Raw genomic sequence first — 1,153,433 nt, forward strand, 5'->3', positions numbered from 1 at the left:
AATGTATATTAAGAAATAATAAGCTGTCATTCCTGTTGGACAACATTTCCCACCCCATGCAGGAGACTCACAGCACAGAGCAGCTTCTTCAGTGGCAGGTTGCAGCACCCACGATGTGGGACAGAGAGATTTCACAGGGCTTTCCTTCCAGCTGCTGTCAGACTCTGCAGATGATCACACAGGTGCAGACAGACACACACGCACATCCCATACAGAATTGTAACTGTCTCCCTGATGTGCAGTATTACCAAGTGCAATTTTTTCCTACTATAACAGAGCATTTTATTCTATTTTGTACAGTATTTTATTCTATTGTATATAGTATTTATTAGTATTTAAATAGTATTAGTATTTACTCGTGTTTTATAGTATGTTATTCTGTTTTATCGTACCCTATTCTATTGTGTTTTTCTTAACTTTTACTGCTTTTAAACTTGTACTTTGTGCCGTGACCAAAACCAAAAAATTTCCTACGTGTGAGACTAATAAAGTCTTATCTTATCTTATTTTATCTTATAAAATTATAAAATAATGGAAGCACCAAGTGTCAGCTTGATGGTTTTGTCAATATAGAGAAAAATCAGTGGGAGGTTGTGTCCTATAAAAAACACTGTGTCCCAAATGCAGTGATTCAAAACTAGTAGCTCGCTGCTAAGTGTGATTTTTCATATACTAAAAAGCAAACATGTGGCAGAGCACTGCTTCATTTAAATGGAAGTGGAGTTGGATGGCACTATGAACGGTAAAGAGGTTATCATGCAAGAGGAAAACAAAATCAGAAAGTTATAATAGCTGCCTTGTTTTCCTAAATAAGGAGGCTTGTGTTCATTAACAGAAAAGCAATGATCAGGAGACAACTAGACAGTGGTCTTTTGGAGTGTTTTGGATATGTTTCCCTTTCAAAGGTAAAGAAATTACTGGAGCTCTAAAAAACAAACAAGCAAACAAACAAACAAAAACTATGAACATATGGGGAAAAGTTCTTTGTCTTCGTAAAATACAAAAACAACTTTGATATAATGATGGAAAGAACTGTTCAGAGTGAACTCATGTCTTGCATGTCATTATTATTTACCCACTTGCTGAGCATGACATGTGCAGATATGAAAGGGAATTCTGTGTACTAAAAATTAGACAAAAGCATCACATTTCACTGGATGATGGATCAGTAATAAACATATCGATACAAGAAACAGTCAAAGCTACCAAAGAGCTTTTGATGTTTAAAAAGGTAAAATAGGTTTTAAATGACTGCAGCAAACATCTGATTTCATTCTCACTGAGTTGCATTTCACTTACTGGGCACCAGTCTATAGCCAGTGGGACCACAAAATAAGTAAAAAGAAGCATGTCTGTACAAAGCAGATGGTTATCTCCAGTTACATCTGTAAGTGTTTAGACAAAGATTTTTTTCTTTGTGTAATTTTGTCTCTCTACAACACCACAGTGGATTTTAAATCAAATAATCAATGCATGATTAAAGTGCAGATTTTCTCATTTTTAAAAGGTATTCCATTGAGTGTTTAGGAATTACAGCAGATTAATACATAGTAAACATGATTGTTTGTGAGTCTCACTGCCTGCAGTTATGTCTACAGTAACGGAAAAGAATGTGCTATTGAAATAAGATCAGGTCATTGGGCTGGCTATTGTATCATATTTCTTTGCCTTGAGTAACTCTTGTGTTTGCAGTATGCTTTAGCTCATTATCTATTAACCCAACCCTGGTTTCTAAATCCTTTTTCTACTCATGTGAATGTCTCTTGATTGTAGATCTCACCTCCTTAGGAGTGTTTCTGACTTGGTTATGTTGCAAAGGGGTTTTTCTTAACCAAGCAAAGATTTCGCAAGGTCTGTGGTCTTTCAGACCTTTTGGTGTTGCTGAGTATTCCTTCTTTTGAGGACTGTAGCAGATTGTTTTTGCTGTCTCTCTTATAGATTTATTTGGTTTAGTCAGTCATGATGGCCTCTTTCACCTGCACTGACATCTTTTTGGAGTTGTTAAGAGTTCAAGTGAAAAGTTCAGTACTTGGAATCTACTCTGGATTTTTTATCTACTTACCTGGCCATAAACGTCTTGTCTGTAAATTGTTCCAAGTGCTTCTGAGCCTTTAATGCATAAAAAGGGCTTTTGTTCCTAAACACTTAATGCAATAATTTTGTTGAATCCCTGTACTTAAAGCTAAAAGTCTTCACTTCAAATATATATTGATTTAAAATCCTTGTGGCCATGTATGGAGGCAAAATTACAAAAACTGTACATTGTACATACAGTGGGGCAAAAAAGTATTTAGTCAGCCACCGATTGTGCAAGTTCCCCCACTTAAAATGATGACAGAGGTCAGTAATTTGCACCAGAGGTACACTTCAACTGTGAGAGACAGAATGTGAAAAAAAAATCCATGAATTCACATGGTAGGATTTGTAAAGAATTTATTTGTAAATTAGGGTGGAAAATAAGTATTTGGTCACCTCAAACAAGGAAAATCTCTGGCTCTCACAGACCTGTAACGTCTTCTGTAAGAAGCTTTTCTGTCCCCCACTCGTTACCTGTATGAATGGCACCTGTTTGAACTCATCATCTGTATAAAAGACACCTGTCCACAGCCTCAAACAGTCAGACTCCAAACTCCGCCATGGCCAAGACCAAAGAGCTTTCGAAGGACACCAGGAAAAGTATTGTAGACCTGCACCAGACTGGGAAGAGTGAATCTACAATAGGCAAGCAGCTTGGTGTGAAAAAATCAACTGTGGGAGCAATCATCAGAAAATGGAAGACATACAAGACCACTGATAATCTCCCTCGATCTGGGGCTCCACACAAGATCTCATCCCGTGGGGTCAAAATGATCATGAGAACGGTGAGCAAAGATCCCAGAACCACACGGGGGGACCTGGTGAATGACCTGCAGAGAGCTGGGACCAAAGTAACAAAGGTCACCATCAGTAACACACTACAACGGCAGGGAATCAAATCCCGCAGTGCCAGACGTGTTCCGCTGCTGAAGCCAGTGCATGTCCAGGCCCGTCTGAAGTTTGCCAGAGAGCACATGGATGATACAGCAGAGGATTGGGAGAATGTCATGTGGTCAGATGAAACCAAAGTAGAACTTTTTGGTATAGACTCAACTCGTCGTGTTTGGAGGAAGAAGAATACTGAGTTGCATCCCAAGAACACCATACCTACTGTGAAGCATGGGGGTGGAAACATCATGCTATGGGGCTGTTTTTCTGCCAAGGGGACAGGACGACTGATCCGTGTTAAGGACAGAATGAATGGGGCCATGTATCGTGAGATTGTGAGCCAAAACCTTCTTCCATCAGTGAGAACTTTGAAGATGAAACGAGGCTGGGTCTTCCAACATGACAATGATCCAAAACACACCACCCGGGCAACAAAGGAGTGGCTCCGTAAGAAGCATTTGAAAGTCCTGGAGTGGCCTAGCCAGTCTCCAGACCTCAACCCCATAGAAAATCTGTGGCGGGAGTTGAAAGTCCGTGTTGCTCGGCGACAGCCCCAAAACATCACTGCTCTCGAGAAGATCTGCATGGAGGAATGGGCCAAAATACCAGCTACTGTGTGTGCAAACCTGGTAAAGACCTATAGTAAACGTTTGACCTCTGTTATTGCCAACAAAGGTTATGTTACAAAGTATTGAGTTGTATTTTTGTTATTGACCAAATACTTATTTTCCACCCTGATTTACGAATAAATTCTTTACAAATCCTACCATGTGAATTCATGGATTTTTTTTTCACATTCTGTCTCTCACAGTTGAAGTGTACCTCTGGTGCAAATTACTGACCTCTGTCATCGTTTTAAGTGGGGGAACTTGCACAATCGATGGCTGACTAAATACTTTTTTGCCCCACTGTATAATTATGCAAATATCCAAGAAAACCTGACAGTTATATAATTTCACAAAACAAAAAGCAGTGAAATTTAATGAATCACAATTAATCCAGTACAATCTAAGGTATTCTGCTACTTCACTTAAGTACTTTTACTCCAGGCTTCTTGAAATACAAATATAATGAAATTTTAAAGTAGTCTGTAGAGGTAATAGACTTAATAAGTTATTACCTTAACAAATGATCTTGTTAGGGGCTGATACTTTTGATGCTTTAAATACGTTAATTAAAAAACACATATTAAACAGAATCAAATGCAGAGCCTTTAGTGGGAAGTAATTTTTACATAGCTGCATATTTAATTTGTGGATTAAGGTCTCGTCTATGTGGAACTAACTACAGCTTGAAAATTTAAAACTGTTATTTTGGGTCTTTAAACTGCCAAACTTCTGTCCTTTACCTGTAAAAATCCCTGGCAACAATTCCTTTGCATAGTGTAAGTTGTTAAATTCATTACAAAAATAAATAAGCCTTGTATTTTTAATTAGCATTCTTCCTCTGTGCCTGGATGAGAACAAATAGAAAGAGCATCACGCAACTTTAAAAAGCCTTCGCTGAATGAAACAATCAAATCGCCTTCGTGGAGCCCATAAATTATACATTCTTAGGAAAATAACCTCTGGATAATGATGGCTTGCCAGCAGACCATGCCACTCGTTCTCAGTAAAAGTCACTGACACGTCTGACTGCATATTGTCCTTACCTGGAAATACCAGCAGAGAGCAGCAATAGTATGCTCTGCTGCACAGTAATAGAGAAGGATCGTTGCAGCAATCATCCACTGTACAGTCAAAAGGGGAAGGAAGCCCACATTAAAGGTTAAACCAGCAGGTGGCAGTCTATATCTACAGAAGACAGGGCCACAGGCTACATGGAGGATGAATGACAATGAGATGTGTGCAGGGTCAAGTGGGTTGTAGCATTTTATTCTGATAAATCCAAGCGTTTTGAGGTCCTTCCCAGCTAATCTGCTTATCTGTGTGGCTTTCTTAGTTTGAACAGTATAAGGTGCTATTAATTCCTGAGGCACAAAATGAAAAAGGTATAATTGAAAATTAATGAAAGGATAAAAAAATGTATATATATGATTCTTATTTTTCTTCTTGCTCTTCTGTTCCTCTTGAGCTCACACACACTCACCTCTGTTCCATTGTGTTTGCTGTTTCTTGCATACTGATGCTATGCCCATCAACACCATTATATGAGGTTGTTTCACGCTATAATTAGACCTCTTTTGACAGAGTAAACATTCCTATTGACTAAATTGAACTAAATTGCTACCATTTCAATGTCAGAGCCGCACAGTTGTCAAAGTCTATTTAATGGTTGTATGTCTCTGTGCATTTAATGGTGTTGAGTGACTTTATCAGGGTCCTGGCATGAAGTTCTGATTAGGTGTGATTCGGAGTTTGTCATGAATTATTCATGCACAAGAACAGTAATACAACACACATGCATACACATCCACACTCGCACTGCTCACTTTACGGCATGGATTCATACTTTCAGCCACCTGAAAGGCTTTATTTGAAGCCGCTAAATTAAATGATAGATTACATAAGATTCTGAGATCTGAAAGAAACTCCACAAAATTTTTGGCCATGCAGCATCCAAATTATAGATTAACATTTGATCCTTTGGCGATTGCTCTGCAGCACACCGAGAGACACGCATTTAGACGTAGCCACTAGCAATGACTCAGTGTGGCCTGATGTGGGTTATGCAACCCCTCCAGCAGTGCAGATGGAGTTGCAGATTACTGGTCCCTCATATATTTATTAGTAATCTCTCTGTCTCTGATATTTGCAGCTATCATTATATAACACCATGTTGAGTTCAGTGACCCTCTTCCTTCTCAGCTACAACTGGAAGATGGAGGGAATTTGCTGCTGTGTGATGCAGCATGGTGAGAGTGATGCAGAGTTCAGTGGCTATCTTCAATCTCAACTCGATGAACTCACAGTAAGCACCAAATCTGAGATTAATGAATCAGTGTAAGTATGACAGTCAGGAGATGGATGACTGGATGGACGATTAGTGAATGCCTTTGCTTATTGATAATAAGCATTGTCAGTTATAGTAGTGAATGCCTTCAATGGTCTTGAAGAGAAAATCACATTTAAAAACATCAGTGCAGTGGTTCAGACACTGTGAGTCAGACTGTGCTGACCTTCATCATCCAAGCAGCTCACTGTGGGGTAGATCGCTGGATCTTTTCTGGCCAGTTTGCCGAACTTTGGCATTTGTCTCGTTAGATGGGAAACAAATAAGGGAAAGCCTGCCAAAGAGACAGCGATAGAGAGGGAAATTGGCAGGCAGATAAATAGGAGTGAAGCAGATAAACACTGCACAGCTGACGAGCGGCTTCAAGTCATCAGCCCATCTGCCTCACATGTGCTATAAACCAATGTATTTACACATGTGCACACATGTAATCGCAGCTTTTGTCTCTCAAGCACGCACACGCTAATCTGACATTTAGTTAATATATAGAGAGATTTTTAATCTCTTCTCAGAAGATCTGACAAATGCATGACTCTTTTTAATCTTGTTAGTTCTTCGACTTTAAAGAGCCACAAAAACAAAAAAATCAGCAAAAATCAGTGTAAAAGCACCATGACTATAATTATTCCAGTAGAAATTCAGCATCCAGTTTTACATATGTAACAAAAAAGTACTCAGTATGGCATATAGGAAGAATGAACTACATTACTGATACAAAGGATCCTCTAACATCTTTAGTGTGTCTGTTTAATGCTGAAAATGGAAAAGGTGGACTGGCTCATGATTATTTTATATATAGTTGGCTTAATCGACAACAATTTAGCCTATTAAATTTCCTTATGCCCGTTTGTTGTTTCTTCAGTTTACGGTGGAGCAGAAGATTCTAAATATTGCACATAGCATGAGTACAGTATTTTGGTAAGGCAACGTAGTTTTTTTTCTGCTCGTGCCCTTTAGTGTGCTGAAGCCATACGGAGAAAAATAATGACCAAAATATAAGAAACACCATATAATGATGTTAACTGTCACTCAAAGAAAAATGTATCCATAGTAAGCACTCGCAAGTTCCCCAACCCCACGGCCGTTATAATGATGCTGGATTGTGGTTACAAGATAAGAATTACACACTTGTAGTTCACTAACAACAGGATGTGGGTCACTGCTGAGGTCAGTGTGTTCCACATTGATTACTTCAGTGCAGGAGGTTGAAGTCAATTGTTATTTTAATTCAAGCACTAATGTTTAAATAATTTGGAGGGAAAATGATGGTGATACACACTGAAAGGGCAGAGCAACACTGATTGCAGACCACATTAGTTAGAAACAAGAGTAAATGAGTTTATTGTTGATACAAAATAGACTGTCAAGATTGCATGGCATGGAGGACAATAGCATTAATCTGTAAGGCAGCAACAAATGATTAATTTCAAGATCAGCTATTCTTTTGAATGTTGTTTGAGTGATCATTTAGTTCATTACAAAAAAAGAAAAAGAAAAAAAGAAGCATATTCAGTACCAAAGATAACTTAATCTCATCGTGTGGCAAACATAAAACAAAGCTGCTTAGTTCACAATGATGCTGAATGATACTGCGATTGCTTTTTTGTCCATGTCTCATTTTCCTTAAGTACCTATCCAGCAGGGATTGCTGGAGCCTACCTCAGCTGTCATAGGGAATCTGGGTACACCCTGAACAGGTCACCAGTTTCACTTTCACACCTTTGGAAACTTTAGAATGAACCAAATGTTGGTGTATTTGGAAGCCAAGCAAAGCTGTGACACTCAGTTCAAGGGCAATCACATGAAATATAAAAATCTTCACATATAAGAAGCTGCATTATAATTTGAATTTATATGATTCAGAAATATTCCAGAATTTAGCCACTAATAATCAATCCAGCAAGTGTAACAGCATCAGCATTATCATTTGTACAAGTATCCTCTTTAAAGTAAGTAGAACACAAAAGACAAAATCATATATGTATTAAGTTAACCTGAGATCCTAAACTACAAAATGAAAGCATTAAAACACAGAGCCCTCTCAATAGTTGAAACAAAATCTATTGTGTGCATACATATATGCATATACGTTTTGTCATTTTGCCAGTCAGTCTGTTGGCTCTTATCTCTCTTCCATCCGCAACATAATCTTTATATCACACAGTTAACAGCTGGAGAACATCCACTACAATAAACACACTGCTCACTCCTGTTCTGTAAGTCGTGTCATTTCCGATGATGGCTGCTTATAAACATTTTGGAGAAACCCACAGAATGAAAGCGAGGCACACCAGGACACGAGTAACGCATTTTACTGTTACATTTAATCCCGTGGGAGTTGGATCAGTGGAAGCAGAGACTTGTGTGTCAAACAGGGAGACTATCAAACAGGGCCCTCGAGCTTTCTTTTCTGTCAACAACACATCAAAGGATCCCCTTTCCTATCCTTCCCTTGCACTTCATCAATCCCCACCAAATATAAACCAAACTTTATCTCTGTCTGTCTTGACTGACACACATCCTCCAGCTACACCTTTATTCTTTCTGCCTCGTTTAGGTTTTTAGTGTCTACCTGTCGTGTTTCTGCCGCTCTGTTGCTGGCATCATTAGTGTGCAGCTATGGGGAAAAAAATATCCCAGCTGCTGTTGCTTTTTCTCTTTACTACTAAAAATGTGATTTTATGTCTTCGTGCCTCTCGACCAACGTTGTCACCTCAGTTCCTCTCTCCCAGTTAACTTTGCTGTTCGTCCTCCACATCCGCTCTGTGGCTTCAGATGGAGGGTTGAAAAGGAACAGAGCAGAGGAGGAGATCATGGTGAATCTGTGCCGAGCAAAACCAAACTGACTGACAGATGGACAGTCCCCGCGATGCACAGCAGAGATAAGAGGATTGGGCCCGCTTGTTGTTGTTGGTCTTGCCACAACTCTTAATGCAGTTAGCTTACTCTGAGCTTCACTCACTGGCACAGTCAAGATGCAGAGATGTAAACAGTGATTTATGTAACACAAAAGGAGATACAGACGGAATGTAACGGCATGCATATATGATGTCCAGCTCCATTAGAGTTCATACCTATGGGTCTCGATTAGGCTGCAGTCAGCATATACTTCTGTTCATCCTTCTTCTGCTCCAGCTTTGCTGCAAAAGCAGGCACTTTCTCTTGGTGTGAAGGTACTTTGCAGGCCTTGTAGAGGATGACAAACAGGATGACGATGAGAAAGCCTACCACAGAGTTGCAAACAATGGCCACGATGCTCCATATAGACAGGCCATTTCTCAGTTCATGCTCCATGGTAGGTGGGACAGTGGTCTCCAAGATCCTGGTGGTCAGCCTGAGGTCTGTTAGATACCCCAGCTCCACAGATTATCCCTGAAAAGAAAGGAAATGCATAACATGAACACGGTCAATCCATATTTCATGCACTTTTGCCAGTACACACTCAAGCTGCGACACACTTGGCTGCAGTTAACCTGCCTATCATATGAGCATGCTGCTTCCATGAACGAGGTCAGCTCAGTACAGATTATTTCCTCTGACAACTTAGACTGTAGGCCAAGGTGCTTCATTCCTGCAGGTGTTATATATGGAACAACCTACATATGTATCAAACAGGCTTTTTTTTATGTTGAAAGTGTTATTTCAGTGTTAAATAAGGGATCTTACAGAATATTTTCATAAAGATACACAATGGAGTATTATTATTTCTTAGTGCTACTAATGTGAAGGAAAAGTGTCAGACAGATGCAGAGAAAAAGCATTGTAGGACCACTGTTAAATTTGAATAATCAGTGTGTAACAGGAGGGCATTACGGGACAAGAAACTCTCTTTGTGTGTCACAACATCCTTTTTTTATCAGTTTCCTTTATACTGGCAGAGAGCAAAGAGGTTATTAAGCTGATAAAGAAGGTGCGGGTAAGCACTTTTTCTTGCTGAATTATTGTGGATGAGTTTTAGCATTGATGTGTTTTCAGGAGGAATATGTGGGAATATAGTTGCCAGTTTTGTGGCTGATATTAAATGGGTCACTGAGGTGTACTGGTGTGTGTGTGAGAGAGAGAGAGACTGACAGAGTGAAAGGGGGGGAAAGAGAAGCCAGTTCAAGCATGAGATGGAGGGTGTGAATATTTTCCCTCTCAGAGTTTAACAGATAAAAACTTGAGCTCATCTCCCCACTTCTATACCTCTCTCCCTTCCCTCTAATGCATTTCTAATGAGACCACATATTTCCTCTTCTCCCCAACTGAGGGCAATACCACAACAGTCCAAGCCTACTGTTGAGAACTCATTTCAAAGTTATCCTTCCCTTTATAGGCATTTTATGACCAAGCCAAATAAAGATGGATAGCTACAAGATACAGTAGATGACAGTGATATATTTGATCTTCTTTCCAACACACAAAGCTGGTTTCACTTTGCACCAGATGGGTCCCTCTCAGGATGCTGGTGGGGCTACTGTGGGGAAAATTATCCTCATAATGACTAACTGGGACAACTGTCAATAAAACTGCCTGCACAGTTTTTCAGGATATTTCCAAAACAACCCGAGGAAGTAGGGCTGTGCGATATGTCCCATATGTCTCATATCCCGATATAAGAATTCTATTGTCTGATAATGATATAAATCACAAAAATGTAACATTTTCTGTAAATTCTGTGAATCTCGGGCAGCTCGTCTTGCGGGAAGTGTTTCCAGCTGTGCGTCATGTACCTGGAGTCGAGTGTTTTAACCGATGCATGAAACTACACATTTTTAGACATAAGTTGTAACAGCCGCCGTTTTCTTTGTGAGCATTTAATACACGGCGTGCTGCGGGGAAAAGCCTGTTCTAACGTTTGAGTCTAAGGTTTATTTTTTTAGCACCTGGCGGCTCTTTTTTTTACTTCTCATCCGTAAACAATCTGCTCTTTCACGTGATTCAGTTTATTTTGAAAAGTCTCAACAGGATCTTGAGCTTTATTGTGAAAGGTTTATGTGGAACATAAACAAGCGGACACGCGATGGTGTTACCTAGTTGTTGCTAAACACAATGCATAAAAACAGGCGCTTGACTGTCTGTAGTGTGGTTATATTAAATATAAGAGAAAGAGAGAACTTTAAGAAATTAATATAGCCACTACAGTGACCATAAAAACGATGAAAAAAAATATTGCTGTAAACAGTTTATTTTGTGACACCATGAAACAAACGATAGCATAAAATGAAACAATAGACGTTTTTATATCGTCACCCGATATATATCGTTATATCGAACAGCCCTACGAGGAAGGGTTTCTTTTTTCCCACAACAGTCACACTAAGTGTGACTACTGGGTTTACATTTCCAATCAGAGCCAAAGCGAGGAATTTGTAGGTTATTAGATAGCAGTGGAATGTGATGGGGAAGAGTCTGCATGTGTCTACTAGAGAGGGGGGGGAATCAAATGAGTGTAAGCAATATATTAGATCAGAACACTGCATGCTTATGTTAATTTCAGACAATCACTGGTGCATATAACAAGAGGAGTCATGTTGTTATTCATTATCACTAATATAACACATTTTCATAACTCATACTTCCCAGAGAAGGTAATTGTGGTCCACGTCTTACTAAATACAAGGGTAATTTGTTCTCATTAAAAAGATGAATACATTTTAATAGCAATGCTGGAAGAAAGCAAAGGCATTCAAAAATAAAAGAAATACATCTGAAAGTATTGACAGGCTGTGACCTTCGGGTCCTTAAATGACACTGCAATGCAAAGAGCCATCAGTAGGTTTTAGAAACACTTCTAAACAACACAAATTGTTGCTGCATCCTCACGTGAAAGTTGAAACTTTGACACATGAAAAGAAAAAACAATATAAACTAGGTTAAAATTTAGCTGACTTCTCTAGGTGCGAGCTCATTTTGGATTGACTGAGGCAAAGTGGAAAACTGTCCTCTGGTCGGCCAATCAAAACTTTAGAATTCTTGAAAAAAATACACATTGAGCTCCAGGCTGAATCACTCAGCTTACTTTCATCATACAGCTCAAAAGCCAGAGATTGTGAGACGATGAGGCTGCATTAGTGCACATGGTTTGGGTAACTTGGCCATCTGTAAGCCCCATTCACTTTTAAATACACAGCTTTTGGAGCAGCACATTTTGCCATTCAAGCTTTCTTGGGAAAGCATTGCTTATTTCAGCGAGACAGTCCCAAACCACATTCTGCATGTTGTACAGCAGGGGATGAGCTCTACTGCCCAAGAGTCTTGGTGCTAAGCTAGTGTTACAGAGTATAGCATGGTGGAAAAGGATGGAGAGAATCCCCACTAAGCTTTTGGGTTGGCATTTCTTTAGATTTTGTTTTGTATTAATTGCATGCTTTGGTGTTTTTTGTGTTTGATGTGAGGTGTGGGCCACACCCATGTGGGAGTGGAGATTCTACTCTAGTCCAGCTGCCAGCTATTTGGAGTTGAATACAGGGAGCAGCTGATTGGGGAGGATTGGAGCCCTTCTCTATAAAGGGGAGAGGAAACAGGAAGTAGGGGTTGTCCCTGTTTTTTTTTTGTAGGACACTGGTGAAGCAGGGAAGCTTCGAAGATCCAGGATGAAGTGTGCACATTTTAATGGAAAAGATTTTTAACCTGGCCTGGTTTTGCTTTTAAAATAAACTGAGGATGTTGGAGGGAGGACTCATTCTTATTGGGATGTGAGTGGATGTGCTGGAAGGCAGGAAAACAAACACTGGACTGGAGACTCTCTGTGCCCCTGACAAGGAAACTGGACCAGTTTTGGGGAAGTTCCAGCTCCCAGGATGTGATGTGGAGACCCAGCCTCGAACGAAGTCAGGCCTGAAAAGGTGGGTGGCAAGCCTTTTTGAGGAAGCTGCAGGATTGATACGTTTTGGCTGCTTGTTCTTCCAAGTGACCACCTTTCCCCTGTTTGTAACCAGGCTAACAACCCTGACCGCGGTGGCTTTGGGCCTTGGATTCCTGGCCAGAATTGTGTCTTCAGCCAGTAGTTTTACCCGGAGAAAGAACAAATAAATCTTGTGTAACCCATTACAGTGTGCGTGTGGTGGTTCGTTACTGGTCAATATTAGAGCTACTACTTTCTTGTACGGAGGCCATTTTGGGCCTTACGTAACATTAGCCTTCCTATTTTTCCCCACCAGTCAAAGACTGAAAAAGTCTGAGGTTTTATCAAGGTAATATAGGTCAAATGAGGCACCTAACTGTTAAGCATTTGGTATCCAATATCAATCAAGAATGGGAAAACATTTGTCTTTCAAAATTGATGTCTTAGGCTCTCTGGTTCTTACAGAAGAGGTGATGCAACACACTGATAAACATGGCAATAAAAACTTTGAAATTCTTTTTTTTTTTTTTTTTTAAATGGACTCTGCGCTCCAGGCTGAAGAGGAAAAAGGACCATGGCCTACTCCGCCAGAGGCATATTTACCAATCCAGTGGGCCAGCTTGTTTAAAACACATATTGCATCATCAAATTCAAAACGACCACATGTTTTTCGGATAGCCTTAATATTTAGAATTTTTTAAATCTAATTTTATTTTAATATATTTTAAAAAAAAAATTAAATATAGAACTCGAGAAAACATATAGATTTTAGGTTTAACATAAACGCGCACAATCAATATAAAGATAACTATAGTATGCAATGTCTCTGAGCTCAGTGACTCAGAAAAGAGTTAAGATTTAAGTCTGAAACCAGAGTAATTCAACAGTTCAATAGAGCCTCCAGGTTGTGTGTTCTCTGTGAATGGTGTCACATACAGGCCTTTTGCGGCAAAATGCAAATAATCTGATGCAAATGTATGAAAATATGGCATGCTTACAACATCAAACAAGAGGACAGTGTAGGCACGAACAAAAACAGACACCACATGGAAAACAGAAGATTACTTATGTATAATGCATCACCTGGCTGCAGACTAGCCGAATGAGCGACCCCCCACCCTCGTATCCTGTGACTGAAGTTCCTAAAAAAAAACCCAACAACAAAAAAAAAAACAAACAAAAAAAAAAAAAACACAATACAGCAGCCTACTTGACACTCCAATCGGAAGCCTCGAGTCCACGCATTTGTTGTCTTGGTGCGCACCCCAAGAGCAAAACGGATTATAAGGAATGACTTCCAAATCTTCAGCAAGTTCACCGCGACGTTTCTTTAAAAAAAAAAAAAAGGGAACTTTTACCCCGAAGTAGGTCACCAAACTGCGAGCCCGTGGGGCGTAGTTCAGCAGCAACCAGTGGGCCTGGTCACTAGCGGAGTTTCAGACTTGTAATCAAGTCGGTTAGTGACTGACTGCTGACAGGCGCAGGGCGACAGAGCGGAGATGCTTCTGTCATTGTGGCTGCTCATCATCCCCGCCTGCCCCTCCCCTTTCCTCCCCTCCCTCAGCCTGTTACTACAGACTATTTATAAAAACGCTCCTGGAACATCCCATCAAGGGCTTTCCCCCCGTCACAACGGTGAAGATCCAGTGTGTGCACAGTGCAAGAGGTTCAGCCTAAACATTCAGTGACAAGACAGTGCAATGCAATAAAAGAGATCTCGTCTTGATTAAATGGACAGAACTTTGGTCTAGCTGCTGGAACTTTGCAAAGAAGTTAGGACAGATTGAAAGAATCTTTTGACACAATCTGAGAGTGTTGTTAAAAATATGCTTTACTTATAGAAATACACAATAAAGCTGCAGCTATATTCTAATATTAATGTTTTTTACTGTATATGGTTAACTGGAGTCAGTCACAACTACCTACTAAAAAGCACGCAGCTGAGCAGAAGCCACACAGACCTTAAATTCGTTGACTCCATTTTCCTCATTGGTATTCAACACAACAGCAGGGTGTCCCTGGGGGATTCTGCTCTATTCTCTCGGTCTCCCTCTCATCCACGGTATGTGTGCAAACACTTGTCTGTCCTTCTTTTCTGGAATGAAGGACGTCTTTGAAAAAGTGAGGGCATTTTGGCCCAACAGTGCCGAGTATGTTAGGGTTCGGGTGATCATTTGGTAATTGTGACGGTTAGGGATAAAGGGTAAGGAGCAACAGGGAATGTCACTGTGTGTCCTCACAAAGACTGAAAGCCACGTGTGTGTGTGTGTGTGTGTGTGTGTGTGTGTGTGTGTGTGTGTGTGTGTGTGTGTGTGTGTGTGTGTGTGTGTGTGTGTGTGTGTGTGTGTGTGTGTGTGTGTGTGTGAAAGATGGGAGGGAGCTATCCTGACCCAGAGTTCAGACAGACACAAAGAAATCTTTTGTGGTCCCACGCTCACTCTCACTGCCGGTTGCACAGAGAAGTTTTTCAGGGGAACAAATCCAGACTGCAGTAGTTTAATCAGTGGCTCATACACTGCTGCACATTTAAGCTATATTTCAAGTACTGAACAGGGGATGGCAGTGTAATAACTGCTACAAGATCTAGTTGATAAATGGAATTAAAATGGAATTAAATACAGCAGCAAATGTGCTAAAGATGTGATTCATCCTGGAGCATCACATGCTACCTGTCATGTTTGAAAGTTTTTATTAATAATAGTCAAGATTTATTGCTTTCATCTAGTTGCTATTACATTTTTAGTCCATTCATGTCATGTCATGTGTAACTATCTATAGCTGATTTGATGTTGTGATATTCCTCCGCTACATTATCTTGATTATTACAATAATGAATAACAATTATATTTGTAATCTGTGGGTTTTAGTTGTAAACTGTATTAAAAAATCGGTATACCCTTAGAGTTGCCTTATCAGGTATATTTTTAAGGATCACTAAATTAGTGTAGGCTCAGCCTACATGGGACCTCGGAGGAAATAATTAGAATGGATCACAGGCTGATGCTTCATGTGAAAGCCCCAAAAGATGTGTGATTCATTACATCAGAGATGAGATCAAATACAGCCTGAGAATCATGGATATGCAGCAAAACAGTGCCTTCATGTCTGTGCTTCTGTCTGCTCTTTACACACACACACACACGACTTCATTATTACTCGCTCTTGCAGGACGTGTCATGTCTAATGAATGCGTCACAGGCGTTCACATTACCTCCATTAACCTGCCAAAGCTTATAAGTGTGCGCATATGTGTGTGTCTCGCCAATGTGGCAGAGAGAGGGAGAGAGAGAAAAGAAAGAAAGAGTGAAACAGAAAAGACAGTAGTGAGAAGCAATTAATTTTTTTTTAATCTTCCCCTCCCAACCCAATCCATCCCCATCTTTCTCTCATTACTGCTTCTATCATCTCATCACAGCATAAACAAAAGACAGAATCTTAACTTTTTTTTTCATTCTGGCCTTCTTCATTTTCAGAGCACTGTTTTTAATGAAGAAATTCCCAGCAGAGTATTGCGGTCCCCTGTGCTGAAAATACAGGATAGAGTATCAAACCAGGACAGGTTCTTGCAGGATAGTCTTTTTTCTTCTTCTTCACAACAAATATCAGTCACTTACTCTCAATATGAAAGTTGCTATTTAAAATATCACTGCATATTTATTTTTATGAATCACATGCTTGACTACAGTGAGCTATTTGAGGGAAATATCTTGTGTTTGCTGCGTTTGTTCCAGGCATAAACAATACACAGAATCCTGCTTTGGAAAGCTGTCAGAACCAATTTAACCTATCAAGAGTGTACGAGGACACCTGCTGGACGACGGGTGACATTGTTTCCATGCCTGGCAAACTTTTATGAACAGGGTAAAATAATTTGCTGTAGAGATGCCCAGTTTCTTTCTTTTATTTTTCTCTCTTTTTTTTAATGAAATTTGAATTCGAGTTTGTCAGACCTGAGTGTGCTTTAATGTGATGGGTATTGAAATAACACACAAAATACACGCAGCTCTCCAGGTCTTCTTTAAAAATGTATTTATTGCCATCTTCCTTAGTTGCTCATCATAACCTGCAAGAAGGAATGAGTCATTACTTAAAATAGGAAAAGAGGAAAGAGAATTAGAACAAGAGATGTTTGTTTACAAGCAGCTGTGGTTCTGGTTACCTGGTCAATCCAGTCGTTGAAGGCAGAGACTCTGGTGAAGACAGTGGGTTTCTTCTCATAGTTGCAGCCAAGGGCGGACACAAAGCTAGCAATACCGTGCACCTCCCAGACACCTTCAGCGTTCTGACAGTTCAGAGGGCCACCGGAGTCACCCTGGAGAAAGTAGGGAATAGACATAGAAGTAGATAGAGAAGATCTAATGTTTTGTGCATTTTATTAAAGTAGTGTATGGTATGGCAGAAAATAACTGCAATCAGGACTGTTGTTTGAAGTTATGATTGAAATTTAATTTTTTTAAAAAGTCAGTTCTTGTCAGCTTGAACATAAAATCTCTGAAAAATGTGATTACCTGTGTATATTTGTAGTTGAACACATTACATTCAAATTTGCTTTGAGTTTTCAACACACGATAGAAAACAGCTCTTCCCATGTACACAAACACACACAGTGCAAACTTACGTTGCATCCAGCCACAATTCCATCTCCGCCAGCACACACCATGGTGGTCCTTACAGCGATACCCCACCAGTCAGATTGGGAGCAGGTGGCATAGTCTGCCACAGGCATCAAAGCTTGCTGCAGCTTATCAGCTATGGGGCCTCCGGCTAAGACACACAGGCAGAGCCTACATCATCCACATACACCGGCCTGCAGTCAAAGCTGATTTACAGCATTTCTTAAAGCGTCAAATTCACTGTCTGACCCACATTTTTCAATTTAGGAATAATCCTCCTCCCTAAAACTTCCAGCAAAAAATATCATGCATTTGATTTTCATCTGAACTTTGGAGGTTACCCCAATTAGATATGCTTACTCACAGCTCGTTATAAATCCATGCATCTCACAGATGCACTAAATGCTCTAAAGGACAATAAAATATCCCGTAGATACCAAACTAAGAAAAAAACCAAAAACAAAGTAAATACCTCAACAGACACATAAACATAGCTCGGCCTTCTTTAAACAGCGACTTACTGTACAGTCTTCCCCATCCAGTGATGTAGCAGGGGTAGAGGTTGGACAAGACAGTGCCAGCAGGGGGGATACATGCCAACTGCACCTGGTCGCTCAAAGTCGCAGACTCTGACAGTTTGATCAAGGCGATATCGTTACTGCAAGAGAGACAGAGGGAGAGAGACTGTGTGAGGGGTTCGTACTGACAGGCAATTTAAAATCATCCTCCAGAGCAAAAAGCAAAGAGAGCGAAACACAGGCAGATAAGATAATGGGAAAGAGTACAGTCTGTATTCCTGCGTCCTTTCTGTTTGCTATTACTGTATGTCTAAAAATACTGAATAATTAATGTATTCAATTACAATCTTTACAATCTTTGAACTCTATTGCATGAAAAAGTCAACTTGTTTTTTTAAAGAAAATTAACCAATATAATAATATTTTTAAATGGTTCAGTCTTTTTTTCTCATTTACTCAGCAGATCTTTGACATGTATAAAAATGTCGACATTCTTCATGGATATGATTTAGACTGAAGCAAGTAAATGTAATTCGAGCCCTGTTCCCATACGCTATATTGATACACTTTTACAGAGATGATGATGTACTATATGTAGGAGACTGTCTTTGCTCTCAGTATTGTGAGGTGGTGATTGTGTTACCCGAAGGCCACAAAGATAGGGTTCCATTTCTCATGGACAATAATCTTCTCAGGCAGGATAGCCTTGGAGCCAGCCTCTTCCTCCACCAGGTTGTATTTGCCCACATACACCCTGTAGGACAACGCGGTACTGTGGGAGAGAGCAGAATGTCAAGGCTGGAGTCTACCAGACAGAGGAGTTTGTACAAATAGCTGAATAGTGCGGCGATTGGTTGAATTGAATTCCCACAGGATTTAATGTGGGGTTGGGGACCAGAATTTAATTTGTCCACTGGTGGTTGTGTTTTTGTGTTTTGTGTCTTTGTATTCCTCTGCTGCTCATACTTAATGCAGTGAGCAGCAGTCATGACCCAGTTGGCAGCAATCAGAGTTCCCCCACAAGTGTGCCTCCACTCGCCGTCCTTGTCATACTGCAGGGAGATCTGGAGGTGAAGAAAGGACAGCAAAAAGGACGGAGTATAAGCAGCAGGTTGCTGATGAATAGATGGACTGCACTGTGTGCAGATTAAATTCAAAAGCCACTCTTTTAATTAGAGGATTTCCAATAGCCACTGGGTATGACAACAAATAAGCCAGATGCTCTACCCATGAGGTTTGCCGGTAAGTATAAAAACACAGACAGATGTGTACATATTAGCCTACCTGCCAGGGCCAGCTGTGAGGCCTGGCATCGACTCCGTTGACCACACGGGAAGTCAGGGGCGGAATGGGTGGTGTACCACACCCAAGGGCTGGACGAAGAGGGGATAGAAGTGAGCTTTAGAGACACGGGAAAAACTTTTAAACTGCATCATTTTTCTTTTTGATAAAGGACCGCAGGGGGGCGAGCCCCCTGTGTGGTAATGAGCAGGCACGTATCCGCGCTTACATTACTTGCAAAACGGCAGAAACAATTACACACAGAATTAGAAAATGCCAGATGTTCTTACCGCCAGCAATGAGCACTGAGGCCAGCACAATGGGGATCATGTTGATTGATGCTTCTGCTGAGGGACAAGAGGACACACGTTCTCTTTTAAACTTTCCCCCACAGGCAACGCCTGCTCTGAATGCAGCAACACGTACTACCATTGGTTTGGCTGCACCTCTCTGGGATGAAGATGGACCAATGGCAAAGAGGGTCAGTGTTTGTCTGTGTGGCTGACGGATCACACAGGTGTGTTTTTAGGAACATTTCTCATGGCCTTCCTGTAGAATTACAATGGGTACAATGTACAGAAACCATGTATGCACAAGAGCGCCAAGAGTTTTCTCATTCATAAAAGGAAAGTGTGTTTAAGTTTGTAAATACTGAAGGTACATTCACCTCTGTAGCATTATGATTCTGCATTGAAATTCACCTTTACACTTTCTGTGATTAAAACCTTTTCCCTGAAAGCTGGAATTAAATGCTTGCATAACACCATGGGAAGCCGACATCTGGCACTAGCTTGTTTTCTCAGAATTGAAACACACACACATGCAAAAAAAAAAAAATCTAATTAAGAAGCATGAGTAAGGTAAAGGACAACAAAGTTATGAGAAACAGATGTTGTCATTGATGCAGAAAATATTGATGGCTGCGTTACAGTCTTTTCTTACACCACAAACAGCTCTAATGCAAATTCTGCAGCGTCAGAAACACAAGACACATTGGCCATATGTATGAGCATATATGTCAGCTCAGCATCTTTCAGGTTTGAACAGTCTTGCTATAGCTATGCTGTATATCAGCTGTTGTGAAGTTAAATGTACTGATGAAAACACCGACCCACCTCGTTACGATGACTTGAATGAATGGATAGAACCTGAATAAATTATGAGACTTGGAGGACACAGATACAACTTCTGAGATATGAAAGTGTCTGGGGTGACTCAGCAGGCAGACACACTAAATCTGTCTAGGTAGCTTTTACGTACTGTTATGTGGCACAAGAAAAAGTTTGGCGGTTGCTGCCAGTTTGCAGCAAAAAAAGTGTTGAGAAATAGAATCGAAATAGAAAATAGAAGCGTTCATATGCTTCTGATAAGAGAACCTGAAATAGATTCAAAAATTATTAAGGTTACAGGAGTCCTGTCTTACATTTGAGACTTCCTGAAGCAAACACTGTGCTGTAATCAAAATCAATGTCACACTACTTCAGATGGCAGACTGGACTTCCTGCTCATGAATCATTTAGTTTCCTGGTTCACCACTAGATGGGACAATTTATCTGCTTAGACACCAAACTGATCTATAGTCATTTATTTAAAAAAAAAAGAAAAAGAGGAAAGAAAGAAGATTAACAGAAAATCGCGCTGTACTTGATTATGTATGCATTTGTAATGTGAGTCATTCAGAAAATCAACTTCTGTGAAGTGGGTCTGAAAAAGAGGTCCGACAAGACTTGGAGACATATTTGTTCTCCACTGAGAACACCTTTGCCATGAACATGTGCAACTCGTAACAACACTTGAACCTACAGAAACAACTTTGCTTAAATGTTGGGTTACAGCTGCTCATTTAGAGTTTACAAAACAAGCAAATTCTCCATGGGAAGAAATAAAAAACACTTGAAAGGCAACTACAGCAAACAAGCTTAGACATCCACGGCTTATGTGTGCTTGTGTTTGCGTGCATGTCTGAGTGTGTTGGCGCGAGTGTAAGTGCACCTTAGTGTGTGTGTGTGTGTGTGTGTGTGTGTGTGTGAGAACTCCTCTACAGCTATCATATGTATTTATATATATAATTATTTGAAATCTAATTAAAATCAGTCTTCTAATTAAAAAAAAACATTGTTATACTTATTACAAGCCAGTGTCCAAAGCAGATGCCTCCTTTCCCCTTCCATTTTCTGATTAAACCTCCTGTATTCATTAATTTGATAGTGGCAAGATAATGAAGTGAGGTGGATGTTGAAGTGATACAGCTGTACAGAACGGGGGGGGGGTTGTTTCTGTAGGAAAACACATAGACCTGACCTAAACTCTTACCCGCCTTTTTATTTAGCCCAAAACCTCTGATTACCCAAATATACTCCCTACCACTAACTCCTGTTTATACGAAGTAGAAGGTAGCCTGTCGTGTGCTGAGACGAGGCTCACTGCTTTTATGGCTGAGGAAAGCACAACACCTCATTTACTGGAACCCTACCCACCCCCCCCTTTCCTCACCCCACTCCTGGGGGTTTGTAACAGATACAGTTCAGGCCGCTTCCCCCCATCAGAAGTGCAGCTGAACTCCGAATGACACCGAGTGCGAGGTTTATGGTTGGTTTGTGTCACACTGGGGCAGTAAACACTGCACTGGCCATTGCCGTTGTCAAGTGGCACAAACAAGAGACATTTTGCAGTAATGTCTAAATATTATTGTGTGCTTTTGGCTGCAGCCAGCTGTGTGGTTTTTGAACTAATTTTCTCTTGCATACCTCTGTCACTGGTATGTGGTATGCCTGTATGAGTGTGTCTTTTGGTTTGTAGCAATAGTTCAGCCCAGTCTGAACCCACTAATGTCCCAAATGTTTAGCTTTCTGCCTTTAAAAAAATACACAGCTGTACTTTCCAGTGGCTGCCTTAGTTGCCATAGGCAGAGTGCTTTGAGCCAGAGGGCTCAAGTAAATCTGTCGGCTGTCTGCTGCTGATTTGCTTTTATCTTTGATGCTGATTTTACCAGAAGCCCTTCCCTGCTTTCTCGTTTGGGTTGATTGTTGCATGTTTATTTTATTTCTGTGTCTTTGTTTACTGCGGGTATAAAATTCATTGCTAACTGTGCTTTAATACTCCCAGGACGGGGAATACTAATTTCATTAATTCTCGTGAGCACATCATGACCAAACTGGTCTTACAGGTCTTGCACATACTTGCCTGCTCTCTCATTTTCAGTGTTAGAATGAAGAGGAGTAGTGGGAATTGGTGCCGTCTATTAAGATCTGTTTACAGCGTTCATATGTTCTTCACCTAATTTTGCATTTGTGTCCAGTATGTTTATGTCACTACAGTTTACACTCACTGCTGCATAGCTTCTATCAAACATGGCATTTTAAACATGCTGCATATTCCCGCATAAAACATCTCCCAAAACATCTTTTGCACTCGTATCTGCACGTTAGTTCGGAGTAATTAATTTTTTGTGCCACTGAGTCTTTTTAGAGCAAGAGTGGAACATCGTACATGCAGCTACCACTGGAATTACACTAAAAATATTCCTCATCACCTTTGTTTATACACATACTTTTGCAGTCAGCACCAGTTCATTGCAATCTCTACTTTCATCAGTCCACATGAAAGAGATAACAAGCAGTGTAACCTACTGCTACGTATAATAACATTTACAGTAATTACAGACATTTTATATAATTTGATTTTAGTACAAATACACAGGGACCTTGACTGCATTGGAAAACACACATTATGTGAAGCTATGCAGAGCAGAACAGGATCAGATGAAAGCAGTAAACATGCTCTCACTGTGGGCAGTGGCACAGACATTTACATTATTAATAAAAAACCGGATCATAACGTTACATGGCTTTTTCAGTTCATGAGCTTATCCTTTTTGACTGATTTCACACCCAGAGCAGCTCATTTCATTTCATTCATTTGATTGTATGTAGGTAAATAGTGAAAATGTTTTTTGTCTGTTTGCTAAACTTAAGATATCAAGGCTAACATATTATGAAGATGGCCATGTTTTGCTTTTTTCCTGCTCCACTTGTTAATGATTTACTAGACTTGTATTCTGCTAGTACTGTATTGTTTAGTGCGTGGATTCAGTTACTTAACAAGGGTCCAAAGGTTGAAGGTTTTTCTCCCGCACTGCATAAATCCTGTGTATTTCTCTGCTCAAGCACAGACCAACAAGCCATGTCCAAGACCGCAGAGCCCCAAACACGCAGCTGTGAGTAGAAACCTCTTTCCGATAATGTAGCCAGAAGATGTGCACATATGCGTAAGAAGAATGAAATGGGACTGAACCCGTTCTTTTCCTGATATATTTTATTGCATTATAAAATATGTAATAGCTCTGCGTTTAGTAACTGGTGAATTGAGCTCACTCCAGCCTGTTTTCTACATAAACACTAAAACCTCGAAGCCCTTACAAGAGGCTGCTTTTTGTTACCCGTGACTAAGAACAGAAGTAAATCAAAATCTCAAGTACAATAAAAAAACAAATGTGTCGAGATATGTGGCGCTCTTAGACTTTGTTGCCTCCGCCTTTTACAAAAGAGAGGCAGTTTGATAGCATCAAATGTTAAAAAAAAAAGCCTTTCCATACGGTTCCACACAAAATATAGGTGTGCATTCAGTTAATGCAGTTAGGCCTGCTAGTCATAATGTTGCATTTCGAAATCAGAGCTGCAAGTTACAAAAAGACGTGCTGGCATTTTGTATTGTTCCTGCTCCAAGGACTGCTGAAGCAGAGCTGGTAAAGAATATGCACAATGTCTCATTAACAGCTTTTAGTCATTCTCAGCTGTTAACTCCAAGAGCGGCTGACAGGCCCCTACACAGTGACAAAAAAAAAGAAAAGAACTTAAATTAAAAAGATGTGCAGGATTATAGCAGCAAATTCTAACGAGGTCATTCATTTGTATCCTGACTGTACTGTTGGTGCTAGAAGGGAAACAATTCATTAAAGAAATAGCTGTTGCAAATAAGCTACTGTTGCATTTATCCCCCCCAAAAAAGAAAAAGAAATATATATTTAAAAAAAAGAAAAAGTAATACCTGAAGCTATTATCAACAACAGTTCTGGGCTTGCCAGTGCTGCTGTTTTGTTTTCAAGAAACTTAATTTTGAATGTAACAGTAGGAAGCTCAGAAAATAGCCTCCTAAAAATGACAGACACACATTTAGGCGTCATTTGCAATGCTGCTGTAATCACATTCGAAACCCACCCAAATCAACATAGTAAGAGATTGTTAAAGCCTACTGTGGTTATATCTCCCATCACACATTCCCATTTTTATTGCCTGTTGTATTCGTGTGACAGCAATGAGCGAAATTCTCGCTCTGCTGATTTGTCGCAATAACGTGGTCAGGAAAACTGCGATATTGTACGCTAAGCTCAGCATGGCGCCCCGTGCTGAACCCTGAGTGTTTTGCTTTTGCTAATCACGTCACTCTCATATATATTTTACAGTTCCCATTATGAGGAGAGATATGAGGTAGCGAACAGGAATGGGTTATTGAATAACAGATAAGACAGGCAGTGCAGGTGTCATTTGTAGTGCATGACCCCGGAGAGCCGTGTTTTCATACTAGCAGGAGCTGTTAAAGCACAAACCGTCTCCTATCAGAGATAATGAATGTTTCACAAAACCACTTCCCTTCACATGCAGAGTTTAAATGTTTGAATTGAGGATAACCAAACATCGGAAGAGCCAACAAAGGACATACAAGATGGAGTTGTTTACACAATTATCTCACAATAAATAAAGGTTTGCTAATTAGTCACATCCAAGGCCCCCAGTTAATGCCATCACATGGTTTATGGAAAGGATCTAACCTCACTTTCTCCTTCAGAGTCATTTAAGAAATGCAAGTGTGCAGCAACATGTTACCCACCAGTGAACCCCTATGTGCATACGACCAGTAATATAGAACACAGTGTATACTATAATGTGCTTTACCAGCCTTTCAGTGCTTCTTCTCTCCTCCCTCAGTATCCAGTAGGCAGAGATGTCCACAGGCCAGTGGACTCGAGTGCTTGGCGCCTCTGGTCCGTTCTGCAGAGGAAACCCCCGACCCCATCCCTACAACCATAGAGGGAACAATTCCACCTTGGATCAATGGGAGCTTTCTGAGAAATGGCCCTGGGAAATTTGAATTTGGAACAGACAGGTATTTAAGGAACACTATGAAAAAAAATACATGTATTATCATGGTAGATTGTAAACACATCCCTGTACTGTAGATAGAAAAGATAGTTTTCCCTCAGTGTTTGTTGAATAAGGCACCGATTCCTCAAATAATCCTTTTTTTCCACTCTCTTGTGTCTCATAATTCTCACAACATTCCCTCTACCTAGTCTTACATGAATATCCTGCCGGGAAATTAATTCTCTTTTTCGCTCTCAGATACACCCACTGGTTTGATGGCATGGCCATGATGCACAGGTTCCACATCCGTGAGGGCAATGTCACTTACAGCAGCCGCTTCCTTAGGAGTGACTCATTTGTCGAAAACTCAGAGAAGAACCGCATCGTGGTTTCAGAGTTTGGGACATTAGCCATGCCTGATCCCTGCAAGAACATCTTTGCACGCTTCTTGTCACGCTTTCAGACTCCGAGTACGTGCGTCTTCTTTACATATTGCATTTTCCCGTGTGTACTCTGCTTCTGCAGTGTTGTAGCACTAGCGCTGCCAAATACAGTGTTACACCATTTACTACATCAGGTTACCAGCACAAAGTAAAAATCAAACAAAAACATATGTGAGAAGAAAAGTATATATGGATATTCTGTCTTCAGCGCCCAGGTTCTTGACTCCACAGCAAAAGGCTTTTGCAGACAAATGAAAGCTGGGACATTACATTGTGTTTTTTATTGAGGTAAAAAGAACACAAGTCAATATTTGTGAGTTTGGATCTCGTCGTGTGTATGCTGTAAGGGAATGGGGATCAAAAGGATGGCATAAAGTGCTCTGCTAAAGAGCTGCATTTGATATGTTTTGTCTCCCAGAGCCAACAGATAATGCCAATGTGAACTTTGTCAAGTACAAGGGGGACTATTACGTGAGTACAGAAACCAAGTACATGAGGAGAGTAAATCCACAAAGCCTGGAGACAAAAGAGAAAGTGAGTCAGTGAGAAATGTGTCTTTTGACTGCATCTTCCAGCTTTTCTATAGCGAGGTCAATGACCAGAATGGTGTGTATGTTATTTTTTTTAATAAGGTGGACTGGAGTCAGTATATCGCTGTCAACTCAGCTTCAGCCCATCCACACTACGACCGCGATGGTTCCACGTACAACATGGGCAACTCATACAGCAGAAGTGGTAACCTGTCTTTGCTCTTTCCTTCTCAGTAGTTTACTATGTTGAGCTATGATTGGAATTTATATGATGTTCACACCCCAAAAGCCGCATTCCTGTAATGCATCTATATCCTCCTACTTGCCACACACACACGCACACGTTTATTTGCTTCCAACAGTGGTCCCACAATAATCTCCTGTTTGTAAGCTCCCTGTGGGTGTTATATACCAGGTATTAATAGGATAATCTCTGGTGACAACTTTACAAAGCCTTGTAAAGCCCTATTGACAACCATAAAATGCCATATCGGGTCCATTTTCTCTCCAACTTTCATCTTCTGAGTTCTCCAAAGCAATACTTTGCACCATCTGGTTTCAGGGTTCCTGCCATCAAAGTACTCAATCGCTTCAGTCGCCCCCTCCAAATATTTTCCTCTTACCCCTTCCTGCAGCAAACATCAACCGCTGCCCTTTAGGGAGTCACTTTGATTTCAACACGTGCATAGTTCCTCGGGGCCACTCATTCATTTTTCACTTGCTTTCACTTGCATCATCCCACACCCTTGCTTCTTGTTACAATCAACCTTGACAGCTTGTGTGACTCTGGCAATCCCCCCATGTCAGCATTAAATAGCATTTTCTTTTTGGGATCAACTGTCCCACAAACAGCAACATTCGACTCCACACAGAAGCTGCTACTTTTGCTGGTTTTGCTGGGTGTTATGGCAGAAGGTGGTTCTATGCTAAACAGCCTTTTACCTTCAGTCAAAATCAGCCTCAGCTCGACTTTATGCAATCTACTCAATAGTAATGCAGTCCTTCTATGAGGGCATGGATGGAAAGAAATCCATTCTCACTCATTCTGACAACTGTATTTAATATAATGATGACAGGTCAAAGCAGCTCCCACCTTTATGCTTTGTCTAACCACGCTACATTCAGAACATCTTCTCATTTCCATTTTCAGCCTGCTTTTTCCAGTTTTTGACATGTTTCTTCTTTTTCCATGCCGGTCTGCTCTTGTTAGTTAAAATGAGTACTGTAAAGTTTATCTGACCTGCATCATCATTATCTGCATCATTACCTCAGCGTCAAAAGCCTCTTTCAAGCGCTCACTGTCTCCAATTAACTTTTGATGTCCTCTTCATCTTCATCACACTCAGTTCAGAATATCCGCACAACCACCTGGCACATGCACGTCAATCCATTCGATCCAGGCCACCGTCTCTGTGCAACAGACCTTCACCACTGTGCTTACTTTCTCAGTTAAGGAGAGTTACACTGTCATAATATTAAGTAAAGGCAGTGGTTTGTTAAAGTTACTGCACTAATTGCTCAGAAGTCTCTCCAGTTTTCTAAATCTCAGTGCGCTTCACCTTTCAGGCTTCGTACTGACCCACCGTTCAGCCTGCCCAATTTGTCCATTTTTGTCAAGTCATCACTTTCGCTGGAATTAGTATTTTGGTATTTCTTTGCTGATTGGAACAACCACATCTGCTTCCCCTTCCAGATCACTTAATCAAGGGTTGCTGGTCTTCCGAAGCCTGCCAGTTATACTCTTGCACTCTATGAATCTGCCATGAACTGCCACTGATCCTCAAAGAGGACTTCAGGCTTGTTGACTCCAGTTCATCTGTCATCTTTAATATCAATATTTTTTGTTGCTGGTTTTTTGATGATGAAGATGATAGATGAAATAGGGGTGGTGTTTGGAGTGCTCCTTGCTTGTAAATTGTCTGTATGCCGGCTAAAGATAAACCTCAAGATCTTTAAAGTTCTGTCCTCAGGTTTGTCTCTATGTATCTTTGTGGGTTTACGCTTTGAAATAAAGTCAGCCTAATAACACAAGGTGATTTTGGACATTCTTTAGGATTTTTCTACAACATCATCCGTGTGCCTCCTCCTGAGGAGAAGGCAGCAATGGAGGACTCAGCCGACCTGAGTGGAGCCAACGTGATCTGCTCCATCCCTGCAGCTGATCCCAGGAAGCCTTCCTATTTCCACAGCTTTGGTGAGAAACACACTACAGCATAATAAAGAGTCCCCCACTCCGCACTTTTTAAAGTTGTCTGCATAAACTGAAGTGAAATTAATGAATTCTGGGAGAGTTTTTGCTTTTTTTCCAGCACTGGCTGGGTGAATCTACTTCAGTGAAACTTTTTAATGCTCTTATTAATCACTGATTTTAATTCCAGTCTCGCCCTCCTTTTTGTCATTCACAGTTCCTTTGTCTTTCCTTTCAGCTCTCTATATCTCTCCTCTTTTTAATTCTACCTCCAAGTTTCACACTTTTTTTCAGCGAAGTATTTACTGTAGTTTTTTCCACGGCTTAAATCTGACAGGACTGCTAACAAGACAGCTATAATTTGCATGTTAATGTTTCATTGTTTGTTGTCCAAATGTTATTCAGCTTCTGCTTGTCTACACACTCACCGGTGTCTTACTTACAACTAACTAGCGCCAGGCTGGACCCTCTTTGCCACCAGAACTGTCTGAATTCTTCATTGCATAGATTCAACAAGGTGCTGGTGTGGTGACCCACTAGAAGGCTCCACTCAGACCCAAGCCTGGAGGTGGGGTTCTGTTGTGTTTGGACGCGATATGCTGAGTTAATGTCTGGAGGTGAATAAAGTTGGAGTGGAAAACTAGACCTCCTGTGTCGTGTGTCCCATGCCTCCATACTGGAAACATTACTTAGAGGTTTTGCTACATATTGACATGGCAGCATCATACAGTTGCTGCAGATTTGTCAGCTGCACATCCATGATGTGAATCTCCCATTCCTCCACATCCTAAAGGGGCTCTACTGGATTGACATCTGGTGACAGTGGGTTTCATTTGAGGACAGTGAACTCATTACGATATTGAAGAAACCAGGTTGAGAGATGACAGAAATTTGTGAAAGCACCCATCAGAAGATGGGTACATTTGGTCCGCAATAATATGTCAGACAGGCATATTTGAACGATGCTCAGTTGGTACTAAGGGCTCCAATATGTGTGATGAAAATATTCCACAGCACTGACATCAGCCTGAATCATTCATGCAGACAAGCTGGACCTATGCGGTCATGCTGTTGCGCTCAACTCTGACCCTACGGTCCAAATGTTGCAGCAGAAATTGAGACTTTTGTCCAATTTCGGTAACCCTGTGCCAATTGTAGCCTCATCATGCTGTTCTTAGCTGACAGAAGCTTAATTAGATTTCTGATAAATCACTTGTTGCACATTTATATACTAGTTCTACAAGGAACCCTTGATCAGTAACAGGGCTTATAAGTGGTTATCTTAGTTACTGGTGCTTTCTTATGAGTTGGAAGCAGTCTGGTCATTCTCCACTGACCTCTGACATTTTCCCCAGAAAATCGCCACTATTTGGATGCTTGTGTGGGAAAGTCCCAGAAGATGAGAAGTTTCTGATAAAAAACAGGCCAGCCCGTCAATGACCATGTCACATTCAAAGTCACTTAAATCACCTTTCTTCCTAATTCTGATTTGAACTACTGAATGTTTTGCTGCCTTATGATTGGCTGATAAGTTAACAAGCAGTTGAACAGGCCAACCTAACTATGGGGCTGTGAGTGTAGATATCTGTAAAAGATCTATAAGAATACCGTTGACCATTTATGGAAAACCATATTTGGTGAAAATTGTGATGAGGGGTAGGATCTGCGGGGAGAACAAATTCCTCTCATAAACAAACACTGGATGTGAGTAAAGTCAATATCATAAAAAGCTTTGCATGCAATATGAAGGTTATTGTTGTGGAGGAAGGTTTAGCAGGCTAATGACTGTGTGAAAACGAGTTGGGTTAATATGACTACACAGACCATGATTAGATGTTAACAATCAGCTGAAGCAAACAGTTCATAAATAAGCTACTGTTAATTAAACTTAAGCTGACACTAGCTAATGAAAGCCTCATTCTTTGGTTGCTCTAACCCAGTCTTGCCCCACTTGGCTTTTACATTGCTTCAGTTCCCTGATTATATCTATGTCTATATTACTGGCAGCCCACCCATGTGCTGGCAGACTTTCAGACACCAAGAAGTCCCACAAGTGTGGGAACATTGTTCAGCAATCCAGGTTGCGCGCCACATCTCTTGGTAGAGTTGCTGGATGCTTATGTTTAGTTTTTATGTGCAAAAGCAAATGTCTTGGTGCTAGACTTGAACCTAATGTTCCGGTTACATGCAGGTACATGCTGATGGTTGATAAACTAAAGGGAAAACAGAACCCTTTAATACCTATTGATAGAAATCTGGTGGCTTTGTTATACCGTGTTTCCCAGCATGGTGTGGGTCCACTTGTCTTCTTAGAGTGAAAGGTAGCTTCAAATCTAAAACAAGTTGTTTTTAGGGCTCTTTACCTTTATCCTGTGAATAAACACTTCCATCTATATGGCAATAGTCTCTTCAAGGAACATATTAAAATTATGTGAATGTCATGGTCGGCTGTGTGGCAGGCAGGCAGGAGTGGTGGACCCAAAATGCAGGATTCTCAGGACACGAGGTTTAGACAGAAAATGCAGCTTTATTGCTGGAGCAGAACATCAAGATAAAATAAAACTCACAAAAGCAAACAAAACTCTAAACAGAGATGCAGGAGGACTGGAAATCCTAAACACGCAGCAAGTGAGGGTGAACAGACGTTAACGATGCAACACCGAGTAGGGGAAGACACAGACACTAAATACAAGAGGTGAACGGAGCAAAGAGGAAACAGCTGGGAGACACGGCTGACGTTGATTACACTGACGAGACAGGGAGAGCACAAAGCTGAACGCACTGACAAAGGACACAGACCTACAAAATAAGACAGGAAGCACACGCCAGACAGAAACAGACTCGTAAACAGGCACAATGACGTCATGGACAAACAGAGGGACATACGGGCAGAGAAGACCAAGCACAGGCAACCTAGACCAAACATAAGGGCAAGATAACAAAACCTAAACCAGACATAATCATCATCGTCATCAACATCATCATCAGATAACTAAAGAATCAGAATATAATTGTAATCAAAACAGTATCACCAGAGAATAACCAATCCATAATGCAAAAATAAACCAAAACATAAGAAACTCAAAATGCTGGGTCGACCCGACCCAGGACCGTGACAGTGAATGCTATTTTGTCCATGATTTTTGACAAAATGGTTGCGGTGGTGGTGCTTTTAAAAGAATTGTATCCTGTCACTCCAGTAGAGCACCACAGCAGTGGTAGAACCCATGCCAGGGAGCATTCAAGTTACCAATATGATTTTTGCTAGTTTTTCCTGTAATTTGTCACCAGTCTGTAAATAACTGCTGAAATAACGTGAGAGTTTTAGTCTTAGTTTCCCCAAAACAGCACTGATTAGTTACACTACACCTGCAACAACAGTAGAATTCATTGTTAAACCATGCACACGACACCAAGGTATATCTTTTATGTGTCTTTTAATGCAGCCACTTCTTACTGTGTGTGCCTCCCTCTCTAGTCATGTCGGAGAACTATATTGTGTTTGTCGAGCAGCCAATCAAGATAGATCTGCTGAAGTTCATGCTGTACAAAATACAGGGGAAGAGCTTTAGCAAAGTCATGACCTGGGAGCCTCAGCATGCAACAATCTTCCATCTGGTCAACAGACACACCGGAAAGGTGACATATATTATAACGCTTATTTACTGTATACAATCTAGGGTAAAACAGGAAACACACAATCACAACCAGCTGCCGAGGAGTCGGAACAGGAAAAAAAAGGAAAGCTGTAAGCTGATCTCTTCATGCACTATTACATTTTTTTCATATTTATTTTGATGAAACTACACTCTGATGGTGTAGCCTTTCCTCGTGTGTTGTTGCTCTCAATTTTTTCATCTCATTACACAGCATACCCATTAAGCATATAATAACAAACTTTCAAAATGATAAGGTGCAACTCAATAACATTCGTGCCAAGCAGGGAGCTTGTCTTCAATTGTGAAAAAACAGCACATCACCTCGTTTGTCTTTTTTTTTTTTTTTAACTTTGTCTTGTTTTCTTGATATTGTACGAATCTGAGTCCTCACTGGTTGATGTTTCTGGTCTGACAGAAGAGTGAAGTGAAGTACTATACAGGACCCATGTTTACGCTCCATCAAATCAACGCTTTTGAGGACAGTGAGTTCTTGGTTATGGACATGTGCTGTGGGGACGATGGCGAGCTCATTGGGGAGTTCACGCTGGAGAACCTCCGAAGAAATTCAGGAGAGGAAATAGACGAGGTAAATGCCTTGAGTTTGTTAGTTTGTTATCAGTGAACAGCTCAGATTGAAATGCTGGCTTTTACCAAAACAACAACACGAGTGACTTCCACATAATGGTGTTTTTGTATCCATCATTGTTCAGCTAGTATTTTGTTTTGCATTCATAACATTACCCTCATCCACCCTGAAACCTAAAATATGAATCAGCGAGGATTTGTGGAGGATTTGTCTGTTTCTTGGGCATAGACTGTTCAATTGCCTCTGATGTTTTCTTCTTTTTTTTCTTCCTCTTCTTCTTATTTGTCAGTTTCCAAAGAAATAGACTTTGGAAATATCTGTGATTTCAAATGTGGTGGAGTGTATTACTTTCATCAAAACATAGGAACATGGTTTTGTGACAGCACTTTGTATCTGTTTGGCTGTGATTGTTCTTGAGGTTGCATCGCACCTTTTATTCAAACACAGATAGTTGGGAGTCTGTTTTTTTCATATCCCTCTGATTTCTTTTGGCAGTTTTATAACTCATTGTGCAGAAACCTTCCAAGAAGATATGCCCTGCCTCTGTCCGTGGATGAACAAACTCCTGCAGATGAAAATCTTATCACTTTGCATAACTGCAAAGCCACGGCGAGGATGACAAAACCTGGAGAGGTAGGAGTCAATAGCATGAATTTCCTGCCTATAGTAGTAATATTTTTAACAGTACATTACTGGTTGTACTGGGAACAGGTGAAGATGGAGGCCTATAATCATGATGAATACAACCAATTTACTCCCACACATTCTCATCAATTATCCAGCGTGATGAAAGTTACTTTCTGCAAGAGAGTAATTTCATGAGTTACAGCAGATAAAAACGATGTGTCCACTATTCAGGTGAATAATTAGAGTTTAACGGCTTATGTATCCTCACACATACTCGCTCTCCAACGCTTTCTTACAGCGGAATAAAGCTGAAAGAAAAATGTGATCTTTTAGTTGTCATGACTACCTGTATGACACTGTCCTCCGTTGTTGTTGTGAGAGTGCATGCAGCAACTGAAACACATCTGTTAAAGTGCTCATGCGACCAGAGTCACAGAAAAAAAAAGATAGAAGAAAACTGAGAAAAATATTGCTTGCTCGTTGCACGTGACATTACATTTATTTCTAAAGTAAAATGAAGAGAAATTCATTTATTGTTAACTAATGGATGCTCTGGCCCTTTTGCGGGAATCCATTAATTTCCCTGTCAGAGAGAACAATGCTGTACTGATTTGCAGGACCAAGGAAATCATGTCTGTCACTATGTCTCAATTTTTGGCTAAAGTCTTTCACTGATTTGAGCAAAACCCTCATCCTGCAGGTTTACATGACCCACGAGGAGCTTCACAATGATGAGCTGCTGCAGTTCGGTGGCCTTGAGTTCCCTCAGATCAATTATCACCAGTTCAATGGCAGGCCTTACCGCTACTTCTACTCCTGTGGCTTTGGACACGTTTTCAGTGACTCCCTGCTCAAGATGGATGTCCACACCAAGGAGCTTAAGGTTTTCTATCAGTCAAAGGGTACACTTAGAGAAACCTCATTGTTAACTGAGCCGGGTATTACCACATCAAAGCTATTTCTACTTCTGTTTCTTTATCATAGCGAGGGCAGCAGTAGGTTGTGTGAGTTGGTTTTCTAACATGAAAAAGTTGAGAGTAAGGGGTATGTTTATGTGATCTTCTCCTGTCTAGGCGTGGCGTTATCCCGGCTTGTACCCGTCTGAGCCTGTCTTTGTTGCTTCGCCTAAAGCTACTGAGGAAGATGATGGAGTTGTCTTGTCTGTCATCATCACGCCCAGAGAAGTAATTGAAACCATTTATCTGAGAGAGATATTCACCTTTTATGGTATTTGTGCATCACTGTTACAGACAAAAAAGGCTAAAGTTAGTTTGTCAACACAATAAAAATGAGCAGACAACTGTGAAAATGTATGTGGCCCGGATATGGCCATTAGTATTTTCTTCTAGGCTAGCCTGACTGATCCAACCAGGGTCAGTGTGGGGCTAGATGCCATGTGCTTTACAATATTTTAAGAAACGCGTGGCCCACACAACATTTGACTGTGCCATAAACTTATCCAGAAGGGCCAAAAGTAGTCAAAATAATACCAAAATGTGCTACCTGAGTCCACACGGTGACGTCTATATAACTGTGAGTCATTTACCTTCATAGAGTGTTTCTTATTGTAATGCTTACTCTGAGTTTCTTTAATCTTGCCTGTGGCAATACTACACTAAACACTTTTAAACAATAAAAGCTAAATTGAAAAACCCATTGTGGAAACTAACTGGATCTAAACTGAATTTGAAAAGAAAACACACACATATAAAAAACTAATGAAGAATATAAACAGAAATTGGGTGTATACAATGAAATTTATAGAGGAAAAAATATACATAATAACAAACAGATTTGTTATACTCTTATTGCAACCTGAGCAGACATGTGTTTTTACTATGCATGGGAGAAGACAAATGCTTTGGTGCTCTCAGTATCATTATAGCAAGAAGGGAGATCTGTGACCTTTTTTTCCCCCTTCCAATAACATAATCTTCCTCCTCTGTATCTGTTTCCAGGAGAAAAGTACTTTCCTGCTTGTTCTGGATGCCAAGACCTTCTCTGAGCTGGGCAGAGCGGAGGTCCCTGTCAATATCCCATATGGGACCCATGGTGTGTTTAACGAGATGGGCTAGATTTGCCACTCTCTACAACTCTGTGGCAAATTGCTGAAATTGAACCAGCAACCAGCCACTTTATCCACAAAATAGAAAATCTCTGTCGATGTCGTTCCCTGTAAAACTCCTGAACTGTAAAAGACAGAAAGAAGTAAGAGCTTGGAAAAACTGCACACTCATGCCATTTGTTTGTGCCTCCTTGATGAGAATAGGTGCATGTCCCCACCGTGTGCTGCCATTACTGTTAGAAAGATGGCAATCTTAGGAGGCTAACAAGACAGAGAGCCCAGCATGGCATCGGAACACTGATATAGTTTGTCCTCTATGTGTCCTCGTGATCTCTTGTAAGAATTTAAAATTGTGCTTTCCTTTCAGTGCATACATTCAAATAAAATATGTTTCCTTTTTTTTTTCTCGGTTAAAGTGTTTTTGCATCATCATACCACTGGAAACGCTATACTCCCAGGGAGAACAGAACAGCACTTAGGATACATAAAAATGCATCAGAGGAAATTCAATTTCTGTCAAAGTAATGTGATAGAAATGGACAACGTCTGAAATGCCTGGAAAACAAATGGAACTAACTGGTCGATAGCCTCCAGAGAGTCTAGCGGAGGTCACATCAGAAATTTGGTGTTGTCCATCCAAAACAAAACCCCAAACAAAGTTGTCATACGCATAAACACTAACATTTAGGACTTTGCATAGAGTGGCTTGTTATTTCATTCTATTAAGCCACGAGCCGAACAGAACAGTGCCATACACAGACTCTACCCATTGTGTGAAGTGGCCTACTATAGCGGCACTTGTCTCGCCACAATTGACTTTAATGATACTTATTTCATTGGCAATTTTCCCTCTTACATTGATTTGAATGGGCTGATTTGAACTGAATTTAGGCTCTGCAGCTGGAAGCTGTGGCGTTTCAACTATATTATGAACTATACAAATTTTCCCTTTGACTAAAATCGACTTTTAGTCAAGAGTTTTGCAAAGGTAATTTGCAACAGCAGGTCCCAACCTTAAATAATTTATGGCTGTATGGTACACAAGCAGAGGTTTCATCTTCAGCGTCTCTTATTTCACCAAGTGGAATAAGATAGGATGGGATAAAGCCATAGTTTGCTGTTTGAAATAATTTAACACAGGGAATTGAAATCACTTACATTTTTGTCATGTTCCTCTGCTCAGCTGCAGCTGTGTCTTTTAATAAGCATGCTGTACATGTCTCCCAAGATACACATTAATTAGCCTATAATTCCTAATCTAATCAGTCATGCTTAACCTTTTCAAGTGCCTGCCTGTGTGCGTGCGTGCAAGTGTGAGCATAAGAGATGCTCAACTTTATTAGTACTCACACCACTGGCAGCGACCAGCAGAGAGTGATCCAGCGACCTTTGCACTCAAATGAATCTTGGGTTAAATGTTTCATTAACCAAAAACGCAGCTGAAGCAAATCTCCATCCAATTTACCAAATGACAAAGACAAAATCATCATCATGGCTCATTCAAGGTGCAATATAGATAACACTTTGGTGGCCAAATGGGCCAGATTCATGTGGGTAGAGCCCAACAGTCATTAGGAGAAAACTAAACATGATAAACAAACATGCTAGCATTCAAGTTTGTCTTCCCTGCTGTCAAGGTGACAGCTTTCAACTCTCTGAGCTCTTATTTGACCCACGAGAGTAAGCAGTAACTCACTCTGAACCCCCTTGCTGTCTCACTAAGCACAAGTTATTGCCTTAACTTTGAGTCTTATCTGTATCATTATTTCATATCCCATGAATTCATAACGATATCATCTATATTCACCATATTAGAGACACTTCTAAAAGACAGGGAGTGATTTCCCTCAGTAGTGAGAACCATGTCTACTATATCCAGATTTGTCATTCTCCATCTTCACGGTCTTGAGCCATGTTGTCGGAGCCCAGTTATTTGACATATAGATTACGCACATCTCTGCACGCATCTGTCTACATGCTCTCTCGCTCTGCACTGCATATAAGTATGAGCCTATTTATAAAAGATAGCACAATTATAGACGCATGCAATTGTGTAAAAAAAACCGCGATTAAATTGCAAATGCCTTATGAAGTCAGAATGGAGCAATTAAATACCCCTAGAGGAGCTGAATCATGCAACGTCAAGAAGAAGAAGAAAAAAAGAAAGCGAGGGGAGGATTTATCCACATTGCACTATTGTGGATAGACATAATATGAAGCCTCAATAAGACTTCACGTTTGTTTTTTTATTCAGTGCATCCACTGCTAATGTTTCTTTCTTGATTTCATGCCTTTTTTGTTTTATTATAAATGCCTTCATCCTCGCGAGCCTGCTACTCAAGCAACTGTAGCCTTCATCCAGTTTATGCATGCGATCTTCGGTGAGAAATCACTGCTAAAATAAATGGATGAAATTGCTCTGGTATTTGAAATAGATGCACGAAAGGCAAAAGGTTGCCATTTTCAGGTGAAATATACACTTCCACTTAAAAAACATTTGAGGAATAGTCTCCAGCAGCCACTGCAGCTCTAATTCAGGACAGTTTCTGGATACTCATGATGGTGGATGATGCTTTACAGTGTCCTCATAATGACAGCGACTTCATACTCGAGAAATGAGAATAAGCCTGGGCCGATATAGGCAGAATGAGGCTGATGTTGCCATTATAACGGCAAGCTGTTTTCCCTCTTGGATGAAAGCCTGGGCTGACAGTCAGACATCATTATGAGCCAGTGGCCTTGCAGTTTGTCACTGTCACAACCTCTAAATAGAGACTTTGTTTTCAAGATTTGTAAAGATTTATGACATTATGGGCACTATTTAGGCGATGATGCACAACAAAGTCATTTTATTTAATGTGAAGCCACTTTGTAAAATGGCAGATTCTGCTGCTTGTGCGCTTAGCTATTTCCTCAGAGCATGACTATAATACGAGACATTGTGGTTATTTTCCCTTTCAAATCTTTCTCCGGAAAAAACCCAGATATGGTGTGAAGTGTTGAAATGAATGGCGACATTCTCATCATCATTGCAGCGTCCACCCTTTGATCCCAAATCCTAAAAATCAGACCTCAAATTTCTGTGGTTTGTAGAACCCAAGCCTAGATGTCAGCCAAAAAAATTAATTGTCCTGGTGACCTTGCAAAAATTCTTGAATAAAGCATTCCCTGTGTGCTGGCTGCCTTACTGTGATTGAAAAAAGCCAAGGTATTTATTATTCCTTCATAATTCTTTCCTTGATCAGTTGCAGTTTTGGCCTCGCTTCCCTTCAGCTGCACATTGAACAGAACTGTAAAGAATCTCTTATGGAAAGAAGATGGTATTCATGTAAGAGGGATATTATGAAACACATTCATTGTTGCATTAAAAGCATACGCTTTTAAACACCGGGGCCTGTAGCACCACGTGGAATCAAAGACATACCACACAGCTCAGGTGAGGTCCCTATAATTTCACATACCGTGGACCAGAGGTTAAAGGAATATTGATGATTGCTCTGTGGGATAACATTAATTATGGTCCTCTATGACCGCGTGCCTTCCACTGAAATCACTCACCAGCAGCGCCCTCTGCTGGTCCACGGGAGCCCCCGCTTTATAAAGTGCTGCGATGCCTCGACACGCATGCAGTCAGTGGAAAAGAAGCGTTCCCTCCCTTCTTGAGCGCGCAGCTTTTTGAGGGAACCACCGGTGAGGGGGCAAAAAAAACCAGTCAGCGTTTTGTAGCACTTTCAGATGAGTTCTTCTGCCTCCTTAGAGATACTGACATAGCTATCACAGACCGCTTTGCGCCAGTTTAAGGACTGTTTTAGGGACAATTTGTCTACAAGGGCCAACTGGAGCGGGCAGCTCTTATAATGCGGAGAGATCAAGTCTCAGTAGTTTGTCGGTATGAACGCAGCGCAGACGGACCCTGAATAACTGCTCTTACGGATTGACTGCTTGTTTGATTGCCATTTGATCTTTTTTTCCCAGTGTCAAGGAATTCTTTCCTTTGTCGTGATTAGTTCATTATTAAGATATAAAATAAAATTGTGGATTACTTTTTGGGGGATTCGAGGATATTTTCGGAGCTGCATGTTTCTTTTAAAATTTGAATGAGGGTTTTTTACAGTTATCCTGCGCCTGGGTCACGGATCCGGAGAGGGGAGTTAATCCTTGAAAAGGTGGAAATATTCGTGTAATTCTAGCACAACTCATCCTTCTTGCGGCTGAGTCCAAAATGAAGTCTGTCACTGTGTGGATGTGCGTCTGCACCCTTGTTCTGCTCCCAGGTAAGAAGTTCCATTTGAGAATCACTCTCAGCCGTGCACATTAGGACATTAGTGATGATGTACACAACTGTGTTATTTTACCACTTTAAAAAAATATTAATAATGGAGTTGTTGTAGAATAGCAGGTAATCAACTCTTTAAAAATAAAAATAAAGATGAATTATGTATAGCTGGCATCTGATGGCTTTCTTCTTATATTGGGTTTGATTTTGATTAGACTATGTTCGATTTTCACCCAAAGCTACAAACCGAACTTGGTCTATGCGAGTGAGTCGTTTGCAGCCCACATAACACACTCAGAGCTTCCACAGTGAAAGAAGAGCTCATTATTGTAACGAGAAAACATAGCTTTCAGTCAGCCAAAAATATTGCACAAGATTAATATATATATATATATTATTTTTGCTAGTTGGTTGAACATGACGGAATCCACCACCACAAATCGTCATCGCCATCATTATGATCACATTAGCATTATCAGTATGTTCCCCCAAACGCATGCATTCGCATTTAAATGACATCCCTGACGGGCTGACTGACAGCCCCACAATAATTTAACGTTTAACTTTATGTATGTCTTTTCTGACCCGCTGCTCTCCGGCTGATGCTCTTCTTCTCCTGATCTAAATGCACAACATCCCCACAAGGGGTCTCTCTTGTCATTTCACCAGAACTCTGTGTACTTAGCTTCGTGTGTGAAGGTGCATTTCAATCTCAAACTCTTGTCAAATGGCAACACTGGAGTCTTGCTCTGTGGATTACTGTTTACTCTGTGTAAGCTCATTTTCTGCTCACCTAGATGCAAATTAAGCGTAGTCCTTGGCATGATATAATTAGATATTATTCAGTGATCGGATATACCTTTGGTTAGATTTAATAAGAATCTGAGTCTAGTTCTCTTTTGCTGCATTAAATGCACCAAAAACCTGTCTCGGTAAGCACCTAAATAACCCGCTATAAAGTAAACGAGACATAGCAAAACACTGCATAGAGGAGTGTATGAGCAATGTGCACCGGAGGAATAACTAACTGGCTTGCTAAAAGATGCCTGGGCAGGTATGGGCCTATAATAGGCTGCAAATCTGGTTTGTTCCCACATACAACTTGTTGCATAAATGGAACAGAGGATAAAGCATGAAGATAGACAGATACTAGCACACATAAAACACTAAACCCCCAAACATTAATTTGCAGTTTCTCAGTCACCATTCAGTTTTTACCACCACATATTTTTCTTTCTCTCCACATAGATGAGGCAGCAGGTTCCTGGGGTGTTCCCTCAGCTTTGCCCGTGTCTTTGGCTAACAGTGCTCCAGGATCTTCAAGCATCAAATCTGGGCCTGGAGCTCAGCCAGAATGGGTGAACTGCATCGAGGCAAGTGAAATGTGTAACCAGGACCCTCAGTGCAGCTCTTGGTACCGAGTTATGCGCCAGTGCCTTGTGGGTAAGGAGAAAGATGCCATGCTAGATAACAACAGGGAGTGCCAGGCTGCTCTGGAAGTGCTGCTGGTTAGCCCTCTGTATAACTGCCGTTGCAAGAGGTCCTTGAAGACGGAGCAGCAGTGTCTACAGATCTACTGGTCTATAAACATGGGACGCAATGAAGGTAGGAGGCAGGTGCTTTCAAGGTCTCACAAAATTCATGCTACCAAATTTTAACTGTACATTTTGTGAGCAATATAATAAAGGTCCACAGTGCCCCTCTTATCCCTCCTTCAGTTCTTTTGCGTGAGCTCTGTGGTCATGTACAGCAAGATGCAAGTAAAAGCAGCTGTTTATTATCCTTTGACAGATATGCAGCATACTTTCATTGATAGCTATATATGTGACTCACAGTCTAGAGGATTCTGACATGTATTTTTTTATGAATCTACTGACGTCGAGTACCAGTTAGTTTGTTTTCCGAGCAAAGACAAGAAGTAACCACACCCACTGTTGATGCCCTATTCCCCAGCGCCCTCTTACAGGGATACCCAGAAGCCCCTGATGAAAAATATATGCTTTCCTACTTTCCACACCCTCTCAGATGTAATGGAGCTATAATGGAATTACATTAGATGGACATGTTATGGTAGACTTATTGGTTTTCACCTAAAGTGTTCCATTTTACCTTGTAATTACTTTACAGTCATATAGCACAGTGGGCCTTATGTGTCCACTTTTGTGGGACATAAAATCACACTCAAAGGCTGATTTGTTGAAACCCTTTTTTAAGACAAGCTTCCTGTATTTTGATTTGAGATATCCTACACCTAAAGCTTTAAAGTTGTGATACACAGAAATAGAACATAGAAAAACAATCCACACCAGAATATAAAATCAGAGAGCCCTACCTACATCTTTCCCCTCTCAGGCCAACGCCAGTGTGATTGGACAAAATTTAAAAAAACATCACTTACATCACTTAAGACTCAAAGTACCAGAATGTCCTCCAGTTTACCCATTTTACTGCCATGCCTTAGTTCTTGTTTGGTCATTTTCCCTCTGTACAATACTTCAACAGATCTGATTTGAAGATTTCTGCAATTGACCAAAGTTTACATACAGAATTAATTTCTTAAAACATAAGAAAAGAGGCCGAACGCGTGCAGAAGCTTAATACCCTCTCAGATTATATCAGTTACCATATACTCAAAGTTTCGTATGTGCTTTTCTAGTCCAGTGTCACTAAAAGTGTGTTTCTCATTCCACATCAAGGGTAAAAACCACGCAAGCCTTATATTAGGACAAATCTGTCTGCTGGAGATGCACCACCCTAGAGATCACCCTAAAGGGGAACCCTAACCCAAGTGTGACATTTGTTAATACATGTGATCAAAGTCTATTTGGCAGATTCCAAGCGTCCATGTAAGCATGCAGCACATAATGTACTCAGCTGTTTTGACACGTGGGGTAATGATGGAGACATTTCAAAGTCTCCGAGCTTTGAGCATTTTGGGCTTTTGTGTGGTGATCTGTGAAGTGATTCGCCAGGCTGACTACTCATAGCGCCAGTTACACTTCATCAGACTTGTGGCAGCAGAAGGTCCCTGACATGAGTTCAAGGGAAATGTGATGACATGGATGTTCCTCAGGCCCTGTGTCTCGCTTCCTGTCTTCTTCTCTTTTTCTAAATGTAATGATCTTTCTGTTCTCCCACTGCGCCTCATTTATGCCCCCACCTTCTCCTTTCCCCAAAAAATAGCCGCACCAGTCAATGGGTTTGAATGCGTCATGTAAGTTGCCTGGGCTGTCAAGAATAGAGACCTCCCGTGCCTCCAGTGTGTCCTTCACAGAGCATGTGCATCTGAAGAATACTTTCAGCGGTGACCCATTTTGGTCCTGTCACCCTTAGAGATAAAACCTGCTTTAACACAAACAAAAAGCTCTTACAGTGCAGCTTTAATCTAATCACGATCCACTGTGCAGTCAAGCAGGCTTTTGTTAACTGGAAACAATCTGTGTACAACATCCATCTCTGGAAACAAACATGAAAAGCTGAATCCCAGCAGACCCTCATGAAGTGGTGCTAAACCACTTAAAAACTGTGTGGATAAAACAGGATGGTTTGTAGCTTTGGAAAATTTCTTTGCTGCATTAATACGGAGAGACAATTGGAGAAGAGAGAAACATCTGAATAGAAATGGACTTGGATTCAAAGAAATGTAGCCAGACAAGGTCAAAGGATATGAATGGCCAACAGGAAGAGAGATGAGATTTTTAAAGTGCTGTGTAATTTCTACTGATGTGACGAGCATGGATACGGCATAGAGAATGTGTTTAATACTTTGTCAATACACAAAGGTCAATATATATATCTCAGAAAGTGTAAGAATCGATAAAGAAATCTTATTGTAGCTAGAATTTGCTATGTTTTGCATGAACTGTGTTAGCCAGGGACATGAACTTGGCCTGCAGGCTTGAGAGCTAAACCACTTTGTCAGTGAAGAGAAAGCTGATGAGGACCAAGGATGGACTGGGATTGACACAACATCCTGCTCTCCTTTCACAAACCTCCCACAGATACTTCACTGCCTCAGGCAAGGTTAACCCACTATCCCAGCTTTCTGGGAGTAAAGACCTCTTGTCAATATATCATTGTAAATATATAAATATAATTATATATATATAATTTAAAATTAAATGTGTGGTCTTAAGTCACAAAAGACTGTTTCGTGATCCCAATACCTGACAGTGGTTTGATGCACAGCCTAGGATCTGTGACCCTCTACTTACTTTAGCCCTCCATACGAGTGTCTGTGAAGTAATTCCAGGGATGTATTTAGTTACATCTACAGTAAGTAACTGCTTTGAAAAGGTTAACTTAGAACAAAGAGTTTTTTTCCTCTACTGCTCACCAGAATAAAACATATTTGTAACCAAAAAGCTTTTTGTTCACTCTGTTGAGTCAGTTGCATTTTCTAATGCTTGTAAATGCCTTGAAAGGAAATGTTTTATCTTTGTACTTTATAGATCATAGCAGTATTATTGCTTATCAGCTATATGAGTGAGTTGGTCTACCTTACCAACAGGTTCTCTGATATGGAACTGCTTGGAAAATGGGAAATAGGTGCTGGGATTTATCGAAACATGCAGACATACTTGAAATACAGTGGCAAAAGCAGAGTTTTTACAATTCTAACAAGCTTGAAAGTCTATATTTGGTATGATGACCTTTATTTGTCAACACAGCCTGAACTCTCTTTGGCAAGCTTTTTTTTTGTCATTTATTTCTTTACGTAGTCTTCAAAAATAGATATCCTGGCTTCTTGAAGGACATTCACAGCTTTTTTGGATGCAGGTTGCATTTTGTTTCATTCTCTGTCAAGAGGATCCCATACTGCGTCAATAATGTTCAGATCCAGATTTTTGGGGAGGCCAATCCATGACTGATAGTGTTCACTTGTGAGTTTTCTTTTTCTTTCCAAGTATGTTTTTACTGCATTGACAGTATGTTTGGGATCTTTGACTGTCACTGTTGTAACTAACCCTAACCCGCACAACATGTCGATATATATGTCAGGTTTTTGGCTCTTTGGGAATCACTTTGTTGGTGTTAAAATACCAGAGCAATACCTACAAACCTGAGAGAATAGCTCAAAGAAGACATCGTTTGTGCAGAGATCGTGTCCTTGTGCCAGAGAGGCTGACCAGACAGCAATCAACACTCAGGCCCAGCAAAAGCATATTAGCCAGGAAGGGCTTTACTCACTGTCCATTATGGTTTGTTGCTAAAAGACTCCAAATTGGTCATCCCAATGGTCATGCCTGAGAAGCAGTATGGTGGCCAGGCATAGGCAGACAAATAGGTGAATTGGTGAGAAACAACATGTCTCAAAGAACGTGTGATCCTAGTAGAGCTACTGTTGCCCAGTGAGCTTCTAGGCAGGCCATGGCAGAAAGTGGCTGGAGATTTGTTCAACTTGAATGGCAGCAACTATTAATGAGCCCATATACCCACACTTTTGGAGTTTTGGTATTTCCTTGTAGACTTTATTTGAAATATCAAGCAAACTACCTGGTTTGCATTTGTCTTACATTCTTAAAATCTACTAAAAATTGTTTTGTTTCACTCTCAGCTGTCAGTTAGTCCTCAGGAAACCATAAACCACCAAATGCAAATTTCAGCATCAAAGTCACAGAACCACTAAACTTATTAAAATTTAGCCTCTACAACACATGAATGTGTGGACAAAACTTAAGCATACACACACAAACACACAAATCGCTGATATGTGAAAAACCTTTTTGATGTGTGTGGAAAATATCTGTGTGTGTGAGAGAAAACAGACCTCAAACCACTGAAAGAAGCATGTCTGCAGACATAAAGATAATGAAGAGATGCTGCTGCTGGGAAAGTGTACGAAATAGATAAAAATCATTTCATCCATGCATATGTGTGTTACTGAGATGAAGACACAAACATGTGAACGTCTCTTTCTAGAATGGCAGATTATGAAGTCAAAGAGAAAAAGACTTCAGCATGAAAACAGTGTGCCTGCCCAGCATCCACACTTTTGAAACTCTGTAATCTATTAAATGTGTGTGCTGCGACGTTATTTCGCAGGCAAAGACATACTTTTGAAATTGCACTTACATCTTAAAGCATTTTCATGCTTTTCATGTTTTGGTTATTAAATGTGACTGTTTACCTCTTTACTTTTAAAGAAAGATAGGCCATTGTAACACTTGAGATCAAAGCTGGGCTGTATGCAGCTACCTTGGATCTAAATGGACAGAGATCAGGTTAAAGAAGTCTGAATTCAATAGTCAGAAGATGCTTTGACTGAAATATATGAGGCCCAGTCATGCTTTATAATCTCATCTTTTTAGAAATCTCTTTAACTAGCAGCATATCTAGTCTTGTCCAAGATATGCTAATATGTAAGAATTTGTACCAATGTGAGACGAAATGGAGCTCAAACCACTGAAACCAACGTGTCTTCATACAGATAATGAAGACTAACGAAGAGATGATGAAAACATAACATAAGATAAAATGGTGCGTTTTTATCTGTCCAGATACTTATGGCCTAAACCAGCGGTCCCCAACCTTTTTTGCACCACGAACCAGTTTATGCCCGACAATATTTTCACGGACCTGCCTTTAAGGTGTCGCGGATAAATACAACAAAATAAAACTAGTACCGGTACCGAAAAAAAGAAGATTTATTCATAACACACGTGAAAAGACCCAGGAAAACCGAGTTAACGATAAAAACGATAACAAAATAACGCTGAAAACCGATAAAAACCCTGAAAACCATACATTTCACACCTGAGCCTCAACTCTCGCGGCCCGGTACCAAACGACTCACGGACCGGTACCGGTCCAAGGCCCGGGGGTTGGGGACCGCTGGCCTAAACTGTATTTTGTGTGGATGGTTTACACGTAGGTCTTAGATGGATTAACAATTGGTAGCTACCTGTTAAGTCAATTGTTGAAAACAATGTAAAAAAGAAAAAGTTGTGTGAGAGTGTGCGCAGTCACTCACACACACACACACACACACACACACACACACACGCGCGCGCGCGCACACACACAGACACACACACACACACACACACACACACACACACACACACAACAGACAAATATTCTGTTTTTTATTTGAGATTCCTGAGTTTAGACATTTAAAACACATAATTCCACTCTTCAAGTGGTTAAAGAATATGAGCTTTCAATATTCATTCAGATTTTTTGTCATTATTTTTGTCATTAGTCAGCTTTTTCTAATGTATGTTTAAAAGATATTCAGCTACTTTCCAGCTTTGAAACTTCTTCTTCTGTGTGAATTTTAACTTTCTAACTGTTAAGCACTTTGACTTTCAGGGGACTGATTCTGTGTATTTCAGCTTATTCTCTAATTTATTATGACTTTAGGTTGCCGGTCCGAGCCCCGGCTCAGACAGTCTCGGTCGTTGTGTCCTTGGGCAAGACACTTCACCTACCGCCTACTGGTGTTGGCCAGAGGGGCCGATGGCGCGATATGGCAGCCTCGCCTCTGTCAGTCTGCCCCAGGGCAGCTGTGGCTACAACTGTAGCTTGCCTCCACCAATGTGTGAATGTGAGAGTGAATGAATAGTGGTATTGTAAAGCGCTTTGAGGGCTCCCGAAAAGCTCTATATAAATGCAATCCATTATTATTATTTATTTTATTTTTATGGTGCACAGTGGCTGTGGTCCTTATGGCCAGTATTGGGTTACATCAAATGTAGTAGACTAATTTGCATTTAAGCTCATGATGCTTAGATTAATTCACTGAATTACACCCCTATGCCATCTGTATACAGTCTAGTGTAAAGATAATATACACTATACAGTGTAGGAAGTGGAAATCAGGCAAGACAGAATTTCTGTACTTTTGTAACCAAAATATAATTTTATGTCTGTTAAACTGTGTTATCTTTGACATTGATGTAGATTCGGGTAAAGAGATGGGAACAAACTGTGTGTTTTTGTGACAGGCTGCTAGTAATGAAGTGTCTAAAAACTGGTTCTTTGCTAAGTTATCTGTTGTGCGTAGACACAGCACTGCTTCATCGCATAAGTGAGGTGAGTTTTCTATGATTCATAGGTCAATGTCAAGTGGCTTAACAAACAAAAGAAAACAAATATGCCTCTAAAAGTGTGTGTGTGTTTGCACCTCCCTGAGAAATTAGTATTGGCATCAGCATAAAGAATGTAGACCTCATTAATTACAACAACAGCAAGCACTGATACATAGTGCTTATTTTCAACAAATCTCTTACAGTGCTGACAGTTTGGGGCTTTTACTGCCCTCTACATCTGGTTTCATAACTGCCTATCTCTTGTATTGAAGATTATTTTGTTTGACTACATTGGACTTTTCATTAAACTCAAAAATCTTGTACAGTAAAGCTGCTGCAGATTCAGATATTAGATTTGTGATACATATTTAATATGTCTGTGAAGGTTCTCAGTCATCCAGGTCATCGCAGTCAAAGGAGCTTGCAAAGAAAAGCGTCTGGACTTCTTTAAGTTAGTTGAAGACGTTTCACCTCTCATCCGAGAAGCTTCTTCAGTTCTAAGGTCAAATGGTGGGGAGTCCCAGATTTAAACCTAGTGGGAGTATCCCCCCACTAGGTGCGGCTCTGGATCGTGGCAGAAATCGTGGAAATCCAGATGGTAGCCAGTGATAGTACTTTTTGTCTAATAAGTGTTACTGTGGGTGATATTTGATGCTTCTCCTCTGTTGTTCAAACATTCAAAAAATATGTATCTGCGTGATGATGTGGGGGGATACTCCCACTAGGTTTAAATCTGGGACTCCCCACCATTTGACCTTAGAACTGAAGAGAGCTTCTCGGATGAGAGGTGAAACGTCTTCAAGTAACTTAAAGAAGTCCAGACGCTTTTCTTTGCAAGCTCCTTTGACTACATATTTAATAACTTCCAAGATTCATAGTGAAAGCGTGTTCACGACGGTTCCTAAAATTTTAGGAAATTTGAGAAATTTTAGGACTTTATTGTCAGTAATCATATCATATTTAGGGAATAGCATAACTGGTCCTCAAACTTGACACAGTAATGTTGTTTCTTGTGTTACCTAAGTCCTTCAGTTATCTGTAAAATGTGCAGAGGCAAAGCCATCAAAAGACCTTGGTTTGTGTGGGAGAAAACAAGCTTCTCAACGAAGGTCACGTTTTTCATCACTGACAGTTGAAGCCATCAAATGTTGGTGCGGCTCTGGATCGTGGCAGGAATCCTGGAAATCCAGATGGTAGCCAGTGATAGTACTTTTTGTCTAATAAGTGTTACTGTGGGTGATATTTGATGCTTCTCCTCTGTTGTTCAAACATTCAAAAATATGTATCTGCGTGATGATGTTTTTTTTCTATAATAACGATGTAGACTCGCTAACAAAGAAAAAAGAAAGAAAACACCAGCTGCTATGTGTTCACCTTGGATTCATTGAGGACAATAAGGGAATATTGGATGTTTTGGTTTGTTTTTTTAGTTAACCAGTAGCCAAGCAACAACAGTCAGTAAGTGTAATGTCTGGTTTGTGCTGCCACATATTTCAGACTGATGATGGGGTTCATGCTTTAGCCCTCAGTGTTAAACTGTGCGACATCCACCCTTTCGCACTTCTCTCACATAGCTCTGTCAGCCTTAAAACTGAAAATGTCAACGTATTTGACACTATACCCAGAGACTTTAAAGTTAAACATTGACCAAGTCAAACCCAGACTCACCATGAGATAGCCTGACGGAAAGGCCGTCAAGCTGAAGTATGTTCTGTGTCCATGAGATGTGACTGTAAATTACAATCCAAGTGAGTGTGACCAGTGTTTCAAAGTTGACAATGCGTGAGAAAAAAGTGTGCCGAGGCTGAGAAAACATACAAAGCGCCTCGACAAAGTGACAGCAGTATGATTCATAACCGTCATCTAGTGCTGCTTGATGTGTCTTCTTGAAATATCAGCAAGCTGACACATCTCAGCAGGTGTTTAACTACACTTCTGAAACATTTTACATTTCACACCATGTCCTTACCCTTGTGAATGTGGTGGAATAACAAGGCCATGAAGCTAGAATGTGGGGCCACATCTCCCATTATTCTAGTCTGCCTCCATTTGTCTTAAAATCTTGAAAATCTTTTTTCAGTGGTAGGGTAAATGGTGTCATGTTAATTGTGTTTTCTCACAGAAGATGGCAGCTGAATTCAATGCATCAGTGCAACTGTCCTTAATGGATAATGGATGGATTCTGCTCTGAATGGGCCCGTGTCAGTGCAAGGCGAGTGAATCTGTGCAGGACTCTTGAATCCATAAAAGAAGTAATTAAGAAAGAACTGTTGGCTGCTACACAGGGGAATATTGCATAGGTGGCTCTCAATTATGCTCCGGGGCTCGTGTGAATATTGCACAATTGAAGATTTAAACAATAAGTTCCATACCTCTAACATACACATTTTTTCCCCAGCCTCAGCTGTGAAATCACGCCCTGGCCCTCAAAGCAGGAGCCTTTGTGAATATCATTCATAGCAATTTAATTAGCTAACTTTCTCTTCAGTGAGAGGAAGGAGTGCTCCATTAGTTTGTTCCAGCTCATTGTGAGAGGAGTCTTTACATGAAATGACGAGAATGCCGCAATTTTGCGGAGTGATTTATTTTCTCCACTTTTATGAACGTCAGCATTGCAAAGGTCACTTGCTTAATATGTCGCTACATCATTCTAATGCCACAGGGCGGCCCCTAATGCTGCGGGACGTTACACGAAATGGACAGTGTGAGAATGCCGTGGACATCATGGTAGACTTCGGTGGTGAAGAGGAGTAATGGAGAGAGCAAGAGAAAAGACAGGAGGCGAGGGCAAGAAGCGAGGACGGGATGGTAGATAAATGATGAGGGGGCAAGGAAACTTAAGAGAGAAACGGAAAAGGAGTGAGAAGAAGAGAGAGAGCGTCATGGAGGGTGCTACAGGAGGAAGGGGGGTGGCGGTTGCAAAGGTACACAGTATTCCTGGGTGAAACCATCATTACTATGAGCAATGGTGGCAGTCACTGGCCATTACCTTAGCCATCCACTGTCATAAGCAGAACATTTTTCCAGCCTGCCCTGCATGTCAGGGTATACGGCGAGTAGGCTCTTGCATGCTGAATGTGTCCTCTTTGCTTTCTCCCTCCCTGAGCTGGAGACCCATACGGTACTCACTAGGTAGCCGCTTCATCATCAGAGGAAGGGACCTGTCAATAGATCCTGTGTGTGATCAATACGGTCTTTCACAGCTTCCCCTCCTTGTCCTTTTCATCCTTCCTTCTCCCCTAGCATCTTTCATCCCCAAATGTGAAAGGGATCAGTAAAATAGGATGACAAAACAGGCACTGTTTGTCCTGGTAAATCTGTCTAATGATTTTCTATACTGTAAGGTGAACTGGCCGAAAATTACTCCCATTCACTTTGAGCCTAGTATAGAGTGTGACAGTGCAGCTGAAATGAGGGCCGGGTAGTGGGGTTTAGATTAGCCTTTTATAGCGGAGTGAGTTCTCTAGGTTCTCTATCAGAGGCGGGAGTGAGTGGCGGGGCTTTCTGCTCTTTGAATACTGTCATGATGTGGGCATTAAGACTCACTCCTGCAGAAAGGTTCACAGAGGTGCTGAATGAATGCGCATCATAGAAGTCAACTACAAGGCCTCTTTTTCTCTCTATCGCTCGCCTTTAACTCTGCTCATAAAATAGCTACTTGCGTTTTTCCCTCTATTTTCCATATAGAGGAATTTAAAGCAGAAGAAACGAGTCGTATGTTTTATATAGCCATACCTTACTTAATAACCAGATTGTCTATACAGCAGCTCTAAATATCTTTACAGTAAGTATTTATGTTGCTTCATATTGAGTATTTAAGTCTTACTATTGTAAAATTGGAACTTGTATCACCTACAAAGTGTGTGAAAGGATTAGTCACTGTTTTTCCCTATCAATATTCAACATTTAGCACCTGGCGCCAAGCATAGGGATGATTTAGGTACGTGAGAGTGGAACGCTTTTTTTTTTTTTTTTTTAATCAACATTGCATTCACATAGCCAAAGGAAGGGCTGAAAAAACTCAACATTCATTTTTTTTCCTCTCCTTTTTTAGCTATATTTGCCCAACACGCCATGCTGGATTGAAATTGTGACTTGAAATATTATTCTGAGCTAATACCAATATTCTATTTGTATGGTTTGAAATTGAGTTTAAAATGTCAATATAACTTCAAAAGCTGAGCTGTTAACAGAATATACCCTTCAACTTTTGTTTTGTTAAGTGCAATTTTTAAAAAATGCGTTTGTGGTACAACTTGTCTTTGTCGAGATGAACACATAATAGGAGGAAATATTAATGCATTTTATTATAATGTGATTTAAAAAGGTGTTTTTTCTTATTAATTTATAAAAGTATTCTCTAAGATATGAAAGGAGCCCAGGCTGGCACGCCTAAACTCCACAGACAGCTCATTTACAAACTTTTCAAGCTCTGACAGCAGAGGCTTGGTTACATGCAAGCTGAGCATGTGCAGCAGCCTGCAGAGCTCTGCAGAAGACGTCCAGCTGTGCTCCAGGCCGTGCAATGAGTTTGCAATTAGTCTAAGATATCGTTTTGTTGCATATTCTTATTATATGAGTGGGAGATAATATGTGTGCAGTGTAAATGGGTGTTTCCTGCAACACAAACAGAGAACAAGGTGAAATGAATATTAAACTGATGGACAATAACTAAAGGGAAACCATTAAAAACAGATGGTGAACGACTTCTAGCTTCTGGCCATAAACCATTTGCCAAGAATGTCACGAAAAAACCATAGGCAAGGCAAGGCAAGGCAAGTTTATTTGTATAGCACAATTCAACAACAAGGTGATTCAAAGTGCTTTACAGAGACATTAGAAACAAGAACAAATAAAAAGCATGATTTAAAATTGATTAAAACAAGCAAATAAACTAACTAACTAATTAACAAACAAACAAACAACAGTATATAAAATCAAAACAGATAAAATCAGAATAGTAGATAAAATCAGTAGTTAAATGTAAGTTTTGAAATTTAAGCTTAAAGTGTGGATTTGGTGCTTTATTCAAATGCAGCTGAGAACAGGTGAGTCTTCAACCTGGATTTAAATAAACTGAGTGTTTCAGCTGATCTGAGGCTTTCTGGGAGTTTGTTCCAGATATAAGGAGCATAAAAGCTGAATGCAGCTTCTCCGTGTCTGGTTCTGACTCTGGGAACTGATAAAAGACCGGATCCAGATGACCTGAGGGATCTGGATGGTTCATACTGGGTCAGGAGGTCATTGATGTATTTTGGTCCTAAACCATTCAGAGCTTAATAGACCAGCATCAGAACTTTAAAGTCTATCCTCTGACGGACAGGCAGCCAGTGTAAAGACCTCAGAGCTGGACTGATGTGGTCCACTTTTTTGGTCTTAGTGAGGACTCGAGCAGCAGAGTTCTGAATGAGCTGTAGTTGTCTGACTGATTTTTTAGGTAGACCTGTAAAGATGCTGTTACAGTAATCAAGCCTACTAAAGATGAATGCATGGACTAGTTTTTCCAGGTCCTGTTGAGACATCAGATCTTTTATCCTTGATATATTCTTGAGGTGATAGTAAGCTGACTTTGTTATTGTCTTAATGTGTTTTTCTAAGTTTAGGTCTGCATCCATCACTACACCCAAATTTCTCGCCTGGTTTGTGGTTTTTAGATGTATAGATTGAAGTTCTCTGGTGACCTGTAATCGTTTTTCTTTGGCGCCAAAGACTATTACCTCAGTTTTGTTTTTGTTTAGCTGGAGAAAATTGTGGCACAACCAGTCATTGATTTCCTCAATGCATTTACCAAGAGCCTGTACAGGGCCTCGGTCTCCTGGTGACATTGTGATATATATTTGTGTGTCATCTGCATAGCTGTGATAGTTTATTTTGTTGTTGTTTATAATCTGTGCCAGTGGGAGCATGTAGATGTTAAACAGAAGGGGTCCCAAGATGGAACCTTGGGGAACTCCACATGTGATACTTGTCTGCTCAGATGTGAAGTTACCTATTGATACAAAGTATTTCCTGTTTTCTACGTATGTTTTGAACCAGTTTAGTACAGTTCCTGAAAGACCTGCCCAGTTCTCCAGTCGTTTGAGTAATATGTTGTGGTCAACTGTATCAAATGCTGCACTGAGATCCAGTAAAACTAGGACTGACATTTTTCCACTGTCTGTATTCAGACATATGTCATTAAACACTTTGGTCAGAGTGGTTTCAGTGCTGTGGTTCTGTCTAAAACCTGACTGGAAGGCATCGTAGCAATTATTCTGTTTTAAGAAGTAACTGAGCTGTTGAGAAACTGCTTTTTCAATGATCTTACTTAAAAACGGGAGATTTGAGATCGGCCTGTAGTTGTTCATTTGTGTCTTGTCAAGATTGTCCTTTTTCAGTATAGGTTTGATTACAGCAGTTTTTAGTGATTCTGGAAACACACCTGATAATAAAGAAAAGTTGACGATCTGTAACAGGTCTGACTCTAAAGTCTTTGAGACCTTTTTGAAAAAACTTGTTGGCATCTAAACAGCAGGAGGAGGAGTTCAGTTGACCTAAGATGTCCTCCAGGTCTTTGCTGTTAATAGGTTGAAACTGTTTCATGGTGTTTAAACAGTTTTTTGGTGGACACAGTACATATCCTGGATCTGCTGTTGATGTACCAATTGCTTGTCTAATTTTTTGGATTTTTTCAGTGAAGAATTTGGCAAAGTCATTGCAGGCCATGGTCGAATGAAGTTCAGCTGCCACTGACACAGGAGGGTTTGTTAGCCTGTCAACTGTAGAAAATAAGACCCGAGCATTATGGCTGTTTTTAGTGATGATGTCAGAGAAGTAGGACCTCCTTGCATTCCTCAGTTGTAAATTATAATTGTGAAGTTTCTCTTTATAAATGTCATAATGAACCTGGAGGTTTGTTTTTCTCCATCTGCGCTCAGCTTTCCTACACTCTCTTTTTTCATTTTTCACCAGTGTGGAGTTTCTCCATGGAGACTTTTTCCTTCCAGAGATAACCTTCACCTTAATGGGAGCAATAGTGTCCATTACATTTAACATGTTAGCATTGAAGCTATTGACGAGCTCATTGACTGACCCTCTGGACAGGTCAGGTGTTAATGGGAAGACCTGGTTAAAGATCTCACTACTGTGTTCAGTTATACACCGTTTTGTGATCACTGTTGTTGATATATTTGTGTGGGCTGAGATTTTACTTTCAAAGAAAACACAGTAATGATCAGACAGGCCCACATCAGACACAGTAACCTTTGAAATGCTCAGGCCTTTGGAGATCAGTAGGTCAAGAGTGTGTCCTCTATTATGTGTGGCCTCTGTTACATGCTGAGTCAGCCCAAAGTTGCCCAGAGTGTTACTCAGGTCTTTAGTCCCTTTGTCCTGAGGGTTGTCCACATGAATGTTAAAATCCCCAGCAATAATTACACAGTCAAAATCAACACAGATCACAGACAGCAGTTCACTGAGGTCATTAAAAAAGTCTGTGCAGTATTTGGGAGGCCTGTAAACATTAAGAAACACAACTTTGGATGGGGCCTTCAGCTGTAAAGCCACATATTCAAAAGACTGAAAACTTCCAGGAGATAGCTGCTTACATTGAAATGATTCATTAAATAAGACATAGGATAGTTTCCACCTCAAGAGTTCAACTTCATTGATAATGCATATGAAAAGAAAGAGTGATGGTACCTAATAGCTTTGTAAGACCCCTTATGGCAGCTAACAGCCCTGTGAACCCACCGGAAGGCATTATTTTTCTCATGCTGTAACTAGGGAAGGGCTGATTGTCTTTCATGCTCCATCCTGTCAGAGCAAATGAAGTCAAACGGAGGCTTAATTACAGCGATAACTTGTTGCCCTGCGGCTAAAAAACATCTGATCACTAAACAGCTGGGAGGAATTTTCTATTACTTGATGAATGCGTAATTGGGTCCAGGGTGACTGTCAAAGAGCAGTTTTCTTTAAGTACAACAAGGCCTCCTGCTGTGGGATTTCTCAGTCCTAAGGGTGTGTGTGAGATTATATTGTGTTTTGCAGTTTTATGATTTAGTACGGCTTGTACCATCCATTAGCTGCAGCTACTGTTGTGGGTTCACATTATTCTTCCACCAAGGCAAAAGCTGAGGTGGATGTATGCGATCAGAGCCATCTTTCTGTCTGTTTGTTCCTAGTAAGATTACACAAACCTGTCAAAGTGAATTTAATGAGCCATGAACGTAGAGCATAAGCCGAAGAGGATCCTACTAAATTTAGGCGTAGATTCAGATCGCTTTTAAAAATGCACAATAGGGTATTGACCTTGGTGGATCTTGATCTTTGTGAGTGCCCTTATAGGATCAGTACAGTACACACTGCACAGACACACTGTAAAATTTAACGTGCCTAAAATGGCTTGACTCTCGGCTGCCTGTGAAGCTTTCCTACAGTGTAAGAAGCTGCCTGAACAAAATAGTAAGCAACCTAATAACAAGTTGTTTGCTTGTGGCAAAAGATAGAACATGCCTTTTTCCATTTGGCTCTGTTCAGTGCAAAGCATTCGATTTTTCTGTACATTATTTCCTTCTTTTTTCTTCTTTTTTTTAAATGCACAATAGCGGTAGGTGCTGCTAAAAAAACATGGAAGGGTGGTAAAGGTGGTTGTTTGCTGTGTAGGTGGTAGTCTTGAACTCTTGAAAGGCTTCAGAGCATTATAGCTTTTGAAGGTAATTGTTGTAATTAGACATACTGCGAGATCTCAAGTTCTGGAACCTCCCGAGTCCTTCTGTCTTGATAGAAATGTAAGGACAAGCATGAACAGAGTTGTGAGTGATGCAACTGTGGATAAAAAACACAATACAGTACATCAGAAAGCAGAACTTAGATAGATAGATAACATGGAGATAGAGAAATCTATCTATCTATCTATCTATCTATCTATCTATCTATCTATCTATCTATCTATCTATCTATCTATCTATCTACCTACCTACCTACCTACCTACCTACCTACCTACCTACCTACCTACCTTCCTTTCTATCTTAGAGTGAATATGTGTTTCTGTATGGACACTTTGAGGATTTAGGTAGTTTAGTCTTTCAAAGGGTTTTCTGCCCCCAATTGTGCTGCTTCTTTCTTCCTCTGCAATTTTGTGCATCTTTTCTTTTCTATTCTTTGTGTGTGTCCCCCAGCACTTTTTTATTTCTCTCAAACAAATGTGAGATCCTGAACTGAGCAACATGTCAATAGCTGTGTGTGCTCAAAAAGTGGCCGGCTGAGCTACTCTTTTTTTCTTATGATTGCCAGTTCCGATGAAGAGGGGTCATGCAGACATATATAGAAAGCAGTGACTGCAGATATGCACTGGTCTGTGTCGGGGTGGTCTTTAATCTGCAGAAAAATGGAGGAAAAATCCCATTAGTAATTCAGCTTTTTCCTGTTATTAAAATTTAGCTAATCTGTGTGCATGTGCACATATTTTTGCTAAGGGGTGAGGGTTTAACAAATTTATCTTTCATGCCAATGGATATGATCACAAAGCCAATGTTATCATGGTTGTATTGCTGTCTGCTGATTATTATTATCCAACGATTCATACAGTTTCTTGACCATCAATCCATTCATTGTCTTCCACTTATCCAAGCGAGGGGTTTGGAGATTATCACAACTGTCACAGGGTTAGAGGTGGGTTTATGCCTTGGACAGGATGCCAGTCCATCACAGTGCTAACACAGAGAGAAAGACAACCGTTCACACTCACATTTACACCTACGGCCAATTTAAAATGTTGAAATTTGGACTAAATATCTACTCCAAAGACTCCAGAGTCCAGACAGGTCCAAGGCAGCTGGCAGGTTTGAGGAAAGGACCTTCTCACTGTGAGGCAACAGTGATAAACACTGTGTCACTTTACCTTCTGGTTACCATCATTTGAATTATTGCTTATTGCTTATTATAATTTGCTGTGCAAAGAATACATAAATACCTCAGTAATAGCAATAATATGGCATACAGGCATACACGCACACACACAGCTTTCTACAATAGTCTTACCTATTATCACAGCAGTTAGCTGAAAGTATTTTTTCAGATTGCATCACATTTTCCTGAAATGCTCGAAGAGCGTGCTGATAAACAAAATGCACCATATCTATTGATTGGATCTACTGATTGGTTGTCCTAGAAGCGTAGTCTTTTACCAACAGGTTACGGATTTTCTCATTTGTAGCAGCAGGCCCCCAAGCCTTCCTCATAACACCCTCACTGTGTTTCTGTTAGGATCCGAATGCAAAGCTATTACACACTGGAGGGTTTGTCTCAATCACACTGAATGGCTATGAATTTTAAATGTGGGATTAGGGCCTACAGAGAAGCAGGCACATGGGAGAGACTCAGTCAGTTGAGTGCTAATTTTATTTTTTATTCATTTATTTATTTATTTATTTTCATAAAAACAGCTCAGCCAACACATTGTTAACAGGAAAGATGCATTGCTTATGCTTTAGTCCTTCAGCTGTTCTCCCAAATCAAACCAAAGCAGGCACAAATGCTCCACAAGCAAAGAATGTGATGATGACAAACATTTCTTTTCCTGTCGTGGAGAATCAGAAAATATATTAAGTAAAAATTAAAACAGCAACAGATGCAATCTTGCAAGAGAAATGTCCTTTATTGCAGAGGAGCTGAAGCACTGAGCCACCCCCACAGGGGAATGACCAAAGATAAAGACCTTTTTTCTGTTATACAATATTCAAAACAAGTAAACATTCTTGGAGCTTGGAAGCAATTTGTCATTATCTTATGATATTTACTGCACATCAATTTTCCCTTATCTTAGAGATTCTCAGAAATGGAAACATGTTCTTGGCAGTTGGACGCAGTAACATTTCCTTTCATTAACTCTCTTTAAGCATAGTCCATTGAGTTGAAGTGACCGAGGAAGGAATATGCTCGTTTCCTGTTATTCCCCTAACTGCATTCCTTCCCCAAATTATTTTAGCACATCCACAAACAGAATATGAAAATATGACCATACATGGAAAAGATGAGTATTGAGAAACATAATCATTGTTGAGGATGAAAAACGTGTAAAACTGTTGTTGGTCAAAAATATATTGCTCAAGGATAATGCTACATTTAAATCAAAGTCATGCTTTCAAATATCTGTTAAATTCAAATCAAAAGAGTTTATTGTTAGTGGTTCTTTGTGTGAGTCAGTAAAGTTTGAGATATGGATTGAATCTTGCTTTATTTTGTGTATATTCTGTGATATTGGGGGTAAGATGAATTCCTATGTGTTGTATATTTTCTGATGATTCAGTTAATTGTAGAGCTGTGGTCTTTTTGAGCAATAACTAATCTTTTTTTTTTCATCCTTACTGTTGTTTTAGATGAAGACATGGAAGACTTATCTCCATATGAACCTGTTGCACCCAACTGGCACCCCGACACAAGCCGTTTGGCTTCCATCTCTTCAGGTATCACAACACTGATCTTAACAAAATGATGAATTTATAATAATGCCCAGATTTAAAATTTCTTAGGGGATTTTGATTTCCGATTTTTTTTCAGCGTTAACATGCCAGGTTTGTTGATTATGATTTTGATTATGATTATGATGATGGCATATGGCAACAAAAATCTACTTTTCTTTAACCCAAAATATTATTTTTTACATTAAAATAATTTACTAAACTAAACTAAACAGCTCCTGAAATGCCATAAGTTGCAGGATTTTCTCTTACTTAAACAACTGAAAACTGTACTATTGGAGTTTCTGTACACCCATCATTACCTAACAAAAGCAGTGTATATGCAATAGATATGTACAACAAAACTAATGTCAGCTACATTCACAGTTACATCATTTTCCAGTATGTTTCTAACTTCACCAGGCACACAATTCTTCTGTATTTACTCGTTTCTATAATTTTCCTTTTCCTTTTATTTGATCCTTGATCCTTTGCTCATACCGAGGCTGCTAGCTTCTGGCTGACTCTGAGCGCTGGATAGCTTTAGCCACTTTTCCTTTGTTAGCGTCTTTAAAATGTCCATTCTAGATCAGGTTGATTTAAGTCTTTTTAGGTTTGTTGTTACAAATGTTTTACTGGTGGTCTCTTCATAGTTTACTTGCTCACAAGTATTTGTTAGTGTAGGTGTGCATGTTGTACATGCAAGAAAGAGACTGGCTCATAACTGGACATACATGAGCCACCTGTCCTGGCTGAGAATGCAGAACACTGAATGATTGTGGTTCCTGATTGGTGTCTAATAATAATAATACTGGAAATGTTAGGTTAATAGCTGTTCTGGAGAGAATGCAATATAAGTTTAATAGGGCCTAAAAAATGTGCAGTGGGCTACTCGTTCCTCATTGGCCATCTACCAGTTATCTGTCCTTGCCTTTGGATAAATTGGGTGCTTATTGTTTAAGCTGTCCAGCATACAGTGGTTTTTTTGGCTGTGTGTGCTAAAGTATACACTTTCAGTGCACCACCCCACAGCTATTGATTGTGCGTTCAGTTTGATTTCCTCTTTGGTTTACTAATTAAACAGCCTGGCCCTCAACAGAAGAGCTTTAGCTTCTCTAATGCACTAGTTACTATGGCCACTCTATCAGTAATCAGTGCAGATCTTAAAAGACACCGATATAATAATAAATGCATTGCAGAGAAGCATGCATTAGTATAGATGTTACTTGACACAAAAGGATTTCTGTTTAATGCTGGAGCTATAGGCTACACTCACTTGAAAATTCAGTCATATTCTTTCATTCAGTTCTGACAGAAATTTCCAGATTATGTTCCTTTTCGGGGGGGTTTTCTTTTTAGCCAAAAGCTATCTACAAACACTGAAGACTGCACATTTTCCTTTTCTCTTTGCTGATGTATCTTCCTTTGTTTTATAACTGGGAGGTACAAGAAAGACACGCTTTTTGCATAATCCCCTTAGCTTTAAATCAGTAGTGCCTTACTTGTTTTTGAAAATAGGTTTGTTTGATATATTGAAAAAGCGAGACCAGAATATATAAAAGTGCTGGCTTTGATTAGTTTGGAGTTTTTAGAGATGATAGAAAACTGCCTTCCCTGTTTTAAGTACATCTAAAAAATTCTGAAAATGCATACTTCTGCCAAGGCTGCACAAATCTCAAAATTTGTTACTTTAATAGTAGAAAATGTGACTGAAACATGCACACATGTTTATGGTTATATGAAGTCATCCTGATTTATTATTGGTTTTAGTTTGGCTTTAGATTAAAAAAAATGAAATCAAGCTCATGACAGTTGAATTATGATATTTTCAGTTTATGTTGTTCTTGCACCTCCTATAGGCAAAATACCATTAAATATTAATTTCATCTATATAGCACACATTCACAACAGCAAGGTTGAGATGTTGCAATATTATACAAAGCTACCCAACAATTCTGTGCGAGTTCGTTGAAGAATGTTGCAAAACAAAATAATAACACTTGTCAGACTGGTGGGATCAATAATGGGAGATCAGAATCAGTTAAACATCAAAAAGTATACTAGTAATGCTGCAAGCCTTTGCTCAGGCTTGGCTTCACTTTCTGATGTAAAAAACATTAGAAAATTAAAGCTAAAAAGGTAATCATATTTATGATATCATAATGACAATAAAAAACTATGTCGATATGAGAGTCAAGAGTCAATCAATTACATGCAAAGAGTAATGCCATTTTGGTTCAAATTTAGTAATTAGAGTTTAAAAAGGGGAGGGTGTGAATAAGGGGTCTTTGCTTGTCTTTAGGTCACAACAGCATTAAATTTCACTAATCATGGTATGAAGTACAGAATAACTGAGAAGGGGGTATAACTTAAGAGGGAAATGGAATTTAAAAATACAAAGTGCTAGAACAACTCTAAAAAGTATGTCTATCACTATAGCAGGAATTAAATTCTGGATCAGTCTAACAGAAGAAATTAAAGAAAGTAACAACATAAACCAGTTTAAAATGAAATATAAAAAACACATTTTTAACAAATATAAGAATGAAGAAAACAGGGTTAACCCAGGGCGGTAATGTTGTTCGTAAAAGTGTTTTAGTTTGTTTGTCTCATAATTTGTGAATCTGCAAACGTTACCACTTTATTTGTTTTGTTTATTTGTTTGTTTGTTTTGTTTTGTCCTTGCTTTACTTTTGCTTCATATGTTGTTTGTTTAATTGAAGGCTAAAAGAAAATTATATCAATGAGAGGTAAGATTTGAGGAGGTAGGGACTAATAAGTGTTTACTTACAAACAAAAGAATGGAATGACATTTTGTAATGATTGTGAAGCCACATGCTTAAAATAAAATTGAACTGAACTGAACTTGAAAAATACCGCAAAGGAAAAAGTAACTGAAGAAAATTGCCATTAAAAAATGAAGTTTTAAATCACTGTAGTGCGTGTGTGTGTGTGTGTGTGTGTGTGTGTGTGTGTGTGTGTGTGTGTGTGTGTGTGTGTGTGTGTATGAAATACTATTCGGTTGAGTGATAATTAATGGAACTGCGTGTCAATTCCATTAATTAGCTTTTTGATTTACTTCCTCACTCATCCCACTGTTTGTCATTTTCCTCTTTATCATTACAAGGTACTTAATTTTGTTTACTTAAACATCATTCATTTAAAAACTGCCGACATGAGGAATCATGAAATTGAGTCTGATTGTGGTGTGAGTCTGTTAAAGCATGTGAATGTTTTTCATAAAAACATAAATAAGATATAAATAGAATATCAACATCCAGCATCAGCATAAACATGTGCTCTGTGAATGGGGTCAGCCTACTGGCTGACGCTACACATAGCTGTTACATGATGCTTTGCTTGAAGTCAAATGAAACTCAGAGTTTTGTTTGCTAAATAAAATAACTTTGTTTACCAAATGTTTATCATATCTAGTTCATTGTTCAAGCAAGAGGAGCCAAATATAAAAGCACGTAGACTGAAGAAAATGTTCAATTTTAATGAAAAATATAAATATATATAAAAAATTTGGAGGAATTACCTGAAAAGAGACATGCAGGGTGCATGCATACAAATTGGGAGATACACACAGGGAATCATAAAAGAGAAAAGAGAAAAACACAAAGAGGGTGAAAAAAAAAACCAGGCTCATGGCCATCACATTTCTGCCATCTTCCTAGTTGTTTAATATTCATGGTTCTGTTTTAATTAGCTTTATTATTATAATTTAGAAACCCACAATATTTGTTTGAGTCTATAATAATAACCAAGAAATCTGCCTCTGTGTTCATGTTTTTTGATTCAAGCTCAAAGAGTACACAGTGTTGTCATTCAAGTCATGTAGACTCATTACTAATTGTGATGTTAACCACAGTTGGAAGTAGAAATAACCAATCTCAGCTCACACCATGAAAACAGTGTGACTATAATACATATATAAATTATTATTAGCTTGAGAATTTCCCAGTTTAAACAACTTTATTGTCACTTATGGCTAATTAATAATAATATTGTACAATTAAATATACATTGATTCGTTTTTAATTATGACTTCTAACTAACTGATGAATTCTCATAAATTTAAAATTATTTCACTAGTGAGGAATGACTGCTGGTCTGTGGAAGCCATGATGTTGCCCTGCGATCTTGAATACAGTGGGGAAGATAGACATTGTTGTTCCACCTAATCGTGATTCATGTAAGTAGCTAGAGAAGATGGTACAAATTTCAATTTGTGTATGGACTTCAGATTTAGGATACGAAGGATCCTACCTATATTTTTTTAATCTTGGAAGGGGGTCCAAAAATACAAAAAAAGACAGCAGGTGAGGGAACTGACTGGAGTTAGTAAATAAAATCTTATCCTCTTCTTTTTTCCTCACTTAAAGCCTCATTTCCTGAACTGAATTCAGGGCTGTAATACTCAAAAACTTTTATAAACAGACTTATTTATTCCCAATATTATGACAATTACTTATTTTTGAGCAAATTAGACATTCGATCCTCACATCTGCCAGACTGCTGACAACAAGCTAGCTAAACAAACAACTGGTTATAAGCTCACATTATTCCAGCTAATGTTAGGCTCAGATATCCTAAAAATCTTATAAATAGTATGATCACATTCTCACATTGTATGAGAAAGTGTCAGAGTCCAACAATGTTAGTGCAACTTCAAAGAAAGTTTTACTAATGTCGGCTAACAGAGGCTAACAGCAGCTAACAGGGGAAAGAACAGCAGCACTTACCTATAGAAAAGTTCAAGATATCCTTAACAAATCACCTCAGTGTCACTGTTAGTGGACAAAAGTGAGATTCACTGACTCACTGACTCGTATTGGACTACTTCCACAAAGTTTTACAGCCTCGAGAGCAAATTGGCATAGACTCATATTGACAGCTGAGGTAAACTGCAGACTGACAGCCTCACTGCAGATGAACAACAGCCAGAGTTATCTGTCCTACAGCAGCTACCGTAGCAAGGATTATGCACCTGAATTGAGGGTAAAAAAAACTCTCATTTGACGGGTCTGCAAACCACTGACATCTAGTGGAGAGATTTTCCCGTAATGTACTTTTAAGAGTGATAACTTGTTGTGAGCTAATTCTTTTTTGTCAAAGACATAATAAAACACACAAGGTTACAAAAAAATGAATGAATAAAGAAAGAAAGAAAAGTTAACAGCTTAGAAGTCCAACTCCCTTCCTGAAAGAAAATACAGTACAATGCACCTAGATATATTAAGATACAACAGGGACTCATTACTCTATCCATTTTGCTTCAGCTGTTTCCTCTACTCGCTTCAAGGTGAAATATTGGATTTGCTCTCGAAAATCTGTTTAGCCGCAAGCTTTCCTCATTATTTATCATTTCTGAGGGCAGGGTAATTGATTGTGGCACTGACATAAAACCACAGGCAAACAGATAAGTAATTACACACTTCTTTTATGGAAATACTTCTCCCTTTGATTGCTAAACCAAACAAAAGTATTCATAATCATGTCTATAAATGTTCAACTATATAGAGACTTGGGGAATATATGATATCTGGTTAGGATTGTTCTCAGATGAGAACAGGGAAATCTACACCCTCCAAGAGGAAAGGTAGAAAATTGAAAAATAATCTCTGCTATTTTAAAAGTTTTTGTGTGGAAGGGAGATAAGGGACATAAGTGGTGCTAGAATAAAAGAAGAATTCTGTACTACTATATGCACTCACACTGAATTAAAATGAAACAGAACATATGGAGACTGTTTCTGCATTGCCCCGAGTGATACCTGGAAAACTATTTCACACAAGCTGCTCCTTTTAATGGGACTGTGTAGTCATAGCCTGATTTTGCATATCTTTGAATGCACATGCAGTTTGCTTGCATTGTACACACAGAGACAAAAAAGACAAAGAGCAAATAGCAAATTTAATCCTGTGGGATCTGTCCCTTGAAATAAGGTCAGTGACTATACTTTTGCGTGTCCATATTTCTTTTTCAGCAACAGTGATGACAATGTACTCGAGTATGGTTTCATCAGAAACACAGAGATGAATTGTGCTCTTCTTGCCCTGGCTTTGCTGGCACTGTGCACCTGCATCAGCAATGTTTCATCACCTTAGTGCTCAGCACAGTTGCATCTCGGGCTGAATAAAGTGTCCTTGTCAACACCAGTCTCTTTGCTGTGATGGCAGTATGGTGGCATTTACTAAATCCTCCTTTCCTCCGCTGCCATGCACCTTTCATCACAAAAGAGGGATGGTGATTATAGGTTAGTACTAATTTGTAACGTGACAGGCTATAAGCATGCCTCATCACAAAAAAGCATATTTTGACTTTGACAGTTTTTGCTGATACTTTAAGGTGGACATAATTATTGCGATGTCACATATCATGTACTGGAGCCCCCTCGAACAAAAGATGGTTGTCAGTCACAAGGTAGGGCAGCCAAGATGAAGCTTACCCTGCACGTTGTATTCAGAAAGACAACTGAGACCATAAACTCATCATGAAATCTTTATCTTTATCGCCAAGGGCGATCGTGGCTCAAAAGTTGGCAGTTTGTCTTGTAATCAGAAGGTTGCCGGTTCCAGCCCCGGCTCCAACAGTCTCAGCCGTTGTGTCCTTGGGCAAGACACTTCACCCGTTGCCTATTGGTGCACCCCAGGGCAGCTGTGGCTACAACGTAGCTTGCTATCACCAGCGTGTGAATGGGTGGATGATTGAACGTAGTGTAAAGCGCTTTGGGGTCCTTAGGGACTAAGTAAAGCATTATACAAATACAGGCCATTTACCATTTGAGGTTATAGATCAAGTGGGCAGAGGGGTAATTTTCCTGTAGACAACCATACAACTTAACTTCTTTGCAACCAGAGCAGTCTCCCCCTGGTGGGCATTTCTTAGACTACAGGCTTAAGTCACTTTGATGTTGGCTTTTGGCTGACAGTAAGCTTATTGTAAAAAATTATAGTGGGGGAAAAAAGACAGTATAGTGATCAAATTAATTAAAAATAATGCTTTTTAAATGTGCCAATGAGGAAATTAGGTTAGCAATAAAGTTCTTCCTTGACCTTATCACTGCTTTAAAGATACATCTAGTTATATTTAATGTGACACAGCATAGCTTGGCATAGTTTAACTTTCCTCATCCAGCTGATACAAACATGCTCCCTGTCACATCCATCAAGTTCAGTGTCAGATAGATTTTGCCACATTTTGGCGCAGAGACCAGGTCTGGCTCCTGCAGTCTGGTTTCTGTCACAAGGTATGATACCTCCCCCCTGCACACCTGTCCACATTAAGCTTAAACAGTCAGGTTATTGGCAGATATTTTTCACTCCTATGACTAATGACACAGGCAATGCTGTCAGTTCAGGGCAGAGGTTGTGGTTACCTCATGAAGGAGATGATATATTGAAAGGGAGCCAGGTTTGTATAGGGGAGCAGTGGAAGTGTTCCTTTGTGGAGCAGGAAAGCTATGGAAAGTATTTTCCTTCGGGAGTGCTTTCGACAGCTTCAGTGAATGCAGTATGGCCAGCATTCAAGTCTGGTGATGCTAAACTTGTATTCTTAACCTGCTTAGTTGGTAGAAACTCATAGTTGTGAAAATGTGTGAAAATTTGCAAAAAATAAAATAATTATCCGAGCAAAATGCTTTAAAGAGAAGTTAAAGAAGGAATATAAGTCCCCTACAGACATGCACTCTTCTGATGATTACTTTTCTATTAATCATCAAAAATTTCCTGCTTGATGTGGATGAATGTGCTTTTCTGGAAAAGGTTACACCACCTTAGCAACCCAGTATCGTGGGAAACCGTGTAATAGACACGCTGGTCTACCGGGTCCATTTCACGCTTTGCATCTCCAAAACGTGAAATGGACAGGCTTGCAGAGGTTGCATTACTATATGCCAAATTTGCATTACCAGCAGGGGGAGATAATATATTTAAAGCCGCAAAGTCGGTAGTGAGCAAAAAAAACTCATATTAAGTACATTCCAGTGTCCTTAATTGTCAGAATCGATTAAGGTATATACATATACATTTACATGTATATGTATATACATGTAAATGTGTTAAAAATTTCTGTTTAAACACTTTAAACACCGTGATTATTTTCATGCTGAAATAAAATATCTCCCTCTTCAGATTACTGTAACTTACTACAAATTCTGCATTTCTGAGGAAGCTGAGTAATCTTGTCCCAGTCATGTCTGATACGGGATTTAAGCTGTTCAACAGTTCTGGGTTGTTCTTTGTTGATGACAGAGATGCTGGCCTTTGAACTGAATGCTGATAACAACCTGGATCCTTTTACTTTGTAGTCTGGAGGAAAGTGTCCATGTTTTCCAAAAACAATTTTCACTTTTGGTTTTGTCTGGCCACCAAACCGTTTTACGCATCTCCCCAGTTCATTTTAAATGAGCCAAAAGAAGACAGCAGTGTTTCTGGATCATGTTCACATGTGGCCTCTTCTTTGCATGAAAGAGCTTTAACCTGCCTTTGTGGACAGCACAGTGAACTGTGTTCACAGACAGTAATTTCTGGAAGTGTTTCAGAGCCCAGGAAGTGATTTCCATGACAAAATGTACTTGTTTTTAATCCAGTGCTGTCCAAGGGCTCATGGACATCTAGTACTGATATCTGGCCTTCTCGTAGGGCAGATGTGTCTCCAGATTCTCTGAATCATTTGATGCTATTATGTCCTGTTAATGGTGAGATATTCAAAGTCCAGCTCAGTGAACCTTGGCTGATCTTTACTTCTGAGAAACTTTGCCTCTCTCAAACTCAATCATGCTACCGACCTGTTTCCAATTAACCTAATTGGCTGATAAATCTTGCTTCAGCTGTTTCATTTTTGTACAACTTACTTTTACAAGCCTTTTGTTCTGCCCTCAGCTTTTTTAAATGTGTCACTATCATCAAATTTAAAATGGCCAAGATTTTTATGGAAATACAAACATTTCTGAGTTTAAACATTTGATATATTTTCTATGTTACATTGTGTTTAAAATATGTGTTTATGAGCTTTGTAATTCATTGCATTCTGTTTTTCTTTACATTTTACAGTGACCCTGTGCACAGTGACCCTGTCACCTTTAGTATACCAGAAGGATGCATGATGAATGCATTAACAGCTAACTGGGCATGTCTCTCCTGCCATTGTTTTTGAAAATTCCCCCAAACCTAAGTTTCTCAAATTACAGCCCACAGTGGCCCTTTTTATTGACGTTATAACAATAAGAGAATTCATTTTCATGCATCCACAGTTCATGTCAAACTGTGACAGACGTGTTTGTATTAAATTTCATCTCTTTTGTCATTTGACATGTAACACTGAAAAATATGGCCGCTTTTAGGAAATGTTAACAGCCCAGTCAATAATGGTTAAACAGTTCTTTTTTTAATTATACTGCTGATAGAAGCAGTCAATTCCTCTGAAAAGACACATTTTCTAATTGAAAATCAAAATCTAACTTAAAGTTAGATGTACATTTTTGGCTTCATAAACTGGCACACCTTGCCCTAAATACTAATCTCACGGGAAGAAAGCATTTGCTATTAGACACCCAAATTTGCTTCTGTGAGAAAAAAAAAATCATAAGTATTGATATTTTTTTAACAGGAGCTGTAGTTAGTTTTTAGCTTCCAGCTGTTAACAGAAGTCTTTTTCGAGAGTGAGACAGCTGGGTGCATTCACACATTGTGGCACAAGAGCTGTAACACCATTAATTACTTCCTTAGTAATAAGAAGAATTTTTTTCTCAGAAACTGCATGGATTGGGATTTAAAAGTAACTGACAATGTGAACATCACTTCAGACAGGTGAGCTGGCATGCAAACCTCCAGTTTATAAGCTACAGTATCATAATTATAGTTTGATCTGTCAGTATGTGTCACACGATTCAGTGTCAGATTTTACGCATTGCGCAGAATATGATGCAAGTGTTGTAGCTCGTTCCTTCACTGTGGTCGGTGTGTCTGAATTAAGCTGTGAAGGACATTGAAGTAAGCATGAACCTCTGAATGACAGAATGTCCTCACTTTGCCAGCAATGATAGGGCTCTCAAAAGCCCTTTTGAGATATATCATCGTACCATAAGTTATGCAACATAATATATATTTCAGCTAATATTTAGAGTGGCTGAACAAGTCATTAGGCATGAGAGAAAGTGATTAATCAGTTGCAGCTCTGTTTTCTATGGCAGCATCTGAGCTGAAAACAATTTCTGTGACAGAAAAAAAAGCTTGTGCTACAAAATTAAAGGATGTATAAAGGATGCACTTCACAGATGCTATCAGGTCAACAACAACAAAAAGACTGAGTAAATATGCAAGATGTGTAATAACAATATTGTTTACGCATAATCATCTGCATAATAAACTAGTCATTATTCATCTTACACCTGCTCTGATTTTTTTGCTCATCTGCTCTAAATCTGACTTAAGACAGATTTAGTTTAGCACATCATGAGCAAATCAGTCAATGCTTTACACTTTTCAAACTTTTAATTTGAAGTCATAAATTGCCTTACTTGTAAAACATATTAACCGCATGATCTTTAGTAGAAAGCTTGGACACAAAGGTACATCGGGACTTACATGCACATAAACAGCAGTATGTGCATGCAGTGGGGTTTTTTTGTCCCTAGAAGGATCTTCATCATCAAATGATAGGGGAAGCTAAGTGAGTCTTACCCTGAGGAAATCTGTTGATAATCAGTTTTCCATCCAAATCCAATCCTCTTTGGGTCTCTAAGAGTTGAGTCCTAAGTAATAAGAAATGCATACTTTCCCTGTTCTAATCAAATTCTGCTTAGCACCACGGGGAATCTAGCAAATCAAAGAAAGAGGGGGGCAACAGGAAGACACTTTTTTATTTGTTTATCAACCCACACTTACCAGTAACAGACAAACAAATGCTCCAGCAAGTTCTGCTAGTTCAGAGTTGGAATCTGCTTCTGCCGATATAACTGTTTTAAGGACACTTACTGTACCTTTCAACCTGCTGATCACTATGCTGATTAAAGCTGCAACAGATAACGTTTTCTTTCCTATACCAATACAGGCTCTGTACATTGAACCAGAGTTGTGATCCATAACCTCTGTTTTCTCAGTTACAACTCCAAAGACCTGTCCTCAGATCAATAAGACACCAGGTGCGAAGGTGGGAGAGAGAATCTCCTCTCCAAAGCCCAGATGAATGGCGTATCACACACAGGATGCAAAGATATCATTGACCGTAACTGTTAATATGCTCCTTGTGAAATATATTCTGCTCTCAGTGACTCGGTGGTGAGTTAATTAACTTATTTGGAACAGAGGGTAGCAGCGAATCCTGCACTGAGAGGTTCCTGCAGGAATTAAGTTTAACATCCCTTAGTTAGACCTTGTAACTCTCTGCACTAAGCCTCTCACCTCTCGGCTCCGTGGGCCTACCATCCAATTAAATCCAGAAAGCTGTTTCTACAGCTGAGAAAAAGGGAACGGGGCAACAGTCCTGCTCAGCATGCTGTTGAAATGTTTGACATTTTCACATTGTCCTCATACACCCTATAACAATTACTATTAGATACACAAACACTAAGTAATGGTGGGTGAGGTGGGGGGTGTTAGAATGTATCTTTGCATGTGTTTGTTAGTGAAAGATTCGTTTTGTGCACGCTTGCTGTTGTGCCTCCATGCATATATATTACTTTGTTTATATGCTTCATTATTCTGTGTGGATTTTCTAATCAGTTCACCCTCAGTCCAGCCAGAGCTTGTCTCTCTCTGGGTCAGTAATGAGAGTTGTTGCAGGCACACTTATCAGATGCCCTTTTTAATAGTCAGCGTTTTATTAACAAGTCAGAAATAAATAACAGTAAACAGCAATGTTTCAGTTTGTTAGTAAGTTTTGTTATTGCCTCCTTGTGTGCTGGTAATGACGAGACAAGAAGATTCTTGATACAATATTGGCCAGGCTGACCTAAATACACTTTTGTTAGACTTGAACAAATTCTGCATCAGAGCCAGTGAAGACTACAGGAGGTAGACTCAAGGGTCACTGAGCGTTTTCATACTAGGAAACGTCACTTGAAGGCAACAGAAACATCTCAAGTATTTAGAAGTGTGTTTGCCATGATTTAGAGATCCTTTGGATATCACTTTCCCACCTCCACTCACACACATTTATTCTCACATAAAGGTAGGTAATCCTGCTTCTATGTGATTATACAAGATCTCCTCTTTTTAGCAATTTCTCCATGATACCTGGGGACATTCAGCTGATCCGTAAGAATGATGACATCTACACGTTTAACTTGGCTAAAAGGGCTTAGGGAGATGATGTTGTAGATTTGGTGCACCATCTTCCTCCATATAGAAAACCCCACTGCGACATGGAGAATAGAACTAATGACTGATGAGCCCTTTGACACAGAAATGCTTGACATGCTCCTCGGGGTCCAGACTAAAGACTTCCCTAACAAGCTCTCGCACGCTCACCCAGGGCTGTATTAAATCCAAACTTTGGCACCTTTCCTAATTACTGAGAACATACCCAGAGCCAAGAGCTTCTTGCTAACCTGGGCTGAACTTCCCTCTGCAGCGTAGTGTCCCTTGAGTATAGGATGATATATGAAATGCAGAATTCAAATTAGGCTGACGGAGAGCAATTACTGGGGAAAGAAGATCGCTTCCTCTTTGGGGAAGAAGTATCAAAATCGTGATACTGATTACACGAATGTTTTATCCACTTCCTTGCATTTATACAAGCTCTGTCCACTTCTTGTTCTCTCTCTCTTTTTATTATGCCCCTTTTTTCTTTATTTCTCACTGAACCAAAGGTCTTAAGTAATTTTGTTTCTCTCCATCTGTCTTCCTGTAGATGTCTCCTATCGCACATTTTATCCCCCTGCATCCTTCTCTTTAGTCTTTTTCTTATCTTTCCTTCTTTGCCCGCATGTGCTATACGTGCAGAAAGAATAGATGGTTGTTTCCACCACATTGCCATCAGTGGAGCCTTGTTTATGATGCCCACAGTGTAGAGATCCTTATTAAAAGCCCATTAACAGTCAAACAGCAAGATCGCAAAGTGACGACAGCGCTTTGAGAGTTTTTGACAGCAAACCGGAGCACGACGTCTGAGACACACGTTGTTTACGACACAAAACAGTCATTTAAAGACGATTTCAAACGTTTGCATCCCTCAGTTCAATTTAATACATGGCATTTGTCCTGCACTTGTGCGCTTAAAACATCCCCACAGACACGATCGTGCAGCCAGAAGGCAGCACAATATTTACGACTTGTTTTGTCCTTAATGACACTGATTGCATTTCTAGTATCTACAATAATAATCAGCCAGTGCAACCCATCCACTTGTCTGTCATTCAGTTGGCGTCCTCGCTCACTCATTAATGTATGGTACGACAACTAACAAGGTAAGTTAATAGATAGGTGTTGATTATTGTGATGGTGAGAGCTGTTGATTGCACTGCTGATGTGCTGGGTTAATTATTCTGAGCAAATGTCGCGCATCTCTTCTGAATCAGGATGACTTAATTGAAAGCTCTCCAGCCTGTCTCTGTAAGTGGCTGTCCAATCTGTTATTCTCTGTCCTCCCATTTCATCTTTCTATCTGTCATGATCAGCTCCTGTAATCAACTGCTCAAGCCTTCTCTTCCCTCTTAAAGCTTTTTCCATTTTTGTACGTCTCGTATCATTAGCTTATCAACATCTTTCGCCTCACATTATAGCAGAATGTGTTTGCTGAAAACTTCCATTGTAATGCACTTGGAAAATCAATTATGACTCTGTAGAACAACACCGAAACATTTCCCCTCCCATCTTCAACTCGATGCTTCCTTCCTCTTCTCCTCCCGCTCTTGCTATCATCCTGTTTGTGTGTAAGCACGTCAGAGCCATCAACTGGGCTTCGTATCTTATGTTCGCCCCAGGAGATCTTTTTGGGTTGTGCACTAAATTCAATCTCAGTTCCCCAATCAAAGGTAGTAAAAAAAAAAAAACAGCAACAAAAAAAAACCTTCCATTGCTACAGCCTCCAAAGCGGCTTCGGCCCTGCTTGGTCAGATAAATCTTAGGAGCTCATCCTTCTCCTATTTTCTTTTCATCCCGGACCCCCTCAGTGGCCTACATTAAAGCCTGGAGATGGCCAGGAGAGATTTAGCAGTTGTAAACTCCCAGTGTAATGTAGCCTGAACCACTAGAAAGCCACCCCGCTAACCTCTCCCCCACCCCCGCCCCTCAGGCCCTCTTTAGCCAAGCTTGGCTCAGCTCTTGTTTCATGTCTCAGTATATTCACAGATCAACTAAGTCACATAAGTAAACGATCGGAACACAACTCCGTCTGCCTTTCAGTCACTTAGACTAACAAATAGTGAGGGTGCTATGCTGTCTGACATCTGCTAAGGAGTGTTTATCCTCTCCCCTTTAGAGAGTGCAAAGATAAATAAGATGATTCAAGTATATTTTAATATCGGTTTGTCGGGTTAATGCTTTCAATATTTGAACAGAGAAGAAGAGCTTTCCCCCCGGTCTGTGACAAATACTGGAAAAGACAGCACTGCTCTGAACACCTACATCTCTTGAACTCAGGACATCTCTCTTAACACCCGGACCGTTTATCAGTGCGCCTGCTACATTAACCTTGATTCATCTAAATGAAAGCCCTGGTTAGCTGAAAGCTAGATTAAGCGTGCTTTTTTCTTTCTGTGATGAACCCCTGATATTCTACTTCTGTTATTCTTCAGTGGCTGTGAGTTTTGGTTTATCTGATGTGATCTGAAACGACAAAATCATTAATTTGGTGGGCCTGCTTATTTTTCCCCTGTGTCGCGATGTGATTCTATGTATCCCCATTTCTAGGATTGATAATGTGCGATGCACCACTTGGAAACAACACAAGTTCTGTAGCACACACCTCTAAAATAAATGGTCTTCTTCCTGCTCCTGGCTGTCTGATAGACACAGAGTGAGATTGGTTCTGCTGAATAAGAGATGAATCTCTCTGAGTGTCACCAAGCTGCCACGACCTCTGAAATATCATTATCTTCAGGGTAGGCAGGTTAACTTCTCTAATATACCCTGAATACAAGAGAGGGGTGCCACAAGTGAACATGAACCTGCTTTATTACTGTTATATCTCAGAAAAGCATGGTTTTTTGTTTTTTTTTACTGTAGCTGTGGTATATCTGAGGACATCCTCCTAACATAACTAATGATGTAATCTTTTTTCCATGTGTGTGCTGACCAGTGATTGCACTGTCTTAGTTTGTGATGACACTAGAAATAAATGAGGGGGCTCGATCTTAGATTAGTGGATTAAGCGTGAAGGGTTTACAGCAGTCATTTCAAGTGCTTGAGCTTACCATGTCTTGAGCAGATGCTACAGTATTTACTGCTATTTCCCATTTGCCAGCATTCACATAAATAAAAGCTCTTGTCAATATTTTCCCAGGGATGCCAGCTTGCTTTACATTTCTCCATTAAACTAATGAGTATGATAGAAGAGTCCTTGTTTGCTACATTTGTTAAATAACTTAAAATTGTAACTATTATTAGTGTTAAATTGAGGTAAATATTGTGATGTACTAATATGATGGTAATCGTGCCATGCTGTTATCTAGAAACAGATCATTTATCCATCCATTTGGAATCATATATTAATTTATTCATATTTCACTCAAGGTCTGAAACAGACTAAATCAATAATTCAGTTGGAGTGAATGGAGCTGGCTGCTAGTATCCCTCTGGTGGCTTACTGTTGGTAGGAGAAACAGAGGAACATATCAGAGATTCAAGGATTATTGTTTTGTTTGTTCATGGTACTTTGCAGCCAAGCCAAATCTAAACGATATCAGATTAATGATGTTGAGTCAGAGGCTCAGCGGAAAGATTTTTATTCCTCTCAGTTCTCGCACAGATGCTTGGTCAAGACAGGTAGCATACTGGGTAATGCTTTACGGCAACTGTGTCAGAGTACAAGTAAAATCTGAAAATGGGGACGTTTAATAAAGCATTTCTTTAAAACACAAAGATGATGGGAAGCCCGAGAAGCCTCGAGAAAAATAAGTACATCATCACCAGTGGGTTTCAGCTTTTCCACATCCAGTCACTCTGCTGTTATTATAACGAAATGCTACGGCCATAAAGCAGAGAAACACGTCAGCGTGGCTCCTTGGCTTAATCATCCTCAGTGTGTGGTGTTACGGACAATCGGTAATGTCTTTGTCAGTAAGAGTGCAGTAAAACTGATGATGATTCTGGCTCAGAAGAAATTAACAGTCACACTCACAACGGGATCCGTTCTTGAAGACTTCCAGCTCAAACCTTTCTTGACCCTGTTACAGAAACTCCAACAATTAGGCCCCTCCCACCCTTCAGAAATTTTAACAAATCCCATTGGATACAAAGCCGTCCAGTGGGATTGGACGCTTTGGCAGCCCAGTTATGCTTGACACCCTCACTTAAGATCAGTTTTTCAGCTGGCACGGTTGAAATCTTTCAATTCTCCACTGCTGTTCTTACTGTTTGCCATTTAACGTGTCATTGTGAGAGAGTGTGCGTTTACTAAAATATTACAATCTAAAGATAAGATGTATGTTTTTTGTTCATTTAGTTTGTAATGCATTTCACAAATGCATTTTTATTAATGTTGTGAGGATACCTTTGTGTAAATGTGGAGCTATAAAAAGGTGACGATTCTTTCAGTAAAATCATGTTTTACTAATAAAAATATTTTTTTATAAGTTTGCAGTGACATGACGTGAAGGCTTTTACTTCTTTTTAACTGAAATGTTTTCTACCCAAAGACAGGACATGTGACACTAATCATCGAAGTGTAAACGTTTTTTCTCTTTGGGCTTAATAAACTGACAGAGTTCTCTTTCTTGTATTTTTATGAACAGCAGCCGTCACAGTGACCCAGAAAGGTTTCCACTGTCCTGATACAGAGAGGGACTGCAACCCCTGCCTTGATGCAGCCAAAGCATGCAACTTAAATGGGAGCTGCAAGAGGCAACGTGCTTCTTACATCAACATATGCAGCAAAGCAGACTTCAAACCGGGAGAAACTTGCAGCAGGAAGCGCTGCCATAAGGCCCTGAGGGCTTTCTTAGACCGAGTGCCCAGTGAGTTCACCCACCGGCTGCTCTTCTGCCCCTGCCAGACTACAGGCTGCGCTGAGCGACGCAGGCAAACAATTGTGCCCGACTGCTCCTATAAAGATAAGGACAAACCCAACTGTCTGGAGCTACGGAAGGTCTGTCACCAGGACCCTCTGTGCAGGTGATGGAAACAGACAGGGTTGGGGTGGCGGGTTTGGGTATATATAATGGCCAGAAGAACATTTTTCTGTGCGGTATGTGGCTAGTGTTAGAAGTGCTGTGAAAAAGTATTTGCCCATTCCTGATCTTTTTTTCTTTTGTCACACTTAGATGTTTCAGATTATTAAACAAATTTTAATATTAGTCAAAGATAACCAGAGGAAATACAAAATTTTGTTTTTAAATAATGATTTTATTCATTAAAAAAAGCTTTCCAATCCTTCTGAGTCCTGTGTAAAAAAGTAATTACTTGTCTGAATCAAGAAATCATTTAAATAGAGCCTGTCTGACAAAGTGAAGCAGGCTAAAAGATCTCAGAAAGAAACACATCATGCCACGTTCTAAAGAAAGTGAGTCACTGACATCTATCAGTCTTGAAAGGGTTACAAAGTAATTTCTAAGCCTTTGGGACTGCAGTGAACCACAGTGAGAGTCATTATTCACAAATGGAGAAAACTGTGAAGCTTCCCAGCAGTGGACGGCCTTCCAAAATTTCTCCAAGACGACGATCGAAGATCAGTGACTCATCCAGAACCCAGACCAACATGTAAAGAACTGCGGGCCTAACTCGCCTCAGTTAAGGTCAGAGTTCATGATTCAAAAGTAAGATAGAGACTGGGCAAAAATGGCATCCATGGGAAAGTTTAAGGAGAAAACCACGGCTGACCAAAAACAACACAAAGCTCGTCTCACATATGCCAAAAATATTCTGATGAAAACATTCGGTGGACTGATGACACAAAAGATGAAGGGTTTTGGAAGGTCTGAGTCACATTACATCTGGTGTAAAACTAACAGCATTTCATAACAAATCATCATAGCAATAGTCAAACATGGTGGTGGTAGTGTGATGGTCGGAGGCTGCTTTGCTTCTCCATCACCAGGAAGATTTGTTCTCATTGAAGGAACCATGAACTCTGCTCTCTACCAGAAAATCCAGGATGTCTGGCCATCATGTTGTGCCCTGAAGCTCAAGCTCACTTAAGTTAGCGCAGCAAAGATACAAAACACAACAGCATGTCCACCTCTGAATAGCTTGGTTTAGGAGTGGCCTAGTCGACTGAGATTCTTTGGCATGAACTCAAACACATCGTTCATGCTTGAAAACCCTTCAGAAGAGAGCCAGTTATCGCAAATGCTTGATTGTAGTTCTTGGTACCAAGGGTGGCACAAACAGTTATATGGTTTAAGGGGCAAATAGTTTGTCACACAGGCCCAAGTAGGATTGGATAGCTTCTTTCCTTTAAAAAATTACATCATCATCATTTGAAAACTGCATTTCATATTTACTCAGTTTATCAAATATTAAGGTTTGTTTAATGATCTGAAACAATAAGAAATCAAGTAGCTCTGTGTATGGATGAGGATACATGCTTCTGTGTTAGCAAACCGGCTTTGGTTATTTGACTGAAAGATCTGGCTCATCTGGTTCATAATAATAGTAAATTAATTGACAAGTAAAAATGAAGCACTGAATTAGTGCATTGTTTTCGATGGCTTTTTCTGTCTTCCAATGTCATATCTTAAAGGTTTTTTTTGTTCTGCCCTACGTTTGCCAGTAACAGTAATTAGACTTTAAGGGAAGCTGTGGCTATTAGATGCAGGATGAAGATGTGAGGCAAAGTTGGAGGAACAGTGCTCAATTAAGCTGAACAAAACATTAGTGAATCACTCTGGCTGCGTGGGGCATCTATTGGATTCAGAGGCCAGATTCAATTCACTTCCACCCAGCCGTGGCATGTTTCTTTGTCTTAGTGCCACTGAAAGCAGGTGAAGCACAACAGTTGTTGCCAAATCAGCTGTCAAGCTCTTTTCGTTCTTTTTTTTTTTAACCTCCGTACCGTGTGCTACATCTGGCCATCAACAAGCTTCATGCCCAGCCAGTTGTAGAAGTACTCTGAATTCATTTGTCTAATAGAAAAAAAAATTCCAGTAATTTTAAGCATTTAAAAACTCATTTATGAGCCTAATGGGGTTCAACCAATCATTAGACCCTTGAAAGCTCACTGCTAAAAATAATACTCGTGATATGAAAATTAACAGAAGGGAAAACTTTTGGCTACTTTTTCATTTCCCAGTGTGACAAGTGATTAGGCAGCTGATAGAAGTCTCTTTCCAATTATATTACAAGTGAAAGTCGAAAATAACTGGTTTGTTATCTACTCAAGATCCCTGAAACTCAGAAACAGCCTCTTCTTTAAAAAAGTATTTTTTTTAAATAATTACTGTTTTAATTTTTGTGGTTTTTGTGTCCGAAACAAAAACCACAACATTGAAAAAAAATCACTTAAAGCATCTTTAAAAACCTCATCCGCTAATCTCCTTATTAAAAAACGTCGTAGGTGTGAAAGTCAAAGTGACACACTGTTTTTCTCACTTTTGGGAAATCTCGACACACGCACTTATATTCTTAAAAACAAGAATGATACCATTGCAAACACTGAAATTAGTCGAGCTAATGACGCACAGCATTTTTGGAGAGCAGCATTTCTCTGAACGTGCACTTCCAACCTTGTTCCTCAGAGGTGAGCAGCCTTCGAATCGAGTGTTAATGGCAAAAGCATAATTTCTCTCCACCAACACTAAATCCAATCGCACTGTTAAAGTAGTGAAAGTCTATCACCTCTCCTCCAATTTATGATTGTCTCGATAATTACCTGCTTGCCTGCTTTGTGTAATCTGTTTTCAGGCTGAGTTGCTTTCTTTGACCTTTAGACCCTGAGGTGTCTGTGCTGTGTGCCTCCTTATTGAGAAAGATGAAATAGAACGTTAAAGCTCATTATCTGTTGCTGCGTAATGCCCCACCGAGGTCAACAGCTCGATGAGCGCGTACGCACTCACACAGCGTGGAGGCACCTGTGTATCGACAGAGCAATTCAGGAGCTGCACATGCACACGCAGATCCTCGCGTACAACCAATTTGAGCTTGAACGTAATTCTGATAATCCACTGTTTGTGCATTCCCCTGCAGTGAATAAGTGCTGCCATGCAAGAGAATGTCACTACGATTCAATTACACCGGGCTGACACTGTTCTCAAATTGGTGCTCTTTTTTTTCGTGCTGTGGGATGCCTGTTATCACGCCGTCCTGCGACGTATTCCTCTGTCTGTTGCATGATGTCACACACTACAGGATCGCTATATGTCCTTAAAGATTGTGGAAACATTTAGCTTTTTTATTTGATCTGATAATTCACTAGAATATTAAGACATCACCCTCTTAATTAACACTTGTTCAGTCGCTCTCTAATTTACTATTATCGAGTATGCTGTATAAGCAGAATGATAAAATTACTTTGTCATGCTAATGAAGACGAAGTCCCCAGTTTGCGGTATATTTTGCGAAATCCTGGTGATAATCACAATGAACAGTCTTCGAAGGAGCCCTCTTTTTAAACACAGAACACAGCAGTGCCTCGGCAGAGGAAACTTTCATTGGCTCCCTTCTTCCCTCTCAGAGATTTGTTGATAAAACCAGCGGAAGATCACTCAAAGACAGGCCTGTGTTCCCCGGGGATGCCTGTCTGACGCCAAACAGGGGATGTGCAGCAAGCCCAAACCTATTTCGTTTTAACACAAGGGACAGTTTGAGTGAGGGAGGAGGGAGAGATAATGAGACGGAGAGAGGAGGAGGAGGAAGAGGAGGGTCTCAGAATCGATTTGGGCCGCACAACTATACTGCAGCAGGTTGGAGGTCAGTGGTTTGGTCACACGGCTGTGGATCTCTGCAGCAGACTCCACAGGCCATTTCAAATTCAAGCATAGCTCCCTGAAATATACTCTGCTAAAGAAGGGTCACAGCTCAAAACACACCCTCATCTATTTTATTATTTATTGTAAACTCTTAAAGACTGCAATTTCCTACTTTACACTAATAAAAAGCCCTCAGCTACTTTATTTTTGGAGTTTTACCTTGAGCGTGTTGGATGCCAAATTGGCGACGATTTTACCTTTGGGGACTATTCAGATCGCTGCAGGTGGAGCCTAGAGCTCAATCAAACAAAGACTAAATATTTGAAAAGATTTCAAATAGCTAATCTTGGCTTGGGCTTAGATGGCATATTGCTCTGGAAGATTTCCTTCTCTTCCTCGTCTCTGAGGAGGCAATTGTTGACATACCCTGGGGCTGTAGATGGACAGAGAACAAGCATTAAATGGAGCAGCTCTTATTTCTTACAGCTTGTTGTACTTCCACCACAGTTATTACATTATTACCTTCCATAATCCTGCGCAGGGAGACAAAAACAGATTTTTTTTCCCTATTTCCCTTGCTTCCTCTCCTCTCTACTTCTCCACCTTGTGGTATCGCAATCCTTCCTGTGGATCCAACAGCTATTCATTTGGGACTGCCGAGTCCTCAGAGTGACAATAGGCTATATTTGGATGCACTGTTTTGGGGTACTGTAGTGTGTGTGTGTGTAAGTATGTGTGCACATGTATTCATTCAGAGAAATTCCCTGTCCATTTCCATGTCACCTTATGCAACACAAGCTCAATGAAGCCCATCCCAAAGAGCACTGAGCTGTGTATGTGTACTGTATTGATTGTCTAGGCGATCAATGCAACACTTTTATCTTTGATTTATTTCCCCTGGTCTTCAGGCTCACTGGGTGCTCTTTGATTGAGTTCTTTGGCCACTGGGTTTCAAAGTGGGCAGCAGAGAGAGACAATCGATCCCTGTACAGGTAACCTGACCCAGTTTGAGAGAAATAGTGTTATCAGTCTACTTTTGCTTACAGAAAAAAAAAAAAACAGGGTATTGCATCCTCCCCCCTCTCACACATACACACAGAGCCCTGAATCAACAGTCTTCTCTGTTGCATCCAACAATTCAAGCCTCCACTGCGGGAGAACAGCGTAGGGGGAATGACTGCCCCACATGGCATTAACCTGAAGTTTCTGAGATGAAGCTGAAAGAAATCGCAATGCTGTTGCCCTTTTATCTGAAGTTTTGCTCTCACACATTCACTCACATACACCTTTGTTCTCTTGCACTTGTGAGGAACCTCACCATGATCCCTGGTCTCTAATCCTTAGCTTTCCAGTCACACGTAGGTCAGTTCTGCAGTTTTAATAAGCATCCAACACGTATATGCGTGGAAGCTGTTTTCTCTGAAAATGAAGTAATACAACATCTACAGGAACAGCGGCCACAGAGATATAATAACTATTTCTCAGGAAGATGACTACTACAGTGTGTGTGGGAATATGTATGTATGTATTAATCTGTTAAATGGTCCATTATGTTCACATTTATTTGGTAACGTAGCTTTCTCCTCCAGATGCTTTGAAGCTAAAACAATTAGCTGAAAAACATAAAATCCCTCTGAGGTAAGTGGAGCAAAGTCTGGTGATAATTCTCTGCTGCTTTATCACTACTCCCTACCTATTTACTCCAGCAGTTCTATGTAGTTAAAGCAGTAGCTTTCTAGAACATCAACCGGCATGATGTAGCTTTAATATTATTCTACTTTCTGGTCCACTTGGTGTCTACTTGTTAGACATTCAAACATGGTGGAGATATTGTGATGGTCTGAGGCTGTTATGTCACTTCAGGACCTGGATGACTATAACTGAAGGAATCATGACTTCGGCTCACGACAGAGATCTGAAATGCAGTTTCATTCACCTCTGAGTCTCTCAAAGAAAACAAAACGAAGTGGCCTAGTCCAGCGGTCCCCAACACACGAGCCACAGTGGTCCGTGAGTCGTTTGGTACCAGGCCACAAGAGTTGAGGCTCGGGTGTGAAATCTATGGTTTTCAGGTTTGTTTTTCTTATCTAAACTCATTTTCCCAGGGTCTTTTCCTGTGTTGTAGTTGTGTGTCTTATTTTGGAAGAAAGATTTACATGTAACCATAGCGACCAGAGAGCATTAAGGGGCAGAGAGGAGGATGTTACTCTCAATGTTGTTGGCGCATTTCAGGAGGACGCTGCTAATAAAGTTACACAATTACACAGTGAATTAGAATGCATTATTATATTTACAAAATACCACAGTTTGTGTCTTGGTTGTATCATTTTATTTTGTTGTATTTATCCGCAACACCTTAAAGGCCGATCCGTGAAAATATTGTCTGTGGTGCAAAAAAGGTTGGGGACCACTGGCCTAGTCAAAGTCTGGAGCTGAAGCCAACTCCAGTGTAGCTGAATTAAAATAATTCCCCAAAGAAGAGCAATGTGAAAATTTCACTGGTATCTCAAACACTTGAGTGCAGTTCTTGCTCCCAGGGGTGGCACAACCTTTTATTGGGTTTTTGATTTGAATAGATTTGAATAGCCATGAATAGATTTATTCCTTTAATAAATGAAATCATTGTTTAAAAACTGCATTTTGTATTTACTTGGATTACCCTTGCCTAATATTAAAATGAGTTTTTGTGATCTTAAATATATGCTGAACAATAAGAAATCAAGAAAGCAAATACTTTTTTCACAGCACTGTACCTTGTAGTGTAGGGGCAATAACAAGTTTGTGCAAAACAACAGAGGGTATGCAGATAAAATTGACATTTCTTTGACTGTGCTGGACTGTGGCCTACTTGCCACTATAGAAAGTTTAATACTTAAGTGTATACAGGATTGATTAGCTGTGCAGCAACAAACTAAACAAACTAAAATGGAAGAAGAAATACTTAATGAATGAAGCAAGGCAGCTAAAACACCTTCTATGTAAGTTTGTATTCTGTATCATTGTATCCAGTGTTAATATCTAATTATGACTTATATTGCAGATTTAAATCTAAATCCATTCTTACAGGTAAAACTAAGGTTAATCTCTTTAACACTACTGAAGAAGAAAGGACTGACTGAGCTGTCCTCGCTTTCCAGAATTTTTCCCACTCTCAACATCTGAGGACAGCGTATAAAAGCATACGCGTAGACAGAAGATCTTCCTTACTTATCCTCAAAAGTCTGGGCTCAAGGCAATACCTGGACTCTGTCTTTTTTCTGGTAACATTACAAGCCATCGAAGTGAATGTCTTTTCTGATAGTGTTAAGCTGGCTTTGCAAGCAAAGCGTGTGTCAATTGGCGACCTTTTCCTTGTGCATAGTACAGTTTGTGGCTTTAATCAGGCATCGGCTTCAGCGGATACGTGCTTAGCTTGCTGGATACACATGAGAGCACCACAAGGAGTGAAAGAGAAGTAAAAGAGAGTATAAAAGAGTAAGGGAGGTAGAGGGAGTGAGATGGGGGACTCAGTGGAACAAAAAGAGTTGCGCATTTCATTCCAATGTATGGATTAGTAAATGCATTTACTTTCCTAATTCTAATCTCGGAGGGAACATGGTATAACGGAAAGCTGTAGTGATTACTAAATGTTCTCGGACCAGAGAAACTTTCCATAGCTATAAGTACAGTCGGGGGAAGTAACCCTTTCTTGTGTATGAGCTGGAGATGATTATATTGCTTGCAACTTTGCTTTAAGGGTCCTTTTTAGTTCCTCTTTCAGCGTAGGTACTCCTTGAGTGTGCTCCAGTGGTACCATATCTATTATTAATGCCAACATTATCAATAGGGCTTCCGATTTATCTACTGTACGATCGCTGTGTGGTTTTGAATGTGTCAATTAAGGCCGACTCGTTCACCTCTTAATCACTGTTACTTTCAGATTCTCTTTATACTTACAGAGACTTGCTAAAAGCTGCTGCATGTAATGCTTTCTATAAACATTTCCACTGAATCATTTTGCATGTGGCTGATATTTAATTATTATTATTTAATTATTGGTAACAACAGTACGTCAGCATTTTGCTTTTTTTTTTTTAGGAAAAGTGAATCTACTTGTTTGATGTGTTCACTTTGACTGGTTCGTTTGTCTTTTGGAAACTCAAACAAGTACAACTTTAAACAAACGATTCACTTTTTATCAAAGCTCACACTGCTGGACAGCGTGTGCCATATATCAAACATCTTTCAAAATTCTATTTTGTTTTATTTATATATTGCTCGTTCACATCTCAAGACATTTTGCAATATGTTGTAAGTTAAATATGGGCTTCTACAATATTAGATAAGGAACCCCAACATTTCAGCTTTGCCCATTGAGGAAGCTCATGACAAACGGAGAGGAATGTCTCATTTTAAACAGAAAGAGATCTTTAGCAGAGCTAGACTCACAGAGGAAAAGCCATCTGTCACAACCATTTTGGGGCTGAGGGGAAAGCGAGCACAGAGCAGAGGAGAACAGAGCGAAGGAAACAAGAGGAGAAAACAGAGTGAAGAGAGTAGTTGAGAAGCACTCCTCAGTGCATCATGGGAAGTCTTCCAACATCCTGAGCCTTTAGCAGTTTAACTAAGGGGTGGTTCGGTGTCACCTGATCCAACCCTAACTATAAGCTTCACAAAAAAGGAAGGTTTTAAGCTGATTATTAAAAGTAGAGAAGGCGCCTGTCTCCTCAACCCGAGCTTGGAGCTGGTTCCACAGGAGAGGGGTCTGATAGTTGAAGGCTCTACATCCTATTGTACTTTTAGTCTGAGAGCAAAGTGCTCTGTTGGGATGATATGGTACTACAAGGTCTTTAATATGTAATGGGGCCTTATCAGAGAGGAGAAAGATCTTTTAATTGAATTCTGGATTTAACAGGAAGCCAATGAAGAGTACGTAGCTTTCTTGTCCCTGTCAATACTCTGCAGTGTTTTGGATTAACTGAAGTCTTTTTAGGAAGCTTTTAGGACAATGTGGTGATAATAAGGAATTACAGTATTTCAGGTTAGAAACAGCAAATCCATGGACTAGTTTTTCAGTATAATTCTGAGACAGGATGTTTGTAAATTTTTCAATATTAAGTTTCTTTTATATTCTTCAACTCACAACAACAGTCGTCTCAAGGTGCTTCATACTGTAAGGCAGCAGTCCCCAGCCTTTTTTGTGCCATGGACCAGTATATGTCCGACAATAATTTCACGGACCAGCCTTAAATGTGTTGGATAAATACAACAAAATAAAACCAGTACTGGTACAAAAAAGAAAGATTTATTCATAACACACGGGAAAAGACCCAGGGAAACCGAGTTAATGATAAAAACGATTAAAAAATAACGCTAAAAACCCTGAAAACCATAAATTTCACACCAGCAAACGACTCACAGACCAGTACCGGTCCGTGGCCCGGGGGTTGGGGACTGCTGCTGTAAGGTACACAACCTACAATATTAGAGGAAAAAGCAAGTATTACACAATCCCCTATGTGCAAGCACGTGGCAGCAGTGGAAAGGAAAAAGAGTTTAATAATTACTAATGATTAAATGCAATAGTGGTGTTTAAACACAGGGAGGGCGAAAAGAGAAGTAACGCTCAGTGCATCATGGGAAGCCCCCCGGCAACTTAAGTCTATTGCAGCATAACTAAGGGATGGTTCAAGGTTCCTTACAGTGGTGCCAAAGGCCGAGGTAAGAGGCCAGTGAAGTATGTGGTTAGTCACAGTGTGTCTCTGGTTTTTAGAGCTGAATACAATCATTTCAGTTTTGCCAAATTTATAACTTCCCTTAACTGATTGCACTTAACAGAGGCAACAAAACAGAAAACATATTGTCAGACTTCCCTTGATGTATTGTCAGAGTTATTACTCACCATGGAAGAAAGAAAACACACTTGATGGGAACTTGGTATGGGTCTTTAAATGAAGTCATAGTCGTTACTTTTCATAATAACAAAATCAAATCTAACGGTGACAAAGGTATTATTGAATTGAATATTACTCCTGCAGACTTACGCAGTAATTAATCTCTCTGTCACTGGGAGCAGATTGCTTTGTAATGTCACCGGTACAAAATGAGTTCACCAGCAGTGTTTGTACGTTCAATCAAAATCCAACTCTTTAAACTGAGCAAATGCAGAAGAAAATCAAATCTATCTTTGAAAATTCTGATATTGATTCTTCTTCATATGTTAAGATCCAATAACTCAGCACTGCTAGTTTACAGTTTTGTGACCTGTAAAATGACTTTGAATGCATGAGAAACTGAGGCGGTAAAATAAGCACTGATATTAAAGCCAGTTTCCTGGTCAACAGCATTACTATCGTCCATACGCTGCTCTCTTCAGATGGTCTATCAGATTTCAAATGGTTTTGATCTTGTAGTTAATAATGCAGGACAAACTGTGTCACCAGTCAGTTTTTGTTGGTTTCAATTCTCTGCTGAGTAAGGGGTTGAAAGGTTGTTTCATTTGACAGCTAAGCTAAACTGCCTTGCGCTTTGACTCAATGCCATCTGTGCACAGTTGGCCTTTTAAAGCATTGACTAGGAATCCCAGTGAGTACAGTAGAACTAAACGAGGCAGGCCTCTGTCCAGACACATTTTGGAGAAAATAGCAATGGGTGAAACAGACAGTCACCTCTGACTAGCGCCATCTCAGGGTCACCGGAAGAAGCGTAGGGAGAGAAAGCAGGAAAAGGAGACACTGCAAATTGTCTGTTAGTCGTAAGAAAAAATAACTCTGACAGATGTTATTCTATTTTAATCAAAATATATTCATAGCACTCCACTCACAAGGTAAGTGCTTCATTGTTAGGAGTTTCATAATAGTTTTTTGTCATGTATTGAGCGGTGCAGAATAAAAGAGTGTCAAAACGGTTTAATTGTGAAGAAGAAAAAAAACAACAACATTGCCGGGCCGCATTGTTTGCTTTGGCGTTTAACAGCTAGTGACAAAAGAACTGCTGAGTGCTGTCGACCGAACCACGGTAAAATTTACATGCCATGAATTTGCACATGAGCATCTCTAGCTCATGGCAATTGGTTTACACAAAAGTGACAACAGGACATTAATGAAGAAGGAGAAGAGAGGAGAAGCGAGGAGAAGATAAGGTCAGATGAAAAAAAAAGAAAGAGGCGAGGTAGCAGAGGGGAAACATCTTTTGTTTTTTTCTTATTTGCTTCATGTAAGAGATATTATGTTGGCAGCTATTGTGTCATGGTTATTGTTATGCTTTCTGTAGATGACTGAGCGATATGGTCTCTAAAGACTCTCTAGGCTAAAGACTGTGGGAAGCGATAAGAGTGAAAAGCCATAATTTCACATTTAACAGAAAGTATCAGCCGTAGAAAAAAACTCATAATTGTAGACAGAGCACAGAGGGGAAATTCTCCAAACCAGCCAGGACTCTCAATGAACTGTTGTTTTTCAAATGAAGCTATTAGACGACTTTGGAGTTTGATAACTGTTTTTCCTTGTTCCTCTCCTCCTTCGCAAGGAAATGGTTTCCAAGACTGACAGTCATCTGATTTAAGTCACATTGTTTGTCATGGGCATCGAGTGATAGGAATAAGAATCCATATAAAAAGCCATTAGTTTTCTATTACTGCCAAGCTGGATGGACAGGCACTCAGCGCTCAGCCGAATCACTGTGTTTAAAGTGTCAGGTTGGTTGAAAGAAGTCTACCTCTGTGGGGGCTCCCCCTGCCACTTCCCTGGGGGCTGAGTGGCTGAAATGACCATAAAACTCTGTTGAGCTAGACAGCCTGTAATTTCAGCAGTGAGAGGCGCTTTGCCGAGGTATAATGGAAAGCCCGTGGAAGCCATGAAATGCGCTGCATCCTGGTGTTGGAACACCATTGTCTGAACACTCAGGACACCTCTCTAAACTTTAAATTACTGTTTTTAAGCCATCATTGTCTGAAAGAGCTCTGCTTCTAAAAAGAAACACGGTGCTTGTTCAGTTTCTTTAATCTTCCGTGGTCTTTGCCATTCTTACAGAAATCTGACGTTCACATTCTGTATTAGTACAAAAGTAAAAGACCTTTTGCCCATAAGATACGGAAAAATGGTGCTTCGAAAGGTTGCTTTGTGTAGGCACAATAGAGTTGTTCTCTCTCCCCTCTGTCGTATCTTTTTTATCATCTGTACCTTGGTTGTGGGTACAAGTGCCTTTTTCACTCTGAATGGAAATGGTTGAGAGGGGCCTTCGAGTGAGGAGGACAAGTGCTGAGAGGGGTTGCTTTGCATTTGTCTGTGTATGTTCTTTTTTTATTATGAAGGCTACTTATGTATTGTGTGTCGCTATTCGATAGTGCGCGTTTCTGTGTCTACACTCGTCTCTGTGGCGATGGCGGCGCGAGCATAGCGTGGTCAGTTTACTGAAGCGAGGTTTCACATGTGATGTTAGCAGCATGTCATGTCGAGAGGCTCTCTGGGGTGATTTGTAAGGAGGGTGGATGGAGATGGAGTAATGAAGTGTGTCTGAGTGGGGTTTGCTGCTGGAAGTCCAAGCGCCTTTTACGCCACACTGGCTACATTTCTGCTATGATGACACAGACACACAAACAGACAGACAGACATGGGAAATTGTTATATCATTATCCCACATTTAATCTCAGCCAAATATGCTTCTCTCCTCTTTTGAAGACTAACATGACGGCATATTGGTTTTTAAATCACTGCAATAAAAGAAGACCTTTCTCTCTGATAGACTATGCTGTGTCCTTCACAGAAGACAATTTTTTCACAGAAGACTATGTTATTCACAAAAAATAAGATATTAAGTATCATTCCATCTTAGTTATTTCAGAAAAAGGTATAAAAATTATAAATATGTGATCAAATACCAATTCCACTCTAGAATATTTAAGTCTAGCAGTGTGTGAAGACAGAGCCATATGTATATTTTGTTTACATTAACATTGGCCCTTTGAAAACTATTGTGGTGAACAGTAGTTTGCACCATCAGCATATTGTTCTTGTTTTTTAAATGCATTGTATTCATGCATCCCTCGTGCATAAATACAATGCTATAAATGCATAACTCTAATTTTCTTACAGCGTAAGTACAGTATGTGTAACTATTCATAAATAATTTTAGAGTTTTGCTGTACAAAAGTCAAAATTCACATATCTTTTCATGCTTTTCTTTGAAGAAAACATGTCTAAGTTTATATTTTTGGAGGATTTTTATCTCAGACATTTTCAGGCAACTCAACAGGAAAAGACTTCATGTATTTTCCCTGAATGTAAATTTGAGGTAGCTTTATGGAGTCAAGAGGCAGTAAGAGGACAATGCTACTGGCACAAGTGGAGGTGCATTTTTACATCTTGTCAGCAGTGGTTGGACAGCAAAACAATAGGAGGGGGGAAAAGGAGCCACAGGAATAAACAGTAATGTGTCTGTTATGGAGAGCTGTGTCGGTCGTGTATACAGTGGCAAAGCTGTTCTCAGGCAAATGAAAGACACACTGAAACTTGTCTGACTCCAGCATAGACATATGCAAATGAAGAAACAAGCAAAAGAAAAAAAAGAAAAAAGAAAATCTTCATCTGAACAACCTGAATAAAAAACTTTAACTAATAAACAACTCAACTTCTTTCTTTTTTTATGACAACTATGAGGAGATCATTGTGCGGTCCTGTTACTTGTTGGATCTTTCTGTGGACTTTAAATCTTCCTGTAGCATCTCTCTCTCTCTCTCTCTCTCTCTCTCTCTCTCTCTCTCTCTCTCTCTCTCTCTCTCTCCGTGTGTTGCCAAAATTCTTCTTTGGAGTTCTGCCGTGAGTGTCTATGTTTCGCAGGAAAATTGACAAGACACAGCTGGTGGATTTTTGACCTCTGATAGATGGTCTTGTCTCTCCAGATGGTCTCATGTCTTGCTGTTGCGGCTGTGTACTATCCTTTCTAAAATTCCAGGGTTTGAGCCTTCATTGATATGTTGAAACCAAGATACTTTTTCCAGACTGCTGATTTTGATTTCAGAGTTGATGTCTTGTGGATTGTTAGGTATGAGCTTGGCCTTTCCTTTTTCTGATACCCATACTAAGAGCTGAGGCTTCTTTACCAAGAGGTTCCACCAAGCTTGGGAGTTTTCTTTCTTTCCCTTCAAAGACATGAATATAAAAATGTGGGCTGGTGATTGTTCTTCCTCCAGTGTTAACTGTGCCTTCATGCTGTTTCAAGGCATCTTTCATAATTCTCCAGGTGTATGTTGGAGAGGGTGGTTGAGAGTAGATACTTGATGATATTCCGACTGTAGTACCAGCTGCCCATGCTGTCACTCAAGAGAATAAGGCTTATATGCTTGTCATACAGGTGTTTGCTGATTCAGACCAGGTTGACGTTATCCACAAGGCTGCATGCCACATCCCATCAAAGACCTTCTTGAAAAAGAGCCCGTAGTGGCTGTGGAGCAGAAGGAACAGCAGGTTACAGTGGGGCAAAAAAGTATTTAGTCAGCCACCGATTGTGCAAGTTCCCCCACTTAAAATGATGACAGAGGTCAGTAATTTGCACCAGAGGTACACTTCAACTGTGAGAGACAGAATGTGAAAAAAAAATCCATGAATCCACATGGTAGGATTTGTAAAGAATTTATTCGTAAATCAGGGTGGAAAATAAGTATTTGGTCACCTCAAACAAGGAAAATCTCTGGCTCTCACAGACCTGTAACATCTCCTGTAAGAAGCTTTTCTGTCCCCCACTCGTTACCTGTATGAATGGCACCTGTTTGAACTCATCATCTGTATAAAAGACACCTGTCCACAGCCTCAAACAGTCAGACTCCAAACTCCGCCATGGCCAAGACCAAAGAGCTTTTGAAGGACACCAGGAAAAGTATTGTAGACCTGCACCAGACTGGGAAGAGTGAATCTACAATAGGCAAGCAGCTTGGTGTGAAAAAATCAACTGTGGGAGCAATCATCAGAAAATGGAAGACGTACAAGACCACTGATAATCTCCCTCGATCTGGGGCTCCACGCAAGATCTCATCCCGTGGGGTCAAAATGATCATGAGAACGGTGAGCAAAGATCCCAGAACCACACGGGGGGACCTGGTGAATGACCTGCAGAGAGCTGGGACCAAAGTAACAAAGGTCACCATCAGTAACACACTACAACGGCAGGGAATCAAATCCCGCAGTGCCAGACGTGTTCCGCTGCTGAAGCCAGTGCATGTCCAGGCCCGTCTGAAGTTTGCCAGAGAGCACATGGATGATACAGCAGAGGATTGGGAGAATGTCATGTGGTCAGATGAAACCAAAGTAGAACTTTTTGGTATAAACTCAACTCGTCGTGTTTGGAGGAAGAAGAATACTGAGTTGCATCCCAAGAACACCATACCTACTGTGAAGCATGGGGGTGGAAACATCATGCTATGGGGCTGTTTTTCTGCCAAGGGGACAGGACGACTGATCCGTGTTAAGGACAGAATGAATGGGGCCATGTATCGTGAGATTTTGAGCCAAAACCTCCTTCCATCAGTGAGAACTTTGAAGATGAAACGAGGCTGGGTCTTCCAACATGACAATGATCCAAAACACACCGCCCGGGCAACAAAGGAGTGGCTCCGTAAGAAGCATTTGAAAGTCCTGGAGTGGCCTAGCCAGTCTCCAGACCTCAACCCCATAGAAAATCTGTGGCGGGAGTTGAAAGTCCATGTTGCTCGGCGACAGCCCCAAAACATCACTGCTCTCGAGAAGATCTGCATGGAGGAATGGGCCAAAATACCAGCTACTGTGTGTGCAAACCTGGTAAAGACCTATAGTAAACGTTTGACCTCTGTTATTGCCAACAAAGGTTATGTTACAAAGTATTGAGTTGTATTTTTGTTATTGACCAAATACTTATTTTCCACCCTGATTTACGAATAAATTCTTTACAAATCCTACCATGTGGATTCATGGATTTTTTTTTTTTCACATTCTGTCTCTCACAGTTGAAGTGTACCTCTGGTGCAAATTACTGACCTCTGTCATCATTTTAAGTGGGGGAACTTGCACAATCGGTGGCTGACTAAATACTTTTTTGCCCCACTGTATATGCTGTTTGGAAGGTTGGTGGTTCGACCCTATGAGGAAGCACTTGGCGACAGTGGGAAGGAAAAAAACCCTTTTAACAGGAAGAAACCTGTGATAGAATCAGGCTTAGGCACAAGCAGCCAAGTGCCATGATGGGCGACAGGACCAAAGACACACTTTGGAAGAGGGCCCAGAGATTAAAAACAACTGATGATTAAATGCTTTGTTGTCTTTAAACTAAGAAATTATTAGCTTAGCTTAGCATTAGAATTGAGATAAAGTTTTTATTTCACCAAAATAATAATGAAACCCTTATCTAGAAATATATGTATGTTGTCTGAAAAAAATGCAAAAAGGGGCACATTCATGTGTGAGTCATCAGACATATAAAGCGTCTAATACATATAAATGTGCATATAAATAAAGCATAATCACTTTTTTCTGTTTCTTTTCTATATGAGGAAAAAGCGCTGTTAAGATAAAACCTCCAGGCGTTCTCATTGGTGTCTGAGTCCAAGTTCATTTCTTTATGTAATTCAAAATATGTCACAATTATGACAGTGATGTGCTTAAATATAATAAAACCCATAATATTTACTTTTGAAAGCCACCATGACATCTGACAATAAAAAAAACAGAAGAATGAGCTGCTGGCAACCATTAAGTTCCTTAGAAGGGAGTGGTTATCAGGTAGTGCTGGGTCACTAGCCTATCAACCATTCAACAACCCAGATAGCATATTTCATCAATACTAAACCTATTCTTCTGTATATATGTGTGTTTTTGTGTGTTCACTAGGACAACACAGCCCAAGGTAAATTAAGGTACCTTTGAACTTAAGGCCGAAAAAAGTGGTCAGACCAGGTCAGAGGGAATGAGTCATGCACAACTCGGAAAGAAGCAAAGAGGAAAAAGAGAAATGCAGTATGGATTGTGATTCACATTGTGGGCAGCTGTGATGTGAACAGTACAGACAGCGCAACTTTATTCACGCTACTCCCAATAAACCTACTTAAGTGGATTAGCAATGCCACCCTGGGGGCCTCCACAGACTTAAAGCTCTTATCACAAACACACCGAAACAAAACATACTATTTTTATCAGTCTCCTTGGTTTGTGGGGAAAGTGAGTTCGGGAGATGGTTAAGAGATCCAGGATAAGCACAGAAGCTATGGCCAAAAGAGCTGTATCATATCTTTTCTCATCTTTATACAAAAGCACTACGACTGGGTCTCTGCTGAATATTACTAATAGCTTGTTGGTTATGAGGCATAAGTGTTTGATATTCATGACACCTGTTGTAGAGGCCTGGGAACAGATGTTGTATATACTTTCCCAGTTTGACGCTGGTCATAATTGGCAGCTGCTCTGTAGAAAAAACTGTGCCAAAAATATTACGCCCAGCTTTTTGTATTTGTGTGTTTTCATCTTGTGCGTGGACTTTATGACTGAGCCTGTGCTTCTCATTCTTTGTCTGTGTTGTGCTTCATGTTTTTTGTGCAGGTCTAGGCTGGCTGATTACAAAGAGAACTGCGGGATGACTCCACACGCAGCGAGCACCTGTCCTAACCAAGACAATCACCAAGCCTGCTTGGCCTCCTTTGCAAGGCTCGTTGGTCAGTACATGGCTACGTTGTGAGAAGAAAATGACGGCAGTGAAATGTGTGGACACAGAAAGGCAGATTCAGAATGTCACTGTTTTTTTTCTACCTTTCACACACATAATGAAATAAAGAAAAATACTCCAAAAACATGAGACAGCGTGCCAGCAGTCCAGGCTGCTTTCATCATGAGGACCAGACAGCAGAGTTAAAACTGATATCTCCACCAGTACACTGGGCATTAGTTCACTACTAGAAGTAATTAGGGAGCAGAGGCACTGAGAGAGTTTTTATTTAATTAAAACACTTGATGAACATCTGTTTGCTTGCAATAAACGTTAAATAAACAATATGTACTGACTAGTAGATGCATATTTTTCAGTCTCAGCCAGCAGCAGCTAGGTAATGCTGTGGCAGTACCACAGAGCTTGCTAAAAAAATAAATCTAAAGGCAAATTTACACAAAAGGGCTTTTTCTGATGCTTAGTGGTTGCTGAAGTGTCCATATTTCAGTATCAGTCAGTGCTTCCCCACCATGTGTCATAAATCATGCAGTATGAAGTGATGATATTCCACGGTGGTTCCTGGATTTCTCTAGAAAATACGACACACAGAATGTACCAAACACTCATGACACCAGCTAAAAGCATTGACACATAGAAACATTTGGAAAGTAAAATGCTTTGGTACTGTAGTGCTTTATTCAAACAGGGCACACACTTCCTAAAGCAACTACTTTGCAAAATATTTATAACATAATGGCCACTTTCCATTTAAAATAAAGCATAACACAATTGTTCACCTCCCTGTAAACTCCAACAATGCAGTGCAAACTCATACCTGTGACTAACACCTTGTTGTGCATTTTGTATGCAATTTGCTGTAAATGTAATCCATTATTGTCCATTAGTGACACATAACTGTATTTCTGTGTGGATGCCCTCGCAGGGACGGACGTGACTCCCAACTACGTGGACAGCAGCTTCTCCAACTGGACCATCTCCCCATGGTGCACCTGCAAGGGCAGCGGAAACCAAGAGGAGGAATGTCAGAACTTCCTGCGGTACTTCACCAATAACGCATGCCTAAGTAAGCCGTCACAACTCATGAATTCTCTGAAATATGTTTTGTAACTGATAGAGGCCAAACAGGCATGTATTATTGATAAAAAGTACGAGCCTGCGATGCGGAACTTTCTCTTTCAGCCACGTAAGAGAAGCGAGAGCTGTGAACTTCAGTCTTATGCAACTTTAATGGTTTCATGTCAGATTCTGGTTTTCAGTGTCATTGAGCTCTTCAGCGAAATAACTGTGGATGTGATGTTTTTAAAGTGTGGATGTTGGCGGCATGACTGAATGTGGAAATAACAAGAGATGTGGTTAGAGGGTGTGGGTAATAGATAGCTTTTAGACATCTGAAAATCAAAACGTCTGCATGAAATGAGGTGCTTGAAAATTTTTGCAAATCACTTTTATTTCAAAGAAGAAGAAAAAAGTATTTTGTGTATTTAATAATGAAATAAGGCTAGAAGGATTGCATGTAAATATTTGTCAATGAAGGATTAATGCATGGCTGGATGGACTTGAAATCATTATATAAAATTGTCTGTTAGAGAATTGAATACAACCTGCAGATATCCCTTTATCCACAGATTAAGTTGGAATTAAACGTTCTTAGTTTCTCAGATGCAAGTAATTTCTTATCATTTCTCATCCCTCCTTTGGGCAAGATCTGCCCAGACTTTAATACAAAAGAAACCATTTGCATGTCATTTTCACATTCAATCTAAGAGAGTTAAAGGGCTTAGGGGAGAAAAATGTCATGAAAAGGAACAGACTAGTGCAAATGGAATAATAGGGAGAGCTAAAATACATATCATCTGTATATCTAATGCATAACATACAGGGTGCAGCGTGACAGAAGGGTTTCTTCAAATATCTTTATGCTTTTTCACTGAAAAGTAAAATATAGCAAGTTCCATCCTTGCTATGGTGTAGCGAGCAATGTCATCAGTACTACAAGACACCATTGCCTTTACCATGTTCTATTGTGTGGATAATGCTTTCAGACCATTTCAATAGATTGCTGGGTTACCGTTTTAGCTGAGTGTGCAGGATGAGGGATGAGGCTGGGAGCTGAGGAGGCGTCTCGAAAAATAACACAAAATGCAGCATCTCCTCTTTGCAGTCGAGGGGAACAGGCGATAAACTTCAACACACCGGGAGGTAGATATACACAAAGTCACAGTGCAGGAAGATGCATATTCAACCCCCTTAATCTGAAAGACATTTAAATAAAATTTCATTCAAGCAAAACAACATAACCATGGCAACTGCAGCATTAGTAAACAAAAATAAAAGTTAAATTTTTTTAAAAAGTTAAAGAACAAAAAGGGAAGGTGTGATGCAAAATTTGGTAATACATGTAAGGAAAAAGAAGAAGTTAAAAAGTAAAACTTCAATTCAATCACCAAGGTCAGTATTTAATATTAATATGATTGGTCTCTGATGTTTTCTCTCACATTATTTTAACCATTTCTAATTGTGCAGTAGCTTTAATGCCACCACTTCTTGCAGCATGTAGCATTTGATTAGCAGTGGCAAAAGCCGCTGCTGTGGCCACAAGTGTTAATTACAGATTCTGGTACATTCAATTCTTTTTGCCCCTACTGGCTATCAATAGGTGATTTTACTGTGTACAAAAACAATTTAGTGTTATTGGTGCTGAATAAATACAGCTGTTTGCATACTAATTGCAGCAGATGGAAACTCTTCCACAGTGTATATAACCCTGAGTTGGACAAGGAGAGGAAAAAATGGATGGGTGGATATTTTTATGGATGTCTTTCCATTAAAATTTCTAGGTAGTAGCTAAACATCCTTCAAACTGATGAGTTGACAACTTCAGAAACAGCTGAACATCAAGCAAGTGCAACAAATCCAGAGACAGCAGCTGTGATTTGACCTTAATATACTCCACTTCTGCTGAACAATGGTTTTTAATTAGAGAGAAATACTTGAGTCCAACTTCTCAGATTTTCCCAGACCGCGAGTCTCAGTCTGCTTGGAACATCTGCGCAGAAACGCTGTGTCTGGCAAGTTGTTAGTGAGCCAAGTTTTGGTCAGAACAAGGCAGAAAGTCCAAACGTTACTCTTTCTTTTTGTACACTCAGTCTTATCCAGATATCTAATTTAAAGTTGGCCAGAAAAGGGAGGAATCACAGACCCGAATGTGGTAGAGTTTTGGTTAATTAGCAGACTGGCCTGCTCGCTCCTCTTTAACTTCAATGCGCACCACTTCTGTTGAAAGAGCTTGCTCTAGCTAAGCATCTTGGCAACACTCTTTTTCTAGGAAACCACTTACTCTGCTCATATGTTGCCAGGACATGTGTTGGGGTAAAATTAGTGACCAAGACAAATCTGAAGCTGTTATTTAAAGGTAAAAAAAACTTTAATTATAACAATAATATGTCACTATATAGACTCTTCTTTTATCTTTGCCATGTATGCAAACTAGATTTATATCTGTTTACATCTTGAGCTAATTGTATTGCATCTTCATTACCAATTTAATTATGTAATTAAATTCTTACAGCTTTAACTGTGCTGTAGATCATGAGAAAATATTTAGTGTAAACCTTTAGATCTGCAGCAGAGTTCATTTTGATACCTCATCCATCACAGCATACTTCAAGTGAAATCAGAAAAACATGCTTTAGATGGTTCATTTACTGTCCTTGAACTGTTCCCAATTTTTCCTTACAAGCTCCAGCAAAAACAATGGTCCAACAGAAGACTAGATTAGAATTCCGATTTGTATAAAATATATGGGAGGCCAACAAAGAACATTCCAGCTTAGAGTTATTATGACAGTCAGACCCTGACTCCCCCTTCCCCTGTCTCTGCTTCTCTTGTTCTCTCCTTCCTTCTCATTTCATCTATCCCTGCAGGTGCGACAATACAGGCTGTGCCCAGGGGTTAAAGGAAAGCTTAATATGAGCCATTAAAAAATGGAATTGCTGTTGGCAATGAGCTTAATCACTCAGTGGAACATTTGGGTGCAGTAAAACATCCTGGGTGGAGGCCCCCCAGCCAACTAGTTTGATCTATGACTTTATTCACCCATTTCACATCTTTGAGGGGGATTGCTAACCATAGCTGACCCTGACAAACAGATGCTTAACATTACAGGTCTTAGCAGCACTCCACTAGCTCTTGACTGCTAGCATTGACATTGTTAAGCCTCGCCAGTGAACTCGATTTTTCTCTGAACCACTCTCCTGCTTTCTAGCAGAAGTCCAAATTGTCAGTGTCGACCAGCATAAAAAAATATGAAGTGTGCTCTTCTGTGTGTTTTGTGTGCAAGTGAATATGTGTACCTGGGTGAGTGTCTTTGCTGTTCAAATACTTGTGTGTGCGTGTGTCTGTGTGTAGGCGGACCAACAAATGTGACAGACAAATTTATGTGGCCAAGCACCGGTAGTACTAGGGACTGTGTAGCCATCTGATTATGCATGTGCATTCCACAACTATCTTATTTGTCCTTTGTGTGGTGGTGTGGAAATGCCATTTCTCCTTTGTTTGGGAATGTTTTGAATTTGATCAGTCACATAAATCTATTCAAAGTCATCTCTGCATGCTGACCTTATAATGGAGGTGGTTGCCAAGCAATTACATGCCTTGCCTTCTCTCTGGCTGAACAAAGAGAAACAAGCCTTGTGTTTTAAACGGATGAGCGGTGAAAAGGTACTCAGCGCCTATTTTTACCATATCTAGCTGGAAAGCTGACTGAACAGGGATTTATCACATTTCTACAGAGACACACACATGCACTTAGACACAAAATTAAACACATGTGTACAGCACATCTGCAGGCGCTGATATGCTAGGGCTCGTATTTATTCACATGCTGTCCTCTGTTTGAACTAGTTGATTTCCCTCTTTTAAAAGATTGTATTGCTTTTCATGCTAACAAACAAATTAGGACTCATCTTTGCAAGCGTGGTCATTTTAGCGCTATTTAGTCAGCTCGTAGCAGTTTGAGAATGGCTGTTGCATCGTAAGAGAGTTTTTTGTAATATGCATGAATCCAACATAAAGCAAAGTTGGTTGTATTTGATAAATATAATCTGTTGTGTCGCCGCAGGATTCGCTTGTAAAGGATCATAGAAAACGCAGATTAATTCGTGATCCAGTTCTTTCGTGACTTGCTCCTAATCGAAATGCTGTCACACTGCAAGACGATCATCTGTGATAGATCACAACATCTGTGTAAATGGAAACTTAAAAAAAAAATGCTCAAAAAGGCAAAAAGGAAAATGTATTTATTGACTTCATTTATAATGCATGAAATACAATTAATTAGCTCTCAGATGCTTGGCACAACTGTATCAATAATGTATCGCTAGAGGAAGTGATTCAATTTATTGCCTTATCAATATTTTGTGCCGCCGCTAATAAATAGCATAAATATGCGAGGCAGTCAAAAAGGAAGGCATAACTTACAAAATAAAACATAAGGCAGTGCTTAGTAATGACAGACAAAACTCGGATAGCAATTTGTGATTAGTTTGGCATATTTCTCTGAAGCTTACTGACAAAGCAAAAAGACTGGCTCTCTGTGCTCTTTCTGCTCCATCCTTCCTCAGTCTCACTCAGCCTTGCCTCATTCCTTTAGTTGCCAAAGATTGGGCAGGGTACCAAAAAGTTGACTTAGAGCTGTCTGTCTGCTAGCTGGCTTCTTGTTGGGATGGCAGTCAAACCCAAATGACTTTATGTCTCTGTTCCTGCAGGAAATGCCATTCAGGCCTTTGGTTATGGGATAGACAACACACAGAACAAAAGTGGGCCTGTCCCAGGCCCCTCAGCGACACCGAAGCCAGACCCTGTATCGACACAGGAGATCTCAGAAAATCTCCCAGTGACTATCCCAAAGGTAAAAGGTTCTCAATGTTTCATTACATGGGATGTTTTACATGTAGATGTTAAATGTGATGGCAAAATGTAATTTAGAGTTGTTATTTACTGCCTGTTTGGCAATCGGGTATGCTCTGCAGTTTGAAGGCTACTAATATGAAGCTTCTGTGTATGTTCAATAAGCAAGATCTGTAATCACTCATGTGCTTGCTTTCCCAGGGGTTCGACTGCTAGTCTATTCTTTACATTGCTCCCACTTTCCCACGCTGCCAGACTCAGTACTGTTCATTACAATCCATATTACAGTCATTACTGTAGACCAATAATCTTCTTGCCTGCCTTCTTTGAGCCAATCAGCCTCCACTCTGCATGCATTAAAACTCACTGCAATGTGCCTGATCATGCAACAGCTAACAATCATGTTTTGTTTTGTTTGTTTGTTTTTTTATTCTGTACCCTGTCACAGTAAGATCGCTGTTTTTTTGGGGAAGTTCTGTGCTAAATCTTATCAATGCTGGGGTTCCTTTCTGCCATGATGGCTCATCTTATCAGCAAATAGATCTCAAGAAATCATATTCAATTCTTTCAAATGCTCTCTCCTCATTGAACTTAGTTAATCGTGACACATTTAGGTCAACTCACTGTAAAAGTTAAATAGATGTGGATGTTGCTTTATTTTGTTTTTTGTCACATCAAAAATATACATTTTCATCTCTTTCCTGCTACTTCTCTGCATACATTTGATAAAATGGACCAACTGCAAGGAGAATCACAAAAATACTCCTCCGCTCTCTCTTTTGTACAGTGGCAAAATAATAAGACTCAACGTGCTGCACCGTTCACATTCGCATCACATACAATCTCTATGCTTGTTAAAGCAATTGGCACATCAAAACAGACGCTTTATGATAACACAGTTTATGCTACACACCCAAGATGATGACATGTGGTTGAAATATTATATTTTTCTTACAGACAAAGAAAGAGTGAAAGGAATGGGAGGTGGAGGCTTAATCTGGATTAGATGTTCTAAAATACTGGCCCAGGGCCTGTTCTCTGCTGAATGCTGTCTACTATGAAGACTGCAGTTAACTCAACTATAACTAGGTTCACTGTCTGGAGCAGAAAACATTACCACTTTTTTTAATGCTGTGCTGCACAAATGCATAGCTCTTTGTCTTTTAACATAACTCTTCTTCATTTTCTCTTCAAATAAGTGTAAAAATGACAGAATTAAGTTATTCACCAAAGAATCCTTCTTTTTATGAGTCTCTCTGCTACAGAAATATTTCACTTTACACTATAGGTCGAGAAGAGGCTTTTCTTTTTATCTAGCTGTTGAGTTGGATTAGTTTTCACAGTGAATTACGGCTGTGTTTTACAGATGTATTTTAGATGTTTTGTGCAGCTTTCTAAAGTAAGAGTAATGACGCTTTTCACCTTTGCAGGAGACCCATGTGCCCATGTTTGGCAGCGGTATAAAACTGTGCTTTATAAAATATTCTGCTGCTGATGTTGTTGTTCATGTCATTTTTCAGTGACTGTTACATATCCAAATCCAAGTAATGTGCACGGTTTAGGAATGCAAATTTGTGTTCTGAATGAACAACTACCATTAAGACATTTCGCATCAGAGCCGTTAAATGTTAAATGTGCAGTTTTGTGCTTTGCACACAAACCCTCGTTGATTGGAACACAGGAAATTAAAACCTTATGTCGTGATCACTGCGTTTGAGCCTTGTTTTCGGTCTTGAATTTTTAGTTAATATGTTAAAGTTTGAGTTTCTGCTTTGTTTCTCTTGTTATTTCTGTTTAGAAAGTTTAGATCTTTGTTTATTTTATTTTCCAAATCCATTTTTTTCCCTATTATTATTCCACTGCTGTGCCTTCTGTTGGATTGTTTTGGAGTTTGCATTATTGCATCAGCCTAATAAAACAACTCATTTTTTGTTCATTCGGTCTACCTTGTGCATGCCACTGCTGGGTCCCAGTTCTGCAAACCTTGGACCCAGCAGTAGAGTCTGAACAGCAGCAGGTGGCTTTCTCGTTTTTTGAGAAGAATTTTGGAACTGAATATGAGCCTATCTCCAGAGGGGCTTACCAAGGCAATGGGGGCCTCACCCAGTAGTTGTGCTCCTGAGGGAAGCCATACCTCAAGGCTACCAAGCCTGCAGGTCCAACTTCCACCAGAAGTCAAATTGGGTTAAGTGTGCAGCTAGATTGTCTGCCACCTGCTGTTGCTCCTGTCAACTACCCAAACCAGCATTTAAATCTCTGCCATCTTAAAAGAGCGACTGCAGCCCTTGGCAACACTGCCGATTGCAGCCTCAGCAGCCAATTCCTCCGCCTGAGTGTTTACCCAAACTCCATGCCCTGAGTTCCTTTTTTTTTTTAATTCTGGCTACCCCGTGACCATGTATACTGTGTCCAAACCAGTATCCCCTGTGAGACTGGGGTCCCTAAAACTCAGCCTGTGTGTCCTAACCTGTCCTAGCTGAGTGTCCTGTGGTGACAAAGCTGGTGCAACCCAAGAGTCCTGTGCCTAAGCAAATAGAGCTCACCAACACTCAACCACCTGAGGAACTTCATTGCCTCCACTGGACACCTGTCTCATTACCCTTCAGTTTCCACTTACCTGATTGCCCCCTTGTGCATAAATAGTCCTGCATCTGTTGTACTTACAAGTGCCCCTCCATTGTGTTCTCCTGTGATTCCGTTGGATTTCTTTTGGCTCATTTTTAGACTTTGTGTCTCTGCATCTGCAAGAAAACGGCTCACTTTCTGTTCATTTAGTCTTCCTTTTGTGTCTTTGGATTTCAATTCTGTAAAACCTGACACCCTAAAAATGTTGCAAAGAGGAAAATTAATGAATAAGCACAGCTGATAACATTAACAGTGTGTGTATTACCGAAAGGTAGAGAAAGAGAGAGGATAGCAGAGGGCGAATGGGTGGTGAAACCGCTTTCTCCAAAGGTTGTGTGTGTGTGTGTGTGTCAGTATTGATGCACTGCTCAGTGCCTGTCTCACTGCAGCATGGTGTTTAATTTATTGTAAAAATGGTAATTAGGAAACAATAAGACGTGTGATTACTCAAGCAGGAAGTTTATAATTAGAGAGGGAGCTGGTAGCGACATTTTGGGCGGCCCTGAGTTCTTAGACAACTATGCCTGGCAATTAAAACTTGTCAAACTTCCATGGCAGATAAATTGGGGGTGTGTTGTTATGGTATGAGTCCTCTTGGCAGAAGACTGACTGTCCAGAGCTGTAAATCTCACTGTGGCTCATTGAGTAAACATGTGGTCTGAAGCTTGGTCCTTTGAGCACTGTAAAGATGCATCCATATTTAGGTAGAACTGAGCAGTGCCATGCTCCCAACTCCAGTGGTGAGGTTACGCACGTGATATTTGTGTACCCAGTTTAAATGTGCATTACAACAAACTGATACAGTTTCTAAAGCAAACTAAGTCTGTTTTGAATGGCAGTTATCACTTGTTTACAGGGTCATGTCACCAGTATGCAAGGTCTTCCACCAACCATTTGGCCCTTAAAACCTCATGTGTTTGGAAGTTTTGTTGGCGTACTGATTATGTTCATTTGTACACACTGTTTGGTTGAGGCGCCAAAATTACTTCTCTGGGAAGGCACTAAATTCATTTGATTAGTCTTTGGAAACAAGATTTTAGTTTAGATTAAAACACACCATTTCACATCACTAAACACATATTACAAAGCTCAACATTCCAGGTGATGAATAAACATCAATCCAATATTTGTATCAGTTGTTATTCCTGTACTGCCTTAAAAAAGTTTCTTTTTTTTAAAGTGAGTGAGCAGCTCTGTGCAGCCGATCTGTTAAATTCAGGTCTGTGTTTTTAAATATTTATGTACTATGCCAGCAGTGTACTGGTGGCAAACAGTTCTAAGAGTTTATGGAAGGAGCTAACTGCAAACAGTTAGTGGTTTCAAGGTATTTCATGTCCGCTACATCAAATTTTCTTTGCAGGAGTTTGTGGATTGATGATGGGTGAAAAGCTCAGATGAGTTTTCCTTGTCAGCTTCTCTCGCTCTCAGTCTCACACTTGTTATGTTCATTATTTATTGGACCTGCTTTAACATACCAGGTTGTCCTCGGCTCCACTCTGTGCGTGAGGAGATGCACACATGTAAAACTGGGAGAAGACAAAGGCAGCAAAGTGCAGTATACTAAGGTGAAATTAAACAAATGGAAAAAGAATCACCGTTCATTTGCGTTATGCTGGTGCTGATTAAATTATTTCACTAATAAACACAATTTCAGTGAATAAGCTTGCAAATATTTATTAGCCATATTGTGCTTTATGAAGTTTGGAAAGTAATGTTTAAATTCAGCCCGACGTTGCCTTACACAAGATTATCTTATATCAGTACTGCAAATGAAAAAGTTGAACTGGTGCATCCCTGATCAACTGCAGATTTAACATGTACTTATTCCCACAACTGCGAAAAGCATCACTTGATCTGGATTACTTTCTGTTTATCGTGATTACTATCTTGTACCATCTTGGCTACAGGCAGGTACCAGGAGGGTGTCTACTAGTCATATCTATGGGACAGATTGCAAATTATAACTGGCCATTCAAAGGGCTGATAACAGTCAAAGTGGGTACTATCTTTTTGCTTCTATGTAGTAGCTCTAATATGAACTCAAAGGATTTGGCTAAAAATAGACCACTCTGCATAAAGCAGTTTAATACTTTAAGTCATTTATATATGACACAAACAACAATAATATATGTTAAATCACACAAGTCACCTGGAATCTCAGTGCGGGTGTACAGAAATCTGAATTTCCAAAATATTCGTGTATCTCAAAAGGATAAACCCTCATTTGATGCCAAGGACTCGGTTCCAATCTCAGCAGGAGATATTATATTATTGCTCTCTGCTGTAAGTAAATATGCATTTTTATTTAAATCTATTACTGTGTAAAAGGATATGACTTTAAGAAAGATAAGATATATATATAGTCAGTTATTTGAACATGTAGTGGTTAAAATTCTGTTGCAACATCAGGTAAGTTTGATTTAGACATCAAACAAGTTCACTGTGATTTTAGAGGGCTTTGAACCCAAATCAAGGGGAAAATGTTCAGTGGGAATGACATTTATCATAGATTGGATGGTTTTTGAAACCTTATTCAATAAACAATCAGTCAGGGATCTTTAAGTGGTGACCATTATATAAAAGCAACAGATAATTCACCATGACCATCACTGGCCACTTCATTAGGTACACTTGTTCAAATGCTTGTTAAGGAATATGTTCAATCAACTAGTCACATGGCGACAACTAAATACATTTAAGCATGTTCAAGAACTTCAAACCAAGCATAAGAATGAGGAAGAAAGGTGGCGTTGAACATGGCTTCGTTTTTGGTGCCAGATGAGTACTTTCTGAGACTCTACAGAGATTTTACTGGCATTTTCCCCAAACAACCATCTCTAGGATTTACAGAGAATGGTCTAAAAAAGAGAAAATATACAGTGAGCAGTCGTTGCCTTTGATGAAAATGCCTTGTTGATGGAGAAGGTCAGAGGAGAATGGCCATACTGCCTCAGGCTGATAGGAAGGCAACAGCAACTCAGATAACCACTCGTTACAGCCAGTTTATGCAGACGACCTTCTCCGAATACACGTCAAAGCTTGAAAGCTGGTGGGCTACAGCCGCAAAACACCAATCCAGTTGCCACTGTTGTCAGTTAACAGGAAACTGAGGCCAAAGCGCACCACATTCACACAGTTTCACCAAAATTGGAAAAGATTGGAAAGATGTTGTGAGTTGTTCTGAAATGTTATGAGTATGGACATTCAGATGGTAGGGTCAGAGTTTGTCATGAACAATATGAAAACATGGATCTGCCTTGTTTCAATAGTTCAGGCTGTTGGTGGTATAATGCAGTGAGGGATGCTTTCTGGGCATTTTTCCAGCTCTTTAACACAAATTGAGCATTGTTTAAATGCCACAGCTTACTTCGCCTTAGTTACTGACCATGTCCATCCCTGTATGGCCACATTGTATCCTTCTTCTGATGGTTGTGTTGGGATGTGGTGGAACAGGAGATTCACATCATGCATGTGCAGCAACTGCTTGATGCTATCAAGTCAATGTGGACCAGAATCTCTGAGGAATCTTTCCAACACCTTGTTGAATTTGTGCCATGAAGAATTAAAACAGCTCTGAAGACATTGTGGAACTGGCAAGGTGTAACTAATGAAGTGGCCGGTGAGTGTACGTTGACAACATAGCCTCATTAGCAGATTTTTGTACAGCTTGCCTTTTTCCCCACACCTTGTGCCTTCTTTCAAATGACTCAATGTTACTATGCGATGCCATTTCAAACCAATTACCTTCACATTTACCAAACTTGTGTTCAGGAAGTGCCTACTGATTCTACAGTTTTTGCAATGTGTTTCTTTGAAATGTTAAATTTTATTAAAAGCAACTCGTGCAAGTGATCAGTCTCCACGCCCACATTACACACACCCAAACACACACTCTGAGCTCGCAGGCAGCGGAAGGCTAGTGTTGTCTGTGCTCTCATGTAACCCTGTCACTGTTGATTTTCAGCTCAATTGAATGGAACTGACTGGTGGAAAAAGGCTACATAACTCAGGGTTACTCAATAAGTAGTTGCAGTTTCGCTGCAAATTTGACAGTGAATGAAAACAAGTGCTGTCTAGATGTGTGTTTACCACTTAAATGACAAGTCACGTGCATTTTTAACAGTTTAAATAAATGCTTTTGTTTCTCTCGCTCTCTCTGCCTGTAAACAAATAAGGACATTTCGACATTGTCTGTATTCTGTCATGTATATGCATGTGTTTGTGCTTTATCCCTTTGTTCATGTGTGTGCAGCTTATCACAAGCCTGAGTGTATGTGTGGATATTGGCTGCAGCTAGAGATCTGGACTCATGTCAACAGGCTGCTGCCACACATCACTGCCCTTGCTAATTAATTGGCTTTTAGTCGCGGATGTGTTTGGTGCATTGTCAGGCTACCCAGTGCTGCTCCTCCGCGCGTGCACCCCTCTTTTTTTGGCAACTGTCATTTCAATCATTTCTTTGTAAAGTGCAAATTCACAAACACAGGTACTGTGATAACTGAGGCTACTTGAAACACCCCCTTTGTCTCCCTCGTTCTCCCTCTTGCATCCTTCTTCACAGAAGCAAAAATATGGCTGTCTTGTTAAAATAACTCAACAATTTTCTCGTTTCATTGTTTATTTTCTCATTTATGTGTTGCCTCGTTCTGGTGGAAGACGAAGTGCTGGTAGATAACATCATAGTAAATCTTTTTCTTTTCTTTTTTTTTTTCCTGTGCACAGCGAAATGGGCGAATACATGGTGAAGATGAGGTGAGGGGAAGGTGGAGGAGGGGAAAGAGGAGGAGAAAATGTTTCATGTTCCTTATGATGTGCCTCTGTATTGCTGTGCAGGACTGAAAATGGTACCTTTGCAAATTGAGCAGGACTGCTTTAACTTGAAGGCAAATGGTTATGCTTTGTGTTACAGAAATCCGAGAAAATTGAAAAAGTATTCAAAATGCTAACAATTTTATGGAACGGCATATAATAAAACCCATTGTAGCGCGGGTATAACGGTGGAACTCTGGAGGCCACAGAATTTAATATCTGTGCTGATTCCCACTCGTCTCCGCCATAATGTGAACAGTGTGGGAAAATAAACTTCACAAGTTTATTCTCTCTTGTGCATAAGAATAAACACTGTAGCGTTTTGATTGTGCACACTCAAACAAGGGGTCTTGTTTTCTTGGGCCTCTACTTGCTGTAAGATTTGCCTCATGAAATATTGAAAAGAAATCCATAGCCGCCGCTGGCTTCTGTAGTGTGTGTTTGGCTTCGTGGCATGTTTTTCTTGTAAATAAAGTCTGTAATGATAGCTTTAAAAACTGTTTAGAGACTTGCTGGCACAGCCTAAAAGAGTTTTTGAGAAAAAAAAAAAGAAAAAGTGCACACAAGAAGCTTTCCTTTGTTGCCAACTTGTTTAAGAAGCAAGGAGCATACTAAGCAGCACGGGCTTGAAATATACTTCACATATCAAAACGTTTGGTGGATCAAACACTTAATGTTCATGCCAAAGTGGATGTACTGCGAATGTCATTTCTTGCTTTGACTTTCTGAATGATGTTTTCTCTTCTTCTCTTTAGCAGTGACCCTGTCCTCTCTCATTTCCCTCCTGTCCTGTCTGACCTCTCTCTTATCAAATGCCAGAACAGGAAAGCAGCATGAATTGTGAGTCATGTCTAACCTTTTGCGGATCTCTCTCTCCCTCTGTGTGTCCCTCTCTATCTGCCCAGTATCACCAACCAAGAGGTGGTGTCATGGACCTGGGAGAGGATCACTCTTCTTGTCTCTATGCCAGTGTCTGGGCTCTGCTTCCCAGCCTGGCTTTGGCTCTGGTCCTGGCCCAGCATGCCTTATAGAAGCGCCAGGAGGAGAAAAAAGAGGTCATCCACCCACAAGCTGATCCCAAATGCAGAAGGTGTTATTCCTGAGACTGATATTAAGAAGGCTGATTCTCTGGACAGTTGACATGGATGGCATTTACGAAAGAGAAAAACAAAAGGCCGAGAGAGGTGGAAATGACTGAAATTTTATAACTGTGAATTTGTTGTTCATTTATCGTATCATTCGGGCAGACCGCAACTGTGATGGAGCACATGGCTTTACAAAAGACCCTTGGTATGAGAGGCCATGAAGGCCGCTCTCTGACTGAGTCACGAAAAAAACCCAGAGGACTGAAGCTGCTCATGTCAAAGACTTCTGCACTTTTCTCACCAAAGGAGGGCGAGAGGGCGGGAATGAACAACACAATTAAAAGAAGGCAAGGCAGGATTGGCAGAAAAGAAATTGTTGCAAAGAGAAAAGGAGTGAGCTTGAAGTAAATGTCATATAGTGAGATGGGAAAAAAAGAAGGAATCGTTTTTATTTGCTTTGGGTCTTGGACTTAATCTTCTCTTGGATGAACAGATTGCACATTTAGAGGCATGGATGGGGGATGATTACGTTCTGTTTCTTCAAATCTAGTGTAAACTCTAAATTGTAAAGCCTACTCAATGTTCTAAGTGTTGGTATAGTATCTGTGACCATAATCAATCTACAGTACCGAGCTTTCATTTGGGTGCTACAGTGTACCTTTTAAGCAGGCAGCGAAAAGAGCTAAAGGCGGCCGTATTAAACAGTTAATGGTCTTATGGTCATTTAAGATGTTGTTGATAATTGTGGGTGTTCGCCATATGTCCACCCGCACACGTGTATATTTCTGTCTCTATGTATATAAACAACACTTTTTCTTTCATTCAGCCTAATGATATCTAGTACCTTTAAAGGACATTATTGTATGCACAGGTGGCTCTGTACTGGTACTGAAGGAAGGATTTCATTATCTGCATTTATATTTGTCTATTATGGTTTGATCACAAAGAATGTATACAGGGATAAAATTAAACGAGCTCCAACTGCTTGAAAAAGCCATAATGTGTGTGTGAATATTGTAATATTTGTTTACTGTGTGTGTCTGTCTATGTGTGTACAAACTCATTACAATGTGTGAATGGGTTTACAAGCAGGAGAAAAGTAGCTTGTGAGGAGCATTTTGAATTGCCCGTGTGGGGGTTCATTTTGCCCCGTCAGACAGCAGAGGTTATGATGCATATTGTAATTGGAGAGTAAAATCACCTTGCAGTTCTGGTAAGCGTTTTTGGGACCTTCCAGCTCTTTTGTTTCCAATTTTAAGAGTCTCTGAACTTTTTCTTCATTTAGTTTTTGTCCAGAGGAGCGGAGAAGAGTGATAACAGCCTCTCACTAACAGATTGGGCCCGTTTGAGTGTGTGTGACTGCCTCTTATTATTGATGATTATTATTAGTATTATTAACAGACATGTGAAAATGTCAGCCTGTCCTTTAAATGGCTTCCTTTTAATGGGAAATTGTTCCACACAAGCAAATTTGTTTTGACTCTTCAGAAGAGGAGCTGATGTCTTCAGCTGCTTGGTGTCCACTGTTAAAAGGACATGAAAGTCATTCTGTGTAACTTGGGCAAATCAGCAATCAACTTAGCCACAATCTTTTGACCGTAGCTATAAAAGAGCACATTTGCAAACAAGATGAGGCCGAATGCATGATGTTACACCCATAAGAATATCGTTTTGCCCATCCGTGCATTGTGTTTGTTTTTGAAACACACGCTCTGACAGATGCTGAAAGAACAACAAAAAAATCAAGACTTGCGCTGGCATCTTTGCAGATGAGAGACATTTTTTGTGTGTTCATGCTTTCATAATTTTCCACTGCTCTGAATGAATGTTACCAGTAGTTTCACCAAAAACAAGTTTTTATTTTCAAACAGCACATCAAGTGTAGTGTTGTGACACATTAATGCCTGCTATAGAACCAAACAGCTTTGTGTTAGCAGGCAGGGTTTAGAAAAGGTTTACTATCTGCCCGGATCATGAATGTTGCATGAAACTCAGCTCAGTGTGCTTTCACCACCACGGGCTGGTTCGGTCTGGCAGAAATTACAGTCATTTCCTAAACTGGTGAGTTTATTGCAGATTACTGCTGCAAAATGGCAAAAATCTCAGCACAATATTTGTCTTTGCCTTCCACATTCAACACATTTTCATAAAGCAACCACCATGTTTTTGGCTGTAGATATATAGATATCCATTATATATAGATATAAATATATACAAGTGAATTGTAAGGATTTTTAACCTGTAGCAAATAATCGCACAATAATCACACACTTTCAATATTAAACAAAGAAAAACGCATGTATTTTTAAAAGTAAGTCTATGAACTCGTGCATGTGAACAATTTCTCTTTTTTTTTTCCTGATATCACATAATGAATGTTGCAGTCCTTTCGAATTGTAATGTACTTCTGTCAGTGTTTTCAGACTGCGTTGAAAAACTTTCAAGGTCTCTAAATTGTTGGACAAAGACACAATGTTTGTAGTTTTGCCTCCACCAAAGAGGATTTTAAATCAAACAATCAAGATGTGATTGAAGCACAGACTCTTTAATTCAAGGGTTTTAACAAAAAAATCACATTAACTATTCAGGAATTCCAGCTATTTTACAAATAGTCCCCCATTTCAAGAGGCTCAAAATTAATTAAAATAATTTTAATAGTGTGTTTTATTATTTTGCTGTTTTTAATACTTGGATGAGAATCCTTTTCAAGTTACTGCCTGCAGTGTAGAACCCATGGTGTTTCCTCACTTTCCTTCAACCTTCAGTTGCTGCTTGTTTGTGGTTCTTTCTGCATTCAGTATTTGCATTTAATAACTGGATGCTTTACTGGACTGAGATCAGGGGACTGACTTAGCCATTAAATATTATCCCGTTGCTTTGACTTCAGAAATTGTTGGGTTGTTTTTGTGGTGTGCTTTGGGGCATTGTCTATTTACACCGTTAAGTGCTGCCTGATCGGTTTTGGAGCATTTGGCTGAATCTGAGTAGAGACTATAGCTCTGTATAAATCACAATTCACCCTGCTGCTTCTCTCATCAGTCTATACTAGTGTCAGGGATCCACTGGTAGCCATACATGCCCAGGCCATACCACCACTACAATGGCAAGTGGCACAACTTGCCATGTTTGACAGATGATCGGGTGTGCTTTGGATCATAAGCTGTTTCTCTTCTTTCTCTTTTTCACTTCTGGTACAAGTTTATCTTTATGTCATTTGTCTAAAAAGTTTTGGGGGATTTTTTGCAAAAAAGTGCAGAACCTTTAGATGTTTTCTAGCAAAGTCTTGTGTGTAACCAGTGCTTTGCCCCCTGTTGTAAACGCTCTGTATTTACACTCATGATTGTACACCTTGATAATGATGCACATACCTACTCAAGAGTGTTCTTGACTTAGTAAAATGTTGCGAAGCTGTTATTCTTTACCAAGTAATAACTCTGCAGTTATTGACTTCTGTGGTCTTCTGTGGTCATTTTGGTGTTGCTGAGCTGGTCCGTGCATTCCTTCTTTTGCAGGATGAACCAGATTCTTGATTTGGCCACTCTTAAAGTTTTCGCTATCACTCTGATAGATCCCTCACTTACACTGACATCTCTCTTTAAAATTTAAAATTACAGTGAAAAACTACAAAATACAAATTCAACACTCAACTTCAGATATTCTGCCTGCTTCACCTCTCATGAAATAATAAGCAAACTATCTACACATGGCCCTGAAACTACTTGTCAGTCAATAGTCTAGTTATTGAGTATAAACTCAAGCTCCATTTTTTAGAGGCATTTATTGCTAAACAAAATTTGTTTTAAAACCCTTGAATTAAAGCTGTAAGTCTGCACTTCAATTGCATATTTAATGTGTGATTTAAAATCCGCTGTGGTGGTGCACAGAAAAAAAAAACTACAAACATTGCACCTTTACCCATGAGATTAGGAACCTAACTGTATGCTGCCATGTGGACAAAGTAGTTAGGTCTAAACAAATCTATCTGATCATCTATTTAAAACATATCTGCAAAATCAAGTGAAAATATCAGGCTCAGTTTGCGAGATTCTAAAAACATTACAAGAGTTTCTCATCCTACATCAATATTACACAATTTTGGAGGGTAAAATCCATCAAAGATGAAGCGGAGCTGCCAATTCTCCAGCAAGAACAGCCTCAGTAGTCCATAATACAATATAGGCATAATATATTTTAGTCCAGACCCACTCATGGACACAACCCAGTGCTCTCCTCAACAAACCTGAGTCCTTTTTATATCAAGATAACCTTATTATTTTTATATGCTTACTTTTTCAGATTGAATTATCTCTAAATATAGCATGCAGCATTCGAGGTCTTTGTGACGAGGCGTGTGGGTCTAGTTTGACACTTGGTTCCTCCTTTTGCAGCCACTTACCCCTGTTTCGCTTTGCTCCTGAATAATTCAGAGCTCAGTGGAGTCTAAGGCAGGATTCATACTTGAAGAAGGTAAAATGCAAACAGTTTGTACTTGGATGATAGCAATGTTTAGGCGTTATAGAAATCACTGAGTGGCATTTCATGTTCCACCAATGTGACAACTTACATTTTTTTCTTTCAGTTTTTTCTTCCCTGTGCAGAAGGAAACAAAGCTCTTCACGTCTCTGCAGGATGCCGCAGAAGTAAATGAAAGCATTTACCTGTTCGGAGTATATCCTGTTTCATTAATGCAATTTGCATGTAAACTTCTGCCCTGCTGCGTTTATTTTAGAATGTTCACAATCAAAAGATTTACAGCTTAAATCTCTCCACACTTCCCTTTTGGGTAGCTGTCCCAAGAACAATATTGTCCATCCCACCCAGTCTATTAATCAAGTGTGCGTTTGGTCAGTTTGTTGCTTACTTTTCAGAAAAATTGATGAGGCACTGTGAGTGATTATACTGTCAGCGTCCCATATAGGCAATCAAAACAGGCAGATAAATTAAAGGTTTTGACATGTCAAAAATGCAAATATAGTCATAAAAATTCAAATCTCCCCTCCCTTTATATTCACCCCCTCCCTGTAGAGGGTCTGAGTTTGGGGTGAAAAAGACAGCTGATCAGCAGTTCTTACACAGCTTAAGAGAATGTATATGCAAGAGGTCTACAAATCACACTGCACAATTTTCGGAGATATTACCGGCGTAGAAGTGCAGCAGTGGGACAGTTTGAAAAGAGGCAGAATAAAGTGCTTTTGTAGGGGGGAAAGTGAACTGTGGCAGCTGGGACTGGATGCTGGATGTAAAGGCAAATGATAGAGTTATCTTCTGGATGTGCGTAATTTAAGCTGCTGTGATAGGGTAGAACGAAGTGCTCTTTAAACTAACTTTAAAGTGCTTCTTTTCTCTCGTATCCTTGCATTCCTGTGTTTAAACACTGAATGTGTGGTAACGCTTGTCTCTGTGTTCAAATACACGTGTAAACAGGGCTTTGTGCATGCGGCTATGACAGGGAACGGGAAAAATCTTGAAGCAGGAAATTTGCTAGAAGAGCAATATTCTCTTTTTTTTCCTATAGGGGATCCTTGTGGAGTCCAGCTTGTTTCTTCTTTCCACAGAAGACTGGAAGAGGAGAAGCAGAGGAGGCAGGTAGTGGAGAGGTTTTGGGGGCACGGGAATAAGAAAGCGGCAGGTAGCTGTACATTTCACAGTTGATTAATGAGTCACTGGGATGATGTCTCTTATCAACACTCTGCACATGGCAGAGAGAGAAGAAAGGTTTACCGAGGCTAGGAATTCTCCAATCAGAGATGGCTCCCATTGCTGTCCCATCATCCCTTTCTGCGCTCACCCACCTGTTTTTGTGAGGGCCCTCCTTCTCTTCTCTTCTCTTCTCTTCTCTTCTCTTCTCTTCTCTTCTCTTCTCTTCTCTTCAGCAGTTTGTAGCTGATGAAATTTAGCCCTTTAATGCCCTGTGTGAGCAAAGGATCCGGTGAGTTTTCTCTGAGAAATATGTATGACACCTGCTCCTATGGAGTTCACAGTGCGTCTTACGTTCTTTGTTCCAAAATTACCACAGGCTCTGATGTAAACGTTAGTAAGAAGTTGTTAATGTGGGTTATGTCATCATTGCAGAGGACTGGTTTCCTGCTGACAGCTGGGAGAGAAAAAAAGATGTGCCAGTAAAATATTTTGATAATAGATAGAGCTGTTCTTAAAATATATCCCTTTCACACTTGACAGAACTGGATGTTTGATATAAACCCCTGTTTATGAAGTTTGCTACGCACGCTGCTTGTGCTGATTTTTGATAAATATGTTTGGCATGCACTAATGACTCTCAAAACCAACGCGATACAAGCTGAGAACGCTAGTTCTTTTGATGCCTGAGCAGAAAAATCCCGGCCCCAGCATGTATTCCTAGCACTGTATTGTACTGTGACTATAATAACATAAATCACAGCGAGAAAATGAGAAAAGAAAGAGCAGCAGACAAATAAATTCAGTGTAATGGGGTGCTCTCATTGATGTGTGTGGTATACAGTATATTCTTGTAAGATTAAATATCACTTTAATGCCAGCAAAAAGACAAAAGAACAGAAAAAAAGAAGGGGAAAAAGATGTTTTTGTCATAAGCAGGAAGCCAAATTATTTTGCTTTGTGATTTCATTTGTTCTACTGAAGGTGTTAATATTTTACTATAATGTGATAAGTCCATTATGGCTGATCAAATAGCACAGTACAACATTAATGATCGTTGTAAAGCATTAAAGTGGTTAGAGAGAAACAGATGCAGCACCAGTGTGACGCGCCACAGTGCTCACCCACTGTGAAGAAGACTTTTCAACTTAGGTAAAACAGGAAAGGGAAACTTCAAATGATGGATGTGAAAACAATAACAGAAATAACTCAATTTCCAAAGTCCATCTAGAAGCAAGCCTTGCCAATCATCAGGCAGTTTTTATATCCCACCACCTGCAGTAATTATATCTTGCTAGCACCACATTGGACCCTTTTTACCTTTAGAGCTGTCTTAATTCTTCGTGGCATGGATTAAACAAATTGCTGGAAACATTCCTCGGAGATTGTGGTCCATATTGACACGACAGCATCACACAGTTGCTGCATATCTATGATGAAAATCTCACATCCTGCTCTACTGGATTGAGATTTGGTGACTCTAGAGGCCATCTGAGTACAGTGAACTCACCGTCATGTTCAAGAAACCACTTTGAGATGATTTAAACTTCGGGACATGGCGCATTATCCTGATACCCAGCAGATGGGTACACAGTGCTCATAAAGGGATGGACATGGCTAGTAACATTACTCAGGCAGGGAGTGTGGTGACTAAATGGTACTAAAGCGTGACAAGAAAACATGCTCATCATTGTTATACCACTGCCATCAGACTGCACTACTCTTGGCTCTACCTTCTGGATGTCAGAGTAGAAATAAGAACTCATCTGACCATGCGACATTACAGCAACCAGTCTATTAGAGGAGCATAGTAAATAACATTATATGTTATTAAATATAATTTATACACAATTTATATATAAATATTAATATGAACAATGGAATTCTGTGATCTAACTTTTTTTTACATTACACAACCAGTCTAAAAAGTGAATAAATTCAAAGAAATATTCACATCAAATCTAATAAAATGTGTTGGAGGTCAATAACGATGAAATGACAACATAATGACATTTAGTATCTCTTCAGTTTGTGAAGTGTTTGAAGGTCAAAGCGCTGTCATAGCCATGTTAGCAGTCCAGAAGGCCTGTGAATTCCCTATCACAAAATGAAGTTTGCTTTAAAAGAAGAAAAGCTGAAATCCTTCAGATTTTTTTTTATCATTAACAAATAATAATAAAATGGTTTAAAGAGTTTCAAGAAGGTTTTAGATTCAAACCTTCTCGTCTAGCAGACGTACACTGTTAATCCTTGGCAAAACCAATGATCATCTGACAATAACCATGCCAGTTTCCACAAAACACAGTTCAGACTGTTATGAAAACCACTTGTAGAAAATATCTTGATGGTCAAATATATATTCACAGGCAAAGCAAAAGACTCATCAACTAACAATTAGTAACAAGCTAATGGTAATACATGACGTCTGTTCAGTGGAAGAATGAACTGAACTGCTTATACTGTTTTTAAACTTTTTATCATGCCATTAGTACCCAGTTAGCTTAAAAGCAGTTATCCTTCTGCTGTCTTGTTAGCCATACAATCTGCTGGGTTTTGCTATTTTTCAAGGATTCATTAAGAAATTCAAAATTGACTTGCATTTTTTGTGGAGTTGCATGAATGTTTGCAAGTGTGGTGACGATGCTATGGCCAGGCACACAACTGGACTCAAGTATCCAATTCTCAGCAATACCTTGTTATTTATTTATTTTCCATGATTTAAGGGTCACGCAGGTTCTTTACGAGTCTTCAGGGTGGTGCTGCTCCCACAGCAGCCTTCCTTCCCATGGCCTTGGGCCTCATGCCTTTCTATGTTCTACAGAGTCTCACATTTTTCTCCAGGTTTCCTCCAACAGTGCAACGAAATGTATGTTAGGAAAATTCATAATTCTAAATTGTGGATGTGAGTGTGAATGGTTGGTTATATGTCTGTTTGAACCTTTTGGTGGACTGGCCAATCGCTCCTGGAGACTGTGATCCTTCCTCTGAACTTTCTTTATCTGGCGCATCAGAAACTTTCCTTGAACCTTTTTACAGACAAAGCCTCCACTCCTAGTCTCAGGAGTAGCCTGTTCCACATTTATGGGTGCTCTCTTCCTTGTATCTACTCAGCTAATCATTGCTGGTTAACACAAAAGACACTTTTTCTTAAATAAATTTTTCCTATATGTTTACACGGGGTTAGAGATGGCAGGGGTCATCAGCTCATACTCCTAGTGAAGCCTGGAAGCGATGATATGAATGAAGTTTGATCTGCAACTCACAGAACAAGAAATGGGATGCTGAAAATACTAAAAAATCATTTGAATGTCTTTTAGATACAACCAAACTCTGAAAAAGGATTAAACAGTGCCCATCTGTCACTGGAAGCAAACAAACTCTTAATAATGCTAAATTTAAGCCTTGGTACACACACACCCATTCCCTCTCACTATGCAGACACGCACACACACACACATTCATCATGCAAAAGGAAAATAGCTTTAAATACTGAAACTTCTATTTTTCGGTAAAAACATTTGTTATTGCAACATTGGATCTGTGAGGAATGATTTACCATTGGAGCCGCTTCAAGTGGTCACTTAAGGAACTGCTATCTTTGAAGGTCAGAGATTTCTTCTTGATTGCTTCTCATGTGCAAATCGAAGATTGTCACTACAGACTCCAGATCTGTTGATACATTTCAGTCAGAATTGTTTAAATGTAACACACCTGCATTTTCGTGGAAAGTTCCCACACTCCAACCTTAGTAATTAAACTTCTCACAAGATGCTTGTCAAATGAACATAATTTCAGTTGAAAGGAGTGAAAGTCTAAGACACAGAGAGAGACTGTAATGGAAATCAAAACTAAGGCAACATTTTTTTTAGCTAACATCTTACTTGCTCTGCGACAAGAGTGGACAGCAGTATTGAACCAGACCACTTGAGATGTAATTCCGTGCTCCATTGAAGAAAGACTGGACATTTCTATTGTCAAGACACATACACACATACAAAAAAAAATAAGTGAAGGTGAAAGGAAGAGAGGCAGCGGGAATGAAAGAGAGGCATCAGCAAGAACAAAGAAGCGCTGGCGAGAACGAAGCGGGGAGAGGACTCGAGCCAGTGGAACTGTGAAACAATCCGATATAGATTCTGCCATGGCTGTGTGACTTTGACTGCGTCATGCTCACCCCTCTGCCTCTCACATGTGGGGTGGTTATTGATGGAGCCGTCATATCCAAGCTGAACATCTGTTATGAAATTCTACTCATCTTATTGGATTTGGTGACGGGATCTCTGTCTCTCTCTCTCTTCCTCTCTCTCACAGCTGTAGTCTGGTCTTTATTGCACAGCCACAGCCATCCTGCATGGGGCACATACACAGACACACACAGTACAGAGTGTTGTTTGGAGTTCAGCACATAGGGATTATATTGCCTTTCACCACTGTTAGCTGTTGTTTGCCCTCCTTGGATTTGTCTGTCAACTCTGCGTTTTAATGTATTTTAATACTGTTTGTCATTCTCAGAAGAATGCTGGCAATTGGATCAGAGGTTAAATTTTGTAATATTTCTGCAAAGAAGAAACAGAGACAGAGGGGGCTGCGGAGGAGCAGGGGTGGAAACTACTGTAGAAGAAGAGTTTGTATCAACACCTGCTACAGGTAGCATCCAACAACATATGGTGGATGGCACGAGTCCTGCTAGTGGTATTATGGGGAGAGAACAGGAATAGGTGCAACAGAGGTGCACCATATTAAAATAGCTTATTGGGAATAATTCATCTGTAATAAACTATAATGAAATCAGAATATTACGGTGGACTCGTGCCCGTGAAAAGCCGTTGTGGCGTCGGGATGAGCTTTCATCTGAATTTCCAAAGGAAGGGGGAAAAAATGAAAGGCAAGAAAGCGAGAAAGAGGGACTGCACAAACAGAGCGAGGAGACAGAGTATAAAATTCACATGACAGGTCTGGTTATCTTGAATGCAAGAGCTGGCTGTGTGTTTGCTGGAGTGACACATTGGTTCTTTTATTGATAAATTAAGAAGCGCTATGCTATAATGCTACCAATATACTTTGCAGGAGCCTGGGTAAAGGACCCACTCAAAAGGCATAGATGATGACAGACTGTTTAGGGTGCTCCTCATTACTCTTGCACCTCCCAGTCCAATGTGTTTACATGTTTATGATGCACACATAGTGAGAGATTCATTATTCCTGCTGTCTGTGGTGATTTAAAATGGAATGGGTGGATTTTTGGATTACAGGAGCTTTAAAAAAAAGATCTGGTTTTTCCTCACTACTGAATTTGAATTTAAAGAGGATGACCCACCAAGATACATTTTTGCTGATAAAAAAAAAAAAAGGTTTTGTTTTTGTTACAAAAAAAATAAAAAACAACATGATTATAGCTTTTGCTAAATGCTTACTGGAAAAGATATTGCTAGTCAACAACTCTATTATGAATACATTTTTTATTTTCTATGTGATTTTCATGTGTTTTGGTTCCAGTTGACAATAACTTCATACAAACATCTGACAGAGGATGCTATTGCAAAAAGAAAAAGCATTATGTAAAAATATTCAATGCATACCTTAGCACTGAGGCGAACATATAGGAGCTGTGCATGTGCACACACTGCATAACCTCACCCAAATGTCTTCCAAACTTGGGACCACTCTTTCATATTTAAACTGCACATTCTTCAGCAGGAAAATGAAAGGAAAACATCTCTGCTGCAAAGCAAAGAATACAGCGCATACAGCCATTCAGTTTTTTATCATTAAACATTGAAAAACTCTGTTCATTCTACATCTTAAACAGAGTCATAATTCACTGCATTCTTCCCTTTTTTCTTTCTCCCTGATGAGCAAACGTTTCCCCTCAGTGATGATGCTGCAGGGCTGCACAACAACCTGCTACCCCTCGGCCAATTAGAAAATTGCTCAGCATATGAAATACTGTACACTGGTGCTTCATCAATTACTGTAAAACCGTGTATTTCGCTGCTCCAGCAAACCTGCTGCAAATGTGGCGGTGGTCTTATTTATTTCTTGGTGTTAACAGTTCTATCATTACCAACTGCAAATAATCTTAATCAATAATAAATATTTACTGTGTTGCACAACCACAGCAAGGGGGGATACTACTGTGGGCACCTGAGGGATTGAAGTAGATATTATGAAAGAGATTGGTCATCATGACTAAATGACCCAACTGCATGTCAGTGGTATTGATGAAAATCAGATGGATAATGCAAGAATTAGAAGCTATCAGATTAGACACTCAACCAATTATGTTTTCATCATCTGATAATTCAATTTGAATAAATGGGAGAAAGTAGAAAGGATTCTAAAATCTGAAACGTCTTAATGTCTGATTTATAATCCAGATAACAAAATGCATAAGGGAGATCACTTCTGATCAAAAGCTACAGTGAATGTGTGGACAGAGATTTATTAAGTGGAAGCAAAGTCAGAGTAAAGGTGAACGTTATACAGAGCTCAATGCAACTGCAGAGAACAGCTCTGGGAATCTCGGTTTGATATTGCGAGTGTGTGTGTGTGTGTGTGTGTGTGTGTGTGTGTGTGTGTGTGTGTGTGTGTGTGTGTGTGTGTGTGTGTGTGTGTGTGTGTGTGTGTGTGTGTGTGTGTGTGTGTGTGTGTGTGTGCAGCCTCAAACAAGGCTGAGCTGAAGCTTGTATGTTAGGTTTTCGCCCAGGGCTGTTGTACTACTCGAGTCTGTGTACTGTACGTATGCATCGAGGCATAGAGAGAGGTGGACAGAGAAAGGGGGTTGTGTGAGAGAGAGAAAATGAAGCAGGCCGATGCAAATGGAGGGAAAGAGAAGCAGTGTTGATCCACAGCTGTTACCCCTGTCCCTGTCTTCCTTCTTCAGAGGTGAGTTCCAGGTTTGTATTCTGAGTGAGTGCATTGGCTGGAGAACTGCACTACATGAGCAACAAGCCCCGACCGCAGAGGACCCCACAGGGCCTCCAGCAGCAGTGGATGGACGTGCTGAACAAACCCAATGTCAGGTCAAAACAGCTCCTCTTACAACACCACATCAGGCTGGCCCGCGATGGAGATGGAACACGGGAGAATATAAGAGAGAAGGGGGGGTGCGGAGAAAAGATGAAGGAAGAGATGTGGACACTGAGAAATAGTGAGAGAAGCAGAGGAAAAATAAAAGGTATGGTGGGGGAGGAGGTGATGTCCTTGCAATAGTGATGAGACGGTGGATGTGTGTGGTGTGGTTATATGTCTGAGTGGTTGGGGTGGTTGTGTGTGTTTTTTTTCTTCCTTTTTTTCCCCATCAAGTCAGTTTTCTTGACTACCTTTCTCCCAGTGCAGCAGTTTCTTGGTGAATTCTGATATGGCCCAGTTACGTAAAGAAGTCAACACATTGCAGCTACAACCGAAATTCTGAATATAGAGCTAAAACAGCTTGGCTTCAATTGTGCCTTTAATTTCAAATAAAAAAAAAACCATCCACCCACTGATTTTGTTTCTCTTATCCAAGTCAGGGTTCTTGGGAGGAGGTGGATGGAGCCCATCCCAACTGTCTTAGGGCAAGAGACAGGGCACACCCTGGACAGTTCGCCAGTCTGTTACAGGGCTAACACAGAGACCCTGACGACTGGTCGCGCTCACATTCACATCTACAGCCAATTTATAGTCTCCAGTTATCCTAATCCCATGCAAAGTCAGGAGGAAGCCGGAGTACCTGGAGCGCATGGCTAGAACATGCAAATTCCACACAGAAAAGCCCCAGCTTGGATTTAAACCCAGGGCACGCTGTGAGGCAATGCTGTTAACCAGCAATAACATTAAAAATAAAACATTACATAACAACATTTTTAAAAATGAATTGTAATTGTTAAAGACACAGTTTAACGTTTTAGCTTAGCAAAATGGGACTGAGATGTGGGAGAAAATGTGTAGCATGGTTCTGGTCTGTGGCTAAAATAAAACTCAGTCTGTCATCACTTTAAAGGTTCACAAACCAACACATGCCATCTAGTATTATCTAGCCACTAGTTTGAATTCTCAAAAAGAAAATGTCAGTTGGTAAATTGCAACTAAATTTCATCTTAGCACAAAGACTAGAAACAGTGGGAAGCCGCTAGTCTGAAGATAATCTAATCTGCTTTCCCAGGAACTTAGTCACTCCCCTCTGCACCCTACCAGAAGGGGCAAGCTGTCATTTCTTTTCTGTAGAAATAATATTTAACTATTGATCAAAGTCAGGCTAATTGCTTGCAGTTTTTCAAAATGAAAGGAAAGATATAGAAGTGGCATAGATCATTGGCATGATGACTTTTACAAAGGCACCACTAGAGACTCTTTAAGATGGAAAGGGAATATGCAGCATCACAGAGCTGGACAGAGAGGAAGAGGCTAAACATTTCATGGAAAAAGTAGGAGGAGGGGCGATTCATTGAGGAGGTCAAGTACACTGAAAGAGATGCTTACAGTTAATGGGAAAGACAATAAGACAATAATGGACAAATGCACAGCTGATGATTTATTCTCATAGAAATGGTGCTTCCAAATGCTTCCTGTCAACAGAAGAACTGTAGTGGTTATCTTGTGCTATGATCTCTAAGGGAGATTTCTGGTTAGATGACGGCAAGATTCCTTCTGTCTAACATCCGAGCACTTTCACAGCTCGTATAATGCAGCCGACATCATCCAAGGCCACGACATTTAAAAACCTTCCATACTCACTGTTGGCCTTCTGATCTCAGTGATTCATTTAAGTGACTAAACAGCCTTTAGAAGTGCTGGTACATTTTAATATAAAGCACAGCAAAGGTAAGGGTATAACTGACTGAAGCATAATAAGAACGCAAAAAGATGTTGGCTGAAATTGTCCTTTTTGCATACCTTTGCTTTAATCTTCAGCCAACTGGGACATGTAATCCACTGACACATGTATAATGATACATCTCTGAGAAAGGGACTGACACTGCAAGGAGGTGAGAGCGTGAAAAATCCAAGCATCTACCTGGTGTATTCAAGCGACAGTGTCTAGGTTTAGCTTTTTAGACAGAGCCAAAGATTTATTATGATGCTTATTCTCGGTCGCTGTCTCGTCTCACATCTCACCCTCACAACACCCACACCTACAGGCTACGATATTAAGAAAAACAGTAACTTTCTTTTAAAGTATGACTGTATTTTTCTTTTAATTAATAGAAATTATACATGTAGATTTCTACCGCTGTGCTAAAGGGGTCGACGGTTCCCACCTCACTCCCTGTGCAGCACTCAGGTCTAATGAGTTGAAACAAGAAAGAAAGCGACTGCTGACGTTAGTGGCTAAGCATTGGCTTGAACCAGGCCCCATGCAGACCCACTTATCTGCAAATCACCTGTGTTCTGCAGACCGCATGGCCAATTATACTGAACAGAACCAGTACTCCAGAAACAAATCAGAGCACACTGTTGTCATCCGTTTACTCCAGATCCAGGGAGAATTCCTCTTATTCTATTTAACCTTTATCTGCTTACAAGGCTAACCTTATTAGGATATAATGCATTTTTCAAAATTTTCCTTCTTTCCCCACTTGCCTGCTGGGTGGTCAATCTTGACTGCAACAGGGGAAGGAGAACGCTGTGTAGTATTTGTATCTGGGAGTTTATGAGTGAAGTTGCTCCAAGTCATTAATAATGTTCTTTTAGTCTTGTATGATTGGGTTTATTTGAGTTTAGTGCGCAGAACTGCTGGGCATCAATTAAAGGATTTCATTCCTCCACGTGATATGAGGTACACGGCAAAAAGAATTAGTTTTTGTGCAATTTTGTAATGCATATGAAGAAATTAAACTCAGGGAGGGTCAGCGTTACAGACCAAGTACGGGGTCTGTCTAAACTTTTAGCTTTGCCTAGAACTGCTGTAATGAAGTCGCTTCAAATGGGAAGAAATTGACCACAGTATTGATCTGCACATAAAAAGGTAGAGATAAGACTGACATGACGTTATGTCAAGAAATTTATCTTTTAACTTGTTAAAATGATTGGCAGTAGAAGGGGATTGTTATCACAGTTGGACAGCCAACCTATTCATCATTTTTTTAAGTCAGTGTATGAATAAAGATAAATGGACTCTTTGGGAAGCGTTTGGTATGGATTTAAATAAAAGAGAGAGACAATTTAAAACAACCCACCCACCACCACCACCACCACGAAAAAGCTACCTTTGAAACAAAAGAAAGTAATTACTGATGTCGGCTCAACAGTAAGTAAAACACATCACAGCCTTCACAGTGTATTTGCGTGTATGTTTTATGTGTATGCACCTGTGTTCGCTGGTTTGCTCGCATTTCTGTTTGTGTCCACTCTCCTGTTCTGCCTCAAATTACACACTCTATTATCTGGTCTCTCCAGCCAGCAAGCTCATTTGGAAATGAGATATAAAACAGCAATAAATATAGAATTATATAGGGGGGGGGGGGGGGGGGATTATTTTTTCAGGGGTTGGTCCAAATCACTACTGGGCTTTTTTTTTTTTGGCGGGGGGGGGGTAGAAAGACGTAATGACAGTGACTAAATGCTAGCCAGTGATTTTGAGCATTCAGGCCCCTGTGTTGAAAGCAGTATTTTCTCCACAGTTTGAAATCCTTTTCCCAGAATAATTATCCATTGTAGATGCCCATCCTCAGATAATGACTGCCTCGCCACTGAGCTGGGAAATTAACAGGGACCCAGTGTGCTGCGGGCACAATGGAGGGACTGCCCCCTGTATCAGCACTCCGCTAATTTTAACCAAGAAGAGAAACTGGGAAACTGTTGTTAATACTTCCCTCCTGCTCATGAGGAATAACATAATTTTGTTTCGTGCATGATATCATCGAAAAGGAAAATGAAAACTAATTCTTGAGAAGACCTGGATTCATGAAGTGAATGGCAACATTGCCCCCTTGTGAAACTGATAAGCAACTTCTCTGCATACAGTAACACCAAGGCTGGGGACTTGCACTGGTTCCAACTTTTTTTTTCTTCTCTTTAAGAAGCTTTTTTATTTTTTATTTTTGCATTTCAGCCTCTTGCTGTCATCACACCTTGGTGACTTTTAGCTATGTTAAAAAGGATAAAGTGATCAGGAAAGATCAGGAGGGGTAAAATGGCTGTGGGAAATGGGTTATGTGAAAGTGGGTTTATTTTAAGGTACCGGGGTTCATGAGCTGCTTGTGGCAAAAAAAAAAAAAAAAAAAGACTAGAATCACAAGCAGGTATTATGACTGCAGCACAATTTTTAGAGGTGCATTAGTGCAGCCGGGCCCCTGTTTTAATTGGTGTATTAACGCATTTGTTTAGCGCTGTGCCAGGATTCACAGCTGCTTGAATATTATTGAAATGTGGGGCCATTTTTCACGAGCTTGGTCTCTTTGCAAAGTAATAACTGCTGGCTTGCAGACCTCTATTTTCATGATTGATGTGAAACACTCATCGAGTGTGTCTCAATTGAATGTCAGCACTATCAAAATAATAAACTAAATAAAACTGTCTCCTCGACCCGGCATCACCTAATTGTTCTCTGAGAGACAAACGGGTTTTAGAGAGGCAAACTGTTTGGTGTATTCTTCTATTCTGTTCACGCTATTTGACTGTGCACCTCTCTGCAATTTATAGCCCAGTTACACTCCATATAATCCCTATTAGTGGATGCTTAAGACTTCTCAAAGCAGTTAACTGTTGTTAGCGTCTGAAGTGTTAACCAGAGGGAGAGATGGATGGCTTTATTTGTGAAATTTATACTATGCACACAACACCTGCAGGGCAAAACAAGTGGAGGATGGTGACTTCAGCGGTGATCCATCTGCACCGCATACGGGAAGAGGCACCGTGGAACTCTCTGTGCCCATACATCAAAAACTTAAATCATCAGCAACAGTTCTTTTACTAACCCCGCGACTTAATTGGATTATGTGCAAATGTAGTTTGAAAGGTAAAATGAGTGTGAAATAGCAACTGGAAGCTCCAAAGAAAGATTCACTGAGCGCCAGAGGCGTTCCTGTCCTACCGTTAACCTCTCTCGTGTGCACATTTCTGAAAGCTCGAGATGTATACTGATGAGGAGATCTGTGCGTGTTTTCGACCCAAACTTTTATCTGAAGTTAGTTAATCCCTTTTTGTCTGTGAAGACAATGCCCCGGCTCGGTGCCCGACACCTTCAACAGAGAGAGTATGTTGATGAATTAAAGTCTCATCAAATCGTGGCTTAGCGGAGTTAAGCAAGGCACATTAAATCAATACTAATAACCCCAGTATTTGCCTGCGTGAGTGTCTGAGTGACAACATCAGTATCTCTGTGTACTACTTTCTCAAAATGTGCCACTCATTGGGTGTGCAACTAGACAACTTTATTGTCCTCGTCTAACCTGACGGGCTGTTACTGTGCTCTCCGGCCACATGGTGCCAAGCTTATTTATATGCTACCGGTGCGCAAGATCTTGGGCAGAGCAAATTGCCTTCGCGCAGAGAGAGACAGCTATCGATGCTTTGATGTGCGGCCATCTGTGTGTGTATGTATGCGCACTTACTCTGACTTCATCTCTTGAAATGGGTGAAGTTGTACGTTTCTTTTTTTTTTTCACACCAGAGAGAAATACAAAAATATCTGTATGGGTTTTATTTATCGACGACTCGTTCGTGTATTTTTTGCCGGACAGCGGGAGTGGGAGATTAATGAAGTTTAGCTGGAAGCCATGTTCCTTCAGGTCAACGAGCAGGTGGAAGTCTCTTTTGTTTCTTTGGGTCGCGCCACCTCTCAGCGGAGTTGTGATGTACATGGCTCGGCGGGCTGCCCTGGCTCTGCTGTACCAGTAGCGTAAAACAAGGTCCCTGACTTGTGTCCCTTGCTGCTGCAGCAGCAGAGAATGAAGCAGCCATACATCATAGGCCAAGTGTGTCCCCTGGGCGGTGACAGACAAAGCCAACAGAATCAATAAAGCCTTAGCTCAAGCCCTACTTTTGTGCACTCAGACCTCACCTTGGCCTCTTTACCTCCTTTTCTTGCTCAAATTCCATCACTTTCTTTCTTCAATTCTTACATTTCTTGTCCAATTTTCTCTCCACTCCTTTCTTTCTTGGTGACATCATTTATCTTTGTCGGACTACGACTTCTGTCAATATTATCTCTATCTGCCCTTCGGCTCGGCCCCAAGTGAACATGCTGATGCACAGTGGAGCTGTCAGCCTTGACAGGAGATAAAAAAGAGAGAGAAAAGCACTTCAGAAAGGAGAAAAGACCAAGGCCTGAGGATTACCGAAGGCCATTGAGCTTGTTAGTGCAGAGGCACCTAACTCAGACGAATGCATGCCAAATTTTTTTTCACAGGTCTGAGTGATTCAAGTTCTGGAGGGTTGAATGTTTCCCAAATAGACAGTTTAAATGATGGAGGGCCTAGTGTGATAGCCACAAACTATTTTAGACAGCAGAGGAAATGCTATTAGAGAGACAGAAGGAGCACTGGGGAGTAGTTCGCAGTAATTAAACTGGAGCGTCAATGTTACTGCTACCTGTTTACAACCCAAAAGAGGGGCAGTTTCCTGTGACGAAGAGGTTTGGGTTTCATTTATTACTGTCGATTACTATTATGACGACCTCTCACGGTGAACACTGATTTTAGTGAAGGAAATGATACCTTAAGTATTTCACCAGAAAAGTGATTCCTGATAGAACATAGTTCCATAGAAGCTGTAAAGTATAAATAAAAGGGACCTGACCTAATTCTGCACCTTTATTTATTTGATCAACTTAAATTTAAGACTAATGTTTCAGCAAAAGGCAACATCAGAGATTATTTTGGAAAGCTAATCTTCACAGTAGCTTTACAACAATACTTACGCATCACGCAGCTACTGTACATGTTTGTTCAGAGTACAAGAGGATCATGACTTGACTACGACTATTTTATCTCCATACGGATTCACGCTGGATACACATTCAGCTGCCTACATCCACCAGTCTGCCAAAAGTATGTGGCAAGCACCGAGCACACTTACATAAGAAATTGGATTTTAAGCTCAGCTGTGTGTGTGTTTCTGTGTCCTTGTTTTTGCACCCTAACCCAAATCTCAAATGCTAGTGTGGGGTTACACGAACATGCACGAGGATGGTTTTATGTACGGAAGCATAGGTGCAACTTCTGTATGGCCATCTATGTGTTTTCACTTAGCTGTGTCCTTCCTCTGGCCACTGATTAGGGTCACTTGCTTGTGCCAGCTGGGTCAACAACATTATGCAGGGTCTTTAAATTCAGCGAGGTATTGATCTTCATCCATGCGCTTATTTGTGTCTGTGGGGGTGAGTGAAGATAAGCAGGAAGATAGGGCCAGGCCAAGAAAAGGAGGCGCGTTCTGGAAGAGTAAATTTGACATAAAAATCCAATCAGTTCCTGCAGCCCATTCACAACCTGACAGCCCGAGCTGCTTGTCAAAGTCCAGAAAACATAAAACTCACATGAGTAATCACGCTGCTTCTTTCACTTTTAGCTGAAAACACAAAACATCTTTTAATAGTTTTCCTGTATAACGCAATCTTTAGAGACTCACTAGAAGATTAATATGACAGTGAGTGTAAATACACGAAGAGCCTTATACGCACGCTAGACACAAACACGCATGAGTGCTGAGGTACACAAATAATAAATATTTTTAACAGCACCGCTCCTCATTTTACATCTTTGGACACACATACAAAAACAGACTGAATTTTATCATAGCAGCAGATTTGTCATCATCACACGCACATACACAGCAACCTGGGTATGTTTAGCAGGAGCAACAGGCAACAAACAATACAAAGGGGGAAATGATACTGTGAAGCACTGAAACGAGATTGGTCACGACTAAAATTACAGGCTTTTAACAATTGCCCCAAACACACTATTAAATATAGGCATGCCTATTTTGCCACCCATTGAGTATAAAGATGTATCTCTGACTGTGCTCCTGGCTGCTGATTACATATCATCGCCCAGACTCTAAAGCGCAGTGTCAGTTCAAGAAAATCTGGCACATCAGCAACACCGACAGAAGTCTTTGTATCTCCACCAAATATGCCCAGATGGCAATGAGCACTTATAGAACTTTTTATTCACAGCCAACAAAGGAGTTCAAACTTTATTTTACTGCATTAATCCTGAACGACGGAGAAGTTTAGATACTTCTAATTGTGATGCAGCAGTCTTTGAGGTTTCTGGGGCTGAAGATTAAGAATAACAAATGAGTTTAGACTATAAAGAAAGAAAGAGAAAGAAAAGGTGAAACAAACACCAAGAAGAAAGATATGCAGACAGGAACAGAGAAACATGACGGACACAGAAAGACGAAACGGGAGCTGAGGCACATCAAATGGGTATTCTGCCAAGACTACGCTGTGGGGTTATAACCTGCCATCCTGGTGATTTATTCAACTCATCTGTAACATAAATAAACCAAATCAGAGCTTCCTTTGTGTACGTGATAGAAGACAAAATCGGCTGATGCAGTGAAGCGGGTTAAATCTACAGCAGCGCAGCAAGGTGGGTAACAGTATGAGTCATCCGCCCCACAGCCACTCACTAACTTACCTGCTGGTGCACACATGCACACATACAGGTTCAAGTAATTACACTGTCACACATGGTCTCACAAGAAAAGAACACTATGGGATTCATTTTTGACACTGTACACTTTCAAGCACTGAGGTATTTTGACCGCTTTCGAAAACTGAGTGTGCCTTAGAGGTGTGGCGATGGATGATTTACGGTCTGTATGGATACAGAGGCAGTAAGTTATTGCCAGTGAAAGAGCAAAAAGACAGTGAGAGTAAAGAAGAAAAGTAGGAAGAGACAGGTGGAGCGATGTTTGCAGGGAACAAGAACGAGCATAAATCCCAAAGAAATAGTGGACAAATACAGATATATATAAGTATATATATAAGTAATATTTATCTAACATAACTAATAATGCTAAGAAAAATAACATTTTTTATTGAACGGTCCAAAAGGCTTTGAAAAAACAATAAAATATATATCAAAGCTGGAAGGGGGTGAGACAGAGTGGCAAATGTTAAGATTGAAGGAGAGAGTGGGAGGGAGTTCAGGGGAGAGGCAAGAAGGATACAGAGAGGGGAGGGGAGAGAGAGAGAGAGAGAGAGAAGTTTCTGAAGGAATGTAAGAGAGTATGGGAGACGGGACGGACTGAGTGTTCCAGGTATTGAAGAGGTTTGAGGAAAGGAACCTAAGAGACCTCAAACAACAAAAGCAGACATCACTTTTTTCCCCACACCGGCCCTGCCAGTGTTCGGCTAAGGATGGTTTGCTCATAGATCACAAAGCTTGGGGAGACAGGGCAAAAGCAGAAGTGACTGAGACTGTGGAGGCAAGGAATAATTGAGGTAAGTCACCACTACAGGTACTCAAAGACAGCATGGCTTTCTGACTAGATCTGAAATGATGGCAGAGACTTGTGCGAGGCTCAAAGCCTTGCAGTTCATGCAGGATACAAGCAGATTCCTCCTTATTTAAGTGTGCAATTTGCAAAGTTTAAGTAAGGTGAACTAGGATCACTTTATGATCATACCAAATTACAGCTAGCATTAATAATAATTCCAAAGTTTCTATGCATGGAAGCAGTCCAAGGCTTTTGCTTGTTAAATGCAAACTGAATTTTAAAATGAAATCATCTCTGTGCATGAGGACACACTGGCTATAAATGAAATGTCTGATTTCGACCCAGAAAACTGCCACTCGTGCTCTTTTCATTCAGCTCAGCCATTACTGGGCAAACCATTGTTTAAAAAAAAAAAAGCTTAAAATAATAGGGACCAGCATGAGGTTTGATTTGATATAAGCACAACAACTCCTGGGATATAAATACCCCTGAAGGCTAAGCTGGTAGTTATAGGTGTTTTCAACATGATTTTCAAGTGTATTCCCCACCCAGTGATTACCTAAAGTAACCCCCCACCAACCCACGGTTCCTAAATATTGCTCTGTTTCTTTTATACAATTAATTGTAACACATGAAGGAGAGCTGTTTCGCCAACTCCCAGTTTCTGTCACACTCGCGTACAGTGAGATATGTGTTGAGACCTGCTGAGAACATGAATTCTTGTACATTGTGCAGGTGACAAGGTGAGTGGGTAAGTATAGGGCACTTGTACAGGCATGTTCAGCTTTGTTTGTACCAAATTATTGTGTGGAGAAAAACACAGGGGAGGAATTGTACCAAGCAATGTGAGAGTAAAAAAGAAGTGGGAATAGACAGTTCCCTGTCATTTCACTGACTGAGATGTTTGTTTGTTTGTTTTCTATGTGCACAGCAGAGATCATTTTTTATGTAAATATCTTGAATTGACAGATGATTCTGTTTTGGGTTGTCTTTTGGCTTTTTTCAATAACTAATGCTTTGCTCATTACCGTGTGACAATCATTTGAAGCTGTCATGACCTGCTAGAGGAGATGCTTCTTAAAATAACTGTCCTAGATACCTATATACCAGCATCCACTCGTGAATGAAGGCTCTGCCAAAGAAGCACGGCAATCCAACATTCCAACATCCACAGCAGTCAACTTTTCAGGAATAAAACTGTTTCTGTTTAGAAGTAAACAGCAGATGAATGTCGACTTATGGCTCTTCCCAATTATCCCAAGTCAGACTGCTGAAAAAAAGTTTCCCTGTAACGAACAAAGTAGCAAAACAAGGTCAAGGGCCTTTATTTTGGAGCTGAGCACAGGTATCGCCTGCAGCAAATATCTCCAGCTGCTTTTGGGATGATATAGACCCCCATAAAGTGAGCTCATTGTGTCTTCCTCCTTACTTCCTCTTACTCCCACATTACACCATCCACACACACACGCACAGCCACAGAAGATTAGGAGGATGGGAGGCAGTTATGCTCAAGAATGACAATCTTATCATTGAGTATTCAGCTTTTGGGGGTCATCAGGCTTCAGTGCCAGGAAAGGCCTCATTCTTTTCTACCTACCTATACATGTTGTCCTTTCTTAAACGAAGATATATCATAATAAGTGTGTGTGACTATGTGAGAAATCCAAACGTCTATATACTGAAAGTTCTCATGCCCTATCATTGATACAAAATATAGCCCGATGAGGCGTTATAACACCTTTATAACACCAGTACAAACTAACTGATCTGACACTAGTAAAATGTATTAGCCGGTGTGACTTCTATATTTCTGACCATAACCATGAAGTCTTTTTCCGAATCCTCCGTTAATGTACAAACAGCATCGCAACAAAGCTTTTATGGCAATCGATCAAATTTGAGTTTTATAATAAAAAGGCTGTCATATCACACACGAATGGGACAGGGTGACAAGTAATGGAAAAAGTATATGTGCGAGTAATGGGTGAGCAATAATTCAGAACGTCTAAAAAAACGCTTCCATTTGTTACATTTTCAGTTGCTGTTTTTAGAGAGGAATAAAAGCCAGAGAAGTTAATATTTTATGACAGCTGAGCTGGACTTTGATAAGAGCTATCTAACAGAAGATGCATCCAAGTCTTTAAAACCTTTTTTGGACTGGTTCCATGGCACTGCGCATGTTTGAGGTATTACAACAAAAAGGTGCAGAAACGCATTGTAAGGTAATAACCAATCAAGTATGGGCGGATGCAGCTCAATAAGGAAATATAAAAGGACATTTGAGATATTTAATTTTAGGACTTCTTGAATTCATGAGCATTAGTTTCCATGCTTGTCGCGGCACTAAAGGTTCCCATTTAGACTCCATTAAAAATACATTTTCCCCTACACTCCAACTGCCAAGGTTATGCAAATGCACGCACTACAAGAGCAGTAGTTGGCCAGCCATACAGAGCCAATGAATAGTGCAGACGACCTCCTTATCTATTAAAACCCATGGAGGTTGATGGTTTGGTTGACCTAATGTCTCATTTGGATGCACATAATAGCATCTGAATGCAATCTAATTTCGGGCTGGGGGGTCTCACTAAAAGCTGAGCTCTAGTCAAAGTTGCCTGGTCTCAAAAGGAGACACTGAGATGACATTAATGTGCAAAAATTGTTTACTTTTATTATTCATAATTAAACCTCTTTCTGTATCCTGACCCTTATATCTCAAACAGAGGATACATGGGCTGTATGCTGGGCAATACAGTAGTTGTCAATGGATAATGCAATGTTAGCTGCACAGAATAAATACCCTTCTCTCACGCACACACAGTCCTTCCAAGTCAGTGTCTTTCTCTTTCTGCTTGTGCCTCTCTCTGTGCCTGGTATTCCATCTCCCTACTTCAGGGCAGTAATGAGTGTCTGGTATTCTGCACTTCAGCATTGAAGCCCTATTCATGCTCGATCTCCTTTACAATGCACTAAAAGGATTACCCAATTAGCTGCTATTGGATGTCATCGTGTGTGTGTGTGTGTGTGTGTGTGTGTGTGTGTGTGTGTGTGTGTGTGTGTGTGTGTGTGTGTGTGTGCTTGGTCAGTAGATAGATGTGTTAGCAGTGAAAGTGAAAGATAGATGACCGTCTCTGTTCCACACTTCATTCCCAGTTGATGTTCTGCTGGAGGCCACATTACTCATCCCCACAACTCAGTCTCGTGAGAAAGACACAAGATAGAGAAAGTGCGTGTGTGTGTGTGTGTGTGTGTGTGTGTGTGTGTGAGAGAGAGAGAGAGAGAGAGAGAGAGAGACGAGAGACTGAGGCCTTGACAGCCTTCAGAGAATGACAGAGAAAGAGTATTACTTTTCAATAATTCAACCTATGCACCGATTAGTCTCTGTGAAATACTCAGCTGTCATATGTAAACTGTGTCTTCTTCTCTTCGCACCGTAATTGGTGATTTTAATTTTCACTGTCATGTTGGGATAATAGGAATGTCCATTTCATTGTCTGTGAACCATTATTTACTTAGTGTGAGCCAAAGATTGATTCCAGTTATCTAATGCGTTACATCACACTGTGAGCAGCGCATTCATCATTTTGCATTCAGAGGATCGAACCGTAGGCTATAAAGATTCATTTAGACTGACGTGGCTGGAAGCAATAAAAGTGCAATCCACATTTTACAGGTAAAAAGTTGGGACACACTAATGCCTTTAGCATAATTCATTTATCATTTTACAGCTCCTCATGGGGAAACCTACAGTAAGCTCAGTGACATATACTGACTGTAAAATCACAGTCTGGTTTAATATACACTGATAAGCAGGCATGCATGCTGTGTAACAAATGAGTTTTTGCTAAAATAGTATGCGTTTGCATGCATCTCCATTTTTTTAATCAAAAGTTAAGATTAAAAATTATATGCATACAAATTTGAGCATAATAACTTTACTAGAGATGGCACGATACCACTTTTTAATGTCCGATACCGATTCCAATATCATAAATTTGGATGTCTGCCGATACCGATATGAATCCGATACAGTGTATTTTGTAATCAATAAAACTTCTTTTTATAAATATCTTACTGTATTTTGTATAAGTTCATACTCAAGTTTAAAAAAACAAGACACTGAAGCTATTCTGCTATACCTGTATGCAAAAAATACACTCCACCCAAAACATTTTATAGTTCAGCAACACTGATCAATTTAATAAATTTAAACCAACATCATCCTCCCTATTCTGGTATTTTAAAGAGTACTTAGTGGAAATATTAAGCAACCTAACTAATAGGGTTGCCAACTCCCAGCAAAAATTAGGGAACCACCCCCCTTCCCTTAATCGATGTAATCAACTTTAATTTAATGCAAGTGTAAAACAAATGCACAGAAATCAATTATTTTTCTACAATATTTAAATAGATTCAACATCTTGCTTCAACAGAATTGCAGACTGCACAGATGGTACCTTCCCAAAGGAAAAAGTACTATAGCTTACTAGGGTGTATATTAGACTTATTAGTTGCTATATACAATAATGGATTTCTATACATTTAATCAGGTGACCACTTTTGTTGTAAGATTCAGATAATTATTTATTCAAAGTTTTTAAATGACATAATAAAGAAAAATATTTCTTGGTGCCCCCCTTTTCCTGTTAATGCCCTACCCTGGCAAAACTTTGCTAGACCCGCCCCTGCACAGTTACCAGCCGTCAGCTACATAGAAAAGGATCCTGGTGTTATTTGTCTCATAACTTCCCTTCAACTCATTCATGTCACCTAAAGGGTAAACCTGTTTCTCCATCACCTGTTCAGCTCTGATGATTCAGTAAGGACATCTCCTGGTTTCATCTTCATGTTTCCCTCTCACCACATATCCAAACGGATATCATGACCAGCAAACATCAGCTGATACTAGAAAGTAATATTAAATAAATTTTAACAACAGCTTTTCACCCTTTAACGCGCTGCTGTTATTTATCCGCTGGTCTCCTGTTTCTAGCGCAAAGTGGGCGATAAACAAACAAGAAAGACGAGACTTGTGGCAGAAAAGCCGATCAGCTGATCATTGATCAGTTTCATGTTTGAAGTAATAACAGGAGAGGGAGGGGGAGTGAATGAAAGAAGTAGATGCAACTGAGCAGCAAAGACGGAATAATTCCAGCTTTGTGTTTATTTTTTAATTCTAGCTGAAGTACGGGACAAATCGCTTCCTTTTCACCTCAATATGGAACTCTGATGGTCAGTCCAGCTGTGGCTCAACATATCAGTTGTTAAGCTTAACGTGGAAATACTATGCAAACATTCAAGGATGAACTTACACACTTGCTTTACTTATCTGGGATAGTTTTCGCCGAGATGAAATGCTGCGGTTAGGAAGCATGTAGCGAGGCTCCAAATGCTCCAACAGACCGCCAACAGCCGCTCTATCACGTGACACATACTGCTCCGATGCGCCGAGCTGGGTTACGCCAAGTTTTATGAGTTTTGTGAGGTGATTTTGTGATACTTCAGATCGGACTACATATTTCTCTCCGATATCCGATCCAGTAATTTAGGTCAGTATCGGACCTATACCGATACGTAATATCGGTATCTTTACTGGTAGAGAACAACAACTGCAGATTTTGTACATTATTTAGTAATAATTTATATTCTGTGTAAATTGTTGTATAAATCTTCTGTTGTTCTTGATACTCTGTATGGTGTCCTTACATGTCTCCAAAAAAGTAGTGATGTAACATGAATAGAATAGAAATGCTGTATTTCAAACTGTAGCCTTTGTTCAGATGAGGGGTTTAAGATATTGTTGAGCATTGCATTCTGGGAAGTATTTTTGAATTGATAGTCATACAAATGACCAAATATCAAAATATCTCACCCTTTGACCACTTCATGTTTAATTCAATCATTTAAAAAAAACCACCTATAATTTAGGTAAGATAATACTTGTTTTGTTCAAATGTTCAAGTTAATTAAAGTTAGCTTAACTTACATTAAAAGCCTCAAACAACAAAAACTTAAATGAATTTTAGCCTTACGCAAAGCAAAACAGTAGTTAGAACTAGTAGCTTAAATTTTACTTTAAGTACGCTGGCCTCTGAAATGTAAGGAAAACAAATGAGATTGATGATGTTGAATGCACCAGAGAACAAAGAAGAATAAGCTGCCCAAGAATGACCTAAAAAAACATATAGTGAACCGGAGAGATTAGCCATGCATCTGTTAGAAATTACCATAAAAAGAGTGAGAATTAAAAAGATGCCATCTGGCACAGTGGCAGTGTAGAGGTACAGTGAGAACAGAGGAGAGTTTCATGGTCATTGTGAGACAGGTATAAATCCTGGATGTTTATAACACACTTACTGCTGCCTGCCATTGGCTGGGCTAATGGATTGGCTATGCTCTGTGAGTGTGTGTGTGTGTGTATGTATGTGTGAGTGTGTTTTCGGGTGGAGGAGTGGGGGGTGGGGAATAGGGGTGTGTAGTGTCAGCTGGTCCTGTGCGGGGTAGGGCTTTGTGTCAAGCAGGTCAGCTGGGGTTAGATGACACAGCGCCCACGCTCACACACACACACACATCATCCCCTGCCTGCACACAGAGACATACACAATAAGCGAGTGCACAACACTCTTTTGTGCAGACACTGAAAAACATGCAGGCAGTCAGATATGTGATTAGATATCTGCATGCATCCACACACACTCACTCTCCCCAGTCCCAACACACCAGAGGTCTTAAATCACGCTTTCCCCTCAAAGGCTGTGGAATCAACTGTTTACATTGCTTATTAAATTTTTCGAATGAAGGGGCAATGAAAAGATTTTCAAATTGCTATATTTGCGTCAAACAGACGTGAAATTGATCAGTTCTGAGTACCATGTCAGTAGTAACAAAAGTAAAATGTCAGGATCATTGTTCAGAAAGCAGGCTTCAGGGTCTGAACACGACTAACTGAGGAACAATGGCAGCAAGCTGAAAGCATGAGTGAATAGCCTCGCTGAAAAAAATTATGGCACATCAACAGAAATATTGTATATTATTACATAAAGAGCAAAAAGACTGTGAAAACACTTTATGGTGAAAGGTTTCAGACAGTATGATGCAATATGACTCACTTTTCTGCAATTCTGTCTGCACATCCAGAGCCCATAGTATAGAGCTTTGCTTCTTTGCACAGCACGCTATTAGTTCAATTTTAAACAAGTGATTTTTGTCACATTGATTTTTGTTTCACATTATCAGTATCAGTAAATCTGCTGTGTTCTGTCTAGATGCATGGCAAAGCACTCTGCTTCCTCACATTAACACAAAGTATATGTTTACTTGTGACAAAAATGGGTTGTAAGATTTAAACTTGTTTTGTCAGTTGCAGAGAAAGGCCATATCTTCTCCCCTGTTGTTGTTTTTTGTTATGTGGATCACAGTGCCTAGTATATTTTCCTGTTGCCGGGCTTGATTGTATTTCATCCACAAGGGTTTTTGTCAACAGTCTGGGCTCTGTGGGATGCTGAATGCTTTACTGCCTTAGAGAGAGCTGGACTCCAGCAATGACACTGTGAGAGAGAGTGTGTGCAATTTGTGTTGACACGCAAAGTTGTGTGTGAAAGAGTGGGTCTGTGGGTGTATGCCTGAACAAACAGCATAAAGGCAGAATGGTGGTAAATCGCTCTAAAACCGATGCTCTCCAGCGCTCTTATTTTGAGGACTAGTCATTTATTTAACAGTCAAATATGGTCCTGGGCTGTTTGGAGAGAATACATCAACTGGCACAGAAGAGTCCACACAAAGAAGGCACACTTCAACAGACAAAGAGCCAAAAGACAGAGGGCGAGCGCCTTTTTTTCTCCTTAAGATGAACTGTTGTTTATTCAGGGTGGGTGCAGGGCACCAAGTGGGACGGATGGATGAGGGAGGGACTGATGGAAAAAAAGGAGAGAGAGAAGGATGAATGGGCATAACACAGTTAGTGGATGCACAAACGGGGTGTCTGCGGGTGATTGTGCAGAGTGGAGGGAGGTGCACTGTGAAGGGGGGGAGTGTAAAAGATCTTTTGTGAAGGCTGAGAGTTAATCACTTGAGCGGCACACGCCAGTTCTATGGAGCACATGTTGTACACTGGATCCCCTGAGAGGAGTGGGAGGTCCAACAACACACATACACACACTTGAATTTACATGTCAGTTATGATGCAAAGCCGGTTACAGGCTGAAAAGAAAAGCAGGAAGATCCACCCCCTTCACAAACAGTTAGCAGACCCTGGCCGTGGTGATAGTGTTTGCATTTGCTGCTTGTTCGTTCATACACACACACACATGCACACACCCGCGCGCACAGAGACATACACATGTCTGCTTTTTTGTTTTCTTCGGTGACTGGATAGATGACTCTGCAGCGGCCTTGCTAGAGATGGATGTTTAGTTTGACCTGGCAGTAAGTAAAATCTATTGTTCATTACATCAGTCCCATGTCAGCGGTAGATGCTAATATCTGAGAGTGATGGTGAAGGCTAGAGTTTAGATTTAGCAGCAGTCATTCAGGGACAATAAAACAGCAGCAGACACAGGCATGTCAGAGACTCTTTACTACAGTGGTGCACAGGACTGCCTCGCTTTAGACTCTTGCGAGTACGAATTTACCATCATTAGCCATTATTCAACATTTTCAGTACATGTTTAGTTTGTAGAATATACTTAGAATTTTATCCTGAACAAAACTGAGAATCAAAACTGAAGCAGTGCTGAAGATGTCTCTTATTATTAGTGGTCTTTGTGTATTTCTGGGTGTGCTTTCCTTTCTTGTATTCATCTATACTGATCAAAAAATATTTCTTTTCTGCTAAAAGCCCAATATACTTTTATTCTTCTGTATGAATGCCACTCTATGTCAGTTGGTGTCTTGTTGATTTTAAAAACATTTTTTTAAATGTCTTAATTCCCTTACTTTTGTTTTAGGGTTGAATAAAAAGTCCCAGCCTTGATCAGCACTCCCTATGAGGCATCTCAGAAACAGTACAATGAGAGTTAGTTTCCTTACAAACACTGGAGGGCAACCATAAATTATGAATTAAACTCAAGCCAAATGCAATAGCTTAGATATATATAACTTATAGGAGGTCGTTAGTCACAGGCTTTGTTGCTGTGGCCATTATTAAATGCTTAAAAGCTCAGGACCATGTGGTTCTAGGAGCCCTTTATCTGCTGCCGAGGGGACTTTTCCCTTGTGGGTTAGAGAGCATGATAGCAACATCTGGGGTCTGGTTATCTTTGAAAGAAGGCGAGGAAAATGAGGACAACTGCACAGTCACACTCATTACGTGTGACTGTGCAAATAAATGTCCTTGTAGACTGTAATTAAAAATATTAACTACATAAATTCACACAGGTTCTGTGCACTTAATCTTTATTTCATAATTTCTGCCGGTCTATCTGTAATATGTTCCAAAACAATAGCAAATAGAAAATGATATTCAGATGGCAGCCCCAGCCAATTGTTGAGAAGGCAGTAAGTAGTCTAATTGCCAGTTTGTTTAGAGGAAGGGCACCCAAAGGGTTATTTGTCAAATTTAACAGCTGAGTCATAAATCTAAACATACACAGCCAGGCAGAGTGCCAAGATAGACACTTTTTTTCACTTTGTTTGCTTTGCAAATTTAAACACCTGCTTCAACACTGCACAATAGACTGAACAACAATTAAACAACAGTGATACGCATCAAAAGTAAACTATGAGTTGAGTAAACTAAAATAAGGCTGCATCCTTTCCATGGAACAAAAATCTTCTGTTTAATGATACTGTGCATCCTTTATGTTTATCCTTTTCTTGTTTCACAGATGAAGCCACTGACAGAACCTCCGTGGGGTCACGAGATGTACCTTTCCCTTACTTCAGTGTAACCTCACCATTTAGACTTTAGCTGCATCTCGCCCGTGCGCTTGCCTACAGGACCATGGGTAGCGTCAGCAGTGTCCTCAATGACAACAGCCTCGGCAGCAAACACTGCAAGGCATCTCAGCACAGGTTAAAGGAGGGAACAAGCAGCCACAGAAAGAGTGGAGGTTGCAACCTTGACGGGTTACTGAAGTGCGGCTTCACTCAGGGCTCCTCATCCTCCACTCATCCCTCCAAAGGCCTCTCCCACTCAAGGTCTGGAAGAAGCGAAGATTTTTTTTATATTAAGGTGAGATGACGTGTTTTTTGATGGCATGTGAGAATGAAAAAATTACAACATGCAACGGTGCTTTGGGGTAACAGATTTATTTTGTTTCACACAAGGTAAGCAATAAACCAAGGTCAACGCACCACAGAGAGAGATCAGCGGAGGGACAGGTAAACAGAAATGGGAAATCTGATGGGCAGATGCAACCAAAACTGCTGCTCATGTCTGGAAATGTGACTGAGAAGGTGAGCCTGGTGTTGTTGTTGTTTTCTTCCTCCATGCTTAATCGTGTTATTCTTAGAATATAAGACAAGATTTAAAAGGTTAAGCACAAAAAAATTAACCGATTTATTCCAGCTGTTTCTCATTACAGCTGTTGCTAGGCAATCAGACGCCTACAAGTTAGTGCTCAAGGCTACAAAAACAACAAAAAAACTGTAAATAAAGTAGCAGGTATAGCCCATGTTTATGAAAGGTGGGGCTAATTTAGGGAAAGATGTCCCTTGGGCTTGCATTTTTCATATGGCCAGCAGGTGGCAAAAAGAACCTGATGTAGAATTTAGCTTACGGTAATTTATTACCTCTGTTAACCTTTTTCTAATAGATGTATGGTTTCCTTGACTAGCTTCATGTTATAGGTCTTGCATTGTTTATTATAAAGAATAAAGCAGAGCTTGGCTACTGTAATGATTGATTTTCAGTCAGATTCGACCATCTTTCCTCTTCGGCTCCATCCTCTAATCCAAGGTGATCAATATATCCAAGACGATGGTGCCCACAGGCTTCACAGCCACTGCCCACAATCCACTTAATTGAAATTACAGCAGCTATCTCATTCTTTTATACAGTTTATACATCAGACACAGTCAGGCTGGCAGCTCCCTCCAGCATGACGCTAACTGGTTGCTAGCTGAGTTCTTTTTCACAGTCAGGTGAAAAAGAAAGTTTTCACAGGACTCTATGCAGTCCATGGAAAAACGGGGTAAACTGCGACTCAGTAGCTTGTAAAAAGACCTTTAACAGCAACAACTTGAAGTAATCATTTTCCACTTGTTGTGGAGGATTTCTGGTCCACTCTGCTTTTCAACATTGCTTCAGCTCATTCGTTTATGCACAGTTCTCTTAAGGTCCCGTCACAGCATTTCAATTAGGTTGAGGTCTGGACTTCTTTTCTTTTTCAGCCATTCTGTTGAAAAGTTGCTGTCGTGCTTGGGGTCATTTTCCTGTTGCATGCCCTCAATTACTGAAGAAAAAGAACAAAAGAAAGAAGCCCTAATAATGAGCCCTCCACCACTGTGTTTAACAGATCTTATGAGGTGTTTGGGCTGAAATGTTGTGTTCTGTTTTCAACAAACATAATGCTGTGCATTATGGCCAAACATTTTGACCTGGAGGTGGAAGATCCTCTCCTGTTCCTCCTCCTCCGCCCTGTTACGACCAACAGTTGTCCTGAATGTTTTGCACTTGTAAATAATCTTTCTCACTGTATAATGACAGACTTCAGATTGTGGCCTTATATCCATAGACCATATAACCATAAAGATGGGCAACAAAAATAGTTTTACTGAGATCATTGCTGATACTTGCTGTTCTGGAGCATTTACACTAAAAATTCTGCTTTTATAGAGGCACCCACACTTGAGCTGATGGTAAATTAACAGAGTATATTTCATTAGCATCACCTGACTGCTAATTACTCTCATAATTCCTACAGAAGCAGTAAGGGTTTACGTAGACTGCATAGAGTAATGTGAAAAACTTAATTTTATACATGACTGTATATGTCATAGGCTCCTGTGTGGAAGATGTATGGAGCCATTGTGATGTCAGTCTATGGTTTATCAAGTCCAAGCAGGCAACGTCACAAGCAAAGACTGGATTTGACTTTTGCCCAGTCTGCTTTTGTTTCTCAAAAAGAGACCCCCTTGCTGTTGGCCATCATAAAAAAGAATTAAACTCTAACACAGTTTCATATGTCTTTAGTTTCCAATCCTAGATGCTGCTGCGTTCATCTTTGACAACCCACAACATCAAGCAAATAAGTTTAAAGTAATACATTTAGATATTAATTGAGATCATGATGTACTGTATTTTCATGCCCTTATAAAAAATGTAGCTTCACTGTGCTTTCCTTAACTGGAACAGTTGCTATGGTTATCCTGACAACCATTAAGAAGTCATGCTGAGTAGCTGAAATAGACTTTAACAACCTCACAGCGAAGTGGAGGATAAAACATGCACAGCAGGTAGTTTAATAAGTAGCAGCTATTCCTCATAACCTGTGTAGGACCTTCCCAGCTTATTAATCACTCCCTCCCAGATTAATGACCTAAGGGTGCCTTGATCTTTTCAGAAAAGTCTTCTCTGTGCCAAGAATACCAAAGCAAACAGCATCGTCTTCTATAGGTTTTTAGGCCTCATGAACGGGGCTTGGCTACCTTGAGGAGGAGGAAGGGTGGGATTTAAGTAGACAGCACAGACTAAGGAAAAATAAAAAATAAAGCGAGGGATCAAGGGCCAAAGAGAATTTGAGAGATAGAAAGAAAAAAACATAAGGAAAGGCATCCCAGCCATGAAGTCAGTGTGAAAGAATGCTGAGTTCACAAGCTTTACCTCTTACACTTCAGCAATAGCTCATATTATTAATATCACTGAAAAGGGCTATTCATCTTCCCTCAGACAGCACATGGAGGAGAGATATGGGATGCAGAAGGAAGGAAAAGAGGACAGAAAGAAGCGAAGGTATGGCACTGCTTGTGACATTCTTGGACAGCCCAGATGGGGCATGTGGAGTATAAGTTCATCTTTGAAATGAGTTTTCCCTTTTTTGACAGTCTGGTGAATTTTACTTGCAACTACTGCTGTGTGTCTTTTAATACCGGCAGTTTGTAGAGAAGCAATTCTGCACGCTTCAGTGGTTCTATTTCTAATATGAAAAGACAGACACAAAAAAAATCTATCCCTTTCATTTGTACGGACTTCCAGCATGTGACAATATTTATCTATGTAAAGCCAGTCATTATGATTTTTAAGTTTAAGAATGTGACTCATCCTCTGCCCTTTATACTTCAGTGAAAAAGGACTTGCTTTTGGCTGTGATGTTAACTAAGAGGAACCCAGTGAATATAAATACAAAAGTAGGGAAGAAGAGCCCTGACTGTGTGCCATTTCACTCTTCTAGACTTCTGCTGAGAAGTCATCGGTCCGTTCCACTGCCTTCAAGTGCGTAAATCCCACAAGGACTTCATCCACAGAGACAGGCCACAACAGCCTGGACCACATCCTTTGTCCTCTGAAGAAAGCAAGCAATCCAAATATTAGAGACAAGCGGGACACTTCAGGTTTTCGTCTATATTTCACGCATGGATTGATGCTTTAAAATACATTTTGCTTGGGTTGAATGAAAAATTAAACGAACGTACCCGATGTTATCTCTTTCCCCTCAGGCACTCTGTCCGACTCTGGACGCAACTCCATGTCTAGCCTTCCCACCCACAGCACCAGCGGCAGCCTAAGTGCTTCCACAGGCCCTGTCAGTCACAGCGATGGCAGCTCCGCTCCTGCAAATAGCCTCAGCGAGGGAGTACAACCCAATTTCTCTCCATGGGTCAACGGGAATAGCGCTAACCTTGACTGTAGTTACGGTGCTGATTTAAACAGCAGTGGGTTGGTATCTAAGGCTAATGAGGACGCCGGCTCCCCACTCTCTGCAGATGAGCCAAGCGCTCTCTCTGAGACTGCAGGTGGGATTCGGTCTCCCATAACTACAGATGAGTCACTGATTGAACGCTTGGAACAAAAGCTGCTGGAGAGAGAAAGTGAACTACAGGAGCTGCAGGTACAGAACTGTCACGTGAACAAAAAGTAGAGGTTAATAAAAAATAAAAACCAGCATGTGCTCTTAATCACGATGAAAATGAACACTCCTTAGTAATTAGGCCTTTCACTTTGCAACAGGTGAGTTTTGAGGAGAAGGAAACAGACACCTGCCAGCTGTTTGAGGAAAGACAAAGGTACTGTGCTGAAGAGATGGAAGGGCTGAAGCAGCGATGCTCCACAAAGCTACGCCAAGCGTCCCAAATGGCTGCAAAAACACAGCAAGCACTCCAGCTGCAAGTCAGCCAGCTCCAGGTCAGCCCTCGTCTGCCTTTATTTAAAACCACGTATTCCTGGGTCATCTTTATCCTACCAACCATATTTCATGTAACACTTGACCACTTGAATAATTGAAAGGAAAAATAAATTCTCATGCAGGCAGAGAAGGAAAGGCTTCAGGAAGACTTCTCTAAGCTAACTCGGGAGAAGGAGCTTATTGAGCTCAGACTAAAGGCTTATGAGGCAGAGAGCACACAGCTAGCTCCGACCCTCGAGGAAACTCAGTGGGAGGTAAGTCATGGGTTATATATGTGATATACTGTAAGTTAGACATGAAAGCTTGTAGCATGAAAAACAGTGTAATACAATATAGAGCTGAAGTGGGATACCAGCTATCCTTCCATCACCAGAGAAAACATTTGAATATCTTCTATGTTTTATGCTTTTTCATTATCACTTATAAGAATTGACTTGAATTGAACTGAAAGCCACTTGCACTGCATTCAGTGTAGTGCATATTGATACGTTTATATTGTGAGTAGCTGCAAACTTAACTCCTAAGAATTTGGGAGAAATGCTGATTGATTTTCTATATATATGATCTATATATACAATCAAAGAGGCTGCCAAGGGAATTATCACCAACTCTGCAGCTCCCTTCAACTCCAACTCCAAGAAGCTTTTCAGCACCTTTCACCTCATTGTTTGGTTGCTGCACTAATCTGATTTAGTCTCGCCAGACCCCTCACTAACATTTATCAGCAGCAAGAATCTGCTCTGATAAACTAAGCTTAGAGAACACAGCTCTTGAACACAAGCCTTTAACAATTTAAGGTGAAGGAAAAAAATAGCTACAAGGAGTCCAGAATTTTATTAGCTTATTTATTAACTATCTATTTTACAGTTAATCTTTGGCACGTGAAAGTGTTGCTTTTCATGCGTACAATCATTCCTGGCAGAGAAATGTATTAATGTTTTTTTTCACGGTTTCTGTGCTAATTTTATAGATTTTTATAAGACTAATTGTAAAACAAAATTTACAGTTGAATCCGTAATGCTGTGGGTATATGCTATCTTGAGGCAAATACACCCACAAAAAGACACATTAAGGGGCAATTCAATATTAAAACAGCATGAGGCTAAGCAGTTGTTTACGTTTCCCTAACTGCCTACTTTACAGAGGATAATTCACAGTTTCATCTTCATAATTGTCTTTTGTCTGAATGTAGGTGTGCCAAAAGACAGGAGAGATCTCACTGTTGAAGCAGCAGCTAAGAGAGTGTCAAGCGGATGTCAGCCACAAGCTGAATGAGATAGTCGGCCTCAGGGCATTGCTGAAGGAAAAAACAGCAAAAATGGAGATTCTGGAGAAACAGAACAAAAACCACGAGGACAGTCTTCACTCCCGCACCATAGACATTGAGGTTAGTCTGCTGATTGCAGTTTACACCACTGCAGAGATGAGACACGGACATGTGCATAAAATGCTCACACAATGCTCATATGACAATAGCTTGGAAGGATCCCTGCAATCATGTGCTATATTTGACTGCTGCATGTTGAGTAAAGTGTTTTCAATTTCCATGTTTTAGCACACTTAATTACAGTCCTAAAAAGTGAGCTTATTTGGCACTTTGTATAATTAGAGCCTGTTACATCCCTCACAACAGTCTTATAATTGCTGCCTAGGTTCTGACCATTTTCCGTTTTTAATTCAGGTGTGCCAAAATGAACTCCAGCGCAAAAAGAATGAGGCAGATCTTCTGAGGGAGAAAGTGGGCAAACTGGAGAAAGACATTCAAGGAATGAAACAGGATCTAGTCACTGCCAAAGAGCAAAGGCTGCAGCACAGTTTGCAAGTCAGAACCCATTCCCCGTCTCAGACAGAAAGCCAAGGTTCAGAATCCACAGACCAGGGGCGAGAGGGAGAGAACAATGAGCACACCTCCACAGAATCCCTCCAAAGAGAGGTGGACAGACTTAAGCAGCAGCTACGGGAGGAGAAGATTGCTCAAAAGAGGCTAGCCAGCAGCTTTGAACAGGAGAGGCAGACGTGGAACAAGGAGAAAGACAGAGTTATAAGGTATCAGAAACAGCTCCAGATCAACTACCTGCAGATGCACAGGAAGAACCACGACCTGGAAAGGATCCTGAAGGAGCTGACAGCAGAACTGGAGAGCCGGACAGAGCTAAGCATGGATGTCGCCTACAGCTCAGGGTTACAAACTTATGACGATGTTATTGCCACAGAGATTTGAAAACTGACTGCTTTTTTCAGCCGTAGAAAATTATCTGTCTCTGTGTCTCAGGCAACGTCCCAACTGGAGTTCATTCACTGCTAATTAGTGTGCTTAAAGAGTTATTTGACGGAATAGCTTTTGGTGATGACAGTGTTATCACTTGTTTAAAAGTAAATACTAAATTATTTAATATTCAGGGGGGGGATTGTTTGTTTTTCTGTCTAACAGGATCACTTAATGTTCAGCTGACTTATTTCCTTCATGATTAATGTCTGATGGCAATGCACAATAAGCATGGTAGCTGCTTAACATCTGTCTCTCCCAGCATGACCAAATGACAAAGATATCATCTACTGTGAGTCTGGGCTTCTTCCTTTTAATTTGCTTAATTAATCCATCTCACTGTTATGCTCCCACATGTTGTATTCGTAATGGGATTGAGCATGGAATGTAGTTTAAGCATTTTTTATTAGTCATTTCAAAAACTATACACAATTATAAATCGTGGCTATTTTCTAGAGACACCGGTGTAACAAAAGAAATCCACAAAATACATAATGAAGTCATGTTAAGCTGCCATGCATTGTGAGTCTTCTGCAGTATAATGAGAGGTCTATATACAAACAGACAACAGTGGCACTAATACATCTAGCTCTTTAAAGTTCACTTGCGCGATTAGCAAATTTACACTGATAAACATTACTGAAAAGAAGTCAGAGTCCTGTTATCATGTATACATTAGTCCACTGAACACATATGTATTTTTAAATGTAATTGTTCAAATTTGTTTACTACAACCAATTCTACAAACACAAGCAGGGATTTAAAATGTTCACTGTGCATCTCTCTGATAAAAGAAGGACTGTGTATGTGTGTCTGTTCTTCATTATTTTCAGCCGCTGCTTATCTGGTCTTCTCATTTGCTGAGGGTATTTTTGTGGGCCAAAGGAAGCAGTGATGAGGGCTCCTGCTCCTTTAGTTAAAAGCTGCTTTTTGTTAGGCCTTGGGAGTTTCCTGTTAGGAAACAGGTAAGAGACCTACAACATTACCTCATATGTGGCAGCCACATGCACGGCAAATTACTACACCTTAAAGATCCAATGGATGATCTCCAGTGGCATCTCAGCCCGCACCCCACCCATATTTTTCCAGAACTTAATGAAGTACAATATAGACCTCTAACAGACACCAAGTGTAAACGTTGGCATCTATTTTGTGCTCTGTGAGAAGGAGACAGATTGAAGGGAGCTGGATAATCTACAATAAAAGCAAATATTTTAGAAGTTTAAAAAAGGGCGATTTTCCAGTAATGTTTATCTAAACCGTTCATCTAACTTTGCAAAAAAGTAAGCTGGCGATGCTCCCACTGGAGGCAAACAATCCTTCCTAGCTACAGTCCCAGCCATTTGGCTCTAATATTCTGGAGCTATTCCACTTCCCACAAGGGCAAAGTAGTTTGTGAAGCAAAAGTTTAACTATTCCACCAAGCTCAACACTAACATAGACAGACAGTGAGGCAGAATATATGATTCTACCTGCAGGTCAGGAAAGATTTGGAGGCAGACAGACTAAGTGGAATCTAAGCTGGGTGGCTGTAACCAGTAGGCACTCAATACAAAGTACTTACTTACTTACTCTAAGCCTAGGCACAGAAACTGGTGAAACAAGGAAAGTAACAAAAGGATGGTGGACATTGCAGCTATGATAATGGTTTTAAGAAGATGCTTGAAACCCCATTTTCAAAAATAAATCAATCAGCCAAAGAGCAACTTGCATATCATGGACAAAAATCTTTACTAACTCATCCTGGGTTAGTATGAACATAGCTGATTAGCAAAGAAAATCAAACATGTTGCAAATGGTTGCCTTTTGTGCATCACAACTTGTAATTTTGACAAAATTCTTGTGCTCTATTTTGAAATCAAGATTATTCAAAATTGACTTTTGCTTCTACAAAGATATTTCAGTGTTTCCAATGCTGTGAAATTGAAATAAAAACAGAACGGCAATATTTTCAACTGAACTAAACTAAAACGTTGGGAGAATCAGGTCTGATCATTGTTCTGAGTTGCCCTTTTTCAAATGTAGCAGACATGAAGACACGCCCTTGGTTTAGGCAAGGGTGACAGCTGGATAGAGCATGCAGGAGAAAAAGCGTACTTCCTTTGACTTTAACAGACATATACTACCTGCCTGATTCTCACGTAGAAGCATTAGGACCTTGCAGGTAAAAGACTGTTTAATCTTCAGTCTGACTGTGTTTTCTCGTGCTTTTTTGCTGTGTAATGTCTAGAAAAGTTCAGCACTCCAGTGCTTTTGTCTAAGCTGTTTCTATTTGGAAACTGAGGAGGCAAACTGATGTAGTGTTGAAAGCACAGGGTTTTTCCATTTAGGCTTTAGATCAATGAATTTCCTTGCTCAACAGTTTGGGAGCCTGGTTTATTGGCTTTTATTCCATAATGCACCAAATGTTTTTAGTGGCTGACTGTCTGGTTTGTAGACAGGCTAATTTAGCCCCTGTATTCTTTTACTATGGAGCCATGCTGTTGTAATACATGCAGAAAGGTTTAGCGCTGTCTCACAGATGTTGTCTGGCTGGCACCATGGAAGAGTTTAAACTGGATTTCTGGATGAAGCCACAATTGTGCTCACTGATGATGGTTTCTGGAATTGCTCTTTGTCCTTGTAGTAATTTTCTATTACAGAATTGTGTCCATATTCATGTCTGAAGATCATGGCCAGTAAATAGAGGTTTTCTTCCTGTTCCCGCGCTTACAAGCATTGATCCACCATCTCTGGAACTTTTAATCTGATACATTAATAATGTAGAAGTCTCATAAGGTCACAAAAACCTGTGGGTTTTCTTGGGTTTAAAGGGTTAAATTAACGCTTTAAATATGAAGCAGAAGTCCCACTGCCCCAATATTTATTATGTAACACATCTATAGTTTAGGCTGAAAATCCATGCTTTAAATATGATTCTGGTTTTTGACAGTAATTTATGAAGCCCTGCTACGTAGCAAAGGCACTGAGGAGCCACTCAATAAGCATGGTTGAGATGTCTGAGGAGTACTATGCTCGCTAGGTGCTTTCAGTGGCTAGCCCTGTATCTGACAGCTCTTCTTTTTCTCAGCCTGACAGCATGGAGACAGGTGGATCAGCATAGTGTACAAAAGCTTTTTCACACCCCCAGGCTGGTGTAGGGGTAAGGGACAGCCACTGCAAGGTCAGTAGGAGTTGCAGAGAGGCCCAATACTGCATTCTGGTTTGCATCACGACAGCACATTACATCAGATGTGAGCTGGATTTTTTCTTTCTTTCTTTGTTATACACACACTGGCTGCTTCTTTGGAAACCGGTTTAGTGAGACTAATTTTGCCAGAAAACAGATTAAAGAGCTTTCTCCATCTCCCAAAGAAGCAGCACCAATTCCCATTATGCCTGTTTTTAATCATTACTACAACTATCTTTTAATATGTTTCTCAACTGAATTGCATAAGGGTGGATTTGATGAGCAATTGCTAGAATTAAACTCGTAAATAAATATGAGTGTCAGTTCTTCACTATCATTCTCCATTCCTGTTGGACTTAAATAATAGGAAGATTGTTTCCCTCTCCCATCTAATCAGCTAATTTCGGCCTTTTGATACCACTTCCTTCCTTTCACAACAGCTCGTTGTGTCTCAGCTTCTGTCATAAATGAGCTGATGAGACCAAATCAGAACTGAAATCAAATTAAGGCCCATTGTCAGTGCGCGTGGCTTCGTCACCAACGTGAATGGAGGACCACACTGAAGAGATAACAAGAAACTCAGAGTCGCTGGTGAAAGAAAATAACAGAGCTGGGGTGGGTGGCGGATTTCTTCCTCAAAATAACCACATACAAAACATCAACTATATTTACACAATTGCAATAAAAAAATGCAATGTTTTTCCTGTGATTTTGAAACGTAGCCATTTTAATGTGTTTTAACTGATAATTAACTGAAAAATATATTGCATGCATACATATTTATTGTGGGCTTTTAATAATTTTACAAATATCGACCTCTGTCAGCTGTATCATCTACTGAACAGGGGTTTTCAGGGAGGATCCGATCTCTTTTTATAGACTCAGCTGAACATACAGAGTTCTGGTCTAGCAGATGTCTGAGTATGACTGAACAGCAGTTAGACAGCCATCAGTAGACTGGGTGATAATTTAGCCCTACCCTGCAGTGACATGATAATAATGCACTCATATCCTGCTGTGTTTCTTCTGATCGGCTGATAGTCAAGCACAAAAGGGCCTGAATTCATTAATAACACAGAGGAGCTTTTTCAGACCTGTTCAACATGCAAAGCGAGGCTCTTTGGTTACATTTTTAAAGCAAACATGTGAATTAAAATTCACACCTGAACTACCGAGGAGGGAAAAATGTACTCCTATGACTCTGAAGCACTGCATTTCACGGTCCAAACCTGACTTTCAAAAATATAATAAATATTCCATACTGGTAAATAATAGAAGAGTCAATAACACCGTATCAGTTTCTGCCTTGGCCTCATTACTCATTACACACTCACATACTCAAATGTGCTCCATCCGAACTATACCCCTAAGCAATTAGTTGCTCTAAACTATCAGGAGGCCAGTTATTCAGGCAACTATTTCATATTTTTATTGGTTTATTCAGGGGCCTGCATGCAGACCAAGCTATAACAAACACAGGCTCTGCAAATCCCCAAGCCTCGTGCAGTCAGAAAAGTAATTGGGGAGGGAGTCCCAAAGGGTCCTCACATACTGCTGAAGCCTTCGCTACCGACATGTTAAAATGGCAGCTGAGGTAGATAGGTTTATGAGTGTTTATGAGGAAGCGTTACTGTGTGTGTGTAAAGGATATATACAGTAAGTAGAAGAGGTGGCTTGAATATTTTGTGTGAACAGGCCTGGAGTCTTTAGACACTCACTCGTTGGCTGGGAAACCATCTGGTCCCCCAACCCCCCAGCAAGGTTGCCCATGGTTATAAATGTCTGTGGCAATGTCAAATTCTGTTCGTGAGGATGGGGGTGGGTGGTGGGCGGGCTGTATGGATTCCAATTTAAGCCCCTGCTGCTCAAAATTACTTAATTAATTCTATCTCTCACACAGAGAGAGAAACTTCCTTTGTAAGTAATTCTACCATTCATCACCATCCGGCTCTTTTATTCCAAGGCTTTGCCTATTATCAGCTTGTGAAATAGGCAGGAACAGTCGAATGGAGAATTTAAAATAAGGCCCATTAGTGAATCCATAACATTAAATAAGCAAAAACTGTGAAAATGAATTGACACAAATGTCCTAATCATAAGGCAGGCTTAAAAATGCATTCAAATGTTTTCTCTATCAAACGTATCCCAGGAAGATTCATAGTTCCCCAGCTATGTCAAATAATGCGTGTGTGTATGGTTTTGTTTTTATTATTGTTTAATTAAAAATGAAATACCACAAAGTCATGCAGTTAGGTCCATATATATTTGGCCACTGATACAAGTGTGGTTTTTTTACCCGTTTACAGAAACATATTCCAGTTATAGTTCTGTAATGGACACGGATATAATGTGGAGACTCTCCACCTTCATTTGAGGGTATCCACATTATCCACATGGAGATGTGGATAATGGCCCACAAACAAACAGCAACTGAAAGCTGCTGCAGTAAAGGACTGGCACAGTATTAAAAAGGAGGAAACCCAGCATCTGCTGATGTCCATGAGTTTAAGACTTCAAGCTGTCATTGTCAGCAAAGTATTAGAAATGAACCTTTTATTTTCAGTTATTTAATTTGACCAACGACTTTTGAGCCCCTGCTCACATTTTTAAGCAATGAATTAAAGCTGAAAGTCTGCACTTCAACTGCATCTGAGTATTTTCATTTAAAATTCATTGTGGTAATGTACACAATCACAATCAGAATAAAGTCATCTCTGTCCAAATATTTATGGACCTGACTGTATATGCTTATGAAAAAAAAATGGGTGTATTATTTTTATACATGTGATGAGCTCACAACGTTACACAACTCCCATGAAAATAAAAAGTATGCCTGATTTCACTTCAAATTTCAGTATCCATGACTTCAAGGTCATCTTTTTGTGCACTTCTGGATCTGAGCCAGCACTCAAGCAGTCAATGTGGAGTTCTATAACCAGAGGTGGGCTAGAATAGGTAAGGTGGAGTTCAACAGGAACAGGAGAAACCATGAAATAAACTTCAAAGATCAAAAACTACAGACAATCGGTGCAGCGGACACTTTTCACTGTTTTTAGAACTTTGCTCTTTTCCGCAGCTGGCTGACTGACCAACAACAACACAAGCAAGAGGGGCTTACAGACTGCCTGTACTACATACTTGACAACAGAGCTCGCCATCACCAGACTGCAAACGCACTACCTCTGCTGAAAAATAAATTCTGCTTTATACATTCTGTATCCACGAGTCCGCTAGGGTCCGAGTGACGTAAATTTTGTCATCAGATGGTTAGAGGGTCTGTCTGGATGTTTTAATGTCTGCCTTGTTTTTTTTATTCTTGTGACCACACAGACTTGTTAAAGAAGTATAACAGGAATAACTACTCAGCTCTTGGGTCTCCAGCTATCCAGGTTCCCAACTGAGTACATTCTAGGCTAAACCAAATGTGTAACCAAAATTAAATTCAAGTCAGGCCAAATTTAAATAAAGTATGGTTTTTGATTTTTATGGGTTCGCCGCATAACTTTATGATCACACCTCGTAAATGTTATACACACAATAATTTTAATTATGTGTGTTAATTTTTTACACTGACTCTGTGAACTGAGACAAAGTGATCATATCCCGCGGTGATGATGAAACGAAGGTGGGTGGCACTGCATCCATTTAGCTGAAAGAGAAAAATAAAGACAAGTCATGGCTTTATTAATTCTCATTAAACTTATTCATTCTACATTTACTTTACATTTCCATTTGAACCTACTGTTATAGCATTTGACTGAAGATGTCCCTCTGTACTTTCAAACTCTGCAAGGCAAAGAGTTTGTTAATACCAGTTAAAAACACTGTGAATGGTGCTTTGACTGGATGTCCTTATTACCTTTCTCTGCAACAGGCTCAAACTGAGAAGCATTTTGTGAGGTGTTTTTTTCTATTTTCAGGTGCTTCACTGCAAAACAATTAGAAAGAAATCAGCAGAAGATATTAAAAATTGGAAAGAAACCATGAAACAACACGAGATATAGATACAAACTTTAAAGAAAATAGATATGTCTAGAAAACAATATTTAACAATAAGCATTTTAAATATGGAACAATGTTACACCTCATCCTTGAGACGTTTCTCTTCCTTTAAATGACCCCCCAGTCATTTACTGTCCAGTGTTTGACAGATTAATCAGTTTCCTTTTTCTGAGCCACTTAATTACAGTTTTATTGACATATCGTGACAGGAACTTAAGGGGGGCTTGTTGAGGCCACGTAAAGCTCAGGAAGCCCAAGAAATTTTTCAAATAAACTGCAGAAACATCATGACTGCAAATGAGCTGCTGGAAGGTTTCATGAAGGGGTGATTATGTCTGCATGGAAGAGTCATCAGAAAGAACCCTAACCCCCAACCAATACCGCTGCCTGGTATTGAATATTAGCAGTGGAGAGATAAAACACATCACCTGAGTGTGAAGTACTGATTAAAACTTTGGGGGCTCCGAAGGAGCGGAAACAACAATGACAAGAATGGATTCATGCGTATATCGGCAAATTATAAATGGAAATATCCTGTAGTTGGCTGAAAAGAAAAGGTCAATTTCTACAATAACACCACTAAGAATTTGTTATCCCACACATTACTTTAAAAAGCATAACCTAAACCTTTGGGAAAGGTGCTCATAATTCCCTTGAAGAGCAGCTAATCTGCAATACTACGTGGCTACAAAAAGTGTTTTCAAGCCGTGCTACATAAAATCATTTTAATGCCTGTTTACTTCAGAGGGCTGCATACAATCCACACAAAATATAATCCCAATTTTAAACAAAGCTGGGATTGTGGAATGCTGTGTAAAATGTAAATAAAAGATGCATACACTGATTTGCAAATCTCATAAACCCTCATTTTTTTACAAAAGGACACAGATATTTAAACTGAGAAAAAAATAAGGTCATTTTGAATTTGATGGCAAAAATATATTTCAAAAAAAGTGGGGACGGAGCCAACAAAAGCTTGGAAAAGTAAGTGATACTAAAAAGAGACAGCTAGGGGAACATTTTGCAGCCAGTCAGGTTAACTGGCAACAGGTCAGTAACATGACTGGGTATAAAAAGAATATCTCTGTTTAAAAGATTCAGGAAATCTGAAGAAATCTCTGTGTGCAAGGGACAAATAAATACAGGCTAAAAATACATGGATACCCTTGATCTTTAGGCCCTCGGGCAGCACTGAAAAACAGGCATGATTATGCCATGGAAATCACTGCATGAGTTTAGGAACCTCTCCAGAAATCACTGTCTGTTACCACAATTCACTGTACCATCCATTCAACTTAGGTTAAAGCTCTATCACGCAAAGAAAATGCCATACATGAACACAATCCAGAAATGCCGCCGCCTTCTCTGGGCCAAGGCTCATTTAAAATTGACTGAGATAAGGTGGAAAAGTATTTGGAAAATTTTTTTGGAAGACATAAAGACTGCATAGTCCCAAGACTAGAGGACAGGGATCAACTGCTTTGTTATCAGCACTCAGTTCAAAACCTCTCTGATGGTATGGTAGCGCCTATTTAACTCACATCTTGTACATCTAGAAAGGCAACATCAGTGATCAAAAGTATATAGAGGTTTTAGAGCAACACATGCTCTTGTCTAGATGACGTCTTTTTCAGGGAAGACCGTGCATGTTTCAACAAGACAATGTTAAACTGTATACTGCACTTATTACGACAGCTTGACTTTATAATAGACAAGTCTAGGTGCTGAACTGGCCTTCCTGCAGTCCTAACTTTTCAATAGTTCAAAACACTTGGCTCATCATGAACTAAAAAAACCCAAAAAAAACAACAAAGACCCATGACTACTGAACAGCTAGAATGTCAGACAAGAAAAGTCCAGCAACTGGTCACTCAGTTTCCAGACATTTACAGACTGTTCTTAAAAGAAGAGGGGATACTACGCAGTGTAGTCACAGCCCTGACATTTTTTTGGGACGTACTGATACGACTGAATTAAAAATGAACCATTATTTTTTCTTAAAATTCTTTAATTTTCTATGTTCTATTGTGAATAAAATATGGGTTTATAAGATTTGCAAATTATTATATTCAGTTCATCAAATTTTACACATGGACCCAACGTTTTTAGAACTGGACATGTATGTTTGACCTAAGGTGCACACAGCCTCCATACCATTGTAGCTGTCCACTGTCACAGTGCCAATGTTTGTAGGTTCAGGGAAGTGAATGATGAACTCTTGAGGAAACATCCCAGTGGACATCCAAAACGTTTTAGTGTTTCTGAGTGATAAGAAAGACAGAAAATCATGACATTTTACCATTGATGAAACCTTTTTAGATCACATTTTGATATCAACTTTTGTTGTGTAGATATACAATATTGCACAAAAAAACCTTCATATTTTGCTGCCATGTAGCCAGACTTTCTTGAAATATTAAAAATGTTAGCTAAAGCAATAGTCCTACCGCTTTTCCAGTCATTTGCACAATCATGTGACTCATTCAAGCAAAAAATAAAGCCCCTAATTCAAGACACCCAAATTTCTCTCGCGCCATCCAACAAGCAAAGCATGCACATGCACATAAGATCCAGAGCCACTTCCACAACACAAAGGACTTTCACAGTTTATGGCAGGGCATTCAGGCCGTCACACAGTGCAAGCCTGCAACAGGCACCTGTGATGGAGATGCCACACTTCCTAAGGAGCTGAACAAGTTCTACGCACGGTTTGATGCCCTGAACAACACACAAGCAAAGAAAGCCACGCCCCCCACCACCGACCAGAACATCTCTCTGCCTGCAGCCGATGTGAGGAGATCTCTCACCAAGGTCAACCCACGGAAAGCTGCTGGACCAGACAACATCCCAGGTCGCGTGCTGAGAGGCTGCGCTGATCAGCTGGCCGATGTCTTCACAGACATCTTCTACTCATCACTGAGTCAGATGATCATCCCAGCGTGCTTCAAGTCCACCACCATCATCCCGGTGCCAAAGAAATCCTCTGTAATCTGCCTGAATGACTACTGTCCCATCGCCCTGGCCCCATCATTTTGAAGTGCTTCGAGAAACTTGTCGTGGTGCATGTGAAGAGCAACCTCCCCTGCTCACTGGACCCGCTGCAGTTTGCATACTGGCCAAACAGGTCGACCAAGGATGCCATTTCCACTGCACTTCACCTCTCCCACCTGGGCAAGAAAGACAACTATGTCAGAATGCTGTTCATAGACTCAGATAATTCAGCATTATCCCCCAAAAACTGTTCGACAAACTCAGCAAGTTGGGACTGAGCACCTCTCTCAGCAACTGGATACTAGATTTCCTGTCAGAGAGGCCTCAGTCCATCCGAATCGGCGACAACATCTCCAGCACAATCAGGCTGAGCACAGGAGCTCCTCAGGGCTATGTTCTCAGCCCTCTGTTGTTCACCCTCCTGACACACGACTGCACCGCCCTACACAGCTCTAACCACATCATCAAGTTCGCTGACGACACAACCGTGGTTGGACCCATCAGCAGCAACGACGAGTCAGAGTACAGAGATGCGGTTCAGTAGCTGGCGTTCTGGTGCAGTGAAAACAACCTGTCACTAAATATGGACAAAACCAAGGATATGATCGTCGACTTCAGGAAGACTCGCTCTACTCACACACCACTCAGCATCCACGGTTCCACAGTCGAGTCTGTTAACAGCACCAATTTCCTGGGAGTTCACATCTCAGACAACCTCACCTGGACCGCCAACACCACCTCCATCACCAAAAGGCCCAGCAGCGCCTCCACTTCCTGAGACGCCTGAAGCAGGCCAACCTCCCTCCTCCCACCCTCACCATGTTCTACAGGGGCATAATAGAGAGTGTTCTGACCAGCTGCATCCCCGTGTGGTTTGGAAACTGCAAAGTCGGTGACCTCAGCCAGCTACATCGGATCGTCAACGCAGCTGCAAAGATCATTGAAACATCTCTCCCTCTGCTACAGGACATTTTTCACAAACGCTGCATCAGTAAGACCTCCTGCATCGTGCGTGACCCGTCACACCCCTCACATGGACTCTTTTCCCTCCTCCCATCCGGCAGACGCTTCGCAGCATTGGGGCCCGATCCTCCAGACTGAGAGACAGCTTTTTCCCACAAGCTATCAGACTCCTGAACTCACTACCAGCTCCCCCCACCCAATACACCCACACAAACCACTAACTGACTCTACCGGACTCCACATACCACTGCCTTTGTAAATACAGATGCTGCTCTATGGAGAATCCTACTCTCAGGAATCATGGTCATTTTAAACCACTTCAAAGTCACCTTAAATCTAAATTGTAAATTTTAGACTGTTATTAACCCTTTTACCTCAAAGTGTATATTTACTCCCCTTACCTCAGTCTCAAAGTGTATATATATTTATTCTTTTTATTCTTACTCTTTATATATTTCTTGTTGTTCTTTTGCACTGTATGGAACTAGAGCCTCGTCGTCTCGTCTCTATATACTGAACTGTATTTAGCAGAGATGACAATAAAGTTTACTTTGAATTTGAAGGGACGAACCAGTGTTATGTCAACACAACAGACAGCTTAGCAAAGAAGCAATTTTAAGTTGCATCTTCAGGCGCCGTTAAGTAGCAGCTTGTAGCAAAATCACATAATTTGTTTCCTTTTGTTTAAATGAATATATGAAAATTGACAAAGATAAAATTGCTGAGATAATCACAGCTTAAAAACTAGCACTCACCCGTCGATAATGTTTTCTGGTGGGTGATTTTCATCGCTGGATGCAACGAGGACAACTTTCGCACCTAAAGAAGTTAAAGACGACTCAATCATCGCACAGAAAAGGTTATAGTCTCCGAGGCTTTCTGGTTTTTCTATAACAGAACACAACAAATGCTTTGTTTACAGATTCTTAAGGGGGGAAAGTCGTCAATTGCCGTTACCAAGCCAACCACTGCGTCGCAAGATATAGACGTCGCAATGCTGTACGTCACAATTTCCGACGCACGCTGCTAGTTAGATGTTTAGGAGTTAGCGGCTAGCACTGGATACAGCAATTGTTCACATGGCGAACGGATGCAAGGAAGTGCTTTTTACGCGCGGAACTGGACAGGCGAGTAATAATGCAGTATTACGCGGAGGAACATGACTTATATGACGCTTCTATGCTGTCTGTACAGTTGTTTGAGGCGGTGAGCTATATAGCTAAAAGCTAAACCAACGTTGAGTTAGGCTAAGTTAAGATATGAGAAAAGTAAAAAAAGAAGTCAAGCCGGAAATACACAATATACCAGATGTGCTTCAATAAACAAAACGTGGCTTTATTGGAATATACCATTGTGGATATGCGTTACAAAAATGCTTTACAAAGTAGTTTTAGGTTGAGTTGCAACAGTTCATAGGAGACAACGGTGTACTGTACAATAAGCCTAAAATCCTTTGCATCCTGCCTCTGTTTTTGCATGCACTGCTTGTAAGATGCTTCATTATAATTGTGGATTTAAGACAGATTTAAAAATAATAATAATAATTTAGCAACATTTAATGTGTTCGTCTTTTTGTATGCTGTTTATCCTGTTTTCTACGAAAGAAATTGATTAATTATTCATCATAAATTGTTTAAAGTCTTTCTGCTCTTCAGCACACCGTCTTTTACTATTTAGTGAATTATTTTGACACATCAAATAAATATTGGCTGTAAATGTCATCTGGTTTGCAGGTATTATTTATTATTTTTAAATCACGTAATGTTTAGCCATTATTTATTTATACCCATTAAAAACACATGTTTGTATTGTAAAGACTCCAAATTTGTTGTTCTCTTCCAGAGTGATGATTCAGACATCTGGGATGACACCGCACTGATAAAGGCTTATGACAAGGCAGTTGCATCTTTCAAGGTAACTTGGGATTATTGCAGTATGTGTGAATGTTAAATGTTGTTTGCTATTTTAAAGTCTCTTCTTGATTTGCGTGTTAGACTGCCCTTAAGGGTGAAGATGAGCCACAAATCTCAAAGAAAAACCAACCAGGAAAGAAACGCAAGAACAACAAGAAGAACCAGAGTAGGAAAAGAAACAATGCAGCACCAGAAAAAGAGGTGAGGAACTGGAACTAAAGCTACAGATACATTTGAAGGGGAAAAGGTTTAGAGTTAAATATTTACACATGATTTACAAAGTTGTCAGAGGTATCAAACTGGAGAGTACATTTTAACATAAGTCAGTTTAGATTCTGTGTTTCAAATCAGTGGTCGAAATGTGTCTTTCATTTACAGTTTCTACAGTTATGGTTAGAAGTTTAACTACACTTATCACAAGCATGATTGTCATCATAGTTTTAAGGATTTTAATGATTTCTTTGAACTGTTCTTTTTACTTTGTGGAGTGATTGCACAGCATACAGTGGGGCAAAAAAGTATTTAGTCAGCCACCGATTGTGCAAGTTCCCCCACTTAAAATGATGACAGAGGTCAGTAATTTGCACCAGAGGTACACTTCAACTGTGAGAGACAGAATGTGAAAAAAAAATCCATGAATCCACATGGTAGGATTTGTAAAGAATTTATTCGTAAATCAGGGTGGAAAATAAGTATTTGGTCACCTCGAACAAGGAAAATCTCTGGCTCTCACAGACCTGTAACGTCTTCTGTAAGAAGCTTTTCTGTCCCCCACTCGTTACCTGTATGAATGGCACCTGTTTGAACTCATCATCTGTATAAAAGACACCTGTCCACAGCCTCAAACAGTCAGACTCCAAACTCCGCCATGGCCAAGACCAAAGAGCTTTCGAAGGACACCAGGAAAAGTATTGTAGACCTGCACCAGACTGGGAAGAGTGAATCTACAATAGGCAAGCAGCTTGGTGTGAAAAAATCAACTGTGGGAGCAATCATCAGAAAATGGAAGACATACAAGACCACTGATAATCTCCCTCGATCTGGGGCTCCACGCAAGATCTCATCCCGTGGGGTCAAAATGATCATGAGAACGGTGAGCAAAGATCCCAGAACCACACGGGGGGACCTGGTGAATGACCTGCAGAGAGCTGGGACCAAAGTAACAAAGGTCACCATCAGTAACACACTACAACGGCAGGGAATCAAATCCCGCAGTGCCAGACGTGTTCCGCTGCTGAAGCCAGTGCATGTCCAGGCCCGTCTGAAGTTTGCCAGAGAGCACATGGATGATACAGCAGAGGATTGGGAGAATGTCATGTGGTCAGATGAAACCAAAGTAGAACTTTTTGGTATAAACTCAACTTGTCGTGTTTGGAGGAAGAAGAATACTGAGTTGCATCCCAAGAACACCATACCTACTGTGAAGCATGGGGCTGTTTTTCTGCCAAGGGGACAGGACGACTGATCCGTGTTAAGGACAGAATGAATGGGGCCATGTATCGTGAGATTTTGAGCCAAAACCTCCTTCCATCAGTGAGAACTTTGAAGATGAAACGAGGCTGGGTCTTCCAACATGACAATGATCCAAAACACACCGCCCGGGCAACAAAGGAGTGGCTCCGTAAGAAGCATTTGAAAGTCCTGGAGTGGCCTAGCCAGTCTCCAGACCTCAACCCCATAGAAAATCTGTGGCGGGAGTTGAAAGTCCGTGTTGCTCGGCGACAGCCCCAAAACATCACTGCTCTTGAGAAGATCTGCATGGAGGAATGGGCCAAAATACCAGCTACTGTGTGTGCAAACCTGGTAAAGACCTATAGTAAACGTTTGACCTCTGTTATTGCCAACAAAGGTTATGTTACAAAGTATTGAGTTGTATTTTTGTTATTGACCAAATACTTATTTTCCACCCTGATTTACGAATAAATTCTTTACAAATCCTACCATGTGGATTCATGGATTTTTTTTTTTCACATTCTGTCTCTCACAGTTGAAGTGTACCTCTGGTGCAAATTACTGACCTCTGTCATCATTTTAAGTGGGGGAACTTGCACAATCGGTGGCTGACTAAATACTTTTTTGCCCCACTGTACATCCTAAATGGGTTTTAAAATCAAGAATGTGGTGGACAACTCATTTTTGGGAGGTGGATTTTCTCTAATCCACACAGAGTGAAAAGTATAAATGCAGGCTTAAATATATACATACGTTCACTTAAATATTTTAGTAAGTGGTGCTGAAGGTTCAACAATGACTTAGAACTTGGCAAGGCCTATTAACTTGTCATTAGTGATCATGATTGACTAAAACAAATAGTTTCTCTGCCATCATAAATAGGATTTGCATGGCAGCAGTTATTGGATTGACCGGTGCTTGTTACAATAGGAAACTCCAGGCTATTCTATGAAGGTCTAAGAAGGAGATTCGTACATTTATACGAGTTGGGATGGTTTCGGAGCTGTCCCTAAACAACTTCAGATTTTAAGATAATCAGTTTAAACAATTGTAAGCAAGTAACAGTTACTTGGACACGTGACCTCTCATCCAAGGTCTCAAAGAAGACCCAATCTGTCACATTCTCAGATTAGATGAAATGTGTTAGGATGTCCAGGAACAACCCAGGAACTGCTGAGGCTCAAGTCTGCCATGAACTGGAAACTGCTGCAACATCAGTGTCACTGTACACAGTGAAGCAAGTTTTGCATCACTGTGACGTGGAAGGGTGCCAACCAAGAAAGAAGCACCTTCACCAAAAGATCTTCAAGCCTGCCTGAAATTTGCAGCAGCCCACATGGACAAGCCAAATGTCTTGTGTAGAAAAGCTTTATGATCAAACAAGACAAAGGTTGAGCTATTTGTCCACAATGACAAGAGGTCTGTTTGGAGCAGTAAAGTTTAAAAAAACTGGGAAAACTGGGTGTTCCAAAAGGACATTGATCCCAAACACACATCAAAACTGGATTTAGAATGGATAAAGCAGGCTAACATTAAGCTTTTGGAATTACCTTCCCAAAGCCCGACCGCACCCCCGTTGAAATTTGTGGACTTTGCTTAAAACCTGGGTTTGTGCAGGAAGCCAACAAATTTAAATGAACTCTAGTAGTTCTGCTGAGAAGAATGATCAAATATTTAACCAGAAATACACCAGAAGCTTGTTGATGGTTACCAAAAGCCATCTGGTGGAGATGCGACTTGCTCAGGGACATTTAACGCGTTATTCGGAGTATATGTATATTTGCCTTATGTATACTTTTGATCCCATAGAAATTTAATTTAAACTTGTGCACCTCTTCTGCACCATGTTACCATGACATTCATGCCCATGATGAGTATTTTTTTCTGACCACAACTGTATCCTGTTGGTAATTCAGAGACATTCAAAAACAGTGTTGTTTACACATGTTTACACTTTCACTTTAATTACAGTTTATGTTGTGTCACAGTGGCAGGTTGGGAATTCATGCAGTGCTTACTGGTCCGAGGATGGCCAGCTCTATGCAGCCACGATCGCCTCCATAGACAAGAAGAGAGGCACTTGTATAGTTGTTTATACAGGCTATGGCAACGAGGAGGAGCAGAATCTTGAAGACCTGCTGTCAGAGTTTTCGGAGGGTGATGAGGAATCAAATACCAAGGTAAACTAGTGCAAATAAATGCATTCACATAACAGCAGCACAATACAAATAACAATTCAGTTATTAGAAAATGGTAGTATTGTTCCCTGACACAATTTGCACATAGTTTTTACCTTCATTATTCACATCATTGCACATCATGAATGTTAAAATAGCAAAACTAATATTGTGACCAAATCAGGCTTAAATATTTTTTTACCATTTTATCAAATGGTGAGTCATGGAAATCACTGCCGATTAACAGATTGCTTTCTTAGTCTATTAAAACTTAGGACTAAGGATGGATAGATGGGTTAGCGCTTTCTGTTTTTGTCTGGATCATTTCTTACTGCTTCCCAAACAAATTCAGATATGTTTATGGATTTCTCTGTATTTGTTCCCAGTGGTGTGAAATTGGGGAGAAAGATCAAAGCAGTATGTCTTTGCTATCCATAGGTGCATGAAGCAGAATCTTCAACGGAGGAGAGTGACAGGTCAGCTACTCCAAACCAGCACAAACAGTCACCTAATAAGGGCCACAAGTCCAAGACCCACAAAGAATCACCTCCTATGTGGGCTCCTGGATTTCCTCCAATACCACCTCCCATGCATGCTTTCAGACAGGTAAGAAGAAAGGCTCTTTAGGGAGCTGATTCATTATTAGTCTGCCAACAAAATTACTTTCATGCTTATTTTTGTTTTTAAATTGTGATTAAATCATTTTCAGGTATTAATTAAATTCCCGATAGGAGGTTGAATGTTTGTTGTATTCAGAAAGAGGAAACGTGAGCAAAGTGTTTATAATCTGAACACTAAAGATAGAATATGAACATTTATTGCAGGACTGGATTGTAATAGGCCCAATTTCTTTATGTGGACCCAACTGTAAAGAGTAGAAAAGAAATAGTGTGTTTTAAAAAATATTGTACATTATCTTAAGCCTTCTTTGAGCCTCTACATGCTGACTGTTCAGTTTAAAAGCATACATACACTTATTATGGACATGAATTTGTGGCTTTTAGTGCTTTCCAGGAAATGTGGGGACTAATGCTTGTAATAATGATGGATATTAAAAACAAAAAAGTTTTAACTAATCTTTGACTTGAAATCAATTTTCAATTCAATTCAATTCAATTCAATTTTATTTATATAGCGCCAAATCACAACAAAAGTCGCCTCAAGGCGCTTCATAGATACAGAGAAAAACCCAACAATCATATGACCCCCTATGAGCAAGCACTTTGGCGACAGTGGGAAGGAAAAACTCCCTTTTAACAGGAAGAAACCTCCGGCAGAACCAGGCTCAGGGAGGGGCGGCCATCTGCTGCGACCGGTTGGGGTGAGAGAAGGAAGACAGGATAAAGACATGCTGTGGAAGAGAGACAGAGGTTAATAACAGATATGATTCAATGCAGAGAGGTCTATTAATACATAGTGAGTGAGAAAGGTGACTGGAAAGGAAAAACTCAATGCATCATGGGAATCCCCCGGCAGCCTACATCTATTGCAGCATAACAAAGGGAGGATTCAGGGTCACCTGGTCCAGCCCTAACTATATGCTTTAGAAAAAAGGAAAGTTTTAAGCCTAATCTTAAAAGTAGAGATAGTGTCTGTCTCCCGAATCCAAACTGGAAGCTGGTTCCACAGAAGAGGGGCCTGAAAACTGAAGGCTCTCCCTCCCATTCTACTTTTAAATACTCTAAGAACAACAAGTAGGCCTGCAGAGCGAGAGCGGAGCGCTCTAATAGGGTGATATGGTACTACAAGGTCATTAAGATAAGATGGGGCCTGATTATTTAAGACCTTGTATGTGAGGAGCAGGATTTTGAATTCAATTCTGGATTTAACAGGAAGCCAATGAAGGGAAGCCAAAACAGGAGAAATATGCTCTCTCTTTCTAGTCCCTGTCAGGACTCTTGCTGCAGCATTTTGGATTAGCTGAAGGCTTTTCAGTGAGTTTTTTGGACATCCTGATAATAATGAATTACAGTAGTCCAGCCTGGAAGTAATAAATGCATGAACTAGTTTTTCCGCGTCACTCTGAGACAGGATATTTCTAATTTTAGAGATGTTGCGCAAATGGAAGAAAGCAGTCTTACATATTTGTTTAATATGTGCGTTGAAGGACATGTCCTGGTCAAAAATGACTCCAAGGTTCCTCACCGCGTTACTGGAGGCCAAGTAACACCAAATCAAAAAGCATCAGAGTTATAAATACAAATCATCAACAAATTTGCTTAAATGTTCTTTTTTGTTTGTTTGTTTGCACCATGATATACATATTTTACCTCTTTTCTTGACAAAAGTTAAAATCTTAAATTTATGGTCTTCTGGCACAGCTCTTACTAAGCATATTTCACTTTTTTATATGGTTGTATTCAGCTATTGAATTTTATTTCAAATGCCTTATTTTTACACTGAGCTTTGTGTTTTATCCAACTTTAATGAGTGTTTGATCATCGTCCTGCAAAACGACACAACTGTTTCCAGGTTTCAAACATCTATCTGATGTTTTGAGCTTATGATGAAGAATTCTGGAAAGTCCTTCTCATTCATTAACTTATATTCAGAGGTGCACATAAGTGGTCCGCAGGTGCGCATTCACTGTCAAAATAAAAAAACGCGCACCAGATAAGAAGTTGCAACGCGCGTTTGCATACATATAAAAAGGCACTGTTTTTGTCCGCTAGAGTGGGATTTTCACAGCATATTCTGCACCACATCTCTGTGCATTCATCGTTTGTTTGAAGCCAGCTCACCTCCTCACCACTTTTCCGGGAATATGCGCTGCTTTTGCGGTTCGGACTCCTTCTGACATTTCTTTGGAGGTGGAGGAACACCAAAGTAATTGCTTAAAGGAGCTTCTTCGACATCTTTAAGAGTTCTAAACAAATGTCTGTCCTCCTCCAGAAAATCCTATGTACGCAAACGTGTTGCAACTTCTTATCTTGTGCGTGTCTGTTATTTTGACAGCAAATGCGCACCTGCGGACCACCTATGTGCACCCGTGCTTATATTAATTTAACTGGCAGTAGATTAGCCTCTCAGTATGATGCTGCCACCACCATGCGTAACAATCATGATGAGGTTTAAGTGTCTCAGCTTTTTTTTTTTTTTTTTTTAATTCTCATGTGGGAAGCAACAAACTTTATTTGAGCTCGAAAGTTTTGATTTTGGACACCAGCCACTTGGTCCAAAACCTCACTAACTTTGGACTGTGACAATGTTGTTTAAGCAGCTTCTGTTTCATGACAAGCCTGCACTTTGTGATTATCTTTGAATTTGCATTGGTGTAGAAATGCTTACAGTAATCATTCCTGTCTTGTCCGATGTTTCGTTGGTATTGATCAATCCAGTTAGTGTTGTTGAACTAACCTTCCTTGGCACAGAAAAGTTACCACTTAGGCAGACACTAACCAAAGCTAAAAGGCCATGCACCTTGCCCTTTTTTTCTAGACCTCTTGCATTAACAGTTGGAGTGGATTTGTTTTTTAATAATCCCTACCACCACCACATCACCTCTATCAGGCTGGTCTCAGCTCCCCAGGCTTAACAATGTGCAATCATTTTGCCTCACAGAGCAATTCAAAGATATCAATAAAAGCCTAATATTTCCATGATATTTATGTCCATGTTGAGAAGAAGTTATTTTGAGTAAAAGAATTGGAAGGCATCAGGCTGCGCTTACTTCAGTTTAGATAAGTTTCCCTAATGAAAATAGTTTCAAGCCTCTCTCGTTATCTTGGGTACTTTATGTGGTAATGATGTTACAAGCTGTTGATTTCCATCTTTGTGTCTTTTGTCTTGCACCAGGGGAGCAGCAAGCGATCTGGTAGTCATGGGCCTGTACCTCCTCCATGGCCTCCCATGATGCCTTTTGGTCCACCGGTGAGTTGGGATCAATTTTTACCCTTAGCAAAGCTAAAGGAGTGTGTTTACTCTACAGCAGGTAGATACAGTTTAGGATATAACATGTTAGGGTCTAACAAATGGCAACGTTAAACACCAACAACTGCATCCTGAACATTCGCTCTGCTGTTGATGCCTCCACCTTAGATGGTTCCTCCACCTCCACCAATGAGCCCTGACATGGTGGATGATGAAGCCTTGGGCAGCATGCTCATCTCCTGGTATATGAGTGGATATCACACAGGATACTATCTGGTACGTGCACAGAGCCCTGCTGGCTTCTTGGGAGGTTATAACATGGATTTGGAGCTTGTACATACCTCACCTTTTGTTATGCTGTAAATAGTAGTCAATTGTTTATGGTAATGTTGATGCTTTTCCTTTGCCTTTTTGGTTAAGTTGCTTTATTTTTCCTTTCAGATTTTTAGGAATATGTAAAAGTCATGGATTCATAAAATGAGTAATATTTTGGGGGTTATTGTGTTTTCGTAGGGGCTGAAACAAGGGCGCAAAGAAGCTTCCAACTGGACAAAACAGCATCACAAATGAAGCCCTGCTTGTTATGTCTGTCTGTTCATATGAAGTAATGGAAGAAAGTTTTGTATTCTTTGTAAATAGATGAAATAAAGACTATGAGAACACAGCGGGTACCTGTTCTTGGATATAGTTTCAATTATGCTAGAAAAGACTGTATACATTACTTTTTTGTACAGTGCAATTGCTTAATAAGATCCACTTTATCACTTTAAAAAAAAACAAAACATATTTTCTAATTGATTTTACAGAATGGCAAAAAAACCCCAAAGGATTACTGGATATTACTTGTGTGTATGCGATGAACTCAGTAGCATATGGTTGTAATGGCAAATATTGTCCAGTAGAAGTCAGACTGGTGTAATGTATTTATAGGAAAATGTGGCATGAATACATCATCAGCTGTTTTTTAAGTCCTGTTCAAAACAACGGCCGCACAAAGGAACATTTTATGCCACCATTAGTTTGTATACTGTACACTTGCCATCCTTAGAATTCGATTCCAACCCAGACTTCAGTCCTGTGTTTAGTCCCTCTGGTGATTTCCACACTGTTAATTCAGAGAGTCTTTCCAATATGTTCCTTGGATACGAGCTCCCCATTTTCCCTGAGGTATTCCCTCATCTGCTGCCCGATATAGAATCACATCCATCATAATCTTTTTCAGCTCGCATCACGTAGACGCATATTTCAGGCTGATAGAAGGCACAGTTTCAGCTACAGACAGTATTACAGTGAACTAGTCGTGCAGATAAAGATTGATTAGAGAAAAGTACTGAGACATTAGGACCACAGACAGATACAGACAAATGGAGGGAAAAACCTGTGGAGGCGTCACGGTGTGGATAAATATATATTAACATGCTACAGCCTTAACAATCACCCAATTAACGCCTTTGGAATATTTTGGACCTGTGGGCACTCTCCAACACAATCAACATCAAATGAGGGAATATTTAATAAAAGGCTTATGTTTCGAGGACTGAAGCAGTTCTAATGCAATTTCTCTGCCAATTTTTCTTTTTAATGTCTTTTGTACTTGACAAATTCTTTGGGAGATATTTCCAGTAGGAACACCTAGATTTCAAAACTCCATTTTGCCACAAATTAGGCATATTACTTTCTTGGCTCTAATATTTTGTATAATGACAACTCAGGGTCTGCTCGTGACTTTCTTTCCGATGTCCTGAAAACTATGCTGGAATGTTTGAGGTTTAATAGTGTAGGAACAGAGGAGGAAATGGGACGATGGTTGCAGATACTTTGTTCATTTTTATATTTAGAATATAGAAAACCACATGCAATTACAGTGGCAACAGCCACAATCATGCTGCTGAAGCTGTGCCACATTCATTTCATGAACATATTTCCTATATTTCCTCTACTTTATGCTCATTCTTCCTGAAGTGGTGAGCAATTTGTGTGTGAGAGCGAGAGAAGGTTGAACAGAATATGGTTTTGTGATAGGTTGTAACAGCATGATTGTCTCCTGGCTTTTTTTTGTTTTGTTTTGTTGTTTTTTTTTTTATACCATGTGATCTTCCTCCAGCTGCTCCATAGCCATTGCTTGACAGAAGAGCAGTCTCTTTGTTTGTGTACTGGCTGTGGTCGGCATTTTATTGCCCACTGTGACTGCCAGTGTTTACTGCTGTATTTGATTCTCACTGCAGCAGTCTTTTTGTTTTCTTTTTCTTTCTTTTTTTGCTGTTTTGTGTGCATGTGCGGGGGCAAAAGAGAGAGAACAGGAGAAGAAAGAGGGACGGTAACAGGAGAAAATGTAGTTTGTGGAATTTACAAATAGAATATGCACTATAAATGAGGGGTGATAAACCAGACATATCTTTTCCCCACAGATGGGTCTAAAATCTGCCACGGCGAGGCTTGCACATAAGCCCATTGCTTGCCTGACTCTGCAGCAAACTGAGCTGCCCAAAGGGCTCAGTGGAGCCCAGTGAGGAGTTGAAAGGGGGTCAGACCTTGCTTGGGAAAGCACCGCTCCCCTCTGTGACTGTCTACCCCCTACTGACCAGAACTACATGAAGCATGTAAACATAATCTGCATTTCACATAGATCCTTCTAGGAAACAGACAGACATCCAAGTGAGATCGCATTGCTGCATGAGTTACAGTGCCTTTAGCTATTTACCCAAGCTCCCAACATCAACAAACAACCTGCTTTTAGATAAGAGACTTTGGGGGATTTTTAGAGAAACAGGAGCTGTGCTAACCCCTTTTCCTTTTTCCACAAAGATAGAGCGCCAAACATTCACTGCAGTCAACATTACATCTTGAAAATAGTGGCACAAACACCATTAACACCAAACGCAACAAAATGTTTGTTGACACAGTTAAATATAAATTTGCACTATTAAGCAGAACTGGTAAAACTCAGCTCTATGTGTTAAATCACAGATTTAAAGTGTCGGTGAGGGCTGCGTACCAACCTGAGTAAAGTGGCTGCGACAGAGAATTTGAAAAGCAGCGCTATTTACATATTTACATACAAAGAAGTGCCAGCAAACAATCACAAAATTAATATTTAAATATTGGCAGACAGACAGCTGTTTATGATTCAGACAGAAGTCAACAAAACAAATAATAATTTTAAAAAACAGCAATATATGATACCAAGGTAATTACATATTATGTATGAAAGCAGTTAAAATAAATAATAAGATCATTACAGCCAGCATTGACTCACACTGATCCCTGTCTAAGACTTTATTTTGCTGAACTGATTTCCAGCCTAGGCTTTTTAACTTTTGTGTGTCTTTTTTGCATAAAGGAGTATTTGAAATATGGGATTGCAGTAAATGGATGGATAACTGACAAAGCCCAGACTTCTCTTTTGCCTTGAATAGTTGAAATATCACAAGTGAATTGCTCAATTTATCAAAGAAAGCAGATCTAGAAAAGGGTTTTTTGAATTTGAAGCATTCAGACAAGACGTGCAAAGTATCAGACATTTGTGCTGATGACCTGCAACAAAGGCAACCGGCTCATACAGTAACTTCAAGGGATGCGTATCTGATTTATTTTCTTATTTTCTTATGCTTTTGAACTGGATGAAGGCCTCTGTCTCTTTTCGTGGACGTGACCTCGGTGTCAACGAGAAAGAGCCTCGATTACCTTCTGACCCAGAAGCTCCAGCACAGTCACAAATTCTGATTCACGTTCTTGCTGGGTCGTCATGCTCTGTTGCAGATGCTCATAAATAAAACGTCTTACCATGAAAGTAAAGTCCATACCCCTATCTTTACAGCCCCGTAAAGTGGCTACATTATTGATATTAGGGAAAAGAGAATTCCAGAGGAGCACATAATGACTGTTATAAACATTATGTTTAAAAAGATCCTTATAGCCTCCTTTTATGAGTGGCTACGAAAGCCTTCAGCTGGCAGCTAAAGCTGCCGATAAAACCGATTTTCATTGTCATCCCAGTGATGTGAACACGAGCAATTAATACAACTGAGAAACTTTCGCTTATTAAAATATATATGGAAATGGAATTAAGAATAGCAATGTGTTACACTTTGACAATAATGCCTAGGAAACACTGGAAAAGCAGACAAGGCTCTCAAAATAAAGGCTAATTGGACTTTTTTCCCTTCTTATTTATTTATTTGCTTATATGTAATTTATTTCATGGTGCATACTACACCTTAATGCTTAAATAGTTTGTGTTGTGAAAGAGTTTCCAAGTAATCGCTTCAGTGAAAAAGAAAAAAGAAAGGAAAAAGAAAAAAAGTGGGCCTGCAACAGGGTTTTCGAAGTGCAATAGTGAGTCTCTGCCATTCATCACCAGTAGAGGTCTCTGGATGCAGAGCAGGGCAAAGTTAGGTCTCAGTCAGCTGTACCACATGGGGTGTCACTGTGTCACTGCTGGACGCACTCGGGACAGTGCTGTGAAAACTGGGAAACTGCTGACAAGGAAGGCCCTTCAATCGCTCTTTTCCTGCCAGAAGACCTGCTTCAGCCTCTCACATCAGAAGGAGCGCCGGTGTTTTGGGGTGGTTGCTTAAATTTTTGTGGGCTTTTTTGTTTTTTATGCCAACCTGGTTCTTGTGCGCTTTGGTTGTTCGGCAGTTTTCGAAGCGGCTTCTTACGCTTTGCGCTCCATTCAAGTTGAACTAAAACGCTCCACACGGGGCTTGCCCTGACTGAAGTTGCCAGAAAGCAGAAACGATGTTTTGCCGAAATCAAACAGCGAGAGCCACCGTTGCTCGCGGCTCTGCCCTTGAAATGGAGATACGGCGGGGGAAGTTCAGAAAGAGCGTTTTCCTGGACACATCCCAGGTAGACTCTGATTCTCCGATTGTCTTATCGCAGCCGTCTCAAACACACATACACACACAGAGAGAGAAGAGAAATGCTCTGTTTACAACTTCGACTGATCTCACTCCCTCTACAAACCAAAATATCTGGTAGACTTTTAATCTTGCTCCGAATGCGAGAGTGTAGCCTGCTTTGCTCGGCACACACACAAAAAAACTTAATTAAATTGCACAGGAGAGCTGCTGCTGCTGCTGCGCTCACGTCTTCAAATTAAACGTCTAATTGCAGCATTTCCAAACCGCTTTACCCGACTCTAAATAAAAACTAATAATGTACCCGCAGAGACTTTAACGTGTCTCTATGGTAACTTCCCCAGTGAGGTTGGCTTTAATATCCCCGAGAGGTTCAGCCTTGTATTGTGTAGTTTTGGTTATGATGCTTGAACCTTCAGATGCTTTTCTTTTTCTTTCATTAAATGTATTACATTATTAAATCATTACACATCTCTCTGACATTTTATCTGCAAACTTTCTCAAAGCAACTCACTTTTAATTCTTTTTAAATGTTTCACTTTTGACTGCTGGGCAATACATCCTCAACAATAAGTTGGGAACTAGGTCAAAGCTGTAGTCCTGTGTTTTCCCCCCTCAGCTGTTTGTCACTGGATTAGAACTGCAATTCTTCCTGCATGTTTTCCCTCTTCCTGCTTACAAATCGCCCATGTCAGCATCTGCTTCATATTAGCCACTGTTTGTCAGTAAAGCAGGCAGGCTTAGAAGTGACTTCCAAACTTACCTCTAATTATTTTTACTCACGATCCACTTTAATAGTGTTTGGGTGGAAGTCTTGCCTCTGTGCACCTCTCTTTGCACTCCCTTCCAGACATGCACACTTGCCTGTGAGCCCTCATTAGATTGCATGTTAATTTTAAACTGCTTTTAGTCAAAAGCACATCCTTGTTGTTTTTGGATCTGCTAAATTAAAAGTACGCTCACATATGAGATGTGTCTGCAGTTCTGGAAGCTGATGATTGGGATTTTGTTTTGCCAGACAGGAGTAAGACAAGGGGATGTGTACGTGTGAAACAGTGTGTGTGAGCAAAGAGACGGGGAGGCCCAGATGTAAGAGGATACATAAGGAATGTTAATGGTGCAATATAGCAAACGATCAAGGCAGGGTATTGATTTGCTCTCTCCTACATCCCTGAATCTCACTTGCTTTATAACCGTGTGCAGGCATAAACATTGTCAGGCAACTGTATGTTCACCTGTTGTTTATAATTCATGTCACAAGAAAACACTACTAACCCCTGGGAGGTGAGGCACACTCCATCGTATTGATCCGCAGTCAGATTTACTCGGATCCGGCGTCTGAGGAGCCTGTATATATCATATCTGGCACACAGGCCCGCACAGGCCAGTTACACTCACTAGATGTGCAGCGGTGTTAATGTGGTTAAGTCTGTACAGCTTCACAGACAGGAGGGGATGATCTCATGTCTTGTCTGGTTTCTATCAGGTGGTGCGAGCTGAAGATCAGACATTAAATAAAAAAAGGAGCTTACAAATTGCATAAACAAACATTCTCAAAGGCACTGTTATAAGAGAGATGAGGAAATAGCACAGTCTTTTTAGTGTGCAGAGCAGGAGTTATTAACCTTATTACATAGTAATCATTAATTTGGCCAGTGTGCTTTAGTGAAGGTTAGTGTTTACCTATTTTTGTACTGTTTTGTCTATTCTTTTGGAAAATTAAACCAAAAACAGTTGAAGTACTGATAAGAAATGACTAGCAACACCAGCCTCAAAGCTAGCTTCATAAATATTCCACCTCTAATTCTCATTACTTCCCCCCGGTCTCTGTATTAGTTATTTATCAGAGTAAAGACTTCCTTTCTTTTCACAACGACAACAATGATCACTTCCTTAACTCTGTAATCTGCTTTCCACTGGTTCTCATACAAGAGTAATTTGTGTCTCTGCCTTTGTTGCCAATGCTAATGATCCTCTTTCAGGAACTTGGGACCTTCCTCTGGCTCCCTGTGTTACGGGGCTCTCTCTGTGCCACCGTGGAACCAATCTGCAGCATTTCAATGAAGCGCTGTGAAAGCACCCTGTTTTCACAGTGCCAGGGAGTATCACGTTTGTGCGAATGTGCCAGCACTTGATTCTCTTATGTAAATGTGTGCGAGCGAAGGTGGCCTGTGTCGAATTTTTCTAAGTCAGTGACATGTTATCAACAAATGAAACGCACACACCATTTATCAAATCCAGGCCCTTATATTCCATCAGATATACAGGAGTGCAATTATGAATTTGCATTGCATATTTTTTATCCTTTAAATGGCGTTAAAAAAATCCAGTGGCAGACGTTGGTGATTTCCATAAATTGTTTAAGTAGTGCAATCAGTTATGCAAATAAAATATTCAAATGTTTAAAATATTGCCAGGCGCTGCTCGACATTTAGATATATTACATCCACGGCAAGCTTTTTTTATGCTGCTTGAATGTAATTCGAGTGTCTCTACATTATCGAAACATAAAGGTCCTGGCTGGCTGTCTTGCAGTGTTCTCTCTCTGCGTCTTCTGCGGCATAGAGCCGAGGCATTCTGCTGTTTTTGTATCACAAATTGACAGGGTGATATGGCCACAAGCTGGAAGAGTGAGAAAGCGAACAAGTGATTTGTACAGATGTCCACACAGCAGCCGTCTCGTCGATCCTTTGACTGCCTGCTCAGTGGGAGCGAAGAGCACATCTGCTTTTTCACTCTGATCCACAAGGCCACCAGTGTATCTGTACACAGTCTATACACACACAAAAACACAAACACACACACTGTCTCCATCCTCACCAGCTCTGTTCTTTCAGCTGAAGCCAGCCAGGCATGCGGTGGGAGATTGGGATAGTGCAGTTATTATGGAGGTGGTGGTGGAATGTCCACTATTTCATTGCTCTGCCGTCGTGCCATGTTTAATTCAAGGATGGACCACACTGGTCCACAGCGCTGTGGCTAATACCAGCTATAAAGGGCCAGGAAGTGGTTAGGTATACGCGATGGCGCGCCCATCCACCCACACTCTTTTCTCAGCCTGCAACAGTGTATGGCAAGGTCTGGGAGTGTGCCATTTCTGTTGGGAAAAAGCTTTAACAGTTTTGGGTTGTGGTTGGCTTTGGTGTCATGCTCTCCTCCACCCTGTGTAGCCACAGGCTCTCTAAAGGAAGTATCCAAAGTGAACATAGTTGTGGCTTTAGTGAAATTTTGGATACTAACTGTCTTTGCTTATCATTTGGCCATAAAAAGAACACGTTAGTCAGCTAGAGAAAGGTTTATTTGCTTTGTTTCGTTTTTACTAATTTATGACCTTTTATCAGTCGAAACTGTTGCACCTTGGTAATATTTGATCTACTTTGGAGTTACAAACCAGTATGTTTTCTCCAGATGTTTAAACGTGTGTTTTATAGTTCACAGAGGCAGCGGCCTCCAAGTGCCGCTTCTGGTGTTTCATGTGGCCTGGCAGAAGACTGTGACCTCTTTATGTAAGCATATATCTGCCTGAGAGCACACACGAAGGGAGAGAGGTCGCGTAGATGTTGTCGGGAAAAACACTTTTTGCCAACAAAGACAAAGCACCCCAAGCCGTGCATCCGCTGAGTGAAGACTCACTTTGAAGGAATGCTGAAAGTCTCACATTCAAGGCAGGCCTGTGTACCAAAACAAAAAACAATTGGCTTATTGCGCTGCACTGTAGCCAAAAACTAAACACTGTTCTGGGGCGTGAAATGCCTGGGAAGGGACTCAGAGGCCTGAGCTTTCTGAAGACTGGATGCACTCCGCTTTCCTGAATTCTTGAATAACTGCTTGAAGACTGCCCTACATAGAGATATGTGCGCGTGTGTGTGTGTGTGTGCGTGCATGCGCGTGTGTGTTTCACATGTGTACCCTCAGGGCTTTCTCGCATTTTTAACACTGCAGGGGTACAGGAGAGATGCCAGGGAAAAGTTTAGCCATTGTGAAACCTCTCTTCTTAAACAAAGCTTCGCCACTGGAGCTGTCTGCTGGGAGACTTTCTGGGTTTGATGTTTTAACCAGTAAATGTTTAACTTTTCTTTTCTTTTTTTTAATGGCGACGTCATTGCGGAGGACTTTTCCCACGCAGCGTCTGTGAGCTCGCACAAATTTTAAATTGTTTAATCTCGGTTTCATCGAGACTCGGGTAAAATTCAACCAATGGCCAGCCATTGTTCCCCGTGGTAATGGCTGGACTGTTTGCCTAATGTGTTTGGTGATAGTGAGAACAAAGCTTTATTCTTCAAATAAAGTATTAAATAGATTCTAACTTCTTTCACTGTTGAACTCAACCCACGTGCCAATTTCTATTATTTTCATGCAAGGCAAGGTTATGCTGTAGTTTATTATTTAACACAACGATCTGTTGTTTGGCATGAAAACTCACATCAACAATTCTTAATGTCTTAATAGTGATTTGAGTCTAATTTATTCATTTACTCAGTGAGTGAGCTATTCAAAGAAACAGCTGACAGTCACCTCGTAGTCTAGGTGTGTCTACAAAAGCCCTTAAGCTCTTGTATTGACAGTATAATATAAACTAAATTGCCATTGCAACACTGACTCAGTTGTTTGAATTTCATCATTGCTGTGAGTCTTTACATTTGCCAAGGGGAAAAATATTGTGTTACATATAAAACAAAATGTACAGTACACCTGTTTGTTGGGGTTTCTGTGACCCACAAACATGCACGCATCATTAGACTCAGAGATACAGAATGTCCTTGTGTGCTGGCAGCACTTTCCTCACAGCCTTATCTTATCTATAAGGCCCATTGGGTGGATAAAACTTTTAATGCTTGGGTTGCAGAGATGGTTAGTCTCATGATGGTAAAAGATAAAACTACATTTCAGGGTTATTGTGGGGACTTTTCATTTTTAGGCAATCAGTATTAGCGCACTACTTTCTTACCCTCTATTGTGGCTTTGTTACAGTATTCTAGTTCAGTGATCTACTTCCAGCTTCTTGCTGCTGTGAATGGAAAGTTAGGCTGCCTTTGTGTAAGGACATAAGTGTTCTTGTCTTGCTGTGTGGTTAGTGTCTCTATTTGGCAGCTGGTGTCAGGGTGCAGTTTAACAGCTGAGGGTCTGCTGCTTCTTATGTTGCAAGTAAACCCCACCCAAACACTGATATGCACTTTTGCACATTAAAGGGTTTTGTTGTGAACAAGGCGACAAGACCGATAGCAGAACAGGCATGTAAAATATACATATAGGCACATAGAGGAAGTGAGTCACACTTACAGCCAGTATCTAATTCACACATGTCTGTACATTGTGAAGTCCCTGCCTACCGTACCAACAAGTATTATGAATGAAAGCTTATGTTTTAAACTTGCTGTTAATCATTCATGTGATCATTCGGTCATCCCCTGCCTCATACGCATACACAGACACACACATACAGACAGTGACTAAGCACCAGTGTCTCTCTGAGTAAGGTCCATTGCATATTCTCCTTTGTTCACCCAGCATACGCTGTCCTGTGTAAGGCTGTCACTGGCAGTGATTCGGTTAACAGACAGACAGAGAGCTAAGTATTGAAGGCTTAATCACTGGATACTTTCCCACTCTCCCAGATGGGAAACTTCCTCCATGCATCATCAGAGCTGTCTCACTCAGTTACTACCTCAGTTAGTGAGGTGAATAAAGCTTTTGAGTCAGAGTAACCCAGACCTGTTGCCATACAAGTCCCTTCTTGTCTCCATCCTCTCGTAATATTGGGAAAGAGGGTAATGTTACAATGGAAGGATTTGTGTTCGTCCGTTGTTGTGAACTAAGCTCACGTATATGTGTATGAATGGCTGCGACATGGCATTAAAGAAATATGAAATGAACTAGAATAGGCTCTGAATAAGGTAGTAGAACAGCGCTGTGTGATTTCCTCTGGATTGTATGACAGAAATGGTAAATTTAATGGAATGTAGAGCAGGTAAACCCTTTGTTCTGTATCCGTTTGCCAGTCCTTGTTCTTCTAATTCTATCATTCCTAACACCTTCTTTCTCCCAAGAGCCATATTATGTGGGCCACTCCACTGCTTTCGGGCTCAGATCCCCTGATGAAACAGGGAAATGGGTCCATTTTGACACATACTTCAGGGCTAACCCACTTTACTGATCCAGATTCTTTACTTATGGAAAGCCACAGACGATTTGGTTTATGTTCCTTTAGTCTCTGTTTTTTAAATTAAATTTTTTTTTTTTTTATTATTCAGCCAACTTGTTCAGCCAAGCTCAAACACACTGCACAACATCATTTGACTGTCTTATGTTAGAAGTATCTTCTTCCTTCTAACACAAGACCCCCACTGAGTACAGCTTTGTTAAACATTGACAAAAAGGCACACATGCACACCCAAATTCCAACATGCGGTATCATTTACAGTCCGAGGCACTTGTCGTCAGCCCCTTTTATTACCGAGGGCTTAGAAACATGAGCGGCTTTGTCTCCATGAAGAAAAATGCCATTCTCTGACAAACATGCTGTGCTTGAAATAGAAATCTTTGTAGATGTTGGCGTTTGTATGTCGCGCTTGGAATTTGGGTTTATGAAATTATAAAACCCCCGAGGTTTGAGGTTTCCTACATCTTGTATGGCCCTAGAAGCCAAAGAGGGCAACAGTGAGGGGGAAAAAACTCGCTTTGCACGCTGTGTGGGTTCATTGCAACATTTCATATTCTAACTTTAGCCTGTAACTTCACCAGGGACAAGTCATTAACCTTCAATTCCACACATTCAATAAGGCTGAAGGATATGGGGCATGTCTATGTCAGCCCACTGTGCTACACCTTTTTCTACAGCTCTTTTTGTTCTGGTCTTGTCTTTCATTTCTTTTTCTGCACAAAGAGGCTTATAACCACCTAACATTAATATGAAATAGATAGAGTCAGGGCCTCTCTTTTATACAGGGGAACGCACAGTGAAAGGAATCAATACTGAGAAATGTTCAGAGGGGCAAGTGGGTGTGTTGTGCATGCCCGTTCCTGCACTGATCCAGGCTTTTGTTTTCATTTTGTGTAATCTCACTGAGATACAAAGTGATGTGTTCAAGGTAAATGACCGACTGCACCCTACGGTGAACGGCATGTAATAACCGATAAACTGTGGATGTTTCAGATGTAGGTATTGTGTTGCTCTTTGTACCAAATAATTTAGTGCGGCGTTGGTTCTGAATTCACAGCCGCATCTTAAATTTGTTGCAGCGCAGCCTAATGGGGAGTTCTCTGAATGTTACCGTGGAGAGGAGAGGGCAAAGGGGGCACAAGCGCCAGCGATGTTCTCTGTTTTGTTGATGCCAAGCAGGTGTTTGACTTTATGAGAGCAGATGGTTCTACTATGCATGTCTGCTTTCCCAGCATGCTGCACAGTGTACAAGTCCCTGCCAGCATGCCTGCGTCTTAATGTGTGTGTTTACTGGGCCCAGTGGCAGACGGTGCACTGTCACATATTGTAGTAAGGCTGGGTTTTTTGCTCATGTCTCAGCACTTATTTTCTGTGGTCTGTCCCTGTGTTTTTTCGTTATTGCCTACCTCAAGGAACGAAAGCGATCATTGTAGGTGTTCACTCATGCGGATTTTTGATGTTTAATTATGCATGCCGTCAGATATGAATGATACTCTGAATACCTTTGTGACTATACCATCAAATGTGAGCCGCATTTCGATGTGAAAAAGCACTTGTAGTGTCAATCATATTGCCAAAAAGATATTAGGTAGAGCAGATCGAATGCCAGTTTGCATCGTTTGACAGCAGTAAAATAGGATGGCCAATCAGGGCTTCAAAATGTCATAACAGCACAAAGGAAAAATCAGTCAAAAACTGCCTTAAAAGTATTTCACAGCATGCAGCCATCTGATACACCTTTATAGTAGTGTTCGTGGTTTTGTTGGACTTTTCTTGTACGTCACACTGAAATACACTGCAATCAATCAATCTTGTGATTAATTGTCTAGCCAGAAAATGAACTTTTCTGCTAATTACAGCTTCACAGATGCTATGATGTGCTGTTTTATGTTTCATAGTTAATTTAAGAAAATCAATTGGAGGCATTGTTTGAACAAAAGGGTAATTTGAAGAAGGCACTTAGAGTTTGAAGAATTCTTATGGAAGATTCTGCTACACTGCTCAAAAAAACAGTCAGTTAAACTTCATGGATATTGATCTGGTCAGTTAAGTAGCAGAGGGGGTTGTTAATCAGTTTCAGCTGCTTTGGTGTTATTGCAGTTAACGATGGGTGAAGTCGAACAACAATAGGGCAATCCCCAAAGCAGGAATTGTTTTACAGGTCAAGATTACTGGCATTTGTTCCTACCTCATCTTTTCATTTGACTAGTGTCAGTGTCACTACTTGTAGCATAAGGTGATACCTGGACCCTACAGAGGCTGCACACAATCCTCTAGGACAGAACATCAACATTTGTCATTGCCAGACGGTTTGCTGTGTCTCCCAGCACAATCTAAGAGCATGGAGGAGATTCCAGGAGAGACGGCAGTTGTTCTAGGAGAACTGGACAGGGCCGTAGAAGGTCTTTAACCCATCGGCGTGACTGGTGTCTGCGCCTTTGTGCCAGAAGGACCAGCATGAGCTCGGCCAGAGCTACAAAATAACCTTCAGCAGGCTACTGGTATGAATGTCTCTGACCAGACAATCAGAAACATAATTCATGAGGGTGGCCTGAGGACTAAGCATCCTTTAGTCTTCCCTGTGCTCAATGCCATAGAATACCATAATTGGCAGGTCCATCGCCGACCTCCTGTGCTTTTCACAGATGAGAGCAGATTTATCCTGAGCATATGTAGCAAATGTGAAAGGGCGTGGAGAAGCTGTGGAGAAAGCATCATGTCCAGCATATTTCTTTCCTTAGATTTCTGGCATGTCTTTAAATTCTGTAAGTTGAATGAACCTTTCCCTCAAATTATGTGACATCCTTTTCTTCTTAAAACATAACCCAGTTCATTTCAGTATAGATATCCGGCATGATTGTTTTCCCCATTGACATCTGATGTGCTTCTAAACAGTGTATTTGTTGAAGTTAGGTTAAATTAATACTTCACTAACTGAAGAAAAAGCGCAGTACAAAATCACCGATGTGTATAAAAAAAATTAAACCCAACATGTTGTTGGTTTTACATAAAGGGCACATTATGCATTATTATCTTTCTGTGCCTGTGTCCAAACTCAACCCTCACTGCATAATTCCCCCGAGTACAATGAGCCAGCCAGTCAGAAAACCTAAGAAATGCTAGTGGCTGCGAGATAAATCATTTGCACGGTGTCATGTGAATATGAAAGAAACATTTTTATCAAGAAGTTAATTCCAGTGCTGAAGATTATTTTTTGAATATTCTGAATCGAGGGGGGAATTTATAAACAACGAAGACCTTCAGTTCGTATAAGGTAATGCTGCCTTTCCATACCTTTTTGATTAAAATGCCACATTAGGTCCTCTCCCTCCTCGTTCCAAGCTGGCAAAAGTATTAAACCTAGCATAAAGATGCAGTGTTTGTTTGATTTGTAGTTTCCTGAATGTCTCCTCTGCAGGTGTTTAGTCTTGTATTGTTTCTGCAGATGTTTCAATTAGTGGCTCTTGCTTTGGTTTTTACCCACAAACAAACAGCGCCTTGGCATTAATCAGTGATAAAAATAAGTTTTATAGTCCAGCAGGCATGACCTCATGCCTAATAAAACTACAGGTTTTCAACCTTTTGTTTTTATAATCTTACTGTTTATATTTGGAAACATTGTCCTCTTCTTCTTCTTTTTGAACTTCTCGTGTCTGTGAAAGTCATCTTTGTCACGTCTGGTTTTAGTTGGAAACAAACAGGAGCTTTTTTTACATCCTTTTCCCTTTTTTTGTTGTTCTTGTTTTTTTTTTTACTTCCCCAGATTAGAGGCTTTTAAGTGCACCACACAGACATCAAAGCTTTTTCACTTCAGGCTGTGTGTAACCATTATTTCTCTGTGAAGTACTCTGTAACTTGCACTGTTAAACAGTGTTTCCCTCGGCGGCACATCTTGCTGTTGCAGCTGCTTAATCTGCAGGGGGAGCCATTGTTCCATTTCACATTGCACAGCTGCTGAGCCGCGTCTTTCCCTTCACAATTTTAAATGTTCACTTTATATTCATGTTACGGTCATGAATACTAATTTTAGAAAATCATTCACATTTTTAAAAAAAAACGTAAATGAATTGCCTTGGTGTACACATCCTCCCTGAGCCACACACATGTCCTTGTATATTGCACAGCCTGCACCCCCGAGGCAAGAAATCAATTGAGATGAATTTCCTAACGAGAGAGTTCCTCTTTCACTGAGATGTCTGGTCCTTCAGAGTGATGAGATGCTGCAGTCTCCTGTGACCAGCTGAGCTAGCGTTCCTGAAAGTCAGCAATGATTCTGGGGAGCAGCCAAACTGCCGCTGAACTGCTGAACTGTCTCTCTAGTCGTCTGTATTAGAGTCTGTTTTTCTTTCACAGCTATCAGTAAAATGGGTGATACTGAGAAATAAGATCAGCCCTCCAACTAAGCACTTAAAACACTCCCTGGCCTTCTACCCTGACTTAGGCAGCCTCCTCGCCCAGATCTTGTATGCTAACCCATGGGTTCGGGTGAAGGCATCTATTACAGTATGGGATTTCCAATGAAAGAAGAATATCTGTTGCGTGATTTGCAGCCGGATGTCTGACTTTTCATCTTCAGCGTTGCACACATCACCACAACATCCCCTTTACCTAACCTTAAAGTAGAAGCTCCATCATTTGGACAGATTTCTTATTAAGTGTATCACACTTCAAGCCGATACACCTAATAACAAGCTAGGCTGTTGTTGCGATTTACAATGTCATTACACCGTCTCTGCGCCTGAGTTATGACTCTGTGGCTGTCGCCGCAGGTTTTTCATGCTCTGTAACTGAGAACTGACCTCTGGAGGGGGTTTCCTTATGAAATGTCTGGTTTCACAGCTCATCACGCACGGCTCTCATCATGTTGAGCAGCGTCTGCCTTAAACTACCCTAACACTGCCAAGTAATTGAAGTCTTGTGATATTCCAGTCTGTTGAGTCAGATATTCTGTTTCTGTGCGCCTGTTCTTACTTTGATCAGAGCATTTTTTTTCCCTCACTGTGTGCAATCACAAAATATTTTAATTTTATCTTAATGTAAAACAAAAAAAAACTTCACCTTTGTGACTTTTTGTGTTAAATGTTGGTGTACAGCGGCTGATTTGGTGGTCTGGGAGGTCTTTTATTTTCTCTGTGTGACCAAAAATCTACTTGAACGTGTGAAAAACGTTTGTAACAATCCCGTTTCATTTTAACAACAGTATTTGCGAGCATGATCAAAGGCACTTGTCTAAATTTGGAGACCATTTTTGTTACAACTTGTTTATATCTATTTATGTCTAGATGTGCATTTGTGTATGTAAGCGTGGGTTGCTGTCTGTGTCCCTGTGTGTAATTTAAGCGAGTGGGAGTCGTGGTGGAGTTCAGATTTCAGATTTGGTTTTGATGATAGTCAGACTTCTTTGTTGTGGTTTGGGGCACGGCTGCCTGAGGCCCTCGTGTGGTTCCCTGCCCTGTTCTGCCGCCACACTGTGCCTCAGACCAAAGACAGCATTTAACTTTTTACACATATCGATTTACATAAAGAAATAATCCAGTTACTCATTAATGCTGATTAGAAGTTTAACATTACATTTGTTTGAAAATCACCAGTATGATTATTTTCTTTACACTCTTTTTTTTAATCTCCCTAATATTATTTTATATTTATGGATTGCTGGTCTAAACAATAGGAATACTCTGTGTTCAGATTTGTGGGATCTGCCGATGATGTTTTATTACAACATGTCTTTCTGCTTTTTGACATTTGAAAACATTTGATAAAGGATAGTTACTGAATTTTGGAAAATGTGACATTGTTGCTATTTAACAGACTCTCCCTTTGGACTCCAAGTGAAATTATTTGAGCAATCAGGCTTAACTGGTAAATCTGTTGATTAAAAACCTGTCTGATACACAGAATGCTACGTTTCCTGTGCCTGTAGTTTCCAAATTACTGTTGCAGAGAGGAAAGCATGCTAACATGCCATATTTGCTGATCATTTTGACCAAATGATGCGAAAGCAAAAGTGAAGGGACAGTGAAGGTGATAAAATTTAAAAAATGTGTATGAAAGTCTAAAATAAGGGTAAAAGGTCACTCCTGGGTGAAACCTGGGTGTTTTGAATTGTGCCACCAAACCCAGCCCTTTCTGTCATTTATGCATGTGGAAGGTTTTTAAAGATTAAAACAATAATAAATCCGTCTTTAAGCCAAAGTACTTTTTTTTCCAACGTATACATGCACACTGCCGTTTTTCATTGTTATGTTTTTCTAACATAACAAAGTGTCTCCAGTATGTCTGTCCAACACAATAACATCAACCTCTTGTTTCTTTTCTTTCTCGCTAAATTGAAAAGCACCTCTGACTTCAGATTTACAGATGGGTGTCATGTTAAAGTGGAGAAAAAGACTTGTCCAAGTTGCACAGTTAAATTCTAAAAGAACAGCCCCACCATTGTTGTTTCGGCTAGATTCATGTATGCTAACCCAAGCAGTTGTGTCCCGAGCAGTTGCAGTGCTGACGGACAGTTTCTGTATATTATACAGCCAAGCGCCCAATAAAACCAGTTTGTGTTACATGTTGATGTCTCTCTGCTGTCAGACAGCCGAACAAGTAAAAAACATTGGCTGAACCATGCCCATTAAAATGCCTGTTAACTAGCTCTCACCTACTGCCATTTTCCAAGCTGCTGCTCTTTTATTCTAAATCCTGATTTGAATCCTGTTTGCCAAGTCACCACTCACTAAAGTTAAAAACAACAGCTGTGCTGTGGTTTTGACTATATTTACACAATATGTTGGAAGCGACAGAATCTTTCATTCAGGTCTGTTTCCTCTGTGGTCATCTGAACGTGCTGCTGCTGTGCTCTGTCACTCACAGACGTGAAGCTGAATGGACCGTGGGCAGCAGCACTTCTGCTGGAATTAGAACTACAGACAGTGAAACAGCCTGTTTGGAGCAGAGCTAAAATCAGGTTTATTATAGGCCTGGCAGAATGAAGGATCTGTCTGGTATCCTGAGCTGAAACTTGAAGTGCACATTGTGGAGATATGTGGGGCAATCTTATAACTTGTTAAAGCAGGTATAACAGCTTTTCATCCATCCATCTTTCGGAATTGTTTTTCCAACGTGAGGTAAGAGGCTGGGCACATTCTGGACAGGCTGCTGGTCCATCACAGGGCACAGGGCAGGTATAATATTTCCTGTTTAATGTTGTTTGGCAGAGCACCACCAGGTCACTCTGTGCTTTGACTCCAGTGTGTTTTCCTCCAGCCGATTAGGTGTACAGACAGGAAGTTTTCCATATTCCTCCACACTTCCTTTCAGGAACAACAGAGGCACCGGGTATTGTCTTTAGAGAGGTTCAACCCTCTGTGATTCTATTATGCAAGGTTCAGTGTGTGTGTGTGTGTGTGTGTGTGTGTGTGTGTGTCTTCTCTGTTTTCATTAAACCTCAGAGTTGGTGAGGGATTAACTGGTTGTGTAATACATTGGCTCCCTCATAGCAGCCAATTAGCACATCTGGCCCTGCTTCAGTCAGAAGAACAGTCACTGCTAATGCAACAGTCAATCAGGTAACTGCTATTTAACATCGCAAAATCGGTCAGGCCCAAAGGTGTCAGGCTTCTACACATCCCTCTAATCAGCTGTCTCTGGCTAGCTGAGTTTGCCCTATTCTCAGTGGCTTCGGGCCAAGATGCAGTGTTTGAGCTGGTTAAACCGCCTGTCAGTATGCCCTGTCATTGAGATAATAGCTGTTTTCTGTCTGTTTTTGTTCAGCCTCTAGGCATTTGTCATAACATGTAAGTCTTTGTGGTTTACTGCAGGGAGATTTACCTGCAGCCAGTTCTGCCTCGGGGAACTGCTGCTGTTGTAATGGAGCTTAAGGACAAACTAAATAGATTAAGTGATATTGGAGTAGTTTATATATTTTATATTGATTTTATCTTTTGTTGTTTGTTCATTCTTTAAAAAAAACATAAAGATAAGATAAGCTGACTTATTAAGTTTGTTTCAGCCCAGGTTAGTACAGTAGTACAGAGTTCAGCATATTTCTGAGGTCTTGTTGGATTAACATTTTTCCATTTCAGCAGCATGCCAGGTCACCTTTCACAGAGGATCGGGTGCATGTGATTTTAGATTCTGAGTGATTTATGTATCCAGTCAGACGCACACACGCTCACACAAAGAGATGCCAAAAAGCACCTCTTTGCATTTTAACTCAACTATTTCTTTTTCCACCCCCAGAACAATAAATCTCCTGTCTTACTGCATATGTTGGTATCTGCAGCAGATTAGCCGGCTGATTTGAACTCTAAGGGTGGAGGCTTTTCTTGGGGAAATGACCTGGCTTACTGCTGGCGCCCCTGGCTCTGCCTCTTTGAGGTGAAAGGGCTTAATCAGCGCTTTTGTTTTCACTGTTTGCATGTGTTCACAAGTTTAGGAGACATGCTCCAGGGTGATGGAGTTCCATATGGACATGTGTGTAGAGAAGAGTCATCCCAAATATCTTGTAAAACTGAGGAATGTGGTGGGAAAACATCCTGTCACTATGTCATGTAACTTTGTTTTAAGGGGTGATCTGACTAATGATGAATCCTTTCTGGTGACCTCTGACTCACCTCAGTGTTAAAGAGCAGAAGAATTTGTGTCCTTTTAATTAATGTGTCTGAGTGAGTAAGTAGCCTGCAACGTAACGCCGGTTTCCTGTTGAGGGGTCGGCTTGTGGTTTGCTCAGCACAAGGAAGGATACACGCATCACAACAGCGCGGGCATGAGCGCACTGGAGAGGAGACTGGGGTGACTTTTGTTTTTTCTTCCACACCGTATTTTGTGTGGAGCAGATTCCGATTGACTGTAAACAGTTTTTCCCAGACATAAACGCAACCATCAGGGGAATTTGTGGCTGAAATTCACATGGAGTGAAACTTTGGGATTCTCTCTGTTGAGAACACAGGAAACTGCAGCCAGCTGTGATCTTTGGAAAGGAGACCGACTTCTGGCGTGGAAAGAAGCGCTTTATTTTCAAAGTAGGGAATATTCTCGCTTTGATAAGGACCCCCACACGCAAAAAAAATGACTTGAAGAACCAAAAATATTTGTTGGATATTTTAAGAATTTCCTGGAGAGTTAACAGTTGTCCACTGATACATGAAAGGTTTGCGCAGTCTGTTTTCAAAGCAGGTCTTTTTGAACTGTGCTCACGCGTGTGACCCTGATCTATGTATATTGAGCGACTCTTTTGGGATACGTGATATTTTTTTTAAAAAGTTAATCGTACAAAATGAGTCAAATATGAGTATTTCCACTGTTTAAATGTTTCCTGAAGCACCTCTTCTTGAATTAAGCCGGTTTTCTGTGATATTTCGGTGTACATTCCCACTCTTACTCCACTCTGACACTGTAATTCTCCATTTATTATCAGGCTATTAAGATGAACAAAGCTCTCCGCCCCGCTGTGCTTGCGTGCTGGTGCGGTATTTGCTTTATGTTTGTGTTTGCTTTATGGGCGTGAGTTCTGCTTTGGCAGTCTCTCTCTCTCTCTCTCTTTCTTATTTTTTAAGAGTTATTATCAACACCAGAGGCGCGTCGTAGGGGTTAATTTAGCGCCGAGTTGGGCAGCGTGAGGGCGCACACAGTGGAGTAGTTGTGCCTATCATTCCCGCAGAGGCGATGCCCTTTTGTGGAAAGGTCTCTTGTCAAAGAGGACAGACGGCGTTCACAGTCGGGACACAGAGACACAAAGAGAACAATTGCATTTTAAAAGCCTCCATTCTTTTCCAGCTGCCGCTGGGTGTTGACTGTGGGTGTTTGAGAGGATCGTTGTCGCCCGGAGAGAAAAAGTACAGAAGAAGAATACGCGCCGTGAACGAGTTGGGGGAATTTTATGGACAGGGTTGCTACAGTGCAGTCGATGCTGTCATGCACTCCACCTCTTGTCTGCTTTCCCGGTCCTACTAGGCTTGTTTTGGATGCGGAGAGGAACTTTTACGCGTTGTTTTACGCACTGATTTCTTTCTTAATCATTGACGACTGAACAGGACACTGCCATAATGAACTCAGTGTCCCCGGTTCCTGCGGGGTAGGGGTCTGAACTCAACAACTTCAAAAGGAAGTCAATCTTTTCGTTACCTGCCTAAAGGATGCCAGTTGATAAGCACGCAAACATGGAGGAAAAACTGTGGATACTGGAAGATCTCAATATGATGTACATTCGTCAGATTGCGCTCAGTTTGCAGGTAAAAGAGCAGATTTAATTTTGTTATGGGCAATCGCCTCTGTCTGACTTTTGCAAGCTTGTTTTATGTTTGTTGCTGGCATTGCTGTGTCTAGTTTACAGCATTTCAAAGTTGGGTATGTTAGCAAAAGTGTTTTGTTTTGGGGGTTTTTTAAATTAATTTTTGTGTCCCGATTGATCAACTGTGAGCACAACCAGTTTGGCCGATAAATGAAATTCTACTTTCAAATATGTGCTCCCCAAAGTACAGTGCATCCTCTGTCTGCAGTCTGCAGCTGTTGCAAAGTTTACAGAGGGGTTGTTTGAGGAATCTTTCTATGTGACAAACAAGTTGCACTGACGCTGGTGCGGGCTCTTCTTTTTACAGATGGCAAAGCTCTTACTGACAGCAAACAGAAAACAACACTGCATGCCATCCATCTCTCCCTCAGTGTCTCCCCTCCCAACTGGGGTTCACACACAGTCCACAGCTGCACATGTGGGCCTCACAAGTCCCTGTGGGAGTGTGCATGCATGTCTGTATGTGAGAAAGAGTGTGCTATTGTGCTCCGAGTAAGACACAGAAGGGAATCAATCCGTTTAATTTGACAAAAGCTTTATTGAGCATGCACTATCTAACCTCCGTCCTTTTGCAAATCACCACTGTCTTTGTTCCTCTTTCCTTTTTGGAGGAAATACCTGAAGAATGAGTGCTTCATTCAATAGAGTTAAAAGGCAGAAGAGACATATGGCCATTGGAAATGCTACAGGAATGTCAAAGAGATATTCTAATATTCTTTCTTTTCTGTCTGTATAAGCTGAAAAAAATATTGCCTGTCTGTGCTGCAGCTGTGTCAGAGGTTTCAAAAGCAGAGAGTTTGTTTCTCACCATGTCAACAGAACTCTAGTCCAAAAAGTCTTACACTGTGTGACATGGAAGCAATATAAGAGGTGATATTACTCATGCTGTGTTGTACCTGCAAGCATTTGGCATTGTTTTTGAATTTGAAGTGTTTCTTTGTTTGTGTACCCATGCCAAGTGCCACAGAGCATGCCAGGTGTCTGGCTTTTCATCACATAAGGGAAGAAGCTATGAAGTCATGGAGACTGCTGCCAACTCCAGGTTAAGTGAGGCCTGGTATATTCTTTTTTTCTAGGATGCTTTGGTTTTTCTGACTCTTGAACTGTCTTTGAATGTATCATTCAATTTGCTCAAGAATATCTTTATAGTATGTGTGCCTAAAAATAGCTACACAAGTTCTTAATGACAACGTGATCAAACACTAATCAGGGTGTTAGTTGCTGCTACAGAGGCTCTTTTGATGAAGAATGCTGTTTACTGCTTGGACATAGACCAGAAAATGGTGCGTTGTCTGAGTATTAAATCTAAGGCATTACTGTGGAATGTAGATAACGAGGAGTTTCTGTCTCAAGATCTTTGTGCTTGTAAGCATTGAGCCGTCTCGGTTCCAGTTTAATTTTTGTAAATGCAATTACAAGGGTAGACGTGTGCAATAACAAGATGATGGCCTCTAATTCAGTCATGTGGGAAAGTTTTCTTGTTGCTTCCCCTGCTTCACAGGGAGTTCAAAGGTGAAGTGTCAGCTGCAGAGAGGCTTTACTCTGCATTAACCTGTGGGAATTTCAGTGTGGTGGATGGCCTTGCTCCATACTTTTGACTGGTAAACACTCAGTTGTTTGCTCAAATGCTCATTCATTCACCCGCCCCCCTGCCACAATTTCTTCTGTGCCTGGGTGGTTTTATGAAACAAGGATTCTTTGACTGAGCTGCACTGCATGGCCCACACTGACTGCAATTTCAGCTAGCTATGGATGTTTTTTGCTCCAGGGTCTTTCATAAGTGTCCTTTAGGATCATCAGAGCTTGCAGTTATTACATGTGAGCCCTTTTCTCCTCCATGTGATTTTTTTTCTCCCCTGCGGCAACATAACTTATATGTACAACATATCTGAGGGATGTAGAGGTAGTCCTTCTTTGTTATAGATTTTCTTCACTGATTATTTCAGAAGAGAAGAGAGCATTTCAAAAGAAAAAATTAAGGAGATTGCACATAGGTGTACTGAGGCGCTGAGGCATTATTCAAGCATTTATAATTGTAGAGTTAGGAGGGAGGAAGGAACATTTATTTTCAAGCTCAGTAGGATGCAACATTTCTCCTCTTCATGTTTTTACAAGTCTGTTAGAGTAGCTGTTGCTACATTCGTGGTTCAGATGTTTTCAATATTCTGTTTCTTTTATGAGGCCGTACCATAGTTGTGGTAGTTTCTTCTTTAGCTCTACATACATGTTAAAAGCATTTGCATTGCAGGATGCAGGATTTACCCCAAAGGAGACATAGCTGATAGGAAAACAGGAAATGGTCATGAGTAGTTATTGTTTCCCACCAGGAGAGACAACATGATGTCATCGAACCCATTGACATTACTGGTCATATATCCCCCATACTAAGCCGGATATAACTTTTTTTTTCTTATTTACTTCATACTGATTGCTAGTTTCTGGTCTACTTCTTCTTCTGAGTTGCAGAGTTAAATGGTGACATTTGCAACTATTCTTCTGAGGTCTTGTTTTTTTGCTCAAGTTGCAAAATGAGGATTTGTGCACAGCGCTTTAGCCTGTAGGTCAGTCATTGTTTAGGAAAATACAATTCTTTCTCTGTGTTTGTTGTCTTCCTGCTGCTTTTCATGCCCGTGATGTCGTCTGATTAAAGAATAATGAGATTCTCTTTTTCTGGATTCTGCCACAGTTGTTAGATATGTTGATATGATGACCCAGCATCATTTGCTGAACATGAGGAGAGCACAAACTGGAAGCGTAGACAAGTAAAGTCAAAAACAGCTGCTGAAGAGCAGCAGTGACTTTAGTCATGCAGTCATGGTCAGTCATCTCTAACCCCGGTTAACTGTGAGCTCATATTGGGGGTGGTGGGGGGTCATATGGGAGTTTCTCTCTGCCTTACCCGAGAGTCGTATTCGATTGGTCACACGCTCCCAAAACCTAAACTTAGCTGAGGCCATGCCTCAGATATTTTTACAGATTCTGGACTCTGCCATAAATATCCGTCGACTCATATTCAGGTCTCTTCGTCTGTTCATCTGTCCCCTTGTGTGCATGTTGTCATGTGCTTGAGAACATGCTTCAGTTATATAACCACACACACAGACACACAAAGTGTGCGCTCCGGTAGCAGAAATTTCTTAGCTCCGAGCCCTTTAGACCCCACCAATGCCATTTCTAAATGGAGGCGGTGTTGGAGGGGCAAAGGCCAGACTGATAGCAGTTAATCCGTATCTGCCTTGGGACAGTAAACCAGTATCTTGGGCCCTGTAACTGGAGGGTTTGATGCGCCAATGACGAATGCGTAGCAAGAGCAAAGGTTAATCTTTTTTTCTTTTTTTTTTAATGGACAGAAATGGTGCAGATTTAGTCATTCCACTGGTGTCCCTAGACTATAGTTTTTGCTATTTAATGTTTTTTTTTCTGTTGTTATTCTCCTTCATCTTGTTGTTGTGTTTCTGATCTATATTCATTTTCACCATGAATTTAATCACTATATGTTTCATTCATCCTTTTGTCTAATGAATTTCAGCATTCAAGCCCACCATACCCCGCTAATGAAGCACCTAGTCAGTAGATGAAGTCTGCATGCGCGTGCATCTGTAGGTGCGCACGTCTGTTGGTTCAGCCGGGAGGCTCATAGCCTGTGTTACAGCAGACACAAGTGGAACGTATGCTAAAGCTAACAGCACTTGTTCACTTTTGATACAGGATACACAAGTCAAGTCTCAGCCAAAACACATTCCTCTGCAACAGACCACTTGATTGCGCTCCACTGCTTGCTGTGTGTGTATCTTTGTGCTTCTAAGAATGTGTGTAAGTAAATATTTGCAAAGAGTAATGATCCACTACTGTGAGCTATTTAATCTTTTATTTGATTAGAGACCTTTGGTTTAATGCCCTGGATTTCAGTGTCAGTGTAAGTTGTTATTTAGCTGTTTTCATTTGATCTGAATTAAGATGAAAGGTGTTGAAGCGATTTTCTACAACCTCAAATGGGTGGAAATAGCCGCACTTATTTACTTATAAGAATCATGTATATGTGTTTTAGCCTGATTGCTGTGTGTTTTTGACTTCTGTGCCATGGATTACTACAGTACCTTCCAGTTCTTTCAGTGCTGTATGCCAAAAGCAAGCACAGTGTGTAGGAGCTAGAGGAGAAAGGGGGCTTTGTATCACATCACACACACACACCCATTTCTTCCCACCGAGCCCTCTTCTTTCTTGGAACAGCACGTCTAGCTCCTTACTCACGGCCATCCAGCTAACGTCAATCCTGCTGACTGCAGTCCAAATCAGGTGGCTCCCCTCCTCACGCTTGCACCCCAACATTCCCTGTCCCCCATGGTTATTACCACAGTGCTGTGTACCTCAGTCCTCACCCCAGGCATCGCCCATTCAGCGGTTAGTAGGAACAGAACAGGTCTGAATAGGCGCTCTGTGCGAGCAGGAACCAGTTAGATGCTGGAGCCTGAGCCAGCTTCCTTTGAAAAACAGCAGGCGTGAGCCAGGAGAGTGAGAAGCAGAAAACAACATGCCAAAAGGTGTTGTTATTGGAACATCGACCTGCCTCCCTGCATCTTTCAAGCCTGCCTCATTTTGTCATTCACTTTCCTATCCCTGCTATTTGTCTCCGAAGCTATTGGATAGCCTCACTCTGTCTGCGCAACCGCCTCAGCTTATGTCGCTTTGTTTTCCCCCCACGTTGTGTTTTATCTAGCCCTCAAGCTTCACCTTTCTTTAATCCTCCAAAGAAAATTGGAGCTTCTTGAACTTGCCACTACAGGCATGATTCAAGCCTGCAGACTGGATTTGAATCTCTGCTTGACTTTTTGTGCATTCAAGCTCACAAGTCAGTGTCAAGCGTAGGAATTTAAAATGGTGTGTTCCATTTGTAAAATGTGAAATTAAAAACATCTGAGCGTGCCGGGGCTGGTGGCGCAGGCTGGTGGCGCAGGCTGGTTATCAGATGGTGGGAGCATACGTTGCGTTAAAAAAGAATATTTGGTTGTGTGTTTAATTAAGCCTGTAGATGTTGCTTTTGTGTTTGCATCCATATGGATACAATTTAAGCTTGCGAGACGAAGTCTGCATGGTGTAGAATTATTGTGTGGAAGTTTATGAGTCTTGCAGACCATTTATTTTATGTCTTTGATGAGGTTTATGTACTGTATGTGTGGGATCTTTGCAGTGTGGATGATTGTGTTCAGTTTATTTATCTCCATCGTGTGCATCGCTGTTTTTTGATCTTTGATTGTCTTAAAATTGCTTGCATGCAATAGGAGCTCCATCAAACAGGTGGAAGCTTAACGTGATGGAGAACAAGTATGAACAGTTACCCCCATTAAACCAATCCATTACCCAGTGTGAATTCCCCTGCAGAAAGCATGACTAGCATCACTAATATACAACCCTTAAAGATGTCTCTTCAGGAGCAGCATGAGTTTGTGTCCCTGTGTTTCTACAGCAGTCCAAAGTGCCTAATTGAATCACTACTAACTGCAGGATGCTTTGCCACTGAGTTGCAGCATGCTTCTGAAGCGGTGTCGCTGGTGGGTGTCTGTGTTTGGCAGGTGGAACAACTCTGTCAGCATTTGCAGAGCTGCTGTCTGACCATCTGACAGTTCTGTCTTCATCAAGGACAAGAGGGATCTATTTAGCACTCTGATTTTCACATCATCTGTGAGACCTAGTATAATAGATTGTGGCTTGGCTGCTTTATTGTTAATGTTTGACTCATACAAATGTAAAATGACAGAAAGCAACCTGGCCAGCTTGTGTTTTATGCAGCTTGTCTCGGTTCTGTGGGTAGACGATGAATGGCTCTGCTGTAAAGGGAAACCTAAAGGCATAGGGGAATTCCAGGGTTTGGAGGCGGGACACAGCAGAAGCTGGGGCTTAAGACTGAGGTAGATCTGAGGGCCAAGGCTGCTGAATGGGGCCTCTTGTTGTGGTAGAGGGGTGTTGATTGGCATGGCGGAACTGTATGCCTCCCCCAGCCACGTCCCACACAAACTCTACTAGATCAAAAAAAAAGCACAGTGTCTCATCATGATGATCTCACTGGAAGAAACTCTCCAGCTAGATGATGTCATGCTACTGTTTTGTAGTTGGGGTCAAAAGCTCAGGGTGATAATAGGAGGGTGTGTGTGTTGGATGGGTGTATATACTCCTGCTGGATGAATTTGACTGGAGCTGTTGTTCTAAAATCTTTGGTTTTAATCTCTTTCCTTCCTGCTTACACGTACACATATGCATACAGTTGTGATCAAAGCTTTACATCCGCTCATCATGGGCATGAATATCATGGTAATTTGGGGCTTTTAATGATTTCTTTCAACCGTTCTTGTTCTAGGGTGAATGATTGCACAGCATGCATTTTTAATGACTTTAAACCAAAATTGGGTGCACACGGTTGGATTTATTTGGGATTTTCTCTAATCTGCACAGGGTGAAATGTATACATACACTTGCACTAATATTTTGTTAAATGTCACTTAGCACGTCACACCTCGACCAGATGCTTTTGGTAGCCATCAGCAAGCTTCCATCATGCTACCACCACCATGCTTGACAGGTTGTACCACGGTACAGTGTTCCTCTTAGTTAACTGCGATGTTAAACTCACTTCACTGTGGACGGTGACACTGATGTCACAGGGACGGCTTTGATCACCAACTGCGAGGACATCAGCTGTGTGTGTTGTTATAGGCAGGTAATGAGTTTCCATATGTCACAATATCTGTTTCCAATCTTATCTTCTTTAGGAGATGAAAAGGTTAATCTAGCTTATCCTCACCAGGACTAAGAAGGTGGAGAGGGATTCTTATTGGCTCTGTAGAGGAGCATGTCTCAGTATTATTGGCTGAGACAGATAGTTAACTCTGCCGAAGACGCCGCCTAAACCAGTCCCCATGCACAGACGGCCACTGGGTTATTACACAACTACACGAGTCAGTTCACTGAGGCGCTATTTCAGGCCCATAACAACACACACAGCTGATGTCCTCACAGTTGGTGACCAAAGCTGTGAAATCCATGAAGATTGACAGCGAGTGTATATATAACTGAATGCGATCACTGTTGGTGCAACTTGCATAATATTCCAGGCAGCGTGTTTTATCACGCTGGCTGTTAGATTTCTGGTGTTTTAGTGATAATGAATGTCAGGGTCAATATTTTTATGTCTTTAGCAAAATAATAATTTAAATAACATTTTATATAACTCAGATTTACAGACTGCTGAAGCTCCACATAACTGTTACAGCTGTATTTAAGATACACAGTCATGAAAGATGAATAAATGCCACCTCTCATTTTATCTGTGTCTTTTGAAACTTCTGACAAATTAAGAAAAGGAAATGAAATATCAATTTGCATATATGCAGCTTTAATTTATATATATTTGGTCTACATCTGGCATTTATGTGAAAGCATATGTCTGACTCTATATATATCTATCAGGTTTTTCAGGAAAGAAAAATATCACACTGAACATGTAAAGGTCTCAAACTTTCATACAGCCATACAGTGCCTGAGGCAGCCTGACACTGGGAGCAGATCAATGACCCCGTTTGTCTCTAGAGGTTGTCGTGTTCTCTTAAGGCCAGCAGGGGTCTTGTAGGCTCACCATCTTGAAAACAGAAGTTGGTTAATTCCCTGCTATATTTAAAAAAAAAAAAAAGGTTTGGGATTCATTCATCATGCTTGATTTCTCTAATAAACTAAAACTTAACCTAATAAAGCTGTGATTTTGATTTAGGTAGAATAGAGCAAAAGCAGCAGTTTCTATTTCAAAGTTGTGTATGTGTAGCTTTAAAAAGCTACATATGCTACAGTTTAGTTTAAGTTACACGAACAGTAGTATTTGGGTAAATGATAGACTATAAGGACTGTGACACAGCAAAGCAAACAATCATCTAACTTACTAATAACTTAATTTTTTTTGTGACTACTGGTACTGTGCAATAAAGAAATCAGAGCTTATTCGTGGGGTTGGATGTTGTGGGTTAGTCTATGTAAAACTGCCTCAACCATCATTTAATATCCTTTTTTGTTTTTCATATACTATCCGTCCTTTAAGCCATGATTGTAATTAAGATTTCATTCTAGTTCAAGCTGATGAAAAGATTGCAAATCAATCTGAGAACGTCCAGAAAATTGCTCTATAATTAGATGCACGGCTATAAAAGGCTCTCGGCAGAAAGGAAAGGAGCTGAGGACATACAGTAACGGCAGAAAGGAAGGGAAATACTTGTTTGGGGATGAGGGCTGTTGTTATAGAGTCAATAGGAAGTGCTTGAATCACAGAGGGAGAGAGCTGAGGAGGCCAGTCTGGCTCGAGGAATTTCCTCTCATCCTGTGAAATGCAGCGTAATGACACAAATGCTATCATTCATTCGGCTGGTCCGTCTGAGTTATGCAACATTAAAAAGCTGAACCTGACCCTGTGAGCATCCTATCTTTTGCCATACTCAGTGTATGTACTGCCATTTGCTAAACATGCACAGTTTAACCTTTTTCTTAATTTTTTTTTTATGTGTTAAATCTTTGCATCATTGTTTTGGTGCTGGTACTCATGTTTGTTGTTCCCTTTCAACTGCGAGTGAAAATTTGCCCCAGACAGCAACTTTTAAGGCTGGCTCCTGCGCAGCTAGTTGCTGATTAAATCTTAATCTGATTAACTGTGGGATATTTACAGCTCTGAGTGTTACGCTATCAAGGCTCATCTTGTTTTTGTTGCACGAGACTAAACTCACAGAGAGATGAGAGGACTGGAGGCAAATTTTAAGTACAGTATGGGTATGGTCACATATTTGTTTGGTACGTGGTGCATTCGGCTTTTGTGGGGGTGTCCTCTGCTCCCACAGCAAATGTCCTCAGCTAGAGCTAAAGAGCTGTAGTCCCCCATCCAGATGCACAGATGCATCATTGCCCTGTTGGAATGGACTTTGTTGCTCTATTGCTATTAGCCAAGACTGCCCACAGACTGACTCTCTCTTCCTCCATCCCAATCCTCCTACATGTCATCTGCTGCATCTTCTGACTGCATGCCTCATTCCACTTCTCAGCCCTCCCACAAATAACACATAACAAAACAACTGCGTTTTTTTGTCTTCATTCCCCGAGACTGTATCCAATCCACTGCTCTGGCATCTCGGAAAATATTAAAACAAAACTAGGGCCACTTTTGATGATCTCTGTTTATTTCCTGCAGATATACAGTTTCATAATATCCTCCTTGTGTTTTAACAAATAAAAAACATCCTGAACGTTCTATTATTAGTTTAGCAGCGTGGATTTCCTGGAGCCTAACTCAGTAGTTAGCCGATGCACCCTCGCTTTATTCCCACACCTAATTCTTGCTGGACTCATCTGTGTTTTCCATTTCCGTCGGCCCACAAATCACTCTCATATATCATCAGCTGACAAGGTGATGCGCTCCGCTGCTCCACAACTTCCCAGAGTGCCTGCATGGGTTAAGCAATGAGCAAAGGCAGTGGCAGGCATGCAAAGACAAAATGCAGAGGGAGAACCATACTTGTTTTTTTTTTTAGTTTGTCCAAATTGATAAATTGCTCTGTCAGTGGAGTTACACATGCATGTCTGCTTGTGTTGGCTGCCAGCTAATGTTATTTTATCCACATTGTGATGCCTTTATTGAAAAATTCAAGCTACAGTTAAGATTAAGCAGCTCATTAGTGCAATAATTTATGGTATGCTAGTAGTAGAGTGTCTGTAGTACATTTTTTTTAATACTAAATAGTATTGCATAATGTTCTAATAGCATACATAAATGTGACTGTGCCTCTTATCAGAGAGTGACCTGCTGCATATAAGTGAAATTCATTCCATTTATATGCTGAACTAAAAAGGCTGCATTTGTCAGTATGTCTCAGCTCTGTGGAGGTTTTGCAGCAGCAGTTTCGTGCCCTCGAAATCTTTGCAAGCAGTTCATAAAATAAAACAAAGGATTTGTGTGACTTTTTCCTTTATTCTGCTTTCTTGAAAAATCTGTTATTAATGTATCCTGACTCTTATAACCACTCACTATTTGAATTGCTGAAGCAAGGACATGAGAGAAGATGGATGTTTTGTCTGTGCTGTGCAACAGTCCAAAACAGCATATTGACAGTGCTTGTGAAAAAAAAAAAAGTTGAGTCATAACTTAAAAGAGAAAAAATCTCTTTGCCACCGTGTAGGCGGTGCAGGCACAAAGCAGCCACGTTAGATTTTACGAACACACAACCCACTTTAACTTTTTGGCCAAATTTGGAGCTGCCAAAAAATCCTGCTCTTGTCAGTTAGTTCTAAATATTTTGTAAGATTTTGGAAGAGTCCCATTGGAAAAGAAATACGTGTCTGCGTAGAGGCCTCTGCATTTCATGACAACAAACTGCTGAACGGTTTTTTTAGAGATATGTCTGACAGATTTATTTAAATATTTTTTATTACAAGCCAACAGCTTATAGGCCAACAAGTAATTTATAATAATTGAAATTCCCGCAAACATTTATTTATTTATTTATTTATTTTTTGGTGGGGGCAAATACGCAAGTCGTTTTTTGTCATTACCCCATGGCAGTGTCCTTGTGATGCTGCTCCCAAGGGACCCGCGGAGGTTTAAAATGACAGTTCACTTTTCTCTGCGCGCAGCTACACACAGACACACACACACCCGCCTCCTCAGAAGCGGCTCTCGGTTGGTCCACCAGCCGGTCAGTCTTCATCCTTCCCTTGTGCTGGTGATGTTGTGTGTGTGTGTGTGCGAGTCCCGAGTGGAGCAGCGGAGCTACTCGGACAGCGACAATGAAGACGGTGACGGGAATGAAGACGGCGCAGACGGGCTCAAACATATGACCGCCATTCGTTCTCCCACCAAAACCAGCGAGCTTTGTGGTTTCTGCGCGGATCCTTAAAACTTCCAAAGCCAATTAGCGGTACCTATTTTCGGCTTTTCAGTGGATATTTCATCTTGCCCATAAATGGAGGTCCCTCAAAGGGAAAAACTGAGTTGAGGTCTTTCACGTTGTGCGTGTGCGAGACGCTGAACGGACCCTGCTGTTGCGTAAAGCCCCCGTGCTTCCAGTTTGGAGAGTTGGAGGAGAGCGGAGTGCTTCTCTTTGGTTAGGATGAATAACTCAAAGAATCAAAGGGTAAGGTTCGCTGTTTTGCTTACTGTGGAAAGGCTGACAGCGATTGCCTTGATGGAATTGAAATTGTTGTTTGTATAGCCCAGTTACACTCTGGCTTGACCCACATGACCGTACACGAGCCCTAAAGAAGAAGCCCGTGTTGATAACGTGATGCTTACTCTGCCAGAATGCCATCAGAATATCGAATGAGCCTATCTTGAATCAATAAGCTGTTCTTTTGTTAAAATCACAACTTTTCCAACATCGCTCTTTCTGGTGCCATGATTTTAAACGTGTTGAAGAATATTGAAATAATAAACACTGTATGTACCAAAGTAAACAGTGATTGGCAGTAAGTAGAAGTTTACAAATGATCATAAGATTGTGCTACAAGTCCATAACTGGTAGGCGTTCGGCCATGGGAACAGTTATTATTAAAATAACAACATTTCCCAAGGGCTCAATGACCTGTTCATTAGTAAAAGCAATACATCACTTGTTTTTATTTGGGGGGGTTTTTGTATAATGATACTGTGTGTACTATTACTAGGGCTGGCAACTCAATATATTATTGTGGCAACACAGTGGCATCACCCAGCCTCTCAGAGTGAGAGAAACATGACAACTGTGAGACTGACTGCAGTAATGACTTACTTCTCCCAGTCATCAACCTTTCCCTTCACTTGTGAACAAATCTTTCCTGAATGGCTCGAGTTGGCAGGACAGAATTAGCCACACTTATAAACTTAACATGGGCTTTGAGAATGCCCTCACATGTGAATGTTTTCACATCTCTGTAAAAAAAAGACTGGTGTGGACTCCATGCCATACACAGTGTGTATATATAGATATATATATATATATATTTTTCTGTTTTAGTTCACCATGCTTTCCACACAGACTAAGCCGTAGGGAAAATAAAATAACACATGGAGTATGAGTACCAAAAAAGCTTTTCTCAGTATCCTATACTTTAAGTACAGAGAGCCAGGCACACTCAGGCTGGTAAGACCACTTGATGTCAATGTATGCATCAACAAAACAGAGGCATTGTTCTCTCTTCATGGCCTCACTTTGGTTACGTGAAAAGTTGCTTCCTTTTGTCTGTGTGTGTGTGTGTGAGAGAGTGTGTGTTTAGATTTTCATTTCAAAGGTCACCTGCATCACTCATATCTGGATTGAAAGAACAAGACCGATGTGATCTTTCCACTCTTGACATCCTTCTGTGTGTGTCTGTGCACACACAGTGCATATAAAGCTCAAAGCAGTATGTGTTCATTTTGTCCTGACTACTGTTACAGCCACAGCCATCTCTGATCATTAGCACTGAAAAGGTCACAGATATGTCAGAGTTCTTCCTTAGTGCCCACGTGGCACCGTCAATGCACAGAGTTCATGCTGATTGTTTCATTATTGTTATTAATGTTGTAAATAATGTTGTTAATCTTTTATGGATGTTGCTATTTGATGTACAGTTTTATATGCTGATCTTAAACAGATTCTTCTTGCTTTGAAGTGCATATCGTGTTGTGCTTTTCAGCGCCTTTGCTCTTATACAAGGAGGAAAAAATTCAGCATCCTGTGCAATTTCCCTAGCCGAGGAATCTTTGGGCCCTTGTCTTACGATCAATAACCACTTACTGCAGAGGAGCTCTCTGCAGTCAAATCTCTGCCTGTCCACAGCCTTCTATATCTCCCTCTCTCGCTGTCTCTATCGAGATGTGAATCTCCAGTGTCTCTTCTGGTTGTATCTGCCTGCCTTTCCTTTTCCACTTCCCTCCCAGTCCTCATTCACCTTTGCAGTCACATGTTATTTCCTTGCTGGCCTGTCTCTGGATTGCTGTGCGCCTGCAGTAGAGGTCATTCGGTTTCCAGTGCTGATATTGTCCATTGCTTTTTCGCTATAGGAGGTGAGGCTGCAAGAGAGAAAAACAGGGGGGAACTGCAGTCCATTACTCTGTGTACTCCATAGTACGACAGCAGTTGTGGAGTAGTGTGTGTGTGTGTGTGTGTGTGTGTGTGTGTGTGTGTGTGAGAGAGAGAGAGAGTAAACCTCTCTCATTGAGCTTCTTGTCTAAGAAATTGTAAGAAAAATGAGCCACTTATACCGTACTCCACCACGATATTGCCTTGCCGCCCACCCAATTATAGATCTTTTAACTCCAACTCATTCATATACACCCTTTCTCTCTCTCCCGGGGTTTCTTACTTTCCCACAGTCTTCTTGCCAGCTTCAGTCCTCCTCTCTGGCTTTCGCATTCTGGCTTCATTGCCCAAACGAACGCTAAACAAAGCAACTTCTAAATCTGGCTCAACGTGCCATGGCAGCACTCTCTTAGTAAGTTTCATTCCAAATTTAATTGCTTCACAAGTGCCCCAGAATGAAAGAAGAAGAGGCAAACGCAAGAAAATAGATCAGACTAGATTGATCCACAGCCACATACCTGTGTAGTCTAAGAATCACATTGGAAGGCGTGTATTTTTGTTACACAATAGACAGGTGGTTCAGTGTGATCATGCAGATGAAGTAGATGAGGACAAGTGTGATGGACAATCATAAGTAAGGCAGGTAAACAAAGAGACAGACAATTAAGGAAGGGTGATAACCACACAATGCAGAAAGAGATTGTCAGGATTGATGGTCATTGAGGAAAGAGCTAAATCCCAGACAGCTCATCAGACAAGCTCATCAGACAAGTGGATCAGAGTCAGGCCCAATCCACGTCCATCTATCACGTCTGTCTAAGGAAACAGATGCTGATCTGTCAGCCGTTTACACATCCCTACCTGACAGGCCATCTTCTTCCTGCTACTAGAGGTAAACCAATGGATTTTCATATGCCAATATAATAACAGCTTGTAGCCAATTAATTGATCTTTTTTCCCCCTTAGAGTCTGAGAGAAGCTTGATATTCTGAGCAAACACAGCCTGTCTGTCTTTTATGCAGAGGCAGCATGTTTTCAGTAGAGCAGCTGTTTGCTTTCACCATTATAGCTCGCTAATGACATACCATAACCAGGTATAAATTATGTACCTGAAGGTGCAAAATGGCAGCTTACTGTGTACGGAGCCTCATTGCGAAATGGTGATGCTCACAGATACATGTACACAGAGGTCACATAACTAAGTTGAGAACGAGAGCTTGATAATTCATGGGAGAGGACGAGCTTGTCTTATCAGGTTTGTTTGTCTTCTTTTTTCTCTGCATCTACGCAGTCAGTCAACTCTTTGGTTATGTTTGCTCAGAGGAATTGCTCTTGTGGTGCTGATGGGGCTGCAAAATGAGCACAAGCATACACAATAGATATGTGGAGATCACATGCGATGGATAATCCATCTTTCATCCCGTTCCCATGAGCCTCTGATGAAATGCTAGCACGGCTGTATAGAATCGATAGTAATAATAATATGAAAGATTTAGACTCCCTCGCTCACAAAAAGTAAACACATTCTCCCCATACATCGTGCCGCTCACAAGATATTGCGAGCTACAATGAAATCTTGCAGACATGTTGTGTCTGTGTGCCTCACACGTGTGACAGAGGATAGAAAATATTGGATTTTGCTCAGCAAGTAATATGGAAAAAGGATGGGCACACATGCTTACTAATTTTGAAATGTCCTGCTACTATCAGCTGTGTAATGTATTTAAATGCATGTATTTGTCTCTCTGTACGAGGGTTTCTGTGGACTGGAGTAGAGCCTCCATAAATACTTTAGCCTTGAGCAGTGAGTGACCCGTGACCTCTGTCTTTTTACAGCTTAACCAGTTCTGATATTTTTAGATATACTGGGCCAATAGCCAACTATGTTCCCTAAGTTTGAATTATCAAGTTAATGTTTACGTTTCAGTGTTTAAAACCATATTTTACTCTAAACAAGACAGGAAACCTTTCTCAGATGGAGATCTGTGAGCAATTTACAGTTGAAACCAATTGCAGTGGTTACTAAGGAACTTCCATTACTTCTTCTTTAACTTGGATGAATACCAGCACAAGTGGCTGTCTGGTATTTTATCAAAGGTCTTTAAGCAGTGAGCGTGGCCACGTCCTCTTTTTCTGGCAGCTGTGGCTCATGATGTAGAGCAGGTTGTCCTCTGAGTAGTGGTCTGATCACCGGGTCATCATGTGTGTATAAGAATGTGTGACTGTACCTTGCAGCAGCATGCACTCTGTGATGTCAATAAGACTGGAAAAGCATCATTATTATCAGTTTCAAGTGAGCTAAAATGTTTCTGAATTGTCTGTGCACATTGAGAATAGTGCACCTAACCTTTCCAGATAAATGCCTGCTGACAGGATGTGAGGACAAATGGGATTCAACGTGAGCACTAATGTAGGAGCCTGGGAAACACAGTCCAGCCCGACTTGTGTGTGTGCGTTTCAGCGTGCGTTTACTTCCAGTAGATTTACATGTCAGCAGAAAAAGGCCGTACAATGTTCTGTTCAAGTTAAATAAATTGTCGAATTGTCTGTCTCCTTGTGGATTCTCTCTTTGAAGATAAATGGTTGAGTAAATGACTGAGTTTTTTCACTACTTTCGTGTGTATGGATGTAAATACGAACACCTCGCCACACCACTAGTCTGTTGAAGATGTTCTGTACGGCAGAGATAAGAAGCGCACGTGGACACGCGCGCATTTGCCGCGATTAATTATGCTCCTCGTGCTCTTGTTCTTTTCGCTTTTCAATCTCAGTTGCCCTTATCCGCCTTCTTGCCTTCCCGACTCATTTTCTCACTGTCTGTCACTAAACTGACACACATTTGTGTGCACACATGCACAGGGAGACTCCAAGGGTTAATGTGGACCATTAGAAACCAGAGCAGACTGTAAGTGCTGTAAAGTGGCGCACAGGCAGGCTCGTGGACTGTAAGTGGCTCTCACTTTACATGTGTTTCCCATGACACATGACATTGATATGACTTTCATTAATCAAGCCACTGAAACAAATACTGCTTTTACTATCTGTGATACCTCCCTTAGCGTTTGGATCTTGGAGTGTGGCTCTTTCAGAATGCTGTTAATTAAGGATACCTCGTAACCTATTTATTTATATATTACAGTAGATAGTAAAGGCAGGTAGATCATAGTGCCTCTTTTTATCATCTTAAAAGCTAGAGTCAGCCCCTGCACACTGACAAATGCACACACAGCTCCCAGCCTCATCTGTCCCCTTTTTTTGGTCATTTCACCCTCAGGGCAAAGAGCCAGGGTCAGTGTAGTGATATCTAGTTCTTCTCTAAGTCAGCTCAGTAATCCAGCAGCTTCATGAATATTATAATGAACTCATTTCAGAGCTCTTGCTCGTCGATAGTGGTTCACGGACACACATACACAAATACGGGAGGACACATTTGTTCTGCCTTGTTAGCACGTCTTCTTCTTTATCTTTCTAGTTTATAAAACCTACGTGGCGAATAAAAAGTATCACCTCCCCTACACCGGATCTCACATGGGCCAGGCGCATGAGGTTATATACACATGCAGGCATATAGTCTAAATAAGTAGAGGGCTAGAAGCATTCACTTTTCAGATTTACCCACATTAGTATGGTCTTGGCCCCGCATGCATAAAACTCAACTGAATCACCCCGTGCGTGTCTGCTGTACAGGAAAGAGAGCGCAAGACAACAGGGGGGAGTGTTTGTCAGGCTTAAATGCTAGTTAGGCCAGCTGAGCTAATTAGCCCAGATTTCCTCGTCCTGATTCAGAGAAGGAAAGCTCTGGATTACTGAGTGTGTATCTCCAAAAATGTGCAAGGCTGTTGAAACTCGAGGGATTTGCAAAAGTCAGCTAATGAGAGCTTCACAATTCACTTCGAGTGTTTTGATTGGTTTCTAATAGTGAGATAACTAGTCACCCCTCACCCACGCTGAGGATGAAAAGAAGCTTAATGGTATGGGACCCAGCAGGAGGTGCCTCTCTCTTTCAGTAACCTGCTACTGTGACCTCTCGGCCTTCTAAACTCTCCCTTTGTGCCTTTAAGCTGCTCCTCATTTGCCATTTGTCCCAGTGACCCCCACCCACCCCCAGATGAATACTCCATCCTGTGACCTCATAAACATTACAGCCATACAATATTTCCATCTCATGACAGACTGAAGGGCGTCGTAGAAAGGTTGAAAAAACGAAACACCCGATTCAAGTAAATCATGTAATACTGTTGACCAGACAAAGCACACGTGAAAAAAGAGGGCAAATATTTTAGCCTGTCAACCTGAAAATGTGAACATCACATCTAGGTCCTGTCCTTGCGTCCTCCTCCTTTTCTCACACCCATCCAGGGTGTGAGGTAATGTGTCATTCTGAGAGCCATCAGTCAGCATAACAAATGTGCACGCACACGCCAAAGTTCTTAGGAGATTCAGATGAATGTTTTTCAAGGGAAAGTGTTGTGTCACCTTCCTCGCTCAGGCCCTTCACAGCCATATATTAGCTTGAGCGCTAAGTAACACAGCCAACTTCCGTTCACAGACTAACGCTTCTCTTCAAACCTCAACTTCAGGTGATGGGAAACGAACAGGCTCTGAAAACACGTGAAAAATTCCTGCACGGTGCGGATTAAAATGTCACGTCGTTCTTTTTTTTTCTTCTTTTGCCTCATGTGGGTCTGTTAAAGGGATTAAATCCCTTTTCCTGTTTCACCCCACTTCGATATGTACTGGCAGAGGCCTCTCGTTGAAAGACACCAGAGTGGTCTTTGATCATTTGCTTAAAAAGACCTGCGTCAAACCAATTCCTCTTTCCAACCCCTTTTTTTCTCATTCTCTGCCCGGGTCTTTGGTTTACAGGAAAAGCCAGCTCGGTTAATAATAATGTGTCAACTTAATAGTCAGTGGCTGTTTCAACATGCAGTGCACAACACTTGCTGTGTTGATAAGGTGTCCCTGATGCAGTTACAATTTTTGCTGAGTGTGTGTGCTTTTTTGTAATTTGTTAACTGCTTCCTGCAGCTGCCAGACAGTTCAGTCAGCCAATTACTATCATTAGGGTTCCTCTGTGACTGTTTGATCGGAAAGAAGGCTTCTTGGTCTGTCCCCTAATTCTCCTAATTCTAAACATGCAGATTGTGTTTTCTTCATTTTATTGAAGCACTACCCAAGAATATGATTATTACCCTAACAACAGAAGTTTTTTCGTAATGTTTTTGTAGCACTGCTTTTAGATTTGGGCTTATGAATCTAAACGGATTTACAATCTGCTCATTTGTGTCGGGACATGGCATTATTTCGTGTTTTGAATGCGCCCCACTTTGTTCCCTCTGGTCCTGACGAAGTGAAATAGAAGAGAAGCAGGAGGGGGTGCTGCTGTTATTAGTGTTCTTGTGTTGCCGATATTCATAACAAAGTACCCCGCGTGATGAATGTATATCTGTTTTTCCAGCCCGCGGTTATTTACGAGTCTGGTCTGGAAACTGTGTGAGGTTTTTCACAAATCTATACTGTGCAGGCCTGTTACTTACATGCTGGGAGACCACACACACACGCATGCTGTAGATACACTGTCCGACATGCAGGTGCACATATATATCCAGCTGTTATCACCACCTATATGCTGACTTTTAAATAATGCAATCCCGGGTTTAGTGTGCACAGCCATGTAAGAGCAGTCGACCTCTAGAGTCTCTATAAATTGCTGAATGATCACTGCTTGGCAGACTCTGAGCTCCCTGCACTCTCTTGAACTTCCAAACAAATTTGTTTTATAGCCCAAAATTCACTCCAACGTTGTTCTCCTTAGGGCAGGTTGCCAAAAAAACAAGTACACTTGCAAGTACAGAATGCACCGATAGAACAAATACACACTGATGCGCCTGCATTTGGTTCTTTGCATACAAAGCAGGCATATGCCTGCAGCTTAAAACGTGATTTAGGACACAGGCGTATGCATATCATTTCTTTCTTTAGCACTTTCTTCTCTGGCTCCACCCAGTCTGCGCAGGGACCCAGCTGCAGTATAACATACTGCCTTTGTGTGAGAACAGCTGGCTGCAAAGTCACTTGGACACGGTCTCACATACAGACGCAGTGCTCACGCAGATACGCATGTAGTTTTGCGTGCGAGCAGAGATGAAACGGTCTCTGCTGTTTGGCAAATAATTGGATGCATAAGCTTTTGGGAAGAGAGGGAGTTCGTGGTGATTAAGCTATAAGAGCAACCCCATAACAAATCACCTCTGTGATGACATCAGCATGTTGGCACCTAGACCTGCATACACTGGCGCATTTTGCCTCAAGTGAGCGCCCAGGGAATGAGTAAGTGTTAAGTGCGTCCTGCCAATGGAACAGGCTTGGACTGCTTTGTAGCCAGCTTCACTGTCATAAAAGCAGCATACACTCCACCCATTTCTGCTTCTCTATCTTTCACGACCAGTGCCAAACCAGTTCCCTTCAGTGTTGTTGTGCTCTGGCTTCCCTGCACCAGCTGGACTCTGAAAGACTGTCTGATGAATGCAGTCATTGTTTTTCAGTGGTTTAGGTTTGGTTTTGGGATTGTTTTTTGGAGGGGTTTTTTTCCTGTCTGCTCCTAATCTTACTCCAGTCTACATGTTATGTAAACAGTCATACATATGTGCATGGGATGCATTTTTCATGTGCACTGGTATTTGTCTGTACACAAATATAACAGTGGAGTCTGCTATTACTGCCTTCTGGTTCCCTAACATCCCAACACACTTCCTTTTATGCATTTATCCACAGTCTAGCCATTCTGCTTCCTCAATTTTTTAAACTCCTTTCTCCCTATGTCTGTATCTTCCTTCTGAGTTTTCATTCTCTCAACTGATTTGCTATTGATTTTTTTTTTTTTACTTCTCTTCATTCATCTCTTACTTTTTTCTTCTTCTTTTTTTTAACCCTGTCAGCTGTCTCCATCCTTAGCATAGCTTACAGCCATGCTCTGGGTGTGGGAGAGGAAGAGGGTAAGCAAGAGGGAAAGTAGCGGAAGAGGGTGGAGAGGAAGGCGAGGCACATAGTTGTGGCTGGCTAATTGAAAGCCAGCAGTTTGGTCAGTAAAGTCCCAACGTATGGGAGTGGTCAGGAATTTGCTAGCCTGGGTTTTGTGTGGATGTGTGTGTGTGTGTGTAATAAATCCAGAGCACATTTGTGTCAGTATGAAAGTCTGTGGCCATAAAGATTGACAGATTGTGGGTGTTTTTGTGAGTGCCTGCACAATACCATTTCCCTGTTTGTGTGTGTGTTTCAGTCCTGCTGATGCTATTGTTCACAGTTATCATCACCACCTCTTTTAAATCTGCCTCTTTCCCTTTTCTGCTAACCTTTTTTTCTTTTTCCAGTCAGCTGTGGTGTTCGTTCACAAAGAGTTAAGAGTCAGCAAAGAAAGAAAAGGTGGTATGGTTCAGTGGTCTTAAGAGAAATCATTCTTTGTACTGGTGAAGGATACTCGTTCCATCCCAGTTTACACAATCGCCTTTGTGTACTCTTATCCCCTTACAGGGTGAGGCGAGCAGGAGGACAATATTTACTGCTGGTATCCTCGTTGATTTCTGTGGTATATACTACATGTTTCAGACATCCCACGCTTCACTGTGAACATGCTAGGGATGCAGTAATCTAACAAGACTACAGGGTCCACATTACAGCCACGCTGGCAGCTCTGTGAGTCTGCACGTGGGCAGAGCGGTCACTGAATATTAGCATTAGCGCTCTAACACACTGACAGTTAGATATGCTCAATATATGTGCATAGCGTTTTAGCATAATTAAGCAGAGGGATTCATGCTGTTACCTGTGAAAATTCTTCCCGACCTAGTATTAACTGTTCATCCTGCCCTGCGTGACTTTCACCCACAGGCTGTTTGAATTATTATGTAATAACCCTAACCCCTAGGTCTAATCCCACGCTTTAACTACGACCGTCTGGCCTGTGTAGAGATAGAGGTTAGAGGTCAAGGGTCAGCGATCTGAACAGGAAAGGCTATTCACGCAGAACAGCACATCGTAAACAAACCATTACACACCATCTGCAGGGGCGTCAAATCCCGGAGCAGCGCGTGTGTCTTTGCTTGTTTGTGTAGGTGTGCATGTTGGTGTCTCTGTGATCACACCCACAGACACGCAAGTGAGGATCAACACAGCCAGACGGGGACAGAGAGGTGACAGAAAGTGACCATCTGGTAGCCAGTGAGGCATCAAATTACCTTCTGAAAGGTTACATTAGCATTATGCATATACTGTGTGTGCCATAATGACACTTTTAAATAGTTCCATTATCGAACAATTATCTGCAACCCAGCAGAGTTACAATGTGAGGAAAAACAATTTGTGGTTTAAATGAAATATTTAGACAGGAAGGACGGCCATGAAATTTTCCACAGATGATTTGATGAACCCTGTAAACATCACTGATAACCAAATCTATCTACAAAGGGCTAGCAGCAGGTCACACTTTACTCTTACCTTTATTAAATGTCTTATCATCTGGAGGACAGATTAGCATATTCATGATGAATCCTGTTGTTTTGAACATGGAGTGTTTTCCTCTAATACCGCAATCAGATTGATTTCTGTGGTTTTGAGAAAAATGTGTCACCCACTAGAGCCAGCAGCTTTGTGTGGCTGGATACATAATTCTGGTGCGCATATTTATGTCTCCCTTGGGGTAATTTTTAATCACTCTGGTGATTCCCTTGATGTTTTGTCTGGTGTATAACAAGTAAAAATTCCTATTTATGTACTCAGGTTGACTAAATGCTACAACACTAAATGATTTCCCATCTGTTTCAGCTTTGCTTTGCATCAGGCTCTTTGTCTTTTCCTCTCCGCACATCAGCAAATATGAGCGTCTTAAACTGAGATGCATTACACAGCAAACTTTATGCTTTCTTAGGGTTGGCATGCTGGTAGCATTTAGCCCCGAGCACCACTAAACCTCACAGAGCTTCTAACATTGTTGCTACACATACCTTTACAACATCTAAATGGCCAACCTCTTAATTATGCGATTTTCTTCCTTTAACCATTAAGCTTTGAAAAGACTCTCATGTCTTCATTCATGTTTGTTCTTTTTTCCCTCTTCACCCCTGCTCATTCACAGAGCTTTCTGCTTAATTACATCTACAGCAGAGTTGTTATATAAACAAGCACCTTTTTCCTCTTGCCAAATCTTTGTCTCTTTAGCTGCCACTTTTGTTTTCCATCAACCCTTCAGTTTTTCATCATCTTCCTCACCGGGATCCTTTGTACCTAACCTTTTAAAAATATAATCACATTTTTTGTTACTTTTCTCAATTCTTGCAGTTCCCCTTCAAAGTTTCCTCTCCTCTCGTCCTCCACCCACACCTTTCACCCTGTCAACACATATCTCCTCCTTTTGTCTCTGTTCCTCTTTTCTGCTGTTTTCCTCAAGATTCTCCCTGTTTCCTCTGACGGCTCCGCTTCCCGTCTGTGTCTTTGCTTGATGCTCAGCATGCCCTGCATCCCTGTCGCCTAACCACCCTTCCTTCATCTTCGTTCTTTCTTCTGTCCGTCCTGCCATCATCACAGGCAGTCAGAAATGCCCACTGGTCTAACACCTGCCGCTCTGAACACACAGCGCATGTGAGCTTACGAGGTTGTGTTTGTCCACGCCTCTGAGTATTTATGAAAGATCATGAAAAGAAAATGTCGATTCGTTATGGCATGTGTGTATGCCTGTGTTGTTAAGTGTTGAACTCAGTCTGTTTTTTTGTACCCTACTGGCCTGACGTAGAGCCAGACTTCTGGATTAGACGTGGATCTAGGCTGCTTGAATTCTATTCTGAGATCCCCAGAAGGAAAAGCCTGTTAAATTAGCAGCTATAAATACAGGACTTCCTCCCAGCAGGTCACTCTAAGACCTACTGCACCGACATGGACAATTTCTTTGCTCCCTATGCATGTACAGAACTGAACCCCCCCCCCAAAAGCATGTTTACACTGAGTAGGAGATGCTCTGTATCTCATTGTACAACTGTATAGTGACAATAAAGGCATTCTATTCTATTCTATGTGTGAGTGTGTGTCTTTATGGGAGTGTATGCATTCTTGAGAGCTGTCCAGGCAAGCTTACGTCTAGTGCTGCATGTGTGGTTTGTGGCATTACTGCTAACAAGGACACTGGCCTTTCACTCTTTAAGAGTCACTCCAAATTTCTTTTTTCCTTTTTTTTGCTTTACCCATATAACATAAAAAAGATGCAGTAATTTTATCACTAACTTACTCATTGCCTGCATTCACATATAACCTGTAACCTATGATAAATAAGTGAAATGTCTACATTAGGCATCTCAAGCATCAAGAACACTTGGTATCATGGAAAGTTTGGCATAAAATGTCACATTTTACTGCAAATTCTTTTGTTTTTCACATGCATTTTAATGCCAAGTATAGTATTGTGCAAATGTCTTGAGCCACTCCCTTTTTAAAGTGGTCCTGGGCAATAGTTCCTTCAGCTATTTGTTTATTTTCAATCAATTTTCAATGTTAATATTTTGTTATATCTCTTCATGGGACAACACTGAAGATATGTAAAGTAGTCAGTGTACAGCTTGTATAACAGTGTAAATTTGCTGTCCCCTCTAAATAACTCAACACGCAGCCGTTATTGCCTAAACCGCTGCAAAGTAAATGCTCATGAAACAGTGCTTGACCTTGAAAATTAAAATTTCCTCTTGTACCTCATAGTCATCCAGTTGATAACTGTTATGTTTATACTGTTGTTATAATTTGATCACCTTGATTTTTCAAGAGTGCTGTAATTGTTTTTGGGGCAGTAAAAGCGTTCATTTAATGATGGAGGCTATTTGTTTAGCCACGTTGTGTTTAACAGCTGCAGTGTAGATTGTGCATGACTCTAGAGTGATCATTATCTCACTGCTGTGCCTGATAGTTCTTCTGTTAGAGTGTTTCTGTGGAGAAATCTCACATTCATCCCTTTTTAATGTGATATCCTGTTACTGTAGCAAGTAAGGAGAAAGTACTGCTGGAGCGCTTATGACAGACAGTGTTTTTGGTGGTTTCTTCTAGGCAAGGAGTTATTTAATTCATGTATGATTTATAATTTCTAGTATAGCTTTCACCACCATGCAGAAACAATGTGGTCATATCCTAAGAAGCATTTCTTTCAGTGCAGCGGTTAATCACACAAAACCTCAGGTTGTAGTGCAGTCCAGCGAGAATCTGCGTCCAAATGTAAACTTTCCCATTGAAATCAAATTCATTCCCCTCCTGCTGGCTCTCTGCTGAACAAAAGTGACTTATTCTTAAAGAGAGAAAGAGAGAGAGAGAGCCAGGTAGAAAGGAGAAAGAGCATGTGGAGGACAAGAAAGAAAAGCCGATTGAGGACGGTGGAGTGGAACGGATGGGGTCTAAGAGGAGGTGAATTATAAAAGCTTAAATGAAAAGAATAAAAAATTCATAGGAATCAGACAGAGAGAGAAGATAAATGAGTAATATTGGAGTAGCGGAGAAAGGACGAGGCATTTATCAGGCAGAGAGCGCTCGGAGCATTAGAGGTTATATTTGAGGACAGCGGATTCTTGTTAATGTATCGCCGGAGATGGCGAGCAGACACGCTCTCACACACGTGCTTCAGCAGTCAGGGAGAGGTTGAACACCATCTGCTCAACAATAAAAATAATAATAATAATAATAATGATAATAACAGATTGTTTTCAGTTTAAAGATAACCTTACTGTTCTATACTTCTTAACTGGAATTTACACAAATGCTTTTGCAGGCCGGGTGGATTAGCATGAACCCTTAAGCTTAGTCAAACTTTTCTTTTCCTTGAGCTTCGTTTGAATCCTGCGTTTATTTTTGTGTTTGTGAATACTTGTGAGTACTGTATATCTACATTGTGTTTTCATTTCTGAGCAAAGTTAAAGTTTGGGGGTTTATTTTGTTTTCGTTTTTTTACTACACCCATGTGACAGGTTTCTTAAAGCACATTGGCTAGATTTAGTTTGATAGCGCAGTGCTGTTTTTTCTTTAGGAAATCTGTTTGAAATCAGTTTAAAATTGCAAAGTACGCATGTGCACATTTGAGTATCTGGGGGTATCTTCGGGACACAGACTTTCAGCATTTGACGGCTTCATTCTTTATCTCCCAACTTGAGAGTTACCGCTCCGTCTGTGTGAGTGTATGCCAAGTGACTTTGCACTAAATGATTCAACATGGACGTGTCTGCTCAGCAGGGGTGTGGGCTCATTGTTAAGAGGGCTAAAGGCCATGCACACACATACACAAACTAATGCAAACTTTGCTTGAAGTTGTCATTTCTAACCCTTTTTGTGCCTTTATTTCTCCCAAAACATCATTTTTTAAAATGTCTTATCAGTGAGAAGTGAATCTATTGTGTACCTCACTTTCAAATGGGTCTTCATTACTCATAAATGCCTGTTGTCCCGCTCTCGTCTTTGCAGGACAGCGACATTCAGAAGAAGATTGATCATGAGATCCGAATGCGTGATGGAGCCTGCAAGCTGCTGGCTGCCTGCTCCCAAAAAGACCAGGCTTTGGAAGCGGCAAAGAGTCTACAGACATGCAGCACCCGTATCATGGCCTACATGTCAGAACTGCAGAGGATGAAGGAGGCTCAGGTCATGCAGAAAGTCACACGCAGATCATCAGATGCAGGGCCGATGGGCGACAGGCTCCCATGTAAAGGAAAAGTCGCCATCTCAGGTGAGAAATAGACAAAAGCGTTTATTTCTGAGAGAAAAGTGATAGGAGAAGGTTCAGGGCGGAAATTTTCCCAGCATTTTGGAAGATTTTGAGAAAGCTTTTAAAGTTATTTAATCATTTAAATGTGGCACTGTTGTTGCCAAGAGACTGTGACCAGCAGTAAAAGGAGGAAATGGATCAAATTTAAGCTTCCTCTTATTACTGTAATTTAATGCTGAGCTGCTCTCATCAGCCTTTAATAGCGGATGTTTCATTTTTAAATTACTTTGTACTTTCTGACTTGCTGCTGTCCACCACATTGATGAAAGCTCACTCTGGAGATCAAGACAGTCAGATCAAATTTTACTGTCATCTTGTCTACTTGTAGAATGCAATGTAAATAAACAAAGACATTTTGAAAAGCATTATTGTAATGATTTACACATTCACCCAGCAAGCGAATGATCCGTGGTTCGGTCACGGGATGTGGCACAAATGCCTTTGCAGTTGCATCAGGAAGGGTAAAAATCTGCCAAATTAAGCATGCGGTGCTACCTGCTATGGTGACGCTTTGTGAATAAGGGAGCAGCCAAAAGAAGCTTATTGAGATTCTTAAGAATAAAAATCCTCCATATTTTTACTCTTAAACTCTGTGACAATAAATTGCATTATTCCCAGTAAACCGGGTCTTCATGCAGCCCCTCGGTTCATCAGTTCAGTTCTGTCTGGAACAAGTTATTTTAGCTCCTGTCGCTTTAAGGCTCCCTGCCATAAAATTCCACATTATTCCAACTGGCAGTCCCTCATAAATTGAAGATTTGAACAGCAGGCGAACTTTCTGTGCACGTTTGGAGCTGTGAGATGACCGCATTAGCGACATCCTCTTTCTTTTAATTCATTTAGACCCAAAAACTTGTCTGAAGCTGAGCGCTTAGTGCAACCTGAAGTTTGCACTAGTGATTGGTGCCTTGTTTGCGACTTGGTTAATATGAGCATCCGTTGTTATTGCAGGATATTTACAGTCATGTGGCAAAGAAACTCCCATGATTCAGTAGCTTGTGGAATCACTTTTAGCAATCCTATTCTGTGTTATACAGCTATGTGTTTTTCTCCTGACAACACTTCCAAATGAGCTATACCTGTTCAGTCTTTCTCAAATTTTAAGGTTATGAACTTTGACATTTAAGATGTTAACTGTGGCCTGTAGAGTCTGAGATGCAGCTCTTAGGTATTTTCCAGTTTCTGTCATCATTGCATACTCTGACCTTGGGGTGAATTTGCTGGGACGTGCAGTCCTGGGAAGACAGTGGTTGTGTGTTAGCACACACCTGAAGGCTCCAGACCTGCAAACTGTCTAAACTTCTGTTTTCATAGAGGCATCTACACTTGCTGATGGTTAACTAATCAAGTGCATTTGATTAGTAGCACCTGACTGCTACTTATCCTCCTAATTCCTATGACAGCAGTAAGGCTATACTTTATTTTTCACGGGACTATTGAGGGTCCTGTGAAAGCTTTCTTTTTCACATGACTATAAAGAAAGGCACAATTGGTCCTCTGTTGTCTAATCTTCAGCCTGTTGTCTTTACAGATCTTCGGATCCCTCTCATGTGGAAAGACACGGAGTACTTCAAGAACAAAGGAGGTGAGAAGTCGTGTGTGTGTGTGTGAAGAAAGTCATTGATGACTTATGAATGATTTATACTTCCAGTATTTATTAATAATCAGCTTCTGTGGAAAGTAGCCCTCGGTTGCTTCCGCGGTTGTATCTGAAATCCTTGAAATAATGGGGCGGGGAGGTGTGAGATTCATTGAGACTCTAGAATGAAAATGACCTTTTATTTCTCGCTTCCGGGTGAAAACGCTTACATGGACGGATTGCGGTGTGACATTTTCTCTGCTCTGTACCCATTTTTACACCCCAGACTCCAGACAGTGTGGCAAAAATCCATCTGTACAAAGTTGCCCTTTCTCACATCCAGCACACAACAGGAGGCTCTGTGTCAGATGAATTCTCAGCACTAGAAATATGCTATTTGCTGCTTTACTCAGTGGGTTGGGTATGGACCACACACTCACTCACTGTGATTTCTCTAGTCAGTGATCTACCCAGTTCTCACATGGGCTCAATCAGACATTAATTACTAGACTACTTACTGGGGGAGTTCACACAGTGAAGGCTGTTTAATTTCCAATTCAACTGATTCATTTAATATTGCCTAGAAACATTCAGGGGTGCAATGCATGTGCAAAAACGACTTTAGTCGCAGCTGTTAGAAATGATCTTCACAGTCATTTGGAGCTTTTTTGTTTTTTTAGCTTTATCTCTCTACTTTACTCCTGGAAGCACAACTTGACCCACTGTCCTGTCTGGATTGCTTTGCCTGCTGGCTATTACAAAGAATCACGAAGGCAATGAAGCGCTTCATTCTTAGTAGTGATGGGAGAGCTGTAAGCCAAAAACAAATAAAATCTGTGGTGCGTTTAAGGATCCACTCTAGTTTTCTGTCTTATGGAATATTCCTGTGAACCTGCTCGTATTAAATTGTCTTTGTGATAAAATTCAATAGAGCGCTGAGAATCTAACAATGGAATTTTTTTTATATTGGCCATTTTCTATCCCACCTGCTCTAGATAAATTTAATGTATGTTAACCTCCATACCGTCATTATAATAGTCTCAGTGCTCAGCCTCTCCCTTGGCAACTCGAATGAATTAATCTGCGTGACCTGTGCATGGAAATGAACTCTTGAGACAGGTAGTAGTCTCTTAACAAAGCTTAATGAGGCTGTAAGTCAAGGTCATTAAGCACACAGAGACATAAACTGAGGCAAAGTGTGTTCCTTTCTCATTTGTCCAGTCAGATTTTAGTGAGGAGTGTTGATTTCATACTTGGAATAGTAATTGCGCAATGAAGTGTGGGACATTAGGTGTCAATGTGCCGTTTACATGGAAGCGCGAGTAGAACTTACCAGTGCCAGTTATAAAGTGTTTTATGAGGAAGAAATACAAGATTATCCCCAATATGAGGTTGTGGGGTGAAGGTGCGATCATAGGGTTCTGGGAATCTTGGGAAATTCAAATTTTCCAATCTTTTCTTTAATGTCAAGTCCTTGCTCACCTCTAGACCAATTTCAGTGCTGCTGCTATTTTTAAATTGTTTCGTGTAAGCTCGTTTTGTTCCCAGAGGCACTGGTGCCTCTTCGGTGCTCACTGGATCTCCTCTAGTGTGTAAGAGCGGCAACCCATCCACTTTTATTTTTGAAACGTGGACATCGCTCAGACGCCTCAATGGACACAGCCCTTAGGAATTTGACAAAAAAACCCCACTCATGTGCTACTCTTGAAATAATTCGGCACTTCTTTTCTTACAGAAAACTACTGTTTAGTCTCGCTGACCTTAGGCGATCATTCAAAACAACAAACTGTTCCGTCTCAAAATAGCGGCAACACTGAAATCAGTATATCAGTGTACAAGAAGGTGACCTTTAAGTGGAGATTGGTCAAATTTTGATTTTTATGGGTAGATTCCTGGAACTTTCTAATCAAACTGCTCGAGAAGAAGAGATTAGGCCTGTCTGCCCCGACTCTGTCTGCTCCATCTGTTGTAGTTTCTTTCATAATTTCTCACTGGTGTTATGGAAATGATGGTTTTCTTAGACACAAAGATTTCAGGGTTTATCTATAATCACAGTGAAACCTTCCCTAAAATATAATCTTCACAAACACAAAGATTCCTGTAGTTTACGGTAGTTTCAAAATACTGTTCACTATTTCCCATGAATTCTTAGCACAGCTGACCATTAAACTGAAACCAACAGTTTAATGTTTGCTGCATTGCCATTTTGGCTCTGATTTTTAAAGTGATGCAAGTAAATGAAAGCTGCTGAAGTGTTTCAAAAATGCACTGTTATGTAGAAGTGTTTCCTCTTCTTCTCTTCTGACTTTCTACATTTTCATTCGTAGAGCTTCATCGATGTGCGGTGTTCTGCCTGTTGCAGCTGGGAGAAGAAATCTTTGATACAGACATGGTGATAGTAGACCGGACACTCACCGATATTTGCTTTGACAACACTATCGTATTGTAAGTCACCTGTCAGTCCTATAACCGAACAGCCATATAATCTGTGACCATCACAGAAGACTGTAGTAAAACCAGTAGTTTAATATTGTATCAATATGGTTTTGTAATGTTGTACATCCAAAGTTGAACAATTAGTAAATGCACTGTTTGATACACTGTAAGTACCAATGAGAGGGCGATCTATAACACCTGATTGTTAAGCCAATTTTATGTTCGGTATTTAGAATTCAAATAAATTTAGTTGGCAAGTAACTGAAAGTGCAATACAGTACAAACTACAATCGTTTTGCCAGTTCAGTTTTATTTATGTAGTGTCAAATCACAATAACAGTTGCTTCATATTGTAGGATTATCCTACAATACCCTAGAGACCTAAAGACCCTACAATAATACAGAGAAAACCCCAATAATCAGATCTCCCCCTACGAGCAAGAACTTGGCAACGGTGGGAAGGAAAAACTGCCTTTTAACATGAAGAAACCTCCAGCAGAACCAGGCTCATGAATACTGTACAACATTTTTGCCCAAAATATTATACAAGAGAGGTATAAAAGAGCACACATGAAGCACATAGGTATGTGAAAGTAAGCACTGTACTCGAGTGGATGCACTTAGTTACTCTTTTAAAATGACCCTTAAAGAGATGGTGATGATGAGCATTTTCTCTTGCAGTAGTGAAGCCAGCCCAGGTTTCGAGCTACGGGTTGAGTTGTATAGCTGCTGCTCAGAGGATGACTATTCTGCAGGCAGCACACCAAGGAAACTGGCCAGCAAGCTGAGCTCTTCACTGGGTCGATCAGCTGGGAAGAAACTCCGGGCAGCCATGGAGCCTGGACCGTGTAGTCCCGTAAGCAACGGAGGGGGAGCCCCTCTCCTGCTGCCAGTTCCCTCTGTACCGTAAGTTTAGCTTCATATAATATCTATAGTTTTTATACAAAAACAGAAAATGGATTGGAAATAACTTGTAATTTCAGAGAGCAGATATTTATTGAGACCATCGCTCACTGCAAACATGCATACTCAAACACCAAATTAAATTCTTCTCTTCACTCTTGTGTGTTGACAGGGGCCCGAAGTACCACCTCTTAGCCCACACCACACTGTCACTGTCACACGTCCAGGACAGCTTTCGCACGCATGACCTCATCATTTCAGGCAACGGTGAGTGGCAGCCACCATCAATCTGTGTCCTCGCCATCTTTCTGCTTCCTCTGCCAAATCGGCCATCTGTCTATTTTTCGTCTTTCTCGTCACCGCCTCACTTCTTCGCCCGGCATTCTGATCATTTCTTTTACACCAGCATATGGCGCAGCTATGCCTCCTCCTCTTTTCCTCCTCTGTCCTCCCACTTTCTCTGACAGGCAGCCATTGTCAAGGTCACAGTAATAAAGGCTGCGCTAGTGAGGTGACTGCTGTGTAAAGCTGTAATGATGCTGGATAACAAGGGTCCAGACCCTAACACAGACAGGCCTCTAGTGTTTTATTCATTGGCCCTGCAGCCTGCTGTAAAGTTTCACTGCCAAACTGCATGACACTCCCTGCAGCTGCCATCCTTTTATACCCCAGTGTGTGCTAAAGGGGGGACGGTGTGACGTGAGGATGCAGTGTGTGTCGGTTTGTGTGTGTGGATGCATGTTTCTGTGTGGAATTTTAATGGCATGGGAATATTTTTATTTATTTATAAGTGTTTATTTTTTCCCCATCCATCTATTCCCTCCCTGCAGAAGAGTGTTCGTACTGGCTGCCACTCTATGGTAGTATGTGTTGCCGCCTCGCAGCTCAGCCTCACTGTATGACCCAACAGATGATGAGCGGGTGCTTGAAAGTTAAGGTAAGCTGGCAAGCCTGCAAATGTGCGTTGCTGCAAACTATTCCTCCAGGGGTTGTGCTAGATTTTTTGGCATATATCCACACTTTTTATTCTTTTTCTCCCCTACCACATTCCTGTTCTCTCAATCTCATGTTGTCGTCTCTCTTTGTGTGCGTATTTTTTGCTCCTTTTTTCCATTTTTTCTTTACCTAGCAGCAGTGTGGAGGTGACCCTCAGAGTTGGACAAAAGTTCACGCCGTTCTCAAAGGAACAAACCTTTTCTGCTACTACCGGCAAGAAGATGTGGAGGCTAACGTTGAGCCAGCTTTCACTATTGGCATCAACAAGGTCAGCAAAGAAATCTGAAAGGCAGTATATTATCTCTTTGAGCTCGATCCAGCCTTAGAGAAGCAGTAGCTGCATATTTTTGGTAACACCTTAGGCATCAGAATAGATGGTAAGAAAACAAGCTTGTGGATTACCACACGTTTAAATAACAAGCTCACTGGTAGACTCTGAGCCTAAAGAGAAAATTTAGCTCTTTTCTTTGCAGCGGTTCTCAAGGTTTATTTTAAAAAGCCACCTAGAGCTGTCAGAATCGAGCTCCATTGAGTTCATGAGTACCAAACTGCGGTTGTTACCTTTTGAGGTGTGACTATAGAAACGTTCATCAGGCCTGTAAAGGCACATTTCTACTGCTCAAAGCTTTGTATACACAGGAAGACCCCTCTATCCAATTGGAAGTCATAATTCTCTCTTGCCATCATTTTTCCCTGCATCAAATAAAGATCAGTCAGCTGGCCAGTCACACTCTGAATCATCTCATTTCCTGTGTCTTTAAGAGTCGATTCCTAGACTGCTTCACAATCTTTCTGTAGTGACGCACTCGGTCTTTTGTGTCCTCTGACCTTGAGCATGCTGATAACCTAAAGCCAAGTCAATCAGATCAGGTCTGTATAATCTTTTGTGCGGCTCACATTAGAGGAGACAGAAAGAGGGAGCGCAGCATGGCAAAGGCGTGAACAGGACAACACTGCCATCTAGTGGTCATAGTCATACCTAGCCATATTTAGAGTACAGCAAGTTATGGGAATTGGGAGTCAGAATCCTTTTGTTGGATAATTGCTGGAGGGAAATGGTTTGGAAGAGCACTAATTGGTGACTTTATTAATGAAGGCTTATTTTCAGTGGAGACTTATTCATTGAACCACACTGTACTTCCATTCGTTCCCTGTTGTAGACATTTTTGCGGTAGATGATTGTATTCTTTGCCACTCCTGTGTTTCAGGAGACCAGAATACGTGCATCAGAGAAAGACCCTCTCAGTAAAGTTCAGAATATCTGCATCAGCAACCATTACGGAGGGGAGGAGGTTACGCACACTGTGACCACAGACAGCCGCGAGGAGACACACCGCTGGATGGAAGCCTTTTGGCAACATTTCTACGATATGAGTAGGTCCTTATGTGTCATTTAAACCCGCAACATGTGGTCGTTTAACATATGTTTTAAAGGACAGCATATAGTGCCGTATATTCTCCATCTGCTGCTTGATTTGTTGATGGTGACGTTTGCCTCCAATGTACAGGCCAGTGGAAACAATGCTGTGATGACTTAATGAAAATTGAACTTCCATCGCCGCGAAAACCAGCTCCTATCACACCGAAACAAGGCTCTTTGTATCATGAAATGGGTAAGAATTCTCCTTGTGTCAAGGTGTTTTTTGGTCACTTATAACCTAATGTGAAAAATAAAGCACTGTGCCTGCATTGCATGTGGCTGTGTTGAATTTCTGTTTCTTGAGTGCACGTGCATCAAAGATGCTGTCAATTACGTTTTCCTATCCGATTTCTCAAACTCACTCTCTGCTTCACTTCTCTGTGCTCTAAATAGAAGGGTTCTTATCTCTGACGTGCTGACTAACTTGTCTTCTGTTTCTCTATTCCTCTTTTTCCTTTTCACGTTCCTTTGTATGTCATATCTATCCTTCCTCGCCATTTCCTGTTCCCCATTTCCCTTATTTCCGTGTGAAATAACGTAAAATTAATTTCATCACGCTTTTCATAAACTTTCACCGTTCATTGTAATGGTTGAATTATCTTGATGCATGAATGAAATCTTTCTTTGTTTTCCCATCACTCCTGTTTGAATGAGCGTGTATCCTTTTCCTTTTTTTGTCATGTCCATTAAAATTGCCAAACTACCAACTTTTCCCTCATCCCCGTCTCTGCTCTATCCCAACTCTCTCACCAACTTCCCTGTTGATTTTCCTAACCCTGGCAGCTCCTCTTGCCACACCCTCCTGTGAGGGTCTTCTGCTGCAGGATAACGCTGTGTCTGCTGAGATTCGTGCTCTGCTCTCATCCTATTACAACGACAGGTGAAGTAACAGGACTAGGACTCAACATGAATTGGTTTGTGGTAAATGTTGCAATCCCAAGAAGCTGGAGTCTGCATTCTGAATAGAATTATGCAGTATTGTAATCTGCATGAATTGGAAAGATGTCATGAATACACTCAAAATGTTAAAAATATCCTACAGTAATTGCTATCTTTAGCACTTGTTCTAAAGAAAAAACCCTGCAATTTAGATTTAATCCCAGGAAAAACTGATCAGTCTGTAAAACTGGTCTCAGGTTTACTCCATGGCGGCATACTAATAAGATTTGCCGCTTTTCTCTTGCAGTTATTGAGTCATCTGATGACCTCAGCAGCAACGTGTCAGACATCCTGGCTCGGAGAATGCAGGAGCTGGAGCTCCGTAGCCAGCTAGGCACCTCTCCCACCTGGATGTCTGCGTTTGAGGAGAGCAATGCCAGATGTACTGGCCGCTCTCGTCACTGTACTCGCATGTCTGGCCACAGCCCCTGCACCCCTCATCGACTGCCTCGGAGTCCTGTGAGTCCTCACCGCTGCCCACAGCTCGGCCTGCTGTCTTCAGACGCAAGTCTGACCTCAGATAGCGACAGCCACTGTAGCACCAGTCCCTGCTCTCACCACCACGGCTGGCCTGAACCTACTTCCAGCTACTCTCTTTTGTCATCTTCCCCCTCGCGTCTGAGGCCACGCACTCTTTCTTTGGATGCTAAGCTCAGCACCCTTCGAGGGAGAGGGTACGGAGGTGGAGGGACCTTCCAGTGTTCCTGCCAGCCGCCTCCCTCGTCCCTGCTTGCTCCTCTCCCCATCTCCAGTCGCTCCCCCCGGTCAAAGCACAGCACACAAACCACGCTATCCTGCTCCAGCTCCACCTCAAGCAACAGCTCCAGCAACAGTGAGGGCAGCCACAGCCCAGAGTCATCAGAGGGAGGCCCCTTCTCTAGGCCCTCCCCAGCTCGACGCAGCCTAAGAAACCTCAGGGCCAGACTTGATCCTCGCAACTGGCTCCAGAGTCAGGTGTAAACTTCATTTCTGACAGTGTTTTTTTTGGGGTTTTTTGCTTGCCTAAAGGCAACAGTGCTTATTAAACCATGGTTTAATTAGCTTAACACACGTGAACCAAACTCAGGCAATCTGCGATGCCACATGCACAGCCCTGAGAAGGATGCCTCCAGCCTGCCTCTTGGTGGAGGACGAGCCATGGAAGACCCTTCTTGGGCGAACTGGAATGTCTTCTAACACAAAAGACATGTGACAATCACTGCAGGAGTCTCTGACATTTGCTTGGTTGCCACAGTGTTTCAAAACAGTCCAAAAGTATTTGGGAGGTACTCTGCTTGCTTTGAGAATTGATGGTAATGCTGCTTGGAAGAAGTTGATGCTAACAGATAAGGGCATGCTCAAATTCATGCCACACTAGGTCTACTTTCTGTCTTTGAAAATCTGATTTTGAAACTGGAAAAAATAAAAACAAAGTAAAAAAAAAAACACACATTTTGAGTGGCCAGTGATCCTGGCCACTCAAACATGTCTGTTAATGCACTAGTCGTATTTTGACTGGATGTTTCCTGTTATGTTCAAAAAGTTTGCAGTGTTTGCAGTATAGAAGCCAGTTAGCATGAGGTAATATGAACACACCAGTCAAGATTTTTCCAATATTAGAGACTGCTATGTGTAGAGGTAAGGGTTATTTGTCGCCTGTACTGTGATACTTGTTTCAGTCTACTTATTATTCATGCTATTTGTGGGGTCTCCCAGAACGACTATGCACCATTTTTGTTTTCATGCATGTTTTGACTTGCAGTTAAAATATTTCTTCGTCAGATCATTTCAAATGATTCTGCAAGTGCTCATACTTACTGTACTAGTTACGACTGTGATCTCTTCAGGGTAAAAAATCTGTGCTCTCCTCTTATCTGCACACTATTGACAGGCTGCCATCAGACTAAGTAATAGATTTGTAATAGATAGTATTACATCACACAGTAATAGATCACACAGTGCAACTCCTAAGCAAACTGATTTTAACCAAAGCTCAATTATTATTGAAAACCCAAGCCATACTAATCTGCAGCATTGTTTGTTTTCAGTTTCCAATCCTGCCGTCCAGCGATTTATTATCACGCAACAAAGAAAGAAAACTGATTTAATCTTGGCGAAATTCTAAAAAAAACATTCTAAAAAAAAAAAAGTGTGCTTACATGAACTCTAGTCAGTCACCTTTTTAATGATTTCTTAACACTGCCGCCAACTTCTTGTTACATTTTTGCTAGTTAGACAGTCAGTGCAGTTTCTTCTTCTTACAGAAAACCTTATAGGAGGGTTGGTGTTGTCAGTGCAGTAAATCTTTGCCTCTTTTTTTCCCCGTTTCCGTGTTTATTGTGGACTCTGGAAGCCGTTGCCCTCTTGGGGACTCAGAACTCGAATCATTTTTACTAAGATCTGTCGTACGCTGAACGACAGCATTTGTTACTGTAAATTAATTTTTATAAGTTAACAAATAAACCTCCTGTATTTGTTTTTTTTTTTGTTACATTACTGAATTTGTTATAAATGCAGCTGTGTTGATATTTGATGATCATAATATTAGATAACGTGCAGATCTTTTAACTGTCACAGATAACATTGAATGTTATAACCTTGGCGGAGTTTCCCGTGTTGGCAGGCTTCGTGTTCTGCATGTATGCCATCCTCGGAGGTGAACTGAAAACGAGAGATGTGGAAATCTCGTGTTTAAATAATATAACATTAAATAAATGTTTTATGAATTAAAAATTGTCTTTTCTTATGTATCCAAATTAACATGTTCTGTGTATATTTTTATGGTGAAATTCTTTAGTAATGCACTGAACTTAAAAATAAAATCTGATATTTCTGTTAGAAGGTTAAATCACGCTACTTTTCTTAATTTTGTACACTAAAAGCCCCCCAAATTAAACCCTTTCCATGCATTGAGAGAGGTTTCCATCAGATCAGGAAATGACTTTAAGTTCTCTATCCTTTGAACATGTGTTGGATCATATTCCATCCACTTCTGTTCTGCCCCTTTTTCCCTCTCTTGCAACAAATCCCATTTGAGTTCCCCCTGGAGAAGCAAATCCACTTAGAAGCCGCCGCAATCTGTGCTGCAAAAGACTCAAAAAGTAGGTAGAACAGAGACTTTTATTGTCTATGTTTCGATAGCAAAGCCGCAGATTAGTCAATAGTACAAAGCACAATTACAAACATCGGAGGTAGTCGACACTGAGTCTTCACTGAGCATTGTAATATGCATAGAGAACACTATGGCCATAATGACTTTGTTTCAAATGTCTCAGAGGAAAACCCAAAGCGCCCTGTTCTGTTTGTAGTGCAGAGTTGTGCTATTGTTGTGCTATTGTAACTTCACGTATGCTTAAAGTATAAAAATCAAACACTGAATTATATTAACACCGACATATACATATTCATCAGCATATAAGACCAGTAAATATTTTTATAATAGGCTTCATATGGTGCTGATTATTCACTTCTGTAACCCAGTAGGGACATTTCACACAAAGTTTGGCAATTACTTGATTTTCAGCTGGATTACATAAGTAAATGGACAGCATTACGTTAAGTTGCAGATAAAACAGAGGTAACCCCGCCCCCAGTCTTCCATGTCCTCCATACTAAAACATCTCTCTTTGTGCACTTGCTTCCTGCAGCTCAATGACCCACTCTCATTAGCAGGCACACCGTGGGTTGCACACCCGCAGAGCCACCCCAGCCAGACTCCTCCAGGCAAACGTGGAGAACTTTGCAGGGCATGTTTCAGCCCTGCTGATGTACGTGGAGGCAAGCCGATGGAGCCGCTTCGCACCGAATGCGTTGTAGTGCCCTGGGAGGACTTGGTCGACCTGTTAAATCAATTTTAAAGCCAATAAACATGTATTTTATTTAACAAATAATGTTTAGTACATGTTAAATTATATTGTTTTAAGTATTAGCACAGAAAACACAGCTTGTATATGTAGGCTAATAGATACTGGTATGCCAAATTTCAGACATTTTCATTATAAATCTATGAAATGTTGATATACGGTGCTTTGGGATAAATACCCCTGGAAAAAAAGTGGAACTGTGTACTGAAATTGTGAGGCTGCTCTCTAGTGGGCCTTAGAGTTACCTGTTCGCTGTCCACCAGCCCAACCAGGCGCTCACAGCTGCTTATGTAGTCACTGACATGGCTGTAGGGCAGCCAGTCAATCATTGCGCCGTCATACACAACGTCGCCACTGAAAAGCAACTTATTGTCCCGGTCATGAAGGCAAATGCTTCCCCGAGAGTGTCCGGGCATGTGAAGCACAGTCAGCTGTCTATCACCAAGATTGATGACATCACCTAAGCAGGAGAAAGAGAGGTTGAGAAGGCATTAGGTTTTGATAATTATTCACACATACAAACATGGCATGAACCGTAATCACCGGCGACTATGCATTTAAAATCTTAGACTGTCATGTCACTGAGTCACACAGATTCTGTGACATTCAGTATATCATCGATTTGGTCGAGGCCAGTTATGAGTTGCACTGGCAAAAAGGGTGAAGTTGATACATCAGGGAATGAGATATACCAGCTGCACTGCAGTAGTGGCTCTGACACAGCAGAACAAGTTACTCTACAATACTGCATTTTGCATCAAACCCCAATGGATATAGTGGTTCAGCAAATACATTATTTATGATATAAGCTTTGTGTATTATTATGTGTGCTATTCTGGTGAATGTGTGCTTTACATAAAGACTCCAGTGACCAGTGCTTTCAAACAATGTATCCACTTTCACATTTATCAAGTAGGTTGATTCAGCTCGCCACCTGCTGATCTCTGACCCACTAATAATAATAATAATTTTTAATAATAATTTTTTAATTTTTAATTCTACAACTGTTTATAACTTGCATAGTTCACATTTCTGTATAGCTGTATATCTTATATTTCTGTATAGTTTTTCATATTTATATCCTGTTCATAGCCTGTACATAGCTTGTACTCACTACAACCTGTACATACTTATAGTTATAGAATATTCACAACATACTTCATACCGTGTACATTATAACATACCATAATAGACCCATTTCTGTAATATACTTACATATCTATATTATTGCTAATATATATTTGTAATAGATCTATATCATGGCTAAAGCACTTCTGGATGGATGCAAACTGCATTTCGTTGCCTTGTACCTGTAAGTTGTGCAATGACAATAAAGTTGAATTCTATTCTACTATAAAAAAATTGTTTAAGAAAAGAGAAGACTGTGTGGTTGTTACTCCGTGCAGAGGGATGCTTTCATTAAGTGTGACACCAGTCTCTGTATGCTCTTCTTCTTTCTTGGAAGCAAGAGAATACATCAAAGCCATCACACTGGCTTAAAATAGAACAGCTCTGCAGATATAGAGAATGAGCATATAGTTGCTACCAATAGAATTTTTTTGGTTGTTTTTTTTTTTAAAAGCATCCACTTCTAATAGGGAGAAATTGTCTGTACCTGCATTCCTTGGATAGAATATCCTGTTTTATGTAATGGGATAATTGCACCTGTGTAATCACCAGTCCTGGCCTCATGTTGCTGCATTGAACTGGTTCCTCTAGCCTACTTTGTAACTGTAAAAATTACTGGCAGACCGCCCCCCTTGTCCCATCCCCACTACCTCCATTACATATGTAATACGTTTCGATGTGTGAGCTAGCAAGTCATTGTTGGTCTTCTGCCAAATCGCTGTGCAGAATCTGAGGCTGGAAACGACTCTGTAGAGCGTACTGTGCTCACACTAGGCCTGGTGCATCCATCAAGCCCATTACTGTATCGATTATGGTCCTTGTCACTAAGTGAATGCTTTTAGACCACGCTGGTATTTGATCACAGATCCATCCCTCTAGCCTAAATCAAATCTACAAGGGCTGTATCTCCTACCTACCCTCCTGCAGTATGTGTGTGGGCTGCACAGCCTTGACTTTGTAGTGCCTTGCCCTCCATCCCGGGCTGGGAGCCTCGGCTATCTCCCTGTCGCTGAGCCAAGTGACCGTCTCGAAGTTGTCTCCGTTGGCCAGGGCATCGACCTCCGCGCTGTGGACGCCCACCTGTTGGAACTGATGCAGACCACCGGAGTGGTCGAAGTGGGCGTGGGTGGCGATGGCAAGCAACGGGTTCTTCCTCTGCGGGTCTTTTCCCAGCAGGCCTTTGGCGTCGATGTATTCAGGTAAGCTCCTTAAGCCCAGACCCGTGTCTATCACCACGTCCTGGTGTGTGCCGCGCAGCAACCAGATGTTGGCTCGGTTCTCCGACTGGTAGAATCGCTCCTGGATCCAGAAGATTCCGTCTCCGAGCGATTTGTGAGCGTACCAGTCGACTGCAGACATCCCAGTTCATTCGCTTGTCGAAGTAGGGTTCAGTATGGTGTCGTACTGTCAGGTGATTTATTGGGGGGAGAGGTGTAACTAGCCTACCAGCTACAGATGATATGTTTTCATTGAGGTTAATGCGATGGTGGCCGCAGACACACCCTTGTAGGAGGACACTAAGCTCACTGGGCAAACCGATAAACGACGGCAGCTTAACGTGGGTTGCAATTGGCTATACGCAAACCACGCCTCCTCTGTCGTCACGCAGAGGAGGAGCGAGTTAAAGCCACATTTACGCATGCTGACAGTGGCGTATGGCGTGTGCAGGTTTCCAAAGCCGGTGCTAGCTAAGCAGTATCTTCATTAGGTTCAGCTGAAATGTATGTGATTTTTAAGAAGTTGCCGAGGGACAGATAAAACCGGCCAGAGAGGTACATTAAAAAACTGAAACATGCGGATCCAGTAAGAGCTAAATATCGCTGTCCAGCTCTGAAGTAGACTGTGCTTTTTTTACATTAGGCGCAGTATACTAACAGGCTTCTAGTAAGTATTTCAACATACTATACACGCAGAGTGCGTCTCTGATGCTGACTAAAGCTTCATTGCTGGCAGAGTCACGCTAAAGGCGATGGAAGCTGTAGTACGTTAACTTTCATCAACACGTGTTGACTGGAGATATGTGGACGTGTGTGTGTGTGTGTGTGTGTGTGTGCAGGAACAGAGGAGACCTGCAGCCATGGCAGGCAAGGGTCGTGGAGTGGGTGCTTTTACCTTCAATATTGACGCTCTGGGCATCGGCAGGGGCAACATGCCAGAAGCCAGGGTGGGGCCCAGTCCTCTGTTTCCAGTAAGTACCGAACACAGTCTTTTACACACACACACAAGCGCACACACACACAAGCAGTATGTCAGATTGCATTTCAATATAACAAATTCACCTCTAATGCTCAAAAGGGTTGAGGTCAAACTTTACTGGAGTGACTTTAGGAGAGACCTTTTTGAGAGAGGTAGGTGAAATTTGCATGGAATTTGAATAGCAGACTATATACAGTAGACGTTTACTTATAATAAGTTAAGGTTTATTCTTTGTAATGAAATTTACAAAACATTTTACTGCATTTGTATTTAAATGAAGGCAGATGAAAGTATATTCATCGTGCTCATGGCCAACATGTGTTTAAGAGTTATGACCCAATGAGTGTCTCTCACAGTGTTCACAAATAAGCACAAAGGGGGTAAAGGGCAATAATGTATGTGCTTATGTAAAATTCATGGCCAGGTTTTCATTGGCCGTGTGTATTCCCCAAGAATATGGCAGATATTTACATTCCTCTTGGATTCTGCCAGGATGCTTTATGGGGATTTTTTTTCTTTTAAACACAGTTTGGACTATGCTATGCTTACAATGTAGTATATTTTGACTATTCATACTGAAAAAGTTGAACACCTTTACATGGCAGTCTGAATTTCAGTTAGATTTGAAATTTATTTGCACTTGAACATCATTAATATCGGCATTACATCATCCGTACTTCTCCAGAACACTGATTTTAAACCAGTTCCACTGAAAGCTGGTGAGGATGAGGACTACATGCTGGCCTTAAAACAAGAGATGAGGGGAACAATGCAACGGCTGCCACACAACATCAAACCTCAGTCCAATAAAGCAGGTGAGGAGAGCGGTGCATTAGAAGCCTGACATCAGCTGAAATGACGCTGTAAGACAGTTGTCTGCTGTTGGGGAAGATAATGCAGCTTTTAGGAACAAAGACTTTCAGTTAAGGTCATATCTGGGAAAGGGAGAGATGCAGATTAATGACAGAATATTGAGTTACAGATGTCTCATCTTGCGAAACCACAGATTTCTTTTGTCTGGATTACTGGCTTTTTAGAACTCTCCTGTTCCACAGTTAGCTAAATGTAACCATGTAAAGAAGTCAGTGTATTTTATAGGGGGAAGGGGGGGATTGCTTATTCAGCAGGGGGTCTGTGGTGAACATGACTATAGGGAAATTATCTATGAAAAGGAGGTGCACCCAGTTCTTCTGTGCAGAAGCAAATATACACACATCATGACCGATAAACAGAGAAGCAGCTGCTTCATATCTACAGCCTCTTCAGCAAGACTCTCATCCCACGGTTGGGCACTACTTCCACTGTCTTAGATAGCTGTTAGACATTGTACTCCATCCCAAACCTGCAGTAAAAAGAGAGCTGGTTGATGGGCTGTAGAGCAGAACAGATATTAAACGTCTTTTAGCTTGATGAGACCAAGGCCTATTAACTTCTCATCAGTGATCATCATTGAAAACAACTAGTCTGTCTTTGACAGGAAAAAAAGAAGGATTTGTTTGACAGGGCTCATTGTATTGACGCACAATGGGAGAGTTGAAGGAACTCTGTGAAGATCCAAGAAGGAGAATTGATAATTTACATAATTTGGGGAAAGTCTATTTGAGCTATTTTTAAACAATATCAGATTCCAAGTTTTCCATTTTCTGGAAGAAGATCCGAACTGTTACCCTCAGATAAGAGAAAATTGGTTAGGATGTTCACAACAACCCAAGAACAACCGGGTCACAAGTCTACCGTGAAATTGAAATTACTCAAAGACCAGCCGAGTTTTAGTTCTTTTGCCGACCACAAAAGAATACCCTGCTCCAAAATCAACAACTGAAATTTGCAGCTGCCTACATGGCCAAATTCTCGTCTGTAAAAAATCAACAACTTCAAATTCACCTTAAATCCACAGCTAGACGGTTGAAATTTTGGACACAACTGGGTGTTCAAACAGGACAGTGTTCCCAAATGCACATCAACATTGGTTTTGGATTGGATAAAGCAAGACCAACATTAAGATTCTGGCTTTCCCAAAACCACAGCCTCAACGTTATTGAAAATTTGTGGACTATGCTTAAAAGTCGGGTCCGTCTGGGTGGGCGCCATTTAGTGTTATCAATCCTTTCATCCTTCAAGGACTGCCAAAATTAATCCAAGCTTGTGTAACAAATTCTTTGGGGGTTTTTTTGTTTTGTTGTTAGAGGCATTAATGGTGCATGCTGTACAGTCCTTCCACTCTATAAAAATAAGAGTTCAAAGAAATCATTAAAGCCCCGAATTACCATCACATTCATGCCATTGACTGTATGCGAACTACTGACCATGACAATGTGGGGTGAGGATCACGAGTAACACTGCAGTTTGTGTTGACGCACAATAGAGTAAGTGTTTTTAAGAGTATGACCTTTCTTTTGTTTACATGAAAACAGAAGTGGAGAGATACACCGAGAGATACCTGAAGCAAAGCCAGATTGATGACAATGAATGGACTCCAGGTACGTATGTAACACATCATCATGGGGTTAGGTGGAACACAAAAAAAGAGGACGATGATAACATTTTTATTTTTTTAGACTGGAACCTTTTTCCAAAAGAACTGATGCCCAGAAGAAAACGACCTCGAGCTAAAACGGGTACATTAAACACAATATGTATGAAATGACATTTCTTTTTACTTTCTTTGTTACTATAAGAATAAAGACCCAATGTTTAACTCCAACAGGCACAAAGAAAAGTGCGAAGATATCACGCAAGGACGCAGAGAACATTCTGACCAAATTAGATGTAAGCTTCATTTAAATTTACTGTCAGTTCTCTCTCCACATCTTTGGTGTTTCTCGTGAGTAATTTGATATTAATGTCAGGAACTGGCAAACAAAGATGACCCTGAAAAATCAGATGAGGAGACTGAAAAGAAGCCAGGAAATAAGGATGAAGAAGAGGAAATTGAAGAGGAAGAATACGAAGAGGAGGATATTGAAGAGGTGCAAATTTCAAGATGTACTGAAAAATGTGTTACACATAATGATCAATATGTGCAAACTAGATCTGACATTGCTTTTTATTTGTCCCGTGTAGGAAAACGACTACATAGAAAGCTACTTCGACAACGGTGAAGATTTCGCCGCGGACAGTGACGATAATATGGATGCCGAAGCAACATACTGAGCGTCTCTCAAGCAAGGAAGTGCTGAAGTTAAACATAATGTGACTGCTTCTTTTGGTTAAATATTGCACATGAGTTGGGAAAGCTGTTCAGTAGAGTGGAGCAAATTCTTTTCTAATCAAGCTTTCGTTAAAGACTAATGTAAATAAGAAATACTGAAATATTTGCACATGGCAATAATTTATTCAAAATAGATTTATTTTTCATCCTCTAGTCAGGTTTCACAGGTTGAAAGGCACATACTGTTAAGAACACACAATGCTCTGTCATAGAATATCAACTGAACACAGTGATAAAATAAAAGGGCTACATAACAAGTCTAAAAATTGTACATAATTACAAATGCGTTATTGTGGGAATATTGTGCATTTTCCTCACCATGCTCTTATTTATATTTTTGATTTTTAATTGGGGAAAAAAAAAAAACCCCAGTTCTTTCAAGCAGGATGGAAATTCAAGAAAAAATCATTTTAACTCCAACTGAGGATCAATACTGGTAGTGTACGTAAAAACTGATGTTCAGTCTTCAAATAAATTAATTTTAATTACACACACAGTGGCAGCAATCCTAACTTTTCCAACAAGTACCATTGGAAAGTGCAATGTAACTAACATGGCAAAAGTTACAGCTCAAACATCTTTTATACAAATCCACAAACTCCCTGGGCAGCATTTGTGTGTAACCGGCTAAAAATTCTCCAGCACAGCTGACTGCAAAGACACCATCTCGAGTTTACAGGAGACACTCAGACCAACTATGAAATACAGTCACTTTTAAAAAGGTTGAAGCAGCACAGCATTGGTCTATCAAACCAGACGTAAATCTTGCAAAGAGTTGGACCCACATTCAGTCTGTCAACTGTATGCAAATGGAGAGACGCAAGTTATGATTGTGGCCACAACTTAATCTTTCAATCCTCCAAAGTTATTGTCTCCTGTATAGTTCAGCCAGATGGATTAGAGTGATGTTTTAAAAGTTATCTGTAAATGGGAACATCAGGATAGTTCTATTAGTTCTCTGAGTTAGCGACACATTTTAGGTGCTATGCTATGTTTTCTCATTTTCTCTATCTCCACCGTCTCCTGCTTTGTCCGCAACCCGTCCCTGCTGAGTTCCATTAACTGCAAGCCTATGTTGAGCATCTCCAGGAATGTCTTGACTCCCGATCGAACCGTTGCCTTGTTGAGACTCATGAGAGAAGCCTTTCTGAGTTTGTGTAGGCATACCATGATGGCTAACGTCAGCTTTCACAAGAACTTCATAGTACAACAGATAAAAGATGGGTGTGACGATGCCGACAAAAAGCATGATTGCCACAGCAGTCCACCATCCCATGCCCCAGTCTGCCCCATAATAAGGATCCTTCCTCTGTACTGGTTTATATCCAGCTTCTCCTAGTAATGGCTGCTGCTGCGTTAAAGAGGACACAACCTCACTGAGGCCGCTCCGAGATGGTCCTGTGGATTTCACCAGCCGCTCAATGTCCTTGTCCTTCTCCATCAGGAATCCTTCCACGCTGTCAGTGGAAGAACAGGAGTCCATGGAGGATTCAGAAGGGAGAGAAGTAATGTGCGAGACCTGAGGCGGGTGTCTAGTGCCTGTGGGCGAGGCAGATTTGAGAGTAGCAGCGTTATGAGTCTCAGTGAGGACACTAAAGCGCCTCACAGGAATCTTAACTGAACGCAGGGCAAAAAAGTCCTGCTCTGTCAAAAGGTTGTTCGCACGCTTGATGTCCGCCACCTGGGATTCACAGGGGGAAAAAAATTATAAGTAATTAATAAGCCACTTACAATTTGCTGTCTGTTAAACCTGTACTTGAACTCTTTACATGCATATATAAAAAAAACACTGATTATAATAAACTTTCCACAGATGTTTGTCAATCTCACATATCTTTTCTAAAAAAGTGCTGCTTTACATATAATAAGAAATCATTTTGAAACATTGTAGTGAAAACTACAATGTTTCAATCTGAAGGTGTTAGGTTGCTTCCAATTCTTTGTTTAGCAAGCAGTTTCAATTTCAGAAATTAATAACCACTATCATCATAAAATAAAGTGAGCAACAGCAGCTTACCTACCTACAACTCACCTGCTTTCCTAGACATATAAAGCAACAAAGCATGTTTCTGTACGTTTCCCACATAAAGAGAAAAGTGCAGGTGTACAAAAACAAACAAATGAGGATTTTAGTCCATGCTGCAAAGGAGAGGTAAGACAAACACACAAATCTAAGTAAACACATACTGAGCAATGGTACTGTAGGGCGATGCTGTTCAGAGTGTCTCCCTCCTGGATATCTCTGGTCAAATAGATAATGTCATCCATTCTCTCTTTAGAGGTGCTCCTCCGGAGTCTCTCTCTGCCACGAGGCCGAAGCTCATAGCTTTCCCCATCCTCTTCTGACATATCATTTTCTGAGCTGTTGTTTCCGAACAGATAGGCATGCCCGCCATTGGCAGGCTGCACCATGGTGGCTGACTGGAATCCATAGTGCTGGCTTCTGCTGGACATTTTTCTTCACTGTTTTAGGCAGAAGGAAACAATGGCTCAGAGCACAGGCTGATAGACTGAATCAAGAAAAAAAAAACTTATTAGAGTGTGCATCTTAAAATCTATGGGCTATCCAACTTACTTAACATGTGCTACTGTAGTTCAACAGAATAGGCATTAACATTTTGGCTGTATATACAGAAAACACATCAATCCTACTATGATCTGACAGATAAGACTGATTACACTGAATGTTTTAGTCTCAACCTATACCACTATGATCATGCTATATGATCAGGCTAGTCAGCTCTCAAAAAGGCTCAGTCAGATCAGATAAAGGTCCACCATATCACAATTGTGAAATAACTGCAAGGCAATACTATGTTATCAGTTTAAACAAGAAGCCGTCTATTTTTGAACCAATGTAAGGCCAGACAACGAGTGCTATGTAAGCAGCATCTAGTGCTGAATGGTTTAAACAACGGGCACACCAGCAATCATCTTCTTATTCAAGTACGCAAGCATGCGATTAACTAACCAAGCTCGTAAAGTGATATGGTGGCTAAAATTTAAGGTTAGCAACTATTTAGCTACGTTGTTGTCTACGAACAGCACAATGCTGCTACACTCTCGCTTTTCTCGTAAAACAACGGTGAGGTGTGGGACGATTATATTTCAGAAATAACTGCGTAAGTTAAGAAACACTTTCTTTAAGCCATTAAACAACTGTCTTAAACAGACTTTCCAGATCCTCTCCAACAAGAAGCGACCCATCTCCACGGGCTAGGCTAGTGCTAACTGGAGTCCACATTTATTATATCGCCACCGCTAATGAGCTTTGTGTCCCGTTGATCAGCAGTTGATTAAAATGTCTTTAGGAAATCGTTTACAACTACCTTTGCCTGATAAAGTGAATCCCGATCCCTCAATTGTTCTTTCTACTGTCCATACTTCCACTGGATTCTCCTTGGTCTCTCCCTGTAGTCTGTTTGTTACGTGCCTGCTAACCGCTATTGAACTGCTACCGCTCACGCCACGTCAACACAATATTTACGTAATGACGCTACCACACGCGACCGCAGCGCAACCTTTATTTTTTTGCCGCGAGGTGGCGCCCAACGTCAAGTAAAACTGCGTGTACGTGTCGGGAGTGAGAACGGGTTTCTCTTGGCTGGCCTGGAAACGCCTTGGTGTTCATATTCATATTAATATTCTTATTCTTCTATGACAAAAAAGTACAAGTGTTCATTTAAAGAAATAAACAGAGCAGTAAGAGATGTTTTTTTTTTTTTTTAATTTTCCTTAGCCGAAGGCCGTATCGTTTGTTTTCTGACCTGGGAGTTGGATAGTCCTGGCTCAGGGACTTTTTTGGACGCCCTGTGTCACTACTGCTTCTGGCCTCTTGTTGTCTTTTGGTGTGTTTGGTGTGTTTTCAGAGGTTTCACTCAAGGTCATATTGTTCATTTTCTTAACTAGGAGTCGGATAGTGCTTGGCGTCCAACTTTTTTGGCTGCTCTGTGTCACTGGTGCTTGTCCTGGCCTCTTGTTGTATTTCAGTGTGATTTCAGAGCTTTTGGTATCGCTCGAGGTCGTAACATCCATTTTCTCAACTTGGTCTTGGATAGACCTTGACAAAGAACTTTTTTGGCTCCTCTGTGTCACTGGTGCTTGTCCTGGCCTCTTGTTGTCTTTTGGTGTATTTTGAGAGTTTTTGGTATCACTCAAGTTCATATTGTTCTTTTTCTGAACTTGGAGTTGGATAGTCCTTGAAGAAGAACTTTTTTGGATGCTCCGAGTCACTGTTGTTTCTTTTTTTCTCAGTGTCTACTCTCATCCTCTTTCTCTCTGGAGAGTAGCTCTCAGAGTTGTTTTTGCTGCCTTTGGAAATCTGACTGTATTGTCTTTTCAACACAGTTTTTCTTCACAGGTTCGTCTGTTTTTCCTTCTTGGAGAGCAGCTGTCGTCACTTCTGCAATTCTGTGCAACATAATTCGGGTCTCGCTTCCTCTTGAGTGGAAGCTGGAAATTTGTTTCATAGAAATGATAAAGTTGTTTTATTTTCTCAGTTTACACCCATGTTCATATTCGCGGTAGCTGCGAGGTTAAACTAATGGCTTTGTTTATAAAAGTACAACAGTGTACTGTTGGCTGTGAACACCGAGCCTTTATGGGGGCTAAACCCTGCCAAACGTGTCTGTAAACAGCTAGATTAACCTTAAGCCAGATAGATTCCGTTTTGTCTTAACCTCTGTCACTATGAACAGGATATAGTTAATATAGTTTACTCTAATTAAATACAGAGTAAACTGTATTATTTATATTCTGAATTACGTGTCCGTTGGTTACCACTGCTGACCCTGGGATATACAGTATAGCTAAAAAATAGTCTAAGAGACTATGCATAAAGAAAAAGAAAAAAATTGCACAATTCTAATAAGTCTGAAAGTCAATATTTGGTATGACCACATTTCTTCAACATAGCCTGGACTCTCTTAGACAAGCTTTCTTGTAATTTCTTAAAGTAGGCTCCAGGAATAGTTATCTAAGATTCTTGAAAGACATTCAAAGCTCTTCTTTGGATGTTTTCTGTGTTTTTTCTGTTCCGGGTGTGAGTTTACTGCATGGGAAGTGTGTTTGGTATCATCGTCACACTAAAAAAATAAAGCCGGTGCCAGAAACACTCTTTCCGCACTCTTTCTGTGTTTCATGGTGCCTCAAATTCTGACAGCAGTTCATAACTCCATAAACTTTGCCAAGTTCCCCAACACCATGTGGCTTAAATGCAGCTCAAAAATAATGACAGAGCCTCCACTGTGTTTTACAGATGGCTGGACTCTGTACATACTGAAAATGATTTGAACCAAAAATCCGAACCAAAATGTTTGGAGTAATCACTCCGCAAGACCTGTTGCCACTGATTTTCAGTCTCGTTCTTGTGTAATTTGGCATACCTCAGCTTTTTCTCCTTGTTTTCCTTCCTCATGACTTCTTGACAGCCACCTTTTCCACAGACCATTTCTGATGAGGCTTTAGTAAACAGAAGATGGATCAATCTACGGGCCAGATCCATCTCGAATGTCCTATGTGACGTCTTTGCTGGATTTATTTGTCTATTTCTAAAGGATATGATTTTCAGATACTGTTCATCTGCTGTAGATCATTTTTTTAGCCTTGCCACTTGTTCATTTTCCTCAAATATTGGCTAAAGATAGAATTTGATGTATTTATTTTTATCCGTTACGTGTAAAGACAACACTGCTTCCTCATTTGAGTTAGTTGCCTGTTTTAACCTTGAATGATTCCTAAATCAGTATTAAATGGCTTATCAAATATACTTCCTAGAACATGGACAATGTACAAGGACTGGGCTGAAAATGGGTGGAAAAGCAGCCAATGCCCAGAGAAAAACTTTAGAAAAGCTGAAGAACTATTGCTCAAGAGTACTTAAAGTAATTAGTAATGTATAGCAATGAATGAATGGTTTCTATTATCATTACACATAGCGCAATGAAATTTGGTTTGGTTTGCTACTGAGAAAATAAATAAATGAACTAAATAAAAATACCTAAGTTAACCAGAATAAAGCGCATAAATTTAAAAAAAAAACGAGGTGTAGCTCAAGACTTTTGCACAGTACTGTATATATTATTGTATAAAATTGTGTGAACTGGGACCAGCTGTAAATGAAATTCCTCAGGTGCTAATTTGCAAAGTTTGTGGAGAGTATAAGTGGCAGACGACAGCGAAGAGGAGAGCGGCTCTCCATGCCTGCTCAGCTCACAAGGTGGAGCTGTCGGCCAGCACAGCGTGCGCACGGTAGTGTGCGCCCTTCAGAGACAAATGGGATTAAAACATCTTGTCTCATTAGCAGCGATCGGGAGACGAGCTCGAGTCTCGGAGTAGCTGTAAAGTAAGCTTTCTGCTCGGACAGCAGGCCGTGTTTGTACAGTAACAACAGCTACAGCTGCCACATGGCCGCAGGAGCCCGGAGTTGTGTGTAGAGAGGAGCAGGTTTCACAGAGCCGTGTCCGTCTCGGCTATTTCAGCCAGCTCCAGTCCCGTTACATGACAGACGCGCTTCTACCCACGTTGTTCACGGAGAGCTAAAAGCTGCCGAGTGGAAGGTTCGGTGTCAGATAACACGAAACGATGCAGTTACCGGCTGCTGTTTGAGAAGACGTGGAGCCGAAGATCTTCGGAGCGCACACTGATGTTATCCACAGAAATAAACATTATAGAGCACAATATTTTGGACTGAGAGGTCAAGCACGGTGTCAGGTAAGTTAACACGATTCGTGTTGTGTGCTTTTACTGAGATTTTTCTGTCTGTCAGTGTGATTTGTGAGTTAAGAACGAGGATGAGTGGCGACCAGCAAAACTTTACAAGATTCATTTCACAAAGAGCTGAAGATGCGTCCGATGTGGTTTCGTGACACTCTTGTATTACAGTCTGTCAGGACAATGCAGCCGTCTTGGATTTATTTCTCAGTAAGCCAGTGAGAAATGACTGGTTCCTCCAGCCGCTAGAGTCAGCGGTGGATTAATAGTGGGAAGGATAAAGGAAACAAATGAGTAGCGATACCCCTCATCAATTATGCCAGACAGCTCAAGCAGACGCATTGTGTAAGACTATAAGAAAACGATTAAAAGTGGTTGGCCGCTGCTAATTTCTTTTTGCCCTGTGCCAAAAATACCCCTCGGTGCAGCTAATAAAATTGAAAAGCTTAAATATTGATTCAGCGCAATCAGTAGATGAATGGCCGAGTAGCCCATTGAGGACGGAGACAAACGCTTCCATGGTTACATCCAGGATCTCCAGTGTGATTACTCCGCTTTGTGTGGGTTTTCTCTCTCCCACTGAAATAAAACAACAACTGCCACACATGGTGAGCCGGGGGACCTTCTCATAGACTGACTAATCTATAGGCTTACTCGGGCCATAAGTAATCTTGGCATACTTTGAGTTGCGCACATGTGCTGCTACTGTTAAAGAAACGAGCGGCGCCTTTAGCCCCATTGTGATACTGCTTCTTTTTTGGGGGTTATTTTACGCAGATGGCTCCATAATTTACACCATTTCGTGGGGTGGGGTTTGCAGACCTTAAATAATTGAACATCTCCTCCTGATCTCTAATTGATTTGACATGATGTCATCTTCGTGCGTCCTTTGCAAATCTCTTTTGTTGCCTCCTCTGTGGTGTGGCCAGCAGAGTTAAATCCTTTTTTCTCACTGGGGAGGAAGGGTGGGGAGCTGTTTCTGTATCCATTCAGCGTCTACACCTGCTCTCCATCAGCTGTTTCTTCTGTGAATCTTTGTAGAAATTAGTAAAATGATTTAATCAATTTTTTCCCTCTTTTTTACAAAAAAGCAGAAGTTGACAGGGGGTTCACAGTTGTATTGTTTTTAACCTCCTCTCTCCATTCTCATCATTAGAAAGTCATATGTCAGAGTGAGTTTGTTTTTGCAGATTGGGGTTCTCTAAGATCCTCACTTGCTCAGAGGTCAGGTCCTTTGTTTGTCGGTGTTTATGTCATTGCCTGGCAGGGGTCAGCCCCCATTCGCCTGTGCAAGGGGCTGAATGTGATTCACTGGGCGGAAACTGTTTTACTGCTCGCCTCTCTTTCCTTCTGTCTCACCTCCCTAATGGCTGCACGGTACAAAGGGGGGCAGTGCCATAAACAGACTATTCATTCATGAAAGGTGTTGGACGGTTGCACGATGCAGAAAGGATGAGACCGATATTTTGTGGGGATGAGAGGTACTCTCGTTTTAGTGTGTGGGGATAGAGCGAAAGAGTGGATGAAGGCACCATGCAACAGGCTACCCCCACCCCCACACACCCCCCATTGAATCACTTGCTTCACAAGATATGTGAAGCACATCTTTTATCTATCTCTCTTTGATTGAATGAAATTTGTGGAGTTTAATTAGAACAATGCATGACGTGAAGGCTACTATCTGTGAACAGATGCCTGTGATCTTTTTGTTTGCTTTTATAAGCAGACGGTATAAAAAAAAGTTATTTTGTTTTCATCCACAGTTTTGTGCTTTACTAAACCATCTTTTTGCATGGTAAAAACACAGGATAGTAAAGAAATGTGTAAAGAAAAAGAGTGGATTCAGTCAGTATAAGTTAAAACTATTGTTTTATGGTCAGGTTGTCATTTCATCACCTTGAAAGGGCACCGACTTTGAAATGATCACGTCTTTGAGGCAGATTCTTATTCTTCACATTGAACTTGGCGTTATGCAAGGATCTGGTGTGAAACATGAAAACAAATTCCTAAAACAGTTGTTAGAATAAATGTTTTTGGGTCAATTTAAAGCTAAAATGCGAAAGGTTTCTCCATACCTTTAGTATGGAAAATATCCAAAAGACATGCAGCTCAATTTAACAATGTTTCCACTAACAATCAAAGACATGACTTTTTGGATTTAAGCTTTTTCTGTTTTGTGTATAGTGACTGGATTACAGTAATGAATAGGGACAATTTCTGACCCTTTGGGGTGAATGTCCTCAAGCAGGAGTTTTTTCAAATTGAACTCTTTCAGTTTTTGATATTATTCCAGTGTGTTTCATATCGATTACACAACAGCTGACACTGTGTTGGGAAGATCGTTTTAATAGGATTTTCATCTCCCTTAGGAGACATTGAAAAGGTACAGAGAACATAAAATGCAGGACAGTATTTGATTAAAAAAAGTAAATAAAGTAATCTGTACCGTTCATATTTGATGTTGAGATCTTGTTGTATGTCCTTTTGTCTAATTAACATTCAGCATGCTCCTTCTGGCTCCTCAGCAACAAGTGAGACTGGAGCTATGCTAACTTCAAATGTCGCCCTGCTTTTTATCTGAACGTTGATCATTATGTCTAATACTTCATTGCCTGGTCTGGTGAAGCAAGCTTAAGATTTTCTAAACTGACGAATTCGAGCCATGAATAATTGTCCTAAAATGTTCTCTCTCTGTTTTACTGTTTTGTACTTTGTTTTTAAAAAGTAATTTGACAGTTGGTGCTTACACACGGGAAACAGGATCATGGTTTAGTAGCTGTTGTCTTTGGAGCAAAGACACAGGAAAGCGGTGGCCTTTCAGTGATGTCCAGCAATCCTGAGGTCTCTTTAGCGGGCCTAACCAACCACATATTGTTCCCAGTGAGAGGATTCTAGTACGGTCACTGCCGTGAGCTCTCAGCTGTGACCTCTACATCACATTTCACAACCACAAGCTCATTACATACACACAGACACATACACACACACACACACACACTTGTACTTTTAGAGATATTGTTATAGTGTCTTCTCTAGGAGCGAAAAGGAGACCTTGTACTTGTTCATCTGTTGACCATCTCCATTCCAGGACTAAACTTGAACCTGACCTTTTTGGTGGTAAATCAGATAGATTTCAGAGCCTTTACTACCTGCTGTTCTAACTCTGATGCATGACCAGTTCTTCTAAAATGTTACAGAATTATCAATACAAAATATCAGTTTCGTTTTGTAGCATTTACACTACATTCAATTTTAGCTACATTTCTGTCCTTGCAAGTTCAAGCTGGTCTGTTTCTTTTTATCTAGCAAACAGCATGGAAAATCTGTGCACAGCAAAATTTCCTCAGATATCAAAACATAGGGAAAAGTACAAGAACATTCTGGAAGGCTGTGTCCTTTGTTTCACATTAGCTTGGCTAGACTTTGTACAAGTTAAATGGCGTTTTAAAGAGTACTGAAAACATTTTCTTTTCACCGGTCATCGAATAATGTGTTATTCCAAAGCTCCACAGATTTATTTGATGATTACATCTTTGGTTGTTCATTATTGATTCCATTCTTTTAAACATGAAGACCCCACCTGGATCCCTTTGTCTGGCGATAAATCCACACATGTTAAAATCCACGTGGAGCCATGTGGAAAGCATCCTGTGGTGCCCTCCGCCCGTGGTGCAAGTCACAGCCTCACATTTGGCTGGAAGGACATCATGGATATCTAACCTTATACTGTTTCTTTTTTGTAACCATCATTTCTCCTTTCTAATGACTTTACTTGTGTTACGTGTGTCTGAGTCTGAAAGAGCGTGAAAAATAATGAGCTTCAGAAAAGCAGTGTCCTGTCCATATAAAACAAACCGATCGAAGTAGGTCACCAATGTTTTACATCTACAACTCCTGGAAAAACGTTTGGCATCACCGCTCTTAAGTTTTTTACTTTGAAGCACATACACAGACCACAGATATGATATAAAAACTACTTTTGTTTGATTGCTGAAGATTCTGGCTTCGTGAAATTCATGTAAAACAGGTCAGTTGTTTTTAAGATCAATGACATTTTTTCCAGATCAATCTGACAAAGAAATTATGCAAAATAATGTTGGCTGTTCCCAGTCACCCGTGTCTAAAATGTCTAAAAAGTATGGGAACATTATAAAAGGAAAATATACTAGTAGATGGAAGATGTCACAGCATCAGGAGAGAAAACTCAAAGCAATACTGTATGTCTTGAAAATGCACAAGTAAACTGATGAAAAGCAAATGGGGAGAAACATGTTTGTTTGTCATATACCTGAAATGGGCTGAATGAAATGGGATTTACATACAGAAAAGTGAAACTAAAACCAGCATTACCACCTAAACAGAAGAAAACAAGGTTACAGGGCTACAGGGAAGTGATCAAAGACTGCGTTTGATTGGTTTGGTTGAAGGCGATGTTTAGTTATGAATTACAGGTCTGCACTGGCCAAGGAGATTATGCTGGGACTTTAGTCTGGTGTCATTCCAGTGAAACATAACAATGACTGCCTGAGGAAAATAAGCAGACTTGTGTGTGAAATAAAAGACTAAGAGAGATACACATGCACACATTTTGGACACTTGTCTCATTCTGTCAATAGAAAACAGATTTGGTACATGGCACGCTTTAATCTGTCAAACAGTATCCGTGCTAGCTTGATACACAGTGTTGCTTTTCATTAATGAAGTACCTTTTTTTTTTTTTTTTTTTTGAATGAACATCCTTCAAGTGTGGTGATTCCATAGTTTTTTTTCTTTATTTATCCACTAACCCCCTAGTTTCTGTGTAAGACCCATCATTTTACATTTCATTTGCACAAACTTTCCTTCTTTGTTTATCTCTCACTGCTCTCATTGCGCCGCTGTTCATCAAGTCAGAGGAATTCCTCGTATGTTTGTGTGGTTGATCCAAGCGTGCCCGAGAATGTGGTGGGTGTGTTTCTTTACGTAAAAAAATGTGCACATCCACTTTCTCTCATTGTCTGGGTATATGTTTAAAAAAGGTTTTAAAAAAGCCAGAAAATTGTCATGTTTTGTTGTATGGACACTGGACAGGACCCACAAACATGAACACGTGCACCGTCTCAAATTCACTATTACATAATACGTTGGTTGTTTTGAATCACAACAAAGTTGATTAACAGCTTCATTTGAGCCATGATCACCATTTATTTTTACTGGTTTTGGTATTTTTCTCTAATAAATGAAATTTCTTGACCCGAGTCGTTCAGGAATTTGCTTCAGCCTCACCGTCTGGCCCTTAGTTTTCAAGAGGCTACAACAGCCTGAAAAAGGGGCTGTCCCACACCTACTGTAGTAAGGACGTGTATAGTGTGTGTGTCCTTATTTAAAAGTGATAGAGGAGAGCTGGGAGAATAGAAGGGAGTCTGAATGGGAAGATTTGGATTCTGCAGGAGAGGAGGCTAGCATGCCAAAAAGTGGGAGAAACCAAAAAAATAGAGAACTGTGGCAATGTCAGAAATGCACATAGAACACAAAAAGGAGCATGAGTGAACAAAAGCCTTGCTCCTTAAAATTGTGTGCTGGTCAGTGAATCGTAAAGTCCCGCTTCTTCTCCAATGAAAATACACCCCCGTTCTGGGTTGCCTCTCTGTTTTGTGAACTCTTTTGAAATGCAATTAGCATTTCATCCAGGCCCAACCGGTTACATGCAAGGAAGTAATACCCTTTCTAATTTGGCCCTTTGGTCTGTGAAGCTATGGAGAGCGCAACCTTGTTTAATCCTCTGAAAGTGTTTTTCTGTCTGCCTCCAGCACTGTCTGTCATACAGGCTAATCAGTCAGCCAATGCTCAAACTGGAAAGCCCACTAAACTGCTTGCACACTGGTCCCTACTCAATTGGAACCACTTTCTTTTTTTCTATATCCTTTCCTTCACACTAAGAAGAAGAAAAATCTCTTGTTTTTGGTTGGGGACGCAAGATGCCATTGGCTCCACTTAAGAGCAGCCGACCACGGCCATATAGACAATACCTCAGGAGATTTCTCCCTCTCTGTGTTTCCTTTTTCACAGCAAAATGCACTTGATTGGCAGTCTCTTGCCCCTGAAGGAGAAATGCCTGGTTTGAAAAGTATCGTCTGACAATAGCTGGAGGGCTGACCTCATGCATTTTTGTTCTTTAGAAAAGTATTCATTGAACAGTTTTCTAAGTCCTCTAATGTGGAATGGCATAATTTTGTTGCAAATCAGCCCATCCTGACTTCACAAAAAACACTTTCTCCATTCTTGTTGGACTAATTTTAAGTTTTCTGTTTTTCCCCCTTCAAATAAATAGGATTCTTTTTTTCTTTTGCGTAGAGCCCTCCAAAATAAGCCCAGTGAGTAATGCCGAGTTTTTGTTAGATTTAATGATGTATGTTTTAACTCTACTCGCTTATTAAGTTTCTTAATTTCCTCACCCCAACCTCTCCGTATGGCGAGAACATTCACTGATCTAAAAATACATGTAGAAAGTACATGTGAAGTGCAATTATGGGCTTGTGAGTTGACCGGGAATGACAGCCGCGGCTACGCTGGGCTGAGAATGGACGGTGGGTGGTTTCTGACATTCGGCCCGACACACACTGGCCTGGTGGCATCACTTAGTGTGGAGAACAACTCCAACAGAGACCAAACCAATAAACAGATCAGAGGAGACTCTATGGTTTGGGGCTAAATACATAACAAATGCAAACTAGCATTTTACAGCAGCTACTCTATTAAAAGGAATATCCTGCTTATGTATATGAATTAAATTAAATGGTGATATTATTAATAGGTTTTTTATTCTGTTTTTGGTTTGTTTCATTTTTTGTTAAATGTGGTAGCCTTATATGAATTTTGGCAGCTCATTTTTAACCCAACTCTGCTTATTAAAGCTTAAATTATGAGTTGCTTGTATTTTGCATAACCTCTGAATAATAAATTGCTCAATCTGTCCACAGGGCACTTCCACTTTCCAGTGTTTACAACACTGAATGGTTGGTTTAGCAGGCTATAAATAAAGAGCAGTACACATAAAGGCTTAACCCTTGTGTGGTGTTCGTATTTTTGTTACTCAGCCAGTGTTCATGGGTCTGGTGGACCCGCTAGAGTTTTGGCTTTCCAAATTAACACTATCAAACAATTTTATGTTAAATTACTCAACAGATGTTTACTTCATCCCAATTACAAGACATATGAACAGCAAACATGGTTAATTTTTTCCCTTTACCTTTGTTAGATCACATTTATGAATTAATGTGCTTCTCGTTTTTCTTTTATATAAAATGTTATAAATAAATCAGTTATAATTAAGTGGAGTGAGTGGAAAGACACAACACATTTACACGTGAAAAAATAATTAATTGTTTAATTTTTCTTTTGAAAAAAACTGAACACGGGTCTCACAGACCCGAACACCATACAAGGGTTAATATCAGCTCTTATGGTATGCCTCTTTTTCTGCCAAACCATCTGTCTGTTTGTCGCTGTTTACTTTATCTGTTTATCTTGATTAGTATCATTTATTCGGTCTATTTGCGTGGTCTGTCTTTAGTGTGAATTTTTACTGAGCAGACACACAAGCATTCCAGGAACACTGTTATATTAGTTGATGTTAATGACAGAGCAGTTTCTTTTTGTGGCCAGACTGACTCCAGATCACCAACCCGAGCTGTAAGATTGATGAATGAGATCCTACCACAGGCCTCCTTGTGTCAGAAATCTCTAGACGGCTTTGTGTTAGCATATGTGTGTGTATCCATGTGTGCGTTTAGTGAGCAGGCATATATATATATATATACAACCACATAGCCTTCACCATGTCACCATGGGCGTCTCAGGCTCAGGGAAGCCTCGGGGCAGGGATGCTGCATGGGAAAGCCCTTGATTAAAACTCTACAGACTGTTATCCCACAATATCCTCAACCAAAAAGGAAGTAAGGGTATTGCTTTCCACTTTTACAACTTGCAGTACTAAGTAGTCTCCTCTAAATGATGAGAGGAAAAGCAGAGCGCTTGATTGTGGTTTCAGAGGCTAGGATTTTTTCTTTACTAAGCTTCCAGTAGCGAAAAGGGTTGACAGATGCTGTCTTTGATAAGTCGAAAAAGACAAATTTCCTATATATGAACAGAAGAGAAAAATTTAACTCAGTCACTGTCAAACATTAGAGTCTGTAAGAACACTGAAAAACTATTTGAGTTGAAGCCTGCAAGCTTCATGTACCTTGTGTCAGATATCAAACACACCCTCCAAATTTGGCTGTTTGTTTCAGCTCCAGAATGTCCTATCTGACCCTCACTGCTGCCTGCTGGTTCAACCCCTCCACCTCCTGAACGCGTGCCTGTAGGGTCCAAGGGAAGGAATATTTTGGAGCCCAACTAATCTGCACTGCCCTAATAAACCATTGCAAACAGAAGTCATTTGACATAATATTTGACAGCATTTATTTCTTTAACTCAGTCACCTGACTTACTGCAGCTGACACATGGTGAATCTTGCACTGTCACGCTTACTACCGCTGTAAAGTCTTAGGCTTATAATGAATAATTGATGTTAAAGATTACAACGCTGAGGCCACTGTCAGGAGAAACTCTAGAGATATCAGCAACAAGCTCTGACCCCAGGAGCAGCCCTGCAACCAGACACCTCCTCAGCACCTCTGATAGGGATATCCAATAGATCAGTCAGTGTGTGTGTGTATGTGTGTGACTGCAAATGATCCGATGTAACAGTTTTTTACGAACTGGGCTCCTAACACCAGGTTGCCACCAGTTTTCCTTTTGGTTTTTTTGCAAGAAGGGCTGAGAGGTGTTGGGGCCAGAATACCACTTCCTATCACAGATATTGTAGCTGTGATTCATCATGGTGCTTTTTATGTTTGAGCGTGTTTATTTGGGTATCAGGTGATGATGTATGCATTACTGTGATAACTAAAACAAAGTTTGTCTCCATGAAAAATGAACTTATGAGATGAGTGAATACTGAGTGATTGGATAGTGAACTCATGCCCCGTATACAGTAGAGCATATGTGTGTTGTTCCATTTGCCTTTGATCTGAGCTTAACTTTTGAGTGCTAAGCAATGTTGTAGCTCAATGTCCACATACTGAGATACTTTCCTGGCAAATCCTGCTTATGTAAAAGTAATCTGGAAGTATTATGCACTGCTCAGAAATGATTACAGTGAACAACAGGTTTAGGAATTTTTATTTTTTTTAAAGAATTATTCTGCATTGTTCCAGGCCAAAGGTTAATTTTTTACTTTAGCTTATTAGTGCAAAATTGTGCTTTACTATTTAGAAAACACTACATACTGCAGCGCTACCTATTTACTAGGTGCAGTTTGTGTTCCAGGAAGTAATGTAATGCAGTAGGAAGGAAAGTAAGTGAGTAGACCGTAGTCAGGATCATGGGGTAAGTCAATAAAAGCAAATTTGGATGTTCACATTGTACGGCCTCTTTAGTTGTGGGGCTTTCTGTGGCTTTATCTGTCAGATTTAAGAGCCCTCAGCTCAGCTGTCATCTTTTCAGATTTGGGTCCAAGATATTTGTTGACAGTGTGTTTTCCCTCCCGTGTCCTGGACTGTCACCCAGTTAGCTATCTGAGCTTTCAGACCGAGCTTTATGGATGCATGCTGACTTAGGCTGCTCTGCCAAATACATCAATATATGAAAACTGGTTTGTGTGTGTGTGTGTGTGTGTGTGTGTGTGTGTGTGTGTGTGTGTGTGTGTGTGTGTGTGTGTGTGTGTGTGTGTGTGTGTGTGTGTGTGTGTGTGTGTGTTTGCAAGAAAGAAACTGTGTCTCTGCGCACCTCTCTACATGAACTGTGACTCCCAGTCTTATCAATGTCAAAGGTCTGCGCCAGGCACTCCATGCCGCCTTTAGCTGTGACAGACAGATCCTAGGGGCCCCTTAAACCCCTGGGGTCAGAATTGGCACAATGCGTGATGCCAGCACAAAAACTGCCCTGCTGCTTATAGAACAGACCTGTGCCATCCACACAGCATCTGCTTTGTATTAGGCCCTTTGAAGGAAGTGCGGCATCTGGGTCAGTGGATGTGAAAGGGCTGCCCTCTGTTTTGACGTGGGGTTGCTAGGAGGGTAGAGGGTTGGATGCTTGCTAACATCCATCAAAAATGATGGTTTAAATAATGTGAGGCAATCATTGGGAAGGTTGGAAATGAGGTTTTGGTACATAACGATTGAGCAAAGATGTGGGATCTCAGACTATTTGAGAACTGAAAGCAATATAACATTGGAAGACTGAGACTGACTACGGTATGTTGCATTCTCTACAATAACACTTTGAAGATTTTCTACAAAGTTTACAACCTGTGGCCAGACCAAACTAGACATTTGGTGACTTTACTGTCTCATATAACTTAATTAGGCAGGCAAGTGGATACAATTGCACACACACACACACACACACACACACACACACACACACACACACACACACACACACACACACACACTTACAAGTCAATTTCAGTGAGATGATACAACCAATAAGGTTTATGGTGTTTTACTCAAACTTTCGGTCAGTAATTCAATTGGTTTCCAACCCCAGGAACGAGAGCACGGCAAATAAGAGGATTTATTCAACCCGGGCCCCTCTTTGTCCAGCAACACACTCACCTCTGTTCCCCCTTAGCCTTACTCTCTGTTCCCCACTGTCCAGCTTTGTGACCCACCAGCTTTAAATCCCTTTTTGATGGATTTTCCAGCCATCTCTCCCTTCCTGGCATGTGTGTGATATATGCAACACCCCCCCGCACACAGACACAAAACACAAACTCTTAAAACGTGCAGTATTTGTTGTATTTGTCACAACATAAAATTTGCACCAGTTTATTCTGAGTGTATTCATCAGCCGATAACTTTTAATGCTGTTACAGTGATTTCTGCCATTGAAGTTGACATAATGACTGATCGATGGTCTCCATTTAAACATCCTCCCGTACTGAGAATTACTCAGATTGATTTAACAGTAATGGAACAAATGAAAAGTGGGGTATTTGCAATGCCCAACTTTCCCAAATGATTTCCGTGTATGAAAAAAAAAGAACCCAAACAGCATGACTTCATCCACTCTAGTTGCTGATGTTCTTTTTCAACCTTGTAATTAAGAGCAAATATTTTTTTAAAAGACCTTACGTGTTCATACTGTTAGCCAGGCTGTGTGGTGCAGATCATGAATGGGATGGGTAAAAGGCAACAAGGAGGACACAATCTGGCTTTAGGCTAGCTCCGCCCCACGCGTCATGCTGTGTTGTTTTGTTTTGTGAACCATGACAACTGTCTCAGCAGCTCCATCCAGCTTCTGGATTATTCTGCGTGTGAGAGCTAAGCAGGGGGTGACAGAGAAGAGAGATGAGAAAACATGACAAGATGAGAGAAGTGGAGAGCAGAGGGGTGTGGAGGACACAAACTAAGATGTGAGGATTGCTGGAGGAAGCAGGGGAGTCGCAAAATAATTAGAGAGAGGGAGAAAAGACAGAGGTGGTAATGCAGAATTGCACGGATTGCAGGGCATGACTTTTGATTCATGTGGTGAAGAACTGTAAACTCAAATGCAACTGCTTTAGCAGTTATGACAACATGAGGACAACAGGCATTGGACTTATGGGATACTGTTGTGAATCATTCAGACCACAATGACCAAAAAGCCTGCCAGGCTCCACATTATAAAAGGCAGCAGGCCTTCTGAACATCTGGCTATTCAGTATTGCCTATAGCACATAACAGTTGTAATGTGTGTATGTTTACATTTTAACATCAGTAATGTTTAATGTAAAAAATAGGTTTATTTTTGTAAACTCTGTATTTGTTTTTAGAGTTGTTTTTGTATATGAATAAGGATTTTTGATCTAAATAAACTTGTGTATTCTAAATAATTGTTTCCCCGATATGTGAATCACTTTCTCAGTAATGACAAATTTTGATGTGATGATTGTTTATTCAGAATTGGTCCTGTAGAGAACATATCAGCATTATGTACTAAATCTGAAGTATGTTTGTGTGTTATTAAGTATTATATTATTATTATTATTATTAACTTCTTTACATGTAAAACTCTTATTTCTTTCACTGCACATATTTTATCTGATTTGCTGCATTTTTCTCAATATTTTCTTCCATGTGCTGGCAGGAATGCTCCCTGCCTTCCTGCTAGCTGGGTTGATTCTGGCTCTGTCCATCCCTGGCACTACATCAGAGTCGGCCACGCTGCGGTTCCTGGGGCAGACTGACTTTGTTGTCAACGAGAGCAGCGCAGCTGTGGTCCGCCTGGTCATAGAGAGAGTGGGAGACCCAGTCAATGTGACAGCTTTGGTTCTGGTAGGATATGAAGCTATCATCTAGTGATATGTTTCTAATATGTGCATAGGTTAGCAACTGTTGGTGCTGTGAACTTACAAATAATATAGAAATTCACAACAGTTCACAGCAGTGAGTGAAAATTACTGAACAATTCTGCAGCCTGTTGAATCATTTAGCCTGTTCTGTCTGTACAGTTAAACATATAAGTGTCCTTATTCTGGGAAAGTTGACCTTCACATCAGGTGAACTTCAGAATCAGTAACTGTTTTGTCTATAACAAACAACGTTGATGATATAAAAGTCCCACTGTGTCAGCAGAAACTCAGTTGGAAATGAATGGATTTTGGCTTTACATCGTCTACATGTAGCCCAGTGTCAGCTGCTCACAGTTGGTGTCTGGAAATACGAACTGGCGGTGCGATGAAGAGTAGTTTTAGGGTTTTGTTTTGTGATTCTTGATATCTTTACCATATTTCTTGTTACATTAATTTTTATACCAAGAGCTGCATTGCTGGTTAAAATACCGTTTAATGTCAGACTTCCATCCAGCAACTAACAGAAATAGATGCTCAGGAAACTCTTGCTCAAGCAAGTCCAAGTATAAATGAATTTTCTGAACTGAGCCTGCAAGTTCAGGCCTGGAGTATGCTAGTGGCACACTTTGACATGAATATAAAAATATAGGTAAACTGAAAAAAAGTGAAGTTAAAATGTGTTGTCATGTTTCATTCAGCTAGAGGGAGTTGACACCGGGGACTTTGAAGCCATTAATGCTGCAGCCTTCCTGCTGTCCAGTGAGTCCAGTAAGACCATCTTTATTGCCGTGAAAGATGACGACTTGCCTGAAGCCGATGAGACGTTTACGTTCAACCTCATGTTACAGGTGAGAGCCCATTGCTTCTCTGCGAGTTGGTGTGTGTCACTTTCTTCTCGTCCCTCAGTACTGCGCTTCAGTGTGCTACTTAATTAATCTAAGATGAAAAATAAGGCGAACACATTGCCTAAAAAGCACGGCTACGTCAGTGTCAGATTTTGTGAAAGATGTGAAAATGATCTTAAATGGTACATATTACAAATCTTTTTCAAACCAATTGCCATCACAGTTCTGGATGACTTAAGCCTAGAGACTATCTCCATGGTTTCATGTATCCTTGATGGGCTGGCTTTGGCTGGTCTTGTTGTCTGCCCATCTTGTCCCTCACTTAGAGATAAAGGTCATTTGAATCCCCTGCGTTTGGCTGGTTGTGGGGGTGACTATCCCGCTTTTCCCTGTCGGCTCAGCTTTCTTTAAAAAAAAAAAAAAGACAAATCCTAAAAGAATTGTTATACCCTTTCATTTTAGATGGATTTATTATTGTTGGGCTACTCTTATTCCGTTTAACACAACAAGTTGTCTCATAAAGTTACCTTCCTTTTCTTTTCTCTGTGTATGGGAGTGAAACTAACACACATGCACGCACGCACGCGCACACACACACACACACACACACGCACGCACGCACGCACGCACGCGCACACACACACACACACACAGTAAAGCTGAGGGTAGAGACGCAACAATGGAAGCAAAGCACAGTAGAGATTCCTACATTGTTGTGAAATGCAATGAGTGTACACAAATATGCTGAAATAAGTTAATTCATTCATTCATTAATTGATCATTTATTCCATGTGGGTTTTTTTTCCTTTTGGCTCCCTCTCCTAAGGCAATTGTAGGGGAAACACCCCAGATTGTGAGACTGTAGTCTAAATTAAGAGAACAGCAACAATTCTAAACATCTGTCAGCAAGAGTGGCTTTCTTCACATCAGTCGTTCTCGATTTGACGCTTTTGTGACCTCTGGTTAACATTCGGTAGCAAAACTCAATTTTTAGCCTGCTACTAGAGTGAAAGACCAAATGAGGCGACCACTTTTAGCCCTTCTATTTACACTACAATGAGACAAAGCTTTGGCCAAATATAAGCCTGTCAGCTTACTGGAGTTATGTCTGGAGTACAAGTATGCGCCACAAAAGGTGTCATGGATTAAACACAAGAAAATAAAGGGAAAATCAGGGCCATAGTTATTATCACGCTTCAGTGTATAAAATCTGTTACATTGCTGGTTGACTATGACAGGAAAAGATTTGTTTTTACAGAAACAGTGTTGAGTCGTTGCAGATCAGAGCAGGTGCAGCCTAGCAGCACAGCACAAAATTACAGAAACACATAGCGGATCATGGCATAAAAGACTTGGCATGGTTGATTTACAGCGCCATACTTTCAACAGTGTTGTTTTTCAAAGTTTCTAAAGTGATTTTTTTCTTTACATGAGTGTGTCCACATAAGTGCGTGTGGATTTGTTGTCTGTGAGCTGACGTGCTACAAGGGCTCAGCATCAGAAAGAATGTTAGAGTCTAAAAAAGCCCCAAGAGACGAATGCAAGAGGCTTAAGTAGTTTTTTTTATTGTTTTTTTTATTTTATTTTTTTGCCTTGGCTTGCGCTCACCTTTACATGTGGAGACCGAAACATGTAGTGGTTTTGATAAGAAGTTTCAAATGCACTTTGTTTGGCTGAGAAAACTTAAAGAGATATAACACATGCTTTAGTGGAGAAATGTGTGTTTCTGTTTATAATACTATGACAAGAATGTAATATAGTTGGTCATTTTCCAAAATACCTGCAGTGAGTGCATATCCAGATGTTTGAAAGTTGTAAAGGGAATTTTGAAGTTTTGGTGGATGTCAGAACTGTTGGGTCTTGTAAAAACATATTTAAGCTCACTAATGGAAACCCTGGAAACACCATGTAAAAGTGTGTTGTTGTTGTTGTTTTCTTTTGAATCCTGTCTTGGAAAAAAATAAAACCTTGCAGATCATCAGTAAACACTTAGGCGTAAGCCCTGGTAACTCATGGTGTGATTTTAGGCCTGCTGGGATGTTAAGTCTTTCTGGTCTAGCACTGAATCAGAGAGAAGGGTACAAATCCTGAAAAGGTTTCCTGCAGAGAGCTAACCTGACAAATCAACTGGTCTGAAACCAGTACTTCCTGTCTTTGTGCCCTCTCACCAGTGCTTCTCGGTGGGAACACAGGAATGTAGTGTAGCCCGTAGATAAGGCAGTCGGTCTGGCTGTCCACATGAGGATCAGGATTACCTTTGGTAGGGGGGGAAGATAAAGGAGTGTTAATATAAATACGCTATAATCTTTGCTTTATCTAAACATTTCTATTCTCCTGACTTTTCAGAGTTCCTCAAATGGTGTTACAGTGGGGACACCAAAAAAGGCAACCATCACCATACTGTCCAATGATAACGCCTTTGGAATAATTGCCTTCAACTCAGTAAGAAACTTTCCATCCACCTTCATCCTGTCTTTGCTGGTTCACCAATTTACAAACTTAAAAAAACGTAAAAAAAAAAAACTGGAAACCAAAGGATTTAAGCACTTTAAATACAGTGACTTAATAAATTACTTGTTTGCTAATAAAAATAACGACAAGTATCTTAAAAAAAATAAAATAAAACAATATATATATATATAATACAGAAAAAAAAGAGTATGGATATCTCAAAATTAAATACAATAATTTAAATTAAATGTAAATGTTCTCTTGGTTATCTTGTTACATGTGTAAAGAGGCATTTTGCTCGCTTCCACTGCCAGATTGGGGTTCAGTTCAAATGAAATGTATTACCTGTTTTTGTTTGCTGCTGCAAATGTTACATTTCCATTTATTCTTAATTTGGATGGTTCTAATTGTCAATGAATGAAGTAGAATGTAAGCTGATTAAAGTTCTGTTTTGATGTTTTCTTTCTTTTTATCTCAGACTGAGGAGATCATAGTTGATGAACCCAGAGGAGGGAACCGTTACGTGCCTTTAACTCTAATTAGAGAAAAGGGAACATACGGTACTGTGACTGTAAATTTTGAGGTGAGATCATGTGAATAATATTAGCATACCTAAGGGACTTTTGTGTTTCAAGAACTAACAGTGTCTAACAAATCAGTGTTGCATGTAGCTTGTTAGATGCTTTTATAAATTAATCCCACTGCCTTAAAGACACTTGTGGATTCAAGAGTTTAGATTATTTAGATACAATGAGCAACATCTATGTTTAATAAATAATGCAACTGCTTTGTGTTTCATAGTAAGGATAAATTCACATTCATTTTGAGCTCATGGATTGTCAAAGTAGGAATATCACTGGGGTTATTCTCCTTCCTGTCTTCATAGATCGCTGATGGTCCCAACCCTGCCAGTGAGGATCTCAGTCCCGACAGTGGAAACATCACTATTCCTGTAGGCCAGGCTGTAGTGCACTTCACTGTACTTATTCGGGATGACCAGGTATTGAACTGATTGATTACACTGGACCAATTAAGTTTCTTAAAAATCTGTCTCTATAAATTTTTTTACTGCACTGGCAAAAGTTTGAAGTTTTGAAATTCTTTTAACTGTAAAATAAAGTGTACAGCATTTTTCCTCATCTTTTTTGCTACATACATGTTTAGAGTTTTGAATGGTATGTGTTTTGCTTTCTCTGTGTACCAGGTCCCAGAGGATGATGAAGTGTTTTCAGTAAGACTAACTGGTGTAGCAGGGGGAGCTCTCCTCAAGCCCAACGCCAGCAGTGTTCGGCTGAGAATCCTGCGTAATGACAGCCCTCTGCGGTTCTCCCACACTGTCATGGCAGTACCAGAGTCTGCGGCAGTCATTGCCCTCAATGTGACCAGAGGTCGATTGACTGAGGATGGACCACTCATTGGCTCTGTTGACACTGAGGTTGTGTTCTTTAAACCTAGTTTTTCATGTTTACATAGTCTTTTACTGCAAAAGCACTCATATACACACAATCAACAACTTATATGTAGAGAAAACAGAGAGCATTTGTCTAATTTGTATGAAACATCTGGACTCTACTGTCTTTAGGTTTCTGTAGATTACATGGTGGTGAGTGGTGAAGGCCTGGGCAGTGCCACACCAGCTGTGGATTTCTTCGATCTACAGCCAGTCAGAAGAGTTACATTCCCTCCATTTGTCTATAAAGCTAGCCTGCTGTTCAACATCAGTGATGATAATGTGCCAGAACTTGCAGAGTCCTTCCATCTGGTCCTCCTGGAGGACACGATCAGAGGAGATGCTGTGCTGGTATCGCCTAACTCTGTGCAGGTGACCATCGAGCCCAATGACAAACCTCATGGTGTCCTCTCAATCAGCAGCAGTGCACTGGTTCAGCCAATCAGCATCAATGAAGATCTGACACAGAGGTAGCATTGTTTTCTCTATAAATGGGTACTATAAAATTTGTTGTATAATCTAAATCAGGGATGTCAAACTCATCTTATATCGAGGGCCAAAAACAGCCCACTCTGACCTTAAGTGGGCTGGACCATTGAAGTGTAAAGAAGTTAAACTACGAATTTAATCCCTAAGATAGCTTAATATAAGAAAATAACTGCGGTTTCAGCAGTATGTCTTAGATTTTTCATGATACATATATGAATAGTGCTGTAAGAAAATCTTTTTAAGAAATGCATGTGTAAAATTACAGAAAAGAAATCTGGTAGCTTCTGTTAATTCACAGAAAATATCCAGTTTTTCTGGTCCCATTGTAGAAAAACAAAATAAATTTCTATAGTAAATTTTGAAAAAACACCTTTTTGTTATTAAATTGTTTATTAATCACTTAGTTAATCTTGTGTAGCATGAATGGCAATGAAGTAGATCTTTATCAGTAGGAAAAGCTGTAAAATGTTTTAAAATACATTTAAAAGTCTGAACGTCTATGCCCTCCTCTAGAATTTCCAAATCTATCCAGTGGGGCAGATTGTGCTGATTCTGGTCCCCGGGCCTTATGTTTGACATCCGTGATCTAACTCCTCTTGTGTTACATGCTAGCTAAATCTAAACGCTAATGTAAAAATAAAATCAACCATTTACATCCAAGATTATCACTCCTCCAGATATGATGGCATCGTTATTGTAAGAATCGGAGGCAGCTATGGTGAAGTGTCTGCCAACTGGTCCATCAGCAGAAACTCCAGTGATCGTTCACCAGTGTCAGATGATTTGAGGCCTGAGGTGGGGCAAGTAAGATTTGCTGCCGGTGACAAGACTGTTATTATTCCAATAAACATTGTAGCTGATGATCAACCTGAAGAAGCAGAGGCCTTCGTTTTCAAATTGCTGCCTAGTACAGTAACTGGAAATGCTGAGGTTGATGAACCCATGGAGGTGAGTTTAAAAGACGTATTTTTTCAAATCAATGAATTAATTAAATTTTTTAGGATTATGGATTATTTATATTATTATTTATTAGGATTATGTTGGGGTATGTAAGAAAAAATTAGCTGCACTTGTTAGGGAACGCATGTTGCATGTGTTTTGCATGTGTGTGACCTACTGTAAGGCACAGTGGCAAACTTGGCACATGCTGCAAAAGTCGACCCCTTAGTGTGTAACTTTGCTCTGTGGGTGTTCCCTTAATGTGGCTGAATCAAAACAAAGTCGAAACAGGCGGCACACTCTGAGTGGGGTGTTTCTGTGGGGGGGTTTTTTAAGCACGGATGAAATGGTGACAAGTTTTTATTGCTTCCATCTTTGTCCAAGCCTCTTGGCTACATGTGAAAGCAGTGGGCAGATCCAAGACTTGTTTATGTTCAAGGCATTAGATGGGACTATAGGGCCTGTTTGCCATGTGTGCAGAACAAGTTTGCTCAGAAGAATTTTCTCGATGCATAAGCAAACAAATATAAAAGAAAGTTCATGACTGCTGTCAGTGAAGTTGCAGATCCTGTATCACATTCCAAAAACGGAAATATGCACATCACACTGTGCTTTAAATCAGTGAGCGTGCCAAACAGTGCATCTGACAAGTATAGGTTCCATGACTGAACCACAGTTTAATGCTCGTGGAAACTACTCTTAACAGTCTTAGCACACTTAATTAAAGAGGATGCCCCTGCTAAAGTTAGCTCAGGGCTCTGTTTTACTACTCTCAGTCTTGCTTATTTTCTTCACTCTCTCTGTTCCTCACCTCTCTTTTTTATGATCAAGATACAATCTTAGTAACATAAAAACAGGATACTCCACAAAATCCTTCACTGTAATTGATGGTACACCCAGGCTTCATTGCTATTATTTGAGACCTGTTAGCTCGCTCCATACGGGGACTGTACAACCCTTGTTAGCAGTGAAACTATGAATAGAGGGGCAATTTGTGTTTTCTAAAAGACATCATTCCTTCATCATTCAAAATGTTCCATATGTCTCCTTCTTCTTTGCAATTTTTTTTCTCCCACAATTTCCTCAGATGGTTTTCTACATTCAGGACAGTGACGATGTCTACGGCCTTTTTCGGTTTGACCCAGCCAAAGAGCAGAACATCCAGAGCCAACCTGAGGGCCGTTTCCTGTCTCTGAATTTTCTGCGGAGTGGTGGTACACTGGGTAACGTGTCTATGGCCTTCGGTGCCCTCTACATTCCTGCGGGTCCCATAGACCCAGCACGGGCCCGTGACCACGTCCTGAATGTTAGCGGGACCATTAATGTGGTTTTTGCCCGTCAGCGGATGGTCCACATCATACTGCCGATCAGGAATGATGCCTTTCTGCAGAATGGAGCTCATTTCTTAATACAGGTAATACCACTGGAAACAAGGTAATTTAAGTTGTAATTCAGCTGCGACGTTTCACATTCACATCACCAAATGCATTCCTTCTGTTTCTGTCTGTACCTCTGGCCAAATTGGTACTATTCAAGGTTTAAGTGCCTCATTTGGATGTGTGAATGGTTTTACATTGGCACTCAAATCTGGCATGTTGCTATGGGATTTACCCAGCTGTCCAAACTAACAACATCACCTAACCCTTAAAGCTGGCAAAAAAGTACTAGAAAAGCCTTCTTCACATTCTGTAGATGCTTAATTACTTCACACACTTTCAGCTTCAATACAAACACATATGTGTACAAATATACATAGACTGAGGGGAGCATCAACAGGTCTTTCAATGCAACCTACAAACTGACAATACAGTCGTATTTGAGTGTAATTTGTTCTTTTCTGTCTGATGAATATGTATCTAGCCTTCTATTTTTCTGTTCTATTTTTTGTAGTTGAATACACTGGAACTGATCGACATAAGTCCCTCAATTCCGTCAAACAGCCCAAGGTTTGGAGGATCGCTAAACCTGACCTTGACTGTCACCCCTGACATTGCAAATGGGGAAATTGGCTTTACAAGCAACACCACAGTGGTGGTTTATGAACCAGAGGACAGCAATACCAGCACAGTAAGATATACAAAGACTATCAGTTTTGTGAAGCTTGCCTTTGTTCGCTTTCATAGTTCAGTGCTTCATAAACATTCAGTGAAAAAAGAAACAACAATGTTCGGAGTGTGAATAATTTATACAGACTGTGTCTAAGTGTAAGAGGCTGATTCTGATAATTGTCGTAGGTCAGCCTCCCTCTGCGGCGTGATGGGACGGACGGTCGGGCTGAAGTGTTCTGGAGTCTTAAGCCAACTGGAGCCAATCGTGGGGATGTTACTGCTAATGACCTGAAACCTTTTGGTGGTTCTGTCATCTTCGTCTCTGGGCAGAGCGATGCCTCCATCAATTTCACTATCCTGGCTGACAACATCCCAGAAGTCAACGAGACCTTACTACTCACTCTCGATAGGTAGGGCCATTAAAGTTAATTGACATTCATCGTTATATTTATTTTAAGTGTTTATTTTAGTCATTATCAAATCCGTCTTGGCATGCAATAACTATAATACATTCACTTTTTGAGGTTATCTGTAATGGTTTAAAGTCAGCTTATGCACCACTTGAGTCCAATAGGAAAGGAGGGGCTGACTAGGTCCTGATTCTTCCCGTTCTTCCTTAGCTTGTTTTGCGATGCATGTTTATTGGGGGTTAATCTGTTAGTCTACATTTGGATGAGAACGACAGCTTTCTCTCCCTCCCACTCGTCCCCTGCAGGGTGGAGACTGCACGCTTTATAGTGTACTTTGGGTAAGTGGAGAGTGGAGTGAACCTGGGGCTTTTGTGTGGCGTGAATCACGTCTTTGTTTTTCACAGAAGGGCCTACTTCAGGCTTTCTGGAGGTCTTTGGTCAATGTGGGGATGAGGGGGTCTGGGACACGGTGGGGGATTTTGTGATGGTGTGAAAAAACGTAATTCCAAAAGAAAAGGATTGTTGGAAGAAAATTGAGAATCTTCTTTATATGTTCTTGCACTAATTTAACCAGACTTGATTATGTACCATTTAAAGATGCAAGTGTTTGTATGCATGCAGTGCCTTGACTGTGACTGTTTTGAGTGCTTCATCCTGTCGTGTCTTTGTTATTCCCATTATGTTATGCTTGCTTGGGTTCAATTTTCCCAGCACATACACATATACTTACTCCCCTGCTGAGCAATAAAGAGGCAGGCAGGCAGTTGATTGACATTGTTATTAAAAGTGGGCTAAACAGCGGGGCTTCAGCATATAGAGTCAATAATGAATGAGCATCACACAATACAAAGAATGCTTTGAGAAGTTTAAGTTAAGCTACTTAGTCATTGTTATTATTGTTGCACGTTTTACGTAAACACACAACATAGCAAAAGTACAATAAGCAGACATTTCAGAGCTATACTCAGCATGAAACTGACACATACCTGCCCTAAAGCAGCTCCATGTTAATGCAGCTCCACAATTCCTCATTAAAGAGGATGTAATGGCATGTCTTTTTTTCTTGTTCTTTTGTGTTTAGTTATAATAATAATAATAGTGTATGTGCTTATATATGCATTTCTGTGTGCACGTCTCAGGAGTAACGTTGAAAATCAGATCCTGAAAGCCGGCTTCACCAGCCGAGAGATTATCATCATGGAGAATGACGATCCGGGGGGAGTCTTTGAGTTCTCCCCGTTATCCAGAGGTCCATGGGTTATCAATGTAAGCCACAGTTTTAAAGCTGCCCCAAAAAGAAATAGGGTTTATTTCCATTAGTATGTGTAGTATTTGACCTTGGATGTGGCCCAAACTGTTGCACATTCAGTCAAAGACCTCTTACTGCTTATAAATTTCAAATCTGTTTGTTATTATTTTGCTTTTTTGAGTCAAAATTGGTATAGCTACGCTTGACAATTTTTAGAATTTACTGGTCAGTTTAGGTGTTTTTTGACTCACGACTGACTCACAATAACTGACAATTACTGTAACTTAGTGATAGGACTTTGAAATAATTCCCTAATGTGTGTTACACATGTAGAGTCCAAGTTTTGCCTTCATAATTTAGCTTTTTTCTGTGCATTGTGACGTTAGAAATAGCTAATATTTTGTAGCAGCTTTATTACCATGAAATAGTAGTCAAATGCAGGTGTTGCTGATTTCATTAAGTAAAGGTCTCTACCTGAATACAACCTTTATAATAATAATAACAGTAATAACAGTAATAATAATAATAATTTCAGAATGGTTGCTGTGAAAATGTATTTTTGAAAAATGAGTTAAAATTGACTTAAAGGTTCAACTGAATATATTCTTAGCTTCTTTGCTCTGAAGCTTGTCTCTTCTAACCTAGGAGGGTGAGGCGGTTGAACTGCACGTGGTCAGAGCCCAGGGACAGCTTCTGAAACAGCTGATACGATATGCTGTTATGCCCTCGGGCAACAATGAATTCTACGGTGCTACGGGCATTCTGGAGTTTAAACCCGGAGAGAGAGAGGTGGTGGTGGCGCTGGTGGCACGGCCTGATGGGGTGCCAGAGGTAAGAAATGGCAAGATATTAATATTTACTTATTTATTTTCTGCATTTTACACAGTGCTGCAGTGTAATTCAAATGCATTATCCTTCCTACTTTCACATTTAATAAGCTATGAAGTTAATGTTTTAAAACTTTTTCAGTGTGATTACTGTATTTGTTTATTTTGTTATGTGTGTGGGTACAGCTGGACGAGACTTTTTCTGTGGTACTTAGCAGCCACAGCACTCCACCTAGTCGTCTTGGCAACCACCGGGAGGTCAACATCACCGTTCGGAAAAACGATGACCCCTACGGAGTCATTGAGTTCAGCCAGTCGGGACTGACAGTGGCCATCAATGAGAGCAAAGGAGACGAGACGCACCAGGGTAACTTGAAGTAGCAGTCCTTTAGATAATAGTAATACTTTTCCAGGTCAAGTGGTACCTCATTGACACTTAAAATGGATCTAAGAGGAGTGAATCACAGAAAATTAGAGTGTCCAACTTTCATGTGATTGTTAAGGAAAACAAAGGCTGTCTGTGTTTTTGTGTAAAACATGAGGACATGTTAAAGTAGTTCCTCTAGTGAATGGCCTGTATTACCTGTATTTGCTATAAATAAACATGTGTACAGCTAAAATCAAATGTAGTTTATCTATGAGAAAAAAAACATTCAATTTCTAAATTGATCATGTCTGTTTGCCCCGTTTCTCCTTCAGCTTTGTACCCCGTGATGAGGAACAGGGGTCACTTTGGCAAAGTGTCAGTTTTGTGGGTCTTGGAGCCAGCACTGTCTGGAGACGTCCGCCCCGTTCGAGGAAGCATCACCTTCGAAGAGGGGGAGTACCTGAAAAATCTCACTCTCTTCTCTGTACCTGATGAGGTAAAATGTAAACTAAACCTTAAAGAGCACATCGTCCACAGCTCAGTTAGTTTTCTTTGTTTAAATTTCTTTCTTTTTTTTAAGATTCCAGAAGAAATGGAGAATTTCACCATCACGCTGTTAAATGCGACAGGTGGAGCAAGACTGGGAAACATAGTCAGTTCCAACTTATGGATTAATAAGAATGATGACCCCATTTATTTCTCAGGTAAAGATTTTAATTATATAATAATACACGTGTTTTCCAGCTTGTCCTCCCTCTCTGACATCCTTCCCTTTCCTTCATTTTCGCACTTTCATCGTAGAACCCGTCGCTGTGCGGCTTCAAGAAGGCGGTGTGGCCAACTTTACAGTTGTGAGGGCAGGACGGGCAGACTTCGTGGCCACAGTGATGTACCGAGTAGAGTACAATGATGCATCGCCAGATGACCTCTTCTTGCTAAGTAATGACACAGTGCTGGTATATGCTGTGGGCGAATGGACGAAGAACATCTCTGTGGCTGTAAAAGATGACGACATACCGGAGACCGATGAGCCTTTTTACATCGTTCTCTACAATGCCACTGGTACGTATGTGCTTGTTTTCTTAAAAAAGTGATGAGAACAAAAATGTAGCAATATGCATTACAATGATATATGTGTTTATGGCAGGTAATATATGCTTATATAGCATTTCTTTATAATGTAAATGTCATTCTCTTGTAATAAAGACGTTTTTTTTGCTATTGGTTAAGAGTAAACCATATTTTTCATGTATTTTCTTTTGGTTACCTGCCTTTGGACAAGAGGAAGGTACATCCTCTCCAGTATACGCTGGACAGGTCATTAGTCTGTTGCAAATTGATCAGTGACCGATTCTATCTATAACTTAAAATACAATTAACTCTGAACCAATAAAGAAACACACTTTTTTTACACTTCGGATAATAAAAATATCTGCATTTTTACTCAAAGTCAGTTGTCTTTCTTTCAATGTGGCTCAAATGAATCAAGCAATTCATCTGAAATTAACATCTTCTGCTCTGTTTATTATTTCTGTCTGTATCCTGTACGTACTAAGAGATGCAGCAGAGGTATTTAGCAGTGTCTGTGATAAGACTAAAGGCTCTCATGGGCCTATATTGTTTTTCATGGATGGGAACGGTAGGCCAGTGGGACAAAACAGGAACTTAATAACCAAACTCCAGACGGTCTGAGAGACAAAGGCAAACATTCCTTTGGCATCTTTCTGTTTACTGATTGACATGGAGTAGAATCAAGAAAGGGTTAGCCTCTTCTTTATATCGGAGGGCTGTGCTGGCATGGATTGTGCTAAAAGTCAATAATCCCAATGTTAGAAGTAAGCTAAACTCATACTGGCGTCTTCACACTCTTTACCTTGTCTGCTTAATCACAAACAGATTTGCATGCTTGTTTCAGGGTACTCGTTGTCCGGCAACTTGAAGTATGTGCTTGTGAGAGGATATTGCACTTCTGGTGCTGCTATAGCTACACTTTTTCCATATTTTTAAACTTTCAAATACAATAGTTCTGGTTTAGTTCTTGGTGATATTCACTTTAAGTCATCTGCAGAGAGAATCCTTTGTTTGGAATTTAGCTTATTCACAAATCATCCACCTTATCCTCCTAGGCTTGGTTACCATAGTAATAGCGCGCTATGTTAATGAGACAGTCTCCTCCTATTGCGTGAAATTTAACATGGCAGTAACAATATGGCCAGCACTCTGTGTGTCTGCCTTTCCTTAATTATCTGATTCCAGCGTCAATAATGTGCATGTGTCCACAGGTGATGCAGTTGTGTATGGAGCAGCCACAGCTACTGTGGTGATTGAGGCCAATGATGATGCCAATGGGATTTTCTCCTTGGAACCTGTAGAAAAACCAGTTGAAGAGGGAAAAACCAATCATTTTTAGTGAGTGACATTTGGTTAATATTACTTCACTTGAAATATCTTGTGTTTTTTTATTTGTATTTATTTCATGATTCTGTCAAAAACAGTAGTTTATAATCTCCAAGTACTATCAAAACGCTAGAGTTGATATTTTAGACAATTACCTATGTTCTGTTACTGAAATATTTTCTCTTTTTTTTTTCCTCAGTGTACTACGTGCGAGAGGCCGTTTTGGGAATATTACAGTATTCTGGCAGCTGTTTGCCAACGATTCTTTAACTCCTCTGGAAGAAAACCAGGAATTTACAAACACAAGTGGATCAGTCACCTTCACTACAGGGGAAAAGACCAAGCCTATTGTCCTGGAAGCCATCTCTGATAAACTTCCAGAGTTCAATGAGTTCTACATCCTCAGGCTGGTAAATATCTCAGGTGAGTAAAAGAAAAGCATAAAATAAAACTGATATAAGACGCATAAGACAGATATGAGAAGAAATTTCACAAAGCAGAGAGAAAATGAGATGAAATTAATTTTTCTTGAATCATCAGTAACTGCAGATTTAATTTTCATTTGGAAAACTCTGACACTTGGCCATTATTTCTCTAAGGCGGTTACCCCGGCGAGGGCGGACGACTGGCTAAGAGTGCTCTAAATGCCTCTGTTTTCATCCCGTTCAATGATGACCCATTTGGTGTCTTTGCCATTGCTGAGGACAACATGGACCAAGAAGTAGCTGAAGATGTTCTCTCTGAAGATGATATGGCTGATGTGACTTCTTTCACCATCCTCCGTAAGCAGGGCACTTTTGGTGATGTAAGGGTGTCCTGGGAAATTGTTTCTGGTCACTTCCCACAGGGCCTTCCTCGGATGGATGATCTGCTCCTGGTAGCTTCCTTTCCAGATGAGGTAGAGCTCAGGCCTCATGCAAGGAGACACCACTCAGCCACAGACACTTGGTTTTTCTCCGGGCTTCCTGGAGCTTATGGTACCATCTCACCTGACGATGGGCCTGCAGCCATTAGCAACTTCACCTTTTCTGCTTGGCTTTTACCCAGACTAGATACTGACGGCTTCATAGCATCCAAAGGAACAAATGGAAGCTTGTACTATGGAGTGAAGGTCCACACCAATGAGTCTCATGTCACTGTGATGCTATATTATACAGTAATAGGTTCAAACAGTACCCAAGTGGCCCGGGCCTCTGCAGAAAAGTTTTCTGCAGATACATGGCTACATGTCATCATAACAGTTGATGATGGGATTATTGAATTCTTCTTGGATGGCAGACCTATTCCTGGGGGACTGAAAAGCATCAAAGGAGAGGGCATCAGTGACGGTAAGCTTCATTGTTCATTCCATTTATTTTCAATTTCTTTGACACATTTCTTGCAAAGGTAAAATCACTCTTTATAAATAGCTCATACAATCACTGTAGGTAAATTACAAAAAGCTCTAACTCACCAAAAAAATATTTGATTCATGTGTCAAAATGAAAGTCAGTGAATCAGTAAGAAGTTGTTTAGCATTGTGAGACCAGGATACCCAACTGTATTGCCTACCATAGTTAATATTCTTCAGATGGTGATTTAAAGAATACAAGATTTGACATTGTGCTTTTCAAAGCAAACCAGCAGTTAGTATCTGCATTACTATATATTAGAGTAACAAACTAGCAAACAGTACTGGGACCACCTGTTGCTCCACATATTTTCATCATCCTCACATCTAATGTTGTCTTGTGAGGTGTAACAGTGGAAGGAACTGCATGCATGCCATAACCATCCTCTGCATCCTTCTGCATCTTTTCATCCTTACTCCTCTCCTTTTCCATGCCTGTTGCTGCTAAGAGTAAAGCTATTCAATTGATAAAAAGATCATCTGTTTTTCTTTGCGTCAGTAACTTTTGATATTTACAAGTGTGGAATAAGAAATCGAATTGAATCTTGAAGAGAAAGGCTCTTTCCAATCTGGACAAGTAACAGACTGTTCAATTGTCATTTAAGAGTCGTAAAAAAGTTTTAGTTTTCCGTGTCAAAATGTTGTCCAAGGTCCAAACTGTGTAGGAAACAGTTTTCAAATTGTTCAGAGTCTTAAGTTCTTACATAAAGATAAAAGGCATGTGCACCTTCACATGCTCTGCTGCTTCCTCATTGTTCAGGAGTACTGTACTGGGACTTCCCAGTGCTTGAGTGACCACTTACCCTCAGCAGTGCTGCACATTGTTACTGCTGAAGGGAATCGGTTGGCATCTTCTTTTCTTCCTATTCTCTCTAATTAATGGGCACAATAGCCGGTATTTGACCAAAAGCTCCCATAGGGGAAATATTCTGACGCCTCTGTGGCTTACTCCAGTCACAGTGGATTTATCCATTATCATCAGTCATGTTGTGCCATTGTTTTCTTCTGGTAACTCAACCTATGCATGGAGTGCTTCGTGTCAGGGCTTTGTACTTGGTCACTGTAGCAGATTTCCTGCATTTGTCTCACTTTGTGCAAGTTCACAAAGTGATAGGTGCATGAGGTGTGAGTGTATAAATGAGTAATGAGAAAGAGCTAGACCTAGGCATTTGTATACCTTAATCAAGATTCTGTTTCTGGTCCCTGGAGTAATGACCCTTATTACGTTACTGGTACACAACACCGCAAAGGAGGCTCAATAATCAGTGTGAAAATGATGCAATTAGTATTCAATTGCTTTGATCTCACCAAGTCTTAAGTTAAATATGTTTGTGTTAAATAACACACAATTGCACTGGAGTAAAAAAAAAAAGTCTGTGGCTATGGCTGTGACTGGTAAATCAGACAAACAATATGACAGCATGACAAACACTGTAAATGAGAGATTCTAGGAAATATTACTAGAATTTACAGTACTGTGTATTTTCCCCCTTCCTGGTGATTTTTGTTTTTGTATTTGTCACATTTACATGTATCATCAAACAAGATTTTAAATCAGACAGAGACAAACAAAGATAACCAGAGCAGCTTTTAAGTGATGATTTAATTGCTAAAGGGATTAAAGCTATCCTTCCTATTTGGCCAAATGTGAAATAGTAATTCTCTCTCCTCTTATTAAATTATGAATTAACTTCAAAGGCTGAGTTCAATTTCACTAGCCACATATCATGCTACAAAGTAAAAAATAAATAAATAAAGCTGAGAAACAGAAAAGTCATTGATCTCTATAAGTCTCAAAAGGGTTACAAAGCCAGTTTTAAGACTTTTTAGGATTCCAGTGAACAACAGAGAGTCCCATTATCCACAAATGGAGAAACCTCGGAACAGTTTTGAGCAAGCGGTCACAAAATAGCCCTGAACAACATCTAAAGAACTGCAGGCCTCACTTGTCTCAGATAAGGTAAGAGTTCATGATTCAACAATCAAAAATGGGCAAAAGTGGCATCCATGTAGGAGTCCCAGGGCATAACCGCTGCTGAACAAAATGAAAGCAAATGCTCACCTCGCACTTTCCAAAAAAGCATCTTGGTGATCCAAGACTTCAGGGAAAATATTCTGTCAAAAGTTGAACTTTTGTGAGGTTTGAGTCCTGTTACATATGTGTAAAACTATCACAGCATTTCATAAAAACTACAATTAGGTTATACAGCAGGACAATAATTTGGATAATCTGAAACACACTTGCAAGTCTGTCTTTGAATGGCTAAAAATAAAAAAGCCAAAAAAACAAAGCAAAAAGAAGGTTTTGTAGTGGCCTAGTAAAAGTCTCAACTTGAACCCAATTGAGATGCTTTAGCATGAACACGCTCATAAACCCTCCAATGTGCCTGACTTAAAAGAATTCTGTAAAGACAAATGGGACAATCATTGGTAATCCATATTTTACAGGAATGTAAAAGACTCATTACTCAGCCTGGTTTTCTTCGTCTAATATAAAAAATCTGTTCTGCTCCGAAACATGTAAATGAGACAAAGATGCAAAAAAAGAAAGAAATCATGAAGGGAAGTAATTTCACAAACCTGTTCAATGTATATGATCATGTCACATCATTATGACATCAAATTAATTATGCATTAAACATTAAAAAATATTGTTCAGTGTTTTTTGGGTCATTTTTTTCTACCCCAGGACCTGCTTCAATGTTCATTGGGTCAGATCTTGAGGGTAAACAGCGTTACACTGGCCTTCTCCAGGATGTCCGCTTGTACCACACTAAGCTGAACCGCAGCCATATCCACGAGCTCCACACTCAGCCCCCTAAAGCAGACCTGCGTACCATCTCTGGTTACCTACGATACCAGCAGGATGAGAGGCAGAAGTCATTTGTGGTGGAGGCGAGAGATGACACTGAGGAGGAAGGAGAGGAGGTATTCTACCTACAGTTGGTTGCAGTGCGCGGTGGAGCACGCCTCCCCCTCCCCAGACCCACTGCAATTTTGCGAGTCTTGAAGAGTGACAATGCCAATGGGCTTTTTGGATTCACTGGGTCCTGCATACCTGATGTAAGTGTCTGTTGTTATCAATAGTCAAGCTGCTTCATGAAAGTCTTTCAAGCAATTAAACAAGAAAGTAAATCAGACTACTAAATAAATTATGTGGTTTGCATGACCACAGTGTCATTAATATTGTGCTTAATGTCATCACTCACTTGTCTCTACACAGTAAACATATGCATAGAAGCAGATGTAATGTAAACCCATTTGATTGTCAGCCCCTGTCCTGCTGCATTTTTTATTAGTCTTCATGCTCGGCTGCAGAGAGAGCATGCTTTCTCTTAGTAGCTGGATTGGATGAGTGGGCTCTCGTCTTGGGTCATATCAGGTAGAGTGACAGCTGGTGAGGCAACAGCAGGTCTGTCGGTGAGGGCATTCCTATAGTAGAGGATCAGGAGTTCCTTTGCTAGAAATGAGAGATCTTGTTCCCCATTTCAATCAATATAACAGGTGGCAGAGCTGCTGATGGCATTCCATCAGAACCAGTGCGTCTCCATTACTGTATCTCCTACCGCTAGAAAATTAAAGGCAAAGGAACATGTGGGCTATCAAATGATCGCACTCTAAATCACATTATTAGTATGCTGGAATTATATTGGGCTGTAGTTAGTAAGGCTAGCGCATTTGAATCTAACAAATTGTAATAAGTGACGAAGATGCATTTAGTATTGATCAAGTCCTCCTTTGGTTCTGAATTCATTAATGTTTTTATTTCTTTGTCCCCAAAGACCACCGCAGAGGGCTCCACTATATCTTGTGTGATTGAGCGTATGCGGGGATTGCTGGACCATGTTTATGTCAACTACACTGTAACCCAACTGGACAGCGACACACCGGCCAATCAAGATTTTCTTAATGCAACCGGAGCTGTGCTTTTCACGCCTGGAGATCCTTCTCAGGTTTGTGCGAGAGTTGGGGAAAGCCCTTCTGAATTTATGCAGGATGACAAAGACTGTAGTCACTCACTGCGTACAATCAAATGTTAAAGCAGCTACCGATTGCTGTCTTTCAGATTCACCCATCTGTAGTGTTTATTGATAACCAGCCCCGCCTAGTGGTTGGTTGGTTGGTTGCAGATTTTTGGATAAAATAACAGGTGTTTGCTGAAACTGACCACTTGGAAGTGGCATAAATATAGATTATTTTCAAAAGTGCAATGCAATCTAAAAATACCATATCATACCACTTAATTTATAAAGCACTTTAAAAAAATAACAGGACTGACCAGTACCACCAGTGCTGTACAATAACACCAAGCATAAAAGAAATGCAAAAGAGCTGTGGAAGTTAAACCATAAAAGAATACATCAATTAAGAGACTTAAATAAAAACAATTAAAAGAATTTTAAATTAATTTGTAAATGAACTGGAAGCTGGTGAAGCGAGCAATGGAGGCCTACTAATTCCAATAAGAAGTGCATTGCTTTAATTGAGATGACGTTATAAAATGATGTATTAATATTTGAAGGTTGCATTTGGAGAGAAGAGGGTTGATTTTTTAACAGCAGTCTCAACTGGAAACATGCGGGATTTTACTGGTGTGTTCAAATGAGAGTCGAACTTTAGAGCAGAATCCAATTTCAAACCTGAATTTGTAATAATCAATTTCTCATATGGGGCTGGAGAGGAAAGGTGGACAAAGGTGCCACTGGGTCTAAACAACATGACTTTTGTCAAATTTAGCTTTTGTTCATCTTTCTGTTAGGTACTGAACCTGCTGGTGTTGGATGATAGCCTCCCAGAGCTTGCAGAGTCCTTTCAGGTTGTGCTGGTGTCTGCAGAGTCCGGTGATGGGAAGCCAGGCTCGACCCCCACAAGTGGAGCAAGCATTGACCCCAATAGCTCTGTTAACACCATCACTGTCACAGCTAGTGACCATCCCTATGGTATTTACTACCATTCCCCAAAAACAACACTATTTTTCTCTCAGTGTTGCTTAGTGTATAAGCACAAGTATGTTTATTTTGCTGCAAGTGGTTTATTAGGGAGCTAAAATATCAGTACAATTTTCCCTCTTCTTGTCTGTGTCTTACTACTTTCATCATACCTTTTGCCTCCTTCTTATTACATCCTCCTTACTGCTGTCACTAAACACATGAACATCCTTATGCAGGGCTGCTGCAGTTTCAGCCCACTCCTCCAGGAGAGGGTTTGATCTCTCCAGCGTTGGAACCTGCTCACATCACTGTAAACGAAGAAGATGGAGAGATTAGTTTGCTGGTGGCCAGAGCTCAAGGCATTTTGGGTAGGATCATGGTGGGATATAGAACAACCCCCTTCACAGCATCCAGCCCTGAAGACTATGAGGTTGGTTTCACTGATGATGTATTGATGAACAAGCAAATAGGTGAAGGGAAAATATGTTTTGGCTGCTCACTGGTTTCCTATTTTTCCATATGCTCCTGGCAGGACTCAGAGGGCATGTTGGACTTTCTTCCAGGGGAAAGGTTAAAGTTCATAAATGTCACCATCATAGATAATCCTGTCCCTGAACTGGAAAAGATATTTAGAGTGGAGCTCTACAATGCAGATGGAGGAGGTGGGAATTCTTAGCTGTATGATCAGCATGTTTTTTTTCTCAGTTTTTATCTTAAGTAGCTCTTTATTGCACATCTTTCTTAGCTGTCTTTACCTTTTTTATTTAGAACTGAACTGACCCTGTATTCTGCGCTGCTGTTTTTCTGTATTCTATGTGTGGTCCCCTCCTGTGTGTTTCCCAATACCTTCACATGTGGCTGCCAACCTACGCTCCTTCCCATTCGCCCTTCAATCTTTACTCTTCTGATGTGACACTTCCCTGATCCTCATGTTTGATCCATCAGTGGATCATTTTCTGCATAGTGAAGGGAGTGGTAGTGGGGAGAGTGACTATCAATTGCTCCTTCCGTCCTATCGCCACCATGGTAAGTAGCCCCCTCCTTTTCCCCTTCAAACTGCTTCTAGTCTGTGCTCCTTCTTCCCCACAATGGTCTGCGATGCATATACACACTCATACATTTGCAAGCGTGTGTGTGTGTGTGCATATACATGTTTGCTATAATGTGTGTGGTATTTACATTAAGCTGTGAGCCTCTGTGAGAAGGAGCTCAGGGAGATTTATGTGGGAAAAGCAAACACCCTTTCATGGAGCAAGAAAATTAAAGTAGTTAATGTGAGCTGTTACATACCACTACCACATACTGTGAAGTAATCTCCACATAATGTATAGAGCTTGTATTTTAATCTGATGCTCTTTGGGATACTAGTAATATTAATATTACTTTATTAACTGGTAAGGAGACTTGTATTATCATTGGTCTGCTTTAACTGCTTGATTGATACTTTTTTCATTTCATTCGCTTTAGGATCAAACTCCTAAAATGCAACCAGAATGAATTAATTGTTAGTAAAATACATTTGATATTTTCTGTGCAGCCAGCTTGGGAGTTGCATCTCGCATTGCAGTCACCATTGCAGCATCTGATGATGCCCATGGAGTGTTTCAGTTTAGTCCTGAGTCGCTGTCTGTTAATGGGACAGAGCCAGAGGATGGGCATAGTTCTGTGCTTCTGAAGGTCAGTGTACAACACTATTGAAAAATTAGGACCTTCCCAGTGATTGTTTATCTTATGTTCTTTGTTCTCATTTTTTCTTTCCCAGGTGGATAGGTCCTTTGGTGACCTTTCCAATGTAACTGTGTACTGGGAAGCTGATCCCAGTTCTGAGGGGGAGCTTCTTAGCAGGTTTGGAAACATCACCTTTGGTGTAGGCCAGACTTCACAGAACATCATCGTCACTGTGGTCGAGGATGAGATGCCCGAGTTGGACAAGAGCTTCACTGTGTCCTTGGTTAAAGTGTCACATGGTCGTCTGGGTGTCAGGACATCTGCTAATCTGACTGTGCTCGCCAGCGATGATCCATATGGTGTTTTTGTATTCGCTAATGCATCAAAGTCGGTTCGACTTCCTGAAGCTGACTCAACTGTCTCCCTCGCCATCCAGCGACAGAGAGGCCTGATGGGTCAGGTGTGATCTGCAGAAGATTTAGAAACTTAATAGAAACCATAGAAAATAAATCCAGTTAAGCTTCTGTTTTTTTGACTTTTAAATATATAAATAGCTTGGATTGACAGATTTCAACTTGTGGTATCATGTATCAAATTATATATTGTTTTCCGTTTTTATTTCATCTAGGTGCGAGTCACATATGGGACACTAAATGAGAAAGACCCAGAACCCTACAGGACCCCTGGGGTTGGCCGAGCCACTGAGGGGCGGGATTTTATTCCTCTGCTCGATTCTGTTGTATTCTTGGCCAATCAGAGTGAAGCAAACATCACCCTCAGAGTTTTGGATGATGAAGATCCAGAAAGGGATGAGTCGGTGTTTGTGAAGTTAATCAGTGCTCATCTCATCAGAGGAGAACAGGGGAGGCTTGGTAAGATGAAGACATGGAAAAAATACTTAACATATGATATGATATGATATGATATGATATGATATGATATGATATGATATGATATGATATGATTCTTTCAGTTTCCAATTCCCCTTCTCTGGGTGCCAGGAGTAATATTGTAGCTCAGGTGATAGTGGAGGCCAGTGATGATGCTTTTGGAATCCTCCAGCTGTCAGCATCTGCTGTCAGTGTGGCTGAACACTACGTTGGGCCCATAATCAACGTCACCCGTGTTGGGGGCATTTTTGCTGATGTATCTGTAAAGTTCAGAGCAGTGCCTTTGACCGCTAGAGTCAGTAAGTATGACTGTAGAGGTGACTCTTTCTCTCTACAGTATGCGTGTGAGCAACAAGGCTTGTCATTGTGTTTTCAACATGTTTAACTTTGTAGGTGAAGACTACAGCGTAGCCTCAACTGATGTTGTCCTCCTAGAAGGGGAGTCCAGTAAATCAGTACCAATCTATGTTATTAATGATGTGATCCCTGAGTTGGAGGAGACTTTCCTCATTGAGCTCATCAACCAGACGACAGGAGGAGCTCTTCTGGGAGAGGTTACACGTGCCATCATCACCATACTGCCATCCGATGACCCTTTTGGTGCTTTTGGTTAGTAGCCCATATACAGGATCATTTTAACCTTTCTTTCTATTCACAGTTTGTCATTGTTTACCAACTTCTCCCCCCCCTTTTTCTTTTAAAATCTATCTAGTCTTCAAGGCTATTCCAGTTACAATAGAGGAGCCAGACACTGACTCTACTGTTGTCACATTACCTATTGTGCGTAATGCTGGCACTATTGGCACAGTGACAGTTAAATGGCAGGCCACTGTCAATGGTAAACTGGCAGTAGGGGACATTAGGCCCACATCAGGAGAGGTAACGTTTGCTCCTGGAGACACCATGAAGACACTCAGTGTGGAGATTCTAGCTGACAATGTACCTGAAATTACTGAGGTAAGAAGCTGTGGGTGGAAATGTCATTGTGAATTATCTCAAATGATACATTATTAGAAGTATTTTTTATTACTTATTATTTGTTATCTTTGTCACTTTCTTTCTGTTTTTTCTAGACAATTAAGGTAGAGCTAATTGATGCTAGTAATGGAGGAAACTTGGGAGCTGATACATCTGTTAATATAATCGTGCCTGCCAATGATAACCCGTATGGAACAGTGTACTTTGAACACTCTACGTACCGCGTCCAGGAGCCACTTGAGGGAGTTTATAGAGCCAATATCACTGTTCGTAGGAGGTATTTTTTTTATTTTATGATTTCTGTGTCACTACATTCACATTGAATAAGCTATTCCTCTCTGCTGTCGTTCTGTTGTAATCACCGTTGTCTTTATTACAGGGATGGTCACTTTGGTCGCTTGGAGATCATGTACAGCACCTCTGAAATTGACATTGTTGGCATGGCTCAGGATAAAGGCCAGAATCTGTCTATGTACTACAACGTTCCAAAACCAGGCGTTCCAGCTGCTGCACTCCTTAAGACATTTAACCTCACCGGTCAGAGAGACCTCCTGGCTGCATGTGCTGCTGCTTGTCTGAGAGAGCGTGCATGCCAGGCCTTCTCTCTGTCATCAAGTGGGACCCCATCTTGCACTTGGGTGCCATCAGGGGCTGACCAATTGACCTCTCAGTCCCAAGTTATGACTTATGTAAAAAACATGACTGCAGCTGCTGTCTTGTTCAGTTCCCAGGCTGTGGCAGGAAGTGATTACACCCCTGTGACGGCTCAAAGAGCCTTCATGGATGATGGATCAGTGGTTGCAAACCTCACAGTCCTGATTTTGACTGATTCTTTCCCTGAAATGGATGAGAGCTTCTCCATTCAGATATTAAAGGTAAAAATCAATCATATGCTGTATGTTTATTCTACATTAATGATGGTTTAACTTCTTTGGAATAAATTCTGTATTTGCTGTCATTAGAGTTTTATGGGAAACTGTAAAAATTAAACCTCTTTATCATGTGTTGTCTGAAGGTCGAGCTAATAAATTTGACCGTACCACAGAAGAACTTGCCCTCAGTTGGTCAACCGGACAAAGCAGTAGTCACTATAGGGGTGAATGGAGATGCATTTGGGGTATTTTTGATCTACAGCCTCAGTCCCAACACCACTAATCAGGGGCTCTATCTAGAAGTTCGAGAGGAGCCTATGGTTGTGCCTCTGGTTATAGAGAGGAGAGGAGGGAATCTGGGTACAGTCACTGTAGAATGGAGCTTTGTTGGAGGAGAGGCTTCACCAGATGCCGACTTTACGGGGACTGGAGGAACTCTGGTCTTTGATGGTATGTGCATTACTCAACAATGAGTAATAGTTTTAGGACAGCTTTCTATTAAGTGGGTATCCAGTGGTCCAGTGTCAGGTCCTTATCAGACCTAATAATCTGGTGGATTAGAAGAACATCTAACACTTAGGCTATGTGGCTTGTCTTTTTTCCTGTCTGTCTGCAGGTTCTTTAAAGAAGACAGTAGAGATCGTAATCAGAGATGATGCTGTACCCGAGGACAATGAGAGCCTAATGATTGGACTTGTAAATACGGCTGGAGGAAGTCGAATCCTGCCCAGCTCTGACACTGTAACCATTGTGATACTGGCCAATGACAACGTGGCTGGGATAGTAGGATTCCATTCAGGCTCCCGCTCTATCATCGCCAGAGAAGGTGGATGGCTGTGTTTTGTAATTTGCAAATGTGCTTCAATATTTTCTTTATGGTGTGTGTACCATGTCCGCCTCATATTATTATTTATATTTATTTAGGAATCAGAGAATACACAGCATGCTGCCGGTTTTCTGTTTATATATTGACTTAGAAACGTGATCAACTGAGATTTCCATACAACTAAAACAAGTATAATAATATTCAATTCAGAAGTCCATAAATCTAACCATGTTCAAAAACTACAAGAAATACATCTATAAGATAAATGCATGTTTCAGACTGATTTGAAATTTAAAGTTTCTCATTTGTGGCTTGCATTGAATTTACTAAACATTGGAAATAAGGGCATATAATTTTAAAAAAAGGTTATACTCAGGTTACACTTGATTGCAAACGTTAGAGACATTATGTTTTACCTTACAGGTGAAAAGCTGTCCCTCTTAGTGTTGAGAACGGCTCCAGGTCTGGGTAATGTTACTGTGGATTGGACTATACAAGGGCCGCTTGTACACCGAACCTTCACCCAAACCTCAGGAACCCTGTTCTTTACCAAGGTAAATAGTTTTGTGGCAGAATCATAGTCAACCATGTTTATTTCACAGTTAAAGCACAAATGTGTAATTACCGTCTGTAATTGGGCACCTCGAGGAGTAATTGTATGTTCTGTGAATGTGTTTTATAGGGAGAATTGAATGATACCATAGTCCTTCAGCTTCTTGATGATGCCACCCCAGAGAACAAAGATGAATACAGAGTTTCATTGTCCAACATACAAACCTTTGGTAACAAACTCCACTTAGTATCTATTTGATTGATAATTGTGTGGCGTATCTTTGTGTGCAAACTATAAATACCAAAAATAACTCTTCCCTGCAGACTTAATAAACTGACTTCTACACAGGTGTTGTGGTGACGGGCCATGCTGCCCTTGATGCTCAAGGCAGTGAGGCAGTGATTACTGTGGACACCAGCGATAAGCCCTATGGCCTGCTGACTATTGCGCCAACATCTCTTAGAGTGACCACAGAGGAACGAGAACAGATTATAAAGATCTACATCAACAGAGAGTTTGGAGCCTCTGGTCAGTGGTTCAACTATGAATTTAAAAAAAAGGAGAAACATTCTAACAAATTAATTCCTGTATACCTCTTAAAGTTTTGTATCCACTTTTTACAGATAAACCTTATTTTTGTGTGTACAGGGGCAGTGAATATCACCTATGAGGTTATAAGAGGTTCTGTGCAAAACCTATCCCAGGTAGAAGGGGCTCTAGCTGAGCCGGGACAAGACTTCATCTCCGGTACCGGTTACGTAATTCTTCAGGAGGGACAGACTTCTGTTGCCATCCCTGTTACCATACTGGAGGTAAAACCTGTGACTGCCTCCCATAATGCGACATTTCCATTCATCAAACTTGACAGCACTGTTTTATAACTCACCACTGTGAACTCTTCCCACTGTGCCTCAGTAATTATATACCCTTTGAACTTTCTTCTCATTGTTATTAGGTGTATGTGCAGAATGTTTGCGATGCTGAACTGGCTCGACAAGATGATAAAATAAGATCTTGTTCACTTTTTTTGGAGCAGATTAATTTTGATTTGTAAGTTCACATTTTTTTTTGTTTTATTAGGATGACATCCCAGAGTTGCAGGAATTCTTCCTGGTCAACATAACATCAGCAGTGCTCATCACGACCCTCGCAACTGTTCCCCAGCTAGGTATGGAAAACTGTGAGAGTGCTCCAGTCACTGCTTAGTTTTAGTTATGTTAACTTATCCTTAACTTTGACCATAAAATACAATGTTATAACTTCTTTGTCAATTTACATTAAAAAAAGTTTTGCTGTTTTGTTTCTTTTAGATTTTACCGCTCTTGTCCAAAATATCATTTGCGTAATTTCACAAAATCCCTCTTTTCTTTTCCATAATTTCTCTTGCTCTGTCTGATGAGTAGAGGTTGTGTATTGCACATTGTCAGGTAAAAATAAAATGCTCACAATGCCCAAAATCTAATAGTAACTGATGCACAATAATAGTTTATGGTACATTGAATCTCAACATTATAGTTATTTTTAAAATGCACCATGAAAGAGCTTGGTAGTTATTGCTACTGCTTCTGCATAATCCAAACCTCAGGCCAATTTATGAATGAGTAAGTTTAGAAAGTGATGACTTGACAGAATACTACAGGCAGAATAGCACTTGGAGGTTCTCAGAATACTATCAGCCTTCTGCCTGGAGACGCACTGTAAACACACGGCAGCTCTTTTGGCAGCAATCATTATGTGGGTTGGATGGCGAGATTGATGCTTTCCATGATTGAGGAAGCCTGGGGATTTGGAGGGAGCCGAGTAGCCCTGTGTGGTGAGGAAAGAGAAAGCCAAACTAAACCCGTAGCTGGCCTCCCAGTGTCTTGGCCACAGAGTCAATGGGAAATGACTCTTCAAGAGGTCATAAATCAGTCCACCCAAAAGACTTAGCTCCTCAGACTCACAAGGCACTTACAAGAGGTGATTCTTAGCTATAATCCTTCTCTTAAATGTAGCATGACAGAAGATAGATCTTCTACTGCTTTCTCAATACACTCTATTGCTCTTGGTGCTTGCGCTGTAGTTACAGGCGAAAGAAATCACTGCTATTTACCACGGTAAACATGACAACCTTAAGGTCGTCATTCATTCCGTCTGTGATGTGGTGTCTTTCCCAGACACACAGGGTCTGGTGGCAGAAGTCAGCATTGCTGCTAATGATGGAATCAGAGGAGTCATTGAATGGACAAACACTGTGTAAGACAAGCATCCAGAAATAACTCAGATGTTCTGTAGATGATTTGTAGATGCTCTAATAAAAAATGTGTTTTGGTTTTCAGGTTTGAAGTGAATGAAACAATAGGGTCTCTGACTCTAGTTGCCTACAGGAATAAGGGAACACATGGAAATGTTTCTCTTTCCTTCTTCGCTCAGAACCTGGAAGCTCAAAAGGAGCTGGACTACAATACAAGTGAAACGGTAAGCACAGCATCAGCGACCTGGAGAAATGTTTGAGTATTAACAAGGACAAAATGTATTGAAATTGTAATATCTTTAATTGCCTTTCATCTAAAAGCGATTCTCAGTTCTGAACAAGATGAACAAGTTTTTAAACTAAGGTGCCCTGTCTCCACCAAGGTGATCCATTTTGCTGATGGTGAAAGGTATAAGTTTGTAGAAGTGCAGATTACCGATGATGCCTTTCCAGAGAGTGCTGAGAGATTCCAGCTCATCCTGTCCAAGCCTTCTCCCGGGCTGCAGCTGGGCACCAATACCACGGGTATGTAAAATAAAATGCTGTGATTTTTTTTTTTTTTAACTCAGCAGCCTAAGGCAGCTTATAGGCCATATTCAATTAAAAAGTCAAGACTTTCAGTTTAAAATTTGATATAAAAGTTTAAACCATTACAATAGCTAATACTTGTTACTGATTTGATGGCAGGATTTACAGAAATTGTACAATTTTAAAAATGTGTATCAGGCCATCTCAAGTCAGTGAATAGTTTTATATTGAAAATGGTGACTATACCAACATCTTCAAGCGTTTAATATTGCAGTTAACTGGTAAGTATTTGTTAAAGTCACTACAAATAAGCTTCAAATAAGCTTATTAAGCTTAAAGTTATTTACACTGCATTAGATATAGAAATATATAATAAAGACACCTGGTTTGCTATTATTATTATTATTATTATTATTAATAGCTAATAAATCAATACATGTCCATGTTACAGTATTGTTTGGTCTGTTTGTGTTGCTGGTAAACTGATGTACTTAGTGCACTCATATGTAGAAAAAACATTGTGCCTGTTGCTAGGCTTTTGCTAGGCGATGTTATGGCGTCATAGTAAATCAACATTTGTGAATATAAACGAGATGTTCTTGTTGTTAACTTGAAATGATTTTCATAACATGTTATAGGTGCGTAAATGCTAAAAACAGGTCATTTTAGTCAATTGGTAGTAGGTGGCTTGGTAACATGATGACATCATCATGTCCGATAGGTAAGAATCTTTGATCAATATAATACTACTTATTTCTTTTCTTATAGCAACTGTAACTATACTGGCCAGTGATGATGGACATGGTGTAATTTCATTTAACACCACCAAGCATTTCCTGTTGAGAGAGCCCACCTCTCTGTCAGGGCTGAGTGAGAGTGTGGCCAACCTATATGTGGTTCGAAACCCAGAGGAAGGCACATTTGGCACCGTATCTGTTCAGTTTACCATCACTGATGCCAACGGCACCCAAGCGGAGGGCGATTTGATACCTACACACGGGTTTGTGGTCCTCGAGGATGGAGTCAGATTTAAGGTGAACAAAATGAGATTTTTACAGCATACAAACTGATGCGTTAGAAAACATCCATACACGTGTGTCAGTTTTCCTTTTATTTTCCATTCCAAGCCTTAAAATTGCACCTTATAGTAGTCATCTGTAATCACAATAATTATCAATTTATCATTTCAGAATTGTGTGGTGTGCGTTTTCTGATTAATGATGACTCACATTTGTGCTGTTTCAGATGCTGGAGATTAGCGTAATGCTTGATGCTGAACCTGAAGGGAATGAAACCTTCAGAGTGACCCTGTCAAGCCCAACAGGAGGTGCACGGCTCGGTGACCAGCTCCAAACTCTCATCACCGTCCTGGAGAACTTAGCTCCTTCTGGCCTGTTTCGAATTGGACCTTCTCTCAACAGGTCTGAGCACAGATGCATTAAAACCATCATAAACTTTGAAAAGATGTTTCTGAGTGTGCTCAGACACTCTTTTATATACCTAGTCCTCTTCATTTTGTGTTATCTGTACAGAACTAGCACTGAAATTGTTGCAGAGGAAGGTGGCAGAGCGGTCTTCCTCACTGTGTCTCGCAGTAATGGTTTGGAGTCAGCAGTCAGCGTGGAATGGGAGATTCAGTCTGGCACAGCTGTTGCCTCAGGTCAGACCAATAAAGGTTTAAATTTTAAGCCACCGCAACCTACCAAAGTCTCTTAAATTCCTCTCTTTTCTATTCTGGCTCCTTTATTTTGTTCCATTGTTTGTTATTTTTTTATGATTCCTTTTTTCTCTTTTCTTTAAGGGGGTTACGTGCCAGTCATAGGCGTGTATCAGACCTTTGAAGACAGTCCAACCTCTGCTTGGTGCTCACTTCCTGAGGGACCTTCCTTGCTGGCTGTGAGGCTAGATATGAGGCCCACTGTTGGATCCTCTCACACCTTGGCCACTTTGTATCGATGGCAGGGTGTTTTCGTGCCAGTAGAGGTATGTTAGCAACACTGTATCTAAAACAGCGTGGTGGTCCTGGTACAATTAAGCAGCACCTCCATTGTTAGCTTAAAAATCTCTTTGTCTTTTTGTTGTTACAGTCTGTTACGATTCAGGACCCAGGCAGATGTGTTGGGTTTGCAATAAATGGTTCTACCTACATAGGCATTACACATAGTGGCCTTCCTTTCTCCCCTGCTGCCAACCTCAGCATCTTTAAATTGCAGAAGGATCTCAATATCACATTGGTAATTCTGAACCCAATAATAATACAACATTTCTATCAAGTTTTCTTACATTACTATAACACTTCTTGCATTATGTCTGCATAATTTGATTTCTTTAGGAACAAGTCTTGGGTGTTGAAGCCCTGAATGTGAAACACTTCTCCACTGAAGGCAGAGATTATCTGATAGCGTCAAGCCAGGTGACGATGACCACTGAAACAGACTTAATTATTTACTTTAATGTCAAAATTATTACAAATATGCAGATGTTCCTCGTGTAAGGTATTCAGAACCTTTTATGACTGAAATTACTTTCGTCTCCTTGATGCTGCAGATTTTCATTTGGACTGGAGGCTCTTTTACGCTTCACCAGACTCTTGACTTCAAACAGGACATCCTCAGTGCAACTACGTTAACTCGTGCAGACACTCCCTACTTGCTGGTGTGCATAGACAGACAGAATGCGAGCTGCTTCCTGCTTCGGTGGACCAGTGGAAGATTTCAGAATCCACAGCCTCTCCCGCTTTCTGGCAGAGCAAGTCAGGTGGAGAAAATCAACAGAAGAACTGAGGAAATTCTTCTGTTGGTTGCTGTTGAAGGTGATCTTTCCTGCTTTGGCATGAAATGTGTGAATGGTGCAAGTTTTATTTTGAATTTAAATTCAGGTATATCCATATTTGAAGATAGGTGACCAGAAGAATTAAGCAGAATTGGAATGAAATACACATAAATTCCTAAAACACTGGCGCAGAGATTGCATATTTACCACATTTAATCAAGTGCGTGTAATCTGCAGTATGCCAAAATGATGGTTTGGTTTTTGAAGCAATGAGATGCCATTTTTTCTGGTTGTAGTGTTTGTGTGTATTGGGCAGCGGTTAGATCTTGGTTAGCTTAGTACAAACAAACTGCTGATACTCCAGAAGGAAAACAGAAATATTTGTATCTATTACATTGTTCTGTTGTCTCAGTTAAGTTTGCAAAATTTACCATGTCGACTAGGCCCATGTATTTATACTATGCTCTGTATATTTTGACGAGACATAATCCTTCAGAGTCTAAAAAAAGCACAGAGTGTTTTTGGTTCAGACCCCTTGTGGGTTTATGGGGAATGCCTTAGTGTGGAGCGGAGCAGAGCCACACATTGGCCCAGAGTTTGTAATTTGTCAGTCCTGGGTGTGTCAGCGAGGCCAGTGGTTTCTTTTTACACAAACATGCTATTCTAGTGTGAAAGAACTTAAGTCTGTATTTGTTTTCATGTGCCTGTATTTTTTCAGGTCTGTTTCCATCCTGTGAGGTGTTACAATGGAGCTCAGAGCAGGCTTCACCACAACTCCATCAGTCTATTCCTCACCCTGGCCTCACATCTATTCATTCCTTCACTGATCCTTCTGGAATCGGTAAGCACAACTGTCACAAACTGCCGTGTGATGATACACTGTTGTCTGTAAATATCTGGAGAACAGTCGTGTGATGGACAGTACTCATAGGATGACAGTTCCTCATTCACTAGGATAATGATACTAAAAATACAGCAACACACAAAGAAACAAGGTTTTGTCTTTAGCATTTTAGCATTCAGATGCATGTTAACACAATGCCAAAATCTTCCCAGGAGTGGATGTCTCAGCAAAAAGACCTCAGAGAAATTGCAAAAAAACTAAGAGCTACATGTCAGACTCTAAGGGCCGCAGTTAGCTTGTTAAATGTTAACGTTCATGACAGTCCAATTAGCTTGCCCGGAGGGGTTGCCAGGAGAAAGCCTCCTCTCTTTGAAAAGAATATGGCACCATTGTGGTTTGTTCAGTTGCCTCTGAGCAAACCACAAGACTTCTAGAACAATGTCCTTTGGATAAACAAGACCAAATTGGCCATAATGCACAGTGCCATGTTTGAGATACTGTCCATAAATAAATGCCCACAAACCTCAATGAACTGAAGCAATGTTGTAAAGAATAGTAAGCCAAGATTCCTCTGCAAGGATACAAGACTGATAAAGTCATGCAGAAAATGATTACTTCAAGTTTTTGCTGCTAAAGGTAGCTCCACAAACTACTGAATCATGGTGTGTATTTCTCCACAGTACTGTGAAAGTTTCATTTTTCATGTGACTGTATACTGTACTGTACACAGTTTTTTCAATAATGACGTAAACTCACTTAAAGTCTGAGGTTTGAAAAACTGTGTTCTATGTGGCATTCAAACACCTTAAATACTTTTCTCTTTTTCACAGCTTATGCTCTGCTAGCTGGTAGAAATGGTTCAACGCTGTACTCCTGGAGGCCTGATGTAAAGCTGTTCACCATCATCCTCAGGGCCCCTCCAGCCATTAGCTTCTCCTCTCTCATGGTTCCATACTTCAATATCACAAAGATCCTCTTGGCTTCTTCTGAGGACAATAGCTCCACTGTTTATGAATTCACTTCGGTCTCCAATCACTCTGATTTCATACCCAGGTATTCAGATTGTGTGAAGTTGTACATTTTATTATACAAGGTGAAGACACAGTAGTTTTTCTTCAGAAAAAAAGAAGCATATCATCAAAGAGAGTTCTGAAATGCTTGTTGTGTTTCCTTTACTTTCTCACATTCAGTTTTGGGGAGTTGCACTTTGCGCCAGGTGATAGTGAGCTGGAGATAGCCCTGAACATCATAGATGATGACATCCCTGAGGTGCAGGAGCAGTTCCTGGTCAGGCTGAAGAATCCAAAAGGTGGAGCTGAGATTGGATTTGGTGGTCAGGTGAAAGTAATTGTCCCAACCAACGATGATGCCTACGGAGTCATCGGCTTTGCTCAGGTAGGAGGATAAACCTTTTGATATTAGATGGCTTGTGCATTTGCTTAACATGTCTATCTTGTTATTGTCTCAAATTATTTATTTGCAATATACTGAATACATAAAATGTGTTTTATTGCAATCTAGAAGTATTTGTTATTGCATCTCTACAGAACTCTCTGTCTATGGAGTTGGAGGAGTTGGAGCAAGATAATCAAATTTCTCTAAGTGTGGAGAGAAGAAGAGGGAGTTTTGGCAGACTCACTGTTCACTGGGCTGCCAATGGCAGTTTGGCAGACATTTATCCAACTTCAGGAGTGGTGAGCAACACTTCCTCTGTTATACATAAAACACATGATGTACTGACAACATGTTATGAATTTAATGTCATTTAATGTAAAACGTTATTTTCTATCACAGGTTACTTTTTCAGAGGGTCAAACAGTAGCTATCATATCACTGGCTGTTAGAGCAGATGGTGTCCCAGAGTTACAGGAGTATGTCACAATCACCCTCCGTGATGTCACCACTGTGGGACTTCAAGACCTACGACAGGCTGCAGTCATTGACCAGCGACGGGCTCAAGCTCAACTCACCATCTTACCAAATGGTTCTCCCTATGGAGTGATTGGATGGCATCTCGACTCCCAGTTTACACTAACACAAGAACCACAGAGTAAGAATTTCTGTGAAAATAAATGGATGGGTGGATTATTGAACGAGGCTCAGTCAGTAAATGTGGGTTTTTATTGGATCTCAGTGAAAGAGGTTTGATGTAGTGTAATTAATTTTAGATAAATTATTGTTAACTTATTTAAATACATTCCTCAGTCGCAGCTTCTGTTAATTTAGCTTGCTGTGTTTGAGACTTTCTTGAAAAATCACAGAATATCAAATTTTTACTTTTGTGGTCAGTTTACAGTAATCACACTGAGATTTACCGTAAAAGAGATTTGCTGCGATTTCCAGCCATGCCAGGGAAGCCTGAATCGTAGAGTAAAAGTCTTTGAAATATTCTTAACCTACAGGTCTTCTATACATTTATACAGTATGTAGAATGGATTTGTAATTATTTCTGTTGTGTTTTATTACTGACTTATTTACCACAACGCAATTTCTTTTCAACCTGCAGGGGTTCCAACCAATGTGACTCTCTCCATTGTGAGGGAGCAGGGCTCCTCAGGTGAGGTGGCAATCTATTACACAACCAGGCCAGCTCTATACAACCCCCCCTCCAACCAAGCCACCGCAGGACAAGACTACGTTTCCAAAGATGACACCATCATCATGATAAATGGTGCTACCGTGGCCCTTGTTACTGTTACAATCCTACCGGTAAGGATGTGCTGATGAGCAACACCTGTTTCTTCTCTACTTAGAGAAGAAACAGGATATAGTTTAGCTTCTGTCCACATTTGGTAGCAAATAGGACCAAAATATTGTTATTATACGGAAAAAAAACTGTGAGCATGCTTACTTAAATAGGTGAAAATATTAAATCAGATTCTTTATCTTACTAATTCTGCAATAACAACCATTCACACTCAGGATCAACAGAGAACAGACCTGGTTCTATTTAAACACTAGACTTTAAATTGTTTTGCTTGTTGTGTCCTGTTCAATCAGGGTATAAACAACCAATAATCCTCATTAAACTATCGCTTCTCATAGCCTTCCTTATTTAAATTTGTATTAAATTTGCACAGTTTGAGGTTACTGTTGTTTTCACATCTTAAGGTTTATAAAAATCATTGTGAATTTGAATAACGGTTTTCTATTATTTCGTGTTTTCATGTATGCATTTGTTTTTCTAAGGATGATATCCCAGAGCTGGCAGAGAGTTTCCTGGTAAACATCACTAAGGTGGAGCTCGTTAGTGAGTCAGTTGGAGCAGGGCAGCCCAGTGTGAAGAGACCTGGTATGGAGGTAGCAGAGATCACGATCCCGGAGAATGATGATCCCCGAGGGATTCTCCAGTTCAATGTTTCTGAGGTGAGGTGAGCATAGGACATTACAGAGAGGTGAGCTTGACACTGAATTATTGAGGTTGTTGGGAAACCTCCAATTTGATACATAGAAGGCTTTTTTTAAAAGCTTGTGATAAAGAAATAAGTAAGTAATGCAACTGTGAAACATCAAAAAATATCTAAATTAATAATAAACAGTAACATCCTTAAAGATGTTTATTTCAAAATTTCTTAGTCATTGAAAATTTCTTCTGAATTTCTTGTCTAGGATATAGCTGGAAGTGTCATCCTGGCCTATGAGATACCACCACCAGACAATGTTCTCCTACTATCAGTGTTGCGACTCGCCGGTACAGTTGGAAGACTTCTTGTCTACTGGGAAGCTCAACCAGTCACTGCCGATCTTAATGACTTCAACCCCCTTTCTGGAAACATCACCTTTCAGGATGGGCAAGTGAGTTAATATTGGTCCCGTGTTGAAATTAATTCACAATAAATATCACATGAAGTCACTATATGAGGCTACTCAACTATTTCTAGAGAGAAGCCACAATTGCTATCACCATCATAGACGATGAACAGGTGGAGCCTTTGGAGACCTTCACAGTGAATTTGCTGCGTGTGATTGGTGGTGCTCGACTCGGAAAAGTGACCTCAGCGACTGTAAATATTCCATCAAATGACTCGCCACTCGGACGATTTGGATTTCAGAAACGAGAGGTGAAACTAAAACATCTCTGTTGGCATCAATTTCAAACTTAAAACTGACAGTTATTGTTCTATTCAGTGTAGAGTAAACAACATGAATAATCATCTTGCCTAATCCTCTCCAAGGTTGCCGTCAGTGAACCAGAGTTTGTGGATGATCCATCTGCTGTGGCAACACTAACAGTGCTGCGCAGTATGGCAGGTGTGGGTGCAGTGACACTGGTGTGGCAGCTGGAAGTCCACGCTGCAGGGGACCTCTCACCTTTAAATGGAACTCTCGTCTTCAATGAGGTACAGTAGAAAAAAAGGCGACTTCAAGTATCCACCAGTTTGTAGTCTCAATCTGTAAGTAGTAGTAAGTTTCTTCTTTAATTCTCCTTTACGTTTCAGACTGAATCTATGAAGTCATTTGTGATCAGAGCCCTTGCTGACACTGTAGTGGAAGGAGAAGAGCGTTTCACTGTACAGCTGTTTCCTGCAGATAGTGGTGCTGTCATAGACCCCTTAAATGGTTAGTATGCGAAAATAAAATGTCAAAATGCAGGTGCACATTTTGAATTCAGTAATCATCGATCTAGTCCTCTATAGGTATGGCCACCATCACTATCAGGGGTGACAAAGCTGCCCTGGGGATTATTGGGATAGCGGAGTCCTCTAGGAGCATCCTCATTGGAGAACCTCAGGGGAATTACAATGGGAGTGCCAGAGTCAGGTGAGATAATTGTCCTGATTCAACCTGTGAAGACAAACAAGAGGTCTCAATTGAAAAACTTGTCATGCAATGTGTTTCCTTCTTCCAGCCTTGTGCGAGGGCCAGGTGTGTTTGGAGAAGTACAGGTGTACTGGAATATCACTCCAGCTGCAGTTTCTGAGTTTGAAGCAATCTTTGGCACTGTGACTATGAGAGATGGACAGTCTACTGCTACCATTACTATTAAGGTATTGAGCAGTGTTCATTGGAAAATTGTGGCATTGTCTTTATCTGTTTATTTGAGGACAAAAAGCAGAATAATAACGTAATGACAAGGGATTTCCATAAAATTATCACAGTCACATCTTTTCTGATGTTAGGTCTTGGATGATGAACTTCCTGAGACGCGCCGTGAGTATCAGCTTACACTGACCTCTGCTACTGCAGGACTGGACATAAGTCCCACGGCCGGGCATGCCAGAATTATTATGGCAGCAAGCGACAACCCATATGGCCTTTTCTCTTTCACCCAGAACCAGATCAATACAACTGAGAAGGAAGGAATGGTAAAGTCATAAAAAAATACCCTGGTACATGATGTATCATCTGGTGTAGTTTCATAACCCACAGCAATATAATTTAATTTCTTTTCTTCAGGTTAATGTGAGTATCATTCGCTCCTTTGGCAATGAGGGAAGTGTGTTGGTGACCTATGAGTCATCAAGTAGCACAGCACTCAGTGGACTGGACTTTGCTCCAGCTTCAGGGCAGCTGCTACTCACCCCTGGCCAGAAGTTGCAACAAGTGGCCTTGCATATCCTGGATGACAGTCTTCCAGAGGGGCCTGAGGTGTTTTTTGTTAACATCACTGCAGTGGCACTAGACAATATCAGGTAAGAAAGGTTAAGAAGGTGCATTAGATTTATAATCTTGTTGAGACGGTGCTGTTATTCCATAGATATTGCTGATTGCAAGGATGCAAATAGAAAAAAATCCATGCATACCAGTGACCTAAAATATCTGCTGATGTGAAAGAGTTCATAGGCAACTAGTTGTTCTGTGTCTCCCTCTTGTGGCCAGAGATGTTGACTACACTGTGAGAGAGTCAGGTCTACAACTGGACCAGCCTCCAGCCGTAGGCAGCATCTCTTCTCTGGCTGTCATCATACTACAGAATGATAATGTTGAAGGTATCCTGGAGTTCAGGCAGGACTATGTTAACATTACAGGTAACAAAAGCAAGCAGTTTTTTGTCTTGTAAAATGCTGAAGTTGCACAATTTGCTACAAACTGTTTGACTTAATTATAAGTTTATTTCTGCATAAATAATTCTTTTTTATCATGCCTTTCTTGCTTCCAGTTGAAGAGGATGTTGGCACCCTGTTGATCCCAGTGGTGAGAAGACTGGGCACATACGGGCGAGTCTCTGCTCAGTTTTTTTCTAGAAGCTTGACCGCAGCACCTGATGTTGACTATATCCTGTATAATGGCTCAGTGACATTTGTGCATGGACAGAATACCAGCTACATTAATGTCACTATCATAGATGATCTGGACAGGTGAGAAGAATAACTAAAAAAATATCTCCAAGTCTACCTTAAAGTATACAGTATATTTATTCCACACACAGATACACACCTAGATGAAAACACACAGTTAACAAAAAAGACATTATTTCATTCTACAACTACTGTAAATCTCCTTCCCCAGTGAATATGCAGAGGTATTTGAGGTTGTGCTGGTTGGAGCTACAGAGGGTGCCGTTCTAGGCTCCCAAAATATTGTGAGGGTAACCATCGGTAAGAGCGACTCTCCAAGCGGGGTTGTCCGTTTCCTCAATGAAAGCCTAATCACCGTGGCCAATCCCAACTCCACTCTGAAACTCAGTCTGGTTTTGGAGAGATCAGGCGGCCTTGTGGGCAATGCAACGGTATGAGGAACAATGCTATAAAAATAAATCGCATCATTGCAGCTTACTGCTAGAGCACGCTGGTTTCCATGGTGACATCATACAGTTCAAACTAGCCCTCTCTTTTCACAGGTTGCTTGGATAATCCTTGGCCCTAACAGTAGAGAGGCTCTTCCCCTCATCAATACTGACATTAGAGGACCTGTGAACGGGTCCCTGTTCTTCAAGGATGGAGAGAAAAGCACGCACACCATAGAGCTGCGGATTCTCCCTCATGGGGAAGTAGAGGTGGAAGAGACATTTGTTATAGAGCTCAATATTCTGTCTGGAGAGATGGATGTTGATCCTCAGGCTAGTTCCATAACACTGAAGGTATTTCACCATGTAATGACTGCAAACTTGATTTCGCCATCATTAATCAGTTCGCTCATATTGTTGTGCACAGTTTCTCTTTCAGAGCACTTTTTTCGCTGAAGGCAAGTTGTACTGGAATTAAGCTCGGCACCGCAATCATTCCTTTTCTCCAAATGTTTTTTGTCTGTCAGATAGAGAAATTTGGTGATCCCAATGGTATCGTCCAGTTTACTGAGGATGCGCTTCGAGAGCGTGTCTACAATGAATCCACAGAAGCAGAGGGCCCATTGAACATTTCCTATCTGATTATGCGCAGAGAGGGTGTCATGGGTAACATCACGGTATGGTCATATCTTAAATATACATTTACTGTTTACTAATAATATCCTGCTTAAACGAAAAATATAATACTTTTACTTTTGTAAACACAACCATATCGTATCCTCAGGTGCACTGGCGAATACAGAGTGACTCAGATATTGCAGGTGACTTTCTAGCCTTAACTGGCTCAGTGATGATTTGGGAAGGCCAAAGAGAAGCAGAAATCATCCTTAAGCTGATGCCTGATACAGTGCCAGAGCTAGAGGAGCTCTACATTCTTCAGCTCATATTTGTGGAGGGTGGGGGTACTCTGGATGCCAACCCGAATCTGATCAGAGCTCGCATCAGGTTTGTTATTTGATCAGTTAGAAATGGTAGTAGAAAAATCAAAGACTGAATGACCTTAAAATTACTATTCCTCTCTCTCCCACAGGGTGCCTGCTAACGATGAGCCTCATGGGGTTTTTTCTTTGAACTCCAAGCAGCAGTTTATAGTAGTCACAGGCTCGGGGTCAGAGGTCAGCAGAGCTATGGTTATAAATGTGACACGGCTTGCTGGGCTATTTGGCAATGCTAGTGTAGGCTACAGGATCACAGGTGGGATAGATGAAGTGATGGACATAACAGAGATACTGGGTGGAAAAGCTGAAGGACGACTGCTCTTAAAAGAGGGACAGAGCTTCAGTGCTATTTCTCTACCCATCAGCAGCCAGGTGAGAAAAAGCACGTTTAGTGACTCGTGTATAGAGAATTACCCGTACACAAAGTGAACACACCTTCTACAATAGAATAGTTTATAATATCTTGAATCCCTTGTTTATTTCACCTGTTTCTTCCCACCGTAGGCATTTTTGTCAGTGGGTGCAAGCATCACCGCAGAGCTCACTGATGTTAGACTTGTCAGTGTCGTCCTTGGCTCTTTGCCACGCCTTCTTCACGAGGCCAGAGTTGCTACAGTGATTGTACCTGAAGAAGCTGCTAACTCAGAGGTGAATTGTAATTTTTTTTCTATATTTAAATGGCTTACCTGTTAGACAGAAACTGTTGCCAGTTATCAGAGAAAGACACTCCTGGAGATATGCTCACTGTGTGCGTTTGCAGGTATTTCTTTCCATTATAAATATGGAATTATGTGTCAGTTTTTCTGAGTCAGGGTAGAGTAATTTACACAGATATTGACAAAAATTGATTAATAAATATCATTTTACTAGTCATTTGATGACAAACCTTGATATTTAGCATTGTATTCATCTGACTCCTCTCCACATAGGTTTTCAGATCATTTAAAATTTGAAGAAAAACTTTCAAAGTGAGGCATTGATGAGTCATTGATTATTTTGTGTACATTTATCTGTTTTTAATACAAGTATCTGAACCTGGTGTTGTTAGATATTAAATTTACATGACATCTTACACATAACCATTAAATATAACCCTTCTACTTTACAGGGAGTGCAGAATTATTAGGCAAGTCGTATTTCTGAGGAATAATTTTATTATTGAACAACAACCATGTTCTCAATGAACCCAAAAAACTCATTAATATCAAAGCTGAATGTTTTTGGAAGTATTTTTTAGTTTGTTTTTAGTTTTAGCTACTCAATGGGGTTCAGATCAGGTGAACAAGGTGGCCATGTCATTAGTTTTTCTTCTTGTTAAGATTCAGTATTGAGGAAGGGTACAAGAGGTGATCGAAGAATAACCACACCGATCCGGCCGGGTGAAGTCAAACGATGATTTTAATGAACACACGTGTGGGAAGAGAACTCTGTACGCAGACAGGAAGTAGTCTTCGACTTAATCAAAGCATGAACAGATATTTTATAGCATCAGGGTTTGTTTACTGACGCCCCTTCATACGTCACAGACACATTTTATACATAGATCAAATCAAAACCACAACGACTTTTGACACAGTTTAAAAGAACAATTGTCTCCTATCTTCACAACAGGTGCTTCCTGTCACTGCCGGATGCTCGCAGCAGTTCTGCGACAAACTGCTCTTTGCAACATCAGCAAAACATGATTAAACTTTCACCTATAAATGATTCTCTAACTGAGTGTGTGTGTGTGTGCGCGTCTGTGTGCTAACCACAATTGCACCCTGTTTCACCTCGCGACTAGCTCCTGACCCCTCACCAGACAGAGAGACAGAAACCACTCTCGTATATGTAATAATCGAACTGAAACTATGGATATGACTTTTACTAAATAAATGTTTTAATCAAGAACCTCTACTAAACATAATAACTGTGTGCATAAGCATCTTAAGGCCTTCTTAAAGCTATCTGTTACATTGTTAAAGCAATGATCATACTGTTGCTTAAAATAACTTCCTGCTTGTGCAAACTCTCTGCAAGCCTGTTTCCTGTCAGCCTGTGACTTTTAGCCTTTCTGAAAGACACACTGTTCAAACCTTGGAATGCAATATCCATGCTGCAGATTATATTATTAATGCAATGACAATTATTTAACAATAGCAGTAAAATAATTTCCCTCCTCGACACTCCCCCTTTTGACCTCTGGAAAACCAGAGGTCACAATACATTGTGTCCTCACGCAGACCCTTCTCTGGTGGTCTCGAACCTCGAGATCTCCAGGATCCTCGCCCCTCCTGTGGTCGCCGAGATCTTCTGCAAAGGAAACAAAACACCTTTTCTTGCATCTCCCTAACTTATCCTATCTGGGACTCTTTAATCAAAAGCCTGATCCTAATTATCTTCTTAACTTATTGACTTGTATTTATGTATACTCTTCAACGTTACTCATCACTTTAAAATTCTTTTAAGCGCTGGTTTCACGTCCGGTTGCTCGCTCTATTTTCCCTTATCTGATCATCAACCTCCTGTGCACAAATTGTCGCTGCTGCAAGTTCCTCTACTCTAAAAGAAAACAACCACTTTAATCAATTAAGTTTAAGCATATAAGCAATTACTCCTGTATACATTTCATCATAGGTAAATGCTGCCTTGAAACAACTCCTATGTGTTAACTTCATTTTAACCTCACATTTCCTATGTTATAACCCATTTTGGTATAGCCTTTTTATTTCATTTTGCTCCTTTTAATGTAACAATACCTCCTAATTCTAGTTTATCAGACTTAACCAAAATATATGCTTTCCTTCCTCTTTGGTCCTTCTTTAAGTTCAGTTAAAAGCTAAATGAATTTAAGGCCTTTTGCCTGGAATCAATACTGTCATGTGTGTTTCTTAACTCTGTGTCTGTAAGCGTGTGCAATCCTTCATGAACTCATATTATCCTCACTAATTTTCCCTCTAAGAATTATTCACAGCTTTGAAAAACCGGCATTGTATCTTCTAAACAGGATTCAGTTCTGTCATGGTCCTGGGCCATGTTGGCCCAGTATTCTTGGTTCCTTGTATTTTCGCTCCTTATTTAGGCCAGGTTTTCTGAGGTGTCCTGTTGTGGTGTTCCCTAAGTATTTTTTCCTTTGTGACTCTTACCCCTTTGTGCCCCTCTGTGTATTTATGAGCTCTCGTCTCTCTTTGTGTTTATTCCATGTTTCCCCCAGCCTGTTATGTCTGTGTTCTCCCCGTGCTCTGGGTGTATTTAAGTTGTGTCTTCTGTTATGGTAGTTGCTGGTTTGTCTGTGTTGTTTCCCCTCGGTCTCCCTGCGTCTCGTTTCTGGTTTGTGTTATTAGCTTACCCAGTTTAGGTTTCCGGTTTCTTGTTTTTCCACCAGTGCTGTTTTGTGCCCACCGTTGTAAATAAATATTCACCTGCACCAGAGCTGCCGCCTTTTGGGTCCTTTTCTACAACTCCACACGGCTTGCCTCGCAAACCGTGACAAGTTCACTTTTAATCCTTTAACCTTAACTTAAAAATAACAGTTTCAGTTTTACCATATCCAAATGATCAAAAACCCAAAAGGTCCTAAAATGATCCTAAATTATTAAACAATTAAATTATTAAACCCTAAACCCCCCTTTATCTTGATACATTTCATGTGTCAAGATACTATACAAAACTTAAAAATGCTCAGTTTTCCCCACTCATGATCCAATCTATGTCATAAAAATAAACTTAAAACAGAACAGTTATCAGTCATGTGTTTCTACAATTAATGGTAACTTGAGTTACATCAAAAATATTTCCCCTTTAGCATTTGGCCTTCTCCCAACAATATACTATAATCCCATAATCTAACCCCAGTCAACAAAACAAAACAGAAATTTTCTCTGGTAAAAACAAATTGTTTGTCCACATTAATTCATCCTTACTCACATACAGTCTCACATTCACTCACATGCAGTCACACCATATATTTGCTGATAGTGGAGCTTCCCGCACGATCAGATACTCCACCCTCAGCAAAATGAGCTCAGTCATTTTTTATTTTCCATAGGAAAATATTTCTTTATGCTTTTGGACTGGATTGACTCGCATAAAATCCTTTTTACAGGGACTTACGACCCGAATAGTCCCCAGGTAGCTTTCTCCTCAGCCAATTGTAATCTGGAAAGCCCCCTTATATTTGCTCCTCCCAAGAATTTTCAGCGCCGTTATTCACTGTTGCAGGCCTGCTTAAAACAGAAATGAAAAATAGAGCTGATTGTTAGCTCATAAAAACAAAACAAAATCACCTGACAGGTTTCCTCTAAGTGCACTGTTACAAAATAATGGGCCCAATTTTAGACATGTCCATGTTTCCTAAAACTCCCTCTATTTAAAACAAAAACAACAACAACCTACCTGACAGAATCAACCCATCACCACAACAACCTTAAACACACAAATCTTGCCACCACATAATTTCACCTCCTCAATACACCAAAAGTCTCATTAAAACCACTCAATTTGCACACAAAAATCACCCCCTTATGCTCTATAACATACTTCAATTCAGCATAAAACCCCCTTACAACAACATATCACTAAACTATAAATTTCCTACCCCAATCTGCACTTCTCGTCTCTGCTATGCTTCCTCTTCCTGAAAGTCACAGTCACACACACACTCAGGAAGTTCTTTCGTCACCACACACTCCAGCTAATTTGCATACTGAATCATCTCTCAAGAAGCTGTAACAACAGAAACATATGTTTAAACATTCCCAACTCATTAAATCATTTTATTTCTTCCAACAGTGATCACTAGTGTTGATCACTCAGTACGAGAGCACTCCTAAGTCACTCTTTTTTAAAACTACTTTAATCCCTTTTTCGTTTTCATAACTCCCTTTGTCATATGGCTTATTCTATTCCTCAATTACAAACTCAAATGTATTTTATTAAGCATTCGCACCCTTGTATCATTCATACAAAATAGCAAGCTGTTCTTCATTGCCTATGTTTGTGTTCTTAGCCAGGTTTAATCAGTGTCTATGCATTAAACTCCATGAGCTTGTCTTGTCTTTATAAGTTTAATGCATTTCCTGTTTGTGTGTGTGAATTTGCATATGGTGCTTTTACAGTGTGTCAGACTCCTTCATAATTTTGCCTTTAAACAGTCAATTTTCTCCTCCCCAACTTTACTAACCCAAATTCTGATTTCCTACCTTAAATAGCAGCATTCCTTGTCCTCAGCCAGAAGGTAGGGCTCCACTTGCCACTTTCCACCTCCACCCTAGCCCAGCGGTCTTACCCGTCAGGTCCGAGAGTATTCGTGACTGTGCCTGCCTTAGGTTGTCCCAGGGTTTCGAGGTGGGATCTTACCCGTCATGGGCTATCCAGCCTTCCATACTCGCCTGATACGGGGCCCAAGTGGGCAGGGGAGGGAACACACTGGCTCTGGGAATTAAAGGAATGTAAGCTGCTTCCTTCATTGCATCTTATGTTAAACTATCTCTATAATAAGCTATCTCAATTCTGACTCCTTCCTAGAATAATTTCACATATGGCACTTTGTGTATGTGTGTTTTCTATTCATTAATGTAATTGTCAGTTATTTTCTCTCCCGGTCAGGGAACCACATTATTTTCTCTCTTCATTTTACCTTCTTTTGTTTGTTTGTGACGTTCTACTTTAGCTCTACTAAGCCTTGATGTAAAAACAATACTCCCTTATTTCACGCACACACTCTGCCTTTTGCCTACACACACACTTCTCTCTCAGACTTCCTCTGTTCACACATCACCTTATATGGGCATGCAAACTTCCTGTCACCCACACCATTTCCTGTTACACACACACCGCACGCAGCTGCTCAGAGCAGCTCAAGCTGCTTTGCTGTTTCTCCAGGCTAATCAAACTTATTTTGTATTTACAATCTACAAACCCTCTGTAATTCTACTAACTTTTGACCTAAAATGTAGCATCATTCACACAATGATTTCATAATCCTCTCACACACACCTTTTAAATAAACTAAACTCTTATAACATCACTCATGCCTCTCTCAAATTAAAAACACTTTCAAAGTTTAAAACGTCCTACTTTACATCACCCAAGAAATACCTCTCACACCTTTATTCATCATGTCAAAGCTTCTAGTCACCGCATTCACACTTAAACTGTGACTAGAGTTGAAGAATATAACTCAAAACACAATTTCCTAAGAGTATCTTAGACATGCTTGTCATAATCAAAAAAGCAAGTAAAAAACAAACAAACAAAAAATTGAAACCTCCATTAATTCTCACCGCACACACAAGAAATTGAAAAATAAAACCCACCAGCAGCTAATGCTGGAGAACAGTTACTACTGAAAGTCATGTGTTAGTCTTAAGTATATACAGTGCACTCAATATATTTATATATCTACATCCAAACTCAATCAATTACTATACATCCACTACGGCAACTCAAAACTTTATTTATAGTCCTTTACTAAACATAAATGGCATTTTAAACACACACTACAATGTTTGCGGCAGTATTTGTAAAACCAACTGTGGCTTAAACAGTTCACTGCTTACTCATTTGCATTTTCACTCACACACACACCTCCAAAAATAGCAGCAGGCAGTCAGTGCATTACTGACTCGACACACAGAGATCTCTCACACCAAATTTTATTATTCTATATTACAACAACGTCTTATATTTACAACTACTGTCAGATCTGTCAGCTTTAGCGCCTAACCAATTTCGACAAATTTAAAATAACCGCCCACCAATTAACCAGTATCAAGACTTTAACTGTTTCTGGCCTCATTTCTAAAATCCCTAACTCAATTTAAAAGCGTCAACCAACCCAAACTTTGCCTGAAGCTCTATTTTTGGCATTTCACAGCCAAGGCTTACCTCGAAGTGTTAAGTTAAAGTTACACGCCCGAAGACCAACTTCTCCTGTCCAAAAAAGCGCAGATACCGTTGCAAACGGTAAGGAGACTAACTCCTAGCTATTTTGGAGGTTCCCAAGTTCTCCCCGGTTGCCAACCGTACTAACCCTATTCGCCGATAGGTCAGGGCCAAGCGTCCTTGGCCGGGAGGGAGCGTTACCTCCGAGAACTGCGCTTCCTAGCAGACTCTAACTGCCGTTCTAGAATAATTTATAATACTTTGAAACAACAATCAACACCCGAAACAAGTGTATAACTGAGGCAGGTGCAACCTAGTGGTCAAATGGAGACTCCAACTCACAAAACGACCGCTCAGGTCCACTCTTATGACCAAATTTGGACTCTAACCAACACAATAACCAATTCCCTACCAACTACTTGAGACTCTAACTCAATTTCTTTGGGACTTCAACCCAGTATTTAAACTTTTCCTGGCAGACTCTAACTGCTTTAGCCGACTTTACTGCTTTAGCAGACTTTACTGCTTTCATTTCTTCTTAGCAGAACTCTAACTGCATCAACTCATGAGATTTTCATCAAAATCAAAACAGACATCCACCAGTAACTTTAGTGAGTAGACTTAAATTTTATCATGTCCAATTTGGCACACTTTGGAAATAATTCAACAGGTAGTGCCTTACCTTTTGGATAAGCCGGCTTATGTCCACTCACTTAGACCACTGGAATTCATGTCTGCCCGTCAGACCACCCAAGACCACCAAATTTCTCCATCTAAACCTCCAATCCTCCCTCCTCAATAACCGGACGAAGCCCCCAAATGTTAAGATTCAGTATTGAGGAAGGGTACAAGAGGTGATCGAAGAATAACCACACCGATCCGGCCGGGTGAAGTCAAACGATGATTTTAATGAACACACGTGTGGGAAGAGAACTCTGTACGCAGACAGGAAGTAGTCTTCGACTTAATCAAAGCATGAACAGATATTTTATAGCATCAGGGTTTGTTTACTGACGCCCCTTCATACGTCACAGACACATTTTATACATAGATCAAATCAAAACCACAACGACTTTTGACACAGTTTAAAAGAACAATTGTCTCCTATCTTCACAACAGGTGCTTCCTGTCACTGCCGGATGCTCGCAGCAGTTCTGCGACAAACTGCTCTTTGCAACATCAGCAAAACATGATTAAACTTTCACCTATAAATGATTCTCTAACTGAGTGTGTGTGTGTGTGCGCGTCTGTGTGCTAACCACAATTGCACCCTGTTTCACCTCGCGACTAGCTCCTGACCCCTCACCAGACAGAGAGACAGAAACCACTCTCGTATATGTAATAATCGAACTGAAACTATGGATATGACTTTTACTAAATAAATGTTTTAATCAAGAACCTCTACTAAACATAATAACTGTGTGCATAAGCATCTTAAGGCCTTCTTAAAGCTATCTGTTACATTGTTAAAGCAATGATCATACTGTTGCTTAAAATAACTTCCTGCTTGTGCAAACTCTCTGCAAGCCTGTTTCCTGTCAGCCTGTGACTTTTAGCCTTTCTGAAAGACACACTGTTCAAACCTTGGAATGCAATATCCATGCTGCAGATTATATTATTAATGCAATGACAATTATTTAACAATAGCAGTAAAATAATTTCCCTCCTCGACATTCTTTTATACCCTTTCTTGCCAGCCACGCTGTGGAGTACGCGTGTGATGGAGCATTGTCCTGCATGAAAATCATGTTTTTCTTGAAGGATGCAGACTTCTTCCTGTACCACTGCTTGAAGAAGGTGTCTTCCAGAAACTGGCAGTAGGACTGGGAGTTGAGCTTGACTCCATCCTCAACCCGAAAAGGCCCCACAAGCTCATCTTTGATGATACCAGCCCAAACCAGTACTCCACCTTCACCTTGCTGGCGTCTGAGTCGGACTGGAGCTCTCTGCCCTTTACCAATCCAGCCACGGGCCCATCCATCTGGCCCATCAAGACTCACTCTCATTTCATCAGTCCATAAAACCTTAGAAAAACCAGTCTTGAGATATTTCTTGGCCCAGTCTTGACGTTTCAGCTTGTGTGCCTTGTTCAGTGGTGGTCATCTTTCAGCCTTTCTTACCTTGGCCATGTCTCTGAGTACTGCACACCTTGTGCTTTGGGGCACTCCAGTGATGTTGCAGCTCTGAAATATGGCCAAACTGGTGGCAAGTGGCATCTTGGCAGCTGCACGCTTGACTTTTCTCAGTTCATGGGCAGTTATTTTGCGCCTTGGTTTTTCCACACCCTTCTTGTGACCCTGTTGACTATTTTGAATGAAACGCTTGATTGTTCGATGATCACGCTTCAGAAGCTTTGCAATTTTGAGACTGCTGCATCCCTCTGCAAGATATCTCACTATTTTTGACTTTTCTGAGCCTGTCAAGTCCTTCTTTTGACCCATTTTGCCAAAGGAAAGGACGTTGCCTAATAATTATGCACACCTGATATAGGGTGTTGATGTCATTAGACCACACCCCTTCTCATTACAGAGATGCACATCACCTAATATGCTTAATTGGGGGTAGGCTTTTGAGCCTATACAGCTTGGAGTAAGACAACATGCATGAAGAGGATGATGTGGACAAAATACTCAATTGCCTAATAATTCTGCACTCCCTGTATGTGAGGGCACCAAAGTAACACCATTATTAACTGTCCTCTATCATTTATGTTCTGTAGGTTGGCTTTGCTTCACTGGCTCTGCAGGTTTCAAGCGTGGAAACAGGGATTTGTGTGGCAAATGTGACACGAAAAGGGCTGTTTGGAGACATCAGGGTGCAATGGAAGGCTGGGTATCCTTTAGGAGAGACTCTGCCTGGCTTTAAAGCCGGAGCAATCATCCCAAACTCAGGTAAAACAGTGAGAAAAAGACAAGGATTGAGCTCTGAAAGACTTAAGTTGTGTAGTATTTTTTTCACTAAAATTTTCAAGGTGTAGTGTTTCTGCGCACTAAACGCTGCACGTCCTCTTCTAACAGTTGATAGTGAGCTCCTTCTTTATATTTAGGTTCACTAACCCTGGCCCATGGAGAAAGGAGTAAAGCCATATCGCTAACAGCAGTTGCCGATTCATTGGATCCAGCTTCTTATGCTATACACCTCACCGCTGCTGCCTCCAGCTCTGCTGGAGCTGATGCTGTCAAGTTCAGGTAGTTGGTACACTGAATATTGGACTGCTACTTACTCATTGAATTTCACATGTGACCTCACTCTAATTCCTCTCCCTGCACAGGTCAGGTTTTACAGTGGCAGAGGTGGAGCCACTGGGGATCTACCAGTTTTCCTCTGATTCCCGCCAGATTGTTATTGCAGAAGACATCCAGACTATTACACTTTATATTCAGAAACTTTACGGTTCTCGTAGCAATACCACCTACCTGTCATTTAGAACAACAGCAGGGAGCGCAACAGCAGGAGAGGACTTTTTGGCTGTACCAGATGGCCGTTTGGTCTTCAACTCACCTTACCAAACCAACGCTTCATTAAGCCTTTCAGTGCTTGATGACTCCCTTTCCGAACCTGATGAGTACTTCCATGTAAACCTGACAGATGTTCAAGTTCTTAATCAGGACTTAGTGTGGGCACATACTTCTCCTCGCCTTAACCCTCAGCACAGTGCCGCCACCGTCACCATCCTGGCTAGTGATGCAACTGGTGGAATACTGAGTATTGGACCTGATCTGATCCAGGTACAAGAGGACATGGATGAGGAAACCCAGCAGGCGCGCAGCGTGGTTCTGAGGGTGCGCAGGTCTGCTGGTTTTGATGGGGCTGTGCGGGTTCGAGTCCAAGCCTATGGAGGTGTGTGTGCTGCATGTCTTTTACATCGATATTGTGGGACAGTGTATTGTGTTATTTAGTGTAATGTGTAAAAATTTTCTCTAACTTTTGTTGGGGTTTTTTTCTTTTAGATGGAAGTACAACTCAGCTACCCATCAATCTAAAACCTGTTGGGAACCTTGCAAAGGAAGAGCAGGACTTCCGCTTGGTGTCCCCTATAGTGTCCCTGCAAGCTGGTGAGAATGAGACAGAGGTTATCCTCTTCATCCTGGATGACTCAGAGCCTGAGGGACAGGAAGTATTCTATGTTTACCTCAGTGATCCAGAGGGAGGAGCACAGATCACAAACACTTCTCTCCAGGGATTTGGAGCTTTTGCCAAAATCACTATTCTTGGTAAATGCATGAAAGAGGCTTTATGGTATACGTTCTAATAACTATGTAATGTGTATTCCTCTACAGTGGGGCAAAAAAGTATTTAGTCAGCCACCGATTGTGCAAGTTCCCCCACTTAAAATGATGACAGAGGTCAGTAATTTGCACCAGAGGTACACTTCAACTGTGAGAGACAGAATGTGAAAAAAAAATCCATGAATTCACATGGTAGGATTTGTAAAGAATTTATTCGTAAATTAGGGTGGAAAATAAGTATTTGGTCACCTCAAAAAAGGAAAATCTCTGGCTCTCACAGACCTGTAACGTCTTCTGTAAGAAGCTTTTCTTTCCCCCACTCGTTACCTGTATGAATGGCACCTGTTTGAACTCATCATCTGTATAAAAGACACCTGTCCACAGCCTCAAACAGTCAGACTCCAAACGCCGCCATGGTCAAGACCAAAGAGCTTTCAAAGGACACCAGGAAAAGTATTGTAGACCTGCACCAGACTGGGAAGAGTGAATCTACAATAGGCAAGCAGCTTGGTGTGAAAAAATCAACTGTGGGAGCAATCATCAGAAAATGGAAGACATACAAGACCACTGATAATCTCCCTCGATCTAGGGCTCCACGCAAGATCTCATCCCGTGGGGTCAAAATGATCATGAGAACGGTGAGCAAAGATCCCAGAACCACACGGGGGGGACCTGGTAAATGACCTGCAGAGAGCTGGGACCAAAGTAACAAAGGTCACCATCAGTAACACACTACAACGGCAGGGAATCAAATCCCACAGTGCCAGACGTGTTCCGCTGCTGAAGCCAGTGCAGGTCCAGGCCCGTCTGAAGTTTGCCAGAGAGCACATGGATGATACGGCAGAGGATTGGGAGAATGTCATGTGGTCAGATGAAACCAAAGTAGAACTTTTTGGTATAAACTCAACTCGTCGTGTTTGGAGGAAGAAGAATACTGAGTTGCATCCCAAGAACACCATACCTACTGTGAAGCATGGGGGTGGAAACATCATGCTATGGGGCTGTTTTTCTGCCAAGGGGACAAGACGACTGATCCGTGTTAAGGACAGAATGAATGGGGCCATGTATCGTGAGATTTTGAGCCAAAACCTCCTTCCATCAGTGAGAACTTTGAAGATGAAACGAGGCTGGGTCTTCCAACATGACAATGATCCAAAACACACCGCCCGGGCAACAAAGGAGTGGCTCCGTAAGAAGCATTTGAAAGTCCTGGAGTGGCCTAGCCAGTCTCCAGACCTCAACCCCATAGAAAATCTGTGGCGGGAGTTGAAAGTCCGTGTTGCTCGGCGACAGCCCCAAAACATCACTGCTCTTGAGAAGATCTGCATGGAGGAATGGGCCAAAATACCAGCTACTGTGTGTGCAAACCTGGTAAAGACCTATAGTAAACGTTTGACCTCTGTTATTGCCAACAAAGGTTATGTTACAAAGTATTGAGTTGTACTTTTGTTATTGACCAAATACTTATTTTCCACCCTGATTTACGAATAAATTCTTTACAAATCCTACCATGTGGATTCATGGATTTTTTTTTTTTCACATTCTGTCTCTCACAGTTGAAGTGTACCTCTGGTGCAAATTACTGACCTCTGTCATCATTTTAAGTGGGGGAACTTGCACAATAATACTAAATACTTTTTTGCCCCACTGTATTTTGATTGTTTTGTTTTCTCTGTTTCTTTCCTTTCACACCAGGGAGTGACTTCCATAACGGCATTGTAGGATTTAGCCTTAATTCTCTGATGGGAAAGGTTTTGGATGAAGATTCAGAGAATAGAACTGCTCTGCTCTCTCTGCAGAGACAGGAAAACAGGTAATGAAACACACCTTCTTTCTCATTTCTGCTTAACAAGTGGCGTTGATAAAAACACATCTCCTTTTAATGGTTCCATTATCAATGTGTTTTTTCCTTATGCCATTTTTCCTTCCGCTCAGAGCTTTTGAGGATCTGCAGGTCTTCTGGAGAGCGACCTTCGACAAGACATCGCTAACACTTGTCAATAATGGAGTCAACCTAACTACACAGCTTGTTCGGACCTCAGGAACAGCGACCTGTAGGAGAGGCGAGATAATTTGCACTCTCACTCTGGAGGTTGTGAATGATGATGTAAGGCAGGCAGTGGATGTAGACACTTGTAGATGTTATAGCACTTTTCCTTTATTTCTAGTCTTGAAATGTGCTAATCTGTTCTACTGTAGGAACCAGAATACCAGGCATGGTTCCTAGTGGAGATTTATCAAGTGGGTGCTGGAGCTACCATTAATGAGACCACCCGTTTTTCCAACATCACCTTAGCAGAGAGCGACAACCCAAATGGCGTTGTGTACTTTGCTGTGGGCCACAGACTCCCCATCGCCACCCTGACAACAACAAGCCTCATCCTCCAAGTTTACAGACAAGCAAGCACAGCTTCTGCCATGTCTGTACAGTATCGGACACTGGTAAGAGACAACGACATGCTTTATGTAGAAATTAAGCACAGGTAGAACTGGGGTACATTGCATAAACAGTTATACTTGAAACAAGCCAAATATTCTTAAATCTGACAAAAGTTTCTTGTTTTGAGAAGAAAAAAATTCTGCCAGTGGGCTGAGCAAAAGTTACTTGACTAGAATTGTTAAAACTAGCAAATGAATCTATGCCTTTTAACTAGACAAAACTGTCTAAAATTTATGCTTAAATGAAGAAAATTTGACTTACTGCAAGGAAAGAGACTGAATTGTTTCTTTCTTGATTGAGTTAAATATAAGAATTAAATCTCAACTCTGACAACAATAATTAGAAAAAAGTGCTGAGAATAAGACACCATCTGTTCAAAAAGCTACAAAAAATATGGGACTTTATCTTAAAGCAAGACACCTTGCTTTTTTTTTTTCTTTTTTGCACTTTTATTGACACAGCAACGGGTCAGTAACTCAACTTTAACAGTACTGAGGTCTAATTCCAGGAGACTCATGTCTAACATTACCTACATTTGAGCAGGGTACTGTGTAACATGGCCACTGTAAGAAGTGCATATTCCAGATACTCTTAACAGGAATAATAACAGTATAAAATACTCATGACTGAATGTATCAAACATACATTTTGCTGCAGCTTGAAGCAATCAGCATTCAAAATCCTAGATTGCATAACTTTTTAGAAGAACAGCTTTAAAGATCACACAAACAAACGTGTCTTACATGAAGATGCAGTGACTGAGCATAACAGAGTGGAAAAGGTTACAGCACCTGGTATTGCATAAACAGATTATTTTGATTTTGTGCAAAAATTATGATTACTTCTCTGTCAGTGCGCCCCAGGGTGGCTGTGGCTACAATGTAGCTTGCCATCACCAGTGTGTGAATGTGTGGATGACTGGATGTGTAAAGCGCTTTGGGGTCCTTAGGGACTAGTAAAGCGCTATATAAATACAGGCCATTTACCATTTACCATTTACTTCACATTTTAATATTTTTAATGATAACATTATTAGGTTTTTAATGTCCCTTACTGCAGAATAAAGGTTTCTTATGAAAGTTTTGTTTTGTTTTGTTTTTATCTTTAGCTCCATTCTAAGAAAATGACCAGTTTCAAGTGTCCTCAGTGTAGGACACATACAGGATGTCATGCTGAAATGTAAAGCACTTACAATAGAAGACAAACAACAAACTATTCCAGCCTAATTGATGACATTTATGGCATTTGCTTTCTGTGCTGACTGATATGCTGCTCAGTGCTTTGCTGCCTGCTTTTAAATCAGATGTCACTCTGAACATAAACACAAGCTACATGTGATGTCTCTGATGTGTATCTGTTTCTACCCGTGCTGATGCTAGCATGACTAAAGCTAGCCAAGCAGCAGTAAATATGTGAAGTAAGGAAGAAGGATATACTCATCAAACAAACAGGATCATAAGAATATAAAACCACGAGCACTACAAATGTAACAGAAATATGTTGACATAAAATGGCATGTTATTTGAAATCTACACGAAACAATGACACAACTACTTTTTTTCAATTTTTTCAATTTATTTATTTTTTACCAATTGTCCAAATTAGTCTGTGATTGGCCTGAGTGTGACAGAAATCATATTTATATACAACTAAATATGACTCAGCAAACATGTTTTAAATGGATGATTCCTCACTTGATGACGGATGATCCATTTCCATATTTGCTGAGTCTTAAATTTGATGTCAGTGAACTTACCAGTGGTTGGTGTAAAAAAAAAAAAAAAAAAAAAAAAAAAAGCCCCCAAATCCCCTATGAGCAAGCACTTTGCGACAGTGGAGAGGAAAAACTCCCTCTTAATGGGAAGAAACCTCTGACAGAACCGGGCTCAGGAAGGGGTGGCCTTCTGTCTCGACCAAGAGGGGTTCAAATGTTCACTGACAATTTAGTTGTATATAAATATGATTTTTAGGACTTGATGTTGACACCAATTATGTGAAATTGGGGACGCACACAGTTCCGCTTCTTCTTGTTCTTCTTCTTCTTACTTGGCGGAATCTCTGGCAGGCTCTTAACTTCATTCTCGAGTTCAGCCACCTTGACATTGAGCATTTTCTGTTTGTCTCGTAGACTTTGCAAAGATCCCTGTACAGAAAATGCAGCTGACTCTTCTTTTTCGATCTTCTGTTGTTCTGTGGTGTCTTTTTCTTTCTGAGGCTCCTGCAGAGACATTGCAGTGGATGGCAGTGAGTCCTCTTTTTCCATCTTCTCCTGTTCTCCAGTCTCGTTTTCTTTCAGAGGCTCACATTTATGCATTTCATTTGCAGCAGTGGAATTTTGTTCTTTGTGCTGCTGTGGGATTTTAAGTGAGCAATCTTTGGCCTCTTTCAGCTCTCGCTCAGGAGATTCTCTCTTCAAATCATGAAGGGCCTTGTTGGGGCAGAGCTGGGATTTCAGGTCACTGATTTCCAGGTTGAGTGTCTCCTGCTCCTGCCTATGTTTAACAGCCTGCTCTTCAAGCTGATTTTGAGCTGCTAGGAGCTGTTTCTGGAGCATCTCAATCTGCTCCTGCTGAATCCTACATTTGAGCTCAAATTCAGCCTCCTTAGAGGACTTCAGTCCTACAGAGTCAGTGTGTGAAGCCTCTGTGGTTGGAGTGGCAGACTCCACACACTGCTCTGTGGTAGGGTGGCTGATTTGGTCCTGCAGGGTAGCAATCACCTCATCCAATATGACAATAGCTTCATTGTCATTTGTGAGAGTGTCTGTCTCACTGATGTCATTGGGCTTATTACTAGAAGCCTCTTCCAGCTGCTCTATGAGGTCTTTAATCGTTTCCTCATAATTTCGCTTGTTCTCGTGAATTTCTTCACGAAGTTTGTTCACCTCAAGCTGGTGATAAGAGGCCCTCTTGTTTGCACCTACCATTTTACCGTAAAGGTTGTTCTGATGGTATTGGGAGGCTTCCAGTTGGTGTCTGAGAGCAGCAATCTCGTGCCAGGGATTAAACGGGGGTCTAAATGTGGGATTGGGTTGATATTGCCAAGTCCCTCCGTTAGGCACAGGGTTTGGTCTGCTGTGGTTCTTCCCATTTCCCTCTCTCTCCATGTCCTCCTTTGCATTTGAAATGGGGAGGGATTCAGCCTTTTCTTTTTCAGGAGTGGCTTCAGTGTTTTTTTGCACTTCTTCATTTTTCGGGTTTGCTCCATAACCCGTGGTGTTTTGAGCTTCAAGAAGCGCCCGGGCATTTGCCCGAGTAATTGGTCTTCTTGGTTCTTCAGCCACTCTTTTCTGTTTTTGCTTTTGTTGTTTCTTTGGTTTCACAACCGTTTCCTTTGGTGGTTGTGCCACAGGAGACTTTTCAGTATTTGGTTGTGCGGCTTTTTTTGCTTCTGCCATTGTAGATGCGTCAGCGTTTGCGTCTGCGTTTCTCTGCGTCTGCCTTGTCTTTGTTTTAACAACCAGGTTGTTTTGTGTTTCTGCCATCCGAGATCCACTGAAGTTGGTTGAATGTCTCCCCTATTTATAGGTTTTTCAGTAGAATGTGCACTGTGACATCACAGGCTGTTCCTGTGATGCGCTGTTCCTTTGAAGTGCCATGATTAGAACAATTCAAAATAAAATGCCCACAAACCTAATGTAAAGGAAAGGCTTTTATTTTGTAGCACATACTGAATTAACACTATAAAAGCTACTCTACAGGAATTGCAGTAAAAAATAAAACTAAAGAAAAATATGTTTTTTAAATGGTTGTTAAAAAAACTAACCAAAGTAGAAGACAACTGTTTAGTGGAAAGTATTCGACATTCTAGAGATTCTCAGGCATAATAACTTCTTTCATAATTTAAACAAGGACAGGTAGAAAACGTTCATATTTAGTGAAAGATATTTATTAACATTATCCAATGAGAGTTACTGAATGTCTGTAGGCAGTGAGATCTTGGTGGTTGCCGAGGCGACAGAATGTCATCTATGTTTTGTTTTAAATTCAGTTTCAATGCTGAATCTAAGAAACAACAGACTGCAGAGGGAGACTTTAATAGAGGTTTACTAACTCTTACTATCATATACATTGTGGAAAAATCTGTCTTTATTTAGCATAATATATTTGTTATAAGCACTAAATATGTTTGATGATTAACTGACGATGAACACTAACGTACCAAGCTGAAAATTCTGCTCACCAGTCAGCAGCTTATATTCACAAAAAACGGATAAATCTGCGATCCATGCAACTCTAACCAGCCAACAAAAACGTGTTCATAATACAAAACAAGTTTACTTTGTGAAATGTTAAAAGGTACAAAAAATAAAACAATATGTTTTCAAGACTTTTTCACAAGTTCCTATATCTCACTGAAATGTTACTCTGTAGCTGATTTCTCGTATTTTAAGTGTGATGAGAAATTTTGAGTAGAAACAAGACAAATATACTTGATAAGATTTTGAGTTTTTGCAGTGTATATGCAGCTGATTGGTTTGGTCTTTAACCAACATGGAATCATTTATGTTGGGCAGCTGTGGCTATGCGTACTAATCAGTGCTTCAGTCCCCAATGCTATCAGTCCACACGTCAAAGGGCAAGATACTGAACCTTCGATTGTCCCCAATGCATTTGGGTGTGAATGAAATGTATGACTATGACTTCTAGTTCAAAAAGGGCTATTTATGTATTTAAGTCCAGTTGTTGCTCATTCACTGTTACCTTGAACGTGTCATGCTATCACCACTCTGTGTAACAGATATTTCCTATATAAGCAAATATCTTTTACACTATTTACCTACTGAAATGAAATCGTAACTCCAGAAAAATGTTTAACTGTTTATTTCTGGAATAATAATAATGCATTTCTTGCATTTCTCATGGCTTCTAATGGGGGCCTTTCTTAAAATTACTGGTCCCAGTAACAAAGACGCTTGTCGACTCAGAAATCGAGGGAAAACCAACAACACACCCGGCAGAACATTATGTTATTTACACAGGTGCACATAAGTGGTCCGCAGGTGCGCATTCGCTGTCAAAATAAAAGACGCGCACCAGATAAGAAGTTGCAACACGCGTTTGCGTCCATATAAAAGGCACTGTTTTTGTCCGCTAGAGTGGGATTTTCACGGCACATTGTGCACCACATCTCTGTGCGTTCATCATTTGTTTGAAGCCAGCTCACCTCCTGCGACCACTTTTCCGAGAACACGCGCTTCTTTTGTGGTTCGGACTCCTTCTGACATTTCTTTGGAGGTGGAGGAACACCAAAGTAATTGCTTATTAAAGGAGCTTGCTTCTTCGACATCTTTAAGCGTTCTAAACAAATGTCTGTCCTCCTCCAGAAAATCTTATGTACGCAAACACGCGTTGCAACTTCTTATCTTGTGCGCGTTTTTTATTTTGACAGTGAATGCGCACCTGCGGACCACTTATGTGCACCCCTGGTTATTTAGCTTGTCATATTGCAGCCACAGAAATTCTTTTGTCCATGAAACCATAAAGCTGCACTTTCCTTTTGTTCTTTTCCGTTTTGTGGTAAGCTTTTCTTTGGCTGTCACTTCTTCACCCTGACCTGTCTTATTTGGCTGAACTAAAATATATATCCTGCTGCTTTTACACACGCACTCACGTTGTCAGCGATTCTCTGCTCAATCAACCTCTCACATGTTTAAGCTTGCTGCGGGAGATTTCACTTGTCATGTTTGCATAGTAAGCTAACGATTGATAAGACGATGTCAGAGGAATTGGTGCGCAAATTATCGTCACTCACCAATCAGTACTGTCGCTCTCTATGCGCAGTTCGCGCGATTGCAAAGTGAAGCAAAAAACAAGCGCAAATTCAAACGCGATTTCAGTATGTGACATATTGACAGTGGCTCACCGATGCCAATGACATAATTACCCAACTACATTGCCGAAAGAATGCAAAAGCATTGACATATATTTTTCCTACCTATGATAGCCCGACGGGCAGGGCTGAGATAGATTTTGGTAGCCCGACTGGAAAAATCGCTAGCCCTGGGACGTCGGGCTAGCGATTTTGCGAGCCCTGCTCTAGAAACAACAAGTAGGCCTGCAGAGCGAGAGCGAAGTGCTCTAATAGGGTGATATGGTACTACAAGGTCATTAAGATAAGATGGGGCCTGATTATTTAAGACCTTGTATGTGAGGAGCAGGATTTTGAATTCAATTCTGGATTTAACAGGAAGCCAATGAAGGGAAGCCAAAACAGGAGAAATCTGCTCTCTCTTTCTAGTCCCTGTCAGTAGTCTTGCTGCAGCATTTTGGATTAGCTGAAGGCTTTTCAGCGAGTTTTTTGAACATCCTGATAATAATGAATTACAGTAGTCCAGCCTTGAAGTAATAAATGCATGAACTAGTTTTTCAGCATCACTCTGAGACAGATATTTCTAATTTTAGAGATGTTGCACAAATGGAAGAACGCAGTCTTACATATTTGTTTAATATGTGCGTTGAAGGACATATCCTGGTCGAAAATGACTCCAAGGTTCCTCACAGCGTTACTGGAGGCCAAGGTAACGCCATCCAGAGTAAGAATCTGGTTAGATACCATATTTCTAAGATTTTCAGGGCCGAGTACAATAACCTCAGTTTTATCTGAATTAAGAAGCAGAAAGTTAGCGGCCATCCAGGTCTTTATGTCTTTAAGACATTTCTGCAGTTTAACTAATTGGTGTGTGTTATCTGGCTTCATGGACAGATAGAGCTGGGTGTCATCTGCATAGCAGTGAAAATGTATGCTATGTCTTCTAACGATACTGCCTAGTAGAGCAGGGCGATATGGCCAAAAATATTTATCACGATATATATTTGAAAATTTGCAATAACGATATAAGTGACGATATAATTGATGCAAGACAAAATACAACTCCACAACATTACTAGCACAAAAAGGCAACCTTCCATTTATTTTCACTTAAACAAGAAGCTGGTTTTTATGTACATAAAAGCTTTATAAAAATGTAACATTGCAAATGCAAATTCCTTGCTGAAAGTTTAACCAAAAGGCATTTCCAGTAGAAATGGGCTGACATATCCTGAGCATAACCATGTATAATATCCACTGAAGTTAAAAAGAGGTGCTTTGCAACATTAAACTGCAGTGTGCAGTATGTATTTTTCGGACCATAAGGTCCACAGGATTATAAGGCACATTAAGTGAAACAAAGCAGTCAGATAAATCAAACTTTATTAAACTCATTCTTCTTGCTTCCTCCACTTCTGTACCATTGATTCATTAATGTTGAATTCTCTGGCAGCTGCTCTATTTCCATGTTGTTGCAGTATATTAATGACTAACCTTGTATTGTGGATGGATTATCTCAGTTGTTCTCCTGACTGAAGTTTGGTCCGTTTACAGCATCCTGCCATGCGATTGCATTTGTCTCTATCTATCAGGAACCTTAACGTTAACTTTTATAAGTGGAAAAGTGTTAGTGTTCGTCCTCCAGCTTCACTGTTTATGTTATGCTAACATAGCTGTGTCGCTAGCGATCACGTAGCACATCATTATATATCAGCTAGCCCAACTACAGTAACCCTACAAACGTCACTGCTGTTTAGTTTCCTGTCTTCATTTATGTTGGAAGTGATAGCAGAGCTGTACGTAGGGTTGCCAACCGTCCCTTAAAATACGGAATCGTCCCGTATTTCGAAACAAAAGTACACGTCCCGTATTGAGCTAATAAGGGACGCACTTTGTCCCGTAATACAGTGAGAATCAAAAGTAGTCTATAACTTTTAATGGAATTAACGCTTTGTTTGAAAACATAATTCCCAGCCCCTCTCCTGCTTTGTGACCAATGAGCTGACAGCACACTTACGAGTATGACAATTCAGATTACCGCTCATCTCATTGGTCAAGGAAAGGTCGCTTACGGAGAAAATACCGGAAGACAACAGATGACCACAACAAGAAGCATGGCCAACAGGGAAACAAACGCCGACACTGCGGTACAAGTCTCGGACGACAGTACACCTAAAGCTGGGCAAACACTGTGCGATTTTTTTTCAGTCACGTTATTCAGCTCCTGCTCAAACTGCACGATTGACTCGCAGGGGTTAGAAGTTGGTAGGTCACGATGCAGGGTCTCACACTATACCGCCCGATGCTCTGATGCGACCTGAGTGCTCACACTGTGCCTCCATAAAATGAAGGTTATAACAGAAAATCTGTCGCGCTCTCTCTCTCCGTCTTTCACTCACACAGACACGCACACCACCACCATCAACTTTGCTAAATTGCTAATGAAAAACATTGATCGGGCAGCTGTGATTGAGCAGCAGTGTAGATCCAACTTTTTTCACGGTTGTTGTGTCGTGATAATTTCTGAGGCCACATCGAAAAGCCTCGGATGAGCTTTCCAAAGTTCTACAAGTTGTACCTCCATCGCTTGTGTCCAGATCACACGCTGCACTGCCGTGTTGCGGCGTCTTTTTCGCCGACATTTGTGTTTGCGCGTGAGCAGTGTGACAAACTGCGGTGACACCCTCCCGACCAAGCGATTGATGATCGGGAGCTGGTCGTGAGGTGTTAATCGCGTCTCGTTACCCCACGCAGGGACGTGCAGAGGGGGGGGGGGGGGCTAGAGGGGCTTGAGCACCCGCCCCTTTCCTGATGAGTGCCCAAAGTGCCCTTTTGTTGAGGCAACTTTTAAAAAAATTTATTTATTTTTTTATGTGTGTGTGCGTGCGGAGTCCTGTCTGTGCCCCTCAACAATAATATTTAACTATTAATCACAGTTTTGCTAAATAAAAGGATCTGGCTTGCATCAGTCACATGATCACTATTAACCAATGATCGCCCTCGACGGCAGAACGCGCTGGTTACGAGCCGGGAACGAGCTCACAAAGAGCACGCGCATTTTTTGCGGTCCGGAGCTGTAGGAGAAACACAAGTTAACTCAGAGACACAGACTGATGCGACAAAACCAGTAAGTAGGTGTACAGCGTACACTGTAGTGTGTAGCACACAGGAGTATTAGCTTATTACGTACACGTTGGTAAGTTGTCTTGTTGCAACTGACGAACTGAAACAAACGAGCGTGCTGTGTGTGCAACAGCGCGACAAACATTACCTGTCCTTTTATTAACTGCACAAGTAGTGCTGGTCATAGCTGCTGGCTACCTGTGTAAGGCTGTCATGGGTCTGTAGCTCTGTCACCGTTTTAGGGAACATATTTAGTTTTAAAGTATTTAGAACATATTTAGTTTTAAAGTATTTAGAACATATTTAGTTTTAAAGTAAGTTTCTGGGCATTTCCTGCCTTTCTGGAGGGATTATATTTCACTAAAAAACGATCTAATATGCATGTCCACATAATAATTATTATAATTATAATATATTAAAAAACACAAGCTGTATTTTAAAAAACATACATTAAGAAGCAGATTATATTAGATTTATATTTTAAATAAGACAAAAGTTGGATTTTACAGCAGTAAAATGATTGTATCTCTACAGTTTAAACATGTAATAAGCTTTGCCCTGCACAGAGTGGATAGTGAAACAAATGGAATCATCATAAATACATTATTTCATATTTATTACTTCCCCCTCCTCATTGCTTTATTATTGTAGCTCTAGTAATGAATAATAATGTAAGGATTCTGGATCAGCACCATGATGCCCATAGTATATACAGTATTCTGAAGAAGGTCTAAAATGTCACTGTGTGTGCATGTGTGTGTTTTATTTAGCTGGATTTAAAAAAATATTACTCATGATATAACATTGTGCAGACATGGCTGGTAAGGACATGAGGAGGAAACAGTAGGCGCTGTATGAGGCTACTAAAGGCAGTGCTATAACATTTTTCTGTCATCATTTTATTATAGATTAAGTGCAAGAGTTGTTAGGTGTGGATAATTAGATTATAGTTTATTGCAATAGCAAGTTGTGCCTTGTTCTCAGATGGACAGCAAGTGGAGAGTGATATATGAAATGATGGGAAGGAAGGAAGAAGAGAAGCAAAGAGTGATTCACAGGCAGAGCCGAGTTTATGTCACAGTTTTTTGTTGCCTTATGGTTCCAAGCGCTGTCACCAATCTTTGCATTTTGTTATCTCATGACACTTGTTTAATCAGCTACCATCTCTCCTGTGGACTTTTTAATGTCTACAGTCTCAGATCAACACAGCCCCGCCCTTCCCATATTAGATTCTTGATGAATGTGTGTTGTTGTTATTCAGCCTGGTTCAATGTGCCCCTTTTTAACTTTGAGCACCCGCCCCTTTAAACCTCTCTGCACGTCCCTGACCCCACGTATACTACACGACGCACGATGAAGGCCAAAATCGGGCCGATCGCCAAAACGGTCGCACAACTCAAAAATCGGCTCAAAATGGGCCAAAAATCGCACAGTGTAAGCCCAGCATTACACTCACACAGACACACACACCACCACCATCAACTTTGCTAAATTGCTAATGAAAAACATTGATCGGGCAGCTGTGACTGAGCAGCAATGTAAATCCAACTATTTTCACGGTTGTGTGCCTCCATCGCTTGTGTCCAGATCACACGCTGCACAGCCGTGCTGCTCCATCTTTTACACCAACGTTTACGTGTTTGCGCGCGAGCAGTGTGAGCGGCTGTGGTGAGACCCTCACGAGCGATTGATGATCGGGAGTTGGTCGTGAGGTGTTAATCACTTCTCGTTACCCCACGTATACTACACGATGCACGATGAAGGCCAAAATCGGTCCGATCACTCAAAAATCGGCTCAAAATGGGCCTAAAACCGCACAGTGTAAGCCCAGCATTAGAGCAGCAATGTTTGTTCAGAGAAAGGGAAAAATGGGAAAAGGAAAACACCTGGCTGGAAAAAGTTAATATGGGCATGTGCAGTGAATATCAGTGCTATGTGGCCAGAAGTGTGATAATATAATTTATTTTGTGTAATAAACAACTGTAAGGATAGATGATTACAACAAATAGATGACTAATACATAAAAGTAATACATAGATGAATAATGATGATGAGTTAAGATGCGTAATCATGGGAACAAGCGGGTTTACAAACAGGAGCAGCTGATTAGCATTAAGCCAATTGTACTAAATGCACTAAATGTGCACTGTTACAAGAATGTTTTTCTTTCTATTGTTTTCTATTATTTTAAGTTAAGCAGGACAGAGTTCTTTTAAAGAAAGATTTACTTATATTCTCAAAAGTTAAGCATGACAGGCTTCTGTTTAAGAAGGAGACCTGTTTTATTGTGTTAATGTTGTCATTTTGAGCTAAAAATAAATGGCTAAATGATCATTTGTTTCACATGTGTTCATATCACAAAGAATACACATCTACTTAAATCAAATTCAAGTCAAATGGTTAAAAAAATAATTTCACACACAAAAAAAGAGCTAGAAAATTCACCACACTGGGAAGGGTGAAGACAACTGGGTCGCTTGGCCCTGGCCACGAGGTGTCCCTTATTTATTTTTCAGGGAGTTGGCAACCCTAGCTGTACGTTTGAATTTTTTCAGAAATCTCTCAGTCAGAACATGCAATATCATGCTTAAGTAACTAGCGAAACTAGCGAGCTAACTTCCGCTAGCTTCCCGCTAACTTCTAACTCCGTTAAATGTAATAAATTTTGTTTTCATGGATGCTTGGAAGTTAAACTTCATAGTTACACCTGGTAAAGCAGCAATGCTGATCGTTTTATTAAATATGAAAGAATTTAGACAGTTTTTAACTCTCGGTGATGCTGCAGTGTTCGTTTGACCTGACGCATACGGAGTTTAGAACCCAGATTACTCCCAGATTTAAGAGCATCTTAGTCCGACAAATACGACAATAACGACGGCCGCTTGCATGTTCTGCAAAAAAATGTGCTTTGTCGTGTATCTGACGGACAAACACCAAACCAGTTCCACATCACTGAAGTTGCACCATTTTTACAAACCAATTCTGGTTCATCTGTTTCACTCAACAATCGGCCATGTGCGTAGGCCTGGGCGATATATCGAGTTTTTAAAAAATATCGATATATTTTTATACGAGATATAAGATGTGACAATATCCTTTATATCGATATAGTCTATGTTACGTTATAATTATACTTGTGGAGCCGCAAGTTTGCCTCTCTTTCGTCCACTTTTGTCTTTACGCAACGTTACTCGGCCTCGCCCCTCCTTCAATAAACACAGCTCCCCCTCCTCCCCCATCGCTTCACCTGCAGGAAGCGACAAGATGGACACGGCAAATCTCCGTTAACGAGTTACTGCACATCGCCCCGTGCGTGGGGCTGGACGCCGTCAACGTGTTAGCTAGCTAACCACGCTAACGAGCTAACCACGCTAACGCCTAAAATCCTTGCATTTTCTCAAAAGTTGACAGCGCGCCTTATGTATGAATTCTGGTTGTGCTTGATGGCCACTAACCGATTTTATGTGGTACACAGCGCTCAGCAATCTGTCAAAAATGTTTTAGTACGACTTTGGTAAGCTACGGTGCTGCACCGCTTGATGGATTGTCAGAGCATTACGGCTACCGAGGAGCTTCGCGGAGTGATACGTACTGTGCTTCAACGTAATATTACCCTACTGTGTATAAGGACCATAAATGGCACCTGTTAAGAGACGTGGTTACGAAGAGGATTTCAAACTCAAGACTGTCAGTCACACAGTAGAAGTTGGGAACAGAGCAGCTGTGAAATCTGTCTTTGTTACTCAGCGTCTTTTAGTTTACATTTTGACTGCACAATTGTGAGCTTTTTGTTATGCACAAAAACAACATTGTTTTCTTTTATTTATGGAGCATTATTATTTAATAAATGCTCATAATTTATTTTTGAGTAAATCTTATGTACATCTATGCTCTTTGTTAATAAAAGTGCCTGTGTGACATCTGGGACACAGCTTTGACTAAGAACTCTCTTTTTGTTCTTACTTCATGGCTTTAAAAAAAAAAAATCGAGATATATATCTTATATCGCCGTCCAGGTAAAAAATATCAAGATATGAATTTTGGGTCATATCGCCCAGCCCTACATGTGCGTATGAAAACAAAGGCACTGCGCATGCGCGTTTTACTCATATTCTATCGCGATATTTAATTTTCCTATCGTTGCCTAACATTATACCGGTATTACCGTGAACGGTATAATATTGCCCAGCCCTACTGCCTAGGACACATACAGGATGTCATGCTGAAATGTAAAGCACTTACAATAGAAGACAAACAACAAACTATTCCAGCCTAATTGATGACATTTATGGCATTTGCTTTCTGTGCTGACTGATATGCTGCTCAGTGCTTTGCTGCCTGCTTTTAAATCAGATGTCACTCTGAACATAAACACAAGCTACATGTGATGTCTCTGATGTGTATCTGTTTCTACCCGTGCTGATGCTAGCATGACTAAAGCTAGCCAAGCAGCAGTAAATATGTGAAGTAAGGAAGAAGGATATACTCATCAAACAAACAGGATCATAAGAATATAAAACCACGAGCACTACAAATGTAACAGAAATATGTTGACATAAAATGGCATGTTATTTGAAATCTACACGAAACAATGACACAACTACTTTTTTTCAATTTTTTCAATTTATTTATTTTTTACCAATTGTCCAAATTAGTCTGTGATTGGCCTGAGTGTGACAGAAATCATATTTATATACAACTAAATATGACTCAGCAAACATGTTTTAAATGGATGATTCCTCACTTGATGACGGATGATCCATTTCCATATTTGCTGAGTCTTAAATTTGATGTCAGTGAACTTACCAGTGGTTGGTGTTAAAAAAAAAGCCCCCAAATCCCCTATGAGCAAGCACTTGGCGACAGTGGAGAGGAAAAACTCCCTCTTAATGGGAAGAAACCTCTGACAGAACCGGGCTCAGGAAGGGGTGGCCTTCTGTCTCGACCAAGAGGGGTTCAAATGTTCACTGACAATTTAGTTGTATATAAATATGATTTTTAGGACTTGATGTTGACACCAATTATGTGAAATTGGGGACGCACACAGTTCCGCTTCTTCTTGTTCTTCTTCTTCTTACTTGGCGGAATCTCTGGCAGGCTCTTAACTTCATTCTCGAGTTCAGCCACCTTGACATTGAGCATTTTCTGTTTGTCTCGTAGACTTTGCAAAGATCCCTGTACAGAAAATGCAGCTGACTCTTCTTTTTCGATCTTCTGTTGTTCTGTGGTGTCTTTTTCTTTCTGAGGCTCCTGCAGAGACATTGCAGTGGATGGCAGTGAGTCCTCTTTTTCCATCTTCTCCTGTTCTCCAGTCTCGTTTTCTTTCAGAGGCTCACATTTATGCATTTCATTTGCAGCAGTGGAATTTTGTTCTTTGTGCTGCTGTGGGATTTTAAGTGAGCAATCTTTGGCCTCTTTCAGCTCTCGCTCAGGAGATTCTCTCTTCAAATCATGAAGGGCCTTGTTGGGGCAGAGCTGGGATTTCAGGTCACTGATTTCCAGGTTGAGTGTCTCCTGCTCCTGCCTATGTTTAACAGCCTGCTCTTCAAGCTGATTTTGAGCTGCTAGGAGCTGTTTCTGGAGCATCTCAATCTGCTCCTGCTGAATCCTACATTTGAGCTCAAATTCAGCCTCCTTAGAGGACTTCAGTCCTACAGAGTCAGTGTGTGAAGCCTCTGTGGTTGGAGTGGCAGACTCCACACACTGCTCTGTGGTAGGGTGGCTGATTTGGTCCTGCAGGGTAGCAATCACCTCATCCAATATGACAATAGCTTCATTGTCATTTGTGAGAGTGTCTGTCTCACTGATGTCATTGGGCTTATTACTAGAAGCCTCTTCCAGCTGCTCTATGAGGTCTTTAATCGTTTCCTCATAATTTCGCTTGTTCTCGTGAATTTCTTCACGAAGTTTGTTCACCTCAAGCTGGTGATAAGAGGCCCTCTTGTTTGCACCTACCATTTTACCGTAAAGGTTGTTCTGATGGTATTGGGAGGCTTCCAGTTGGTGTCTGAGAGCAGCAATCTCGTGCCAGGGATTAAACGGGGGTCTAAATGTGGGATTGGGTTGATATTGCCAAGTCCCTCCGTTAGGCACAGGGTTTGGTCTGCTGTGGTTCTTCCCATTTCCCTCTCTCTCCATGTCCTCCTTTGCATTTGAAATGGGGAGGGATTCAGCCTTTTCTTTTTCAGGAGTGGCTTCAGTGTTTTTTTGCACTTCTTCATTTTTCGGGTTTGCTCCATAACCCGTGGTGTTTTGAGCTTCAAGAAGCGCCCGGGCATTTGCCCGAGTAATTGGTCTTCTTGGTTCTTCAGCCACTCTTTTCTGTTTTTGCTTTTGTTGTTTCTTTGGTTTCACAACCGTTTCCTTTGGTGGTTGTGCCACAGGAGACTTTTCAGTATTTGGTTGTGCGGCTTTTTTTGCTTCTGCCATTGTAGATGCGTCAGCGTTTGCGTCTGCGTTTCTCTGCGTCTGCCTTGTCTTTGTTTTAACAACCAGGTTGTTTTGTGTTTCTGCCATCCGAGATCCACTGAAGTTGGTTGAATGTCTCCCCTATTTATAGGTTTTTCAGTAGAATGTGCACTGTGACATCACAGGCTGTTCCTGTGATGCGCTGTTCCTTTGAAGTGCCATGATTAGAACAATTCAAAATAAAATGCCCACAAACCTAATGTAAAGGAAAGGCTTTTATTTTGTAGCACATACTGAATTAACACTATAAAAGCTACTCTACAGGAATTGCAGTAAAAAATAAAACTAAAGAAAAATATGTTTTTTAAATGGTTGTTAAAAAAACTAACCAAAGTAGAAGACAACTGTTTAGTGGAAAGTATTCGACATTCTAGAGATTCTCAGGCATAATAACTTCTTTCATAATTTAAACAAGGACAGGTAGAAAACGTTCATATTTAGTGAAAGATATTTATTAACATTATCCAATGAGAGTTACTGAATGTCTGTAGGCAGTGAGATCTTGGTGGTTGCCGAGGCGACAGAATGTCATCTATGTTTTGTTTTAAATTCAGTTTCAATGCTGAATCTAAGAAACAACAGACTGCAGAGGGAGACTTTAATAGAGGTTTACTAACTCTTACTATCATATACATTGTGGAAAAATCTGTCTTTATTTAGCATAATATATTTGTTATAAGCACTAAATATGTTTGATGATTAACTGACGATGAACACTAACGTACCAAGCTGAAAATTCTGCTCACCAGTCAGCAGCTTATATTCACAAAAAACGGATAAATCTGCGATCCATGCAACTCTAACCAGCCAACAAAAACGTGTTCATAATACAAAACAAGTTTACTTTGTGAAATGTTAAAAGGTACAAAAAATAAAACAATAAAATAAAACAATATGTTTTCAAGACTTTTTCACAAGTTCCTATATCTCACTGAAATGTTACTCTGTAGCTGATTTCTCGTATTTTAAGTGTGATGAGAAATTTTGAGTAGAAACAAGACAAATATACTTGATAAGATTTTGAGTTTTTGCAGTGTATATGCAGCTGATTGGTTTGGTCTTTAACCAACATGGAATCATTTATGTTGGGCAGCTGTGGCTATGCGTACTAATCAGTGCTTCAGTCCCCAATGCTATCAGTCCACACGTCAAAGGGCAAGATACTGAACCTTCGATTGTCCCCAATGCATTTGGGTGTGAATGAAATGTATGACTATGACTTCTAGTTCAAAAAGGGCTATTTATGTATTTAAGTCCAGTTGTTGCTCATTCACTGTTACCTTGAACGTGTCATGCTATCACCACTCTGTGTAACAGATATTTCCTATATTAGCAAATATGTTTTACACTATTTACCTACTGAAATGAAATCGTAACTCCAGAAAAATGTTTAACTGTTTATTTCTGGACCAGTTAAGCTGACTTTAAGACCTTGGCTTTAATAGACATCTCATAGTGTACAGATCTATTTTTTATTATTTAAGCCATTTTGAGCAATTAAGCACCAAGACTTATTATATTAATTTTTTTCAGTCTTCTGCAAGGGTTTGTTATTATGAGCTTTTATCTAAGCTTTTTTTTTCCAACTACAAAAATACATTTTGTTTTGTTGCCTCTTATTTTGTCTGTCATGAATGCTTTTTATATATTTTAATACACGTAATGGTTTATTGATGAAGTACACAGACAGAGACCAAAGTTTTCCCCCTCTCCTCACCTCTTTAATCTCATCATCGCCCTCCTTCTCTATGAGGGATTATGATTAAAGATATCTGCACATAGCCCCAAGGCGTAAAGTATCTACTGGTGCTTGTACTTTTTGAAAGTGAAGATGAAAGATTGTTGAGTGCACTCTAAAAAAAATCAAAAACCTCACACGGCTGGGTCATCCGCTTTCATCTCTCAAAGCATTTTGTGAGACACCAGGTTTGCTGAATAATAAAAGCCCAGTCCCCATTTGGTTCACATTTTGGTTGTTTTCAGCCTAATTATCATGACTTGGGCAACTTCACTGGGCTTTATTTGCATTTAGACCATTGTATACCAAATGGAAGTTGTGCCTTTACAAGTTTAATGTATGATTTGTTCATTCTTTTCAGCTGAAAACTTTATATGTTGTGTCACCTTTTATACATTTCTTTAAATATGATGGTGGTTATATAACTCCATTCTTCACTTGCTCCTTTAATTAAGTCCAGCAGAGTTTAGCATGTTTTTATTTCTTTTTCTTCTTCTAGGAGCTTTCCAGAGAAGAGGTGGTGGGTCCATTTATAATCTGGCCTGCTGAAGCAGGGATGGACTTCCCTAAGCAGGAGGGCCAGCTGACTTTTGATGTGGGCAAACGTAACACATCACTGGAGATTTACCTAACACCTGACCGTGCCTCATCCTTACCCACACCTAAGCGCTTCCAAGTGGAACTATACAATCCAACAGGAGGTGCCACAGTACACTCCCAGTTTGGCCTGGCTAATGTGACTCTGGTGTCAAATGCAGCAAGTGAAGCTGTCTGGGTCTTACTGGACCAGTTGCATCAACCCCTTGAAACTCCTACATTGGACCTGGTGCTGCAGGGACTAATAGATAAAGTCAGTCCACCTCTCAATAATGAGCAGATGATCGCTGTGTTTGAAGGTCTGGGGAAGGTAAGCCCAATCATCTGGTTTTTATACCAAGAAAAAATTTTTTTTAATTACTGCATAAGTGTATAAAATATTGGATAATCTATGTGATTGCATGTGACTGTGAGTCAGTGTAGTTGTTTGTGTCTGTCAGCTTAGTTAAAGACCATACATCGCCTCCCATGAGCTACTTTGTCTGTCATTCATTAGTTCTCACTTAATAAGATTGCTGCTATCATGAAGTTGAAATTAGAATCTATTTATTGCATCTTCTTAACCAGCTGCACAAAAGAATAAACAGAATATACAGGGACATGTTTAGAAAGAGTAAATAAGAAGTAGGGACTACAGAGAAAAATGCATTCTGAGCACACACAATGCGCATGACCCTGAAGGTCAAACTAAAGAAAGTAACTCAGGTGAGTGCTTTGGATGTGTGAATAACAGCACTAAAGTTTACTCAGAGCTCCTCAGTCTTTCTCATCCTTTCTGTCTTCTGAGCCAGGTGCTTGCAGAGGCAGAAAGAGCTCCTTTACAGAACAACAGCCGGAATTTGACCTATAACCTGTTGTGTGCCTTGGCCAATCCCAGTCGAGTCGACACTCGAGGTGTCAGCCACCTTGCTGAGGTGGCGGAGCGATTTGCATTCTCCCTCCTTAAACATAGTCAGTGTGAGATGTGAGTGTCCTAAATGTTCTAAATGAGTGAAGAGTTGCATGGTACACCTTATTGTAATACAGATGAATATTACCTCACAAATTAATGTTAAATCGTGCTTGGATTTACAATTTCTTCTTTGTAAAATTTTTCTCCAGAAAGGTTACAGTCCTGGAAACTTGTCCGTATATGAACATCTCTGCCTTCCAGTGGTACCCCACAGAAATTAATGGATACAAGTTCAGGGGCCGTAATGCAGACTTCTTCCAGCTCCCAAATACTCTGCTGCCAGTACCAGCAGTTTTAACTGCGGACTGCGGCAACCTCAACAGGATGCAGCTGACCGAGTTTAGAAATGAACATTGGTTTCGCACCAGTGATGCAGCTACTGCTCTCAATGGGAAAGTAGGTGCTGGGACACTGACTTCATTGAAAAATCATGAGCAATTGTTAAAATGTCAAAATCTCCTTTTCTTTTTTTAAACAGCAGGTGGCAGTATGGCTCTGATATAAAGCAGCCATTAATCTGGTGGCTGCTCTGCAACTGAACCGTCTTCTGTTGTATCTGGTTATACGTAGGTATTCTCGGCCAGTCTCCAGGGCAGAGGGTCACGACCTCTGGAAGATGGCAACGAGGTGGTGTATCGTATCCACAGCCCCGGTCAGCAGGTTAAACCAGGCCAGTCTCAGTGCCTTCTCTGGAACCAGACCACTAGAAGGTAACAAAAACACATTAAATGAGATTCAAGCTTAACTGTTTCTCAGATAGACTAAAAATAGAACGTGCACATTATATACAAAAATATAAGATGTATATTTTTATTTATATACAAATATTTCCATTTATTTTTGTTACCTGATAATATCAGTTGCTGAGGTTTTTTCTAGTTCTAGTGTCTGCCTACTAATTTATTTTTTACTCGACGTAATTTAGCTCAACCAGTGTACTGCTTTCCTTATTTAAGACTACACATGGCTTGATTAGCATCTAAAGAAGGCCTCTGTTTGTCTTCCTTATACTTATTTTGGGTAATAGTTTGCTAAATAAAGGGCAGAGTTCCTAGTTTGTCCTCTCAATAAGGCCTCTCTGTGGCTGATGCCGTATCTTTCTCCTTTATATCTACACATTCAGTCTCCTGCACGCTGAATCATCCCACATTGAGTTACTTTGTTGAGGACATTCCTGGGGATTGAAATTGGACTTGGCAGGAACACAGTGTTTTTTGGCAGGTTTGGTTTGGACAGAGCAGCTACTTGGAGGACGTACCCCAGGAAGCAAAATTTATTATGCAAGTGATACCAAGAGAGAGCAAAATATGGAGAGAGAGAGAGAGAGAGAGAGTCAGAATCACAGTAACAGTGAATCTAACACAAACATGGTTATGCTCTGGTTTGTCTCACACATTCTTTGCAAAGTAAAGGTTACTGTAGATAATAATAAAACAAACTCAAAGAAGCCAAAATGTCAGAGAACAAAAGCACACAATCATGGGCATGGTTAGACTCATTGCTCTTTGTATTTGCTTTGCTCGTATTTTGTTATATTCTGTTGTAGTGTCTCGTCTCTTATTGTCTCTTTTTGTCTTCCCTTTAGCTGGTCATCAAATGGTCAATACTGCAGGGTTGTGGAAGAAAGTGGGAATTATGTTGAGTGTGCATGCACGCACTTGTCTATCTATGCAGCCCATGCTGAGTTTGCAAAGCTTGCATCCTACAATGAAGCCTTCTTTGCCTCAGGATTTATCTGTATCTCAGGTACAACACACTCTCCCCTTGAGTTCTCATCTTTTTACCCTCCTTGTGGAGTTTCCATATGTACATCCCCACTTGTATAAATGGATTCAAATAAATCACTTAATTAAGTATCATTAATGCTGACTTCTCTGTCTACAGGCTTTGCATTGGCCATAATATCCCATGTGCTGTGCTCCCGTTTCCCCATGTTTGCTGCCAAACTGCTCACTCACATGATGGTGAGCTGCCTTGGAACTCAGGTAAAGCATTAGTTTGGATCTTGTTCTGCTTTTAAACTCTGAATGCAGCATTAGTTTCTTTGGTATTCTCATCTCTTTGCATCAGGTGCAAATGTACATGACAGGGCACCTCTGGGAATTGTTGTTGAGGCATCCATTTCTCTGTGCTCCAGTAGACCAGCATATTAGATATATGTGGGTTGCAAACATTAACACAGCACTCATACGTGGATTCATTCGCTTAGAGCATTTTAAAGCTGCTCACTGTGCACTCACTCACACACCCACAGTCACACGTCGCACGCTAGACATGTCGCGGATATTTTCTTGGAAATGTGCATGGATGCGAACATCATCCAGTGTCATCGTTTGCGTAGTTTGCGGGTTGGTGCGTCCTGACAACGCAACCATGCCCCCCGCACCCTCACCCATTAAAAACGCAAGCTGTCACATAACCATTGAGCGAGGTAGATATGTGGCTACAGGTGGTCCTGATCAAGTGTGTGTGTTTGTGTGTGTGCATGTGTGCTTGCGTGACTGAGTGCGGGACTGGTAATTTTCCACTGGTCCCCCTCTCTTTGGTTGACAAACACAAGTCATTTCTAAAGAGGTCCCTGGGGGCTAGCCACCTCGGAGTAGACCCGTTTATGGCCCAGGCAGAGCCCCTGAACCTAAAAGGGTTTTGGATGGAAAATTCCACCCTGTTCTCTTTCCTAGTTTGTACGTTACTGTATAATAATGCCTTCTTCCTCGATAGTGCGTGTGTCTAACTTTGGTCTAGGGATTCGAAATGTTTGCATTTTTCTAGCCTTTTAGTCAAAGCCAGCTGTGAAAAGCTTGCTGAAGGCCTATCTGATTGTAGGTTCTGATGTTAAAATGTAGCCTTTAAGCGGTCTTTTGTTAGTGCTGGAAGTATTTCGGAGATAATGATGGGTGGGATGTGCTGAATTGAATTAGATCAAGTCACATCTTGTCTTCACTTATTCAGTTTAGCTTGTATGTCAAGTGGCTTGCTGAAAAAACTCTTTTTCTTATATAAATCACTTGGAGCAGATTTCTTTAGACAGTCTGATTTCTTTCTTTCTTTCTTTTATTTTTAAATAATTATCCACAAAGTGGATGACACATGTATTTGGACATAAATCAATTACCTCAACAATTTGCCAGGAGGGTCCTTTTTTATAACTGTTCTGTCAGAATATTTACCACTTAATGTCTTGAAAATGTTGCATATTCACAAAGAGGACTCTGTTTTTCTGTTTGTTTTTGTTAAAAATGCTACCTGTCAATCAAGAATGTTAATTGCATTCATCTAATCCTTCTGCAAACGTGTCATTTAAAGAAAGAGAGAGATGCTTTGTTCTTGCAAGCTCATAGTCAGCTTTTCCTGGTCAAGCTGTGGCTATCACTGATACAGTGACAGTGCTGTTTTTCTTCTTTTTATATATATCAGAATAGATGCCAAATGTTATTAGTAACACAAATGTCTCCCATATTTGTGGGTTGTAGCTCACACATCACCACTGATTTGAAGGATCATATCCAACTCCAACCACCTCTGGCAGGCAGGGTATGCCATCTGTGTTGGCTGTAATCATTCACTGAGTTTGCCCTCTCTGTGGAGAAAATTAGAGCTGCCAGTTTGATGAATTTCTCTCTGCATCTGCTACCGTACACTGAAGAGAACTTACATAATACTTCACCTCTCTTAAACAGTCTGTAAGTTGAGTGACGAAGCAGGATTTGGGGTTAGCGAGGCAACCCTGGCTTTTCAAGGTAGCAGTTAGCAGCAGACCAGTGCTTATAAAACTACCATCTGCTGACCAATCAGTTGCACTGGGTGGATCTAGCTTTCCTTATCACAGGCAATTTTAAGGCCATTCCACTGTTCTCTAATCCTCTGCGTATCAAAAGAATCTTGTGCTGATCTTTTAAGATTTGCAAGTAATCATTTTCATTGTTTAAAGTCATGATTTTAAATGTGTTCTTTACTTGTTTGGCAAAGGTTTTTAGCATACTTCTGAAATTTTCCTGTACACACTGAGAATGAATCTAAGAAACACATTCATTAAATGAAATACTCTGTTGTAATTAGATTCAGATTTACTCGTGCTTCTCAGTGCTTCTCTGACAAGTCAGTATAAACTGGACAGATAGCTAACATGAGCGACCAAATAAAGACTTGATACTTGACTTAAATATACAGTTTAAGCCCAGAATAGAAATAAAAACCTGTTTGGTATCTACCTCTTTTAATATTACAGGTACACTTCAGTAAGTATGTATTAATTTAAAAGATAAATTGTACATTCTCCGTGAAAATTCTCTCAACTTTATTGTGTAATAAACTGTAACAACTAAACCATGTGTTTCAAATGCAACTGATCACATGAATAAATAAGCAGCCACGGTAGAAGAAAGCAGCTGCAGAAGAAAAGTCTGTGACTCCTTTGAGATATTCTGTATATCTACATAAATATCAGTTAAAATATCAACTGACCTTTTTTATTATTTTATGATACAAGATACAAAATAAGATAAAGAAAGCTAAGTAAACCAAATGTGTCAAAAATATTAGACTTTGGAAATCTTTGGAATGTTCTGGACAGTCTGAACTTCATAACACAATCAAGAAAATTAATCATGGGTTTGATTTGAAAGCACTTCAGAAAAAATGTTAATTGATTATCTTGAGACTAAAAAGATTTGCAGAACCATTTCTGAAGATTTCGACCTCCTACAACATACCGTCAGAAAGACTGTGTACTAATCAAGTAAATATAAAACTATTGCTACCCTCCCAAGAGTTGAAACAACAAAGATCACAATAAGAATGATGCGTGTAATAGTCTGGGAGGCCATAAAGGAGCTCCTAATTACTTCTAAACAGTTAAAGGGCTGTAAGAAGAAAGTCTGTTTTGCGGCATCTGGGCCACGGTGGCTTGTAATCATTAAGTGAGTAAGGTATCATACCAAAGAATGGCCAGAGAAGAAGAATAAAGATAGTATGTTGCAAACGTGAGATCAAAGTTGTAACCCTTCTCCAAAATAAATGTTTTGGAGGGATTTGAAGCACACAGTAGGGAGGAAAGGCACCTCATGTACATTCCTCATTCCTGAGTTCAGGGGGATATGAGCAATATTGGCAAAGCTTACTCCAACTTAACGTGCAGGAATGATCAGCCCTTATCTGAACCAGTTAGTGGTTAGTTTCGTTTAAGTGTCCCATTCTTTTCTCCCTCACAAATATTTAATACTGGATCGGTTTCCTTTATGAATGCTAGCAGCAATCATTTTTAATTGGGTTTAATTTTTCTACTTTACAGATTTTTGGGGGCTGAAACTCTGTTGGTTGTTTAGATGTGCTTGTCTAGTTAAACATGTAAAAATATACTCTTTATTCCTTTTACTGTAACTATACAAACAACCTAGCATGAGCAAGCAGGATAGTTTCTTAAACATATTTAAATCTTTTAAATCAAGAAAACAATTTACAAAAGAACCATCCATCTATCCATCCATCCATCATCCATTCTCTTCGCTTAACCTTATCCTTCTCAGGGGGGCGCTAGAGAATATCTGAGCTTTCATAGGGCGAGAGGCAGGTACACCCTGGACAGGTTGCCAATCTGACGCAGGGCTAGCACATATAACGATACACATTCACATCTATGGACAATTTAGAATTACCAGTTAACCTAACCTCACTACTTTGATGTCTTTGGACTGTGGGAGAACATGCAAACCCCACACAGAAAGGCCACGGATGGTGGCCAGATGGTGGAGTGGAACTCTGGACCTTCTTGATGTGTGAGGCAACAGTGCTACCATTAATAGTCAATGCATTAATTTATTTTACAGTCACAACGATATATTTTTTAGACTTTACTGAGAGAAAAATGCTTAATTGCACACTCGCTGCATTTCACCATTATCTAAGACTGAATTTGAACTGTCACCCAACAGTGACCACTAGAGGGAGCGTAACACTATCAAATAAAGCCAGAATTTAGACAAATTATAGTAATTAGCTGCTTGCGTGTTAATAATATGACGATGATATACTATATAAAATTGTATTTGCATTGTATTTATAAGACTTCTGGACCTGTCTGTGTGAGTATATAGCTAGATTCAGGAAGTACTGTGTTGTCTTACCTGAGGGGCACTGCCTTGCACAACTGAGGTTATTAGGTTTAATGACGCCAAATAACAAAAATACATTTTTAAATGAGAAAGTGGAGCCTTCTGGTTCAGTTTGTGTAGTTTAATTGCATTACTGTCTCAGTATTTTTGCTGTCGTGCTTTTTACCTCTTTAGTATTTAGTTAGAAAATGCCAAAGACCCAAGGGCACCAGAGGTAGGACATTTAATTGCTAAATCACCATGAAAACTAAGACAGCAGTGCTGGTACAAGCAAGAGAGGCAGATGATGAAGCAAACAGGACTGAGATGAAAGAGAAGATTGCACAAACTTTTAACTTTACTATGATATTATATCCAGATTGTGTGATGTGATGTTTACCATCTTAAAGGAGAAGAAAATGTCAATCAGATTTCTACAAACTATTGCAGCACATCTTGAGTAATGTGTGTTCTAATATGTGTTTCTTAATCTTCTGGGATTTTTTTTTTCAAATGTATAAAGCTCAGACTGTATACGTTTAGATATATAGGTTTAGTAAGAGGACTCATCCAGCAGTACTGCAGACACAAAATCTTGCTGAAGGTGTTTTATAGTCAGACAGGTTGGAACTGATCTGGGCCAGTAATAAGACACCTACAGGCAGTGGCCACTGTCAAGGCCACTGCGTCAGGACTCCGACTGAGAAGAAAATAAAAATTTGTCACATCCGCTGTAGGTGTGTCGGCCTGTCTATCTGTTTTTGTCTGAGTGTAAATTTAACAGTGTGCTACATAAGTACTGGTCGTATATGCACAATTATTTTGTTTTACATTGACAGATATTGCTTAGATGCTTAGAGATGGAAAAATGAAAAAGAAAACTAAATGGCATTAAATAGGAAAATTGAAATTTTCAGGGTTTTGTTTGCTTTGGAATATGCTCCTTTATTTTATTTTGAAAAGATTATCATAGGGTTGGGGAAGAAATGGAGAAAGACCTGTTACCGTATGGTTAGACTTGTTTAGGAGGTTGTCTTATCCTGATAGTATGATAGATAATGACTTTCAAAAATAAAATTAAATGAATATAATATAATATAATTATGAAGTACATTCTGTGCAATAGAATGTGAAAATATATGTGTTTCCATGGTTATTCCTGATCAATTGTATATTCTTTCTAAGCAGATCTTAGAATCGACAGTGTCAGCAATAAAATAAGAACCTATTGTCCAGTTAAATACATAAATATAAATACATAACTGAAGATCCAAAAACAAACAGCAACTGAAGGTGGCTGAACATCTCAAGAGAGGAAACACAATAGGTGATGATATCCATGGGTTCTAGACTTGAGGCAGTGATTGCCTGCAAATGTTTTAATCCAAATATTAAAAATAATTCTTATACTCACTGTTATGAAAGCATAATGATTGTTTGGTGTTGTCCACTTATTTATGAGCATCTGAACACGGGGACCAATGCTGTACTTCTTAAATAGTTAGTTAAAATGAAAAATTAGAGTTTTGTTTAATCTGCATTTCAGTCAGATTTTATTGTTTCATTTAAAATCCACTGTGGTTTTATACTGTAGTAAAACTACAGAAATGTGTATTTGTTAAAAAAAATCTTGCTGTCAGTAGTTTGCTGAAATACAAGTCAGTAACTGTAGAAACAGAAAGTTTGGGTGGAAACTGTGCAATGCGCAACCAGATTGAAGTTGATTGTTTCACATTCACTTTTTTTCACTCTTTCAGCTTCTCATTTTCTCTTTCCTGTTGCCAAAAAAGTATTTTTTAACACTATGATTATTTCCAAACAGGACATGATATGATACTGAAAGCATCAGTTTTCACATGCACTGTATGTCACTGAAATGGACAACTTTGGCCATCTGAGTTAAAGACTAAGATGGTTAAGAATTACTTTCAATACATTGTAGTTAAAGTAACTAAATACTGATATTTCACATTCCCAAGTTTTTTTTAGATTTATAATATTAACCAATAATTTTTTTAATTATATTTTATTTATATATTATTGACAAAAAATATAAATTCTTATATTGGATGTATATATTTACTTGTCAAAAACACAATGGAATGGAAATGTGGGCATGCTTGAACACATCCAGTTTCTGTATGCGGGAAAAAAAATTATATATATATAAAAAATACTATTAAATTACTCTTCCTTTGGGATTAAACAGCCCACCGCCACGTCTCAGACAGACATTCCCACACACATTCAGTAAAGTGTTTACCCCTGTGTTGCCATTGCTTTATTCCAGTACATGGGAGGTGTTTAGGTGACTCTTACTTCTGGTTATAAAGGATTTCCTGTTAGCTCTGGGACCAAATCCAGCATTCAGAAGTCTGCCCTTGTATCCACATGCACAAAGTCACACACACATAAACACTACGCCAACTCTTTTTCCTCTTGCACAACAACCACTGCTGTCTTTTCCCATCTCTGAGGAGAATACAGAAGTTGTGTGCTTGCTGACAAGATTCCTAAAAGTTCCTGTCTGTCGTCACTGTGTATGTGCATGTGGTGAAGGAGTGGGGTAGGGTTTGAACGAATGCATGCAGTTTCTCAGGTGTTCAGGGAGGGGAGACGTATGAAATGTGTGGTCAAAGACGTAGTTTTGTACAGAAGATAAGATCAGCATGAGTCTTTCTGAGACTCTGTTTTTCCTGAGGAAATGTATCTGTTCCCATCATGAATCAGTAGACATTGGGGGGTTTTGAATGTCTTTTAGGGTCTGATTCTCTGGTTGACGTCAGAGTACATGCCTAGCTTGTCCTATTGTGTGTTTAAACCCACAAGAGTTTATAAATCAGAACACAAAAGAAGGAAAATAGCAAGAAACATAATGGTTACCAGCCTGTCCCTCTCAGACAAATGTCTCAAATTTTGTACAGTTTCTATCTAAATCTTAGGGTGTTATTGTTTCATGCAGTTATTAAAAAGTCAATAGCAGGCTAAAACACAGCATGTCCCTATTAAATGCATTACTGTCTCAGAGTTGAGCAAATGGCACACAAGGTATTTAAGGGTATAAGTGTCAGTAGCTGAGGCCTGTGTCACCGTTTGTGTATGGGTTCCAGGAAATGCTCATGTTGCAGGAGCCACGGTGTGTATGTATGTGTGTGTGTGTGTGTGTGTGTAACAGAACAGTGGAGGGGTAAGGAAGGCCTTTTGGGAGATACTCTATTCGAACACCTCGTGCCTTTGTTTCCCTAGCTCCTCTTATCTTAATTTGTTCCATCTATTGTTAAAGTCAGCAGCATTTTTCTTCTACACGCTCACTATTCATTGTGTCCATGTCTCTTACCTGTTACTGAAAAATGAGCCAACACTGTACAGTAATAGCCAACTGCCTGACTTTCTCTTACCTTCATTTCCTTATGTTCATCTGTTTTTTCTGTTTCTCTGATTTTTCCCTTCTTTCACCGCTTTTACATGACAAAATACTGAGTAGTGTCCCTTCTTCTATTCTTTGTCCCCTTTATCATTCTGGCAGCAGGTAGCCTTTGCTTGGAGCTGTGACATTACCAGCAAAAGGCTGTTTCACTCTGTCTCTGTCTCTTCTTTCTAACCCTCTAAAGGTGGCTGGGTGTAACTGGTGTGACTCATTAGTTTAAACAATGACAGTATATGTAGATGTAGCAAAACAGTCTGCAGGCTGTGGATTACCCTGAAGAAAGAGTACAGAGTACACACAGGAGACAACATTTATTTTTACCACAATAGCAAATTAAACACAAGGTAATGAGAATGCACACAGGCTCAGCTCACCTGTACAATAACCCACAGGTTAAGCAGATATGCAACACTTCTGCTGACATGTTGTTCCTTAGGGTTTGTGTTCGAGCACACTACTGCAGATAAAGAAGAGTGAGTGATTCTCAGACATAAACCACTTGTGATAATTGGACTCTCTATCCCTGGCTCAGTTCGCTGAAACACTCAGGCTAAATCTCCCTTCTGCCACCACAGTATGAAAATCAGCCCTGTTTAAATGAATGACGTCAGTCTATTTTCTTTCCTGCATTTTCTTTGCAAAATTTTTGAGCATCAACCGGCTTTTTAAGATCATGCCACAGCATCTCAATTGGATTCAGGTCAGAAGTTTGAGTAAGGCACTCTGAACTCGTCTTTTTTTTTCTTAAGCCTTTCAGAGGTGGACTTGCAAGTCTGTTTGGGATCATTGTCCTGCTGCAGAACCCAAGTGTTCAGCTTGAGCTCATGAACAGATAGTCGGAAATTCTCCTTCAGGATGTTTTGGTAGACAGCAGAATTCATGGTTAGATTTACCACAACAAGTCTTCCAGGTCCCGAGGCAGCAAAACATTCCCACTCTACCACCTACTAGAGCTGGGTGATATGAGATTTTTTCATATCACGATATGTTTTTTTCATTTCAGGCGATAACGATATCTATCACGATATAAGCCAAATAACTATATTTGTAAGATTTAAATGTGCCGTTGCTCACAAGTAAAATGTGAAATAATCAGCAGCTTGTTTTTAAATATTTATTTCCCATAATAAGTTCAACAGGGTAGATGTACTTAAGGAACATGAGACTTTTTCAGATAAATAAAGGCAAATATTGCAAACTACACAAAAGGCAGCCGCTAAAGCGTTTAAGTTTCAAAATAGAACAAACGAAACAGACTAAATTGTCAATTCCACTTAGAAACAAAATATTAATTCTAAAAATAAATCTTAGTTTGTTTTACAGAAGAACAGACAAAACTGACTAACTTTTGTCAATATCAAATAAACTGAGAACTAAAAGGAAATTCTCAATCTCTCCTTGTTGTATAGCTTAGCTTTTCAAACAGTTTTAACAGTTACTTTAGTCTGACAAAAGCCGAATGACGAATTAGCGCTTCCAGTCAGAGACTGAGGCTACGTCCACACGTACACGGGTATTTTTGAAAACGGAGATTTTCCGTTTTCGTTTTAAAAAATAATCCTGTCCGCACATAAAGGGAGAAATGAAGGAAAACGCTGCTATGAACATGCCAAAGCAGCAGGTGGCGCTAGATTCCTAACCGTGCAGAAATGTTGGCCAATCAGAAGTCTAGAAGCCTCGGTGGGAAAAAGTAAACAAAGCTGCGGCATAGAAGCAGAACCGAGTCGTATGTGTGGACAGACAGTAACTGTGTGTATGTGTAAGCATTTAAACACTGCAGAGAGTAGAATTAACAGTAACAGTATTGTAGAAATTCATTTCACCGAAACAATAACGTGGCGCAGTGTGACGCATGCACCAGTTTATTGTATTTCCAGACTTGCTTTCGGCACAATTTACAGTGCACGCTACTCTGTTTTTTGTCAGACTTGAAATAGCCGAAATACCTTCAAACTACGGAACTTCTATGGCTCTTCCGTTCGACAATCTCTCCGGCATTGGAACCATCATCTGTTTTCTCTTCGGTCACGCTCGGTTGATTTTTCTAGTCGGCACACTCATTTCCTCCATTATGCGCTGGCTCCATTACCCGCTGGCTGCTTCCCAAACAAACACACGTGCGGCTTGGCACTTGTGCTGTACGTAACAAGTGACGCGACGTGACACTGCGGCTGTGATTGGTTCGGCTCTGCGCTACTTTATTTGGATTGGCTGACCTTTTTTTTTTTTTTTTTTTTTTTTAAGAGGACAAGAGCGGCGAGGTCTATCGCGATAGCTTAATTTCTCTATCAGTAAAAGTTATATCGCGATACATATCGTTATCGTTCTATCGCCCAGCTCTACCACCTACTATATTTTACTGTTAGTAGGATGTGTTATATAAATGCTATGTTATTCTTATGCTAGATACAACGTGACTCAAACCTTCCAAAAAGTTCAGCTTTTGTCTCGACAGTTCACAGAATATTTTCCCCCAAAAATGTGGATGATCAAGATGTTTTTGGCAAATGTAAGACGAGCCTTTGTATCTCTTTTGGTCAGCAGTGTTTTTTGTCTTGAACTCTCCCATGGCTGCAATTGTTGCCCAGTCTCTTTCTTATTGATGAATCATGAACTCTGACTTTAAGCGAGACATGTAGAAGCTTGATGTTGTTCTGGGTTCTTTTTTGACCTCCTGGATAAGTTGTCGATGTGCTCTTGGAGTAATTTTGGTCGGCCGGTCATTCCTCGGAAGCTTCATCACTGTTCCAAGTTTTTTCCATTTATGTATAATCAGGGCTGGACTGGGCAAAAAATCGGCCCGGGCATTTTGACTAGAGACCGGCCCACCAGGTATTATAGGAAAAACCATAAATCCTTTGAATGCAAACAAACGTCGTTGTAACAGTGATGTACACTGTCTTGTTGGTATATATTTATCAGTCTAATAAACTTAAACCTACACCATCCTCCCTATTCTGGTATTCTAAACAGTACCCGAAAGTAGACTGCTTGGTCGAGTTAACCTCCTGAACTATCTACAACACAAGGTGAAAACCTGAAATTAAGACAGAGAAGACTAGAGGTGAGACATGACCATTACTGATTACTTATGACAGATTTAGATATATTTTCATAAACTATTCATTTACCACATCAATAAACAGCATGGCAGGGCAAAATATTTTTTCTAACATGACAACCTTTAAAAAGTGAAAGGAGACAGAAAGACAGGTGAGAAAGAATAAAACTTAATTGACTTTTTGATGGCATTTTACACACAGTACTGGTACAGTATCTAGAAAATGTGGGAAAATACTGGCATCCTATACAGTACTTAGCTACTTCTGAAGAAATTATGATGAGACCCTAAAAAAATTACTATGTACAATAATGGATTTCTATACCTTTTACATCAGATGAAAACGTTTGTTGTAAGATTCAGATAATTATTTATTCAAAGTTTTTAAATGACATAAGAAAGAAAAGTATTTCTTTGTGCCCCCTTTCCCTTTTAATGCCCTACCTGCCCCCCTGGCAAAACTTTGCTAGACCCGCCCCTGCACAGTTACCAGCTGTCAGCTACATAAAAAAGGATCCTGGTGTTATTTATCTCTCAGAAACAGTTCATAACTTCAACTCATTCATGTCACCTAAAAGGTAAACCTGTTTCTCCATCACCTGTTCAGCTCTGATAATTCAGTAACGACATCTCCTGGTTTCATCTTCATGTTTCCCTCTCACCAGATAACCAAACCGATATCATGACCAGCAGGTTTACAGCTGTGGCTCCAGCAAACATCAACTGATACTATAAATTAATATTAAATAAATTTTTGCAACAGCTGATCAAGTTTAAACGTGCTGCTGTTGTTTAAGCGCGACATCCGCTGGTTATCGCAAAGTGGGCGATAAACAAACAAGAGAGAAAAGCCGATTAGCTGATCATTGATCAGTTTCATGATTGAAGTAGAAACAGGAGAGGGAGGGGAGAGAATGACAGGAGAAGAGGCAGCTGTGCAGCAAAGACACAGAATAAATCCAGCTTTGTGTCTTTTTCAAACTGTGTTCCTTTTCACCTCAAAATGAAACGCGCAATATTTTCTCTGAATACGAGACGATTCCGTTTTTTTACGGGACGGTTGGAAACTAATAACTAACCTTATAAATAGAATAAGATAAAACAAGTTCAACATCAATAAAATCATAGCACCTGCCCAGCTGTATATAAACTCCGTCATGCTAGCTAGTACGCAGTACGAGTTGTTGTAACTGACTGTAAAAAGTCAGCATAACGAAAATAAACTCCACCTAAACTTGGTTTATATCTGACCCAGATAGCCTGCAGGTCATAACTTCTTACCTGAAGTTCAGTTCACATATCATACTGATATGAATCATAGTATATTATGGAATTCCAAAAATGGCTGCCAGGACAGCTGCCACCACACTGATGTGACACACTACAAATCAACTCTTTGATGCTCAGTGCTGAGTCTGCACAATAACCTGCACTTAAACATTCATTAAATATCACGTAAACATATACACATACTGTCCCTCAAGAAGACACTGAGAAAAAATATAGAATAAGATTGAGACTGTAACTTTGCCATAAGTCATAGGTGTCAAACTCTGGCCCGCGGGCCAAATTTGGCCTAATTACATTTGGCCCGCGAAGCCATACCAAATTACTATTAGAGCTGGCCTACTGGTATTATACAGCTAATATATATATTGTTTAGTATTAAGCTTTGCTTGTTCCATATTCAGCTTTCCAGCAAAACTTATTTGAGTCCATAAGAAAAGATTCATTCTTATATCTGGAGGAAGATTTTTTTTCAATAAGTATTAACGTTAGCCCGCGACTTTGTTCCAGTTTTGAATTTGGCCCACTGTGTATTTCAGTTTGACACCCCTGATTTAAGGGGTTTGGGACTTGATTCAACAGGTGTGCCAGTAATCAGGCCAGAGTGTTTTTACTGAAGTTGAACTTAGTCACAGTTAATTCATGATTTAATGATTTAAACTTAACGAGACAGGTTAAGTTTGGATAACTTTTCTCTCTTAATCAATGAAATCATCATTTAAAAACTGCATTTAGTATTTACCCAGGTTATCTTTGTCTAACATTAAAATTAGTTTGATGATCTGAAACGTGTAAGTGTGACAAATACGTCAATCAAGAAGGGGGCAAACACTTTTTCACGCCGCTGTATATTGTAGCCTGATTATCTTCATCACTGATGACTTTTTGTGCAGATAAAGTAAACTGCACTCTAGACAGCTTACTGCTCGTTTGCATTACACTGCAGAAGTACTACTAACTTTGCATTTGCATATGTTTAAAAGACATTACATATCTGTGTTTTTGATCTTCTAGCTGCATGTGTGCCTGTTTATTTGTTAATATGTAGCAATGCAAATGGATTAATTCTAGTGGTTGTTTAACCATATGTTGTGTTCAGAGAGTCTAACCTTTGTAGCCTCTGAAAGTTACATATAATTCTTTTCTGAAAGTGGGCTATGGTGACCTTAGAAGCATCTGAACTTGTATTTTTACACATAAAGCTAAAAGTCACAGTAGATCATTTTCTACAGTTGCCTGCTTGGTAGCTGTGAAAAAGAGGATGCATCCAAGAGCAAGTCCCAAAAGCAGTTAATTCTGAGTGTGTTTTTTTTTTTGTTTTTTGAAAAACTGTGAATAATAATTGTGATACGTCCTGAAAGTATATTCTTATGGACAACTGTAAAACTGAGTTCTAAAAACTTTCTTGCCTAAAACTTACATTCATTACCTGCTTTAACAGTTAAAGGTATTATATAAACCGTCTGTGCATAGACTCTCCTGTGGCAAGTTAAGTCAAGGGCCTGTTTTATTCTGCAGTTACTGTCATTTCTGTAAATATGTTTTTCTGTCACGCAAGCTCCTTTTAAATTTAAGGCCAAAGTGTTGTGACTGCAAGCTGATTTAAAATGCAATGATTAGAAATGTACTTGCTAAACTCCCCAGTCACCTTTAACCTGATTATGTGGAGTCATTCAGTTTGCCATCAGGACTGTTGACACTGTGAATGATAAACAAAGTGGGAGCCTACAGTTGTCAAAGTCCCCAATATCATCTGTTCTATTTTTGGAATTTGACAGCTTGTCTTGGCAGAGCTTTGTATGTTGAGTTGAGTGAACATTGGAAGTTTAGAAAAGTGTTTACACCGAAACTGTTGAGGCCATTCCAGCATGATGTTTGCACACGTTTTCTAGGTTGAGTTGAGCAGGATGTCTCCCTGTTGTTGTCACGTATAGCAGACTCGCAGTAATGGTTCTGCTACTGCCACGTTGTACAGTACACATTTTTGTGAGTCCTTTAAAGCTGTTGTAGTTTTTACAAACTGCAATGAAAGTTTGTAAAATCTACAAACTTTCATTGCAGTTCATTGCAGTTTCATTGCAGAGCTAACAGAGTTAGCTCTGTTTTGCTAACTCAATGGACCGAAATAGAAAATGTGAGCCACCCAACTTCCTCAGTGAGTCATAAAATAATGAACTTAGGAAGGAAACGGCATATTTCCTGAAAAGACTGAGACATATCTATATAAAGGCCTTTTGTTCTTGGGTTACCAGGAGATTGTAATCAGTCTGCCTTGGCAGTTTGTTTGTAATGTGTGTCTAATTGCAGTATTTTCCTGAACATGATTTAATAACTTGAGCTTTAAATGATGAAAACTCATATTATTAAAAAAAAAAAAAAGGGTTCCATGGTCCATGGATCATGGAAATGGTCAGACAGGAGTACGTGATATAAACACAAATGTTTGCAATCTTGTTAAGAAGTGACCCACTCATTTAACCCACTCCCCCCAATATACACACATAAGCCCTGCCTTACAAACTTTGGCTGAGCAACCAAACCCTCATCGCAATAACCTGTAGGGGTCACTATAGCTCCATGACGAGAGCCAAGTTCAACAGCAGCGGTGAATGAAGTTTCTGATCAATGACTTCCCTGAGCTCTGCTCATTTTTATGACTAGAGCTTTTTGAAGCCCACAGAAAATCCTTCACAGGCACAGGAGGGAACATGTTTGACTCACATTTCCATCTCAGTTTTCTTTGAATGAATTCACCTGTTGTGGAATGCAAGTTGTAAACAAGTTTCCTCATTAGGCAGAATTTTAACTGCTAGTTAAAAAGTGTGCAGTCAAGATATTGTTTATATCCAAGCAATCTGCAAGTACCTTGCAAAAATTACAAGAGCCCCCAGTTAAATTACAACTAGAAGATTAAGTTGAAGGTCCAAGCAACCTGTTTAGTCATAATTTATTGAGTTAGATAGAAAGGGCCAATTGAGACTTTATTAAATGCATGATGTCACAGCAGTTGGTCTTATTAAGTCTAAATTACAAAGGGAGACACCAAAGTAGAGTATATGATAGATATGCTGGCAGGAGTAGCATGAATGGAGCAAGCAATATCTTATCCAGAGTTTTTCACAAATTGATTGGCTTTACAGCCAGCCATTGCCACACCCTGAGGACTGCTCCAGATCAATCAGTTTTCTTAATCAATGGCTTGTTAGACGGAAATGAATGAAACAGCTTAAGAAGGTCAGTGTGGGTTTCTGCAGGCTTTGTGATCACTGTAGTTAGACTTGCAATTATCCTGAACCTTAGAAATATTGCTAATCTGGAAGAAGCAGGTAAGCGTGGAAAGACTGTTCATGGCGGGGTTGTCATAATCAGATGTGAATGATTGTAGTAGAGAATTTCTCAACATTTGTGAATAGAACACAATTTGACCTATATTTTAGCCTCCTTGATGTTTTGCTGTATGACATTTCATCCGTTTATGCAGAATAACATAAAGCAAATGTCTTTACTGGTCAAACCATGGCAGAAAACTGAAGAAGTCAGTATGAGGGCTGAATCACACCCACATCATGAATGCACTGTGGGACACACAGAGGTTTGTGGTAGGGCAAAGTAGACCCATTGAGTGTGTGAGCTTAGGGAGCTGACCTTGAACAGCTGGTTACAATGTTTTTATAGCTGTGTGTGTGTGTGTGTGTGTGTGTGTGTGTGTGTGTGTGTGTGTGTGTGTGTGTGTGTGTGTGTGTGTGTGTGTGTGTGTGTGTCCCATTGCTTGCAGAGAGTTTTCTGTCTGGTCTCCAGATTTCCTCTCACCAGATGTTGAAGAAACAAATTCAAGAGACTTCTTAAAAGTAGCCATGTTGAGATCAAAAGCAGCTTCAGTTTCCAGCAGTACTGAGGCTCTTTGACTGAAGACTAAATAGGAGAAAGAGGAGGCCTGTTAGGAATGCAGCTAAAACTGCTTCATGTGGGTGGTACTATTGAGTCCTCTGTATGGAGGAGTTAGCATTATTGCTGGTAGCTGTGTGAGTATAGAATAAGCAGTGACAAAAAGATCCAGCAATAACAAAAACAACAATGTGGTTAGTTTCAACAGAGTATCAGTAGATTGTTTATGTATTGATATCTATTGATATTTTTCATTCACTTTTTGTGTGAATATAAGGACGAGGGGTCTTCACAAAGTCAAAGAGACAGCATAAACAAGCCTGGATTTCCACATTCCCCAGACTTTAAATAATGACCCTAATGACACTGTGAATTTGTTGACAGCTTTTGAGTTTGTCCCCTATTGCTGAATCACCTCTGCCTCTGAAAGCTTGAGACCTGCAGGCTCTCACACTATTGTTTATTCTGGAAATACAGTATATCAGTTGATCCCAAAATACACGGCGGACGCTCCTGATATCATCTTCCTGTTTCGTGCAATCACATACATCCAATTACAGCACTGCAGTCTGTCCTCACGTAAGCAAAAGTAGCTGCAGCGTTGTGGCTGTTTGGATGTGAAACAGAACAAAGAGGGTGGGTGTTTATTTGCTAACAGCTGGCTCAGCAAGTATGTCCCAACCAAAGATTCAACCCAAAACACCTGTGAACTTTACTTTTCCCTCAGACCTTAAGCAACTGAGCACACTTGAAATAGCTGATCATTATCAGATTTGTTGGGAGCATATGTGATTTTGTGAGTTGCATACAGAGGCTTTAAGTTGCAAAAATACTTAAATAGTTTCATTTTTTTTTTTTTAAAAAAAGCAAGAGTGCTACTCTGAAAATGTGACAGTAGGAGGAATCATTTTCAGTATTTTGATAAAGCTGCGTCATGTCAGCAAATGCTCAATCGCTTCTTCTTCTTTGCAACACACACTGGCCCACTAACCCACCTCTCAGCCACTTTTGTGTCACCTGTTTCTTGCAACTGGCTGCACTATATGTATCAGCACATTGAGGGGCTGAAGCATGCAAAGACTCTGATGTAATTCTGCATATTCTAGAAAGGTGTTTCTGAGGTGTTTGTGAAATGAGGAGGTATGAATGATTGCGATTAGAGAAATAAAACTGGTCCACGGTAAGTGAGAAAATTATGGTGGAAATGAGAGTGAAGTGGTAACGTTATATATTTCTTTTCCCCTTTTGTTTTCTTAAGCTCTTTCTGAACAAAGGCATAAGAGGAAACACCCAGGGTGCAGGCTGATGCTGGAGCCAGCTAGATCAGACCGGTAGCTGTTAGAGAGTAGGGGGTGGTGAAGGAGAAGGGAGGCGAGAGAAGAGGAGGGGGAGATGGGATGAAGGGTGGAGCAGCGGATGGGGTGGGAGAAGGGGGAAGAAGGGAAAAAAAAGATGTGACGAGGAAAGCTGGAGGTGGAGGAGCAGGGGAACGCAGAGGTTAAGTGTTTCGGGACACAATATGAGATGGATACTCTGGCAGACAGCTTAGACCCCACTCCATCAGTGATGTAATGCATATGGCAGATTCTATTTTTAGCCATCCTAGTACACTTAGCTCAGCATACAGGGCGATCGATCAGCTGCACACTGACTGCGAGTATTAGAGCTGCAGCCAACAGCACCTAAATATTTTGCCTCTGTGCAGTTTGATGTTGTAGGATTTCTCCTTTGTCGTGTTAACAAGTAAATATGTGTTTTTGGTGGCATTTTGCACTGTACATTATGTGTTCTTTTGTCTTTATCTTGACGATGTTGCTGTCGGTATCATTTAGATTGCCAGGAAAAGTTCATGAAAAAGGGCATTTAGTTATTTTTATGCCAGTTTGTTACAATATGTTAAATGGCCTGTATTTGTATAGCGTTTTACTTAGTCCCTAAGGACCCCAAAGCGCTTTACACTACATTCAGTCATCCACCCATTCACACACTGGTGATGGCAAGCTACATTGTAGCCACAGCTGCCCTGGGGCGCACTGACAGAGGCGAGGCTGCCGGACACTGGCGCCACCGGGCCCTCCGACCACCACCAGTAGGCAACGGGTGAAATGTCTTGCCCAAGGACACAACGACTGAGACTGTCGGAGCCGGGGCTCGAACCTTCTGATTATAAGATGAACTGCCAACTCATGAGCCATGATCGCCCCCTATACAATACAAAAATGTGTTTACATCTTGTCCAGTGAAAGTAAAATTATTCCCAAGGCAGTAGGAACAAAACAAAGCACAATAACAGCAGTGAATGGGGTGCTTCCAGGCCACAAAACAAATGGGGGCTTTCTGACATTTCTTGGAAATTTAGCCAAAGCGATGAATGAATAGTTATTGAAGCTCAACGTCATTGGTCTGATGACAAAGTCTGTGGATGAAGAGCTGCTTCTGTATTATTTTCTGTCTAATTTTCTTTGTTATTTACTTGTTTTCAGTTATGTTGTGGAAAAAAACTGCATGCCTGAATTGTATCTTTGTATACTGGGGCAATCGATTACCAGGACAGCTGGATGTGTGTGAGCTTTGGTGATTCCTGTTTTATCAGACACAAGAACATGCAAGCACACACACAGCACAGACTTCACTGACAGGACTTGTATTTAGAGTCCTGTATCACCTCCCAGTGTCGGCTGTGAATAAGTCTATAGCCTGAGGGTCTAGACAGGTTGACTCTCAGTGTGTTACACAATAGGGGAAAAAAGAGCCTGGAGACAAAAAGCAGATCAGTAGCTTATAAACTACCTGATAAACTTCATGTCCACACCTGTCACTTCCCCTTACTCTACCAACCTATTCCATATTGGTAGGTCACACTGCGAGTGGACTGAACAATGACATTCATACCTTCTTTGCTAACTTCTGTTAGCTAATTAGTTATAGCTATCCATGACAAACTGAGCCCTGTAACAGAGGCATCCTATTAAAAAATATAAATATAGTTTGTGTTTAATGTAACCAGTGATTCATTACCATTCTGACAGTTGGCTATAATCCCATTATAAGATTTCCATCTGAACAGTGACTACTACCCAAATGATCACTCCTCTCATCAAGTTTAATAAAATTTCTTTGGCCACATAATAAGGGGAGTAATCATAATGATTAAAACACTGTAAGCGTCAGGGTGCGGCTGTGTGGCAGGCAAGATGTGGATTCAAATGCAGGACTTGGGAGAAAGAACATGAACTCAAAAAGCAGCTTTAATGCTGAACTCTTCACCTAAAATACAAAATAGACAGCGACTAAGCAGGCGCAGATGATTCAAACGCGAAGAATCTCCTGGGAAACGTGGAACTAGAAAACACACAAGCACTAGGGATTATGAAACAAAGGACAAGGGGAGACTCAGACAAGATATGCATACACAGGTAACGAGGGGAGATGAAGCAGGTGTAAGGACAGTTACAGATACTAATCGGGAAAATGAGCCGAAGGAAGTGAAACCTAACACAAAAACACGGAGAACAATACCATAGCAAGTCGTGACAGATTTAGCTAACTTTGATTCAGTGCCCTACATAAGAGTTAGTTGTCAACCACATGATATGAAGTGTGATGTATTAATATGTCCCTGTTGAGTGGTAACAATAGAGTGAGAACAAAAGCAAAAAAGAGAGCCTGCTCCTCATGTGCTTGTGTGTATCTGTTTGTACTACTACCTACTGAATGCCTGTTGGACAAGGCAGATAAAAAACAGACGAGTTCTAATCAAATCAAATCTTTAACTTATTCAGAGTGGTTGCTTTTACCTCGCTTCTGTTGTTGAGAACAAGAACAGTACAAAAACAGAGCCTCGTGCATTTCTAAGAGGCAGTTACATGTTCAAAGCACTGCATATGTTCATTTCAGTCCTTTGCCTTTCCCCCATACATAGCTGTTTCTCTGTACCTGTCATTTTGTCACCGCCTGCCATTAGGTTCACTTCCTGCGACTATTAAGCTATTTCACAAAAGGCTATGGTAAACTTGTGTGGATTCATTGGTCAAAGCTGTATTATTGCATGAAACGGACACAGAATCTGACCTAAAAAATCATGAAACTCTTACAATGAACATAGCCAAGATGCCAGTGAGGCCTTGGACCTCACGTTATTACACGAGGTAATTATACTTTCTAGTCACTCTTGCCCTTCTTGCTCTGGCACTTTTTGCTTAGTACCTATGGTCAGGCCACACCCATCTCCCAGCAGGCTGTTTATTTCGATTCCAGCTACGTACTTGTGAAGTTTTGTGACTTTATCTTGTACGTTTGCAGTTTTCTCCCAGATATTTGAATCACCTCTGTGGTGTCTCTTGAACCATCATTTGTCCACACAAATGGCGAAAGCAACATCTTAGCTACACAATCACAGCTCCAATGTCTCAACATGTAAGCACCTACTAAATTATTTACCAAAAAAAAAGTTATCTATTCCAATTTTGCCATGATGATGCATACAAACTCACACACTCAAGGTGAAAACAATATTACCTGTGCTATCACAGCTGCTGATAAACTGAAGTACACATTAAAGAGAATGTTTAGTATTTATTGTTACTCTGCTTGGTTTTTCAAAGTTATAATCTTGGTGCATATATCTACATCACGTTGGCTCATGATTTTATATCTTGCAGATTTTAAGCATTTGGTAATTTCCCCCCATCATTTTGCTTTTAGGCGACATAAGCATAACTCTGCTAAAAATACCTAACCCTGTTTTTTCCCATAAGCTACCCAAACAGCTTGTTGATTCAGGCATCATTCCTGGTAGCTCATGCACGAATTTCCTTCCTATGCCATCCTATCCACATACACACCCTCCAGGGCTTGGTGTACCAATGAGAAAGTGACTTATGATTCTTAGTTTCCTTAAAATAGGGACTGACTTTTCCTCTCGCTCAGCAAGAGGATGCAGACAGGGTTGGGAAGTGCTGGAAAATCCAGAAATGGACATTTTGGGATTTCCTAGGTTAACAAAAAGTTAGAAAATATGACCGACCAAAATTTCAGTGGAAAACCTATAAAGAATAGACATTCGAGAAGTGACTGCATGACGTCAGCCTATTTAAACATGCAGTATTTGTGGTGTCATCTAAAAGGCAACAAGTATAAGCTGTGGGTCGATGAGTTTGGAAAACAGGTTTCACCATGCTTATGCGGTAACTGTACAGACTGACGTGATGAAATCAATGAAACCACAGAGTGCTACTGGCTTACTAAAGCGCACGGTCTATATATAATGTATATTGTAGTATCAGTATACACTGAGGTGTTTCAGAGAGGTAGATATCTGTATCTGGTATCTGATCTGTAAAAACTGTGACTGTTAAAGTCAGACCTAATTACTCAAAGATTAGATGCTAGTTAAAATTGAAATTTATTCAGCAGACACCTTTCTTATTACCTAAAGCCGTTTTTGCTACTTGTTTGTTGACAATAATGAAAATGTAGGCAACACTTGAGACCAAGTTATCATTCTTCCCACAACTCTCAACTCCTGCTGTCGTCCATTCACCCCCTATCTGGTCCATGGCACTGGTAGTGATCCGACAGGCTGCAGGTTATGTAACAATCACCCGGCCGCTTTGGCACTAGAGTTTAATAAAACTTTCTGATGGACAACAGAGCAGCAGTATTTTGTGCTGTCCTCATGGGTTTTCGACACAATCCTGCCTCTAATCATATAGATTGCATTTTTGCCCCATTGCATTCATGCTTATGAAACTCGCTCTCCCTTGCTGCTGTCTCTTTTGCCTTCTCTTGCTCGCTCTCTCTCACACACACACATATGCACACTTTCCACAAGCTGTTTTTGTAACGTGCATCACCCACACATTTTTGCATTCTTTGTGTGCGTGTGGGATGAAAGGACGATATGACAAAACATATTTATCAGTGTTGTAGATGCTTTTACTTTTCCTTCCGCCTTCAGAGCTTGCTGCAAGGTGATGTAACAGGTCTGCAGGATGGGATATCTCTCTTTGGGAGGTGTGCATATCAGAGTCCTGCAGTCTTCTTTAAAAATGTATACACTATATAACAGGCAATAAATGGCCTCATGCTCAATGTGGACTGCTGACACTGCACTCAGCCTGTGTGGGTGTCAGTTTGGCAGGCATGCAAAATCTGACTGTGTTGTGTAAAATCTGCATATGCAGTAGTTGAAATGAAAACTTGTTGCTTTGTCTTTATAGTCACAAGGATGAAAAGTTGAGTTAAAGACAATACTAAACTATTTCAAATGTGTGTTTCTCTTTTTATCATGTTTGTCTGCAGATTTGTTTCCTGGTGTCAGCTTTCCGTGGCCAAGTGTTTTCAGAGGACAGCTGTGCTACTCTGGCGCTCTTCTCTCATTATTTCCATCTCAGTCAGTTCTTTTGGATGCTCATACAGGTAATGATAGGTTCACAGTGAACACTAGATACATGTGAGGAGGAAAAAAAAAACACTTTTGATTTCTGACAAGTGGAAAAAATGTATCTTTCTGTAACTGCCTTTTGCATTTGTGTAAACAACATTTGGAAGAAGCGACTGCTATGACAACTGAAGATCGATGAGATACAACACATGTGCTACGGCAAGGGGGAGAAAGGACGTCAGGTCACCCAAGACTGGGTACCAAGTATGACTGAAGGAGCGTTAGGTGCAAGAGCAGCTGACCTCACTTGAAGAGGTATACCAGAGAGACAGAAGCCAGGGGAATAAACCGCTCCAAAGAACCAAGGCATACTCTGCTAATTGACGAGAGACACCCAGAATAGCTAACCGAAGGCCAAACAGTCCTAATCCCCAAGGATCTCCAGAAAGGACCAGTCCCATCCAATTACCTGCCTCAGTACCACGTGGAAGCTCCTGTCAGACATCATAGTGGCACATGGCTCAATACATAAACAGGGCACAAAAAGGAATTGGCAAGGAATACCAGATTGGCAAAACAGTTTGGAGCCTTCATCAGGAACTCAATGGGGATGTGGTGAACAACACTAGAGGCCAACTTCAAGCCTATAGCACATGTCACCATCAAGTGTCATTGACAAGATTGGCTACAGATACCAACTACGGAATAGAACAATCATCAGGCGCCATGGATGACGTCAAGCTGTATGCCAATAGTGAACGACACATTGATTCACTGATCCACAACACTAGGATCTATAGTAATAACATGTGAATGTGAATGTCATTTGGACTGGAGTGTAGGCAGATGGTAACAAAGAGATGGAACATACTCAGAACTGAGGGGATCTCACTACCAGAAGGCAACATTGCAGACACTAAGGACAGCTACAAGTACCTGGGAATCCCACAGGCAAATGGGAAACACGAAGAGGCGCCTAAGAAAGCTGCAACCACCAAGTACCTGCAGAGGGTAAGGCGAGTCCTGAGGAGTCCGCTGAATGGGAAGAACAACACATATGCCCTGCCCATGATCAGATACCCTGCTGGGATAATAAACTGGCCAAAGGAAGCCACTGACATGAAGACAAGGAGGCTCCTGACCACATATGGTGGGTTTCACCCCAAATCCTGCACTGTGACACTTTACGGAAAATAGCCACAACAGACCATGTGCTTAGTGAATACCTCAGGCAATAGAAACCCAAGAAAGAAGTGGAGATGGAGAACAACCATCACGGAAGGACAGGCCCCTGCACAGTATGTACCAGCAGATAGAAGAAGTGGCTGGATCCAGAGATCCCACCAGTGGCTGGACTGAAAGACAGCACAGAAGCACTAATCATCGCAGCACAGGATCAAGCTCGGAGCACAACATAAATAGAAGCTGGGATCTACCACACCAAGCAAGACCCCAGATGCAGGCTGTAAAAAGATGCCCCTGAGGCAATCCAGCACATAACAGCAGTGTGAAAGATGCTAGCAGGCAGGGTATGCATGGGACGCCATAACCAAGTTGCCAGTATAGCATATAGAAACATCTGCCATGAGTACTGCCTGGAAGTGCTGAAGTCAAAATGGGACATGCAACCGATTGTGGTCGAGAATGACCGAGCTTAGGTCCTTTGGGACGTCTGTGCTGTCTGTTTAAATATGATTCTCCACCTTCCTCCTGCCTATTTTATCTCATAATTTGGCATTGCCAAGGTTCCTATTCTTTCTTTTTATTTCATACATATGGCATTTGGTTTATGTGCAACAGGCAGTGAAATTTGATTGTTTTACCACATCTACTGGGGCAGTCATAAAGTTACCAGTACACTGCACTGGCATGCCCTTTGCCCAGGATCACCTTATAATACCTTACAAGGACCCTAAACAGCTCTTTCTTAACAAGACCTTCTTATTCTCTTATTTCTTTCTTTGCATTATATTGGTCAACACCAAAGCCACCCAGGATTTTTAGGAACATGAAGACTGTAAACATACATCTGTGCATTGTAATTGTAGTTGTAATCCTGGAAAGAGTTTATTGATGACTTATGACCTGCTGCAATAGCAAAGGAATGCAGGGAGAGGTTTCATCAGCAGCTTTAGTGCTGCTGCTGTGATAAATCCTTTTCCTAAGTAATCCGCCTCCTAACGAGTCCTGAACTGCAAAGAAACAAAGGTAGTTGCGTAATACAGGAAATCCTTGGATGTTTGTTTATTTATTTGTAATTTTTGAAATATAACCTGATTAAATAGATTTGACAGACATTAGACAATAACTTTATCTATATTATTTGTCTGTGCCATACATATGTATTTGTTGTGTAATTCTTCCAAACAATCTTAAATCCACTTGATGACAATCAAGCTGAAGGCTCAGGCTCAGTTGTTGTCATTTTTTGTTTTTTTAAGAAGGGAAATGAGATTTATCACCATCATAAATCACAATTTATGCTATTATGAGTCAAACTGAATTCACAGTAACAAAAATACCGTCACATAAGACACATGTTACCAATAGGAATGGTATCCCTAAATGAACTTCCCCATCTACCCATCTTTTCCCACCTGTTGTCCTTCTCTTGCATAACATTTGCCTTGTTCTCATCAATCTTCAACCTTTTGTAACATGTGACATGCGTACGTGAACATAACCAGTGTTTACATAGGGAACATAGTATGTAATAATGTTATTGGTAAAGTATTATAAGATTAGCTGTGGCATAAGCTGACCACAGCAGGGTAATACTGGAACCATGCAACGGCGTACGTGTTGGACGCAGTGGGCTTTTTCTCATATCTGATTGTTTACTATGACTTCTGGGAGATTTTAAGGGATAAAGTCTCAGGCCGAAGGCTTTCATGTGGCTTAAGCGGTGTTAGAATTTGGATGGGCAGATCTGGAGCTCAAATAAAATTGGTTGTGACGTGCAAGCTGGTTTTAGACACACATGGTAGTAGTTAGTAGGGTAACAGCTGACTGGATCGAGTGAAGGACACAAACAGTGATTCACCCTGTAAAGAATTCAAATAGGAGGATTAATGAAGCATGAAGAAAAAACACTTAGGCTTTTGTTGGTTTATTTATATACTCACTCACAGATTTGTTTTGTTTCATAACATGCCCTGTTCGTTAAGGTTGAATTTAAATAGAGAGCCAGACTGTGTGATAGAAAAGGCAGATATGTTACAAAGGTAAGGAAGTGTTATTCATTAGAAGCACAATTTCAAAAAAGACGGGCAAACAAAGCAGGACAAAAGGAAGAGAGGAAGAAAAAGTAATACAACGTAAAGGCCAGGACCATGGCATTGTTCTTTAACACCCCTTCAAAAAATATCTTGTTATTTCATAAATGTCAACTCTAACTGTGAATGTAGCTGACAAGAAAAATATTACCGCCACCTTGGCTTTCACTGATGCGGGGAACCGAGACCCTTCCATCCTCACCAATATCTCTGCATTGACCCCAGTGATGTCTCACCACTCAAGTTTCCCTCAGATCAGGTAGCTGCTTTCAGATAAGTGGCTTATATGAGTGGGCGCCAGCAGCCCATCTCAGGGCATGACAAAGACCTGAATCAATAACAGCAGTGTGAGTGTGTGTAATTGAGAGTAGTGAGAACGGGCACGTCCAAAACCTGATCAGGGGAATATGCACTGGCATAAAGCTTGAAAACACACAATAATGTGGCCACTGTCCAGAGCAGCTATGTGTTGAATGCAGAGGTTTGCAGTTAACATCAGCTTACTAAAAATTGCACATTATTAAAAAAGTCTTAAAGGCATCAGGATTAGGATTTCTGGGATTTTTCCTGAGCTAGCTAGTGAAGCCAGGATGACACATTTCTAGCTTGCTAAATAATATCTTTATGTGATAATGCCTGTCCTGTCTCCTCGCCAATAAGTCATCCAGTCATTTGGGACTTTTAATACAACACCAATGGTTCATGTGACCAATTTACAACTGGTATTTACCTTCAGTGGTAACTTGCGGTTTTGGCTTTATTTGCACTGCGGAAACTAAATATAGCTCATATCTAAAAACTTGGTGAAGTAGTCCCAACATGATCTGCACAATCAAACATAACTGCAAGTAAATATTTAAAAAATACTGCATTTTTTTCTGCGGTGAGATTGAGCCAACCTATTATTGTGGCTCCATGAGTGATATAGCCACTGCAAAACAACAGCTCAGCACAAAGTTGCCCATAATCCCTTTACTGTACCACAATGACTGCAGTTTTCTCACAGCCAGTGAATAACACTTCTTGAATCTGACTGACATCATTGTATTATCTCAGGGGAGTCGAGCTGTTACACAACGGGAACCGTACAGTCTTGTTTGCTGCATCTGCTGCATCTGTGTTTGTGGGTTTGTGTTCATGTTGGTGTGGTTATGAAGCAAGGTCTTTTTGGGTCAGTGGTTATACAATATTGTTACGGTAGAGGTTGAGCAGAGTAATCATAGGGAGAGGTCAACATCATTTGACCTTGTGTCATTAGTTGCATCACATCTTCCTCTTTGCAAATGTGCTGCTCAAGTGCTTGCAAACAGATAGACATTATCAGCTGTTATTCATTACAGCTGTTGACCTGTTGCATAAATTTTAATAGCATTTCCTTTTTTTCATGTTCAAATGTAATACTTTATAGACTTTTGTTTTTTATGTATGTTAGATGGCTTAAAGCTTGTAAAACAGCTCGTAACGCACCATATATGAGCGAAATGTGAAAGAGAAAATGAAGTGTTAGTGTGCTTCACATGAGGATAAGACATCGTCTGCTTGCTGTCAACAGGTGTTCACATAAGCCAGTTATGCAACAGTGGATGGCTTAGTAAAGCAGATAGATGAGACTATAAAAGCCTTCTAGATAACTAAGCAAACATAGATATTTTTGGGTGTGATATGCGGATGGATATACTTGTGTGTTTTTGTGTTTTACTGACTATAAAGACCAAATGTGCACACAACCGAGGAAGGTTTAAAAATCATCAAAGGGGAAGATGTCGAGCCTTTTCTCCCCCTTTTATTTATTGTGCTGCGATAAGTTTAAGATATATTTCATAGTCTGTAAAAGTTACTTTTTTATTTTTATATCCCCGTGAATAAGTTGTTTTCTCAAACTGTTTTCTCAGGCGGTGAACTTCTGGCAAGTGCTCGTGATGAATGATGAGCACACAGAACGCCGATACCTGCTCTACTTCCTCCTGGGGTGGGGACTTCCTGCTTTGGTCATCATCGTCCTGGTCATCGTGTTACTTGGTGGCTTTGGATGGAAAATACATGAAGTATATGGACTGGTGCAAGGCGACGTGTGAGTTAGCAACACATGTAAATACACACACAAGTGGTCTTTTTGAACTGATGGCATGTATCCAGTGAATCGTAAGTACACTTAGGAGAGTATTTGTTAAACTGGTATGAGTCGTTTACAGTGATTTCAGTTTCTTTTTTAAGCTTAGGGAAATTCCACTTCAGACTAGGTAGAGCAAACAGAGCCAGTGAGCCTGCCCAATCAAATGACTGAATGAATGAACGTCTCATGTTTGTTTGCATGCCTCTCCCCACACTGAAAAACTTCAGTCTCGGAGGTGGAGTCTTTGAGAAATCGCGCCATACAGAGCCTTATATAGCTGTTTCCCTTAAATTACCTAAAGCACAGAAACAATAGAAGAAATCACTATGTACAAAAAACACGTACAAAGGTCCCAACACAGGTGAGTTGCCCGTGTCTTTATGTGCATCCGTCTTCCATGTCTTTCATTTGTGAACAAATGTTCAATAATAGTCAAAGAAGTATGAAGCTGAAACTCCTAAACCACATCTATAATAAGTCAATGGTCTAAGGTGTGCCTGTTATCCTTGGGATCAAGTATCTGTGGGTGTTTCCTGTGGATGGGAGTGTGAAACAGTGAGCGCATACAGGAGAGATTTAAGAACATAGAGGAGTATTCAGTTTCCCAGGAGCACACCTTCCTCTTTGAGGACATAAGGCAGCTTTTCACTTCTTTTCCTTCTCTCGCTCTGTTTCTCTCCTTCGCTCTCTCCTCTTCGGTGTTAACAGCTAGTCTCTTGTTTTCTCACCACTCGTTTCAGTTTCGCCTTGCTTGCATACAAAAGTGTTAAGCTCACACCTTGTGTCAATAGACTTTGTATCCTTTAGACTTAATTGCTTATGGGAGCACATTTTTTTACTCTGTCTTTTTGCTTTCCACTACTATACTCACGCTGTAGTAGAGAGATATGGAGATTTATGGATAAATAAGTGCAGAACGGTGTAAAGTTACCATTTCCATGCCTCTACCATCACTGTTGTGCTGGGACATTGTCTTTCATATAGACCAGTTTGTACTTAACCCCAGCTATGTGCATTGAGCATATTAAGGATTTCTCTCTTCTGATGGTTATCACATTATGAGGCAGTGAGTGACTGTAATGTCCCTGTGGTTTCTGCCTTTTTTAATCTTTATTGTGGATCATATGTTGTACATCTTTAAAAGGAAGAAAACAAAAAGCCAACTTTAACATTGAATCCTCTCTCACCACCCATGGACAACTGCTCAGCAAAAGTGGTCATAAACATTTCAGCAGCATTAAATTTTGTTTTGAATGAGTCTAGTTTGAGACTGATTACACTCATGAATATTTTGACCCTTTTGTAGTCTCAAGTTGCATCTTCCAAACATGGGGTCTTGTGATCACATGATTTAAGTAAAAATGTTATCATAGAGTGGTAACATAGGATCTTACTGTGGTATACATTTAAAAGAAAATCCCAGCAGCCTTTGGATGAAAACCCTCCATAAAAGGCATGATTAACTTTCTTTCTCTCAAGCTAAGAAATGGGTGCGTTAGACCCCTGGGTAATGTTTTTTTTCATTCAATTCAGGAATCCCTGGGATTTCCCATCCTTGTGAGACTTTCACTATAGTTAGAGGTCATCCCCCTAGCAAGGCCCCAACAGTACAGCTGTCCATTTTCCACTGTATTTAGACTAGGGGCCCGGCTGTCTTTTTGTGACATGGTGATCCAGCGCTTTATTTGGCATAGCTCATCTTATGTTGTGACTACGACAGATCCAATTATTTTTCTGCAATCACTCAAACATGCGGAAGTCCTGTCTGATTTGATGCTCCCACCGAACCAGAGCGTGAATGTGTTTTGTGAAAAGGTTGTGGTCACATCAGTGTTGTTCTAGTTGTTTGGCAACAAATATCAAGGATGTTGATTTTCCCAGAGGAAAACCGCAGTTTTCTTTAATAAAGATAAACATGCCTGAAAGATCCTGAGACGGTAGTTCAAGAGGTTCACCGGGAAAACAGCATAGAGATAGACTGTATAATACTGACAGTACCAACTTCTTACTGACATTTTTAAAAAAATTTGTATTAATAATTCTCCAAAGAAAGTTCTTCTTTACCTGTTAAAAAGGATGAACAGTGGAAATCACGTGACCCCTATGGATATATATTCTTATAATTGCCGATGGATTTATCGGTGGTTGTGTCCGATGTGTCACAAAGCAACAAAGTATAAAGAAGAGTTGCGTTATGATTAAATTAAATTAAATATAGAGCAGTTTAATATTTTCAGTTTTTCCAGACGTTATCTGTGAGATAGATGTGTTCTTTATGCTATGGTGACACAAAGGATCACTGTTTGGAAATAGCAGCCAAAATTATTGCAGCCGTGTGAAAATTTCAGATTAAACAGAAATATTTATTAACTGCTTATATTCAGAGTCTATTCAGAACCTCACAACAGAAACAGAAATAACAAATAGTGACATAGTTGCTGCAAAATGATGATTTAACTGCTAAACGACAAACATTTCGCTCTTATACAGGACTATAACTACAATACAACCAGATGGTAACCAGCTATGTTAAGTCCCCCACTCCAAAGAGATGTGTTGCAGAGAAGTTAATTGCAACATGTCGCCAATCTGTCTGCTTTTATAAATTAGACAGCAGTTATTTGCAAGCCTTCACTACTCTGTCTGAGAGTAATTGCAGTTGGTGTGATTTGGACCCTGACTGTTTGGAGATAAGTTGCCTCCCACCAGATAACCCGTGCAGTCACCTTGCAGTCAAAAGAAGCAGCTCATAGGTTGAGAATGTTGCATGTTCAACCTCTGGGGAACCCGCTTGTTGCTGCAACTACTTGAAGTTGTTTGCAGAATATAAAAATAATTCAGTGCAATCATCAGACAACTGGAGATTTTTTCCTAGTTGCAAGATGGCTTATTGTAAGTTTTGTAAGTGTGTCTTTCATCTTATTTTCCTTATCTTCTAGGTGCTTTATCCCAAACATCTATGTAGCTCTGTGCACGGCAGTGCTGGTGCCTCTCATCTGTCTTGTTGCTGTGGTGGTTGTATTCATCCACATCTACCAAGTTACTGAGCAGTGGAAGGCCTACGATGACATTTACCGTGGACGGACTAACAGCACAGGTAAAAACCAAATATGTGACTACACACACAAACACACACAAATATATTAATGTATGCATAAGCAGAGATTTTATTATTTTACCACTTGCTGTTACCACAAAGAGATCATGAGAGTTACATCTGCATTTACACTCAGTCACACCCAATTTCTTTCTTTCGTGGACATGTACAAACACCACTAGGATGTCCCTCTGGAACGAAGCTACAAACAACATACCCTTATTTTGGGCAGAAGCTTTCATCCCCTATTTTCCAGTTTGCTGTTTGCTGGAGACAAAAACAGATTTAGGGTTTTTGCAGAAAGTGCGAACTTTCAGTTATCTAGCACACATAAAAACACCCATCAGTACAATGTAGTAGTAGGTGTGCAAACTTGTACATTTCCAACTTGTAGATTATTCAGAATTCTTGTTTGCACACACACACACATCCATCATGGATTTATGACCCGTACAAATCAGCTCTGTTTATACAGTGCAGTTAGTCCCTTTGGCCACACATGAAGATTCAGCCAAACCACTTTACTTGCTGATCATCGGGGCTGCAATCAATGGCCATCAGTGGGAATCAGCAGGCTTTAGCTTGTTTTGCTCAGTCAAGGCTCTCCGGTGACAAAGCCAAGCCTGAATTAGTGCCAGTTCTTTTGTTGGCAAGCAGCTTGCCCGCAAACTGTGCAGGAGTGTTGAGGCAGTGTAGATGCTTTACTGAGTTGCAGGTATGTGTGCATTATTCAAAAAGGAACAGCACTTTCTCATTCACAAACCAGGCTGAGGCAAAGGGCCAGCCTGTAGGATTTGTACTTCACATGAGCAGTTTTTTGTGAGGAAAGCGAAAGAAAATAGAGTAAATTGGACAAACATTTATGTTTGAAATATGATACTGTAATGTGTGATGATTCACAATAGCCTAAACTTTTGACCTATACTGTACATACATACACAATTGTACATATCTACATGCACATATAAACATAACATGCCCACAAACACACTTTAGTGCACATTGTATACTCCAGTGTTTGCAGTGTACTCTGCTGTTGTCAGTGTCTCAATATGTCTAAAGTCCAAAGAAGAATAAAACAATTATGGGAGAATATATTTATTGCTGTAAACACAGGCTACCCTTCTGCTCATTTCCCGGAATTACTTAAAGGTTGTATGAGTTGACTTAAAACAACAGGAACTGAACCCTGCACTATGCAGCAGCATGACAATCATGACAGTCAATAATTATCCCTATTATTTGTCCACTGCTTGCAGGCTCTGTGTGTGCTTCTGCAGTAATCCAAATAATAACTATTCATATTAAGCACTTAGAGTAAACTCAACCTTGACTTTCCCAGTCAGCTGAGATTCGTGCAGAACCTGCTGGACTGCTGATGCTATTTTGACAATGAACGCCATGTGCATGTTTTCAAATTCCTTAGTGAAGCAACAACCGATGAGATAAGCTAACAAGTAATCTGTGTCTGTCTGTGTGTTTGTGCCTGCATGCCTGCGCGCGTGCATGCAAGATTATGAGAACCGCACATGTAAAATTCACAGGACTGTGTGAAATTTAGCAGAACTTCTGACGTCAGTGAAATCAAGGAAGTGCGTTGGTGGGCTTTCATTTATGTTCCTCCCCATCAACAGATTTGAGAAAGTCTGGAGTTCTACCAATGCAGGGCAGCGAATAATAATAAACGAACAAAAGGTACAACAGTGCATATCAGAAGCACAACAGTGAACCCTTATCTTGTGTTAGAAAGACTTTATGTTCTTGTGTTGCGCAAGTGACCAGACTTTAAGTTGAATGAATAACTATTATTGTTGCAGTTTTATGGCACTTAATGTTCCCCGGCTCCACTTTTAGCATTGATTGGTCAGCAGTATGGAAACACAAATAAATGATGGATAATGTTTAATTACTTAATATTGTTTTATTTACTTTGTGTGTTTGAGTGTTGCTGCTTTATTTGTATGCTAAGCGCATGCTTATATTTGTCATATCTTTATTAGTAATGGCCTTGAAATGCACATCCTTATTTGGACATTGTACTTTAACAGCTGATTGTTTTTATCATCTTGTTTTTAGTATTATTTTTTTTCCTTTGGTCATTACTCCTAGCTGTAACTAGATGCACTCAACACACGCTTACTCCTGCTTGTTGTTATTACAGCTGGTGACTTCTCTGTGACCTTAATGTTAGCACAATCTCGAGTTTCTTTCTGGTTGTTTTCCTTCTGTGCATGCTCACTTCTCAGTTTGTCTTCTCACACCAAGAACGCTGCACTGGTCAAATTTGAACTTGAGCCTGTCTGCTTGCCTGTGGAGGAAAGCAGCGTGTGTTTGTTGTACAGAAAGAAAGATAGCCATGACATCATTGAGCTTCTCTGAAACACAAAGCTTTTGCAGAGGATTGCATATGAATTCATGTCTGCTTATGCATAATATGAACACACACACACACATGCACAGCCACACAGGCTCTTTGCTTCTACTTAGTGGTACAAAGCCAAACAGTCAGTCAGCATTTTGCAGTTCGTCTCAACTCGGCTCTGGGAACCTGTTCTTACTGTGGGAGCTCTGGCCCGTCCACAGACAGGAATGTGCTTACATGGTTGGAAAAAGTCTAACCAGGGAGGGAGGAGATGGAGACAGATGTGCAAGACACACTAAAGCCAGAGAGAGAGAGAAAGAAAGAAATGGGAAAGATAGACGATAGAAATTGATAGATGGAAGATAGAAAAAAGTTGTTTTTATTTAACCTACACGTGTTTGTAGACAGTTTGTCCACATAAGGCAAACCGAGATGAAGTGTGAAATAATAATGCATCAGAGGCCGTGACCAAGGCCAACAGCGAAGAAAGCACTAAAAAAGTATGATAGAGCTAAATAAATAAAAATACTATGTGATAAGGAGCAGAAGTTAGAGCAGGGTGGAAATGACAGTGTGGTGGATGTGGCACCTAAGTGAGGGGTTTTTGTGCAAACCTGGGCCCGTGTCCTGTGTTTCCATCCTACTTGTGAAGAGAACTGTACACTCTGTCCTACATAACACCTTTCATGCAGACTGTAAGGAGAGTGACTCAACAGTGTAATTTTGAATCTGATGTTCCCTTCAAATCATCGTAAAAACAGCTTTTACGCCTCATGTAGCTGTAAAATTTATTATGTTTATCTTCTGTGACCCTGCACTTTTCACTTCAAGACACACACACACATACACAGCATCACAGGTATCGTGAGCCTAATAAAAATGTCTTTTACATTCTTTGATAATGCAATGTGGAGTTAGTTATTAATCTAATGTTTCATAAACAGATCAGTACTGTTAAGTTTCTCAGTACTCACTTGTCACACCCTGCTTTAATCCCTCCACTGTTTTAGCTTTTTTACTTTTCTATTCTTCTCCCTACAATTATTTCAAGATGTTTATCTCAGCATATTAGCTAAGTATTAATAGGAGTCAGGCTAGTATTTGTCTGAACAAAGCAAAACTCATCACTATGGTGCAATACTCTTAATTTCATGGTGGTAGCACTCCTAGTGTTTTTATTTGAGATCCCACATTTGCAACATACTTAGCAGGGAGGATGGGTGTGGTGCTGGTAATGTGGATGTGTTTTGAATATTCTTTTGACAGTGTCCAAATTTGACTAGTGCATTGCACTTGTGTTGGTTAGCAGGCTAACAGATATCCTCCCATTTTTGTACAGCAAGAACAAGCAGGTTAAGAGAATTATTTGTGCAAGTAATAATGAAGTGCACTCCCTTTGTAAAATGTTCTCTGCTTTGTAAGGACCACTGGATACTTACTTAATTATCTTAAGTCTGTCCCTACTTCAGTGGGGTTTTTTCTTGAATTGTCACATCCTGAAGTCTGAGGTGACAGGATGTATTCCTGTCAGTGGGCTGCAGGTTGACTAGCTGCTATGGTCTAAAAGCAGTAAATGCTAAGAAGACCTTTTAAACTATGCACTTTTTAGTCGTATTGGTGAGATCAGTACACTTTGTGTCAATGCACACTTGTTACAAGGTTTGTCAAAGTGTTACTCTCAGAACTTGGGGGTTGTTTTTTGTTTGGTTCAGTTTAAAATAAAATAAATAAAAAGCCATAGGTTCCCCCTTTGGTAAATGTGTAAATGTAAATGTGTGATGTTTGACCTCTGCATGAGGACGAGTATTCGTATGTTTCTCCATTTTGACAATCTATTTTGCACCCTTAAAATATAAAGTACATCTGATGTGAAGATGTTGACACACCAGCTGCCTGTTTGCACAAAGAAAAGAATTGTGCACACTGTCTCTTAGATCATTTTCAGCCCATCTTAGGCAGCTAAATGATTTAGTGGCATCCCAAATGCTGAATGGATGAAGCCCTGGATAGAGAGTACAGCTCTGATAGCATGTGTGCATGCGTGCTCATACTCAAGTATGAGTGTGTGGCTTTTTACCCTCCCTTATATGTCTCCTCACTGTTGTTTGAGTCTCTAATCTGAGTCCACGTAAATCCACATGCAAACCACAGGAAGTCAGAGAACTGTTGGAGCAGAAACGCTGCATCAGTGTTGTATTAGGGTTGTAAAATGTGGTTCATTAGACAGCTCCTGAATTAGATCCCCTTCCTCCTCTTTTACCAGACCTTGCTTTGGAAGAATGAGTATTACACCACAGCATATATAGTTTAATATCAAGAAACTAGAGAATCTAAATAGAAATGATAACACACCAGCAGCTATATTAATTCTCCATCAATTACTATGTAATGTACGGTAGTTATTCTGCAATATGCATTTGTTCAAATATGTTCAAATTAATAAGTGCATGAATGTCATACAGATAAAATAGTATCTAGAATCTGAGTTCAGCTGTAATGTATAATGTATTGTATTGGCTTATATATATTTGAACAACAGTGCTGATATTGTTTTCATTCTGTTCCTGTTGTTATCTTGTGCTCCAGAGGTGCCGCTGGTCCTCTACCTGTTTCTGCTCGTCTCCCTAGTTTGGTTGTGGGCAGGACTCCATATGGGCTACAGGTACCTGTGGATGCTCATCCTCTACGTCATCTTTAACTGCCTGCTGGTGAGATCATTTCCTTTTCTGTTTGTTTGTTTGTTTGTTTCCTGTTTGTGCATATGTTTTCTTCTTGTTGTAGTTGGAGTACAGTTAAAAGTTATAAAGTTAAAGCACTTCTTTTTATATCTTCAAGCTCGATGTGTGTACTCTTTCTCCAGGTTTGATTTTTCTTATGAAAGATATTGTTTTTACCTATCTAATCTCAAATTTTCAGCTACTCTCTGAGCTAAATGTTGCTGTAGCTGAAAATTTGAGAACGCTGCAGAGTCGGTGTGTGTGTGTGTGTGTGTGTGTGTGTGTGTGTGTGTGTGTGTGTGTGTGTGTGTGTGTGTGTGTGTGTGTGTGTGTGTGTGTGTGTGTGTGTGTTGGGGGGTGGAGAGGTATGATGAAGGGAAGTCCATTGACTTTGAAGGCCAGCTTTGATGTATCTGACAGGCAGAGTAAGAAGTGCCTCAGGTGTGGAGAGAGAGAGGCAGGGTTATCACTGTGTCATGTCTCACCAACGCCTCTCACTGCTATGTTTGTCCATCTCTCCACTTTATTTTTGTCTTTTCTTGGTCCCTTTGTTTGCATCTTTTTATAGTTTATTTACTCCCTCTGTTTCTCTCAGTTCTGTATTTCAGATGTCAGTGTAGCTAAGTAAAGATATTTCAAATGCAAGATAGATTACTCTACCACTAAATGCAGTCCAGTACATATTTAAATATTTGCACAGTGAGATCATTTTCACAAGCATGCCTCTGCATCACGCCACTACAGATTCCAAAAAAAGAAATAAGGATGGGAAGTGTAGATGCTGGGCTTCAATCTAGAGGCTTAATAAAAATATAGTCCCTATAACCAATTTCCACCTGTTCAAAAGAAACTGGACAAAATGAGGACGGTCATTAATGATCAAATATAAAACCTGTGCAACAATATCATCGTGAACTCTGGAACACATTGTGCAAGTTTTTGTGGATTTTTCTGCCTTCAGTTATGTCCTTAGTAAGGGAAACACATGCTTACTCATGTAACTGAGACATTTTTTAAAAAACTTTTGTCTTCTGGTTACTAAGGATTTAGCTGTGGCTCATTCATATTAGTAGCTTTATTACTTGTCTTTAAATTGTGTTCTGTCAATTTTACTTAACCTACTAAATCATACATTTTCTGGCGCAAAGGTTTAGTTTTGTAGAAGTGTTTAATGCATAATGTGTTTTTTTAAGAAGATGCCCACGAAGCTTTCTGGATCAGTTGTGCTTAGTTTTGCACAATTGATTGTTTTCTGTCTTATCTAGTCCCTAAATGTTTGCAGTGATCGGGTAGACCACCATGTGCCTGTAACATGTGCCACAAGAGGTCTGTGACAACCAATGTTGATATGTAGCATCTACATGCTAAAGACAACAGCGCTTAACATAAGTAAACATCTCCTGTTAGTCCAGTGACTGAAGTGAAGTGATGTCAGCAGCAATGGTCATTGTCGCACTCGACACTTCTTCATGACCAGCAATACTTTGTCCATCCCTGTGACATCACATAGCTAGTTTGATTTTATTTAAAATGAACTTGTGATTGTTAATTTACATGCAAAGTTTTTAAATACATTTCCTCAGTTCTGCTTGTGTTTCTTTTAACCTGGGTAAAAATCCTCAGACTAATAGCCTTTGTTTCCTCTCTAAATACTTTGATTTGTTCTTGGGCCCCCTCATTAGGCCCCTGAGTTATCAAAGTTCTTAGCACTGCTGTCACACAAACATACATCCGCCCACACAATAGTACATAAAAATCTCCTCTTTACGTTAATTGGCAGATGACTAGTAGTTTGATAACACTTTTGCTCTCTAAATGAGGACTTTTGGGCTTTTTGGTGGCGACGTACAGTAACAGCTAAAAAGAGCTTCTTGCTACCCTATTTGTATTTCAGCAACTTAAATGTAGCTTAACTTTAACTTCAGATAGGACAAGTTCTATCAAACTTTGTATCATCTGGAAAAAAAGAACTGCTGCAATTGATTTTCAGCCGTGCCTCATACAAAGTTCCAGCTAAAACAGCAGCCTCTGGGGTCTGCACCAAAAGTACCAGAAGTAGGGATTTATCAAAGTGGAACGGGTAAGGGTCCCAAAGGTACATTGTGTCCAAGGATATTGATTAGCCATAAACAAACTCATCTGACCCACTTTCTACAAAGCACCACTAAAGAAAGGTCAGGATGCTGTAACCATGTACGAAGCATGGCTGCTATCATATTTATTTGTATGCAAGATTTGGGTTATGTGTTTTTTTTTAAAGCACATTTAATTTGTTTAGCGGTGATGGAGGAAAAGCGTTGCTGTGAGAGGACTCATTGATCATTTTGTGTCACTGCAGAACTTCCATTAGGGACTAAATCGAAAAAAGAAAGTAAAGTTTAAAGAAAGCAACTGTGATACTTACTCTCTGTCATGAACACTCGAACAGCAAGATTTAACAAAATATGATGATTGTCACATTTCTTAACAGATATGACTTGGTAACTAGAGTAATCTTACTTTTGTTTCATGATTTTGTGAACTCAAACCCATATGGAATATTTTTAGGTTAACTAAAGAAATTAAACTGAGATATTTTTCAGGACACGGTGCTACAGGACTGCCTTATTCTCCCAGTATTATTATTCCAGTGCATTTTTGAACATCTTATCCTTCCCATAGGTTTTCAATGCCGTGAGCTTGGAATTTGTTAGGCTGTGCATCTCTGCTGCAAAGTCAAGTACACTTGTTTTTTTGTTTTTTTGTTTCCTTCATGCCGCGAATTTTCCATTAAGAGAATTTTCCATATTTACCTCATTGGTGTTGTTGATGTTAACTGCTGATTACTGAACACCATTAAACAGCTGCAGATGTTACAGCTGTGCACAAGTGTCTGTTGCAGAGCCCACATTGCTCTTTGGTTAGGTGCTGTAAAAACAACCTCTTGTTGCCAGCCGGGTATCTGTTAAAATCAAGCTGTGAAACACATCACATGTTTGCAGTTATACTGTGGAAAATGTGACTTTTTAGCCAACAGGCCACAGGGTTTTCTTTTCTCTCTACAAGCCTTTGATCCATCCTTTTACATAATACAGCTGTCAGTCACATCATGCTGAAATAGAAGACTATAATCAAATCACAACAGCACAACCCCTCATTATCTCCTACTGCACGTTCGATGTACCGATAAACACTACGTCACTGTATCCGTGCTGTCAGAAGCCTCACAGCTGTGAAGCAGGACCATGCTTCATTACAATTCAATTCAACCCCCACTTGCACATTCAGCCTTGGCACTGGCTAAAAATAGGACACAGGATATGTGTATATTTTTATGGAAAAGAAGGCGGTAGGCAATTAGCCGTGTGAAGCCTGGAAGTATTTAGGGTTTCGGTCAAACAGCTCTTTTTCTTTTAGCACAGAAAGCACAGAAAAATCTGCGGACACAGCACTTTTTGCAGTTGATGCAGTTTAGTATATTTAATCACTTTGAAAGAAGTCAGAAAACTCGAGAGCTATTTTTTAATTATTTCAGTTTTCTAATTTTATCATCTTGCCCTTTGTCTTACCCCTGACAAGCAGTACATTTCTTTAGCTCGTTGCTGTTGTCACTTTTAAACGCCCTACTTAAAAACCCACAAAACAGAATGCTGTGTAAAATTGTACTCAAAACTTTGCAAATTATTTAAACACCATAATTAATTTAAAGTAGCACAAAGGCAACATGTCAAACTATGAGATTTTATTGTTTTTGATTTGATTCATTTTAAGGTTGATGCGGGCGACATGTTTTGAAAATGTTAGGAAACAGACCATAAAAGAGAAGCAGCTTAAATAAACCCTGCAAATCATTTGAAAAATTGAGAATAAACTTTCTAACTATGAAATTAAAAAGAATTTGAGGATTTTGTCATCTCTGAAATGTAAGATCCTTTGTGTATCTCTGTACACAAAGGAGAAAGCCAAAAATGGCACAAATGGCAGTCATGTGAGATTCTTTTTGTGAATGCCTGCACTTCCTCCAGGATGAACACAAAGGGACCATCAACTTTGTTATCAGCACACATTTCAAAAGCCAGCATGAGGGTGTTAGTGCACCTAGCATGAATAAGTTACCAGTATCTGAAGGAACTCTTAATGTCTGCTACCATCCAGCAACTGTTTTCTTTCAACAAGACACCACCAAACTACATTTGTATTACAACAGCGTGGCCCTTTTGTAAAATAGCCTGCCTGCAGTCCAGGTCTGTTACCTATTGAAAAAAAAGCTGGCACATTATGAAACAACACTGCAGTGAAGAGAGCACCAAACTGTTGAGCAGCTTAAATCCTCCACCTAAGAATGGGAAAATATTTCAATTTAAAGAGTTGTTGTTGTCCATGTTGTCTTTGTCTTCTTTAAATGTCAGGATCATTATGATTTCAATCATGCAAATCATTGCTTTCATATGTACATTTTGCTCAGCACCCCAAATGATTTTAAACAAGGTTGTATCCAACACAATCAAATGCTCCTTCTCACGGTCCGTTTCACATCCCTCAACACCATCACGTCCTTAGTGTCCTCTTTTGGACTTTGCCTTCGATCTCCAAAGACATGGACTCAGCGATCAGGGAACACTTACATAACTTACCTATGGCTGTTAAGCCTGTTCCTCAGGCCACACAGCTTGCTAATGATCTGTGCTAATCACCCACGGTGCTGTTGTAATGGAGAAATGCTCATGGATAAAGACATACACACCCATATATGAATACACACCTGGCTGCTTTCTGTTCCATGTTACATGCGAACACACAAAGGAAGACTAATTACCTTCTTCAAGCTATACCCCTGAACATAGCTCCTAGCCATGAAGTGTTCCATTTACTAAAGGACATGGTTTAAAGCTCTCATTTTGCAATTCATGCACAATTACCTACAAGGCACACTAATTTATGGGAACACAGTGTACGATTCACTAATCTGTTTAAGTCACTGTGTCAGAAAACAGCGGAGTATACTGCACTGTTTTTAACCTGCAAGGTCTCCAGTGAGCTTATAAACAGGCTTTCTTTCCTTCTCATAATCTGGATATTCCAGTTTTATAGTGCCCCCATAAACACACAGTTCTGATTTACTGTTCCTGCTCTCTTCCTATTAATGTTTACTGTGGCCATCCAGGCTGCTTATAATCCCGTTCTGTCAATAAACTCGAGATGAGTAACGTTGATTGCTTTGCCAGGAAAGTTGAAGCTTAATTACAGACACGAACCTTATGTCACAAAGTTTGATTTAAGGATTTGAATAAGTTGGGGAGTTGCGCGCACACACACACACACACACGCACGCACACACACACACACACACTGACAGATTGATATTTATTTTCACAAAAAAGCAAAGTGTTTACATTTGGTTTTATCAATGAAACAATCAGTCCGTCAGGTTTTGCCTAAACATATTTTATTACTATATTCATTATTTTCTTCCGTGTTGTCCAAAAACTTACTTTCTCTCCCCATGTGTAAACGTCTTTAATAGGTCCGTGTTGGCCTGTATTCACACACGCTTGTGGTTTGCGCTCTTGTGTGTTCCGTCTCTGTCTGTGGCTGCCATCATCGCCCGATGATGGGTGTTGTGAAATATGGGCTGGATTCATGGTATTTGACGCCCTGGTGTTTTGGGGTAATTCGCATCCTGGTGCTGTTGACCAAGCAGATAATGGTAATGATGAAGAAGTGGAGGAGGCAGAAATACCAGTATGCCAATGATGTCACTGCCCCAGTGGTGAAGTAATGCTTCAGTAATCATGCTGAAAGAAGTGAAAGAAGTTTAATTCGGAATGCAACAGCAACACGCTGCACAAAAATAATAATGAGTATAGTATTATTTAATATCACATATGTTTATGTAATATGTACAGAGCTTAACAAATCTATTAGACTACCACTGAGTGTGAGGTTTAAGCCACAGCTGATCTAAATCAACAGTTCTGGTAATGGTTAATCCACTAGTTATGTGCAAGCTCTTTAATCCAAACAATATTTTTATGCTAAAATCTATTTAATTTTATTATTCATTCATAATTTTATTATTTTACAAAACAGTTGGAAAAGAATAGTAAAGCACATTATTATTTTTAATTAAGCTCCAAAAGTACAGTTATTTACTTGAATTCTTGAATAGAAAATTAGGTTTGTTTGATGAGTATGTTGTAAGTGTTCTTAGAAAATGGGTTTAAGGAATAGCTATATAATTTTTTATCTTTTGACAGATTTCTAAAATATTTATGTCTTTTTGCTTTTATGATAGGTGGTCTAATGAATTTGTGACGCACTTTTTTGGATCGTTTGGTTCTTTTACCCTCCAAGCCTGCCACTGCAGATTGATTGAGCCGGCAGTATTACAGATTTCAGATTAATCATACTGAAGAGCAGAGCCATAACTTATTCCTAATGTTGAATTTTTCTCCCCACTGCTTTCTCTACAGGGCTTGTATGTGTTTGCTGTGTACTTCATCATGCACAACCAGCTGTGTTGGCCAACTAAAGCAAGTTACACAGTTGAGATGAGTGGACAGGATAGGCCGGATTCTATGTACCAGGGAATGGGACCCACCCCTGTGGGAGGCGACATCAGCAAATCAACTCAAAATCTCATCAGTGCCATGGAAGAGGTACACATACAGAGCTTACATTGTCATCACATTGACACGCTTATGCAATCAAAGGCTGACATATGGGAATAGTTGGTTACACAGATTTACAGCAGTTATCGTGCATGTGTTGCCTAATCTCTGATGCCTGGACTTTTCACATTTGTATTTGACTTACTGATTAAGAAATCCTCATTTCAGGCATGAAAAGAAAAGATTTTGTTCCCCATCCAGACTGTTGAGGTCTGATGATGACTTTAACTCCCATTCTGACCACCCATCCATTACAGTTTGTGGTTGAGTTTGTTAGAAATGTGTAGAAATCTTGCATTTGAATGGCAGATGTGGTGATGACGAGAAGAAACCATAGTCACAACCATGGATTACATGATAGAGTAATCATTTGTTTTGAGGAATTTCTGTGTCAAACTACTGTGAAATTTAGTTTTTAAGACTAAACTTATTTCTGCTTATTCTTCTTTAACTCTGTTTCCCACGGCTCGTTTGCACGTTCGCCGTTGTCTAGTTTACATTTCTAGCACATTCATACTGATTCACTTAGATTTTTCAGACTGATTCTCCTGCTAACAGCCCCATCAACTTGTTTTGTGGTTTTGTGACCCTTCTGTTAGACTTGCGCATTGCTTGCAAGCACAGAAAACATGCTTTACGCAAACACACTGCTACACTAATTCTGCCAGTCGTACTCTGGAGAATACCCTATAAGGACTGAGCTGGTGTGAAGGAAGGACAGAGAAAAAAAAAACAAGGGTGGCGGGTCGGTGTTGTGGGGGGGGGGGCTTCTTTTCCCCTGGGAAATCCACCCTCCCTTTCGCTCTCTCGATCTCTCTCTCCACACGTAGGAATCCGGTAATCTTGTTTTATTCATGAGAGCACACTCTCGCCTCTTAAAGATTTGGTTACAGCCCAAGAAAGAAAGGTGCAGTTAGAGACCCCTGAGAAAAGCAGCACTAGGGGTAGATTCTGGATTTTGTGTGTGTGTGTCTGAGAGAAATGGACCGCTTGAAAGGAAATTAGAAAAGGGAAAAAAGTAGGTAACAAGTATAAGAACACATATTGCAGGTGGTGACTAGCATATTGGCCTCATCTAATCACTACAGCCCTCCAAAGTGGATGTGACAGATTTGAAGTGCCTGGTGGTGCTTAATTCACCTCACCCGTACACTCTGTACTGGTAACAGCAAGCCTGAGAAGCTTGTACAACACGTACCCACGTTTATGCACGTCCATGAACAGATGAGACATTCATAATGAATTAATACAACAGAAAACACGATGAGATAATGGAATAATCTGGTTCTTGAGGTCAAAATAAAAGAGATATCTTCTGGTTCCTCTCTTTTGCATTTCTTTTGTTCTTTCTAGTAACTTCTGTGATTTGTTGTGTTAATGCACGGACATTCATCTTGAAAAAACCCTCTATATACACAGACAAGATGCCATTTGTATAGCCGTTAGTATGATTCAGTAAGAAACTCTACACTGACCTCACTTTCACCCCTTGCACCCACTCTGACCCTGTGGGATGACTTTAATTCTTTGGGGTGCTTTGACACCATGCACTCTACATAACCCACATTCATCACAGTCATGATTACTGTTTGCATATGTTTGACCTCAGTTTATCCTGGTTTTGGTTTTTTTTTTTGTGTTTGTTACATTAAAGATTCATGTTTTTTTTACAGCTCATAAACTTTCATAAACCCATATTTTATTCACAAAACACTACGGAAACCATATCAAACTTAGAAAACTGAGAAAATGTATCATTTTAGGCATAATATTAGCTCGACTTGACTTTGATTGCAGGAATATATCTTCAAAGATGAGATAGGCGCTACAAAAACCTGGAAATGTAAGTGGTACTAAACAGAAACACCTGGAGGAACAATTTGCAGCTAATAAGGTTAACTGACCACAGGTCTGTGAAATGACTGGGTATAAAAGGAGCATCTTAGAGAGGCAGAGTTTCTCAGAATTAAAGACGGGCAGATGTTCACCAATCTGCAAAAAAAAAGCTGTTTAACCCTCTCAGGCTCAAATTAAGTTTTAGTTGCTAATGCACAACCAAGTCCTGCAGTGGTACTTCTGAGTAAAAAAAGCTCATAAAATATGTATGTGGGGTAATCAGGTTGTTAGTTTTTAACTTTTGAAAATTTGCAACGCCTGAGGGTTAAGGTATTGCAGGTAATTGCTGAAAAAGATGTTGATGTCTCATCATCAATCTGGAGGAATTTCTGTCCATGAGAGAAAAGGCCAAAAATCAATACTGGATTCCTGTGATTTTTGGGCCCTCGGGCAACACTTCATTAAAAAAAAAGGTTTTATTCTGTCATGGAAATCCCTGCAATCCCTGCCCTGGGCTCAGGAACGGTTCCACTAATCATTTTCTGTGAACACAGTTCACTGTGCCATTCACAAATGCAGGTTAAAACTCTATCATAAAGAAGAATATGTGAGCATGATCTAGAAATGGTGTCCTCTTGTCTGGGCTAAAACTCATTTAAAATGGACTGAGGCAACATGGAAAACAAATGGTCGGACGAATGGAAATTCTTTTGGGAAAACACGGACACTGCATCCTCCAGACTAAAGAGGAGAGGAACCATCCGGCTTTTTGTCAACACCCACTGGAAACTCTGCTTCTCTGATGGTATTGGGATGCAGCATTGCCTATGGATTTGGCATTTGTATCTAGAAAAGCACCAACAATGCTGAAAGGTATATACAGGTTTTAATGCTTCCATCCAGATGTTCACGTTAGCCCTATTTCACCAAGACAATGCTAAACTGCATTGTAGTACACTGTATTAGTGTGTGCACTGTATTACAACGTGGCTTCATAGTAGAAGAGTGCAGGTGCTGAACTTGCCTGCCTGCAGTCCAAACCTTTCACCAATAAAAGGAAAACTGTGACAAAATAGATCCAGGACTGTTGAGCAGCAAGAGTGGGACAACACTCCTCTCTCAAAGGTCCAGCTACTGGTCTCCTCAGTTAGGTTGTTGTTTTTATGTGTGTGTTCAAAAATCACCCAATTGTACAGTTTCTCAGTTTAAACATTTAATATGTTTAGTAAGAATAAAATATCCATTTCTGAGAATTTCTAATTATTTCTTTCTGTTTTTATTTGCATTTTCACAGCATCCCGACTTATTTGGACTCTATGTTATATTTGGTGATTTTTTGGCTTGTCTATTTAAATACACATTTATCTATCAGGTTTCAGCAGACTGGGAGCGAACGTCACTGCGGCCTAGCATTCAGCCCAGCAGTGTGTTTAAGCCCAGTCCTGTGATGGAGACGTACACCACCGAGGGAGGCTTCATCAACACCAACCTGGTCACTGCAGATGAGGATTCACAGGAGTTTGACGACCTCATATTTGCCTTAAAAACAGGTGAGGAGAACTATACTACATACCTTTCAACAGATTACACAGGAAGCAAGTGTCAGAAACACAATTTGATACTGAATATTCCTTTGGGTGTTTTTGCTGCACTAAATATTTTGACATAAAAGGACAAACACAGTATGCTTGAGAAATAAATCCAATTTCACCAGTTGTGTGGTAGGTCTCAGTCAGACAGTAAAAACAGGACAACAGCCTCTGTGTGACCAGGATAAAATTAATGGCTGGGAAGTGATTGGATCCAGTTTTTTGATGTCCGGGAGTGCTTGCAGGTAGCTCTAGCAACTGGTTTGCCAGAGGCCAAGCATGCAGCACCCCCAACCTGCAGTTGCTTACATCTATGTGTTTATAAGTTTATAAATTAGAAATTACCATCTGTTTACATTTGGTCCAGTCTGTGGCTGACAGAGTCACACCTGATGCGTAGATTCTGCCTAAGTCCAGCTCTGGGCCCGGTTCAGCATTGCATTTCTGATGTTCTGATGTTTGTTTGTTTTTTTCAAAAACAGATTGACCCAGTTTGACCCAGTTTAGTCTAAAACTGATAGCAGTCTGACTCCACCTTATTGCCATTATATCCCTGTTTTATCACCATCTTGATGCATCAAAGTCAGTTTGGAGATGGCGTCTGACTGCAAGCATACTCAGACCTGGTCCACATCTTTGAAGCAACCATTTCAAAAGCATAGAGATCAGAAGTTGATTGCACACAGTCGCTGTAATTTTGGTTGTGCAACAGTAGCCAATCATTTCTTTCCCCGAGTGTGACCGTAGCCTAAAAGCAGAAAAAGATGTTATGACTTCCTAAAATTTAGATTGAACGATAACAGAGAACGAGAGATGATAAAAATCAGCCTGTGATTAAATGCCACAGTGTGTGTGGTGTGTTTGAGTGTCTGTGTGTATATATGTGTGTGCATGTGTTTGTGATTATTATACCCTGTACATACATAAAGCATCTAACAGTGCCTAATGCATCCATTAATCCAGCAGTATCACTTCTGCTTTGTCATTCATTTGTTGACCTTAAGTCTCTCAGCTGTCATTTTTCCTCTATTGCCATCCATGTTTAATGAACCGAGGGCCTAGCCTGCTCATCAATACACAACCAGCTCATGTAAACACACAGACACTATTCAAATCATTGAGACTTTGCTTCACAGTGTCCGAATGAGCCGTTTCCACACGTCTGAAATCAAGGTCATCCACTGCAGACAGTCTGAAAGTCGTGCCTGAAACATACAAAAGAGTATTTGTATAGTTAATATTGTATTAGATGCTTTTGTAAGTCTTACCTGTACATCATGCAGTCAGCCGCTAGTGTTAAATCTCAGTAATATAAAAGACATTACAAAATGGGATGCCAATATGTCAGCAAACTAGGTTAATGTTACCCATTTAACGGGTAAAAAACCTACTGTTTCAGCTCATCGTCAGTCATTGTTATTCCCAACCTATAACGAGGACTCTTGATGAGCAGCTAACTATTGCAGCAGCAAGAATATCTCTCACAGCTTTGGTGTCACGTCATGGAAAGAATAAGAGGCTGGTCCTCTAAAATTGCGATTACTCTGGAAGGGATAAGAAATACATAGTCGAGATAGACCAACCTGATAAGACTCCAAAGTTAATGGGACTGTGGCAGGTCACACTGAATTTCACAGGTAATCTCTTGGGGTTCAGGGAAAGAGAAATAGTTTTCAGAGGAAGTACAGTAATCATTAACAGTTCTTCAACAAGCCAGGCTTTTGGCAGCTTTCACGGCATTGCAAGCTACAGTCCTGCAGCTTTATCTGACTTTGTGAGAAAGCTTGTTCTGTTTGGGTCATACAATACCTGACTTTTCAGTCTCGAAAACCACACCAGGCTCCACTATACTGAAGAAACCCCTTAAAAGCAAAACTTGTAGCTGTGGAGAGTCAAATTAACAGCAGGCATGTTGATAGATGCATTTATGTGAAAGTTAAAAACTTAGACAGAGAGAGAGGTTCTTATCCTCTTATTGTTTGTGTGGTGACAGGGTGAAGCAGAGCCACTGTGTCTCTGTCACTCTCCATTTCACTCTCTCTGTTTCTCGAAGAGTACCTGCTGTCCTGATTTGTTGTGATGTTTGACTTTGAATAACCTCCGGGATGCAAGAGACATGCCAGGGAATTTATTGGTCCCCACAGCAAACTCAGCGCTATGAAGTAATCTCTCATATTATTCAGCGTGGTAAGGAGGGAAGTTTGCAAGGTTTAATTAAGTCAAAGTGTTTGGCTCTATCCAGATCTTTGGCATGGCCTCAAGAAAATAAAGGTAAATAAAAGTTCCTGTAGTTGATCTTTGCTGTGTGCAAAATGAAGCGTAAATCTGAAACTTCTGTTAAAAGATGTTTTCGTGAAACTCGATACTGCGCTGATGTTATCTGTTTACATCTCAACTCTGTCATTAAATTATCATTTTTTGCTCCACCAGTCACAAAGGACACTCTTTCATTTCATACTTCCCCTGACCTTCTCTTTGCTCGTACCAGCCGTGCTGAACTTATAACCTGGGCTAATCTCAAGCACTCAGTCAGCAATAAAGATAATTTTCCTATTATAATTACATAATAGGGTTCCAGCTGACAGGGGTCAGCAAGTATTGCAGTAATCTGGGTCTTCGCACTTTGTTTGATCGTGAACCATTAAGCACATATCGAGGTGCACGCTCTTATCTCGGCACCTGCGCCCGGTGCTGTTTTGTACAACTTAGAGCTGATCATTAACACGGCATAGGATGGAGGTTTGAAGGATCTTATTTTGCAATCATCGCTGGGTGACTTTCAGTGCAAATCCAGCAACGTTGGCGCTCATTATCCAACTCTTCTCAAGTATGTCAAGCTGAAAGCATCCAGAAGTCACCAAAGCACAAAAGAACAAGTCTGATGATGTTTTTATTCAGATAAAATCTGTAGCAGCCCAAGCGTTTATAAAAAACAAGTCCAGTTTTGCATTTTTAAAAAGCATGTGTTTAACATATTTTTGATTATGTTTTACCAACATGCAGTTACGTGGTTTACCCATTAACATATAATGAATTATTTTGTTTCTCTACCTGCCTCCAGTCCAAGCATGTTAGCCTGTTCCCTTCATGTCTCATTACCATGACTGATCAGACTTGATATCCCAGAGTTCATGACATGCAGGGATGATTTCATAATAGAGCAAAATAGATCATTTGCTCTATAAGGACTGATTATAGTGGGTATTAGGTGGTCCAACTTACTAAGTGCTATAAGAAGAAAAATGCACGTGAATATACTGCAGAATAGAATGTATAAAAAAATACAACGTATCATATTTTTGATAAAAATGCAATGTTTTTTTGTTTCTTTTTAGGGACCGGCCTTAATGTCAGCGATAACGAGTCCATACCAGGAAGCCACGACGGAGGGAGCGTAACCAACTCCCAGATAGTTGAGCTTCGGCGTATCCCCATCGCCGACACACACCTCTAACCTTCACACCTCACACAGATCCCACGTCCCTCTATTTTTCATATCACAAATAAAGATTACAAGACAGTATTTTTATATTGTAAAATCCTTTGCACTAAAACAGTTTTTGAATAGATGGTTTTCATATAGATGTTTGATACTGTATGGGATTTTTACTGTACTAGTGTTCACAAATACGAATAAATGTTTTACTAAATTAATTTTTTAAACGCTCTTGTTTCTGAATGTATATTTTGTTTTGTTTTGTTTTTCTGTAGAGACCTAGGCAAAGATAGAGAATGTAGATTGTGTAACTTTGTCAATAAATAATGTACCACATGAATTGTATTTGCATGTTCTGATTTCATTTTTACGTCTCATAACTTAACACTAAGAGACAGCTTGCTACCAGTGAGCGGGTCTTTCACTATGGGGTCCCAGAGGTCACACTCTCACAAGGAAGGATTTGTGTCATTATGTAACTCCCTGCAGGAATTTCACAAACTCATCCCACACCTTCGGGAGATCTGCTTGTATCTGCACTGAGTGAAGAATGAGTGTGTGAAAATATGAGGCAGCAAATATCCACAGTAACGGTTGAGCTATGCAAGCTATTCAGTCACATTTGAATCTAATGTGCGAACTATACTCCCTAAAGAGTCAGTGAGTGTAAATCTACAAAGACATACTCCACATTCAGGCAACTTCTTGGAAACCGTCATCTACCTGACCTTTGCTCTGCCTTTTCCTTCATCAGCCCAACGTTTAAACCTACCTCTTGGAAGTTGGCAGCACAACAGACTGTTACTGTTACTGCAAAATAGGAGTGGACAAGTGTGAGATTCGCAAGAGGAAACAAAGAAGAGACAGCAGACACGCTTGGATTTTGAACAATGTGACAATCATCAATCCACCTTCTTCATTACAACTTCCAGGATGGGTGGAGCTTGATTGTGGCCATGATCCCAGCTGATAAGAGGAGAGCTTCAGCAATAAGAAGTGTGCATCTTTTGACCTTAATGAGCTTCCCAGATAAAGTCCCACCCTGACAGTAACTGATAGCTTGGTGTTGATGAAATAGTTTACCTTATTCAGGAAGCGACTGTGGTATCTATAAATGATATCTGCTGGTACAGCTTTCCTTGTTGGAGCGAGATGGCATGGCTGGAAACCCCGTGGCATTTTGACCCAGAGGGAGAAGAATTGAACAAATGTTTCCAATAATGATGGGTGGAAAAGTTTTCTCAGACGCTTTCACTTGAAAGACAATATTTTTGTTATTGATTGCTTTTTCAGTTTTTTGCTTTTCTTCCCATGGCGTGTGCTTTAGATTGATCCTCTCACATTAGTGAGAGGCTTTACTCGTGGGATTTGAAGGAACACGTTGTAATGAGCAAAAAAGTCATTGCTTCATTTAACAAAATTGTACTCTGCAGTTTAATGGCAGCGGCTCTGGGGGATCGCTTTCTCCCGCAGCAGCTGAGTCTGTAATAGTGCCGTTAACTTTTAATTGTCATCTACATTTCCTTCGGCCTGTTTTATTGTTTCCCCCCCTTCTAAGGGAAGCGTCTAACATGCAACCCATTCATGCATTATTGCTGCCTGGCTTACATTTGACATGACATATTTCCATTATATGTCCTGTAAGCTGCATTGTTTGCCTGTTAGCAACATCAAGAGAGATGCAAAGATTACCACATTTCGTGATACTTGGAGAGGTGGAGTGTGAGCAAAACATGAAAGAGCATGTTAGGGCTATGGAGGCTACAACAAATACTAACTGATGTAACTCCAGTCCCAGTGCACATAGCATATTTTGTAGTATTTTTAAATATATGATTACATGTGCTGATTTTAGACATAAAACCGTAGCTCAGGCTCAGGCTGATTAAATGTGTTAGTGTGGAGTTGCTTGTTCCTGAGCACAGGATGTCTCAAGACATTTTCAGATTCGTAAGGCGCTGATTTGGTGCCCCATAAAAAGTAATAAGTTTGCTGCCAGAAGCCTGCTTCACAGAGTCTGAGATTAGATGAGCAGAGCTTAACTGGGGGGTGGGAAGTAATTAAACAGCCACAGCAGAAAGCATGATGTCCCAACCCACCAGCCAGACTGCAGACAAACATGTTTATGTTGGAGTCCTTGGTCTCTTCTCACCCCTGAGCCTCTGGTCTTTAGATAGCAGATAACTAGGCAACAGCTGATTCACAGATCGCTTGCAGTCTGTCTCTATGTATGCCCCAGTGGTGAATCGGGACTTTAGCTCTCAGTGAGTCACTGCATCCTCAAAGGAAGGTCTGTCACAACTGGAGAAAACTGCCTTTCACGGTACCAATCGGTAATTTCCTGCACTGGAAAATGAAGCCACTGGCAGCAGAAAATTGCAATTCCACACATGGCCACATGAGGCTTGCTCTGAAAGTGAGTCTGTTGGCAAGTTCCCATGTTAACATAACATATAGATGCATTACACATGTTTACAGCATAGCAGAGGGGAAAATGGTTTATAAATCTTCAGCAGAACTGTACAGGGATATGCAACTGTATAACTCACCCAGGGCTTAAAGTTTAAACAGTGTGACCACTTAAAGTGACAGGTGGAAGAAGCAGGCAGCTAATGTGTCACTGAACTGGACCTACTGGCAATGTTTTTGGTGTTGGCACCTATTGGTTCCTATTGTATTTTTAATACAGTTAATGCAGATTCAGATTCAGTTTTATGTATATAGTGCTAAATCACAACAACTTCAAGGTGCTTTATATTGCAAGGTAAAGACCCTACAATAATAGACAAAATTACAAAGAAGACCCCAAAAATCAGACAACGCCCTATAAGCAAACACTTGGTGACAGTGGGAAGGAGAAACTCCCTGTTAACTGGCAGAAACCTCTGGCACAACCAGCCTCAGGGAAAGGCGCCATTTGATTGGGCCTGATGGGAGGGAGACAGGGCTAAAGACACACTGTAGAAGAAACCCAGAGTTGAAAAATAATTAATGATTAAATGCAGAGAGGTGTATAAACACATAGAGTAAAAAGGAAAGTTTTCAGCCTAATCTTAAGAGTAGAGAAGGTGTCTGTCTCCTGAATCCAAACTGGGAGCTGATTCCACTGAAGCGGGACCTGAAACCTGAAGGCTCTGCCTCCCATTCTACTTTTAAATACTGTAGGAACCACAGGCAAGCCAGCACTCTGACAGCAAAGAGCTCTATTGGGCTGGTATGGTACTATGAGAGCTTTGAGATAAGATGTTGTCTCGTTATTCGAGACCTTGTACGTGAGGAATTGAGGAAGTTTTGGATGATGCTTTGTAATCAACTTTATTAAATGGTAAATTGATAGTTAATTCAACTTTAGTATGAATTACAATGTTTTATATCCTTCTCAATTTCTGAAGCAGCATTCAGGTACGATCAGAATTTGGCACACACAACGTGAAAACAAGGATCCCTCCTGCCAACACTTGACACACTTATCTGTAACCCAGTAATAGTGAGTGAAATTCTTGAATTTGTTAGCACTAATCAGCAGGCATGCGTGTCTATGTGATGCAGTGTATGGATCCACCTCGCTAAACAGGCTTGTGAGCTTTACCTGCTAACCACCCCACCCCATCCTCTAAATATGGTCAATTCTGTGTGTAAAAAAAAAAATTGCTGGTGACTTCATGAAGCTGCGTAAATGCAACTCCACAAACCAGTGAGCGACATCAGAGTGAGTGTATTCATCCTTTGTCTACAGTCTATATCACAATATCCTTCTGAAGAAAAGACAGTTATATCACCAGACAATAGGACATGGCGTGGTGTGTATTTGTATGCTCTGAATGACGAACGTTTGTTATGGCAATGGTCCTTAGGAATAACAGTAATCTTTAATTTCAGTGAGAAGGGTTTAAGCTTCTGAAACATGATCTTTCAGTTTTTAACCTCTTTTCTTTGTTCTTTTCTCTACACGATAAACGTCAACGTCATCGCGTGTTTCCTCACTTTTGTGGTCTCTGAACAAGTATGGTGTTCAGGTGAGAATAATCGAGTCTGACATTTTACTGGTACATGCAACACCTGAGATCAGACTCCAATAGGATAATGACCCAGTCCCACCCATACAGTAAAGCCTCACAGTAGATTCTCTGTTCTGGGGAGTGTGTGGGGAGAGTGAAAGGAGAAGTCGGTGGAGGAGTAAAAAACACACAAAGTCGACCTGTGCCACCGGTTTTACCCTTAAAATGACCTGCTGTGTCATTATTTAAGGTTCATGCAGGGAAAACTCATATTCCACAGGGTAATTAAAGTGTCTACCACAACTGTGCAAGTGTCAGATTACATCTAATCGCTGTAAGCATCCCTAAGATATTGTGTCTTAGGTGTAATTCGATCAACAGTGATGTCTGTTGGATAATCAATAACTCGCTTAGAGGTAATTTGAAAGTTGTGCAAGTTGATTATAGAGGTGAGGCAGTCAACATGGGATCAAGTTAAGAAGCAGATGGGTTAACATAAGTTTTCTCTTCATAATAAGAGGATCTAAAAGATTCAACTCAGACCCTTTTTCAGTTTTCGGCAGAAAAGACGCAGAGCCAGCACAACTGCCTGCATCGCTAACCTCAAAATCCAGACGAGTTCAGCTGCAGATGATTTATGTCGTTACTAATCATGTGTGAATCTGTGTATTACGCACATGGGGCTTGTTCTCCCACCACATTCCCCATGCTCCTGTCAGCCTTCCCTGAAACACACCACAGAGGATAAACAAGGAGAGAACAGAGTCAGCGGAAGTTTCTCATCGACAGAAAGTTGCATTTAAGGAGAGAAGACACACGGTTAGTCACACAAGGCTGAACGCAAACACGTCTCTTGAGGACACGCTGATCTTGTAGCACACGTGTTTGCATATGTTTAAACTATCTATCCATCTCAGCACGTGTCCGTGGGAGGAAACGGACAATGAGCTCAATGAGGATAGGAGTCAAACAAGCACTTGCATCAGTTCGCATGGATGCGTGCACGCTTGCAGGATGGAAAATAATGACCTTTTCCTTAATGAGATCAGAACATGATTCTCTTTCTGTTCATCAACAAGCCGAAGTGACTTAAACCATCTTGTCATGTACCGTCAATTACATGGCACTCAACACCATGGCGCTGGTGTTTCTGACATCATCAACCGCTCCTGGAGGATATCCGGTGGCCTCATCCGTGCCAGCAGTGTCACAGAGATTGAAAACTTTGAGTATGTGTTTATTCTTGGGCGCCTGGGTGAAGACTTTCTCCAGCCGAGTCTTGAAGTAAATAGACTGCCTTTATATAAGATTTGCAGTACATTACAATAAAAGGATTCAGTGGCAATGTTTTGTAGATTCGTTTCGAAGGATTTTTTTTTTAAAAACTTAGAGTATTTAATCATTTCAAATATTAGCAAGCCACAGAGCACAGCCCACATCAACATCAGAAGATATGGCAACAAAATCACTATCAATCTTTATCTTCTAGACACAACATTAAGCTCTTGGATACATGAAACTTGTAATGAAACGTTATGAAATGCTTTACTCAGTTTGCTGACATAATAGTGATGGATGGATAACTCTAACTGTACCTAAAAGTTGTGTAATTGCCTCACCAAAATTCTGCAGTGAGTATCTTAAAAGCCAGCAGGGAGAAGGAATCAGGAGTAAAATCGATGAGCTAACAAGCTAAAAGGCTGACAAGAACTGTATTTGACTGATAATAAATTAATCTAGCACGTCTCGACCATACCAAGCAGTCTGTTTGTGATTCTTTAAAGTTTTGGCTCCAATTTGGCATGTATGGGAAGCGCCCAGGGCAGCAGCTCTGAGGGAAGTGGTGTCAGGCAAGTCAAATTGTATATACAGATAAGTACAAGCTTACTGATATATCTCAACCCACAAGAAAACATCTGAAGTAATTTTTTTACAATATTGAGACAGTATGCTTCCTGTTATATGGCTGGCAGTTTTGTAACAACCCAAACCAAGAAAGAAAAAAAACCTTCAAAAATAGAAGAAGCAAAGGTACGATCATTCTTTTTGGAAAATTCTTCAACCATCCTTAGTTCGGTGAGCAGCTCAATGCAAGTGGTATTTTAAGGGAGTCCGAAAAATAACGGCCAAAAAAGGAGACGTGGCTCGACACCTCCCATCCGCAAATTCCCACAGCAGGCGGATTGAAAGAAGCTGTGCGGCTCAGAGCGGGGGAGACTTCACAGCTTCTGTTTCTGATCACTTTTTATTGTATAGCTATTATTAACAGTGTCCATGGTATCGTGTCCATCGAGGGGTTGTAAAGGCAGAGCCTTTATACAGCCAGCTGGACTCTCATATCATGTCACTCTTGTTCTCACTGTGCTGTTTGGCTGCCCCGATATCGGGGATCTGGGTGCGTAGGCATGTTTTTATCCATGTTGACATCCATATAAAAGTCAGCGCATTGACTCTCGTAACTCCTCTCATACTCACCAGGGCCACTGTGCTCACATTTTCACAAACCGAGTGCTCATTAAAGTCCTCCATTTGATCCAGACTAGCACAAACCTTCCACATGAGGCTCTCTGATTGGCTGTAGTTTTGGCTTAGAAACATGATAAGGTTGGCAACTTTTCTCGTTTCAGAAGCAAAGGAGTGAAAAAGTACACATGATGCCACCTACGTTTTTAATTTCATCCCAGGGCAGTCGAGACGTAATCAGGATAAACGGCCTTTCCACCTAAATGAGCAATTGTAGTTTGCCTAGGGTGGAAGAGCATTTTCTGACCTCAGCGGTGAGCGTGTGAGCGCTCTATAAATATCACATTCTAGATACAATAAGGGGAAATTTGGGCTTCCAGGTTGGCACGCCTGACTGATATTAGACTGTAAGAGGATGGAGACTGCATGAAAAGCAGAGAAGAAGCACAGAGAGGAATGAAGGGACATCAAGGGAAACTAGTGGTGACCCGAGTGTGAGACAAATGACCTTTACAAACCAACGGAAGTCACACATCAGAGAGACAGGCACAGTGTAACTCTGTGTGTGTCCAGCCAGACTCAGCTGGTTTGATCCGGCTGTTCTGTATCGTGCCATGTTGCTGCTCCAGCCCAGTTACGCTCTGACTGCACACAAGAACAATATTGTTTGTTGTTGCCCGTCAGTGGTGAAATGTCAGATTCACGGCGGGACGGGGCAAGACGTGAGGGTTTATTGAGGAGGAAGCCGACTGACCGAGTTACACAACGGAGTTAGTGTTATAAAAGGGAATGGCATAATCAGAACAGAAGTTAACTTTTTTTATTATTCCCATTCAGCCCGTATGTCCCTCTGTTTCTGTCACTCGCGCTCAGCGACACGCTCTCAGTCCAAGATCTGTCCTCTAGCTCAACCAGCACAAACTCTGTCACGTGGGTGTTACATATTTGACTGGTACCACGAACATCTTTACCAGGAAGTTTTGCTCCGTGTTAAGACGATCTTTTTATATGCCGCATGCTTTGGGGGTCACCATTTTTGCAGTCACCCACCTGTTGTTTCATGCTGGTTAGACTGTTGCCACCGGAACTATTCTGATTCGCATCCCAACTCATTCGCTTCCTGTTTGTGTAAGCAGAAAGCTAAATATTGTCATATCGTCATGGTTACAAGATGAAGGTGCTGGTCTCTTAATAATCATTTACTACCTCAGCAGCTCAGTCCCTTCAGCTTATGTGTGTCTCATTAATCTTTTGCTCAGTTGCTGCAGGCGTTTATATGCAGTCCCAGTTAGTTTCACCCAGTCTGCTTACAGCGGCCATCCATCAAGCAATTTTCTTCCACTTAGGATAACAGTGGGGTTGCAGCCTACCCCTCCTGTCACAGGGCGAGAGATCCGGTCCACCGTGGACAGGTCAACAGTCTACCCCAGATTTAACCCAAAGAGACAGACAACCATTCACACTCACACCTACGGCCAGTTTACACCTAACATGCAAATGTTCGTGAGACCATGGGAGGAGGCCAGAGCGCCCAGAGAAAACTGGGAGAACAATCAAACCCGACACAGAAAGGCCCCGGCCAGCCTGTGGATCCAAGCCCAGAGCCTTCTTTCTGTGAGGTGACAGCGCTAACAACCATCCACTTACACACCTCACTGATTTTCACTGACCGTAGCTGAGAACAGAAGCAACTTTCAAGTCATTCCTATGATAAGACGAGTCAGCAAACGAACTGTGCAAGCGAAGTGAGTGTTTAGTTCACCTGACGCTTAACTCTTGAACTAGTAGACTGTTGCATAACCTTTTCTCATGTTGCACTGGCCCAGTTGCACTCCCACAACATATACAGAAATAGGTTTGTGAAGATTGTGGCTACAGTGTTGGGGCGTTTTAAAAGTTGGACAGCAACACAATACGACTCGCCTCATAAATGATCCGTATCAGATATTCTCATCGCTCAGGCGCGGGTACCAGGACGGGCCGAGCGGAGAGGGACCTGATCAGAGGTCAGACTTATGTGCTACACATTCCTGCCTGTCTGCTCAGCTCACAGTCATGATAAACGAAGCTCTCTGCAGCAATGACTACTGCAGCTCCGCTCATTCAGTTGCCAAAAACTGACTCAGATGAAATGAGAGAGACCTTTTAGTTTTCCCTGTTTTGTTTTTTTTCTTCACTGGGCAGTCGCTCCAAATGATTAAATGAGTCATGGAACTGGTGCAGACCAGCCCAGGCTGCTCTTGTCCTAAAGTGACTCTTGTGTGAGTGTGTGTGTAGTGTGTGTGTGTCTCTCTCTTATAGGAAGAAAAAGTTAGAGCACAGAGAAGCAATTTTTTTTCTTTAAGAAATCTAATATCTAACTTCACACTTCTGAGGCAACCCTACAAAACAAAACAAGAAAAAAAGAGTTAGCGATACTGACTTATCACACCATCCACAGGGGTTAATTTGTGCCGTGAAGGAACAACAGTGTGTGTGTGTGTGTGTGTGTGTGTGTGTGTGTGTGTGTGTGTGTGTGTGTGTGTGTGTGTGTGTGTGTGTGTGTGTGTGTGTGTGTGTGTGCAACCACATGTTTAAGAAGGAGGCAGCCTGGCTAAAAAGAAAAAAGTAAGTGCTGTTAGTTCCCTTTATGCTATTGGCTGAGGTCTGTCAGCTGACCCATGGAGCCATAGTCCAGCTCTGGTGGTGGTTTCTGGTTCAGAGATTTATCTTTATTTTAACAGGAGCACCCACTGAGATCATGGGATATATAAATCACAACAAGAAAAGTAGCTTCCATAAGTTTGACAGATCTCAGAAAGTTATAGGAATTAGTTTAGCCGCATCCTCCCTCATCTCCTCACGGTTCTGTCTGGAGATTTAGCTTAGCTCTCAATCATTTCACATCATCTCAAATGATAATTAGAATGAGAGCCTTACTTGTTGTTTTCTGCCTGCTGCTGCTGAATCTCTCAAGGACAGGTATGCAACGCTTTTCTTTCTCTGTAAGGGAGAAAGGGCACTGCATAAATATGTTTGTGCAACAGCAGCAACAGGGAGGGGAAAAGTTTAATAATCATGACTTCTTGTAGGTTATTTATCTGTTCTGTGACACCGGTCTGTTCCTTGTTATTATAGAGCCAGCTCAAACCCCATTAACATTTCATCAACTCGCACTTTGTTATGATTGATATCCTTTGTGGCTTTCATCAAATTGTAATTTGGACACAGCCAAAAGTGTTGCTAGAGGACAATTTGGATGCACTCATTCTTATGATGACGCACGTGTTTTGCTTGCATTTGTGTAAGGGTGTGTGTGTCAGTGTGGCTGTCTGAGCCACCTGGCCATTCCTATCCGTTCTCCTGGATTTAGCTTTACAGACACCAGCTGGGCTGACAGGCAATGTTGTGTACATGTCTGTCCCTCTGACCCGAGTTTCAAAATATGGGTTCAGAAAATGCCAACTGTCCAGTCCAGTTCAGACCAGACAGATGGAAACTTCTGGAACACGAGCTGGAGTCCCAGGATACCTGGCAACAAATTTAAGGACAAGAAATTTAAATCCTGCGATTATTGATGTTATGCACCATTAATAGCGTCTTGATTCCTGCAAGGTGTCAGGAAGCAGCTCTGTTAAGTCTCAGCAGAGAATACAACAAATAAGCAGCTCCTCTAAAGAACTAGTTTATTCTCTACAACAAGACAGGCAGAGGGATTTATAAAACGGTTGAACTGTTGAAGTATTGGCCAGATCTTTATGAAAAAAGCCTCTGTTTTATAATTGTATTTTCCTGCTAATATGTTGAATATTCATCCTGAGGGTTGTTAAGAGTGTCTTGTTTTGTTCTAGAAGTACAGCTCCATGATGATCTTTTGAGTGCAGCAGGATGTCTTAAGTGTGTGTATGAGTATAGATTCAAAACATCAAGGCAACTTTGCACTTCAAGCTTATCAGCATCCTTGGAAACTTTTACTCTGGACATAGAAATGCTGGCCCAAGAAACAATAGTCTGTGTTAGAAGTAAACAGATTTTTCAATCCCCAGCTGACATACTTTTATACAATATTCGATCTTTTTCGCTAGAGCTCCTCAGTTGATACATTTTGTGTATATCTGCAAGCCACAAACTCACTCGAAAGCCCCTTGCAGACTTATAAACATCTGTAGTTTCCCCTGTGAGATGTATTGTAAGACTCGCCCTGTTTACAGCATTGATAAGGACTTTTATGGACATCACTGAGCTATCACCAAGTGGGTCCTAAATGAACGGATACACTATATGTTAGAGGGAAAAAACGGCCACAAGATGTTTGGATACTACTGTGTTCCCAATGTTTTGATCCACAAACACATGCTTTATCACCACGTTGGAGAGCACTTGAGTGTGACATTTTATAAAGCACACAGCAACACAACTAACGCCGTGCAGTGTGCAAATATCACAATAAAAGTGTTATAGCATGCAGTAGTGGACAAAAGGGGGTAGAAAGAAAAAGAGAATTGGGGAGGCGACTGCATCATTTAAGCTATTTTTAAATAAAAGGTCATCACCATGGCAAGCACGTTTGCTTTGCAGGCGGAATTTTAAAGGACAGCTTATAATTTGCCTGGAAAGAATGTGAATCCAGTGAAGAGGAGGGCAGCAGAAGTTGGAGATTAGAGGAGGAGGGGCAGGCAGCGCAGGGACCGAAGTGCTGGGATGGACAGACGGGGTGAGGGAGGCAAAGGGTAGGGAAGAGGTGACAGATTGGATGTTTGGAGGCAGAGGGGTGGAATGACATGGAGAAGTGACTGGAAGGCTCGGACAGGCTGCCCACCAGACAGCCCCGCCTTCTCTGTGCCCTGATGTACCTGTTGTTTTTTAGGAGCAAGACACACAGGAGGGTGGGGAGAGGAGAGAGAGAGAGAGCTGAAGCTGAGCAGGGACTTTGCACAAGAGCAGAGAAGGGGGATGGGAGCTGTGCTATGAGTCAGCCGTGGCTAAAAAAGGAAGCTGAGCAACTTCCACTGGGGGACCAGCTGGGTAAAATAAGACAAGTGGTGAAACAGCACTCCTCAGCCTGACCTCTCATCCCCCTTGAAACAGAACATAAGGGGGCCAAGGACTTTCGGAAAGAAGTTGTATTTCAACTTGCATAATTCCTGCTTGATGTCGCGTACTATTAGTCACATTTTATATGTTACAGATTTACTGACCAGCACTTCATATCAGACATTAAAAAGGATGTTAGAACAGCTTTATTGAGAAATATCTTATGCTTTTATGCTTCCTCCCTGACTGAATACAGTTATGAAAGACATTACAGATATTTTCTTTTTTATTAAGCAGCAAATTAGGGACATGTCATCAATTCACCTAGATAGAAACTCTAGTATCATCGCTGTTTTTATGGCAACCTTTTAGTGTCCTTTTACAGGCTGCAGCAGAATTTCACTCGCTCTGTGTTAGGTGACATAACAGAGGGGGTAGAGTGTCACTGGTGAAGTCCCCTTAAGCCTCCAGAATAGAGCAGAGCACCCGGCATTGCTCACCGTGGTGATAAAATCTAGTAATGTGACCTGTGTGGTATAGCTCTTCAGTTTATGTTGTGCAGTGCATTTCAAACATAGAAAAGGTATAGTCAAGTCAGGTTCACTTTGTTTTTCTCCTCAGTTTCATGAGAGTGCCCTAAATCATCGATCTTTCCGACATGGTTATGGTACCATCTCATGTAGTGTTGCCGTGACCATCTGGGCCTCTGCAAGCCTTCACATACTTCAAACACATCTGGTGTTGAGCTAAGACTGGAAACTACGAGAGTGAAAGAAAACAGCGTGGATGCACAAAAAGCTGGAAAAAAGAGAGCGGGGGAGGGGAACTTGTTCAAGTACAATCTGTCCAAAATGAACCCCGGGTCACTCTTTCCCCCTCGTGGCCTGGCTAACACTACTGGCTTTGTTATTCTTCTGCAGTCTGCAATCAAGCTGTTATTTGAGCATCTTGATATAAAAGACACTTTACAACTGGATTCACAAGTGCATATATAGATTCAAAATCCCTTCTTTAGGTCACATAGACTATCTGTTGACACAATTAAAATGACACAGTAAATCTTTATCACACTTAACTTGATCTCTACTTTTTGGTGATTTTGGCTATTGCTGCGGGAGTCACTCATAATCAGCCTATTTTGATGATTAGTTCTGAGGATGTGCTGGCAAAGAGATGCACAAAGTGTGCAGGACCTTTCCTACTTAATGGCATGGCAAAGTTGTGGTGCTGCACATGAGTGGCAAACATGCCAGGGGACTCGGGTGCAGTGTGTGTGTGTGTCTGTATGTGTGAAGGATGGTTGGAGGTGGAATGCTGACCATGCTGGGACTTTGGTATGGCATGGATGGGAGTCTTGGCATAAGAACATAGCCCACTGTAATTCTGGCTATCATGTTCCTGTCCTTACTAAACATGGAGACCCACAGCAGCCCACCCAGCTCCACTGAGAACATTTAAAAGGATTTTCAATTAGCACCATCGTTTTAAATTATGTGTGGTCTGTGTGTCAAGGCCGAGGTGGCACAGACACAGCCAATTTCAGCTCATTTTTAAAAAAAACAAAAACAATTATGTTTTCTTACTATAAACAGACAGATCAGTGAGGTGAGAACAAACTCTGGAGACCCGAGGCTGGGATTAGTCGAGGAATCTGACATCTGCCTTTCATGGAGGAACAAACTTAGTCAATCAGGCTAAAAACTGACAACTGACATGTATTGTTTAATCACAGCAGCAGCTGCTGCTGACATACATGCAATTTTTAATATCTATTTACCGATGTCATTCATGCAAGGACTAAAGGTCCCCATGAGGTTTAGCCTAATATTCACCAATCTGCCACAAGATTAAACCCGCTGACAGGTGAAGCAGATAAGTCTGGTCATGCTGTTAAAATGCAAAGTTCTGCTAGCAAAACTCTGTTCCCAGCATTTCTGTGAATGTTATTTAACATGCTGGCTTCCTACCTAAATGTAGTTACAAGCCAAGCACACATCCACCATGGCAACGGCACTCCCTGAAGACAGCTGCCTTTCCAAACTGCACAGATTCCAGCCCAGTCAAGCTTCTAGACTTGACTGGAATCTGTGGAGTGAATCTCCTGGGAAAACCCCAATCCATGGACCATGAGACAAACTGGATCCAAAAGATCCTCTGGCAATGCTGGACTGCCAGACAGATGACCAAGATACAGCGTATCAGAGATGCTTTCATGGCATTAAAGTGGGTCTGCCCAAAAGAAGGCAGGTTGTTTTAATGTTGGAGCTGTCCATCCATCCATTCATTCACTTCCGCTTGTCCTTTTCAGGGTCGCGGGGGGCGCTGGAGCCTATCCCAGCTGTCATAGGGCGAGAGGCGGGGTACACCCTGGACAGGTCACCAGTCTGTCGCAGGGCCAACACACAGGGACAGACAACCATTCGCACTCACGTTCATTCGCACATTCACACCTAGTGACAATTTGGATTATCCAATTAACCTATCCCCACAAGCTGCATGTCTTTGGACGGTGGGAGGAAGCCGGAGTACCCGGAGAGAACCCACGCAAGCACGGGGAGAACATGCAAACTCCACACAGAAAGACCCCGGCCTGATGTTGGAATTGAACTCAGGACCTTCTTGCTGTGCGGCAACAGTGCTAACCACCGTGCCACCGTGCTGCCCTGTTGTTGGAGCTGTATCAAGCAAAATCTCAGCATAGTAAATGAGGAAATTAAGAGCTTTGTCCTACCGTGTGGCTACTTCGTTTTTGGCTGTCTGGCTTTCTAGCTCTTTCTTTCCTACTTTCTTTGTGCTCAGTAATAAAAACAGGTGGAGCTCTGGCTGAATTTAGCTGCTGGCTAATGTTCACTTTCATGCAGGCTGTGTCGTCTAAATTCTATATCCTTCCAGAATATCTGGATCCCTCTGTCGCTGAAAAATGTACTGTTTTAATCTTCATGCGAGCATGGTTCAGTGACATGGCAACTAGTTTAGAAAATAAGGTTATCCAGTTACAAATGTGATGTAGAAAGGCCAGAATTTGTGAGTCTATCTGTAGTAAAATGTGTTTGTCTTGAGAGAAAAGGGTACACTTTAATGATAACTACACAGTAGCTCAGTTCTGTCTGTCAGCTGCAGAGGTCAGACCGTATTGCTTAGATTATACATGTCTGTATTATACTAAATCAATGTGTGGATCATGCTGAAATGCTTCTCTCATTTTATAAAAACAGTGGTCATAATTTTGAGTTTCTGAGATACATTTACGCCTATTCCCAGATCTTTGCTTTCATTGCAGTATCAGACCTGTGGCTATGCTGGCTATCCAATTGTTTCATAAGAATGTGTGAGTTCACGTCACTGCCGCGTTCCAGTCCACTCAGCGTGTGTGTGTGTGTTTGCATTTCTATTATGTCACAGTGATGATGTGACACTGGCAGGCAGGCTTACAGGGGCCTCAGCCCCAACATCCCCCTCCACGCTGAACATGCCTAGTCACACCAGGTTGCCGAGAACCTCTGGATCACACGGGGGCTTCTGGGTAGCGGGATTATCCCGTGAGAGGAAACAGCTGAGGCCTGTGTAGCGTCAGCAATTGCTAATCAACACTCTCACCACACACACATGCATGCACACTGCCACAATCTATGGTTTCCCTTAGTTATCCCCTCCTCCTTTTTTTCTCCCCAGTCTACAGGGGTCACAAACCCACAAAGGCCCGGGCCCACAAAAGTCAAAAGGGGCCAGGGGGGGATTGAGGGTTGAGAAGAGGAGACAAAGAGAAAACTGAAGTGCTGGGTCAAAGCTGGCCGGGCTGCTGAGTCATCACTGAGGCTGGCTTGAACTAATACTTTGCAAACATTTCCAGTAAAAGTTGATGAGCTGTCTCTTCGAATTTGCCTTGTTAATTTTGGGAAAGAAAATTGAAAGCGGTTCCTTCATTCCTCCGTTTCTACTGCACGTCACAGAGCTTAGAAGTATCAGAAACTGTGAGGTCCAGTTCTGCAACAGCATCAACATTCTTCATGTCAGTGAGATCATTTGTGCATCTTGTCCCAGCTGGATTTGCGACAAAAACAGAAGGCCCTACAACACATCCTTTCACATCCGGCGGGATCGAATTTGTTGAGCTCACTTGTGCACACATGCACATAGTTTGCAAAGAAAAATCAATTAGTAAAAAACTGGGCTGACGTAAAATGCAAGTCGATGCATTACGGATGAAATTGACTTACTGGTCTGCAAAGAGACTGTTAAACATAGTAAAGAGGTCATGTGTAGACAAACCACCAAGAGAGCAGCACTATGAAGTTAGAAAGCTGCAAGTTGTACAAGTTAAACATTTATCTGAGTTTAAACAACTAGGCCCAGTTAACTTTGGCAAACTTTAACACTGATGTCTTATTTCAGGATAGACTGGGCTAAAAAAAAAAAAATACTGCAGTATTTTTAAAAAAATTACAGGGAATTTGAAGTTGTATTAACACAAATGTTTTTGGTTTTAACACAAAATGTGTGCATCGTCCAATATCTTAGTACTTGTGATCCAACTAAGACCCATTCAGTGTCCTTCTCAGTACCTTGTATCTTTTGCCAGAAAGGATCAGTGCTACCTTCAAACCACCTCTAGGGGCAGTGTTGTACTACTTTTCAAGAGATGATTGGCTGCCTGTGTGCTTGTAAGTCTCTTGTGACCCATTTGTATAGATTTTTTTTTATTTAAGTAAAGCACTGGATAATGATTAGTCATTTAAACAACATTTGCTTTTGTATTTAGAGGATGCTTTGTTGTGATCAGTTGTATATGATGGCAGTCAGTGAAACGCAGGAAAGGTGAACAAGTGTGCAACTACTGGCCTACACTATTGCGTGTACAGCTTTGGAGGGAAAACACACACAGGAACCACAGTTGTGTAATTTAGAACAAATGTTTATTCAAATCAAGAGGAAGAACTAGACGAAAGGTTAAAGCATTCAGAACATAGTATATTCATAGAATATCAATACATCATCGTGATGGAAAAAAAATGAAAATGAAGAAAATTCTTTGAGTAATATTGCACTTTGTTTCCAAAATGTTTCAGATCCCATCTCCTACATCCCATCTCTCTGAACATTTCAGTTCCTGCCTTCTTCAGGTCAGGAATTTAGCTTAGTTTTGACACTGGACTACTCTGAGGCCCAAGCAAATGGACTATGGAATTGACCCACCTGAAACAAAAATTTAAGCTTATTCATTACCGCGTAGCTTGATTCAGTTTCCCTAAGATAAAAGCCCCAACAAAGAATCGCAAAACAAGTACATTAGTTACCACAAAAAGAAAGTGTTTTGTCCCAGGTTACATAAATGTTTCTTGAAGGGAGAAGGGTGCTGATCAACAGCTGCCACTCCCTGGCCTGAAGGGGATCAGACAGGTCAGGGAGACCAACCCAAAAGGTTGTTTGTTAAAATTATAAAAACCAACCTATCAATGCCCAGAAATACATGGAAAAAGATAATAGTCAACCCTCATCAGCTTCAGAAAAAAAAAAAAAAAATGACACAATCGAGGCCTGTCCAAGATGTCTTTTTTTGTTTCTTTGTTTAAAACAACCCTTGCTTTAAATGTCTTTTTTCTGTCTTCCCTTTTTGTCCATTTAAAAAACAAAAAAACAACCCCCCCCCCAAAAAACAAAACAAAACAAAAAAAAACATGGAAAGGTCTGAAAACATACAAGTGTTAAACAAAGAGAAACGAGAACAAGAGTTGCAGAGACATTGAAAAATGAAGCATCATGATCAAGTCCTTTCTGTGTCAAGGCCACTAAGATAAGATCACTTTAATAATCTGCAGTTCGCTGAGCACTGTCAGAAGCTGTACGGTTAGTTGCCAGCAGGATCTTGATAAGAGCATGCACACACCGAGCACACACACAAAGTTGCCTTAGCTATGTTTTGAAATGTAAACGTAGGGAGAAAAAAAAAAAAAAGAGTTACTAATCTTAAAAAGACTGAATAATGCATTTGCGTCCTACACAACACCACTTTACTTAAAAATCCTCTAACACATGGTTAATACCAAGTAGTTATTAAATCCAGACCTTCACCACCGAATGCTACTTTTTTTTTCTTATTTTGTGTTTTTTTTCCTTTCTTTTTTAAAGTGCTGCTTGTCATCTTTTCCTGAATATGCTGAACCTCTGTTACAGCTGGTCTTTTATCATGAATGAGTTAGGAAACCAATGTATTACTCATTTCAATTTACTACTACTACTGCTACGACTACTACTACTTGCTCTGACCAGCATGAACAGAAGTTTAGCAACATTCCCAGCATTTCATTTGTGCTGAATTTACTTTCTTATTTCAAAAATATTTTTCTATCTTTTCTTCTTTTTTTGGAATTAGCATCCTGGCTTCACTGGTCTGGTAAAGTCTGTAATGGATGAAGTGGGAAAGTGCAGCAGGACATAAAGGGAATGTGATTCGTCTCAAAAAGAAAAAGCTGCCTCGCTCCTCTGCAGGTCTGCCTCTCGTTTTGGTAGTGAACAAAAACTTCATTATTTTTTCTAAGCAGTGCAATTAAAACAAAAACCTCAAAACTTTATCTTCTCTCTCTCTTTTTCCTCCTTTTAACAAGTGAGAAGACCACCTGAGACAGTGCTAGTCGGGCAGTTATGCAAGCCTGGCTTGCCCTGAGATTAGGAGTAGAGGGGCTGCAAACAATTAGGGTGAGTCCCTCAATAGGGCACCACTTTATGTCTCACACACACACACACACACACAAATTATACACACACCCACGCAAGCAAGCGCTTTTCCCGTCAGCTTCAAATTGAGTGGCAAAAGTCTGCAACCCTGCTAGTCCAAATCCAGAGCCACCACGAAGCTAAAATTGTTGCAAGCTTTTCTGTGACTGGAGCGAATACGAGAACAGAATAACAAGGAGGGAAACCACAGATTCAAGCTTAGGAGGCAATGTAGTTTAAAAAAAAAGAGAGAAAAGAAGAAAGCTTCCACATAAAGATTAAGTCTGTTGTACAAGTACTGTCTGGTTGTTGTTAGTCACAAGAAAATGAAAATTCTTAAACAACTTAAACAATTTCAGTGCATTGTTCTTGTACTTTTCAGTCTTCGTTTTGCTTTTGCTTTTTTAAAACAAATCCTACTCTCAGCGATACTCAGAGTGATGCAGATTTCAGTCTCATAGTCTCATAGTCTGGTGGGTTGCAAGGCTGAAACTAAACTATTAGTGATTATTTTTTAAACTCTCATTAAACAGAGCCACACAACTCAAGTAAAGAACAAGATGTGCAAAACAAATCCATAAATGAGGCAGAAGGACCTAGTATTTGCTTTTTTTTGATGACTGATGCTGCTGCTGAAAGCTTACTTTCAGGACTATGGTGGTGACACCTTTTTCTCTTCATCCCATTTCCTTAAGGTGAGTTCTGCTGATGAACGGACATGACAAGTTCTGTCCTTTGTGAGAGGAGCTAAGTCCTTATGTGCCACAGGTACAGAAGAGTCAGGGGTGAAGAGGAGCTTGGCAGGCTGAGCCGTGGCGGTTCTTCCTCGTCATCGTCATTGTCGTTGTCAATACCATCACCAGGGCTCGCGCTACTAGAGGGTCTTTTTTTTTTTTTTTACCCCGCCCTCTTCGCATACAGAATGGATACATGTTCATCTGTACATATGTCACCCTCAGCAAGCTGACACAGGAAAGGAAAGACACCCGGAACTGGTGACTCCCATTTCTCTTGCTGAGGGAAGGCAGGAACAGATTCGTCCAACCTGACTCACTCGTTTTTGTTTGGGTTTTTTTGGTTGGATATTCTTGTTTTTCCTCTTATTGTCAACAGCATTTTGTAAATGCTGTCAGCTGAGAAAATAATCAAAGCTGAGCCTTACAGCTAGGCTTCTTTGAGTTTCCCCAAACATCTCAGGGGAATTGCTGGGATATCCTCAGCGTGATGGGCAAGCATCAAGTCTGCGCTCCTCTGTACGGCTGGCATGATCTGGGTTAGGATCAATCTAGAATGGGGGAAAAGAGGGGGAAAAAAGGTGTTTATTCAAGGAAACAAACTGTTTTTGAGACTCTAAAGGAAGGTCATTTGCCATTTGGTGCTTACCTCAGAGTACAGGGGAGGGGGCTGGAAGCGGAATTCGTGAATATAGGCAAAGAGAGGTCCGTCCAGCTCCTCGCGGGCTGCTGGGACATCCAGACAGCTCTGTCTCTGCTCTTCCGTCACAATTTCAGCGTAGCTTGGAGGAGCTGCAAATGAAGACGAAACAACACTTCAGCATTCTTGCGATTACGATCCCTTGATTAAAATAGAAAAAGATGCTTCATGACAATGAGATCAAACGTACCTTCCGGCCTTTCAGGCAGACCCATGCCCAGCCAGCTCATGCTGCACTGGCTGCTGACGCTGGAGGTGCGGGAACCAAATGGGTGAAGAGGGATGGTTCCGATGACAAGAGGCAGGTTCAGGGACAGGTTGATCGCTCCAGGTATGTCTACATACACCTGAGCACAGACATAAGAACACCACAACCGTTTAGCATATGCAAAAAATAAAACAACATGTCATACAGGGTTATAAAAAATGTAAAAGGGCTATGATCAGTCTAATAAAAGGCTCTGGAGCTGAGCAGTCAGCATAAAATGAAATGGCTCCTATATCTTCTCAGAAGTACTCGAACCAGGACTGGGTTAGGCATTAGTTTGACAATATGTAGGTCACTGTCATGAGATCAGTTGCTTACAAAAGGTATAAGCAACCTAGCATTTCTGTTCATGGTGTAAAGCAGGTATAAGCACCCTGATGGCAGGTGCTGCCACAGATATTCTGGGCTAATGCTCTTAGCTGCATGTGGAGATAACAACTGGTGCAATCCAAGGCCTAGTTTTGGCAATGTGAGCTGAGTCAGCCAGGTGCTTTACCAGAAGAGATATTGACTTAGTAGGAAATATAACTTCTACAACAGAATGGCACTTAAAACAAGTAATAATGTGGTGGTGGTAAGGTCAGGGGAGTGTACTGGAAGTAGCAAGACTTGTGTTTCCAAATCTACAATATCTGGATATACACTGAAAGATTATGTGAAAGTGATCTAAACGCCTCATTATTGTGCTCACCATGAGAGAGTACTCCACTCTGATAATGCTGCAGTCCAGGATGGAGGGGGAGACTGGCGGGATCTTCAGCATCTTTCCGTTCCACGTCTCCGTTTTGCCCGAGGACAGAGATTCTCCCCGCAGGTTAGCCACCAGCTGCTTGACATCCTTCATCTTCCCTTTGGCGTAGAAGGTCTGAGTCTGGTAGATGGCCGCCTTTGGCACGACCATGCGTGATGAGCAGTTCTCGATCTCAGCAAAAATCTGGATTGACTCCCCTACAGAGTTAAAAGGACAGGAAGCAAGTTAGCTGAAGTTTATCTACATTTATTTATCAGGTGTGTTTTTGATAATCAATGCAGAAGCTGCAGGGACTTCCACTTACTTATCTGGTTACGAGATAGCTAAGAAAGTCATTAATTATTCACTTATTCTTACCTGGGGTGTATCCTTTCCTCTCAATTTTGGCACTTAGGGAAATAGGACCTGAGGTGCAGAACCAACAGCAAAGTGTCTTATCTTTTGTGCCGGCCTGTGGTGACTGGGGAAGGTGGGGAAAAATAAAGACATTATTTTTTGCCACAATAAAAGCTAGATTGATAATCAAACACCAGCTACTCCATAGTTATAACAATAAATAGCAGCCAAATGTTTTCAACACTTGTTCTGTATTTATTTTTCCATGATTCAGGGTGTCTACAGTGTAACCTGCTGAAATTCCCCATAATTAGGAAAATTATGCCCTAAGTGACTCATACTACGTTTTTATTTCCTTCATTCAGTGCCATCACCAGCTAACAGGCTCATTCACTGGTCAAGTGAATTGAGTCGTAAGCTTACCAGCAATAATGGAGTGTTGATGTCAATGTGCTCAAAGACTGTAAATTCTTTCTTGGTCTTCATGGGTAGGAGCCATGGCCTGTGGAGTTCTGCCTTTACCCAATAGCGCACGCTGCCATGTTTCCCTTCGAAAGAGGTAGCCAGAGGTCTGCAGGAAAAGAGCAGAGCAGGAGAGAAGGGAGAAATAATGTTATAATCACAGTACAGCCAAAAAAAACCCCCCAAAATAAAATAACTGCAAGTCTCCTAATATTTATGAAACACTTACGTCTGTGGAAGCTCAAGGCTGAATGCATACTCATGTCTTCCTGAATGGATAGTGGTGAGTCCTTCCTCCGAGTTATCATCGTCTGAAAAACAAGGAGGACAATAGTCCAAACACATATATACCATACCTGCGTAAAATGCTCTACGAAGGCATCTGAAAGTCATACCAGAAAAAAAAACAAAACAAAAAAAAAAAAACACAGGGTGGGGGAGAAAAAAGAGAATAAAAAGGAATTTACTATAATATCTGGCCGATTTAAAACTTATGTTAATGTATTGAGAGATAAACAGTACACCAATATTTAGAGGAAAGTAAAAGAAGTTGATTGTTTGATGGTGTCAGAAACTGAGTCCTTTTCCCTTCCTTCTTTCTTCTAGTGTTATTCCCAAGAACAATGAAGTGAATCAAAGAGATCCAATGTATGATGCTAATACATTGAGGCTATTATGGGCTGTGTGGAGGTTCGACAAAAATCTTAAATCTGCGCTTTAAAAATAAATAAATACTACATTTAAAAAAAAATCGGGCACAAGTACAGGAAACTTAGAATTTCACTGCCTAGCAGAAGAATGAAATGTAGTTTTGGACAGGGTTGTACAATTCGAACTGCATTTTCTTTTTTTTTTCTTTTTTAAAAATACATGAATATATATTTTTCAGTTAAAACACAAAGAGTGATTTTTGTAAAGAGCTAGGGTGCGCTTCTGCCAGCTCAGCACTCCCTCCCTCCCTCCAAGCAGCAGCAGCAGCCGTGTGGTAAACAAGTGCAGAGCTGTCACTCAAACGGCAGACTCCAGCAGGAGGAGACCGGCCTAAACCGGAGCGAGCAGCTTCCCACAGCCACCCAGCCTTCATTACGCATTCACTGTGCGACACCGCAGTACCGACCTACCTACTACACAGCAACAACGTATCAAAGAGCATACTCCGAACAAAAACTGCAGCAATTTCTCCACTTTAAACGACAATCTTTCGATTTTATTAAAATTATTTTTTTTATCGCTATCATTTTATGAGTTATCATGTTTGCTTAAGGGCTGAGCTAGTATATAGTTTTCATTATTATTATTATCGTAACGGTATAAATGTTACCTTCCTTAACTGTCTGGGTTTCCTCCCCCTTTTTTGCACTAAAAAGTGCACTAAATAAAAGTACAGAAATGACCGTTGGTTAAGCACAGTTAGACTGCTAAACACACCTATAACAAGACAACATTTCGCCTAGCAGAATACACGTTTACCAAGGGTTTAACCATAGGGATAAGTATAGGAACAAAGTATCAAGCACTGCAGCTCCTTATACGTTTCAAACCGCACGTACTTTCATCTGGTAGCTACATTTTACAGCTTTTTTTCCCCTTCACCGAAAAGTTGCAGAATTTTCTGTCTGCAGGGTAATGATGTCATCAGCCACAGATGAACATCGCAGCCAATGGCAGGCAGCCGGAGGTAGGGGCTTGCGTCTTTACCCCGCCTCTCCCGGTCCAGTTTTCTGAACAGGATTGAACCGCTTTGAACAATAGGGGGAAACTTAAGAAAAGCTACAAAGAAACACTCTTTAAGATGTGGTTCTGCAATGAAATACACTTACAGAGACTCTAAACACTGCTTTATTTCTCTGGGCCTAATAAAGAGAAGCAAAAACAAAACCAATCTTACGCTGGACGTTAAATACATCGAGCAGAGCTGCTGTCATTCATTCTGACACCTTGACACAAACAAGCAACCACGGAGCTGTATGTTACGAGCGTAAAAACATCATACATACAAGCGCCGTCAGAAAATGCAGCATTATGAAAGTTGGTCAACTTTTTAATCGTGTCTATCACTCTTGTTATCCTTCAGCTACACCTTTCATTGAGCCCGAGGCCACTAAGAGCATCTCACCCATCAGGTCAAGTGAGAAGCAAGAACTTCTGCAGGAAAATAAAATCAAAAAACAAGTCCTCACCTCTCTCGTGTCCGATTAGGATGTCTTTGTGGTTCAGATATTCCACTTCTTCTGTGTAGTTTTGCGTGTAGGCAGTGTTGGATCCAGCATTTCTCGATTCAGTCCAACGAACTTTTGCAAATCCTTTCGCGTGGATTTTGAGAGATTTCACGCGGATTTCTCCGGTGACTTCGATGATCACCCTCCCTGAGACGCAGTCCCCGCTCGAGAAAACGGGGACATTGCTGTCATTGAGACAGTCATAGCTTACTGTGAAGCTCTTTACCTTTCCTAGCACCATGGTGGAAAGAGGCTACACAGACCTTGAAATACTAAAAAAAAGAAAAGACTCAATGAAGAAATATCTCATAGAGCCGTTTTTCCGGACACTGATCAGTTTACCACCTCTGCAAAAAGCAGCAGGCACGATCAGTGGCTTCTTCGAGGGCAGTTCATTGAGATCTAGTAACAGCAACTGATGCTGTTATCATCTGCCTATCTGCTCGCTAGTCCCAGTCAGACAAGGAAACCCCGGTAGCTCAGCGCACTTTAAACGACTGCCAGTGTGGGGAAAAACAACCTCTGGGCGCATGCGCGGGGCTTCACTGCCCCCTCCTTCCGCCTTCTGGAACAAGTGTGGCACACAACCAGATGATAAGTAAAGTCAAACAGCTGAAAGACTACACAAAGAAATGTTCGCCAAAAAATATCGTTCGAGAGGAGAGGCTTTAAATCTGATTCGATTTATTGAAAATATACGAACAGATCTAACAAAGTATCACCCAGACTTATTTCTAGACTTTTGATTCAAAGAATGAGAGAAGAAATGGAACCCTCTCGGCCCTCGATTTTAATGAAATTACAGATGCCCTGGCTTTATGGTATGTGATGCAGCAACGATTCATGGCTCATACATCAGCTATGAATCTTCTTATAGGTCTACAGCTCTACAACCCCAGCCCTGCATCGGCATTTGGTCTCTGTGCACACACACATTACATCTGCGATGTAATCCACACAAATAGTTTCACATTATCAGATTTACTGCAGCGTCTGCATCTGTGCACAATCACCAAAAATAAGAAGAGCTCGATTTTGTTGGATGATGCCTGCAGCACTGTCAATAGTATGAATTGTTTCATAGTGTTTAGCCTGGGGATCTAAGGTGAATGTATCAGCCAGCTTCTTATATATTCGCATGTAAATCAAACTTATTATTTTGTGGAAAGATTAAATGAATCCACGGCACGGCAGACATCATCCTTGTGCTGAAGTCCTAGTTTAAAGATAAACAACTCTGAGGATCAAGACGCCACCTCGCGGCGGTCGTTGTTCCCAGCGTGGGCGGCAGTATCACCTGTTGAACGTCACTGCAACTTACTGTTGGTTCAACCAACAGCTAGTTAGGGCCAATGACATCACTTCTGATTTCAATTCAGTGATAATTACAGGGCATAAGATAACATTTTGTAATGTTATGCTACCTAGAGCCATCTTTCCGAGAGCCTTTACAGTTATAGTTAGTTACACAGAAATTGCGATATGTCTCCGTGTCCATGTTCCGTAATTAGATCTACAGTAAAGATTGGCGCTAATTAATTAAACACAGATTGTATTTGATTAAGAGTTCCATCCACACATCTTTTCCTTATCTAATTAGGGGTTTGGAGTGGTGCGAATTTGCTCTTTTTATGCTTAGATAAATGCTGCCCTCTACAGTTGGCATTTTGTAATGACAGGCTAAGGTAAGATTGGTTTTGATATTATTTGTGTTCTTGCTGCTAAGTTCTTCTCATCTCCTGCTGGTGTTAGAATTACTGACAGTAGGTGTGATTTATGTTAAATATTTGTTTTTAAAATTTTTTCCGCTTAAACGGTGATATTTGCATAAATAGTCAGTTTTTAATGCATGTTAGAACGTCAACAAAAATGAAACCTCTTATTTTGAAAGCGTAACCGGGATGTGTACAACATATCAGGCTGAGGCGCTTGTAGGCGAGCAGGAACTTTGTGATGCCCACTAATAAAAGTCGAATGCTTTTCCGACGGGTCTTTTCTTTCACGTCTATAACTTCAGGAGGACACGAAGCTGTCATGAACATAATAGTGCTGGGTTTCATTTTCCTTTCTCAGCAATGTGGTCAAAGTATTTGCCAGAAAGCATCCAAACCCAACATTGTGATGGTGATGAGTGATGCATTTGTAAGTATGACTTAAATTTCAGTGCTTTATTACTAGATAGTTACTCTTAATAGGTTAAAACAGAATGAGAAAGCTGTATTGTCCATCAAAATTCAACAGCATTGCAGAGATGCTTTATATTTTGTGGTTGAATATTTCCTTGTTATCTTCATGTACAACTTGCATCTGTGTATCTTGATCCCCATATGACTTTTTGTGTCTCTTGAGGATGGTCGATTGTCCTTTGACCCTGGCAGCAAACTTGTACAATTGCCATATACAAACTATCTCAGGCAGCTCGGCTCCACCTTTCTTAATGCTTACACCAACTCGCCCATCTGCTGCCCTTCCAGAGCAGGTAAGCGACATATTTGCCCTCTAGAAAAAAAATCTACTTTGACTTTCTTTTAAAATTGCATGTTGTAATTCAGCTGCTTAAACTTTGCTCTCAGCAATGTGGAGCGGTCAGTATGTTCACCTCACTCAGTCGTGGAACAACTACAAGTGCTTAGATGCAAACACAACCACGTGGATGGATTTGCTGAAGGAGAATGGGTATCGTACCAAGATGATAGGCAAGCTGGATTATACATCTGGGGCTCACTCTGTCAGGTACTGTTGTAAATGTAAGGTTTAACGTGTAGCATGGTCTCAGTAGGAAAACACTTTCGCTTTCCTCTTCTTATTTTTTCCCCCCAAATTAATATTATGCACAGACACACACACACACACAATCACACAACGAAAAATGCTAGTGGCAGTAACAGACTGTCTGCGTGCATTTGCATTTGTTTCCAAACAGTGCCTTTCACATTTTTCCACTTCCTGTTTTTGTACATGTGTTGCAGTAATCGAGTTGAGGCATGGACACGAGACGTCCAGTTCCTCCTGCGCCAAGAGGGCCGGCCTGTTTCTGAACTTGTTGGGAACAAGTCAACTGTAAAGATCATGAGCAAAGACTGGGAAAACACAGATAAGGCCACGCAGTGGATCCACCAGACAGCTGCGTCCACCACACCCGAGCCTTTCGCTCTTTACCTTGGCCTCAATTTACCTCACCCGTATAAGACTGAATCCCTGGGGCAGACTGCAGGGGGATCCACCTTCCGTACGTCACCATACTGGCTCACAAAGGCATGCTTTTTCCGTCTCTGTTTTTTTTTATTGCACTTTGTGTCAAAAAAAAAAATCCCTGAGTGAAACGAATTTTTGTTTTTTTTTCTTACGCACAGGTGAATTCTGACCTCATCTCTGTTCCCAAATGGTTGCCTTTGGCTGCCATGCACCCTGTTGACTACTACTCCACCTTCACCAAAAACTGCAGCGGTGTTTTTACCGACGATGAAGTCAAAAGCATTCGGGCCTTCTATTACGCCATGTGCGCCGAAACCGATGCCATGCTGGGTTAGTTGACAGCAGTAATTCGCTACATTCTGGTCTCACAGCTGCTATTTTGGACTGAAACGATGGTTTTGAGATCTTAAAGAAAAAAACCAAACATGCCTGGAATGGTGTTTTCTTTGAGCTTACAAATGCAGTGTAGAAAAAAAAAGATACAAACCATCATTTTTACAAGATTTAAAAGTGGAGAGTTAAAGCATATGAACCTCACAGACACACTGTCTGTGGCACTGCTATCTTTTCTCTGCTGTTTGAATAAAGTTTTTGATTGAATTCACAGAAAATCCCAAAATGGATTGGCTCTTACTCCATCTTCCACATGCTCTGTCTCACCAGGTCAAGTGATTTCTGCATTGAGAGAGACCGGCGTGCTTAACAACACAGTCGTGATATTTACGGCTGACCATGGGGAGCTGGCCATGGAGCACCGGCAGTTCTATAAGATGTCGATGTTTGAAGGAAGCTCCCACGTTCCCCTTCTCATCATGGGGCCTGGGCTCATCTCTGGCCAGCAGGTCAACCAGCTTGTATCTTTGGTTGATCTCTATCCCACTGTGCTGGGTAAGGAGGCAGACAGACAACATAGGATGTTGTGGATCATCTGCCTCATGTCACCCTCTCCCTAACATCCTCCTCTTTCACACCAGCCCTCTGCATGTCCTTCTTCACTACATGCGCAAAGCTTCTCTGTGGTCTTCCTCTTTTTCTCCATCTTTGAGATCTTTTGTTCCATTTATCCACTCTGCACATGTCCAAACCGTCTCAGCCTTGCCTCTCTGATCTTGTCTCCAAACCAGTTGACCTGTGCTCAGCTCAGCCTCCTGCCTTTTTTTTCAGTGCTGCCACTGCTGTTTGACTACTGTCTATAAAAACAGCATGAAAGCGGTGGTAAATATTGATTTGATTATTTCAAATCGAATGTTGTGACACATTTTTATATTTTGCAGAGATTGCTGGGATTTCAGCAGTAGGGAATCTAAGTGGCCAGTCCCTCCTTCCTCTGCTGTCCACATCTATTGCTTTTTCTAACCAACAGCAGAGAGCCTGGGCATTCAGCGAATATCATGGTTGTAACGTCAACGCCTCTACTTACATGCTGCGAAGTGATCAGTGGAAATACATCACGTACGCCGATGGCCTGAGTGTTTCCGTGCAACTCTTTGGTGAGCCTAAAGCTTCTGACGCTAACTTCAGCTTGTCTTCGTATGTGTCTGTTACGACCCGGCTCAAAAGCCGCAACATAAAAAAGGAGACGAATACCAGAGTGTTAGTGAGAAGAGGTTTTATCTTAAATTGGCATAGCAGGTAAAATGGCTGGTGCCATCAAGGCAAAAACTAGTGAGTTTCTCGAAAGTCCGCCTCAGGTGTGCTTTTATCCACACCTGACTAGGTGTGGCCAATTAGGGGCTGCAGAGGGGTGTAACAGTGTCCTTTAATTGTTTTTCTCCTGCTTTTCTTTTGCAGATCTCACACTGGACAAGGATGAACTTCACAATGTGGTTCACAAATTCCCAGATGTGCAAGCACATCTGGAGAAGCAGTTGCGTAGCATCGTGGACTATCCAAAAGTGTCTGAAGCTGTTCACGTCTACAATAAAAAAGCATTCGGTGCATGGCGCCTTAGCTTAGGGAGAAACTATAGTCAAGTCATTGGTAACCTCCGGTGGCATGTGGATTGGCAAAAAGATGCATTAGCCAATGAGAGAGCCATTGACAAGTGGCTCTATGGCTATTAGTGATATTTTATGTCTAATAACTAGTAGAACAAATTGAAATTGCACTTTGATAAAGTTTGGATCTTTGTGTAAGTCGTTGATCTGTTCTGCGGTGTCTCATGTTAGTACTGCAGTGGTTACAGTGATTGATAACCTACAGATGTCCTAGGCTCACAGTATGACACACTTCAGTCTACATCTCTGACATCGTCCCCTTCATACAAATTTCCACCAGTGTTTCAGGGACTTTACATGATTTTCTTTGTAATGTAGTGTAAATTACTTCTGTAATTTAAATGTATGTGATTTATGTAATTTAAACCAAAGTATCAGTTATAATTAATTATTGTCCATAGCCCAGATGACAATTTGCACAGTCCAAAGACATTCAGTTAATGCAGATCGGTTTATTTGCTATTAAGTTTGAATGTGATTGTGAATGGTTGTCTCCTTTTTGTGTTGTGCCTACACAAAAAGACATACTGGTGTTCAGAGTGTACCTTGTCTCTTACCCTATGCAGCTGGGACCCCCCCCCCCCCCCTTCTGTCTGAACTGCTGCCCTGAAGTTTCAGAACAAACACAAGGAATAAATAATTTTCCTCCAAAAACTAAATGCTGTTAGGACTGTGCATGTTTTTCTAAGAGAATCATCTGTGTAGTGTTTACCCACAGAATGTAAAACATGTTGTATCAGTGGCATGATGTACAGTTTACTTTACCTTTTTAGAAAGTTTTTATGGTGAATTTTAAGGTATTTTTGTGCTCTTTATATATCTATATAAATTTTGGACTTTTTTGTAAGTCATTTTCAGATGTGTGCACTGATAATATAATATCCAATTTCACTGTACACGTGCAATGACCACAAATATTATTATCATTGTTATTGTTATTGCTTCAAACTCCATGCATTTGATGATGGTGAACTGGCAATGATGACTGGGTTATAAGAACAACTGGAGAACAATTTAGGCTTCAAAAATAAAGGTAAAAAAAATTTTTTTTGACCCTTTATTTGAGCATTTTCTGCAGTGAAAGAAAAACAAATAAGAAACCATGAAAAAAATTAGATCTGTCTAGTTGCATCTTTAAAGTTTAAAAACCAATACTCTAGGACCTGATAAACGGGATTTTAAAAATATTGTTTAATAAATAATTATTCAGTTACAGATCAGACTTAAAAATGATTGCACCTTTTACTTCTCCGTTTATTTAATCTTGTCAAATTTCACGCTGCACTGGTAGTTGGCTGTGGACAATAGCACGTAAAGCAGACTGTAAACAAAGCTCAACAATTGAAAAGGCTTTCCAGCTGAAGCGCCGCTTTGAATTTTATTTTGAAAGTCCAGTCTCGTTACTTTTCTTCTACTTCCGGGTCAGCTGGAGAAGGGAGCAGGCTCCGCAAGCTGTCAATGTAAACAGTAGGTGATCCAACTTTTATTGTTTTTTTTATTTTTACGCATTTTCAAAAGATACAGGGGTTAAAGTTAACTCGGTCAATTGAGAAAGTTGAATATTAAGTGTAAACCATGGTTCTAAATTTACTTGCACTCTAAAATATGCATTTTATGATCGGAACAAGCCCACAGCTCAAGCTAATGTTGCTCACTAGCAGCATTAGCCGACAATCATCTACTAATATATGTAAATAGATAGTTAGATAGAACTTTATTAATCCCTTGGGTAGGTTCCTCTGGAAATTCAGTATATAGAAATTCACTTTAGACTCCTGCAATATAGTAAATCACTATGTGGCATAATCTCTTTCCTAACACAACCCAGTCCACATTAATACAAATATGCAGAGAAATTTTAGGCTTCAAACGTTTTCATAACACTTAAGTTAGGGCTGGATCAAGTGACCCTGAACCTTTGCTTAGTTACACTGCAATAGATATAGGTTGGTTGTGAAGGGCTTTCTGCAAATCACTGACCTCACTTCTTTTTCACTGTGTCTATACACACAGACTGAAATGCAAAGTCAATGCATATTACTGCAAATGCAGTGTGCCTTTTTTTTTGTGTTTCTTCCTTCACGTCCAACCGGTCCCAGCAGATGGATGCTTCTCCCTGAGCCTGGTTCTGCCAGAGGATTTTTTCTTGTCAAACCGGAGTTTTACATTCCCACTGTTGCCAAGTACTTGCTCACAGGAGGTTGTCTAATTATTGGGGTTTTCCCTGTATTATTGTAGGGTCTTTACCTTTACCTATAAAACTAGCTTATACAGTTGACTGTAGCAGTGATTTGGTTCTATATAAACAAAATTGAATTGTATTCATTTTTTCAACCACTGAGATCTGATCATTGTGTAGAGTTTGCTGTTTTTTTGAAAGGTGTATTGCTTTGTTGTCTCTTCATAGCAACAAGATGTCTAATAAAGAAGTGAAATCCGCGCTGAAAAGTGCCAGAGAGGCCATTAAAAACAAAGAATTCAAAGAAGCTCTAAAACACTGCAAGGTAAAGTATCTCAATGTTTTTTAAATAACAGTAAGTTGAAAATGTAATATGCTCTTCTCAGACATACTAGGAGTAAAAATGTAAAATTGACCTTCCTCTCTGCATTGTGGGTTTAGACTGTTTTGAAAATTGAGAAAAACAATTACAATGCTTGGGTCTTCATCGGCTTGTCAGCCAGTGAACTGGATCAACCGGATCAGTCACAGGCAGCCTATAAAAAGGCAGTGGAGCTGGAGCCGGAGCAGCTGCTGGCTTGGCAGGTAAGGTACAGAATGTATTAGTTAATGATAACTGTTCTCTCTAGCCATTTAATACTACGCTACTATGATTGGTTAATTTGATAATAATAACCAGTTGAAATTACTTCAGATTTAATCTGCATGCCTCTATGATTTTTTTTCTTTAAAAAATAGATTCATCTTTACTCAGGATGTCATCCCGTATAAAATACCTCTCTCCTCTCTGTCCTCTATTAATAATGCACAGTCTGAATAATTGTTCTTTCTTTAAGGGCTTGGCAAATTTGTATGATAAGACTGATCAGTGGGACTTCAAGGTTGAGCTGCCTAATGTCTACCAGAAACTTGTTGAGTTGTATGCAAGGTAATATATGGAAACATTTTATTACCTGAAGTTTCCTATAAATATATAAAACAGATAAAAATAATGATTAATAAAAAATCAAATTGAAAGTAATTAATACACTGTGACAGAATATTATGCGGTTACTGATTTTTCATCATGTTCTCGATTTGCAGCTCAGACAAAAACAAATGTTATGAGGTGATCAACAAACTGACAGAAATTTATGAGTCTGACAAAGAATATTTAAAGGTATGCAGTTTCAAGACTAATGAAAATAGATTGTCTATGTGTGTGTTTTATGTTTTTAACACATGTGAATATGTTTCTGTATGTGAACAGCTGGCCAGGGTTTGGCTGCAGCTCATACAGCTGAAGGAAGAAGAACCCGTGGATAAAAAGGAGTTAGTGCAGCTATTGCAAAAGATGACCCAGCTCCCCTCAGACTGTCTTAAGGAGGTGGAGCAGGATAGTGAAACTCAGCAGCATGTAAGACCAAAATGTGGACTTTTAACTCATCAACATTATGTTTCCTTTATATGTAAACACTTTACAGTACTTGAGATTCATGTCTTCTAACAAAATCCAATGTAATAGGCTGGCTACAGCTGGCTCGCCATAACTTCTACATATCATAACCACCCACTGATTACGAGAAGCAAAAGTCTTCATGGTGTTTCCTACTGCACACACATCAATGCTGTTCTTGGTTTCTTTGTGCTTATCAGTTAATCACAGCATTTGAGAAAGCTCTGGTTCTCATCGATCCTGTACCAGGAGAGGACCACAAGAAGGTCTCAGCTGACTATGTCAAATGTCTTTCTCTAGTAAGTGCATCTTCTCTTATGTCTAGCTAACTATCACAGAAACTTAAGGATCATTAGAGTCTGGAAATGTGTATCCAAAAAGGCCAGCTCATTATAGGTAGTTATGCTTCTCAAAATGACCTGTTAATCATGAATCTGGTCTTACTGCAGCTACCACAAGAAGAAGCCAGAATGACTGCAGCATGTCAGTCCATGATTTCCCTCTACCCCAACCAAAGTTATCCTCTTGAGGTTCTTTGTCATCATTACCTTAAAACAGGTAAAATAACATTTAAAAGAAAATCCTTGCCTTTTTGTATTCATAATGGATGTTCATAAATGGCAGAGTCATATGTATCTTCTTCTCGTTTCTCCAAAGGAAACTTTAATGAGGAGGCAGTTAGCTCTTTCTCCCGCCTCATGGACCTGGTCCCTGACAGTGGATTGGGTCATTTGTGTCTGGGCACAAAAACATTGCTGGAAGGAAGGTATAAAGATGCCATTGATGACCTTACACAAGGTGAGTTGTCACAGTAACAAACAATGTAAAAAACATACCTTAACACTTTATCCTTTAATATGTGCTCTCGATGGTCATTTTTATTCATTATCTGTCTCCTCCACTTTTATTAGGATTGAAGAAAATGAGCTCAACTACAGGATGGTACAGTCTGGCTGAAGCCCAGTTTAAAATTTACAGATACGCTGACAGCGCTACATCATGCTCACAAGGTATATTTAACTGTGTCCACTCAAGACATCACCAATATTTAATTAAAAAGAGGGTGACTAAAAAGGGTCTTAAGTACTGACTTTAAAGATCAATGTCTTTAATCCCTGAAAAAGACACTTCAGTGTGTGTCCTTTTTTATTAGGTTTGAATGTGTGTGACTCTGAAGAGAAGGAGCTGAGGATCAGACTTCTTCGACTAAAACTAGAGGCTTTAGTGAGAAGTGGAGGAGAGAAAGCTGGAGAGCAGGCTTTGGAGACATTTAAACAGGTAATGAGTTGGTAAATGCTCGCTTTAAACAGCATTGTATAGCTATAGTATTTAATTAATAAAATTGTTGTGGAGATTGTTAGAAGCTGTAAGTGTTGATATAACATCAAAGGAAATGCCACATCTGTGTCTGTTTGTTTTTTAGATTCCAGAAGCTGAAAAAGACCCCGTTCTGTTAGCCCTTAAAGGACGTGCATACCTTAACAAGGGACAGACTGGCCAAGCACTTAAGGTTGAATTAAATGAATACTTACTGATTCTGTCAATGAAAACAACATATTTCTGTTATTTTAACTAAGTTATGATTGCAGGACGCAAGGAGTATGTGTCTGGTGAACTGATGAACTGGCCAGCAGTAAACTAGTCTGTTCTTTATAGGTGTCATCAGAACTGGTGGCTTCCAACCCAAACCTAGCCCAAGGATTGGCTCTGAGAGGACTGGTGCACATGGTTAAAGGTGAAAAGCAGCTGGCAGAGCAGAGGTAAAAAAAAAAAAAAAGACGAATAAATCTTTTTATTCGTATTTTCTATGGCAGTCTACTGTCTTAAACTTACGTAAAAGAGCCCATTTGCATGGCATAAAATAATTTGGTTCATCCCACCAAACTGTTTTTTGTATTTTTTTTAATGTAGTTTCCTAAAGGCTGCAAGTCAGAGCCCAGACTGTGGAGAGTATTTTTTTTTGCTTGGACAGCTCTACTGGGACATGGGAGAAGAGACCCGTAAAGACCGGAGCAAAGCTCACACACATTTGCTGAAGGTTTGTGAAATTATTATTGAAAGTTTTGTGTATGTGGTAGGAAAGGTGAATTCAGGTGCTAATGGGTCGGTCTTTGAAAATAAGAGATGAATGACATTTTAGTTTGAAAGGCCTGTTTTGCCCTTTTCAGGCTGCAAAGCTAGATCCACACCTTGGCTGTGTATTTCGCTACCTGGGGCATTATTATCGGGACATTGCAAAGGATTATGGCCGTGCACAAGGCTGCTACAAAAAGGCCTTTCAGCTGGACAGTGAAGATGTGGAGTCTGGCGCTGCCTCGGTGGATCTCAGTATGGGGCAGGGAGACATGGTGAGTTGTCTTGGGGGTGAAAAAGTCACCAAATTCTGAGAATCGGGCGTCTTGTTTGGCTCCTTGCTATTGCCTTTAGTCTCCTTACAAGTTTTTTCCCCGTTTTGTGCCTTCTTTCTCTCTTTGCTGATTGACACAGGACGCTGCCTTAGCCATTCTTCAGTCTGTGTTAGAGAAAGCCACTCCAGGCTCGGCTAAATGGGCCTGGATGAGACGAGGCCTATACTACCTGAAAGTTGGAGAAAATCAACAGGCCATAGCGGAGTAAGATTTACACATCTGAGACAACTAAATTTATTACCACGGTCTAAGTGTATAAGTGCTGTTGAATATTTTATTTCTAATTTTAGCCTGCAGGCCGCTTTAAGAGCAGACCCAGAGGACTGGGTGTGTTGGGAGTGTTTAGGTGAAGCATATCTAAACCGCCGGAGCTTCACAGCAGCTCTGAAAGCTTTTGGTAAAGCCCATCAGCTTCAGCCCTGCTCCATCTACAGTGTCTACCAGGCTGCTGCAATCAAACAGACTCTGGGCAAGTTCAAAGAGGCTGTCGCAGAGTACTTGCTGATCACAGCAAAGCAGGACTATGTCCCTGCTCTTAAAGGTAAGTGAATGTTTCATTGTACCCTTTAGATGCACTTTATTTGATTTAATGTAATCTATTAGGTATTTTATTGCACATCTTCAGGGAGTGATATGTCTAAATCTGGGCATTTAATTTTACTTAACATGGTCTTTTATTCAGGTCTTGGGGAGTGTCAGCTGTCTCTGGCAAAAAGTTTAATGCAGGACTGCAGAGATGGAGGAGCCATTGACCTCATTCAGCAAGCAATACAGAACCTCTTCAGGTAATGACAACACACTCATTCAACCCGCGAACCCTAAACGCTCTATATATGACATCTGTAATATTGTTATAACAGCAAACAGGTACTTGCTAGTGAAGCTATGGTGCAGTAATGGTCCTTTTAGCGGTGAATATACTGACATTTGATTGACGAATCTATTTATTATACCACTTGACATTATTTGGCAAAAGTTGAACTTTATTCCAACACTTATCTTGTTGCTGGTCAAGAGCTCCTGCGTTTACTGTAGGGCTGTTCCTCGATACTTCATCTGGTGGTTCTGAACATTATGCATAGCACACGTAGTCTTTTTCTAAGATTCTTTACTTTGTGATCTCCAGAGCTGTACAGCTGCGACCAGACCTTTCCTGCTTGTGGAAGCTGCTGGGCGATGCTTGCACTGCAGTTAGCACCGTCTCCCCAAACAGAGCCAAGGTTATAGTGCCAGCCCTACTTGCTGGTTTAGATGCCAACACTGAGAGCCAAATGCTCAACCAGGCCCAGACACTAAAAGTCGGTGAGAGGTATGGCCATTATCATATCATTATAAGGCTGATAATGCATAAGAATAGTTAGTACTATATATTTGTGCTTTTTTTTACATTGCTTATCCTACCTGCCCCTTTTAGCCAAGCAGAAATTTAAACTGATATGTTTTGCCACAGGTGCTATGCTCATGCTTTGAAACTGATGCCTGAAGTTGCCAGTCGGTGGTATGACTTAGGGCTCAACTATTATCATCAGGCCAGCCTTACACAGAATGACCAGAACTCCCCAGCTATGGACATAGAGAAGGCCCAGCAGGTTATTTGCCGAACCCTGTACAACATCTTTGCATTGTTTGTTCCAGAAAGAGGTCTCTATCTCATGGTCTTTTTGTCTATGCAGTGCTTAAAAAAAGCCATCATGATGGACAGCAGCAACCACAGCTACTGGAATGCCCTGGGAGTTGTTTCCATGAACAAAGGTAACGACATTCTCAGGTAACGGTTGTGTTTTTAGAGTAAAAGCCTGTATAGCTTGTTTTATTTCCCTTACTTTTGCACTTAGGAATGAAGCAACATCGTCTCCCTGAAGTCTGTTGAAAGCTCTGCCTGTTATTATTTCTACATAAAAAGAGTCAAAATGTTGTGGCATTTGAAAAATATCTTTATTTCTCTGACAAGAGTACTAAGGTCTCTCAACTTAATGGACTTAAGTTTGATAAATATGTTGTTAAGTTACAAAAATAGAAAAGCAAATCTTATGAATACATTTCATTTCATTTAAGTCACCTCAAGATTTTTAGTCTACAAGAAGGTGCAATCATTTTTACAAAACCTTTTACGATTATAAATAATTATATACTTCTAAGCAATCTTTACAAAAAAGAACAAAATATTTTCTCCTTCTTTTCTCACATCAGATCTTGAGAACTATGCTCTGGCTCAGCATTGCTTCATCAAGTCCATCCAAGTTGAGCCTAATGTACGTACGGCACATTTGCTGTAGAGATTAATAAAGTATTACGGTAGTAAATATTCTGCTGTTTTTACGTGACTCTTAAATGTCATTGCAGAATGTTGTGGCCTGGACAAACCTTGGTAGCCTGTATCTGAAGAAGGAAAATATAGAGGTATGTGATTACTTGGTTTATGCTACATATTTCTTCTGTTTTTAACATAGGTGGATGACATTTTCATTGTTCAAATGTGGATTTATTGTTTTAGCTTGCACACGAGGCCTTCAAGATTGCTCAGTCTTTGGAGCCACTTTATGTCAACTGCTGGATCGGACAGGTACCACTCTCAGCATTTATTGATAACTTGAAAGCCCCCAAGCCAAGAAAATATCACATTACAGGCAACGGTTCACTGTTGATGAATGTATACTATTTCTAATAAATGCATATACATTCAAAGCCACAACTAGCAGAGAGAGGTAAAATTATTCCTTGGGCTGTATTTTTGGAGTAGTAAGGAATGTGAAAGACATCATTGCTCGGTGAGGGAGCTCCATAAAGTTTGATTACACTGAAAGTACTGGCATAACACTGTGACTTTTTTGGCCTCTTTGTCTTTATCTGTCTAAATTATAGTTTCATCCTTTGTCCTCCTACCAGGCGCTGATAGCAGAACGCGTGGGAAGCTATGACACCATGGATCTTTTCAGGCACACCACTGAACTCAGCACACATGTGCGTGACCTGCTATTGTAATACCCACTTATTAGCAAGATAATAACAGTGTTTGCTTCACCTTTCTTAGTCGCTGTGCTTAGTTTTAAGCTCCAAGCCTTTTAGTTGTAAGGATATAGTAATGATGGCATGGTACAACACAAAGTGATGTTTTGCTTTGCTCTGTCAGACTTGATATTCCCTTCATTTCTGTCTTTCCTTATCAATCCTGACATGTTTCTCTGTCAGATGGAAGGCGTGAAAGGATATGCCTTCTGGGTTTGCTCCACGCTGCTGGATAAGAGCAACAGAGACTCAGAACTGTACCGTTACAACATCGTGCAGATGAATGCCATCTCTGCTGCTCAGGTGGCGCTCAGCAAGTACACAGGTACATGTCTTGCGTACTGATTTGCACACAGGATCCACAGGTGTTGTGGTTTTCACTTAGCTTTGCATGTGTTACTGGCAGACTTTTTGGTTATTTGTATATTTTTTTGCATCTCTTTCAGAAAGGATTCAATCAGATCCTGATGCCTTCATTATGCTGGGCTATCTGAATGAGCATCTGCAGCTGAAGAGACAGGCTTTACAGGCTTACCAGAGGTATGTATTTGAAATACACTGACTGTCTCTGCTTTCTAATTGATGAAGCAGTATAACCGAGAAGGAACATAATGTTATATATATTGGGTTTTCAATTGACCTTTTGCAATCCAATATGCTTCCTCAGAGCGGTTGAACTACTTCAGTCCACATCCTCTTCAGAAGAGTTGGCATTTTCTCTGGGCAGCTATGGCCGTGCATTGTGGTAACCAGCTGTCTCATTATGATATACTTAAACTATTTTTTCAAATTGCTTATCTTTTATCCTAAATGTCACTTTTTTATGTTCCGCTCTGGCTTTTCCAGCACTTCAGGTCAGTGGGAGGAGGCTGTGCATGTTTATAATTCCACTCCACTGCAAGAGCTCAGTGACCTGGTTGGGTTGGCTCTGGCCTACTGCAAGGCAGGACTCATCTCAGACAGCATCAGCGGTAAGGACTGGAAAACACCAAAGTGAAGAGATTTCATATGTGTTTACATGTCAAAGGGGCTGTGAATAAACTGCTGCATGTGTGTATATATTATAGCCTATGAACGCGCCTTGGCTGTGGCTTCTAGTGAGAAGGAAAAGGCTTATACACTGACAGCTCTGGCCCTGCTGCAGCACCAGCAGGGTAACCTAGACTCAGCCAAGACTCTGCTGTTTAAATGGTGAGTCGTAGTGAGTGTTTTATGGATTGTACTAGTTTTATGTCCTATTTATCTGTCATTTTAATCAATAATGTTGGTTTTTCCCATCGTTCATTTTCAATATTTGCTAGTATTAAAAAAAAAAAAAAAGATCAGAAAGCTTTATTGGTTTTTGTTTTATGTTTTAATGTTGATTGTAAAAAGAGCGTTTTGCTTGCCAGTATTGCTGAACCTGAAGGACAAAACATTTGAATCTCCTTTAATCACTTATATTGTGCTCTATGCTTTGGTTGGAAGAGCTTATTTTATTGTGCACATACTGTCATTTTTCAGGTTTAGACTTGCCACAAATGGTTCCTATTTTTTATTTTTATCTGCATGCCACTGGGAGTCTGTGCCCAGTATCTACACATAAGCTCTGGCTGCGTAAACCATAAAAATAAATCAAAAATAGATACGTGTGATAGGTTTCTACTTTAAAAATATGCTGTTATTCAGGAAAACTGTCAAGAAAACAATTTAATTATGTCATGGGAAACATTTTGAAACCATCTAATGATAGATAGATATAAATAATATTTGTACTAGTCTTGAATTTTAGCTGAAACTATTTGTTTTTACTTTTTGTTCCCATAGTTCAATGTTAAAGGAGCCAATTTCAGAGTCCCTGGTTTGTTTATGTGCGCTCGGACTGGCCAACAGTGATGCTACACTTGCTGCTGCTGCGCTTACTGAGCTCCTAAAGCAAGGTTCAGCCTCTGGGAGTGCTATCGAGCAGCGATGTCTACTCACCTGCACCTTGTTGGCTGTGCAGGGGAATTTTAGTGCAGTGCCAAGGGAGGTTTCAAGAGCTGTGCACAGGTATTTCCCTTTAATGAAATTTGCATTAATGATAAGCTTGCCTTTACTTCAAAAAACAAATAATTTTGCTGGTATGTACTCTTTTACACTATATGCATTTTATTCTACTCTCTAGTGATCAAACAAAACAATCAACCACAACTGCAACAACCCTAGACACTGCAGCAACAGATCATAAATTTAACAACTTTCCATGTTTTCTTGATTTATTTATAGCAATCCTGGAAATGCTTCTTTGTGGGCGCTTCTGTCCAGAGTGGTTCCACAGTACTACCCTAGAAAGGCAAATGTAAGCCTGTGTACTAAGCCTGACAAATCAAATATGCTCAAACACATTTGGTTCATTGGGGTTCATGTTTTTCACTTGTTTATTTCACAGGGTGCTGCAGTAGCTGGCCATGTTGCCTGTCTCTCCAGTATGACCCAAGGAAAGGTAAAAATGTGACTTTTATCTTATGTCTTGTGTTCTCCGGTAAACCTTTAAAAAAATCTAACTGGCCCATTTAATTTAGCAGTAATTTCTTTTTCTCAGTTTTTGTACATTGTAGACATATTTTAAAACTTTTAAAAACCGAAACATCCAAAAGGTATATTTTAATAATAATAATAATAATACATTTTATTTAAATAGCGCCTTTCAAAGCACCCAAGGACACTGTACAACAGATAAAAACTGGAAATATACACAATGGTAAAAATAGAAGATAAAAGTTAAAACATACAGAAATTTAAGAATAGGCAATTTTAAACAGATGAGTTTTGAGGGTGGACTTAAAAAGAGAGAATGAACTAATATTTCTGAGGTCCGGGGGTAGGGAATTCCAAAGTCGAGGGGCAGAGCAGCTAAAGGCCCTCCCTCCCATTGTGATCAGACAAGCAGAGGGAACAGAGAGAGAAGGAGAAGATGAAGATCTGAGGCAGCGGGATGGGAGCTTCATCTGTAATAAGTCAGAGAGGTACGGTGGAGAGAGAGAATGAATAGCCTTGAATGTATACAGAATTATTTTAAAATGGATGCGAAATTTGACCGGGAGCCAGTGAAGTTGCTTCAGGATTGGGGAGATGTGGTGGGTAGAAGAAGTCCTAGTAATAATACGGGCAGCAGAGTTCTGGACACGTTGGAGCTTGTTGATAGATTTTTGTGTAAGGCCAAATAATAATGAGTTGCAGTAGTCAATTCTAGAGATAACAAGATTATGGATGAGAATGGCAGTGGCGTGAGGTGTGAGGAAGGGGCGGAGGCGATTAATGTTACGGAGTTGGAAATATGCTGCACGTGTAATATTATTGATATGTGAGTTAAAGGATAATGTGCTATCGAGAATGACACCCAAGCTTTTCACAGAGGGAGAGATAGGGACCAGCGAGTTATTGATGGTGAGAGAGAAATTGTTAATTCTGGATAGCAGTCGTTTAGTGCCAACCAGAAGAAGTTCCGATTTATTGCTGTTGAGTTTAAGAAAGTTGGAGGAGAACCAAGAATTAAGTTCAGCTAGACAGAGGATGAGGGAGGGTGGAGGAAGAGTAGAGTCAGGTTTGGTAGAGAGATAGAGCTGGGTGTCATCGGCGTAGCAGTGGAACTGAATATTATATTTACGAAAAATATGTCCGAGTGGAAGAAGGTAGATGATGAAAAGAAGGGGCCCGAGGACAGATCCCTGGGGCACCCCAGTGGATAAAGGAGAAAGCTGAGAAGTGAAGGATTTTAATTGAATGAACTGAGTGCGGTCAGATAGGTATGATTTAAACCAGGCTAGTGGAGTGTGAGAGAGACCAATAGAAGCTAATCTGCTAAGGAGAATGGGATGAGAGATGGTGTCAAAAGCTGCACTCGGATCAAGAAGGATAAGGATGGAGAGGAGACCAGAATCAGCTGCTATAAGAAGGTCGTTTGTTATTTTTATAAGAGCAGTTTCAGTGCTATGTAGAGGACGAAAGCCAGACTGGAACTGTTCATAAAGGTTATTATCAGTTAGGTGAAGATGGACTTGTGAAGCAACTATTTTTTCAAGGATTTTTGAGAGAAATGGTAGATTGGAGATAGGACGAAAATTATTTACCCATATATTCACATTGTTTGCATGTTAAACGGTTGACGTAACTTGTGTGACTGCAGAGGGCGTTGTTGTACAGTGGAGTGAACCAGCTGGCCAGTGGCAGACACTCTGGAGAGGACAGTCAGAAGAATGCATTGAAGACTATGCAGAGAGCTGTGCTGCTCTGTCCTGGTAAACACACACATTATTTTCTTACACACGATAAACATGATATTCTTTTTATTGTCTTTTAAAGCTGGAAATATAAATAACAAATACAATTAAATTTTTTTTTAATTCTCTAATTTAGAACAATTAAATTCAATTAGATTGAGGAAATACATTTCCTTTTCTTGCCAGGAAGGTTTGTTAATGTTTATTTATATCAGTGGAGTGTAACCTTACCTATATAGAAAAAATGGCTGTTTTGCATGTGACATTTATTGAAGAACACGGGTGTGTGAGATACTTGCTTATACGTATTTGAGTCGTCATTCTGCTCTCTACTTTAGATGATCCAGCAACGTGGGCCGGATTAATGGCTGCTTGTTACACCGAAAACACTTCCTGTTATCTTTCTGGTTCTGCTCCTCGCAGACAAGCGCTGCAGCAGACCCTTATGTCTGTGGTTTCTGAGAAAGGTATGCTCACTGGTGCTCTTTTACTGTCGCCCCATTTGTGTACTTGTCTCTGCGTATTTGACTGTGTAGCTAACACCTTTTTGCGGTTTTGTGTCTCAGTGCGTAGTGTGGATGAAATAGAGCGGCCTCTAGCTCAGGCTCTGGAAGGATGGGTACTACAACAGGCAGTGACTGGTCTCATGCTGGAGGGACAGCTAGAGCAAGCAGAGGTCCTTTGCACACAGGTAGGATATTGGGGACTCACACACACTGTGTGCACACCTCTAACTTTGTCTCCAAAACACTGAGGTACACTGAGCTGAGCTGTCCCTCAGATAGCCATTTCTAATCTTGTCCATTCTGGCAATATATTTAACTCTGCCACCTTTGACACAGTTTTACCTTTATCACAGGTCTTGAATGTGTCCCCTGAGCATGCAGCAGTGATGTTATCACTGAGGCAGGTGCAGTGTCAGCGCCTCCTTATGACTGATGGTGGTACTGTCCTCCCAGAGCCTGTGTTGGAGCAGCTCAGCAGTGCTGTGATGATGAACCCTACCAACCTTGGGGCATGGCATGTAAGCGTTTACATTTACCCGCTTATCCATTTAAAGTACTCCAGCAAGGCTAGAGTGACTAAGTGATGATCTCTTCTTTGATTTCAATTACCAGTATTTTAATTGTAAGTTTGAAAACCGCTAAAAATGGAAACATAGATATTTCAAAAGATAAGACAGCATATCTCCTCTACTGCCATTTTCTCTTGCTTTCACTGAGACTCTGAACATTCTTTACCTCACTTGAAAACCTCAAATTGCTGAACTTAACATCAAGTAGTTGCTACCAGTAACAGGGTAGCAGCAAAAGCCTTGAACATATTGGCAGTTGGTGCTACCGTGTGACAGTATATATGTGGAGAATGAAAAATATAGCATTTGAGCTTCATTATTAATATTCTAATGAAAATGTCAATATTATGTAGTTATAAGTATTCTTCTAGCCATGTTATCTTTTGATTAGATGAAGATAATGGCATCTTAAAACAGTAATTATGCTTATCCTCTCATATTTTCTCCCCCACCTGTCACTCAGTGAATTCTTGTCTCTGATCCAAATCATCTTCATTCATTTTGTGACTCCTCTGTTCTTCTGCTTCCTTCTGCTCAGTGGCTGGCTGAGGTGTATCGCAGCCAGGGCCTACTGGTTCAGGCGGTCATGGCTTACAGACAGAGTCTCCAGCTGGCCTCGCAGCTTGGCATGCACAGCTGTCAGGTAGCCAGCCTCCTCCGACTAGCCCTGCTAGCTCTCGGGCCTTGTATGGTAAGTATATGTTTGGGATTCAAATCAGGATCTACAATTTTAAGGTGTGAAATTACAGCTATTAAAGCAGGATTGTACTGTAGCAATACAAACAACAAATGTTATATTGCATTATTTAGGGAATAATGTATTTATTTGTTCCAGAGGTAGCATTTTAGCAATAAGGACTCAGTTGTGTTTCATAAAAATTACAAAATTCAATGAATACACACAAAAAGCCAGAGTCGGCTCTTTCTTTACACCCCTGTCAAGTAAGGACAGATTCAAAGTAGAGGAGATAAAAGATTGATGAATCATAGGATGAGCAGCCAAGGCTAAGTGGCTGACAAGACGCTATTGCTAAATAGAGCTTTTTGCTTGTATCCAAAGTTAGTGCATGTGTTACACATGTTGTTTGGAATTAATGTAGCTTGACGTATTACACCTTTACTAGATGTATTTATTTTGTGCAGATTTCTCTTTCCTAGTTTTCTCTGAACCATGTGTGATCTGACTTCTAAGGTGGGTGTCCCAGGAAATGACTGGAAGGACTTGGTGCTGGAAGCTACTACTGAGGTCTTGAAGCTGGACTCATCCCCTGTGGCCCTTCTTTTCCAGGCTCTGCTCCAGTTTGTGACAAAGATGGCTGCTAGGTCGGTGCAGCTCCTTATGCTAAGTTTATTTACATACATAGAGGTGCAGGTTGCAGTGCTGTTGGTCAGCCCACATAGCCATGCAAATGATTTTATCCCTGTAGATGTTTAATTTAACGGCTTAAGTGATTAAATGAAACATAAGATTCTTAAAACTTCAAATCCATGCTTCCATCTGTCTTTTCAATATATTGGTACTTTTGGAACTGCAAAGCAACATTTTATGTCCTGGTAGTATTATAGCATTCTGTCACCCTCAGAGGACTGCCAGTACGGTTAATTAGAGTACATTCATGAGAATGCTGAGCTGAGCAGATATGCCAACCATGACCTGGCTAAATTCCTTGAGAAATGCTTCAGAAACTTCTGTGCCAAGCATAATCACAGTATCAGGAGCTCTTTTCATTTCATTTCATATTAGTCAATACTGATGGAAGAGAGATAACAGTTACAGTATCAGGCCAGACTGAGGTGGAGCAGGTGGAGACAAGTATCTGGGTGATTTGTGACAGGATAGCAGATAGTAGTTAGACCTGCTATGACGTACGGACAAGGGCCCCAACAAAAAGACAGGAGTCCAAGCTGCAGTTGGACATCAGAGGAATAGCTCATGTCGAGTGTTTTGGAGACAAAGTTGGAGAGGCAAGGCTGAGATACTTTGGACATGGGCTGAGTAGAGATTGTGGATACATTATTGTGGATAATGAACTGCCATGTAGGAGGAAAAGGGGAAGACAATAGAGAAAGTTTATGAATGTAGTGAAGAAGGACATGCAGAGGGTTGGTGTAACAAAGGAGGATGCTGGGGATATGGTAAGATAGAGGCAGATGATCCTCTTTGGTGACCCGTAAAGGAAGCATCCAAAAAAGGAAGAGAAACATTTACATGGGAACAGGCTGCCTAATGGATAGCAATCATGTTATACGTTTGTTCATGTCTGCTGTGTCTTCTATAGGGAAACAAGACGCTTGCTGGAGAGGCTGGTTTACATTCCAGATATACCAGCGACAGTGGTGCAGGTGGCCAGTTGGTATCTCCTGAGACACCTGCATGCCAAAAACGACGAGGAACTCATGAAGGTGAACATGCAGCTACCTCATTCCTGCAGACACCACTTAGGAACATTTGTTTGGGAGAAATGTTTGTGGAAATGGTGACAGCATACACATAGTTAAACTAAAAGTGATTATTCTTGGTCCTTGCCTTTGTAATCGTTTACCACCACTTCTTTTTGCAGGTCCTATTGCAACATGCCAAAATGAACGGAGATCAAAGATTACTGGAGTTTCATTCAGTCCTCAACTCTTCATCCTGAACTTTGCATCCATCTCCTTATGCTTTATGAAATCACATTGCTTAGCAGGTTTATCACCAGACAAAAACCACCACTATCAGTGGGTCTTTAAATAATGGCTTTAATGGCTTTACATGATCTAATCACCTCAGTAAGTTGAAATTATGATTGTCACATATTTCAAAATGTGCTTAAAATGCAGGTACCGCATCCACATTCAAGGCTAAATAAAGACATTTTCTCAATATCTAACGATTGTCTCATCTTGATTACATGTAAACTATAAAAGACAGCAGTGTAAATTAGAATGAGCAGTGACTTTTAAAATTCACATAAAACTTTGTAAACAATATTCAAACATCCCTAAAGTTGAAGAAACAGAAGAAACTTTGAGTCATATGCATTTTTGAGCTTTTTTCTGACACTCTGCCGGATCATATATGTGAATCCATCCGTGTCACTCACTCTCAAACGCTAACTGGACATACATGTTTGCTCATAAGAATACAGATGTTTTGCCCACAGCCCCAGCATGGTGTCGTGATGTGTGGCGACTGCTGCTGCCTGCGTTTGCATAGTGAACACACGTCCAAAGCAGTAGCACCATGCACTACTCCACCCGGGACTGTGCTGGAATGGCTGATGTTCTTAGTCACCAGCTGCTGAAGTTCTGTCTGCACATTGTGTGGAGCCTTTGTAATGCCCACGACTGTCACTCTTTTGGGGTCGAACACACAGTCCTCTTCCAGGCCGCTGGGCACAGCTTTCATCCCACAGTTAGGGGGTACCCAAGCAGTGTCATATCCCTGCGTGCTCCAAGTGTACTGCATAGGATGGTTGTCCTTGTCAATGCGTTTGACACGGCCAACACGCACGTGTAACTTGAGGACCACACGGTCTGCAGGGCTGTTGTTCAATGGATAACGTTCTGCCTTTTTCTTATCACGGCTGACGTACACACCCTTTCCTAGCATGCCCCCCTGCGACTGCTGAAAGCCACTGGCAAGGATGAGACGTGCATTGGCAATGCTGGTACCATGGTACATGGTGTAGACACCCTTATCTTTTGGTGCCTGGGAGGCTGTCAGCTCCACACTGGGAGACTCATCATCATAGGTAACCTCCCATCCAAAGAACTGTAGCGACATCCTGCTTCACAAATGGCTGCTGTTTAAGCCCTGCAAAGACCAGAAACCATGTAAGGCATGAACATTAATGCCAGTAACTTATAACAAATTCAGGAGAGGTTCGGGGCATACAGTTTATTGCACATAGCTCAGGACTTTGACCTCAGTGAATCAGATTGGGTCAAATGTTAATTGTGACAACGGCAACTGCATTGTTAGCTGTACAGATTTCAATATATAAGTCTACGTGACAAGAGAAGTACCTCGTTTATGTCAAAAAGTAGTCTATATTGAGAAAAAATAGCTGAAAACCCCCAAACCTTGACTGTAAGACAGCTGCTTAAAGTCAAATCTACAGTTAAAGTTACATAATGTATCCTAATATTGTAAACCATACTGTATAATATAGCGAATTTGGTAGTACTGAGTATTTAGATGCCCAGAAAAGAACTAACATTATATGCAGAAATCAAACAATATTTGGCTAAATTAGCGTTGGCCGGTTTTTATCCAACACAGTAGGACTCTAAGGTTTGTCATAAAAACTGAGTACCGATTACTCGCGATAAATACAACGAAATATCTGTACCTTGTGTCGTTTAGGCTGATTGAAGTTCACGAAGTTAAAAGTTAAAGCCTTTTGTGGAGAGCCGTCTGTTCTCTTTCACTTCCACTTTCTGTTCAGGTTTATAATGAGAATCTCCTCCCTTTAACTTTCAGTTTCCTATCAGATGTTCTGCCATGTAGGGTCTCAAAGTCACGCCCTACACTGGCCGGTTAGCTCAGTTGGTTAGAGCGTGGTGCTAATAACGCCAAGGTCGCGGGTTCGATCCCCGTACGGGCCACGAACTTCTTCACGTGTATTGTACTCGTAATTGTTCAAAGTGCTTTTAACAATGATGTTTTTTTTAAGCTATGTTATCAGTTAAACAGTTAGGCTCGAGTACAAATTACTTTTGCATACTGAGTCTTTGTAGAGCCACTTTTTTGTTGCCAAGTTTGGGGGGAAAAACAACAATATTGATACCAACACTGGTATTGGTTTTGGACTGATACTAGTGTGATTGGATCGATAGGATAAGATACCGTTATAGGTTTAGTATCGGCCCCAGTGCTTACTTGGTATCCAAATATTGCAGCACTACTCCCGGAGCAGCATAAACTGGATCTAGCTAGAATACAAAGTGAAGTGGGTGGCGTTATTACGTAAATGAGCAAAAAGACAGGTACATCATTATCACTACATTAAGAAACATATGCCACAGAGCCCAGGAGTCTGACAGCTTCATTAAACAGTATCTGCAAAACACCAGCCTGAATTAATGTCAGCACTAAAAATGCGACCGTATTAAGGAGAGGGAATGAAACAGTACAGCATACTACTGCAATATTATATCAATACAGGGACACCAAGAGGGCCCATCTCATGCACCACCATCCTGATATAATTTTAACCAAGTACAGTTTCATTAAATCAGCTCACCTGAAAAACCACCCAACAGTGCACACACTTAGCTCAACAAAGTATCTGATAATTCAGAGCAAACTAATAGCACAGTCACAATGCTGTTATTGTGTTGCACACACGATTACTTTTTATCTCAAGGCAATTTCACAGGCCGCCAAATAGTAGGCAACCGTTCTGCAAACAGTCACAGTCTGACTTGGGCTGGCTGCAATCACAGATTGTCAAAGGTTTGCCAATAATTGCTGTCTAATTTATAAATGCAGCCACATTTCCAAACGTGTTACTGGTTATATTCTTGTAGAGCAGGAAGCTTGCCGAGTGCAAATGTAATAGTTAAATGTGAATTTCTGTCTTTAGACGGCAACACTTTATTATCAGAAACAGATTGCATGTTATTTCCAACTAGACCACATTTAATTTCAGACTGATGAAATTGATTCTGTCTTATGAAAAAAGAAAAATATCTGGGACCATCTTTAATCAGTGTGAAGGAAGCGTGATGGTTTGGTGGTGCTTATGTGATTGTAAAAACAAGGAAATGTAACGCTCCATTTTGAAAAGCCACTCAATTTGCTATGGATGCTGCTTGACTCTGGAGTAAACTTCCTCCCAAAACAGCACAATGATCTGGAGCCCAGCTCAAAACTACACAATCCCGCAATTCTATCCATAATCAATTGTCCGTCACAGCAACCTTAGTCACGTGACATTTTTTGAGTTTCCCCTCAAATGTCTCAGTGATAATGCACGTTGCTTAGATACAATTCTGAAATGAAACAATTTGGTCTCTTTATAAAGCACTGTATCTATGCTACTGTACTATATTTTATGTCAACTATATGAGTTACATGGATGTTGGCTTGACTATTCTGGGAGAACCAGTATTTTATGTCACTTTGCTGACCAAATACATTATGGCTTTGGAACATTCACCACTAAAAGCACCATATTTTTTGTGTTTGCATCATGTACATTGCTAAAGTAGTTTATGTTTAATCACACTAGCTTACAGAAAATTTGAGGTTCGGTTAACAGAGGATTAATGAGCAGAGAGGCTTGTATGGACATATGATTAGCAAATCTGAGAAAAACACCCAGGTCACCTTTTTATATTGTGTTGATTTCACTTGTAGTATCCTATAGTACAGCAGTTTCTCCTTTCCTTCCTTCTTACTTTGTATGACTCTCATTGCTCTGTACCATTTGTTAGGAAGGTTGCCGGTTCGAGCCCCGGCTTGGACAGTCTCGGTCGTTGTGTCCTTGGGCAAGACACTTCACCCGTTGCCTACTGGTGGTGGTCAGAGGGCCCGGTGGCGCCAGTGTCCGGCAGCCTCGCCTCTGTCAGTGCGCCCCAGGGTGGCTGTGGCTACATTGTAGCTTACCATCACCAGTGTGTGAATGTGTGTGTGAATGGGTGGATGACAGGTTGTGTAAAGCGCTTTGGGGTCCTTAGGGACTAGAAAAGCGCTATATAAATACAGGCCATTTACCTTTGAAAAACAGTTTTTTTTTTTATTATCTTGAAATGACGATTTCCCCCCACGTCTTCAGCTTTGCCTATCGGCCACAGCTTCCAAGACTATCTCTTAGTGACACACAAATGGGAAATTACTTAAACTTAAAATATTCAATTCAATTAAATTTTATTTATACAGCACCAAATCACAACAACAGTCACCTCAAGTCGCTTTATATTGTAAGTTGAAAACTCTACAATAATACATACAGAGAAAAACCCAACAACCACACGACCCCATATAAGCAAACACTTTAGCCACAGTGGGAAGGAAAAACTCCCTTTTAATAGGAAGAAACCTCTGGCAGAACCACGCTAAGGGAGGGCGGCCATCTGCTGCAAACTTTTGGGGTGAGAGAAGGAAGGCAGGATAAAAGACATGCTGTGGAAGAGAGCCAATATGTCTGTTCTAGTTCTTATTCTTAGAAGTCATCAGTTTATGGACTTTGATATGACAACAATGATATTTATTGTAATTCTTCTTTTATTTTGGTAAATACAGCAGATCACCTTTCTTGTTTCCATATAACAATAGCATGAATAAAAATCTAATAATCGAAGAGTGATACAGTCGGGATACGAAATTAACGTTTTAATAAAGTAAACAAGATACATCCAGCATTAACTATTGGAAAATATTGCACCAGCTGTGTCAGCTTGTCTGCTGTTGGCCCTGCTATGACACATTGGTTGATAAACAGGCACATGGACATCGCCTATCCAGTTTTTTCTACCTTACTGGACTGTCATGGTCTTCCTGGACAGAAGTGCTTGGACATAAGAATGCAGAGGTTCTGCCCACACTTCCAGCACTGTTGCTTGATATGTTGGGCGCCCTGCTGTGTCTTTCTCTTGCAAAGGGGACACACATCAGCAGAATCACCATCTCCTCTTCCAGACTTTTTGGATGTTTTTGCAAGAAGCTCCTGAAGCTCTGTCCTTATGGTATCTGGTGCATTTGCAATGGCCACCACAGTCACTCTTTTGGGATCAAACACACAATCTTCCTCCATGCCACTTTTCACAGATATCATGCCACATTTGGGGGGCACCCAGGCAGTGTCGTAGCCATGTGTGTGCCATGTGAGCTGCATAGGATGGTTGTCCTTGTCAATACGTTTGACGCGGCCAACGCGCACACGCAGCTCGAGAACCACACGGTTTGAAGAGCTGCTGTTCTTTGGATAACTGGCTGCTTTTTTCTTATCACGGCTGACATAGACACCCCTTCCCAGCATGCCACTTGATGATTGTTTAAAGCCATTTGCAATAATGAGACGTGCACTGGCAACGCTGGTCCCATGGTACATAGTGTAGACTCCCCGGTTCTGAGGTCTCTGCGACGGCTCTAGCAACACACCAGTATAAGAGGCACCATCGTCTACCACCTCCCAGCCATAGAATTGCACAGACATCCTGATATGAGAATGGCCTGCAGAGGATGACGAAGATTTGCAGCTGTGAAACACAAGAATGCAATAATTTGTATATTTTGATGAGCAAGAAGAAGAAGGAAAAATCATTTTCACTACTAATAACTACGCTCACTACTAGTAACTCACTGCTAACTAACTACTAATAACTAAAGATGACAGCATGAACATAAAACACTTTCAGAACTACCATTTCCTGAATGTTTCTCATTTTTCATGTTCACGTTCACATTCACATACTGTACACCTGTGCAATTATTTCTCACTTTTAATGTGTCCTCTTCATCCTTTGTTTCTTTTTGTGTATATTTAAAGACTATCTTGCTGTATTTCTTTTATAGCTTTTCGTACCATAGCTTGCTCTTCCCAGTGTACTTCATTCCTTCCTCATATTCTTAGACTAAATCTCCCGTGTGAGCGTAGCTTTCTTCTACAGCATAATTATGTACCCCCATGTAGAAAAAGGCTGTCTCATAACTACTTTATCAATGTAGCTCAAGGCTGATTAACGTTAAAAACGTGAACCTTACCGTAAATACGGAGAAGTTTTGTCTGTTTGTGTCCTTTAACTTTCTGATCAGTAGGTTTCGTTTACGGTGTTTGATTACGTCACTCAATGGTATGTGTTTTTTACCGTCAGGGCTAGGCCGGTTAGCTCAGTTGGTTAGAGCGTGGTGCTAATAACGCCAAGGTCGCGGGTTCGATCCCCGTACGGGCCACGAACTTTTTGTTTCTTTTGTTATCCTTCAGGTTTCAGACTGCTGAAAGATTGAGGCCTTCACTGACTGATTACCGACGCAACATAATCAATTCATATGAACTCCTGATTATTGGCCGAGCAGAATAACAAAAATCGATAAGTTACTGTCTCATCATGGTTGCTTTTAACATTATTTTAATATCTGTTAGGTCACACCATTATAGATTAATAAAGGAGTGTTGCAGGGTAACGTAAGAGCACAATGAAGTGAACAACATCACGACTAGCCAAACGTATCACGTGGCCCACCAATGCCCCTGCGTCCACCTCCTTTGCGAGATGTGTGTGGCCGAAATAGCTCAGTTGGGAGAGCGTCAGACTGAAGATCTGAAGGTCCCTGGTTCGATCCCGGGTTTCGGCAGTGTTTTGTATATGCCCCCCAACACCATCACGAGATCAAAAATCTAAAAAAAATTATACGATAAACGGAAGTACTCCTGCAGTTGAGGAGGTCTGTAAGATGAAAGTGACTGACATCTGTTTACAGAAACATACAGGTATTTATATATTTAAAAAATACATCATTTATTAGATAATACTAAAATAATATTCAAAACACAAGTTTATCAGTGTGATATCATTTAAGTACAATGGTATTTAAAGGTTTTACAGTCAAAACATTGCAAAGTTAAAAATGTAGTGAGTTGTGAAAAGGTAGGTATCTTACTGTGAATAGCAGCTCTTTGTGATTTGCTAATATACAGTACTTACTGGATCCTTTACCTGGTTTTTAAAGAGCAGGTAGATTAAATACAGTTAAAACAGCATTGTTTTTTTATTTTTAAAGATGAATGTAGTAACACCCAGAGGGTTTTACTTCCAAGCCTTTGATCCAAGCTTCTGCTTCAGGATAGGTGTGACAAGAAAAAACAAGTTCCTCTTCAGCGTATGTCACTAGTACTTGAGCACCTTGCTGCGGATGTGGCTGATATCCTTCTCAAGCTTCTCCTTGTCAAGGCGAGATTTGATGTCACATATCTGACTCAGTGATTCAATTGCATCATGCACAGACTGGAACCCTATTCAAAGAGAGGCAGGGTGCATAAATCATCACTGAACATAAAGCATCTGAGGTGAAAATAATTCAGGTCACTGTTGCTGGATGAGGGATGTGCTATGATGGTACTGGAAGGACTTTCCTCCTGTGGGCTCATAACATTAAGTCTTTAAAAACCGTCCTAGTTCTAATTTTGCATTCAACCTGTCATATTTGTGTTTTACTTTTGATTTATTGACATCCTTCATCTTGCTCTGTCTCTTGTCCCTGTGGTCTCCCCCCTATTCTATGCTTAATTGCTCCCAATCATTACTTATATTTTTAATACCTAGTTAATTATGTAATAGTACATAGAGCTGATGCATTTTTATTACAGAATGTATTCAGTAACAGACTGTGGGGTTGAAAGGCTCCCTTTGAGATATTAAGTATCTTCTCTTTCCAGCTCCATAACTCAATGTCTTTCTTGCCACGAATATTTACAACTCTCATCAATTATGCATTTATTCTCTCATACCATCTCCTTCTTTCTTTTCATCCCACACTTAAAATAGCACAGTGGATGAATGGCTCTGGAGTGCTGTTAGCAGTGGCTGAGTAGTGATTCATAGATCAGTTTACCCATGGTCTTATTTACCAAGGGAAGTTTGGGCACTTTTCTATATGTCTGCTCTTTAATAAGAGCTGTGGAGTGAGAGAGACTGTCAGGAAGGGAGGCAGATGTGAGATCTAGTGTCAGGCATCCTGGGAAATGAGATGAGGATGGATGTCAACAGCAGCATGATAGGGAGACGAGCTAGAGTATTTGGCAGGCTAGTTGACTGCCTATTCCTGTGGATTGGCTCGCAGCATACTAGCTGTGTTGTAACTACATATGTGCAGGATAAGATCCTTTATACTACTGTTGTACAGCCAATTATTAGACCACATGATGAGCTGGAAAGCATCCGAGCTGAACTCCCGTTTAACATATCAACACCAAGTCAGTGACTACTGTAATTAAAGGAAACAATAAACATCTCATTTGTGGTAAAAATAAATGTTGGCTGCCTGGTGGGGTTAATCGCTTATATTCATTTTACGATTACTTATTATAAGTATTTTTCTTTTTTCCTTTCTTTCTATTTTTCAGACTCTTGTGAATTGCTCTCGCATGTCCATTATTTTCCTTGACGTGTATGGTGAAGAACATGTAGTACATGTGTGTTTGCTCTCTGATGACAGCAAGTTACCAGCAGTGATCACCCACCTTTGTGGTACTGCTGTTTGAGCAGCTGCAGCTCCTGATGAAGGTTGTTCTCCACTAAGGTTATTCTTCTGCTAAGTTTGTCTTCTGAGCGTTTCAGCTGATCATGCCGACTGCGGTCAGCCTGGTTCTGCTGGATGTCAAACTTCTCCACACGTGCCTCCAGGGCAAGCAGGCGGTCAGCCAATCTAGACTCCGCCCCTAACTAAGCACAGCATACACATGAAAATTCAGTTTTTAAACTTGGCGGAGCGTAGTTATATCATTTTCATATATAACTACGCTTTAAATCATAGCAGAGGTGGGAAGTAATTAAGTAACAAAGTACAAATACTTTGTTACTGTACTTAAATAGAGTAAACAGTGTACTGTCACTGCAGTGGATGGAAATCAACCAGGACAACTCATGAAACACGTCCTGACATCTGGTTGAATTCAGTTGTGTCCATCCACAAAGAGCAGCATTTCAGCGGATCATAGACTACTGGAGCTCTCAATAGGTGAGTTGTGATTCTTTTCCCACACACTGAACCTACCTTTAACCTCTTGCTTACTAATTTTCCTGTTTAGAGGCAAAGTCACCCTCTACAATCTAGGCAACAGAAAATAGAGCTATTTTTTATTTTCCGTTTTTTCTCTGCTCATGTTCTACTTACCTGATTCAAGCTGAGTACCTTTGTTTAGAAAAATTCAACTTACTTCAACTTCACCTTTTACTGGAGTATTTTTCAGCACTGGTGTCTGTACTTCTACTTAAGTACAGAATGTCTGTTTACCAAAAGTGTGCCACACCATTGCACCACCAGCACCACCCTGAACCACTGATACGAGACAGGATGGATCCATGATTTATGGGGAAGAATTTGGTGTATACAACACGAATCATATATCCATCCTGTCTCGTATCAGTGGTTCAGGGTGGTGGTGGTGCAATGTTGTGACACACTTTTGGCCCCTTTGAGAGACTCACCAGGCCACACAACATTTTTTCCATCTCCTATTGTCTGCTTTTAGTGAGTTGTGCAAAGTGTAGCCTCAATTTCCTGTTCACTGACAACCACACCACGTTCAAAGTCAGCTGAATCACCTTTCTTCCCCATTCTCATGCAGGTCATCTTGACCATGTCAATATACCTAAATATGTAGAATTGAACATGTGTACTTAATGAAGTTTTCAGTGAGTGCACATGTCAAACATTTTTAAACCATTATGTATATTGTACCATTTTGTCTTGTAATAGTGAAACCAGCTCCTGGTTGTCCTCGGCATGTGACTGGAGAGAGCTCTTGAGCTGTTGTTCTGTCCAGGTCCTCAATTTTGCTGTTTGCTCCTTGCCCTCGTCAAGCTCTCCTGTCATTCTGCAAAGACACAAGGAATACAAAGTGAACTGTAATAGCTTTACTTCTTTACATTTAGGTAAAGATTTTTCATTTCATAAATGTCTTAGGATCTAAAAGTTTACACAGTCTTGCAACTTTCAAGGACATATCAGTTCTTTTCTGCTAGTTTAGCCCTACAGGAAATAAAGTTTGTGTCTATTTAGAAAACCAATGCTTTATTGGCACTTCCACTTCTACTAAATAGCTTTCAAGTAAAAATGTGTGATTGTGTGATTGAGAATGAAAGTACTAAATTAATAATTTGTAACCCGTAAGTTTACTATAAAAGGAACATGCTTTAGGTTTAGCTGTTAAAAAGTCAGTGTTCATAATTTCACAGTCTGGTAATCAGACGTGAGATTTCATCAGCAACAGTGCTTCTTGTTTTGCTTAATGTCACGTCAAGCTCACCACTGAGAAATACCAAAACAGCAGTGTGAAAAACAGTGGTGGGGAATTTTGTGCTCTGTAGCTCTGAATGCTGTATTTGTATTTGGACCATATGAATATTTCTCTCTTTGTAATATCTGTAATATATTTGATGAACAGTACTGAAATGTTTCTGATGGAAGCTGCAACCAAACTGAATGAAATATTGTGTGGACTGTGTAAAACTATCGGACTCAAAAAGTACCTTGAGACCTTCTTTAGTCGTATTCCTCTTGTCTAAAGTGTCCTTGAGACAATCAGTAGACACTCGCCTGTGTGTCACTGCTGCAAATCATTTTTTCTGTACAGGTGTCACAATACTGCACTCCGTTATCATTCCAGCTGCCTAATGCAGTTCACGCTAACACTAGACAACATGACAGTTGGCTTGGCTCTTGTTAGATAAGTTTTCAGAATGCACTTGTCTGCACATATTTGAAAGTCAGCTTGTAAATGTAAAGGGGCAGTCTGTGATGCCCTTTAATTTGAAGTCCTTGTGGCCTTGTCTGGCATATTTATTTCATTTCAAATGTTTTTTCTGTTATATCTGCAGACATGGTCTCTAGTGCCCAACTGTCCCTGCATCGCCACCTCCAGCGGACACTGGATCTCATCACTTAAAAAACAAAGGTCATCCTGACTGACTACCTTTTTGAGACTAATGAGGCCTTTAATGACTAAACTGCATCTAAGAAAATCTCCCAGCAAGTGTGGCTCAGTGTAGTCATACATGAGACAGTCAGAACAAAAAGAACCAATGACACCCAGGATTCAAAATCCAATAAACTCTCTTTGTAGACTGAACATTAATAAATAAATAAAAAATCTTTCTGACATCAGCAGTGCCTACTTTCAAAAAATGACCTGGCCACTTAAAAACAAAAAAACAAATTAGGTTGAGTAGCGTGTAGACAACATCACTCGGTATGTTTCATCTTTTCCAGCTCTATCCATCAATGGTCAAGCACAACCTAGGTGGGTGGATGGATATATAATATATTAAATCTATAATCCAAATAAAATAAAGGAAGCCTCTTTTTTTTGGGTGCTTGTTTTCAACATTATTATTGTGACGCATTTCAGAAACACAAAAATCGCCTATTTTTATCTGTTCTTTTGGCTCTAATAGGATCAGTGGGCTGCTTTCCATTGCAGGTACAACATTATTAAATAGAACATATCTATCATTCGCGTCTCTCTGTTTCTAAAATGTTTATATATTGCTTCCAGCTGACATTATTTCTCAGATGGAATAGTAAACGGACAACAAGCTTTCACCATTATTGTGCCTCCTGCATTAATATTTCAGGGTGAATGTGGCTTGGGAATGTGTAGCCCTGGAGCAGCTGTAACTATAGTTGGGAATGGTTGTAGGTAAGAATTTATGTTGGTGTTTTGAGGAACACTATTAAACAGCAAATCAACTAAGAAAGTTGTCAACTTTTCACAGTAGCTGCCAGAAAATGCATGATCAGCAGCTAAATTCATGGAATGACCTGGTGCAGTGTTGGGTGTCTCCAGGAATCCTTAGTACCACAACATTAGGTTTGTTGCATGATTAACAGTCTTACTTGTCTTCTAATAGCTTAACTTGTCTACGCAGATCAGACATCGAGTTTTTTAGGTCCTTAGAAGACTTTGTCAGTGAGGCCTCCAGTCTTCTAAGCTCAACATGAATCTGGTGACAAGAAAACACACAAACATAATCGTCAGCTTTGTTTCTGACCTTTACCCTTTTGTGTTTTCTGCTTTGCTGAGCAGACTGTGCTATGCACCACTCCTGTGGCCACTCATGACTGAGAGTTACACCGGTGACCCACTTTGTATGCGTTTTCAATTATTTTTATGGTAGGCGCTTGACCACTGGCCCACAGCTAATGTGCTGTCATCACAGTGATTTACCACCCCATACTACCAACACAACTGAAGGCTGGCTGAATCAGCGAGAGTGTTGAAGGCACTTTTGGTTGCTTTAGGTCAAGTAAAAAGCATTATAATATGTGACATACTTATCGTAATCCAGGGTTTTCATATTTTCTATAATGCTGACCTTGTCAAAAAAAAAAAAAGGTAGGGTTTGGGCGGGAGGTGTAGGTGGGGGTGGGGTGAAAGCTTTTTTATGACGACCTTGACATCCCATTTGAATTTATTTCCCATCTCATTTCTTTCTTTCAAACTCTGGTTATGACTGAGCCTCTGAGTTTGTTTGATAAGGTCAAACTCACTCAGCAGCAGTAAGCTCCAAATGTCATCCCATCACAGCTCAGCTAGCCATCCTCTCTCGGATAAACAGCAAAATATACTCACTGGGCCACTTTGTTAGGTACACCTGTTTAACTGCTTGTTAACTTAGTGGATTTAAGTATGTGGATGTGGTCAAGATGACGAGCTGAAACTAAATATTTTGGATGAAAGGTTATTTAAGCGACTTTGAACATGATATGATTGCTAGTGCCAGGTTGGCCTGGTTGTTTAAGAAACTGCTGATCTACTGGGATTTCCCTGCACAACCTTCTCTAGGGTTAGGGTTAAGATGACCTGAAAAGGAGAAAATATCCAATGAGTGGAAGTTCTTAGGGTGACAATGGCTTGTTGATGCTAAGCGTCAGAGGAGAATGGTCTAAAAGCTTCAGGCTGCTGAGAAAGCAACCTGAAGTAAAATAACCACTTTCTATATCCAAGATATCCAGAAGTTCATCTCTGAACATAGGACATGAAAAATTGAAGCAGATGGGCTACAGCAGCAGAAGACCACAAAATGTACCTCTCCAGTTACAATTTGCCTGGACTCACTAAAACTGCACAACTGAAGATGTTGCCTGGTCTGATGAACCTGCAATTGCTGTATTCAAAAGTTAGGGTCATCATTTGGCGCAAACAGGATGAAAGGATGGATCTGTCCCGCCTTGTATCAGCAGTTCAGACTGCTGGTGATGATGGTGTGATGATGAGTATTTTCTTGTTTGCTTTGGGCCTCTTAGTACCAGATGAGTATTGTTTGGACACCACAGCCTATGCGAATATTGGCCTCCACAGTCAGGAGAGCACCTTTTGTATGTGGCAGAATAAGAGATTCAAAGCATGGATGCGCAGCTGACATATCTGTAGCAATCGTGAAATACTATCATGTCAATATGGACCAAATTCTCCAAGGAGGTTTTCTTGCACCTTGCTTAATCTATGCCACAAAAAATTCAGGCACCTCTGAAGTCAAAAGGAGGCCCAACCCAGTACTAGCAAGGTGTACCTAATAAAGTGTACAGTGCAGATAAATACTATTCATATTACCAGATTATGATCCTTTCAATGCATCAAGCTTTCAAATAAACGCAACCTCTCTCTACAAATGTAAAAAAATAATAATGACAATAACAAAACAGTACATTATCCTTTAGTTTGGGAACAGAGAATTCAAATGAATGAATGAATATTGTGTTGAGCGTGTGTTTAGATAGAGGAGATGCAAGGGGTAATGATCATGAATGCCAGTTCATGCCAGTATGCTATCATACTGGAGAATAATGCTTTTGATGGCATCAATGTCACAGAGATAAAAAAAAAAGAACCTAAATATGGCAAATACGTGTTACAATATTAACTTATGACTTGTGAAAACTCTCATTGGGGCACTGGTGTAGTAGCTGATTTGCACACAGTGCAAAGTTTTGCTCAACTGCTCTCGCAACTCCTTTTCTGCTAAACCCTTGTCAGCATGCATACGTTTTTTCCCCACCTTGTCCTCTAGCTCTTTGAGCTGTCCATTCACAGCTTCGCTGAGCTCTCGAACCTCCCTCTGCAGTCTGATCACCTGCTGCTCTCTGAAGCTCACGTCAGCGCTCAGCTTGGCAATGCTGGAATCACACCTGCGATAATAGGTGGGGAAGAACAGAGAGCTGGTGAGAGACCACTGAATGAGAAAAATGGGATTGAAGGGAGTTTGGGGAAGGTGTGAAGACAGAGGGATGAGCAAAAGACTAGAAAAAAAAAAGTTGTATAATAGAATCACAAAATTAGAATGAAAAAATGTTACACTGCTGTTATCAATTTGCAAAGCAAGATCATGAAATAAATAAGAAGAAGAGGCTCTGGTAAAACCTTAGCAGTGAGGATGGTTACTCTGAACAGATTTCAGTGGTCACTTGTTTGCATCTACTAATGACTCACTGGTACAAAGACGCTCCCACCCACCCAAAAAATAACTATGAGAATAAATTAACCCTCTCAAGGCAGACGTTGCCGATTTGCAACAGTTAAAAACTAACAACCTGATTACCCCACATACATATTTTATGAGTTTTTTTTTACTCAGAAAACTTAATTTGAACCTGAGAGGGTTAAGTGAGAAATCTGTTTATCACCAAAAGCAATTAGGACGTTGCAAAAACACAACTTACAGCCTCTGACTTGGAAAATGTTGCTTTTAGCAAACTTTGAATTCAGTTGAAGCGATAAGTATCAATTGCAGCAACTCTTTTAATCAGCATGACAGTACAGCTTCCTTCCTTTCATTGCTTGGTTCAAGATGTCAGCCTGTTAAGGCTTTCTCTTACGGCTTTATTGGGCCTGCCTGTGTGAGTGCGTGTCTTTAAAATATTTGTGATAAACGATTGGTCTGAAATTTGAGTTTTTCCCTGGAGACCAGTCCAGTGCTTCTCTTAATGGCTTCACTGACCAGTGCCAACCAACACAAAAACCACTGGCCCTTAGCTTACTTGATTAATTATGAACAACATGAAAGAGGCTATCACACTGACCACTTGTTTTTCTTCTTCTCTCTTTATTGGACCCTGCATCAGCCCCATTTCCACCCCCTGAAATCTCACTGATATGCCTGCTTTGTAAATGAACTATCTTTGTCTTCTATCTCTTTACACATGAAATGCACTGATCAGTGGATGCCAGAAGTGTTAGAAATAATTAGGTCTAGGCAACTACACATCAAAAGGCCAATCACAATGTATGTGAGATGGCAGACACTTTTCAGCAATCCAGTGCAGTAAGTGTGATGTGCACAGAATCACAGAATAATGAGCAAGTGCTAATCAGCATCTAAAGTGCATTTAAACCTGGGAACCTCACCCAGGTGGGAACAAAATAATTGCATCTGTGCATGTCTGTGTGTATGCCAGGACTGATTTGAGGTCGTGCAATGGCGAAGAGTTGCTAGACAGAATGAAGGCTAAACAATTTCACTCCATTAGGGAGTGAGAAAAACACGCAGGGTATCAGCGAGGAACGTCAGATCACTCCAGTCAATTGAAATAATGCCTTCTTGTTTCCTTCACTTGCTGTTCAGTTTTTTTCTCAGCATTTGAAAGCAATGTCTGACTCAGGACTCACACAGTGCCTACCTGGCTACTCTTCCTCTCAGGTCTCCGACGCCAGCTGTGTTTTTCTGGTCCATGTTTTGAACAGCGTGTGCCACTCCAGAGGTGACAGAGTCCCGCTGGGCCATCTCTTTCTCTAATTCCTTTACCCAGAACAAAGACAGCATGTTTCACATTTGTTAAAAAAAAGATGTGACTGTTTTCCCAGCAAATTAAGTGAAAAAACAGATGAGGAAGTACATGATTTGTTTGGAAAGTACCAGCAGGAAGCTTCAGATTTGAACTAATTATGCAGCATTCAATGCCATCAAGATAAACATTAAATGCAAACGACACGTGCTTCGCTACAAAAGCTCAATTAAAACTGGCAGAATTTCATCAGTGCACTTGCATGACTGATTGCTGTATAGGCTGCATGTGTAAAATAACCTCAAATCAAATGGATTACCCTCTGGCATTATCATGAAAGCAAACAGTGTGACTGTGTGATGTGGCTTACATTTGATTTTGCAAAGTATTCAGTCCTTTACTTAGTTGATTGCTTCTTGATTTGCAGGATTAATTAGTTTGTTGGCATTCATGTAATATTTCAAACGATGATAGCCTCTAATCATGCTAATGGCCCATTTGGTATACACTAATGAAGCTGAATGTTTCATTCCGGTGCCCTACTTCTGTAAGGCAGCTTTCAGAGAGTGGTTTGATGTTCTGCTCAGTGAAAGATGACTCCAAACACCCTCACACTTGTTCCGCGAGACTAAGATCCGTGTACTCTTTTGCAGTTCTTCTGCTTGACTGTCAGGAGAATAGCTGTTAGAATTTAAACGCATAACTTGAGAGTATTTAGTTAACCACATACTGTGCACATGATCACTTTATGCTTATACAGACAAAATGTGCATGAGCTGATGATGGCGAGAAGTCAAGTAGGCTTTATTTGAGCACTGCACCATTCTATCAGGTGTAATCAAATCAGCTGGGAGTTTGTGGGCATGAGTTGGCGTGGGTGTGCTGCACATCAAACAATACAAGGAGAAGAGAACAGCCAGAAAAGGAGACAATCAGCACATATGCTTGACTTCACCCACCTAAAAGACGTACAGCATATTCCACACAAAACAAGAAAAAGACTTACACAATACTTTAATACCTAAACATGCATGCAACAGCACTTTTCACAACTTACTTCCACCACCTTGCATACCTGTATGCCCATGCTGAGTTGTTTAACAATACGTGTAATGGTGAGTATGTGATTCTCCAACAGCTTACGGGACAGTGCCTCAATTTGGACAGAGCCATGGCTGGACTGCAGACCAGCTGTCACCTCCTCTTTGATTCTGAGAGCTTGTTCTAGCAGCACAGCTAGCGGCCTATCCTGACTCCTCAAACGACCTTCCAAGACATCTGGCCTTAATCAGGAAGTAAACAAAAAAATATCAAGCTTATAATGTTTTAGAAGCTCTTTGTTGGGGTTTTTAGTATTTAGAAGATGCAAAAACATGTGTTGCAAATATTGCAAAGTCATGTTGAAGAAGAAAAAAGTCATTTTAAAGTGCAATTCTACAAAGAGTTGATCTACTAAGAGAGAGAATGTAGATGGATTGAAATGTTGTACATTGGTTTTCATGCCCTTGGGTTCTGTCTTCATGTCCCTGTGCATGCTGTGTTGGACCTGTCTGAGGCTGTTGTGGATTAAGGATTAATTTTATCAGTTTGATTCACAGCGGTGTCGAAAGGTTCACAACCTTAATTCAATCCCATCAGCGAGCGGTCGACGCACATCTTATTCACCTCTTAAGCGCAGATCAGATTTTAAACTGAATTAGCAACCCACACAAATTGAAAGTGAAAAGTAAATGACTGCAATATACTGAATGTATGCACTGAATATGGATATGTGAATGAGAAAGGTTACCTTGTGTGACTCTGTGTGTCAGACTGATGATGAGACATCCTTATTGTCTACAAAGAGATATGTATTAAATATATTAGTGTGATAGTTTCCACTCAAATATCCTCCTTATCATTCTTTTTGTTAAAATAAGCATATTATATATTCTATCTCTCACTGGGAGCATCACGAGACATTTTGAACATTTTGGATAAAGACGTTAAACAAATGTTGCTATTTTTTTATTTGTCATATAAGAATACTCACAGGTCTGTGCTGTTCTTCAGCCAGCTTTAGAGATTATGTGTTTGTGTTGTCACTTGGTAACTGTGGTCTCCTTTCATGGGGGTGTGCCTGCCTGCCAGTGTGAACAGTCTTGCAAAAAAAAAAAATGCATTGTCTATGTGGCGAGGCAGTTTAACTCTGCAAAATATTTGATGACCAGAAAGCGTGAAACATAGTTGTAATTCGTAGAAATGTTGCTGAGAAACTGGTCAGCCTTCTTAGCAGCAGTTCTCGTGACAACATACCTCAAAACACCAGCTTTTAAAAAAGCGGTTATTGAGATAACCTAATACCTTTTTCAATTTTTTGCTGTTATTTTTCATCCCAACTTTGATAGTTTGTATTGCCTTCAAATATTGCATTTGACACTCCTGTTCCCTGGAGTTTGTCTTACTGTATTATGCTAATAGTTTAAAATACAGTTTAATCCAGGCTCTTTGCACTGGACCACGAAAGTGCATCATTAAAGCTCCTCTCTATTAGTCCTACAAGCCAGAAAATGCTTATCGTGGAGAGCTTTAAATAAAGCTTAGGGTGGGCAATGACTGTACAAATACAAATGCTCTGTAATTTAATTAAAATCCAGAGTCACTAAATCCCTTTATTACACTGATAAAAGTAAGACAGACTCCCCCATGGATCGTTTGGATTTGCTTGTTCCTGTGGGAACAAGGGTGGCAGACATGTTTTTTGATTGGAAACACTTCAAATTAAATAAAAAAGCAAGCTCAATCCTGTGTGGCTTCTTCGGTGAAGAACTTAACCTTAATTTATTGAGGCTACCAACAACGAGGAACCGCTTGTACCAGATAGGTCAGGTTCTAGACTGAGCCTGTGAAACACAACATGTGATTATTTGTACAAGGCATACTCAACTCAATTTAAAGGCTTGACCCAACCCTAAGTATTTGGATTCAGGTGAACAGATCGGATCTCTGCTTCGTTTAATCACAGGATACACAGTGTTTCAAGTGTGGTAGTGGCTCTGAATTAGATGTAGTTATACTCATGAAAGAAAATATTTCATGTCTATGTATCTCTCTCCCTCTCTGTTACACACACACAGTGGATTAGTCTCTTATCAATGGGATCAAGGTCATTAAGAGGAAAGGCCTTCTCAGAGCAGACTCATCAGTTTTCCATGGAAGCCCTATAGAAAAGCCTGGGAGCCGAAAGGGACAGTTTGGCTTACACCACGATTTACTTAACTTAAAGAGACGTTGAGAGCATTTCACCATCCTGTTAGCTGTAAATGAAAATGGTTCATTTTGGGAGATGACAGAAATTTCAAGCAAAGAGAACCTGAATCTCTAATCCATCCCCGAATTCATGGCACAGCACCAAAGACTGATGATAATTTTCTGATTAATCCGTGTTCTTCATTCTTACTGTCTCTGTGTGTTTGTTTCTAAGAGAGAGAGGACACAGTGTTAAACAGGAGGGCAGAGAACAGCCAGCACTGAAACAAGGGCCGGGGGGTGGGAGACGTAATGAGTTATTATACATCAGCGCAGCAACTAAAGAGAGAGCTGAGAGAGGGGAGGCTGCTCAGTGATGCCTGCTCGCTGCTGCACGTGGGTGATAACATTCAGTGAAACATATCCAGACTTGCTTAAACAGCGCGAGACCATCCATGTGACAAAGGGGACATCAAGTCTCTGTCTGCACAGCTTTCACAAGGTCAAAATAGTGGAGGGTTAAAAAAAATGCACGTATGATAAAGTACTGAAATACAAAGATATAAACTCAGATGGGAATGACATGGGACCCACAATTAAATTATAAACATCTCCACGAGGCACTGTGGGGTACTGTTATGCAATCGCCAGCATACAGATTACCCAGTCAAGTGACACGGTTGGCCAGAGGGCGGCGTGGTGCACCCTTCGTCCTTCATTTGAATACAATAATTAATGGGTAAGTTTGCCTAACCCCTGGTTAAACACCGTGGACGAGAGTCAAAGAAAAGCGGGCGAATAATTTTAAAATCTCTTACGCAATCGCGATGAAGTCACAGCACGTGCTCCAACTTTCATCGCTGAGGTGAGATATCTTAAATCTTACATGAATTCTTGCCTTCCTTCTAACTAGCCCACTGCACAGTGGGACATAAAAATTTACAGAGTAGTCTGCAGAGGCATTCTGCAAGGTTCGCAGGAAGATTGACACCCTCCTTCATCGTCGCACAGCGCGTTTCGTTCTTGGCGCTCTAAAAACTGATCATCAGTGGAAGTGCACCCGAGCCGCAGCTGCCCAACTGTGACATCCGTCCACTATACAGAGTGTGCTCAGGCTGGCTGGCTGCTGCACAGGCACAATGGAGCAAAAATCACCGAAACACGAGAGCACAGCCAAGGGGCAAGAGTCCTTGTCCTACCAGCGGAGAATGTGGAAGAATTTCCAGGAAAAAACCAAGCCGTGGCTGAGCCCGAAACTGGGATCAGAGCGTCGTGGTGCCGGGGGCGCGGAGGGCAGCAAGAAGGAATCGGGGCTTTGGATGTTTAAGAGAAAAAAGAAACAGCTGGACCGGGTATTTTCATCGTCGCAGCCGAACCTATGCTGCTCTACTCCGGCACCTTTTGAGGGAGACAAGGCTCTCGGAAGCGATGCGGTTCCTGGGACCAGCAGCGGCGGACAGCCTCTGCTACAGCTTCTTGGCACGGCTTCTGGGGCCACGGGGAGCAAACCAGAGCTCACGGCGCACGGAAGCCCAAAACTCCCGATGTCCCAGCTGATGGTGTACCAGCAGAAGAGCTCCTCTCTCGGCTCAGCGTGCTTCGAGAAGCTGGTGGTGGACCCGGCCGCTGTGACGGGAGAGGAGGAGCAGCTGCGTAAAAACGCAAGTGATTCTGTGAGTAAAGACTCGTGTAGTCCCAAACGCACACAGGAGCTTTTCTGTTGTCGTACTGTTTTTTCCTCTTTCCCCCCTAAAGCCTGAAAATAGAAGACAGCAGGCAAGACTTTATTGATTTGCTAATTCAATAAACGAGACAAGTTTCATGATTGTGCTGATGCGATGTCCCACTGCCCCTATGCACTCATCTGTTTCCAGTCCGCTGATTTCTTTACTGTCTCCACCATCGAGGATTGTATTGGCCAGATATATACATCCAGTTTCGTTGTAGATTTATGTGGTGATCATAAACAACCTCCCACCTTACAAGCTAATTTGTTTGGTATCATTTTATCATCACAGTTTCTCCATATACGTCGAGCAGACCAGCTGATTTCAGTTTCAAGTCTTTCCTGGTAGGGTTTTTAAACAGACAGCATGCTCTGATGCCATTGGCTTTGTTTAGCCTGCGCACAAACGTTTCTTCCAGGGGGACTGTCCCCTAGACTCACGACCATCTGTCTCAGTGTCCTTGCCTTTAGACAGAGGCTGCAACAGGCCCGTGCATGCCCACAGGTTCATCCTGTCTTTTTTGTTTTCATGAAAAGTGGCTGGTTGTCAAACCAGCGGCACTGGTGGAGATTGATGGCAGGTATATTCCCACACCACACATCATGCTGAGTCAGGGTGCCCCAAGAGAAACCATATGGCAGCAAGCATGAAGGCTAATGGTAACGATTGCATTCACAAAAATCATTCAGCCCAAAACATCAAAGAGAAAACTTCAAGTTTTTAAGTTTCAGTTTCAGTCAAATAAAATGGAATGTCATTTTCAATGTCATAATATTAAATCTCATGAGAACAACACTAAAGATACAGCATGCATAAAATCATATAGGCACATTTTCTTTCACTTGCTCCAAAGCTTTTCATCTCATCATTTTTGAAGTGCTCCAGACTTTTCTGAGCATCATCCAGATTGCTGTCTGAAAGTGATTAAGCACATTAGCACACGTTTCCCTACAGAGGTTGGCAAAAGCTCTGTTATCCATTAAATCTGTATAGGAAAAGTGCACCATGCTCAGCTGTAGAGGTAAATGAAAGAATGCAGTGACTTCATTGAAATTGATCTTACAGCTTTGTCAATAATCCTTTCAGTTACATAATGTAGAGAAATGTCATTTTGCCAAATAAAGTTGCCGCATTCAAGCATTAGTTACTTCCTATCGCTGCCATCTTTATCCAAGTTTTTTTGGTCACTTGTTGGCCCTTTCCTTTGCCCGAGAAGAAAGCAGTGGCATAATCTTCCGAGGTTATAGTGCATAGTGCAGCGTTATTGTTCTATCTTATTAGTTTTACTGTATACCTCTATACCAAATAGAGTACAAAGTGCATGATCTGGATCTAATAGTGGAACTAGGAATGGAAAAAAGTGCAACATGAGATGATGGGTGATGAAAGGAAGTAAAGGTAATGAAGACAGATCTAATGGGGTTACAGGTAATGAGACATGACTAGGGGATGAGTTGAGACCACATGAGATAAGATGATATGAAGTGGGAAAAGAGCAGATTAAGATGAGATGCGAACAAGTGAAGAGACAGGAGATGAGGACAGATGAAGTAGGATTGGGTTTGCTTCTTTAATACCTGAGGGAAAAATAGTTAAAAACAAAAAACACACTGACAAATAATCTAGCTTTGCATCATCATGCATTTGCACGTGCATTTTCGTGCATACACCCTGATTGCACAGGTTTGATGATGCATTTGTGTTTCCTCAGCCAACAGAAAATGTGACACTAAAAAATGTACTTTTACTGTTAGAATAAGTATTCTAGCTAGCATTTCATAAATGACATAAGAGAATATGTAACATGAAAATTCATTTTGTAATTTGATTTGGAAAGTGAGAGATGTAAGGGATTGCTGCCAAGCTCTGTGAGTAATTTCATTGTTGACTCAAGTGCATTTAACTTTGCTGTTTTCAATGCAGTGGAGAGGTTTGTGAAAGTTTTTCTATATGTGTTCGCAGTGGCTGCAGTCAAACATGACTGATATTTGTGACATTAAGTTTCAGCGCCCTTTACATCATATTCATTTATTTTTTTTAAACATATCTATGAGTTGCGATTTTACTTTTTCCTCTTTCATTCCATCTGCACTCACTGGGTTGGACCCTCTTTTGCTTTCACAGTCGACTTAGTTCTTTTTGGCATAGATTCAACATGGTCCTCCAAACATTCCTCAGAGATTCTGGTCCATATTAACATGACATGACAGTTGGTGTGGATTTGTTGGCTGCACATCCATGATGTGAAACTCCTGTTTCGTCACATCACAGAAGTGCTCTATTGGATTGAGATCTGGAGGCCATGGAGACCAGCTGAACACAGTAAACTCATTGTTATCTACAAGAAACCAGCTTGAGATTATTTGAGCTCTGTGATATGGTGTGTTATATGTTGGAAGCAACCACGAAAAGATGGGTACATTGTTGTAATAAAGGAATGGACGTGGTGTGCAATGATACACTGGTAGGCTGTAGTGTTTAAATGATGCTTCACTGGTACTAAAATACATAGAATGTCTCAGACATCCTCCTCAATATTACACCACCACCAGAAGCCTGAACCATTGATAGAATGCTTTTATGAAGATCAGCCACTGTCTTTTTAATCTTCTGTTGTCTAATTTTGGGGATCCTGCAAACCGTAGTCTCAGTTTCCTGTTCTTAGCTGACTGGAGTGACTTGGTGTGGTTTTCTGCTGCTGTAGCCCATCTGCTTTAAGGTTCAGCATGTGATGCATTCAGAGCTAAAAGTCAGCACACCTTGGTTGTAACATGTGGTTATTTGAGTTACTGTTGCCTTTCACTTTGAAACAGCGCGACCATTTTTCTCTGACCTGGTTTTTACCCAGAGACCTTCTGTTGACTTTTCAATCATTTTCTGTAAACTCTATCTCGACTGTGTCTACATTCCTAAATGCGCTTAGTTGCTGGTATGTGGCAGGTCATTCATATATTTGCATTAACAAGCAGTGCAGCAGTTGTACCTAATGAACAGATCAGTGAGTGTATATCCTAATAGGGTTTGATAGATTTAGATGTTTCTTGTATGTATGTGTGTTTGAACTGAAGCAAATGGGTCATCATTAACCAAGTCACTAAGTCAACTAACTCATTAACTTAAAGCGTGTTGGTATTTCTGCTGCCTTTTGCCCGTTTGTCACAGCAAAAGGCAGCAGAAAACACTTGTGCTTACATCACATTTTTTAAAACTTCCTCCTTCCTTTTATAGATATGTGCTTTAGTAGTCCTTGACTGATGCGGTCATGTTTCTAACCTTCAGTCTTGCAGAGTAACCTTTCACTCATTACCTGACTGAGCGGCAAGACGCCTGATGTCAAGTACAAAATAATAATATCGACTGGTATGACTCAGGATTTGTGTATATTGTACTCTAATCTGATCTGAAAGTAAAACATAAGATGGAGCAATTAAAAACAAATAAAAAAATCCCAAATCATCTTATTAAAAACTCAAAGAATACATTTTAATATTTTGAGAATAAGAAGTTACTTTTTTTCAGAAAGTGCTTGTAGTCCTCATATGATTCAGTTGTTTGATTTCCATTTAAAAGGAAATCTGTATACAAAGCTTTTTGGAAAATGCAATCTTAAAAGTGTGCACTTGTGTGAAAATAAAACATAAATGACATTGTAGAAATAAAGCATCTTAAATTTTTGCCCGACTGTCTGTCTGTCTGTGTTATTATGTGAAAACTAGCTCTCAATGCGAAGTAGGGATAAAAGTATATGTCACAAGTTTGTACTAATACATTTTTAATCCTGACCTCCCTACTCTTCTCTCTTCCCTCACCCTCGAAACCAGCTGTAGCACATGGCTGCCCAACCTGTAGCCTAACTCTGCTGCATGTGTCTTCCTGTTAAAAGGGAGTTCTTACTTCCCACGGCCGCTAAATGCCTGCTCATAGGTTGCTTTTACAATTATTTTTACACTACATTTAGCTCCATCATTCTGCATCCATCATATGTTTATCTCTCATGACACTTGAAGTGTTGCTGTCTGTGGTATTGTGCTGTAGTTGTAATAAGTCACTCTGTGTATTGTGGCCAAAGTAGTTTGTGACCCAGGTGTGGTAAACATTAAAACAAATGTTGTAGCTCTCCCCTCAGCTTGTTTTACTTGTTTAGTATGTATAAACTTAACATTTCATTCAAGAGCAACTGAGACATATTTCATTAAAACACAGTCTTTGCCTCTTTTTGTTGCTACTCAGACACTCACTGCTCCTTCTACTTCCAGTTCTCAGTCACTCCCAGAGACTACATCGTGACTTTTTTCTCTTTGCACTCTCCTTTCCTCTGCTCAGCTCATATTTAGTACTTTAAAATATTTAACACTTACCAACCATGGAAGTGGCTTTTGTGTCACAGAGACTGCCGTCACAGCTTACTGCGTAATATAGCTGATGTAAAACAAGTTCTGGGTATTTGTATTGATGAAATCTGTCAGATAATGTTAACCATATCTTTTAAGTGCTTTAAAATGTTCTTAACTTTACATGTTGTGTTAAAAAAAGTAAGTTAGGCAATCTTTTTAGACATTTGGCTTGCTGTTCCAAGCAGCTAACTAAAATCAAAATCTTGCAGACTGATCTTGTCCAGAAATATAAGAAACTGTAACTCAGGGGTAATTTAACCTGTTGTCCTGATTTGCTAATGCACCGACTGTGAAATGAGCTATGTTTGGATGTCCTGTAGGAATAAGTGCATGACTAGTGGTCGTCTTCTGAGTAGTGTTGTGAGAGCAGAATCGCGGGCACTTGGAAACAGTCCATGGCCTCGTTCTTAAAGTGTCTTGACAGCAGCTTAAATCAGGATTCATTGCAGCCCGGGGGGATCATCGGTTGTAACAGACACATGATTGATGCTGACCGCAAAGACGCCTTGGCACTGTGAAGTGAGGCGAAAAAAAACAAAACATTTTCACGTTGACAAAAGACTGACACCATCTGGAAATGTTGATGAGGTTTACTTCTCCACTTTGTGATTGAGTGTGTTGCAGTGCCTGGAGCGTGTTAGTGTTTCTGCCACAGAAAATTCTGAACTATGGTCATATATGCAGACAAGAAACATTTATGAGATTTAATGTGAGTTTGAGGCGCAGCTGAGTGGTTTGCATTGTTTCATGAAGGACTGGAAACCAAAGCCTGTGGCCAGGCCCTTCCCTTCAGGTTTGTCTGTGTTAAGTGCCCACATGTTTGAATGTGAGTCAGCATTAGCTGTCGCTTATGCTCGTTATGAAGCAGTGACCTGACAGCGCGGTGTCTCCTTGCTTTCTGCTCATGCAGTTAACAACGTAGCCTTTTTTAGTTGGATTTTTTGTTTTGCTACTATGTAAATTATTAGGCTTTCAATATTTTTGTCATTTATTCACAATACTAGTGGAAATTCAACACCAATTAAAAAAATGAGTGGAAGAGTTGAAAATACACTAAAAAGATGCATTTTAGCATTTCAGCTATAGGTTGAATATAAGCAGGTTGATCGGTATTAATATGTAGGTATTATGCAGCTGTCAGAATTGTTCTGGTTCTGCTTTTTCTTTTCTTCTGCTACACCTCTCTGTGTCCTTGAGAGATAATGTTACCTGAATTGTCTCCTTGATATAGTTCTCATCTCCTCTGCCCTCAGTGTTATCCTCTCTGATAGTGACACTCTTCCAGCACAAGACAAATTCAAAGTCCACCCCAGCTTCTCAGGAGAACAGTCTGTGCACTGCAAGCTGGGATCTCAGAGCTGTGACACTGTGTTGCCCTCCAGCATTGCCCTCTGCAGTCTCAGCCACACAGTTTCAAACACGAGAACACACACAAACGCAGGCACATATAGCCATGCACACTCATTCGCTCAATATGCTCTGAGGCCGTAGTGTTTTTGTGACAAGGTTAAGCATAACGGTGTATGCTGCTAAATGAATCAGAAGTGCTGATGTGCCTTCTTGAATGAGACCAATACACAAGCGAGACAAAGTGACTGATGTGGCTCTGGCGTTTCTCTCACAATAAACTCTCTCATTTAAGTACAGTAGCATTCAGTGATCTGGCATGTACACTGTATTAACCAGAAGTGGTTGCAGACATGATTGACAATCAGAGTGATGAGAGAGCAGGCAGTGACGGGTCAGCCTGTAAATGGTGGATAGAGCTGGGGAATTAGCTTTCTAACTCTTAATGCCCTCCCACATAGATTAATCATCATCAGATCAAAGCAGAGGTTCAGTGTAGGAAGGGGATTCGTGTGTAGGGAGGGTAGTCGAATTTCACATGACATGCCACAATAGCCCATTTTGTGAATATCGGGAAAGTTGTGGTTTATTTAACAAAATATAAAAGTCATTTCCTTGTTTCAGAGGCCAATCAAAGCTTGTGTGTCTCTTACTTTATGTGTCCTCCTCTAACCTTCAACTCTTCTGAAATTTAACAACCTACCAGCTGACACCTTTTAAAAGGCTGGATGCACAAGATGAAAGCAAGGACACAACAGTAACATGACACAGGTGGGGTATGGCCATTCTTACCAGATAAAACAACACACTGTGGCCAGAAGCTGTGTGTGTGTATTTTTTTCCCCAGCTCTTCATGCTAATCACATGCAGATTATTTGCAACTCAATGCAGGCCCCACTTCCTCTGTGGTGAGGAAGAGATATTGAATATTTGTAAATGAGCTTCCTTGTAGCATAGATTAAGCTGCCACAGTGGTCAGCTAGTCATAAGTGTTTTTTATTCTGCAGCTGATCAGGGTCCATGTTGGATCTTTAGTAGCTAAAGTAAATAAAGTAAGAAAAAATGTGTCTGGCATTTCAGTTTAGATTGCCTTCTTATTAATGCATGGTGTGCATATTGCCCTTATGATAATGATTATTTTGAAATATAAATGCAGTTCTCAAATGACTGTAGAATGACATCTTTTAAAAAGTTATATTTTAATAGTTGAAATACTGAGTATTTGTGCTCCCTATAACATGGGTTATGTCAGCAACATATTAACGATTTATAAACCACTAGAAATACGTCTGAAGTTATATAATGAATCCCTTTAAGAAAACAATATAGAGCAGGTAGAGTGGACTATTGCCTGATTTTAGAATGAAGTAATCTGCAGTGCTTGAACTTAGGAGAACATCTTTGTTTGCCCACTGGGTTTCTTGGGAAGCCATTGCAATCATCTGAAAAGGCACTTTATTGATCCAGAGAAAGCAAGAGAGACAGACTGAAAGAAAGCTGTTAATAGAGTGTCAGAGTGAGGCAGGAAAATATTTACAGCGGGAGTCATTTATTTAAAGAGCTGCTTCACTTTTTCCTTGCCTCTTTTAGGGGTTTTTGGTCCACTATTTGATAAAATCTCTGGAATATAGAAGTGAATTTGCATGACTGTAGGGCTGATGTACACTGTTCCAAAAAATAGTAATGTCAAATGATTTTACTGTGTATTTTACAGATGTGTACTGTTTTTCTAGAATAGCATTACATTTACATAAGTAGACTGTGATCTGACACGTCAAATGTAAAATAACATAACATCACTGTAAATGTAATAAAACACAATTTACTTGTTTGTTAAATATATTTTGTTGTACATATGCATATTTAGATCGTAAAAATACATCCAGAAATGTCTCCCATCATGCCTTGGGGCATGTGCTGCTGTTTAGATGTTCTTGTTTTATTGTTTATGGTTACGTTACGTTTAACTGTTATCTTGAATGTTGTGTTTACGCCGTGGTGCAGCATCACTGACAGTTGTTGTTTTGTAGAGAGAGTGCTGTACCATGAGTGACTTCTGTTGTGCTGTTGTTGAACCTTGAGGCACATTGTAGCACCGGCAAGTGTACTAGCTTGGGGTTAAATAACAAGCTCAATCTCTCTCTGTGAGCTTCTTTGTTAAGATTTCTCTGCATACCACAATGTAAAACATTGCATGGACACGCTGTGCTAATTATATATTTTGAAAAAGAAATGTAGAGGTAGGAATTGCAATTAATATAAATAACATGACGCTAAGCATCGGCCAATGAATGTGAACTAACAACAAGGTCGCGGGTATGGCTGCGACCGTATAGGAAAAACCCCTCATATGAAGGTATTTTACTGTGCATTTCACAGTAATGTTCTGTTCTTCTAGAATATCATTAAAGTTACGTAAAGAGACTTTGACTTCACATTTTGAATGTAAGTTAACGTTAAATCATTGTAATGTAATACAACATAATTGTCATGATTATTAAATGTATCTGTCTGTACATATGCATATTTAGATTGTTAAAATACATTCACAAATGTATCATGATTTCACAAATATCTGTCCGTTATTTGAAAGATTGAACTGTTGAATTCAAATGTAATGCAATGGGAAAGTATATAACGTGATCCCTATAAGCTTGTGTTACATCACATAAGTATTATTGTCGTTGCTAGTTAGGCCATTCGTGGCTCAAGAGTTGGCAGTTCGCCTTGTGATCAGAAGGTTGTCGGTTCGCGCCCCGGCTTGGACGCTCTCCGTCGTTGTGTCCGTGGTCAAGACTCTTCACCTACCGCCTACTAGTGATAGCCAAAGGGGCCGATAGTGCAATATGGCAGCCTCGTCTCTGTCAGTCTGTCCCAGGGCATGCAATCAATTATTACGTAAACCAACTGTTAACTGTATATTTCTGTACATTTACGTATTATGATTCATATTTCCACATTCAGTGACCTTGTTTATAGGTAATTTCATTGTTTGATCGCGTAAAAATGTTCCTAATTTAATGTCTAAAAGCACTTGGAAAAGGCAGAATCCCATGTCAAATTAGCGCAACAAACTCTATTTTCATTACTGAAAATAACCGTATTTTTATGGGACAGTTATTTTCTGTTATTTCACGGTCGTACTTTGGCGCCCCAGCTGCTGGAATATTACCGTTGTTTTAGGATGTTTTTTTTAACAGTGTAGAGTTTAACTTGAAAGGGAGTTTTTCCTCCCCACTTTTGCCAAGTGTTTGCTCCTGGGGGATCATCTGATTGTTGGGGGTTTCTTTCTAATATTGCAATGACTGAGTTTTAGCCTAAGATAAAAACACACGACAGAACAATATCACTTTTGTGAATGTGATCAAACATTTGACTTGGCAGACTTCTATGCGATCCTATTTTCCTACATGGCACATGTAGGTCAAACATAGCAAGTAAGAAAACGTGAAAATTCCTTTATTAACATAAGTAAGCAGATTAAAGTTAACTCAGCTCAAGCTCTGGGGTTTCCATCCCAACATGGAACAGACGTGACCGCTGCTGTCCTGAAACATTGGTGTGGAAGGATGCATCTCATAGTGGCTGGGCAGAGATATTCTTTTCACATGAGGGCCTGTTAAAGAATCCAGGAGGTCGGATGTTGCTGTTGATGATGATGTTTCCTGAAAATGACTGGAGGCAACTGAAAGCTTGCCAGCAGTTGTTATGCACACATACAGTGATGCCACTCTAACAGTGACACCAAGATATAATTTGTTATACAGAGATGGTGACATCATTTTTTGTTGAAATCCTACTGAAAGCATTTACACACGTAGGTTTAAAATAAACAAATATTTAGCAAATGGGATATGAATTGTAGATTTATGTTTGTCTAGCTCTTAACACTCACTGAGACAATTAGTGCATTTAATAGCCACCCAGTCACTACATGCTTACATCCTAATTATGGTTTGGCAATGTTATAAAAAGTAGGAAGGAAAATAAGCGATTACTTGAGTGGTTTTCTGCTAAGATTTGAAAACTTTTTTCCTCCCACAAACAGCTGTACATACTGTAGCTAATATCTACTTTTTGCTTGAATTTTACCGCATTAGATACATTTTGACTTTGATTTTTTGAGTCAAAATTCCCTGTGGGTATGTTTGTATTTAAGGCCCTGACTGCATCATTTTGCTGAGCTTGCGTCTAAAGGTTGCTGGACCTTGGAAGTGACTTAGTGCCACCTACTGGTACAAAACTGACATGGCCCCCCAGAGAGAAAAGAGGAAACTAACAGCATGCGAACAGCAAGGCTTCTTGGCTCAGTGAATGCACGTGATCATAAGCAATTCATTATACTGAAAATATACCGACAACTCACTACAGTCCGTACTCTCCAGACAGTATAAGTACCGTATCCTTTTAAAGCAAATAAGGGATCTGTATCGCACTTCTATGTTTTCTGAAGCAGCTGGGATGCTATCAGATTGATTTAAACATTTTCCCTTGATTAATATTCTTCTTAGATATTGGAAAACACTTGAATTTCAAGAGAACTCCTCTCACTCTGTGAATTATCGACTGCTAACTTGAAATTTCTTATTTAAAAACAGAGAAGGCAGTAGGATGTGAATAAGAGGTAATAAAGAGGGCAATAAAATAGCTCAGTTAAAATCCATACACTTGGTAGATGTAATAAACTGTAGTGCAGAAAGTCTTAAAACACACAGAAACACACACACACACAAAACCTTTCTTTTAAGGTAGATGTTTTTTCTACTACTGCTGCTATGGCTTTCTGATTTATTCCTTTTGTGACTGTTTTACTGATCTAAACTATAATACCACTGGAGTGCACACCTACGTCACTAAACAAACATTTTAAGGTAATATATGATAATATGTTGTAAGGTAATATATGGGATACTTTAAGTTATTTTCTGTTGTTTTGTGCTTGTGTGACTGTATCTAACATATAAGTATGAATTTAAACTGTCATGAAACTTTCTCATTTAGCCTAAAAAGAAAAACTGGGGCCATCCTATCCTATGTTATATCTGCAAATCTGCAGCTCAAATTTATCCACTGGATGAATGCATTCTTGTTCATCACAGAAAAGTTTGTTTACACGTATCAGTAAAGACCACTTTGTTTCAATCAAGTTAAATCGCAGTACAGACTTATTGCAGTCATTTGGCCAGAGATTCATTTACATAACGTTGCCTTTTATTGATTCAGTGAGAGGTTGTTTAGTTTTCCTTTCAGGGTGTCGGATGTCAGATAAAGGTTATCTGTAGGCAGGCACTTTGCCTTTATGTGGCCTAAAAGGTCACCAGAAAGGTTTACCCTCATTTTTTCAGCACTTACCAACTTGTAAATCAAGCTAATGTGCTCTGCAACTCAAAAGTCAATCGAAGCTGGAGACTATAATCGTAATGCACAAGTTAGTTTATTGTATGCTCAGTTTTTATCAGTTATTTTTTTGTTTTTTGTTTTTCATGAGCTTCCATCTTCATTTTCAAACTTCTTCCACTTATGCGATGCATGAGAGCTAAAGACATCACTGATATATGTCTTAAATCTCTTCATAGTGTCACCCCTTTTCAAGTTTTGATCCTTTTTTTTCTCTGGTACACCAGATGCTGCCGTTCCCTGTTTTTCCATATTGTTTTGACTTTTAACTGGCTTTTTTTTGTGGCTGTATCCTTTCATTTCCTGCTTGTCCAACCATTCCTTCCACTGGTTGTCCATCATCAAAGCCTCTCTTACACTATCATCCTCACTCTCATGGCTGAATTCACTGGAAATGAAGCTTTGCGTAGTGCAGAAGTGATTAGCGGCGCTGTCCCAGATAGGAGTGACATCTGAGGAAGAGCTCTGATTTTTCTGTTGCTTGCATGTACCTGAGTCTGGCTTCCCTTGTACATCTTTGGAGATGTTTCTGTTAATTGTTGAGTCAGTGTCACTGGAATCACTGGTCAATGAAATCTTTAAGGATTCCTCTTTCGGGCTTTTTCTCAATATGAACATGCTGTTTGTGTCATTGTGTGTTTCAGAAAAGGCTAATGTTTTTGGTATCTCCCCATCTTCGTAGTCTTCGTCAGTGTTTTCGAATCCTCCCGCCATTTCCCTTTGCCACCTCGACGCCAATCTCAGGTCCGAGCCCAGCTTGCTGCAGCACAATGGTGTCTTGTCTGTTTCTTCTAACAATAGTTCTCTCAGCTGTTCCTGAAGCTCAGCTGCCATCTCCTCTCTCAGGGCCTGATTCATGAGAGAAAACTCTCTACGCAGTTCTGCAGTTTGCTTCTCCACTTGTCTTTTTACCATCGTGCTGATCCACGTCATGCAGAACCTCCTGTCAGCTGCTGATGGATTTCTCCTAACGACCAGTAATGAAAACAAAAAGTCGATGACTAAAAACAGAGATTCAATGCTACATTTTTGAATTGGTTATATAAAGTAATTATTTAGCTCTTTCTTGCAAATATGATTTTGGCTGAAAAAAGATACAAAAAAAAAAGTACCTGAGTTTAGAGAAACTGAAGCGTGTGTTTCTTGAAGATTTCGCCATCCCAAATTCTGTAAGGGAAAACAAGTGAGGGCTTTATTTGTTGGCATTGAATGCCAATGCCATTATTTTTATTCTACACCAAACTGTAGAATACTAGCGATGCATAAATATTTCCATTGAATAAAGCATAACTTACACTTACCTCTGCAGTTGACCTTTCTTCAGAAATATCTATTTTTCTTTTGTATACATTTGAAATTGACAGATCTTAGAAACGTGTTCTTTAGCATTTTTGGCAGTTGTCACGAACCTAGAAAAATAACAATAAAAATAACAAATGTCCTTTGTTAAAGCGCAGGCTGTTCTATTATACGTATAATTTTATCTTCAAAAATAATACTAATACATAATATTAATCTATTAATTAATACTGGTGTTTTACTTTTTCTTTGGTTAAATATATAGTTTCTTTGTTTCTTATTGAAATCAGGACAATAACAGCATAGATCTAACAATGGAATACAATGTCTAGACTTAATATGATAGGGATTGTCCATTTCTGCCAGTCTTTTGTCACTATGGGACAAATTGTGTAAATTGTTTCCCATTAGCGACCAGCCTGCCGTTCTATGCTGTGCCAGAATCTCCAGCACCAACAGGTGGCTGCTATTTCTAAGTCATGATTATGACCACAGCCCACAGTTACTAAAAAAGGCTTTCAGTACCACAGCAATACTTTTCATCTCATTTTACTCTTTGTTTCCTGACCCTTTGGTCAAGCTCTACTTTGCCATCTCATTAGTCTGTATATGTATACACTATATCACAGATGTTAAGGATTGTTGCTTATTTGTAAATTTGTATAAAAAAGAAGCATGACAGTTGCAGGCCCTCAGTGTGAGACACTGGCATCCACAATAGTGCCAATTCAGTGTCCTCACATTAGCGTGTCGCATGCCATTTATGAGCTTAGAGCATTCTTGTACCCATTTATATACACAACTGCTGCTGACACGCTGACTGAGGGGCAGCACAAATACCCTGGCACACATCTTCAAATAGTCGCACACAGATCCGCTCTCATGAACTTTTGTGAGCTGTGCTGCTGTGGGAGACTTTAGACCGTTTGCTCGTTCTTTCATCCATGAGCTCCACAAAATCAGGGGTGAGTTCAGTGCATTAATGCAATACTAGGACTCCTTCTCTATCGTTTATTTTTAGCTTGTCCAGATGAAGGGCTGATGAGTTTTGTGCCATTGTGAGTCGCAAGAGTTGTTTTTGGTCCTAGAGTATTGGTGAAACTTGCCCTCAACGAGGTCTTCACACGAAAAGTGCTCGAGGGTATGGTTACATTTTTGTTTTTTTGTAAGAGCGATGTCCGCAACTTAAAGGAAGTTTGTAGTTTGACATTTCGCTAAATACAATCTGTGGTTCACTGGTTTCAAATTACACACCTGAGAGCCTCTAACTGAGGTTCATCTGGATGGATGTTTATTATTGATCAGCTTTGCCCTAATATCATGACTCAGCATGAATGAAGCATCCATCGCCACTCAGCTTAGTGATCTTTATCCTTGCGTATAAGTCGCACATCCTTACAAAGATGGACGCATCAAGATGGGTTGGCGTCGGCCTTCATTATGCCGTACAGCATAAACCGAGTTCTTTTGTGTGTGTTCACTCAACAGATGATGCAGTTTATGCGCAGAATCTAATGCTGTTGGGTTCTGCCTTATAATATAGGCAGGCTGCAAAAAGAAAACAGCATACGATCAGGCCAAGTTCATCCATAGAAGTGAATTCATATGGAAATAAATGAAAGGTTTCCCGATGAAAGTGCAGAATACACACACAAACATTTATATTCGATAGAAAAGAAATTCATCAAAAAAACAACAACACCATAGTGTATGAATCAGTGCAGTGACAAGATAGATGTACTTGGCAGAAATCTCTGTGATAATTTACTGTGTGTAGATGCAGAGAGTGAGAGAGGAAGTCTTTTTGTTTTTTCCTAACAGTGCTACTGAAGTGTCAATCACAGTGTGTAAATTGGGAATGTTACTTTCCAGCCATCAGCCATCTGTTCATCTCCTTCTCTCTGCCTTTTTTATCTGCTTGAAATCTCTCCTGATGATCAAACTCATCTGCAAACCAATACATTAGCAGGACACACCATTAGTTTAAAGGAGGAAATTTACCCGGCATATCTATCTATGAACCCACAAAATCTTAATTTATCTCATATTTTGGGATTGCTTTCACGCTGACTGCACTGACTATACTAACAGACAGTGATAGTGTAGCCTTCTGTGAAGTCACTGCAGAGCCAGTGTAAACTGCATTTTGGATAAATAATGTCCTGACCCTGGCGCATGGACAGTTTTCATCAGGAATGTTCATGAATAAGCATTTTTTTATTAATTGAACGAGAATTCCTAAGTATTATAAGAAAGCTTTCTAAGGGGCCAGTTACTGGTTATAATAGAACCATGTGGCTGTATGAGTGTGCATGTGGGTGTTGTTACAATGAAGGAGGATGAATCACTGGCTGAAACTTGCAAGGTTTGCTACTACAGTACCTCAGGTCTGGAGTGTGGGCTTCTTTCCAGGTCTGGAGTGTGGGCTGCTGTGATGACACACTGTGTGGGGGAACAATCCCAGGTTGTACGAGGAATAGCCCGTCCCATCCCCCCCAAAATTAAAATAGCTTTTGCGCTATATCCTGCATTTCCTGCTATATAACTGTTTGCATGTATTTGTGGTTAATGTGTGGGCTTGAGCTGCATCACAATGTGATATACAGTTATTACATCAGGAAATCCCCCAAGTATGTTCCATAATACTGGAAAGAAACTGGGAATATTTTGGGTGTGCTATTTCCAGGACATGAAAGGATTTTTTTTTTTTTTTTTTTATCACAGTGGGGAACGCAGGCAACTGAGAACATTTACAACCTAAAGGGGAAAAATACGGTCTTCATAGTAGAAGAAAATGTCTTTTCTAGGCTGCTAGCTATATACCCACTGAACCACTAGATGACAATTTGATAATATTTGATAATATTTGTTTAGTTATGTTTAGTTCGTGTTTTATTTTCGTGCGGTTTAGTTGCTCATGTCAGTGCTTTATGTGAAAGGGTTATATAGAATAGAATAGAATTCAACTTTATTGTCATTGCACATGCACAGGTACAGGGCAACGAAATGCAGTTTGCATCCATCCAGAAGTGCTTTAGTGATATAGATATATTACAATATATATTAGCAATAATATAGATATGTAAGTATATTACAGAAATGGGTCTATTATGGTATGTTATAATGTACACGGTATGAAGTATGTTGTGAATATTCTATAACTATAAGTATGTAGGCTGTAGTGAGTACAAGCTATGTACAGGATATGGACAGGATATAAATATGAAAAACTATACAGAATATGAAATAAATAACTTGAAATAAATATGCCAGCTATAGTAACAGTAGCTCATGGATGGGTGGTGTGGCGGGGTCTGCGATGGTGCTGCAGGTGAGACGGACGCACCTGCGCGGCATCTGCTATCACGCCAACTTAAAAGGCTTTGCTCAGTCTGAGTTGTGGTTGTTGTTGGTGATGTGTGCGGCCGGCAGTGGTAGAGCTGTGGCCGTTCGTGTATGTTTAACAGCAACTGTGAAATAAAGCATGCTGAAGAGCATTGAAATGTCCTGGTCTGCTGCGCCCCCCCATTCTGGGTTTTGGCACCACTGTAAATGACCACGGCAGATCCAACAACATGAACATGCTTTGCAGGATCGTTTATTCACACACTGTTTATACGGTTGCTGTTACAACACGCAGCTGCAGCTCTCCCGCTGGCAGCTCAACATACCAACAACAACAACACTCAAGACAGGACCCATTACAGCTTTTGAGCTGGCTCGATTGTAGATGCTGCGCAGGTGCGTCCATCTCACCTGCAGTGGCATCGCAAGCCCCGCCCCGCCACAGGTGGATAAATTAAGAGAAGCCTCAGATTAAATACATACATTGAACATAAGGAAAAGGCATTTCACCCACACACCAGTGCTTTGCAGCATGTGGCCTGTACAGTCTTACCTGGATGTACAAAGCTCAGTCACGATGTATCTGCAGAAACTAGAAATCACCCAAAGGGAACAGAATGTTTCAGAGTGAAACATGAACAAAGAGTTCAGCAAGACATAAAATCTATTATTTGCCATGAAATTCCTTCATGGACTACCTCAATTAAATTTAGGATTCTTTTTGGAAATCTGTGAAAATTTTTTTTCCATTATTTCCATTTGTATTGTGAACTGGTACAGACAGTCCCTAAAGTCACAGACAGATTCAAAATTGCAGACAGCTCATCTGCTCACACCATTTAACTTTTTTTAAAAGTTGTTTTTAAAGGTTCACTATGTAACGTTCAACAAAATGTTTGTTAGCGATGACACCGGAGGCCTTTATGTGAATTTTAGCATGTTGCCTCACGCTGCTGCCTGTGAAACATTAGGCAACTGCATAAAAACACATGGAAACAATGAGGGACAGTATTGCTGAGATAGTTTTGATAATATAGAGAAAGAAAATGCAAGATTACCTTTTGAGTTTGGGAGGAGACTTTGTTTTTCAAAGTCATTCTGTAGTTTGTATCATGTAATGCCAAGCCAACTTCACTGCTCTTTGTTCTGCCTTCTTTTGCTTCTAATGTCAGGGTTTATTTAATGTATCGGATTGTGTGTGTAATACTGCATGAGAGGAATATGCGACAGTGACTGAATGATGCAAGTATAGCTTAGATTTTTAGGAAGAGATGAAGAAAGGAATTGTAATTATAAGCTATTTTATATTACATGATAGAATCAATTGAGCTAAGTACAGTGTTAGGTTCTGTGTCCACAGGCAGTGTATGAAACCAAATTCATTTTCAGGTCTTCTTGAATACTGATCACATTTATTGACAGCCAGGAGCAGTTTCTTCTCAGCCATTGTTGACAATGCTGAGGATGGGCATCCCACCACTTCTTGATTTTGATTGTTGGACTGGTGCCCCCCATGACCCAAACCCAGATAAGTGGTAGAAGATTGATGGATGAAAGCTTTTCCTAAATGGAGTCTTTGCACCAAGGATTCTGAGCACGTCAGAGCTAAGCTTTACATGAATTGTACAAAACAAATGAAAACACATTGCCTGTTCAAACACATGATTTTAGCATTAAAACGGGCATCTCTAATCAAAATATGCTAAATTTGTAAGTTCAGAAAACACATCTATTTTATGGCAGTTTTATTTTAATGGTGAGAGAGACAGAATATCAACCAAACAAAAAAAAAGATATTACATATTTGTTATGAATTGATTTATGTGTCGTTGAGTGAAATAAGTATTTGATCCCCTACAGCTTTTTCCAGCACAGCAATGACGCTAAAAATACCAAAGAGGCAATAAAGGAATACTTAAAGAAGAAGCACGTCATGGAGTGGCCTAAACAGTCTCCAGACCTCAATTCTGTAGAAAGTCTGTGGAAGAAGCTGAAGCTTTGAGTTGCCAAGTGGCAACCAAGAAACCTAAACCATTTACTGAGTTTCTGTAAAGAGGAGTGGGCCAAAAGAGTACAAACCTGGCGATCAACCACAAGAAACATCTCACTGCTCTGCTTGCCAACACAGATTTCTCCAACAAGTACTAAGTCATGTTTTGCTTGGGGATCAAATACTATTCATAACATGTGTTTTTTTTTATTCTGGATTTTTGAGATGATATTCTGTCTCTCTCCATTAAAATGAACTTACCATAAAAATTAGAGACTGTTCATTTATTTGCAAACTTACAAATTCAGCAGAGGATCAAATAATTATTTCCCCCACTGTACATAAGCTGAATTAATCAGACTATTTGAAAAATGCATTATAATGTTGACTAAATTAAACAATTTTGCCAAGAGCAAAGAGCTTTCATTATATTACACTGTATTTTTAATTGTAACTCTAACACTAATGTTTTAGTGCCTAAACATGTGACACAGTATTGTGTATTTATTGTGTGTATATAATCAGTAACACAATTTCAAATGATGTGATTTTATTAGAGTAGGAAATAAAGCGATTTAACCACTTATCCCTTGGGCGGGAATATATCGTGCCCGGCCAGGCTCCCAGTGTGATAACCTCCTTTGTTGGCAGCCTCAGGGGCTACTCAACTTAGCTTGCTAGACTATGCCCTTTGTAAGGTTACTGCCCTTCCTGTGTCGTGACTTAAATCTCTCTCTCTCTTTCTCCCAACCTGATTTTCATATGCTGGATTTCCCCCTTGGATTTAATTTTGTTTTGAAACCTTTGCCTTATGTCCTTGTACTGTTACCTTCATTTGCATTTTTTTTTCTGCTTCTACCCTCAAGCAGCCTGTTTTATTATTTCTACTTTGTTTCTCTTCCTATCATCTTGCTCTGTGTTGGTACTGAAGATATTTTTGACTAATTAAATCTGTTTTTTAGCATCACTAATAATATCTGTCTCCTGGGCTTATGTCATCACATCTATTGCAAGCTAATTACTCCTCCTGGATGTAATGAACCCTAACCCAAGTTTATGATCTCATCATAAGTTCACTGTCGTGTTTTGCTACTTTCCTCTGTAGCAACATTTTTGATTCACCCATCAGTTGTTTGTTCTGTATATACATAAAAAAAATGCTCATCATAGTTTCTTAATGTGATGTAATGACAGCTCAAAAAATTATCAAGGCGCCGTTAAGAAAACCAGCTAGTGGGAGGGATATACCGTGCCATAAATCTATATTAGTTGTGATTATTTTAATTTTTTTAATTTGGAAACAGACCACCTTATATCCATCAATCCCAGGAAAAGGTACAGCTGTATGACTGACTGCATAGATTTACACTAGCACTGTGGAAATCAGTGTCAGGTGAGAAAAGTTGTTTTTTGTGTGCCATAGTTGAAATCTGTACAATTAAAAACAAATAAGTGTCATAGATAATAACTTTTGAAGGGACTTTGATGAAGATGTACACATGCAGCATGACAGCATGGTCTCAGCGGTCAGCACTCTGTTACCTCACAGAGAGGAGGTTCTGGTTCAAGCACTTCTGTTTGTAGTTTGTAGTTCTCACCATGCTTCCACATGCATGCCAAGTTGATGCTGCCTATGTGGTCCCAGGACACACTTGCACAAGAGGTTGTTGCTGTCAAAGATTTTCACTTTCTGATTTCACAGAGCCTGCTTTGATTCTAAAAGGTTAGCAAACACAGGGACAAATCTTGTATCTGAGAAATGATAGTACAAAATAAAGTAGACTGGAAAGGCAGAAAGAACTGATTAAAAGTGAGAACAATGAAAAGCAAAAGCTGGGAAAACAATTGTGTGTGTTATACTAAGCATCTGAGATATCGTAATCGTACACAGCGTGGCGGTGGTTGGTGTTGCTGCCTCACAGCAAGAAAGTGCTGGGTTTGAATCCAGTCTTTCTGTGTGGAGTTTGCGTGTTCTCCATGCGTCTGTGTGGGTTCTCTTCGGGGACTCTGATTTCCTCCCACAGTCTAGGAATGTACATGGGGTTAGGGTAATTGGTGATACTAAATTAACCATAGGTGTAAATGTGAGAGCGAATGGTTACTTGTCTCTCTGTGTTAGCCCTGTGGGCAGATTGGCGATCTATCCAGGGTGTACCTGCCTCTCACTCTATGACAGCTGGGATAGGCTCCAGCCCCTCCCGTGATCCTCAATTGGAAAAGCGGAAGAAAATGAATGCATGGATCTTATCTTATCTGGAGCTTCTGCTGGGACAGAGATGAGCTGATTCCTGCAGTTGCATAGAGAGTCTACTTGTGGCTACTGCTTTAAGCTTGTTAAATTGATTATTGATCTGAACTCTAGAGAAAATGTCACAAGCTTTCTACGAGGCATAGCTTATAAAAATAATTGTCTCTTGTGAGCTTGTCTGACTATCTGTATGTTTTCCACTTCTCTTCCTGTCCATCTGCCTGCCTGCTAGTAGAAGCCACCGTGCCACTACTTGTTGAAAAACCTTCCTATTTTTTGCATTTAAGACACTACAGCAGACTCAAAGACTGTTTGAACAGCTTTTGTCATTTGTATATATTTGTCTTATCTTTTTAAATTCATGTTATGATACACATGTGTGTGTGTGTGTGTGTGTGTGTGTGTGTGTGTGTGTGTGTGTGTGTGTGTGTGTGTGGACGCCTTCAGTGATTTGTGGTGAGTAATGAGCAGACAGATGGTTAACACTGCAGGGTTTGTTGATGCCAACATTGGAGATTAAAGCAAGGATAGATGGACAGCATGGGTGTGTTTGTTTATGCCATATACATGCATGATTGTGTGGAGAAGACAAAAAGCCTCACATGTCGTATCAGGGCTCGTGTGTAAAATTGTTTATCAGCTAAAGAGCAGCAGGAAGAGCATAGCCTCAATTGTCACATACTCTCTAAATTGACATATATAAGCACAACTTTAAGTGCAGACTTACTCATATTGTTCTGTATGTGCAGCTATTTTTATAAGGTCTGGGTTATGTCATTCCTAAACTTGCCAGATTTCCTTTGGCTTCAAGAAAATGTGCCTCATTATGGTGTGCAGCGAGGCATCATAAACTACTTTGTTGTAGCTTTTTTCTTAAGCGACCTCCATGAATTTTTTATCTGTTTCTTCGTCATGCTAATGCCTATGAGGGCGAGGTGTGTGTCTGTTTGTGTGTGCGTGTGTGTGTGCTGTGTTAGAATGAAATCAGCAACTAAAGTCATAAGAGCTGCTGACTGACACACTGCTGAACAAGGCTAATACAACAGCACTCATGAAAGGGACAGCTGTCTCGTCCTGGGGTCTGACTCTGTTGTAACATAAGAACGTGCAGTCTCTCTCTCTCTCTCTTTCTCTCTGTCTCTCACACACACACAATGCACAAGCACGTATGCACACAAACATGCACAAACTGGCCCGCCTTGTCAGAGTTTTGTTGTGACTCTGCAGAGCTGTCTGTGGCAGGAAGCACAGCGGCACCTCCCTGCTGCTGTGCCCCCTGTCTGGCGTGGCATTCACCCTGTATGTCTACAGAGAGATCAAAAAATGTATGCACTCTCTATTGTGCATGTCTCACAGCATTTCCTTCCTTTCATGTGCTATTGGGTGCTACAGTTTTATATTGCCATCTCTCCTTTACGGGATCATTTTAGTCTATTCTACAGTTAATGTCTGTCACAACTTTCCTCCTTTGTTGTGACCCTGAGTGCTGCTGGCAAATGTTTTCTGTGTAATATTTTCTATGTCTACAATCCAGCTCTCCTCTTTCACTGGTTCTGGTTCACCTTTCATCTGAATTGACGCACTTTTTCCACCCTCTTACAATTACATATTTCTTTGTTGCTGTTGTTGTTGTTTGTTTTTTTTAACTTTTTGACTGAAGTGAACCTTTCTGCAGTTTCTCCCATGAGCAGTCTCTATTTTTTGCTGTGGATTTATAGCTCACACTGAGAAGCATATGTGATATGAATAGCTAGCAGGCGGAAAATCATTGTGGATAGTACTGGAACAAAAAGACGGGGAAACTCGGCAAAGAGATTGGACTTCAGTATAGTATTTATAGCTTAAATATTGCAGCACATATATCCTGCATTCCTGGATAGTGTTATCTGTAAGGCATTCTGGCATGGTTGCATCATAAAATGTACTGTGCTCACAATAGAACTGAATTGTATAAATAAAGTTCCTTCATCTTGTGTGAATATCTGTGTTGCTGAACTAAGCACAAATAAATAGTTTAATTAATGCAACTTTTCTAAAGGCCGTTTTAATTGTTTCTGTTAACCTTGATTGGCTATCTGAGTGAAAGAAAAAAAAAACTAAATTACCTCAGCACCATGTCCTAAGGATAAGTCCCCAATCAGCAGAAAAGTTGCAGTTTTACAGAATTGGTGGTAATTGGTTTTTAGTCCTTTTGTTGCTTTTCAGAAAATAAATGCTTATTCAAATTTGCCATGACTTTCTTTTGATAGTCATATGACACTTTTCACACTTTTAAGAGACAGTTATGTGTCGTTAGAGAAATTGTTTGCGTCAGTCTAGTAACTGTTTCTAAATTGAACAGATTATGGGAAAGTCTGACGACTATTATAATATTTAACATTACTAAAAATCCATAATTCATAACTGAAAATTTAAATTCCTAAATTAAAAAGACAAAATGCACTGGTCGGCCATTTTATTAGGTACACATTGCTAGTAGCAGGATTAATCCTCTTTTGTGTTTTGCCTTCAGAGCTGCCTAAACTCTGCTTTTGGTCCATGTTGACATGTTGCCATCACACAGTTGCTGCAGATTTATTGGCTGCACATTCATTGGATTGAGATCTAGTGAGTGTGGGGAACTTGCAGTCAGGTTCATTAAACCAGTTTTATTTTTTTCTGCTTTGTGACATGGTGCGTTATCCTGCTGGAAGCGGCCATCAGAAGACAAGTACACCGTAGTCATACAGCGATGTACATGGTCAGCAGTAATACACAGATAGGCTGTGGCCAAGAGCATATCCCTCACATCATTACAGTCATCAGCAACCTGAACTGTTGATACAAGGATGTAGGATGGATCCATGCTTTCATGTTGTTTATGCCAAATTCTAACAGACCATCTGAATGTCAGCAGAAATCGAGACTCAGCAGATCAGGCAATGTTTTTTTTCCCATCTTCTGTTGTCCAGTTTTGGTCAGCCTCTGTGAAGCCTCAGTTTCCTGTTCTTAGCTGAGAGGAGTGACACCCGGTGTGGTCTTCTGCCTCTTTAGCCCATTTGCTTCAAGAGTGGATGTGTTGTGTGTTCAGAGATGTTGTTCTGCATAGTACGAACCAGACTCCTCTGACCTCTGGCATCAAAAGAACATTTTTGCCCAGAGAACTGCCACTCATTGGATAATTTCTCTTTTTTGGACCATTCTCTGTAAAGCCCACAGATGGCTGTGTGGGAAAATCCCAGTAGATCAGCAGTTTATGAAACAGTCATACCAGCCCATCTGGCGCTAACAACCATCCCATGTTCAAAGTCATTTAAATCACCTTTCTTCCTCATTCCTGTTACCAGGAATGAGGAAGAAAAGTGAACTTCATCAAGTGATCTTGACCATGTCTACATGACCAAATGCTTTGACTTGGCGCAACCTCACAGTGACTTGGTCCTTTCTTAATGCTTCATTTGACATTTTTACAGTAATGGAATAACTGTATTTCCTACCACTGGTGTTAATTATCATGAACAAATAAGCTGGGATTTCTATTGTTCTCCCCATACTGGTGATATATGTGAATGCAGTATTCTAGTTGTGTTTCTAGTAAAGCCCTGTTAATGCTGGGCTACACACTGATGAGAAAGAGTATTATTTAATAAACGAATGTAGTGGGTATTTAAGTGCTTTAATATTATACTGTATTGATACTGCAACAATACCAATAATATGAATGGGAGGGAGAATAAAATGAAATTCTAGGAAGAAAATCTGAAAAGTGTGTACATGTGGGCAGCTGTCTGGGGCGGGGCTTCTGGTTTTACCTTGAGCAAAACCCAATGAACGCCAATTAACCCAATTTGCCTTGGCTCACAGCTCCAAATTAGAGAGATTCTGTAAAGTAATTAATGTGAAATCCATAAATGCTGTCATCTCTACAGCTTAGATTCTCTGTCTGTCAGTGTCTCCATGTGGTAATTCAGAATAACACTACTGTGTAATCCTTACTAAAGTCCAGCTAAGGGGATTGGTGACTATAAAACGGGCTCTCTCACTGACTAAACATCTGTGGACAAGGAGACAGCAGCTGGTACCGTCTTCCTGGATGTGCCCCACGTTAACTTAATTTAGTATCGTTCCATCTCAGCAGTTTAGGCACTCTGCAGTGAGTATCTCTGCACGGTCTTGTGTCTGAGTGACAGCAATAGAGAAAGGCAGACAGAGCAGTATGATAAATTGTGAAGCTGAGTGAGGTATGCGAGAGCCTCACAGCTGGTTGCCCTTTGCTATTCGTGTGTTCATGAGCACGATACGCAGGGAGCCAGTGTTTGTGTGCGCGCCTCTCTCACAGAGGAGCGTAAGCCAGCAGCAGCAGCAGCAGCAGCAGTAGTACAGCGGAGCGTGTTCAGTGTCTGGATGTTAGCGCTGCCTCTCTCAGCTGTGGGACGAAGCCTTACTGTAGGTATTCACACACACACACACAGAGATGCATAAATACATGTGTACATATTGCTGTTTTGACACTCTCCATGCTGATTTTCTTGTGGGATACTTTTCCATATACTGATGCCTCTTGCTTCCCATGCATGCTCTTGTATTGTGCCAAGGTAAATAGTGGTTGTAAAGCACCATTCTTTAATTCCAGGAGTAATTCACATCCTGAGGATTTGACTGTGGTAATCATTGGATGTGGAAATGTGTTGTTCACCAACCAAATGTTTCTATCACTTCAGCACGTTTGTCCATTTGCATTCAGAACCCATTTTCATACAGAATTTCCATAAACCCGAGTAGCTGCTTTGTTTACGCGACAATGTGTGCTCAGCGTTACCAAAAGACAGCAGTGACCATCTTTGAACTATATGCTTTCGTGCATGTTTGTGCGCTTTATTTGTGGTAGGAAGTGGCACGGCGGAGGTGCAATGGGTGTGTCGTGTCCAGTTTCCAGTAGTGTGGAACCTGAGCTGGTGCTGCCGGTGTGACATGACACACGGTGTTGTTAGTCACTCACTGGAGAGAGAAGAGGAGATAACAGTTTTTTTTAAAAAAGGGATATCCTCCTGCTGGAGCTCTCTTCTTAACGTCAAAACACAGAAAGGTTCAAATGTTTCGGTATTTCCTTCCACCCCCTGCAGCTTTGCAGCTTTAGACTTGTTTCCTTAATTTTTATGGGCTTGGTAACGAACGTGCTCTGAATGAGAGAAAAACACAATTGATGGATGATGAGATGTGAGAGGGGGAAGTGAGGGGATCGAGGCAAGGCAACGGAGAACAAATGGGAAGAAAGGAGACTAGAGGAAAGCGAGAAATACAGAAGGTGAAAATAGTGGGGATAGCCTGAGGAGGGGGAAGAAAAATGCTCTAATGGGGAGTATCTTTGTGACTCTCTCTGCTGATGTCCCTCTTATCAGACCAATGCTGGATATGTTGCAGAGATTCTACAAGCAATCTTTGATTGTGAGCTTAGGTTTTTTATGAATTTACAAGACCAAGATCAGTTCATGACAAGGAAACATTTGATGTAAAAGAAAAAAGCCTCCAGGGGATTTTCACATTTCTGCATCACACCTCAAGCTGTCTGTTGTTCATATTCAGAAAAAAGAGAATAATTTCCTTCTAAGAGATGACTGCAGGTTCTGTTGCTTCACACATCCAGTAGTGCAGCTCATGCATAATGCATACTATGGAGTTCCAGTGGAAGTTTTAGGTGCTAAATGCAGAATTCATAAGACAGTTTTAGGTTTTGTTTTATAAACTTAATTTACTGCATTACTGCATGAACAATGCTGTCAATTTATATGAATCGAAGGGAGAATAAAATGGAAGCTGCAGGAAAAAAACAGAACCCCGGTTTGCCGTGGATCACAGCTGGATGGGCAGCATTAAATGGATGTAAAGCAAATAGTATAAAATCCAAAAATGCTATCATCTCCACATTTGCTTTCTACCTCGCTGTCTTAGTACTTTCCAGCACTGTTTCTATGTGGTAACTCTAAGTAACACTACCATGTAATCTTATCAAAAACCCAGCTGATGGTGCTGATCATGTTTTAGATGCTAAATTGAATTTTCACAATACAGTTTAATGTGGAATCCTGTTCATTTTTTAATATTATCATTTTATTTACTGCATTCATTGCATTTCTGTGTAATGATTACAGTATAGGCACATGTGATCCAGTTGAACATGCTCTTATAATTTTGTACATTTATTAATTCATGACACACTGATTAGATTCGATTTATAAGACATAGTTCTGGTTTCATTTCGATGGATTGCATGTTTTGTACCAGCGGCATCCTTAGAGTGTGAAGGATGCTCTGAAATCCATTAAAGGAAAAACTAGTACTGTGTCGACACCCTGTGTTTTTAACCAACCAGTCAAGCTGCTGCTGCAGGACCACATTCATCAGCAGCTTGTGCTATGTTCACTCCCACATCGAGTTTCATAATTTAAAAGAACTTCCAAACAATGACTGATTACCTGTCAATGCTCCCAGCAGAGTTCAGCAACCATGAACACTTGCAGCATATCCCTGGTGTAAACATCCCCCCCGGGGAGACTTTGAGAGGAGAAATCCTTCCTTTTCTTTAGCTACTACTGTTATTGTCGGGCAGTATATTTTTTGGGAATAAGTCAGTGCAAAAATAAATAGCCACACTGCTTCAGTGGTTAGCATACCTTTAAAGTCAAACACCCTGAACATAGCAAATTGCTAGTAAATTAAGCTTTGTAGCGAATTGTTTCTTTGTTGAAATAATTTGTGTGGAATGAAGTGAAGTGTGTTGAAGAATAGCTAAAATTATTTCTCCGTGTATGCAAATAATAGCTGTGGGTGTGCTGCTCAGTTGATATTGCCTTTTGGAGCTTTTTGACACCTAGGTATTTGAACAATTTTCACAGAAAGGAAAGGAAAAAAAACTCATTGCTTTTGTCATATTCTCACTCACTGCAGCAAAATTCATTGTCTAAACTGTTTCCCAGGCTTGTGTATCTCTATGAATCAGATAAATCCACCGCCTCCCCGTCTTCCCCTCTGCTGCTCTGCATCACAGTTTCTGTTGCTTTTCCGTCTCTTTTCATCACTTGGCATATTGCTTTATACACAGTCCATCACCTGCTCATTGCGGTGATGCCGTCTACACCTCGTCTCACATGTCAGTCTGAGGCTTTTGCAGCAAAGGTAATAAGGAGTATGTGACGTTTTTATTCTGCTTGCTGGTTTTCTTCCTAGTGTGGAGGTGGTACCACAGTCTTTAATCAGCGCTATCATCGTGGTGTGCAGGGATGACACTAGCTGGCAGAGAGACAAACTGATCTATTTTGGAAATTAAAGGTTCATTGGACTGGATGCTGTCTATAATTGTCACAAACATATTCCTCTAGTTCTGCTCTTCTATGTATTTTAGGTTCATAACCCTATACAGACATTTTCTATGGAGACTCTGGTACATAAAAAGTGATGCCGATCCATCTGGTCAGTGTTCCTAAAATTTTACACAGCAGGTGGTGCTGGATGACATGCAGGAGGTGTAGCGTTAAACGCTAAATACTGTAGCTCTTATTGTTTGACTGTGGATTGCTTTGGTTTCAGATCATTTTTAAAAACAAACAGATGAGCTATATAAATGTTGCTCAGACCAGAACTATCTAGCATCACGATTCAGATGGAGAGATGGGAGTTTGTGCTGCCAGCAGTTCTGATGAGAGGCCATGCTTTGTCAAACACTGTCACTTTATCATGTTGATGTCATTAAATGGATCCATGACAAATGGCTCATCCCGTCCCCTCCAAGGCCAATAGGGGTAATGGCAGATAGAAAGCTAAAGAGGAATAATCTAAATGAGTAGAGAAAAAGGTGGACAGAAGAAAGCGATTGGACCAGGACAAAAAAAAGAAGCTAATCCCACAGCTGTCTCACTGGATAGATTATACTTGTTCACTGAAGGAACTACAAAACACAGGAGTGCATTAAAGATTGCAAGTGCATTTTTTCTGCACTCATTTGAATTCTTTTCTGAAAAATGTAACAATCCTTCCAAGATGATGATGTCAGAGAGGGTTGCTGATACTAGCAGGCTTTAGTAGTAGCAAGTTGCAAGTTAAAGAAAAAGACAGTGTAGGACCTGCATGTGCTGGTAATGTGCTTTTTAGGCTCATGAATACACAGTGAAGTCCAAAATAGCAGTGCCATTAAGGAGCATGAATACTTTTTTTTATTATTATTCATTAGTCGTTGTTACAAGATGTGCTGGTAATGATATACAACAAGCTGAATCTCAGGGTGTCCACAACAACAAGCACATCAGTGATTTAATGTAAAACAAAATTGAAGACCTGTTTGCATTTAATTAACAATACAAAAAGATTTTTGGATATTTTCCTCATTTATTCAAATACTCTATAAGCACTGAGTGATTTTCATAAAACCACAAAACCCTAGAATGCATTTCATTGGCGTCTCTTCAGTCAAATAAATGCCCATTAGTCTACACTTGAAACACTCGATCTGTGCTTTGTTTAGCTTGTTTAGTCGTTATGTCCCTTATAACCACGATACACAAGATAAGATTCGAGATATAACGGAATTAGAGTTCTCTGAACTTCACACAGAATGTATAATGTAAACAAGAGATAAATACTTTTTATGCTGACATGTATAAAAAGTATAAGAAGATCTAAGAAGTACATTTTTTTCTTTTTAGATTAGAGATGGCACGATACCACTTTTTAATGTCCGATACAGATTCCGATATCATAAATTTGGATATCTGCCGATACCGATATGAATCCGATATAGCGTATTTTGTAATCAATAAAACAGTTTTTTTTTATAAATATCTTGCTGCATTTTGTATAAGTTCATACTCAAGTTTTAAAAAACAAGAGACTGAAGCTATTCTGTTATAGAGATGGCACGATACCACTTTTTTATGTCCGATACCGATACCGATATCATAAATTTGGATATCTGCCGATACCGATATGAATCCGATATAGTGTTTTTTAATCAACAAAACTGTTTTTTAAAATATCTTGCTGCATTTTGCAAGTCTGCAAGTTCATACTCAAGTTTAAAACAACAACTACACTAAAGCTATTCTGTTATACCTGTATACAAAAAAAATATTTCATAGTTCAGCAATACTGATCAATCTAATAAACTTAGACCTACACCATCCTCCCTATTCTGATATTTTAAAGAGTACTTAGCGTAAATATTAAGCAACCTAACTAATAGGGTTCCAACTCCCAGCAACAACAAAAAGAAATAAATAAAAAATAAGGAACCACCCCTCACGCGCCACCTCATGATGCTTAATCGACGTAATCAACCTTAATTTGATGCAGTGTGAAAAAAAATGCACAGAAATCAATTATTTTTCAAGAAATATTAAATAGATTCAACATCTTTCTTCAACAAAATTGCAGACTGCACAGATGGTACCTTCCCAAAGTAAAAAGTACTATAGCTTACTAGGGTATATTAGACTTAATAGTCACTATATACAGTAATTGACTTCTATTCATTTTACATCAAATTAAAACTTTGGGTGTCAGATAATTATTTATTAAAAGCTCGACAGTTTAAATGAGAATAAGAAAGAAAAGTATGTCTTTGTGCCCCCTTTTCCCTGTTCATGCCCTATCGGCCCCCCTGGCTAAACTTTGCTAGATCCGCCCCTGCACAGTTACCAGCGTCAGCTACGTAGAAAAAGATCCTCGAGTAGAAAGTAATATTAAATAAATTCTAACAACAGCTTATCAAGCTTAAACGTGCTGCTGTTGTTCAGCCGCTGGTTTCCTCTTTCTGGTGCAAAGTGGGCCAAAAACAAACAAGAGACACGGACTCGCGACAGAAAAGCCGATCAGCTGATTTAAGCAGTTTCATGATTGAAGTAGCAGCCGGAGAGCGAGAGGCAGTCGCTTGTTAAGCTTAACGTGGGAATGCTTTACAAACATTCAGAGATGGACTTACACACTTGCTTTACTTCTCTCGGGGATAACTTTGTCGGAGATGAAATGCCAGGTTGCTAGCGAAGCTCCACATGCTATCCAGACCACCGACAGGTCCGGCATGCCACAGCTGCTCTATCACGTGATGCATACTGCTCCGACTGCTAACGTTCTGAGGTGCAAGTTTTGTGAGGTGCTTTCGTGATATTTAATGGATCGGATTACATTTTTTATTTTTCTCCAATATCCGATCCAGTAATTTAGGTCAGTATCGGACCGATACCGATACGTAATATCGGATCGGTCCATCTCTATTCTGTTACACCTGTGTGCAAAAAACACACTCCACCCAAAACATTTTATAGTTCAGCAACACTGATCAATAAATTTAAACCAACATCATCCTCCCTATTCTGGTATTTTAAAGAGTACTTACCTACCTAACTACTAGGGTTGCCAACTCCCAGCAAAAATATTAGGGAACCACCCCCCCTCCCTTAATCGATGTAATCAACCTTAATTTAATGCAAGTGTAAAACAAATGCACAATAATCAATTATTTTTCTACAATAGTTAAATAGATTCAACATCTTTCTTCAACAGAATTGCAGACTGCACAGATGGTACCTTCCCAAAGGAAAAAGGACTATAGCTTACTAGGGTGTATATTAGTGTATATTACTTTATACTATAATGGATAGTCAGGTGACCACTTTTGTTGTAAGATTCAGATAATTATTTATTTATAAGTTTTTAAATGACATAATAAAGAAAAATATTTCTTGGTGCCCCCCTTTTCCTGTTAATGCCCTACCCTGGCAAAACTTTGCTAGAGCCGCCCCTGCACAGTTACCAGCCGTCAGCTACGTAGAAAAGGATCCTGGTGTTATTTGTTTCTCAGAAACAGTTCGTAACTTCCCTTCAACTCATTCATGTCACCTAAAAGGTAAACCTGTTTCTCCATCACCTGTTCAGCTCTGATGATTCAGTAACGACATCTCCTGGTTTCATCTTCATGTTTCCCTCTCACATATCCAAACGGATATCATGACCAGCAGCTTTTACAGCCTTGGCTCCAGCAAACATCAGCTTAAATAAATTTTAACAACAGCTTTTCACCCTTTAACGCGCTGCTGTTATTTATCCGCTGGTCTCCTGTTTCTAGCGCAAAGTGGGCGATAAACAAACAAGAAAGACGAGACTTGTGGCAGAAAAGCCGATCAGCTGATCATTGATCAGTTTCATGTTTGAAGTAATAACAGGAGAGGGAGGGGGAGTGAATGAAAGAAGTAGATGCAACTGAGCAGCAAAGACGGAATAATTCCAGCTTTGTGTCTATTTTTTAATTCCAGCTGAAGTACGGGACAAATCGCTTCCTTTTCACCTCAATATGGAACTCCGATGGTCAGTCCAGCTGTGGCTCAACATATCAGTTGTTAAGCTTAACGTGGAAATACTATGCAAACATTCAAGGATGAACTTACACACTTGCTTTACTTCTCTAGGATAGTTTTCGCCGAGATGAAATGCTGCGGTTAGGAAGCATGTAGCGAGGCTCCAAATGCTCCAACAGACTGCTGACAGGTCTGGGAGACAACAGCCGCTCTATCACGTGACACATACTGCTCCGATGCGCCGAGCTGGGTTACGCCAAGTAGGGTGTTTTGTCAGGTCATTTTGTGATACTTCGGATCGGACTACATTTTTTATTTCTCTCCGATATCCGATCCAGTAATTTAGGTCAGTATCGGACCGATACGTAATATCGGATCGGTCCAGCTCTATTTTAGTATGAAAAAAGCGTGTCTAGTCATATTAAGGTTGAAAAATGTTGGTTTATGAGGAGACAACAATACAAAAAAAATCTATAAGGCAGAAATTTAACTGGTTTACTGTGAACATTTTAATCAGAGCATCGATTTTAGGATTCTGCTGCTAAATTAAATGTTAAATATTGCTAATACATGCTGGGATGTTTATCGAATGATGAAGAAAAGCAATTGTCGGATATTTGGTACAGGGACCAATAGTGTATAGTATGATGTACAGTGTGTAGTTTGTGTGGTTTGTCAAAAAAGCACATCAGCGCTGTTTTTGGCTTGTTTATTTTTGCTGTAAAGTCGCTGAGCCAGCAAACGTAGCTCTGGATCAACGTGTTCTTGACGGTTGTGCTCCGCTCTGCTCTGTTCAGAGCTTTGCTTTGCCTTGTTTTGGAAGTCGTGTCAGCACAATCTCAGACTGGCACTGACTCGTCTCTGGTGGGTTGACAGGTTGGGTTGGCAGCAGGACGACCAGCTTGTCTGTCTGCAATGTCAGCAGCACTTGACACTCGTGGCTCAGTTTGTCAATGCACCAAATTTACTGGTGATAAACACATGGGGGAAACCTGCTAATGTTCCGCATGCCGCCAATATTTGTGTGTTTTAGTTCCGTAACATGATATTTTGTGTAGCCCTATTTTGAAGCTTCAACATTATTCTGGAGGGAAAAGTGACCAGCTTGGTGTATCTGGTTGTCTCTATCTTCCTGTGTTTAACTTTTATGTAGTCTTTAGAGCTTTTCAGGTGTCTTCTATTTATCTTTAAATTTAAATTAAATCTTTGTTTTTGCATTTCAGGATACCACTATCCTTCACGCTCTTGAAGTCGCTCTACCTTTACTCAATCTGTGACTCCCTTTTACTCGATTCACGTCCTCAGCCCTCGTCTCCCTGTCAGACCTTTGTTCTTCATTATTTATGGAGAGTGGCTGTGTTGTGGAACTGTCAGTTGCAGCTGATAAGAAATCTGCTCCGCTTGCATTAATTTCGACTGAACAGTCACCAAATTTGTGTCTGTCTCCGTCAGTCTTCCGGTGAATGTAATTTGTCACACCATTTGCCTTGTGTTAGAAGTCATAGCAAGGATAGGTTAATACAGTTGCATCAGAATGTGGTGTTAACACATTTAACACTTTTTATCCACACCAATGAGAGTTTCCCTTGAGGTACAAGAAGATGTCTCCACAGTAACACTCTGGGATGTGTTAGCTACTGCTGCTGGTGATCTGGGGGTGATTGACTTTGTTTAGATCCTGTTGCCTGTGATGCCATAACTATGATCAGCAAACAGATCAACATTTAATAAACGTCAAGGCAGGGAGCATTGAAAATATCCATAATACGCAGCGGACTCTTATTTTTTAAGTTTCTCTTTAACCCTATGATCAAATAATACTGTAATATTCTCAGCTAGGCTTTCAAATGTTTGAAATGATAGGAATAGATTTTGGACCACATTTGTTAAACACAGACCTGTGCTGTATAAATGCACATCAATGCACACTCACGATCTGCAGTTTAATCTTGCTCGGCAAAGGATTGGAAAGAGACTGATTCCTTTATACTTCCTGATTCAATGTTGACCACCTATTCTACCATTACCCAAAGTAGGCCAAGCCATGCAGCTCAGCCCTGACATCTGGTACAACTGGGAGGGAGGATCATGACACAGCTGGCAGGAATAATGGAAACTGGGTTATTGTTCTGAGTATGGAAATGAGAGCTGTAGAGTTGCATACAGAGGACACTGAGGATGACATTAACAGTGATTATGGCAAGAAGCATATAATGACTCATAAGGGTACTTCTCCTTGATGGTGATTTTGTCAACAGGCTCTAACGGGAAAGAAGAGATGTTATCACTTTTTGATGTAAGATATTTATTGATAATTAACAAGGCTTTGAGCAGAGCCACTACTTTCCACTACTCCTGTTTTCTCCAGTTACTCAGTGCTGTAGCACTATCACTGAAGTTTAGGGCCACTGCGAGCATCAGCATAACTTTGTGCTGAACATTGGGGGGGGATCTAGACAGAGATCAGATTTATTTAGATCTTTGTCTAAATAAATGTGGGTAAGTTCGCGGATGATTGAACATGCAACTGTTTTGCTGGTAATAATTGAAATGGGTAAAGAAAATCAACAGCCTATTTATGCAAGATGATTCATAATTCTATGGGGTGGGGTGGGGGTGGGGGGGTGTTGTCATAACCCCCCTGGAAAGTACGCCCCTGACTGTGAGTGTAATTTAAATTTATGTAGACAAGCCGATTGGATCAGTTGTTAAAGACAAGGAACAAGAATGGAATGGGATTTGCTCGAGTATTTCTTGCATTGTCAAACATCTATGATATTTTTGTTTAAGTCTTTTAAAATATTATTTGCATGTAGCTAATTTATTAACCTTATAATTTCATCCAAAAGAAAGAAAGACTGAGTGAAACAAGTAATATTTACTGTTCCAATTTTGGCAGGTACTAAAATTATGAATAATTAACCCTGTGTAGATTGAGAGACAGCAGGAAGTTTTAAGTAAGAGGCTAATTAAATTTCACACCCTTTTTTTTCAATCCACTTGCTCTAATTAACCAGACACTGTAAAGAAATGTTACGTCAAGGTGTCATGAAAGTCCCTTTAACTTGCTTTATTTCCAATGGCCAGCAGAGGGAGATTCCTCTTGATGCAAAACGAGGTCCAGTTGCTAAGAGGATGCTATCTCTTACTTGACCTATGACCTCAGTATATATTTTGTTAAAGAGTTTATGCTGTCAGTCACAAGCTTCAATACAATTATTTAAAATCAGTATTAGAGCAGTCTGTGCCTTAGTGTGTGGCTACTTTGTGATTGACAGGAAAGTCAAAGTGCCAGACTTGAGGCTTTTGTCACCTTGAACTCTCAGTAGAGCCCAAACAATTATTATTATTATTTTTTAAAGAGATCATCTTCTGAGAATTTGATGAGCAGCTATACTATGTCTGTTGTTGTTTAATTTAGATTTTTCACTACTGGACACTTTTTAATAAGACCCATATGCAGGCATATTGTTCTTCATGATCACTGAAGACATTATATTTCTCTTTAGTTTTGTGTTGTTTACTTAAAAAATATATTTTCATTAGAACGTGCTAAGTCCTCCAAGGCAACTGCTTTCTTTTTCTCATCATCCATTATACTCTGAACAATAGCTTGGAGCTTACTTTTGCTAATATGTGTTTCTTGTAATGGCATCCATTGAATTTTAAAAGATTAATGCTGGGTTGCTGACAATTCCAGAAGGGCCATTACTTAATGAACGCCTCTTGGGTGTTCATTCATCTAGTTCCTTCATATCATAGCGTATAAAGAGTTATTGATTTCAGTCGTGGATCGAAGCATATCGATGACCGTAAGAGAATAATTCTCTGAAGTCAATCATCTGAACAACTGCTGAACTTAACAAGTGAAGAGTTTACTGCCTAGAGAATTTAACAATGGCTGTTTTGATTAAACTGAGCCAATCATTAATTACCAAAGCCTATCAGAGTGAATCTATTTCAAACAAGTGAGGTTAAGGTGTCACTGCTTGCAATGTAGCATTTATGTCATGAGGAGTAAGTGTTTAAACAAGCTTTACTTCAAAAACAGCTGCTGGCTTGTAGCTAACTGTAAGAGCTGTATAGCGTTAGCTTTAGCCACTTTGCCTTTGTTAGCTTCTACGTTCAGCTGGGTGAGGCTGATTTAGGAATCTGATTAGGTTTGTTGTTACAAATAATCCTCCATGGTTTGCTTTGTGTCTTCACTCATAGTGAGGAGCAACCATGCTAGCAGGATGTTAGCATGTGGCTGTAATTGTCCCTGTGACTATTTGCCTGCTATGCACATGCTATGTGCATGCATGAAATGGACCAGCTCTAACTGTACAAATGGGGGGCCGACTGGTTGGTCACTATTCTGGTCCCCTGCCAGTCAGTCAGTGGATTTCTAGTGTTCATCTATTAATTTGACTGATGCATTTAACTAATACTGACACAGATCAAGCAAACCCATTCTCATTCACCTTTTTATTATGCTCTTAATCATTTGATTGCCTATTTATGTGACTATGGCTCTTCTGCACTGGGTTTTACATGCATAGCTGATAGACAGAATTATCTTTATCCCGGCTATTAAACCATTTTTGAGCCGCATGATAATACAATGGGAGGGGCAGGGGTTCATTTGGGCATATTAAAATCAAGTTCAATTGTAAACAAGTTTGGCATTGCTTCCATATGATATAATGAAGTTTTTTATTAATGCAAAGCGAATATTTTACACACCTGTAAATGTTTAAGCTATCATCAGGATCATCTGCATTATCTCTGTTCAATTAAGAGATTCATTATCCTAGTCAGAGGATAGAGAGTGAAGAAGCTTGCTCTTTGTGCAGTGGAGTTTTGGGCTCTTATTAAGAAAAGAAGCAGCAGAGACCTCATTATCTAGTTGAGTGGCTACTGGGTGTCTACCCACTTCACTGCACTGGCCCTGTGTTCTGTCACATTACATATTACCTGGCTGCACATACTCAGGAGAAGAGCGCCTCGGTAATGCCCCCGAGATAGTGGCATTTAATGGAATATCTTACTGGGCTGAGATAGTTTAATGAAGTACATTTTTCAAGGTTTTGTGACTACCATGGTGTGATGAGCAAGAGAAATATGTGTATATGTAATTTATCTACAATATTTTAATTAAAGTAATAATTAGTTTATTATATTTGAGGTGAAATGTGTTCTCGTGTAACTGATACTGAAATGCAATGTTAGACAGAAAGAATGCAGGATGAAAGAGAGCAGTGGAGAAAATTGTTTATTTTTATTTATTCAGTCACGAATTCTGTGAGCTGCTGACATTTGCAATCTTGACTAAAGCTGACTGAATGGAAATATGCCATATTTTTGCATACCTCCTGTGTACATTCAATAAGCAATGTAAAGCCTTTTATGATGCACAAATTTGTAATCACATTTTAAGGTGTCACAAGGATTGTTTCAACATCCCCTGAGTTTCTTTAACATGTTTCTGGCTGTGAATTATTTTTTTTCATTAATGTTTCTTTATGCAAATTGTACCTTTTGCTGTGGGTCAAAATACACAAGACAAGGGCTGAAATAGTTGAAAGTGATTGTGATGCTTTCACGGTGTATATTGCAAATCATTTCAAATCACATTTGTGTCAGATCTTTCTTGCAGAAAAACAACTTGGCTTTGAAGATATGTACATACAGCTGGAAGCAACCTGTCTTCTTCTACACAATTTCCCTCCCCCATATCGACTATAATTAGATCAAGTACATAAAAGACAGATTTCTAGCAATTCATCAGCCTGCACTGGCAAACCAAGAGCCTTCCTGTCCTTATGTGTACATATTTACAAGTGTACACGTATGTGTTCACAGATTTATGGGGTAGAAAGTGCAAACCACTGTATTCAGTGTGTACAAATTATATATGTGATGGCATCAAAGCTAATTGTCCCTGGGGGAGTTGCTATATTATGTTTTTTGGTGCTGTAATACGTTTTGGGGAAAAGGCATGGCAGATGCAGAGCACAGACCTGAGAAGCAGTTTAAGAGTTTTATTATTGTCTCTGAGATGAATGTGATGTAAAAGAATGGATGTGTCACATCAAGGATGGATGAAAGCAGGTTGTTACTGAGGCAGACTGGTGGCCGTGCAGGTGGGAAGATTCGCAGGTAATGGCAGAGAATGAAGGTGATGGAGAATGAGCTGGCAGGAGAGTGAAGTAGGTGAATGAGATGAGATGGAAGACAGGTTGATATTAAAAGGGGGATGCTGGCTGGTACAAGGGGGATCTGGGCATAGTGAATGCACTGGCTAAAAGGTAGGGTGCAAACAGGGAAGGAAACAAGGAAACTAAAGTGGTCTGAGAGTGTCTGGTTGAGAGTGGATTGTTCGCTTTGGAAAACAAATTGCAAATTGTTCTCAAACATTAAACTAAGGTAGCTTTTTTTCACATGCCTGCATAAGGCTCAGATTCAAGCTCTTAGGGAAACAAATAGTAGACAAGAGTTACAGGCTTCAGTAATATTAGGCATGTTTTTAGAACAATATTTCCAAGTTAGTTACAAGTGTGTGCACAGAAATGTACATATTTCCAATCAAAGAACATGTTACCTTAACTGTATCAGTCTTTCCATGTGGCTTAGCACCATCATTTTGTGGTTAGCAAGAGTTTTTATTCACTCTGGCAACAAATACAGTTAAATCCCACTTATAAAACACTGGACGTCTAGGTGTCATATTGTATCGTTGAGTATGACAGCGGTCTACTCACCACCACCACTGAGATTCTGTGGCTGGAATTCTTCTGTGGTCTTGTCCAGTTAATTGTGTGTATAATTAAGTAATTCTTATTCTTGTTAACTCCTATGGCTCCTGAAACCTGACATTTGGGAATCTTTACTTCGTTTTTGTACGTCACATAAATGCAGGAAACAGGAAAAAGAGTGAATGTTAGAGTGATTATTGTCTGTGCTTTGCTTTGCCTGCCCCAAGAGACCCAGAACACAACCTGCTTCACCAAAATACATGTTTGAGTCTATTTGCATATTTGCTCAATAAATAGGTGACGAGGTTAACAGATGAGGTCCGGCAGGAGTTTCTGTAGGCTGTGATGTCCACAGACAACAATCTGTGGTGAGAGTAGGGAGCAGGTGGAACAGAGTCTGCAGAGGTGGAGGTATGCTGTCAAGGAAAAAACAGAATACAACTCAGTAGAAGCAAAACACCATACATGCTTGTGAATGAGTGAGATAGGTGGAAAGGTGAAGATGCAAAAAAGTAGAGGTAGTGAAGGTGGATAATTTAAAAAACCTGGGGTCAACCTAACAACAGACAGAGCACTATAAAAGTAAAGAAGAGACTGCAGGCAGGGAGGAGAGGATGGAGGCGAGTGTCAGAGGTGATTTGTGACAGAAGGATAGCAGGAGGAATGAAAGGGAAGCTTGACAAGCCTTTAGCGAGACGGTGGCTTTGACAGAAAGAAAGAAAGAAAGACAGAAAGATGGGAGGCAGAGCTGGAGGTGGTAGAGTTGAAGATGTTAAGAGTTTTGTTGGGAGTGACCAGGAGGGACAAGATTAGAAATGAATACATCAAAGGGACAGCTCAGGTTGAACAGTTTGGGGACTTAGTTAGAGAAGCAAGGCTGAAATGATTTGGACATGTGCAGAGGAGGAATAGTGGATATACAGGACAAATGGAGTGAGATGATCCGATGTTGTGACTCCTAAAGGAAAAATCAGAAAAAGAAGTACTTCTGTAGCACAGTAACCATTCTGACTTCTCCTTGCTTACATTTTAAATAAGCCTCTATACTTAAGGACACAAATAAAATGAACTTTTTGCTCTTTTTACTATCTTTTGTGAGGTGCATAATGAGAAAAACATAAAAATAAATAAATGCCCCGCAACAGCTTAAGTTAAGTTTAAAGATGGATGGTTGGATGATCATTTCTCTGTTGTCAAAAAGAAGTGAGTGTGCAGACAGGACTTGGTGAAATAAAAATGGAAATATTTCAATGGACAGAAAGAAGTGGCATCTCTGCTAAGAGAAGAAGAACTGCCATAAACTTTCTTGTTAATGGCCAAAGCAAGATTAGGTTATTCTTATGCAGGAGTGGCTGCAGAGCCTGGAAATTACCTGTCATCACAGTGAGAAATGAGCACATGGCTCCACACACTGCCCACGGCTAAACACAGGCTTCCTCCTCCATAAAGACACCACTGTCATGACATACAACCCAGGATGAAAAAAAATATGACTCTGGTTGATATCCCACATGGGGAGTTTTCTAAGCAGCTGTGTTGCTTTACCAGTCTGCCCTTTAAATGCGAAGCGAGAACTCTTATAAATCTTTCCCGATGGGACATGTTTCTCTTATTTCACACGGCAGTCGAGATTAAATTGCAGGGCACCGCTTCAAGATTCAAACAACAGCACAGCGACGTCATATATAAAACAGTGTTCGGTGAAATGTCACTCTCTACCATCAGTGTCAGTAAACAGCAACTATTTTAAGTCACGGCTGGGGTGCTAATGAAAGGGAACAAGAGGAGCAAAGTTCACTTGATACTTTCTGATTACTGGCATACATAGCAGGTGCGTAGTACTTAATGTGTCAGGTATTATTAAAATTTGGTGGGAAGGAGTTATTATAGCAACAACTCCTAAACGTCCCACCTGTTGGGCCAGCCTTTCCCATGGGAAATTACCGTGACTTTCCTACCGTGTCACTCGTGATACATGAGCTTCTAGCAGCAGAGGGACTGATAATAATGACACATAATTATCATAGTTTTGTCATACATGTTTAAACCTATGGCATGCGAGTTGGCTTATTGAAGCTGGCAGTTTCATTCAGAGCCTGGGAAGTATCTGGGGGGATTTTATGAGACCAGGTTTTCCTTATGCAGAAATATAACATAATATAAATATATACACATTTACTAGAAGAATGCTTGACACCGAGGAGGACGTGGATGAGCACTTTCTTTGTAAAAAAGAAGATTCCAGACAGGAGATGGTCATATGACCCTTTCAGGCCTGCGCTAAATAGTTTGAGCTCACCAGATAGAAGGATACGCTCCAAAATATCGGAGTGCATGTGTCAGGGAAGGTTATGAGTCACTGTAAACAACCAGTTGACTTTTTCTATTAATGGTTGCCACGTTGCCATCTGAGCTTTTAGCTTATTTTCTTTTTATAAGTCTGAGACTGAAAACAGAGATTCTGGAGCAACATGTTGACCTAAAAAAAAAAAAAGTTTCCGCTTTAGAACAAATTCTAAAGATAAAAATTTGTGTTCATTTCCAATTATCTGTTCAAAAGTGTCATTGATTTTAAGCTGCTTACTTTAAGTTCTGTTATATAGACTTTGCACTCCTGAGCCTTTTACTCTGATCATGCTGCTGCCTTATATATATGGACCAGTGGGAGTTTTGATGCACTGTAACTTAAAGTGGGGAAGAGTCAATAGAAAGTGAGGGCGTTTGACTAAGTGGTTTGTGTGGCATTATAGCATGTCTCAGAGCTCAGCTGAAGCTCTGTGCTATCCTCTAGGACTGTAAACAACACATACACACTATTTGCACTGTGTGTATCTGGTGGTTGCTGGTGTACAGTAAACTCCAGCTGTCTAAATCTAGGTGTCTCTGGTGCATTCTGTATCATCAGCTCTCCTCTATTTTGTAGCTGTGAAGAAACTGGGAACAGAAATACATGTACAGTACATGGCATCAATATTTGTAAAACTTTAGTTGTGTTACCTACATTGTTTTTGATTCTGGAACGCACTTATCCATGCCATCCATGCACACACACAAACAAAGACACACACAAGATTAATTCATGTACAGTATAGAAGCTACTTTCGGCTGCTCCCTGTTCACAGCATGTAACTGGCAGTTTTACGTCTGATGCCCTTCATGATGAAACCGTTCCTAAACCTACTGTCTTTTGTCTTTTGCTCTGAAATGAAAGGGCTGGTCCTCTGCGGCTAGAGTGAGACAGGAAAATAGGCCATCGTAGGTATTCTTTGGTTCTCTCTCAGCTTCAAGGAGTCATTAAACATGGAGAAGCTGGAGTGTGATGGATCTTGGTGGTCTTTCCTTTTTCTTCTCTCCGCTCCTCATGGCGGTTTCAGTCTTTGTGAATATACATTGTTTCTCACCCGAAATGCTTGTTTAGAGGGAAGGGCCCGAGTTCTGCTGGATTCAGGGGACAGAACAGAAAATAGATTCTCTCTGCTGAGTCTGTCCCAGTTGATGGAGCGTGATCACTAAACAAAACAGTTGCTTCCAAACTCAAAATCTGGCTTTGTGAGCCATACCTCCTCTTAATGTTTTCATTTAAAACCACAGAGTGTCACGTTTAGTGGAAAATCCAGTCCTCAAACACAGACTTCTGAACAACCTTAATTAGAGCATAAACTGAAAAGCTAGTGCGCCACGTGGGGGAAATATTTAGGAGGGAAATAGTAAAATGCAAGAGGCGCTGAGAAAAACTGAAAGCTTAAATACACACATGAGGTAATTAGGGAGAGAGGACACAGCTGGAGGTCAAAGCTCCAGGATTATGACACAGAGTCAAAAGAATAAAGTCCTGTCACAATTATTAGCTCATTAGTTCATCATTACTTGTAATATTCTACAATATGCTGCAGTGATGTGCTTTTCCCTGTCAGAATTACTTTTCTACATCATTAGATTTTTGTTAGATCCCTAACATCATTGTTATAGCTGCAGAGTTAAAAGAAGCTGCACAGGATAAGTGGTGTAAATAGCATGCTAGCAGCATATCAGTAGCAGCAGTGACTGAACTGCTCACTGTGTATACTCTAGTGATTACGGGAAAACCCATTCAAAAGGTTGAAAATCGAGCACAGTTTGATGTGCAAGTCAAACCAAGGTAAAACCAATGTGGCGTGTTCATTTAAAATCCATTGAAAACCGCTACCTGTGTTTTTCAATAACCGAATCGTATTTTAAATGTTGCCAAAAATGTGCTGCACACACCAGGCAGAGAGAGATGGTCTGTGGGGGCAGCATCCCTGATTTCACAAATCCTGTTTTTTGCACAAGATTGTAATTGTGCATAAACCAGAAGTGTAAAAATGTTTTTTTTGGTTAGATTTAAGTTTTAATCTGAATCCCAAGTTGGTATGCATCCAATGCAGAAACAAAATTGTTTGCAGCAGTAGTATTAATGTTCTGTCAGATAGAAAAGTCACTACATAATATCTTAGCAGTACTTCAAAGCATGGCTTAGCTCTGGTCGACACTGTGTTAAGATTTTGTTCAAACATCATAAATGTCTCCTACTATTTTACAAAAGACAGCAAATCTTGTAATCCTAGTTTACTTTCTTCATTTATTACTTAAGAGGTATTTTTAGGTTTAAACTATTTTCGAAACAGCTAATGGTGAGCTTGTACATGCAACAAAAAGTGATCGTCATTATGTATCTGTTTGTTTTCGTCTTTTTTAATGAGCGTTGTAACTTGGCAGCACCTTTGTGTGTTGGTTTGGTCTGGTTGTTTTGTTCTAACAGAGACTTGACTGTTACTCCATGTACTGTACTGTTGCTCACTCAAGCAGGCAGTGCTATCAGCAAATCATTTAAACCCTGTGTTCTGCAGTTGTGTGTGCAAGTGTGTGTGTTTGTATGATTTCATATACAAAGAAGAAAACAACATGTGAAGTGGCATTTTCCTTGGGCACAGCATGACCGAGGATTTCCACTGTTTTCTTAATCGTTGTGTGTTGACTCTGTGTGCCTCTGTGTGTCTCTTTGTCACTGTTTGTTAGTCACGTTTAAAGATAAAGGGCTTAATGTTACGTTGTTCGACCCCCACATCTTTTGTGCAACCCTGTTGGCTATATCCATGCACACATGCGGTTCAATTTCAGTGACTTACATGAACCGTTGACCCCAGTGCAGCTTAAACTCCTGTCAGTCTGTATTCACTGAGCTGGTACAACTGTTACAAAACAAACTATTTATTTTGTTCGACTTATTTAAGGTTCCTGTTTTCTCCAAAGCACTGTCTGTATTTATCTTTTCCTCAGTTTTTTATTTTATTATATTTCATTTTTTGCTTTTTTGACAGAAGATTTTATCTCAAAGTGTTACACAGGACCCAGTGTCTCTGTCAGTTACTGTGGCTTTGACTTCTTTATGAAGACTGTGCCATATTTGAGTAATTATTGGTGAATTATTGCTGTAAATGTTAAACTGGTAATAATATTTGCCATTGATGCATGTGTTCAGTTATTGTTTGGAACACAAAGATCTATTTGTATTTTTGGAATATGTTGATACTTCTTAAAGTGGAAAGAAAATACTAGAAAATATAAGTAACTATGACAGAAGCTGCCAGAGAGAGGATAGAAATTCAGGAAACAAAGTTTCAGGATGCAAAAAAAAAAAAAAAAGAACTTCTAAAAATAAAACACCCTGCACAAAGCTGGCAGGAGAATACAGAATGTCATGGTGGGGAAAAATGGAGCTAACTCAACTGAAACAAACAAGAGAAAGCAGGACAAACAAAAGGAGGTCGACCCCACAAAGATGGGAAAGACCTGACTATATAATGTGTGTGTATGTATATGTATGTATATATATATATATATATATATATATATATATATATATATATATATATATATATATATATATATATATATATATACATACACACACACACACACACACACACACACACGCTTCCTCTTCCACTCAGTCACCGCCACCGCTCCTCCACACACACTCCTCTTCAGCCGCACTCGCTCCAACACTCCACACACTGCCCCACTTGGACAGGTCCAGTGATTCGGTCCAGAAGAGGGATATCTACAGACAGAAGTTCAAGGTTAGTCCCACAACAAAATACATGTAAGAGATTCTTCTTTGAATATGCCGCGAGCACGAACTCAGGTGGTTCAACGATCCAGCGGTGAGCTGCTCTGTGCCACTGCCTTAAATAGCAGCTGGGGAAATCAGCCAGATCAGCCGCAGGTGGACACCATCACACGGGTGCGTGGGCCAAGAGCGAGAGCCCGTAACGAGCTCCACCCAGGAAGAGAGGAGACAAAGAAAACCAAAACGAACAATAACAAAACCTGTAGCCAGCGTGGGCCAACCAGAGAGACACGGGGACCATCACAACCTGTCTGTCATCAGCAACCATGTCATGTTCAAAATCACTTAAAATGACCTTTACAGTATTCCACCTTCTGATGCTCAGTTTGAACCTCAGTATGTGATCTTTACCATGTCTACATTTGATTGCTTAATTGGATTAGTTCACAAGCAGCTAAAGAGGTGCACTGGTAATGAAGTTACCAGTGAGTGTATAGTGCTGTAATATAGTCAGATTACTGTGTAAATATAAGTGAGGAAAATTGGTGTTGTTGAAATAAAAGTTGATAAGAATATAATTGGTTAGGGAAGGAGAGCTTGTATGTGACATTGTTGATACAGAACAAGCTCAAGAGTGTATTTTCTCCTTTTTTTTTCCCTATTTGCATGTCTCATTCTCTCATTCTCCCAGTGGCCCACTAGCATTTTTCTGTCTTTATTTTTAGCTTCATCTCAGAGTATGATAGCTGGTGCGATGTGACAGAAGTCCCCCCCCCCCCCCCCCCACACACACACACACACACACAAGATACATCAGGGTAGTAGAATAATATGTACCAAATACTGATAAACAAAGGCAAGTGTCATGGATTTCAGCGTAGCCTGGTGCAACATGTGGCCTGCAAATGGGCTTTATGGCCAATCACGTTTACAGCCAGTGGGGATTTCCTGTCACAGTGGAGAGCTGCACTGACGTGTAAAGCCACAGAGATTACCCTTTCCAGCAGCAGGATTTTTGGAGGCTGCAGACGGGGGTACATGCTTTCTATGCTCACACTACACGTGACGTACTGTATATTATGTAATTATTTTCTAAAGCATGAGCATTTCTTATTTTTATCTTTTCAGTGTATAATGATGTTGTAGAAAACAAATGTCATTTCTAAAAGACCCCAAAAAGCCCAAACCTTTGTTTTTGTAACATAGTGTTATTCTTCAGAGATCTATTCAGAAATCTCTTTATTTGTTATTTATTGAGAAACATTTTTGCAGCTATTTCTTGGGTCCAATCTTATATGTGCAAGCAGATTGTGATGTTGACTAGAATTAAGTTGGACTAAAAATACCTTGCGATTATTTCTGTTTTTGTTTCTTCTGGCTTTTTTTTTTATCCCTAATTGCAATGGGTGTCTTATTTATTTTGTCACTTCTTATTTTCTCTGTGTGTGTGTGTGTGTCTGAAGCATATTACTGAAGCAAACTAACCTGAGCACTGTCTTATCTTCACAGGGCATCAATATTGTGGGGCCCAGTAATGTAGAGCCCCCGCCTCAGCCTCCTCCTCCAGCCATGTACCAGCTGGATATTGTCCTAAAGAAAGGGAAAAACCTGGCCATCCGAGATCGAACAGGTAGGACAAATTCCTCGAGAATATTCATGTTTATGTAGAGTTACAGTGGGAAATGCTTTATCTGGTTTCTGTTTGCCCCATCAATTAAAAGTTACCCTGTGCAGCAATTAGCACAGGCAGCATCTAGAACGCCTGGTTTGAAATCCTACTGTTTCAGGCTAAAAGAAAATCTGTGACTTTCTGGATTCTTTTATTCAAAACCAAAAATGAATGGTGTTACAATTATTGCCGGTGTGTCTAAAAGTATTTAGACTCACATTAGAGTGAACTTAGATACTCCCAGTAGCAGATAAAATGTTAGACAACTACCGTAAATAAGATAAGTAGTCCTGGATGATAGTGAAGCAACTGTACTATGTGACTGCTTTTATTAGTACATGGAGGTGCTTCTACATGAACAATAGTGTCCATATATTTTCTGATAAAGAAACATGTACACCACTTTAAAACTGTTATTTATGTGTTCAGGACTTCAGTAGCTCTATGTTAGAGAGAAACATGCTGAATCAGGCTTTGGCCCAAGAAACAGCCTCAGTGGTATGTTGAGGTTTTAAGTAAATGAATAAATTGTTGGCTTTAGTTCTTTAATAGGAGTAAGAAAAATATGGAAAATCATCTGAATTACTTTGTTTTCTTTAGGCTTATTGGCTATTTTTACACACTCAAATCATCTCTTTTTTTTTTATCTCCCTTTTATTTACTCACTGACCTCCATGTATTCTTTTTTAAATCACACATCACAATCCATTTTCCATATGTGATGTCAGATTGATTTAGTAGAAACGATTTGGCGCATTCCTCATGCATGTGAGCATGAAAACAATTCAGCTCTGGGTTAAACTAGGCCATTGTCACATTTGGAGCCTAGACGAGTGATTCTAATGTGATTCTTCTGGTTTCTTTTGTGTAATAAGATGAAATCGTACCATAGGCGCTTCCCTTGGTTACTGAGCGTGAGCAAGACCTGCAGTGTAAAGACTACACACTGCTGTATTGTAAGCGATGACTATAGAGAATGTAAACTAGAAACACTAAGTTAGAATTTATTTAGTTTTGCACCAGAGTAAAAGATACTAACTCATCTTAAACAAATGGTAAATGGCCTGTATTTGTATAGTGCTTTACTAGTCCCTAAGGACCCCAAAGCGCTTTACACAACCAGTCATCCACCCACTGGTGATGGCAAGCTACAATGTAGCCACAGCCACGCCTGACAGAGGCGAGGCTGCCGGACACTGGCGCCACCGGGCCCTCTGACCACCACCAGTAGGCAACAGGTGAAGTGTCTTGCCCAAGGACACAACAACCGAGACTGTCGGAGCCGGGGCTCGAACCGGCAACCTTCCGATTACAAGGTGAACTTCCAACTCTTGAGCCACAATCAAACGTTTGCCTGCTTCTCTGGAGCTGGAGTATGTGATTTAATGTAAGGTGGATATGCTCAGCTTTAACACATCATAAACTCTCACAGACTCTCACAGTGGATTGCATGGTGAAGGATGCTGAAGTCTCATTAGTGGCTGTAGCAGTCACCATGACAACAGATCAGAATGAGCTGCCTTTGTCTCTCCTATGCATTTTGCCTGACTACCTGTCCACCCAGATAATGAGCACTGAGGTGCTGAGCTCACCTGTCCTGTTTTAGCCCATCAAGACAGCTCATTAGAGACACAGAGAGAGACAGGTAGAGAAAGAAAGAGAGAGAGAAAGGAATATAACCTAGGAGTGGAATGAATGGAATATTAGCAAAAAACAACAATAAGTGCTGTTTCGTCTCACAGTCTTTAGCCAGGGTGTCTTCCTCCTAATATTTACAATGGCACATCTTAACTCTTGGCCTGTATTACCGGGATGTTTACTTCCCCCCCCCCCCCTTTAAACAGCAGGAAATAGGTAAACTGAAGAATACAGAAAATGATTTTCTATTTGCACATCTCTCTAGGTTCCCTTCTCATTCATGTGTCCTGAAGTAGAGCAGGATTATCAAATAAAGGGAGTTTACTGCAAGAAGCAATTTAATTCTGCTACTTATTGATTCACTAAAAGCTCTGGCATGAATTATAAATGTTACAAATAGTCTGCAGTTTGTCAGCAAAAAAACAACAAAAACCAAAAGAAATTTGTTTTAAAAACGTTTAATTGTGCATAGCAGAACTGTAAGTGAAAACAATAAAATTATTTTAATTAGACTACAAGTCTGAAGTATTTTGGAGTGCTAGACTTTGTTAATTTAAGCAGACTGTTAACAATGCAGAGCTTCACACGATATAACAGGAGGATACTGGTAAAAGAAAAGGTGAAATGTTTTGTTTGTCACCTTAGTGCTGATCCATGCATCAAAGTGATGGATGCACTCAGACAAGGTTGACTTGGAAGACAGAAAAGAGAGTGAGGACAGGGGTTCAGTGCCGTGTCCTCCTTTATCCCCTTTGCTCTTTAAAGAAACAGGCTCGATAGATTTCTAGAGATGTGCTGCCTTAACAAAATTTCCCTCCTTTGAGGAAATGAAAGCAAGGAAAATACAAACAATATACACTGGTTTGAAAAACTGTTTGCCCCCCCCCCCCCCCTCCCCTTCTGATTTCCTAGTGTTGCATATTTGTCACACTTACATGTTTCAGATCCTCACACTAGTGTAAATTTTAGACAAAGATAACCAGAGTAAATACAAAATGCAGTTTTTAAATGATGATTTCTATTATTAAGAGAGAAAAGTCATCCAAACCTATTTGGTCCTGTGTATAAAAAAAAAGTAACTGCGTCTCTTGTTAAATCGTGAATTAACTGTCACTAAGTTCAGTTTCACTAAACACACTCAGGCCTGATTACCAGCTGACCTGTTAGAACCTGTCTGACAAACTGAAGCTAAAAGATCTCAAAAATCAACACATCATGGCACGATCTAAAGAAACACCTGAGAAACAAAGACACTGACATCTATCAGTCTGGAAAGGGTTACAAAGCAATATCTAAGGCTTTGGGGCTCCAGTGAACCACAGTGAGAGCCATTATACACAAATGGATCAAACTTGGAACAGTGATGAAGCTTCCCAGGAATGACCGGTTGAACAAAATTACTCCAAGAGCACATCGACAACTTATCCAGGAGGTCAAAAAAGAACCCAGAACAACATTAAGCTTCACATGTCTCACGTAAAGTTAGAGTTCATGATTCAACAATAAGAAAGAGACTGGGCAAAAATGGCAGCCATGAATTCCAAGATGAAAACCACTGCTGACAAAAAAGAACGTGTGTGCGTGTGCGTGTGCGTGTGCGTGTGTGTGTGTGTGTGTGTGTGTATATTTATATAGTGCAAAGACATCCAGGATTCATCCAGGATTAAAAAATAACTTGTCAGGTGTTAAATGAAAAAACATTTCAGTATTTTTATCACAGTAAAACTCTCAACATTCTCTCATTTACATGTACAGAGTAAAATTATTTTATAAATTGTCACCAGGGGAGTGCTTTTTGCCTTCAGCTTTAAAAGTCCGATAGCATGTGTGGGCAAGCAGCGTGGACACACAGGTTGTGAAGTTGATAACTCGAGAATGAGAAGAAGTAGGAGTTTGAAATTGATACCGTAGGTGTATCTACTAAAAATCTTGGCCAAGTTTGAATCTGGTGACCTTGACTTCAAGATCAGAGGTGAGAGGTGAATGCAGTAACTCGAGAACAAGGCAATGTAGGATTTTGAATCTGCTAGGATGCTCAGAGGCAACACTGGCAGCTGCCAGTGTGTTTTTTTGTGCTTTTATAAACCAATATACATGTGTATTAATGAAGAAGAAACAGAGCAGTCTGTTATGAAAGCTGAAGCTTCTACAATTTTACATCTGCCTATTATGCTTAGTTTAATGGGTGAAAATAACCTGACCATTATCATATTTCTGAAAAAAAATCTAGTTCTTAGAGTCCTAGCCTCATCTTAGCTGTCATATATGATAGCTCAGTGATGAGTCAGTTGAAAATGTCTGCCTCTAATTCCCTGTGTTTGACCCAAAGGTGAAGCCCATCAGAATCTAAAACATAACAGATATAACATCCTGCATTTCACTGTTTTAGATGTTATGCTTACTCACAAGGAAAATCTGAACCTTGACATGAGAAAATCTGGTCATAAAAGAGGCGACTGAAGTGCTATAGGACGATAAAGATGTAGTTGTCGCAGTTAAACATGTTTGGTTGAGTAGTTTTTGTGCAAACTCTGGTTAAGCTGTGCTTGATTTCTCTAGCTTTTCAAAGACACCATATAGTTGTCATTTCAGCATCTGCATATCTGAGTAGTAGTGGTTACTCCTGCACGTTTCTCCTGTGCTGCACTTCCTCTTGACCTATCTTTCTCTTGCTTTTCAAGTACTGAAGGATAATTATGTGGTGCACATATTTAGCTGTATTGCACTGAAGTTATTTAGTATAGTTTCATTTGGATGCTGAAAATTAAGTGTTGCAATTAGAAAACCTTCCTTTTGAAAAGCGTTTCCTATCATCAGCATTCAGCTCTCAGAAATAACTGTGCAGTTTCCCATTTGTATTGTAAATGCAGACAGTCTCTGTCTGTTATAAACACATGTTTGAGATGCCGGTCGGTAGATCTCCCACATAACATTGCAGTTTTTGGCTCTGAATATTTCAGCTGATGGCCACAAAAGCACAGGGGACTTTCAACCTTTATTGCCAGTTTTATGTCTATCAGTCATCCCTGATTTTAACTTGTGCACAGCCACAAAATGCCACATTTACAAATGTGGAATCAATATAGCTATATAAGTACAGGAATTGTGATTGTTGTTTTGAATGGTTGTTGTTTATAGCCAGTAAATCAAACAGAAAAACAGACTGAGTAAATCTAGGTGTATAACAGAAATACTGTAGCCTAACTGTGCTTCTCCATACAGGCCATTTACACTTATAGACACAATGTACATAAAGGCAGTATTCCAACAACTGATGTTAAGCTCAAAGTTTTATAATTCTGCAAAATAAAGATATAGTATAAATTAGGAACTTATGAAGGCAAGGCAGATTTATTTGTATAGCACAATTCAACAACAAGGTGATTCAAAGTGCTTTACAGAGACATTAGAAACAAAAACAAATAAAAAGCATGATTTAAAATTGATTAAAACAAGCAAACAAACAAACTAACTAAACACACACATTGAAGTTAGAGACTAGACAATATCTGGAATTTCAGAAATTGCGTGATTCCTCATCCTTACAGACACTTACCAATAGCCACTCTAATTTTATCCCAGGGTAAGTAATAGCTAGCTAGACAGTTGTAGCTGCTGCTACTCGGATATGCTGACTTGCTTTGTGTTCACTGTGAGAACCCGTGTGTGCGTGTCCCTCTGCTAGTGTGTGTGCGTATTAAGTGCTGCTATTAGTGCGAAGGTTTACAGTGATTAGTTCTCAGTTTGCAAAGTACAGTGACTGTGACAGAGCTTGACACCACTGCCGACATGCTGTTTTGCTTTATTTTAAGTCCTCTTTGTTACTTTCTCATCTCCCTTGTTATTTTCCTTTTTTTTTTTTTTTTCTTTCCTACTGCTGCCTACCGGAGGCCCGAAGTCCTTTATCATTAGAGTGCTTCTCTGTTAACCCCGGATTTTCTTACTGGAAGCTGTTCTGTTTTGAAGCACACAGTTTTAAAAATTCATAGTATCTTGGAATAATTAATCGAAAGTTAAACATTCTCATGGAAAGGCTGGATTAAACGGCACAAAAAATCGCGTGCTTCTAACTGTTATTATAATGATTTCATAATATACAATAATAAAAGACACTTCAGTGGTCAACAGTGATATTCCTTTTACTAAAGGGCTTTATTAAAATTGTCTAAGCAATCATTATCATAAGTATATCCTATATCCTTTACCAAGTGGATCATCATGGCCTTGCCATATTGGTCCATTTGATTGACCTTTATTATAATTATGAATTTATTTTATTTTCAGCTGCTAGAAACGGGACAGACATGACTGGGGGATAGGACAGGGAGAAAGAATGAAAGAAAGAGAGGGAGAGAAAGAAAACCAAAGGGGAGAAGAGACGGTGAGAAGGGGGGGAAGAAAGAAAAAAAAAAAAAAAACAACAAAAAAAAACAAAACACCTGGGTCACCTGTATGGAGAAAAAAAACAGAAGAGAAAGCAAACAACAAAGAGCAACATAATAAAAAAAACGGCACCATCACAATAAACTAGCTAGCAGTAGATATCAGTAGATACTAAATAATAAACGATATTGTGCAGCACGCAAGATAGACAGCGTACAATGTGCTTTGAGGCAGCAGCCAAGAAAGCTGTAATCCGCGTCTGTGAATACCCGTGTGTACACCTGTGTGCATACCTGTGTGGATCAGCATGCTTGCATTCCAAAGGTTTCTCCATGTAACGATCTGCTAGGGAGTGTGGGGGGGCCACAGCCCCGTACTCCAGGGTATGAAGCAGGTATGGAGGAGATCAAAACTCCAGACATCCAGAGGCCCCCAGCACACAAGAGACCAAGGAAGACCAACAGAGGGGCAGCCGCGCCACTGTCTCAGTAAGAGCTGAGGAGAGTCCCAGATGAGGGCTCACTCAGCAGCCGCGGAGCAGAAGCCAGGGGGAGTTGCAGTGACGCGCCCGTGAGCTCCGCCGGCAGCCAGCTGTGCCTGAGTGACCGAGCCTCAGGCCGAGAGGCCGGGGGCACCCCACCTCCGAAGTGGTCCGAGCGAGCCCCAGGCTCCAGGCCCTGATAAGCGGCCGCCAAGGAGTGAGCCGGTGTGTACCCGGACGCCCACCCCCAGACACAAAGAACCACCAACGCACCGACACCTGAGGGAGTCCGCCACTGGCAGGGGAAGTGGTGGTGGGTGGAGATAGGCCTCCAAACCTTGGAGGGCCTGAGATGTCCCCAGAGAGGTGGCGTCTGATACCCAACCTGACATATAGACACAGACATACAGGCACACACAGACACAAACATCCATTCCCACCCTCATGCTCTCATATGCACTTACTCCACACTCAACCAACGTGGAGACAGACATAAAGAGACGCTGTACACACGATCACACTCCCCAAGCGTACTCTACGAACCAGGTCTAGGTACCCTTGCCCCTGAAGGGGGGAACTGCACCCAGACCCAGGTGGTGTTACCCTTTTCCCTGCGGTGGGGAGAGGCAGACCGCCCCGACTCCGCAGCAGCAGGGAGGCCCCACACTCCAGACGGCAGTCGGACGGCCAACTCCTCCTAGCCCCCCCGCTCCAGCAGGCCGCAGAGAACGGGGGTGAGGGTTAGGGTTATTGTTATTTTCCTACAAGTCGTACACACTCTCTATTAGGGCTGCCACAAACAATTATTTTGATAGTCGACTAGTCACCGATTATTTTTGAAATTAGTCGACTAATCAGATCATGCATCCATTGGACGTAAAACGTACAGCTTATTGCACCAGCAATAAAAAAAAGAAAAAGAAAGACAAGATGACAGTTTGTTAAATTTTAATGAAATCTGCAGGTTGTTTCAGTGAAGTTTAATAAACTCAGCCGTCTGCTCCTTGCTATCTAAAATATAACAGGACACCGGAGTATATTCTCGAGCATCTCACACTTCTGATAATCAGTTGTCTGCTTGACGTTTATTCAGCTGTGTAAAAACTATAACTTTAATCTCAGCCAAACCGATTTACTCAGGAACAAATAAAATACTAAAAAAGCCAAGCAATAACATTTTTAACTTATCTAAGTGACTTATATTACATGTTTAACCTGAGTAGTGAAAGACCGCGGTGGGTTTGAAAACGATTTGCTGGGAGTCTGATGTTCTCACCGGCTCTAGTGAGCCTTGTACCCCGGCTAACTATCGAGCTAGTGGGTAACAGACGTCTCACGTTAGAGCGCTTTTGAAAATATGTGATGTCTTGATAAACTGAGCAGATATTTGAGGTTTACACAGCTACATTCAGCCTGAAAACACGTTAAACTTTTTTTTGTGACCCAAAAAGAATAATAAGAGTAATATTAAAACTAACTAGCTGCCGCCATTGTTGACTACTGCGCTGGGCCACGCTATGAATTCTGGGACACAGCTTCTTCTTCTTCTTCGGGGTTTAACGGCAGCTGGCATCCTTTTACATGCAGTGCTGCCATCTTCTGTTTCAGTCTGTTATTACACTCTTAAATACTACTACTTATTCCTGCATCTTTTTGGGATCTTACAAAGCTTCAAACGATGCGTCGACTATTAAATTAGTCGTCGACGATTTTAATAGTCGACGTAATCGTGATTAGTCGACTAATTGTGGCAGCCCTACTCTCTATTGTCGTTGTCATGCCATGCTCATTCACCTCGACTGTATCGGTCCGAAGCTCATACTGTTACGCTATCTTGCACTTAATATGCAGCCGTATGTTATGAAACCTAATTTTGGGTACATTTTGAAGTTATTATTTACATCTATGTGTTTCCTTCTAGAAAAATACTTGTCTCTTGTTTAGAAGTATTACTTTCAACACCAGCTCTCTGTTTGTAGAAATGTTTAACATAATCCAGGATTTCTTCCTGCTGATTGATTTATAGATGAGTTTAGCTTAGCTCAGAGGGTTAATAATTTACTATTTCATGCAACTACAGTGTAACTGAATATGCAAATGTTGTTTGTCCTTGTGTTTTTCTACATTTGGGAGGAGAGGAGCACAGGTGCTGCAAATATTTAATGCATCCTGTATTATTGCAAACTTGACTATTAAGTACACTTCTACTGCAGGAACAGACAAACAGCTGAGCACAAGCAGGCCTAAACACTATTACAGGGTGATTAACAGTGTTGTGGCTCTCTCTTTGTAGATAGCTGCAGATGAATTCATCTTGAGGCAGTATGCACTGTGATTGTGGCTTAGGTATTAGTGTGAAGGTTTGCAATGATTAGTTTTCAGTTTGCAAAGTACAGTGACAGTGACAGAGCTTGACACCACTAGCAACATGCTGTGTTTTGTTTTATTTTAAGTGTCCTTAATTACTTTCTCACCTCCCATGCTATTCTCCTACAAGCCGTGCACGCTCTTCTCTTTGTCTTTCTCTGCTAGTTCAGCTCAGCTGTATGAGTCGGATGCTCATGCTGCTATCTAACCTGTCACTTTGGGCTTTAGTATTAGTGAAGCTTAATATTGGGTAAATTTCAGGCCATGGAAGTAAGCTTAAAGCTTACATCAGAAGAGGCGCAGAGCGTGTGATTGTGTGCAGTTGCAATGAAGCAGGTTCTCAACCAATATTTCACTATCTCGAGATGAAGTACCTTATGTGGAGTCTCACCCAGTACAGCCTCTTTACCAGATTGCATTCTGCCTAATGGGAATCCCCAGAGCTGCAACCATCAGTCAGTCCTGACATTACACATAGACCAGGATACACACACAGTCATATTTGCAGCCACACACAGCTTCTACAACCTAAACGTGAACCCGTTCTGGGCGTGCAGCTCGAGCATGACTGAGGGCTTTATGGGAAGTTTTACTGCATTTTTCTCTCCTCCTGTCTCAGATCTCATGACACACATCAGTGAGCCTCCTCCAGTGTGGTTCTTAATAACAGAGGTTTTGACAGGTAACCTATTGGCTAACTCCGAATAAATCTTCTCACACTGTATTAGTGAGGTTAATAAAGCTGGGCCTTTCAAGGTTAGAACTTTGTACGGTCTCGTTTTCTGAGATTAATCACACTGAATTCCTAAATGCTACAAATTAGATGTTAGATTGACTTATTTCCAAAGGTAGTTTTTATATATATATTTATTATAGTGTCAAAATTATTGCATTAATATGTATTGTAGTCACATACACTGATTTTGGCTTATGTTTACCTAATTTTGTTGTATTTGATAATTAAAAAATACTATTAGTCTCATTGACTGAATAACAGAGCAGGTGTTTTATTATGACATAATGCATTATTGATGGACTTCTAATGCTGTCAGCAGGTGTTTTGTCATTTATATTCATTCTGCTTTACTCACTGAAAATGTTAGCGCAAAGGGCCAGGATCTACAAACCTGACATCAGATTGTTGGTAAATTTTTGCTCAGTGTATTTGCATACCTTTATTTTGGGAAAATAGTTGGCAGGTTTATTGTTGTATGTTTTTGGATTTTGTACTACACTAGTGTATAATCTGTAATATAACACATAGTTTGTATTGCCAGTGCATGGACTTTGGACTCCTTGTGGGTATTTGTGCCAAGCGTAGCATGAAGGAGAGGGGGGTTTCCTGATGTTGGGAGGAGTTCTTGCTTTTAAGCAGTTTGAGCTTCAGCCGTATGAGCTTAAAACAGAAATTGGCCTCTTTTTTTGGCAGCTTGTCCATCGATGTCAAGACAACGACCAAAACTTTTCTTTATGTGATCTCTCATTTATGCCTCCATTTCTTTCACGTGGGCTGATGCGAGCCACTTTACTCTGGTTTCACTCAGTGCTCTCTATGCCGTCTTCAGCTTGTTCATAATGCTGCCATCAGGCTCCTCACAGGCACCCAAAAAACAAGATCATATTACACCTATTTCAGCTTCTCGCCATTGCTTGGTTGTGAGGTTTAGAATTGATTTATATTTGTCTGTAAAGACCTTCATAGTTTGGCTCCTTATATCACTGACCTTTTGCACTCCTACACCATTTTTAGGTGCCTCAGCTCAGCTCATTAGATTTTTCTGGCTGTCCCACACTTTAGATTCACACTTAGAGGAAATCATGTGTTCTCCATGCGTGCCCCCAAACTATGGAACAGCATTCCCACACACTCTAAGGTGCTCCCTCCTTTCTCTTTTATTCACATTCATTGGCTTTTGAGTCTCTCTGATGTGTTCAGTGTGTTTCTGTGTTTTTGTCTGCCACATTTGTATTTGTTTAGCACCTATCAGCAAATCCAGCCCTCTCGGAACTTTCCTTTCTTTAAAAATCGATTCCCTTGTTTACTTTTGTATCAATTCGGCCTGCTGTGCAGCCGACTCAACTTTTGTGAAGTTAAAAGGAAATAAAAACAAGATTATACTGCTGAACTCGTTAAAGGCCCATTTATTTCCACCTCCACCCTTCAGCCACCCCTCACAGCGAAATTAAAACTCTTCTTATTGAGTGTTATACGTATTTTTAGAGCATACTATTACACTCTCCTATGCTGACATGTGATTAACTGCTCATATATTATCATTTAATAATTCAGACCCGTTTGTCTGCCCTGTACTGACACATAAAGCTATTGATCATGAATGTATAATGAGCATCTAGTAATTGATGATGAAAATGAGGAAGAAGAATAACGAATTATTCTGCACAGCAGCGTAAATCAATGTGACAGACACCATTGTTGTCTTATTACACCTTATTACACCTTATTACACCTTTCACCCTGGAGTCAGAAACAAGCACCTTTCATTAAGTCATTAGAGAGCCTTCATTAAGATAGTGTCATGTGGAGCGGACTATACCAGTACTGGAATTGCGTGGTCTGTGCCTTTTGTGGATTGTTTAGGAAGTAAGAAAGAAAGATATGGACATGTCACCTGGTTTATATTGAACTATCAAGGGCAGGTCAAGCGATATATCAGTTTTATATCAGATATATCAGTGTTATAGTAGGCATGACATCACCATCTTTGGTTTCCAACATTAGTTTAAAACTGTTCCATTTTTTGCCCCTGGGTGAATAATAAACTAGAGGCGTGTTTGTCCTTAAATGTGTGGCTGTGTCTAACAGAAACACACGTCAGCATGGAAATGAGGTAGTCACAAAAAAGCAAGAAGGGAATATTGTAGTGGGGTTTGAATGACTGCTTCACTGTGAGTGCATGAATGCCACAATCACAAACTTCATTTCCTTTGATGAGTTTTCTCCTAAGACATTAGTGATTGTTAAGGGGTTTGATTGGAGCATTGTTTGGGATACTTGCATCCACTTGAATTGATTTTTAAATGGAAGCATTAGACTTTGATGAACCTTGTCTATATTTTCACTCTGTCCCTGTAATGACTGTGTGGCAGCCTCATTTAACTGGAGCTGGAACTCATAGTTTTTGAAAGTGTCTCAAATTCACAACGAGTACTGCAAAGTCAAATGCAAATGATGAGAAACAAGCTTTTTTCACAAGGTCGGCAGTGTTCCCGTTCATCATTTTGGAAAATTATACGTACAAGTTATTGTCTATAATATTTTCTCATAATACCAGAAACAATGAGCTGAAAAAACAGTGAGATGCTGTACGCTTCATGATTTTTGTCACATTGAGACTGCAGATCCTGTTTGCATTGTCCCAGGAGGAAAAGCTGGGCTTTTCCACATGATGACATGAGAGGCTGCGTGAGGGATGGGAATAGGATTTTTGATAATGTGAGTGTATGTCAAAGCTGTGCATTAATACCAAAAGCAAGAAATCAACTTGAAACTATTTTGGGGAGTTTTAGTGAAGACATTTATTCAAGAGAGACAGAAGGGAGTGAAATAGAGAAGAAAAACACAGGAATGTTGCGGGAATGTTGTGCGATCTATGAAGGGGTAATAGACAGAGAGGAAACCGAAGAGGTCATAATGAGAGTGGTTGTCAACATTATACCAAATGTGGAAAATAGCTGCATCAACTGAGCTGCTGTTTTTCGATCACTCTGTCTCCTCAAACCTGTGTGCTGCATCGTCTCCACTGTGTCAAAATAGTAATCCTTCAGATTTCTTTGAATTATTTGGGAAATCAACAAAGTTGCAGGGATGAAAATCTGGTTAATGGCGCAGGTGGTGGTGAGTGAAGATTTAGTTGATGTGGCTCTCTGTGGTGTTTCTGGCACGCATCACATTTCAGGCCATTTGAGCTCATTGACCTCTCTTAGAACCTTCAGTTTACTTTACAATAGAGCCATACGCTGACAAATTCAACAGCTTTAATGGTGGAAAAAGAAAGGCCCTAAACTCCAACAAGCGTGGCGCTCCTCACCTGCAGTCGGGCTTTGAGCTGTGGGCTCTTCAACTGAAAACTGCTCAGACTGATACTTTGAACAGTGAGAAGCCACTCTTGATTTAATGTGCACTGTGAACATTCACGAGTACACAGTGGTGGAGTACACTTTAGTTTGTTTCAAGTACAGTCATAGATTTGCCCTCTAAACTTACTCTGCAGTTAATACAGCACTCCAGATAGTGAAATAAAGCATTAAAGGCCCATTTAGTAAAGGCTGACATTATTCTCTTAAGGTACGCTCTTGAACTTTAATTGAAGAGTGTGAGTAATACTAATAATGTTTTCTTGTTTTGGAGTGTTTGTTAATCCTTTTTCAAATGACCGTTTAAAGTGAAATTGAAGATTTTGTTGGAGTGGGTGTTTTTATTTATTTGTTTATTTATTTATTGGATAGTGGATAGCGTGCTCTTACTGCAGGCCCAGGTGTCCCACATGGCAGTTTGCCTTACTGGCAAAGTGACACAGAGAGCAGCGCTTTTATGGCCAGTGCTCATTAGTTGTTCTGAACAGATAAATGTCTGGTGGATTATGTTCTCAGCTGTCTTTCAAGAAGACAGAGAGCTGAGAGTGTATCATGGGCTTTTAGATGTGTTGATGTTCCACTCCCGGGGCAAATTTACCTGGTCTGTACTCCTCTGAGTCCTCTCTTAAATACATTTATTTCTACTCTCGGATACTGTTACACAGTTTTTGTGGTTGGTTTTAAAAGCATCATACAAAATTAATAGATTAACACTGCGAATGTGAAGCACGCATTAGCTGTTTGTGTTCTTGGTAATTTCTTGTCTCTCAGTCAGATCTCTTTGCTCACTTACCCACTGGTCTGTGGAGCCAAAGATTTGCTTTAGGAAGGAGGATTAGGAGGAAAACCAAATCTTTAATATCTCATTTCGGGGAAATCATGGATTTTCGATTACACCGGCGGCGCTCGAGAAAAGCCCTTGTTCCAAATACAGAGTTTAGTGCTTCCGACCTGTTCACTGAAATGAACTGAGACGCACAAACATAGCAACAGTGCTGACACAAGCATCATGTTAGTAGGTGAAGCTTCATGTGAGTCAGCCAATTTTATCATTACTGAATCTGGTCCCATAAGCCTCCTTTGCTGACTCTTCCACCCATTCAATTCAATGAATTAAACATCCAAACCAGTTCAGTTAAAATACGTTACATACATATAAGATGATTTCTTTTTATTTCATTGTTCAATCTTCACAGGTGTAGGCTATCTTAGGAGTATAACTATTAAAGCAAAAAGGCAAAACACACACTTCAGTAGCTGTTTTTTTTCTTTCTTTCTTTTTTAATGTCAAGCCAGTATCAACATTGCTCAGATAGCAAGATTTTCCTCGTTCCACTTGCCTAGTCAACCTGATTGTTTCCTGTCCAGGGAAGAGCTTTAAAAATCCCCTTGTGTAAAGCTGAAAGAGCAAATGTGACTCAGAAAGCTGGGTTTTGGATTTCCAGATGGTGTATTTAAAGACTTTAGAGTTTAAATTTGCTTGTGATCTTCTCAGTACCTCATATGTTTTGCTCAATATTTATTAGCATAAGTGCAACTTAATGGCAGAAAGACAGAGATTCGTAATCACTTTCCCATGGTAGCACTTCAGTACCCAGAGCACCCATTTTTGTGACCTTTGCATGTTTTTCCTTATACCCAGTGTCCCTCCTGTTCTGTAGCTTTCTGCTCATAAGGTGAACAAATGTCCTGGCAAACCAGTGTCCCAGTGTGCGGATGCAGACTGTGTGGAGTGAGGAGGTGGACCCAAGTGCAGATACTCGAAAACTAAACTCAAACTTAACAGAAGGCGAGCCATTTATTAAGGCTGGTAAAACATTACAAAACAAAAGTCAAAGGCGACACTAAACAATAACCTAAACTGGGAAGAACTAAGTCTAAACATAAACTCTGGAACGTGAACATAGAAATCTGGCATGGAAAACCGGAAACGTGAAGATTTGGCATGGATTCATAGATCTGGAAACATGGCATGACATAGCAGGATAGCAGACGATTGGACGAGGAATGAATGAAAACACACAGACTAAAGGCACACAGGAGGTGACCGGGGAAGTGGAAACACATGGGAAAACAGCTGATTAGAATGAGCATAATGACACTACAGGGTTAGTGAAAGTAAACACAGTGAACATGGGACACCAGACCTCTTCAAAATTAAACGGGAAATATAACGGGACGCAGACATGACAAGAGCTTGATAACATGGGACACGCATACTTGAAACACGCAGACTCAACATGACAAACCGACAAGCAAGACTTAAACACAGGGGGAGATGACACAAATGGATCTAAGAAACACTGAACTAAATGGCAATCAAGGCAAAATAGAATGAAATATAACCTAATAAACTTGAACATAAACCATAAACATCAAAATATATAAAAACTCAAAACGCTGGGTCAGCTGACCCAGGATCGTGACAACCAATCCATGACACCTCTTACAAAAACCTATAGCTTATTGATCTATCTACCCAACAGCCCACATTTGAGACATAAAACTCCTAATTTTTATGGGCTTTTCCCAAGTGTGCAGTCTTTTGAAAAATCAGATATGAATGTCATACATAATAGTCGGTTTCCAAGAAAGCATCTCTCTGCTCGCTCCTCTGTGCTGTACCCACTCTCACTCATATTCGGCCACCCACAGCAAAAGCCTTTTCTATTTCATACTTTTCAGCCTGCATGTGTTTATGGCCTCATAAAGCTGGCACTGTGGGATGCAGAAGGTCTGAATCAATGATGTGTGTCTGAGGAATATTGACCTGCTGGGATATAGAACGAGAGCGAGATAGAGAAAGAAAGTTGGAGCACTTTTAGAAAATAATGCCTTTAGCTGCACACTGTGGTTTGGGACAATTTCAGATAGTTCATAAATTATCAGCTCATATCAGTGATATAAGATGTTGCAGCGTTTTCTAGATTTTTTTCTTTTTGTTTCTCTGACGTGACTTGCTGTATATGGTTACCTCTCTTCTTCTTCTTATCCTGTCATTCGTGTCCTCCTGCCGCAGCTTCCTTGCAGTAACGTGTCAAGAGCAACGGTGTGTAAAAAGCTACATGTGTGTGTCTCTAGTGGCTCTGCAAGTGAGCTTGAGGGTGTGTGAGTCATTTTAAATGTGAAGAAATAGACACCTTTTCCAGTGTCTTTGCAAAGACACTGGCCTGATGAAAGCAAAGCCTCCTAGCACTGAAAAAACACACCACTTAATATGTTGCATATGTTAAACTATTGAGTATATTATAAAATTATACTGACGATAATCGTCAACATAATTACTCATGCTTCATTTTTATTATAGTGACAAAATAACCCAGTCGACAAGTCGTGTCATTACTGTTCTTTACTGCCTCTCATAAGCATCAGCAATGTCGTTATGTAGGAGTCAGATATTCGCTGGTATTGTCATGCTAATGATAGGGAAAGACTCTATCTTGAACTGATGAGACGTGCAAACACTGAGCAGAGAAGCTTTTATCCACTAGTTCCCGTGCTGTCAGTCAGCAGTTCAAGCTCTTTAAGAGAAAACAGAGCAAATTGTTGGATATAAAAGACATGCTCTGTGGCTGCTATTGATCTCTGTTGCTTGTCAATATTTAGCATATGTTAATGTACAACATATAGTCAACATTTTTCCTTTGACTTTGGAAAGTATCGTTAACGTGCAGTGCATCTGCACATCTCTGTTTGTAGATAAATCAGAATTGCTCGATATTACCATTCCCTCCCTTGGTGTTTTGGTCACAGTGGATGATAGCACAACAGTGATTCAAGTCACGTACTGTATAAACAGTCACATCAGGGTACTGTTTCATTGGAAGATATTACACATCATAATTATAGTTACCCAAGTCAAACAGATTTTGTTTAGATATAGTGCAATATCACTAAATTTGCCTCTAGGGTTTTTTCTTTTTAACAATCTGTATAGAGTACATTACCCTTTACTCTCAGAACATCATGTTAGATAAGCACAGACTCCCCAGCAGACTCATTAACAGAGGGGAAATAAGAAAACCTTGGGTAGATATAGAAAATGCTTGAAAACAGATATGCAGTAAATGAAGACAAAAAAAAATGACGAGGAACTTTTAAATGACAACATATGATAACTTTGCAACAATAAAATTGTTTTCGTCTTCAAAAACTGCTGGCATTGGGACACATTCAAAATGCACTGTAACTTTGTACATTTGTGGTAAGTTAGGCAGCTGACAAACTAAAGCCACAAGTTAAGAGTCTTGGAGTTATTTTAAACCTTCTTTTTTCAAATCCCACATAATTTAGATTTCATTACCAAGATGTGCTTCTTTTCACTGTCTCCAAAGTGCAATCCTTAATGACTCTCCATGATTCAGAAAAACTTGTTCATACATTTAGTTACAGTAAACCGGATTATTTCTGTTCTCTTGGCTGGATTTTCTAAGAAAAGAAAAACATTAGCAGGCTGTAGCTAATTTAGAGGTTCCAAGGTTCACTAACACAAGTAACCAAGAGGAAGTCACTATAGTTTCTGCACTGGCCTCCAGTATTGTACAGAATCCACTTTAAAAGGCTCTTGTATATAAAGCCTTACACTGTCTTGGACCATCGAACATTTCTGACAATCTGTCATGTTATGTTCCAGTTCACTCCCTGAGATCCTTCACTGCCAAACTGTTAGGCAGAGAGACAAAATAGTTGAGGATGCAGTTTGGTTTTCATTCCCCAAACTTTGAAACAGCCTCGATTCAGGAAGCACATTTTACCAACAGTTTTAGGAAACTCCTAATGATACACTTCCTTGCTCTTGCATTTAAACTTTGTTTTGACTTAACAGGAATAGAGTCAGCATTGGTGCTTTTCATTGTACCACTGTACTACTCACTGTCAGGTACAGCCACATTAAGAGTGGCTTTACAGAGTAGTTTTTCTTCCTTAAATACTTATTTGAACAGGATTGTGTGTGTGGGTGTGTGTGTGTGTGTGTATATATAAATATTTTTTTTAATTTGTTTTTTTTCCCAGTGTTGTTGTGTATGTGAAGCCCTTAAACTATAATTGACTAATTGACTGAAGGGGAAGGGTTTACTGTCCTGAACAATATAGATGCTTGTTGAGGAATCGTAGAATCAGTGCTTAAGTAGCTCACATACATGTGGATACATACGAGAAGTTTAACAGCCAGTCATGTATAAATGTGCACATAACCTCTCAGAGTGCAGCTTGTGTTTTAAGTAATGGGATACAGCTGTAAAATAACATTTTATTGATTTGATCTAAAATTATTTCTGTATGGGTTAAAATTAGATTTATTTGCTTCCATGTAATATAAGACAACATAAGATAAGATAACCTTTATTCCCACACGTGGGAAATTTGTTAGGTTGGTTCGTTGATCCCATTAAAGTTAATTGTTTTTGCATTCATTGTAAGCATCGGTGCCTGTTTGCAGTTTGTGCTCCACAGAATAACACCAATACGAACCAATGCCGTCACCTAGTGGTCATATAAAGCCAGCGTTCATATTTGTATCACATGACCGTAACTTTGAGTCACGTGGCCGATTCTCTCCGAGCCTGCTTCACAGTAGCATATCAAGCTTTTCATATGTTTGTATTTAAAATTGATCTGAGGGGGTTTGGCATAAATAATACAAAATAAAAATAGTCTAAAATAATAAATAAAATTAAAAAATACAGTTTTCATGTTAAGAAATTGTGCAGAGGCAGTATTTATTTATTTTTATTTTGACAAAATCCTGTAAGTCCTGATTACTCTATTATCAGTGGGCAGAAGCAAATATTTTTTCACAAAAGAGTTGCTGCTCTTCAGTAAATTCCACAAAGTGAAGAAGGTAATGCCAGTTTGACCATTAAAATAATGGGAAAATGAAAAATGCCTTTGTCCAATCAATATTTAAATCGACAGCCTATGTCAGAATTGTATTTTAATCACATATGACTGTGTGTTTTTATGTGTTTGCTTTTCTTCTTCTTAGGGACCAGTGATCCATACGTGAAGTTTAAGATTGCAGGGAAGGAAGTGTTTAGAAGCAAGACCATCCATAAGAACCTCAACCCAGTGTGGGATGAGAGAGTTAGCCTTCTGGTGGAAACCCTGAGGGACCCACTGTATGTAAAGGTACAGAAGATAAGTCCATCCATCCATTCGCTTCCGCTTATCCTTTTCAGGGGCGCTGGAGCCTATCCCAGCTGTCATAGGGCAAAAGGCACGGTACACCCTGGACAGGTCGCCAGTCTGTCGCAGGGCCAACACACAGGGACAGACAACCATTCACACTCACACCTAGTGGCAATTTGGATTTTCCAATTAACCTATCCCCACAAACTGCATGTCTTTGGACGGTGGGAGGAAGCCGGAGTACCCGGAGAGAACCCACGCAAACACGGGGAGAACATGCAAACTCCACACAGAAAGACCCCGGCCTGATGGTGGAATTGAACTCAGGACCTTCTTGCTGTGCGGCAACAGTGCTAACCACCGTGCCACCGTGCTGCCTATATGTCACCTAGCTCTAAAATGTCTTTCTTTAAGTTAATGTTAAATATTTCTGTAGAAGTTATAAAGGGTAAAAGGTCTTCATTTGTACCATTGCTGTACTTAAAGTAGCTGCTTTATATTTGTCCCTTTGTAGGTCTTTGACTATGACTTTGGACTTCAGGATGATTTCATGGGCTCAGCATACCTCTATCTGGAGTCACTGGAACATCAGAGGTCTCTTTCTCTTATTTGACTTATAATATTTTATTACCTGCCTTTTTTTTAATGCACTTTTACACCCTTAGTCTTTTTGATTCCCTATTAAGTAAGCAGTCTGATTGACTCTGTATCTATGGATTGCCTTCAAAGCCTGTACTAGCAAGTAGATATAGTCTTTGACTTCCCTCTAGTGGCAATCTTTGGTACTTCAGCTCATATTTTCATGAAGCTAAACGTTTGCCTGTGAAACCATAGACAGACATACACTGCAACAAATATCCCTGTTATTTAAAGTAATGTACAGACATATTTATTTTTACAGTTTGTTACTGTAAAATTAAATATAATATAGAACATAGAATATAGAACATGACCTTTATAATACAATGAGCTGATAGACTGGTATCATATGGTCATTTTCGTGTTTCCATTATAATCTATATTAAGAGTTTAATACAGTAAAATTTATCGAGTAACTGGCTTTATAAGTACTGTACATCTAAATCTAAGCTTACAAAAACAAAAGGAATAATGTAAGTTTGTAAAGTAGCTCAGATCCATCAATATTTTTGATAATCTAAGTGTACTGTGTTTTTACAGCCGTTTGTTACAGTATAAAGTATAGTATCTCAAGTGGAATTGATTATTTTGCATTATATAGTGTGAACATCTCAGGGAAAAGGCACATGAATATGACTTTGGTTACCTTGGCTTGTTTTATTTCTAGTCACATAGGGGCTGGGTGAATCTAAACTGGCAACAGCACACATTTACTCTTGCTATATGCAGGTGTTATTTCTGATAATAATGATGAGTCCAGTCTAATCGGTTGCCCTAGTAGGCAATCAGTGTGATGGGAAGTCAGCTTACACAATATACTGTTTTTACAGAGGAGAATATGACCTCATGTAAGAGGTCATAGAGCAAGTATAACTCAGCGCTTTTACACCTATGACAAGTTAAGACACCTGCCGTAAAAACTGTATAAAGACCTTGAAAGCGAATTAGTAAAAGGTTAAATTAGCTCGATAACTTGTTTATGTTGGCTGTGTTGATGTTAACATAAAATTCACTAATAACGTCACAGAGTGAATTTTTTTAATCAGATTTCCACAATGCATTTTACTGCTTGTACACTATATATGTACAGGAAACAACATGTGAATATGGCTTATTGTTTATCTCCAAAGGGCACTGGACGTGACACTGGACCTGAAGGACCCACAGTACCCTGAACATAACCTGGGCAGCCTGGAACTATCCGTTACTCTGACACCAAAGGAGGGAGACGTGAGGGATGCTGTAAGAAATCTGGAAATCTATAATAACTCTGATTTTTCATTCATCTCTGTCTTTTCATGCATACACCACAAATCCTTTTTCGGGGGAATCACTCTTTTATTTTAAAATAAAGAGTATCGCATCCCTACAGTAGATCAACATGGATGAATCATATTCCTAATCCTTCACGTTAGCATCACTTTTCTGAAAGACACTAGAAAGGTCAATAGTTTTAGGACATAAATGAAGTTCAAGTTGTGCTAAAGAACAATGTGCTGGTTTCGTTCAGCCTCACTTAGTAGAAACTCAACTCAGCAAATACATATGCATAAACTAAAGTGTAATGAATATGTTGTGTGGAAAAGTTGCATGTTCAAAGAGCACTGGATCTTCTTTCCTAATTATGTTAGCTCGTGCCTCTGCGGACGTGCAATGGATTTCGGAGTTGCATTTATTTATGTTCAATTATTTGTTTGGTTAATTGGACCCCTGCATGCTCGATTCAGACCAAGGCAGAGTCATGGGGGAAATATTTTATTCCTTTTGATCTGATGTCTTAATTCTGCAGCTTATTTGCTACTGTAGTTCAGAGAGTCCACAATTGACAGAACAAATAAACTCTATTTAGGTTAAGCACCAGTTTGGATTTCTCCCACTGTGAAAAATTGAGTACAAGGTTATAGTAATAAATTCTCTCTGTTGCCATCTACTGGTACGAACCTGTAAGATGGAATATATAACTTTAATTCGCTTTTTGAGATCCCCGAGCAACCGATGACAACTCAGCATCAACAATGGGACTTTACTCAGTTATATTAAAGTTGATGAGCGTTTGTTTAACACGATGGGATTTATTTCTTCATTTTTTTCTCAAAAACAGAGAGGGCCAAAATCTGTGACATAGTGCGAGGCAGTGAAGAAGACTCGATGCATTTTAAGGAGATTTTTATATCTTGCCACCACAAAATCTATTTGTGTCCAGCAAAGTGAAATACTTAATTAGAATAATTCAAATATGTAAGCAGGTAAGAGCTTTAGGTGCTGCCTTTGCTTGGGTCTACGATGGAAAAGGGCAGGAAGAACAAGTGTATAGAAAATAATTATTAAAATGTGTGAAATTTATCAACAGGCACCAGTGTATATTATACAAATAAATAATTTCTGACTCCATAGAGTGCTTATACTGTACACTCACTTAACTTGCATGATTGTGGCTGCCCTACTCTCCCTGTCCCCCTCACACCCCTATCACTGACCTCCATGCCCTTTAACCTCTGGCCGTTCAGCCTTTAAAGGGAGATACTGGGGGGTTTTCTGTAACCGCTTTGTCTCATTTACAGACCATGCTTTTGAGAAGGAACTGGAAACGATCTAGTAAGGTAAACTAAAACAGCATGTAACTCATGAAACCTCTAACTGTACTGTAACCCCACTACCGACCGCACTGCACCTCACCTGTCCTTCTTCACTGGTGTTCTGGTACATGGATGGAGTCTCCGTGGCCCTTCCCCCCTCCCTTCCTCCGTTTCCTCCTTCCACAAATGTGGTATTGGCAGTTTTTTTTTTCTTTAATATTTCTCCAGTTCTCATTGTCACCAGCTTATTTTCCACAAGCTGCAATATACTTTGCATCTGCTGAGGTTATGTCAGCTCATTTTTGGAATGCAAGTGAGCTTAAAGGTGAACTATTCTTCGCACATGTGAAGGCAAGTCATACAGTCAGGTCCGTAAATATTTGGACAGAGACGACTTTATTCTGACTGTGATTGTGTACATTACCACAATGAATTTTGAACGAAACAACTCAGATGCAGTTGAAGTGCAGACTTTTAGCTTTAATTCAGCGTGTTGAACAAAAACATTGAATAAAAATGTGAGCAACGAAATCGTTTTAACACAATTCCATCAGTTCAAGGCCTCAAAAGTAATTGGACAAATTTAATAACTGAAAATAAAATGTTCATTTCTAATACTTTGCTGACAATGACAGCCTGAATGCTTGAACTCGTGGACATTACCAGATGCTGGGTTTCCTCCTTTTTAATGCTCTGCCAGTCCTTTGCTGCAGCAGCTTTCAGTTGCTGTTGTTTGTGGGCCTTTCTGTCCAAAGTTTAGTCTTTAACAAGTGAAATGCTCAACTGGGATAAGATCAGACGACAGACTTGGCCTGTAATAAACTTCTGGGTTGCTATGGTTGTGTGTTTCAGTATTATGAAATGCCGCTCAATCAATTTGACTGCATTTAGCTGGTTTTGAGCAGACAGTACGTATATGAACACCTCAGAATTCATTTGGCTGCTTCTGTCCTGTGACACATCATCAATAAACACTAGTGTCCCAGTGCCACTGGCAGCCAAGCACGCCCAAGCCACCACACTATCTCCGCCATGTTTTACAGATCATGTGGTATATTTTGGATCATGAGCTGTTCCACACCTTCTTCATACTTTTTTCTTGCAATCATTCTGGTAGAGGTTGATCTTGGTTTAATCTGTCCAGACAATGTTTTTCCAGAACTGTTATATATATTCTTTTTTAGATGGTTTTTTTGGGGGTTTTTTTTTGGTTTTTTTGCAAGCCACTCATAAGCCACAGTCTTATGAGTGGTTTGCAAATTGCAGTGAACCCTCTGTACTTACTTTCATGGAGTCTTCTCTTCATGGTAGACTTGGATATCGATACGCCTTCCTCCTGGAGAGTATTGTTCACTTGGTAGGCTTTTGTGAAGGGGCTTCTCTTCTCCATGAAAATAACTCTGCGATCATCCACCACAGTTGTCTTCCATAGATGTCCAGGTCTTTTTGCGTTCCTGAGTTGACCAGTGCTTTCTTTTTTTTCTCAGGATGTGCCAAACTGTAGATTTTGCTACTCCTAATATTGTAGCAGTTTATCAGATGTTTTTTCTTTTTTTTTCTGTTTTCTCAGCTTAAGGGTGGCTTGTTTCAACTACATGGAGAGCTCCTTTGACCTCATGCTGTCTGTTCACAGCAAAATCTTCCAAATGCAAGCTGCACACCTCAAATCAACTCTAGGGCTTTTATCTGCTTGAATGATAATTACATAATAAAGAATTATCCACCATCTGCCCATGAAATAGCCTTTGAGTCACTTTAAAAAGAGGTTGGCAGGAGGAGCTGAAACTCCTAAACCCTTCATCCGATCTGACTGTGGACACCCTCAGATTAAAGCTTAGAGTCTGCACATTATGTCCATGTCCATTATAGAACTATAATTGAAATATGTTTCTGTGAACAGCTCTCCAACTATGTATGGACCTAACTATATGTGATATAAATATTAAGGGTGGAGGAAATACCTTACAGTCAGTAGCATTTTTTTTCAAGAGCACTTGCTGTACTAGTTGTAAAGATCAGCAATAATTGTTAGAACTTTTATTAAAAACTTGCTAACTTTGGTGCCATTTTTGTGAAATCAGTCAGTAATAATGCAGCTTCAGAATTTTCTTTTTTGTGATTCCACTGATTTTTACACTTTGAAGCAGTTCGAATCATTCATCAGTGAGATCTCTGTGCTTCTTCCACCCTTGATTTGCAGTGCATTGCAGCTATTATGTGGGAAAATAAGGCAGATTTCTATTCTGGGGTTTTTAAGAAGTCCTCTACAGCAAATACGCTGTGAGATATGAAGTATTGTTGACTTTTTTACTGACTACAGGACACTCCTAGACCCCTTTTCCATCCAGTGAAAAAACATTTTGACGTCATTATGAGTTCCCATCTTGCCGCACATAAGGGGCTGTTAACTTTTGATTTCATTTTTTGTGATTCTTGTTGGCTGTGAGGTTGAACAGAAAGCATGCTGTTTGATGTTCCGCTTCTTCTTACTGGCTCGTGCATGATGCACATACCTTGTCTGTTGTTTCAATTCAGCAATTTTAGTGACAGGAACAATTTTGAGCTCAAAATTGAGTTTATTCACACTTTTATTTTGTTTGTTTGTTTTTTTTACTCACATTTCACTTTTAGTGTTATTGAGATAGAAACTTTATGATATCCACCAAGAGACATTTGAAGTATGTTTGGTTGGAGATGGGCAGGCGTCCTGCTGTATCGTGCCTCCCCAAACCAAGCCTTTGAAGCCTTCAAACTGTGCCACCCTGCCTGTGACTCGGGAATTCACTGAAACACTAACTATTTGCTTTTGCTACCCCACCAAAAAAGCACTGCTTGCCTCTGTGTTGCATACAGTACATAGTTATTTTTACACCACCGCTTCTTCCTTAAAGAAGCATATATGACTATTGAACCCACTGTAGAAGATGCAAACTTTAAAATAATAATTAGGAGGCAGAGGCATGTTAATACAGGTCTCTCTAACTTTACCACAGGGCAAAATGCTGATTTTGGGAATATTTTTTATATGTTTTCTGCTTCGAGAGGGCTGGCAAAAGTTTAACCCTGTGCAACACAGTATTAGTTCTTAAACTGTATTAAAAGACTTTCAGCCTGTGAACATCTTTGTGTATGCGCTCCATCCTGCTGTGTTCTGGCAGTGAGATATGGATTCCTAATCCAAATAGCCCATGGTTTTCTATAACAACAAATATGTGGGAACAAAAAAGAAGGATGCAAGGGAAAAGGGATTGTGCTCTAATACAGTAGGACATAACAGCGACCTCTCATCATTAGCATATAGCGTGTTGGTAGCAGTGAACGGGAGCCATGGAGGATGTGGGAGTTGCTGTATGGGAGGTTGGATTTAATGCAGGGAGCTATTCCCAATGTTTAATGTCTGGAGAATGGAAATTAAGAAGCTCCATCTCTAGATCAAAGGCCTGCGCTTGTGAGGCAGGGTTTGTTCAGAGTTTAATGAAATTCACCCTCAAAACAAAAGCTATGCTAATATGTTCTTCCTAACAAGGAAGGAGGCGAGAGCAAGGCAGAGGGAGAAAGTGGAAGTGTATTTGTTTGACAAATAAATAACCCTGCTCTTTGTTTTAGTGAAGGATACTGACACGATTCAAAGAGAGGTTAAATAGGCCTGTAAGTGCTAAGAAAAGTGTTGAGGGTAAAAAAAGACTTAAAATATGGAGAATAATCAATCTGAATTACAGTAGTTTACAGTAGCCAGATGGAATAATAATGTACTGTACAGAGGAAAACTATAAGTAACTGCGAGGTTCCCCAAGTTTTGGAGTAAAAACTGACAAGTCTGTTCCCTTTTATTCCTTTTTCTAACATAATGTTTAGAATATGTACAATAAAAATGAATATTCACGCTGCTGTACCCTGTTTAAGAATAAAAGGAGGTTATGATACATATTGTGCATTTTTGCACAAATATGGATGAAATGTTGATACTCACAGTAATAACGCTTTTTAGCATTGCCAAGAAATTGTTCACAGTAAGTGGATAATGCAGTGCTGTAATTTATAGTGAGGCCCTGGCATGTCAGGTGAACTCATACATAGCAAATTACCTTGAATTACCACATTTTATGTTCGAGTATTATCTTGTTTCTTGTGCCTGCTCTTTATGTGTTGCCTCAATGCATTTGATATCGGTTATTTTCCAGTGAATGAAGTGCAAAGTGTATGCAAGCCTTGATAAATTGATGAATGCTGCAATTTCTTCTATTTTGTGGGTTTCTATGTGCATGCAAATGTATAAATGTGTACGTGTGTGTTTGTGTGTGTGTGTGATTGCTGCAGTATCAGAGTATGCGTCTGTCGGATGTACACCGAAAAGCCCAGTTATGGCGAGGTATAGTCAGCATCAGTCTCATAGAGGGCCATGGCCTGCAGCCAATGGATGCCAATGGTCTCAGTGACCCTTACGTCAAATTCAGGATGGGTCACCAAAAGTACAAGAGTAAGGTAAGCCACACGAATGAGATGATGTTAAGATTATAGAATTTTGATAAAACTTTATAATTTTCGAGTCACCAAATATCAGTATCAGTCTTTAAAATCAGCTCTAGTTGTGTGTTATCTTTCTGCAGGCATATTTACATTTTTTATGCTCTTTATTTTACTTGTTATTTCTTTATACTATTTATTTGACTCTCTTTATTTTGATAGCGGTTCCAGCTCATATATTATCTAACAAATTATAGCTCACATTAACAAATGGACACATGGGCAGAGTGAATGTCCTTGTTTGATTTTTTTTTTTTTCAGACAATTTCAAAAACGCTGAACCCTCAGTGGAGAGAACAGTTTGATTTCCACTTGTACGATGAGCAGGGAGGCTTTGTGGACATTACAGTCTGGGACAAAGATGCTGGCAAGAAGGACGACTTCATGGGACGGTACGATGGTCTTTACCGGAGCGTCTGGATATTTTGTTTTGTTTGCTTTTTGTTTTTTTGTTTTTTTTAATTGTATGGTTGATTAAGGCTTACTGCTTATTCAGGCTGATAAAAGGTGCATTTTAGTAAGGGTTAGTTTTAGTACAAAGTTGTCTTATTTGCCTAATTCTCAGCATTGATTATTGCAGAGCATCTCAATCCTGTGCATATTGAAACACTGCCCTACAGTCTTTCATAGTGAGAATGATTTCTTTCATTTGTCTTTCATCAGAGTGGATGTACTTGAGCAAACCTTTGCTTTGAACTGTTTGGCCCAAGTAAAGCAATTACTGTTGGCCTGCCTCTGTTTTAGCTGTAGATATATTAAAGGCATGCTAAGAAATCAATTCAATCAAGAGAAGATGCTTTCAAGTGTCTTCTAAAAGGTATTAATGGTGTCAGCTTTGGCTGAATTTCCGTCTGTTGCTTTTATCTTACACAAGATGTTTGCTTATTAAGTAATGCTTAACTTCAGTTAGTGAGGTGATAAAAAATGAACAAAAGAAACCTGAGATTCTCTATATTCTTCTTTTATTTCACGGGCGCTCTGCAGTAATTTAGACACATTTCTTTCTGTAAACACAAACCCCTACCATGACTTTGTTTGTCTCTTTTAGTATATAAGGCCTGCAGTATGTTTCATTGTCAGTTTCATCACAAAGTCTACAACTTTCTCATTTTGTGTCTGTTTATTCTTTTCTCTAGGTGTACCATTGACCTGTCGCTTCTTAGTAAAGAGCACACACACAAATTGGACCTGCCACTGGAAGAAGGTGAAGGTGTTCTGGTGCTGCTGGTTACACTCACTGCTTCTGCTGCTGTTTCCATCTCAGACCTGTCAGTCAACATGTTGGATGACCCGCACGAGCGGCACCAGATCAAGCAGAGATATGTGAGTTAGCATTTGAGCTTACGTTAAGCTGTGATTGCGTTAATAATTTTGTGAGGAAAGTACACAATATGTTAGCGCTTAGGAAAAGAAATTACATCAGAGCTACTCTATATCCATATACTTATAGGTATTTGTATATAGACATATACCTGACAGTGTGGCAAAATGGCCAATCACATTTTGTGAAGAGTAATTTCTCTCATCAAGATGTCTTTTTTCACAAGCCAGTGTGCTTAGATTTGATTTATAATTAGATGATGTGAAAGGCAACAGAGTAGGAGATACAGAAACGGATACGGGGGTTGAGAGGTCAAGAAAGCAGTGCAAGCGGGTTCAGTCGTTTGACTGAAAATGTCCGAGCTCATAAGCCAGTTATCGTTAAGCTAGAGGGAGACAGACAGTGAGGGAGAAAGTGAAGGGCAACGAGCAAGCGGGAGAGAGCCCTAAGGCCCCATCTGCTTCAGAGGCCCTCCACTCAACACAATGGTTTTGTGTCTTTGTCTTAGTCTAGTTAACCCTTCACACCCTGTCATCTTTACATCTTGATGCAAAAAATACACACACACACACACACGCACACACTTAAATGGATTTGATTCAGTGACAGCTTCCACACAGGGGACATTTCTCTGTCCAGAATTATGTGTCATGCTATCTCTCAGTGCTGCAGCCAAATTTGTTTCACTGTAAAATTTCATTTTACCATATGTAGGATATTTGCTTGCCTAATTGGTTAATTTGAGTTTCACCCTGATTTATTTATTTATTTTTATGACCTATTGGATTTAATTGTCTGGGCGAGTTGTTGGAACGTATGTTGACTTAAACAGATCTGCTTGTGTACATGTGGGTGTATCATACGTGTCTGTGTGTTTTCACCCGGGCTGTCGGTACTTGTGAGATTAGACAATTTGTTTGGATTTCTACATCTGAACTGGTACCCAGTAGCACATCCTAGCTGGTGTGTGTATGCCTCTTTCAATGTGTGCCTAAGCTGCAGTTGCCGAACATCGGTGCCACGACCTACATAACCGTGGCGGTGCCTTATTGGCTAGCCACGGGAGGTCGACCGCTCTGCTACGCGTTGCAGAAACCACACAACATCAGAGGGGGGAGCTCGAGGACTGAGACACAAACACGCTGTGCCTCTCCTGACAGTCACAAAATGAGGGCTAGGAGAATGGGTGCGTGTATGTGTGTTTGCCTGAATGTGTGTAATAGGGGGCGAGGGGTAAAGGGTGAGGGTTGCGCCGAAAAGGGAAGGCGTGTAAAATGAAAAGAAAAAGCTATTTCACCTCTCTCACAACTCATGCAGACCCCGTTTTTCTGCTCGGTTGAAGGCGACACATTTTACTTTCCTCACCTACCTCTTTTCCTGCTTCCTTCTCTCTCCTACTCCTCTCTCTCTCCATTTCTCTCCTGCTCTCCCAGCAACCTCAGTTCTTTGTCTGTTGCCGCTATGGCTCCTGTTAGATGAAGGGATGGCGAGATAGAGGGTGAAGGAAGGTGGTGGGGGGTTGCAGATGGAGGGGCATGGTGAGGTCGGTTTGGAGACTTGAATGGTCTTTACCTATTAACATATTCCTTTTCCTCAGACTGGCAGTCTTTCAGTTGGAGAATTTAATAAAGATGTACCTTATCAAAGAGCACTGCTAAGACCAAGTACCACCAGTAATACATAACAGTGCTGCTCAAAGCCTACTAATCTGCCCAGTGTGTGCATGTGTGGATGTGTGCAGGCGTAGGTGTATGTGTAGGCACATTTTTACCGACTGGTATTATCTGCTTGAAAAATCAGCTGTCCAGCACAAGCCTGCACAAAGCATGCACTACTGCTAGCCATAAACAAGCTCACATGTATGGACATGTGCAAAAAAAAAAGCGTCTACCTGTGTGTAACTAATAAAATGGCAGGGAATCGCAGCTTTGAAAAGCAGATACCTTCATAAGAAAACTCAAAATCGTCCGCTTGTCGCACCCTTCGGCAGCGTAGACACTCTGCTCGTGATGAAAAGGCGCACAAAAGATAACTTTAAGGTTAGGTGTAGCAGTGGATTGCAAACACACCTACATGTAAATCTAGAGTTTTTAAGAAGATATTACTGTCTTCGTTTTAGAGAATCATTGTGTTCCAAACTGGAAATGTCCTTGTCACTTTGTTCCACACAAACGCTACGAGCGCACCTCAAATGGCTGCAATTTGTTTGGTTTTTTCCCCAATTCAATCTGTGGCCATTGATGAAATACGATAACAGACATCTGAGTGCGGGGACATTTTGATAGCACTGAGCTCATTAATATCTTCTGAATTGTAATAGATTTTTGTGTCTGTGTTTTTGCCAGGTCACTGTGTGCCTGCGTGCGCTTGCTTCTGCATGTGTGCGAGTAAATGAATACACAAGATTTTCTGTGCCAACTAATTTGAATGCATCTGACAATGGAGATATGCAACATGGTGCAATGCACTCACTCATAGGCAACTACCTTAGACGTTCTATTGCTCACTGTAACCTTTCCTTCATCCCTAATTACTGTTTCCCAGAAGTAGAAAGGGATGAAGGCAGAGAGGGAAAATGAGAGAAAGAGATTTATGCATTATGATGGCAAAGTAGCACACACACTAATGGCTCTTAATGGGCTTGAGTTGGCCACAAGATGGGTGGATGAGAGGAGGAGGACATGGTGACCTCCACTAAAGTGGTGGTACTTCACCATACACCCCCATGTGCTGTGTTGCACGCATGCATACACACGCACACGCATACACGCACACCCCTCGACCCACTTTGGAGCACTGCTCTAAGGTGAAGCAAAAGGACACAACCTGGACAGGAAGTGAAATAAGGGGCTGCGCTAAGTTGTGAGATGAGCAAAGAGCAACTTTGGCAGAGACTCTTAAAATAAAGGAGGTTTTGGGGATGCAGACAGTTTACAGCAGCCTTCAGTTTGTGCAGGTTGTCACAGAAGCACACTTAGAGCTGCTAGAGGTGATGCCAGTTTGAAAAACTCTTGCTATAACCACGCCTCAGGTTGCGTGCAGGCTCGATTTGTTTTAAATAAGAGATGGCAGCCGATTAAAATCCTATGCAGGGAATCTTTGATTGTTCCATATCAATGAACATCACATAATTTTTACTGTGTCTGTTAACCAACTGACCTATAACTCTATAAATGCTTTAGTATAGTCAGGCAATAGCCTTCCCCTTTTTCAGATGCTTATCATCATCAGCCACACAAAATTCAGACAAATAAAGTGCATAATATGTCATTCAGTTAGGCTCACATCTAAACCCGTTAGTGTTTAGATTATGTGAGAGCCAAATGTTTACCATTAAGCCCTGAGGATGTGAAGTTAGTGGACAGCTACTGGGGTGCTTGACTCCACAACCTACAGCTGCCTTGCATGAAATCAGAGCGAATCAGAACCATGTATATATGTTTGCGTGTGAGTGTGAAATGTTATGCGGTGGTGATGAAAGGTGACATGCTGAAAAGATGACAGTGAGTCATAAGTCTATGCCGGCGCTGATTCACTTTGTGTGTTTATGTGTCTGCGGAGTGCGACAGAGACGGGAAGAAGACATCATAGTGACAGGATGTCAGTCAAAGACAGGGCGGGGGTTTGTCTTATGAAAGCCAACTCTGTGTCCTTTAATTTTCTTCTCCACCCTCCTTTTTCATTTCCTCCTTATCCCCATAATTCCACCTGCGAGCTGATGAGGGTGTGGATGGAGCCATAAGTGGGGCGCTAGGGGTAGGGGGGGTCGGTCTTGGCCTCTTTTCTGTCTTTCCTTCTACCTGTCTATCCAAGCCATCTATTCCTGTCTGTCTTTCTGATGAGGATTTGAATCCTTGTGGAGGTCGGGTGTGTTCTTTCTACCAATCATGGATTGAGGCTGAACTCTAAAGGTCCCCTCAGGGAGTCCGTATGGTGGGAGGAGGGGCTGAATTACATAGGAACGTTTCGGGGGGGGTCTCAGCATCAATACATTAAAGAAGTCATTTAGTCTTGTACCATTTTTGCATATCTGTGTATTGAGAGGAAAGCACACACGTATTTACAACATTTGCTTTTGATTGAAATCTGACTTTAACACAATTTTTAATCTGACCAATAACAAAGTCAAAACTGGATACATTACAGAGATTAATGTCCAGACCCCCGTGCCATTTCTTAATACTCCTCGCTATAGGCACACTTTGATCATTGCCAAAAAAGTATTGATCTTCGATCCCCAGCCCAACAGCTGGATCATTCCGATCGCGGCGTGTTTACTGTTTGAACTCTAACACACAAACTGTTCAGCTATTAGTTTGCCCTTGCCTCTTCCTCTGCCGCCCCCCACATGCCCTCTTGCCGACTCTTTTCTCCCCTCTTTCTCCCCCGCCTTCTTTGCTGCTCACCAATAATCACAACAAGCAGCTGTATCTTCAGAGAAATCGTGCCTTAAAAATCGAGAGTTGTCCCCTCTCTCGCGCTCTCTTTCTGTATGTCTCTCTTTTGCGCACTCTGTTTCTCCCCCCTCTCTTTCTTTCGCACACTCTCCCCTCTCATCTCCTTTAGAGAGCGTTTGGACAATGATATCGCTGGAAACAGGCAGAGTCTGACAGAGTTGGTAATAATGAATTAAGTCTGTAGCCTGGCCCTGACTCTGAAATTTAAATTATAATTACTCCTTTGGGGATGGAAGGGGTTATTGCCAGAGAGAGGGAAATAAATTGAAGTGAAGTGCATTTCCACTCTGCTTTTAAGACACGCCGACATGCTACTCAATTTGGCCCGAGTGTAGGTTTTCTATGCATGTGTTTATACCTGAGAATCTGGGTGTGAACAAAAGCACAACTTTGCGGTTGCATGTGTGCGCGACTGGTCACGCCTCGTGGTCGCGCCGATGATCTCCACAGGTCTTCGTGAGATTTACAGACTCATTTTTACACAGTCATCCTCGTCCTGGTTATTGAAACTTTGTGCATACAGTGCATCCCTTCTCACTGTAGACTTCATGTGCTCTGTTTGCCTGCAAGTCATTCGTCACCTATTATGTTTCCTCAGCACATTATGTTTTATCATATTTTTCCCTATCTCTCTGTGTGAAGCAAACACAAAAGAGGCACATTAATATCAGTTAGATCTCAGTGTTGTTGTTGTTTCTTTTCACATTATCCATATAGAATAACTTCTTGCTCTGTAAAAAGCTAGTTTTCTTTAAAACAGAGTATAAATGTCTTTGCATTTGAGATAGCAAAAACTGTTGTGCAGTAACAATTGTAACAAACTTCCACAAATTTCCCTTTCAATGCTAAAGTCTGTACAACTTTGATGTTATTCTACTTAATAAGATGCTTCTGAAATCAAAGACTCCTATTATTTTTGTTTGCTGTTGTCATTTCAGCACTGCTCCTCTACTTTACCGAAAAATTCGGTAAAATCATAACATTTAAAGGTAAAAAATTAGGAAACACTTGAAATAGACATGCACAACTATTTCATTAAATTTAAATCCAGCCATTTCTCCACTAGACCCGACTCGATAAATGCCAGCTCTACATTTTCAAATAAAGGCTGGTAAAGGACATAATCTACCCTTTCCTCTCTTTATGAAATGTCAGGCTATTGACATGCCTTTCACTTCGGTGCTAATTTGCCATCCTCTTTGACCTTTCACCCCTGTTTCTGGGATGTTTCAGAGCCTCTGGAGGTCATTCCACAACCTGAAAGATGTCGGCGTGGTCCAAGTTAAGGTTATCAGGGCTGAGGGCTTAATGGCAGCAGATGTCACAGGTAAGACACTGACCTGTAGTCCAAACAACAGTGCTGTGCCCTCTGTAGTCCTCATTTGCTGTACATTTCCATAAATTAGTTTCTATATATAGATTTATTTTTAACTTAGATTCATGCTCATATATTTATACACTTAAAAAGTTTTGCTGATGTTTTGCAATTTCTGTTTCTGCTATCACTTTGAGCACTGCTAGAACATCTGATTGGTGACACTATCAAGACAAATATATATCTTTTGCTCTAAATAACTTTTGTATAATGTTCGCATCTAGACAGCAGTTTCCTCCACCAGCAATCTGCCATAAATCTCACCAAAGATAAAGTCAGGGCGTAATTTTTGTTTAAGGGATGATCTTTTACGAGACTCCTCAGAGAGAGTTAAAGTCGACTTTGTGCAGGACGCTAAATTTGTCTCTGCATTTTTAGAAAAGATGCAGGCTGCTCATTTGAATAATAGAGAAAAAGTACACATTTGAACCAACAAATCACTCTCATCCCTCCTCCCGCGCTCTCTCTGCTTGCTCTCTCTGAATCCTCCATTCTCCATTAATTCTTACTTTTAATTAGGTCTACAGTGGACAGGCCTAGTTTTTCACTCTGTATTATCTAGTAAAGGGAGAAAATATGTGTGTGTGTGTGTGTGTGATGGCGAGAGAGAGAAAGAGAGTCTGGAGTTTTATTCTATTTGAAACATCCATAGTCCCATTAGCAAACACAGAGCGGAGCTGGTTGATTTTGGGTTATTGCAGGGAGCGGCTGGAGCAGTCAGAGTGCAAGCCAAATGGTTCCCTGGTTCATGTATTTCACTTGGAGCATAAATTTGCTCTGCGACCATATTGGGGAGTTCATCGTTTGTTTGTCTAAGCTTCATGAATTCCTCTCGGAATATAAACGGAGGAAAACTGCGGATTGTTTATTAGCCGTTTGTCTTTCAATTTGTCTTTGCCGGTTTGATACAGTTATTGAAAACATGTTTTTTTTTTTTAGAAGTATCTCTATAGCCTGCGGAGGTTTGAAATTATTGCAACAGACTAACTTCACAGTAAAATATGACATGCCTTGGGAACTAGCGGTAATATTTTACTTAGGTTGGACTGGTATCTAACATTTGCAATAGTTTGGACGTTATAACATGGGATACATATTAATTAGATTAGCAAAGTAAAAAAAAGTTTAAAAGCAATTTAAATAAAAAAAAATTTGGTTTCACTGGAGAAATGTTTTTACACTCAACATTACAACTTTTTTTTGTCATAGCCAGAGAGACTTAAAATTAAGACAGTTGAATGTAAAAATGCCTTTAAATTTGTATTGCTCTCGAACTTAAAAGCAAATCTTTTAATTTTGCTCCAGAAGCAGCCTAACCCCACAGTCAGTGGACTGATACTGATAACAGACAAGGCAAAGGGGTTGTTTTTAAATGGCTTGTGCCTGTTTTGAGTCTGATGCTGTGTGTGTGTGTGTGTGTGTGTGTGTGCTTGTGTGCGTGTCACTGGCAGAAACAATAGCTCTGTAAGAGCCACATAAGAGCCCTCACCACATGAACACCCCATTTTAACAACGCAGACCAAGAGAGGGTCAGGAGCAAGGTGAGAGAGAAACAGAAGGACAGACAAACAGACAGAGACAGGAGAGAGAGAGAGAGAGAGAGGAGGTCAGCGAGCGAGAAAGAGTTCACCATCTCTCTCCCATTCAGCCAGCCCGTCTCCTCTTCTCTCTTTTTTTTTTTCTTTCTACTCCTCCCCTCTCTCTTTCGCTCTCTCTCTCTCTCTTTCTCTGGCCATCTCTCTCTCTCTAATTGGAGTGTTTTTGTGGAGTAGCTCCACTCTAGCCCAAGTAGGATAACTGAAAATAGTCTCTAAAACCAACAATCCCTTTTGTCTGCCAGCTCTTGTCCCTCTGAGTGGATGCTATACTCTTAGAACATTTCAATAGTGACACACACACACACACACACACACGCATGCGCGTACCTACCGCAGCAGCATCACCAGAGACACAGAATGTGTACCCTGCCAGTGAAGTCTACATTTAACAACTTGAATGGTTGGTAAATATTGCAGCTCATATCGAGTGACCTGTTAAAATTAACATGGTAATGCACTGGTTTACATTTTAAAGCATGAATTATAATTAACTGTGATAATTCAGGGGCACGAGAGCGCCGTGCGTTGCCTCTACAACCTTAAACTCCTCACTGACTCCAAGCTTTCTCTGAGGCAATTACAGTATGCTTCCTCATAATTTTTATACTGTATCCATTTGCCACTTATCTTAGAGCACTCTGAAATTAATTTGAGCCCACTTCTTGCTGCAAACCCTTCGCCACTGTCACAGAGATGGGACCCCGGTGGTGGTGGTAGTGGTGGTGGTGGTGGGGGAGCTTTACTCAGACATTACCTGGATGATCACTGAGTGGAGCTCAAACCCGAGCGTGTAATTGGTTAAGACAGCTGCCTCTGGTGCTGGTGGCCAGTAAGGTGAAAGTTCACCATCGGTAACAACTGGCTCTCTGCAGCAACACAGCCTGCCGTGTCATTAAAAAAAAGAATATTAGAGAGAAAATGGGGGGGAAGGGACGGACTTCTGCAGAAATAATTTCCATCTCCTAATTTGGGTGATTGCGTCTAGATTTAATCAGATTTGGTCTGTGGCAATGACATTATAATTGTGAATGATATGGACACTCTGGGATTATTAAGAAAGATTTTCTGCGAAAAAAGAAGTTTTTCACTGGTTTAATCATTTCAACCGTATTTAATTGTGGTTTAAAGAACAATTGCATTTAAAGAGAGACGGCGAGGTGTAAACAGAGAGGCACTGAGAAGCAGGTGCCCGAGCCTTTTTTCTTTTGTCTATTTTAACGTATCTTGTTTTCTGTAGAAGTCGTAGCTGTCAATATCCACTTGAAACACTCTACATCAATGGAGCGCCACAAACAGATATGAAAGGCAACGCCTCTGCCTCAGCATTGATCACAGTGACATTTACTTTGCACACCCACTAAATGTCCTGCCCTTGTCACAACATTTGGAGAAAATCACACTAATCGATGGCGCTCACACACACACACACACAGATACACACACTCATTTCCTATGGCCTACAAACACAGGCGGGCACACACTTTTCAGGGGCTTTGAACTCAATCTCTTTTTTATCGAGTTTTATTATGCAACAATGCTGCTTTTCAGTGTTCAGTATTCCCAATACTTTCCCTGGAAATTTGCCAGGGAGATTTTTTTTTTTCTCGTCTTTTTACTTAATGACCCAGCCTTTTCAAGTGATAGGTTTGAAAAAAACATTCGCAGCGGCTCCCGACAGTTTTTAATAAAACATAATGATCAAAGTCAAAATTAAGAGTTTTGTTGTTTTTTTAGTTCACTGAAGGTAGGTGGGCTGGCAAACATAGGGAGCCGGTCTCGCTGTTTTCTGTGTACAAAGAATTTGAAGTGAGAGATGTTAGTAAACAAATCGGGAATATATAGGACATTACTGGTTTTGATTATGATAGCACAGTGTGCTATTCTCAGGAGGAGGAAGCAGCTCCTTCTCTGTCTCTCTCACTTTCTCTCTACGCAGTTACATAACTGTAGTAAAGTTTTCTTGGAATTAATTAGCATTTATGAATATTCTTTATACTAAACCATATAACAATGATAAGTCTGTTTAAGTTTTAGTTTAGCAGCACTCCTTCATTTGTGATCCTTAATTTTCAGCGTGATTCAGTTCTTATAATAAATCCAAATTTGGATGTATGTTTTTACTTTTAATTACCATAAAATATTACTTGAAAACTAGTCCTCGAACTTAATCAATTTCGGTTTTTAATCATTTAAAAAAATCTTTTTAAAAGTGCTTTTATTCATCTCTCCATGTAAAAAATGCAGAAATGTTTTCTCTGTTGTTCATTCATCATATAGTTTTGACATTATGTGCTTGCGTTTACTCGTGCCATCGTGCCGCTGCTCCCCTCACTGCTGTCTTCGGAGGAGCTGCGTTTCTCACGCTCCGTGACTGGCTGCCTTTATGTTCAGCTCACAAATTCTCGGGCCTTCAGAGCACCTCGACCTCTGTGTTCTCCGCACCACCCATTTTCAAAGTCTTCTCTGGCTTTTCTCTCTCACCCTTTCCTCGCCACTGCCCAAGGCGCAGTCGTCCTGAAGCTTATCTTCTAGTTGTCCATGGAGTCGGGATGCTGATAGAAATGGCTTACAGCTTTTACACTGATATACTGTTGTATAATATTGGGGCTAAAAATGAAAGAATCATTTCATTACAGCTCTGATAAGTACAGGGTATTGGAACTGTCATGTGACATAAGGGAAGGATGCTACAGTATATGTCTTAACAGTATGAGGTATTTGAGATAAACAAAGCTGTTGGAATTACTTAAGATTCTCAATTTAATTTTATCTTTTCACTAAGAAGGATGTTCTTTCCTTCTTTTTGTTCTCGTTTTATTACATTTTATTTTTATTTCTTTTTGCTTGCCAGGTAAGAGCGACCCATTCTGTGTAGTGGAGCTGAGTAACGATCGGCTGCAGACGCACACCGTCTACAAAAACCTGAACCCAGAGTGGAACAAGGTCTTCACTTTGTGAGTGACTTTAAGAGTGCCCGTATGTCTGCACGTTCATGCATGCAGGCAAAAAAGTGACACGTATCCTTGAGTAAACAGTTTCATTAAAAAAGAAAGAAGTATATAGAAATTATTCAATTTTTCTTGTGACTTTCATCAGCTCATTTGCTACTTTAAAAATATGTCCTGGACCATTTTGAGCAGTGAAAAGATCTGATCGTCTCACTTCTATGTTTAGATTTATATTTTCATGAATTTTACCAGGAAATCTATTTATAGTTATTATTTTATTTAAGTCTGTTTATATTTTTTTGACAAGTAATGAGGAAATGTGAAGCATTTGCAATATCTTGTGTTTTATTATACAGTTTTTAGCCTGTTTTCTCTGTATTTAGTATTTTCAAAAGCCTATTTGTGATGCTCCTTCAGTATGTGTACCACTGGTGTTTGTCTTTGTGTATTGTCCAGTAATGTGAAGGACATCCACTCAGTACTTGAGGTCACCGTTTACGATGAGGACAGAGACAGAAGTGCAGACTTCCTGGGAAAAGTGGCTATTCCTTTACTAAATGTGAGTCAAAGGCTTGTTTCTGTGTTTCTTTATTTTTCCGCCTCCCTTGGGAAACAAAAACTAAAAATGAAAATGAGATATAAAGAGCAGAGGTTATTTTTTGCAGCTTTTACTTATGACACTGTTATTATTTCGCGAAAAAGAAAGAGATGACAGGAGTGAGAAAAAATGGAAGAGAGGCTGAGACGAAAGAAGAGATTGATAGATGTGAAGAACGGAAGTTAGGGGATGAGAGACGATATGAAAATGACACTGATGGAGACGCTGAACAGTGTCATTTGAAAAATAAATGTATATATAGACATAAGCATCTGTCTTATATTCATAAAAATAAAGCCTGTGAAGGAACTGTGTGTATAATATACCCGTGCTCTGCTGTACAGTACGATTCCCCAGGATAGTTAATTTCTGTTTGACAGAGCTGAGCTGCAGTGGGTAATGAACAGGTACTTGTCAGAGTTGCCACAGTTGTTTTGGGTTCCCTGTCAGCGCCAGCAGCTGGGGTTCAAAGGTGGCCCGGGGAGCCGATTCAGCCGGGTATTGCCAGACAGACGCCTGTCATGTCCCTCTCCCACAGATCCAAAATGGAGAACGCAAAGCCTACGCCTTGAAAAGCAAGGAGCTGACAGGGCCAACAAAAGGGGTCATCTTTCTCGAAATAGACGTGATTTTTAATGCTGTAAGTCTTTCTTTTGCTTTTTTGAGCCTCCTCCCCGATTTTCTTTTTCTATTTTGCCCCCCACCCCCTATTATCCTCTCTTGTTCTCCCCAGCATCATCCCCCTCTTCTACGCTGCTGTTGTCTTTATTCTCTTTGCCACCCCCCTTCCCTCGCTTCCCGTCTCATCCCTCGTCCCTTGTCCCTCATCCTCGTTTTGGCTTTAATTATCGAAGACTCCCTCTCAGCAGCTTTTGTTCGCCCATTCACCATCGCTGTGTGTGTCCCTTTAGCGGCCATCTTGCAGCTTTCTCTCGCACTCTCTCTAGCCTCTGACATGGGGCACGCTCTATGCTTGTGCTGCCATGTTGTGCCAGTACACAGTCTGTTTAAAAAAAGATCTGAAACAATCAAGATATACTAATCTCTCTCTCACCATTTGCGGTTCACGCCGCCGCTTGTGTTTATTCCAGGTGAAGGCTGGTCTCAGGACGCTGATTCCAATTGAGCAAAAGTATATCGAGGAGGAGCCTCGAGTGTCCAAGCAGGTACATCATGAGCCAAACTGTGTCTTCTACCACTCCGCCTTATTTTTATCTGTGTCCACCGCCGCACCCCCTATTCTGCTTAACTGTCTGAAGCAAAACCAACAGCCCTGGTGAGTGGCATCTTGTAAAGCACAACAACTGTGTGGGCAAGATACAACAGGATGATTGAAGGAAAAACAGCATTTTGTTTCTCTTTTTTTCTCCTCCCTTTCCTCCTCTCCCTCTTCTCTCATCTCTACCCCCTCGCATCCACTCTGAGTGGTGAATAGAAATGTCAAGCTGTCAGCTCTGGGGTGCATAAGTAGATTGGCCATCCTTATAGTTGGCCCTCTTTGCCACTGCTGCTTTGCACTTCATTGTCACGCTGCTCAGTGTGGCGGCACCACAAAGAGATGAATAGTAGGGGCTGGCCCGCATCAGACGTGTCATATGAGTGACCGTTTGGGCTCAGCAGTCAGTGTTGCACCACGCACAGCCGAGCACAGCCCTGCCTAACATAGCACAACACAGACACCAGCTCCCACACCACCCTTTTGTCAGCCCTCCATCTATTCCCTTCTTTTCCTCACTGTTTCTGCCTTTGCTTTTTCTGATGATTCCCATCTTGGCCCACTCTGAGCTTTTTTATCTCCATTTCACCCCTGACACACAGAGATGACCTATGTCAGCGTCTCGCAATGATGATGTCACTCGCTGCTTTGGAGGGATTGCCCCATGAGGACTCTTTTGTGTGATAGCAGCTCCCCTGCTGTTGCTTGCTGCTCAATGAGTAGACACGAACTAAAAATAACATAAAATACACACACACACACACACACACACACACACACACACACACACACACACACACACACACACACACACACACTGCCTGACATCAAAGACAAGATTTAATTCTAATTATGGTTTTTAACATAACCAATGACTTATCCACTTTCATAAGTGATCGAAAAAAATAACTACAGACTGGGATTGACATAATAAAAAATGAATAATCTCTGTTGGTGTTATAGCAAAGAAAAGTATAACATGTACATGAAGTAAACATGCTGAAGAATGTGCAAGTGGATGATTTGAACTCTGAATGTGATCCTCTGATGTGGACACAAAGTAATCATAACCATAGTTTGGCAACAAATATTGACACAGAGTGGAAACGAGTTCAAATCAGCTAGCATCAATAAATTGAAGCCACCAAACACATGAAAATCCTTATTCTAGTGCTGTAGACACATATTATATAGGCACTTTACACACACATTAAAACACACACAATTTCCCAAGGAGTAAAAGAATGCCCTGGAATATTTTTAAGTGCAAACTGAAGCGACAGTTTTTTTCCTGTGGGAGCACTTTCCCCTGTTGGTGACCTGATTGGGTGGTTGGCGTTCTTGCTGTTATGCTATTCCCTGAATGGCTGGCAACCCAGGGGGAGACCGCAGTTAGCCAGTTCTATCTCATCTCTGGCCAAATGCCTGGAGAAACGCCCAGGGAGGAGAATCCAGGGACTGCTTTGGATTTTCTTTCTATTTTATTATTGTGCTAAACTTTATCACTAGGATAACAGAGTTAAACAAACACTGTGAGTTAGCAGTGGTGGCCGATCCATGCCAAAACGTATATCGCTGTTTAAGTAGAGACATCACATCGGCATCCTCAGGGTGCTCTTAAGTACTGTGATGTAATAGTGAATCCAAAGTGAGGTCAAAGATGCAACTGTCGAGCTGTATTACGACGGCTTCATTTAATTTTTACAAAGACAGTACAATGAGACACTTTAGGGCTAGAAGATTGCTTATTAAGACTTAATAAGAATATGTTGTGAATCAGCTATGGTGCTGATTAACATAACTTGAAAAAACTTTGGTGTTTTTTGCTAAATGGTGGTAATTTCTCACCTTAACTAAATGTGAACGAGAGAGAAAAGTGACCCCCTATAACAGTAGGTCACCTCAAGTGTCTTATCAGCGGGACTCTGACAGCTGTGCTTAGATGGATCGTTTTGCTCCCGTTTTATTTCCAACACATCTACCTGTCACACCGAGCCTCGTTCCCCCATCTGGTTGTTTACATACCGGATATACCATTTTCACAGTGAAGCAATAAATCACGCACAGCATGTTTACAACCCCATGATCCGTTCCTCGGTTTAGCACATTTTTGACCTTTAAACCCTCGCTTGCATAAACTTTTTTACTTTTTGTTGTTTCCCTTTTTGTTTTTCGCCCAGTTGCTTTTGCGCAACTTCACCCGAGTTAGACGCTGCATCATGGTCCTGATCAACGCGGGCTGCTACATAAACAGCTGCTTCGAATGGGACTCTCCGCAGAGGAGCATCTGTGCCTTTGTGGTATGTGCATGTCCCATCAAATACACAGTAAATGTGGCATACCACACATAAAGTTGCACATTTACAACATGACAGGTAGATTTGTGTGTGTGCGCGTGCGTGTGTGTAATATATGTTTATTTCTTACGTGCAGTTGCTTGATTGATGGATCGTGCTGTGTTGTTTCAGATGTAATGTAGGGAGAAATTTGTACCTAAATGTAATTGCTCCTTTCTTTTGGCACTGGAAAAATCACATAACCTGTGCCTATTGATCATTCTAAATGTATAACCATATATTTAACTGGTTGCACTTTGTGCGCGCGATAGAGACGTGCACACACCGCTCACCGAGAATGCAGGACCGTGTCTGTTAACAAAGCAAGTATCCTTCACTCATAATTTAACAGTCTAACGCAAGAGACTATTGATGTCTCAAGCACAGTCAAGCGCATCCCAGGCAGACTGTTACTCTCACTCTTAGATGTCACGCTGTGATACACTGGATTAAGTTTTTTTCTGTTCTTGTATTAATTGCACACATACACACACATGTCGTATACTTTATTTGGCACTATTGGCCTTGAGTCTCACTTACTAGGAGTAAGTGGAGGGTTGGTGTTGCAGCTTAAACACTATTTTATTAGACCCATCAGATGTCCAAATACTGAGAAAATGCAGCTACAATCTACTGAAGGGTGACAAGCTGTTCTTGCAGACAGTAGAAATTGCAGGCTCCTTCTCTCGTCGCCCACTGGCCTCGTCTTCATCCTCTCTCTCTCCCCCCCTGTCATCTGTGTCTGGTATTAAAAGGTGAAGTGTAATTGGACAGCAGAGCTATCAGTAAAACGACATTCTCCTGCAGGGCAGCGAGCGGCTGCATGGAGGTTTCTACCCCAAATATGACAGAGCAGACATTTAATCCTGTCTGGTTTAGTGTCCTGACTTAAGTAGCTACAGGACAGGTGGACCCAACTTGCCCCAGCCCTTTACCATTGGATCACAGAGCATCTTCAGCAGCAGACATTAGACATTAGCAGCATTTGGCTGGATGACATCAGTTTAATCTCTCCAGAGGGTACGTGTGCGCGCGTGTGTGTGTGTGTTTGCACAGCGGGTCACAGTGTCATCACAAGACACGGGTCAGAAGAGACACGGTATTGATCAGTTAACATTTTCCTCTTTGTGTGAGTGAGCACATTTGTGTGCAAGAGCTGGCTTGTGCATGTATTTTCTCTCATGTAAGACTGAGCTAGGCAGGAGTCCTTGGGTCTTATCTTTTTATAAATAAATGAATGTGTCAGACAAATAAAATGTCAAGGAATTCACCCAAAACAAGGTCACTTTAGAAATACCAATCTACATGGGGAGAGGAGAAAATATAGCCTTGGACAGCACAGCCTCTGTGTCAGCACATCCAAACAGATGTATGTGCCTTGTATAGATCCTCCCAAGTTTATTTTTTTTAACACAGTGTGTAGTATATCCATTTCTAACAGTTCCTACTATTCAAATTCTGATTGGATTCAGGAGACGAGGAACGATCTATCTGGGCCAAGGACACAGTGTTTTATAGTTTAGAGAAATTCAGAAATTTAGGTGTCATTGTAGTCCACCCACCTATCCCCGGCTCTTTTGGGAGTCTGTTAACGTAGGAGTGAGCACTTAGCTAAAAGCATCAGAGTATTTAGGGCCTCTCCTCTACACAGGTATTCCCTCCCTCCCCTCCATTTCTTCATCCCTGTCTCATTTCTCCCTTACTTTGAGGGGCCTCTTAATCACTTCACTCATCTCTTTAAGTGGGTTTTTATGGGGGGCCATCTGGCCAAGGTGGTGCATTCATGAAGGTGTACTGCTGTGTGTGATTATGGGCATGTGTGTCTGCATACATGTGCACGTGTGTTTCTGTCTGGCTGTTTTTTTTTTTTTTAATCCAGATGTTAGACTTAACTTTCCAAACATGGCCATAGCTAGAGAGGTGAGAAACTTACCAACGTGCGCACTCCTTAACTGCTAAGTGAGCCCGGGGGGGAGCAAATTTAAGCGTGCTCGTATATATTTTGTGAACGCAAGAGTACATCATTGCAGTTGTCAGACTGTGTCACTGCTCGACACTTCTTCCACAAAAACGATCAAAATTTTCTTCATGGTCTCTTACTCTCCTTCTGCCCAATTCTGAAATACCAGCCGCATGTACACATCATCCATTAGTGCCAGCTGTGTTTAGTGTGTGCATGTGTATCGTGTGTCTAGTGTGTATGTGTGAGAAATAGAGATATTGCATAGTGTCACATGCAGCTTTTCACTCTTTTCTCTCTCACACCCACACTGTTGTCACCCACCCATCCCGACAGTGAATCAGCCACCGTGGCAGCTTTGCCTGAGGCGTTGGCACAATGGACGGGACTGGAGTTACCTCCTGTCCTGCATGATGGGTGGTGTCTGTGTATTTGTGTGTGCGTGTGTGTGTGTCTGTGGGTGGTGTCTCCATTCCCCGTCTCAGGGTTAAGCGTCTGCTTCCTCTCTCCACACCTGCAAGCTGAGTGTCTCTCCGTTCTATCCTTCCATGCATCCCTGTTCTTCTTTATCTCTCCCTCCCCTCGGCTTTTCCCTCCCGGAGAGTTGAGGCCATTGTCGGGCTGAGCGGTGTAGGGTTCTGTTCTCCTGCTGCTGCCAGCTCTCCCCACGGCCCCTGCAAGACAAGGCTGTTATTGCCCCAGGGACCGCAGGCCTCAGCAGCTCTTCCTCCAAACAAATTTGCTGTAACTTTATCTGCAATTGGGCCCTGAATTGGGAGCAAATAGAGGCAGCTTTGTGAAGCTCAGGGAAGGGCGAGGGCAGCGAGCTGGGGGTTGTTGGGGAGGCAGGGGAAATGATACCGGGCTCTTTTATGTCAGGCAAAGTAGGACTCTTATCAGGAAGAGAGCCCAGACAAGGGAGCTACTTCTAGAGGAAACTGGAGCACCTATCACCTGCTTTGCATTTAGATAAAAATTCACCCTGCTGAAATAAAAAAGGGGGGGAAGCAAAGGCAGGTACAGAAGCAACTATTGGAGTGTATATGTGTGTGTGTTTGCACATGTCTGGCTGGTGGTTTGATACACAGTGCGAAGACACTATAGTAGTCAGCAGTACACACCACTCCAGGTCTCTTTAAATTGCTCCTTTGACTCCCCTTCAAAGAACCTGTCTAACTTTTAAAAGTTTTAAAGTTAGGGAGTTCGTCTTTGCCCACAGCAAGGGACAGCTTTGAAAGATATGCTTTCACGTTTCACTGTTCTCCTCATTTCCAAAATGAATGATAGTTGAAATGTAGTGGCACGACTAACAGAGAATACCAAGTCAGAGTTTAATCACCAGAGATGGAGACTCAACAGAAAATGTGAGGCCTTTTGATACGAAGTCGCGATACAGCACCCTTATTTCTAATTGGTACCCGTGGGAAGTTGTAGCATTGTGATCACAAATAGCACAGGCTTTATTGTATTGTAACTGTGATGTTGCAAAATGACTCCCTTTGACACAACAGTTTTAGTGATTTTGAGCTTCCTTTTTTATTTCGATTGAACAGCATTAATTGTGCTGTGGATCAATGTTCTGCATGAGAACAGCAGGGGGCAGTCTAGCACCACCGAATGTTGTTGTGGGTCTGGTCAGAAACAGGACACAGTCTCCCTCCCTCTTGTTCCCTCGAACTTAACAGGACTTCTAGTTGCTATCTGGCAACACTTAGTGCCAGCATGGAAATTGATGTAAGAGAGATAAAGGGGAACTCTGAAATCCAAACTTCAGTTTCACTCCACTGAGACAGAGCAGGGGGAAGTTAGCCTGGTGTGTGGTTAATGTAAGCCAAAGCACTGAATATTACCCTCCCACAGTGCTGCGGCAAAGAGCCGCAAGGACGCGGGTTGTGTTTTGAAACAAATAAAGCAACTCTCAATGTGCCGCACTAAGTGCTTGAATAAATCATTTTGACTATCTCTTTTGTTAACATTTTTAATATAGCTTATCGTGCTTGAATATTTTAATATTAATAGAAAGCTTTAAACATTACAGCTGGAATGAAATCTTAACTACACAGATGTGTCAAAATAATTTAAGTTCTGTTTAGTGTTTTATTTTCATTTTAGCCAAAATGTTACAAATAATACTGGTGTGATTTTTGCTTTGTTAGTTTTGTAATTGTCTTTTTTAATTACGCATCTCATTTCAGTATCAGCTCATACTCAGACGTGAAGTTAGCCCATTTCAAATTTAGCCTTTAACTATATCTAAGCTGGTTTAGCAGATTTGACAGTGGAAGTCCTGATTTCACTTTGTTTTGTGACAGGTGAATAGTTTTGTTCCTGGAAATTTATCGCATTTCACTGAAGATCACTGAAGCACAAATAATGATTAGAAGAAGAGACGGACTTTTGTTTTGACTAAACGGATTTGTCGTCTAAAAGTAAATTCTTAATTTTGAATTGTTTTCAAGTTGTCACTGCTGACAGTAGTTTTGGTGGCACAATCAAATATCCATCACATAAGAAAAAAAAAAGATGTAATTATCAAAAGGTTTGATGATTACAGAAAATATTTGTTACAGGAGAAGTAAAAACAGGGTCCAAGTCACTTTTTATAACAAATAGCTGTAATGTATTTATTTACATACTCGCTAAACTAAATCAGAGAGCGTTCATAATATGAATAATACAGAAAAACATAAGCAAAGAAAGACTGTGTTCATATATTATAAAAAAAAAATTACATTACCATGAATGCAGCATTAATAAACAAAGCAAGAACGGGATGAGCATTCCTCGTGTGTAGTGTTCAGATATTCACTGTGAACCATCACCGGCCGCTACATAATGTATCTGTGGCCACAAAGGGTCATTTACAAATTATTCCCGTAGACCACATCTGGAGCTTCATCTAGCTTTTTCCCCCTTTCGATCCAACATGTTTTCGTCCTTTTTTTCCCTTTTTTTTTTTCTTTTCCCTCCTCTGCTATTTTCTGGTCACTGACATCCACAGCAGGCTTCTTCCCACTCCCTATTCTCCAGGCGAAAAGCAGCGAGCGACGGGGGGTGACTGTGATCGCCCGGTGGAAAGGTCCAGGCACTGTAGGGCCCCATTGCTGCCTGGCCGGTGGGCACATAGACGGTGCAGGGCCGGCCGCTGCTGAGCCGGGGTGTCCGGTTTCTCTAGCTGCCAGTCAAAACTTCACCCTCAGCCACCTTAACCACCTGGAAGAGGAATAAAGGCAGATGACAGGTTAAATAGCCTCTGACAAATAGAGAAAAGAGCAGGAATTTATTTATTTTTTTTGAAAAAGAAGATTTCAATGTTTAAGAACAAACATTCGGACAGTAAAGTACAAGTTAATTTTCTGCTCTGTGATGAAAATGTGAGTGAAAAGACTACCACACAGCAAAGATTTTTAAAATGCATTGTTCTGTATTCCTACTGTAAGTGGTATTTATAGTAGAGTATAGAACAGAGCGTGTGAAGACGTTTATAAGTATGCAGTTATTAATAGCTTCTACTAGAATAGTTTCAAAGAAATGTGCTCCTCTGTTTGCTCAATTGAAGTCAACTTTCTGCACCTCTGTTGCACATTTTTGTAGTTAGAAATTGTCAGAGTGTTTATCTCCGTTGCAGATCATACAGATTTCTAAATTACAGTAATTTGGAGCAGATGGATAATTTTAGAATAGTTATATTTTGTAGGGAAAACGTGCGCAATGGTGTTATTGTGTTTGTCTGTACGCAAGTTTCTGCTGTCGAGCTTTTTCACGATCCTAACAGCGTTTTCTGATGAGTGAAGGGAAATTGTTGTGTTGCTTATTAGTATACAAATATGAATTATTAAAGAGTTTCTTTCCAGTTCTCCTACACAGCTGTATCAGAGAGAGACTCTGCGTATGTAACAAAGTAAGTTGAGCCTGAGAGAGACGGAGAAAGACTGCGATCCTTTGGGGAGATTTGCCTGTTTCACCAAGGCCATTCAGGTTTTATTTGAAGAAGAAATTTTGCTGTGAGCATTATGCAAATGTACTGGACATTTCTAATGTTTAATTTATGTCTTATATTTTTTTTCTTCCTTTTTTTTGCTTTGTGGATTCAGCGTCTGTTAGTTAATTTTACATGGAGTTATAATTCCGCTCTAAAGTTTGGATACGAGCCTTTCGAACTTTTCCATGAAGTTGGAAAAGTTGAGGATAAAAATTTAATTTGTAAACATGGTTTTATTGAGAGGGGCATGTGTTTTGTCCGTTGTGACGTAGCAGTCGAGTGTGTCTGTGTTTTTTAATGTTTGACTGGCTTTACTACAATAACAACAGCCTGGAATGCACTATGGTGCTGAGATCTTGAACCTCTCACTCACATTAACCCTGTATTACACACATACAAAGGCAGATATTAAGCAGTGTCGTTGTTGATAATTGAGCCTGCGCTCACTCTTGCCGGTGTTTGCACAACCAAACAGGATAAATCAGAATTGGTAGACAGACATTATATGAGCTTTATACAGTAATAATCTCAATTTCATCACTTTTAAAAGTTTGTCATCAACACTGATTGTTAAATAAGGTTGTCTTTCCATACACAGACTAATTAATTTCAAATCTGCTGTGCCCATATTTGAAATAATGGATTACTCGTACTTGAATTCACTGAATATGTTTCACAGCGAAAGATTAAGCATTAGGCATGGTTTGCATTTTCGGCATTTGTTATAATTGCTGCAGTTTTTTTTATTATCAGTCGCGACAAATCTCTGTGTACTTGAACATGATATTATTCGATAAGATAAATATGCTTTCGCTCTATTTATTTCTGACAGATTTTGTTTCCTGAAAAACGCCCCGTCTCAACCTTTCATTTACAATCGACAATGCTTTCTCACAATCTACACAATGCTGCCAGAAAACATCAGCCTTCCATGATTAGCAATTTTACTTTCCCACACGTATCTTCCCAACCACCGCAGTAATCTGTTGTCAGAGGCTAAAGAGTCCTGCCAAAACCAGAATACAAGGTTTTAGGAAAGGTTAATTTTCAGATGGTACTTTTCTTGTTTGGTGATGAGAGGGGAGGTATAGAGGTTATGGTTTTGGCAGATGGGTGCAGAGGAGGTTAGAGATGGGGCGAACGACTCTTTTGGGCCAAGAGAGAGGGTATTGGGTCTTGGAGTGACAGGGTTAGGGACTCGGGTTGTGGGGTGTGCGGGGGTCATCTTCTGGAGTTTGGGGTTGAGTATAGAAGGGTCAGCTTTGACGTGCTGCGGCTGAAACGGTACATGACCTCAGACTCTGAGATGATTGGCATGGACGATAGAGGCTCTGACGGCTCATACTTATCCTCCTCACCATCCTCCTCCTCCTCAACTTTGAGACCCAGAAAAATGAACCCTTAAGGGGTCATGGCGGCTTCACCCTCAGCTCACTGACACCAGGCCTACTTCTTTGTTAAAGCAAAGACTCATTTAATAGTTTTTACTGCATGGAGTTTATGATTCTGCATATGAATGTGTGTTGTTTTTTGAGTCACACATATGGCACATGTGGCCAGCTTAGATTCTCAGGAGTTTGTCTCATGAACGCCCGTATGGCGTCTTGAATATATACATTTTTAGCCCGCGTTGATCTCTCGGATTTCTTTTTGCTTTTCTTTCACAAGCAGTTTTCACGTTGTGTCTTTCAACAGCTTTTTGTCGTTGTCGTTTGGAACTTTGAGCTCTACATGATTCCTCTGGCGTTGCTTCTGCCCTTGGCCTGGACCTACATGCTCATTGCGTCGGGGAAGGACACCAGGCAAGATGTGGTGAGTAACCCCATCGCTTCTTGATATCCCTCCGCCTTTCTTTCCTTTCACTGTAAAAGCCCATTTCCACATACAATGCAGGTTAAATTCAACCACAGCTGTTTTGTTGGGACATTGATTTACTGCATTAATCATGCGATGATACATTTCCAGACATATTAAAAGCATTAGATATTTGGGACGTAACATTTTGACTGCTGATGAGCATTGATGTACAGATAAGTGAGAAACAGAGGGTTGCAGTTTCCTGTAGAAATGTAGAATATACTCTCAGATTGAACTGCACGCCACAAACTTTGAACAGATTTTGAATTTCACATGTGAAAACTCTCTGCCGATTTTTTTTTTCTTTTTCTTAATAAAAATCTCCGTCTGCCACATGAGGTGCTGCATTCTCAGTGCAATCTCACATTTCTCACTTTGCCTTCTTTGAGGCAAAGAAAAGGGAGAAATAATAGGCTGTCACCTTGAGCAATGTTACGCCACTTACCTGGTAGTATATTTATTTAATTCATTTATTTTTTATCTCTTATACCAATTAAGTGATGTCAAAGCAATGTCATGGAGAAACAGACATGTTTTAATCATGGCCAGGCACATTTGGAGAGTAGAGAGTGAAAACGAGAGAGCGAGCTGGACTATGGCATGAGCGTGAACAATGAAGTGATTAATTTTAATAAGTGCCTTTTTCTCACTTGGAAATAACCAGTTAACAGACTTCCGATTTCCTTGCAGTCTTTTGCCTTCTATATGTGTATATTTATCTCTTCATAGGGATTCTATGGGTTAGATTGGATTGGATTTGGAAGAGGTATTAAATTCAGTCATCATAATGAACCAAATCTAATAGCTGTGTGTCATTGCAATATTACAGAATTAAATGTGAACTCTACATAGCATATAGCGCAGATTTATTGTTTCGTCTCAAGAGCTAATCTTCTCTATTCATAAGCTTCCATTTCCATATTTGTTCATTTAAAAACATGGCATTGAAATTAGCAAAATGATCCTTGTGTTTCTTGACAATAAACTGGCAGTTATACTCCAGTTTTTGGTTCATGTTTAAAAATCACATTTTCACTGCATGCGCTCAAGTGAAGAATTAAAGGTTTACTATTGTAGGTAAGTTCACAGACAACATAAATCATTTGCGAAGAACATAGACTTTAATTTTAGAGACACTTTTCTCACCTGTAGATGGCGACATTGCTTGCAAAAAAAAAAAAAAAGAATAGCCACACATGCCTTAAGACAAAACCTGGCATGATTATGTGTCTCTCTACCTGCTGCTTGTATTTATCCAGACCTAATGATATTTTTTTTCTGTGTACTTCCTAAGTAAAATGAGGCAACAATGGTTGCATATCCCCGTAATGTGGCACTCAATTCACATTCCAATAAGTGCATGTAACTCCCACTTCATGTGGAATTGCTTTTCTCTCTTGAAAGGGACTATTGTGTCTCAAGTACCTCAGGACTTGGTTGAAACCTTAAGACATGTTCATACTGTTGATTCTCATATGGCAAGCGCCTTTAAGTATGACAACAATGGTCTGCCCAGTTCTACTTAAAGGTCTTACGAGCAAAGACAAAAACTGTCAGATGTTAAAACTCGGTGTTTTAACATCTGGTGCTGTCTTACTATTTTATTATTATTGTTATTATATCCTATCCAAAAATCTCCTTTTGGAGATTTACCTGGTCAAGAAACCTGTCCAGCAGATACAATTTAGGATCTATCTGCTTCATTTTCAAAGTAGCATTTCCACACTTGATCGTGATCTTCTGTATTTACAGCATAAATGCAAACCACATAATTTGACTGACTTCAGCTGGGCTTGTTGGGATGAAAGCAGGGCGCCTTAAAATATTTCCCACCAACTAAGAACCATTTTCATTTGAGTTTAATGTCTTGAGGCTTGTCATGTAACTACTCTACTGGATTTATATGCCAAGGGTTAGACCAGACCAACGAGTGGTTTTGCCTCTGAAGCTTGCTTTAATATCGCTGTCTTCAGAGTGTCGTTCAGACTGTCGTTCAGACTGGAGAGTGTTTGGTTGAATTCAAAGGATCATCAGGATCATCAAGAACGGGGTGTTTTAAGACACGAGAGCACCGCCTTTAACTTTGGTATCTGACCTTCTTCAGTTAAATGTCTTTACTGTCTAATATGAGCAGCATTTGGCAATAGCTTTAACTGAGTGTGTAGTGTAACTCTTACAGTTTGACAGTCTTGATATGTGTGGGTAGGAGTGTCGATGATGGCGCTGGCTTAAGGAGTTTTTGAGGAGGCTGGTGGTGAGATAGTTAGAGGCGCACTATAAGATCGTGGGATAGCACTAAAGTAAATGTGCTCTAGGTTTGTATGCAGGTGCATCCGTAATGCATGGATACTAAATATTGTTTGTGTATGTCTGATGTCAATTAGTATATTCCCTTTATTCCTAGGTTATAACAAATAAATATGAAGGACTGCAGTGTACACTCATATACATTTACACAATTCATTCCAGGTGTGTGTTTGCATGGTACGAACACGAGTGTAGAACGTTAATCTGTGTGTGCAGATACAGATAAAAGTCGTCTGTGTGTGTTTGAATCTGCTGTGCGAGTGAGTCTTTGCAGTGATGCATCTGATGAAAGTTGAAATTGTCAAAGATTGGCTCTATTAATGCCTCTTTCTTGCTGCTGTGGCAGCTGTGCACAGGTGACACAAAGAAAATTCTCTGGCGATCACTGCCCCGCTTTTGTCTCTGTTGCTGTCTCACTGCCTTCGGGTTAGTGCACGCGCAGGACCGTCTCTCCTTTCTTCATTATCAGCTCTGTGCCTCGTCCACTCCTGATATTAATATCTCGTCTCAAATAAGACTAAAAGCAAAAGTAAGGTACGATAGAAGCGTTTGTTATTTTGCTGAAATGCTGTACACGTAGACAAACGCACACATACACTCGAATACACACATTTAGACACAACTATCCCTCGAGTCCTGTCCCTGTTTGTTTTCAGACAGTTTTCCCCCGGTGCAGGGGGTGGGGGTGAGGAGGAGGGTGAGGGGGTCTCGTGGATTCCTCTTCCGAATCTTTATCAAGCTGAAGTCATGGACGACTCACTGTTTCCCTCTTGCACTTGGCAGAGACACTGAAAAGAATAGAAAAGAAAACAGGGGGAAAGGCTTTCTAATTACTTTAAACAACACACCAAATTAAAGCATTGTGCTGAGCTGAGCAAGGGTCAGCATCCGGAGCGCTGCGGTTTTCCAGCAGTCTGGGGTGAGGGTAATGCCAAAGGAATCTCTGCTGAACTCACTCTGAAGGTTGAGAGAGAGAAACAGAGATGGTGAGAGAGAATGAGAGAAAACAGGAAAAAAAAAAAGCCCACACTTGAGTACAGACTTCCTAATGAACTGGCCTTGCTTCATCTGACGGGTTCAGCGTGCTTACCCTTCGACGCTTTTACACCACAACCACAACCCGTATCCCTGTCTATAGCGAATAAACAAACACAGTGTTCTTTACATGCTGTATTTCACCACTCAGGGTCACTGACTGTTGTGCGGTTACATGCTGCTTTGCAAACAGATCCCGGATCAGCTGCTTCTTAGCCTAGCCCCAACCTTGACCGGTACCTGCTAAGCAGTCAGAGCGTCCTTAAGAACAGCGATTAAAGGAGGCACAGCACCAGTAAGGTCCCCGACCTCCTTTCTTATCATGTAGCACTCTGACCCGTGAATGCTGACTCTCCAGCACCGTTGGCTGACCTGTATGTCATGGTGTAACGTGCTCCCTTGCTCTCTGAGCAAACAAGAGGACCCTTTTATGTTTTTGAATATTTGCTGAATATATGAGGATGATGCTCCTTTTATTTGTGCATTCAAATGTATTATTAAGAAAGACTCTTGCTATTTTTCTGCTTCTCCGTTTGCATCGCAATGAGATGACCTCTCCATCTCATGCTTGTTTGGATACCTGGGACAATTTGGAGGTTATATCTGTCCTCACACTGGGCTTTGGTCAAGCAGAGGACCGGCTGCTCTGCTGGATGAGAGAGATGGCTGCTAGATACATGTGCACGCATGTCATAGCAGCGAGTTGTATTCTTGCGTGTGCCTGCTTGCATGAATAGATGATGGGCACCGAGATTAACAAGCAGGAACACATCCCAAAAGAAATCTTTCCTTGCCGTTCTCTTGGCCCAGAAAAGCCCTTACCAGATGTTTTGAAGGTGTTAATTTCAGTGCTGGCTGTCGGAGAGGATACATATGGAACACGGTGATGTCTCTTTCTACCACAGGATGACGGGCAATTAGGCTTCGTCACACTGGAGCACCATCCTCTTTATCCCATGCTTCAGACCATTACATTGATTCACCCAATGGATCCACCAAACCATTACGGAAGAGAAGACCTTAATGGCCTGAAGATACTTCACACTTACATATACGCCTCCTGTGGCACGATAGCTGACTATGATAAGTCCGCTCTCGCCACATGGTGATTTGAATCATTCTCACAGAGCTTAGTTATTGAGGTCACAAGGATCTACTAATACTAGTTTAATATTTACTTTTCTCTGCTGTGTGTGACAGCAGCGTATTGTTCGTTAGTGTAAATAAAATCTGGTTTATTTCCAGTCAGAATTGTCACATGTTATTTGAACACTGTATCATTTTTAGAGCGAGTCTTCATTGCGATTTCTATCTGTTCTATTTTCTCCTTGATTTTGCATCTCAAAACAACTTTGCTCGCAACACTGTGCCTTGACATCTGCCCTCATTAAGAGCCACGCGCAACGCAGGTGGAGTAGAAGTAAATATTAGGAAAAGCTGGAAGGAAAAGAGAATGCGCTGCCTATTATACCTCAACTCCTCCAGGAAGTCACACCATTTTTTGCTCATAAAACTGTAACTCTGGAAAGACAAGGGGAATGAGAAAAGGAGATGGAGTGGGAGCAGGAGACAGAAAAAGACAGGGAGGCATTCAGAGAGATGGAGGCAGAGGAAAGCAGCGGTGGATGGCAGGCACTCCTCAGTGTGGAGTCAGACATGGCAGTTGGTGACAGGTGACAAAATCAAAAGGTCATGTCACTTTTAACTGGGAGCGCCTGTGCCCCGCTGATTTCCCCCGTGCCGCCCCGGCATCGCCGTGCTCATCTCTGCTGCTCTCGCTGCCTCTCTGTCTCTGCTAAACTGGCAGATAGGATGGCAGGCTGGCAGGCAGAAAGACAGGCAGCGGGCATAGTTTGAAGCGGGACGGGAGCATCGGGAGCAACAGGGATGCCACTGCAAAATCCTCCCATCCTTTTCATCATATTGCCACCCCCCTCTCCCATCCCACTCCATTTGTCTAACTCCCTTCATCACACTGAACCTTTGTAACTGTCTGTGCTCTTTGCTAACAACACCAGCAGTTCAGGGTGTCTGTCTCAGTGCCTGTTGGTGTTGTTGTTGTTATTTTGTCTTCATAGCATACCCGCCCATAGCTCTTTGTTAGTGTTTTTGGTTTAAACCTTGAGCTTAAGTCTACAGATGTATGTGTTTCTGCCATACAAGACATGTAGTATGTTACTTGCTCTAGAACTCGTTAGCACAATTGAATATGAAGAACAATGAGAAAAGCTAGACTTTTTAGATCTGAGAAAGACAAATAATGCTGGAGGAGCTGCTTAATCTCTGGCTGAACACTTGGTGATTTGTCAGTAGCTAAATAGGAAAGGAAGAAGTAGCTGGTGAGTTCGAAATGTCACAAAACAAGCCCAAAAACTCAATATCTTCTAGCGTTCACGAAATTTGGTGTTGCTTTCATGAATATGGAGCTGCCCTTCTCACCCCCACCACCAGCTCCGGTAGCACCCCAGCCTCACCCCTATCCAGCCCCCTGCTGGGTGAGCCCTGGCTTGGGCAGTGCAGATGGAAGGGCCCCCCTCTGAGGGCCACGGCTCTGACAGCTTGTGAAGGGCCCGCGTGGGTCAGCCAGGCTCAGCCTTATCAGCCGCGAAGCTCTTCCCCCAGTCTGCAGAAACTGTGGTGTAGGCAATATGTGCACACATACACATGCACTCATGGACAGTGCATACCAAGCAGGGCCTTGAGATCCCCCAGCCAGCCACTCAGCCAAACCTCAGCAGCTGGAGAGGTTAAAACCCCCTCACGTATCAAAGAGGAAAAGCAGCAGGAGGAAGGAGGGAGGGATAGAGGAATGGGAGAAAAAAAGACGGAAAAAGTATATCTTCATGTTCGCTGGCGATGTCTGCCTCGCCGTCAATTCCCCACGCGGCTGTCATTGGGAAGGTGAGGAGAGGAAATAGTGGAACTCCGTACGGCCAGCAGAGAGAAGGCCGAGTTGAGAGGCAGTTTTCAGGGGAAAGGTGAAAATGATGTAGCTGCTAGTTTAGTAGTAGAATTTTACTTTTCCCCTATGGAGTGTTTGTGTGCGCTTGTTTCATTGATTCAGACAGGTTCTGTCAATTTTTTTTCCTGCAAAACCAGGAGGATGGTGGATCATTGACTTGTGAAGTAGTATTTGAAATACTTTGTGCGCAGTGCCTCAGTCGATATAAATATTTAGCTGATTAGTCTTGTATACATTTACCATGTTTCTGTCTTTCCAGTGACCTTAGGTAAATCCTTGATTTGGCCCTTTTCTTTTATGTGAACATACTCATGATTGTCTTATCTTCTCCTATGATTTAACTTATGATCATATTTACTATCAAATTCAGCATAATGCCACAGAGCTGTGTATCCAGCAAGCAGAAGATCACAGTAATAATCCGTCTGACCCTGAGAATATGCTCTCTGTCCTTGAAAACACACTAGGGGTGCTGTTGCACCGCTGATGTTGTGCAAGAAGCTTCTCATAACTGTTCTTGAAAAACTTTTAGATATTTACCTGCACAGCTAATAGAAATAGTCCCCTCCAGCAAGAAATATCAGATCTTAATGCTCCTAATAACTCTTTCTTGTTTTTGTTTTTTTTAAGTGCAGGCACCTAAACTGTGCATTTCGCAGGCAACCATATATGCACCAAGAATCGAAAGTTTGGTCTTGTGATGCTAAAGTTCCATGTTTTTAGCAATCATGTATCAATTACCAGTTATGTTAAAGTGATGGCACCACAGTTTTCTAGCCACTAAAATAAGGACATAATACACCACTTTTGTGATATGGATTGACTCAAAGATGACTTATCCCCATAATTGAAACCTCCACATAAACAGCAGTAGTGTACTTGTTTTCGGATTAAGTAGACGATGCACTGTTGGTTTTAACTCACAGCTGTTTTAATTTGCAGCTGGTATTTTTGCCTTGATGCAAAATACAGTAAAAGAGGCAAAAAATAATTCAGATAAAGCGCGTCGAGCATGCAGAGCATGTGTTGGAAAGGGAATGCAGCAGCAAATTAATTCTTGCAAATTAGCTCTTCGCGTTTAGGCAAAGACCAAACAGATGCATTCACACATCCAAAGCCATTCGAACTCTCAATGTCATTGCGCTCGCTTGCATTCTTTGCGTGTATTTCATATTATCGCATCTATGTATGTATTTATGGGGCACAATGTAATCTGTAAGAGTAGCCTGCATCATCCCTGTATCATTTGAATGGGTCTGAATATGTTAATCCCCACCTCTGTAGATACTGAATTGACTGGAGCAGCTCTGCAGGCAATGTGAGCCCTGCGCGATCCTGTCGACAGCAAGGCTTTGATGCTGCCGTGCTGTAATGATAGTAATTCAAACAACATGATAATGGGGGGGATAAGCAGACAAATGATATCATACACCAAACAGGTCTTAGAAAGAGGAAAGAATGAGACAAATAGAGGGAGAGGTAGAGCGATGCAGAGAACGAAAGAGGGATGTTTGGAATTCATTGGCTGCACTGAGGTAATTTATATCCTCCCGTACTGAGACAGTAGCTTCAGTGCACGCATTTAGCCGTGGCAATCTTCAGGGCAGATGACATGTTCCGTGTCTTTTTATTTATTAATTTTACACTGTGTCTCATTGCAGGAAACATGACTTCTCTCTGTAACCAGCGGCAATAGAAGGGAGAGAGCAGAGCGGAGAGCAGAGGGAGACAAACGACTCTATCATTCTCTCTGTCTCTCTAGGTCATGCTTCTCCACCTAGCTCATGCTCATTTCTTTGTTTAAAGTTTGGAGCATGTGCCAGGCATGCCCTGCTAATGCCTCTGTGTGGAAGATTCCATTATATTTCTATTTTGGCATGGATGAAAGGATTTGGAGGGAACCATGATGTCTTTATAAACAGTTATAGTTCATTTGTTTAGAGATGCCAGAAGGCTTTCATTTTTACAGTATCTCATCTACATCTTTTCCCTTGACTGAGCACGAGAATTCCCTCTTCGGTATTTGTATAGTGTAGCGCTGGATGTGCTCAGTGTCAATAAAGAGACCGTCAAATGTGAACAGTCGAGCTTATTTGTCTAGACATGGCAGAGTTTCATTGAGCTGGGAATGGCCAGTTGTTACACAGTCAGACAGTTAAAATGAGGAGTTTCACACATACATGCACAGCACTTTGCCCTAGCGATTCACTTATATTGATAGAACAGGGACGCGCACGCACGCACACGCAGTACCCTCTCGACTCCGCTGTTCTGACTGAACTCGTCTTTGTTTGTGTGGGAAGCTGCATTTACATAAGAGGCTTATGTCAGCCGCCACATAGTTTCCCCCCGTATTCCAATGAAAAACAAAAAGGACAAAAGCTATTGTCTTGTTAAGTAATGATTTTTGGATTTCTCCAAACTAGTTTGCACTGTTCTGGATTTGCTGGGGGGGGTGCGGTAATGTCGGGGATGGGTGAAGGTTTTCGAGGGGGTAGGGGCTGGTAACGCTATCAAACAATGAGAGCAGATCAAATCCGAGGTTGACAGCTGTAGGGCTTATGATACGGCTGTTTGTTTATGTAAATCGTGGGCAACTATATGATTTGTCATATGATAAGCTGTGATGTGTCATTGATAGAGGGTGGATAAGATGCAGCTGTAATGGTTTTCACTTTGGTGGTATCAAGACACAGCCAAGTGTGAACCAAGGTGTTCAGGGATGAACTTCTATGGATACACGTGTGATTATTGCCTTGCTTTCACACATAGAGGTCTCTATGTGATTCCAGTGTGTCTTAAATAATTGTTTAAAATGTGCGCTACTTATTTTGTCCAGTACCCTTTATGTTTGCTGTCGTGAATTTAGACCGAGCGTGAGCAAGCGTCGTAAATCATGCCATTTTTCTTTGTGTTCTACAGTATGTCTTGTGGTTTCTCGGGGCTTCAGAGTCAGGTCGGCTCCAGTTTTCTCGGTTGTGGATCACTGAAGCAAATAGTTGCTGTTCTTTGTGACTCGGTCTCTGCACTTCAGGCTTTTCTTCTTTCTTCTCTTACGAAGCGTCTGCGAGGAAGAAGAAAAAAAAGCATAGAGAACTGAATGTATATAAACCAGTGGTGGAGGTGAGAGACTCATGCAGAGGTTAAGGAGGTCAGAAGAAGAGGAGTTCTGCTGTCTTCTCCCTTTGAACAGTATAAGTCTTACATGCTTTTGTGCAATGCCGTTTGACTGCTTGAATAGACTTTAATCCTCAGCCCGTGGAAATTCAAAGCCAGAGCATTTGCTTGCATTTCCAGAAGTGTCAACATATTTGAACAACAGAATGTTTCTAAAATTAAATTCTAATTGAGAACCATTCTGAAGCTTATGACATATTAGCACTCACAAATCCAATAGTTGTGCTTTCTGCATGTCTTCCATACTCATTAACAAACTCTTGCCAGACATAAGCAGAACCAATCAGCTTTAATATGCCTCTTTGGATGCTCTGATGATGTTAACCCTCTGTTATCTAATGTTTATCTGCACTATAGCTGTTGCATAAACATTTTATTTCTCCTTCTCGTTTTTCTCTTTGCTCTGTTGCAACTGTCAGGAAGCAGTGGAGGACCTGCTGGAGGATGAGGATGAGGATTTTGACAAAGATGACAAGGTAATTATGTCTCGTGTCAGAGATGCATTCACACACACACACACACACACACACACACTCGCACACACACTGCCTCAGGAGGGGTTGACACTGCTTCAGAGACCGGAAACACAAACAGACTAACAAAATGACTCCATCTTCCCCTCCCATCTCTTCCCCCTGTTCAGATATTCTCACTGCCTGAGGCACAAACACATGTTCACAGATTGTACAACCTTTTTAACCTTTTCAAAAGTTTTCTCTTTAGGTGTGTACATAACATATTCCTCACCTTTTCTGCTCGGGGTTTCGCTTTGTTTTTGATCTTTTCGACGCGCTTTGGTGCATTATCCCTAAATTTCCCTTCGTACAACAGTGCGCTAACTTTACAGACACTGTGCTTCAGTCTTTCTTCCTGTGAACATACACCCATATAAAGTGCTTAGTTAGCTATTTAGGTCCATTCACTGCTCCTTTATGTCGCAGTAAAACAGCATCTGGGCTTGTCCAGACACTATCAGGTAACAACAGGTGGCTGCTTTACTGCCTCCGCTCGTTTGCACTGTAGGAACAGCTACTGAAACAAATGCCACTGGACGGGATACAGAACCTTGTCAGTGCTCCACCTGGGAATGGTAATTGAAATAGCACAGCGCTTAATCTACCCACTGTGTTGTCTGCTTTTCTTGTGTGTCAGGTTTGAAATGAAAGTAATTTTCTCCTTCAGACTCTGGTGTGTTGAGGTTTCAAGCAGTGTGAAACAAGAGTGGCATTTTAGCATAGTTTGCACTTGGTTTTATTTAGTGTGAAAATGAAAATGATTTGACTTGATGCTTGATACTTTTCTGCCTCACACCAGATTGTGATGTGATAATATGGATGGTCTGGTTTGGTAATGTTTTTTAAAAAAAAAACATTTCCAAGAAAGCTGATGTTGGACTTGTAGGCTACATTTACTTATCTAACGCCAACTTTACAACAGACAACAAAAAGGAATGGTTAAAGAAAAAAAACTTTAAAAAAAGAAGCAACATTTATTGTGTCATTGGTCAAACAGTCATCCCACTAGAAAGTCAGCAATCAATCAGCCAGGCAGCCAGTTGAGGGATGAACACACAGCAATATGTGAGCATTACATCCTCTCCCACAGTGCAGAGGCAGAAGGAAAGTTTCTTGGCTGTGAAGTTCCAAGGCTGAAATGTACAGGGGGGCACTGACTGAAGATATGCACCAGGCAACCTTGAACCTTTTTTTCCCCCCACTCCTTCCCTGTGTCTGTCCTCCTTATTGCATTTCTAACCTCCTCTCTGTGGGGTGGGGGAATAAAAAATACAAGCATTTGAAAAGCTGCAGATTATATAAAATACATTTTGGACTTTCATATTGAAATGAGGTGCGGAAGCAGTTTGTGCGGCCTCCGTCAGATTTGGTGGCGAACTGATTATTCCAAATAAGAAGGCCTTGCTCTGTGTTCACACAGGGCTGGGATGCTGGATAGCACAGCTGCCACAAAGGCTACAATTTACCAACTCTGGCTTCATACATTTTGATCTATTGCTCCCCTCAACTGTTAGCATTTCATTTGAGCTGTAGGGAAGTTGAAAGGGGGCATTTTTCTTTTTTCTTCGCCTACATCTCTCTCCCCTCCCACTCTCCTTCTTCCCCTTTCCACAATCATCCCCTTCCCTGACTTTTTCCCCCCCCTTTTGCTGTGACACACACTCTCTTCCCTTTGCTCTCCCTCCAACCTGGTTAAGTGCAGAACAAATGGACTTTCAGGGCTTAGCAAATTTGTCTTTCACATTGGATATGAGGTCTTTTACATTGGATATGAGCTGCAGCTTCAGATTGTATGAGTAAGTATGAAGGACGGGTCAAAGGAGGCCTCTTTAATGGCACAGGCCTATAGGGGAGAGTGGGAAGAAGAGAAAGAGAGCAACAGAGAGAGAGAGAGAGAGCAAAGGGAGAGGAAAAAAAGATTAATAAATGTGCCAAGGCCTCATTTTAATTGAACTTGAAGCATATGTTGCAAGTATGTACAATCCGTCCCAGATGTTTACTTGGGCCATGTGCACAGCTCTTCCCAGTGCACCACAAGGCAGCTATTAGCTGGATAACCTTTGCTCCAGAGGGTAAATGGGGTATTACATGGCCAAAAACTAGAGCACCTGTTTTTCATTGCATAGAGGACCCCTTGCAGGCTTTTTGCCTTGGATTACCACATGTGTTTTGACTTAACAGATTGTTGGGCAGACGTGAAAAGTGTCTTTCTTGTGAGCAAGCACTGATATTAGTCACTTAATCTCAATGAAAGTCCAGCATCTAGACTAATTGATGGGGACGGCTGAGTTGTTAAAGCCAAATAGGCAAGCACACGAAGGGTGAAAGAATGTTAGACATAAACTAATTCTTTTTGTCTCCTCCCTTCCGTCACATTGTGTGTGTTTGTGTGTGTGTGTGTGTGTGTGTGTGTGTGTGTGTGTGTGTGTGTGTGTGTGTGTGTGTGTGTGTGTGTGTGTGTGTGCACTCACCTTGATATGGAATTTTTTTCTTTTTATCCCGAAGTGCATTACTCATGTAACACATAAACGTAAGAGACACATTTATTGAAATTGCGTATCTAGATTTAACAGTTACGGTTATTATTATTTATACTACATATAAGGATGAGTGTTTGAGGGATAAAAAGGTCTACATTTTTTCATCGATTTGAGAGTCCTGTAGTCTAATTTATGATCGAAAAACCTTTAACTCAGCTTGTGCTGTTGATTATAAAATCACGTCTTTGATTTTCTTTTATGAAATGCCAAAAGGAATCTCTTAAATGATATGGACAGGTATCTGTGGCCTTTTACACAAAGCAAATCCATGGTTTTCTTTTAAACCTGTCTTACACTTTTAAAACTGCATCCTGCAGTATCTTTGTAGACCCCTTTCACCATCTTGAAATACAGCTTGAGCAGTGTGAGATAGCAAAAACACGCTGCACATTCCTGTATTTACAAGCATGTGGCTGCAGGGGCTTAAGTGTATAATGTAGCTTGTGATGTCTCCACTCACCTGTGGGCTCGCTGTCCAGAGCTGGCATGAGCCAGTAGCCTTTAGGCTCTGCACGGGTGCGAGTGTTTGTGTGCGTTAATGTGTTTGTGTGAACGTCTCACGTGGATGTGTGTGTGCAGCTCAGCTGCCTCCCAGAGGGGGGCTTACTGGAAAAATGGAAAGAGAGAGTGAATGGGAGAGAGACAGACTGAAGGAGTGAGGAGATTACCCTCACACGGTTGACTGGTCACTGAAGCGCTTGTGCTCCGCTCAGCTAGGCTCCACTAGCCTCAGGAGGACCTGACACAGATAAGATACACACTGCAATCATGTCCTGCTCACGGGCTTACTGCTCGGTGCACTCCCTCTCTCTTTCTCCCTCTATGCCTATCTATCAATATCTCGCTCACATACACACACACGTACACAGACATACCACATGTACCAAATCATCTTTTTGGTTTCTCGATTATTCCGACTCGTTTTTCTCCTCGTAGTAAATATAGAGCAGACGTTATTACTTAGTTTGAACATTGACCTGAAAAAATGTGAATGTTTTGTCGTCGTTTTTTTTTTTAATAGACCCAGTTCTTCAAGGCATCAGATTTGGGGGTCAAACAGTAACCCACCGGCTATTCTATAATTTAGTTTTTTTTTTTTTTAACCTATTGAGGCAGAGGCTTAATATAGTTCTAGTATTTAGGATATCCTCATGTAATGTGTGTACATCCAACCTGACACATCAGTAGTAGATTTTAAAGGTGCTATTGATGAGTTATATAGAATTCCCTGTTTCTTCATACCGCCACAGAGTTTCTCCTTATCCTACTCATCTGTAGTGCTGAGACAGCCATTTCACCCTCTGCTGCTGTCCCTGCAGGCATGACTCATGCAACATACAGAACATGTATGGGCGCACACAATCCTGCCCGTGTGTGTGTGTATGTGTTCATCGCTTCTTCTCCTGCAAGCGTATAACTGCTGATGGATGGCTAGTATCAGCACACATATCCAGTGCAGGCCTCACAGCCACTTTCAGCTGTTGATGTTAACACCCAGAATCTCTGTTTCTTTTCAAATGTGGCTGACTGTCGTCTTTCTCTCCACAACTTTTCTCCGTTTTTTTTTCTCCACTCAATACTATTAAGCGAGCGCTCCATGAAAAGTTAAATAGGGCACATGCAGCGCTGTTTCCACGACTTGTCTCCAGATAGCACATAGAGCTTCTGTAGCACCTCCCTAAGCCACCGCACTCCTCTCTTAGCCCCAGTCACGGCACTGTGCCGATCACTCAGATAACGGCATGGCATAATGTAATTGGACTAAAGAGCGCACTGGGAATTATATCAATGCTCTGGAAGAGGGGGAAAAAGTGTGACTGAAATGTTGTTCTGGGGAGGCTATTGAGCTTGAGATGCAGGTATCGGGGGGGTTCAGCTGCTGAGGAGAATGGGTGAAAGAGACAGAGCAGGAGAGAAGGGAAGAGAATAAAGTTTGAATGTCTGTCTTTTCTTCTTGCCGCCTGTGAAGGATGAAAAGCGTCACGCTGTAAAAGATGCTTTTGACTTTTCCGCTTCATTTTTCTTCCCATCTCACTGTCTTTTTTTTTTTCTCCCCCGTTGTTCAGCAGAGACGCTGGTAGGAACTGCATTTTAATCATGTTTTGCTAATAGAGGCAGGAATGAAAACAAAAAGGAGGGTGAAAGAGGCAGAGAGGAGTATTGTCTGTCTATGCAAAACACACTGCATTGTTTGTTTGTTTTCCCTCTTTGTCACACACATACATCAGGTGGATCATCTCTCACTATCTCTATTCCCCCCAGATGCATATCTCTTGCTTTGTCTTTCGCTTTCTATCATCACTCCTTCATTCTCAGTCTTTCTAGCCTGGTTCAAATGAAAATTGGTAATTTTTTGCACCATGGGTCTTTTTTTTTTTTTGTTGGTTTGTTTTTTTTTCTTTGCTTTCGGCACTATTCTTATGCGCTACAGTGCAGTGACCACGGTCTTTGTAGAGATTGCGGACACGGGCGCTCATCCTGATAGATATGCAATAGTCCAGTGGACTCAGGGAGATGCATATTTAGTTTGAATTTTACTACCCAATGCTGTTGTTTCAAAGTTTAAATAAAGATGAGCACTGAAAAAAAGAATATTTTCTGCATTGCAAGGCTGAAGCTGTTTTGATTGCAGTGCTTTTGCTGTTTTCTTTCCTGCACAGGGTGATATAAATGTATAAGACCACAGCTGCAAAACATCCACATTTTCTAAACCTTTTGACTTTAATTTCTGTGGGTTGTAAAGAGAACATCTCACTGTAATCTATCCACAAGGACCCTAAACCAGGCCCCTGGGAGGACAGCCGTGATAAAAACCATATCCTCGAGGATATGTTGGCTTCCTGGCACTTTGAATGGATACGAGCAATGGTGGTAAGTTGATCTGTGTGTGGTTCTGGCACCGACTCCCGATGGTGTTTGTTGCTGTCTCCCAGTTCCCTTTTTTAGCTCATCGTCTGTCCAGCGGCCTCTGTGTGCCGTCCTGTCAGGGTTTGTGTACAGTACCTGTCCCCCATGTCCGCGTCTCGATTAACACCCACACACACACTGCACGTTTGACCCTCAAATCCAAACCCACTGCAAGGGTTCTGCCTGTGCCTGCTTTTTAAGGTAATGGGGGAAGCTACTGAGCTCCAGCATGGAAAGCGGCCCCTGTCTTTGTCTTTGACTTCCCTGTGGCATTGTAGACTTGTTAAACATTGAGGTGAAATGTGTAGACTGAGGTGTGACAGTGTGTTTTGCTGGTGGGGCTTTTGGTTCTGGGGCAATAAAAGGTGACATGGGAGTCACTCGAGTGCTTTTGTGCTTATTTATTTTTGATACAGTTTGCACAGAAACAGGGAGCACAAGGGAATAAAATGTTCTTCTAGGTTGGTGTAGTGTTTTTTTGGGGGGGTTTTTTGGCGTGCCAAAAAGTAAGCTTTTAGATTCAAGCTTCTTTGAAAGTACTAATTAGGACTCACTTACACATAAGGACTACTTTCACACCTTATGACCCCCTAAGTCACTGATAATAGACAGCTAACAAACTCATTTTCGAGTGAGTTTCAGTTCCCTGAGTGTGTGTGCATGGGTGTGCGGTGGCTGGTGCGGTGATTTAAATGTTTTTCTCAGCGCTTTTGCTTTAAAGTTGCTACAGGAACTGCAAAATTGTCACATATTGCTGAAGAAAATCCCAATGCTCATTATGCCTAATGCAACAATGACTATTCCCCCCAACTGTTATTGTTCTGAATCGCATACACACAAGTGGCTGAACCAACTGAACTTTTTGATTGATGAACTATGCATCAAAGGATTACAACGAGCAGCTCCTTGCACTGTAGGTGAGGAGTTCTTGCGTGTTCTTATCCACCCAAAGTAACTCTTATCGAGACTCTCGCCGAATAGGATGTTGGAGATGGCACACACTCAGCCCTCTCGGTCTCTCATTGGACAGAATGTGGAGCACAACACTTGACAGCAGTGTCGTCTGAATTTGAAAGTCAGACATGTAAGAAGGCAGCCGCCACCTTTTCTTTTAACAAGAGTCATAAATCTGTAATGAGCACAGAGAGGATGCATATTTTATTTACTTTTTTGAAGATGTGATCCCTTCACTTCATAGCAATGCACTCTCGTTCTGTTGTTTTTTTTTTTCCCCTTTCCAAAACAAAGTTTAAGACAGTAGATTTTACAGCTTTTTCTATCTCCTGTGTGTCTGAACATGAATGTATAATTAAAAACATGCCAAGGTTAGCAGGTTTTACAGATTGAGGTGCAATTTCACCCCAGCAAGATTAAAATATGATGTCATTAATGAGAGTAGTTAAAAATGTGACACGCGTGTCTTTGAGTTTTGTATGTTTCCCTGATTTTAAAAATATGAAAGCTGATATGTACTCTCATCTTTTAGGCATTTGACAGTACAGTGGGATGCTGTGTGTTTTAAGCCAACCCGGATAGAGAGACTTAGACAAACAGACGCACTTAGACAGACTGACAGACTGACGGACGAGGGGAGATGGGCTGGAGCAGCTAAACCAGGCCAACAGAGGACAAGACTAATGTCGTCCCATTCATCACACTCCGCCAGGCTGCTTCCTGGGAAGGACAGGGGAAGGAGAGTGCGGGAGCAGGGGGAGCAGAGGTGAGGTAGGATGGCGGTTCAGGGCGTGGCATGCAGCGGGAGGCCAGGAGAAGGTGATCAAGTGATCAAGAGCAGAAGTTGAGAGGTAGTAGTCATTTATGTTTTTGTGTGCACACCTGACCTTGAGCCTTGATAGAGTGGCTGGTGTGGTGGAGGTGATGAGAGGCCCCACGGGGATATGGGTAAAGATGATCAGTGGCAAACAACCTCCTGCCAACCAGACGCATTAGAGACACGCACACAAACTCACACTCATAACGCCAGAAACCTTTCTCTTTAGGACAGGAAGCAGAGGTCAAACTGAAAATATATTAGCGCCGCCTCCTTTAAAAACTCGCTACTCTCGTTCCCCCCTAACGCTCTCTTTTATATACAGTATGTGTAAACTTATCCCCGCAATGGGACTTGGCTGGGTGAAGAGACTAATTAGCGCTAGAGAGCATTGTGCGTGCGCGGGCCACCTTCAGCTGACAGACTTAACTGGAGCTTGTCTTTGACTGTGTTGAAGCAACCCTCGGCACACACAGGTTCTCTCAAACGAGCAATGCAGCACATCATGTGAACGCAGGAAAATACATATACAGTCTTTCTGCTCCGGCCTATAGGAGCAGGATTCAGGATGCCCCTTCTCATCTTTACTGGACGTGCTGTGCATCTCAACAGCACAGTAACACAAATATTTCTGTATTATGTTTAGAGAAAGAGAGGTCAAGATGGAAAAAAATGTATCCCCCCTCACCCATTTGCCCATGGATTAGCTGTTATATGGGATAAATTATTTATTAAAATGGTACCCACCGATTTAAAAAAAAAAAAAAAAAAAATCGAACATCTGCCCCTTTCATGTGGCGCTGGCGAGGTGCCAGGTTGCAGGGTGGTATCTGAGGCCATTCACAGGGTCTTTGTCTTGTCCTGTTGTCATTTCCTAACAGAAAAGAGATGGTATTCTAGGCCACTGGGTCCTTTTTTTTCTTCTTTTTTTATTCCCCAGGGGGCCTTTCTTAACTCCCAATTGGTAAAATCTGTGACTCATCTTGTCCCCAGTGGAGTTGGTATTACTTGGAATAGACCTCGGTAACACAATAGCTTTAGAGCAGCTGAACTATTTAAATGGCCAACATAAGAAAAATGGGTTCCATGCTTCATTTGATATTTTTATTACTCTTAAAATGCTAATGAACACATGAAAATGGGAAAAATAAACCACAAAAAATGCTTAGCTCACAAACAGATTTAATCTTAAAAACTAGAAACAAGGGGAAGGTGTTGATTAACAGAAATTCAGCAGTGAAAATTGGAGTTTTTATTTATATAAAATACAATTTTGGAAGCTTTTCTTTTCTATGTTCTCTATGTTTTCCTGCTTTTTCATTTTCGGGTAAGCTGTCTCTATAGTGCTCTGTTTCGACTTGTGGTTCATGTACAGTGCTCGACACATCGCCACTAGAGAGAACAGTATGCCATGGGTGAATGCAAATGAACCAATAAAGGCCTGCTCTCCTTCCAGTGACATGCACTTTCATCAATCATTTTCTTTATTTCCACTAATTAAAAAGAAAATGCACGCCCAAATAACATCTTTATCAACACAAAATCATTGTTTTCTTTTTTGTTCAGTAGCGACACACCTAATTTAAATATACAGTAGATGCTAATCATATGCACTATTTATTATCGTGTCATTGCTAGTTCTTTCGCAGGCTTTGGAAATTGAATTCGTGTCACCCTCTAGCATTCCTCAAGTTGTTCAACTTTTCAGTGGGTTTTTTTTTGTTGTTTTTTTTTTCCTGGGGTGGAAATGGGAGGGATGTCATCTCTCTCTGCAGTTACAAAATCAACAAGAACGCTTTCAGATGCCCTCTGGGAGCCACATATTAGCATCCTGTCACATTTTATATGACATTTCAATTTTTACTGTGCTGCCAGAGTGAGAGGGGCAAAAAAAAGGAAAAACAAAGAAAAACAGGTGCAATTTTAGCACAGCGGCAATGAGCTGCAGCCGCTTGTGGTTCAGACTCATTTTGCAGTTTGATGGGATATATGCCGCTACATTATAACGGTTAGGTTTATCATTTTTATGGCGTAAATCAGCAGGGAGAACAGTGTGATCAGAGGTTAAAATAGTCTCCAATGGCTCTCTCTTTTCCACCAAGTAGATATAGGACAGATATTTGAGTCCAACCTAATAGGCGAAGTCCTCAGTGACCTCTCTCTTGTTTAGCTCTAGGCCTTGGGTCAGTGAAGAACAAACTGTCTTTGTAAAGTTTACAACTGCTCACTTTGCACTTTTGCATATAGATGTACTTTGGTGTGATGGTGGTGTCTTTCTGAGAGAGAAATGGAACAGTCGAGTGCGCCCGGGCTTTGTGCATCTTCCCTTTGTTAAATATTTAAGTTAGTTTTCAAGGAGTTTACCACATTTGTTTACCACAATTTACCAGCAAGTGCAATGTGGTTAGCCTGACTTGGCTGTTTCTTTGACTGTGTGTGTGTGTGAGAGTGTCCCTGGGCTCTCTCTGGTATCACTGAGGGGTTATTTTTCCTTAACACATATAAACAACTCGCATCACTTTTAACGAGCCTTTATTGCTGTTCGGCTGCTGGGCAATAAAGGCTGAGATTTCATACCGCACTTCACACATCCAAACAATGATGCAAACCTTGGACATAGGGATGCATTTATTTTCTTTAAATGGCATCCATGCCATTAAAACATGCAACTCTCACCCAACAAAGGACACTAACTCACTAAATATTTCAGCTACCGACTTGATGACAGTTAATTGATGTCAAGTAATTCCTTCTGCACAAGGAAGCATCTCATTCACCAACTGTCTTTATGGAGCTTCTAATGCACAGTAGTAGAATATTCTGCTGACTTTTTTGTCTGTCTGTCTGTCTGTCTATCGATTGTGTATAGATGAAGCTGGAGTGTTTAAAACTAATGATGCTAAACACATTAGGCAAGTTCATGATGTTGCCTGGCTGATTCAAGCCAAGCGGCATCATCCATCACGACCGGGTTGCTGTAGGTGTTGGGATTTGTAGCATGCTTTGAGCATTAAAATGGCTTGCATCTGTGGCCAAGCTAAATCAGAGAGAGGCCTAGCCAGAGTCGATTTTACTAGCCTTGCCTTCACTTCTCCAAACAAACCCACTTAGTCTCCCTGACAGAAACAGGAAGACACAGATGGAAATACAGGTCCTAAGACTCCTGTAAAGCACTCGCTCCTCCTGAGTGAGACAAGAAGCTGGGCAAGAGTGGAAAAACCATGTTCTAATTACTTACCACATGTGAGCTAATTGAAACACACGGTTCTTGCAAACTACATGTGCTCAAAGCATGAAAAACAAGTCTTTTATTTAAAAAACTTGTAATGGATCTGCTCTTGAGAAGCGCAGATTTTATTTTGATATGAGTACTTTCTCTATTAGTCATGACACTGTAGTGCGAACATGCTCAGTAGAAAAAGAAACCGCCTTTTGAAATCAAGGACCCCTATCATCTAATCTCTGTTGGGATATTGTTTGTAGAGTCACGCAGCAAGACCAGGTGTGCAGATCAACCTTATCTAATAGCTGTAGGGTGTGTGTGTTTGTGTGCATATTAGGTTCCATTATAAGAACAGGTTGCCTGACTCCATATGTGCAGGGAAGCTGGGAAAACAAGGTTCTCCGTGGCCCTCGGTGTTATTGCTACCTCCCACCTCCCCAAGCCGTGTTTGAAGACAGGAAATAGGAGTCAGACCGCAGTCCGAAGGGCATGTGGCAATGGTTTATACTCAAATGACCTCTGACTTATCCTCTCCACCCCCGCCCGGTCTCTCACACCACTCCTGTGGCCCTCAAACACTCTCCCCTGAGCCCAGGACCGAAAATAAAACGTCCTGACCCGGCCCAGCCTGGCTCGGCTCGGCCTCACCAAGCCCAGCACAATAGACCCTGCGTTCTGAGATTTGTTTGACTCAGCAATGAAAAACAGATGGACTTTGAGGAAAGGCCTTAGAAGAGGAGGACAGCGGGAGGAGGAAAGAAAGGGAGTCTTGTAAAATATTTGCGAAGAAAAATAACCCAGAGACGCTGTCTAATTATATCTATTTGTCTTGTGTGGTTTTGCTGGGGAGGCCATGTGGTCTCCCTGACTGCTCCATGGTTCATTTTTCACATTATCTGATCCTGGACGGAGAGCAAAAAGACGAGGGTGGGTTTGGGGGGCTGTTTGGGTCTCAGTGGGAGGGTTGTGGTGAGGTGGCTGGCCTCAAGATGGAAATGTGGTAAAGGCCTTTGAGGTCCTGAAGGTTTCAGGTCTTTGACTGCTTCACTGTCTTCTTTGGCGATGGTAGTTATAATTACTTAGAGCTTTACTTCTCTAATCTAGCAACGTCCATCAATCTTCATCAGTAACATAGTCTTTCCTACACACAGAGAGAAATACTAGGCATGTGTGGTTATATCATCATCTTTTGGTTTTGGGGAAACTTTTCTTGATTAAGATTTGAGGGGTTTTTTTTGTTTTACTGTGTAAAATATTTACTTTCTTCAGCTTATTCCATTCAAACCATTTCTTATCTCACTGTTTTTGGCATCTGTAATTTATTTTCTTCTATTACAGGTGTTTACACCATTGATGTGGTAGAGAACTTTCACATGATCATCCTGTAATTACAGCCTTCTCCTCCTTCACCAATTTGTTTAAAAATCACCTCCTCCTGCCACATTATGAACAGGTCACCCACGATAGTGCACATAATACTCGTATGACTTTCTCCTGGATAGTTCTTTTCTACCCTTTTGTCTTCCGAGCATGTCCACCATTCACGTATTGCAACAACCAGTCTGCGTGTCGATGTCCTCACTCAGCCAATGGCGTTTAATTGCTCTCTGTCACCTCATTTTTTCCAGATCCGTCGTGCCCCTGCCTGTCAGTCAGCAGCTCGTTGACTGTTGCATGACTTTTTAAATTCTTCACTTTGTTTCGGTAAGAAGGGCAGGGGTTGTCGGCTTCAGATTGCCTGCCTATTTTGTGACTCCCCCTGACCCCTCCCACTCTGAAGTCTTGGTGGTGAGTGACAGTGTTAATAAGGATGATAATGATGTCACGGCTGGTGACATCATCACACTGTGCCAGCCAGGAGGACAAAAGAGAGCTCTGCCTGGTCTTCCAAGCTGTGTTGGCAGCAGCAGCAGGGAGAGAGAGCGAGCCCAAAGATTGATCTATCCATTCGGCTTTCAGTTTAATTCTGCTTCTCTCTCTGCCTATTCACATATTCAAATTTTGCCTGTGTGAGGATTCGTAAGGAGGAAAACATTTTGATTTGTTCTGCCAACTTTATATCTCTATTACTGCCTGGAATGAAAGCACTCTGTCACTTTATGCAGGATATCCGGTGATTTGGCTCCCCACTCCAAATCTTTGACGCTATTTAAAATGTATTGTTTTCACAAAGACGCCTGTGCCCAGCCTCTCTCTTCTCTCTCTCCTCCTGTCTCTTCTCTGTTTCCCTCCACGTCTTCCTCCCTCATCCTCTCTTTCTCTCTGTCTCTCGCCTACATCTCTATCTGTCCTCTTGCAGGACTCAGAAAGAAAGGGCTTCATGAACAAGCTTTATGCCATTCAGGACGTGTGCATCAGTGTGCAGAATGCGCTAGATGAAGTGGCCTCCTATGGCGAGAGGATAAAGAAGTGAGTCGTAAGCCTGCTCCTCGGCACCCGGCCCGCTCTGCTCTGCTCCGCACGTCCCTGTGTTGTTGTTTTGGTTGTGTTTTCTTTTTTTTCTGCCACTCTGGCCGGTTCCCTTTGCCAGCATAACTGAGTATAACTTAGTGCCGCTCTCAAGAATTAATGCCAGTGTGACACCCAACCCTGGGGAACAAATAGAAAGACTGCTTGTCTTTATGTCCACCATATCTTACTTGACCTTGCATTACCTTTTGTCATGCAGATATTAGATTAAATACACTGCATGCACTTACACAAAAGCATTTATTTATTCATTTTTTACATCCCTGTATGTACTGACAGCCTTTTTTTTTTAACATACGGTTCATACGCAGAAAGTTTTGTTTCATTAAAAGTTATAGTTGAAGATACAAGTAAAAGAACTGTTTCTAAAAAAGTGCTTTTCTACATCTAAGTGCTTTCTAACATTCACACTAATGAATTCAAAAAGGTGTAAAAATTTCTCCCTGCAACCTGTTAAACTTTGCTGACTCATTCCTACATTATTTCTCAGCATGTTTTTATTATATCTGGAGTAAGCATTGCTGCTTATATTACTCTCCATCTCCTCTCTTTGCAGCACATTTAACTGGACTGTGCCTTTCTTAAGTTGGTTAGCTATCGTGGCTCTCGGAGTGGCCACCATCATCCTCTATTTCATCCCTCTCCGATATATTTTGCTGGCCTGGGGTGAGCTAATGTTGTATTTTTTATTACATCATATAGTATATAAGAACATTCAGATACTCTAGCTAAATAAATCTGTGTGCCATGATATTTTTTGTGTGAGCACACAGAGACAGTACAACAAATATAAAGATGTCTCTGTCTTTCCTTCTTTCAATTCTTACCCGTCTGCCCCCACTTTTCTCTCTGCAGGAGTGAATAAATTTACAAAGAAGCTACGAGATCCCTACACCATTGATAACAACGAGCTGCTAGACTTTCTGTCCAGAGTGCCCTCAGATGTACAAGTGGTGGGTGAAATTTTATATGTTTCATTTTTTATATCTTTTTTGAGATGACTATCATCATCTGTCAGTTCCGGGCTTGGACAAGGGCTAGGGCTTCTTTTATTATCTCCTCTGTCTCCTCTGTTTTCTTTCCCCCTCTTCCTCGCGATCTCTGACTCCTCACTGTTGTGCTTTCATGTAGGCTGAACTGACTATTCATTGTTTTAGCCATACAGACATCTAATCTAATTGTTTCAAAGCTGTTTCTGTGTTTTCCTATTAAAAGCTTCCAAGTCTAATTCAATTTCCACATACATGGCTGGAGCTGTGTAGTAAGATAACAAGGTTAAGTGAGTTTAGTGGCCAGCATATAACTAGGTTGATTGACTCCATACACGTACACTCACACACAATTACAGTTAGATGCTGTCTCACAGCTTTGCTAGTAATTGAAACAGAGTGTAAACCAAGACTTAACCAGCCCCATGCGGTTTTGCTTCTACATTAACCGTGAGATCAGATTAACTTTGTGGCTGATGACTACAGATGCTTTCTCAGGTAAAATATAGGTGTGTGTGCGTGTGTGTGTGTCTATGCTAACAGTAACATGCTGTGCTGCCCAGGACCTAGTGCAGTTTAAACTGCAATTAAGCGGCAGCTTGTGAAAGTTGTTGTGTTATCCAGCACCAATGGTTTCCATTGTGGCTGTTAGGCCCCGCTGAGCTGAGTTCAGTACGCACACACAAACGCACACAGATGGAGGCTGAGACTGAACGACCTGGGGCCTCTGATATGACCAATTCCCTGCCATATCATTGCTGACACACTTCCTCTTTGATCGCTTGTTGCCCGCAACTTCTTTCATCTTTACGGGGTCATAATCCTTGCTCCCCTACGCACCCCTGCCAGCCCCCTGTACCCCACTCCCCCTCTCTGCCCCCGTGCAGTTTTACAGTTTTGTAGTTTACAGGGGCCTGCTGCAGCAGCAGGCACAGGGCAAGTAGCCATCGAGTTAAATGAGCCCAAGCTGTCCCCTCTGGTGAAGTGCAGCCACCTTACACACCTGGAGCCTGGAGGAGTTGAAGGGTGAAGGGGCCCTTGCCTGGCAGGTATGAGGCCTTTACAAGGCCCCTAATGAGGGCCTGCTGGCTAGGGAAAGAGGGGGTAGACACAGTGCTCTGGTCTGGTGCCCATGCTGCTGGAGTTGTGCCTACTGTATAAGTAATACTGTAAGTGCTACTGTAATGGTTATTGCTGCAGCTGTTGGAATGGTAATTGTTGCCAGGTTTCACTGAGAGTTTGGAGGCGCTGAGAGCAACGAGGGTGAATGAAGGGGTGAGAAGGGTAAAATTAGAGAAAAGATGAAGGCAAAAATAGAAAAGCATGAGGGGCGATGAGGGCAGAAAGCAAGAGTAAAACTTTGTTTTACGTGCCCGTTAAGCCAGTGCCAATGTTTATTTCTGCAAATAGGAACAGGTCAGTGAAATTCAGCTAGTCAAACCCGTGATGGTCACGGAAAAATTAGTTTTCTGAGAAGGCACCCTGCTCTGCGGTCATTGGCTAAAAACAGACCGGAACGTTCTGCTCTGCAGTGCGTCCGGTCGCTGCCTCCGGTGGTGGGTTCACCTCATTGCCTGCCCCCGTCTCGCTGGGTCAAAGACGTCTGTGGGGATTGAGCCCTTGAGGCTTTCAAATGATGCACAGAGGTGCTGGGGTCTAAATGGAGTGTCCCCTCACGGGCACGTGTCTATGGCACCCAGTAGTACTGGTGCAGGGGCCCACTATGCTTGACATCCTGGATGACTAATGAATACTATTTCTGGGCCTCAGTGTGACCTCACACACATATATAATCACACACACACACACACACTCTCACACACAGTTTTCCCAGCCGTTGTGCATGTTAGGTGGGTTGGGGTATTTCAGTGTACTGTTCCGCATCATTTGAAGGTGCTTCAGTGCCAGAACTGATGAGGTTCTAATGACTTTCTATACAAAGGGCAGCCACACTGGTCCACAGTTCATACACTGCATATACTGAGGCTATACAATAGAGCAAGGCAGAAGCTGTGGGACATAGCCTTAGTCTTCCCTAATTTTTAATTTTTCTTTATATTGTGCGTAGCACGGAAATGACTTTGCAGTAACATTTGTTTGTCAGCATTCGTACAGTGAATGGAAGGCACTTTACCAAAGGAAGCCTCTCAAAATACTGATACTAGGCCCCTAACAGCTTTGCCAGACACCCTGTAAAAGCTAAATCACCAGCGGAGCCTGGGAGCTGCAGTTTCTTTTTACCACTTCAACAGTTTACTTAAATCATTATCTCTCTCTGTGAGCACCCATGTTAAAGGCTGGCATGATGTTTAGCACACGTGTGTTTAAAGGAGCAACCGTCTCTCTTTGGATTACAGTTTCTTGTGTCTGGTTTGGATCTTTCGCTGGTGATAACGGATGATACCGGGGAATCCTTCATACCCTCTTAAACGAGGCCATGCTCAGGACCTTAATAGCGCCAAGTATTCCCTACCTGGTGTTTGGGAGGTGTCAGCGCACTAGTATGTTTTACGACACCATTAGCCATGCGAGCCAGGGAGTGCGTAAATGGGGGGCAAGGCAATTAGCATGCCAAGTGGCCCTTTATGATCGGTGTAAAGGAGCTGGATCAAATCCCCAATACAAAAATAAGCATGAATTCCAATTTAGCGGCTAATGAACAGCGGGCAGTCGGGTTAATATTTTTAGACAACATTTATGTTGGGGATGAAACCTCATCGGACGTGCAGGGGACAAAGGCAGGATAGTTAAAGGCTGAAACGGTGCCAAATGCCATCACTCACATCTACTAGAGGTCTCTCTCTCCTTCGCTGTGCCCTTCCCACTTTTGCAAGAGGTTTAAACATTTCATTGCAAGAGGGCAATTAGTCACTATTCAGTCTGTGTCTTGTCACAACAGCTAACAGGCAAAAGTTTTCCTTACTTTTTTTCCCCTCACTTACTGATTTACGTCACCTTGGAATGCCTTTTCTCCAACACAACAATAGACACGATTGCTGAATCTTCCAATCTGCAGATGTCTGAACTGTACACAGCAGTGCTTCCCTGGAAACATTTAATAACCCTTATGCTCGTTTAGGTGTCGCACGAGATGAAACCCGGCGAGTTTCGTGCTTTGCGCGAAAAAGGACTGAAAGGGAGAATGACATAGTGTCGTTAAAATATAGCTCGCTCAGGTTTTTTTGAATCAATTTATTTACTCGCCTATTTGCGTTTTTTCCCTCCCCACCTTTTTTTTTTTGTTTTTTTTGCTCACTATCAGCCACCTTGGTTTCGCCTTGTCTGTCTGCCCACACTGGCAACATCAAAACACTGTCAAAGGTTCAGTGTGAAAGGGGGTGAGAGAACATGAGAGGCAGTGAGGGAAGAGCAGGTCCTGGGATGCTTTGTGGGTAACACGGTTAAACGAAGCACTATGCATGGTACACGCTCCCCTTCAGCGGAGCACACTTCAAAGCCTGTTTTGCACTTGTACTGTCAACATTTGGGAAAGGAGAGGAGCGAGGGTGGAGCAGCCTTTGAGCAGTGCTGGGTCTTTACCCGCCGCTTCTCTTGTCGATGTTCCCTTTAAGTTCCCCGCTCGTGTACCAAATTGCTTGTGTGCTTGCTGCATTACCTCACTTTTTACTTTCCCCCCAATTTTGGTTCATTTTATTTTACTAACGTCCCACTTTCTCCTCGCCTCCTCTGCGTTTTCTTTTTCTTCTTCCTTTTTGTTTTTTGTTTTTTTGTTGTTTTTTTTACTTTAACTAGCTCTTGCCTCCACTGGTTTTGGCGCCTGTGTGGGTGCTTTTGCGTGTGTGCTATTAGGTGAGGTGAGTGGGGAGCCAAGGGTGTAACATCAGGCGGGCCTGTCACCTGCGAGCTGGAATTGAACCTGTGATGCATGAGCCCCCATTTCTCCCGGCTGGCAGCTCTTCACAGTGAAAACTCTTGTTTTGATTGAAATGTTGTTGTTGGCACTATTTCTTTTTGTTGATCCCCTTCGCAACTCTTCATGAGAAACAAAACCTTACTTTCTACTGACAACCAAACTTTTCTTTGTTTGCATTCACTCACAAACAGGAATTGTTTGGACAGGAATGTCAACGCACGGAATTAAATTGCCGTGTATCTTCTTTGCTCCTGTAGGCGTTTGGCCATTCAGTGATCACGCACAATACCTGTCCTACTTTTTGGATTCATACTGACTTGTTTAAAACTAACAGCGAAAGATGCGAATGAGCTACATATGGAGAAACACTTTATTAAAGTTGGATCTTTTTAATTTGCTTTTAGTTATTTGATGATGAGTACAATAGATGTCCGCGCTGACGTGCTGTTATTCCTTTGCTCACGAGTGAATTCAATCATTCAGCAATTCACCCACTTGTTCTTCTACAGACGCACCACTGTCATTGATTGCAGTCAATGTGGGCACTCAGCCAGCACTGTCATGGTCCCCTAACAGAACTACCACTGCATAAACACACACACACACACACACACACACACACACACACACACACACACACACACACACAGGGCCATACAAACCATCTCTGTCCCCTGGGTTTTTGTTCTGTTGTCTGCTTTAGTTGGCATGGCTATAAAAGGATCCCCACCCACATATCTGTCATCACCCGAGCATCCACAGATATCCCTCTGTCTCACTGTCTCACCCAGTCTCTTCTTTCCTCTCATTGTTTTCTCTCCTTCTCCCTTTGTTGATTTGTTCCTTTTTTGTTGTCTATTTCTGTCCCTTCTTTATCTTGCTCCTCATCATTCTCCTTTCCTCTACCTGGATTGCCTTTCGGCGTGCAGTCTTACTTCTTTCCTGACTGTGTCCAACAAACAGACTGTATTTGTACAGCTGTATGTTACCTTGTATAAATACAAGTATGTTGTTAGCTTGCCTTGTGGACAGTGTGGAGTATCCAGATCGGAATCAGAGCAGTCTGGCTGCTTAGTGAGGCGTAGAGAGCAACACATGCTGGCCTAACCACTCTGTAAGCACCTTAACGGGACATTGGTGACCAGCACTGTGAGACAGAGGAAGCAAAATAACCCACAGTAGATGTGTGTGTGTGTGTGTGTGTGTGTTTGTTTGTTTGTTTTTTTATATGATTTGATAATGTTAAAAAAAGTGCCTAGGTTTTCTTTATGTGGGCATCTGTGCATTCTTTGTCTTTGCTGGTGTTCATTTGTATATGAGTGTCTGCATTTTGAAGCACATACACACATGTGGACATGTGTTTGGGCTTTGCAGGCACAGGACTGGAAGGCTTCATTGAAGCGACAGTGGGAACCAGTAAAAGATGGATGATAAAGGCTTGTTCCCAGTCGGTGCTGAAAGATGCTGCTGTTCCTGTCCACAGTAGACAGAACTACCATGAGACAGAACAGAGAAACCATATTGATGTCGGTTTGTTGTCTTCCTGGAGAATCAGAGAGAGTGTCAGTCAGTCAGCCAGACAGAGTAGCCTATAGTACATCAACTTAGGAGGGAATCCTCAGACGATTCTGGCTCTTTGGTGCAGTCACTGTTAAGTCTATTTTTTTTTCTATTAGTATTCCGATTCAGTGGCTAGTGCTTGTCGCTTCCTTGAGTTTGTCTAGACTAGCAACTGCATTTGTGCGCGCATGCACGGATGTGCACATTTGAAAGCGAGTGTGACAGCCTCTGTTTGTTGATACTCAGCCACTGTGATGCCGTTTGCATCTGACTGTCCATCACTTCCACGTAAGAGCAGTTTCTAGGATCGGCTCACCATCTTTGGAAAGGATTCTGTCAAGAGTGAATCAATTCTTGTTGCTGAGACATACTGTGACACTCCCTGAGTGATGACGCTAAGCATCTTATGAAGTGATGAAGTGAGGCAATACGCAACTAAAATGTCTGTTTAAAGTGGTTTAGCGATGCAGTGCAGATACAAAAATAATGTCCTGGTAATTTATAGGATTAAGGAGTAGTTTAACATTTTAGAAAAGCTTTGTTTTTCCCTTTCTTGCTGTGAAAAAAAGTGACGAGACTGATACCATTCTCATATGTGTCCATTAACTGGCACGGACATATGATTTGCACAGCTCAGTTTGGTATAAAACAATAGGAACAGCTTAGAGCTTGCCAAAGGTAACAAAATGTGCCTGCCAGCACCTCCAAAGCATACAATGAAGACATTATATCTCGTTGACTTCATTTGTACAAAAAAACAAATTTTAAAACGGTGACAACAAGACTCCAGGAGGTCGCTGCTCCTGATCAAGAAATGATCCACAGCAAAACCAGCTGTAAAATCTCATCTGTTCACTACGTGGATTTTATTAGCTTTGGGCAGAACCGGACTAGCTGTTTCTCTCTTTCTCTCAGCTGAGCTAACCAGATGCTGGCTACAGCTCCTTATTTAGCTGACATATGTGACAGCCGTATCGCTCTTCTCGTGTAACTCTCAGCGAGAAAGCAAATAAATTTATATCCCAAAATATAAAACAGCTTCTTCCAGCTGTGGCCTAATAGGGTCATGATGTATACAGATGTGCAACAGATTGGGGCTTTACTTAAAGTAAAATCGTCCTTTTGCCTTCTTAGTCATGTTATTAGACGATGTCGCTGTTCTGCACTTAACAGCTGACGTGGGATAAGCGTAGGAAAGCCCATCCAGAAGCAGGAGCCTCATCAGGTAGATGTCATCCATACTGTCCACTCATTCCTGAGAAGGAGGAAAGCTCTCCATGTCAGATGTCTGGCTGTGACTGATACAGCTTTGATTATAGAGTGAAACATGGAGAAGAGATTGTATTTTGTCCCACGAAAATCTCCAGTGTGCTCATTTATCTCTCAGCCAAGAAAAGGATACAGCAAAGAGTCAAAATTTGGTCAGAGAATTTAGTTTGCTGATATTTTTAATTGGCTCCTTTTGATCAAAATGTAACTTTATCCCTAAATTAGTAGCAGGTCATATAATCCTTCTGATATAAAAGCAGTATGTATCAAGCTACATAGGATGAGGAGTGTATTAATATTGCTAACAGTTATTCAAACCTTGGTTCTGAACGGGTTATGGTGCATTTTTTCCTTCATTCTGTCTCGTTCCCATCTTCCTGCCCTTTCACTCCTCGCCATCTTGCTATACCAAAATGACTCTGTTGTCTCTCCAAGCTTTCCCATGAGCCCTTGCCCTGTTCTTTGTTTGTTTGTGTGATCCCTTCCCCTAGGCCACTGTAGCACATCTGTGAAAGTACGTGTGTATTTGTGTGCATCTGCGAGCGAGCACGCAGTCGGAGCTTTGAACAGCGCACACGTATCGTGTCAGTGTGTGCGCGTGTGAGCGTCCGCATCTGTGTGTGCGCGCGCTGTAATCAGTGTGTAATCTCTTCCCTGAGGCCACTGTTCCACACAGCTGGACTAGAGCCTCTGGAGGGTTTCTGTGCTATTCAAGCATCCTTTGCTCTTTCCACCTGACCGGGTGGTGTGTGTGCGTGCGTGTTTCTATGTGTTTTAACAGGTGCAGTACCGAGAGCTGAAATTGGATCCCAATCCCAGTCCAAATAAAAGGAAGAAAAACAACCCCGGGTAGATGACTGCGTCCGCCCACCAACTCCTCTCTTCTCCACTTTTCCTCACTCGGTCTATTACTGGACACCGAGGAACAAGAGGACGACTCCTCTGGAGCAGCTCGGCTCAGCTATCCTTTAACATTTTTGTTTTTATTTCCTGTTTAATTCTCTTCAACTCGTTTTTCCTATTTAATTACTCATGGTGTACAGTTGTTTCCCAAAATGTCCTTTTTTGTATGAAACAAAATGAGTGCGAGAAACCTCTTAAATTATTACCGTAACCATAATGCTTTAGATTTTTTTTTAAAGGCAAGTGGAAAGGATGGATGAAATGACCTTTACATCAGCCGTGTGAGCCACTCTCCTTGCTGCTTCTCTCCATCACTCTGACAGCTTCCCACAAGTGTCACACAATAAGTAAAATTAGTTTAACATTTATTCTCGCTGTTCCAAAAAAAGAAAATGACACTTGGTGTGTTTATCAAGGGAGAAGCCTTATACCGCATTCAATTTTCTTTCTTTCTTTCTTTAAGCTCCCGTTTAAGTTATTGAATGATTTTGTTAATATGTTTATATTTTGTAATTGTTTTTCTACTGAAGTGTGTTTTGTTTTCTCTCCTTTCCCTCTTGGATGTGGCAGTGTTACTTTCACTGGCAGTAATTTGGACTGTCTCCACTTAACTCAGCCAGCCAAGTTGATTAGCAATTACGGTGGTAGCCTCCAGATATCTCCTTTTACACAAACACAAACCTGGATCAACAGGCTGAAGGCTTGTTTGTGCTTTAATACAATGGCCAGATTAACTTCCTTTTTTTTTAGGTCTGAGTCTGTAGTAAACAATTAGTGTTACACCTGAAAACTTTATCAGTAGCTGTTGCCTTGTCTGACTCATTTGAACCATGTCAAAATCCTCTGTCATTCAATGAGTCGCCTCCTCTCTCTGTCAGGCGGCACGGCAGACTGGGCCCGCCGTCGTGGTGTTAATATAGATGTCACCCAGTTTATGCAGAGTGTCGTCAGGCAGCCGGGCCTTGAGGCAGCCGCAGCTCTAATCTTGTTTGAAAGGCTGGTCTCCTTCCCTCTCATCTCCCCCATGTGTTTTCCTCGGTGGCCACACGCGAGCGCGTTCACGGCCACACGCACACATGCTTCTGCGCTTAAGCATCTTGTGTTTCGGAGGCACAAACATCCTCCTCTCGCGTAAACGCGCAGTTCCTCTCAGAGATCTCGAACACGCACGCCTTACTGTACCTACACGCTGACAGATGAAAAACATTGTATTGGAACAGGAACATTCTCCCCGCTCTCAGGCACACGCGCACCAACAACTGACACACAAACGCAAACATGCTTTCTGTGATGCTGTGCCCCAGGCTGGCCGCCCTCTCCATCTGCCCCACCTCCTGTGCCCAAAGCTCAACTTTGATCAGTCTTTCCAGAGACAGAGGCTTGTATATGTGAACTGTGTATGTAAGAGTGTTTGCGTATACGCATTTATGCAATCAAAGACGAGTTGCTTTTCTTAGTGTCGGTGTGCGTTACAGTTGTATCTCCCCTCCAGCTGTAGACTGATGCCTAGATCCAGTCGCTGTGTGTGTGTGTATGTGTGCGTTGCAGCAGAAGTGCCAGCTGTTACTTGGTGTAGAGTTTGCTTAGATGCTAGATGAGCAGCAAGTCATTGTGTGACAAGGCTCCAAGGGGACTTAGGCCTGAGATGTCAGGGAAGGAGGAGTGTATGTGTGTATGTGTGTGTTTTATGCTATTTCAGATCCTTCTTCCCGTCATGCTTCCCTCCATTTGCTCTCTCTGCGGTTCCCTCATTCGTCAGTGAGCGGGGTTGCGACCCTGTCTTAAGGGATGGTCTCCTGGGCTTCTCGCTGAGCATCTCTTGAAAGATCACAGCACAGGCTACATTTGAGGAGGTCTGCTCTCATCCTATTGATCCCTGCCTCCATCTCTCAGCCTCTACTTCTTTAGCTTTGCTTGCCCCCCCACCTCCTGTGTCTGTCTGTGTCTCTGCCTTTATACTCTAAACTCTCTTCCCACCGCAACTAGCTCTCTTCTGCCATTTTGTCACCCTCTCACTTTGTCTGTCTACTCTCTCCGCTCCCTCCTTCCTTGCCCATCCATCTCCATGCTTAAATATCAACAGGCTCAGATCTGTCACTCCAAAGGACCACTGCTTTTCTTTTTCTTTTTTTTGTTAAGGGAATCCACTTGAAAGACAATAACAGACTATCCCCTAAGAGCGACGTTGCTAACTGATTACAGCCTCCTCAGCAAACCCACTCTGTGACTCGTGAGGGATGGCTTTGTATAATGCCTAAAGGGATTGTTAGAATACCTGATGTGTATGCGTCTACTACTATATGTAGTCATTTTCCAGCAAATTGTGGTGACTATTGTGCGGCATTGCATCCAAAAACTGTCTCTCACTCCTTTTCTCGTCATTATATTTCATTTGGGCTCTGTTTTAAAGCAAACCAAAGTGTTTTTATTTTGTATGATGTCAAGAAGATGAGTTCTAGAAAAGGAATGTATCAGACTGACAGTTTTAAAGAGAAAAAAAAAAGCACTTTTATTTGCACCAAGTTGAAATGAGACTATTTATTTTTTAAACCGTACTGTACATAGCTAATTACTTGTTAATTTATGGTTGTATTTTATACAGTATGCCTGTCAATGATCTGGTGATGATGCTGTAAAGTAGGTGTGTGCCTGCCTCATTTTCTAAGGTCTGTCTTTTTCCGCCTGCAATGTTGCCTGCCTGTGACATCATCTTTATGTGCCCAGTTCTGACCAATAAGAGTTTCAGACAGCAACGCTGTAGAAGCCAAGACAGGGTTGGGTCAAATGAAAATGTGGTATATATTTCTGATATGAGTAATGGAATGCATCTGATGTATTTTACTCATTTAAAAAAACTAATGAAATTAAAATATTTTTTATCATCTTGTTTTTCCTGATTTATTGCAACCCCTTTTTCTGTACTGACGAGCTTTGTTTCGAAGGTGCTTGTAGAAAGAAATGAATGAAATGTGGACTGTTGCTCTCAGTTTTAGCTTGAAGTCGCCTCCTTTGCACCGCTCACTCACCAACACATGGGCCCCTCTGCTCGGTTCAGCTTTGCGAAGCTCCTCATTCTTCACTGGTGCCTGCATGGCTGAAACCCAGAGCGTACATCACTGAGACCATTTGAGAGCACAACTGCTGGATAACAGTTTTTTGTGTAGCCAACATATAAACACCTCCATCTCCAGAGCACCTTTCAGCTGACTTGCTCTTTACAAAGAAAAAAAGACATATCTATATATTGTTAAGACATCTGATATATTGCTGCCAGAATTGTTATATGAAGTAATGAAATAATCAAAGAATATATTTTACTTTTATTTATAAACATGCAAAAAAAAAAAGAAAAAAGAAAACATGAGGTAGCAACACTCGACACTGAAATAAAACATTAGTGGTGTCATACAAAAACATCTTGAAATATTAAAAATAAATAACATTTAAATTCAAGAAATATTTGCAAAACACAGAACTTGTAAAACTCCAGAAAATATACAATATAAACAGACCAAGCCAATGAACATTAGGTATTAGTAGGTATAAAATTGTAGCACTTAACTTGCATGCTTGCTTTAGAGGCAGATATCCACAGGAAGACTTATTTTTTGCCCTGTGGACCTATTTTAAGGCCCTGGCAAATTTTAGGACCATGTAATAAAAAGTTACCTTTTTGTTCACTTTCACTCACAGGTTATGCATTTAAGTCAGCTTCAGTGAGGTGTAAAGTGATCCTTTAACCTTACAGATCACCTACTAGTGCTTCTCCTCGCGACCTAAGATCCTCTAATACCCTCATCAGGAACTGTGTGTTCTCTCCTTTGCACTCTATTACACCCTGAGACACCTGTCCCTGGTACTTCCCTTGGCTGAGCTCCCACAATGTCTCTACATCTTCTACCAGCCTCACTGCCCGCTGGTCTGCCCAGCCCTGAGTCACTTTTTGGAAGGAGTGCCTCTCCAGTGCCCTGACCAGCCGGTAGCCTAGGCTGTGGTGCTTGTCGCTGGTTGGTGTGTGGTGAGGAATGCCCGTTTCCCTGAGGTAGGAGAAAATGAGTAGGGACAGCAGAGATGATCCAGCCTCCAAGAGGGGAAGGTTAACTTCAGTTGCTTTATTTCTCAAAAACTTTGTGTCTCCAAGCTGTGCACTATGGAGGAGCTCTTCCCTCTGACTTGGCTCAGAGACTAGATCCAGTGGGACCCGACCGTGGCCATTCGTCTGGCGTAGAAGGACAGATCCTAAGATGGGACAGAGATGTACAGGATCAGATCACACAAACTTTTTTATTTTTAAAACAAATTAAAACTATTTGTTCTGATACGACAAAACATTACTCCATAGTCTTCAAAGCAACAATGACAACAGTTAGGGAGGCACTACTGTCATAAGTCTCCATATGTGAAAGTGCTTTTGTAAAAATTAAGGCAGAACATTAGAAACACAGGTTAACATGTACTTGAAGCTACGGTGCAGTAGAAAAAAAATCCGATTTTAAATATTTTTAAGTGGCAGTTTGGTCTGAGACTTTGGTGTTAATGAGTGTAATGTAAACAGAAGCATCAGTGACAACAGTAGCACAGATAAAACTGACATGCAGCCAAAGCTACCTTCGACTGCAGCGTCATTATCAAATAAGGCAGAAGAGACAACACGGGTCAACGGCAGGACGCCGCAACCGATCTAAATTGTGCATTCCTGTGTGTGCGCACTAACAGTACACAGATACAGTGACGGAGAGTCCCCAACCCCAAACAAAAAACAGTGTGTGAAGCAGAGAGTTTAAATGAACAGCTGTTGTCCCAGTGGCACTCACTGCCAGCTGAGGCTTTTAGCTCACTTCAGCAGTAACATCAGCTGACACCTTGTCTCAACTCTCTGACTGGCGGGTCACTTTGTGTTTGTGTAAGGGTTAGTGACCTGATGAAGGGTCTGCTTTTCCTTCCTTTTATGTGCTCCTGTGAGTGAGCTCATCAGAGAACAGGGTGCTACTGGGGGGGATGACTAACTAGTGACTGTGACATCAGCAAATTGATCTGTTAAGCTTGTGATACAAAAAATAAAAAAAGTGGCTTGTAACAATAACGCCACTCAAGTTACGCATTAATCCATAACATCTGTTATTGTGCTGCAAACACTCCATATAGACTCGTAGCTTCCGGGAATTTCTATACATTCAAAAACACCTCCAATAACCCTGACATGGCCCTTTCAGACATGCTTCACTACATTCAAACTGAAGATGACAGTCTCTGCTTGAATGTAACACTTTTTCCGTCTCCTTTTAGAAAGCCAGCAAAGTTATAATGGTGACATTCACCCCCCTCCCTCCACCTTCCTCTACGCTCTACTCTTCTGCTTCTCTGTTCAGGCTGAAAGCCATTTTCCAGTGTCAGACAAGCCCCTGTGCATTTAGCCTACGTGGAGCGGGTCGAGTCAAGTGTGAGCCCTTTGTTTGCTTTCACACAGACCCATTTCTGTGGCAAACTGCTTTTGATGGCACTTGACTGTTCAACCTCGGCAATGCTGGTGCCACTTGTGAGCAAGTTTACGGCTCTGTGGAGGCTCGGAATGACACACAGACAGCTGAAAGACTGCTCGATACCACTGCTGGCAGTTGTTTCTGTTTGACAGACACTGTGGGGCTGCAGGAAGCATGATGTTTTAAAGGAGGGACGATCATGTGCGTGTGTTGCATTGTGACATAAACCGCACTTACTAAGCCTCCCAGATTCCATTTTTATAAAAAGCCATCCTTTTTTCTCTCTCCTCTAAGCGACACTTAAAAAAAAAGTTTAAAAATGAAACATTATGAAATTTGAAATTGCTCTTCATCCCTCTGTCTGCTACACTGTTTGTAGCAGTTATGAGATAATCGATGAGAGCTCACGTAGCCGTTAGTGGGGAAGGTCAACGCTCATCTACCTTTTAGTGCTTCAAGTCTGAGTGGCAAAAACTCAATCTGCATAAATTGTGGCATTAATCTACATAAACTTTTACATAAGCGAGCAAATTTCGAATGCTGGGGTCAGGCGTCGGGGGCAGCAGTCAAGGACGTAAGAGCGCAGATTTGATCAAAGTGGCCACAGGAGAAAGGTGGAGGGTGGGGGGAGGCGAGCGGGGAGAAGAAGCAGAGCGGTGTATGTGAAACAGAGTGAGATTGTTCACAGCAGGTCATAATCACCAGGTTTCTATAACAAGCTGTCTTCGCCATTACACTCATCCACTGTAATGTGTGAAATCAACCCTGGCCTGACACATTGTAGAAAGTTTCAGGTCGACGTTCAAGTGTTAGCTGAAGAAGGGGTGGGGATCTTTTGTCTTTTCTGTATTTTCTATATTATCTCTTAAAAAATAAAATTAAATAAAATGAAAAATAAGGGACGGCTTTCTAAGTAGTGCTTTTTTCCTTTTTCACAATATACCCTGTTGTGTGTTCCTTTGAGAAACTCAGTGCTTAATAGAGCTCCACAAGTGGGCTGTAAGTTTGTGCCATGAACCCAAGCACTTTGTAGAGTGTTTTCAACTTAAAGTGGAAATAAGTAAAGAGGAAATACAAGGTTCAATTCAATCACTCCTACTTAATTCTTCTCTTTTCATCGACTATGAAAGCAGCAGTCCTCTTTAGCTGCAATGCAATGACCTTTAAGCTGCTATTGAGCAAAGAAAACATAAAAACGAACAAGAGAGGGCAAAAATCATATTAGAAATAGTGCAAGAAATGCACACTGGATGAAAAAGGACATGTGGGGACAATAACCATACAAAGCATCACTTGCATTATAAGACAATACATTTGTAATTTACAATCAGACAAAAGAAATCTTGCACTAGAATGAAAACAAAAAACAAAAAAAATAAAGTGATAACGTGTGTGCTTTCCCCCCCAGTATTCTCCACCATCATCACATTAAACCCCACTGACAGACAGGCTTCAACCAAAGTGATGACACTGGTGATGGGGAGGAAGGGGCCACCCTAGCACGGGCTTGGGCTCGGCTTGCCAGAAAGCCCGCGAGGCTGACTGTTTGAAGGCTGCATGTTTGTTTGTAGAACACACAACTGACTGTGTGACAGTGTCTGCAGTTTGTCACATTTGCATGATAACCTGTCTTATTTCCATTAAGCGTCAGCTCCTGTCTTTCACCTTTTCATATTTGTTTTTACTCGTTCCATCGACTGAACAGAAGAATCGGTCGCTCCTTATTATCCATCATAGGACATAAGACACCCTCTAATGTTCCACCACACAACTCTACTGCACTCGATACAGATGTCAATGGTCATATCCAATGCTAAATTACATATTTCAACATAACAGAAGACACGGAAATAGCATCACGTGCTGCTTATAATGTAATACATGTATACAACACAGTGTTATGAGACTACCGCCTGAGGAATGGTTTTGGTGCAGGGACTGTGACTGAAGTGAATCCAGGTATTGGCGCTGGGTGTCAGATATGCTGCAGTGGAGATAAATACTGCACCTGGGGGATTACATGAGAGCATAGGGTAATTACACCAACCTCTGTGTGTGTGTGTTTGTGCGTGTGTGTTTGATGCAAAAATACCCCACTATAACCTAAGCTCTGAAGCTACTAGCGGAGGGAGGAAATTCACATGCTGAGTGAATGCACCAGCCAGATGCAGTCTGGCTGTTTCACACCACACAGGCATTTACATACAGAGCGCAAAGCCCTTTGGCCTTTAGAGGGCAGGCGAAGACAAGAAATATAAAAGCAAGAGTGGAGGAAGGGAAAATCGGCGCTAAAAGAGGGAGGGAGGGAGGATAGGAGGGAAGGAAAGAAAGATGCCGTGCTCCCTCCCCCTATGTCTCTCCCTCTCTCTGTCTCTGGTCTGAGGCTGGGGCTCAGGCAGACAAGCTGGGAAGCAGGCAGCTCCACAGCATGGTAAACATCCTCTCGCCCTCTCTCTCTCTCCCGCCCCCCACCCCCCTCTTGCTGCCTGAAAAAGAGAGGCAGGGTGAGTGTGTGAACTGCAGCCAGGGGCACGGCATCACTTATCCACAGGGAGCTGCTAGCTAGCAACTAGAAACCACAGCGAAAACAACAAGGCCAACCAAGTGACGCACCAAAGCAGCCAGCGGAGAGGCATCAGATGTGGAACAACCAGACAGACGAGTATGCTAAAATCCCCGTCTGTAACAGCAGTGTCTGAACACTCAGTGATATTTCGTTTACCGATATTAATGGAGGAGTAACTGCACTGGTTTGGATATATTATTGTTACCTTGTTAATTCACATTAAAATATTGCTGGCATTGTAAACAGTTGCTATGCTTTGTGTAATCCAACACCACTACAGTCACTTCTAGTTATAATAGGCATCAAATATGCTTCGACTTACTGGATGCTGGCCTTTAGCACCTTAACTCTTTCCCACCTACTAGGTATCTTTTCTGAACTGAGCAGTTTCTGTCACATTTCAAGGCTGCTTCCAGAATAATAATAATAATAACAACAACGACTGGGTGTACATCAGAGGTTATTAAGGATGACCTTTGCCTATGCCGCTTACTGCCCTTGCTATTCTTCAAAAAACCTGGAACCTGTTCAAATGGTCATCAAACCACATTTTTATTGCGATATACTCATAAAACTCATCATCATCATCATTATGGGTGCTGGGGAGACTGTCAGACTGGAGCTCTAAATGAATCCTTAACTGGTCCTGAATCTATCTATTAATCTAATTAATTGTGTCTTATTTCCCAGTCAGTAAATCCTCCAAAAAGTTCAATTTGATGACATCACAGACGAATCAACTCTTCATTTCTGTTTTTGTTTTCTGGGACAGGCTGGAATAGGACACGAGCAAAGACGAATCGCTTTCACTTCCACCTCATATACAGTCCTAAAACAAGGACTTTTCAGTTTTTTTATTGTGTGGGAAAAGTTTGAGTTGAGAAACTTCAAATCACTTTACATCCCAATTGTTTAAAGACTTTATTGACTTCCACTACATACAATATTTTCTCTTCTCCAAAAACAGCTTCAGAGGTGAGCTGGAGGTGTCCTTAAGTACTTTAATTACAACACTCCATTCACGCTGCTGTATTCAGCTCGTCATTGAAAGAACGGTTTAAGAAAACACACTAAACTGCTGTTGAATGCATGAGCGTTCACTACGACCCATTCCTCCCAAGTTCAAACATCAGCCATTGTTGCCTTCTTGTTAATGAATTTCAAATATGTTAAAAAAAAAAAAAAAAGTCTCTTGCATGTACTTTTTATTACCATAATTTTTAATATACCATTGAATTCCTCGCAGAGAAGTCACTCAACGTTTTAATTTAAGCTTCAGAAGAAAAAAAAAACGTTCTAACATTTTCATTCTTGTCGACCATGTGATGATTTAAGTTCACAGTTGGAACACAGGGATAGACAGCAATCTTCATGGCCAATAATAAATAAATAAAGATCTCCTAGTCCTGTGACCATGCCGTTTTCTTTACCCCCCCTTTTCAGTCAACCTGGAAACAAAAGAAATGAACTAAACCTTGAATCTCAGCCTTGTTTGCGGTTGAGAAAAGCACGCTTTCAACACCTACAAATTCATCGTCCATCCCTTCATGTAGTCCTTTTAAATAAACCCTGAACCTTGTAGGTGAAAGAGGACAGCAAAGTAAATAAAAAAACAGAAAGTTTAATATTCCTTGACCTCTGCCCTCTCTTTTTACAGAAGGTAGCTCTCAGTGGCCTTCATGCCCACTGAATACTACAGCTGTTTAAAAGGGAAACAGAAAGGGCAAAACGTGCCTTTGTATATTATAAGTGGTGCTGGGCATAAATAACAAGCAAGAAGCACTTGCTAGCAAATCTCAAAATCACCACATTCATTTTTGGAACATCTTTGGCCCTCATCTACATAAAAACATACAGATTTTCTCTGAAAAGGGGTCACACCTTTATCTTGGAGAACAGCGAAGAGTAATCAGGAACACCACTGGAAAGAGGCCCCAGATTTAATCCACGGCAACTGCCCCCCCCCTAAAAAACAAACAAAAACTCCCACCCCAAAAACCCCACAGAAATACAGGTATGTGGTGAGTCTGCGTATATTTCAGGGGTAATAAGAGACAGGCAGGAAGAGAGAAAGAAGACTAGTCAGAATTCCCAGCGAGGAAAGTCCTTGAACTACAGCCTGGAGAAACCTGCAGCTGAAACATCCAACACTCCGGAGTGAAGCCGAGGGCTCCAAACACAGCTTCACCTCTAATAGTACAAGAGCTCAGCTCCTCACCGTTGCCAGTTCAGGACCCACGGGGAAATAAGTGCTGAGCAGAATGAACTTTATTTATTTCTTTACCATGCTGACAGTGAAAAGGCCCAAGTGTGTCTAAACAACTACCTGTGTGTAGTGTGTGTGCGCGCAGATCTATGACAGAGAAAGACAGAGACGAACCACGTTGACTACAGCTGTCCAAGGGGACCGTGTGTTTCTTGTGCCACTGAGCAAATGACATCTTTCTGCTCCACAACCACTAGTTTGCGTTAATATCTGCCGGGATCACAGAATCTGGCGTGCGTGTTTGTGTGTGCGTGCATCCAAGACATGCACAAATGCACAAAAACTGAAAGAGGAATTGAAGAAGTAGTCATGCAGCAACTTCTCTGGGGTCTCTGAACCCAACTTAAGGCAAATAATTGAAGTAGAAACATCTTAAAACACTTAAACCTGAACAGTTATTTCCAACTTTTATATTCTTTCCTCTTCGAGCATCTTTAATCTCTTCGTGAGAATCCCTTCGTGTTTACAAGTTGAGGTGGACTAGCCGCGCTTACTAACGTGGTGGGGAGTATTTAGAGGACGGCATCAGTGATTACGGTCACGGGGCTGTGTGGTGACAGCTTAAAAGCTCTTTTCTTTATTTTTCTCCACCCTCTTTGCTGACTGACACGCCTCCTCGATGCGCGTGCCAGGTCTGAACTGCACAACTAAAGGCTCCGGGTCATTTTCCATTCCAATCAGGAGTACCGGCTGCCATGGCCACCCTGCAAAACGTATAACATTTCTACCAGCTGAGAAAGGAAGGGACACGAGGAGCAACAGCGAACATACACTCATTAAAGCATTTGAGACTCATGAAAACGATTTTGCGTATGTAGACACATACGCGAAAATATATAGCCAAGGACACTTCAATACTGTGTTAAAAACAAGCCAAACACACGCAAGCAGGGTCATGTGGGGCGGCCTTGGGCAACGGGAGGAGGAGGGGGAGAAAGCAGTGTCAGCCTTGCCCTCAGCCATGGCATCCTTTCATTGCCAGCTCCATAAGCCTGGAGGGACTGAGGTAGAGTGGGTAGGGGTGGGATCTAGCCCTTCCTCCCCCATACAATTCATCCTTTAAAACACACACACACACACACACACACACACACAGGCCTCCAAGCAGACAGGCTTACAAAGGGGTGAGATCACTCCCAAGTAAAGGCTTTGTTGGTGTGCCAGTGTCAGTATTGCCCTCTCTGGCCTACCAAAACCTTGGCAGCTAGGTTCAGCTTGTCTGCTGGAAACAACTAGGACAACAGGGTGAATGGCTCGATAAAAAAAAAAAAAAAAAAAGTTTCGGGAAATGCAGCATGCGCTCAGAAGAATAAAACCCACAGGAATATAATAAATAGAGATGCATCTGGCCCACTAGCCTGTTTCCCTATCATGGGACGGTGAAACAAGTGTACCTGGCCAAAATTTTAAAAGCAGTCTGATGTATGGGTGTTAGAAATGCAGCCACAAGCACAAAAGTCCTGCTTGAGTTTAGAGTGAAAAATTGGAATGAAGAACAATATAAAGATGGTTATGGTAACTAAGCAGGATGCAGGCCCCAAAGCCAAAACTTTCCACGTTTAACAGCCTGGACGTAAGAATCTAAAAAAGAAGAGCAAGAGAAAAAAAAAGAAAAAGAAAAGAAAAAGAAAAAAAGCCTAGGCCTACTGATGGTGTCCATGGCAACAAGATGGAGATCATGGAAAAGAGACCCTGAAAGACAGTACAGCCTGAAGTCAAGAGGACCACCTCCTCACCAACTCCCCGCTGTAGCCTTTAGACAACCCGCCATCAAGGTGTGAGGAAATAGCAAACAGTCGGGAGGGACTGAGTGAGGAAAGAAGTATAATGTAGGAGCCTCCAGGTGTTTCAAATTGAGAGAATTTTCATTCTTGTTGTTCTGTTTGGTCCCTGCAAAAAGACCTGGCCTAGACAGTGAAGCCAGACGTCTGCTACACACACACACGCACGCACAGACACACACACGCACGCACGCAGACACCCGCTTCCAATTTTATAGATACAGATAGCTGCTTCGTCTGACCTCTTTTAATTTGCTCTCTCTGCTGTTACTGAGGAAGGAAGGGAAAAAAGAAAAAGAAAAAAAAGAACGGGGGGAGCGCTCTCTTGTTTCCTCTCCGGGACTAAACAATCCCAGTCTAATTTATTTTTTGAGGACAGAATATGTACATGTGTTAATGGGAAAGTCGAATCAAATTAACTATAATTAGTCAAACTGAGAAGTGAGTTGAAGCAGAGGTATGTTACATGGGGGACTGGTTCAATGCTGGCAAATATCACTCCTCCCCCCAAAAAACACACACACAGTAACACACACACAGACATTTTCCCAAGTCACCTGCTGCCATACCACCAGCAATGCCACCCTCTCCTGAACTCCGACACGCGTCATACTCACCTCAACCCTACTGAGCTCCGACTGCATGTGGCACGCAAACACGCAGACACACAAACTACTTTTGTTGTGACACATTTCCGCAAAAACCCGCATGTGAATTTTCCAAGCGGCGCACCCTGACTCCTCTAATCTTGTCAAAAAGACGTTAACAGACATCTTACGAGGCGGTGCTGTAATCTCTTTGGACAGACACTGCAGCGCCGGATTGCATGTGAATTATGAAGGTTAGCAGTGGGGGCAGAGAGAGGGAGATGGTATATATGATCTAGAATTCATACAGTGAAGAAGCAGACAACTGCTACAGCTTCTGGGTCGCAATGTCAATCCTGTTTCTGTACCAAACAAGATTCGCCATTTGCAGCATATTAGAAAACATCAAAATTCGTGCCGCGTTTTTATCGAATGGCTTAAACTATGACCAGTGTAAACATATGTAGGGTGGTCCAAATTAATAGCACCTTTTGGTTTGTCCCTCCATGATGGGTAAATATCTTTTGTTGTCTTTAAACACCCACTTCCTAGTCTGCGGCAGATACTTTCTGCCATAAAATGCCCAAATGGGCCGGCCCATCATGAGGTCAGTTTTCCCCCCCAAAACTTTTCAAACTGGAGAATAAATAGCATCACATGTGATGGACAAACTCAAATCGATGTGGAACATTGGTGGAGTGCCGCTTTAAAAGCGTTCTCATCAACAAGGTCCTTATTCTTCCAGCAGGGTAATTAAGATAAAACTGTGGCCTTGTAAATAAGGTCAAACACGACATTCAATTGCTTGATACGCTTGACTACATTTGTTTGCTTTGTTGGACTCAAAGTTTATCTTGGCTACAGCAGCAGCGACACTGTGTATAAATTATACAAGTTTATTCACATGAAATGCTAGAGTAAAAAAGTACTAAGGCTAATCCTGTGACGTTAACAATAAAAAAACAATAATCCACTAATACTAATAAAAATAACACCAATAATGTGGTCTTGTGCTGATTAGCAGTCTGTTTCAAAGCATTGGCCATACCTAACATATATTCACCTGTTTACATAAATAAGTTCATCATTGCTTAAATATATTTATACATTATTTAATATGTGAGCTGCTAAAAGGCCAAATGCATTTCCATTTATTGCTTTATCCATCCATCTACAGTGGTCCTATATACTTTGGCCTTTACGCTGCTGCTGTCAGTGTAATATTTATAGAATAATTATGAACTTCAATTAAACAAGTTCAGAACTTATACATATGCACAAGAATATTGTCATTTTTTAATTAAAAGAATGTGTGAAACTTTCTTGTTATGTTTTACTCTATAGACACAGGAAATCACTCAAACATGTTAGAATTCAATCACCTACCCACCATTTCAATATTTGTGATGTAACTGCAATATTTTAGATAAAATAATCTCAAATTTCAACACAAAATGTTGTCAATTTAAAAAAAATACAATAAACATTCTGCTACAGTAGATGCTTACATATCAGACTTGGAAAGCAGACTTTTCTGTTCCTGCAGAGTGTCGTCTGCAGCCTTTTGTCCAAATCTGCAAATCTCTATATAGGGAAGGATGTTATATTTACAAAGCTCTGCAATATCAACTGTCAAGAGTCAAGAAATATATGATAATGACTTAGTTGTTGTAGAACACGTTGCACAGCTAAGTCTTCTTAAGATTGAAGACTTGGATGAGTGATGAAATGTTTCTCCCACTGATCTTTCTCTGGTCATTTCTATATGTTGACACACTTGTAAGAATCATAGTTTGAAGTCAAGTTATGAGGCTCTTTGTCAGTTTCCGACCAATGGATCACTAAGTGGACTTTGAAGACATGGATGTAGGGCGAATTGTAATGGATTGTTAACATGATCCCATTCTACAGCCATACGGGATTTTATCAGAATTCACGCAAAAGCTTTCGAGCTATTGTGGCTACATAGAGAAAGACATAGACACGCCAACTCTATGCAAAGCATGAGCTCTTCGGGGGAGGGTAAGTATTGTTTGTTCAACCCTGCATCAAATGGTAGTCATTTGAGTTGGTTTAACTTCGTCTTTTCAATTTGTTGTTTGTGCCACAGAGTTTGAGAACCATTCACCAAACTATCAATGTGTGACCAACCTTACTTCGAGAACATTTGAGTATTGTTTAATTATTATAAAGCCAACATTTGTTATATTGCATAAGTTCCCGCCAACATAATGTTAACAGCTTATACGCTGAAGCAGTCAGTCTGTGCATGTACTGCAAGAGTTTACTTGCCTGCATGTTCCAGCAGCATTTTGGCAATGTCCATGTGTCCATTTAGCAGGGCATCGTGCAGTGGACTCACTCCATCCACCTGATTATTAAGCACAGGGGAAGGGTGGTGGTGCAGCAAAGCTTCCACACACTCGGTGCTGCCGTGGTTGCATGCCTCGTGCAGAGGTGTCCAGCCTGCATGGTCTATGTGATCAACAAACCGGAAACAGAGGCACAAACAATGCTGACTCAAAATGAAAGTCAAATGAAATGGGGAAGCAATGTCAATCACAGTTTAGAATATCCACCTGTTGTTCACCTCACCAAACAACCTGTGAAACACTCTCTGGGCTCTGGGCTCAAATGAATCTATACTCCATAATTCCAAAATTTTAATTTCTTTTCTTTGTTTGTTTGTGTATGTTTATTTGTTTTGCATGTGGTAAAATACTTTTATATTGCTATTATGCATGCCAAGATCAAGTTTAAGGCATGCACCATTATGATTTCAACTTTCATTCACCTGTTGCTTATACACACAAGTTTCTGTTTTGGTCTAGTAATGCTTCTGTTGTCTAGTTATTGGTTGCAAGACGTATTGTCACTCGACGTGTCAATCAATCAGCACATGCTAGGACAATACTATCTAATAACTTTTGTACAATGGGCCAAACTAATAGGAAGTGAAATGGCTCTGGTAGATCAGCTCTGCACATACACATCATCTACACATAATGGCAGGATACATGCAATATGCCTGAAACACAAATGACAAGTGTAAATATAAAGCAATGCAATGGAAGCAGAGCATTCAAACATCATAAATGCTCACAACGCATAGGCTATGATAATACACAGCTACAAATCAAGAGTAAAAAAAAGAATGTTTTAAAGAAACATTAAAATCGTTGCAGCATCTTTTCATGTTTTAATCCAGGATTAAAACACAGAAAGACAGACACATTCTAAAGACTGATAATAAAAAAGTAAAAATAAAAAAATGACAGACAGATAATCTGCTGTAGTTGAGAAAAGAAAATCCTCTGAAAACCAAACATGCTCTGACTCAATTAGCATCAGGCCTTTTTTGGAGAAATCCGTAATGTGGCAGCAGTTATTTTACCATTTTGCCCCGTAGTTCTACTTGATCGCATTTTAGACTTAAGAATCCCCCATAACCCCCACCAAGATGCAAGTCAATTTAGTCTACTATTAAGGGGTGATTACAAAATCAGAGAAACCTTTGAAAACGGCACATTTCCATAAAAGGAGGGCAAGTCATTATATTTGACCTAAAGGGACTAAAGAAAGTCACTCTGAAATATCAAAAGGGATTCAATTCACTTAGCAAAGTGGCCATAAATCTATAAATCTGACACTCCAAACCCATCCTGCTCTTACTAGACACACCCTTTACATTTTAGCTAAAGGTTAAAGGCAATGATGATGACGCGCACACACTCCTATTTCTTCTCTCCCCCTTTTTTTTTTCCTCCAGTGTTAATCGCTCTCCAAAACCCCAGAGCAAACAGTGGGAGTGAAGTGAGACGACAGTGAGATAGAGGTTATGGAAAAAAGGGAAAGCGAGAGAAGTCTTACCTTTAACATTGATGTCTATGCCAGGAAGCACCAAGAGCTGAAGCACCGTTTCCACTTGGTTCCTCTTGCAAGCTCTGTGGAGGAGGGTCTCTCCTTCGACCAGGACGAACACAACGGACAAACACACCCAAAAGAAAGAAGAGGCGGAAGAGAGAAATCAAAAATCAGGGTGTGCCTGATGTCCTTCCCATTGTCCCCGTCCATATGGTGAATACGCCAATTAAATACCACAGAAATGTCACCAAACAAACACACGAAAAAAAAAATCCCTGACCTAAAAAGAGTACGACCCGCCAATGAGGTTGCGATTAAAGAGGAGTGATGAGAAAAAAGGGGGGAGATCTTTCAAGGGAGAGAAAAAAAAAAAAAAAAAAAAAAAAAACACGGAAGGGGAAAAAAAAAAAAAAATTAAAGATGGAGAGTTGGGCTAATTCGCCTCGCTCTTTCCCTCTTTTATAGAGGGAGATTTTCCACTTACACCCCGTGCCCAACAAAGTTAATATCAGAGCAGTTGGTGAGTAAATGAATGTAGTGGTGAAAAAGTAGTCCCGCTTCCTGTTCACTCATCCCTATATTGTTACTTAAGAGGAAGTTATGGTAGACAGCCCTCGCACAAAGCCTCGAAAACGATTCTTCACAGATCCTAGGTTCAAAAGCTCTGCTGGGCATTGCCAGTGTCACCACGTGATATTTAATCAGCAAACTACTAGCGGGGGAGGAAAAAAAAAAAAAAACCCTCTCAAAAGACTCCATTTACATTTTTGTACACAATTTTATTCCACCCATTTCTTTTTTCCTCATTTATACTGCATTCCTCACTTTTTCAAATACAATATTAAATCAGGAATAAATTAGTGGGCCAGAGCCCCCTCTTTTCATGTATGGCTGAACTTCAGAGAGAAGTTAAAGGCCAAGCATGAGTGGCTCTGTGCTTGCCAGTATAACACAGAACTGCAAAGGCTGTAATAAATGCTTTACTAGCTCTCCCCAGGACGCCATCCCTGTACAGGGGCTCCACTCCAACGCACACAGAGCAAAGAGTGGGGCAAAAAGAAAAAAATAATAAAATAGGTGGAGATGGGGGAGAGGGAGGGAGAAGAAGCGGTGAAGGGGACAGCAAAACGCATGCAGGCAAAATATTGAGAATGCTGGTTCGTATTCATTCTGAAGAATTCCTTTGCTCCAGTAAATGTCTTTGAGGCTGCAAAGATGTATTAAATGCCATCCACAATAGTTGAAAGGTTGAAAAATGGAATGGAGGAGATAAAAAAAAAAGAAAGAAAAAAGACGTAGGGATTCCAGTTCAGTTCAAATCCAGCTCAGACCACCATGGTTGGCACAGACAAATATTGCACATTTTCTTCATAAAGGTCCACAAGTATTTGGACAATCACTCAACCTTTGTACCAGCACAGATAATTTTGAGTCAATTGGCCATGATGTGACTCAAATGCAGACTTCCAGCTTTAATTCAAGAGCTTTAACATATTTTATTTGCATTAAGTATTTTGGAATCAAATTAATTTCTTTCTTTCTCTTTCTTTCTTTTAAAAAAACCCACACACATTGGTACAAAATAACATTTTTAATATGTTATCTTTAATACTTGAATTCAGTGAATACCTGAAGTCTACAATCCATGGACATCACCAAATACTGCATTCCATTCCTTGAGATGCTCTACCAGGTATTTTCCTGCAGCCACCTTCACTTGGTGCTCATTTGTGGGTCTCACTGCCTTCAGTTATATCCGCAGTAATTGAAAAGGATGCTCTATTGGGTTGAGATCCGCTGATAGACCTGGCCATTGAAGAATATCTCATTCCTTTGGTTTTAGAAACTCTTGGGTTACTGTTCCAATATGCTTTGGGTCATTATTCATATGCACTGTGAAGCACTATTCAAACAGTTTTGCAGCATCTGGCTTAATCGGAGCAAAGTGCGACCTTGATGACTTCATGATTCATCCTGCTACATCGATCAGCTGTCATGTCAACAATAAACAGTAGTGACCATGTTCTACTGGCAGCCACACAAGCCCGTGCCATAACACTGGGTCCACCATGTTTGACAGATGTGCTATGCGTCAAATCATGAGATGTTTTTCTTTTTCTCTATACTTTTTTTCTCATCATCATTCTAATACAAGTTCTTCTTGATTTCATCTTTCCTAAGTAATTTTCCAGAGCAGTGCAGCGAGCCCTTTAGATCTTTTCTGGTATAGCCTAATTTGGCCTTCATGTTCTTGAGTATAACCATTGTTTTGGACCTTGGTGTAAACCCTCTGTATTTCCATTCATGAAGGGTTCTCTTGATTGTAGACTAACTATTTTTTGCCTTTCTCGCTAGGTGAAAATGTCCTCCTTTACTTGCATCAACATCTCTTTGGACTTCGTGTTAAGCGTTCCAGTGGGTAGCTGCCTAATGCTAGCTCAACACTTGGAATCAACTCCAGGTATGTTATCTTCTTAATTTGTAGTGAAATAACAAGGGAACAGGCATCACCTGGCCATGAAACAGCTTCCATAAGAGTAGCTGTAATTATTAAACAGTTAATGCATTACTTTTATTAAATTCCTTGAATTACTGCTGGAAATCTGCACCTTCACTCGCATATTTGTTTGAAATAAAACCCACACTGGTGGGGTACAGAGGAAAATTACAAAAATTGTGTGGCTATCCAAACACTTATGGACCTAACTGTAGATTATTTGAGAAGTAGTGAAGGAAATAGAGGATGGAGTGATCACATGGCAGTAACTCAATGCATTTAGGCATGTAGACATGGTTAAGATGAACTGCAGAAGTTCAAACCAAGTATCAGAAGGGGGAAGAAAGTTGATTTAAGTGAATATGAAGACAGTTTGGTTTGATCCGGTGACAGATGGGCTGGGATTTTCCCCCAAGAAAATGTCCTGTGAGCAGCAGTTGATGTCAGTGTTGTTGAGTGTTGATGTCAGAGGTCAGGAGTGCCAGGTGTCATGCCTGTCAACTAAGAACAGGAAACTGAGGATGGAATTCACACAGGCTCACCGAAATTGGACTATAGAAGAGTGAAAAAACTTTGCCCGCTGTAATGACTCTCAGTTTTTGGTCCAACTTTTAGACAGAATTTGTCATGAACAACATGAAAGCACAGATCCATTCTGATGGCTGCTTCCAGTAAGATAACACACAGTATCATACCGTTCAAATCATCTCAAAGTGGTTTCCTGAATATAACAAAGATCTCAACATAATAGAGCACCTTTAGGATTTGGTGGGACAAGAGATTAACCTCATAGATGTGCAGCTGGCAAATATGCAGTAACTGTGTGATGTTGTCATCTCAATGTGGACAAAAAAAAAGAAAAAGAAAGAAAGAAAAAAAAACACACAAAAAAACCCAACAACCTATGAGCAATGTTTCCAACACCTTCTTGAATTTATGCAACCCAGAACTATTAAGGTGTACCTAATAAGCTGCTTAATTTGTTTTTATGTTTGTTTTTTCTAAAGATGCGCCATAAAGTTTAATACAATAATTATGTGTCAGTGGTCATTTACAGTGCATAGTTGGGCATTAAAGACAGTGACATAATTGTTCGAAATTTTCTCTATTTGTTTCTGGCACGATGGAAGAGGCTTTTGGTAATGAGCAAAAGTACCCAGGTCACTAATTAATGTCGACGATGGAGATGAAATCAGAAATGCATAGATGAAAACAAACAAATAAATAAATAAATAAATACATTTTTGGAGGAGGCAGAAGTCTGGCAGAGCACCCAAGGTGAGGAAACACAGTAACTGGTGAGATTCATGGGTTCTGGACCTGAAGCAGTCATTAACTACAAGGGATTTACAACCAAGTACTTGCAACCCGCCTTCCCCCACATTACTTTTGATTCTGTGAAAATATCAGGACTATTTAGTAAAATGTCTCAGAATTGCTCAGAATTTTTAATTCAACTACAAATCCACTGAAATGAAATGAAAGATCTACGCTATTTCCACCTCTTACCTGCTTCATACACCTCTGTGGAGGTGTTCAGAGAGAATTACACAGTCTGCTTTTGGACTTGAATGCAGCTCAAAAATCATTGCAATCATGAGATAAATCAGTTCATTAAGAACGGCATCAGAAAACAGAGCAGGTAATAAACTATTCAGACAAGTCAGATTAGAGTGTGCTATGATTTGCTGCAATAATTTGCAATAATCTTTATTTTGCACTGCATATTAAACCTCAGTTATTTGATGGCATGACATCATAAAGAAGGTAGTCTGGTTGTTACAGTTTCAGCATCAGTAACGAGACCAATCAGTCAAGCAAACCAATATTTCCAAGCTAAAAATCAAAAACACCCAAACTACAGGACCTAATGAGTAAGCTATACTTTGTGGCACGTCAGTGTTCTACATGGGCTGCTCTGCTATTACCGAGCACTAAAACGCAGTGATTAAACACCCATTCCACTACACCCCATGTGTACACATCCTAGCAAATGCCAGGGCCAATCCACGCACTGTTAAATCACTTTAATGGTTCCAATTTGGACACAACGCCTCTATTATAGGGGTAATTGCATGCTCAGCATTTACAAGCACGGAAAGGATAAATCCGCCTGTCCTTTTCTATAAATCCCCTGTTTCACACTTTAATAGAAAAGTTAAATGTATGTGTTGCTCTTTATATCCCTCAGTCTGCTTGCTACACTCCTGTAAAGCACTGCTTGGCCTGCTGATCCCTGGACCAAAAAGCCGCTCAAAGCCTGTAACAATGCTATTTGTAAGGAATGTGTTTGAAGTGTATTCTGTGCCAGTTACTGGATATATTTAAAACTATTTGAAGACATCTACTATTGCTACCTCTGAAAGCAACGGCAGGAAAATAATTCCCCAAGTGAACATTACTGCTTCTTAAACTGTGCCTCAGATGCATTTACTGGCAATAAACATTTCAAAATTCCAATGGTGAATGATAACTCCATTAAAATCAGTCAAAAACAACACTGGTCAGCAACATCTATGTCACCCTCTCTGCCAACAGGAAACATTCAGACAGAAATACAGTGTCTCCAATAAGAGCAAGCAAAGATCTATATACTTGCATATTATGCAACATAATATTCCTAAAATAAAACTCTATAGGTGGTAGGAATGATCCCTGTAAATGGCTGTAAGCAGTGATGAACTTTCATCAAACTGCTGCTGAATAAACGTTAAGTAGCAACTCTTAAGCCAACACACAGGTCATTAAAGCACTGATAACATTACCGTATGACCGCTCAATAAACTGCACTTGTGTGTGATAAAATCGAAAGCTACAAAATGAGTAATAAAAACTTGTGTAACTCTTTAAGCCGATAAATGTCTTTGTGTTTGAATGAATGTTTTTATGTTTCCATGTTAAAATGCCCACCATAAACATGTTTACAATGTGGAGCAAAAAACAGTTCAGGTATAACGCAAATCAGAGTTTATACAATATTAACCAACTCGAAAGTCAATATTTGGCATTACCAACTTTATTCTTTTGAGCCGAGCTGTAAGTAGACTTCAGAAATAGTTCTCCTTGGTTCCTGAAGCACATCAAGATCAGCTTATGTAGTTATAATAATACTGAGGTCCGAGCTCTGACCGATTCTGTTTCATCGTGTACTTTTCTATCCAGGCTTTAACTAGATTGGTAGATTGATTCAACTCATGTCCTCAGTCAGGTCTTTCCTGAATTTGTTTCTATTTCTTAAAGACAAGACTTTCAGACAGTGTTTATCTGCTGTACATGGTTCTTAGGCCTGTCAGTTCTAAATAGTCCACTTGTCCAGTTCTTCCATTTTATTAAGGATGCACACAGGATGGCTGGGTTTTTGGCTAAAAACTCTTCGGGAATCACTTTGTTAGTGCAAACATACAATTTGATGCCTTTCAGATTGTGTTCCATTTGGTTGTTGTTGTTTGTTGGGTTTTTAAATAAATGGGATCAAATTCTGTGATTTTACCATGACCTGCTAGTATCAAAGTACCTAAAGACACCATTTAAAACAGATTCTTTGCACAGTTCTTTGTTATGTGTATACACAATAACTGGTTAGTCTACTGAATTAGGTATCCCTTGATGCCTGAATGATTCATAGGCCAGTGTTAAGTGGCTTAACAAACAAAAACCCCCCAAAAACAATTCAACTGAAAATGATCGTTTACAAAGACCAGAATGAAATAGAGTGAAAAAGCAGGGAGTGTCCAGAGAAAAACTTTGAAAGACCTTCAGAAAGTCTGGAGAACTATTGCTCAAGAGCAATTTAAAAAGCTACAATAAAGTCTGGATCTCCTTGGAAGCCAAATATAATAAAATGAAGGGTGGTGCATGATGTTTGCACAGTTGCACAGTAAGTAACTTGGCAACCGCTATAGTTGTCTAATACCTCCCCATGCTATGGGGTATATGTTTTTTTTTTAACCAATGGCAATCTTCGTCCCTTTTCAATACTTATTTCTGGTGGGTAAAGCTGTGTAGCATTGCTTTACAAGTTAAAGAATACCGAACGCAGCTTTTGAACTACGCTCTGTAAATGTTGACCTTAATGGTTTGTTTCAGAAATGATGTGCCGCTAAACGCCAACAGATTTTAAACAATGAAAACTCAGCAGTTCTTGTTTGACAGTCTACATACAGTACATTAGGGCTGATTAAAATGGAAATCTCTACTGAGCTTCCACAAGCAAAAGCGGGACTACAAAAGAGAAGTTCATCCCAAATCCCTCAACCCCTCTCAGCTACTGTGACAAAGATACAGAGGTTCCAGAAGGCGAGACAGATGCTCCAAAGCAAAGATGTGCAGAATATAAGAAAGCAAGTTTACATATGTGGGTGAAAAGCCTGTAACGGAAAGAGAGGAAGGAAGGGAGGGAGGGAGAGAATGGGATGAGTCGAGAAGGGATGAGAGGGCGAGAGGGAAGTATGCTGTGCCGATGGTTCATCAAAAATTAATGCCAACCACATCGGTATAGAGATCACGTAGTGGAAAAACAACACATGCCAACAGCCTTGAGTCTCCTGCCTCAGCCTTCACCCCCCCTAACCCCACACCCACTCCCTTTCCTTTACCCTCCACCCCTCCTTTGCACCAGCACAGGGCCTTTCTGATCAGGTGGAGGGGGGAGATATGAGCTTTGACACCTTCGAGAGTTCACACAGAGTGCCATGCCTCTAATTGCAGGAAGTTCCACCAGTGCAGCCGCTGTATATTTAAAAGTGCTACCCTAATTGCTGCATTTAATGTCTCCAAAATGGAGATCTGAGCCACACTGTGCGTACTAATATCTGTTATTGTTTTGTGTGTTTGCCCCCCATTATTTCTGTCCCTGCGATTTATCCATTTATCTGTTAGGGTTTTGGTTTTTTTGTTCAGTTTTTTAAGGTGAAAAAGACATGACGAAAAAGCAAAACAAAACAAAAAGCGCAGTCTAGAATTTCAACGCAGATATAACAAGTAGAGAAGGCACAGCACTGAGGCGTTATTATGGTCCAAAGTCTGCCACAAACATACATGGCAGGCCCGCTTATGCAGTCAAGCTGCTCATAAAGCTGACTAGAAGGAAGTGTGGTTCGATGCAAATCAATCACTTTTGCCATGCATTATGTGCTCTTCATTAAACCGAAAGTGATGACAGCGCTATCATGTTCCTGATGACCTACTGTAGTGCATCAGTCCATTAAAAGTCCACTCCTTGCAAATGTGAAGCTATGCTCTTGAACAATGGGTGCATGCTGTACCTACTGCGTTGACTCTGTTCAAACCTCTGGGGATGTTCTCTTTCTCCGAGCAGGTTTCATTCTCCAAAGAGTTTTGAGGTCTGTATGGAGACAAAGAATGTGGCCCAGAAGGGTTAATGAGAAAATACACACATGCTCTATTTATAAATTTCTTCAAATTTAAAAAAAAAAAAAAAAAAAGTGATTACCCATGATTCATGTAAACAAGAGCAATTGACCATTTGAGCATGACTGCAGGGAGACCCAGTGGTGGAGAAAGTGGAACCAGCATCACTGTACTGTGAAAATTGCCATTAGCAAATGAATCCCTCATGGCACGATATCATCTTATATGAAATCTGACAATATCTGTCAAACCCCTACTGTGTTGGCCACACACACACTTCACACAACTAATCCTCTATTCCTGTCTCCAAAACACTTTTCCTCCCACTTAACGCCTCAAACGCAGAGACGAAGAATTCAATGTGAGCAAGCACATTAGGAGGAATAACTAGTAAAAGAAAGTGAAGCCTCTTCAAAGTAGTGGCGTGCTAATAGCTGTGGGCTGTCACTAGTCCTGTGTGTAGGTATGGAAGATCTGCCTGCGTGAAGCCTGACAGGTGTCTTGTGTGTATATGTATGTGCACATGCGCATGCGTTGCATTGAAGTGGAGTGCCATCCGTATTACAGGGAAGAGGCTTGTTCCCTGGTAATTGGGTTGTTCAGAAGCCAGGAAGGAGCTCCCAGCAGTGAGGAGGAAACACACGTCCTGTCACGTTGCTTGTTATTAGCAAGGACAAGGCTGAGAAGAGATGAGACAAGCTCTGTGTGCATGTGTGAGAGAGTGCGCGCGAGAAAGTGACTCCATAACAGTGTCTATGTTGAGGGTGGCTCACATTTAACCACTTCACCCAAGTGTCCCCTGCCCATACAGGCAGTGGAAGTTGACAGTACTTGGCTTGTATACACCCCGGTCTCTTCTTTCCTCATGGTCTACTTTAGGAGGCCAGTCTGCTGACAGCAGCCCAGCTATCAATCAAGAGCCTGCAGCAGCGTGTGCCCTTGGAGGCTATCACTAAAGAAACGTATGAGCAGTCATTGAAATAATGCAGAAATGCTGGTCAAGTGCTGAAAGAAAGCAATTTATGGGATTTTTCTTACTAATCATAGCAAAAGAAATCCTTCCCCCCTACTTTTTATCTGTCTTCACTATAAAAATCTTATTGAATCTAGCTGATCCTTTTATAGGCTTTTCTTAAAACCCTAGCTGATATTTGGAAGTTGGGACTCGTAGAGAGGTCTGGTCAGAGAAAGAAAGAAAACACTATAGTCAAGTGGGCTGAAACGATTACAGCAACGGAAAGAGTATGACTAAGCCAGCACAAAGAAAACCACAGTTTAATTACAGCTTCCCTTCTGCTAACAGCACTCCATGCCATGCAACCAGCCACCTGGCAAATCAAATGGCCCTCTAAGCAGTCGGTCAATCAGCCACCCTGTCAGCTTGGTGTAACTTGGACACATGCCCTGTTGCTGGCCTGTCTGTTGATGCGGAAGAAACACGCTCACAATATCTCAAATAGAACTACAACATCTTTGAGTCAATCAAAAACAGCCTAATGCATTCTGAAAGTGAGAGGTGACTGATAGCAGGGAGGAGAGCTGGCAACTCACCCGGTCGACCACGAACCAACCAGTCCTTCCTGTCTTACGACTGAGCACTCACAACAAACATAGCTGATTTTTTATATCATCTATAATGTGTTTTTCCTCTTGTTTTGTTTTTTACTTCTTAGCAGTTTTTCATCATGTAGGCTATTGTATAGAATATGCAGTGTGTCATATGCATAAACGCTTTAACATAAAATGTGTTAATTGATTAAGATTGTCAAGATCACTGCAGCTATGTACAATATCATGAATTTAACCATGAAAACCAGAAAACAAGCTTCCCGTCTTGGTTTCTGTTCTCAGCTCATCACAGGCTTTGTCATTTTGATTTCATTCTTTCTTTTAGGGTCAAATGATTTTACATGCCCTTTGGCATTTCTTTATCTCATCCACACAGATTCCTTTCCTTGTTTCATTTATTTCTTCACATGCCTATGTCAAAATAAAGTAAACCACTTGCAAATACAGGGAAAGCAGAAAGTAGAAACAGAGTAGGGATGGAGGGGAAGAGAAGATCTGGTCTGTGCATGAACCAGTAGCCTTCACATGAACCTGCTCCCTGGTGACTCCTGCCCTTTTCCAGGCCAACTACCTGCTGGTGAAACAGCAGATGTCTGATATGGGGTATGGATAAAGTGGGTGCGTTTGCAGTTAGAGAGGGATTTAATATGCAGGAGTAGACCAAGAGAGATGGGGGGGCTTGAGAGCTGGTGGTCGTATGGGAAGACACAAAGGCCTGATGGGATACCCAAGTCTATCTGCGGCTCCCTCTCCATATCAGTGTGTGTGTGTGTTTAACTTCCCCGTGCACCCCTCCTGTCAGCCAGCACACACTGATAGGATCAGACCTGGGCACGACCCATCACATGCCAACTCCGTCTGACCTCTATTTGTCTGTCTCCAGCTTTCCCTTAGTCCATTCATGCATCTCTGCTCCTCACCTCCACACACTTCTCCTTTCACCAGGTGTTCCTTTGTTCCTTTTCGCTCACATTTCTCAAAGGATCTGTTCATTTTCACTTGTTTGGCCTAATGCTATGCTGTCTACCGTGAACTATGTGAGAAGAATCCAGACAATGGAGGCACAGAAAACTGCTGGTCGACTACATCAGCTATTTTAGACACAGACAAGCCAACAAACATGGTACAATAACCAACTTTACAGGGTGACAGCTTTTCATGTGTATTTTTTGCTAAAAGATTACTAGCAACATGCTTTCTGCTATATCTTTAGTAGATATGCAGCCTCTAAACAAGGTTAGACAACTAGACATTGATATGATTGATAGTCACAATTTTCTGAAGTCAAAAAAATGAAAAAGGTAACTAAACACACTGCCACTGGGAATCTCTAAGCTCATCTTCAAAAATTAATACATTTCAAGAAGTTTGGAAAATGTAAATCTAATACAAGACATTGAAGTGCTATAGCTTATGCAAAGTTAAACATTTGAACATCATCCTGGAATTTTAAACCAGACATTTGTGCAGCCTCCACCTCTGTGTGTAAGCCCCTCCATGTTTTGCTCCAGGCTCTTGTGAGAATGCACAATGTGGACTTAACGGTAGCACAGACAGACAGCTGCGTGTAACTGACCTGCAGTCGGTCCCCTGACTAGTGCAGCTGTGTGAGCTGGGCTCAGTCCTGAGGCGAGTACCACTGGGACTCAGAGCCAAACTTCCCAGAGCAGGCAGGTAGAAAAGCACCTGTCAGAAGTCACACAGATATACACAAGGTCAGACAGTGCCTTTACACTGCAAGTTGATATGTGCGTCCTTGGGGAATTGAGGAAGCACAAAGCCACCAATGGAGAGTGAGAAAGCCAGATGTTCTAGTGCAATATAATATTCTGGTTAGACGACATCAGAAATCATTTCATGGCACATAAGGGCAAATGTAATCTATAATGTAATCTATACCAGTTTATTAAAACTGTCATTAACTAATGCAGACCAACTGTGTGTTTTGCTTCTAACACTAACTTAAAGTGGGGGAAAAGAGAGAGAAAAGCATTTTTTTTTTTCGTGTACAATTATATCAGACGCTCAAGAAACCACTGTGAATTCCAGAGTTTCCGGTAAAAATGGAAGATGATCACAAATGTACCAGAAGTAGAAATGACAAAATCTGCCAAACGGAACAAGGAATAAAGGACAGGGAAACATGGGAACAAGAAACGCACCATTTTCTTGAGTGACAGAGGTTCATCTCCCATAGTGCATCCATTTCTGCAGCAGAGATTCCTGAATATGGCATCAGCCACCATCAACTTAAGCCTGGTAGAGCGAACCCTGATAACCAGTTCTACCAAAATATTCGGAGATAAATCTATGGGGAAAAACCACAGAGGAAAATCAGAAGATAAGAGAGCATCTTTTTAGAAGAGATTTTTGTTTTAGAATAAAGAAAACCTCGTGTCAAACCGTACGAATAAACAAAAGAGACAATTCTGCTAAATAAAGTTTTTAAACTGCTTAAACTACTTCTACCACTTTTTAAGTAAAAGAAAATGAAATTCAGAAACCAAACTTTGAACTTAGGACAGAATTTACATAACAGAAGTTTTGTTTTTCTGAATATGCTTCCTGTTCTCAAATTTCAGTTTTTATCACTTACCCTGGCTAATGACAGCAAGATATTCTGACAAGTCTTTCAGGCCTTTATCCACTAGTGTCTGGTTTAATTTGAAATGCTGCTGACACCAAAACTCCACCAACACAGACAGGAAATCCAGTAGGGTGTCTGCCAAGTGCAACTTCTGCTTCTCATCCCTCTCGGCGTACTCCTTTAGAAAAGATAAACAACATTTTGAACCTAGCGAGCTCCATGAGCAATAGTAACTTTAGTCATGAGGTCAGACTACAATCTGCTGTCAATTATGGATCAAAATAAAACATTCTGAATGACTGAGCACATTATCCAATAAGAATATCAAAGTAAATTACAGTCATGGCAGCCTGTATCAAAAGCTGCATTAGTTGTTTTACAGCACTGGACAAGAGGGTGGAGCGCTCCCACACAGTCCAGAAGGTTCTATAGAGCAAAGATCCTGATGCTGATGCTGGAGGGGCTCCCTGGAGCTGCACAAACTCTCTAAGGAAGAATAAGAAATTATTAAAATAGAGACTTTCAGCTTTTATTCATGGGGGTACAACCAAAGTACTTAATTATCTGAATAAGAACTACAATAAATTTTATACATAGCCCCCTGGTATTAAAAGTAACTGGACGACTGAGTGGCAAGCAGTTTCAAGGTCACATGGCACCTGTTGCCCGTTCCCTCGTTATTCAATGACCTAACCCTTCTGTCACCTAACCCCAGCAGGTGATAGAAGTCTACATTAAGCAGGAAAAAAAATCTTAGAGGGAGCAAAAACATTACGTGTAGTACATTTTTAAAAACAAGCTCAGAAGCACCAAAGGTCCTAAAAGACCACAGAAGACAGCTAAGGTAGATGATTGCATAATCCTTTCCTTGGTTAAGAAAAACAGTAAAGACCTGGCAGAACATGTCATGGGAGGAAACAACATTTGGTGAAGTTCATGGGTTCAAGACTTCAGGTGGTCGTTGTTTACATAGGATTTTCATCCAAGTATTAAAAAAAACCAATAATTAATAAAAACAACATCAATTTGAAATTAAGCTAGTTTGTTCAATTTCTTTTCAGCCTCTGGAGGAAAAAAATTAACAACTAAAAAAACAAAAGGAAACTATGAATATAAAAAAAAAAAAAAAAAAAGGAAAAAGGCTGTAATTCCTAAACAGCTAATAGAATTCAATTGCTGAACACCTTGAATTAAATCTGAAAGTCTGGACTTCAATCACATGTAGATTCATTTGTGGCAGCATGAAGCAAAATTATGTGTAATTTTCCAAATACTTAAAAACCTTACTGTATCAACTCCAGCTAAACTACAGTGATTGTTAAGAATTTCTACACGTATGTCCTTGCAATACAGATTATGAGCTTTGTGCACTAACAGAATAGAAGAAATCAACTCTAAAGCTGTTTTCACACATGCACTGCAACCCTGAACTTTACTAGACATTACCCATAGGAGCTGCGTGTGAGAACACAAATGTCCTAATCATTTGTATCAGACATTAAACAGACTTTACCCTGCCAGCTATCTAGCACAAAGTCTTTATAGTGTTCGACAGAGTCCTTGTAAGAGTAAGGCAGCTCTGCCTCCTGCATGATGTGTGAGTGCCCAACCAATCATTTAAATTCTAATTATATTGAGATATAATAATGAGAACACGGTCGAAGTGGACATGTCAGAAAGGGCAACTTCAAGCAATGATTCTCCCGACATGTGTGATGATTTAAACTGATTGATTTAAAATAAATAAATAAAAAATGGTTCTTTCTCCAACTGAGTTTATTTAAACTGTTACCCAGCAGTGAGTGAGTGGAGCTCCCCTTGGAAGATCTTCAGGAAGAGAGTCAGGATGTAACAGTGGAAGTGTAACAATGTTGGAAGGCCAGGTCCAGGAAGTGCGTGACAGGTCTCTTCACTAGACATAGAATATCTGGAAGATAAAATATTTGTAAAATTACCACAACTGCTACCTACTAGAGTGTTTGTTCACTACACATCACATGGTTACTCTTCATTTTTGCAGTATAAAATTATTAGCAGGAATAATTACCTGATGGCTGTCTCTAGAAAAGACCACAAGCCCTTCTTACACCGAGGACACTGCAGCACTTGAGTAAAATACTGTTTCACTGACTTGGGAGCCATCCAGGGAGGGTTGGTAATAAGCAGTTTATCAAGGACCTGCTGGAAATTTCTCATGAAGACAGATGTGGCGTTACCCTGTGACATAATCAGCACACAGCAACTGAGTTCCAGTTGGTTTGAATGCGGGGATGTACATACAGACTTAAAATTCAGTGAAGCTACAATTTATTTATTTTCTTAAATAATGGATGTGACGATGCCAAGAATGTAATTAGAGCCAAACAATAATTTAAGTTTTTGTTTTGTTCTTTTTAAATAAGTAAATAAGTAAAAGTTAAGTAAAGTAATTAGTAAAACTTATTTCCAGCTGGTCCAGGATGATGCAGAGTAAATACAGTATGTTTGTTTGTTTGCTATCACTGTGCACGCTCTTGTTCTGATTTTGAACTGTTGGTCACATAAAGTTAAATATTTGATGGAAATGTGAGGATGTGATGAGATCTGATATTTCACTGACAAAATTACTTATCAAAAAAAAGGTACAATAACTAAATTAATTATGTTACATCTCTAAATTACAGTTTAATCAAAAGACAGTAAAACCAATAAAAAGACCTCTCAAAGCCAGCTATCCACACTCAAAAATGTAGAGCAAGTTCTACTTTTGTGCAGCCCCTGAGGATATTACACTAGCAGTAGGTGGGAGTTTCTGCAGTATGGTAATGCCTACCTGCTGAGCGTATTCTAAGAGGGAGATCAGGTGCGGCGCCGGTGGCAGGAGGCCTGGGTACACACCACTTCTGATTGAGTCCAAGGCTTCAGTGAAGAGGCCACACTCTATCATGCAGCCAACATTGCTGAAGTCCATTTTTGTTGCCTGGAGAAATACAAGAACAATGATAAAATTCAAGAGGTATATGGAAAGCAGAAGGAAACACAGCACTCAGAGAGATGGATGGCAGAAAGAGTTGAGGGCAGAAGGGTAATGGAAATAGGAAGTGAATGGGCTTTAAAAGTTCTTGGGGGTCATTTCTGACTGTCTGTTATGGGTAAATGGCATATGGAAAAACATGAGCACTTCTATTAGCAATATCCACTTGGGTAAGGTATGGACAGGACAGTGGAGAGTATTGTTAATAGGCCTGCCAATCAAAACTCTCAGATCAGCTGACAGTGGTGGTTAAATTGTGACCTGGGTATGATGCGCCCTTGCTCTAGATGTCACTTTCCATTGAAATGCATGACATAAAGGAAATTAAATGACCTGAGCCTCTTGATGAAACACATAGTTATTGTAGAGATGTACAGTAGTGATCAAGGGTGGGGGTTGATATGTCTGCACATCTACCTGAGCCAGGGGACGATAGGGGTCATGGTAGCCCAAATATTCAAGGAAGCACAGTCTTGGCTGGCCCTAGAAGCAACAAAAAGAAAGAAAAGAAAATGATGTCAAGAAAACACAAAACCACTCATAAAAAAAATTAAAAAACCCAAATACACACCACTTGTTTGATATATGTCTTAAGCTCCGCCTCCAGAGTAGAGAAATTCTCCTTCACATCTGCTGGATGAGCCTCTTGCTCTTCTGTTATGTTGAAATTCATATCCACATGATTGCTTTGGCCCCCAAACAATAGGCTTTCAGTCTACAAGATAATTTTTTTAACATGAACTGTTTAATAAAGATTAGACTAGTATGTGCACATATAAATGAAGACCATATAAAATATTTAAATCACCACCCCCCCCAAAAGAAAATTAAAAAAAAAAAAAATTTTAATAATAATAATCAGTTTTAAATATGTTGCTTAAATTATTATTATTTTTTATATGTTTTTAAAACATGCATTCTTATGACTTACCCCAAAGAGGTGCTGGACTATGTGGCTCACAGGGTAACAAGGAGCACTGTGGGATTTTGAGGATTCTGTAACAGGTTTCGCCATGACATGAGTGATAGAGGCATAAGAGGGGGGAGGGCAGTGATATACCTCAGCCCTGCCTGCTTTTAGGAGTCTGTGAATGAATAAAAAAAAAAAACAACCCAAAAATGTATTAATTAACCAGACACTCGTTTTATTTGAACATGGGTTAAAAGAGAACAAGGGTTTGTAACCGTTTGAACATTGCTCTGCGTGTGGACCCTTGGACCATAAGGAGCACCCTCCAGCCCTGAAAGGCCCCTTTCAGTCTCCCACTGGCCACTTTCTCTCTCCACTGTTTGACAGGGTAGAAGGCAGCGGAGGAACCTGTGGAAATGGCCACCTCATAGATTTCCTCTGCGAGCCAGGAGCCATTCTTAACACTGTCCAGCACGTAGTCGGGAGTTACAACCCACTTTCCTAGCAAGAGACGAGCAGCAAGAGGGAAGAAATTCAATAAAATGTGTTATGTTACCTCTAGGACTTAAAAAACTGAAGAAACAATGAAGCATTTTATGGCTACGTTAAATGTATGTAGGCTAAAATAGCAACGAAAACAAAGATCCACTGACATGAAATTCACAGCCATCATGACTCACCTGCAGCACAAGCTGCCAAAAACTTCTCGCTGGACAACACCTGAGGGATTATGAGATGGGTGCAAGCGTGCTGATATACCTATAAGAAGGCAGTTTAAGGTGGTTATATGTAATCATCACAAGACAGTTTTGTAAGTGGAGCTTGTCAATAACGCAACAGTTGCAGTTTGAAATCAACAACAGATGTTCAGTGCAACTAACAGTGTTCCACTTTTAGGTGGATCCCCAGTTCATTTATTCACATTTATCATGTAAGTTAATAGATGAGGATGCTAGGCTGTACCATCTGATTTAGCTGCAAATCAGGGCAAAGTAATCAGCTCCCCTTTGACATTTATAGTTTTTGTCTGAAATTTCCCTAGTGCTTCTTTGACAGCATTTCTACACTAGCTTTGCTCAAAATTTGTAAAATCATGTGAAAACCGAGAGCTACCTTCCAACTTACACACAGTATAAAAACTTCAGCAAGAGTTTGAGCTTCATGACAAAAACAGAAAGAAAACAGTTTAGACTTGAGAAAAAGAATTGTTGATGCACAAAGTAGGAGATGGATACAAAGTTATCACAGTGTTTCCATGTTTCTAAAGACCCCAGAACAACTTCCAAGAGACTAGTGAATGACTTAGCCAAGTTGTAAATTGTATACTCAAAGAAGGCAATCATTAGACACCTGCACAAGAATGGACTGCGAGGTTGCAGATTAAGGAAAAACTCCACTTTTGCAGAAAGACTGCACATGCTGAAAGCACATCTTTTGGTCAGATGAGACAAAACCAGGGCTCTTTGGCCAGAGAGACCCTGCTTATCCTTGGAGAAAGAAGGGTGAGACATACAACCCAAAGAACACTATCCCCAAAGTGAAACACGGTGGTGGGAGTATTATGCTGTGTGCTTCAGTGCGTCCTGAAGTGGGAATCTCATCTCCATGAAAGGAATCATGAAAAAAAGGATATGAAGATTTTGAAAGAAAACCTTAAGCAGTCAGCAGCAGAACTGGGTCTGGTTTGCTGCTTCGTCTTTCAACACAACGACGACGCAAACCAAAGGTCAAAGTTAGCGCTATTGACTGACCTGCACAAAGGTCTAATAATTTTAACCCTGATAGTTTTGGGGTTTTGTGCAATAATTTTGGTTCTGTGTGTGAAATAAGATCCAAAATAAAACTAGGACGCTTGGAAAAGCTGTATTAAAAAAGATCCTTGCTGTTTAACAACACTTGAATTGAAATTCTACATATACACTAATAGTTTTGTTCTCATTTGTGTAGAGGGATAATCAAAGCAATATATAAATATAAAAATACAATTGAAAACTTTACTTGGACTGTCAAGATAAAGACACAGAACACAGACTTCCACAGAACTAATTAATGATTGACAGCAAGCACAGCAAGTAATTCATTCAGTCAGCTACTTTAGGAACAAGTGCATTTCCTTTTTGATTGGTGTCTAAACACTGTCATCATTACTTTAGTTTATGATTAGTCTCTAACTATTATGTTTTCTTACATCGCATAGACTGAATAAAGACTAAAAGCATCAGGAAGAAAAATGAAATCATTCACAAGCTGCAACCCTTCAGCTTGGGCACAAGTGCACGTGGCATTTCCCTAAAATCTACTGAGGGATCTCAATCTTACTCACTGAGCCACCAATGTATTTCCCACCCAGCTGCTGAATTCCCTGGATCAGAACTCTCTTCTCCTCGCGGATTTTGATCCCAGAAATCTGGAAGACGTGTGTGCAGGTCTCCATCTTCGCGAAGAAATTGAAGAAGAGCCAAAATGAAGTACTTCGTTAAACTGTAGGAGACAATAAGTTAAGATAGATCGCATCATTCATTGGCCAATCTAATGTTGCAGTTCTTGTTTGACTAGATGACTTAGATCGTTTTCACGATAAGCTTTCACTCTTGGTACATCAGGAAGAACAATGTACTGTTCAAACTGCACATCAAGGATATTAGCGTTTACAAAATTCATCAAACAAAGTCAATACTTACACAGATCGTGACAAAATTTTATTTAGTTGATAATTAACTAAGGCTTGCTGGCATATCATTTGCTTTGCAGCGTCAGAGTAGACTAACTAACAAGAAAAAAATATTGGTTCTTTTCTATTCAATAAGCAATGTCAACTGTTTTAATGGCACAGCTGATCAAGTACCTCGGTCATACCACCAGTGGTAACTTCCAATTACACCCGGGCGCGCCAAACTCTTGTCACTGACAAAAACATCCAACAACGTGAATAAACTTCGACCAGTGTGTGGCTACTTTATCCGAAGCTACATTAACCGTCCCAAACAAAAATCCATGGCGCATTCGCGCTTTAGTGTGGATAAATGTTCAAAATAACGGCCAAACGATAAGTTTAATGAGAAAAATTACACGCGAGTACACCACCCAAATTGCAAGTTTGAGCAGCTTTATGGAATCCAATTGTTTTGGAAAGACAGGGGGGGATCTCTCATATCTTAACATTTTTAACATGCATTCTCAATAACAAACGGCTATATACTTGATTTAAAAAAGACGTCAGAATATGTTAAATATATGTTTTAAATAAAATATCATCTTTGATATGTAAAAATTATGCTATTAATTCCCGAAGGCGAAAGCGTTTGCCTACCATTTGATTCCTCAGTTGGAATTTTCCACCGAGCGGAAGTTTTCATAGAGCTACTTCCGGGTTGTTGTCACGGACGCTTTCAGTCCCCGGAAATCACCAAAAAATAACTAGATGTTGTGCAGCAGTGGTTGAGTAACGGGGATATTTTATCGATAGATAACCAATAAAAGTGACATGCGACTTCTGCCATATCGGCTGCCCGGGAAACGGTGTACATAAAATGCTCAGTGCAACATTTGGTGACAGCGGTGGATATCCTGTCATAGTAATGCAATATTATATTTTTATTGGCTGTTGAATTGTCTCGGTTTTTGTTATTAGCTACAAATAGTTGTCGCAGACAGATATCAGCATGAAGTGACTACAAATGATGTCGGTCACATTTTCCCCGCCGGTAATGGATTAACACCGGATGGATTAAGTAAGAGCTTTCGTAAGGTACGCATAACATGCAACGCTGAGTAAGTCGAGTGGCTTCATTCGGGTTTCTTTTGTTTTATACGACACACGAGACGGCTTTTTAAAGATACAGATGAACTGTCAAAATAAGCAAACGCAGTACCACTTCCTTGCATGCTGTGAGCTTAGAGGTCTGTGTGTGGCTGTATGGCAGGAACTACGACAAGCAGGTAAAAGTCAAGAGTCTCAGCAGGGCCTGTCTGTATTCTTTGTGGTTTTCTTTCATTATCAAAACAACAATATGGCTAAGTCTTTGCTTTGTAATCATAAAATTATCATTAATAGCGAGGGGAAGAATCATTAATTGATAAATGTCTTGGCACAGTTTGGTTTTAGTGTGATAACTGGTTACAGGTGCTTATTTTGCTTTTAGATGAGGTTTTATAGATATGATAGGCGGTGTTTCTCCTTTTCTTTTGTTGTATGGATGAAATTATTAGGATGTAAAAAAAAAAAAAGTCTGATCTGGAAGGTCAGAATGTGTCAGTGCTTGGCCAAACACCCCCCATAAAGAGCAAGTGACAGTAACCAGCTCAACTCTTTTATCTGTTGAATCCTGGAAATGAGTCTTGTAACATTTACAAACCCAAACTAAACAATCGGAAAACTGTGTGAAATGTCAATAAAAAACAGAATGGAAAGATTTGTAAATCACATAAACCCACATTTTTGTTTTATGAAAGAGCATAGAAAACATATCAAATGTGAAACTGAGAAATGTATCATTTAAAGAAGAACGAAAAGGTCAGTTTGAATTTGATGACATCAACACATTTCAGACAAATTTGGTACATGGTCATGTTCATTTGTAGCATCCCCTCTTCTTTTAACAACAGTCCATAAATGTTTGGGAAATGATGAGAGATGCTGGACTTTTGGGAGCGGAATGTTGTCCCATTCTTATCTGACAGAGAATTCTGGCTCAACAGTCTTCTTTCTTGTATTTTTTTTATTTCATTATATGCCAAATGTTTTCAGTTGCTGAAAGGCCTGGTCCGCAGGCAGTTCGGCACCCAGATTCTTCTATTATGAAGTCATGTTGTTGATGTCATATCTGCAGTATGTGGTTTTCTTGGGGTTAGGGTTTGGGACATATGTTGGTCTAAAATGTGTATTTACCTTTCAGAATTAATGGTGCCTTTCTAGATGTGTAAGCTGCCAATTCTATAGGTACTAATGCACCTCATAACAGCAGACATACCTTTGCAGTTAACATTGTTCTTTTTTGGGCATTAAAGTATTGGGTTGTGGAGTAGTGAAGATAAACAGGAAAGTAGAGAGAGAGAGAGGGTTAGGACACGGTGCACAGGTTGGACTCAAACTTGGACCTGTGCCCAGCACTCCAGTGAGTTGGCATGTGGTCACCTGCTCACCCACTGAGCTAAAGTGGCATCCGAGGAACAGTTCTCTAAAACTTCACAATTTGTACACAGAGTTCTTTGCAGATTGGTGAATTTCTGCTCATCTTCTGAGAGACACTGCTTCTCTCCGATGTTCATTTTATACCCATTCATGTTACTGAACTGTCACCAGTTAACCAAGCTGGTTGCAAATTTTCTTTTTTCCTTTTAATATCATTTACTTTGGTAGCCTTTTGTTGCCCCCATCCCAACTTTTTTTTTTTTAAAGAGATTTTTGCCATCTAATTCAAAATTAACTTGTAAATTGTACATTAGACCAGTTTAAACACGTGTTATTTCCTGTTTTCTACTGGGAATAAAATATGCTTTATATGATTTATAATGCACTGAATAGTGTTTTTGTTGGGATCCAGAACAGCAGTTATTATCATTATTGTTGTTATTATTATTATTATTATTATCAGAGGTCAAATGTGACATGATATTGAATGCAAACTATAATGTGATATTCAGTATCATTTCCTAAATGCTGCCAATACCCACAAAGAGAGCAGAATTTTAAGCATGATTATAGAGATAAAAGACATTGAAAGTTTGACCTTATTTGATGTTGAAGAAGAGGTCAGAGGTCCAAAGTAACTTGATATTTAGAATCCCCGTATATCATTCCCTAATTTTTTTTTTTTTATATTATGTTGTCAATTCAATCAATGGCACTAAGAAACCATTTTAAATAGCTCTGTATAGCAATATAATGTTTACCTTCAGATCAGTCTATTGACCTTGAAGGAGAGGTCAGCAGTCAAATGTAACGTGATATTTTAAATCTTTATGTTGTAATTTCTATAGATTTACGATACACACAACACTTGTAAGGATTATAATTTATATAAAGCCTTATATAAGTTATAAGGCTTTTTGTCAATTTTCAACCAGTGAATCATTAAGTTGACCTTGAGGACCTTGGTGAATGTAAGCCAAATTTTAATAGATTGTTAACATGACTCAACTCTACAACACTGCAAAGTTTAATCAGGATTCATACAAAACTTTTCAAACTGCCGTGTTTACAGACAGAATGACCTGGGCTTGCAAATGCTACCAAAAAAAAAAAAACCTCTTTAGGGGAGGTAATAGTAATAATCATCATCATCATCATCATCATCATCATCATCATCATTTTTTTCAGTTCATTTTCTCCATCTGAAGATTGTCATTACATGCCTTTTTTTCTTAAGTCTGACAGCCACTTTTCTGAGTCGCTTCCAGACCTTTTAAAGGAGGAAGCTGGCCCAGTGGGTTTCATCTTTTATTACACTTCTCTCAGCTTCTGAGGTGGGACCCAGTTTATTAGGGATTTACAGATGTGCGACCCTGGGTATGTTTAAGGGAGTAAACCATGATGATCCAGCTTCTATCAGTTAGAACCAGGTTTTATTGGAGCCCAAGTTGACAAACTGACATTGGAAAACGTAATCAACAATAATTCTGATAAATGATCATTTATCTATGAGTTAAAAGTGGTGTAAAAGCAAAAGCAATTTCTAGTACTAACCTCTCAAAGGAAATGATTTTCCATGTTTGTTTGTTTTTTTTTACTGCAACATATATCAACCAGTTTTAATCATTTGCATTCATCCAGTTTAAATCATATTAATTTATTTACTTTTGTCTCATTTTTATCCTCTGTACAGTAATCATTTTCCAACATTCAGTCTTTTTGTGCATGTGCACTAAATGCATCTTTAGGATCGGAGTATTTAAGTTTGCTGAACTCATGGCATTTGCAATAAGCTAAGATATATGATCTGCTCCAGTGTCACAATATTGTCTTTTTTTTTTTAAAGGGTTGTAATTGACTCATTGCTCAGGGTACTTTAATACTGCTGAATGATGGTAACTACTCAACAAAACAACAACAAAAACAAGTAATATTTGGTTGTCGAGGAGATTGGGAAGTCATGTATTATTCATTCCCTCTGTGTAGGCTAATCACATAGGCATTTTTTAGGTTGAGGAAAAAGTTGTTGCGTTCTGAAATCTGGATGGTTTAACACAGCATATTTTAGGAAGATATTATATCCACATATTTTCCAAAGCAAAGACAAAAGTGACCGATACATTTTTACAAGAGTTGTGCCTCTTACAAAGCCAGTGATAAAGTAGCCAGTCAAGATCATGAGTCAAAATCCAAGTAATGTAGAGGGCCAGTTGGTTGCACTGTAACAGTGAAGCAGTGGCCTCCTCTGGGTATTAATGAGATAGTTCTCAGCACCATTGTGATCTTAGATTATGCACCTGTTTAATTTATTATGTTTCCTTTAAAGCAGACTGTTAGGTACCCTCTTTAAAATAATGTTGACTTTAACTTGACATGCTCTAAGTGGTTTTAAAGCGTCAGCCTGGGGATACGCTGCTAAATATTTCAGGACAAACTCATTACTGTAAATGGGCCTGTGTGTTAGCCTAGCTGGGTTAGACAAGCAGCAACAAGAGAGATTGGACAGTGATGTGTGTGTGAGAGAGAGAGAGAGAGAGAGAGGGAGAGTGCGTTTCCTATCCTGGTCTAATAGCTGTGGATTTGATGTCTCGAGCAGGCAGCATTTCATTGCTTGGCCCTGTTGTCCCTGTTGCAATGCTGTGAAACACACAGGGGCTCCTCCAACATCTGCTTTCTAAAGAGCTAATGACAAGACAATGGAGACTGGATGATTTAAAGTATAGTACTAATGAGGCCCTGTGTGATGCCTGGTGAATCCTAACACACACACACACACCTACATGTACACACTCACGCTTAAGATAACAGATGATATAATGGCAGAACAGGAGGTAGACACCCAGCAGACATAAAGTGAGGACATTCAGACCCTCTGTCCATCTGTCTGTCTATCCTTTTAGCACCTGAAAGGAAGCACGGTAGTGTAGAAAGCGCAAACACACAAAGAAACTATTCAAATTCACTCACATACACACACTATCTTGCTCAGTCTATATAATTACAATGTTGAGTTCCTAATCCGTGGATTGAAAATCCTTTTCTCTTTTAGCAGTGACTGGGCATAGACCCCCCTCTCAGTCAGTGGCGCAGAGGGAGCGTGATGATGAGGGGAAGCAGTAAGAGAGAAGAAGAGAGGGAGAAATAATAAAGGACAAGCTTAACTGGTGAGGCTGTCAGCAGAGGAAAATAATATTTGTCCAGCTGGACAGGCCTCCCTTTGTGCAGGCTAAATGAATGTTGAGCTTCCTGTCTACTCTGTCAGGGAGAGTGGCATAGACTGTACGCAGCAGCGAAGACGCAGAGCGGAGTGCAGGGAGCTGTTTGGAGTTTGACAGGGATTATTAAAATCAGAGCAGATGACGAGGACGGGGCGAGAGGCGGAGTGTGAGAAAGCCAAATTGACACAGACACTCTCCATTACCTTCCACTTGACTCGTGCTGATGACAATGTTGATATGAGACCCAGCAGTGCGGCACTACCGTGGGATTGGCTGTTAGCATGAGCATTAAGCACCACAGGGTGGAGGTGGGGGGTGGGAGGGTGGCACCGCAGTTCTAGGAGAGACCATAGGAGATGAGTTGTTTATTTAAAGCCTTGACTGAAGAGCATCTCACCTCATTGTTTATTTATTTGTTCTTTTTTTCCTCTGCTAACTTACTGTAGTGTCAGTAGGTGGAAATGGTTTTAGGCTCAGGCAATGCATTTTGATCAGGAGCCCTCCAACTGCAAATGATTTTTCTGAGAAAAAAGGGAGGGGGGGCTGTTTCTTGTTGATAACAGACTTCCCCTTGTTTCAGGTGTTTCAGGTGAAATTGATTTGAGCCTCTTAATAAGACTTCTGTTTGAGGAAATTTCAAATTAGATCACATGAAAGTCTGCGCTGGGTGTACAGAATGTGTGCGCCGCTTCTCGAACATCTGCATTGATACAACACTCTAGATCATGCGGTTGATTGATGTCAATCTACACTGCTGATTCAATCCTGACACCAGTGAAGCCTTGTGCCTTATTTTGTTTTATAACCTGGTGCAGATCTTTTTCTTTTTTTACATAACCTGTCCTATGGGACAGTTTATCAAGCAGAATCATAGTCTGAATGTTTTGTCGACTCCCTATAGGCCCTTTTGTTAGTCTTTTAAAATTTTATTTATTTATCTATTTATTAAAATTATTCTCCGAGTGAGTATGATGCCGGGTAAAGGCCAGGTTGCTGAAAGACCGGAGAAGAAGGCAGAGGAATAGAAAGAGAAAAGGGACAGAAAGAAAGTGGGGTGTGTACACTGGTAAACATATGATGTGGTGATAAAGAACGCTTTCCCTATCTCACAGAGCACTATGGAGTGGCCAGAGGACTTTGCTGAAGATCATGCCTTTGTGGAGCTGCTGGTTCCAGGTGTTTCCAGTGATCTGGACCTTGAACAGCTTATGAAAGACACAGAGGAGAAGCTCAATCTCAATGCCAACAGGTGAGTCAGAGTCGCAGAGGGCTCGACTTGATATAGTTTCCTGATCTTTATCGCCGCAAACATATGTTGTGAATTTCACATCACCCAGACACTTTACACCCCTTTTTGTCACCCCAGATAATAATAACAGTGACATTTTAAGTTGGTTTATTTGTGATGGATTATTTTCTGTGAAGCGTTCCTTTTCTTTCTGTGGATGGCAGGTGAAGTGCAGGAAACCCAGTGCTATATAGTGGTCAGATTAGTATTACAATAAAAAAAGCACCGCAGTAAAGTATTTTTTGTGAAGTTTTGATTGATAACAGTACTTCAGATATTGAATGTTTTTCACATATATTCATGTGAAAAACAATGTTTTCACAAGGCTCTATACAGTTCTGTGACAAAATGCTAAAACAGTATGAATTAAGTAAGTAGCGGCAGGTGCCTCTAGTTAAGGGTGTTCGATAATTTTATAAAAGCTGAGGTCTTGTAAGGTGTGTATTAAAACAATGCCAAAGTCTTCCCAGAACTTAGTGTCCCCGCAAATTGCCGTGTTCAGATGATGCAATGCTCAGAAGAAGCTATATCTCAGACTCTACAGTCCTCAGTTAGCATGTTTAATGTTAAAGTCCATGATACTACAATTTAAAAAAAAAAAAAAAAAGACCTAACAAGCATGGCTCGTTTGGAAAGATCACCAAGAGAAAGACTCTTCTCTCTAAAGAGAACATGCTAGCACACCTTAGGTTGCAAAGTTGCATCTGAACAAACTGCTAGACTTCTGGAGCAATGGCCTTTGATATAACACAGTGCCACGTTTGGAAAAAAACACCAACAGAGCATGTCAGTACAAACACAACATACCAACTGGTTTGTTTTGTAGTCATGTCTGGGCACCTTGCAGTCATTGAGTCATCAGTGAATTTCCCTGTATACCAAAATATTATTGAGTCACATTTGAGGCCATCTGTCTGACAGCTAAGGCTTGGCCCAAATTGGGTCATGCAGCAGGACAATGGTCACAAGCACACCAGCAAGTCTACTACAGAATGGCTGAAAAACAGAAGAATCAACGTGTTGCAATGGCCCAAGCCCAGACCTCAACCTGACTCGAACACTGTTATGAACAAATGCAGGCCTAATGACTGAAAATGACACAAAAGGATTACTTGACGTTAACGCTGCTCAAGTTGGTTTTATAAGCTACTGAACTATAAGGTGTACTTACTTTTCATAGGATTATATGCAGAAGTTGATCTCTCAAATCTCTAATGTTCAGTTATTAATGACTGCCTTATACTTAAGGTGGGATTGTTTTTTTCTGATTGCATGCATGTTGGCTGCACAGATAAGAAAGCAGTAGTGGAGACTCAAACTGGTTATGGGCACAACTCAACATCACATGGTTTATGACAGTGTTTCCTGTGATGGCGTTTTTTTCTTCATCTTATTACACTCTAACCTGTCTGTTTCATATTTTTACTAGACATTTTACACCGTTTAATACTTGAAGGGGGGGATGGTAAAAGGATTCAGTGGCTGCGTGCTAATGCAGAAATCTCTGCCTCTAAAATACCTCCCATTAAAAGATCACAGTTGTGTGCGTGTTTGTGTCTGTGCTTGTCTGTGTGTATGTTTTAGCTGGTTGCAACAAAATCAGATTTTGTGGTTATATACACAGATGTATAACGCAGCATCTGTTGCAAGATTGGTAAACAGTGGCAGCCGTGTGGAGGAGTTAAATGACAGATTATCAGTGTGGCTGCGTGTTCTCGAATCTTAAATACAGTAATTAAATCCACACTCTGATTACAACTGTGAAACTAAAGTAAATAATTCACACAACAGAACAGGAAAAAAACGAGAGCTGATAATGATTGTCTTATTACTTTGTAGTCGGGAATTAAATCTGACCAAGATGCACCACTGTATTGTAACTTGCTTTCTGATTCAGTTTTAATTAGATACTCTAATAACACATGTAAATGTGGTTTGTGACTACTGGATGCGATGTCTTTGTCAAATTAAATGATATAGTTTCTAACATTTTAATTCTGTCTCTGTTCATTATTGAGGGGATCATTCTATTAAGGGACACCTTTCAAAGTTTATATCTTCTCCAAAAATTCAGGTTTGTTTTATAAATTCTTCTTAATTATACAGTAAGAGCAGTCTGGTCATCATATATGGCAGAAATGCATTCCCAGGTTGTTTTTTTCTTTTATGCACTGAGGAGTGAAATATAGGTATCAGTCATTTATTACAGATCCGTATAGTTAGGGAGTACAAGTAGATTGTTAAAAAGTGAGACACGGGGAAGAGAAAAATAAGAGAAATCTATATTTCAGGTCTTTTATCGTTTGTAGTGTTGTGAGGCTGAGGGCAGATGATGAAGGACAGGCTAAATGTAGCAAGTGAACAAAGCCTCACTCTGGCACCATTAGTGTCTGGGACTCATCCCTTCTTCACTCTCTCTCGCTGCCTCCCTCCCCTTTTCTCTTTTTCTTTCCTTCCTCCTTCTAAATGGGAACATAATAATTGAAGATTCCACATCTTGAAACGAAAACCCTTGGGTAGGTAATTCAAGGCTTATTACAGAAGGCCGGGCCATTTTTCTGCTTTCTAAGCATTAAAGGGTTATTTTGTGTTCCTGCAGATGGGAGAGGGATAACCATTATGAGAACAAAGCGTCCAGATAATGGAGAATGGGGCTAAAAATAAGGCAATCCTCCTCTCGCCGTGGGGGACCACTGGTCAGTATCTCTGCAAGACTGCAGCCAACTTCCTCCGAGACTACTCGTTTTCTGTCGGGACGCATCCAGGCAAATAAAATCTCGCAAGGCCTCTCGTTTGCCTTTAACCTGGGTGGGCTGCAGACGTATACACACCTACACATACATCCAAAGCTCACTCACCTGCTGCCTAATTGATTTATCAGTGTCTGAGACAAATTGCGGAAGTGGAGGAAAGGAAAGGAAAATTGGGAGGCAGAGGAAACAGAGCTGCCTTCACCCTTGAAGGACTTCAGCCCATGTATGGGTCAGAATGACTGGCTTGTTCCCAGTTCTCAGATGTCAGAGATTTGCCTAAGAGCTGCTGTTTAATTGAAGGAGAGTAAGATAGGCTGACAACAGAGCTGGCTCCCCCAAATTGAAATGCTGTAATCCATTAGTTTTCATCAGATGGGACAGTGAAGGGGTGGGTGTGTGTTGCCGGATGGAGCAGGCCACCAGGAAAAGACCTCTAATGAAGTGTCAGCACAAGCACTGAGACTCCAGACAGGCCTCTAGTTTCACACGGGCAAGGCAAATGACTCTCACTAATCGCTTGCCAATCTTGATCAGGGTAGAGTATCAATACTTTTACATTTAATTCTTGGTGTGTGTGTGATTTTCAATGCGTGTGCATACCAAAGAAACTGAAAACGTGCCACAGTAGAATATCGTGCAACGTTCCTTTTCAGTGAACAAAAATACTAGTCCTCAATGTATGTCGTTGATTTTGTGTTAAGCTCTGTGTGACACGTGTGTTAAGTTAGTATATCACCTATATCAGTTCTCCGGTATCATGGGTAGGCTGTGTGTCTTGGGGGATGACGGCTGAAAACACTAAGTGGGCAACAGACTGGGCCAAGACGGGATTCGTTTTCAGCCTGTTCATTCAAGCTCATTCACTCCTTTTCCCCTTACAGAATAGGCTCCTTTGATGGGGGAGATATTTAGTTCTCAGGCGGCTGGTTTGGCACTGACTGGAGCTGGGGCTTATTTGAAAGGGATCTTCCTGCCCCCGTTGTCTCCATCCCCCACCTCCTGTAGGCAAACGGAGGGGAGCGGAGCACGACAGACAGACGGCCCCACAGCAGCCCACCCACACTAAATTAATTCTGACAAGAAACTTAAGATAACGTCAAAGCGCTGACTAATCGCGGGATTGGGTTTCTGTAAGTCACGGAGCTGTGAAATGTGCCATCATATCTAATAAAAGACCTCCAGTTGCTCCCTTTCTCTCTCAGCGGTGGTGAAGGTTGGCGGGTGTTGATCTCCCTGAACTAGACTGAAAAACAATTAAATTTCACTTCAGCAGTAACGGTGTGTGTGTGTGTGTGTGTGTGTGTGTGTGTGTGTGTGTGTGTGTGTGTGTGTGTGTGTGTGTGTGTGTCTGTCAGTTAGGGTAAGATGATTGACATATTTGTCAAGAGGCCTAAAGAATTCTTTCCTCCTAGTTTCCTCTGCCTCCTTTCTCATTCTCAGGGTCTTTTGTTGAGTTCTGCTCTGGCGTTTTTGCCATTAAGGGTTCGTCCATTGTTGTCTTTACACAGATGGTTGAGTGGTTTTATTTTCTGTGACTTCTCTGTTTTCTACCCATTTCTGCCTTCCTCTTCTCTCATACTCTTTCTGTCTCTTTCCTCACCGTCCAAGCTGCCGGCAGTGGAAGTCATCAGGTTTGGAGCTAATCCTGCCAAGTTGATTAGGCTGCAGGTAGCATTCACACCAGCGGCCAAAAGGTCATCACATTGTAGAAAGCTGGATGGACTTCTTGACACAGACCATCCACATTGACTTTATGACTTAGAGCACAAGGCCTTAAGGAGGGGTAATTGAAAGGCGAAAGTAAAGAAAAAAAATTAGGAAAGTAAGAGTGTTGAGGGGAGAGAAAAGAAAAAGTAGAAATGGAGAGAGAAAAAGGCTATGGAGTCAAGCCTTGAAAATGTACCCGGAGAGCAGGTGTATTTGCTGTAGCTATTAGAGCATGCTTTTCTTGGGTGAAGGCAAGAGTGAGGTGATGAAGAGTGGAACTGGGGAAAACTTGAAGCCTTAGAGCAATTCCCCCCCTGTCTCAGTCTATGGCCTTATATTGGTCAAACATGTCTGTCAATCGCACTGATATATACTGCATGTGTATAGCAAGAACGAGTCCAAGGCTATCTAAGTAGAAAGTTCAGTCTACTTACATTTTTGTGTTACATGAACTGGAGAGTTGGTGAGCAGTGAGCCACAGATGGACAGCCATTTGAAACCTTCTGTCTATGTTGAAGTCCTGATGGGGAGCCCTGAATGAACATCCATGTTTATGACTTACCATAAACACACATACAATGCTCTCTGAAGCCATTTAATCTACAGCAACTGTTCCGAGAGTTATTTAAAACAGAGAAAAGTAAAGGGTTGTTCTTTGGAGTCCACTGTATCCAGAACTGCTGCTTATCAGGAACTCACTGCTATATTTTCCCTTGAGAAAGAAAAGCCAGAGGTCTCGCACAAACAAACCAGCATTTCAGCACTCCATTGTGTTGTTTAAAGTGATGTATACTAATTTTACACACAGCGCCATGGGCAGTTCGGAGTTTTGCTTGGACCTTGCTGAAGCTGTGTTTTACAACCAGTGAGCTTTGGGCAAATGTAGTGAAGAATTGCAGCACTCACAATCTGTCACAAGGCAATGTTTTTCCTATGGAGTAAGCGTACCTAGAAAGGCAGAAATAGAAAATCACACATACAGACACATGGTAAGGTGAAAGACTTGCTACACATATGTAGAACTGACAGTTCTACATATGTGTAGCAAGTATTTTCTGGTATCAAATCTCTATAAACATACAAAAACGGCACTTTATAATCAGGGTTTCTGTCAGTGGGCACATTGGTGTCAAGAGAATAAAGTGAGATGCATCATCTGGCCTGCCTAAAGACGAAAAGAATGCGAGAGGAAGGTAGTTAACGAGAGCGAGAACAGTATCATCAGGCAGCTTTCAATCTACAGGATGGCAGTTTGTAACAGTCTATAACATTTTATCCCCTTGCGTTTTTCCCCTCTGAAACGAAAATGTGTCAGATTGAACGGTTATTTAATGTGTTGCCATTGTAAGACATCTGGATGTGTTCGTGGCCCAGGAGCGGGCAGGAGGCACTTTATAGTCCCCGATAGGGGATGAGCTGAGCTGTCTGATGGGGAAATTGCACTTTGGCTTTGTGTCATGTATACTAACACACATACAAGCATATGTGCACATGTCTGAGAGACAGAAGTATAGGTGTGCAAAAAATATATTTATTTTTTTACTTGTTTCACTATTTGAATATTTATCTTTTATGGCACGGGAAGTACTAGATCACATTGTCATGCATTTCAAATTTACCTCTCAAAAGTCCCAAAGTAATTACATTGACACCAAGATATGCCATTATTTAATCATCAACCCTGTGATTCATACTTTTTTTTCTTTATATGAATTTCTTACTTGATTTTTTTTTTCGTCAGCTAGTGGACTTCCAGATGATTTGTTCAAGCTCTACTATCACTATATGCACTACTACATACATTCACAAAGCCTTGAGCACAAGCTCAACTATGAATACACAATCAAAAATGAACACAATAGTGGCATTCACAACAGCATACATGCTTAATTATGCAGGTATGTAGTTGTACGCACACACATGCACACACATGCATGCACCGTCTTACATACCCAGATATATATGCATTGATTTGCATGGAAATGACTAAACATGTCGAGCCCAAAGATGTCATTTCTAATCCGTCACATTAAAGAGGAAACTGAATAGCTGATGCCGTCTGTTAAAATCAAAAGAGCGATGTGTGTGTGTGTGTTTGTCTGTGTGTGTGTGTGTGTGTGTGTGTTTGTGTATGTGTGTGTGTGTCAAGGGAACAAGTAAGACATGAGATTGCAAGAACTGTGTGCCTCAGATGCCTGCCAATGTCTGTAATGCCACTTCACACCAGATGCTTAGCACACACTTGCACACTGATATATCGATGTCTGTGTTCATTACTGTTGATGCTTCTGTATGTGTCTTCTCACAGCAGAGACACTGAATAGGAGTGAGGGAGAGCCAAATGTGACGTGCTGTGTAGGTCCGTGTGTATTTTTATCACCGAGTCTTTTTGTTTGTATCACTGCTGCGTTGACATATTTTATGCATTGTTCCTGTGTGCTTATGGTGTAGCACCAGCTTTTGAGTATGGTTCAATGATTGTTTTTGTTTAAATGTCTCAAAAGTCACCTGTGAAATTGAAGGCTCCTTCCCAGATGATCTTGACTGTAACATTTTGTCCAGTCACAAATTTGAGACAAAATTGAATTTATGAGGTTGCGTTTTTAAAAATCTATTTCATTTCTTTCTGTTTTGCTGGTTAAAATCTACTTTCCATCCAATGTCTTAAATTTACTAAGGTTAAGGTTACTTTGGTATGTGTTTTATTCTTGTACTTGGAACCTCTGTATGGTTTTATAGTCCTTAGCTCTCTGATTTCTGTAATATATCTTTTTTTGTGCTCAGCATTGAACAGCAGCTGAAGGAACTCCAGGCTAAAATAGGAGACTCCCGCACAGCAGAGCGTCCACTGAGTCCCACAGAGTGGCTGCAGTGGTTCTCCCTCAAAACACAACAGAGTGTGAGGCCTGTTACCCAAGGACATCAAGAGCTTATGGACTTCTTCAGAGCTCTGGTAATGCATCAAAATCCTAATGACTCGTTATTATCGTCATCATCGTCTCTAGCTATTCTTTGTAAACATTTCACCAACAATCTGTAACACATAATTTCTCTCTAAAATGAGAAAGCTGGATGTCTGATAACTTATCGTGATCATAATCATTTCATCGTTTGTGATCTCAAATCCCACTTAACTCCGGTGTTTTTCTGTTATGAAATATCCAGCTATCTGGTAAGCAGCAGCTTTGTTTATGAATAAGCGGTTAAGATTAGAAGACGCTCATACTGCACTGCCCTGTCTTCAGGTATTTTTCCTCTTTCTCTTGTGAAATTAAAATCTTAAATGACCTTCTCCTTTCAGCAACAGTACCTGAGATCTGAAGAAGAGTCGAAAGAAGAGGTGACGCTTCAGCTACTGCTGAATCTGTCGTCCCAGTGCGGTATTTGCTTCCCCTGTAACCACTCTTCTTCATCCCCACTTACGTCTCTTCATTCTCAACTGACTGCCTCCTCCATCCAGCTGGTACATACAGTCAGAGAAGACGCTTCATTAGAGGTAATGCACCATTTATTATCCATTTCGCTGTTTCCGTACAGACTAATTTAATGTCTTATGGGCTGACTTGTACTTACTGTTTTTTCTTTTAATCTTTAATCTTTACTAAAGATCCAGGAGGTGTGGGATGATGTGCGACTCCGACTCAGACGCTACCTGATGGACCAACTGTTTCCCCGTAGTCCAGAGCTTCCTGGACCTCGACAAACAACCGCTCTGTCCATCCTTGAACGGGTTCAGTGTCTGCAGCAGATGTTCTTTCTTTATCCCGAGTCAGAGGTGCTGCAATTTTACCAGGTACACTAAAATAAGAAACGATTTCCATTTTTCAGTTCATATAAATTCCAGATGAGTAGAGGGAATAGAGGGTGTTCACTTCACATGCATGTCAAAGGCACTGCTAATCTCACACAGACATAATATTTTGTTTTTGTGTATCCAGGGCCTAACACGGCAATACGTGCTGGGTATTGTGCACTCCACCCTGTCCACCAGTCAAATTGGTGAGACTGGTTTTGACAGGCTGGCTATGGGTTTCTGCAGCATGGTGCCGATACTGACTCAAGCCCTCAAAGAGGAGCTCCACGTCCTTTCAGGACTAGCAGAACCACACACGATCCTTGGTTTTATTAATGAAGCCTACCTCAATACAGTGGCCACAGAGTTTGCCTCCCTGATGGAGAGAGAATGTGAGACAGCTCACAGAGACAACACTGCCCCGAGCGTCAAGACAAAAAAGTATTCAGTCAAATCCCGGGCAACTGTAGGTAAGCATAATTTTTTTTCTAAATGTTTTTACATTCATTTATTCTTTGTCCTCTTTCTGTCGGTAGCAGAGTACATTTAGTTTATTTAGCCTCGTTGCTGTTTCTTTCGCATCTGCCTTCTTTCCACCTGCTTCTCATTGTAACCCAGCAGAGGTGATTCTCTCTCTTGCTCCTCTCCGTCTTTGCTCTCCAGTGGTAGTGATCTGAGCTAGAACCAAGGCCTCTGTAAGTGGCTGTCAATAACTGCTGTTCCCATTATAAATGCTTTCTTTTTGCTGCACTGTTTTCTGTGTTTGCGTTCGTTGCTGCCTGCCAACAGGATAAAGAGGTTTACTTTCAGGACAAATATACTTTTAAACACTATTTACTCATACTGCATTTATGACAGCAATAAGCCCTGATCTCGGAATAGTTAAGGCTTGGTCAAGGTGTGTTTAACCACTTTAATCTTTTGAACCTAAGAGAATATATGCAGTGTAACATTTGCAAAGCGCTTGATGACAGTTAAGATAAGAGCAGAGTTTAACATTCTCTCGATCTTTTTACACATGCCATGGTATTTTAGAGAGAAAAGAAACCTCAAGAAGTATATTTTAATATTTGCCACTAATATAAAATGTGTCACTTTGTTGGACGAAGAAGTAGTATTATACACAAAGACCAGAAAAGGGCAAACCTTCGCTCCCTGTGTCACCCTCTGATACTTTTCCCCTCCTTCAGCGTTCTCGTTGTTTTCCTCATCTTGGCCTATTTACAGCTCGCTGATGGCAAACATTCACAATAAAAACAAGTGTGCGAGCCATTGTTTACTTTTCACAAAAAATGGTGCACATGTCAGCTTCCCTGTGGAACAGGGGGAGAAGTACTTTTGCATCTGCGATTCTTCGACAAACACACCACCAGCTTTGCTCCCCCCCATCTCTCTCTTTCCATCTCCCTCTTTGGTTTTTACTTTCCCTCTCCTTAAACGTGAGATGAGAGGAGGGAGCCAGGATAATTGGCCATGCGTCAGTTGGGCTGTTTGATCACGTAACGCTGTGGAGGCTACACACCTACGTGCCGCTCAACAAACCGTCAAATGTAGCACCGGAGGCAGAACATGGCTCCAAAGGGAGCGAGGGACCCGTGCTGTGTAATGATGGTAAAATGGAGCAGTTTTGCCTGTGCTGGCTTTACTTATGCGTTTGTGTGTGTGTTCAACTATCAGCTGCAAGAGAGCTTTGAGGGCTACAACTGGGATTACATTTTCCTGTTGTTCATTTTTTAAGTCGTCCCCCCACTACAAAAAAAAAAAGCTCAGGAAACCACATATCCTCTATCCAAATGCCCATGGCTTAAACATTAACACATAATCTGCTTTCACACTTTACTGTCTATACTGTATGCTACACCCATAATTGTCAAGACAATTATGACAGCAGTAAAAAAAAAAAGGCATTCTATTTTCATAGGCATCCAATGACTCCTTAGATCTTTCCCTCTTCCCCTGCTGTGTTATTGTTTATTTCTGAAGAAGAGGCAGGCGGTAGGTATATTTTGATAAGAGCCATGCCTGGGAGAATCTGCGGACTCCCAGGGGAGTAGCGCTGTCTGTAGCATCAGCCACTGTCAAACCACTGAACCATTTAACAACGTTCACAGCGAGATCTGCCTCCTCTTTTAACCCCACCGACTCAAAGGCAGACTTTGACATTGTACCTAGACAGATTTAAAGGGTCTGAGCACCTCCACCTCACTGCTTTTCCTTTACTTCGTCTCTTCCATGTCCATTTTCTCACCCTTTTTCTTCTCCCATTTTCCTCCTAGTTTTCCAGGTGTAATGGGGTGAACAGTGGGACTGGGGCAAGTGCGAGACAGGTTGGTTGGTCAGGAACAATACGGGCTTTAGACCTTACTAACACACCTCACTGAGTCGGTAGGGAAGTGGGTGGGCCAAGTTTAGGTGTGGTGCGCGTGTGTGTGTGCGCGCGCGCGTGTGTGTGTGTGTGTGTGTAATTTTGCCAAAACAAGGCAAGTAATATTTTTTACATTTGGGAACCATTATCTACAGTTTTGATACTTTAAAAGCATTTTTCTGGGCCCTTAATGATATGATTTCCGAAAGTATAAGTTGGATTGCAAATACAGACATTTACAGTTATACAGTTGCCACACTGTATTAGCTAAAAATTGCAACTGAAAAACTGGCAGTGTTACCAAAAGTGTTTTTGTGCAATATATTTACACCTGTTGATTTTCATTTTAAGGTGTATGCGTGACTTTGTAAGTCAACATGTGTTCGTACAAACTCTGTTTTCAGTGACCTTTCTGGGTTGTTTCTGATGTGTGTGTGTGAGCATACTAATTTCAGGCCTACTTTAAAAAAACATTATCAAGAGTCATTTAATACCTCCTTTTTAAAAATGCATCATTAAATTTCCATATATGGCATCAGTAATTTACATATGTATGCATAGGAGATTCGTGTTTTTGTAGGACATCAAAAGCATTCATTCTAACTTCGCTGCACGCGCACTCACAATTTTCTTCCCTAACAATCGACCACAGGGGTGAAGTCGAGGTTGTGAATTTCTGTTCAAACACTCTGCAACCCCATTCCGATAACACTGATTTAAATTCCACTTCCACTAATTTCCCCATATGACTACGTTGGCAGCTCCCTATAGATAAAAAAGGATTGAGTTAGAACATGTATAGCAAGCACATTCACCATCACTGCAACTCCCCCCTCGTCACCCTTTCTGGCTCTTTGAACTCTTTCTTAGAGAAAGCACAGCAGCCTATTCAGCAGGGAGAGAGGTTCTGTAGTGACTCGAGATAGCTAGGCTGAGGCTAAGACTGGCATTGGAGGTGCTTGTGGGGATTGAGGCTACTTGGGAATGGCGTTTGTTAATATTTAATAAAAGCAGCTCCTCACTAGATCATATCTCTGCCTGAGTTTATATACACTGTCAGCCTGGGACGTGCACACGCATGCCTCCATGTAATTATGGGCTAGGTAGAGGGGTTTGTGTGTGTCACTGAGTACACGTATGCACATGTCTTTGTGTGATGCTTGGAGTTTATGGATGCTGTTGTTTTTTTCTTCTTTTTTTTGTCGCTTTGTGTGTTTTTGTTTTTTTTATTTAATGCTCTCTTCCTTGCACATGATGAGAAGCCCTTGGTTAAGAAAGTTACCAAACAGTGCAAGTGGTTGTTTACTAATCTTAATGAGAAGATCAGGGTCTTTACTCTGCGGTTGTGTTTATGTGTGTGTCTGTCATCTTCTTCATCTTCTCTAAATCATGGCTCCAGTGAAATGGCAGAAAAGAATATGTTTCATGGCCCTTGAGAATGTGTCATATGCGTGCCATTTATTTATTTTTTTCCCCATTTCCTCAGAGTGGCCACAATGGCTTTTGTGTATCACTCTTGAACAGCTCAAGGATATGAACATTTTCCTGGCACCTTCTATTGAGGAAGCACAGACAAAAATGGCTGGCTTATTGAGAGCAGCCAGCGCTTCGTGATGAAGAGTCAGTGTGATTCGCTGAGGGCTTGAAAACAATGATGCGAACAAGGGCACTAAACAAGTGGGATTTAATGAAATGCTCCCATCAGGACAATACATTCTTTCGTGTTCTTCATCCAGCCCTCTCGGTTCAAGTATGCAGAGGGAGCCAGAGAAATCTTAACCTCTATCTCACTGTCACTGCAGTGCTCATCACAAAGAGAGCCAGAAACAAAATAAGACGCAGGAAAAGGACACAAAAATACATTCAAATCGAAAGAAAAAGTTTGCGTCTTTGTAACCACAAAAAACACCACCTCCATCGTCACAACTACACATTCTTCCTTGCAGAGCAACTTAATTGAGATATCAAACATTGCTACTTTCTCTTTATGTGAAGTGCTCGGTGGCCCCTGCTGTGCCCTGGTTGGACAGCACCCATGGAAAGGGCCACAAGAGATCACAGTGTGTGTGTTCATGCTCGTGCTTGTGTCAGAGTATATATTGGTAAATCACGGCAGGAGGCCTCCCATAATAAGGCTGTCTGGGTGAGCAGTGGGCCGCAACTGACGAAGAGGACCCCAGCTGTCACAGGGCCTAGCAGCCGGTCCACAGTGACTTCATACTCTCCTTCTACCCAAATACACACTGAAAGGTGCACAGACGTACCCCAAGGCACCCATATGACCCTGCTTGACACCCTGAGAGATGAGCACACTAGGAGGCACGGGTACACAGAAAACACAAGCAGGAAGAGAAAGTATAGCATGGCAATAGCTCCATGTTAACAGTGAAGTGGAGCACTAACAGACTCATGCAGCTATACACCTATGACCACTGCAGGAAAAACTAACAAGGGAGTGTGCCAAGTCAGGTGTAGTCAGTGCTTTACTTGTACTGTTTGTTCTGCATTTAGAAGTACAATATGTGTTAACTGTGTGTTCAGGAACTGTAAACTGGGAAATGTTAACAGGTTACCACAAAGGTCAATACAGGTATATAAAGGATTTTGTTGCTACAAAGAACAGTGCTACAAAAACAAATCAAGAGTCATCATTTGACTCATGATTTTCATGGAACAAAAGAAAATGTTTGCATTTTGCTTAATTCATTGCCTTTGAATGCATTGAATGTGGAGTGAAATGTTGATCTGTTCTGATAACAGCGGTTAAAATACATGTCCTTCAAAATTAGAGTTAGAGGATTCACGTAAACAAGGCTCTAGAATTATATCCCTGTTTTTATTTAGGTGACTTTCAGGATATTAATAAAAACAAATAAAAAAAGCCTCATTGAACAAGAGGACATCTGTCTAATTTAGTATTATTCATTTTATGAACTATGTAAAGCACTTTGATTTTCCAATATGTAAGATGTACTAAAATTGCCTTGTCTTCTAAAATTACTTTTTCCTTATCTGGTGAGATTTAATGAAACCACATGTTTACATCACCTGTAGAGGGTATTGTAGGACACAGGCATCTGCACAAACATGGAAAAGTTGCCTTCACATATTGCAATGACATGATAAGAGCCTATAGTCCAGCGTGGCATCGCATAGGCAGACCACCCTCAGACGGTCGGATTTACTACAGAGAGACAGAGCAAAAGAAAGAAGAGGAATAGAGGGACAGGAGGATGAAAAAGGAAGGGAATGCTGTGCTGGAGAGAAATTAAATCAGTGGCTAAATTATTGCATGATTGCCCATTCCCCAAAGACTTGGGCATCATTTGGTAGAAAGTGTCTAATAATTGGTTTTCGGCCATGTCAGACACATGCAATTCCCCCTGCTAATGGCTCTGTTAGGAAGAACTGGGCCTCCTGGGTTAGAGAAGGACGGAAAATAGCCAGGCGGCAAAAAAGCCACCTACACCCTCATCCTTTTTTTTTTCTTCTTTTCCCTCAGATAAACGAGGGAATGAGAGAGAAAGAGAAAGATGCAGAGAAGGCGCGAGATGACAAGAAGGAAAGAATGTGTATGTGAGCAAAGAGGAAATGAAGTGGCAATAAGTGCAGCCAAAGGGGAAATGCTCTTCACCGTGAGTTTAATACATCAGACTGGGGATTTGGCAGCCCGCCACACAGCAATTGTTTACCTTTTTGCTCACTGGCTGCATCTGTTCTGTTTTGTAAACGGCACTAAACTATTCGCCCGTAAACACCGGAATCAATAACAACTGCTAAGGGAATTCCCTTATCCCGCCCCTCCCTCTCTTTCCCTCCCTCTCTTCCCCATGTTTTCATCCCTAACCACCACCCCTTTTCCTTCCCCTAGATCTCCTCCTCTCTCCCTTCTCTCTCTGTTCTCTGCCAGTCATGAGCAGTGTTTGTGTGCACACGTGTGTGCGTATGTGAGAGAGAGGACTGTGGAGATGGTGGAACCCACAGAGAAAAGTAGAAGAATGATGGCTTGCCAAAAATACCTGCTCTGTTTTTTTTTTCCTCCCACTTTTGTGTTACATTGTTGTCATTATTAAAAGATACAAACTAAAAACTGGCCACTGTAGACCTGCGGTGTTTGATTTTTCCTGGACATTTTTTCAACAATGGCACTGTTTTCGCATGAAACATAAAGATGAATAACGCGCTACTTGCCTTGAGGGCTTTTTGATAAGATGCCAACTGCTTTAATGGTTATCACAGAATATGGCTTAACATTTGTCTTTTTGTTTATAGGAGCATCCTCACTCATAAGCTCCGTCCATAATGTTATATGGAAGGAGCTGTTATACTGTATAAACATATCATTTTTGCCCTGCTTTCACCACTGGCTCCTCCTTTATTGATTCTCACTACATTGACCTTTGGTTGAACTCTTCTGGCTGCTAGTGCCCTTCCTCATTCTGCTCTATAAGACATGCCATGTACTATGCTATATGACACACCTGGGTGCTTTTAAGCACACCCTCTCCATCAAGTGGCTATGGGAGCCTTCATTTGGCCTCACTGTTGTGACAAAGGTATAATGAGGTTTAGATGGCTATGTACTAGACTGCTATGGCTATAGGGCTATTTGGCTAGGGAGACGACTATAAATACCTATATAAGCTGCGCTGCAGACCCCAATGAAAGGCTGAGGCACAGCATTGCTGAACATCAAGGTCATGCGTGCGACTATTTAGGGTGTGACTTAGTGAGCAAGTGGAGCTGTCAAAGGGTCACAGGTTGAGGGAATGAACAGAATGAATGGTAAAGAGGAGAAAGAAGCTCTGGAAAAGGTGATACTTAGACTGAGGTGGGGGTTAATGGTTGCTGTATGCCACAGAGAAGGTTAAAATGGGGCAACAGGGTGGGGATATAGTGGCAGCTTTTTAGTAGAGATGCACCGACTGGGAATTGAATTGGCCAAATTAACCAGTGTTACTGTTACTCTTAATTATACTATCGATTCTATTTATTTTGTTTTTGAGGTTGTTGATCCCTGTGCAAGCAAAACAGAGAACTCAGTATAGATATAGATAAATAGTATAGATAGTATATAGCTATTTCATGCCGAGCATAAATTCATACATGGATCGTAGATTTATGTACCACAAAATAAACCCTTTAAAAATGGATACAGTTTTGAGAGTATTCAGACAGACAGACACACGGATAATGCACAGATATAGATATTCAATAATTAAGAAGACACGCTAATGGCAATGTGACTATCAGCCACAGCCGATGTTTGGCTGATAACTTAATGCATCCCTACTTTTTAGATAATCCGGTGCAGTAACTGTGTGGTTATATCAACAACATTTCCTGGCTTGTCCGGTTGATTGTTTACTCTTGAGTTGTTGACAGCTTTAGCTCTTGATTTGCTGGTGACTTCAGAAATAGACAAGATTGGTGGTGCGTGCGTGAATGTGCAAGCTGGAGAACGAGACAGGCACATGGGTGTCAGCCAGGTCACGCGTGTACACATGCAGCATGATGTAGTCTCTCTAGCACAGACTCCCACTGGACCCCATTACAGAGGAGCTGCTAAGCTGCAGACCCATGCAGCTTAATTACACACACATGCACGCGCTCACACATATACATGAACGTAAGCAAACACACCAAATTACACATCTGTTCACTTGTGATTTCACACAGCCGCGCGCACACACACACACGCACGCACATAAATATATGTATAGACGTAGACTTGGAAAAACAAAAAAATTTGAGGTCAGAATTTTTATTCCATGAAGGCCATAGAAATCCGGTTGGTGTGTGACAATTGTCTTGCACGACTGACATGTGCAAATGTGCATTCGAGCACCTCCTGCAAATCAAGTTATTCATAATGGCCTGCGTTACATGCTCGTAAACAAGTGTGCGCACACCCAACAGATACGAAAACACACAAAAACTCATCGACTCTCATTTATTAACACTCATATAAACATACACAAGTGCCCACACACAGCACACTGAGTCAAACCTCATGCATGATTAAACCAGGCATCCTTGGGGACAATGTGTTTTCATATTGTCAGATTTTGTTTAACAATATGGCAAAATTTCATTAGGATTCAGAGGCAATAATGTTACAATTATTGGAAAAGGACCCCCCTCTTCTTCCCGTCTCAACGCTCAATCATCTCCGAGCTTTCAGAGTCAAGGCTAATACCGAGCTCTTCCATTCCCAAATGCCTTTGCAGTGGAGGAGCTCATTTAAGCGGACACACAAAAGTATTTGTGCATGTGTCTGGGAGTATGGCAACGCATCTCCTAGCCGCCCATTCTCCAGCTTAATGCGGAACATCCCCTGGGTGATGGCTTTGGCAGCCTCCAAAATGGGAAATCCATATTTGCCAAGGGGGTCATCGGCGGGTTATGGGGAGAAAAGTTTTGTGCTGAGAGAGAGGGATGTGCATGTGTGACTTCTCTGGGAGCAAAGTTTTGCATATTTTTTTCGCTGTCTCTTTGTTTGTGCCGTGTTTTGGGAAAACATGAATGGGTCGATATTTATAAGAGGTGTTGTGCGAGGCAAGACTTGTGGAGGGTGGTGTTTTCCGATGAGTGCATGTAGGCGGGGAGGTTGGGTTGAAAACCCATTTTCATGAAAATGTTTATTCCTTTACTGAACTATAAACTGTAGTGCATCTCTTTGCTAGTCATGCATTCCTAAGCATGCACACTGTTTATTTGATCTCTTCTCTTTTCCCCCCTTGACAGCACCACTGGAGCTTCCCACGAAAAGTCGGAGCTTTAGTTTGACCTCCCACCAGTTGAGGGCATTAACCCAGCTGGCTTGCACCCTGCTGGGATTTGAGAGCGATGTGAAGGAGCTGGTCACTAACACGATCTTCATTGACTGTACAGGAGACACTCCTCCTATAAAAGGTAATCAGTTACTCAAAAATGCACACATGTATCTATCTATAAATGACAGACAAAAGTAAAAAAAAAAAAGAACTCTTGACCTGAACTATGAGGAGATTTGGTGGCTCTTTCATGCCAAGGGCAACATTTTGCTAGAACGATTTATGTCTACATGTCTCCACAGTATGGAGGGTCACAGCAAATCAAAACAATGATCACAGTTGGCCTCTCCCAAGATAACAGTGCTCCAATTCATAGGGCATGAGGTTTCAGTCAGGGGCTTACTAAGTATTAAAGCATGATGTAAAAATGACTGAACACCTACAGTATGGGGGATTTTGATCGGACTTTTTAGACAGTGTCTCCTTCACCATCATCAAACCTAATATCATGCAATATAAAGTGCTTTGATACAACAGAACTGATATATAAATGCCAATCCATTTCCATTTTCAATAAACTCTTCATATACTTTGACTAAGACGCTTGGTAAGTTTTTGTTGATTTGTTGTTTTTTATCTTTGAAAATTATTATTGGTCTTGTGTGTTCTTGTTAAAACAAATATCAGCCAATCACTAGACAGCAGTGCATATAAGGAATGTGACCTCCTGAAATTCATAATGAGCTCCAGAATGGTGGAAAAAAGGCGATTTAAGTGACTTGGAATGGTTGTTGGAGCCAGGCAGGATGGTCCAAGTACTTCAGAAACTGCCGTTTATACTATCTAAACAGCCTACCTGAGTATTGTTGCTGACCATGTCCATCCATTTATCTTCTGACCGCTACTTCCAGAAGAATAATGCACCAAGTGATGTTTTGACAAAGCTCAATTAATCTCAAACATTTTTCTTGAATACAATAATGAGTTGACTATGGTCAAATGGCCTCCACAGTCACCTGTGGGATATCGTGGAATAGGAGATTTGTATCATGAATTTTCAGCCAAGAAGCCTGCAACAGCCATGTGATGCTGTCAGTCAATGTGGACCGAAGGAGGAGGAATGTTTCCAGCACACTGTGAAATCTGTGCAACGTAGAATTAAGCCACAATTAAGGCAAAAAAAAAAAAGGGCTAGGCATCTGGTACTAGCAAGGTGTACCTAATTAAGTGTAAGTGTCTGGTGAGTGTACAAGATTATGTATCTAAAAATAAAATCCTCTCTTTAAATCAGTGGTCAAACAAGGACAACATAATTCCTTTTAATACCTTTAAATTCATAGAATTCACAGAAAATTGAAATAAATGCACACACACACACACACACACACACACACACACACACACACACACACACACACACACACACACACACACACACACACACACACACACACACACTGTTACTTACTTGTTCTTTCCAAAAGTCTCGAGTTGTGTCTGAAGAAATGTGTTATTTTAGTTGGGAATTATCTGGGGTGTTATATAAGCCTTTAGTATCCCTTTCCTCTCTCCCCTTTGAACTGCTGCTGCGGAAATGTTAAATGAAAGCTTTTGGTGCATGGAGTAATTTCCATAAAGGTTACATTTACAAAAACAAGACTTGCAGAAAGGCTCAATTTACAGGGAGGTAAACAGCCTTTAAAGGGCAGTTATCCAAATCATTAATTCCAGGCAATCAAACAGCTTAATTACCAGAAATTCATCAGATGGGCTTAAAGGTCAAAGAGTGATGCGCTTGCTGCTTCCTTCTTCTTCCATTGCATGCGGTCTTGTTCAGCTAAATTGCCTCGCCTGGGGTCTTACTCTTCGCCTTCTGATTAGGAAACTGTGGCCTTGATGTTCAGGCTTTTTAATTGCAACCCTAACCCAACATCCTGTACGCTTGTCTTCATGTCAGCCCCTCCTACACTCCCCCTTCTTCCCACACAGGCTCCCTTCATGGAATTACCCCATTTAAGGCTCATACTATCTGGGTTCAAATCAAATTTAAACCCCAAATTTAGACTTTTAAAGCAAATGCCAGTGGCAATTTTTTTCTACTCCATTTGAGGCATGTGCATTTATACTTCTCATGTTGGCCAATAGGGAAATAACAGTATACTTAATATAGACGTAGTCATTCTAAATAATCCATAGACTTGAAAGATATTACAGATTATCGCGATTCATTTTCAAACCAGGATTTTTCTGAAGTTTCATTGTCATTGTTGATAACTTGTAAGTTTGACTGAGCTGTTTCCTAGTCACACTGTAAAATAAATCTCTTTAAATTGATCAAAAACGTTATCGTGCTTTTAGGCATCTTGAAAAAAAGCAAAAAGGATTCAGACAACACAACTGAGAGCAAGAAATCCACCACAGAAACAACAAAGGTACAACTTTTACATGTTTCTTTATCATTACAACTATTTCATATCATGCGGGCATATTAACTTTTTTTTAGGATTGCAAACAAGCAGTGTTTTATAGCAGTGAAATGAACAGGTAAAGTATTCCTTTCACCATTCAGACATTAATTGGCTGTTGGCTCATTTCCTGTTTGCCAGGCAAAGGTTCTGGAGTTCAACTGGAGGTCAGCATTCAAGGGACTAGTCCCTCACATGGAGCATTGCGTAAAGGTGGTGCTGGATAATGTCTGTGCTAAGAATCTACAACAAGAAGACGAACTGCATTCTTCTGGACATCTCTCTGTCTCCCTGAGCCTGATTACTAGACCCACCTTCACCACTGCCAGCAACACACATCTCAGAGAAGACACATTCTCCTCCTACTCAGAGGCAGAGACTCCCAGAATGATAGCCAAGGTACTCTTGCACATAGTGTCGAGTAAACCGATGTTTAATTGTAATTTGATTTAAGTACATTTGCTTCAGGGCAGTCCTTAAGTAGCTCTAGTTATTAGTATGTAGTTATCCAATGATTCTTGTCACACAAGCCGTGCTGGAGGAATGTTTGGTTTTACTGTAGATCAAATTAGCCCACTAATACAGTGCAGGGCCTTAATCAAGCAAAAGTAGAATTTCTCCTGTGGTTACTCCTGTTGTCTTTAAGAATAATTTAAAAAAGAAAATAAAGGTGCAGACAGGCTGGAATTTAACTTCTGAATTCTCCTATTGTTAAATACCCCCATTGCTCTCATTATAGAGATAGATTCCTCTTATTAACCTTTCCTTATATCAAGTCCTTTCTATCATTCAGTACCAAATAGCACTAATTCAGAACCTTATTCTCTCTCCTTTAGTCAATTATTTTGTGTACTAAATGTGTAAAACTCAGCTGTTGTCAAACGTGCAAAAAAGGAAGACATACATGAGTCTAATGCGTAGGTTTGTTCTATGAGCAATATCTGTACAAGGCCCTCATTGTCGTGCAGTCTTGTGTGCTAGTTCCTTTTGCCATACACAGTGGACTCACTGTCCTCTTCACCCAGAACAATGCAAGTCTCCAAACAATACCTAGACCCAGGGAGAATAATGTTGTTTGTTACCCTAGCAGAAAGGTCTCTGTGCAAAAGAGGGCCCGAATGATTTGGGCATGACACCTTGAAAAGTTTCCTCGAAAAAAGTCATCAGTATTACCAGAGTTCTCTAAAGACAAAAAATAAACAAACAAAAAAAAACATTTAACCACTATGTAGGTTAGATGGGATGTAGAGAAAGGTGTTGAAAGTGGAAAGTGGAGGGTATATGGTGCACTAATGATCTAGGGATGTATTATGAAGGCAAAGAGGCTTGGTTAGTGAACAGAATAAAGCAGGATAAGCAGAAGGGGTGAGAGAGGGCCTGAGAAATGGCAGGGAGAGGTGAAGCAGAAACCAGAGATTGACTTTTCTCCAAAGGTAAGGCTGGTGTCTAATGTGAGACAAGGTTTAGAATTTAACTCTCTACAAAAGGATCTCCAGTGTGGCCAGCCACATACACACTGTCACTATGCTGTTTTTTTCCTCTTTTTTTTCCACTTTCGCTTTTCTTCATTTTCTCTGCATTTTTAAATTTTTCCGAACAACTTTTCAGGGAGTTCTACCTGAAACTTTCCCCAACTCACATTCATCTTCCTCTCAACTACCCACCACTCTCCCCTACACTGAGCACTATTCAGACTCTTATCATTACTGCCTCACCTTTCTTCCCTCCTCCCACTCTCTCCTCCCCTAACCCTTTTACACTGACAGTATTTGTGGCTCTCACTGCTAACGAGTGTCAGAATTTGTCTGTACTCAGGACCTGTACAGCGTAGTTATGTGTAGGTCAACGTTTCAAAGATGAGTCTTTCAGCCCAAAGGTTATACATGCATGCATTTGAATTCAATAACACTGAGCTAAAAAGATATTCAAGACAAATACATATATGTGTGTATGTGTGTGTGTGTGTGTGTGTGGGAGGGGTGGTATATGTGTTTATACACACATACTCTATGTGTTTGCTCGAATATGCTTGAACATGCTCTAGTGTCTGAGAAGAGCAAATTTACTTTTTACAAGACAAAACCTTGAAAATTGCCGGTAGAAAGATATTATGATAGATCAATATTTCTCACATTTATATTCATTTGTTCATACCTCAGTCCTCACTTTTTTATCTGAACCCACTTTCCTCAGTCTATATTACCATAAATATGCAGGTTGCAATGATACTGTTCATCCATCACAGTACTTGATGATGTACTTTTATTATTGGCAGATAGATGAATTACAAACAGTCTGCTTTCAACAGCTGTAACTCACCCTCCTGTCAGAACCTGGGATTGAACTCTCCTTGTTTTACTAGACCCTTCTAACCTTCATGCCAGCTTTCTATTATAGCAGCAGAAGTGCCTTTTCTGTATTCAGACTTTAGCGAAGCCCTCACCTGCGTGTTCATTTCTTCACTTGTCTGTCTACTCCACATTCTGCACACACATAAACAGGGCTTGCTAGCACTTTATAAAATCTCTTTCACCTTGCTGCAATAGTCCTGGTGGGATCACACGCTTTGATCTTAGCTAGTTAAGGTTTCAGACTGACTTCAACTGGCTTCAGTGTGTGAGTGTTTATATGTGTGCGAATACTGTATTTGTATGCTTCTTCAGGATCTTTCCATTATGCTCCTTTTTTCTCCCATCAAAGATAAGCTCCTAATGACAACATTCAGTCCTGTATTGACTTAATTGTCCAAGCGGTCATTGTTTGCCGGCCCCACAGAAAGCTTTTATCGAGAAAATTGTTTGAAGAGATTGTTAGATTGTCAGCTGCAGACACACTGTTAGCTGTAACAGAAATAGAAATGCTGAACTTCTCAGTCCTCTCCGACAGCTAGTCAAGTAATCCCGTGACTGTAGAAGCAGGTGATTCACACTATGACTGACTGATTGATTAAACTGCAACTGAGTGTTATTTTCTTTCTTCAGTGTGACCTAGATAAATAGATCCAGCAGATATGGGCCTTGTGCTATGTTTTAAGGCTTCTACTGATCCACCTGGCTCATAACTTAAGCATATGCATATTTTAGGTCTATACATTTGGATTCACAAATACAGCTGTGTAAGAAGTTTTCACAGTAATGTAAAAAAATTGACATTTGATTAATTTATCAACAGCATAAAAGCAGAAGTTTTGCTGGTTTGATTCGTACAATGCCAAGAAGGAAAGATATCGACAATGACCTTAGAGAAGCAGTTCTTTCTGCCCATCAATCTGGGAAGGGTTATAAGGTCATTTCCAGACAATTTGAAGCCAATCATTCTGCAGCGAGAAAAACTATTCACAAGTGGAAAACATTCAAGACAGTTGCCAGGATCTTTCCAGGTGTGGAACTCCCAGCAAATTCACCCCAAGGTCAGACTGTGCAATGCTCAGAGAAACTGCAAAAAAATCCCAAGAGCTACATCTCATGTTAAATGTTAAAGTTCAAGAAAGTACACTAAGAAGAAAACTGAGTTTTTCTTGTTTGGAAGCGCTACCGGGAGAAAGAATCTTTTCTCTGAAAAGAAGTGGCGCCACATCTTAAGTCAAATGCAAAGTTGCATTTGAACAAACCTCAGCACTCCTGGAACAATGATAGACAAGACCAAGATGATTGACCATAATGCACAGTACCACATTTAGTATAAACTATGTACAGAATATGAGCACAAACTTCTTGTACCATGTGTCATACATAATGGTGGAGGTGTAATACCTTGGGCTTGTTTTGCAGCCACAGGACCTGGACACAATGTAATCATTGGTATACATAGGACTTCATGGTCAACTCAAAATTTTCTAGAGTCAAATGTGAGGCCATCTGTCCAACCAATAAAGCTTGGCCGAATTTGGGTCATGCATCAGGACAATGATCCTAAGCCCAGCCGCAAATCTCCAACAGAAAAAGAAACTATCAGTGCGTTGCAATGGCCCCAATGAAAGATCAGAACTCAACCTGATTGAAATGCTGTGGTGCGTCTTTATTGGGCCAAGCTTCTTTCCTGTCTGACTTCCACCTCCTCCAGTGTGTTGTAAAATTTGTATTAGATTGTGACTACGGTGATTAACAATGTTATAAAATATGACTGATGTTTTTTTGTTTGACCTAATGCTGTGAATTTTTAACAGCAAAGTTGATGCCGAGTTCATGTCCTCAGATATTTGTATTCATCGTTTGCACTTGTCACTGTTTTCAGTAGTAGGCAAACACAAGATAAATGCCTGTGTAATACTCAGCTCAGTCTTGAATCCTTGTCATTCTGATCACTTCTCACAAATGTTCCATTATTTACATTTAATGAGGTCTATTTTTACAGTTTTTTTTTTGTTTGTTTTTTTGTTTCCTCTTACTGACAGATTTTCCCTCTGTTACTGAAATCATCTTGCCTCATGTTTGCGATCTCTCTCCCCCCTCAGTTTTGCGGAGCAGTCATGTCTGAAATGGATGCCTTACTACCACTGGCAGCAGCCTGCAACGAGAGCTCTCTTCTGCAGGTGCGATCAAGCTTTATAGAGTCATGTGGCAGAGCAGCATTTGCCATGTTGGGTCGTTTGCAGGAGAGGGCCCTGGAGGTACCATCCTCTGCTCCCCTGAAGAACTTGCATGCTCTACTGGCCACTTGCATTTATGTGCACCAGCGACTAGAGCACTACAGTGCCAGGCTGAAGGATTCCAGTACTGCTGCAGCTAAAATGTAAGTAGTGTGTTTCCAGATGTTTATGGACATTTACAGTTATTTTGTTTAAACTTCACGCAGCTGAATTATTTATTTGCCTTGCTCCCATGCTTTGTCTTTTTCCCAACTTTTTTAGACCTGGTGACTGCCACGGCCAGTGACATTATGTCTCCTGGTTTCCATTTAATTCCTGTTCTCATGAATGCTATATCTGTGGAATGCTTTGAGGGCTTTTATTTTAATTTGGCACAGACAATTACTTGGGCTAAAGGAAGAGCTGATAAGAGTTTGTTGGTCAAAGGTCGCTTGCAACTTCAAATCTGTACCATTTTTATGATTTCTAGACCTTTAGGAAATTTGACAATATCTGGCACAAACACTCACTTGGACTCAAGGCTGAACTCATTAGAATATGTTGGTCAAAGGTCAAGAGTCAAGGTCACTGTAAACTCACAAAACATGCTAATTATGACTTTCACATGAAATTTCACACATTGGTCTAACAGGATAAACTGATGAAATGATGGCCTTTTGCATTTAAAAGGTCAAATGTCAGCTTAACTGTGGCACCGTAATGTTCCACAAAAAGACTTTACTAGTCATTATTCAACTGCATAACTCAGGAACACATGGGGAGAATGTGATTATATTTTACTTCTGATTTGATCCTAAACTTGTCACAGTTATCTTTGGTGATTCCTTAGTGGATTGCTTAAAAACTAAACAAACGGAAACTTCACTTATAGACACAGGCAATGCTTTACTGTGGCAAAGTAATTCTAAAACGACTCTCAAAATATCCAGTGTTGATTCTAGAAACCTATGGGCCCTAGGCCCACCCAACCAAGTGTTCATCACCATTATATTAAAGGAAGTATATTTATACACTAACACATTAATAATGTCATTTTCATAGCTTTCATGTTACAAAATTAGCATTACTCAAATTCAACTTTTGAATGTTGTTCTTGGACGTACACATTACATTTGATAGCCTTGACTGTCTACTCAAGTTTTTACATAATGAAAATATGTCTTTTTCATTTTCAGAAAACCATTAAACCTACATAACAGATTTGGAAACTACAACAAAATGCACACACCACACTGCACATACATTCAATTATATTGGTGTAATTATTGTGCTATAGACTGATCTACCGAGGGAAATAAATATCACCTGCATGACCCATCTTAAGTATTCGGGCTGAGGTGCTTGTGTGAGATTTAATGGTACATGGCCCTGTCCATTGGCCTCTCAATGCGGTGAAGTCGTCCTGTACCATTAGCAGGAAAAACAGCCCCAAATAGTAATGTTTCCACGTCTCTCCTTAACTGTGGGGATGGTGTTCTTTGGGTCATGCTCAGCATTTCTTTTCTTCCAAACATGGCAGGTTGAGTTGATGCAAAAGAGCTTCAATTTGGTTTTTCTCCCAAGCCTTCTCTAAATCAGTTTATAACTTTTATGTAATGCATTTTTTTCTGGATTTTTGGTTGATATTCTTGTCTTTCTCCATTAAAATGAAACTAGCGTAACAATTACACACTGTTCATTCCTTTGTAATCGAGCAAAGTTACAAATTCAGCAGGGGATTAAATAATAATTTCCCTCAGTGTATAGCACAATAATTACACTAATATAATGTAGTAATTTAGAGTACACTTGGCTCTAAATTTCATAACTTATCATCCATAGCTCAGGTGGAGACAGCGTTTAACAAAGAAAAGTGGCAGAGACCATGTTTATTTCAATAACAATGTCTAAAGCAAAGCTGAATGGTGATAAAGTATCTATTCTGTAACTGCTAGATTCTAATATCTGGTTGCTATGCTAATAAGACAATCCTGACCCCTGGCCATGCGCAATCTGCCCCGCTCTGCTAGCTAAATAAACCAATATTAAAACAAAGTAAACAAAGAAATAATCTGCATTTAGCTCTTTAGCATTGTATTTGATGACTATCTGCTCCACTTACCACTGCCTTGTTTTTTCTTTTCTTTCTCCTTTTTCTTCTTTCTGTTTTCCACTCTTAGAAGTATAAAATCATATCATTGATCGTAATAGCTCTTCTTCATTTTCCTTGTGATTACATTTGTTCAAGCAGAATCGTGCATGCCACTTGCAACAGGAGTGGAGTTAGGTGGGGCTCCCTTTAGAGAGGTCAGGTTTCTCCTATACTGCCATTCCCAACTTTGCACATTGCTATCGTTGTAGTTAACTGTCTGTCAGCCCTGAGGGGCCCCCCACCGGTCTGGGGCCTGCCTTACCTAGCAGTTGCCTGTCTTGCCTAGTTGCAAGCAGCATCTCTTAAAGTATCAGCAGTAACCATTAGCAGCTGACAGGCAGCTTTGCAGATCTATATTACAAGGATTTGCACCAGAAACATAAATCACATAGCACTACTTGCTCCAGCTACCTTATGTAAAATACATTTTCTTTTTTTTTTTTACCCTAATTTGAAATAAAAGATAAATATTTAGTGTGTTAATCAACTGAAGCAGTGGATGAAGAAGATTTCTTCCAAATTTAGAAACTAGGAAATTTAAAATGATTCTTGAAAGTCAAAGAAATTCTAGATGAACAGAGGGTTACCAGAGATAACGACAGAGGGTAACAACACCCACAGTATCTGCACCTGCTAAGTTTTTCCATCCATTTTCTTCAACATTTTCATGCCCCTTATCACCCCCTTAAACTGCTCTCCACAGATCTCCTTTAAAAACATCCTTGGTGCTGTTTGTGCTCCTGTTTTCCCACCCTTGGCCCTTTACCCCTGCACTCCACCTGCACTTGCATGGTACCCCATTTGGTCATAAACCGCCTTCCTCTCTTTACACCATTAACTCCCCCCTGGTTTTAAGTCCCCTCTCTGGAAAGTATAAAGGCAGGTGGATTTAAAGGGTATGAAATGTCACACTGAACTTTTATAATAAATCATCTATTCTTTCATCTAATCATTTCACCCGTGCCATTGATAGCTCCCAGTACATAAAAGACAGCTCTTAATTATCCATATGCATTACAGGATTCTGCACTGTTGAACTTGTTTACCCTAGTAAACCTGTTTTGTTTTGTTTTTTTTGTTTTTTTCATTTAATATGCTGTGTGTATTATATTATGTGTTTTCTAACATTACCTTTAAAGATGTTTCTTCATCTGTGCCTAGAACCCTGACCCCACTACCTGTGCAGAAATACAAAGATACAGTCGAGGCCATGAGAGAGCAGTTGACCAGCTACTGTATCCAGGCTTGTTATACATGCATTCTTCAGGATGCAGAGAGCCACCACTGGGCTGACCCTAAACCTTTCTATGAGGTAAAATCGCTATATGATTAAAAACAAACAACTAAACAAAACAAATGTGTTGTGACACACTTCTGTGAGTTTTATTTAAGTGTAAAACAGCTCTAGTGTTGTTGTGTGTTGATTTGATTTCTTTTATTGCAAAAATTTCAATGCCAGTGTCTTAGGAGGCTTGTTGGATAGATTTTGAGGAACTCTAGGAATTACACCCTAGAGCTTTCTTGTTTCTTCTTTTCATTCCCACAATACACCTTTACCTCCCACTCTCCCACTTCTAACTCAGTCTTCTACTCTGAGCTCCCTGAGAACATCTGTGGCTTCCATGCTGCCCTGGGGGCTCCAGGGATTCAGTTGTCTGAAGTCTGCAGTCTACACTGGGACTGTCTGGAAACAGCAGAGGGCCCCTGGAACTCCCCTACCTTTATGCCCTTAAACAAATCTAAACCTCCCCTCTCTCTTTTTGCTTTTGACTTTTTTTCCCTTTGTTCCTCCCTCCCTCCCTGGGTCACTGGTGTCAGACAGGCCTGCTGTGTGCAGGTGTGTGCTTTTGTTCAGCCATCACTTTGTGCATCCGTACCAGTAAATGTATGTGTAGGTGTACAGCAGCATCTCAGGATGTAAGTGTCATTTGGTATGTCTATGTATGTACCTATATTTTTGATGTTTTATATTTTTGATTTGGATCCAGCTCCTGTCTGTGTAACCTTGAGTGAGTCTATAGGCAGAAGATGGCAACTCCGTTCAGGACATAAAGCTTGGACTTATTTCCTGTTTGTGACCAATACATACAGGGGAAAAGAAGGAAGAAGAAGGGAAGTAAACAAGAGATTGGGTGAAGTGGGAGAAAATGGATTGAAGAGTTTGGTAGTGTTAATGTGTATGCGTTGTGCAAAATGACCTTATAATAGGATAAATTTGAAGATTTAGGACGTGTATAGCAAAGTTAAAATGGTTAATGAAAACTAAACCAAAAATTTAGAAAAAAATTAAAACTAATTGGAATTATTTAATAAACCTCGAAAACCAATTAAAATAAGATAAAAATGTAGAGAAGCTTCAAGTATTTGTAAGTTTGGTTAAAAAAACAAAAAACATTTTTATTACATCTATTAAGACTCTGGATGTCTACAACACCGTGAGCCAGCTGCTTTCAAAAAGTTATCTGTTTTTATTGAAGTTTTTTTTCTTTCACACATCTTGCCTTTGATATCTGTCTGGCCTCTATACAATAAAAAAGATAAAAAAATAATTAAAAACACTAAAGCGAAAAATTGAAAATAATTAAAACTAAACTGAAACTAAACTGATTTTTTTAAGTCAAAATGAGACAAAAAGCAAAACTAGTTAGAAATGACATACAACTATAGTAACTCTGGTGTACAGGTGAAGGAAAGAATGCATCCTCCTATATATTTTACAAGAGAGCTGCAAGATGCCAGGATAGTAATTCTTTTTAATCTGTCCTGTTTTTCCCCCTCTTCTCACTTTCTTGTGAAACATTCTTGATTTTTGCTCTTCCTTCTTTCACTCTTTTTATGTGTGAGAGTGGATGTGGAAGTGTGTGCTGGTTGTGATGTGTTTGCCAGTCCAGGACTTTAAAGCAGTCTAAAATCCCAGTGGGAAAAGAAACCCAGGTGCAGAGTGCAGGTGGCATGGCCACTGAGACATCCTGGTGTTGACAGACCTGCCTGCGTCTCTGCCTCTCTCTTTCTTCTCCTTCAGGGTTTCTCTCTCACTCTCTCTTTTTTCCCTTTTTTAACTCCTCTCTCTGTTTTTACTTCACTGTCAGTTTCCATATGATAACATGTCTTCATCTACAATCCCCCCTCCCTCAAATCTATCACTTTCTTCCACAGGGCGAGAGGTGTTCCTTCTCAGTGCAGATGTGGTTCTACTTCCTGTGCGGGCTTCGCAGCGACCTGTGGGCGGTCCTTCCAGCGGAGCTGGCCAGGGATGTCCTTGGCCAGGTTCTAACAGACACTTTACAACTGCTAGTGCGAAGATATGCCAGAGCGCGGGCTTCATATAAGAGGCACCTGCAAATCAGGTATTTTATCATCCATATTACTGATAATATATACATATAAATATAACAATGGACTCTAAAACAGTAATACACCAAGCAAAGACCTACACTCCATTTTGTTTCGTTTTTTAACATTTAAATAAATATGTCGCAATCGTTTTCATTTGTCTAATTGTGGATGGACTAACTGCTGAGAAATGCTGTGATGGAAGTTAGTCAAAGTTGATAAACAACTGACTTTTAATAAGTTGAGCACGTCAAAAAAATTGCAAGACGCTTATACAGTCGGAATTTTGTGCATGTCTATCCTTTAATGCAAATGTAAAAGGCAGAATCTGAGTTTGAGGAGTGGAGGCACCACCCACACATTCTAGCCCCATGCAGCACACACAGACTTTTTCCATCACGGGAACTTTTATCCAAAGGCTAGGAGCTATCAGAGGAACTCAGTTTGCTTCCACTCCAGAGTCTCTGCTCTGGGAGTCTGAAACTTTGACAGTAAGGCTTTTCTTTGGCCATCATTTCAAGAAACCTTTAGTATTTGTTTGTTCAATACATCAGTTGGAGTTACAGGATAAACCATGCTTCAAAAATGCCACATAAAGTGAACTCTGTATTAACAAAGATTGAGTGCAATATACATGAGATGTCAACGGGAAACCTGGTTTATGATTCTGGGAGATTTGTGTGTTTCTGGAAGGACAGTTATAAAGTGTGAGCATAGGCTAAACAGATGCCTTTCCAAAGCTTTTCCAGGTCTCCCTCTTGCTATAGTGTTCACATGGGTACTCCTATGCTCCATCATCTCTATTTTATCAGTCCTTTCCCTTTTGTTGTGAGAATTTAGATCAAAGGGAAGCAAAAAAGAGGTGATGATAGATGATGAGCAGCATTCCATAACCATTTAAGAAAGCAGATTTACTGGCATATAAGTAAAAGCAGTGGGTTGATGTAACATAGCACTAAGTTTTAGGGTGATCGCAAATCTTGCGAAATCCAAAGCCGGGACGCTTCAGATCTCAACGGTAAAATCAGAAGAAGTTCCTATTATCTAGCTGGCTGTGAAATGAGACTCGCAGTAGATAATCTTTAGGTGTTCTCAGCTTTTCAATCACATCCATTTTGTTTTTCTCTTTAAATTCACTCTTTCTGTTTCCCTCGTCCTGGAGATGTGACATTACAGCAATGTTGCTGTATGTGGAGCACCTTATGTGGAGTCTGTGTGAAGGTCCTGAGGCCTTGGTGTGCTACAACCCTTCTTCAGTGATTACCATAATAGCAGGTGGTTCAGACTGGCCATACCAAATCCACAACCTGTGTGACCAGCTCCTGACAGTCCTCGTCATTGTCACAGCACCTCTATCTTTGCTACATAGGTTGGTACAGTATGGTCATTTTTGTTATTTAATTTAAAATTTGGTAAGATGATAAAAAGATACTGCAATGTTTTCATACTTTCCATCTTACACTGTTTGAACAGAGTGAGTCAGATGGCTGTCACCACTGATTCTGGAAACATTTGTGTGGTGTGGTGTTTATTTTAATTTTTTTGTAAATGTAAACATGCTGCCATATGCAACAGGACATTTATGATAGATGCTGCGAAGGAGACCTCACCAGACCCACCGACCATTCCTGTCATACGCTGGCTAAATGCTATTAACCCCGAGGTCTTCACAGAGCAAGCTATAAGGTATACAAAATAGACCCATCTAACCATCTATCACCCATCATACAGCAGGCACACGGACAATATACATGTTCACTCTCAAATGCACATACACACTCTGGTATGCCAAGCAATCACAATCCCTTCCATCCTCCTCGTGTGTAGAGAAACATATGTGATTGTGTTTGGAGTTACAGCTGCATACTGTATGTGTGGATATATAACGTGCCACTCAAGTGTCAAGCTGCAGTTGTTGTGGTAATATAACACAGATGCAAGGTAAGAAAGAAAAACCAAATGAATGAACTACCGTTGACGCTGACAGTGAGTTTGTTGATGCTCATGGTTGCTAAGAGCTTTACACATGATGCATTGATAGCATACACACCTGAATGTGCACAATTATATACATGTGTGTACATTTGTGTCCAGTTACTGTTGTGACCTCCACTGTGCAGTCAATCATGCTTTCCCCTCACCCTTGTCTCCACCTTACTCCCCTCTCATCTGCTTCACAGCCAGAGGTGATGTCATTGTGCGCTGACGGAGCACAAATCAAACTAACCCCTGCTCCCCTGCTCCTAAGTATCAGAGAACTGAAATTAGTTTATTTTTATGACCTCTTTATTTCTTTGCTCCCACCTCCTGCCTTCATTCGAAGGCGCCAGCAGCCTGCCAGTGGCTCGTGGCCAGAACCACAGGTCCTCAACCTTTCTGGCCAAATCTCTCCCCAGTCCATTAAAATAAAGCCCATTGTTATGGTTATTCAATAAAGCAATGATAAAATCACAAAAGATCTCAATAAATCATCCAGCTGTACAGGCTAAAAAATATTTTCTGTATGTGCACATTTATACCCTGCGCTATTTATCTTGCCTGTGTGTGTGTGTGTGTGTGTGTGTGTGTGTGTGTGTGTGTGTGTGTGTGTGTGTGTGTGTGTGTGTGTGTGTGTGTGTGTGTGTGTGTGTGTGTATACACATCTATATCTGTGTGTCTTGGTTTAGTAAGATGACCCGGTGCTGTAGCTGGATAGATTCATCAGAGCAGTTAAAAGAGGATTTCTCCTGGATTTGCGGTCTCAGTGACATCATAAATTGTGCTGTCAGACCGAGGCATAGTTTTCCTCAGTCAAGCAGCAGGGTGCACCCTGCTCTAGCCGTTTGGCTCAAATAGAATGGTTAATTTCTGGGCAGACACCCCCTGTGCTGCCTCCCGCCTCCTTGCTCTTCAGACAAACTCTGTCCATTCCTTCCATTAGATTTTATTGAGATGTATAAAGTAACATGGAGGCACACACATGTCAGCATGCTCCCACACTCGCACACATACATAACGACAAGCATAGGCTCTGAAGAGTGCACACGCACACACGCATTCACACACACCAAGGATACGGCTCATTACCCACAGCTGGCTGCAGCCTCTTGGTTATACAAAAGATGAAGGGGTGGGTACTGCTGTATATTCATGTATTTGGCTGTCTCCCAAATGTTAATTTGCTTTTAGCTGGCCAAGATTAGAGCTAATTCCTTCCCGGTGCACACTATAAGTAAGCGAGAATGAAGGCATTTGGAGACTTGGCTTGTATATGGAGTGAGTGACACTGAAGGAAGTTACCAGTGTTACCAAATATTCCCTCCAAAGCGTCATCAAAGACTTCTTTATCTTTCACTTGTGAAGCTTTTTCCTTCTTTGTTGTCTCTCACTAAGCAGACTTCTACCTCACCTGACACTGCAGAACTGTCAACTTTGTTTTCCTTCCTTCTCTCCTCCATCTCTCCCAGAGATGGCCTTATGGGCCAGGCATCTTTGGCATGTCAACTGAGGCTACTGACATCTGACCCCGGATGCAATCCCAAGTTGCTCCTTCAAATGCTGCTTTACAGAGACTGTCACCTGCCCAGAATACTCCTGGAAAATTCTTGTAAGTCTGTCGTTTTTGCATGCATACGTGGATTGTTACATGTTACTGGATAAGGGCTATAGTGTGTGTGTGTCGTGGACATACCTGGCTGTCTGTCTTTTCGGGGACAATTAAAGCCACGTTCTTTCATTCTTTAAAATTACATTTTTTTAATAACTCTCTGATCCCAAAGAGAACATGACAGGGAAGTGTTTACCTCTGTTTTAATTGCAGCGCTCTAATATCTTAAGTACGTTTTACAGACCTTGGGTAAGCTCTATCCATTTTATGAAGTTATAATCAGCATCTTTGCCTTCATCATCATTTTCACCTTGGTCATCATCATCACTAAATCAATAGAGTGCAGTAATAAACACTCAACAGGCACAGGCGAAACACACGGCCTGACCTTTAAAGATTTTCCCTTCCTTCCTTTCTCCACAGTCTTCTCAACAGTCTAACCTTTAAAGACTGTTGTGCACTCGCACATTAATTCACATTATAGCGACCTCATTAATAACAACTCTCACTGTCTTGTTCTCTTGCTCGGTCTGAGTCTGACTCAGAGGCTCCGCAATGCTTCTTTCTGCATGCTGCCGTAAATCAACGCTAGGAGCGCTGACTCTCATGTGTTATCACGGTGACGTGGTAATTAACCAGGAAGCAGACAGACAGAAGGAACAGCCTGACTGAATGCCTACACTACTGTGTTGCCTCTGCACTTCCACATACATGTACATATTAGCGTGTGTTTTGAAGCACTGTTGATGAAAAAATTCTAGTGTGACTAATAGATGGTTTGGTGAATCCATGCTGTTTCAGTTAGACTTTATTATAGCTAATTCAAGGCTCTTTTTTTGTTGATGGTTCATTTTCTAACTCTTTGTACCTGCCTTATCAAAGCACACTAACTTATGAGAAAACTGGCCAGCCAACTAACAGACCTTCGCACTGTGTAATAATTTCAAAACATACCTTCTCTACATCTACAGTATCACTTTTCACATTTGTACAGCTTACCCTAAATTAGAGGTGTACAGATGCACACACACACGCTCACAAACACACACGCACACACACATGGCCTTTTTATTATCTTCAGCGTGTCTGCTTCCAATTACAGAGGTCTACAGAGAGGGCCCTTGTGACTGGTTGACTGGCTGTCCGGAAGATAAACAGGTGTATGCATTGGCTTCGTATCAAGGTTGGATAAGCTTAGAGACAGAGAGGAAGGGGGGAAAAAGCATTTGAGAAATCAGCATAGAAACAAAAACACATTGGAATTATTGTGTGCTGCAGGAGTAGTGGAAACTCCACAGAGATGTGCCAGCACACTGACATGTTTTTCTGAAGTCATCTGCTGCTCCATAATGGGATCATTATTATAAGGCACCTAGTTAACCTGCCATGTTATCCAGCACCCCAAGTGGAAATTAATGTTAGTCACCCCTGTTTCCTGGACCACTGCAGCCACAGCAGTGAGATCCAGAACACTCTCTCCTCAAGGACCAATTACTAGACAGGCAGTGAATAAGATGATGGTGTAATCCACACAATGCCACCTAATGGACTGATTGGAGGTCAGGCTGTTTGACCACTTTGGAGTCTACGTGTTAGATTTGTTATTGTGAATGAAAATAGCCATGAGGGATGCAAAGGGAGTCTTGGCTAGAGGGACAGAAGAAATCAGCTTCCATGAACAGTTTGAGCACTTCCTACCTGCATGTTATTAAGGTGGCTAATGTTACTGTCACTGGGATGCTGCAGCTAATTTAGCCCTGCCATTTTAAAATAGTTCAGCATTAGTCAGAAGGAAGCCATGCTGCCCTTCATCACAGCGCCCCCTCATTGACTGCTGCGTTACATACTCTCTCCTATTCAAATGGCTGTCATCTCCCACACAGCTGACTGACAGACTGCTGGATGTCTGCCACCTCTGGAGCAATGGGCTTTTCCTCAGCAACCCCTGTCAACTTAACACACACACACACTTACGTGTAAGCACATAGAACACATATATAGACATCCATATGGGTTACACACACACACACACACATATACACACCTCGATCCTCAGCCCTATTCTCAGACAGCAACCCCCACAAGGACACCCTGTCAAAACCCCTTCCTTTTCACTTCCTGTCTCCGTGTACTGTGGATACCACAGCCAGGGGCTTTGAAATCTGTTTCTTTTTCTGTTTTTTTATTGTCTCTTTTCCTCCATCTAACACAGATGTGGATTTTTCTTCCCCTTCTACTCCACAGTGCCTTTTGTTCACCCGTTCTGTTAACATGTGTCAGGTTGGGAAGCCTTGACATTTTCCAATGTGCTTTTGTTCATAGAAATCAAAATGCTGCTTCACAGAATTGGGTTTTGTATCTTTCTAAACCTACATCCATAAGAGTGATATTTTCTGGACTATAGTTTGTAAAAAAAAAAAACGCTGTACACTCGCCTACACACCCTTGGATGTATGTGTGTGCACGAGTGTTAATCTTTTGTGCATCCAGTTTTTTGTGCCAAGTGGTCCAGAATATCAAGATTTCATTAATCTGCACATTAATTTGTACTGTTCACAGATGTGTGTCACCAAAATGACGCTTAATTTTTCAGATTTTTGCCAGGAGAACAGCTCAGAAATGTCTACAGAGAGCTGCAAGGCGGGAGATGATTTCATGATGTCATTGTTCAACCTTTTCTCTTGCCTGAATAATGTTCCTAAGGCCTTGACTCAGGCCCTTCAACCATACCTGGAACGTGCACACATATGGGAACATCTCTACACTCTGGCAGGTAAAGTAACAACCTTGCTGCTGTGTCCTAATATTTAGCAATTGCTGCCACAATTTGGCATTGCACTGATTTCGGAATGAGCAGTTGTACAATCTCTAGTTTGTGTGCTCTAGTACTGTAACCCTGGATTCCTTTTACTTTGGAAATCAGGTGTCAGAGCTGGGAGTGACTTCATTCCAGAGTTGTGTTCTAGTAGTAGCAGTTGGAAAAGAACAAAAATGGCTGCAGATGTTCATATGTAGAACCTGGTCAGTGCTCTATGTACGGCCTATTTAGTCAGTCACAAATACACAAAAGTGGTAGCACAGAGTACATGCTTTACAGTTTTACAACTTTAGATGCACTACTGTTTTAAAGTTGGGGTTTGTAGGGCTTCTCTGACTTTCTGAGTGGGAAATCTGATTTGAGGGGGCGCTACAGTTGAAAATTTCAACTAGGAACTCCTAGGATTTTCTACTTCCTACTTCAGAAGTGTGTCAAACACACTGTGCCTAAAGTATGTGTTAAAATACAGCACTTTAAATCAGGTTAGTTTTAAAATGAACAGTTCGTGATAAACTGGAGAACATGACAAATAATCATTACATGAATTTCCGAGTAGTGAATTGAAGTAAATAAATTAAAATTGCATATATTTCATATTGTGTTGGCTGCCCTCCTCCTGGTCTCTTCTGGTGTCTGGCAGTGGCTCTTTTGGGTCCTGTTTGTTGTAGGGTACTGACACTGGATCACGGTTTGTTCCAGCAGGTCCTCCAGATGTTCAATCGTTTTGGGATCTGGAGAGTTTAAAGGCCGAACGAACACCTTGGGCTGTTATTGTTCCTTACGCCTCCGTAAACAGTTTGTGCCGTTTGGCAGGGTGCCTTTGTCCTGCTGCCGTGGGGTTGTGTGCTTGGCCTGGAGCAACATTTTAGGCAGGTGCTACAGGTCAAAGTGAGAGCTACAAAACCTGATGTCTCTCAGAATATTGCATTGTAATGCGATTCAATGTTATTCAGTGCACCTTGCCAGATTTTATGTTGAGTCTAATTGGTGAATTTTTAAATACTATGGTAAATCTTCCCTCAAAGAATATCTCAATTTTATTTTCTCTAAAGGCCAGTGTTGACACTGCATGAACATGAGCTAAAGCATAAGTATACTTTTACACAGACTATAGTTATTCCCCAACTCTCTCTGCCTCTTTCTAGTGCAAGTTTTAATACAGAGCTTAATCTGAGCTCCTGTGGAGTGTGAAGCTCTTTTTAGTGGTGATTCTTATATCCTGGGTAAGTGGTAATTATTGTAGCATAAATTAGGGTGATTGGAGAAGAGTATTTAGATGGATACTGAGCAAGGGAGGGGTCGACAGAGTGAATGAAGGGGAAGAGAGCTAGAGTGTGCCGCAGAAAAATTCTCAATGTCATCCAATCAACATTTATCCTCACAGGGTAATTAGTTTAATTATTGGACCGTTCCAAATCTTTGTATTATAATTTTGGTTACAGGATACCCCCAGTGCCCCCATTTCTATTTAAACTGTACTCTGAGTTAACTCATAGATTACATTGAGAGCTTCACTATTTCTCCGCTTTCATTGACGTTTCATCACACTGTACCAGGTTGCTTGAGATCAATACACAAGTCAATACAGTTGCAGGTGGTATAGAGTCTGAGAATCAAGTGACTTTGAAAAATAGGTCTAGGTCTCACCTGCAACAGAGCGCTTGTCCTTCGAAAAGCTATATCATTTTCTGTTCCGTTCTCCTCTTTTTCTGCGGCTAAGGTTACTTATTTTGTTAGGCGTCCTTTGAGATTTCAGTGCACTTTTAGTGCCGCTTCAGTACTGTTTCTCCCGATTGTAGCCTTTGGTTTTACAGCCGGGGCTGTAGGAAGTTTATGAGTGCCATACAACTTCATACTGTAGTTAGTCTGCCAACAATATGAGCGAGATATAAAAGGGCAAACCGATGACAAACGGTAAACCTGGAGAACGTAGCAAGATTCGTGCTATCAGGCCACCTGGATTTGATCGAGAGCATCTGATTTTAGTTTGAACTTGAGTACTCACATTTGGTGCAGATATTTTAAGAGAATACCATAACACTATATGGATTCATATAAATGATTTATGGCTCTGTTTTTTGTCATTCTTTGAAAAGTAGAGTTATTTCTTGACTTTTGATTTGTTGCTTTAAAAATAAACCCCAAAGCACAATAACTATAACATGAAATGTCAACTGATCTAATGTGTAAGCATCCACTCTCCATTTTTTTATCAGTATACAGAAACATGTTCATATTCCTAGTGCAGGGATAATTAGAACAGTATAAGGAGGTTTTCTCTAAAGAAACTTATCATTCGTATCATTTTGAAAGGTTTTGACAACATATCCGCCTTTTTCTGACATAGCTAAAAAATTCAGATTAAACACAAAGTATTGATTTCAAATTTAACATTTTTAGTGCAAAGTATGTGAATTCAGTAACCTAACAAACCTAACAGTTTGTTGCTGTAACACTAACCTTGTACTTTATCTTATGCAGTTTACCAATATTTTTTTCCCCAAGTCTTAAAACTAAATAATAATTACGGTCTGGAGTCATTCATCTGATCTTCTTTAGCTGACCCTTGTTTTAAAAAATCTGCTTCCTTTGTTTATTATTGTCAGACACCACACGGACAGTACCTATAGTTGTCAGCTGTGTCCGGGACATAGTCACAAAATCCACCAATAGCCTTCTGCAACACCTCGTCTCCATGGTTTTGGGTTGGCAGGCCACAGAGGAGCCTGGTGCAGCCTTGTTCAAGCGTACTGTGCCAGAGAATGTCCTGGCTAAGATACCCAAGGACTGGAACTACACACCATTGGATGTAAAGGGAAAGGACACTGTTGCTAAAAGTATGCACAGACTGAGTTTTGCACATTCAAGATAAAATTCAAGGAATTTTACTAACATTTCTTTCTTCTTCTAGCTATCATATCCTTAGCAATTCAAGCATTGTCCTTCATTTTCACCAACCTGCCAATGGCTGTAGCATCCTTGCCACTCCCGATCCGCTTTCTATTCCAAGTGGCAGAGAAGCACCTTTCCCAGCATGCCCGGCAGCTGCGGTTAGTGGGCCTGTTGATCTGGGCCTTGCTGGGCTGCCTGATCCAGGGCCTAGAAGACCCAGACACACTAGAACAGATCAGTGGTCTGGCTCTGGACCGCTCAGCAAAAGACCGCCTGTCCCTGCTGGCAGAGTGCGTACAGGCGGCCATAGGCATTCAGCAAAAGGTAATGGCTGAAATTGATGTGGTAGCCACAACAGGTAGAGGGTTTAGTTAGAAATTACAAATAGTAGTGGGTTGTACCAGACCTATAATTTCTGTATATGATGACTGGCTTAATGTCTGTCATATTTTTATTCATTTGCCTTGTTAGGGTGTTCCCAAACCTTCAGTGCACAAAGTTATACAGGCCTTGGAGGAAAAACGACCAAAGTGGACACAACTGCAGCTGCAGAAGGCCCGCAAACTCTGCTCAGACAGGTAGGAGGATATGGAAAGAGGTCAACATTAGAATGGTGCCAACAGTAGCTTAAGTGCTATTTTTTTCTTAGTCCATCTTCCCTCTCATTTAGTATAGGCTACTGATGTCAGCCTCAAAATCTTTTCATAAAATTTATTTCCCCGAATGTAATTTTGTGATCGTCAAAAATAAGGGCTGACTGTCTGCTGAAGGAGGAGGTTCAAATGCATCAAACTGACTGATGGTATGTTTCGCTACTTGCCATAAGAATTACCTAGAAAAATACTAAACAAATGCAACTTAGACATGCATTTCTAATTGAGCATTCAAATTTTGATGTATCATGTAACCAAGATAATTTTTTACTGACAATCTGTATGAGTAAAATCAATGAATCTCAGATTTGTTTGTTGTGCTAAATGATGCACATGCTTGACTGAATGAACTGCAGTGTGGACTGATGGGAAAACAGCTTTCGTTTTTGGCTGATCTGTGACCTTTGGCGTTGCATTTTGCTGCTTGTTCCCAGAAATGTTGTCTTCTGGTCGCTCACTTAATCATAGCAAACTCCGGACACATTCATCCTCATATAAAGTTGATTCAGTAGCGTAACCATTAAAAAAAAAAAATGAAATAAATAAGGACACTGAATAGATTATGACCAGTTCTAGGAAATGCTGTCTGTTACAGTGACAGGAAGAGGGGGTAAGTGCAGAGAAAAAAAGGCAAGAGACGAGGCGGCTGAGGGGTGGTGAGGGGGTGGAAAAGTGAAAGAAGAGTGATTATGTATCACCTGTCGGAGGCATTCAGTGGGATCATTACTATTCATTAAACTAACCTTCACAGGGAAGTGACGCCTGGCTTGTAAACAATCAGAATACAGTGTCAGAGAGAGAGCGAGGAATAGAGAGAGGAAGGTTGTAATAACTCCAAAAACAACTGGCACTTCTCTTACTGGCATCCCGTGCGCACACACATTCAGAGTAAACGCCTTCACAAAAAACATTTGGCCCTACACGATCCCTCTTCAGTTCCTTCATCTTTACCTTCCTCTTTTCCTTTCCTAACTGTAAACCACTACCACCACCCCCTCCCCAACAGCACCCACCTTGTCTTTGCAAAGTAATTTGTAGAGGGGAAGATTATTGTTCTCCATCATGGTGACCCTGGCTGGGCTGACGGGATGCATACACAGATGAAGATGAATGCAGTTATTCCTTGGCGGAGGTCTGCCTCTTTCAGGGCACATTGGCCCTAATGACATGATTGATAGGCTGTCCCAAATCCAGAGGGGCCCTCATTAATCACCCTGCTGACTGAATCCAATCATCTGCTTCACCTGCACAGTGATGGACAGGAAAGGATACAGCGCAGGTGCTGACACGGATGCACAGCCACCATCACCGACAACACCACCGCCAGGGCGCCGGGCAAAAGAATGAGGCGATGTATATGGACGAGACGGGACTCCTCTTCTTTTGCAACTCTCAGTGTCAAACAGCCAATGGCTGGCTGACAGGCGACACCGTTTCTGCCACTTTATAATTACAAACGTGAGGAGAGAGAGAACAATGACAGGGAGTGTATGTGAAAGAGAAGATTTGATGGACGGTAGTGTGATACCCATCCATACAGGAAGGGCAGGAAAACGGTGCCGGCATTCACCTGGGTTGGGAAAATACAAGCCTACGGACCTTGACATACAATTACATACAAGCTTCATACACACACGCACTCCAGTCCAGTGCAACGGCATCCTTTGGTTAAAATGTCTCATGTATCTCATGAATTATAATGAAAATAGTGAAAATAATTTTGGTATTTCTTGGTCATTTTCACCACAGAAGATTTGACTGGTCTGATTGGTTTTCAGATACTAGAGCAAAATGTAATTTTTTTTCTTTGCCAAGACTTACATTTTGAAGTTCTTTTGCCTTGTGAAGTAACTGAATAAAAAAAACAAACTTTAATTTTAATACAGTTAATTTTCCAGTCATAGCAATTTCTAAATTGTAGCCCAAATTCCTCTCCAAACTCGAAGATACTTCCTTAGCCAGAGGTGGTATTCAAATATAAGCCGACACCCTGCCTCCTTCTGCTCCTCTCATCTTCTATGTTCTTCACTCTGGGTTTTTTCTTTGTGTTGTCTTTACTAAGTTCTCCTCTTCCCATCTCTGTTTCACTCACAGTGTATTTGAACAAGGAAGCGAGAGAGGAGTTGCTGCAGCTGAACTGACTGAGCAGAAAATAGGCCTGATGCTGCTGGAGGTCTGCCACAAAGCAGGTGGCAGCAGCTACCTGAGGCAGATCTATCACATCATCCAAGGCAATGAGGTAGGGAAGTACTTGCTCTCCCCAGCAATTAGGTGGCTGCTGGCCTGAGGCCGCAGGCTGTTCAGGAGGGGGAGACAGAGGGAAGAGGGCTGCTGCTTGTGTGCAGTCTGCTTGTTCTGATCGTCTTTTGTTCAAGTGACCTCAAGGGTGCAAACCTACAGTGATTTCCAGTGTAATACACTCACCTCACATAGAGCAGAGGAAGCCTCGTGGAGTTACTAGACTCTGTGGAAAGCTTTTTGGAAGAGATTTCAATGAGGAAGAACATCCCTTTAAAACTCAAGTGGAAGTTATTTTATGAAATTTACTTCAAAAACCATTCTTCTAAAAGTCCCCAAATTGATTAGATTTTATTAGCCTATTGTAGCTAAAGTTTTCTGATGTCTAAAGAAGATCTTTGGTGGTTGTTGAAAAGCTAAAAATCATATTAAGTTGTTTTAACTGGTCTAGTAACACTTTTTTGGAATTTTGCCGTTTCCTGTCCAATGAAAATCAAGTTGAAAAAGCAAAACATTAAAGGTACAGTAAATATTTTTTTGAGATGACTTAATAGAAAAAGAGAATACTGTACTCATAAATAGTTAGTGTTAGTCCAACAAATTGATGCATTCTCACACACTTACGCCATGTTGCCATGCCATCTTGAAAACTTGGACGTCCTTCCACCTAATTGTGTTTTATGGATGCTGCTAACTGAAGTTGGGGCTCTATAATGCACAACAGCAGTTGTTGATGTTTACACATCAACAACTGCTGGTTATGAGTTAACATTATGCCAGCTTGGCTCAAGTGTCCTGAAATGTACATACAGTTTGATTGGATTCTCACATTATATGTGAATTTTGTGTCTGATTCCATTCATTTTTAAATGAATACTGGACAGTATTCAAAAGTTTGCAATGGTTATTAACAAGCCTATCACAAGACACAAATGCTATTTTTGTGGGTTTTTTCCATCTTTTTTTTTTCTTTCGGTCTCTGAAGTCGCTTGTGTATTTCTGTAATGAGCACACCATCCCAGAGAGTTCGTAGTGCTGCTGGGAAGACTGTTAACCCTATCCATTCTTCTGAATGCAAACATGTTAGTTTTTCTAGCATGAAACAAGGACATGACATACTACAACTAAATCTTAAAAACTTTATTCTTCATGCTAAATGAAAAGGATATTAATTTCTTTAGTTTTAATTTATTTTTAATGCAACACTTCTTTGACATTTAGTCTTAAGACTAATATAATTAATATAACTACCTAAATGAGCCTGGTTATTTATTTTTTACATTTAGATAATTTAGATAAATTGCATTACCAGATCTCTTTACCTTTCTCTGTCTAGTTGGAGTTCATAATCTGTATCTAATAGGATCCAGCATGGACATGTAGAGTATGTGTTTTTGATGTTTTTGAAGTGTTAACACATATAACTCTGCTCGGCAATTTGAGAGAATGTGAATGGGAACCGCAAGAATCAAGAGTTGTCCTTCTGGCAGCTCCAGCGTCTCTACCCAGCCAAGGTCGAGGCAAGAACATGCAGGTCAGGGACAGACTGGGTTGGTGGTGAGGTGAGGGAAGAGGAGGTCCAGAGGCCATGTCAAGCTGACGGATGGGAATATACCGAATTCACACCAGGATGCCTATGTGTGCATGAACACACACATAGAGTCATAGTGTACAAAGACTCATTGCTATATGCTGGACCTATTGTGAGACACATGCATTACAACTACAGCAAAGGTTACAGAAACAGCACCAGAAAGTGCACTAGTGTAAAAAACCTGTTTCTCTTTCGTTCCATCTGTACATATTTTGTTTTGATATATGTTTTTCATTGCTTTATTCACTGAAATATGGCTCAGGGTGGAGCCATACACGTAAGTAGACGCTAAAACTCCACTAGACTCTTTATTTGTTTGGTCTGTTCGATCTTCTTTGAGTTTAGTTATTTTACTTATACAAAACCTTTTGGCCTCACTCTAGTTGTCAGACTTTTTCTTTACAGCTTATTTATTATCAGTCTTATCAATCACATTGCATCCGTCTCCTGTGTTTCTCTTCTTCCATCCCACCCTCATAACCTGCTTACAGGAACTGCTGATGTCTAAACTGAGTGGAAGCTCAGACTTGCCAAATGATCCTCCTCTTTTTGTGAAGTTTGATCTTGGCCCCGAGAGTCATGTTGGAGGTGCCCGTTTCAATCCTCTCCACCAGTTTGACCACATTGGCAAGAAGAAGCTGGATCAGGTGTGTTACGCCTTTTAAGGTTAACATTGTATTATATTCTGGTAGCAAATAAGTGTTTAAAACTTGTTTTAGTTGTGTGAAACATCTTTGATATTCATGTGAACTTTTTCCAGTTTTCAGACTTTGTACTGTGTGGGTGTACTTGTGACATACAGCGTGGTGTCATTATAACTTTCACCGAGGCCGGAAGCTTAATGTTGAAGGTTAGAAGCTCTTTGAGTCTCTAGTGAACTGGATACTGTGGTAGTCTCTGAAGTTGTCAGGTCTTTCTGGGGCTTGGCTTTCCTATTCCCCTTAGGTTGCTGTCTTTTTCCGAGCAGGAGTTAGGCTGGCAGGAAGAAAAGAACGCCGAAGAGGTGAAAAGATGAGAGAAGTTTTTTTTTTTTCTTTTGTAAAGAAGTGAGTAATGTTAAAGGAGAGTGCAGTCTTAAAGTGCACTTCTTTGGGGCTTTGAACCATGTAGCCTCTTATCCTGAACCTATCCCCAGGAGTGTCACCATGATGTTCATTTAATTGTTAGGTTTTTTGTTCTCCATATCAGGGTTGAGTCTACCTACAGGTAACTCACTGTAAGAGTTGCTCGCTTTCCCCCTCATTTCCCCTCTATTACTATGATATCCCCCACTGTTAGGAGAGATACAATGGTACTTATAACACTTACAGCAGTAAGTATTTTCTCAAGATAGGCCTGTGTGTTTCTGCTTTCTTTTTTTAAGGATTAGAATTATAACTTTAATATTTATATTATTAGAGTTGAATACAATTCAGTTTTATTTGTACAGAACCTATTCAGTCAACAGTCACATCAAGGTATTTCATATTGAAAGGGAAAGACCCTACAATATTAGAAACCTCCAGTAATCAGACAATCTGCTATGGGTAACCACTCGGCAACAGTGGGAAAGAAAAACTCCTTTTTAACAGGAAGAGCCCTGCAACAGAGTCGGGATCAGGGAGGACCAGCTATCTGCTAAGATCAGTTGAGGGTGATTAGAAAGAGAAGAAACAAAAAGGGAAACATAGAGTGATAAATACAGAACATAAGCTATGAAAAAGATTTGTATTTGTGACTCTTATATTTGTCCCTTATAGCAGCTTCAGTTCTTGCTGTGGCTTTTCAAGAACATTAGTCCCATTTAATTTCTAAGACTTGGCCTGTTTTCGGCTTATCACAGGAGGCTGCATAGCTTTGCATAGAAACACCCTATTAAGAGAATGATTAAAATGCCTTCTCCGCTTCAGGTGCCTGTGTTGTTTGTCAAATAAAATGGAGGGAGGAGGAAAAAGTTACACCCATCAATCACAGATGAGGAAGAAGCAGAGGGGGGATCGGATGGATGGATGGAACGAGTAGAGTTCTCCTCCTTTTGTCAATAAAACTCAGCCTGGAGTTAAGAGTGACATTTTACAATCAAAGCAATCTGATTTTTATTTGCTTTCCCAATATGGTGATGGTGCCAGGTGTGTGTGTTCCCTGTTCACATCCACACGCGCGCGTGTGTGTATTTTTAAAAAAGAGTGAGAGTTAGCAATAGAGGGAAAGAAAAGGAGAAGGGAAGGTGGGGGGTTGGCAGAGTGCCATTGAAGATGGAAAGAGGGAAAAAAAAGGCATAGCAAGAAGAGTAACGACTCCCTCCAAAAATTGATTTATCTTTCTATAAATGATGGCTACATCCCCCAAATGGATTTATAAATTAATTGCTGTCTTATTGGAATAAAAACCTTCTTGTGCGGACATGATTGATCGCCTGATGTCGGTGGCCTGCGCTGGAGACCCCCCTCCTCTTTTGTTAGTGGGTCCCAGCTGGAGCGGTAATGCACTGATGGTATTAACCCTGATTAATAACTAACAAACGCTATCCTCATACATCAACAGAGTGCTGTGGTCGACTGGGCATGGGACTGGGCAAGGCTGCTCCCAGCCTATCAGGGCATGAGTCGGGTCACCTTCAGAGCTCTGCTGGCCAACAGGTAAAACATTTCTGTTGCAATATATGTATTTTTATGTGTCTTTTTGTGTTTCATTTGTGCAGTCATTTTGTGAATTACTCGCCTTAGTACAGACCTTAGATGGTTTTTATCAGCATATAAAGTTTCATTTTCCCGATTGTGTCTTCTATAATGCGGGCTGTGCTGTGGAAAGAAATCTTTGGAAAGAGGATATTGGAGTGCTATCATATACCGTGTGTGCTGAATGGAGTGGATCAATGAAATCCTCTCTGTGAATGCATGTGTCACTGACTGCACAGACACAATTTTTGGTAATTGAGTAATGCCTGCTTATTAGGTACTTTTGAGACCTTGGGGTTGGTACATAAAGATGGATAAAAAAAAACAGGCTGGTTCGGATTTTTGTGTCATCTGATTGAAGTTTTTCGCCCAAGTCCACCACTCCTGTCCCATCCTCTCCTCCCCCTCCCCTCCTGTTTTACTCTGCAACAGGCATAAATATTTATGCAGGTATGTGACACATATTAGATTGCAATACTTCAGGCTGTTCCCTGTTCTCCATTCACAGCTGTCACGCTGCCAGCTATCAGGGAGCTATGGGGCTACTGCACCTTGTCTCCACACCTACGCCCAATCCATTCTAAATCACTGCCATTGTAACACACACACACACCTTTCTAACAAAGGGCAAGCTCTGCATCTGCCAAGGACACGGGCCTAATAAGGGTGAAGTACTCAGCTCTGTGCTACGCTGTGACGAGCTTTGTCGCCTCCATGCCTCTACCCCCTCTTCCCACACCCACATACACATATTCTATTCTTCCGCCCCTTATACGCTGCTTTGTTGCATGCTAAAACAGATACTGTCATTGCTTGACTGAGCCAAATTAGTGTTTCAGCATTCATGAATAGAAACTGAAAGAAGAGGATATGAAGTCCGATAGCAAGAGACATAGAAAAAGAGGGTCTGGACTTGAAGTTTGAGATTGTGAGCGACACGGAGAAAAAGCATATCACTTCTGACAAGGATTCAAAAAGTGTGAAGATGGGAGTGGGAGGGGTTAAAGGTTATATAATTCACCCTAATCTCATAGTATCAAAGTGTCTGAGATTCTGTCATCTGCCTCATTAGCCTGTCTTTGTTGGGCCAGAGGAACAGATTTCATGGAGGATTTGGAGAATGGCTTTGGTTCAGCACAAGTTGCTCGCACAGAGCAGGAAGTTAGTTTCATGGACTGGCGACATGTAAGCTGTCAAAGTTTTTCTCAGATCAATCTGTGACTCAGAAATATCCCTCAAGCTATAGAAGGCCGTTCATGGGATAAGCACACTGATGTCTCATCCACTGATCCATTTGTTAGTGTAGATAAGGAACACTTTCTGCGTAACCACAGGCCGAAGCGCCTTCGGCTGTTTTCACTTCACAACAATTACTCTTTCACTGCTTCCAGTTGCTGAAAAAGCCACAGCATATCTCACCCTCTTGATGATTTTAATAGTAATGTTTCTACCCCGTACAGTATAAAAAGTCCTCTTATTGTGACCTTGTTGTGAATTTCTACCTTCTAACTTTTAGTCTCCTTGAATGACTTTCTCTTCCTGTACACAGTCAATATTTTTTTCTGCTCCCGGGCTGTGTGACTTAGCAGTGTGGCCCATTGGCCTCCTATATATTGTGATAGTGGCAGGACAGTTATTGTGCCTAGGGTTTATATCACATTCTAATGGAGCAAGGCTATGAGTTAAGGGGCGGTAGGCTTTTAAACCAGGGCTGTTAAATCACTGTTCAGATGACTTCATTAGCAGAGCGGGACACATGCTGAGACACTATGTCGGCACACACACGTACACACACATGCGTATACATACACTTTCACCCTGCTACCTTGACGGTGTAACGCTCGGGCCAGACAGGAGGGAGAGTGGATTTATACAGATATGTGTGTCCTTCTTTGTCACCTGTCACTTCAGTTCCCTTGGCATGATAGCTCATCCATCATCTACAGATTGAGCTTTTCAGCAGAAACCAGACTGATTAATACTACTGAAGGACCTCCAGGGTTGACTATATGACCTGGCTTCCTGGCAGACTTGATACATTAATGGGCAGATGGATTACTTATGTAAAAAAACACTAGTTTTCTGACTAAATGGTGGGTTGGCTTTGTTAAATACGTTGTTACTGTTAAAAACAATGTAAGAAGCAGTGATTAGTGGATGTGTTTGATGGAGTACTGCCTGGCAGGGTCAAATTTTGATTGTTTGTCTGGGAAACTGACCAACCTGTTGGTTCTTGGCCAGCTGTGATAAATGATAGGCCTCAAAAACCTATTAAGGAAGGCTAACTGCTTTGCTAAATAGATATTTTTTTTACTTTACTTGCCTTATTTTCCCCCTTATTATATGGATGGATGGGTGGCTCTGAATTCTACTTTTGCAAAATCAAAAGATCCCTGTTTTAGCTCCAGGAGGAGACACAAATCCCTTGTTGGATGCATCAGGAAGGACATCAGACATAAAAATCAAACATGAAGAGCTACCTGCTGTGGCAACCCTTTGTTAGCAGCTGAAAGTACCTCTATTACATGGATGGACATCTTTATAGACACTGATGTGCAGCTGACTTATGATAGGCTTATACCAGAGAAACAACACATGCTCTGTTTGTGAATCAAGGTCTAACAGCAGAACTAACTAGTAAAATTCAGCCACCCTAAAGTTTTCAGTGTCTTCCTTTATCTCTAACAGATTTAAAGTTTTTGCATATGGAAAAAAAAAGTATCTTCCTTACATGCTCATATATACTTAACATTTCACCTTGAACAAACTGTACTGAATGCATTTATATTAATTTCCATGCATTACGAATTGAAATTTGTCTAGGTTGTCTCATTCCTTGACTTCAAGTTATGAACCGCTCTTTGTTACAGAAGCGTTGAGTCAAAGCACTAAGTGCTTCAACTGATGCTGAAGTTTCTCTTCAGCGAATAGATTGCAAATGGATAAGTCAACTGCTTTGTCCTTGGTCGCACTTTCAAATCCCCTTTTCTTTAGTGAACACTTGTAACTCTGTCTGAGCGTACTTTTATACAAAACAATTAAAAAAAAAACACAGCTCAGGCCCTTTGTAGGTTGGAAATAATGCCAGGAGTGCTGACCCTTCTCTTTCTTCTGTGACTCTGATTGCGTCCCAAGGCCTTCGAGTGCTACGGTCTTTTATGTCATTTTTCTGTTCCATCCGTGGAAAAATGAAACAAGTCTGAAAAAGTGTCATGTGTTGCAACAGACAAAAGTCACATTTTAGCTGTCATCTGCTAAGGTGACTTTTTGAAACAGTTTCCTTGCACCTATATGTCAGAGAAGGTCCCCTGACCTGGTTGTTAAGGGGTAGCCAAGTATGAGAGATGAAGCCTCATGTGTCACTTGGCACTCTTCCACTCCATCATAAGGATCTAATATCGTCCAAGGACATTCATGCTTAGATCTGCTAGTTCTACTGCTCCGGGTACACGGTCTTAAAATCAGCGTGGAGCAACAGAAAGACGTCATGGGTTGGCCCGCAGTAAATTCAGAGTTAGATATACTGTAGCTGTGCTATATTTAGACCTTATTTTCTGAGTAAGCACTGCTCGGTACGATTTTATTACACACGCATTGACAGTAAAAGGGTACTAGTAGTATTGACCTCTAGATTTGCTGGCTTAATATAGTTGGCTACAGTATAACTACTGAACACTAAACCATTTTCTCTGAATTGTCTCATTGTTTCTGTTACCCCTCTGGTCTATAACAATAGCAGTTTGTGGAAAAATGCCAGTCTGTGGCATTCTCTTGCTTGAGCGGCTCCTTAAATTGCGGCGATAGACGCTTGTGCTTTCAGGAAGTGGGCAATCGCCATCTGTTCCTTGGCGCTGCCATATGGCGGGCCTTTTTCTCAGGGAATAAAATAAAAACAAATATGTCAGAACGTTCGTCTTTCTCCACGGACGCTGATCAACCTGGGGAGAAGCTGGATCTCAGTGTGTCTGGATTAATGGTCTTACTTTACGCTTCAGGGAATGAGTGAGTGTACGCTCGTCTTTGTGCATTTGTGTGAGCACGTGTGCATCTTTTTGTGAGGGCATGCACGCACTAATGCACATTTGTGTACCTGGAAGTATTTCTCAAAGCATTTATCTGACTTTAAGGGTGATGGTACCGTACCGTTTTGAGCAGTTGGTTGCCCTAGTCTTGGAAGCATTAAACAACGCAGGAGAAAAGAGCTTCAAGGTTAGCCAGAGTGACATTTCACGGCTGCCGCTGCCAAAGAAACAAGAAGAAATGCTCTCAAGCCATCATCAGACTCTCCATCTTGCGAGGCCACGAATTCAAAAGACTTGTCACTTTTGAAAATCAGGAGAGTGTGAGGTGTCATTGAGGAAGGGCTTCTTTCTTCTCTCGTAGATCTCCTTGGGTGTCCTCTCTACTGACTGACAGCTTGGGATGGGAGTTTGTGTTGGTGGAGACAGAATACATCTTTTGTCTGCTTGGTTATACATGGCGTGTTTTGTCTTCGCTACCCCTGGACAGCACTGACACATTGAGGTTTTCATTAGCCGTAAGCAGGTGGTGAAGAAGAGGGACGAGCTTATGCGCATCACTCTGTTCCCATCCCTGCTTGTGTGCATCTGCACTGCACCAGCTTGTATACTGTAAGCATATCACAGAGGGCGTACATGTGTCGGGCCGCGTGTGTTTGAATGTTCAACATTACATTTTTAGCGTGTGTGATACTTGGAGGTTTGCTCCAAAGGCGAATAAATCAGTGATGCCTGGGATAAGGCCGTGGCCCCTCCTCAAACTGCACAGACAGGCTGAGAGGCTCATTAATCAAACGGCCAGTCACAGATGTGATGGCTTCCACACAAACCGCCAGCAGACTGTGAAAGTCACATCCAACAGAGTCAACTGTCAGCCAGGCAGGCAGGCTGCACTTTTCTGCTCTCTCTCTCTCTCTTTCCCCCTCTGTTGTGTTAATCTCTCACTCTCCCTTTACCTCCTCTCACCTCCAGCATGATGCCTCAGTGTGATACATCTGAAATATTTGTCTTGTCCCTCTAAAAACCATCTCGAGGGTCGAGAAAAATCCATGTTCTCAGAGAGTGGTCATGATCAAACCATTTTGGGGAGACAAGACATCAGTCATTACTGCACAATGCTCTGTTCTCTGAATTTACTTACAGCATAGGTAAACACTGACCACACCACTTCAGATTATCTCCTAAATTACATGAATCCTTGTTCATTCCCTGAATAAAAGTTGATAATCTGGTAGAATATTATGGAATATGGTGCAATTTGTTAGGTGAGTCAGTGTATTCCTTTTAGTATTTTGTCAGTATCTGGAAATTCCAGGTACACTCAGGACTATCATGTGTACCCTCTTCATGGAAATGCTGGCATGTGCAAAATATGTTTTCCCATTTCTTTTGGGTTATTATGTCACAAAACTTTTCTGCAATCCCAACTCCGAATGGGTTTAAATTAGTTACAGTTATTACCAGTAATTTCTATAATATTGCTGCTCATCATCATAACCCTCGCTTCACGTTGGTTATTCCACACAGCAAGCTGAACTAGATTATCCTGTTATCCTTTGTCAACTTACTGTACCTGACGTTGCTTTAAAAAAATGCATTTTTTATGTAATTTAATTGTATAAATAGCAATCTCTGTGACTGTTCCAGCTTCAGACTTTGGATGGATAAATAGTTGGAGTGACTCTAACACCAGAGCTAAATGAAAATGCTGCTTAATCTACTGAAAAGCCCTCCCAGCACAGATAGAAATGCTGGATGGAACAAGGACAAGACAAAGCCACCCTCTCCTGATTAAAAATGGCAACTCCCAAGGCTCCTCAAACACACTGGGGTATTTGATGCTGCAAATAAAGACTGTATTCCACATGCTTTTGCTGTCAGAATGGGAAATGGTGCAGAAGGGAAGGAAATTCTCTTGTTATGATGCCAGGTTTTTGGAGAATGACACCATCATAGTTGGAGCCCTGCAAGATTTAACTACATCTGACTACACAAGGTCTATGGGCAGCTTTTTAAACAAAGTTTGACTGAACAGAGAAACAGCCATTTTTCAGCGATGTGGCTTCTTTTTTTATCAAGTTTTCCAATTTTACTTTTTTCCAGTGTAAAAAAATAAAAGAGAAATGTTTAAGCATGTGAAAGCAGGCTTATAGTAGCGTTACTAAAATGAGATATGTACGATATCTCATGTCATCTCAATGCCAGCTGAGCTTTTTCACATTGCATTGAGATCAAATGTCCTCAGACATTGTGAGCTTTGCACAGCTGTAAAGAATGCTGTCATTAACTGAAAAATAAATACTTCTACAATACCAAAACAAAAGTAGTAACATGCTGCAGTTGTCACTGGATACTTTATCACACTTGCAGCCACCATGCATTTTGTTACTGCACCTGACTTTGCCAGCTTTGGATCAAGTTTGTCTTTGGATTTCTAGCATGTCCACTGGGTATTTGTTTTGGTGAGCTCTGTCAGCGAAATAACTCCATGTTTTGCCCTTGGAACCAGTTTTGTCAACCAGTTTAGATGAACTGGGACTCGGTTCAAGACGTGGTGGACTGTTTGACACTGTTGCCATGTTTCCTGCTGATTTACTGAAATGACTTTTTAGCTGACTGTAGCAGTCCATTGTCAAGAGCCAGTTTGTGACCGTCTGTTCCAGTCCATCATTGTATGCGTTTCCATCCTTTTTACTATTCCATGTGCCATCTTTATTCAAATCCTCTGGAATTGATACCGAGTTAGCCTCTAAGCTTGCAGAATGTGTTTGGTTGTGTGGTTAGTGTATTGGAGGATACATGGTGAAATTAAAGTTGAAATGAAAAATGTTTGGCATTTTGTCTTTTATGCACAAGTATGTCAACTAAGAAAGTATATCCACTAGTGGTGGTCTTGTACTTGTTAATGATTAAAAAACTAACTGTAAGGCACAACATAAACATGCAGTGTATACACATTTCTAGATCTGGATATTTTTTTTTTCATTATGTATGTGCCCAGAGACCATTTACTTAGAAAAATGTAAGAGAAGACCCCGGACCTCTATAAAGCCAGTGCAAGATAGTAAATAAAAGAGCATCATCTAAATGCTTGAACAGGTTTGTGCAAGTTTGTGTTCCCTCCTGTGTGAGGCTATGTAGTGAGGCGGTGAGAGGTTTTTTCCATTTTTTTGGGAGGGTGCATCACGAGGTTGTATCCTGTCGCCAGGCTCATTAGTCCATCAGAGGCGCCCAACCAGCCCCAGCCAATCGTTGCTCTCGACTTGGCTCTGCCATTTGCATGTGGTCTAGGAAGAGATAATTAGAGGGATCTCTGCCTGTCACTGTTAATCTGGGACTTAGTGAAGGGCTGTGACGCCGACACGCTGATGGACTGACACACACACACACACACGGTGTCATATGAATTTGCACACACACTCAGATTCACAGAAATTCTACGTGGAAACACAGTGCCTACCTCCACACGCTAACATGATTTGCACAGGTAAACACTGTTAAGCTGTGGATAGGACTGTTAGTTTTTTTTAATGCTCTCTTTTTGATTTGTGACTAGAAGAGTGGTCTTTTTGTTGTATTTCTTATCTCTATTAATGCTGCGCATTACACTAAAGTACATCAGAGTTCCTTCCCCATTGGTGTGATATGATAGCATGTTGACTCAGTGACTGTTTACACCAGTTGTACTATGCTGTTGACACAGGGTTTAGATCCCTGTTCAGATAGACTGTGCTTGTTGCTTCCCAAACAGACAGAATGCTCAGTAAGTCTTTTGAACAAGCCCAGCTGTCAGCCCTATATACAGTACGTTCACACACACACACACACACACACACACACACACACACACACACACACACACACACACACACACACACATACATCAATACACCCACATCCTAACAAACATGCACATGCGCTCATGCACTGGCAGGTCCCCAGCTACACACACACTGAGAACACACACACGTCGCTGATTGGCAGGCCTCCTGTTTCCCCATAATTCCGACTGATTTATCCAATCAATCTCACTCGGAGAGCTGCTAAAGCGTTGACTAATATTAAGAGTAGAACATGCGACAATTAAAACATCCTTCAGGTAATTACAGAGCTGGTTTAGCAGCAAACAACTGAAGCATTTTATACATTCAGCATGTTGCCTGTGTGTTTTATTTGTACCTGTTTGATAGTTAATCGGGGGAAATGAGGTACATCTGTGAATGTTACCGCTTTTTAATGCACGTGCCGCATAACATCGCATCGTTAGCTGAACGAGTCTATGCAAATATTGACGCTCTTCACCTAATTAAGTGCTATTTTATCCTGCACAAGAAAATCTTGCGTAAAAAAGACTGGATAGATGTGCTTATTACCGCAAAGCCTTTTTCCAAACCAAGTGACAGCAAGTTCTTTTCGAGCACTGGGGGACTGCTAAGCTAAATGGTGGATGTTGAGGAAGTGCGTGAGTACCATTGCTGACCTCATCCGTCCTGCTCTGTGACCTTTTGTCACCACTGATGGCACATAATAGTTGACACTTGACTTTAGGGGCTCTTTAAGTGCCAAGAGTGGCCTGGGCCCTGGGTACATATTCTAATGCCATCATCTCTGTACTCTGTGAGAATACCCTTTGTACAGGAGTCCTCGCTACACATGTTTTCACTTTTTCTTTCTGAGCTTTCTGAGCTTTCTTCGCCATTCTCCCTCCCTCCCTCCTTCCCTCTTTTTTCTCTTGTTTCCAAAAAAAGACACATGCGGTCACACACACAGCAACACTCAGACCCACTCAGACATGCTTTCGCTGAATTGAAATGGTCTGTCCCGCCCTTCTGCCCCTCTGCCATTTAAGGCAAGCACAGAGGTGCACTTGTCTTGACACTTGTCTCAACAAATCTATAGACAGCCAAAAGGACTATTCCAGCTGTTATCAAACCACTCTCTTCATGCCTCTCCTTTCCTCTTTTCTACTCTGTGTCATATTTAGATACAGCACCATTTTCCCACCTTCACCACCTGGACTCTATACAGTACGTATGGAAAATTACAGTGACGGGTGGGTATTATGTATATTAATATCACTGACTCGGAGGTTATTTATTGAATCCTTCTGCTCCATTCTAATTTGGGAATGTAGTATATTATATAGGTCACCTGAAAACTGTAACTGTACTTAAACTAACACTTGCTTTCAGGAGATTTGGGCAACCATTTCACAGCTATTGTAGATTTAGACTTTTGACAGCATACGCATATGACAAAGGTTATAAAAGCCTTTGCATTCTTACAGCTTTCTGCAATAAATACCTTTTTATATCAAACATAATTTCCTATCTTAGAAGATATTTTTTTTTACATTTTGTGTAAATTTTGCATAAAATGTCAAATGTCTGTGCTGTCTACTGCAAAGAATAGCCACTCATCTTAACTAGTACGTTGATAAACATTAAAATATACAAATATATTTATGTATTTGTCTCCTGCGATGTATATCGGTGTACAGAAGGTCCAAGCACCCTAATCAATAAGAGGAATCAAATAGCAAATAAGCAGTTATTATAGATTTAAAATCCCTTCCAGCTCAGAACAAGGTGTTGATATCCACTGCTTGTTATGGGTCAGTCTGCACTGTAAATATGGCATGCTGTGGCAAATGGCAAATATGATTGCACTCTCCCACTCGGTGTTTCCCCACCTTTGCAGCTTTTTACTTTGTGTTTCTTTCAACTCTTTCTCCTTTTACCTGTTTTGGCTCCCTCTCTCTGCAATCTTCTCAGAGAAACCATCATGGGTCATGTTTTTCTGAGTCTTTGATCACTGAGTAGTCTTTCAGCATGTTGACTACAAGGCCTCTCACCTCCCCAGTGGTTGTTGCAAAAGAGGGGGCACACTTATCTAGCTTCTATGATGTTGATGGTTGAAAGCATTTGCTGATGTTGAAAGTGCGTGTGCACCTTTGTGCGTTTGTGTGTGTCCATTCAGACATGATGAAAGACTCTGTTATAGCACTGGGGTTGTGATCGGTTGCAACTACACTGTAGCTATGGTTGATAAGCATGGCATTCGTATCTGACAGATAATGATCATGTGACAATGCAGTCATTTAGGAGAATAATACCCTCGGCACAAATTCTTACATTTTTTTTCTTCTTAAATAGCCTAAAAGGTTGGAGTTTACATCCCTGAGCTTTTCATCCATGCCTATTTGTTCTGTTATTCCATGGAAAACTTCCTTCACTGTTTCATAATGGGTTTCTCCTGAGGGCACAAACTCTGGCTGAAATAGAAAAAGCTTTATTCCCCCCTTAGTCTTTACACCTCCTGCGAGTAAACGATGGCTCGGTGTCTGAGAGGTTTGCGGCTCCATCCAGCTGCAGAATTCTCTCTTTTGTAAGATGCAGGGGATGGCCTTGATGTGACAGCTTCTGATGTTAGCCCAAGTTGTTTTTGACAGAAGACAAAGAAAAAGGAAAGAAGGCAAAGAAAAAAAAGGAAATATAAAGGCAAACCGATGGAATTTATCTTCTGAGGTGAATTGCTTGTGCAGGAATCAATTCTTTCTCTGCGTCATTTTCTTTTAAAAACATCTTTGTTTTCCTCCCCATGTTTGCTTTGTCATGACTGTTAAGAACAGTCGGTTTGATTGAATTTGCCACTGGAGACATTTAGTGATCTTGATGCATTCTTTGGATGCAGGGCTTAGGCTTGCTGGAAGCATCTTTTTTAGATGTCCCCCTCCCGCCCATGACATTACGGAAACAGGTCTACCCTTTACAGCAGACTGAATGGTGAGTGGTATTATTTGATATATTGTGCTGATACATGCCAGTCTATAAGAATGCCAATGACAATCATAGGAAAGGACATTTAGATTACTGTCGAGGCTCCCTGTCCTGTCTCTTCCTATCTGGCCTGCTATCACTCCATCTGTTTTGTAATCTGTCTTCTCTTCATCTTGAGTTTGACTTGTAATGATGAAGAGCTGGTCAGAGGGGTATAGAGCATTTTGTGTGTGAGGTGTGTGTGTGCGCATGTGTGTGTGAACTTTGAAGTTGCTGTTTTTTATGTGAATGAGTGGGAGCCTTGTATGTGTGTCCAGCCTGTGTCTGCCTTTACTAAGAGTGAGCGTGACCCTTGGGCTGTACCCCACAATCAGTTAGCCTGCCTAGCCCCTTCTGACTGAGTGTTCCTCTCTTAGTCCTCTGAAAGAGTCTTTCTTGTCACAGTGTGCCAGACCTTCCCTCTGCCCCTCACTGTTGTCAAGGTTAGCCCGTCTGCACCTTTTCCATTTTGACTATCCTTCAGAAACAACCTTCTTCATATGTGTCTCTGAAAAGAGTAAAAAGTTTGAAGTTTTCCACTCTTTTCTAGGTCTTCCACTCAAGGTTAGACTTCCCCAGTGCTCTTCATATAGCCTTCTAGCAGCACTCTATCCAGTACTTACGTGCATCTGAGAGAGGAGGAAGTTTAAAGGAGGTTAAATTCTCTCTTCCTGTTCATTCTCACTTTCTCTGAAGGTGAGTCTCTTGTTAATCTCTGATTTCATGTTTCACTTCTGTCTTGTTCGCACACACAAGGAAAAATATGGTACTGTGGCACAACATATATATATATATATATATATATATATATATATATATATATATATATATATATATATATATATATATATATATATATATATATATATATATATATATATATATATATATATGTATATATGTATATATATATATATATATATATATATATATATATATATATATGTATATATATGTATATGTATATATATGTATATATGTATATATATATATATATATATATGTATATGTATATATATGTATATATGTATATATATATATATATATATATATATATATATATAGTATATGTATATATATGTATATATGTATATATATATATATATATATATATATATATATACGGAAGGACAGGCCCTTGCACGGTATGTACCACCGGCAGATAGAGGAGGTGGCTGATATCCAGAAATCCTACCAGTGGCTGGACAAAGCTGGACTGAAAGACAGCACAGAGGCACTAATCATGGCAGCACAAGAACAAGCTCTGAGCACAAGATCCATAGAGGCTGGGGTCTATCACACCAGGCAAGACCCCAGGTGCAGGCTGTGTAAAGATGCCCCAGAGACAATCCAGCACATAACAGCAGGGTGCAAGATGCTAGCAGGCAAGGCATACATGGAACGCCATAACCAAGTGGCCGGCATAGTGTACAGGAACATCTGTGCCGAGTATAACCTGGAAGTCCCGAGGTCAAAATGGGAGATGCCCCCAAGGGTGGTGGAGAATGACCGAGCTAAGATCCTGTGGGACTTCCAGATACAGACGGACAAAATGGTGGTGGCTAACCAACCGGACATAGTGGTGGTAGACAAACAGAAGAAGACGGCCGTAGTGATCGATGTAGCGGTTCCAAATGACAGCAATATCAGGAAGAAGGAACACGAGAAGCTGGAGAAATACCAAGGGCTCAGAGAAGAGCTCGAGAGGATGTGGAGGGTGAAGGTAACGGTGGTCCCCGTGGTAATCGGAGCACTAGGTGCGGTGACTCCCAAGCTAGGCGAGTGGCTCCAGCAGATCCCGGGAACAACATCGGAGATCTCTGTCCAGAAGAGCGCAGTCCTGGGAACAGCTAAGATACTGCGCAGGACCCTCAAGCTCCCAGGCCTCTGGTAGAGGACCCGAGCTTGAAGGATAAAACCGCCCGCATGGGCGTGCTGGGTGTTTTTTTTTGTATGTATATATATATATATATATATATATATATATATATATGTATATATATATGTGTGTGTGTGTGTGTGTGTGTGTGTGTGTGTGTGTGTGTGTGTGTGTGTGTGTGTGTGTGTGTGTGTGTGTGTGTGTGTGAATAGCTGTTTGATTAGAACTTCCTCCTCTTTCTCTTTCTATGGATTTGTCTTAGATGCTTAGATTATATATTCAGGCCATTACTAAGACAAAACACGTTTTAATAGGTGTCAAAGAAAACTACAGTAAATGGACTGAAGTATTTCTTCTTGTTTTACGAATTTATGGTGATTGGTTGATTGAAAGTTAGTCTTGCTTCACTGTGTTGTTGTTGTTATTTTGGCTATGATGCATTTGTGAAAACAAATCTGAGTAGTTTTGAAAAACTGAGATGATATAAAATGATTTTCGCTCAACTCAAGTACAAATACAGAACAGCAGGGCTTTTTAGACAGTTAAAAATATCCTGCTACAGCAGAGAGGCAGAATTCATACGACTGCAACAGGACAAATTGGGCTCATGTCTTCCACCTCAGAAAAGCAACGTATCACTGAGCCAAGGGGATAGCCAGTCATCAGAGTCTGCGCTGGTCTGCTCTTTCACATTTCTGGTTGCATTCGTTTTCAACCCTGCATGTCTCCTCAAAATCACGTTTATGCCCCACTCTTTTGTTTTTGCTGCAGTCTTTAAAGTCTTAACTGCACTTCTTCACTGAATTACTTTAAAAGCTTAATCATGTTAAGGTGCTACTAGAGGATACAGCAAGGATGGGTAATGTAAAGGAAAATAAAATGAAATAAAAGATCAATCCATCAATCCATTTTCCGCTTATCCAGCTTAGGTCACGGGGGGTTGGAGCCTATCCCAACTTTCACAGAGTCCAAGTTGGGCACAGGTCAGCATTCATTCACAGGGCTTACAAGTTAAGATGTCAGTGAAGGTTTACAGATGAATTTAATATCAACTTTAAAGTAGTAGTATCAGTAGCATTAGTAGTGGGGTTTCTCCTTGCGTTACTAATGTAATTGTAAATATTGCAGCTAACATAAGACAGCTGCACCCACATGTCACGTGTAATTGCAAGAGTTGGGTCACTGGCAACTAAATACATAATACATAACCATAAATGTGCTTTAAAGGAATATTATTGATCAGTGTAGCACATCAGTCTTTTAAAATTTTGCAGTTGAGTAACTGCTTTTTATATTATAACTAATTTAGTTGCTTGTTACCCTTATATACAGTATATGCACACAGTATCACCCCAAAAAGCAGATTTACCCATTATTTTGCAAACATTTTTAAAATTTAGTTCATGATGTGGGGGGAAAAACAGCACAGCAATGTTGACGAGCTGACAACACACACCATAAGAAAACCATTAAATGAGATAACTTGTATCTTGATAAAATCATTGTGTTACACGTACACGAAACATGTCATTTGATACACACTGTACCGGATGCTGTTGGCGCATCATTTCTTCTTGAGGAGGTGGCGTCCACGTAGTGGGAGGCCAATGTGGGTTGATATATGTCTCTCTGTATCTTTATCACTGAGAACAGATATGGCTGATATCTCTGTCATCTCAGCATCTTAGACCTGACAGCACCGATCATAATCATTCCCCCTTCGGCTCTCCCTCTCGCTATTTCTTTTTTTTTTTTTTTTGTTATCACAACCTAACTCGTGTATTGGCATATCTGTATTTGTCTTTCTCTTGTTTCGTGTTGCGCCTTACTCTTCATATCTTAACAACAACTCTCTTTCTTACTCTTTTCCATGCAGTAATGGTGCACTTTGGGAATACACTTTATATGCAAAAGGAGTTAGTGTTGGGAGTGATTCTGCCGTTATTTCCGTACAGGGTTGTGTTTGCGTGTGTGTGTGTGTGTGTGTGTGTGTGTGTGTGTGTGTGTGTGCGCGCGCATGTTACCGTGTGTTTGTTTGTGTGTGTGTGTATGTGGGTAGGTGGGTTTGCGTCAGAGATCATTTACAAAGGGATCAGCCCTGGGGGTGTAGAGGCATCGCTGCAGTGGAGGGAGAGCAAAGGGGGTGGAGGCAAAGTAGTTCACAGTAAATGTAGCGAAGAGACAACTGGCTTGAAAACCTTTCCGCACTTGACTTTGCACTGCACAGTTAACTACTTATTTATTTATTTGGGTTGGAGGGCCAAATATATGTTCAATGGCATTGGATATCAGTGACAGGAAGGATCTAAGAGTGACACCACAAATGAAGCTGTCAGAGTGGCCCGGCAGCCGGGTCCCGAGGCGAACATCCCTCTCCTGCACATTTTATTATGATCGCAGCGAAACCTCACAGCAAGAAGGAAAGTGAGTAAAAAGGGGGGAAAAAGAAAACCATCATCTTCCCAACCGGAGAGAAGGAAAAGAAACAAAACGAGCGCTGCTGTATCATTGCCGCCCATGATAGAATGAATTATAAATGTGCGAAGGGGATTAGGGAACAATGGTTGAAGTCACTAGGATCCTCGCCTAGTTTCCTCACCCTCAACCCGGCAACTAATTAGCACTTTCAACACTAGTGTATGATCTCATTAATGTGATTTCTGCTTATGTAACGTGCATACGCTTGCTCACATGCACGCATAGAGATTGCAGAGTTATTACATAAAGCAAATAAACATGGAAAATTTATTGTTTATTGCCAACTGTGATAAAATACACAAATAATAAGCCCATACAGTTAAGGTGATGGATCAAATGTTGCAGTAAAGGTTTAGTCAACAGTGCCATTCAGTGTTTGGGGCATTTAGAGTGGGCTTTCCCCTTATGTCTGGCAATTATCTGCGCAATTTGATAATGTGTGATGAATGTCATCAGTCATAGTATCATCGTTTTGACTGGTGCACCAAAATGACAGTTGCTGCTGGGGGGGGGTTCTGTACTGCCTCAACAGATGAAAGAAACATTTAAGGATCACAAGGGTTGTACAGATATGTAATGTTTTTAAAAAGGCAGGACTATATTTATATTTTTTCACATAATTGTGCACGCTATTTGTATAGTAGATGCATTTCACGTCAGCTAATTAGTATCCACACACTGAGATATAGGGAGAGGGAGAAAAAAGAGGGGGAGGAAGCTGGGAGAGGGTAAGGGTAGATAATTAGACAGAATTAAGCCATCGCTTTTAATCTAGCTACTGAAAGGAAGAGAGAGAGAGAGAAAAGGGATGTGGGTGAAAGGGTGGGGGATCTAGGGGTGAGGCCTACATATTTACCCCTCTGCTCTCTCGCTCTTTCCCTCTTTCACCATCTGACACAGGGTGTGAATGTGTGGGAAAAGAGGGGCCTGGAGCCTTAGCTCAGCAGAATGGATCAGCTTGTGTTTCGAGGCCCTAGAAGTGTCCCATTGTCATGATGTCACTGCAACTCAAGAAGCCTGACCTCTGACCCTGATGGATTCATAGCAAACCCCCCCCCCCAGCACCAGCACCAGCACCACCACACACAAACCCAAAACGCCCCAATTGCCACCAGGCGCCCACTAGGGGGTACCCAAGCCTTTTTGCTGTGGAGTTTTGAGGTGTTTGTGGCTCTACAGCTCACGAGGGATTTGCCAATGGATCCGTCCGTCTATGTCCCCCTGATTCCCTCACTCTACCCTGCTCTTTTTTTCCCCTTTTCTTTCCCTCTGTTGCTTTGCCATCACAGGCAGCCATAGCTTTTTCTCTCTCTCTAGCACTCTCCCTCTCTCTCCCTCCTACAAGCGTTGTATCGCAGTGCCCATGAATATAGCGAGTGCCGCCAGATGTCGCAAATACATCATCTGAGGGATACGGCGGTGATGGAAAAAAGTCAAGGCACGTACAAGTGGGGGATGTGAGCTGACTTGAGCTCTCTGAGCGTTTGTGTGTGTGCGTGTCACTGTATGCCAGCATCTGTGTGTGTGTGTCTCTGTTTTCCAGAGTGTGTGTGTGTTTGCGCGTCTGTGTGCAAATGGGTGGGTGTGTTGCTTTTGTGCGTGTGTGTATGTGTGGAGGTCAAAGCAGGTCAGCATATTGTCCCTCAGATGTTTGATATTTTATGTATAAGAGGGTGGCTAGAGCGAAAGGATAAGCACGTTCCTGACAGAGGCATCTCTCTGCCACAATCCGCCACCTCAGCAATGTAGATCCCAGAGTCAGATCAACAATGGAGAGTAGCTGCCTTATACCCAGAGAGGACTGATGGGAAAAAGCAAAGGGTGTGTGTGCATGTGTTTTTGGGGGGGCTGCTGCGGCTGTTGGGGGCCAAAGACTGCAGTGTGACCTGATTGCAATAAAACAACTGTGATTATGCACAATATTGTGTTTACATATGCAGTGTGCTGCACTGCAAGTCACCTTAACAATACATTAAGGTCCCCTTGCTTATTCATCTGGAGTAAATAATATAAGCTGACACGTAACCACACCAAACCCACGCAGACCTTCGTACTGCTGCAGGTGTGTCCATGTTTGAAGGCTTGGTGAGGGCAGAGGAGGGCTAGTGTGACCCTTAGATCAGCCCGTGTTGGGTAAGAGATTCCCTCAGAGTAGAGCTATCCCAAACAGCACTTCTCTCTTTCTCCTTCGGGGGGAAAAGTTTACTACCAGCTTGCTTTTGTAGTCTGCCTCAAAAGATTTGCGGCAGTCAGCATTAAAAGGCACAGATCTGAGGAGACACCTCCAACTGAAATACGTACAGACGAAGGAGGAGGAGGAGAATGAGAGCGGGGCAAACTGATAAAAACATTAAAGACAGACGCTAAACGTTCCTCTTTATGCTGCCTTTGTACCCCAACAACAACGAAAATAACAACAAAACTACCAAACATCATCTCAGGGTGCTTTTCTTTTTTCCCGGTAATGCTTTGATTCATTGGTCTTTTTGTTTGTTTGTTTTTCGGGGAGTTTACCCTTTTTTATATCCTCCTGTTTGTGCTCTGTTGTTCTTTATTCCCTTCCGCATGTAGGCTGGTTACCAGGGTGATGATATAGCACATGACATCATGCCCTGGCTGTATTGTATAGTGGGTCGCATTCTGGCAGAGTTCAAGGAATGGTGGCGTGGGCTGGTGCCGCACTCCTTACAGTGCTCCCTCCATCTTTGCTTCTGTTTCTCTCCCTCTCCCTCTGTGTCTCTCTAGGCTCTAAGCATTGGCTTGTCCAGTGTGCCTTGTGTTCCCTGGGAAAAGGATTAATTATTCAACACATAGCCTCAATTAAATTTGAATTCGGCAGTTCAAGTAACCTTTTAGCATGGCACATTTATTATTAAGGCAGATGCTTTGGCCCTGTTTAGATTTGCAGCTTATCGGATTCTTTCAGCTCCTTATCACATGGAGATTTTACTTTTGATGGCTATAAGGCTTGGCCTTGCCCTGGCTGCAATGCATTGGGATGTATTTTCTCAAAGAATTTCTTGTAAACATTTCTAGCTATACATTTCAGCTACTGAATGTTTTACCTTGTAATTGGACCAAGCAGTAAAAGTTTTTCATGCGTCTCACGCGGAGGATGTGTGAGGGGTAGTTCATTTCCAGTTCTACCGTTTCAGTTAGGACAGGACAGGATGTCTTTCTGATATGTATTTTCTGGTATAATAAGTACTTGGAAACTTGAGTCTTCATCACTTGGAAATGCTTTCTTCTATTTTTCCCCTTTATGTTTCTCTTCCCATTTCCTCCACTGAATAGAATGAGGTGCCGGGACAAAATGAGGACTAATAGTAACAGGGATGTCCAGCATTAGACATTCACAGAAAAAAAAAAAGAATCAGTTTTCATTTTTAGAACACGTCGTCTCATAAGACATGTACTCGCTGCTGTTACGTATTTAACAAAAGCTCAGTGAGGGCTGTATGACTACAAATGTTTTATATCGCCAAAGACTGATCCAGGAAAACATAAATGCTTACATTTACGCCGGCACACAACAGCAACACGGAGCGCAACATAACAAGAAATGAGAAGAAACAGCCTTGACGGCCCCTTTCAATGATCCCCCTCCCCCAGTTCCTGTCTCCCCATTTCTCTCTTCCTCCATCAGAGGAGGTGGTGCCTTTGTCAAGCAGGAGCACAGAGACCTCACAAAGCGAGGGAGGATGTCACAACAAACAAAAACAGCATAGTAACCCCCCAAAATCTAATCAGGAGCCATTGATTCATTCGCTGAATGGAGACTGAGTACCTTGAGAGTGGCTCATCCAATAAGGCCATAGACAGCATGACGGGAGCCTTCACAATTCGGCTGTACAGTTCCGTATCATTCTGTTCTCACCTTTAGACTCGACTCTATCAACTCAAAGATGATACAATCATCACTCCACTACAGCATTTTGTGCCCTTTTTTTCTAGGTCCACTAATTCATCTGTCCTCTATATCCCTAAATCAATGACTCTCTCCCCACCCTGATTTTATGTGTTGACTATTCTTTGAGTACTAATAGGTTTACTTTGTGGATGCAAGGAGAAAGAGTCTTTGGTGCCTTGGTTAGTCTCATTGTGCTTTCAAATGATACTCCAACCGAACAATTACAGTAACTATAAGGTAAACCTTTACACAACAGTTTTGTTAAAACTTAAATTGGAATAAAAGTGTTTGGCTAATGGCAGCAGTGTATAAAGGCAAAGAGTAGGTACTTATTATATTTGTATTCATTGCGTTATCATTAATATTGTGTTGCTTTTTCTTTCTGTGTCATAGAACCAAAAGAGAGAAAAAGTGCATTAACACTGTAACTCCATTAACACTTATGGTGGGAATCTGTGACATTTCAAATGAAATTATTTAATCTATATTACGTGCATGCCCTTCTGAGTTTTTTTTAAATGCTCAATATAATGCAACAACTTTGCTCTTATTACTTGTAATGATACTTTGGCATTATAGGATAGAGATATTGATTTTGGAACCCAAAGCATTTATTGTGGAGGTAAATGTTATTATTTTAATATTGGAGTCATGCTAATTTAATAGAGCGTAACATACACACCAAGTGTGAGCCGCAGGGGTCTCTCTGTCTTTCCCACTTGTGCTCACTCGCTCTTCCACTGAGATTTATACAATACACAGGCATTTCATGTAATATCAACGACCAGCCACGGCTACTCCCAAGTTTTCATTTGGCGGGCCTTGCTTCAGCAAACACAGGTGACATGTTTGGAAACATACTTTTGAATGATCTTGCTTATTAGTTGGTAAAGTTATTAGTATGCATTAATAATGCCATGTGAGCATTTATGTGAATTATCTTCAGTCTGTAAAGTGTCAAAATTATTACACTGTCAGGGATCAACAAATATACCCAGCGTATTCACAATCTTGGTTTGCGTCCCTCCTAAAGCCCATCTGACAGAGCTTCCCTTCATTACTTGCTCACTTCAGCCTCATCCCTTACTTCCTCTTCTCGTAATCCCAGTATAATATATGAATATTTTATTGGTGTTTGAAATATTAAAGGAATTGCACCATAAACGAGGGTGCCTCTGCAGCACAGTAGAGCATAGTGGTCAGGTGCCCGGTAGTCTGCTGAGGAGGTCAAGTCACAATCTTTGGAGTTGTAAAAAGAAACTTTTCCAAAAACTTGCTTAGAAAAATTGTAAATGTTATCATCATTAAGCAAATATGTCCAATGTATCTTGAGAACTGACACCTTATTTTCCTATTTTTAAAGAAGATGTAGAGTAGGCCAGCAAGTGACCTGGATTGTAAAAGACATTTGTAACTGTCACAGTTTTGTAAAAGTAATACTAAAGGACTTGGTCTAAATTTGTGGGGTTTTAAGTTGTTGTTTTTTTTAAAGGTGTTTAGGGACAAACAAGTAATGAATTCTACACCTACCCCAATCAATGAAATAAATAAAATTGAGCTTCTTTCTACAGCAGGCCCTTCCCCACATTAAAAACTAACAAAACTAACATTAATGAAATAAAAGACAGAGAGCCCAAGTATTGAGCCATCTCTAACCTGCTGGTCCCGATGTGATCAAGCATCCACAAGGTCAACAAAAAAGGCCTTACTCACAGAGGCCTCTCCAGGGCCAAAAGGATTAACTGTAAAAGCTTGATTGCCTCACGCTGCCGGACACCACCAGAGGATCAATGTCCAGCCACATAGGCAGGTGATTTCCATGAGGTTACAGAACCATTTGTACATAGATGTATATGTCATGAGGTAACTCAACTAAGGCCCAGTCCCACAAGCTTAGCCAATTTGGTCAATTTTTTTATATTTGTCTACTGTTTGGCTAGTAGTTGGAGAATGTTTGCAGACAACTCAGTTTGTTCCATGCAAACTATGAGGAACAGCATAAATCTGATGGGAATCAATTACAAGGATGTTTCTAGTACAGCACCCTGTTTGTGAATACCAGTGGTAGCAAAAGTACACAAATTCTTCACCTAAACAGAAGTACAGATAAAAATACAGATAAAGCCACCTAGAGTCACATGAGGTGTATGCCTGATTTCTAAACCCTACTGTAGCATTAATTAGAAGTACAATTTTGTCTCAAGAATACACTTAAATAATGCACAGATACCTGAAAATTCTACTTAAGTACTTGTACTTAAGGAACACACATTTTTCCGTATAGACCAGAGGTTGCCAGAGGATCCTCAGCCAACGTCTGTGGTCTGTGTGACTAAAGCCTGACACACTTCACTGCATTGTTCAGCTTGATGAGCATACATATGTGTGTTTTGGGGGACATCTTTGCCACTTTTCTTAATAGACTTGAAGATCCCTGGCCCTGTGCTTGTTACAGTACCAGCTGACTCATTTGTCTGGCGAAGGTTAGGGCAGAGGACTTTAAAGGTAAGTGTAGGTCACACAGATGGGCAGATAGACAGGTGTAGTTGTAAAAATTCAGGAAAGTCCTTTTACACTGCTTGCTGCTCTTCGTCACTATCTCCATTACTGCCTTGCTCTCTGTCACTCTCACTCTTTCGTCCTGTGTCTCTTTCAGCCATGTGATCAGCTGTATTAACACAGGGACGCTTGCTGAGTAGGGTTAAAAAGGGCATCTATTCACTCAGCTCAGACACCCTTCACCGCTCTCTCAGTGCATTTGTCCGTGTGTGAGTTTGTGAGTTTGTGTGAATGTGTGCCCTTGCATGTTATTGAGTGGGTGTGTAAAAACTTATTAGAGCGGGATCTAGGTGTGTATGCATGTCTATATGTGTGCGTGTGTGTGTGCGCGCCTAACCATGCTTGGACAAAGAGGCGGGGCCTTTTTTTTTTTTTTTTAGCACCCTGTCAAAGGCGTTACCAGTAGAAAGAAGGATTTTGGGGTGGCCTCCCCCAACTCACAGATATGAAGCTGTCATGGGAAGAATAGCTGCATTCATTGAGTGACACTTATTTTCTCCCACTTTACACAAGTGCAGCGAACAAAACAGGCAGGAGAGCAGCTGAGGAAGACATTTTCTTCGCCTTCGCTGGCAATGACAGACATGCAGCAATTACTTTAAGCCTAAGCAGACACCAAGAAAACTGCCATTACTGCTTAGCTTTGTTACTGCATTCTTGCAAGCTGCCTTAGGCTTCTTTTTTTTTTTTTTAATTTACTGTTGATGTGACTTGGGTTTGTGTGTGCTCAGGTTTGTTTGAGGGTGTATGTGCAGTTGGATTACTAACTTTGTGAGGACGTGAATCTGTTCACACGTTCATATTATGGGGACCTGCTTTATTTTTTGAGACAAAAAGCAAGTGTTCATAAAATAAAAGGATAAAGGAATGAATCATAAGAATATAATATCAGTTTATTGTTTTGTGGACAATATATTCTGTGCTGGCTTTGATAGTAAAGACTGTGCCAGCTGGATGTAATAAACTAATGTCTTTAATGCACAAATAGATTTTTTTTCTGCTTCCTACGAGCTTGCATGTATGTGTTCAACCAGTATATCTATTTGTGTGATGTCACATTTGCCTACTCTGTGTTATCTAATAGCTTGGCACCAATATGTCCCCATATCCATGCCATGTGGCATAGGTGGTCTAATCTGACCGTGACTAAATTAAAAATCCTTTTGGCGCGGAAGTGGATAATAGTGTTTCCCTGTTGCTCACCTTGCCTCCCTTCTGCCTCCCCCGTCTTTCTTTCTTTGCCTACCCTCTTGCCCTTGTGGCCCACGGCCCATTTTCCCACTAAGACCAGGTGTCCCATCCCACTAGAGAAGAGTGTGTCTTAATCAGTCCCACAGACGTGCACATGCAAGAATACACACAAACATCCACACACACACTCAGGTTAATACAGAGCCGTGCGTTCATTCATGCAAAGATAAATTGAACACACACATACACACACGCACAAATGCACACAATCACAAACGCCCTGCAAGCGACGCCCCACTGTCAACCTGCCTTATGTCTAGGAGTGACACTTGGATGACACCAGCAGCAGGATTATAAGTGTATATTTATTAGCCTTAGCACCGGCCGTGTGTAATGCAGGGGCAGGAGTGTGCACACAGGTACTAAAGTACATTGACTAAGGGAAGCCAGGGACAGAAACTAAAAGATGAGAGTTAATCTCTATTAATTATGCAATGGGTAGATGTAGACAGTGGCAAATTTTCAGGTGCAGGTCAAATGCTTAAAAATCTGCACAGATATTGCGCTATCAGCGTATGTAATTTTAACACAGGAAAAGTTAAATAACAATTAAACTATTAACTAGAAGAACACTATCACTCATAACCTACATGTACAATGCCTTAAAATCCTGAGGTGGTAAACACAATGCACATAATATTAAAAGGAATGACGGTGAGTCATGGTTTAAATTGAAATACTTTCTCAATTTTATTTTCCTTATCTGCACTACATTGTGCTAGTAGACAGGTTTGCCCTGCATGAACCTTGACACTGGAACATATTAAATAGTGTCTTATTCTAAAACTTAGTGACAAGAAGGAGATAGGGATGAAAGGACTTTGGTATTTTAAAGGGGACGATTGTTAAAGAGAAGCAAAAACAAAGATATGACTTGCTTTTACCATTTTCCTCTTCCTCCTGTCTTATTATCCTGTTTTGATGCTTTAGGGAGACAAATGAACTTCAGGTGCCTTTAAATCCCTTAATGAACTCTCTCTCACCCCTCAGCCTGTCCTGCCTGCACCACAATGAAACAACATAGTGTGAAAGTGGCTACATAGACTCAAGGTTCAGACTTACCCACTTAAACAGCAGCAACTCCATGAGCGGGCTTCTTTCATCAGGCACACTAACTTGCACATCTGAATGTGTATACTGGTGCACACCCAAGTGAAACACATGCACATCCCACCTGTCTGCCGCCATAACCAAACCGTATGCACATTCTGGTTTAATAAACATACAATGCATCACTTAATGTGAAGGTGAAAAAAAAAAAGCTGCGCTGTTGCTTTCCATGTGTTGACATCATTACAGACAGGCGCCATATGAGCCTCTGTGCTCTCTTGCATTAAATAATCACTCTGATTATCTCACTCAATAGAAAGACAAGCATGAAACAAATAGCATGAGGTTTCTCCTCCACAAATAATCCAACAGTTTCCTATTTAGTCTTTTCAAGGACCATTTTTTGCCCGTCTTTGTGTCCGTTTTCATATGCGTATAGCTTCAAAACTAACTCAAATGAATTGCGCGTATGTTATAATGATATTCTTTCTCCTCCTTTTCCTAATTAATTAATGTTGCTTCCTTGTTCTGTCAATGTGAAATGCAAAAATAAGACTGGACAAAAGTGGCTGTTCAGATTAAATGTTAATGTCGTGTAAGAGCCAGTTTAACGCTGCCAAGTCATAGAGAGAAGAGAGTAAGAAAGAGGCTATATCATTACAACAAATGCAGACACAAGAATGTGGGGAATGAGGGAGTCACCGAGATCAAGGAAGAGGAACAGGCAAATGAGGAGTGACATGGATTGGAATAGAACATATGTTGGGCTCAGGCTGCATGGCTAGCTTTCTTGCTTCCTTAAGCTCTTTTCACAGCTATGGATGTATATGGAGTTGGCTGGCTGGCTAGCTGGCTGTCACTGTTGGCTGCTCAGTGGTCTTGAACCAGCCTATTTGAAAAGCCTGATGTGTTTTATTTGGGGCTGCTTCACACTGTCATATGCGTTTGGAGAAAGACTGTAATTGACAGTCAACTCTAATCTGCATAGAGACAGGCTGAGGAAAGCCTGGTAGGTAAAGAAAAAAAAAAGACTTTCCCGAATCTCTGAATGTAAATCTGATGCAGTGGTGTTTTACAAGAACCTGAAAATTATTGATCAGCTAATTAAAATGTTTTCTTCTTGTGCTTACCCCCGTATCATCCACGGGGCTGTAACACATGCATTCATTTCAGTGCAACTTTACCTCAATGGAGAAGGCTGTACTCAAGGTCGGCATTGATGGTTACCTGTTTCACCCCTCCCCATCTCTGTTTCTATCCCTCTTTTTCTCCTCTCCTTTCCTTTCACACAGGTATGATCTCTATCTTTGGTGTCCTTGTATTTAAGCAGCACAACTCCTTTTTGTGTCTAACAAAACTAAATGGACAGTATGAGCACTAATACTGTATGTGTGTGTCTGTGTGAACATGCTCACACGTTATTAAATGTTTTCTGGTGAAAAAGCCCTATCCACATGAACCTTGGGAAGCCAGTAATAGCTCAGAGGAACACTGTGCTTGGAAGGCCGGCCCCCAGCCTCTAATGGTACCATCTGAGATGATTCAGACGTATCAAAGAAGAGCTCTGTGTGGGTGTGCGTTAGTGTGTGCAAGTGTGGGGGTGAATCCACTGCGATGTGTATGTATTTTAAGTTAGTTGTGGGAGTGGTAGTTTGTATGAGTGTGTATCTGTATGACCGTATGCATATGACATGTAGAAGGTTACACTTTGTGGTGTGTGTATGAGAAGAAGAGGGAGAGCAGGGGAAACTCACACTACCAGACAGCTACTGAGGGTATGGAGATGCAGCATGGCTCTGGGGTTAGGTAGGGAGCTGTACAGTATGTGTGGGGGCAGGAAGCGGCTCAGCAAGGCAAAGCCCTTCTGTCTCCTTGTCTTCTCCTAGTGCCACTGGGGGTTGAAAGTGCCAGTGTGTGTATGTGTGTGAGTGATGCAGTGATGCGGGTGGGCACAAAGCCGAACGGGCACTTGACTGGCGCTGTGGCACTTAGCTAGCAAGTAGCTGCTGGCTTGGCGATGCTCCAGGTTAACTCGGCGTGCTGTGAGGTTTTTTGTATCCATGTGCGTTGGGTGATGTGGCACCAGATGCCACTCCATGTGCCCAAATCCTGTTGACATTTGGAGCGTGGGCAAGCGGGCACACAGGAAGGAAGCAGAAATTAGGAGGGAAATTTAATTACGTTGAAACGGCAACCCCGGTCGTTGTTGCCTTGAGTGTTGTAGTTCACATTGTCAAACATTCAGACACAGACAACAGAGTCTGGAAAGTTGGCAGAGAGCAAATGGAACAAGGTTAAGCAACAGAGAAGACGAGGGGTCAGAACGCGAGCGTAGAGAGGGAAGCTGATTGAGAAATGGGATTCTGTGTGCATACGTGAGGGGGGGTTATTTGATTAAGCGGGCTAGCAGAAGGAGGAAGTAGGGATGATAGGGTGACAGGTTGATGCCAACTTTTCCTGGCATGGCCTTCACCCTTCTTCCCGACTGTGAGGAGAAAATGTTGGAGCAGGAAGGGAAGGGCAATCACGGTAAAGGAGTATGAAAATGATCATATTCAGATAGAGGAGATAGAGGGTGACAGTAGGTGCCAAGGAGCTGAGGAAAAAGGAGTAAGAAGGAGAATGATATAGGGATTCAAAGAAACAGAGGTGAGATGGAAATGTGATTATTTGAGAAGATGGCATGGGGGGGGGGGAAAGAGTAGGAGGCGTGAGGGGCAAATTACAGAGCAGAACCCCTCTGTAAGTTTTAATCCAACTTTCACACAGTCAGTTTCAAAATATATATATATATTTTTTTAAACTTGGGAAAATAAAACTTCTTAACCAATATATTGTGCTGATGGAATTCTGAAAAAGTCATGTTTAATCAGCAGCTCTGTCACACACTAGGTTAACATTATCATCAACAGGGCATTGTCAATCACTATGCAGAATTGATAGCGCATTTTTCTTGTATTCACCCACTCCTTGATATATATATACATATTTTTTTTTATTTTTGTTGTACGTTTTATTCACCTTCCACACCCCATTTAAAGGTGATCTACCTGTCAAAGAAACTCATAAGTTGTGACGAGCCTGTGAATTTTGGATGAATGCCCACTGATTTGCAGTTTCATTATCATGATGAGCACACGTACATATAAAACAGTGAGACAAATATGTGATATTGTACTTCGGCTTAAATTTATTGTTTTGACGGTTGATGTCACCACTCCACGAGACATCACTGTAATTTTTGTAAAACTGCAGTGTTTCTGCTGTCAAGCTAGTATTTCCAGTTTTTAAGGCCATTGTAGTGGAAATATCAGAGTTTTGAATGGTGTTAAGCATAACAACAACTGAGGATCAGGAGGATTTGGAGGGCAGTTTGTTCTGTTCCCATCAAGTAACACTAAAATGCAGGCGAGTACACCTGCACACAGCCTCATTTTAATGCAGAAGGCTAGGGCTGAAGTCTAGCGTCAGGTCTCATAATAATTATTTTAAATTGCTAAAAGGAACGCCGGTCCTGGTGGGATATATTACCTGTACTCTAACAGAGATGAATTTCAGCCTGTACCAACATATGTACAACCTTCTAGCTTTCTATATACTTCCTCCACTAAGGTGGAAGGATACGGTGTGCTTTTCCTACTGCCATTTGTCTGTTTGTCTTTCTGTCAGTGAGATTATGTAGAAACTGAGGAACTGCATGAAACTTGATGGAAAGGTGCAGCACGGGCGAAGAAAGAAACCATTAAAATTTTGTGCGGCTCCGGATCACTGTCGTTAAAATTTAGAGACGGAGCTTTGTGGAGGGCTGCACTCTTTGAGAGCCCTGCCTGTCTTTTGAAATGTATTGGTGAGCGTGTGTGTGTGTGTGTGTGTGTGTGTGTGTGTGTGTGTGTGTGTGTGTGTGTGTGTGTGCTTTCATATGAATTCATAAACACACATGCATGTGTATTTAAGCCTACACGCTTGTGGCTGTTCTTCTTCTGTCTCCTCGTGTAGTGCATATATTTCAGCGGTGTCCGGCATTAATGTTGAGACAAGGTCATACGGCTGCATCTTTATGCTTATTTATGTATATATGTACGAGTGTGGGTGTGCTGTGACTGCTCATCTATGTAAGTGGTTATTTTGATCAGGTGTCTTGAGTGTGGATCACCCTTATTCCATGCAGACCTGAGCATCTACAACTATATGAAGTACAGACATATGCACACATATACACACAAAATCATTGCTTGACAGAAAGTAGATTCTCTGTTTTTGCGGCATTGAATCCTTGTACCTGTATCCTTAGACTACACCCTATTTGATTAGGTTAAATGGTATAAGCATCTTTGTTTGCACTTTTTGCACGTCTTTCAGAATTTGCAAAGATATTTTGCGGGCAGCGATTCTGCTTAACAAGTGACGGGTCACTCCCCGTGTTTTTATTTTTAAAGAAAAAGCATACGTTAATTTGCTGATCTACTCCAATGTGAACTACTTCCTGTTACTGAAACAGAAAATAAATCTGAATATGTGGAGTTTTAATGCCTAGAAATCCATTCTCTTCATGTTTTTTAATATCTTTTTTTTATTATCTGTAACTTAAACTCAGGATTCTCATTTAGTATGCAAGTGACATCCTTATGATAAAGGTGGCATACTGCCGTGGTTAGAGCCTGCTGGAGCTAATGGTGTGAGGTATATACAGATTTAACAGTCATGTGCCATATGAGAGAGAAGGCAGAGGTTCATAAACTCAGCTCAACAGGAAGAGAGCAGGAATTACAGACCAAGGAGCTCAGGTGCACTCCTTCCCTATCTGTGCATTTTCCCATCCTTTCCTCCATCCCTCTCTTTTTCTCCCTACTTTAACCCACACCTGAACCTGTCAGCTCTGTATTGCAGAGAATTTTCCAGCAGCTCTTCGACATCTCACTCTCGCCCTGCCTGTCAAAGATCGCTGAGGGCAGAGAGAGATAGTGAAAGAGGGAGACAGACCGAGAGAGAGAGAGTGAGAGCAAGAGCGAGAGGATGTACTGATGAATCCTCTCATAGCAGAGAGTTCACCTCTCAGGTAATCCTATAAAAAGCCAAGGTGAGATGCTCCTCTGCCTCCCGCTCATTATAGCATCTTTACCCTGCACCATAGCCACTGCTTTCCTCCTAGAAGTATATTGGGATTGTGGTGCACGAGGGGTGGGGAGCTGGGCAGGTAGGGGCAAGGAGAAAAGGGAGAGGGAGACCTTCTCACTATGCACACAGCGCTTGCACGTTGCACCCACATGCGCCACATCTGTTAGACTTTTTGTACCTCTCCTCGTCTTCCTCTTCTCCTTCTCTCTCTCTCCCCCCCTCTCTCTCTCCCCTTCTCTTTCTTTTGCTCTTGCTCTGTCCCTCCCTTCCCTCCACTCCCCTCTCAGTTCCTTTTTTAATCTTTTATTCATAGCTTAGCAGGTGATGAAAAATTTATGCCCTGAGTCTGGCATTGAAATAAATGCAAAACGAAAACAGAAGCAGTTTATACTGACAGTCTGAATATCTCTATCTAGAACAAGGCTGCTCGCTGCAAATCAGGAAGCCTGGTGCTCTCCTGTTAACTCCGCTGTGTAAATGATGCTTTGTGGCTTCCTGTGAAGCCAGAAGATTAGTGTGTTTTGTTTTTCCCTCTACTCTCCTCTTGTCATCTTACCAGAGGGGAGGGAAGTGGGCAATTTTATTTATTTTTTTGTGGCGGGAAGTGGGGGGGCTACCATATCTTGAATCTGTCCTGTAGTTCTCTGCCCATATCCACCCCCCACCCTAGCACTCCAGGCCCACCTTTCAACCCCCCCCCCCCCCCAGCTGACTTGTTTTCAGGTAGCCGATCAAAGTGGGCAATGTGTTTGATTTGTTGTTTTAGTAGATGGTTGTGTGTATTCACAGGGGTGTGTGTGTGTGTGTGTGCACATATAGTTCACTTTAGCTGAAGCTTTAAAGTTCCTAGCCTGGCTTTAAAGAAACACATCCACCCACACAGGCATACACACATACTAGTTGCCCCTTACGGCTTATAAGAGGGGACTATTCCTCTCCTTGGAAGTATTATACAGAGGCTAACTCCTCCCACCAGCACTGGTAATATTGCTGCTGTTGGTTTTGGAAGTGGCATCCCCCACCTCCCACTTCTCCACACTTCATTTTAAATCGCAGTTTTATGAAACCTTTCTAAGCAATCTATATAAAAAATAAAAAACTCAATAAAAAAACAGCTGTGTTAGTGAATGCATCATGCAGAAAAGTTGTACAGTCTTTACAGCGCGACTGTGATCAAACGTGTGGAGAAGTCACACTTTGTAACAGTAGGTTTGTGTTTGTGTGAGACCAACAGGGCGAAGAAGAACACGCACATAAACGTAACCAGGCGTGTGTGTGTGTGTGTGTGTGTGTGTGTGTGTGTGTGTGTGTGTGTGTGTGTGTGTGCGTGTGTGTGTATCAACACTTTCATGTGTGTGTGTGCATATTCGGTGCATTGTGAAGTCCTGCTGTCAGCTGTAATGATGTGTTGTGGTAGAGTGCTGAGAGCGAAGAGGCCAGCTTGGCCTCAGCAATGGATCTAACTACCGATCTGATATTCTCTGACAGCCAGGGAGTGGGAGAGAGGGCGAGAGAGAGGGAGACAGGGAGTGAGGGAGACTAGGAAGGGAGAGAGAAGAGAGAGACCTGATTTTGGCCAGAGAGGAGAGGAGAGATGGCAAGACGTTAGGCCCTAAAGAGAGGAAAGAGGCAGCAAACGAGGAGAGAGGGATGAAGGACAAGACAGGGCTGGCATTTCCCTGCAAATCTCTTCATCTTTGTATCGCACAGTTTGTTACACTGTACATGTTTTCACTTTGGCCACTGATATCAAAGCAGGAGAATGTTGCTTCTTATTAAGTTAAAATAGTTCATTTACTGGAAGACATTTTCCTCTGGGAAATATCAGGGAATTTTTGCAGTAGTGTACATATGTATCTACAAAGAGTGTGCTCATGAGCATATGCGTGTGTGTGTGTTTGTGTGCGCATGTGTGTTTGTGTGTGTGTGTGTGTGTGTGTGTGTGTGTGTGTGTGTGTGTGTGTGTGTGTGTGTGTGTGTGTGTGTGTCCTTGGCCTTGCCCCAGTGCTACAGCGCTAGTCTTTGGCAGAGTGTGGCGGTGTGTAGCAAGGACGAGTCGCCCAGCAATTAAATAAAGATATCTAATTGGCTGCTTCATATTAGGGTCAGCAGCTGGAAAGAGAAGAGAGGTTTGCAGCACGCACATTAACACTGTCATGACACGCACCTGTGTATACATGTGTCACGCGCCTGTGCTCACACTCATATACTCTCGTACACAAACGCGCACGACTCCCGAACAAAATTCAATTATTAATGGACTGATTGCTCAAGTGGAGCTTCTCTGGGAATCTGAACCTGCCACACTGAATAAAATAAAACCACTGCTTTACATTTTCATTATACCAAATCGTGTTTTAAATTGCAAATGCATCTCGGAAACCCACCATCGCCCCTCCCTCCTCTGCTCCCTCACTCTCCCCCCTTCCTTGCTGTCTCACTACAGCAACCCTCTCCACTTTTCACACTCCTCCTCTTTGTCCCCTTCCTTGCCAGTTACATGTATCCATGGATGTGCGCACACACACACACACCAACCATAAATATGTTGGCACACGTGTGGACACGCAGACACACATGCACATGTTTTACTGTTTTGGTGTGTGAGTGTATGTGTGTGTGTTTGTACAACCACCATTAAGCAGTCTTATTAAAGGGAAAGGGTGTGTGTGTTCGTGAGAAAGACGAGTTGTGTGCATGAGGAAGTGCTTCTGGGGCACGGCGGAGCTCCTTGCTTATTTGCAATCAGGTCAGACAGACAGCACAGCCACATACACCACTGTCACCTCCCTCTAGACTTCCCTCTCTCTTCTTTTCTCTTCTTTCACCATCCCTCACTTCTATCTCTTCTTCCCCACACACACCCCACTATCCCCTCCTCCCCGCCCTTCTTCTGTGTTTTCCCCAGCACCAGTGAAATAGCACATTTTGTCAGGAGTTGGATATCTCAATTATCTCCCTCGTAATACTGAGTACATTCCTCTTTGCTTCGCCAGCTCACTCAGTCTTTCTTTCTCCTGTGCTCCCTTTTTTTTCTGCCTCTGTTCACCTGCTTCTTACATTTCCATTTTTAATTTACCTCTGAATATATCGTCCTCACCTCAGTTGCCCTCATTCTTGAACGTGTTGACTTACAGCCAAAATACTGATTCCACAATTCTCACACGTGTGCTCAGATGACAGTATTTTGTAGTTTTTGCATCTGCTTTTTTATGCGAGTGTGTCCTTGTGCGATTATTTTTAACCCACAAAGCGCTAGTTTTACTTCCCAGTGCAGTTATTTTTGGTCGGTAATTTTTTGTCTGTCTTACAGCCGTGCTGTTAATTCTAACGTCCATTTCCTATTTAGTCCAAAGAAACTGATGGAAATGTAATTTTCATGTCCTCCTCTGCACAAAACTGATTTTTTTATACCACAAAGTGCACACCTGGGACCAGATGTTTACAAAAGCACAAGTGAAACAAGTGTGGCCAATGTGATGTGGTCCTAAACATCTTTATTATGCTGTTACGTCAGACTGCAAATTAATAAAAAAAAAAAAGAAACAATTTAATTAATTGGTGAAGGGCATTTACTTACTTGTGCTGGGTGCATCTCAGTTTTGTCTCAATGATATAAGTCAGCACTTGCTGTACAATCACACCGGTGTAATCTTTGAGTACATGTACAGCAGGTATCCTCTGATATCGAGAGGGAATCTCACCAAGGGACCCCACACAGCTGCTTCTCTTATGTTCCTGAATGTTGTTTGTGCCTGTGTGTGTTTATTTATATGTTTGTGTGCACTCAGTACCCACCTATCTTTGCGCTTGTTTGTCAGTGAACATGAATGTGTGTGTCTGTGTGTGTATGCATGCTACATTTTTATGCATGTGTCCCTCGCTCCTTCTCATTATATTCTCATATATTCTTACTGTTCGTGTGTGTGGTTGTGTGTGTGTGTGTGTGTGTGTGTGTGTGTGGAGGAGAGTGTGTAAGTGAAAGTGAAAGAGAGAGAGTGATAGAGAGAGGCTTGTGGTGGTTATGGAGGGGGCAGAGAGGCTCATGGGAGTTGTGCTAAGGGCCATAGTATCACTCCACTGTCTCTCAGGGCACATTGTTTATGCATGGGGCCACATATGCAGCAGGCTCAGGCGCTCGCTGCATACTCCCAGAGACACTGTGAGGCTGTGTGTGTGAGCACGCACTCATGCCTGTGTGCATATAACAGTGTGTAGAGTTTGTGTGTACGGAGGCATGCATTCTTGCCTATATATATTTTCAACTGCATGCACAAGTTTGTGTGTGTGTGCATGTATACAAGAAAGGTTCTGCCACAATTACAGCCCACAAGCGGGACAGTGATGTCATCTTCTGGTCTCCGTCTCTAATGTGTCAGCACCCTGCCAGCCATGTTGTTTGCACTAACACGCTTTCCCTCAGCTCTCTAGGAACCTGTTTCCACAAAAACAGTGCATGTTTGCATATGTATGCGGTTGTTCTGTAGTGCATGTGCACATGTTTGTTAGACTTTTGTTCCTGTGCATTTGGGTTTGTGCAGTCAGACAAGTGGAAGGTCAAGCACTTATGCCCGCTATCTCCTCCTTCCTCCTGCCTTCTCCCAGAGAGAAACAAGCTTGTGTCAGATGTCCTGTTAACAATCACCCCTCAGTCCTTCCTGACTTCTCCTCCATTTGTCTGTCTTTTCATCCTCCATTTGCTCATTTAATTAACTTCTTCATCCAGTAAAAAAAGTGACTGAGGCAGGAACTGTTGCCTGTATTCTGGTTTCTCACACATTAGCAAAGACGTTGTCGGCCCAGCGCGCAGTTACACTACATTCTCACTTGTTCCTTGTTGCAGGAAGAAGGTTTTGCAATGCACATGTGCACACGTATGCACTCCTGTTTCATTTGTGCAGCAATCCTTTAGATAATGTTACACTGATGACTCCGTGTGACCATATCATTTTCTTAATTAACTCTTGGAATGTAAACTGAAGTTATAGCTAGCTGTTTCAAAATTCTGTCTTTTACATAATTACCATATTGTTATTAGAATCAAAGATCCTCATTTCGTGGTACTTACATCTCATTTATTTTGTCAGTCATTGTGTTTAAAAATCGACAAGCACAACCAGAAGTCTTAGGTCAGATCAAAAATTATCTGGCGTTGACACTGACAACTGCATTCAACATTTTCTGAAAAAGTCAAGCCATTTCGAGCTTAAAGAAATAAACAACATCTAAAACGTAATGGCTAAAGCATGGGTAATGAGGTGTACAACAGCCAATGCATGCGTTTTTATGTATGCATTCTTTAAAATATTAGCCTGATTCGTCAGAACAGGATCCTAAGTCATGAAAGCCACAGATGTCACAAATGATGTAAAAGTAATTCATGTCTAAACTACTATACACCTGTCATAACGTGTCCAATCCACATCCTGCCTTTTTATTCCAATAGGGGTTGTAGAAATTATCTATGGATGTGCTGTACTGATGTTACAATGTATTGTGAAATGACATTTCCTTACTGTGCGTATCTGTCAGGAATGGCTTTGAAAGAAATGTGTCATTGCAGTCTTGACAACAAGGTGGCACTCTGCACTAAGACAAACCCCCTGAGGCTTTTCTATCCCCCAGAGGACACCTTTACCCAGTGTTCTTCTGTGTCAGTGTACATTGTTTGAATGTGATGCTACAAAGAGGCTCTCTTTTCAGACTCTTTACGGTTGTGAATTGGCTTCATGACTTTGAGGCTCTGCCCCTAACCTGTGCGATGCACGTTTGCTGGTGTTCATGTATTTTTGCATCAAATTTATCATAAAATGAAATGCATACAATTCCAGTGAATATTATCTGTGTAGGGAAAGTCGGAATTAGCAGCTTTTTTTTTTTAGCAGCTTTGCAGATCAAAGACATGCCAGGTAGAAATTTGCTTTTTTTTTAGGGGGGCTTGAAAAAGGTTTAAAGCTCAGGCCGAGTGAAGCATCTTTTTGTCTCAGTGTGGTTTGAAACAGAAAGGAAACAATTAAATCTGACCTTTTTATAGCACACACCTCCTGAATTGCAGAAGTTTGGGAAATGCTTTTAGGTCAAGTTTAAAGATGTGTTTTATGAAGAAGTGGAAAAAGTATGACGTTTGTGTGCTGTGTGTTTTATTTTGTGTGTTTGTGGTGTTATGTGTGAGTTCCCCTGGTGGTTGGTTGGCGTTTTGCTAAATGTCTTAGACTGCTGAGCAATGTCACCTAAAATCAATATCATGACACATATTTTAATTCACTTGTCCAGCAAATTAATTTTAGAAAATCTACAAATGTTTACATATTTTAACTGCACATTAAATATGAAAATCATGAATTTGGACCCAAGTAAATTTGTTTACATTCAATAGTAAGAGCACTTCAAAACACCCCCTGCTCCCATCTCTACCTTATCCCATGTCAGTGGTACCAAACTTTGAGACCAGTGGTTTTGTTCTGGCAGTGATACTGCAACCATTTACTGGAAAGGTGGGACCAAAGTAGCATTTTAAATAATTTTCTTATCCCTTGTTGCTTTAGGAAATCTGAAATCAAATGGTGTAAAAATTGCTCCCACTTCTGCTTTTGCATTTTCAAACAAAAATTCTTACAAAATGTTCACAATTTTAGCCTATGGATTCATGTTTGCAAATATTACGTAACGGCATGCTGGTTATCCACCGGCTACGGATGTGGTTTTGTGAAATTCCATCATGCTCTTGGAATATTTTTTGACATGGTTGTTCAAAACAACAAACGAATTAGTCATATTTTCCTTGGAAATGTTGCAGTATTTGCACATAGCAATCATTTCTGCATCATGTTTACTGAAACTCACACAACTAACACAGCTTTTTTCTGCTTTCCCACGTTGGCAGACATGACTGCTTCTGCTTCTCAAGCATTAGTCTGATTTAACTTGTTCTTGTTTTCCCTAATAGTTGAGTTAGATCGCTTATATCTGCCAGCTGCTGAGACGTCGAGCACATGCTAGCTGACAGCAGGTATTTATCAGTAAGAGAAACTTTGCTTCCTTGTTGTTATTCTTATCGGGTCAATTAGAAAGTCGTAATCAATTTATTAGCCATATATCTGTGTGTGTGTGTGTGTGTGTGTGTGTGTGTGTGCACAGCTTGTCATTTCATATCCTCTAAGCAGAGCCCAGGTAGCAATGTGTGAGGGTGCTGTTCTTACTGGAAGGATATCACTGGCAAATGTGCCCAGAGCCATCTGCACCAGACCTCAGACTGCAACATCTGTGATTCTCGCACGCACACGCACACACGCACACACACACTGCCCCTCACAATCCCTAGAGGAGTATACACTTCTGTGTTGTCACACTGCTGTTATGTAGCTGTCATAAACTGAGCATATGGTGCTAACCCTTCCCCCCAAACCTTAAGGCCCAGCGTCAGATGTGACAAGCTATGTAGAATTAGTCTCAATTCTTCTTCGTAATAAAGGGTAGTTATTCACATTATGTTGAGGTCACTCTCATAGCAACTGTCAAATTAGGACGCATTTTGATTTGATTGCTCGTAGTACGTGCAAGGAGAGGCAATGGTGAGTGATTTTCAGCCTGCACTTCAATAAAGGCTGATTTGTAATGGCTATGTTGAGTTTATTCGATGGCTGAGGTCATCTAAAACTTGCTCTCCCACACATACACACTGTGTGATGATTGTGTATTAGAGCATGCAGTTGATAACAGATGTGTACAGTCATTTCTATCTTATTTAAAACACAGTCACTTACACATCATACAGTAAATACGGTTCAAGTAACTCAGTTGTGTATCACTGACTGATGTGAGACATGAATTAGGTAATGCGCATGTGTTCTTTGCTTTTAGTACAAAGTTTGTATTTCAGTGCTTGTTTTATGAGCAAGTCATGATAAGAATGGGACCTAAACTATACACAAGCCTCCTCTAACGCATTCAGTTTCCCTTTGACTGTTTATTTTTTGAGCCTTTAGAATTGGAGCTCTGTTGAAAAGTTACGCTAAAATAACGGTGTTGTACACGATTTTCATAACACTGGGAAATTTATTTTTCTTATTGTCAGGTTGTTGGCATAAGACACCTGGATTGCCCCCTGAAATATCAAAAGCCTTCTTTCTGTTCCACTTGTAAATATTATATATATTTCAGTCAGCATTAATAGTATTTGTTTGTGCGGCTGTGAGGTGGCTGAGGGCACGCGGTAGATTGTCAAACACAAATCACTTTGCTGTTGTGGTGATTACATATTTGAGGGTTAACTTCTGTGTTGATTTAAAGAGAAGCTAACTCTTGTCTATAAACAATACCCAGTTAGATTGTTTCCACTATTATAAGATATTTATTAATATTGAATCAAGCTTAGCGATAGCTGTAGGAATTGTTGCCACTGGTCTACTTTAAAGCTTTAATTTCACCGTACTAGAGCTTGCTTTCCCTGTTTTACTTTTAGTTTCCTGGCTGATTTAAGTGGTTGTGAGAATTTAATAACTCTTCCTTATCCCTCTATTGCATACTCACCAGCAATCTTTCATTATCAGTCCTTTTATCAGGGGGAAAAAGTCTCTACTGAGCATGTTTAAATCTTTTTTTCTCCTACCGATCTCTTTCCCAGTCATTTTATATTGAGAATCTATTAAGTCCCAATATGATATACTTCCCTATATAAAAAAGGCATCACACTGCAAAGTTAAACTCATAGACGATATAAAAGATGGATGTGATGTCACCCATTGGTTTCTGAATTCCCGTTCTGAAGCCTGCAGATTAGCGTTTCCGCTGTCGCCATCTTGGTTCCTAAAAAAAACGGATGTGACAAGGAGGGACGAGTGCATACTGATTGGCTAATGACTTGTGATCAACAAGCTGTTACACAATAATCGTGCAGTTTCATACTACAGATAATCCTCCATTTGGAAACATAGTGCGATCAAGATTTACAGTATATAATTTTACAAAACATATTTTATTCTGTATGAGCCAAAATGAACAACAGAGCCCATAAACTCAGCAGGAAAACCTTCGCAGTTTTTCCATGAACTACTTTTGGACCAGAAGAATATGATATGTTTAGTGACTATGTGGTCATTTAGTCACTACAGCTTCCATCGCAGCTCAGGTTGCTTCGTGTGTTTTTGATTAAAAGTGGAACGTTCAGTAGGATGGTGGTATAATGAACATCATGGTTGGCTCGTGGCAAAAAAATTCTGGTTAATATTACAGCACAAAATCTCTGCCTTAACTTGAGTAGGTGATAATTGAAAGAACTGAGAGATAATGTGAAGTACTGTCAAAAACCCTTGAGCCACCCCTCATTTCTTAATGTTTTGCTTCCAGGGATCCAGATTTTCTTGTAACTATGAAAGGTGACCTTGAGCAGTATTTCTCCAGGCTTTCTGAAGGTCTTTTACAGTTTTTTTTTCTGAAATATTTAGATATTGGCTTTTCTTGCTTGTCTACATGTAATGGACAACTTAGCAAAGAACAAATTTTAGGCTCAAGTAATTTGTTCCCAGTCATCCTAGTTACAAAGCATCTAACTGGGAACAGCTTAATTATTTAACATCACAATGTTTCAAAATACACTGTCAATGCAGTAAAAGCATAGCTGGATAGAAAAGCACACAGTGAAACACTATCAGTCATGGATTGGTCTCCCCAGAGTCTGGACCTCAACATTACTGAAGTAGCGTGGGGTCGTCTTGACAAAGAATGGAGCAAATTTGATTGAGAAAGCTAGATCTCCACAAAGTTCAGCTTCCGAGTTACTTTGCTAACTGCATGTTGATCATGGAAGGCTATGTTTCAGTTGTTTCCACACTCATCTAAAAGCATTCTGAATCAAAGCAGGGTATACAGAGAATATGCTACCTGTTATTTCATTTTAAATTGTTCGTGCTCGATTATAGAGTCAAAAAAAAGAGCAAAAATAGAAATACATTTATTAATAGATCAATTTAATAAATATCCACCGTGCTTCTTACTGATTTTTCCCGCCATCTGCACGTTTGATAAGAATCCAATCCTGACTCAGTGTTTACCTCTTTACACCCCCACCCCAATCCCTCCTTTTCCTCCCTCTCCCCTCGCTCCTTACACCCCCTTCTTCAACCCCAACCCACTCTAAAAGTAAAACTGCTGATTGCTTTAAAAGACCATACAGACATGTTGGCAGCCATTATCTATGGTTAGAGAGGACTAAGTAGAGAGCCAGGCTTTTTATCCCTACGACTCTGCTCCCTCGTACCCTCCCCCCCTGCTGGTTTGTGTATGTCAGAGCTGCGTAATTTGGCCCAACGTATGGCCCAGCGTGCCACAGTTAATGAGGGGCTGTTTGAGAGTTAAATGCACATGAATAATCATTGGGGAGCTGGAGAAAGATTTGAATATCAACACATGCAGAGTGGGTTGGGGGACTGAGTGATCAGAGAAAGACAGCATATAGACATATGTAACAGGCCAGATATCAGTATTAAAGGCCTAGTAAGGGTGTTTTGTGCAACCACCCCAGCACATACATGTTTCTTCATGCTTGTAAAATTTCTCTAATAAATATATGAATACATGCCTCAAGTAATTATTAACGTTCAAGTTCAGTAAACAGAACTAAATTGCCAATGCTGTTTATGCTTAACAAGGGAAGGTATTCATGTGCTTTTCCTCTGAGGATGAGCACTTGGGTTTAAAATGGACTTTGAGGGAAAAATCTGTTCATCAGTGATGCCCTTGGATATTAGAATCTATATATATATATATATATATAGCTATTTGTAGCAATACATGTTAAAATCAGCTTTAGGTTTAGTTGTATTCCAATTGCAACAAGCTGCATTAAATAGAACTAAAGAATCTAAAGATTCAGGGGCTGTGTGTTGAATCCAGATATTATCCAAGCGCTGATTTAACACACTAATTAGACCATAGTGCAAGGGTGTTTAAACACGCATGGAACCCTGTGCTCCAACAAAGACCCACTCTGCCCAGCACCAGCTATCAGGGAGAAGGAGTGTAATGGTAGAAGTCAAAACAGGGCCATTCATTTGCTCTTGTTGAGCTAAGTGCATTCTTGGCTCACAGTCGGGGGGCATCACACCAGACTGTGCGGCTAAAGCCAGAGAGCCCATTTGCAGAGGCAAATGTCACCATGTCACACCGCCCTGCATCTCTGCATCTTTCTCTCTCTGGCTGGTACCCTGCCGTGCCCTTCAGCTGTAACTCTTTCACTGTATGTTTACATCTGTTTCTGATTTCTCCAGTTCCAGCCCCGTGTCTCACTCTGAGCCCCTTCATCATGTCCATCTTTCTGTCTTTCAAATCAGATACTACTTACACAGAAGCTTTCTTTTTCCACATTGCATCCACTCGAACAGAGCTCCAAATGTTTACAGCTTAGCTTGTTTTGTCTATGTCTTTCCATTTTTCTTCCCATGCCACAGTACTTTTTTTGCCAGTCATCATTCAGCCTGAGCTGAACTCTTGAAGTGGGTAGCTTGTTCATAATGTTGCACTCTCTGTCACCCTCAGTGTATTCATCCATTTTGTCTCCTTTGTTTACCTCCCGCCTCCCCCAACGGTGTCACCTATATTGGGCATTCCTGGTGTGTTCAGAAGGCAGAAACTGAAGCTTAACTGAAGACAAAGATGGAGCGTGATCTCCTTTATCATTTCCATTCTCCCATTCCTTTTCTCCTCCCTCACACACTCTTGTGCCATAGAGACTGTTTCATCTTTTTGGTGTCAGTCTGCACTGCAACCAGAGCGTGCCACATGGTTTGTACGTTGCCACTCTCTCAGAACCAAACAGTGGTGCATGTGCTCTCAGCCCAGCAAAATGTATAAGGTAGTAACCGCATGTGTGGAGCTGCCAAGATAATGAATAGGCGACGCAGCTCATGCATGCTAATGTTATGTTGTAAGCAGTTTTGTTGACAAGTGCTAATACTTCTTTCATACTATCATCAAAAGCAGCTAATACAACAGCCATTACTCCACAACACCCCATGCAAGACATGATGGATTGTGACCTTAATATAGGTTAGCTGAGTTTTGAAAGTTAAACAACCTGCAATAAATCACAGAATTATTACAATGCGCTTTAATTGGTTAAGGACTGTTTATTTCCTAAAGAGGTAGGAAAAATTGGGTTTCTGCACTTTTTAATTTGCAAAGTGCATTTTCATTACAAATGGCAGTTTAATATTACCCTCCTTTGTCATGCAAAATATGCAACACACTGGCAATCTATTAATTGGACAAAAAATGCGGTGCCAGCGTAAATCCTCCTCCTCTCTCACTCTGTCTCTTTGTCTCTCTCCACTCTCTCTCTCTCCACACCTCTTTGGTGGTAAGAGGTGGTAACATCGATCAGAAATGAGAGACTAGGGAGACCAAGTTTAAACGGCCTCTCCACACTCCATGCCAGTCCTTATCTGCTGATGAAAATACAACAGCTAAACAGAGTAAAAATACACACAAAATAAAGCTGACAGACCATTGTCTGCTCTATGTCAGCAGCTTATTAAGAGATAGTAAATACAAGGGACACGCTGGTAATTATGCCTGCCCCCTGTTGGTTTTGGATTTCAGTTCTTCCTTTTAGAAGTGCATATGATTCATAAAGTCAAGGATGAAGCTGCTGCAGCTTCTCTTTTTTTTACATTCAAAAACAAAGCATAAAACACTAATTCAGTGTAGTGTAGGGTGGTTATTATGATATTATATACAATCTATAATACCTCATTGCTAAATTATTATGTACAATTAATTCATTATTTTTCTTAGCTTAATTTGTTAATGTTCTTTTTTAGTCTCTCACATGAATGTGAGCAAGATTGTGTTCACTGATGCAAAATTTAAATGAAGAAGTCAAACGTCACCATCTAAAACATGACTGGTTACATTTTGCTGTCATTATGAATTAAAGGGCAAATGCATTTTTATATACAGTTACGAGAAATCTTCCCATGTAAACATAAGATTTTGCTTTTCTGATGGCTTTTTTCCAGAACAAACACATGCGCACACATAGTCTCATAGTCTCGTACATACAGGGGTAACCCCATCTAAAAGTCAGATATATAGTACCTATTTCTACAGTAATGGCTGGTTTTCTGGGCAGAAAAATTGAAGCCAATACTGAAAGGCCAAAAAAATCAGATGCCTCAAATGGCACTTGAAGCTGTGTCCAAAAGCAATGCATTCCCAGTAGACTGTCTATAGCTAATTTCCCCAATCATGACTTCTGTATTGGGATTTTAATTACTTACCTCATTTACAGGAAGGTGACAAGCAGGTTGGTAGCTGTCTGCTAAGCATTACCTTAGCTAATTTGAGTCATTTTACTAGACTACTTGTGATGGAGGTGCACTTTGAAGCATATGTGTGACAAATAATATGGCTATCTTCTCTCCAGTTTTTATTGATAAAATTCTAATGTTTTAAGTATTACTTATCAGTAATTAACAGGCATCTGTGTCTGTTCAGACAATAATACAGATCATGGATGCTAACCTAGCTTGCTAGTATTAGCTGATAAGCTAACTCTCTACCCTGTCAGCCACATAAGACGAAACCCTCAATGATAAAACAACAGTCACCTCAATTTGTATTGTAAAGGCCCTACAATAATAGAGAGAAAACCCTAGCAATTAGATGACCCCGTGTGAGCAAGCGCTTGGCAATAGTGGAAAGGAAAAACTCCCTTTTAACAGGAAGAAACATCTGGCAGAACCAGGCTTAGGGAAGGGCAGCCATATGCCCCTACCAGTTGGAGGTGAAGGGAGGGAGACAGGATAAAAGACACACAAACTTGTAAATCATATCTGAGGTACAGTAAAAGAAGATAGAAAACAAATAAATATAAATAATGAACATGACAAAGTAATGATTGTTAAGTTAATGGAATACGTTTCTTTTTAGTCTAGTGTAATCTTTAGTACTTTCTTTGTATGCATGTGTTACATGCATATCATTTTAATATCTTTGGCCTCACCAATCACAATATAAACAATCAATGGTGGGTTTTAAATCAGATTTTTTTTCTCTTTATTGGAATGAAAATCACACATGGGAAAACAAAGTGAATCTTAAAAACTGAGACTAGAGTGCAGTACGACTCCCTGATGGCAGCATTACGACATGTTGCCAGCTGGCTATGACAGGGTGCCACCCAGACATGTCACAGTGCTGTCCTGTGTCTCTAACCCCAGCCAAGACACACACGCAACACTTAACACAAGACACACACACACACACACACACACACGCACTATATCCCCTCGAGGCCATCACTCACCCGTCATTCTTTGATGCCTTGTAGACCAATCAGGCACTGTCTCATGAGACGCAGTGTCACACATTTAAGGATGCATGACAAAGTGCTCCTTGATTTCCCAGTGGCCACAGTCTGCAGCCTGCTCACGGTTCTGAACACGCACGAACATGCGCGCACAACCGCAGTGTGCTCGCACACCGCAACATGCTTTCATATGTGATAGAGGATATATGTCAAAGGGCATTACGTCAGCAGTAGGTGGCATGCTTGGAGTTTGGACTCGAAGGCAGTGTCTTGAATCCATTCAAAGCTGTTAAAGATGGAGGGAGACAAGCAGACTTGTCAATACGTGAAGCCAGATGACAGGATGCTTGTCATTTAAATACTGATTTAAATCAAGTTACCTAAGAAAGTAATTTCTTATGCAAACTTCTGGGCCAGTTGGAAACTGAAGTGCTTTTCTCATGTGCTGTACATCCTAGCTTTAATGTAGCAAACAAAGATATTCGATCATAGAGAAAATAATGCAGCTTTATGCCTGTATAAGGCCATATGCTCTCATCCAGCTGTTTTGGATTGGACCCCAATTCATCTGGCAGCAGGGGAACAGCCACAGGCCACCAGCACAACCATGTAATGTAGTGAAGCCTTCTTTTATTTTGGCATTTGAAATAAGGAAAAACTCTGTTGTTGACCTGTGTTCTCTCCCCTTCTCCTTTGTGTTTTTCTCTGTCTTCCTCTTACTTTAGTCTCCTGTGTATATTGCATTGAGCCAGACTAAATGATGGGGCCTGTGAGGTATCGCTGAATGGTTTCCCTATTAGAATATAGACAGAGAAAGAAATTAGTAATAGCAGTAGTCTGTTTGAGCTGTGTGGGTCTCAAAGTTCTCTCCGCATGACCCATAAAAAACAGTGATTTTGTTCAGGGAAAAAAGCATTTTGGACCCATTACTCAAGCCATTGTGGTTGTGCACTCATATGAAACAAGACATAGAGGGTGGGGGTAAAGGCACGGAAAGGTATAGCACCAAAGCTCAATTGCAAACATAGCTTTTATGCTGGATGAAAGCCGAACTTCAATTGGTGAGAGCTTTCAGGGCCCTGCGTATGGGTTGCATTGAAGGAAGGCATACAGTAATGTTACAAAGCCATTTGTGCCACACTTTTGCACAATTACAGCCTTTTCTCTAAAAATGTGTTGTTTATAATAGGTGACCGTGGCAACAATTGCATCGGAGTAGCTTTGAAGCTGGGAGCACCGTAGAGAGTCAAGGCACAATGTGACGCACGCGACAGCGAAGAAGAGCTTAATCCTTATAAACCCAAATCAACATTTAACCTGCACTGTGTCGTGTTCATGAAAATACTAAATAATGCATGTTAATGGCTTTTGTTTTTCAGTCGTGAAATGTGTATGTGCATGTGTGTTTGAGGGAGGCTATCACATGGTCTGGCCATTTTAAAACGAGCATAAAGCGCAGATAAGCAAAGCCCTCTATTAATCACAACCAATTACCGTGTTCTTACGCTGACGGGGGCCACAATAGTCTGACGTTTTGACGTTATCTGCTGTCAATTTACCTCTCTTTTTGGGGCAGCTCTATAAAATAAGAATTGTTTGTAAGGACATAAATCACTTTATCAAACTGTATGTTTTGGGATTGGTTTGGAAAACCAGGTGTATTTTGGTATCCTTTTTAATCAAAAATACACACATCCACGATTTTCCTTTTTGAGTTTGATGGATTAGCTTTTCTGCCGAATTCCATGGATGACATCCTGGAGTAGAAATCCAGGTGTGCGGATCCTTTTATATGGGTCCCCCCCCTATTTTCTCTGGAATCTGGTGGTGACTCGGTGGGTAATATCCCATGAAAATGGTGTGTATAAGAAAGAAGGAGAGAGGGAGAGGAGAGGGAACAGGGGTGTATGATTGTTTTTAAACAACAGTGGTTCAAATAGGGCTTTGCTGGTATTTGGGATATTGCATAAACTGAATATTTGTCTCCTCAACTTTATGTTGCTTTTTTCAGAAGGTTTTGATAGTTATTTCTGTACAATAGCTATTGTAACCCCTTTTATTATATTTAATAGACTACTCTTAGTCACCTAGTAGCTAAAATAAAATATTCTGCCACTCTTAACATGATGACTTCTGCTACCAATTTGCCAGGGAGGTGAAAAGTTCAAGTGGCATCGATTGGCCTAAAGCCACGGGGCCATATGTCCACCAAGTATTTGTAGGTCTCCAACTGGCTGTTATATATGTCTAATGATGACCTTAATGAAGGCACATACGGACAGCAATAAAATTGTTTTAAATACTAAAAGTGCTTTTAGAATTTTGACCTTTTTAAGTTGAAATGGTTGACAGCATCTTCCTCCAAATACAGGATTCATCACCTCCTGGCTATCCATCCTTCAGTCACCTCATCTTTCTCTCTCTGCTTTGATTTCTTTTTACCATCTCATCCTCTCTTTAATGGGTTTCCATCCACAGGTGCAGTGCTCAGGTGCACTGCAGACAAAGCCGAAGGGAGAGTGAGCGGAAATGCTATGACTACATCTATTTATCTGCTGTCTGTGGGCATTCAGCATACTCTGTGCTTTTTTTTTTCTTACATGCAAGGCATGACCACTGAAAGTGAAAGTACCTGCAGCCGTGTTCCGCCTGACCTCAGGTGTGATGGCCTGTCAGGAAGTGGCATGGAACACCTGGATAGGAGCCCCAGGCAGCCAAAACTACTATCTCTCCCATGTCTTACTGCTGTCTGAATCAGCTATTTGTTGTTTTGTCTTTTCACTCTGGATTAGAGCCAGCAGAGAACACACGAATGGTTTGAACTCCATTTCTGAGTTCGTCTCTTTGTGTGGCACCTCCTGCATTCTGGGACTGACTTACAACTCGCTTGTGTCCTCCAGTACATTATCAGTAGATATATTTGAAAGCGCGCACATACATATACATCATAAATATGTAGGAATCTCTGCTGACTTAACTTCTGTTTCTAACACAGCTGCCCACAAATATACCTTTTCATACTCTTTACACCTAGAGAAGATCACTATCCTGAGGATTTATAGATAGCAATAGACATTTCTTGCATTGCCCTGGATGAGATGTCAGAATTGATGGCATGCAGACTTTATTACCTGGTATGGTGTATGTAATTAGTTTAAATATATGGGGTTGGACACGCATGGTAAAGGCTACATTTCTCACCCCGGCTGGATTTATTGGCCACACTCCGCTCTCTAAGGTCTCCTCTAATGCACTCATTTGCATGGGGGCATATGTAGCTGATGGGTGGGTTACTGTTACATCAACTGCTAAGCACAATGACTTGGGCCAGCTCATGAATAGCTTGGTTCAGTGGCTGGCAGCGGCCTGGCTCACCAACTGCCTATTAGCTATGATATGAAAGCTGCCTGGCAAGTGTGAGATTGATACTTGACACTTCGAACAAAGCTCATTGTCATTGTAATTACTATATGTTGAGTCTTAATTTCATGGTCGTCCATATTGCCAGCATGATAGGGCTGTCTGTTACTTACATCTTCAGTAACAGCTGTCTATTCAGCTAGTGTATCCATCCGCCTTTCATATGTTCAACAGTCTCAGAAACAACGACTTCATAATGACTATAATCACTTCAGATGTAATTATAATGCATTGCCATTTGTTCAATTAAACAGTATTTTTTTTTTTTGAAGAAACATACCACTTTTTTTCCTCCTCCAGATGTCCAATCAAGTGTAAATCACAGATAAACTAATACCAGGGGACTATATGTGTTATGACCCGTTCACTGAATAGTCTTTAAAAGGAATCACTTTATACCAGTTACTCTGTCATTTGCTGGAGGGTCCATCCCATCTGTCTCTTAAGGACAAGCTGATAATGAAGTGCACTTGATGAAGTAAGTTGATAACGAGAGTGAGGCGGCCAGCAGTAATGACAGTGTAGAAGTTGAGACAGTGGCAGTAGCCTGCAGTGTTGGATGTTACTGTTCAGACTTTACTGACCTTCACAGATTCCAGTTTCCCATCCGACGCCCATAATCAGATTGAATTACTGAGGAGGTGTGCGTGCTTGTGCATTTTGTGTAAGTGCGTGTGCTTGCAAATATGGCAGGATGATCTCATTCACCAAGGTCTCCCCCTTCCTCCTTTAGGGGGGAACAAAAATAATCTTGCAAAGAGGGCTGTTCACTTTCACATGCATTCACGCACGCATACCCGCCTCCGACTCCGAGGCCAGGCAATTGGCTTGGAGCAGCCGAACCATGTTACTCTGCACACACGGAAACACATAAAACCTCACACTCCCATTTACTTGAACCTGGCTACTTGCCTGTGCATCGGGACAAATGCTGTAAAGCCTCCACTGGGATGTGGGATGAATAGCAAAGCTATTTGTCTAGTATCTACTCATCCTCTCTCTCTCTCTCTCTCTCTCTCTCTCTCTCTCTTTCCATCTGCCTGTCTTTTTTCTTTCTCTTTTAAACACGTGCAGTTTGTTCTTCCCCTCGTAATCTTTTTTTTTTTTCACCTACCATCGTCATACCCAACTACTACATGCTCACCAACCGCCTGTTCCACCCTTCTTCCACCCCCTCCAGGCTAGGACACACCATAGAAGGGTCTGCTGAAGACAGGGCCCATTGACAGGCTAGAGTGGCAGTAACTTATTGTCTATTGATGGAGTGTGACAAATCATGTGGGAACGCAGGGGTGCATGGCAGTGAGAGCCGGGGTGTTGAGTACGTGAGCGTGCCTGCATGTGTACTTCATTTCAGATGTGTGTGTGTACCCGCATGTGCTTAGGCGTTTTTGTGTCTATGGCTCCGTGTGTGTTTGTGCGTAACGTCTTAGTGTGGGGCAGGCGGGCATAGCCGGGACCCTTCACAGCTCATTTAGCCCAAATGGGGCCACCTGGGTGGTGAGGGAGCTCAGCAGGGCGGCCCTGGCTTCTGGAGCCCCGCTGACAGCCCCCAAATATAGGGGCTTCGTCGGCCTATTAATCAACACAGCCACTCTGACAAATCACCACAACTGTGACCTAATGAGAGGGGAGACTGGAATGAGGAAAAGTAAAGAGGTTGAGACATGATGGAGGAGGTGGAGGGGGCACCACCAGGAATACATGCACAAAGGTAGAGAGGCTCTGAGCATGGAGGCTAAAATGTGACAGAGAAAGTGGAGAGTTAATGAAAAGGAAATGAAAGAAGGAGTAGGTTGATATTACGACTCTATGCACAGGCCATGGGGTAAGTTATGAGGTAATAAGGGTAGAATACTAACACAGTTGTCATCCGTGGCTGATCTTCAGCTTCAGCTCTCCAGCCATACCCACAAGAAACCAGCTGATTCGTTATGAAAGCCCAAATCATGCACTTCAAAATGTAGCAGAGTGGATTAGCAAGCACCCCCTCAGCTCCACCAATTCTCTGTCGCTGGAAAACAAATTAGGCCTCGAATGCTTCCTAGACACTTTTTTCCTTTGCAGATGCTTCAGAGCAAATTAGAGGTGAGAAGAAGACGTTTGATTTTGAAAGCAAACAACATTGATGTATGTCTTCTTCTCCGGTTCCCACCCTGAGGTGAGCTAGCATCTAATCTCTCCACTACCAATCTCAGGTCCAAATCACATTAGCCGGGATCAGAGGTGAAACTGGAGCTTTTCAACAGCAGCCTGTTCTCACTAATGAACCCCCATGGCCATCCACTGCATATTACAGCCACACTGAGTGAGGGGGAGAAAGTTTTGCAATAATCATTATGTAATTGCACAATGCCTCGGTTTCCATTGCCCTGACATTTCGAAAGCTCGATAGCAATATCTTTATGCTTTTCTGTAGGGAATATGTTTGAAATGGCTGAAGTGTATATGATTGATGGTTTTCTGAGGCTAAACAATCTACTTATTGTAATTATATAGTGCAGTGTCTGTCTGTAGTTTATACTATACAATATTACTTTATTTGCAATGAATTTTTGTGCCGTGGTCCCAGAATGACTCGGCTGACATTGGTTGCATTGCTTCAAGTGACCCAGCAGTTAAATCACTCAATGGAGGAAATAGAAAGAGAGAAACACCGCTCACCTACAGGCAACACCAACATCACTGTGCACACACACACGCACACACACACACACACACACACCATACTTCTTCTTCCTTTCTCTCACATTGTAGAAAATCCATGTCAAACCTACATTAAGGACTAAGCTTAACCTTTTTCCTTTTTTTCTGTTCATTAATATGCTGCCTGACACTGAACACTTAAGTGAATATTCAAAAGCAGCACCCTCTTATTGACTTGTATCTGTCTGTTGTGCTGTCCAGCTATGGGATCTATGTGATATACTAAGCCTCAACCTGTCTGATCCATTGACTGGCCCAGGATGGAAGGGCTGTAGAAAGAATGCACAACTGCATGCTCCTCCCATCCATTACCTAGGTTTGTTGTGTTACTGCTACTACTGTTAAGTCTGTAGAACAGATAGAGCCATCTTGTTAGGTGGATCTAAACACATTAAATGCCACAATGAAAAACTGGAGATTTGCTTTCTGCTTTTAAATCAGTAATAGCTGGAGCTTGTACTTGTTTTCATAACTGGCGGATGGTGTTTCAGATGTTTCCTTTGTTTGCTTTTTTAAATTACTGCTTTATTTGTTATACTTAGTTGAAAGATAAATATGCTTATGAATCAAAATCCACTGATTATAAGGATTACATCTGTTTTCTGATCGAGAGTGCTGCTGGACAATCACTGTACCACCACCCTCAGCAGCTGCAGCTATGTAATGCACAATGCTCATTGAATGCAAATGTATGAATGTATGGTGAAATGTGTACTCTCGCACTAACTTCTTAACTTTATTTACTGCCTGTCTGGTATTTTTACTTGTCTCTTGTTTGACTCTATATTAATATTGCCCTAAATAACATTATCTAATGTTAGCTAATGTTATCTTTGATCAAAACATTCATAACAAAAACAAGTATAACTGCAAGTAGCAATTTGGGGTCCAAGCAGTTAATTCACCATAATAACTCGCTGGGATCATGTTTGCACTGATAGGAAACACATAGTTTTTGGTTATTACTTCGAATGTAAGTGGTTAATAATATATTGGTCAACCTTAGAAAGTGCTGCTGAGTCCGTATGCTGTTGCCAGAAAAACAGGAAGTTGCAATATGATTTCCCTTGCTAACCAGGTCTTTAAAAAGATAAAATTGATAAAAATCCAACATGGCAGTTGTGTGAATTATATAGTCAGTGGGCCGACATGAAAAGCTTGCATTGGAAAAGCCCATGTTACCAGACATGAGAATTATTTGTTTAAGACAAACAAATCATCAGCCAAGACACATTTTATACTCTCTAGCTGTCAAAGACACAACATTTTGTTCCAAATGAAGTCATAGTACTAACTTGGCTTGTGAACCCATTGACAAATATAAGTAAAATGCACAGTAAACAAATAAAAAATTGTGCATGTTGCTGAAAATTACTACAAATTGGCTTGAAAGGTTCTGACCCACTGCCCTAATAGCCTTAATCTAACAAAGAGCCTCATATAAGAATATTTCAGAAATAGGTAAATCCTTTTTTTTTTTTTCAAAAGTAGCATACAACAAATGATTCTTAGGGTCAGTTGTGTTCACAATCAGTTTTATTTTGAAAGGGAAATCTGGACATTCACTGGACAGTTATCTTTTATCAATTGGGCTCAATTGGACCTTGCATAGACTTTGTTATAAGGGGCTGGCAAGGTTCAAGGTCTGATCTGACTGATTCAAACATTTGTGTTTTCATCCACAGGGCTCAGTGCTGCAGAGCGCATGTGAATACGGCTTAAATTGTGGGGAACATTGCTGGAGACAGAACTTTTATCTGCATTTATGACAAAAGAGAAACAGCAGCTGATGTTGTTAACATATGGTGTTATTGAAGGCCACTTTCATAAAGTAACATGCATATCAGTGCCTTTCCACCTCCCTTTATGACACTTACTGTGGCACTGATGTGCTTAGTGTTTTTTTTTTTAGTGCACATTAGATCTTTAAATAACATTGGACTGTGTAATACGTGTCAATAACATAAACTTCTAAATATGATACAGGAAAAGGGTTTTTTAAAAAGTACTAATCAACATGTCATGCTTGTGTTCTACCTTTTTTGTTGGATGTGTGCCTTCAACCAGATCATGAGCGATGATGTTACCCTGCTCTTTTCATAGAATTTGACAATGTTTGTATTTTGTTTGTAAGAAAAGCAACACTGCCAGAGGGCTGTGTGTATGTATGCTCTCCTGAGCTGACAATAGACCTTTACAGCATCAAATCCCTACAAGGTGAGGAACAACTTAAAAACGTCTTTATCTCTTTCACACTGCTGTTGGCAGCAAGAAAGAGAAAGAAAAAACCGAGAGAGGGAGCATTATAATTTTATTATAAGGATAGACGGGGTAAAATAGAGCACATGCGATAAGGATCTGGAGATTAGGATGGAACCGAACAATAAATTATGCAAAGTGTTTGAAAAACATACAGCTGTAATTAAGTGGCATTTGATTTTAAATGAGGTGACAGCGAGGATTTATTTATCTCTTTAACCCCCTAAAACTGCCATTAGCATGGTGGAAAATGAACTGTTTGAAATGGTAAGAGAACAAGGCCCTGATCTGATAGACAATGGCAGAGCACCCCCAGCCAAAGACTAATACGTACACACACACACACACACACACACACACACACACACACACACACACACACACACACACACACCATAGGAAAGTGAGATCAGTGTTTGCCTGGACTAATCGGTTCATTGCAGGCCCAGTGAAACCACAGGAGTCCATATCTAATAATGTCATTATGAATGCAGCCTGGATACCTGTATTTACAGTATGGCCTTTAGTGAGAATTTACACCTACACCTAATTTCCCCACACTTAAAAGCAAAGGTATCATATTTGCTGACACAAGGACGTGGGATGATTTATTTTGTGCTTTTTCAGTTGTTTCTCAGAATAACCTGTTCCCTGGTAAAAATTCACTAAATCTTACACTTAGACTGTTTATACAGTCAAAAAAAGGAAAGTACACTTTTACTACTTAAAATTAAGATTAAAATTAAGAGTGTAAGTAGCAGATAAGTGTTGGTGCACTTGATTAATTGATCATCAATAAGTGTGACCACTTCTATAAAAGCAGAGGTTTTGGCAGTTTGCAGGTATGTGCTAACACAATGGCATATTCTTCCCAGGAATGGATGTCCCAGGAAATTTCCCAGTAAAGGTCAGACCTTGTAGTGCCCAGAGAAATTGCAAAAAAAACCAAACCCCAAGCACTACTTATCAGACATACATCTAAGGTCATGACAGTGCACATAGAAAAAAAAAACTGAACAAGTGTGGCAAGTTTGGAAGCCTCTTCTCTCTAAAAAGAACATGGCAGCACAGTTTAGCTTTGCAAAGGTGCATCTAAACAAACCAAAAGACTTCTGGGACAACATGCTTTGGACAGACGAGACCAGAGTGGAGATGTTTGATGGAGAATATCAGCACAAATACCTCATATCAACTGTCATGCGAGGTGACGGAGGGGTGATGAGTTTGTTTGCAGCCAAAGAACCTGGGCATCTTATAAGCATAGGGCTGACCATGAACTCCTCTGTATATTAGCATATTTCAGAATCAGTGTGATTCAGCTTGGCTGAAACTTGGTTGTGCAACAGCAACAATGAACCCAAGAAAGAGCACCAGAAAATCTACAACAGAATGGGTATAAAAAAAAAGCTGCAATGGTCCAGTTAAAGTCCAGACCTAAACCGGATTGAAAGGTAGCAGAAGCTTAAGAGTGTTGCGCATAAATGGATGCCTCCAAACTTGAATGAACTGAAGCAACATTGTAAACAGAACCGGGCCAAAATTCCTCCACAACAGTGTGAGAGACTGATAAAGTCATACAAAAAACAACTACTGCATAGAGTCCTGTGAAAAGGTTCTTTTTCACATTAAGCAGAGGGTGGCTCCTGCTGTTTCAAAAAGAAGCTCAATTATGGAAGTCTACATTATCTATGATCTCAGTGGTTTCACTAGTTTATGTCTTACTGATTTTATAAATGATCGTCCCTATTTAATCAAAAGACGATAAACCTATTTTTAAAGTCTACTTTAGGGTGTTACAATATGAGTATGCGATGACTTCTGGTCTCTGGTCACATCCACCCTTCACTCATCTTGTCTAGTTTCAAAACACAAAGACATTTTTATTTAACCTTCATTTATACAGGTAGTCCCATTGAGACGCAATGACTCCATGAAATATTGATCTCTCTATATAGAAATGATATATCATTGCATGAAAAAAAATAAATGTGAAGTAACACTGACGGGTTTTGGTGTTCTTCAGTACATTTTTAAAAGGCTCAGTTAGAGGCTCGACTATGAATAGGTAACATTTTTAGGTACCTTTGTTATATTGTATCTCCTTTATTATCCTTGAAGTTGTACTTGATTCTAATGTGCTTCCAGAAACTTTTGTTTTATTCCAGTGTTTCTTCCTTTTGTGTGACTCGGTGTCTCACCATTAAATCACTTATACTAACAACTCAACAGCTATGACACAGTCTTTCAACAGTAGAATATGCTGAAATGTGCAATTCACATATGGCTGTAAAAATTATGTATGTATGTATGTATTGCTGGGTTTGAACAGAAGTTTTGCCACATCAGTGTTTGAGAACGAGGCCTTTATATGTAAGCAAGCTGCAGTTTCACAACCCTCAACGCTCCTTTGTAGATTTTGCAGTTCATATATGCAAAAGTGACAGCGTATTGAATAAGTAATATAGTGTTTCCTGGTAACACACTGGGGTGAAAAAACAACAGACAACATTTTCTTTTCTTTCCTCTGTAGACTGTTCAGTGGGGGCTTCAGTGTGACTGAATGCTTGATTTCTGTGTTTGTGCCTGCGTGTGAAGAGGGTAAAAACTACTGACTTTTTATCTGAATCATCTTCTGTTCATTAATTTATGGGTCATATTTTATGCATTTGGTGATGAGGCTTAACGGAGCAGACCCAAATCCAGACTCGTGACACTGAAGCAGATTGCGTGCTTTGATAATTACTCTTGAACGGAATCAAAGAGTGTGCAGATTTTGTTGTGACAGAGAAGTTTGGACTGGAGCACCAAAGGTTTAAGTGGACTGTAGAGAAAGACTGATGGTGCCAGTAAGAGTGGTGTGTTTGTTGTGGTGGGCTGCATGGCAAGGCAGAGAATGGAGGACATTGTGATTCTTTGTATGCAACAGGTGCACTAAGACTGAAACGAATGAACTTGTTACATGATTTTCCAGGGGAATAGACACTGAATGTAACTATTAAGAACTTTAAAAGACAATAATCATGGAAAGCAGCTAAGAGGAGTCTGGAGCTGACATCTGCACAGGCATGTGCTAGAACTTTTGCATGGTGTTTTACCATTATCGTAATCCACATTTTCTTTTTGGATTTCTTTTTGACTGTTGTTGTTGTCACATTAGTTAAGTGTGCATTGATTTGTGTGTGCTGTGTGTTATCAAATGCCTATCTTTGTCTATCATCCTTCTACTTGTCATTTTTTTTAATCTCCCTGATCATGTTTACATCATGTCTCGCTTTGCCTCATTAAAGCAGACACATTTTTGATCCAAGAGACACATTGACACCATGGAGCTGTTAACAGGTACCTGCATATCTGTCACGCTGAATGGATGCCTCACTGACCTACCATATGACTTTGTCTCCCTTTGTTTCGGCAGTGACATGCAAGAGGATAGGATGTGGCCATGAGGTGTATGAGGCAGATATGCATAGGCTGTCTTTAATCCATTTACTCACAACTCTTAACAATGTGAAATTACGATCAAGTAAAAAGGGAGCGCTGTATTTGGAGTCAGTTTTCAGTTCATCGTTGAAATAATACCCCATGTGGTGGGAAGTTTGTGAAGCTGTGTCAGAAAGTCAGACACATGACATCGGCGAAAGGAGCCCAGGTGGTTGGCTTCCCTAATGAAGGGCCTTGCTGTAATGATTTACTGTGGCAAGTATGAGAGGTCACACACACACACACACACACACACACACACACACACACACACACACACACAAAGGCATATACACATGCTCACACTTCTCAGTGTTACAACTTCCTCTGGGGTGCTGTTTAAGTGAAAGGTGCCAGCCTGCTCAGCCAAGCTCCTAACAAGAGCCAAACAGTTGGGAGACTAAGGAGGAAGAAAAGGAGTTAGAGGCAAGGTACTGTTAAAAAAAGGAAAAGGTGTGGGTCAGAATGGAAGATAAGAGGAGCAAAGAGCTGTCAACCTTCTGGGACACATGCAGAGCTCAGTGTCTGTGTGAAGCAGTCAGCTAGTGGTTGCACTGACCAGCAGACACTTGTGTAGACTTGGCTGGTGCTTGCTTATTTGCTGTTGTCCTTGCTGTATATAATAATGCATTTGCAAGGAGCAAGAATTCTAACTTGGACATCACTCCGCAGAGCACAAACAAGGTCCCTCACCTTTTGTCTCCTGGAGCAAAATAGATCTTACCCACAGAGGCACAGTGAGCCTGTTTGAGGAAGGTACCAAACTGTACATTTAGACTAGCACTCACAGTCACAGTGTGGTGGACAAGCAGCCTAATGATGTCTGAAATACCAGAACAACTGCTATGATATGCTGTGATAATTGCTACCATCCTGTCCGCAGTACAAATAACTGTGGAATCGGTAGGCAAACACATTAATATGGAAATGTCTACATTAATTTGGAGCATGGTCTAAATTATTCAGTAATTAAGCCACTGCAAATTTACTCAAACTTTCCCCTGGATAACTGGAGAGAACAGAGCTTGAAACTGCCATGCAGTGGGGATTTGAAATATGTGGTCACATGATGTATAGTCTTATTTCTCCAAATAATAAAGTGCTGTCTTGCAGGAACACAAAATAGGCCATTAAACACACACGCGGTGATGTATACACAACCCAAACCATAAGAATTATTTTACTAAACAAATATCGTTGGTCATTACTATACATTGTTCTTATAGCAAATACAGACGCCTCTGCCGCCACAATAATCGCCACCAGCACTGCACGTTTGAACTAAGTAACTTTCCTGTAATAGACACTTTTTTTTACAACTCAGCAGCACGCAAAAGCAGTTTAAAAAACATTTTCTTAATCATTGAACTGATATTGGGGAAATATGGAGGCCGCTCTGTTCAATCTGTTCGTTGAGTGTGAAACTGGAGCAGTTAGTTCAGTCTAACACAAACACCGAACACAGTAGGCAGTAGCTACCCTGAGTTTGTGCAAAGATAACAAAATCTGCCTGGAAGCAGCTCGAAAACTCATTAATAATCATTTCATATCTAATTTGTTTAACACAGAACTTAGATTTAAAAATAGAAAATTGTTGGGAAGATTTGTGTGGCTCGTCCCCCGAGGGCGAGTGAGATTCACCCCGAGTTCTTTCGGGCTCTGGAAGTTTTAAGGCTGATCTGGTTGATACGGCTTTGCTTTTTACAAATGGTCCTGTTACCTTCATCAACTTCAAGCTCACTTTAGGTTTCCAGGTGAATCTGAAGAGGTGGGGATGAGAATTAGCACCTCCCAATCTTAGGCTGTGGTTCTCAACAAAGTTTGATTGCCAACTCTAGGTTGGGGAATAGTGGCTTCCTCAAGTGGCAGAGTTCAAGTAACTTGTAGATACAAGTGAAAGATATGAGCTCTGGAAAGCTGTTTGGGTTGAACTCTAGAGATAGGGTCGCCCAGGTCATTTTGGAGAGGTATTATGTCTCTTGACTGTGTAAAAACACATCAAGGTCTCAGCAGAAGAAGTGGAGGAGATGGTTAGTGAAGGAGATCTGCGCAACCATGGATGGATGGATGCATGTATGCAAGCAGAACTCGTCAGAAAATATCATAAAATAAAAGTACTTGATCTCTTCTGCTCTATATTTAGAAACTTCAATTTGAGAAAAATACTTTTTTATGCTGATCTTATTTGTGTTTTGATTTGGAGCTGTAGACGATCGTGTGTTTGAAATGTCATATATGTGTGTTCCTGTATGTGTGTATCCATGCCCTTGAGTCTGGGTGTGTGTCTGTGCTTGTCATCTTGTGTGTGGATGAGGGCCTTCACAGATTTGCCCAAAGCCCTGTTGTCTGTGACCATCAAATGCAAGGTGTGTAGAGGGTGAAAGACACGGTTTGACATGCCGTGACTGTGTTTGAACTACATGTTCATATAGTCATACACGTATAAACACACACATTTAAAAATGTAAAAAAGTCTAAACATTAAAAAAAAAGAAAGTTATTCAAATTTGAGTCATTCTCTCTTTTACTTTTAAATGTCTGAACTCAAAATTGTCCTCACAAGGCTAGAAAGTACACTAACTAAATTAAGTTGAGTTTTGAGTTAGATGAGATTTACAGGCCATCTTCCAAAGTATTATAATGTAAAGACTGTTTATATTTTTGGTCTGTATTATGTAGAGCGTCTGAAAAGTACAGTCTGCTATTTCGTGTTTACTTGGAAATGGATTCGTTTTGATATTTTTATTCTTTGGTATTTTTGTCCTTGTTGCATTAGTGAGCATCTTGTAGCTTTTGAATGGACATCACTTTGTATTGAGATGGATCTCAGGTAGGGTCTAATACTGAGTGGCATCACCGCACCATGCGGACATACTGTAGATCTGACACTAAGTTGATCTGACAATAGAATGGATCAGTGTAGTGGCTAGTAAGTCAGATGGTAGAGCATAATCCTTTCTGTCAAGTCTCTGTCTCGTCAATATTCAAATGCCGCCAGCTGTCCAATGGCTGTCAGTTACAATCTCCCTCTGGCTTATGGCCTAGCTAAGGCACATATCTAAATTGAATTGGATGTTTGCTTCTCAATGGAAATCGAGTCAAAGAAACGACCCCCCTGGCCTGTATTGTGAACTTGCCAGTTACACCCGCTGATCTAGTTTTCTTATGTACAACGTCCATTACCAACTACTAACATGTCTTTGTTGTTATACCTCTATGGCCTTGCTCTTAGTTTCCATACAGTGGCTGTTTGTCTTCTCTCAGGTTGTGTGTCCAGGAACAGTTTCATTGAATGTGATCTAAGGGAATAAAACACTCTAACACTTCTTGTCACCCCTTAGAAGTACTCTGTGTTCTCTTCCATAATGATGTGTTCCCATCCACTCTACTTCCCAAACACTGTCTTTGGAGCTACAAAAATGAAACCAGGTTCAAGAGAATAACATGAGATGACATGGACTTTACTTGGCTGCACTGGATCCAAATAAGTCGCACACTCTGTTGTATACATCCTTATGTGCTGTACATTTCATCCACTGACCTCACCTCTACCCCTAACCTTTGAAAACCTCGCCTTAAGTTCTGACATCAACAAGAAGTAGCAACTTAAATTTCGAAATCCTGTTCTGGTCAGGTAGATAGAAAGGTTCATCCATCTTTGCTGACTTCAGCTTACACTTGGCAGACGATTCACTCGCAGCTGCCTGGGAGCTTGATTTTTAGTTCTTTCTCAGGTTTTGAAACATCATTATTTCTAATTTTTCAAGAGACATTAGGTGAAGCTGAATCTTTTGTTGTGACTGCCAGAGTGTAGCTCATAACCTGACTACAAAGATCCAAAGAGAAGATATAACAGGTCAGCAGGATATTACAAGGATGGTACAAGTTTTCTGAAATGTTATGTTTACATATGCAAATCAGGTATTATCTATCTAACTTTGCACTCTGTCTGTTTTTTTAGAATAGAAATTAGAATATTAGATGAAAGTAGATTCAAAAGTCTTTTTCTGTTTTGTGGCTACATTAAAGGTTTTTACAGAGAGGATTTTGGATGTCTGTTTTTATCACTCCAGCATGCCAACAGCCAAAAAAAAGTCATTTTTTGCCATGTTTTTCACAATTAAACAATTCTATTAATGAGGCTTTGAATAATGTAGAAATAAACCCCTCAGAATACAGAAATAAATAAAAATAAAGAAACTGATATTTGTAAATTCTACTGGTTGTAGGGATTTGGGGTTCAGACGATGAGAGATTATAAAAAAAAAAAAAGTATTTTTTTGACAAATAAAATTCACAAGTAACTAAAACAACAAACTAGATATTAGCATTAAAATGTGTAAGTTGGTTACTTACATTAAGAAATTTTTTTGGTATTGCAAATTTTCATATTTGTTATGCTTAAATGTACAAATTGGTTCTCGTCTCGATAAAGATGCTCTAATTTCTATAAATTTATAAAATAATTACCTAAATGAGTCCTAAATTCTGCATAGTTTCTTTCCACCAGTCTGCACGAAACCAAAATCTCAACATTAACCAAGGCTTCAAAACAGAACGAAAAAATAAAAGTGGTGTTTGCCTCTGATTTCTTCCCTAAAATGAATGCAGAGTTCACAAGAATAAAAATAAAAGAGGGAGAGAAATGAAGGACATTAACCATAGCCTCTCTCCCCATGTCTTTGTGTCTCTCTCTTGTTCAGTGCCTCTCTTCCTACTTCTGACACATGTCGCCCTGGCATGCATGGAAAGGCCTGACCTTTGGAAAGTTTAGCACTTTAAATATTTAGGCTTGGGTTATGATGGATCCTCCAGGCCCTGCAGCAATGTGCAAAGCCTCTGATTAGGGCTGCTGTCAGAGTCATTTAGCTGAGTGTCTGGCTCTCGGTGGCGCTCTCTGTTTGACAGGCAAGCCTTTTAAACAAACAGAGGTCCCAGTGGCAAAGCAGACAGGGCACCCTGTGCAGCACAAACACCCAACGCTCTGAGAGAAACCACTCAGCCCGCTGACAGCTGCAAAAGAAACCACTGCCCACTGTCTGTTGTGATCTTTAAGGCACGCTGTCTTTTTGCTCACTCACTTTCTTTCAAATAGTCTGTACTTGTAGCCCTGCCTCTATTATCCTGTTGCTGATCATTTCTTCTTCCTTGCTTTTTTCCCCTCCGCTCTTTCCTCCACAGCGATATTTTTTTCCTGACAGTTTACATCTGTTTTTTGTTATCCGCTCTAGAAGGCAGAGCCTTGCTGGAGTCGAACATCAAAGTTTCATCTGCGTTATGTTTTGAGTAAGATTTATTAAGTTGATCGCCTGATGATCTCTGGGAAAGGCTTATGCTCTTAATTTGTTGAACATCACTACTCATTATCAGCTGAAATTTAGAATAGATGCTTTCTGTCTTGTGCCTGCATCATCCCATGATTAGGACAGCTTACATCGATGTTCACATTGAAATATATCTGAGCCAGCCTTTTCATCTCACTCTGAGACAATCTCCCGTGGCATCAATCCTGTAAATATATGAGTCTTAATATGTGTGTCCTATTCTGTATTCAGAGGAAGAGCCAAGTCAGCAGCTCCAGTATTAATACATGAGAAATGAGCAGAGCCCATAAGAATTAAAGGGTAAGACTCCCCTTATTAAGATGTAAATTCCGGGGGAAAACTTGCCGAAATGAGGATACAGAGAAGTTACTGTCAACTTTAGCCTACTTATGCATTTCTAAGAGGAATTGTTGTGTTGTAGTTGAAATTAGATACACACAGCAAAGCACCTTGTGCGTTTTTTTTCACTCATTTTCAGCACAAGATCAACCCGCCTCAACTAATATCCAACCAATACTTTATGGAACAATTTACACTTTTGGCAACATTATCTAGTGACAGTTTACATGGCAACTAACACGGTAATGCCGTGCGTGTGTGTTTATGTGCATGCGGGTGTACGTGTGTTTTTCTTTCTTTTTTTTTATACCTCTCTCTACCTCTGCTTCTCTCTCATTTCAAATTTGCACTTAACACCTTGCTGGGGAAAGGCTTCTCATTCATCAACAGTGTTTGTCCCAGTGACAAGCAGGGCGCCTCCTGCATATCAATATCAGCTAAGACAATGCTGAGCCTGTAACCTTCAGCTAAATGTCATTCTGCTTAATCCTATTTGAAAATTAAACATTGAAAAACCTTTAGCGTACCTTCCTGTCTTCCTTCCTCCCTCGCTCCCTCCTTTATTGGCTGCCATTCCTCCAGCTTTCCGTTTCCCCCCTCTCACTCCCGTGCTGCTTTTGTTTTGCACACTATGTGACATTTGCATTGTTTTGTTTGTGCGTTTGTATCTTATGAACGTTATTCGGTGGAGCTGATTTTAATTTGATGTCAGCGAAAAAAGAAAAAAAAATGCAGGGATAACTTACCCATTTGTTCTGTTTTCATATACGTTCCACTAGCCCTGCGAAGGCTGCAAAGAGAGATTGAGGGAAAAATTACATGGGAACAGAGGAATCCGTGACCAAAGTTGTACATGGAGGGACTACGCCGCTGTTGAGCGGAAATGTTTCTGCCAAAGCATATTTGCATAAACAGATCGTCTCCTTACAGACGGTAAATATTACGCTGACAGCGGCTGCAGCGTCTGAATTGTCCAGTCTGTACAACAGAGTCTGAAGCTTCATCATAGTGCACCCAGAGACTCATCTTTTGCTATCTATGTAATGAACATAGTATGTTTTACCCCCTCTTCTTCTTCACACGCATGCGCAGAGCACAGCTTTATATAGCATATGATATAGTTCACGTTTGATGATATCGTGAGAAATCGAAAAGACGGGAAGGATGAAAGGAGACTCTGAGATTGCAATGAAAATGCAATCATTTGCAGTTAGACAGATATTCTTGTTTGGATGGAGTGTGATGCGGCAGCTCAAAGGCAGCCCTTCAGCCAGCTCTCCATATGGATTTGATTGACCACAGTCACTCGTCAAGGGATTCAATTGAAATACTGCGAGTGAATTACAAAGTGACTGCCCTTGATGTCTTCATATTGAAGCGCTCCACTCTGTAGCTTGAAGAATGCAATGAGGAGACATACTGTATAAGCAATAAAACAAAATCGAGAATAAACATGATACATCAAATAATCTCTCCCGCTAAAAATTAGTCACCCAAACAAGGAAGGTTTGGCAGATGTAATGCTAGCGCTTAGCCACAGTAAGAATCCAACTGACAGAAAGGGAATATATATGTATACTTGAGTATTTCTTACAGTGTCCTCTGAGTTTTCATTCTCTTTGTGTGGATACCCAAGAGTGTATGTTTACACGAGTGCAAAAGTGTATGTCTAACAGCGTGTCACAGTAGCAGAAAGTGCCGTGATACAGACCCACACAGCATGAAAAAAGAATGAGAAGAAGGCTCCCATGTGAGAAGCTAAAGCATGAAAGTGTGGTTTGTAGATCCTCGGTGGTGTGCAGCATGCACGCGAAATCAGCCGATTTGCAGCCATTGTCCAGACTTGCATAAAAATAAACAATTCAACAAACACTTGTTGAAAAGATGCTGAAGATGACTTTGTCAGATGTCTACACAAAGGTTGTTTTGCTTGAAATATACAAAAGGCACACTTTTATATCTAAATTTAGTTCAAGGGTGAAACTTTTAACACCACTGGAAACTCCATAGACGACCAACAGATTTGAAGCCATCAGACCTCATTCAGCAAAGTGAAACGATTCTCATGGAAAGCAATATTTGCATGCAGATATATGTAAATCATGTAAACATTTTTACAAATATAAGAAGAAAAAATCTAAACTTTAGCATTTCAAGCAAGCTTAACATCAGCTTAACATTTGTATCTCTAAATTGCTCAGTAGGTAAACCTAAATCGATCAATTGTTTATATTGGGTTGAATTCAAGCCTTTGTTACAGCCCCAAAACACCTCTCATTTTTCAATTTAGGCTCAAAAGGGTGTTTAGTTTTGTTTTTTAAAGGCCATCATCAGTCAGCCAGGTTGAGCTCAGAAAACAGTGTTCATGGTCCTCGGAGAGCACATTCAGCAGGTTTTAATGTTTGTTTGTTTTAACTTTGACAAGTATTAAAATGGCTGATGTTGTGCGCTTTGGTGCTCTTCAGGTGGGAGATGCAGGAGGGTGCACAGCTGGAAGATGGAGAGAAAGCGATGGTGGAGGAACTTGAGAAAGCTTTTTTGGGTTGCTGCTGCACCCCAGGACCACAGAACCCCCCTGAAGCTGATGAGACACCCGGAAAGCAGGCCCAGGGGAAAACACAACCATCTGCATCTGATGAAGGTTCTACCCCGTAACAGCCCACGCCGATGGATTTTTATTATTGTTTTTTTTTTTTTTTTTTATCACGTTGTAAAATATTTTTCTTGTAATATGCACTTGGAGCTCTCAAGGTATTACAGTGTGTATATATGTGGGGATGTGTGTTTGCACATTTGTAGGTGTAATTGGGTTTGCACATGTACTGAATTCTGCAAATTTGCATATGTGTGTGCATGAGAAAATGAGAGAGAGAGAGGGCAAGAAACAAAAAAGTGTGTGAGAGATGGTGCCTCCCTCTTTATACACATACCTCAGACAAACTCTCTGTGCTTTTCTGTGCTGCATCAGATGCATTTCATCTTTTTAGAGCACGCCGACAGAAATCAGTTCTGGGGAAATGGAGAGCCTGGATTTGTTTGCCTGGGACAAGATGGGACTGTGTGATCATTGTAGGTAGTTGAAGATTTTTTTTTTCCTTCCTTTTTTTTGAGACAGTGAGTGTAAAGACACTGATGTCAGCATACTTTCTCCTGGTTCCTGAAAGAAAACATCAATTTATTATGGTTGGGAAGCGAGATGAAGTATGTTTTGATAACAATGTGTCTTCCAAATCTGTCTGTCTATGAAATATCTGTCAGTATTTTCCCCATAAACTGCGTAACACAATTGTTCACTGTTTTTTTCCCATATATGTCCATATTTTGTTACTTATGAGATGGAGACTGATTTTTTTAGAATTAAAAATGAAAACAAAGGCATAATCCTACCTCACCTGTGAATATTCTCCTTCTTTACATACAACCTGTATATAATATGTGATCTCTTTGAATCAGTGATTTATAATCTTTGTGATTATGATATTAGTATTATGTTTTGGAGTACATATGTGTCCCCAATTATACCTGATGTTCAAAAAAAGAGATTTATCAACTCAAATTCTGTTCTTTTTATCTATAAGAGTGCAATTTCAGCTCACAAAGACTGCTACACACCCCAGTGTCTTTGAAACAGGAGGAAACCATTTCCTGTTGCAAAAAAACATGTTTCTTTTTACCCTTAACTAGATTATTGATGCAAATGTAGCAGGGTTACAATCATCAAACCACTTAGAGAATACAAAAGACAACAAAATCTTCAGCAATTTATTTCTGCTTTTGTCACACACAAAAAAGGGCTAAACAAGAAGAAAACAACATTCTTCTTTCCTTTTTTTTTTAATTTACTGTATTTAATGCACCAACAAAACAGTTTTATTATTGTTTTGCAGAAAAAATAATATATATTTAGCTAGCCAAATACATATTTTTTTTTGATAACTGCTTTCTGCTCTCTGTTTTTCGAGCGCCTGTTCACTTATTAAATATGTATTTCCACTAGATTCAAGTGATAGACTCAGAAGACAAGTCTCAATGAAAGTGACAGTTAATTCACAACAAAGTATTATGAAAAAACAAAACAAAACATGTTTTATAATGCATATTTAGTTGGGGATTACCACACCTACATAATCCTTTTAGAATCCCTGATGTCTTGATTGCATGTGTAGAAAGAATGAGCCGTTGCAGCATTTTTAGTTTTGAATTGATTACTCTCAGTCTCGTGCATTTTCCACTGTAAATGCTCACCATAGAATCTTTGTTTGCATGCTCATCCGTGTGTTTTCATCAACATGTGGTGAGCAACATGAAGAATATCTTTGAGCTAGAGCCGTACTATATATGTTTGTTCCTTATGTCAACTCCCAGCTCCTCTTTGGCTTTCAATTTCTAAACTGATGATGCATTTGTTAGACATTTCCGTCCCTCATGCCCATACGTGTGGTCTACTGCAAGCACAGACTGTCCATCTCCCTTGTCCTGTCACACTGAGTGATTATCCGTGCCACTTTTAGTTGTCATTTAGATCTCTCTGCGGTACTGCCATTGCTCTACTTGAGAAAAAAGATGAACTGCGACTCCCCAGAGAGACTGTTTCAATTCAAAGCCAATAAAAAGTAGGACACCAGTAGGACATCTGCAGCAAAAAGTGTGAAGTAAAGCTGCAGGCACCTGATTCAGGTGAGCAGTATGTGGCAGATATAGTAGTTTTTTAGTAAATCACCTGTGACATAGTATCAGTATCAGTCTGGCAAGTCTAGTTTCAATCAAGTTACCCTCCTTTCCCTTTGGATATACTGTAACAGGCTCTAAACAATGTCACTTTCTCATGTTTTGTAGGAACAGTCCTGTGTCCGAGTGCACCAAGGAGTCAGACTAAACTAGAAAAATGCTTGAGAACTGCCAGTCCATTTGATATTACACATTTCCAACAGCTTTTTCCTACAGGACACCGATGCCTATGGGTACGAGGTGAAGAATCAAAAAAGGGTTAGTTCATTATGTTAAACAGGACAAAAGGTGAGATGTAACACATTAGCAAAACAATTGTGTCATTCTGAGAGCTGCTAAACACTGCTGCCCTGAGCCTTTATTGTTATTATTATTATTATTATTAGTAGTAGTAGTAGTAGTAGTAGTAGTAGTAGTAATATTTTATTTTATTCTTTTTACTTTTTGTTGTTAAAATGTTTCTAATCACACTTTACATCAATTTTAAGTAAAGTAAAGGTTAAGTTATCCTGATACAATGGCCCAACATTCACCATAAACTAACATCTCTTAGAGTATTATCCTCCTGCTTCTATAATTATATACACTACTGTGCAAAAGTCTTGAGCTACTTGATTGTTTGTTTTTTATTGAAAAAAAATCTTCCTCCAGATTTAAGAATGAATATCTTCTTATGGACTCAAACAAGTTTTGCTGAAAAACTGAATATGGAACAAGCAAAGCTTAATACTAAACAATATATATATAATCGGTATATAACAGTTGGCCAGCTCTAATAATAATTTTGTATGGCTTTGCGGGCCAAATTAAATTAGGCTGCGGGCCAAATTTGGCAAGTTTGACACCTATGCTTTATATGATTAAATGATTCATAGGTCAGTGTTAAGTGGCTTAAAGAAACCCATTCCTCTGAAAATAGTCAGGTACAAAGACTAGAATGACAATGACTGGAAAGTCAAAAAATGTCCATAGAACTTTGAAAATCCTTTTCCTGTTGCTCAAGACCACTTAATACCACAAACAAACAAGTGAGAATCTGTTCCTTGAAGCAAAATATATAGAAACGAGATGTGACTCAGAACGTTTGCACAGGACTATATGGTAACAGACCTGAATGTGTTTAAAATTGAATAAAGAATGCATTTTATGTACCCCAAAGACACAAAAGCACACATTCAGTCAGCCCGTTAGTTTATGCAGAGTTTTGAGGACAAACTTGTAGGCATCACACAATACCATCAGGAAGGTGTTGACTGGTCCACAGGTATCCTCTCTCTTTTTTCAGTAAGACTGCAGCAGACGCTATGGCCCACACAGAGTTACTGTGTACACAGATACAAATACTTAACAGGTGGCACAACCACTACATCATGACTTGACTATTGCTTGTTTATCTGCATACAGATCCTTATATGACTTTACTGATGAATATGCTTTTAATAATAATGGATTGCATTTATATAACGCTTTTGGAGAACCTCAAAGCGCTTAACAATTCCACTATTCATTCATTCTCACATTCACACACTGGTGGAGGCAAGCTACAGTTGTAGCCACAGCTGCCCTGGGGCAGACTGACAGAAGCGAGGTTGCCATATCGCGCCATCGGCCCCTCTGACCATCACCAGTAGGCAGTAGGTGAAGTGTCTTGCCCAAGGACAAAACGACCGAGACTGTCCGAGCCAGGGCTTGAACCGGCAACCTTCCGATTACAAGACGAGCGGCCAACTCTTGAGCCACGATCGCCACACTGTTATGGGAATAGTGTATTATATTTTTGTACTATTGGATATTTTGCGAACTATAGTTGATTTATTGAATATAAATCAACACAGGGTTGCATATTTGCTCGATCAACTATGCTCCTATCACCGAGCAATACAGAGTTAGGATCAGAGAACTGATGGCAATCACACGCCAGAGAACATCTGTACAAGTTCCTGCAGCTGCTGTGCTACTGTCTCTTTAAATGGATCTTCCAGTCCGTTGCCCCGGTAACCCGGAAGCCTCACGCGCTCCATGCAGCATTGCCGAGAGTCCTTCCTGTTTTACAAAATTACAAGGAAGCAGCAACAACTGGATAGTCGCATACCCTGCTAATGGTGCGTGAGTCGAAATGAAAGTATGCATGCATCCGCTGTAAATAGCGGTTCCCTGCTCGATCCTCTCTGCTTCGTTTGGTTAAAATAAACGTCTAATAAAAACACGAATATCCTGCTGTACCCGCTCGCAGTGGTCCATCTAGGGGGCTGGCTCTTTTTCAGGGGATTTCTTTCTCACAGAGCATAAACAGATGTTTTCTGTTGTGGAGAAAATGACGGAGGAGTCAGAGAGAGTTATACGTGTGAAAATGAATGCCGCTTTTGTAGTAACTTCAGCGCAGTTTTAAAGGAAGAAGAATTTCTCTGTGTTTGCATATTTAACTCAGCTGTTGCACGTGTGCTAAGTGGGCAACACGACTTCCTCCATGTTTTATGGTATTATGGCTGACAGATAGCTGCAGTGTTGTGTTATTATAGAGTAACTAATCACTAATTCATTCTCTTTAAGAAACTGGGAGATTGTTGTGTTTACAGGAGAGCAGGACGGAGCAGTAACATCCCAAATGTTATGGCCTGCTGCAACCTTATAGGTGCAGCATGCTGTGACCCAATTGCTATTGTGGTCTTACAGAGGGCTGATACTGAGAAATATTTTTATATATGGTACTAACCTAACTCATGCCCAATTCTTGGTTTTATTCTTTTTATTGCGTCACTTGACAGGATTCACCTCAGTGATCACTGGGAGGAAAGGACCCATGCTCTCTCATTTTTGTGCTGCAACACCAGCCCTGTTCATATTGTGGATCATCATGGCCCAGGTTGCTGGCCAGGAAGATAGAGAGAAAACTACTGCACTCAAAGGTGAATTATTATTAATAATGATAACACTAATAAATAATCATTTAAGGAGAATTAGTAAAACAGAGGGAAACAGGCTTTACTTTTCTGAACCAAATTAAGGTCTTTTTCTTCTATTTTGACCTAACGGCAGGCACACCATCATTTCAGACTCAATACCACACAAATCAATAAGATTATGAGCTGTAATAAAATGTCTTTAAAATATATATATATAATTAAATTATATATATATATAATTCTTAATTAAAAAGAACAAATAAAAAGCTTTCTTAAATGATGGGAAATAGTTTAAAAGCGTGGTTTAAAACAGTGGTTCTTTAAATGTAAGAAAGAGAGCCACTGCATTTAGGATGAGGACAGCTAGGGAGAAATATACAACTTAACATGCTATATTCTTTCTTTAGGGAAAATTAAAAAACTTGCTGATGCTGTTATGCTGACCTTTACTGACTGACTCCATTTACTAAAAGTGATTAATTTTAGTAAATGAACCAAAACTATAAAAGTATGAATCAACTATAAAAATATATTCAAACTATAAAAATATGAATTGACTTGAAAGGACCAAAAGGTTTGGGCATCTGAGTTATACCCTACTGGGAGGAGGCCCAGGAGAAGTCCCCCAGGATGAGGTGGAGGAGGTGGCTGGGGTGAGGGAAGTCTGGGCTTCTCTGCTCAGACTGCTGCCCCCACGACCTGAACCTGGATAAGCATCAGAAAATGGATGGATGGTTGGATGGATCAACCTTGATTAATTTTATTGTTCAAGATGAATAAAAATCATGGTGTGTTCGGTGTGAACCTTTACCTTGCCAGTCATGTCAGAAGTAGTTTGAGAGCCCTTAAAGTGTAACAGTGACTGATCACCTTTATACTATGATGAAACCTTTTTATTCTGACTGGAGCCACCCTTCTCAGGGGTCAAGGAGTCACTTAATCGTTTTATAAAACTGCTGTGTAATGACACAGTGGTTCTTTGTTGAGTGTGCATGCATGGCCCCTTCTCCCTGGGTTGGTCATTCTAAATTGACCATACATTTGGCCTAGAGTGTCTTAACTCTATGTTAGTCCTCTTAGCAATTGTCCAGAGTGTACCCTGCTTCTTGCGACAGTTGGGATAGGCTCTGGTCCAACCGTGATTTTGAACTGGATAAGTGGAAGAAAATGGCTGGATGGTTATACATCACCCCAGTAGACTGCTGAATAACCACATGTCAGTTTTACACCTTACCAAGACATTTTATGGTATCTCTCTGTTAGGATATGTTAAACATTTGTCTCTTGAACTTAAAACTATACTTAATGTATATATTGCATGTATTGTATGTGAATGCTCTCTTTTCTACCCACTATACATCTTAATGATGATTTAAGAAGACCTTTTAGCTTAAACACGCATCTGTTGCTTCGTCATATGGGGATAATGAAAGTAAAATGTACATAGTGATTTCAACATTGTGGGAGAGAAACGGAGATTACAAAATGAATGTGTGGATTTTGTATAATGCAGATAAGTTGAAAAAACGGATGGATGGATGGAGTTTGTGTCATTGAAATAAAATCATTTGCTTTTTTCCCACAGATTTGCTGTCAAGAATAGACTTGGATGAACTGATGAAGAAAGATGAACCTCCTTTCACTTTCCCCAAAACCTTGGAGGAGTTTGAATATGCCTTTAATGAATGTGAGTGCATAGATTTACTTTTTAGAACAAAAGCCAAAAGTGTCATGATGAGCTCCACGGTTTGACCAGTTACACAAAGCCTGCTGCCGTAACAAAAAACACCAAATCCCATGACATCTAGAGATGTCAAAGATGACAAAGATTAGATGAGTTATGCTATTTTTTCTAGTCTACTCGTAGCCTTCTTTGCTGACACGTGCACAGTTCTGTAGTGTCATAGCGTCATGGATGAATCTGCATGGTCACAACAAATTGAATGGTACACTGACCTTCACACAGATCCCGATAAGAAAATTTAGATCACTCAAACCCAAGGGAGAGAGATACAGAAAGTTTCTCATTGCCATAAGTAACACTGCAGACAGCATAGACATAATTCTTTAACTGAGGTGAATGTGTTACATTTTATCTGGATTGAGGAAAAAACTCTGTAAGGTCTGGAAGTAAATTCCAGGGAAATATACAAGGCTCTGTCTTTCACGTGTCAGCTGTAGTGGTTTCCAATGAAGCCTTAAAATAAAGCAATGTGTGCTTGTAACTTTTTGTTGCAAACTGATGAAATCCACCAGTAAGCAAATTTTGTAAAAGTCAGGTCAGATTTGTGTTAAAAAAAAAAGAAGGTAATACTTTTTTCTGCCTTGATTTACTTCTTTTGTCGTCTTGTGATCCGTGAGATTAAACCTTAGAGTGCTAGATGGGTCATGGTCCTCAGGTTGGGGAACTGGAATCATTACCGTTCGCTTTTGTGTTATGTCAGCATTTTATATTTAATGACAATGTCTCTTTGAGCAAGTAAAGGTGTATGTCATTCAACATTAGAGTAAGGAGCAGAGCTGAAGCCAAAGTGGTGTGGGTGTAAATGATATGAAAGTCTCTTTAGGATTCTCTTGGCTTGCTTTAATCAAACCAGGTGGAGAAAAGGGGAAGAGCTGGAAAGGTAGTAGTGCTCGGGATTTTGGCTTAGTATTCCTTTGTAGCCTTTTCCTCTCTCTCTCACCCTCTTTCTGTTCTCTGTCAGTGTCTCTACTGGCTGTCTGTCTGGCTGAGTGGGGGACATGTTGTGTACTCTACGGCCCGTCAGTAACCTACTCAGCCTTGCCCTCTGCCTGACGGAGCATTTGCATAACCTCGCTGTGCCTAAGAACAGAGACATGGAGACTTAGCCCCCACCGGCTATTATGCCAACACCCGCCAACCACTCTACCCCACCCGCAAGTCCCAGCTCAGTCTACCATGGAGGCAGAAACACATTCAGAGACTCTCCATCTCCTCTTCCTCCTCCTTCTGTCTCCTTTCATCCCTTTTTATATCCCTTCCTCTGTATTTCTCTATTTTCACATCCTGTGTAAAATCTCCAGCTGAAGAAGAGCTTGCTCTCTCTCTCACACACACACAGACACACACACACTGCGCAGCCCTACCAATCTGTATGTCTTGTCAGTTTCTACTCAGGCCTGTTTTTGAAGGATAGCATTTCTATTAAAGCCATGGTGGCCCTCAGGCAATGTCTCTAGTATGTCGACACACAGTCGCTCTGGCTTGCAGGCATTTATATAGCTGCTCTCGGGCTACTTTAGCCAGAGACAGGTGGAACAAAAATGTTAATTTGACCATGTAATGATGTGAATACAGAAGAGGCTGTGTACAATAGTTTGCAGGTATCTTAATCACTGAAGATGATGGCTTCATCTTGCTAGCCCTGCGGTTTTCCATTACTGGAAATCCAAGGTTATGTACACCTAATTAAGCGGCCAAATTGAGAACAGAATGCTAATTATGACAGAAAAAGAGGAGAAAAGTTGAGAAAATGTTATTCCTTTGAGAGGATGTGATGTGGGAGACGGTGGAGCTGATCACCCCCAGCCCATGCATGCACACACACAGACACACACGCACCTGCACAGACACACACACACACCTTTGCTACTGTAGGATTTCATTATAGCTCCTCTTTTAGGAAGTAGTGTTTAGATCCTCACCCCTCCACGAATGCATAATTGATTTTTTTTTTTTCAAAGTACTTTTTGTGCACACTGCTTTATCCTAACTTCTTGTGTACCTCTCAGGCACAAATCTATTTTTTAATGCAAAGCGACACCGAACCTGCATTCAGGATTACAGGTTGTCTAACAAGTAACTATGAAAGCGAATGTTGTTATATACAGTGAGCTAGCAATGTACGATTTATCACATTGATAGAAGTGTGAAAATGGTGGCAATTTAGAAGGAAATGAAAAAAATGCGCATTCTTTTATCTTGCAAAGATTTATTTATTTATATCTTAGATGGTTTTTACGTTTTGCAATAATTGAGAAAATATGAGAGCCCCCTGGCTATTTGGGTTAAGTATGTGTACTTTTTGTGGCTTAGCTCTTGCAATTTTTGCAGTCATAAAGGTCAAAATTAAATTTAACACTGTTTAGTGTTTTATTGTGTTGTAGTGTCAACTGGAGGATCGATGGGCTCATTGCTAAGGTAGGGGTTCCACAGCCACATGAGGGTAATTGCTGAAAAAAGTAGATCCATTTCTGAACACTGTTTTTGTATCTTAGGACTGTTTTGCATTAAATACATCTTGAATATACTAAAAGCTCCCCTCGTTTCCTTGAATTATAATAAATCACTTAAGCATCGTTCCAAAGACTTTTCGTTTTCTCTGTCAATTCTTTTGTGTAGTAATGGCGGTGTGGCTTACTTGTAGCAATTTACGGCAGCGCAGATACTTAAGTGACACCTACTGTATTCCCACACCTGGTCCTCCTGGCTGGAGCTTCTGATCTGTGTGGGTTTTTGTGTGTGTGTAAGCTCTACTGCTTAGGGTGATTGGCTGATGCCCAGACAACATCCTCAAAGGAACTACGAGGAGCAGTTGTCGTTGTGCCTAATGCTTGCCAGCCGAACTTTCTCCCTTCATGCTCACACGCATACACAAAACATACTGAGAACCTTTCCCATACCCACTTTAGTCTTTGCTCTTGGAGATTTCAGGTGGAAAAGGCAGGGACAGAACTGTGGCCTGTCGCCAGAGTGAGCACTGAAGGAGAGGGAGATGGGCACTGTTAAAGAGGAAGGGGAGAGGCTTTTTAGATGAGTGAAGAGACAGAGAGAGGGAAAGAGAATTTTTACCATACCAGCTGTCCAGCTCTGGCCTGCCAGACAACCCAGAAGGCTGTTGGAGTCGTGACTGGAAGAATGCTGCTGCATCCATGGGCCTTGTACCTGCCAGATGGGGGGGATAAAAAATAAGCAGTAAAAAAAGTCAAGTTTAGTTTGGCAGGCAGATGTACGTTTTGATGTGCCGTCAAGAGCAGGGATTCGCCTACTTTACTTGCACGCTGTAATAGAAATAATAGAAAGGTATTGTTTATTATTATTACACGTCTCTTTTTGTCCCATTACATTTTTTTCCAACAGATGGCCAACTCCGCCATATAAAAACGGGTGAACCCTTTGTCTTCAATGCCAGGGAGGATCTCCACCGCTGGAACCAGAAACGCTATGAAGCTCTTGGAGAGGTAACACACTGCTTTTTCTGCTGGCCTGCCAGTTCATAGTATGCTTTATTATACTTCAGTTGGGCCATATTGATCAAGTTTGGCTTCAGCTGCTGAGCTTATTAGGATTATCTGTCTTGACTGGTGAGAAGATGTTGCACTGGTTGTTGTCTGTTTGGACAGCAAATAGGCTCAGACTGACACACAAAGCTATAGGCAACTAAAATACAGAATGTATTCTAAGCACTTCTTTAAGTAAGCACTTTGAACTTGCTCTACAAAGACAGGCGATAGAATCTACAGCCGCTGAGTATAATAAGTTTTTTGTTCACTTTACATTGAAAACATACACAGGGTGTATCAAAAAGCATAATCTAATTTTTAAAAAAAGCTCATTTTATTAGCCATAAAAGCTTGTGGTAAATTTAAAAATTCTTTCTGAATATAAAGTTTTACATGTAAAACTTGTAGTGTTCAGAAGTGCTCAATGTGCCCCCCTCCAGACACATGGCACAGGTCCATATAATAGTCAAACCCGTCCCATACGTTTGTGAGGATTTCTAGAGTCCCTGCTGTTGGGATCCCACCTATCTGCAAACATGTGAAATTTACGAGTCCCCTGTTTTGATCTCCACCGGTAAACAGCTGTGCAATTAAAGCACTTTGAAATCGGGAAATTCTTTTTGATATACTCTCTGTATTAACAATGAATCTTAGCCTTTTTAAACCAACGCTAATGTTATCTCGTTTAAGCTAAAACAAAAATCTCACAATAGCATACTTTCACAACTTTCAGCCAACGGATTGTTGGCGTTGTGACATCACTACTTTAGGGAAATAATACTTTTAAGTTCAGTTTTTGTTGCTCAGTTAACGTTGGAGCTTGTTTTTCTAGCATTACGTAGTGAGGGACTCACATCATGATGTAAGCTTTCTGCCAAACCTAAAGCTGAACTTTGAGAAGCAACTTGAAAAAGGTATAGGTAGTCTCATTTTCTTCAGCTGATAATCATCCTTCTTTTTATGACTTTATTATTTCCTCTGACCTGAAAACATTATGCTTTGGTCCCTTTTAGGATATTGCTTTACACTACTCGCTGTAAAAACAAAGTTATTAGGTTCGAAACATGGAAGTCTGGCACCCTGTAGATTCACACTCCTTTTACTGATTTTCATGATCTTGTACAAATGAATTCATATTTTTATTATATTTCTCAGCATGACTAAAGACTTGTCTTTAAGTTGAATCAATTGTATTTATTTTTAAGAATCTTGATTTTATAACTGTGATGAAGCCTTTGTGATGATATTTTTTTTCATTTTCTCTGATCATTGCACGGTTTCACCTTAGAGTGAATTTGCTGGTGTATCGACTCCTGGAAAGATTGTGGTATTGTGTTAACAGACATCCGAATGCTCCACACCAGCAAACTGGCCACACTTCTCCATTTAAAGACGTGGTCACACTTCCTGATAATCAGTTCATCAAGTGCATTTGATTTGTGGCACCTGGCTCCTACTTACCCTCTTAATTGGGGTGGCTGTGGCTCAGGAGGTAGAGCAGGTCCTCTTCTAATTGGAAGGTTGGTAGGTTCGATCCCTAGCTGCTCCAGTCTACATGCCAGAGTGTCCTTGGGCAAGATACTGAATGCCGAGTTGTGCCCAATGGATTCAGAGTATAAATGTATACAAATAGATAGGAGCGGGTAGTGTTAAATACTGCTTGTGTGAATGTGTATGTAAATATGTGGTGTGTTGGATAAGCAGAGTGTACTTCGTTTTTCACCGACCTCCATAGTGTCATATGAAAACTTTTTTTTCATATGACTGCGTATAAATGTTAAGTGGTCATTAAAAATGCTCTCAAGTATGATTTGTTACCCAGACCTTCCAAACAACACTGTGTATATCTGTGCAAGTAGATCACAGCCTCTCACTCAACTGCGTAGCCACAGAGAGCAGTTTGTTTATGGTGGGAGAGGAGACTTTACACTCATCTGTAGGTTTCGGTGACTGTTTGTCCAAAAAGTCACTAGATGTGTCACTAGGTACTTAAAGGCACCTTTTGTAAAATCTCACCACTAGATGTGAGCAGTTTGCAGTCAGCTGAATTCTGTTTTCTCACCCCTCCCAATTCAAAATACAAAATACATCTGTACTAAGTGTAGACTGTCAGTCTGCTGTTTATCTCAGCTGTCATTACGTGTCCACGTCTATTTACTTCGGGGGAAGCTATAAAACTTTGTGAATGGAGCTCGATACAAGTTGACGAGTCAGTAAAGTTCATGGCTGTTCAATGACAGCAATACTGAGGTGAGTTGTTGAAGATATCCTGAGCTTTTTTATCGGCAACTGTTGAGCTGTTAGCTGCTGTTAGCCTTTGTTAGCTGCTGTTAGCTTGACACTATTGGGCTTGGACAGTTAGCAAAGAGGAGGAAGAGAATGACATGATATGTCAGTCGTGTTGTCTATTTCTGTTTTCACTTCTTTGGTGAAGGGGACCTCTTCTCAGATGTTAAAACATCGATATGATCCTTCATATCGTAGAGTCTGATGACGCAGACCCGAATTAAAATGAATGTTCTCTTCTCCTCTGTCTGTGTCGTACTACGCATGTGGCCAGTCTCTAGCCACATACATAAAATGCAGAGAGGTGTAATGATAGTGTCCATCTCAGTCACTGTATTTTCAGATGGTGGGGCAACATGGCGGCTTTCACAAACTGGTGTCTGCTCCTATGCATTTCTAAGATCCATAGGAGTATTTCTAATTACACACTAATAATTGTATATTTATGAATACAATTTTATTTTTTCTGTTAAATAAACTAAAAAAAACTGACAGTACCTTTGAAAGAATTTTGCTTTAACGAAAGGCATTATTTAAGCAGAGCTCAATATTTTCTGTGGAGCTCTTTGATGCACCTTTTTTGGATATACAGAATATTTTTTCTGTATATCCAAACATACACCATTATAAAGTTCACCTCTAATTCACTCCCACTGTTCCACAACATACAATATGCATTAAGATAATGAGACAAATGTTCTTTTGTAATCTTTTTCTTTTTTTTCTTTTTGTAATTTGCATTCCCTACTATGTTGCTTTTAATTGTTGTGAACATTCTTTGAAGTTCAAAGCAAAGTGATAGACCTGTTTGTGGGATTACCTGTTTTTTTTTTTTATGCTGTATACAGTAGCTCCTTTGAGAGCCGTCTGTAAATCCCCCCCCCCCCCCCCCCCCCCCTTTCTTTTGAATGCTTGGGCGCTATCTACCAGCATCTAAAGAGGATGTAGAAACAAACATTTGGTAGCAGGAAAGCAAAGGCCCAGAAAGAACACACAGATATTTAAACCAGCTGAACTCGAGCATCTGAGGGGGGCCAAGCATTCAGATGAAGCAAATAATCATCAAGCACAATGTATGCAAATTTTATTCATCCTGTGATTAAAAAAAATTGACAGTTATATCTTCTTCAGAGAAGGAGAAAGGAAATAGTGTCAATCCCTGTTGATGTGAGCTTGTGTAATGAGAACAAATACTGTATGAGTTGTGCTTCGGGAGATTAACTGGCTAAGAAGAAAGGAGCACTACCTGAATAAGCAATATTATCTGTCTGTTGTTTTTAGGCCACAGATGATTCAAGAAAATGAATACTGTACTTCTCATACAGCTTTGCAAGTACAAATGCATTGTTTTTGCTGGGAAGAAATATGCTCCATTATAAATAGACACAACTACTGAATTGTATGCCTTTGGTTGTAAAAGTAGGTTATGGTGCTTAGTCAGCCTCTTTATGTGTGGGTTTAAGGATGTGCGTGTGTGTATGTGTGTGTGTACAAAGCCATACCTGTATGCTTATTTATGCAACTGTATAGCCAATGCATGCAAATGTATTTCTCCTTGAATTCTTACTGCATGCTGTTGTTTGTTTGTGTAGTCGTTTCTTTCAACACTATCATCCTGTTCTTTATGTCAGACAGAAGACTTTTTGCAGATGTCATGAGGGTAAATGTGGAACAACACTCTATGCAGACAGCTCTGTTATAAGCCAACTCCACTCCACAACACACCCTAATGCCCTCTATCAGCCAGCCACCTGAGACGGTCTGAGAACTAGCTACATTCAGCCCAAGAGCTGTGTAAGATGGCACAAGGACATGGGTGCATGTGTTTGCCCCTGGCAGTGTGAATAGAATAGCTTCATCATTGCCCCCTAATGTTCAATCAAATTCCTTTCTCTCCCTCCCTTTCTCCATGCCTCTGTCCATTTCTCCCTCTCTCCTTCCTTTCTTCCTTTTACCATCACTGTATGCTCACAGTTCTGCATTTTGCGTGGAGGACTCCTTGTATGTGCACGTGCATTCGTGTGTCTGTGTGCGCGGAGGCGGGAGGGTGGCGGCTGTATTGTCAGACACATCACAGCACCAGATGTCCAATTTGCACTTCAGCCTCGTCTGAATGGAGGGACAGATAGAAAGAGGGAGAACGAGAATGTTGGTGTGATGGCCTCCAAGCAAAAGAAAGAGATGGGAACAAAATTTTGGTTGAGCACAAGAGCAGCAAATAATTTTTGATGTATAAAAAAATCATTCCGAATTTCTGCCATATAATGTTGGTATTATGTAGAGAGATTTGCAGATGGTATGTGAGAGAAGTTCCACCAGTCCACTTTGTTCGGAGACCACTGGTCATATTTCTCTGCATATGAGTGAGGGGGGGAAATACGTGCCTGGGCTGTGGTTCCAAAATCAAGAAATGCTACATAAGGTTAGATAGCGCCCTGATTTTTAGATCTAGTAAAATAAATGAAATACTTATAGTACGCTATATAGCAGACTTTTAGTAGAAGGTTATTCCTCAGATCCATAAATTGAAAACCTTTAAATGTACTCAAGAAGCATCTGTTTATTAATAATATGAACTATGTTTTGTAAGGGAAGCTAGGTTATTCTGTACAGATAGGACTGGAGAAACCCACCTGAAAACCCCACACACTACTGGTATAGTGACATTTCCCATTTTTGGCTCTCAGTGTTATCATTATGGCATATTACGGCTTAATAAAGAGTGGGCTATCTGTGCAATGTTATTCAATGCAGCAGGGTCACCTCAGCCTGTGTAGGTGTCAGTTGTAGTCTAATTCCAGTGATTTGGTGATGAATCTCTCTGATAGGAGACAAGCATAGGGTCTGGCCCAGATGGAGCTCTATTAAGCTGTTAATAAATGAGGATTCTTCTCTGCTCTGTCTGCATCTGTCGAATGGAAGGCAGTCACAAATTTGTAAACACACACACACACAGTCAGAATATTATAATGAAGTAAAGCTAGCCAGATGGCTGAATTAGAGAGCTGTCTCTCTCTCCCTCTCCCCCTCTCTCGCTCTCTCTCTTTCTCATTTTCTCACTGTCTCTTTATCTCTCTCTCTCTTGTCTCATACAATATCTACAGTCCCTCTGTTATCTTTTTTTCTCCTCCTGTCTCACTCTGTTTCCACATTATGGATATTGGTTGTCATATTGGCGACTTGCTAGCCAAGGTTTCGGGCACTGGTGCTAGAACAAGTGAAGGGTATAAAATGCGTGGTACAAAAGTCTGAGACCAAATGTGAAGATACTTTTAAATGGCATTAATTATTTATAATTAGAAATCATGATATGAGCTGTGATCTGAAATTAAAATTCAATCTTTGAAAAAATGTCTTAGTATTTAATTACATAATGTGCTTGAGATAGGCCTGTGTGCAAAATCCATGTTTTCCAGTATGATTGCTTTTTGTGGTGTCAGGAAAGCTCGCTGTCCCTGCATATTTTCCCTTGTGTTGAGCTCAGGTGTGTGTAAATGCCTCTTTTGTTTTTTCTCTTTGTTTTCTTTTTGGCCTTCACATACTTCTTGAAAACCTGCGAGGTTTGTTTTGGGTTATTATCCTGCATCATTATAAATCCCGCTGCGCAAATATTCAATAAGAAGGTATAACAGGTTTCTAACAAAAAACTGTAGTCAGCCAAAAGAAAATCTTTGGTGATTATAATTGTACCTAGTCTTAATCCAATGAAATTGTTCAGTGGGTGGGTTAATATCTGGATTAATTTAATCTAACACAGTGTGTGAATTGCACTGTACATACTGTCTTGGGTCTGTGAACTTGTAACTTTGGCTACCATAATAATATTAAAGAAACAAATACAGCGTTGTTGTGTTCAGCACTGACACCCTAACACTAGCAAATTAACCTGCTGTTTTAAATCATGTTGACTACTGAACTGTTATTTGCAAACTTTTATATAGTGTAAAAATTTGCAAATAAGTGTAAAAGTGTAAAATAGTGTAAAAGTGTTTTTGCCTCTAAATTTTAACGAGACAATTTCTGTGACACAGTGTGACATAATAATGTTTAAAAAACAAAGGAAGGAGACAAAAATTGTGGAGGTGTTCAAAGAACAGAGCTTGAATATTACTCATACAATAAATCTGCGCTCAACAATGTGGAATGTTTTCCCCCACATCTCCTTTATATTTAGCCTGCTTGAAGTGTTTGGCCTTTGATTTTACTGCTTGTCCTTTGAGAGTAATGGTAGATGCCCCTTATCTTAAAGTACTTTTGCTGATGAAAGTTATGATTAAATTGCTGTACCTTTAATAACTGGCTGTCAGTCTAGAGTGTAGCCTGCCTTTTTCTCAGTCTCAGTCCTCCCAGAAAATAGGCATTATTCCCAAATTGTTGAGCTATGCTCTGCTGGAGTTACTGTATACCCAGTCATGTTGCTGACCTGTTGCCAGTTAAACAAGTTACCTGTGAGATATTGCATCTTTGTTTTTTAACACTACCCAACCTTTGTAATCAAATTCTTTGACAGTGTTTTTGAAAATACACTGAGAAACTACTCTTTTAGTTTTACTCTAGTCTTCAAAGAGCATCCAAAGAAAAAAGCAGTCATATACTTGACTTATTTTGAGAAGTAGGAAAGTAGTGGTGTAATAAGAAATATTATTTACTATTAACTGGATTCACAGGCTATTCAATCAGATGTTTTATTTTACATTTTTGTTCTGTTAAACAAACTTTGAAGCATTCTTTCCCCATTTTGAACAAGAAATGGATTATGTTCTTTGCTTTTAGAGGTTCTTTGAGTTACCCATAAAAAGTCATTGAGCAGTCATTAAGTGTTGCATCCAGCCAATGATGGAAACCCTGGATACAGGCTTCCATACTGTACTTAAAGCACCAGGAGGCCCCATAACAGTTGTGGACCATTTTGTTGGGAAGCTAATGGGATCTCTCTAAAGAGGAACTATAAATGACAGCTGTCTGCCCTGAGCCACCGACTGCCATCACGTATCCATTCCCAAAACACTTTAAAACTGCTGCTGCAGCTTTTGTGAGAGCACGAAGGAGGAAGCAGACACATCCAGACAAAAAAAAAAATGGTTGCAAGGAGTGGGTGAGGTGGATTTGAGTTGATGAAAGAAAAGGGAATTGGGCAGGGGATGGGGGTGGGGGTGGAAGGGCTGTTGGGGAAAAGACAGGAGAGCTGGTAGTTACAGCAAAGACATCTGTCGCTGCTGCCGACACCCACCGAGGCATACAATACCTTAGTTTGAATTAGCCCTCTGCCGGCTTCTCAGTTAACACCTGAGGAGGTCATTATGATGCCATTAGGATGAGCAGTGCAGGGAGGGCAGAGAGGAGTGAGAGAGAGGGATATCCACGCTAAGTTTAAACTGTCTGTCTGTCTGTGTCTGAGAACTTTCTTTTCCCCTGGAGAGCCCTCTCTCCTCTGACAGAAGAATGACAGAGACCTCATGGGAATTACAGCATTCTCCCTCTCTGTCTCTCTCTCCCTCTGTCTCTCTCTCTTTGTTTCCCACGCGGACTGACAGATCACAAATTCACAGCAATAGGGCCTATTTTAATACATTTTCTGTTGGTACATGAGGCTGACTTAAAATAAACAACCTTTCTATTGCCTCACGCTCACTCTCATTTTCACAGTATCTCTCTTTCTGAGTATGCTTTGCTGTTGTTGCCGCTGTTGTTGTGCTGCATTGTTCAGGGGGATTTTCTTCTTTTTTTCTCCCCTCTTTTTCTTCCTTTCCTCTATTCTCTGGAGAAGAAGGAATGCTTTTCTGGGTGCAGTCAGTGATACGGCACGGAGCAGCTCTTTCAGTTTCATTATATAAACAGCTTTGATGCCTCTTCTTGCTCTCTGGTTTCTATGGCTAAGTGGCTTTGGGAGAGGGCTCTGGACTAGAGAGACAAGAGGCATGTGTGCTTCTGCTTCGGTTTCATGTGTATGTGTGTATACAGTATGTGTCTCTGTCTTTACTATGTCCTCACACGTGCCTTCTTCCACTTAAATATAGTTTTGCAGATGAAGAAGAGTGGCCTCAGTAAGTGTTACAAATGTTTCTAATTACATTGTTTTAACTTCCTGAAACTGGCTCTCAAACTTAAACTCTGGATTATTTAAAGGTTGAGACTGAAAAACAGCTAAAAATATGTTATTAAAAAATAATTAATACATACAAACAAATTGTATTTCATGATTTTGTCTGTGGGCTAATTTTAGATTATGACATTCTTTTGCTTCCTTGTTATAACCCCAGTTTTGTTCCCTTTGCACTGAGCATCAAAACCATTTCCTGCTTAATCACTGTCGTCCTCTCGCTCCGATCCTTCTTTTCTCTTAATATTTGCTTTGCTTTCCCTTATTCCTGTTCCTCCTCTTCCTGTCTTGGTTCTCTTACTCCCAATATTTGTTATTTTGTGTTTCTGGGAAGATTGAGCTGCTTATTGCCCCAGGTGCGGTCAGCCAAACCAGGCATGACTGTTGCAATCAGTGGGAGAACACACACACACACACACACACACACACACACACACACACACACACACACACACACACACACACACACACACTTAATGTGGGAGGTCCTCTTCTCTGTGAGGAGTTTAAGAGTATATCTACTTGCAGCCACGATGGTCTTCATTAAGACCTTGGCGTGGTGTTTGTTTGTGAGCGATGAGGAGACTGTTATGGGGATGACCAGGAGTTTGCGAGGAGCTGATGTCACTGCCCACCCACTTAAGGGCCTCTTATCAAGGCCATGCACTGCACTGTTCTCTCTCTCTCCCACATCCCCTCTTCAATTACCCCTTCTCCTCTCAGCTGTTCACCGCTGTGGGAGCTGGCACGAGACTATGTGTCCTGGGGATTTCTTCACATCCCTCCCTTCACGTCTTCTTTCTTTCCTCCTGCTGAGCTTCCTTCTAAGTCCCTTCCTTCCTCTCTGATCCCCCTCTTCATGGTTCATCACCGCAATGCTTCCTCTACACAAACCACAGACATAGAGGCGACCTCGTACTCCAAAGATTGTCCCAGGATCTGCGTATATTTATCACAGGCATGTGGAAAGTTTGTTTTATTAGTATAATTTATCATCATTTACATTCTGTTTGAGTTTGTTTCTCTGAAGGCTGAAAAAAAAACCCAAGTAAAGGGTGCAGATACAAATGTTTTGCAAACTGACACACTTGTGTGTGTCCCTGAAGATAACATCATGTAGTGTGGGACTTTGACCTCAACCTTTTACAATAGTCTAAACTAATGTAATTTAAACCTGCGCTGCCATTTAAAATAATGCTGTGCCTGTGTCTTGTTAGCCTGATAATACAAGCGAATTGCAGATAAAAAGATCATGGTAGCATTTGTGGCAGTGAAACCTATTGATTTCACTCCCATAAACATGCTTCTGTGTTTCTCCATCTCATTCCCTTGCTTCCCCTCTCTTTGTGTGTCTTAATATTACTTGCCAAATCAGTTCCTCGTGCTTGTCTTATCGTCTGATGCTGACAATGTAGACACTCAGAGTTGCATCCTGCAGGCATTTTCATTAAAGCACTAATACACATTGGTAATTAGGTGACAAAGAGGCCTCTCTTATTGTACTGATCAGCTGCTGAGACGTAGTCCTCGGAGGCCGGCACAGAAGTAGGTTGCCTGTGTATGTGCGTGTTTCAGTGTGTATCCAGTCTGTGCCATTGTTACTAAGGAATTCGGATGTTGTGTGGTGGCACTGTCCCTCTTTAGCTCTTATTGGATCTTGACATTATAAACTAAAGAGAATTGATACGATGACCCAGCAGTCCATTGAATATTATTTTCCTATTTATAATCTACATTATCTTTTATGAGTGGAAACATATTCATGCAGTGAAACTCTTGCATTTCCCCGCACACACATTTTTTCTCCTTTCCCTATTCCCCATCACTCTCTCTGCTTATTTTATATCAGATGTTTCTTGAGCCACCTGAGGCACAGAACAAATAACATGCTGCAAATGAAATTTCCTGTGAAGCTTATTGATGTCATTAAACACTAGCATACTGAGGCCCAGAATCATTTTAGTCTTCATCAGACCAGCTGACATTTTAGTGAATTAGCTGTGAGGTTCTGTGGGGGTGAGGTGGGCTTGTTTTAGCTCCTCTACCACCACCCTCCCATAGGGTCAAATGGTAGAATCAATGATTTCATTTGGTCTGTCTGCTGGCCTTTGATTGGCTGGCATAAGGCCAATATGTGTCTGATTCATAATGTAATTCTTGTGTTTTGCTCTTTAAGGAGTATCCTACGTTAGCACTGAGTTTATTTTGGGTATAACGTTACAGTTTTGTGATTATCATTAAATTCATGTTTGACGCGAAAGCTGCTCTTTGTATTATTTATTTATTTGTGAGTTCGTAATTTGCATTTGACCTTGCTGTTCCAAAGATCTATTAAGTAAGTTTGGTACATGCAATTTTAGAGATCTGCATAATTTCATTGTTCCATGGTTGACATAAAACAATGAAATGTGGTCTAAAGAATTAAAGAATATTTATTTATTTGTTTATTTTTGTGCCAAAAGTTGCAAAAGCTGAACACCTCATGTCCCTTAAATGTTGCGTTACTGTTGTTTGTTTGTTTGTTTGCTTTTCTTCTAATTTCTCTGTACTGATTCAGAACATTTTTGCACTTGGCATTGTAGCACTGAGCAGCGATCCTTTCCCTTCTCTAAATAAGTAATTTCATTAGTACGCACAGGAAGTTTGCTGGGTTCTGCAAAACACTGGCAGCTTGTGAAGGTCAATTTGTATGATTTGACATTGTTTGGATTTATAAATGGATATATATTTTTTTAACTTGTTAACCAAACATTTCATTTAGTAAAAGATGCAATGACCAATCCCTGTTCCGCTTGTTGTGTGCATGTCTGCTTTCTGGTGTTTTTTAAGTCTCAGCGCAGGTTTTCTCCTTTCCACAGATTAATGTCATTTGGGCATCATCCCGCTCCGTGCGGCGAGACATAACAGTGTCTGGTTGTTGCTTGTTTGTGTTTGGGGGTCGATGGGTTCAGCATGACTCAAGCTCGGGCGCGCTGCGTAGCTGTGGCACCTCGGCTGGCCTTTGGTTTCCTGATTTAGTAAGACTAACACTTCTAAAACAAACCAATGTGAGCCTCCATAGCAGCAGCAGCTCCCTCTGTGGTCCATCAACCAAACACAATTGTTGTGACATGTACAGGACAGAGAGTTTGTCATAGCATGCGTTGAGACATCATAACAGCGTCAATAGCTCTACTACATCTTACTGCTAGCGGTGGCGTGCCTTGCCATCTATTATCACTGTTAACTCCTCTGTCTCTCTCTCACACCTGATCAAAAATTGAAATCTGTTCCGAGTGCTTCTCTGTGTTCTCAGCTGAGCAGGACAGGGGGAGAAGAAGAAAAAAAAAAAAGGAAAATGGAAAAGAACGTTGTTAATGTCACTGAACCATGAAAGGCTTGGCCCGGGGTTGGAATGACTCGGTATATAAGGTTCTTTAGTGCTGTGGCTGCGGGGATAAACATAACTTACATCAGCCCTTCGCTTGTACAGGAGATTTCCTCTCCTGGCACTTACAACCTCAACACTCTCACTACACTGTGATTCGCACACACGTACACACACTACACATAGTACAATCCAGACCCTTTCAAGTTGCTCGTGCTCACACACACACACACACACACACACACACACACACACACACACACACACACACACACACACACACACACACACACACACACACAGACCAGAGGGCAAACGAGGGCTGTGAATAGTATTTTTTATTCTGTTTGTAAGCTTGACAGTGGGTGCTATTACTTGCTCACACATGCACACAGTTTAGTTGACTTTTGTGGGATGGATTTGTATCAACAGCAATATAAAATTATTAATTGCTTTAAGACTGTATTATCAGTGTAACGTCTCACTGTGTGTTTTCTGTGTCTTTTTTTCCTCTGCAGATCATCACTCAGTATGTTTATGAGCTGTTGGAGAAAAAGTGCAACATGACTAAAGAAATCCTGCCAGTAAGTACCCATACTGAAAGGAGGCATTTTCTTCTTTGATTTATGCCATTGAAGATTAAAGGGAGTATTAAATATTAAAATGGACGTAAATGCTTAGGCTTCAGAGTGTGATTATGATATTGAGTGTTCTGTTTAAAAAACTAAAGAAAAGGGGATTGTGAGGAGTCAGCTCTCCCAATTCATTCTTTGTCTTTCTTTTTCTATCTCACTCAGTTTCTCTCTTACTCCCTGTCTTTCTTACCCTCCTCCTCTGCCCACATCCTTTGTGCAAAAGTGTCTCCTCAACAAATTAACTGTATTGTGACGTTTCATTTCAAAGGCACAGAGGCGCAGCATGCTGATGCTTAATCTGTTTTGCATTCAATTGCGCTGAAGGGGACTTTCTCTTCTGCCATCGTGGAGTTATTCTTTGCCCAGCTCATCCAGGCTCAGAACGCACACTTAATTCCTTTTATTTGTTGTTGGAAGCATGTTTGTCTCTTTTCCCCCCCCCTTTACCTCGCCATTCCTGCTCTTTTTTTCTGTGTATAAAAGTAGTGATCATTTTTCAGTGCGCGTTTATGGGGATGTTAGGCAGCGCCAGTGTTTAGAAACATGCCAAAGTTAGCTCCAGCACTAACAGTGTCCATAAATCACCTAGCCAGAGTCAGCGCCTTTCATTAGCCCCCATACACTTTTACTGGTTTATCTGCCTGGCCTATTTATCTCATTATTCCCCTGGAAAATTGCTCTGTTATGCTTTTCTGCTGCCCACCCGCCCACACGTATGCGGCGTGTGTGTGTGTTGGTGGTGGGTCCGTCCACCTGCATGGCATTGAACTTGTGACCGCAGATTTTAAGAAGATTAACCGAAGCCAAGTATAGGGAGAAGGAATGAGGGCGCACAAGAGAATAAAGGGTAAGATTTTCTCCCCCACTTGGCTCCCTTTGTCTGTTTGGATTAAGTTCTTGCAGCTGCCACCCATGGCTTTTATGGACAGTGTTTGTCTCCTTAGCGGTTATTCTAGGCATACTTGGGAAGGATGCAAAGAAGCACTGGATGTGGAGCACAACGGCACACACTTTCTCTCTCTCTCTGTTTTACTCTCTGTTATAAGGACTGTTATCTGAGTGGTTAATGTATCGATGCATGTGAGCTTTTTTAGAGTACACACAAGAGAACTCATGCACTTTACATATGGAAAATATCTTTTTTTTTTTCAGGTGTTTTTTTTCCTCTAAAGCAATAGAATTCAGAGATGTACATATAAAATCACAACAAGACTGTTTTAAAGCATTGTATTTGAAATGAATTACATTTCGCTGACACGTGGTAACCCGTATTTTTCTGGACGTTCAGGTGGATGCCACAGAAGATGAACCCACCGGTTTTATCTACCTCAGCCCAGATGCCTTATCCAACCCATCTAAGCTGCTGGTGCTGATTCAGGGCAGTGGTGTGGTGCGGGCTGGTCAGTGGGCCCGTAGGCTAATCATCAACCAGGACTTGAACTCAGGGACACAGATCCCCTTCATTGAAAGAGCCATGCAGGTAGAGGTCACAACAAAGAATTTCAAGCTATTTTATTATCTGTTGAACGAATGTTCTGGTCTGTGACCTGTTTCTTTTTTCTTTTTCCCCCTTATTTTGCAAAACTGGGAGTCAGCTTTGGTTTGGTGGTTTTTGTAGGACTTGTACGATTTTGGTGTGATGGGTGCAGCACACAGTTTATTTGAAACACAGGCCTGAATGTTTGGGGCTGTTGAGCAGTTGTGGCAAAGTTAGACTCAGTGTGGAATCATATTTTAGATGTTATGTACTTCACTCGGTGTTGGAATGGGATTGCAGGCATGCTTTTTGGTTTATTAGTTTAGACTCTTGATTTACTGTATCGACTCACTTCAGTTTAACTTCATTGTACAGCTTACGCAAGCGTAGGAAAAGAAAACAAAACTTCGCCCTGGGGTCATAAGAGAAATTATGATGCTGAACACTTTGAACATTTCACATTTCATATGATCACAGAGGCAAATAATGAGCAGGCATACAGTCACAGGTGCAAACTCCTACCATCAAATGATATCACGCACTGAATTTTGGCTTCATTTGTATTGTTAATAAACCGAAAGACTTTCTTCACTTTTCCTTTTCACAGAATTCTTGTGTAGCGTTCATGTGTTCATGGATGACTGAGATGCGAGAGGGAACAATGTAGAGTTTCTAGCCTTTTAGTTTTACAGGTGCACATAAAAACTGGAGGTTACGCCAAGTGCTTGCTTGTAGGGGGTCATCTGATTGTTGAGGTTTTCACTATTATTTTGGGGGTTTTGCCTTACAATTTAAAGTGCCTGAGGTGACTGTTGTGATTTAGTGCTATACAAATAAAATGGAATTAAATTGAATTTCTAGAAACCTAATGGTGGATGCTGGGGGGACTGGTTGAAACAGCAGACAGCGATGCAAGGGAACAGCAGCACTTATTCGAGAGGGAGAGATGGTAAAAATCAGCAGCTTAAACAGACTGCCAAATTGGGAATGCGTGTTTGATATATAATGTGAAAAGAGTGAGGCATGTTATTGTGTGCATGCCTAAACCAGCTCACAGGCTGCTTCACAAATGTATGTGTCAGCAACCAAAAGGTACCTCTTTCTGTCTAATTATTTTCACCCGCTTCTCTATCCTCACTACCACTTCATGTATAATGACCTACTCTTCCAGATGACACAGACTAGATTCTTTCTCCCGCCTTCCTTCGTTTTGCCCATCTGATTAACATAAAAACGCTGCTGTGTAAATCCCTCTCCTATTGTGTACAACAACTGGAGAAGTTAGAGTAGCGCATGTGTGTCCATGTGCGCTAACAGATGAATCAGGTACCCCTAGACTGTCTAATACAGTTACCCTGGCTGGTGTTACAGTTGGAGAAGGCAGGGTTGTGCTGTGGAGAGCCAAAGTGACAGCTTCAATATAGAGAACATGGTGTGTGTGTGGTGCGAGTGTTGCCCATTCATCATAGTAAACAAGAAATCGTGTTCTTGCACCCTGACAAATCATCATCCAGACATTTACTGCACAAGGGCCTTGTACTGTGAGCGCACTGGAGAAAAAGCCACACACATTTACAGTCAATTCATGCTGCTGGCATCCATTATGGACATGTTTGTACTATATTATGTTATACCACACAGTGTCTCTCGATGTCTTATGTACCGGAGTTACAGCTACTGTACCATCTTCAAAAAAGACTCACTTTATCGCGATTTTGGTGTCAACTTTACAAATTTGATAAGATTTGTCATTTCCCTTTTTGGTCTTACAGTATGTACTGTATGATTTTATTTTAGATTTTACTTTATATTTATTGTAAGAGTTTTGCATGAAAGCACGTACTGAGGTGAGAGGAAAAATTAAAAAGGGATATGAATTGAAATGTTTTTTTTTCTGCCTCCAGCACAGAAGGAGAAACTCCGTAGCTACCCTACACTACCAGCCAACGTTATAAAAAGGCACCCACGTTTATTTAATAATACGTAGTGGTATCAATATTTCTTTGAGCATACACAGGCCATATTATATCAGGTATTTGACATGTAATTGTATGATGTTATTACTCCCCTTTTATGCGCTTCCCCTTAAACATTTTATCTGGCTAGCTCACATACCTGTGCAAACTACTAATTCATCATAATGACAGATGAATCCCATCTTACTCTTTAAAGATACAGCCTTTCCCCAGTAAACCAGCACAAAGACAAACACTCACAGCGACATGACATGAGTAATACGTTATTTTAAATTTATCTTCTGTGTCAGTATTTATAATGAATGCCTAATTGGTCGGCCAATGGGACTTCTTAATCCAAACATGTGGGAAGAGAGGTACAGCAAAAATTGTGATGACTAGGTGAGATCTGAAACCTGACAAGTAGCCCCTATCCCTCCCTGGGCAAAAGAGATGACTGTTTGTGAAGTTGTTGCTACATGTGTTTATGTTGGGTTGCAGTCCAAATCTTTCCTTACTACATCTGCTTCTATGTTATTCGTCAGCAGTTTAATCTGTGGCTATCAAATGTTGCTCTGTCTACCTACCGGATATGTTCTGCTGCTAAACACAATGCTCCTGACTTGTCAGAAGTCATTTTGGAAAATTAAGGAATCGTGTTGATTGACTGATTGATTTTGACAAAACAATCAAAGAAAATAGCGTATATATCCACTTAATTAAAGTCATTTAATTGAAAATGAGCTGTGTGAAAGTAACCAACCCATCATCAGGAGTGCAGACCTAAAAAAAAATAGGTGTCTGGACTTAAACTGTTCATTAGAACAGGCTTATTCTGTGTGACTGTGTGAAAGCAACACACATGCCATTATTTTATTTATAACTTTGTTAAGTGTGGTTTTGGGTCAGAATGTCACATTTTCTCAGTATAATTTTTAATTATGTTTAGATTAGGGTCCGTTTTGTGGGAACAATCTGTTGTCTCGAGTGTAGCTCATGTGATGTTACTCATGGGAAACTGATTGGAAATTCAAAGCCTGCAGCAAAGGGTCAACTAGAGTGCATTCAAGGAAATCTGGGGGAGCTTGTGGCTTGGCAAAACACAGAATCACTACTCACACGCACATACGGATAAAACTGTTAATTCACAGCGCTGTTGTAATGTGTGTGGATGTAGTGCGAGCACACTCTGGAATTCTTCGCCATGTTCCTCAGAAGCTCGAGTCAGCTTTTCCTCTCTTCCGATGGGATCACCTCTGCCAATCAGGCGATTGTAGGAAAAATTGCTGATTGGGCTAGTTAATCAGCCCCTTCACGCAACACACACGCATACACACATGCACACACAATCACATTGTTGGGTGAATCTCAGGGCAGTCTGTCTCTTACGCCGCAATTTACTTCCCATCACCTGTCTCTTTCTCCCATATTCATCCCATGTCTTGTTCACGCTGCTGTATGATGGTGACACATTAATAACCTGGCAAAAACATATACATTAAATACAAGTCACATAGACACGTGCACACAGAGAAAGCACACATACATAGACGCAAACACATCACACTTGGATGCAGGGTATACTCGGGACTATTTGGCGCAGTGCACATTAATGCTGGGTTGAGGGAAAATTTTTGTGCCATCTGTGTAGGCCTCATGCATGTTGTCTTTATGTGCATGTGTGCACATCTAAGTGATGCTATTCCCAAAGTGTAGAAGTAAAATGACAGGTGAGAGGAGAAGGAGAAAAGGTTGCTCCAGCAACAAACACAAAGTGGTGGAAGAGGTGGAAAAGAGGAATCTGAGAAAAAGCCGAGTTGATGGGGTGTGGGGTGCAGAAAGGGAAACAGGTTATGATTGGTTGGAAGAGGGCAGAAGTGGAAAGAAGGAGAGGAGTGTGGAAAGGATTGATGCAGAAAGAGAGAAATAAGAGGAGGACGAGGGAGTGACTGCAAATGGGTTGGGACTGGCAGAGGAGAGACGGGAGTATAGAGAGAGAGTAGGCAGAAGGCAGGCATCTGACAGCTCCACTACGGGGAGAGGGCCTCTTAATGACAGCTTATTCCTTCATGATTTCAATTCCTGACAGTCGACAGGTCTGCTTGTTGCATCATGGCAGCTGTATCATTACCTTCTGGCCCTGTCAATGCTCTGCATCCTGAGACTGAGATGGTGGAGGTGTAGGGTGCGTGCCATGGGGTTTGGAGGGGATGAGGAGGTGGGAAAGAGAGTTTAGACTGTGAGGTTACAGTCGGAATATTTGAGGGAGGAGGGATATTGAATATTGAAAGGTGGGCTCATAAGTTATATGGTAGGTGTTGGAGTTAGGAGTAGGACTTTCAACTAGTTTGCATCCATATAAAAACAATGTACATGAATCCTGTTTTGAGGCTGTAGCTGTTTGGTATTGTACGATCAAGATGCAGCAAAGTTGATCCTTTTATTTTACATCGCTTCCTAACTTTTTTCTCCCTCATCCTTTTTATTCAGCTGCCTTTTTTTGCACTTTGCATTTTGCCGGTGATACTAGTTGCTACCAGTAGAGAAATTTTCTTCTAAAATTTTCTGTATTCTGCTGCGGTCCTGCAAAACCTAATTTCCTTTTTAGTATTTCTGAATGCTTGTAACTTTTGTCAGCCACCGAGTTTCAATTTACGTTTTTGTCAGATTGTCAGAAGTCTTCAGCATGAGAAAATAGTTTATGAATTTAAACTCCTTCTCATTGCTTTTTAGATCATTTACATATGAATTAATACATTTACAATACCAAGTCTCTCAACCCTCCAGTTTGTTAGCATGTGCGCACACAGCTCCACACGAACCACGAGCGTTATGCAAGGTCTTCACGAACGACTCAATTTAATTTGAAAGTAGCTCATACAAAACGGATCTATAGCCGCTGTCGCCCCCCCTTCCTTGTCTCCATCTCACTCTTGCTCGCTCACTAACTCTCTTGATAGTGAGTCAGGCCCGACACTGGAGATTCTCTGGAAAGAAAGAGGGGGTGTGGTGTTTTCGAAAGTGTGTCAAAAGCCTAGGGGTTTGTATCTGCCCAGAATTTCAATGGGAGGCTGAAAGGGGGCAGCGAGGCAGACACACTCAAACACAGGAATCCTCTTCTAATTTCTGTCATGACCCCCCCCCCACCCCCCCCCCCTCTTTTTTTCTTTTTTTTTTTTGCTGGATGATGTCTTCTTCAGAATTGGCTGCGCACTCTCACACTCTATCATCTGTCTGGCTTGTGTCATGGCCTCATGTGTTAAGAGGATATCTCTCTGTCTCTTGTCTCTGCAGTCACCATTCTTCTTCCTCCTCTCTCATTAGTTCTTCTAATTCCCCCTAAGCTGTGAGTTAACTTGTTTGTGTGTGTGTAGCTCAGTGATAACATTGTATGTATAGTGTGTGCACAGTCTATCTTGGGGCATCAAGTGGTTACAGAGGCCAGACAGGTATCTATCCAGCTAGCCAGCCTTAGCCAGAGGACAGTTTGTGTGTGTGTGAGGTCAAAAGATGCTCCGCCTTGCTGTGGCCTTGTAATAGTTGCCCTGCAAGCAACACACACACACACACACACACACACACACACACACACACACACACACACACACACACACACCTCCAGGTGGGAAGGTCCCAGCGCATCCCGCAGCTCAGATCAATGCACTTGACACCTTCAAAGGCGGGTGTGGGGCCTGGACTTGCTCTGGGGTTAAACCTCTTTTAAATAGCCTCCCGCGGGAAGGCAGCTGTCAATAACCCACCATAATTACCGGGGCCTGGCCCGCCAAGGGCTCGGCTGCACGGGCCAAATTAAAAATTGATCAGAGGGAGAGAAAACATTATTTTGTGGTGGTATTCCCTGTCCTAACAGCACTGCTGCTGCCGTATGAGAAATTTCATCAATTGACGTCCAAGCTAGATATCTAGAGACCTATTTATCTATCTATCTGCTCCCCCTTTCGTCCAGATGAACAATGGAGCGGTGTCCCTGTTGTAAAAAAAAATAAAATTATTTGCATATTAAGTGCCTTGTAGTGTGCATGTATGTGTGTGTGAATTGCATGCGAGTGTGTGTTTGTGTACGGTGGATGAGCACGCAGCTGATTGTTATGTGCTCCAGGTAATCGTACATCATCCTGTATCTGTGTAGTGTGTGCACACCTTGTAGCAGTATATTGATTGTGGTCTCATTGAGTTTCTCTTGGCGGGGAGCCTATATTTGTTAGTCAGAGAATGATACAAAGAAGATATGTTCATCCTCGGGCTTCCTCTAGGAAAACACACCCACCGTTGTTTCACAAGACATTGATGAATGAGAATGACAGTTTACAGTGGGTTTAAGGTCATTTATAAACATGCACCACAGGTAAAAGATCATATCAATGTTTTGTTTGAATCATTAGCGTAGAACATGCTCTTTGGGTTGTATTAAGATGTGAGAAACCCTTCTTAAAATACATTTTCATGTGGGAGTTACTATTTTCTAGAACTGGCATTGGTAATTTGCACCCAAAGTAAATCTGCTAAATAGCTCGTTCACACACGTGTGTGACATTATGACATTTAACTTTTGGGCTAAGAGCAAGAATTCAAGGAACAACTGTAAATGTTTTGGACTTAATAAGTGTTGATTGGCCTCTATAAACACAGGAAGTGTTAATTTAAACACTTTCAGCGTTAAAGTAAATTAACTGTGGTAATTTTACTGTGCAGAGATCACTTATTTTGTATTTAGTACCTCAGGATTTGCACACATAGCACATGCAAATTGTATTAGAGGATTTCTCGTCTAAGCATAATCCAATTTGAATAGTGTGACTTTAAACCTAGCACTTTAGATCAGTCATTGTGAGAGCTGCAAAACCCCCCCGTGCCATAAAAGCCGGGGCAGGGATCTGTCAGGATTGTGTCCACTTTCTGTTGCTTCCCTTTAAATTAAGAGAAATGTAATTATTCCACAATAAGTTGAACTCAAAGAAATGCTGCTAATAGATATGATGAAATTCTTAGCTTTAAGACATGTGTTGTGCTGCAATGTTGTCTTTTGCAAACAGAGCAATTTCAGCAGAAACTGAATATGTACAGATGTTAGATATAAACCGAAGAAATCCCTAACTTGGATGAGAGCGTTATTCATAAAGGCACTCTCATGTTGCCGAGGTTCTCTTATGGTATGAGCTTAGAAAGAAAAAGAAAGAAATGCGAAAGAAATTGTTATCAAATTGTAAACATTATTTGTAGGTATTCATTAAGCTATGTTTGATAGTTGACAATTTTTTTTCTCTTGAAATTAAATTATATTATCAAAAAGGCTTTGTCTCAGTGTGTACGTGCATGATTGAGTGTGTTTATGTCTGTGTGTGCGTGAGGTGGGTAGTAGGTCATTTGCAGCTTCAGGCTGTGTATGTGTGTCCCAGTGGGAAGGTCTTGTTTAGTCTCTCTTCCAGAGGCCCCCAGGCAGTGTGTGGTGGATACCTCTTCACTCTCTCACAGGGAACACTCTTCTACTGCCAGTGCAAACATATTCCCGTACTCTGGAAGTCACAAACGCACCGAAAAATTCTCCACATTCACAGCTGGACCGTAGCACCTTTTTTAAAATCCATATGCGGTTGTATCAATTTATATTGCATGTACTCATCCATGTACACATACATACATTTAAAGGCTGTTTCACTCTCTTGTTTATTTTACCTTAGGTTTGCAGAGGTTAAACGTGCTCAGCGGTGTACTTTAAAGGCAGAAATCGAGCTTTGAGAGGAGCCAGTGTTGTGCTCGTAGCTCTCACTACGCCGCACACACCTACAGAACACTCAAACAATCATAAAAACACATATTCAGACTGAGATTCAGGCTCACTGAGAATCTCTCGGAATCAAAGCTGAAACTTGCTCTAAGCTCACAAGTGCCTGTGTCATACTCCTCGACAGTCGGCACCATATTTTGATCAATGAAGGCAAACTTAGTGTTTAAGTAGGGGTTTCCAGGGTCCGGTGGGGTACTTGAGGGCTAGAGGCAAAGTCTTTTTGTTTCTAGTTATTGCTGACTCTGTGGTTAGAAATAAAGTAGATACTGCAGGAGGGCTTTTGTAGATTGTTGCGAGTGGTGAGAAATATCTTTTGTTGAGTTGCTTTTTTAAAATGTATTTTTCTACGTTTACGTTTTTATCACATTTTGTCTTTTGATAATCGTAGACTAGAGAGACAGAAAAAAGAGCATGCAGAAAATGGTTCAGCTAGTTGCGAACTGGTACATGCACCACTTAATTATCTGCTGTCCCTTTAGTTGAACGTTACAATAAACACAGAGTGTCGTGCATTATATCTACCAGTTTTCCCCCCAATATTTATGTAAGAGTGCGGTTTTATCTTTGCTTAGCTGTGTGTGTGTTAATGTCGTGCAGCTGCCTGCGTTTGCCTGATGCTGGACTGAGACTGATATATTCCTACATGTGAAATGTGCATTTCAGTACATCAGATCATGGCAGTAATGGTGTCTGAGTGTTTCAAGAGATATGTGCTAAAGAAGAAAGACAGGCAATGACGAGATACGGCAACAGCGATCAGATTTGTCTGCAGCTCTTTTGCCTTCTGCAGCTCAGTGGGTTAGTGGAGGACAGCTGTTTTTGCCATGTCTCTGGTCCTCATACTTAGTGAATCAACATGTATCATGGCATTAAAATGTACAAAATACATGCATAAGGAATCACGTGTTTGTAGTTATCCATATCACTTTTGGAATTAGTCAGAGACACATTTGATCTGGTTTGAAAATGCAGTGCATTTTCATTCATAAAAGCGCTACAGAGACTGAGAGCAATACAGACACGCGAGCATCACCAGCAGACTGCTCACATTGTAGCTTACTTTTCAAAATGCGTTGTCAGCTTGCTCAAGGATAAGAAACGAGCTAGATGGGATATTTACTGTCACTTTTTATATAACCATTATGCAAGAAACTGACATGTGTGGCAGTCTGTTTTTTGAAAAGCAAAGATAAGTCAAATTTCACTATAAATACTGAAGTGGCGTGTCAAAGTCAGGTGAGATGATCTAGGTACTTCAGATTTAATCGGGTTTTCAATGTGAGAGTCTTGTTAATGTCAGGTGTGAGGCACTCATCTCTGTATGAAAGTTCCTCTTTGGCTTTCTGTTATGTGTAATGCTACAAAATGGTGAGATCATGATCTGAATTTGAGCGCACAACAACACGCAACACATGTTTCAGTTTGTTAGAATTTGTTCCTTGCTTTACGGTGGAACTTGTCAACATTTTCATCTGAATTGGCACCAACTTGTGTGTTTGGTCTGGCCCCCTCCCCTTTATCTAGTATTATGGTCCTCGTAGTAGGTGTTATTATCCCACCGTATGTTGACAGCCTATCTCTTAACCCTCTTAGGAGCACACTATGGTACGCTTGGCTGACTTGTTTGCACTAATGTCAAGTTTTAGCGGTTAGCAGGCGGTTACCATATGCTACTGTGCTGCTGTCGCCCCCGATGTCAGTCAAACGAATGTCAACCTAAGCTCACAACACAGTACACAACAGCATGCACTCAGAAACACAGTGACAGAGTACACACACACATGCACACACACACACAGACACACGCACACACACACACACACACACACACACACACACAAAGTCATACACACATATACCCATACTGTAGGCAAGTCAAATGCAGACATTGAAAAAGGAATAAAAGACCACATCCTGTTGGGATGCTATGAGAGGACAGTGTAGCTTGTTTCCAGGAAAACCCTGGTGTCTTGCTCTTTATCAGCTGACTGAAGGAAACAAAAGCATCTGCAGTGATCCTTACTTGTAAACACAGATCCATATTACACATAAGTAAGCATTAGATACACTCTTGGTTTAAAGTCTAAAAATGTATCATTTTGTTAGAGAGAGTTGTTTGGACTAATCTGAAATCCTCTAATGTGTGCACTAGGTGATATGTAGTGCCAACTCTGTTTTTAGCTGCACAAGTCTGCATCTTTTAGGCACAGTTTTTGTAGCCAGTGATTGATATACAGGATTGTGCAAAAGTCTTGAGCCATCCCTCATTTTTTTCAAAATCTGCTTTATATGCTTTCAAGCAGCCAGACTTTCTTATTTTTTTAAAGAGGCTTGAGCAATAGTTCTCCAGCTTTTGGTTTTTCTATGGACATTTTGGAATTCTAGGATTTTTTTGTGTGTTTGTGTATGTATTTTACCAGTTAGCACTGAGCTATGACTCCAGAGATGAACCAGTGTTGCATCTACAGAAAAACACTTTATTGCGATCGTGGCTCAAGAGTTGGGAGTTCGCCTTGTAATCGGATAGGTTGCCGGTTCGAGACCCAGCTTGGACAGTCTCGGTCGTTGTGTCCTTGGGCAAGACACTTCACCCATTGCCTACTGGTGGTGGTCAGAGGGCCCGGTGGCGCCAGTGTCCGGCAGCCTCGCCTCTGTCAGTGCGCCCCAGGGTGGCTGTGGCTACAATGTAGCTTGCCATCACCAGTGTGTGAATGTGTGTGTGAATGGGTGGATGACTGGATGTGTAAAGCGCTTTGGGGTCCTTAGGGACTAGAAAAGCGCTATATAAATACAGGCCATTTACCATTTACCATTTGCTGGCAGTCTGTTGCAAAAATGAATTTTTCCCGGATTTCTTTAGTTGAATCTAAAAAATGCTGCCAAAAATAACACAGCTTGACTTTTACACCAACAAGATGATTCCAGATACCTATTAGCTGAAAGCTTGGCTTATCATGGCATGGTGTGCAGTGTGTCCATAAAACAATTGAGGAAAATTGACAAGTGGATTAAAGAAGAAGTGACAAGCATCCAAAAATCCAAATTGTTTATGGTATATAGTATATGTGGAGAGGAGGGAAGTCCAACAGTGAGTGTCTATAATCATCTTTAAAGAACTATTCCAGAAGACTACTTAAATAAATTACAAGGAAGCTTGTCTAAGAGAGTTTAGGCTGTGTTGAAGAATAGAGGTTGTCATGCTAAAATCTTTTCCTTATGCACTTTCTATTTGTTTGCACCTTTCACTAAACCACTGCATCTATTTCTGCATCTATCCACTGTGTGTTAAGTGCCACTGATGTCTCCACCTAAACTAAGATCTGCTGTAAGGGACCAGACTATGAAACAGAAATATTTAGTCTCGAGGACAGCTGCCTCCTGCTCGCAACTTGAACTTCAGGCATTATTGAAAGTGTACCTTCCCCGGTTGTTCAGCAATCCCTTCTTGCTTCCTCTCCCATCTGTCCAAGTTAGATGTTGGTGGCAGTTTTCTAATGTTAACAGAGTTGTGTTTTGCTCAGTGTTCAGAGTAGCAACAGCCCTGCAGCTCTCTGTTCATGTTGACCTTCTTCACACTCGCCCTTTCTCTCTCCCTCATGAGTTTTCCTCCCTCTTTCATTTCTTTCTTTGCTTTCTAAGGTTCTTATTTCCTGGTCACCTCTCGGGCTGCCTATGTGGCTGTTTAATCCAAACTGCAAAAAGTAGCCTTTGGAGTCAGTCTCTTTGGCCTTTGACAGATCAGGATGGCAGTGTGAGACCATGGAGGATTGGGCTGTTTCTGCATTCAGCTTGGTGTTCCACTCTCGTTTCCTGCATCTGCCTTCTCTCGCCGTCTCCCTGCTCCTCCATTTTTCTTGCTTGCTGTCTAACTTAAAACATTTGTTAAACTGCTGAGCACCAGCAACGATGGACAGTGATAAAGAAATAACATTATAGTAACAGTAACATGACATGGTGCTGTACAACCCCAGGGAATGACAAGAGAAAAAGGCGCCATAATCCATTTTAATTTGACTGATATCATTGTACTGGGGGAGAGAAAGAGCAAGAGAGTGAGAAGCAGTTATTAGCAGAGCGGAGAGCGAGAGAGTGATTAGCAGAGTGAGGGAAACAGGGATGGAGCAAAGGGGGGAGAGGGAGAGAAGTGAGATGTCTCAGGCCAGAGACTGCACTCTAGCTGACTGCAGTGTCTTGTGGTGACCTAGTTGCAACCTCTTTGAAGTCCACAGGCTGATCACGCTCTATAGGCTGCAGAGGAGATCTCCTGCACACGGCTTTATTAGACCGGGATAGAAAAAAAGAGCAAGAGGTGATTTAAATTCCCGGGATCCTGAGGTTGCTCTAAACCTCTTTAACCCCAGATATATATACACATGTCTTGGTTATGCATGCTCTATTGTACTTGTGTTAACTGTCATTTCATGTTTTAGAATATGCCTTTGGCTCTGACTGTTAAGTAGAGCCTGACCAATGCTGTTCAAGCCTTTACCTATTTTTAGGGTGTGGAAAAAATGATGTTGCACATGTTGCCAATTGTTTCTATTCATATACAGTAAATACCTACAGTGTGTTCATTATAGTGAAAAGGGTCAAATTAAGGGGTCATTGTTTTTAACTTTCCAGCAATATTGTCCTGCTACGTGTTGCAGAAAGAGATGATCATTTTGCTACAGTGGAGTCGGAGCTTCTCTGGTGGACAAACTAGCCAATAATCTCTATATGTGATGACCTATTTTATGAATAAATATCGTCTCATATTGGATTACATGTGTCAGTGATAGGTCAGTATAAACAGATGTGTGCTTCTGGACAGTCTGAAGTTCTGTGCTGTGTGTCTCCGTGTGCGTGTGTCTATGTGCATGCATAGCAGATACTCCTGCTCTCTGGAAAGTGTAGCTGTAATTTCAGGCCAAATGCAGCCGTTATCCTTTAGCCCACCACATTAGGAGACAGTGGTGCATTGTCAGGAGAGCTGACCTAGAATAGTCCAATCACTCTACATTCAGCCCCCTGCTTGCCCTCTCCTGTGATCACCACGCTGCCAGTGCTGCAGTCTATACTATGTGTGTATGTACTGTATGTGTGTGAGTGTGTGTGACCCAATTCAGTCACTGGTGTTGCCAGGCTTGCCCCCGGTGAGGGCATGGATGTTAGGGCACAAAACCTTCAGATGTGTGTTCTGTTCAGTCAGAGCTGTGGATTTCTTATGTTGTCATCTGTGGTTGTAGAAATGAGGCAAAACTAATGCTCGACTCCCACTGCTGCCCGTAAGTTTCCATTAACTGTGTGTATGCCTGTGATTGTATCCATTCACTACAGTATGTGTCTAGCAAGAGACAGAGCATGTACACACAGGTGTGTATGTGTGTCTTTGAATATGCCAGTGAGGGATAGGGAGTTCATGGACACATGCTCGCTCACACTCTATGACTTGGCCGCTCAGTGAACTCTCTCAATTATCTTGAGCCTTTCTCCTGCACCCCTCCATCTCTCCATCCCTGTATCTTCCCACCTGCTCCCCATTGGGAGTCTGTATGTGCAGACACACTCTGCTGGGGGCATGCTTAACCTTTTTTCCTGCTGCAAAACATAAGGAGACAGAGACACACGTGCTCTTCTTCAAGTTGGGCTTCAATTAAAAAATCCACTTCACTTTTTTCCCCCCTTCCTTTCTCCTTTCCTTTTTTTCTTTCATTCCCTTCCTCTGCCTTCTTTTTGAAGTTAGCCTGGGGCCTCACAGAGCCTCATCAACCCTTTGCCTTGGCTAGATTGCATACAGGTACCCTCTGTGGCTATTTCAAATGACTTAATTAGCTTCTGAGTGCAGCGGGCTGGTAGAAGACCTCTCTCTCCCTGTTCCTCCGTCTCTCTATCTCTGTCTCTGTCTCTCTCTTTCTCTGAAGACAGAGAGAGAGAAAATGATTGAGCCCATATGACACATTTAGTGCCTTGCCGTGTGGTTTCACTTTCTAGGTCATGCTCTGTAAAGCTGGCTGCCTGTTACCTTTTAGAATAAGACAACACACACTGGTGCATGCATTTAGGCACACACACTCAGACATGTCTCATTCTAGATTAGCTTTGATTGAGTTTTTCTTTAGGCTCCATCCAAACACTATCCTTTGTAATTGATCTCTGTTGCAGTTATGCAATATTTATGAATCCCGTAGCCAAACGGCATGTGAGCCAGATGAGTAGAAATTTGGTGGCTTTTTGCTTAGCTCATTTGGCATATGTTTGTTTGTTTTGGTGGCTCAGACATAATCCAACACTGTTTTGTTGTGTTGAGTCCCTAGGCGTGAATTCCCATACACCTCAGTGATCAAGGTGTGTGTTTCGTCCTCAGTTTTTGCTGTGCCTGTGTGTTTTTTAAAATCAGTGACAGCAGCGTCGAGGGCATGCCCCACTGCATAAAAAAAAGAAAGAAAATCCACATCCATCTCAGTCCCGATGTACCGACACACACACACACACACACATAAACAAAGTGGCATATCTTATCAGCTTTTTCCTTGGGACACGTAGGAAACAGAAGCCTGTTGGATCTTGCCGTCTGCTTCTGCTACATGGCTTTAAATCTGAGTCCCTATGTAGGTAAAAGTCTCGTGGAATGTCATTTTCATGAAGAATCACAAACAGTATCAGAAGTTTGACAATGCTTCTTTTTGCATTGTCAAGGTCTTCTTGTGGGGTTGTATCTCCATAATACTTTATTTAATGAAGTGCCTGATGAAAAAATATGACCACAAGGATGTGAACAGTGATGGTCATCAATGACTAAATGAGTTCTCTCACCCCTTAGGGTGGGAACAAGATCTCAAGGGCTTAAGAGAGCAATGTGCCTGTTAACTTCTGGCCTTCTGGTCTAGCAATAGTTTGCTGGCTAGCTTCAGGCATGTGCTAAAAACCTGGGCCTGCTAAATTAAGTTTGGCTGTGTGCACAGCCTGTGGCATCGCACACATGCACACATAAGAGCAAGCCGCTTGAAGTCAGGCATTCACCCATACTAGACACACACACATGCACACACACACACAGACACACACACACATTTATCCTCCCATTACCCAGTCTTAATTGGCTACCTTCCGTCTTTCTCTCTTCCTCCCTTTCTCTCTCTTGGATAGGCCTACAGGCCTGTTGGTACGCTGGCACACAGCAGCACAGTTTGGGCATACCAGCAGGTCTGGGGGCAAGGAAGAAATTGGAAAGAGAGAAGCAATACAGATGGGTGTTAGGATGAGGTTCAGAGCACAACCAGTAGATGAGAGACAGTAAATTGTAGCTGTTCCTCAACACAGAGTTGTATTTCACATGAAATATATTCATTGTATTAGAAAATACTACATTATTTTCACCAGCGTATATTGACGGTACTTGAAGCTGCTCAGAAAGTAGAGTAGGAGATGCCTCATTCCTTTCCACTAGTTGAAGAGTTGTCATGTGCTGTCAGCCAGCTTGTTCTCCATGTGCCTGTCACTGCTCTGGATAGGAGCTCTGGGTCCCAGCATCCTGCCAATTGGTGAACTGTGTGTGATTGTGTGGGAGGCTGTGTGTGTGTATGCGTGCGCGTTGCCCTCAGAGCACTTTGTTGATTCTACTCTGCAGTGTCAGTGACACATTGAGCGGGTTCGGTGGGAGTCCCCTGGTTTCCCTCGTGCTGTGTTTACTCCATCTGTTTACTCCCCCAAAACACTCTCAAATCTATTATCCGCCTCTCTCTCTTTTTCTCTATTTTTCACTCTCTGTCGATCTCTCTTATTTACTCCTGACTTCTCTTGACTTGTCGTTTCAAATCAGTAGCTGTGTGGTAGTCAGGTGGTGTGCCTGTCGACAGCCAGCACCCATCTCTTCCTCAGCAGGAGACAGGATTGAGTTTCTCTCTCAGCCATCCAGCTAGCCATCTTTTTTTTTCCCTGAAAATCCAGAGCACATTCCTTTCTTGGTTGGATATTCCATCATTTCAGTGTTCTTGATTAAGAGAATAGTTGAATAAAAAACCTAGGATTACACACACATAGCTTTCAGCTATTACTTGTAATCAGTTTCTGTGCTATACTCTGTATCATTAATATGTGATGGGTGTAGTCTTCGATAACGTATAAAACCCCCCAAAACGAAAAGCGTTTGAATCTGATCGTATTATTGCTGAGGTATTGATTGACAAAATGATTTTAAAGAGTACAGTATAGTATATTTTTAAAGATTCATCATCGTCGTCAAAGTCTCGCTTGGACGACTGACGACTCGCTTGGAATTCAGGTTAAATAAAATGCGTCTTAAAATTATGAAGCAATATTTTGCTCGTCTTTTTCGTAGCGCATTCCCTCTGATACAACTTTAGTATACTAATGTGGTCATTATGCAATCAGTAGCATGGATTTATAATGCCAGTCCAGACTCTGCTTATGATGTGTAAAATAATAGTTTACATACTCAATTCCAAGGGCAGCACCAAGGGCTCATGAATGAGAGATAAAAAGAAGTGAAAGCAGAACGCGGGAAGAAGAGAGAGGTGTCTCTCTTTTTTTTTCTCATCCCGGTGACCAGCTAATTAGCTACACTGCTGATCTTCAGCTGCAGGGACAGAGTTCAATAGTTCATCTAACTACCACTGAGCTACAATGGTTGTAAACCTGGATTACCTGCTTTACCAGCTACCAACCTCAGTATTACAAGTAGATGTCTTGTTCAGCAACCTGGACATGAAATGAGTCCAAACAGCTGGCCAGGTGGATTTACTTGAAAGCTGAAAAGAGGCACGCTTACTCCATAATCTCTGCAATCACAAGTTTGAATGGCCTGGACTCTGAGAAGCTAGTATTCACAGGAATACAACCAAGGATTTATTAGTGGAGTGAGATATAAGATTACTGTCATTTCAAATGAGGTATTTTAAAGCTTTGTCCTAGATGTGTCAATATGCCTGTAAAAGATGAAAAGCTATTGATGATATGGACCATCAGCGACCGTCAATCAGTTTTCCTGGTTAGAAACTCAAGCATAGGTAAGAGGCTCTTGCTTTGATATTGATATTTCAAGCATAGCCATCGAATTGGACATCTATCGATTTCTTATTTATACATTTACTTTATTTTAAAAAATGGAGCATGCTCCAAAAAGAGAAAGTTGAGAAATAAAATAAGTGGCATATCCTCCTGAGAACTGAGGAAAAAAGAACCTTCCTATTGAACTTTTTTTTTATGATTTCCTGCCTCTGTGGAGCTGAAAAAAAAAAGCCACCCAAACACATTAGAACTCGATGGAAAGCCCAGGATGTCTTCTATTTAGTACATCAGGACTTAGCAAAAGATAAAGACCAAAAACAAATGTCCATTACAGAGGACATAAATGAATAGGCAGGTTCTTCATACAGTAGCAGTTGTTAAGCAATGCAGAACCCTAAAAGCAGTGTACTATACACAGAACAAAAACCTGATGTTTTCCTGATCTCACCTGTGAATCACATTACAGAACAATACTTCTTCTATTTAAGCAAAAGTCTAACAGCAGAAATTGCACATGCACGCATATACACCTACACCCTGTGTTCTCATGCTCTCACATCTTTATCTAAGCTTCAAATAGTGCATATTGTTGACCAATGTGTGAAGAGCAAGCAATACAGGAAATATTTTCGCAAGCAAAATGCTTGTGAAAGACAGCAAAAGATAGTACGATGAAGAGACTGACTACATCAGAATAGCATATAATTGGAGACAACATATTAAAATTTTATTCCTCTTTCTTTGCCCATTTTTTCGTCGTCCCATCATCAGATTAAAGAAAAATCATCCTATTAGTCTGTTAATAAGGGTGTAGTGCCCCTCACTGAATGTAACATTGCAGCACAAAGCACAAGAATACAAAAACTGTGAGCCTTTGTGAATTTTAGATCTGGGGGAAAAATGTCGCTGAAAAATGATCTTCTTATTAACTGTTGCCTTCAATCTAACGTGTGAGTCTATTTGGCTTTTTTCCTCTTGGTGTTACCTTTTTATTGGTGTAAGAGACTTTCCTGGACTAATCTGGTTGTGTGCCAGTTGTACCAGCGCTCGCTTCCTGTCGCTGGCAAAGCCGAGTATAGCAAAGGGTCGAATTATGCTAATGAAGTTGTCAGAGGCGTGTAGCATCAAGGCTGATGGGAGGGCCTGCCAAGCAGCCAATAGTGAGGCTGAGGCTGTGATCAGCCGAGCATGATGGGAGACCACCCTGCACAGCGAGTACTGAGGCCCGGCACAGCCCCTAGATCAAAGAGCTGTCCCTCTAATACACCAGCAGTTAGGGCGATACTGCCGCTTAACACACAGACACACACACACACACATCTCATAGACACACATAAATAACACCTGGGTGCACGCAACATGAACAAATACAGTTGAAGACATTCCTGAGTGAACCAAAGTACACGACCAGAAAAATGTAGGACTACATACTTGAATACATACAAAACAAATCTTAACTCAAAAATAACTCTTGCACAGTAAGAATTCAAATTGAAAATGTAAAAAAAAAAAGATCCTAATTTTGTGTAGATTTTTGTAGCTTTTTATTAACTTCAGCCGCTCTCTCACTCCCTACGAACAGTTCTGTTTCCCCTTTCGAAGACCGTCTCTACTTTTTCTTCATCCATGTCATGTCTTTCTTTTGGGCCCTTCTTTAGTTACGATATCTCATTAATAACCACTTCTCTTGCCTGCCTCCTGTTAGCCTCCAGTGTTAGCCTGCTGCTCGTTCTCTCGCCCCGCCGCCTCTCTGTCTTTCCTCCCTTTCCACTCCTCTGCTCTCTCCTCTGCCCAGGGTTCTTGTTTGAAATTCAAGAGTGGTGCAGTGAGACTGCAATAACCTACATACAGATCTTTCTTGCTCATTCTTATTTTCTCTGTCTCCTTTCCTTCTCATTTGCTTACTAATGCCATTCACAGATGCAGTGTTTTTGAAATAAATATGACTGAGGGAATAATCTGTGTGCATATAAGATATTAAATATAATTAATATTTTTTTGTCCTTCATCCTCATGTACAAACTACTCTGACAGTCTGACAGACTCTTTTATTTTCACTGTTCCGTCCTTTATGTTTGTCACTGCTATGGGAAGACATCGGAAGGATTGTGTGTGTGTGTTTTTGTGTGGGTTGGTGGGTGTCATAATATCATAACAATTCTTTATTTACTGTTGTTTCATTTAAAGTGCTGATGCATCCTACCTCCACCTTACCTTGGGTCTCAGTCCACACCCTCTTCCTGTGCGTCTCTGTAGCTTTGCAAGTGCCTGCACGCATGCACACGTGCAAGTGTGGGATGGTGGAGATGCAACTCCTGTATGTCCTGCTGACTTCTTGGTGAACTTCTCTTATGCAGATTAAAATAAATACTGGAAGAGGAGGAGGCCAGATGAGAAGAACAAAGTGTGTGTGTGTGTGTGTGTGTGTGTGTGTGTGTGTGTGTGTGTGTGTGTGCATGCTTGTGTGTGTGTATGTGAGAATTCAGAAACAGGTGGTGGTGTCTGTGCGTTTGTTAGAGAGATGGGTGTGTACGCAAGTGTATGAATGCACAGACAGTATGTGCTTGTGTGGTGCGTGCGTGTGTGTAGCTTTTGTGAACTTTCTCATGCTTTCACTTGTGTATGGAAGTGGCATATGCTGGCAGTGGGTGGCAGTGCAGGAAAAGCAAGCTGGCTTGCTGGTGGGGAACCTTAGTCAGAGCATTCAGAAAAAAAACCCTCCTCCTTATGCTGTGCGTGGAAAACAGTTATGCACGTTCCCCCACCACCTCCCAAGAAAAAGGGTGACTTTTTCTTTTTAAAGAACTTCAGTTGCCTTTTATTGCTCGTTTTTTGTTCTGTATTTGTCACCTTTTGCTGGTGATTATTACCTTTCTTACTTTCTTACTCAATGGATTTTTTTTTATTAACAATGCTGGTGCTTTTTTGACATATACACATTTTGAATAAGTCAAACGCAGTAGCTTCCTGATTTCTGCTCTAATTTGGTGTGCTGATCCTGCAAAATCCATAGTAAAAGTCCTTTAGCATTACTTTTGGTGTGAAATGCCTATTCCCATGCTCATATTTGTCTGTTTAATGCACACGAATTAATAATACATGTGGTATCCCTGCAGATGTGGTGATTTTAAATATTCCTACTTAATTTTGCAGCTTGATCCTCAAAGTTAGTGAAATGAGATAATTAAAGGTTCAAAGCTCAGGGCAGTGTGCTTTTTTGTAGCCGGGGAGGTGCTGCAAAGTGAGAATGAAAGATAAATTATTACTTGGCATGGATCTACGCATAGGGTCAGAACATGGGTTTAAATGCTGCAGCGCCAACTCTCCAGTGGAGTCTTGTGTTTGTGTTAAAAAGAGAGCGAACGAGTGAGGGAGGGAGAAGGGTTATATTGATGGCACGCCGCACTTCTCTCTCTGTCCTGAATAATCATGATCCTGGGCTGATGGGATGCTTCTTCAAAAAAGATGAGACTATGCATGAACTGTGGATGAACTGGAACCTGCATATGAGCCTGGGTGGTAGCCCAACCCACCAGCCATGCCTGTTCCCCAGCCGGGTAATTCCAAACCTAGACTGATGCTTTTATCGACAAGAGGAGGAGCGTGTGTGTGTGTGTATTTGTTCTTAAATGCAAGTACAGGTATGACTTTGATGATTTGACGTTAATTAAATAAACACTGATCATTTGCTTTTGTGTGCATTTGGCAGTTTGCGTGTTTGATGCGGGCAAAGGCCATAAAGAGAGGGATAAAGAGAGGGAGAGATTTGGTCTGACTGGGCTGGCAGGTGAGCAGACGTTTGCTCCAGGCTGCTATGCTACCTTTTGATACAGCTGGCTTTGTGGAACAGGCATGATTTTTCTCTTTTTTCCTCTCTCCATCTCTCTGTCCTTCCCTCTCTAAAACTGTCACTGTCTGCATGTAATCTCTTTAGGGCTTTTATCATTTCACTGCCTCAGATGTAGCCTTTCTTATGGTTGTGTTATTCTGAATAATTTCAAACTTGAGTGACAGATCCTGGGACAGATATGTGAAGAACAGAGGCTGTTGTACCAGATCAGACACATAGGTGGCAGTATGCTGTCAGGCTAGATCAACACACTCTTCCTCTTTTCCTCTTGGACTGCTCTCTTGATCTATCTACCTACCAACCTACACCTTATTTAGAGAAGCAGGATATTATATGCCCACATATATGATACAATATTTTCAAATTATCATATCAAGTCGTCTATACTTTCACTGCCTTTCCTCGAGGCTGTCTTTCCATTTCTCCAGACACTTCTCTCCTCTTCCCCCTGCAGATATCTGCCTAAAAGCGAAATGCAGTGATCTTAACTGTATGTTAGCATAAATGTGGCTATTTATTCCTCTGTGTCTGATGTAGGGTCTATAAAAAAAGCAGATGGATAAGAAATTATAGTGCTACACGCTATTGAAGATTGAGTACTATCGATGTAGGAAGAATAGAAGTCCAACACACATACAGACACACAATGTTTCCCCGGATTAATGCTGTGGCTCTGAGGGACTAAAGGGAGATCGGGAGCTGAGGGCCTATGGAAGATGATTTTGTCATCAAAACACCCACCACTCCTCCCTGGAGGTGTCCTCAACTCTCAGATTTACTTGTTATCTTTTTCAGTTCTCGTGTTCTCCGGCCTATATCTGACACACCAAAAGCACGCGTACACCTGGCTGGTCTCCTTGCTTTCCTGTCCTAACTTCAGTATTCAGTACTACAGTATTGCTGTTGATTTTCAGGCTCAGTTAAACCTGTTTCTGGACTCTTTTTATGAGTTAATCTGTCAAATGCCAGTCTACTACTCACTACTATTGTCACTGTTAAAAAAATTAGTTGACTGTAAATTGGGGGGAAAATTTGCAAAATATGATTCATTAGCCTGATCTATCTACATTTACTGTACTTTATGTGACATGCCATAATGAGAGATGTGAACACTGTGGAACACTGATTCTGCTTAAAAAAGGTTTCCATGGTTAGTTTGACAGCTGACAGTATAGGCAGATACTCGAGGCTGCTGTATCAATATTGGTATCAGACATGAAAAAGTGGTTCTGAGCCATTGCTCAATTCACTGTCAATAAATGACAAGTGGGCAGGAATTTGGCCATATTAACTGTTGTTGCCTGTCTTTCTGTCTGTCTGTCAGTGAAATAATCACCCATCACACAATTCAATGAGCAACAAAACAAAAGTTCATCTTTTTTTATTATTTATTTATTTATTTATTTTTGCTTAGACTTGTTTACACAGTATTTGCTTCAGATCGCTAAAATCTGTGGTTTTGACAGTTATTTTCTTTCCCTAACCACCTTGTCTTTATTTGTTTCTTTATTTTCCTGCAATCCTGGGTGGAAATACATTGTGTGAAGTGTTTAATTCTCAGTGTGTGGTAATTTAAACCAAGTCACCACTTCTACTTGACACCTGGAGACCGTCCTTTGCGTCTTTAAATCTCTTACTCCGGTATTCCTGTTAACGTTAGTGAAACCCCCGTAGGGCTGCATCATAAGCAGATTGTAAGCGTGTATGTTTTTATTTTTTCCAAGGGTGTGATGCTAGGGCTGGGCAATTAATCAAATTTTATTTTCAATTACAATTTTGGCTTCCAGCAAAAACAAAATAGTCAGGATAAAATTATTACTGTTTTGTGTTCATTTTTGCTGCAAATCTATTGTTTGTTATAAATCAAGCACACCTCTTTCCTTTACACTGCCCCCCCCCCCCCCCCCCAAAAAAAAAGAAAGAAAAAAAAAAGCTTAAAGTCACTTACTGTTGAGTGCAGCTTACCTGCCTTAACCTGCCGTAGCTGCCTTACACGTCTCCTGAGGCATGTGCATCTGCTGCTGCTTGTGGGTTTCTCCATCCACGGTGGAGTCACAGGCACGGACTGGTGGATGCCTATTTGAGTCGACCTTTATGGTCAGAAAGCACAGTTCATTCCTCCCTACCGGACACTAGGGACACTATCTGCCACTCCCACCTCTTTTTTTACTGATTTATTTTAGTTTTGAATATATATATATCTATACATATACATACAAAAAGCACATTTTTAGGTTCAATAACTGGGTGATGTTTGCATTATAGACATTCCTCTTAAATAATCGTGTTTACAATATTGATCAGTAATATATTAATTATCATTTTGAGTATAATCTTTGAAGCCTTAAGTGGTGCACGAGTGAAAGGAAAGTGTCCCTTCCCTCATGAAATAGCAGGCTTTTGATTCTGGTAGCGCTGGTTCAAATCAAACTTATGGTCCACACAGGGTGGCAGTAATGCATCTGATTTGCTGGCTTCCAAGTGCCGTTACAGTCCAAAGAAGAATCATTTTGGCAGTGACAATTCAGTGAGAGAGAAACACTTTCCCCCTGTTGCAGCTTTTCCCTTTTAGATGTATAGCTAGGTCCATACGTTACTGGACATTTTTTGTTCTTTTGCCTCAGTACCACTACAGTGGGTTTTAATTTAAACAACCAATAAATTATGATGATTTTCAGCTATAATTTAAGCGGTTTTAACCAAAGTACTGCATTACAGCCATTTTTATATGCAGTCACACATTTTCTAAAGGTTTAAAAGTAATTCAACAGTTGACTGGCGACCAGTTTCATGGCCAAGTGTTGCCTTTCTAGTTATTTCAGGAAAAAAAAATTAAGCTGATAAAAGATCTGGAGTTTTGAACTTGCATTTGGTGAATGCTCACAGGAACTTTCAATATGAGGTCCAAAGAGATGTCTGTGTCATTATTCAGCCATCATTAAGCTGAACAGGTAAAATAAACTTATCAGAGAGATGGCAAAAACTGTAGGAGTGGCTATATATGAACTGTCTGGCACAGTCTTAAAAGGAAGTAATGCACTGGCCAGCTCAAAAACACCAAAATGCCTGGAAGCCAACAGAAGACAACTAAAGTGGAAGATTGCACAATTCTTTCTTGGTTTAGCCAAACCCTTCACAGTATCTAGTCAAGTCAAGAGGACTCTTGAGGAGGTAGGGTATCATTGTAAAAGTCTACAATCAAGAGACGCCTTTATGAATATAAACATAGGTGGTTTACAACAAGGTGCAAACTATTGGTTACACTCAAGATAAAGAAGAGCACATTAGACTTCGCCAGAACAAGAGTTCTGGGGTGGGGGGGAAGTATCTTTGGACAGATGAAACCGAAGAAGCAGTATGGAGAAGGAAAGAAACAGCTCATGATCCTAGGCATACAACAGCATCTGTTAATCATGATGGAGGCAATGTAATGCCACAGGCATGTATGACTGCCAATAGAACTGGTTCACTAGTGTTTATTGATGATGGGACTGCTGATAGAAGTAGCAGGATAAATTCTGATGTGAACATGGCTATACTGTCTGCTCAGATTCAGCTAAATGCTGCAAAACTGGTTGGAAAGCAAACAGTCCAAATGATGCAAAAAGTAATTTATGAGTGTTACATGACAAAGTGATTGAATATTATTAAGTGGCTAAATCAGTCAAATACAAAACTGGATGTAAAGAGAGGATGGTTGCAGTAAACATCAAACAGAACTTCTCAAGGGTGGAGATGCAGCATTTAATGATGTCCATGGGTTTCCATCCCATCAGGATTAAAAACAGTTCTTGTAAATACATTTGTGTGTTCTTGTCCAATAAATTCTGAGCTACAACATAAGTATTTAAACTCAGTATGGCAGACGACGTATGTAGGGCCTAGCAAATTACTTTATCTGTTATTAGCATTTAGGTTTTTACTGCAGAAATCAAGAATTTTAATAAATTAAGTTTTTGGGCTAGTCTCATGTCCTCTTTCTCCTCTTTCCCCTCTTTTCCATCGTTTCATCACCACACCTGAGAGTGGAGCGTCTGCCATGCCCAAGTTGACCACATGTTCGCAGGGTCAGCCAGAGTAGCTGGGTCAGAGCCAGCCTGCTGAGAGAGCCAGGGCCAGTGCAGGTCAGCATTTGGTTTGACCAACAGCAAGACCTGGAGTGCGTGCAGACTGAGATGGAGGTGGGGTTGGGACTGCAGAGCTTGTATCCTGCAGATTAGAGCGATACACCGTCTATACACACAGGATGGGCTTTTCAACATACCACTAACCCTGCCATGACTCCCTGAACTAGGGAAGTGTGTGTACGTGTTGCATTTGTGTCAGAATGAGGCATGCACCCTTTTATTTTTCTTTTTTAATGGGTAATGGCAGCATAAACTTTTCACCCCGCTTTCTCATGTGATCCGACTAAAACTGCAAACTGCATTCCACAGAAAACGCATGCGCCTTCCACCTGTGTGAATCTGTGTGTATGTGTTCCCAAATTAATAGCAATAAGAGCGGTGGACTGTGGATTACATCTAGTTCAGACAATTATTTTTCTACCAGTCAATTCAAGGTCAGTTTTACAAACCCATTTACTTCCCAGCAAATATGCTTCAGTGAAGTGTGTCTGAATGAAAGCACCATTTCAAAGATCTCAGTATACGTGTGATATTTTGTTGCTGTTGTTCTTACCTCACGTTTTTTTTTTTTTTTTGGGTTAATTTTTGGCGCTTGTAATTATCTGCGTCCTGTGTATTTTTCTGGAGTACCAGTAATGAAGAAGAAGCAGTGTTTATTGATTTTGTTGCTTTGCCTAATAACCCCGGCAAATGAATGAGGCCCAGTGTTAGAAAGATATTTTATAGGCAATACATGTGCATGTGTCTGTGCTTGTGTGTGCTCAGTCTTTAGCAGTGTGCCACATCTCAAGCCCCTTATTCTTGGATAATTGTGCTGCAAGTCCTCAAGCTCCCCTTTAGCCTGAAAACCAAGCTCATTGCGGCCCCCAAAGAGCCCCCCTACACGGCAGGGGAAAAAAAATCCCAAGTTGTCCTTGTGCATAAAAGTAGATTCTACTCTCCAACACCTTTTCAAATTAATATTTGTGATGGGCGCCATTCTGCCAGCCCCAGTTTCTGTTCCCCGCCTTTGTTCCTGCGTTTGATGTAATGGAGGCAAGGACAAAGAGGAGAGCAGGCAGAGTGTGTGAAAATGGTAGTTAAGTGGGCTTAAGGGTTCCTTCAGTACCTACTGAAAGGCCTGCACCCTGAATAGGACCCTCGCACTGCTAAGCTGTAGTGCAGTAAACAAGACAGGTCCAGCACAAAGGTGCGTCTCAAATGAGCACAGACACCCTCCTTCTCTTTTTCCTCACCCTGTCTCACCCTAACCTCCCACCCAACTCTGACATCTGGCCAATCCCAAGATCTGTCTGAGTCCTTAGTCATCCCCTCCTCTTTTATTCCCCCTCATTTTTCACACTCCTTCATATCTTTTCTCTTGTTCTTTAGTGTTTCTCTGCACTCTCTTTTTGGTATATGTGTGTTTGTATTTTGTTGTAGTGGTCCTGGCTGGAAAGCTTGCTCCCCCTAGCCAGTCTTGTCCCTAGTGCTTGGGCGGTTCGGCTCTTTTGTTTAGTTAATTGCAATGAGTATAATGTACTAGTCTCTCAGAGGTCCACGAAAGACAATTAGACAATCCCAAGAATTTAATGAGACACCACTAGCCCCAGTCCCCCTATCCTCTGCTTTGAGAAACACCCTGCTCTCCGTTGGCACTGACTGTGATGTAGTAAGGAGGGGGTTGTGATGCAGGTCTCCTCTCTGTGTCTGTTTGTGTGTTTACCAGATTGTTGGTCTGCCCATCAGAGAACTCACCAGAGAGAAAAGACCCAAGGAGATAAAATACAAAGAGAAAAAAAACAAAACAAAATAAAGAGAGATTTTAATTTTACGTTTATTTGGCACTTTTCCAGGCAGGCCTCTTACACTACGGGATTCTCTTGCTCGACAGGGAAGACTTCCCGGGAATATCTGTGTAATTATTAAGAGTGATTATCCTGTTCAGGCAGTGAAGGGACAGAGCACTTGACAGTGTCATCCCCAAAAGGAAGAGGGATGGCTGGAGGCCTGGGTGATGGACGAAACCCTGGGTGGCCTTTTTAAGGACTTCTCCCCACTTCTCTCTTTCATTATCAGTTGCTGTCTTTTTGTCTGTCTTTATTATTTCTCCCTTGGCATTCCCTTTCTCAGTCTTTCTATTATTTTTGTTATTTTTTTTCTCCTGTAATACATTCCATCATCAATGCTCAAGACCTCTCTGAATCATACCAAGATAAATCCTGCCTTAAAACAGAGGAAATATCCATAAGTGATTCATTATATCCCTCTTCACCCCGCATTGAGATTAATTAATGATATTGCTCTACTATTGTCAAGTGCTTGTAATTCACAACCTTAAAACCTACCTTTGTACAATGTCAAGGAAAGAGCTTTTTTTTCTCGTATTCCTTTTGTTTTCATCTCCTCTCCTCCTTTCTTCTTCTCATTCTGTCATTCCTTTTCTTTTTTTTCTCTTCCCGTCCCTGGCTAATCACGGTGTTACAACAAAAGACGGGGCTCCATTATTGCATGTGTCCATCCCAGAAGAAAGGAAATGAGAACGGGACAGAGGGTGGCCGTGCCCTGACATCGCACTATTAATCTTCCAGTAAAGCCTTGTCAGGCAGAAACGGACACAAATGGATCACTCCCATTAACTGGGAGAGTGTAGGTAAGGGCTTTAACAAGCGTTTACCAGAGTCCATTTTCTCACTAATGAAGAGGGGGAATACACGACCTCCCAGCCAAACCTGCCAGACCACACTTAAAGGTCTGGATGGAGGAGAAAAAGAGGGAGGAAGAGAGCCAGAAGAGGATAGAAGAAGAGAAAATGTGAGCATGGATAAAAAAAAGCTGTGCTCTCAGTGTTGACATGTTGTATCAACCATGGTGAGAGGTTAAGGCTGGGGCCGTAGCCTAAAAAGCCTCTGCCACTGGACAGCCATATTCTTGTGACGGAGAGCAATGAGTTCTGTTTTTTTGGCTTTTATTTCAGCGCTGACTATGATGTGGGCAGGGGGTCTTTTTCCATGCGGAACTGTAATATTTAAATTGGGGGAAAAACAGTAGTGATTTGCAAATCAAATAAACCTTATATTTCCTTGACAATTTGATGCCACCGGCTCCTTTTGATAAAGGTGACACTGGGCAATCAAAAGACTTGAACAGTTGTTTAAAGGTAACAGAAACACCTGATGGAACATATCACAACTAATTAGGTGAACTGAATGCATATTAGTATCATAAGTGGCTATCAAAAGAGCATGCTATCTTTACTTTGAAGTAAAGATAAAGAAATGCATGGGCAAATAGTTAGGTATAATGTTAGGGACAGTGTTTCTTTATTTTAAATATTAGATTTTACGCTTTTAGTCTTTATTATGATAGGAAAGCTGGGAGAAAGAGCAAAGGGAAGACAAGCAGTAAATTCACACGGGTCGCCCCCTCAACCCAGTGAGCTATATGGGCGCCCCAGGAATAATGTTTCTCAATGTGAATAATGTGGGGATTTCATCATTTACATTATCATTAAAAGATTTAGAGAGTATAGATAAGTTTCTACACAATCTACTACATCAAAAACAGGACTTTATTGTGGTTCTCTTTGTTCTTCAGATAGCACTGCATTAAAAGCTTTAATGTGGGTTTAGAACATTTTAAAACTACTGACAGTGTGTGCGTGCAACTTAAAATTGTAAATGAAATGTACTGTATATTGTATACTGTAGCTCAGTTAAATTGGGCTAATGCAAAGTGGAAAACTGTCAGCTGAGTTTGAAATTCTTTCGCAATAATGGTTTCCACATCCTCGAGGATAGAGAGGAGAGGAAGCGAGCTTGTTATCTGGGTACAGCCTTTTAGCAGCATCGTATGCGTAAGCCTTGCTTATTTCAGTAAGACGTTGCCAAACTATAATATAAAAATGATAAAGCAGGCTCTGCAGAATTGGACAGTATTTTTTCAAAGCTGCACCAATCGGTCTCCTCAGTTTTCAAGAACTTACAGTGTATCATTGAAAGAAAAGGTGTTGCAACACAGTGGTAAACATACCCCGATTGTATTTTATTCCTCATATTAGATTCTGAATTTAAATATATTTAGTCTTTGCTGTTTCTTTTTTTCGTTTTACCTGTGATAGATATTTACACTTAGGGGCACAAAGTTGACGCATTCTTCAACGCCTTAATTTTGGGAGGTCAGAGGGCCAAAACTGTAGGTATTATTTCATACCTTAAGGAATTTGCATTTATGTGTAATGTTTTAAACATGTGTCTGACACTCTCTGGAGCTTTCATGTCTAAGGAGGGAGCTCCATCCATACAGCCCTGAAACCTGCTGGCACGGTGGCACGGCTCTCTGGGATGTCTCAGCATCACAATGGCGCTTCCACAGGCTCGTGTGCAGTTTCGTATGAGTGTGTGTGTGTGTGTGTATATGTGTGCCGGATGTGGGTAGTATCTGTATGTGTGAGGATTTGCATGTTGAATTTCAAATGCACAATGTCCCTTTTCCCTTGACACGAGTTGGATGGGCAAGTGATGCTTTTTGAAAAGCCACATGATAATAAGAGATGTGCTGGAAATATATCAAGGATCAAGCTGCGGTGGCACAGTGTAATTCATCACCGCCCCTCCAGATGTCAAACTGTTTTAGTTTAAGTCAGCGAACATGCAAACAGATAATTAAATAATCACACAATTCCAGTAGCACAAAGTATTTGTTTCTAATGTATTTTTATTTATTTATCTTCTGAAACAGAGTTCATAAATGATGCCCCACGTCAGCATGAGAGCCATGTATAAAACCCTCTAGATGGATTAGTTGTCTATCAGATTGTTAAGGCTCGCTTCATAAATGCATTTAGTTGTTGTTTTCCTTTGTGTCAGGTAGCTGTTAACAAGGAGACAAGTTTCCCGGACCACAGCCAGATCAGTGGAACTAGTGTCATTAAGAGATATGGTGACACGCTGACCTCTGTGATACTAGAAAGTGAGGAAGAGAGGGAGAGGAAGAGAGGCACAGCCAGGCCCGTTTGTCTGTTATCAGTGACTTTGTGTTCCACGGGCTCCCAGGGGAAAGCATGAGACGAGAGGGAAGACTTCACCTTCCTCCTCCCAGACACCACTCCGCCCCGTCTTTCCTAGCACTCTCGCTCTCTGCAGCAGCCATCCCCTTCTGCCCCCCACACCCCAAACATTTTTAATTATATCTTCTCCCAAGTATTGCGGCTCAGTAACCAAGGAGCTGACATTGATGCATGTGCTGATAAATCCGCAAACACTGGAAACAAGATTAACAAAGATTTTGAGGAAAGGGTGACAGCTAATTTTGCGCAATGGTCGGTGCCTCATTCAAGAGTGATGTTTTTGATAGCGCAAGCCACGCCTGAGAATTCATGCTTGACGCAGGGAAGGGGGACTCAAACATAGTGTGAAGAGTTCCACGGCATTTGCACTTTAAAATTCTTCCTTTCTTCTTTCCTTTCTCGTTGTTTGTAGAAAAGACAGTACATTCGTGTTTGTTTGGGATTTCTTGTGGTCATTTTGTGGGTATTTACTGTATTCATGTGTGTGTCTGTGTGTGTGTGTACCTTCCTAATCAGTATGATCTAATCAGCAGTGTGAATTGTGGAATCGGTGACATGCCACTCCAGGCCCATGGTCCTTTCTCTGAACTGACTCTCAACACGCTGAGACACCGATACATACTCCTCTGAGAAAGATATCAGTCTGCCTCATCACCTATACGTGTACACACACACATACACGTGCGGGCACACACATGCGCGCACACACACACACACGCACCAGGAAAAAGGACGAGATAACAATCATACTTCGACAGCTGATTTCTTATTTTCTCATCGAGGAAGGCACATCGCCCTACCTCCTTCTTTTCTCTTTCTTCTCTCTGCAGCCAATTTCAGGTCTATACAGTAGAAACATTTTGCAGATTTCTTTTGTTCTTTTTTCATGCCTCTTCCCTTTTTTCCACCTCTTCATGTGATGCCTCCCTTCTCAGAATCGCCTCCCCTGTCTTCATCTGTAGGCAGCTGACAGCTTCTTTCACTTTTCTTTGTCAATTTCTCCCCTCTCTCTCTCTCTTTCTCTCACTCTCACCGTCTCCCTAGCTCTCTTTTTCATCTGCCCCCCCACCCCCCACACCCCCCATCTGCTTTCGCTTTTGTTTGCCTAGCCCCTATCCCGTCCCAACTTAAAGATGAGGAATGTGGTGTGACCCTGACCTCCATCGGCCCTGTAACCACCTCCGACCCCTTCAGGTGACCTTCGGTCACTGTTTTGACAGCTTGATTAATTACCCAGTGTTATGATTTATGAGAAAAGCTGTATGTAAAAATAATAGACAACAGGTGGTCTTAAAAAAAAGTAGTAGAGTTGAAAGGGCTTCTAGTAAGGATTGTGGTGGCGGTGGGGTTGAGGGTGGTCTGTGTGTGAGAAAGCTCTGAGGAGAAAGGGGATTTTTTTGATTTTCTATAGTTAATTGCTTTCAACCGCTTCTGAAGGTTGCGTCAGGTTAATGTACGGTTTACTTTGTTACCACAGCATGTATATCTCCGTGTGTATTTGGCTGTGTGGTGAGAGGATAACGGGGATTGCGTAGCTCCATGTGTGTGCTGTGAAGCATAAACCCTGCCATGTGGTAATGACACCATGGAAAATGTGCTGGAACACAGATATAGATGCATACACACACACGCACGCTCACAGATATGCTATATTCTCTGCAACCGCTTCTCTAGGTTACATGCTGTGAAAATAAGCAGAGTAAATGGCAGGACAGGCCAGCCATAGTGTTTACCCTTCACACTTCAAATACAGCTTGTGATTGGCTGTAGCGACCTCCCGTGACTCCTGGACCTGTGGTGCAGCTCCACTTAGAGAGAGGTCAGACTTTTGAGCGGTTGGAGTGTGTCACTATAGTTGTGGGTCCGTGTGCTAATACTGTGGCCTTTATTGCTGATGGGTACCCTGTTATAATCCACGGCGTACAATATCACCGCAAATAGAAATGAATATTTTACACATATAGAATTGAAAATTTAATCCCACGAAAGGTCACACTTAATATGAAATAGCTAACACAGCTCACATAGCAACATCGCCAGGACCTCCAGTTCTCTCTGCAGCTCTTCTTTGGCCTTTTACTAGATCACAGTAAGAGTCCAGGGGTGTCTGGAATGTTCTCCGACCTTTGACCCACCAAGATCATAGTGGTTCTCTGATGTTCAGTGAGATTGCTATTAGTAAGTCTCACACTGCTGATTATTGGTATGTGACACCTAGTGAAGGACTCTTACACATTTTTTCAAAACCGCTGATCAGTCAAAATCTGAATTCAGGGTCGAATATTTTGCTGTTACATGATTTGCAGGTGACCCTGATAAGGATAAAGGGGAAGAATATAGTTTGATGGATGATTTGCATGTGTTTGTGTAAAGGCTGTGTGCCTAGCTCTGTGCATGCACATGCGTGCATACATGTGTTACATGTGTCTAAAATGTTTAGATCTGTCCTGCCATTGACCCCAGCTGGCTCAGTCTGTACATATGGCCATGCGTCTCGCACCCACTGCGTGTGTGTTCATGTATCAACTACCTGTCCAGATGGTAAAGTAGAAACATTCACTGACAGTGCGTGTCTTTTGGAATTCACATGGCTGGGGAATTTCTTTACTTTAGTTAAACTGAAAGACAGAAATTGATGTTTCATTGTAATCGCAGATTGTTCGGGTAGTTTTTTGTACTTTTTATAAGCATCAGGATTATAAACATCTCTGTTTAATTTGTCATTACATTCTTTCCTTTGGCTTTCTTCTTTTTATTGTTAGTGGCCTTCAGGACAATAACTTCAGGGTTGCTCCAGGGACACTTCCACTCCTCCTGTCTTCTGTTTTTGTAGCCTCACAGCTCTTCCCGCTATCCTCACCTCTCCCCCTGATTTATACATTAAATAGTTAGGTGGGTGGAAAGGGAGGCACCTATCATTCCATGATCTATATCTCTCTGTGCCCTCATTAAAAATACATGTGTATGCTTAGGGGAGACAATATAGAATATATAAATCAAAATGCTAACAGCATCAGAGTAAGCCTGCTGTATTTATTTCCCCATAGCTTTCCCGCTGCGGGTTGAGGACTCTTCCTGCTTACTGCATTTCCTTTTCAGTGGCAAACACATGTGTGTTGGTCTAATCTTAACAGATTCTGGAAATATTAATTTCTGTTGCAGCTGGTTTAACATTTAAAGTAGCAGAGATTGCAAAAACTCTTTTCGTTATTATAGATTATATTTTTATTGTCAAGTAAACAAATAAACCAAAATTAAATCAAACTTTTCAAAAGCATAGTCATTATCACATCTAGTGAGATGGTCTCGGTGAATTTACATGCTATCAGTGTCTTGACCAATGGCGTGCTCTTCTTTAGAGAAAGAAGAAGAAAAAAAAGGGAAAAAGTTGACAAATGACTTGTGTAACATTTACTTGCACAATCGATAGCTCTGACAATTTCCACCTGGACGGTGATTAATGCTACATCCACCCCCAATCTAGCAACCCCCACCCCCAACTCTACACCTCCTTCTGCGTGTCGTGCTGAGAGCAGATGAAGCAGGCCTCTGAAATCTGTGTGTGTGTGTGTTTTATGTGTCAGAGTTTCTGCCTAGCCATTCCGATGTTTGATCAACCATTGAGCATGGATATTGGCTGGATAAATTCAGATTGAGTGTGGTAAATAACCGACACATAAACCGGCTTTTCAGCGAGTGAGTTACCCAACAGTTTCTGCGTGTTTTTATATCTGTTCTTTCACAAAGGTGCTGAAAATAGTCGGGTCGGGAGGAACGAGACAGGAAGAGTGAAACGGAGAGAAAGAAATGTAAATTTGAGCATAAAAAGAAGCAAAGGCATGAGGGATCAGAAGCTGCACTATTCTCTTCACTTCCTCCACCCCACTGCTCCACTTTGAACTCATTTATAAATATTCAATTCCACATATAAACAATATCCAAATGAACCCAGACATCCAAGCCAAGGTTAAAAACCCTGCTGCTTATTACAGACACTACTACTTGACTAGCTCAAAAGGTTAGCTTCTTATTCTGACCTAAACTATTTGTGCTCATTAAGATCAAGAAAAAGATAATCATTACCACAGACTTATTTACTTTGGCTGAATTAGTGTACGACTACATTAGCAGAAGCGAGTCTTTGAACTTGAAGTGAAAAGTTGAATTTAGGGAAACTTAATTAAATGTGTACTCTTTTTATGAGAGGAGAAACCCATGCAGTAGGTGATTTGTTCAAAATTAACTCGGGAGGGCAGATGGTGAGATGAAGCTCCAGTTTGTCTTACTTTTTCTGTACACATTTATGTGTGCTGTTCACTTGATTTCTTAAACATGCACGGATGTGGGCTTAAACAGATGATCTAAGAAGAAGCAAGTCAAACACTAAATCATATTTATTTCTTGTAATTTAGGTAACTTTAGGTCAATGACATCTTAACAACCTGTGACACAATTTTTCTACTACCGTTCTGCTTGGCCTTTTTTAGAAAGACCCTATAAAATAATATTTAAGGACATTAGGTCTCCCCAGCAAACGCTTACATGACGGTCTGGTTATCTCGTCTAATCAAGAGCTTGATTGATTTCGGCTGACAAGCTGATGACAATCCCGTCTCATCCCCTCTCACATCCCCTCTAAGATCCACATGTTTTCATAGCCCCTGTGGTACAGTAAGTGCTCTCCCACCCTTCTGTTCTCAGAAAAAAAACTATAGCTGTGTGATTTGTGGGTATGGGGAGGGGTGGGCTGGGGGTCTCAGACGGGTGCTGTGTTAAATGAGAAAGGGGCACCGTGACTTAATCTGACAGTACTGTGCGAAGTGTGTGGTATCTCGACCTCAGGGAGAGGGGGAGTGGGAAAAGCGAGAGAGAAAAAAAACGAGGGGATCCAATGGATAAAGAGGCCCTGCATGCAAAGCTTGTGCACGTAGAGACTGAGACAGACAAGGTCACGCAGAGCAGGGTGGCCCTGACAGAGAGGTAGAGCAAACGACTGCGTACTTGTTATTACCATCTCGCTCAGCTGCTGTGTACCTCTTCATTGAGAAACTGTTCATTTTTCTCTGTCTTCATCCTTCCAAAAAGCTGTTTTTTCACATGTTTGTCAGCCACTCCAGCCGCTAGTAAGTGAAATGTGAACGGATTGTGATACCAAAGATTTGCTTATGCTTATTTTCCAACTTATCCTTTCACCTCAGTCAGCCTGTTACACTCAAACCTGACTGTGGCCTGCAGTCATCCCTCCCCTTGTTCTCATCTCATTGGGTATGCCACGCTGGTTGACCCTTTCGCTCTTGTCAGTCAAGCCACAGTAGCGAATCGGGGGGCTGCATATTGCTGGAACAAGGAAGTGGAGAGAAGGCTGTTGAGCCACTTGATTGTAAGAGCCCTGATCCTAACAGCCACCTGACAGAAAACGAATAATGTAAGCTGCCTAAGGGCCAATTTCGCTGGACTCCATAGATTGCAGACTGATTCTTGAGATGTAATTTGCATGCACACGCACACATCAGTGCATTAATATACAAGTGCAACAGGAAGAAGAACATTTATTTGCTCCTGTTCACCAAACAATACACCTACAACACATAGACCCTCCAATTCACACAACCATACCATCCACTTTCCCTCACTGCATGCACCCATGACCGCTATCAGCCATGCTTTGTACCTGTCAAGTGCTGTCCTTTTCCTTGTGCCCAGAGCCCTGCTCACTACATGAGAGCTCTCACATCAAAGCTTCGTGGAGCCCCACACGCACAGATGAAACACCCTCTCATTCCAGCCGCCTCTGTCCCCGCTCCTGCACATTAGACACATTTCATTTCATTACAACGCCACTGGAAAAATAGAGGTGCCGCTGTCTTAAAGGGACACCTTATTTACTCTCACTCGCGCTCGCCCACATGTCGACACGCACGCACGCACACACACAAACACTATCCACTTTCTTTTTAAATAATGTGACTAGAGGGAAAGAGTGGACAGGAGGCACGACTATTTTTCTATAGAGGCATCATAAGATGCTATTGGATAATATTTCATCAGGAATTACAATCACATCCTCTACACACACACACACACACACACACACACACACACACACACACACACACACACACACACACACACACACACACACACACACATATATATATCTATATCTATATATATATGATAGATGTATTGATTTTACTTTTATATTATTATTACTTATTCTTAATACCTTGCACACGAAACTGAGGGGTTTTTTTGCATTTAAAGCATTGCTTTGTTTGATGAGATGATGGAGGTTTCATCATGATGATGAGTCGAGCCCTGGTTTCCGTAGCAGCGGCAGCCTTTGTTGTGCTATCTGGTGTGGGACAGGCCGACAAAGGAGAGCTAAGGAGCATCCAGAGCGAGGTGATGAGGTCGGGGTGCCCCCCCTCTCACAGGGGTCGGGGTGATCCTCTTGACCGCTGGCCCCAGGGCAGGGGCTCAGTGTGGTGGTGGCACAGGGGCACCTGCGGGGCATGGGAAGAGACTTAGGCTGCATACTACAGCAGAAAGGCAAGACTGACCGAATTCTAGAGGAGCGTACGAGTCTCTGTCTGTTTTCTTCGAGACAGTGTGTGCTCGTGTAGGACAAAGGGAGTGACCTAGTGTTAGCAATGTGTGTGAGAGAGATTTAGTGATAAAAAGGCAGGGTGACCCAACGTTTGGCAATGTGCATTTGTGTAAGATTCACACTTTGACAGCACATCACAATACAAAGATCAGTTTTTCCACGGCCGGGTGTTGTGTGAATGATGGGGAGTAGTTGGACTTAGCGGTAGCTAAGAAGCTGCGAAAAGACAGAAAGACATATCTCCATATATTTGGTTTTCACAAAAAAAAGCTGCACACATTTAGATGATACACAGCTTTTTATGAAAAACTTATCCTGTGATACATGAGGACATCATTGATACTCTGCTTTTTAATTTGAATACCCTATTTTTCTTACAAAACATGTATTTTCTAGGGAAGTGAATTTATTATACCCAGTCGTGGGGTCGCAGTAATTAGTTGTATCTGGAAGTTAAAGAAAGAAAAGAAGTAGAATCAAACCTAAAATTAATTCTATTAAAGTAAAATAAGCACAAAAAAATCTACTTGTCCTCTCCACCCGCAGAGCTCAGAGTCATATATTTTGTTGATGGAGACAACAATAAGAGGAGGAAATGACTGGACAGGGAAAGCACTGTTGCCCTGACATCAAAGCAGACCTCTTAGTGTTCAAATGAATGATGGTTTCCGACATAGAGGTGAACTTGGCGGCCCAGCTCCTCCAGACTAAGAACGCCAACGACACTGGTCGCCTTTACAGCAATGTTCTTCTGGGTGACTGGCCAACTGAAAGGGGTTAGTAATGTTAGGTTGGGTAGGTGTTGTTACCTCTCCAAAGCAAAGGCTACAGGGCACTCGGGGTTACCATAAGGACACTAAAGGCTCAGAACTGGGCTACTTGAGGTTGACATTTGTGTGTTTAAGTCTGGGGAGCATTATTGACCAGTAAGAGTTGGGGTAAGAGCACTGAAGACTAAAAAGGGTTATAAGCCATAGGGCTACCATTAGAACACGTGCGCCACTGTTGCTAAACCATTAACTTTTGGCCTTGTGAACTGGGATTTAGGTAAGAGAAAAATGGGCAGCCCCATTGGACTCATGTTGTTTTATACACTTCAAATGTTATATATCTTTCAGTCTACATTTGTATTCTTCTCCTTCAGCCTTGTTATACTTTATAAGAGACACCTGTTAACCATCATCCAGTCTAATCCAATAACACTGCCATAAACGTTAAAGTTTACAGAGCTTGCACATTCTCGGTTGTATTTTAAAGATGATAATATGATAAAGATTGATCTTTTTATTTCATGTATATTGTTCAGATTCTATTAGGTGAGTTTGATGTACTGCAGTGTATTACCCTGAAAATTGTTCATAATATAATTAGTATTAGTTTTTAGTAATGAAATTGCTCCCATAGGCTGAACTGGTCTTGTCAGTTATTTTATCAGACTACCACCAGTGGGCAGTGGCACAAAGCTGGTGTCTATCGGCCTAGAGTACATCTCTCTGCTTCTCCTTCCTTCTCTGTCTATTTCGGTCTTATCCTTTTATAATCCATCTGTATATCTCTCTGTCTTCACTGCTCTCTTTTACCCTCACCGGCTTCTGTTGTTTTTTTCATCTGGTAATTCATCTGCTTGAATGTTCTGGTCTGTCTAAACTTCTTGCGTGCAGATGTCTCTGTGATGTCTGAAGCCTAAATTTAATCTTGCTAATAGAAACTCATTTATTACCTCTTAAACTTTACTCATGCTGTACATGCATATACGCACACATAGAAAGTGATTAAATACAGATTTGGAAGCATCATCTATATATTTTTTTTAATATAAACCACTTCCTACATTAATGTCAGACTTGTTATGCCTTGTAGTAAAAAGCAAAACTGAACTGAAGTATGTACCGTAGAAGAAAATTTATTTAAATTTATCTAAACATATTTATTGTGGTGTTTAAAATGTAAAAGCTAATAAGTTTAAAAATGTATATACATAATATATAATAATTAATTATTTAATAATGTCTGGCTTTCTTCACACAATGTTTTTTCTATTAAAAATATGTATAGAAGAGAAGAACCTTTGAATTTGAATAAGAGTGAGCGTAAGATTAATTTTAATAATCAGAAGACGTGAGAAAGTGTCAGTCGCCATTGTCAACACATGGTAAGTGCTAAGGGAAAGGGTGTGTGGCAGGTTTGATGTCAATATGCACAGGAGGGACACACACATGCTGCGTCAACAAAAGACATGCACATTGCAATAACACTTATTAAGGAATAGACGACATGTCGCTGTGAGGAGGCAGTGTGTGTGACGGCGATTTGTGGGGAAGCCCGGTGAAGTTGCCTCTCTTAGAACTCCTAAAGGTCTTTTTGTCACACACATATCTTTCGTGTCCCACAGTTTAGTGTTCATGTCTGTATTGGTGTGGAGTTAGAAAGTCCTGCACCCATAAGTTTAGGCCTTGGGGTGGGTGTGCGTGTGTGTGTGTGTTCACAATGGGGGTTGTGTGTGAAAAGCCAGCCCAAAGTGAAACAGGAATCCATCCATTTCCTGCTTTAGTTTCAGAGTGCTTAGGACAATAAACACAGTTAATTAAAATGGCTTCAAAGTTGAAGAAGTCACTAGGCTACAAAAAAAAACTTCCTTTCCTCTACAGTGTGCATATAGCAGCACATCCCTTCTGTTATTCTCTTTTTTAATAACTACATAGGCTCTTTCTTCTCCTTTTCCCAGTCTTTTTAAGCCCTTACTATTGTGGCATTTTATGTAAATCAAATATTTTCTTTTCACGTGAAAACCGTAATTCTTTCTTAAGGTTTTTTTTCTTAATGCAACTTTTATCTGCGGTGCTGCCTGCAGAAGTTTCAAGTCATATTTACATTTGTAGCTAAGCCTTTCACTGAGTGATGGTAGGATCGATTGGGTCTGATATTAAGTGACACATGGCCTTTGGAGTCACTAAATGCTACTCACTTACTGAAACCACCATCACTGAATTCCAATCCCCTAGTTACTCCTCAGGCTTGTCCCTGCAGTGACATTCTCTCCTCTATCTCTTTCGCTGCCATTTCTTTCAGTCTGGATTTGCATCTTTTCACCGAGTCATGTCACAATCTGTGTCTTTTAAGTGTCGTGTTGGTATTATTTGCTCATAAAGATCCACTGCTGGGCTCTTTGTTAAAGACTACGAACCACTACCAGACCAAGATTACACAGGAATGTTTGTGAGCTTCTTTTTCTTGTGGTTTACTCTGCATTGTTACATTTATATTGCTGTTTACTTACCTAGTCGGCCTGACAAAGGGACTATCAGATTTTTCTCAAGAAAAAAACGAAAAGAAAAGAAACATGTTCTAAAAAGCATTAAATTCTCATCACTTTTAAATTCAGTTCATAATTGTATCATGGAGACAAAACAAAACTAAATAACCGAAACACCTCAACATATTGGAAACTAAAAATCTGGAAAAAGAGGAAACAAAAATCTGCACCCCTATCACACATATGTTTCTGTATATACATGTCTACAAAGATGCATCTATTTATTGATATATTATAGAAATAAATGCAGATTAAAGGTTATCGCCTCTATTTGTATTTCTATTTTTTCTTTTACAAATATTTTATTTTAAAAAGGTTTACGTAAATCGGAAATAGTCAAATACCATATAGTTATAGTGTTAATGGATAAAATATCCAACACTTTTAACACTTTAAGGTAACTATCTCACGATGCTCGTGCCTTGGATTTAACACACAAATGTATGTTTCCTATTTGTTTTAGGAGGGCTATGGCGTGATGGTGCTCAACCCCAATGAGAACTATTTGGAAGTGGAAAAACCGACAAAGTCTCCCCTGCCCTCTCCGACGGAGACCTCCGACGAACCTGCTGAAAAGAGGGAGCGCAAAGACGATAAAGAGGGGAAAAAGAAGAAGGAATTTTATGAGAAATACCGTAACCCACAAAGAGAGACTGAGACAGAACGGATTCTTATACGAGTAAGTCCAAAAAAGGGAACGATGAAGATATGGAGAGAGGAAAGAGAAGGAAGGCAGGAAGGAAGTGTTTGCAGAGCCAGGGCTAGAGGAAAAGATGATAGATGCTGATGAAATGTAGACATGATGGTGGAGGTGGACAGAGTGACAGTTCTAGGGTCGTAGGAGGAGGTAGGAGGCAAGACATAGGTGAGAAAATGGATAGCAGGAATTTGGCTAAGTTTCGAAAGACAAATGTGGCAAGGGGGAGCGGGGAGGAGGAAGCTAGCTAAGGAAGTGAGGGAAGGATATGTTAGGTAACAAGGGATGAAGGGAGGATGGAAGGCAGAGGGAGAAAGAGAGGCTCTTGTGTGGTCAGCCTGTGTGTGAAGAGGTTGGCTGTTCTCCAGTCGCCTCTCAGTGAGCAAGTGTTAACCACATGGCTACCTCCCTTTCTCCTTCTTCCTCCCCCTCTTCCCCTCACTTTTTTTCCCCTCTCAGATGGTGGGCTGGTCAGTGCAGCTCTGGCCCTTCACTCTTGTTGACCGCTGGGATTATTATCTCCCTAACACACACTGTGCAAACACACTGCAACATTCTTATCGTGCAACACTGACTGTGCACCCCTTAATCATACATATACGCATATGCATACACATACAAATACACATAAACACACACATGCTCATATGCAGCACTCAAGGCGCCTAGCTTGGCCAGTTTACCTTGTGGTCAAACAAAGGAAGTGACCCATTGCATAAAGCTTCTGATGTCTTCTGTTTGACCCCTGCTGACAAATTTAATATTCATTGGCCACTTGAACAGGGTCCAGCCCAATTATCTTTTTCTTTTTTTTGTCATTCGTCCCTCACTTCCTTTTGTCATTGCGTAAAATCTTAAAAATTAAGATCATGCTCCATGGCTGGGTCTCATATAGGCAAAGCACCCTCACTGATTATATGAGTCTTCATTTGGTTGATGGCAGTAGCATCGCAGCAATGGATGTACATTTGTGTATGTGGGTGGTGTTTGTACATGTGTGTAAGTGTATGTGCATGTGTCTGCGTGTGAAAGACGTCACTCTCTGGTGTCTGACAAGAGTTAGGGCTGCTGTGGGACTAGCGGGCGGTGTGTGAGCTGTCATCTCAGGCTTCTTTTTCTCACCCCCCACCCTTCCAGCAGTACCTTTATACACGCTGTAATAAGGTATAATTAGCTGCTGTCCTCTCTTACTCTATCAGATTTTGCATGTGTGCTGCTTTCCTCATCATACAAGCGGTGAACTCACTCACTGACATGAAGATCTTTGTAAATGATCCATCGTGTCATTTCTAATAATGGTGCCAAACAAACTCGCATCTGCTGTCAGCTCTATATTGATTTATTTTATAGCTGTACACCACGTGTATCTGCTGAGGCTTGAATGATTTTCATATCATGAACTGATCTCTTGCTTTTGCCATTTCAATTTTTTTGTATCTACTTGTATGTATCTTCTTTTTCTGTTGTCATCCTCTTGCCTGGGATCTTTACCGCTAAGTAATGTTAGCAGAGTTAGATCAAAACTACACTCCCAACTTAGTTTTCCTTTTACTACAAGTAAGCTGCAGTATTATTTCTGTGTCTTTATATTCAGCTTTGCTTGCTTACCCAGTGATGCATGCTGGCCACAGTCAGATATATTGAGGGGAGGCAGTATGAAGCAGTGGACAGTCTTCACATTCCCCATCCCAACAAGATGAAAGCAAGGACAGACGACATAATTAATGACCGAAAAGAAGGAAAAGAAAACCTTCCATTTAAACCAAGCACAATGTTGACTTCCTTTGTTATTCAACTATTAAACTTTCGGCAACTGAAGTATATTGCTAATTGATTTAGCACTTCACAAAGCAATATCATACTCACTCACTCACCTTGAGCAGGACTTAGATTTTGCTGCTAAATATACTTGTCTTTGCACGATTAACGAGTGAGCAGTTAGGATCTGTGTTGGTGCCTCTTGAATTTTGACCTTTGACCCAGAAGTGAGCAGGATGTTAGCATGTATGACCTCGCCTTTATTGTCCACCCCCTCCCTTCGCCGCATCACTACTCCACTGCTCATCCTCTATCCGTCCAAGAGCAAGCTGTCACATGCACACATGGAGATATGTAAAGGCTCACACATACCAGCAGACAAAAGAGTAAAGAAGGTGAAAAGAGAGCTGATAGTGTGTTTGTGTGTGCTTGTGTGCGCTTTTTTCCTTCAACTCTGTTGGTCAAGGTGGGTGGTGGATCAAATCAAACCTCTTTAGCAGGGCTGTTTTCATCTTTTTTTTTATACAGCACCCACCCAAGACACACTCACTCACCAACCTTTGTATTCGCTACACCTCACAGTCTTACTCCCGCTGGGCTGGCAGACCACCTGCACACAGCCATTCAGAAAGACACATATTCAAACTATAAACCTCTAGTCCTGGCAATATCATGACACCCAACAAGACAGAAGAAGCACCTTAAGCTTGAAATAACACCTGTCTTGCTCTGAGTTTATATTTGTGACGCTCCTGAAATTACAGTTTATCATCTCTTTTTTTCCTTCTAGTTGACTCGCAAAGATTGACAGATACACACAAATACACAGCAGCCCACTGATAGAGTTGAGTTGATTAATACGCTTCCTTACACACATTGGTAAGCTCTTAACTGCTTTTAGGATTCTTACTTTTTAGCCTTGGGTTCATAGTGTGCAACCTCTCAACCTTATCTAATCCTTCTCTTCTCTGCTCCTCTAGATCACACACCAATGGGCCATGTTTAGGGGGATATTGGTAGAGGAGAAAGAAAAAGAGAGAGGGCACAGGGAGGCATGGAGGGATAGAAAGTCTGATCGGAGGGATGCTGATGAGGATACTGGAGGGGAAGCGGGTGGGGGGTACTTTTTTAGCACTTAACCATATAGAAGTTTGGGAGTTCACTTTACTCTGAATTTTAGCAGTAATCCAGTTAGCTATTTTCTGTCAGCCAAGCGGAGGAATGGCAGGAACAAAAGGCACATTCATGGGCTTAAGAAGCTTCCAAAGAGTTCACCCAAGGCTGGCTGGCTGGGATTAGGCCAGCAGGCCCTGGAAAGAAGAAGGGGAAAAAAGAGCAAAGAGGACAAAAAACAGAGCTTCGCCTTTCTTTAAGCACCACTTATTTTTATAAATGACTTGAATGCTTTTCCTTCTTTCTGTTTTCGTGTTTTTATGTTTCTCCTTTCAACGCTGTACATTTCTTAAATATTGAGAAAGAGAGGGAAAAAGAGAGGCCCTCACTCCTAGAGGAATTTAGGGTTTCAGATTGAGGCTATCCCTTCTTTTCCTTTACTTTTGCTATATAAGATTCACTGCAACTTCAGTTGTCACCATGATATCTTTGTGCTCTTCTCTAATATTTTTCACTCGTTATAGACTTGCCATAGTGGCAACTGGAGGTTTGTTTGTTTTTTTAAGAAAAGTTTTATCTTTAATTTTTTGGTGATATCTTTTACATAACCTAGGGGTCTTCTACTACTGATCTTTTTGGATGCACGTAGTGTGTTGTGTATGTCGGTACATTTACTTTTTCTAGGTTTTGCTTCTGAAGGCCCATTATTTCCAGTTGTAGCTGTCCACACCAATCAGCTGGGGTCATTGTTTGTATCTAGGAGCTTAATTAATGAATTGCAATATATGCTACTGTAATAGTTGGCATAGCTCAAAACATTTAAAAACAAAGAAATATTCTATTTTGAGTGATGCACTGTGATAATATCATATGGTGGGATGTCTGGTGATTCCCACCTCTAATTTTATGCCTTAATACAATTTAGTTAGGTTCTATAAAAATGACACTTTACAGAGTTGTCACGTGTTTATTTCAGTTGTAAAGTTGGATGATTTGCGCATTGAAGTCTATGGGGTTAGACTTGTTTTAGGAGCCAGTGGTTTTGAACTGAAGTTTTGGCATTTTGGTTGGCTCCCTTCTTTAGCTCAGGAAGTTGCTGTTTGTGCTGTACTACAAATTCTCTAAGGTACATGCACGCAGATCTACACACAAACACACCAAAACTCGATCATAAACTTAAGACGTGAACACGTAAGTGCACAGTCTGACATTTGTATTGCGACACGGTACTACCGTGTTTCTCTGTGGATTTTTGCTCTTTGTCACCTTCACCTATTTGCCCCATTTTGTGGTCCACAAGCAGTCATACAGACATAGTTTACCTGACCTTTGATCTGTAGCCTTGCCAAGAAGTGAGGCTCAGCATTTCTAAGGACAGGTAGGGACTTGATTAACCTCTGAACCTAGTCAGAGGAGAGGTCAATGACCCGGGCAAGAGGGCAGCTCACAAGCTTGCTGCAGAGAGCAAATTGGCTGGATGCCACTTTTGCATTTGGGTGTGTATGTCCGTGTAAATGTGGCAGTGAAGGAGCTTTGATGTGTGTGCTTGTGTATCTGTTTTTATGAGCCAAGTCTTTTAGGTATGCTGCCTGTGGCATTTTTAACTTTAACTTTATTTTATATTAGAGTTGTTTACGGCAGTTTAGCTTTAACTTCTCAAAGTTTTAAAAGGGAAGGTCTGTTGGATTCAGCGCTGTTGGTTTGTGTGTGTGTGTGCAATTCTGAGCGCACTTATTTAGTACACAGCATATGTGCATGCATGCATACCTGTGTGTTTGTGAGTTCGCTTGGGGCAGAACAAGTGTAGCTGGTCTCAGATCCCTGCTCCCAATCTTCTACTCAGGTCAACCATCAAACACATCCATCCTGCCCTCGCTCACACCTCCCCACCCACTGAGCTCCCTGTCTCTGTTTCTTTCCCTCTTTGCACACAACCCTGTTGTGGATACTGGCTGACCCGAATGAAGATATAGTCAGACACACACACACAGCACCTCAGGGTCATCCTGGAACAAACACAGCCTTGTCTGCCTGCCCGCTTTCCTTTGCCTTATGTCAATTAATGACTCGCAGTAATTTCACCTGACAATCCTGGCGGCAGCACGAGGCTAGCCAAGATGTCACAGTGATGACCTTTCTGGCCCGCAGACGCTCTTTTCTAATAAAGAATCTCACAAACCCACAGCAACTTCCTTTGTACTTTGTTAATGAGTTATTGATTTGAAACAATGCCCTGGCAAATATTGTCAGAGCAGACTGACCCTACCAAGGTCATGCTATTTTATTGTATACAGTCTCTGCACGCTAATCTGAACGTGGGATGACATGTACGCCGTAGTTTTGCTCCTTTCTCTGGCATCCCCCTCTCTCTTTCTCTCTCTCTCTGACTCTTTCTCTTCCCCCTTACACTGTATATCCCCTCATTGCAAAGTCAAGTAACACACCTACACATATATTTCTCTCTCTGTCGTTCTCTCTCTTCCCCCCCTTGTTAGTCTTGCACATGTTTTTCACCTCATTCTCCCTTTTCTCCGTCTCTTTCTCGCATCATTATATTCCCAACTCTCCATAGGTAGTATACCTGCTAATTACCTACAATGCCACAGTCATTATTTTCCCATCTCTGCCGCTAATTTGCTCCATACCTTCTTTTCCCCCCACTCTAGCAGACCCATCAGCTCCCAGACAGCTTCCAGCTCGCCTGAGCTCTCTGTCTGCCTTTAAAGAGAGAAAAGAATGAAACAAATACAGGAGGGGAAGAAAAAACAGGAAAACGATGGCAAAGGACTGCACGTCCCAGACATTGATTAGAATGCAATTGCAAACAGGTGTCGTAGAGGTCCGCTATTTAATTGTGTGCGCAGAGACATGTACAGAATCATGCACGCAGTCATTCACAAACAAACACAAACTAACTGATTCTAATAACCTCTTTGCTAATACCAAACATGTAATTACCTACATTGCTTATTTAATATTTAGTCATTAGCCCAAATGAAAACAATCCTGTTCTGCACTGAGCTGGACATATTAAAGACTGTAATGACTAGGGCTGCAGGTTGGTTTACTCAGTGTGTGGCCTGCGAGCATGAGGGGACTGAGAGATTGGTCAGACAGTCTTTACTGTGTTTCTGCTTGTCAGTGAGAGAGCAAAAGTGAGTACGAGAGTCCTGTGTAATTTCACTAATTTCTTTTTGCTTCTTCCTTTGCAGAAAGACATTGTTGTGTGACCTGTGCGTTCTGTTGCGTTTAAATAATTCTTCAGCTTTCTCTGTGCTCTGTCTTTCCCTATACTTTTTTTTGGGACTGGAACCGTATCTGCCCAAGCAAAAGAGTCTAAACCCAATGAAGTTGTTTAGAGATCCCCGTGACACTGTCCTGACACTTCTGGCTTCCGCTGAAAGGTTTCTCAGTGTAAAAAGTAGAATGGCTCTTATCCACTAGATTCCTTCCAGCCCACACTGCTCACCGTCTCCCACCTTGAAATTTCAGCTTCCTCAGACATCCGCTATCTTTTTGGATGACTGGAGAGGAGGAGCAGAAGGGAGGAGCAGGGAGGTCTGCAGTGGTTGTTTGTCAGAGTGTGTTGATGTTGTTAGATTCATTGTTTCCTGTGTTGGTCAGACACTGGGTTTGTGTTGGCGTTGAGGCTGTTATTCTGGCTGCAGTGCACTCCTCTCTTCTGCTCTCCTCTCCCTGCTTCTCATTACATTGAATAAACACAGGGCAAGTACTGGACCGGACAAACTTTTGAAGAACGCGAGTTTCAATCTGTGTGAATGTACTGGAGCATGCCTGTTTGTGTGTGTTTGTGGTACATGTGTGTGTTGTGTGCACACTCTTGGGTGCCTGCAATTAAGTATGGCTTTTGACTGGAGAGTAAGTCTTTATTGTGTAAGTAATGGAAAGAGCTAAATTGAACAATTTCTTGAAACTAGACAATTGGAAGGCACACTTTCAACAGAGGGCTAACAGTTGGAACCACTTATGGACTGAAAGTGGGATAGATCTTCATGCATAATGTTACTCTAATTTATTACTTGAAATCAGTGTTCTGCTGATTGCAAAGCAGGATCTTGGCTAAAACCACATTTTGTTTCGCTGACTCATTGAAGTCATTTGTATTTTTTTTTTAACGTGTGTGAATAGTTTGCACACAGTATGTTTTAAGCATGGAGTTCCCTAAATGTTTCTCAAAGTCTTTGTTGTGTCACTACCTACATTGCACTTTATTCACATGATTGATGTAGGTGCATTTGGATGAATGTTGGCGTGGTAAAGGTTTGTAATTTCCAAGTTTGAAGCTGGAAGTACACGTCAAACTCTTCTCACTGAGTAATTCTGCTAGACACACAATTGTACTCCTGTTATGTATCTCTCACTCACTCCCTTTCTCACTCTCTATAACTTTCTGATAAAAAGCTGTCTTTCAGCATCTGGAGACTGTTTTGTCCTGGGTGTCTAGAGTTCGGATTTGTACTTTATATTCACTGAGGGGACAGTATGGATTCCTATATATGTGGTAAACACATTGTACACACTCTCAAATGTCCCTTGACAGCTATGGTTGAAGTGTGCTGGCAACAGGTGTGCAGTGGGGAGGCTGTTCTGACAGTACTGGCAGATGCACACAGATCTACGAATGCGCACACATACACACACTCAAAGGCAGAGGAAAAAAATCTCTGGAAAATAAATAAACTAAGATACCGTGTGAGAGCTGGTGACGGGAAGCTAGTCTCACAGGGCAGCAGACTCCACTGCAGCAAATTAACTCTAGGAGATAATTGCAACAATATGCAAATGTTGTTTAGATAATTCAATACAATGTCATGTCAGGTAGTCAGTCACAGTTGCCTGATACTAAGGCAAAGACTGTATGTGCAAATTTGTGTGTGCGTGAGGTTAGGGGAAGGAGTCAGGAACACACCACCGCATGTTAAATCCTGCAGTGTTTTCCAAAATTATGAGTCATAGTATAGGAACAAATAAAGACATTTATCTTGTCCTCACATGGGCAAAAAACTAATATCGTGTCAGTTTTACTCATAGCCAGGTTTTGCCCTATTGATAACAGCACTTTTGGACTTGTTTAGGCGTTGGTATGTGTGCTACATAGAACAGCAAGCCATGTCTAATGTCTCTATGTCAGTGAACCTTGGGTGGAGAAGTGATAAAATAGGAGACAAATGAGTGTGAAGAAGAACAGGTGGTATCAGTGAAGGAGAAAAGAAGGTAGAAGAGAAGGGAAGAGTGAAAAAAGGAGGCAGGCTAATAAAATGGGCTTCATAGATGAAGGGCGACATGGTGGAGAAGAGAAGAGGGAGACTTCAAAGGGCTTTGATGTCACAGCCTTTCAGACAGACAACTCTTCTTCAGCCAGCCGCCGCGTACATGCCGGAGACCACATACACATGAATGCGTGAAAAGTAAAGGCATAGCCCTGATGGCAGAAGGGCAGGGCAGAGCGGAGTTGCCTGCTCTTGCATCACGCTCTGTGAATGGAGGTTGGTGCTGACACTACAACCCCCCTCATGCTAATCTAGCGCAAACACAAACACTCTGACAGGTTAATTTACCTCTAGACAAACATGGCAACAAAAACACACATCAGCACATCATCAAATACTACAACCGCACACAGACTTGCACACACTGATGCACGTGAGTGAAACCATTGAATCAAATCACAAGCTCGATTACTTTGTACTAAAACTAAACTTTAAACCACATCTTTGTCTGCAGTGTGTGTGTACGAGTTGTGTGTTGAGCACCTTCTTCTCAGTTACCACCTTGAATATTGAAGTAATTATCTGTCTGACATAATACAGTGTCCTCACACAATGAAAGCAGAATTGCGTTAAGTAAAAGGATGGTCTCTTAAGATATCTCCTCTGTCCTTTACCATAAAATTGCTAATTGCTTTTTTGAGTTTGATTGAACAGTTTGACTCTCGATTAACAGATGCGGATTTCTTCTCCAACAAGCCGTGTGTTTGTTTACTTTAGGATATTATTTCTGTATGCATAAGCGTGCCAATTAAGAGAAGTATGCGTGTAAATAATCAGGTTTGCGTTTCGTATGGCTACAGTTTCTCGTGTTGTTGAATCGCAGGATACAGGTGTCTTCAGTTAACAGTTTCTTGTGCAGTGTAACCTCTTGTGCGAATGCGCTGTTGATTTCTGTTGTGAACCAGACAGCCTGATAGAAAATCAAAGTCTGGAATCAATGTCACAAGTTCATTAATGGTTGCCCTTTTCGCAGCTGTACACTTGCTATTGTTCTTTCCAGTCCCAGATAAGCACTTACGTCTCAGGTTAATTAAACATGTCTTCTGGTTGCGTGTTACTGCACGTGTGTGTGTGTGTGCTCGCACAACTGTATACATGCAGATGAGATTGAGAAAAGATGTAGGGGAATTTATTTGTGGTACAGCATTGTGCTTGAGTGTGTGTTTTGTGTGTACGTGCATATGTCTCCTCTCTGTCGTCTTTTTTTTTTTTTTTGACCTTGCCCTGGTGTCTTCCCATTATGCCTCTACTGGTGTTTAGATGGACCATTGATTCAGCAACGGGGTACAAATTAAGATTTAAATGTTACGTCATCCTGCCTATTGAGTTTTACATTTAGGGCATTTGCAATATGCAAGACTTATTGATCTGTTGAAGTGTGGCTCTTTGTAGAAATCACCTCAGGCTACATCCACTTTTCTTTTGAATTTCTCTCTTTTTGGCTGGGCCTAGAGGGGCAGGTTTTGATGCTGTAGCATTAAAGCATCAATAGAGTTTAATAACTCTATTGATGCTTCATTGTCATTGGCTAGACCCTTCTTAAATGTTTTGTAGTTGCACAACTGGAGTTTGTCGGTAGCCTTCAAGCGTCAAGGATTTCTTTGAATTGTCTTTGTTGTGGATATGACAAAGCATATTTTTTGTCTTGCAGGAAAACGGCTCCTCAGAGGAACATGTGCTGTACGTGTGGGATCACTTTGTGTCCAAAGCCGCAGCCAAGAATGTCTTCATCATGGCCCATAGCTATGGAGGACTGTCTTTCGTTGAGCTGGTGAGTGTTTTAGTTTTCCGCTTGTCTTTTCTACCTCCTACCAACAAAAGCATGCACTGAAATGGACAATACACTTCTGTTAACACAAACACTATTGTACGTGTTTGACCCTTACACTACTTATTCTCGAACACACACACAATAATACAGTGCTGTGAAAATGTATTTCCTGCTCTTCCTGATTTCTTTTTTGAAGATTTTTCACATGTAAATGATAAACAATAACTAGAGTAAAATTGAGGGACCAAAAATTATCCAAACATATCTAACTCTATGTAAAAAAGTACCTTTATTTTTTATTTCACTAGCCATACCCAGGTCTGATTACTTACTGCCCTTTTGAATAAAAAAAATCACTTAAATAGAACCTGTCTGACAAAATAAAATTGGCTAGAAGATCTGAAAAAGCAACACATCCCGAGAAACAAAGTCAAACAGAATCCTTGACATCTGTTAGTCTGAGAGGGTTACAAGGCCATTTCTGAGGCTTTGGGACTCCACTGAACCATGATGAGCGCCATTGTTCACAAATAGAGACAACGGTGGCGAACCCAAGAGCGTAATGATGACTTATCCAGGAGTTCCCAAAAGAACCCAGAACATCTAAATAACTGCAGGCCTCACTTGCCTCAGTTAATTTCAGAGTTCATGATTCGACAATAAGGAAGAGACTGGGCAAAAAATGGCATCCATGAGAGAGTTCTAAAGTAAAAACCACCGCTGATCAAAAAGAACATAAAGGCTCATCTCACGTTTGCCAAAAAAAGCACCTTAATGATCCTCAAGACTTTTGGGAAAATATTCTCTGGACTCACGAGACAAATGCTGAACCTTCTGAAAGGTTTGAGTCACCATTACGTTCCGTTGTAACATTCAGACATGGTAGTCTGATGGTCGGGGGCTGCTTTGCTCCTTCAAGACCTGGACAACTTGCAGTAATATATTTAACCACGAATTCTGCTCTCTACCGGAAATTGCCGAAGGAGAATGTCAGTTTGTGCCCTGAAGAAAAGAAAAAAGAAGGTTTTGGAAGGTTATTTAAAGTCCACACAGAAATACAATTGAAATGCTTTGGCATGAACGGACAGGGGAAAACCTTCCAATGTGGCTGAATTAAACAACTTTGCAAAGAAGATGGGGGGAAATTTCAAATGCTGTATATTATTTCAGATGCTTGATTGCAGTTCGTGGCACAACCAGTTTAGGGGGCATTTGCTTTTTCATATAGGGCCAGTTAGGTTTGCATAACTTTTTTCGGTTAATAAATAAAATCATAATTTAAAAACTGCATTTTGTATTTGTCATCTTTGTCTACTATTAAAGTTTCTTTAATGATCTGATATGTTTTATTGTTACAACTATGCAAAAAGTAAGCTATAAAAAAGGAGGTAAATACTTGTTCACAGCACTGTAAAGACAAATACACAGTGATATTAGCATTGGCCTCCGCAGGAATACAGACACCAGGCTGGCGATGTGTGAAGCTTGGTCAAAAGATTAAGAATAAAAGTGTGTAGTCTCTTTGAGAAAGAAACTACTACAACTATTTAATTCGTTTTACCTTTTTAGACAATCTGCTTCATCACTATCTTTGGGTACTTCTCTGCACATCAAGAACAGGAGGGAAAGAAGGGAAAGTTGTCTTGATAAGGAAAGAATAGCAGTCCAACAAAAGTGTTGCTGAGATCTGCTGTGCAGCATGTAGATCTCTCCACCTTAAGAGTGACCTTAAGAGTGACAGTAGATAGATCAAAAGATGGTGGGAGGGAAGAGAATTTGACTTTGAATGATTCAAAGGAGAGGTTGAAAATAAACGTTTGGCTAGCTTCTTACCTTTATAACCCAGCCCTTCAGCTAAATGGGCCTACAATGTGTCTTTTGAGGTTTAGACTAAGGCCTCTGAGGTTAATGTTTTATTTTCTAGTCTTAAATTTACAATGGATTGTGCATCGCATAATAATGATCCAACTCTTTTGTAAGTGTTTTAGTGAGAGTTACCAACTGCAATAATGAAGGTTATGTGCAGATAATAAAGGCAATATTAGTGGGTTATCCTTCCCAAGCCATAATAGCATTTAAGAGCCAAGCTTAGGTACTATTTGTTGTTTGGTTTTCATCCCAGAGAAATCAAAAAGTGCCTTTACTAATATTTGAGTAATACACTGTTTTCATCATAAGAGCATGCTATTATTAGTACCTGTATCATTACTTGAGTACTTCTTAAGTACTAATCATTTAAGTTGTTGGAAAGTTGTCTACTAGGGTATAATCTTCCTGAGGTGGGCTACAGGATGACTATTTCTGACTATTCCTGTACTCAAAGCAGTCTTTCTAGCGTATAGAAAGACTCAGAGTTGCAGTACATGTGTAAATATGGCTTTATTCTTAGAAACAGTGATTAGTTGCATTAACTGTCAAAATATGATTATGGTTAGTTTGGACTGCAATTTAAGAAGCTTGCTAACTAACACATTGCGCTAATTGTGTTTGCAGGCCTTTCTATGATCTGAGAGCAGGGTTTATTTTGCTGCAGGTTTCTTGATCTGGGGAATCGCTGTTAGACTCAGTACAACCAATATTATTATATCTCTCCTTTTTACTCAGGAAGGAGAGGAGGAAAGAAGCTAAGAGGATAGGGCCTTTCATGGGGGGATGAAAGGTGGCCACTTCTCCCACTGGTGTTTTCAGGGATGTTTTATTTTCTTTGTTTTCCTTTCACCTACTCTTTTTTTGTTTTGTATTTTGTAATTTTAATTTGGCTGCTAAATATTCATGCACTGTTTTGTCTGTGACAGCTTCACAATCTCTTGGGCTTTTTCACTGTGTGACGAACACTAGCTTTTCTCTCGATTTGAATCTTTCTGTCTTTCTGTGTTTCTTTCACTCAGACTCTCTTTGCGAGGCTGTGTGCTTTTGTGATGTACAAAACATGCATATATATTATGTGCATATACAGTATGAATAATTAGCATATACCAGATGCAGTATGGGGGAAAACAACATTAAAACAGACACTTTAAAGATTCTTGTGTTCCCTTTTTGTGTCAGGGTATTCAGATATGTTCTTATCAAGTTTCTGCTGAGGCCATAGTAGTTTATGCCTTTAAATGTCAAATGCTCTTGACCTCATCTCGACACTAATACAAACACGTCAAATCAAGTCCAGATTTTATTTGGACCTCCACCATGTTTGACATTGGCCATTTTCACACATGCAGTGCAGACTTTAACTTTCTAGACATTACGTGATGGAGGTGCATGTGACCACAAATGCCTGATCCAGCAGTTTCAGACATTTGTCTTTAACAGGCCAGCTACACAAAAACCCGTGTGATGTTCGATTGCAGCCATTTGTAGTGAAGTGAGAATCACGTAGGTAATGCTTTAGTAAGTTCACAGTAGGTAGGCATTGCGTGTCTTCTATAGTGTACTAAACCATATTACCAGTAATAAAAACATAACCGTTGTTTGCAGTGTTCCAGCATGGTTCATGACATTTTCCAGATTTCATGTTTGAAAACAGCTATGAAAACTCTTATCCTTACCTCAATCTGTTGTGCGATCACCTTGGTTTCACCTGTCCAAAAGGTTTTATTCCAATATTAGACAGTATTTTCTAGTGAGATTGGACTTTTCTTATATTGTCCATATTTACATTCACAGAGGCATCTTTTGATCAGAGATCAAAACAGAATTCTGCTGTCATCCAGTTGAGTTAAATCTTGTGGATTTCTGTTATGGGTGTGTTAGCTCAAAAACATGTTTATATTTTAGACTCTTTAAAATAGCCACGCTTTGCTCTGCTTTGCACACTCTTGGCCATCTCTTGATGAGCTTCATGGCGTAGTCCTTGAAGGAGTTCCCAGAGATGCCGAAGCACTTGTTGGAACTTTGCCTTTACTTTGTGGTCCATCTCATCCCAAACCATCTCGATAGGGTTTAAGTCAATTGACTGTGGGGGCTATGTTATCTGGCGCAGCACTCCATCACTCTTCTTCTTGGTTAGATAGCCGGGAGGTTTGTTTGGGGTCGTTGTCCTGTTGAAAAATAAATGATGTGGACTATCATTTATAAAGGCAAACCGGATGGGATGGCATGCTGTGGTAGCCATGCTGGTTCAGTGTGCCTTCAATTTTGAATAAATCCCCAACAGTGTCACCAGCAAACCACCCCCACACCATCACACATCCTCCTTGCTTCACGGTGGGAACCATGCATGTAGAGACCATCCGTTCACTTTTTCTGCATTGCACAAAGACACAGTGAGTTGAAGATCTAAAATTTAGACTCATGAGCCCAAAGCACAGATTTCCACTGCTCTAATGTCCATTCCTTGTGCTTCTTGGCTAAAAAAAATCTCTTTTGCTTGTTGCTTTTCCTTAATAGTGGTTTCTTAGCAGCTATTTGACCATAAAGACCTGATTCACACAGTCTCCTCTGAACAGTTGATGTACAGACGTGTCTGCTACTTACACTCTGTGTGGCATTTAACTGGGCTCTAATCTGAGGTGCTGTTAACTTGCGATTTCTGAGGCTGGTGTCTTAGAGGAATTTATCCTCAGCAGCAGAGGTGATTCTTGGTCTTTCCTGGGGCGGCTTTCCAGACTGACTGACCTTCAGTTCTTAAAGTAATGATGGACTGTCATTTCTCTTTACTTAGCTGATTGGTTCTTGCCATAATATGAATTCTAACAGTTGTCAAATCGGGCTGTCAGCTGTGTACCATCCTGACTTCACAACACAACTGATTGCCGCAACCCCATTAAGAAGGCAAGAAACTCCACAAATGAACCCTGACAAGACACACCTGTGAAGTGAAAACCATTTCAGGAGACTGCATCATGAAGCTCACTGAGATATAATACATAATTCCATATATCTTGCTTCATATATTTGATGTCTTCAGTCTGTATCTACAATATAGATAGTAGTAAAAATAAAGACAAACCATTAAATGAGAAACTTTTGACTGGTAATGTATATATATATTCAATGCAGTGCCCCATTGGGCCTGGAGCCTATGCCAGCTGTCATGGGTGAAAGGCGGGGTACACTCTGGGCAGGTTACCAGTCTATCACAGGGCTAACACAGAGAAACAGACAACCGTTCACGCTTGCATTCACACCTTTGGCCAATTTAGAATTGCTAATTAATCTAATCCATGCATGTCTTTGGACTGTGGGAGGAAGCTGGAGTACCCGGAGAGAACCCACGCAAGTACAAGGAGAGCATGCAAACTCCACATAGAATGGGACCAGCTGGTCGGTGGATTCAAACCCAGGACTTTTCTGCTGTCAGGCAACATTTCTAACCACTATATACACATAAACACACACGCAGAGCCCATATACAGTACAGAGCACTGTTGTGATTTTTTTTCTAGACTTTTCTCTGCTTCAAGGAATGTACTACAGAAATAACATAAAAATATACACATGGGATTTAAATCAGCCACTATGTACTTCTTACTTGTTATTGCAATATCTTACCCACAAGCATGCACACACATACATATACATGCTTGCACACAGTCTGCTTAATTGAAGTGAAAGTAGTCCAGTGGGATGTGATGGGAGGTGTGCGTGTGTGTGTGTGTGTGTGTGTGTGTGTGTGTGTGTGTGTGTGTGTGTGTGTGTGTGTGTGTGTGTGTGTGAGCTGGCAAGTGGAGACTGGGGCCTTGTGGGAAGAACCATTTGACACATGAGAAGACCAAGAGAAAACAAGTTGTCTGTGGGTTAATTACTATTCCCCTTTGCAGTTAATAAATACATTTCTGATCAAGCACTTCAAAAAGGCCTGCCATTAATTTCTCCCGCTCGCTCCCTGTGTAGCCAAGAATGTTAGCCCCTGTTTAGAGCACGCAAGTGTTTCACTGCAATTCAATTCTTTTAAAACCTTTCACAGTGTGTGCTGACCAATTATAGATATATCAAACAGTAAGTAACTGCCTCTGATTGAGAGACAGAGAAGCTTGTGCTACAGGGAGGAACATAGTTGCTCTTTCTGCACTTTGCCCTACCGTTTTCACTCTGTGTCCTTAAGCGATCACAGAATCCATCCATCCATCTCTGTTCACTGCTCCTCAGTTTCTCTTTCAGAGTCCCTAGGCTCTGACACTTGCTGTGATGCTTGGCCAGCCTGTTCCACCCTGCTCCACCCTGCCCCTTCTTGTTGTCTGTCAGCTGTATAGTTTTAAAGAAATATGGATCGTGTTCCCTCAGCTGCTGTCCTAAATTCCTTGTCCTTAGTCCAGCTCTTCTACAGTAACTACATAATAGAAGTTTTTAGCCCAGCTGTGGAGTACTATTTCTTTCTCTCCGTCTCCATGTCATGCACACACATACAAACACACACGACCCTGCTTGTTTGGGTTCCACATTTCCATTATGATTAGGACATTATCTCACACCAAACCAGAAAAAAAGGAATGGACAGAGGAGATAGAGCCATACAGGATGTGAAGGACCTGCATCCATCTCTCCCTCCGCTCGGCTTGTTTTTTTCATTATTTTTCGTTGCCAGGAGTTAGGGGGGTGGATGTGTAAGTGTAAGTGGTGGTGGTTCTGTTGAGGAAGGGTTGTCTAACCCACACTAACCTTCCCGCTCACAGAGTGAAAAAGAAGCACTCTTATTGGATAGGACAGGGCATAATTATATAAGGTCTTATGTAAGAATGCATCTGTCTCCTAGTACACAAATGTGTGGGTGCCAACCAGACAACCAGCCAGCCACCACAACAGCCCCTCAAAAACATGGTTACAGATTTTAAGTGCCCTCTTTGAATACAGCACATACATACATTACATGCTTGCAGAATATCTTCGAGTACACTTTCTGTTTACGGCCACCTGTTTCCATCTGCAGTAAATATACATAATATACAAATATATTTAAGTTCTCTCTCTGGGTGGTAATTGTTTGTGCAGTTTTATATAAGTTGTGGCTGGGTGTCAGATGTGGGAAGGGTTGCTTGAGGGTTTTTTTATCCCCTCCTTATGGAGGGGAGTAAGCATTGTTTGCTGCACATCGTGGTATAGAGATTTGAATTTATAAGTTGGAAGTATGATTAAGAGCACTTGCATTCTCAGGCTTTAGGTTTCTTGCTTCTTTTTTGAAATCTTTGAACTTGTACGCAATCATCTTTACAATACTATATTTGACATGTCAGGTCCTGCCCTGCCTGTGGCGATCAGCAGGGCTGGACCCAGACAGGTGTCTGGAATGTGGTAACAGGTGTTTTGCAAACAATCCTGTTTCCTGTTGTTACCCATTTTAAAACTCTGGAATAGATAATAATGATACTTTTACATGAGTGTATTCTAATGATACATTATAATATCAGCATGCAGTTTGAATGAAAAATTGGCTCATGTACATTTAGAATGTCTTAATATTCAGTGCCCCTAAAGCATTTTTGTGAAAAAGATGATCCATGTTTTTTCAGCCAGATTTTTGTGTGTTCCTAAAAGCTTTTTGTGATGTCACAAATTCTTGGCGTTCTCAGTTTTTGTACTTTTAAAACTGTTCAGTGGGTTGAGGTGACCATGCTAGAAAATCCATCACAGTTGCCAAGTTTGGATTCTTTGTGGTCCTCGAACAGTTTTTGTAATGTTTGGAGGTATGCTTAGGTTCATTGTGTTGCTGCAGAATTAATCTTACTCAACTAAGATGCTAAAGAGAGGACATTTTTTTTGAGAATGAAGTGTTATTTTTCCTTGGCCAGGATGGAGTCATTTCAGTAAAAATATCCAGTGCCAACCTTCCTAGGCTTTAGTATTCCCCCATTGTGTTTTATTGCCAGTTCTGTTACTTCCATAAATCTAAAATTGTGTTCATCAGTAAATGTGATTTTTTTTTCCAGTTAGCCACTTCAAAATTCTTATCTTAGCCCATCCAAAGTATTTGGTCTTGCTTTACTTTTCCAAGCAGCGGTTCGGAAACCACTTTTTGTCCTTCTGAAACACTACTAGATTCAATTTTGAAGAATACTTTTATGATTTGAAACTTGTGTGAAAATTCAATATTTTTTTCACCTGCTGCAAAACAAAACAATATATTGGTATGATTGATGGTATGGTCACTTTTGCTCTGCCTTGGAAACAACTGATGTAATTTCCACAAAGTGTTTAAGTGTCCTTCACTGCCTTTCTCATAAACAGTCACACGAGCCACTATCTGACGCTGAGGAAGCCCCTCTATTCTTTTTGTGATGCATTTAATTAGTTCTCATGCCATGTTTCTCACTACTCCAGTGCTACTTTGTTGGCATTGTTCTGCTGGAAACTTGAGACTCAGCCACATTTATAGTGTGTGAAAAATGACTGCATGAATTGGTCAAATCCACCTGACTGTTATCTGAATGTGTGATTAAATGGTACAACAACAAGAGGATTAAAGGGTTAGTTACTTAAAATGAATTTCTGATCTAAAGCTAGTTTTGAATCTTCATTTCTTATCAGTATAGTATCTTAATGTTTATTTTTTAGCCAAGAAGCAATAATCTGGGTATTCTCACTGCCACTTTAAAAAAATTTTATATACATATATATATATTCTTTACATGACATCATAGTTTAAGGTGCTCAGGGTTATATATGTTAGCTCATGAACTGTAATTGTTTATTGTTCGGCTACTTAGCAAAATAACTGCATGGAGCTCAGTTTAAGTTTCTTGGCATTTCACGCTTTCTTAACTCTTGACAAAGCTCAGCTGATTCTCAGATGTATTGGTGATGGCCATGTTAGCTAACATAGCACAAATATGAAATTATTGGATGTCTTCTCTTTGGTCAGTACTTGGGTGTTTTTCTCGCTGCAGCCATGCATGCGTGCACAGAGGTAAAATTGATACCGATCTTATTGCATTATATAAATCCCAGTCAGCCAGCAAACAAGTCGATTTCTCCAAAACTGTTGGAGCCTTCCTTTAAACTGTGTCAAGCTACACTCCACATTTAGATTTATCTGAAAGACTCTTTAAGGCCGGCGCAACCTTCACCTGTGCTCATGAACACACAAGCAAAAATCACTTAAATTTGTTGACAAAATCTCTGCTCTGAAGTCGTCCATTCGAAAATCCCCTCATCTAATGCTGTATGCACGTCTCGCCTGCCTTCGAAACTCTAAGTGCTTGCCTGTCTCTTGCTTCTGGAGGGGATGAAGAGAAGGTTTGTTTTTATCTCAAGGTTCTCCATAGCTGGCGGGCTTGCAAGCGGTGCAGTTGTAGAGCAGTTTCCTGCATGTATGTCTGTCTGCTTGTGCTTATATGTGTGCGCGCGTGATTCTGTGTCTTCTGCACGGGCTCTGTGTTTGTCTGGTTGCATGTGTGTTTATGTGCTTGCACGTATGTATATGCACACTTCTGTGCGTCTCAGCCTTTGCCTGGAGAAGCCTGTATCGTCCTGAGCAGAACAGCTTGGTTAAGAGAGCAGCTATCAGCGCCACGTTAGGAGAGGAGAGGACAAGAGAGGAGGAGAGGGTGAGAGGCAATGATAAATGGCTGGGGCACACTAGCAGAAATTAGTGGAGCCGTATGCAAAGCTGTGGCGTTTTGTTTGATGTGAAACAAAAGGACCACCACGACAAAAGTGCCTGCCAGCCTGCACGGCAGGACAGCAGCCCTCAGGACATACACCATCTCCACTGACAAAGTGTGCATGTGTAATTGGATGTGTGTGTGTGTTTTGGTGCGCACTTGGGTGTGCACGTACGTGTTAATGCATGGCGCTGTTTTCTTGTCCTGTCTATATTATGTATATTATCTCTCTGTGTGTTTTTGTGGTCTGGTCGTAATGACAGACAATGCCTGGCCCTTTGTGTGCCATGAAAAGATATGGTTTCTTCCTCTGTACAACTACAGCATATTTGCTCTATTAAGCGGCTGAAATACAGCCGTCTAATTTCTTTGTGAATGAATAGGATCTTAGAGAGCGCCTCTCCTCTTAACATAAGGATGTAAATTGAACTGTTTAAATGTCACGGCTAGCAAGCTGATTTGATTTGAATTGATTTGCTTGTTTCTGGAAAAAAAAAGACCCCCCTTGCCAAAACCTTAGCTGTGCTGGTTGCCACAGATAGACCAAGGTCTTTCTTTCCACCTCAACAACACATTGTAGGGCCCCTGAATTCTTCTATCTGCTGTGATTATGTACAAATGGCCTTCATTTGCCATCCATTTCAAAGCTGTAGTGCTGCATTGTGACTAGAGGCAGATGACGCAGACCAAATTACAGCGGGTTTGCTGCCTGAAAAGGATACTCACACAATAGGCTTTGTGAAGTATTCCCTTCAATACGTCGCCATTATTCTCACCTTTGTTGGTATTTCTCTCTATGTTTCAGGAGCATCTTTGGGTTCTAGATTGCATTTGTGGTGTTAGTGAAGAGTGGGGGGTTGAAAATACTTACCTCTTATGTCTCTTGTGCTATTCCTTCAATAATATCAAGGGTAATTGATTTTGTGATAGATTCGTTTTTTGTTTGCTTCCTAGGTTTGCTTTTAATTTCCTTCATTATTAATTATGTTGTTTTATTGTTTTGAAGTTGCAGGTTAATCGAGATCTCAGGAGCATAAATGTAAAAATAGGGATATTTTTTGCCTCTAGATTAAACTGCCTTTCTCACTTTAGTCAGATTGTTTACACAGTAAGCAGACGAGAAGTAGTCTAAATGACTTCAGTTACCAAGAATCTTCCTAGAAAACAGTTGCTCCCAGTTGCCTATTGACTTTTTTACCTTCTTCTTTCCTGTTTTCTGCTAGCATCTGATATACTTTTTAGTTTGTCTTTCAAACTGTCGTATTGGTAGCTACCACTAACTGGCCAGCTAACTAGTTAGTAGTTGATATCTTATGAGCAGTGTTGGGTAAGTTACTTTAAATTAGTAACTTAGTTACATTACTAGTTACTTCTATCAAAAGTAACTCAGTTACTTCAAGTTACTCGTTACTTTCAGAGTAACTAGTTACTTTCAGAGTAACTAGTTACTAGGGAAAGTAACTTTGGTTTTACTCAGAATTCTCTTGTTAATGTGTTGCTTCCGTAACTGGATACCCAGCAAGATTGCCAGTCTTCTAGCTTGCTTACTTGCCACAAGTGCACTGTGCCACCTACCAATAGAAAGGAAAAAATAATGTGCACATTTCCACGAGAGAAATCCCACGCCTGATTCTATCCTAGCCTGCTTTTTACATCCAACACAAAAACTGCAGTCGTGGTGCTTTCGATTGTACTCAGAACTCGGAAATTCTGCCTTCTGAATAGGAAGATGTAGGTAACACCAGACTGCAGATGAGCTGCATACAGAGCTGGACTGGGACAAAAAAATCGTCCCGGGCATTTTGACTAGAGACCGGCCCACCATTATAGGAAAAATCATAAAGCCTTTGAATGAAAACAAACACTGTTGTGACAGTGATGTACACTGTTCTGATGGTATATATGTATCAATCTATCAATTGTTTGTTGCAAGACTCAGATAATTATTTTTTTAAAAGTGAGACATTTTAAATGAGAATAAGAAAGTATTCCCTTGTGCCCCCTTTCCTTTTTAATGCCCTACATGGACCCCTGGCAACACTTTGCTAGACCTGCCCCTGCACAGTTACCAGCTGTCAGCTACCTAAAAAAGGATCCTGGTGTTATTTGTCTCTCAGAAACAGTTCATAACTTCCCTTCAACTCATTCCTGTCACCTGAAAGGTAAACCTGTTTCTCCATCACAGCTCTGATGATTCAGTAAGGACATCTCCTGGTTTCATCTTCATGTTTCCCTCTCATCACATAACCAAACCGATATCATGACCAGCAGGTTTACAGCTGTGGCTCCAGCCAACATCAGCTGATACTAGAAATTAATATTAAATAAATTCTAACAACAGCTGATCAAACGTGCTGCTGTTGTTTACCGCGACATCCGCTGGTTTCCTCTTTCTGCCGCAAAGTGGGCGATAAATAAACAAGAGAGAAAAGCCGATCAGCTGATCATTGATCAGTTTCATGATTGAAGTAGAAACAGGAGAGGGAGGGTGAGAGGATGAGAGAAGAAGCTGTGCAGCGTAAACACAGAATAACTCCAGCTTTGTGTCTTTTTCATTGTAGCTGAAGTCCGGGACAAACTGTTCCTTTTCACCTCAATACGAAACACGTAATATTTTCTCTGAATACGAGACGATTCCGTTTTTTACGGCACGGTTGTCAACTCTAATAATTAACCTTATGAACAAAATAAAGTTCAACATCAGTAACATAGCACCCACCCAGCTGTATAGAAACTCCGTCATGCTAGCTAGCACGCAGTACGAAAAAGTCAGCATAACGAAAATAAACTCCACCTAACCCTGGTTCATATCTGACCCAGATGGACTGCAGGTTATAACTTCTTACCTGAAGTTCAGTTCACCTGACACTCTTGGACCAGCAGCCGCTTCGGGTCTCTCCTCTTGCCTCCTTTTTCCTTCATCCACCTGCTGGCTTCCACCACTTGCTAATGTTATTGAATCTGTGGAAGGTCCGCGATAGCCACCACACGAAGTAACGAATAACGAGCCTATCTAAATCCCAGTAACGAGTAACGCGTTCCCGGTTTTGGGATAATAACTAGTTACCGTGCTCGTTACCACAATAATAATGTAGTTACTGTAACGCGTTACTTAATAGTTAGTTACTTAGTCCCAACACTGCTTATGAGTAAAAAAAAGGCTTTTAAGTGCCATTGAATTTAACATTGATTAAAAAAGTATGTAAAACCTTTTTGAATCCCAAAGTTTCCTTCTGTTTTGCTACCGCCTTTCACATTTGCATTATTGCAGTCAGTTGTCTTTTTCCACATTTTTAGTAATTATCCGATGCCAGTCAGAGAGATTAATATAGAGTGTTTTTACAACACAGCAAAGGTAGACAGGCAAGAGAAGCTCTGAAAAAAGTGATGTGTTTAATGTTTTAACAGCTGTTTCCCTGAACTTTGTTTCAGCTGAAGGGCTACTGCAGGTGTGGCTAGGTAGATGCTTATCTGAGACGTAGCCAGCTACCAAGGCCAATTCAAGGTACCAGTTGTTATTCCAGACTTTTTACAATCTGGGGAATTTATATATCTTGTTTTGATCAAAATTTTCCTATAGTGCATTTAACAGCCCAGAGGCAGACAGAAGCTGTTGCTTTCACCTGAAGCTGTGATGCCGGATCAGTCAATACACTTTAGGACTTCATTTCCTCAGTTCCCTCTTTCTCTCTGTATGTATGAAGGCGTGTGCGCTTTTCTCAACAGTTCGGTAAGCTGCTGTCATTTTATTATAGACATCTGCTTATAAGCAACAAAGTTGTCAGTTTCCTGAGTGCAACAGTTATCTTGTACATAATAAAGATGCTCCTTCTAATTTGTCTATATTAGACTTTGATTGGCACCAATTTTAGACTCCAGCAGATGGAGGCATTACTAAATGTTGGTTATGAATCGTTTGTCTGGTCTAGTCCTTGGTCTGACCATCCATGGTTTTCAATGGTCGAGCAAGCTTTCACTAGCTCGTCCCGGTTACCCACTCCTCTCCTTTATTATTATTTTTTCAAAACACAAAGATGTTGCCATGGTGATGTAATTGAAAATCATTACATCTCAAACAAGTATTGTTGAGGTGACTATTCACAAGTCTCACCTTTTTGTCTTCCTGTTTTTTTTTCCCCTTCCTAGTAAAAAGGAAGTGCAAAATCCATCTGTCCTTAGTGCATCATTGTGCAAAGGCTCTTTTTTAATCCCTCTTGCGCTGCCCATCCACCCCATAGCCAAACCTATTCAACACAGGGTCTTATTCACCACTTTATGATATAAAACACAGAGCTAGTTAAAGTTCATTTGAGTTCAGTTAAATCTTGAGGGATTCATCATTACATATTTACTGGCTGAGGCTGATCTTGCTGTAAGGTTCTACCCTCGTCCCATTGATCTAGTGCGCATGTTCACTCCCGAGGTTACAGGACGTGCTTCCATTTGCATAAGGCCCTGGGCAAGGTTCTTTCCACCATTGATTGGCCTGTCCATGAGCGCCCCGTGCCTTCTCACATTGATCACTTTGTTTTTTCCCGGAGACAGTGCTACTCAGAGTTCAGCTGCAGCTCTAGCATATCAGACCTGCCGGAGGAAGAGAGAGAGGGACCGACGGAGGGAGAAAGGAGAGAAAAAAGAAAGAGAGGGGCAAGATGGAGTCATAACTGATAGATGGAAAACCAATAATAATGCACCAATATCTTAATACTTTGCATACTTTTTTCTATGAGTTTTAGAACTATCAAAGTATGAAACACTTTCCATTGCCACCTACGTTATCCCTCTTTCAGCCCGTGTTTCCTCGAGTAAGCTGCTTAAGAAAGTAGGATTCAGTAAAATCGCACACAATAAAATATATAAAACATTCAGCACACTCAAACATATATTGCCTTTTCTTCTACCTGAAGTACTGCTGAAATTGAGCAGACCTCCTCCCTTTCTGTTCATCCTCGCCCTGGTCCGCTTGTATCAGTGTGCTACAGAGCAAACTCTCCTCTAAGCTGTCTGTTACTTGTTTTCTCTCTCCCTCTCAGTAAAACTGTCTTCCTTGTAGGCTGCTTGGACAGTCTTCCCTCACTTTACCTTTCACTTCCTCAGAGAGGATGCTGTCTAGGCTTGCTCACGGTTTCTCTGCTGTCAACCATCCATAGTCTTACTGTAGTTGTGAATTCTTATAAAGGCTGAAGATGTACAGCTATATTTCTTGAAGTATTTACTGAAGTAGACTTATTTCACTCAGACAGGTCTAATCATGCAGTCATGACTTTGGGTGTCGCATAAAGCCATACATGCATTTTGACTTGTGCATATGTGCCATTGTGTCTTTATCCAGCATGGCGTCAGTAGCGGCGCAAGGATCAGATTCCCATGATGCACCTCTTCTCTTTGTTCTGCTTTGTGAAAGCAGTGCGCAGCTTTGTCTGCCTTTCCCGTTCCACTCAGCTCGTTGCCTCAGCGGCAAGGTCTCAATCTCTTCCCTCTCTTTTTCTTCAGACCTCTATCTTTCTTTTATTCGCTCTTTAATACGCATTGGGCACTGTTATCCATTTTCCCCCCACTCCTCTCTCATTTATTGCCTTTTTCCTTTACATGGCAACCAAATTCGCCGTAATTCTTACTTTCCCTTTGCCTCCCTGTTTTTGTTTTTTTTTTAAATGTCAAACCACTCCCTCCTGCCGCTGCTTTTTGTGGATAAAATACTTCTAAGCTTCTTTGGTGACCCTCCTAGTATCTACTTTCTTTTACCACTTAAACTCGCCTCTTTTCATTTTCTTGTTTTTATTTGGTTTCATGGTGTATATGGTATTTTACTTTGTTCTTTGCTCTTCCCCTTTGCTTCTGATTCAGTCACTTTCTTTTCCCTTCCCTCTCTTAACCTCAACTTCACACCAGATTTTGCCGCTCTATTCTTTCCCAGCGATTCTTATCCTTCACTCGAGAATGACCTCACTCCTCTCTCCTTCACACTATTTTTTATGTCTTTTAGATTTGTCTTTTTCAACCATCTCGCCCTAAAACCACTCATTTTTCCCAGTGATTCATCATTCTCGCACTTCATGCTTACAGTCTTAAAGAAGAAGAGAAAAAAAATCCCTCGAGTGCTGTTTATTTTGTGTGAAATCATTTTAAATTAAATAGCGATCTCAACCTTATAACTCAGTACCATCAAGTATGTCAAATAATAAGTGATCGTAAAATGCAAGTTTAAAAACTTTCCCCAAATATTTACCAAGTGGATTATTTTTTTTCTCCTTTTTTACTCTGACTTGTCTTTTATCATCTCACATTCGCTGTTCCCACTGTGGTATTTTCATGCATTCACCTGCTGTGTCTGGGTGTGTCATCTGGTTACGACCTAGGTCACCTTCACCGAAGAGGGAATACAAGTGCTTGACACGAGGTTTGAATGTGTTGAAGATGACATGTTGACAGCTCAAATGAATCACTTGTCACGTGTCATTTTTTTTCTTTCCCACTTGTTAATCCTTCGGTAAGAATACAATATAGGAGAGGAATCTCGAGCCCATACCGGGGTTGCAAATTGTCACGCAAGCATCGCTCGATTTCGACACTTGGAATCCAGTTTGCTTTTACGTTTTTGTTGTTTTGCTTTTTATTTTTCCACTCTGCCCTCAAGACTGTGAATGGTCTCATTCTGTGGCAAATGTAGCAGGGAGAATACGTCTTAGGGATTGAAAGGAGAGAAAGTGTTGTGTTTGAAAAGCTGTGAGGCACAGCTAGGCGGATCCTGGTGCAAATGTCAGTGAACTCAGTGACTCTAGGGTTGAAGTTTAAACCCTCTCTCATTTGCTCCTCTTTTCTGTCTTTCTTTTTATTCTCTTTTCCCTTTTTGCTTTTTGTCTTTCAAACTCTGCATCTTCATCCACTTCATCCTCTATCTCTCTCCCTCTTTCTCTCTCTGTCTGTCTACGACTGCTTTTAAAGTTCAGTGACTGCTGTGTTGGTTTTCTGTGGTATCGGTCTAAACCTTAAGTACCAGGGTCACAGGAATTTTTTAGTGCCTGTCATTTTTTTGTGTCAGTGCATAACTTGCAGTGCGTAACTTGTGGGGTTTGTTTTCTACTTATAAGTGCAGCTTTTAAGCCGAAGGCACATACTGATGAGACTGATGGTAAATGGAAAACAGGCAGTGCCACAGTGTTTCAGTCGGTTCATTTTTTTCTGCTTTTTAAACTTGGTTTATCCTATATGGGCTATTCAGCTGATATATTCCCAATTCTATAGCCTTCAATACTCACGGAAAGCCTTGTTTGAATCCTTTATGGCAGTTTTTTCCATGGATGTGTTTTAGTTATGTACCTGCAGTAAAACATTTAATTTTTTAAGCCTGGAAAGCCGACAGTGAAAAGAGATGAACTGTTTTATGTGCCATTTTAAGGCTTTATGTGCTGTGAAATACGATGGGGTTATGAAAGACCAAAGGAAGGTAGAGTGAGGAAGGGAGAAGGAGAGTGAGGCAGAGACTCCTGGTGTGGAGCACCCTTTGATGTCTCGGAGTTGAATATGGAGCTCACTGAAGGGTAGGCCTTGTTTCATGGTGGGAATATGAGGCTGATCCTGCGGTCCGATTTAAAAAGAAAAAAATCGTACACACATTCACAGATTTTTTTTTAGAAAATACCATATTTGGGTATAAATGTTTTCATTGTTAAACCAGAGTTTTCATTTTACTCCATAAGGCCTGTTTGTTGTCCCAGTGAACTAGTTTTTGATTCCTCCCTTCATGATGTCAGTAGTTCATGGTTCATATTCAGATCAGTTAGCAGGCAAGGGTCTTTGAAAGCATGTGTGTCTCTGTCTCATATATATTCTGCGTTCCTATTAGATGGCTTCACACTTGACTATTCCTCTGGACTCCGCTGACACTGGCTTTCATGCATGGCCTGCCTCTACCTCTTTCTTTCTCCACCACTTACGTTCTTACTTTTGTGGCCTTGAGCATTAAAAATAGCTCGGTGGTGTCAGATAACTTTTAACCTCATCACCACCAACCAACTAACATGTTCAGTAGATCCCCATCCCCCATCATCGTTTGTTAACATCCATCTCTTCTTCTGCCTTGTTTTCTCCATCCTCGTATTCCTTTCACCAGTCTGGCTCCTTCCACCCGCCGCCCTGACTGTGCCTTCCACACGTGAAGCCATTTTTCTCATGAATTAAGCCTCTTCACCTCTTGCCTCCCTTCGCCTCTATCTCTCCGCGCTCCCTCGCTGTCCTTTCATTTCTGTTTTCGTGGTGTTGCTTAGGGTGATGGTTAGTTGGTTTGGTCTGAGTTCTCTTTGATGAAAACACTAGGGGGCACTGCCTGTCCTTTGTTACCCCTCTCTTTTCCTTAGAAGGTTTCGATGCTTGTGTATTTTTGTATGCATGCTTCGTCTTTGTCTGCCTGACCATGCATGTGCTCTTGTTTGTGTTTGCATTTTGTTAAAAATCAGTCCCTTGTCTGTAATGGATGACACAGATCTGCACTGAGACAGACAGGAAGGCAGACAGGCGGCAGGTCTCTGGTGGTCACCGGGGCCACTGCTCAGCACCCATCCGCGTCCCCCTGTCCTCACACTCACCCCCTGTTTCTGTTTGGTGAACCCAGGGGTGTGGGTTAATGAAAAGGGCTTGGACCACTGAGAAGAACGACAGTCATCTCTCAGCCACCTCTGCTCACCTCCAGCCCTCAGAGACTCTCACTCCATGACAGGCCCCCCCTCTTCATGTCTCTCTCCCTGTTTCGGCCTCTATCCCCTGGGTCATACCATATCATCTGGCTGCCCATTGGCCGCCAACAAAACACAGCATTTGAAAATGATAAAAAAAATAAATAAGAAGGACGGTGGAACATTTTCAGACTGGAGAATGTCTGTAAAAACAAGTGCACGAGAACAACTGTCCTGTTTATTCAAATGCCTAGCAATCGGACTAGGATTTGGATGCCACTGTTGAGAGGAGACGGAGAGGACGCAGACCTTTGTTTCTGTTTTGTTTTTACTCTGCTAGTCGGCAGCTTCTAGTTTCGCTCCACTTCGTGTGGATACCCCAGCAGTACTCTAGTTTTGTTCTTTGTATCCTTTGTATATTGCAGAAGCTATAGTTTGCAATTAGTGACCATGTTCTTTTGCCTCATTTATCGTTAAGTCCGCTGATGAATGTGATTGTTTTTGAAGAAAACCGAATTATTGATTTGCGTTGTTGTCTATGGTGAGGAGACAGCTGATGAGGGGTGTTTGATAGTGCTAATTGGCAGCTCCCATCCATGCAGTGTGTGGTTGGTGGTGGGTTGGGGCTGGGCGAAGTGAGGCGCTGTTATTGTTTAGAGGTGTCAAACCCAACACAGAACAAAGAGGACGGGAGAAATGTGCTGCGCTCGCCCATCAGTGTGCTGAATGCAGCTTATGCACACACGTGCACACGCGCGTATAAATATATATTTTATATATGTATGAATGCACATGTGTCTGTCCACCCAGGCACATATCTCACACAATAGCACATTACCTGACGTCATATATAGGGTTCACTCGTGCTGACATGCACACACATACACACAGACGGTGCACACACGGAGAAAAAAATATTTTAAAATGACAAGATAATCACTACATTCAAACTTACCTTCAGCTCTGCATAAATGCCTTTCTCTGAGATAAACTAATAAATATATTTTCTTTTCAAATGTGCTCTACCGAAGGCCCTAATTACCATACGCTGACAAAGACCTGACAGAAGTGTAATAGTTAAAAGGTAATTTCACTAGAAGTAGGAGTTTGGGTAGGGAAAAGGGTCAGTGACACCCCCTCCCCCACTACCACCACCACCACCGAACCTACCCATCCACCAGCCTGCCTCCACCTCTCTCTTTAACGATTTACTCACGCGTTTCGAGGACTTTTTGCATGATTGACTGACAAGGTCTTTTTCCGAAATAGCATCTTCAGTAATAAGAAATAATTGACTCCCCCTAATCAAAAAAGGGTTCATGGAATCCACAAACCCAACTGTAATCTTCTGTGGCATTTCCAGCAGAATTGACAGTCCTCATAGCTTCAGGCTCTATACCACTTTGATTTAATTGCTTTTTTTTATAAGATTAATAATATGCTTTATACGGAGTTATGTGTGTGTGCTCTGTGTGTGTGTGTGTGCGTGTGTGTGCCCATTTTCCTCTTCTACAGCTTTGTTTTTAATCAACAATATCACTTGAAAAGAACTTCAACCGGTGTGCCTTTTTTTTCTTGCGAGGTTTACGTTTAATTTGTTAAATACTGTAGTAATTTTTTATGTACTCAAAAGAGGAAGGAATGTTGTTGTTGTTGATCACATTATTATTATTATTATTATTATTATTATTATTATTATTATAGTCCTCTGATTTGATATTAAATCTGGTCCAACAGAGTATTTTGTGATATAATCTAAAATGAACTTTTTTTTCTTTATCCGGTCTATAAAATTGGCTAATTGAATTACTTTGTGTTTTCTTAAACTCGGCTTCAGTATTATTTTTTTTAGATTTTGGTCTCATGTCTTGATTACTTTGGGCATAAATATAATAATAATTTAAGTGAGCATGCCTTGCGAACTGCAAAGTTTTTTACATGATGGGGAAAATTAACTTGGAGCTACCCCCAGCCTGTCCAATTTGTAATATGGCCTCAACCCCTTCCCCTCTCTTTCTTTTCTGACTCATCTTTCCTCTCGTTAAAAAGCTGTTTTAAATCATGGCTAGTGGCAATGAGAAGTTAATTTCAGATTGTTATATATTACCATTAATTTCATTTGGCCTTCTGTAAATTTCCCTCCCTCACTCTCTTCTGCCTTTGAGTACAGCAAGTTCACAGAGCCTTTTCCTCTTTTCTTTTCTTTTTTTCTTCTTTTTCTGGCCCCTCTCTTTTGTCCTTGCCCTGCGGCACAGGAGACGAGCAAATATGAAGGAGCAGAAGATGATAACTGATGGGAGGAACACTTTCGTTGTCATTTTACCTCCCCTCCCCTTTCCTTTTTTTCCGGAACTTTTTCCCATGTGTTTTTCAAGTGGCCCGGGTAGTTTAAGCACACACTTCTACTAAGTAGGGTAGTATGCTTGTCCATATTAGGGGTTTTTTGCTGTCTACTTTTACTTCTCTTTCTTTTTTCCTTATTTAAAGTGAAGGTGTATGACTCTCCACCGAGATATTTGGTATATTTGGCCATGAGCAGACACAACCCTTTCAAAGAACGTACAGTAGCTGGACTTTTTGTCTTGATCTGTAAAACTATAAAACTGGATTTGTATGAAAACTAAAAAACTTGTAAAAAGAAAGCTTGAGCTGGGAAAAAAGAAGAAACAGGCTCTGTTCCCAAAAACAACAAGAATGGGGGAAAAAAGATTAAAATTTAGCTGTACTTCACCGTTCTCATAACAAATTTAGAAAAATTGGCTGGAAATTCCCACAATGAAAATTCCAACTCATAGCTTGTTGAAATTTTCTCACTACACCCCAATTTAGAAATGTTGGCTTCGATGCCAACTCTGGGCTCCGTTAGTACAAGAAATCAGTGTTTATCAGCCCCTAAGGCTGTGTGTGTCTTAGAAATGGACAGCAGTACCCAATGGATATTTAACACATTAGCTTTGGCAGAGCAGAGAGTGGTGTGAAAACACACTGATTTCCTAAGTGGCAATCATATCAGCCTCACCATCACAGAGGCAGCAGAGAGCAAACATCTGTGTGTGTGTGTGTGTGTGTGTGTGTGTGTGTGTGTGTGTGTGTGTGTGTGTGTGGGTGGGTTCAGGAAGCCCTTGCTTTTCCTCAGTGTCAGTATCACCCTGAGTTATAACCCAGAGGTCTCACCCTCCTCCTCCATCCACCCTTGTTAGGCCCTCTCGTTCACTCCCTGCCTCTATCAATCCCATTCTCCCTTGCCCTCTCCATCCTCGTCTCCAACTGAGAGTCACCCATCCAAATCTATGTTAAAACAGGGTCATCCCCCGGTGTACACTTAAAGACTGTCCCTTTAACCTGCTCCGAAATACTTAGGGCTATTATTATAGCTTATAAATCATTAAGAAAGTTTAATTATACAAAAATTTCATGGTAGAAATGTGCAAGCTGACACATGGGAAGGGGAATTTAATGGGCCAGCAAGTCCCAGCACCGTGAGGGAAAATATTGAGGTTAGGTTTCTATTTTACAGCATTGCCGGAGGGTTGGGAAACAGAGAGAAAGACAAGAAAGAAGCACTTTTAGAGTAAAAAAAAGGAGAGAAAAGACAACGAGGAGGCCTGTGTGCGCTTCGCAAAGTAACTTTCCCATTCCAAACTTTAGATTGAAGCTGTTAATATGGCCACTGATTTGGGAACAATAAAGTCACTATCCACGATACCTTGTGTCACTTATCATGAGAAAAATACAATTAAATTAAAAATTAATTTTTAACATGCCACAGTTTCACTTTGTAAATAAAAATTTGTCTAGATAGATTTACAATTTGAAGAATTTCTTTTAGTGTCACTAAGAAATTTAAAAAAATAAAAATTCCAAATTGTAATGTTACAAATATTTGTCCACTTCTTAACTGTCCGTGTGATTTCAGAGAACATTATGGGTGTACTATAAATGTATTATAAATACTACCACTGTCCAGATGTTAATAAGAAATTGTTAAATTTTGTTGTAGTAACTACACCTTGTTGCTGTCCATTTAAGCTGCTGCTTAATTTACCATGTGTTCACGATTTGTAAATAAGCTGTTAGTGAAACCCTGTTGGAATTCAAACATTTAAGTGCTTATGCAATTACGTGTCGCTATCAGGAAGAGCGAGATTGATGTAGAAAATCTGTGACTATGTGAAGAGAGCTTCGCTAAGCTCCAAACAGCCTGGCCTCACCAGCCAGATGTGCAAATGCAAATTAGTCAGGAACCTCTCAGTTCACTTTGGATTTCCACAGGATGTTATCAGCCAACGCAGGGCAAAGTGCCTCTGGACACAGTTGAAATAGATCATATCAAACCTGTCCCATATTACCAAAAAACCCCCAAAACAAACGGTGATAAGTCCAGGGGGCCAATGTGCCTAGAATCTCTGGCTTCCGGGCAAACAGAAAGTAGTTTAATGAATATACACATACAGTATTACATATAAAAACTCTCATTCAATCCTGTTAATTTGTATTAAACTAATAAACCTGTAATAAACCTGTAATAAACTAAATTAATCGGGTTTAGGGCTGTCTCTTTTCTCTGTCACACTATACTATTATTTACGATAAACTTTTTTCCGACACCATTCATCCCTTTCTTCTTGCCCTTTCTCTCTCCTCCTTCCTGTCTTCCGATCTTTCTCTTGTTTTCCATGTGGGCACAAGCGGGGCGCAACGCCCGCAGCCAGCAGGTTTCCTGGCATGCAGCTCCTCATCCTCTGCCTTTTGTTTCCACCAGTGAACAACCATTCTCCACCTCTGCTGCGTCAGTAAATATTTATTGGCCTTCCTTTTCCTCATCACCCCCACTGTTGTCGGTGCGTGTCTGTGCGCCTGTGAGTGCGTGTGGTTTGCATGTTTATACACACACAGAATCCTTCCCAGCGCATACACTGACATGCGCTACCTCCCTCTACCCAGTGTCCGGTGCCGTCACTCACACATCTCAGCAATGCCGCCCCGTCACCCCGTCCCTCCACCCACCATCCTCTGTTTCTCTCCATCGCTCCATCATGCTTTTGGCGGACAGTCGTGAGAGGAAACAGCGGAGGAAGTTATTGCAGTTTTCTCCTGCTCTGTCACTCTGCCTGCCACAACAGAAGTTTATGCACCTGAGAGAACCAGAGGGGGGGAAACCCTGCAAGTAAATGCATGTGACCTCAGCGAGCAAAACCTCTGCACACTCCCACCACACTAAAGGTTGCACATACACAAACATACTCCCTCTCGTTCCCTAGGGCTCAGTGGCCTCATGCTAGAGAGGCCTTCCTTCCTGCAGTTAAGACAAAGGAAACCGGGGACCGACAGGGGACCTGAGGCCGCTGCTTCAAAGCCACAGGAAGCGCCAGTGTTGTCTCTTCCTGTGGAGGGTGTTGGAGCGTGGAGGGTCAGCTGCCTGTGTTTTCACAGCCAGGGACGAACAAGGATGAGTGTGTTGTGTGTGTGTGTCACATCATTGGTAAGATATCTGAACACGCTGCACTCCAACTCCTGTCCGCCCTCTATGACCTCAGATCACTTCCTAGCTACACATTAGTATGTAGAAATAAAAGAGACAACACATGTACAGACACACATACACCATCATCATCATCATCATTCCTGTGGTCAGTCAAGTTCTGGTTAAAAGCCGAATCCAGATAAGCATAATCAACCTAACTGCTATTTATCTACATTGTCCTCATTAATTTTAGATGGAAATGATAGGAAATGGAGTCTCTGTGAAAGCAGCAGTCAGTTTGTTTTCCCTTGCCTAGTGCTTGCTACTGTCTTTGCAGAGTCCGCACATGCCTTCAATGTGTACATGTTTGCGTGTGTTTGTGTTTGTGCCCCTCTTCCAATGTTGTTGTATATGGATTTATGGGGGTGTATGTGTTAGTGTGTCTGAGCCATGTGTTTTCAAACCTTCCGGTGTGCACCCACATGCGTGTTTGTTTGTTTTTTCTGTGTTCGCCCTGGCTTCTCTGATGCTCTCCTCTTACTCTCTGGCAGGCACAGGACAGTTAATCAATCAAATATTTAAGCAGTGCTTCAGTGCTCAGTGGGTAGTCCTAGATTATCTGTGGCTGTTGGCAGTGCATGGCGCAGCCACATTATAAGCCTTGTCTCTGACTGGCATCATTGCGGGGTGCTTCCCTCTCTCTCTCTTGCTCTCACTCGCTTTCTCTCTTTCTCTCGCCCTTAGCCTCTACTCAGTCTTTGCTCACTCTCACTGACACTCTACATTTTGTCCTTTTTCATTCTCACCTATTTTCTGTCATTCTCTCTCTGTCCCTTGTTTTCCTTTCTCTTGTTTGCTGCACTCTATTCACACTCTCTCTCTCTCTCTCTCTGTGTATAATTGTGGCTTTTCACATTGACTGTCTGACAGTGAGCAAGGCCCCTTAAAGAGCTCTCATCTTTCTGTCTTTGCCTGCTTCTCTCTTTTCTCTCACTCTGCATTCTTTCTAGGGATGAGTCTGCCTGTCTCCCCACAGGGAACTCCATTGTGGATTACCATTCAGTTTTCGCCCAATTATCTAGTGGCTTTTGCTGCCTTTGACACATAATTATCAAAGGCCTAAATAATTGTCTTTATTATTGCCGGTGTTTAGATGTAGCGTCAGTGGAGCAGTCATGAGCAAGGGAGCGTCACGGGGAGAGGAGAGAAAATGAAGTATTTATCTCGACCAGAGATTAGCTTAGCATGCTGTTAAATGATGTCTCGTCGCTTATTTCAACTCCTAGTCCAGATAAATAAACATGATTAATATGCCCCCCCACCCCCCTCCCCTCCTTCATACACACACCCATCGCATATCATATTCTGTGTCAGTGGTGAAAATAAGATTATGCACAACAAAAAGTCTAGCAATTAGCTGGCTTTGTAGTAGGAAGCAGCTTAAAGCGCTAAACACTGTACTTTACTGAGGGCCGTGTGAGAGGTCAGGTACAAGACACATGGGTTATAGACAAGTCTGCGTGTGTGTATCTGCATCTGTTTGAGCGACTCCAAATGCGTGGGGGTTGGCTGTTTCATAGAGCTTGTGAAAAGCTGGATTTAGCAGAGTTGTGCCAACCGAGGGGGTCAGAATATGTGATATTTGTGGGTCTCTTTAGCAACCAGGCCCTCTGCAGAGAAATCAAAAAGAAATGGTTTACGAGGAGGGGGAAAAAAGGGAGAAGTAAAAAGAGGGAGAAGGATTTCAAAGTTCATCCAGAGTTTGAATGTATGTGGGTTGAGGGTGAGCTCAAGTCTGCATCGTCAGTTGTGACTCAGATTTGTTATCGTGGTTCAAAAGAATGTAAATGTGATGCTAGTTGGGGTCAAATCGAATCCATATCACAGTGAGGGAGTGTGTTCAAAAACTGCACGGCCATGAAAATGGGTAAAGAAATTGTGTTTACACTGTTTTTTTGTGGCGCTTTAAATCATGCTATTAACAAATCCCTGATAATTGCGCTGAATTAGACTTACAGTGCTGTTATGATGTAGGATATAGATAAACCACATTAGGCAGGTGATAAACAATTCATCAAATTCTTCTTGGGTGCGTGGCGGCTGCCCTTTAAGTTCCGGCTTCCAGATCAAACCCCAGAGCATTGGTCCCATTTAAACATAATCTTCTACTTATGTTTTAGTAACCCAGAGAAAGCCCATTTGCTTCAGGGATGCTGTTCTGATGTTGACTCTTTGGTCCGATCTCTCTGTGAAGTGGGACGAGGGAAAAGAGAATTTTCCTCCTGGGGATTAATAAAGTATTTATAAATACTCTTTGTTGTGCACATCTGCCTGTATGTGTCTCCTTTGTCTAGCTTTATCTCCATAGTCCTTTCTGGGGGTTTTTCTCCCACTTTTGATATCCACTGAGCTTCTTATAGTCTTCCGCCTTTATACTCCTCTTACATTTTTTTACACACCAGCCCCACATGTCCAACATCCACCCACACCCATTTGAACTTTACTCTGCTTATCCAGCTGCTCTAGCATTAAAGGAAAGGCCAGCCGAGAGGCGGCAAATGTCTCAACATCTGTGTGTTGGTTTTAGTTCAACAAGTATTTCCACATGTTTCTTTTCCTATTTCCCTGTCCGATACTTGACTGATCACAACAGCTGGCTTGTTTCCTTGTAAAAGCTGCTGTCTGCAGTTACATAGTGAATTAGCACATTTAACATTGCGGGTATACGTGGCTAACACTAACTCACAGGCCATTGTGGTGTGGAATGATGAGTCATATGAAAAAACATCTTACACTGATATCCACTGGAGAATATTTGGCTTCGTGCTTCTGCTTGTGAGTTAACAGCATTACTCTCTTAGAAGAAGATACAGACCTGCTTAGATTATGCTTTCAACATGCAGCTAACCACAGATGTCATTGTGGCTTGTAAAACATGGGACCCAGTGGGTGTCAAAATTACTGTGGTTAACGGCCACACGGCATAGAACACTCTCTCCTGGAGTCATTATTTGTCAACCTATTACCCCAAGTGTTACCACAGCCAAGTGCATGTGTGGAGGCATTGCGGCAATGAGAGCTGTCAGAATGAGTGATTGATATAGGCACTGGTGAGAGATGGAGTTCTTTGCTCCTTAATCTTCGGTTGAGGGAAGCAGACTTTGTTTGGTGAGATTTCCTAATTTGTTTGCACTCCTACTTTTAGCAAATTTACAACAAAGTGAATGTCTTTGAGTAGCAAATGATAGAGAAACTTAAACAAAAAAAAAGGCTAAGAAAAATAAAAGACTTTTTTTGTTGTTGATTTTCATATCATTAAAAATTAGGATGACAGGTAGGCTCTGCCTACCACAACGGAAATAAAAGCAACCGAATACTGTATATTCATTTTAAAAGGTAATTTTAGGATTCTAACAAGTTCTCTTTAACCCTTTGAGGTCTAAGTTGCCATTAGTTTGGTAGTTAGTTATCATTAGATGTCCTCAGCACTAATCCTCACTTTAACATTGGGCAGTCCCAATATGTCATTTTTGTTTTTATTAATGTTCTTTTTTCCATGGCAATTAAGGAACAAAGAAAAAAAATCAAACCTCACCCACATCAAAAACTATATACATATTTTTCAGCTATGGCATGCTTCTCATGTCCTCTCTTATTTCGTAAGTACTTTAGAAGTAAAGTAAATGACATGCTGAAGTACTTTAAACAAAGTTAGGCTTACAAAACAAAAGCCTATTTGACACACTGACAAATGTTTGGTTTTACTTACAGTTCTCCTACAGTTCCTACAGTTTTAATATACCAGCGATGTCAACTAAACCTTACCTATATAGAGTATGTTTAAGTTTTCCTTTCAAAAGAAATACATGTTGGAATCATTGTTTTACAGTAACAATAGTAGCAAGCAGAGACTCATTTGTCTGTCCACCTGGGCATTTGAAAAGATGCTGAGATTTCTGCCCAGGCTTGGGCAATGCTCTCGACTAGGTTGAAGTCACATGCTCAGTGTTTTCCATGGGCAGTCAATCCACTCTTGTTTTCTGGTCTAAACTGGTAGTCCTTTCACTCAGGAAAGGGCCCATTTGGCTAGCACCAGAAAACAAGGCCCTGACTGACACCTCCAATTTTAAAAGGTTGACTTTGCAGCTCCCATGGGCCCAGTTCTGCCAGAGGAAAGCTTTTCAGCCAAGCAAGGATGAGGAGGGATTACAGTGAGGAGTGTGTATCAGTGTGTATGTTTTCGTATGATTCTCTGTGAATGAACCTATATGTCTGGACAATGTCCTTTTAAACTCTAAAGTTGTGTACTTTTTTTTATTAAGTATGCTCAAGTGTGTACCTCACCTGTCAGGCTGCTTTATTCTTCTCTGATAGTGAAAATGTTCCTTTGGTAGCCTTATCAGGTAGATGATATGAGTCTTTTGTGCCTTAATAGATCCATTTATCTCTATATACTTTAATTTGGCTAGGTATGGGAGGATGTATTCAAATGCCTAATCTCATTTATTGCATAGCCAGCCAGAGCTGCTCTCTTTGATAGCTCCACCTTTAGACAAACATTCATCTCCTTGTCCCAAACCTCTATGCCCATTAAAAACATGGCTTCATACCTGTGGCTCAAGCCAGTTTTGGTTTAATACCTTTGGGCTTTTATAGGCAAATATTTATCCAGCACAAGTCCCAACTAATGCCTTATATTCTAAACTCTTCCCTCAGCCTTAACCTCACCACTTCTTGGCATGTAGCCATAAACACCTAGCAGTCCACGACACTTTCTAAATTTACTGCTTCCTCAGAGGTACTATGCCGATCCCTTAGTTCAGTCTCTTTCTCAGCTTCTCTAAATGTATAAAGTAAGTGATTGTTAACCTATTGTTGCAAGTCCTGTTCTCTATTCTGTCCTTTTTATCTTAAAGTTGAGTGAAGCGGCTCGTTCCCAAGGCTTGGCTGTAGTACTCCTTGGGGTAGCACCAGCGGTGTGGGAAGTCTATTGTAGTGCGGTAACAAGTCCTTTGTGTGACATTTTCCTTGGCATTGACATTCAGAGGGGAATAGGAAGACGGGCCTACGAACACCACATTCTCTGTGACATGTGAAGGGAAAGGGTATTAAGAATGGGGACCAAGGTATCTGAACGTGCGCAGGAAAGGACATTTGCACAGAACGTGACAAGGACACACTATGGTGGAGCAGTGCTCTTTCATATTTCGCTTTACAACATTATGCTCTATACATGAGGTTGAATCAGTATCCTTGGGTTACAAAATTGTCCACTGGGCTATTGATGTCACCAAGAAATATGCATTCAGTGCACTCTAAGAAGTAGGCAGTTGGGCCTAGTATTCATAAATATATATTTGGTTTGTCTAATAAAATGCATTTGTTTAGATGTATGATTTTCAAAATGCAGGTGTTTATTATTCAAAAGAGTTTATGACTCTTATAATATTCCTCTTTCTCGAGCAAATATTTCCTCCTCAGCACGAATGACGGTGTTATTAACATGCTGGATGTGTGACTAACACAAGCTTTATTTGTTTTTATTGCAGATGAATCAGAGGGAATTAGAGGTGAAAAACAAAGTATGTGCCGTGGCTCTGACTGATTCCGCTCACAACATCTGGCTACAGGAGACCACAAAGAGCACACAGGACTGGATGCAGGAGGTGAAATAACGGCACAAGCTCGAATACACAATCACGTTTTAAAAGCAGCGATATTATGTGCAGGGATCATGCCAATGATGACTCCCGTCATGATAATGTTCTGACCTGTGAGAATGCTAAGTACTGATTGCTCAGTTATTACTAATTACTAATCAGTAAAGATGGATTGAACTACAATAATTTTCAACACGGCGTTTATTTTGGTTGCAGCTATGCACCTTTAAGTTTCAGGATTGATTTGTGGTAGTTTTTGTACAGTACAGTAGTCCAGAACCACATTTTGCTGTGATAACAGTCACACAAAAAGCACACACAACCAGGCACATAAACACGCAAACCCAGTGTGGTGGGGCGTGGTCTGCGGTGCAGTGCGGACGCACCTGCACGGCATCCGCAATCATGCCCGCCGTGTTAAAACACAGGGACTCAGGGGTTGGTGGTTGTTGTGGTGGTGTGGAAAAATGGTAAATAAAGATGGCTCAAAACACGGGTCTGTGATCCCGTCGTGCCTTAATTCCACCATGCCCAGACTCACAGGTGAAAAACAATTGCATCTAATCTATTGTAGATAGAAACAAAGATGCTCCAAAATTTACAGTAGTCCATCCATGATTTTTCATCTCATGTAAATTGTATACCGTACAGTTTGTCTGTATAACCCTACTGACCTACACAGGTATCCTTGAGTAACAGCAAACCTAAGATGCCATGGAGAACCATTGTTTGCATGTTGTCCTTTTTTCTTTAGGTCTTCACTTTTTCCCTGGGTGCATGTCAAGGAATAACTGAGACAGTTAACCCTCGCTGGTGCATGCGTATGAAGCTAGGCGGATGAAGTATCTGTAAGAATGCGTGCATTTGTTCATGTGTGTGGGATAGAATGCACGTGCACATGTGCATTTGTGTTAGCTTCATTTTAGCATTTGCCCTTTCTAGTGTGACCTCTGTGCCATATGCATCACCTGGGCTCACTCAGTATGCACATACAGATGAGATAACATCCAAGACCAAAGCTGCTGGAGAGCCAGAGATGCAAATGTCATACGCTCACACAACCATTCACACACAAACGCACACATCACATACCATACTTTCATTTGTATTACATCCTCTATCCATATCCCTTGCCTTTTGTTTTTGCTATCTCTGTCATCTCCAAATCTGTGTGTGTGTGTGTGTGTGTGTGTGTGTGTGTGTGTGTGTGTGTGTGTGTGTGTGTGTGTGTGTGTGTGTGTGTGTGGTTCACGTATTTATGTATGTTGGTTTGATTGGTGGGGATTCAAGGTTGCTCTGCCTCCCCTTTCTTTCATGTTGTTTGGCATTTCCTATTTTTGATTCTTTTAAGGGACGTGTAGGACACCACATAATTGGCATGTTAAGTAATTTTTCTGTTTGGAATGATTAAACAGAACAATACACCTGAAAAACGACGAAAATATCCAACTGTAGTTTTTCGTTGATTTAGAGAGGAACCCACTTAATTAAAAGGGAACAGGCAGACTGATGCTTTGGTTTGCTCTTTAAAATGCAACAACTACAACAAAAATGTGGGAGAAACGTACATCTACAGATTTCACACACATTATTTCACCTGCCTCGGTTCCTTATAGTTTTAACTGTTAAACTTAGCAATAGAGATTTATTGCTAATTAATTCTACCACTGTACTCTACGTCTGTCATTCTAAGGAAGAATGTTGTATGTACAGTGACTTCATAAAAACGTTGGTTACAGTCTTTTTGAATGCTAACCATATAGCTTTGGGTTCTACTGTTGCACAGTTTTGCTAATAATTGGCTTAAAATGAAGATGTGTGTGTGTGTGTGTGTGTGTGTGTGTGTGTGTGTGTGTGTGTGTGTGTGTGTGTGTGTACATATATATATATATATATATATATATATATATATATATATATATATATATATATATATATATATATATATATATATATAACACCCAGCACGCCCCTGCGGGCGGTTTATCCTTCAAGCTCGGGTCCTCTACCAGAGGCCTGGGAGCTTGAGGGTCCTGCGCAGTATCTTAGCTGTTCCCAGGACTGCGCTCTTCTGGACAGAGATCTCCGATGTTATTCCCGGGATCTGCTGGAGCCACTCGCCTAGCTTGGGAGTCACCGCACCTAGTGCTCCGATTACCACGGGGACCACCATTACCTTCACCCTCCACATCCTCTCGAGCTCTTCTCTGAGCCCTTGGTATTTCTCCAGCTTCTCGTGTTCCTTCTTCCTGATGTTGCTGTCATTCGGAACCGCTACATCGATCACTACGGCCGTCTTCTTCTGTTTGTCTACCACCACTATGTCCGGTTGGTTAGCCACCACCATTTTGTCCGTCTGTATCTGGAAGTCCCACAGAATATTAGCTCGTCATTCTCCACCACCCTTGGGGGCATCTCCCATTTTGACCCCGGGACTTCCAGATTATACTCGGCACAGATGTTCCTGTACACTATTTCCACTTGGTTATGGCGTTCCATGTATGCCTTGCCGGCTAGCATCTTGCACCCTGCTGTTATGTGCTGGATTGTCTCTGGAGCATCTTCACACAGCCTGCACCTGGGGTCTTGCCTGGTGTGATAGACCCCAGCCTCTATGGATCTTGTGCTTAGTGCTTGTTCCTGTGCTGCCATGATTAGTGCCTCTGTGCTGTCTTTCAGTCCAGCTTTGTCCAGCCACTGGTAGGATTTCTGGATATCAGCCACCTTCTCAATCTTCCGGTGGTACATACCATGCCGGGGCCTGTCCTTCCATGCTGGTTCCTCGCCTTCCTCCACTTTCTTGGGTTTCTGCTGCCTGAGGTATTCACTGAGCACACTGTCAGTTGGGGCCATCTTCGTGATGTATTCATGGATGTTCCTTGTCTCATCCTGGACTGTGGTGCTGACACTCACCAGTCCCCGGCCCTCTTCCTTCCGCTTAGCGTACAGCCTCAGGGTGCTGGACTTGGGGTGAAACCCTCCATGCATGGTAAGGAGCTTTCTTGTCTTGATGTCAGTGGCTTCTATCTCCTCCTTTGGCCAGCCTATTACCCCAGCAGGGTACCTGATCATGGGCAGGGCGTAGGTGTTGATAGCCCAGATCTTGTTCTTACCGTTCAGGTGACTCTTCAGGACTTGCCTGACCCTTTGCAGGTACTTGGTGGTTGCAGCTTTCCTAGCGGCCTCTTCATGGTTCCCATTTGCCTGCGGGATCCCCAAGTACTTGTAACTGTATGTTCCGATGTTATTGCTGTATATCCTGGTGGTGTGGATCAGTGAATCGATGTCTCGTTCACTCTTGGCATACAGCTTGATGTCATCCATGTACAGGAGGTGGCTGACAACCGCTCCATTCCGTAGTCGGTATCCGTAGCCAGTCTTGTCAATTATCTCACTGAGGGGGTTCAGGCTTATGCAGAACAGCAGTGGGGACAGAGCATCTCCTTGGTAGATCCCGCACTTGATGGTGACTTGTGCTATGGGCTTGAGGTTGGCCTCCAGTGTTGTCCGCCACATCCCCATTGAGTTCCTGATGAAGGCTCTCAGGGTCCTGTTGATCTTATATAGTTCTAGGCATTCCAGGATCCAGGTGTGGGGCATTGAGTCATAGGCCTTCTTGTAATCAATCCAGGCAGTGCACAGGTTGGTCAGTCTGGAGAACAGCTGGTTTATTCTCTTGCCTTCTATCTCTCTGGTGTACCTCCTCAAGCGGCTGGCCAAGGCTGTGAGTCGTTGCTTGGCAGTTTCCAAGGCCTCAGGTATGGACAGCTTCCTGTACTTCTTAGGCACCTTCTTCATAAGAAAAGTTGATAAAATAAATAAAAAATTATGTATTGTTCGATACATATGCGTACCGAACCGAAAGCACTGTATCGAACGGTTCAATATCGATACGAGTATCGTTGCACCCCAATATATATATATATATATATATATATATATATATATATATATATATATATATATATATATATATATATATATATATATATATAAGGACATTTTTATAAGTAACCCATCTGTTTCATTGCACACTAATGTATGGGCAGCTCATCATAGAAGGTTAGCTAGCACTGAACCTCACTAATGCCCTGTTTGGTGAATAAAGATGGATGCCAATACAAGTGGATGTATGTGAGTTTGGGACACCCCAGCCGTGTTCTTTTCTCCTCAGACAGTGGTAATTCTCTTCTTTTGAGGTTCAAGAGGTCAGTGGATGGTGAGATGGAGTGATGAAACGGGTGAAAGAGAGAAGATAGGATTTAGAGATCAGCGCCTGCTGAGCCAGGTTGTATAGACCAGATGGGTCAGACAAGGGGGAACTGACGTCACAGCAAGGAAACCAAATAGTGAGTGAAGGTGAGATTAAAAAAAAGATGGGGTAGGCCAGAGCAAAGATAGAAAGACTCATCTACTGACTGAGACAGAAAAAAATATACAAAGAAACAGAGTATGAGAAACATTCAATTATTTAAATCCTGTTGACTGCCACTGAGAAAGCACAGTGTAGAGCTGTGGAAAGAGAAAAAAACACAGGTACTGTGTGAATGGAGTGAATACAGATGCAGAAGGAGGATGAAGAGATATATGTGGAGGTAGATGAGTAGCATAGTGAGGAGAAGTGAGTGAGAGAGAGAAATCCAAATGATGGTGTACAGCTGGCAGCCTGTCACAATCTCCAAGGTGTCTCCTGTCACTGTGCTGGCCTGCTGTCACACTCTAGTGGCCTGCCCAGAGCACGCACACACACACAGACACACACGCATATGCACACACATTCAGAGTACACTATGGTCATGAATAAACCATCCTAATCCATAGAGATTATTCAAGAACTGGGGGAGGTGGGTTAGAAACAGACACAGAGAGAGTGAGCAAAAATTGATACTCAGGACTACTTTCTGAGAAGTTAGGTAGCAGACTGTCATGTGTGTTATGGTTTAGGAGACTTTGTGCACTTGGTACAGAGTTTCTGTCATGGGACTCAGTTTGGTGTGCTTTCAGAATGAGAGGTGGAGATGCAGTTTTGCAACCGAGGTGGTATAGATGGTTGCATATATAGAAGGTTAGTCTCCCTCCCATCTGACACTCGGTCAGGACCCTTTGGCTCCACATTTTAATCCACTGGGTACCCTTTTAAAGTCATTGTATCAAAATGCCAAGTACTGTAATAGAAACCTAAATCCCTAAACGTCTGAAGTAGTTATCATGAGACCTTAGCCAAGAGCTCTCTGCACTTCACTGACACTGAACTCATCATTGTAGCAACAAGTAATATGATGGAAGGCTGAATCAACTGATAAGTTTGTCTTTAAACATGAGAGTGTATCTGAATGCAAACCCGTATAGTTTCGTTGCCTAAAATTGACAAAACAGTGACCTTAATTAAACAGTAAGAATTATGCATAGGATATAAATACAGGTACAAGCTTCAGAATAAACTTCACTCTGAATGGTGCATGCATTATGAGGAAAAACAAGCTATTAACAAGTTTCTTTGGTAGCATGTCCTGTAAACATCTTCTGTTTTTTTTTTTTTAACTCTGGTAAGCTGCTTTGCTATTGTAACCATCTCTGCTAATACACATTTTACAATTAAAATACCCCATCTTCAGTTTTCTTGACTAGAGACAGGCATCTTTTAGTCACAATAAAATGTAAGCTTTAAATTGTGACATCAGATTAAACATCTTTCACAGTTTGAGCATTTTACCAATAAATATGTGGGTAGTTGCTCACAACAGTCTTGCACACCAGTGGAAAGTCTGCATTGATGCAGCTCTGGTGTTGAAAGCCATTATAAAGCACTCCTCTTTAAGGCGAATTGGTTTGTGGTAGCTACTAATGTGGTTAACCTTGCATGCAAATGCTCAAACGGAGTGGAAGTGTGTATGGAGACAAAACATCTACCAATATGTACCAAGTTGGCATGCGTACACACTGAGAATCCAGTGATTATATACAGTACCAGTCAAAGATCTGGTATGTCCAAACATTTGACTGGTATTTGTTGCTAAATTTAGAATTTATTTGATAAACAGTTTAATTATCAATCCACATTATTACTAATAAAATAATAGAGTTTTATTTTTTTTATTCTGCATTTTGCACAGTAGGAAGTGGTCATAAGTAATAATAAACTTTATATAGCACATTTGCAAATCATCAAAAACTGTTTCACAGGAGAAACAGAAAAAGAAAGAATATCGTTCAGCACGACCAGTTTTGTGGTGGGTCAGTGATGATTTGGGGAGATATATCCTTGGAGGGACACACAGACCTCTACAGGCTAAGCTGACTGCCATCAGTAATAATAATAATGGATTGGATTTATATAGCGCTTTTCAAGGCACCCAAAGCGCTTTACAATGCCACTATTCATTCACTCTCACATTCACACACTGGTGGAGGCAAGCTACGGTTGTAGCCACAGCTGCCCTGGGGCAGACTGACAGAAGCGAGGCTGCCATATCGCGCCATCACCAGTAGGGTAAAGTAGGGTAAGGTGTCTTCCCCACGACACAACGACCAGGACAGAGAGCCCGGGGATCGAACCGGCGACCTTCCGGTTACAGATACGCTTCCCAACCCCCTGAGCTATGGTCGCCCCATGGCTCCATGAACTCTTAAACCCTCTATCAGAAATCTGTAAGTTGATCATTTTTATCTCCATCAAACAATGTGGCATCCTTTCATTCCTAACACATTACTAAGTCCATATCAATCTAAATATTCCAACTGGTAGTTGGCAAAGTTAAACTTCAAAAGATTTTCCCAAAGACTGGGCAAATGTGTATGTTCATAACCAGCATAAATCCAAGCATGCAAAGAAAAGCACATGCACAGAGTAGCAGAGGTTTGGGACAGCCAAATCTGTTTACATGTTTGTTTCTCTGTCTGCTTTTAGTTCAATGGCATCATTGATCGGTGGACGAGCTGCTTGAAGTGATGATGCTATGTGTCAGAGGCAGCCGATGTGATGTGCCATCCTTTTGTCATGTCGCCCTTCTCTAATCCCAGCCAGCAGGCCTTGCCTTTATGTGACTGCTGTTATGCCTGCGGTCTCCCACAGTACTGGGGCTTTGTGCTGTGTGTGTGTGCATTTATGCAAGAGTTTGTGTGCACATGTGTGTTGTTGCCTTGACAAATCTATTCAAACCTCAGCCTCCCTGCCTCCATTGGTGGTGGAGGTGTAGGGGAGGGAGGAGGGCCCTTTGAAAGACTCCCCTCCTTCCCTTCTCTCTAGCTGCCTTCAGCCCACTGCTCCACAGCCCAGCTGACATCTTCCTCCAGACAGACAGAATGAATTAAAGGAGATACAATGAGACACTTGATGTAGCAGTCAAGGAGCCCCACTGCTTCTGTGCTACTCTGCACCACTCTGCCCTCGAGCCCGGGCTCAGAGGAGAGCACATCTAGGGCAAACCAAAGGATCTAAAAATACACAATATGCCACTGTTTACCAAGATGACTTGTCATCTTCCCCCGAACACCAAGCCCTCCAGCCACCCCCCCTTCATCCCTTCTCATCTCTTGGCTGATCTTTCTTCAACCTCTTTGGCTACTTTTATTCTCTATGCTTTCCAGTGGCTAGCATTTTTTTTGATTGACAGGGCTAAAAATAAATGAAAAAGCACCAGAAATTCAGGCATTCCTACCATTTAAGAGACACATTCAGTGATTGACTACTTTGGTTCATATGTAATCCATTCTTAAGAAAAACAAACTTTATTTCAATAACAGACTTTTCTGTAAATTTCCCAAATGAATATTTGCTACGGATTTATATGTTCCAGATGTTTCATCATGATTATCTCTTGTAATGAATTTCTATATTTCTCTATAAGCTTGCAGTAAATAAATCACAATGTACCCTCACTGCAGTATATGTCAAGCATATGATGAGAGATTTGCTTTGCCCTAGCTGCGCAGACTTTTTTCAACAAAAATAAACAGCAAAGAGGACCTCAGTTTGGATTAGATGTATTCAGTGTCTCTGCTTCGATGCAGTTTTAATATTCGTACAGAAACCAGAGAACTTGTAAAGACTATAGAACAGAATATATATCCACAAAAGTAATGTATGTGCGTTTGGGTGATTGTGTTACGTAATTTAAATTGAAAGCATTTGCAGGGTTTGTCTGTTCTGTGAGTCTTGCTTTAGGTCTTTGGGAGTCGGCGTCACAGAGGGCAAAAATGCAAAAGCATCTGTGCGTCGGTGTGTGTGTGTGTATATTTTGAAGGGTTCACAACTCTACACATCTTCGTGGGAGACCCCTTGAAATGCAGTCACTGACCCACACACACAACCGCACGCGCGCACACAAGCACGTACAATACCGTAATGGCTGTCAGGGGGCCAGGGTGAAAGTAAACAAGGGCAGATAAGCAGTGATTCAGAAGGACACCAGCTGCACATTCTAATCTCTTTACATTTTCTCTTTCTTCTATTGAACTTTTATCTTATCTTGGGGGACGTCTTCTCTAAGCATTCCTTCTCAGCCTCCCTCTGTCTCTTTCTCCCTTTTCCCTTGTTTTTGTACCTACCTTACAAGCCACAGCATACCAATCCACATTGCAGAGTCAAAAGGGAAAACAAACTTTGATGCGCTGTCATCCGCTGACCCGGAGAATGAAAACTTACAGCACTGAAAACTTAAGTTGCCTTATTCTGAAGCATTGATACTTTTGATTAATGGTACATGGGGCTTAAGACCTTATATGTCTAAAATAACCTGCAGTGGTAGGTAGAAAAAAAAAGGGAGTGCCAGACAGATAGGAAGATGAAGACAGCATAAAGAAAAAAAACGAATGAAGAGGTCTTCTCCTCTTTCTGACAGTAGAGTTGTCAACCACTGGGGTTGTGAGAGGAGTAGGGGTGTTTGCAGGGGGTTATGGGTCAGCAAGCTGGGCAGACACCCTCCCCCAGGGCACTCACTCATCCGCTGTGGTAGAAGGCCTCAGCTCTCCACCACAAACAAACGCCAAGCTGTCTGAGCAACATGTCACTGAGCTTTTAATTGCTTGTTCCTGTCTCTCCTTCTCTTCCCCCACCTTACTCATCTACACACACACAGAAACACACACACTTTCTTGCGTACTGTCTTTCTGTTTGTTTCCAACCGCTTTCGCTCCTTTTTCAGTGTTTGGTTAGATGCAGTTGAAACAAAATAAAAACACACACCCATTAGAGCAGGGCGATATGGCCAAAAATATTTATCACGATATATATTTGAAAATTTGCGATAACGATATAACCGACGATATAATTGATGTGAGACAAAATACAACTCCACAACATTACTAGCGCAAAAAGACAACCTTCCATTTATTTTCACTTAAACAAGAAGCTGGTTTTTATGTACATTAAAGCTTTATAAAAATGTAACAGTGCAAATGCAAATTCCTTGCTGAAAGTTTAACCAAAAGGCATTTCCAGTAGAAATGGGCTGACATATCCTGAGCATAACCATGTATAATATCCACTGAAGTTAAAAAGAGGTGCTTTGCAACATTAAACTGCAGTGTGCAGTACGCATTTTTCGGACCATAAGGTGCACGGGATTATAAGGCACATTAAGCGAAACAAAGCAGTCAGATAAATCAAACTTTATTAAACTCATTCTTCTTGCTTCCTCCACTTCTGTACCATTGATTCATTAATGTTGAATTCTCTGGCAGCGGCTCTATTCCCATTTTGTTGCAGTATATTAATGACTAACCTTGTATTGTGGATGGATTATCTCAGTTGTTCTCCTGACTGAAGTTTGGTCCGTTTACAGCATCCTGCCATGCGATTGCATTTGTCTCTAACCATGAAGAACCTTCACGTTAACTTTTATAAGTGGAAAAGTGTTAGTGTTCGTCCTCCAGCTTCACTGTTTATGTTATGCTAACATAGCTGTGTCGCTAGCGATCACGTAGCACATCATTATATACCAGCTAGCCCAACTTCAGTAACCCTACAAACGTCACTGCTGTTTAGTTTCCTGTCTTCATTTATGTTGGAAGTGATAGCAGAGCTGTACGTTTGATTTTTTTCAGAAATCTCTCAGTCAGAACATGCAATATCATGCTTAGGTAACTAGCGAAACTAGCGAGCTAACTTCCGCTAGCTTCCTGCTAACTTCTAACTCCGTTAAATGTAATACATTTTGTTTTCATGGATGCCTGGAAGTTAAACTTCATAGTTACACCTGGTAAAGCAGCAATGCTGATCGTTTTATTAAAGATGAAAGAATTTAGACAGTTTTTAACTCTAAGTGATGCTGCAGTGTTGTTTGACCTGAAACATACGGAGTTTAGGACCCAGATTACTCCCAGATTTAAGAGCATCTTAGTCCGACAAATACGACAATAACAACGGCTGCTTGCATGTTCTGCAAAAAAATGTGCTTTGTTGTGTATCTGACGGACAAACACCAAACCAGTTCCACATCACGGAAGTTGCACCATTTTTACAAACCAATTCTGGTTCATCTGTTTCACTCAACAATCGGCCATGTGCGTATGAAAACAAAGGCACTGCGCATGCGCGTTTTACTCCCATTCTATCGCGATATTTCATTTTCCTATCGTTGCCTAACATTATACCGGTATTACCGTGAACGGTATAATATGGCCCAGCCCTAACACCCATTATTAACAAGATTAAAGACTTAAATTTTGTACCAAATACTTTCCTTTTATATCTTCATCTTTTACAATAGTTTTCTCTGTGTTTGTGGAAGTAATAGTGGAAGAAACTGCTTGCTACATATTCATTACTCTCCACATGTCATATTTAATTCTTTTGAATGTCAAAGAGTTTATTTGTTTTATTTTTCTCTTTCTAAAGCACTGTCGTAACTGGGTATCAAGTCCAGAGCCCTTGGACATACCACTGGAGCCTATGATGCCAGACTGCCCCAGAGTCTCTGCAGGTACCAAAACTGTCTGTCCAAAAATATAAACAGTATTTCTCAATGTCTGTGAATCACAGCATAATTGGGATCCCTTTCAGTTTTATTAGATTTTGCTCATTATAAGGCTGTTGAACATTGAAGTATTGGGAGGTTCCTAGTTAAAATTTGACACACGTTTGCGAGCAGGAAACTGGATTGTGCCAATGTTAGATAAGTCAAGCATATTTGTTTTTTTTAGTAACAGTTAAAAAAGAGGCATGGTTTCTCTGGGTGGTATAGTGAGGTGTACTGAGAAACTAGTGCATCGAGAGGGTTACAAACAACGATGCAATAATCTGTCCATTGATTTTAACACTTGTATATGTTGAAAGTCAGTTAAATATGTAGAAACCATAACCACAGATTATTTAGCATGAAAATTGAAGGTGGTTTTTTCGTTCTATATCATTGGTTTAAATATAATGTGGAACTGTCACAGAGGATGTAATAGTGCAGCTTGGTATTTCTTTTAATAAAAAGCAATAAGGACTCATGCAGACTAAAAATAAACTCCTCAGTATTTGTGTATTTTTTCCTTCAGTGATTTAAAGGAGTGGATCGGAATTCAGTCAGTTCAGAACGGTGTGTATTTAGCACATGTCCATGTTTGTGCCCATGTGTCTGGGTAATGGATACATCTTAAATCTTAGTAGAACAGATTGAGTGTCATTGTTAGACAAACTGTGGAACTGAAGCAGTGGAAGATTATCTTGAAACACAAATAGAGAGGTTGTATCAGCAGCACTGCAGAAATTTTGCTATCTGAGTTCATTTCTGTTTTCATCTTCTTTGTGACCCCCTCTTGCATTTTTTTTCATCATCCATTCTGTCTCCTATATTCATTAATCCTTTCCTGTGGTGTTTGGCTTCCTGTCCTTGTGCCCTCTCTGTGGTTGACTGGCCTTGATGATGTCACGTCCATCATGAGAATGTGTCCTTAATGTAGGATTAGGGATGAAAGCTGTAATCCTCAACATGACCGTTGATAAGAGATGATGATTGCAGTGTTGTTTGAAGAGTGACACACACACAGGCATGCTTGCACAGTCCCACACATATGAAAAAAAGAAGGAAAGTCAAGCCTTAAGCAGGAAGCAATATATCTGTCGCAGGTATTAAAAACACCTGTTTTTGCTTTGTTACAGTGTTACACACAAACATACTCGAACGTTCACGTTCTTAGCTCTTCCCTCATTTCCATCTTTGCTCGGGATGCTCTGCTTTGTGATTTTATTCTCTTCAAAGATCCTCCCTGACATCATGGTGAATGTATAGGTCATCTTACACATGCTCCACATGTCTGTGAATACATCTCTAGCACTCCTATCTCATCTCGGCCACTAAAACGGCATGTTCCACATGGAGCTGTGTGGGTGGGTGGCCTTAACATCTTCGAGTGAATCAGCTCCTTGAAATGTCATCTAGCCTTCAATACAAACCTCATGCTGTATTTCATGCTCAAATGTCAGTTTTTTACTTTGATGATTTATGTCTCTTCTGCTCCTTCTCCGTGACTGCTGTCGGTCAAAAGACAGCAACAGTTGTGCCAAAATATTGAGGTCACCTTTTGAAACTGTTGGCATGCCTAACAATATCTAAACACAGACTTGTTTGACACGGCGTTCATCCAAATGTATGCACTATTGACTTGTGCTCTATTGACTTTTGCTACTTTAAGCAAGCTGAAAAGATCTCGGTCTCTAGCCTGTTAACAGAGCTGCCAACTCGGCTTGTCTCTGGTCTTTTAGTGGACACTTCTAATGTCAAAGGTTGGTTCAGTCATCTTTGTGTCCTTGGCAGCCTGGCAGGTTCACAAGCAGCAGCTATTGTGGTGAGAGTCACAGCAGAGCAACGGAGGTGACGAGGTTGAGAGAAGGTTGAAGGAAGGCTGTCAGGGCATCGTGGCCCAACACTTCAATCAGCAGTCACTCCTGCTACTACGACTGCCTTTGTTTAGGTTGCTATAGTATGGATATGTGTGTGTAGGTGTTGCTAATCAAGGTTGGAGATAAAACCTCTCAGCAACAGAAAACAGACCAGTGAATCCTTGTTATCATGCACGCACATGCATGTGCACATACGCAATGACAGACATCCCAATGTGAACCGCTGCTCTTCTACGTAGCCAGACCGAGGAAGCCCTGGGCCCCTGGCTGCTGCTGAGAATGGCGTATGATTACTCACTTAACGGACACACACACACACACACACGCACGCACGCTAAGTGCAAGGGTATTGGTCAGGCAGAAAAATGGGAGAATGGGTTGAAGGGTGAGTCTTGCCATTGCTCTTTTGCTCTCCTGCATCCATTCTTCTTTCTTAGCAATAACTAATTTTTCGAAGAAAGATAATTATTCTTGGTTTCACCCTTTATGTATCTACTCCTCTGCATACTTCTTGGCTCTCTGGAGAAATGAGGATCCGTTTTGATTCAGATTTTTTTTGGCAAAAGGAGCCTTGAAGGCATGTCTGCTATTCCTAAGCATCTGTGAAGCAATGCTGGTATACCATAATATGTTAATATTATATGTTAATGATAATCTCTGGGAGTCTTCACTAATATATCAATATCATTATCATTGGAATAAAGCCTGGATCCATCCCCTTCTCCTTTGACTGTCTTGCTTTCCTCTTTCACTACCTTATTCTTTTCGTTATTTGTTTCTTTGCTTGTTTGTTTTGTTTTGGGGTTTTTGTTTGTTTTTTTAATTTGTTTTCTGTAAATTTTTGCTAAAGGAATTTGTTCCTCCTAAGAAGGTCGGTGCTCTGGCATTTGGCAGGGGCCTGGCACACTTGCAGAATTTTATCAGTTAGCAGCACACTGAACACAGGCTAAATATGCAGATAAAGTGGAACCAATCTCTTTCTGGAAAAGCTCCCTTTGTGTGTTTGCGCATGTGTGTGTTGGAGTAGAAGCAAGGCTGACAGAAATAAGTTGAGGAGTCGGGTGCTTGTTAATGTGGGGGTTGCAGAAGCCTTCCCAACATGTAATCATTCCAAACCTGGACTGTTTAGATGCCAAGCAAAGGATACCGTTCAAAGTTGGAGAGAATGAGGGTGATCAGAAATAGATGGATAAAAAAAGAGCAAATACAGGAGAGTGTTACTTGTAATGGCTCTTCTATTTTTGTTGGGGGGGGGGGTTGCCTTGTTTGAAGTTTTTGGAGGGGGTTTTCTGAGACTGAAGATTATTCATTTATTAGTAAGGCTGTACTTTGGGAAAACCCCATTGCTATTAACACACCAATACATAAAAACACACACATGAACACACAACTTCCTCTTGGGTGATTATTCATTGTCCAAGCTGATTATTAATTACAAAGGGGGAGCTCTCTGAAGGTAAACACTGATTAATGGCTAACAAAAGTAAGTTAATGTCTTACCTGTACTTTAATTACCAACCATGCTCTAGTACAAGAGTCCCAGCACAATGCTGTAATTAACCATAATGGACTGCAGAATGGGACTCACTTTCATTTCCTGTATAACATATATATGTATTGGATGTATTTTTTTTTTTACTTTTGCTGTTAAAATCAAATATTAATTATTATTATTATCTGTATCATGAATTGTTACAGAAGTAAGAATTATTTTTGTGTGATGACAAGGGGGGACACTTTGAATTTTTTAAACTAATAATGTACTTAGACCCATAGACAAAAAATGAGTACTTTTAAATAAAAGTAGGTATGTTGACACATAATGTCAAGCTTTTATTGCAAATGCGTTTCATCCTGCTCTAGGTTTGACTTGACTGTAACCCTCACCTCCCTGATCCACGCATTGCTGACTGTGAAACACCTTTAGCTGTCTCCACTTCTTCACCACACAAAAACATCAATCTGTCACACACACACACACACACACACACACACACACACACACACACACACACACACACACACACACACACACACACACACACAGACAGACACAGTGTGTGATTGATATTTGTGTGAGCTGATTTGGGAAATTTAGACCCACTCAAATGAAGCTCACCTCCTCTAACCTCTGTTTTTTCAGCTTGGTAGGGTGGAAGTCCGCTGCCTTGGTAGAAGGTCACATGGAAGTGAATGTGTGTATCTTGTATATGTGTGTGTGTGCATGTGTGTTTTACGAGTGTGTTTTCACATACCTATTATGTGTTTTCGTAGCCTCACTTGCACATTCTGTGTCAGAATTGCAGGACGTAGAGAGGTAAACTCAGGTGAACCGGATGCTAACCTCTGATCTGGATCCAGAGGGTCGGGGCATTGTCTGGGTCAAATCATTGCTAGACTAAATCATGATGATGTGGAAAATGCTGATGTCAGTGACTCACAAATGTATTTTTCTGTTTCAAAGTGTTCATATTGAATTTCTAACATATTGAATTCAGTATCATAAAGTCTTTCAAATTATCAGAATACCAATTCATAAGACCATAAGCCTAAATAACAGATACATCTGACTGAAATTTGCCTGCATAACAGAGAGAAAGACAGCATGTCACATATCTTTTCCAAATGTTTACCCCCTTTTCATTCTTATATATCCTGTAATTTGTGTTGTGAGTACTCTAAAAGGACAGAATTAGTGTTTTTTGTTTTTCATTGGTACTGTCACGGTTTGGCAGGGCAAACCGTGGGGAAGTAGGGAAGGAGGGCCCAGGCGTAGTGCTCTGTGTATAAGCAGTGCGTTTATTTACAGTGAATGGAACAATAACAGTAAATCCCCGTGCTCTCCCGTGCTCTCCCGTGACTCCCGTGACTCCCGTGTCGTGTCTTCTCAAAAAGTCCGTGCTCTGTGTTCTCCACTCTCGTGTGTCCACACACCCCGTGCTTACTGCCCTACGCTGTTCCACACTCCTCCTGAGCGGAAATAACAGAGGCAGCCGTCAAGACACTTAATTCCAGTAGGCATACACTCACAGACTTAACCAAGCTGAAGACTAACGTGGAGTCTCATGGAATGATCCCGCGTCGGTTGGAGCTCCATCGGTCTCCTAAATAGCTCCCCCGACGAGCCTGATCAGCAGCAGGTGTGTGTGGGGCTTCAGGCGTGGCCAATCCTCTAGCAGGACCACGCCCATCAGGCCTGCAGGTGCTTGGCATCCACACACACGTATATACGCACACATACCTACACACGCCTACACATACAATAAGTGGAACACCGAACAGAAGCATAGACTTACAAATACATATCACAATAACAATTCCATAACTGCTCAGTGACAGGTGATAATTGTATTTTACAACCATTAAAATTTTGATTTGAGAGAATCATGGTTAGAGAGAAAAATAAATCTCTTGTTTGGTCCTACAAATTTTTATTTGAGAGAGGGAAAAACTGGGTACGCCTTGTTTACATTTCCATTTTATTCAGATGAATTCTCAATATGAACAGTCAAAGTACAACAAAAGCACTGGTATGTTATGTAGGTGACATCTCACTAACATATCTGAGATATGATCAGGCATCATACTTCATCACTGATGTTAAGAAAAACAGGTGATGCTTTCTTTTACAATATACAATCCAGACTCACTCTTTATATGTTGCACAATGTCCCAACTGTTTTGGAAAAGAGTTGTTATTCTACAAGCATGGTGTGTAAAATTACAAAATTACCTTAAAGACTCTGTCTCTCTTGCGCCTAAGCTTATATTAGTATTAGCCATGCTCTCATATGAATCTATGTCAGGCAACTTTTATTTGCAGTCACTTGACTATCACTTACCTAGTATTAGCCTTATAGTGAAGCACGGTGATGGTAGCATTATGCCTTAGAGATACCTCTCTCCAACAGGGACGAGGAAACAGAACCAGGGATGAATTAATTCATTCCATTCTTTCTTTCGCAGTTTTATGAATACTGCTCTTGTCACCTATTACATACATTTTGTATACATATTTGGAATAGGTATACGCAGTCGATAGATAAATGTATGGGACATATACTTGTACTCTGACAAGAGCTCATACCCTTTCATTTTTTAAGCTACCGTAATTATGCTAACCACAAGCATGTCTGAAAAGCCCAGTCTGTGGTCTTCTATTCAACCCTACACTAGGTAAACTCTATCCAGAAGGCATTTTTTCTACTCCTTCTCTTACTCATAGTCTACCCATCATCCCGGGAAGGAGAAGAAAGGAGAGAGACAAAAAGGGAAGGAGCCTGGCATGCATAAATGAAAGTTCAACAAGGTTCAATGAAACACTTATACAATTTGCCGCAATATAGTAGGGTTTTATAATCTCATTATCATCTTAGTGCCAGATTTGCCCATGAGGGCCGTTCCGTATTCAGTGTTATTAGCTCCTTAGATTTGTCCATTTGTCCTTCTGCTACTAGCCTTGCAGCCAATCACTGGGACAGAATCTCTAATAAATACCCCCTCCTTTTTGCTTTATCTCCACTTGCCTTACCTTCTACATTTTAATTTATGCCTTTTTTTTAAACTTTTATTTGCTATGGGGCACGCGCTAACTATTATTCTGGTAATGACTATATAAGTTTCTTTATGTGGTAGTAATTTCTCTGTAAAGACATCTGTATCTACTTTACAGTATCTTCACCTTTATCTTGTATACATTTGAATTTAAATTTTAATGTATGACTTCAAAACAACTTTTCATTTGAATTTAATCAGTAAACTTCAAATGATTGTTTCCTTTCTGTATGTTTTGAATGAATGTTACATTTGTTTACTGTGATAGTGTTTTTAATCTTCTTTCCCAATCAAGGCTCTTTTTTTACTCTCTGATTATTCAGGGTCAGATGGGGGCGCTAATGTGCAGGATACAGTAGAGCAGTCCACTGGCTGTATTTGAATTCCCAAGCCTCTTAGCAGATGTGGGCAGTGTCCATCCTTCGTCACTCAGGGCATCCCCAGATTAGTGCTTCATGGACATGGATCTCATTTGCCCATATGGCCTTTTCTCATTGAGTCGATATAGGCTTTAATCCGCCCATGCCTTTATCCCTGACCTCGACATGTGGCAAACTACTTAGGAAAAAAAACACAAATTCTATATATACAACATGTGATCGCTGCAGCATCAACAGGATCAAAAGTAAAGATCATGATGAAAAACTAATGCTAGTGTCTTCCTGATCATTGGGAGCTGTATGGGTTTCTTGATACTTTTTGTGTTGGGAGTACTCAGAAAGTAGGGAATATGCTAAAAATACTCTGGGTTCTTGCTTTGTCTGGAATTAATCCAATCAACCCCAAAGGGGGACAGTAAAGCCTAACCACTGCTAGCATTATGACTCTTAGCAACTTTCTTCATCCCACGTCTCCCAGTATTACTGTACAGTTATTAACAAAGCACACGTTTTTGTTAAATCCAGAAACATAAAAAAAGCAAATGGTGCCTAACCGGTCCAGGAGCTTGTTGACCCGGCGATGAGATAAACTGTGACACTTCATCCACTTTATGGTAGTCAACACAGAACCATATAGATCCATCTTTCTTTACCACAAGAACTATGGCACTACACCATGTGCTGTCTGACTTTTCCATTTTCCATTTCCAATTCTCTCTGAACACTTTGTCTTTTATGTACATGTGTGTGTACCGTCATGCAGTTTCTATGAGGCTGGTATGGCCGGGCAGGGGGGAGAACACATCTGCAAAATATTGTTGCAATGCAGCAATGTCCGCTCTCGGGGCCTGTGTGAGAAGGCCATCACAATGGAGGCAGGTGGAATTTGGCACCTCCAGTCCCAACAAGGCTGACCAGAGAAACGGTTTTAGCCTCTCTCCGCACTTTCAGGAGGTTGAGGTGATAAATTTGTGTGAGTCCTCTCCTGTCCGACTGTACCACTTCATAGTCTACATGTCCCACTCACTGTGTGACCATAAAGGGTCCTTTCCAGTTCCTTTCCACCGGTGGCTTCCTGCCGAAAAGTTACCTTAAAGGGAGAAAATCCTGGGGAACCTCCCACACTTCGAACAACAGAGGGTCTAACCAGCGATCTCAATTGCATTCATCCTCATGAATGAACTTATGAATCATGGATTTTAAAGTCTTATACAGCCTCTCCACCAGCCCATCATTCTGAGGGTGGTGGACGGTGGTCCGAAAAGTTTTAATTCCAAGTCATTTGTACAGTTCTTTTAGTGTGCAAGACAAGAACAATGTGCCCTGGTCAATCACTATATCTTTTGGGATGCTGACTCGGGAGACGAACTGAAACACAGTCTCCTCCTTCCCAGAGGAGACATATTTTTGTATGTCCCTATGTACACACTTGTCCTCCACCCACTCTGTCTCCAACAATGCCCTGGCCGAACCAGAGTTTGGTGGATCAAGGTCTGCGTGCATCCCGAGTCGACCATATCCTGGCGTGTATCCCCTAAACACCTTACAGGTATGGTGTACATCCTTCCTGGACTGGGGGAAGGTGTTGGAGGGCTGGTGACACTGACCACCTGCCCCACCTCCGTCAGCAGGCATTACTGGTGCCAGTCTATAGCTGCCTTCACCTCCAACACACCTGCATCAGCAATTGCGAGGCTCCCTGTGAGTTGGGGAAGCACCCTTCATTGCTGGGGAGGCAATAGAGCGTGTGTTAGAGACCACCTCTCGTGGCAGCTGCTCTGCAGCCCACGAAGCTGTAGTGGTTCTGGGGAGCCTCCTCCTCAGGCCTGGGACTGGCCGACTCTGCTGCCTAGAGCCAGAGCAACCAGGTCCTCCAACTCTCTTGTCTGATCCTCGGCCTGATCCCATAGCCATTGGAGCTAACCTTGATGCAACGCCACCTGCTCCCGGTGCATGGTGGCCGTTTCCGCCAGCAATGTTGCCAGTACTGCCACTGGCTGCACTGGTCATGGCTCATCCCGCAACTGGTTTTCGACATCACTGTGACACAATTGATCCATATGTACACACTGTTACAGGACTGATTATGTTTTATATGACACTTTTTCAAGATCTCTGTGCAGCTTTTCAGACAACTTGTTCCCAGAACAGCCATCCTCTCTCCAATCCCAGCTGGCAACTGAAATAGCAGGACTGATCACACCAATCAGTCCCAGCTGCTCTGCCAGCAGAACCCACTGCCCCACCCTCCTCTGCAGCGGAGCCGTAGACCACACCCCCACCACACAAACCTTAGACAATGCAGTCAGACAAGCTGCGATAAAACCAAGATTCATCCATTGGATTGATAGATGGAGAAGCAGCATTTGTCACTCCAGAGAACATGTCTCCACTTCTTTTTACTGAGTCCAGTGGTGTCATGCTTTACACTACTGCATCTGGCACTTTGCATTGTGATTGATGAGGCTTGGATGCAGCTGCTTGGCCATGGAAAGTTATCCCATGAAGCTCTCTACGCACTGTTCTTGAGCTAATCTGAAGTCCACATGACGTTTGGAGGTCTGTAGTGATTGACTTACCTCCGTAAGCTATGTACCTCAACACCTGCTGACCCCCCTCTGTGATTATACGTGGCCTAGCGCTTCATGGCTGAGTTGCTATTGTTCTCGATCGCGTGCACTTTGTCATAACAATGGACTCTGGAGCATTTAGTAGTGAGGAAATTTCACAACTGGACTTGCACAGGTGGCATTTCCAGCACGGTACCACGCTGAAGACACTGAGCTCCTGAGAGCTCATTCTATATACCTTAAAGTTTTAGCAGTTAGCCAGCTTGCCGTAACGTAATATAAAGCAAGATGGTGCTGTATAGGCATGCAAAAAATTTACAAAGTCGACGTAAAGCATTCAGAAGTTACAATAAATGTCACATGCGTCACATGGTTTGGACTTTCAAGGAAGAGCTGACAGTGAGGGTAGGGGCTAACATCAACTCTATCACAAAATACGTCAGATCATTTGGGTTTGAAAAGATTGATTTCTTGCGGCACCAGAATATAATTAGAGTTTTTGTCAAGTCTCCAAGCTCATCACGCCCCACAAAATTGATAAATACAGAAATTGGGAAGTTATGAGTAAACATCCCCTGGAGCCTACAGGTGGGTGCTGAGATGTTGAAGGGTTTGAAACAGCAGACAGGGCAGCAGGGAAACACTGACTAACATAAGAGACGATAAACTTTGTAACTTAAAAAGTTAGCCAAAATGACATGGTGTTTTTCATACACGAAGTTAGAAAAGTGAAGCATGTTACATGATTGCAGTGCTGCTAGAGTTTCATGTCTGTTCATTTTATTCATCTGCATAGCTCTACTGAATCTTGTGTAAAAGAGCTCCAGACTAAGTCACCTACTATATATAAGCACATAAGGCTTATAAGTATATATATATATATATATATATATATATATATATATATATATATATTACACTCATTGGTCAAAAGTACTGCCCATAATATTAAAGTGTTTCATCAGGGTTATGGTAAAAGAAGTACGGCTAGAACAACATAAGTACCATGATATCTCCTGTTCTTCTTTTTTCTTTCTTGTTGTACATGATCATAGAAGAGATCAAGATGGGGTTTTATTAGCTAATGCTAGCTAGCTTAGTTAGTGAAACCATTTTTTACTGTAGTGTGAAACGTTATGCAAATTTTTTCAAGCACAAAGGAGGGTCAAAACAAAATCCACTTACTTGCAGGGCTCGCAAAATCGCTAGCCCGACGTCCCGGGGCTAGCGATTTTTCCAGTCGGGCTACCAAAATCTCAGCCCTGCCCGTCGGGCTATCATAGGAAGGAAAAATATATTTCAATGCTTTTGCATTCTTTCGGAAATGTAGCTGGGTAATTATGTCATTGGCATCGGTGAGCCACTGTCAATGTGACATATTGAAATCGCGTTTGAATTTGCGCTTGTTTTTTGCTTTCACTTTGCAATCGTGCGAACTGTGTATAGAGATCGTCAGCACTGATTGGTGAGTGACGATTAATTGCGCACCAATTCCTCTGACATCGTCTTATCAATCGTTAGCTTACTATTCAAACATGACAAGTGAAATCTTCCGCAGCAAGCTTAAACATGTGAGAGGTTGATCGCGCAGAGAATCGCTGAGCGTTATGTGAGTGCGTGTGTAAAACCAGCAGGATATATATTTTAGTTCAGCCAAATAAGACAGGTCAGGGTGAAGAAGTGACCACAAAACGGAAAAGTTATGACAAATCAGACTATAAGGCAAAAAGAAAGTGCAGCTTTATGGTTTCATGGACAAAAGAATTTCTGTGGCTGCAATATGACGAGCTAAATAACCAGGGCTGCACATAAGTGGTCCGCAGGTGCGCTTTCGCTATCAAAATAAAAAACGCGCACAAGATAAGAAGTTGCAACGTGTGTTTACATACATAAGATTTTCTGGAGGAGGACAGACATTTGTTTAGAACTCTTAAAGATGTCGAAGAAGCAAGCTCCTTTAAGCAATTACTTTGGTGTTCCTCCACCTCCAAAGAAATGTCAGAAGGAGTCCGAACCACAAAACAAGCGCGTGTTCTCGGAAAAGTGGTCGCAGGAGGTGATCTGGCTTCAAACAGATGATGAACGCACAGAGATTTGGTGCACAATGTGCCGTGAAAATCCCACTCTAGCGGACAAAAACAGTGCCTTTTATATGGACGCAAACGCGTTGCAGCTTCGTATCTGGTGCGCGTCTTTTATTTTGACAGCGAATGCACCCGTGTAAATAACATAATGTTCTGCCGGGTGTGTTGTTGGTTTTCCCTCGATTTCTGAGTCAACAAATGCCTTTTTTACTGGGACCAGTAATTTTAAGAAAGACCCCCATTAGAACCCATGAGAAATGCAAGAAATGCATTATTGCAGTCTGTAATATCTTACCCAGAACAAACACCAATTGCAAATAACATAATAAAAATAAACCCGAAAAATCTGTTTAGAACAGCGTACTATGTTGCAAAGAGTGAACTAGCATTGGCAAAATTTAGCAGTATTTGCAAACTTCAAAAAGCAAATGGCCTAGATCTTGGTTCCACTTATCTCTTACCCGTGACTGGGGTGGAATTTTTAAATTCAGGATCTGACACAGACTGATTCATGTTCTACACAATTCTTACAAGTTCATAGAAATTTCTGTTCAATTAGAACCAAGTATTTGAGTTGATGATTGTAATTTGTGTTTCAACAATTTTTTCAACAATTTTTTGATTAATGTTTTGTTTCCGTTACAATATTATACTTTAATGTATAATATTGTAACAAAACATCAATCAAAAAATTGCTCTCTTTTTTATTCGGGCTACTTAAATTTATTTTGGGCCACCAAAAGCTGAAGAGTCCCTGCCCAAAGGGCTACCAGGGATTTTGAAATTTTGCGAGCCCTGACTTGATAAACTGCTTTAGTGTGCTTTAGTACAATATAACTGCACTAGATGCCCAGAACAGTGAAAATATTCCCTTCATTCAGTTGACTTAAAAAGAAGTTAGCAATAACTTTTTTTGCAGTCACCTTTGTCAGTGTGTTCATATTTAGAGCTTAACACTTGCATCTGTGTGCCATACCCTTTTGTGTACCTATGATATTTTGTGTGTGTGTTTGATTTCATATGTCCTCCATACATAAATAATCAGTTCAAATCCAGTAAAGAAATAAACTCAGTTTTGACATGAGTTTAACTATCATCTTGTCATTACTTAGCTACAGTAGCAGGGGGTTAGTGGGGTGGGTTTAAATTTTATTTATTTATATTTTGTTTTGTTATTCTTAAAAAATCTGGTATATTTAATATATTAGTCTGTTTTTAAACCTTTTTAAATGAGCCTTTTTAGATATGTTTTGGCATCACGTTTATCACCTGTCTTCTTTGGGCAGTTTTATTATAATTAACTGCTTAATATGGTTACTATAAATTGTTTAAAAATACACACAGATACAATAGAAATACACATAACTATTATTACAGAATTTTTAAAAAGTCATCCTTGAAAGTCCTTGAGACATAATCAGTTTCAAATTATGTTTATTTGTCTTTTTCTGAGAAGAAAATTTAAGCTTATTTATATAATTATGTAAACAAAAGTGATGGTAGGTACAGTGGCTAACCAGATTTTGAGTATGCAGCGGTGACCTTGAATCCTTTGCTGTGTTCCACTTTGACAGATAAAAACTTTATTAACGACCCATCTTCAGGAGAGCAGACAAATCGCCCATGAAACCAGTGTGTTCTAGTATTAAAAGTATATGGCAATTAGAGGATTTTTTTTCTTCTTCACTGAAAGCACCAAGAAGAAGAAAGGGGTAATAAACACAGCTTGTTTGTGGCATAGCAAGCAGTAATTATGAAGTGCTCAGAGAGTTGTTGTGCTTATTGTGCCTGGGAGTAATGAGATGGGCTGTGTTGATCCCTAACTGATGCTATGGCTCCTAATCCTCAGCTCTCTTTTCCTGCTTCTCTTGTTTATCCTCCAACATCCCTTTGACCGTCACTGGCTTGTCACTGCTCCGGGTTGCACCAAGCGAACTCTGACCTGCGTGTCAGCTGACTTTTCAATGGTTTGAAAATGGTTTGACATTGAGCTGAAGCACAAAGCAACAAATGAGTTATAAAGACCAGTGTGATATGTTCTCAGTGCAAGCTTTTGTTTAACTACCAAACATCTTTAAAACAATTGCCTTAACTTGCACTTGTGTGCACTTTTTATGATTCTTTCTAAGCCCACATTTTCCCACTTGTCCCATTTCTCTTAAGTGGTATTCCATGTTATGCTGACTGACATGCATATTTCTGGCCAAGCAACACATTTTGAAATCCTGTTATATAGTGTCTGTCTTCTCTGAAAGATTCTGGAATCGGACCAGTGTTACTGTCACTTTTTTTTCTTTATCTCTTCACTTTCTTTTTTGGGCTTATTTTTCTGAAACTCAAAGGTTACCTCTCCTGACACCTCCTAAATCTGTGATTTGTGACCAGTAATCTTTATCAATGTGGTTTTGTGGTGTGAGCCCTTAGATTTGAGTGGAGTCTTACGGGCACACATCCCTACTCACACAGAAACTCACTTATGTATATCCCCCCAAGATGAAGAATGCTGTGTGTACAACCATGTTATCAGGGTGACCTAGAGACAGACTGGTTATCACCTCTTTGAGCCTCTCAGGGCTAAACCACAGAGCCAGCGGAAAAACACCACTCCTGCCTTCTCTGTCCCTGTGTGCTGGTCAGTCACTATGTCCATCTACTGAGCGCACAGTTCCTATCTAATCAACATAGACAGGACACTCGTCCACATAGACAAAAGCAAAACCTGCATGTATGCTCACAGATTCACAGGCACCCTCAGAAATAGCCCTACAAATGTATACACACATGCACAGCACACACACACACACACACACACACACGTACTACATGCTGATAATCAGTAGGAAACTCATACTGATCTGGGTCCTCTGGATTTCCAGATATAACTAGTTCTAGTGAGACCTAACATTGGGTGGTGCACATGCCACCAGAAAGTTTGATAAGCTGGCCTTTTGACAGAAAGTAAATAGATAGGGTATACACATTTTCGATTTTCATTTTGTGCAGCTGTGACACACTGGCTATTCTCTAATTAGTGCCGCTCTGTCACTTTTTCAGATCCTATCAGACTTCACAGCCAAAGTCTACTTTTTAAAATTAAATGTATTGTGAGGCATAAATTCCAGACCTTCTGATGGTGCAAAGTATAGTTTATATATCAAATATCAATATCAAAAAGAAAAGGAGTAGAGGAGAGGTGAGGTGAGAAAAGAGCTTTAACGATGAGAGAAAGTACTACAGACAGATGGTTAAAGGAGTCTAGGTTATAGCTTTGGCCAAATAGCAAACCCCCAAATGTAGTTAGCTAGTGCAGGACCTGGAGAATTTTAAGGTAGAACCATATTGAAGTAATATGTGCACAATGTTTGTTTGTTTTGTTTTTGTGATTCCAGCTATTTGGGAAAAAGTACATTTTTTGTTTGATTGAAGGTTGACAGGGTGTTTGCCGAATTAGCTCTAGGACTAGAGGTAGTTCTACTCGCCCAAGGTAATTCCCAACCCACCCTAAAAAAGGCAAAAAAAAAAAAAATCCTCATTCCATGCATAGAGGTTTTCTCTGGATTTCTTCAAATCTTTTAATGATCTTAATGTGTCATGATGATCATTGAAATCCTAGGTAATGTTACTTTCAAATATATCTCCAATGTATTTCAATCTATTTTCATCAAATAAAAAAAGTGTCATCTGTTGTTAAAAAGGCATTAAGGTTTCTCAGTTTCAACCTACTAATTTTAAGTAAGTATAGGATGTAGATGATTTGCCAATCATAGCTTTCTGGTTTTGTTTACATTTCTCAGTGTCCCAACAGAGTAGATGAAAAGTTTAGGCTTACACTTCATGTCGGAAACACTTCACGACTGTTAAGTGAGCTTGGCACCAGCTGCTGGAGCAGCGTTGTGGAGAATGGAAGGGGATGAATTGCCTTTGGCACCAGGCTGCTATCAGGTAGTAATTAGTATAGCTAACATCCCAGATGAAGGAGTCAAGTCTAGGTCAGGGTAAAAAACTTCAAGGTTCTTAGTAGGTAAGGGTTGGAGGTCATGCCTCCCACCCTCACAGAATATTAGCTCATGCCATGCCTGGTCAAATTTGCTGAAACGTCTATTGGCCTTTGACCTTAAGGTGTTGCAGGCAGTCACATGTCAGGTTAGTTCCTGTGGACAATGTTGAATGTGTTCTTATTAGATTGCCCTTGTAGTTCCTACTCAGGACCTGTCTAACCCTGGCGAGAGCTGAGATTTAGTCTTATACACGATGAAGCTTTTGACATAGATGTTACCTTACAGCTTAAAGCCATGCTTGGCATTCCAGCCCTGCTGTGGCCCCAGGATCAACCTTTTGCTGTCACACAGATATGTCTTTGAGGAATCAACAGAGAAATGAATGCATGTATGGATGAACGGCTGGATAAGAGAAAGATTGTTTTGTTTCACATTCTAGAAATCACAGTGTAATCTTTTTCATATATCTGGCGAGAAAATTCTGATGAATGTATGTGTGTATAGATGGTTGCGGGGGTCACTGTACTCAGTCCTGGTTCCTTAAAAGACCTCTAATCCTCTAATGCAACCATAATCTCCTTTAATACGTTGAATATTAGTCGACAAATCACATGATAATAAAGTGGTATGAAAATGTTTCTTTTGAATGACAGGGTATACGAAGGATTTAACCTGAAGGTCTAATCGTAAACACTCAGGACTTATGTTGACCATGTCAAAGGGTTTATGTTTGCTGTTGGCCTGTAGCCTTCAAACAGCTGGAGCTGAACCTCACCAGCCAAATTAAATTGCCACCACTGATAAATAAAAACAGATTTTAGTCACTGTAGACTGTTTTTTTTCCCTGAATGCATGTATTTACTATTTATGATCATATTTTATAAATATTAATCAAGTATTTATGTCTTTTTTATGTACCAAATACTTTCCTTTGAATAACTTCGTTCTCTGAGGAATTAAGATAAACAAGGTTCTATTCATATAAAAAAAGAGAAAAGGTTTGAACTATGCGAACTTTGGTGCATTTTACTCAACCGGTTTGCTGCTTGTGGTGCTCTTCGTCTCTTGAATCCTGGCCTACTTTCTGTATCATGTTTTTGGAAAACATGAGCTAAGCTGCAGTGCACAAACCAAACAGCCATTAGATCGCTGCACAGTATGCCTGACCTCTGACCAGCTAAGCCCCTGCCCTTCCCCCTGGTAAACCCCTTTTCCCCACCGCCCCCACACCTGCCTCATGCCCTGACCCATCCTTTCTTGGAAATTATATTATGGTGTTTGGATCATCCTCCTCGTCTTCCTCCATACTGTAATCATATTTGCTTTGTCATGTCTCCTTTAGTGCGCATGCGCCAACCAGCGTGCAGCCTGTTACAGTCGCTCCTGCTTTTCTCTTAGTTTAGCTCTTTTTTCTTACGTATTCTTTTTTTTTCTGACTTGTATTTTCCTCCGTTTTCTATCTCTTACTCAATCATGTGGATTGAGAGAGTTTTTGTTCTTCTGGTGGCCGTGGAACTGTTACTTTTATCATGGAACGGGACCGCGGCACATCTCCTACACGCACGGACTGTTTACTCCAGAGATCAGCTGATCGCCCTGATGCCGGCCGGCTCGCTGGCCAGGCCCGCAGAAGTACCAGCTGAAATTTGGAGGAAAACACATCGGGGATGCAGAGGTCAAGGACAGAAGAGAAGAAAAAAGGTGACGGTGAGACAGCGGAGGCTCGAAGCGAGGAGGAGGTTTAAACCGTGTCTGCCGTCTATCGTGATGGGAAATGTGCGATCGTTGGCAAGTAAAATCGACGAGCTCTCAGCACTGGTACGGAGTCAGAGGGAATACCGAGAGTGTAGCCTGATGTGTTTCACCGAATCATGGCTGCACCAGGTCATTCCCGATGAGAATGCTTCAGTGGAAGGCTTCCACACTGTTCGGGCGGACAGGGACAGCATCGCTAGCGGTAAGCGTAAAGGAGGTGGGCTTGCTGTTTTAGTTAACAACCGGTGGTGTAACCCTGCCAACATAACAATCAAAGAAAGGATTTGTTGCCCGGACACTGAACTGTGTGCTGTTGGACTCAGGCCGTATTATTTACCCAGGGAATTCTCTCACGTCATCTTGGTGGCTGTTTATGTTCCCCCCTCTGCTAACCCCACAGCTGCATGTGACACTATCCACTCTGCCATAGCTCGGCTACAGACTCAGCACCCGAGTGCCTTTATTGTGATCTCGGGTGACTTCAACCATGTATCACTGGACAATACACTACCAACATTCAAACAATATGTGGACTGTCCCACCAGGGGAGAGAAAACTTTAGACTTACTGTATGCTAACGTCAAGGATGCATACAGCTCCTCCTCCCTCCCCCCACTTGGTAGGTCAGATCATAACCTGATTCACCTCACCCCCCGCTATGTGCCAATTGTGAGGAGGGAACCTGTGACCACCAGGACTGTTAGGAGGTGGTCAGAGGAGGCAATAGCGGAACTACAGGGCTGTTTCGAGGTGACCGACTGGGAAACACTCTGTGAGCCTCACGCCGAGGACATCAATGGGCTTACTGAGTGTATCACAGACTACATAACTTTCTGCACCGACTCCATTGTTCCAGCTCAGACTGTTCATTGTTACCCAAATAACAAGCCGTGGGTGACTAAGGACATCAAAGCCCTCCTCAACAACAAGAAGAGGGCTTTCAGAGGGGGCAACAAAGAGGAGGTGAGGAAGGTCCAGGTGTTACTAAAGGACAAGATCAGAGAGGCTAAGGACAATTACAGGAGGAAGCTGGAGTGGAAACTCCAGCAGAACAGCATGAGAGAGGTGTGGAGGGGCATGAAGACCATCACTGGATTCAGGCCAACCAACAGCAGGGGAGCTGAGGGAGGTGAGAATAGAGCCGACGAGTTGAATCTGTTTTTCAATAGATTCGACACCACAGTGTCTGCTCCCACCCCCACAACCTCACCTGCAGTCAGCCTGGAATCCAGAGCCACACCACTGTGCCAGCCTCTCTCTTCACATGTTGCCTCCTGTGAGATTCCTGACACCCCTCCCCCACCCATCACCTTCACTCAATACCAGGTTGAGATGCAAATGAGGAGACTTCACTCAGGCAAGTCTGCTGGACCAGACGGAGTGAGTCCCCTTGTCCTCAAGGCCTGTGCCCCCCAGCTGTGTGGAGTCTTTCATAAACTGTTTATGCTGAGTCTGAGTCTGCAGAGGGTCCCGGTGATGTGGAAGACATCATGCCTCGTCCCTGTACCAAAGACGCCTCGTCCCAGTGGCCCCCAGGATTACAGGCCCGTGGCACTGACCTCCCACATCATGAAGACCCTGGAAAGGCTCATCCTGGACCAGCTGCGACCCATAGTAAGACCACATCTGGATCCCCTTCAGTTCGCTTATCAGCCTCGTCTCGGAACAGAGGACGCCATCATCTACCTGCTCAATCGTGTCTACACCCATCTGGACCAGCCGGCGAGCACTGTGAGGGTCATGTTTTTTGACTTTTCCAGTGCTTTCAACACCATCAGGCCGACCCTCCTGGGTGATAAGTTAGCAGCGATGCAGGTGGATGCTTCTCTGGTGTCCTGGATTGTTGATTACCTGACAGGAAGACCACAATATGTACGTCTCCCACAGTGTGTGTCTGACAAGGTGATCAGCAACACAGGGGCACCACAGGGGACTGTCCTCTCCCCCTTCCTCTTCACCCTCTACACCACAGACTTCAGCCACTGCACAGAGACCTGCCATCTTCAGAAGTTTTCTGATGACTCTGCGGTGGTTGGATGCATCAGCAGGGATGATGAGACAGAGTACCGGGCTGTGGTCGACTCCTTTGTCACGTGGTGTGAGCAGAATCATCTGCAGCTCAACGTGGCAAAGACCAAGGAACTGATCGTGGACTTCAGGAAGACCAGGAAACACTTGACCCCTGTTTCAATCCAGGGGGTCAGTGTTGACATTGTGGAGGACTATAAATACCTTGGAGTACACATTGACAATAAACTGGACTGGGCTAAAAACACCACAGCACTTTACAGGAAGGGCCAGAGTCGTCTCTATTTTTTGAGGCGACTGAGGTCCTTCAACATCTGCCAGAAAATGCTGAGGATTTTCTATGAGTCTGTGGTGGCCAGTGCGATCCTCTATGCTGTTGCATGCTGGGGGAGCAGGCTGAGGGTCGCAGATGCCAACAGACTTAATAAACTGATCCGTAAGGCCAGCAATGTTGTGGGGATGGAGCTGGACTCCCTCAAGGTGGTGTCGGAGAGGCGGATGCTGTCCAAGATAAAGACAATGTTGGATAACACCTCCCACCCACTCCATGACATGTTGGTCAGTCACAGGAGCTCGTTCAGTGAGAGACTGAGATTACCGAAAAGCACCACTGAACGACACAGGAAATCATTCCTGCCTGTGGCCATCTCCCTGTACAACGCATCCACTTAACACACTGTTTGCTGCTACAACTACACATGTTTCTTTTCCAAATATTTATTTATAAGTGACTTATGTATGTATGTATGTATATATATGTATATATTGTACTATTCTTAGTTAGCGTATTGTCTGTCTTGTCTTAATGTTGGTTTAAAATGGAGCACTGTAACAAAAAATAATTTCCCCCAGGGATCAATAAAGTATTCTGATTCTGATTCTGATTCTGATGTGTGGCTGTTCGCAGACGGTGTGTGTGTGTGTGTGCGTGTGACGCCCAGCTCATTTACAGCTGTTGGGAGCTCACTGGTCCTATTTTCTCTTTGACACATCCCTGAGACGGTTGTCTTGCCCAAACATACACATGTGGCTACACATGGGTAACATGTTTATCAGTGGTCTAAGGTGTACTCCTCCATCCTTTACTTACTGGCTTTAATGATCTTCCTTCATTCAACCATCATTTGACTTGTCATAATGAAAATGTCAACCGGAATGACTGAATAAGTGTAAAATGTTGCGTCTCGGGCAAAAAGAGGGAGAGAAAGCACAGCAGGGTGAGAGGTCCTTGGCAGCAGTCCAACAGTTGGCGTCTCGGTGTCCACATTTAGTTCCAGCTGAGTGCCCACAGTGGGCATGACTGTGCTTCCTTCACTCTGACCCCTCGATAGAGGACTGTGGCTTGCCTATTTCCACGATCCCGTTTGATTTTCTGTTTTTGTCTTCTTCTGTCTTTGTGTTTTGAAAGTGGCTTGACAACAGCCAGTATCCTGAGATTTTAGAATTGATTTGTCTAAGCAATGGGAAAGGTTTACAGTTGGACAAAGTCCTTGAACTCTCTTTAAAAAAATCTTAAAACAATATTATTTTACTTTATCTTTAAAAAAAAATTGTAAAATCATTTGTATCTATCAAATATCTAATATTTAAATTCAACTTATGTAACTTATGTACTTTTTTTTTTTGCTCCCATGTAAAATGATTTAATTTTTGGGTACTGAGCCCAATTTGTTGATTATAGAGAAACCAAAAGACATTTTAACTTTAACTTAACATGTCGAGGAGCTTATATTGAATTTGGTTTAAATGTTGTAATTAGATTACAATTACAATACAATATATAGTTCCCAGAATTCGATTATTTCAAAAAGTTTAGTTTTGCTAAATGTGGTGACTAACACGTTTAGTTTTTATTTTTATGATTGGCAGCCACTCGAAGTCACACTGAATGGAAATCAGGCGGTTCTCTCTTGTTTTTCCAATAGTTATTTTTTTCCAATACAGTTGAGAATTTTTTATGCACTTCTGCACTTGACAATTTTAGAAAATGTTTTTTTTTGGGGGGGGGGGGGGGAAATCACACTGTCAGGTGTTGTGTGTTCATGTGAAGAAAGCTCTAGTGACAAAGCCTCGGCATATTCTTGGAAGACAAACTCCATCGCTTTTATTCTCATATTTCTTTGGTACATAATCAGGTCTCTTGTTTAACCTTAGGTCCCGCTTATCTTAACTTTTCCAATTTCTCATCATTTTTGTCTTTTTTGACTTTACTCAGATCCTTAATAATATTGTTACTTGAGATTTGTAAACTTTTTAATTGCTCATGTCAAAATTCAAAGTCTAAATATTTTGCTTTTTTCCATCTCCAGCCTCTTTGTTTCTCTTCTTTGGCTGACATTATGTGATTTATTTATTTTGCTCTTAACGTTTGTATAATGTAATACAATGAAAATGTTAAAGGCAAGAATTAAAAATTTTACAAAATTGTTAATTGAATAAATTATCAATGCCTGCACTACAACTTAAGTATTCATCTGATAGATATGAAGCTAAACACCCATAATATCTAAACGGCACTGCATTGCCTGCTAAGTAAGCCAAATAACAACAAGTCAGACCAATAAATAGGTACATATATAAATCTTTTAAAAAAAATCAGGCTTACATGTGAGATTTTCAGTTTTTGACTGATTTTCATATTTCTGTTGGCTAACTGACTTATGATACGTAATTGTATGCTGTTGTTGTTCTTGTGTCACACTAACTAACTTAATTAATACTGATTAAATGCTTGAAATAATACAGTTCACAAAGTGATTTCATTTGCAAATAAAAACAGCTGCCTGTTTTCCATAATCTCTCCTTTGCCTAGTTTAGCTTTTCTTAAAATTCAAAGTCCATAATTTTAATTTCAAATAGTTTGTCTCTGCTTTTAGAGATGCCTGTTGTATTGTTGCACAGATGTTGAAGAAAGTGGGCGCAGGGCCAAACTGTGAAGAGTCAATAGCTGTTATATGGGTAGACTTACAGACATCACATTTGGGGAGGCATAATGAATTGCACATGTGTTGATCTTAATGGGAAATACTTCTATGATACAGGAGTCATTTACAGAAAAAGAATCACTGGGATAGAGAGGATTGAAAAGGTGGAGGTGAGGTTGCCGGCAGCGTGAGGGGCCAAACATGTTTGTGTAGACTTGCAGATAGTAGGATCAAGATTGGGTATTGATGGGATAGAGAGCCTGCTGACTGAGCCACAGAAGCTTGAAATAAACTGTCGAAGGCACACGGCCAGTCATTACAGTGAAGCCGCCTGGCCCTGCTCAACCTTGAGCCAGTCGATAAGCTATTATAACCATGCAAATTGCGGCCAAATCAGAGACCTGACATATTGGTATTATATTCCTGTGCAGCCACTGGGTTATGCATCATTATTGGGATCCAGTAACAATATGTATTATGTTCCCTTGTTGTTCAGTGTGTCGACTCATGAGCAGAAAATACTGCCAGTAGGACAATATTGTTGTGCACATGTTTTGGCAACACTGAATTGTTTTCATAGAGGGCACAAAATGAACACCCTGATATGTTTCGACGTTTAACACTCATGTGCCATTTCTCCCTCTCTTTTTTTTTTTTTTTTAAGTCCTTGCTCTTCATCTGACTCCACCCGTAGCCCGCTCTGCCTACCCTAACATCCAACCCTCCCACCCTGTTACCTCTCGCATTTTCTCTGTTTCTCTTCTTTCAGCGGGACGGCAGTCTGCCAGGTCATTTACTCTCAGTGACAGTGTGACGCATCCAGCAGGCTAGCATTTGGATGATGTAATTTGGGCTAAAGGCTGTGTAAACACTGCTGTGACCTTGGTTTTAGATTTGTCAATAGGGTTGGGTTGGAGAACAGAGAAGAGGATTGTGTGGGATTGAAAGCAACGTGCCTTGGCTATGATAGTTGGAAATCTCTAGCTGGCTGACTGTTCCGATAACCTAAGATACCTTAGCCTTACCTCTGACATAACCTAGACTCCTTTAACCATCTGTCTGTAGTACTTTCTCTCATCGTTAAAGCTCTTTTCTGACCTCTACTCCTTTCTTCTTGATATTGATATTTGATATCTTGAAAACTAGTTGTTGTCCTACCTTCATGTTCTCTGTACACTTTGTCTTTTCTCTGACCTTATGCATGTTTTATTTGGTAGCAGGGTTTCTACCCTTCTCTAGGCAACTTTACTGCCATGCTGCTTTTCTCTGTTCCCGCTTTCATCTGTCCTATGCTGGTCTTCGTGAGCTCCAGAGGTCAACACAAGTAAACACTGGCCGCCAGCCCAGACAACACAGAACTATTGATCTGGTTTGGTTTGAAAGGTGATGTGTTTCCTGGTGCATCTTGATAAAGGTTATGAGCTCCAGGTCTAGAGTACACCATCCTGAATCCTTAATTTGGGAGAGATTAGAAAAACTGGAGCATAAGCTAACAGTCACTTAATGTTATGTCAGGTTTTTCCAGGACTAACAAAGCACTTGGTGTGAGATAACTTACCTAGTAAGCATAATAAGCATCTAATGGGTTGATGACAAGACCTATTGGTTTTATGAACATATGAGTCTGCATTTGCTCTTCTGTTTGACAACCATACTTACTGCTAGCCAGATGCTGCTAATCAAACAGTTTGGCAGTTTGTAGGACTGGAGCATTCAGGTGTGTGTTAACACAGTGTTGTGAAGGAGAAACACAAGGAATTATCTTAAAGAAGCAATTGTTGTTCTCCATTATTCTTTGAAGGGTTATATGGTTATTTCCAAACAATTCGAAATCCATCATTTTACACCGGGAAAGATAATTCACAAGTGGAAAACATTCAAGATAGCTGCCAATCTTCTCAGGAGTGGACATCCCTTCAAATTCACCCTAAGGTCAGACTGTGAAATATTCAGAGGAATTGCAAGAAACCCAAGAGCTATGTCTTGGAGTCTACAGGTCAGTTGGCATGTTAACGATCTCAACAAGTATGGCTTGTTTGGAAAGGTTGCCAGGAGAAAGTCATTTGGTCTAAAAAAAAAAAAATATGGCAACTTGGATTAGGTTTGCAAAGTTGCATCTGAACAAATCACATAAGTTCTGGAAAATGATTCTTTGGCGAGATGTTTTGTATCTAAAGTTGATCACGAGCTCCTTTGTGTACCAAAGTAACTCTGGAGTCAGATGTGATCTGTCCCACAGCCTGCAAACTTGGGCCAAAATCTCTTCATGACTCTATCACTGATAAAGTCCTGCAGAAAACTATAACTTCAATAATTGCTAACCATTACTTCAAATTACTGCTGCTAACAGTAGTTGTACAAGCTACCGGATCATGTGGTGTACTTACCCTTACACACGGCTTCAAAATTTTGGCTTAGTGAACTAAGTGAACTGTATACAGTGGTCCCTCGCTATAACTAGGTTCACTTTTTGCGGCCTTGCTGTTTCGCGGATTTTTTTGGTGCAATTTTGCATGCTTTTCTTTCTTTTCTTTTTTTAACAGCGCATTGTGTTCTGCATCCTGATCAGCTGTAGACCATTGTCAATCAGTCTCCTCCGTGCCGTGTCTCTTTTACAGTAGAGAATGAGTTCAGCTTGTCAAATTTACACAAATCTTCAAATGCTAGCAGTGTGACTCTGAAGTGCTGTACTGTATGTTTGTAAGTTCTCTCCCCAACAAACATAACAATGTCGACGAAATGTTTTGCACCATCAAAGGCACCTGCGGTAGCATCCAAAAGGCAGAGGAAGATGCTAACCATCACATAAAAAGTTGTACTTCTGGACATACTAAACGAAGGTAGAATTCACTGTAATTTTCAGACCATTAGGCACACCGGATTATGAGGCGCATTAAGCGAAATAAAACAGTCAAACTTTACTCAACTCATTCTCTTTGCTTCCTCTACTTCCATACCATTGATTCATTAATGTTGAATTCTCTGGCAGCTGCTCTATTCCCATGTTCTGGACCTGAAAACAGGGTTTGATCTTTGGTTTCATTCTATAATACCGGACTTATTTTTCTACGAAGATTTGAACTTTGAGGGTGTTTAAACAGGAGAGAAAAGTGTGAAAATGTTCATGTCTGTCTGAGAAAAGTGTATAAAGTGTGTAGTGAGGGATTTTACAGCCTTAAAACATCTATAATAATTGTAAAAAATAAAGTTGGCTACTTTGCGGATTTCACCTATCGCGGGTTATTTTTAGAATGTAACTCCCGTGATAAACGAGGGACCACTGTATATTAAATAAATACTGACATGGTATAACCTTAGAAATAAAAGATGGTGTACTTTCATTTTCATGACTGTGTATGAGGGGTGGGTAGGGTGACAGACTTCAGCTGTGCTGAGGCAGTTATAGAAGCGAAGAGTTGCTGAAGGGTCAGCCATATCTGTTGAGCCTTAGCTTATGCATTTTGTTGCTTCATGGAAAGCCAAAGACACCTGTCTTAAGCCCATCTTCTCTGATCACCGTCTTTCAAGTGGGTGGAATCTACTTGTTTAACAGAGTGAGCCCCATATATCTATGCATCCTGCATCTCATAGCAAGAGGCTTCCTGGCTCAAACCTACCAGCCAGCTGGATCCTTTCTATGTGCACTTTGCTTGTGCTCCCTTGTACCTGTGTGGGTTGTCTCCCACAAGTAACATATGTGCCATAGATTGTAATTTGAGGTCTTCACATAAAATGCAGACATTTTATTTGAAGACATTTGTCTACCCTGTGGTGTGATTGGCAAGGGTCAGCATCATTGTGTTAACCCACACTGAGTAAATAGTAAGGTTATGGCCATTGTGTCTTTAAAATATATAGAACTGCGGGATTAAGACAAAAGCGTTAAATATCAGACGCTTATTGACCATTTGATGCTGATATTTGGGGATGTATAAATATGTTACACCAAGTGCTGCACGCAGTAGCTCGCAGATGGGCAGTGATTAATCAGAGAGGTAACTGTGAAGTAGTTTGCAATTAGACGAGAAAGCTCTGAGGCATGCTAATTGAATCAGAAAATTAGCAACAGCTCTGTACTGAGCTGCAATAGGCTAGCTGAGTTTGCAGCAGGTGCTAGCCCACTCAGCTGTGGAACAAGGTATTTAAGTCACATTAGCAGCAGTAAAAATATTCCTTGATATGGAACAGTTAGATTTTCTGCTCGTTTTCACTGCCCATGTCACCAAGAGAAACCAAGCACTGAGCCAATGAGCTTAGCCACCTTGTGGCACAAAAATAACAGCTGACGCCTGAATAAAACCTCTGCATGAGTAAGCAGTTCTAATATTATATCTTCTTATAGTGCTCATCTATTTGGATAGTGATATTGCTTAAAAAATATCTGTCCAGTCTGATTTTTTTCAGCTCTTATTCTCCTCCCCTTTCTTATGGCCATCTTTGCCTCCCCTGGGCTCCTGTTTGCTGACATCTCTCTCAGACACAACTTGAAAAAGTGGTGAGAAATTAATCACTTTTGAGCATGGGGTTGCCATCTCTTCTGTTCATTGGCTATGCGAGGGAAGGGGAGGGGTGCTTTGTGGAAAGGCTGTGCAAGCAAAGGTTCTTTCAGGGTTTCTGTATAGTCAGAGTATGAGAAGAGAGTGTGGGAGTCGAAGAGTCAGACAGAAAGAGACGTGCAAAGGAAGAGGGAGTGATGTAGAAGCAGAGAATTCCCCAGGCAAACAGTGTTGTGCCTCATAGTTCTAGCTTTAAAGCATGCTGCGTGCCACACATACAGTAGGAGCAGAGGCCACGATGGAGAGCGAGAAAGGGTTTTTGTGAGTTGTGGTGTGTGCATTTAAGGCAGACAGTATCTCTTCTTGACAGAATGAGCTCATAAGCTGCTTAAAACCAAAATCCAAAAGCCTTTGTCACATATATAACTGTATATGCATATATATATAGTACATGCCTGAACCACATGGACTGGCTACAAACACATTATGTCAGGTGGACATGAAAAACTATGGAAGAATTCTGGAATGTCAAAGATTTAGGAGGAAACCTTAACCCTTTATTGACCAAGATTCATACAGGCCTAACAGACTTATTTTGTAATTTTGGCTGTTATTTATTTATTTATTTATTAACCTTTATTTAACCAGGAAGATCCCATTGAGATTAAAAACCTCTTTTTCAAGGGAGACCTGGCCAAGGTAGGCAGCAGCAAGTGTCTCACAGTTACAGAGATTACTCAAACACAGGCAGCAACAACACAACAACGCTGTAAAATGAAAAAAAACAAAACAATTTTTCATCTTTTAATAACCATTTGAATTTTCTCTTTAGCCCAAATGATTGAGAAGTAAGGTTACGTGAAACTCATATGGTAAAAGATTAACAGAGCTGATCTTTTGCCATCTGTGTTCAGACAGAAGTACGTTATTGATGCCATGTGCTACTGTGATACATCTGTGTAAAGCTTGTCTTCTCTTCTTTCTCTTCTTTGAATTTTGTCTGTAGCACAAACGATAATGGAGTTACAGTCATTTAGAGAATACTTGTAAAATGGACTTGCTGATAGACCCATAGTAAATGGCCTGTATTTGTATAGCGCTTTACTAGTCCCTAAGGACCCCAAAGCGCTTTACATCCACCCATTCACACACCCATTCACACACACATTCACACACTGGTGATGGCAAGCTATGTTGTAGCCACAGCCACCCTGGGGCGCACTGACAGAGGCGAGGCTGCCGGACACTGGCGCCACCGGGCCCTCTGACCACCACCAGTAGGCAACGGGTGAAGTGTCTTGCCCAAGGACACAACGACCGAGACTGTCCAAGCCGGGGCTCGAACCGGCAACCTTCCAATTACAAGACGAACTCCCAACTCTTGAGCCACGATCACCCCATAAAGGGTTTAGAACCTTAATAGATAACTAGGATCTCCCTCCAGGCCTGGATTCATGGGGCTTCTCCAGGCAGCTCATCATCACTTAGTGGACAGGGGAACTGCTTACCTGGTCTGGTGATAATGCGGGATGGCAGAGAGAAATTTTTGAGGAACTTCTAAACTTGTGGAGAAGCCAAAGCCTAAAGGTTGAGGAGAAGCCTCACCAGTTACACTGGCAGAGGTTCCTGTGGGTAGTCGAGAGGCTAAGGATGAAATTTGTCCTGAGATGGGAAAGTGTCTGGGAACTGTGGGCTTGTCTTGGTTGACAAGCCACTTTAATGTATGTATTGTATTGTGTCGTAGGGTCTTTATCTTACAGTATGAAAGACCTTGAGGCAACTGTTATTGTGATTTAGGGCTATATAATTAAAACTGAATAAAAAATTAATGTTACATGGAGATCTCAGATAGGGAAAGTTTATTCCAAGGTCCTGGAAGGAGGTTCGGTCTGAACGTTGAGCCTTGGATTCAGGAGGAGCAGTGTGGATTCTGTTCTAGTGTGGAATAGTGAACCAGATCTGCACCCTTGCAGGACTTCTGAAGAGGTCACAGGAATTTAACCATCCAGTCTAAATGTCTTTCTTGGACTTGGAGAAACCTAAGGACATCTGTGGCATGTACTGATGCAGTATAGAGTTCTGAGTCTGTTGCTACAGGCCATCAGGTTCTTGTATAGCAAAGTGAGAGCTCTGTCTACGTCCTTGGCACAAAGTCAGACATGTTTTCAGATTGCTCCTTGTTGCCCCCCTCCATTCTATTTGTGTTGCTCAAAGACAGGATCTTGAGACATTGCCAGGTAAAGATGGAGTCCAATTTGGGAACTGCAAAATTACATTTTTGCAGATTATGTGGTTCTGTTGTCTTCATTCTGAGCATGACCTTCAGCCCCAGAACAGTTTGCAGCTCAGAGTGAAACAGCCGGGAAGAGAGTCAGCTCCTCCAAGTCTGAGGCCATGGTTGCTGGAAAACAGAGGGCTCCCTCTCAGTTGGGGGATAGAGTGCTCGTGATAAGGGATTTCAAGTATCTTGGGCTCATTATTAGAGCGAGTGAAGAGCTTGGACATATAGAGGGAGCTTGAAGTAGAGTTGCTGGTCCTCCATGTCGAAAGTAGCTGGTTAAAGTAGTTACAGCATGTGGTTGGTATGCTTCCTGGTTGAAGAAATGAAAACTTCAGCTGAGGAGAAGGACGTTTGGAATACCCTGCTGGTTTCCTGCCAGCTGCCATTGCGATCCGACTTTGGACATTCAGAGATATTGGAAAACTGGACACATAAAAATGGCCTCTGCCCCTAAAGAGCCATTCATCCATTCAAATAGGAATAATTAGCCGGTCATGTTGTTTCATTGATTTATTGCACAATAGATGTCCAAAGGATTTCAGGCACTATGTTCTGAAACTGTGAGGGTGTGTAGGGCACATATAACTTTCAGTGGGGAAAAATGCTTTTTAAATCACATTTTCTGGAAAAATCTGCACAAAAAGCATTGAAACCACTTTTATTAGATTTAACTGGTAGTTCTTTTTTTCTATATCCACGTGACCAAAGAAATTAAACTTTTGGTTCTCTCCTTGGTGACTTAAATAGGAGCTTTAAAATAGCCACCTGGATTCAGACTCCCAATTTGCTAGACTTGCTTCTAGATGGATTTACTCACTTCTTGCATTTAAAACTTACACACATTAGTTGTTATATTGCATTGTATGTGTTGTAGGTAGTTAGAAAATATATATGTACAAATTTCAAATTCACTTCATTTTATTGAGAAAACATCTTTTGAGGCATTACATTTGGTTAACAAATTATATATATCTTATACCTGTAAAATATGAAGTTTCTAAATAGCTACATAATTGAGCTGTTCTCAGTTATTAATATTTATCAAAGTGGTGCATTCACTTATTTTGCAAATTGTGCCACGGAGCACATCCGACCTGTGTACTGTTCACCCCTCCAAAATTAGTCAAGGGAGCTTCGCTTTGCTAAAGACTTTTTTATCTCCCCACTCCTCTCTCTTTTCTTTTATGCGATTCTCTCCCCTGCTGAGAGGATAAGGGCACTCCCACTCTTAGTCAACAGTGGAGCATTTACACTAAGGTAACTTTAAGGTTAGCTGGAACAGCTTTTTGTTAGAAAAGTGGCACCTGCTGTAGTGGGCCTCAGGCACTGTAAGTACTGACTCATAACTTTTACTTTCAGTGTTTACCAGAACTGCCCAGTCCTTTATTATATACCAGGTTCAAAGTATTAGAGGTATATCATGTCACTTATCCAGATGGAGTCATTTTTTATATTTACTTTGATACAGTGAAGATAATTTCCTTTGGCTTTTTTAGGAAGCTAATGAAGTCCAACAATTCCACCAATTTTTTATACATCAGTGAAGAAAAATCCCTCCAAGCATGTTCCCGCAGCATACAGCTGCAATTCAATCAGCTCCGTCCCTGGCAGCATATTCTGAAACTAGCTTGTTAAACAATTTCAAATCTCAACACCAACTCTGGCCTATTCATACAGTTACACACTCCCTCCCACTGGCCCTCCCTCAGTCCTTCCATCCATCCCTCCCTCTGTCCTTCCTCTGATCCCATTTCACAGTGGAACCATCAGAGGCTTATCCCAATCTCAGCATTGGCCGGGGGCCCATAGCAGTGCAGGGTCCACGTGAACTCAGCTGTGAACTCTCAACCTTTCTCTGAGTGCCCTTCCTTCTCTCTTTAGCTGGCTCTCTCTTTACCCAGACTCGAGTTCTGCCTCTTTTAGAATGGTTTTGGATGATGGCCTCATTATGCAGTACACGCTCTTATGCACAGTTTACAGAGCACTTACAAATATACTGGGGGTATTCATTAGAGCTCAATAATAACATAAACTCCCAGGTGTTATCCAGAAAAGCCAGTACACCAGTCGAACAACTAGGCAAGGATTCACTTAGTCAGGAAATTGTAATACAACATGCATTGATCAAATAGCAAGTTACCTGGTTACTTAGCCCATTAACCAGTCAGCAATCATGGTTTATGCAAAGCTGGGTTTACCAAAATACCTCTAAGCCTGGCCTCATGGTGAAAAAAGTGATTAGAATCTTTTTTCTTTAGGGTATGTCACCTTGCTAGTGGCACATGATAAAAGTAAAGCTAAAAGGCCTCATCCACAAATAAGACGATTCACATGTTGCTTTAATAGACATTCCTGGCTCTGGTTGCATTGGGTACCCTCTTGTGTACTTCCCACCTCAATATGTGCCAGTCAGCAGTCAGGCTTGATTTATACACACACACAAAGCAGCAGCTTTATCCTCAACTTAACCTCAGCTTTAGCCTTACTTTCACTCTTGTTTTCTCTTTATCCCCCTTACGGTTCTACCTATTGAATTTTAGTAGTTTAGGATTTTAAACAACTCAGTCTGCAGGGCCACTGTACACACCTGGCTATGGTATTTTGGCCTCTATAGCACTACTCAGATCATTCTTTAGTAATGTTTTGGGGCCAGGATACATGTGTGGTCCATGAGCAGTGCTTTCCAAATGTATGTTGATATTAATATGAAATTGATGTTTTTCTTACTATGGAATTTTTAATTTAAAAACACTACAAAAGGACAACTTAAGGAGATACATTTCTTTTTCAGTTTATTAACTAACAGTTAAAGAGTAAAGAGTTGGCAGTTCGTCTTGTAATCGGAAGGTTGCCGGTTCGAGCCCGGCCCGGACAGTCTTGGTCGTTGTTTCCTTGGGCAAGACACTTCACCCGTTGCCTACTGGTGGTGGTCAGAGGGCCTGGTGGCACCAGTGTCCGGCAGCCTCGCCTCTGTCAGTGCGCCCCAGGGTGGCTGTGGCTACAATGTAGCTTGCCATCACCAGTGTGTGAATGTGTGTGTGAATGGGTGGATGACTGAATGTAGTGTAAAGCGCTTTGGGGTCCTTAGGGACTAAATAAAGCGCTATACAAATACAGGCCATTTACCATTTACATAGACTTACTCACCACTCAACACACTTTACACATACAACAATTTATTATATGCATATTAACTTCTTCCTCACATTGATGGCCAAGTTGGAATCACCTATTAAGCTAACATGTGAGTGGGAAGAAGCCAGAGTTGTATTGCTATTGTAAACATACTGTTGGAGGGAACAGTGTGGCACAACTGATGTGCACATTTTATTGACAAAACTCGTATCGGGCACGTTGCTTTTGAATTCCTCCTGCCTCTGCAAGCCATTTTGCAACCCGCTTCCACTGCAGCTACTCTTTTCCATGTTATGTGTTTCTTAACCAGTCTCATGTCTGATGTCATGGAGTTTTGATGCTTGTTTCACTTATGTGGAGATGTTATTTGGTACAAGGATGGTGGCTAGAATCCAAAGTGTACTGATTCTATACTGGTTTTAGCTAATTTGTCTGACCCTGTGTGGGAGCAGCATGTGCCCTAGGCACCAACCCAACCAAGCACAATGAGCTACATCTGAAAGTGCAATCATATCCCCTCTCAAATGTTTTCACAGAGGTAGAGAAGGGAAGAAAGATGTATAAGGAGCCAACAGGGTTATGCTCTATAAAAAAAGAGCTGGCAAAAGTTTAAAACACTCTTGGCTTTTATTTTTTCTTTCTTCTTTTTTTTGTTCAAAGAGATTTGATCATGTGAGCATTTGCGCTTAAGCTTATGTATGTTTCTCTGTCTGTGTTTCTGTGGGTATATGATATCCATTGTCTGTGTGATTGTGTGTGTGTTTCTAATCGCAGTGACACACATCTCCTTTATGAGAGGCACATCACACTACAGATGACCCCATTGGATGGCGATGGCCCTTTTAACTACAGCGCCCTGATGCAATCCGCTGTAAATACATTAAACCAAGCTGCAGGAGAGGATGCTGCTTATCTATCCTCTCTGGCTCTTTTTCCATCTCTCTTTACTTCTCTTGCTCTAACTCTATCTTTAGCTCTTACTCACCATCACCTTCTGCTTCCCTCTCTCTCTCATTTGGTTTATAACTGTTTTACTTTTTTTTATCCACTTTCTAAAGTTTCAGGTTTTGCTACTCTTTGAAAACGTGTCTGAAAGTACTACATGCAGATGATTCTTGGTTTATAAATCCACCTATCCAGTTTACCGCTTTTTCTTAATTTTACTGCCTGTTACCACCTTTACCTCATCACAACTCACCATTGCTGGACACAAGTCTCACTCCAAACCTGCTCGCAGGTCAGAGGGAGTGCCAAAGGTGCATTGAGTGACGTGGCACTCTGGCTGACCCCTGGTAGCTTGGCAGGGCTCCCTCCCTAATGAGATTAGCCGGGTAATGCAGACTCTGTGTCTGTTTCTCCTGCTGCCCAGCCCAGCCCACCCTGGGGCTCTTTATTTAGCCACCAGCAGGACAGGGTGTGCCAGCATTTGCAGGTCGAGGGTAGGACAGGACCCCCAAGCCCACTGTCCTCCCTTCCACCCAACATATTTATCTGACCTGCCAAGTCTGTGTTTGTAGCGTCATGATTATGCTGTTGGATTGTTTTTATGTTTTATTGTATTATAGATATTCTGGCTTAGCATTTCACTTATTTTGTGTTTACCTGCACCATCCCTACTCAGGTTCATTTTTCTTTCTATACTTCTTTCTGTCACCGTTTAGCAAATGGTTAAAAGTTCTCTTTAATGGCTGGGCTGTACAGCGCAGGGCAGTGATCAAACAATTTCCTGATCCCTTGAAACACACACACACACACACACACACACACACACACACTCTGCCCCGAGCACAGTGACCGAGCAAAGAACTCAGGAACCTTGGCTCTCATGCATGGTGCTGGCTTTGATGAGCGCTTACAGCAGCATAAAGTGCATAGCTGCTCACTGTACCGCCCCAAAGACACAGACTTACACAGTATTACGAAAGCCTTGGCAGCCAAACTCAAACTAGTTAAGTACCTAGGAGGCGAGTTATTTTATCTGTATAACAATAACCCTCTTTGCACCTTCAGCCCGTTTTCCCATTGTTTAGGTGACTCAAAGAGATGTTATTAGTACCTTTTTAGCAATGAGTAAGTTTGAGTGCCAATTAAACACCTCCAACTTTGTCACCATGAGGGTTTTTATGAGAGGGTCCTTAACAGACAAGGGGCCTCCCATGGCACAGGTGTGCCCCCCTCAGTGCTGGGGTCACGTTTATTCTGGAATGTGTGACAGCTCCAGTGAGTCTGACAGCCCATTCCAGGTGTCCAGGTGTTCTTTCTTTCTCTATGTAATTGCGTGTGCACACACAAACACCGGCTTGGCTGAGGCCCTGGGGCACAGACAGGTTCAAGTTCCACCCAAACAAACATTATGCACAATTTCATTAGATGTGTGTCTATGTGTGTGTGGATGTATGACTATGTACATATGCCTGGCAGAAGAGTGTGTAACCAACGTACTTACACTGGATGCCCTCTACGCTCATCATTTACACTGAAGGATTATGTTACCTAGATATGTCAAAGTCTGCTTTTGTGCCAACAGTCAGCTTGCTCTTTACCTTGTGATTGCTCTTGATCCCACAGACAACAAGTTCTGACATTTGTGTCCTTTCTCCTCTCTGTCCAGCTGAGAACACAGTGGAATAATGGGTTGTCCTGAGCTAAGAGCAACATTTATTAAAGAGGTGGATTAACTTCAACCCAAAACAGATTCTCTGTTTTTCGGTTGCTTTTTCAAATACATAGGTCAAAACATAAACATAATTGCTGCCCAGTTGAGTGTACAAGTAGCATAGTTAAGCAAAGACCTTGTCCATAGATGGTACGTCACCCACACATGAACTCTTCCTTTGTAGTCAAGTCATTAGTCTGATTTTATGCAAATGGAACATTTTCCTCATCTTCTAAAACTTGTTTATATCTCCATAAGTCCCTGGTATTTCCTGGTATGTCTATAAGCATCATAACTGCTCTGTTACCATCTGGACCTTTGTGTTCCACATTTTATTGGTAAAATAAGGAAACTGGCATTTCTCCCTTTCTCTCCAATTTATACTTAAACTGTCTAGTAGAGTTACAATAATTGTAAACTGTCGCATTTTCCGTTTACTCAGTGATGTTGTCTTTCAGATTTTATCAACAACAGTATTATCATACCCCTTAGATATAGTAGTTCTTGTAAACTGCACTGCACTATAGGATTATATAGTTTACTATTTATAAGGGTCTTGCTCATTTCCCGTCCAGTTTTGTTTTGACAGAGTGCGTGGTATGGTTAAGGAGAATGACCTACGATTATATGAAACAGTGCTCTCCATTTTATGTAGCTCAGTTGCAGTACATTTTACACGAACTGTAGTGCTCTGTGAGATATAAACAACAGAAAGCCCTATGAGTTTGTAAAATACTTTTTATGATTGCAAATTAGTGCTTTAAAAGAAGACTTCCAGTGTGTGGTGTGATATGAGTGATCAGGTTATCTGTGTTTACCATTATCCAGGTGATAGGATACGGTGTCCATTTTAAGTTGCCCTAGGTGGCCCATCAATATCTAAAGGGACAATCCCTAACCATGTGGAGGCGGTTTCTGATCTGTAGCCTAGTAAGATTTGAAGCATCATAACCAAACTAGTAGGGTTTGGTTATGATGCTTCAGACTTTACACACTGTTTCTGTAGTAGAAATCAAAAAAACTCCGTATCGATGTTAAAGGTCCTACCCAGATCTTCAAAATACTTCCTTGCAAATTTTTTCCTGGTCAAAACGAGTAAGGTTTACTTTTTCTGAAAGACTACATATATTTCAACGCTGGAAAGAATGCAATAGAAATCTGACAATTAAAGAGGAAAAGCTGAATTTTAAGGATCTCTGTGTCATTTGGGAGACAGCGCATGAGAGCATGTGAGGATAAAAGTGTCAAAAGGGTAAGAATCAGATAAACAGATTAAAATAGAAAAGACTAAACTATGCAGAGACAATAAAAAAAAGACATTGTAAGTTATACAGAAAACAGAAATGAGCAGCCAGAGAGACAGGAGCATGGAGAGCATCCCTCTGGATGAGGAGATTGGAACATCAGACTGTAGGGTCTCTTATGGGACAGCCATAGACAGAGCACGCTCCCTGCTGCACGCAGGAAGGGGAAGCTTTGCCAGCATGGAAAACACACAAGAGAAGAAGGAGAGATGAGTGAAACAGGGAAAAAATGCATTTCTCCCCAGAGATGAAGTGGGAATTTTCTGCTAGCACAAACACTAGAGACAGTGGAGAAAGAAGAGGGGAGGAAATGGCAGAGAACAATATAAAAGAGAAATGACTGGAGGAAGGAGGAAATGGTGGGAAAATTGATCTAAAGGGTTCTGGCAAAAAGGGGAGAGGCTATACTTTAAAGAAGTACATATACACTGATGTGTAATATAAAAATGTAGTATTAATAGACCATTCATAAAATATATGTCTAGGAATAGAGATGTGGTGATTGTATATGAGTCACAAAATCCTTACAATCCGTACATGACTACAAAAGATGTTTGAAATTGTAATGATAACTGCAAATGTATGATAACACAAAAATGTCAGTTTTACTCTTAAGTTGTTACTAAAAGTTAAAAAGTACATTAAAGGTGATCAAATGAACATTACACTACATTCTATGACTTCATGAATTTCTGACAATATAATATATTCAGTAGTTTTGCCTCTGTATAGTGAAAGGTGTGTTACAGAAGTGTTATAGTAATTGTTAAAGAATTACAGTCAGTTTTTTCATATAGTCATGTTTTCAGAGTCTCAAAAGTAATTGGGCAATTGTGTCACAACCAGTTTCATATCCACACGAGGCCTGTCCCCTTATTGTTCTGTACTGAATTAAACAGAGAAGAAATCTGCAGTTGATTCCAAGTGTTGAACTTTAATTTGGTAGCGGTTCATTGCAACTTTGAACTTGAGGTTCAAAGAGACGGTGACGTAAATGGAGGAAGCCGTCATCCAACCGAAATAAATAAACCTATCAGAGAGACAGCAAGTGTTTCTACATTCTTATAAAGAAGGAATCCAGTGGCAAGCTCAACAAGCTCAAACAGCCTGGAAGATCACATTAGACAACTAAAATGTGTGATCACAGGATTCTTTCTTTGCGTAAGAAAAACCCCTTTGCAACATCTAACCAAGGTAGACGTATCTTTTTTTACAGTTAAGATATGCCTCGGTGAATGGAAATTTAGAGGGTTTGGAGCAAGGTACAAACCACTGGATATACTTGAAAACAAGAAAACCGCATTAGACTGGAAAAAATGTGAAAGAGCCTGCAAGCTCTGGAGGAAAAACAAAACAAAGAAGAACAACATTTCTCATTTTTAATACCAAACTAATAGTGGATTTTTAACATTACATTGTCTTCAGTCATAGGATACTGATCATCTTAAAAAAAATGCGAAAAATACATTGCTGTGGATTAAATTACATAAATATATATAAAATATTTTAAATGTGCTCAACCTGAAACATTTACAGAAGAAAAAAAATCAGCCTACACATTAATGCTGCAGTAATATAACACAAAAGACGTTTGCAGAACATTTAATACCTTTAAGTAAATTAGCTAGTAATAGTTTTATGCTTGTACGGTTCTGAATGTAAGACTTTTTCTTGTAGTAGATAGTGTGGTATTATCATAGACTGGTGGGTAACATTACACTGTGGCATCAGGAAGGACATCCAGCATAAAACTCTGCCAAATAAAAAAATGTGTTGCTACCCGCTGTGGTGACCCTGTGTGATAAGGGAGCAGTCGAAAGTAGTATTACTGTAGTACTGATGTAGAGGCCCTAATCATTCCCAGTGTTTTTCAGCTAACAGCATTCTTATTCACTGTAGAAGTATTGTTTTAAGACTTTTAACTGTAAGATGATCCTCACACTTCTTTAGCCTGTAAAGTATGAAGAAAAGTGAAGATGTCCAGGCAGAGTGCAGCAACAGAGACTTTTAGGCAGCAAAAAAACCCAAAGCACAACATGGTATGATATGTTATATATATGTAAAGGAAGACATCATTAAAGTAACCAAAGTGGCTATGCATTGCACTGCAACTCAGAGCGATTGGGTCTTTAGAAAAGCTCTGATGGGAGGTCAAAGTGTGCAGCTGTGAAATGGAACATTACTGCTCACCACCACAGCAATGAATACAGAAAGAAACTTTAACAGCTGTAACATATGAGGCTTCTTTTGCAGCGTGCAGAGTGTACATGTCTGTGCTTTTTGCAGAGACGAACATAAGAATGCACGTGCATAAGTATGTGTCTAGCACAGGCAGTTTTTCCCTTTAGGGGGAGAAGAGGACGGAGTTAGGGAAGGATTTAATATGCTACTTTAGCCCTTGGGGCTGTACAGTTGAAAGCCAATGCATGAGGCGTGCAGAATCACACCAGCCTACATTACACAGTGACTGGGGTTGTAGTGGATATGATTAGTTGGGGGTGAGTGAGGTGGGAGGGGGTTGTAAAAAGTGAAATCATATCACTTAGCAGCTGAGTGCAGATAAAGCTGTGTTTGAACTGGGAGGCATAAATTATACATTGTAAACACAGCATTGGGAGACCATGGCTCGTTTAAATTATGGCAGAGGGTAGATTTTCTCCTCTTTCTTCCTTCCCACACTTCTGTCTCTGCCTCTCTCACTCACAGTTTTCTTCCCTTTGCTCTCTGCGTGCAGTCCTGCTGACTTTTCTACCTCATGTTTTTTCTTAAACACCTGCCTTAACAAGCAACTTCATCTTACACCTAATGCATACTCAGTCAAATTATTCAGGCAAGGCATTTTCTTCTGATTTTTCTACTACAAGTTTTGTATTTTTATTTGCTGTTTAAATACAGTTTGAATGTGACCTTTGGTCCTTTGGTTATCGAGAAGAGCATTCCACAGGTCATGGGTGGAAGACAAAACAGTGTAAGCAGCCTAGCGAAGCTCACTGTGATGATCAATGTTCCCCTCTTGCATAGTTCAAGTCGGGCGCCTGTTTTGTTTTTTTTAAAGGTGCCTCTGTACCTTCTGAAAAGTGCAAGGTTATTGATCAGTTTATTCTATTTGTCATTGACTGCTCTGGAACATCTCTCTACTCTAAAGTCAATAGTGGAGGATTGAGAGGGTGAGTGCCTCCCCTGACCTGGCCTCTCTCAATCTCTAACTTTGTCTCATCCACTATTACCCCCCCCACACACACACACACACACACATGTAGAGTGACACCCAAAAAAACACACACACACAAACACAAAATGAATCACTCTCTCTGCCCATTGTACCACACCTCTGATCCCAGCTGCAATTTTGATTAATCTTTAAGTGCCACAAGGTCAGGACAGGATTGTGTGTATATTTGGTGTTGGCTGATGCTGTCAGATAAAGATCTAAAGCTCTGCTGAGGTTGGTGCTCTGTTTCTTTTCTGTGTATGTCTTTGTGTACACAAAGAAAGGGTGTGCACCCACCCTCCCTGTGCCAGGGTGGATGTTGATGTCTCCTGTGAAGGAGATTGTGGCCCGTCTGAAGGAGGGCTCAGTGTTCCTGCCTGGTTCTAGTGGACACTGCTCATGTGTTTGTCAAGTATGAGAATCATTGGGGCATTTTAGACCAGGGCTGTTAAACAGAATACCCAGGTCACAGAAATAATCCCATAAGGTGAGAGAGGATGTGACATCAGTAATACAACAAGCTTTTCTAATTAATATCAACAGCATTATTGGGCTCTAATCTCTCATTACACTCTGATTAAAAGTAATGTAATGTAAATATTAGAAATACCTGCAAGATCCACAGTGAATACACAATTGCACACATTGCTTTATAAATAGTGTGATACAGATGCTATGTTTTGTCTGTTTCTGAAGCATGACAACGCTTTCCCTGCACAAATACATGGATTTCATCAAAATGACTAAGGAGGCTGGATTACATGAAGCAGTGTTCTGGTCTGGTCTGAGTACAGCGTCAAAGTTTTATTGGATGGGTTTTTTATCAGACTTGTATTAAAGTCAATTCCGTGTTGGAATAACATTAATATTCTTAGATACATAATGTGATTCTGTGTCCATTATAAGGTGAGTGGAAGATTTGAATATGTCTAGTATTCCAAGTGTAATCGTGTACTTCTCTATGTCTTTGCCGTTGTGCGTAACCATTAAAGGTTTACTGTGTATATTTCCTTTATTTTGGGGTTATGAATTAGCATAGCTTAGTTCCTCAGTGCTTATCAGTGAGCGTTCGTTTTAGGACTTAGTTGATTTCTGAAGACCAGACTGGGGGCTACAACCCCTCGCGTCTCCACGGAGCGAGAGGAGATAATTATTCTCTTTCTGACTCATACATTTCAATAAAAAATGCATACAGCTGGGACTAGAAGCAGCTTATCAAAAGGTTAACTCTTCCCCACAGTTGTCTGTGTCTGCATAGGGGAGCATTTCTGACGACAGTGGCAGCATCGTCCAATGCTGCCACTTTGTGTTTTCCTGCTGTTTTGTTTGGATGTTTTCAACATTGCTATGACCCGCCAGTGGCCCGGTGCTTTGTTTTCCCAAAGTTAACTTTCAATCAAGAAACAAGCCAGCTGTTGTTTGTGTTGTGTTCTGTACATCATTTCTTAAGCAGCCATCTGAGTGCAGCAAAGTGATTCTGACATGAATACATATGAGTTCTTAGTTATTTTGTGTTATCAACATTCAATGTATCTAATCAAACAGTGACATTACATGCAAACCAGTTTTCCTGTTTTGTTAATTATAGATTTTACACAATTTTTGACAGCCAACATGATGTCAGAGCAGGAACACTTTTCTTGCCAAACATAGTACGTGCAATGCACTGTGTGTAGTATGCATATCATTGTGCTTGATAGCTCTTTAGATCATCTCATTGAGATTCAGAAATCTCTTGCCTTTTCACCTCCACATACACTGTATTCCCACATACACTTCTGTCACTCATTCATTCACACACACATACACATAGACACTTCAGGCCTTATGGGGAAGGAGCGCTGCCTGGGAAAGTGATAGCAAGAGAGAAGAAGCTCTAGAGAGTGAGTTATCTCTTTAGATGTCATTGAGGGGTGCCTCTTTTCTCTCCCTCTCCTTCCCTCTATCATTTTCCTTTTTCTTCCTTTCTGCTTGTCTCCCTCACTCTCTTGTTCCCACTTGCTCTCTCAAATCATGCCTCCAGTGGTATTCAGACAGTCCAAGGACAAACTCGAGATATGCTGGGAGCAATGGACTGTCCGTCAGTTTGTGTTTATACATGTTTGTGTGTGTGTGTGTGTATGCGAGAAAGAGAGTAGTTGATGTTGAGTCTTTGAAGCTGTTCTTCCCCTGTCCTAACAGGCTAGAGTTTCGTCCCTTTGCATTTAACCTCACGATGCTACATTCAGGGGTTAAATCCTCACAGGCAGGCATAAAACACTCCCTGGGTTGTGGACACACATAACAAGACATTTCAATATTTAAAATTCACCTAGAGTGCCAAGAGCTGCACAGCTTGCTATTGTCGAGGTCATGCCCTTACATTTCAGAACTGTTATATTTATTTCATTTTATATTTATTGACTTGTCAAGGTGACTGTCATGGAATAAAAAGACCATTTACATAAAAACTGCAACAATTCTGTTTTTGTTTTATTATGTATATTTTTTAATTATTCCATATCAAAGCTGAACTCCAATGTAATGTGGTAGTTGGCTTGTCTGACTAAGGTTACGTCCACACTAGTCCGGATAGATTTGAAAACGGCGTTTTCGTCTGAAAACGCTCCGCGTCCACACTAGCGTTTTCAGTCGTTTTCACAGAGTCGTGCGTCCACACTGAAACGGATGAAAACGCTTACGTTCCAGTCCTGCGCATGCGCAAAAGCGAGTGAGAATTAAAGAATTTGAAGAAAAGCTATCTGGAGCATGTACAAACTGATTTTCATCTTTTTTAGGGCAGTCAAAATTGAGAGCAATCAAAACAACCGCTGTATAATGCACTCCGCTATCTTTGTTTATTTGGTCACATGACTGCATCACATGACTAAAATACGTCATCGTTTTAGAAAGTCTGCGTTTTCGTGTGTCCAAACTGCGACGGGACAGCTGCATTTTGAAATGTATGCGTTTTCGAGAGTTTTTAAAACGCTAGGTTTTTCCTTGAGGAAAGCGCCGTCTCAGTGTGGACGAGAGGTCAAAACGGAGAGAAAACAATGCATTTTCAAAAGAAAACGCATTAGTGTGGACGTATACTAAAGCACTGTCAAACAGGCCAACCCAGTCTGCGACCCTGAAAAATGCATACAAATAAACACCCACGCCTTCACACAAAGCCAACCAGTTGCATGACCTATTGCCTCATGCCACACACATACTCTCAAAAAATCTCTCCCGGAGACAGACTTCTCTCTCTACGTGTGTGTGACGCGGTAACTCGACGCTCTCAGACAAACAGGGGAAATCCTCTTTGTCTTGCCATGTCCATCACTGGCCATCTCACTATCCCGATGTATGTGGATGTCTGAAAACCCTCCCCCCAGCCTCCCCAGCCAGGCTCCAAGACCAATAGATTTATCCAACACGCTTCCACAAACACATGCACAGGCCCCCTTGGCTCCAGGCATGTTCCCCTGACGCAGGGACACACAGACAGGAAGTTTGAGGAGCGGTTTGTGACAGTTTAGTTCTCTTAGAACACTTCAGGTTTGACCCTCTCTTGACCAGGCGGCTTCCTTCTCCTCCATCTCTCCGTAAACAACCACATCCCTGCAACTAAAAGCGTGCTGGCTCACCAAGTGTAATAACATCATTCATGTTTTGATGTGGGGCGGAACGTTTTAGTGAGCAAGGGAGGCCATGTGGCGAGCGAAAATGTGTGTGCCTTTCCTTTTCTGGGTTTTCTCTGATTGCAGAGATGACAGATCTTTGTCATGAAGAAAAGCAAGTTAACCTGTCACCTTTGCCAGTCTTCTCCACCCACTATTTAGCCACTGTGTGTCTTTAAAACGTGCACACACACATGCACTAACAAAGCACGCACACACGTTTGCACTGATCTTGCTGAGTGTGTGTCAGCTCTATTAGCACATTCCCAGATAGAGCCAGCGTCTTCTTATCTGTGGTGACCCATTAATTACACTTTGTTCCATTAAGTGATCTATTTCAGACCTGCCCCACCCTCAACACCCACTCTCTGCTATCTCCACCTCTGGCCTGCTCCTCCCCCACCTGAACTCTCTGCTCTCTTTTTGTCTAACCCTTCGCAGAATACACACACGCATACATACACACGCACACACTTTTCTCTAAGTGTCGGCAAGCATGGAATCACAAAGTCAAGTGACAAGTACTTCTATGCTTGTGTCGCATGTGTTTGAGGCAAAAACATGAAAAAAGAGGTTCGTAGACAACTCTTGGTTGCAGGATTTCAACGTTGCATTTCTCTCACACTAGACTCTTAGACCAAATTAGAAATCAGTCTAGTGTTCATATGTTCCACAGCAGTTTTCTCACTTTTTTGCCCTCTACTCACTTTATTGATCGCCTTCTCTAACCCAGCTCTGTTTTGTATGTGTGAAAGTTACCAGTATAACTAACTCTTGAGCATACATAAATATGATATATATGCCATATGTCACATGAATGTGAATTTTTGTCTTTGTACATGCCAGTAGGTTTGTATTTTGAGTTGTGTAGTTCTGATATCTATTTTTATATGTATATTCCCACTGCACCTGGGAGATGCTAAATAGAAGTGTTCAGTCAAGTGTTGGTAGAAGGCCACAATGAAAATCTGGCCACAAAATGTGCCTTCAGTTCAGTATGGTTAAGTGGAAATGTAAATTTGGAGCAGCTACACTAGTTGGATCATTTGCACTTCTGAGCATTACATAGAATGATACTGGTAATATACAGTGTCCTATCAAGTATAATCCTGTGCAACATAATTTAAATGTCACAGTTTAAAAGTGTATCTTCTCTGAATAATTGTATTATATAACTTTACTTTACTCTAATGTAAGCTTAAAAGTGTAGATTTATAGTATTAATTATATTTTCCCCACAGCAGGAACTTACTGTCACTTTAAAACAACACAAAGCTCTTTTGTTTGATTCAAGTCTGGTGATACATTTGGACAGGTCATGCTTTTTTTTAACTTATTTTTTCATTATAAAGTCTGCTGTGATTTTGGCGGTATGGTTTGGACCATCATCATATACTGGAATTTTCTTCTCCTGTCAAGCCTGCGGGGACTGAGTCATTATGTTAGCCAGTATTTTTGTGTATCAGCAGGTATTTATAGTGGCATGGCATCTAAAAACGTAATCTATCCCAACGCCTTTTGCACTCATGCATCCTGATATCATCACACTTACACCTCCATGCTTTCACTGTCAGGGCTATGCATTCACGCCAAACATGTTGGACCCCAACATTGTATTATATAACTTTACTTTACTCTAATGTAAGCTTAAAAGTGTAGATTTATAATATTGTTGGAACCCAACATGTTTGGCCACTTAAATTGATCTTGAGCTGGACAAAGAATGTACACATTTTCATTAGGCTTATTTTCATCTTCTTTAGCAAAGTTTGTTCTGACAGTTTCTAGCTGATAATAACAACCTTTTTTTTAAAAACATAATCCATATAGTTTTATGTAGTGCAATGCTTTGCACATTGTAAGCTGTCATATGACCCCAGGGGCAAGTCTGATGGTCCATTTTTCATGGCTAAATAGTGTTGGTGTGCTATGGTTGGCATCCCTTGAAGAGGATATCCATAGCAGCTCTGATTAGCGATAGTTAAGTAGTTATGTACCTCTTGATTAATGTTGCTACCGTGTTTTGACTTTTTAATGGCTTGTTTTTCTTTTTCTTTTATGACCACAGATCTTCCTATATCCTTTTTCCATCTGGTACAAGTCTCACAATGAAATTTTAAAATTACTCGAGCAGTTCTTTTCCATGTGGGGGCCTGATGCAAACAAGTACTTAAACTGAGCTCACAGGTTGAAAATTGTTGAATTCATATCTTCATGGAATTTGTCCAATAAGAAATCAAATATGTGTTCAACTTGTGTGTCAGTGATCACAGCTGTATCCAATTTTGTTGTTTTTACTTAATACAGTGTCCCTAAAGGATTTGTTTCTTATTCATAAGGGAGAATACTATTGTTAACTTAATAGCACAGTCATTTAAAAATGCTTGAATTTTAAATTGTTTGGCTTGAAAGTAATAGTGCACAAAGGTTTTGTCATATATGTTTATATATGTATATGTGTCATTGTATATCCCACAAATGATTTGCATCCACAACACAAAGATTATTTCCATTTAAGCAAACTGCTAGTCATGGCAATTGTATCTACAAGGCACTTAATACTTTTTTATTGCCAATATTACCGGCGATGTTGTGAAGAAACAAGGGATTTTTTTGTCGGTGTATCCAATGTAAGCATCAGGTGTAGTGTGATAGAAATATTTATATGATTATGTGGTTGATATAAAGAAAACAAGTGGGAGACTGCTTTACAAAGCATATTGATATATATACTGCAAATTCTCTGCTGCCAGTGTATACTGCTTTTTAGCTGGATAAAGATTATACCATGCATTGCATCAATCTTACACTAGTACTGTTAGTCCCCTTGCTAGATTCTTCTATAGACCTTAGGCAACATATGTTGTGAATGAGAATTGTATGAAGGTGTGTGCGATCACCATAGCCTTGTATGAATGGGGGTTCTCACACTCAAGGCTGTCTATTCTGAGACCACAGATTCTGAATGCGCCCTGTCTTTCTTACAGGTGCAAAGGGGGCCTCTCTTAGCCCTGTCCTCCTTCAACTCTTTTGTGACTGAGTGATGTGTGTATTTCTAATATCGTAGATGTGTTGGTGTGAGTGTGTGTTTCTCTATGCCTGGTGTTGTCTTGGAAGTGCAAGAGAGGTTTGTGCAGCAGATTTTACTGCAATAAAGTGGACTATAGCTGTTTGTGTATTTATGTGAATGAGGAGTGAATGAAATGTAGCGAAGTAGTAAGTTTGCAGTCTGGCATTTAGCATATTCTCTTGTGCGCATGCTCTAACCCCACTCCATCTTTTCCATCCTGTCTGGCCAAAGTTGCCTGGCCTAACCTACCCTTGGCAAGGCATTGTGTGTGTGTGTGTGTGTGTGTGTGTGTGTGTGTGTGTGTGTGTGTGTGTGTGTGTGTGTGTGTGTGTCCGTGCTTAGTCCCATTTGAGTTGCACATATATGCATGCGTGTAGTGCCTCCACTAATGCACAGTCTTTGTGGGGGCCTCTCTTTTCAGCCATGCTGCTTTTGAGACACGTTGTGCCTGGGCATAGAAACAAAAGCTCTCCATTGCCCCTCAATAGGCCAAAAACAAAACCGTGTCAGGCGAGCTAGCAGCCCCCGAGTGTTTGCCATTTAAGTCCCAACCAATGGTGGCGGAGATGGAACAAAGGGGCCGGACAGGGACGGAGGCCTGCACTGTTTACAGTGTTAATGTCTGGGTGGCACTCCCAACAAGGCCCTTCCATAAACATACATGTGCATGTACACTCGGTCTTTTTCTCTTTTTTTATGTGTGTGTGTGTGTGTTTATGTCACATATTCACACTGAATCAACAGGTACATATGCAGACCTTATACTATGTTGTAAAATTCACACACAAAAATGGAATTAAACTTGGACATGTCATACGGGCATAAGAAAATTTGTGTATCCAACTGATAATTTTGACATTTTTTTTATTACCCAACTAGGCATTTACAAATTTATACAATTCTTAGTGTTTTAATAATTAGAGAACAGAAGGTTCAGACTATACTGTCAAAACTAGTTCATATATTTTAAATAGCTTTGTCACTGACTCTATACTAATTTTCTTCTTGCTTTGTCACCATAAATAAATTAGCAAGCCAACTCTTCCAAATGGCATGCAAATGATGCCCCCAATTCACATATGTTTAAAGTTTTAAATGTTTTATGATAATTTTGTGGTTCATTAATTTCATTTGTGAATTTAATTGAATGATTTTATTCTACATCTTACCAATTGTTTCTGTAAGAGCTAACTGTTGAGCTAGCTTTTTTCCACATTAAACTTGTAAACTTGAGTGTAGTATTTAGATAGATAGATAGAAAAGGTGCATACAAAATATTGATTAAAGCGACACGCAGATGGCTAAGCACATATTCCAAAATATCTCAACCCTTTTAAGCAGAGATGAGTAAAACAACTGACATTGAGAGGTGCTGTAGAGGCAAAGGATTATTCAGGCTTCGATTTTTACTGAAGAAGAGTCAGGAGAGTCTGACACTGGTATCAAATAGCCTGCACAGTCCTTGGACCAGGGTTATCTTGTAAATACTCTGCTCCAAGTCCATAAAAGCAAGGGTCCTTTATGACGGCCAAGGCCACTCATTCACATTAAAATAAAAAAAGCACTCAGTGCAATCTCAGTGTCTCTGTAGGGAGGAAACATAACAGGCTGGAGGGATTAACAAAATGAGAAGTAAGTAATAAAAAAATACAGAATTTCACCGTCTTTTGTGCAGTCTTTGTTGTCACAAGTTCCACTCTCCATATGAACTACTTGAATTCAAAGTAGCTTATGTGTGGTCATGATTTCAACCAGTTAATGTGATATCCTCCGCTCACTGTGTTTTCACTCGGTTTTGTTTCTCTATGTCTCTCTTCTGTTTGCATTTTATTCTAAGTAAATACAGAGCCCCCTCAGCGGCCCCTGTAGGTACTGATTCAGGTTTCTCATCTCTGGATGTGTAATGAGTTCTGCCTTGTTTTTGTCTAACAACAACACACAATAATAAGCAAAGTAATTAAAAGCAGTATGAGAGAGACGGGGGCTGGGCAGACCCCACTTACCAACAAGCATTAAAAATGAATTTAAGTCAAGAAGCAACAGTGGTATTACTGATTTGATGAAATGAGTTCTGTTTTTTAGTATTTTTGTCTTGATGTATTTATGGCTGTTTCTGCTCCGATCAAGCTGATTTTTATTTGAAGACACACAGTGTAGAAAAAGTCTGATTATTCCTGGGTTTGTTGTCTTCATCCTAAATGGAGATCAGGGAATAGTGGCAGGGAATGGGTGGGAGAGTAAAATTTAATTTAATACATTTTTTGACTGAAAACATAGTCTTCATGTTTTGTTACAGAGGACGGAGCTGCTCTGGTGGTGTTGCAGACCACCTGTCACCTGCCCGGGCTCTCTTTGACCTCGTCTCCTGTGGCAACATGTCACACCCCCTTTACAGACAGCCATGTGGGACGAAATGACATTCTTGACCTTTAGGCATGTTGGCAAGCAAAGTGACAACAAGCATAGCTGACTGTATGTCAGTTATGTGCACTGCATGTGGACAACCAGACACACGCAAACACACAGTGCCTGCGCACGTAGTCTCGGAAGATCATCTAATATCAGAGAGCGTCAGGGACAGAAATCCGATCGTCTGACAACCAGGATACAGATAGCGATTCTCCTCCGCTGATCCATGCAACAGATAGTTTCCACAAACAGCTGCCTGACTAAGGTTACAACCAACCCAGGCCCGCACCACAGTGCACTGCTCTACCTCACATCGAGATAAAACAAAAGCTTAGGTTACCGTCAATAGGAAATTGATAAGATAATACACTGTTTGTGGGGGGGTTTTTTGTTTTTTTTGATGAAAACGTTGACAAGAGGAAATGAGAAAATGTTTGCTTCAGCGTGAAATAATATCATGTATATTAGTCTTGTTAGGTTTTCTGTTTTTTAAAAATATTTTCTTCCGTGATTATATCGTTGTTCATCTCCTTTTTTTAATTGAAGCTCATTAAATGTTTAACCCAAATGTCAGCATATTTGATTAAGCAGTCATAATTGTTTAAAGAAATTCAATTCTCACAAAGAAAAGTATCATCACTTTACATTCCCCCTGCCTCAAAGTACTCTTAATAATTTGAATATGGATTTATATTATAAGTGAGGCAAAGAGATATGCCCCCTTCACATCAGTGTAATTACGAATCACAAAAAAAAAAGAGTTTGATTCAAATAAAATAGGCCATTTGTACACAAGCAATTAACTGCTGCGGCTTTAAATAATGTAGCCCAGATGGAACCTAATTATAGTCGGCATGCTTTGATTTGCACTTCCTGTTGGAGTATCACTCGGGGCGTCACTTTGGCTTTTCAGTCACCTAGCGTTTGTTTTGAAATTTGTGACAATCAGAGCCGATTACCATTTGTAACAGCATGCAGCATTTGGTACGCAGGGAAGAAAGCATGGCCCATAGCTATGGAGGAATTTCCTTGTTTTCAGCTCAAAAATCTCCTCCTCTGTTCCCTTACCTCACTGCACACAAATGATAACAACTGTGTGCGTGAGTATACGTGTGTGTTTGTGCCCGCATGTGTGTATGTGTGTGTTCCATCCATGAGTAGACACTTACAATTGATGAATGTGTTTATGTGTGTGTGGCAGCATCTTGTAGCAGCGCAGAGTCAGAGGGAGATCAAACAGTCAGTCAATTACCTTGAGAGGGCTCCAGTGGCTGTGACAGAGAAGAGGAGGCCAAATATCCAGGATCAAATACTCTTCTCTGTCTGTCACATAATGAGGCAGCTTCACCAGGCTCAAACAACACACACAAAATGGTCAAACACAGGGCACTGGTCAGGCACTACATTGAAACTGCTCCATGACTGGAGCACGGAGCACATAAGGGAGCTCTCAGCACAGGACATGTTTCTGTACCGGCTCTTTGCTGCCTTACAGTGAAACAGGGAAACAGTGAAACATTGTCGTGTGTATGCGTTGCCTTACCTGTAGGTCATCATTACGTGCAATATTAATCTAAGTTTGTTTGTTTTTTCCTCCAGTGTAATTATAAACACTGTTAAAACTAAAGACAATTTTCTGTATTCCCCGTGACGATACCCAGTGTCGTGGAGCTCGACAGCATCATTATTGAAACGGCAATGAATGAAACCGTTATTGCATTTAAAACAAACTTTATTAGGCTAATGTCATTACTGTAAACTTGTTAAAATCTGTACATGCAACTTAATTGTTTCACAAGTACGAAACAGCTACACAGTGTACTTTAGTTTAAATACAGGATACAAGTTACAGTTAAAAAGGGTGAGCTCTTTGTCCATTGTACGCTGTTTTGCCAATACATAAAATCACTTCTTCATAAAGGAAAAAAAACAGTCTGCTTATCAGCTAATTGGCTGTTTATGGGTTTCCTTTACCCACAAGATACAGCCAGATGACACCATCGATTTCCACAGTTTTTAAAAGATATTACTTTGATTTGTGGTGTAGCTGACATAACTCTCGCTTGTCTTCTTCTTCTCCCTCTGTCTCTGCCTCTCTTCGCCTGGTCACTGGGGTTCCTCCTCTAAATCAGTGGTCACATCTCAGCTATGACAACATCCATTAGGTTCAACACGCTTTGGCTATTAAAGGAGGAATGGATGGAAGTTTTAAAGGCCTGTTTAAGTCTACATGAGAGTGGGTTTATATCTGTGTGTGTGTGCGAAGGTTGTCTGGGGGAGAGGATTTTATTTCAAAGCTTCTACCATATAGAAGGGGTGGAGCTTAACGCCAGAGTCACTGAAGGGCCACGGGCTTATTTGCATATCGGCACAGAGACACCCCCCTGGTGACCCTGAACTGCGATGGGATAGGGTGGAGACGCTGGCGGAATTCTGGAGTTCACCGCTAGTTCAAGATGAACTGGAAAGTGCTGCGGCATTGATCGCTTCTGCAGAAAAAAGAAAAGAGACAAAACAGAAGTAAAAATACAAGTGAGAGAGAGAACAATGAGACAGGGAGAATAGAAGAGGTGGAATAAAAAGATCACAGTGCCTCAAATTGGATATAAATGATAGATTAGAGGTGTGAGAGGGCTGTGTCTTTGTTTCCAGGGATAGGTGTTATGATGAGCCCTACACAGGTAGTGGAGTCACCGGGAGTGCTGGGTTATTGACTACCATGATTGCCAGGCCAGTAAATTTGACCCAAGGCACTGACTGCCATCTGCTTGCTATATAGCGTGCAGTGCAAACCCCTGTCTCAGAATGATCGAGAACCCCCTTATATACTCGTACGCGCAAATTACACACACACAAACATACCACTGGTACCTGGAACCCAAATTCCCTCTCAGCCCAAAACCCTATACCTGCTTACAATCATACACATAAACACACACACATGCACACACACCATCTCCATTAATGCTTCCAGGCAAGGGTCAATCTAATAAACATGGGGTCAGTGCAGTGGTCATCAGAGGGCTGTCTATGGTGTGAGAGCCTTTAAGTTGCTTCCTAATTGTATCCCGGCGGCCTTCTAGTCTAGCTTTTTATAGCTGATACGATGTGCACTGTGGGGAGAGGAGGAAGCCAGGATGGAAAGTGAAAGGCACTGAGAAAAGGAACCGAGGTAAAAAGGTATGTCTGTATATTGTAGAGATTCGATTCATTGAGAAGGGCTGTGGTTATCGACTTTTCTCTCCTGGGACCGTCTTTTTTTTTTTTCAAGCAGCTCTAAATCATTAACTGCTTTTTGTTTTTTAAATGCTCCCAGGAAAATTACAGGAAGTCATTGTAATATTGTTTCGAACAAATGTAAGTCCCTAAGAAGAAAAGGCTGCAGATGCAGAGGTGAAAATAAAGATTCACAAAAGAAAGCTCATTACAGCCACTCTTGATTTCCTCCATTCCTCTGTGTGCAAACATGTCTGAGATCCATCTATCAAAGTATGAAACCCTTAGTTTTATCTAATAACAGGCATCGGGTGAACTGCAGGACACCATTTTTCAGGTTCAGTTGCAGTCAGACGCTAACGAGAGGTGGCACAAACAAACCATTCCGTGTTACAACTAACTTGTTAGTTCTAGCTCAACTGGATGGCACAGCCAAGGTGTTCTGCCATCCAGTTGAGCTATCAAACTAAAAGGCTGGGCTGTGACACCCAAACCCTAAGGAACCTGACGCGCATGTACCAGATTTCAAGCTCCAGCGTGACCCCAACTTGGGAACTTGCTAACCTGGAGAAGGTCAGAGGGAAACCCTGCACTTCTGCCTCCCCCCGTCACTGCCAGACCACCTGATATGTTCACTAGTTATCGCTCTCCAACTTCTGTCTGGCCTTTTCTCAATTAGTCCTTTGGAACGAATGACTACCGCTCCACTGGTTTCACTTAGTGCACCCATTGTGTATATATCTAGTTTTGTTGGAAGGACCTCTTTCCATCTCCTTGGTTGTGCAGCGCTGTTGATTATCAGGTATCCGCTTGAATAACATATTAAGGCTATCCCATTGGGCTAACAGGTCATAGGCTGCCATCGTTCTCACACATAAGGGTTTAGGTCTTCACGGAGCATTGTGGGAGTTTGCGAATCTTACGAGACTAAAAATCTTATGTAATAGTGTCCGTTTCTTTTCACTTATTACGTTGCCATGGTGAGTATATAGAATGCAGAGCTTTAATTTAAATTATATTAGCACTGATCATGTGTTTCCTTTCATATAACATTACAGTCAGTAAATATCTTGGTATGCACTTGTGCTTATCTTTTCCACGCAGGCACAGAGAGGCATGAGCTGACTTCCTGGATGAGCTTCGACTCTATCTTCAGGTTCTTCAGTGAGTTCCATGCAAAAGAAGGCGAGGAGGCAGAGGAGACCTCCAACTCTGTTACCACACGCAGTGGCTCCCACAAAAACAAGCACCAAGATTTGTAGAGAACCATCAACAGTGACTCGAAACAAGAGGAGATTTGGGGAGGGCGCAGAGGTTAAAGTGCAGAAAAGGTCCTCTGATATTTTTTTTTATTTTCTCTCTCTTCCTCTGTAACCTCCTACCAGATTTCCTTCCCCACTGTTTTCCCCGAGTGTCATTTCTTCCTCCCAGCCCTTCCTGACTCTGCACACGCATAGCCTTCTTGTTGTAAGAGACAAGAGTACAGGGTCACTGTGTATACATCACAATAACGTTTTGCATTACTTCTGGTTGAGTGCAACTGTCAAAGCAATATGGGCCTGAGTGTTAGCGCTTCCCGTGGGCTGTGGCCTGGCTGCGGGTACGGGCCACAGCAGCAGAGATTAAGGTTGACAGGCGCTGTGCACAATGCGCTGTGGTGCACCTCTAATTGTCCTGACATCAGCCTGAACTGAGCTAATGCCCCGCCTGCCCTCCAGTCTGCACCGCTCAGTCTCCTCTCCATCATCCCCCCCGGTCCTAAAGCCTGGACCACTCACCCTGAAATTAGCTCATGCCGTGTGGTACATTGTGGTAAGTTTGGTATCATTTCCTGTACCGACCGCAAGTATTTTTTTTAATAAGAGTGAATACTCTTAACTCTTTTGTTTAACAGCAGTTGTTTTGATTGCTTCATGATTATTGTTTGACTCATTCACACACACATAATCAAAAAAAACTTTTAAACCTCATTTTTCTCATTCAGATTTGTGAGTGTGATTCTAAGCTGTTTGTTTTTTCTTTTCTTTTTTTTTTTTGGAATTGCAGTTATTATAATAAGAAAGACTTTTCGTAATTTCTGAAATTTGAAGGCAGTGTCTCATACAGACACTATGACTATGATTTTATTTTTTAATATTAAGCCAATATTTTCTCAGCGCATGTAAGTGAGTAAGTGTTTACTTTAGTGTATCTATGAGTTTGATTTGCAAAAGTGTGGAGAGCTTATTTCTCTGGTTATTATAAATATATATACTTTTTCCTTTTTCTCCAGTTTGATATCCTTGAAATTGATGTCTGTGGCTGATTGGATGTGATGAAACAAATAAAACAAACACAACCTGTTCTGAATATGGAAAATTCAGGACACTGAGCATATTTAAAATCATTTAAAGTCAGGCATCAAAATGGGTTCGTGAGATATCTCATTTTAACGGGAGCCAGAAGTCAGCTCACAACACTCATAAAGCCTCAATATATTGCCTTACACATGTCATGAAATCCAAGATTTCAATATTATTCTAAGCCGGAATGATATTTCCTTAGATGTTGGAGAAATGTAACATATCAGTTTTTTTCCTCGCACCAAAGTACTCTTCTTGTGTACTTAGAAGTGACAAAGTCAGCTCCCTGCTCAGCTGCACATAATCTGACTGCGTGTCTTAAACATGATCTTTTTTTCCATAAAGCTGGTATGTTTTATAAAGCACTCAAGGCTTAATGGAGTGCATTTCTAATGTGTCATGGCATTAGTAAACCCCCAAATTGCATACTAAATCATATGATACCTTAGACACACATTCTCAAACATTCCTACCCTTTTCTATCCTTTTTTAAAACAGTTTCCATTGTTAAACTTCCGCACTGAACACTGAAATCCTGCCTTTTCTGCCCACTGTGTGTATGGTTGAAGGCTTTTGTGGATTATCTTTCTGCTGTAATGAGACAAGTGCGGCTGATGGTTGCAGGCCTAATTTCCTTTTAATTTGATTTAGATCTCTCCAGGTTTCAGCAAAAGAAGTTGGCTTATTATTTGATTTGATGAGTTTCATTTCAAGATATCTTTGCTCATCTTTCTCCTTTTCAACTATGATCAGTTCATTTTTCACTCTACAATTTGTATATTGTTGCCTTAGGAATAAACAAGATTCTGCTCACTGTTTTTTTTTTTAATAATATCCAGCAAGCCATATGTGAAGGGAACTAAAGATGTAAGAGCAGCCTAAATCCAAAGCACAGTTTGGAAATAAAAGGGGAATATTTTCGCCAATTGTTCTTGAAGTCATTATTTTTTGCAGATGGTTTATTATTTGTTGCATTGGATTGAGAAACACGCCTATTTTGTTTAATCACAGCACAAGCTTTTTGGTTTTATGAAACTGAAAGTTTCCTGCCAGGTTTCTTTTTTTTTTTCTTGTTTTCTGAAATAGTTTCATTCGCTTTTGATCCATTTCAGTTTTGAAGGTCTTAATTATTTTCGACGCTTCTGCAGCACAGCAATTACTGTACTTTTACATGATTTCATTGTTGTAATAACCAATTAAAACAAAGCAAATAAACTTTAAATCTTGATTTTTAAACCGTGTGCTTCTCCTTTTTTCCTTTTCTCATTTTTCTTCTTCTTTGTTTTCTTGGAATGGACGCGCTAATCGTCCTGACTTTTTCACGGCTGGTATTGCGCACGTTACTTATTTAGAAAACCATAAGGAAAACTCCACAACGCAGACAGGCCACGACAGCTGTGAACGCGTCAAGTGATCGAGGAAAAAGTCAAGTGAAGTCACATCCGTTGTATCTACAACTTTCCAAACGTGAAATCAATACTAACCACCAAACATGCCTCTGCTACCAAACAGTCGACCACGTGTTTTGTCAGTTTTCTAAACTTTCAAAAATGTATATTTTACTATAGCTGTGCTGCTTTGTTTCTGTAGTGAAACGGGTCATAACTTTAATTGTGCATATATTTTTTAAAAAATCCTTAAAGGTAATGATATTGGAGACAGAGCGTTAAACTGAGCGATACGTGTGTCAGAGAGAAAACAAACTACAAACTGTAATGCCTTTTTTTTTTTTTTTTTTGGTCGTTAATTTAGGCAAACTGAGCCCCCTCTAACTCAGCGAGGTTTTACGGCATCATTTGTTTTCACACGGTGAAACCGATCAGGTCATTAAACGCCCCCTCAATAAATCTTTAGAAATCTTTTCCATTAACCCCCGAAACAACAAGTGGAACCAGGCGAGTCCCCCTCACACAGTGTCAGAGCGCAGATTAAAGAGAGGCATTCAATCACACACACACTCGCTCTCTCTCACTCGCGCTCTCTCACACACACACAAATGAATTAGGCTCGACTTTCCGTCTTAAATGTGTTTAGAACTTCCTCGGGATATGTATGTAACTTCACAGCTCTGCGATATTGAAAAGGCAAAACCCCACTCTCGTGTTAGCGAGAATTTTCTGAGTTTAATTAAATAACCCGCCTTCTGTCCACAGCAGTGATGTAGTGGTATCATAAATTAGGACCTCCAGTCAGTTGTCATCAAAGGCACCCGATTAATACACGTTTGGAGGAGGGGGGTTGTATTATATTTTCGACCAAGAATCAGTGCGCCTTAAGACTTAATTGTTCATAGACTGTTAAGTGTTTGGCTATTTTATAGATAATGCTGAAATATCGAAAGTTGCGAGAAAGCAGACAAACTTTCTCTCATTGGTCATTCACTTCCATGGGCGCCCCCATGACAACGACGATTTCTGTCAGTCAGTCAGTCAGTCTGGCGCTAGTTTACGCTTTTTCGGTGTTTCCTAAAAAAAAAAAAAAGGAGAATAAGTTGGACCTTGACGTTTGAAGGATTTCCAAACCAAAACCAGAAAGCCTGATTTCCTCTATCTCTTCCCTCGATAAAAGCAGGCCCAGCGTGTGAATGTATTGGTATGTCTGATTTGATTAAGCTATAAGGATTCACTTTCTCCCAGCTGGTGTCGTCAACTCGTGTAACAGACAGCTCCACACTGAATCATATCTGCAACAGGGGGAAAAAAGAAATAAAAAAAATAACATCAGCTGCGGAGCTTTAGGGTGAAATCTTGCCAAACGGGGGGTCTGTGCTGTAATGTCAGCTTTTTGGAGAGAAGGGGTGGGGACCATGACATTAAAAAAAAAGAAAAGAAAAGAAAGAAAAGTTGGGGAACCAGTGTGCTGCCACCGCCTGATATTTCAATTTTCACTTTAAGAGAGTTGTTGTCACGCTTGCTTGCTCCCGTTCCCTCTGATATGCACGCCATCCCTGCAGAAGATGAACTCTTTCCAAAGGAACCAGGCATTAGGCAAAGTTGGAATGTCACCCCTCTGACAACCCCCTTCACACACACACACACACACACACACACACACACACACACACACACACACACTCCTCCAACACTCTCCAGCGGATCACTGTCAGATCACTATTTGCATAATTATATGCTCAGCTCAGAGGAGAAAACTAACCCCCAAATTTTACGGGTCAACTAACTGCAACAATCAATGTTTTATCGGGTATACTAAGGAAAAAAAATATCTTTCACAATCATGGTAGAGGGACTCTCTTTCGCTCCATCTCGCCTCTCCTTTTATTAATTCAATTCAATTACATTATTGGCATGACTGCTTATCAGGAACAATATTTCCAATTCAGTTTCATAAATGTAAATCCACCCCTTCCCTCTCGCCGCAAATAAGAACCTCTCTCTGCCCTCTCTCTTTCCGTCTCAGGACTTGAGCAAATATATATATATTTAATCTAAACACTGGGGAAATTGGCTTAGACTTGAAGATGCATTCAAAGTTGTATTCCTTCACTTCCTTTCCCCCTATATTCTTTCTCAACTTTATATCACGTTTTTCCTCAGCTGATGGGGTTATTAATATAAGCCCAGTATACAAGAGCACAGAGTTCTTTGGCCGGTTTCGTTAGACGTCATTACATATTCATTGACTTGCAGAGAAACCATTTAATCCACTGGAAAACAACTCCTCTCCAATCGCCTCTCTGCTTAGAATCCTCATAAGGAGTCGCAGTCTGAAACAACACTTGGGGACAAAGACATCAAATTTCGGAAAGACTATAACCAAGATAAGGAAGGTGCATCACAGCTGTAAGGTGCAAAGTTTGGTCAGAAGTGTTGCATCAAGAGAGCTCCTAAAGTGAGCTGTTCTTAAAGGTTGAAGTCTCTCCCACCCACCATCCCCAAATAAACTGCAAATATTTATTTTTTAAAAATCCCCTTATAAATTGAGGATCATTTGATATGTGAGATATTAGCTATATATATTTTTTTATTATTATTCAGCAGTGCATATTTTAAGCAAAACGTTCCCAGAAAAAAATTATTAACATATAACAATTTTGAGCTTAATCGACGGACGCACATATAATATTATCCAGACTGTGCTTCTACCTGTTTTGGAGTTTCTTATGAAAAAACCCCACTAATATAACCATAATGGGTGAAAATATGCAAAGCAATTCGGCTATCCCAGCAAAATTGCAATTCCCCAGGTCATTATAAGAAAATCGGGGCTTATACAGAAGTGAAAAATGCCTTTGGAGACCAAAATCACCAAGAAGCGCAGCTACCCCTAAGTACCCACAGGAATATAACACGAATATTATCGGGACATTCTCGTGGTTATTCGTTGGTATTTTATTTTCTTGGCTTTGCTGTCTGATACTTACAAGTAGCCACTACATCAGCAGCATGGCCTAATGTGTGTGTGGTGCGTTCTCGAGGATCCTGGCATATAATACTCCGATTGTGGGACAGCTGTTGGCAGAGCCGTTTTACGGTGTTCTGTCCATTTGGCTTTAATAGCAGCTTTCAGGCGGACCGCTACTCTATCCCCTCACCGCCCCCTCAATTACACCTCCTCTGATACTTTGCTGGCCTAAAGACTCCTGCAGTAAAAGAAACACCCTCTGAAATTTAATACATTTGAAGAATGGGCACTGACTTTTAAGATTTGGGGCTATACTCTCTGATGATTTCAGGAAGGCAATGTTAGGCAAGAGGCGATGATGGAGGGAGGAAAGGAAGTATAACACAGCTCACTGGCCCTCTTTAACAGGCCACTGAAGACTTACTGGGGAAAATTGGTCATTTTGTCTTGATGAATGGCAGGCGAGATGAAGGGGCTCTAGGTGGGCCTGTGATTGGGCCTTTCTAAGAGTAAAATGCGAGTCGATATCTGATTACTTAAAAACAATGTGTATTGGCATCATAGTTTGTCAAATTATCATATGGGCAAGTGGCCGTTTTAAATTACACACGTGTTTTTTTTTCTAATGTGACATAATGACTCCCTCTATTTCCTTAGTGTATACACACCATAAAAGGGGAAGGAGAATTAATTTCCTGCTCACAGATCTCAGCCATGTTAATTCCCCCCCAAAAAAGTTTACTTACGATATACATTCGTTATTTCTCAACCAGCTGCCCGGTTTATCCTGAAGATTTAAATCCAAAGAGTGACATTAAAGTTATAAAAGAGCAAAAAATATTTGATAATAGGCTGTAAACCACACAGACCACGAATCCTTTCTTTTTTAAATGAGTTAATCTTTTATTGAAAATTATATTTGTGCCTGACTGACCTAATCTACGCGCTATCACAATAAAGGCTTTACGGAATGTGAATAACACAGTAATAACACAATATAAAACATATTTTCGATATTTAACTGAATACGGTCAAATTTAAAATACACATATAACTAAATATTATAAAATCTTCTCGGTAATCCACAATCACATCAAACAGATTTAAACCATAATATTATAGAAACAACGCTATAATTAAATATATATAATTAAAATCGAAACGGAAGTGGTTCTGCTTAAGAAGGTAAATCACAAATAATAATAATAATAATAATAATAGTAATAAAAGGGAACAACAAAAATATAAAATATTACAGTACAATAAAACAACGAGATAACGGATCAATCAAAGGAAGATTGACTGTACACTATTTTATTGCACTTAAAGCAACGAAATAATGAGGTGTTTCCTCAATCCCGTAAAGTACAACCCTCCCGGAATCAATATCGAATTTAAGGTGGTAAGATATCGATTAGATGGCGGTTAGACAAAGGGCCGTGACTTGCACTGGGAAAAAAGAGATAAATAAATAAATACAAAATAAAACGTAAAAAATTAAAATGTCTTTTAAGGAATTACCAAGACACATTTTCCTCTTTGAAAATACATTTCTCACATATCTTGAACAGTTATCTGACGGTGTCAAATAAGCTCATTTTTCCATATGAAGTTTGGCCTGCTCAGTAAATGTTGCATATTTTAATATTTCTTAAATTAGCACAAAATAATTCAATGCAACGGAACTAGAAAATTACATGGAGCATTTTCTTCATGCACATATATTTTTAAATCTTTCTATGTGAACTAGTTTCAAAGAGAAAAAAAGTCAATCTAGACTGAAAGCTTTGACAAAAGTTATGGTGGATCAAAAGAAGAAGAAAGCAAACAACTATTTTTATAACTTCTACCCTAAACTTGCCGACCGTCTGCTCTCTTTTGGGTTTAAATTCTCTGAGAGAAAAAAAAAAGAGTGCAAGGCGATATTAAATCACACATTATAGATGAGTTTCATCATGTGGACGCAGCCCTCCGAGGATAAACACGGCAATGCGTGGGGTAAGAATAAGATCCAAGTTATTATTACTGAGGGAGCGTCCTTTCACTGGCAGCACCCTGCATCCTCATTACATCCACCCCAAAAAGAGATGAAGGTCTAAATGAAGTTATTGCCATCCAATGAACTCAAATTAGCCGGGCCACACCATGATAGACAGCTGGGAAAAGGGTAGGGGGAAGGAGGAGGACGGGTGGGAGGTGGAAGGTGGGGGGTAGAGGGGGGTGGGCTTGGAGGAAATATAGGTGCTTGGATTCGGCAGGTGTATGTTTTTATGTGCATTTTGGGGTTCGCGGGGCCCCTTAAGTGAAGCTGGGTTCATTTTGAATCTGAGTGCTTAACTGAGTTAATATACTTGTGTTATTAAAGGGCCTGCAGTCACCTTGCAGCCTGCTCTGTGATGCCTAACCCCTTCTTTCTATCCCGACGGCTTAGACTCTGTTCCCATCTATTGCGTTTCTTTATCAGCCATTCAAATATAACGTTTCTCTCCCTCTCCCTCCGTCCACAATCTCTCCATCCGGTTGAATAGCTTCCTTTCTTGTCGCTAAGGTCCTCATTGTGTGTGCTACCTGAGTCAGCAGGGAGGATGAAAAGGGGGAGAGTTTGACGGAGGGAAGGGGTAGTTTGACATGCAGGGAGGGAGACAGAGGCGATGATAGGCGAGGGGGTGGGGGCTGTGAGGAGCTGAGTGAATTTACCTGTTCCTCCGGTGGCGAGCTGTGTGTGTGTGTGTGTGTGTGTGTGTGTGTGTGATAGTGAGTGTGAAGTTAACAGCACAGCGGCCATCTAGACTTTATTGCTGTTTATCCCCGCAGCAAAAGCTGTCAGGGGGTGACAGATTGGCAGCATCTCTAATCAGTGCCCTCTTCCCTCTTCTTTGAGATCCCCCCTCAACTCCGACACACTTTTGATCTTTCACAAATAGACGGATAATGCATAGCCCATAATACACTTGCAGGCTAGATAAAGTCCAAGATTTCACTTTTTGTCCGAAGACAGCGAAGATTCGCGCCTTTAATTATTTAGTATTCAGTGAAATGCAATGAGCTGTCGTAAATATAAAAATATATAATAAAATAATAATAATAAAAATAAGCAGAGTAGAATTGCCAACACATGCAACGTTAGTTTCAAACAATTATTAATGAGATGAACTCATAGCAAAACCTGCAATTTGCAGTTTAGATTATAAAACCAACAACAAAAAACATGCAGTGTTTTTTTAAATTTCGTACCCAGTGGGATCTAAGAAATGAATCACTGCTTATTTCAGAAAAATATTATGCAAAAGAATATTTTACAGTATTGCAACGTTTTTTAATGTAAAAACTATAAAAGAGAGTGTTCTTTTTTGAGTTCGTATGCATCAAAAACACAGTTTAAACATCTCATTCTTTGAATTTGTGAAGATGGAAGCATATTATTTTTGTCTTGGCTAAACCTTTTTGCTGACAGTTATCATCAGTGGGGGAAAAAGCACTTCATCCAGAAATATAAGCTTGACTTAAAACTTTTATTTCCCTCTTTCTCTCTTTGTGTGCGTGTGTGTGTGTGTGTGTGTGTGTGTGTGTGTGTGCGGCTGAGCGCGCGCGTGTGTTCTGTTAATAATCCTCGGTATTCCTCTCAATGATAAATAAAGACTGTCAAATAAATGGGTTGAAAAAAAATATTATGATATCCAACCTCATCCCAGTCCCATGCAGGGCCCGCAGAATAGTACTGGACCTAAAGCTATATTTCACTTAGAGCCTTCAATGGGATTGGTGCTTATCTCGCCAACACAGCGCTGCTGACCTGTAGGCTGCTGCATCAGAGGTGTGTGTTTGTGTTGAGGTGTTGACCTGTCAGGGGGGACTTGTTAGGACTTTAACTCCGACTGCTGGTGGCGGTCTCCAGACATCCGGGGGTGGCATCGATTTGAAACTTGTCCTGTCTAATTTGATGATAACATCCAGCCTGCCCCGCCGCAGTACCATGGACAGCGCACTGTCTTGACCTTGCCTTGCTATCAAATTACCCCCGTCTGGGCCACAGTGGGAGTTTACTATAGGCTGAGAGAGAGAGAGAGAGAGAAAGAGAGAGAGAGAGAGAGGGAGAGAGAGAGAGAGAGAGCGAGAGAGAGAGAGAGAGAGAGAAAGAGAGAGAGATTTTGTTTCTTTTTTTTTTTACCAAAGACAAATCTTTTCTGAAGCCAGTGCTTACACTCTGTAGCACTGTGGTAGAGGATCAACATCAAGAGGATGATGACGGTTTACACTGACTACCTATGTAAACCACACACAGTGACACTTAAGCACACTTTATTTTATGTTTTCTCACGGGATTCAACCTTCCCTACATTACTTCCCTCACTTTAAGACTCTATTCTTCGATTTCAAACAGGTCACATTCATCGCAATGATCCTAAACATAAAAAAGTTTTCCAGCAACTAGAAAAGGAAGTGGTGAAGTGTTTTTTCCGTTCTTTTTTTTTAAACCCCAAATAGTTGCCATGGTGAAATATAAAATGTTCGTTTAAAAAATGGCTGAAATTAATAAATGAGGGTGCATTCACATTGTTATGAAGGCGTATTTGCATGTTTATTACTGCATAACTGAAGCTTAGGCAGTGGGATTTTTTCTCTTGTAAAGGTTTGTTGCACGTGTAACTTTTTTCTTTATTACTGGGTGATGAAGACATGAAAGAGCAGCATGTTTTTAAAGCCTGTGATATATTATGAATATGAAATCTTAACCTGTAAACTTAAAGTAACTTAGGCCATTGTGTGTTTATATATAAATATATGGGATCTGATAAAGATTCTTATTTAAGTTTATCAAATATTTTATAGGATCGATCAGAGCATGTTCTGCAGACTGGAGCAAAGCAGAGTTAATATATATATATTAAAAACAGAAGTATGAAAACAGACGATGGAAGTCATTCCTTGCAATAGCTTACAGAGAAAGCACCAATTCCCCACGCGCCATTCAGGCTTGAAGTCAAACCCAACAGAATACGTACAGTATGTGGATGTCTGGTGAACAAACGTGGGCATCGGTGCATGAAACTAGATGCTAAGCAAATATTTTTGCTTTTATATTTTGCAAATCTTCTCATAGTAGTTACACCCTATCAGGTGGTGCACATACTGTGGTAACAAGTTGATTTGGGACCCAGAATGTCTAAAGTTTGAGAGAGAGCCCAAGGCACTGACTGGGGGTGGATTTACTGGTGGAGAAAGAGAGAGCGAGTGTGTGTGAGCGAGAGAGAGCGAGGGGCTGTTTGATGGAGCTCTACAGCTTTGAGACAGCTTGTTAATTAAAACCCCAAGAGATGAAGCTCTGCAGCCACCGTCCATATCAGAGCACTGCTAACTATACTGACAGCAAGTTACTTAACAAGCATGCGCCTCAATCCCATACCTTTTTATCACAGGCAAGCAGTGAGTTATTTTAATTCGTTAAAATCCCACTGTGGTGGTGAAATATCGTGTTTTCTTCTTAAGAAATTATGACAAACCATCGTATTCTCTGTCATTCCAGGGATAGAGCCCAAATGTCTGCTTATGCGTCAAAATCCGCACATACCAGCTTAAATGTGGCAAATTCGATTAAGGAAGGAGAGAAAGAGATGTCATACAATGAATGACTTAGTCTAGACATAGGTTCTGTGGTATTAAAATCTTAGCTTTCTATTCGGGAATTAGAAATATTTCTAAAATCTAAGTAGCCTGCAATTTCACAGAGGCAGACAGGCCTTAGTGCAGATACAAAGAGGTAACATTCAGTTACAACAAAGAGGCTACTGTGTGTGCGTGCGTGTGTTTTCTTTTCCCGTGAATGCGTTTTCTGGTCTCGTTTTCTGATCAATTTCAATCGAGGTCATCATTGGCTTTGTCCCCATGCATTATTCCACCTTAATTGAACTCGCAGCCCGCCCTTTGCCTGCGGGATCTCTGAGCTATTTCAATTCTATATGCAGGTTTGAAATGATGGCTTGTTAAGTCGTGGAAAACAAATACCAAGAGAGCCTTACTCAAACACTCAAAATGTATAACGGGCCTGTGCCTATTGTTCAAAAAAAATGCTGCTTCCTTCTCTTCCCCTCTGCTTGCTAATAATGTGGAGGCTAGCTCATGTAAATAGCAGTAAAGACGATGGGTTTGAAGGAAACGGGGTGAAATCCGACTGGGTTTGAGTCCTCCGAGGGGCTGCAGGTGGGGAGCCCCCCTCATACAGTATACAAGCGAGCCTGCTGTGCCACACCACCCAGGATCCAACGGGGGAGGAAGTGTGAGTGTGTGTGAGTTGGGGATGGAGTCGAGAACAAATGGATAATACAGCTCAATCAGCCATGAAACCTTGCCTGTGGTCAGTGTTCTTTAAAGCAGAGGGACCAAGTGAGCTCCGGCTTCGGCAACTTCTGTGCCCATGCCCACAAGTTTGTGGTGTGTGTGTGTGTGTGTGTGTGTGTGTGTGTGTGTGTGTGTGTGTGTGTGTGTGTGTGTGTGTGTGTGTGTGTGTGTGTGTGTGTGTGTGTGTTTTGTGAAAGCCACCCTGTCGTCATCCACTTTATTTCATGGGGAAGGAGGTTACTGAGCTACTCAGACAGTGAAATATATCAATCTTTTTTCCTCATCAAAGTGTACAGTTAAATTATTTTTTAAAAATACAAGTTTTAATTTTTTTTAAAGAACTTAATCGAAAAAATAATCCAAGTTTGTTGACTCAGCTGACTCCAAACATAATACTGGAGTTCATTTTGTATCTTAACCGTCTTCATGTGAGGAGCAAATGAAGTCACAGGAAGGGGGGAAAAAGCCAAAACCATGACTCACAGCCCACATGGGCTGCACTTGCACTGTGTTCATCTTCAGCCACATAAGAAGAAATCTATTTTCTGGATTCCTCGTGTGATCTGTTGACAACTTGAAAGATGGTTAAAATTCACGTTTTATAAAAACTTCGTTTTAATTATATTTATAATCCAATTCGTAATCTCAGAATAATAATATCTCAACGCCAACCGACAAGAAGAGCCAACTTGTTTTTTCAAAATAAAATATTTGCGTTTCAGTGCAACAGTGTGTGATTCTTTGTCGCTGACTGTCGCATTAAGACCCCTGCACCTGATCTGTTTGTAGCTGGTCTGGGGCCACGGCGCTTTTTAAGACAGCTGTAAAAGGCTCTCAAAGTCTCCAGCACATTCATCAACGTCAGACACCGACAAGCCGCTATTTAGTGAAAGTGTAACTGCAGCAGTATATCTTAGAGCAGAGTGGACCACTCAGCAAACACAACAATGGACCCCTTTCCTTGCTAATAACCAATCCAAAATTGCTTGAAGTCTGACAGACGACCGCGAATAAACAAATAAAATAAAATAAAAATAAAATAAACGCCAAATTAGATTCAAATAAATTTTCATTTATTTTATTTTTTACAGGCTAATAAAGTGTTCTTTGTTTTGGATTACTGCACTTGAAACGCCATTTCTTATAGACATGACGTGCCATTATCGTTAATAGATTTTCCTCATGGCCAAAATATTGATATTTCTGCTGTGTGTGAGTCCCAGTCCAACTTTACTGTTACATCCTTTGATTCTGCGTGTTTCTCTTTATTTAAATTTAAAGTGAAATCGTTAAAATATTTAAAGGCTTTCTATAGTGTTCATTATAATTTAAAACTTAATTGGAATACATGTTCTGCAATGCTGCATTTCTGAAACAAACAATTATTAAAAGATCAAATGCTGTATGACAGTCTGAGTTATTATCAGTTTCCACTGCAATTAAATGCATTACTGATCGCTGGTTTTAATCGATGTGTCCCCACAGCTGTAAAAAAAATGTTGGTCGACACAGGGTAATGTAATTGGAAAAGTCTGTATCTGAACACAGCGGTGGAATATGCTTTAAAGTCGTTTTCAGCTGCGAAAATGTTTGGTTTAAAAAAATTGTCACGGGAAAGCTGCTCGGCTGCTCGCCGTGCACTGTGGGCTGAGAGCAGAGCTGAGGAGAGAGTGAGAGAGGGGGTATGAGGCGTTTCTTGTGCCAGAGGGTCCCACAACGCAGAGCGCCATCTAGCAAACTAAGGTAGAAACAATGACACCGTGGAAGGGTCTGCGAGAGGGAGGCTGCCTTTACGCAGACAGCACACAGGGGCGCAGAGGGACGCCACAACAAAGCACCGCGGTTTAGCGCTCTCAGACACTCCAAACAAGTTTACTGCTTGTACACGAGTGAGACACTACTCAACCAAAATTCATTTATTACTGTTACTGTAGCGTGTGCCGCTTTTTACTTCTCCACCGAATCCAACTTTATTGGACATCGGAGGGTTCAAGGTGGCAAACCAGCAGATCAGTGGTCAAACTCAAAATCGGAGAACTTTTTTATTTATTTATTTCAAAGAACTGCTATTTGTCCCACTTGACAAACTTACTGATACTATCACTCTTAACCTCAATCGCAACATTTTACTCGGGATGTGTATTTGTACCAAAAGAAAAATAATACATCTTCTGCCGAGGGTTTAGTTAGGAATCAGTTTTATGTATGCGGAGGGAAGGAAAGAAAGAGATTCCCTATTACTGCTCGGTGGTATTAAGAGGTTGGTCTTTCGGCACATTAAAAGCGAGAAAAAGCAGAACCTTGTGAGTAAAATGGTCAGTAATATGCTCCTATGGTACGACCCACCCAATCATCTTCACCGCAGCCATTATTTCATATACAAAGACAGAACTAAGTCGTGTTCCCTTAACATCATTGCTGATAATGATGGCGCAGTAATAGCAATAGCAGTTATAGCCACATACAGTATAAGCAGCAATAATGATGAGGAATAATGATAGCAGCGTTAAAAGCTTGATCGCGAGTGTGGGTACACGCTCTATTAGCGCAGCAATCAATGCAGAGCTATATATCTAAAGTGATCAAGCTTCACTGTTCTTCATTCAAACAGCGGCCCCTTGTCACCTGAGTCCACAATAGGTGTATACATATAAATATATATATAAAAATAAAGAAATGCATAGGCGATGTAAACAAAGCACTCTAGAGTAATAGTACATCTCTAAAAGCTCAATCAACCTATTATAAAGTGTTTTAATTTGTGGAAAAATCTATAAAAATAAATAATTTTGACTCTCCATTTTTAACATGATCTCGAAGTATAAAACTACTTTTTAAATTATTTATATTAGCGTAGGTGTATGTATGATGATGCTGTACATCCTTTGTAGTGAAACAGAGGTTTAGACTGCATGGGCACAAAATATATATATATATATCTCTCTCTCTCTATATATATATATGTATATTTCAACAGTTGATTCTGTTGAAATATACCGCGCACATACCATTATATTCCGCTTTTTTCTTTTTGCCTCACAAGTAAATCCTTGAAATTCTGCACTATTACCAAAATTGTAGCATAGAGCCTAGTAATCAGAAAATTATAGGCTTGCTCCATAGCAAAGCCCTATTTTGGTGCTATAAAGAACCATCTCAGAAAAGGTTTTCTATCTCTTCAGCATTATGGTGCTGTAAACAAGCCCGCGAGGTTACGTGAAATACTCCATATCAGCTGCATTAAAAAGGGGCTTTCTGATAACCACTCTGGCTTCTTTATTTCTAATTCATTCAGTATTTTATTTGCACAAATCAAAGGAAAGCACTAAAAGGAGAACCTTGGAGACGACTTTCTTTATACACCTAAACCTCTAAGATCTACTTTTCAGTCCTCGTGTTTTATTTTCTGCTGCGCGTTCTGCAGGCCATGCCATAGCATTGAGACCCCACTTTATATACCCGCCTCCTGCGTGGAAAGGAAAGAGTGAAGATGTGACGGGGCGTATTTGAAGTATGACGAGCTTTGTGGTCCACTTCTTTTCACTCCCTTGCCTCAAATATACGCCCGCTTTCAAATAAGCCTCTTTGGCAACCCCATGCCGACCCCCTCCCAGCACACACACCCCCTGCCACCTTAACATGAATGGGCGACTGACCTTTAGGGCCGTGTCCACTCTGCGGTCCAGTTTTATCCAAATAAGCCTTCTCCCCCCACCCTGCCTCATATGGTGCCAGCAATTCTTTACTGATATCATCAGCGGATGCAAATGAATTTGGACGGGGCGGGGGGCGCGGGAGTGGAGGGGGGGTAGTGTTGGTGATGTAGTCATGGACAAAATACCACACTGACTGCAGAATGCTGCATGTGGAGAGATGGGAATATTGAATACCCGGCCACCAGAACCATCCCAATTCAATATTGCAGGAAAAAAACACATTCCTATTCCAGAAATCTTGGCTGTAAAATACCACCAAGAAAATCGCCATTCAAATGAGATGCGTTTATTTCTGCATGGCCTTTGAAGAGAAGAGAGGGGTCGTGTCACTCAAACGAAGGAAAGGGCCACTACGTTATAACCACCCCGCCACCCCCTCTTCTTCTTTTCCTTTTTTTTTTTTTTTAACTCTCCTCTCGCTCAGACCGACCCCCACTTGTCCCCACACATGCGCGCGCACAGACACACACGTACACATAGCAAGCTGGCTTTGGGGGCGACATAGAGGCTAGATTAGAGCTTTACTTCTTTAACAAGGGAGAGGGGGCACTTCTATAATCACAGCGGCGGTATGTGGGGCCACAAAGAGTTTGCAACCACAGGGCGACTGGTCTTCTGTAGAGTGGTCCAAGCCGTGGGCAAGCCAGGAAAAAAACGCTCTATCCAGCGTATTACTAGGATCAAAACGCAGTGGTTATAGTGCGTGAAGAGGTTATTAACCCTCAGAGCACAGCAGAAGACCACTTCTAAATCTCCAAAACAGCATAACCCTAGCATAACCTGATTTAAGACAATTCACCACGTTAACATGACCAGAACGAAGTGCGAAGTAATTATTTAGTTTGTGTAGAGACAGAAATGCATCCCTTGTTGACGATTTGGAGTGTGTTTCTGCACGCCTGCTGGCATCCTCGCTCTCCCCTAAGCACAGCAGTGTAACGTGGACATACAAATTTGATGGATGGTGCTGAGTAAGATGGAAAAAAAGGCATGTATTTATCAACAAGCCTCTGAGGTGGCCGGGAGAGAGAGAGAGAAAGAGATCCAAACAGAGACTTAAGGAAGTCAATGGGAAACCTTACCACTGTCAGGAGCGGTTCCCAGTGGCATACATGAAAAATACCCTTCAATGCTTCGTTTCAGTTAATCATAATAGACCTACAGCAGCCTCTCTGAGCAATCCAGGTGAACACCGACAGCAACAATATGAGCTGGTGCAGCTTTGACAGTTAAACAGTCTATAACGGATAGATAGATAGATAGATAGATAGATAGATAGATAGATAGATAGATAGATAGATAGATAGATAGATAGATAGATAGATAGATAGATAGATAGATAGATAGATAGATAGATAGATAGATAGATAGATAGATAGATAGATAGATAGATAGATAGATAGATGATTTATGATTTCATGATTCGAAATGTGCTTTGTTCAGTTCAGATAATGTGTTTATGATTATATTATCACTCAAAAAAAACAAACATTGGAATTATTCCACAGCAGACACACTTGCGTTCATCATGCCATACTAAACTTAATGTGGTAATGCAATATATATAAACAAATTTTGTATTTTTACACAAACCCTTGGCAAGTGTATTTCGCACGTGTTTCAGTTGAGACGCTGGATATCTGCTAAAAAGCTTGCCAATTTATTGTCAGTGGATAATATAGCAAGGGAGCACAGAGAGTATAGGCTTAGTGGATTATATCTTTACACGCATTATTCTGCTTGAGTGACTGGCTGAAAAAAAAAAAAAAAAACAGGGGTGAACAGGGGAGTATTTGAAGAGTGTGTTTAATGAGATTTTTGTGTTTTATTTCCCCCTTTCCCTAATAGTAGAAAGTCACGTGCGAAAAATAAATAAATAAATAAAATAAATAAATAAGAAAGAAAAAAACTTCACCATTTTTTTGTAGACGAATTTAATTTCTTTTTGAAATTTTCATTTATGCATATAATGCGGGGGAAGTGGGTCACCAATAAATTCTGTCCCAGCGCTGATGTAATTGCAACAAAATGCTGCTGAGTAAAAATTGAGGAGCTCGCTGACTGCGGTGGCACAGTCACTCACCATCTGGAGTGTATTATAAAGAGAAGCCGTAAATATTGCTGAAAAGCCCAGGCGTTATCAGGTATGTAAGCCCGGGCCTTGCTGCACGGCCTCCCATATGTTGACATAATCAGACTGTTGGGATGTCTATTAAAACGTATCTGAATTTAATAAATGAACACAGTAATTAAATTCAATTTGTTTGTGCAGGTCTCCCAATGATTCCCACTGCTGGTATGTTTACATTTTTGGAGTAGTGGATTATGATGGGATGAGATGCTGCATGGCTCACGGGATGTTATTCTGGTGCTGATATTGCTGTTATGTTTGGAGCAGAAGCAACAGGTTGGCAGGTTTCACTTCAAACTTTCCTCCAAATTTCCCCTGAAAACTTAGCGGCTCATTGTTACACAGCCCCCCATCAATCATGATCAGTTGTCTTTGTCTTTTTGTAAAAGGCATATCTTTGCCAGGGAGAAATATGCACACATCTTCTCAGACATGACAGAAGGAGTTGGGAGTTCATGAGCTGAAACGCTCTGCTACATCCGAATCAAGCGTTCTCCCTTCAAAACCAAGCATTTCCTTTCAGACCATCCGGGTTTCCTTTTTTTCTTCCCTGGTAGTGGTTTATTCCACACGCGTAAACGCCACCATTCGCGCAAACAAGGGTTCATATACTGTACACACGCGGCACACCAGTGAGCAAGCCTGCACTTTGTAGTTTAATGCCAATTTTTTTTATTCATTTCTTGGTCATGACAAGCCTTTACACATGCGTGTATACGGACCCACACAAACATAGACAAACGTCCATCCTCTTTCACTTTTTACGGATATATACATCCCTCCTCCCCTTTCTCTCAGACTTCTCTCTCTCTTTCTCGCTCACTCCCCCTGGCTTTATCCGTTTCAGTCCGAGGAACACACACGAACACTGAGCAAAAGGGACACGCACACACACAGACACACAGACACTCAAAGGAAAGCGAGAGAGGAGGAGATGAATTGACAGAGGGAGAGAGAGAGAGCGTCAAAATGAACCTTACTTTTCTTCTTTTGCTTTTTCTGCCATGAATCTTCATCCATCCGTCGTTGACAGAGCTTGACTTGATCCAACCACTTCTTCCTCAGTGCTAAAAAAAGTCCGTAGTAGTGCGCTTTAATTAATATATTTCTGGGCTGTGTCCCGAACCCAGAAGCTTTAGAGAAGGAAGAGGAGTGCAGATTGAGACATATTGAGCCCGCTTTAAAAGGATCATTTCATCATGTGGGAGGTTGGGACACACAAAGTTTGGACCCGTGACTGGCATTCCGGAGAGACATGCATATTTTAAAACAACAAAGCAAGACAGAGACCGGGGGCCCCGGGGTGGGTGGGGAGAAAACTTGGAAAGAAGTTACTATCAGATGAACAGCTGTCATTGTTGGGCAAGACTTGAGCCCATATTAAGATATAGCCATTTGGGGAGTGAAAAAAAGAAAAAAAGAAAAAAAAGCCCACTTGTCCAAATTGTTTCAATGACAGTCTCCATATTACCTTTTGAATGTGAAATATTTGGTTTGAATTTACTCGTTAATAAATACATGTAATTTCTGTCAAACTTAAACCCAAGCTATTTGTAAATTATTTCTATACTATAATTAAAAACCAGCACAACTTTTCAACCTTCGCCTATTTTTCATTTGTTTCTCTTCCTTCATGTTAATTTTATCCACACATCATGGAGCAGTCGTAAATAACAACCTTCACAGAAAACTGTTTTACAGACGTTTTAAGGCTGAAAAAAGTGGTCCCACATTAAACCCAAACATCTAAATCATTATGGAGAAACATCCAGCTAAAATCGGAATGGAAATAAAAAATAATAATATCACAGTAAAGCACGTAGTGTCTAGATTTAAAATAAATAAATAAATAAAATCCTAAAATGTCTAAATCGTGGCAGTTAAAGTTGCAATTTAAAACGTCTCCCACTTTTATTTTGTCAAGTCACACACAATTGTATCTCTCTCAAGTAAAGCCAGTGTGCTTAGCGCTGTCACTTCTGCACAGCTTTTACAACATCACCCCCCTCTTTTATTCTCTGCTTTACTAGAAGGTTTTCTCTCTTGTGCAAGGGGTCCATTCGTGCAAAAGGAGTGGAGAGGGCATAAATAAAAATGTGTTGGCTGTGACGAGAGATCTGTCCGCTGGAAATGAAGGGCCAGGGGAAGAAGACAAAGGGGGGAAATGTATGCAGTGGTGTAGAGCTGGATATCTCTGTTAGTTGTCAGCGTTTAGTCCATGGCTGTGGAATGCTAATGAGTGAGGTCTCTCTCCCTTTCTCTCTCCCTTTCTCTCCTTCTTTTTCCTCAACCCACCACCCCCCACTCTCTCAGGGAGAAAAAGCGGATCGATAGCTGACCCGATGGTTTTGGCCAATGCTTTATTTATCTGGCCAGGCAATGATATTATCAGCCTTGAACGTTATATACAGCAAACGTCTTCCTAAATCAACACAAAGGGATCCGCTTACACAGCGATCGGGGCTTTTTCACAATCACCTCTCTCCCTCGGCCAGCGGCGCACGCACACACGCGTAAGTTACGTTGGTAGATGCACGCTTTTACGCACAAGCGGGCAAGGAGCGAACCCGCACGCATACATACACAAACACCTCACAATTATACGTGAAAATCCGAACATTTGCCTACAAGCGCAGATGACACAGTCTTGACAAACACTGGAGCGCACACGCGCGTGCGTGCAAGCAGGGAGGCGCCCCCTTCTGTCACATTCACAACTAGGCATACTCTATACCCCGAAGGGCTGGATTTGATCCATGGCTTAAAGGTTGCCTATGTGGTCTGCGGACAGATCTCAGAGCAACACACTGTAATCACACGATATGCCCCTCTCCACTGACCGTGCACTCTGAACACAGCTAGAATCTCGGACTGTTTGCAGAGATACAGCAAACATGTCACGGGAATCATTTTCATTTCGGACATTCGTCCTCACTGCGTGCTCTCAGCCATTTTGCAAGTTTATTTCAATGTGCCTGGTAGACCCGGTGAAGCACTTGTTGTCCCGTGTTGTCGCCATTTTTTATGCACGAGACAGTGTGAGAAATAAGCCGTGTCACACTTCAGAGTCTTCTCCCCCCCCCCCCCCCCCCCCCCCCCACCCCAAATCTCCCACCAGTACGAGCAGCCGCTGTTTTAGAAATTGTTACTGTCTCAAACAACAGTATTTGTCAAATGTGACCGGGAGAAGCCGGGCTACTATAAGTGAAATGTAGTGACGTGTGACGCCAATAGGACATTTCCACTGCTGCATAAAACCACTGGTTTGCATTGAGGGTTTTGGAGAAATAGGCTCGCTGACAACTTAGGATAATAAATGTTTCGCTTTCAGACAGATATCTCAAACGTGAAATCGCACCCAGCTGCTTGTGTAAAGCAAACAAATAGCCCCCCGTGTTAGGAGTCCTCCACTTGTGGTTTGATGAATGAAACCAGACAAAGGTAAATGGTTATTTAACTCATTTCGTAGTAACACTTTGGTAACCGGAGTTTCCGAAATTACAGAGTCACAAATGGAGCTTAAAGTGTACAACACATCTATCTCCTTTACCCAACGCAGCTAGGGTCTAATCTGACGGTGCGTTTAGTTTTCTCTTATTGCTCCTTTATGCTTTTCATTTTTTTAAACTTTCATTTAATTAATACTAATGCTGTCATCACATCAGGACATAAGACATTTGGTGATAAACGGCTGATTGTAAAATAAAGAAAACATTACTGTTGTTTAACGCGTATTATCTTAGTAATTGAAGTGTTACGTAATATACTAAATTAAGCCTCTGTCAAAAATGGGTCCACTGCGTAAATACAAAATATCATTTTTCCAAGAGTCCTCATGTGTTTTGCTTCGCACTGCCTATACAGAAACGTTAATTGGGAACACATGCCACCATTTTATCTGTTTTTGAACTGTTGCTTTATATAGCCTGCAGTGTAACAATTGTATAACAGAATGCTCTCAGCAAGAGGATAAAAGATAGTCACTCTAGAGGGATTTTGAATACATTATGTGGAGACAACCAGCTGAAAGCTGCGTTTATTAACCCAGCAAACCGTTTAGACCAGAGCTACATAAAACAAAAGCATTCTGAACTGCTTTGATGACCACGGAGGAGCCACATTCGTTTTCTTTAAAAAAAATTAAAATAAAATGTAAAAATAAATCTCACGCACAGTCCGACATCCAGGAAATCCTCTGGATTATTCGGAAAACGCACAAACAAAGACGCAAACAAATAAAATCACACACACACACACACACACACACACACACACACACACACACACACACACACACACACACACACACACACACACACACACACACACACACACACACACACACCAAAAATCAAAATGGGCTAAATATTACTAGCGCGTCAAGGTGTGTTTCTAAGGTTGCTGTTTTTGCTGGTTACGTGTCGCTGTTTTTATTTTTCATTTATTTAACTGCCTTAAAAATCGAATTCTGTCTCCACCCTAAAATGAAAAGCCCCATCAGCTGATTTTTCTACAATTTTCAACTAAACTAATACTCTAGAAGTATCACATCCACAACACGGAACCAGCATCCAAACTGAAGAGCATTTATCTCTGTACAGTGTTTCAGGTAACAACACAGCGCATGGCCCAGTGACAGGTCGAGTTCGAGAAACAGGCATGAGCCATAATACAAACAAAATAGATTTTCTGCTGGAGAACAACGGATAAAAACCTAAATGAAAACCTTCCTAGAATTCCTACATTGGCAACAACTAATGAATAGTCTAATACTGAAGCCTTTGAGCAAAGCAAGCAAGAAAAACCAAATAAACCACTGACACGAGCACCCCTCCCCCCAACTCCTATAAGGTAGATAACATATGGCAATATCAAATCCAGGCATTTTAACGTGCTACATGCAGTTCAGCTCCTGTTCTACTGCCCCTCATCACTGCCAGTCAGCAGATGAAGATGTGGACAATATGGCAGACGAGCAACACGTCTGATGATGAAGGGTGGTGGTGATGATGGGCTGGTGGGGATAACAGGCAAATTTAATAATTGTCACACCAAAACCCCATTTTCTCCCTCATAACGCCGTCCAACTTATCACGTTTTATCACTCTGGGTGTTAGTGTAATGCAGTATTGCCAGTGTGGGTAGAGCCAGGTAAATAACCGGGCTTCCTTTGTCATTTGGGGAGGATATGGAGACAAAAAAGCGAGAGAGAACGCTTGTGAGAAACAGGCCAATGCAAGGACACCAACTGTAGGTAGCCCATCTAACACATTGAAGACTTATCGATGGACTCATTACACCCTGAGTGCATAAGGCAAACCAAGGCTACATATCTTTGCGTCTTTCTAGTTTCGCTCATGGACGCACGCGTGCGCGCGCGCGCGCACACACACACACACACACACACACAGATATACACTTGACTTCTTCCTGACGCGTTTCTTCTCTCGTTTGTCTCAGCACTGGCTCCAATAGTCTCTCTACCCCCCCTCTCTCTTTCTTTCTCTTCCTCCCTCCCTCCTTTCTCCTCTCTATTCCCACACAATGCATCACACTCGGTGTTCCTATCGACTGGCTTACATGCTGTAAAATACATTTTCCAGATTGATCACGCATATCACAGCAGCTTTGCAGCGGGGCCTAACCCTTTTGCCAAATGACGCCCACATCAATATTGAGGCAAGCACTATCAAGGCAGGGTTTTTAAGAACGGGGTAGATGGGGAATATTGTTTGGTTTGTGGAGAATCACCTTGATTAAGCCACGGGAGGAAGGACAGAGGTGGCTCTGTGTGGTGCGCAGGCTTCCCTTGCTGTCTGGGAAAAATATTAAACATTAATGCGCTCACAGGCTAGCAGAGAGCTCACGGCTGTAGTTCCGCACGTATAGTCTCCCTTCCGTTGCATCCGCACTGCCAGTTATGTCAGTGGGTCTGTTAAAAATGTAAGGCATGCGTCCTTTTGTGTAATTACCACACTAAATTCGTGCATCATCTCGTTTTCACTGTCAGACAAAATAGAGGAGAAAAGTATTTTGTGTTTCTGACTCAGTAAATGAAGGGATATCTTGCGGGTTTTTTCTCTTATAGAATCTAGCAGCGCACAGAGATAACATATTCCCCCAGATGGTATAAAATAAGCCACAGCATCTTGACATTTGCTTGTAGGAAAACGCTTGAGAAGGAGACATCGTTGCCTATTTCTTTTTTAATAGTACAGTCACCATCACACAACTTCATCAACCGACCCTTCTGCAAAAAGCTGCATCATGGAGTAAGCAAATTGAAGGCAACAACCAATAAAATTCAAGAAACAATGAAAATTTTCAAGACGAAACAAACAAAATGTATTTGAAATGATATATTAAAAGTGCTTTTGATTTTCATGTCTCTCCTCTGTGACTGATGATCGACTCCACACGCACTTATGGTCCGGGTAAAGGCGCCCCAGACGTCCTGGAGTAAAAATGTCAGTAAAAATGTCCTGGAGGTCAGTTTGCTGCTGTTGCAGGTCCATCGTATCAATTGGGAAAAAGTTCAACCATCAGTGGTGATATTGTCATAGCGATTAGACTGTTTCTTATTTGTCTAAATTTCTTTATTTTTCTGTTTTTAAATTCTCACTTCAATTTTAATTCTTGGAGAACATAGCTTCGACAACATATATCGCACTCATTATAAGAAGCAAAAAGGTTATATCAAAAAATTATTAGTATAGAATCACAGAAACCCTGGTTTAGAACCAGAAATAATACAAAACAGAGAGGTACATAGACACAGGACAATTCTTATAATTGCTTGGAAACATTATTTTCCCGCTAAGTCTTGATTCTTTTTTCTTACTGCGCATATGATGTTTTTCATTTTATTTGTATTTTTTACAAAAAAGTAAAATAAAGACTAGTATTTTACAAAATGAAGAGTTTTGTTCTTGAAGATGAGAGTGGATTTACACAGGTGTAAAGTCCAGTTCCAATATTTTTCTGTACATAATGTATTCCATCACAGTCCCAGAAGACAGAAAAAAAGTAATGTCTTCCAAGTTTCTCAGAAAAGGTCCTATATATAGTCTTCTTGAAGGAGGATGGGGTGAGGGGTGCTGAATTTTGGTCCTTTTTTCCTTTCTTTTTTTCCACTTTCATATAAGGATCATTGGATGGACATGTAAGGCCAGTTGAAGCTGCTCCCGGATAATAGCATATCCCTGATGAGGGTTTCAATAGGAGTTTTACCTACCAAACGCACGAAGAACAGCTGCTCGATTACCGAAGAGGAGACGGTGCGCAGAGAGGGCAGCCGCAGCAGCAGCTTCCCAAAGCGGCTGGGCTGGTTCGGGTACTGGCTCCTCACATACTCCTCCAGGGCGCACTGGGATTTCTCCTGTAGACTCTCGATGTGAGCAGCGTCCGACAGGCCGCAAGCGTCTGAGAAAGACACACACACGCACACACACACAAGCACACAATACACTGTGGTTAGAGTCCTTATTTTTTTAGCCCCGGGCTAAAAAACGTTGTGGAAAAAAGTGCCTGAATCTGATATCGAGGAACAAAGTCAAAAAACAACTGAAAATCTATGATTAAAATTATATTCCAAACTATGTCAGGCCGCCAAGCTTGGAGAGAAACACACAGGCGAAAGAAAGAGTGTTCTCAAACCCACGTAGGCCTACATTTTCTTTTACAAATTATTTTTAAAGGCGCACAAATCAATTTATATTGCCGATATATTCGCTGACATTTTCTCCACAGAGTACTGAACACAAAGGCACATGGTTACTTTTTACCCCAAGTGGGCTTTGGCAAGTGCACACCTTACCATACCTAATTCGTGTCCCGCAAAAGCGCTCTGGTTATCATTCAACACCCGCCATTATGTGTTATTGACAATGTGGAATGAACAAACATGCTGCCCAAACATGCTACATCACACTGAGCGAGTGGGACTGTTATAGCCCAGAGAACAAACAGGGGACTTGCTGCTGCAGTAGGGGATGCACAATTCGGAGGACGATGTCGCTACCTTTCTTTGAACCAGTCAACCGGAATATATTTCTAAATGTCATTAAACCTATTGCAGACATATAGAGTAAGAAGTGGCGGGCAACATGGCAAAAGACGAAGGGTTGGCTACAGGGCTAAAGGCCCCTGCTCTTAATGTCTGGGCTCTGGGGATTCAAGTATATGGAAACATAAACGGCACTGATGAATCTGAAATTACACTAGATGTAATGTGACCTAATTACTCTGTAGTAAGCTGCTAAGTGATTTCGCCGCTCTTCTCTCCATAGACCACTCTTGGCCTGTTTTTCGATGGAGCCTATAGGACAGGGCCCTAAAAGCAATCAAATTTATTAGAGGAGGTGAAGTCAATAGTCACACAGAAGCGACATAAAATGTCAGAAAATGAGTCTGTGCACAACGTAGGCGAGACGTGTTAGGTGGTAACTGGTGGGATATGCAGCCACGCTTCAGTACAGACAAAGGCAAATAAGGCTTGAATCAGTCTTATTAGTGTCTTATACGTTTTAATCGCTTGTTAAAAAATCTGCTTTTTTTCACAATCCGGGCATGCGTATTGCGCTGCTTATAAACGTCTGTAAACGCAAACAGCGTAACCGCTCTCATATATATCCCACATGAAGGCTAGGTTGTCCTTAAAAGATCTCGTAGAAAGCCGTGCTTTTGTGGAAACTACTAAAGAATGAGAGCTTTAGTTTTAAGCACTATATATTTAGCGCTGGAAGACACTTTTAAGCCTATTCTTAATTTCTCAGTGTTATAATTCACTATGGCCAGACACAATAACCTTATGAACCCGAGGCCAACGCTGAGATCTCGGGGTGATTTACTGTGACCCTTGTCCGGCCGGTCAAAGCACCATGTATGCAAATCCCCTTGGATTAACGCTGAGTGTCCCTTTTAAAATCTACAGCAATCAATGCGGCTGAAGTTAATTACATTAGGAAATATCTAGTAAAATCCAGTGCTTGGCATGAATTTTGCAATGCAGCCATATAAGGTGTTCAAAGCATTGCGGAAAATATGTTTCATATGAACGTATGCGTGGAGCGAAAGCCGGTCAAAGACACCCCATAGCTCCCCATAAGGCCCTGTCTGCAGCACTGCACCCCATAACCTCAATAGAGTGGGACACAGGAAAAGATAGCTTCCAGATACACAAACGACTATTTCACTGAGTTAGCAAAGGCACACACACACACCACAGTGTGCACATGTGGATAAGGAGTTAATGCAAGACAATGATCCTGAACTCTTACGGAATAGTTTAGCCTGACCACTATTATTTATGCATCAAATACTGACAAGTCGAGCGTTATTAAAGGCAAACAATCCACGCTGATCTTGGCAAAGTGCCACATGACTTTCTATAGCCGACACCAGTTGTAGCCTATCAAACTAACTAAATGATCTGTTAGAAAACATGGAGGATGTTAATGTGTGTATGGAGTTTCTCTGGGTAATCTGGGGTGAATTACTGAAACGCTGTGCACTAAAAGGATATAGTCAGCTATGTCACTGCACAAACCTACATTACAGGATGTGTGGGCTAATATTGAGCAAAGCGAATCTAAAAGGCTGTGATATTACCTAAAACGGTAACAGAGACCAAATACGTATTGTTTGTCTTAAACATATATTTACTTCCCAGTGGGCCACCAAAAATTGGCGTATCAAATTAACCAAACTGTCAAAGCCCCAAACTGAAGTAGTTATTATGACTTCTGAAACTAAAAATATAAACAATTACTAAGTTCTCCAAGTGAAGGAAAACCTATGTGGTAATGTTTTCACCAAAGAGGAAAAGTAAAAGTTGACGGCGGTTTCGTAGCTGGAATACAAACTCTGTACTCCTTTTGTTTAACTTTAGTGAGCACTGAACTTTTTGGGATAAATTAAATCCTCATAATACACACTGTGAGATATTTTAATATGATGTGCGAAAATTTTGTGAAAACATAATAAAAAAAATAATTGAAAGTAATATATGATAATAAAATAATAAAGTAATGTAATTAAATATAAAAGAACAGAATACAGCCATAATATAATTTAATATGGAAACAGTAAAGGTAATATACGTGTGAAGTTTTAGCTCTCTCAGCGAAGATAATTTAATAATAAATAGGCCTAATTATCACTGAAACACACTGAAAGACAAGTGTAACCCCTTTCACATTAAAATGTTATGCCGCTTTCTAGGGATAATGAATGTGTCAATTATTTTTATATAAAGCCAAATCTGAAAAGCACAGCAAAACTGAATATTTTATTATGAGCATGCGCAATTATAGATAATATGTAACTTAAATGCAGAATTTTGGGACGGGCCAAGCGTGAGAAAATGAGGTCAAAACTTTGAGGTAAGTTCACAAAGTACTTTGAGGCCTGCAAGCGAGTTTAGACTTTCCTTTTCCTTCCCATAATCAACAGACTCCCCTGACATAACAGGCCTACCGCCAGCAAGCCTACACAGCTAACTCCAAAATACCATCCAAATTGTGCATCGAGCATAAATAAGGACCTTTATAACCTCGCCCCAGTCGGCCGTCAATTAAACAATGACCTACGCAAGTTTTTTTTTTAAAGACAGAAAAAAAGAAAAGCTGATTACTTTTTCAAAGCTGTGCAATGAAACAAACCATTAATAACTAAGAAAATTAATAGATCGGCTCTAAGCAATCAACAAACAGTCTAAGCAGCAGGGCTACTCTAGGTCCTACAGAAGCGATCCACTGACACAGCCTACTAGTCAACTTTCATCAGCTTTTTTGTTCTCAATCTGCTAAGGATTATTTCCTGCAACCCCCCCCCCCCCCCCTCCAACTCCAAGACATGTGTTTGCACACGAAAAGCAAGGATAAAAGCACGCACCGACACTCATAAGTGCATCAGCTGTCATATATCACCCGGTGATAGACTATTTAATCTTTACGCTCAATTATTTGACACCTGTTCCAAAATTTATGGAGGCGAACAATTTCAGCCTCGGCTCAGACATGTTCAGAAAACTTTAAACTCAACAATTATAAAATATTTACACATGAGAATGTTAATTATCTCCTTTTTAAAAAAGCACTGGGAGTGAGTGATGCACTTGAAAAACTTGATGCGCTTACTCAATCTGGATTTGTTTACACGTCTTATACTGCGGCTACAGCTGACATGGAATTGCATGTAAGTGGATATGTAGCAAGCTGTTGACAAAATAGCTTTCATCGGCAACACAAACATCTCGTAATCTCAGATTTGTGACCAGCCTAAACCTGACAGCCATATTATTGATGTCACAGCACTTCGCTTTAAGGAGCATGCACCCACTGACATTACTGGAACTAGGCCTCATTTGATTTTAGGCATGTTTTTGTGTGACATGTGGGACACTCACCTGATGTAAAAAGCACGATGGCTTTGAGGCAGCTATACTCTGCCGAGTCTACGTGCAGGGTCTTAAGCTTCTCCACTTGCTCCTGGAAGATCCGGATGTGATCCATGAAAGCCACGACGCGGTCCGCAGACATCGGGGAGGCGTGGAGGCCCGCCGCGGCAAGCAGAGGGGCAACATGCAGAGGCATGGAACACTGGGCTGCGTTAAGCACAAACAACTCGCTCCACGTCAGCCTGAGAAGGGACACCTGGTCGGTGATCTGGAGGTCGGGAAAGAAAGGGATGTTTCTCGCCCACTCCACGGCGCTGAAGAGCAATCGAGCCGCCAGCTCGCAGATGTTCTCGATACCCATGATATTGTTGGGCTGCATGCACTGGCTCCCGTACCGGGACGTCGGGTAAGGCTCGGCCCGCAGCAATAACGAGATGTATCCGGACAGATAGCAATGGCCATTCAGAGGGTCCCCGTTCGTCAGTGCGTACTGGCCTGGGTTGGGCTGGGTTGGAGGCATTCGTCCTCGCTGAACCGCTGACAAAAAGAAAGAAACAAAGAGGAAATGTGCATCCAGAACTGATAAAGATTGTTCATGAGTAGTACAACCATGATGCAAGCTGCAGCTTGTGTGCTTCTTCTCAGTGAAAGAAAAAGAAAAAAGAAAAAAAGGCATGCACTGAAATAAAAAATTCAGCACGCTTTTCAAAACATATTGACTACTGTGCCCTGATCGTAAGACTGTAATATTTCACAGAAAATTATTCTATCAGAACAGATATGCTATGTCCCTCGTTCCTCACACTGCATTTGTATTTAGGGATGCAAAGTATATGAGGTTGAATGCAAATGAAAAATATATTCCCTTTTACACACAGCACACACACACACACACACACACGCGCACACACACATGTATATTTCTTATCTAAAAGTAGATTTGACAATTTTGCTCCCTTTGATGTTTTGAGGCGTAATTGCATGGCACTTTTGCACTGTTGTTACGTGGGGTCGTGTTTTGGAAAATAATTTTTAAAAGCGGCCAAACGTGTTCGAAATACGATTGATAATTACTGCTAAATGCAGGCACATTTGCACGTTTTGCCCACATCAAGCGCTCAGCTAGGATTAAAAGGAATCCGGCAATTGTTTAATATTAAAAAATAAATAAAAAATTAATGCAAGTCGGTGTACATTATGCATGGGCTCGTAGTGTGTACTGCAAATAATAGGCTTAAACGGAGGGATGTCTACATAAATTGGAATCAAACACCTGACATAGAGAGCAAAGTTATAAGGCCTGTAATGCACCAAGCTAAACAAGGAGCCACGAACAACTTCAGCGACATTATTTAGTGTGTTTGAGCTGTCTAGTCAGCATAAGGAGCCAGAGAGACGTGGGTTTGTACTGTGTTCGCCTCACATTCACGGAAACTCGGGCTACAAATCCTACTGTACAATTATAAATTAGTAAGCTGCAGATACTTGATGGTAGGGACTATTAGCCTTGCACACTGTACACAGACACACACATACACATACTGTACACACTCACTGTACACACACACGCACACATACAGAGACAAACATAACAGGCACACACACATACACACATAGAAATCGGTCCTCTGGTCTAAAAGCTATACATAAAATGGGCTTGCTCGACTTTACGCCTTTGCTCGCAAAGAACTCAGTTTAGCCTGCAAAGAAAAACACAAAATAAAGAGGGTCAGCTGGACGAGTCGCTTTGTTCAGGCGACCTGCATTCACAAGCATAGCTGCTGTGGCTGCACTGGCCTTTTTTTTAACCCCTCTCTCAGACTAACCATTCATGCAAACATCCCTCTCAAACATGGATGGAGACTGCAGTATGCCCAGCCATATAGCCTGTGACCTTAATGCAACATGGCAGCTCTGTTATTCTGCTACTAGGATGATGCGTAATCATGAGTTGGCTTAAAAAAATTATATATATATTCACCTTCCCGCCGCATCCCCACTTTTAAACACTTCTTCAGCCGACAGTATTGGCACTGATTTCGGTGGTGCTGGTCAATGGGACAGTTCCTATTGGCACGACATGAGTATGTTAAGTTCCTCCGTACACTCCTCTTGAAGAAACTTTTGCATCCCTCGCAGGTGAATTGGCCATAGTGTTTGCCGCTCGATTTGTCTCCGCAAACCACACATTCAATATGCTGCTGACTCTGTCCAGAATTTTGACTCCCCTTGTCCCCGGCCGTTCCCGGCGTGGACGGGGGTCCCGGCTGGCTGGGGGTCTGCGGAGTGTGCGGCGCCGCCGATGCCGCCTGCTGCTGCTCCCTTGCCGGCTGCGCTGCTGGGTTGGGGCCGCTCGGAGGTCCGGCCACGTCTTCCTGCGGATCTCGCCAAACGCTAACTACCATTGCCATATCTCGGCCCCGGAAAGTGCTATAAAGCGAAATGATCGCCGATGTTTATGAAGCGTAGAAGAGAAAAATGAGATCTCAAAAGACGGGGCAGTGCAAAGTCAAATCGGAGCACGCAATCTCATATGGTGTGAGAAGGAGAGTACAACGCGATCAATACATTCAAAATTCAGGAGTGCGATTGAATAGGCACCCGATCAGGATATGCAAGTATCGGGAGGCCAGTTCCAAGGTAAATTGCAGTCAGCCATTCAGGAATCCCTAATCTTGTAGGAAAACCCGAGTCCAGACGTAACAAATTGCAGTTTGATATAAAATAGCCACAAAGGGAAGGCAGGAGCGATTCACATGGACGCAGGAACGAGTGGAGAAAAAAAGAAGCTTTTGCTGGAAAGACACGCGATCCAAAGTGCTGCGGAGATAAATTCCTTTTTCTTTTCTTCCCCGTGCTCCTTTACACTCCCGTCTTCGTCGTATAGGAGGGGAGGAAAAACTGAAGAGCTGGATTTTTACATCTATAGTCTTAAATAAACCTCATCATCTCGCCAGGCAGCGAAAGAAAACCGTTTCGCCGAATGAAGTGCCCATGTATAGTTTCACCTCTCTCCAGCAGGAGGAATGGAGATACGAAGAGAAAAGATAAAAAAAAAGAAGAGGAAAAACACCAACAACTGATAGAATATGCAAGAAGAAGGAGAGACCCAAAAAATGAATGCGCTTAAACGGGAGGACCAGCAGAGCAATGTTTCCGAAACGGGGGATCTGCGCGAATGTCTGTATATAGTGAACTTTGACACTACTATTGAAACTGACACGTTTCTATGGAGATCGCTGCGCCTTATATGGTGCTCATGTCAAGGAGCCAAGAGAGGGGCTGCTGGAGACTGATAATCAAAGGCGACTGACTGGCCAGAGCCCTGCATAGAGGAGGAGGAGAGGAGGAGAAGGGGGGAGGGAGGGGGGGGGGGAGGGAGAGAGAAAATGGGAGGCTAAGGTTATAGCCAAGCCCTCTCTTTCTCTCTATTGGTTAGAGTCCCCCTCCGTTCATTCACTGCAAAAAGTGTCCATCCAAATAAGTCACCGGGTCTCCTGTTCAAATGTTCCAATGTTATTTTTGTTTTCTGAAAATGCAGAAAAAGACAAATAACTGTAGTTTATAGAATCCCCCTTGTTTCCGATCGCATTTTGAGTCGTTTTGGGGGTTATTTTAAGAGTCGATATGTTGACATCAAGACAACCGTGCGGGAGATCGGTTTAGTAATTAATAGTCGATGTTATGAATTTTACAGTGATGGATCGATTGGCATTAGGAACAAGTAGAAGCATCTCACCCCCTGGATGGAAGATTCAGTCTCCCGCTTCGGTTCCAGCACCGAATGACTGAGGTCTGAGGACGGACATTTTTTGCAGTGTTGCCATCGACGACTGGAGGGGCTGGGGGGGGGGGGGGGGGGGGGCTCTGACAGGCACAATTTACATTGAGCTCGCCCCGCGCTGCTATTTACTTTGAAACCTGATTAGTATGGGCCGTCTATTGTCACCAAAAAAGAGGAAGAAACCCTGGACAGAATAGCAAAAAAGCGGGGTAAAGGAAAGAGTGGACAAAGATTTTACGCACGACAAATATACCCAAAAAAAAAAAAAAAAAAAATGTACACAGCGGCAAAAGGGGGATTCTGCTTCAGAAATTCCCCGAAGTTTCAAAATGGTTTGTCTCGGACTGTTATCTTCATTATAGAATTAACGGATGTCATTAATGTTTTGCCATGGATTGATATTTTCACAGGCTGTTTTGTCCTTGGCATGCGCATTGCGGTACATCGTTGCCTGTAATCGGCACAGTCTCGCTGATTAAAACTTAACGTTTAGTTTAAACCAGTTAATAAGAGAAAGAAAATGTCAGTGGGAAGAATGATGCATAAAAGACAGTGTTATACAAACGGGATGCCTTGCCAGCGGCCGAAAATCTCTAAAATTAGACCGAGGAATGAGCAATATTCAATAATTACCAAGGTCCTATAGTCTCTACAATCACTGAGCCGGTGTCATATTATGTCTTAATAATGACAGTAATTCAAAATGTGAAGTTACTGACAATTTGCATGGGGATTCCGGCTTTTTTCTTGTACCAGGGTTTCTGCAGGCTTACTGCCTCTCCAACTCAAAAATGTCTGGATCGCGCTGCCATCTAGCGTACATTGTACAATTACAGCCTCATATAAATGCATCCATAACTCATCAGACATGCATTTTAAATCGCAAAAGCGGATTTTAAAAATATAAAAGTCCGAACTTTGCCGCTGTTGTCTTTTATCCTTTGTGTGGATAAAAGACAACAGGATATTTTTATCCACGAGGTTATGAAATGTACAACTGTTTTGTTGTTAGGGATGTATAACTTAAACAAACAAAAAACAAAACACAACAAAAAAACCCACCAAACCTTCAGCGAACATAAAAAATACGTGTTATTACATCTGAATAAATATAGCGACAATAATACACTACACTCTTGATCGCACGGAATATAGATTGAACACAAACCCCCAAACCGTGTGCGTACATGTCCAAAAACATGGTAATACCGTGCTGAGACTCAGTAACTATGCACAATACGTATAATTGTTGTTTAATGAATTAAAGACGTTGTAAACAGAGCTTTAACCTCACCGAGATAATAGCAGACATAAAGGAGCGTTAATATGCAAGTGCCCCCTTTGTAAACGCATAGGAGGGATGGGTTGTTTTTTAAGTATTCAACAAGAGAGCTCTCTCTCCCGTCCCTGTCTCGGACACTCCACTGAAACTCCCCGGCCATATCTCTAGCTCTTTGAAAAGGTGAAACCAATAAGATTAAATCGGACAAAGATTTTTTTTTCTTCTTCTGTAAGTGTATCATTAAGATTTAACTCTACAGATTGGAAAGGGTCTCCGCGGGAGAAGAGGAGAGGAGAGTGAGAGTGAGAGGGACAGCGAATGGGAGCAGGGTAGACGCTCTAATAGAATCTGGGAATCGGCAAGAGTAAAAAGGAGAAAGTGGACGTCAGGACATTAAAAGAAGAAGCGCCAGCGACGGTGGTTAACGGTAGCGGAGCAGCTTTCTACGTGGGCAAACCGGGCACCGATAAGGCAAGTGCACTATTTATTACTTCTTCTGCCATGCACACGCGTGCTTTTGAAAGCAAGGACAAAATTCTCTTGAGTCCCGCCACAGGAGCGTTTACTTTAAAGCGTGCAGAAGTCCGGGTCGTGTCAAAGTCACAACTTTTTAACTAGTGCACAGTCTCATTTCTCCCTCCACGATAAGGGCGACGGTAGACACTCGTTTCACGTTCTCCCCACTGATTTGTATATCTGATGGTAGTGATGTTAGTGCAGGCTGGTTGGAGTACAAATGGACACGAGAGCCCCTTTTTTGACGTCCAGTGCACTTCACCTGCGAAGCTGTTTGTTGGTTGAACACATAATGAAAAGATCGATAACCGTCTGCTTGTCTCAGCGATAGTGTCACCGGATTAAAAGACTGATCAAGGAGACCAGGCGTTGCCCATCTTCTACACTCTTTCCCAAGTGCCAATTTAGCCAAGATATTACTAGATGCATACATTATAGATTCAAAAAATAAATAAATGAATCAATAAAATCAAATAAAAATTAGCGCACCACTAAGAAGTCATTATGCGTCAGAAAATGTTGCTGAGAGGAAATTTAAAGCGACATGGAGTATGCGTGTGTGTATGTTTTTTTTTTCATCAAAGCAGCATTATTGATGTGGAGGGAGTGCAGTGAAAAGTGATATAAAATAAACGATGTGGGCCAGGTTAATATATTCCAGGACAAAGCGCGTGCCAGACGGCTTTCTAAAATAACCTTACATAATAACATTTAACCTAATCCTCCCATGCTGAAATAAAGTTCATGCTAATTAATACTAAGTGAGCAAAGCAATATTTTTTCATGTCCTATACTTAAGGTTTCCACTTTTTAATCGGGTAGAAAAATACGGACGTCTCCATAAAATATGAACTTATTGGAAAAAAACATCTAAAGAATGACATAATCACATTAACAAAGCGAGTCATTCAGGTGATTGATGCATTTGCGCATTATATAGCAGCAGTCCTACTTTGACTGCAATGCAACGGTTTGCTTTGCAACAGATTATTTGCGGTCTCGAAATAGACAAGGCTGACATTTTCCATTGCAATAAAACTTGAATAAACCACAAATAGAATTTCTATGGCTGCTTAAATTTCCCTCGCATGGTAGTTTTGTCAAAGGACCTTATTAGATAAACATTTGTAAGAATGGGAAGCACATTGCAGTTTTGCCAAATCTGTGATCAATAATGCCCTCTGTACACAAATTCAGACTTTGTAAAGCTCACAAAATGCAACTTTAACGCAGCTGAAACCAACAAGCAGCACAATCAGTTGGGAAAACACTGAGGTCATAAGTGCAAGGCTCCCTAATAAAACACCAGATGACAACAGGAATGCATTTCAGAGCATTTAAAACGATGCAAACTGATGTAGGAAAAAAAACATTAGTAAAAAAAAAAGCGTTGAAGGTCTGTTTATTATTGATTGTGTGTATGTAATCACTTCAGAGTTTGTAACCGCAGTATATTCAATAAGACATTGTATGGGGCTTAGAGGCTGATTACCTTTTCCAGGGGCCTCAGCTCAAAACGTCTCCTGTGTACACAGGAGTGTTGTGTTTCTGCTTGCCGAGCTTAAGGGCCACATACAGCTGATCCCTGCGACGTCAACACCTGCGTGCTAAATTAAGACAATTAAACCATCAAAAAGGAATGAAGTGATGTTCTCCTTTATGCATGCAACTATAAGCAACGTTTAATATCTCCCATGTTGCTCCCGAATGTTTATTATTTGAGTAACACACACTGATGAAAAGTCAAGTGGAGCACAGGATATAGCTACACCAAAGAAGTTTAAACCCCGCTTCTGCGGAGTGTGAAAAAGTTTGTCACAGAAGTTATTTGTACTTTTTTTTTTCATGTTCTAAACAGACCCTTGGTGCGCTTGTTACCCAGGGGAGATAATGATGTGTACCTCTTATATATAATACAGATATTCCCATATATATCTATATATCTATATCTATATCTCTCTATATAGATATATAAATATTTAATTAACTTTAATTAAAATGTGTTTACATTGAAAAATTTGCATTTACATTTATCTGACCTTACTTACTAATGAGTGAGTCAAAAAACGACAAAAAAAGAAAGAGATAATACAGAATTTAGTCCTTTGCCAGTCTTTCAGTTTAATGTTTTGGGGATATTTATATATATATATAACTGACTTCCAACATATTTGTTTCTTCGTGTTAACAGTAAACCTGTAGTGGTCCGTTGATTTGCCCTGTTTTAGTTGGGAAACAAAATGAAATTAGTTTTTGTAATTATGCTGAAGTAGTTAAATCTAAAATAACACGTCACGTGACCTCTTCAAAACAACTGAGACTTTGACTTGGTTTTTAAAGCAGCAGTCTGATTGCTACTCTGCACCCTTTTTGTTTTTTCAACACCTTACTCTGTTCTTAAAAAAGTATATAAGAATTGTAAAAAAATACCTAAATGACATCTTTCTTGCAAGTTAAAATTAATAATATTGATTAAAAAAAATAGAACTAATTCTCATGTTTAAACTGGCGGTTTTGTTACTCTGAGTGGTTGTGTGTTGAAAAGGGGGGTGGGTGAAGGGTATGGGTTGTTGGGGCGGGTGGGGGGTGTTGAGGGGCTTCTTTTTGTCCAAAACTGATCCCCAAATTATTCTGGAGGCTCGGATTGGTGTGAAAGGGACGGGAAGGTCACTTGAAATCGCCTTTTATCCCATTGCCCCCCCCCCCCCCAATGGATCAGCAACTTTCAATAGACATAATCTAATTGCTCTTAATGGAAAGACGATTCGTGAGAAATAGTCGGAATATATAAAATCAGTAATAGCATATGGGCTTGAACTATTTGGAGACCTAAACAATTAGCAGGACAGAGTCCACACGATAAATCATTTACTAATTATTAATGAAAACTATACATATATTAAAAGTGATTCCCAAAACAAAGAAAAAGTTTCATTTTCAGTTGCCAACAACAACGGATGTGCACGATTTTAAGTTTATTAACAACAACCGTGATAATTTCTTGCATGCTTTTATCTTTATATTATGCCGCTTTAGTTTGTATGGAAATAAATGTTTATTTTCTCATTATATTTACTGTAGATGTGTGTGTGCAGAGATGCGCTCCCTTCAGTTAACGTGTCATGAATTGAAGTCTCTTTCCAGGGACTTCGAATCCCAGACTATAATTTAGGACAATGACTGCAACGACTTTCCCAATTAGACTTTAGGTTGGTTAGGTTAGAGGGGCTGTCAGTTTATGCTATGGGCAATGGCTTTATTGCTCACTAACCATCATTTCTTTAGAGCCTATGTGCTAATTACTCTGGATGGTCCCAGAGACGGAGATTATAAATCCATTAGCACTGAAACCCTCGTGGTTCCACAGTGCAAACACTGTAATTTTGTAGTACACCAAAAAACCAAACTTTAAGTACCAGGAGCTAGATGAAGGGAAACAGATTTTTCAACAGCGTGTGTACTTCTTAGGAAACCAGCGTGGAAGGAAGCCTAGCGTATATCAATCAGTAGCTAAGCCCAATACACAGGGAAAAACTAACAGAAAATTAACTGACATGGGAAAATGTTTTATCAGAAGGGCTTGTGACTGTCAGTGCCCGGAGGGTTTGCCTTAAAAGCAACCTGCTTATATTACTGTGTCAACTTAATGCAACACTGTAATCAGAAATGCTCAACACAACGCAATTTTAATATTGTGAGGACTATTTTCATGCAAGTTTGGGAAATAATTTAGTCTCATTCCCCAAGTGCCTGTCAAATATTCAGGGAGAGATGCAGCCCTGAGCAACAAAGTGAATTAGAACGGGACTTAATACCTGCTTGGCTGAGTTTAAAGAGGGCAACGCAAAAACCCCCAAAACAAAACAAAAAAAAAAACCTAACCGGGGGTTCGTGAAGGCACCTTAAGGTAATTTATTTCAGGGAAACCGGGGGGCCAAAGGTGGAATTCTTGAGAAATTCAACAAGGATAAGGGAGCTTTAGGAATTCTGCACGCAGATTACCTTTCATCCCATCCTCACATTATCCGACAACACACTGTAGAAATATAGCCCAGCGACAGAAGAGCGAGATTACTCTCCGACACAGAAGAGTGCAAAACCTTCTTTCTTTTTTTTTTAAGTATTGCGATTACTTCTTAAGCGAACAAGAAGCGAGAGACAGACGAGGAGAGAAAAGGAAGAGGGGGGTCAGCACAGCGGAGGAGTGTTTTCCTGTGCGCTTAATGTTCAGATTGTCCTGTCACTGCCATAGCGCTGTAGTGGGTGACGGACTCACCTATGAGAGTTAGCTCCCATTTCAAAATATTTATGGCAGAAAATTTCACATCAGACAGCATTTACGAATCTAATTAGTTCGCTTCTGGTAACTTTAACACACTGATGTTTACATTATGGGCTATGGTGCCTTGCAATGACTGATGACCTTTGGTGATACTTTGCTATAGTTTTCCCATCCCTTCCTTCTAATTTGAATGAGTGGCATGATATAAGCACTGCACTATTTTCCTCTCATTTTTCCCTGAAAAAAAAAAAAATCAACACACAGCAGGGGATTAATTAGAAATGTAGTGTAGCTGAACCATGAGCGACTGAGCACGCTGCTGCAGTCTAGTTTACATCAGTACAGAGGAAATCATTTCCCAGTAATTCTCTGAGGCAGTTTGAGTGAGAGGCATATTCGTGCAGATTTACCAACTTTAAAAATATTTTGTGCCATAAATTGATCTATACTGTATGAGAAATATGTCTTAACATGTAGATATTATCACGTCACACAAGTCGAGCAACTATTAAAAATATTTACATCAAAAGACACACTAACTCCTTCTTTCTCTCTCACCCACACACACACACACACACATACGCATGCTGACGTTTTCATTTAAAAGGAGTGTGTTTTAGTGTGTGTGAGGGCACATGTGTGTTAAAAAGACAGCAAAGTGAAGGTGTGAAGATGGCCTGTGTTTAGTGTCCAGACCTGGCAGATTGTGACCTTATCAATGTGAAACTCTTAAGATAAATTATTCATAGCACCTGTTTGATGTCTCCGGCCAAAGAATGACAAAGGTGTGTGATTTAAAATGCATCTCAAAGCCATGAATATTAGCTACTGCACTACCTGTCTCTCTCTCTCTCCTTTTTTTTTTTTTTTTTAAAGCTGAATAAAAGAGAAACGGGGAGGAAGGCTGCATTTTAAACAACAAAAAAATGAACAATTTGTTTCCCTAACAGGGGCACAGAAGTGTCTGGAAGTGCAGTCACATTAAGTGAGTTGCTGCTTCGCTTTATTTGTAGATGAATGAATAATAATAATAATAAAAAATGCTCTCAAACATGACTGAGTTCCGCCGTTTTCAGTATGCAAGGCGTAGCTGCCATCAGCCAATTGTTTTAATTTCATATGACTCACAGGTGTCTGCTGTTTATGTGGGTCACTGAAACGGGCCACACACATTGTCATTTCCTGCTATGTCCTCACTTTAATTTGAAACTTGGAGGAGAGAGTTTGTTTGAGTGATTCCGTGTGGTTAACCTTGCCCTTTGCAGCTAAGTTTGTGTTGTTTGTCACCTCACAGGCAAAGAGGAACACGGTGGCCTGCTGCCTGGACACACAGTGGGACATGTTGGTGTGGTGAAGGGCTGACACTCGGATGAGATGTAATTTATGGCAAGTGTTGTGTGGTCATAGGACAGTGACAGTGACGCGTCTGCTTAGAAGCACGAGAATTGCGACCACGAAGAGCGGTAAATATAACATAAAAGGTGAATTAATCATTACTTTGATTTTAAGGAGCTGCTCTCTTCGAAATCCATTGCCCAGTCCTGATTTGTTCTGTTTCATTATGTACAGGAGTGTGTGTTTATCGAGTACACTCCAAGCTTTTCTACTCAGAAATGAATCCAAGCATCCTGGAACTCAAATTCTTCTTCAGTGCTTTGTTTTGGAAAAAGTCTTTGGTATGCTTTTGGGAAACTGGCAGCTAATCTTTTCATAGCTAGGGGTCAACATAACACTCGGTTTTAATAAAACAAATAAGACTGGGATGGATATTAATGATGATATATACAGATGTAGTGTGCATGAGCTTGAATTATGTGTGAGAGCATGCAGAAGGAGAGACACTCTCACACATTTGTGTGTTTACTTGCCTGTGTGTGTGTGTGTGTGCGGCCGTGAGATAGCCGAGTCAGTTTCCCTCAGATGTTGCCTTTAACCTTTAACCCCAGAGCTGAGGTCAAGCCCTGACAAATGAGATGGTCGAGTTCTGGCCAGATCTGCAAACATTCCACAACAATCTTCTGTCCTCCTCCTCTCCTCTCCTCATATCCGTCATTCCTCACCCCTTCACTCCTCTCAGTGTGTCTCTTCTACGGCTTCGAGAGCGAGTCAAAGAATGTTCTCACTGCACACAAACATGTTTTATTGTATTTGCTGTGGGAATCTTAAAGCACACACACCCTTCAAATTAAGAATTACAGCACTGGTTAAATTTAATACCTCTGACATCTGCCGTGTTTACAGAAGGAAGGAAAACAAAAGAGTATGATCTGAGAGGAGAAGCTGCGGTAAAGATTTGGATATTACAACCGTGCACTTTGAAAGCACACTGTGTGTGTTTGGAAAGTCTGTCAGTGATGTCAAGGATGAGAAATGTTGCAGTGTGGTTTTTTACACACGCTGCTGGCTCTAGCATTTCCGGCAACATTTCTCACACTGCCTCCCTCACACCATCCGCTCTGCTGCAATATCCCCACATTTTTCCATCCTTTCGATTTTTTCCCCTCCACTCCTTGTTTTCCATCCCTTTACTCCCTTTACCCTTCCTCTTTGCTGCCCCACCCACTCCTAATCTCAACCTCTCCCTTCCTTCTTCCTTCACCCTCCACATTCACCCCCCTCCTTTTATTCCTCCGCCCACAATATTTTTTCAGATTTCTTTCTAACATGCCGTTCCTCAGAATGCTACCACCTGTGTCTTGAGGAAGAAAGGAGCCAACCACCCGCATTCCTTTTACCAGGAGCTGGTAAAGGTAAGTGGAGCCCCCTGTTAAAATAAGGCAGCAAATAAAGGTTTTGTTGTAGTGTTTCTGCATAAACTGTCATTTTTTTAACGCAATGAACCTCACCACCCTTCATCAGCTACAAAAGTCACTGTTATATGAACACACACAGTCACCATCGATGACTGTGCAGCCACAATTGTTGCAAAGGAGCCTCGAGACCAACAAAGCTGGCTGAGACGGTAGCGCCGAATGGATCACGCTCTTGAATTTGATTTCATAATGATGTAAGATTACTAAGAGGCAATGCAACACAGCAAAGATCTTAATAAAAAACACATCAATCTTGATATGTGTGTATGTGTGTGTTTTTCCACTCTTCGCTCCCACTTGAATTGTGGTACCATTTGACTCCGAGTGTTACAAGATTCAACAGACTGTGCAGCTGCTTCACGTGGATCTTGGCCTGGACAACGCTGTCTCCTCACAGGGAAGATGATCACATGTTTCAATCACACAGATAGATCTGCGCCCTGAGTGGCTCTGTGCTGGGGCATCACCACAGCAAATCTCAGCACACGTATGGAGCACACTGCTTTGAATAGTGAGATGGTGATCTGTTTTTTAGTGTATTTTTACCTTCACAGACAAGCAATTAGTGAGTTTTTTGCATATTGCTCATTAGGTTCCTCAGTTTCTTAAGAACAAAGTGAAATCCTGCAAAGCTCCAATTACTGACATTTTTCTTTCCTTTCTTTGACATCTTAGTTATGTCCATACATTACTGACCAGTTGGTTGCCTGTATTTTCAGTGCGAAGCAAATTATAAAGCTTTCATATGAATTTCAGCATCAGCCATTAGCCCTGTGGGGTTGAAATAGCCATCACGTGACGTAAAAAAAGAGAGAAAATATGTGTATAATCACAACCGTGCCTGTGTGCATGGTGTAGTTTAGCTGATTGTGTTTACGTCCCTTTTCTCCTCCTACTACTATGTATGTCCACAGGCAGCTCAAGGATGTAAAGGCAGGGCTCAGAGCCACTCAATTCCCTGCCACCACCCACCGTTACCACAGTGTTACTGAAGCATGGATGTCTGCCCCTGTCCCCCAGGGGTTTGGTCTCCCCACCCGCCCTTCTCCCCCCACCCTTTCTCAACCAACATGCACCCACCCATCCGCCAAGCTCTCCTCCTCCCTGACTTGCTCCCTGATTCAGCGTGTAAAAGCGCCCCCTGAATGATGGATTACGGTGTCACTGCAGCCTGCGAAGGATTAATTTGTTTCATTGATTTCTCTTTAGGCAGAATGCCAGCGTCTGCCGCTTCCCACCTTTTCCCCAAGACTCGCAGCTGTAATAGACGGTAATGGCCTAAGACAAATCAGCCCGTTTCTTGTAAAAATAGCACCAAATAACCCTCGCCACCTTACACCATGCACTCAACTCACAACCCCATCAGGGGGTGGCCGTGGAGATGGTGGCGGGGCATCATGGGAGTATTTGATTCATCCTCAGTCTCTATCACTCTATCTGGCTTCCATGCCGCCATACCTCCTTATCCGGTGCTGCATGTGAGGTGAGCATCCAGTCGCCCTAACAAAGCCATAAGTCTGCCGTACTTACAGCTTCCTCTCAGGCCTCACAATGGATGGGTAATGACAGCACTGTCTGGAGGGGGCTGTGGGAGTTGGGCCATTCTCTCCAGTAATGGAGACTGTTACAGCCATTCTCTGCACACCTGCAGGAACAGCTAACTGTTAACCACTGTGATCTATGGCGAGGCCTTAACGCACTAGGCTAAGGTTGAAGGGCTGTAGTGACACGAGTGAATTAGTGCATGTCACCACAACATATCTTTTTTGTTTTTCCTGTCTTTGCTGTGGTACATGAAGTCATTCTACTGGACACTGAGCGCTATGGAAAATCATTGGAGTTATTCACAAACATATCTGCACCAATGAATCAGTTTTGGTACAGCTCTCAGCACAGCGAACTGACTATCTAGCATTTCTGACATTCACTGATTTAACACAGACATAAGATGCTGCCACATCTTTACTACTCTGTCACTGCTTTGAACGATGGGAAACCCAAACTGCCTGTAACATTAAGCGCACCACTACAGGCTGACTGTTCTCGAATGCTTTCCAGTCCCAACGAGATTTATGAGCAAACCCACATCCATTAATCCATTGTTGATTTGCTGTGGCTGCCCCGCAGGGCTTTTGGGATCAGATATCATACAGTACTGAAACTCACCCCGTTGTGCAGAAGCAGAGACACCCTCACTGGTGCTAAAAATGTTGCACAATGATTTAGGAAATGAAGTCTTCCTCAGTGTTTAAATTCATTGCACATTTCAAATGTCTGCATCTTCAGAACCTGAAAGATACGCACTGACAGAAACGATGCCTCTTACATTAAAAATGACAACATAAAAGTGAGTGACAACCCATATAGGCCTCAGTATCAGTGAATTAGAGCGACTCCACAATGTGATAATGACCCAGGCTGCAGGGAAATCTCATCAGCTCTCTGCAATCAATTTAACAGTGTTTACAAAGCCACAAGCTGAGGCTTGTGCTTGGGGACGAAGCACTGGTCACCTGGTGTTCCACCGCTAAGCTGGCCTCTCCTGGGTAAACCTCCACAAAGCCCCCTCATGTCTGACACCACCAGGTCCTTCAAATACTCCTCTCAGACAGAGGATTAGGTAATCTCACCATGATACTGTCTTTTTCTCTATTTCTATCATTTTCCCTCTCTTTTTGACACACTCTCTCTATCCCCCTCTTCTCATACATTACATCCTCCTTACCTTTCTGCCTCTCTCCTTCTGGCCTGTTGAAGAGCTTGTTCTACTCATGGCACATCTATCCTCGGGAGTCCTTACCTTCTTAAGTGCCTCCAGAAAAGGTTAGTTGGCAGGTAATTGTCCAGTTGTGGCTAGGCTTATCTTAATTGTAGGTGCTTAAGTGCAAGCTACACTTCCATTGATGGAGAGTTTTGCGTCAAGTAATGGGAGGAGACAAGAGGATGATATGAGGAAAAGATTTAGCATTTTAAAGTGCCTGTGACATTTTTCCTATGGATACTTGTACATTGTGCTTCGGAAATGTGACATAAAATATTTATTCAAATCTATTATTTGATATGAATAATTTTTATATATTTTTTTTCCTAAAAATCTTTCCCTAAGCATCAGTGGATAATTTTATTAGAGCTAACCCTTAATGAAATGCAATGCTCACAGTGCAAAAATCCAAAAGACCAGGTCTTCAGCTGTTTTAAATCTATACTATTAACCATGTGATCATACATATATCCATGTCAATAGGAAGCTTTAGGGGGGTTAGTGTTTGCGTTGCCCCAGCCAAAGGTCATGACTGACCAATAAAATATTTCTAAAGCACCATCAATAACTCAGACATGTAGACTAATACAGTATTAGACTGTGGGAAGGCAGAGGAGACCTGCTGTGCTTGCTTCAAGCAGAATGAATGGACCAAAGGCCAAAAGGTTACTGGACAGACTTATGCCTGGTGCCCCTGCACCCCCTCATATGCGCATTTGATAGCGACAGGGGCAATTATAAAGGTATACTTCAGTAGGTCAAATGGGAGAGGGCAAAGTGCAGAACCTTAAAAGCACTGGCTGGAGTCAAAGGTTATGATGCACATAGGGCTTCATAGAGTGTGCCGAGTAGGGATAATGGAATCAAAGCAATAAAGACACAGTGATATATTCTCTTCATTTATGTGTATTTTCATAGATAGACACCTAGACAACTAAGAATCACTTGTGATCAGACTCTCAAACTAAGGCATTAAATGTTTGGATTTCTCTTTGCAGTGTGTGCATTCATATACTGTATGCATTCTGCGGAACCATCAGACTGAAAGGCTATTAAATATGAATAGTCCAAGGTCATGGAAGGTCGTGGCACACATTTAGCATGAGTGACCAATGCCAAATTTAAAGGTCAAAGTGGAATTGCTTGAGTCGGAGCAACACGACGTTTGCTCTTCCACATTTATGAATCCCATTGGTGGTGATTTATGGAGGGGGATAAATGTATGGACAGGAAGAAAACACTCTCTTTCTCCTACCCTGTCAGACTCAGTAAATACACTACTCAGTCATATCACTCACCATTTCACAGTGAATCGCCACTGTATGCTTCCTGCTCGGATTAAAAACTGTCTTTGTCTTGTCTTGCCTCCTCCCTCCAGCTCTGGGGAACACACTGGAGGTATTGTTGCTATTCCACAAGACTATATATTAGCATTTCAGACAGCTGTGGTACAAAAGTAGTGTTCAAAGTCAGTGGTGTGCTTTAGTTTTGTAACAATTCCGTTGGTAGATTTGATGCTGTAACAACCATGCACAATAGAAGTCCTCGAATGAAGCCAAAAACACTCTAATCTGCTATTTTATAAAAATCTTTATTTTTATTTCAGCCACTATATATTTCTAAACCCCTTTTAGAAATAACTGCCATCCCTTTTTCGTTTTTATAGCCTGTTTTTCATGAGTTTTGTTTACTGTCATTAAGATTCCAGGTCATTTAAAATTGCTCATGTTGTAGCAGGTCACATGCTTATCCAGCAAATCATTGGTAATTAGGAGCAGTTTTCACTCCTCTGTCCTCTTCTACAGCGAGGCTGTACACCGCATTTTGCAGCATCAGCCTTGCTTTGACTGGGCCAGCAATTAACTCAATATCCCAGCTTTTAGAGTTTTGTAGGCCTTTTGAACGTGAACATGTTCCCCATGTATCTTTGGCTCTTTAAATGTGAAAACCAGCCCGGCAATGGTGCACCACAGCCTTTTGCGAACTGCCCCCAAGTGATTCAGAATCCGGCCAGAGAAAAATTCGAAAAGAAAACATGCTTTTGAACTGCCGGCCAAAACGGAAACATGGTCTAGTAAGCTGCTTTTTAACCTGGACCATAAAGATCTATTTTCCTTTCCTCCAATGGTAATAAATTTGCTTTTTTCCCTTATTACACATATTATATTTTTCCATGGGAAGATCAAAGGGTGATAATGCGCAACACCAGTGCATATTACTTGACACTTTACATTTAGTTCTCCATTAGTGTACAGTTCAGGGTGTTTGCAGGTTCAGGATGCCAAAGATTCTTTTAATAACAGTAAACCTTATAGCAAACCAATCTGATGATTTTTCTTGGAAAAAAAAATCACCTGCATTTCTTCCTTGTTTCGACTTACAGGTGAGCTGTGAGGATCGCATTCTTACCATTTTAATACCAGCATTGGCGTTCCCCCACACTCCAGCATTTACACCATCCTTCCTTCCCTGTGAGAACATTTCCAAAGGCCGTTTATATACAGGACAAGTCCTGTGCGATCTGTCACATTCATCTCTATTTCACATTCACCATGGGGCATTTGAACCACATCAGAATCTATTAACGTCATGCAGATCCAGCCCCTGCTGACAACACAAATCATGATAAGATGGAGCAGTGACTCTATAAACACCCTCGCTTATATATCACATCATATGAGCTGGACTGGAAGGCAGATCTCACTTGTCGTCTCTGTGTGATCGTCTATTCATGCGGTTGGACTAAAGATATGAATATCATTACATCACTATCTTAAACTTATGTCACCCAACCTCAATCAAACAATGGATATAAACAGCCCTGCGTGTGTTTATCTGTGAGAGCATCCGTCACTCTGCAGTCGGATTTCCAGCTCAACTGCTTGTGAGGACAGATTTATGCTGTAATGCATCAAATCAACAGACCTTTACAGTAAAATATGACTTTATCAATAGGCCTGATCAATAGTGCATGCGAGACGCTGTGTAATTATTACAGAGGTCTGTATCAATAAAACTGTCGTGCATGAACTCCTGCTAAAGGCTACTGAGCTGGGAGTCACAGACTGTCAAAGAAAGGTTTGAGTCTTGGCCCTGACATGTTTTGATTACTGTACGTAAGGTCATGTTGTTAATGTAATATAAACTGTGAGTACACGGTTGGCTGAGATCAAATTCAGGGTTGGGAAAGTTTTACTATAATATTAAACTACTGCATAGCAACTTGTCTAGAAGTAAATTTAAATAGTGTTTTATTTAACAATTAATAGTGCCAGGCCTATTTAAAAACAGTCATTGTGAGCGAGTGTCTTTGCATCTCTGCCGACAGTAGAGATTATAAATGATAGAGACGAGCATGACTGTCTTTACTGGAGTGAGGATCATTTGTCCTGAAGCAAGGCAATCTAAAAGTTGAAGAAAGACTGTCAAAAAGAGCTTTGTATTACACTGTGGTGGAAGCACTCTGCATTAACACACATTCACATACAGTCACATACACACATACAGTACGCCACAGAGACAGCGCGTGAGGCAGGGACCAATGAGGCAGTTTATATCGGGATTTTGTTTCACAGCCATGGCCTCCTGGGAGAGAGGGGTCTGCCAATAACACTTAAGAGACAGAGCAGGAAAAGTAAGTGCTTTTATTACAGCTCATCACTCATGTAATTTCTGGCAGCATTTGTGATTACAGATCAAGTGATTGACTAACTACACATTCGGCGGCTGAGTTATGAACCGGGTGCCTACCATTCCAGCCCCAGCAGATTCTCAGTGTCAGCTGTAACTCATCTTCTCCCAGGGTGCTAAATCAAAGAGCACACCGCAGCTGGAAGAGTTAAATAATAACTTGAGCTTTATTGTAAATCTGCCAAAAATTAAACCTGCACCAACGTCATCCTGGCCCTGATGTTGTACTGCGTGGGGTGAAGAGGCTGGATGGAGGGGATCAATAGAGGCCCTGATGGAGGTATTGATGGATGACAGGTGAAGTGGGTGTGTACGTGTGTGCGCGAGCGCATGCGTGTGTATAAGGGGTGGGATTGAATCACCCCGGGGTTAGGTAGAGAGCACCGGTCAGGGTGTTTAATCGACAGGTCTCACCTTGAATCGATTGGCAGGAGTCTCGCAGGGCAAAGACGTGATACACACACAATCAGCACTAACTCACACCAAAACAAACCGTAGGGAGTGGAAGAGAGACGTGGGTGGATGTCTCAATGCCATCAGTGCTGCCTTCCTGCAAGTAGTTGCTGGGCTTGTTACTTGGAAACAAATTTAAGACTCAATTTAAAGGCACTTTTTAAATTTTACTTGTCAGTCTCGAACATTACCATTCCTTTACATACCTTTGCTTGGGCGCACCAAATTTGCAGTGGTATAGTAAATGTATTAAGCACTTTTTCAAAGAAATAATGAACTTTGCATGTATTTGTCTAATTTTCCAGTAAAAGCCAAATACTATACAATGTCTTACAACATTTCTCAAAATATTTTTATTGAGTGATTGTGGATACAGTTTATGGAAAAAAAAAGAAGAAGAATTGAATACAAAATTGAATACAAAACAAAACTTCTCATGTTAGAACATAGGTAAAGAAAAAACAAACAAACAAAAAAATTAACAAAAAAAACGCAACCCAGGAGTGGCAATTAAAACTAACAAACCCTTTCCTTACAAACAATTTCTTGTTACAACAAAAATCACAACTTACAATAACTGAATACAACTAAAAAAAAAAAAGCCAACTTGTTACATGACAGACAGGTGTTTTTAAAGGTGGATGATAAAAGGTTTTGCACTAAGCATTTAGTTAAAGAGCCAGTTTGCATACCACAATATTAAAGGACACACTGACAGACATGAAACAAGACAACAAAGACAAAGAGCAAGCTCACATTATCTGTGCAACAAATCAATTTCCTCAAACTGAAAAGAGCCACAGTGGCAAACACATGTGACTCATACCGAAGAGACGGACAGCCATGAAAATGCCTCACCGTGAAAATGTCTTACAAGAGGCCAAGATCCGAGAAGGCGTTATGTCTTTAATAAACAACATACTGTAAGCATTAAAATGAATGTGGCGCAGTGTGTAGGGTAAGAAACAACCTTCTCAAGTTCTGTTGAAATGATGTGATTCAAGGTCTCAGCATTTTCTACACACGGTTTTGACTGTAGGGCATTAGACAAAAGTCTAATGCCTTCAAATAAGGTCAAGTTTCAGGAGTGTTGTTGACTGAGATGGCTTATCGGAGGAACGTACTTGCCAAATCAGAATGTGTGATCACAGGGGTAAATTGGACCCTATTAATGCTCATCTGGACTCTGTTTTGGAGAGCTCCTCCAGAGCAGAATGTTGTTTTTGCAAGCAAAAATATTTAGCTTTACATCCATTATCAAGTAGATAACAGAGAGCACAATTCCATAGCCAGTGATTTTTTTGCGGCTTTTGGTTAAGAAATATACATGTTTAGGATAACAAAAAAAAGTTGCATACATATTCACTTGGTTCACTGGTGGGCAGAAGTAGACCTGTGAATTCTTGGAGTAATGCCAAAGGAAAAAGCTTGTCTTCTGTTTGCAGAGCACTTTTTAAATGGCTTAGATGAAGGAGGAGTTTGAGAAAGAGAGGTTTCAACCTGCGATCTCAAATGGGAGGAAGGGAATGTGTGAACTTGCTGTCCAGAGCTAGAGATTGAAGAAGATCTGTAAATGGAAGACTTAAGGCCACTGTGTGGTCCCGTTCTTGGATGGTGACAAGAGGTTACAAATTGAGTTCCAGGACATTTCACAGGAGGTCTGGGTGCAGGCCTGAGCTCGGGGCTCTGCAAAATGCTGCTGCCGCCTTCAGATTTTTGGACTGATTTGGTCAGATATGATCTTCTCTGAAAAGATAAAGATTTATGAAAATATAAGTACAATATATTGTGACAAACTGGAAAAACTGGAGTTGTAGTTTTGTTTGTGATGACTATATAAATAACTCACCTTTTGAGCCCCAGATGAAATTCTGCTTTGAGCTTGTTGTCCCTTTGATAGCTGGGGGAGAGTGCCAGCAGTGGGCCTGCATTGCTTGCCGTCTGACCTAGGTAAAAGATGCAGTGTAGTGAAGACTACGTGAAGACTGCCTTGACTATTTCTGCATGTTCTGCTCCTTGGCTCAAACCGCACTGCTGTCTGACAACCCTCTGTATCATCCCCCTGCTTGGATTTGATTGATGAGTGGCCACTTCCTGTCCCATCCGTTTCTGTTGCAGACATTGCCTCATCTGTGTATGGTTTTTGTTCATGTCTTTCTTTTTCCTCTGCACTTTCACTTTCTTCATCTGTCTCTTGCTCCTCAAAGCCTTCTGGACTTTCCGAACCTTGAACCAGTTTGTGTTTGACATGTCTGGAGCCCTGTCAGGTGGATACACACAATCTTTTAAGTTGTTTTTACTATGATATGGGTAGTAATATTGTACAGTCAGTTTCATTGTAGAGTAAACTTATAGGAAACAGAGAATTTCAGCAATAGACATCAATATTTATCTTTGTCATATAACATGTATTGCAGTCAACAATGTGCTCATTTATGAACACTTGTTTGAGTCACTTAAAAAAATATAGACTAACACCTTGTGTTCTGTCAATTCATCCAAATCTTCTAGACTTGCTGAAACTTAGTGTTGTGCACATTTCTGGGAAGCCAGTGTAATGTTCTTCATGTTTGGAAGTAATGTATGCATTACTATGGCATTACTAATGTGGTTACTTTATTGTTTTTTGTCATTCTGCTATAATGGACTACATTTTAAAATTCAGCAATCACATTACAGTCACTAATCCCTTTATTATTTTGACAATTTAAGTTTCAGCTTTCTCTTTCTGTACTGAGAGACCCTGGAGCACATCTGTGCCAGTGCGGCAGTACCTCTGCCCAGTAAAAGATCATCACTGCCAGGAACACTTCCTGCCCTGACATAAAACTGGGAGGGGAAAGCTGATTCAGGAAAGCAAATTAAGTTTCTCGAAATGCCTGTTAAAACAACACTGAGGCCAAACATGGTGCATTGGACAAACTGTATCTAATCCCTTTATAACAAAGAGATATTTGGCAATGTTAAATATTTAGCTGATGTGTGTATGTGCATGTGCATGCTGCATGCCTTAGATGTGTATATATGGAGGTGAGAGAATGTCCCTGGAAAGGTTGCCTTCATCAGTGCGCAGTGTAATTCTAATTGGCTTTATTAGAGGGCTTAAATCTAATACCATCTCTGTGCCCTGCCTAAGGCTTTGAGTGTGTGTTTGTGAGTGTGCACCTCTTTTTTTAATGTTTATGCCTCAACAAATTTCTTACAGAACATTTACAGAGTAACATACATGAGTAGATGGACTAAAACAGCTCTATCAGACGGTGGAAAAATACAGTTACATTCCCTCCTCTAAATGAGCCTGATGCAGCGTATTTCTCCAGTCTGAGAGTAGAGCCCCAGTCAATAGGCAAATACAGCATTTAGACGTTCAAGTTCATTGAAATAGCTGCACTGTAGCTCCAGATGTAATGATACAGACTTAAGGCAAGAGAAAGCAGCATGGAACTGCTCATTTGACCCCATTTAAAAACTTGATACCAATTAGAGAGTTCTGGGTGTAAATAATTTAGGAGATCTCTCTCACTGAACACACAAATAATGTTATGTGCATGCACACATATATGCACATGGATGTGCATGGGCTCTGAAACACACTAAACTACGAATATATGCACACTCCTGTGCGCGCACACACATGTACGTGCGTAAAGATTCCGCTGTGCTCTGGAAACAGACTTCTTAATGAAGCCTTCCCGAAGTGAAAGTAGAGCAGAAATACATACTGGCCCATTTCTGCCTTCAGTACACCCTCCTCGCCTCTCTCCTCTCTCCCTCGCTCTCCCTTTCCCTCACCTTCTCCACATCATTTGTTTTATGCATGTTTCATTGTCTTTCTCTTTTGTCTCAATGAGTTAAATCACAACCCCTAATTTATGGCTACAGGCAAAGACACTTCTACAAACAAACTGGCTGATGAGAGGGGATGACTGAAAACATACGCGCTGAGCGGTGTGTGTAAATCTTAAAATGTCTGTTACTGTCTTTTTATCTGTGGTTATTTACATAAGAAATGACAGCATGTGTAAAAGAATGACTGCGATGCAAAATGAAAAAGGCTGCGCGCTCGAGGAGAGGGGAAGTGAGCAAGGGGGGTGAGAGAGAGTAAATCCAGTGACACTGAGTGGGGAGCACTCAGGTGTGGTGAGAGGATTATACAAAACCCTGAGTATGAATGACAGTAAACACCTGAATGACAGAGAGACGGGGAGGGGTGGAAGTGTGTGTGTGTGTGTGTGTGTGTGTGTGTGTGTGTGTGTGTGTGTGTGTGTGTGTGTGTGTGTGTGTGTGTGTGTGTGTGTGTGTGTGTGTGTGTGTGTGTGTGTGGCTTTGCGTGACAGTTTAGTGGCCTTCACTGATATTCTGAGAGGTAAGTGAATATATATTCACTCTGATGTTTTCACAACTGTGCTGCCTACTTAAGTAAAACTTGCTCTATTGTATCCATAGTATATACATTATGTCTCTCCCCCTCTCTCTCTCTCCACATATATATATATATATATATATATATATATATATATATATATATATATATATATATATATATATATATATCATAAACTACTGATATGTTCATTTACACCATGCATAAAGAAACTGAAACTATTAAATGCAAAGCAGATTTGAGCAGCAAATGATGGACGGACGATGAGGATGTCAACAAGGCAGGCAGGGGCAGGGAGTGTGGAAGAGAAAGATATCACTCAGGAAAAATCCACGGCAAGAGATAGGGAGCTGTTGGGTTAGCGAGTCAGTTAGATTTAGCTTTACAGTATGTAAGTCAATAAAAAGGCTGTAGTGCAAGAAAGAAGAGATATGTTTATCTTACCTGTGCCGTGTTTTCTTTCTCTGTGTGCTCTATTGGTGAGGGTTTTCTGACAAGGTCTCTGAAGTGAGGAAGGTCTCTGAAGTGAGTTTGAGTTTCTGGGTGAGCACACTGTCTGTTCTTCTTTCTGCTCTCTGAAGCACAAACACCTCTCAGCAATTTCAATATACGTTATAATACCTTTTTATGTTCCAAAACTGCATGTGTATGTTCTGTAGTCATCATATAGAGAAGCTGGGCGTCAGTTTCTAATTCTGTGCTGCTAAATGAAGTGTCAAACTTTAGAGCCCCAGTGATTTTTTTTTGTTAACCTGAATAGTTAAGTTGGAAGAAACAATTCTTTTTTCTACATGCCATTAGCAGGAGTGCCACAGCACACTCAGCTCCTGTTGTGGAAAGCTCAAATGTGTTTTTAACCTCTGGCTTAAGGTTAAATTCAGAAGACAGCAATGCATGTTGATTCCTGGATCTCCTCTTAGTGAAATCCCTCACCTCTAGAGCTATATCACTGTACAGTGCTGACTCTACATGAAGCGTGACCCCGTTTCCCCCACGGCGACCCCCTCCTTCCCTTCACAGCGTTGGAAGATAGAGGAGCACAGGGGAAGGCATGCCAAGGCAGTAGACACTTTTAAGCAAAGATTAAAGGTTTTTCTTTTTAATCAGTCATTTGGCAGCAATGTTAGCATTTCACCCTGGTGCTGCTAAGGATCAATTTTTAATGCTGCTGTGCACAGAGCAGACAGGGTGATTGGCAAAGGAGAAGCTATTTACAAAGGATCTATTTACAAATTTTCCATAGAAATATGCAGAGGGCACAATTGACATCTCTTACAGAATTTTAAATAAGCTCTTCTTTTTTTTTTACTTTGTCACAAGGTGCGACCCCTTAGCGCCTGATCATCACTTCAGTGTGCGTGCGTGCATGTGTGTGTGAGTTTGTGCATGTGGGTGCACAGACTCACAAATGCCTCACATATAAGAATAATAAAGCAACATAACTCTCTCCCTTGTGTTGCATTATCTTCATTTCTCCATCGTATGCTGCCAGGGGCTGGGTAACTAGGTCAATCAACCCTGGTGTAAACACATCACAACAATCCACCAAGAACATGCTAATGACAATGACTGCTTTTTAATTTATATCTCTCAGTCTCTCACTCTTCAGTTTCAGTAATACTACTTGACGGATTTCAGCTTAATATTGCATCCAGGTAAGCAAAAATTTTGGTAAATAGGAGGTAGTTATCTACTATACCTACTGGGCTTAAATATAAAATTGCCCCAATCAGCAATAACTAAAAAAAACCCAATCACTTCATGTTAAGAAATGCTTCTTCGCGGAGGATTCACAACAAATCAACTTCAACCTGCAGTAAATGTCAGGCTGTGTTTAATGGTGGCAGGTGTACAGGACAGAAGTGAGTCTTACACAAAATACAGCAAGCAAGTAACATCTTCAGAACTATACAAGTTCATCTCTGTGCAGACCCGACACCGGTGCCCTCCATGCATCCATCTTTAAGTCTACCCATGAATCAATCCATATATTCATCCATCCATCCATTCATTATGCAACCGCCTATTCATTCCTTATCCAACCATCCATTCATTCATGCAGTCAAACAGCCTTCGAGCCAACCAACCCACACACCATTGATCCAATGATTGACCCTGCATTGGGTAGATCAATACTCTCTTAAATGGCATAGTTGTAAGTGCTTAGGCACAATGGCAAGGCATTGTTTGTGTAGTTAATTTCCAAGGTAGCAAGGCCGTGCAGGGCTCTAACCAAAGTCAACTCTCTTTTATTCTCCACTTACACGATAACGTCAAAGCAAAGAAAGGGGGCACTGAAAAAGATATTGAGCAGAAAGCATCCTGTACACATGCAACAAAAGGGGCAGTGTTCCATGCAAAACTACTTGTAATGACCCAAGACTATTAGATGCTCCAGATAAAGATGCCTGTGGGTACAGCAGGTTTACAGACACATTACTGTACTGTCACACATGCAACTAGACAGGCAAGAGTAATAGCAAACATTTAAACATTTATAGATGAAAGAAATCATGATGCACATCACTGTAATGAGGTGCAGGCTGAAGGTAAAGTTAAACGAAACCATGACACATTTCACCTCGACACTGATATTATACTACACCGTTGATTTAATAATAATAAAAAAGAATTACCATACATATCACTAGTAAAGGTATTACTTAAACAATATTAACCTGAAGTAGCAGTAGTAGTAGTAGTACAGACTCACACCCTGTATATCATTGTGCAGCCTAATGTGGCTTGGTGTGCATACAGAAACTGTGATGGGTTAGAGCTGGGGCCGGGTCTTGGCATTAAATGAGTGGGACTCTGACAAGTCTTGGAGTTCTGTCACTGCAGTTCACAGGTCTTGTTAGCCAAGGTGTCGGCAGGGGTGGAAATAGCTGTGTGTGAGTGTATCTGTGTGTGTGTGAGAGCTGAACATTAGACAGCACTCCTACCTCCACCTCCTCACCTGACACCAGCAATAAAACTAAACAGGCCAAGGTGCTATGCTGTGTGCATGTGTGCGTGCGTGTGTGTGCGAGTGTGTAACTGCGTGTATGGATGTGCACATGGGAAAAGGGGGCATGTGTGCTGCAGGGTTGTTGTTGTTGCTGTCACCAATTTGCCGGGGCCTCCAGACGGGAGTAGGAGCAAGGTGACGGAGCTGTGGCTTGATAAACACAGAAGCCCTGCTTCGATTTCCCATCCAGTCCACTTTGGAAACACATGGCTCTTCTTGGGCGCTCTTGGCCCAGGGAAGAAGAGAGTCGCGGTGGGGGGTGGGGGGCAGCAGGGGGAGAGAAGAGGGAGAGCCACAAGAGAGACACAGTGATGGGCATGTAGTGAAGGAAAATAGCAGTCAGAAAGAAGGCAGAGAGAAGAAGTGATGGAGGGGAGGTAATGTATGTGGTACAGCTAGGAAGAAGGTAGACAGAGGTGACAGGCCTGGTGGAATCAGCTCAGGTGTGCAGAGGGAGAAAAAGAAAGATTAAGAAAGGAGAGGGGAGGAGGGGAGTGATGTGAGAAATTTGAGTGAACCTCTAAACGTCTTACACTCTCAAAAAGATAGACACATACAGTCAACCGTCTCTTCACAGTGTGCTTCTTTCAATCTTTCACTCTTTCGGTCCCTCCATCTCTTTCTCTTTTGCCTGAAAAAAAACTTTGCAGTGTTCCGCTTTTCATATGACATCAGAAGTTTAAAGACCAGCTCCAGCTGGAGGCGCAGAGGAGTGTCAGTGAGGGAGGTGGGGCACTGAGCTCCCCTCTGCCCCCCTAGAGAGTTAAGGAGATCACATTTTAACCCCCTCCAAACCCCACCCTGCTGCTCCTCTCCTCCATGCCTTAACACCAACATAAGAGGACAAGTGTGGGCTCTAAGCACCAGTGATCAAACACGAGCGGCTGCTGGGTACGCTAGGCTCAGGACTGTTGGCCTAATAGGATTGGAAGCCCCCAGGTGAGCCAAAGGACACCTCCAATCAGTGTGATTAGCCAAAGGCTGCTATAGCACCGACTGATTTACAGTACTAAAAAGGATCACATTGGTTGTGAAGAATGCAAGCAAGTAATGGAGTGTAGTGTCATGGTTGAATGCGCATGTCAAAGTGTTAGGCTGGAATGGCAGAGTTTAAAACTGCATGTAGTTTTAATGTGTCAGAACGATCTCGAGGTTTTGACTGTTTGCTAATCATTATTAAGTTCACAGAAGCGTATAATGTGCAGAGCTGAATAATAATCTTGGCTTTCTGGCTATGTGTAAAAAACAGAGTAGGCTGTGCATCTAGGCACATGGCCTTAATACAAGACTGCTCAAGCACAGGCACACATAAATGTGGATTTCTATGAGTAAAGTCTCGCCATCCACATGTTTACTAACACATACATGAACGGACAAGCACACGAGCAACATGCCCAGATACGCACTCACAGACAGGCTTTTATAAACTCATCAAATCCAAAAAACAATTACCAGAGACTGAGCTCATCACTGACTAAGCAAAAGTCATTCAGCGTGTAAAACACACAATATAATTAGCACACATCAAGCTGCTGGGTCCTACTGTGCATTAATGATGCTTCCCTCTGAAGTGAATTATGGTTCGATGAGTGAGAAAGTGAGTGAGGAGGGGCTTTGAGGAGGAACAAGACATCATTTGGAGAAAAGGATGAGGAAACCAGTGCGGAGAGGAAATACCTGAGGTTGACTGGTTTATCTTTAGTGACGCAGTCTAACTGCCCCAAGATCAATTAAACGGAGAGACATGAATCTTTGGGAATGATGACGGGTTACTCACTTGTGGTGAGAGCCATGATGTGCCATGCACCACAGGCAACACTGATCACCTGTGAAAAAAAATCAAATGTTTTTAAATTTTAAAGTAGTGCGAAAATTCCAAAGACATAGCTTAGCTTTGACGTTTTTCCCCAAAAATTACTTGATGTTGTAAATTTGTATAAAAGGATAAGACAGTGAGAAATGAGACTCACAAAGATGCCTAAGACCTTTGCTACATATTTTCATACTTAATATAGCACTGATCTACAGCTCTTTGTGCAAGATGAGGTCATAATGTAAGCCTGCAGGAAGTGTAACTTCTAAATCAATGGAAAGCAATGCAGTGTGGACTTATCTTTTAAGAACTTACAAATATCCAGATAAAAATCATTTCTCTGAAAACCTTGAGGCACAAACGCACCTTTCGGCCAGCTAGTGGAAAAGGCTGGGGGGTCGAGAGCCCTTTGGGGCCTGCATGATATGTGACCCGGGAAACACAGGGGATCTGACCCCAGAGAAGCAGATCTCCACCTGCTAAAGAGAGCAAAAAAGAGGCAAAAGTTCTGAAGATAGACCAGAACACATGCAATTTCACGGTGCCACAAGGGAAATAAAATATGAAAAATGAAATGACCTTACAGACTTTTTGTTTCTCATTCTAACTAGTGTATTAGCTGCTCCTAAACATCAGTCCCTGATCACATTTTTACCACACGCACACGTGCACATGAGATCAACTTTCTTCCCTCACCACTGAATGGAGAGAACACATTCTCAGTTGGCACCTATTGAAAAAAAACATATACATAATATGTGCTCACCTACTGCAAACACTCCAGCATCCACTCATACTAACTCAGTCTGGCTTTTTAAACCCACCACTAATAAATTTATATTTACTGCCTGCATTGAGGACTTTTAAATTATGGCGTACAATAAACCTGGCACACACATCTCAAAAGCTCTTTCAGGGGATGTTAAAGCAATATAGTAAGCAATTTTCCAAAGTGGATTACAAATTTCACATCCAGGTTTTATTGCACATTACGATAACTTAACCACATCTAAATGTTCCGCATAAATGGGAAATATGTGCTGCTTAATATGCTATTTTTCATTTTTTAAGAAGCGCTTTGCAAACCCTGCCAAGCGAGGGAGCCTGCTGGTTTGTGTGGTGGGGGAGTCAATAATCTTTATGAGGTGGATTTTAATTACAAGGAGATAACTGAGTATCCTCCTCACGGCAAGCCTCCATCAATCTCTATTCTGCATCAAGCTGTACATAGCCTTGGCACACACGCACACAGGCATGCACGCACACACACACACGCTCGCACGCACACACATGCAGACGCAGATACCCTTTCAGACATGATTGATCAATCAATCAATCAATCAGTAATGTATTATTTTCATCTCAGTGAAGCAAACCTTATAAAAGCATATGAGACAGGCATTTCTGGATGGCATTTTACAACAGATGCAGCACTAACACATACATGTACATACACACAAAATACAAACACGCAGACACGTTTACCGAGACTCTGGCAGAGTAATCCGGCTAAAAAAGGTTAAGGCTGATGTTTTCCGTACGAACGACAGTCTGTGAAAGGTCAGATCAATCATGTGCTAAGCATGTCTCGTAAGCAATCCATAAAGCACTTGTTTTAAATAATAACATTTTATAGATCACTTAAAGACATAACTGTACCACAGGCAGGTATGGCCTCATGTGCCAAATGGTCTTCAGAGAGCCAAGAATTCAAATGGAACAAACTTAATATATGGTGAGTGCAGCTCATTTAATGATCCGGTGGCATTTCTAGTGAAACCGTGCACGCAGTGCCAGCAAACGTCTCCGTTCAACAATAGGCAATTCTTTTCTCTGAATGTTGCAGCATAGCAGTAGCATGTAAATGTGCCTTTCACTTGAAACAATTACACTGCCTTTTCTCTTTATGCAGAAGATGTTACGTTGGCCATGTAACCGCTTTAATTCCTGCTGAAGAAGAAGCAGTTGCCTGACACTTTGCAGTGGTGTAAATGTAAAAGCGAGCACATGGTTCCCAGCAGCGGCACGTGAGAAAATAACGAATAAGAGATGAGTTAAGAAATGATCTAGCGCTACCTGTTTTCAAACTTAGCAAAGAGTTTCAGCTTTTCAGGAATTACAGTAAAGACGACCAGGCCAGAGGGAAAGATGACATTTGCTTGGTGTGCCTCCTTATCTCTCAGTTGCTATGGCGGCAGTCTGAGATCTGAGTGGGGTAGTTTAGGGATAACTACTTGAATAACAAATCAATTCATTTTGTATATCACCTAACGGAAGAAGCTGAAACTGGGTGCAGTGCTGTGCAGTTTCATTTGGCTTAAGAGATATTGAGAGCTAATGAGGTTGAATTTGTGCTCCGAGTGATGTCATTTGAGGACACTGAATCCTTGTTGTGTTAATTAAAACTCAACGAAATAATGTAGATGAAAAATTTGCATGGCTCAAAGCCACAGTGAGGGGTACTACTGGGAAAATAAGGGTTTCAAGTTAATAAGTGGTTTTTATATATTACGTAGAGTGAATACAACTTTTAGGACTTTTTAATCACAATGAGAGATATTTGCAGTGACAATTAGACATTGAGGGTTTTAGTTAAGTAATGTTATTTAATTGGACTTAATGCTTTCAGGCCAAAATAATACAGCCGCAGGAAAGATAGGATCAAACAGTGGTCTTCTATTGCATTTTGGATGTCTGGCTCACCTGTGACAGCTGCACTGTAGCTGTCCCCAGCTCGTATCTGCGAGACCTCAGAAAGCTGTGAAGAGTTGAGAAGGCTAGGAGTCGATACGTGCAGTCTGTCCTCTCCGAGTCCAAGCTGTCCCTGCAAGTAAAATAGCGATACAGTGTAAGTTACAGAAGTAGAATAAACATTAAAACAAAAGCCATTTCACTGCTTACAGATAGGATGTGTCACTATTTAACTATTCCTATAATTTTACCATTTTGCAGGCAGCAGTAAGTCTATCTTTCATCTGTTAAATCATGCTGCCCTGCCATTGCAAAAATGAAAAGATGGTTGTTATATTTGTCAAAGAGGACTTGTAGATCACCTGCTGAGTGTCATGAGCGCATTCCTGTAAAGCACTGTTATAATATCTGCTGTGTACTGCATAAATGAGATGGGCAACAGGCAATTCATCTTGGTTCAAATCGCTGTCTCTAAGGAGGAAGCACTATTTTAAAAAAAGCACACAGCATTTTTTTTTCATTTGATTCATAAGTCTACTTCTTTTTATGTTTCATTTACCACCCCTATCCAGCACAGAGCCTTAATAGCCATAGCATCTCCCACAGTACAAAAGAAGGCTTTGTTCCTAATTTACATCTTTCTGTTTGTTACACATTGTGAGGGTGTTCAGTTTGACTCCTGTCAGTTGCCCTGCTCCTCTCCGCTCCTGCAGAGATAAAGGCTTTCTGCACTGTGCACATCGGCATGCCCTGGCATATGTCTGAAAGTGAGCACAATATGTATGGGTTACTTTTGAGTCTATGTGTGCGCCATGCAGTAATCGGAGTCTTTAATTGGTTATTCATATGCGCGCTACTGTGAGGATTTGTAGATGCGTGGCAGCATATGTTCCTGCTGTGAGTGTGTGCATCTAAGTATTTAAGGTGTGAATGTCATTGTGCTTCCATCAGAGTGTGCCTGTGAAAGCTTACTTGCATTTAGGTGCACTAAGTGAACACATGTGTCCGTACCTGTTTGTGCGTCTGCATGTGTTTGTACTTGTTTAAGTGTATTTTTGTGTGTCTGAGTGAATGAGCACTGTCAGGTGCTGCTCCATGCTGTGCCAGCTGCATCTGGAGCCATCTGTGTTGGGGCGCAGTGGGAGGGGAACGGATGACTTTAATGTACTTGAACCCCAGACAGACCTTTCCCAGACAGTCGTCAGTATGAAACCAAGACAACTGGGCCCAGTCAAGCTGAACTGGCTGATCTGGATGGTGAGCAGGAGACAGATGCTTTGGTTACACTGTAACCCCCCGGTCAGACTCACTAGGGAACCTTTGGCAGTCAGATACACACAAACACTACAATGTGTTTGTTTCAATAATAGAATAACACTGCTCTATATCGGAGAACACTCTCACCTCATTTTAGATGTCAGCCAACTTTCTACAGTACAATCCAGGTTTATTGTGTTTATTGCAAACATGCATGTATATGAAGCTGACAAAATCACAAGATTTAATTTATACTTCATTTGAGTTATCAGTTTAATGAACAAATTCAATTCCTTTCACAGTAATTAGAGCACATGCTATTGTGTTTCTTATGTTTATCAGAGAATTCAGCTCAGATTGCTGCTTTAGAATTTATGTAGCTACAACTGGAGAACATGCTGCAGGACTTGTTTCCCTGTGTTTTTCACTTAATAAGTACAAAGACATTGTAGAACAAATTAGGTACAGGACATATGGCATGAAAGAAAAGAAGTTAGCCACACTGGCCTATAGACCAGTTGGTGACCCTCTGGCAACCTCTGCTACCTATGGCAAAAATGTGTCTTCTGCAAGAGGAATGATGCACTAAAAAAAAAGAAAACCTTGTGATTGCTTTGATCACTAGCAAATTGCTTTAGTTACCCACAGTTTACATGGAAGATGCCGTCTCATCTGCAAACACTCATTAATTAACCTCTAAGTGAAAGTGTAACTCAAAAAAGTTACACAGTAAAAGCATTTCCTGCTGAAACCAACATGTTTCAATGGTGCAACTTTGAATTTAGTTTTAGATAACCAACTGTCTCCATTAATGGTTTGCATGGGACTCACACGGTTTCACAACCACTTAGTGAGCACTTGATGAGTGTTTGTAGACTTGTCATTGTCTTCATGCAAAACACAGGTAATTTGCTAATGGCAAAAGCAATCAAAAGACGTTTTTAATTGTGACTGCAAAAATGCATAAAATGTACAACTATTTTTGTGACATTTGTGCATTCTTGGGCTTTGGTTGTCAGGGTATTGCAGCACCCACTTGTTCTGAATTCTCTATCATACAAGAAAAATAAAGACATATCCATTCAAAATGACAACCACAGTCAACACTTTACCCACAAAACTAAAAACAACACAGTATGTCAACACATAATGCGCCACCACAAAGACAACACAGAGGCCTCGTAATGATCTTGCAGCAACAATATGACTAGTGAAGCACAAAATCAATTAATGCAGCAGTAGAATCAATAGGTGTCTCTCAGCCTGTATGTCCTGCAGTTAATTAATAAACAAAAAGGACATTAAGCAGTAGAGCATCAGAGTGTGGCAACGACTATCATCAGTCACAATGTGTGTACTGATGGCATTAGCAGGAAGGGAAAAGAAAAACATAGACAGATATAAATGTGAGCATGGTGAAAATACCAAACACACCCACAGGCAAAGATGCTTACACTATGTACACATACATTTGAGGGAATGAGAATACATAAACGCACACTACACAAGCATGCATGAACACACACTAATGCACAAACAAACTCCTCCACTTTCACACACTTCCGTGCAGGGAAGGACCTGCAGATCTATAGAATGAAAAAGGTTCAGTTTACAGCTGAATCCCAAACTGTATTAGCATCAATTTGGAATAGGCCCAAGGTTCGATGAGGCCTGAACTGTGTTGGAACAAGGCCCAGGGCTTCTACCACCATAAGGATGGCTTGTTTATTATTTACTATGTTGGATGAGTCACCCTCATTACAATATATAAAGGATTGCAGTAGACAGGCTAAATAGCCACACTGATCTGGAGCTATACATTACTTTTCTGTTGTAATTCTCAATTTTGCCCAATTAAAAACAATTCTTTAAAGGATTTTTAAAGTTTTTAAAATCATTGGTAATAATGTTCTGTAATTTGCAACTCATCTCATTCTCATCTCCTCTCGTTTGGTGCCTGTACGTTAAGAGGGTTGTTTCCCTACACCATTAAGGTTGGGGAATGGGTGTTAGCGCTTATGTGTTGAATGAGAGTTCAGAGTATTCAACCTTCTTGGAGTTCCTAGGCATGATGCTGGAAGGTGGCCCAGCCCAGCACTACACTGCCATAGAGGATGTAGGGAATAACAGTGACCTGGGGGCCTGTGACTGGGAGGAATGGCCTGCTCAATCTAAACCTGAGGGGCGTTTTGTTGTTGGGCTTGTTAACCACAGTTTATCCATTACAAACACCATGTTAGGGCAAAAGGGTTTTCCTAAATGCACTTGGCACAAGAAAGCCCTAGGTCAGAGGTAGGTGATCGATTTTGTAACTGTATCATCAGAACTATAGTCATGTGTCTTGGACACTTGGGCGAAGGGAGGAACTGAGCTGTTAACTGCTCCCCACCTGGTGAGGTTGGATCAGGTGGTCCAGTAGGATGCTGGACAACCCTAATGTACCAAAATGCATAATGAGGGTGTGCTCGTCAGGCAGAGGAGCTTTTCAATGCTCCTGCAGAACAGCAGTCCAAGAAAGCTTGGGGACACTGAATCAGAGTGGACCACGTTCTGTGCCTCCACTGCACAGAGACGGGGGCTGCAGGATGGTTGGTGTCCGTCATGACGGCAACCCCTGAACCAGATGGTGTACACTGGAGGTGACGGCAGCCATCAAGCTGTAGAAAGACTCCTACAAGGCTTGATTAGGTTGTTGAACTTAAGGAATTAAGTCAGTTGACCCTGCTATTGCACAATTGATATCAGGAAACAGCACAAGGCTTTAAAATGTAGATTTTCTGTATTTTCCTGCATTAGGGTCATGAAATAAGTTACACTGGGTTCGGTTGTTATTTATTTAATCCAAAGAATGGGGTGTATGTCAAAGCAATGGTTTCTTCCACAAAATGAATGATATATCAATTTTAGCTCTCTACTTGCCTTGACGCTTATTTGCTACCACCGTTATTCTGTTAGCAGATTGATTCTGGCTGTGGCACCTGCTCTCTGACATCATTCAAATTCCTTCTCACCTCAATCATGTGATACCAAGCAGGCCGTCTGTCTTTTAGTTTCAATAGGAGGAAAACAATGAGATTTCTATCTGTAATACTATTACTACCCTTAAAAGGGTTATAGCTGTCTGGGTTTACCTTGGTAAGGCAAGAGAACTTTATTAAGTTTAAGACCTTTTGTTTTTTTCATTTTTTCTGCTTCTACTGATACATAAGAGCCTTTAAGCCCCAGAGAGAAGATATCAGCCTACTAAAGAAAAAAAGTTTAAGATGTCCCCTCATTTCACTTCTTCCTGTGCAAAAAAACAAAGTGTTATCTCTCAGAAGGTGGAACCTTTCTGATTTTTTTTAATGTGTTGACGGGAGTGGTTTTGGTGTGGCACTATGCGGCTGATTACAGGGGGAGACTTAATCAGGTGGTGCAGTCTGTCGGGGGCCCCAGGGGCCGAGAGTGTGCTACATCCTGTCAGACTACACAGAGAAACAATCAATCATCAGAATGGCTCCAAGACAGAAGAGAGAAGAGGAAGATAGAAGAGATGGAAGAAGAGTAGGGAAAAATGGAAGGGAAAGAAGCAGTAGAGGATGAGTGAGGGAGGACACTCGACGAGAGAAAGAACATCATGGAGGAAAGAAAAACATTGTGTCCTTGCAGAGACTAACTTAAACTTATAAAGGCATTACAATGCTTATGAAAACCCAATGAGTGTAGTTAGACTAGGAGCCATCCTGCAATGTAAGAATGTAGTGCAGAAGCCAGGCACACGTCAAAGCTGATGTCTAACATTTTTATTGCGCCGCCTCCCTAACCTTCACCTACATGTTTGTTTCACTGTCCTGGCAAAGCCTCATCCTGTCACATTGTAAACACGATCGCATTTTGGCCATGGTTTCAAACATCCCCACAGATAAACACCAGAGCCAAGAGGAAAAAGAACAAGTGAGAGATGGGAAGAGAGAGATTGAGGTAGGCCTAGGTTTTATACTCTGTGGGCTTTGTCTGAGGGCTGTGTAATGATGCAGCTCTTTAAAGAACATCTTAAATAAAAGGCCAGAACAATCCTTAGTGACAGGTGGGATTTTTTTATCTAAAAGAGGAGTAGGATGGGGCCAGCTAACACACGTACACACATACACATACTTTTGGCTATGCACATTTGAAGGGGCATGCTCATATATAAACATCAGAGGGTCCCATAAAAAGGATTTCCTGTTCTGCCTATGTGAAGCAGAGGAGTCGAAATGGACAAACAGCAGAGCCTATAAAGGTGATTTATAGAATTGAAATAGATGTGCATTCTTGGCACACCATAAAGTATATTAAGTGCTCAAATGGAGCGCTTGGAGACAAAAATGTTTTAATCTACAATTTTCTCCAATTATCTCAAAACAGGACAAAGTTAAAATGACACAAAGAGAACATGACATGAACAAAAAAGCGTGGAGTCCAGTTCTAAGTCTGCCAATCCCAACAGGACCAAAAGTGGAAAAATGTTTGGCTTACCTCTTGCCCCATCCCCCAGGAGAAGACATTCCCACCATCTGAAAAAAAAAACAAGTGAGAGAGAGAAAGACAGCGTGAGGAAGAGAGAACAGAGTAAACCAAACAGTCCACAACTCAAGCGAGGCAACAAATATAGAAAACTGAGGTTAAAATAGAAAAGAAAAAGATAAAAGAAAAAAAAACGAAGGGAGAGAAGGGAAATGCGCAGCTGACAAAAGTGGCTCAAGTATCATACATCAAGCACTTGTTACCTCTCCCGGTGCTTGTGATTGCACATGACTGCAAACAAGTCAGTGATAAAAATCTGAAGAAAGATGAGACCGATCGGGCTGGCTTTAAAGATCATCAATCACAGCCCTGTAAGCTCAGATATTATTAGTTCAAGTAAAGCTGCACTCTTCCATTTTATGGACATCATAAAAGACTTTGGGGGTGGGGGTATATAAAGGTGGAGTGTTGGAGATCCCCCAGTGTTTTAACTAGGACTGGGATGAATGTGTTTGGAAAAGCAGACCGGATGGATGGACAGCTCTAATGTAGTAATGTTAACTGAATCACTCACTCTGGACTGGGTTCCCCAGGGGAAGGAATGCAGGATGGGAGTGTAAGGCCAATTACAATATGTTAGACTTAGTGAAAGTGTATAATAATAAAAAAAAAAATAATAATAATCACAATAATAATAATATGATAATGATAAACAACATGCATGTTTGCACAGCATCATTTGTGAATATGTTTTATGAACTTTTTAGCATTTATAGTGTAAGTGGGAAATTATACACACACACACACACACACACACACACACACACACACACACCAACATTTAGGCGTACACAACAGGGCACATAGGTCTTTCAGAGATTTCAAAGAACAAGGATCCTACAAATGTGTGGGTTCCTCCAACAGTTCGAAAACTGTCAATTTTAAACTGCAAAAAGTGTGAATGCGAGCACAAATGGTTGTCTGTCTCTCTGTGTTAGCCCTGCAATAGACTGGTGACCTGTCCAGGGCGTGTCCTGCTATTAGCCCCATGACAGCAGGCATAAGCTCCAGTTATACCCCCGTGACCCTGAATTGGTTAAGCGTAAGAAAATGGATGGATGGATACATCACAGATTAGACATGAGGTCAAATAAATCAGAATCACGATGGTCACAGGTTCACACTCTGTGCTCAGTCTTCATATCGAATGAGACACACTACGAATTTTCTGACAGATACAGTCCCAATTAAACTGGTAGAAATATCAAGACACTTAGAGCATATGATAAGATTTCTACACAGGACCCTTGCTCTGGTTTGGCATGATTTTCTTAAAACTCAGAGATAATTTTTTTCTTTTCAAAGAAACAAAACAGATATTATTTCTAAATAGTGCATGCATTTGTATGTAATTCTTTTAGATTCTTTTAATGTAAAAACAACCGTAATGCTGCTTTAGCACCTGCTGACACCTGTTGAGGCTGCACCATGTTCTCTGAGCCTTTCTCTAAAATACTACAACAGATCTAAAAGGACACTACTTCTGGGAACAATACAAATATCTCACAGAAATCTTGTGCTCACGCTGATCAAATGTATTAATATATTCTAATAAAATGTTACACAATCCATGCTCCTGCCCTCCAAACAATCTCTCTGTTTTGTATTGCACATATTCCTCAAAACTTTTTTCTTTCCAACCCCCCTCCACTCTCTCTCTCTCTGCCTGCCACTGAGGACATAAAGGCTAGTGTGAAGTCCATCACTGCCTGGTGAATAGCTGCCCTTTGTGCCTCAGAACTCAATTCAGACACTGAAAGGACTGCAGCCCTGCACCTCTGTGTGCTGGATGATTTAAAAGAGTGTGCATGTCCACGGTCTGCCTGAAAGCCTTCTGTTAGGTTAAACATACCAGGTTCAGTATTCCAGATTCTAAGTTTACTACACTTGTTGAATACCTTATCTGAATACAATCAATTCTGATACCAACACTTGTCTTAAACCAGTGTCAGTTTCAAGGAAACACAATTTTAACATAGCCAAAGAAATATCCTCTGCAGTTACTTCCAGCTCGTGGTAACAGTGTTTTAGGAGGTTGCCTGGTATTAAAGAATTTATCCTACCATTTCAACAACCATAACTTTCCTGTTGTTTTTGGCACAGTTGGAGAGTGCATCGACAACACACCGACCTCTCTCCCCATCTTCCCTTCTGCGCTCACATAGACCTTCGTTCAGCTTGTTAGGCCTGACACTGGCACCCTGGTGAACAAAAGGACTGCACGGCTTAGGGCTGCCCTGGAATGTCAGCGGGTTCACATTTCACATGCAGATGCATGACCCCAGAGCCCTTTAGTGGGAAGGTGCGCTTTAACCTCTCAGAGAAGCAGAAGGAGGGGAGAAGGGGAGTAAAGGGGCACCTTAGGGGGAATATGGGTTGGGGGAAGGGTAGGAAATAAGAATGTCTGAGTTTGCACTGCTTGCATCTGCTCCGAGTGCCTATCTTCCCTCTCTCTTTCCCAAAACACTCCCGCACAATGTTAAACTCCGCTGATATACCTTATAGAATATTATAATTGTCGATATTCTGAAAACTTGTCAGTGCCGTCTCCTTTCTGCGTGATCTGTGATGCGCCCCCTCTTCTTCCCCTACTTTGGAATACATGAAAGCATTACATTTTTAAATGCATACTTAAGATTTCTCCCCAAATAATTGAAAAAGCACAATGGGAGGGGTTATGTAAGGCAAAAGTACTGTGAGCTCCGCAAAAGAAACCAAAGCTACTGTCATCTGCTCTCTGTAGGCCCAGGCAGGCACAGTTTCAACTCAAGGGCTTCGCACTTCTTTAACTTGTTCTCCTTCCCTCGCTGCTCTCCCTATCCTAACTCTCTCTACGCCTGTTTGCCTCTCCTTCTCTTCTTAGCTCTCAGTAGTGAAAACTTCAAAGACAACGAGATCTTCTGCAAAAGCATAAAAACTTCAAGCATAGATGTTTGTTTTGACCCTGAGCCCCTTGCTGTAACCCCCCACCCCACCCTTACTACTTGCAAGTCCTGCAAAATACATGAGGATTAAATCTGGATTTTTTTTTCTCACTCAAATGCAACTCTCATTCTTCCATGTGATACTTATGTGTAAGTTTTACACAAAGCAAATCTGCCGTATGTCACTGCAACTACAACAGTGACCTCACAAAACTGATGGCAGAAAATGAAGTTTCTTGTGAGGAAAGAGCATCAGTTTTTCAAATGTGTTGCAAGTTATACACTTAACAATGAAAAAACGAGAAAAAAAATCAATACCACCCAAAAGTATAAAAATGCACAAAGTGAACACAAACATGCATTTATGCTTCCACTCTGCTGCTGTGTGACTTCTGCAGTTGTCTGGGTTGAGAATTTAAGTTATTTCTTGAGAAGTGCCAAAGGGTCATATCTGTCAGCAGGTTGTTGCCCCTAATCAGATTTGTCATAGCAGTTCAATGTAAAAATATAGTAAAGTGCTCACTATAATACCAGACATTACCTTACATGAAACCGAATAAAAAGAAACTCAAGTTTTTAGCATTCTCTCATCATATTGCAGATGAATTACGCTCGGTTCGGTACAATGTGGTTGACCTTGGAAGGCATGCTGAAGTATAAAGCATGCTATTCACAGGCATCACTTATTGTGCACTCGGCTTTAACAGTGACAGTGTTAAAAGAAACACGTGCACACATGCACAAACACACAAAACACATAAATGTAGCCTTTAAAATGCCTTAAAAATGTTGTTAAACAAACAGCAAAACCACTGGCTTCACCAGCTGATGACTTTACTTACTGGAGTCCGAGATTTTGCTCTGTGAAGAGACGAATCTATATTCAAGACAAAGTGCTCAATTTTTAATTTGCACACTCTACACCGAATATATGAGAGACTAAGTGTGCGCTCTGTGCTTAGCAGCTCTGCCCTCTAATAGTTGAGACATCTATAGCATCCACAGCAAGGCCAGGGGAGCAAGGGAGCAATCCATAGGCCTGCGTAGCCATGGCAACTAAACAAGGAATAGGCTAGATGTCAGGCGAGCATGGCTAAATTACCCATTAGAGAAAGCAGGAAGGGGAGAGAGGGAATACTGGTCAGGGCACAAGAGGCTAATGGGGAGATAAGATGGCCAACATATATACCACACATGTGCGCACAGACATAAACGCACACAAAAGTGCACACAGTCACACGGAAACAAACAATGGGAAAACAGACCTAGGCTGTCACATGAAGATGCCACTTATAAAAACATTCTCAAATAATAAATTCAAGTAAAAGTACATAAACTTTCACAGCGTTCACATGCAGTAATGCACTCATAAACCTATGCAGGTATACATATACTAAAAGTATGTGTGCGCACACAAACATACATGCACACACTAGCATACAAAGGGCACACAGGGAAGACAAAATGGTTTTAATAAAGACGCCCTCTTGGAGAGGTTGCTGGTGAATGTGAGGGAGATGTATTTATAGGAATCCTCCTGTGAGATCCTCTGTGCCAGGATTCACATCTTTGCATGAGAAAGCGAGAGAAAGGGAAACAGAAAGAATGAGACAGAGATGTTGTGTTATTACCTGTTTCTTCATCCTAATCCTTGATGCATGGCCTATGCCTTGAGTCTATGCTGCTGAATAAAACAATAAAGAACAAATGGGTCTAAGCATCTGCACCTTTGGAGGTGTGAAAAGGTAAAAGGGATATTGGCCTAACTGTTCGTTCCTACTACGCGCTTACATGCAACTGTGCTCACACCTATATGTATCCAAACAAGCGCAAGCACCTAAAGTGTGCATATGTAAGAATATGGGAGCTTATTTGTGAGCAAATGGTCTGTGAACTTACACGCGCACACACACACGCGCTCATGCACACAGACACACACAAACATGATACCGGTTACACACTCGTACACGGCTAAACGCACACACTGACACACAACCCCTCTACACACAGAGTCAGGCAGGCAGGCTCCTCCTGATTTTAATGCTGCACATTCATTTGCATGCGCCATAATTAGCGTCAGGCACACAGAGGCTGGTCCTGGGGGAGCCCTGTGATAACCGCTTCCTCTTCTATTAGGGCTCTCATTCCAAGAGTGTCAGACATTGCACATCTTCATTGTGGGGCCTGCAGCACATGGGCTCAGTGGAAACTCTGCCGCTGTAGCTACTGCTGGAACATTTAGGAGAAGACGATGGTTTTAGGGGCTAGAGGAAAGGTTGCAGTGGATGCTGGACTTGGTGTAGGATGTGTAAAGAGTGTAAAGAAAAGAAAGGAATGAAGTGATAAGTTCGTAAAACAAAGGGGAAGAGGGAACTAGAGACAAAGAGAGGTAGTAAAGCGGTTACACATTGTGCAGCAGACAGACAAGCTGGACAGAGGTAATGAATGCAGTTATTAAATTGTTTCAGCTGCAAAGAGGTCTATTCTTATGCCATTATAAAGGGAACAATTTATCCCCACTGATCGGCCCTGTCTCCTTTCTCCTCGCTCACTTTGATCTGCCAGCATATTGCCTTGATGTGTCCTATTCAATAGCGAATCTGGGGCAATTTTAATGCTTTTGTACCTCGCCACCGCTCCACTTCTCCCTCCCTGTTTAAAAATAGCTGTTAATTATAAGTGCAGTTTAAATGTCTCTAGTGACCCAGAAATGCAGGTTGGAGTGAGAAGAAGGGATTGAGAATCTCCAAGTTTAAAAAGAGCGAGACTCGATTTCTTCCCCTCTTTATCATGCTTTCTTCAATCTCCCTTTTTTTCCCTCACACCCCCCTACCACTTCTTTGTCTTCTCCATTCACCTCCCCTCCGATTCTACTTCACCATCTCTTTAGTGTTCCTCCACATTTTCTTTTTCTCCATCTCTCGCTCTCTCTGTCTCCTCTGTGGTGTTTCTTCGGCTCGGCGGGAGTGAGCAGGGCTGGAGGATAGGGGATTCAGTTCTTTTTCTCCAACACACGAGAGAACTGCAGCGAGACATCGGAGACCATGGCTGTGAAACCGCTTCAGTCTGCAGATTGTATGTGCGTCACGCAGAGTCTTTGTATCTCTCTCCCCAACTTCTTCCTCTCATGCAGCCGCAGGAGTGGGATGTTGAAAGGAAAGGCATGTGAAGGTGCGCTAGGTAGCACAGTACGAGGCACAGGCACAGAGTATACCTGTGGGGAAGAGAAGGGGCTGTGCAGGGACCTGAGGTGTGCACCTGGGGGGGTGCAGTGTTATAAATAAGGCATTAGCCTCTTGAAGGGAACAGAGATGTGAGGGGCTGTCTCGGTAGCTCTCTTTTTCCCACTAACTCTAACTAACAGTTAACCCGAAGGCATGTACATGTACTCCTTTCATCGCAAAGGAGGTACGGTACAAAAAAATGTCTCTAAAAGGTAAACTCTGGGACTCTGTCTGACATGACAGAGTCTTAAACTTAGGAGAGGTCAGGTATAAACTTATCACAAGTTTGAAGTAACTGTCGTCACTGACTGGCTCACACCCTTCAGTTTTTTTGGTAAAAAAAGATGACCAACATTCAAGAGTGTGAAGAAAAAGAAGTTACTCTCTCTGCTGGTGTACAGGTAGGCTTCATCTCATCTAATCAGAAGTATAGTGATAAATAAAGTATCACAAATAAAAAATAAAAAAACAACACCTTGAGAACACCTTTCAGCACCCACCTTTCTAATGCAACTGTAGAACATGAACAAATCATTTCCAAAGCGCTTTCTGTGCAGTGCATGGGACGATGCCGCTAAATGTGTCGAATTCAAAGCCACGTGCAAGGACAAGGTTTATGTGTTGATCCTTTTCACTCCAGCGCTGTGAATGCCGTTTTAAGTTTCATGGTCGCACGCTATGTTCTTTTCAACAATATCCCACACAGTTGTGACCTTACATAGAGCTGTGTTTGCTGATCAGTTTGCCTACAGCTCAGCAAAGCGAGGTAGACGTATGACTTCAACCCTTACAGTGTAAGAGCAGGTTAGTGATTAATAAGTAAATCAAATTAAGTCGGCGGCAAAACAAATTAGCTCGTCAAAATGTTGCTCTTTTTGAGGATTAGTCTAGCGAATGAGACAATGCACGTGGGGTTCAGATCTTTTTTTATTTATAGTTTGACTGATTGTTGAGATTGATGATTGTTTTCACACAAGTCCTTTAAAAAAACAAAAAAACAAAACAACACAAACAGACAAAAAAAGACATGAAACTGATTAGCAGCACTTGGGGAGAGAGTCGCAGAATAATAACAATACTGAGAAAGTTGCTCTAAGCCAATTCTGCCTTGCAATAATCTTATCTGTGCTCTTTTCTTACCATTCTCAAATACTACAAGCCAAATGACTTGAAATTCTGCATAGTATTCTTTAATTGAGAAAAGTGATTAGGTGATTTTTATCTCTTCTGTATCAGTTGCTAATAGTAAAAGCACTAGAAAAGCTAAGGTCTCCATTTTATTGTACTTCCAGACTGCTTCAATCTTGGCTTATCTGCAGTGATACTCATATTTCTGCAGGAGGACATTTGCTGACCTCAGCAGCTAATTGTAACTTCTGGCTCTAACTAAAAATTAACATGACCTCTGTCTGTCTTTGCTGGCTATTGAGGCAATGATTTACACTGTCTCAACCAGTGTGTATGGCTTTGCCTGACAATAGAAATATGTACAGGAGATGACTGAGCAGTGCTGAAACAAGGACCCTGTGTGGGTCCACTCACTCAAAGCAGGCAAGCACTTGATAGATAAATGAGAACAATGTATTGGTTTGTCCACAGGCGTGGCAGAAATGACAACTTGTTAATACTGTCCTTGCTAAGGAAGGCATGACTGTAAATAAAATGTTATCTAGCAGCAGTGGGAGAAGCATCTTTAAACACCAGCAGTGCCCGAGGAAACCACAGCAAATGAAAGTGGCCCTTACACTCACTTCAAATCATTGTGGAAAATAGAGAAAACAATGATGCTGACGCTGTAATATGTAAGCGTTGTAAATTTCTCTCAAAAGTTTTGCTTCTCACCATACAGATATGTCGTCTTATTTTTCAAAATTACATGTAATAATAAACCAACCCAGGCCCATTCCGATGCAAGAGTTTTTGATATTCTAAGACTATCCACAGCCCATGAAGTTAATATGAACATGTTTACCTTGCAAAGCACAAGGGCATGGGTGGAAGGGTGACAGGGGAACCCAGGTATAGCCAACTTTTGTTATCAATCCATCAATCAATCCATCAATCCACCCTCTTAACCACCTCACACTTCAAGGTGTGTTCTGGCTTTGAGACTGGAGCCTATCCCAGCTTGAACACCCAGAATAATAAATAAATGTAAACAAAGAAGAAAGAAAATTCATCAGATGAGTAAGGAAGACAGTATAGAGATGGGAATAAAAAATGTGAGCTAATGACCTTGATAAGACCAGGGACACAAAGAGCCTGAGGACAAGACTTGATGTGTTGGCGTGACAGCAGTGTAGTAGTGCTGGTGACAAGAGGAGATGAGGAGCCTGCACTTCTTGGCTGGTGTTACACATTAGCATTGTTGTTTGCCAGGGGGCATCAAGGGTGACTGTGTGTTTGTGTGTGTTTATGCGCACAGAGCGAAGTAGGAAGACATCCCAGCCGAGGCCTTGCATGGTGACAGAGGCTGATACTAATCTAATGAGATAAGAAACGTATGCAAATGAACCTGGCCACAGTTCACACTAATCAGCTTAACACCCCGATAGATATAAGCTATCTGTCGCATCGTGTGCACACACACGCAGGCTCTCAGAAGTTAAAACAATCACTGAGAGGATTTGCCATGCCATGTATGAATACACTGATCCACACAAATGGGCCCGCTCACTTCTCCTAACACCTGTAGACTTGCAGATACTGAGTACAGTAAATGTTTGAACAACTGACCCATGCATACTAAATGCGAAAGTAGAAATCAAATGAGTGAACAGAGGCTTCTGTGTGTGGGTCTTTCTGTTTTTGGGATCATAAATTCTTCAAGTGAAATGTGGAGAGACAAGAGAAGCAATGGAACAGCAGGGAAATGTTTGATGAGAGGTGACTGCTGAGTCAAAAGTGACCTGCAAATGACTCCCGTTTTCCAACATCTCACCCCGTCAGTAAATACCACCTATTTATTAACATTAACACTACATATACTTGTTGTATTTTCACACAAATGTAATGTCTCTGAGAAAAAGTGGACTGGGTGCAGAAGGTCAAGGTGTCATTTGAAATGATGTGTTGTCACTAGGCAGAGCGGAGAAGTCGTGCCACAGCTGTACTCTTCAACACCACTCTTGGCAGCTATTATTATCTGTGGGAATCCAGGGCATCCTGCATGGTATGGGGGCAAAATTGACCATCAGTAAAAGACTGGCCCTGGAAATGCACACACAGCTGCCCCTCACACACTCTTCAGTGCTCACTGACCTTCGCTTGTGACACTGTTTAGACAAGAAACAAAAGATTTGTTTTTTTAAATTTTTAATTTAGATGCTTGATGTAGAGCTCTACTGTTTAATGTGCTTTTCTCTGTGAGAAACACATAATATACTGCATCTTCTTTTCTACTGACACTCCAGGAAGTATAAATATTGGGTCTTGCATTATACTGTATAATACTATATATGTGAGTGTGCAGTGAATTACATAATGTGGACACTGTATGCTGTATTGAAATACCAGAAAATACATGCATGTTCTAAATAGATGCAAAAATAATGAAAGTAGCTCAACTGCATCAATTTAGTCATGAACCTTTTAAATGTTCAAATATTTTCATAGCACGTCTTTGCTGATATTCCTGTTTTTATGCCTGTATTTCATTCTGTTTTTCTCCATGTTCCCCATCCTCTTTGATCTTTCTTTGACATTTACCACTAACCTTCCTATTTCAGTCGACCTATTCTTAAACAAAGCTCGGCCAAGACATCTTTATGGAAATCACTGCGCTGGGTGTGTTGATTTGCAAAGAGCATGGAAGCTGTTCAAGCAACACAGGTTATACAGAGAGACGGCAATGGAGAGACAGACACTGACTTCCACAAAGACGGTCAGTGACATAGAGGAAGTGAAATACAGAGCACCTTGCTATAACTATATTGGTTGGCTCCAGTATGTTGGCGCCCATCTTACCTGGCTAGAGTCCCACACAGCATTCATCTAATGAAAACCTGGCTGGATGGCCGGCTGGCTGTCTCATCAAGGCTCATTGCCATAGGTTCCTCTCCCCCAGCATCAAAGTCACTTGGCTTTTATCAATGGCCAAGTAAAAGCAAATAACTTCACTAAAATTTGAAAGAAACCATGAAAAGAAATCTAAAGCAGACATGAAGACATGAAGGGAGATGTCTAGCAATTCTTTAGGGGCACTCAGAAAGACTTATTGTAGCAACAATGAAATCAGAGAAAAGATGATTATTATGCATCTGCATCTGTGTGTACACTCACCCGATACACATGAAGACACAAATTTGTCTGCTATTCTGCTCTCTCTCTCTCTCTCTCTCTCTCTCTCTCTCTCTCACACACACACACACACACACACACACACACACACACACACACACACACACACACACAGAAATGGACACAAAGGAACCTGTGCTTATGGGAAATGCAGACCTACATTAAAAAAAACATTAACTACAACATAGCACACAAGGTACAAGTACGCATAGCCGTCACACTTTGTAAAATCCCCAAGTGTCGCATTACAGTGGACTGCTAAAACTGTGTTGGCTGGTGATAGCTCAGAGACCACAGCCAGACTACAGTAGCAGCCAGTCCCCCAGTGGATGACTGGGCTCTGCATATGAGCTCAGTCACTGTAACAAGCCCCACTTAGTCATTGGCTCTTTCACAGGCCCTCTCTCCATAGACCCTCTATACAAACAGGACACTTAAAAACACCATTACTGGGAGATTGCTCAAGCCTTAGTGAGCAGCTCTGAAGTGGTGAGTTAGAAAGATGAGACGACAAACAGGGTTCTGACGAAACAGGAGTGGGATGAAACATGAAGTAAGGTACACAAAGAGAGTTTGTCGAGAAAGGCATTGATGAAACAACACAGTGTGCTAGTAATTAGCAGAAAATGCAAGTTTGTGGTTTGGGAAAGATGTCAAAGTTCATACAGAAACTTCTTATAAAATGATTCTTTAGGCAAAAAGTAGTACAAGTCAGCAACAGAGGCTTCTCTGTTAAGTCCTTCTCTGAAGTATAATACACTAAAGCGGCATATCTGGAAGGAAGTGGAACAGATACAGCATGCTGAATTTTTGCCTACTCTGGTTGCAAATGCTCCGCTTCTAAAACGTATGTTTTTTGTTAGGGCATGGGAAACAGTATGCTTCAGCTTAAACAATCAGACATAATGTCCCCTGACTCGAAATACACTGCGTTTTTGGGAATATCATTTGTGGCTTCACGAATACTGAAGACTTGTTTAACCCAGATGTGTCACACGCTGACCCGTAATGTCCTATCTTCACCCCATTACTCCTCCCCTGTCTCACCCTCTACTTATATACCCCCCACCACCCATCTGTCTCCCATCCCTCTCTCACCCCCTTCCTATCTATCTCTCATCTCTCTCTAGTCCAGCCTCTCATCACTTGTTCATAACTTTACAGCGCTCATTAGGCAGAGTCACAGTTTCCATCAAAGAGAACGAGAATATTTTTAGGCAGGGGCCTGCTTCGCGAAGCCTTCTCGGTGAAAGTAAACCACGTCCAAACAGGAAAGCCGCATCCTGATTTCCCAATAACTATATGGGTGTACCCCCTGGCACCCTTACTGCCCCCTTACTGCTGTCCTCTGGATCTGTTTCAAGCAAGAGAGCAGATTGGGAGTGGGCATGGGTGCATGCCAAAGTATTCTGGGAAGGGCTCCAAAGAACATATTTGTTGAGTGGGGAAGAGAGCGGAAATGGACTTGTGTCTGAAGGGAGGTATGGTTGGAAAAGCTGGGTGAAAGCAAGGGTAAGCGACACAGAGTCACAGAGCGAGATGGGAAGTTGAGTCATTGGGTAAAACTGAGGTGGACAAGTTTGCCGAGTGACTCATTGAATACAAAAGGTGGATTCTGATTCAGCCGATTACTAATATTTAGTGCACCCTTTACAGGATAAAATTCCACCTTCATGGTTTGAGACATGCAGATTGGGTTGCGGAAGATTTCCTATCGTGTGGCACTGTAAATGGATGTTATAAGTACACTTACACTTATACACACACAAAAACCCAACAGCCAAGGACTGAAAAAAAAAGAGTCCAGGCTTCAACAAACAGAATAATATGAATCCTGTTTGTACATGGAAAGGTTGCTTTAATGCTAAAATATACAACTGAATCAAGAAGAAAGAAAAATGCATTTATACACACAGCATAGAATTTAGCTTTTAATATTTCTCTACAGGTTCAGTTCACACATTTCTGTTCACTTTCTGAATGCATGCTGCATACCTGAATATCTGAGAAGGTGCACAGTATTTATTGGCTTCTTTATTAGTAGCTGTTTATGTGCAAATGTATGTCTTACACAGCACTTCAAGTCATTCACAGTATAACCTGCTGACACACTGTGTGAGCATGTGCGACTATGTGCGCGATTATGTGTGCGTATGCATGGGTGCATGCGTTCTTTGTTATTGGGCTGGCTTGCCACATACCATACTTCAGTGCTACAGGGTAATGCTATTTCACACAACTCTTGGAAAATAAGTGAAGCTGGAACAAAACACATCACTTATAGCGATGTTTGAACATATTTCTGAGGACTTTTCTTTTAAAAGCAAGTACTGGCAGTAATTTGTGAACTATGAAGCAATAACTGACTCTTTATCAGCTGAATCAATCCCAGTCCTGAAGTTTTCTTTAACCCTTGAACTTACATATAATATCAATGCAAATATGTGAATCTTTTCCCAAGTGCAACAATGGGTTTATATGTTGGCCATATATATGGTATGTTAGTTTAAAATTACTCTTTGTGACAAGAAAGTGGAAGAAAGGCAGAGAAGGAGGTGGAGGTGTCTTACACAGTCCAGGCAGTGACCTCTAAAGATGACAGTGAAATAGTTAACCTACCTGGCAAATGCCATCATGTGAAAAGTATTTTGTCACTGCAATGTTTTCCCATACGGTTGTTGGAGAACTCTGGGAGTTCACACACTTTGCAAGGTCAAAAAAGAAACATCAAACAGATTGTTGAGTCCTTGTGGGCTTTCTTTGGCAGCCTTTTGTCTTCTTTGTTTCACAGACACATCCTCACTTAAAGAGGCACTATGAAAGTGCTCAGATACGCAACAGATGCACAAATATAACACAGCAGTTGGAAAGAACAAAGTCATAAACACCTCACTCAAAGTAGCATATGTAAACATGTAAGTCCCCCCACCACAACTCACACGACCCCACATTACATACATGCACATACCATGTGCAATAGCTGGCATGTGGGAGTCATGCATAGCACATAAACTGGAAGCGACGTCTTCATGTAAATTCTTCCCTTTTGACAACTGAGCTTTCTCATAAGCTCCAGCACTCAGCTGTCTACTGCATTCTCCAAGGGGCAGGCATGACATTATGTTAATTTAGGGTGGCTCCAAGGTGTGAGTGAGGGACTTTATGCAAGCGAGTACTCAAAGTAACCATGTATGTCATAATATGCCAGCAAATGTATTGGAAATGCTAAACAGAATACATACTACCAGTATAAATAAAATGGAAAACAAGTTGACTACAATAACTGTTCTGCTTGCTGTTCTCATTGAAAATGTGTGTATATATTCATCCACCATTCTAGCCCACCCCAATGTGGCTACAAATAGATGTGCAAAGTGGTCCAATCCTTGCAGAATGTTTATCCAGGGAGGTGGATTACATCAAACCAGTCATCACTGTGTCACAGTGAAGGACCTGATACCCCCATAAGCTCGGCATTTCCTGCCTTGAGAGCCATAATTAAGAGCGTGCTGGAGAGCATCACACTCTGAATCCTCCAGACCTTTATGTGGCTTTTGTTCATCCACGACACAAGAGGCTATATGAAGAGATAACAGTTAAAGCTCAGTGACAGAGAGACAATAATGCAGACATACATGTAGCTCATACAAGAAAGAAATTGTTAAACCATCCCCCTGCAGGAGCACACGGTGGGAGATTTGGGCTTTGAAGGTATATATTTATAGATACCTCAAATAGGGGGAGTTAGAAATCTAATAACTGAAAATTAAAACTTTGGTCTTTTGTACTTTGGTTACCTTACTTCCAGTACTATTTACTCCGTACTTGTGGGTCAGACCATGTCCTACTTCACAGCTGACCTTCAAACTTGTGAAGTTTCTTGAATGTACACTCACTCGTAGACAATCAGACAGATATATACTGTCATGCAAAAAGAAAGTGTCCACCCTTACTACTTTCATAGGAATTAAGGAAGTAATTAATTAACTGACCACCAGCAAAAGTGAGCACTCTTATAAAAACAGAAGTTTTGATAGTTTGCTGGTCTGAAGCACTCAGGTGTGTGCTCGCCCTGATACTCGGAAAAAATGCAAAAAAGTGCTACATCTCTTACTCTCCAGGTCTCAGTTAGCATGCCAAGCCTTAAAGTTCCTGTGACACATTTGGCAAAAACCAAACACAGCATATCAGCACAAACAAGTGTCAAGCACAGTGGTGGAGGGGTGATGATTTGGATTTGTTTTGCAGCTACAGAACCCTTGCAGTCAGTGAGTCGAGCATAAACTCTTCTGTATACAAGAGTACAGTAGAGTTAAATCTGAGGTCATTTGTCCAACAGCTAAAGCTTGGCCAAAACTGAGTCATGGAGCAGAGCAATGAACCCAATCTCACCAGCAAGTCTACAGCAGAATGGCTAAAAAAGAAAAGAATCAAGGTATTGCAATGGCCCAGTCAAAGACCAGACCTCAGCCTGATTGAAATGCTGTGGCTAGACCTTAAGAGAGCTGTGGATAAAAAGAAATGCCCACAAACCTCAATGAATTGAAGCACTGTTCTAAAGAAGAGTGGGACAAAATTCCTCCACAACCATGTGAAAGACTGAAAAAGTCATACAGAAAATTATTACTTTAAGCTTTTGCTGGCAAAGGTCATTCTTCAAACTATTTAATTATGCTATGTACTTTGTTTTTCAAATGACCGAACAGAGTCCTGTGAAAGCTTTCTTTTTTGGATAAATGTAAATGCCCAAAGAGGGTGGTTCAAATAACATTTGAGGTACCCCAAAAGATGACTGAGCATGCATCAAGAGTTTGAGGTGTGCAACAGGTTGCAACAATGACACAGGCATACACACACACAGATGAAAACAATACTGGCCTCGCTCCTGCAGCGGGAAGTTAAAAAAAAAACACAGAGCTGGCTGCGTGATTGTGTCAGTGGACACAAAGCACACACCTGCCAGTGCAAACTAGCAAACATACGGATGCTCGCAGTCAAAGGGGACTTGCTGCTGATATGGTTGTCCTTCTCACTCCCTCATAACTCCTCTTTTTACCCATTGCTTAGAACTTGATTCACGCAGAGTCAGAGTGCCATAAAAAGCATAGCACAAGGCAACAATTAACCTGTATGTAAACAAGACCATCAGTTATGACCCTCGATTCCCGCCTCTGTGCTTAGGCCGCCCCGCCCCACCCAGAAGGGGTGCTTTGTAAGGAAGGTGGAGATTGTCAAACCACTTGAGTTCCACTTCAGTGCACAGAGAGTCGAAGAGAAGTACGACTCCACTCCCTGTGTTACCACAAGTACTTCAGATCACAATGCAGAAGAAAAGAAGTTTGGAAAATGCAGTTGTAGATGTAGATGTTTCATGGAAAAAAAGGAAGAATGATCAACATTTAAGATAGTAAAAACAACAAAAATACTGAAGTTTATGTATATTTTGGTTAAATAATGAGGAACTGAGCAGGGGGATGCTTTGCTTATAGGTTCCTGACAGATCTTTATTGCCCTGTTGAAAAGGTAGAGCTGGGACAAAGGCCATTATCATCACTTGGCTACTTCTACTACTTCTGCAATGCTTTTTTCATGCCTTGTCTTTGTGTGTGTGGGAGGTGTATGTTCATTCATGTGTTTAGGTGTCTCCGGATGTGCATATGTGTAGGCCTGTCTGGAAATGTGTATATGCTGCTGAAGTGAGGTCAGAGTGTCCAGGGAGGCGAAAGGTAATCCTTTAAGTGAGAGACTTTAACTCTTTCGGAAAAGTAAACAGCCAAGCGTTTGAGGGCGTATTGTTGTTGAGTAGTGTAACAGAACTGCAAAAGTGCCTTGAGGCACTGTGTATGAGTGACACAGGAAAGCTATGGATACATGGAGTAGGGAGGGGTTTCTGTTTGTGTATGTGTGTGTGTGTGAACCTCTCAAGCCATGTCTCGTGCTGCCTGCAGCCTTGAACAGCTCTGTGGCAGGGGAAAAAGAGAGCAGATGCCTCTTCACTGGGGTGCATCGGGCCACCAAATCGGAAATATCACTGATCAAGTCTCAATTGAATTACAGGCCACCAACTGATGCATAGCAGAACCTGTTTGTGTGCATGACTGGGTGGGTCCTTACCTCCGTATGTGTGTCTCAAAAGTGTGTGCGTTATGTGTGTGCGGGCATGCGTAGCTGCCGTGCTAGTGTTCCGGGTTTAAGGGGGAAGAAGGATGACCCCGCACAGCTGACAGTCAGTCATGCAGGACAGAACAACACAATAACACTCTTGTTAACCAGGACATTGCATACCCCCCACCTGTTACCCCAAGAACCACACACAGACAGGGACATGCTTGCACATGAAAAGACATACTTAAAAATGCTCTCTCTCTCTATCCCACACACAATCTCATTTTATACACACGTACACTTTTTGAAGTGTTTCGAGAAACATAAAAGGCGCTTCACTGCGTCAGCTCATTTGAAGTCTCTCCTTCCTTCATTTAGCAAGGCATCCATTTATCTTTGGGCCTGTCAGGGAATTTCTAATCGCTTAACACACTTCCTGTGTGTCCGTCTACCTAAACACTGTAAACAAGCTTCCCAAACGAACATGTTTAGTCTGGACCTGGCCTGGCTAGAGAAGAGTAGAGAGAGCTTGCTGAATCCCTGGCAAGCTAACGCACCAGTGTATGCTGAGGGAGAAGCATACAGCAATCCTATTTTTTTTTAATATCTTATTCAAAGTTCGCCAAAGTTTGGCTTTAGGTAAAGGTAAAAAATTAAAACAGAAGCCAAAATGACATATATTCAGCTCACTTTCTAAGTTCAGCACAAGAGTACAAAATACATTGGAAAATGCATTTTATTCCACTGTACAGATCTTGGACATTGAGTGCTCTATTAAAGGAGCTGTATGACCAATATGGGTGTGTGAACATTGTGTTACACTGTGCAACACTCTCCCCAGCTGTCTTTTTTGTACTGGGCTTTCCACAAGTACATGCAGTAGCCAGCTGAAGAGGCCCAGGGGCATCAGAGGAAACATTTAGATGCCAAAGCCCAAAATTGCTGTTACGTTCTAATGCACCCAATCCATAATAGTACACTCATTTTAATTGCCGCATATTCAAATAACACATATAATACGCCTATCTGTTTGTAAACATGTAGTGAATTACTGTGAATGAAAATTAGGCCTCTTGTGTGTCCTAGCCAAGTCTTTAAGTAGGTATTAATATTTCAAACTATTCTTAATTATAATTAGAACTTTTGTAATTAACAATCATTTGACCTTATTTTATATTTTCATTCACTGGCATGTTGACTGCAGGTTTATTTCCAAGACACACCACAGCGTTGATTGTACTGTTATTGTTACTGACGCATAAACACGCTCCCAAATTCAACAATAATAAAAAAGATTATTTCAGGAGGAACGCATTTTTAATCCCATGTTTTATCCAGTCTATAAAGCTGAGCCATAATCTATATTCTTCATATTATAACAAAGGATTACTACCTTGGCAGCAATGCTTTTTTTCAGTGTGCCTTTCTAATATGTTCTAAAGATGGCTCTGCAACAAAAATCACAGTTTAAAAAAAAGTAATTATTGCTCATCTTTTTGTTTATTAATACCATAAACCAATGCAATCTCACTCCCCAGTTATCCTAATCAATCAACGACAGGACTCAAACAGGTGTCGAAGACTTTGATTTCACTTTTTTGTTTGTTTTAATTTTCTGTTACTGCTAATTTACTCTGATCTGTGAAACTAATTGGTTAGGCTTGGGTTTAAAATTCGCACTTTCAGAACATTAAGAGGCATCGTCTACAATTTGCAGTAAGCTTGTCCATCCTTCTGTTACCATGAGCACAGCATAGCTGTCTATTATCCCAAACGTCTTCATGTTTACTTGTAATGGGAAAAAAACCCTATAGAGCCTATAGAAAATAGGAGGGCTAATTTCATTTCACCCTGCAGACAAAAAAAATGTATCTGTATGATTCACCTGGGTCACACTTTCAGGTCTGAAAATACTGAAATCTGAAAAATCATTTCCCTGAATACTGTAACCCTAGAGAAACATAATAAATAATATATTGATATTTAACTGTCTTGAAATGCATTGTTCTGGGAGTTTAGTCTATAAGCTTTTGTGCCAATAAATCCTATTGTGTTTTTAAAGGATGGAATTTGTTCGTGGGCAAGTGAGGAATACAGAAACATGTATATGTGTGGAGAAAGTGTTTATCTATGTGTCACACTTTCTCCAATAGTGTGTTGCTCTTGTTTATGGCCTGCTATAGACAACATATGCGTTGAGAGCTCTCCAGTTATCACTCAGCAACTTTTGAAAAATGAAAATAAGCTTACTTTACATGAAGGGTCACAAAATACACAGACTTGTTTGTACCCTAACTGTATTACATCCATCATTCCACAATGGTTTTACGATATGTACGCATTCTGCCTCACAGTATACTCAGCTCTTGGCTTTGTTTAGACAGCCCAGCCATGGGGAACACTGCGTTAGACATAATCTACACAAGATGGAGACTTAGCTTTTCAGAGAGCAACTAAGTGCACGGCTGAGTGAGTCTTCCAATCTGTTAGAGGTAACACGTAAAAATGGGTCCTGATAAAGTGCCTCAGTGATACCAATGAATAATGTGGGCCAGGAGATGAGAGACACGAGAGAAGATATGCTTTGTTATTCACAGAAAGACTTTCAATTTAGAGAGTAATTTGCTGATGAGCAAATTTTTCTGTTACTTTTCCACACTTCTTTTGCAGTGCACAGAATATCCAAAACTTTGTGATCAACTCTACTACGTGAACAGGTAGGCTGCACATGTGGTATGAATATTTCAAAAGATTAGAAAAAAAATGTGTAAAAGTGGAACTGAGAAAGTGAGCAGTGGAGAAACGGAATGACACGGGTGCATGTTTGTGTGCGGTGAGCTGGGGCAAAGGGGCGAGAAACGAGCGGGCAAGCGAAAACAAATTCACAATGCCAGCTCAACTTCCAAAAAGTGTGAAAATCTCTATAAACCCATCAGCTCCAATAACAGGCAAGGCTGAATAGATGAGAAACAGAGGAGGCGGAGAGAGAGGCAGAACAGGGCCACAGAATGAACTGGCCTCCCCCATTCACTTTTAAATTTCCTCCTCCACAGTCCCCTGCACACTGTTAATTACTGGCCAGGCATTCCCCTGCCACCTTTTCACACATAACAAGCACCCCATCCAGACCCACCGCTGGAATATGCCTGCAGCCTAAGGATCAAGACCAATTATGGCCCTAAGCTGGACCCATTTCTGTTTAGCCCGAGGGGGGTGCGGAGGGTGTTAAACAGGCAGAGGATGGAAGCAGAGGTGCTGGAAGTGTTATTTTTCCCACAACATAAATGTGTCTGTTTATTTCGGAGTTGCTTGCTGAGTTTACTGCTGTTAAAGCACAAAACATGAAAAGCGGATATCCCATGAAACATACAGAAGTTAGTTGCACATGTGGAATAACTAAAACATACAGGCCTGTATTTGGACATAATCCCGCACACAGAAAATCGCGCTGAACAAAAGTATTAAGTAGAAGACCTTCTCCCAAAAATTATGGATGATGGATAATCAACAAGAAACGGGATTATGAAATATTGAGGCACAGACAGCGCAGGAGAGAGAGGTTCGGAAACAAGGGAAAGTGGCAGGAGAAGAAAAGGAATATACTGGAGCAAAAGCACAAGACAGAGGACAACACACACACACACACACACGCAAATCCATGGGTGGAAATACCAACATAAAATATATGGATGGATGCACACACGCACACCAACAAACACACACAAACACACGCACGCTTTCAAATTACAGCTCTGAGAAGCCATTAGTTTCATATATAAGCAGACCTGCTGATGAAAGCTCATAAAGGCGGCTATGTAAATAAAACAAATGAAAAGCCAGTGCTCAGAGGTGAGGGGGGAGAAAAGAAAGAAAGAGACCCTCAGGGATTTATTGTTTGTGAAAGGCTGCTCCATTTACTTTCGCCACTGGAGAAGTGAGTGGTGCCATCACCGAGGCATTAGCTAGCATCTTCTAATGGCAGAAAAACAGCACACCCAGCGTCTGCCTCACAGCTCAGTGAATTGAAAAAGGTGAGGGAAAGAAGACGTGGGTGGGAGCCACACATGCGGGGAGGTTATGACCCTCTCACATGCTATCCACAAGGTATATACAGAAAGACACACATTTGCAGTAATGCTTCAGCTATTACATGTCTTATCAGGACGATTTTCCGCATGAGGCCAAAGAGGTGAAAGGTTGAGGCTTGGGCACGCTCTTTTCGTTGTGTGCAGCAGTGGAAACATCATGTGGTAATGAATGTGTCCAGAACTAGTGAAGGAGAATATGACCTATGATCAAATTCACAACTTAAAGAAATAATATTTCTTTGCTTCTTTGGCTTTCATTTCATCAAGCTCATTTTGTTTGACAATAGCTTTTCTACCTCAACAAGCAGCCCAACCTCACAAGACAAGTGGCAGTTGTCATTAAAAACACTTCCAATAGTCAATGTTTGCATTTGCCTTGAGGTCACATGAATAAGTACATGTAAACTGTTTGTTGATAGGACAGGACTTCTCAAACAGATAACCAAGAAAATATAGAGCAAGCTTGTTACATATGGGAAAAGATTGCCTTCGGGGCTTTCTGCCAGAAAGCCCCTCACACATGCAGCACATGTTTTGAAAGACTGATTTTTACCTACCAAACAGTAAATCTACCCATCCATGCATTTCTTAACCACTTATACAATTTATGTTCACAGGGGAGGGTTGGAGCCTATCGTAGCATTCCAGCTATCATGGGGTGAAAGTATTTAGTATTTAGTATTTATTTATTTATTGTCATTGTCAAGAACAATGAAATTGCGTTTGGGGCTTCCATACAACCCAAAAAAAAGAAGAAAATAATAAATACCCCTTAAAACCCAAGTGTACATATTTAACCCAGTGTGACTCCAATGCAATAAGACAATCCTTAGCAATAATGTTCGTAGAAATTCAGACAAAGACCTGAGAAACATGACAAAATACAACAATGCAACCCATTCAATATTATTGTACTGTGAGATATGATATCAGATATGATAGTTATCTATTTAAGAAAGAGGGGGGGGGGGGCAGGAGGGGGAAGAGAATAAAGATATGATGCACCAATGCAGACCAGTTCATTGCTATTAAGAAGTTGGATATGGTTATTGTCCGTGAGAGGGGGGCAGAGAGTTCAGGAGCCTCACAGCCTGTGGATACAGGCTGTTGGCCAGTCTGGATGTTCTGGCCTGTATAGACCTGTACCTTCTCCCTGAGGGCAGCAGATGGAAAAGGTGGCGCGCAGGGTGATGTTGGTCCCGCAGGATACTGTGCACCCTCCTCAGACAGCGAGTGGGGAAGATATTACTGATCTCTGGCAGACTTGTTCCAATAATTCTGCCAGCTTCTTTCACCACCCGCTGGAGTGCTTGCTGATCGGCCTTGGTGCAGCTGGGGAACCACACTAGAAATCCATACGTCAGAACGCTGCTGATGGCACAGTTGTAGAAGTTCAACATCAGAGATCTGGGAATGTGTGCGCTCCGCAGTCTCCTCAGGTAGTAGAGGCGCTGTTGGGCCTTCCGTACAACTGAGGTGATATGGTTGCCCCAGGACAGGTCCTCAGTCACAGTTACCCCCAAGAATTTAAAACTGCTCACCCTCTCCACCGCCTCACTGCCAATGAAGAGAGGCAGATGGTTGTTATGACCCCTCTTCCGGAAATCTACAATGATCTCCTTGGTCTTTTTGGTGTTTAAGACCAAGTTATTGTCGTGGCACCATGACTCTAGTTGTTGCACCTCTGTCCTATAGTTTGTCTCATCATTGTTGGATATAAGTCCGAGCACTGTAGTGTCATCTGCAAACTTAACAATGAGATTGGACGCGCAGGAGGAAATACAGTCATGGGTGAAGAGAGTGTATAGCAGAGGGCTCAGAACACACCCCTGAGGGGCACCGGTGTTGACCACAAGGGTGGAAGAGGTGTTCTTACCCACTCTGACACTCTGTCTACGGTTAGTGAGGAAGTCCACAATCCAGTTGCACAGAGAGGAGTTAAGTCCCAGTTGGTGGAGTTTGGGACGGAGTTTGTATGGCCGGATGGTATTAAAAGCCGAGCTGTAGTCTACAAAGAGGAGCCGTGCATAGGTGTTCCTGTGTTCCAAAGTATACTGAATGGTTGTCTATCACAGGGAGAGACAGACAACCATTCAATCTTGCATTCAGACTTAAGGAAAATTTAGAATTAACCCTTGACCCAACAAACACGGACTATGGGAGGAAGTTATGCAAGCACAGAGAGAACATATAGACTCCACAGGACCCAGGGCAGAGGATTTGAACCCAGAAGCTTCTTGCTGAGAGGTGACAGTGCTAACCACTGTACTGGCTAAACAGTAGTTGAAAATGAAAACAATAGGCAGCACGGTGGCACGGTGGTTAGCACTGTTGCCGCACAGCAAGAAGGTCCTGAGTTCAATTACACCATCAGGCCGGGGTCTTTCTGTGTGGAGTTTGCATGTTCTCCCCGTGTTTGCGTGGGTTCTCTCCGGGTACTCCGGCTTCCTCCCACCGTCCAAAGACATGCAGCTTGTGGGGATAGGTTAATTGATTAATCCAAATTGTCACTAGGTGTGAATGTGCGAGTGAATGTGAGTGTGAATGGTTGTCTGTCCCTGTGTGTTGGCCCTGCGACAGACTGGCGACCTGTCCAGGGTGTACCCCGCCTTTCGCCCTATGACAGCTGGGATAGGCTCCAGCGCCCCCCGCGACCCTGAAAAGGATAAGCGGAAGCGAATGGATGGATGGATGGATGGATGGACTTTTGATCCTCCAAAAGCACACTACACTGTTCTTTCTATTCTGCTGAATTTAGCTTCTACCAATATTTAGGTTTTACTTTGGGACTCAACGTAAACTGTAAATAAGACTGGTTCTTCGAAACTGTGACAAATATCATTATAGCTGCAGTAATTTTTATGATTTTATGTGTAGGAGAATTAAAAATGTCATTTAAAGATGACTATAATGACAATAAAAAAATCACACAAAGTATTAAAACATAATATAAATGTACTGATAAATATACTGTACAAAATACTGTAAATAAAATGTTATATTGACTCCTCTAAAGTCATATAAACATTTATTAATGATCGGACAGTTACACAGTCATTGTTACCTTTACACACAACCACAGTGGCTTTTAAAACAATCAAGATGGTCAGAAGGTCAGAAGGATTGCCCAAATATTTATTTTAAAAACTTATACTAAAGGTACAGATATTATTGTGTCAAAGTCTCTGGAAAGTATAGTCTTCCAAAGATGTTTTCTCCTGAAACCGATCTCTCCCATGATAGGGTAAGGTGATCACTCAGAAAACCTTTATAATGATGTGCAGTCACCCTCCCCTTTAAAGGCACACTATGCCAGAAAAATGCCTCACAATAATGCCCCTGAGCCACTGGATAGCTTTACTGTATGAGTAAAGGATTTAAGTTTTTCCCTTGATATATCACCTGTCTATAGTGTTATCACCCTTTAAACTCAATTGGTCATGTCTAAGTGGACACTAAAAGACCCATCCAGCGCTTCATGACTGTCTGTACGGGGGCCAAACAGGACTGGATCACATTTTCATTCAGTCAACTTATAAATGTACAATAACCCACATATTAACAGCCGGAGGAGGGGTAATCATTATCTTAGTCACAGGGAAGAAAAAAAAATATTATAACATATACTTAAATAAAGTAAAATAAGAAGCAGACATCAGCAAGCTAAACTACCTGTTTTACATAGCTAAGTGATATCAGAAGCCAATAATCTGAGTATATCTGATACACCAATCCCAGTAAAGGTCTGACAGGTGAACAAAACAGATCCAGCAATTGGTGGGAGCAGCATACAGTGAGAAAAATGGGTTTCTGTACTTCCTGTGACATGACCGTGCTTCCCATGGTGTGGCATTTAGCATAAACAGATGAGCTAATCTGAGCTGTGGATAAGGCACCTGCCTCATTCCACTAAATAAATAAGCCCTGTATCCCAATCTTCCTCCACTTGTGCCTCTGTCTATACTCCCATACCTCCAGCCCCTGCTGTGCTGCTGCTCTCCATTTATTTCTCCTCCTCTCCATCAGTCGGGTAGATGGAAAGAGGGAACGAGGGAGAGTAAAAGTGGAAAAAATAGAAAAGGGCTCATATCATTGCTGGGCCAAAGGTGAGTCGCCTGGGGAGGCAGCGGGAATGAAATTCTCCCAGTCCCATTTTACCAGCCATTCAAAGCACATTACTCTGGAGAAGGGGAAACTTATAAAGCCCTTGCAGTTGAACACATTTCTGTGTGTTTACGGGAGACAGAGAGGGGCTGCTGCACCTATGCCTCAGTAATAGATTCCCAATTTAGGGTCACTTCTCGTCTCTCTCCCCCTTTTGTCTTTTTGTCCCTCTCTTTTACTTGATAAGTCTCTCTCTCCTCCTCCTTTCCTATATTCATTTTCTCTCCTTCTCTATATATACATTTCTCTGCAGGCATGCTGCCCTCCCCTTGAGCTAGGATAGCTAGAAGGGACCCTCACAGTCTGTCTGCTTGCAAAAGGAATATTAGGAAAACTGTTTGTTTGTGTGTGCCCCTGTAGACACTGCAAACTGTTTCACTGAGGAGAGCTGATAGAGTTGATGATATAACTGTCATCTCCATAGCTTGATGGCAGACTATGATAGCTGCTCTGTAACTATAGTCTGCTGCTGGTGTGAACTACTGCCAGAATAAATACCTTTCTGAAAATGATGGAGCAGTTTGCTACAAAATGGGACAGTTCATTAGAGGGGCAGAATAAAAGGTTCTGCAATCAAATTCTCTACTTAAACCTTTTTTTATGCAGGTGAAGATCACAAGAAGTTGTTTTTTTTTTCCCTGAATTTGCTTATGACATAAGGTACACTAATAAACCGAATCACTTAAACACAATCTCCTGCCCTATAATAGGGTAACCATGTGGGATGATGCTGTCACTACAGTAATTACAGAAATACTATCAAGGTGGAAGGGCAACCTGCTCATAATAGTTGCCAAATTAGCTTATCTGTAAGGCATAATAGGGTCCTAACACCTTGTAGCAATACTAGACTCTCATTATTGCCATGCCTTTACATGTTACTGCCATTAACGCAGGGCTACATGATTTGTGAATAGAGGATGTTTTGTCTAGTGCTAGTGGATCAGGCCAAGAGATGCTGCCTGATTGGCCATATATTTTATTGACACAGATAAGTTTGGCTAAAAGTGAACTAATTATCATATTATGGTTCTATTATACGAAACTGCTCACAGGCTATGATTAACCCCCCCCCACCTCTCCTAGTTTAACAACTGAGCGGTCACTGGGTATCATATCAACTGCTTTTAATTAGATTAGTATGTTACATTTTCTGGATTGCTATTGGCTTCTTGGGGATAAAGGTATACCATAAATGCCTATTTCATAGCTATATATTTCCCTTTAAGCTAATTTAATATAATTGAGTTATACATGTAATGATCCTTTAACAGTTGGAAAGAGAAAATGAAACACAGGTTACACAGACTAATCCCACAACGAAACGTTGTCAGATACGACACAACTGCAAAATCCTGAAGTTAATTCTGATATTCATACATTTCCACGCACATCTTCTAAATATCAAACAATTAACAACTTAAAGTTTAAGTCAAGCATAGAACAGACAAAGATGAAACATGAGCAGAATAAGGAAATAAACATCTCAGTGTCTTGTCAGAAGCCGTTTCAGGCAGAGGAGAGCAGACATCAGTGAATGTCTTTGGAAACCAGCCGTTTAGAGTGGACGGCAGGCTGCCCATCAGTGACAGGCCCCAGGCCAGTACACAAGTGGAGGACCCGATAGGAGCTGGCAGGTGAGACCTGGCCTGGAGTCAGATCATACAAGTCCAGCTGGGGCTAACACATCAGGAGACAACAGCACAATGCAGGTGGCCTGACACAGACGTAAATATGACCTGCCACTGATGGACTCTGGCTGAATTCAGCTTGATTCAAATCAGGTTTTATTTGCATTAAGAGGCATTGCAAAGAGGAATGCTGTCAAAACCTCACAGGCCTGAAACAAACCACTGAAATGAAATGCGTCTCAATGAACTTCAAAAACCTGAATTCTTTCGTTGTTGACTATCTCTTCTCTAAACACAACATGTTAAGTAACGCATTAAAAGTGTTACGATTTCACATCTTGAAATCTGTAGAGAACATCAGCACAACCTTTTCATTATTCCTTTAGACAGCTGATCTTCTATTTATTCCATAATCTTTTCGCAATTTCCCAAAGAAGAGGGTACAAAAAGGGCCCGCACCCCCCTTTTTTTCTTGAGACCATAAGGGTGTATTTTAATCAACATCGTGTGCAAATGAAATGTCACGCCCTTTAATGTGAGAGCACCGTGGGAAATGTCGATAGAAATGTCAAGTGGTTGCAGGGATGTGGGACCAGAGGGGTTGATGTCGTCCATGGTACAGTAGACTGTGGGGCCATTGGGCATACCCAACCTTAACAGTGAGGACAGCACAGTGAAATTAGGATTGGTTTGAGCTCAATCTCCAACTGGACCATGTTTGAGCAGATGTCATCAATATGATTATTAGCTTGGTTCATAAAAACATAACTACATTTTTGTCTCACTAAACATAAAATGTAGTTTTTAACATTTGTGTGTGACACATTGATGGTGTATATTGAGTTATTAGCTGATTAGCTGATTATTAGCTTTGAAATTCTTCTGGACAGGAGACCAGGTGCTCTGCGACCACTTGAAGTTGTTGTCTTCAAAGCAACTTTGGTACATACATACATACATGCAGTCATAGAGTCAGTCTGCTATCAGCTTGCAACCAAATGGGATCAGGCTGGCAACTGCATGCAATCTATTTTGATAATACAGCAATTATTCGTAATAAACTGGTGAAAGCTGCAAATCTGTTGCTGTCTGATTCAAATCTGTTGTTTTCTATACACACTTTCACTGTTTGCATTGGGAGTCCAGACAGAACCTCACTGATTTGAAAAAGAAATTCAAAAATTCCTACAGAAAAAGTGACATAGTTGTTGCAGGAGGGTGACCGCAAAATGACAAAGGCCCTTGGCAAACTTGCTCACTGTTGCAAGGTTCGCTAACTGGCACAGACTAACTCAGAGTGATAGCAATCTGTCTGTTTACAAATATGACCGCAATTATTTGCAAATCTGTCTGAGTTAGACTGTAACTGTTTGGAGATAGGTTGCCTCCCACCAGGTGACCAGTGCAACTGTCTCGTGAAAGTGCTAGCCCAGAATTGGAGTGTTTCACTACTTTCAGTCAGTCACTGAAGTCACTTAAATTCAATCACTGGACAACCACTGATTCTTTCCTAGTCACAACAGGGTTGTCATCCTATTTTTACAGTAATGTGAGTGAACTATAAATCTGAGTTTTTAGATTATAGGTTCAGTTTTATTAACCTAGATTAGATTAGATTAGGCAGGTTTGTACCTGGAAGAATTTGCGATTACAGAGTTTGAACTTTAGTCAGAATTAGATTAGACCATACAAAAATGGCACATTTGTTATGTTATGATATATTTTACAACTCATTTAAGTAGATTAAAATCACCATGCACTTAAAGAAAACTTGCACATTTTCACTACGTGCATTTCTATCCGAGTATACCCACAGTCAGGTTCACCACAATAGAGTCTCAAATAACTGAAGGTAAACACACATACTGATTGTTCACTTTGAAAAAGCAATCAGCTTTCTAAATAATGTCTTTCATTAACCGATCAGAGCAGATTTAGGTAAGAGGACTTCTTTTGCTGCTCTTCCCCAACCAAAGGGTTGAAATTTGCTGTTCTTAAAGTAGAGAGGGATTATTTTCCCTTGCAGATATAATGGTCCACCTGTCAGAGGGAGTTAGAGATGACGCCATATCACTGACAGGTACACTATCACCCTTCTCAAAATTCAATATTTCTCAGTGGAAAATTAAACTATAGGGAAAATAAGGACATGGAGTGTGCACCGACTGGAAGAGACATGGCTACTCATATCTTGCTGACGACATAATTCTACTGCCAGAGACAGAAAGAGAGAGAGCGAGACAGAGATGGTGTCTGGGCATGTACCTATGCAGACAGATTGTGCTATGTATAAGTATGGTGTGCTATAGTGGAAGGGACCTGGGCTCAAGCTCAAATTAACTATGTGGCAGACTGGACTGTCAACTGCAATTACCTGCCTCACACTTCCTGGACCATCTTGGTAATTTATTTTCTCTTCCCCTCCCTCCATGGTTTCCTCTCCCTTTCCTAACTCTCTCCGTTCCCTCATTCCAAATATCACTGGCAAATATAAACAGCCCTTGGCCACCTCCCTGCAACTTGGAAGGCCTTATAATTGGAGCCTTGCACATTTAGGGGCTATTTTAAGTAAGAAGATGGGCGCTAGCCCTCTGCTCTTCTCAGTCTCTCTCCCCTCTGCCCTCTTGACCACATTAAGGGACAATTATCTCTGTCTAGTCAGGCAGGGCAAAGGGTTTAAGTTGAATAGCCATTGGCTGTCGCTGATTGCTTTTTTAGATTTATTAGATTACAAATTAAATTGGAGGAATTGGCTTGTGGCGCTACAAGTCAGGAGGCTTTCTATGTATGACAATGTGTGTGTGAGAAGGATTCAGTTTAACAAATAGGAACAAATCATGTGTTTTTGTGACAGGCTGTTAATTACAAAATGCCTAAGGATAAAATCTTGATTGCTATTTTGTGACGTTGTCTGTTATGTGTAGACACACAATTGGTTCATCCCTAGAGTTAGTTCCCTTTTTATGCTCAAATCATTCATAGATCAGTGGCTCAACATAATCATAGATAAGTGGCTTAACAAATAAACAGACAAATAACTTGATGCATGCTCAGTCATTCTGGTAAGTAAATCCGTAAAGGTTGATTCTGTTCATCTGGACGTAGTATTTTCAGTGGGAGGAACGTTTCGTCACGTTTTGTCACTCATCCAAGTGACTTCTTCAGTCTTGAGTCACTTGAATGAGTGACGAAATATTTCTCCGACTGAAAACGCTACATCCAGATGAACAGAATCAACCTTTTGGGAAACAGACAAATAAATAAACTAACAAAAACAGATTCCTTAAAAATATGCTGGTTCAAGGACTGGACTCAAGCCAATATGTCCAAAGAAAATTTTCATTAAGACCTTCAGTAAGCATGGAGAACTACTGCTCAAGACCAAAATGAGAAGTGGCTCAAGACTTTGTGAATGTAAATGTAATAAAATATGTAGAATAGGGACTCTATATCCTTTAAGTGTTTTCAAACATATGTTTATTCTTGAACTTGTGTGCACCACACAGTGGATGCCTATATATGTAAGCTTGTCCATTCACTGTATATCGGCGAGAGTGAGAGGTGATTTTGGGGCTACAACGTGCCTTAAGGCTTAAATCCACCTCGGTAACGCGGTTATAGTCATGATCCCCTGCGCTACTGTCCCTGCGGGGAAAGCAAACATTTAGCCATGATGAAAAATCATGTAAGAAACGCCACTGCTTGGCTCAAGTGCATTTATGCGTATTTATACAGCCACATTCTGCTCTTTATCCGGTTGCATCATATCATCTCGAGGAGAGAGTGGCAGTCTAGGCGATCCAGCCGTGCAGTCACACAGTTATTCAACTATGTGAATTAGCTCTGGGCTAGTGGCCAGTTGTAACAGGGAGTCTAATCATCTCCATGTCTCTGCTAGCTCTATTACACTTTAAGTGGATACTTTGCTGGGTCAGGTATATGGTAATCATACAATCGTTTTAATGCAATCCACATATTTACTGTGTCTCCTGTATCTGCTAGTACATAGTTTTGCAACATTACCAGCTGACTCACTGAAAGAACTGACTTTGAAAGTGCATAAATAGGTTGTACACTGCTGACATTACGGATTCCATCTTCTACTTTACACCTTTTACACTCTTTTGCTATTATTCTCCCATAATCTATCTTCTTAGCAGGCACAAATCCTGAGAAAGAGGTGTAAGGAATTATTTCCTTTCTTCAATGCCATCCTTATGAAAATATAATTGGGGCAAACAGGTCCTTACCATGCAGGATACTCTCTAGGTGATTTAAGAAAGTGAGGTGGGAGTGCGGATTCATGGATTGAAGATGGGGGAAGAAGAAAAAAGAAACATAGTATGGAGTGCAGAAGAGAGAAAGAGAGACTGAGTGAGAGAGAAACAGATAGGGCCATACTGCCGGTTCCACTCTATTTTCAGCCCAGTGTCAAAATGAATTTCACATCTTAATATGGAGAAAGTGCTTACTCTCTGAAATACCCCCAAAAAAAAGAGTGTTGGTGGCGGTAGCAGTAAAGGAAAGGGAGGAGATGGGCTCAAGAAAGGGGATGGAGAGGGGGATAACAATGAGAGAGGAATAATGCTGACAGTAAAATAAAGAGAAGTGAGAACTCAATTAAAGGCAGGGATTTGACAGGGAGGGGGCTGGCCCTTAGGTGCAGAGCGGGAGGGGAGGATAGTAGGGGACTCTCCTGCCTTAATGAGCTTAGCCCCAGGGCCCGACTCACTGGTTGACTGGCTAAAACTGTATGACCAAATGTCTGCTCAGATGACTGTAACTCCGCTGCCAATGTGAAGAGTGGCACAAGCTTCAATGAGCTGGTAAGTGGAGGCTAATCAACGGCGATCAGATGTTGTCGCTTGTAAATTTGCCTGCTTGAGTCGGTACCGTGATTGCCACTGCGTGATTGTTGATGCACATTTTTCTATTTCTCAAGGATATAAAGACTATTCATAGGATCGGGTGTTTTTCCACCAGCATTAATGGCTGTACAAGAAGCATACTTACCATGACATCAGCACCAAATTACAGTGAACATGGAAAAGAATTTACTAGAATAGCCAGGTTACAAGGGAATAATAACACTATTTGCACACTCTGTTCTCACCCCAGTTTTATCTCTGCGTTGCTAAAAACAAATACCAACTCATTTCATAAACCTCCTTATTTGTACTTAGACTATTATTATTAAACCCCCATTGGATAGAAAGACTCCAATTATTTCCTCCTATTATTTCTATGCCTGGATGGAAATGATGTTTATTAATTTTTTTTTCCTCCGCAATTTGTCCTCACCATTTCTGAATGGTTTCACCCTTTTCCACTGACGTTGCTGAGATGGAACATGAGCACTTCATTTTACCAGCAGTGAAAAGTCTCTTCTCATGATCCTGTATGTATTTTCTGTTGTCTTTATCACCACATTAACAGCAGGAGAAAAACGAGAAACAAGAAGGGGGGGAAAGAAAAAAAAAATCTACCAAGACTGCCAAGTGGCAAAGTTGAGCTAAAGCTGGAGCGTGGAATCACATGAAGTAAAGCACCTCGAGGGAGAGAGCGAGAGTGAAAGAAAAGGGATAGAGGCAGTGTGATGGGCTGCTGCTGTTCAGTGTTGGGGATGATAAAACAGTGGGGGTGAATAAGGGCCTTGAGCTATGATAAACATATGGACACACAAACACAGTTATACAGATGCCCAAACACACACACCGCTGTGTCTCCCCATTCAAGCACCTGCCTGTTCATGGACGGGGTTGATTGCACAGCCCTGACTCATCCTTGGCTACATGTTAAACCCCAGGGAGCCTCCGATTGGCATGAAGATACTAATGGAGTGAAGCAGGAGAGCTGCTGGGAATGGCAAATCTCCGGCTGTGGGGATGCACCGGAAGTCTATGTGGGATCAGGCTCCCGCCCGTCAGCCCTGATTTTTGATCTACAGTGAGGCACTGCTTTTGATGTCTTAATCATCTCCCTCAATCGAGCTCAGGGATTTTGGGGAAAGGAGAGCAGAGGAGAGGGGAGAAGAGAGGAGAGAGGCAACAGGGCAAGCCCAAGGATGTGAGCCCTGTGTGGGAAAAGGCTTCATGACATAGCCTGTTTGTCTCTGGATGACTAACTCTCAGTTGGCCTTGCAGCCTCTCAACCTGTTGTAAACACTTTAATATCAGTTGCCCTGGTTTTATGTTCAGGACTGCCTACACTCTAACCTACTTTCTGATCTATTAAAAAAATATGTTTAAAGCTAATTGATAAGCTCATCTACACAGTGTACCTGGAAAAACCTGAGACATTGCACTCACAGAAAGCAAAGTTCATACAGTGTTACAAGGCTGAACTTCAGAGGAAGCCCAAGTCAAAGAGTCTCCTCGATGATCATAAGAGATGCAACAGAGAGCTAGAGTTCAGCACAATCCAATTAAATCAGCAACCACTGTCTTGAGTGAGGAGCAGAGGCCAGAAAGGAGAAGAAGAAGAGGTTCAGAGACGGAGCAAATGAGAGATGGAGAAAGAAATGGAGAAGGAGAGAGAGAGAGTCAAGATTAAACAGTCAGATAAAAGAGGAGTGAGTCAGAGATGTATTCATTCATCAAAAGTTACAGACCCCCACCCACGGCTTTTGCTCAGGGCTAAGTGTTCCATGGAGAAGCCTGATGAACTGATGAGCTGAGGGAGAAGTGCGATGGAAGACAGCGAGAGAGAGAGAAGGAAGGAAGAAGAACCCCTCCACCCACATCCAACCCCCCACTGCAACTACTATAACTATCTAAAGAGAATATCACAGCATGCCGTGTCATCTCCACAGTGCACAGTTAGAAGACACAAGCAATTAATAAGTCAACAAAACTGGGGTTTTTCAAATACCATGTCATAGAGCAACACTCCAGCGTAGGAGAACAAAAACTAGTATATGCCTCCACATAAATGGTGAAAAAAAAATCACTGCGGCATTCATTCTTTGTCTCACAGCACAGTAGGGAAAAATTCTAATAAGATGTTTGAAGTTTAGACAGAAGTCTCTAATATAGCAAAATACTTAATTAAAAAGTAACTGCTATGGTGGCCTTGGTATTCAGAGGGGAAGTAATAAGCATCCACAGGTTAACTGCAACAAGTGATAAGACTAAAGGGAGGTGCAGTGATTCCTGATGTGAAAGTGATCGCTATCAGTAATATCTGGTTTCACTTTTTGATCTTTAAACATTTTTTTTGTATTAAATCCGAAAATGCTCTTTTTTTAAAATAAAGAGATCATCATCATATTTTAATTTGAGATATTAGCTCAAAACATAACAAAAATGTTCTCTCTGTGCATGTTTGGCCTTCGCTGTTTGTATGTGAATGTGGATGGTTGTCTGTCTCTCTGTGTTAGCCCCTTGACAGACTTGTGACCTGTCCAGGGTCTACCCCACTTTTCACCCTATGACAGCTGGGATATGCTCCAGGTCCCCCACTCCCCCAGATGACCCTGAATTAAATAAGTGGTTTAAAACATGAATATTTTTCTCTAATATTTTACTGTGGCTTGGGATAAAACACTTTTATTCCACTCCAGTCAATAAAGGCATCCCAACATTTAAACATGACAATGCCATCAAACTTTGTGCGCTACAGTCTGTGACTGCTGATGACACACTGGCACATCACATTGCATCTCTAGCTTGAATCACCTACCAAATGGTCTAATATACACAGCTATGAATTGATATGTCAAAACTAGGAATACAAATATAAACAGGATGCAATTTTTTTAGTATAACAATGAATGCTAGTGATTACATTATTTGTTGTGCTGCATATACATGAGTTTATGGTATACTGACAATTTGTCTTAGCTCTGCTGGGTAAGCCGATGTCTTGTAAAGCCCTTTTTAGATTTTTTCGAACAATTTACAACTCCAAAATATGAGGTACAAATTTTTTAACTCAATATTGTGTCTGTCCCCAGGCAGACAATGGAAAGCATCATGAATTGGGTTACTTAATCCTGCATTCTAATTGGATGGCTAGCTGCTTTATAAGAAGACTTTAAAAAAGGGGGACTACACTTGGTAACGGTGCGATTTGCCTTGGAATGGGAGGAGATCAGCTCCTGGACTACAGCTCTAACTGGTTAGTACAGCTCTAGGAAATAGGCATAAAGACTTTGTCTGGTTGGGGCTCAGTAAAATAATATTAGACTTATATTTATGACTTCAAAGGGTGGCATGTGAAAAAATAAAATCCTACCGAGCACTATAGAGCTCTAGCCTGGCTAGCTTACACTAGTCATTTAGTAATTCCAGAGTCGATAAACAGATGGATAGCTGTCATTGATAGGGACCTTAACTGCCTTGAGACACCTACTACAAACCCTGAAATGAGGTGTTCAGAGATGACTGTTACATTTCTTTAAGTTTGGATAAAAAAAAGAGCTTTCCCTTTGCTAAATTATGGTGCACATTAAGTCTAACTCTTTAACCACTGAATTTAATCCATCAATTACCCAGGGAGCTGTTGCGAATTCTTCTCATCGCCTGCAAATTGTGGTGTCTCTCTCATGCACACACACACACATACACGCAGTCTCGTGGAAGATTTGCCGCTTGCTATATTTATCTGGTACCGATGCATATTTATTTCTAATTCTTACATGGCTGCAGGCTGTGCCGTGATTCGCCATCCTCTACCGGCATTAGTGGCCTATAATAGGGCTTAGAATTACATGTGGAACCCTGTTGGAGTCTCATGGCTGGATTTAAGGTGGGATTTATCATGTTCAGAATTATTCACTGCTCAAGCGCCTTTCCAGGCTCTATGAAGAAAAACGGCTGGGCTAAGAAACCCAAAAAGGCCAGTATGGAAAACAGGGAGGATGGGAAGGGAATAACAGAATGAGATGGAAGGCGGGGAGAGATTTAGTTATAGTGGAAAATATAACTGGGTGGCACAGAAAAATTAGGAATTTTAGGAAAATGTAATTTCAGCTGAGCAGACAAAATATCTGGATGAATATGAACCAAAGAGCTATGAAATTTTTCTTCAAAGAAGTGTGCTTCTGGACAGCTTTAAGAGCATTTCATTCAATGACAAAATTTTATTTAATGCTCATTTGACTGTCGAATCAAATACAATAATAATTACTTTGATTTGAATTTTAGAGAATTCACCAGCAATCGTATTCACCCTTATTTTAGGCAACATTTCACACCCAATGAATACGACACATGTGTGGCGCCCACAAACAGCTGTGTTGTGGAAATCATGATAGAAAATGGGGTCCTGCAGGCTGTGCTCTCTCTGCCTATACTGTTGACACACATCAGTCTTAAGAGCGCTTGGTTCACCTCTCAGAAGAAAGAGGGCAAGGGATGAAAGCCACACCTCAGGGTTAAAATAACATGTCTGAAGGCATACACACTGCAGACTGCTAAACACAAACAGTGCCACAGAGCAAAACAATTCACATAAAGTTCGGGAGAGACAACCAACTTAACACTGTCGAGCCAACACTTCATTTATTTTACATGGCAATAGTTCTGTTGACGGAAAAGGCAGAAAGTCCATGGAGCGTCAAACCAAACTGTGATAAGATTAAAGTTCACAACTCAGATGTAACCTGGTGGGATGTGAAAAAATGAGATGGGGAATACATAAATGTGAAAAGCTCTCTCAAAGGGTCAGTATTGACTGGGTCAGTACAAAAACACCAGTAAGCAATTACATGAACTTGAATTATACACTGTTGCTATAATCAACAAGTTCTTTATTAAATGATACACATCACTTAACGTTGTTTGCCTTGGGAACACTCACGTGCATTAACCTCTCTGAACCTCTGAAACAGTTAACACCCTCCTTCCTTCTTCTTTTAACATAATACTTAACATATCATATTTTATGAGATTGCACCCTGTACAATATATAAGATGCATTACTTCTTTTGCTTAAAGTTTCCAAACACCAGCTGTGAAGAGCATAGAAATTGGAATAGGGCATATGGTGGTCTCATATGCGGCAATGAGAAAATTAGTTTTGTGGCCCATTTATGCGTAAGATTACGTTATTTGATCGTCGTTCTTGTTTCTCTACTGCTAGTCAGGCTATGACACGTAACTGTAGTTATATAGAGAGTGGACAGAGGCTCAAACACACCGAAAAGCTAACTTTGCTTTAGAAAATTAGATCAGATATTATCACTCCTGCAACTAATTAATTAATTCACACAATTAAATGCAAAGCAAACTAACTTATCTGGCATAACAACTTGAATATTTTAGTTGAATGACACCAAGGACTGAATTAGGTCAAGTTACTGAACGCTTTTGTGCTTGTGATCCATTGAGATGAACGTTTCTTCTTTCTCTGACGAAAGCATTTTTTCCCTTTGTCTTCTCTTTCCATAAAGTTAATAATTGATGATATGCCTAATAATATCTTTTTACTGTTCATTGTTTCACTTGGGACTATCCTGAAGACTAATTAGTTCCCCTAATTTTTAATCAGCAAAGCCATGGTTTGCTCTTCTTGGCAGAAAACTGATAATGCCTTTATCTGAATACACCTGCCTGTAAGGCTTTGTGAAATTGGTTATTTCTGAATATAAGTATTAAAATACAATTCAAATAACTTCAGACTACGAATGAGACGGTAAACAATTTAGAATCAAGAAATTGGACAAAGGAACTACACATAAGCTCAATAATGAGAATAAACAGCACTCTACCAATGCAACTTACATCACTGCTCCAACCTCCAACTGTAATAATGAAACATGAGATTGCACTGCAGAACACAATACAACAGTGACTCTGAGGAAACAACAACAAAGAGCACAGAGCAGCTTGACCTTTGCCACTGTTGGCAGCAAACCAATCACTATCCCCCGTATCTGAACATGTGCCCCAGGCCAAAAGCGCTCCTCGCACAGAGGAGGACAGAAGAGGAGAGCAGAGAGGGGATTTGCTTCAGCCACATGATGGTAGTGAGAATCTGCCTCCTCTTTCCTCACCACTCACAGCTCTCCTACCTTTTCCAGCCAGAGGGCTTTTCCTAACACTCAACACTCATTTTCAGTTATGCCTTCCTTTCTTTCTTTAGCGTTTTGCAAAAAACAAAATGAAAAAAGAAAACATTGTTTCTTTGGCTCCCCAACGTGCAGCCTATCCTGTGTGGTTTGGATAGTTAAACTTTAGTCTATGTTGCTGCATACACTTACTGTAGGTAAGGGGGAAAATGTATTTTTCTGTGCATGTGTTTAGTAAATATAAATCTATTATAGTACTTGGCCTGGGGTTTGACTTGGCTGTAAAAAAGTAAGAGGCGAGTTGATGGTCTGGATCATGTTACAGATCCAGCTGTCTCTAAGCAGGAGAAAACTCCAGCAAACAGATCAGAATAATAAGACCACAGCAAGCATACTGCAACATGAACCTAATCTCATCCCTAATAAAATCAACTCCATCATCACTGTGTCTGTTGACGGTCACAAATGGAAGGGCATAAGCACAATCCAAGGCAGACACGAGCATGTGAATGCTTGAGCTCACACAAACCCAGAATACTTTTGGCTCTTTTCCAGCGCGTAGTGTACGGTTGTCTATCAGACTGGTCAGTTACCCTTGTGTAGGGAAGGATGATGGTCAGAATAAGGTTACCATAGGCAAAGAAACAGCAGCAGCTCGTATGGATTCCTCAAATCATTCTCTACACCATATTGCATTTCCCTGTGTTTTTGAGATTCTCTGGAGAAAAAAAACACCTAGAAAACAATTCTTATCTCTTTCATGTTGGGGGAAAAGTCTGACAAGTAGCCGCAAACTGATGGTGTATGAAAGTAGCCTAGCCTGATACAGTATTCAGCCTGCACACTTTGTGTTCATCTGTTTCCAGGATTCAACCATTGTCCGTGGTCTTTAATCATTCATAGTGCCTGATATAGATAATGCATCTCTCTCTGTCTCTCTTACCTCTGTCATGGATGTAATCAGGTTTAGCTGTGACATTCTGTTTTTCTGTGGTTTTGCAGGATTCCTTGTCAATATTTAATTAATTTGCGCAACACAGAGGGTAAAGATTAAAGAACAGTATATTGGATTATCAAAGGCGCAGAGGCAAGCAGACAGAGAGGTTGAGTCATTGCAAAAATCCAACCAATTACAGTGGATTACTAGACTTGTTTGGCTCACACCATGATGCTACATCCCATGCAATTATCACATATATTACAGTCTGGTGCCTGCAAAGACACTTACAAAGAATAACTGTATAGAGGCTGGCATTGCCATATCTGGAAAATGTTTAATAGGCTATGAGTAGTGCTAATCCAACAAAATCCAGTAAAATGTGGAACAAAAGAATACTTAAAGAAATGACAGGGTGGAAAAATGGCAAAAAAAAAAAGTCTAAATTTAAAACAACACATGCAAAAATCAACTCATTTCTTACCCAAGGAGAACATACTATGAGTAGTTTAATGATCTCTCTGCTCTTTTCCATATTTCTCACAGATATAAACTTTGTGCAGATCACTCTAACTTCGGAAACTTTTATTGATTTAGTGCACTTTTAGTTACTTCACACTTTCTTTACGCCTCCTCATTCCACCAACATTCATTCACCTCGCATCCACCTCCCACTTCATTTGTTTTTTCCCCCTCAGTCTTTTTTTTCCCACACAGGCATGGCACGTAAATGTAGAAGTACACACACACACACACACACACACACACACACACACACACACACACACACACACACACACACACACACACACACACACAGTCATACTCACACAAAAAACACAAGTCCTGGCCTAACCAGAACGTCGTAAAATACCCCAAGGTTAACCTGGATAGGATGGTAAGAGTAGGAGGAGTACTGTGCAAGCAGTGGAGGGAATGAGGGTGGGATGCAGACCCAATTAATCGAACGCTTTGACTCCACTTCCATCTCTTTCAATTTACCAAAATCTGCCAGACAAACTATTAATGTGTGCATTGCCAATGTGAAAACTTCTTTAACCCACATTAAATTCAACCAAGGTCAAAGCAAGTGTATGCTTATGCTGGCGTGGGATCAAACTAGCCCTATTAAATGTGATTTGAGGCAGGAGGGGGATGAGGCGGCAAGAGAGTGGCTGGTATGGCAGGGATCTTGGGTAAACAGCCTGCATAAGGGCATTATTTTCTAAATCCCACTTACTGAGGGCTTAAAGGTAACATTGAACAGCATTATAGCAGCATTGCTGTTTTCATGGGAGGAGTTCAAAAGTTCACAGTGAGGTCCTTTCAGCCAAAACCATTTTGCACAAGGTCAGTAAACATGCCAGAGGAGTCTGGTAACCTTCCTTCAGTTCAACTGCAGGGAGAGAAGGTGGACAACTGGAAACTAAGATGCTTTGTTACATAAACTATAATCTTTCCATAAACAAGTAGATTTTCATTCTTGAACCTAATCGGGTAGTTTGATGACTAAATTGAACTGAAACAGCAAGTAAAGAAAAACTTAAAACGTGGTCTCAGACAGGAATACAACTTCAGTTTCCTCTTTAGCGATCTGGTGTGTTTGTGCTTCTTCCATTCTTAAAATGATGTATAGAGTAAATTGCTAAGCATCAATGAACACGGCGCCATTTTTCTACCAGCCCAGTGCCAGTGGTTAATCCTGGCACTGACACTGGCTGTACACTGGTAATACATCAAAAGAAGTAAGAAACATACATCTTCAGAGACACACATATCACATGCACAAACCCACACAAAGGTTTGATTAAAGATAGTTAAATACCTTGTTACAGTCTTGCTTAAGTGTGACAAAATATCCAGGCACTAAATATTAGGCTGAATTATTCTGAGACTCTCTTAGCTAGCTGAAAATAAAGGTAGGGCATTATTTGTAATAGGAGTACTTTATAATGATGCAAAAATCTACTTTTGAGTAGTATAAGAGGATCAAGGTGGTATAATGATAATATACCACAGTCACAATCTTCTTAGACAAAGTGAATGTGTCAGAATCAAAATTTAAACCAAGCAAAGCTACACACAAAAAGATATAATATATTGTTATATACAATAAAAGCATTTTCAGGGCGCCCCATATTGTAGAGGTTTGCAAATCTACTTAACAAGCAAAAGTGGCCTAATTTGATTCTGGGAGGGGTCACAAATCCCTTGGGAGTTGTATCAGGAAGGGCATCTGTATAAAAATCTGCCAACTCAAACATGCAGAGAAACCTGCTGTGCTGACCCCTAATGAACAAGAGAACAGCCCAAAGTAGCTTTTACAGTATAAATATTTCCCAAAAGCATAGAACAGAATTTCATTGGGAACACTGAATGAGAACCTCTCCACTCCTTCTGAGGCTTGTCTCAAGTGTCTAGAGACTAAGGAAACTGTTGCATTTGGACAGCACCAATATTACACCACTTTCCTGAAGATGTAAGGGAAAAAAGAATTGTATGTATGTATTTTCTTGTTTTGTCATTTGCTTCTACTTCCAATTCCAAGTTCATTGCTACAGGATTTTCCTATTTTTTGCTGTAAAACAGTTTAAATCACTCTTTGTAGAATCCAGCTGTTCTAATGCAGGACTGTTGTAAAAGGCTATTGATCACGCCCTTGTCAAAATAGCTTTATCTGATATGCTTGTGTTGATGTTGCAGAATAATGTTGGTCCTGGGTCAACACGACAACTGACCAATGATGCTATTGGAGTATTTAGTTAGCATTAGTTACGAAGTTAGCTAATTCTCTTTTAAAATTAAGACTAGCAGACTAGGGTTACTAGAGTAACCTAAATTTTGCCAAAATTATAAAGACAGTTCTTGAAATGCTTAGCATTTGTACTAGAAGAGAGATTTATATAAACAAGGGTATTTTTTTTCTTTTTTCCCAATGACCTCACACCAGCATGATTAGTCAGTTTCAATAATCTTGGACCACCAATTACGATGATGATGCAGGCACACCACAACACAGGAATATCAGAAACACCTTAAAGTAAGCAATCAGGGCCCTTCTTGGCTGCTGTATATCTGATACTCACTTTAGAGGGTCAAATGATGGAAAAAGTAAGCAAAAGAATGTGAATGGCAGAATGTAACATGAGTAAATTAAGTCTCTAAAGGCAAATATAATTGCAAACTTCATAAAAAGTAAAAGCAAAACATGTTCTGTAATTTGAATGGAATCCATTGAGGGCAAGTAATTTTCCTGTTCATAGTTACGCGCCCTGACTGTCTGCCAATATGAGCCAACTGTTAGGAGTAAGGGGTCCAGTAACCCAGCACTGCTCTGAACAGACAAACAACACTAATGGCTTTCCTGAGAAATTAACAGCTCACAGCAGCAGCAGCAGCATCTGTGACTGTATGCAATCCCCTTGGATGACTGAGGACAACAAGAAGTAGCTGGAATATGCATCGTGAAGGGGGCACGTTTGAAAACTGTGAAAACATTTTTTGCAGACTTTCTTACTGCAGAAACATGTAATCAACTCCACGTTTTGCTATTCATTGTGGTAGTTACCATGCTCTTTATGGTAGTGTTTGTGCACTTGTACTCTATTTGGATATGGATGGACATTAAAAAAAAGTGGCCATATTAGAGAACAAATCAGGCTCACTTGTACAAGTATGAAAAATTATTTGGTTTGACTCCAAGTGGGATCATAGCTCACTGAATGTGTGTGGGTTTTCTCTTTGGGCCAGAATCCATAGCTGTGGATGAACAATGCAACTGTGGTCACAAGGCTACCCCCTACACACAGCAACCACACACATGCAGTTAGATCACACTAACCTAGAAACAGCTAGATTTCTGAAAATAGACAAGAAAAAGAAGCAAGCCATTAACGGAATTATATCCTCATTTATTTATTTATTTTCTTTAAGAGTTCCAGTTGTAAAAAAAAATAGGATTAAGGCTGGAATGGGGGATGAAGGTTTTAAATTGTGGTTTAACGCATGTCTGTCAGTGACCATTTAAATTGGCGCAGATAAGAGTACATTTAGAGCACTAAAAATGACTGCACTGGGTTTTGGTCTTCTCCTCTGCTTAGATGTAATGACTCTTACTCTGACTTATTCAGTTGTAGTTATTCAGATTAAAAATCTCTGGTCATTTGCTGTTGTTAGATTTCAACCACTAGCAGCAAGGCAGGAAGTTATGAAAAACCAAAAAAAGGGCAGATAGGCACCTGAAAACACTCCTTTGTTATCTCTTCCACTGTCCATCACTGCCTCGCTGTGTCCATCATATCAAATTCAACACCATAAATGATCATTAACTCCTCACACTTGTAAACCTGTTTCGATTACAAATGACTGTCACTAAGGCTACATTTTTAAGATGAGATTTTTCCAAGTTAGTTTTGTCAAAAATCACTGTTCACATAAAAACGCAAAGCACAATTTTTTGCACCGTCAGTATGTGGCAACATAACCCTAAGTGTGAAGACATACTGGCCAATCAAAAGGCTACAAATAAGGTGGGGCATGTTGTCTACTATCACATCAGTCTGCATGTTGAAGTGTCCTCAAACATGCCCCTGATGTGCGTGTGAAAACTAGGTTAAAAGCACTTAGGCACAGAAAACGTGCTTGCATGGGTGAATGAGGCTTGTAGTAAGAAAAACATCGACTTGCTTCCTTCTTTGGATTGTGTAGGCAACAGAATGGACTCTGCAGTTGATTTCTTAGCTGCTGCTACAAATGAAGCAAGGAAATGCTCCCCTACACTTGTGAAACATTAAAGAACCTCAAACCTTAAGGTTAACACAACCACACTTTCTGTACCTGGACTGATACACTTGAAATCAGTTACACTTGCCCCCTGCCATGCCTGTCCGATAATGGCCCACCTTCTTTTGTGTAAAGAGCCGATCATGTTTATTATTGTTTCCTCGAGCATGCGGTAAGGCAGCGGGTGAACTGAGGTAAGTGGGTTAGAAAGAGAGAGGGAGAGAAAGAGAGTCTGAGAGAGTCGTCAGTGCAGAACAATCTCAGCATCAGAATTCAATACAGTGCCTCATATATAGTTTTGCCCTATCTTTACCAAAGTATATCAAGTCCACTTGAGTTTTATAGTTTTGCCAAAACGAATACTTGTGTGTAGGCAAATGTGTAATTCATGTCCATTGGCATATCTCTTGCTTTCCTTTACTGCATCACTCATAGGTGTCCAACGTGTGATAAAATAGCTACACTCTTTTGTTTAACAAACACAAGCTGCCCCGACTGCTTTAGTTCGTCCCAATAAATACACTTTTTCCCCACCACAGCCACATTACAGCAACAGAACACCACTGAATACAGGAAAATGAGGGAACAAAAACAAATTAGGGGAAGAGCCCTTAGAAGAAACAAAAGACAAAAGAGCAACTCTCAATAGGAGAGTTGCTCACCCGATACAGGGAACATTCTGGTTCAAGGCTGTCAGTCAAATTCACTCTCAACCCCCCCTTTCTTTCCCCATCCGAGTCCAGATGCACCTGGAGGAATCCAAGCAACCTTAAAAAGCACAGAATCCCAAATGCATGCCCATTTGTGTGTGTGTGTGTGTACGAGAGGGAAAGAGAGAACCCAGATGTTTCTTTGCCCTTGCCTCTCTCTCTCTCGCTCTCTCTCTTTCTGCTTGCCTAGTGGGGTGTCTGATGGCCGTGGACATGTGCACTCTGTTGTGACTAGTACCAGATGTGCTCCATTGACCCAAATCACCTAGGCAGTAGAAATGCCACATAGGCCCGAATCTTCAAGACCCACCGCACAATCACACACACCTGTTTCCATTCATGAGCTATGCTGGGAGAGAGGTGCATCTTGGGATACGCTGTCAGCTTTTTTCATCTGCTGCTTATGTCTTTCTTGTTCTCTTCATAGTCATTGTCTCATGCTCTGGGATATAAATAGGGCCTAAGAGAGATTTCAAGGTTTTGTGAAAACAGGCCTAATGACACGGCAGATAGATATTAATTTAATTTAATTTACAAACAGAAAGAGCTGGTACTTGGTAACCAGATATTCTGGGAGGAGGCCTGTTTGATTTGGGATCTTATTTCATGTTACTGATTCTGAATTAGCTTAAGTAAATACACCTGCACGACCTCAGAGTACTCCAAAGGTCAAAGTCATTCAAACATTTAAAGAATGGTAATTAAATTACCCTTGGTGCTGAATAACTTTAATTTGGTAGCTACACAAATTGCTTCCAGCTTTTGTCTTCTACAAAGCTCCCCTTCAGCTGTGCTTTAATATTTTATCAAGCAGGACTTGTAGCAACAAACAGCCACTCATTTTCCAAATCTTAAGTAATCAAAGCTAATTCTGACCATTTAGACGTGCTCTCAGTTTTCTGTTGTTTTTGCTGTATTTGAACAGGCAGATGTACCAAGAGAAGGAACTTTACGACAGGGACTAAAGCTAACATAAGTAAGCACTTCCACGCCAAATGAACTTCCTTGTCTGTTTGGCTGATTTATTAAGTGAAATAAAAATGGGTCCCTGCATGGTATTAGTGGGTTTTTCAGGGGGGCGAAATGGGACCTAGGGCCCATATTTCAGCTGCCTTGTGGGAATGTTTTGGCCCAGGTGGGGCCCCTTAATATGGTTTAACTGAGGTCCAAGTGAAGGCAGCCACAATGCTCTACAATAACTCTTCATTTTGATCTTGGCCTATTGCCAGCACGTCTACTACCTGAGTCTCTTTGAAGAGCGACACATTGGCCTGGGTATTTAACCATGCTGTTTGAGGTCCTGGCGCTGGGAGCAGAGAGAAAGAAAGAAGGGAGATAGAAAGAGAGAAACCGACACAGAGAGATACAGAGATAGATGTAAAGAGGAGGGAAGAGAGTGAAAAAGACTGCAGTGGCAAAGGCAATAGAGGCTTGAACTCTGATGAAATAATCCAGTTTGTTGAGCTGACAGTCCAGACAGACAGAGAGATGAGTAGCAGCGAGAGAACAGCAGCCCTTTGGTGACCTGCAGTTGTTTTTATAACAGACCCCGTCCTCCCAGCGCTTTTGATTACAAAGTGAAGCTCCCTATCTGCTCATTTTTCACCCTGGTCAATACTCTTGAATGCTACACATGAACATAATGTTCTCATGTCACATCCCTGTTGCTTAACGCTTACAAATGTTTGTGGTTATGCCTATTTATAACAATTACAAAGCAGGAAAAAAGCAGCTATTAAGCCAAATTTCAATTCACATTTCCCTCCGTATAATCGGAAAGCTAACTTTTTTTTGAAACACGGTATCAAGCTGAATGGAGAATGGATTACTCATGCAAAGAATCCACTCCTTTATTTAAAAAGAATTAAATAACTTTATCAACTCTCATGTCGGCAGCTTCAGTGTGTTTATACCAGCCAGCTTGCTACAGAAGAGTACTGAAAGAGCTCTGCTGGATGGAGCTCTTGGCTTTGATATAGTTTCTGGGCTGGAACTTTGGCAGCGTGTTAAATATTAATAGCGATTAACCCAGTTCAAGCTCTGCAGCAGAGAGTACAGACAGAGTTCAAAGAGCCTTCTGCTCTGTGCGGGCACTCTCTGCTCTCCAGCAGTTTAGCCCTGCTATCAGGAGGCTGCTGCTGCACTGCACCACAGACCAGACTGGCCTTTCTCACTTCAGCTCAAATACAGAGAGAGACACATGATAGAATACATACAACATGTGTGAACAGTATGTACAAAGACGTTGTAAGAGGCTTTTAAGATAATTAGCCAATAATGAAAAGACAGCCTGGCTAACCTCTCTGTCCCTTTCTCTTCTGTCTCTATCTCTCTCAAACTACTGCTGCCCTCCCTCCCTCCCTTCTTGTTCTCACTTGCTGAACTCCTGATAAACTCAGTCTTTCAGAGCTACAACATTCCTCAGCCTGGCACATTCACCCCCACTAAATAGGCCTGGACACCTCAGAGATCAAACACAATCTCCATTGTGCTGCAATTACCCAGACCTCTGTCAGTTCCCCTGCCCTTCACCCCCACCTAAACACTTCTGTGTGCTTGTGTGTGTGCTTGTGTGTGTGTGTGTGTGTGTGTGTGTGTGTGTGTGTGTGTGTGTGTGTGTGTGTGTGTGTGTGTGTGCGTGTGTCTGACTCTCTCCACCCACCCCTACATATATCCCTCTTGCCCTCTGGAGATGATGGTTCTGACGCACTGGGCCTCAACAAAAGCAGGCTTTATTTACAGAGAGAGTCTTTGGAGAGGAGTCCGGGGCAACTGAGTGCTGTCAGAAGGGAAGTGTTGGCTGGATGCTTCGCAGAGCGCTGAGAACCAAGCATGTGTACATTCGTTAACACATGATCCTGTGACCCTTTCTGCTCAATTGCATCAATTTAGAGCATGTTAACTCTTTGCTGGGTAGGTCAAAGTGTCACACTTGGTGAGTGTTGTTTTACTATAATGTATTCATGGAGAATGTGCGGTCAGCATGCTGAGTTTCGGAGGGCTTCATTGGTATTTATATTTGCTAAATCTAGGCTGCGTTCAAAATGCTGTGCCTAGATGTGGCTTTTAATTTGTAGTTGAAAAGCAGATAGCTGGGTTTTTTTCTCTTATTGACATTAACATAGCTTACTGGCTCACCACATCGCTCTTGTCTGTTTTGTTTCAGAGACTCATAAATCTTCAATGTTCAGAACAAAGTGTCCTTCAGGACCTTGGGCACTTTGACCATCAGTTACACAAACATTCTGTTTGTTGGTTTAGGCAAAAGTGAAAGCATATGCTACAGGAACTATAACTCACTAGCCTGTACACAGATCTCCTCAGGACCGACTAATACTGAACAATCCTGTTTCAGGCTAATGTGGTGACATCATTCCCAATAGCAATTCCTTTCATGGTCCATTAGTTAAAGCTGAAATGAAAATGTCAAATGAAAAATTAAAAAGTTTAAGAGAAATGGAAAAAAAATGACAAAAAGCAAACTACAAGCATATTACAATCAAAGCCTTCTATGAGTAATCCTGGGTAAAAGGAGGGGTAAAATTCCTGGTGTCTGGGTCTTTCCGCCTTATGACTCTGAAGCGGTGAGAGCTGCGGTGGGAATGTGAGGTCACGCTGTCTGCGTTCTGTCCCCCATGATGCATCTGCCAATGAGTGCGGCCCCACTGTTAGCCATTATGTACCTATTAGCCTTGATTATCTTCTGATAGCTGAGCGCCAGTTGGTTTCACTCAGCCTGACAGTTGCAGCACTTTGTTTAACCTTTTGACTGCCATGGCATGCCCATCCAACAGAAGCAATAATGATGGGGGAATCAGCAAAGGAATGGGATGGGCGATAGGAAAACAAAGTCAACATGGAAGCATTTAAGCTTCTCAAGAACAGCATTACAACCAACACCTTCTCAGAGGTGTCACTTGATGCTGTATTTCCTTGCTGAGAGACGCAACCTTGGTCCTTTGCTCCACTATCTTGCAACAAGTGTTAAAAAAATAAATACAAATAAATAAGAGCAAGAAATAATAAAAATGACAGTGGCAGAAACACAAGCACCGTAATAAATCGCTCTTATCTTTCTTAACATATTCTTTTATGTATGTTGCCTGAGTGACACAACGTGGACACTTACATTCTGCTTTCTCCCGCTAACATCCCCCACGAGTCTTCACAGATCTGCCTGCCAGACATATTCAATTTGCAGCTCATCCTGGTCCCCTGTCTGCAGACGTGAGGAGTTATCTGAGACAGAATGAGAAGTGAGAGTAGAGACATAGAGAGCGGCTGGGATAACATGGAGCCACATGGAGCTCGGTTTCTCTGTCCCAGCCTTGTGCTAATCTCTCTGGAGAGACAGAGGTGGCCATGTTGGGTCAAAGCCTTTACATCAAGAACTGCAGGTCTGGACAGCTGACCTTGGTCTGGTCAGGTGACAAGAGAGGTGGGAGTCGGGAGTGTGTATGTTGGGTTACAGAGGGCAAGCAAAAGGGGAAATATGTGTGTGTGCGTGTGTGTGTGTGCGTGTGTGTGTGAGAGAGAGAGAGAGTTGTAGAGAGATAGGGAAAGAATGTTTGCTGGTGTGAGTGTTTCAGTGTGTTTGTAGTTTATCTGTTTGTAAATGCAGACGATGACACACCAGACCCCCTGTGGCAAGGTCTGCGCTATAGCACCGAGGAGTTATGCTAAGAGGTGTCCAGCTTGTGGTCTGTGTAAGTGTAAGTGTGTGTGTCCTTGCAGCATGTTGACCTGTGATAAGCCCAGTGGCGAGGGCTGGACCCCTGCTTAGTGACAACCACAGAGGGCAGGCAGCAGGCGAGAGGGGGGCAATTCACAAACCTTTAATGAGCTCTGAGGAGACAGAACTTGTGAAGAGGCGGTGGGAGTAGAGAACAATTATATCATTACAGTATTTCATAATGTCTGAAACATTCGACTGCAAATGCAAGGCAGTCTTCTGGAGAAACTAGGGCTACTGAAAGCTTTGTGTCTGCTTGTAAGGCTAAACATAAGAAAATTAATAAAAAGCATCACTTTGTGAATTTACATACCTTATTGGAGGTATGTGAACTAATCCAATTACACTAAAGATTGAAAATACATATCTAATGAGTGAAGATATGTATTTTTTCTATTACAAATACATCAAACTATAGTCTATTTAACTATCTAAAAATACTGTATGTTTTTCAGTTTGAACAGGCTCCTAATGAGTGCAACTGATAATATGTTTTATCTTTTTAAATAAGTGGGCGTGCTCCAAATTTTTATCTTGAATAAGTTGAACCTGCAATCAACAACAGCAACAACAAAAAAAAATTGCATTCCATTCTTCCATTCTGCACCTGTTGACCTTTTTCTCACCACTTTGCCATCCCAATTTGTACCTTCACCCATCAGAGACAGTCAGGGTCTGGGAAATAAACATCTATTTTGGAGAGGGTGCCGCATGAGTACAAGTTTCTAATAATACCACACCAACCGGATAATAGGACTCTCTAAATGACCAACCAGCTGCTAGTGCTGCCTATCTTTCTTAATCCCTCTCCTCCCTTTCCTCTCCTTAGGTTAAAAGGCAGCAAGTATGCGGCTGAGTGTGTGCATTTGTGTGACCTGCAGGGACCTTTTGCCGTGACACAGCCTGGGGTTATAAACTCTGAGCTTTCTTAGCCTACCTCTCAAAGATTGCAAAAATATTTATTTGCAAGTGTAACAACATGACATTGTCTCAGATGGAGACACGTGCGATTTAGGTATGCAAGCAGCATGCATGGATACACACTCGCACCCACCACATAGTCACTCCAGCCTTTAATCCTTCGTTTTCAGTCAGTGGGAGACTCTGTGTGCAGGGTCTCTGCCCTTTGTATTGATCACATTGAACATGAGAAGGACTTCCACGCAAGGGCCTGTCCTTTGAGAGGAGACATGTATGAGGGGAATGAAAGGTCAATGAGAGTACAAAAGAGATTGGCAGAGGATGCAGTGGGACAAGACGAAGCAACAACAGAAACAGAGTGAGCTGCAGGGGTACAAGAAAGTATGAGCACTAAAAAAAGAAAATAAAAAATTGCAGCAGCCAAAGCCAATTCAGTTTTATTGTGTGTAAATGAATCAAACATTGTGGAGGTCAGAGCACTTGCACCTTGGCAGCGACCTCACTGATCTCTTCAATCAAATTAAATTGAGACCGGCCCACGTGAGGCATCAGCATTAATCTGATAATCTATGATCACAAGATGGCACAGGTGACAAGTGCTCTGACATGGCCCGTGAACTCATCTAACATTATACTCACCTTATCACACGGTGTCAGATACATTAAGGAGCATAAGATAGAGACAGAACAAAAAGCACACACAGTTTTTCTTTTCTCCTTTTACTGCACACACAATACTCCCTGAAATGCTTTGTTTGAATGAAATTTATTGCCGTGAACAAATTTGTCTTCATCTCTCATTAACTGGGGTTATGTCTCTTAACCCCTATTACAAAAGCAAGTCGATGATTCTATCGCTCTTCCCAGTCATAGCAAACAACACGACTGACTTGTATATTTTTTTATAGGTGCTACAAAATCCTGAAATGCTATATTGAAAAAAAGAATGAATGCAGTGATTTGGAAATCATTTAAATTCTAAATGTATTTGAAAACAGTGAAAAAAATAGCACCTAGGCACGCAGACTGCTTCTGTAAACATTTGTGAAAGAACTGGTCGCTCTCAGGAGTTCAGTGAATTCCAGCGGGGTCCTGTGATAGGGTGCCACCTGTGGAATAAGTCCAGTCGTCAAATTTCCTTGTTACTAAATATTCCACAGTCAACTGTCAGTGGTATTACAATGTGGAGGTAATTGGGAATGACAGCAACTCAGCCACAAAGTGGTAGGCCATGTAAAATCACACAGCAGGGTCAGTGGATGCTGAGGTGCACAGCACACAGAGTTCGCCAACTTTCTGCAGAGTCAATCACTACTGACCTCCAAACTTCATGTGGCCTTCATGAACGTGGTCCATTGTGGTTGTTACTCTATGCAGAGTTCAAAAGCTAATAGTCATGGTATGGAGGTGCATTAGTGGACATGCTGTGGGTAAACTTGCACAAGTAATTTATCTAAACTCCAGAGGAAGCTCTGCCTGGGAAACTGAACATCTCACTGACAACAGTAGAAAACGACTAAAGTTTCAAAGTAACAGCTAGCTGGCTATCTGTAAGCTTGCTAACATTATGCATACAAAACTACAATCCAAATCCAGATCAGTTCTGAGCAAGCTAACTAAATGTTAGCTTGCTCGGCCTCTCTTAAATTAAAAGAGAGTGGAAGAGAGGCACAGAGGTCGGGCCAAGGGAGTGAGAATAAATGGTACACCCTTTGGTTCTCCCTGAAAATCTGGCCTCAGTCCGGTTATTATAGTATTAAAAAACCTCAGTAACAGCCCACCTTATGCTTTCGAGTGACAGCATCTTATGGGTTCCTGCATTCCATTAAGCACTTTAGGCTGATCAGTGCCCCAGGAGGTTGATAAGCAGATTATGTCTGATTAAATTTGTATCAGTGGAATTTGAGCAAGGGACCTGCAAGGACAGATACATTTAGGGGTGTTTCCCTCCTTACCTTCCTGTTTGTTTGCTTATGACGCATACGGAGTTCATCGCTTTCTTCACCAATATACATTATTACACTTACTACAAGTCATGCACACATGCATGACATGTATGCACAGTGAGTGCGTGCTTTGACCTCAGGGACTAGTACATCTCAAACGTTGTTACTTCTGAGTCACCAGTGTAAAACAAAGCAAAATGAGACTGTCACTGGATATGTTCAGTTTTCTAAGAAGGGTGCGATGCCTCGGGGAGTTATTACACCCACTCCCTATACACATATTAATGCAAACAGCCTCTTTCTCTCTTTTTTGAAGGCCTAACATACTCTGCAATACTTTCAGTTTTTTAGCCGGGAGATCAATATAAGTAAGTGTGGGTGGGGTAAATGCTGATTTGTGGATTTATATACTGAAAGTGTGACTGTCTGAATGAGAGGTAACAGCAGGTTTTCTTTCTCAGGATGCAGGGCAGTAAATCACCATCCCCTGGCTGGCTGTTTGCCTGACAGTTTGACTAGATGACTTACTAAGTACATGGAAACCGAGGTTACATTAGCATGTTATACAACCCAGAGCTGGTAAAAGAGAGTGAATTAAAGTATTTTAAAAAATTAGAAGCTTAAAATGGATAATATTTAGCTGTGTTATGCAAAAGGCAATGTTTAGAACATATCACCAACTTCATCTTCCTCAACTGGTAGGCTGTCCTGTCATAAAAGAGGTCATGCCCAGTTGTCTTGTCTTTCACAGGGGGTGGAGACATCTTATTGTGCCAGGCCTTGAGAGCTTTTGGAGGATGCTGTTCCCATATCTAAACCACATGCTCCCTGTGCAGTCACAGCCCTCCATACAACAGAGCAGTAAAACCCTGGGGGTGAATTCTTAAGTACTGCTGGACCATCTGTGGAGGTGGGCTCAGAGCTGTAGACTGACAGAGTTTAGCCACTGGGGTTGTCACTGACAGCCATATTAGCACAATTCTGCTTCTCTGTGAATCACTGTCTCTGTGTGGGCTGGAAATAGGTTAGGACTAGACCAAGACCAAGCCAGATCAAGCTAGAGTGGGCCAGATCTGACAGAAACCACTATAATTTCGTGGAAGTATAAATAACCCTCCTCTGTGTTTGTGTAACCTCCACTGGTCCCCTCTGACAGGGTAGTCATACACATTACACACGCTGAAACATATATTCCAAATACAGCTGAGCAGGCACATGCACACACAGACACACACTGTCTCCGGTCCATTTCTCATCCAGCGTGTTAGCCCTGCAGCCCGTTATCTCGACCCCAGGAGAGAACGGGTCAGGTTTGGGGCCAGGGAAGGTGTTTCTGATGAACTAGGCACTCACCTTCTACAGACACTGTGAGTGATGTTCAAATGTTGGACTCAAGAAGGATGAGGTTGTGGAAATTAGGGAGAGATGGAAGTAAAAGCTCTCCATAGTTTCTCATCCACTGCTTACAATTAAAAAGTCTTTCTGTCTGACTGGAAGCCACATGTTTGATGATTCTTAACATCTGTCAGTCTCTGCCATTCCAGTACAAAAAGTGAACTCTTGAAGTAAAAAGAAAAAATGTTTCTAGATACAGCTCAAATAGATTCCAGCAGTATCTTAAACGTATTTCGTGTGACCACATGTAATTAGATTTAGCTTCTATGTACAAATTTGATTGTATCAACTGGAAACAGAGACCTCTGCTGAACAAAAATGGCTCTTTATTTTACCTAGCAAACCAGCTAGCAAAGATAACAACTGCAGCAACTTTAATTGCTTTTTAGATTTGTTTTGATAGGGACATTATTATTTAACTGAAGGTTTGACTGCTTAGAACACAGGATTTACTCACTCGTAACTCAATGGAGATCCCACTTGTAACCTGTTTATCAAAGACATATTTTAGTGCTAAGTCTGTTAATCTATACTCACTCCCTTGTTCTTTTTTTCCCGGCAGGTTCCCACATGCGCGCTGCTGTTTATGCCTTAGCTTCAGCCCAGTAAAAGTGATGGCTGTGTGAGGAGTGTTTGACAACTCTTTAGAGGAGTCCATGGAGCTCATTAGAAGGATAGATAGCCAGCTTGGTAGCTAAGACAGGAGAGACAGATGAATGGCAAGAAAGATAGGATGATAACAGAGATAAAAGAAAGAGGATGAGACGGAGGGAGAGAGAGAAACAATCATACAGTAGGAGTCGGGACAGGCTGTGGATGTGGACATGATGTGTGCAAAGTTGGATGCTATGAGCATGTCCCTGACAGGTGATGTTTATATGGAGAAATCTGAGGAAAGAGAGCACTGTTTGCCAGTAAGGTCATTCACTATAAACATTAATTGAGGATTGAAGACTATATCCCCTCTAGACTTCACACATGCTGTACATAAGCTCTACAATCTACAGCTCCTGGCACCTAGTCAAACTCTTGGAGCCAGACCACAACACCCCCTGCCAGTGACCTGCAATTGACCGTTTGAACCCTACTATTAAGGTCAGGTGGGCTCCCACACTCCAGGGTCAGAAAATGGTCACTGTGCCCCCCCTCCCAGTTTTGTCTCAAAGTGAGGCCTTTTTATTACCCTGATTTATGAAATCAGTAGGCTGAAGGAAAGTAAAGTTTTGAAAAAAGGCACTGATGGCAAAACATAACAAGGTCTTCTCCTTAGTTTTCTCTTAACATTTCTTCCACCACACCCTGACAAGACAAACACACTCCCAGTGTGCCACACAAAATATATTCTTATTGTCCAGTGGGGTCTCAGGATTCCCGTTGTCCCTGTGGATGTAACTATGAAGTAATTTAGCACCACACACACACACCGACACACATATTTTCTCACTGAACCCCACACCCATGTTCTTTAGAAGAATACAAACAGCCTGCTGATTCATTGCGGAGCCTCTACCGTTTATTAGTAATGAATTATTTTAATGACCAGAAACTCTTGAAGAACAAAACTCTCAGTGCTACTCAAGATATTGTGAAAGGTCAATTTCATTTTGTCCAAAGCAACATTTGGCTCCCACGAACCAAATCAACAAAAGCTTTTGTTACCAAGCCAATGGATTTCTTTATATCCTCTTTTTCAACTTCAACAAGTTCAGAGGAATTGTGCTTATTTCCATGTTCTTTATTATTTTTTGGGTAACAACCTACTAGGTGTAAAAATCATTTTTTTATCATCTTGTTGAGATGTTGTCTACAAAGAGGTAACCAAGACAATTACTTAAATATATGTTAAAAATTATTTAAAATTCCATTTGTGTGAGTAAGGTGTGGAAATCCAAAGCCTATAATAAATAATGGACAACCACCATTAGAACATTAGTCATATCATCAGATTGAAATGCTATACATTTGTTAGGTGATGTTAAAACATTGGACACACAGGAGCATCTATGAGGTGCAAAAGTACAGGCTTCCAACAAAACTCAAGTTTAAGTTCATTGGATATGCTTGATATTCCTGTAGCAATGCTACAAAGTGGAAATATGGAGTGCTGTTAAAGAAAGGCTCTTGTAAGGATCCCTTCCACACACATGAAACCTCAAGTATAAAATTATATAATTAAGGGTATATAATTATATACTGGACAATCACAATGTTTTTTGTTCTCCGTGTGCTTTTGTTTGATATAAAATAATGAATACTCCAGCTATGTCAAAGTCTGAAACTTAATTTGGGTAGGTTTCAGTAAATATAGAAGGAACCGTTAAACAATAAAATGTAGTGCTTTGGATAGACACACATAGTTAAACAAAATGATCATGTTTAATATTTTAAAGACATTCATTTCTTTTTTTGTTGTAGGGTCTGACTGCCAGTCAGAATATTCCACGTCTCCATCCGGAGAAGCTCTTTGGCTTGAGCTCTTTGATTGCTGATCTTGCTGAATACCGAACTGTCATCCAATTATTTTTTTCTCCTTTTGGTTGAATGTGAGCAAACAGAACGCTCTCGTATATGTCTGCAAGATCTACTACATGAGCAAACTGTTCTGTTTCTTTCTTGTGGATTTTTCTTTTTTTAAACAGGCCGGTACTATAACGCTTTTCTACTCAGTCTGAGCACTCACAGCACTTTCGTACTACAAACCTCAGCCTCACACATATTGATACAAGTGCTTTTTAATATGCTTAAACACCAAGCACTTTTAACCTTCACACATTCACACTCCGACAGATGCATGTGAGTCACCTTGTTTCAGTATCTTGAAGAAGGACACTTTGACATGTATGTTGGAGGAGCCAGTAGTCCAACCACTGACCTTCTGACTGGCAGATGACCCACTCTAACTCACTCTTAAAACTAACAGCTGCCCCCACCCCGTTTTAGATTCTTTATCATCTTCTTCACTTGGATGTTTACACCTCTTCTACGAACAGTGACACCTGACAGAGAGTCAACTCTGTGTGAGCTAATTTGTGTAAAAAGTAACAAAAGAAACAAACAGCAGCCATTTATAGTATTGTTCAACCCTATCAAACAGAACACTATGCATTACAAAGGTCACATAGTCCTCACAGACTTCTTTCTATATGTAGTTCTAAAAATATTAAAGATGACACCTTTAATGCTAATGTATTAGTATAAATCCTTTTTTTTTTCACTTGGATGTGCTGGAGCAAATGAGCCAGCAGAACAAAAAAAAAATGTACAGCTGTGCAAATGTTTATTGCATCTCCTTAGATAAGCAGTCTATGCACAAACATGTTACACATAAAGACACTAACTTTCTCTAATCCATAGGCCACAACCATTCCAGACAGCATGCTGTGGACCTCCCACACTTATTACCTGGGATATAATCATCTGCTATCTGTCTTTGCTTCTCCCTCTGGCTATACATAACAGTACCTGTCAATCAAAGTGTTCACTAATGTGGTCCATATGAGACCCGAGTAGCAGGGAATTCTGGAAATCCCATATTCTGCCCTTTTATTTACCCTCCTGTTAGTGAGACAAATTTCCTTATTGACATGAGTAATGGGGTGATCGGACACAGAGGAAGGAGATTCTCAGTTTCGTTTTTTTAACGCTCTAAACACTGCTTATTGGAAGTAGTAGCGATGAAACAATAGATAAGGAAGCACAATGTTATAGATCTGCAGGGCCCAGTTAAGACTTCTTGTTTTGAAATAATTAAATGTGATCTCTGGTGCCCTTGATCCTGGGGGGTAAAGGAACACAAGCAGGTGAAATGAACCACATAATTGAAAAATCCAGAGTGCAATCCAAAACTAAGTGGCCTACTGAAACCATACCATGGTGGGCACAACAAATTTAATAAATAACTGCTGGTCACTCCAGGAGGATTGGGAGTAGGCTCTGCTGAGCTGTCAAAGGGGCCCAATGTTTCCAGGGGTCTCAGAGCCTCCGCCGGGAGAGGAGGTGACACCAAGTGTGTTGTCAAGCGTAAATCCCGATGCAGAAGGCCCTCGCGAGATGGGTGTCCGTATATCAAAGGTCTCACTGACTTGGGCTGCCATTTGATCTCTCCTCAGGAAATTCAAAATTCCAGGCAGATGAGGGGTGAAACTGAGAGGCCCTTAAGCCCAGCTTGTGCTAGTGATTAGGGGCAGCTGTTTCAATTCACATTCTGAAGGACTTGAACTCTGCAACCTGCCACTTTTTTAAGTGGCAGGGCATGGCTTGCACAGACCAGTGAGAAGGCAATGGCCATGGCCATGGTAATGCCAGTCTAAAGCCAGGATGGAATTAAACTTTAATTAATCTCACATTTTGCAGAATGATTCAGTGTAAAGATATGTATGCTCTTTCGTGATAACACACAAAAAAGTATCACCGTATTAAATGTAAACACATGTAAATTTGTTTCTTGATGAATTCGTCTCAGCTGTGGTGCAAAAGGACTAATGACACCACGAGCTGATCGCTCTCCTTTTAAAAAGGACTGTGTTTAAGGATGTGAAATATGAAGGATGAAATGGATGAGAGATGAATTGGACAGATGAAAAAAAAGAGTGAGTGGTAAAAGGTAGGGCACTGAGTTAAAGCGAGAGGTGTGTGACAGACACAGAAAGAATGAGGGAGCGAGCAGAGAGTGGTGCAGGCACATAAACGATTAGTCCCAAACATGAGCTGACAGCTGGATCCCTGACCTTGGCTGGATTTGAGCACAACAACCCCCAGCGTTAATTTACATCCTTTCCATGCCAAGTAATTTAGACAAAATTCTTATTCCACTGAAAAGGAGGAGGAAGAGGTGGGGACCTGGGTCAACCCCTCTCAAAAGACCTCCACAAGTCCAGCAAGTTTAGAGGCGTGGCTTAGAATGAGGTGTCGTTGGCATTATAGGCAACCTTCACACCCTACAGAATCCTTTTGGGCACAGTGACACATCCACATTCAGCATCATATTACTAAGTGGCAATGATGTGATGCTTAGAGGTTTTAGTGAAGAGAGTCTGGGCCTCCTATTTTTACTGCCATGTAAGTTGGGGGGATGCCCAGCTTATTAAACAATGATCCATCTGCTTTTAAACTGACTTGGAGGTCAAACATCGGTTGTGTTTAAGTCAAGGTTGAGCAGCTGAGATGTCAATTGGTAGATGACCATGCTAACTGCAAGAGGCTTCGGTAATACTATTTTATTTCAAGAATTCAGTCAATGTGTGGCAAGATCGTGATAAAGAAAAAGAAGGAAAAAAATCAACACTAAACAAACAGAGAACAACATGGCACCAAATGGATCACAATACAAAAGACTGCCCAAATTTTCCCTGAGTGACCTTTCACTTCTCTTTAACCTTTTGAACTCTCCATTCTGCACCTACCTGTAGATAATCCTAAACTAATGAATCTCTTATCAGGGAGTAACAAGAGGAACCAGTGACCCCTTGACCTCCCTCGGCTATCTAGTAAGTGATTGTTTGAGGACACTTGTCTGAGAACCCATTCACGGATCTAAGGCTCATCACTCACATGAAACAAACTAGAACTAGGCTCAGGAATCATGGCACTCTGATCTGAAGCCCGAAGGGCGTTAAGGGTCAAAACTACCTTAAGGTGTTTGTGATCTTGTGAAATTAGATTTATCATATTGTTACACACAAAAACACGCAGTGGGGCTCATAATGTGAACACAAAGCTGCTCTCACGATATTCTTTGCCCTCCGGCAGAGGGCAAAGAATATCGTGAGGCAGCATTTAATTGGATCAGTTTTCCAGACCCTGTGAACCCTGCTTTGCTCTTCACCCAAGTGAGAGGAACCATGTGCCAGTCTTCTGCTACCCTTATGTGCTGTGTGCCATGCCCTAGATTTATGGCACATTTCACACTCTGCCACCGTGCAGCGAGCCAGTGATCTGGACCTCGCACTGGGGTGTTAATTGGTCAACCTCTGCCAATAAGCAAGACAAATAACTCATGACGATACTGTGGACGACATCTCACATTCTCTAGGGTTGTGTTCGTGTGTTGGATCATTCAGCATGTTCCTGCACCTGTCTGTGTCCCACACTGAAATGTACATGTGTGGGATGTCGTTGTATTCAGAGGACCGGGGAGAAAAAAAAAGGAAGCAAGCACTGACATGATGAGTATGACAAGTAAGAGTACAGATACAGTACACTCTTGTGCTGTGTTCTCATTGCCGAGAAGTGGACTTACTTTGGTTTGTACAAATGCAGAAGAGATTTTCTGTGACAAACCTTGACTTGTTTACAAATGTCGTCTTCCAACTCGCTCAGCTTTTCTTTCTCTGCTGTGGCCATTCTCTCTACTTCCAAAATAAAACACGGAGCAGTAATTTCATGTCAAGTGAAAAAGTATGACCTTTACTCTGCTGCGATCAACAGTGCTACAGTATGTATGTGTACAGAAAGGGCAGCACCATAGCGGGCCTTAACATTTTAAATATATTTTTTGTAGGCTATAGGCTAACACCATTAAGTTAGGCTAATAAAATGTATTACCTAACCATGTATCTATTCATAGCCATGACCATTTTTACACATATAAAAAGAAACATTATATGAACCAATAGCGTTTTCTCTGCCCACTTGTGCTCACTAATTAAATAGTTGTGTTTTGGTGCTCTCTGTCCTGGCCTGTGTGTATTTCCTCAGCTGATATACTGCTTAACCCAACAACTTCGATATGCTTCCTCACTCAGATGTACAGTATAAGATTTCATGTAACAGTGTCATACAGCCAATTACATTGGTAAGGTTGAGTTTTTCCTCAATCTTAGTTAAATGTATCGGTACTTTCTACTCCATCTGAGCACTCAAAGCAGTTTCTACTGCAAATTTCACTCTCCCAATTTCTCTGACACACTCATTCATCTATCATTCACACAAACAAACACTCTGATGGATGCATCGGAGGGGCTCAGAGTTCAGTATCTTGCTCAATGATACGTCTACATCCAGACTAGAGGAGCCGGGCATTGATCCAATGACCTTCTGATTGGTAAACAACCCGCTCTACCACAGAAGCCACAGCCACCTCAGTTAATGTCAGTTGGTAGCAGCCAAAACAGAGCAGCACACTGAGCCAACTCAGCTAACTCTAACTCTACACTAACTCTTACGGCTCTGACATTCCTCCATATTTATTGTGTTAAGGCTAATTATTTTTAATGCCCTGTGTTGTAAACTGTTACTTTAGGAAGACCCCGTTCAAATCACCCATGGGCTTGTTTACACAAACTGGTAAATTGGTTAACGACAGTAAGTCTCCTGCTTCTTATTCATTTAGTCAAAGAGTGTTTGTGCAGTTGCAGATGGGCAGTAAATCAAACTCACTGTAGCATTAAAGCGCAGCCAAGGCTCTGGCTTTTGGTTCCAATATAGACTACGTATGTGTTTGACCCTGAACGAATAAACCACACCCCACTTCAAAAGAGGTCGCCACTGAAGCTGATTTTACAATCACAAGATGTACATCACTCGATACCCTGGTGAAACTACAGTTTACCTCAAACAAGCAACATATGTTTAGAGGTTGTATTTGTCTGAACATTATGTGTATGTTGCGTGTGTGCGTGCACATGCTTATAGATGTATAAGTGTGTGCATGTGTGAGTGTATGTTTTGTGTGCAGCGAGAGACTGGATAAACTACATGTGAATCTAAAAATGTATCCTTTGTCTCGTTCTGGCAGTCTTGCCGCTTTTCCATTGACACCAATGTGGCAGTGACAAAAAGAGCCATTGATATAATCTTCGACCATGACAGGCATTAAAGGGCCTAATTCTGCCCGCTTCTGTATTAAGCAACTCTAAAGCTGATTTCAATTGCCAGCTCCTCAGTGGGGGGGGGGGGGGGGGGCAGCAAGGAGGCAGACAGACAAGGGAGAAAGGAAAGAAGCAAGCAGAATCTAGCTGGCAGGCAGAGTGGAGCACCCACCCTCAGCCCAGAGCCTGTAAACTCAGATTAGGGGGTGGATCAAAGCCTGGATTAAATCTGGGCCACTGGGCAAGGGCGGAGATTATGGCACCGTGGCACTGTGTGGCACTGAGGTTTGCCCTCATCACACAAATGGAGATATGTGCATGAACATTCACATATATGGACTCGTCTATATGTATGCAGAAATCCACACGCACCCAAGCACACGTATGAAGTGCATGCAGTATATGCTGCTTTGATTCAAAAACCAAGGAGGTGATCTAAGTTTAAACCTTGATCCAGTGCTCAAGAATGGCCACAGGCAAAAAGAAGACACAAGGCGAGTGACACTGATGGAAGAGGAAGTGTAAAAGGCAAAGAAGGGCTTAGAAATGAATGTTAAGGGTTGACAAAAGGCAAAAAGCTCCATAACCTACACTCTCCACCCACGACTCCATACAATCCCCAAAACACTCAATTTGCCTCACATGCTTTTTCTTACACAATCTTTTATACACACACCTACAGGCACAGTCACACACCCATCCGACAGTATCGTGCCACTGTTGCAAAAATAAACTCGTAGCAGAGCTTCACTGCAGCCCGGCTTTCTCTGTTCGAGTCCCCATCACTGATTTCATCAACTGTGTAATTCTGCCCTGTGCACCCTCGTTGCCAGTGGGCTAACTTCATAAACAATTAATCCACCGTAAACTTCCATCTATGACACTAAAGGTGTTCATTGTTGCCTTTTTTCAGATGTTTTTTGTCAACCTTGCTAATCAGCTTTTGCAGTTCATTAATTTGATTGTAACACTCTGCGAATGCTCTTGCAGGATTAGTAAGATGCACCGATACAGTAGAAATATTATTTTGGCCACAAATATTATTCACGGTAAACTTAACAAATATAATTGTAATATAACTGCTGGTTGCAGAACAATAAGAGCTCAATAACTAGCTACAAGGCTTTGAAACAGACATGCACTTGTTCGTTTAACATTTAGTATGGGAAAATGATTTACCCCCCCCCTCACTTTTTGTCACTAAGACCTCGCCTTGTTAGAGGTGAACTTCAGAAATAGTTTTGATCGCTGACTCAGTTTGTTATGTGCCTTTAGGGTCTATCTGAATTCATCCTTCCCCCAAATCTACCCACGTTCCCCTAAGGCAAAGCTCTGAATGTCTTTAAAGGAGTAATGGGGAGACGTGCCAGTGTAATGTAGTGTGCTGACTTTTCTTCAGTCCTCCCAGACTTCTCCCCATCCTGTCTATTCTCTGTTGCACCTCAAACACACACACACAGATACACACACGCACACACACACAAAGTGATTGACTCTCACACATAAAAGAAGACCCTTGCATTGCTGATTTTACTTGATTAAAGTCAGAGCATTGGGGTCTTGACTAAGCTTCGTCTGGGACAAAGAGCAATATTTGTGGGGTCCGTTCTCCCTGAAAGACCCTCTTGTCAGGGGAGGCCCAGAGAGAGTGCTGGGGGAGCACAGAACGGCTAAAGGCCAGGCCATTTATCATAGTCCACCAAATGAAAGAACCCAAATGTCTCTTTCTTCCTCCCGTCTCTTTCTCTCTTCCCATCCCTCCCTGTTGGTTCACTCTCTCTCTCTCTCTCTCGCTCTCTCTCTCTCTTTTTTTTTACAGACTCTCTTTCCCCTCATCTTCTTTCCTCCCCTTTGTCCAAATCCAATGGGAGCAAAGCAATAGTAGCTCACTGGCATTGCTTGTAACAGAGCGGAGACTTGAGGAGTTGTTTGGAACTGGGCCCCACTCACACTGGGGCCCTGGCGCTTTTTTTGTGTGTGTGTCGTGGGGTGATTTGTCAGGCTGTGGTGGCAGAAGTCGAGCCCTTGAGGTTGAAAGGCTATGACCCCAGGAGTGCTCTGTGTATGTGTGGAGACCCGCCCCAGGCTCAGGCCATAATAGACCTGAGCCCCAAAGAATGGGCATCCAGGCAGCGACAGGGGACCACAAAGGCCTCATCTGCATACTTCAGGTAGACACACTGTGACAGGAACTGACAAGGGCGTGACAGCCTCAATGGAAGTGGGGTACGGTGGAGGAATGAGACTTGTGGAAGAGTGTGTGTGTTTGTATGCGTGTGTGTGAGTGAGTGCATGAAGATATGGGGTCTGATGGGAACATGTACAACTTGCCACCACTCTTCTTGGCCCTGACTGAGAATAATCAATAACAACTAATCTCTCCCAATAATAAAATACAAAATAGCAAACAATGGCTTTGTTTACCCATCTGCGTGTATGCCTCCTGTGTGCCTTTGTGTAGTGTAGACTGCTGGCCTGCATACAAACAGGGCAGAGGGCATGCACACACACACACACACACACACACACACACACACACACACACACACACACACACACACACACACACACACACACACAGAATCAAACACAAAGGCTGACAGCTGACACACTGCGCCAGCTCCTAGCCTTGCTTCCCTCCATCCCTGCCTTTCTCTCAGCCTCTCCCTTTGTCATTAAAGAAGGAAACACTTTCTCACTCTGTTTGTTTACTGGTTCCCACCTCTCTTTGGGGAGTTAGTAACAGAAACAAAATTCGTTCTCAGCTGGCCGCCTGCCTTGTCCCTGAACACACCCCACTTCTCCTTCACTTCCACTCCTCCTCCTCTCTCTCAGCATCTTCTCAGCATGGATGAGTAGATTACATATGCTTCCTTTCTGAATGAGTTCACTCGTAAATAATGGATTGAGTTATTGTGTGTTTGCATGACTCTAGGATTTTTTTCTTCTTTTTCTGTTGCATGTCACAGTAGTGGTTTAGCTTGTCTCAGAGGGAGAGTTAGGGTAGGGCTTGATAAGCGCTCAGGGAAAGGGCATGAGGCTGCTTTAAGTGTTTTGTACCGTGCATTTGTGAAAACACACACAATGAACTCAACTTTCTTTCTAACTCCTGAAGCATGCTGTATGAACCTTAATTTAAATGCTTGGTTGAGTCATCAAACACTTTCTCTCCCTTCATAAAAAAACAGCAACATTGGAAGCAGATGCTGCTTTCTATAAATACAAGATGAGAGGGCGGAGGGTGAAGGCCTCCCTGTACTGTCCTTCAAAATCCTATCTGGAAACATTTATGATCCAGCAACATGAGATAGAAACACAGCAAGTGAGGAAGAACTGAGCAAGAGCAATGAGCTAAAAGATAAAATGACAGGGGAAGTGTGGCATGTAAGAGAAAATAAAACAAGTTGTACTCAGGGACAAAAAGAGGGATCTATTTTTTTCCCCTCTTTCTCCATGGGCAAGAATGCTGTAGTGATGCCAGGCTGGCCAAAGGCTAAGTGACAGCGACCAACCCACTTCACGGTCTAAGGTCACACACTGCTGTGCATCACAGAGTCTGTGACTGGGCCTGTATGCACTCAGAGAATGGGCTGCAGCCAAGGCTAAAGTCGATGCAATTATGAGGCAATTACTGTAATGATCTCCAATGAAACCTGCTATGGCATTGTTAAGGGAGGAACAAAAGGATGGGCATGTCCAATTGTTCAACACAATGTACTCTTTTCAAATAACATCGGATAAAAACCGAAAGGGGGTGCAGGGGAGGGAGGGAAGATGAGAGAAAACAGAGGGACAGACGGATGATGATGGAGCTGGTGGTGAGAACAGGACGGAGCTTTGACTTGTTCTTGAATTTCATTGTCAGTGTTTGTCAAAGACTTTGAAACAGTGTTTGCAAAAAGGAATAGAGGGATCTAGAAAACAAGAAGTGTGTGTGTGTGTGTGTGTGTGAGGGGGGGGGGGGGTGTTACTGGAAGATAAATTGCCTCTAAGATAAATGCATGCAGGCCAGAGAGGTCCGACCCCCACTCTATACCACCCCACTACCATGACATCAGAACAGAAGGGGAAAACATCTCCTCTTTGTGGAGGAGCGTGATTTAATTTGTACCTTCCAACAAGGGGTAAATATGTTTAGACCATCCCAATGAGCCTGCGATGGCCTGATCAGGTTCTCACGGGAAACTGCTCTGAGCAGGATATCAAGCCTGCTGCATTACAACTTCACTTTTTAAACTAATCTAATTTCTGGGCTCTTCTTTTCTTTCACTCCCCCCCCACCATCTGTTCCTATGTTCCTCTCCTCTCGCGAGGCCGTCACTCCCTGCTGTCCGTGCTCCGTGTCACTCTGACTCACGCCGTTCCCCAGGGATGATCCCTGCGACCTTCTCCATGTCTTACTGGAATTTGACGTCAAAGGTCTTGTTGCTAAGAATGGAGTTTTGTTTAGTAACAAATATGACCCTTTGCCTTTACTTGGTCTGGTGCTCACCGCTTCTCTCACTCTGAGTTTACTTCGCTCTTAACAAAATGTGAGAGTGAATAACTTGCTCTAACATCCCTTCACTCATTTACTCTCCTTTTCTCTCTCTATACATCACTTTCTGTCTTTTCTTACCTTGCATCAGTGGATCTTCCTTTCTTTGCCTCTCTGCCCCCTGGTCTCGCCTCTCATCTCTCCCTGGCTATCTCATGTATTATTTCAGTCTACAGGGGCTCAGGGTGGAAATGAAATATGGCGGCCAAGCCTCAACGGGCATGCTCATATTCTGTGTAATTACCTTGGGCTGAGGACTGGGGCTCAGCTCAGTATCTATAAATCTGTGCTTCTCACTGGCCCCAGCCGCCTTTTGAAACCCTACCCAGCCGACGCATCATGGTGAGACTTTGACCCATGACCTTTCACACCGCTAGGGCTGCTGGGAGTGACCTGTGACCCTGCACTGGGCTCTCTCAGAGTCTGCTCAGTCTGACCCCTCCGAGCTTCATGACCTCCCAAGTCACAGCTGTGCCTGATCTGTCCTTAGGGGCCGGAAAAGAACATGTCAGATGGAGGTTTTTTTGGTTCTAGTGTGTGCGGGCGTGCACGTGTGTGTTGGCGTACATATAAATTGCAGTAGGGTTGTGGGTTATGTGCGTGTGACTGTGTTTGTCTGTATATCACCCACACATCTTTGTCTTTTGGATGCGCAAAGACCCTAACAGGGAGTGTATATATAGCGTTTGGTAGGTTACCAAAACAACGTGCTTCTTACAGCCAAGGCCACGACACGTAGACGGGCTAAGACAATCTATCAATCATGCATACAAAGGTCGTAGACCCCTAATGGTGCGTCTGAAGGCAATGCTAATGCAATCTGTTAATAACATCGACATAGATTTATCACGAGATATTGATCCTAAAGATACATCACATCCACAATTATGGAAAAGTTCTCTAAAAGTAGATGCCTGGTCGTATTGTGATTTAATGACACACATGGACTCAGGTCACTAGTGTTTGCTGTCATTAGCTGTTCTGATTCTGACCTCCAGGATGTAGACGGCATTTCGATGTTTAATACCAAGGACAGGACCTTGACAATATTTTACCTCATTCTTTCTTGTCTGAACTATTTTTCCCCCTTTCTGTACTTTTTCTTTCATCTCACATCCCAATCAGAGCTGTCATTGATGCCTGGAATCAGCCAATCCCCCTTTTCTGCCATTTTCCATCACTCTCATCATCCGTTTCTTCACTTTTTGGAGTACAGTAACAGGTCTTCTGCTTTACTGTCCCACTCCTTTCCACTGTGTCTCCTTCAGTTTGCCTCTCACTGTGATCAAAAAAAGCACATGCTGGACCACTTATGTAGTACACTGTGCCTTGCCAAAGAAGAGCATTCCCCCACTAGTTATACCTTCCCTTTCCTGCATTCATGCTCCCTGTATGCTCTCTACCCCGTTGGCCTTCAGAGCCCCGTGTTCGACCAGAGCGGGGCCTCTATGACCTGCAGCTGTGTTTACTGTCAACACAGACCAGTGTTAGGACAGCTGGGGGAACAAGAAAAGGCCAGACAGTAGTGAGCATGAGCAGCAAATACACATATCTAAAAAAACCCACACACACCAAAAATGTACTCAGACTTGACAAAAAAAATGCATAAACAAATATATGATGGAAGAATTTAGCTTCCACACAGACTCTTTGAGTATCGCATGCTCAAATGTGCGAATGGTCAGTTTTTTGAACTTTTATCCGAACTCAAAGGCGTTCAGTAAACACTGTTCATTTGCTCATGTAATGTTGTGGCATCACTGTCCCCCTTTCCTGTTTCTGGTTCCTATGATGACACATTATAGGAAGGTTATGACCTGCACAGCAAAACGACAGTGGGCACCTGGTTATATTTGTTTGCACATGGCGTATGTGGAAATGCCTGCTGATTTGAGAGGAAAAGCACACAACTCAGATTCTGGTTTTCTTTAACCCCTCACATATAACCCCCCACACAGAATGATGACAAAATGTTGCATACTCATGTGTCCCCTTGTACTTATTATTTTTCCCCTCTTCCTGTACGCCAGATGATTCAGTGAGACATGCCCTGGTTCACACACTCTGCATCCTGTCCCGTACTGACACACCATAATAAACACACATACACACAGACCTCATACCAGTGCCTTAATACATTTCTCTGGGATTTAAGCTTTCATGGGAGCCTGCAAACCCCACCATAGTTGTGGTATGACTCTCCCCATGTGTCCTCTTAGGACTGGAGCAGAGGAAGCTCCATTAGTTAGCATCACGGGGGAAATTCCCACTGCTAGTATCAGATGCCCAATGATTTCATAACAAATAACCTTTAAGTAACCAAATGCATGACAACATTAATTATCTGACTAATGGGTATAAAACATTAAACGATATTGCCTTCAATACGAAAAACTGGAAACTGGCCAGTGAGAAGTAAGACAGCAAATTTCTCCTGATACAGCACCTAGTCAGTCTTATCTATATCATTTAACTGAATGACACTATAACAGCAAGATTCTCTACACCTAAAAAGGTATTGACACTTCCTCTTTGCTATTGACATGACTTATTAGGTGTCAAGGAGACTGCCTTTAACGGATTATTGGCAACCTGGATTTAGTGCCATTGATGTGTTGTCACATATTCTGATCACGCCTTCACATTTTTTCTCATTGTTCATTGCATATATATATATAAAAAAGAACAACATTGCAGCAGGCATCTATAGTTAAATGAACTTGTACCCTTAAAATCTTCAAGTCAGACTTTTGTGTTTTTGTTTTTTCCCCCCTTCACCTTTTCTTCGTATCTATACTGTCTCTGACTGTCCCTATGGTATGGTTTCCATGGAAACAGAGCTTGTAGGGGAAAAAAAAGTGTATCGAGATTGAGTGAGTTATTTTTTTCCTCCCAATTTCTCTCTCTCTCTCTCTTCTGCTCTCACTTTCTGTCTCTTGCTCCCTCTCTCATTCACTGTAAGTCAAGCCGTGTGTGGAGCGATCAATATCATTAATCAACACAACTCAACAGCACTCAGCTCTGCGGGGAGAGATGAAGAGGCACGGGGGAATGTCAACATGCCGGCCTGGAGTAGTCTTAACCAATGATACATATCACACATCATATGGATGAGAGCAGGGGCAAGAAGGGAGAGACAGAGAGGAACTGGAGAGGCAGACAGAGAGAGACAGATAACTCAGAAATGGAAGTATGCTTTCTAGGTAGAAGGGAGCAAGCAAGTGAGCAAAAGAAAGTGAGAGATTGAGGTGGGGAGATAGAGGAGTTATTACTTGGTTGTCACCTACAGTCTAGAATCCAATATGACATCAGCAGTGAAGTAGTGACGGAGGTGAAACGTTCATTTATCTGACTCACTCTGAGGTATGAGTACAGTCAATAAGTACAGTCACCATTACACCATCTACTGGAGCTGATACCAGCTCCTGAAACAAAAACAGACGGGTGACAAATGAAAGGAGAAAACAATATAAAGTATCTCTGTAAGGTGTAAGGCCACCATGTGAAACCAGAGCAGCTTCACAGCATCTTGGTAGTGAGTCCACAAGTCTCTGGAACTCTAAGGAAAGCCATTGTTCCCAAAGATAATTCCTCATCTGGTGTTTGGATAATGATAGAGATGGTGGAGAATGCAGTCAAACACACACCAAAATCTCCCATAGGTGGTCAGCTGGGTTAGGATCTGCTCATAGCATATGATTGACATCATTTCCATACATATCTAACCAGTCAGTGACCCCTACTGCCCTATGGATAGAGGCACTGACCTTCTACTTCCATCAGAATAGAAATGTGTCATCACAGGATAAAGGTGATCACTCAGAACAACTTTGTATTGATTTGCAGTGACCCTTCACTCCAAGGGGACAAGTGGACCGAAACCACAATAGACTCATCGTATTCCTTCACTGCTGGGGTTCAAGTTTTTCCTATAATTTCTCTTTCCCAACACTTTCCACCCGAATAATACAGCTCTACAGCATTCAGTTTTCAAATGCAGGTCTGATTTAGAAATATCCTAATCAGAAATAAAACAAAATATTTAACAGGTAACTACAGTGTATTTACAATGATAATTACACTCAAGGTGTATTCTTATCTACACACTGTTTAAGAGTTTTAAGATGAGGTGGTGAGTTAAAAGAACAACAGGTTAGTAATAATAACTAATATTAATCAAATACTATTACTTATGCTACGACACCATTCAACCATAAAGGCAAGTGCCAGGAGCAAAAGGGCACAGCAATAAAAACTGCTGGGCTCAGGTTTGAACCACAGACATTACTGACTATGGGAGGGGGTACCATTAAAAATTCACACTGAATTTGCTGCCTTGATTGTCTGCTCTCAAAATATTATTCTAACTTTCACTGCAATGTTCTCAGACACATCAAAATGAAGCTAAGACACCAAGACACCAGCACTATGTTAATGGAAACCAGTTAAGAGGAAGCACTTTCTCAAAGTCAGGCCCACTGGGTCAGCAGCTTTCATGTTACTGTCCTGCCACAAGCCTTTCGCTGAACAGCTTCCATTAGAAACGCCATAGCAAGAGAGGAGGTGATGTGAGTTCCAGCTGTTGTGGCCAAATAGGACACTGTATCAGAAATGCAACTTCTATAATCAAAATAAAAGTGTTAAAATGGGTTTTCTTTTCTTTTTTTTCTCACTTTTCCTTCAGGCTCTCTTCGCACATGTTCTATTTGTTGAATAACAAGCTGTATCTCTACCTCACTTGCATCTCATCCCTCTCAGTGTCCAGGAGAGATAAGTACGATGGAGCTGACAATGGTAGTGGTCCTGTACTACGGGCCTGGGGTGGGAGGTGAGTGGGAGGCTTGGTGTAGCCTGTTGCCAAAAACATAATCAGCAACGCTGCTGGCAACAGGACTTGCCAACTCAACTTAGAACTGCCCTGCAGTTCTGCTAAACAACTCGAACAACTTTAAGGTAAAAGTTGGTGTTGATTTTCTGTATATAGTCATAAAGCTGCATTTTTCCCCTTTCTGTTTGGCCACTGCTCAGGTTAGTGCATGGAACATGTTATACATAATTCATGTTGGAATTAAGATTCAACATTAAAACATATTACATATCTGTTCTAAACAATATGAACAAGTAAGCTACTAGAAAAAAAACCCGTTCTCAAAGTAGTTTCAAATATTTCTGTAATGTCAGCACTGCTGTATGAATCACTGGCTCTTTAGCTCAAAGCCAAGTGTTCAGATCTGTAGGATTGAGCTGTACACAGTACACATGCTCCGAGGAAAGCACAGCACACCCAGGCAGATTTAGAGAGTTGTTTGTTTATTTCCTATAAGTGTGCAAGACAGAATGTTTTCCCGCATTAATATTCAACATCAACTCATACACAACGAGGAAAGGAAAAGATCTAGAGCCACAAAGAGAGGAAGGTGGAGGTATGGAGGCGGATCTTCTTGCGCTGCTGTGAGGAGGCAGATTATTTAAAGACTGATTGAGACGCCAACGTCAGATGGATTGGGAGCGTGAAGGCAATCAGTGAACAGATAAGGAGCTGTTACCTGAAGACGCAGCACTGTGCTGGCTGCTCGGGTAGTCCTCCCTGCACTGTCTGATAACAGCCTACTTTTAATGACCAGTGAAAGCTGGCAGGAGACGGACACTAAACAGATCAACCTCTCCTCCCCTCCGGCTGCGCCTGGCGCTGCTCACTAGATATACCAGCCCCCTCCTCTCATTCCATCCCACCATTCCCCTTGTAGTATCTCTCCATCCTGCCATTCCAACATCCACCTATCCCTCGAGCAATGCTAAAAGCAATGCTGCCAACGTACACTGCAGCCAAGAGCCATAATGCATGTAAATACAAGTGCATGTCGATGTGCAGATATCCACACGCTGGATGAATGAATTCACAATGCTCATATTTTCTCGGGCTTCGTTTTTGCTTCGCGTAACCATTAGAGTTCACGTTTTCATAAAACAAGGCGCACATAAATGCACTTTACACACACAATAATCTATACAAAAGCATTCTCCTAAACCTCTTCACTTTAAAGGTAGGCACTTCTTGCGCTTACTCCGTCTTGGTGGATTACAATTAGCCAGGGATTCTCCTGCAGGGCATAAATGTGTTGCTTTCAGATACAGGGATCCGTTTGACTCTAATGTAATTATTGTATGGAGGCCTGGTGCCCTCGTCAGCTGAAGATTAAGGGCGCTCTCGCCCACCACTTGCTTTCACCTTTGGCTCCTCAGCTGAAACCACGCTAAGAGTCTTACTCATTCGGCTTCGTCTTCCCTATCTCCCTCGCTCTTTCTCACTCTCTCTCTCTGCATCTCTTTCCAAGCTCTCTTCCAATAACATAACCCTGCCCCACACCTCTGCCTTTGTCTATTTGCTCTCAGCCTCCAGGCCAAGTAAGCCGATAGGCTGTCAGGGGTCAGCTGGCTATGAGTGATTGGCTTAATGGGCAAGGCCAGAGCCTCTGCCTGGGAGCCAATGAGGAACAGCCGCCTGGCCTGTACCCCCTTGTTGACCTCCGCTAGCCCACAGCAACAATGACACACCTCTGCAAACACAGCCTGCGGTGGGAGCACGGGTAGCTGCCAACAAGGGTCCTCCACACAAATACACACACACAGTCACATGCAAAAATCACACACAACTCCTCACACAGAAATACACACGCTATGAGATTATAGATTTGGCTGCCAAGTGAGGATCCCTCATATCTCTGCCACCTTTCCATTTTCCATTTCTCTGTGTCCTTATCCCTCTCTTTCTTTCATTCCCTCTGTCTTATTCTTTGCCCATCGCCCCCACATCCTAACTCTGTCTTTGTGAAACACAGTTCTGACATCAAAGTGGCAGAAATATTAATCCTACCAGAAGTATCCACTCCCAGTGTAGGGATCAAGAACCAGGTCGAGGATAGGTGGGGTTGGGTGGGGGGGTGGCATGACAGGAGACAGAAGGGGGGGGGGGGGGGGGGTAGACAGAAAGACAGAAGAAGTAAAATAGATGGGGGATGTAAAGTAGCATATTTTTAAGCTTGAGTGGGAAGCCCCTACACAACAATTATGGCTCGCTAATCTTTAAGTATAAAACAGGTCTCACACACTCACACAGTATGGCTTTCTACCTTTCAATTAGCATAATCGCAGAACACAATACCATACAAATGTGAGGAACACATGATTTCTAAAATAATGGAAAACAAGATAAAAAAAAGAAGAAGAAAAAAAACTACACATAATAATAACATCAATGACTTTTAATAAAGATTCCTGGCTTCACGGTTCAATAGATGCAGTTTCTAGAATTTCTCAATTCACTATAGTCCCCACTCTGCCTTCACCTCCTTACACTGTCTCCTTACAAACTGCAGGTCAGGCTTTCCACAAGAAAAACACAAAGAAAGCAAGAAATTATTTTCACAACTTAACTTGTCTTCGAAAAGAAGTCATCGCCCTGTTGTGTGAGATACACACACAACATGATAACAGCGATGGCGGCACCTGTGACTAAACAATCACACAAAGGATTTATCCAATGAATAGCATGCTTTAAATGGCATAATAGACATTACTCAGGACTGAGTATGTAAAGAGTGGGCGTAAGTGTTAATAAGCACAGAAATACACAAAATAGCACAATAAGTCAATTCCAAGAAACTTTTTTTTTCATATGATGAAAGAAATAACACGATGGTAAAAATAAAAGTAAACAAGAACATTGTAAGTATAGTTGCATTTTAGTTAACACTACACTCGTCTGCAATTTGCATGAGCTCTCAGTTTGCTCTGAAGTTCATTAAGCTAAACATCAAGTAACGCCACACTTCGCCTCAGGGAGAACACATGGTTGGCCAGTGTGTAAAGAAAGGCATTACGCTGAGTGTCAAAATAATATCTCTGCCTCCTTCTTTTTTCACTAAGACCGACTTGTGTAAACAGAGAAGAAATGGGTAATGCTCCTCACATGTGCTTTAATTGCACTGTGAGTAACTGTCGGTCTGAGAGTGCAGAGGCGTACGCAACAGACATTAATTTTTACAAAATATCACAGAGGTGACAAACGTCCAGCACTTCAATACATATGAAATATTTTATAGAGTTCCCAGTCTGCGATGGTCGTCTGTGTTTTGTAAATGGCTTTGCAAAAGTATTTTTAAATGTGAATAACAATGTCGACTAACCAGTCATTAGAGTTGAAGAGGTCAGTGAAACATTCTTTCATTTAGCATTCTAAAGCATGAATGGCTGTAATGTCATTGAACTTTCTGGAATCTAAAATTTTCTAAAGCATATCCAAAATATGTAATAAGGAATAAATGTGTAATTTGAAAGGAATGCATGTCTGGTCTATTTTTCAGCACTGTGACCGCTCCCGGAGTATGATTAGATCTTAATAGAAGATATAAAACATTTATAAAAAAAATATATATATATCAGAGAAAGATGTTTATAGATTTTAGGACTGCAAAGCAGTGTCAAAAATCTGTACATGATCAAAACCTTACCATAAAACGCACTGAATATTAACCACTGCGTGCTTGCTGGCATCAAAAATGGACTGGGACAACTTGGCAAGAATGCAACAGTTGATCAAGAGTATGTTATCCAAGAATTTACAAACACACACACACACACACACACACACACACACACACACACACACACACACACACACACACACACACACACACACACACACACACAGAGTCAGAAAAAGTCATGGCAATCTGATCAAGCAGTTCATTTTAAATCCAGCAGATCCCCAATTAGGAATGTTGACTGGCACTGGTTTTTAGTGGAAAAGAGTTTGTTTTTTTTTATCTATCTATATATATCTATATATCTATATCTATATATATATATCTATATCTATATATCTATATATATATATATAGATATATATATACACTGAACAAAAATATAAACGCAACACTTTTGTTTTTGCTCCCATTCCCCATGGGATGGACGTAGAGACCTAAAATTCATTCCAGATACACAATATAACCATCCCTCCCAAACAGTGGTCACAAATCAGTCCAAATGTGTGGTAGTGGGCACATCTGCTATATTGAGATAATCCATCCCACCTCACAGGTGTGCCACATCAGGATGCTGATCTGACATCATGAGTAGTGCACAGGTGTACCTCAGACTGCCCACAACAAAAGGCCACCCTGGAATGTGCAGTTTTTTGCGCTATTGGGGGTCTGGGGACCCAGAACCGGTCAGTATCTGGTGTGACCACCATTTGCCTCATGCAGTGCAACACATCGTCGCATGGAGTCTATCAGATTGTCAATTGTGGCCTGTGGAATGTTGGTCCACTCCACTTCAATGGCTGTGCGAGGTTGTTGGATATTCGTGGGAACTGGTACACGCTGTCGTATACGCCGGTCAAGCACATCCCGAACATGCTCAATGGGTGACATGTCCGGTGAGTATGCTGGCCATGCAAGAACTGGGACATTCTCAGCTGCCATCTGCCCTGAACAATGTGAACCATGATTCATCCGTGAAGCGCACACCTCTCCAACGTGCCAGACGCCATCGAATGTGAGCATTTGCCCACACAAGTCTGTTACGGCGACGAGCTGGAGTCAGGTCAAGACCCCGATGAGGACGACGGGCATGCAGTTGAGTGTCCCTGAGACGGTTTCTGACAGTTTGTGCAGAAATTGTTTGGTTGTGCAAACCAATTGTTCCAGCAGCTGTCTGGGTGGCTGGTCTCAGACGATCTTGGAGGTGAACCTGCTGGATGTGGAGGTCCTGGGCTGGTGTGGTTACACGAGGTCTGCGGTTGTGAGGCCGGTTGGATGTGCTGCCATGTTCTCTGAAACGCCTGTGGAGACGGCTTATGGTTGAGAAATGAACATTCAATGCACGGGCGACAGATCTGGTTGACATTCCTGCTGTCAGCATGCCAGTTGCACGCTCCCTCATTGCTTGTGGCATCTGTGGCATTTTGCTGTGAGACAAAACTGCACATTCCAGGGTGGCCTTTTGTTGTGGGCAGTCTGAGGTACACCTGTGCACTACTCATGATGTCAGATCAGCATCCTGATGTGGCACACCTGTGAGGTGGGATGGATTATCTCAATATAGCAGATGTGCCCACTACCACACATTTGGACTGATTTGTGACCACTGTTTGGGAGGGATGGTTATATTGTGTATCTGGAATGAATTTTAGGTCTCTACGTCCATCCCATGGGGAATGGGAGCAAAAACAAAAGTGTTGCGTTTATATTTTTGTTCAGTGTATATATATCTGTATATATCTATATATCTATATATCTATAGATATATATATATATATATATATATAGACATAGATATATGAATTAGGTGTATACTCTGCCACATGTGCTGCAGAAAGTGGTGAAAGAAATGAGAAATGTAAACATGACAGAAGCGAGGCTGCCATATCGCGCCATCGGCCCCTCTGGCCAACACCAGTAGGCGCTAGGTGAAGTGTCTTGCCCAAGGACACAACGACCAGGACAGAGAGTACAGGGATCGAACAGGCGACCTTCCGGTTACAGATGTGCTTCCCAACCCCCTGAGCCACGGTCGCCCCAAGTATGGTGATACTTATGTGTGATAAGCTAAAAAATGCCTATCTAGCTCTAATGTAAATAACACATACTACACCAAACACCCACATAAAAGCAAATGAATGACTATAAAACCTAAATTACTGTATTACTTATTTTTTTCTGTTGCATGTCCAACCATTCTATTATAAAAAGACCAACCACACAGCATACATTCTGCAAATATGTGTAAAGCACATATATAAAAGCATTATTGTATTCTGTTTCACCTCTTCTCTACAAAATATTATGCCGTGACTTCTCATCCTACCAAATACCCCGCTCTCCTGAAGTGATTTAAACACGGTGTCTTGTCCACACGAGCGTAATTATTAAAACAAATACTGCTCATTGAGTCACAGAAAAGCTAAACACAATTAGCTGTTTTTGTTGGAATTGCTGCATGAGATTAGTTGGAGCCATAAAATGTTTACTCATCGTGGTGCCAGTGAAGCTGCAATGCATTAAAACCTACACACAAAACCAAAAGGACAAATAAATCCCTTGTATGGTAAACAACCAACTAGGATAGAACAGAGTAAACAATGTCTGAATAGCACTTAACTCAAGATTTTGAAATGGTCTGAAATCCTGTCTTTTCTATTACAGATTTGATTTGTAGCATAGAGTACATTATTTATTGTATTATTTTTTTAAATTTATTAAAGGGTATGTCTGCTTTGGCATTAATGTAATGTATCTGTGTTATTTATCTTACTATGTTTATGTGCTGTCTGAATGTGTTTCTGATTAGCTAATAAATGTATTGCTAAAATTATCGTCCAATATTTTATTTAGAAAAAAGTTTTAAAAAAACACTGATCCAGTGCTCCATAATACAGGGAGTGCAGAATTATTAGGCAAGTTGTATTTTTGAGGAATAATTTTATTATTGAACAACAATGAACCCAAAAAACTCATTAATATCAAAGCTGAATGTTTTTGGAAGTAGTTTTTAGTTTGTTTTTAGTTTTAGCTATTTTAGGGGGATATCTGTGTGTGCAGGTGACTATTACTGTGCACAATTATTAGGCAACTTAACAAAAAACAAATATATACCCATTTGAATTATTTATTTTTACCAGTGAAACCAATATAACATCTCCACATTCACAAATATACATTTCTGACATTCAAAAACAAAACAAAAACAAATCAGCGACCAATATAGCCACCTTTCTTTGCAAGGACACTCAAAAGCCTGCCATCCATGGATTCTGTCAGTGTTTTGATCTGTTCACCATCAACATTGCGTGCAGCAGCAACCACAGCCTCCCAGACACTGTTCAGAGAGGTGTACTGTTTTCCCTCCTTGTAAATCTCACATTTGATGATGGACCACAGGTTCTCAATGGGGTTCAGATCAGGTGAACAAGGTGGCCATGTCATTAATTTTTCTTCTTTTATACCCTTTCTTGCCAGCCACGCTGTGGAGTACTTGGACGCGTGTGATGGAGCATTGTCCTGCATGAAAATCATGTTTTTCTTGAAGGATGCAGACTTCTTCCTGTACCACTGCTTGAAGAAGGTGTCTTCCAGAAACTGGCAGTAGGACTGGGAGTTGAGCTTGACTCCATCCTCAACCCGAAAAGGCCCCACAAGCTCATCTTTGATGATACCAGCCCAAACCAGTACTCCACCTCCACCTTGCTGGCGTCTGAGTCGGACTGGAGCTCTCTGCCCTTTACCAATCCAGCCACGGGCCCATCCATCTGGCCCATCAAGACTCACTCTCATTTCATCAGTCCATAAAACCTTAGAAAAATCAGTCTTGAGATATTTCTTGGCCCAGTCTTGACGTTTCAGCTTGTGTGTCTTGTTCAGTGGTGGTCGTCTTTCAGCCTTTCTTACCTTGGCCATGTCTCTGAGTATTGCACACCTTGTGCTCTTGGGCACTCCAGTGATGTTGCAGCTCTGAAATATGGCCAAACTGGTGGCAAGTGGCATCTTGGCATCTGCACGCTTGACTTTTCTCAGTTCATGGGCAGTTATTTTGCGCCTTGGTTTTTCCACACGCTTCTTGTGACCCTGTTGACTATTTTGAATGAAACGCTTGATTGTTCGATGATCACGCTTCAGAAGCTTTGCAATTTTGAGACTGCTGCATCCCTCTGCAAGATATCTCACTATTTTTGACTTTTCTGAGCATGCCAAGTCCTTCTTTTGACCCATTTTGCCAAAGGAAAGGATGTTGCACACCTGATATAGGGTGTTGATGTCATTAGACCACACCCCTTCTCATTACAGAGATGCACATCACCTAATATGCTTAATTGGTAGTAGGCTTTCGAGCCTATACAGCTTGGAGTAAGACAACATGCATGAAGAGGATGATGTGGACAAAATACTCATTTGCCTAATAATTCTGCACTCCCTGTACAATTTGCTATTTAAATGTAGGTGATTCATGATTGGGCATGATTGACTATGGCTTTCTGGACTGAGTGGATCAGAGCAGATCAGAAGTTTGGATATGAAGTAATAAAAGATGTTTGGCTTTCTGAATGAACAGGGGATCTTGGATGTGTTAAGAGTGACGGAGCAAAAAGTGTCTCGTCCTCAGATGCTCTTCAGTATGCATGTTTTTGCATGACAAGCTACGTTTTCACTTGCCAGAAGATTTCATCCCCTTCCAAACCCAACTCTATTGGTCATAAAAGGACAGGAAGAGATTTGTCTCTTTTACCCTCCTCAAGGTACAAAGAAGGTAATGACATAAACAATTTAAAGGACAACTCTTCGGAGTTTGTGTCACTGTTTATGGTGTGTCAACAGCAGACAGGGGAGTGCTCTGTGGCCAGTATACATGAGTATCTCACAATGCAGCTCTGTATTATAAATTTCAGTGAGAGAAAAGTTATGGACTGAGCTCCTGAGTGCATGGTTAAATGTGGCTGTATCAAATGCATGGGAATACATTCTCCACCAAGAAATGTGACAACAGCAAATGGCTTAGCAGATTTTTCTTCTGAGCTAGAGGGGCCAATAACTGTCACTTTAGTTTAGGCCCACAGACTTTCAGCTCCCTGTGTCTGGTCAGTAATTTGTAGAGGGGAACTCCATATTATAGTGTTTTGTAATACAGAGATAATCCTCCCAGACCTGGTCTGGTGCTCTGACTGTGAACAAGTCCCCGAGGAGTCCTGCCCTCTCTCTCCGAGAGGCACCTGTGTGTGTGTTAGGGGGAGGCAGGAGGTGTCTAAGGGTTGTTAGCATGAGGTATAACTGTTGTTCTGGGTTTCTGGTTAAAGGTAAAGTGTGGGTTAAGTTCGTGGGGTCTCATGTCCCTCAGCTCTTTCTAGCTCGCTTTACTGGTTTTGGCATTTATTAGGCTTTATGCTGTGCACTGGATCTTTATTGGAGTTTATACTATGAAATGACCCAGACTGAATATCAGACCTAGGAAACTAAAAACTGCTCCCTTGGTCTTTTACCTCTACTAACAACTTATTTTACTGTTTTTCAGAGAATATTGAGTATAATGATACCCTGTCAAAAAAATCACAAGATGTAACGTGTAAAGTCTGGAGAGCATGAGAAACAAAACAAACAACAGCAATAACTGGAACATGTTTTCTGAGGAGGTCATTTCATACTTTATTATGGATTAAACTTTAAACAGGGATATTATTTTTTTTTCTATTTTCTCTTTGTTCCCATAGCCTGCAAGCTCACAACTGTTCGCTTTTCTGTTCTGTCATTTTTATTCTGCTCATGTGCAAACGTGCAAAACGAAATGATATGAAAAAGCAAAGAGAAAGAAAAACAAACACAGAGGATGAGAAGCAGGCGGAAGCCCGTAAAGCCTGGTGACCCGGGTCAGCTCTCTCAGATACACATCACTAAGAGGGGCTATAAAAGTTCAAGAGGAGGTGTCTCTGTCGATCCAGAGAAAATAAACCCAAGCCTGACTATACAAGGACATCAGCATGAAACACACGGAGGCCCAGGCAGAGTAACAACAACAAGGACAAAATCTACATCCATCATTCAAGGGTAGATACAGTGCGTCTTACATGGAGAAACACAATTTGCCCATACAGCTTTGCAATCGCACACATTTATAAGCACATGTGCACACATAACATTCAGTCGCTCCACACAGATTGGAGAAAGCATGTTTGCACTGGGATTTCAGAGCGTGAGGTGTCCGGGTCCTACTGCATGTTCCTAAGATGTTAGCCATAATAAGAGGTTAACCAGACATGACTTCTCTTTCTTTTACACAGCATATAACAGTGCACTTCATGCTTCACACACCTAAATCAATATCCATACACAGGCCAAAAAAGTACATATAAAAAACTATATGACTAGATCTGTATACAAAAACCACAGGGACTATTCCATACAGCCAGCATAAATAACCAACAACACAGGCTGTTCATCATCACTTATTGGTGTATGTACATGCCGTGGGTTTGCGGGAACATGACTGGTCGGTACATTCATCAATCTGATAGTGATCAGTCCCATATAGGGGAGATTAATCATTAGCTCTGCCGGGGCAAATGCATGGCACGGCAGATAGTGATTATTGATGGGTTAATCCCAAGTCCATGGTTTTGCATTCAAGCAACAGCCTCAGGGTCTATCATGCAAAAACATTTTTATTTATTTTTATATCGCTTTTTTATTAAGGCATATGCAGAGAGTTAATGCAGCAGAGGGCAAATTAGGACAATTATGGTTAATGCACCATATTCATATCAATATACTCGTGCGGTTACCTGAAGCAAAGTACGAATTTGCAATTTTCAATACACTATAAGAAGGATTAAGAAATTTCCTGGTTCAGTATAATATGACAGTGTCACTGATGGGAAAGTAGAATCCTATCACCGTCCTCTCGGTTTCTTATTTAATCTTTTCTCTCTCCAACCTTCCTTTCCTTTCTCTCGCTCCCTTTCTCCCTCCTGAAAGTGATGTTTTGCAGAAGTGCTTTTAAAAGCCCCTGAGGGTAAATAGTGCTCGAAACGTAAACAGAAATGAGCTGACCTTGCCAGAGTTTTGGCTCTTGACAGTAGAGCTGCTTTAAGACTTCAAGCAGCAAGGGTCACAACTATAAACAAATCCATTCCAATGCCAGCAATACATACATACAGAGGGAAAGCAAACAAGTTCCTGCCAAAGGAACGTAATTAATGAAAACTCAAGAGAGATAATATGAAAGAAAAGGAAAACAGGGATAGAGTCAGTGGAAAAAAAATGTAGAAGATAAGAGGGGGTGGTCTTCTCATGGCTAAGGAGTATTACTAGTGGAGAAATGCAGTAGGAGGAGGAGGAGGAGGAGGAGATGAAGCAATAACACAGAGAACAGGGTGAAAAATTCCTCACCAGTGTATTTAAAGCCGGATGTGAGTCACCTCACCTGGCATCTGTTTTGGTTTAGCCAAAAGGTCAAAGTTCATGGTTCATAGGTTCTGAGCAGCTCAAGTACACCAAAGGAATTTTCACAGCTTTAACATTAAATGGGGAAACTGAGCATCTAACAGTTCAGGCGCAAATCAATTTAGTAACTTGGGTGACGCATTTAGCTTCTATATTAATTTATTCAACCCCAGTGTGTAGTTTCTGGCCAAAGATGGAGAACAAGGAGGACATGATGAGGAACTTACCAAAGCCAAAATGCATCAGGGCTTATCTGATTAGGAAATTTAAAAACCAAACCTACAATATCGTTCCTTTACTCTACCTTCAAGACTTGTCTTTATCCATTTGACCTTGAATCATCTGCTTGTTTATCCTCTACTGAGGAAGGCAGAGAGTCAAGTCCACAGCTCATTATTGATCTACAGCACATTTGTGCATATAACGTATTAAAACACACACACACACACACACTGCACACACTTTTACTCAATCTTAAATAGAAGCGAGAAAGTAAGAAAAAACACAACAGAATGAGTTAATTAAATATGGTATAATTATAATAACATATACTCTGAAGTGTGACTTTGGGCTGAAGTGAAAAGTGTTGCAAATGAGGCTGAAACATCATCCTCTTTTTAGGCACATAAAAAAGGCGATTGGTTATTGCTCCAAAAAGAGAGCGTAGGTCACAAGGTGACTATGAAAACCAGGAAGCTAGAACACCTAGGCAGACTGCAGAGGCAGTGACAGGCGTGTGTCCGTACCAAAAGTTCAGTGATACATAAAATTCTTGTTATTCTAATGACAGAAAATGCCACTGTGCACAGCACTCTCATCTCATGCATGTCAGTAAGTAAAAGACATAGAGGACCTTCTTCATTTTTAGAAGTAACTCTACCTGTGCTATACTCCTAAGAGAATCCACTATTACCAGTGCTGGATGCCCTGGATTGGGGCAGTCTATACAGATTGTGGTGTGTGTCTCCTCGGGGCAGTGTTTGTCATGTCGGAGAATCTTGTTATATACTCCAAGTTCCTCAGCCCTGTGATAAGTCATCGTTATAGCTGGCCAACCTGGCAACCCAGTGATAAGGGAGCCATGTTCAATCACAACGCCAGCCAATATTTCAAATTCCATATTGTTTGCCTGCGGTCGAAGTTCCCTCCCTCCAGCCCACACACACACACACACACACACACACACACACACACACACACACACACACACACACACACACACACACACACACACACACACACACATACATAAAGGACACCTTTTCTATTTTCATCTTCTTCTGTCTCAGCTGCTGTTACTTTCTCGCTGTCTTTCTGTCTGTCTGTCTCTCTCTCTCCCATCAGGGAACACGAGGATGAGTGGTGTCTGTACCATGTTAGAACAGGGGAGGTTATGTTAACAGAGTGCAGAACCTGTCACACCAGCTCGACATGTCCTTTACTGAGGAGGAAGAGGGATTATTCACAAGGAAAAAAAACAGCTCATGCTCAACTTTCTAAATATATACACGAGCCCAGGAGCAAAAGTTATTTGTTTTACAATCATTATACAGAAGACACATCAGACCAGTGCTGCAATAAAATGTGTTTAATGCATTTTAGCTAAAATCACAATCACAAGTCAACAGGAAACAAAATATAAATATCTTTGGTACAAAAGAAGCAAAGCTACCCCCCCACCCCTTAAGTGCTCTGTAATCCACATTAAGGCTGCTCCTCTGAACTTAAGACTGTGAGGACATGAGAGGATGCTTACAGGCCTTGTATAAACACTCCTACACACAGGCCCTCCTCTGTTTAGTGGTTTTGAGGCTCCACCAAGAAGCTGACCAGCGAAGAGGCATCAGGTGGGGTCTGGCCACATCTGGTGTAATAGGAAGAGGTCTCTGCTTGCTCTCATGAGCATCATCCTTCTCAACACCATGTCCTCTAAACTTCTTGTGAGCTCTCTTCCTCTGTGTAACTCTCAGAAAAAAGAAGCACAAAAAAAAGCTGATGGGTTCGGCTTGGGAAAGCAATGGCTCCCGCGGCTGTGTTTATACAGCTTTAAGAGAAGGCAGTTTAGCAGGTGCATGACGATGTAAGTACAACCGCAATCCACCACTAAGAGGATTAAAAGCTAGGATGATATCTTTCTAGTAAATAACATTTTTCTGGAAAGAAAATACAGCAATAATGGAGCTCTTCTCATTCCCCTGGCTTCATCCTCTTTGCATTGGAAGACAAAAAGTAAGTGAGAGGGAGGGAGAGAATGAGTTTATATTGGCTGAAAAAAAACAGGTGTTAAGCCTCTCCAAACTGGTCTGTGTAATGGGGTTCTGTTTGGAGGGTGTGGAACCGGCGGATAAACAGCATGCTGGTCTATATATTTGCCTCTTTCTACTCTATAATCCTAACAGCGTTACCCAAAGAGTATGCATTATAAGCATCAGAAGCATCTCAAACATATACTAACTTTTCTCGCATAGCCCCATTCAGGGACAAGCTAAGCTCCTGCGCTATATCGCCTTCCCAACTGGCAGGGATATGATACTCATAGCTAAGTAAATGGAGATGAATCATTGAGACAGAATTTCCATCATCTGAATGGGCCCTAGAATCATCACTGAAGCCTTCCTATGCTGACAAGTGTTGCCAGTGCCAGAAAATGCCATTATTTATCCCCATTTAAGCTGCTGCTTTAAGTTTGGTTGTGTTACAGACACCCCAGCATGGAAGGTGATCTTGGGCTCTGTGGTCAATAGAGAGGTTATCTGCCTCTCACAGCATGGCTGAGGCAACTCGTATCATAACAGTAGAACACCTGGCCCGAGTCTAACACATATCCATTTTGTCCTGTGATTCTTGTTGGGCCTCTCGCTTTCACTTTACTTTTAATTTCTTAATTCCTTCAGAGCAGTGCCCCATGACTACCTGGGGGTCCTTCTTCTCTTGCCCACTCATAAAGCAAAAAGCAGTGGGTGTTTACACCTGCTAGGCCCCACTCAAAGCCTTGGGGTGGAGTTAGAGAACTGCCCACTCTCTCCTCCCCACTCCTCCCTCTCCTATAGGAAACAATCAGCCTGTTACGGAGGCATCAATGGCTCTCCCAGCTGGAGTTTCCCTTTGGTTATTGAGTGCAGATAGGACGCCACTGCGCATTTGTGTGTGTGAGTGTGTGCATGTGCACAGCCAGTGTTGTGATGAGCGCTGCTCAAAACACACTCCAAAACCCAAGTGGATGGGTGGGGCGGCGGACTCTTTTCCACCTCATATCACACAATGCAGCCAATTCTGTTGCCTGCTGAAGTGGAGAGAGAAGGAGGGTAAAGTCCTGGTCTTGAGTGGGTATGAACCCCTAGATCAGTGACCCAGTAGGACAATAGGGCTTCTCACAAGCAGACCCCTTCACCAACCCTCCAACACAACTAAGTTAATCCCCTGAGCTGACCATCTTACCATTAGTGCATAAGTACCGAGTCAGCCTAATTGCGTACCAAAAAAGGCATGTTTCAAGTAGCAGCCAACCACTGGTAGAGCGACACACAAGTGCAACATTTTTAGCGCTGTGATTTGTAATTGCAAAGTTAGAACGTAGGTTTATCTCTCCTAGGAAAAAAAACCCAAAACATGCATGCTTTTAAATTAAGAGTAATTTTCCCAGGTATTCAACCAGAACCAAAGTTTTCAGAGTAATTTACACCTAATATGAATTGGCGAATTGTTGCATTTTATTATAGACTCGTCCTGATGCCCTGGCACCAGGGATAAGGGGCATAAAACAAAAACTGAAACATACTTGAAAAACCACATCAAGACAACTGACAGCATGAACACAAAGCTTTTTTGTTTGTTTTTTTACAAATAAAAAACACATAGAATCTATAGTATTTGTTGGTAAGACACAAATTACACTAGGGTTGGGCAATTTGTGCTCCCCTAAGGACACCTTCAGGGAAGAACTATCTACACTCTGTAATGCATTTTGTGTGGTCCAAATACAAAACACACAACAGGAGAGAAAAATTTTATCATCTTCAAGCATGAAGAGAAAGACTAAGCTAAACTAGCCTACAGGGTACAACAAGAGCAGGCCTGGTCACACAAATGATTAAGCCTACTGACAACAACAGTAGACAAATGTCTCGGATATTTCTTATAGTATTATCTTTGCCTACCTCTTCTTTTTTTAACCCTTTTCTTTTTTAAACTACAGACCAAATTTCTATTAACTTTTTCAATCAGTTTACTGTTTCACTTCATCATGCCTTTTCTTTCACATTCAAACACGCCCATTGGAAAGAACAAAAAAAGTTGAGGAGTGGAAACATAACCAGTGTTCCTCCAAACACAGTTACCTTAAGCTCCAATTTAAAATCAAATCAAAACACAAAAAGACCCTCCTTCTGTTTTGTCTTGTTTTGAGATGATGATGGATCATTGCAGCTGTTCCCCACACGTGCATTCATATCAAAGAGGCCAGAGTATGAACTTGTGTTTGCGCTGCACTCATATGCCCAAATATATTTACATCGCAGTTGTTGATTATATGTGAAAATGCATGAAACTATTTCAAGGTAAGATCAATTTTATTTGAATCTCATAATAATGATTATGCATTAATAGGAAATTAAGCAATTACTTTGCAAGCTAATGCTGATTACTCCCACCATCATCAGTCGCCAGTATCCTTGTCCATCAGATTAACCCTATCTGGTATCTGTTCTTCACAGCCTCATGCATAGCAATGACAAACTTTTTTCACACAATTCTAGGCCAAACTTTTTTTTTTAATGCCACATAGCTGTAATACTGTATCATGAATACAGAAACAGTATCCATATAAAGAGAAAAGTAAGGGGAAAAACATCACATTTAGAAAAGCAATAATCTTATCAAATCCACGGAGGGCCATTACAAGACATCAGACTCTCTGCCAGCAGGGATACAGTTCGTACCAAGAGATCAGAAATCTTCTACTCTAGCCAAAGGGAAAAATTCAAAACAGTGCTACTGGGCTTTTTTTCAGTTTTTAAGAAATCTAAAATTACTGCAGAAACTTTCCAAAACTCAAATGTAGTCTGAACTTGCTCTGCAAGGAAATGATCACAATGAAAAATGCAACTTTAGCACCTCCTTATTCCAAAAACGGCTGCATGATTTTCTTCAGGATCAGCTACTAATTCAGGCTGAATGAAGTCATACTCAAATGGAAACTAAGATAGGTTATCAAGAGTAGATGAATGCTATTAGAGCAATTGTTAACAGTTATTTTGTCTCTGTACTTTTGTGTTAAATACATAATACGACTATCACAATTTTGACAATGTGTTTGAATTCCTATATTCAGTTACCAAAGAATGAACACACTTGTCTGAGCAGACTTAAAAAAACCTTGAACCCTGATTTAAAGGTCACCAGCTGCTGTAAAACTTGGCCCACACTAGTTAACATTTATCAGTCATTCTCCTGCATAAAGGTTGGTGCTTATTTCAGATTAGCCTTGTGAAACAGCACAACAAAGTGCACCCTTTTCCTCCCCTCTCATGCACCCTCTTAGCCCTTCTCCCTCCTTCTCCTTTACCTTCCAGACTGACACAGTGCAACGCTTTTATCCCAAAGGTTTCAAAGGTTCTCTTCTCCCTGAATACAAAACACTACTGCCTCTTGAACTTTTGATGGTGGCTGAAAAGCAAAGGAAAGTCAGAAACACTCTCTATAAAGACATCACAGACAGGGTTCAGGTGTAGTTCACCTGAACTCCATCCATATTCAAAAGGTTTGTCTCTTCCTCCCTCCAGCAAGCTATTCCGGTCTACCTATTGGTATGGATGAGAGAAAGCCCTATTGAAAGGCTCATAAACATATGACAGAGATGTGGCCATGTGGAAGATGGTCATTGAAAGGGGCTTACACAGATAGAGCTAGCCATAGGCCCAAAGGCCTCAGTGCAAACATATTAATCAGCACCATGTCGTCTTTCTTTCTAAACAAATTATCTAAGGAAGTAGAAGGTAAAAGATATATGGATGGACAATATGCATGAAGTTGCTCCATTTGTCAGTGCTTTTGAAGCTGAGAGGCAAAACCTAGTAGGAAAGGATAATGTTTAGGGTCTTAGGATAAGCCATTGATTACTGTTTCCCATGTACTTTAATCAGCCTGTAGTGACACTTTACCACTGCCAGAGAAGGACACCCCATTGTCTTGGAGATAGAAAACACAGAGTTTAGGGGGTCCATATGCCACACTAATTGTTTATTGACTGTTCACAGCGAGGAGGAAGATAATTAGGGTCATTAACTAGTGTAACTAAGCAGACACAAGTTGTCAATTCCAGATCCCACCAGGCTTGTTTGCTCTATTGTAACAAGCTGTGTAGGATAACCGGTGTCTTTCCATGGGAAAACAGCTGGAGAAAGCATGGAAACACTTCTTTTCTGTTTTTATTATTCCTCCGCCTCCTCCGTTCTTCCTCCTCCTTTTCATTCCTTTTTTTTGTTTATTTTTCCTCCTACGGAGAGGGTCATATGCATCCCTTCATCGGCCATCACGTACTTTTTACTCCTTTTTTTTTGCCTCTGTTTCACTTTAAAAGTTGACATGAAAACAAACATACTTGCATACAGTTCCATGTGAAATGTGAGAGGGATGATAAAAATGCACTTCATACACACTGGTCCAGGGATATGATCCCGGGGGGTTAAATAATATAACTTCAGTGTTACAGGATGACGTGATTTGCCTATACACGAGGGCCGCTATCACATCTCAGTGCAATTAAACACTCCTAAACATAAAAACGTTCTCACCCTCACTGCAACTCTGCGAGCAATTTATGTAACAATATGGAAAAGTTCAGCGAATTTGGAGGGAAGAAAAAACTCATCACCACCTCATCAGCCTTGGATAAACAACTTTTTGTCGTGTTTTGGAATCCTAGAACAGGCTGCTCTGATGCCTTGATAACCTTGAGTTTTGAGGTCAAGGCAGTCATGAAATAACTCACAGGCAAAATCATCCATTCTGGTGTTTTATCTCACTCCCCTGCCATGTGCTTTATATAATTATATAATTATTTCCAACTAAGAATTTGTCAAACTAGCTGATATGTATTCTTCAACTCACTGCTAAAAACAAAACTCAACTAAAAGCAAAAAGTTTCTTTAAGGGGGAAATTCATTCCGGTTACAACCATGCAGCTTGATGAGGAATGATCGAAATGAAACATGTAAAGTGGCCTTTTAGGTTCACCTTTTCACTCTATGTTTCACTGTGACAAGGGATTCCACTTCAAAGATAATGAGAAATCATTCTACAGGCACATTTTCAATAAAAAACCCAGAATGTTTGGATTTTCACTGGTGGAATTTGTATTAAGCGGGTGTCGAGGAGGTGTTGAAAGGGTCCAAGGGAAACTGGCTTTGCAAGGACGGCCGAGGGGTCCTGAAGCTCAGAAGCATGTGGGCAAAACCATCAGTTACTCCCAGATGCTATCAGGTCACAACAGCAGCTATGCCTGAACTCCCCAGGGACACACAAACACACAGCTGGAGAAGGCATTAGGACAGAATTTGAATCACAACCAGAAGGAATAGGCTATAGGGGATTTTCAGCTGCGTGTCAAATGTGTGCTAGTGAGACTAAATATGTGGGTGAGTGAGAGATCATAGGTAGTGAATAGTGCTGCTTGTTTCTGTCTGTGTTTAGGTATGCACATTGCTCCATGTAGTTGTGGCCGTGCACTTGTAAATTTATCTCCGTGTATGCTTTTAAGCTGTATTATTTTGTTCTGGGGAGATTAAACAACTGCAGGGATACAGTGTTTAACTTCTATGACACAACACAGATGCCTTGCTAAAGAAAAAAAAAGATACTTTTTATCTACTGTAAACCCTGTACCTTCCATCCATGGTTGTGCAGCAGTAAGACTTCTGAATTTGCATAACAGCAAAGGGCAATCAATAGAAGAGGGGGCCCTTTGTTAGGAACTGTCAACAAAAGCAGGGGCCACAGGCCTGCAGCCCCCCCATGTCAAAAGTGCTTATTTGGGGTGCCACTCGGACATGACAGGGCCTCAAGAAGAGGGACTTGGGGTTAAACTGCTAACAACATTAAATGTCACCCCAGGGCCTGCTTTACTACGGAAGAAATGCAAAGTGGCTTGCATCAACCACTGTCGCCAATGTTACATGATGCATTGCACTGACTCACTCAAAACTGTTGCCCATTACAAATCAAGTGCATTTGCATTCAAAAATAAAAATAAATGCATGAAATATGATGTAGTGGAAGCATTTTAAATGCTTAATAAAATATAGTGCCCGATAATATATTTTTGGTCATGACATGAAATTCATCTATAACACTTATGTGTAATAAACCAGACTTGTGTATTAGTCAGGCAGCTGACAAAATGTTGATGTTTCCAAACAGTGTGTCTCCCTGCTCTCTGTTTCTTCCCTTTCCTAATTCTTAAATAATGCCACTCATTCATGGATGGCTTTTTCATCCATTATGGATCAATACCATATTTGATTTTGTTTGTTCTGTGCCAAGTGTCAATGTGCACAAGTCAAAGGGAAGCAGCCCTTTGTTTCATCCCGTTAATAAACACGAAAGCATTTAATATTTCATTTCTTCTACCGAAGGGCCTCTGAGACGTCACTGTGTTTAACACCCGGTGTCTGCGAAGCTCCTCGCGTTTTCTGTCTTTCTCTCTCCCTTCCCTTTCTGTCTTTTGGGTTTGTTTGCAACTGAGGCGTCTGCTCAGGACTGTGTTCTGTAACTTATTTAACAAGGGTTCATTCTCTTGAAAGCAGTTCTACCCGCAGGACCGACACAGGCTTTGACTCGACTTTGTGTACGTCTATTAATAAATTAGCTATTCTGTCACAATCTGAAGAAAAGATTCAATTATTCACAAAATGCAATGCATAATTCCATCAACCATGTTTTAAGCAGGGCTATGAATATTTTTAGCCATTTTACTTTGGATAATTAAAGCAGTAAATCTCTTTGTGAGGCACAGACCAGCCTTTACTGACTCTATGGTTCATGTTACAATGAAAAAAAGAAGAAAAAAAGAAAGAAAAACAATACACATTTTCTGTTATGGTGAAGCCGGCATTAATCAACAGCTTCAGGTATGAATATGCAAGCAGCGGTTTAGTTAACATCTCTTATCGGAATATAAATCACTCATTTATTGGCAATCTTTCAGCTGTGGAGGATGGGAACAGGCAGGCGAGTGCAAAGGGGTAAAGTAAAGAAATAGAAACATACTGAAAGGGTGAGGAGATTTTGGGGAGGGTGTGAGAGTTAGAAAGACAAAGGATTTTGAGTTTGTGTATATGTATATGTGTGTGTGCGTGTGTGCATATGTTAGATAGAGCTACGGATAGGGAGATCAGTTTACCACAGCAAGTGTGTCCGCTGGCTCTTCTAAACTCGATTTGGGGATACCGCATTAATTTGGGGAAACATGCATCTCCCTCTTTCTCTCTGCTCTTTCTCACACCTCCAGATGAAGACTCAGTGTGCTCACAGCTCCTCTGCCATATGTCTCAGCTGAGACAAAAATGCCTCTTAGGGTTTTTCTCACAGTATTTTTCTCCAGTCACACGGTTTGCCCCTGGTCGCTACACTAACCCAATTAACAGGAAGCCCATAGCTCCCCCAGGTCAGATAAAGACACCCCCTCCTCTCTTTCCTCTCCTCTCTCACACACCCAGTGTCACACAAACCCCTCCACCGTACTCTCTGCTGCCTCTGCTGACCTTTCCGTTCCTTACAGCGAGGTTTCTCACCATCCGTTTACGCTGATATGTTCAATAAACACCACTGAAGGAAACAACAGCTGGATCAGTGATGTAAAGGTGTATGGGAATGTGGAGGGGTGGAAGGACGCACTGTGAGATGTCTGGTACGCACAAAGAACATCCATCAGAGAAAGGCTTGAATGTTTGCTTGACTAACTCAACAGAAATTTTAGAAAGTCCCAGATATGAAAAATATGGAATTGTGAATAGTTCACTAGACATTACAAGCTGATAAAAGGACACTAAACAGTGCTCAGAAATCTTCCAAAAAGACGTCAGTTGTACTCTGGGTCCCCCTGGTAAACCATAATGGCAACCAGTCAAGCAGCATGTGACCAAAACATCCTGGAGAGAGAGAGAGAGAGAGACAAAACAGGATGACTTCTAAAGCCACAAACACATCAGTCAACTTACCTCCCATCCTCCCTCCTACTCTCCATCTCTTGTCCTCTCTCTCTGTCACACACACGCACACGTGCGCGCGCACACACACACACACACACACACTTCCACCCTGGCTGTCTCAATTAACCCATGGTTAATCTTGGACTTCCTGTAGCAACTTCTAAAAGGGATCCGGGTAGAACGGGAGATGGTATCTGCCAGGAAGATTACAGTGCGACAGGCAGATCAAAGAGGGCTGGACTTTGGGCCCCAGCGATTAGCGGTAATTAAATAAAGTATGTCTGTTTAAACTTCATTAGCAGCTGGGCGTTTGCTCCACCAGAGTGGGCACAACTCAACCGTCCTTAATTAAAAGATAATCCACAGGATCGCCCCTAATCTCCTTCCAAAATATGCTCTCCTCTCCACCCATGACAGAGGTTTTCAGTCTGCTACTACTACAGAACAGGCCGGTGGGTTGAGGTGAGCATTAAAGCTGCCAACAGACTGAATAGCAGCCAGACAAGTGGGTTGCTCCTCGCTCCCCTCCACAACCCCCCGACCTGGAGAAGAGTAGAGACGAAAAAAAAAGAAAAAAAAACCTGCCCCCGATAACATCAATTTAGCATGCTATTATCTCCAATGGTGGAAAACTACACTCTGGCAAAGTCTGACATAAATCTTGGAGAGCTGGGGGGACATTGAATATGCATGAGCTGAAACAGATATGACACTGCTGGCACATTAATATTCTTGTCACTGGAGGTTTTCAAACTTTCAAGTCGATGACTTGAGCGAATCCAGTCTGGAGTTTCCATAAAACAGGGCAAAAGAATATTATACATAATTAAAGACCTACAAGCTTCTGAACTCTGAGGGCGTAAAGAGAGAAAGAGAAAAAGAGAAATGTGTTGCTGTAGATTCCATAGAATTTAGATGAATCCACAGTTTGAATAAGGGTGGAGGGATACGACTGTGTGGATCAAATAAATTCTCTATCAGTGTCAGTTTCTTGATATTCAGGGCCAAGGAGCACATGCTCGACACTAACGTATTTCATAAAAATTATGTGTGCATGGGAGCGCTCAATATGCTGCCACATGAAAGAAAGACAAGCTATTTTAAAAACTGGGCACACATGCAGTTTAGTTGTCAAAGTCACTTAGACACATGCAAGAAAGGGAGCAAAGAGGACTGATGGTTAGATTGCAGCTTTGTTCTGCAAATGAGCGGATATTGATCCCTAAGTTGTGATAATTACATGGTCATGGCTCTTGGGTTCGGAATCTCCAAAGCTCTTATTTACATCACTCACAAAATGTAACAGTTGGACCTTATGTGGCCCGATCTCTTCTCCTCATTCGGTTTCCTTTGCCTACCGCTAAGTACCCATGTCATATACACTTTCCATCAAATTCATCTTTACTCTGTAATATGTGGTCATTTTGGAATCATTTTACTTCTTAATCTTGAATTTGGGGGGGGGGTTAGACGTTCCGGCTCTCTGTCTATAAATTGTCCAGCCTGCAGCTATCCAAAACAAACTGGTCTTTCTGCTTTTTCCCTTGGTTTGCTGTCGTTCACACTGTTTAGTCACAACCCTGTCAGCCTGTTTTCCTACCCCCAGGAATACCTTCACTTAAGGGAAGACGAATGGTGTGACCCATCTCCACCAACAAAACACCGTATTAAACTCAGATGTGCAACCACTTTCCAAAAAGATATATCCCTAAAAAACCCACATTGTTACCCTCTTTCACTCTTTTTTCAGGAGGTAGAAGAAGGAGAGCCACTCAAAAGAATATGCTATCTTCAGAGTGATCAGACACGCTTTGGGGTTTGTAACGAACTGTGAATGATTCTGCTCTGGTCTGCCGGCTAAGCAAAGGACCGCGGGGCCTGGTCGTGAAGCAGTGATCCAGGCCACAGTCTGCGTGGCATGCCAGAGAGTCAGAATGAGATTAAACTGAGCACCAAGCACAACCACCACAAACACATATCTATGGGATGCGCTAAGTACACAACACTGCTGCCAACATTTCTAAACTGAATGGTTATTTAATAATGATAATGACTTTTTGGGGCAGATTTAAAAGATGATATACAGTGGGGCAAAAAAGTATTTAGTCAGCCACCGATTGTGCAACTTCCCCCACTTAAAATGATGACAGAGGTCAGTAATTTGCACCAGAGGTACACTTCAACTGTGAGAGACAGAATGTGAAAAAAAAATCCATGAATCCACATGGTAGGATTTGTAAAGAATTTATTCGTAAATCAGGGTGGAAAATAAGTATTTGGTCAATAACAAAAATACAACTCAATACTTTGTAACATAACCTTTGTTGGCAATAACAGAGGTCAAACGTTTACTATAGGTCTTTACCAGGTTTGCACACACAGTAGCTGGTATTTTGGCCCATTCCTCCATGCAGATCTTCTCGAGAGCAGTGATGTTTTGGGGCTGTCGCCGAGCAACACGGACTTTCAACTCCCGCCACAGATTTTCTATGGGGTTGAGGTCTGGAGACTGGCTAGGCCACTCCAGGACTTTCAAATGCTTCTTACGGAGCCACTCCTTTGTTGCCCGGGCGGTGTGTTTTGGATCATTGTCATGTTGGAAGACCCAGCCTCGTTTCATCTTCAAAGTTCTCACTGATGGAAGGAGGTTTTGGCTCAAAATCTCACGATACATGGCCCCATTCATTCTGTCCTTAACACGGATCAGTCGTCCTGTCCCCTTGGCAGAAAAACAGCCCCATAGCATGATGTTTCCACCCCCATGCTTCACAGTAGGTATGGTGTTCTTGGGATGCAACTCAGTATTCTTATTCCTCCAAACACGACGAGTTGAGTTTATACCAAAAAGTTCTACTTTGGTTTCATCTGACCACATGACATTCTCCCAATCCTCTGCTGTATCATCCATGTGCTCTCTGGCAAACTTCAGGCGGGCCTGGACATGCACTGGCTTCAGCAGCGGAACACGTCTGGCACTGCGGGATTTGATTCCCTGCCGTTGTAGTGTGTTACTGATGGTGACCTTTGTTACTTTGGTCCCAGCTCTCTGCAGGTCATTCACCAGGTCCCCCCGTGTGGTTCTGGGATCTTTGCTCACCGTTCTCATGATCATTTTGACCCCACGGGATGAGATCTTGCGTCGAGCCCCAGATGGTACACCAGAGAGATAGAAGGCAGGAGAATAAACCAGCTGTTCTCCACAGAACCAGCAAAGGTGTACTCTCAGTGGCAAGGGAACAATAAGAGAACAGCACCACCAAGGCTGGAGACGGAGCAATACTGGAAGAGCATATGGGAGAAGGATGCAACCCATAACGGCAATGCTCAGTGGCTAGTGGATCTGAGGGCTGACCACAGCGACCTCCCTGAACAGGGTCCAGTAACCATCACAGTGGCAGATATCCAAGAAAGGGTCTCCAGTATGAAGAGTTGGACAGCACCAGGGCCCGACATGGTTCACGCCTACTGGCTGAAGAAGCTGACTGCACTCCACGAGCGTCTGGCAGCACAAATGAACCAGCTGCTAGTTAACAAGAGACACCCGGAATGGCTAACTGAAGGCCGGACGGTCCTGATCCCCAAGGACCCCAAGAAGGGACCGGTCCCCTCCAACTACCGACCAATAACCTGCCTCAGTACTACATGGAAGCTCCTGTCAGGCATCATATCGGCTAAGATGAACAGGCACATGGGTCAATACATGAGCGGGACACAGAAAGGAATTGGCAAGAATACCAGAGGTGCAAAACACCAGCTACTGGTAGACAGAACAATCAGCCGAGACTGCAAGACCAGACTGACCAACCTGTGCACTGCCTGGATTGATTACAAGAAGGCCTATGACTCAATGCCCCACAGCTGGATACTGGAATGCCTAGAATTGTACAAGATCAATGGGACCCTAAGAGCCTTCATCAGGAACTCAATGGGGATGTGGCGTACAACACTAGAGGCCAACTCCAAGCCCATAGCACAAGTTACCATCAAGTGCGGGATCTACCAAGGAGATGCTCTGTCCCCACTGCTGTTCTGCATAGGCCTGAACCCCCTCAGTGAGATCATTAACAAGACTGGCTACGGATACCGACTACGGAACGGAGCAGTTGTCAGCCACCTCCTGTACATGGATGACATCAAGCTGTATGCCAAGAGTGAACGAGACATCGATTCACTGATCCACACTACCAGGCTATACAGCAATGACATTGGAATGTCGTTCGGACTGGAGAAGTGTAGTCGGATGGTCAGAACTGAGGGGATTGAACTACCAGAAGGCAACATTGCAGACATAGAGGACAGTTACAAGTACCTGGGGATCCCGCAGGCAAATGGGAACCATGAAGAGGCCGCTAGAAAGGCTGCAACCACCAAGTACCTGCAGAGGGTCAGGCAAGTCCTGAGGAGTCAGCTGAATGGTAAGAACAAGATCCGGGCCATCAACACATACGCCCTGCCCGTGATCAGGTACCCTGCTGGGGTAATAGGCTGGCCAAAGGAGGAGATAGAAGCCACTGACATAAAGACAAGAAAGCTCCTGACCATGCATGGAGGGTTTCACCCCAAGTCCAGCACCCTGAGGCTGTACGCTAAGCGGAAGGAAGGGGGCCGGGGACTGGTGAGTGTCAGCACCACAGTCCAGGATGAGACAAGGAACATCCAAGAATACATTGGGAAGATAGCCCCAACTGACCGAGTGCTCAGTGAATACCTCAGGCAGCAGAAACCCAAGAAAGAGGAGGGAGACGAGGAACCATCATGGAAGGACAGGCCCCTGCACGGTATGTACCACCGGCAGATAGAGGAGGTGGCTGATATCCAGAAATCCTACCAGTGGCTGGACAAAGCTGGACTGAAAGACAGCACAGAGGCACTAATCATGGCAGCACAAGAACAAGCTCTGAGTACAAGATCCATAGAGGCTGGGGTCTATCACACCAGGCAAGACCCCAGGTGCAGGCTGTGTAAAGATGCCCCAGAGACAATCCAGCACATAACAGCAGGGTGCAAGATGCTAGCAGGCAAGGCATACATGGAACGCCATAACCAAGTGGCCGGCATAGTGTACAGGAACATCTGTGCCGAGTATAACCTAGAAGTCCCGAGGTCAAAATGGGAGATGCCCCCAAGGGTGGTGGAGAATGACCGAGCTAAGATCCTGTGGGACTTCCAGATACAGACGGACAAAATGGTGTTGGCTAACCAACCGGACATAGTGGTGGTAGACAAACAGAAGAAGACGGCCGTAGTGATCGATGTAGCGGTTCCGAATGACAGCAATATCAGGAAGAAGGAACACGAGAAGCTGGAGAAATACCAAGGGCTCAGAGAAGAGCTCGAGAGGATGTGGAGGGTGAAGGTAACGGTGGTCCCCGTGGTAATCGGAGCACTAGGTGCGGTGACTCCCAAGCTAGGCGAGTGGCTCCAGCAGATCCAGGGAATAACATCGGAGATCTCTGTCCAGAAGAGCGCAGTCCTGGGAACAGCTAAGATACTGCGCAGGACCCTCAAGCTCCCAGGCCTCTGGTAGAGGACCCGAGCTTGAAGGATAAACCGCCCGCAGGGGCGTGCTGGGTGTTTTTTTTTTTATATATACATATACTTATACATATATATATATATATATATATATATATATATATATATATATATATATATATATATATGTATATTCCTTATGTTGAAAAATGCAATCGCCAGTGACTATTTTGTTTTGGTAATATTGCTATGCTGGTATTGGTGTAAGAGAACAACTACTTTGTTAAATGATCTGTCACATAATTAAGAAATCTTCTGGTTTAGCCACTAAGTTTTCACTTTAGGTTTTCACTCAAATTAAGAAAGAAAATTACTTCTCAAATTAAGCATTTATTTCCCAATATTTCAAATATTTGGATATTTTTTGCAGTGTACCTTTAAACTCCTGCTTTGTTCATTACTTTATGTAAAACTGGCTCTTAAAGCACTTGGCCTGTTAGACTAAAAGCAAACACCCAACAACAGACATAAATTATAATTGCACGTTATGCGTATCGTATAAATACAATATACAGCACTGTATAAACAGAAGTACATTACTTTAAAAAGTGGTAGTTAATCACAGTACATGTGGCAGTACAGGAGTCCAGACTGTAGATAATGGATAAGCGGTGATGTGGAATTGAAATATAATACACAACTTTCAATTGATTTACAAAAGACCAGCTATCCTTGGGCTATTAAACAATAAATAACCATTTCCTGGAAATATATAACATTTGACCACACTGATACTGTCGTCACAGCTGTCAGACCCTCCCAGTTACCTCTTCAAAGAAACAATACTCTGACCTCTAAATCATAAAATTGCAGCAGCAGTGGTTATAGTGATGAGGTTACCTTAGCTGTAGTGGCAAGAGCAGGAGTCTAATAGTAGAAAAGGAGACTGGAGTGTGAAAGAGTGCATAAGGAGGTGAGAGAGATTACATCGGCAGCATTGTTAACAGACATATTTCATAAATTGATCCAGCTCACACAACAAAGCTGGGGAGCAGACACATAACCTGACCTTCACCTGTCTCTTTAAGCAGACCAACATTAAATAAATAAAACTTTGCTCCTTTGACAGCTGCTATCCGTAAGCCTGAGCTAGCTACAGCCGGGCTAGACCCCTCTTTACCGCTCTTCTTTTCCTTCCTCCCATCTCGTCTCGCCTCTTTTCATCGCTTTTGCGGAGTATCTGTGCACCTTCAGGTTATTCATCATTTGCCATAATATATCCCCTCTCTGCTCTCTCTCTCCCCCTCCACATTCCTTCCTCCAACAAATTCATTTTGCCCTTGACAGGACCCAGACTGTGTTGTCACACTGGACACCCCGTGTGCAGCTACTTCTGTGACACTGGGCGACAGGCATTTAAAGTCTGCCCATTCCCAACTGGACGGAGTTTTAGATAGAGGACTCAGTCTGGTAGAGAGGGAGGAAGAAGGGTAGGGGATAGTAGTGAAGGGAGGAGGGAGGGCAGTGAAGACTTGTGCAAGGACAGCACAGCCTTGTCACACCATTACAACTGGCTGTGGTTATATCGTCGTATCCCTCCTGAAGGTGTTTTTCAGCTCCAGCTGATAAAAAGCCCCTGGGCAAGGTGCTTAGGTCAGGTCTTCAAACACAAGGGGTAATCTATCCCGCCTCTCTGGCTCTTCCTGGCCGATGCCACCGCTCTCATTTCCCCACTCGTTGCCTTAATTTGGCGGCAAGGCCAGATCCTGTTGGTGTCAGCGAGCTTAGTGAATGGGCAAATGTCACGGAGTTGCAATGGCACAGGGAATTGTCAAGCACCTTGTATAGTACATGGCAGCTGCACAGGAAGATAATAGATTAATTTCATGAGTGTCTGAGCCCTACAGGACAATTGCTTTTTCTTTCACCCATCTCATTCTTGCTGGATTGTCGTCTCACACTGATAACACACATCTACCATACATACTGTAAACACATTTTCCCGTGAATACGCACACAAACCCACCAGCTTGCCTTCTTTTCTCTCTGAATTTATTTGGTGACACACATTTCTCTCTTTTCTTTACATGGTAGAGGTTAGGATGTGCAGCACGGTGAGCAGGAGGAAGGAAATTCCATTTATGTGTCATTTTGAAACAGTCTCTCCACTTGGACTAGTGCTAGATCTCAAACACATCAGCCAATTTTCACCATTACTACCAAGCACTTTGGCAATGAAGACCTGCCCGCTCTACTTACCGTTACAGCCCACAACAACTTCACCTGCAAAATAAGCTCCATGAAAAATACTACCGCACTTGGAAAAATTATATATATTTAAGTAAGTTTAAAGAGCAGTCCATCTCACATAGAAAGAGTGAGAAATAAGATATATGAGGTCATGGACTGGCAGACAATTGCCTGGGCTCCAAATAAGAGTTAGGAAATCCAAGCATTCTTTATTATCTCAGGCACTTTTATATACACACAGTAGATTGCAATTAGGCAGACTGACAGTCCCTGTGCGCTACAATGCAAGCATTGACAAAGACACGCAGGGAAAATGAGAAAAGATTTTAGATTTCTTGCAAATGTGATCCAGTCTGCAGATACATCGTTTTAATAAATGCACATTTTCATGTTACAAATATATCATAGCACAAACTATCACTTTGATGCTTGGCCTCGTTTGACCTTTGTAAGTTTGAAACCAGCCCATCTTGTGTCTTGTTGTGGAAGTGCATGTCAAGCCAGTGCCTCTGAGGTCATCTTTTATGCATTGCACTGGGTTGCTATGACGCTGCTCAGCTTCAGTGAAGAACACCAGTTTGCTTCTGGAATGATACTGCAGAGCCAGGGCATTTTCGCGGGCACTGTATTTTTGGCCTGGCTCCACAAGCCACAGCGGTACACTCTCAATCTGCACTTCAATGAAATCTTTTCATGCCATTAGAAAAGAAATGAAATTTTTTTTTCCTGACTGCATCACAAAAGAAGACAAGAACAATGAAAGCATTGGGTTGTTGCAGCTCTCAATTGAGACATACTGCTGAAATGCACAGCATTATTATGAGGGCATGACGGCTGTTGCCGAGTCTTCTAAGAATGATCCACATAGTTAGCATTACTGATCCTGCTGCTTCTCGATAGCAAATATCAGGAATTCCGGGCCACCAGCTAAGAAATGCCTTGCTAGCCAGCAGACATTACCATTTATGATGTCAGCACACTGCACAAAGGAGAGGCAGAAAAACCGTGGACAAGCGAGACAGTCTGGACTGTTGTTTTAGATAAACGTTGAAATTCTTTGCATTTAGGAGTCATTCACTTAACACACAGAGCTGCACTGAGTAATAAAATAATCACACTGTCAACAAAAATGTAAAAATATGCCATTTACATCACATCATTTAACTTTTTAGTTATAATGTGAGCCACAAAAAATCATCACTCAGTAGATTATTTCAAGCCACACTAATAGAGCATATCTAAGAAATCAAGTCCTTTTACCGGCCCCCCATGGCATACTTGTCTGCTGGGTGTTAGCATAGCTGCTCTGAATGCTAACTAGCTACTAAACAGCCTGCCTGCATCTGAGGTTGAGAGGGACTTTGCCACTTGTGGGATGCATTGGGTAGAGTCAGAACCAGGAAAAATGAGCACGACAAAGATCTATTCAGGTTTGAGCCCATGTAAAGACTTACCCACCCCTCCTTAAAATGCAAAAAAGGGCAAAAGAGTCTGTGTGGGCAATAAAAAGAAAGAAAGGAAAGCCAGCGACCAGATTTATTGGATACCGTTGCACAAATCAAATGTGATGGTGAATGACAGCTGGCTGCCACATGAGTATTCTTCTTAATCTTTTGTTCTAAGGTAGCTTTTGGTTCTCTGCGGTTGAGTAAAGGGGCTCATGTTCATGTGTAGGCTTCTATGTGTGTATGCATGTGCATTTGCGATTGTGGGGGCTGCTTTGCCTTGGGGCGTCCTAACAATCTCTGCAGGCAGTATTGATCCTTGTTACATTGGACCCCGAGCAGTTATTGTTATTGTTGTGGCGTTCCTGCTGAGCGGAGTGGAAACCAAATAGTTTTGAAAACAAAAACAGAGCCCAAGCATATTCAGACAAACTAATCAGCTGAGGGCAGACTGATTTTCATACTAATATCACATACTACTCTTTTATTCTGTGAGATATTGTAAAATCACAGCCCCTCACTGCTGTCAGGTAAATGTCCCCTCCTTTTCTTGGTATTCCTTCAGTTCTTAAACAGGAACAAGCCAGAAACACAAAAAAACAACAGAAAAAGCAAAAGAAAAATTCCAGTTTACATTCTACTTTCTTGCTCTGTGTTGTCTGAACTGCTGCTGAGGTCAAACTCACAAGTGCACCACCACATCCTGAGCATTCGTATTTCCAATCGTTTCTAGTCACCTGGAGATAATCGGACACTGCCAGCCTTCACCTCAGGTCTTTGACAGATATTGTTCCTCAGCAGACTATAAATCTGCAGCACTGGGATGTTTGCTAAAAGGGGGATCTGGGTCAAGGGTCAGTGAGCCCTTTCCTTTGGCCCCCACACGCCAGATGGCACCTCAAGGTTTCTCAGGCTGTCAGAGTGCTTTCTCTCTTTTTCTCTGTCTCACTCCTGCTTACTTCCCACCACCCCACTTCACTCCCTAACTCATCTTGCATTGTCACTCTATGTCTCCCCCACTCCTGCTCTTTTACTCCCTGACAACCTACCCATTTTCTCTTCTCACCCTCAGGCCCCAGGTTCACAGGACGTCGCCCCTCCTCATCATCCTCGCTCTGCAGAGATTTTGCTTCTTTGCTGGAGGTGTGAGATTCCGGTGCAGCGTACAATACAGGCAGGGAAGAGCAGACACTGGGAAATGGTTCTTAATTCTCAGTCAAATACCTACAGTCATATTGGGGAAGCGCACTGCTAGCAGTGGCATTATTATCCACTAATTACTGCATTTTGCAGGATTTTTCACATTTTCTTTTTTTAACCCTTGCTTCATTTCGCCTTCCTCCCTTCCATTTTGTTTAGCAAATAACTTTTTATAATCCTCATTGAAACAATTTTCTGTGTCAAAATAAATAAATTAGCTTGCTTTATTTTGGAATAAACCATTAATACAGGAATGGCTGGTAATTAATTTCCTGTAATTGCCCCACTGGGATTGGTGTCAGTTACACCCACTCCATGAAAATGCTGTGTATTAGCTTAAACATGGCTCTCACTGAGCCTCTGTGTTATTTGGGTACCAGCTATAAGAAAGGAGGACTGACTTTGGGGCGGGGGAGGAATACGGTGGGGTGAGGACAGATATGTTTGACGCAGTCAGTATTTAGAGCCACATACATGTCGAAATTAAGTCTAGGAATTATATAAATATATATTTTAAGGGATGGCAACCAGTGTATGATTTGTATGTTATCAATGCTACTTCAGAATATTAGATGTAGTTAATACTTGAACTTAAGCCTAAGCCTGAGCTTATAGCATTGCTGCTTGTAGTAATAACTCTTTGTACATAACTCTCCCGAAAATGCTTCTTTAGTTGTAATACCCACACCAGGCTGTTTAACATCTCTAATTTGTCATTTCTAGAGGATGGCTGGGGAAGCAGACTGAATTGCCTTCTCTGGGCTAAGCTCCTTATGTTCACTTGTACATATTGAAGGATTTGTGTGAGTGAACTCAGTGGGTCCAGGTAAAGTAGTCCCACTCCACTGGCTGTGTAAACAAAGGATATGAGGGAGCCGCTGTCTTGTAGCCTCTCTCAGCAAGAGTCTGTGGCTCTAACTTTGTACTTTAAGACATCGAGACAGCACATTAACATCCGTCTCCCCAGCAGCGTGATTTAGGAGGCTTCTTCGACAGGTTCCCTCTGCACCCAGTGCCCCCATTCAGAGGCAGAGCGTGGCTTTCCTGCAGTGTCACGGCAAGGTGACAGAATGCTGGCTGGTAAGTGTGTCACCCTGGCTGAGGTTGGGGCACGCTGGCACAGTGGGAGTGTTTCTATTCCCCTCCTCCATCTTCCTTTTCCACTTTCTCCCTCTCTCTCTTTTACTCCCGCCACAACAGCACACATGAAACCAGGGCATGCCCCCAGTGAACAGCAGAATAGGCAGCTGCCATCAGTGGGCCTGGAAGGGCCTGACTTAAAAAGAAATTTGGAGAAATAGCTGTAACCCTCTGCCCCACAAAAAAATAAAAAATAAATAAATCAGTGCCCCTATTTTCCTATTTGAGATGAAGTGGTGATAAATGCAGTGAGGGAGGGCAGTGGTTATAGAGCCTGCCAAAACCCAGACAGATCCTTCCCCCAGGTCAGGAACCATGGGGAATGGGCAGGATACTGAATCATGGGCCTACTCAAGGTTCCATTGTCAGTCGTTTTTGATGTGAAAAACACACATTTTCATACACATGTTCTGTGTTTATGCATATTCTGAAGGCAGACACACAAAAATGCACAGACACAAACTCATTTAGGGAACAGACTTACTAGACATCTTCACATGATGTAAACTGACACACAGCTGACTTAGCAGATTTATGTTAGCTATGATTTTATCATATCATTATGAAAGTGGCTTTAAAAGAGTGGGATCCTCAATGGAAATAGACCTGAATATATGGAGCGAATAGACAAAATCTTTTAAGATGCCTATGTAAAAAGCAGTGCATCTCCCCGCATTCCCTTTTCTCTCCATTACTTTGTGGCAGCATTTTTCACAGCTGTATAACTAGCATACGGTCATCTAGCATACTACGCTGCTCAGCAACACAGTTGAAGAAGAGGACAGTGTAACTGCCCGAAAGCTGAGGAAATATCATAAACCAGAAATCCCAAAATGCTAAGTGAAACCAGAGTTACCAGAACACAAAAAACTAAGCACTTAACGACACAGCGATTTTTGAATGGGTTTTTTTCTCAAAAAAAAAAAAAAAAAAAAAAAATGAGTGAAAGACTGCTTTGTTCAAATCTCATTCTCCCTCCTGGTGACACATCGGTCACAGAAAGACTGCACAATTGTGGTGTACCGGGTTGAAGCTTACATATTCAATTTTTGTTGCACAGCCAAACAAAGAGAGGTGCAGACCTGCTCTCCTCAATTGTACACTTCAAAGACAGCGGGACTGATGAGGAGATAATGCTTCTAACATGCGTCTCGTTGGACATCTACCTTCAAACACTTAAACAGAGACACTCCATCAGGATCTGAAGTTGAGAAATATGGTGACGTCTAAAGTGAATCGATACCTTAGGTGTGCGGTGGTGGCTATCTGCCAAAGACGATGGTACAACCAATGCGTTTTCTTTGGAACATCAAGGCTGAGTAGTAGAGAATTATTCTACTACCATGTATACACGAGGTACGCTTTTTTAAAATTTCCTCTTCTTTTCTATCAATTATATTTATATATATTTGCAGTTTTCCTGGGTTATCAATGATAAATGCAAAAATACAGCTACACTCTAAAATGTAAGGTTTTAGAGGTCCCATTTAAATTCGTTCTGAATGACCTCAGAACAATTTTGGGAACTCTCCCGAAAGTCTGAGACATATAAATCCCGCACGGTGGTAATCGAGATAAGGAAACAGAGAGCGATAGCAAGGAGCAGGAGTGTGAGATATCTAAGTCATGTTAAAGCGGCAGGGTAGGGCACTGTCATGGCAGTGTGTCTGAGAGGGCTTCAGCCTTTGGCTCCTCGTGCATTTTAACACCCCATAAATCACTCTCCCAGCTCAGCCCTGCATTACGTGAATGATATATTTTATTTACACTATAGAGGAAAACACATATGGTCCTTATTAATCATCTCCCACCTTTAATAATGAGTCAACTTCCACTCATTCATCACCACTTCCAAAGCCATGCCTGCAGAGAAATGCATCGGGGGAAGAAGTAGGAAAAACAAACATGGTTGGCTAACAAGGTGGCTGTTTGGGAAAGAATATGTAAAATGTTTCAAAATGCGATTGTCACATTCTTATGGCATTAGAAGCCAATACTCTAATGTGGTAGAGCGTGCAGATTTTAGCCTAGGGGATTTTAGCTATTTAGTTTGTCACTCTTTGAGAGTAAAATACCTAGATGACAGGAGAACTTTTCTGCTCACTGACATGTTTATACAAGCTTGCTTCAGCACCATTACTCACATCTCACTTGTCTCTCTTAGAAGTCTTCTCTAATGATCGAGCAGGAGCATAACCACAGCCCTATGACATGGGTGTCATAGAAATCTGCTACATTTGCCAATGTGGCTGCATTACTGTCAAAGCTCATCAAAATGAGGCATTTAAAATTTCAACCTCTCTCCACCCCCTCACCCTCTAGAAAAGATATGCACTAAACGATAGCTGATTTCCCATCGTTGCGCCTAAAATAGATTTTCTTTCCCTGTTGTTAGGAGTCAAGTTAGATACAGTAAAACATCTGAGTGATTTCCTCGTGTTTCGAGTGAAGAGAAAGCGATCCGTCTTAACGGGAGTCTTAGAAAGTTGTACTTTACTGTGTTCGGGGTCTTTGGAACGATTCCAAGCCACACAACAGAGGGCAAGAAAGCTGTTATACAGCCATATTCCCCGCTGTGGGAAATATAATACGACAATAAGATAATAAGTGACAGCAGACAACTGTAACTAAATTCTTATATGAGGGAACATAAAGGATTTGCCACGTGAGCAGCTGGAGAGAAATCAGCGGCAGCACATAGTGGTGGTACTACTGCAGGGGTATTGGTGTTTGATGATGTCTGCATGGTACGTTTCATCAACCTACTTCAGTTACATAGATGGTATTCCTCTACGAGACAAAAACAAAATAAGACAACCATATCCACTAACGGTTTCAGCTTATGCCCACCTGGTGTGCATTTTCCTACAACACACAACCACATTCAAACTACCATCCAGTGCCTTTTTTTCTTTTTATTATTATTTACTTCTTTATCTTGATTGGTCAGGTTTGTATAAACCCTATTTTGATCATCACTAATGCTCAATTTACTTGTTTCCTCGTGGACCACCGAAAAGCTTAAGTAGTAAATGTGTGAATTTCTAGATGGTGGCTTTGAAAGTGTGTAAATATATGTAACAAAAAAAAAAAAAGACAGAAAAGAAAAAGCTATCTTTGCTTTATTTTATAATATGTACTTCTGTAATGGCTTAGAGCTCCTCAACACTGAGGATATGTTTGTACTTAATGAACCAAGAAAAAGGTCATTACTAAAAAGCAAAATACATTTTTGACAGTGCTATAGCTATCATAAACAGGGTGGGGAAAATAATAGGAAAAAGATTTAACACTGGGTCCCGCTAATGTGCTCAAAAGAGGTTAACTGCTGTATTTAGTAACAAGTAAATGCTCCTCCTCCCATTAAAAGCACTAGCCTCTTTTATGGTATAGCTTTAGTAAATCCCCACATCTTGATACTGGCTACACATTATTAAACATAATTTTATGTAGTGGCATATAAACAATGGCAGACTCAGTAATTAAAGAGATTTTGCCTATAGCTCTCTGATATAAAACCACAAAATAACTTATAAATTTTAAAAAGGAGACCATTTTGGATGAAATGTCAAGTTTAATGATGTGTTGTGGTTAGCATCGTTTCATCCTGCAGGTCTTTTCCAAGTTAACTACATCAATACAACCCAGCTCTTTTTGGTCAAATCCCATCCTCACCTCCCTGTGATAGCGATTCAATAAATTACTGTTAACAAATACTTGTCTCCTCTTATTTTCTGTATTCCCTGACACTTTCACTCCCTTTCTGAACCAATGATATATCAAAATCTATGAGCCCATAATCCCATTAATAAAGCTCTCTTGTCCATGCTACAGTTATTTTCACCTAATCTGCTCTTCCACGTTTGTCTGCTCTCTCTTTCTCTCCCTCGCTCACACTTTGTATCTCTCTATGTCCCTTGGCTGACCCCAGTGAACATTTTCCCCTTGCAAGGCTGAGAGAAAGTCTGATTAATGCCAAACATAATGCATGCCATGGGTTTCACATATGACAGAGCAGTTGATGGCATGATCAAGGGTGGTTGAGGCTGACTGACCAAGCCAGCTATCTTCACTTGGTGTGGGAGGTATCCCTTCACTTCCATGCAGACTGACGATGTGCCACACAGTGCCACAGTCATGTTAAATGATAACGCTTTCAAAAAATCTGTATCAATTTAACCAACTCTAGAAAAAGTAAGAATGCATTTATAATAAAAATGCAGTTAAAAACCTACATATACCAGTTTGTAGTAGTTTGTGACCCACAATGGTCCACATAAGCCACTCACCACCAGAGGACAGGAGACATGGAAAATGGGAAGACTGGGAGGGAAAAGGCAGTTGGAGAAACAAGAAGAGTAACTAACTCATTCTGGTGAACTTCCCAACATGAAAACAGGTAAAGAGTTGTTATACTTTTTACTACAGTTTTTTTCAGTTTGTACAAAGTGGATCTTTGTAAAGAAAACTTAACATAAAACTTACTATTACCCCTCCTGCTGCATCCCTCGTCTGACCAACAGGACCCCATGCCCTCAGATTACACTCACACAGTAAAAGACAGACTAGAAGAGAGCAGCGAAACAGCAGGAGAACGTCTGACACTTTTTTAAAAAAATGGCTGTAGTTTTGTTTTTGTTTTGTTTTTTGCAAGGGCTGAACAATCGTCAGACTTAACTTTTACTCTTCATGAAAATATCAGTAGCTTTAAGGGGAATGATCCATAAGCACAAAATACTTAGACATGACCTCATTCCCTGCAAAGGATGACATTGCTTAGAAAATTGTGTAATGCTGTTCTATTGTTAAAAGAACAGCATTACTCATATACAGAAGCTGTAATGGGCAATATTTAAAATCTAATTAAATTAAAGTTCAACTTTTCAAATTTGACTTGTTGCATGACTTTTATCTTTTGAGTCAGCATGCTTCATTTCAATGGGTATTTTGCATCTTATGTCAGTAGAAGTCATGTTTATAAATCCATCCATCGCCAAATGAGTATTACTGGGGTTTGAACGTGCATGCAACATGAGCTGCTAACCGAATGTAAGTTTTTTTTTTCCTTTTATTTTTTTTTAAGAAAGCATCTAAATCAATCAGCTATTTGTTTTTTCTCATCAAATGCAATGAAGGGTTACAGTCCCCCTGCGTAAACTACCCACGTATATGTCAAAACCTCTGGGACGCCACAAAATTTATTTTCTTATTCCAAAGACCTGAGGAATTACATTAATTGGAGGAAACATTCTGAGCTGTTAAACTCTCCGGTGGACCCTGGGTTGCAGATTTGTCAGCAGGCGTGCCGGACAATAAAATGGAAGCATTGATGGAGTAAGTGAAAAGTTTAATGTGGCTCTCACTTGGCTGCATAATGTGTCGTGACCGATGAAACATTTCCCAGTGGTTCACACGGCTTTCTGTCAGCACTGATGTAAAAGCCCTGGAGGCAGGGACCTGGGTCTGCCCTTTAAACTGGCGCCTCACTCTTTCAATTTGGCCCTCACCGCAAAGGAAAAAAAGCAAGATGGAGAGAACAACGGGAGTATAGAACAAATACAAAAATCTGTTCCTAAGTTTAAGGGTCGTGATAAATCGCAGGGTGAAATGAGCAAAAAGCTTTGTTAAAAGAAAACAGGCCATGATAATCTCAACTTGTATATGAATAAAACTTGAGGTATGAGAAAATCTCTGTTAACATTAATCAGTGTAACAGAAAATTATATCAAAATTAAGCTCTTAGTTACAGAAAATATTTTTTTAAACAGCAATGACAGACTTGGATCTGCGGCTGAGAATAACGTCCAGCTAGTCAACTGCAAGATAACTAAAAGACTTAATACGATAAGAGCATGGTAAGAATGTTTTATTATATAAATACGTTAAAGAGTTGTTCAGTGATTTAGCGATTTCTTCTGCTCATGACCATAAGAGCTTGACAATATTACTTTAGGTCCATTTTTAAACGTTTTTTTGTGTGTCACAGCCCTTATCCTCCACAGGTTCAACATATCCTATATTAACAATTCATTTTAGACATTGGATCCATTGGATAAGTGACTCACCGCTGCATTCATGAGATTTAAACAGACGTCATACAATCACAGCCGCAAATGGAGGAAAAAGATGCTTTACATGAAAATGTAATAGGCAATTTACATTTACATTTCTACTGTCCTTGCTATGGATGGATTTAATAGTGCAGGGGCTTGCTTTTAATACCTCCACGCTGTCTTCATACCACCTCTTTATCTATTCCCCTTCTACATCACCCTTTTCAACCCCCTGTGTCTCCCACAAGAGCTTTCATCCTCACCTTTAAGGGTGCCCAATCAACGGTAGGCTTGGCATAGCTTCTATGGCGATCACACAGAGGCACCAGAAGCCCAAACAAAGGCCATTCATTAAAATATCTCCAACAGGAAGCTCAGGGGTTCAAACTACTACATTAGCCTCTCTGCTAAAACACAGTAGAGATCAAACCTTCAGCATACAACAGAGAGATTTAGGCGCCTTATTCTACAAATCTGAGGACTCCAGCAAGGCGAATGTCTCAGGCCTTTTGCATTAGGCAGACAGACAGACTGGCCTTTTGGGTCAGAACACCAATGAAGATGTTAGGGAAAGTCAGTGGAAAAGCATCTGTTCAGAACAATGAGTGGGTGGTGAGATGTAGCCTTTGATGGCTGACTGTGTCACAGTCCCATCAAACAAATCCTGGTCCCCTTTATTAACATGACTGCTAATGATAGCAGCTCACCTCAGTCTGGAGCCTTTCAATTGAAAGGATCGCTCAGTGCCGGCATGTTAAAAGGCCAGTGTGCACTTTAAAGGTATGGCTGTCCGTCATCTGAAAAAGTCTGTCATCATAGGGATATAAGATGATGAGATGTCATGGTGTCAAAAGTAGTTCTCTTGGATGACAATGTGCTTAACTAGCTTGTCCAAACTTTTAATAGCGAGTTCATGTAGAGGTCAGCAGGAATTCAACAGATTTTTAAAACCATTTTTTTCTATTTCATATATGTATATATTATATGTATATATTCATATTAATTAAACTGTAAATTTTTTGTGCAATATGGTTTTCAGTGGTTATTTTATCAAACACTATGTGGTCTGCTAAACAAACACGAGTGTTTAGGTTAGAGCTAATTCTTTTCTCAAAGAGTTCAAATCCTCAAAGATTTGCCACTCTTCTTAATGCAACAACAATAGTTTTTTAGCTGTGGATTAATTTCTTCCTCTGTGGGCTACGAGTGGGGATGAGAAGTGGAGGGTGAAAAGCTGTGTCTCCATAAAAAACTTTACTGCATATAGAATTATACACCTTATGTGCATCATAAATGGTGGGTAATTCATCCATAGATGTAATAAACCATGGAATATGGATGGCATATATTCTATCTAACAATATACTTCAGTAGGGAGGAAATAAATATGGTAGTGTGATTTACAAAGTACACCCATATATTACTGGAATATTTAGCAAGTTAAACACTGCATGGTGGGATGCACTGGAGCTGTACTGCACTGTGGTTGTCAACTGAAAGGATAATAGTGACTGCGACGTGGCATTATGAATGTCGAACGCCTTGTGGACATACGCTACCACGAGGAGACACTGTGCACTGTATCATCCCCATTCTTAATAAAAGCCGATGGTGGCTTCTGAGCATAAGAAAAGTTATGGAAAATATCTCTCACCCAAGGACACAGAGCCAGATGTGCTAAGACTTATGGGAGCAATCATAGGTGGCCAAGGCTCTGGTGTGGGCCTTATTACGTTAGACTGCAACCCGGCACCTTCAACTTATTAAGCTGTCAAGAGTTGCAATGATTAAAACCAAAGAAAGGTCAGTCACAGACCTTCAGCATTGTGCAGACCATGATATTTGCTTTTAGGCCCCCCGACCTAATGAAGACGTTTTACTTGATACATGCATGGGGAAACTAAAAGAAATAGTTCTTTTTCAGACCCTTTTTCAGATTTCTTTATTCACCCTTGATGGCTTGTAAAATATCCAATACCAGTATTTTCTCTTTTCCCACAACTCTATCCTCCTCTTCTTCATCCCTTTTCTATCCTCGCAGACTCCTTTGAAATTAATTTAATCCATGACAAAGAGGCAGATAATTAGGGAGAGATAGAGTGAAAGAAGAGTAGAATAGGTGAGAAAATCAGAACCATGGGTAACAGCGTGCTGTTTTGCACTATCCTAGTCTCTCTATTCAGCAGTTTTGCATAATATCAGCATGTGTGGGGATCAAAGGGAGTAGGTTAATGGGAAAGGGGCTAAGGGATAATTACAGGGAGGGGACAGGTCGTGGAGCGGTGGGGCCAGGTGGAGCCAGCCCTGCTAATATGCACCCGTTATGCTGACAGCAGGATTCCAACGTCTGCCGTCAGAGATTAAAAAAAGGAAGAAGAAGAAGAAAAAAAAAAACAATCTTGGGGAGTTTATTGAGAGCTGTCATGTGCGTCCCTCAGATGCTAGGAGAAGGTGGCGGCTCATGGATTTATTCTCTTGTCATAGCTGGTGATGCCATCCAGACGGCTGGAAACTGGCAGATGCTGGCGGAAGACACGGTGCAGAGAAGAGACGTGGTCCAGTAGAGGGGTAGGGTTCAGGGATTACAACCCCTGAGTGGAGACTCAATCATACATAGCAGAGCAATGTGGGACAATACGGAGTGTGGTGAAGTTGAGGAATCATGCTCTCCTTAATACGTTACGCTAATTGTATATGATTGATTTCAGCCATCATTATTATCAAAAGATTATTTAAATCTCTTACATATCTTTACTCTCCCTGCTTCTTACTCTATAAAGTATACTTATACAGGTGCAACAGCTGTAAACACATGCCTCGGGAAGGGTAAACTTGATTGGGCCAGACAGTAGACAAACTATTAGTGCAGGGGCCCAAGACACACCTTTGACACATGAAATCTGTATTCTTACCAGGATATAGCCATAAGCCTATAAATGATGGAGAGTCAGCAGTGGGAGAGAAATAAATCGAAAAAAAGGATAACAGTGCAGAAAAAACTGAAACTGTTTCAGTTCAAAGCATGCCCTTGACTTCAGAAGGGAAAGAGAGTTGAAGGGACTGTGATAGAGATACATCTGTCTATTCTGGCAGCGCATTTCAGGACTACCTGAGAGTGGCAAATTGTCCATGACATGTGTAAAACCGAGGGGTCAGATAAAGTTCTGTTTGGTCTCTGAGGAGTCAGTGACGGCTAGCTGGCTAATTGACACCGCAAAGCTGATAGAGGTTTATTATGCTAGAGCACCATTTATTTTAGGAAGAGGGAAAGAGTGGGTAAAATGCAATATTCAATAAAGAACTAGATATGCTGGTTGGGTCTTACTGTGTATAGAACTGTGCAGGGTTTATCAGTACCTATTGAAATTGGTTGAGTTGCTCATGTACATTTATTACAGTCTCCTAAGTATATTCATATCTGCTTGGGTACTGATAAACATTAAATTATAGCAAGCTATGATTGTAAGGCTATTTTGTTTCAAATTATTCTTTACTAATGTCTGGTTAACTTTACCAACATTTCTAAAAGAAAAAAACAAAAAAAACTTCAAGGACATTCTTGTGACACGAGGCTACAGGCGGAGCCACAGGTCTGAGATCAGCCTTTCCTACAGATACCATAACCATGGCTGTAATTACCTTAGTGACAGACCTAGCCTCAGATCTGCTCCTGGGACCATCATGCTGATCTATTCCTACCATTACTGCTGGCAAAGTCTGTTCTAAACTTGCCCTGCTGTCCGAGCTGTAGGCCCCCCAAACGGTTTTAGTCACGTCAGTCAGTCTAAACTCATTATCATATGTCCTCTAAACCTGAGCCATCAGCGAGTGATGACTGTCTCAGTCAACCAGAAGGCTGGAGGCTAAATGAGAGCTGTCTGCATCAGAAAAACCTGTTCCAACCTCTTGTCTCTCAGGTGCCCTCCATGGGATCCATGCCCTAAATAGTGATGTTTTACCTGGGGCCTCCTCCTCCCTCTTCTCCACCATACTTGTATCCCAACAGGCAACAGAAAGTGTTTAAAATACCTAGGTGAGGGGGTGATCATGTAGACTCTGCCAATGAGAAAAACAAGTCCAATTCACAGTAGTCAAATTGAGGAGATTTAAAATGCAGACAAAGAACATACACTCATAGACAAAACTTGTCAACACTTGAAAAAAAATCCTTACAAAACTGAATGTTTAACTGTTCTTGCTTGGAGCTTACAGTATGCTGACAGTGCAGTGATTCGATTCAAAGATTTCTGGCAGAAAAAAAGACTTATACAGCCTGTAGCTATCCCAACAGGAGCAGTAAGTGAATAACAATGTGCTACTGAGAGCCTCTTTAGCATCACGTCTATACTGCTGGCTAGAATTGTGTTTGTCTCCCTTCAATCCAACAGCAATGCTCTCTTTCTAAGGAAAAAAAAATCGGATCTGTCTATCTTTGTGATCAGTTACATGCTCATTATGTTGGATCCATCAACATTTTGAAAAGCTCGAACACTCTTTTTTTTTCCCTTAATAGTTCCCAGGATACACTCAACTGCAGTTGAAAGCTCCAGTTACCTGAAACAAATTGCCTCAAGAAATCTGAACCTCAGCTAGTCTGCAAACGTAAAGAGAGAGACACACAAGAGCTTCAAAACATTAAAGCACACAATACTCCTGTGTTTTCCGTTTTTCTTTCTTTTTTTCCCCTTTTTTTTTTGAATTGTCCGCTTAAAAAAGAAATAAATAAAGAATAAAAAAGAAACCTTGTAGTCTGTGTGTGTATTCGCATAGAGTTTGCGCTTTGGGCAAAACGTTGTGTTTCACCACATCCCTCCCTCCCCCTCCACCTCTCCCCCCCTCCACATTCCCACAGTATAAAAAGAGCTTTGACACAGCGGTAAGATAGAGTTTCACAGTGTGTTTGAGTGAATGTAATATGTTAAGATGTTACCAACATGGTTTCCATTACAGTAGAATAACAGATTCACATTTTGTAGAGATAAGCACTGAGGGGGCGTTCGGAGCATAGCCTGCTGTGACATACTGAGTATTTGTGTCGACTGATGATGGGGGACAAAGAAAAAAAAATCAACATGGGTAGGCAAGGCCTAGTCTATGATGTATGAGGGAGCCAGAAATAAAGTATTGACAGGAAAAAGAAATGCTTTTGAGTGCCTATACATTAGCACAAAAGAAGCCCTGAATGGTCTAAATCCCATTTTTTGAATCCCGAGGCAACAACAAAACACACAAGCACAAGCAGACCACCCTGTCATGCCATACCAACTATAGTATTTTTCTTTCTTTTCTTTTCTTTTTTTTCCCTTTTACTTTTATGCTTTCCTCTTACTTACACTCTATGTGTCTCTGTCTCTCTGCCTGTCTCTCCATATGAGGGCTTATCAAAGGCTGCAAAGCCCTGGTTGGGTTTGGCTGCAGAATGCTCCATAGTGGGACTGAAAGGTTTCTGCCAATACCATTACCTACATCGACCCAGAGAGCATCTGCACACATAGATATATCAATCAGGGAGAGGACAGCAGAGCAAGACTTACAGGAAAAAAAGTATAAACCTACTCCAAAACATTGATCAAGTGTATTCAAGGCTTCTGTGTAACCGTTTGACCTGCTCACTTTTTAAATAGTGTAAAAACTAAGTCCCGTCCATTTTGGCTGCGGCCTTGGCGATTTCCATCTGAAAATTTATTATCACCTTTTTTTTTCTCCGTGAATATATCTTTTGTGGAGCATCAAATTCAGCTCACTATTCAGTATTCTCCAAGGTTGTTGCAAAAAATTTTGGCAGATGTAGCCTCTGCTGGAGAGAATTTCACATCAGAACAAAACAGATGAGAACAATAAAATACAGAGGATGAAAATACAGTGCTGTGTGTAAAAGTCTGGACAATGGGGCATGTTAAGGTGTTTTGGCTCAGTGTTAGAGCACACAGTTGTTGGTTCGTTTGGGGTTTGTTTGACAAGTTTTGAGAATAATCACATATTACATCCCCCATGTTTTATAATAAGTAGTTTTGATGTGATAGCCTAAAATTTGCATCAGGGTTTGTGATGTTTTACAATCATTGTTTCATGTCATATATAAACAGAGTCATAACAACAAGTGTACCACTGCTGTAAAAAATGTCCAACCCAAGTAAATAATAAATAAACCCCAAAAAACTTAGAGTTCATGGTAAGTTCAACAGATGATCCATTTCGTTTTCTGTGTTTCCCCTGTTTCTCCCTATTTCCCTGGCTGACTTCGCTCTTTCTCTTCTTCCACCTCCCCTGAACTTTCTTGCTGCTAGGTATTGCTAAAATGATTAGCTGCCAGCAATCAGCCCCTGGCCAAATCAGCTTTGAACTGGTCAGGGCAGACTTATCACATGACGGCCAGTCCCTGGGCTGGCCTTACACTGTGTGTTGGCAGGTGAGACCTGCATTACAGATTGCATAATTCCCCAGGTGGGTGTGATGAGTTCACAGCAGCTTCAGTAGGAACCAAATTGTGGGGATTGCTGACATATAATCGTTTTAGAGGAGTGTGTTTGCGTGTGTGAGTGTGTGAGAGAGAGACAGAATGAGAGAAAGAGAAGGAAGAAGAGTGGGACGACAGCCTCAATATAAATTTTGCTGTTCTTCCAGCCCACCCCTCATATATTGCAAACACATACACACTCGTGAAGGGAATAATCTTAAACCCCACATACGCTACGCACACACGGGCCACTCACATACACAAAGGTGAGGAAGACAGAACGAGGTCAAACGCAGAGGCAATAAAAGCCCTGGCGTCCAACTGTTGATCGCATCCTGGGTTCATCACTTTAAACAGGCAGAAACAGCAGGAGAAGAATCTGGTGCCGAGCAAAGATCATCCCAATTAGGATGACTCATGCACAGTGGCGAGGCCCTTCACAGACCCACCCTGTCCCTCGCTCTTGGAGACTGCCTGCCCTATCAGAGGTGAGCATGGCCCATGCAGCTCAGAAGGGGATGATGAGGTTTGGATGTCTGGAGCGGGTGGGTGTTGGAGGAAGAAAGAGTGTGATGGGAGAAGCTGTTTCTTTTTTTTTCCACCTCTATTTTAGCACGTGGATGCTGTTGTGGTTGAATACAAGTCTTCGACCGCAGACACCCACTCCCTGTGGGACCACTGAACTGAGCACCAACCTCACAGCCTGGGTCTGATGTGTCAGTAAGCAGAATAACCACTAACTAAGAACCTTCTAGCTCCCTATCTCTTTGCACCCCCACCCTGCGGCCCACCTCCCCTCTGCACCCCAAACACCCCTGGAGCAGCAGTCGACCGTACTCTGCTCCCGCTATCACGTGTACCTTTTCATTCTATTTCCACATTTTCTGACAGCTCCTCTACAGTAGGTAACATAAACTCAAGAGGCTATAAAGGGAAGGGAGGGAGACAGAGAAGCAGTTGAATGTGGCAAACATAACAATGTCTTTTCCTTTGGCCAAAAAAACCTGAGCAAAAACAAAAATCAGGGGTGTAACTGGAGACATTTTTTCACTCTTGTGGCTTGAAAATGATACTTCATCCCTTGAAAAGTACTTTGCTACATCAAAAAAAAATGTAATAAGTGAGGGAAATGTTTCACACACACTCCTGTACTTAGATTTGCCTTTCTAGTTCCTAATGCCCTGTGTCACATCAGCCTATGTGTGTCTGAGGCTTGTTTTGGCCTTCTGTCAAAAGGACTCTCCTGCAGAATAAGACATATTCACAGTGGCATATTGTTGGGCCTGGGGGGCGGTTGAGTGGAGGAAGTCCCTTTCAGTATTTAATCACAATTTCACATAAAAAAAACACACCCACTCTCTGTTTTTGTCCTTTCTCGTTTGCACACACCCCATCGTTTGCGCACACACACACACACACACACACACACACACACACACACACACACACACACACACACACACACACACACACACACACACTTCAACGAACAAACCTTTACACTCATTGACATGTGCACACACCTGATCCTGACAATCATAGTGCCACTACTGATCTGCAGTCCGTTGAGGTCGTGGCAGACTGACAGCTGTCACAGAGTCCCCATTACCCCCACGCAGCAGGGAATTAAAGACAAACAAACCAGTGGCCACAGGAAGAGGAGGTGAAATTGTATGTGTGTGTTCACTGTGCATGTCTGGGTGTCCCTGTGGTAGAGTTACAGTGAGAGTGTGTGTGTGTGTGTGTGTGTGGGGGGGGGGGGGGGGGGATGCCATCATTCTCTTATGTTTGAAGGGAGTAATAAGGGCAGAACTCTGCTGTTTTTCCATTTCCTTTCATGTCCTTTTTTACTAACATGATCAGTGCTGTAAAACTACTTCGGTAAAGTCTCAAGTGTATTTTGTCTGGGGCATAATTTAGGATCAGGAATGACAAATATGTGATGTGATGTCTAACACTGGAGTAAAATTTCAGTAATGTTTTAGTGGATATTCTTGAGCTGCTTAAACATTACATGCATGTGAGCTATCCTAGAAGAAACACATACAGAATCAATCATGCTTCGGTTCACTGCCCAATAAACTCTTTAAATGCAGTATAAATCATCAGCACGGGGACATGAAAAGCCTTGTCCCAATTTCTTAATCACACAAATCTTAAAATCATCCATGTTCTCCGGCAAGTGTAATGCATATGCCATTTTTCCCTGAACTGCAACCTCACTTTCATAGTGACTCACTGCTAACGGGGATTCAGCCGTATAGTTTACATGTGTTCCACATCGTTTAACATGCAGCCCAGACCAGTGCCACCATTGGTTTTAACCCCTGCTGGGGGTTGGGGTGGTCCATAGCTCCCTCAAGGGAGGCCACTGCTCTAATGGTAATTTAAGTGTAAAAATCTGCTCCCTGGGAAAAAGGTCATTGAATCTACATAAGCCCCTTGAGCCAGGCTTAGGACCCTGAGCGTTCAAGAGGATGGAGGCAGCTAGAGAATGGCGTCTGTAGCCAGCTTTCCTTCCATCAGCCTCTGTATCCAAGTCCCCTGGCTCTACAGTTCCACTTGGTGCTTGATCTATCTCTGTGAACAATAGCTACAGATGCAATGAAAGTGGGGCTGGGGGAAGATGGGATGAGAGCTTTGGGTGTTCTTCCTCAACTGTCCCCTGCATCCTAAAAGGGGACTCAACAATGGGGAAATCAATACTGTAGTAATGTGTACTTCCTAAAAGCACGACACAGACACCCACATCCACGTTCACCGCACATGTCCACACATGTAAACCTTACAGATGCGAGTAACACACACCCTGACTGCCTTCTCTTGTCCCCATATAATGAATCCAGCCTATTTTGCTGGCAGATGGGGAAAGTGCAGCTGAAACAAAACAACGTCAGTCATCTGTGGCACCACATATTAGAGACGAACTTCTGCTCAAAATTTAAAATTGTAAGCATATGTTGTTTTGTCTTTTTGATTAGGGTTAGTCTTCTTTGACTGTGCTGCTCTACTTCAACTGCTGTGAGACTCTGAGGGGAAGCTTTTCTTTCAACAGATGGCAATATTAGCTTAGGGCAAATTACTCTGTAGTTCTTATCTACAAGTATATATAAAGGCGTGTAAAATGAAACGCAGTATGGGCAAATTAAACGGCATACACTGAAACAGCATGTATAGAAAGAACAAAAATATGTTTATGCAATTGTGAGAGTAAGCAGAGGGCGCACAAACACTCAGAAACACTATGCAGTTTCACATTGCTTAAGCGGCACTATTAACTCATCAGTTCTGCTTAAGTAAGTAGAAACACCGAATATTGAAATGATTCAGTGTTATAAATTGTTAAGGAAAACTCATATAAGCATCTGAGAACTTAGGAGACCTGCTGGTGGAGTTTTAATAAAAAATCTTTTCATTCTTGCTTGATATCTGGACAATCTTTAAAACATGTAAAATTTAGTTTGGCATTGTGTCGCAAAAATATTTAAGCTACACCCAAGGAAGAAACAAACACATCACGTGGATGGCAGCATATGTTCCTCAATAATGTGGATATATCCGTATATATCCATTCAGCATGAAAAACATCTTCACAGATGTGAAGGTTACTTATGCATACAGAATTATGCACCCCCATACTACCACAGAGCCTGGCTTTTGAACTGTAAACTGATAATAAGCCAGATGATTCCTTTCCTCTTTAGCCAGGAGGAGCCAAAATCCATATTTTAAACAAATGTTGAATATTCAGACACCAGGAGAGTTCCTTCTTCATCTTAATCCATCTTACGGGTCAAATCGCACAAAAGCTGGCTGTATTTCTGGTACTAAATAAAAGCGCCAGCTATTAGTGCTTTTATTTAGATGAAATATATAAAATGAAAGGAGACAAGTTGTTTCTTCATAAACTATTTTCCAAGACAGTCTTTCACAGAGTGTTAAGCCCCCTTGTCGAGTGTTGTTTTTTCGTTTAACTTAAAAAAAAAAATCTTATTGGCATAAAATTAATATTTGACATACCAAAAAAAATAAAATAAAATAAAATACAGGATTCAAATTCATTTAAAAATGACAGAATTGTGTTTTTATTTAAACTTTAAACAGTACCACAGCTTTTTTGGGTTATATGAAGACATATCTTTGTAGAGGATCATCCAGCAAAGGAGGATTGACTGGATTGAGGAGTGTTGTATAGAAGGAACACTGAGTTTGTACATTGAGTCACACCAGAGGTTTTCCACTTTGACGATCTTTAGAGGAGTTGCAGCTTGAATGCTGTTTTCAAAATCAAAATCATGTCGACCTTTATTCTCTCCTCTGCTGACAATTAACAAACGGGCATTTTGAAAGCATGCAGGAGGCAGTCACTGCAGTCCATCCCTGGAAAATTTCACTATGTTTGAAAACATGTGGGAATGCTTTATCTCAAAATGTAAAAAGGACTCCTAATATACCATGGTGATACAGAGCGACCATTACACGGTGTTAATATTAACACTTTCTCCCTTTATTTGGAAAGACACTAATTTTAAGACAACTGGACATTTGTTTACTGAGAGCAAGTATGCAAGTATCCAGCGTGAAGAAGGAACTTTGTAGCATAAGTGAAAGATGACTTTGACTTACGGTAATGACTTTAAAGTTTCTGATCAGATGCTACAACATTTTTTCAACCAGTCTTAATCTGCAATAATTTCTACCATAGCAAATAAAAAAATAGCTATAAAAAATACAATCAATCAATTAATTAGTGCTTATTTTCTGAGAAAATAGTGATGTCATACAGTATAATACCAATTGGTACTCTCTGTACCTCTGGTACTCAACATCCCTTTCTCATAACCTAACATTTTGATCTAAACACCTATAACTTTAGTTACTGTATCATTCACAGTTGCAATGCTATCAGACTGAAAAAATGTGTCCATAGATGAACAGTCCAATACACCCGAGTACTCGAGTTCATGTTATCAGGTTCATATTTTGGAAAAACAAGAAAAATCAGACCAATCTTGCACATATGGCAAATAAATTCCCTACCTCTCTCAATCACCTACATAGAGTTGTCTGAATAAAGCTGTAACGTACTTCTGAATGACAGAATGCTATTGCTTTAAACAGATTATCAATCCAGCAACATTACGTATCCCACATCTGAAAATGGCTACAGTACTGACACTTCCTGCATCAAGCCTTCCCTCTGCAAGTATTTGGCAGCCATACAAAGAGTTTTCCCAGCTGCTGTTGTGAAATTTCAAAATGCCCTATAGGAGAAATCATTGTCTCACCTCCATAATCAGTAAGTTTTGCTGCTATTTGGTTTAATTAAATAATTTGCTCTCTTTGCACCATTATCTTCTTAATTGAAACCCCTTTTTAAAGATGTGTACAGGTAGGATTTCCTTTATAGTTCTGACAAAGCTAGAGATAAACGATTGTTCCAAAAAGCATTTGGCAAATGTCTGACAGCCCTACAAGGTGAACGAGTGATTAGAAACAAACTAATTGGACTAGAATTACCAACTGAAATGCCATATGTCTCTCCAAAACAATGAAGCTGCACTTTACATGTCTGTTGAGACATAAAATGCACAAATTTACTTTGTTACAGTCAATATATGGGAACTTTGGTTATGGTTAAAAAAAGTGAAACTAAACTAAACAAAAAACTGTTTTTGCGTGGTCACAGTGACATTGACCTTAGACCAACATAAATGAATCATCCTTATAGTTAACATTTTTTGACAAATGTGAATACATTTTCTGAAGCAGTTCAAAAGAAGAGTTCTTGAGGACACAACACATAAGAAATTTATGCCGCTACCATTGTAAAAATGCTAAAACTCAGAGTTATTATTTTATATATTTTAATAAAGCCCTGACCCTAAGCTGAAAAAGCAAAGAGGAGATGGATGGATAGATGGATGGGTGGATGGCTATGCATGACACAGGACTAACTTGTAAGCAATGAGAACCTGAAGGCAGCTGTAGCTCAGAAAATAAATCTGTAGACCCAACAAGAAATACTACAACAAATTAGACAATACAGAATACATTTGGCAATAAACTGATAAAATATATTATTATTTATATATTATATTATATATTTTTTTTTTTACATAATATCGATACAAAGTAAGCTAGAATGATCAGTTTCTTCACATTCTCTTTAATAAATATATAGTTTGGTACATTAACCATGGTAAACACCAAAGAGTGTGAAAAAAACACCACAAAGGAACAGAGCAAAAAAAAAAAAAAGTCACTTTGTGCATGATGTATATGCAGTATGTGTAATGGGTGTTGATGGATCACTAGCTTAATACTACACCAGAGGCAACAGTGGCCTTACAATATCCCCAATGAATAAATGTTAACCTGTATCTTAAAGAACACCCCCATTGTTTGTCTTCTCTCTCTAGCCCAAGCCTACAATTGATTGGCCCTGTATTGAATGCTCAAACACTGCATGCAACGATTGATCACTCCCAATTACATGTGCAATGGATGTTTCCTTTTATACCTAGGCCCTGAATATCTTGCGGTTACAGAAACTATTAGAAAAGAGGAAACTGAAAGGTTCCACCTCAAAAATGAAGCGATAACAGAAACCAGAACTAAACCAAATATTTCATATTAATTTGGAATTTGATTTAGGTGTCATTTTTATCATCTTTCTCTTCTTCTGCCTCCCTCTTTCTTCTTACTTTCTCTCTTTCTGTTTTCCATTCTGTTGTTGGCTTGACCTATGATCTGCACCCCTGACCCTTGACCCTGAGACATCTGATCAGTCACCACTCTAGGGGGACAAAATTAATAGAAGCGTTGCTTGTTAATTGCATGAGGGGCCAGCTAAGAGATTCATCACCTCAGTCATTGCCATTGCTTTACTTTGACCCCCCCACCCTCCCCTTTCCTTGGTTTCCCAGAGGGCATTTGGGGGCAGGACCAGCTGTGCTTTTCCTATAACCCTCTGTGTGTTTGCTGTGTAATTATTCAGCATCAGCCTTTATTAATCAAGTCGATGCACTTACGTTTTAAATGGAAATTGCGGGGATTAATACAAGCATTCATTTTGTCCAGGAAATCTTGATGGCTTTAGCCCACTAATCGAATTGGAATAAAGAGGCCACGGCAATGGGAGGGACTTGATTGAATTAAGGGAGAAAAGCACACATTATACTGTATCCACCAGCAGGGTCCTGACTGCTAACATATACACACACAAACACAAAGGTCGCGGAGCATTGTCCACTATGACACTTTGATGAGTCGTAAGTGCATGATGCATAGAAGTATAATTTGGTCATAACAGGACTGATGACTCTGCAGATGAATGCACCGATTACTGGGTTGAAGTATAATTTCTCTGTACCTATTTTTTGGCTTATGCACACTTATGGAATGAAACAAGTACAATCTGTATGTGCACACACACTCTCATGTGTATATGTGTTGCCACTAATGGAGCAAGTGTCTGCAGAACCTTGCATATCACGCATGCACACACAGAAAAAAAAATCACCATATTCATGTCCCCATTCAGATTCATAAATAAATACCCCCCCGCTTCCCTGTATTATATATGTGCTCAGTCTTTCTGTCATTAGTTTACATTCAGTTCATCTGTCTCTCTCCCTCTCTCTCTCACTTTGTTGCTGCTCTCAGGTCAGCACACACTGCTGAGATGCTGACCATGATTCCAATTATCCACTCGCTTCACTGCTGGATACATGGCATCCACCCTGCACAGGGCAATACAGCTGCAACACAAAATGTTCACACACACAGAGGCACTTCACAAATACATTAATGTGTACAAATAATAAAGTGACATGTGCAGATAATAGTAATACCTCTTATACACTGGGATTGCACTCAAGTAAAGCATTTAAATTCTAAAACGATAGCTTCACATATATGTTCAGCCAAATTGATTGGAACAGCAGAACTCTGCAGGGCTACAACTTAACAAACTGTCACAGCTTTAGTGTCAAATCCCCTTTCCCCTTTACAAATCCACCTTTTCTTTCCCTCTTTACCATTCCACCTCTCCATCATGCCTCCTTTAACCATGTCCTCAGTCCCTGCAACTCAGATTGACAGACAGATTAGATTGGACACAGTTGATGGCGGTGGAAGCAATCAGATCTGGTGTTTGGCAGAGGTTTTGTTTGTGTAAAATGACACAGAGGCCTTGGTCCGCCTGGCCCCCCTCGCGCTCTCCCTCTCTCCATAAGAGATGCCATTGGCACAATCTTGCAGGGCGATTACTATCAGGCCTGGTGGAGGTGTTCCAGCATGTCATTTGTCTGTCATTTGTTTGTCAGCAGACGACAGCTCCGTGTCTCTCCAGTGTATTTGAGTAGGTGTATGTGTGCGCAGTGGTGAAAATGCACATTGTTGTATATTTCCTCTCCTCTTCCCTCCCTCCAGCACCTCTCCTTCAGGTATCGTCTCCTCTATTTGATATGGCAGTGACATTTTTTGACAGCATGTAGATAGATAAGATTTGTTGCGCCCATGAGCCATCTAGGGATTAGAAATTCACACTCCTTTTGGCAGACACTGTCTAGATAGCTTTCTCTTGGCAATGTAAGATTCAACCAAACATCTCTTGTGTACCGCTCCTTAGTTTTGCATTGACTGTGACAGGAAAAAAAAGCCACACACCACTTGTGCTGCTCTAAAAAAGCACAGGCAATTCCAATCACGTGGTCAGGAGAGGATATTCTCCGTTGTTATAGGAGCTGTACGTTTTCTCTGAGCAATACTTTGAACCCACATGCTCATTAGTAAATTATATGTTTGGCACATTACTGAGCTCTTGAAACTCATTCAAGGCGTATTGTAAGCACTCGACTGTGGTAAAATTCTCTAAAATTCTTGCCTCCTACAGCCTACTCCAGTTCCAACATCATGTCATATCTTAATGATTACTCAGTGTGAAAGTTCATGCTGACCCAAAACAGAACATCTTAATGCCATAAAACCAAAGTAATTGAGATAGAATTACACTAACTGACCCTAAGAAACACTAAACATCTGTTCAGCCTTATTAAAACATACAAATGGGCAGCAGTGTTTTCTCTGCCCATCCCTACTGTATGAAGGTTTCAGGGTCTTTCTATTCTTAGTGTATTGGCCAATGAGCAGTTATCTCATAGCCTCTGTCAAATCAATCATGTCAGATTTGTTTAGATCCTGGCCCAGAGAGGGCTTGTGTGTTTATGTGAGCAGACTATCGCAGCGAGGGATGAGGGATGCGCAGCAGAGAATCATGGCATTCACATATCCACAGAGAGGAGCTTATCAGCCGTGTTTGGCCCAAGTCTTTGATGCTGCTCAAGTACAAATGTGGCTATTGAGTGTAGAGAAAGAAAGGGAATCATGTGTCAGCTGTATTTTCACAACTGTCTTTTTTTAGAAGAAGAAGAAGAAAACCAGCAATCCCTTTCCCCCCCTTTTTGTTTCCCTGTTGACCATGTATAAAATATTCTGAACAAAATGTGATCATGTAGCTCTTGTCTCTAACATATTATCTCATGCATATTAAAAACAGCCTAGCTTTACTTCTCTTGGCTCTGGCACAGCTCAGCTTCAGATCTTGTTTCTTTTTTTTCTCAAGGGGCTAGTTAACCCCCACATGATCTGGCATTCCAACAGACTCTTCACTCTCCTCCTCATATTCCTCAATGACCGCCATCTCTGTAGCAGCCCTGAAACATTACCAAAAACCCCAGCGTCACTTGGCCTGATTTATTGTATCATTAATGTCAGGCTATCAGTGGACATGAGCGCATGAGACAACAGACGAGCCGCCCCCAAAACAAATAGTTTTGATTAAAGTCAAGGACATTCTGTACAGCTTTTCCGTAGAAAGGCATTCATCACATTTGATGTTGACCCTCCCTCCCTCCCTTACTCTCTTCCTCTGCCTGTCTGCCTGTTCGGTGGGGGGGCTGGAGGTGATTGTAAAGGCTGCAAAAACCTAAGGGCTGAGCTAACATAGATACTGACAGCTTATGTGAGAGGGGTTATACAAATCAGTGTGTAATACAAAGTTGGAACAGCACTGAGTGGATTAATTGAATACTAAAGGGATTACAGTATAGAGGTTTAGGCGGACAAACAGTGGGTCACAGACAGAGAGCTTGATTTTTCCATGCCTCTTTGGAATCAGGTACTCGACCAAATAACCGTTATTCACTACATCTTGCAGTAGCAGTCTATCTTATTTTATGTCCTGTGATGACAAAACTCCTACATTATCAACTGTCCCCAGAGATCAACACGTGTATGTTGCTTGTTACGCACACACTTCAATATTTAGTGTTTGGCTTGTCAGCAGATACGCAGCCCATGCCAAGTCTTTAATATGATGCTTGGAGAGTTATAAGTAATAAGAGGATAACAGAAATTGAAATGCAGACATCGTTTACAGTTCCCTAAACCAAACATCTGTTAAAATGACAGGAGAAGGGTCGATGTGAAGAGGATTCCAGAGAGGATGGGAAAAGCACTTCATTGCTTCTATCAACTTTTATCTCCCACCAAAAAGCTTCCAGTTTGTGTAAACAGATCCCAGAGAGTCTGCATAGCCTTTCCTCTTTCCTGCCTCTTTGGCCTGGCCACCCAGCCCGTAGTCCAGCCCACAGGACTTGACAATAACTCCAGAGGTCAAGGTTTAAGAGGAAAGTTTAAGATGAAATCATGAGAATTGAAAAAGTCCACAAACAAATTAGTTAAAGAGGGGAGAAGAAAACAAAGCTGGCGTGTAACACGGAGCCCAAACAGACATCGCAGCCTTAGCTGAATCTGAGCCGAATTACATCTGTGCCTTCCCTTATCTAATAAAAAGAGGGACTTAAGTTGTATTATTTTAATATGTGAGTATGTTACTCTAAGCCTGGCTGTTTTTAAGTGTCATTTTGTCATGGCTTGGGAGAAAAAAAAAGTGTGATTTTAATCAGGGCAGCTTTAGGTGCTTTCCTGTGCTCCAGATGTTCTGGCCCCTGCCTGAGAAAGCTTTTTTTTTTTCATTTTTCTTTTATTTCTTTCCGTCTACTGGAGACATAAGTGGAGGGTTATTGTGCTCTTCTCAAGGTCTCTCTTAAATGTCTCTCCCACTCAAATATTTGGACAGTCACAAGAGAGGAGAAATGTATCAGGTGCACCTCAGAGGAAAAAAATTCTGGTCGTAGGTGGGCATGAAGATTTACAGCAATATTTTGGACATAAAGGTATGTCAGTAAAATGCATCCAGACACAAATGCGCAGAAAAAGCATTAACAAAAAAGACGATCTGGCAGGATAGATCAGACAGGGAATGGTTGCTTCCCTGCATAGCATCATGACATCATTAGCACGTTAGTGTGTGTGTATATATATATATATATATATATATATATACATATATATATATGGTCTATTTTAACAGAAGTACTGAATGGTTAATATGAGTTTACAAAAAGGCACCACTGTTCAGAGGCCTCCTTCTACGAAAGTGCGCATGAATGTGTACATTTGGGTCAGACCCGATTTAACCAGCCCCACATGTGACACTCATAGAGGGTCTGATTTCCTCACCCTGCTGAGACCCATACACCCCTGGTTCTCATTGACTTTGGTTTCATGCTCGCGGGGCAAACACAAAATGGCAAAAGAAAAAAGGAAACAGTTAAAAAAAAGCCGAGAAAAAAAAGAAATAAAATGAAACGGAGGATAATACAGAAAAAAATTCAAGCCATGTGCTTCTCGTGCCAGTAAACACCAAGCGGCCCTGGACTGAAAAAAGAGGCATCTCAGGGTTTTAATCGTGCAAGTGATGCGTGTCTGTAAATGCTGCTACCTCTGTGAAGAACTGGAGACTAGAGCATTTAGGAGGATACGTTGACTCCACGAGAAAATAATGAGTCCCAGCGGTCCTACGCAAGTTCACAGTGGTAAAAAATATTGCAGCAAACTCTTGTCTTTGGATGAAAACAGGTTTGAAAAAGTCCTTCAACAAACAATTTTGTCTGAAATGCAGACATCGTTTACAGTTGGTAAGTATACTGTAAGGACAGAGTAAACACGGACGACACATTAATACCGCATTCCCCTGAAAATCATCCATTCACTTAGATTGGGCTGTATGTACTCGGATCTTAAGTGAAGGACTTGGCTGTGATTCTGTCAGAAATGTGTACTAGCCACTAGCCACCAAAGCAGTGGCATAAATCTTGAGATCAGCCTGTATTGATAGTGCCTTGGCTACCGATTTGGTAACACGTGTGCATATCCATTTCCCTGACAGAGACTGATTGCACATGACTAGGGAGGTAATAGAATTGTCTTTAAGGGGCCGGACACCATTTATTACAAGCAGAAGGTAGGCTACACCTGCAGTGCATCCCATTACTCTAAATATCACTCCTCCTTTTGTCAAGCCCTTCGTCCTTTCTTTCATGAATTATGGCATGGTATAAGTGATCAAAACTTGTGTATCATATGTACATGTCAAGTATGTAAGAACAAAATAACGTCTAATGGATGATATTACATCAAAGTAGGTAAAATCAATCAATGTATTCACACTGTACAAAGGTTATTTTTTTATCTTCATAATTACATGTTAAATGAGCTGATAATTAACTGTATTATGCTAACCCTAACCCTAACCCTGCAAATAAATAACTTATAAGCCCCTCAATCATATTTCAGATTTAGGCAGCTTTTTAGGGCCAATAACTAGTGACATAAAAAAAAGACCACAAGTGAAGAGTTTTTCCAACTTCAACAAGCACGTAGCACTTATTTCATACAGCCATGTATCTGCTTTCTTCTACACCTCATATAGAGTCAGTCTATGACCGAGAAAGTACGTTTCAGTGGATGTTTTTTTTTTCTTCTTTTGACTGAACGCATAGGAGATGGCAGAAATGCTTTAAAACAGGTGTTAAAGCACATTTTCAACAAAGCGTAAACCGTGTTATTGTTTGGAATATGCTCTGCAAGACTCACAACTGCCCTACTGAGATAAGCCAAATACCTGAAATTTAATGACTACTTGTTGAATAAAAGCTTCTTTTATTTAAAACTCTTCATCCATTGAGTTTTCATCATTAATACAGATATGCAGTGTGTCCCAGTTCTCCCCTTCTCTCATCAGCCTTTCTTTTCTCTCCTCTGTTCTTCCCTTCCCTTATCTCCTCAAAGTTCCTTACTGGGAGGAAAGCAGCCACAACAAAGTCTTAGGAAGTACCCCGGGGAACTTATTATGTCAAGAGAACTAACAACACAGGGTTTCCTTCATTCTGTCTACCTGTTGGACTGCCTGCCATTGATCTAGCAGGCAGGTGTCAATATAGGAAAAAGTTCACAATATTCGTCTTAGAGCACATGCACGCAAGTTTGACACATCTTCTAATTTCTATGGAGTTTTTTAGTGTGATGTAGGTAATATTTCTTCCCTAATGAGTAACGAAATTAGCTTCATTTCAGCAGTGCTGTGAAAATATTAACGTTAGGGAGATAAGCAAATTCTCAAAGCCACCGAAAGGAGGCTAAATTAAATCTGCAATTGTGGGTTTATTTGAAGCTTCACTCATACAGTGTTTATTGTGTGTAGTGAACAGGAAGGGTAAAATAATGTCGCAAAATAGTGGCATTTTTTTCTGTAGAATTTAAAAAAAACAACTGCCACAGACATATTGTAACAATGATTATAATAATTTCTGTGCCCTTTGTCCCTCCAAAGGGCTAAATATGTATGTAATAAACCCAACAGTTAAAAGGCAAAGAATAATTCATGGGAGACATTACTAGTGAATGCGGTTACCTCCAATGCTTAGAAAGTGAAGTTTTCCACATTAAAAATGCAAATCCAGGTAGCATGTCGTATTTTATTCCTTGCTCCACTTGGTGCAGCTCCATGATTACACTGCTGATCGTCCCATATTTTCCTTAAATCAACATCTTACAGCATATTAGCCAAAGCCTTGGGGGACAAAAGTGCCATTCAACAGCCTGTGCATTTTGTAATGCATACATAGCTCTTTGAATACATATATATTATTTGACTTTGCTCAAGTCTTATAATGGTGATGAGCTCTATGAAAAGTAGTCCCTTTTTTGCCATTCTAAGGAGTACTATTTTAAGAGTCTGTTGTCTGCAGTAAATAATTGGAGCAAAGCCTTTCTCAATGCTATATTTAAGTCTACCTGTCATCTATAAATGGAAACTAATTTGAAACTAGTGAGAAGCAAGTTCGTTTAAGAAATGTTCACACTGGCAAATAAATCTCAAGCTCGGCAGCACGAGCTGTGATCTGAATGCGGCTCTGCTCATTTACACTACAGCCTGTGCAGCTCTGCAGCACTGTATTCTGCACATGTTGAAAAGAACATAATACTGTCGTGAAACCACTGGGGGAGTTAGACAGAGACAACAGTCAACCACAAATGTCTACTTGTGCACACACATATACACACACTGTACAACAATGACTGCCCCTGGGCCATCTACTTCTTAATGAAGCTTTGTCTTTAAGGGGGCTTGGAGGACACGAGGTCAGGCAAGGTCAGTCTGAGACGAGGTCAGCCTACTCATCAGAGTTGTGTAAGGAAGTCTGGAGCCAATGTCAGTCCAAATCATATCTTCAAGACACAGACAGGAAAGAAACAATGACTATGTGTGTGTTTTGTTTTGTTTTACTAAACTGTACGCAACTGTTTTTTTACAGTTTGTGTTATCTGAGCAGTGATGTGCTCTCTAACAGTTCTCTCTACTTGTCATATTTCACTTCTACCTGTCTGCCTCTTTTCCCTGACAGTCACATGTTAATGCTTTAATCCAACAGCTCATGACATGTTAAAAACAGGAAAGGAAACGGGAGCTTAATCGCTCGCTAGTAGCGACAAATACCTGTCCGTCTCACCCAACAGGGAGGGGAGACAGGAGAGTCAAACACATGGTTGAACATACAAATACGCCCACAGACACCCCAACACATACACATTCTCCTAATTACCCAGGTCACTGGCTCAGTGCAAAAGCCTGCACCGCCCTCCTATTTTCTCTTCTCTGTGCTAACAGTAAGGATGTGGATGTGCCCTGAAAAAACACGAACTTTGTGTTCCTGTCCTGTCTCGTTTGGCTACCAGGGGCCCACAGGAATCCCTATTCTGGGAGTGTCATTCAGCAAGGGTAGCAAGGGGAGAAAAACTTATTTGGAGAAGTTCCCAACGCTGCTCTGTGTTGCATTGCGCGATTGGGCCAGTCAGTGTTCTCTGGCTTCAATAATTGTGATTTATGCTCTAGCCTTCGGGAGAGTGTGTGTGTGTTGCTGAGCCCTTGCGCCACATCGACGACTGACATATTTCATGCACACTGAGCGACCTGATGCGTCCACAGTACACTGACGGTCTGGTCCCCCCCCCATTCATCTGGAGCTGTCTCAAACGCACACTAACTCAACACGGACACGTGACTCTGCATTTCCCAATATTAAAAGCAAAGTGAGATATCAAACAGTTCTTCGAGCAACAAGCACACCTCTAAGAACAAGAAGGAGATGGAAGCTTGTATAGATATATAGAAGTACACCACAAAAAGGAAACTAGGGCATCAGATGCCCCTGTTCTTTAATACAGGGAGTGGTGACACTGTTTCCTTGTGTTGATTTTGTCCTTGCTGCAGGATGCCTTGGATAAGAGTGTGGTATTCTCATAGGAGGACAATTTTAGCTAGTTTAAACCTATGGGCCTTGAGTGGAACAATGAATCTAATGACCAGGAGGATTGAAATAGGGAGCGACGTGGACAAATAGCAGAATATATTTGGAGTTTTTAAAATCCACTGCGATTTATTTTGCATGGAACTTGATACCCCTCGTTTAGGAAGGTCAGCGATGAACAAATTAGACACTGCACAGCTGAAACAAAACACTCAATGATAAAGTGCATTGCGGTGAAAAAGTCTTTGCCCCCTTCCTGATTCCTGAATATTCAACAAATATTCTTTGTTGAATATTTGCCACACTTGAATGTTTCAGATCATCAAGCAAATTTGAATATTAGATAAAGGGACCTGGCTAAATGCAACATTTAGTTTTTAATTGATTATTTCGATGATTAAAGGAAAGCAATAACTACCTGGCCCTATGTGAAATGAGGCCCTATGTAGATGAACAACCACTTCTAACAAAAAAGAACCAAAATGTTCGTCTCACATTTGACTTTTGGGTGGTGGTTTGATGGTCTGAGTCTGTTTTGCTGCTTCAGGACCTGGGCGACATACTGTAACTGATGTAACCATGGATTCTGCTCTTTACCAGAAAACTACTGAAGGAGACTGTCCCACCATCAGTTCATGCTCTGAAGGTTAGGCTCATTTGGGCTATGCAGCATAACCATGATCCAAAACATACTAGGGAGTCCACCTCTGAATGATTAAAAAACATCTAGACTGAAATCAATCAGAACTTTCCCATCTTATGCTGTCTTGTTAATTAATGTTTATACTCAGTGCTGTCTAGTCTAAGCCATTGTGTTTATAGATTACAGGTTGTTCTTTTAATAAATAAAAAAAGAATAATATGAAATGTGCAATGTTAAACAATGCTTAAGAGTCTTCCAGTTTTAATGTGGAGGGCAGATTTTGTTTATTCAGTGGGCTACGCGTACTAATTTGGAAAACACAGACACAGAGAACCATCACTTTTATCCATATGCCAGGTTGACAGAACATGCACCTGAATCAAATGAGGGGGATTATGCATTTTATCTACCTGCAGTACATAAGAAAACAGGCCAAAAGACACATGACACACATGGCAGGTGAGAAGAGTAAGGCTGATTGATCCCTTCTTCATCTCTCACACGGTGTTTTCCTCCGACAACATTCAAACTTGTACAAAGCTCCATCTCTTCACTTTGCATAAAGAGCTTTAGGAGAAATCAAGGGACGAGCAAAAGGTTTTAGGATAGCGACACCAACTATGTATGCAAGCACAGCTGCACACAGACACAAGCAAATGCAAACAGCGTGCAGCATACCCCCGCATTCCCCTTTGTAGCTCAGATCAAATACAGAATCAAAAACAGACATTAATTTAATTGCTGTCTCTCAGATCACAAAAAGTAAGGCCAAAAAAAAAAAAAAAAAAAAGGAACAAAAAAGCCAAATTGAGTCTGAGTCCAAGGTCAGTGTGTGTAGCTGTCTGAACAAAAGTCGGAGATCTCCCAGAAAAAAAATCTATCAAGTTAGGGAGAAGGCGCCCTTGTCCCGACTCCTGCAGAGTTGCTGGAAAGATGGTTTCCTGTAAAAAGTTTATCTGAGGGTATGGAAGATTAACGAGGGTGTTTTCATTGGCTGCTCTCTAGTCGTCTTGCAGTACTTAGAGGTGATAAGATCAGAATATTTATTGAGCCTCTTCTTCAGGTCATTTGCTATGTAAATTTTATGAGCTTGATGTTGCCTTTGTTTCGCGGTCATGTGTTATTCCTGCTGAACCCTGGAGCAGGGGGAGGAAAGAGGATTTGTATACTTAGTATGCAGTGTCTTCAAATTAGTAACCCATGCATAATTATTTATACCATGAAAGGGGGGGGGGGGGGTTGCAGTGGAACAACTAATTTTACTTGCTGCCTGTGAAAATTAAAATCTATTATTTTTCAATCAGATCTGCCTCTTGTTTTTACACCTTGCTTCATTTGTTTGGAATAATGTATCATCATGAGACAAAAGTGTTCACTTATTGATTTCTCAGGGAAAAAGAGAAGCTATGGGCTGTTTTTAGGCTCAAACAAAATCTGTATTCAAACTGGATTAGCATGGGCCACTGATGAGATTAACCATGCATTTGCTGCAGTTATCACTACAGAAATGCAACTCTATGGAAAATACCCCCCCCCCCCCCCCCCACACACACACACACACACATTTTGTTAACTATGTAATAGTTCTGTAGAAGCAGAAGTAAATTGTTCCAATCACAAAGAAAAGATAATAAAGTTAGCTGGTTATTTTAAACAAAGTCGCTATTTCCCACCTGTTCCTACCACTGTCAAGTTCAGTAATTGATTGAGGGGAATGGATTGAAGCCCATCAAGCTCTGGCGGACTCTATGATCATAAATCAAATGGGGAGGGTCAAGACATCAGGGCAGGTCTAGCAGCAGAAGCCAAAGCACTGCAACTATGACCTCATCTCAGCTTCCCATGAAATATCTATAAAACACAAACATTTACCCACAGATAAGACGGTATGATGATGTGAACTCAGACGCATATGGATAACTATTAGAACGATGAAACTCTCTCAGTGAAATCTCCTACCATGACATCTGTGGGTTATTCATGTGAAATTACATAAATCTTTCAAACTGTTTTAAATCACTCTCACCCTCCCTCTCTTTCTCTCTCTTTCTCTGCAAGCACTCACCATTAATGCCTATATCAACGGCAGGAGCCAATTGTTAAAGAGGGGTTCTAAGTGCACAGCCCAATCGATATTGATAATGTTGAAAATGTGGTAGGAAAGAGAGCAGGAGTGGTGGAGAAAGAGGGGAAAAAAGGAGAGGAGGGGGGGGACATAAATCTGCACACAGTGAATAGGGGAGAGCAGCTGCGGTGGCCTCTGAGTTGTCCCCTTCACCTCTTTGGAAACATCATCAGCACTAATCAGGGCCCTGCTAAAGAAAATGGTCCCGCTTGATTTACACTTCCTACCCTCTGCTGTGTAACAGAGAGAGAGAGGGAGAGAGAGAGAGGGAGAGAGAGAGCGAGAGAGAGAAAAGGAAGAAAAAAAAACACAAAAAGAGAGAAAAACCATGAGAAGTGCCTAAGAAGGACAGGTTGGGCAAATGAAAGGGGGGAAAAAAACCACGAGGTGGTGAGCAATAATAATAGCCAACATAAATGCACAGAGCCACATTCTTTCAAGGTCAACCTCAGGTGAAGCAAAAGGTTGTATAAAGGTCATACTGCATTAGGGTCATGTAGGTCTCAATGAGAGTCAATAACACCTCCCAGTCTGCTGTAGACGTGTGGGGGTTGCCTCTGCTCTCACATCAATTCGCTAGGCAGGGACCACGGCAATAAAAGAGATGGAGAGAGACTTAGCCGGAGAGAGAGGGTGAGAAAAAAGAAAATGTACAGGCAGATTGTGAAACAGCTCGCCTTTCAACTACTAACTGCTTTTCATGTAAATGTCTGGGACTGACACTTCTTACACATCCCCACCCAGCCCTCCCCGCCTCGCCCACCAACCCCTACGCGCACACACATACACACACAGACACACACACACACACACACACACACACCCTCTCCTACTTCAGTATACTTTCTCTGTCAGCAGAAGAATAAAAGAGAGGGGAAGGCGAGGGAAGGGCCAGGAGAAGAGAGAGTGAGACGGGAGTGAAGGAGAAGTAGGGGAAGAAAAACAGAGAAACAGAAGAAATCAAGTCTCTTGCCGGGGTTGGCGAAAGGTCAGTCCTGACAGGCTCGGAGGTTAAACTGCCGAGTTAAAATACTGTTCATTATCCTCCACAGCCTCTTCCCAAATTCCCCTCTTTTGTGTCACAGTCAGTGCCCAGCATCAATGTTCCCCCACCCCAGGATTTATTAGACATTGTTGAGCAGCGAGAAAGGGGACCTTTTCTGTACAATAGTAGCAGTGATCCTATGGCAAGGACAATACCGCTGCCAACACAATTACAGAGCCTGGCTTGAGTTATAAGGGTTGCAGGACTGACACTGCAGTGTGTACGTGTGTGTCTCTTTTTGTGTGTTTTTACTGTATGATGATAAAACAAAAACAACCAGCAGGTATTATATAAAAGCTACAATTTGTTTATGTTGACCCGATTCACTTAAAAATAAGCATACTGAGAAAAAAAACATTCATACAAAAACAATTTACAAACATTTCTCTGTATTTAAAATAACCTTATTCCAGCACAGGAAATTTAATTAGTAGACACGGAGAGAACAAAGCAGGGGAATATCCATAACATGAATTAGGCTGAATCCCATCATTCATTACTCACCAGAGAGCAATGAGATGTGACACATGGCAACAGAACCCTGCCTGAACCGGACAAATTAAAAACACTAGTAATTAGCGCTATGCAAAACATGTTGTAAGTTTATTACCTGATTTATGTGGCTTCCTGTTTATAAGGGCACAGCGAGCCAGCTATTCGTCTTCCACCTAGCATGCTTAAGATTCAGAATGGGTTTAAATGATTTATTAAATGAATAAACAAATAAATCACCACACACCTAATTTCCCTAATGATATTAGAAATGACTGACTGTACAAATTGTGCAAAATATAAGCTACTATTAACCTAAAGCACCTCTCATTTTAGGGGTTCAAAACGTCCATCCATTTTCATTTGTGCAAAAACAAAAACAAAAACATGATTAATAAAGATCTGACTCTTGACATGGATTCCACAAATAAAACACTCCACACTCTCTTTGCTTAATAAAGGAGGGTCAAACACTTTGCGTTGTCAGCAATATTTCACAGTCACCCCATCGAAGATGCTCTGTCATCCTAGGCAGAGAGAAACTGACCCCCCAGTAAAGCAAGGCCCACACTCTTACCCCAACTCCAAACTTTGTACATGTTCTACTTCCTTCACAGCGCTCTGTTGGGTGTCACCCAATCACTGTGTGAACTGTATATTTCTATTTTAAGAGACATACTGTTTTCATCTTTTGCCCCTCTATTCCCAAAGGGAATGAGTAGAATATAAAAGCCAGACTTTAAATAACAAGGAAGCGCCATCAGTTCCCCTGCTAGTCCACACATTAGCCCCGTCTGTGAGTGAGAATCCGACACCTACTAAAATGCCTCAGCTCTTTGGGCGTATAAGAGCATAAATAATTCAAAATTAATCCCCGCTGAGGGGGACTATAGGAATCATAAATTATCTGAGAGTAGTCCCTAATACAATCCCGGGATTGGAACACCTATGGTAACAAGTCTCATTATTGTGACAGTGTGGCTGGTATTGTTTTCACCCTGTGAGTCTGTCTGTCTGTCTGTCTGTCTGTCTCTGGGTGTCATCACGGGCAAAATGAAGACCTCGAGAAACCCAGCATAGCAGCCGCTACTGCGGTTTTGAGGACTTTGGTAGGTGGTTGCATATCTGTCTCTCTGCCTGCATGGCTGACACATTTTGTCAGTGTGACAGCACTGCAACGAGGCACGATGAAACTTTACAGAAGTGTAGTTAGCATCAAAACAGAGGCTGAAAGAGAAGATGGTTGAAGTCCAGCATCTGAGTAATGTGCATGTATGTGCTTGGATAGTCGTGGAGTTTTGGACAAAGAAATTTTACCTAAATTCACTTAATAGGAGTGCCCAAAAATTAGACTGATAATGTCCTTAGTTTGTCAAATGGCTTGGATGGTATATTTGTTTGTTTTTTTATCTTGATGTGAATGTGTGTGTGTCCTAGAGGTACCTACTGTAGCAGCAATTAACACAGAGCTTGTGTTGAGTGCTTTGGCAGTCGTTTATGTGTTTGTCTGTCGGTGAGGAAATTTTATCAATGTGACAACATATAGCGCAAGATACGGTGACAAAACTTTACAGGTGTATATTGACATCAAAATGAAAGTCTGAGCATTGCTGTTGTGGTTGATGTAATCCATTCTTTTTAGTTTAAAATGTTAGTATAAGTTCATTAATTTAAAAAAGTGGAAACATGGACACACAGTTGTTTTGTTGACATTTACAACAAGTTTTTTTTAAAAGGTTTGCTCATCACTCTGTGGCAACTGCAGACTGCCCAGGGGACAGTGATGGATGGCAGGCCGACAACTGTTAATCAACCCCAGCAGGGATGGAAATACTAATGTCAGGTAATTGAGAACATAAAAGCGAGCATTATCACATAAAAGAAGGTACATTTAGACCTCCTGACACCTGGACACTGAGACATGAAAAGAAGATGTTTAAAGCTGAATGTCAACTAAACCTAGACTACAATGCCAGAGACCAATAAAGTTCAAAAATAAATAAATACTTTCAGACAAGTGCAGCCATGGATACAACTATCATCCCTGAATTAAAGAGATGGCAATGAATCACCTTGTTTATATTTCTAGTATGAAAGACTGGAAAGACTAACACAACTGCGAGCAGAGAGGAAAATGCCAGTCTAAAGCATATCAAAGCTATATTAGATGTGTCTACTCTTGTGCAGAAGGAAGATGTGAGAACACAAACTGATCCTCAATAAAAAGGACTACTGTAACGGGTAAAAGAGAGTGGCATTCGGCGAGGGGAGGGGAAAAAATATCCGCTTTGGAAAGTGTTTGGAAATATACATATCAAAGGAAAGACATGGAGATTTCCTTTCCCTGTGCATCCTATCCATGTACCCCCCGCACCCCCGACTCTGCAAGTGAGATGAGGGGGTCTATTGCAAATTCTCAGGTAAGAGAGCCAGAAACCTACTTATGATGCTCTGCTGGTTATAATCCATAGGTTCTATCAGCAGATTACTAGAAATAAAATGTTGGGAGAGACGTAAAACAGGACTCAGAATGCCAAATGAGACAATGCTGCTTTTCAGTCTGAACTTCACTTTCATGTACATAATTAGCAGCTTGTGTTCAGCTCGTGTAAAGACAAAAAAATATATATAAATGTGAAGGGGGAACAGAAATCTTCTTAGCAGGATACAGCTATAAGTAATTTATGTTGCAATATATCCCAACGCTGTATACGATAAGATGCATGATTCCGGTGGAGTTCATGTGGAAATTTTCATTGAAAATATATTACCACATGTAATAGCTTAATCTCTCTAACTCGCCCAGTATGACTTTCCACCCTCTTTAGCGCCACTGGATATGTGTAGGGCAATTCATTCGTCACACGGCTTTACCCATTAGAGGCGGACTGCTAAATGCTTCACCTTTTGATTTTGAGGAGGAGTACAGGATTTGTCTGGGGAAAAGGGAAGGTGCTTTATTGCTCCAAATTTCATCACAATAAAGGCTTATAGGGAAGGTGGCATAATCGTTGCCCTATAAATGTCTCTGTGTAGATTACATGCTTCTTGCCTAGCTAATCCTCATAATTGATGAACTTCTATGCTGACGATTTTTTATATTATTTTGTAATTTGTTTATTAATTAAGATAACACTTATTTTGGGACCTCAACCAAGTAAACACGATTATGTGCTCTGCGGGGTGAGTGTTCAGTGCACTGACGTTCCCAAAGCAGCAAGCTGGCTGGCTGGCAGGCTGCTGCTGCCAGGGAATGTCTAATAGTCTTCCACTGAGAAGTTTAATTCATTTGCCATAAAGCTAAAAATAAACACAGTCACACTTAATTGGGCTCTGAATGTGAGCATTATTGAGTTGTTGAAAAAAGCAAGACCACAAATTATAACGAAGGACTCAACATTTAAACAGCCGAAACGCTGCGTAGGGCATATGCATTTCAATTTTGTGAGTATTAGTTATTACAACAGAAGAATAGGAGAGGGATGTATAAATACTGCACAAAAATAGTGAGAAACAAAATAATTTTCAAATGATGTGCAGTATTTTCTGGAAAAAAAAAACGTACATTTTACAAAACTGATTATTTTATAGGTTTTGCGCTCTCGGAAGCTCGCTATCACGAGTTATCGCCTTTGAGAAAAAAGCATTTATGTATCATCCAAGTTTATGATGCGCAGTGACTTTGAGGCAGGGCCGTTAGGATAAGAGAGAGGGGAAAATCAAAAAAGATTTCCATAAAAAAGTGGAATAAATAAGTGCCTGAGTTACAACAATTTGGATTTACATACATTATCCAGCTCTATCTCTTTGGGATATTTTACAGTCTTGATATGTGAGGGGGAGAGGAGAGATAAACTGAATATGACCTATGCTCTGCAGGCTCAGCCAGAAAGAGCAAATGCCTGTAAGAATACTCAAGGAGCAGAAAGAAAGGGATGAGAGGATGAGGACAAAAAGCCAGGGGAGAGAAGAAAAATGACACTAAAAGGCAGTCACGATCTGATTGATGCTCTGCTGTATTTGAAGATCAGTGGCAGCCTTGTGGTGGCAAGCACAGAGGTCAGAGAGTGTGCGTGTGTGCGTGTTTGTGTGAGTGAGTGATTGAGTGAGGGGTGTGTGTCCACGCTCGCTATAAGGGCGCGTGGCTTTCTTTGTCGGTTTCACCGTGCATGCGTGTGCAGGAACGTGTGTCCGGAGTCGCTCTACCAGCCTCCCTTTCCCTCTCTCTCTTTGCCTGTCTCTCTGTTGCTCCATTGTAGAAGAGAAATCTCAGTCGCTGGGTGGCTGGGGGAAATCAGATGTGAGCAGAGAATAACATGCTCAATTTGGCCTGGGAGTGGAGCCACGGCCAGAAGAGAGGGGAGCACCGTGATGTATCGAGCCGTTTGCCAGCCGGATGGGGTACACAGTGGCGGCCCTCTCTCTGCCTGTCAGCAAATACACATTTTTCACTCAGCAGGAGTAGTAGGAGCCCTGTGTATGTCTGCATGTGTGCATTTGCGAGGTCGGTGGAGGGGAGAGCGTGCATGTTTTGGAACAGGAGAGGATTTTATTGGGGGGAGCAGGGTTAGGCAAGTTGTGTTTAATTTACATTTGGTGTAACTGTAAAATACTAATGTCAGTGCATAGAACGTGTTTGCATATATAGATATAAGCCTGTGTGAGTCACATTTGGCAGATGTGAACTGGCACAATGGAACAAAGAGCTCTAACAGTAAGTACTATAACTCTGGGTTTTTGGTTTTAGGTCATTGTGGCTGACACTAATTTGAGGGGAGGAAAAAAATGTGATATTGGTATTTTGTTTAATATTTTTTCCACAAAAATATACACCTATGCATTAAGCTTGTTAGGGTTCAACAGAAAATAGGAAACTATTGGGTCACTGTTCATTAACTTTCCAGCAATATATTTCCCCCGACTAGCCCCCTCAACACCGTCTGCTCATCTACAATGTATACTCTGCTACTTGTGCTGCAGGCAGAATGCAGCAGAGTATATACTGGTGGTTCTCTAGCGTCAACGTGTGCATTTTTGAGACTGTGTGTGTTGTCCTGAGTTTCTGTGGTGCAGGGATTCAGCACCCTGTGCTCGTGACCCACACACTCAGCAGATTTAACTTTGTTTGCCCTCATCAAAATCAGAGGACACACAGCTGTGACCAGCAAGAGGAAAACATGGAGCTCTTCCAAATGCGCCTCGTTGCTTTCTAACCTCCAGACTCACACTTCAGTTAACCCGCAGTGTGTTTAAAGAAGAATAGTGAGCATGTGCCCCTTTTGAAAACCTACAACTGTAATTGCTACTTGTAATTGCAAGAGAAACCTCAAATTTATAAGGAAAAAAAAATGCACTAAATATTATTACCCTCGCAACTCCCTTTCTAAGCACAGAGGGTTTCATAAGACGCCTGAGAACCTGGTATTGCCATCACATATTGGCAGCAAACAAGTCAGCCTGAAGGTCTCGGAGCAACACATTCACACACATATACACAGACGCGCAAGCCTCCACACTAAAGACCTCTTTTCAGCTTGCGTCGAGGGAAGTGGGCTGGGGAGGCCCTTTGATGTGGGAACACTGAGGTCAGAGAAAACAGTCTGTGCAGCGCTAAATTCCATCCCCCACAACAGTTCCTTTTTCACTTCTCCTGCTACTGGTTCTGGTTTGAGAAGCATATCTTCAAAACAAGTTTAAAAAAGAATTTAGCCCACTTTAAATATGTAGGAGTACAGAATGGATAAATGCCACGTTTCAGGCTGTAGCTGCCACAATCTCTTTTAACAGTCTGCAGCCTGTGTTGCATTTCAGATTTTTTTCCCCCCCTTATACGTTTATTGGCCTTTTGTTTCTGGAACCTAGGGAAAAGGTAAAATGTCTAACCAGCACATAAACTAATCTCAAATGTCATGTCTTATTAGAAGCAAATGGAAGGAAACGTTTGGCTCGCTCACCCCGCCGAGTCAATGAATTTGTCAAAATTTTATGATAATTCATTCAATTACTCTATAGACATTTAAATGATGTGGCGAGTGAGGGAGGAGGTGATGAGGGTCAGCTAAAGAGAGTGGAGAGGGGGGGAGGAAAAGAGGGAGGGGGAGGAAAAGAGGGATTGGGGAATAATCCTGCTCTTGATATTACACTCCCTCCAGAGGCCTTTTAAGAGCTCCTATCACAGTGTGAGGCCTCCGAAACTTCTCTCCCCCTGCTCACCAACTCAGCAGCCAGTCCACCCCCGTCTTCACAGACACCTCTGTTCTCAACTATCTGTGCAAACAAGGCCATTGCTAAACCCACATACTTAAAAGCCCAACAGATGCATGCGCATTAGAAAATTATGTTTTCAATATCACATCTGAAAGGGTTTTTACATTGATTTACCTGGATGTATAACCATATAAAAAGACCTTTGGACTACTTTTACATTTTTCTCTTCATGCCCCAGTGTGCACATTCGCAAACACAAACACTACTGCTTTCATTTCTTGGAGAATGGCAAAAAGGCCGCCGCTCATCTCGACCCTTGACCTCTGGTCCCGCTGCCTGTGCTAGAAGAGGGAGAGACGTAAGTATGGAGGGGTGACAAAAGGCGTCAATGTTGTGGGGCCATGAGAACAGCTCCCTCTGTAAGACCGGCTCAGGCTGCATCATGGGTAAGCTCCCCCTCTAGTGTTCACTGGCCTCTCATGTGCCTACTGCTACTCAAAGAGCAAGTTTTAATTTACTGTCCGAACGGGCTGCTCATTTAAACGCAGATATAGACTGTACATTTAATAGAGATAGTGATTATGCATAGCAGGTGCCTACGTGTTGCTCCCTTGCGAATCACTTAAACTGTGGCCAACTAAAGTGCAGCATAAAAACACAACACATTCAAAGTCAGGGTAGATATGTGCCAAACAGAACGCCTGTATGTATTTGTTTACTTCAAAGCTGGTCTTTACCCATGATTCAATCACAATAATCAGAAATAAAATACATGCTTGTTTTTTTTTCTCATGTAAAACAAAACATATTAAGGCATTTTACAACACTCAAAGGTACAATCATATTTGCTTGCATGGTGGCATTGCCTCGGCGTCTTCTTTCTCTAGCAGGACTGGCTTTTCCTTTGAGTGGAGTCAAAGCATCTGTTCGCCATTGGCTCAAAACCAAGCACGGTGTGTCCCATTCACATCTAAACTATGCTAGTGCCTCCTATTCTAGCTTAGCCACGCCTGAGGGCATGCTAATTACCTTCTCTCTCGCTCTAAATTACCCATCTTTCAGTGGGACTCTGACGCATTTGAGGCCAACGTTGCTAGCAGACAGAGAGGACAGAGTGAATGATAGAGAGGGAGAAAGAGGGAGGAGCAAAGTGTGAAAATAGAAACAAACCAATAATCTTTTACATTCCCTCCTAAACGAAAGCCACTCTGTCCCTAATGTAGACAAGTCATTTTGTACAAGCCGTTAAAGCCCACTGGGCCAGGCGAGCATGCAGTGCAGGGCCGCCCGTTTCAAAGATCTTTTGCAATCAGTTACACAATGGACCCCCTCATTTTATGCTGCTACATCATAAAAGTGCTCCTTTTGTTACATTTCCATCCTTAAAAGGGTCTTAATCCCCATCCTTTCAGGGCAGTCTATGGCAAATTCCTCAGGGACATCCCATTCGCTGCAAGGGCTGGAGTGACCCACTCAGAAAACAGCATGCAGGGCTTTGAGCTTTTCTTCTGCTGCCACTCTCCAGAGAACATTAAATCGTACTTTTCATCCCCCTCACCATAGGGGGAAGCCCCTTAATGATGACAGAGAAAGAGAAATTCCTCCACTCAGTCCTATGACACCATTCTGCTGTCAAGCAGGCGCCTCGGCGGACAGAGAATCAAACATGGCTTCCTGCAGGTGGAGCGTCAGTGAAGGTCACGGTACAGTCCAAAGAGGAGAGAAGAAGGGAAGGAGGGAGGGATAGGGAGAGAAAAAGAGACAGAGGTAGCACGTCAGAGGGAGACCAGCTTTCCCTTTGCAAATTAAGTCATCTGCTGAAAAAGGTCTTAAAAATAGCCTTCACTCCATCTGTCATGTTATTTAACTGGTTGTTGCACAGTTTCTGTTCATATATATACATTTTATGGGGTATCAGGAAATTAATGTAGGTCTAGGGGTCAGAATGAATGCGGTAACTTTGTTAACACTGTTAATGTATAACTGTTATACATTAACAGAGTATGCATACATAAATGTACATTTTCTAACGTCATACGTTTTCTAAGGGCATATATGAAGGCCACTTGCAAAAGTGATAATTATTCTAAGTGTATCACAAAAACAGCAATGAGCTGTTTAATATCAGAACAAGTGTCCGTGCTAATTGGTTAACTATCTTACTTACATTTAAAAATAAGGCATATTTGATGTCAGTGACCAAATGTTAGACAACAGGGGTTGCACATCTCCTTCTTGTGTTTGTCATTTGCTATCTGAAAATAACTACACAGATTTCCTGCCAGACATATGTATTTATCATCGATTAACAGCAGTCAGCAGCCATATACACGTCCATGAGAGACTGATTGTCACTACTTCACATTAGGCCAAATTACTTTGAGGATGAGTAGGTAGCTTTGACGTGACTACAGTAAAAGACGCTTTTGTTATGTCTAAATAATGTCTAATTTAGCTAAAACTGTTGTGGTGTTTTTTTTTTTTGTATTTATTTTGTTTCACTTTATGTGTCTATTGAAGTTTGTAATTGCTTAAATGTAGCCACCAATTACAGATAGGGAGTTTGGTCAGACTGAGACCCTGCTGTAAAATCCTCACACTTCTCATAACAAATAATAAATAAACTTCCAAGAGCAAAATTTGCTGTTGTTCTTATTACTTGTAAGATAGAAATCGGTCTCACTTACAGTAATGAATTTAAGGCAATGCCTAATTACTTCAGTGCTCTTTGCTTGCATATTATTACCTTTCTAGCATCAAACATTTACTTGACTAAGGTATTGATACTTTAATGACACTCAGGTTCATACATTTTGATTGTTTATGTGTTTTATTTTTTATTCACTTATTTTTTTTCTTTTCCTGTGCTTAACTGATGTATGGATTTATATGTGTTGTTGCTATTAATGTATTATTACTGCATTATTACTGTATGATTGTACTGCCATCCTTCGTGGCCAGGACCCTGTTGTATAAGAGATTTTTACTCTCAAGAGTTTTATTTTTTTTATTAGAAGTTAAATAAAAAATAATAATACATGCCAAACTTAATAATATATGCATTTCAACACATAAAATATCAAAATGTCACTGAAATGCTAAAATATGATGATAAAAAAATTAAGCATTTAATGGTAAATACTGGCACAACAAAGCCATGCATGTTTTTGTTTTAATCATTAGCTTTGTGGCATCTATGTCTGTGTTACTTTCCTTATTGTACAGACGGGTCAGTCGGTTGAGGGAGTAATGCTGTGGGATTTGAGCAGGTGAAGATGTCACTGATAGTTTCTAGCATGAGATGAACACAGAGACCTCAACAGTCTATAATCCTCTAGCTACAAGTCTTACCCCCCTGTAATGGCTTTTCAAGCTACTCAGCTTTGGCCAACACAAAAGTCATGAAAATGCACACCTGGAGGTGAAAAGACAGCTCAAGCATCCAGTTCTGTCACGTGGCTCTTTGGAGTGCATTTTCACCTTGTGTCTGGCAATAATTTTCAAATTATTTGCCACACATGGAGCGCATGTTTCACAGTTTGCATTGATGTATATGGAGCATGTTGCCTGGCAGAATTCAGAGAAAACCAAAATACGGGAGACGCCATCAAAAGCAATAATTACATGCAGAGTCGGGGAGGGGCTACAACGAGCCAATAATCAAAACCAGCACTTACCCTAGAATCTGATTAAACTGCTAATGACCTGTCACTCAAAAGCAAGGCAGATGTTTATAGATGCCCAGTACCAACCGCACAGCTCATCAGTCAGAGTCAGAACCTTGGCAGCCATGTCATATACCACACCCACTCACTTAGCATTGCCACTGCACAACACCGGGGAAAACTACTTTCCGGTTACTGATGGTGGATGCTGAGTTGTCGCCATGTGCTTTCACACAATCAGAGGAGAGGGCAGCGGTGTGTTATACATTTATTAGTTTTTTTCCATTCTCACTGTCTTGCTTTGGCCACATTGCAACACCTCTGCCACCTTGACCGAGCCACTGCCCCTTCTCTTTTCCCATTTGTGATGTGGAAGCAGCCATTTTCTTGTGGTGACTCCCTCAGCTTTCACCCTGACGCGTGACACTCATGACAAATTGGGTGTGGAAGTGAAGGTGATGGGCTGTGAAAGCAATGCCCCTGCCCCCGCTATACACATGAACACATATACACGAAGGCTACTAGAAGTACAAATACAAAAAATATCAGTCGTGTGTGTGTGTTCACCATCTTGCACACAATACCTTTAGACACTCAGCCCCGCTATGAGGCAAAGCACAAAGGTTATGTTGCAAACGGGGTGATGACCTGGATGTATAACACACAAAGAAAACAGGAAATGGAAATCTTGACTTCCTTCACCTCCAGCTTTCACTCCAACATGTGTTTTTCTCCCACCTCATCTATGCAGTTGCAATACAGGACCTTGGGGTATTTACAAATTTGCTCATCGTTTTCAATTTTAAGAAAAAGAAAAGAAAAAGAAAATTTTCTTCCATATTTATGGTTTGTTAGAGTTAATGTTGAACAGATACATTTTTGCATTTCCAATGAAAAATGCCAACAACCTTTCTCCGATTACTTATTATTTTAAAATATTTATAAACCAATTAAATTCTTCACATCGACCACATTTATTGTGAAAAATTGAGTAATTTTGACCAGGGGAAAAATTATTGTACTGAATTGTATAGCAATTATCATAACATTACACTAATTCCCTTAGAAGTATTTAAATTATATGGTTGGTTGATTGCATGATGAATTAAAGAGCCATTTTTCATACTAAGAACCTAATCCAACAGTAATCAGGATGGGGGCTCTAAGGCACATTCAAGACCAGACAGGCCGGAACCAGCCTAAGCTAATACAGTAGTCATATCATTATCATCATCATCACCTCCAGGGACTTAATCTAACCTGTAGCCTTAGTCTGATCCACAAGTGCTTAAGGAACAAATCATTACATTAGCGCCATAATAATGCCAGAAGATGTCACAATGTGATTTTAGACAACTCAATTTTCTACAATCTCCTTAAGTTGTTTTAATTAAGTCTGCTGGAGTTTCAGTCTTGCAGTTAACAGTTGCCCATGAGTTTGATACTCTGATTCAAATAAAGGAACGGGTTGAAACACAAAATTAATAAGCAATAACAAAACCATGTGGTTTACCTTTTTATGTTAAAGAGCAGCATCGTGAACCGTGATGTGCATGATAAAAATATTCCTCGTGTGGTTCAAATACGGAGAACGAAACACAGATGTGGAGAACACAACATACAAACGAGAAAACAGTTTCAAAGAACTGCAAAATGTGCGGATGCTGCATATGCGTCGTCTTTAACTGATGTAAAGGAATCACTGAGTGCACATAAACAGTTTTGTTGTGTGGTGCAAAATAGCAGAGGTTAAACAAATATATGCACTTCCACATTTACTTCCTTCAAGACGAGGGACTCACTGTCTCTGTCATCAACAAACACATACAGTATTCTAAACAAATGACAAATGAAAGTACAGAAGTACTAATTAGGACATCTTCACAAAATAAACTGAAGAAGAAACAGGAAGTGTGCAGAATTTTACGTGGTAGCCGGCTATACAGGGAGTGCAGAATTATTAGGCAAATGAGTATTTTGTCCACATCATCCTTTTCATGCATGTTGTCTTACTCCAAGCTGTATAGGCTCGAAAGCCTACTACCAATTAAGCATATTAGGTGATGTGCATCTCTGTAATGAGAAGGGGTGTGGTCTAATGACATCAACACCCTATATCAGGTGTGCATAATTATTAGGCAAGGTCCTTTCCTTTGGCAAAATGGGTCAAAAGAAGGACTTGACAGGCTCAGAAAAGTCAAAAATAGTGAGATATCTTGCAGAGGGATGCAGCAGTCTCTAAATTGCAAAGCTTCTGAAGCGTGATCATCGAACAATCAAGCGTTTCATTCAAAATAGTCAACAGGGTCGCAAGAAGCGTGTGGAAAAACCAAGGCGCAAAATAACTGCCCATGAACTGAGAAAAGTCAAGCGTGCAGCTGCCAAGATGCCACTTGCCACCAGTTTGGCCATATTTCAGAGCTGCAACATCACTGGAGTGCCCAAAAGCACAAGGTGTGCAATACTCAGAGACATGGCCAAGGTAAGAAAGGCTGAAAGACAACCACCACTGAACAAGACACACAAGCTGAAACGTCAAGACTGGGCCAAGAAATATCTCAAGACTGGTTTTTCTAAGGTTTTATGGACTGATGAAATGAGAGTGAGTCTTGATGGGCCAGATGGATGGGCCCGTGGCTGGATTGGTAAAGGGCAGAGAGCTCCAGTCCGACTCAGACGCCAGCAAGGTGGAGGTGGAGTACTGGTTTGGGCTGGTATCATCAAAGATGAGCTTGTGGGGCCTTTTCGGGTTGAGGATGGAGTCAAGCTCAACTCCCAGTCCTACTGCCAGTTTCTGGAAGACACCTTCTTCAAGCAGTGGTACAGGAAGACGTCTGCATCCTTCAAGAAAAACATGATTTTCATGCAGGACAATGCTCCATCACACGCGTCCAAGTACTCCACAGCGTGGCTGGCAAGAAAGGGTATAAAAGAAGAAAAACTAATGACATGGCCACCTTGTTCACCTGATCTGAAACCCATTGAGAACCTGTGGTCCATCATCAAATGTGAGATTTACAAGGAGGGAAAACAGTACACCTCTCTGAACAGTGTCTGGGAGGCTGTGGTTGCTGCTGCACGCAATGTTGATGGTGAACAGATCAAAACACTGACAGAATCCATGGATGGCAGGCTTTTGAGTGTCCTTGCAAAGAAAGGTGGCTATATTGGTCGCTGATTTGTTTTTGTTTTGTTTTTGAATGTCAGAAATGTATATTTGTGAATGTGGAGATGTTATATTGGTGTCACTGGTAAAAATAAATAATTGAAATGGGTATATATTTGTTTTTTGTTAAGTTGCCTAATAATTATGCACAGTAATAGTCACCTGCACACACAGATATCCCCCTAAAATAGCTAAAACTAAAAACAAACTAAAAACTACTTCCAAAAACATTCAGCTTTGATATTAATGAGTTTTTTGGGTTCATTGTTGTTCAATAATAAAATTATTCCTCAAAAATACAACTTGCCTAATAATTCTGCACTCCCTGTATACCAAGTACTCCATGACCATAACTCAAGACCTTGCACCTGGGGTTTATGAGCTCTTTAACATTTTTTCTTCATGTGGAGGCCAAAAAACAGACAAATAACAGTTTACGGATTCCAAAATGTGTTAAAAAAAAAGGCATAATCAAACACAGACGCACACAAGCGGGAATACCGAAGCATTACCATCAGTCTGTCTGGTTAACCAGAATACTTAAAAGCTGAGCTTGAAAAGGCTACTGATAATATGATTAAAACATTGCTGAGCTCAACAGTAATTACTCTCCTGAACACAGTATATCCTGATGATATGACAATTTTACAGTTAGAGTATTTTTCGACATTGTTAACAAAGCCATCACCTGGCAAAGACTTCAATACATATTAATGAAAGGAGATGGAGTTATTATTAGATTACTGAGGTGAATGTGATTAGCAAGAACTATAGCTTTGCTTCCTGAAAACATAATTGTACTGCACGTTAAGCTAGAGGCTCACATTATCAAAGTTGTATCAGGCAACTGACAAGGCTTTTATAATTAGGCATGGTATTCTTTGAGAGAAAAGAGAAGAAATCTCAGCCACACAATGCACAGCAGGGTATATATTCACTTACAACCCCTACAGGCACCAGAGAACAGGCTTGTTGCCTTTGATCCTTCCATCCAGTTGTTTATAGAGGTTGTAGAGGTCCCAGAACCCTTTTGTATTAGGAATAACTTCAACTGTACAGCTGAAAGTGGTAGCAAAATATTCAGCATGCCTGGCTTTTAATCACCGGAAACTTGTCCATTAAAATCTAAACAGTACATCAGAATAACTAAAAAATTAACCAAATAAAATATTTTTTAAAGTAAAAATGTGCATAAATTTTCAATACACGTTTTCATAACCCAAGCTAAACCGAAAAACAAAAACAGAAGCAACTTCTCTTAATCTGTGTCATCCCCTCGGTGTCGTTGATACCGCCCATTCCAAAGTGCCTCTAATCCATGTTTACACATACTGTATATTTTCCTCTAAGACACTGGCCATCACTAAGCTATAGGCCCCGTCTGTGCACGGTGGCTATTATGCACACATCAGGCGAGGGCTTTTTGTGCCATTGTGTTCAGTGACAGACTGAATGAGAGGGACCGTTTCTCAGTACCAGGATGTGTGGGAGACACCTGCTGGGCCGGGCTGCACCGGCCTGCTCTGGTCCACCATTAAAACGTGTAGCGCTAGGGGCTCTTTTGTTAGCCAGGAGCTGTTGGTGGTGACATGTTTGAAGTGTCACAAGTGTCAGTCTTTATTAGATCCAGAGTGATATTAGGGGATGGAAGAGTACGGTTAGCCAAGGATAGGGAAAGATGGATTGAGCCAGACAGACGGATAGAGCTTCCCTCTTTACCCATTTTCCCTTTATGGCTAAATTCACAAAATTAACAACCAACTAGAATTACAATGTCAACACCAAGCAATACTTTGGTTAGAGGTACGTATTACTTTTACAAAGTTTTAAATACAGTGCCAGTAAATATGAAAACGTATAAAGTATATATTGTATGCTGCTCCTGCTGCTCCTAGTACAATTCATCAGATAATCTTCTAGGTTAATGAAGCATCTCCTTACTATTGTTTTCATTTGCATACTTTCTCACTGATTCGCAACACTTTCGCTGTGTGCGAGTGTGCTCCCGTGTCTGCGAGCACTTCCAAAATAACTGGAGAATACAGGAGAGATAATTTATGGGGCTGCTGCAGTACAAATACGGAGGTTGCTGCTGGAAGCATACATCGATTGACATCTGCTCAAATGTTCATTGACAAAAGGAGAAACACTGAGAGAAAGAGTACGAGGGAGAGAGAAGGGTCCTGAGAGGGGGAGAAAAAAAATCCATAATTGCTCTCATCGCCATATGATTTTCTGCAGGCAATTTTCAGGGAGCACACACTGACCTTTGCCTACTTAATTCCTGTGCAGTAAAGAAACAGAGAGATGATCACTGGGGCACATAATTACACACTCATCGATACACGGATCTATGGGATAGACTATGAATGCAACACGGGGATGAAAGGACAATACACATTACCCTTGCAACCCGCACAAACGAGCGTGTACTCTGACCTACATGCACACGGAAGAAAACACATGCCCACACACATATTATCATTGCACTGGCGTATATTTCTATCTGGATGCAAAGTCAATGTGAAATGCATGGTGGGTAATGATGATGTGAAGGTTTGAGGCTGCGAGCTGGATGGAGGACCCCATATGGCTCTCTCCCTCCGTGTCATTACCTTGTTACGCCTCTGACTTCCATTCAGAGAGAGAGAGAGGGAGAAAGACAGAAGGCAAGAGAGAGCGAGGATCACCCAAGACCATGCTACAACTGAAATTGTCTGGGGTCAACAGTGCCATAATTACTTTAAAATGTCAGACTGCAATAAAATACAACAGTTCATCTGGCAGAAAGCAAATTAGCTTTGACCATGCCGTAATTACCCTTTCCTGCAGAACCATTAGAAGAGATCAAATCTTCACATTCTCTGTTTGAGGAAAGGCCATCAGAGTACACTCCACCTGACAAGGATGCACATTTGCCATTTTGCAGGGGTAATTAATTGTCCTTATAATAGAAATTTTATATTGGACTTTGAAATGGAAAAAAGTGTAATAACCTGCCAGTTTTATCTTAACCATTTGATGACAACCCTTGCCTCTTGCACTCTCATCATTCCTTCTTCCTTTTCTTTTACTTTAGCAGCTGACTGATAAGCATGTTTAAATACTCTGAGGATTTCCTGCTCCAGTAACTCCATCTAAAGAGGAAACACATAATATATTGACATTGATCTGCATTTAAAAATAAGGCGGGATGTCAGAATCAAGATGAACAGTTTTCAGCTTTAAAAACATCGTGAAAGGATGTATAACAGACACCAAGGCTTTAAACACCTGTTCCTGTATATCAAACACACAAAATCTGTCAATTTACCAGAAAGTTGCAATGCAGGTGTTTTCACGTTTCTTCAAGGAGTGCAAGTTAAAATCTTCTGTCGTTTAAAGGTTTTCCTGTCACACTGCATTTCCTTCTAGTTTTGCACCATGTGTATAGGATACAAAGACAGTGAAGGAATTTGAATATAGAAAATCATCGCTTAATTAGAAAAACACTATTTTTTCAAATTATTTAATGTAAAAAGAGTCAACTTATACACCTTGACAGCTTAAATACTTTTTTGGTAATAAAATGGCAAAAAATGAATACACATAATGGCTGTTATGTATTGTTATGTTATGTAATCACTGTTATGTATGATGGCATCCCCAGAGCCAGTTTTGAACCAGTAAAAACCCGAGCGTACATTTTATTAACATGTTGCATTGTTATTTGTAACAAACGCTGTTTGACATAGTGGGCTTCTTGTTTTCTCGCATGCCATATTAACCTTCACAGCATCCACAGCCCATAATCTTCTCTACGTAGTGTGTAGCGATACTAAATTTATTAATAATATTGTAGATAGCTCAAGTGCTGGTGGATTTTCATCAACCTTCGTGTACTTCATGTTGTGTTAACTGAACATGATTTAAGTGTAGCCTATATGTATTTTAACTTGAAATTTCAGTCAGCTAGTTTGTGCTCTAATGCCACTGTCTTGAACTTCAGTTGGTGATGGCAGTCTTTGTTCTGCTGTGAAATCTCACTGACTTCAGTCTAGCAGTGCATGGACCAAATCTTCTAGCTCATAGCAGAATTCCCAGAGAGCAATACAAGGACTGTTGTCACAAGGCACAGAGAGTAGAGTAGGAGTGCTGTACTCTGCAAAAGTCTTGAGTCACCTCAAATTTCTTTATATTGTGCTGGGAAAGTAAATAGTAATACAGTACATAGTTTGTACAGTTCTAATGAGCTTGAAAGTCATTACGTAGCATGGCCAGCTTAAAATCTCTTGGGCAAGCTTTCTTAACATTTTTTTAAGTATTCTTCAAGAATACTTAAAAAAATCTTGAAGGATGTTCAAAGCTCTTCTTTGGATGGTGGCAGCCTTTTGTTCTTCTTTATCCTTTCATAAGACCCGTTGCCACTGATTTCAGTGCAGTTCTTCTGTAATTTGGCATAACTCAGTCTTTTCTCCCTGCTTCGCTTTCTTTTCGCTTCCCTTTCCAGCCATCCTCCAGAGAGAGACCATTTGTGATGAAGCAAATCGTAGATGCATCAACTAAACAGCCAGATAGGAACACGACTTTCAGATACTCCTCATCTCCTACAGTTTTTTAGGCCTGACAATTGTCCAATTTCCTTAATTTCTTAAGGACACACTGCTCACCGTGCTACGATAAGTCAGGTTTTCTGCTAACAGGTCTTTGGGAATGACCTCGTAAGAGCAAAAATACTATTTTATTCCTGCCAAATTGCATTAACTTGGGCATTTTTCATAGATTCAGCTAAAGAAATGTAAACAAATGTGTTTTGTGACAAGTTCCTAATAATACAGTTTATTATTAGTTGGTAAGTGTAGAAACAATACTGGTTCCTCCCTTGAGTTGTGTGCCTTTTGACTGACTTATAAGTCAGAGCTAAGTTAGTGGCTTAAGAAACATAACTAAAAACAAAATTGAAAAAATGAAAATGGTCCAGTTACAAGGACTGGATTGAAAACGGATAAAAAGCAGCCCACATCTAAAGAAAAAACTTCAAAAAAATGTGGAGAAATATTGCTCAAGACCACTTTTTAAAAAATCCCAGAAAATCTGGCTCCTTGAGAGCAAATGAAAAGAGGGATGGCTAAAGAAAATCCCATCAGCAACCTGGCAAGTGAACCGCTTTTAGGAAATCATGAGATAGGACAGAATAGTACTAACGGGTACTCAGCGACTAAAAAAATCATCATAAGCAGTAGGTTTGGACAGCTATTTTCCTATTACTAACTACGCAAAAGCTGGAGATGAAAAAAGTGTCAAAGCAGCAAAGATACAAATGACCACTTCTGGTCAGAACTTTGAAAATAAAATCAGAGCGAAAGCGATGCATGGGCTTTTATTTTGACTGATAAAGTGTGCATCCTGGCAACCATGATCCACAACTAATCATGTGATCTGAGGAATTCAATTTATCGAGGGGAGAACTGTGATTCATATTCCACATCAGGATTCTACCCATCAAAAAAGTCATAATATGATCTTCTGGCAAGATCACCCACCCCTACGCTACCACTGTTGCACTATGCTGCTGTTGAACCTGAATCTAAGCTCAAGAGCATTGTAACCTTATCTAATTAGCTGTGGGCCCAGTCTGTCAGCCAGTGTTGCTGGGTTGGCAGCCACCACCATGATTAGTCATATTGAATTATACTTTCAGGGCATGTACGACACCTTCCACATCAACACAATACATAGACTCACATGCTATGTGTGCGCTACACATAGCCAAAGACATACCGTAGCCACAAAGACACAAACAAACTCACACACTGATGAAAACAAGTACACATATATGAATGCACATGCATGCACGCACACACACAGACAAAAAAAAAAGAAAGAAAAAAAGCGCACACACTTAGTTTCTGTTTTGGAACAGGGTGATGCGGATGTGCGTAAACAGGATTAGGAGAGACGGTTCCACTGTCACACAGACCTCCAGATTGTAATTCTCATGCCTCTCTGACAGCTTGGCACAGCACTAAGTCACCTAACGTTTGCTTTGACATGAAATCCAGACCTGGGCACAGATGAGGTTATCAGTGGGGGGAGATGAGTGGGTGGAAACGCGTCTAGTCCTATTGGGAGGACTGTTTATTGCCTGGGCTTGGTTGACTGAGGGGACTGAGGGGGCAGGAGGAGAATGGCATAGGGTACAGAAAATATCCACCGTAACTGCCGTAAGCATACCTACTCCGAGGGCTCAGGTCCTCATACAAGTGTGAAACCTATCTAAAAGTAGCTGAAAGATTACAATCCTCTTCATTAAATTTATCTCCTGCGACATAAACTTTTAATATGCTCACCAGCAGTGTGTATGGGACTTCCAGGGCAGCTTAAATGACTGCAACCTGTAATTACTGTTCCAGCACTTGATTAGAATAATCTGATTGCAATTATTCAGTGACTTTAAAATACAAGCCTCGAGCTACAGAACAATAATTCAAGGGCAGTGATTGGGAACGTGTTTCTTTTTTGGCTGTAAAATGACGTTTTAATCGACAGAGTGAAAGAGGTTCCCTGCTAAGGAGCCAGCTCCCTCAATTAAAGGCCATTTATGCAGTGAGGGGGAAGACGTTGTGCTGCGATGTGGAGTTAATCACCAGGCAGACACTTAGAGTTCTCACGGATCAGGAAACTAACCCCTCTAACGGGTAAACAGGCAGAAACGCAGCACAGCGGCAAAGCCATAAAAACACACACACATAAATGCACACGTGCATACCAATATTCAGGCTACCAGTTACTGTACTATGTTGTTTGAGTCCTTAATTAATTAAAATAACATAAACATGCCTAATGCTTACAGGTCCAGTTTGTCATGATTACTTGATTAAAAGACACAATCTCAAAATAAAAACTGACATAAGAAAGACGTGTTAATTATCTTCTATATTCTCCAGCAACAAACCTAGACTATTAATAGCATTTAACAGACAACTCTAATGTATCACGTCACTCTAAGAAATCTGTGGTGGATTAATTAAAAAAGTAATACAACTTGAGGGAGAAGTATTGCCCAGCTGGCACTGATTCCATGGTCAAAGTGAAGGACAAACATCGTGACTGTAATCTTTTTCTAGGCCTCTAATTTGCATGACTTTATTTCCTTGTTCTGATTTACCTAAGGAGAGGCGACTTCTGTCCCTGCCTTACAAGCTGACCCACACTGGGTGATTAACAGAGCTGATTAGCCCTTCAACACAAGACACACACACGCACACACACACACAGAAATTAAGTTGTACTTTAACAGAGCGTGCGGGGACAGTGGGGTTAAAAAATTATGTTAAAAAATATGAGAGGCCAGTGTGACTACAAGGTAGTATGAGACTTACAATACATCTAAAAGATTCATATTTATGACTCTTTTTTTTGACACTTTGTTTTAATATATAGAAAGCAGGTGCTTACACATCTGGAAAGAAAATGGTGGCACAAAATTGATTGTCTATTCTATTTTTTAAAAGCTTAATTGTTGCCATCCTGTTTCATAATTGACTGTACATGTTAACAAAATGTGCAACCAAGAACGCATTAATCAGTATTACTCTGCATTAACCTTAGTAAGTGGCACAATAAGAGACATGCCCTCTCTAATCAGCCTCATTGTGTTATATCACCTCCACTCTAACTATATCACCCAGAGTTCAAAGACCTCACCATACATGTTAATGCTGAAACCATCTTTAATCAGTGGCATTGGTCTTTGTTAGATCGTGGAGGTCTACGTCGTAATGAAAACGGCAGCTAGCTCTGATAGCAGTCTAATTGGGAGATAATGAGCCAATAACATCAATAGCTAATGACACACCGAGTCTAAGTCACCCCCCCCCCCCTCAGGCCACACAGAGGCTCATTCAGCACTGATGGAGTGCATGGCAGGGTAGTCTGACAGAGCTAGACCAAGCTCTGTACAAACAGACTGTCTTGATGGCTTCATTAGGCTTCTGCAAGGCGGCGAATGAGACTTTAAGATGGTTCGCTGAAGGGAACAGATATGTGATATGTAGTGCACTGTCTTATAATTACACTCCAGGTGAAAAATAGGCCTGCTACATTTTGTTTTATTGCAAAAAGAGAAAATGTGAACTTCTTTTCAAATAAAGTGGCACTGATGATTTTTTGCCATTTGCAGATATGAAAATTACGTGTAGTTTGTTTGTGAGTGAACGAGTGGTGGTGGTGGGGTTGACAGTTTAAGCGCCGTAAGAGTGTGTGGGCGTGGGCACCAGTAAGTGGGTTGAAGGGGGCTGAACTTTTGTCAGTTCTCAACAATGAACTAGGTAACAGTAAACAAGCTTGATGATGCATAATCACATTAAGAGAGACACCAAGCATGGAGGAGCGACCCTGCTAATCCACGCTGTGCTAGCTCTGTAACCTGCACGTAATCCCAGAGTGAGGGATCGAGGTTCAGAAGAAGAGAGAGCAAAAAAAGGGGAGAGGGGGACCAAAAGAGGCTTTGGAATTGAATTACTGTACTTACCAGCTTTAGGCCAATTAGCCAGGTGCTTCACATTTCTGCTGCGTTATAGTAGTTGTTTCCCCCCCCCAGTTTAATGGTATAGCATTGTGTTATGGCAATATCTAATCTTAGGGTCAATTTTGTAGGCAGTTATCTAAACCCTAGAGGCAAATGACAGCAGTGAGAGAAACCACTTGTCCAGGTGAAGTACAGAGATGAGGACCTAGTCACAGGACAAATACAGTCCAAGGAAAACACATACATTTAAAAGCCAAGTAAATTAAGTAAGACACAAGGAACACAAGTGATGAATACTAAGCAATTTAAATGGCTTTGTACATACACGAACTGACAAAATGACAATGAAAAGACAGAAAAGAGTTGAATGATAACAAAGGAAGTAAAACCAACTAAAAGGAAAGACTACAACAAAGACGCCAGACTGCAGAGCAGAGTGGACCATCAGGTCTGGGGTGGTGACTGTAATACACCCTGACAGACAGAGAAAGTTTCATGATTCCTGGCTTTTGGCTTTGTTTGACTCTATTATTATTATCATTATTACAGAAGGTTGGTCATTTCTCATTTTTTTACATCCCTAGTTTCTCTGTTTTTGTGTGGAGTCAGGTTTTTGTTTATTTTCTGCTTTGATTTCAATTATGTTGTTGTACCAGAGTCCTCTTCTATCTGGTTGTTAGGCCTACAGTCTTTACCCAGTCCAGTTATTGCCTTGATTAGTTTCAGCAGCATCTTGTTATCCTCCTGTGTCCGCTTCCCCCCGATTTGCCCCCAGTGTGCATAAATAGCCTCAGTTTCCTCAGTGGTGTTCCTGTTTGTCCTCCTTGTATGCACCTTGTCTTTTGAGAGATTCTTTTGGGTCCTTCTCCTTGCAATTATGACAGAAACACATCAGAAAACACAAAAACATAACGCCTTGGTGATACTTGGAAACACACAGTGGTTTACATGTTACACAAACGTAAAAAAAACCACTCTGTTTTGTGACACTATACAAAAATCCTCTTCATTCAATTAATTGCTACACATGGCTCCACATTAATTATGTAAGAGAGCATTACCTGCTGACCTTTTTCACCTACTCTTCAGTCGCCAACAGTGGATGAGTCACACTTATCCTGTCTGTAGTCTAGGTAACACAGTACTTTAATAGGATACAGATAGGTACAGGTTGGGTTTTTTGTTAAATGTGAATAAATATGTAGTAACTCAAGAAATTTTATGAATTAATTAATTAAATTTAACATTGCTGTGGTTCCTTCAAGTGTATGCGTGATCAAATAAAAAGTTGTCATATTTGCTATGTTTGGGATTTCCAACATTTTCTTGTACTGGTGATAGAAATCACCACATTGAACATTATCTGGATGGAATTCTATTTCTTTTTGAGAAATGTTTGTTACTTCAGGTTAATCTAGATAGAATTTTAGGATTGGTGTTAGGTCTGCTATGACCTTGATCTTGTGTCATGGTAGAAAACAAACAAACAAACAAAAAAAAAAACAGGGGGAATGCATTCTGTTGACCAAAGAAGGGCTTTTTCAATTACAAACAAGTTAGCACAAAACAAAATCACCAACAGATGTGGTGATCTGTGTATATACTAATGAGGATGTGAACAGCTGTATCTAAAAATGTGCCCAGGGGTGCTGATGCTTTAGAATACTGTGTAAGCAGCGAGAAAGTGTCTGGATGAATGAAATTAGTAAGATTTTTTCAAGTGATGTTGAACTGCATGAATCAAAACAAAGTGCTGGTGAGAAAAATAATTAGCATCCTCCATAAGAAGACATTAATTATAGATATGGAACATATAGAACAGATAAACAAGCCAGAGAGACCTCATCTGGCTATCCTGTATAATGCTTGCCTTGGTCAAAGATGAAAGTAAGGTAATGTGCATATTTCATATCTGAATCATTTTTGCAAATTTTTCCCCAAAAAATAAATGAAAAGTAAATAAAAATAAAAACGAAAGTGGACTTTAAAAGCATACAGTGGAAAATTATTATCATTATTTCCAGAGTATAATAATTTTTGATGAATATGAATTAGCTACCAGGAATCACACTTTAGCTTTTTGCCCCTTGAAAGTCTACTAGGACTAACCCCTGAGGCTTGTTTCTGAACTGTTTTTTAATTGATATATACTGAGGCATCAAAGCTTGTCATTAAGGATGCAGGAGAGGTCATCAAATGTTTTGCTTTTTGTGTGTGTGTGTGTGTGTGTGTGTGGGGGGGGGGTGTTAAAGCTACTCTTGAAGAGCTAGAATTTTGGTGATTCAATGTAAAGCATGCTTCACCACAGTCAACGTATGTGTTTACTTATCTTATGATATCATCTCTTATGTTAAAGATGTGGAAATAGAAGAGATTATCTTCAAAAATGTCATTGAGAATAGTTTGATAATTACAAAATCAGAGGTTAATAATCGTGGTGAATAATCTAGAGTTTATTTAAATATTTTTATTTCATTTTAAGTTTCCTTTTAGTTTCTGCTGAATTTAGTCCGTGATCTTTCAATGAAAATCAAAACCCCAAAGCTAGGTAGAGCCATAGACCATGTGACATGGTCTATAGATCATTTAAAACAGCAGAGTGATGAATAAATGATCGAAGCCGGTTTAACAACAAAAACAAATGTAGGTTTCCTTTGAAAAGCTTACTTTGCAGAACACATTCAGAAGGTGTTAAATGAGGAAAAATGTCTTTGTCTCACGCAGTAACATGTTGAACTTGTATGCATATTATAAGCTGCGCTCTCTTCACTTTACTTTCAAAAGTTTGCTGAGCAAACTTTTTCTGCCAACTCCTATACAGCTGAGGGAAATTCATCATTATCAGCTAGTGGATCAAAAATGGGGAGGGGGGTGAAAATGACAGATACAGCAAAAGTAAAGAAAGGGAAGGTGGGTGGAGACGAAGTGGGGACTGAGGATACAGGGAGATTGGAGGCAGACAATGAGCAATGGAGGAGAGTGTTACTGTGTGTGTATGTGTGGGTGTAGTAAGTGTGTGTGTCAGAGAGGGAGAGAAACGGGAAGAGGTCCTTGAAGTAGACCCTGAGAGTCGGGAACCAGCTGGACTCTGAGTACTTCCTGCTGATTCTGCCTGCCCTTCCGATCCCGTAATTCCTTACCTTATTTCTACAAACTTTCTTTGTCCTGACACTTTCTCTCTTTTTTCACCGTGTCTCTGTTACACAGTGTGTATCTATGTATCAGCTATCTTTCGTCTTCTATCTTTGCACCCCATGTACTAACTTAATGTCGCTTTGTGAAGAGGGCAAAATGGCACATCTAAGATCACTGTACTAAAAGAGCTATCAGAAACTGTTGCATGTTTTTGAACTCTCCATCTCATGGTGATACTGTGATTGTGGTTTCAGTGCAGTTTGAAAAAAAAATACATATGCATAGATAAAAATAAGGTTATATTTTTATACCCATTCTTGAAACTGCAGTCTCATTTCTTGAGAGAGGCAGCAGCCCAACAGCACTCTAGCCCTGAAACATCGTTGTATGGTGCAGGAAAAAAGAGAAGAAAAGAAAAACTAAACTAAACAATGTTAAAGAAATATCACTTCAGTGACTATCAAAGTAGCTCAGATGCTCTCAAGTAACTATGAAACATTACTGGCTAATGCACATGTTTATGTGGCGTGTATAGGAAAGAGGATGCACAAGATTTAAGGACACACCAGGCTTTAACATGTGTCTTTGGCAATCTGATCACTCAGATTTGAAGATTTGTGCTGTGTGTATGCAAATGTGTCCTAGAACAATCTGAACAATTATTTAAAATGAAATAAAAAACACAAAATAACTGAAATATACAAACCAGAGCTTGTATATAGCTGTTTTTTGTTTTGGCACTGATCACTTTCATTAGTTATCCAAACAACTCAAAGATCAAAATTTCTGTCGTTGACGTTTTTGTGTGAATGGTAAATTAAGAAAAAAAATTCAACTGTATAATATCTGTACATCTTGTCACACTGTTGTCATGAACACTGCTCTGTTCGTCTGACAGAGAGCAAAACATACAATGGCAGGCTAAAACAAAACAATGGACAGATGACACAGCTGTGTCATGCGTCATATTTAATTGCTTTAAAACGGCAGCTCTGAAACAAGGATGTCTTATTTCGTTAAATGCCCGTGTCCTCGACTTGTCTCACCTCATCTGTCTTCTTTGTCTCACTAGCATCTCAGGTGTGAGGGTGGAAGGTCTGAAGTGTTCTTTGTTCTTTTAATTTCTGGAAGAATAGGTACAGTAAGTGCATCGCTGCATCTGTATAGTCAAGAGATGTGATTGCTTATTTGCAAATAAATGAATAAAAAGAGTGTGGAAGGGAAACTGGATCACAAGAAAAAATTTACCCTGAAAATTAAACTGCAATATTTAAGTCAAAAAAAGTTTAGTCCTTGTGTTTATGATGTCTTTCTATTCAGTTGCAAAATTACTGCTCAGGCTGCTGTTTATGATAGCAAAACTGCTTTTAAGAACTTGGACCCTATCCTACTGTACAGCCTCATGTAACAAGGTGTAACCATCCACACGCACACAGCACATACACAAAATGAAACCTTGCAAACACACGCTAACACAGCTCAGTTTGACCTCTTTGTGGCAGCAGCTAATGTGTTACAACTATTCTCTGGCCCATGGCCCCAATTTGCTATGCTTGACCACACTGGCTTCCAGCTAGTGTATTATTCCCATAATTTAGCAAAACGCCACAAAAGCTAAGACATCATACCCACTTAGCCGTTGTTAAGGCTTATTGTTTTCAAAAAAATGTGTTTCACAACGAGACATTACTTGGCTGTGGGCTTCAGGGGACTCCCTCGCAAAAAACAAAATCATCATCTAGAGCTAAATGATTTTGATAGAAGCAGCAGATGTGATCAGTGGAATTGCAATGAATAATGACAGATAAATGGCGTGTTTACAGACTGGTCTCGTCCACCCACAATAAGAGGGGTGTAATCAAATCACAACAGTTTTTTGAGAAATGCTCCTTAAAGGCCATTTCTGTCTCAATCCAAAAACAATCACACCCTGATGTAGCTGCTAAGATGCATGCAAGCCCTGAATGTTACTGGCTTTGAACGGTCCAACTAACATTTTCAGAGTCACTTTGTGCACAAATGTATAGTGAATTTTGTCGCAAAATGATTTTTCAATGTTTTTTTGTTTTTTTTACCTTAAACCATGCTCGGTTTCTAGAACATGTCAGAGAGAGCACAAAGAACATTTTTCAACACTGAAAAATTCCAGTGTACATATTTCACACGGTTTCTTTTTAAAAAAAAAATCTCCTTGAAATAATGTGAAAGCTAAAAGTCTGGAAAACATTATTACAATATTACAGATGCTGTTTGGATTCAATTAGTAAATAATAATATTCTCTTTATTTAAGATAGATATTGGATGTATTCCTGTTTGACTTTTTATAATAACAGAAAAAATAGTATAACAAAAAAGAAAACTGAGGTGAAGTGTCAGTGGAATAATAAAAAACACACGACTTGAAGAAGAAAGACAGAAAGAACAGAAGGAGCAAAAGAGAGGAAGGCAGGGTCTTGAATTAATGCCAATCACTTCAAGGGACTATAACCTGACCACTGAATTCTTTGAAACCTCAGACACACAGATAGAAGGAAGCAGTTCTGGTGAAGCAGCGAAAGAGTCTGGGAGGTAAGAAGGAATTAAACTGATGAAGCAGTGAATGTGAAGTTATGAGGGGAAAAACCGGTGGGGTGGAGTTATAGCGTCCACACCCAAATGACCTGTTTCCAAATAATTATGAAAGAAGAAGAAGAAGAAAAAAATAGAGCAAGTCCCCAAGAACAAGACCAATTTTCACACTCTAGTGCACAAAGAGAAGTACCGACTCTAAGATGAGAGGGTTGGCTGTATTATACTGGCCCACTTAAATCTTAATGTGTTATTTGACTTGGCAAAGAACTTGGTATGTCCCATTGAGTAGCGGGGAATCTTACCAGGGTTTGCCAAGTCCGCTGCAGCCGTACTGAAAAGCTTTTGCCTTGGCGAGTCTGCAACCTTACAGGGTGGTTCCACCCTGTGGAAGAGTGGAAAAGGGTGTCGGGTTGGGATGATGAAATATAAACACTAATGGTTACAGTACAGCCTTTAATTTTAAAACTATCATCGCGAGCACTTACAAAATGAGTACAAACAAACTTGGGGTTTCTTTTTTAGGAGAGAGGAAAGAGTGAAACTACACACGTACCAGAAGTCCAAGTGACAGGGGTTCACATTGGCCTGCTATAATAAAGGAAAAGGTATAATGTGACTTGAAGTAACGTAAATGCTTTTTTGGTTTTCCTTATAAATGATGGAAAATGAAAGCTGCAAGAACAATTTTGCGGTATACAGTGTACGCTGCTGTGAAACGAAAATAATGCAAATTTATTAGGCGAGTGGGAAAATCCAATAAAAACTCTCAGTGATTGGCTTAAGACAGAAAACTTATTATTCCACTTTTCTAAGACAATAAATCAGGAGTTATTATAGGGACTTGTCAAATGTAATGACTTATTTTGAACTCAAAAGCTATATATTCAACACGAAGCGTTGAAGTTGGACAGAGCTATTGCCGTATTTGGCTTATAGACGCACAAACAATAAACTGCTTCGGCTAAATAAAACACGGCTTTACATTTGTGAGGCATGCTCCAATTGAAAATCCAATAGACGACGTTTCACTTTGCAAAGTGCGGCTTACAAAACTCCTCTGTTCCCCGCTAACCCACATTTCATCGCAGCTTTCCATGAAATAAAAAAGCGGGATCATGTGTTGTTTCGTTTACGGCGTAGTTCAGCGTGAGGTCAGAAGGACCTAAAACACTCACTGTACGGCCCACAATTAGACTTGACATTCTGTGTTAATAGCTCGATTTGACTAGAGTGTTTTCCGAGGATTCATGCCACTATGTTTGAGAGGTCCAGACGCATGGGAGGACAACCCTAAAAAAAGAGCCATCCGTGGCTGCCAACATGATAAACCTGTAGGGAGGAGCCCAACATACCCAGCCCCCACAAAATTCATCCTCAAAAGCAAGTATTGCTCTTGCAAACTTACAGGAATTTGAAAGATAGGCCACACCGCACTATCTTCCCAGTGACCTACATTGGAGAAAATAACAGAGAGGTGAACTGTAGAGACAGAGAGAGATGTTGCGAGGAGGACAGGAAGAGAGGATGAGAAATTATGCCAAGATCTGAAGACGCATTTTTTTTGAGAAATGGTGTCTGGCAGCATGCACAGGGTCAAGACCCGCAGCACTAGAGCTCAAGCAGCCATCTTGGCAGTCAGTCCTTTTTGGGGTTGGTGGGGGCGAGTTTGTGCGGGGGGGGGTTTTCAAGGTACATAAGTCTGCTGGGACTCACCATTTCCTCTTTCTCACTGCTGTAATAAAGAAGCTTCTATTTTTCTTTCATACAGTTTATCTTTGATCGGTAATTTATTACTCAGTTGACAAGAAATGTAAACATCCACATAATTTGGAGCAGAAATCATTACTTCCTGTAGTTATATTTACTATGAGGACAACGATACTCAGAAGGGGATTAGTAATCAAGGCATCTGATGGTGTAAGCTGTTCCCCCACGGGGACAGTGACTTTCTCTCTCTTCCTTCCTGTTCTTGTGAATATCTCAACCTTGGATTCAGTCATTTCCAATAAACAAGAGAATTCAAATAATCATTGTGACATATTTCACTCGCTCCCTTTGTCTCCTTTTCTCACTCTCACATGATCGCACACAGCGCACTCCTCCCTCTACAGGGCCTCCTACATGGGAAAAGTAGACGGGGCATGAAAGGTACACAGTGTTGATCCAGACGATAAGCTGACCAACTGGGTTCATTTATCAAGGAAAATCAGTGCTCAAATGTGATCCTGGTGTGGGATGCAAAGCCTTATGACAACTCCATCCCATCCACAGCTCTGGGCTTGTTGTCGTAGTTGCCTTGCAGAAACCCCTGAAGTGTTATTACAGACCTTCTCTGCCATAAAACAGAACATTAGTTAAAACAAATATTTAAATCTAGGTAAGAAGGACACAAGGGAGACAGTCTGAATGATGTATGCCAGATTAAACTATGCCTAGAAAGACGGAGAAATGACCTTAACCGTCTTTATGCTGCAAAACCCGGTTATATGTGATATATTAAGAAAACCGCAGGCAGATTAGAGAGACACAGATACAGTAAGTAAAACTCATCTGGTATGACTTTCTGTGCAAACTGAAACCCAATACATACATATCAGATCTGAATACTGTGCAGCGATAATAGCTGAATATTCATTTTAGAGCGAGCGGAAGACAAACATTCCTGTCCTTAATGACATCTCTTGGGAGGAAGTTCATTACACAAGGTTGTTACGCAACAAAACTCTGTCACTTTGAGAGGTCAAAGGAGGTTCACATTGCTAACATTAGCGCAAAACCCAGTGGCAACTAGGTTAGTGACACTCCCTGCATAAAAGAGGATCTTTAAAAGAACTGGGATACAAGTAACATCAGTTCTCCAGGTAGACATGATAAGACTTCACTTCTGTGACCTACTTTGTGTGAGACTGCAAAAAGAACATCATATAAAAGGTATGGATATTGTCTAGCTCATAAAACCAGACATTAGCAGTGGAAACCTTTTGAGTATAACCAGTTCACTAGGGGTGTCACACAATATTCTAAATCCGAGTGTGTATCCAAATATTCTTAAAATAAGCAGACATTTGATTTGGATCTTATGCATGCTTAAATGGTTTACTTCTGTGTTAGCTTTCCTGAACAATTAATTAAATGTCATTTTTGGCCAATCCTGACAACATAACCATCAACCACGTGTTGCTTTTTTGTACCCTGAGTACTAAACCTCAGGCATTTTTGAACAATCCCACAGTGGTGTTTGAAGCACCAGCAGGGCCTCGGAGCAAGATACTTGTCTAAGATGATGTTGATCTACAAAATACCTGGGCAGAAAACATTGCTCTTTGGAAAAGAGGTTAAATAGCCTTTTCAGACTTCTACTCCCTTTGAAACTGTGCCCTTGTTTTTCCTTTGGAAGCAACATTAAAAATAAGTCTGTTGTCATTATTTAGGGTACCCGAATGTAGGCAAGGTAGCAGTCAGTTTACCTGCGATGTGTTTATCAGACGTCTTTTTAAGTTGTTCACATATTCTAACAATGTGAATTAAAGCAATAAAATTTAAAGAATTCAACCAAAGAACCATAACTTTTCAAATGTATAATTTTCATGATTTTGTTTTATATATCTATTGAGTGTTAATAAATAATTATCAGGATGGTGTAAACAGAGATGGGCAGTAACGCGTTACTTGTAACGCGTTACTGTAATCTGATTACTTTTTTCAAGTAACGAGTAAAGTAAGGGATTACAATTGCAAAAACGGTAATTAGATTACCGTTACTTTCCCGTAGGAACGCTGCGTTACTGCGTTACTAAAACCGTGATTTTTTGCGAGAATGTCTCACGACAGTGATGTAAGCGAGTGCGCCGTTAGTGACAACAGCTGTGTGCAGATCAACAATGGATCACATATCGAGTGTGGGAGAGAGTATGAGCGTGCAGCGTTTAAAGCGTGGAAGTACTGGCCTTACTTTGAGTTTGATTCCATAAAAAGTGACAAAAACATTAGTGTCCGTTGTGCGTGGGAAGAAAACTTCTTTTTACAGCGAAAAAACCCCTAAACTTCCAAGCAAGCACCGAGTGCGCTATGACGTAATGGGAAATTCACAGAGAAACTCGCGGATTCTTCCATTGACCGCGGCACACCTGCACCAGGGTAAACCTCCGCCTACCGCAGTCCTGCTTTACAGGTGTAAATAGAGCAACAGGACCGCTGAGTCTTTGACTTTATTTATTTTCTGCTGTGTTTTACTTGCATCTATTTGAAAGACTGAGTGTAAACACAAAAAATATTTTATTTTATGTGCTGGAATGTGCAGAAAATAGGTTTAAATGTTAAACTAATTTATTCAAGTCAGAGAATGTTGCATATAGTTAAATTTTTGCTTGATGCATAAAGTTAAAAGATTAAAACTGATAAAACAAGTTAAAAAAAAAAGAGACTTTTCCATTTGATTACATTTTGTATGATGGACTATGCAGAAAAAGTAGAATTGGGCTGAAAGATCTATCGCTTTATCACCTCTTCAGGTTGTAAATCGTGTTTTTAAAAAGTAATTAAGTAACTAAGTAATTAATTACTTTTGAAAATAAGTAATCAGTAAAGTAACGGGATTACTTTTTTGGGGAAGTAATCAGTAATTAGTTACTGATTACTTTTTTCAAGTAACTTGACCAACACTGGGTGTAAAATGTAAAGGGCAGTATATGGCAACATTGTTACTTTACAGAACATCCAATGTGTCCTCTTTTTCTTCTTCTTCGTTATTATTACTATCATCATCTTGCTCTGTTCATCGGTCCATCCCTTGAACCTAGAGCTACCATGAGGATGTGATGGTTCACATCCTGTCACTATATGGAGTGTCAAAGAGAACAATCTTCAAGCTTTTCTTTTATTAATTTCTTAACCATAAACCTTTTTATGGGAAATTTTATTGGCACAGTGCTCCATCTTTTTCTTGACTGAAAGAAAAAAAGAGCAACTATCATCACTAATACTGTTGTAGTTCATGTCCCACATTTTCTCAATTATATTTCTTTGTCTTTATATTTAGTAAGTTTTTCCGATAACTTTCAGAGAGACATTTCTTTCAGTTGGGACAGCAGTGAGCACATAAGTCCCCCGTTGTCCTTCTCTACTAAATCACACTAGCCTCATCGCGTTCACTTATCGCTGATGCGTTCATAACATTACTATGTGTCTTGGATGTTGCAAATATTTGCATACTGCCCAACAGAGGTATGCTGCAGCTTTGTTGTGCCTTGTATGTATTCTGTTTTGATTAATTCTGATCGCCCACAGAGTAGATGGTGTAGTGTCTCTTCTTAGTGTTGAGCAGCAATAGTAATAATAATAATAATAACAATAACAATAAGAAGGTAAAGAAGAAGAGTTTGGTGAGTCTGTATGGAATAATATACAGCAACAATGAGCAGGGAATTCTGATAGTCGTTGAATCATCCCACATAGAAACAGCCAGGTGTACATGTCCTCATGGAAGGTGAGGTTGACTGTAAGTGCACGTGCGCGCGCACGTGTGTGTGTGTGTGTGTGTGTGTGTGAAAACATTGTAGATGCAGTTGCTCACTGTTCTGTGCACAGATGGATGATTGATGTCCATGCAGGCCTACATTTTTGAGTGGATTGGAGTCACAGCACATGAGCAAACACAAGATGGGAGACAGTGGAACTCTTCACTACAAAGACTAGCAAGAGTCTCTGTACCACAAACACACACTGCAGAAACTCAAACTCACACACCACACCCATAGATCCACTTCCCCACCTCCACTGCTTGAAGATCTACCTGCCAGCTGCTGCCAGTCGCAGGGAAAGATGGGCTTTGTTGGTTTTGTGAAGCCCACCGACAAGACCCCCCTGGAGACTGCAGGTCTCCAGCAGCACAAGCCTCAGCCTTATCCACTCCGCCGCACAGGCAATCTGTTTTCTATATTACCAGCCTGTATCACTGTACTATGCACTATAGAACAGCAATTGAGCAGGAAATTAAGTTAGGGGATCGGTATTTGGCGGAGGAGAACGAGCTGGTGTGGTCTTCTCTCTCCACATACAAGGATCATTAAATATCACATGAGTTTTTTGATAAATTTCCTCTTCTCCTCTATCTGCTGTTCCCATCAACTTACTCCCCTCTTCCCCCTCTCTCTTTTTCTCTGTCTCTTTTCTTTCTTCTTCAATTTCCCTATCATCATCTACCAGTTTCTCTCTCATCTAGCTGTATTTGTAGAGTGTATGAACCAAAACATCCTAATGGATGTTTAAACAGCTTGAGATGTGTCAGCCTGGGAACTACCTCCCTGTGACAGGGAGCTCTGGCAGGGAATTGAAACCATTACAAGGGGAAAATAGGGGACATATTTCTTTCTTGTCCTTTTTGTTTATTTCTCTTCCTCTCTCAGGATCCTTTTCTGTCATCCTCCTCGCTTCTCTGTCTATTTTCTCACATTATTTCTCTGTACAAACAAACGGAGGACCGACTCGAAGCATTTGTGGATTCCAAATTGGAGCAGTCTTTTTTTTACTTTGATTACTTTCCTCCCCTTGTTTCCATATGTACTCTCCCACCTGAGTCTTAAATGAGTGACCGTGTGATTCTGTGTAAGCATAAGTAGTGAGTGAGGGAAAGAAGGACAAAGTGAGCGCAAGCTAGGTCAGTGCGCTACTGTTCATAATAGTAATACTTACACTGGAGCACTGCCAGCACACATACAAAAACCATCTCAGCGCTCTGACGTGAAGCAGTGGTTTTATTTTTATTTTTTAGCACAAAAAGGACTTTTTTGTTTCTTTTATTAACTTCTTAATCATAAACCTCATTATCAAACTAATAATTAACTTATATTTCAGATTACTTTTAGGTTAATTTTGGGTATTCAAATGCCCCAGATCTCTAATATTAATGAAATGTATATTCATAGAAGACATTGATTCCATTATCTCCTCTTCACACTTTAGGGAAAATCCTTATTTGGTAAGATAGAGTGGACCTGAATGAACTACATTTATACGATTTCCTAAAGCTTTCGAGCAAATATTTAACTATCACACAAATTTGCCTAAAAATATTTTCTTCTGAACTGCTTAATATCTAATGAGGCCTTACAAAATAAAGACGTTTTTATAGTCGTGACTCATGGAAGCACTTATCCCCTGTCGCTGATTGACATGTTGAGTTTCTTCTTCAGAGCAATGTTTTTGCCTGAAACTGAAAGCAGACACTGCTTTTATTACATCCATCCAGACAGACAGACAGCAGACACAGAAGCTCACTCACAAGGACAATGAGCTCTCCTGCAACAATTTAAGGTCAATCAGTAGCGCTGACAGCTAAATTAACAAGTGCTACAGGCACCATTACATTAGACCCCTGATTGTGTAACAATAAATATATCAATACTCTGTGTCACAGATAAACTAATATCTACAAATAAGCAAATCAAATGGAAAAAAAAAATATTACTCTGGAGATAGGTTTACAACCACCACTGGCTACACAGAACATACAGGTTACTCAAGACCTGTGTATCGGTCAGGTTAGTAGGAGGCAGTCGGAGAGATAAGGTGCCAAACAGGTCTAAATCCCTCCTGAAGCTGACTTGATGGACAGACAGGCCACCATTAACAATGCGGTAGCTTGTGAGAGCAGCAGCTGATGGAAAGATACCCTGGCATTTGCTGTGTTAAGAAGTGGCCCTTAAAGATTTCACACTTCCAATTTCTTTGAATTATCTGCCATCTCCAGCCTGTCACTCAGCCTGACAATCTCAGATTTTTGCTCACTGAGGCAACGGCCTGGTTATTGACAAAGCAATCCACAGTGATACAGCAAAACCTGATAAAACATTAGTCAAACGACACAACGTACAAATCTAGACGCACCTCACACTCGGAAAGATGCTCACACTCTTTGTTTTCCCTTTTTCAGCTGAGCACAGCTTTAGTACAATAAGAAGTAAGGCTTGTCCAGAATTATATTTAAGAGTGTGACCAATAAAGAGTGGCACAGATACAAAGAAATCCAGATATTGAAATATATCATCTAATATCCTTGATATACGTATATATGGTGAATATGATTAATAGGAAAGGAAAATGATCAGGTTGTAGGTATATCTGCAGTGAAGACAATAGTGCATGGCTCTTCAACACAGTCACAGATGAAGTGACACAAGCATTAACTCACTTTGGTCTGTATCATCCTGTGCATTTTTTTTTTGTGATATTGATACACCAGTGATGCCAACATATCAGGTTTATCTTTGCCTTTTGTGTAAAAGCATGAATCTGCGATTTGCTGTCACATGAAACTTGGTTGAACATCCATTATACATCACAATTAGAAGCATTATAGCTGACACAGCAGAAAGGATTCGCTATAGTCCACTTATGAAGCAGTGATGACAGCCAATGCTGTTACAAGACAGAACAGACCGCTTATCAGATCTTTGCTGGTTTTGATTCGCTCGCTGATTCAGACAGGCCATGATAGAAATATCACAACATCCCCATTACCCTCAGCATTCAGTACATAGTGCACAGCCTGTGCTTTCTATGAATTATTAAAAGCAGACAGATTATGCTGCAAGGCTGCACGGCTGCTAGTCTAGAGGCAGGTTACAGATGCTGCTGAGTAAAACAGTAACATCAGAAGTGCGTTTGTTCTTTTTTTAAAGAAGGGGCTTTGTTCTCTTCTTTGTCAGATTAGGGGGGCTTCGATAGGTTTCAGCGTATGGGTTTAAAAAGAAAAGGAGGAGGAAATAGTTGGTGGGGTTTGGACAAGTTGTATGCTTGTGGACATTTGTGAGTGTGTATGGCACAAGATGAAGAGGGGGTGAAGGGCATAGTGTCAGGGCTTGTCTGACATGTGGCCTGGTGGGCTGGCTGGATGGTTGGTTTGCTGTCTAGATGGCTGGTTGGGTACAGCCCAGCTCAAGCCTGGCAACTCTCTCTCTCTCTCGCTCTCTCTCTCCCTGGAGTGACGGGCTGAGACATTAAGACAGGCATTTTAATTAACTGTGCCACTCTTCCACCTGCTGCCCTCAATATGCTCCGGCCCTGGCAAGCTGTTTCTCATACCACTGACTCCCTTGCACTCCTTTTGTTCCATCTTCCCCATCTCTCTACTTTTTGACTTACTCCTCTTCTTTCTCTCACTTTCTTTCCAATTTTCAAATCTGACCCCTCATTACTTCGACTTTTCTCTCTCCCAAAGCCTTCTTTCCTATTCGTTGTGTATCCCTCTGCTGTTTGACCCTAATAAATGAAAACTCATACCAATAGATAAGGCGATTCCATCAGGCTCAAATGACAGAGTTAGCCAATTTCTTTTTCTTTCTTTCTTTTTTTAACTTGGAGAGAATTAATTCCTACATGTGTCCTGTTCTACTGGCCCTCTAACTACCCCCTCCCAACCACTGAACACAGATACACGAACACACACTCGCGCACACACACACATTGTACACACTCATGCTCTTCAAATCTATCTGGTAATTCAGTTCTGCCCGACACTCATCAGGCTATTCATTAAGGCCTGATTGGAGATGGATATTTCTTTTTCCTCCTGACAGAATGGAACTAGGGATCAAGCTGGGGACATTACAGGATTTGGAAGAGGGACTGCAACACACAGCCATGTGAGTGTGTGTCTTTTTTACTTGGTCAATCAGTGTGAATGTGAGCTCATAAATGTTTGTATTAATATGTGTAAATGTATGCCTGGCGGTTTAAGAATCTCATTTGGTGCCGTGACTCCTATAGTTTAATCATTTAGATCATAAATTGAGAATTAATTCAAACAGAACGGAGCAACAAATGATCCACTTTTAGCACTCTACTTAAATTGTATTACACTTTTAATGGGGTTAATAATAGACGGCATTACCAACACAGGAAAACGGCACTACAAAGTGTTGTATTAAAAGGATTAATGTTCTCCCTTCAGAATTGAAGCCAGGTCTTGGAGATACAGCTAAAACTAACAAATGGCCCAACTCAGGCTCCATGATGGGGCCTCAGTTGCAGTCATACTACAGTAAGAAGACAGCAACTGGGGCCAATATATCAGCCTGGCAGACACGGCGCATTCATCTGCCGTGTGGGGAGAAGTGACTTTGAAGTTCTCCGCGGTGAGGTGAAAGAGCAGCTGTGGCCTCAACCTCTGTGTTTATGTAGCCGCTCAAGCCCTGGGAGAGCTCTTAATGAACGATGTGGATAAATGGACACCACGGCTAAAAGCACACACTCAAATGTCTGTGTGCGGGCTAAGACACTAAGGCACTGATTTATTAGCCAAACATCGGTATTGGCCAGTATTCTCCATGATGATCGCTATCAGCTTATCTGAAAATGAGTTCATGCTCACCAGAGGCTGTTTGTCTGTTGTTTCCCACTACGTTAGCAGTATTACACATGGGATCGAGTATCAAAAAGTTGTACACATTTGAACTTATGAAGTTGTGATGAAAGGCTGAAAGGCAGTTGCGTATTTATAATGAAGAGTTCTAGGTCTCAGTGGCACAAAATGGGAAATAAATAATGAAAATGTGCAACAAAAGACTCGTATAAGCATTGCTTGAGGTCAGATCGTTATTTAAATTTGTATCAGAACTGCATGTAGAATTTCAGCGTATCCCTTATAATGTCATAGAGGTCATCCACACTGTTAACTTATATGTCCACATGTGCTTTGAACTGAAATATGCATCAACAGCTGGCAGGTGATGGTATGTTTGTAATAGCCTTCAAACATAAGCAGAGACAAACCTGTTAGAAGAAGGCTGTGCCAACATCCACCAGCAATGTCTTTCACTGGCGAATCTGGTAGCGTCACTTCCTCTGGGGACAGGATGTTTCCCTTTGTGCTTCCACATGACCGTCCACATCCCCACTGAAACAATTTCCCATCACCTGCATGATCAGTTAATAAATTGAGTTTAAGTAGTAAACAATTACACTTCCAATTTAAGCCAATAAATATTTGTGGTAAATTATTAATGAAATGAATACAGTTTCAGCGATGATTTGTAAGTTCCCCCCCAAAAGTCCAAACTTTTGAATACTCAGGTCCTTTTATCTTATACAACAGATATGAGATACCAAGTGATAGAACATGTACTGAACCCTGTACGGTTCCTCCATTAAAAGCAAAGCACCCCACCGGAGGGGCCTCCAACCCCCTGCAGCTCATTTTGCATCTCTCTGCAGCACGCATCTCGGAGCATGTTGTCCTTGTTGTGCGGCTGCTGTGTGGGGGTCTCTAGAGATAAATTATGGATGCAACGCAAAAGCTGTAAAATTTGTTGTATCTTCTATTATCTTCATGTTAAAGGCCACAAAAGCTCTTCAGTGAAGTCAGCCATTAAGAAATGACAGGTATTGCTATCAGGCTTCTTTATAGGCTATTACCTGCAATGACAGCAGCTGCTGCTGCACCACTGTACGGCCTATCACATTATTTGCAGCTAAAGTCAGCTACTGTGTCATTTTGCCTCATTTTCTTGACAGTGCTATCATAAATCCATTGGGCTGCAGGGGAAACTGTCGACTACCCCGATTATCTTCATAGCCTGAATGAATTCTGAAATGTATGTAACAGGCAATGACTGCTATGGATCAGGAGCCAGGGCCATATTCTCACTAACTCTCTCCCTCGCTCCCACCACCACCCCAGCCCCCTCCTTCTGTGTAACGCTCTCAGGTGATGTGCTGATGGAGGGCTCGAGTACTTTGACTAAAAGAAGCCAACTCTGAACTGCAATGACAGCTGATGACAACAATGTTAGCCACCCCTTCTTAAAGGTGTTTTCTGCTTGAGCATTTTACTTCCCCTTGCCCAAAGGGAGGGAAAAAGACAAATAAAATTGAAAAATATCACACAAATCTAAATTCTAAGTAGTCGCCAATAGGATCCTTCTATGCATTTTGATGGACAAACTAGGGTCCAGTTCACACATGAAAAATTCAGTCCATTTTTTCAAAACTTAAATATTTTCAATCCTTATTTATTCATTTAAAACATTACTGTGATTAAATGTCATGTAACCCAAGCAGACATACACAGTGCATTACAGTACCTGTCAGTGCAAGATTATGGTTTGCCCCACAGGTGACCTTCGACACATGGTCCACACGCTCCACAAAGCGGGGAACAACTGCATTTTCATTAGAACCGCTGCCAATTTGTCCATAATCATTTTGGCTGTAGGGTGAAAAGCATAAACACGTAATTAGGAATATAATTAATTACCTGCAGGCATCATCTCTTTTATCACATTTTAAACTCCGTAGAACACAATTTCAAAGCATGGAAATATCGTACATCTTTCGATTTCTATAGGGTAAAAAAAAAATTTAATGAAAGCATAGCAGCAAGCAGGTTCCACTGGGGACTGTGCAACATATGTGTTGCCTCCCATTTCTATGGATCCTCTTTGTGACAATAACAAGACACAGCCCTATCAGAAGTGAAACACCTCACTAACTAATTAGACTCTCAGGCTGCAGTCTGACAAAATAAAAAAGAGAAAAGTGCTTGAAGGGAGACTTGCTCTCCCGCAATTTGCATCTGCCACTTTTTACTGCATCTGTTCCAAGTGCCATTCAACGTTCTCTTCCTCCTTTTGTTGGAAAGTGTTGAGCCCCAACTATTTAAGCTCACCTCCTACCTACCCGGAGCTTTGTTCCTGCTCCTTTGCAGACCAGTAATGAGCCAACCGCCACAAAACTGCTAGGAAATTAATGACTCATTACGGACGGGGCCTAGACCGCTCCACAGCCTCTTGCCTCTTTTCCCCCGCTCCACCCACATGCCCACATGTAATCCTCTGTCTCTCCCCCCTTTTCTCTCTCTTTCCCTCATCCCTTCAACCCATACAGAAAGACCCCAACACCTCCCTATCAATTAGAGCCTATTACAGGGCTCCCATGCTAGCAGGGTAAAGAAAGACGGCCTTCACAGCTCAAGAGTGTGTGCAGGAGAGATTGGGAGAGTTGAATGAGGAGCCTTAAGGTGCTCCTTTCACACCCTTGCCCTTATCCATTATGCCAGCGTGTAAAGCCCCCTTGGAGAAACGTGTAGCCCCAAAAAGACTTGGGGATGAAAATAAGTCAAGGGAGGAATTCTTGGTCACACCTTTTCCCTTTTCCGTCTCCTTCAGTGTCAAATTATATCATAACTAGTCCTCAAGCAAAGCAACATGGTCACTGTGCTCCTCCTTTAAATGGAGTGTTAGAAAAAGATGGTAAGCTCTGAATGGCACGTATTAATCATACCATCTGTGTCTGTATTGATAGACAGACCAGCTGAGACAGATATTTAGCAGATGAAGCAAATGGCGGACAAGCACGTACACATGAAAATTCATGTGGTTATTGATTTCTTTTAGTTTCACTCTTTCAGTGCATTCCACTAGGTAATAACTACTTATTCGTGGGATTGTTGGTCTTTGTTCAGAGGGACTAAAAAATATGATTCTACTTCTCTAGCATTTTTGAATATCTTTTCTCTTTTTCTGCACGATAGAATATGTATCAGCTTTTCATTCAAGCATTCTGTGCTCACTGGTTTTTTGAAGCTAAGGTGCATTTCAAGGCAATCCCTCTGAGAGTGAATGGGTGAGATCACATGGGCTTGAGGTGGTTTAGAATGGCAAATCCTGCTGAAAGTGTCATCTCCAGTCGGAGGCATCAATTTGGTGTGTGAAACAGAGGCCCAGGAGAGCCCGATAGCCTGCGAGATTCCTGAAAGGAGCAAAGGGGCCTGGGGATCAGCTCATACACACCTGGATTAGACAGGAATTTCACAAAGCGCCTCGAATACATGAAGGAAAAGTGTAAAAGGAGGAAAAGTGGAAGAAACACGATAGACAACTTGGGATAAAGTGCAGAGAGAATTTGAAAGGAAAGCCACTTATTTAATATCACTTTTACAGTATATGGTGACCCTCTGTATTTTATACAGTAAATTAATTTCTTTGTTTTACAGAAATTAGTGAAAACAACATAAAAAAAATTATATATACATATATATGTATATACACACACACACACATATATATATATACATACATATATATATATATATACATACACACACACACACACGTGTATATATATATATATATATATATATATATATATATATATATATATATATATATATATATATATATATATATTTGAAGAAGAAAATCCAAGATCAAACATTAACATACACTTCTAAAGCCAACTGAGTGAAAAGAGACAACTTTTTGTCCTCTTTGACTTTGACACTATTGTATACAATAGTTATTTATCATCATATGAAGAATACACAGAAAAAGGAGTTGATCAATGACCTCCATCTGGGGACGACTGTCAAAGCTCATAAATATGTTTAATAGGGAGATATTAAAACATTGACATGCACAAATTAAACCTAAATTACTGGTAGCACTATTTCTGGCCAAACATTTCGGTAACTGTAAAGCGGTGCACATAGGCAGCAGTATTATCTCTAATATAAAGCCTCAATTAGCTTAAGTGAGAGCAAAATGGCTGATAATTATTGCACCAGCTCATTAGACTTGTTCTGACACTAAAACCACTTAAATCACCACACAGACATAAACACCAGCACAGAGGCAAACGCACACATGCAGATGTTAGCGTTTATTCCCATCGTAATGAGGCAGATACTGTGCAGGTTGGGTTTTTACATGTTTAGTGGAAAAACTAAACACTTCAAACTTGACTTAATAGGGTCTCACCATTACATAAGCTAATTAGAAATCGGTACATGGATGGCAATTTTACTAAACGATAATAAAAAAGTAAAAACAAATGGCAAAGGAGCGTCAGGGCGTGTGCTGTTGTGCACTTCAGGTTTAGTTACAGACATTTTTTTAACTTCATAAGCGAGACCAAGTTAGAGCAAAGAATTTTTAGTCTTGAGCAAATACAATGTGATCATTTAGAAGTCAATAACAAAGTCACTCAAGTCAAAAGACATATTACGGAAATATGATCTATAAAATAGCGACGAACACAAAGGCAAGGTATTTGCTGTACCAGCAATAGATCTTGGCTAATAATGATGCAGGCTCCTATAGAATAAAATCCTTGGGGCCAGTCATGAAAGTTTAAGATTCAATGCGGTAAAATACAATGTGCTGTAAAATATTAATGTGTGTGGTAAAATTATGCTGGGGGTAATATTTTAGATTGCCTCTGTCTGTAAAAAAGACGTATCTGTATTTATTTACAAGCAGGGATAGTGGATGGGGGGCTTTGTTTGAAGCCATGTTTATGAATATTGACTCTGGCTCCTTGGTAAGTGGCTATAAATCTGCAAGAGGATCTTTGTAAAGTTCCCTTGGAGGACATAACTTCAGGTCTAACCGTCTCCTTCCTTCACTTGACTTTTAAACATTTGGATATAGCCTGGCCAACTACATTTAGAGCTGCTTCTAAATTATGAAAGCTTCCACTTTGATAGTCCAAGTGCTAACCAATCAAAGTTGATAAATTGCGGCAATAGATTTATCTAGGACAGAAACACAGGTGCGTTTGGCCCTTGATCTGGAGTGTTTATGAGTTTGGGAATTAAAAAAATAAAAAATGGATCTCTGCATATCTAGCTATGTTCCAAACACTGACTTAGATGCCTTTAAAGCTTTGAGATTCCCACCATCTACCCACACTTCCTGAAATATACTTACGCCAGATACTGACATGTATGCATGTATCATCTGACTTTACAGCCAGATCTTTCAGTGCTAGTCTCTGATGAAAAGTGTGAACAACTTGAAGAGCGTGACCTGTGCTGATAGGAGGAGCATTACTCCTGTGATCAAAAAGATCATACAAGTAAAGATCATACATCACGTCGCTCATATCACCCGAGGCTATTGAGACCAGCTGGAAAAGTTCTATAGGTCCGCACTGTAAGAACCTTTTGCAAATGACTCATTTACACCTTCGTTTTTCTTCTTTACCTCATGTTTGACATGTTTATCTATTTATTTTCTTTCAAAGTTCCAAAGTTCAGATCACAGAGGTGATTGCATTAGCAATATTGCAGCCGCTGGCTGGCCTGGAGATGATGGACACAGAGGTCCGTATCCTCCGGCTACCATGATTACATAGGAGCAAGGATTAAGAGAACTGATTTCTTTCCCGGTTGAGTTCAAAGGGCTCAATCAAAGTGTTTCACTGTTGAACCCATGCCCCTTGCTTTCGATGCATAATTAACTGACAAGTGGTGATAAGGTTAAGCCTTGCAAAAAAACAATTTTTGCTTTTATTCTGCCGGGTGATGAATGCAACAACAGTTGATGTCACTGTGCACTAAATAATGACTGGAAAGCTTCATTGATTCAACCATCTAATTCCAAGAAAACAGCTTCGTCCTGCATTAAATTGGAGAAAACTGACATCCCTCTATTAAAGCCCCATTTCTCTCTGTCAGTCGCCTCCATTTCTTTCTCCACTTTTTTTCTCCTCCATTTCCATTTCTTTCTCACTTTGTGCCTCCTGCTTCCACAAGGCTTATCCTCAAGGCCTATCCGTTTATGTAGAACCTCAACTATCTCTCTCTTGCCATTCTGTCCCTGACGCTAGCTGACACTAGGTATCAGTTCACACCCCGAACACACAAAGAGAGGTGCTAAACAAGGACTTCAGGACATGTCACAGCACACTTAAAGGGCTTCACAGTAATACAGAAGGAGTCCACATGTGACACAGTGAACAGAACACATTCACTCAAGAGAATGCCGCACAATGCACACAAGCTACATGTTTATTTTGTTTTAGCATAAAACAGTGGTATATTTAATTAATTAGTGTATGACCTAAAAATTGATCATACGTAAGAGAAACAAAATGAGTTTTAAACACAATTAGAAACATGTGGCTGAGTAAATCTGCATTATTAACGTTCCATTTTAGTGAATAACATTTAAATTCTGTATCTAGAGCTTAATGATCATAATTATAAGCCTCTGTTGCTACTTGTGGGTTTTTTTCCACGAGACCACGTGTTTGCAGTTATGCAAGATATAGTGTGCTTCTGAGATCTAATGAAATTAGGCGATGTGCAGTGCCTAATCAGTCTTGATTACCTGTTGAATGTTACAAACAAGCATCCCCTGGCTCTTGAAGATATGAGGGTTGAGGTGTACTAATTACAAGTGAAGCAGAAATGACACACAAGCAGCGGAAGGATATAAAATTGTTAAGAAATATGATACAAAATGTCCCATCGCCTAAACAGACAACCCACTTCTATTTCTTTTGTACATTTCTAAGATTAAGATTCTTTAGTTTCACACCTGATGAGTAAAGCGGTGGGTTTCCTTGAATGTCCAACCCACAAGAAAAGCAATCAATTCTGATTTTTACCATTTTAAAAAAATGTACCTACCCTGAGAGCTGAACACACCCCAAGATACTGTAGAGGATGTTTCCACTGAAGAACCCGAAAAGTTGATGTTCAGGTTGCAATCCAAACGCTTTCGGGTACATTTCTAATCACATGAAAAGATTTCCCCATCTCTACAAAAGCCTAAAGCTTAAAAGCTTTCTAGACATGAACCACTTTTTCCCTAAAGTTAGTGCAATCACCCAATGTATGCATATTTTTTTCCCTCCTCTCACTTCCTGTTTTGTGACTGAAAATAATGTGGAGCCCACACCACTTTAAACCAGTATTTACAGTTACGATCTGCCTGTTGTTTTCCAATGAGCCAAGCAGTGCTTTGCCTTTTAAGAAAAAAAAAATTCATTTAGCTGTAAGGCAGTGTGTGATAAGACAGAACGAAGACTTCCCTCATAACGAGGCGCATGCCAAGTCTGACATAATCCAATCTGGTCCATTTTCATCTGCTTTTGTCTTGTGTTTTTTGCTTCTCTTTTGGACTTTCCTTTGGTTCCAACGATGGCTCAAAAACCTGAAATGACACAATTCGGTCGCACTTGTATGGTGGTAAGGCTGCAATCCAAACGGCTTTTCTGCAGAAAAATCCTTGAAGACCCACACACATTTAAATCTGGCCCTGGGGGCAACAGGCTCTAAACCACTGAGATAAAAAAAAACATCCAGGCCAGAAAGCAAAAATATACATTTTAAGGAAGGGCTTACCATAGCAACAAAAAGGCATGTCAAACTTGTGGAAAGGAGGCATTCTGACTGAGGAGTAAACACAGACCAGTGTGCCTGTAGGAAAGCCTAGGCAAAGCTCTTCGCATATCAAAAGGCCCAGCCTCACACATGTATGCAGCAGAAAGAAAGACAATGGCGGTAATAACACAGGATGCGTTAGGGTCCGGAAAAGACGGTTAAACGGTCATTTGTGTGAAGAGGCATAACGGGGCCTAATAGAGACGGTGCAGTAGGCAGGGTCTTGTAGAAAGAGACAAACAGTGTGTACTTAAAAACAGTATTTCGCCTCTACAAGAAGCATTCCCTCTGTTCAATTAATCTGCAACAAGTCGAAAACATCTACTTATGTGCCAGTTATCACACTAACTTGGACTTTGACATTATTTTCAAAACCTTAACTAATAGATTGAATAGGTTAATTTATTAATAGGTTAATTGATTAATACTCATCGACCAGACAATTTATTAGGCACAACCTGCAAGTAATTCTTAATGGCACATATTCAACAAGTTGCTGAACACCTTCCTCAGAGATTTTGGTCCACATTGACATAACAGCATGCTGCTACTCCACCACATCCTAAAGATGCTGTATTGGATTGAGATCTGGAGACTGTGGAGGCCATTTAAGTACAGTGCAAATTCTTACCCTACCACCCAAATTTTACAGCAAAAATCGAGACTCATCAGACCAGGCAACATTTTCCAATCTTCTATTGTCCATTTTTGGTGAGCCTGTGCAAACTGTAGCCTCAGTTTTCTGCTCTCAGCTGACAGAGGTGGGACCTGGTGAAGTCTTCTGCTGCTGTAGCCCATTTGCTTCAAGCCTCGACGTGTTATGCGTTCAGAGATGTAATTTGAGTTACTCTTGCCTTCCTATCAGCTTGGACATTCTCCTCTAACCTCTGGCATTGACACGGTTGATATTTTCTCACTGGATATTTTCTCTTTTTCAGACCACTCTCTGTAAAGCTTAGAAATGGTTGTGTAGGAAAACCACCGTAAATCAGAAGCTTTAGAAATGGTCAGACCAGCCCATCTGGGACTATGCCATATTAAAAGTCACTTGAATTACCTTCTGTTCATCCTCTTGAGTCTTTCATTAATAGGCCAAAAATCCTATATCTCAAATCACAAGAAAACAAAATTGTCACAAATATTATATTGATAAGGTCATCCACTCTCTGCCAGGATTTTTGTCCTGGCGATAGAGCCACTGGCAGGAGTAGTGCAGTGAGACAAAACCCAGACACAGACACAGAAGGTGTCCAATTGGGTCAGTTACCTCAAAAATAAATCTTTTGCTGAAAATCTAATTCCATTTTTTACACAGCCAACCCAATTTTTATTCAGGTTACTAACTGTTTGAACAACTTTAAGGTATGAGGTAAAAAAAAAAAAAAAAACTATGAAAAGAGGGAAACAGGGTTTATAGATGTGGTTGACCAGCTGGATAAAAATCCAAATATTAAAAGCGCAAATCTGCATTCATTCGTATTTGACTGAGGCAGGTGTATACAGATGTTCTTTTGTAGCTATTTTAATAATTTCCTGTCCTTTCTCCAATAATGTCTTTAAGTCCTAATTAAAACATAAGTGAATTAATCTGCAATTTTCTGCAATTCACTTTAATGCACTGGAATACAAAAAGCCTAAATTCAAAATAAACTATAAATTCCTAAATGAATAAAAGCTAAAAACTTCAAATGAGTTAGAATTTTGAACTGCTTCCCTGGTTTCAAACTCATTCATTTTTGTAAATGACATTAGTTGGTTGAAACACGGTCTGTTGCTAACATATGGTTTATAGGCATTACAACATTTTGTTCTCCAGCATTAAATACACAGTACATTATTTAAGAAGACTATAGCCTTTGTTTAGGAGACTTAAAGTCCTGATGGAAGACTAGGCAGTTTCATGCCACTGATGTCTTGCGATTATGTTGCAATGGTGTTTAAAAAGTTGGCATTTTACTTCAATTCAAATTAATTTAATTTAATTTAATTTAATAAGTTACACCAAATCAAAACAACAGTCACTTAAATGCACTTTATGTTGTAAGGCAAAGACCCCACAATAAATAGAGAGAGACAGCAAACCCCAATGATCAGAATATTCAGTATGAGCAAGTACTTGGCGACAACGGGAAGGAAAAACATGGTTTTAACAGGAAGAAAACTCCACCAAAACCATACTCAGGGAGAGGGAGCCAACTGACAGGTTCCATCTTGGGACCCCTCTGTTTAACATCTACATGCTCCCACTGGCACAGATTATAAAGAACAACAAAATAAACTACCACAGCTATGCAGATGACACACAAATATATATCACAATGTCACCAGGAGACCAAGGCCCTGTACAGGCTCTTGGTAAATGCATTGAGGAAATTAATGACTGGTTGTGCCACAATTTTCTCCAGCTAAACAAAAACAAAACTGAGGTAATAGTCTTTGGCGCCAAAGAAAAACGATTACAGGTCACCAGAGAACTTCAATCTATACACCTAAAAACCACAAACCAGGCGAGAAATTTGGGTGTAGTGATGGATGCAGACCTAAACTTAGAAAAACACATTAAGACAATAACAAAGTCAGCTTACTATCACCTCAAGAATATTTCAAGGATAAAAGATCTGATGTCTCAACAGGACCTGGAAAAACTAGTCCATGCATTCATCTTTAGTAGGCTTGATTACTGTAACAGCATCTTTACAGGTCTACCTAAAAAAATCAGTCAGACAACTACAGCTCATTCAGAACTCTGCTGCTCGAGTCCTCACTAAGACCAAAAAAGTGGACCACATCAGTCCAGCTCTGAGGTCTTTACACTGGCTGCCTGTCCGTCAGAGGATAGACTTTAAAGTTCTGATGCTGGTCTATTAAGCTCTGAATGGTTTAGGACCAAAATACATCAGTGACCTCCTGACCCAGTATGAACCTTCCAGATCCCTCAGGTCATCTGGATCCGGTCTTTTATCAGTTCCCAGAGTCAGAACCAGACACGGAGAAGCTGCATTCAGCTTTTATGCTCCTCATATCTGGAACAAACTCCCAGAAAGCCTCAGATCATCTGAAACACTCAGTTTATTTAAATCCAGGTTGAAGACTCACCTGTTCTCAGCTGCATTTGAATAAAGCACCAAATCCACACTTTTAAGCTTAAATTTCAAAACTAACATTTTAACTACTGATTTTATCTACTGTTCTGATTTTATCTGTTTTGATTTTATATACTGTTTTGTTTGTTTGTTTGTTAATTAGTTAGTTTGTTTGTTTGCTTGTTTTAATCAATTGTAAATCATGCTTTTTATTTGTTTTTATTTCTAATGTCTCTGTAAAGCACTTTGAATCACCTTGTTGTTGAATTGTGCTATACAAATAAACTTGCCTTGCCTTGCCTTGACATGAGAGAACAGAGGACACACTGTGGGGGGGAAAGAAACGTTTTGACAGCTGCATTAAGAAACTTGCAAAAAAGTAAAATTAGCCTTAAATTGAATTGAAATAATCAAAAAGCCTATGGCATAAATTCCAGCAGCTTTTTTTCAAGAAAAAGTTAAACCACAAGTTAAATTTCTTGTTTGATAAGATAAAATAGACTTCATTCATCACAAAGTCTGCAAATTCCTCCGTTACAGAAGTTAAAAAAAATATTAAAAAGTTAAAATATGCACAGGACCCAAGACATGGATGAAAAGAGGAGCTTTAATTTATTTCTGGAATTTATATACAAATGAATTCACAATTTGTCACCTTTCACCACTACAGGTTTTCTTCATAAGTTTCATCAGCTGCAATATACTCAAGATACTAAATATTATGCGCCACATCGACTAAAATATGGTTAAATTTATGGTTGAATTTGAATTCATGGAAACATTTATCAACAGTAGATTCAATATAAACTTTGAACTAGTTCCAAAGCAGCCCAAATATACTACATGAACTGAGTGAGTTATCTCACGGAAAGGTAGGTCATTTTTTTGTGTTAGTATTATTACAACTGTTATTATAATGTCATTTATCTTTTGTATTCATGCATATTTTTTATACTTTTTTTGCGCAACTTCAGGTTATAGATGGAACTGGCAAGAGGAACTCCCCAACATAAATCATTAAAAGAGTAACTACAGACAGGGAAGATGGAACAAAACCACAAAAGTACTGGGTATTTTATGAAACTGTTAAAGAAATACTATCCGGTAAATCTCATACTATTTTGCCTCAAATCAAAGAGAGGGACGAGGAATCCGGCACCCTGCCGCTCTGGGGCATACGGTGGCACCTTCATAGCGAGCCGTCGATATGCAACGAGGATATCTTCAATCTTCAATTACATGTGACGACAGCAAAAACAAATTCAACAGGGAGGTGAAAGAAGGGGAAAAAAGACAGAATGGGATTCACACAAATAAAATCCGTGCCACATTCTCCTTTTCTATTCGCACTCATGCCGTGAATGCTTATATTTCAAGTGTAAACACAATCAGTGCTGTGTAGGAATGATGAAAAGCCGTTACTCTTATTATAGGAGAAAATAACAAGCACTCATGAAGGGATTGATTGTTTTCAAATCGTAGATCTTTGTAAGAGGAGTGTAAAGTAGAGCTAAGTCTCCATTATAGGACGCTGCTGCTACATTGCTTTTGATTTTCTGTCAACATCCCTCTTACCAACTAGGCACTGTATTTACTAAATGCATCGGGGCCAAGAAATGGATTGAAAATATTGTTCGTCTTCTGCAATCCAAATTGTGTCAACCAGTTGGAGGTATTGCAGGTCTTTTATTCCGTGTGTCTCACTCTGCCAATGTTTATAGATACTGTAGGACTCTTCTGAATAGCTGACAGCACAATATGGGTGTAGTTGTTGTAAGAAAACCAAACATAAATTAACCATGAACCATGCGAGCAGGCAACTTACTCCTGCAAAGCTCTTTTTTCCAATGCAGGGATTATACACAGAAAAGGAGACCTGAACCAAGTGAAAATGGTTCCCCCAAACATGTCCCCATACAAATCAACGCCTGTTTAATAAACCGGCGTGCTTTACAGGTTTTACACCCAAACACTGTTTTATGATGGTAATGATTATTGAAACGTTTTCAACAAATTAAGCACATTAAATACAACTTTGAAAAGGCATAGAGTATGATAATGTTCACATTCGTTTAACACGGCGTTATATTTTAATACCTTGTTTCGTGTTTTCTTGAAGTCACACACTTCATTTAGAGGATTGTAATTCAAGCACAAGCAAGACCAGCATCCAATCCTGTGCTATGTCAATGAATTAGACAGTTACCGCTTAACATTTCATATCCTCAAACATCACCACACGAGTCAAAAACCTAACGATTTGCTCCCAGTAATTAAGTGCATACACTTACCTGCATGCCACACAAACACAAAGCTCGTGCCCTTCTCTGGTTGCCACACTGTCCTACAACAGTGCCTATTATAAGTCAGCTGCTGCCCCCCTCACCCTTCCCCTCTCCCTCAGAGTCATGGCCCTTCTGTCCCCTCTAAGTACCCCAATAAATTCAAATGTAATGCTCCTAAATGAGATCACTTACATGTGCCATTTCTCTTCAACTATATTTATCATCTAACACTTTGGCCTTCATTAACAAATAGCACTCAAGGAGGTGGCAGTGGTGGGTGATTCCTCATCTCTGCTGTGGGGGAAAGCGAGGGAGGGAGAAGGCTGTCACCAAAGGACACCAAGCAAAATGGGGGTGGAGTGGGGGGGGGGTCACACTTCACATTATGACGTAAGCCCAAGTACAAAGTGTTTCACGAGGTCACCTAAATTACTGGCAAGCCAAATTGGAATACTTTGAGTTACATTAACAAAGGCAAGGACGTACCATAACATATTTGTGTGGCATTTAATATTTTGACATTCAAATCCTTTTGCTTGCACGATTTAAAAATATGAAGCACAAAAACCGTTGCAGCCACCCGGGATGCCAAGGATACAAGAATGACTCATCTCTGTTCACCAAAACATGTCACAATCATAATTTTAACCTGAAGCAGTATTGTATTACATGCTCTCTCTCTCGCTCTCTCTCTCTCTCTCTCTCTCTCTCTCTCTCACACACACACACACACACACACACACACACACACACAGAAAGAGAGAGAGAGCAAATCCCTCCTTCAACTATCAAACAAAACAATACCAAAGTACAGAGGCCACCCACTGCCCAATGAGCATCAGCTAAATAGTTTGGCCATTTACATCGATGCATTTAATTGACTGTCGTCTCCAGCATTGTGCAAGGCAGTGGGGTGCATCTATGGCATTACTCCTGCAATATTACACACAGTGCATTACTTAAGGTTACGCCTACCTATTGTTTAATTTATATCCCAACTATCCTTCCTGTACTGACACTGTCTCCACATCTGCACTGGAAGAGAAAACATTCAGTTTAGCTATTAATTATCACAACAGTGGAAAGATGCACAAAGCAAGGGTAACCCCCTTTTTATTTCCTTTAATAAACATTTTAAAACAGCTTCATTATAATAATGTATTTTGATTAACGATGTTTACCACAGTGCTGGTAGTGAAAATTGCTTTCCCATAAATTAAACCAATAAAAGTTAGTTGATGAATTATTGCCTAAATGTAAAGTGTTACAGTCTAATTCATTCACAGCAGCACTACTCTGTAAAGTATCTACAAAATATACATATTCAAGAAATAATCAACATAATTAATTCATTTCAGGTTCCAACAACTATCTTGATAATATTTTTTTGGTTTTCTTTCATTTTCAAAATATCAATTATGAATAGGAATAACAAAGAAATACTAATGTTAAGAGTTTTTGTAATGCTGCAATATCATATTATCCAGTTACTTTAGAATATGTTAAAGGAACTTCAGAGAATCGGCATACTAATAATTATTCAAGTGAACCACTTGAAGTATACTTAGAGTAAATTAAATGAGCAGATTCAGTTAATCTGCATTATGCTGATACAAAATTAATTTTACATGCATGTGTCTAATATATATACATATAAACCATGCATGCAATTATAATTCAATTCACAAACTTCTTTTTTGGTTTTGTTATGTTTTGCTGATTAAGAAACACTGTTTTGATCTAATACCCTCTATACCACATAAGAGTATATTTAAATCAAGATGAAATATAAATGTTACAACTTGCTGTGAAAAGAAACTATTTTTAAAAAAAAAGTCATTTATGCAGCATCTTCATGGACGTCACAGTAAAGACGCTGAGGGCAAAACAACACAAAGGCGTGTTGAGAGGTTAGAAAAGTGAAAATTGGTTTATGTCAGAGTGCCAATTAAGAAGTCATACTCACAAAGCTCAGACGGCTTAGACTTAAATGGAAAGAAGAAAAAGAATCCACAGGCATAAAACATGTCAGGTAAAATCAAAGAGAAAATATAATTTCCCATGAAGAAATCAATTTGTATTCCTGTAGCTGATGTTTTGGCTTTTTTTTTTTTTTTTTTTTTTAAACCGGGCGACATTATAGAAGGAAATGCATTTTTATCACAGCCACTTTCAGTTCTTTTCTGATAACTACCATGCTGATTTCAAACAGTGCTTTGTGAGCCTCTTGTATTTAACAGAGCAAAAGGCTGTGTACCCTCAAGGTAAATTTACTATCTCTCTCAAAAAAAGCAAAAGCAAAAGCAAAAAAAAAAAAAAAAAAAAAGGGAGGAAAAGCTTTGTGGGGCAAGTCAAACATTTTAACATCTCTGTGTTTCATCTAAATCACTGACAACAAAATAGCCTCTAGCGTGAGTGTCTCTCTTTCCCTCAAAGTTAACTATGACATCTGGCATGGGCTCTGAACACCATGACAACAGACACCACGACTATAGACACCACGTCAGCATACAACTGTAGTGCAAGAAAAGAGGCAGTGAAGAAGGGAAGGATAGAAACACAGCTTGCTAATGGGGAGAATGCAATGTAAAGAGATCACTAACTGCCATTATTTACACAACTCCCCATAACAAGTGGATTATGCAGATCCTAGCTATTGTCAAGACAAATGTCATCTTAAGGCTTCCGCTTTTTTTCCACAGTTTCTAAACCTACGAGGAGCATATGGCAGTGACATGAAATGTACAGTAAAATAGAAAATGCACGCTAGGCTAATAACCAATGAAGCCCACTTGATTAACAGTGAATATCAGTATGAATAATTCATTTAAGCGTAAAGTATCAAGAGAAGACGGTACATCAGCCCCTCTGTGTGCCCTGGGGCTATTGTCATGGTGGGCATGATGGGAGGGGACTGTAACGCAAATGTTTTCATCTAAATATCCTAATTCTGTAATTTAATGAAACTCTAATCATGATGAGAGGTTTGAAACACTGTGCTGAGGAAAACTACAGGCGAGGGATGACAGAGTGACAAAAAGAGAGAGAAAAAGCAGGGAGGGGGGAGGGGTGGGGGAAAGTCTTGTTTTTGGTAAAGTGGGGAACACTGTGGCAGGTAATACTCTGGATACTGCCACTCACTTTCGCAATCAGGCAGAAATTATAATTTTAATAGACATTCAATTAGATTCATTATTTCACATTTCTTCCTTGTGTCGGTCAAGACCCCTCTCCATTCAGATTTATCTCCGAAACACATTTTTGTTCATGGGGAAATGATGGATTGACAATGCAAAGGGAAGAGTGAAGTCAATTTTGCCTGATGTCACTGACAGCTTAGCATGTAATTACTGTCACATATGCACAATAGCAGTACCTAGAGAAGAGCAAGGACAATCAATTTAGCTTTCAAGCCTGCAACTTCAGTATTACTACATAACTTTATTTGAAATAGCACGAGTGGAGATGGTTTAAATGTTAATATATATAAATGTATGAGGTGTTGTAGACCATGTCCCCCCCCCCAAAAAAAAAATAAATAAAAAATAAATCTACCTCTATGGCCTCGAATGGATTGTCCAGCAGCACCCTCTTGTGGAGCGTAACTAAAATGCAATCAATATTCAGTATTGCAGCCTCTCTCTCGCTTCTCTTCTCCTCTCTGCATCCTGCTGCAGTACTCCTCCTCCGGCTGCATCTTCCCTCCAGCCTCTTCCTGTCGGAGATGCTCGGCTACTTCCCCTTTTCTTTCACACTGCATCTCCGCCTGAATTTCTCGCTCGGGCTTGGACGCGATCTCAGTGACCTCTTAGTCAAATATTTAGATGGTCGATTTCAACCCCTTTAAGGAACTGCCTCACAACCTCTCGCCATAAAGAAATCGATGGGACGAGTTCAAATGCCAGAGAAAATGTTCAAACATAAACAGGTTCATTGGGAGGCTATGGAGGGGTGGGGGGTATTGGCAGAGGTAGAAGTGCTAGTGGGAGGGGGGGGGGGGTTGGCGGCAGCAAAGGGGGAGTCTGATGCTAATGTATGCACAGCCATAGAGTAGCTATGCATATGCATATGGGTAGAAAGGGATTACACACTGGGATGAGCTGAGAAACTGAGAAGGTTTAAAAAGAGGGTGAACACTCGGGACACAATGAGGCAAGGCGGGACAGTTATGTTTACCATGAGAGGAGAGGAGAGGAAAGGAGAGGATTTGGTACATCATGGTAAAAATGGTCTTCGTCTTGTGCTAAACAGAGTGACCTCTAGTCAGGGCCTTGGGGGAAGAGGGTATGGAGGGGGTAGAGTAGTTAGAGCAGCCTACTCTCAGTGTTCCCTTCAGGGAGCAACACTGCACCAAAAAGCATTGGACAAACCAGGGCATTAATATCCTCACACTAACCCCCTGACAATACCGCATTATGTATGTACGCCTCTGTGCATTACACACCTTGAACTAGAAACAATCGCGCCCTTTTCTTTCTTTCCCTTCAGCACTTGAACCACAGCCAAGAAATTCAATGAGCGCATTTTATTATATATTTTTTATTTCATGGGCAAAAAAGAGAAGCGGAAGTGCATACGCTCACAAATACACACACATACACACACATACACACTGCTGAAAACCTTCACTGTGTTCTTTACATAATCAGTTACCTTGTGACACCTACCTTTGCTGCAAATGACTGTTTGCCTTTTATTCAGCTCAGTGTTTTCTCTCTATCTCTCCCTTCCAGCCATGTGTATCATCTCTAATTACAATTCACACCGATTCCAGCCCGCCATGCTAAAACGCAGCCTACAGAATAAAATAAAAAAGCGGCTTGTAAGGTGCAAAGGGGCACATGAAAAACCAAAACCGAGTCTGAAGGGAGAAAGTAAAAAGAAAAAAGAAAAAAAAATCAAAACACAAGTTCTGGGTGTGGGGTAACAGCATCAGCACAGTATTATGATGTTTCTAAATGGGGAGCGTGTCTCTTGACACGGGTCCCTGTCCAGATATCGATTGCTCCTGTGGCTGCAACACTAACAGCAGTGGAGAGCCATTGAACTTAAAAGCAAATAGTCCTTCTCCCCCGCTCAGCGTTCATTCGCAAGCGATCGATACAGGTTGGCCCAGCACGGCTAACACCTCTATCTCGTATAATGGCCTTCCTCCTATAGTTACTGACCAGGAAGCGATGCAGACAGGCAGGAACGGGGTGGGTAAAGTGGAGAAAAGTGAACGTAAAGGCATACGCATGAACTAATTTAAAATTCAAAACAGCTACATAGATATCCAGTTATGTCAGCTAAACTAAAATTGTGGACACAAGAAATTAACTCAAGTCTCAAAGTTCCTACTTAAAAAAGCTTTAAAATTTTTAAATTAAAGGATAGGAAATCTATTTATAAACATCTAAATGTTTAAATACCTCCAACTGTTGTAACGCAAAGATTAGTAGTAGGACTAAGACATTATTATATTTGATAAGCAGCTCGCAGAGCAGTAAAACCACTGGTGCTTGGACTCTCCCTGCCTAGTTTCCTTTAACGGTCTTCCATTTATTTGCCTGCTTAATAGGTAGAGGTGGGCTGGGCGTCTGTTTGATCGCCATTAGCCCTGTATTAGCCACCATGACCCTAATGTTCCCCACTCCATTACTCTGCGGCGGGAGATGGAGGTGGAGATGATGACCCTGGGAAGAGAGTAAGGCCGAGAGGTTCAGCATGGCTGGGCAGAGATCAAGTGTGAACGAGGAGAAACGCCCATCACCCATTCTTGATCACCCTGGAACCTCTTGGGACCTCAAAGGGGATACACCCTGTATTCACCTCGGCCTTGTCCGAAACACAGCAACACATGATATGAAGTACCGTCATCATGTATGACATGTTATCACAATAAAGGTATTATCTTCACATATGTCCAATTTTAAAATGTTCTAATTTCAGCAAGAAATACCTGCTGCTCAAACAACCAGCAAATCATGTTTTATAAATGAATGAATAAATGTTAGTTTTTGGATGTGTTGGTTTGGGGTTTTTTTGGAAATACCATTTTATGAGCCAGACAATACCAAAGCAAATCCAATCTATTCTCTTTTTCTGGTTGCCATCCCAATACTGTATAGAGATTTTGAAATTAAGTGCTTTTGGACCAGGCAGAGACTGTGCAAAGGTTTCTCCATCCTACTCTATTCTTTTTAAGGGTATTACTGTAAAACAGGCAACTGGATAACGGCAAGGTTCAAAGCAATATGCAAAAAGAATGCAGTTTTTCCAGCTGAAATCATCTGATCCCTTCCATGCCTGAATCAGCTTCAGCTGTAAGCCATCGCTGAGTAGGGACACAAAGGGAAAAAGGAAATGAAAGAAACAGAGGAAAAGAGAGACTGTATGAAAGAAGACAAACGGGGGGGGGGGGGGGGGGGGATTTGAGGGACTGCGGCACTGTACAAAGCACTTAAAGATGGCAGACGTCAGAAGTCGGAGGCAGTTCTTGGCACCAGGAGTCAGGAGTGTTACAAATCATGTGGTCAAGGCAAAGGACGCTACATGGAATGTATCAGAAGCCTTAAATATGGCGGCTCTGCAACTCAAAATCTCTTGGCTTGTGGATTTCTGCAGTAGCAAGCTACTGTGTAGTAAAGTGCTGACTGCTGACTGAAGGAATTTCACTTCTGGGGATCAGAAGGAGATCCACTGTGACAAAAAGTCCAGGCTCAAGAAGGCTGTGACCAAGAGCAAATTACAGCAGCCTTACAGAAAACATGCTTGTTAGCAAGTGTACGCACTTTTCTAGGTATGCAAAAAGAAAATGACTTCTGAACTTTGGAAACTTTACACTGAACTGTCACATTTATATTTCTATATTTACAGCTACATTCACAGTTACCAAAAAATGTACACACAAGCAAAAAATGTGATGAATAAAAACCCTGACTGAGTGATGTGTCACCCACAAAAAGGAAGGCAATTCCTGAATTTCCAAAGTAAAGCTCCCAAGGTTAAGCCTTCCCAATTCATAACAACATCCTAACTGTTTTAGCCCATTTTAATGGGCGGACGTGTGCTGGTCCTCTATCAGAATTCCATTAACCCAGTATTAGCCACGGTGACCGTAATGGTTCCCACTTCATTACTCTGTCGCTGGGCGAGATGGGATGATAGCCTAGTGTGGAGATGAAGGCCGGGGGGTTCAGCATGGCTGGGCAGAGCTCAAGTGTGAACAGAGGAAACGCCCCTTTGCCCATTCTACAAGTCGCAAATTCCCTCTGAGACCTCGATGCAAGTACCAGCCTACATTCAACACGCCCCTCGTGTGTTGATGCCTCGCACAAAAAGGATCAGCAGTTATGAATAACTCTTTTGCTCCTAACACCTCCCTTCTCATACATCTGAAGACTTCAGCGTATTTTCTTCGGTGTACAACTTAACAGTTCAATGAAAAAGACCAAACTAAAGACAGTGATCCCTTAATATTCAAGTATTTAGATCCACTTATTGAGTCATTGAAAAAACTTTTAAGATGTAAACTACACCCAACATGTGTTTGGGACACTAAAGTTTTCATTACTGACCCCTTTCCCCCATTTTTCTGCAATACCCAGAGTTATTAGGCACAAATGCACTAACTGCAGAGAGAAAATGGCCATAGGGCATTTCTAACAGGCTGCCCTTAGCAAAAATAACCTGTGCGCATTTGGAGAAGTCAGAAACAAGTGACACTGTCCTACAGTTGAACCGAGGAACTGTTCTTACACGTCTCACCTTTCATCCTCTGACCCCATTATTTCTTCTACCATAGAAACCTCACCAAAACAGAACATATTTGATTGCCCTGGCCCTCCAAACTCTCTCCCTCTCATAATGTTATCTTAAGAAATGTGGAAACAATTGAACCTCCATTTGATTTTGGCGCTTGAAATGACTACCACATTGGCGTCCTATGCATTTGTGTGCGTGTGTGTGTTCGGACTCGCCGCCCCCTCCCACCCCAAGAGATTCCACAAAGAGATTCCAGGGCCCGTGTGATCGAGCCTCTCTCATCATGGCAAATTGACCATGTGCACTTGACAGCCAGCTGAGTAATCTCCTGACACGTCGGAGTTAACACACCACTCCACAATCACAGAAAGAAAAACAACTTTGGGGAGGAAAAGTCATAAATAACCTGGCAGAGAAGGAGCTTCACTTTCTACTTGCCCTCTGAACCCGGTTGAGAAAACAGTCAATACGAGAGGAGAGCCACACAATTTTCACTGGCGTTTAGGTGGTTTCATTAGGAGAGGCATTATGTGTAAAAAGAGGCATGGGAAACATTTAAGATGGAAGGAGGACTGATGAATAAAAGCATACAATTAGTGCAAATTCAAGACAATTAAAAAAAAAGAAAGAAAGAAATAAAAAAGCCACATCAGCCGTAGCAAAGACAGGCTTTGCTAAGGTGTGAGAATAGCCATGAAAACCTGTGAAAGTGGAGTTAACTGTTGCCGTCACAAACAGAGAGCGTGAGAATAAGAGCAAGAAAGACACAGACCACAAGACCAGAAGAACAAGAAAATTTTGAATGAGTAAGAGAGAAAAATGCCAGAAATTGTCATTCCTCATTGATGGCGTGAGCAGGAAGTGGTTTTGAACCACGGGGATTGTAGGCCATGCTTTCTTAGAAGGGAGGCTTACACTTAGCTCTTGTATGACAGCAGACTTTTCATCACACAGTCACACTGAGCCACCACTGGGCTCCAAAATCTGTCACCAGACTCTAACAGAAATGGCCCTCCAAATTGAAAAAGTCTGCAGCCATCACAGGAGTATAAGGGGTGAGAGAAAGGAGTGTTGAGGGGTGGAAGTTGAAAGCGTGTATGCGTGAGTGTCTCTACCCACAGACATTTCTAAGAGTACGTTTGTCTCTGTGTAACAGAATAGAGGTTGGGAAGAACAGACAGGAGGGGAGGGAGAGAGTGAGAAAGAGGGAGGGCAGCTGAGGGGTTTAGGGGGGAAAATGTGGTCATCAATTGCTGGCAGCGGATCGAGGGAAAAGATTATTGGACGGTAACCCAGCGGCAGATGTCTGATGAGTGTCTATTAACCTGCCTCCCACATCTCGTAGGCCGTGTCGCTGATGAATTCAGACCAGGAGGCCTTGTCCCACCCAATAGGAGGGGTTGGTAATCCCTCTCCAGGAAATACCTGCCAGAGACCCCGAGACCTGATTGGCCGTATCTGCGCTGCTCTGGCACAGTTAACAGGATGGGGATGCAATTGAGGAGATATGAGTCAACCCCTGCAGCTTCCTGTCCATTGCTCCTCTACCATCATATAGTGTCACTCTCCTCTTCCATCCCTCTTTTTGTTTCTCTCGTACCTGTGTGGCTACATCCATTCATTCACCCACTGATGCCCTTATTTGTATTTCTGCTCACCTTTTTTTCAAATTTTCCTGCACTACTACTTGATACTCCTTTAACCCAGCAGACCTGAAAAAGCTAGAATATGACGACAAACTAAACAAACCTAGTCTTGAGAGTGACTGGACAGACAGGGCTATTTGCTCAGTGACATCAGTTGGAGGTACAACATCTCTCTGACAAACCGCAGTCACCAGGATTTGGGCCTTGGCTCACCTGAACCTCATATAAAATGGTTTAAATATGGGATTTCCCTGGCTGGTATATGGCACAGTCCCTTTCCCTACTCACCACTGTTTCAACAAATTGCTACATGGACATGGAATACCATCTCTCATCAGCTCCCCACCCACAGACTCCTGCATAGATAAGCCCAAAGTAAAGAATGGGACATGGCATTAATAATTCTCTAGGAAACCTCACCCCATCACTATTGTTCCAGAAAGACATATTTGAACAGGCAGCACCCTTTAAGCCCATGATGTTTATTTTGACTACACACAGTATTAATGTCTATAAAATATGCCAAGAACAGTTGATAAGTGATGAGATATCAACTGACACACTTAGATAAACCTGTTTTGGTCCATTTGGCCTGTTAAAGAGACCATGTCCCAAAAGACCTGATGATATATGAGTTTGGTATCATCTGCCAACAAATCACTTTTATGTCATCGCCTCGACTCAATGTTTGCCTCGCTCTCTTTTTGTCTGAGCAGAACAAAACAGAAACAATTCAGGAGGGAGGCAATTTAAAATAAAAATCATCTCCACCCAACCATCTTAGTGTGCCAGTTAGTTTCAATTAAACCTGTTTAACTAGGAGCTTACTTAGCATGGCCCAGGATGTAGTCAGTGTGGAGGGCAGAGGGGCAGAGGGAGGGGCTACAGGGTGTGAGAGCTCAGGGTCTGTGCTCCACATCTGCTCCTATATTAAAGGCATATGGGCTGGACCACGCCAACCACTTATGAGCATGCACGGACCCCCGTCCAGAGCCCAATCAGTCTTGATGGGGTGATGTAATGGACATACCTTGGCCTCCCTTGTCCTTTCAAGCACAGTGCAGCCATAACGCAATCCTGCACAGAAGGCCAGACAACATGCCAACTCACTGTCAACACCTGCCCGTCAAAAACTGGTGGTATGAAGGCACACATGCAGTGGAAAAGAAGGGATGGCGACGGCAACGGGCTGAGATAAGAAAGGAATATAGAGAGAAGGAGAGAAAGTAAAAGCAAGCGAGACGCAGAGAGGGAAGACAGGCAGCCTGCAGGACCGCTGAGGCCACAGAAGGCTGTAGAGAAAAGATGGGAAAAATTACCCGAAAACGAATAGTGCAAAAGTAAAATCTAAGGAGTATCTACCACCAGAACTCGTGCAACTTGTGTTTGTCTTATAGCATGGAAGGTCAGAGAGGAAATGAGAGACACAAAATATGGGTTGGGATGTGGCTGTATAATAATCCAGAACAGGCCTGCTCCTCTACTCCCCCTGTGGCAGAAAATTAGGAGCCTGTGGTACAAGTTGTCCCTTCCACATTTATCAGTGACACCACCATGCCCAGACTCGCACAATTGTGTTTTCATCTATTCCCACAAACAACCATTCATCTTGGCTGTGGTGTAATGGAGAAGAAGCACGGGGAAGGAAACAGGATCAAGGGATCCCACGCTTTGGTGGACAGATATGGTGGAGAGGAAAGGGTGTTCTGGCTAGACGCCTGACTTAGGTGACTGAGAGTTATCTCAGGTTGGAGGCGGGGGGAGCTTGTGTGCGGTTTGCCTTCTCAGAAGGATAAGGTGTAGTCAACTCTGTGGTGACCCAAGAGTTTGTCACAGGGGATGTAATGAGGTCAGATTACAGGCTAGTCCACAGACTGGCTGCAAAAGGTTGGCCCGTAATCCCACAGTCATTAAAGGAATGCTTTGTTAAAAGTGGATGGAGGAGAGAGAAAAAAGATGGAGAGAATGAAGAAGAGGGGGGAATATAAGAGGTGTGTGGGGGAACTCAATAACACTTGATTCAATATGAAAAGCCTCTTGTTGCCACCCAGGAGAAACCCGGCTAGGAAGGATGTGAGGGAAGCCAGCCGAGAGACTCCTACAACCAGGAACAAGACGTGCCTTGTTCCAGGTTTAAGGAGCAAACAGATTAAGATGAATTGATGCAAGCTTAGTGACTTTAGAGAATGGGGAGAGAGAAAAAAAACGCCCACAGATCAATAAGGCTTAGGAAGCAAGCAACCAAA

The 1,153,433-nt window shown here is 40.9% G+C and overlaps 22 protein-coding genes, 4 long non-coding RNA genes and 3 other non-coding genes across 59 annotated transcripts in view; 18 read left to right on the forward strand and 11 right to left on the reverse strand.

The window, feature by feature from the left end:
* The first annotated feature begins 12,428 nt into the window (after positions 1–12,428).
* LOC113033368 (uncharacterized) lies at positions 12,429–12,945 on the forward strand. The gene is made up of 2 exons (XR_003274019.2): positions 12,429–12,743; positions 12,837–12,945. It is a non-coding gene; the product is annotated as an uncharacterized LOC113033368 (long non-coding RNA).
* Positions 12,946–16,748: 3,803 nt separating this feature from the next.
* ela3l (elastase 3 like) lies at positions 16,749–19,593 on the reverse strand. The gene is made up of 8 exons (XM_026187327.2): positions 19,445–19,593; positions 19,158–19,246; positions 18,840–18,937; positions 18,517–18,645; positions 17,877–18,013; positions 17,361–17,506; positions 16,902–17,054; positions 16,749–16,805 (listed from the first exon to the last, which is right to left on the reverse strand). The coding sequence occupies exons 1-8, from the start codon at positions 19,584–19,586 to the stop codon at positions 16,788–16,790; spliced, it is 912 nt and encodes a 303-aa protein (XP_026043112.1). The 5' UTR covers positions 19,587–19,593; the 3' UTR covers positions 16,749–16,787.
* Positions 19,594–23,105: 3,512 nt separating this feature from the next.
* Positions 23,106–35,795, forward strand: bco2l (beta-carotene 15, 15-dioxygenase 2, like). The gene is made up of 12 exons (XM_026188370.2): positions 23,106–23,370; positions 25,139–25,316; positions 25,553–25,764; positions 26,156–26,271; positions 26,370–26,472; positions 28,321–28,461; positions 31,934–32,094; positions 32,530–32,700; positions 33,196–33,333; positions 34,028–34,210; positions 34,401–34,511; positions 35,286–35,795. The coding sequence occupies exons 1-12, from the start codon at positions 23,148–23,150 to the stop codon at positions 35,400–35,402; spliced, it is 1,854 nt and encodes a 617-aa protein (XP_026044155.2). The 5' UTR covers positions 23,106–23,147; the 3' UTR covers positions 35,403–35,795.
* Positions 35,796–39,022: 3,227 nt separating this feature from the next.
* Positions 39,023–109,238, forward strand: LOC113033288 (GDNF family receptor alpha-2-like). 3 transcript variants are annotated; one of them, XM_026186957.2, is made up of 9 exons: positions 39,023–39,666; positions 40,917–41,273; positions 59,060–59,146; positions 76,041–76,419; positions 93,689–93,801; positions 94,735–94,875; positions 99,578–99,720; positions 107,067–107,096; positions 108,059–109,238. In XM_026186957.2, the coding sequence occupies exons 1-9, from the start codon at positions 39,615–39,617 to the stop codon at positions 108,182–108,184; spliced, it is 1,428 nt and encodes a 475-aa protein (XP_026042742.2). In that variant the 5' UTR covers positions 39,023–39,614; the 3' UTR covers positions 108,185–109,238. The 3 variants fall into 3 exon arrangements, with proteins under 3 accessions (XP_026042742.2, XP_080165197.1, XP_026042743.2); XM_080309071.1 differs by having other exon boundaries at positions 76,044–76,419; XM_026186958.2 differs by lacking the exon at positions 107,067–107,096.
* A 20,780-nt stretch (positions 109,239–130,018) lies between these two features.
* Positions 130,019–147,598, forward strand: lzts1 (leucine zipper, putative tumor suppressor 1). Of its 2 annotated transcripts, none has more exons than XM_026187315.2 (10): positions 130,019–130,250; positions 140,071–140,417; positions 140,513–140,641; positions 143,076–143,138; positions 143,578–143,737; positions 143,843–144,234; positions 144,354–144,527; positions 144,651–144,782; positions 145,721–145,915; positions 146,210–147,598. In XM_026187315.2, exons 2-10 carry the CDS (start codon positions 140,187–140,189, stop codon positions 146,747–146,749), a joined length of 2,016 nt encoding a protein of 671 aa, XP_026043100.1. In that variant the 5' UTR covers positions 130,019–130,250; positions 140,071–140,186; the 3' UTR covers positions 146,750–147,598. The 2 variants fall into 2 exon arrangements, with proteins under 2 accessions (XP_026043100.1, XP_026043099.1); XM_026187314.2 differs by lacking the exon at positions 130,019–130,250 and adding an exon at positions 138,441–138,670.
* hspb11 (heat shock protein, alpha-crystallin-related, b11) lies at positions 140,479–158,934 on the reverse strand. 2 transcript variants are annotated; one of them, XM_026187325.2, is made up of 6 exons: positions 158,675–158,907; positions 156,120–156,226; positions 153,823–153,891; positions 153,706–153,749; positions 153,538–153,612; positions 140,479–141,639 (listed from the first exon to the last, which is right to left on the reverse strand). In XM_026187325.2, the coding sequence occupies exons 1-6, from the start codon at positions 158,764–158,766 to the stop codon at positions 141,637–141,639; spliced, it is 390 nt and encodes a 129-aa protein (XP_026043110.1). In that variant the 5' UTR covers positions 158,767–158,907; the 3' UTR covers positions 140,479–141,636. The 2 variants fall into 2 exon arrangements, with proteins under 2 accessions (XP_026043110.1, XP_026043109.1); XM_026187324.2 differs by lacking the exon at positions 140,479–141,639 and having other exon boundaries at positions 153,421–153,612; positions 158,675–158,934.
* Positions 149,920–153,181, forward strand: LOC145432322 (uncharacterized). The gene is made up of 3 exons (XR_013912611.1): positions 149,920–150,027; positions 152,819–152,918; positions 153,040–153,181. It is a non-coding gene; the product is annotated as an uncharacterized LOC145432322 (long non-coding RNA).
* Positions 158,890–167,995, forward strand: smn1 (survival of motor neuron 1, telomeric). Its single transcript, XM_026187319.2, has 8 exons — positions 158,890–159,046; positions 159,762–159,833; positions 159,914–160,033; positions 163,273–163,464; positions 163,900–164,067; positions 167,257–167,331; positions 167,500–167,607; positions 167,845–167,995. The coding sequence occupies exons 1-8, from the start codon at positions 158,999–159,001 to the stop codon at positions 167,899–167,901; spliced, it is 840 nt and encodes a 279-aa protein (XP_026043104.2). The 5' UTR covers positions 158,890–158,998; the 3' UTR covers positions 167,902–167,995.
* Positions 167,996–171,743: 3,748 nt separating this feature from the next.
* rtkna (rhotekin a) lies at positions 171,744–225,453 on the forward strand. 5 transcript variants are annotated; one of them, XM_026187313.2, is made up of 12 exons: positions 171,744–172,182; positions 214,168–214,429; positions 216,000–216,053; positions 218,375–218,492; positions 219,165–219,389; positions 219,559–219,653; positions 220,217–220,323; positions 220,516–220,650; positions 221,591–221,756; positions 221,891–221,995; positions 222,586–222,682; positions 222,989–223,132. In XM_026187313.2, exons 1-12 carry the CDS (start codon positions 172,072–172,074, stop codon positions 222,993–222,995), a joined length of 1,482 nt encoding a protein of 493 aa, XP_026043098.1. In that variant the 5' UTR covers positions 171,744–172,071; the 3' UTR covers positions 222,996–223,132. The 5 variants fall into 5 exon arrangements, with proteins under 5 accessions (XP_026043098.1, XP_026043094.1, XP_026043095.1 ...); XM_026187309.2 differs by lacking the exon at positions 222,586–222,682 and having other exon boundaries at positions 222,989–225,453; XM_026187310.2 differs by lacking the exon at positions 222,586–222,682 and having other exon boundaries at positions 220,519–220,650; positions 222,989–225,453.
* Positions 225,454–225,822: 369 nt separating this feature from the next.
* On the reverse strand, positions 225,823–229,236 carry mblac2 (metallo-beta-lactamase domain containing 2). Its single transcript, XM_026187320.2, has 3 exons — positions 228,629–229,236; positions 226,829–227,043; positions 225,823–226,559 (listed from the first exon to the last, which is right to left on the reverse strand). The coding sequence occupies exons 1-3, from the start codon at positions 229,068–229,070 to the stop codon at positions 226,386–226,388; spliced, it is 831 nt and encodes a 276-aa protein (XP_026043105.1). The 5' UTR covers positions 229,071–229,236; the 3' UTR covers positions 225,823–226,385.
* A 103-nt stretch (positions 229,237–229,339) lies between these two features.
* polr3g (polymerase (RNA) III (DNA directed) polypeptide G) lies at positions 229,340–233,614 on the forward strand. 2 transcript variants are annotated; one of them, XM_026187321.2, is made up of 8 exons: positions 229,340–229,595; positions 229,768–229,899; positions 230,593–230,722; positions 232,322–232,387; positions 232,466–232,525; positions 232,615–232,676; positions 232,757–232,876; positions 232,971–233,614. In XM_026187321.2, exons 2-8 carry the CDS (start codon positions 229,789–229,791, stop codon positions 233,058–233,060), a joined length of 639 nt encoding a protein of 212 aa, XP_026043106.1. In that variant the 5' UTR covers positions 229,340–229,595; positions 229,768–229,788; the 3' UTR covers positions 233,061–233,614. The 2 variants fall into 2 exon arrangements, with proteins under 2 accessions (XP_026043106.1, XP_026043108.1); XM_026187323.2 differs by having other exon boundaries at positions 229,344–229,483.
* On the reverse strand, positions 233,239–236,587 carry lysmd3 (LysM, putative peptidoglycan-binding, domain containing 3). 2 transcript variants are annotated; one of them, XM_026187317.2, is made up of 3 exons: positions 236,448–236,587; positions 235,306–235,581; positions 233,239–234,799 (listed from the first exon to the last, which is right to left on the reverse strand). In XM_026187317.2, the coding sequence occupies exons 2-3, from the start codon at positions 235,570–235,572 to the stop codon at positions 234,107–234,109; spliced, it is 960 nt and encodes a 319-aa protein (XP_026043102.1). In that variant the 5' UTR covers positions 235,573–235,581; positions 236,448–236,587; the 3' UTR covers positions 233,239–234,106. The 2 variants fall into 2 exon arrangements, with proteins under 2 accessions (XP_026043102.1, XP_080165198.1); XM_080309072.1 differs by having other exon boundaries at positions 235,306–235,628; positions 236,448–236,584.
* A 15,129-nt stretch (positions 236,588–251,716) lies between these two features.
* Positions 251,717–375,580, forward strand: adgrv1 (adhesion G protein-coupled receptor V1). Its single transcript, XM_080309073.1, has 94 exons — positions 251,717–252,170; positions 252,886–253,035; positions 255,379–255,474; positions 255,962–256,066; positions 256,370–256,483; positions 256,688–256,918; positions 257,066–257,403; positions 258,100–258,370; positions 259,449–259,775; positions 260,252–260,428; positions 260,596–260,819; positions 261,959–262,085; positions 262,714–262,899; positions 263,082–263,262; positions 263,595–263,966; positions 264,064–264,324; positions 265,545–265,671; positions 265,859–266,082; positions 266,259–266,987; positions 269,739–270,112; positions 270,832–271,002; positions 271,809–271,989; positions 272,217–272,410; positions 272,513–272,642; positions 272,926–273,006; positions 273,518–273,657; positions 273,743–274,108; positions 274,277–274,520; positions 274,622–274,837; positions 274,932–275,147; positions 275,251–275,495; positions 275,612–275,793; positions 275,896–276,391; positions 276,532–276,838; positions 277,005–277,214; positions 277,638–277,768; positions 277,897–277,996; positions 278,116–278,295; positions 278,416–278,579; positions 278,848–278,935; positions 279,171–279,194; positions 279,924–280,002; positions 280,086–280,224; positions 280,384–280,525; positions 281,297–281,562; positions 281,774–281,949; positions 282,061–282,188; positions 282,330–282,511; positions 282,616–282,762; positions 282,861–282,941; positions 283,076–283,340; positions 284,019–284,141; positions 284,975–285,197; positions 285,335–285,539; positions 285,692–285,838; positions 285,939–286,194; positions 286,651–286,853; positions 287,334–287,510; positions 287,754–287,939; positions 288,026–288,205; positions 288,320–288,484; positions 288,584–288,704; positions 288,782–288,905; positions 288,994–289,132; positions 289,265–289,450; positions 289,542–289,777; positions 289,965–290,113; positions 290,245–290,443; positions 290,595–290,814; positions 290,926–291,165; positions 291,339–291,488; positions 291,596–291,816; positions 291,902–292,181; positions 292,314–292,457; positions 301,393–301,564; positions 301,720–301,861; positions 301,945–302,513; positions 302,624–302,887; positions 304,598–304,715; positions 304,838–305,009; positions 305,102–305,344; positions 322,982–323,389; positions 323,871–324,043; positions 324,181–324,427; positions 324,602–324,741; positions 325,617–325,777; positions 325,916–326,016; positions 348,084–348,200; positions 353,333–353,511; positions 356,493–356,650; positions 361,599–361,720; positions 368,182–368,367; positions 371,588–371,765; positions 375,140–375,580. Exons 1-94 carry the CDS (start codon positions 251,985–251,987, stop codon positions 375,256–375,258), a joined length of 18,714 nt encoding a protein of 6,237 aa, XP_080165199.1. The 5' UTR covers positions 251,717–251,984; the 3' UTR covers positions 375,259–375,580.
* An 18,057-nt stretch (positions 375,581–393,637) lies between these two features.
* arrdc3a (arrestin domain containing 3a) lies at positions 393,638–399,359 on the reverse strand. 2 transcript variants are annotated; one of them, XM_026187183.2, is made up of 8 exons: positions 398,857–399,359; positions 396,906–396,987; positions 396,638–396,785; positions 396,236–396,338; positions 395,819–396,075; positions 395,050–395,206; positions 394,809–394,951; positions 393,638–394,710 (listed from the first exon to the last, which is right to left on the reverse strand). In XM_026187183.2, exons 1-8 carry the CDS (start codon positions 399,134–399,136, stop codon positions 394,642–394,644), a joined length of 1,239 nt encoding a protein of 412 aa, XP_026042968.1. In that variant the 5' UTR covers positions 399,137–399,359; the 3' UTR covers positions 393,638–394,641. The 2 variants fall into 2 exon arrangements, with proteins under 2 accessions (XP_026042968.1, XP_026042969.1); XM_026187184.2 differs by having other exon boundaries at positions 396,906–397,058; positions 398,857–399,357.
* Positions 399,360–400,781: 1,422 nt separating this feature from the next.
* Positions 400,782–404,938, forward strand: arsk (arylsulfatase family, member K). Its single transcript, XM_026187181.2, has 8 exons — positions 400,782–401,037; positions 401,245–401,374; positions 401,469–401,628; positions 401,865–402,150; positions 402,249–402,420; positions 402,754–402,978; positions 403,365–403,580; positions 403,882–404,938. The coding sequence occupies exons 1-8, from the start codon at positions 400,849–400,851 to the stop codon at positions 404,151–404,153; spliced, it is 1,650 nt and encodes a 549-aa protein (XP_026042966.2). The 5' UTR covers positions 400,782–400,848; the 3' UTR covers positions 404,154–404,938.
* Positions 404,939–405,484: 546 nt separating this feature from the next.
* On the forward strand, positions 405,485–421,301 carry skic3 (SKI3 subunit of superkiller complex). Of its 2 annotated transcripts, none has more exons than XM_026187634.2 (41): positions 405,485–405,554; positions 406,495–406,591; positions 406,708–406,851; positions 407,103–407,194; positions 407,350–407,425; positions 407,516–407,662; positions 407,902–408,000; positions 408,151–408,259; positions 408,359–408,499; positions 408,613–408,711; positions 408,855–408,979; positions 409,125–409,211; positions 409,358–409,461; positions 409,613–409,739; positions 409,870–410,049; positions 410,189–410,313; positions 410,400–410,650; positions 410,792–410,894; positions 411,236–411,418; positions 411,560–411,698; positions 411,783–411,861; positions 412,300–412,361; positions 412,453–412,509; positions 412,604–412,672; positions 412,996–413,070; positions 413,299–413,440; positions 413,562–413,655; positions 413,783–413,860; positions 413,962–414,086; positions 414,183–414,306; positions 414,922–415,146; positions 415,363–415,435; positions 415,526–415,579; positions 417,263–417,374; positions 417,695–417,823; positions 417,923–418,047; positions 418,216–418,380; positions 418,970–419,122; positions 419,624–419,754; positions 420,711–420,834; positions 420,993–421,301. In XM_026187634.2, the coding sequence occupies exons 2-41, from the start codon at positions 406,502–406,504 to the stop codon at positions 421,068–421,070; spliced, it is 4,695 nt and encodes a 1,564-aa protein (XP_026043419.2). In that variant the 5' UTR covers positions 405,485–405,554; positions 406,495–406,501; the 3' UTR covers positions 421,071–421,301. The 2 variants fall into 2 exon arrangements, with proteins under 2 accessions (XP_026043419.2, XP_026043420.2); XM_026187635.2 differs by having other exon boundaries at positions 405,521–405,558.
* On the reverse strand, positions 421,151–422,914 carry LOC113033646 (uncharacterized). Its single transcript, XM_026187649.2, has 2 exons — positions 422,766–422,914; positions 421,151–422,227 (listed from the first exon to the last, which is right to left on the reverse strand). The coding sequence occupies exon 2, from the start codon at positions 422,195–422,197 to the stop codon at positions 421,517–421,519; it is 681 nt and encodes a 226-aa protein (XP_026043434.1). The 5' UTR covers positions 422,198–422,227; positions 422,766–422,914; the 3' UTR covers positions 421,151–421,516.
* A 33-nt stretch (positions 422,915–422,947) lies between these two features.
* Positions 422,948–423,021, forward strand: trnai-aau (transfer RNA isoleucine (anticodon AAU)). Its single transcript has one exon. It is a non-coding gene; the product is annotated as a tRNA-Ile (tRNA).
* A 2,249-nt stretch (positions 423,022–425,270) lies between these two features.
* fam81b (family with sequence similarity 81 member B) lies at positions 425,271–439,568 on the reverse strand. 3 transcript variants are annotated; one of them, XM_080309082.1, is made up of 10 exons: positions 438,894–439,568; positions 438,651–438,697; positions 437,937–438,144; positions 436,757–436,875; positions 435,139–435,268; positions 432,977–433,083; positions 430,820–430,955; positions 429,600–429,801; positions 427,124–428,372; positions 425,271–426,592 (listed from the first exon to the last, which is right to left on the reverse strand). In XM_080309082.1, the coding sequence occupies exons 2-9, from the start codon at positions 438,686–438,688 to the stop codon at positions 428,248–428,250; spliced, it is 1,065 nt and encodes a 354-aa protein (XP_080165208.1). In that variant the 5' UTR covers positions 438,689–438,697; positions 438,894–439,568; the 3' UTR covers positions 425,271–426,592; positions 427,124–428,247. The 3 variants fall into 3 exon arrangements, with proteins under 3 accessions (XP_080165208.1, XP_026043427.1, XP_026043429.1); XM_026187642.2 differs by having other exon boundaries at positions 425,271–426,618; XM_026187644.2 differs by having other exon boundaries at positions 425,271–426,618; positions 438,651–439,568.
* On the forward strand, positions 427,239–427,312 carry trnai-aau (transfer RNA isoleucine (anticodon AAU)). Its single transcript has one exon. It is a non-coding gene; the product is annotated as a tRNA-Ile (tRNA).
* Positions 427,642–427,714, forward strand: trnaf-gaa (transfer RNA phenylalanine (anticodon GAA)). Its single transcript has one exon. It is a non-coding gene; the product is annotated as a tRNA-Phe (tRNA).
* A 1,648-nt stretch (positions 439,569–441,216) lies between the features above and the next one.
* Positions 441,217–572,517, forward strand: mctp1a (multiple C2 domains, transmembrane 1a). Of its 6 annotated transcripts, none has more exons than XM_080309075.1 (22): positions 441,217–441,762; positions 487,495–487,615; positions 506,605–506,747; positions 507,262–507,341; positions 508,517–508,628; positions 509,948–509,986; positions 514,280–514,444; positions 514,748–514,878; positions 515,623–515,809; positions 521,498–521,591; positions 526,089–526,191; positions 526,642–526,744; positions 527,322–527,423; positions 527,875–527,949; positions 530,180–530,299; positions 537,973–538,089; positions 548,035–548,091; positions 553,443–553,541; positions 560,871–560,980; positions 561,597–561,706; positions 561,896–561,993; positions 569,514–572,517. In XM_080309075.1, exons 1-22 carry the CDS (start codon positions 441,229–441,231, stop codon positions 569,583–569,585), a joined length of 2,772 nt encoding a protein of 923 aa, XP_080165201.1. In that variant the 5' UTR covers positions 441,217–441,228; the 3' UTR covers positions 569,586–572,517. The 6 variants fall into 6 exon arrangements, with proteins under 6 accessions (XP_080165201.1, XP_080165203.1, XP_080165202.1 ...); XM_080309079.1 differs by lacking the exon at positions 441,217–441,762 and adding an exon at positions 466,042–466,261; XM_080309080.1 differs by lacking the exon at positions 441,217–441,762 and adding an exon at positions 486,243–487,019.
* A 426-nt stretch (positions 572,518–572,943) lies between these two features.
* On the reverse strand, positions 572,944–605,547 carry slf1 (SMC5/6 complex localization factor 1). Of its 5 annotated transcripts, XM_026188797.2 has the most exons (19): positions 604,971–605,246; positions 604,449–604,606; positions 602,806–602,884; positions 602,401–602,626; positions 602,147–602,300; positions 601,787–601,930; positions 601,633–601,698; positions 601,015–601,161; positions 600,250–600,419; positions 599,995–600,129; positions 598,541–598,688; positions 598,212–598,380; positions 597,778–597,923; positions 597,192–597,301; positions 593,941–594,020; positions 586,186–586,278; positions 584,608–584,790; positions 583,824–583,899; positions 572,944–573,874 (listed from the first exon to the last, which is right to left on the reverse strand). In XM_026188797.2, exons 2-19 carry the CDS (start codon positions 604,557–604,559, stop codon positions 573,814–573,816), a joined length of 2,298 nt encoding a protein of 765 aa, XP_026044582.2. In that variant the 5' UTR covers positions 604,560–604,606; positions 604,971–605,246; the 3' UTR covers positions 572,944–573,813. The 5 variants fall into 5 exon arrangements, with proteins under 5 accessions (XP_026044582.2, XP_026044578.2, XP_080165207.1 ...); XM_026188793.2 differs by lacking the exons at positions 583,824–583,899; positions 604,971–605,246 and adding an exon at positions 605,436–605,547; XM_080309081.1 differs by lacking the exon at positions 583,824–583,899 and having other exon boundaries at positions 605,195–605,328.
* Positions 605,548–605,549: 2 nt separating this feature from the next.
* On the forward strand, positions 605,550–722,409 carry kiaa0825 (KIAA0825 ortholog). 3 transcript variants are annotated; one of them, XM_080309074.1, is made up of 24 exons: positions 605,550–605,873; positions 611,587–611,723; positions 619,007–619,175; positions 619,524–619,562; positions 619,683–619,718; positions 619,830–620,015; positions 620,161–620,485; positions 629,128–629,295; positions 631,515–631,588; positions 631,763–632,020; positions 636,075–636,352; positions 639,502–639,652; positions 641,497–641,687; positions 642,836–643,042; positions 643,249–643,359; positions 645,120–645,259; positions 647,853–648,032; positions 650,684–650,914; positions 650,989–651,293; positions 651,441–651,547; positions 653,717–653,861; positions 655,946–656,101; positions 657,978–658,072; positions 721,489–722,409. In XM_080309074.1, the coding sequence occupies exons 2-24, from the start codon at positions 611,593–611,595 to the stop codon at positions 721,676–721,678; spliced, it is 3,873 nt and encodes a 1,290-aa protein (XP_080165200.1). In that variant the 5' UTR covers positions 605,550–605,873; positions 611,587–611,592; the 3' UTR covers positions 721,679–722,409. The 3 variants fall into 3 exon arrangements, with proteins under 3 accessions (XP_080165200.1, XP_026044570.2, XP_026044571.2); XM_026188785.2 differs by having other exon boundaries at positions 605,663–605,873; positions 619,524–619,718; XM_026188786.2 differs by lacking the exon at positions 605,550–605,873 and adding an exon at positions 605,895–606,064 and having other exon boundaries at positions 619,524–619,718.
* Positions 722,410–725,705: 3,296 nt separating this feature from the next.
* Positions 725,706–890,031, forward strand: arb2a (ARB2 cotranscriptional regulator A). Its single transcript, XM_026188413.2, has 11 exons — positions 725,706–725,853; positions 726,517–726,657; positions 728,240–728,341; positions 731,756–731,856; positions 744,170–744,235; positions 745,575–745,766; positions 785,944–786,159; positions 795,991–796,110; positions 825,332–825,448; positions 836,280–836,364; positions 889,094–890,031. The coding sequence occupies exons 1-11, from the start codon at positions 725,721–725,723 to the stop codon at positions 889,249–889,251; spliced, it is 1,431 nt and encodes a 476-aa protein (XP_026044198.2). The 5' UTR covers positions 725,706–725,720; the 3' UTR covers positions 889,252–890,031.
* On the reverse strand, positions 886,488–908,142 carry LOC145432326 (uncharacterized). The gene is made up of 2 exons (XR_013912615.1): positions 907,857–908,142; positions 886,488–887,262 (listed from the first exon to the last, which is right to left on the reverse strand). It is a non-coding gene; the product is annotated as an uncharacterized LOC145432326 (long non-coding RNA).
* Positions 908,143–913,064: 4,922 nt separating this feature from the next.
* Positions 913,065–921,560, reverse strand: nr2f1a (nuclear receptor subfamily 2, group F, member 1a). Its single transcript, XM_026187796.2, has 3 exons — positions 920,256–921,560; positions 918,284–918,811; positions 913,065–914,298 (listed from the first exon to the last, which is right to left on the reverse strand). The coding sequence occupies exons 1-3, from the start codon at positions 920,683–920,685 to the stop codon at positions 914,024–914,026; spliced, it is 1,233 nt and encodes a 410-aa protein (XP_026043581.1). The 5' UTR covers positions 920,686–921,560; the 3' UTR covers positions 913,065–914,023.
* A 1,818-nt stretch (positions 921,561–923,378) lies between these two features.
* LOC113033991 (uncharacterized) lies at positions 923,379–931,208 on the forward strand. Of its 2 annotated transcripts, none has more exons than XR_013912617.1 (5): positions 923,379–923,520; positions 923,600–923,811; positions 929,433–929,619; positions 930,790–930,888; positions 930,998–931,208. It is a non-coding gene; the product is annotated as an uncharacterized LOC113033991 (long non-coding RNA). The 2 variants fall into 2 exon arrangements; XR_013912616.1 differs by having other exon boundaries at positions 930,817–930,888.
* A 6,973-nt stretch (positions 931,209–938,181) lies between these two features.
* The window catches only part of LOC113033075 (uncharacterized), a 308,229-nt gene continuing 92,977 nt past the window's right edge, over positions 938,182–1,153,433 (reverse strand). For 3 of the 5 annotated variants that reach the window (XM_026186380.2, XM_026186378.2, XM_026186384.2), the window contains exons 6-14: positions 1,130,342–1,130,466; positions 1,129,032–1,129,175; positions 955,508–955,545; positions 949,766–949,886; positions 947,429–947,541; positions 947,027–947,075; positions 942,684–942,814; positions 939,705–940,115; positions 938,182–939,601 (exon numbers count right to left, since the gene is read on the reverse strand). In XM_026186380.2, coding sequence (XP_026042165.2) covers positions 939,227–939,601; positions 939,705–940,115; positions 942,684–942,814; positions 947,027–947,075; positions 947,429–947,541; positions 949,766–949,886; positions 955,508–955,545; positions 1,129,032–1,129,175; positions 1,130,342–1,130,466 — 1,507 coding nt within the window. In that variant the 3' untranslated portion in view covers positions 938,182–939,226. The remainder of the gene's footprint in view (positions 939,602–939,704; positions 940,116–942,683; positions 942,815–947,026; positions 947,076–947,428; positions 947,542–949,765; positions 949,887–955,507; positions 955,546–1,129,031; positions 1,129,176–1,130,341; positions 1,130,467–1,153,433) is intronic. The other 2 variants (XM_080309087.1, XM_026186379.2) reach the window with 2 other exon arrangements.

Source organism: Astatotilapia calliptera, chromosome 12 (genome assembly GCF_964374335.1).
Source record: "Astatotilapia calliptera chromosome 12, fAstCal68.1, whole genome shotgun sequence".
In the NCBI taxonomy this organism is placed as follows: domain Eukaryota; kingdom Metazoa; phylum Chordata; class Actinopteri; order Cichliformes; family Cichlidae; genus Astatotilapia; species Astatotilapia calliptera.

Bases quoted from the DNA above. Each gene is read 5' to 3' on its own strand.
- hspb11 (XM_026187324.2), bottom strand. From the start codon at position 158,766: ATGATTGAGTCGTCTTTAACTTCTTTAGGTGCGAAAGTTGTCCTCGTT. The intron at 156,227-158,674 runs GTGAGTGCTAGT...CTTATCACTCAG, and splicing joins CCAGAAAACATTATCGACGG to AAACACTAAAACGTTTTGGA. The intron at 153,613-153,705 runs GTAGGTTCAAAT...TTTCTCTTTCAG, and splicing joins TTCAGTCAAATGCTATAACA to CTAAATGGATGCAGTGCCAC.
- fam81b (XM_080309082.1), bottom strand. From the start codon at position 438,688: ATGTCTCATCATCAGTCTGACACACAGAGTCACACAAG. The intron at 430,956-432,976 runs GTAAGACTGTTA...GTGTCTTTGCAG, and splicing joins GTTAAGCTATTAGAAGACAA to AATGACAGGAGAGCTTGACG. The intron at 429,802-430,819 runs GTACAATATACA...TGCTGTGCTTAG, and splicing joins CACTATTACAAGACAAAATG to TTAGGGGCGGAGTCTAGATT.
- nr2f1a (XM_026187796.2), bottom strand. From the start codon at position 920,685: ATGGCAATGGTAGTTAGCGTTTGGCGAGATCCGCAGGAAGACGTGGCC. The intron at 918,812-920,255 runs GTGAATATATAT...TCTTTTTGTCAG, and splicing joins AGTGGGGATGCGGCGGGAAG to CGGTTCAGCGAGGACGAATG. The intron at 914,299-918,283 runs GTGAGTGTCCCA...TGTCTTTCTCAG, and splicing joins CATCGTGCTTTTTACATCAG to ACGCTTGCGGCCTGTCGGAC.
- ela3l (XM_026187327.2), bottom strand. From the start codon at position 19,586: ATGGTAGTACGTGTTGCTGCATTCAGAGCAGGCGTTGCCTGTGGGGGA. The intron at 18,014-18,516 runs GTAACACAATCA...TCTCTCTTGCAG, and splicing joins CCTATCTTTGTGGCCTTCGG to TAACGATATCGCCTTGATCA. The intron at 17,507-17,876 runs GTAAGTCGCTGT...TGTGTGTCTTAG, and splicing joins TGGATGGGGAAGACTGTACA to CCGGAGGCCCCATAGCTGAT.
- LOC113033288 (XM_026186957.2), top strand. From the start codon at position 39,615: ATGAAGTCTGTCACTGTGTGGATGTGCGTCTGCACCCTTGTTCTGCTC. The intron at 41,274-59,059 runs GTAGGAGGCAGG...CTGTTGTTTTAG, and splicing joins AAACATGGGACGCAATGAAG to ATGAAGACATGGAAGACTTA. The intron at 93,802-94,734 runs GTCAGTACATGG...ATGCCCTCGCAG, and splicing joins CTCCTTTGCAAGGCTCGTTG to GGACGGACGTGACTCCCAAC.
- arb2a (XM_026188413.2), top strand. From the start codon at position 725,721: ATGGATCTTCCAGTCCGTTGCCCCGGTAACCCGGAAGCCTCACGCGCT. The intron at 728,342-731,755 runs GTGAGTGCATAG...TTTTTCCAACAG, and splicing joins TGAATATGCCTTTAATGAAT to ATGGCCAACTCCGCCATATA. The intron at 731,857-744,169 runs GTAACACACTGC...TTTCCTCTGCAG, and splicing joins GCTATGAAGCTCTTGGAGAG to ATCATCACTCAGTATGTTTA.
- arsk (XM_026187181.2), top strand. From the start codon at position 400,849: ATGCCCACTAATAAAAGTCGAATGCTTTTCCGACGGGTCTTTTCTTTC. The intron at 402,151-402,248 runs GCATGCTTTTTC...TCTTACGCACAG, and splicing joins CACCATACTGGCTCACAAAG to GTGAATTCTGACCTCATCTC. The intron at 402,421-402,753 runs GTTAGTTGACAG...CTGTCTCACCAG, and splicing joins CGAAACCGATGCCATGCTGG to GTCAAGTGATTTCTGCATTG.
- polr3g (XM_026187321.2), top strand. From the start codon at position 229,789: ATGGCAGGCAAGGGTCGTGGAGTGGGTGCTTTTACCTTCAATATTGAC. The intron at 232,677-232,756 runs GTAAGCTTCATT...TATTAATGTCAG, and splicing joins ACATTCTGACCAAATTAGAT to GAACTGGCAAACAAAGATGA. The intron at 232,877-232,970 runs GTGCAAATTTCA...TGTCCCGTGTAG, and splicing joins AAGAGGAGGATATTGAAGAG to GAAAACGACTACATAGAAAG.
- LOC113033646 (XM_026187649.2), bottom strand. From the start codon at position 422,197: ATGTCGCTACAGTTCTTTGGATGGGAGGTTACCTATGATGATGAGTCT.
- slf1 (XM_026188793.2), bottom strand. From the start codon at position 604,559: ATGGAGACCTGCACACACGTCTTCCAGATTTCTGGGATCAAAATCCGC. The intron at 601,699-601,786 runs GTGTGTATTTGG...TGTTGCTTCTAG, and splicing joins AGACATATATCAAACAAGTG to GGCCAGCCAAGACTGTGCTT. The intron at 598,689-599,994 runs GTAACAGTTTAA...ATTCTTCCTTAG, and splicing joins CTCCACTCACTCACTGCTGG to AGAGTTTGTGCAGCTCCAGG.
- kiaa0825 (XM_026188785.2), top strand. From the start codon at position 611,593: ATGGAGTGGCCAGAGGACTTTGCTGAAGATCATGCCTTTGTGGAGCTG. The intron at 629,296-631,514 runs GTAATCAGTTAC...TCGTGCTTTTAG, and splicing joins AGACACTCCTCCTATAAAAG to GCATCTTGAAAAAAAGCAAA. The intron at 639,653-641,496 runs GTAAAATCGCTA...TTTCTTCCACAG, and splicing joins ACCCTAAACCTTTCTATGAG to GGCGAGAGGTGTTCCTTCTC.
- arrdc3a (XM_026187183.2), bottom strand. From the start codon at position 399,136: ATGGTGCTAGGAAAGGTAAAGAGCTTCACAGTAAGCTATGACTGTCTC. The intron at 396,988-398,856 runs GTGAGGACTTGT...CTTGTTTTTCAG, and splicing joins CCTAATCGGACACGAGAGAG to ACGATGATAACTCGGAGGAA. The intron at 396,076-396,235 runs GTAAGAATAAGT...TTAACTCTGTAG, and splicing joins GAGGAAAGGATACACCCCAG to GGGAGTCAATCCAGATTTTT.
- lzts1 (XM_026187315.2), top strand. From the start codon at position 140,187: ATGGGTAGCGTCAGCAGTGTCCTCAATGACAACAGCCTCGGCAGCAAA. The intron at 144,783-145,720 runs GTAAGTCATGGG...GTCTGAATGTAG, and splicing joins TCGAGGAAACTCAGTGGGAG to GTGTGCCAAAAGACAGGAGA. The intron at 145,916-146,209 runs GTTAGTCTGCTG...TTTTTAATTCAG, and splicing joins CCCGCACCATAGACATTGAG to GTGTGCCAAAATGAACTCCA.
- smn1 (XM_026187319.2), top strand. From the start codon at position 158,999: ATGGCGAACGGATGCAAGGAAGTGCTTTTTACGCGCGGAACTGGACAG. The intron at 159,834-159,913 runs GTAACTTGGGAT...TTTGCGTGTTAG, and splicing joins AGGCAGTTGCATCTTTCAAG to ACTGCCCTTAAGGGTGAAGA. The intron at 167,608-167,844 runs GTACGTGCACAG...GTGTTTTCGTAG, and splicing joins ATCACACAGGATACTATCTG to GGGCTGAAACAAGGGCGCAA.
- mblac2 (XM_026187320.2), bottom strand. From the start codon at position 229,070: ATGTCTGCAGTCGACTGGTACGCTCACAAATCGCTCGGAGACGGAATC. The intron at 227,044-228,628 runs GTAGGTAGGAGA...TCTCCTGCTTAG, and splicing joins CACACACATACTGCAGGAGG to GTGATGTCATCAATCTTGGT. The intron at 226,560-226,828 runs GTAACTCTAAGG...TTGATTTAACAG, and splicing joins GGCTGGTGGACAGCGAACAG to GTCGACCAAGTCCTCCCAGG.
- rtkna (XM_026187309.2), top strand. From the start codon at position 172,072: ATGTTTTGCCGAAATCAAACAGCGAGAGCCACCGTTGCTCGCGGCTCT. The intron at 220,324-220,515 runs GTAAGCTGGCAA...TTCTTTACCTAG, and splicing joins GCGGGTGCTTGAAAGTTAAG to CAGCAGTGTGGAGGTGACCC. The intron at 221,757-221,890 runs GTAGGTCCTTAT...TCCAATGTACAG, and splicing joins GCAACATTTCTACGATATGA to GCCAGTGGAAACAATGCTGT.
- adgrv1 (XM_080309073.1), top strand. From the start codon at position 251,985: ATGCTCCCTGCCTTCCTGCTAGCTGGGTTGATTCTGGCTCTGTCCATC. The intron at 260,429-260,595 runs GTAAGATATACA...TAATTGTCGTAG, and splicing joins AGGACAGCAATACCAGCACA to GTCAGCCTCCCTCTGCGGCG. The intron at 262,086-262,713 runs GTAAGCCACAGT...CTTCTAACCTAG, and splicing joins GAGGTCCATGGGTTATCAAT to GAGGGTGAGGCGGTTGAACT.
- mctp1a (XM_080309075.1), top strand. From the start codon at position 441,229: ATGGAGCAAAAATCACCGAAACACGAGAGCACAGCCAAGGGGCAAGAG. The intron at 521,592-526,088 runs GTAAGACACTGA...TTTGCTTGCCAG, and splicing joins AATGGCAGCAGATGTCACAG to GTAAGAGCGACCCATTCTGT. The intron at 527,424-527,874 runs GTAAGTCTTTCT...TGTTTATTCCAG, and splicing joins TAGACGTGATTTTTAATGCT to GTGAAGGCTGGTCTCAGGAC.
- skic3 (XM_026187634.2), top strand. From the start codon at position 406,502: ATGTCTAATAAAGAAGTGAAATCCGCGCTGAAAAGTGCCAGAGAGGCC. The intron at 418,381-418,969 runs GTAAGCGTTTAC...CCTTCTGCTCAG, and splicing joins CCAACCTTGGGGCATGGCAT to TGGCTGGCTGAGGTGTATCG. The intron at 419,755-420,710 runs GTCGGTGCAGCT...TGTCTTCTATAG, and splicing joins GTGACAAAGATGGCTGCTAG to GGAAACAAGACGCTTGCTGG.
- lysmd3 (XM_026187317.2), bottom strand. From the start codon at position 235,572: ATGTCCAGCAGAAGCCAGCACTATGGATTCCAGTCAGCCACCATGGTG. The intron at 234,800-235,305 runs GTATGTGTTTAC...TGTGAATCCCAG, and splicing joins CCCTACAGTACCATTGCTCA to GTGGCGGACATCAAGCGTGC.
- bco2l (XM_026188370.2), top strand. From the start codon at position 23,148: ATGAAGATGGCCATGTTTTGCTTTTTTCCTGCTCCACTTGTTAATGAT. The intron at 25,765-26,155 runs GTACGTGCGTCT...TTTGTCTCCCAG, and splicing joins GTCACGCTTTCAGACTCCGA to AGCCAACAGATAATGCCAAT. The intron at 28,462-31,933 runs GTGAGAAACACA...CTCCCTCTCTAG, and splicing joins TTCCTATTTCCACAGCTTTG to TCATGTCGGAGAACTATATT.